The sequence below is a fragment of the Neovison vison genome, chromosome 12, assembly GCF_020171115.1.
Source record: "Neovison vison isolate M4711 chromosome 12, ASM_NN_V1, whole genome shotgun sequence".
NCBI lineage: Eukaryota > Metazoa > Chordata > Mammalia > Carnivora > Mustelidae > Neogale > Neogale vison.
Window position 1 is genome coordinate 80,454,631 of NC_058102.1, and position 1,153,433 is coordinate 81,608,063.

The 1,153,433-nt window shown below is 37.9% G+C and overlaps 5 protein-coding genes and 1 pseudogene across 15 annotated transcripts; 3 read left to right on the forward strand and 3 right to left on the reverse strand.

Annotated features, from left to right (window-relative positions):
- Positions 1-39,210: 39,210 nt before the first annotated feature.
- On the reverse strand, positions 39,211-68,055 carry PUS7L (pseudouridine synthase 7 like). Its single transcript, XM_044227311.1, has 9 exons — positions 68,023-68,055; positions 64,211-65,130; positions 54,319-54,478; positions 53,445-53,637; positions 49,990-50,088; positions 46,892-46,973; positions 45,264-45,541; positions 42,262-42,315; positions 39,211-40,535 (listed from the first exon to the last, which is right to left on the reverse strand). Exons 2-9 carry the CDS (start codon positions 65,112-65,114, stop codon positions 40,209-40,211), a joined length of 2,097 nt encoding a protein of 698 aa, XP_044083246.1. The 5' UTR covers positions 65,115-65,130; positions 68,023-68,055; the 3' UTR covers positions 39,211-40,208.
- A 222-nt stretch (positions 68,056-68,277) lies between these two features.
- IRAK4 (interleukin 1 receptor associated kinase 4) lies at positions 68,278-97,985 on the forward strand. 5 transcript variants are annotated; one of them, XM_044227275.1, is made up of 12 exons: positions 68,278-68,335; positions 76,593-76,762; positions 79,334-79,479; positions 80,302-80,484; positions 81,397-81,557; positions 82,643-82,707; positions 85,590-85,704; positions 86,125-86,234; positions 90,984-91,167; positions 92,898-92,960; positions 96,959-97,117; positions 97,239-97,985. In XM_044227275.1, the coding sequence occupies exons 2-12, from the start codon at positions 76,602-76,604 to the stop codon at positions 97,272-97,274; spliced, it is 1,383 nt and encodes a 460-aa protein (XP_044083210.1). In that variant the 5' UTR covers positions 68,278-68,335; positions 76,593-76,601; the 3' UTR covers positions 97,275-97,985. The 5 variants fall into 5 exon arrangements, with proteins under 5 accessions (XP_044083210.1, XP_044083213.1, XP_044083214.1 ...); XM_044227276.1 differs by lacking the exon at positions 68,278-68,335 and adding an exon at positions 68,584-68,818; XM_044227277.1 differs by lacking the exon at positions 68,278-68,335 and adding an exon at positions 72,923-72,940.
- A 23,200-nt stretch (positions 97,986-121,185) lies between these two features.
- On the reverse strand, positions 121,186-134,424 carry TWF1 (twinfilin actin binding protein 1). Its single transcript, XM_044226759.1, has 9 exons — positions 134,315-134,424; positions 132,406-132,483; positions 129,884-130,062; positions 128,743-128,838; positions 127,189-127,293; positions 125,319-125,444; positions 124,915-125,065; positions 124,635-124,756; positions 121,186-123,371 (listed from the first exon to the last, which is right to left on the reverse strand). Exons 1-9 carry the CDS (start codon positions 134,337-134,339, stop codon positions 123,201-123,203), a joined length of 1,053 nt encoding a protein of 350 aa, XP_044082694.1. The 5' UTR covers positions 134,340-134,424; the 3' UTR covers positions 121,186-123,200.
- Positions 134,425-134,568: 144 nt separating this feature from the next.
- TMEM117 (transmembrane protein 117) lies at positions 134,569-656,862 on the forward strand. 7 transcript variants are annotated; one of them, XM_044226655.1, is made up of 11 exons: positions 134,569-134,740; positions 155,635-155,701; positions 163,955-164,010; positions 164,636-164,718; positions 176,567-176,871; positions 254,526-254,658; positions 411,691-411,790; positions 472,087-472,184; positions 576,417-576,576; positions 643,339-643,468; positions 655,129-656,862. In XM_044226655.1, exons 5-11 carry the CDS (start codon positions 176,595-176,597, stop codon positions 655,773-655,775), a joined length of 1,545 nt encoding a protein of 514 aa, XP_044082590.1. In that variant the 5' UTR covers positions 134,569-134,740; positions 155,635-155,701; positions 163,955-164,010; positions 164,636-164,718; positions 176,567-176,594; the 3' UTR covers positions 655,776-656,862. The 7 variants fall into 7 exon arrangements, with proteins under 7 accessions (XP_044082590.1, XP_044082588.1, XP_044082589.1 ...); XM_044226653.1 differs by lacking the exon at positions 134,569-134,740 and adding an exon at positions 154,686-154,769; XM_044226654.1 differs by lacking the exon at positions 134,569-134,740 and adding an exon at positions 154,686-154,769 and having other exon boundaries at positions 164,652-164,718.
- Positions 628,731-628,808, forward strand: LOC122892710 (annotated as a pseudogene).
- Positions 656,863-790,001: 133,139 nt separating the features above from the next.
- NELL2 (neural EGFL like 2) lies at positions 790,002-1,116,761 on the reverse strand. The gene is made up of 21 exons (XM_044227205.1): positions 1,116,614-1,116,761; positions 1,116,130-1,116,215; positions 1,115,560-1,115,688; positions 1,063,867-1,064,017; positions 1,033,035-1,033,208; positions 1,032,849-1,032,945; positions 1,030,437-1,030,509; positions 1,030,183-1,030,265; positions 1,029,132-1,029,260; positions 1,027,597-1,027,699; positions 982,377-982,468; positions 978,442-978,544; positions 968,794-968,922; positions 945,101-945,226; positions 897,264-897,386; positions 894,154-894,249; positions 813,614-813,754; positions 805,578-805,771; positions 804,368-804,544; positions 802,640-802,864; positions 790,002-790,714 (listed from the first exon to the last, which is right to left on the reverse strand). The coding sequence occupies exons 2-21, from the start codon at positions 1,116,191-1,116,193 to the stop codon at positions 790,664-790,666; spliced, it is 2,460 nt and encodes an 819-aa protein (XP_044083140.1). The 5' UTR covers positions 1,116,194-1,116,215; positions 1,116,614-1,116,761; the 3' UTR covers positions 790,002-790,663.
- Between the last annotated feature and the right edge of the window lie 36,672 nt (positions 1,116,762-1,153,433).

The following is a 1,153,433-nucleotide window of genomic DNA, read 5'->3' on the forward strand; positions in this document are numbered from 1 at the left end:
AAATAAAAATTAGTTCACTGTTTAAACAAAATAAATTTTATTTTTATGATATTCTTCTCCCCAACAACTTCAATGTTAACAATCATTGGTGTGATTTTCTTTTTATTTCAGACTTCAGGTAGATCTTTTAACTGAGACCCAAGGATCTCTTCTGCCTTTACTTTTGTTCTTTGAGCTGTGAATACTGTCATACTTATGGAAAATGGTCATGTTCTTTAACCACAGAAGTTTAGACTAATGGTTCAAGATAATAAACTAATAAATTAATGGTTTACCAAAAATAGTGATTTTTTTCTCCCATATGTAAAAAATACACCTCTTCAGGTCTTGAAAATACATAATAGGGGTGTGGGGTGACTCAGTGGGTTAAAGCCTCTGCCTCTGGTCCCGGGTTCCTGGGATTGAGCCCCACATCAGGCGCTCTGCTCGGCGGGGAGCCTGCTTCCCCCTCTCTCTCTGCCTGCCTCTCTGCCTACTTGTGATCTCTGTCTGTCAAACAAATAAATAAATAATAAAATCTTAAAAAAAAAAAAAGAAAATACATAATAAATTTGCAGATGTTTCAGGGAGAGAATAAAGCTAACCCAAGGGACGAAAATGTAGAACATCTGTGAGATATGGACATGATGAACTTGATGACACAATTTTTTTAAAGAAATGGGATTAAGAACAAAGAAAATGAGTCATGATACCAACTACAGTAAACACGTATAATTCAAGAAATTCCAGGATATTATAATAGTGGAAACATAGCCAGATAAAAAGAATGTTAGGCTGTAGTAAAGTTATTGTCCTCTTATAAGGTACAGATTTAAAAATCCATCTTAAGGCCAAAGAGAAAAGAAGAAGCACAAACTGAAATTATATTATACATTGTTAAAATCTAGCATATTTGAGATATAACCTTTCCTTTGTGATGATGACATAGAAAATTGGCAATAAAATATGGCAAAGTAGATCAGATGTAGAAATTTCTAAAGATATTTTAATAGTAGTTATTTCACAATGATGACATTATATGTAACTTGTGTCTCTTTATTTTCCCAAGTTTTTTTCTAAAGTTCCTATATAATTTCTCATAATATACATAACTTCTAAAGTATAAGAGTAAAGTTGTCTGGGGGCAAAAGTTTGATAGTATAGGACTTTTTTTTTTTTTAAATAAATCAGTGTCTTCACTAAATTTATTTTGATATCCAAATTTTTTTAAAGATTTTTATTTATTTATTTGACAGAGAGAGATGACAAGTAGGCAGAGAGGCAGACAGAGAGAGAGGAAGGGAAGCAGGCTCCCCGCAGAGCAGAGAGCCCAATGCGGAACTTGATCCCAGGATCCCAGGATCCCAGGATCATGACCTGAGCCAAAGGCAGAGGCTTAACCCACTGAGCCACCCAGGCGCCCCTGATATCCAAATTTGAGAGCTAATATAACATTTTTCTGTGACTATATAAGCTGGCCAATTTAAACATTGATTTATTCTGTTTATTCAGTAAATGTTTACTGAGCATTTACTATTATTCTATGTGCTGGGATGCAAAGGTGAACAAATCAGTAGAGATTATATAATGGTGGCAAGAAAGAGATTCTGAACAAATGAGCAGGTCAAGTGTAGACAAGTGCTATGGAGAAATGTAAAGAGAATGACTTAATATGAAAAATATTTCACAGTAAAGAATAAAGACACAGTGAACAAATGTATGCATATAAACTGTCCTGCTATGTGAAGCAGATGAAGCAAATGGGGAAAGTATGCAAGAGACAATAATGTTTGAAATTGGATAACAAAATGGAAAAAAATACTTTACCTCAGATAATACACACAAATAGTCTCTAACAGAGTCCGGATATATTAATAATCTGAAATAGTATACAGATAAGTTGTGGGGAAAAATCTTCTTTCATATACTTTTTCAATAGCAACACATCTGTACAGAAGGATACCTGTACCACGGCAGAGTTTATAATAGTGAAAAATGAGAAATAACTTAAACCTCTACAGAAAGGGGGATGGATAAAATGTGGTACACATTTAAGATGAATGCTGCAATAAAAATATATATGTCTTTAACTGCATCAATACATTTTATCCCAAAAACATTTTGAGTAAAAAGTAGCCAAACTGAAAAATGACCAGAATAGCTTGTTAACATATTGTGGCTTACACACACACACACACACCTCAAACAAACAAACAAATGCCACACACTTTCTATAGATATATTATCTAGACAGAGATAAAAGTTTCTTGCAAGTACTAGAAGAATGACAAACTAAACATGGTAGTGACCTTTAGGGAATGTAAGGTGGGCCAGAATTGGCAAGAGAGGTCAAATGGGATTTTAACTTTATCTGTAGCACCTTACATTCCAATTTAAACAGTCTATATATCCACACGTGTGGTAGGCTGGAAATGTCCCCCAAAGATATCAGAACCCATTAACGCCACCTTATAAGACAAAGACTTTACAGATATGATTAAATTAAGGATTTTGAGATGAGAAGATCATCCTGGATTATCTGGAGGAGTCTCAAAAGTAATCACAAGTTTGTCTACAACAGAGGTTGAGGGAGATAGGACACAGACACACAGAGAAAGCAAAGTGAAGATGGGGCAGAGAGATTTGGAGATGCTGCCTGTGAAGACTGGGGTGATGAGCCACAGGCCAAGGAATGCCAGTATGCACCAGAAACCAGAAGTCAAGAAGCAGAGCCATCCTAAGACTGTCCCTGCAAGTGTCATGGCCCAATGAAACTGATTTCTGACCTAGATCCTCTAGAACAATGAAGGGATAAATTCTTGTTGTTTTAAGTCACCCAGTTTGTAGCAATTTGTTATAGCAGCCACAGGAAACTAATATTATCTGCTGCCTATATAGCCTTTTTCAAGAGTACACACAGGGAGAACATTGTTAACAACTATTAGCTCTAGATCATGGGTTGTGGGCAATTATTAATTTATTTATTTTCTGAATAGTTCAAATTTAAAAGAAAGGAAAAGGACAACAATAAATATCAGGACAAGGAAAATGAAAAGGAGAGACATCCTCAGAAATTAAGAATTGGAGCAATTACACAGTTCTACTTTTAGAACTAAAATTTCTCGATTAGGGTATTAACTATAGTATCTTTGTTTAAAGATTATATACTTCTCTAAAACAGACTCTCGCTAATGCAAATGGCCACTCCCTTTAATTTGGTTCATACACAGTTTCAAAGCCTTTGGTATCTCTAGAAGAAAATCTAGTTCTCTGGAATACTCTTGGATCTCTTGGTTATTTCCAACACCTTGGAATTAGCATTCCACCATTAACTCAGCTTGGCCTAGGGACTACCATATCACAGCAAGTCCTTAGTCTCTTACACAGAATCTAAGGCTTGGGTTAGGTGAATAATCACAAAGAAATGATCAGCAACTATCCACATTTAGTCCATATTAGTAGTCCTAAAACTGGCTCATGCTTATCTGTGAGGATACACCACCTACACCGGTGGCTCTCTAGTTTTAGTTTTATTCTTGCAAAACAGTTCAGCCTCTTGACTTTGCATTTTGATACCACAACCACTTCTCTGCCTTTTAAAGAACAAGCAAACCAAATTTATAGCGTTTTAGATGTTTCATTTAAGGATTTTGGAATACCAACTGTTCTATTGATCCGAAATTCTTTATTCAAGTATCCAAACACCTTAAATTATGAAGGGCATTTTCCACAGGAAGACAAATAATTACATTACCTTTAGTCTGGACATTTGATCAAGGAGTTTCCTGTTTCATTTGGACAGGAATTTCTATTTAGATTACCAGTCAGATAGATGACCTATCACCTTTTTAATCAAACTAACAATTCTTCAATCACGGTTACAATGAAATCAAAAGAAATACAGGAACATACATTTTATAGGTGGAAAAATGCAGGTCACAACTCAGTAGTGTGAACTGCTCTCAGTAAAAAGGTTCTCATTGTTCAACAAAATAACAAAGTAAATTTTAAACCGCACTAAAATTCATTTCAAATGTAACTTTCAGACCTACAGCAGTATGGTGCCTTTCTATAATTTAATTCACAACTTATATTAGATATAAAGATCCTTAAATACTCTTCTATGTTTATTAATTGATAACCCCTTACCTTTCTTTGGCCTCACTGTTTCTTTTTTTCCCCTGAGGTACTACATCTAGAAAATTTTATGCTCAGTACCAGATTACATAAATTATGTCTCTCTAGCAGTCCTAGTTAGAGTAAAAGTACTCTTGTAGTCCCTGCATTGCTAGACCAAGACAATAACTGTGAAAAAGTTCTTCCCTTCTTGAAGATTATCCCTAGACCCACACTGTGGGTCTGAGCTGTGAATTTGGTACAGGAGTGGCCTGCAGGTAGATAGGGTGTTAGAATGAATCTAGCTTGGGTGATTTTCTAAAGGTTTCAACACTCTAGTGTCAAGAGATAAGCCAAGAGTCTGTTTCCCTATCTCTTAGCCCTTAACTAATTCTTCATGCCAAGGATCCTGTGTCCTTGTTTTCACTGAAAGGTTGTTTAGAAATCCAGAGATGAAGTGTTTTCTTTTCTAGATGAAATGCTTTAAATTGTTATTTAAATAAATATTGTTATCATCTAAGTAAAACAGTCATTCAGGTAATTCTTAGCTTTTTAAAAGAATTTAATTTTCAAAGACAAAAGCTCCTTCTTTTTTGTTGAAAAGCTGAACAATTTTCTACTGTGTTTCCTTTTAAGTGGAGGCCTCTCAATAATGTCCAACCCTCAGTAATAAAACTCTGGGGTGGACCCATCAGCTCTGGGTACATCATTATTTTTCAGGATGATTGGTGATTAACAAATGCATTATATCATCAACTTGCATTTAGTAAGTGCCCAAATGAACATAATGTTATGTTGCATGCTGTATGAGGCAAGTTAAACAGACACAATCCCTACCCTCTAGAAGGAAATTATTCATATTTATCAGATAGCAGCATGAAGTAATCCATTGAGCATTGAATGAGAGCACTTTTTATTCATGAGAGTATCACTAACTGATAGATATCCTTTAGGTAACCACTAGAAAAGCAAGAGCAAAAACCAGAGGAATTTTTACTCTAGTCTTTTGCCTATGTATTCAGATAATGACTCTAAATCTCTGCTTCATGTCACTAAGGCACAATATAGCCACCATAAAATAAATTCTAGGGAAATTTCCATTTCATCCAGTTAGTTACTAAGCTGGTTATTGCAGAGATTCCCAAAGAGTAGCAAACTTATATTACTTAAAAATAATTTTAGGTGGTACATGAAAGAACATTTTAATAGTAATGTATTTATAAATGTATATTAGAAGTGATTTATGGGGCGCCTAGGTGGCTCAGTGGGTTAATCCTCTGCCTTCAGCTCAGGTCATGATCTCAGGGTCCTGGGATCGAGCCCCACGTCAGGCTCTCTGCTCGGCGGGGGGCCTGCTTCCTCCTCTCTGCCTGTGTCTCTGCCTACTTGTGATCCCTGTCTGTCAAATAAATAAATAAAATCTTTAAAAAAAAAAAGAAGTGATTTATATATCACTCTAAATTTTCATTAAAATTTTTGATATAAAATTTCCTTTTAGATATATTTAGTTAATTTTTTTAAGATTTTTTTAAAAGATTTTATTTATTTATTTGACAGAGACAGATCACAAGTAGGCAGAGAGGCAGGCAGAGAGAGAAGGAGGAGGAAGCAGGCTCCCTGCTGAGCAGAGAGCCCGATGCGGGACTTGATCCCAGGACCCTGAGATTATGACCTGAGCTGAAAGCAGCGGCTTAACCCACTGAGCCACCCAGGCGCCCTAGGATTTTTTTTTTTTTAAATGTTCAGTTAGCCACTGTATAGTACATCTTTGGTTTTTGGTGCAGTGTTCAATGATTCATTAATAGGTGTTACATGCAATTTTATATTTTTAAAAATGTATTAAATAACATGCAGATATGGGAACAGTCATTAAGTTAGAAAGGAAGAAAATGAACTTTGGGAAACACTAAGAGTATGAGCTTAACATGGAAATATAAAGATATATTTATATTTTAATAAATATAAAACACCAAAATAGTCTGGTAGGTTTTTCACATAAAATTCTTAAGTTGTGACATCCTGGGTATTTTTTGTAGAATCATGACCATTAAACTACCATGTAAGAGACTATAAACACACCAACAAAACCTATCAAAACTATTCATCAAATTTTTTTTTAAGTTCTAACCCTTTTTTTTTTTAAGATTTCATTCATTTATTAGACAGAGAGAAAGATAGCAAGAGCAGGAACACAAGCAGGTGGTTGTTGGAGAGGGAGAACAGGCTTCCCGGGAGGTATTGAGCCCGATGTGGGACTCAATCCCAGGACCCTGGGATCATGACCTGAGCTGAAGGCAGATGTTTAACAACTGAGCCACCCAGGAACCCCTATTCATCAATTAACTCATACTTACATACCAATAAAACAGAAGCTATTCCAGTTACAGTAAATAAAATATAATAAAATACTCAGGAATAAATTTGGTTAAAGAAGTGGAATACTTGTGTACTAAAAACAAAAACTAGAAAACATCATTGAGACAAATTAAAGACCTAAAGCATAAAAAGATAGCTTTTGTTCATGGATTGGAAGACTTAATATTGTCAAGATCCTATACTGGGTGTTGTTAAAGATGAAGAGAATTTGAACCCCCTATATTGCAGATAGAACTCTAAAAAGGTGCAACCACTTTAGAAAATAGTTTGGCAGTTTCTCAAAAAGTTAAATATAGAGTTACCATATAACCCAGCAATTCCACTCCTAGGTATATACCCAAGAAAACTGAAAGTATATGTCCACACAAACACTTGTAGATGAATATTACAGCAGCATTATTCACAACAACCGAAAAGAGGAGAATGCCCAAATGTCCATCAACTAAGGAATGGGTAAACAAAAATATGGTATATCCATACAAATAGTATCCATCCATAAAAAGAAATAAAGTTCTAAAACATGACCCAACATGGAAACATGAAATCTTAAAAACATTATGCTAAATCAAAGAAGCCAGGCCGACAAGTCAATATATCAAATACTCAGGAAAAGGAAAATCCATAGAGACAGAAAGTAGGTTAGTTATTGCCAGGGGCTGGAGTGAGGGAGAAATTGGGAATGAGGGCTAATGGATACAGGTTTCTTTGGGGGAAAATTCTGGAATTTGACAGTGGCAATGATTGTGTAACTTCATGAATATACTTAAACCCCCTGAATTGTATACTTTAAAAAGATAAAGTTTATCTCAATTTTAAAAAGTATATATTACTGAGGCACCTGGGTGGCTCAGTGGGTTATAGCCTCTGCCTTTGGCTCAGGTCATGGTCCCAGAGTTCTGGGATTGAGCCCCACATCGGGCTCTCTGCTCGGTGGGGAGCCTGCTTCCTCCCCTCTCTCTCTCTGCCTGCCTCTCTGCCTACTTGTGATCTCTGTCTGTCAAATAAATAAATAAATAAATAAAAAGTATATACTACTATATACTTTTGAAAAAAGATTTATTTATGGGGCACGTGGGTGGCTCGGTGGATTAAGCCTTTGCCTCCGGCTCAGGTCATGATCTCGGGGTCCTGGGATCAGGCCCCACATCGGGCTCTCTGCTCAGCAGGGAGACTGCTTTCCCCTCTCTCTCTCTGCCTGCCTCTCTGCCTACTTGTGATCTCTCTCTCTCTCTGTCAAATAAATAAATAAAATCTTTTAAAAGAAAGATTTATTTTATAATCTTAAAGATTTATTTTATAAACAAAATCTTTTTAAAAAATATTTATTTATTTATTTGACAGAGAAAGAGAGAGAGCATGAAAACCATGAGCAGCAGGAAGGTCAGAGGAAAAGGGAGAGAAAGAGAGAGAAAATCTCAAGCAGACTCACCACTGAGCAGGGAGTCTGATGTGGGGTTCGATATCACAGCCCTGACATCATGATCTAAGCTGAAATCAAGAGTCAGTTGCTTAACCAACTGAACTACCCAGGCACCCCAGTACTATATACTTTTTGAAAAGTGCCTGGAGTATACATAAAGGAGATTTATTTACATCCCAGAACATGTGCTGGAGGGACAGGGATCTTTAGAAGACACCATTTCTCTCCCCACCTCCATGGCCTAGATAGTCCAACACCTGCAGGAAAGAGCACAAGCTCCCTCCCACTACCATGCTAACAGTGGGTGCCACCTCCTCTTCTAAATTCTCCTACAAATCCAACCCACCCAACAGGAGTCCCTCCAAGCAGCTCCTGCTTTGTCTCAACCAATAAGCAGCCACTGAAAGAGACTGACTCCACTCCAAAGTGACTCCTGTTCTGGGTAGAGGGGAAGATAACCACACACAAAAGTACACTCTCAGTCCCAGCAGTGGAACCTTATATTTGGTAGGGAAGAGAGAGTCTCCTGCCAATCAGTGTGATGGTAACCCTGGCCGGCTTCTGGCCTGACTACTGGCCCTGCCCACTAACAAAAGCCTCTCAGGGGACAAAAGAGAGAGAGAACCCTGCGGGGTGGTAGCTCTGCAGTCCCAGAAAATGGGCTGAAGGTAGCACCTAGTTTGACTGCTGATACTGCCCAACTCCAAGCCCAAGGCAGCCCCAGACAGGCCTCTGAACAGCACAGGACCAAACCCAACCTACAACAGGCAAAGTGGACCACTGCAGCTAACTAGACAGAAGGCAAATGAGGCTCAGCCACAACAGTGCATACAATACACATAGGAGACCCCACCGAAGTGCCTGGTTCTGGTGAACAAAGGACACTGTGCTACAGGGCACACAGGGCCTCTTCTTCATAAGGCCACTACTTTCAAGGGGAGTCAATGTAGCCAATTTTCCTAACACAGAACACAAAGAGTCAGACAAAATGAGGAGACAAAGGCATATGTTCCAAATGAAAGAACAAGATAAAGGTACAGCAAAAGAGCTAAACAACATAAAGATAAGCAATATGCACCAAAAAGAATTCAAAGTCATGGTCATTAAGATACCCACTGGACTTGAGAAAAGAGTGGAGGATCTCAGTGAGAGTTTCAACAAAGAGAAACCATAAAAAAAGAATCAATCAGAGATGAAAAACTCAATACCTGAAATTAATGTGAGTGTGGCCATAACCATATATATGATAGATAAAGGTTAATATGATAGATAAAAATTAATATCCTTAATATGTGGAGAATTCTTATATATCAGTAAGTAAAAGTTGAACATATCATGGGGAGTAGATAATTTACCCAAAAAAGATACCTACATATGGAATACTTTATAAGTTCTCTCACTGGTAATTAAAGAATGCAATTTAAAAAGTGAAAAAAAATTTAAATTGTTTTGCCTGTAATACTGACAATGTTCTAAATAACTAGCATCTGTCACTGGCAAGTGGCACCGTGGGCAGTAATGCATAATGGTTAAGATACTAGGTTGGGAACCAGATTGCCTGGATCCAAAACCCACCTCGTATCACCTTTACGATCTTTGGCATGTTGATCTCTCTAAATCTTAGTTTCTACATCTATAAAACAGGACTAATACAACCCCATAAGGTTATTGTGAGGTGCGGATTAAATAGTGTCAAATGACTGAAGCAGCTCCTTGTGCATAGTGAGTGTCTACTAAATGTTATAATTTATATTTCCTGACCCTGCCCAGTGACATTATGTGCCACTGTATTGATCTACTAAATCATAATAAATACTTGGGCTTATTTTCCACTGCCTTGTATACACCAGTATAATACACACTTAATTGCATAATACACATCAATACACATTAATATAATACATGTTATTTGCTGAAGTCCTATATTAACATAAAAAATAAGATAAATTCAAAAAAAAACAAGATAAATTCTCTGGTCATTATTCTTCTTTTGAAAATTTTCCTATTTTTGCACGATTTTTTCCCTAAATGCACTTTAAAATCCCTTTTTTATCTTCAAATTCCAAAGCACAATTATCTGAAAATAAGGCTTAGAATTGTACTTGACTATAGATGAGTATGGACAGAAATGTCATCCTGATAATACTGAGTCTTCCTATATATAAATACCCTATTTCTTCTTATTTATTTTACCTTTTTATCCTCCCACATAAATATATTTAAGCACAATAGTAGAACTTTGTAATTTTATTCATAGAGGCCAGAAGAGAGAAAATTCTATGTGTGTGTGTGTGTGTGTGTGTGCACACACATGTATGTTTGTGTGTATATATGTATATATTCACATGTATTCACACATATACACAAACATAATGAATTTATAAAATAAATTCTATAGGAAATTCTAAAAACACATATTTCAATAATATGGGAATACACATATCACTTCTAAAAATGACTCCATTAAATGGGGGGAAGATTTACTTAAAATATAATTATGAGTGTATTCAGCTAAAAATTAATCTCAACACTTTATAATTAAACTATGTATACTATTAACCTATCCAGTGTCAATAAATTACTTGTTTATGAGCTTATGAGGAGCTTATGAGAAGTTCACAGAAGTTATATTTGGCTTATAGTCATTAGACTTCATGGCATTTGGATTTCTACTTGAGATATTTTGTTCATATTGACAAATCAATATGTATAGGGTAAAAAAAATAATGTATAGGTGAATGGACACCATTTAACATGTTTCTTTACAAGATGAATGTTCTTCACTAATCATTTCCCTTCCAGAAAGAGAACTTCTGATCTCTTGTTAGAAAACAAAAGGGCAGCTTCTAACTTCTAGCACATGGACTGAAACAAGCTCCATAGAAATAGTCTGAAGCCAGGGCCATACTGGCCCAACTTCTAATCCATAAGCTAGGGCTAATGCTTAGCCCTAGAAAGTCCATGAAGTCAAATTGGGGGAACGGGTGAAGTACGATACAATCAATGGCAAAACCTTAAAAAGTACATCTGAAACAATATGGTAGGCCAACTAGAGGCTAACGAAGCTGTGGGTCCTTTCATATGGACAGGCCACCTCTGAAACCCCAAAACGGGCCATATCAACATGATTACACTGTCATCTGTTTCACGGTTGTAAAGATATTTTGTACTCTGATTCTTAAAGAAACAGTCCTCCCATATTAGAGAAACCTCAGGCCCCACAAAAACCTCAGTCCACTCCCGATCTTCACTCTTCTAAATATACTTTTTATGGCTTCCTTTTGCGGGAGGGGAAGCTATTGTTTCCACGAAACGTAAAGAAAACGCATTCTCCTGTCTTTGTCAGCTCATTGCTCTTGGAAATCTGCATCCTGTCATCCTGGTAAGCCGAAGGAAAGATGAAGAAAAGGATGAATAAATTTCAACTCATTTAAACTTCTTTTTTTTTAAAAGATTTTATTTATTTATTTGAGAGAGAGAGATCACAAGTAGGCAGAGAGGCAGGCAGAGAGAGAGGGGGAACAGGCTCCCCACTGAACAGAGAGCCTGATGTGGGGCTCGATCCCAGGACCCTGAGATCATGACCTGAGCCAAAGGCAGAGGCTTAACCCACTGAGCCACCTAGGTGCCCCTCATTTAAACTTCTAATTGAAAAGAGAAAATAATAGTTTGGGAAGAAGGCTAATTTTATTGCACAGAATGCTAATGACCAATAGATAGTACTTGTGCACTACAAACACATGTCGACATTATAAACTCTTGGCTATGGAGGAAGAGACCAAGAAAGCCTCCCTTGTACTAAACACAGCTGTTTCCAGAAGCAAAGAAAGGAAAGGAGTGGGAAATAGATGCCTCAGACTGTCCCTAACGTTTTATTTTGGTTACATTTTCAAAGCAGGACTGATGAGAAAAATGCTAAGATTGATGAGGAAGCACGACTATTTATTAAATGACATATGCTTGAAATTCACCTTAGATAATTCAATATTTTCAAGTATAATAGCACTAAAAAAGCCTTACGCATCCCTTCATAAAGTATAAACTGAGCAGTGTTTCTGGATGGGGGAAGACAGCATAGCATATTTCTCATATCTTGCAAATGCAGGTGCAGAAAGGGGAGAGAACTGTAGAAAACAAGTGATACAAATAAAGAAGTGAGAAATCACCAAACTTGAAACATTCTTGAATTGATTCTCTTTAAACTTACATAGAAGATAAGTTTCTGAACATTTCTTCCTCATTTTAAATTTATTTATGCACAACGTGCACATATGAAAGAAATCCAGTATCTAACACTGTTACATCCAGTAAGTATTGTGAAGATTTATTCTGCCACATGTTTATGCATTTCTATTCTCTTTGTTGCTAGCACAACTAGCCCCAACTATCTGTTATATGATGTTCATCAGGATTTCTAGTTCATCTAGTTTGTTTCAATCAAGTGTCATGTCCTCTCCTTTATTTTAGCCACACTCAAAGCAATAATGTAAAAGTAGCAAAGTTCCCCTTTACTAAGGAGCTTTATTTTAATTTCAGATAATTTTGAGCAATTCATTTTCTTTACTTTTGATGTGGTTTGGTTAATAGACAATTAGAAGTTACTTATACTCTTACTATTTACTTATTGTTTCTTGCCTTATTCCAAGTATATTTCAATTGTAAAGCTGAAGAGATGCATTGTAGGTTATAATATGTAAACACATTGTGATTTTTTAAAAAATATTTATTTATGCGACAGAGAGATAGAGGCATGAGTAGGCAGAGTGGCAGGCAGAGAGAGAGGGAGAAGCAGACACCCCACCCAGCAGGTAGCCCGATGTGGGACTCGATCCCAGGACCCTGGGATCATGACCTGAGCTAAAGGCTGCCACTTAACTGACTGAGACACCCACGTGCCCCACATTGTGATTTTTATATTAAAAATTTATAATGACTGGTATTCTCCAATGACTAATCAAAGCAATTAAATATTTCAATCTTCGTTTTCAGAGCTTCCTGAACTTAAAATTCCTCACTTATGGTAGTAGAGAATCCTTACTGCTCTTCAACAGTTCTCTCCTTCTTCCATAATTAAGGACCTTCTGACATTGTAGTCAGACTCATGGATGTGCAGAAAATGAACTACATTTCCTAGTCTCCCTTGTAGCTTGAGGTGGCATATGACTGAATTCTAGCTAATAACATGTAAACAAAACTTTTCTTTAAGAATAGTTGCTCCCCGGGGTGCCTTGGTGGCTCAGTGAGTTAAAGTCTCTGCCTTCGGATCGGGTCATGATCCTGGGGCCCTGGGATGGAGTTCCGCATCAGGCTTTCTGCTCAGCGGGGAGCCTGCTTCCCTCTCTCTCTGTCTCTGCCTGCCTGCCTCTCTGCCTACTTGTGATTTGTCTGTCACATAAATAAATAAAATCTTAAAAAAAAAAAAAAAGAATAGTTGCTCCCCCTACCCCAAAATGGCTGGCTCTCACCATTTAGTCCTTTCTAGGTCCATTTTTCCCTTTCTGACTTTTAGAATGAGGCTGGAGCAGCCAATCTGGATGACAACTAGACCCTGGAAATAGAAATCTGTATGTTACAGAACAAGATAGCAGGAATATAGTTTCTGAGAGCTTTGTGGAACAGATCTCCCCTGCAGCACTGCACTGTCCATTTTGGAATTTTACTTGAGATGTAAATAAATTGTTCTCTTATTGGAACCATTGTTATTTTGGATTTCTGTTACCAGTAACTGAATATTACCATGTCTAAAGCATGATATTGCACCAGCTAATTTCCCTGGACTTTTGTGTTAAATACTAAGATTCTTCTCTAACACATATGTCCTATTTAAAAAAAAAGTATTGAAAAACATTTTTGTACACCATTTACAAGCTTTATAATGGCAATGAATTGCTATTTATGTCTGATAAAATAATGCATACCTGAATTTACTACAGCTAGCTACAGAAAAAGCGGAAAACATTCTTGTTGGAAAAATTCCTTGGACTTCTTCTGGGAATATAAACTCTTCACATGACATTCTAATCAAGCATAAGTTTTTAAAATCTCTTTGCTATCAATTGGCCAATAGTTTATCCCCATCATAACTTTTGAGAAAAGGAACCAGACAGGAGCCTGGTGTGAAAGTTCAGATACCTTGAGAAAATAAAAAATAATAGGGCAGTTTTTCATAGATGGATCCAAACTCTGGAAATGTTAGGCTTCCTTGGGCTAATTTATGACCATGATAGAATTTTATCAATATGAATAAATGAAATAATGAGGTCCAAAATACATCATGAAAAATAAATAGTATGATAGTTGAGCCATTCATTCATTTATTCAGTGACCATTGATTGGGGCGCCTGAGTGGCTCAGTGGGTTGAGGCCTCTGCCTTCGGCTCGGGTCATGATCCCAGGATCCTGGGATCGAGCCCCGAATTGTGCTCTCTGCTCAGCGGGGAGTCTGCTTCCTCCTCTCTCTCTGCCTGCCTCTCAGCCTACTTGTAATCTCTGCCTGTCAAATAAGTAAATAAAATCTTTAAAAAAAAAAAAAGACCATTGATTAAATTTCTTCTTTGTATTATTTCCCATGTTGATTTCTTCAAACACATAAATAAGATAACTCTCTGCTAGAACATTACATTCTTAAATGTAAAGAGAAGCACTTGTTTCATCATTATAGTGGAAATTATTATAACTTACACTTTTTAATTGATAGCTAGAAATAAATCAGCTTTACAAAGAGCTGTTAAGCCTAAGGTAATAGTAGAGTGAGACTATTTAAACCATTATGATTCATTTATCAAATGAAAATTTTAATAGTTGCACTATCATTTCATAATTGTAGATAATTTAATGTATTAACTCATTTAGCAAGTACGTTGACATGTGGGCACATACGTCTGATTGACTACTCAGTGTTATATTTTATTGAATTACAAATGTTGTGCAATTGAGTTAGACAATATTGCTTCCCTCACACATAATGTGCAAGTTGTAGAATGACTGACCAGGATATCTCACCAGAACTTAGTTGAAACAAGAAAGGATGGCATCTGCAGGGGCAGAATGACGAATTCAACTAGAAGAGAGTAAATGTTAAGGCTGTGACTAAAGAAGACCTAAGTAGGCAAAGATCCAAGTTAAGAAAATTAACAAAGGCAGAATGGAGTTGGTAAGCACCTTGGACCCTGATTAAAAGTCAGGTAGATCAGGCATCTAGGAAAACTTGAAACTATGCTAGAAAATTGAGACCAAAGATAAAATTCTGAGCAACACAAACCGGAAACTCCAGCCAAAGAATTTAGCAGTAAGGGCTCAGGTTCCGACAAGAAGTCTTAGAGCAATAGGTGTAAGTAATCAACAGTAAAAATGGGGTTTAGTATTGAGTGAACCTAGAGCTCCCTAGATGTTCAGTCCAGGGCTAGAATTTTTCTCATAGCAAGAGTTTGGTGTGAAAATTCTGGGAGCGCCTGGGTGGCTCAGTGGGTTAAGCTGTTGCCTTCGGCTCAGGTCATGATCTCAGGGTCCTGGGATCGAGTCCCGCATCGGGCTCTCTGCTCAGCAGGGAGCCTGCTTCCCTCTCTCTCCCTGCCTGCCTCTCCATCTACTTGTGATTTCTCTCTGTCAAATAAATAAATAAAAAATCTTTAAAAAATTTTTTTTTGAAACACTTAGCTGAATGAAAATTTGAGAGAATAAAGAATAATATGAAACTTCTTTATATAGGGATCCAAACTCCAGATATGTTAGACTTCCTTCACATTTATGAGCATGATAGAGTTTTATCGATACAAGACCATAAATGTTGTCAAACTGAAATCCCTTAAAATCAGGAGGTGGGACAATCTAGTGGAGACCTTAATGTGACATTTTTACTTTGGTAGAATTAAGTATTATTGACTAGTCTTGCATCTTCCCAAGGAAAATGCATAATTTTCATTATTATTGGAAACCTGAAATAAGACATTTGGTTTTAAATGTGAAAATATGGAAGCTTGCCCTTTAGACCCTGGGTCTGATAGCCAAATCCTAAGAGGGAAAACCCAAAAGGCTGAGTCACCTTGAATCAAAACAGCCACTGTGGATGCTGCTATGAGAATAGCAATTAGAATACAGAGCTTCCGACATCAACATAGAGAGTGAGAGAAGCACAGGTCTTTTATGGACACCAAAACACACACTGATGCAAAAATCTGTTTATTTATCTTGATACAGGATTGTAGTCTACCTGAGTTTTCATAGAAATTTCTATCTTACCCAAATGTTACCTTCTGAAATTCCATAATCTTTAAAACAAAATAGAATCCTAGTTTTTTATTTAGATTGATAAAAAGAGGCAGAGGTAGGGTTGGCTTTCAATCCACATATAGTTAAATAAATGAACGTTCATTAGTGATATATGTGTGATTACCAACAGATGAATTTCAACTCGTTCTGCCATCGTGAGCATGGAAGAATAGTAAAGTTTGAACAAACAATAGATAAAGAGAAAATACTATGTGAAAATCAAAGAACAAGATTTCCAAAAGAAAAAAAGAAAAAGAAATCTAAAGTAAAGGGATAAAATTACAAATGGGCTTTCAGACAAGCTGTAAGTACTCCAGGCAATGAAGGATGATTGAAGACTTGAATTAAAAACAGATTCAACCAACAAGAAACATATTTTGTAAGGAAGGACAGATGTAATGGCTTGAGGGGAAGAAAGAAAGTAAGCAACGGAGCAGGGAACATGAAAGAGTGACTGAGCTATGCAGTCACAGAAAGGTGATCAAGAGAAGATGAGGTTAGAAAGTACAAAATGAACAGAGACTGACTTCACAAGTCAAGCAGGAAATTTCAAATTAATTTCAGGGTTCACTTAGACATTGTGAAATGGTAGCTGATCCGTAATTAACCCTATCCTCTTCTTAAAATTCTTGAGATGGGAAGAAGGAAAGTTTGCAAGGAAATGAACAGGGAGAAATTCAAAAGAAATTAACAGCTGTCTACACGTAAGAAAGCCCCAGTAGGAAAAGATTTCAAGCAGGGGACAACTCATCAATCACCCAGCTTAGTATCATCCCTAGGCAAAGTACTGCACTGTGGAAGAATGACCTTAGCTCCACCTCTTACAACAGCTTCTCATGCTAGCTCTTGGCTTCTTTGAGCAAAAGGATCTTTATCTATAAAGTGAAATTAATGACATATATTAAATAGAATATTAGCAGGACTAAATCTAATAAATTGTGGTAAGTTGCTATGTTAATGATATTCGTCATTATTGAAAAAAATAGGAGCAGACATTTATTTTAGGGTGTTTTTAATCAGGAGACGAAGTTACTTAGAGCAGTGGTCTTATGCCCCCAAAGAGAATTGTGAGGGAGCAGGAAGTCACCCAAGGCAATCCAGCTAGGGAGCCCATGATTCCAAGATACTTGGCTATCCTGCCTTACTTAGTCCCTGATTTCAGGGAATTTGTGATCTGGTTTAGGGGACTACATGTGGAATGCTGAATAATAAGGCAACAAAAAGACATTATCATAAAGGAACCCACGACGCCATATTAGATGAGTTTTAGAGACAGGGAGGTTTGTGCTGGAATGTTCTTAGAACACCTCCTAGAAGAGAAAAGACTTGAATAATGCTTATGAGGATAATTTGAACTGGATAATAAGAATGAGGAATAAGAATAGAAGAGAAAAGCAAAATAATGAGGGTTAAAAACTTAAAGCGCAAATATCCAGAGTACTGTGCCCATTTATATTAAAGAATTAACTAAAAAATTTAATAGAAATTTTAAATGCTGCTTACATTTCATTGAAATGAAAGAAATTGGCTACAAATGATAATGTAGTTCTGACTACATTATTTGACTCTGACATATATAACTCTGACAACAATTCATTATTTATTATTTGAGGGATGGCTAAAATAAATAACTATTTGATACACCTACCAGAGACCAAAAATCAATGAAAGAAAATAGAAGCCAAAATAAACACAAAGATAATTTTGCTAAAGGAAGTATTTTTTATTTAGACAAAAATAATATATCAGGAAATAACCTAGTTAAAAATTATTACTCCCTGACTTTTATGCTTATTTCATATTTAAGGTTTAATAAAATTATATTGCTTCAAAAATATAATTGTTTTCATTGACCTTGAAAGAAGTTAGGAAAAGAAAAATGTTATCTTAAGAATTTTTAATGCTATTTGAAAAACTGTTAGACCTTATCACAACCCGGTCTTACAAAGTATAAAAATTGCATTGTATCCTCTCTACTTATTTTGTGGGAACTTTGAAAACACTGAATTGAAACTCAAAGTAGAAACACAAATATAAATATGCAAGAGAAGAGGAATCTGTGTTTAAATTAAAATTAAGCTGACAAAGGGTGCTTTCAGGGAACACAGATCTAGAACAAATTCTCGCTCTCTTCATCTCTCTGCATTCCTCTTCTTTGGTCTTTTGTCTCCTGCCAGAAGTGCCAAATGTGAATGCTAAGTCTGTTGTGCTAGAAGTGTGAGAATATTGTTCAGGTGGTCCTTGGGCAACTTTTGAGTAAGACCCTACCACATTATCACCAAAACATTTCTTCCATTAAAGCATTTCTTATGAAAATGCAAATAGTATCTGGCAGGAATAATGCATTCCACTACTAAAACCATGATTAACATTTCATTATCAGCTTAGCTAACTATTTACCTAGTAGGATTTATCTCGAGGATTTGAGGGAATGGGAAGTTAGGGAAGATTTTGGCACGGCTTACGTATTATTTAGGATTCTTTAGTAACAAGCAATAGAAACCAAACCTTGCTGGCATAAGTCAAAAGAAAACAAAAAGACACCAGCAGCTTACGAGCCCTAAAGGAGAGCTGAGAACAAGGTTGGAAAAAGTGGAACCAGACAATCCCAAAAGGTCTTCTGACCCCTTGCGTCCACAACTGCTCAGATAATAAACAACAGTCATCACTTCACTCAAGTGTCAATTCCCACAAGAGCAATCGATTTGCCATATTTAAGTAGCTTACCTTACTCTTGACAACACTGGGGAAGATCAGAGGAAGCATTTGGAGGGAAGAATTTCTGTGGTTTCTGTAGGAGAAAACCAAGCACTTGGGTTTCCACCATGTCAGTACTGCACACAACAAAAAAGCTAATTTGAAAAGAACAAATCAGAGAGCCATTAGCAAAGGGAATAGAATCTGGGCAGCCAAAAAAAAAAATCAAACATCAAATGGCTACAATACAGTCTTTATGAACAGTTCCCAAGTGAAGCAGCTGTGGACACCAAAAGGCAGTGTCCCAGAAAGAAATTAGAGCTTTAAATGCACATTGATTCAACACATAAAACATAAGTTATTAAAACAACTCGTCAGTTACTGTTTGAGCAATAGCAAAAATGACTGAATATAGAACATTTTAACCAGACACCAAAACCCAATAAAAATGTTATGTCAAATAAAAATAACAGCATTAACAAGAAATTTAATGGCTAGACTGAAAAATACAGTCGGGTAAGAGCACAGGTCCTGGAGTGACCCTGAATAAGCCTCTTAGTCTCAAATGATTCATGGAACTGTGTGTGCCACAAACACTGTTTTCATCCCACAGACAAGCCAAAATTCTTGACAGTGGCAGATGTAACATTTATAAGTTACTGCATAAACTTGAGGTACACATAGGGTCACTCCTCTTTTATTTTTCTAATTAATGGCTTAAACCTCATACTGTCTTTTTAGTATGAAGTTCAGGATCTCCCTTTGGGCTCCTCCTTTCTCCTTTCCAAAATCCCTCTCTAGCCAGTGGAAAAGAGGTTCATTCCGTCTTCTACATGAAGCAGAGAGAAAACTGGTTCTGCCTTTGCTTCTTTCCGTGACACAGCATTCCTGTTGAAAGCTGGTTCGAGAGAATGTCAGACTGAACATGTCCACTGGTGACATGCACCCCTGTTCAGGCAGCCTCAGGTCGTGAAGAGAGGATGAGCTCACTCATCCAGGGATAAACCCCACAGAGATTGCCCCACACTTGGTTCCCAAGATTACGCAGGGTTGTTTCCATTCTTTACCACATTAAAGGCTAAAGACCCAGAACTACTCTCCTTTTTCCCTCGAGATCTGGAAGTGTTTTGCTTTTAAATCCTACAAACTCAAAAGTTCAGATCCCATCTTTTTCCCCCATACAAGGAGTCTTCTCAAAAACTCTCCTTCAGGAATGAAATCTTCAGTGTCTCCTAGGCATGACCAACCCCCACCCACCCCTACTTTTGGAGGAGTCTACTTTCAGTGTCTCTCCAATATGATTCACTGGGCTACAGGAAATTCCCCAACTAGTTGTTAGATAATCACTTTTGACTTCCCTATTCTTTGAAATCAAGTCTAAGCACAATTTGCTTTTTCCAACTGTAATGCCAAGGAATCCTCTTCTGGAAGGACAACATGTTAACTCATTTGTGTGAATTCTCTATTTGCTTCTCAGTGCATACAGAAGAAAGTCCATGACTTGTAAGGTCCCTACATGATCGGGCTCACAGTGTTCTGAAGCTTATCTCATACTAGGCAATCCACTGCCCCAGTGACACTAGCCTTCGCATTCTTCCTTGAATATGCCACACTCATGTCCTGCTCTTGCCTTGGACTTGGCACTCCCTTTGAAGGCTTTCCTATGACTCTTCTTTTTTTTTTTTTTTTTGGAAGAGTTTTCAGCCCAGTTTTTTATTTTTTATTCTTAATTAACATATAACGTATTATTTGTTTCAGGGGTACAGGTCTGTGATTCACCAGTCTTACACAATTCACAGTGCTCACCATAGCACATACCCTCTCCATTGTCCATCATCCAGCCACCCCATTCCTCCCATCCCCTCCACTCCAGCAACCCTCAGCAATTGCTCTACTGGGTATTTATGCCAAAGACACAAATGTAGTGATCTGAAGGGGCACATGCATCCCAATGTTTATAGCAGCAATGTCCATAATAGCCAAACTATGGAAAGAGCCTAGATGTCCATGAGTAGACAAATGGATAAAGAAGATGTGCTATATACATACAATGGAATATTATGTAGCCATCAAAAAAGAAATCCTGCCATTTGCAATGATGTGGATGGAACTAGAGGTTATTATGCAAAGTGATATAAATTAATCAGAGAAAGACAATTATCATATGATCTCACTGATATATGGAATTTGAGAAACAACACAGATGGTCATGAGGGAAGAGAGGAAAAAATGAAATGGGATGAAACTAGGGATAGAGACAAACCATAAGAGACTCTTAATCCTGTGACTCTTCAAATGGCTGGTCTAACTTCACTTCTTGGTTTCAGTGTTACCGCCTCAGAGTCCTCCCCTCAATTCCTTTGCTATAGTCTAATTCCATCAGTCAATTTATTTCTTCTGTAATATCTACCACTCTTATGATTTATCTTTTGTTTATTTTTGTCACCTCCTACCAGAAGTGTCCTTCTTCTTGTTCATTGCTATTTGCAGTTCCTAGAAGTTCCTGAAACTAGTAGGTAATCAATAAATATTTCTCAAATAAAATGAACTAAACATACAAAGCATAGCTTTTTTTTTTTTAAGATTTTATTATCTATTTGACAGAGATCACAAGTAGGCAGAGAGGCAGGAAGAAAGAGGGAGAAGCAGGCTCCCTGCTGAGGGGACCCCGATGCAGGGCTCAATCCTGGGCCTCCTGGGACCATGACCTGAGCTGAAGGCAGAGGCTTTAACCCATTGAGACATCCAGGCGCCCCCAAAGTAAAGCTTTTTAAAAAATATCTGTCTCTTTATCTGTAAAGATGGAGAGAACACCTGTGCTGTGAGGATCAAATAAAAAAAAGAGCTTATGAAAGCTCTCTGATATGGTACTATTACAAATGTATAATTATAGCTGTACATAATATATTAGAAATAGGGAACTGATAAATCTTTAAGCAGTCACCCACCAGGCTGTGAGCTCCTCCAGGGCAGAAACTATATCTATTCCTCTTAACACCATGTATTCCATGCTAAGCTCAGTGTTGTCTGCCACGTAAATGAGTTTTTGTTGAATGAATGAATGAAGCAATAAATGAGCACAGCAACTCTTGGCCTCCAGCAAGACTTCCATCCAAAAAGAATAAATTTAGTTGTAGCCCTTAGCAAAGAATTGCATCAATATTATTGTGTTCTAGTCTTCATTTATTCATTCTTAAGAATTACTGAGTGCCTACTATGTGCCAGACACTGTGCCAGATGCTGAAGATACAATGATGAAAACAAGCAAATCAACCAACTAACAAATAATGTCCTTGCCCTCAGGGATCTCAAAGTATGATGAGAGAGATACTAGTCAAATAATCAGAGAAATAAATGTATATAGTTACAACTAAGATAAACACAAGGGAAAGCATTTGAATTACTTACAAAATTATTATGCATAACAATTTAAACCAGTTGTAATAAAGTTTCTCAGACAGAACATAGATTTTGGTTATTAAGGAAAATAATTTTTGAAGAGAGAGCTGGATCCGGGAATACGTTAAATAAATTTATATTTTTGGCTCAGGTATATTAAATTAAATTAACTAAAGAATGATTCACATGTTCAATTATTTGTTTTCAGGGGAAATTTCCTCTAACTCACTTTATCTTTCATGTTTCACCGATTTCTGTTCACCTCACTAGCCCTGCCTCTCACAGCCACCGATCTGTTTTCTGTATCTGTGAGTCTGATTTTTTTCCTTTTTGATTCCACATATAAAAGAGATCATATAGTTTGTCTTTCTCATGTCACTTAATTTCACTCAGCATAATGCTCTCAAGGTCCATCTATGTTGTTAAAAATGGCAAGAGTTCATTATTTTTTTTTATTGCTGAATAATATTCCATTGTATGCACATACCACAGTGTCTTCATTCATCTATTGGTGGACACTTAGATTATTTCTATTTCTTGGTTATTGTAAATAATGTTGCAAAAAAACATGAGAACGCATATATCTTTTCAAATTAGTATCCTCATTTTCCTCAGAAAAATACCCAGAAATTGGGTTCATGATCATATGATCATTGGTAGTTCTATTTTTTGAGGAAACTCCATACTGTTTTCCATAGTAGCTGCACAAACGTGTATTCCCAAAAGAGTGCACAAGGGTTCCCTTTTCTCCATATCTTAGGGAACATTTGTTATTTCTTGTCTTTTTCATCATAATCATTCTAACAGATGAAAAGTGGTATTTCATTGTGGTTTTGATTTGCATTTCCCTGAATAAACAATGTTGAGCATCTTTTTATGTACCTCTTGGCAATCTGTAGGTCTTCTTTAGAAAAGGTGTCTATTCAACCCTTCTGCTCATTTCTAAAGTCAGACTTTTCTTTTTTTGCTATTGAGTTCTCTATATATTTTAGGTATTAGCCTCTTATCAGATACATTGGTTGCAAATATTTACTCCCATTTAGTGGTCGCCTTTTCATTTTGTTGATGGTTTCTATTGCTGTGCAGAAACTTTTGAGTATGATGTAGCTCCACTTATTTATTTTTGCCTTTGGTGTCAGATTGAAAATATCACCACAAAGATCTTTGTCAAGGAGCATACCACCTATTTTTTTTTTTTTTGGTTTTATGGTTTTAGGTTTTTAAGCCACTTTGAGTGAACTTTTGTATATAGTGCAAGATAGGGATTGAGTTTCATTCTTTTGCATGTGGCACTCAAGCATTCCCAACATCACTTACTGAAGAGACTTCCCTTTCCTCATTGTATATTCTTAGATCCTTTGTCATAGATTAATTGACTATCTATGCATGGGTTTATTTCTGGGTTCTCTATTCCAACAAAAATATCTATTTATTTCTGTTTCATCAATCTGTGTCTGTTTTTATGCCAATACCACGCTGTCTTAATTAATATAGCTTTGTAATATACTTTAAAATCAGGGCATATGATGTTTCCAACTTTGGTCTGTCTCAAGATCACTTTGGCTGTTCGGGTTTTTTGTGGTTCCATTCAAATTTTAGGATAATTTGTTCAATTTCTTTGAAAAATTACATTAGAATTTTGATAGTGATCGCATTGGATCTGCAGAGGGCTTTGGGTAGTATGGACATAGCAGTGTTGATTCTTCCAATCCATGAGCATGATACATCTTTCCATTTATCTGTAGCTTCTTCCATTTCTTTCACTAACATTTTGTGGCTTCAATATACAGGCCTTTCCTATCCTTAGTTAAATTTATTCCTAGGTATTTCATTCTTTTTTTTTTTTTTAATGAATTTATTTATTTATTTATTTGAGAGAGAGGGACAGAGAGAGAGGGAGAATGGGAGGGGAAGGACCAGAGGGAGAGGGTGAAGCATACTCCTCGCTGAGCAGGGAGCCAGATTCGGGGCTCAATCTCAGGACTCCTGGGACCATGACCTGAGCCAAAGGCAGATGCCTTACTGAGCCACCCAGGCACCCCAGTATTTCACTTTTTGATGCAACTATAAATGAGTTGTTCATTTCTCTTTGTGATAGTCTATTAGCATACAGAAACACAACAGGTTTTTGCATATTAATGTATCCTGCAATTTTACAGAATTTACTTATTAGTTATATAGTTTTTTTATGGCATCTTTAGGTTTTCTGTGTATAATATTATGTCATCTGCAAATAGTGAAAGTTTTACCTCTTCTTCAACAATTTGGATGGCTTTTATTTCTTTTTGTTGTCTGCTATGGCTAGGACTTCCAGTACTATGTTGAATAAAAGTGGTGAAAGTAGACATTCTTGTCTTCTTCCCAATCTTGGAGAAGTTTTCAGCTTTTCACTATTGAGTATGGTTAGCTGTGGTTTGTAATATATGACCTTTATTATTTTGAGGCACATTACCTCAATACCCACTTTGTTGAGAATGGTATATGTGTTATATACCATTAATCAATGTGGTGTATCACATTAACTGACTTGCAGATGTTGAACTATCCTCTATATTCAACCATTAAATATATGTGTTTTAGGCGAGCCTGTTGCATCCAGCATAAAGGCACAAATGGGATATTACTTTTGAAAAAAAAAACTTTTCTGGAATTATGTCAATATAATTATTATATGACATATATTTAGTCTCATTTCTATCACAGATTTGTTTTTTAACTGACAGCTAGTTTCAAAAGCCGAGATGGAGCTAGACACGGAAGAGATTTACTAAGTGCAATGCCTGTGAAAGAGAAAGGTGAGAGGGAGCGAAAGAGGTCAGGAAAAAACTTCAGACTGTGAGACAAGTCTGAAACTTAAGAAAGAGGGGAAAGTAAGGATAGTTGGGTAGGAAGAGCCTCAGACTACAGTGCTACTCTGAAAACACTGTGGCTAGTCCTAAGTGGGAGCTTTAGGCAAAACTGCCCATTAAGAGAGTAACTCACTGGGCAGAAATGGCCAGGCTCTAATACTCATGCCATGCTAAGTCACTGGCTGGAGTTGCAGAACAGAACATGTCCTTAGTTCCCCTGCTGGAGCACATCTTAAAGGTGTTACAGCTTGAGGCCAAAGGTTAACTGCATACCTCAAGGCAGGGTCACTCTTGAGTGAGTAGCAGAGTGAAAGAGCTCCATGGCCGCCACACAGATTCTATGTTTTATTCAAGTATAATCTACACACAGTGAAATGTATAGATCTTAAGTATACACAGTCTAACAAGTTTTAACAAATTTAGAAATCCATTTACCCCATCCCAAATAAGATACAGAATATTTCCTTCACATAGAAAAGTTCCCTCAAGCCCTTGGATCCAACCCCCCTTACTTCTGACCCTTGCTACCCGCTTCCCCTCAATACACACCAACCAAGGTAAGCACTGTCCTGATGTTTATTACTGTAGTTTATTTTGCTTGCTTTGAACTTCATATAAATGGAATCATAGCACAGTCTCTTGTTTTGTTTCTGGCTTCTCTCATGCAATACAATGTTTCTGATATGTACACATGCTGTTGCATGGATCTTAAAATTTTTATTCCATTGTATGAATATACCACCATTTCTTCACCCGGTTTTCCTTTATAGGCATTTGGGTTGTTTCTAATTATTGGCTATTATAAATGAAGTTACTGTAAATGTTTTCGTATATAACATTTTGTAATTTTTTTTGTTGACATAGGTTTTCATCAATTTTTGATATATACTTAGAAGTGGGATTGCTGAGTCCTACAGTAGAGTATGTTTGGATTTATGAGAAACTGCTAGTTTTCCAAAGTATTTGTACAATTTCTCACACAAACAGCTGGCTTTCTTTTGATTGGCATTTAATCTAAATACCAACTTAGGGTGAACTTATATCTAAACGATATTGTCTTTCAGGCAATGAAGATCATGTCTCCCTCCATCTTCTTAGGTTTTATTTATTTTTCTTTCAGAAATGTTTCATTGTTAATGGCATAGAAGACATATAAGTCTTTATTAAATATGTTTGTAAATATTTCATGTTTTTATGCTACTTTAAATAGTATTAAGAATTTCCAATGTTAAATTATTCATTGCTGCTGCATAGAAACAAATTTGATTTTTATACCTTGACATGTAGTCTGTGAACTGGATAAAACCTCTTTAAGTTCTAGCTGTTTGTTTTGGTCTATTGGTAGTTCACTTTGTATTTTCTATGTACACTATCAGACTGTCTTCCAAAGATAAAAAATATTTTTTCCCTGTCCAAACTTGATGTATTTAATTTCTTTTCTTTGATTTATTCCTGGACCTGGTGAGGACCTCTAATACATGAAGGAAATGGTGAGTGCAGATATCATTTCCTTTTTTCTGATTCTAGGAGCAACTGTTTAATATTTCACCATTTTCTCTTCAGTATGAACCACACTTTCTTGCTTCATTGAATGTCTTACTTTTAAAAATTCTATTCCCAACATTGAGTATAAACCAGTGTTGTTTATTTCCCAAACTGTGTAAGTTCTTTCATTTTTTTGGCTGTTGGTGGGGGGAGGGTAGGGAGGCTGTTTATTCAGATTCTTCCTAGGCTTTGAATTGATCTGAAGCTGGCCCACAGCTTCAGTTAGGTTGAGTTTAACCATCCTCCAATATGGAAGCTCATATGGCTCTCTGCTAAGCTCGGAAGAACTCATTCATCCTAGTACTCAGCCTGTCAAGCCTTCTAGGCATCCAAGACTCTTTTGCAATTCCACAGAAAAGTATAATTTTTATTTTGTCTCAGATTTCTTGTTACCACAAATATGTAGATCTTTTGTTATCTTTTTGCATCTTAACCATTAAGATTGTATTTTATTATTTTCTTTGAATGCAGCCATGTGTGTATGTAGGTGCTTAAATCTTCAATATTTGGAAGAGTTCAATCTTATTCTTCTCTTTTTCTTCTTACTGTCCCTTATTGTATACTGCTCACCATTTTTTTAAATTTTTTTTTAATTTTTTTTTTAGTGCTTGTTTCAATTTCCTCTTCATTTCTCTGATGGCTCTGCTTTTGTCTTCTGCATCCTTCTTGAAATCTGCTAGCTCAGATTTCTCGTCCTCTTTTCATCTATTATTTACTATGTTTTCTTTCTCCTTCCATTTCTATTTGTAAACTTCCTTTGTAGAAATTATTGCTTTTCCAAATCCCTATCAAATTACCATCTATTTCTTTCAATGAAATGGAACAAATAATCCTAAAATTTATATGGAACCAGAAAAGACCTCGAATAGCCAGAGGAATATTGAAAAAGAAAGCCAAAGTTGGTGGCATCACAATTCCAGATTTCAAGCTCTAATATAAAGCTGTAATTATCAAGACAGTATGGTACTGGCACAAAAACAGACACATAGATCAATGAAACAGAATAGAGAGCCCAGAAATGAATCCTCAACTCTATGGTCAACTAATCTTCAACAAAGTGGGAAAGAATGTCCAATGGAAAAAAGACAGTCTCTTCAACAAACAGTGTTGGTAAAATTGGACAGCCACACACAGAAGAATGAAAGTGGACCATTTCCTTACAACACACACAAAAAAAGACTCCAAATGGATCAAAGAACTCAATGTGAGAAAGGAATCCATCAAAATCCTTGAGGAGAACACAGGCAGCAACCTCTTTCAACCTCAGCCTCAGCAACTTCTTCTTAGAAATATCACCAAAGGCAAGGGAAGCAAAGGCAAAATGAACTATGGAGACTTCATCAAGATCAAAAGCTTTTGCACAGCAAAGGAAACAGTCAACAAAACCAAAAGACAACTGACAGAATGGGAGAAGATATGTGCAAACGATATATCAGATAAAGGGCTAGTATCCAAAATCTATAAAGAACTTATCAAACTCAACACCCAAAAAACAAATGATCCAATCAAGAAATGGGCAGAGGCCATGAACAGACATTCTTGCAAAGAAGGCATCCAGATGGCCAAAAGACACATGAAAAAGTGCTCCATATCTCTCAGCATCTGGAAAATACAAATCAAACCACAGTGAGATATCACCTCATACAAGTCAGAATGGCTAAAATTAACAAGTCGGGAAAGATAGATGTTGGAGAGGATGCGGAGGAAGGGGAACCCTCCTACACAGTTGGTAGGAATGCAAGCTCGTGCAACAACTCTGTAATACAGTATGGAGGTTCCTCAAAAAGTTGAAAATAGAGCTACCCTGCAACCCAACAATTGCACTACTAGGTATTTAGTCTAAGGATACAAATGTAGTGATCCAAAGGGGCACATGCACCCAACAGTTTATAGCAGCAATGTCCACAATAGCCAAACTATGGAAAGAACCTGGTTGCCCATCAATAGATGAATGGATAAAGATGTGATATATATATATATATATATATATATATATATATATATGTATATATATACACACACACACACAATGGAATACTATGCAGCCATCAAAAGAAACAAAATCTTGCCATTTGCAATGATGTGGATGGAACATGGAGAGGGTATTATACTGAGCAAAATAAGTCAATCAGAGAAAGACAATTACATGATCTCTCTGATATGAGGAATTTGAGAGACAGGTCTGGGGGTTGCAGAGATAGAGAAGGAAAAAATGAAACAAGATGGGATTGGGAAGGAGACAAACCCTAAGAGGCTCTTAATCTCACAAAACAAACTGAGGGTTGCTTGGTGGTGGGGGTGTAAGGATAGGGTGGCTGGGTCATGGACATTGGGGAGATTATGTGCTTTGGTGAGTGCTGTGAAATGTGTAAGCCCGATGATTCACAGACCTGTACCCCTGGGCACATAATACATTATATGTTAATTAAGAAAAAAAAATTATTGCTTTTCCAAAGAAAACTGTTAATCACTTTTTTTTGTTGTTGTTTTTATTTTTTTCTTTCCTTTTCTTTTTTTTTTTAATGTAGACTCCATGTCCAGCTTGGAGTCCAATGCAGGGCTTGAATTCATGACCCTGAGATCAAGAGTTGGACAGTTAAAAAACTGAGCCACCCAGGTGCCCCATAACTTTTATCTTCTTTATGGTCACCTTTTGGTGATCTGTTGATAAATTCTGCACCTCTCTTCCACACGTTTATCTTATAGTATCCTTGTATTGAGGTTGTGCCTAATTTCCTTTATTACTCACTATTGCAGGAGTTGAATTTTCTTGGACCAGTTAATTGGTGGAGATGCGAGCTTAGGACCGAGAAACCATGATATCTTTCGTGATTTATAACTCGAAGATTCTCCCTTCTACTTTCTGTAAATACAACACATCATTGTTTGCAATGCTTTGTTTAGCCCCAGAACAAGTTCAGAAGGGTTTTTCCACCACTTTGCTTACTCAATTTCTCAGACCCTTCCAAACAAGAGATATAAACTTTTTCTTCAGGGCAGGCCCTTTATCTTCAGAAAAAGATTTTTTTTTTAATGTGTGTGCTTTTGAGATTTGCTATTATTGGACCCATTTGCTATTTTTTTTTCCACTTCTTGCCATGCAACTTTTGTCCAGGTATCAGCTGCCCTTGGTAGCTCTTATACATACTTTGTTTGTTTATTATATTGTTTGCAGATTTTTTTAAAAAAATGTTAACTTCCCTATTGCTTTTATATGATTTCCAGGACAAGGAGGAAAAAGTCCACTTGTACAATCTATTCATATTATAAGTGACCCAAAGGTATTTTAGCCAATACCTAAGTTTAGCTCCTATTTTATAAAGACTTATTGTTTTGTCTACTCTTTTGGATGACATTAAACCCAATTGTAAAAGCAGTAACCAATGACTTAAAATGTTAAGCTCTTTAATTTGTCTAATTAAATACATGTAGAATATTTCCCAATAGCTCCTATAAAGAGAAGTCTTGTTCAACTGCAATTACTAGAGCAATTCAGCTAATGATAAAAATACTTTGATTTCTCATCTGGAAAGTGTACTTGATAAAACAAGCATTCTAACACTCCAGAAACAGAGAAAATTGCAGGATAGCCCCTACCCATTCTTAGAGCATAAGGACATGAAGAATACCTAGTACAGTTGGATGACCTGGGAGGTGGTTATAAGTATAAAGATATATTTCACTGTGAAATTAGAATACACATTGAAGTTGAAGGGTGGCTCCTAGTGAGTTCTCTTTTGCAAACACTAGGCAACCATCAGGACAAAGGTCACAGAAGTATTTTATGAAACCAATGACTTATGACTTTTTGTGGCTATGGAACTGATCAAGTCAGTTGTCAAATGCAGAATGAGAGCACAGGGGCATGAACCAGAAGGAGAGAAAAATAAAGGTAAAGGATAAGGAAATAAATAAGAGTGTTCATATTTAAGATATTAATGTTTTTTAATATTTTTTTATTTTTCTAATGCATACTTAAAATGCAGGATGATTAAAGATAATGAGGAATATTCTCTTCGTCCTCTTCCCTAACTCCACCTGGTTCTATATAATGTAGTGTTCCCCAAACTTTTCCCCTCATATCTAGGAAATATCTGTATCACACCAAAGAGACTGAAGAGAATTTAGGAGTATGAATTACTGAAAAAAATTACCTTTCTTTTTATAAATATGATCAGAAAATTAAATTAATACAACCACTAGAGAAAATACTATTAAGTTAATATGAAGTTTCAAAATGAAGTATTTTCAAAATTTTAATGAGAAATTTGAGCTTGTTTCTCTGACCATAGTGTTTCAGTAATGGATTCTGTGTGTGAAATGGCTCTACACACTTCCTAGTCAAAACTTATGATTAAAAAAGTAGTGCTTGTGACGGTGTCTAAAAAATAGCAAGTTTTAATTTTTTTTTTTTACAATCACTCAAAGTTTACAACACGACATTATGTCTGTAAAAGTTAGCAGCTCTTTTTTTTAAAAAAAATCAATATTAAATCTTTTTCATGATAATTCTTGTATTTTTGTCAAATTTTTCTTGTCAGGTATATCAAACTAATCATGAAGGCCTAATTTGTAGGACACATACTACAGCAATCACTCTGCACTTAGTTTGGATGTTACAGCTGTTTTTATTATTTTAGTGACTATTATAGATACTATACCACAAAATTCTAATTTATACAAGACTAAAGTTAATCAATATATTTACCCTTTTTTACAGATAACACAACAACCTTAGACCATTAACTAATTTTAGTTCCCTCCCAGGCTCTGTGTTTTACTATTCTCTTGTAACCCAGAAGGTATTAGAGACATTATCAATTTATAAAGTCAGGATACGTTTATATTTAAACCACATATTCACCACTTTTCTTGTTCATCACTCATTCCTCCATTTTAGGCTTTTGATTTTGGATCCTTTACCCTCTCTCGGAAGTGTTTTTTGTTCTTCTTCCTTTTTTTTAATTTCCTTTTTTTTTTTTTTTTTTTTTGGTTTGGAATTCCTTCCAACCCACCGAGCCACTCAGGTGCCCAATGGAATTCCTTCTAGTGAGTCAGTACTCAGTTGTAAACTTTCTCAGTTGTTTCAACATATTCCATCATTGCTCTGGACAATCAGCTGTCACTCTATTCACTTCTTGAGAATAATCTTTCCCTGGCTGCTTTTAAGAGTTTTCTTTTTATTATTGATGCTCTGCATATTCACTCTGATGTATCTCAATGTGGCTTTCTCTTTACTTACACTGCTTGGGATTCATCGGACTTCTTAAATCCATATTTTAGTGTCTTACTGGTTTCACAAAATTCTCAGCCATTACCTATTCAAATGTTGCCTCTACCTTATTCCTTCTCCTTTCCTTCAGATGCCAGTGAAATGTATTTTAAAGTTTCTGTCTTCCATATCTCTGTATTTTTTCTTTAAATCTCATTTTTGCTCCATTCTGAGTTCTTTTGAACTACTTTGGTTCACCAGTTTGCTTTTCAATTTTGTGTAATGTTATTAGACTACAATGGATTTTAAGTTTTGATTATTAAAATTTTCACTTCTAGAAAGTCTGTTGGTTCTTTTACAAATATGCTTAATTGTTTTAGCTTCTAGTTCCTCACACACTTCCAAGCTCGTCTCTTACTTCTTTAAAAAGAATAAATATGAGACCCATGCCTAAAATTCTGAAGTCCTGCATGTCTTTTGTTTCTGTGGGCTCCCATTCATGATGCCTTACTTTCTTCTGTGATTTGATGTTCACTGTCTTTGAACATTTACTCAAAACCTGGGATAAAGTGACTTCAAAAGAACACTTGTTTTGGCTTCTATGACATGACCAGAGTCACTCATTTTATTTCAAACCAAGTTCATGGCTTAAGGGTTTCTGGATTCTGTATGAAAAAAGATCTGGTTTCCAGCTCTGGCTCCATGTTTTACCTTTCTCAAGTTTCTTACTTGTACTCAATCTCCATGTCCTCATCCGTAAAACAAAAATAACAATACTTATTCTATAGGTATGTACTAACAAGTTGCAGAGTGCTTAGCAAATAGTGCTCTATTATTGACAGCTATTATCATGATGTCATTTAAAGTTAGTCTTCCCCCAATTTGCCTTAATGTCATAAAGAATTAGAAATGTAGGGGCGCCTGTGTGGCTCAGTCATTAAGCGTCTGCCTTCGGCTCAGGTCATGATCCCAATGTCTGGGACTGAGCCCCTCATTGGGCTCCCTGCTCGACGAGAACCCTGCTTTTCCCCCTCCCACTTCCCCTGCTTGTGTTCCCTCTCTTGCTGTGTCTGTCTGTGTCAAATAAATAAATAAAATCTTAAAAAAAAAAAAGAATTAGAAATGTACAGGTCAATTCAGAGATAGGCAGGAATTAAATATCGACTAGTTACGCAGATAACTGAGACATTAGGAATCAACAGAGCAAAGTAGTTATCATCATGGGCTTTAAAATGAAGGGCTAGGTTAAACTCTCTTTGCAACTTGGAGTTAAGCTACTTAACCTCTTTAAGCCCTAGAAAATTCATTTGTAAAATAAGAATTGTTATACTGCTTGAGAGCTTGTTCTGAACAATGAAATTCTAAAATGAATTTAGTATTTAAATAAAAAGTAGACATTTTTAGGTAGTAATGACCAAAATGAAACTATTTAAATTATTTTGGCAATTCTGTAAAAGTAGAAAAGCAATCTAATGAGACCCAAGTCTCCTAAACTTTCTGTGAGGGTAAGTAACTATTTTAGAACTTTCCTGAGATTTTTTTTTTTTAATCTTTACAATACATATACTTAACAAATAAATGTACTAAGATATGTTTGTGGTATTCATTCAGCATTTTTAACCTATTACATGTTATATACCTATGGGTCCCTGAGATAGAAAGATTAATGCTTTGAATAGTTAGTTAGAGATGAACCAGATAATTAGTCAAATAAGTATAATGCAATGTGATTACTGGGATAGTACAGACTTAGACAAGTATTATAAGAACACAGATTTCACAGACAAGATATTTAACGTAAGCAGAAAAGACATTCTGCCAACAGGAATGGGAGGTTGAGATGTATAACATAGGAAAACTTCCTGTATTTGGGAAAGAGCAAACAGAGCTAAAACAAAAGGTATGCTTTATGGAGTAAATAGAAGATGACACTTGAAAGATAATCTGAAGTCATACTGTGCAGATATATATCTGCTATGTTTAGGGATATAGACTTATATTCCATAGATCCTGGGAAGCCACCGAAAGGCTAATTGGCCAAAACACAATGACAGTATCAGATTTCTACTTTTATAAGGTTAAATGACATTAGTACACAGGATGGACTCATCAGAATGAAGAATAGAGGCAGTTGGTTAGAAAATTATGACAATAATCAAAACTAGAGAGAATATGTACATAAAAAAACACAATCATCAAATACTTCACTATGAAATTAAAATTTTCTCTCTCAATGCCTTGGGAGAATGCTCTTTGAATTCGGATTTGGAATAACTGCTTCTCAAATTTTCTAAAATCACTTCTAAATAGGAAAAGTGCTTTGCTATTATTTATATACCATAAAAAATTTATTAGATTTACCTTAAGATTAATTTATTGAAAAAAAATGAACCTAAATTACTTTCTTTTTGAAAATCAGATGCAAAAAAATCTATTGTACTATAACCTAAAACACTTAAAAAGGTTTTTTTTGTGTGTGTGTTTTTTTTTTAAATAGAAATAGTCTTCATCTTCTCTTTTTAGAAAAGAACACTAGTCCTTTATGACTAGGGGTGGGGGTGGAAACAATAGTCAGCTAAGATTAAAACCCTATTGTAGTGAAAAGTTCAGAATCCTGACCTAACTAATCTAAGAGAATGCCAGTAGGGCTCATCAGGAAAGGGTGACTTGGAATAAAAGCATAAAGAATTGAATCCCTAACCCTCTCCACTCCCCACCCCCATCCTGCTGCTTGAACACCCTCAGTTAAGGAGTGACCAGTTCTTTGATCTCTTCTTCCCTTTAAAAACAACTAAATAGCTCTTGTTTTGACTCCATAATTAAATTTCTTCCTTGTAACTGGGATTTCATTTCTATATTGGTAACTGAGTTGGGCATTCATTTAAAAAAATTGATAATGAAAGAGACAATTTAATATATCTTATATTTTATAATATTTTCCAAAATACCTCAATGTAAAAATTGTCACGGATGTCCCGGCTTCTTACCAGGAGTACAAGTTCTCTTTAGTAAGACAGGGTCTATGTACACAGGCAGAGTAAATTAGCTCCCGTCTCACAGCAGCTGAGAAAATGAATTGCCTAAGAAGATTAGAGTCATTTTCTTTACTTAAAGATATTCCTGACAACCCACACTGAAATTACACAAGATTAACTCCATTAACACCATTTCCCATTCTTTAAAGTAGTTGCTTTCCAGAAAGCAGCATTTAGACTGAATAGTTCAAAGCGTATTTTAAGAGCAGATCTCAAAACGCTTAGAAATGCTAATATAAGTATCACTGAAGGTTTCAGGATGAGCTGCTGAGAGGTCACGTAACATATTACTGGTCCTACAGCGAGCCATACGCGAAATGGAAAGAACTTGCTTGCTCTTCTCCTTGCCATTTAGCCTGCATATCTCTTTTGCAGATAACAAACATTTCAAATCAAATGTTATCTGAAAGAATATAACTTGGCTAAAGCCCTCAAAAGCAGAGATATTATTTGATTTATTTTGTCTTACCCCCTGGTACCTTATAGAGTGCCTTTAGTTTAGGGGTACTCAAATATTTGTTGATTATTATGTCAGACATTTGGCATTGCCTGGTGGCCTATCAAAAATAGCATGGAGGACAAGGGGCGTTAGAGAGGAGTAGGGAATTTGGGTAAATTGGAAGGGGAGGTGAACCATGAGAGACTATGGACTCTGAAAAACAGTCTGAGGGGTTTGAAGTGGTGGGGGATTGGGGGGGTGGGGTACCAGGTGGTGGGTATTATAGAGGGCACAGCTTGCATGGAGCACTGGGTGTGGTGAAAAAATAATGAATACTGTTTTTCTGAAAATAAATAAATTGGGGGAAAAAAAAATGGTCACCCATACATGAACCCAAAAAAAAAAAAAAAATAGGTAAAGCATGGGCGCCTGGGTGGCTCAGTGGGTTAAAGCCTCTGCCTTTAGCTTGTTCATGATCCCATGGTCCTGGGATTGAGCCCCGCATCGGGCTCTCTGCTCTGTGGGGAGCCTGCTTCCTCCTCTCTCTGCCTGCTTGTGATCTCTGTCTGTCAAATAAACAAATAAAATCTTTTAAAAAAATAGGTAAAGCAGAAGGGCTCATGAAAAACAGACTAAGACAATATCATAAGACCTCAAGTTATCCATAAGACATGACCCTTCCGAAACTGGAAGCAAAACCCATAGCACAGGCACTAAAACTTTAAACTATTTGTATGAACTGCCATTAGTGCCATTAAACACAGAAGACATAAATTTCCTTCTGACAATATGCTGGCATGAGTCACCAGAAGATGCATTCTGAAAATAATGCCATCCTAATCCACTAATTCCCTCTTTGAGCCTTAAGTATTCTTCAGGGCATTATTATTTTTTTTTTTAATTTACTTATTCTTCAAGATTTTTACTTATTTATCTGGGAGAGAGACAGGGAGAGTGAGAGAGAGCATGAGCTGGGGAGGAAGGGGAGAGGAAGAGGCAGACTCCCCGATGAGCAGGGAGCCCTATGCAGGACTTGATTCCATGACTCTGGGATCATGACCCAAGCCGGAGGCAGACACTTAACCAACTGAGCGAGCCCGGAGCCCCTTCTTCAAGGTTTTTAATTGCAAAATTAATACACAAATATATTCTTACTTAAAAATCCAAACACTTCAGAGGTAAATTAAGAAAAAAACCCAAGAAGTCCCATTTCCCTTACTTCCATATCTTCCTCCAACCTCTTTTTCTTTTTTTTTTTTTTTAAGATTTTATTTATTTATTTGAAAGAGGGAGAGAGAGCATGAGAAGGGAGAAGCAGACTCCCCAAGAAGCTGGGAGCCTGATGTGGGACTCGATCCCAGAACTCCAGGATCATGACCTGAGCTGAAGGCAGTGGCTTAACCAACTGAGCCACCCAGGCATCCCCAACCTCTTTTTCTATCCTTACTTTAATGCAAGGAAACTTCACTGTTAACCTAGGGCTTCATTTTTTTTTTCGGTCTCCTAAAGGTAGTTCCCAGGTGGAAAATATTGAAAACACTGACCTAAATAATTCTTAAAGATCTTAATTTGAATGAATTGCTCAATTCCCAGATTTAGAAAGTTATTTCCATTTACAAAAATAAATAAATCTAAAAGTGTGCTGAATTATAATTATGCTAAGACAGAGTCAGATCAGATCTCAAGAGGAAGTCATTAACCATTCCAATGTAAAACTTTCATCATATAGCACAACAGCTGATATTGAGAATTTAGGTGCTGGACACTATTGTTAGTGTTTTATGGGGTTTTCTAAAAAAAGGAGCAACTCTCTCACTGTTCTTTTTCAATATTAATATTGTACCAGGTACCACCTAAAACAACCTCCTATGACCGGCAATAACTTTGTATATCAATATGATACAAGTCCCAAAGTATTCTGGAAAATATTCCAAATGATCTGGGAATTTCCTGATGGATCTCCTCTACTTTCATTTTGGTCTCAGAATCTCAAATGGAACCTTGTTTCTCTCAAGACATGCTCCAATATGCCTATTAATCAGTGGCAAGTAATACTGAGTGAGTGAAAATGAAAGTCATTAACAAAAACTTGTTTTCAGAAAGCAAATGTTAGGTAGATGAAAACAGTACTGATCTACAAAACATAATCAAGTTTAGCCACATACTATCTTGTTTGACCTTGGATACGTCAGTAAACCACTCAGATATTTTTCCATCTCCAAAATCAGGGAAAATATTACCTACCTAAAGCTTGGGTACATGGATTAAAATGAGAGAAGTGACAAAGTGCCGGTACCACAAACAATAAATGTTGAATTGAAACTTGCGTATGACTTTCAGTTTTGCCTAAGTCAAAAACATCAGTGTTTTTAGCTTAACAAAAAGACCTCAATTTGTTTTACCTTAGTAATCCCGAGGCACTAATGCTTAGTTTCGAAAGCAACCTTGAAAATTAAAACTAGGGGTGCTTGAGTGGCTCAGTGGGATAAACCCTCTGCCTTCGGCTCGGGTCATGATCCCAGGGTCCTGGGATCGAGCCCCGCATCGGGCTCTCTGCTCGGCAGGGAGCCTGCTTCCTCCTCCTCTCTCTCTGCCTACTTCTCTGTCTACTTGTGATCTCTGTCAAATAAAAATAAAAATTAAAAAAAATTAAAACTAATCCAAAGATTATCCTTCTGAAGGCCTGAAATGCCCAGAAAAACTGCAAAAAGCTAGATGACTGGTCATCATATGGTCCAAAGTATATTCAAGGTCTAATGCTGAATAGAAATTAACATGTCAAATACTATAGGCATATAAAATAATTTTCCACATCAACAGTATCTGAATACATTTTATGGTGACTTGAAATAAGTTTAGTGAGTCTGTCCTTATGTATGGCCCAGTATTAAATAGATAAGATATCTAAAATTATAGTGCCATCTACAGGCAAAGAAAATAATATCAATGATAACACATTTTAATGCTTTCATATTTTCTAATTGCTACTCAATATTTAAGAGACATCTAGAATTGAATAATTTACGTAATTCACTTTTTGATTACATTTGAAGAATATAATTTAGTATATGAAATGGCACATTTTTTTCTAAATTTCTTTACTATGCAATAAAGCATTTTATTTTCAATAAATATTAAGATGATAAAGGTAATTCTAAAAATCCAATGGTCCTACAAAGTCCAATTTTTGTGTTCTGAGATTTATTATTAAAATATATAATGACAAAAAAGAAACTTATTTTCATATTTTTTTCTCTTCCTTTCCAAACTTGCATCTGTGGATACTTATTCAACAATAACTAAATAGCAGGTACTTTTCTAAGCTGCTTAACATCCGTGAACTTGGTAAATCCTCCCAATAATCCTACGAGATAGGTACATTGCCAGTCTCATTTCACAGATTTTGAAACCAAAGCACACAATGCTTAAGTAACTTGTCTCAAGGCCACATGCCATGTGGCAGAGCCAAGGTTCAAACTTGGGGAGTTTTTCCACAGTAACTATGCTTTTAATCACTATGCCAAAGCGCCTCTCTTTGTAAAAGCTGCTGTCAGCGTGCATACTGCATTTGTAATATCTATGTTTATTTTTGAGCGGCAACACTTTCTCACATACCTAAATTTTTATCATCATTTTTAATAAGTACATATTTTGCTATCAAGTCAATACATCTCATTTTACTTACTCTAGTTGTCTAATGCTGGACTTTCAAACTATTTATAATTTCTTTCATTTTATATAAAAATGTTGCAATGAGCAATTTTGTATTGCATATGACTCTTCCTTCTTTTGAATTTTATTTCCTTATGCTACTATGCCCAAAACAGTTTCACTGACTTGAGTATATAAAAGTGCAACATTACTGACACGTAATACTCTATACTGCTTTTTTAATTTCATCATCATGTTATACCACCAGCATTGAAAGAATGATTGGCTCTTCCTGATCAATATATACCATCCCTCCCACACTTAACTGATATAAAGTGGTTAAGGATGATTTATGATGTGGGACAAATAATTCAGTCTTCAAATGGGCAAAATGTTTTCTCCCTCTAGCAACATAGAAGGTGGAGACAATCCTCTTACTTGTTGCTTAGGAGGTTGTTGTTATCTTGATTCTTTAAGTAAGCCTCAAAAAGAATCAATAACATACCCAAAGTCACTAGCAAGTGTCAGAGCTGGAGTCTGAGCCCAGGTGTGTCTGACTCTAAAATCTATGTTTTAGGTAATAGGTAAAAATATCACAGAAAGTCAAGAGGGTCAACGTATACTGAGATAAAGAAATTGTATGAAAAATTTTATTTCAATCTTCACTGAAGATAAGTTATCTCATAAAGGGGTAAGCTACCCTGGGGTAGCTATCATAAACACAGGGATTATATTTCCCTAATGTGTTATTCTGATCAATAATTTCAAAAACAGAGAAGAATGACGATTATAATCAACAAAATGCTTCATTTCTCTTTCTCTCCAACCATATTACAATCTAGTTTCATCTACATTCTAAGCAAGGAGCTAGGGGATATAAACATTACTTCAAACATGTTTTTTTTTCTTCCATGTTATCTTGCCATATTATTTGTTTTGAATAGTCAAGAAAGATTATAAATTTTATAGCACAGAATAAACATCACTGATATATTAGATAATAGAAAGAACATAGGTTTTAGGGTCTTAAATCCAGATCCTGCTGCTTACTAGATATAAGTCCTCTAGAACATCAGCACCAATCTCCCACTTCAGCAGGATGTTTTATAATCACAGGAGATAAAAATTATAAGGCTCCTAGCACATGGAAGGTGCACAGGAAATTTTAGCTTCCTTCCTTTTAAAGAGTGACATATATATGGTTATGTCAAGGGTAGTGGTTCTAAAAGTCATGCTTCATTATCTCCCTCAGACAGACTGTTGCATAACATGAAGCGTCAAGATCGAAAGAGATCAAAAGAGATAAAGTTGCTTCATCAATGTGCGAACCTTCAGTTTTGACATCAGTATCATGTTCTTCCATTAGTTGGTATGAGACATTACGGGGATGTTTCAGTATCTGTCTATAGCATCCTGGAACATTGAGTTTCAGAGTCGGTACTTTAAACCTACATGTCTGTAGTCCATCTCTGCTAAGTACTTCCTGGTACCACTGCCCAACTTTGTTCTTCGGGTACTGAATATTGTATCCAAGCACTGGAAGAACCACCTGTACAGAAGAAGGACAAAATTACATGAAACAGCCTTCAGAAAAATATATGATCATTGTATCACTAAGATTCGGTATGTAAGAAAATCACTGGGGCGCCTGGGTGGCTCAATTGGTTAAGTGTCTGTCTTCGGTGTAGGTCATGATCTCAGGATCCTGGAGTCCCATGTCAGGTTCCCTGCCCAGTAGGGAGCCTGCTTCTCCCTCTCCCTCTGCCACTCCCCCTGCTTGTGCTCCCTCTCTCTCCCTCTCTTTCAAATAAATAAATAAAACCTTAGAAAGAAAGAAAGAGATAAAGAAAGAAAGGAAGGAAGGAAGGAAGGAAGGGAGGGGGAGGGAGGGAAGGAGGGAAAGAATGAGAGAGAAAGAAACAGAGTAAGGGAGTCAGTCACTGATATATGATCATTATGTCTCAGGATATAAACAATACAATCAGCCTGAAACATGCTATTAAATTCTACACTACTTTGATTATTTTAAACGCTGCCAGGCAAAGAAAAGAGCTAACTAAAATCAAGAAGGACTCACAACAACCAAGGTAACCAGCTCAAGTCAGATATTATTAGACAAATTATTGTTAATGTAGAAGAGAGGAAACAAGAGGTTTGGGTACATTTAATTAGCCTACAAAGATTTAATCTCAATGTAGTCATATAATCCTAAAAGCATATTGTTTCTATAACAAAAAACCCCTACTACTCAGTGACATAAATGGTATTTTGGTTGATAACTGTACGCTCTTCTTTCTTATTTAGAAACATGAGAGTGAACCAGTAGCACCAAATAGTGTTTTGCTCAGATCCTTATGAAAAGACACTACAGATTATAGGGCTTTCCTCCTTTGCTGATGATTTTAAACAATACCAAAAGGTAGTCAGAAAAGGGAACAAGGTAAAAAATTCAAATACAAACAACATGAGTGGATTTCAAACTCATTGTGCTAATTGAGAGAAGCCAGACATAAAAGACCACAAACTATATGATTCCGTTTATTTGACATTCTTTCAAGGGCAAAATGATGGGGGCAGAAAATGAATGAACCGCTCAGGAGTGGGGGCTGGAGCTGGGGGTGGGGGTTAACTAAAAAGGGGCACAGGGAAATTTTAGGGAGAGATGAAAATGTTCTTTATCTCAATTTCTCTGGTAGTCACAAGACTGTATGTTTATCAAAACTCTTAGAACAATAAACTGATAAGAGTGATTTTTCTTATATATAAATTCTACCTGAATTATAAAGTAGTTAAAAGAAAAAGGTGGTCTGAAAAACAATCTGAGGGGTTTGAAGTGGCGGGGGGGGGGAGGTTGGGGTACCAGGTGGTGGGTATTATAGAGGGCACGGCTTGCATGGAGCACTGGGTGTGGTGAAAAAATAATGAATAATGTTTTTCTGAAAATAAATAAATTGAAGAAAAAAAAAGAAAAAGAAAAAGGTGGGAGCAAAGAACCGATCAACATTTTGTCTTTTGGATACAGTATCTACATATAGATCTAAGTGATACCAATTTTTTTTTTAAAGATTTTATTTATTTATTTGACAGAGAGAGATCACAAGCAGGCAGAGAGGCAGGCAGAGAGAGAGAAGGAAGCAGGGTCCCTGCTGAGCAGAGAGCCCGATGCGGGGCTCGATCTCAGGACTCTGAGATCATGACCTGAGCCGAAGGCAGAGGCTTGATCCCACAGCGCCACCCAGGCGCCCTAAGCGATACCGATTTTTAAACAAATTTACCTGATGTATTGCATACGTGTCAGCTGATTCCTCTTCCTCAGTTACTAGATGAACCTATATTTTAAAAAGATGACAAAAATATGGATGATTCATTGCCTCAATTTTCCCTGTTATGTATAATTTGACTCCTATGCTGAATAAACATATACCCAAACAAGATTATTTTCATAATTTGTTTCTAGACTACATAAAAATTAGAATGATACTTGCTGTTTTGGCCACTGAGAACTGAAGCTGGAGCACAAAGAGAATGGTGGTAGCGTGACACCCCAAGGCGACATGTCCACCTCATCAGCAGCAGCCTTTCCTAACTTACAAAACTGTTGAGCTCAATCAAAAATCTGCCCCTGGGAAACTGCCCCCCATCTCTGTCGCCAGCAAGTGCCATAATGCTCTCTGAGAAGTGGTGATTCTCAAAATCTGAAAATACTGAAAAACACGGTCAAGTACAGAAGACCATATTTTGTGGTTAGAGAGCTCCCTCCAGGTTGATATCAACTGATTTTTTTAATTAGCAAACATGCTTTGGGTATATGGCTATTCTCCAACTAGGAATTCATCTAACTTTTTAACTGTCTGACACATTTCTCTATCTTGTTCACAGAGAAGTTAAAAGAAAATCTACCAAGTTACCTTAAGTAAAGGTGTAACTGTTAGTCTAGTAAACCTATCAAGAATCAGATTAGTTTCCTACAATTTTTAACTGTAGATGCACAACATTACATGCCTTATACATCATTTATTAGAAACTGTACTGTCTTTTCATTGTCATGTTTTAACATGTTGGGCCTGTAAGTCCTGCCTTTTCTATTCGCAGTGCTTAGTAATAAAGTATAAATGACTGGTCCTAAACTACATAAAGACTTTTTTTTTCTAATAGAAGGAAACTTAGTAAGATATGAAGGAGAAAAAGTTCTCTTTTCTCCTACAGCTCCAAAAGAAAACACATACAGTTCTGATCACAAAACTGTCCTTGCAAATGTTACTTTGAACAAAGAAGTCTTATAAGACATGTATTTCAGAGCTTATTACCATGTCTTGGCAGAGACTTCTGAAAATCTGAATTAGGAATGGCTAACTTACTAAATAATGTATAGCCCAGGTAATATTTAAATGAACATGATTTCTGGAATGTGTGAAAAAAACATGATTTTTCACAATTTATCCAAAGGGAATCACTGACATCTCTTCCATTCACGAGGTAAAATAAGACCTCTAATTCTGCTAGATTTCTTTTTAAAGTTTCAGATTTTATTATGGTTAAATGACCATTCTTAGTGATTTATACTCCCCAACATCACTTTCTTATCTAAATACTCATAAGCCACCCACTAAATGAAACAGTGAAGCAAACATTGGTCACTCTGGCTTGCTTAGTCATTACTCTCTTTTCTGATAGGAGCACCCTCATTTTCAGGGAGCTTCCCTCCTGGTTCTCCAACATGATTTGGGTGATATGGTTCCAGGGAGGATCCTTTGGAACATAAGCTTAGCCAATCACATACTCCAGTCCACAGGAAGTGGTCTTTCCTAACCAGAGAGACTTAATTCCATGGCCTTTATTCCATTGGGAAGAAAAGTCCTCTTGTCTACAAGTTGTAAGAAATAAGCTTAGAGTTGCTCATAACCATCTTGTCAGCGAAAGAACAAGCCAGACCAAGAATGGCTCTAACAGAGGAAAACATAGTTGGTAGATGAAGAAAATAGAGACAGATTATTTAGGAGTCTGGATATAGCTGTGTCAGAATTAGTCAGAGTCTCCATTTTGAGAGCCAATGAATTCCTGTCCACTTTCCTTTAAGTTGGTTGGAGGAAGATCTCCATTACTTAAAACCAAAACAAAAACCAACCAATCAAACAAATAAACAAAAACCTTAATTCATACATCCAGACTTCTACCATTAATTCAGATAAAGCTCCCTTTACATGGAGTTCAGAGTCTATGTTTCTTCATTTTTGAAAAATTGGGCCATGTTCTCTCTCTAGATGCTAACACCTTTTCTGTACTCCATGATTTCTCTGGTAGAGATCAACTCGGGCTAGGTCTTTTAATTCTGTTACCTGTGTCATGTAATCTGGGTCTTGATTTTCATTTCTATAAAACAGGAGTTAAAAAAGAGGGTCTCTAAGATCCTCTGCTCATCTAAAATTCAGTGATGATGTTACATATGAAAGCACTACTCAAATACCTCCACGTTTATAACATCTTTGTAAGACTAACTTGAGATAATGTTCTTTTTGCATTATATTACAAAATAAGCTTCTTTACTTGATTTATGGAATTCAGTTTTATTATTTAAATTGCTTAAACCCACAAAGATAAAAGTACTAGTTGGATAGAGAGGAAATGAAAGAATCAACTTATGTAATATAAACTGTTAAAAGGAAAAAAGCAAGCTTTGAAATTGCAATTATATAAAATCACATTTATATAAAAGAAATACACATATTATACACCCCATATACCATTATTATAAAAAATTGTATTCTTTTTCGTATTTTAAGTTCTGAGCTTTATCTAAGCCCTCTTTTTCTTTCCTCAGTGTTAGCTAATAGAATAAAAATCTACTCTCCTATGTATTTATGGGAAAGCATAGAAAAGGTCTAGAAGGACACATGCCAAAAAACAGAGGTTAATTTCTTGGACACAGGAAAGAGAAAGACAGAGTGATGAGAAGATGACAGCTTCATATGTAAGTTTTTGATTTTTCACTTTTAATGATACTATTTTGTGCATTACTTCTGTAATTCTTTAAAATATATTCTTTAAAGGAAAGTTTACTATCTTTGTACTTTTCACTTAATGCCACTATTTTTATTTTTCCATTTACAAACATGTGTTAAGACTTAGCCCTGGGCATAGAAGCAGATGATAAGCAAATACAAATAAAAATATAAAATGCATGCTTAGTTTTAAATTGTTTCTCAAATCAAGGCTTCTGAAAATTAATGTTCCCAGTGTGGTAACTACTCTTTGACAACTTTGATTAAATGACACTTACTTTACTATTTGGGAAATGTTCATCAATATCTTCATCCAAACAGACCAAATCACCCTCTACTACTCTTGATCCATAGGTTGCAAGTCTGTAAGATACTGCCTCATTCCAAATTTTGCTGCTATATGCGTGAACATAGAATATGCGCATTGAGTGAGGAAAAGAAAACCATGCCTGGATACAACCCTCCTCCGTCATGCCAAAGCGATGCAATGACTCCAACAGTGCTCTCTCACGAACTTTGAACTCAGGCATCAAGGAAAGTGTGCCTTTAGCATCCTCTGCAATAAAGAGAGAATCAGTGAGTCAGCCACTTTCATTTATAGGCCAGTTATAAAGACTTTTATTATACCTGCTAAATGAGAGGTAATGAACTATGCTCTTCTAAACTTTAATATGAAGATGACGTTTAGCACCAACTATAAACCTGGCTATACCTGAAGAGTTTGTTTGTCTAATAAAGGTCATTAATCATATAGTCCATTCTCCATTCACTTTCCCTGCCTTAAAAAAAAATAGCAGAAAGCACATTAGTAATACCTACTTCAAAATGGAGACAAATTAACTTGTAATTATTCAGATTTCTTAAAAAACAAAACAAAGCCACTAAATAAACCTCTGAGCCTACATATTTTTAAAGAGCTATTATGAACATTTATACAGAATCTTTTGAATAAGAAAGGGTTGGATCCATCAAGGATGCTAACAGGCCTTGCTAATGGGATGCTTTTTAAAATTAAACTAACGAACTCTACTGAAAAGATGCTTATTCAGGTAGGAATCCTCATTTTAATAAATGTACCAGGTGTTTCTTATGCTCACTCAAGTTTAGGAATCACTGTCATAAAGAAATTATATTCTCAGAATTCTAAATAGATAGAAACACGTAAGTCATTTTAAGAGTCAAACCCATGTGGATTGACTGTAGAACCCAAACTCATAACCATTTTCTTTGGTGCTTCCCAGGAAGCATTCTGCATTTACACCGTGATATTGAGCTAAAATGTCCAAAATGACTGGGCTGAATGGGCAACTAAACCAAAAACAGTGCACAAAGTATTGGATATAACAAATAAACTTTTGAGTAGTTTGTTTTTAAGTCTCCTCTAGTTGGAGTGTATACTTTCACTGGTACCAGTGTAGAATTTGAAATTCTTAACTCCTCTGAAGATTTTTTTTTAAAGATTTTATTTATTTATTTGACAGACAGAGATCACAAGTAGACAGAGAGACAGTCAGAGAGAGAGGAGGAAGCAGGCTCCTCGCCAAGCAGAGAGTCCGATGCGGGGCTCGATCCCAGGACCCAGGACCATGACCTGAGCCAAAGGCAGAGGCTTTAACCCACTGAGCCACCCAGGCACTCCTCCTCTGAGGATTTAGACCAAGAAAAACTAAGAAACTATTTCTCCCCTCACTCCTACCCCCAAACAAGAGTTAAAAAAGACAAAAGTCCTGGATATCTGACCAAAAATGAGTCTTTGACATGTAATAAAATTACTTAATATATAATATATTACAAGCTATTTCTTATCACATTTATGTAGCAAAGCAATAAATGCCCTCCTGCTGACATAACATTTGTATTGTGTATTTGCATGACTATGTATAGGGTAAAAGAAATTTTTAAATACCAGTTTGAAGAAAATATTTCTTTGCTCTATTTACAGGATCATCCAGATCTTCTGGTGTAAGAAATAATTTTATAGCCTCCACCTTTAAAAATCAAGCAAGCAAACATACGTTAAACAAAAATGACAAATTACTTACTTTTTAAAAAAGATACAAATTCTTGGATACCATAAAAGAATAGGCACTTTAACAAATAATATTTGAAACTGTAATTTTATCTTCAAGTTTTCAAAAATTAAACAGTACTATATTTGGAAATATATCTGCACAAAGCAACTTCATACATAGGTTTAAAATATTATGGACTGGGGGCGCCTGGGTGGCTCAGTGGGTTAAGCCACTGCTTTCGGCTCGGGTCATGATCTCAGGGTCCTGGGATTGAGCCCCGCGTCGGGCTCTCTGCTCGGCAGGGAGCCTGCTTCCCTTCCTTTCTCTCTGCCTGCCTCTCTGTCTACTTGTGATCTCTCTCTGTCAAATAAATAAATTTTTAAAAATCTTTAAAAAATAAAAAAAATAATAAAAAAATATTATGGACTGGAAAAAGTATCCATCATTTCCATAGTTCTACTTCTGTCATTCTTTACCTCTATTATCAAGCTTAGAAGGCAAGTATGAAGTAATCATATAAAACTCAGACTTGACCAACATATATAACAAAAATTGGGAAGGAAGAAAGCATAGGGAAATGGTGAACCACTAATTTCATTTCTGTTCTCAAGTCTTGGAATTGTCTGATCTTACAAATAATTGCCAAAATCTTTTTTTTAATTGCCAATTGGGGTGCCTGGGTGGCTCAGTCAGGTAAGCATCTTTCTTTTCTTTTCTTCCTTTTTTCTTTTCTTTTTCTTTTCTCTTTCTTTCTTGTCAGAGAAAGCTAGCGAGCACAGGCAGACAGAGTGGCAGGCAGAGGCGGGGGAAGAAGCAGGCTCCCTGTCGAGCAAGGAGCCCAATGCAGTCCTCCATCCCAGGCCGCTGGGATCATGACCTGAGCCGAAGGTAGCCACTTAACCTACTGAGCCACCCAGGTGTCCCAAGCATCTGTCTTTAGCTCAGGTCATGAACTCAGGGTCCTAGGATCGAGCCCTGCATCAGACTCTCTGCTCAGCCGGGAGTCTGCTTCTCTCTCTGTGCTCTCCTTCTTCTTTTACCCTCTCTCTCTCAAATAAATAAATAAAATCTTTAAGAAAAGAAAAAGAGGGGCACCTGGGTGGCTCAGTGCGTTAGAGCCTCTACCTTTGGCTCAGGTCATGATCTTAGGGTCCTTGGATTGAGCCCCACATCTGGCTGTCTGTTCCATGGGGAGCCTGTTTCCTCCTCTCTCTCTCTGCCTACCTCTCTGCCTACTTGTGATCTCTGTCAAATAAATAAATAAAATCTTTTTTAAAAATTTGCACAAGAAAGAAAAAGAGCCATGGTTGTTGAAATTTTTATGTGGCACCTGAGTGGCTCAGTCAGTTAAATGTCTGCCTTCGGCTTACATCATGATATTCAGGTTCTGGGATCAAGCCCCACATTGGGTTCTCTGCTCAGCAGGGAGTCTGCTTTTCTCTCTCTCTATCTCTCTCTGCCCCTCTGCCCTGCTCATGCTCTCTCTCTCTCAAATAAAAAAAAAAAATTGCCAACTTTTATATTTTCTTTTAAAAACTAAATAGATAAAAAGATGCTCCTTTTTTAATGTCTCTATGAGGTCCTGTATCGTTATTATTATTATTATTATTATTATAGGTCTCCAGCACTGTGATTTCTAAGTATATGTTTTAGAATAGGAAAGGATCTTTTTTTTTAGAATAGGAAAGGATCTTAAGACAGATTATTCAACTTAAAATTATACTCAATCTTACAGTAGTCATTCATTCATTCAAATATATATTCAGAAGCTAATTCATTCAAATAAATATTACTAAGCATCTGCTATGTGCTAGGCACTGTGCACTGTACTAGGGATAGAGTGTTGAGCAAGAGAGATACGATGTTTGTTTACTGGAAAAGATCAAATAAACAATAACAGTAAAATATACTAAAACCTAAGATGGGAAGTCCAAGAGGCTTTGAGGTCACAAGATAAGAATTCAATCTTTCTTGGGAGTGGGATGAAAGTTTAAATTGAGATGCAGAGAATGTACAAGTTGGGGCAGGGATGCTTCAAAGGAAAGAAAATATGGCTGTCTAGCTGTGGGGCCAGCCTCTAAGTTGGCCCCCAATGATCTCCACTGGCTGCCACTCATGCATACCACAGTCCTCCACCACCCTTATCAGGGTGGGTCTGTGTGCCCATTAAGTGGGATAGAGCCGGAATAAAGATGTCACTTTCCAGATTACATTATAAAAGACATTGAGATTTATGTTATGGTCTTATGGTCTCTCTCACTCTTCTGTACTCCTGGGGGAAGTCATTCCCTGAGTAGCCCTATGCTGAGAAACTAAAGCTTCCTGCCTACAACCATGGGAGTGTGCTTGAAAGCAGGTTCTCTATGCCCATTCAAGTCTCCAAAGACTGCAGCCTGGTTGATAGTGTGACTGCACACCATGTGAGACCCTGATGCACCAACACCCAGCAAGGCTGCTCCCAGATGCCTCACCCTCAGGAACACTGAGACAGTAAATGTCTATCAATGTAGCAATTGCAACTCCAACGCAGTTTTGGAGTAGTGCGTTAGACAGAAACGCTCTAGCAAACTTTACAAAAATGAGAAGCATGGAATATGAAGTTTAAAAGACAGAAGAGCTTTTGTTTAAATGTTATGAGAAACAGGAATTTTATACAATTTGATGTCTTATTTTTAGAACTGTAGGGTGTTAAGTTTTCTCTAAATCCTCTAGTAAGTTTTTTTTTAAGAATTTGGTGAGTGCTGGCCAATTCTCCGTTAAGTCTCAAACAAGTAATAAACACAGGGACACTGCATACAGTTTGCTTTATTATAACGTAATACTAAAAATATAGTAGCTGCTCAAAAGTGTTCAATAATGTAGTATATGGTATATGTATGTGTGTGTGTGTGTATACGCATTTATATGGTGGGTTAAGAAAGCAAAGGGCTGGCTTATGTAGTAAGTACAACCGACAAAACAAATCAGATAATAGTTTTATTTAAATCCATACCATTTTACTCTTCAGCAAAGCCAGTCCAATCTGGTCGGTGTGAACTTTCCTTCCCATCCCAAATCTTTGTGGCCCGTAGTAATTTACAAATCCTTTATTCTACAAATACAAGAAAACCAATTAATTAGAAGAATATTGTGGGTAGAATATTGTGGGGAGCCTGGGTGACTCAGTCAGTTAACTGTCTGCCTTTGGCTCAGGTCATAATCCTGGGGCCCTGGGATCAAGTCCCAGAGCCTTCTCCCTGCTCCGTGGGGAGTCTGCTTCTCCCTCTCCCCCTACTTGTGCTCTCTTGCATGCTTACTATCTCAAATAAATAAATAAACAAAATCTTAAAAAAAAAAAAAAAACTATATTGTTATGGATTGCATACCCGTGTTCCCCCCAAAATTCATATGTTGAAATCTTAACCTCCAGTGAGATGATATTTAGAGGTGAGGACACTGGGACACATGACCTTTTTAATTAGGTCATGAGGATAGTGCTCTCATGAATGGAATTAGTTTCCTTATAACAAAAGAACATGGAGCTAGCTCCCTCTCTTTCCATCACATGAGAATACAAAAAGAAGATAAGGCTGGCGCCCTGATCTCAGGCTTCCAGCCTCCAGCACTCTAAGAAATAAATTTCTGTTATTTAAAAGTCACCAAGTCTATGGTTCTTTGTCATAGACCCAAAGTGATACAACAAATAAGTATAATTACTGTGTCAGAATATGTAACCAAGTCTTTCTCTTTGTATTTATTTTAATAAAAGAATATTATAATCACTGATACACACGTAAGAGCCAAATGGTCTGAGAAAAGGTATAAAGTTAAAGAATAGAAAGGAGAAAACCAAACAACTAAAAGATAGAAAATAAGACCAACAAAAAAGCTTTAAGAGTATGTCAGCTTTCCATTCACATTACTGAAGGGATTGTGGGATGCAGGTCTTCCAGTGCTAAACAAAGTTCCAAAACAAACTGTTTACCTAGGACTGGATCTGATTATTGCCCTGAAGCTCTTTCTGATTTTGAGATGCTTCTGCTATCTGGTGATGCTGGGAGTAAGAAATAAATTTACTTCGAACCCAGCAAGTCTTGATTCCTTTATACATAACAATTCATTTTTTAGTTATCTCAGTTTCTTTTCTTTTTTTTTTTTTAAAGACTTTACCCATTCATTTGACAGAGATCACAAATAGGCAGAGAGGCAGGCAGAGAGAGAGGAGGAAGCAGGCTCCCCACTGAGCAGAGATCCCGATGTGGGGATCCCAGGACCCTGGGATCATGACCTGAGCGGAAGGCAGAGGTTTAACCCACTAAGCCACCCAGGTGCCCCTAGTTATCTCAGTTTCTGAAGGCCTGGGCCAAGACAATGACATGGCCTCATTTCCCCAGGAACAGAAAATTAAAATTACTCTGCAACCTTAAAGACACTGGTCAGGGGATAAACATGCTCTCACAAAGAAAACGCTGGGTCCAGATGGTTTCTTGAAAGATAAGAGTTTTTCATGCTCACTTTATAAGTATTTCTCATAACAATTTTTATTTCAAATTTAGAAAAATAGTATCAAATAATACTCTAGAATAACCAAAAGAGCTTTAAGTACCTCTTCAAATTACTTAGGACTGGATATAACAAAAGTTACTAGAAGTCAAAGTTATAACCCTCTAAAATAAAACTTCAAAGACTTCTTATTTTCAGAATTAAAGGAAAGTTGGTTAAAGTTAAAATCATTCTTAATGGAGATTTTATAATAGGCAGTTGTATATTCATAAATTCCAAATTAAAGATAGGCAATAAATGCTATCAGAGTCCAAAGAAACTCTCTCCTTTGTTTAAGGAGTATCATTTAATAACAATTTTTTGAGGGAGGAAAAAGTTTAGGTAGGTCTAGGAAAAAGGAAAAAACCCATCACATAAAGAATATATAATCACAAATAAATGTGAATTTAGAAAATCTTTAGTTGGAAGTCATTTTCCTGACCATAGGCATAATAGTGATTTAAAAACCAATTTTGCTTGTTTGTTTTCCTTTGGAGAGGAATAAAATTGTGTAAAAAGGTCTTTGTGGTCAAGATCTTAGATCAGTGTTTCTCAAGTGTTAGCTGTAGAGTAAAACACCTAAGGAGTTTTTTAAAAATACTAATAACCAAGGCTGCATTCCCAAATGTTCCTATTTAATTGGTTCGAGGGTAGGGACTGACTGGCCTAGAAGCACTCCAGGTTGAGGATTACTAGTCTAGATTAGGGGTTGTCAGACTACTAACGGCCCACAAATCAAATGTGGCCAACACTTATTTTTGTAAATAAAGTTTTACTGGGACACAACCATGCTCATTCATTTATGTATCATCTATGGCTGCTTCCACACAAGGGCAGTAGAGTGGTTGCAACAGAGGCCATATGCCTACAAAGCCAAAATTATTTATTATCTGGTTCTTTAGAGAGAAAGCTTGCTAACCCATAGTCTAGATGATCAGCCGGAAGGCTATGGCATATTGAGATGCCTGGAAAATGTCACTTATATATTTTAAATAGTTATTATTGTAAGACATAATAAAATGTGTATGATTTACCATTTGTATGCATTGAAAAAAATTCACAATTAGATTGAAAAGAAAAAAAAAAGATTGTGCATAATTCTGTTAAGTAACATAACTATTTACCAAAGAGTTCTGGAAAAAAATCACTGAACAAAATTTCCTCCCAAATTAATCCCTTTGCCTAAAATACTATTCTAGGGGCACCTGGGTGGCTCAGTGGGTTAAAGCCTCTGCCTTCAACTCAGGTCATGATCCCAGGGTCCTGGGATCAAGCCCCAAATCAGGCTCTCTGCTCAGCAGGGAGCCTGCTTCCTCCTCTCTCTCTTTGCTTGCTTCTCTGCCTACTTGTAATCTCTGTCAAATGAATAAATAAAAAATCTAAAATATATAAATAAATAAATAAAATAAAATACTATTCCATATGGCACATGCTAAAAACAAACACAAACAACAACAAAAAACACCTTATGCAGATAGATTCCCCCCATAACTCTATTTTTAAATTACATTAAAGTTTTGTTTTTTAATACAAAAAATGTACTAAGAAGAAAATTAAAAATAAGCCAAAGTGCCCTAATTATCATTTTTTTTAAATAATGACATGCATATAAAAAGAAAAGATACAAAAGAAAAAGAAGTTTCCCTTTTGGCCTCAACATAAAGAGAAGGCCTACAAAGATTTTCCTGTTACACTATTTTAAAATTGAGTTTTCTTGGGGCGCCGGGGTGGCTCAGTGGGTTAAGCCACTGCCTTCCGCTCAGGTCATGATCTCAGGGTCCTGGGATCGAGTCCCGCATTGGGCTCTCTGCTCAGCAGGGAGCCTGCTTCCTTCTCTCTCTCTGCCTGCCTCTCTGTCTACTTGTGATCTCTCTCTGTCAAATAAATGAATAAAATCTTTAAAAAAAAAAAATTGAGTCTTCTTACCTTAACATTTTCTATTGCCTCCAAAATTCTTTCTCTCAGGTTTGCAGAGTCATTTATTTGGCTTCTTAAATTTCTGATGATAATATCAAAGTGATTTCCTTTGAGCTGACCAAGTCTAAGGGAATCATCTACAGATCGAATATTAAACACATTCATCCTTTTCTTTTCAATTTCTTTTTCAATATTTTTCAACCTATAAATGATAAATCATATAGACTTGTTAAATATTACACTTAAAAATTAATATAAGGTTGGGCGCCTGGGTGGCTCAGTGGGTTAAGCTGCTGCCTTCGGATCAGGTCATAATCTCAGGGTCCTGGGATCGAGTCTCGCATCGGGCTCTCTGCTCAGCAGGGAGCCTGCTTCCTTCTCTCTCTCTCTCTGCCTGCCTCTCTGCCTACTTGTGATCCCTCTCTCTGTCAAATAAATAAAATCTTTTTTAAAAAATTAATATAAGGTTTAAATAACAGTTTCCAGACAACCACTTATATCAGAACACTAAAATTTTTTTTGAAATTCAAAAGGTAATGCTATTTCAACAAATGTGCACTAAAAAAAAATTACTCTAGGATTATAGTCACAAAGTTATTTTATGAACTGAACAATTCAATCATTTATAATATGCCACTTCTCAAAGTTTCTGTATTAAAACTACCTATATTTTCAGTATAAATTTAAGACATAACATTATTTAGAAGATAATCATATTAAGGCAGAATGTGCTGCTCAATAAGCCCTTAATCAATTAATTACTATTGACAGGAGGTTAACATGCTCCTAGTTAATATGCTCCTAGTGAGTTTTTAACCTCACATTTATTTATTTGATGCAATGAGAAAGTAAAGTTCTAGCTTATAAAGTAATGTCAGATTACCTTTCTGGAGTCACTTTTCTAACAACCATTGCTTGATAGGTGATGGCTTTCTTGTCTTTTAGGCCTGCATAACTAAAATCTGAAGGAATCACACCAAGTTTGATAGCTAAAAACCCAAGTGCTTCAAACATTTCCAGATTTTCTTTCCGTAGGGTAAAGGCTGAAACAAACAAAAATTCCAGATTATACACACACACACACACACACACAGCTACATCAACTACCTTCTTAGTAGACTAATAGAGCTAATAGATTAATAATGAATCAAATTATTAATGTAACCATTTTTTAACAAGATATAAAATCAGTGTTTTAGATTTCAGCAGTCATTTGAAAAATGCTAATTGGCTCAGAAAATACTGATTGAAAAAACATCTGAATTCCTTAATTTGGCATTTTTATCTGAACTCAGTCTCCCTTTTCAGTCTCTGCATGTATATGCTGTATGACACAGAGAATGTCTCAGAATCTGTGGGTGGATTTAGAGCCTTCCACAGCTTTGTACTTTGGCACATTTGAATCCCTCTGTTTAAAATGTGTTCCTTCCATTTTACTGGCCGTACTTGTGTTTATTCTTCATGATCCAAGAGCAGCAGCAGTTCTCCCTTACGTTCTTCCCAGGTTCCCAAGTCTGAATGCTCCTCAAGCAGGGATCACGTTTGTTGTCTCAACTGTTATACCCACAGCCTAACACACAGCAAATAATTGCTGAACGGATAAATAAACTCCACGAGGTTGATTACACAAACTTGCATGTCTCCACAAGTTGTCATTATCAAGACCACGACACATGCCACCATGCATTGTAATTTCTCTCTTTATGTTTGCCCACCCCATAAACTGGGAGTTTCAGGAGTTTCAGAGATAAAAACAGCATTTGCTTTGTGGTAGGTGTTTAAAAACAGCGTGGGAGTTAGATTGTGAAGGTAGGGAGAAGGAACAAGCCCAGTACCAACTACCACCAAAGAAATTCCTCAATATGCTGGCCTATATACCTGCCAGCATTGATAGTAACAAAATACCTCAAGTCACCGTTCACCGTATTTACTTATAAGATACATCAAACTACTGCCCTCTTCCCTCAAACCATGAAAACAAATGCAGGTTTTTTTTCTGTAACTGTCAACAGCACCTACAAGGGTTTCCCGGAATAGTGAATACTCTAGGAAAGATGAACATTAAACATAAATGTGATTCAGGACGTAGAAGGATGTGAAATGTATGTATATATCTATCCATCCATTTATGAATAAATAAAATAGCTAAACATATCACATTTTAGAATATCATAAGTTGCTTAAAAGAATGGGGAAGATCTATATAATTATATCTTCATATGAATAATCTCTAAAAACACAAAAATAGTAGGTTAAAAATATACATAGTGCATATAATTTGTGGGAAAAGTTAAAAATCTACAATGCGATGTATATTTTCAATGTTTTAATTTCTACAAGAAAAATATTTTTAACTTAAGTGTTTAAAAATTGTTAAAGTATAAACAAACAGCTATAACTTCTGAAGAATATTCAAGCACTATCCATTACTTTCTAGATTTATTTTTACCACCAGGGCCACTATTTTTTGTACTTTCATAAGATTTCTCCAAGTTTTCTATTACAGCCATGATAAGTTAAATGTACATGATCTCTGTTATTCTTTTTTTTTTTTTTTAGATAAACATATAATGTATTTTTATCCCCAGGGGTACGGGTCTGTGAATCGCCAGGTTTACACAATTCACAGCACTCACCATAGCACATACCTCCCCAATGTCCATAATAAAACCCCTCCCCCCAGCAACCCTCAGTTTGTTTTGTGAGATAAAGAGTCACTTATGGTTTGTCTCCCTCCCAATCCCATCTTGTTTCATTTATTCTTCTCCTACCCCCTTAATCTGTTATTCTTAAAGAACTGATAAAAGAGGTACAAGAAAGGAGACAATCATATAAGCTAATTCTGTGTGCAAAATCACAATTTGTTCTTTCCACTTTTGGGTATCCTAACCAAATAAATTCAAATATAAACATCTGATTCCAGGACAGCTGTTTTTATGACTTACTTCAAATAAAATTTTAAAAAAATTTATTCATTTGAGAGAGATACAGAGACAGAGACAGAAAGAGCACAAGCAGGGGGAGAGGCAGAGGGAGAGAGAGAAGCAGACTCCCTGCTGAGCAGGGAACCCAACATGGGGCTCAATACCCAGGACCTGGAGATCATGACCCAAGCCAAAGTCAGATGCTTAACCATCTGAGCCACCCAGGTGCCCCAATAAAATGAAATTAAAAGCCCATTCGTAAAATGTAGAGAAATTATAACCTTGAGATATTTCATCTTTTTGTTTTAAGATTTAATTACAAACTTGAAATAAAATGATTTCAGAAGATGTGCTGGCTAAAGATATAATGGTCAATAAAATAAAAATGATCCCTGCCTTGGAAGCATTTAGTCTTAGGAGGCTGCAAACAATTTGAGGAAGTGTTGCTGTTCTAGGGGTTTGAAGAACGAAAAGAAATATGGCAAACAATCAAAGCATTAAGATCAAAATATCAAATATTTCAGTATTGGTAGGATTTGTGGGACCCTATTATTTTATGGGGCCTATAATATCCTCCCTTTCCCAAATACATACCTGTGTAAAGGTGAGTTTTATTCTTTTGATTCAATCAAAACAAAAAATTCCAAAAGACTGAATGCAAGAACAGATATTAGAATTGAGCTGACTTTTATTAAGGCAGATATTAGAAAGATTTGCAGAATTGTAAAATAATACCTCTTGTCACTAATTTTTGAGTTGAAAAATATGTTTATTTTTCATGTTACTAGTAATAGGTTTCTTTAAACCAGTTCATTATTTTTAGATTTTCTGGGGTTTTTAATTGAAGTATAACTAACACACAATATTACTTTAGTTTCACATGTACAACATGGTGGTTCGACAATTTCTCTGGTTTAAAAGGTTAGAAATCAATAGGTCATAACCACACAAACAAAAGTTTTTTGGGGTATACAATAACTTATAAGAGCTATACTCTTCAGGTGTCCGAGAACCAAATGTTTGAGAGTCAATTAAGAATAATGTGGAAAAATATAGTAGTCCCTCAAATATATCAAATCTGTGGAACTAGACAGAAGTCACTAAAATATCTTAAGAGTAAAAGAAATGCAAAATCTGGTGAAGTGCTGCAGCAGGCTGGCTAGGTGTTACAAACTTTTCAAAGTAGAGCAGGAAACTGTTCTACATAGAAGAATGCCAAGAGACCAATCCATAAAAGTTTTAAAGTTTATGTGTTTGGTAAGTGGAATCTGAAACGTCAAATCTGCCCCTGCCAATCTGGGCATGTCACTTACTAGTTGTTAAGCAAGCTCAGCCATGCAGGAAGGAACCTCCAGATTGTCTGAAATTATATAATTTGTTGCTGGTTAGCCTCAGTGCATAAGGATTTTTTAAAATTTGGGATTATCTAGAATTTAGAATATTTAGGAGAATCAAATCCATGATTTTGGTATTTGTGTTAATAAATCTGTGTCTTATATATGTGGAATGTTTAAGAGAATGAGACTTACCTAATTCCAATTATAAATGCATATAAATTTATATAATTATAAATTATAAATGTAAATCAAATTATAAATTGATTTAAATTTGTCTTCTTACATTGAAATCTCACTAAGTTAGTAAATAACATGGGAATACACAGGAAAACTTAAAGGCCACCAAATTTATACTTTTAATTTATAAGATTTATAACATTTTCTGATTACTTGGAAAAAGCAAAGTGCTTAAAAAAAAGAAAATGAACTATACTAAATTTTAAAATTCAATTTCCACTTCTAGCCATATTGGAATAATCAGTACTAGATACGACCTCCCATTATAAACAGATAGAAAGCTAGACAAAACATATGGAACACCTGTTTGTAGCCACTGGAGAACAGGCAGCACAGAACTATGATTCAAAAAGAACAGGAAAACAGGAAGTGAGCCTAAAATACTGTGCGCTTTTGTTTGTTTTGCCTAGATAGTTTCTAGACCATAGCACAGGGAGGAAGAATCCAGGTAGAACACAGCATTTATGCTGAATTAAAAGGGTTACAGGTTAAAGCTCAGGAAGGCTGAGTGATCAGGAATCCATAGGCAGAGTTCTAGATAAGATGAAGCTCTGTAGGCAGAAGTCCAGAAATCTGCATAGGTGATCCCTTGAGGTATCTGCTTATTAGTGATCTGCACATGCCAAAGATCAACTGCTATATACCATTTATCTAATATTGCATAATAAGTCACCCCAAACCTTAGTGGCTTATAATGTTCACTTATCCCTCATAGTGCCTGTGGGACAGGAATTCAAGAGCACCTTAGTTTGGTGGCTTGAGCTCAGGCTCTCCCACGAAGTTGCAGTTAGATGTTGCTGGGGCTATAGTTATTAAAAAGCCTGACAGGAGCTGGAGAATCTATTTCCAAAGGGACTCACTCTCCAGCTGACAAACTGGTGCTGGCTGCTGACCAGAGGCCTCAGTTCTCCAATGGACTGCCTGGATATCCTCACAGTATATTAGCCAACTTACCCCACAGTGAGCAAGCCAAGAAACAGGCAAAAAGTAGAATGCTTTTTATGATCTAGCCTTAGATGTTACACACCGTCACTTCTGCCATATTCTACTGGCCACAAAAGGCATTTGTGTGATTACCAGAAGAGCACTGAAAATCTGCTTGGGGTTGACAACAACGATCCATCTTCTGGCACTAATACTATTAGTCCCACTACACACACCCCAAATTCAAAATATACTCTCTTTCTGTCAAATAAATGTACTTAATACCATTAAACTGTACATTTAATAGTGGTTAAAATGGCAAATTCTGTTATGTATATTTTATAACAATAAAAATAAGATTTTTTAAGTGTTCTACTTTTTAGATAGGTGTATTTGTTAAGAATTTTTTAAAAATGTGTTATTTTGTTCTTACAAAAGGTTGGCCTGTGCAAAATATGGGCAAGGCATACTTTACCTTGGTCTTTTTCTTTGTTCTTAGACTTGTAGATACCCCAATATCTCCATACAATTCTCTGGTGAACCATCAATTCCTCCCCTTAATAAATCCACCAAATTATTCATAGTTTTTATAAAACTAATTTAAACTAATGCATAAAAAGTTTCCACAATTTTTTAGTTCAATAATTCAAATTAATACAGTGAGAATTTCAAGCAGTATAAAATCTATAACTGCTTAAATCCCTTATCAGCAACTCTCTTTTCCACATTGAAAGCTACTTTTGCTTTTCCTTCAAAATAGATTTATCTGTTACCATTTACTGCATGCCTCATGTGTCAAGTGCTGTACTAGCAGCTTTCTCATGAATAAGGCAAATCACACACCAGATAAATTTCCAGGACAGAAGACATCCACATTTGAACAATTATATATATTAAAATTTTTCATTAATTATTTCATTTAATAGTTAGAATATCATTGTGAATTTACCATTACCCCATTTTAAAAGTACAACCAAATGTTACAAATTATTAAGTTCCTTGCCCATGGTATTATTTTTTTTCATTTTTCCATTTGTGGAAATTAGTCTTAAAGAAATTAAAAAGTTCATAGACCTTTTTTATGAACTGAAGTCATAATATAAAATAAAACCCACAGAGATTCAAGGTCCAATGTCTTCATTTATACCAGAGTCCCTACATTATTATATAATCCTGTTTCTGTGCCTCAAACAATCTGTGTGAATTTGTGTTGCTGCTTTTATCTTAAAAGCATTGCTATATAAGGCCAGTATTTCTGATGAACACAGATGCAGAGATCCTGAACAATATCCTAGCAAGCCAAATCCAAAAAAAAATTTGGAAAAAAAAAGTCATTCATCAATCAAGTGGGATTTATTCCTGGGTTGCAAGGATGGTTAAAAATTTGCAAACCAATCAATGTGATACATAACATCAATAAGAAAAACCATGTGATCATTTCAATAGACACAGAAAAAGCATTTGACATAGTACAACATCCATTCATGATAAAAACCCTCAAAAAAGTACGTGTAGAAAGAACACACTTCAACACAAAAAAGGCCATATATGAAAAACCCCCAGCTAACTTTTTCCCCCATTTTATTTTATTTTATTCCAGTGTTCCAAAATTCACTGTTTATGCACCACACCCAGTGCTCCAGGCAATACGTACCCTCCATAATACCCACCACCAGGCTCACCCATTTTTTATGAGAAAGAACTGAGAGCCTTTTCTCTAAGGTCAGGCATGAGACAAGGATGTCCACTCTCACCACTTTTATTCAACATAGTACTAGAAGTCCCAGCCACAGCAATCAAAGACGGAAAGAAATAAAAGGCATCCAAATTAAGGAAGAAGTAAAACCTTCACTATTTGCAGATGGCATGATACTATATAGAAAACCTGAAAGACTTTATCAAAAACCTGCTAGAACTCATAAATGGATTCACTGAAGTCACGGGATACAAAATCAATGCACAGAAATCTGTAGCATTCCTACGCACTAATAATGAAGCAGTAGAAAGAGAAATTAAGAAAACAATCTCACTGACAATTGCACTAAATAATAAAATCTTTAAAAGAAAAAAAAAGATACCTGTGAATAAACCTAACCGAAGAGGTGAAAGACCTATATTCTGAAATGCTTTCTTTATGAAAGAAATTGAAGATGACACAAAGAGATGGAAAGACTTCCTGTGTTCATGGACTATAAGAACAAACATTGTTAATATGTGTATACTACAAAGCAATCTGCACATTTAATGAAATCCCTATCAAAATATCAATAGCATTTTTCACAGAACTAATCCTAAAATTTGTATGGAACCACAAATGACCCTGAATAGCCAATGCAGTCTTGAAAAACAAAACAAAACAAAACTGGAGGCATCACAATTCCAGACTTCAAGTTATATTACAAAGCTGTAGCAATCAAACCAGTAGGGTACTGACACAAAAACAGACACACAGATCAATGGAATGGAAAAGAAAATCCAGAAATGAACCCACAATTATATGGTCAACTAATCTTCAACAAAGCAGGAAAGCATATCTAATGGGAAAAAGACAATCTCTTCAACAAGTGGTGTTGGGAAAACTGGACAGCTACAAGAAAAAGAATGAAACTGGACCACTTTGTTACACCATACACAAAAATAAATTCAAAATGGATGAAAGACCTAAATGTTAGACGTGGAAGCATAAAAATCCAGGAAAGAGCATAGGCAATAATTCTCTGACACCAACTGTAGCAACTTTTTTTGTAGATAGGTCCCCTCAGGTAAGGGAAACAAAAGCAAAAACACACTACAGGCACTATGCCATAATAAAAATCTTCTACACAGCAAAGGAAATAATCAAAAACCTAAAAGGTAACCTATAGAATTGGAGCAGATATTTGCAAATGATATATCTGATAAAGGTTTAGTATCCACAATATATAAACTCAACTTCCAGAAAAAGTTGTTGCTACAACTCAACATCCAGAAAACAAATAATCCAATTTAACAATGTGCAGAAGACACCAACAGACATTTCTCCAAAGAAGACAAACAGATGCCTGCCTGGGTTGCTCAGTCTGTTAAGCATCCCAACTCTTGATCTCTGCTCAGGTGCTGGTCTCAGGGTCATGAGTTGAAGCCCTGCATTAGGCTCCAGCCTGGGTGTGGAAATTATTTAAAAAAAAAAAAAAATGGATTATGGACATTGGGGAAGGTATGTGCTATGGTGGGTGCTGTGAAGTGTGTAAACCTGGCAATTCACAGACCTGGACCCCTAGGGCTAATAACACATTATATTTACTAAAAAATAAAAAAGTTTTTTTTTTAAAAAGGGAAGGAGAAAGAAGAAGACAACATACAGCTGGCCAACAGACACATGAAAAGATGAAAGATGTTCACCATCACTTATCATCAGGGAAATGCAAATCAAAACTACAATGATAGGGACGCCTGGGTGGCTCAGTTGGTTAAGCAGCTGCCTTCGGCTCAGGTCATGATCCCAGCGTCCTGGGATCGAGTCCCACATTGGGCTCCTTGCTCAGCAGGGAGCCTGCTTCTCCCTCTGCCTCTGCCTGCCATTCTGTCTGCCTGTGCTCTCTCCCCCTCTCTCTCTGATAAATAAATAAAATTAAAAAAAAAAAAACTACAATGATATATCACCTCACACCTGTCAGAATAGTTGAAGTCAACAATACAAGAAACAACAGGTGTTGGCAAGCATATGGAGAAAAAGGAACACTCTTGCACTATTAGAACAGCCACTGTGGAAAACAGTATGGAGTTTCCTCAGAGTTAAGAATAAAACTTCCCTAAGGGAGACAAACCATAAGTGACTCTTAATCTCACAAAACAAACTGGGTTTTGTTTGGGTTGCTGGGGGGAGGGGGGTTGGGAGAAGGGAGGTGGGGTTATGAACATTGGGGAGGGTATGTGCTTTGGTGAGTGCTGTGAAGTGTGTAAACCTGGAGATTCACAGACCTGTACCCCTGGGGATAAAAATATATGTTTATAAAAAATAAAAAAATTAAAAAAAAAAAAGAATAAAACTTCCCTATAATCCAGCAATCTCACTACTGGGTATTTACCCAAAGATTACAAAAATACTAATTCAAAGGGATACATGCACCTCTACATTTATAGCTGCATTATTTACAATAGCCAAGATATGGAAGCAACCCAAGTGTCCACTGATGGATTGATGAATGGACAAACAGGTTGCATATACATAAAATGGAATATTACTCAGCAGGAAAGAAAGAATGAAATCTTGCCATTTGCAATGACATGGATGGTGCTAGAGTAATGCTAAGTGAAATAAGCCAGTCAGAGAAAGACACATACCATATGATTTCACTCATATGTGGAATTTAAGAAACAAATGAGCAAAGCGGGGGAAAACAGAGAGACAAATGAAGAAACACTCTTAACTATAGAGAACAAACTGCTGGTTACCAGAGGGAAGGTAGGTGATGGGGGATGGGTGAAATATGTGATGGGAATTAAGGAGTACACTCGTCATGATAAGCATTGGGTGATTAAAATAAAAACTTAAAAAAATAAATAATGTGTTTAACCAGGAAAAAAAAATTAAAAAGCTTTGCTCTATCTATAAAACAAGACCATCTGAAACACTTCCTATTCTTCATGTAGGATACAGACCAATTAAACCTGCTCAGCCAAACTTGTAGAGTAAGATTTCATCAGTTCCTTCCAGGCCTAAGGACTGAATATATCTGCTAAACAGTGATTTTTCAAAATCACCCGGACTGAGCAGAAAAAGTGTCACCTGGGCATTTCTGAAAGCCCTGCCCCAAACCTTATAAACCAGAAACTCTGAGAATACAGCTCAGAAATCTGTTTAACAAGCCCGTTTTGTGATTTTTGATGCATGTTAAAGCTTGAGAACCTCCTCTCTAAAAGAGTGACAAAGAAGGAGCTCCTTGAAAAGAGGTTCTCTGCCTTGCATGGTGAAGTTCATTTGTTTAGATAACAAGGTGTTCTCTTCACTTTCCCAAGCACAGCAGACATGCTCTACTTATCTGAGTATTTAATTTTAACTAAAATAACTTCTAAAAAATGAAATCAAGATTTATCTCCAATAAAACTTATTAAACACAAAATAACTCTTTCAACCTTGTACATTTGTGACTATGCTAATTATAAGCATCTCTGTTAACCATACTTTGATCAATAAGGTTAATTCTTGAAATTAGTGTAATTCGAAAGGCTTTATCTTCCACTAAAAACCACACCCAAATATTTTTTCTGACACCCCTCTAGTTAAGTCTATTTAATTCATTTGAAATTATTAATCTTTCACACTATTTTAACTAACTTTATCAAAGAAAATGGTAATGATTTATTACATTACCTGTATATATAACTTTTTGATCCCGGCATTCAAAAAGAGACCTTTTCCTGTGCTTGTGTGTTTTTTCCCGAAATCTTACTGTAATCACTACATTTGGATTACCAGTATTATAACTAAGTTCGGGGAAAGATTTGGTTTCTACAAGGTTTCCAAACTTTTTGTTGATAAAATGATGCACTGCTTTTCTGTGGTCTTTGTTTGTATCAGGTTTAAAGGTAAATTTGGAATTTTCTTTCTTTGCATCCAAATATTTAAAGAAGTCCGATGCTTCTTCTTCAGATACCAAGTGACAGAGTTCCTTAAACTCAAGATTTGGTTTTACAACAATCTCACTGTTTCTACCAACAGTGATTAAAAAGGGGAATTTCTGCCTAACAGCACTATGCAAAATAGCCCTCTGGTTTTTGTCAAGGATTCTGCCCAGTGAGAATTCAGGAGATGATCCAATTAGCTCAGTTTTAGAATTCCACTTCTCTTTTATATCGCAGGCAAAGTGATTCAGTAATTCATTAGTTTTTTCATCTAACAAGTTGCCTAAAACGTCAACTTTTTCTTCTTCACTGTTGGAAGTTCCATCACTGATAGTATCTTCCTTTACTGAAGGAGACTGATCATTGTGGTCATCATCAGAGCACCCAGTGAAAGTACTGAATTCTTGGTTCCTTCCCTCTTTAAAGGATAAATTTTGAAAATCAAGTTTTGTCTTTTTGGCAAAATTATTTGGCTCAGGTTGTACTTTACTAATCAACTCATTGGTGGCCTTATTAACTAACTGTCCCTGTTCATCAATCTCTATAACAACAAAGTCACTTGGTGAGCTTTTTATAGTGCCATGAAATCCAACATGATCAGTAATGAAACGCAAGGAACTAAACCTGATCCTAAAATCTGTATCCTCTTCCATTCTTAAATAACAATGCCTACAAAAGAAACAAAGAGGCAGTCAGTTACCAGAAAGAAAAGTTATGGATAACAATAAAGAAATATACTTGTAGGATTTTTCTTTCTCCCTATCAATCATGAGTCCCCTTAAAAGGCATTAGCAATTTATTTCTATATGTCATGTGTATTTTCATTCTTCTATACCAAGATGAATTAACAGGTAAACTTTTCTGTTATAAATGATGATTTGCAACTTCATTCTTCACCCACTCCAAGTTTCCATCTATATCCGGGATTGAAATGGATCAGTTTCAAGTTTACTTTAAAAATAACCACTTGTAGGCCCACAAAGAGACCAGAATATAGGACTTAAAGTTATTTGTCTAAATCCCATCCCTGAAAATTTCCAGCTAATTCCAGAGAATTTGTGGCTAGATTTTTATATGTTAGGGGTTAGAGATGAGAGAAAGGACTAGAAGACAGGAAGAAATAGTCCAAATTGATAGATCAATGAAGTTCTAAAAACCAGCCTGCAATTTGCTTATGCTTCAAAACACACTTAAATTAATCCTGAGCCTTAAACTTTCTTGAAAACCTAGTTCCAGACTTTTACAGATACAAACTTTTGATGTTGACCCACAGGAAAATTCCAACTGTGCTACTGGCATCAGAGAGAAGAACACTTCACAAATTTTAAGCAGTAGGTAAGAGAATAATCCTCTGAAAAAGCCTTTATTAACTCTTCACACAGCCCACAGTTACCATACCAGATAGTGCTATATCAAAGATAAAATACCCAGGGACCACATACTATTCACATACTAACGACCTCTCTAGGTAACTCATCATCTTCTGGACCTTCATCCCATTTCTAAAATGTATTCTACTAATCTGAACCAATTTAGTAAAGTGCCCCATGCATCGTGTCACATGGAAATCACAGCAAAGTCTCTATATCCTAATTTCCTAGACTACATAAGCATATATTTATTTTCCTCTGTTCCTTAATTTCCTGCACAGCCTCCTCAGTTTCTTGCCGTTACTGAAACCTAGCTATTTCCCCATGCTGCTGCTTCTCTAGTCCTCTCAAGTGAAGGCTATTCTTCCTTTCACACCTACTTAACTTAGGACCTGGAGGAAGTAAATATTTTTTGTTTGCCACTTCTGCAAACTATTTCTCACTCCTCTACCTCCCCCAAATCCCAACGCCTTTGAAGTTCATGCGATCAGGCTTTGTCATCTGCTATCATCTTCACTTTGGTCTCCAGAGGACTCCTCTTCATTCACAGATGAATTTAACAACTCCCTCAATGTCTTCCCATCCAGCATGACTTCCATGTCCATCCATATGCATCATCTGTTTAACACCACAGTCCCTCTGTTCCTTGATCTCCACTTCCAAGTCACTTTTACTTCATCTTGGTCATACCCTTGACTTTCTCAACACCAAAAATTACATCAACTTTAAGCGTCTGGCTCTCTGATTACTCTTGCTGTCCTTCCATCATTTAGCACTCCCATCTTAGAAATTCTTACATATTGTGAAGGTCTCAAATCTGCCTCTACTTAACTAGTCCACTATTGTCTATTCTCCACATGGCAAGAACGATAATTTGAAAGGTAAGTTAAATCATATCACAACCCTCTTTAAGACCTCTAATCATATTGATAATGAAATCTAAATTACTTACTCTGGCTTCCAGAGAATGCTAAGATTCTGGACTCTATCTGTTCTCCAAATTTATCTTGTACCCTTTCTCCATTACTCACTATACTCCAACTACAATGGCCTTCTTCAATTCCTTGTGTTAACTGTTCCCGCTGATTAAATTAGTAATTCCTCAGTCACAACTCAGAAAGGTTGTCCCTGACTGATATAAAGCAACCAACGGATCACTTTCACCTATGATAACCAGAGAAAGCATAATACAAGGGACCATTTAAGTCCTCTAAACAATTCAAGACATAGAAATAAGGTAGAGACATATCCTAAGTACATACAAACCAAATAGGCAATGCGTTAGGGAAAACTAAACAGCCCAGATACATGAACAATAGGAGGAAAAGTTTTGTAGTACAGTTCTGGAAAATACAGCTAGGATTAGAACCAAACTGCCAGACAGTGAATGCCCAACCAAGAACTTGGAATGTGTCAAGTGGTCAACATATAGCTACTGGAGGTGTTTGAGTAGAAAAACGACACAGTCCAAAAAGACGTTACAGTAAGATGAATGACAGCACTGAGCAGATCAATATGATGAAGTCCAAGAGTTGGAAAGCAGTCATCGAGAGCAGTTTTAGGGCTGTCCTAGTAAAGAATAATGATGTACTCTTTCCCCAGTAGAAGGAAGAGGATATAAAGACCTTCTAAGCTACTGGGTTAGCTAGAACACCTTCGGAAGAACGTAATGTTCAGGGAATTACAACTGAGCATCTTAGTAATACAAAAAGTGGAACTGAGCTGGAGGGAGGCTAGAAGCCCACGTGGAGTTTAACACAAATAGGCAGTATTCCTAGACAGCAGACTTCTTGACGAGGGTGCGGGGCGGAGACGAGTGGCTGACCCAAGGTTGGGGAATTGTTGGTTGGGGGCAGATTCTGCGGAGATGTTAGAAAGGCAGCAGGTAGCGCTTTCCCCCTTCTGCTCTTCCTTCAAATGCCAACGCTCCACTGCAGTCACGCCTATTTGCTTTCCGCCACCAATTCGCAGAACTAGTCTCTGGCGGGGTTGCCTTCTGGCGCATCAAAAGTACCCCGGGCACAGCCAGTGTCTCCACCTGCTTCTCCCTCCACAGCCCCCGCCTGCCCCAACGCTGATACTAGCTCATGTCGACTCCCTCTTTCGGGCAAAAAGTCGGGGGTCCCAAGGCTAATCTTGTCATTGCCCCACACAAAGCCCCTATGCAAAGCAAGAAGCTCTAGGAGTCTACCTCGCGTCCAAGTTAAGGAATTCCTGGGCACAACGCTGCGCGCATGTCCGGAAGTCCTAAATTACTTCGTCTCCGACAGCGGCGTATTTAAAGGGACAGGCTCCCACTTAAAGAAGAGCCTTACGCGAGACCTGGAATTTCTCCCGCTGCAGAGCCGCCTGGCGGCACGCAGAGGAGGTACGGGGCGGGGACTGGGGCGGGGACTAATATTTTGGGCCCACCCCTTCCCGGTGCTACTGCTAGCCGGGGTTCTTCCGCAGCCGGCTGAGCGGGGGCGGTGCCCCGGACGCCCTGGCGCCCCGCTACTGGGCAGGTAAGGAATTCCCGCCATGCGCGTCTTCTTTACAGGTCTTCCGCGGCCCGCGCTCCGGTCTCCATCCCTGTGCCCCAGGGTTGTTGAAGGACGGTTTCGGAAGAAAAACTGCCTTCTGTCTTCAAAATGAGAAAAGTTAGAGAGGAAGTAGGGGGTGTGGGCACTGTTTGCTCCAGGGTGGGTTGGGTGGGTTCCCGAGGATCAGTTCATCTGACCTGAGGAGGAAGCCGGGGTTTGGAGAGGCGGCTCCGAGTCCTTCTGGGGCTCAGTCCCACCTCGCGTCAAGGTTTTTCGCAACTCCGAGGCGGTGTGTGGCGGGAACCGGTTTACGAAATGAACTTCTTTCCCGGAGAACCAGGAAGTTAAGGCCATCTCTGGGCCCAGATGCTCGTCGCGTGGAAGGCGTTCTGGGCCTCCGCGAGGTTCCGCCGAGCTTGTCACTCTGGCTTCCACGTTCCCGGAAATCAGAAAGTGGAGAAGGGGGTAAGGATCGATACGTACATTGTCAGATGGGGAAAGCATTACCCGACTGCCTGGAGCAGGAGAGACAACACAGGGATAAAAAGAGACCCTGGGAAAGGGAGAGATCATTTGGGAACCAGAGCTCTGTTACAGCCCGAAAAAAACCTGTCTGCCCCAGGAGCCCTAAGAGGAGAGAATATTCAAGTCTGCCTTTTTCCTGTCTGGGGGTAATCCTGGAAAAGATCTGTCAGAAAGTTCCTATGTCTTTTACGCTCTCATGCTGAACGTGCATTTGAAGTTTGCTTTCTACCTCTACCTCTCCAGGGCCAGCTCCTGATCTTGCGGGCCTGACCTGCTCCATCCACAGCCTTCTCCGTCCAAGTACATGTCCAGAATCGTTCAGGCCAGAAACCTTGGCGCAGCCTCCTCACCCTTCATTTCTGCACATGGGATTCTATTTGCTCTTCTCGGGAAACTGCCCAGCATCCTGGGACTGCCCCTTCCCTGCGACCACTCTGGTCCAAGCCGCCAGCGCCTCCCGCCTGGATCGCTGGTGTCCTCTGCTATTGGTCTCTTCCTGTTTCTCTGCTTAGTCTAGTATCCTTTACTCCTAGCAGCAGCCCCGGTGTCTTTTTTAAGACCTGAGTATAGAACATCTCTCTCCTATTCTCGAAGCCTCTGCCGTCTTCTCACTCAGCGGATACACAAAATCAATACAAAAGCTATAAAGCTTTAGGAGACCTGGTGCCTTACCGGTCTCATCTAATCTGCCACTTTCCTGCTCTTTCCTCCCCAGACTTACTGTCTCCCTGCTGTTCTCAGTGAACCCACTTAAAGACTTTTATGTTGTTAGTATTCCTTTTACCTAAAACTTCTCCCACAGATATCCCAGTGTCTGACTTTCCCAATTTTTTTTTAAAGACTTTATTTATTTATTTGACAAACAGAGATCACAAGTAGGCAGAGAGGCAGGCAGAGAGAAAGGAAGGGAAGCAGAGAGCCTGATGTGGGACTCCCCGCTGAGCAGAGAGCCTGATGTGGGACTCCGTCCCAGGACCCTGAGATCATGACCTAAGCGGAAGGTAGCAGCTTAACCCACTGAGCCACCCAGGTGCCCAACTTTCCCAATTCTTGAGACCCTTAATCACAGGGCACTTTCACACTGAGGCTTTCTTTGACTACCGTGTTTTAAAGTGAAACTCCTCTGTTTATTTTTGTCCACTCCATTGGGCACCATCTAGCCTAGTATAGAGTTTATTGGCTTATTGCCCGTCTTCATCTATTAGAATATAAGTTCTTTCATTTTTTTCCTTGTTTTCCTAATGCTTTGTCTCCAAGAACTTGAATCAATATCCAGCACAAAGTGGACACTCAGTAAATACTTTATTTATTTCAATATTCAATATTTCAGAATATTGAAAAACAATGTTTTTATGTTTTTAATACATCCAAATATTATATATATAAAAGATTTTATTTATTTATTTATTCATTCATTCATTTGACAGACAGAGATTACAAGTAGACAGAGAGAGAGAGGGAGGGGGAAGCAGGCTCACTGCTGAGCAGAGAGCCTGATGTGGGGCTCAAACCCAGGACCCTGAGATCATGACCTGAGCCAAAGGCAGAGGCTTTAACCCACTGAGCCACCCAGGTGCCCCTATATATATTTTTAATATATCCAAAGCAAGGTCACCTGGATGGCCCAGTCATTAAGCGTATGCCTTCGGCTTAGGTCCTGATCCCAGGGTCCCAGGGTTGAGCCCCATTGGGCTCCCTGCTCCACTGGAAGCCGTCTTCTCCCTCTCCCACTCCCTCTGCTTGTGTTCCCTCTCACACTGTCTCTCTCTGTCAAATAAAATCTTTAAAAAAAATTTAAAAAAATATATATGTATATACATATATATATATATTCCAAAGCATTTTAAATTACTTAGAGTGAATTAAATCCATGCTTGAGAATTATGTATTATTTTTAATATACAGCATACCAACACATATCCTAGTTTGCAAAGGGCAGCCCTATGTAATTTAATAGGTCCAAAAGTGTCACCAGCTTTTGCCCATAATGCTGGTACTAAGTTGTCCAGAAATAAAGACTAATGGTTATCTAGCATATTTCACTTAAGAAAGCATGAGAGTGTGTAGTGTATTTTAGGGAGGTTATAAATATATTAAAAATGCTGTGCTTAATAAAATAAGACTGCTGCTACCTGAAAAGCTTAACTATATTCTCAGACCTCTTATTTCTGCTCTGTCAGTAGCCCCTCACCGCTATTCTAAAAACTGAGCTTTAATACAAATCTGCACATTTCTTTTCTTTTAAAAAAAAGTTATATAAGAGTAACTCTGGGGCGCCTGGGGCTCAGTGGGTTAAGCCGCTGCCTTCGGCTCAGGTCATGATCTCGGGGTCCTGGGATCGAGTCCCGCATCGGGCTCTCTGCTCAGCAGGGAGCCTGCTTCCCTCTCTCTCTCTGCCTGCCTCTCTGCCTACTTGTGATCCCTCTCTCTGTCAAATAAATAAATAAAATCTTTAAAAAAAATAAAAAAAAAAACAAGATCCAAGGAAATTCAGTTATTAAGTCTGGTCATAATTGGTTTGTGGAAGAGCTTCATTAGAACCCAGGCCCATGCAACTTCTTCCTCCCCTCTATACTCTCTTCCTCTGATCAGAGTGCTAATGAATCAGTCTTAAAACTCCATTAATTCATTTGACAAAAATCTTTTATTTCCCATTTGGGGCACAGTACTTTGTCTTTTTGAGAACATCCATATGAGTAAGAAGTATTGATTTCCACAAGGAAACATTTGTTTTAGTATATTTCTCAATTATCATCTTATCTTTGTTCTTGTCTGAGTTGTCTTATTTGAAAATATGAATGGTCACCATGAGAATTAATGGCATGAGAAAAGTCATGAAGATATTTATTTATTTATTAGTAAGCAATATATCTTTTTCTACTTATATTAATCCTAAGCACACAAATTTTTAAAATTTTAGTTAATTTTATTTTATTTTCAGTGTCCCGAAGTTCATTGTTTATGCACCACACCCAGTGCTCCATGCAATACGTGCCCTCCATAATACCCACTACCAGGCTCACCCCTCCACTGTCCCCCTCCAAAACCCTCAGTTCGTTTCTCAGAGTCCACAGTCTCTCATGGTTTGTCTCCCCCTCTAATTCCTCCCAACTCACTTCTCTTCTCCATCTCCCAGTGTCTTGAATGCTTTGAAAGAAGTGATACATTTCATTTTTTCTCTACAATAACTTATTTTTTTTATTGAAAATGCAGAAAGCAAATGAAAACAAAACTCTCCTAAAAATCACCATCAAGAGATAATTACAGTTAATGTTTTAGTGCATATTCTTCCAGATGTGTGTGTGGTGACATATGAATGTGTGTTTAAAGTAAAATTTTAAATTCTGAGATTTAGAACTTACAGACATATATAGAGAGAGGAGTTGTCAGAGGCGTTCCTTTTTTTTTTTTTTTTTTGGTAGCCCTATGCTGTCCCCTTTACTAGAAATCTGTGTATAGGGGGGCACCTGGGTGGCTCAGTGGGTTAAAGCCTCTGCCTTCGGCTCAGGTCATGATCCCAGGGTCCTGGGATCGAGCCCCGAGTCGGACTCTCTGCTCAGCGGGGAGCCTGCTTTCCTTCCTCTCTCTCTGCCTGCCTCTCTGCCTACTTGTGATCTCTGTCTGTCAAATAAATAAATAAACAAAATCTTTAAAAAAAAAAAATCTGTGTATAGGAAAGGTACTGAATTTATTCCTGGTCCTAAGACAGACTTTTTTTTTAATTTATTTTTTATTTTCAGCATAACAGTATTCATTATTTTTGCAGCACACCCAGTGCTCCATGCAATCCATGCGCTCTATAATACCCACCACCTGGTACCCTGACCTCCCACCCCCCGCCCCTTCAAAACCCTCAGATTGTTTTTCAGAGTCCATAGTCTCTCATGGTTCACCTCCCCTTCCAAATTCCCCGAACTCTCTTCTCCTCTCTAACTTCCCATGTCCTCCATGCTATTTGTTATGCTCCACAAATAAGTGAAACCATATGATAATTGACTCTCTCTGCTTGACTTATTTCACTCAGCATAATCTCTTCCAGTCCCGTCCATGTTGCTACAAAAGGTGGGTATTTGTCCTTTCTGATGGAGGCTTAATACTCCATAGTGTATATGGACCACATCTACCTTATCCATTCGTCCGTTGAAGGGCATCTTGGTTCTTTCCACAGTTTGGCGACCGTGGCCATTGCTGCTATAAACATTGGGGTACAGATGGCCCTTCTTTTCACTAAGACAGACTTTTTATTCTCAATTTCCTATAATTTAGTTCTAGCCTTTAGGAATACCAAGCAGTCCTCCTTCTACTAGTTTTGTCAATCACATTGTACTTCCTAAAATGGAGAGAAATCTGATTAAATAAAGAAAAATAATGTGAGGGGCGCCTGGGTGGCTCAGTGGGTTAATCCACTGCCTTCGGCTCAGGTCATGATCCCAGGGTCCTGGGATCGAGTCCCGCATCGGGCTCTCTGCTCAGCAGGGAGCCTGCTTCCTTCTCTCTCTGCCTGCCTCTCTGTCTACTTGTGATTTCTCTGTCAAATAAATAAATAAAATCTTTTAAAAAAAAATTCCATTTCCAACTCTATGGATTTTCTTCATATGTGTCAATCAAATCAGTATGATGCAGCAGAGTAAATGCAAAAACAGATATGAGAATCCAGCTGTCTTCTATTAAGCTGAATATTAAAGAGATTAGCAAAACTATAAAATAATGTCACTCTTCTTTTTATTTTGGAGAATGTAGTTATTTTTATCAAAATACATTATGTATGCTAACATGTAGTATATTCCTTAGTTTTAATCAGTTAGTGAATAAGTAATTTTTAAATTTTTCATTGTCAGTTTCTAATAAGGTAATTATTTGTAGATATAACCAACATAAACAAAAGCTCTTTGGATTCTACAGAAATTTTTAATAGTGTAAAGGTCATCGAGACCAAATTTGAGAACAGATGCCTTCCCCCTCCTTCCTTTCAAAGCCATATTTCTTAGAAAATGCACTTTTACCATTCACTCACTGAGCCATTAAAACTTTTCTTAAGTCACCCACTTCCAAATCTTTTTTTTTTTTTAAAGATTTTATTTATTTATTTGACAGAGAGAAATCACAAGTAGACGGAGAGGCAGGCAGAGAGAGAGAGAGAGAGGGAAGCAGGCTCCCTGCCGAGCAGAGAGCCCGATGCGGGACTCGATCCCAGGACCCTGAGATCATGACCTGAGCCGAAGGCAGCGGCTTAACCCACTGAGCCACCCAGGCGCCCCACCCACTTCCAAATCTAACACACTCGTCAGTGTTTATTGGACCTCTCTGGGTCTTATATACCAACCTATCCCCCTTTCTAGAAATCTCTGCTATGCTATTGTCCTAGTTTTCTTCTTACCTCCATGGTTCATCAGTACTTTTTTTTTTTTTAAGATTTATTTATTTATTGGGGCACCTGGGTGGCTCAGTGGGTTAAACCTTTGCCTTCAGCTCAGATCATGATCTCAGGGTCCTGGGATCGAGCCCCACATTGGGCTCTCTGCTCAGCAGGGAGCCTGCTTCCACCTCTCTCTGCCTGTCTCTCTGCCTACTTGTGATCTCTCTGTCTCTCCCTGTTAAATAAATAAATAAATATATATATATAAATATATATATTTCTTTTTTTTTTTTTTAAAAAGATTTATTTATTTATTTATTTATTTGACAGAGATCAGACTCCTTACCTGGGCGTAATCAATGTTCTTAGTGCTATTCCTACTGCCTGGAATCTCCTTTTAGGTTGATTCTCATTCCCTTTCACTTATCCTTCCAGTCTCTCTCCCCACCCAGATCTGTCTTGATATGTTTCCTTCAGACTGCCTTGGCTCCATGCTTACTGGGCCTCCACTGCACACACCACTTGGAACATTTATCAGTCACTGTAATTATTCATATCCTCTGCTGGACTGAGAAGCTTGAAAATAAAGATTTTTTTCTCTTTTCTGTAGCTCCCATCACTTAGTACAGAGCCTGACATACATTGAACATATGAATAAATGAAAGGAAATGTCTTGTTTTTATATAGAAAAGAGAGTGACCTGAACAGTGCATTGAGTTATTAAAGTAGGGACCTATGGAATGAATTTTGGAGTCGGATATGAGTTCAAGTCCAACTCTCATTTACTGTCTTTGTGAAGTAAAGATACTAAAATTGCCTAAATGTAAGGACTAAGTGAAATATATGAATCACCTAGCATGGTACTCGACAACAAATTCATTCATTCTTAACTCTTACCAGCAATATGTACAAGTCGCTAATCAGTAGTTATCTATTAACAAATGAAATGGAGTCATGGAGCTTACAGTCTAAAGGGGGAAGCAGATAATAAACAAGCAAATAAATACATGATTATAATTACATTGTGCAGTGGTGAAAGATAATTGGGTTGAAGGCAGATAGACCTACTTAGATGTGGTGGTCAAAGAAGACCAAAGAGAAGAGAATACAAATATGGAAGCCTACGATACAGGGTGACATTTTAGTTTTTTACTCTTTTATAGCTTCTGAATTTTGTACCACATAAATATATCCTTTACTCCAAAGATTAATTATGTTACATTTTAAAGATAAAAGTACAGAGGGAATAAGGAGAATAATTGACAGAAGAATAGCTGAATCCCTGTCTTGATTAATTAGGTGAAAGGTTGCCACTTGCTGAGAATGAGAAGCATGGAGGTCAAATAAAACCACATGGAGAGAGGTAAAGGCATGAAATAGTCACTAAGGACAATGAGCAAAGGCAACAGGATTCACAGCAGTGTAGAAGGCTACATGGAAAGAGGGTCTCCATAAATTTGTGTTCATACCTTTCTGCTCAGCTATCTAGTTCTCTATACCTATATTCAGCAGTGCCTGTGTACAAGTAGAATTGTGAAATGTATCCCTGGCTTTCACTCTCCAGGGTGGAGTGGCAAAAGAAAGAGGGGACTGAGGAAATAAAGGTTTTCTATGGAGTGTAGTTAAGGTGGTAAACCACAGGGTTTGGCTTAATAGGGAATGAATTATTATCAGACAGTTCTGTTGGACTCAAAGTGGTAGGGAAAGTTAGTTATTTACCATATCTTTTAGTTATTTCATTGTTTTACTTCTACCCAAGAGTATTGGCAAATGTTTAAATAGTGATTGAGAAAAATATCTTTAATTGAAAAATAAATATTTTATGAATAGAACTGATTCCTGAATATCTTCTGAATTTTCAGGAATTTTCTGAAAAAGTGAATTTTTCACTTCTTTGTGTAAATTGCACTTCAGAAATATCAGAAAAATCGTTCTTCAATTTGTCATGGATAATTATAGGTGGAGAAAAAAAGTAAGACCAGATGACAATTAGACAAATAAACCACAATTTTAATTTCTTCTTAAAATATCAATTAGTTGGAGTGCCTGGATGGCTCAGTGGGTTAAAGCCTCTGCCTTCAGCTTGGGTTATGGTCTCAGGGTCCTGGGATCGAGCCCCACATCGGGCTCCCTGCTCGGTGGGGAGCCTGCTCCCCTCCTCTTCTGCTGCCTGCCTCTCTGCCTACTTGTGATCTCTGTCAAATAAATTAAAAAATATATATATCAATTAGTGTTCCTTTATTATGGTGTAATCAGTTGCCGACATTTCACATATTGTAGCAAAATGTGATTTATAAGCTTACAGATGTCATCCCTAAAACTACCATAAAATTTTAATGAGAATTTTCTGTACTTTAGGAATAGAAGATGAACAAACCCATAACATCTTCAACATATGTGCGCTGCCTCAATCTTGGACTAATTAGGAAGCTGTCAGATTTTATTGATCCTCAAGAAGGATGGAAGAAGTTAGCGGTAGCTATTAAAAAACCATCTGGTGATGATAGATACAATCAGTTTCACATAAGGTAATGTATAAAATTCTCTTACTTTTTAAATTCTTACATCACAATCTAGAATGATTAATAGATATAAATATCATCTAATGTTGCAATTCAGAAAATAAAACTCTCGGGAAAATAATGCTAATAAATAACCTCTTTTTTTCCATTTTTGCAATTTTTGGTTCTTTCTCCATTATGTCAGCTAGGCTAGTGTTGTGATCTTGAAAATAAGTTTTTGGGTTAGAATCAAGATTCCCACTTTTACTCTAGTTTTCTGTTTAGCAAGCTGAGAAATTTCCCTCAGCCTCACACTTGTCACATCCAGATTGAACATAAGGGTATTATAAGAATCTCTAGTAAAAATCTAAGTGTGTAAATTTCTACTTCCCTTGACAGTGTACTTCAAATTGACATTTTAAAGTTGCTTGTAAATATACACATCTGTGAACGGAAGCCTCAGTTCTTAGTGAGGATTTTACAACACTGTCTTCAGACGATCTCATTCTTCATCTCTGTTTACCTCTGCTTGATTTACTATAAAATGTGTGTACAGATTTTATTTTTGTCAGTGATTTCAACCCAAATTTCAGCCCCAGATCTGTGTTTGGATGTAAGAAGAAAAGACATTAATTTGTGATTTTCAGCATTAACCTGATAAAGATCCCAAAGCCTTAACTCCCATCTTAGTCCTTCCAGGAAACATTTCCTCATATGAAGGATAAACATCTTAAATTACTTGAAAGAAATTTAGGTTTCGGAATGCCTGGGTGGCTCAGTCCATTAAGCATCTGCCTTTGACTCGGGTCACAATCCCAGGGTTCTGGGATCAAGTCCCATATTCAGCTTCTTGCTCAATGGGGAGCCTGCTTTTCCCTAAGCCTCCTCTCCCCCTGCTACCTTCCCCTGTGTTCTCTCTCCCTCTCTCTGTCTGACAAATAAATAAATAAAATCTTAAAAAGAGGCAGATTAAGTTGAAAGCAACTTTCAAAGATAATTTATTGATATTACTATTAAAAACTTTTAGTATATGGGCTGCCGAAGCGAGCACTACTATTAAAAACTTTTAGAGAATGGTTGAGCCAATGGTGGTGAGGAAAAAGCTCTTCTCTACAGAATAATGGTGGCAAATAATTATTGAAAGATTTATAAAAAGTTACCAATTTACAATCACCCATGCAAGACTCATCAGTGTCGCTAATACCACAAGATAAAAAGTTGTTGATGAACAAGATATGCACAGAACTACGAAGTATTTCAAAGTATTATACTTTCGAAGTATTTCGAAGTATTATCCACAGGATTTCGAAGTATTATCCACAAGTTACTTATGAATTATGAAGGGTAAAGGTACTTTTATAAAGAAAAAAAATCTGAAGTACACCTCCTTAACCAAGTAATCAAAGTTTGGGTCACCGATAATGGCACAGACTGCATTATGTGGGTCTGGTACAGTACAGTGGGATGAACACGTCACCTAGGTAGTGTTTTTTAAGATTTTTTATTTATATATTTGACAGAGAGAGAGATAGAGGGATCACAAGCAGGCAGAGAGGCAGACAGAGAGGGTCGGGGAAGCAGGTTCCCCGCTGAGCAGAGAGACCAATTCGGGGCTCGATCCCAGGATCCTGGGATCATGACCCTAACCAAAGGCAGAGGCTTAACCTACTGAGCCACCCAGGCGCCCCACTTATCAAACATTTTTAACCTGAATTTAATCATGAGAAAGTAGCCAGACAAGTCTAGATTATGAGACATTCTACAGGGTGTTTAGCTTATACTATAACATTTATGCATGCACACATACACACGGGGAGAGGGAGAAGGCAAGAATACAAGCGTGGCAAAGCGTTATCTACTGGCCAGTTGGTGTATCTAGGTAAAAGGGAAACAGTTTTTCATGATATTATTCTTACAACTTTTCTGTAAGTTTGAAATTTTGCAATATAAAAAATTTGGAGGCAAAGCAGAAAAAAATTGTTTTTAAATGTTACTTTTCAAATGAATTTTTGAAGAAGTAAGAATGAAAAACTAATCTGTTTTTCCTTTAATGTAATTGAAATATAGTAAGGATCAAAGGACTAATTCTCCAAGTTTATGCATAGTATTCTGTTTCATTAAGGAGAATGATTTATTTAAAAATCCTATGGCTAGCAGAGTCATAAAACAGGTAGGGAAGTAATTCAGTTTAGTAGGTTGAAAGCACACCCTTATGTCAAGTGAGACAGCTGAATTTGGATCTCAGTTTAAATAATGTGTTTTGGCTGTATGGCTATGGGCTGGTTACTTGACCTCTCTACACCTGGCTTTCTCATTAATAAATGAGTGTTGTATCCATAGTATCTTTGAGAATTAAATGAGTTCATGTGGGTGCATCCCGAACAGTGTGTGTTAACTTACAGGATCATCACCTTCAGCATCTTTTTCCCTTCTGCTTATCTTCCTGGTTCTCTGTAATTCTTGCTAGTTTTCCTGCTGCCCCTTTCCTTTAATGCTGTAGGAGGTACTGTGGGCGAGGTGGGAGCATGGGGGAATAATTCCTATTTTCAGTGAAGTCTATTTCATACTAATTTTTGGTTTTTGTCACTTGCTTTTAAGGAGATTTGAAGCATTACTTCAAACTGGAAAAAGCCCCACTTGTGAATTACTGTTTGACTGGGGCACCACAAATTGCACAGTTGGTGATCTTGTGGATCTTTTGATTCAAAATGAGTTTTTTGCGGCAGCGAGTCTTTTGCTACCAGGTAAACGGAGTGTGAGTAGGGCATCAACAACTAGGGTGGAAAGGCAAGTGGCATAAATAGGAACATGTCTCCTTACTCTTACTTTTTTCTCCTGGTAGATGAGCCTTACATTTGAGACTGCTTTTCATTCTTTCCACGCTCCCCTAACTCATAGAAGCACCTTAGACATAAGGCACTGCGGACTTGCCACTAAGGAGATAGAGGCTTCATGATTGGGTCTGAGCCCACCATTCAAGTCAGGGAGTTTTGTGCCAGTAGGAAGTTTAGAAGGATGGAAATTAGTTTTTTGGGTTTTTGTGATTTGTGGGGGTATTTTGTTTTGGGGGTTTGTTTGTTTGTTTGTTTTAGCTTTCTTTTTTTCACCCTCAACTTCTACTCCAATGGGATCTGTGACCATGATTTTCCTACATTGTATTCTGTTGGGTCACTGTCTAGATGCCTTCCTCATAACCTTATTTTTTCCCTTTGATGCCATTTACACCAGTAGTTCTCACTATTTTGTGTGTAGATTCCTGCTCTATTCCAGACCTCATTATCAGAATTCTTGACTTGGGTTAAGGCCAATGTTTTTAAACAAACACTTCAGTGCTTCTGATATAGATGGCTCGTAGATTTTTTTGAAAATACCACCTTACCTTCTCTATTCATCTTTATCCAAAACGTACAAGTTCTTACTAGGTAGCTTCTTGTGTGTGCTGTGAGAAAAGGAGGTTTAATCTGTGGAAATGGGAATGACATCAAATGAACTGAGTTCCTAGTTTAACTTTTTCATAAACACTTTTTCTTATGAAAGGACAATTTGTATCTTACTTCGTTTGGCAGATGCTGTTCCCAAAACAGTTAATATACTACCTTCTAAGGAAGCTGTAACGGTTCAGCAGAAACAGTTGCCTCTCTGTGGCAAAGACAGGACATTTGTGTTACCTGTGCAGAATCTTGAACAAAATTTTATGCCACCTGACTCCTCAAGTCCAGAAAATCCAAGTTTAGAAGGTAGTGATACACGTAAGTAACATTTGCAGTGCTTTCTGCTAGTGGGTTTGTCAGTAAAACCAAAGTTGCTTTGAAATCAATCTCTCCTTTTTTGTGTGCACACTGGCCATAGCTTTTTTTTTTTAAGATGTTATTTATTTATCTGAGAGAGAGCACACAAGCCATGGGAGGGGCAGAGAGAGAGGAAGAAACAGGCTCCCTGCTAAGCAAGGAGCCGACATGGGGCTCGATCCCAGGACTGTGGGATCATGGCCTGAGCTGAAGGTAGACACTTAAACGACTGAGCCACCCAGTGCCCTGACCATAGCTCTTCTGGGGGTTTTCTTTTTTTCTCTCCTGACTTACTAAGCACCATCATCATTGTATTAGTCAGTGTGTTATCAGTGAATACAGGCAATAGGACATACAAACAACTGCAGAAGTATGACAAATTGTGTAAATATTTACATAACTTGAAAAGGTCATTTTAGGGGACCTGGATGGCTCAGTCAGTTAAGCGTCTGCCTTCGGCTCAGGTCATGAGCCCAGAGTCCTGGGATGGAGTCCTGAATCAGTCTCCCTGCTCAGCGGGGAGTCTGCTTCTCTCTCTGCCTGCCACTCCCTCTGCTTATGCTTTCTCTCTCTCTGTCAAATAAATAGATAAAATATTAAAAGCAAGCAAGCAAGCAAGCAAGCAAGAAAGGGTCATTTTATAAAGAAAATAAGTGACTAGAGTTTTGGGTGGAGGAGCACCAGGCAGAATTTTCAAGATGAAGCTTAAATTTTTATTTTTAAAAGATAGCTGTACTCTCTCTTACCATGCCTAATCCAAAGTTGTAAATATTTGCATATATATGAAATAATCACGTTGAAAAAATATCAAGGTTCTTAAAACCAATATCTTTTTTATCAAAGTAGTTTTTCCTTATTTTATTGACATTATAGGTTTTCACAGTTTTTCATTTTATGAATTGAAGAATGTCACAAATAACTTTGATGAGAGACCCATTTCTCTTGGTGGCAACAAGATGGGAGAGGGAGGATTTGGAGTTGTATATAAAGGCTTCGTGAACAACAAAACTGTAGCAGTGAAGAAACTTGCAGCGGTAAGTTATATGCTTAGGAGTAAAAAGAATTAAAGGAAAAGTTGCTTCCTTGTGTGCTATATTGTAAGTTTTAAATTAGTCTTTGGGAAATATATTATTTCAGTGCGTGTTTTCTTTAAACATCATTCTAAGTTGGTAGTTCTTAACACTTAAAAACTTGTTGAAAGCTATGGATCCTGTTCCTACAGAAATGTAGTTATGGGCATACACATATGAGTATACATATAATTCCAGAAGATTCACAAAATGAAGTTAAGAAGCCCTGTTCTACATAGTGCTTCATGCATAATCTAGATGAAAATGAGAAGATACTAAGAAAATTTTGTAAAAACAACTTTCTTATGTTACTTTTCTCATTTAAAAATAAGCTTAAAAAATATAATGAAAAAGATTTTAAAAATTCTTGTCTAAGTTCTTCATTCCCATTTCTCCTAGACTGTTCACCATGTACTTGATTTGTTATATTATAACTCTGTTATTATATTCTAGAAATATCCATTTAATATACATTTATATGATGAAGATAGTCACCTGTTGTCATATACGTTACAAATATTTTGTAGATTTTATTTGTCTTTTTCCCTTCAAATTTGCTTATGTATTTTGTTAAAACAAATGTTTTCTTCAGAATGCTTCTCATATTATTTCATTTTGTTTCTACAGTAACTCAGTGAGGTTTTTATGGTTATATGGTTTATAAGGGGACTTTGAACAAATCATTCATATTTCTAGTTCTCAGTTATTCTGTAAAATGGGGAGAATAGGGCGCCTGGTGGCTCAGTGGGTTAAGCCGCTGCCTTCAGCTCAGGTCATGATCTCGGGGTCCTGGGATCGAGTCCCGCATCGGGCTCTCTGCTCAGCAGGGAGCCTGCTTCCTCCTCTCGCTCTCTCTGCCTGCCTCTCTGCCTACTTGTGATCTCTCTCTGTCAAATAAATAAATAAAAAATCTTTAAAAAAAAAAATGGGGAGAATAATGCCTTACATTTTAAAGAAAGCAAGATCAGCCAGGTCATCTTTTGCTCCTCCTTTTAGCTTTAAGAGCTTTGAGGTTATTGTATTGTATTATATATTCTTTTATTTTTCAGATGGTTGACATTAGTACTGAAGAACTGAGACAGCAGTTTGATCAAGAAATAAAAGTTATGGCAAAGTAAGTTAATTTGACAATGTAGTAGAATGGAAAACAGCAGCTCAAGGAGTAGGAGACCTGGTCTCTCACCCAGAGTGTGCCATGAACTAGTGATATTTCCAGATATGTAGAATTAAACTAAAGGGTTTAGATGAGAGGAATTGAAGGAATTTTGATTCTACAAGTCTGTGACTACATATATTCACATGCCTGAAGCTTAAATCGCACTTGTTACTTTACATCAGAGCAAAGTTACAAAAGATTTCAACTATCTTGCATTATCATCTTTGTGGCTCCCAAAGCAAGATCATGAGAAATTCATGAGAATTCCCAAAATTCACGAGAAATAAGTTATAGAGGTACAAAACAAAAAACAAACAAAAAACCAGAATTATTGGCCCTTAGATATGTTAACAACCCTAAACCAGGAAAAATTTGTATGCCAATATCCTTAGAAGACATTGGCTGTCATCAGGAAGAGTGAGAGAAACAAACCAGGTTTCTATTCTGATAACTGTAGTGCAGTGTATTTTATGTGTCTGGTCTCATTTAATTTCATAACAGTTATTATAACCTCCCCTACCTTTTTTTTTTTTTTCATGAGATTTAGAAAAATTATGTAACTTGCCCAAGGCCACATAGCCAGTAAAAAATCAGTTCTGGTTTTCATATCCAGACCTGTATCCTATCCCTACAGAAATGTAGTTATAGACATATACATATGATGCCAGAGCCTGAGCTTTTTTCTTTTTTGTTTTCTTAAATTTATTTTTTTTTTTTTACTCCTGAAATGTAATTGACATACAATGTTAATATTAGTTTCAGGTATAACATGCCAACTCAGCAGTTCCATGCATTACTCAGTGTTCACCACAATATGTGTAGTCCCCATCTGTCACCTTACAACATTATTGATATGAATCCTGATGAAATTTACCAATTGTACACTCAATTACACTCACTGCTATAAATTATGAATTGTGATTGCTTAACCTCAAGATAGAAATAATAGACTGGAATTAATTCAGTCATAGTAAAAATAATGCACACTGATTAAAAAAAGAAAAGCCTCTTTCTTTTGGGATTTTTTCCCCTGTCACTCTGCAATCCTAAAAGTAATTTGTTCAAAGTAGAGAAATAATAAAAAGCGTTTCTTAAATATATCACTCAGAGTGAGCCATGGCTAATATTTTGAGGTACTTGCTTCATGATGTGTGTGTAGCTTTTTTCCCATGTCATTAAAAATAATTTTAAAACATTTTGTTAGTCTATTAGTTTTAATTTACGTATATATTTTATTAAACCAGTACCCTCCTAGTTTTGTTTCTAATTTTCAACATTACAAATTAAAGTTCCTTTAAATCTCCTTGAATATAAATCTTTAAATGCAACTCTGCTTATTTTATCAGGTAGAATGCTAGAAGAATCACTGGTTCAGAACGCATGAACTTCTTAAAAACTTTCCAAGTACATGTCCAAATGGCCTTATAAATAAATTATGGTAATTTACATGCCTATCAGCAATGTATTACAATTTAAATTTCACTGTTACTTTACCACAATTGAATATTCTTACTGTTTCTTAATAAGTACCAATTTCTGGATCTTACCAGGAGAATGACCCCAGCCAAGTTTCTTAACTATTAGTTTTCTCATCTATAAAATGGGATAATAATAGTGTTTACTTCATTAAGTTATTATGAGGATTAAATAAAACAGAGCAGGTAAATCACTTACCACAGTGCCTTCTATATAGTACGAACTCAGGAAATGTTACCTACTCATTTTTAAAATGTGCCATTTAAAAAAAATAAATAAAATGTGCCAGTTTGATGGAAAATAGAGTACTTGTTTGTTTTAATTTGCACTTCTTAAAATATTTATGAGGATAGACTGATTTCAAATTAAAGTCTCATTTGAAATCATGAAATCCCAGAATTTTAGATGATTTTATATCAACAAAGTGAGTAAGCACTTGGATGGAATTCATATCATGTTCTAAGTATATTTCTAGGCTCTCATCTATTTGCTCATTCAATTCTCACAGCATCCATGTTACATCATAGGGGTTATTATCCACATTTGGTGAAGTTGCTGAGGCTCGGTGAGATGTTAACTTGTTAAGTGTTAATTTGGCCTATAAGTCAAATATCCGGTGGGGCAGCGGTGGCAGAGCTGAACTTTTAACTTAGGTCTTTGCCCAGTTTTCTTTCTACTCTACCACAGATACCTAAGGTTTTGTTATAGTTCAGCTCTCTTTAGTTTTATTCCTTTCAAGTAGATAAAACTCAAATTAGGTTATAAATAATAGGATATCATTGAAGATCAACAATGTACAAATTAGATGTAGTTAGAGATCAGATGTCTATAAATCAGTGCTTTGGATATGTTAGAAAATTCTTGAAAGGGTTGTCATAGCAGTTTCAACAGACTTCTTGAAATCTTTCCTGTAAAACTATCATTGAAAATTGTACTACACAAAGGTAATTATCAAGCCAATCCTTAACCAAACTATCACAAGTTTCAAAGCTCTAAATTATTGAGCTTTTACTATAAAAGAGAAACAGTAGGTTCCTGGCTGACTCAGTTGCTCTCAGAAGAGCATTTGATTCTTGACCTCAGGGTTCAAGCCTCATGCTGGGAGTAGGGATTACTTAAATAAATAAAATAGAAAAAGGATTTTCTTCTAATGTTGATCAGTATTGACAAAGAACTACAGAAAATTGTAAATGGTTACAATAAACAAATAAATGTTATAAACATATGTATCATAATATATATAGCATATCATTATTTTCTTGTGTTTTTTTTTCTGTTAAAGCTCTAAATTGAATAACCTCCAACCAACAGCTGAATATATGTATGTGTCATAATAATTTTGAGTGGCAAATTATTTGTCGTAGGTGTCAACATGAGAACTTAGTAGAACTGCTTGGTTTCTCAAGTGATGGAGATGACCTCTGCTTAGTCTATGTTTATATGCCCAATGGCTCATTGCTAGACAGGCTGTCTTGCTTGGTAAGATATTTGTTCATCAGATTGTTTGGCTTTCTGTTTATGTATTGGAATACTTATATTCACCTTGTGACAAAATTATTTAAACCACATTAATCTTAATATTTTTCCTGCTCTTTGAAAATTATATGGTTGATAGATAAACAGCTGGGATTGCTATTCTGTAAGGTGATAATCTTAAATACAGAATTACCAGTCAAGACAAATCTTTGGAGGTGCTCCTATATATTTTTATTGTCAAATAAGAAATGCTGACTCTGACTTGATCTTACTTAAAGATTATTTTTGGGCAATTTTTAAAAATTACAATCCCCAATTCTTGGTGATATAATATCGTTTTCAGTAGTTGCTTGGGAAAATGTTCTGTTATATATTTTCTATAGATTTTTTATCCTTTTTTGTAATGGTTGGTTACTTCATAAGGATGATACCCCACCACTCCCTTGGCATATGAGATGCAAGATTGCTCAAGATGCAGCTAATGGCATCAGTTTTTTACATGAAAACCATCATATTCATAGAGACATTAAAAGGTAAATGCTGCTCTAAAAAATGTTTTTGGAAAACCATCTTCGTAGAATAACTTGCTCTCACTCTTTCTATTCAGATTTCATATGCATGTCTTAACTTACAGTACTCCTTGAAAGCTCTTCTCATTAAAACATCTATAATCTCCTTTATTCGAAACCCATGTAGCTATATTTAGTACTCATCCTACATGATCTTTTTTTGAAGAGCATGGCATTTTGTTTCTCTTGACTACTTTTGCCTTGTCAAAATTATTTTCTGGATCACCACTGTTTTCTGAATCACTGTCATCCTTCATGGTGCATTTCAATTTTCTTTCTTCTTGCATAAATAGTCAATATTAATTAAGCACCTACTATGTGCTAGGCACTGTAGATAATATAGTTAGCAAAAGTAGCACTTGTAGTGTTTGACAGCAATCAAATGATCACTAATAATAGAAAATTAATAAGGAGTATATAGTGTTTAATGTACAGTATTAGTATAAACAAGAGTTTTCTGAGGAAGTACTATTTTAGCAGAGATCCAATGAGTAGGAATGAGTAGGAAATAAGTGGGCACAATTTGAGGGTAACTACAGAAGGTAGGGAGAAAAGCATTCTAGACAGAAGGGACTGCATTTTTAAGACCAGTATTGAGAGGGAACATGAAAGCATAGATAAATTTTTGGAAGTGAAATGAATACAGTATAACTGAAATGCAGAAATTAAAGGAATGATTGACATAAAATAAAATTATAGAAGTCAGCCTGAAACTAAACCTGTAGTATCTAATAGACTAATGTAAGGACTTTAGTTTTATTATAAATGTAATCAGATGCCACTGAAAAATTATAAGGAGAGATGTGGCATCGTGTTTAAGTTTGGAGAAGATCCCTTTGACTTGAGTGTAGAGAACAGTTTGTAGGAAGGGCTAGTTAGGAAGCTATTACAGAAGTTGTGGTAATAGCTTCTTGTGGTAATCACTTCTTTTGATAATGAACTACCAGTTCATTATCAAAAACAGTTTTGATAATGATTAAAGCAGTTTTGATAAAGATTATCAAAAGCAGTTCATTATCAAAAGAAGTGAACAGATTTGAGAGATTAAGATGGCAGGACTGGGTGCTGGGTGTCTCAGTCGGTTAAGCATCTACCTTCGGCTCAAGTCATGATCCCTGGGTCCTGGGATAAAGCCCCAAGCAGGGAGCCTGCTTCTTCCTCTCCTTCTGCCCCTCCCCCCACTCATGTCCTCTCTCACTTGCTCAGCTCACTCTCTTTAGTTCTCACTCTCTTTCAAATAAATTTTTAAAATCTTGAAAAAAAATAAGATGGGAGGATGTGCTGATATCTTCGCCGCAGAAGGATCAGAAAGAGAGACATGTCAGGAATGACTCCTGGATTTCTAGCTTCCTGAATTGCATTCTGGGATGATTGTAGCATGATTCACTTACATAGAAAGCACTGGAAGAGGACTAGGTTGACGGTTGAGAAAGTGAAATCTATTTTGTACATGTTGTGTTTAAGATTCTTTTAAGATATGGAAGTGGAGGGGCACCTGGGTGGCTCAGTGGGTTAGCCTCTGCCTTCAGCTCGCGTCGTGATCTCGGGGTCCTGGGATTGAGCCCCACATCGGGCTCTCTACTCAACGGTGGGCCTGCTTTCCCCTCTCTCTGCCTGCCTCCCTGCCTACTTGTGATCTCTCTCTCTCTGTCAAATAAATAAATAAAATTTATAGAAGTAGAAATGTTAGTGTCATATACAGATATGGAGCTGAAAAAGTCTGAGCTAAAGATATAAATTTGTGAATTACATACAGTTGATAACTGAAGACCTATTATATGATTGTAGTCTCTTAAGGAGAGATAGAGATTAGGAAAAGTCCCAACATTTAGTCCTAAGGAACTTTAAGACTTAATGGCCAAATAGAAGAGAATGATTTCAAAAAAGGAATCTAAGAAAGTAGGCACAGAAAGGTCAGATGAAAACCTGGTATCTGTGAATATGAGGAAAGATAATATTTCCCAAAACAGACTAGTCAAAAATGTCAGTTGCTTTTTAGAGGTCAGGGTGAGGACTGAAAAATCACCATTTGGTTAGTGCTCTGAAGAGCATTAGTATCTTTACAGAGCACTACTTCCGCACAGAAACTGGGCAGAATTCAGGATGCATTTGAGGAGAGAGTGGGAGCTAGAGAACCGAAATGTGAGTGTAGACAAGCCTTTTATGGTATTTAGATAGTGAAGGGTGATTGCTGGAAATACTGTGTCATTCAGGAAACTTTTTAAGATGGCAGAGACTAAAGCGTGTTTTTATGCCTATGGGAAAAGGGAGACGATAAAATAGAAGAGAGAAGTGAAATAATTTATGGAGTGAGGTTCTTGAGAACATAGGAAGGAGTCCAAGTAAAGGGATCAGCCATAGATGAGAGGACAGTACAGTCTCTCATCCCTTACATATTGGCAGATTTCCTCCTGTTCTCACCTCCTGTCTCTTCTGTTCCCACAAAGTGTTCTTGCTGACCTGCTGTCTATGTGTGGGTGACATCAAATCTGTATCATCAGCCTCCAATCCTATATTCTTAGTATCTCCAGACCAAAAACACCTTGCCTCTGTGTCCCACAGAAGCCTCTAAGTTAACATATCAGAAATCAAATTCATTTTCTCTTCCAAACCGAAGTCTTCTTCCCATGTTCCCTTCCTGGTCAAATGAAGTCACTATTCCTCCTGTCTCCCAAGCTAAGGACTTTCTCATTCCCTGCATCATACTCATTACAAAGTTCATTGAATGTGCCTCAAAATTCTCAGTTCCTTTTTTTCTTCCAGTGTTCTTTCTTTATCCAGACTCTCACTATCTCTCATTTGCTTTAATACAAGCTTACCTAGTCTGTTCCACTTCTCAACTATTCACTACTATACCACCAGATTATGTTTTTAAAAATCAAGTCTAGGGGCACCTGGGCAGCTCAGTGGGTTAAGCGTCTGCCTTCAGCTCAGGCCATGATCCCAGGGTTGTAGGATTGACCCCCAAGCTGAGCTTCTCACTCAGTGGGCAGTCTTCCTTCTCTCTCTTCCTCTGCTCCTTCCCTGCTTGTGCATGCTCTCTCTCTCACACTCTCTCAAATAAATAAATAAAAATCTTAAAAAAAAAAAAAAATCAAGGGGCACCTGGGTGGCTCAGTGGGTTAAAGCCTCTGCCTTCGGCTCAGGTCATGATCCCAGGGTCCTGGGATCAAGCCCCACATCGGGCTCTCTGCTCATCGGGGAGCCTGATTTCCTCTCTCTCTCTCTCTGCCTATCTCTCTGCCTACTTGTGATCTCTGTCTGTCAAATGAATAAATAAAAATCTTTAAAAAAAATCAATTCTAATAGCACGAATTCCTTACTATGAAAACTTCTGCTGGCATCCTGCTCTCAGAGGATCAAGTTCATATTCTCTCCATGTTTTGTTGGCACCAGTTTCTTTCTTTCTTTCTTTCTTTTTTTTAAGATTTTATTTCTTTATTTGACACAGAGAGAGATCACAAGCAGGCAGAGAGAGAGGGGGAAGCAGGTTCTCCACTAAGCAGAGAGCCCGATGCAGGGCTCAATCCCAGGACCCTGAGATCATGACCTGAGTCAAACGCAGAGGCTTAACCCATTGAGCCACCCAGGCACCCCTCATTGGCACCAGTTTCTTGAAATTGATCATATGTGTTTATGTTTTCATCACTCTGCACATGTTGCTCTATTTGCCTGAAATGGCTTTTTTCCCCTCATTTAACCCTCACCTTGTAACAATTCTTCAAGACTAAGCACACTGTTCACCTTCTCCTTAGAATTTTCTCCAGTTCTTACAGGCATGTGGTTGTTCCCTCAGCGTTTTGTACCTAATATCACCATTATGGAGTATTTATTGGATTTTTAAAAAATTATTTATGTACCTTTTTCATAGACAAGATTTGAAAATCCTACCTCCATGCAAGACTGAGCTTAAATACTATTATACATAGTGATTCCTTGATAAAAATTTTATTGAATGCAACTATGCATGTATGAGAGAATGCTTGTAGTGAATAAATGAAGACCTTTTAACCATGTTCTTTCCTCTTTGGAAGATTTCAAATAGAACCAAAAAAAAAAAGAATAACACCTGAAACTAATGTGTTAACTGTACTGGAATTAAAATTAAAAATTAGGGGCGCCTGGGTGGCTCAGTGGTTTAAGCCGCTGCCTTCGGCTCAGGTCATGATCTCAGGGTCCTGGGATCGAGTCCCGCATCGGGCTCTCTGCTCGGCAGGGAGCCTGCTTCCTCCTCTCTCTCTCTGCCTGCCTCTCTGCCTACTTGTAATCTCTCTCTGTCAAATAAATAAATAAAATCTTTAAAATAAAATAAAATTAAATTAAATTAAAAATTAAAAAGAAGAATAAAGAAATTAATAATTGAGACACTTTGGTTGGAAAGTTATTTTTAAGTGAGTTGAGAAATATTAGGAAAGGAATAAGAATGGTGCTTTAGGAGACCGAGGGAAATTTTCCCTGTGATAAATTACTTTGAAATAATGAAAATATGTCTCACTGATGGGGACAGTTTTATTTCATTTTTATTCTCCTAAAATTTTTCCTCAAGAAACAAAAAGGGAAATAAAAAGATCTTTTCTTTCTTTAATCTGAAACCTAGATTTATTTGTATGAATTTCAGGTTTTTATGATATGTATTATAAAATGGAATAGTCTGTAACTATGTACATATGTTCTGTAGGTATATAAATATGAACTGTTTGACTTGCTTTTCAGTGCAAATATCTTACTAGATAAAGACTTCACAGCCAAAATATCTGACTTTGGGCTTGCACGGGCTTCTGAGAAGTTTTCCCAGACAGTCATGACTAGCAGAATTGTGGGAACAACAGCTTATATGGCACCTGAGGCTCTCCGAGGAGAAATAACACCCAAATCTGACATCTATAGCTTTGGTGTGGTGAGTTTCACATATGTATTTAGTAAAAATAATCATTTTGGCTATAACTGTGAAATTGAAATAGAATATTTTGGAATACCTGTCTTGCTTAGCAGTCTTATATAAATGCATGTGTTGTTTACTTTAACCCTTAGTTAAATGATAAAGTTATAAAAGCTTCTCCAAATCTGTGGAACTTTTTTTTTATAAGATTTTATTTATTTATTTGACAGACAGAGATCACAGGTAGGCAGAGAGGCAGGCAGAGAGGGAGGGGGAAGCGGGCTTCCTGCGGAGCAGAGAGCCTGATGTGGGACTTGATCCCAGGACCCTGAAATCATGACCTGAGCCGAAGGCAGAGGCTTAACCCACTGAGCCACTCAGGCGCCCCTCTGTGGAACTTTTTAAAATGGATTTCTGAAGTAACTACAAGAAATGACTTTTTTACTACACTATCCTCATGAAATAGTATGAAGCTTATGTAAAATTAGCGCATAAAACAGATGCCTGGGTGGCTCATTTGGTTAAGCATCTGCCTTTGGCTCACATAATATGGGGGTCCTGGGATCGAGTCCCGTATCAGGCTCCCTGCTCACTGGGGAGCCTGTTTCTCTGTTTGCCATTCCCCCTGCTTGTGCACATGCTCTCTTTCTCTCTGACAAATAAATAAAAATCTTTAAAAAAAATAAGTGCATAAAACAAACCATGTCATACAGCACACCTTTAATGTCATGTTTTTTTTAATGAAATATTTTTTTAAAGATTTATTTATTTATTTGACAGACAGAGATCACAAGTAGGCAGAGCGGCAGGCAAAGAGAGAGGAGGAAGCATGCTCTCCACTGAGCAGAGGGCCTGTTTCAGGGCTCGATCCCAGGACCCTGGAATCATGACCCAAGCCGAAGGCAGAGTCTTTAACCCACTGAGCATCCAGGCATCCCTAAATGAATATTTTTTTAAAGACATTCACTTTGACATTTTCTGATATACTGGTCTGTTCCAAATAACTTTTAAGATGGAGTGAGTGTGAGTGGTTGGAGAAATCAAGTTCTACTTCATCTTATTTTTGCGTATATGTTTCCTATATGGAAATTTAACTTCACAGCACTGTGAAGGTAAGGCACAGAATTGTAGGATATGCCTAAAATTTAGAAAATAATATATTCTAAAACCCAGAGAAAATTATTTTTATGAAGAGTCCCCTGCAAGACAGGAGAAAGAATGTCCAGAACACATATTAAATGGAGCTGATTATTTAATAAGTTGCTAATAGAAAAGTACTGCTTGTGGGGATTGGTGGAACCCAAGGTTTCTGTGAAGGAGTGGTTGTGAGAAAAGACCAACTCATGTCCTTTCTGCTTTTTCTTTTCTTTTTTTTATATTTTATTTATTTGAGAGAGAGAGAATGAATGGGGGGAGAGAGCAAAGGGAGAGAGAGAGGCTCTCAAGCAGACTCCCCACTGAGCAAGGAGCCCAGTGCGGGCCTCCATCCCAGGACACCGAGATCATGATCAGAACTGAAACCAAGAGTTGAACACTTAATGGACTGAGCCACCCAGGTGTCCGGTCCTTCCTGCTTTAATGCCTAAAAGGCATAATGCATTGTATGGAAATGATTAATCAGATTTCATAATAAAGATCCATATTCTTCAATTTAAAGTTAATTTAAAACAAAAACCAAAAAAAGATCCATATTCTTTTCAAATGCTGTCTTGAGTGTTATAGTAATGGACTTTTTTTTGTCTTCATAGGTTTTATTAGAAATAATAACTGGACTTCCAGCTGTAGATGAACACCGTGAACCTCAGTTATTGGTAACTGAAAGATTTATTATTTTTTCCAGCCCTTTTCTCTTTGCATTTATAATCTAAATTTGTATGGGTAAATTTGGCATCTAGCAATATCTTTTTCTATTGGCAATCTTTTCATTGACAATTATAAAGTGGCATATGGAAAGAGCATCACATATTTCTTTCTTTTTTTTTTTTTGAAACAAGAGCTTTTTTTTTTTTTTTAAGATTTTATTCATTTATTTGACAGAGAGAGATCACAAGTAGGCAGAGAGGTAGGCAGAGAGAGAGAGAGAGAGAGGAAAGCAGGCTCTCCGCTCAGCAGAGAGCCCGATGCGGGACTCGATCCCAGGACCCTGGGATCATGACCTGAGCCGAAGGCAGCGGCTTAACCCACTGAGCCACCCAGGCGCCCCGAGCATCACATATTTCTAATCTCAGCTCTGCCACGAAGTATTTGTGAAGCTTGGAAAAGTCACATATATTCTATGTTCTGGGTAAAATCGGAATAGAACTATATGACTTTTTTAGGTCTTCTACAGTATATTTTTATTTTGTTTACTTTCAGGGTGATTACTAGCAGCTTTTTCAGCTCAGATAGGGAAAACAAAATGGCTTCCATTCAGATTTGTATCAGAATGGAATTGCTAGTAGAATTTTCTATTCATTTCCCTAATGGGATTTTATTTATAAAGTTATGATAGAAAAAAATTTCCTGTGTATTTTATTAGGCACTCATTGGCAATTATATAAATAGACGAACTGAATGCTAAAACCATAAGGAAATTGCCTTACCTTTTTTTTTCCTATATAGTAAATTTTAAGAACCTGGAGGGTCTTTTTATAAAAATAAAAAATTTCAGAAACCTTTTATAATGTAAAGATTTCAGAAATATTTACTATCATGAAGGGGCACCTGGGTGGCTCAGTAGGTTAAGGCCTCTGCCTTCGGCTCAGGTCATGATCCCAGCATCCTGGGATCGAGCCCCGCATTGGGCTCTCTGATCAGCAGAGAGCCTGCTTCCTCCTCTCTCTCTCTGCTGCCTCTCTGCCTACTTGTGATCTCTGTCTATCAAATAAATAAATAAAATCTTTTTAAAAAAACATTTACTATCATGATAAGTTTTTCTTAAAACTAGTATAATAACTATGTTGACTTTATTCTAATTTATGTATTCTAATGAGGCAAACCAGTGAGACAAATTCAGATACTATATGTATAACAGATTATTCCCCTAGAATGGGGATTAGAAAGTCAAAGGGTATGATATTTTTGCTTAAGGGATGGGTGCCATTTTTTACTTTAAGAAAAGCAATAAGTACGATATCTATATATTATAATATTGTTACTGGTGTCCCTTTCTAATAAATACATTATAAAACCTTCCATTGGGGCACCTGGGTGGCTCACTCAGTTAAGTGTCTGCCTTTGGCTCAGGTCATGATTGCAGATTTCTGGGATCAAGCCACACATTGGGCTCTCTTATCAGAGGGGCTCCCGCTTCTCCCACTCTCTCTGCCTACTGCTCCCCCTGCTCATGCTCTTTCTGTCTCGCTCTCTGAAAGAAGGAAATAAATGATCTTAAAACAAAACACAACAAAAAACCTTCCGTGGTTCCCTGGATATGCATTAATGCAGTATTACTTGTTATATAACATTTCACATCAAAGTATATTTATAGAACATAATATTATTGTGAAAGTTATTATGTGCATAATATCTGGATTTTTTTTAAGATTTTTATTTATTTATTTGATAGAGAGAGATCACAGTAGGCAGAGAGGCAGGCAGGAGAGAGGGGGAAGCAGGCTCCCCACTGAGCAGAGAGCCCAATGTGGGGCTCAATCCCAGGACCCTGAGATCATGACCTGAACTGAAGGCAGAGGCTTAAACCACTGAGCCACCCGGGCACCCCAATATCTGGATTTTTTATAGTAGTACACAGTGATACTTTGTCCTCATCAAGAAATAAAATTATCTGTCCCATTGGGTGTTGGGCATCAAGACAGAAGCATGGGTTGTAGATAGAATTTTGGAGCCATTAGTGTCAGGCATAGATAAAGCTTTGGATGTAGATTGGATTATACAGAGAAAGTGTGTGCATTAAAAATACAGGAGGACATTGGGGTGCCTGGGTGGCTCAGTGGGTTAAGCCGCTGCCTTTGGCTCAGGTCATGATCCCAGGGTCCTGGGATAGAGCCCCGCATTGGGCTCTCTGCTCAGCAGGGAGCCTGCTTTCTCCCCTCTCTCTGCCTGCCTCTCTGCCTGCTTGTCATCTCTCTCTGTCAAATAAATAAATAAAAAATCTTTAAAAAAAAAATACAGGAGGACAGAGGGAAAGAAAAAGAACTCTGTTTTTTTCTACCTTGTAATATTTTATATTTTTAAGCAAATCCACCTGTCTAAAGGTCTAAATCCTTTTTCCTGAGACTTACCCCACTTTTAAAATGTTATAAAAGCTTCAAACCTGTGATTTGAGTAAGTATGAAATCCAGAAAAACACAGAATCCATCTCAGTCATAAGTTTTACACATGACCACATAATAGTGAAAAATCATAAAACCTCAGGGATGACTATACTCTTTCACTTATTCTTAACGTGTGAAAGCAGTAGGTCTATAAACTAATAAGATGTTATCACAAGTATAACCAAAAGGGAATGGTCCTTCAAAGAAGCTTTCTATCACTAGATTCTGCCATCACTCAAATGCTTTCAAAATACATTTGGAAGAGTTTCTGGAGAGTTTATAATTGACCTCATATCAATAGTCTTTTTCATGATATTAGTTTCCGAGGGTTGCTGTAAAAAAATTAACACAAACTGAGACTTAAAGGGACTGACATGTATTCTTTCATAGTTCTGGAAGTAAGAAGTCTTAAATCAAGGTGTTGTCAAGGTCCATCCATATTCCCTCTACAGGGTCTGGGGGAGACTCTTGCCTCTTCCAGCCTCTAGTGGCTGTTGGATTCCTTGACTTGAGGCCACCTCACTCCAATTTCTGCCTCTCTGGTCATGTTATCTTCTCTGTGTCTGTTTTCTTCTCATTCTGTCTCTTAGACAGATGCTAGTCATTGAATTTAGGGCCCATGTGGGTAATTTCAGATGACTTTATCTCAAAATGTTTAACTTAATTATATCTGCAATGACCTTTTCTCCAAGTAAAGTCATATTCATAGATTCTGGGATTAGGACTTAGACATATTGATTTCGGGGCCACTGCTCAACCAACTACATCATCCTTATCCTCATCTTCATCCCACCACATAGTCCTTGCCTCTCTCCCTATATATTACTTTTTTATCATGGCCCTGTCCACTTTTTCCTTCTGTCTTTTTCACTTCGATTCAATAATTTGAGTACCTATAGAGAAGTTTGCCTCAGCAGGGAGGAGGAGTCTGGGTCCAGAAATTGGAATTGCTCTATCAGGAGTACATCAGGAAGCAAATCCCCCTAAAAATAAAAAATAAAAAATTTAAAAAGGGAAGCAAATCACCCTGAGCCCCTAGTAAATGTTGCTATTGGGAATATGAGAGCCCTTAACTCAGCAACATAAATACAAAAATTAGAAGGCAGATGGCTGATAGTATCTAAAAGGTGTGTGTGTATGTATCTATGTATGAATATATGTATAAATAAATAAGTAAATAGGGTTTCTCCTGTATATCTTTAACTCTTAGTAAGGTTATAAAAATAGATAGTAAAATGACTACATGTTATTAAGAAGTAGAATAAAGAATTCCATTTACATTCTGATTTCTTTGACTTTTATTTGAAACTCCTGATGAAGTTTTAACATTTGTTTTGGGATGCCTGGGTGGCTCAGCCAGTTAAGTCAGGTCAGGTCATGATCCCAGGGTCCTGGAATCGAATCCTGTGTCAGGCTCCTCACTCAGCGGGGAGCCTGCTTCTCCTTCTGCCTCGGCCTGCTGTTCCCTCTGCTTGTTCTCTGTCTCTCTCTGTCTCTCTCTCTTTGTGACAAATAAATAAAATAAAATCTTTTCAAACAATTTTGTTTTAAAGCTAGATATTAAAGAAGAAATTGAAGATGAAGAAAAGACAATTGAAGACTATGTTGATACAAAGATGAATGACACTGATCCCGCCTCCATTGAAGCTATGTACTACGTTGCTAGTCAATGCTTGCATGAAAAGAAAAACAAGAGACCAGACATTAAGAAGGTACTATTTTTTATATTTATTTAAAAAGTGAAGGAGGTAGGGTTCATCTTTTTTTTCTAAGTTTACATTGCAAACCAATTATTTAATACAGTTTTTTTTTTTCTGTCTTTCTTTATGAAAGGTTCAACAGTTGCTGCAAGACGTGACAGCTTCTTAAAATTTTACTGGAATAGACACTTGGATTTTTTTGGGTTTTTTTGTATACACCTGTCTAAACCATTTTTTAAACTAAAATTTTGTTTTTGTAAACATTTTTTTTTACCTTTAACCAGGCAGCATGGAGCAGTTTAGTGGCTACTAAAGCTTGTATAGGACCCCCAACAAATATACAAGCAAAAGTAGAGCCATGATATCAACCCTAAGCCCTAGCTTTTTAGTGTCACCCTCAGTTCTTGATTAATCCCTCAGACCTCTCCTTGGAACCTCACCAAACATGGTTTGGAAACTACAGAATTAGCAACAAGGACGACTGGACCATAGGGTGAAAAGACCCTAGGCCAAAGCCCAGTTCTGCTGCTAATTTGCTGGAGCACTTTGGGCAATCCCTTCATGGCTTTGAGCCTTGGTTGTTTTTTTTTTCCTCACTGGTATCATTAGGCTAAGATCTGTTGTGCTTCCCTGACAGGTAGTCATGAAAATCAAATAAGGCAGCATATGTGCATGCACTTTGTAACATGTAAAGTGATATAAAATTTAAAGTTTATATACAATCCAATTATAGTCATTTGTTTATAGGATCATGTTCGGAGTGTGCTGTTTTAAGTAATCATTCACCACTAACCAAACATGCCCTAATGTTACTTCCATGATGGTATGGTCAACATTAGATTATGTTACCTGGCAAAAATGAAGGAATTTTGAAGATGTTGTTAAGGTGCCTAATCTTCTGACTTTAAGTATCAACATAGAGACTCTGCTGGGTAGGGCTGACCTAATAAGGTGAGTTCTTATAGGAAGCCTGAGAGATTATCCCATGGGCCTTGAAGAAGTAAGCTACCATTTGTAAGAAGGCCACAATGGCTAAGCCCTCAGGATGGCCTTCTAGGCTGAGAGCTACCTTCCAGCAGTTAGCCAGCAAAAAAAAAAAAAAAAAAACTAAGACTTGGGTTGTATAACCACAAGAAACTGAATTCTTCTAGAAAAAATAACTGTTTTTCTTCCCATATTTCTGACCCACTGGCTTGCTTGCTGGCCAACTAAAAATTTTAAATTTTTCTCAATATGTTCTATGATAATCAAGCAGGTAAGAGGAACAATTAAATGTTTTGCCTTACTTCTCTGATATATAATTAAGAGAAATATAAGGCACATTTTAAAGTATTATTGCCATATCCACTTTTTGGTCCTGTAGCTGTATAAAATGGCCATACATCTCAGGGATCTGTAGTCCTTTTTATTCACTTTTAAAACACAGCATACCTCAGAGATATGGACAGTTCAATTCCAGACCACCGCAATAAATTGAGTATCACAATGAAGTGAGCCACATAAATTTTTTGGTTTGCCAATGCATATAAAACTTATGTTTACACTACACTGTAGTCTATTAACTATGCCATAGCATATGTTTAAAAAAGTAATGTGCATACCTTAATTTAAAAATACTTTGCTACTAGAAAATGCTATCATCTGAGCTCACAGGGAGCTTTTTGCTGGTGAAGGGTCTCGCCTCCACATTGATGGCTGCTGACTGATCAGGGCAGTGGTTGCTGAAGGCTTGGGTGGCTGTGGCAACTTCTTAAATGAAGTTTGTCCCATCAAGTGACTTCCTTTCACAATTTCCATGTAGCATGCAATGCTGCTTGATAGCATTTAGCTACAGTAGAACTTTTTTCAAAATTTGAGTCAGTCTTTTCATACCCTGCCACTCCTTTATCAACTAAGATGATGCAGTATTCTAAATGTTATGTTATTATTTCAACAATCTTCATAGCGTCTTCACCAGGAGTAGATTCCTTCTCAAGAAACTACTTTCTCTGCTCATCCCTATGAAGCAACTCTCATTTGGTAAAGTTTTATCATGAGATTGCAGAAATTTAGTCACGACTTAAGACTCTACTTCTAATTCTAGTTTTCTTGCTCTTTTTACCACATCTGTAGTTTTAAACCCACTGAAGTTTTAAGCCCCCCAAAATCATCTATGAGTGTTGGAATCAACTTTCTTCATATCAGCAATAAGACTTTTTCCCTTTCTTATCATTCATGTGTTCACTAGAGTAGAACTTTAAATTTCCTTCAAGAAATTATTCTTGGGGTGCCTGAGTGGCTCAGTGGGTTAAGCCTCTACCTTTGGCTCGCGTCATGATCTCAGGGTCCTGGTATTGAGCCCCACATCGGGCTCTCTGCTCAGGGGGAGGCTGCTTCCCCTTCTCTCTCTGCCTGCCTCTTTGCCTACTTGTGATCTCTCACTCTGTCAAATAAAAATATAAAATCTTAAAAAAAATTATTCTTTGCATTCACAACTTAGCTAACTGTTTGGTGCAAGAGTCCTAGCTTTTGGTCTGTATCAGCTTTTGACATGTCTTCCTCACTATACTTAATCATTTCTGTCCTTTGATTTAAAATGAAAGATGTGGGCACCTGGATGGCTCAGTGGGTTAAGCCGCTGCCTTCGGCTCAGGTCATGATCTCAGGGTCCTGGGATCGAGCCCCACATCGGGCTTTCTGCTTGGCGGGGAGCCTGCTTCCTCCTCTCTCTCTGCCTGCCTCTCTGCCTGCTTGTGATCTCTCTCTGTCAAATAAATAAATAAAATCTTTAAAAAAAATAAAATAAAATAAAATGAAAGATGTGACACTTCCTTTCACCTGAACACTTAGAGGCCATTTTAGGGTTATTAATTTGCCTAATTTCAGTATCGTTGTGTCTCAGGGATTAGGGAGGCCCAAGGAGAAGAAGAGAGATAGGCAAACAGTAGGTCAGTAGAACAGTGAGAGCATACACAACATTTACCAATAAGTTCAACATCTTGTATGGGCACTGTACTTGGCGCTGGTGCCCCAAAACAATGACAATTGTAACAGCAAAGGTCACTGACCACAGATCACCATAACAAATATACTAATAACAATTTGAAATATTGCAAGAATTACCAAAATGTGGCACAGAGACACAAAGTGAAGAAATTATTTTGGAAAAATGGTGCTTATAGTCTTGTTCAACCCAGGGTTACCACAAATCTTCAGTTTATAAAAGCTGCAGGATCTGCAAAGTGAAATAAAATTATTTATGCCTATAAGTATGTATTTTATTTTTTTCCACTTTACTGTGGTATAATTGACAAAATTATATATAAGTCAGTTGTTCAATGTGATGTTTTGATATATATGTATATATACATTGTGAAATGATTGCCACAAGCTAATTAACACAGTCATCACTTCATGTAGTTACCTTTTTTGACTTTTTTGGTGTGGTGAGCACATTTAAGATCTATTTTCTTAACAAATTTCAGTATACGATACAGTATTATTAACTATAGTCATTAACCTACACATGAGATCCCCAGAAGTTATCATTTCATAACTAAAAGTTTTTATTCTTTGACCAACCTCTGCCCCTACTTCTTTAACGACTGTACTATGCCACTGTAAGAATGGACACGGATAGAAATGGCTTTTCAATCATTCAAATTCTAATGTCTAGAAATGATCAATATGGAGACAATAATAATGAATCTCCAAAATTAATGCTAAGATTTCATTTCTTTAATGAAATTAGGAAAAAATTATCTCATGAAATAATCTGACCTAAAACAATAATTAACAAATAAAATTTTTAAAAAACAAAATTAATTCAACAGATATTCATTGATTGTTTTCAATTGTTCAGACTCATAAAAGCAATGAACATATAATAACGAATAATACAAAGTCCTTATGTTTTAGGAGTTTGTTCTCAGGAGAAAGTCTCTGTTAGATGGAGATGAGACACTGAGATGATAATTTACAAGTAAATAAAACAAGATCAGGTAGTGAAAAGTATAAAGGAAACATTAAAACTATATATTGTAATAGATTTCCTTGGCTAAGAGGCTTTAACAACACCCAAGCTCAAACAAACAAAACCTACCAGTGTATAGTCTCAGAAATGATAAGCCTGTATTGTAACTCAGAAAAGAGGAAATAAAAAATCTAAACTGAATCAAGTTTTGTGTGTTTGTGTTATCAGAGGCCCTTAGGTTAGCAATGATCCAAGAATAAGACTTTGTCACAAAATCTCTACTATTATCCTGGGGCAAGGAGTATTGTCTTTCAGATTATGTCAGGTGTTTTCCTTTACTAGGCTGTTTACGCATCAGGGTAATTGGTTGAAGATAGTTATTGAGGTTATCTAACTATATGTCTGCTTGCATTAACTCCATACTTCTCTAACAGTTTTTCCTTTTAATTTCCTTTTGATTTCTTGCCTGGATTTGCCTTTCGGAAGATAATGCACAATGACAAAGACTATTACAATCTACATACAGTTTCTGTTGCAGAATGTCTTTTATGATTAGTAAAATCACATTCTAGTTTATACCTAAGTCTTTTGAAAGTTTAGGTAGCGTGAATTAAATCATTATTGATCCATGAGAGACTATGGACTCTGAAAAACAATCTGAGGGGTTTGAAGTGGCCGGGGGGGTGGGGTGGGAGGTTGGGGTACCAGGTGGTGGGTATTATAGAGGGCACGGCTTGCATGGAGCACTGGGTGTGGTGAAAAAATAATGAATAATGTTTTTCTGAAAATAAATAAATTGAAAGAAAAAATGAAAAAAAAAATCATTATTGATCATCTCAGGCTGACCTGCAATTCTAAAATTTAAACCTAAGACTTTCTCCTACTATAGCCATTCTCATTAGCAGATGGTGTCTAAACATCCTTTTAGAATTATAAAGTAGCAACAATCCAGCAATTATACTACTAGGTACCCAAAGAGTACAAAAATACTAATTCAAAGGAATACATGCTCCCCAATGTTTATAGCAGCATCACCTATAATAGACAAATTATGGCAACAGCCCAAAGTCCATCAACTGATGAACGGATAAAGAAGATGTGATATATACACAATGGAATATTACTCAGCCATCATAAAGAATGAGATCTTGCCATTTGCAACAATGTGGATAGAACCAGAGTCTATTCACTAAGCAAAATAAGTCAGAAAAACAAATACCATATGGATTTCACTCATATGTGGAATTTAAGAAACAAAGAGGAAAAGAAGAGAAAGAAGCAAACTAAGAAACAGAATCTTAAATGTAGAGTCTGTTAGGGAAGTGGATGGGGGGATGGCTTAAATAGGTGGTGGGGATTAAGGAGTGTACTTGTTTTGATGAGAACCAAGTGTTATATAAGTATGTCATGCTTGTACACCCAAAACTAATATTACACTATGCTAACTAACTGGAATTTAATTTAAAAATTTTTTTAAATGTAACTAACATTATGGTGTAATTATTTTGCAATATACAAGTATATTAAATCACTACATTGTATACCTTAAAATTACACAATATTTTTTTTAATATTTTTTATTTATTTATTTGACAGAGAGAGATCACAAATAGGCAGAGAGGCAGGCAGAGAGAGAGAGGAGGAAGCAGGCTCCCTGCCGAGCAGGGAGCCCGATGCGGGACTCGATCCCAGGACCCTGAGATCAAGACCTGAGCCGAAGGCAGTGGCTTAACCCACTGAGCCACCCAGGCGCCCCTAAAATTACACAATATTAAATGTCAATTATTTCTCAATAAAGCTGGAAAGGAAAGAATTTAAAAGTTAAGCAAAGACTGGATATGTAGTTCCTCCTCCCCTTTGTAAAATGTATAAATAATGACAGAACTTTTGTTATAAAGTGAGGTATATCCCCATCACATATTTTAGAAGAAGATTAACACTCTTCTTTATAGTGACCACACAGTTTGACTATTACTAGTGAGTGGCCTTAAAAATATGTTGAAATGGGGTTCCCGGGTGGCTCAGTGGGTTAAGGCCTCTGCCTTTGGCTCAGATCATGATCCCAGGGTCCTGGGATTGAGCCCCGCATCGGACTCTCCGCTCAGCGGGGCGCCTGCTTTCTCCTCTCTCTCTGCCTGCCTCTCTGCCAACTTGTGATCTCTGTCTCTCAAATAAATATAATCTTTTTTAAAAATTATTTAAAAAAATATGTTGAAATATTGACCAATAGCTTACTTGTGATCTCTGTCTGTTAAATAAAAAAAAAAAAAAAAAGTTAGTATTACTTCCATTAATGCCATTCTTTGGTCAAATACTTTTAAATGAATTCATAAGTTAGTAGAGGAAACATGAAATAGCTTACTCTGTTAACCATACTAGGAAATCCTGCCATACTAAGACTTTATTTATTTATTTATTGCCAATAAAGGTCAATGATAACATCTGCTGTTAAACATTCAGGGCTAGAAAATGACAAAGGAGTTCCAAAACTGTGCCTCTCCATAAAAACAATGAAAAAGATGGCAAAAATTGTCAGAGTTGACTTTTTTTCAGAACTAGAAAACAGCAACCCAAGGAGAATTTACTCAAGAGAAAGGGCTGAAGATGTGGTCCATATACACTATGGAGTATTATGCCTCCATCAGAAAGGACGAATATCCAACTTTTGTAGCAACATGGACGGGACTGGAAGAGATTATGCTGAGTGAAATCAGTCAAGCAGAGAGAGTCAATTATCATATGGTTTCACTCATTTGTGGAGCATAACCAATAGCATGGAGGACAAGGGGCGTTAGAGAGTAGTAGGGAATTTGGGTAAATTGGAAGGGGAGGTGAACCATGAGAGACTATGGACTCTGAAAAACAGTCTGAGGGGTTTGAAGTGGCGGGGGGGTGGGAGGTTGGGGTACCAGGTGGTGGGTATTATAGAGGGCACAGCTTGCATGGAGCACTGGGTGTGGTGAAAAAATAATGAATACTGTTTTTCTGAAAATAAATAAATTGGGAAAAAAAAAAAAAACTAAAAAAAAAAAAAAAAAAAAAAAAAAAAGAGAAAGGGCTGAATCTCAATAGGAATGACAAGTTTTGTGGCATTTTAACTTGTCCTATTATAATCCCTTATGTCCCAGCCCAGTGGCAGCCTTGAAAAAAAAAGCAACCCCGCTTTCTGGTACCAGAGGGAGCAGAACAGAGCTGGAGCTCTTTCAAGGCCTCATTCTGAAAGAATTGTAATTGTTTGACCTCTCTTGTGGTTCCTCGGTTAGATGACACCCTAAGTCTTATCTTTATTTCACCTGACTAAAGCTCACCTAGTGCTAAAAGACTCTCTGTGGAATTGTTTGTCAAAAATGTTTACTGGCAAATGTTTTAATGACAGCTGCCTGAGGTGATGAATAACAGGATGTTTCAGTAGGCTAACTAAAAAGCTTAAAAGGAAAAGCTGATGAATAAGATGTTCATTATGGTTTTAAAAATCTCTATTATATTCCTGGGAACCTAGAAAACCATGTGCATTGCAAGGTCATGCACATGCTGAAAACAAAAAGACCTGAGAAACCCCTAAATTCCCACTTCTGGCTGACCTTTTGGCTTTGTGCAAGCAAGAAGTGAGGATTAAGACAGGGTCTAAACTGCCTGGTTTAGTGTGGAAGGTGCATCTTCACATGGATTCAGAGCCCTGGCCAATACTCTTCTATTGAGAGATTTATTGACTCCAGATGTTTAGGGAAATCTCTGTCTATTAGTAGTGATGACTAAACTGAGTAGAGACATCAGTGACCACACATGCAAAAAATAGAGACTTTACAGAATTCATTTATTAAAGTCATTAATCAACAAAAACAATTAGCAACAATAAGTCTTGGGGAGGGGACAGAGTGATTTCCAGAGTTGCAACATTATATTATTTAAAATGAATGGTTTTCAACAAAAACATACCAGACATGCAGAGAAAAAGCAAATTTTGGCCTATACCCAGGAGAAAAAAAGTAGAAACTACCTGAGGAAGCCCAGATGTTGGAAGTACTAGAGAAAGATTTCTATCAGCTATTTTAAATATGTTCAAAGAACTAAAGGAAATCATGTCTAAAGAACCAAAGAAAAGTATAAGAATGTCTTACCAAATAGAGAATATCAATAAAAAATTTAAAGTATAAGAAGGGACCAAATAAAAATCCCAATGTTGAAAAGTACAATAACTAAAATGAAAATTCACTAGAAGGACTTATCAGCATAGTTGAGCAGCACCCCCTCCCCCAAAAATCAATAAACATGAAGATAAATCAATTAAGGAACAGAAAGAAAAGAGAATGAAGAGACATGAGCAGATCTTTAGAGACCTATGGGACATTGTAAAGTTTACCAAGATACATGTAATGGGAGTCCTAAAAGGAGAGGTGAGAAAATGCTAGAAAGAATATTGGAAGAAAAAATGGAAAAAAATTTTCCAAATTTGATGAAAAATATTAATCCAGACATCCAAGAAATTAACAACTACAAGTAGGATAAACTCAGAGATTCACACCTTGACACATCATAAGAGCAGGGAATCTTAAAATCATATTAAAAAAATAGAAGTGACTCAGCAGACACAAAGGATCCTCAATAAGATTACTAGATACATATTTACTATGGGTTAGGAAACCAGCTAATAAAACTTGTTAGAAAAGAATATAAAATAAAATTAAGGACTTTTTGTTCATGGATTTGATGTTAACAGTTTTGGCTACTTGGGTTTTTTAAAAAATTGTTATTGTTTTTAATTTTAGTTTTTCTTTTACCTGTGGATCCTCTTTACCCATTTTTTTCCATCACCTGTCCCATTTCTGGAAACCACGATCTGTTCTCTGTATCTCTGAACTTGCTGAGATATTTTTGTTTATTTTTTTAGAATCCACATGAAAGATTATATAGTATTTTACTTACTTTCTTCTTTTTTTTTTTTAAGATTTTATTTATTTATTTGACCCAGAGAAACAGAGTGAGATTATAAGCAGGGGGAGCAGCAGGGAAAGGGAGAAGCAGACTTTCCACTGATCAGGGAGTCCAATTCAGAACTCTATCCCAGGACCGTGAGGTCATGACCTGAGCCATAAGCAATGGCTTAACTGACTGAGCCACCCAGTCACCTGTATTTGACTTTCTTTATCCGACTTATTTCACTTAGCATAATGCCCTCAAGTTCCACCTATGTTGTTGCAAATAGCAGGATTTCATTATTTTTTATGGCTGTCTATATTCCACTGTCTATATATATCACAACTTATTTATCTATTCATCCCTTGATGATCAGTTGTTTCCATATTTTGACTATTGTAAATAATGCCACAGTGATCATGGAGATGCATTTTTGGTTTTTTGTTGTTGTTCTTTTTTTTTTTTAAGTTGGTATTTTTGTTTTCTTCAGATAAATACCCAGAAATGGAATTGCTGGATTATATTGTAGTTCTATTTTTAATTTTTTGAGGTATCTCTATACTGTTTTCCCTAGTTCCACCAATTTACTTTGTCACCAACAGTGCATGAGGGTTCCTTTTTCTCCACCAACACTTATTCTATCTTGTTTTTTTGATTCTTGCCATTCTTACTAGTTGAGGTGACATTTCATTGTGGTTTTCATTTGCATTTCTCTGATGATTAATGATGCTCAGCATTTTTCATGTACCTGTTGGCAATCTGTATGTCCTTTTTGGCCAAATTTTTATTTGTATCTTCTACCCATTGTTAAAAATTTTAGTTCCAGTGTAGTTAATATACAGTGTTAGATTTCTCAGGTGTACAATATAGTGGTCCAAAACTTCCATATATGACTCAGTGCTCATCAAGATAAGCATCCTCCTGGGAGCCTGGGTGGCTCAGTTGTTTAAGCAACTGCCTTCAGCTTATCATCATGATCCTGGAGTCCAGGGATGGAGTCCCTCATCAGGCTCCCTGCTTGGTAGGGAGTCTGCTTCTCCCTCTGACCCTCCCCCATCTCATGCGTGCTCTCTCTCTCTCTCATTCTCTCTCTAATAAATAATTAAAATCCTTAAAAAAAAAAAGATAAGTGTCCTCTTAATCCCTGTCACCTTGTGCACCCACCCCCTCCACCCCTCTGGTAACCATATGTTTGTTCTCTTTAGTTAAGAATCTATTTTTTGGTTTGTCCCTTTTTCCCCCTTTGTTCACTGTTTTGTTTTTTAAATTTCACATATGAATGAAATCGTATAGTATTTGTTTTTCTCTAACTGGTTTATTTGGCTTAGCATTCTACTTTCTAGATCCATGTTGTAGGAGGCAAGATTTCATTTTTTATGGCTGAATAATATTCCAGGGGGTGTATGCATGTGCCTGTGTCTATGTGAAGTTATCTTTATCCACTCATGTCTATTCATATCTTCTGCCCATTTTTTGTTTTTGTTGTTTTGTTTTTGTTTTTGTTTTTGTTATTAATTATTTATGAGTTCTTTATACATTTTGGATATTAACCCCCTATCAGAAATGATTTTCAACTACTTTCTCCCAATTAAGAAGTTGTTTTTTCATTTTGTTGATGATTTCCTTTGCTGTACAAAAGCTTTTTCATATGATGTAGTTCTAATAGTTTGTTTTTGCTTTTGTTGCCTTTTTTTTTAATGTCAGATTCAAAATATCATCACCAATACCTATGTCAAGGAACTTAATACCTATGTTTTCTTCTAGGAATTCTATAGTTTAAGGTCTTAATTTCAAGTCTTTGTTTTGAGTTAATTTTTGTATGTGGTGTAAAGTAGTTGAGTTCAGTTTTATTCTTTTGCATGTGACTGTCCAGTTTCCTCAACAACACTTATTGAAGAGACTATCTTTTTCCCATTGTACATTCTGCTCTTATGTCATAAATTAATTGACCATATGTCATGGGTTTATTTCTGAGCATCTATTCTGTTGTAGTGATCTGTATGTCTGCTTTTGTGCCAATATCATACTATTTTGATTACTGTAACTCTGTAAAGTAGTTTGAAATCTGGGAGCATGATTCCTCCAGCTTTGTTCTATTCTCAAGATTGCTTTGGCAATGTGGGTTTCTGTCTTTCCATACAAGTTTTAAGATTATTTGTTCTATTTCCTTCAAAAAATGTCATCATTATTTTGGGGCACCTGGGTGGCTCAGTGGGTTAAAGCCTCTGCCTTCAGCTCAGTTTATGATCTCAGGGTCCTGGGATTGAGCCCTGCATCGGACTCTCTGCTCAGGAGGGAGCCTCCTTCCTCTTTCCCTCTCTGCCTGCCTCTCTGCCTACTTGTGATCTCTCTCTCTCTGTCAAATAAATAAATAAAATATTTTTAAAAAAATTTTTAAATGTCATTATTTTAATAGTAATTTCATTAAATCTGCAGATTGCTTTGGACATTTTGGTTATTATAACAATATTGATTCTTCCAGTCCATGAGCACGATATATCTTTCCATTTTTGTGTCTTCAATTTCTTTCACTATCATCTTGTAGTTTTCAATATATAGGTTTTCCCATCCTTCGTTAAATTTATTCCTGGTCATTTTATTCTTTTTGATACAGTTGTAAATGGTATTGTTTTCTTTACTGTCTTTCTGAGAGTTCATATCAGTGTATAGAAACACAAGAGATTTTTGTGTATTGATTTTGTATTTTCCTGCAACTTACTTATTTCAGTTATTGGTTCTCAGTTTTTTTGCTGGAGTCTTTGGGGTTTTGGGTATATGTAATAGGTCGTCTGCAAATAGTGACAGTTTTACGTCTTTATTTACAGTTTGGATGCCTTTTATTTCTTTTTCCTATCTAATTGCTCTAGCTAGGACTTCCAATATTGTGTTGAATAGAAGTGGTGAGAGTGGCCATCTTTCTCATTGCCCTGATCTTAGAAGAAAGGCTTTCAACTTTTCACTGTGGAGTTGATGCTAGCTGTGGGTCTTTATACCCACTTTGTTGAGAGTTTTTATATGTTGGGAGTTTCCATCATTAACAGATGTTGAATGTTGTCAAATGCTTTTTCCTGCATCTATCAAGATGATTTTTATTCTTACTTTTTATAGTATAGTGTATCACATTCTCTGATTTGCAGATGTTGAACCATCTCTGCATGCCTGGAATAAATCCTACTTGATCAGTGTATGATCATTTTGATGCATTATTGAATTCAGTTTGTTAGTATTTATTGATGATTTTTATATCTTGTTCATCAGGGTTATTGACCTGAAATGTACTTTTTCTGTGGCATCCTTGTCTGGTTTTGGTATCAGGGTAATGCTAACATGAGTTTGGAAGAGTTCCCTCCTATTTTTAGGAAGAGTATGAGAGGGATTGGTATTAATTTTTTTTTCAATGTATGGTAGAATTCATTAGTGAAACCATCTGTTCCTGGAGTTTTGTTTCATAGAAGGCTTTTGATTACTGGTTCAATCTCCTTACTAATAACTTACTCTTCAAATTTTCTATTTCATCATGATTGGTCTTGGTAGGTTATATGCTTCCAGAAATGTAGCCATTTCTTCTAAATTGTCCAATTTGTATGTGTATATTATTCATAGTAGTCTCACGATTCTCTGTATTTCTGTGGAATCAGTTGTAACATCTCCTCTCTTATATCTGGTATTATTTATTTGAGTTATCTCTCCTTTTTCTCCTTATGTGTCTGGCTAAAGTGTTGCCAATTTTATTTATCTTTTGAGAGAACAAGATTTGAGTTTCACTGGTCTTCTTTAAATCTTTATTTCATTTATTTCTGCTCTTATCTTTGTTATTTCCTTTCTTCTACTAACTTTGAGTGTCCATGGTTCTTCTCTTTCTGGTTCCTTAAGGTGTAAATTTCAGTTGTTTATTAGACTTTTCTTATTTCTTGAGATAGACATTTATACTATGAACTTCTCTCCTAGAACTGTTTTTGCTGCATCTCACAAATTTTTGTGTTATATTTCCATTTTCTTTTGTCTCAAGATATTTTTTATCTTTTTATTTCTTCTTTGACCCATTCATTTTTCAGTGGCATGTTGCTTAATTTCTACACATTTGTGAATTTTTCAGTTTTCTTCATGTCATTAATTTCTAGTTTCATACTGTTGTGGTTTGAAAAGATACTTTATATGATTTCTGTCCTCTTAAATTTATTAAGACTTATTTTATGGCCTAACATATAATCTATCTTAGAAAGGTTCTACATGCACTTGAGAAGAATGTGTACTATGATGCTTTTGGATAGAATGTTTTATATATATATATACATATATATAATCTGTTAAATTAATCTAGTATAATGTGTCATGTAAGGCTGATGTATTCTTACTGATTTTCTGTCTGGATGATCTATCCATTGATGTAAATGGGGTATTAAAATTCCTTACTATTTTTGTGTTGCTGTCTATTTCTCCCTTTAGGTCTTTAGGTGCTTCTATGTTGGATGCATAAATATTTACAAATGCCTCCTGTTGGGTTGTTGCTTTTATCATAGATAACATCCATCTTTATCTCTTATTACAGTTTTTGCTTTAAAGTGTATTTTATCTGATATAAGTAGATCTACCCCAGCTTTCTTTTGGCTTCCACTGACATGCAGTAAGTTTTGCCATCCCTTCACTTTCACTCTGTATACATCCTTAATCTAAAGTGATTTCTTGTAGGCAGTATATAGATGGGTCTTGTTTTTTTGTTTTTGTTCTGTTTTTATCCACTCAGCCACTCTGTGACTTATGATTGGAGAATTTAGTTCATTTACACTTAAATTAATTACTGATAAGTGTGTACTTATTGACGCTTTGCTAATTGCTCATTGTCTTCTTTTGTAGTTCCTCTCTATTCCTCTCTTCTTCCTTTGCTCTTTTGTTTTTCTTTTGTGGTTTGATGACTTTCTTTAGTGGTATACTTATTTTCCTTTCTCTTTATCTTTTGTGTATTTACTATAGGTTTTTGCTTTGTGGTTACAATGAGGCTTCCATATAACAACTTGAAACAGTCTATTTTAAATTGAAAAAAGCTTAAGTTGGATCTTATTCTAAAGCTCTGCATTTTGTAGTCTCCCTATCCTCCAATGTTTTCTGGTTCTATTTTTTGTTGTTGTTGTTGTGGTTTTCTGTTTTTGTTTTCAACATCTGTTGGTGTTCCATTTTATGTCTTTTTATCTTGTGTGCCTCAATTATTGCAATCATAGTTATTTTTTACTGCTTTTATCTTTTAAACTTCATACTAGGTTTATAAGTGGTAATTAATCCACTACCTTTATTATATATAAAACTTTCCAGTGAGATTTATTTTTTCATGTTTTCTTATTACTAATTAGTGCCCTTTCCTTTTTTTTTTTTTTTAAGAGTTTATTTATTTATTTGACAGAAAGAGACAGCGAGAGAGGGAACACAAGCAGGGGGAGTGGGAGAGGGAGAAGCAGGCTTCCTGCAGAGCAGGGAACCCAATGCAGGGCTCCATCCCAGGACCCTGAAATCATGACCTGAGCTGAAGGCAGATGCTTAATGAATGAGCCACCCAGGTGCCCCTAAGTAGTGCACTTTCTTTTCAGCTTAAAGTTTCTTTAACATTTCTTATAATTCCAATTTAGTGGTAATGAACTCCTTTAACTTTTGCTCATCTGAAAAACTCTCTCTCTGCTTCAGTTCTGAATGATAACTTTTCCAGGTAGAATATTCTTGGTTGGAAGTTTGTGGGGTTTTTTTTCTTCCAGCATTTTGAATATATTGTGCCACTCTCTTTTAGCCTGCAAAATCTCTGCTGGAAAACCTGCCTATACTCTTGTAGGTGTTCCCTTGTATGTAACAAGTTTTCTCTTGTTGGCTTTAAGATTCATTCTCTATCTTTAAATTTTGATATTTTAATTATAATGTGTCTTGGTATGGGTCTCTTTGGGTTCATCTTATTTAGAATTTTCTGGGCTTCTGGATCTGGATGTTTATTTCCTTTCCCAGGTTAGGGAAGTTTTCAGCCATTACTTCTTCAAACAAGATTTCTTCCCCTTTCTCTCTTCTCTTTCTAGGACCTCTGTAATGCAAATTATGGACTGTTTGATGTTGTCCTATAAGCCCCTTAAGTTATCTTCACTTTTTTTTAAAGATTTTGTTCATTTATTTGACAGAGAGAGATCACAGGTAGGCAGAGAAGCAGGCAGAGAGAGAGAGGAGGAAGCAGGCTCCCTGTGGAGCAGAGAGCCCGATGTGGGGCTCGATCCCAGGATCCTGGGATCATGACCTGAGCTGAAGGCAGAGGCTTTAACCCACTGAGCCACCCAGGCACCCCTTATCTTCACCTTTTTTAAAAAATTTTTCTTTTAGCTGCTCTGATTGCGTGAGTTCCACTGCCTTCTTTTTGAGTTGACCCATCTTTTCTTCTGCTTCATCTATTCTAGTATTTAATCCTTCTAGTGTATTTTTCAGTTTAATAATTGTATCATTCAGCTCTATGATTTCTGTTTTGTACTTTCTTATATTTTCCACCTCTTTGTTGAAATTGTCACTGTGTTCATCCACTCCACTCCCCAGTCTGGCAAGCATTGTTATGACTATTACTTTGAACTCTTTATGAGGCAAATTACTTATCTCTATTTCTTTAAGTTTTCTTTTTCTCTAGATTTTATTTTTCTTTTATTTTGAACATATTCACCTGTTTCTTCATTTTGCTTAACCCTCTGTTGATTTCCTTTTTTTTTTTTTAATTTGATTTACCTATTTGACAGAGAGAGATCACAAGTAGGCAGAGAGGCAGGCAGAGAGAGAGATGGGGAAGAAGCAGGCTCCCTGCTGAGCAGAGAGCCGTATGCGGGACTTGATCCCCAGACCATGAGATCGGGACCTGAGCCAAAGGCAGAGTGTTAACCCACTGAACCACCCAGGCACCCCATCTCTGTTGATTTCTAACAGTAGATGAAACAACCATCTGTCCCAGTCAAGGAGTGGACTTGTGTAACTTTGTCTAAGCCTAACTTTGTCATTCAACCCTGACCCAACTCTTTGTCATCTCTCAAAACTTTGTGCTAATTCAATCAATCAGCCTATAATATTTTTAAAAGCTCCTAGTAATTGATGATATGCCAACACTTGTCAGTTTCCCTAAGAGGAACATCTCAGCATGTAGATTCAGGCTATTTGGAGGCCAGGCCCTCGGGCTGCAGCTTTTAAAAGTATGCAAATATATATTGTGTTATGGGACTATAGGTGTAAATTCACTGCTTAGGCAATCCGGTAGTATCCCCTGGGCAGCAGTCACAAATACTGGGGCTCCAAATGAGGGAATAATTTCTTTTCTGGGAGATAGTAGTGAGCTGGAGCAAGACAATAGGAAAACACCAAGATTGTGTTCACAGCCAGTGTTCATTGAGAGCAGCTTTGTAGTTCACTATGTGTGTGATAAACCTGACTCCTGACCCTTAAAGTTCTGGATAAACAGAGGCCTCCTTCACAGAAAGACTGGGGAGTGTGCCTCAGTCTGCTTTCTGTGCAAATGTCCTGGGAATGGCAACCTGCTAAGAACTATCTCTCCAGTTGCCACAGTTCCTTGGGACCCAGGACACAAGACCCCATGCTCAGTCAGAGCTGGGCAATTAAGAGGCATCCCCTGGGTGCCAACTACAAAAACGAGGGTGCCAAACATGAAAACCAGATTTAAGATGGCAGCATAGGACCCTCCCACAGACACGCTGAATCTGTAGCTAAATATGGAAAAATTTCCTCTTTAAAAAACCTAAAGGCTGCGTGAATGATGACTGCACATCAGGCAAATATGAAGAAAGCCATGTCAAAATAGGTGGGAGTGGTGGGAACACATCTCACTAAACACCCAACCCCAGCACAGAGATCCACAACCAGGAGAAAGCTCAAAACCCAGAGTTTCTCCACAAAGAGCAAAGGGTTTGAATCCCTATCATGTACCTAACCTTTTAGGGCTTGCATCTTAGAGATGAGCCCCCGAAACATCTAGCTTTGGGAAAAAAAGTCTTATCCCTAGACGTAAAAAAGTCTTATCCCCAGACTCATAGATTGTAGCAATTAGCAAGATAGCTTTTATAGTCCTGTGCATCTGGACTCACCTAACCCAGAACTCAGCTCAAAGGCAGCCAGTTTTACCTACCCAGACTTAAAGTGAAGGTGGCTCACCTGCTTATAATAAAGCTCTGGCCTGAAGGGCAAATATCTAATTTAATACATCTTGGAGCCAGCTGGAACATTCTTCAGGGACAGAAACTGGTGGGCACCATCTTTATGCTCTCCCTTTTCTGTGCTTTAGAGCAACAGTATCCCCAGAAGGGGGCTTTAACATGTGTGTGGTGCCCTGATCTTTGTGGCCGCTGCCCAGGATACACCTGTGGACTGCCTGGCTCTGGAGGCAGGGGAGCTTGTGTTCCTGGTCCTATGGTATTATAATAATTGGTGTCATCCAGAAAAGAGCTCAAATCCTGTCTGGTGCCCTAATCTTTGTGGCTGTTACCAGGGGACACTTAAAGAGTAACTCAAAGCCGTAGAAAGAAATACAAAATTTCCAGTAAATGCAATTACATAGGTAAATATAAAAGACATCATAAATGTATATTTTGTTTGTGACTCTTTTTCTCCTCTCTTATTTAAAAGATAAGTATAGGGGTGCCTTGGTGGCTCAGTGGGTTAAGCCTCTGCCTTTGCCATAATCTCTGGGTCCTGGGATAGAGCCCCGCTTTGGGCTCTCTGCTCAGTGGGGAGTCTGCTTCCCCCTCTCTCTCTGTCTGCTTCTCTGCCTACTTGTGATCTCTGTCTGTCAAATAAATAAATAAAATCTTTAAAAAAATAAGTACATAAATCAATAATTATAAATCTGTGTTGGTGGTATCCCGTGTGTTAGGATGTAATTTGTATGACAATAATGGCACAAAGAGGGCGCCTGGGTGGCTCAGTGGGTTAAGCCGCTGCCTTCGGCTCAGGTCATGATCTCAGGATCCTGGGATCGAGTCCCGCATCGGGCTCACTGCTCAGCAGGGAGCCTGCTTTCTCCTCTCTCTCTCTGCCTGCTTGTGATCTCTCTCTGTCAAATAAATCAATAAAAATCTTTAAAAAAAAATAATGACACAAAGAAGGGGGCAGGGTACAGACCTATACAGAAACTATTGAAATTAAGTTGATATTACTTAAACTAGATTTTTATGAGACGTTAATTGTAGTTCCCAGGGTACCAGTAAGAAAATAACTAAAAATATGGAAAAGAAATGATAAGGAGATTAAAATAGTACATGAAAATATATCTATTGGCAGTAATAGGGGAAATGACTATCAAAAATAAGATGACTTGTAGAAAAATAAATAACAAAATAACAGATGTAATTCCTACCTTCTTAGTAATTACATTAAATGTAAATGGATTAAACATTCCAACTAAATGGAAGCATTGGAAAATGAATAAAAATACATGATCCAACTGTATTCTATCTAAAAAAGACTCACTTTATATGTAAAGATGTGAATAGGTTGAAAGTAAGTGGACTTAAAAGATGTACCATAAAAACAGTAACGAAAAAAGCATTGGAGTTACTCTACTAATACCAGACAATATAGATTTTGAGGCTAAAGTTCTTACTGTAGACAAAGAACCTCTTTTTGTAATGCTAAAAGAGTCAACCTATCAAGAAAATATAACAATTATAAACAGATATGCACCTAACAACAGAATCTTAAAATACATGAAGCAAAACAGACACAATTGAGAAAGAAAATAAATAATTCAATAGTAATTGTTGAAGACTTTAATGCCAAACTTAATGGATAGAACGACTAGGTGAAAGATGAAAAGGAAATAGAATACTTGAATAGCACTATAAATCAAATAGACTTCACAGGATCTATAGAACACTCCACCCAACAAAAGCAAGATATACATTCTTCTAAGCTGCACATGAATAATTCTCTAGGATAAACCATATGTTATTTCATAAAAGAAGGGTATTATTTTCCTGTGGCTGGTATAACAAAGTACACAATCTTGAAGACTTAAAACAATAGAAATTAATTGCCTCAAAATTTTAGTGGTTAGAAGTCCAAAATAAGTATTGCTGAGCAAAATCAAGATGTGGAAATGGCTGCAACCCCTCCAAAATTTCTAGAGGAAAATCCGTTTCTTGCTCCAGCATTGATGGGTTGCCAACATTTTTAGCTGGTGGCATTATCACTTCAATCTCTGCCTCCATCTTAACATTAGCTTCTGTTCTTAATTTTGTAGTCAAAGTTTTTCTGCCTCTCCTTATAAGGATACATGTTATTGTATTTAGGGCCCTCATAGATAATCCAGGATAATTTTCTGATCTCAAAATCCCTACTTTAGTCACAGTTGCAAAGACCCACTTACCAAATAAAATAACATTTACCAGTTCCAGTAAATAGGACAAGTCTCAATAAATTTCAAGGGACTGAAATTATATAAAGCTTATACTCCAGCCACAGAAGAATTAAATTAGAAATTAATAACAAGGAAATTTGGTAAATTCACAAATATGTATACATTAAACAACACATTCCTAAATATCTGATAAGTCAAGAAGAAATCACAAGACAAATTATAAAATGTTTTGAGATGAATGAAAATCACACAACAGGGGCACCTGGCTGGCTTAGTTGGTTGGGCATCTAACTCTCAATTTCAGCTTAGATCATGATATCAGGATTGTGAGATCAAGCTCTGTGTTGGGCTCCACACGGGGCATGGAACCTACTTAGGATTCTCTCGCTCCCTTTATCTCTGCCCACCCCCCACAGCGTACTTTCTCTCTCTGTGTGTCTAAAAACACACACAAAATAAAACTTATGGAATGCAGCAAAAGCAGTGCCATGTGTAAGTAGAAAAATCCATATAAAAACGATTACATACCAAAACCAAGTAGAATTTATCCTGGGAAGGCAAGGTTGGTTCAACATCTAAAAATCAGTAACTACTACACCATTTAAATAGAATAAGACAAAAACCACATGACTGATCTTATCAATAGATGCAGAAAAAGCATTTCACAACATTCAGTATTCTTTCATGATAAATTCACTCACAAATAAAGAATAGATGGTAACATCCTCAATCTGATAAAGCACATCTATTAAAAAAAAAAAACAGAAACAGAATCATACTTAATGGTGAAAAACTGGAAGCTTTTCCTCTAAGATCAGGAACACAACAAGGATATCCACACTTGCCCTTTCTGTTCAATGTGGTACTGGAGGTTTTAGCTGGACTATCACACAAAACAAAAGAAGAAGTCGGGGAAGGGAGAGGAGGAGGATTGAAGGGGAAGAGAAAAGAAAGGAGGGAGGGAAAAGAGGGGAAAGAAGGGAAAGGAAGAGAAGGAAAGAAAGGAATCCAGTCTGAAAAGAAAGTAAAACTACCTATTTGCTGATGACATGTCTCATTGATGGAAAACTCTAAGGAATCCACATGTGCAGAGGAGAAAAAAAAAACCTATTAGAGCTAATAAACAAATTTAGCACAGTTGCAGTATACAATATCAACACATGAAGATGAGTTGTATTTCTATACATTAGCAATGAGCAATCTGAAGACAATTTCACTTATGATAACATAAAAAATAAAATACTTAGGAGTAAATTAATCAAAGAAGTATAAGATTGTACACTAAACTCTACAAATCATTGTTGAAGGAAATTAAAGACAAATGGAAAGACTATCTATGTTTATGGATTGTAAGCATTAATGTTAAGATTGCGATATTTTCTAAATGATTTACAGATTCATTACAATCCTTAGCAAGATCTCAGCTTGTTTCTTTGCAGCAAAGGACAAGTTGATCCTAAAATTCACTTGGAAATGTAAAAAAAAAGAGAAAGCCAAAATAATCTTTAAAAAAGAAGATCAAAAAAGATTAAAAAAGAGGACTGATACTTCCTGAATTCAAAACTTACTATAATACTACAGTAATCAAGACATTTAGCCAGTAATCAAGACAATGTGTTACTGGCATAAAGACAAATAATTGAGAAATTAACTCTTACATATATGGTCAATTGATTTGCAAAGACCATTCAAAGGAAGAAAAAACCGTCATTTTAACAGATAGTGCTGGGACACCTGAACACCTACAAGCAAAAGAGTGAAGCTGGACCCCTACCTCACATCATATACCAAAATTAACTCAAAAATGAATGGAATAGGGGCACCTGGGCGGCTCAGTGGGTTAAAGCCTCTGCCTTCGGCTCAGGTCATAATACCAGGGTCCTGGGATTGAGCCCCACATTGGGCTCTCTGCTCAGTGGGGAGCCTGCTTCCTCCTCTCTCTCTCTCTGCCTGCCTCTCTGCCTACTTGTGATCTCTGTCTGTCAAATAAATAAATAAAATCTTAAAAAAAAAAGATACAAGAAGGTCTAGAAGTTTTATGAAGGAAGTGAAAAGACAATCCATAGAATGGTGTATTTGGGGGGAAAAAAAAGAATGTTGTATTTGAAAGTTATGTATGTAGTAAGAATCTGTTTACCCAGAACATAGAAAGCACTCCTACAACTCAATTTTAAAAAAGTAACTCAATTGAAAAAGGAGTAAATGTGCTGCATAGAAGTTTCTTCAATATGTGCAAATGGTCAATAAGCACACAAAAAGATGTTCACTACATGTACAGGCCTATTTATAGCTCCTTCCAGAAATGGCAATTACCCCCAGAGAAATAGCAACCTCCAGATACTGGGTACATCTTTTTGGATTTCTATCTTTCCTAGATCTTGATCTATATCTCTTGCCTACTTTGTGAGTACTCCGACGCCTTCAAGCCAAATTTTCCCCCTAGTTTATGTTAAGGGATAATTCAGATCAAATCTCCTTCTGAGGAAAACTAGGGGAAAAATTCTGCTTAAAGGCATCAGAGTACTCACAAGGTAGTCAAAACATTATTTATTATCTTTTTATTGAGGAAATTGATACCCCCAAATGTTAAGTAACATCTTCCTAATGTTCATTGTATTAAATTGCAATTGTCAATTCTTCCTTACATGCATGCCCTTTGCAATTTGGCTTTGCAATTTTTCTCATCAGGAGGTAGTTTATTTCCCAAACTCTTAGATCTAGGATGGACTTGTAACTTGCTTTACTCAGGATGTAGCTCCTAGCCTGTGCCTTGAGAGTCCTTGATATTACCCTCTCTCACAACACTGCCACTGCCATGACCCCAGATATATGAGAACATGAGAGGTCAACCAACTGTGGACTTGTGGAAAATGATTGCTGTTGATTTAAACCACTGAATATTGGGGATAGTTTATGGTATGGCAGAATACATAACCAATTCAGTCCTTTAGCCAGTAAGTGGCATCACACACACATGCACACAAAGATGTGACCCATGTTGTTTAATCCATATAGCTTGGTATTGGAAACTAAGAAATAATTTAACCTGCATTCATAGCTTGCCTCTTCCCATTAAGCGTCCAGGAACCACAGCCTGACTGAATCCTAGCAAATGCTGATGGTGGTAGAGCAGCACAGGCAGTTGAAGAGAGGCTGGTCTTGGCCTTTCTAGAGCAGTCTGCTGAATAGAGACCACCAGTGGGGTGGGGGCAAGTTTCTTACTTGCTGCTCTGCAATGAGTTGCTACTAGTCTCTTGTGGCAGAAACCAGGGTGCAGAGGACGAGAGGCTCTCTTAGCGTCGGTGATGCTTGCTTTGGCCAGAATGCAGTGCTGAAAAAACCAGAGCCTTTGGGCTACCCCCACCACTGCTAGGATGCGCTCCTTTCCCCACTGTCCCAGGAAAGGTAGAATCTCTCCTTTTATTTATTCCACAAATAAAGTATCCACTGTCTTAGACACTGTTCTCAGCTATGTATGCTGAGGGTGCTACAGTGAATAAAACCAAGTCCCTTCCCCCTTTGAGCTTGTATTTCAGTGGAGGAGACAAACTATGCATGGATCAGGAACTCCTGAGTGCTTTGAGGAAAAGTAAGACAGGATTAAGGTGAGGACAGGGCGTACAATCTGATTTGGATGGCAGGGAAGACTTCTCTAAGGAGATGACACTTGAGTAGAGACCTGAGTGAAGTAGGAACCACATGCAGATCCCGGATTAGTGATCCAGTGAGGGGACAGTACATTCAGTGCACCTGAGGCTGCAGCGTTCCCGGCCTGTCAGAGGTACAGCAGACAGGTGATGAACTGGAGCCAGCGGACCGAGGTGGAGAGAGCAGTGAACCACGTCATGCAGAATGGGCAACCAACAGTGAAGAACTAGATTTTATTCTGTATGAGATGTTACCTCTATTGATTACTGTATACCAGCACATAGTACTAAGGAAGTTTGTTGACTGAATGGGGAAAAATAAATTGGTATCATAAGGCAAGCTGTACCCAGTCATGGCAACACATGACTCATTTATGAAATAAATGACAAAATAGGGTCCATTATTTTATCAAAATCCCTGTATATAAAGCCCCAGAGCCTGTACTTTTTATTAAAAAGAACCTCTCTGTGCGCCTGGGTGGCTCAGTGGGTAAAGCCTCTGCCTTCCTCTTAGGTCATGATCTCAGGGTCCTGGAATCAAGCCGGGCATCCGGCTCTGCTCAGCGGGGAGCCTGCTTCCCCCCAACCCGCCTGCCTCTCTGCCTACTTGTGATCTCTGTGTCAAATAAATAAAATCTTAAAAAAAATTAAAAAAAAAATAAAAAAGAAACTCATAATCTATGGCCACGTATGCAAAGGATATATACCAAACTACAATATGTGTCTCAGGCACATTATAGTTCTGAATAAAAGTAATTTAAAGAACTTCTAACTCTAGTTAAGTTTCTAAAATAAGCACTTTCAAGGACTACTCCCCATCTTTTGTAATTTAGGCTTAGCAAAAGATCAGTCTGGTAGTGAATCCTACATGAGAGTGCATTCAGTATCTGTCGGATGAGTGGCAAATATCTGAAGAGTACAGCCTCAAGTATGTTGGTAATCCTATTGTACAGGGGGGGCTTTTATCGCAGTAACAGTAGAACTCATGGCATTTTCATTATTGCTGCAGCAGTAGGGAAGTTCTAATCTAAATGAAGCACAACTTGCCTAGGTTGCAAAATGTTTAAAATCCTTGATTTAGATAGGGGAATTAGCAAATGCATACAACAATGAGATTTCTAGCCCATTACCAGATATTGCATTATGCAGAATTATCCAAACATTCAAAAAACCTTATGCTAGAAAACAACTTAAAACACAATTTAAAGAGAAAAAAATTTATTGCAATATAAAATGCACTTATAAAATGTCCACAGAAGGCATGTAATTCTTCACTGCTATATAAATTTACCTGGAATACTTTGATCACCTTCTATTGTTATGATGATGTCACCTAAAACATATTGTAAACAATGAGTTATACTCTATAACAAATGCATCACTGATTTTCAGCAATCTTGGTTTAATAATAATTAGTTTTAAGACTATATAATCACATCTATATTCTGGAATGTCCATTTACTTTCATGTAGTGTAGTAGAATTTAGACTATAATTGCACATGAATGGTACAGAAAAACATTCGCCACCAAATTATTTTATACCTTCATGACAGGTTTTACATTCTTTCAGATTGAAAATACAGGCTTCAGCTATTGTCTGCAACACAGCTCTAGGATTCTCATTGCAGTAATTTGTGTGTATGTGTGTCTATGTGGGCAACCATGGAACGGCTTAAAGTGTATCTTTAGTAAACGAGTGCAACATTACTGCCAATTACTTTGCATGTTTAAATATTATAGTCTGATTATTTGTAAACAAACAAAACCCCACACAAATACTCTTAACTCTAGAAAAAAAAATCCTGTCAACCCATTATTCTAATATGCTTTACTTGAACACACATTGAATTTTTGAAAGGTGCATATAGTACCTTAGATAATAAGGTATAAAAATGTGTTTCATATTTTATACTATGAAATGTGCATTTCTAATGTTTTATGCAGCATAAAGTTTTTAGATCAAGAAATTCTAAATCCTGGATCCCCACAGTTCATTTAGAAAACTCTCAAAGTTATGGCTCTTGCAGCAGGTTTATCAGATTTAACATGACAAAGTGTTCTATCTTCTTCCCTATTTCAAGTATCCAAAAAAAAAAAAAAAAAAAAAAAGGCTCACAATTTATGTAGGTTGTAACTGAAAATGCAAAGCTTTAAACAGTTAAATGTGTTTTGAAATAAAGATATAAATTGAAAAAAAGTTTCTTAAGTATTTAATTTATATTAGGCTTGTAAGTATTAGGACTTTCAGACAATTTTATTAAATCTGAGTATTTCCTCAAAAATAATAAAGAACACAATTTGCCTATTAATATTCAGTTCTGGGATTCTGCAGAAAAATCAATCTTGATGTTTAAGGCTTTTCAACATTGTTGACCTTAGTTTTGTTTTCTTTTTAATGATGTTAATTTAATATTCAATCTGAACGTACGTATTTAGCCTCAAACTACTTATAATGAAATGACTTACTTCTGAAAAGAAAACTTCAAAGCACTAGAAAGAGAATTTACTAAAGCTGTTTAAATGTCTTTCAGTGTCATCAGAAATCCTGCAGTATAGAAAGTATCTGGTACCTTTAAGGATTCAGAATGAAGTGATCTTCTGAAATTCTAAAGCCAGTTAAAAAAAACAAAAAAGTCAAATAGAAAAGACTGCTGCAATAAAGCACTGATTCTAAAAGTTGCAGACATGATCCCATCACCTGAGAGCTAAGAACTTCTTCTCAGAGTCAGCAACTTCTCATCTTTACCTAGGCACATTAAGTTCTCAGCTGAGAAAATAATCTAACCTGGTCCTTAACATATTCATTAAGTTGTATGAATATTTTAAGGTCTTTCTCCCTTCAAGAAAAAAACTTGATGTCTCACTAAATAGTAGGAAGGAGTGTATCTTACTTTGAGTCGTTAGACTTTCTGGAATTGGCCCAACTGTATAAAATTTTAAGAAATGTGTAAAGTATGGAATCATTATTACTCTGTGAAAACATTGTGACAAAATTAAACATCACTATGTCGAACCCTTTTCTAGCATTAACTCAAAAATAGAAATCATGAGTCTTCTATAACCTTAATTTTAAAAACACACAGAAGTGAAAAGTGCTATTTTTCAAAAAGTACAATTTTTTCCCTACTATGTATCAACATGGAATGATTTCAGTTCTCCCGTACTAAAAGCTGAACTTTTAAAAAACTAGTGTTGTAATGCTTAATATAATGATTTTAATCAGCAGTGGCTTCACTTTCAGCGGGACCCCTAATAAGTCTTCGAATTCCTCTTTTTCCTGCGGGACCTTTCGGTTTAGCAAAACTCTGCTTATGTGCATGCTGCTTTGGGTGCACTTCTTCATAAAGGAAGTCAGCTGTCAACTCATCCCCATTGTCTATTTCGATCTGTAAGAGATGGAATCAGTCAGGTGTGATCCTATATGAAAAAGACAACATTCAAAACTGAATACAAGCAAGGAGCCAGTTTTCAGGTGTGAAAGCTCACAAATAAATACATAATACCCATTCTAGCAAGAGAAGAGTGTATCAAGGACCATATGTAAATAGTTTCACTTTCACCTTTGGGGGGGTGCACTAGCTGAATACATAATCAGCAATAATAATTTGCTAATTGGTTCCCTCTTTCTTCTCCTATTTAACTAATGTATAAGAAGCAACCACTATATTCTCAGGTTGTTCTGCTTTGGTACAGTATACATATTCAAGAAACCTTACTCATCGGCCCCTTTGTTACTTAAGTCACTTGAAATCACTCGAAACAGGGCCAAATTTGGCCTGAATTTAGAGTGTGTTTTACATTTTTAAAGGGATATAAACATAAAATAATAAAATAAACAAGAATATGTAACAAAGACCATATGTGGCATGGTGAAGCCTAGAATAATTTCTATCAGGTCTTCTAGTAGAAAAAGTCAGCCAATCCTTGCTAACCTTAAACTTAAAAAGCTTGAAGGGTTCAGTACCTAATATATTGGTCGTTTTAGGGACCTGTGTTTTAATGAGCTGAAGGCTCAAGAATAAACTGTATCTTTCCCCATGCCTCATTTGCATTTAAGAAAATAAATTTAATAAAATCGGTAGCATAGCTCCCCAAATTCAAATGTTTAAGCCCATTCCCTCCTTTCTCAACAACTAGATTCTCAACCATCCATGATTCAGTTATAAATGGAGACTGCAGTTCCTTATTCATAGCAACTGTTGAGACAATCACAAGTATGTAGCACTAGCAGCACTGTCCAACAGAACTTGCTGCAATATGGAAATGTTCTCTAAATTCTGCACTGTCCAATACAGACAGTAGCCACTAGCCACAAGTAGCTAATGAACACCTAAAATGTGGCTACTGTGATTAAGAAACTGAATTTTAAATTTTACTTAATTTTAATTTAAATTTAAGTAGCCATAGTTGCTTATGGCTACATATTAGAGAGTACAGACCTATAAGGACACTGGAGAAATAACAGATCACCCTCATGCACTTAGAGAAGACCCTAACGATTTATGATGAGAACAAGGAAAAAAATACATTCATTAATAAATCATAATACATCACAAACTACATGGAAAAGACAATAAAGATCAAATTTTAAAAACACACAGAAAATTTAAAAATTTAAAAATAGGTAATTTAAAAATAGGGAATTTTACCTTTCTAATGACATCCATTTGTAGTTGTCTTTCTACAATTTCTAGCAGAGGGCTCTTGCAGCTAGAATACAGCATCCGTTCTCTTATACTGCATGTGTATCCAGGCATCGAATAAATAAAAACTGTAAGTTAAAAGAGTAAATACAATTAGCAATAAATCAATTAAAGCAAATACTAAGCCTCACAGAACTGTAAGTCCTCTGAGCAAGAAGTGATAATACAGTGCTAAAAAATCAGTAAGCCAACTGAAAAAAACATGGTAAGACAATATATTATATACCTATGGACTCCAAATAGTCGCCTTCATGGGAATGTTTATACAGGAAGAAATGGTAACGTGCTGAATCCTTGGGAATCCTCTTTGGCAAATCTTTTAGTTCTGTATTTGTTGTGTTGGCCAAAATTATAATCTCATTTTTTATATCTATTTCCTGTCAATAAGAAATACATTCATTAAAACAGATACACAGCAATTTCAAATTTATAATTAAAAAAAAACCTAGGAGACAAAGGGAAACTTACATAGGATTGACTTTTCATAATGAACACATTGTCGCTTAGTTTTAAGAAAATTAATTTAAAAAATCAGGACACAATTTTAAATCCATTAAAAATAAACCCTGTATAAGCCATGAGTCACCAGCAACAGCAGCCATTTCATAATAATCACCACGTATCTCTTACCAATTGCACATAGTTGAGCTGTCTGTTACTTAATTGTTCCAAAGCCTGAAAAGCTTCTCGAGAAATAGGAAATGCTACTCCTTGTAGTGTCTGATGCTTAGTGTCCACACCCACGTCAGTCTGTACCTAAGTATGACAGATTTAAATTTAATGAAGTTTTAGCATTTAGCAGTGTCATACAGCAAAGATAAGAAAACCCAGTCTCTATCAAGTGCCATTCCATTCTATCCATTTTAATGTAAGTAAAATTAACACTTAAAATACTATGAACCTAAAAAGCCAAGTAATTTTTCACGTTTGTTCCTATCTGCTAGCATTCTGTTAACATGCAAAGTGCATGACACATCTTTATGAAATGTTGGGAGTGAACACTTGAGTGAGTATGCAGTGTTAGTGGGGCTTTGAGGGGAGGTTGTTTCTATGTTTGGTTTGGCACATTTGCAATGAAATATGTAAGTTCCTGCAAGTGTCCTTAGATTACACCTTTAATTACAAAATTTTACTTGATAAAATTTATGAACAGTGTAGTATCTATACAATATGTACCAAACTTTACTTTGTTCTGTTAGACAAAATGCAACACAAACACCATGCATTGAATCGAAAGGAGTACGAACAGTATACAAAGACACAACACAGCTCAACAAATTATACTACTGCAGAAGTTCCAGACTTTGAGCTTTCATTACTAGAAGAGTACTTCAAGAAAGCTTTCAATGCACATGTTTTAAGACTTGTATACTCAAATGATAGCTAGTATAGGGTCTCATTTGCAGTGTTGCAACAGAAAGTCAAATAGAAATTTTACTTTAAAAAAAAAAAATGAATGGAGATTTAACAGCATAAATGATACTGGATAATGAAAACATCATAAAACATATGCAAATGCATACCCCAATACGATCCTCTGGGTTCTGATTGCAAGGAATAAAACAAACTATCAAACTTAAAAAAAAAATCACATAAAAATCTTTACTCAAATAACTTGAGTTAAAATAATATAAAGATAGATCCTTGCTATCAGGTTAATATTAAATAATATTCAATCACTTTCCAGACTGATTCCTACTAGTTGGTTACTCAGACTAGGGAATAGTGGTTTCTGCTACTTGTTCTTTCCTAGAAAATCTCAGTAAAAATATAGTAGTTATTCTAACTTGTAACTAGAAGAGCTGCAGTAAACACATTAGAAATATGATAAACTATAATATGGATGAAATTTATTGACTCTAATGTAACTGAGCTAAACAAGTACTCAAAAAACCATATCCCATATATACATACGTATCCATGTAGTGTCCATTGAAGTTCATTTATAGAGCTTCTGGAAATACTAAGTATCTCATAGGATTTACATTTTACTCTCTTTAGTCACCAAACAAAATAAGATGATAAAACAATAGAATATAACAGAACAAACCTGCTTCAGCAACTTCATTAGATAGAATTTTTTGCCCTAAATGGGTAACACACATTTTCCCCATTTATTTAGTATTTGAAGTACAAAGTTAAAAAAAGTTGTACTTCAACAGGAAGATTAACTATTCTGATAACACACAAATATAGGAGAAAGATACTTGTGAAATTCATACAAATTTTAATATTTACTTTTAACTTTTTTCCTGAAAATACACTGAGCACATAGTCTTGTCTCTAAACTATACAGAAAAAATGCAAGCTACCAGACTTACTTCTCTAGTTACCTTAACTTTTTTCCTGAAAATACACTTAGCACACAGTCTTGTCTCTAAACTATACAGAATAAATGCAAGCTACCAGACTTACTTCTCTAGTTACCTCTACATCTATTAATTAAAAGTATCTTTTCAAACACTTAAAATCTTGCAAGAATATCAAAACTGTAATTTACCTCATTAATTTTAATCTGCCGTAATTCTTCCTCAGCTGCAGTCAAGGGGGCAGGAGAAGACTGTGACACCAAGTACTTTTTATAACCATTTAATGATACATCTTCCTGTAAACAGAAATGGATTGTTACTAGTTATTCCCTAGAATGGATTGTTACTAGTTATCGTTACTAGTTATTCCCTAGAAAATCTCCATGAAGTCACTCTAGGAAAAACAAAATTATTAATTTAACAGAAAAAAAATTTTCTTGAAGATTTTATTTATTTTTTTGACACAGAGAGAGACAGTGAGAGAGGGAACACAAGCAGGGAGAATGGGAGAGGAAGCAGGCTTCCCACTTGAGCAGGGAGCCAGCTGTGGGGCTTGATCCCAATACCCAGGGATTATGACCCCAGCTGAAGGCAGATGCTTAATGACTGAGCCACCCAGGCACCCCAGAAAATATTTTGATTAAAAAATAGTATCAAGAATTTTACTATTTCTTATTTTTCAAAAATTCTCTATTGTATAGGCTTCAAAAAATCTTAAGGGGGAGTATTTACTCATTTCCTAAAGTTTTCTAACTATTAAATGGGTATGAGTGTGTTGGTGATGATGCCAGTCACATGATGAACTTGGTCATGTTCAAGTCTACAGGACAATTATAATTAACATTCTGGGGAAATCTGCCTCGTAAGTATTCAATAATCAACACATTCAGATTCTGAATTCTTTATTATAATAATTTATATAATTTCTCTATAGTTACTCATAGAAAATGATGGTAGCTCTTTTTTTTTTAAAGGTTTTTTTTTTTTTTTTCAAAGATTTTATTTATTTGACAGACATAGATCACAAGTAGGCAGAGAGGCAGGCAGAAAGAGAGGAGGAAGCAGGCTCCCTGCGGAGCAGAGAGCCCGATGTGGGGCTTGATCCCAGGACCCTGGGATCATGCCCTGAGCCGAAGGCAGAGGCTTTAACCCACTGAGCCACCCAGGCGCCCCTGATTGTAGCTCTTATTTAAAAGAATAAAATATTCTAAAAAAGTCTACTTTTTCATTGAAATTTTGGGATTTGAAAGCAGCAAAGGGAGAGAGAGAAGCAGAGTCCACACTGAACAGGGAGCTGAGGTGGGGCTTGATCCCAGGACCCTGGGATCATGACCTGAACCACCCAGATACCCCACCATATAAATTTGCAACAAATTCTTAATCATAATTTAACTAATAAATGTCAAAAATATCTAAAAATTACCATCTCTTTCAAGGAGTCTCTCACTGTTCTGAGCCTATTTCCCTATCCTTAAAATGAAAAGGTTGAACTAAATGGTTAAACTAGATGGTCTCTAAGGTAATAGTGTAGTTCCTAAAGACTAACAAAAGATATTCCAACCTATTTTAAAAGGATAGTACATGTTTTAGTCAACTTGCTTATCATATGAAAGACATATGATATTCTTTTTATGTTTAAAGATTCATTAGTCTGATTTCCTATCAATTACCCATTCCTAGGAATTCTTATATTCATTTAATTGCAACATGTAGAGTCCACATATATAAAAATATAAGTTTTGTACCTTTACTGTTCCAAATACTTCATCTTTAATGTGGCCACCTCCAAACTCCTTTTTCAGAGTTGCTCTTGTTGCTGCATACAACATTTTCTGACGAACCTAGTAAGTTGTGAAAGTTTACTTAGCAGTTTATAGATGAAAACTATTTCTACAAGAGAAAGTACTTTCTAAAGGTATTAAAATATTCAAGCACAATAAACAAACTGTGGTAAAGCTGAAGCCCATGGGCCATAATACGCTGAAGTATATGTGTATAAATAGCCATCATAAAACTTCATCTATTAAGGTAGATTTCAATTTATAATAGGTTGTATTTTACAAAAAGTGGGAAAATAAATTTTTAAAAATTACTCACTTCTCAAAGTATACAATGAGTTCAAGAATTAAAAAAAAAACCTACTTAAAATACTACTTTATAATATGAGGAACAAAACATCACTTGAAGTAACCTGGATACTAACACTTTACATTCTTAAACAGCTTAAGTAGTAAAATCTGATCTTGCAAATCTAGATCAGATGTTACTAATTAAGCTGTTTAAGAATCAAATGTTCATGGCACATGTATGGCATATACCATTCTATGAGGAACACAAAGATGAAAACTACTACTAAATAAACTATTATTAAAGAACTACTACTAAATAAACTATTATTAAAGAATCTAATAGCAACTGTTGAAAACTATTAAAGGTAACTAACTGCCAACCAATAGAAGTATTTTTATAATACTGAATCGTGAAATCCAGTAGTCTGAATCAGTCTGCTAAACTTTCTTAAAAGAAGTATTTGCGTGTATGCCTATCATTTGAATGGTAGCTATTAAGAATATTTACTATAATATTCAATTAGGTCTCAGAAGTATTCAAAGTATTAATGTCAGAGCACAGTCATTTATATATAATTGCTAAAGATATTTAAATTTAAAATCAGTAATAATTCTATTCATTTGAAGGGCAAGAATTCTGAATCTAAGTACATTACTCCTGATTCCACATTACCAATAGAAGGCTTTTCTTCATGATCATTCCCTTCTATGGGAAATAACTATTGCTTCATAACTTTCTCTTGGCCTAGGAATATTTCAGGAAAAAAAAAAAATTCTAGCATTTAATATTAAACAAGTTACAAAAAAAATTACTTACATGAGAATGATCTGGAGACCAGGCAATGAATATCCATTCATATCCCTGGGCATTCTGAGAATCTAACCTGAATAATATATAGCACGGCTGTTTGTCCTCCAGTAGGGGTAAAACAAAGGAATCATAATCCTTATCCCAGGAATCTGAGGGCTGACTACATGATCCAATCACAAGTTTTTCTATGAAGAACAATTTTTAAAAGATACATGAAATGTTTTAAATGCCAAATGGTAATGAAGAAAAGAATAAACTAATAATACAGTTATCTCCTATTACTATTATTCACATCAAGGAATTAAAGTAGGGGGCACCTGGATGGCTCAGACAGTTAAGCGGCTGCCTGGAGTGTGACAACGGCTGCCAGGTTGTGATCCCAGGTTCCTGGGCATTGCACCAGCCTCCCTGCTCAGTGAGAAGTCAGCTTCTCCTTCTGCCCCTCTCTCCACCCCCACCCCCACCCCCGACTTGTGATCTCTTGCTCTTTCAAATAAATAAATAAAATCTTAAAGGAAAAAAAAAACAGGAAAATTTTATGACTAGCATGGTTAAAATGTTAAAAAACACAAGAAACAAATGATAAAATTTTATTCATATTTAAAAATAGTTGAGTTGGACAGTTGAAGAATAGGTGATTATAGTCTATCTTCCAAAATGTTTATGCTATAAGTTATCAACAAAATATGTATTATGTGTTATTGTTCAAAGGTAGAATTCCTGAAAAACTGAACTGTGCAATAAGAAATATTAAAACCATGTTTAGTGCTTACTTGGCCATGAAGCTACAAATAAAACATTTTGTCCAGAAGCATAAATTGGTGCAGCCATTTGGCAGAATCAAGTAAAACTGTGAATGTTCTCTGCATAGAAAATCTTTTGCACGTACGTTCACTGCATTATGTGAGAACAGTAGAAGCTGCAAGTAGCCAAAGTGTTCATCACTAAGAGAATGATGACAGAATATGTGATGAATTATATCTTATTATATTATATATTATGAATTCAAACTTAAAAATAGTGAATTGTTGGGGCGCCTTGGTGGCTCAGTAGATTAAGCTGCTGCCTTCGGCTCAGGTCATGATCTCAGGGTCCTGGGATCGAGTCCTGCATCGGGCTCTCTGCTCAGCGGGGAGCCTGCTTCCTCCTCTCTCTCTGCCTGCCTCTCTGCCTACTTGTGATTTCTCTCTGTCAAATAAATAAATAAAATCTTTTAAAAAAAATAGTGAACTGTCAAAACTAATTACAAAAATAATGTTTACAGAAAAAAAGACACAGAATAAGACATCAGTTTACATGAACTTAAAAACTCAAAACAGCACTATCTAGGGATACATATAATAAGTGCAGAAATATGAAAATTCCTAATATAGTTGCCTCAGGAAGAGGAGGTCAGGAAGTGAAACGGTTTAAATGGGACGCCCTTATATCACAAAAATATTAAGTCTAAAAAAAGCTGAAGCAAATATGCTAAAACATTAGCAGTTATTAAGAGGAGATGGAAGTATTTGTTGTTTTATTTATTCTTTATAATTTCCTTATTTAAAAATTTTCCTCAAAACAAAAAGATCAGAAAATGATTTAGGAAAGAATATGATTTTCCTTCTGTAGTGATCCTAGTTAGACAAACCTTTCCATTTTAGTCACTTATCTAGTCAGTTAGGAAGTGATGGCTTTTAAAATTTAGTTCAATATTCCTAAAATAAGCTGCTTTACAGTATATGTTTACTCCTATTAAGTGTGGTAATATGTATTTACAACAACTGCATCTTTTTCAAACTACTCTGGTATTTTTAACATATAAGTAGAAAATGAAAAGCAAATTAAGTTTACTTCCAGTTTGTAAAAGAACAAGTTATTCTTCCAAAGCAAAATTATTTCCAGGTATTTAAGAAATTAGACCAGTGGAATATAATAAGATACTCATTTGTGAGAATATTAATTGTCCAAATTCAAATATAGCCAAATTAGAAGATTCTCCCACCCAATTTCCCTGGTACCGATTGATTTTGAAAGGATCAATTTATGGTTTGTTACATTCCTAGAACTTTGTCCCAAAAACAAGAAAGGGGGAATCATTTCTTCACCACAAACTGCAATCAAGTGGAAAAGACAGAAGTTTGAAATCCTTTGCTTCTACTTCAAAACTAACTTTACTGAGTTACAATTCTAAAGTAATGTTTTTGGGCAGATGGGGAGAGAATCACCTGTTTACTGATTTCCATTCCAGAGACGGAAGCATTAACATTAGAAATGGATTGTGGTTCAGAAACTGTGACAAAAAGTAAAAGAGGAAGATGTCACACCAAAAAAGCATCTTTCTGTTTCCCTGTCAAGTACAGAATTCAGAGGGTAGGCAGTGGCCGATGGGACATGACCAAATGTACAGGATCCACCATATCTAAAGGCAAACTCTGAACTTGCTTCACATTAATTAATAGTTCCAATCACTGACAATGTCTTAGGCATTTAAAAATATAACATTCAATAATCTAAGGACAAACAGTATTTAAAAATGTGTAACTAACCATTTTCAATAGATATTTTTAGAAGTCTGTATTTTCCATTTCTTGCTCTGGCAAAGATCTCTTTAACATCTTCACTTGCTGTGGAAAAAGATAAAGACAAGTAAACCCATGTTTTATACTTAGGATTAATACTTTCCAATGCTACTTAAATAAGGAGAAATGAATTGCAATATAAAAAAAATCTTGAGGGCATAGCATCCCATTACTATCAGTAATTTAAACTGTAAAACTTGAAGATGTTAACAGTGGACACTGTACATAGTTAAGAAACAAATTAAAATAGCTTAAAAGTATATTAATACATTAATTCTGTTTTAGCTAGATAATTCCAAAGCAGAAATAACACTGGGAATTAAAGTATTAAAGTTAGGGGTGTCTGGGTGGCTCAGTGGGTTAAAGCCTCTGCCTTCGGCTCAGGTCATGATCTCAGGGTCCTGGGATTGAGTCCCGCATCTGGCTCCCTGCTCGGCAGAGAACCTGCTTCCCCTTCCCTCTCTGCCTGCCTCTCTACTTATGATCTGTCAAATAAATAAATAAAATCTTAAAAAAAAAAAAAAGGGAAATATTAAAGTTATTCAAATCCAATAATGAACAAATTACAATTTTAAAAAACTCCACTATTGCTTGGTTGAAAATTGTTGAAAACCTTTCATTCTCTTCTAGTCCAATTTCAAAATTATAATAAAGAAATTCATTTTTATATTTTCACATTAAAAACAACAGTAAGTATCAGATATCTTATCCCGATTAAAGAAAAAGTCAATAAAATACATTCAAGCTTATACTTCTGGTAATACTTTTCTAACTCATATTTCTCAAAAAGCTACAGTTCACTAAGCAAATACATATTTAATAACCCTCCTGTGCCTATTAAAGCTTCAATTTCATTCTGATTTCCCTCTTGGGTTGTACACTGAGAGCAAGAACCACTATTTAAGTAGTGATCGTTGTAAGACTCAAACATGAAAATCAGTAACAACATATTTAAATGTCAAACTAACTCGGACAAACAAAACAGTGTTTTTAGGTTTGAGAGTAGTTTGTGTTTGTGTGTGCAGGGAGAGCGGTGGGGAGGTCAAAGACTCATAGGAACATGAGTAAATGTTCTTCTGGGGAAAAGATTCGTTGTCTATTAACAGGAAGAGCGTGGGCTTATATTAGCACTCGTTAAGTAATCGCGAGTAACCCCGGGATATATTATTTGATTCTGATGAGGTGAGCGCTTCCAGACTGCCCATTTTCAAACCAGGAAATAATGGAGGTCAGATATAACTGCACATTGAACTGCCTTCACGGGATGACTGAGCCACAAAGACCAGACTTTTCAGTTCCCTGGGGAAGTAAGAGAAAGATCAAAACACCCCGTACTCAGAATTTCTCAGAACACAAATTCCTGTTTCCACTTTGGAAGAAAATGCGGAAGAGTCTGGGAAGCACCTTCACTGGAAATGAAAAAGATTCCAAGATCGTTCGCTTTTTAATCAAAATCTTTAACAACCTCCTTCACAGAGTGAAAGGCAAATTCGCCCGTCTCTCTGCAGCAAGAGCCCAGCCGGCTCCACGGTTCCAGGTCTCCCCTGCCGGATAAAAAGAGGGAAAGTTGGGCTACCATCAGGGGCGGTGGAAGGCACGCCCCCTTCACCCAGGCCTCCTCGGAAACCAATTTCCTTCGCTTCTGCGAAATTTCGGGTCAGTCTGTAACGTGGCGGCGGCCGGGCCGGGCTGGGAGGGACGCAGGCCGGGAGCGCCCGGGACCAGAAAGCTCGGAGAGGCGCAGAGGCCCGCCCGCCCGCGAGATCGGCTCCCTTCCCCCGGGCCCGACTCCAGCCCTGCTAGTCCCGCAGCCCGCCCGGCTCACCCCGGGCCTCCCGGGAGCCCCTTCCCCGCGCGCCGCTCCGGAGGCCGTTACCTTGGATGCCGGTCTGATGGGACATGGCGGCGGCCGCGGGCTCCCGGCTCCGGCGCTAAATGCTGAGAGCGGCCCCGGCCGGGGCCTCCAGGAAGTGGCAGCTCCTCCGCCGGCCGAGGCGCGTCATCAGCCTGCGACCCGCGGCCGCCCCGCCCAGCTAGGCCGACCGCGTCCTCGCGCGGCCCTGTCGCCCCCGCTTCCCCCTCCCCCGCGTGCTCCACGGAGGATTGCGAATGCATGCCCCCCCAGAGCTCTTCTCCAGCTGTCTCAGGGGGTCCCTGCCCTGGCACTTGCCGTCGCTTCTCCGGTCCCCACCACCGTGAGACCCCGCAGAGCCCCCAGGATGGCCCTGCTCTTTGCTGCCTGCCCCGGGGCGACCCTGCCGACTTCGCCGTTTGCTGGTTCAGCGAAAAGATGCTCAAAAATGTAAATGACCATTTTACTGAACATGTATTTTCAATTTTAAAAAGATGTGCACAGTATCTTTCTTGGTTCACTCTTCCGGTAATCTAGACAATATAAAGGGTCACTCCTTTCCCCGTTTTTTAAAATGAAGATTAATGTATAGGTGGTCGCCCATCAAAATATCCCACACTTTTAAATTAATCTCAGACTTAACTTTTATTTTTTCAGTTGAGTCCATTAAGAAACCAAGTTTTCCTTTCTCTTCATTCCAAAAAGAGACGGACCTTAAAAGTGAGAAGGTTAGCTGATTTGAATACTCCTTTGGGGTCAATTTTATCCCTGAAAACTATGTTTGCCGCTGTACTTTAGAGTGGCCGTTTGTTCTTGAATTAAGTATTTATTCAGGATTCACTGGGATAAATTTGTAAGATAACAGCAGATATTATTAAAAATTCTTCCCCATTTCTGCTCTTAAGAACGTGTATTTTCCTCCTCTAAGGTAATTTTACACTTTTGTACTACTTTTCTACCACCCCTAGATTATAGTTCCCTAGGTAGAAAACTGGGTCTTTTGTTTTTAGGGACTTGAACTCACGAATATACAAAATTACAATCTGCTTATCAACAAATACTTTCTTCAACCAATAATAGAAATACAAGTTAACAAAGTCACTCTTCAGATACAATGTATTTTTTGCTAGCCATTAACTATCAGGCTTGCAATTGTTTTTCTCTGCCAGGATCACAGAAAAGAAGATTGCTATGTTCTGTTCCTTGTTATCGAAACTTTGTTTCTCAAACAGATCATCATATTATGGAACAAGTAGAATTTAGTCTGAGTTTTGTAACTTATTTGGATTTAAGAAATCTAGATAGAGTTTCGTTTTAACCAAATTCTTACTGACACAACAGTTCTTTCTGATTTTCCAGTTTTGATTGCTTTGTTGAGCAGAGAGAAAATTGCAGAGTTCATCTTCAATTTTTTGACTGATTCACATCTTGGTGACTGGGGAAAGTTGCTTAAGAATCTGGCATTGCTCAAAAGTACTGATAAGAAAAAAAATAATGGTCCCATGTGTATGCTTAGAAAAGACCGTGATATGACTGGTGCTAAAGAATAGGAAAGTACAGTTAAGTTGGATAGGACCACCCTGGAATGCACCAGAAAGTGCTTATTTTTTGGCAGTACAGTAGTTTGACTACTGCAAGGGCCTTGGTGCATTGTTTTTCAAAACAGCAGAGTTCCTCTGTACAAAACAGGGAATCTGAGAAGGGAAAATATTTGCTAAGCTATAAAAAGCATGGCCAAAATGATAATTTTTCCTGCTCATCAGTGCTTCTACATATATTAAATAATTTGCTCTATTTAGCTATTTCTATGTATATGCAAAGAAAATGGATTTTTAATGCTTTCATAGGATGTTTTATGAAAATATTTCTTGCCCATATTGACTATACACTTAAATTTCACTAATTTATTATGTATGATGTTTATTTCAGATTAGGTTAAAGTTTGGCATTGTATTAACTTTGGAGAAATAGTATATTCAATCTATACGGTGCCAGTGCTGCATATATTTCACCTAAGTAGGCAAACAGATTGTGGTAGAAATCCTGTTCCTTTGGTTAATCTATCTTGCTTACATCTTTAATTTGATTGCATTCATGACTTCTTGCCTTAACTTTTTAAAAAATTGTAATCAAATATATATAACAAAACGTATCATCTTAACTATTTTTAAGTGTGCAGTTCAGTAGTGTTCAATACATTCACCTTGTGCAATCAGTCTCTAGAACTCTTTTCATTTTACAGAATTGAACCTCTGGGTGCATTAAACAACCCCCTCTTTCAATACAGCCCCCTGGTCCTGGCAAGCACCATTCCACTTTCTGTCTTTATGATTTTGACTACTCTTAGTACTACATGTAAATAGAATCATACAGCATTTGTGTGTGTGTGTGACTGGCTTATTTCACTTAGCATAATGTCCTCAAGATCTATCCATGTTGTAGCATGTACAATTTCCTTCCTTTTTAAGTTTGGATAATAGTTCATTGTATGTATATACATACCATATTTTGTTTATCTATTTATCTGTCAGTGGGCATCTGCGTTGCTTCTACTTTTTGGCTATAATAAATAATACTTCCATGAACATGGGTGTGCAAACATGTATTTGAGTCCCTGCTTTCACTTCTTTGTGACATATTCCCCAGAAGTGGAATTGCTAGATTATGTGGTAATTCTGTTTTAGCATTTTTGACAAAACTCTGATTAATTTCCCTAAGAGTTACACCACTTTACATTCCCACCAATAGTGTACAGGGTTCCAATTTCTCTACATCCTTGCCAACAATTGTCATTTTCTGTTTTCACTTCATTTTCATTTATTTCCTTTATTTTCATTTTCATTTATTTGTTGGGCATTTGTATATCTTTTTGGAGAAATGTCTAGTCAAGTTCTTTGTCCATTTTAAAATTACGCTGTCTGTTGTTGAGTTGTAGGAGTACTTTATATATTCTAGATTCTAACCCCTTATTAGATATATGATCTGCAAACATTTTTTCCCATTTTGTGGGTTTCTTCTTCTTTTTTTTTTTTTTTTGTAAATTTTATTTATTTATTCATGAGAGACAGAGGGGGGCGGGCAGAGGAGAAGCAGGCTCCATGTGGAGCAGGGAGCCCAATGATGTGGGACTTGATCCCAGGACCCTGGGATCACGACCTGAGCAGAAAGTAGATGCTTAATGGACGGAGCCACCCCAGGTACCCCCCATTCTGTAGGTTTCTTTTTCATTTTGTTGATTGTGTCCTTTGATGCACAGAAGTTTTTGTTTTTGTTTTTTTTAAAGATTTTATTTATTTATTTGACAGAGATCACAAGTAGGCAGAGGCAGGCCGAGAGAGAGGGGAAGCAGGCTCCCCGCTGAGCAGAGAGCCCAATGCGGGGCTCGATTCCAGGACCCTGAGATCATGACCTGAGCTGAAGGCAGAGGCTTAACCCACTGAGCCACCCAGGTGCCCCTGATGCACAGAAGTTTTAAATTTTGATGTAGTCCAATAAATCTTTTTAAAAATTTTTGTTGCTTTGTTCTCCCTTTAACTTTGGAATATCTTTGCTAATCTTCTGAATATCTTCTAACTTTTCTTCCCTAAGCTTTTACTGCTTTATAAATGTCATCTATACTTTCTATTTACACTTTCTCACCTCTCACTCCTTAAATTCATGTTTTCCAAAGTGTGCTGAGGTGCCCCAGCCACAGTGACAATGCCTGGGGGATACTGTAAATTTTTTTAGGGAAACACGATACTGCTTGCCATCTTTCTGACAACACAAAATGTTAGCGTGAGATAGTTCAGTTTTAACGTTAGATAGCTCTACATTCCTTTACATAGTGTCATATCTTTGAAAAGCTGGATTTCCAGTAGTTGCTGTGATAAAAGTCAACAAGGGGTTGAAAATCAATGAGGAACAGGAAATGACAGCAGCTGGTGTCAATCTAATTCCAAATTTTAGGAAGTTGTGTAATGTGTGTTATATACATGCATCCCATTAGCAATTGTGATTATTTAAAACTAAAATCAGGGATGCCTGGGTGGCTCAGTTAGTTCAGTGTCTGGCTTTAGCTCAGGTGATGATCCTGAGGTCCTGGGATGGAACCCACCGTTGGGTTCTCTGCTCAGTGGGGAGCCTGCACCTCACTTAAAATCTTTAAGAAAAAAAGACTAAAATCAAATATTTTTTCTTTTAATTTTTATGTATTACTTTTCCAAATAGCTACTAAGTTGCTAGTATGTAAATACCGAATGAGTTTTTTGGAATTAACTACTTAATAAACTGTTCAGTATTTCTTTTGACCTAGGAACACTCAAAAAAAAAAAAAATTAGTGAGATACAAAAGGACCCATAAACTAGGAAAGTTTGGGACCTTCTGCCTTACCACCTTTGCATGTGGCTTTACTCATATCACTATTGAAACTATTTTTCTTAAGATTATTTATTTATTTATTTGACAGACAGAGATCACAAGTAGGTAGAGGCAGGCAGAGAGAGAGGAGAAAGCAGGCTCCCTGCTGAGCAGAGAGCCCAACGAGGGACTCGATCCCAGGACTCTGGGATTATGACCTGAGCGGAAGGCAGAGGCTTTAACCCACTGAGCTGCCCAGGTGCCCTGAAACTATTTTCTTGAATGTGACCAGTGTCATCCTTCTTAATAGCAAAATCAATTTACATTTATTCTCAGATGTTTTATTAGCTTCCTGTGGTTGCTGTAACAAATTAGCACAAAATGGGTAGCTTCAAGTAACAGAAATTTATTCCTTCACCGACCTGGAACCCAGAATCCAAAACCAAGTATTGGCATAGCTGCCAACCATTCAAAGGCTTTAAAGAAGTCTCTTTCCTTATCTCTTCCAGCTTCTGGTAGCTGTTGGAACTCCTTGACTTGTGACTGTATTGTTCCAATCTCTGCCTCTTATGCACTCACCAAATCTCAGTTATTGTCCAAGCTGATTCCTTAAAATCAGTCTCTCTCTCTCTCCACACGTACTTTCCATTGGCTCTATTTCTCTGGAGAATCCTGACTAACGCCCTTTAACTCCGTCCTGTCTTCTTCACCTCACTTTGTTAATGTATGTAAAAAATGAAGTCCTCACATCTTTAGCAAACTAGCCCTCTTCTAGACATCAGTGTCTCTCCTATATGATAACGCCACTTAAAAGCAGGCCCTTCTAATCTGTCACAAAACTGCCTCCAGACCTGGGAGGACTTGCTTATATTAACCACATTTCTGGTGTCAGATGTAAAAGTAACATAAATAATGATTAAAATCCTTGATTTTAGAACCATGAGGTTCAACTCTTGTATATTCAATCTATACTCAGTAAATCACTCTTCTCAATTACTTAACAGAACTCAATGAAGTATTAAATCGAGTAGGCAACTAATGTTCCTTAAAATAAATTATTTCATCTACCCAGTTCCCTCACTTTTGCCTGTTTCAAATCTTCCTATTCAGCTCTCTTTTCTTTCTCTCTTTCTTCCTTCTTTCCTTCCTTCTTTGCTCTCTGTCTCACTCTTTCTTTCCTAAATCTTACAGATTCAACTGGTTTTGCTTCTGAAAGCAAAACCCTCCTTTAGGTTTCCTTCTTTGGTCTTGTTGCTCTACTCTTCTTACCTTACCTTGTATTCTTTACTCTTTTGGCCCCACATTGACAAATCCATACTCAATTGTCAAGTTCATTTCTTGAAATCCTTTTCTCACTGTCAAGTCCCCTGCATGCTGACTCTCAAAGCCTCCCCACTGCCTACAGAAATTTGGTCCAAGTGATGTGGAGAACAAAGGCAAAAGAAAAAAAAGTGAAATTTCCTTAAAATTAACAGCCCATTGACAAGTACTTGAGACAAGCAGAGTGACCTTCCTCAAGGAGCTTTAGCCTCCTCTATGTTAATACTTTGCTAGAGGCAAAAGGCAACCTTAGCTTGACATTAGCCAGAGCTCCATGATCCTGTAAAAAATCCCTTTGGAAACTTCCTGTATCTCCATCACTCTAAAATATATGTTAGCAATTATATTGCAAGCAAATGGCCCATCGATAGACATCTGAAGGGTCTCATGACTAAGGTTTGTTTTTTTGTTTTTGGCAGAGAGAGAGAGAGATCACAAGTAGGCAGAGCAACAGGCAGAGAGAGAGAGGGAATCAGGCTCCCTGCTGAGCAGAGAGCCCAATGGTGGGGCTTAATCCCAGGATCCAGAGATCATGACCTGAGCTGAAGGCAGAGACTTAACCAACTGAGCCACCCAGGTGCCTGCTCATGACTAAGGTTTTACTAGAAAGTAGCAAATGACCTTTTCCTAACAATAGCTAGCTTCTCCACGTCCTGGAAACCTTAGAGACTTACTACCTCCCAACTTGAAAGTATATACTATTACTACCTCAGTGCACCTCTTTCTGCCTACAGGCCTTATCCCTGTGCTTTAATAAAACCACCCCATTTGCACTGGAGATGTCTTAAGAAGTCTTCCTTGACTATGTTTGTTTCTAAACCCCAACGTTTCACATCATAAACTCCTCAGCTTGGCACCCAAGACTCTCTGAAATGTCTTTCCCAGTTGTGCCCAGTGCTTCAATCGAGCTTATGCAATCACTCCTAAAAATGACACTAATACTGTCTTTATCATACTGTTTTCCTAATTTGGAAGACAAATCTTATTCTCCTAGCTATATCCCCAGGTCTTTTTCCGTGGTCTCTGCTTTTCAATCTTGAAGCCATCCTTTGGAACCATACTAACTTCCATGAAGCCTTTCCTCAATCTCAATTATATATGAAATCTTGTTTCTTCAAATGCCATTAGTATTTTGTGTGTCTATTTTAGCACCCCCTTACTCTTTCTTGTGGTCACAGATGTACATAAACTTACCCCAGTCATCATATCAGACTATGTAGTCCTTGATATCAGGGGCTTTTTCTTTCTTCTTTTTGCATCTCATATGCATGTAGTACTCCTTCATTCATTTGTTCATTCATTCAAAACATTAAGTGTTCTGGAATTGGGGGTATAATCATGATCATGGTGCTCTGAAAACATATCTGGAATTTAAAAAGGCTTGATGATTTTGTTTTTCACGTGGGAATTGATGTTGTGAAGTCGCTCATCCTCTGTGAAACTGGGAAATGAGAGTATTGAATGGTTTTCCAAGAGTGCTTTTTTAAGTTACCAAATTGTATGATTCTTTGGTCATTAAAATGATGATATATTCACTCAGTAAAGCTACTGTTTGGGAATGCTGCTGATTTGTTTATGCAATTAAACTGAATTTCCTTTGAAGAATCTTCTTTAAAAAAACTTTATTTTTATGGTAATTATGTTCTTAGAAGTGACTGCTCAAACACTTATTAAAATTGCATCCTCTAACCCTTGCCTCTTTCCTTAAAAATTAACTGATTTAACAGTGACACCTTACTTTTGGCCCTACCAACTGAAGTATTTTTATTTCCTATTATTTATATGTTTGCCCACTTTTCCTCATCTGTTATGTCTCTGGTCAAAATTAAACATTTGTCAGAGCTGTCATAATAATATAACTTGTATGATGGTTTACAGTTTTCAGTGAATTATATGTAGATTTATTTGAGCACCAACACAATCTCATCTAAAAGGCTGAATGAAATATTAATCAGGTTTTTTATTTTTTAATTCTCAGAGATTTGGAAATTGAGGCATAGAGAGGGGAAGTCAACAAGTTTCAGGGCTACGACAAGTGTTTGTAAGAGACAGAAACCATTTAAGACGATGTATGCACATAACAGGATTTATTATAAGGGTACAGAAAAACTCGGGCACCTTGGAGGCTCAGTTGGTTAAGCAACTGCCTTCAGCTCAGGTCATGATCCAAGAGTCTTGGGATCAAGTCCCATGTCAGGCTCTCAGCTCCATGGGGAGTCTGCTTCTCCCTCTGACTGTCTCCCCTCTCATGCTATCTCTCGCACTCTCTCTCAAACAAATAAAGAAAATCATTAAAAAAGAAAAGAAAGGAAAAGAAAAAGAAACTCACAGATCCCAGGGGCCTGACGTCATTTTTGCTTCCCTCTTTCTCTCTTCCTTTCCGAATGGGATCTTCCTACCTGTACAGTCAAATGGCAGAACGCAGCCACTGTACACGTCCCAAAGTGACAGTCACAGTTGTAGCCATGTGTGGAGATTCAGTAATTGTGTATAAGTCTGAGTTCCAAATTCCTAGGAGAGCATGTGATGTACCCCGCTGGCTCACATGTCAAATCATCTTTTTTTTTTTTTTTTAAGATTTTATTTATTTATTTGACAGACAGAGACCACAAGTAGGCAGAGAGGCAGGCAGAGAGAGAGAGAGAGGTGGAAGCAGGCTCCCTGCTGAGCAGAGAGCCCGACTCGGGGCTCAATCCCAAGACCCTGGGATCATGGCCTGAGCCAAAGGCAGAGGTTTTAACCCACTGAGCCACCCAGGTGCCCCTCAAATCATCTTTGATGGAAATGGCTGGTTCACCCAATATACACACTGCCCCAACAATGAAAGACAATAGCCACTGGAGGGAGATGGATCTTGCGTGTGGGAAACAGGCTTAGATTTCCTACTTTTTAGAGTTTGGTGGAACTGGTTCTTAGAACCTAAGTTGTAAGTCACTAACTCTAACATACAGAGAGGCAGTTAAATAACATAAATGAATGAAGCTGACAGGTGGGGATGGTGTCATCCAGCTCCGTCTAAAGAGAGCTGCTACTACTCAACTCTAGCTTACAGATGCTCCTTGGGAATTTGGGCTCAGGATAAACCTTCCGATTTTCAGATAAACTCAGAATTGGGATTTTATGAAAATCTCTTTATAAATTGATGGAAGTGAACCATTTCATTATACTTTGTGAGATAATTATATAATAAAGAGCTGTATTATTTGCTTTAGGCTTTCCTACAGAAGAAACCCTATTATAGGAGAAAAAGCCGCATAGAAGCTATATGACCATGAACTAAACTTTTTAACCTTTTTGGGCCTTAATTTTGTCTAATGTCAATACCAATGTCTCATGGTTATCATGGAAATCAAGTGAGATATGATTTTTTAAAATCTTTTTAACATGTGTTAGGTGCTCGATATATGTTAGGCTTTAAAACTGTTAGTTAGAATTAAATCCAAAATAATAAAGTGTGTTCAAAATTATATGTCATTAAAAACAGAGCAAATAGACTGAATTTCCAAACATCAATAGCAACGATCTAAGGTTGGTTTCTTATATAGGTTCATAAAATCACAATGTCACTGTTAATGGCTATATCTTATTTAACATTTTCTTAGAGTTATAAAGCATCAAATAAGAAAAATAATTCTTGGTCATTCAAAAATAAATATCAAACATTAAGCAATTTTTATATGAATGTAATTGTAATCTCCAGCAATCTGTAATAAACACCTGGCAAGATTGCTAAAATCTTTAACACAATAGGATGTATCACAGAAGATTCTTTCATTCCAATCAGGCTCTGTGGTGTTTGAATGAGTCACCGAAGAAAGAGAACCAAGAGTTTGGGTTAAAGATCAGTTCAAGCAAATAATATCTCTTTATTACTCTCTCCTGAGTGAAATCTGGGCTGAAGTCATCTTAATAAGTGATGTGCATTTTCTAATGAAGGATACAGGGAACACTGGGTTCAAAAGAGTTGTTGATAATGATAAAGATGCATATTGGAATAGAAGTACAGGAAGGCACAAAGCAATCAGCTTTTTAATGTACTATTTATAATGGGATTTTTCACCCTGGTTTGAAGAAGTGCCTTAGCAACAGAATCTTGAACCTCATTGTCATGATCTCTAAGGTCTTCGTTGTGGGTAGGATGGTTTAAATGGCTACTGGGGATATTTGCAAACCACTTTGAAAATAGACTATTCTCTCTCTTTCCTTGTTTCTCTGTCTTTTCTAGTGATGTTAATTAACACCTAAAAATCTCCTCTAACATTTAAATAGCAGGTACAGAACAGCCTCCCTAGTACTAAGTCTACAATGGGGGGCAACTTCCTATGTCTTTTAAGTATTTTTTATAGTCACAGTAGAGACACTCTAGCATTTCTACGTTATGGGAATTTAGGACTAGAATCTGCAACCTGATTGGAAAGCAGTGTGAAGGGGACTATGAAGCTAAGCTTACAGAGCAGGGGGGTTTGTGCTTGTGTGTGTGTGTGTGTGTGTGTGTGTGTGTGTGTGTGTGTGTGTGAAATAAATCTGAGAAAACCATTCACATCAAATAATTTGGAGAATGGTGCAGCTGGAGCTAAACAAGTTTATGGAAGAGTTAAAATCCCTTCATCCTCATCCTAAACTAGCTTTTGGAGATGACTGGAAACTGTAGTCATAGGGTTGAAATAAAAAATAGATTAACCTTTTACTAGGTTAGTACAAGTACTAACAAAGTCATAACAAAGGCTTTAGATTACAGGTTCAATGTATGTGTTCTGTTTTTTAGGGGTAGGCTAGATTAGTGTGGTGACCTTTATTTAGGGACTTGCCAATAAAGGAGTTCACTCTTACATTTTACATGTCAGTGATGGGAACAGTAGTACAATGAATCCCAGAAAAGGGATTGTTCAAAAGTCACTGAAATAATCATATTGGATCATATGTATTTATAATGCTTTAGTAAAGCTTTTAGTGAGATGGACAGGCACCACACAATATTCTTATTTCTTAACAAGAAAACAGATTTTATTTGCTGTGACAAAGTGCCCGGATAAAAATGGATAAAAATTTACATTTCTACCTGCCTTTCATCCAGATATGGCCATGTGATTAAGTTCTAGCCAATGAGATGGAAAAGCTGTTGAGTGAGTCTTCTGAAAGGTTTCTTAAACCAAGCTAGAGAGCAGCTGAGGACTCTCCTATTTCCTGTTAGAATGAAGATCGGATGGCTGGAGTTCCAGCTGCTGTCTTGGACCTCACACAGCCTTGATGGTAAAATCCACAGGACAGTGGAAAAGAGAGATGAAGGGAATGTTGGTCCCCATTCACTGTGGCTCTCTTCTACATGGCTCTCTTCTACCATGTCTGGTAGAAGAAAAATAACTTCCATCCTATTTAAGCTACTATTATTTCTAGTGTCTGCTACTAACAGCCAAATTTATTTCATAAGAGAGACATTTCACTCTGCAAAACTGTTGTATATAAATACATCTTATTACACAGCTCTTTAGTTCATAGAGAGAGCTTGGATAGCAGGTTTGTAAAATGAGAGATGTTGCATTCTTCAGATTGATTTGATTCTTGAATTTTAGAAAGTAATTACAGAGAATTTGGACACAGGCTTAAAGGTGAAATGCAGTTGGTTGATATTGTACATTCCCTGTGTGTAACAAGATAGATAGTGGCAAGGACACATTTTAATACCAGTAACGTGCACCCTGGATTTATTACAGTAAGTAGAAAGTGAAAATATACCAATGAGAGAAATGGCAAATTCTTACTTTTGTGCTACTCAATTGTTAGGTTGGCAAAGGTGTCACGGGTTACTCCAACCCTTCCATGTACTTCTCATTTCTACCTCCCAGTCTGTCACTCACCCTTGCACTTGGCACTTCTGATCAACCTTACTTAGTAAACCATTTGACTTTGATCCTATCACGACATTGGGGTCTCTCATTAAGAAAAAATTGAGGCTGTCACTGCAGATCCCAGAATCAATTCCTTTTGGCTTCACTATAGAATTCCTGTGCTTGGAGTCCCAACTCACAGACTCAGGGGGTTCATCCCAGTTGACCTCATAGTAATACCCTTATCAGCCTTCCGATGATGGTGGGGTTGTGTCATTCAGGTTTTCTGACCCGGTTTTCCTCTTTTACATTCAATTCACATCCTGATCCCCCCCTCTCTCTTTTTTTTCCTTTTCTCTGGAATAACATCACCACTTATATCTTCCCACTCTGGTGTGTGTTGTGACCAGCGCATGTGGGTCTCATCATCCCATTTCTCTTGTCAGGGTTCATTTCCCTTCTGATCAAAGAAGCTCATTCCAAGGCCTCTTACTCATTGGGTATTGTTTCTTCCTTTCACAGAAAGATAGCACAGACCCAGTTAAATCACAGCTCACTTTCTCTGGCTATAGACTTGGTAAACTCCCATCCACTTTAACTTTGATTCTGTTTGTTCTTAAAGTTTGTTTTTCCTCCCCCCCTCTTTCCCTTCCTCCTTTTCTTCCTAACTTCCTTCCTTCCTTCCCTCCTTCCCTTCCTTCCTCCCACCACCATGGTCAGTGGCCTGATATTTTCCTTCTAACTATGGCTCATTAACAGTAAGGTGGAGCAGAGGGGAGAGATCCCCAGGGGTTCTCTGGTCTATTCTTTCTATTGTAGCACATCTCAGATGTTTATCATGGAGCTGGAGTATATGTTGGAAAGGATACAGATCTTTCTGTTCTACAGCTCAAGTCTAGAGTCAAAATACATTTGAGGTATTTAATGATGTTAATGAGAAAAATAACAGCTCAAAGTGAGGCAAATTACCCTTTTAAGAATTCAAAGTCTGCGTGCATATGTGTATGGGAGGCTGTAATTCCCAAAGGGAAAAGCTCCAGGTTTTACTCTCCCTCTCTGGACTGCCTCCCTGTATGATGCTGAATGTAAGACGGTAGAAGGGGAAAGAAAAGATGGTAGCTGTGGGGTCATCTTGGAGCAGCTCCATTAACCCAGAACTGTTGTTGGTGCTTCCTTATGTCCACTGGGTTGTCTCTTTCTGTTCTCCTTAGAGCCATCCTTCTAACATTAGAGTCATTCTGTGATTTTTCTCTGGCGTCTCCAGACGGTGTCTCGCTCCATCCTGCTGGTGCTGGGCCCACCGCTCTGGGGAGCACCTTTTCTGCCTCCTACCGCAGCTCATTTGTCCAGGCTCTCACTCCTTCAGAACACTTGCCAGGTGACTGGAAGCCAATCTGGTAAACTAATTCACAGCAAGGTGTTCATTCATGGACTTGTCAAATATTTATCAAGTCTCTCAGCTCCTGGGCTTGGTGTGGATGACGGACCAAGGCCTCTGGGCTGCGTTATCACCTTGGGCTTTGGGGACAAAACAGTTCTGGGTTTGAAGATGTCACTTGCTGAATATCATCCTGGACACATTTCATCCTTCTGGAAATCTGTTTCCTCATCTGTGAAATGGGGACAATAATAATGCAGGAGTTTGGGGGTTTTAATGATAATTATATACAGTGGCTAGCTCCTAGAAGGTGTTAAATTAATAGTTACTATTATATTGTTGGTCACCCTTCCCATAGATCATTTATGGTGACCTTTAATGCCTCAACTTTGTAAATTGCTGCACCTTAACAATGAATCATTTTAAGTCTTATGACTGAGGCTGTGAGACGTTTGGGGAGTCAGGGAAGTCCTTGTCATTTCAGACGCTAGAATACACATATGGGCTGCCTGAGGAAGCGAAGCGGAGTGAATTGCTGAACACATGGGAGAGATGTTCTGAGGATACGCAGAGGTACGTTTTCAAATCAGGCAGTCTGGCTATAAAATACCAGGAAACAGCACTGGCAGATGATGAAGTGAAAAGTAGGTCACTTGTTTGGAGTCAAGGTGTCAGGTAACATACAAGGTGAAGAGCCCTGAGCCATAAACAGTAACAGGCTGTGAAAATTGCCGCAGGAGCCATAAAGCAAAGGGCTGCCCTCCCCACACATGCCGGCTGCTAGTGCCGCTGGCTGGACAGCTGCCTGTCTGCCCCGCGCTTACACACAGGCGGAACCACGCCGTCAGCCTTCTGCGGCCGCATCTTGAACATAGAGGACAATGATAAATCAAGAGATACGTAACCGGTTATGTCCAAGGGCAGGGGGGCCCCGCAAGAGAAAGTGGGAGTACAGCTGTCCATGGATTTTGAACATGTGCTGTGCTTTTCAAATGTTTATGGCTTCAGATTTTAATGTGTCAAATTTCAGCAGGCCAACAAGAAACATCTGCTTGTTTGCAGAGCCTTTTGCATGGAAGAGACATTCCACTATTATAGGATGTTTGGGTGTCATAAGAATGTTTTTAAATACTGGGGCGCCTGGGAGGCTCAGTGGGTTAAAGCCTCTGCCTTCGGCTCAGGTCATGATCCCAGGGTCCTGGGATTGAGCCCCGTGTCGGGCTCTCTGCTGAGCAGGGAGCCTGCTTCCCCCTCTCTCTCTGCCTACTTGTGATCTCTGTCTGTCAAATAAATAAATAAAATCATATTAAAAAAAAAAGAATCTTTTAAAATACAGATTTTGTGTGCAAGTCATAAAGGTCGTGAGCGGAAAGGCTGGGTTCCCACCTCAGCATATCTGCATTTGAGCAGATACCTGGGCTAGTCAGCTTGTGGGGGGTGGGAGAGGTAGACAGACACTGCTGGCTTGGGAGGGACAGTGGCCAGTGATGTTGGCTCTGCTCCATCACCCTCCATGTCACCCCCTCCTCTCCGCTCCACACTTCCTTCCCCTTTATTAATACTCGCCTCCTGCCCACTACCCTTTCCAGCCCCAAACTCTGGAGAGATGGTTGAGATAAAAGAGCAGCTGAGCGAGCACGGCTTTTGGTAAACCTGGAAACAAGGTTCAAAGAAAGAAAAATAGCCAGCCATCAGATGCCAGTGTTTCACTTCAGTTATCTGATCGAAGAATCCGCCAGGTTTCTTAGGCCTCTGAAATTAACTGCGCCATGATTATTACCTTTAAAAAAAAAATGACTTCCCCATATTTATTTAAGGAAATAAATATTCCTTAAAGTGCTATGTTAATATTGCCAAGGTTACTGTAAATAAACTACCTGAGTCCCAAACTATGATGTGATGCTAGTGTTATTTCCTCTGATATCTGATATAGATTTGTTTTATGCAAAATGGTATAATTAAAATTTCATATGACCTAAAGTCCATGACAAGTTTAGACTAAATTGAAGTTATTTGGAAAGCAGCAGCTATGAAAGAACACAGAAATATCCTAGCTGCCCTCACTCTTTCAACCGTTGAGGAGCATACTGGATTTTGCAGCCTTTGAGCAGATAAAGGGCTTTTCAAAAGCCCACATTTAAATAAATATAAATACTGGTTCTAATGTGCTCCTATTTAATAAGAATAAATGATGGGTTTGAAGAAAAATTCTTACGGTTTTCAACTGTAAGAAAAAACAATTTGGGTAGAAAATGTGCCTTTTCATCTACTCTTAGAAAAGCAATCTTCCTGGAATCTCCATCAAAGGCATTGACTTCATCTGAAAAGATAACAAGCTGGTTAGGGAATATATTCCTGTTAATAAGTCTTAAATTTATAAGACGTAATGACTGAATACAAAAATTCCCCTTGGGAAAAGAATGAGGATGTTAGGAGATACTCCCCTTGTATGATTGCAAAGAATGTGTACATTAATTTATTTCCATTTGGTGTCTTGACTTGACAAAAGAAAGTTTTGAATTTATGGCTTTAGTGACTGGAATACTGGAAAGATGTTTATAAATTAAAAAAAGATTTTTATGAATTTAAAGAGCAAATAAGAAACGCTTCTACTACTTCTGAAAGCAGTGGAAACCATATATTTTGGTCAACTGACAATGAACTACATCATTCTTTTGACTTTTTTTTTTTAAAGCACCTTTATTTTTCAGACTATAAATTATGTTAACATGTGAGCACAATTACCATAGAGTATTTCCAAAGGGGCAGTCTTCTTTCAAGGGACACAATTGTTCACATGGGTTGATTCCATCAGCGGCAATGCAGAATAAATAAAAATATACTTTTTCCCCTAAGCTCAGGCTCAGACTGTGAATTATTATTTTATTCTCCACTAGCATAACATTTATTTATATCAGCTATATTAATGCAAGCATAAGAACTTTATTCTTTGGAGAGCTTAATTTTATGAACTAAATTTAGAGCCACTTAGTTTATCTCATGAGTGGATGGTGCTATTTTGAAAAACAGGGATGCAAAGAGACTTGATGTCCAGTTTTGGCTTATCTTACTTGAAAATGTGTGCTTAGTGATAAGAACAGGTGGATGCTTGCTCTTGCTTAGTAGCCTGAAAATATAAGGACAAAGGTTTCTTTTTTCAGGGATGCCTCTCTGATGAGTGTGTAGGATCTAAAGTGTACATTCACAGTGTTACTGGAGAAAAAAAAAGGACATGGTGATTTTTTTTCCTACAAACACTCTAAAACTTGAAGATAAAGCTCTATAAATAGATTCTCGTGCCTATCCATGTATGTATGATTGGTTTTAAGTGTTTGAGTGAAGTAAATTTCCTTTGGGGGATAGAAAGTAAAAGTAAGTGCTGACATATTCTTTCATTTTGTTAACTGGAAAATAAACTGAACTTTTTATATAAATTTTTTAAAGATTTTATTTATTTATGGGACACAGAGAGAGAGAGAGAGCACAAGCAGAGGGAGAGGGAGAAGCAGGCTTCCTGCTGAGCAGGGAGCCCCATGTAGGTTTGATTCCAGGACCCTGGGGTCACCGCCTGAGCCAAAGGCAGATGCTTAACTGACTGAGCCACCTAGGCACCCCTAAAATGAACTTTTAAAAAAAGATTTAATTCATTTATTTGAGAGCGAGTGAGAGTTCACAAATAGGGTAAAAGCAGAGGGAAAAGCAGGCTCCCCGATGAGTCCCAATGTGGGGCTCTGGGATCTCGACCTGAGCAGAAGGCAGATACTCAGCCAACTGAGCCATCTAGGTGTCCAATAAAAAGAACTTTGAAACAAATGTTTGTGTGTTTTTTTTTAAAAGATTTTATTTATTTATTTATTTGACAGAGAGAGATCACAAGTAGGCAGAGAGGCAGGCAGAGGGAGAGAAAGGAGGAAGCAGGCTCCCTGCTGAGCAGAAGGCCCGATTCGGGACTCGATTCCAGGACCCTGAGATCATGACCTGAGCTGAAGGCAGCGGCTTAACCCACTGAGCCACCCAGGCACCCCAAATGTTTGTGTTCTTAATTTACAAGTGATCTGTACTTCTACCCTTTCACCCACCTGCTGTGGCCTTCTCATACTTTTTTTTTTTTTAAAGATTTTTTATTTATTTGCCTGACAGAGAGAGCTCACAAGCAGGCAGAGAGGCAGGCAGAGAGAGAGAGAAGGAAGCAGGCTCCCGGCTGAGCAGAGAGCCCGATGCGGGGCTCGATCCCAGGACCCTGCGATCACGACCCGAGCCGAAGGCAGCAGCTCAACCCACTGAGCCACCCAGGCGCCCCTCATACTTTTTAATTTTTAGCTGGTTACCTAAATCTTAACATTTTAATACCACTCTTATGGTCTCAGTTCAGATTTTGACATCTTTTTTAATGGAGTGAGAACTAGAGAATAGAAAAGGCTTGTGTGTTTATAATATTCTACAGGAGCCGCATACCTTCATAGCATCTCTCCACCTATTACTTCCATCACTTTCTTTTTCCTTCCTTGTCATTTGTGCTCTCAACTGGAAATAGCTCTCAACATCACATCATTCTAGCAAAGCTGACGGGGTTTCCATAATTCTCTGTGATGTGCTGCATAAATTAAGAACACAGGGTTAACATGAACCCGAAGACCTGGAATTGTAGGGAGATAAACATGAGGTCACAGTGTACTGATTAAGTCATTAACTACATGGGGGGAGAAGGGGTTATTGAACCCTCGCTTGATTTTTCACCTAATAATTCACTTTCTGTGGAATAGTATAGACACAGTCTGTGCCAAGCTTTCACTTGCTTTCTTGTTCCTTAGTCTTGCTAAAGGAAAAAAATAAATGTAGGGGACCTCTGCCTGTCTCTGAGTCTATGTATTGCAGGTTTTTCTGATTTTCAATTCTAAAGGTTGATTGGTGGTAGGCTCCACTGTAAGATGAACTTCCCTATCTTGTTTCTCAGAATAGTATTGCATTTCCCCTTATGATATTTCAGAAGGGGTGTCTGACCCAACGGCATTGATTTTCTCAATTATCATAGTCATGACTGGCTGGTTAGGTTGAAATATGCATCATTACAGAGCGTATATTCATTATAGCACTTAACTCTGTAGGCTGATGCTGAATTCTGGAAAGAGTTGTAAAGCCATCCTCATCATTTTGTGGTCCTTTTCTCTATAGAAAAGATCTAAGCTTAGATTTCCCAGATAAAGACAGCTGAATAAATACGGTAAAATAAAATTAGAAGAAGAAGGGGAAAAAGAAAAAGAAAAAGAAAAAGAAAACCTATGATTATCCACTGTGTAATTTTCAGATGTTCTAGCTCTGTAGTTCTCACCAGCATGTAATTAAAGGTGTATTTTCCAAGTGGAATCAAGGCAGTGCTGTAGAAAAATATGAAGCAAACCTTCTTTATTCTGCAGACATGCGATTTCATACATCTCGCCCACTGTATTGTCCCCATCATCATAAGGGAGCAGTAGGAAGAGCCCTGCTTACTCCAGAATATAAGACAATTTTGTCTGGAACACAGAGACAAATAAATGAGTTAAATCTTTACCAAACTTGTCTCTCTATAAAAAGTACAAAGACACAAAATGAATAAAATTTGCATTCATTACCACTTGATATAAATTATTTAGAACCATAAAATTTTAGAGATTAAATAGAATTATTTTTATGTGTGTCCAATACTGTTATTTTTCACATGAAGAAATCTTGTACCTTAGTAAAACGACACAGAGGTACAGGCAGTGAAACTTAGGTGCCCAAAGAGAAGCCATGAAATCTTGAATATCAGTTTTATACCCACAGATGCTGGAGCTCCTGAAGTTTATAAAAATGCATTGGGGCCCTGAAGGTTTAGAGATTAGTGAACTCATCAAAGATGATACAGATGGCCAGTGGCAGAGCTGACTAAAACCAACCTTTCCTGATTCTCGTTTTCATTCTTTTTTTAATACTTCAAATGAGATTATTTTCAAGGCTCCCAAATTATTAAATAATTGTGTCTCTTTGGGGAAGTAGAGGGATTTGGACCCCTTCTAGAAAGATATATTTTTACGGTATTTTATTGTATTCTGCACATTTCTAGAGTGTCCGCCATGAGGGCCTAGAACACCCCACTGGGTGAGCTAGCTGTGGGTGTGGCCATGTGGATGTGGGCCTATGACCTTGATTATCTTTTCTCGTAGGAACAACTCTAAAGAAGTCAAAGGTGATGGACCTCAGTACATTTTTATAAACTTCAGGAGATCTGGCCCCTTCTGTGTATGAAACTGATACTCAGGATTTCAGACTTCTCTGTCAGCACTCAACATTCAGTCCTTGTGCTTACGTGTATTTACTAAGGCATAAATGTGAGTTGGCTTCTATGAAATACCAGCTTCAGGAAAATACTTAGCTCTTGTGTGAGCCCAGATAACCACCCAACTCCTGTATCAAAATAAGATTTTTCCTTCCTTCCTTCCTTCCTTCCTTCCTTCCTCCCTTCCCACCCACCCATCCCTCCCTCCCTCCCTCCCTCCCTTCCAGTTTTACTGTTAAGTAATCTCTGTACCCAATGTGGGGCTCAAAGTCACAACCCTGAGATCAAGAATCACCTGGTCTACTGACTGAGCCAGCCGGGTGCCTCAAGACTTTTCTTTTCTTACTGTTAAATCTTGCCAAATAATGCTCAGGAAATAATAAAATCTTCTGTTTTGCAGATTCAAATAAATTCATGATCAGTGCTTTTTTGGTAATGATGTGCTGTAACATGGGTCAGTTATGTGACAAAATTAATGTTAATAATTTTATAAGTGCCGTCAAATTCTCTACCCCTGAGCTATACCCCCAATAATTTTATAAGTGGCTATAGCTTAGTATTTATGACATTCTTATTGGTCCAAGAAGCACTTTATCTTTTTCCATTATGTTTCACAAATATTTTAGGAAAAACATATTTGCTATCATTATAGTTTGGAATTAAGGAAATCTTTTTTTTAAAGATTTTATTTATTTATTTGGCACATAGAGAAAGAAAGAGCGCACTCATGCAAGCAGGGAGGGCGGCAGAGGGAGAAGGAGAAGCAGACTCCCCTCTGAGCAAGGAGCCTGACGAGGGGATCAATCCCAGGACCCTGGAGTCCTTCACCTGAGCTGAAGGCAGACGTTTGACTGACTGAGCCACCAAGGCGCCCCCGAAGAAATTGTCTTTAAATTCTCTGGATGTAGCTCACTTAAAGGTGATATACCTATTTTGGAACAAGGCATATACACAAAGAAACCTATGGATGTACAGAGCAGAACACAAATTAATATGAAGTAAGTCACAAGTGAAATGCCATTAAAACAAGCACTATTTGTGATGGTAAAAGTTCTTTTCATAGTGGTCGTGTTATATCACCTGTTACACTTGTAAGTTTGTCCGTCTCTAGAGACCACTAGTCTCTAAGTAAAACTAGTGGTTCCATATTCTGTGTTCTCATAGGGTGCTTATGCGTTGGTGTCTATACTGAAGTATGACGACAGTATGTACCTGTCTTGTCTTTTTCTCTACAGGATGAGCAGGGATGATATTCTCCTAGCTGTTCCCATGGTAGACGGCAAATGATTGTTGAAAGGATGAATTAAATATTGCTTGGAGTAAGTGCCAATTCATTGAAATTTGAAAATATATATTTTTTTCTCTATAGAGAATTCTGCTTAATAGCAGTAATTCTAACAATATCAGAACTATTGTATAAACTGAATCCACATAATATGTTTACAAGATCCTGAGTAAAAGTTATGGACCCAGAAGGTGTGATGATATTTTTCTATTAAAATTGTGGTGAAGTGTAGGAATTTTATTGTAAAAATGTGAGGCCTTGAAGTGCCTGAGTGGCTTAGTCAGTTAAGTGTCAGCCTTTGGCTCAGACTTGGATCTCAGAGTCCTGGGATCCAGCCCCACATCCTGCTCCTTGCTCAGCAGGAAGCCTGCTTCTCCCTCTCCCTCTGCCTGCTGCTCTCCCTGCTTTCTCTCTCTGTCAAATAAATAAATAAAATATGTTTTAAAAAACGTGAGGTCTGGGGTGCCTGGGTGATTTAGTGGGTTAAAGCCTCTGCCTTCAGCTCAGGTCATGATCCCAGCACCCTGGGATCGAGCCCCACATCAAGCTCTCTGCTCAGAAGGGGGCCTGCTTCCCTTCCTCACTCTCTGCCTGCCTCTCTGCCTACTTGTGATCTCTGTCTGTCAAATAAATAAAATCTTAAAAAAAAAAATGGGAGGCCTTTCACTAAACCTCTACTTTCACTAGAATGAAACTTAAAGTTCTATGAAGAAGGAAACAGATGTGCCTGGATATATCAGGTGTGATCTTTTCACTATTTCATTAAATCCTCATTGTGGCCCAGAAGCTATGTACCATCAGCCAAACATTTCAGACAAGGTTATCTGCCTCGGAGCACATAGCAAGGCAGGATTCATACCTGGCCATGTCTAACTCCAAAATGTCTACCTTCTTTCCAGGACACTACACATCTACTCAAGGTGAAAGAGAAGATGATCAAGAAAAGGATAACCCACATTCTTTTAGGTAAGGCTGAAAATCATATTGCACACAATTATGTGGGTTAAAAATTTTTTTTTGCATGCTGATAGTGAATTAATTGGAGTACCTTCCAAATCAGTCTAGGGGCTAGTTTCAGTTGTTTTCCAATTACTGCAGATAAGAAACATTTTGCACCAGCTTTGCATTTTTAAGTGACAAATTACTTACATTCCGATATACATTCTCAGAGCACTAAAACACTAATAAATAGATGTGAATGTCTAACATTGATTTTTCAAAAATAGTGATCAACCCATTAGCTAAGGTTTGCGGATATAAGGGAAACTGAAGCAGTATGAGGAAGTTCGTTATTACAGGGAGGGGCGCGCTGCTCAAATTCCTCTCCTCAGGTAAGCCCATGGAATTCACATTTAGAATCCTGCCCTCCACAGACCTAGGGAAGCATTCTGGTCAAACAAGCCTGTGCGGCTCCCTCCCAAAAAAGGGTGATTTCACTGAGGTGAGGAGCTTGCTGGAGCTCATTCTGGGGACTCTGGTGTCCAGTGGAGATGTGGTTGGGGAAGAAACTAGCCTTGTAGAGAGAATGCAACAGGATGGGGGTCTGTGCCTGAGAGGCATCTTGGCAGGGGGGAGTGCTGCTCCAGGCTGCACCCGTTCTCTGCATGTGCCCTGAGACACGGGCAACCCTGTCTCCAAGAAATGGGCTCTGGAACCGCAGGATAAATCCAGCCAACAAAGTGGGGCCTGCCTCACGCAGTTTCCCCAAACTATGTGCCATACTGAGGAGGACTTTGGAATTAATAAGAAAACCACAGTCCCACGAAAGAGTCACTTATGCCAGGCTGAGCTACCGCACTGGGTCTTAATATTAACCCAATTGCAGTTTTCAGCCTCCTTCAGAAATGTGGTCTTGGGTGGTCAGTCAGGAATTTTCTGGTCAGCACCAATGGGGTAATCTGTCACATGCTCCCTCTCAATACCCTCCCCCAAAGGAAGAGGAGGTTTTCCACCAAGGAAGACCTCCCTGTCCTGCCCAGTAAGAAAAGATGACTATGCCTGGAACTATCCTTTTCTTTTGTTAAGAATTTCCTTGCTAAAAAAAGAGAGAGAGAGAAAGAAAGAATTTCCTTGCTTCACCCTCCTTCTTGTAAAACCTTCCATTTTGTCTAACTCCTCAGAACTCCCTTCCACTTGCTAGGTGGGGTGCTACCAGATTTTAACAGTATCTGTGACAAGAGAGGCTGGTGTGGAGACTGGGATGCAGGGAGGACATGAGGGAAGCTGAAACGATGAAGCCCCCTGGTAGTGCCCCCTGGTCGCTCAAATGCTTTCAGAGGCCATGGCCCAGTGGATAACCTAGAGATCTGCAAAGGGCCTAGTTGGAGCAGCCATTTTGCCATTCAAGAATGTAGGCCCAGCAAGGCCAGGTCTTCGAATTTTCATGAGAAGTTACACATTAAAATTGTTTTAAATCTGAAATGTACTGGTTTTAAAATATTTACAGCTAAATTAAAATTTTTCAGTCTTGAGAGAGTCAAAGAAAGTAATCCACAGGCCAAACTGCCCCCATCCTTCCTCCTCCCATTTGCAGGCTTTGGTGTAGGACAGCTATTTGGGACTCTGGAGGGAAAGGGCTACCCCATTCCCTCTCAGAGATACCAATTTCATTGGCCTGGGATGGGCCCCAAGCATTAGATTACCTTCCTGTGAAGTCTAGCTTGAACCCTACTGGGTGAGTGAGATGAAGTGATTAGATACGAGGTACCCCTGGGCCATAGGTTTCCCTGGCTGCCTCTTCTACATTCTCCTTACACAAGGTTAACTGTAGAGTCATAACAGCAAAAATTTCCTCTACCTGCATTTCTCCAACTTAAATGTGTGTAAGAACCACTCAGGAGCTTATTAATAACCTGGAGGTTACTAAACCCCAACTGAGGGAGATTCTGATTCAGTAAATGGATTCTGAAATTTGCTCTTAACACCCACCTTAGTTTACTGTAACACAGATGGTCTGGAGACCACACTTTGGAAACACTGACTCATCATGGATGCTGTGACTGGCACATCTGTTATTTCAGCTCTAGCTTCTTGCCTAAATTCTAGATCTGTGGTTATAACTACCTACTATAGGGAAAGCTCTACCATCTTTACCTGGATATCCCAAACTTATCATTGTCTGAATCTAAAGTGTTGTTGTCCTTCAAAGCCTGCACACAGACTTCTATTTTTTATTTAACTGGAACACATCATTGTCCATTTAATTGCCCAAGCCAGAAATCTGCGTTTGCAGCTATGGTGGGTGGGGACTAGCTTGGAGAATGTAGCAGGTACTAGCACGCCTTACCAAATAGCTGCCTTCCTAGCCAAGTCTTCCCAGGTCTGTCTAGTTATTTCACCTTAGCTTTCTAAGTGGAATCCGGTTCTTCTGGGACAAACCAGTAATAACAGCAGCCTTATTTACTGAGGTTGACTGTATGTCAGGCACTCTTCTAAGCATTTCATATGCTTTAATTCAATTTTTCGTGCTGCCCTTGAATTCCCTGTTGTTTTTTGGAGGTCAGTAGCCCCTAACGCTAGATCTCTCTCCTCTATTTCAATTTGCCATGGGGCCTCTGCTTCAGAATCGATAATGCCATCTTCCAGCAACGAAACCACCCATCCCACTGCAGACCCCAGCGTCCAAGACCCCTGCTATTGTTTTCTGCTCATGATTCCAGGGATAGTGATGGTTGCCAGATTTGGAATCACATACAACATGTCTCCTAAGCTATGGTAGATAAGATTGTTGCCTACTCTCACACAATAGGGTGCTTCTGTCAGAAGGGCACTTGGCACTAGTCCAATTTCCTTGCTTTATAGACTTGGAAACTGAGGCCTAGAACCATGAAGTCATTGGTTAAAGGTAAGGGAAGACTGAGAGTTAGAACTGGGGATCAAACCTGAGTGTTTTGTGTTCAAGTCTAATGCTGGAATGCAAGCCCCATACTAGTGGAGTGACATGATCCTGGCATTTTGGTCAGTGTATTTCCTGTATGTGCCTGCACCTACAATAGTGCCAAGGGTGCAGTAACTGTGAATAGCTGTACACAGATGCATCAGTCTGGGGCTGGTTGGCAACGCAATGACCAGAATACCCTTTGGCATAAAGAACTGTGGTCATATTATAGGACGATAATGTTGAATGCAATACATATACTATTTAGAACCTCTACCAGAAACACAGTGGAGGCAATAGATGAAAGGTTGTGACAGCGAGACCTAACTTCATTATTCTGCCCAAATGTACCATGAAAGAAGCTCACCTTGGCCACTCCTTCTAAAAATTTGACCCCCCCTTTTTTTTTGATGCAGTAATTCTACTTACTTTTCTTAAACCTCTCACCATCTCAAATTCTATCATTATGCATTTTGTGTTTACCATCTGTATACTCACTAGAATGATCTATGTGGGAGCAGGGGCTTTGTGTCTTTCATCACAATAAGGCCAGTACTTGGAAGTGTCTGACCCAGAAGAGCTTCCTGAAAATGATGGTTTTTGGGGCGCCTGGGTGGCTTAGTGGGTTAAAGCCTCTGCCTTCGGCTCAGGTCATGATCCCAGGGTCCTGGGGTCGAGCCCCGCATGGGGCTCTCTGCTCAGCAGGGAGCCTGCTTCCTCCTTTCTCTCCACCTGCCTTTCTGCCTACTTGTGATCTCTGTCTGTCAAATAAATAAATAAAATCTTTAAAAAAAAAAAAAGAAAATGATGGTTTTGCCTTTTGGAATGGAAGCTTTAATAACAGGCAACACCCTTGGATTCAGAGCCTGATGAACTCCCACAAAAGAAAACAAGATAAGCACCCAGGGCAAGGCTGGAGTCTGGATGTGAGAGGTTTGGATAATACGATTTGAGGGGATATTTACCAAAAATATTCTTTATCGTTAAGTAAATGACTTCTCCACTGTATTTTGACCCCATATCGAAGGAATAACCCACTGCCATAAGTAAAATTATAACATTTAGACAGGGGATACTTTCTTATTAATGAATATAAAGGGAGTAGATTGAACCGTATCCCCCCAAAAAATTCATGTCCACCCAGAACTTCAGAATTTGGTTTCATCTGGAAATAGGGTCTTTGTAGATACAACTAGGTAAGGATCTTGGGATGAAATAATCCTGGATATGGGGTGCATCCTAACTCCGATGACCGGTGTCTTTGTAAGAGAAGGGAGATGGAAGTTTGGACACACAGAGACATGGAAGAGAAGATGATGTGAAGGTGGAGAAACAGATTGGAGTGAGGCATCCTTTTTTTTTTTTAAAGATTTTATTTATTTATTCGACTGACAGAGATCACACAAGTAAGCAGAGAGGCAGGGAGAGAGAAAGAAGGAAGCAGGCTCCCCGCTGAGCAGAGAGCCCAACTCAGGGCTCCATCCCAGGACCCTGGCTTCATGACCTGAGCCAAAGGCAGAGGCTTTAACCCACTGAGCCACCCAGGTGCCCTGGAATGAGGCATCTTTAAGCTGAGAACACCAGAAGCCACCAGAAGCTGGAAGAGGTAAGGAAGTCTTCTCTCCCAGAGCCCTTGGAGCATAGCCCTGCTGGCCCAGGGATTTCACACTTCTGACCCCCCAGAATTGTGAGAAAATACATTTCTGTTGCTGTAAGCTACTATTTGTGGCAATTTGCTATGGTAGCCTAAGAAATGAATACAGGAAGTATAGGAGTATAGGAGATGTTTGCTTCGGATAAGAGGATGGTGCGTTAGTCTCCAATATAAAGAAGTTAAGGATTATAACCCCTAACACCTATGAGTGCTAACTTGGAGCATATGATGCTGTCTGTGAAACTCTGTTTTCTGAATGACATCCTAAAACGCAGAGGAGTGGGCCAGGCAGGCCTCCAATCTGAGCAGCTACAGTGGAGGAGGGGACCCAGACACTGAAAGAGAGCATTCCAAGCCCCCCTATTTCTTCCTAAGAACCAGGGAAGTGGAAGGTGGGAGGACTTGCTCCTTCTAACCCATGAGGGAGGCCGGGGAACAGTCCTTCCAGTCTGTGGATGGGGGGGGGGGGCGGTGACTGTTTCTCATTTCATGGCTACATGAAAATATGACCGTTCTCTTCAAATACAACAGGAAATCATTTTCATTTCTTATAATTTAAAATTCCTGGTGCCAAGTATTTCTCTGACCTTTCCTTTCCTTCTGCTTTAACCCGTCTCACTACCTCCCCCCCCCACCCTTTACTGCTAAAAAGGCTGGAATTGAGAAGTCCCTTCTCAACAACTTGGCTTTCCCTACTTCCCCAAATGACATATTTGACTGTCCCCTACCATGCGCTCCTGCGAAGGAACCTTAGCTTTTCTGCCCTTCCCCGCCTCAGCCTCTTCTCTTCAGCCCTTCTCCCTGCTTTCTCTGCTACCCTCTTCCCTGTCTTTTTCTCCTGCTTCAGCATTTCATTGTTGCAAACCTTCCAGGTAAGGAGCACTGTTCTGGGATGTCACATTTGCCTGGACTTTCTCCTTTCTCCATTTGCTGCTTGTCTAAATTCTCCTTATCCTTCAGTGTTTGCCTCAAGCTTTTTCTTCCAACTGGTCTTCTCCAGTGACTCCTTAGGACAGCTTTATTTCTCCTTTACACATTTCTATAGCTCTTATGGTCAGTAAAATGCATTTGGCCCCAATCATATGTCCCTTATATTACTATTTATGGTGATTAGAAGCCCTTTTTGTCTGCTCATTTAGATCATGAGCTTCCTGAGGAAGCAGACACACTGTATTTGTCTTTGAAACCTCAGCACCTTGCAGTGCTTTGATGGTCTAGTTACTTTGGATATGTTTATTGATTGGGCAGCGTATTTGGTACTTTTAAACGAAATCAGGAGCTCCGGGAAGCCAATATATGTTTGTGTTCCCTCGAATCAAGCCTCCTCCCTTTCGGCTGGGTGTATCAAACCAGTCTAAGTGAGTCTGTTGGAAACAGCTTGAAGAAGGAAAAAGACCATTTGTTTAGGAGAAACCAAACAGGCAGAAAGGAAAGGTCAGTTCGAAACTGCCCAAAGGCAAATTTGCCATTTAAAACCAGCAGTCACTTTTTTTTTTTTTTTTAAAGACTTTTATTTGACAGACAGAGATCAGAAGCAGGCAGAGAGGCAGGCAGTGAGAGAGGAGGAAGCAGGCTCCCTGCTGAGCAGAGAGCCTGATGCGGGGCTCCATCCCAGGACCCTGAGATCATGACCTGAGCTGAAGGCAGAGGCTTTAACCCACTGAGCCAGCCAGGCACCCCCAGCAGTCACATTCTTGTGAATGAAATCATCACTAGTTTCAAACCATCACTCCTCCCTGGGAGTGAGGCACTGGTCAGTTTTTAGGGTCTCTGTGTAAGAATGGGTTGTGGGACAGAGGAGAAAACAAGAAGGAACTGAAGGAAGCGGGCAGTGAAACAGTTGCCCCTCTCTATCCTCCCGAGGAAGGGCTCTTTGAAGGGCTTATATTTATGCAGACTCCTCACGACTGTGTGTGAATCAGGGGTGATCTTGGCCACCAAGCAGGTGATGGCTCGACTTTTGCCATGACTGCTAGCTCACCCTCTCTTTGCCTGACTTCTTTGCTTTAGAAACCGGACAGAAAAAGCTCTCAGTCCAGCCACTTACAGTATAAAGGGAAGGCTAGGGAACTTGGTCCTTTGGTGAAAGAAACTGTAGGACATGTAGAATATTAGCAAGGCAGAGATGAAATGAAGGCAATGATAGTAAAAATAACATTTATGGAGAACTTAACGTGGACAGACCAAATGTTAAAAGGGTAACACACATGATTTAATTTCTCTAACAACCTGTGAGGTGCACTACTAATGTACAGAGAGTTTCAGTAATTTGCTTACTATTGCACTGACGCAAGGTATGTGCCTGAAACCAGGATTCCGGGGCTCAGGCTCTAACATTCCAAGCAGTAGACATGCAATGAGCATATTTTCCCAAGAAAAATTCAGGACATGTGGACTAAAATATATTAGTGGAACTGGACATTTGCAATTAGGATTATTGAGGAAAATGCTGGCAGTCAAGTCACTGGTTTTCAAATACCAGAAGATAATTATGTTCAAATTTCTATTCTTGCATCCTTGACAATAAGGAAATTATGCTGTTTATATTTGGAGTGTGCAATTAGCATCATCCCGATTGACCTATTGGAAGTTAAAAATAACTTTGCTTAGAGTCCACCAAATCACTGATGAAAGTGTTTCCTAATAGACTCAGTAGAGATTAATGATGCATCTGGCTATTGCTTCCTTTTGCCATTTAGAGAAGGATACAGTTTGGTCATAATCATCATTTTCCCCAATTTTTGAAATGTGTATTGAGCTTATATTTTTCTTTGTCAAAAACACAAAGGGTAACTGTATTACTAACCTACTGGGATAAGTGAGACGACCACATACCATCTCAGGTGGTTACTTCTGATTTCTGCACATTGGTGTCAGATTTTATAAAGGAATTCTGCATAAAGAAGACCCATGTTTAAGCCTGTCTGCAGGGCTGACAGGCAGGGTTGAGTGGGAGAGCTGAGGTTTTGCCATCTCAATTTCTTCCTGAGGCTTCTATCTATACCATTTCTAACACTGTGGGCTAACACTAGAAAAATGGCTAATTTCTGTGAGTAAGCAATCCCTATCTGTGTACCAGACCAATAGATTTTGGCTCTGAGAAGTTTTCTTAGAACATTAATGGGATGAAAGAATAATTTTTATTGACCGCCTATTATGTTCTTGAAACTGTATAGGCATCTTATACACATTAGGACATTTAAATCTCCCAACAGGTCTGTGTGGTTGTGACTGGGATGGAAAAAGATGGAGAATGAGGAGCACAATAGCCTAATCTTGAGTGGATCTGTCCTTGAACAGACCAAATGACGTGTGTTGGGCCTCATGTCTACATCCAGTTCTAACATTTCACCACTTCAGGGGTGAAGAAAGGGAGATCTAGGGATTCTTACTGAAATGTTATAGGAGCTGTAGCTAGGGTTGTGATGGAACACAATTCACACAAATAATCCCTGTTCTGGGTCTCCTAACTGTGAAACCCACATCCCTTTCCTGGTACATGGGGAGGGACTATAAGATAGAGCTAAACATGGATTAGCAAGTCTTACTGCAGACCTTCTGATCCTTACTCCACCACTCTAGCTGGTCACGAGCTCTTGCATGAACTGGTCAGTCTTCATATGTCTCTTTCCTCGAAGGTAAACGTGGGAGTGATACTAGTAACGGTTATCTCCCTGGTCTGTTGCAGAGATTCAACGTTTGGATACATAGAGTGGGACTGATAGAAGACAAGCCCTCAAAAAGGTAAGCTTTATCATTACATGCTATGGTGACAAAGATTAAGTGTAGAGGCTGTTCCCCTGCCTGGTCTGTAAATAGGGCTGGACTGGAGATCCTGGTTGCCTCGCAAAGCAAAGGGCATAAGCCTCTTGGTCAGCGGTAAAAAGGGAGCATGGATGTTGAAGAAAAGCTTGGGCATTTCAATATTCTGCCCTGAAGTGGTCCTGGAGGGTTATAGTCTTTAAATCTTGAGATCGCTCAACTAAGAGCAAAGAATAAGCATTGGTTGAGCTTATTCTAGAATTTATTGTTAAAGAAAGTGAGATCATACGTTAAGAAGACAGGGCTCCAAAGAGAGAATAAACACCATGTAACTGAGGGCAGGCATTTCAGGTCTGATTAACTTAAGTTCATTCTAGGAGACACCACACAAGCCAACTGATTGTGGGGGGAGCTCTCTTTCTCTCAACTAGACAGAAGAGAAGCTGCTGATTGACTTGTGCCCCTCCATCTTCTGAAATACATTATGTTTTACAGGCTTTCAGTGATGAAAAAGTGCCTTCTGTTTTGTTTTCTATTTTTTGGGGGTGGTGGTGGGTGGTGGTTAACAATCCATACACATCAGTATTATGCTTCATAATTTGTGAAGCTTTAATGTTTTCCAGTTTCAACTGATTGAAGACTCCTTGCTTTAAATGAAGATACAAGGAAAATAAAGCACATGGAGCCCAGGTGAGACAGTTACACAGTTCAATAATCCTTTGGAAAATACTCCTGATGATAATTATAAAAACACAGTAGACGCTTATAGTCTGTGGAATTAGTCTATTATTTCTTGAGCATTACTATAATTCACTACGCTAGGTATTGAGGGTGCAGTGGTGAGTAAGCTTTGTCTCTGCCTTCAAAGAGTTCATAGCTTAGTGGGAGAGAAAAAGACACTGCAAAAAAGTACAGCCAATGTAAGAAATGTCATTGTAAAATGTGCAAAGGGCTTGCAAAGGAAACAGCTCTGTCTGGGAAAGCTTGTGAAAGGTTCACTAAGGAGAATCTCACGACACTAAGAGTTCCATAAGATGATCACAAACTATGACTGTCCTGTGGTTACCTGTGGTCATTCTTAGAAGATAGAACAGATGTCGAAGCTAGTGAGAAGCCAGGCTGTGGTCTCCCATTTATGCTTGTGGAGATTAGCTACACTGCAGGACTTGGGAGTGGCCCTCTCTGCCCCACCTCAAAATCTGCTGACATCTCAGCTCTTCCTCTGGCTACTCAGGGCATTCCTGAATCATGCTGCCATCCAGGAGAGAGGCTGTTTTTCTCCTCATAAGTTTGCTACTGTAGGCATATAGGGATGGTTCCATTTTCCATCTGACAATACCAACTAGGGCTCACTTCCAGTAGCACAGAGATCAGTATACTGGACAGCAGCTTTTAATATATTATAAGCAGCTGGTAAACTGAGGCAGCAGTTGTTATTAGGGGTGGAAGGAAACAAAGGACACACACACACACACATGCGACAGAAAAAAAGGTTACATCAGGAGGACAGGAATTGGTCAAATATGGTGAAAGGTCTTCCTCTGCCATGCTGCAGATAAATCATTTCAGCACTACAGAATGCTAGGCTCCTGAGAGTTTCAAGCTTGGAAAATGCTAAAGATTTGCACATATGTGTGCTTCCAGTGTAAGTGTGCATAAAGGTGTGTATGTATGAGTGTGTGCATGTGCTTATATATATGTCTGTAGATATCTATACATGTGTGTACATATATTTGTCTATTTCTAAGTGTGTATGAATGTGTGCGTGCTTCTAGATGTGCGTGCTAATGTGCGCATATTTGCATAGGGGTGTGTGTGTGTGTGTGTGTGTGTGTCAGGCCGGGCAGGCTGGAAAGTAAGTGTAAGACTTTTCTCTCCTCGCGGGCGGTCTCTTCCCACCCCACCTCCACACCACCAACTGATAAAAGCAGGAAGGATGCTCTATGACCCGAGACCGCATTAGAAAGTTTGCAGTTCTTTTGAGGCTATTCCACTTGGGAACCTCATTGGTTCCCTGCAGGATGGTGGATTTTATAAGAAGTCTGCGGATTCCCCCAGGACGAAGGGACTGCTGCTGACACGCTAGGCGGTAGCCCGACTGTCCCCCACCCCGCCTGCCCCGCCCCCACCTCCGCCGCTCCCCAAGTGGTCCCCCCGCCTGCAGCCGCCGGCTCTGCAGAGGCGGGCCCGGCCGGGGCGGGCTCGGCTCGGCGCGCGCGGCCCGCGGGCTGGAGTGGGCCCGCGGCGCAGGCGGGAGGGGAGGGAGCGGGGAGGGCGGGGGCGGCGGGAGGCCATGCCTCCAGCTGCGGAGGCTGCCGAACAGCTGGAGCCATCGCGGTCACCTGCGCGGCGCCGTCGCCCTTGCGCTCCGGCTGCCGGGTCCGCGGCCGGCGCACTTTGCGGAGGGCGCCCGGCGTAGGCGGCGGCGAGTGTGGGCCGAGCCGGTATTTATAGCTCGGTGACAGCAGCGGCGGCAGCGACGCCGCCGGCCCGTCTCGCCGCGCTTCCCCAGCGAGGCCGCCGGCGCGGCGGAGGGCTGTGCTCGCCCGGGTCTCCGGTGTTGCGGACACCCCGTGCCCGCGCGGCCCCATCTGGTGAGTACGCGGGCCCGGGCGCTGGGCGCGCCTCCCCCGCCGCTCGGTCCCGCCGCAGCGGAGCCCTGCTCGCCCGGCTGGCTGCCTCCTCGACCCCGCGCGCGGGTGCGGAAGCGGCCGCGGCCCCCCGGCCCCCGATTTCCCCCCGCGCCTCTCCTCGGCTCCCGCGGGTGGCATGCGGCGAGGCAGGGTAAAGTGTCGCGGAGGGGGACGGACGCACCGACCCTTCTGCGCGGGGGCAGTCGAGACTGCTGGCTGGAAGGGGAAGGCTCGCGGTGAGGAACCCTCAAACTCCGGGGCTCCGAGGGGGTAAGGGACGTCGCCAGGACAGACCTTGAACTTTCCTCGCTTCACTGATTCCCGGGATGGGGACACCGTAAGAAGCCCCACGTATGGTTGGTTAACTAAATTAACAGGTTGCCGTTCAGGGGTGTTCGCCTTAAAAACAAAAAACCTAAAGAGAAAACTTGAGTGTTTACTAACTTTATCGTGACTAAATGAAGCTATCTGTCGATTCCTATTTTTGAAAATGCCATAGGCCCGCAAGTGTGTTAGACCCATGTGGTAACACTTGGGCTGCCATTATTCATTCTACCCTCTGTGGAACAATGAACTCTGTGTGTGTGTGTGTGTGTGTGTGTGAGAGAGAGAGAGAGAGAGAGAGAGAGAGATGGTAGTAAACATCACATGCTTATTTAGTATTTATGTGCCTAATGAACCAAAAGAAAGAGTATGTTGAATACATGTATTTACCCCTAGTTATAAATGATATATTGTTTGAAATCCATTGAAGGACTTCTAGGGAAGAAAAAAGTTCTTCCAATTTATTGAATATAAAGAGTAGTAGAATCTCTGTAAAAAACTATTTTTGTTGTAGTGATTTTTTTTTTTTTTTTTTGCCATGACATACTTTCTAACACCCTTTGCCCCCTCAATTTGAGTAGTTTAGAAGTATTATGGATTTTGAAACTTTGGCTCAGGTATTTATCCCCACCCCCATTCCACCTCCATCTGATTATCCTTGTGCTCAGAAAGCAATACTTGTCTGTTTTATTTAATTTGTTCCTTTAAACTGCCAACCACTTAAGAGATAATTTCAAATACGAATGAATCTTATTTTATTCATTCATTGTTACTTTCTTTGGTGTGTGTTTAGTTCTTTGTCATAAACAGGTATCACTGAAAAGGAGGTCTAAACATCTGTAAAGAATTCATTGGTGAATATTTTTCAACTTTATAACATGAAAGGGCTTATAAATACTTTGCCATTTTAATGAAAAGTTAACTAATGTCTTTGTTGGGAGAGTACCCCACCTTGCTTCAGCTTCTCTATTTTAAAAAATTGCATGGTTTAGTATTTTGTTATCCCAAAGACTGCAGGTTAAGAACGAAGGAAGAAAATCACTTAAAGGTTGAAACAATGTGAAGAGAAAGTCTGGGAAGTGATTTATGGATGAGATCTACTAATTTAGCTAGGGTACCACAAATACCATCCTGGTATCTATGCAAAACCACTTATGGTAGTTTCATTGATTGACTTAAAAGGTTGCTTTTTATTTAAAAGGCTGTGTGTCTCTTGCATTGGACTAAAAGCAAGAAGTTCCAACTCTAATTTCTGTTATTATTGTTATTTGTATTTTTAAAAACTGTATTAAGCATTCACATTATGTAAAATGTTATATGTTACCTCCTTATACCTGCCTTTTCACCTAACATTTCAAGAAAATATAGCAAGACTTATCCTTATCTCAGGGCTGGTCCAGGCAAATATATATTTTGTTTCTCCATCTTTCTGCCTTTTCTCCTTTTGCAGACTTCAGTATCCCATTCCCAGAGTCTGTTCTTACTGGAATGGAATCATCGGTGTTTTTTGTTGTTGTTTTTCCTTACCCAGAGTTGGTCTGTTATCGAACCATTTTATTTTTTACATTTATTCATTCATCAGCAAGTATTTGTTGCATGCCTACCAGGTGCAAGTCATCACTTAGTATGGAACTGCTTCCTCATGCACCTACTTCCTTCCCGTTGGAACTGCATTCTGTATTTTATACTTCTCAGTGTAGGGAACATAGTAGTTATTAAAAGTATTGACTTTGGGGTCATACAGAGATACTTACACTGTTTTTGCCAGTTGGCAGCTATATGACCTTTGGCAGATTATAACCTTTCTGAGTCTCTGTTTCTTCACTGTAAATCCAAAGGGTTGGTGTAAGGACTAATTGAGGTACTGAATGAAAAGTGCTTGCCTAATCCATACGAAGCACGAAAAAATGTTAATTTTTATTGTGTTGTCCATGTCTGCCTCAGTGGTGTTCATCTCAGGAAATGGCAGGTCCATTCTGGCTTTTGTGAGGCCATGTCCACATCCAATCCATCACATAACTCTGGTCAGCTCTTCCTCTTATTTATTTATTTTAAATTTTTTATTTATTTATTTGTCAGAGAGAGAGAGACAGATTGCACAAGCAGGGGGACTGAGCAGGGAGCCCAATGTGGGGCTTGATCCCAGGACCCTAGGATCATGAGTGAGCTGAGGGCAGATGCGTAGCCACCTGAGCCCCCCAGGCAGCCCTCAGCTTTTCCATTTAAATCCATCTAGAAGTTCATACATTTCCAGCCATTACACAGAGTGGCCCCTCTGACCTGTAAGCCACATGTGCCACTCTCTTGGTTCCCATGTCGCACCCGTGAAAGCCTTCATGCACACGATGGCCTTAGGGCCGGATCCTGACAGGCCACATCACAATGGTATGCTCCCTTGTAGACCTGAGCTCCCTTCCTTCTCCCCTGCCTCTGTCCCTGTCCAGTCACAGTAGTTTCTTTGCTGTTCTTTAAATGCACTAACCTTGCACTCAACCCAGGTCTTTGCAATTTTTTGTTCTCTGTGTCTTTCCCTCCCTACTTCCAGGTCTTTGTTCAAGAGTGAGGCCTTTGCTCAAGAGTGAGGCCTCTTCAAACTTCCCTCCCTCCTGACATTCCCTATTAACTTTCTTCATCAACTTATAATTTTCTAAAATACTATGTATCTTTTTTTTTTCCTGTTTAATGTCTCTTTCCCTCAAAGAGAAAGTAAGATGCAAACAAGGGTGTTGTCTCTTGGTGACCCTCATGTATAGGCCAGTGCCTGGCAGAAATAAGCAATCGGTAAATATTGAACAAATGAATGATGAATGTTATCATGGATTTAACAAATCTGGACTATATCACTTTCTAAATATGAATTGGGCAGGTAGCTTAAGCTTTCTGAGCCTTATTTTCAATATTTGTAATGTAAGGACAGCATTCATCCTTTACCTTGTACAGTTGTAGTAAAAATCCCTTAACTCTGAGAATAACTTATAAAATCACCAGTCAATGTAATGTATAGTTGATATTACTTTCATGCTCATTTTTAATGGGAATGACAATGACTCACTCGTATTTTAAATGGCCTTCACAATAGGAAGTACCTGGAAGTGACCAGGCACTTTATAATGACATCTCCAGTCTTCACTACAATGCTCCGAGGGAAGTACTTTTATTGGAATTTTACTAGTGAAGAAATGCAATCTCAGAGAGCTTATGGCTTTGCCCAGGATCACAGAGCTGGTAAGTCGCAGTCAGGTAGAACTGGACCATATTCTTCTCCCGACTCTAGGCTGCCTTCTGAAAAACAGATGTTCCTGATTCCTTTGAATCATTCTAATATCATCCTCATGGTGTGATTTTGCTCACTAAAAACACCAAGAGGTAAAATGTGATATAAATATAGGCAGCTATCTTTATTTATCTTTTAAGGAATTAGTGTGGAACAGTTTAAAGCTGTGTCTGCCCTTTTGACCTTCAATTTTAAAAACAGTTGTCTGGAGTGTCTAGGTGACTCAGTAGGTTAAGTGTCTGCCTTGGGCTTAGGTCATGATCTCTGGGTCTTGGGATCAAGCCTCATATCAGGCTTCCTGCTGAGTAGGGAGTCTGCTTCCCTCTCTCTCTCTCTCCCTTTGCCCCTCGCCACTGCTCATTCTCTCTCTCAAATAAAATCTTTAAAAAAAAAATTAAAAGTGATTATCCTAGGGATTAAATGAAATGATTGTAAAAAGTGTTCTGTGAACTGCAAAGAACTTTACATATGGTCTATAATACTATACTAAAATTAGATAGTTGAAGAAATAGCCTTTAACTTTGTCTTGTGCTAATGCAGCCAAAAACTGCCCAAAGTACAGCTGTTTGTGTCACAAAGTGCTTCCCACAAAAAGTAAATTACAGGAAGAATTATAAAAATTCTTTTTCAAAAAATTGGATTCAAGTTGCTTGAAATAAAGTCTACACACTTGGCATAGTCATCTTCAAAAAGCCCTTTAAATAGGAACTAAGAGGGGTTAGAGGTGAATTTTCAGACATAACTACTAAGGAGCTTAGAAAACTTTGGAGACTGATTGATTGATTGATTTTATCTTAAGATAGTGCTCCACGGTGGAAGGGATCTTTCATGGTATCTGGCTAGGTCTTTGTAGATGTTGAGACCTACGTTAGCAGAACTGTGCATTCAGCATGCCCTGCTTGGCTAGTGGTAGTGTCTTTTGCATAGCACATTCATTCCTCAAGGACTTTCCATATGAATCCATACATTTTTAAAAAAATGTCGGTGATATATTTCATCTTGATCATCTTGGCATTATGTGAGAACTGTAGCCTGAGCCAGGGTCCCTGCTGAGAAAAATGAAATTCACCCTTCTGAAAGGTTTCAATATTTTCCTTTCCTTGTAAAGGCCCAAGTGAGTAATGGAGGCACGGTACTCTGTTTCAGTCAAATTATTACAGCACTCATTAGGGCATTTGTTGCCCAAGTCTAGGACCTGATTATCTTTTACTTAAAATGTTGACGGTGTCTATAAATTTAATTTCCCTGTGTTCATTATGCCTCATACCAATTTTTCATTTTCTAGGCTGACAGAAATTTTTCCCAAACTCGGCTCCAGGTGGTTGTATCACTTTTCAGTTCTGAAACTTTTCACTCTCTGGTCTCTATTCAGTAAAACACAGAACAACAGGGGTGCCTGGGTGGCTCAGTGGGTTAAGCCTCTGCCTTCGGCTCAGGTCATGATCCCAAGGTCTGCATCGGGCTCTCTGCTCAGCAGGGAGCCTGCTTCCCTTCCTCTCTCTCTGCCTGCCTCTGTGCCTGCTTGTGATCTCTGTCTGACAAATAAATAAATAAAATCTTAAAAAAAATACAGAATAACACTTTTGAATACTCTTCCTTGAATTGGCTCCAAATTATGTTTGCCTCTCACAAGATACCTCAGAGGCTGTGTGTGCCAGCCCCCCAGGACTACAGATGTCACTGTCTATCAGAAAGTCTCTCCTCTGTCTTTGCTCAGTGTCCTCCCATCCTTAGTAGCCTGATCTTTTCCCCCTTGTTCCTCTATTCTGAGCCTTTTTTAAACCAGCTGGGATGCAAGACTTATAGTAAAATGTGTGGGATTCCAACTCTCTACTATAAATATTAGTCCGTCTAGAGTTAGAAACCGTGACTGATGGCCTGTGGATTATCAGCGCGTGTGTAAAGTTCCAGCCCGTATCTTCTTCTTCCATCACTGCTATAATGGGGAGAAGCAGAGGCTTCCAAGATCTTGGTAGCAACATCTACCTAATGATGTCATTACTTAGAAGAGGAAAGTGGATGGGTGGATTAATCCAGCTCTCAAAGCATCAGTGCTCTCTGTAGGCATAGTTGGAAAATCGCAGAATGAGCCTCCGTGATGCATTGCATAAGAACAATCAGATCAACTCAACGACTTGTGCCGATGCTCAGAGAAGAAGAACAAAACTCAAGCTATCCTGTCGTCTGTCACATAACCAGTTTTTTTCTGGGCATGTTTGCAAAGTCCACTGGAATAGTATTAGTAGACTCGTTCATCCTCAAGCACAGTCAGTCTTTTCTATCAGGCATCTCTATTCTGACCGGGCATCTTTCTGACCGACATGTAACGGGCAAGATTTTGGAATTTGTCTTTACATGGGAAGGTGTGGTGTAGAGCGTTAAAGCTACGTGACTTGGATTTGAATCTGGCTCTGGCGCAGACTCATTTTGTTATTGGGTACAAATTACTACACCCTAGGTCTCAGTTTCAAAAGTTGTAAAATAAGAGTATTTTTTTTTCTTCATTGGGCTGCTATGAAATTTAATACAGTTTGTAAAGCTCATAAACATAGTGTCTGATATGTGGTCAGTACTCCATAGTTGTTAGCCCCAGTGATAATGGTGATAATGCAGAATGTGTGCTACAATGAGATGTCGTCAGGTGGAGCACATTGCGGCTGCTGGCTGAGTTAGCATGGCAGTTTTAGGGTCCCAGTGCTTTTCTCTTTTCCTAGGTTAGTGGAAGCTAATGGCAGGTTGCTCTGCCTTCTCATCTCGCCTGAACAGAGAGGAGGCTTTTCTTTCTAAGTGTACCATTCACAGCATCCATTGGATGTTCATTGATTGCCCCCTTTGAGGCTGGCCCTGTGCTGTGACCTGGAAGTGAAGCTCTTCCAAGAGCACCTTATGACTTAGGGAAGGAAACACACACATAAACCCATAATTTTCCTATCATATACTAAGTGCTAAGATAAATCACATTTACTTAAAATAAAAACTCAGCTATGGTTGCAGAATTGAATTAAAAAAAATTAAAAGCGTTTGCAGACTATCTTGTCCACTGTAGCACAGTCCATTTGAACAATCTCCACCCTGGATTATAAAACAAGATTCACCGAATGATCATATTGCTTCATGTGAATGCCAGAGGCGGAAACAGTGTTGGGATACCTGGTTCCTAAGGCTGAGATAACTAGGCAGACTTAGGGTCACTTTGTGGATGAAATCAGAAAGTGGGGATAAGTAGAAGTTTTATTCAAGTTATAATGTGGGTTTTGAAATTTGGGACCCCCCCCACCCCCACCGGAAGATATCACTTCAGTTTTGGCAATATGAAGCAAGAATAAATATCAGGATGTGTGGCATAAAATTGAAAGGCCAGTAATTCAGCTAGGATCCAAGTCACTGAATCTGTTAGTAGAAATAAAGAACAGGCTACAAACCTGATGGGAAAGTGTTTATTGGAAGAAACATTTCTAGCTTTGTGGTATATTAGAGAGATCAAGGGCTAGGAATGAATTTGGATTCAAATGCTGGTTCTTCCGCTTACTGCATATGTGAATTAAATAAGCAGCAACTTTGTTTGCCTACATGTAATTTGTGATGGTAGCATTCATAACATTCCTGTGGGAAATCAGGTCTGTACAAGGGCAGGATTGTTGCTCAACACTGTAGTTGTCTCTCTTGAAAAATATAAATACTGAAGAGGAGCAGCTGTCTCCAAAATTTTTTGAATGTTCTAATTCAGTTTGGGCATGTGGACATTATGTAGCCCACAAAACAAGATTCTAACATTAAAAATAACAACAATAAAATAAGTGTATGCTAACCTTCCACAAAGCATTGATTAAAAAAAATAATCAGGCTCTTACAAATTCAGTGTTCTAAATCCTGCTGCCTTGCTTGTGTGTGGGCGGGGGGAAGGGAGGTGGTGTGGCAATGGGGCAAGAATTCCCCACTGGTAAGAGAAGCAACATAGAAACCTGTTTACTACTACTACTACTACTACTACTACTACTGCTCCTTCTTTTTCGGGAGAAAGAATGCGTGTGAGGAGGGAGGCATGGGGAGAGGAAGAGGGAGAGAGAGAATCTTAAGCAGACTCTGGACTGACTGAGCATCACCATAGGGGTGGGGGAGGTGAGGGAGGTGGCGGGGGGGCTCCATTTTCACTCTGAGATCTTGACCAGAGACAAAATCAAGAGTCAGTCACTTAACTACCCAGGCACCCTGAAACCTGTTAACTTCTTAAGTAATACTCCTATCCTGTCTCATGGGCATCGAGGAATTCCTTGCTTCAAGACTCATTGGCCTTGAGATGATTTCTATGTATTCTCTTGTGGTAGTGGTCTTTAGATATTTCTAAAAATGTTTCATGAAACCGAATTGACAACCCATTCTGGCATCCTTGCCTAATGAATATCATGAGAATGCGTGACGCTCGTTTTTGTTCTTTACCACTTTGCTGTCTTTGGTGTGAGAACCAACCACTGCTCCATTGGGTGATGAACCTCACATTAGGAAGAAAAATCTTCCTATAGTCACCATTCCTAAGCTAGCTGAGTTACAGCCCCTGGGAACAGGTATTTCAGAGTATTCATGAAGATCACAACGGACCTGAAATTACTTAAAGGTAAATGAATCCAAGGCACAGTGATTCTTTGTTTTGCTGAGTTACACTGACAATCCTTTTGTGTATTTACATTGCTTTTCTAAAACAGTGAAGACAAGTCTTCATTAACTTAGATTGTGGGTTTAATTGATACTCATCTCCCTAGATTATTGGACAGGGACTGGAGGGCCTTGGAGCCCATTCTCGGGTCTTCCATTGACTTAGAGTTACTTCAGGCTTGTGGCTGGATCTTTGTGCCTTTAGCCATGTGTAAAATGAGAATATTTATCAATGGGAAATTTATTAGTATCCCAAAGTGCTTGGGATTTGTGAAGGGCTGTTTCACTTACATATTTTTTTCCTGGGTTATAGAAGTATACAGAGTATACTGTTAATGTAGAGTTAATATAGTCATCCCTGGAGAGGAATATGTCTGCAGAAAGCAGTCAAAGGATGACATCCCTAGGGCTGGGCCCTGGGTCTGCCTTCTAAGGCAGGGAAAATTCCTGGAGTTGACTGGACTGCTGGACTTCAAGAGGCTCAGATCAGAGCTCTCCTGCTGGCTGACTTTGGGCAAGTTACATAATCTGTGTGAGCCTCAGTTCCCTCCTTGTAAAATGAAATGATGGGAATGATAATGGTAGTATTTCAGAGGGTTGTTATGGTAAAAATGAGATAATGATTGATGTAGGCATCCAACACAGAGCCTGGATGTCCCATGCTGTAGGCTCTGTAAGCATCCTTTTTTTTTTTTTCTTTTCCTTTTAGTTTTAAACAAATTGAGAAAGAAGAAAAAAGAATTGGCAGACATCAGTGCAATTACCACTTTATTGTTATTTTTTAAATCTCAGCTTTTATTTAGCTTTGTGGCTGCAAACAAAGAGGTATAGCTTAGTCTGAATACCAAAACTAAAACTCACTTTAGTTCACTAAAACTGAATGTCAGAATTGGGTAGACTTAGTAACTTAGCTTAGTCTGAGAATATATCCACCAGATTATTAAGGGATCCAAACTCTGAGGAGAAGGATATGGGCAGAGGAGAATGCTTATTTTTTGTTAATAGGTGCTCAATTTACTCCTACATTGCTTTCATTTTTGAGTGCCTTTATGTTAAGATTATAACCTAACAATAGTTATTTAAAAGAGGAAATACATTGTTGTTGTTTTTTTTCTCTGCATTTCCTCCGGAGGTGACCTCTACAGGTCATCTCAGTCATCACCCCAATTTTGGACAGTGTTTTGTCTTCTCATTTCCCTTCTGGCCTTGTTCATTTGTTCCCCTCCTACCCCACATCCCCATGTGGTCAGAGATATGATTGGATGGCGGCAAAGGGACAATATTTACTTTCCTCAATCTCACACTTGTCTTGGTGCCATAAGTAGGTGCAGGTAGCATCTTTTTAAATATATCTTTCTTGAGCTGTTATAAATCTGAATAGATAGGGGGTGCCTGGGTGGCTCAGTGGGTTAAGCCTCTGTGTTCGGCTCAGGTTATGGTCTCAGGGTCCTGGGATTGAGCCCCACATGGGACTCTCTGCTCAGAGGGGAGCCTGTTACCTTCTCTGTCTCTGCCTGCCTCTCTGCCTACTTGTGTTCTCTCTCTCTCTGTCAAATAAATAAATAAAATATTTTTTTAAAAAAAATCTGAACAGATGATAGGTGGAGAAAGACTATTTGTTTTTCTGCTCTAACCCTATGTATCTTTTCTTCTACAGGTCAACAACGGAATTGAAGTTTTGAAGGATGGGTAAAGACTTTCGTTATTACTTCCAGCATCCCTGGTCTCGCATGATTGTGGCTTACTTAGTGATCTTCTTTAACTTCTTAATATTTGCGGAGGACCCGGTTTCTCATAGCCAAACAGAAGCCAATGTTATTGTTGTTGGAAACTGTTTTTCGTTTGTAACAAATAAATACCCTAGAGGAGTTGGCTGGAGAATTCTGAAGGTGCTTCTATGGCTACTGGCCATTCTCATAGGACTAATAGCTGGCAAATTTCTGTTCCATCAACGTTTGTTTGGTAAGTACCCATGAAATGTAATGTTGATAATTATTGAACTCTGTTCTTCAACATGGAGCTCTGTTATATCTAAAGGCCAATTTAGGATGCATTTTAGTTTGCCCTCCAACCTTAATTTGCGTTGCCCTGTTGGAGCTAGGTTCTTCCGCTAGTCTCTGTTCAATGGTGTACTTTTCTATGGCCCAAGGAAAATTAGCATGACGTAAAATTAGTACTAAACCTGTTTTCAAAAAATGGATTTAGAGCTAAAATCAATGTGTGTGTAATCTTATTTAGAGAAGACATGAAAATAGTTCTTTTCCCTATATTATAAAGAGTTTGCCTTCATGTCACACCATGTTTTCATTAAAGTAACTTAACCATGGCTTGTATATTTACATTTGTTGTTTATTCTGGGAATTAGAATGGTAACTCTAACTTTTTACCCTCTGGGGGTTTTTTTGAACTTTGGTTTTAGGATGTTTATTTTGAGCCTATTCAACCACAGAACGTTTAGTGCAGAATCCCTTGGTAGCATGCAATAGACAAAGATGCTATTAGTTTAAGCTAAGAAAGGTAATTTACTAGAAGGGATATTTCACAGAGACCAAGGATAGAATTTATTTTGATAATTGGGATAAATGGAACCTGGGGCTTGAATTCTTATTTTTTAATTTTTTTACAAGTATTTATTTATTTATTTATTTATTTGACAGAGAGATCACAAGTAGGCAGAGAGAGAGGGGGAAGCAGGCTCCCTGCTCAGGGAGCCTGATTTGGGGATGGGTGGGGGCTGTGGTGGCTTGATCCCAGGACCCTGGGATCATGACCTGAGCCGAAGGCAGAGGCTTTAACCCACTGAGCCACCCAGGCGCCCCTGGGGCTTGAAATCTACCAGGATCTTCTTTTTCCCAGTTTCTCTAACTTACCTATTTTATTCTCTGTTCACATTGAATATCAGTTTACATCTGTTCAGAGAGACTGGCTTGACTCTCTTGGTCCCAAAGTTTAGACTCTCGGAAAAGAGGCTGATGTTGACCCAGATTGAGTGTGTTTTCTGCCTTTCGCCTAATTAATTTTGGCCAGAAGATGGGTGATACTTATCCAACAAATATGCATTGATCACTTATTACATGCCAGAAATATTCTAGAGAGTGAATGAAAAACCAGGGTCTAGGGAAGCCTGGGTGGCTCAGTCAGTGAAGTGTCTGCCCTCAGCTCAGGCTATGATCCAAGGGTCCTGGGATGGCAGCAGGACCAGGGTCCTTGCTCGGCTGGAAGCCTGCTTCTCCCTCTGTCTGTCTCTCCCCTTGCTTGTGCTCTCTTTCTCTCTCTTACAAATAAATAAAATCTTTAAAAAAGTTCTTTAAAAAAAAAAAAAAGCAGAGTCAGGGCATGGATTGCATGGAGCACTGGGTGTGGTACAAAAAAATGAATACTGTTATGCTGAAAATAAATTTAAAAAATTAAAAAAAAAAAAAAAGCAGAGTCTATGCCCTCATAACAACTTACATCCCCCAGGATGGAGAAAGACACTAAACAAATTAACGTACAGTATGCAAAGAGGTGGTAAGTGCTGGGGGAGGGGAATGGCGGGAAAGAAAGTTTTAAATGCTGCTGGGTCAATTAGAGAACTTAGTAATAAAACATTATAAGACTATAAGATCACAGGTGAAACAGTGTGTGTATTTTTAATCTAGAAGCTTGGTTAGAGACAGATGGCAATGGTTTAAGGAAAAAACAAATTAAAAACATAGATATACATACATAGTATTACTTATATGTTCTTTTAAATCTCTAGTCAAACTATGGTCATCTGTTTCTAGGACATAAATTTATAAAATGTACATATTTTATATATATTATGTATATACATAATTTCAAGAAGTTTGGTGAGGAACCGAAAGGAGGTGGGAAGTAGCTAAAAATGGAAGAAGGACCAAGGAAAGATTTTGTTGTTGGTGGTGGTGGTGGTGCTCGTGTTGAGGAGTGAGGTTAATTGATCTGCTTGTCGTTTTGGGGGAAAGACATTGAAATGAAGATAAAGATATAGAAGAAGAGCTCTCTGAATGTTTCTCTGCTTTATTTATTTATTTTTTTAAAGATTTTATTTATTTGAGAGAGTGAGTGAGCGCACATGAGGGATGGGGAGGGGCAGAGGGATAGGGAGAAGCAGGCTCCCCACTGAGGAGGGAGCCCATTTTAGGACCCTGAGATTAGGACCTGAGCCAAAGGCAGATGCTTAACTGACTGAGCCACCCACGTGCCCCTTCTCTGCTTTATTTATGACTTAGGACCCAGAAATAATGGCCTTAGCGAAGACAGTTGCTCAGACCCCAGTTGCTCAGAAATTGTCATGAGAGGGATGAAGGTTTGTATTCTAATACGTACCTTGGGGGGGAGGAGGAGTAGACAGGCAGGTGGTGATCTGATCATCTGTATCTCATTATGAAGAAGAGCTAAAGATAAAGGTGTTGGATGATGCAAGGGGTTTAAGAAAGTGGCTAATGTTTGGAAGAGCCACCCTAGGGAGTGTAGATGCTAGCTGACTAGGGACAAAAAGAAGGGTTACTGATGATCACCGAGGGCTGTTGGGGTTGGCCACTATAAATTGGAATGACATCAGTCTGAACTGCTAAGCAGTTTTCTTTATGAGAGCTCAGTCACCTGGAACAGAATTCCAGAGTGATTCATCTGGGTGGGGACGGCTCAGGCTTGCAAAATTGGAAACAAAGGATAGAAAATAAATGGAGGGTTCTAATAAAAAAAAGGTGTTGTTTTGATTAAAAGGGGTCTGGCTGGGCATGGAAAAGAGGTAAGGAGGATTGATGGTCTGGGAGGAGCAGGCAAGGACTGGAAGACTGGGTGATACTGTACAGGTGAAATGGAAGTAAGAAAAGGGCAGGATTTATGGATGTGGTGCGATGCCATGTTGTACTGAAGGACAGCCATTCTTCAGTGGTGATTTCTAACTATGGTGTGGCCTTTATGAGTGCCAAGTAAAGTGCAGAGACAGGTCATGAGAGAGAGGGTATCTTGGAGCTGGGTGTTAGTGAGGCCATCCACCAAACACTGAACAAGCATGGTGTTGTGCATGACATTGATAACAATGGGTGAGGTTAAGGTGAGGGTGAGCGGGGGAGGTTAGTTTCAAAAACTGGTTCAGGAGTGCTGGCAGACAAAACACTAGACGTCTGTTATGTCCAGCAGTGATGGCTGGATGTGTTTGTGATCCATTCGGTAGATTTGCTCAGAGGAGAAAGGTAAGGCAAACTTGGACAAAATAGCCAGTTTAGAGAAAAGTTATCGACTTATATTGAGATTGGTCGAGAATCGTATGGTCAAGGTCATGGTATTAATAATAAGGGCAGATCATTTGATTCTGTAATTTCTATATTTTGTTAAGTTATTCTATTATAAAATCTAATATTTTATACTAAAATCACATTTCATTATTGGCTTATTTTTTAAATTCTCCTGTTGGTATAAATAATTCAGCCCTGAAAAAAAATCACTCTGGATTTCAAGTGTGTGTTGACTACTAATTATTTTGAGATAGTGCAAAAGTGTGTCTTTTTTTTTTTTTCCCTGCTTACCATAGGAAAGATTCTGTAATATAGTTAGCTTTATCACTTCTCTTTGGCAATTTCTTTTTTTCTTACTAAAAAATCTCTGAAATTATATGGGGTATTAGAGAAGGAATGATAACCTTTTGCAAATCTTGGTGGTAGGTGGAAAAATAACTGGATTCCTGATCGAATTTTCTAGTGAAGTGCAAACTTGTCTTCTATCTCTCTTCATCTCCCTTCATGACCATTATGTCTTCCTTCATTCACAAAATGGTGATCATTTTCTCCTAATAGTTCTGCCCTTCTCCAATTAATTCTGGGTTTTGCTGCTGGAATAATTTTTCTACATGGCTAAATGGCTCCTATTGCCTACAAAATAAAATCTAAACTCCTTTGATGGATAGCCAAAGCTCTTGATGGTTTACTCCTGCCTTACTTCAAAACTGGTCTCTTGACATTCCACAGTTTTTGAATTATTTGCAGGTCCTCACACCTGCTGCGTTCTCTCACGCCTCTGTGTCTTTGTGTATGTATGCCGTTTCTTGCATCATGCTCAAGCCCCTTCTTGTTAACTTGGTTGATTTCTCTTTTTCTTCTACATCCAAGTTTAAGCATTATCACCTCTTTGACACTTTTCCTGACTCCCTCCTGTCAAATGTTGTCTTCTCTCCAGCTCCCACTGTGTCTATTTGAAACAAAGAATGTACAGCAGGGTACTCGGGAACTGACAGCCTTGCAGCGTTATGGAAAAGAATCCAAAATTTAATGCCAGCACAAACATTGTTTCATTGGCTTGGGGTGTGATAAATGTTTCCATCCTTGTTCCCAAATAACTAGCATTAATACATAATTTTTTTTAAGAGGCCATATTTAAGCCTTTAACAGTTTGCAGGTGCATGCTTGTGGTGGGTGGTGGTGATGGTGTACTGGTGTGTATGTGGGGAGGGGTGAGATTGCTAATTGCAAGCACAGAAATTGCAAGCATGGAAATTGGAGTGGTTTACAAAATAATCAGAATCATTTTGTGAGATCAGCTAAACAGCCTCTTTTTTGTTAATCCTCTTATGAAATGCCAAATAAAAGTATTGAATAGAATGCCCCTCTTTCTTTCATTGCCCCTTTCATTTCATTAACTCGTGAGTCTTCCCTCACTTATTTTATTATAGAAAATCTCTTCCTGGTATACTCCAGAAGTACAGTGTCTGGAAGAACAATATCTTATGGCCCAATTAGAGCATGCATGAGGAGCATAAATCTGTGAGCACATAATTTAATCTAGTTTGTTGGTTAATTTTATTTTTATGAGGCATAAATATTACAATTTTGTGGCTATTGAGTTAACTGCATGAAATCTCCTCATGACTTATAATTTGTAATGTTAATTATCCCAAACAAAAATGGTGACTCTTGCAAATCAGAAATTGTATGTTAGCAGGAACACAAATAATTAAATGCATTTTAGATTACCCCCTCTCACCTTTGCTGTATGATTGCAATAATGTGAGAGGTTGGTTTTTCTACCTTAGCACTAAACTTTTATGGTTTCAGGCTGATCAAAAATCCCACATTTCCCAAATGTGGAAAATAATTTAGGAACACATGGGAAATCCCAATCGATACATTTCAGAAAAATTTCTGTGGGTTTAACACTGAATCTTGTTGAGGTCAGTACTGTATTTGGATTTATGAAAGTTGAATTCCATTGGAATAATCTCCCAGAGATTATTTGATGTAGATGATTCCATTTGATGTAGATGATTTCCATTGTTTAAAAAAATAAGTATAATGCATCCTAGTCTTTTGGAAAATTACATGTTATACATTGGAGAAACCCATAAATAGAGAAATCCAAAGATTTCTGATAAGAGTTATATAAAGAAATAAGCTTACTCAAGAAATCCTTTTTATTTGAAATGATTTATAAAGACATATATGCTTAATACAATAGGAATAGAAAAGAAAGACCACAGAAAAGAGAGAGAATTAAATATGTTTTGATTTCATGAGGTGTTACCTGCTTGGTGTCAAGCTTTCTTGGAGCCTTGGCAAAAGGGGAACTGTGATCTGTTACATAGCTTTGGATAACAGAAATGGTGGAAATTGCGTGTTTCACAAAGGAATCTTTGTTTGCACTAAATTTTGGAATTTCCTTGCTCTAAATTCTGGTAAAGGATTTCCTTTTTCTTTAGTTCGTAGGAGAGTCACTGACTAGTATAGTGGCAAAGACAGAAATAGATTTCACATTCTTGAATCTTAAAGCAAACTTTCATAAAAGTTTAGAGTGTAACTTTCAAGCATAAAAGCAATTCTGTGATTTATTTTTTATTTTCTATTTATTTATTCCCTGAAAGTAATTCTGTGAAGTGCAGAGTGATCAGAGTGTTAAGTATTGCCTTCCGGTTGGATAACTTTATCCGAGCATGGATCTTAGACCATCGAGATTGTGACAAATATATTTCTCAAACAAACCTCTCCTGCTATTTGTCTTCCCTATTTTCTTCTTATTTGCTAATTTGTGCAGAGAGCCTCTGTTAGTTTCTTAACATGGATGGAGGGCGGGGGGCAGGCTGACTCAGGATGAGCTGAGAGGTATAGGATATGAAAATGATTCAGCACCTGTTAGCATTGCACAGTTCCTTTTTAAAAACAGACATATTTGTGTATATAGTTATTTGTAAAATTGTTTCACTAATGTCTGGGTTCCTGGCTATACCAGAAGCCTCAGGAGGGCAGGGCTAATGTTGTGTTGCTTCTCGTTTAATCCTTGGCTCCTGAAACAATGCTGGAACACAGTAATATTTGATAAATTTGAATGAAAAATTAAATTAATCCTCTTTTGTCTTTTACATGTTGCCTTCTTACTGTAAGCTATTGAAGGGTATTCATTTGCTCATTCATAAAATATGAGACATGGTCTCTGCTCTCAAGGAGTTTAAAATCTGGTTAAAGAGACAGGATACATATGCATGAAAAATTAATTACTCTGATAATACAAGGAAGTGCCTATCAAGTATCTAATGAATAGTGCAGACTGTGAGAGCTATGGGAATTCAAGAAAGAGATCATGGTGGGCTGGGAAGGCAAAAGGCAGCTTTGCTGCCAATGTGGGATCTAAGCTGAGTCTGAAGCATGAGTGGGTTGAAAATAGATAGGATGCAAAGAATGCATTACAAATTTCAGGTCACGGGGTAGATGGTGTGAGTCGAAGAGATGAAAACAACTTAGCTTTTTTTGGAGTCAGGGAAAACAGAGGAAGTCATGCTCATTTTGAAGGGAGTGAAAAGTTTGCATTAGGAAGGAGCCGGAGAGGTAGTAGAATGGTGGGTTAAGGCTAAATTCTTCCTTGGGTCTTGAAGTACCAGTCTCATCCTTGGCAATTTATCTATTCCAGTGTGGTCTTTGAGTCAAGGAAAGCATTTGAACGAGATGGGAGATGATGACAATATTCTCATGAATCAGAATGAAGCAGAATCTAGTGGGAATTGGAGAGGGGCAGGTTAGGGCCCTAGAGTAGAAAGGAAAGGAGGAAGGTATTTTTGGAGCCCCTTGCAGCCATTCAGGCTACTCTGGCCTAGGGTTGAGGCATTGGGCAGCAGGATGGGCTCATGCAGAACCTTGTGAAGCTTCAACGATTGATGGGATGGACATGGTGAGAGTAGGGTGACGTACAGGTAATGAGATTGGGTGAGTGACTTAAGGGAGTGATTATTTTATTAAAAAAAAAGAGAGAGAGAAGGGATTTATTAGAAGAATATACTTAGAGGAGATAATGCATTTAAGAAATGGTGGGATCAGGTAATGAGAACATGGGCAATGGACCATTTACCTTCAGGAGTGCTCAGAACAGCACAGGACGTTTGCTGAACTGAATCCAGGCACACACCGTTTTTTATCCAGGCCCAGAGACCAGATGTGCTTCAGAATTCAGTGCTGTGCCTGTGTCTGGTAGCTGGCCCTATGGGGTTGAGGAATCACTCCCTTATCAAACACATTGTCAGAACCGTCCTTGGATATATACGTATTCAAATGAAGTGGTGTAAATAAATAAAGACTATAAACAGCCTCAAATCAGTATAGGTTAGGTTTTTTTTTTTTTTTAAAGATTTTATTTATTTATTTGACAGACAGATCACATAGGCAGAGAGGCAGGCAGAGAGAGAGGAGGAAGCAGGCTCCCGGCTGAGCAGAGAGCCCGATGTGGGGCTCGATCCCAGGACCTGGGATCATGACCTGAGCCGAAGGCAGAGGCTTTAACCCACTGAGCCACTCAGGTGCCCCCAGTATAGGTTAGGTTTTGCTGCTAAGTGAATTGAGGTTTGGTCACGTCTTGCCAAGGGATCAGTTACAAAGATCAGAATCTTTGGATTTCAGCATTTCAGAAACTGGATAATGGACCTATACTTGCGTATAAGCCACATTTCATATACATGTTTGGTACCCCCAAAATGGCCAGCTGCAGAGAAATCATAATGTTTTTAGAAACCTGTTATTAAAAAAAAAAAAGAAAAGAAAAAGAATGGTTCGACTAATAACTAGACACCTATAAAAGAAGAATGCATGTTGAAGGGGGATTTTCCTTGTGTTGATATCATGAGAAATATTAATGAATTTGCTATTTTTTTGTGTTCCTAGGTCTGTTTTAGTGTAAATAGGAAGTTCTGAATAAAACATTCTCAGTACATCCAGAAATTTGAAAAGACAAAATCTATGATTTTTTTATCTTTATTTTAGCAAAAAGTCCATTTTCCATAAAATACCAAGTAACTCCACAATGTTCTGCTATTTAATGAATTGAATAAAGCTAAATGCTTGTTTTCTGTTGTCTTAGTTTTAAGCCTAATCTGAAATTCTTTTCTTTGTGTTTGAGCTATGCATATGACTTTATCATTTCAAAATAGAAAAGATTCAGACGTCCCAGAAAGTGTGGGCAAGATAGTCATGGTGATACCCAGTATCAAAACATGAAGAAACAGATTTAATCATACATTTATGAAGGAAAAGCACTATTTTAATGTAACGGTATGAATGCCATTACATCGTATACCATTAATGGTATGATACAACGTCCTTTGTGTTAATTTGGGATCTGAATATCTGAATAGTATAAATGGATCCTCAAATTTATCCTGATAGTTGATAGTACATTAAGAACATCGGTACTTATTACTGCTCAGGGTGATTTCAACAGCTGATTATTTTTATTGTACTTTCACATAAGGACTTCCTTTTGGAGGAATTACTTGAACAAATGCCGTATATGTAGTTAAATGCTACTTAGAGAGAATATCTGTAATTTTAAGGTTTTTAAAAAAGATTATATTTATTTATTTATTTGACAAACAAAGATCACAAGTAGGCAGAGAGACAGGCAGAGAGAGAGGGGGAAGCTGGCTCCCTGCCAAGCAGAAAGCCCAATGCAGGTCTCCATCCCAGGACCTGAGATCATGACCCAAGCCAAAGGCAGGGGCTTTAACCCACTGAGCCACCCAGGTGCCCCTAATTTTAAGTTTTGTCTTCTCAAAATACCGTATTTGATACTCATGATGGTCATTATTCAAATATTTATTACCATCTTCATTCTCAACCAGTGTATACCATGTGCCAGAACCTTCCTTTTTCTTCCACTTGAGTTGTCAACACATAATTCCTTTTTGAAAAGAAAAATAATTTTAGTCAGAAATAACTGCAGAATTCAAGGGAGAAAAAAATGTTATTCCAACGCTTGAGAAAAATAATGAGAGAGAGCAAAAAGCAAAAGCTTTTGATATGAGAGGTTCAGAAAGGTAAGCTGGGAAATGATTGTTATTTAGCATTAAAATAATCCCCAGGGAACATCCTCTTCCCAGGTAGATTTGAGGTCTAAGAGTTGGTGAACTCTGTAGCCCTTTACCAAAAAACTGCTGCTGCTTTGCCACTCTCTCTTCCAGAACAGGAAAGGAAGGCGGGGCTGGACGTCCCAGGCTTGCGGCCATTTCCTCCCACACCTTATTAGGTGTCTTCATTAGTGTGTGGCGCAGCCAGTTGCGCCATCATTAGCACTAAAAGGCAACCAGCCACGGCTTTCCAGCTTTCAGTGCGATAGGATCGTCTGGCGGCTCTGGTTCCCGTAGGACAGAGGATGCAAACACTGTAAACGGATACCTCAAGGACTTCCCTGAACTAACTCAGGTTGGAGCATTGTAATTAAGCTGTTATTAACCAGGTAGCTTTCTGGATACCTTTTACTGAGCTTGATATAAATGAATCATCAGAGGCTCAGGAACCTTGCCTCACCAGCCCAGGTCATTGCCTCCATTTCCTCTTCTCATTTTCCACCTATGGGAGGTAAAAGTAGAAATTTCTCATGGAAGCGACTGTCCAATGGGATGGCAGCAGGCAGAGTCCCCGCTCGTGGTGCTGAGAGAAACCACTTCACTGATGAATGGAATAGAAGTAGACTGTTGACAGCAGGCTAAACAGTATGTGGTCAATAGGGAAGCTAAGAGTGCTTGAGCCCTTGATTCCTTTCAAACCATGGTGATAGAAGTGGCTTATTTTTCAAATAAAGGGTCAACAGGCCTAGGTGGGAGAGGATTGTGATGAGAGGACACTGACAAACGCTTTCTCTGATTCAACTTCCTCCTTCCTTCCTTCCTTCCTTCCTTCCCTTCCTTCCCTTCCTTCCCTCCCTTCCTTCCTTCCCTCCCTTCCTTCCTTCCTTCCTTCCTTCCTTCCTTCCTTCCTTTTTAAGATTTCATTCATTTGGCAAGAGGAAGTGGGGTGGGGTGACAGAACAAGCACAAGCTGGGGGAGCGGCAGGCAGGGGAGAAGCAGGGTTCCCACCGAGCAGGGAGCCTGATGTGGGGCATGACTTCAGCTGAAGGCAGATGCTCAACTGACTGAGCCACCCAGGCACTGCTCCCTGGTTTGATTTCATTTGTCTTTGATTAATTCCCTAAAACTAGATTATTTCTTGAAGATAGTTTCACTGGGTTAAAGTATTGCTTACACCACTTAGGAGGTATGATGAACTAACAAAGATATTAATAATTGCCTTCCTTGGGAGATCTAGATCCAAAGGGTACATGTTGGGAGGTGGGAGAACGTAGGAGAAGGTTCTGATGTAGTAACTGTGTTGCTGTGTTGCTGTGCTGGATTCCGGATAGAAGCAAGGGAAGAAAGGCCGTTAGAAGACCCAGGGGTCCATGGGGAGAGGGGCGGGGGAGAATAAAAACATATAGCCTCTCCAAAGACAAACCATCTGTTTCCAGTAGTGGCCTTCAAGTTGTGTATTGCATTTTGAGTATCGGTGTTGGTCAAAGCAATTCTGCTGTTTTGATTTATTTCTCTCATGACTGTGGCTCTGACTTATTGTTGACGGTTAGACAGAAATGTGCAGGGTTGATTTGCCTGGCTCCAAGGTCATAGCAATAGCCAGCAGGACAATTGGAACATAAACTGAAGCCTCCTGATTCCCAGACAGGCGCCTTTTCAGGCATCCCAGATGGCAAGCTGGCAGCAGGGGAGCCTGGTCTGCCTCGGGACTGGGTTGTGCTAAGCCACTCCCTACAGCTTCGTTCCACTTTGTGATCGGGGATTTTTATCTGGCACCATCTCCTGCCTGCCCAGCGCTCTCTTTTGGGTAAAGAGTGTCATTTTGTTGACCCTGCAAGCAGTTGTCTAGTTCCAGGACAAAGCCTGTCATTGCCACTGACCCAGAAGATGTCAGCCCAGCGCTGTCTGCCCTTGCAGCCACTGGCTAACTCACATTCTGTGTTGGGCTTTACTTCTTCCCTCTGATTCAAGAGGAATGTGATTACACATCAACACTTCCCCAGACTCGTTAAGATCCTTTGCATACCCTTGAGGACATGCCCACTGAAATGGATAGAGCAGCTGAGAGTAGACAAGAGAATACACACAGAAACCTGAGGGAGCAGGTCCCAGGAGCCCAGGGAAGTTCATCTTTGCATGGTAAAGTTTTAAACTTTGTATTTCTGCTGCCTCAACATTCCTGCAAGCAGGCTGTGAGCACCCCACCTAGGTGACCAGGTGGCCCAGTGTGAGAAGGCTGGCACAAGCTGCCCTTCTTGCCCTCCTCCCCTCTGACCTAGAGACATTCAGACACACCAGTGACATCCTCTCACACCTTTGGCTTATGTACTTCTGACCCCCAATAAAGACACCTGCTTCCTCTTCTTACTCTCTTGGCTCCCCACCTGCTTGGTTGAGTCTGCTCCCTTGGCCCTCCATGGCTCCTTCCCCCCACAGCGTGGCCCCCTACTGGCCTGCCGTGACTCTCTCTTATTAGTGAGGATAAGAAATGCCATTTTCCTGCCCCTCTCCTGTGTACACTCTGTGGCCACGCCTGACTGACCATCTCATGAAAGTGTTAGGTCCCCCAATAATGGGTCCGTGATTAAAGGAGCAAGACTCATACAAAGCGAAGGTCAAGCAAAGCTTTATTTCACGTCAAGCATCAAGAATCAGACCGAATGTTTGGGGCCACGCCTTTTACAGAGAGGCTGAAACCTCTCTGCTTCTTTTAGCTTTTAAGGGCAAAGGCCATGTGGTTGGGCCTGGCCACACACAGGTGGCCAATGAGATTGTAACACACAGAGAAAGCTGCACAGTCATGCTAGGTCACACATAAGTGACCAATTGAATTATAATATACCTTAGTAGACATTTGAACCAGCCTATCATTTTGGTCAGAATTGGCACCCAAAAGGTGCCCAAAGGGCGGGGGCCCATACTCCTTGGTAGCTAGGGAGACAGTATGCGCCCCCCCTCCCCACTGATTGGATGTCTCCACCTGGCCTGACCCACCCTTTATTTGGGCTTTGTTACCTGGGACTGGTTTCTGGGACTTGTTTTTAAGCAAGTACCTTGGGGGAGGGGGGGGCAGGGACAGTTTAAGGGTTCAACAACAAAGTTATTGTTTAACCGGATGGAAGTGCTCTGGCTAAGTAGGTCCTTATAAAAGCATACAGAGCAGTGTTTCTTGCTGTTTCGTGACCTATCCCCTCTCTCTTTTATGTTCTTCCCAATGTATTCCTGTTTGAGCTGTGCCATCACTGACAAATACATTGAGTACCCATCATTTGCAAGAGACCGTGTAAGGCGCCATAAACTCTCGTCTTTCAGGAGCTTGTGGTGAGCTAAGATTAGACACACATATGAAAATACAGCTGTAATAGCACTGTGATGTCAGCATATGATAACTGCCACGTAAGCAGGATGGACAGTCTATTCTGCAGGAGGCAAGAAGTCATTCCCAACAGAAATGGCCAAATGAAACCTCATGGGAGTTTGTGAGAACTCTAGAACCTCACAGTGAGTGGGTTTGGTGGCAGCATCCTTGTTATATTTTCAGCCAGTCTCCCGAGTACCATGGAACTCACCATATCCTAAGAAGTCTGGCTCTGATCACGGTTTCTGCAATAATTCTTGGTTCTGATCCTTAGCTGTGCCTTGCAGCTCCAGGAGAATTCCATTGGCAGGGGAAGGGCATTCCAAGCTGGAGAAATGTCAAGCACACAGTTGCAGGGAAGGGAAGGATGGCTGGTTTCGCGGTAGAGTGGGAGTGGGGCAGGTTTCCTGCGTCGGGAGATTTGGGTCTTCTGGAGGCTGGAAACGGAAGCTTCAAGGCAAATCATGGAGGGTCATGAATTTCAGGTGCAGGAGCTTAACATTCATTCTGAAGACAAGAGGAGGCCATGGACCATGTCCCTCTTTTTACATTTTAGATTTATGAAAGTAGTACAAGCTTGTTGTGAACAAAACAAAGTAACAACAACAACAAACCAAACCACCCCCAGATTATATGAATGAAGTCCGAGAACTTAAAAGTTTTGGATCACAGGAGTGACAAGATCAAAATGTTATTTTTAGGATGATGGATACAGGATGACCGGCTTTGAGATGGGGAGGGCCTCTATCACTTGGGTGCACCTGACCTCAAGGGATCGAGGCCCGATTTAGAAGTGGCAATGAGGACGGAGTGGAGGGGAAGGAAGGAAGCAGGGTGGTGAAGGGAGACCTGATAGTGCCAGCGAACTCTTTTCTTTTTAAAATGAACATCTTCATTTTAAGAACTCTGTTCCCTAAGTCCATTTCCATCATTTACTAAACAATAAGGCATATCAATCTATCTCTAAAATTAGAAACTTGAATTATTAGTAGATCATTTAACCTTCTTTTCCAAGTTTGCCAGAAGTAATGAATGTATTATGCTGGTTATTTATAACGCTAAGAAACTTGAAGAAAAAGCAGATTTATGTTCACAATTGTATACCTCAAGTTGCAAAGATATCGATGCCACTGAATTTCCTTTCTGAAGCTTAGTATTTGCCTGAACTTGTTCACTGTTTGGGACCACGCTCACTGACTTGTCTCAATTCATTTCCCAAGTAGAGGAGCCTCAGCACTATAGGACTTGATTTTGGTCACTTAGTAAATGAAGGCTCCGTGGCTCCAGCATTGAAGAAAACAGAATCCCTGCCCTGACTGAGCTTACACTCTAGTGGGAATAGATGGATAATAAGGAAATACGTGATTATATATTATGGCAGTGGGCAGTAAATGCTATGACAATGAATGAATGAATGAATGAATGAAACAGGAGGATTCTGGGGAGGCATCTGGGAAGTTGTGGGAATTTCCTCTGATAAGGTGACATTTGAGCAAAGACCTGAAGATGACGAAGGAGCAGATAGAGCAGATTTCTGGGGGAAAAGGAGAGAGAAACAAGTATAAAATCCCCAAGACAAGAGTATATTTAGTGATTGATGAACAGCAAAGAGGCCAATGGCTGGAGCAGAGCGAACAGAAAAGAGAGTAGAGTGGAGATGGATGAGATAGCAGAATTATAGGCATTTTGTTGTAAAAAGCCCTTTAAGTAAAGGGAATTAGTGAGAAACAAATTCTTCTGTGTAACTTTAAGAATGTAGTTTCTAGTACAGACATACCCCATTTCCAATTTAGTGAAACCCTTGAGCCCTACTTCCTAGTTTACTCTGAGGTAAAGCACAGTGGATGATTTTCCTTCTGGCAGCTCCTTCGCTCTTCAGAACTCCCATTATGGCTCCTTTATGGGGTGCTCACTCCACCTGCCTGCCTCCAGTGGGATCTGGAAGTGAAGAAAGCTGCTTTTTATGGTGGGTGAGTTATTTGATCATTTTAAAGAGCCTCTACCCTGTGCCTGTCCCCCATCCCTGCCAGCAGAGCTAACTCTGGGATGGTATTTTTAGCAATGGGGGCGGGGAGCTGGCCCGTAGGCAGCAGTTGAGGGGGCAGTCCCAATTGTTTGTTTCTCAAGTTCTGACTCTCAGATTACCCCCATAGGGTAAGAAAAGCATCTTTCTCTAGGGATGAGTAAATGATCTGTCCATTGGAAGTGCGGGTGGGGGGTAGGCGGTAGAGAGGGAGCTTGTGGACCTTCCTGGGTTTTTTTCTTCATTACTCCTGCCATGAGTCTGTTAATTTAGCCATGTGAAAAATGACCCTCTCCATTTATTTCTAGATTGTTCTCTGGCTTCTATTTAGAGCCTAAACAGATTACTGGATTCTATCCCCTCCACTGAATTTTGTGAACACAAGCGCTTACCAATCCAAGCGTTTAAATCAGGACAGAGAATGTACTTAACAGCTGAATTCTTGATGATAGATCCAATTGAATATGAAAGAAGAATATTTTTACTCTTCCTCAGAAAACTCAGCAGGGGGTGGAAGTAGAGCTTTAGATACAATACTCAAACAAGTCTAGATATTTCACCCTTAGATATACAAGAAAGGTTAATAAAATGGATGTTAGGCATTCATTTAAGAGGTATTTCAGGAACACCTGTTCTGTGGGAGGCCCACTTCTAGGCTTTGGGCGGGGATACAATAGTGAATTGTAAGAATGACAGCAATAACAAAGCACTAAAGGTTTTGCTCTCATAGGTTGTACATTCTGGTGGGGAAAATGCAGACAGTGTGGTCATTCACTCAATCCATCAAATGTTTGTCTCACACATCTCTGGAACATAGTGGGATGGTACTTCCCGGTCTTGTGATTAGTTCTGGCTAGTTGGGTGTGAGCAGCGGTGATGTGTGGCACTTTTGAGCTGAAGTATTTAATTTGCACTCGTAAGATCCTCTGGCTTCTTGTTCTCTTTTTCCTCAGTCATCAGCAGTGCTCTCCCTAGTTGCGGCTGTGGTTGCCCGAGTTCCAGTGTGAAGGTGACATGGAGTAGTTTCCTTACCCCACCCTTAGTGAACATGTCATTTGAGAAAGAGAGTAGACCTTTGTTGTTTAAAGCCATTGAGATTTTGGAGTTGTCTGTCATTGTGGCATAACCTACCCTACTGAGAAAGAAATAAAAAAGCAAAAATAAGACATGATTTCAGATAATGGTATCTTCTGTTAAGAAACTGAGACAGGGACCTGTGACAGTCAATAGGACTGTGACAGAAAATGCCAGAGATGGGGTGGGGTCAGTGTGGAGGCTTCTCTAAATTGGGTAATCAGATTGGCTCCCTTTGAGGAGCTTATCGAGACTAACACCTGAATGATGAGAAGGAACTAGTCAGGCGAAAATCTGGAAGATGTGTCCTATAAATTGAAGGAATAGGAAATTAAAAATCCATGAGTGGTGAAAACATTTGGCACACTGAGAAACATCAGGGGTGATTTTGGAACTTCTAACCAGAGAGGATGAAGAAGGAGTTACTGATGGAAGACTTGGTAGGTTGTGGTAAAGAAATTTTATTTTAAGAATAAAAATACCCTGGCATTTTGAGCAGAGAAATTATATATGATTTAGGTTTTTATCGTGACTATTTGGGTTGCTCTGGGGGGAAAAAAGAAAAGAAAAGAAAAGAAAAGAAAAGAGAAAAGAGTGAAAGCAGGAATACTGGCTCCTGACTGGTAATTGGGAGATGGCTGTGTTAGTCTTTGGGAGAGGATGTGGTGATTTGATTCAAGATGGCATCACTGGAGATGGGGAGAAGTTGGGGGAATCAGGATGCATTGTGAAGATTGATCCCATGGGATTGGATGGTGATTTGGATATGGGTGATAAACAGAGATTTAAGGACGTGTGTGTGTGTGTGTGCATGCACAACTAGGTGGATTATGTTGCTATTTATAAAGCACAGAGATTGGGGGAAGAAAAGATTTGGGGATAAAAAATAATCAGGTTTTTATTTTGTTCACATGGAGGTTGAAATGCCTGTCTATATGCCCATGCTTATTCAGTACAAGATAGGTATATATGGGGTTCCAGTTCTAGTAATATGAAGTAACTTGTATCAAACTATTCTTTCTGTAGACAAAACTTATAACCTTTTAGTTCCCTCCCCACAAATGAGACAATTGGCTGAAGGCAATTGTCTCCTAAAGAAAAAAGAAACAGTTTGGGGGTAGGTGGGGGAGATGGGCAGGAATTCAGCCCTGATAAAAGGGAGACATTCTAGTGACAGCTTTAACCCTGAGACCAGTCTTCAGCCCATGATGCTCGGGAGCAGCCGTAACTCCAGGAGAAAGTCAGTGCTCTTGATCTGTGGACTCAGAATATGGAGTTCAGGGCTGGAAAAGCTGTTGGAAGGTATTTAGGGAAATCCTGGAGATGACAGGGTCACCACAGAGTGCAGAGATCCAAATTTTATGTGTAAATTTAGGTCCTTGACTGGCTTTCAGTGGCACCCTCTTGGGGGGAATTCAAGAAGCCCAGAAGAAGCACTAAGTGGAAGTTTTAAAGAGCTGAACAAAAATATTAGTGGCTTTCTATTGAAATCCCAGACTGGCTGCCCTTTAGAAATAAAGATTATATCCTAGGGCTATGGAATTTGCCTCAGGCCTGAGGATAAAACCAACATAGAGACATTCTAACCAAGGGTAAATTCAAGCCTACACAAGTTCAGAGCGATTAGCAAATAATTTTAGTGCGTGGTAAAACAACAACAAAATAACACTTTCCAGGGGAAAGTAACAAAGTACAGTCTCTATAATGTATCATTCATGATGGCCAGTATAAAAACTATACATGCAAAAAGCCCACAGCAACAACAAAAGCAACCCCCCCCAAAAAAAACACCCCAGGAAAATTGACACATAATCCAGAAAAAAGTAGTTACACCTAGGTGATCCAGAAGTCAACTAGCAAACAAGGAATATATGTATATTTATTATTATTATTATTATTATTATTTATTAACATATAATGTATTATTAACGTCAGGGGTACAGGCTTGTGAGTCATCAGTCTTACACAATTCACAGCACTCACCATAGCACATACCCTCCCCAGTGTCCATTACCCAGCCACCCTGTCCCTCTGTCCCCACCCCCCAGCAACCCTCAGTTTGTTTCCTGAGATTAAGAGTTGCTTATGGTTTGTCTCCCACAAACAAGGAATATTTGTTTATCATTTATTCATTTATTTAGAAACATTTATTTATTTTAGAGAGCAAGAGGCTGAATGTGCAAACGGGAGTTAGAATGAGGGAGAGGGAGAGAATCCTCAAGCAGACTCCCCACTGAGCATGGAGTCCAATATGGGGCTCTATCCCAGGACCCTGAGATCATGACCTGAGCCAAAATTAATAGTCGAAGCTTAACCAGCTGAGCCACCCAGGTGCCCTAACGGACAAAGACTATAAAGCAATGTTTGAATATTGCTCAGGGACAAAAAAGGTAATACAAAGCAAGCCAAAAGTAGTTTCATAGTTGAACTACTGAAAAATCAAAATAAGGAGATGATCTTGAAAGTAGCTAGAGAATAAAGTCACATTTCATACAGGAGGAATGATGATATGCATGTTGGTCAACAACTTATCACAAACAATGGAGGTCAGAAAGTATCTTTAAAGTAGGGAAATAAAAATTTCAATCCAAAATTCTATACCCAGAAAACATGTTTTCAAAATGAAGGCAAACTGAAGCCATTTTTCAGATAAATAAGCAAGACACTTATCTCCAATAGATCTGTACCAAAGGAAATCCTAAAAAAAAGTTTCTTCAGCTAGAAAGCAGGGAAACCACAGAGATAGTCAAATCTATAAGAATGAATGAAGAGTACTAGGTCATAAATATGGGGATACATTAAAAGACTACTTTTTCTGTCTTTTAATTTCTTTAAAAAAACCTGAATACCTAAAGGAAAATTTGTATTGTTATATTGTGGGGCTTTATATCATAATGATATATATGACAACAAAAACACAAAGGATGGAGATAAGTGGAATTTTACTGCTGCAAGATCTGTGTTATACTAAATGACACAATATTAACCTTAAACTGTGATTAGTTAAGGAGACATGTTGCAATCTTTCAGACAATCACTGAAAAATAAAACAAAGAAGACAGATGAGAAATCCAAATGGAAAGTAAGTTAGAATACTAAAAACATTCCATTATGCCAAAAGAAGGCAGGAAAATAGGATCAGAGTAATAGTATGGAGATAGGACAAAGGTAAAGCGAAGAGCAGAGTGGTGGATCTAAACCCAAACATCCCTATAATTAAATTATGTGCAAGAAATCTAAACATTTCAGTTAGAAATATGAGATTATCAAACTGAATTAAAAATAGCTTCATCCAACATATACAGTTTATGAGCAATATACTTTAAAGACATAGAACAATTGAAATTAACCAGATGGAAAATGAATGTATCTTATAAGCAGTTAGTGTAACAAAACTGGTGTGAATACATTAATCTCAGACAAAATAACCAAGGTGGACATTTCAAAATAATGAAAGGGGCCAATTCATCTGGAAGATGTTAACAACTGTAAATACATACTTGCCTAACTATAGGGGTTCAGAGCAGCTGAAGCTAAAACTGACAGAATTAAAGAGAAGAAAAAATAAAGCCACAATCACAGTTTTATAATTCATCATTCATCTCTTAATAATTAATAGAACTAAATTAGAAAGAAAAATTAATAAAGATATAGATGATTGTGTAATTATCAACCACCTTGATTTGATAGTAACAGGATATTAAACCAAAAAACATTAGAATATACATTCTCTTGAAGTGGAACAGAGCATTCACTAAGACAGACCAAGCTTTATCCTCTAAGCAAAAGGGAGAATCAAGAATTCATTTATAGTTGGACCATATCTGGAATATAAAAAAAAAACTAAGTGAATTTGAAAGATAAAATCATACAGAGTGTGCTCTCTGACCATAAGGAATAAATTAGAAATAAAAAATAAATACACAACACACACCCACCCCCCCCACACGAAATCTTCAATATTTGGAAATTTAAAAACACACTTTTAAATATCTAGGGGTCAAAGAAGAATTAACCAGAAAAATTAGAAAATATTTCTGCTGAATGATGATGAAGACATGTCAAAATATATGGGATGTAGCAAAAGCGGTGCTTCTTATATTTTAAAAGCTTATATTAGAAAAGAAGAAAGGTTTTATTTATTTTTTTAAAGATTTTTTTTAATTTATTTGACAGACAGAGATCACAAGTAGGCAGAGAGGCAGGCAGAGAGAGAGGGAGAAGCAGGCTCCCCGCTAAGCAGAGAACCTGATGCGCGGCTCAGTCCCAGGACCCTGGGGTCATGACCTGAGCCGAAGGCAGAGGCTTTAACCCACTGAGCCACTCAGGCACCCTAGAAGAAAGGTTTAAATCATTGCTTTAAGTTCCCATCTTCAAGGGTTAGAAAAAGTAAAGCAAATAGAACCAAAAGTAAGTAGAAAGAAGGAAATAATAAAAAGCCGGGGGGAAAAAGAAAAAATATAGAGAAAATTACCAATTCCAAAGACTAATTTTTTTAGAAGATCAGTAAGACTACAAATTGCTACTAAGATTGATCAAGAAGCAGAGAGAAAACACAAATCAAGAATGTTAAGAATTTGGGGCGCCTGGGTGGCTCAGTGGGTTAAGCCGCTGCCTTCGGCTCAGGTCATGATCTCGGGGTCCTGGGATCGAGTCCCGCATCGGGCTCTCTGCTCACCAGGGAGCCTGCTTCCTCCTCTCTCTCTCTCTCTGCCTGCCTCTCTGCCTACTTGTGATCTCTCTCTCTGTCAAATAAATAAATAAATAAAATCTTTAAAAAAAAAAAAAAAGAATGTTAAGAATTCAAGTGGGAATATTGCTATAGATCATAAGTAGGTAAAAGGTCTAGGGAATGTCAATTTATTTATGCCAGTAAATCCCTCAAACCCCAAAAAGAAATAAACGTATTTCCTGATAGACCAGGTGTTGAATGAAATTGACACAAGAAGAAATCATCTGAATAGCTATCTATAGAAATAGAAATTGAATCTATTATCAAAAATTCTCTCTACAGTAAAATTTCCTGGCTTAATAAAATTCCATTTCTTTTGCTGTTGAGGACTTACAGGTGTTCTCTTCAAAAAGAGGGAAGCAAGGATTTATTTATTTATTTATTTAACATTTATATAAGTAGTAGTATTTATTCTATGCCTGGCAGTGGTCCAGCTGCTTTACAGATAACTTATTTGTCCGACCTGTGTGGTATTTAGGACACGGAGAGATGAAGGAAAATTTCAGGAATGACCATTTCCTACAGTATATGCAATACATTCATCAGAACTGAATATTTCTGGCTGTTTTCTGCCCACTGGTAACACATATTTGTGGTCAGCCTGGAACATGCTTTCAAATGTGTTCTCCGATGGCACAAACAATCAGTGTTTTATTCTCATTTTCTTTTTGCATGCAGAATAGAAAAGCGATTGTTAAAAATCAGAAATAGGAGGCCCAGCTGGACTTTCTCTTCGGTGTTCTTGCCTCATCATTTTCTGCCTTTCTACCTCTTTCTGTCAGTTCCCTTTCAAGTCTACATGTTAAGTCTTATCTGCTCTTCAAATTTTATTTCTAAGTGTTATCTCCTGTTACCATGCTTTTGTATAAACTCTCATCATCTCGTCTATCAGAAGGGTTTAGTAAACATTTTTTGAATGGATGCCTTGAATATATTATGAATCAAGGCAGGTGTCTATTTTGTTATTTGAAATGAAGAAGCTACTTCCTTGTTCAGTTTCATCCTCACTGGTAGCATGGTTTTGTGGCTGCAAATGCATCCTGAGTAAAATGTCGGTTGGCTGTCTGCACAATGGCAGCTAGCTAACGTTTAATACAATGATGTTAGCTATTACAGAGCAATTTTGGTACACTTGAGACTAGATTGACTTGTTATTGATTTGATTTGGTCATTGATGTATGCCAACAATAAGTTAATGTTTCATTAAAGATTAACTGGAGATACTTTTCCCAGGCATTAATGAGGGATCTTTCCCCCCCTGCGTTCAGAGTATAGTACTAGGCCCTATTGGGTCTGCGACAATTTATCCAGGTATTACTCTGATAGAAAAAAAACCCGAGGGCGCCTGGGTGGCTCAGTTGGTTAGGCAACTGCCTTCGGCTCAGGTCATGATCCCGCATCGGGCTCCCAGCTCCCATGGGGAGTCTGCTTCTCCCTCTGACCTTCTCCCCTCTCATGCTCTCTCTCACTGTCTCTCTCAAATAAATAAATGGAATTAAAAAAAAAAAAAGAAAAGAAAAAAACCCCAAGCCTATCAGTTGAGAGCTTTTTGGGTCCTATCTTAATTCCTTGATTCCTTAGTTAACATACCGGTTACTTATGTAGTATGTGATTGTACTTAATCTTAAATGAGAATTGCCCAAAGTTACCAGTGTGAATGAGTGTGGCAGTCCCTGCTATTTTGGAGAATGAGTTGTGACTAAGGCATTTCAAAGCTCCCTATCTTCAGAACCACCAGCTACCTACCTCAGCCATAGGCTCATCATTTTCCATTTTTGGCTTATGTCCTGTGGTAATCAAGGATTGGCTTGGAAGCATATTGGCATAGACCCTTGTTATAACCACAAATACTATTCTAAAAATAAATGAAAAAAGTGTCTCTGCCTCTGACAGTAGAAAACCTATGACTAAGACATTGTGTCTGGCCAGTGTGGAACTCAGTGACACAGCAGGTACTAAGAAGTAGAGAAATTATTTTTCGAACATACTTTCTTTTAGGCATCTAATTTGCTAACTTTAGCTGAGAATTCCAAATACTCTTCATCACAGAGTTTTTGTGTGTGTGTTTTAATATTACCAAAGAATTAGCTTACTCAAGAATGGAAAATCATAAATCATTGTATGACATACTTTATTGGAAGAGGTTGAGCATAATTCGTTGACAATACCCCAGTTTAAAGGTAATTTTGAACCTTCCCATATTCCAGTTATGACATTTAAGATAGTAATGTGCTTCCCCACTATGCTATCAAGTAGTATGTCTTGCTCCATGATGCAAAGAAATTGTGTCATGAAATAAAATTTAGTCAGTCTTTGATTTCTCAGTATCCTTTTTTTTTAAATTATTTCTCAGTATCCTTAATAGCACTATGCATTTCTATAATAACCACAGATTGTAGCCTACTTTTCTTCTCTTGATTCATTTTTGGCAAAGAGAAGAAAATAAATGTTGATACAAGCAAGAGGTTTTACTACATTAGAAAATACCTTGAAATAGAACGTTATAAATCCAGAGTCTAAATGTAAGGGCCATAGTCAATGGGGATGTAGAAAAACCAGTATCAAAAATGTCACGGGAAAGAAAATTTGAGGAAGTGGGTACTCCTTAGAGATGAAAGTCTTAAGAAAGGAAGATGTTGCAAATAGTGAAAGAGTCATTAAATGTGGTGATAGTTAACAAGAGAGACAACAGTCTGTAGTCAATACTGGCTTCTATTTTATCCTTTTTATGGAAAGATAATCCTTTGTAGATTTGAATTCTCAAAATGTTATCCCACAGTTTAAAACTGAAAGAAAATCTTATTTTTCTTTTTAATTAGACTAGTACAGCACACTTAACAAGTGCTATGCAGCACAGGGATTACTTAAAAAGCTAATTGAGAATCTACTTAAAACCGTTTAACATTTGAGAGTGTGTTTACATTTTACAAATAGATCTGAAATTCTGTTAATTCTAATGTATGATATAAAGGCATCAAGCTCATCCAACATGTTTGCATGTTTACAGCTCTAATGAAGCTCTTCATAATCATTTTTGATATTGAAATATAATAGAATACTGAATCTGCTGTTGTTTATGTTTGCCATGGATATTAGGCAAGATCTGAGGCTTATGATGAGGCAGCATAACATTTGTTAATTTTATGTCATCATAAAAGAAAAAAATCTTGCTCCCTTTTCAAAACATTAAAATTCTTTTTAAAAAAAGATTTTATTTATTTATTTGACAGAGAGAGAGAGAGAGAGATCACAAGTAGGTAGAGAGGTAGGCAAAGAGAGAGAGGGGGAAGCAGGCTCCCCCGCTGAGCAGAGAGCCCGATGCGGGACTTGATCCCAGGACTCTGAGATCATGACTTGAGCTGAAGGCAGCGGCTTAACCCACTGAGCCACCCAGGTGCCCCCCCCCCTTTTTTTTTTCCAATTTATTTATTTTCAGAAAAACATTATTCATTATTTTTTCACCACACCCAGTGCTCCATGCAAGCCGTGCCCTCTATAATACCCACCACCTGGTACCCCAACCTCCCACCCCCCCACCACTTCAAACCCCTAATTTTATGACTTTTTTTTCCCAATTTATTTATTTTCAGAAAAACAGTATTCATTATTTTTTCACCACACCCAGTGCTCCATGCAAGCTTTGCCCTCTATAATACCCACCACCTGGTACCCCAACCTCCCACCCCTCCGCCACTTCAAACCCCTCAGACTGTTTTTCAGAGTCCATAGTCTCTCATGGTTCATTTCCCCTTCCAATTTACCCAAATTCCCTACTCCTCTCTAACGCCCCTTGTCCTCCATGCTATTGGTTATGCTCCACAAATGAGTGAAACCATATGATAATTGACTCTCTCTGCTTGACTGATTTCACTCAGCATAATCTCTTCCAGTCCCGTCCATGTTGCTACAAAAGTTGGATATTCGTCCTTTCTGATGGAGGCATAATACTCCATAGTGTATATGGACCACATCTTCCTTATCCATTCATCCGTTGAAGGGCATCTTGGTTCTTTCCATAGTTTGGCGACTGTGGCCATTGCTGCTATAAACATTGGGGTACAGATGGCCCTTCTTTTCACGACATCTGTATCTTTGGTGCCCCCCTTTTTAAAACTTTAAAGGCTTTTTCTTTCTTTACTGTTTTCACATATTTTTAAGTATATCTTTTTTTTCCAGTTAGTTTTTACTTCTTTCCTTTTATTATCATTTCCTCAGTTTCATTCTGAAGGCTTATTTCTTACCTTTTATAAGTTGATACTTAAGTTTTTGCTATTTCATTTTTGTATCTTGCATTCTTTTTGTCCTTCCTTAAAGTCATCTGCTTAGAGATGTTTTTACTCTCATTTCTTTGTATGCATCCAACCATCTTTTACTCATTTATCATTTATAGCCAGTGAGTTATAACTGGTTTTACTATAGCTTGCTTTTAATCTGAGCTGGAGAACCCATCTGTCTTTTCACTCACTATCCTCTGGTCTTCTCTTTGGACTCCCTTCTTTCTTGTCTTTATTTGACTCTTGTTTTCTTGTCCTAGTTCTCCCCACTTTGGTAATTGTTAGTATTTTTCTTTTTGGACTAGTAAAACGAAACTTTCTCATTTCATGACATTGTAGGAGGGAATGAAAATGGAGAGGACAGGAGAACATTCTGCTTTTTTCATCACAAAAATGGGAAGGAATTATGGAACTTTGTCTCTTTTTTCATGGGGGAGAGGTCAAAAAGATTTAAAAACCATGTTGAATCCTGAAAGATGGTCTCATCTAGTCTGTTTTCCTCAATCTTTACTCGTTCTTTTTTGTTTTTAATCTATACAGGTTCTTGGATAGTTGATTCTGCATTCATAGTATTCTTTTAAATTTGACTCGTTCATTAGTTTAAGTCTTTTGTTAGCACTTGGCCCTCAGTAAATGCTCTGTTCACATCAGTCGAGTTGATTTGAGTTGCTGTTTAATGTACTAGGTTCTTCACCATCTAAATATCTAAGTAACCGTCTACGGAATCATCCAAATAACACTCAACCTCTTGTTTCTGGAAGGGTAATGGTGATATCAAATTGGAAGCCCATGGGATAGAATGAAGCCAGGTTGACCCTCTTGGGCTCCAGGTAGGAATTACATTTTCTCACTAGTAAATAACATTTGATACCTGATAAGTTTTTTCTAGTTTCTCAAGTAATAGGAGAGCCCCAAGGGAACTGAATTGATTAATACCAACTGTTATTAATTCTTTTCAGTAAATAACAAGTTAGTTTCAACCATTTAGTAGATGTGAGTTGCCCCATATTATTTTACAAATGATGTGTTTTTAAAAAATGAAATACAAATAGTTTCTTCCCAGCATTAAGGAAATTAAGGGGGGGAAATGATTTTCATTTTTTTTTCCCTAAAACCCAGGACAAGGGATTGAAAAGAGGGGTGGGGGATGTGTATATGTGCATGCCTCTGTGTGTGTGCCTGTCTGGTGTGTGGGTGTGTGTATGTGTTAATATGAGTATGTAAAAGGCATCAGAGTCTGGCAGGGTAAGAGGATCAGTGAAAAGGGGGTGCCTGAGCTATACTGGGAACTGGCTGTATTTCCCAGCTCCAGAAACTACATGTCTTTTACTATTCTGGGTGCTCAGAACTCTGGACCAAATTTACAAGTTCTTCTGAGAATTTGGAGATCCACGTCTGAGCTTTTGAGATATGTTACTGGTTTATGCCTTCAGTAGCTCAGCAATTCATCTTGGCTTATATGTTTATTTCTATTCTAAAAGTCCTGCAGGATCATGTCCAATAAATTTTCTTTCATAAATTAATTTCTCAATCTCTTGATTATTTTCTTTGCCCTTTTCCCTGTCTGTGACTTTGGCTGGATTGATCATCAAGCTGCTTAAAATTCAAAGAATCTAATTTGGGACAGGGCCTAGAACAAAAACACATTGAGCTTGCTTTATTTATTGTTGAAGTGAAGAATGACAAATTATCACCCTGTTACTGGGTTTGGCTAACAATACGCAAGGGAAAAAAAAAATAATCTGAGGACCTTTTGCCTGGCCTTTATGTTCTGCTTTTTTCTCTTCTGCGTTATCTATTACTTACTATTTATTTTTTTCCAGAAAGATCTGGGTCCACAAGCCCGATCCACTGTATAACTGGAAAACCCTGGATTTAGTTAGTCCCATATGGAATAATTTGAACAGCTGAAGCTTTTAGTCTGCTCAAACTTGAATACCTTGTGAGAGTAGTTTTGATTGAGTAAAATTGATTGAGTAAAATACTCATTATGTCAGATTTCCTCTCCTTCTCCAAGATGTCACGGGAAGGGGGGATAGTCAAAGAGTTTGCCTTTTATGGTCTGCATGGTATCCAGTGGCTCATCCTGTCTCCGTGGCTTTGTCCTTTTCATTCTGATTGTTTGTCTTGTTGGCATTTACGGTGAAGATTAGCAGCTAATATCACTCATGACTTGGTTTCCTTTATTTTAGGAGGCAAGGTGGCGTTCCCTGGCTCATCCGGCCTCGGTTCTCTTACAGAGTCATTGGTTGTTGTCTCCTACCTGCGGTGTCCCATCTTCTCTCCCATGGCTGACTTCTGCCAGCACTGAGCACTCAACTTGGTTTCCTTTGGCATTGTTCTGTCATCTCTAGGATCATTCAGGAATTTAGCTGATTTTCAGGATGTGCTTTTTAAGGACTACAAAATGGAAAACCAGAGGATGGAGGAGGCATACTTGTTTCTTACCACCTCTGCCTGAAAGTAGCATATATTCTTCTTTTCTGTGGGTGAGAATATTGGAAACTTAAGATCTGAATCTGAATCTTTTATATTGATTCTGCTCAGTAACCTTAGGCAGTTTATGGGACTTTTTTTTTTTTTTTTTTTTAGTTTATGGGACTTTTACAATATACTGGACATGATAATATCTCAGATGCTAGTTAGGAAGATTAAGTTATATAATTTCAATTGTTTTTTGAGCGACTGGCCTGCCCTCTTCATCTCTTAAAGCTCCTCCTACTTTTCCTGTGTCCCCTGTTCTCCTGCCCACTTAGACACCTAGAACAATTTTCATTAAGGTACTGCTTTTTAAAAACAATATGCTTAGTGTAGTGCCTAGTATATGCATATACAATTAATACCTATACTTCTTTTGTTTGCTGAATAAACATTGGACAAACAAAAATAAAAATGAAGAAAATTATAATTAATCTTACTAGAGAGAAATAACTTATTAGCATTTTGGCATATTCTTTTTTTCATTATTCTCATCTTTGAAATTATTTTCCAGGGCACCTGGGTGGCTCAGTGGGTTACAGCCTCTGCCTTTGGCTCAGGTCATGGTCCTGGTGTTGTGGGATTGAGCCCTGCGTCGGGCTCTTTGCTCAGCGGGGAGTCTGCTTCCTCCTCTCTCTCTCTCTGCCTGCCTCTCTGCCTACTTGTGATCTCTGTCAAATAAATAAATAAAATCTTTAAAAAAAATTATTTTCCAAAGTATTTAACAAAATATTATCCCAGTTAGATATTTTCTTTCTTTCTCATTTAGCAATAGTTTATAAGCATCTTTCCTTGACATTAAGTATATATTTTCATAATTTTAATACTTAAAAATGCTCAATTCTAGCATAGGCTTAGTATTCTACTGTGTCAAAAATAATTTGATCATTTTCTTGAATTTTTGGATGATTCTTATTTTCCTCTTTATAATATGTTTCAAATAATATCCACATACATAAAAAATCTATTTGCTCCATTATTTTTTTAGAAAAAATGGCTAGAATTGGGATTTCTGAGTCAAAGGATATGCAAATTTTTGACTTGCTATTTATTGCCAATTTGTTTATGAACTTTGATTTTCAAATTGAAGAAATACTAATTTCTTTAAAAGCAGCCATAATCTTTAACCCATTAATTGGGAGAATCTATCCTACAGAAAAGAAAGTGGTTTTATATAAACATATATGTAAATATTTATAGGGCTTTACATGGGGTTCCAAACCCAATTCCAATGTGTGGGGCGGAAGATTTCCTCCCACCAGCAAGCAATTCTTTGGACACCAGCTGGGTGTCCTACCACTCAACTCCATTCTGATAGTGTCTAGCCCAATGTGGTGTTAGATTCCACAGGTTAAGGGTTCAGTCCTAGGAGGCTGTGCTCTGCCCCCATCCACTTGGGATGTCAGTGGCAAACCCAAGTCATTACCTGTGATTCTAACCAACGGGCAATAAATCAGAAGTTCCCATGATCCCCACCTTGGGTTCAATTAATTTGCTAGAACAGCTCACAGAACTCACAGAAACATTTTACTTAGTAGATTACTAGTTTATTATAAGAGGATGCGACTCAGGGATAACCAGAAAGAAGAGATTTGTAGCAAGGCATGGGGAAAGGGTGTTGCCCAATGCGGAAGCTCTTTAAACCCAGTCCTTCTGGATTCTTATGGAAGCTTCATTACACAGACATAATTGATTAAATCATTGGCCTTGGGTGATTGAACTCCACCCCAAGGTGGGGGAGTGAGGCCAGTGAAGTGGGACTGAAAGTTCCTGTCCTTGAGTCCCTTGGTTGGCTTCTCTGCAACCAGATCCCGTTTTTTGTTTTTTTTTTTTAAGGTGGGATCCAAACATTACTTTATTAACATAACAAAAACCTTTATTGATCTCAACACTTCAACATTTCAAGGATTGTAGGAGCTCTGTGCCAGAAACAGGAACAAAGACCAAGTATATATGTCTTATTATAAATTACAGTATCATAGACTTGTAGCATCAGATAGCTGAGATCAATGTGAATGATCAAAAATAATTAAAATTTTGGATATATGTGGATCATGCATTCTATTTAATATTTGTCACCATTAGAAATATGTCTTTTGACTGTGGTGATATTTATGAGGCTATGTTGAAAGTACAAATTGCAGAATAATGTGCAGGGTATGATTCTTTTCCTGTAAAATGAAAAAGCAAAAAATACACACATACATATATGATCACGCTTTGTTTTGTATTGTAAAGGCCTATTCAGCCAGAGCTGCCCACCCTGGTTGAACTGCCATTTTGTTGTAAAACTTAAATTGACACACCCCCTCCCAACTTATTTAAAAGCAAGTCTGGGAAACCAGTCCCAGGTAACAAAGTCCAAATACAAGGGTGGGTCAGGCCAGGTGGAGGTACTCAATCATTGGGGGCGCACACTGTCTCCTAACTACCAAGGAGTATGGGCGCCGCCCTTTGGGCACCTTTTGGGCGCCAATTCTGAAGTAGGTGATAGGCTGGTTCGAATGTCTACTAGGTTAAATTGTAATTCAGTTGGTCGCCTAGCATCACTGTGGAGTTTCCTGTGTGTGTTATAATCTCATTGGCCACCTGTGTGTGGCGGGGCCCAACCACATCACATGGCCTTTGCTCTATAAAAGTTAGTCTGGAAAGCAGGGAGGGGTTATCCTCTCTGTAGGGGTGGCCCCGACTGGTCAGTTTGACAGTAGGTTTGATTCCTGATGCTTGGCGTGAAATAAAGCTTTGCTTGACTTTCGCTTTGTATCAGTCTTGCTCCTTTAATCATGGACCCATTATCGGGGTACCCAATTTTTGGGGGACCCAACAGTATGTATTTTTTTGTTTGAATATTGAACGAGTTGTGAAAGGATATATTATGTTTTTGAAACTGTATCGTAGACACTAAATGTGAATAGACTTTTCTATTGTTTTACATGCTATAACGGAGAAGTTTTTTTTTTTTAAAGTTAATAATAAAACTAGAGGGAAAAACCCCATTGCCCTTAAAAATCGCTCTAACTTTACTGCAAACTGTTTTCCTAAACTAAAAGGCTTCCTGTAGTCTCCAGAGGAATTTCAGGGCTTTGAAGACAGTGTGCCCTGAAGTCAAGACGACTTTTATAGTTAACGTAATTGGTATATTATTTTACACAAGGTAACAGCTAAGCTATTGGGATTTCTTCAGTTATTCAGAGGTAATCACTCTCAGAAAGGCTGCTGAAAATACAGTCAACTCACATCCTGGCCTGCTTCATGTCAAACAACTGATTTTTTTAGAAGAAGGAATAGAGGTTGAAATAGTAAAAGTGTATCAATTTAGGAAATTGCTTTCAGAAGTATTCTATTATTTTCAGTAGATAAAAGGAAGGAGCAACTAAAAATATAGAATCAAATAGGGTGGAAATAATAGGATATAGCTAAATATGTGCTCTTGGTAACTCACTAAATTTATGGAGATTTTGATTGAAATTTGCTTTCTTAAGGCAGTGAGTATTAAAAGGGGGGGAAAAAAAACCTCTGTATGTCTTAGACATTTGAAAACCTGGTAGCACAAGGCAAAAATCATTTAAAAATGAGAAATTTTAGTAATTTAAGAAACTAAAGTAACTACTTTATATAGGAAAGTAAAATTTGTTATTGCTCATGGTAAGATCTTGATGGTTGAAAGGCACTTGCTGCAGTGAACACTGGGTGTTATATAAGACTGATGAATCACTAAATTCTACTCCTGAAACTAATAATTCAATATATATATATATGAACTAAATTGAATTTATTTTTTCTTTTTTTGAACTAAATTGAATTTAAATAAAAAATTATAAAATAAACAGTATTTGACATCATGTAGAAAAAAGAATAAATTAATAAGGCATTGTACTTTTCTAAAACTTTACAGACAATTTTTAAAACATTTTATTTAATGTCAATGATATTGAATGTTGAAATATAAATGAAAAATGTCCATGATGGTTATTGGAGATCACCCTATTTTTCAGTATATAATTCTCTTGCTTCCCACTGGTGAGGTCAGTGGGAGTCCCATATCACTCCAAAGCAGACTTTTCCAAGCTGTCCTAGTGAGGGTCCCAAAGTGTAAATAAATATGGTTTTGTTACTGTGCGCGGTGAGCATTATCAGTGTGTATTAGCTGAGAAAAGGTGCAGAGAGGTGCAGCTCCTGCAACATTCTCCTTTTGGGTCTGCTGTGGGCTGTGGCTTCTCTGCGGAGTTTGGATTCTAAGTCATCATCTTGTACCCACTTGCTGTGAGGGCCCTGACTCCTATCTGTAGCTTTCATCAGTGTGTATTTTATCAGTATGAACAGTTGAAAACATTCATGTATTCAAGTTATATAACTCAGCAAACTGTTAATTTGTTTCTGCTGCCTTTGGCGTAATCTATCCCCAGGCCTTTCTGTGTTATCTTGAATAATTGAGAGCTTGCACACAGAGCCACATTACTACAGAAGTGGCTGCTAAGCTTCCAAGAGGCTCCCTTCCCTTGAGCAAGATGGAAAGTGATTCCAGCTGGGTAGGAAAAAAAAATACATGAAGGCTGTAATAGACCCTTAGGAAGGCAATCTGTTTCCACCAAGACAGAAGAATGATTCATATGTAAGAAATATAAATGAAAGTTTTCTTTGAGTCAGTAAGGGTGTCTGTAATATTTTTATATTTTTCTAGTAGAATTCCCCTCCCTTATTTCTTTATCTTTTATTAGGAGATTTTCTGAGTCTTAGTCTTCTCATTTATAAAATGAAATAATACCTGCTTTCAATTTTGCAATTTTTTGAGGATAGGATAGTTAAGGGGTTGTGAAGTTTCCTATAAATCATAAATGTATATGACATTCTAAGACATTATTTTCTTTCTTCATTTTTTTTACCTTTTTATTAATTTTTATAACTTGAACTACATACTATTATGGAAACAGAACAATATCTAACCAACCATGTTACATGGTTAGAGGACTTATTTTGAGTTCTTACTAACTTGAATTTTTATCCCTTTCATTTTTCCTATGCAGGGGAAAAAAAAAAATCAGCCTCTCAGTTACTCATATCAGTTTCAATTGTCTTGCAGAATTAAGTAGGTGAGGCTTTGCTGAAGTGTGGGAAACACTAGGAATGACTGCTGAATGCCAGCTCCTTCTGGGTGTGTGATTCCTAAAGAAAAATTCCAAAAGTAATGTTGCCCCAGTTTCAGTCAGTGGTGCCACGTAGTGGAACTGGGTGCAGGGGTCCCTGAAACCTGGCCCGCAGACCTGGGGACAATGCTTTTCTCCAGCCGTTTTCCAACCAGCCAGAGTGGTGTGACCTCTGGCCGCCACAGTTTCTCAAAGGGATTGCATTTCACATCTCTCATAAACACATCTTGTAAAAGAAACAAGGTTGTCTTTTAAACTTTTGCTCCTGCTTGACAAGAAAAATAAAACCCAGCCTCCTTTCAGGGCCTTCTGGTTTAGTGAGAGAGCAAGCCTTTTATTTTTGTGAAGAATGCTTTTGTATCAATTTCTCGTTTTTCATGTAGAAATTCAATATATTTTGAAGAAGGTCAGGATTGATAAATAGGCCATTTATGCTTTTGCTCTCTGTGGTTCTGAAAGTTCTAACTTGCAGAATTGGTTAAATAGATAATTCTAAAACCCATAATGATGAGATGCTGATTAAATTCACTTTTTAAATGCTTTTTGAGAAAATCATACAGGTGACATGTACCATCCTTTTTTTATATGTGATAGTTGCAACCTTGGGTCTATTTATACTTTCCTATATATTTTATGCTTGCCTCTGTCAGTTACAGGTATTATTAAATAAGGCTGGATTTATTTTGTATCAATAGGTAACTCTTCAGTTCAAAGATTATTGAGATGAAGAGAATTTAAACCAATTTTTTTCATCTGACTCATAGCAAAAACAATTTGTGCATTCTTTTTTTTTTTGGTGAAAATGTCATTTCAACAAATTTACTTCCTTGCTTCTTAAAAGCAGTGTCACTAGCATACAATCACAATGCTGGAGAACACTGAATAAGCATGAGCTTTTAAAAAGAAAAAAAAAATCACAGGGCAGACAACAATTTGTGCATTCTTTTGTGTCATTGGTAAGCATAATAAAAAAATCTACTCACTTTTTTTTTTTAAAGATTTTATTTATTTATTTGACAGAGAGAGATCACAAGTAGGCAGAGAGGCAGGCAGAGAGAGAGAGGAGGAAGCAGGCTCCCTGCAGAGCAGAGAGCCCAATGCGGGACTCGATCCCAGGACCCTGAGATCATGACCTGAGCCGAAGGCAGTGGCTTAACCCACTGAGCCACCCAGGCGCCCCTCTACTCACATTTTTGCTTGTATATGTTATGTGAACTAAGAAATATAGGCAGAATGTTTAGTTTTTGTTTTGTTTTAATCAGAAATTAAGTTTGGTGCTAGGTGAAATAGGCTAGATTTCTCTAGACATGCATTGGCCAATACAATAGCCATTAGCTGTATGTGGCTCTTAAGCACTTGAAATGAAGCGAGTGTGACTGAGATGTGCTGGATGTCTAAAATGCACACCAAAATGAATACAAAGAAAAAAATGTAAAATAGTTTACTAATTTAATATTTTGCTAATAATATTTATAGTGACTACATCTGGAGATATTTTGGAGATATTGATTAAGTAAGATATATTATTAAAATCCATTTCAGTTTTTCTTTAACTTTTTTTTTTTTTTAAGATTTTATTTATTTATTTGATAGAGAGAGAGATCACAAGCAGGCAGAGAGACGGGGGTATGAGGGTGGGAACCAGACTCCCAGCTGAGCAGAGAGCCCGATGTGAGGCTCCATCCCAGGACCCTGGGATCATGACCTGAGCTGAGGGCAGAGGCTTAACCCACTGAGCCACCCAGGCGTCTTTAACTTTTTAATGTGACTGCTGGAACATTTGAAATTATAGATGAGACTCTCTAATTATGTTTCTATTGATCAGGTTACCTTACCCCTGATTTTGAGAGCAGTTTACAGATGTTTGCACCTTACAGAAGCATTCATTTTCATTGTCTCACAAATTTTATTAGAATTACTTCAAGAGCTTGCTCATTTCTTAGAGGTTTCATATGTACAGAGGTGATCTTAAATTCACTTTGGCTCAGTGAACACAAACGCATAGTTTAGCCATGTATAGAGGGGAAGCTTTTCTTCCTAGGGATAGAGCACCGTCTTGTGGAATGTGCTGAATATAGCACTTTATTCAAATTCAGTGATCTGTGGGAGATTTTAAGAATCTGAGAACAGGCAAACTATTTGTTTCACAATAAAGACGTTCACTTCTCCGCTCTCATAAGCAGAGCTCGTATCAATTCTGGAACGTATTTTTCTTAGTTAGGCGATGCTGAGGTTGAAACAGTATAAGAAGACCATTTTGATTCGGTGTGCTTTTTAAAAATACAAAGGTCTCATTCAAGTTTTTGGACAGTTTTTCTTTCTCCTTGAATGTTTCACTAAGGTTTTTTGTATTTCATTAGAAAAAGAAGAAGAGTTCTATATTTTTGCCCCTTTCCTATGTAAAATTTGAGTGTGTTTAAATTATTGAGTCCATACAAATAAGCTTCATTGGATAAATGAGGAAAAAATATAGATCAACAGTCATATTACATTTTCTCAAGAACTGATTTTATTTATTCTGGAGTCATGCATTTTAAAAAGGGAAACATTTTTGACAGAGCTTGGTTCATGTATTTCTTGTTTGTGTGTGTGTGTGTGTGTGTTTCTTCTTGAGGTGTTATAGGTACATACAAAGGTTAGATACACAATTCAGTATCTCCTTACCACCATACTTCATTTCTAAGCCTGACAAAAATAACTCCCAAATTACTGAGATCTCAATACTGATGACAGAACAGACTTCTCGTGATCTGGAATTTTAGTAATCAATTCCAGCAAAAGATTTAAGCCAACATCCAGCCAATCAGCTAAACAAAATTCTCCAAAGCAATTACTGCCTTTTTCAGGCTGGTTTAAGAAAGAGTAGTTACGGGGGCGCCTGCGTGGCTCAGTGGGTTAAGCCGCTGCCTTCGGCTCAGGTCATGATCTTGGGGTCCTGGGATCGAGTCCCGCATCGGGCTCTCTACTCAACAGGGAGCCTGCTTCCTCCTCCTTCTCTCTCTACCTGCCTCTCTGCCTACTTGTGATCTCTCTCTGTCAAATAAATAAATAAAATCTTTAAAAAAAAAAAGAATACTTCCATTCTCACTTATTAAAAAAAAAAAAAGAGTAGTTACGGGGCACTTGGGTGGCTCAGTGGTTAAGCGTCTGCCTTCAGTTCAGGTCATGATCCTAGGGTCCTGGATTGGAGCTTCACAACAGGTTCTGTGCTCAGCAGGGAGCCTGCTTCTCCCTCCCCACTCCCACTGCTTGTGCTCCTTCTCTGGCTCTGTGTGTGTGTGTGTGAAATAAATAAATAATCTTAAAAAAAGAAAAAGAGTAGTTATGAGAATGGTTATAAGGGAATGGATCAGTTGAATTTCCATTTCACATGGAGACTCTGGCAACCCATTTCTAAAATTCTGAATTTCCATTTCACATGGAGACTCTGGCAACCCATTTCTAAAATTCTGTGGCTTTATCTGTATTACCTTCCTTGGAATCCAGCAATAATATGGAAGATAATTCTGATTATGAAAATGTAATACAGAGTCCAGGACAAAACAAATAAAACTAAGGAGTTAGCCATCCACATCTGTCCTAAGAAAGGAAACATGGTAAGATTAGCCTCTTCCATTAGAAAAAGGAGCTCAAATATACCCATACTGGCAGCAAAGAGCGAAAATAATTGTTTAATTCTTATGAAAACATTATTAGTCTATTGCTCATTAGTTAAAAGGCTTTTATGAATTTCTGTGGGGAGTTTCAGATAGCTATTTAATATTACATTGTATTACTGCTAATTATTTATTAGATAAACAGATTCTGAATAGTCTTAAAAAATCCATTCAAACCCACTTTCCCAAAAAGTCATTTTGAAAAATTTTCAATATTTGTTTCAAGGATAACTATTGCTCAGTTCTCTCTAGCATTTCCAGAAATCGATGCTAGTTTCACTGCCTCTAGTAAAGGCTTCTGTTGATGAGATGATGAGTGATCTTGACCCTGTGTCCTCCCTGAGAGACAGCCATTTCTTTTGGTAGGGAAGTATCTATTCCAGTGGAATCTTCCAAACAACCACCTCAGCCATCTCCCATATTCTTGTCCACTCCTACTGTTTCACTTTTCCTATCCCATCCCATTTCTGAAGGCAAAGCAGTGAGCCAGAAAACACGTCATGGATTAGCCGCAAACATAGTCACTTGAGAGCAGGGTGGCCCCATGGCCTCTTTTGGTGGGAACAATTCAGCTTTGTGTGTATTGGTCCTACTCAAGCCTGGCTCTAAAAGCACTTTGTCCGAGATCAAGGTGCCCCACACCCGGTAGGCTTGTTGTCAACACATGAGCTTCAAGAAGGACAGGATGCAACTTCCCTCCCTACTGTTCCTTTGCTCTTAATAGAGATTAGGGGGCCTCACCTGTTTTCCATGAGGGGTTGAATGGCTGCATCTGAGGTCCATCTCTCCCAAAGCAGCAATCAGCACTAATCCTTGAGACAAAGCTAGACTCCATTACTTAAGAGGAGATTTCTAGGAGAAAATGTTATTTCATGTCTTGTAAATAGCCATTACCTCAGGGAGGGTAATGATTAGTACAGGCTAAGCATAAAGAATATGCTTTTCTTCCTGCTGTATTTCCTGCAGTTCACACAAAACTGATTAAAACAAATTATTATGGGTTGTGATAATGGCATCCTGAAAGATTAAACAGCCAGAGGGCAGACTTTGGTGGCAAATATAGGGGCTTTTATAGGAAATTAATCAAATACGATCTTTAAGAAGGTACACCCAGAGTCTTTGGGTTTGATCTGTTTCGTGGCCATGCCTTTCACCCAGTGCACATGTGGGATTCCAGAACAGAGGCCCCTTCTGTAGGAGAGACAAGCCCTCTGACTCCAGCAACTCTGATGTGCTGCTTGTCACCACCACGCCTGGAGGGCAGGAAGGGGCAACAGAAGTTAAACTTACTAGGGGTCAGAGTGAAGGTGGGGGTTTCTCCAATACCCAGGAAAAGACCAATGTACTCACAGAGGACAGTGATGAGAAGACAGACTCCACGGACTAGATATGGAAGCAAAGAGGGTGTGGAATTGCAGATTAGATAGTCCTCCTGGAGATGAGACCATTCGTTTGCAGCCAAGGTCATTTCAGGTGTTGTGGGCTCCTTCTCTCTGCTCTGCACTGCAGACTCTGGTCCCTAAGATGGTTCTGTGTGTCTTTGGATGGCTGGGATGCCAGAGGTAGCCTCTATTTGGAGCCTATGGAAGAAGAGTAAAGCAGAAGAGATCCTATAGTATAATATGACAGCCTGGATCTAGCAGAAGTGCTAAGCTCAAACACTGGTTCTGCCACTTAATAGATGTGTAGCTTTGAACAATTTGCTTCCTTTCTTGGCATCACCAGTTTCACGTCTGCCAAAGAGACATGATTCCTATCTCAGAGTTTAGTTTTGAGGATTCAGTAAAATATAAAACTCTTCATACCTGGTGTGTTGTAAATGCTCAGTGAGTGCTAAGTTCCTATTATATATGAGATTCTATATGGTATGAGGAGTACTTTCTCATACCTTACTGATCATCCATTAGCCATACAGCTATTTTATAATTACATGGAATTCGTTACTAGGAGTCTGCACCATCAGTGCAAATGAATGGCTGCTATGGGAAGGCCATTCTAAGCTCATGTCCCATTGATAATGAATGGAGAGAAGGGCAGTGCTGTTTGTTGAGCTCTTACCATGTCCTTTTTTATACATCACCTTGGGTTATTACTATAAGAAGCTAATAAGATAGGTATTATTATCTTTTATTTAATTACGAAGAAACTGAAGGTTAAAGAATTTAAAGTTGCCCAACCTCATGTAATAATTAATTGTGGAACTGGAATATTTTGTTTAAAAGCAGGGTTTATGTTTTCTCTCATTTCATTTTTTTAATTAAAAAATTGGGGGGTTATCCTATAATAACAACCTTGCTGAAATTGTGAAAATAGCAATATATAGATCCATTTACATTTTAATCTTAGAACAACAGGTAAATCTTTCACCTCCCAAGCAACCACTTGACTATGGCTGCTTTGGGTAGGGGGCATGACCTTGGATGAGGCAACTTTCTTCAGAAAAAGGCCACTCTTGAGAGGGCTGAAAGCTGTCAGCTGGTAACCTTCGCAGCAGCTTGGGACGTAAGTCCACCTGCCTTGAAGGGGAGGATCTGGGATGTGTAGCCCAGCATCTGTGACACCTTCTGTGATATGTAATTCAGAAAAAGGAGGAAAGTAATGTTTAATGTAGGAATATAAACTGAGTTTCAGTGTTCTATTTTCAAAGCTGTTAAAAAATAAACTGAAGCTTAATTTTTGGTGTTACCCTTTCAAATACTAGCAGTTCTCTTTGCAACTTCTACACAAAGATGACTGTTTCCACACTTTGGTCTGTATTCTAAGAGCACTACTGACAACCTGTCAATAAATCTCACCCTATGTAATGGAAAGTACCTTTTCTCTCCTAGTGCAAGTGAAGATCTGTTTGTAGGTACTGCCATTGTAGGTGGGTTTACGATAAAAGTAGAGTCTTGTTTTGCTTTTTCATCAGATTTTAGGCCTAGAGATAAGGAATTTATCTAGGGGTTATTTTCTTATGAGTACTATTAAAGAAGGTGTTGATTGAGTTCAGTTCAACTAGGTATCATGTTATATATATATTCTAAAGGTATTTAAAAATATTTTTAAAAGATTTTACTTATTTATTTTACACACACACACACACACAGAGAGAGATCACAAGTAGGCAGAGAGGCAGGCAGAGAGAGAGAGAGAGGGGGGAAAGGAAACAGGCTCCCTGCTGAGCAGAGAGCCCAATACGGGACTTGAACCCAGGACCCTGGGATCATGACCTGAGCCGAAGGCAGAGGCTTTAACCCACTGACCCACCCAGGCACCCGGTATTTTAAAATTTTTTGACTTTTTTTTAATCTAAAGAGGAAATCTGGGTGGGGAGGCAGTGCTTTATCTTTGTTAATCTTTTATTAATTATCTAATGATTTCCCCAGAGAGTTGATCATGGACATTGCCTCTTCTTTTCAAAGACCATCTTCTTTCACACCTTCTACCCTTGTACTTTACTGAGAGAAATGAGGTAATCATATTTGGTGTCTCTCCATTCTGTCTTTCATACTTCAAGACTTGTCTGTTTTTCCTATGATCTTTCTTCTTTCCTGACCATGTGTTGAGTATTTGCTGAGTGCATACCATGTGTTAGGTAGTCTTTTCTGTGCTGGGAACAGGCTAGTGAGTGAAGCACAAATGTCCCTGCCCTCATTGAGTTTACAGAATAACTTGCATTTATATTCTTTATCTAATTTCTATTCTTAAGTCTATCTCCCAGTGTTTTCTTTCAAAAATACCTCTTGAATCTTTAAGATTTCCACCTGATTTTCCAAAATATACTCATAGCCACTTCTTCTAGTATAATTTTCTTATAACCAGACTACCCATACTCTCTTACTGTTTTCCATCATTGTTTAAGAGTAGGCTACATTTAGTGTCTCATCTTCCTTAGTTCTCCTTTATTCTTTAACCTTTTGTAACCTAATGTCTTACCTTAAAAGTTTGTAAAAGTTTCCCTTTGGAAAATACACGCACATAATTATCTCTTTTGGCTTCAACTGCTACCATCCTATGTCTCTCTTGGACATTGCAGTAGCCTTTTTGCTAATTGCTCTCTTTAGCAATAATTAACTTAATCTTTAAATCCATCTCATAAACTATTAGTAAAATATCTCTTATGTTGGGAGGTCCCCAAGACCAACCCCAGTTTTGATGATTCACCAGGAAGTCTCCCAAGACTCAGCATACATTAGTAGTCAGTGGATGGATTATGTTGAAAGTATATAAAGCAAAATCAATAAAGGGAAAATGTACAGGAGCAGGGAGCCAGATGCAGGGCTTGATCCAAGTACCCTAGGATCATGACCTGAGCCAAAGGCAGATGCTTAACGACTGAGCCACCCAGGCGCCCCTGCAGGTTGTAGTTCTGATACCTTACTCTTACCTTGAACACATTTTTTATCTTGAACACATCTTATTCCCACTAAATATTTCTCTTTTTTGCTTCATATTTTAATCAACCTAACTCTTTCACCATTAGTTAAATACGATAGATTTTCTCACCTCTATAATTTACTTTATGCTCATGTCTCTTTATGAAAAATAATACAGTTTATCTATCTTTTTGCATCCAAATGTTATCTGTTCTTTGAAACTCCCTTTCCATGAATTCTTCCCTATTTTTTCATTTTGGAACTAATTTCTCTTTTGTGGCTCCACATATTTCACTTCCCTGTTGCTACCTGAAAATCTAACCCCAAACTTTGTGGCTTAAAATACCAATTTTACTTTACTCGTGATTTTGTGGGTCATGAATTCAGGAAAGGCTCAGCCACATTGTTCACTGGATATGCTGTCATCTCGAGTAGCTGAGACTGGAGGGTCGGTTTCTGAGATGACTTCTTCTCTCACAAGTTTGGCACCTCAGTGCTTCTTGGCCTTTTTTCATCTCCACATGGTACCTTGTCCTTCAGGGCTTTGGTTTCTCACAGCATGACAGCCTCTAATACGAAGGCTGAGGACTCCAAGAGAACAAGATGGAGGCTGCCAGTCCTCTTAGAGGTTAGGTCTGGAACTGGCGTACTGTTACTTTCATTGTAGTCTGTTGGCCATCGTATTCACAGGCCATCCCAAATGCAAGGAAGTGAGGGAAAAGGTTTTATTCCTTGTCAAGAGAATGACAGGGGCACACAAGGAGAAAAGGAATTAATGGCAGCCATCTTGGAGATAGCTATCACAATAGGGTACTTTACTCAAATTTCTATTTTCATAGTGTTCCTTCATATTATATGTATTTATGTAGATGCCTAATATCCCTTATTAGATTATAGGTTCTTTATGGGAGGGAATAATGACTGGTTCATCTTTGTATCCCCAGTTTCTAATTGACTCTCTTATATATCACTGATTTTCAATGTCTGCTTCTGGAATAGAATTTACATGGCAATATTTGTAGAAAATATATGCCAAGATGAAAAAATTACTCAGTGCAACAAATCATTATTGACTACCTACTAACTTCAATAGAATGAGTAATTGTAAGGATTGAACATTTCTTATATTTGAATAGTTTCATAGTTTACAGAGAAATTAAAGTCATTCAGCATTTACTGGGCAAAGTTCCTTGATGCATACTGTGGGGGATACAAAAATTAATAACACCATTTTTAACACACATTTTAAAATTTGGTTCTCATAGCAGCCGTCCAAGATGCTGGAGAGAATTTTCCAGCTTCGTATTACAGATGAGGAATAATTGAGGGAGCTTTTGGCAGATCTGGACCTATAATTTACTCTCTATTTCCAAGGCAGAATACTGTTCTGGTCCAATGTTGAGGTCCAATGCTTAGTTTATGACCAGTGCCCTTCGTAATATGGTCATGAACTTACATTACACTAAACTTCCATTTATACCTCTTACTACTCTTCAAGTATTAGATATACTTGTCTTATGAACAGACCCCATTCTCATAATTTCGCTGATACTTCCCCTTATTTATTTATACTTATTAATATTTAATGTTAAAATATTAATATTGATTGAGGTGCTGCTTTGTAGCTGATACTCTACTAGGCACTAGAGTTACAGAGGCGAGTGGAGAATATTTCATACCCTCAGGCGCTCTCAGCCTAGCAGAAGAGACAGTGTCTTCTAAGTGGGGTCTTAACACATCTGTCCCTCTTTTTTCCCCATTTCTTGCTGAAATGAGGAAATCCTACTCATTTTCAGAGGTTGGCAAAAATGTCCCCTCCTCTACAAATGCATTTTTATTCCTTCTGGTCACTTACCATTTTTATACGGTAGTTTTCATATTGTTCATAGTTAGTAATTATATAGTTGTCCTCAACTTCTTTGGTCTCCTATGCTGCTGATATTTAGGAAAAAACAAAACTTAAGTTCAGTCTAGTTTCAAAACCTCCATGTTTTGAAATGCTGATTAAATTATAACAGACACTTTTAGGTTGCTTGAAACAAACTTCTTTTTTTTTTTTTTTGCCCCAGTCCATCCCTCTCACATAGCCTTTCGGAATTCTGTCTCAGTCTGTTGCCTCCGCTCAAGCTTGACAGCCATGATCACACCCTATGACTGACTCCTACTGCAGTTGATTAGCCTCAGAATGTGTGCATGATCCATGGGACGTCAGCTCGTTAGCTGAACCACAGCTGATCAGCTTGTCAGATTCTTGAATGAGTTTCTATTAAGACAGGAAAGTTTCAGTTTGTGGTGGTTTTTTTGTTTAGTCCTGTAAATTGTTTTTGAATCAGGCAACCATATTGGTTTGTGTACAAGGAGACGAAACTACTCAGGAGAAAAATTGAAAATGAGATTCATTTCGTAGACTCTGAGAGGGTGGCTTTGGTCTGAGTTGCTTCCCACTTGAACATCCTGTAAGACTGAACTTCACGTTCATTCATGAGATTGCCTTTCAGGTTATTAAATAAATCCTCCCTCCCTTGACTATTCTTTTGTAACTTAAAGTGCTTTGATCAAAACATTGCCAGGTTCAGTCTTCTCTCAGTTAACATCTTCCTCAGTCTCTTACTGCATTTTTTGGGAAAAGATTTATTTATTTATTTATTTATTTATTTGACAGAGAGAGAGAGAGAGAGAGAGATCACAAGTAGGCAAAGAGGCAGGTAGAGGGGGAGGGGGAAGCAGGCTCCCTGCTGAGCAGAGAGCCCAATGTGGGGCTCAATTCCAGGACCCTGGGATCATGACCTGAGCCTTAGGCAAAGGCTTAACCCACTGAACTACCCAGACATCCTTCTCACCGCATTTTTAAACTACTGCCCAGAACTGTATTGTGGAAATGTTTGCTTTCCTTAGCTTTTAAGACACAAATTATTCTATCTCCCCTCTAACTCGACAGCTCTTTTTGTGCTTGCCTTTCTTTTTAACCTAATAAATACGGGCATTTCCTGAGGTTTTGCTCTTAATCTGTTTCCTTTGTCCACACTTTCTTGTCCTTTTCTATTCTCAGTGTATCAGCTGTCATCTTTTTGAAGGCAACCTATCAAATAAACTTCACACACACACACACCCATACTTCATAATGAAGCTTTGATTTTTCTCCTAAACTGTTTGCCTAATCAGTATCTGAAGCTTAACAAGTCAAAACAGAATCTTTATCTTTCCCTCCAGAGGAGTTAATATAGCTACTAGATAATATTTGAAGTACTTCCTCACTCTTCACCTAATGAATCTGAGTCCTCATGACTTTTTAATTTCCTTTTAATGGTGTTATTTTTCTCTTAGTACTATAGCTGTAATTTTTAAAATACCCTTCTGGGTATTTTAACGTCAAGCTGGACTTTCAGGATATATTGATTAATAATAGGTTGTACCTGAGCAATAATGGATAATAATAGACCCTACTTAAACCCCACATTTCTAGACCTGTCCTAGATCTGGCTGTGGGACGGGAAGCTCTTCTCATCTCAACTGTAATCCACTTTAGCTACCTAGGAGAGAGGAAAATAGTGACACCAGAGTCCTAGGAGTGAGCTGATCTTGTTGGCCTAATGTAGTGTCCCCTTAAACAGTTTTCTGTGGGCGAGAGCTCCATGAGATGTTGGTGTCGGATGACTTACTTCACAATGTCCAGCACAGTGGTTAGTTGTACTCTAAGAGACTGCTCCTCTCACATGATACTTTTCTTGAAATTCAACTCCTGAACTGATTTGGTAGCATTTGCAATAGAACCAGTGAGTCTGATGAGATCTGCAGAAAGTAGGATTGGCTTTAAGGTGAAAGTGGCCTTAAAAGTAGTTGGAAAATAACCTTTCTGACTGATTTCAGAACACCTGGATTCTTACTCGAGCCAAAGAAGAGAGCAGTCAGCTTCCGCTTGGCATGGGCTACTATTATTAGCCAGTGGGTGTTTGTCTAATATATGTGATATGCAGATAACCAAGCATTGTTGTAAGATCAAAAAGTTTTGAGAATGAGCCCCTGCCCTCTCCCAAGAGTGTTTTAGACTGTTGAGAATTCATACACACTCTAATTCAACCATGTAGAGCAGCTGATGATTTTATGGTTTTGTTTAGACTCATATTGCTTGAGGTCTGGTCCTGAATATATTTAATTAAGCAATCTAAAATACTTCCGTTGGCTTAAACTGAAGACATCCAATAGCAATGAGCCTTGTAAGAAAGGAAGTAAAAGTTGGGTTTTCTGGAGCACAGTTTACTGAATATCTTTGCTGATGGTTTCTCAACTTGGACCATCGTGGAAATTTATGATCATAATTTGTGAAAAATTCTGAATTGTCTTCTGGGCTGTCAGAGAGATAAACTTATTTTCAGTAGATGTTTGGGATTTTATTGTGTGCCATGCAAAATGCTGGTAGTCCACATATGCATTTTATAGTAGCAATGCTAAGCAGCCTTAATTCTTGATCATTCTGAATAAACAGTAATTTACCACATCGTGAATTCAGCATGTAGGAATTATGTGGAAAAATACTGTTTTGTATTTTCTTAATAACTGAATTCAATTAACAGAAGATATAGATCCTTGAAATTCATTTTAGATATGTTTGCCCCACATTTAATTGTTTTTGAAGTGAGAATATACAAAAAAAACCTCTCAGGAACTATAAAAAGAACTACTATTTATTTACCACTTGTTCAGTGCCCAGCACAGTGCAACATACTTTGCATATATTCCGTTTTATTGTGCTCTCTCTCTCTCTCTCTCTTTTTTTTTTAAGATTTTATTTATTTATTTGACAAAGATCACAAGTAGGCAGAGAGGCAGGCAGAGAGAGAGAGAGGAGGAAGTAGGCTCCCCTTTGAGCAGAGAGCCCGACGCAGGGCTCTATCCCAGGACCCTAAGATCATGACCTGAGCTGAAGGCAGAGGCTTTAACCCACTGAACCACCCAGGCGTCCCTTAATTGAATTAGCAGAATCCTTAGAGGAGTGTTTCAGAAAGTAAATGAGTTTCAGAGGCAGTCACAGCTGTATTTGCCATCACGTAGGTATGTCACCTTGTACAAACTGCTTTTATCTCTGAAGAGGTTTGTCATAAGGATTCATATATATTCATTTTGTCCTCATAGGTAAATTAATATAAAGGTGGTCAACATTGGTAAGCATTTAGTAAGCGTTTATACTAATTCTTTCTTGTTGAACTGATTGGGTATGAGTTGAACATGAGTTTGTATTTTGCAATTTGGAGCATACCTACAGTTTTCTCAGTCTGTTCTCCAAGTGTCTGATTCTTTTAATTGCAAAAAAAATCTTCCGTTGGGACTAGACAGCTGGAGATTACTGCATCATATTACATTTGAATAGGGTAATTAAATACAGTGTTTTTGGGTTTTGGTGTATTTGTTTGTTTACTTGCTAGCTTTTTCCTTAAGAAAAGGAAATCAGCTTAGAAACCTGCTGGGGCAATGTTCTGGGGAGAGGAGCAGGCACCAGGCAGAGGTAAAGAGATGGTAGCATTAAGCACATCTCTTTTGAGAAATCATCACTGTTGATTAATTAAGACTTTAAAAGAGTAATCAGTTATTATACTTGAAGGTACCCTCATGCTTTAAAATTATTTTACATCCTAATTCTTTTTTTAAGGTTATTATTTTTTTTTAAGATTTTTTATTTATTACCTGACAGACAGAGATCACAAGTAGGCAGAGAGGCAGGCAGAGAGAGAGGAAGAAGCAGGCTCCCCGCTGAGCAGAGAGCCCGATACGAGCCTCGATCCCAGGACCCTGAGATCATGACCTGAGCCGAAAGCAGCGGCTTTAACCCACTGAGCCACCCGGCGCCCCTTTTAAGGTTATTTTAAAAGCAACAAACACATGCTTAGTCTAGAACATTTAGAAAGCATAGGACCAAATAAAAAACATAGCGCTAGAGATGGAGATAGAGATAGTGGTAGAGAGAAAGATTCGAAAAGGAAAATTCTGCCATTCCACCACTCTTGACTAATCAGAACACAATTTTGCTTCTGCATTTTTCCCATTTTGTTAAGTATTATAAGATAACATAATTTGTTACATGGTTTCCCATCATACAGATACCCTAAAATTTATTGAATCCATTCTGGAAGCTGGAGCTAGACATGCCCTTGAGTAGAAGAGGTTGAAGATGGATGGGATGGGCTGTGGGACCAAGACCAGCTACAGATTTTGGGAGGGAAATCCATTCAGTAAGGTAGTCTGGGGTATACATAGAGCAAATGTAATAGTTTTTATCAGGACAGAGACCCAGGCACAGAAGGAAGTGAGCAAGGGACCCAGTTAACCATATCTAGAGGATCAGCTGAAGCTTGGTTTCAGGAACAAGGCAGAAGCCTGGTTATTAAGACGTTGCCAAAGAGTCAGTTATCAGAGTCGGACTAATAACAAGGTTGACTCGCTGTCTGGGTGCTCCATATTGAGCTAAAGTTCCCCTCTCATGAAAATGCTATTGGTCCAGGGCCTGTGATAAGACTGGATATCCAGGAGAGATTAAGTGGCTTCCACTGTGGAGAAAGAAGGTGTAGAGGTATGAAGGAATTGAAATCAGACAGATCACAGTAGTGTCACCCAAAGGTGACTATCAATTTTTAAGAAGTTGGAGGGATATATAGTGACGCAGAGGAGCCAGTCCTAGATTTAGTGCTATCTAACACTTCCATTAAATCGATAAATTAGAGAACAAACCTTAATTACTCAAGTAACATTAAATAAAAATAGTAGCTTGCACATTGGGAAATAAAGTTTTAACATTATTGTGAAAAACTTGGTAAATGATTAAAACTCGGTGGTAGCTTAGAAAAGAGAAATGCACAAAAGTACTTTTAAAAAGAAAAACAAATGCTACAAATAAATTATTTCTACTAAATTGCAGACCAAAGTATTGAAAAATCTTTATTTTCTGGTTGACCTTTTCTGGAAATCTCATGAGATATTGATGGCATTTTAAAACTGTGACATTAGTTATGTTATTCTTGCCAGTTTTCAAGTCTCCTGAAATTTGCTTGATTTTGTGGACTCCAGTTACATTTAGAACAAGAATAAAATATTTATCAGACCTCTCTTGGTGCTACTTGGCAGATCCTTTTCAGGTTAAGTATTGTATTTTTTTGGCTGCAAGTCAAGGAAAATGGATACCATGAAATTATGAAAAAAGAAAATTTGGTTTCTCCAGTGCTGGATGGGAAAAGGTCACTAAGCATTACTAATTACTGCTTTTGCTGGTGTTTTAATAAGACATTTTCCAAGAAATTGAGTTTCGAGGACATGAGGTCAGTTGAGTACAAGGGAGAATTATTGACTGTGGAATAGAGAAAAATACAAATTAGCTAAAAAGACATTGGAGTGAGTCATCCCACTTTTCTGAAATGGGACTATCAATGAGGCAGAAAATTTTATTATAATGATTTTCATGTGTTACATTAATAATCCATATTCATCATGTGTTACATTAATAACCTATATTCAATCTCATTTAAAATTGTTATCTTATTTGAAAACTATAATCCATTGAAGTTGGCTAGTTCGTCTTTAGATAAAGACAAGATGAAGAGGTTGTGATAAGGGAACATTTACAGCCTGAGATGTGGGCTTTTGAGGACCCTGGACATTAGAGAAAGATGTAAAAATGTCAATATAACTGTACTTTAAAAAAAGGTTTCTGCCAGTGGCTCTTTTTCTTGGAGCTAACTCTGTACAAGGAATGCTCTTTATCTGGCAGGTCACCTCAGCCTGGGCCATTTATCTGCCTAGCCATGGTTATCTAGTTATCTGACCTCCTGGAACAGGAATCCTGTCCTTTCTCATCTTCCTACACCAAGAGTGCTTAATGCTGCCTCAATGACTCCTTTATGTGCTCAAATGCCATCATTCTGATGTCTTAACTTTTTCTTCCACAAAATGAAAGAAAGTTCCATTCTTAACTTTAGTCACTATCATATTTAACGATTGTGCATTCAGAGTATTGTGTTCTATCTAAATGAAAATGTGGTCATTTTGCCAGGTAGTATAATTTAAGAAAAGAAGCACTTTTTTTTTGCTAAGATCAGTTTGCCTTAGAAACTTGGCATCTTCAGAGACTAAAAAGAATTTTTTAAATCTTTTCAAAGTCATAAGATAAACCAGATTCTTTAAGTAGTTCATCTAAAGAAATTTTATTTCTTAACAAATTTTTACTTGTAAAATCCTTCCTGATATTAGTAACTTAAATTTTTTTTAAAAAAAGATTTTATTTATTTATTTGACAGAGAAACAAATCACAAGTAGGCAGAGAGGCAGGCAGAGAGGGCAGGGGAAGCAGGCTCCCTGATGAGCAGAGAGCCTGATGTGGGACTCGATCCCAGGACCCTGGGATCATGACCTGAGCTGAAGACAGAGGCTTTAACCCACTGAGCCACCCAGGTGCCCCTAGTGACTTAAATTTTATCTTCATCTTTCAAATGGGAATTTCTTAGTACTTGCCACCATGTCGAATGTGAGCAGTTTCTTAAAAGATTTGGAAACTGTTCCTTTCTTATGTGAGTAGAATGAGCATTGAAATTAGGGAAAAATTCATGACTTAGTAAGGTATTAATTCTTCCTAATCCAAACAACAGAGCTGACTGGGTTTGAATCATAAGATTTTGTTGACATAGATCTGATTTGGGTTGCTGAGTCTCTAGAACCTGAAGAAAAATTTCTACCCAGTCCCCAAGGAAGTGTTTGCATTTCAGTTTGATCTGCATATGTTCAACTATGCCCAACTTCAGTCCTGAAGATTGCATGAAGGCATTAGATGGCCTCTAGCAAAAATGTTAAAGTCTATTTCGATATCACCAATTCTAGAGTCCTCACCATCCCTTTCATAGGTGAATCTTTCTCCTGAGATCTCTGCCAGCTCTTTTGTATCTACCGATCTTTTTTATCACCCCAGATGAGTGTCTTGGCTTCCATCTCAACAACCCTCTACCTATCTGAAAGAGGAAGAAAAAACAATTCTACAACTAATATTCTCTGTACCCAACAAAAATAACTTCTTTATATCATCATACTGAGCAGACTAGTCCCTTACTGTTACAGTGTCTTCATTCCAAAATAAAATTTGCTCCAACATTTGCATATTAAAAGGCCTTTTTTGAGTGTGTGTTTTTTGTTCTTGAGATTTCTTGTCTCGTAAGTTTTGCCAAGAAAACTTTGAGATGGCAGCTCTGGTTGAAAGGCATTAGGTGATTTTCTTAGTGCTCAAGCTAGGATACCTGAAGATTCCTTGTTCATTCTTTTATCCGCAGTATTCAGCCATTTGAGTTGTTGAGGCACATGGTGGAGGGCTGGTGCGTAGTCTTGTTGGGGAAAGGAGAGCAGAAGGTAATTTCCTTTATCTTCCAGGGAAACCCCATGGATCAAGACTTTCTTCCACTATATTTTCCATTCCATTCCATTAACTGCTAATTTGTGCATGCTTTATAAACCACTTATAATTTTAAAATCTGTCTTATTTGTGTGTGTAAAGAATAATGTCAGAAAACTCCATGTCTGGGCTCTTCGATTTGTACCATACATGTATTAGAAATAACCTGAGGTGTTCAGATTAGAGAAGAATGACGACTGATTTACTCACGTAATTTAGGAACATTATTGAGGCCTGGGGAAAGAAATTCTTTTTCCATGAACTCCTGATTTGGCTCTGGCAAACCCTTATAGTTTATAGAAAGTAAGTAAACTTAGTGCTGAAGCCTGTTTACATTATTTTTCATGACCTCCATCTTATCTTATGACCTTGTGCTCCCAAATTCCCCAAATTTTTGTTTTGCTTTTGCTTAGAACAATGAGTCAACGTTTAGTTTTTGGAATTGTCAAATACCTAATATCATTATTCTTTACTCTATTTTTTTATGTTTTGGTTATGATGAGTATGTTCATTTTTACCAAATATTTTTACCAGCATGCTAAACACGATGCTCTATTTTGCTATTAATAGTTTTCCACCTGTGCATTATTTTCTCTATGACATAGTTTTTACTTCTATTTTATTTTGTATTTTATTTCTATTACTTTTATTCATAATTAAGTAATACATGTTAGATGAATTGAATTGTTTAAAAAAAGACGGTAGAATGGAAACTCCATGAGGGCAGGGATTTTTGTCTCCTCTTAGCACTTACAAGAGTACTGGGTATATGGTAGGCACTCAATAAATATCTGTTCAAGGAATGAGGAAAATAAACTGATTTTTTTCCTCCACCTTGGTTAATAATTATCCTTAAAGTACTAGTGCTTGTATTGTGCTTTTCCTTGTGATTTTCAATTAATGAACAGCCTGTACTCTATTGTAAGTCCTCCAAGAAAATTAGTCTCATTATTTTATGTATATGTTTATTTTAACCAAAATAAACTTCACAATTTGAGTATTTTTCTATCATATTTTTCTGCCATGTTTTTAGATGACTTTAAAATTGAAGGCTCTTCTCCAAAGACTTGTCATCATTGACATTATTCACAGAAAATGTCCTAGGCTTTGAAACATTCCAAAGGAAAAAACCCCAAAAAATGTTTTGAGCAACTAGGAATGTTTCGAAAATTGAAAGCTCCAACTCAGTGGTTCTTAACCTCATTGAGGCCAACAGTCCTTCTGAGAATTTGGTAGCTATCAAACATCTGACCCTGCCAAATGCACATACCTACATATAACCCATCGCATTCACTTTAAGAGATTTATAGGCCCCTGAAAGCTTGTTCATGAGCTCTCTGTGGTTCTCCGGCTCCGGTTAGGAAACCTGACTTTAAAGGCATACCCTCTACCCTTTAAATCCTTGAGTTCAGGGTCCAGATCTGGTTTATCCTCTGCCACAAGAAAGTGCTTTATATTTAATAAATATCGATCAAGTGGAATGATGTGTAGTAGTAAAAAAGTCATATTGTTTAATGGTTTTATTTTAAACTTTTTACTGTCCACATATTCACATAGGTTGATAAAATTTGTGTTAGGTATCTATCCTGACACATTGTGTTATAAAGAACCTAACTGTGCCCAAACAGAAGGGAGCAAACAGAGTATTTTGATGGGAGGTTGGGGCTATCTTAATGACATTTGCAGGGGAGCTGGACACAGGAGAAAGGAGCTGCAGCAAGTAGAGGTAAATCTGATCCTGTGCAGCTGTCATTCTGTTTAAACCCAATATGTTGTTCTCTGGGTTTGAGTCATTCCAAGCATTGCCACTGGGTGACATGTTGCCTTTATAGCTCTCACTCTATTCTTTCTAGAAAATCAGTACAAATTGGATTTATCCAAGGCACAGAATCACACCATACATTTTAATAAAAGAATAAAGGAAAATGTTGGCATCTCCTTTTAATTAAGCACTTCTTTCACTTCCATCATGACAAAAGAAAAATAATTATTTACTTAGAGAAATACAGTTGAAAGCAGCAGTATTACTAGTGAATGAATATTAAATGTATCTTGTCAAGTAGGACAAAAGGTATCATGGGCTTTTCTGTTTATATTAATGCATTTCAGGAGACTTAATTCTCCCATATGTTTTTGAGATATTAGATATAAATAATCCAGGATGTAAAAAGCAGAAGTGCTTTTTCCTTTCCCTATTTTCTTTGATGTATTCTAGTGTAGACAAAGGATCACAGGAAAGGCTCTGGCCAAATGTAGTCAGTTAAGTGCAAGCCCTGATCTACAGCCTGATGTGTAATCAGTGTGTGAGGGGCCAGGGGACATTGAGGGTGGTTGGGGAAAGGATGGGTTTGAAGCGCTTGCTGCTAGGGACATTTATCCATGGAGAACAAATTGTGTTAGTAAACTTGCTCTTCTGCTTTGGTTTTGCTTCTCTCCGTCATACTTCCTCCCCCTCTTAGACCTGCAGGTCTCCAAAGAATCTTAGGGCCAATGACCAATCCTCATTTTCCCTCTGGATTATGAGCTCATTTTTTTCCTTCCTTATCTGTGCTCTAAGTCTAAAGTGGTGATTCCTTCATTTCACAAATATTTGTAGAACTCCTACTGTGTGCCAAGTCCTGTGCTAGAAATTCAGTGGAGAACAACACAGACACAGTTCCTGTCATTGGAGAAAGAAGGAGAGAAGGGGAAAATCCAGGAGTGTTTACTTATATGGAGGAGGAGGTGAGGGAAAGGAAAGATACTTCTTTGGGATGGGAGGAGATAACCACATTTCACTGTTGCTACTGCAGACATTGTGCCTTTCTTTCCCTCAGCTCTATGCTTACTAAGCTCTCCTGTTTGATCCAGAGGAGCCTGCTACGGCCATTATGGTAAATAATGGTGGGAAGAGGGTGAAGATGGGTAAGAAAGAAGGGGAGGATAAATACATGGCCACTGCTAACTCATTTCCTCTCCCCGGCTGTATTTTGGGCAACCTGATAATGCTTGTCTCTATGGCCATCAGAAGAGGAGAAGCTTAGAGGGAGAAAAATGCAAGGGAGAGAGGGAGGGATTTCCTGTTCCAGCCCTTTGCTCTTCACTGCTAAATGTTTTCAGTGCCTTCATGCCTTCCTCTTGGTTTTCTTAAAAAAAAAAAAATACTGCTTAATTATTAAGCTAAGACAAGAATGTTATGTAGAGTTTAGAAGATGTGGTAAGGTTCAAAAAAGAAAAAATTCTCTTGTAAGTCTGCCATCTTGAGTCTACTGCTGTTATTATTTTGATGTTTTCATATAAATATATATTTAAAAAATATGAACTTATACTCTCTCTTCAATATTTATTATGATTCTCCACCCTCCAGTACATTAAGTATCTTTTATAAATACATCTTATGGCTGCATGATTTTATCACTTTATTGTGTCATGATATTTGGTTGAATATTTAGGATGTTCACAGTATGCTGCCTTTATCTTGCTGTCTACTTCACTCTGATATGAACATCTTAGTCTGTAAATCTTTCTACACTGTCAGAAAGACAAATACAGTCAACTGTCATTGAGTTCCTATTGCCAGAATATGCAGCTGCTGGGTCTAGATGGTGCTCGAGATCTTTCTAGCTCCTGGGGCTAAAAAAATAGACAGTTATCTCTTGGCAACTTTTCTACTGCGTTACTAGACTCATCTATTCCCTAGCATCGAAGCAGCTAACTCATAAGCCAGGTAGATTTACTGAAGAGCTCTGGCTCTTTCTGATTTCTTGTTGGCCTGACATAGATCTAAGCTTCTCTGCTGTTACAATCTCAGTGTCAGAGGCTGCCCCGCATTGGTGCTCCTCCCTCGGTCCATCCTTCTCTCCTGTGACAGAACCACGTCAAGGTCTGTTTCTTAGAACACCCTTCAAATTCTATGAAATCCTTTAGTTAAGAACTATTGTGCCCAATTGTGGATATGATGGGTTGCATGCAGAGATCAAATCTGAATTATTGATATGGTGATAAAATAATAGTATTTCACCTTGAGCACATAACATGTCAGTCACTTGAGTAAGTGATTTATAGAAATCACAACATAATCCTAACAACAATCCTATGATATGGTAATGTTATTACCCTCATTTGATAGGTAGAAACCCAGGCAAGGAAGGGCTACATAGCTGCCTGTAGGTCACCCCAGTGGGCAGTGGTTAAACCAGGATACAACTTTATTGCCTGTCTCCTGAGCCCTCACCCTGATCATCATGCATAGCATAAACATATGGCCATAGTCATTAGCTTAATTTCTTTTTATGTTCCTGGGCTAATATAAAACCAGGGAGGTTTTGTAATTCTCACCTGAATTTTCAAACCAGTTGTTAAATTTATTTCTAATGTTAGGTTTCTTTTGATTGTTATTAGGCAAAAAGAAAGATAAAGGTTTATAAACTTATAGAATGTTGAAGCTGGAGTAATCTCAGCGATGCCCTTCTGCTATCATTTAGTTGTGTAGACTTAGGTTGTAATTTAGACCTTGCCTGCCTGGTTGAGGTTGATTTAGATTTCTGTTCTGATCTCTATTCCAGTTGCCTGGCCTGTGGCAATGAGTCATCCACGCGGGTTTGTGAGATTGATATCTCCGTGTTCTTCTCTGGTGAATAGGGGGGATCCTTCAGTTTCTATTCCTGCCCCTCCAGATTACTCTTATCATCAAGGACAGAGCCTGTGATAGAACATAACTGTCAGACATACTCACATTATTTGACAAAAATATTGTCTATATGCTGCCGTAGGACTCTCAGCACAGTGCCCTGATTATGGCTGTTAAGAGGGACATCGTTCTGCCTGAACGTTGCTTTCTTTCTTTCTTTTCTTTAAAAAAAAAAATTAGTGACAGTGCCCTTTTTTTGTATGCCTGCTCCGTCTGGTCTAGTCTAATTAAAGCTCATGGTGATTTTTGTGTCATCAGCCATCATATTTTTTTGTTCCACTTGTAGAACATCTCTTGCAAAGATGTTGAATACTTTTTTTTTTACTCCTTTTTTAACTTGTCACCAAATTGTTAACAGAGGTTAACAGCAAAGGTTTTCAGTGTCGCATCGGAAAATCACTGCCTAAACAAAAGGTTATTTCACCCTGTTAATCCTTTTGGACAGCTTTGTATAGCTTAGTAGTTCATTAATTAATTGGAAGCTACTTCTGATTTTATTTTTCAAGATAAATGCTTCCTGGGCTCTAAACCCTTTCCTTGGGATTTTTTCCTTTCCTTTCCTTTTCCTTTTTTTAAAAGATCTTTGTTTGTTTGTTTATTTATTTATATAGAGCATGGGCAGGGGGAGGTGCAAAGGAAGAGGGAGTGGGAATCTGAAACAGACTGCACACTGAGCATGGAGCGTGACGTGGGGCTCGATCCCACCCCCCGAGACCATGATCTGAGATGAGACCAAAATTCTAACATTCAACCTACTGAGCCATCCATGTGCTCCCCACCCTCCACCTTTCTTTTTTTTAAAGATTTTTTTTTTTTTAAGTTTATTTGAAAGACAAAAATCACAAGTAGGCAGAGAGGCAGGTGGAAGTGTTGGGGTGGGGGGCAGAGCAGGCTCCTCACTAAGCAGAGAGCCCAATTCGGGGCTCGATTCCAGGACCCTGAGATCATGACCTGAGCCGAAGGCAGAGGCTTAACCTGCTGAGCCACCCAGGCGCCCTTCTTTCTTTTTTAAAAACTAATTTGAAGTTTGCCTGATACAAGTGGGTCTTGTTGCCTTTGACTCAATGCCTGCCTTCAAACACTGGGAGTCATCCTATCTTCTAAACTGAGTTCCCTCACTGTCTGCAGTACCTAACACTCAAAACTACTTTAACTTTTTCACCATGTTTCTGAAAGCACTTCCTCAGTCACAGTTGACCACCCACACACCACATCCTTGTTTCTTCTTTATTCTGTTTAGCTTTTATACTATTTAATATTGTTATACTGTCCTTTGCTTGATATTTTCTTATTTGATTTCCATGATAAACATTATTTACTGTATCTCTCTGCTCTCTCTCTCTCTCTCTTTTTTCTTTTTCTTTTCTTTTCTTTTTTTTTTGGGGGTCTTATTTTACTAGTTCTTTAACTTCCAGTTTCCTACAATTATTAAGTAAGCTGCATGATGGCTGCTTCTATCATTTAAAAATCTCAGTGTGTGTCTCTAGCCCTCTTCATTCCCTTCTTCTCTTGCTTTATGCTTCTTTTGTTGACTTTACTAATTCTCAAGATTTCACAGATTAGCTCTGGACTGACGCAGGTGAGTTTATATCTCCAGGTCCATTATATCACTCATAATATTCCATGTCTTCTAGGACCTCTCCATTCCGATATTTCCCTGGAACTCCAGATTCAATCGCAGAGTCCTTCCTCCAAAGCATCCCTCACCCCAACAGTCTCTGCCTCTTCCTATTTTATGTTGCTGCCATTACTATTGTCCGATTTCCTGAGCATGAAACTGAAGCTGTTCTCGGCCTGTCCCTCCCTTATACTCAACAGGCTATCAGTTACTAAATTTTACAGATTTTACCCTTTAACTGTCTTTGTACCCCTTCTCCCCTTGTTTTCCACCATGCCAGTTTAAAGCTAGACCATTTCAACCATTGGGCTATTTGAGCAGCATTTAAAGGTTCATTCTTTACAATGTAGGTAACTTCGTGTCAGTTTATTTTCTTTTTTTAAAGATTTATTTAATTATTTGTTTGAGAAAGAGAGAGAGAGAGAGCGAGCACGAGCATGAGTGGGAGGAGGGGCGGAGGGAGAGAATCTTCAAGCAGACTCCCTCGTAGAGTGTGGAGCCCCACATGGGACTGGATCCCACGTCCATGAGTTCATGACCAAGGGTTGGATACTGAACCCACCCAGCTACCCAAGCACTCCTGTGTAAGTTTATTTTCTTTTTTTTTTTAATAAAAAAATTTTTTTTTTTTAAAGATTTTATTTATCAGAGAGAGAGAGGGGGAGAGAGCAAGCACAGGCAGACAGAATGGCAGGCAGAGGCAGAGGGAGAATCAGGTTCCCTGCTGAGCAAGGAGCCCGATGTGGGACTCGATCCCAGGATGCTGGGATCATGACCTGAGCCGAAGGCAGCTGCCCAACCAACTGAGCCACCCAGGCGTCCTGTAAGTTTATTTTCTAAAGCGTAATTCAGAGAGTGCCTCTTCGTTGCTGTTACCAGGTCCCCCAGATGCTTACTTTCATGCTCACCATGACCTACCTTTCTCAACTCTACTGTAGATAGTTCTAAATCTTTGTTTCTCCAGATTTCCACCACTAGAGCACCTCTTGTCAGCAGGGCAGAAAAAAAGTGCGATAGGGTCTTTTTATTGGATCTAACCAGTGAGCCTAGAAGAGCCTAGATCTAACTAGAAGCCTCGGCTTCTTTCAACACACTTGCCTAGTCTCTCCTTTTCTTTGGTCTCATGCAATGGATGCTCTTGGTAAGAAGGAACATAAAGTTAGAGATTGGAGCAGTAACTTAATTGTCTGTAAAGGTTGATTATGAATTCCAGTTATTTCTAATTCTTTGTTGGAACTAAAGGACATATTACAAAATAGGACATGCCTGAAGCCTTCCTAATAGTGATGGAGATTAGTGCTGGGAAATTAACATGCAGGCAACTCTAGTCCTCATTTGTGCTTTTGGTTTAACTATACTTAACGACGGAAATGTGTGATTTTGTAAGGCAGAGGCATTACAACAGAGAGATACATGGGGTGAATTTATGTTAGCATGACATTTTCTTATTATTGTTTTCTACTTCATCTAGAAATCACCTTTGCATTGAGGTTTCCATGTTCAGGCCATGATAGTTTGTTAACCCGACCTTTGCCTCATTTTCTTGCATCTTTTTGTCGTAAGTTCTAACAATCTAGGTAGTTTGCATGAGTATAAAAGTTGGGACACATGAAAGTGTCTGGATGGTTGTATTTTGTCTTTTTGTGGAACGTCCGGTTATTCTTGTCACTGATGTTTTTAAGTCTTGGGAGGACCAATAAGAAGCACCCCTCTTCTCTGCACAAGTTCTACATAAATAAAGAAATGAGATAGAAGTGAAGTTTATGGAGACCAAAATACTGTCTCTATTCTGAAAGAATATGTACTGGAGAATGTGGCTTGTATCTACAGGCAAAGGAACACCTTTGTACTAAAAGCCACGATTAAATGGGCTTCCTTAGCCTCAAGCAATACTGCTCTGACAGGCCTCCCCCTGAGGAGCAGAGCAGAATTTAGGATGCCCTCCAGGGGAGACTTGATCTCTAGAGAAAAAGTGCTAAACCACACACACCAATTTTCTTCAAAATGATCAGTCACATAAGTCTCTTCTCCCCTGCAAGTGGAGAAAGATTATGGATAACATAACTGATGGAGCATTCCCTGTTTTCTGAAAGGAAACAACCTGGACTAGGGAATAAACATTCCCCCCAACAGTGTTAATCCTCTTGTGATTATTTGATGATTAGAAAAATGGTATGATCAGTTATAATGGATTCATCCCAACATATTTAATATAAGGAGCAGTTGACATTTCAGTTAATGCTTTGTATTTAACAGCTGTCTAAAAAAATTTTTTTCTCATGTATTTGTTGTGCAAGCTGGTCACACATAGGCAATTTTATAAATATGACACTGATCCCCAATGTGCCCCTGCAGTAGGTATCACTGTTTTATCTGTTAATGATAAACCATAGTAGCATCCAGACTGTTACAATAATATTCACCACCAACACATCGTAAGTTATGACTTCCCCCAGGCACTGGCAGATAACTATTTCTAAAACGGTACAAGAGCACAATTCAAATTAGATTATATCTGGAATGATTTTCCTGCTGATCTCTCTGAAGTTCCTGGTTTGCATACTTGATTAAATAAAAACTTACAATTTTTCTGTCATGATGACAAGCTAGTATACTCTAAAAGTCATCAGTTTCATTTTGCATTGTAGTTACACGACAATGGATAACAACTGAGGATAGACAGTTCTTTGAATTAAAAGTATTGAGGAATATACCAATATTCTAATGACAGATTTTACATGCTTTCTTCACAAAAAAGTAAATATCAGTAATATTCAACAGTAAGTCACAGAGAAATATAGTTCTGATGTTTAGCTTGGGAAAGCAATTTATACTATATAAATATTAGATACTAGATTATAGCAATCAAGGGACACCTGGATGGCTCTGGTGGTTAAGCCTCCAGCTCTTGATTTCTGCTCGGGTCGTGATCTCAGGGTTGTGAGATGGAGCCTTACATCAGGATCTGAGCTGGGCTAGAAGCCTGCTTAAGATCGTCTCTCTCCTTCTGCCCCTGCTGCATACCTCTCTCACTCTCTCTCTCCCCCTTCCTTTCAAATAAATAAATAAATAAATAAATAAATGCCATTGAAAACTATGTTATGTTAATCTTTAAGGAAACACTTATAATATAGCCTAGGACACCATAACACTATATAATTGTATTTCATTTATTTTATTTATTTTTTAAAAATATTTTATTTATTTATATGACAGAGGGAGAGCAGGCACATACAAGCAGGGGAGGAACAGAGGGAGAGGTAGAAGCAGGCTCCTGCTGAGCAGGGAGCCCGACTCAGGGCTTTACCTCAGGACCCCAGGATCACAACCTGAGCTGGAAGGCAGATGCTTAACTGACTGAGCCACCCACGTACCATATAAGTGTCTTTTAAATAGACACGTAAGTGTCCTTTTATATAATAGACATAAAAGTGTCTTTTAAATAAGAACTAAATAAAATAGAGGATTTGGTTAAGAGTAGCAATTCAAGCATTCTAATGGGTTTTGTATTTTTATCTCTTTTCTGTAAATACAGTTTGTTGGCCATCCAGAGTATGTCGTGGTTCCTTATTTGTTTTGCTTGTTTATTCTTTCTATATCTGAGCTAAGTTATATGTTTTAGTAGATTAAAACACAGAAGCAATATTGCCTGCCTGCTTACAGATGAAAGAACTCTAACATCTAAATTACGATGTACTATTATTCATTTAGTTTGCGTAGACACCAATCCTCTAAAATAACTCGTGTATTCATTGTTTTATGAGTAATATAGGCATCAAAACTCTGACCAAAATGATATAAAATATGGTGAAAATATGATGCATATGTGAATTATAGTAGAGATCAAAGGAAAATATCATTAGTGACATTTACTACACAAAGTTTGCCCTTTGAAATTTTTCAGTTATTTCAAAGGCTTTCATGCTGTGAAAGGTAATTTTCACAAAGGCTCTTTTGCTCTGTCATCATAATGTCAAATATCTTATTAAGGTAAAGTAAGTATTTATACTATGAATATTTTACTATTGTGTCACTGATCTTTTCTCTAAATATCATATATCATGTTAGATTTTGTTATTTCCATGGCTCATTCATTCTATTGGCTTTTAGAATAATTACAGAGCCTAGAGTTATTTATTGCTATTTAACAAACTATCCCAAAATTCAGAGGCTTAAAATAAGCATAAGTGTTTGTGATCTCACATAGTTTTTCTGGGTAAGGAATTTGGAAGCAACTGAAGCAGTTCTGCCTTGGGATCTCTCATGAGGTTAATATCAATATACTGGTAAGACTACAGTCAAGTATAGACTTGACCAGAAGGTTCTCTTCCCAGATGGCTCCCTCAAATGGGATGGCAAGCTGGTGCTAGCTGTTCACTGGAGCCCTCAATTCCTCACCATGGAGAGTCTTCCATAGGGCAACTTCATTGCCCCCAAGTCATGACAGCTGATTCCCCCTAGAATGAGCAATTCAAGAGAGAGAGAACAAAGTGGAAACTGCAATGCCTTTCAAAACCAGGCCTTGGCAGTCACTCTTTGTCACTTCACCCATATTTTATTGGTCATGTAGACCAGTTGTAATTCACTGTGGGGGTTTACCACATGTGGGATGACTAGCAAGAGGTGAGACTCAGTGGGGGCCATCTTGGAGATTGGTTACCATACTTTATAAAGGCTTAAGCTGCTAAATAATAATGAACTCTATGAAATCATTCATACTTCAGCTTTGTACTTATTTTCACCTAAAAGTGGGAAAAAAAATCTTTTTTGCTCCTCTGAATTGTGTATTTTATTCCTAAATATCCAAAGGGTATGTTCCTATGTCTTGTAGGTCTTAAGGCCTGGATCCATGGGCTGAGCTTCACTGTAATATGTATCATTGTGTGCTTTGAATACAATACTGCTTTGCCTATTTTATTTTATACCCAGTCAGAATACTTTAAGAAAGTAAATTATTGAAAATATTGGAAACTTTTTCCTTCAATTCATCAGACCTGTCTAAATCCCAGCTTTAGGTGCAAACCAGCCACCTGCCACATATGCATAACACAGTGCATGTTAAACATGTATCCCCAGTACTTTCAGCAGTCATGTAAATAATACGTGTGGAAAAGATAATGAAGTTAGAAAATTGTCAACCTTATAGACTCATTAAATGTATGTTTATAAAAACATATTATGTCTATAACTTGGTTTCATATATGTTGGATTTATTCAATGCCAGCATGTTAAGGAACCTTTGCTACTTCATTGGAGTAATTCGGTTCAAAACTGGCAGTGTGAAGTTCTTACCAAAACTCAGTAGAAGCACCCAAGGAGCTTTAGTCTTTAAACACTTACTGGCATATCCCTCTCATTTATGGATAATTGTTTTTTTCCAACATTTTACATAAAGTGCTATATAACTTGATTCAACACGCTTTTTCCCACTTTCAGCTTTTCCCACTTTCTAAACTCTTCTTGTATAGAAATTCAGAACTGCAGTGCTTAATTTGTTTTGAGAAATATTTTCATCAACAATGAAATTCAGGGTGAGAAAGAATGAATCACTTCTGAATTTCAGGTTCAAGTAAACATAATTCTAGTACTTGTTAGTGTCTTCCTTTTTCTTCATTAGTCAAATATTTCTCTGCTTTATAAAACAGTTTTTTTTACTTTGTTTATAGTCTATATTTTATTTTTACCTTCAATTCAATTTATCTTTTTGCTCTTACCATCTTTCTTTTGCATTCTGTGAGTTTATTCTCTTGTTCTTCTTCTTAAGTCTGGTATTTCCTGATATTCAGACTTTCTTTTGTAGTGGCATTGGAATTAAGGAGCAGTTTTTTTTTTTAGATGAGAGATGCTGATTGAATTTGGTTCATTTGTTTGTTCCTTTGATCTTTCTATCCCTCTTGTACACTTCCATTTAGTGTGTAAGTCATGCGTTCAATGGCCACTCCCTTAGTGCCTACCCTTGTGATTTTACTATGCATATTTAAAATTCTAGCATGTCTCCAGCTAACCAGTGTCTTAATTACTTCCCAAATTCCTTAGAACATTTTAACTAGATCAACCTCCTCTTACTTATATGAAATTGTTGTTCAGTATTCTAGTTTTTTTTTTAACCCACAAAGTAGACATTCACATTTTTATTATTTTATACAAATGATATTTGTTTAGATTTGATAATGTTGATCAATTTCTTTTCTCACCATTCTTTTTTGTCTCAGGTATATCTATAGAGGTCATTTCTGGAGTCAGGTTTATTTTCCTTGAAGTGCAACCTGTAGAAGGTTTTTAAATCTTTGTGATGGGGGGGTGGGAGGTCTGGGTACCAGGTGGTGGGTATTATAGAGGGCACGGATTGCATGGAGCACTGGGTGTGGCGAAAAAATAATGAATACTGTTTTTCTGAAAATAAAAAAAACTTTGTGACAGTTGTCTTTTAAGTGGAATATTTAGTCTATTTTCACTTATTAATTACCAATATATTTGTGTTTAAATCTAGCATTTTGTTATGTGCTAGCTTTTGGTTTGCCTTATCTTTCCTAAGTTATTTTTTTCCTCCTCTTTGCTTTTCTTTGGATAAATTATTATTTATTTAAATTATATAATTTAACATATTTATATAATAATTATATAATTATAATAATTACATAATAATTAATATATATTATATAAAGATAAATTATTAATTTTTTATATATATATTTTTTCATTCTATTACTTTGTCAGTTATACATATTTTTATTCTTTTAGTGATTATCCTGGAAAGTAAAACACATAACTGACTTACTGTAGTTTATCTTTTATTAATATTGCCAACAATCTACAAGAACTTTACAGCTTTTAACTCTGACTTTTGTTATCTTTTGATCTATTTTTGTCATAAGTTTAAATTCCATGTGTTTTAAATCCCTAAAGATAGTATTATTTTATCTTAATTTTAAGTAACTCTTGGGAGGTATAATTGACATACTATATATATTTAACTATATATATAGTTTTATATATGACTATATAGTTTTATAACTTTGACATATGTATCCATCTGTTGCCACAATCAAGATAAAAGTTTCTGCATGAGCTTGGGTAATCCCTTTCTCCCATCCCTTCACACATTTAGGCAATTACTGTTCTGTTTAGTTTGCATTTTCTAGAAATTTACATAACTGGAATCACATAGTATGTACATATGTAACTTCTATTAAATCTGTGGTTATTAATTTCTGTTGTTATTTTTCAGGTCTAGATATTCCAGTTGATTTTCAAAAATAGTGTTTGGTTTTTTGGTAAAATTCATAATCTCATCTATTTTCTGGGCCATATTAATTATAGTTATTTTGACTTCTGTGTCTTAGAACTGCAGTATGTACATCATCAATGAGTCTGTTTATATTTTTCCCCCTCTTGGTTTTTAGTAACTTCTCTTGTCTTGTTTCCTTCTATGCCTTTTTTTTAAAATTAAATATCAGAAATAATATGTGAAGACCTTTAGAGGTTCTTGATGATCTTCCCTAGGGAAAGTTTAATTTTCTCCTGGTAAGCAGATAGAAATGGGCTTCAGGCTTTCTTTGGGTTGGTCTGTTTCTGGTTTGTCCTTACTTCTAGGGTATAGTCCTTCATGTGTCATAACTGATACCCCAGACTTTGCTCACAGTTCTTCTACTACTTCCTGATTTCCATTTTTTGTTTCCTTAGCATCATGAGACTGCTAAAATCTATACTTATTTTTATTCTCTTATCAGCTGTTCTTTGCTTGGTTTGAACTCTAACCTACATAGTTTAGGTGTCAGCAAATGCTCTGTGGGGAATTATGTTAGATGTTTGGGCTCATTTTTTGGGTTTCCCTTTTTCTGATATTTTGATATTTGATTCTTCATGTCTTGTTTATATTGGAAACCCTGAATTTGAATTTCTGTCTGTCTGACCCACTCGGACTGCCTCAAACTCTAAGTCACGGTTTTCCATGTGGTCCCTGTGTCCCACAATGAAAATCAGCAAATCTTCCTAGGGAAAAAGCAGTTCATTTAGTGCATTTTTCTTCCTTCAAGGATCTTGACCCTTTAAATCTTGGCTGCCTTGTTTGCTCTTTGATGCCTTCAAACAGTTGCCTTCATTATATTGGATATTTGCACTAGGAACATAATTCTAGGTTGATTGTACTTTTAAGCCCTGTTTTATGGCATGCTTTGTTACTGTGGGGAAGTAGTCTATCAGTATGAATGTTTCTTTGAAGTAATCTGACTTCACTGCCTGATTTTAATATCTTTTCTTTATTTTTTAACACAAGTGAGGCCTACAGTTACCCCAGCTTGCTTCCTGGAGAGAGTTTCCCGACTTCCAGGCAGGAAGGAAGACATCAGACAGAAGCTGGCATTTCTGTGGGTTGAGGAGACAGAGTTGGGTGTGTGGAGAGGCTGAGGCAGAACTCAGAGCAGGTGCTAGAGAGGAGAGCAGAGCATAGAGAAGTAATTCCAGAGACCAGCAGATACGCCTTCAGTCTTCAAGTGAGGTATGATCAGCACATGCATATAAGTGAACCACGATAGTGAGGGAAAGAACTATGCAAAAAGGAGAATGGGGAAAAGGCACTAATGTTCACACAGGCCCTGAGATAGTCTGTGTGCTTACCAAGCAGAGAAGCAAAACCTTGCCCTTTCTGGTACCTCAGATAGAATACTCAGAAGCAGGGTAGTGGGGCTACATTAGCCCTACACTAGGCTTCTCTGATGCTACCTAACTGGGCACTATTTTATATGATTCCATTTTCTCTATTTCCTTAGTATATCAACTAGCATTTAAAAAATATATTTAGTCTTTGTCCTAGAGTTTATAGTATATATTTACGATTAATTCAATCCACTTTCAAATAACACTATACTACTTTATAGGTAGGGTACTTTATAATAACAAAGTAATCCTAATTGTTTCTCCTGTCCTTCTGTCATTGCTGTCATTCATGTCATATATACATATATACATACAGAAGCATATATATATACTTCTTGAGATATAGACATACTTGAATACACTGTTGCTATTATTATTTTGAACAGACTTATCTGTTAGATCAATTAAAAGCAAGAGAACAAAAAGCTTTTATTTTAACTTCACTTCTCTGTCTTTGATACTCATCCTTTCTTGTGTAGTTCTGAGTTTCTGATCTATAGTTTTTCCTCTTCTCCAAAGAGCTTCTTTTAACATGTCTTTTTTCCTTTAAAAAAAAAAAAGATTTATTTATTTACGTTAGAGAGAGAGAGCACACAAGCAGGGGGAGGGGGCAGAAGGAGCGGGGAGAGAGAATCTCAAATAGACTCCCTGCTGAGGGCAGAACCTGATGCGGGGCTGGATCTTATGACCCTGACATCATGGCCTGTGCTGAAATCAAAAGCTGGATGCTTACCTGACTGAGCTACTACCCAGGCACCCCTTCTTTTAACATTTCTTGCAAGTCTGGACTACTGACAACAAATTCCACTAGTTCTTATTTGTTTGAGAAAGTCTTTATTTCTTCTTTACTTTTAATGGATAATTTCACAAAGTATAGAATTCTACATTAGTGAATTTTTTCTCTCAACATTTAAAATCTTTCCCTCCACTGTCTTTTTGCTTCCATGTTTTTGAGAGGTTAGATGTAGTTCTTATCACTCACTGTTCCTCAAAATGGAAGGTTTTCCCTCTGGTTCTTCAAGGTTTTTTTTCTTTGTCTTTGATTTTCTGTAGCTTTGTTTTATTCTGCATTTATCCTTCTTGGTGTTTCTTGAGCTTCTCAGATCTGTTATTTGACATTGAACATTAATTTAGGGAAATTCTCTGTCACTATTTTTCAAATATTTCTCCTGTTCCTTTTTCTTTTTCTTCTTCTAGTCTTCTCGTTATACATATGTTATATCTTTTCTAGTTGTCCCATAGTCTTTGTGTATTCTCTTCTACCTTGTTTGGTCTTTTTTCTCTTTAGTTTTCACTTTTAGAGATTTCTGTTGAGATGTCTTTAAGTTCAGGGATTCTTTCTTCATCACGTTTAGCCTACTAGTAAGCCCATCAAAAGCATTCTTAATTTCCATTACAGTGTTTGTCTTCCGCATTTCTTTTTGCTTCTTTCTTAGGAAATCCATCTCTCTGCTTACATTTCCTACCTGTTCTTGCATGCTATCTACTTTATCCATTAGAGCCCTTGGCTTATTAATCATTGTTTTAAATTCCTGGTGTGATAATTCTAACATCGTTGCTATATCAGTTTCCAGTGCTTGCTTTGCCTCTTCAAATTGTGTTTTTGGTTTTCCTTTTAATATTCTTTGTATTTTTTGACAACCAAAGGTGATGTACCAGGTAAGGGGAATGCTTTAGCAATGTGGTGGTGAGGAAGTATGGGGGTGGAGAAGAAGTGTTCGATAGTCCTATGATTAGGTCTCAGTCTTTAGTGAAACTATACTTCTGGATTATGAACTTCAGAAGTACTTCTTAAAACCTCTTTGCCACTTTAATTGGGAGAGGATGGCTAGAGTAGGCTGACCTTTTCATCCAGGTCAGAAACCTTGAGAGAGAACCTCAGCAGGTTTCTCCAGTGTTTACTATAGGATCTTGGTTGAGCTTCTAGAGGTAAAAATTACAAAAACATAAGGCCTCTATGACTGTGTCTTCCTGGAAGTTTTTAGCTTCTACACTGAGCCTCTAGCAATTTGTTTATTACAGTTCAAGTTTTTCTACCGCAGCACTGATTCCCAAGGCAGTTTTCACTTGCGAGTTTCTGCTCTGGTAAGCTCCCTCTATTTGCCTGTCTGTCTCTCCAGTCTTGAGGGGCAGTAGTCTGCCCTGTATCCTCATCTCTCTTATTGGTCCTAGGAGAGTTGTTCATTTTAAAATCTCTTCAGCTTGGTACTTGTTGTTAGGATGAAGTGGTGATTTCCACATGTCTTACATATGGAAGTGGAAACCTGTTATGAATTTTTAATATCTTTCTTTAGTAAGTTTAAAAATGGAATGGGAAGAGAAAATAACAAGTTTGCAAGTACAAGACACCAGTCTGAAAGAGTCAGAGGACTTATGGGAAACTATGAATGAAAACCAAGTTTTCAGGAGCTAGTGTCCAAGTCCCGTGGACAGTTACCTGTGATTGATTACAATTGCTTCAAACCATAGATCAGCCAATAGGAGATTAGTCTTGCCAATGCAGTGTTTCCTTTTTACATGGATTAATAGAATGCCTGAAATTAAATGAAAACTTATTTTAGAAATCTATTATTGATTTTCAAAACTGATATCAATATAATGATGACAAAAATTTATTAATAGTAGTGATTATGTTAATATTTTTAAGAATAGGGAGCTACATTTTCTATCCCATTGCTCATTTTGAAGTACAAATTGTGATAACAACTACATCCCCTAAGATTGCAGAACGTATTTTATAAATTTTTTCTTTTTTGATGGGTTTGGATCTTAAAAATGCTATTTAGGGTGATTTCACCTGTACAAGTCTGGAAGATATAAAACAAATTGACTTCATTACAATTACAGAATTTTATAATATTCAATATGTATATATATTATTGGCTATTTTTTCCTTAATAGGAAAAGTCATAGATAATAATAAATGAATACTTTACTTTCTTTTTGGGATCATACTTTTTCATCTTGAGCAATAATTAGCAATTTAGGTCAGTTAATTCTAAGAATGTTCTAAAGGAAAAAGCCATGTTATTACAGTAAGATATTTCAACTCTCTCAATAAAATGGAAAGTTTATTACTTTTATTTTCCATGGAGAATTATTTATGTCAACATGTGTTTATTTAGTAGATATATATTTTACTAAAAGTTTGTAATACATACACTTCTGAAGTTGACGTTACACACTCTAGGGCTGAAAACACTATCATTTATGCTGGGTATCTAACCATAGTCTTATTTTTTATTTTTTTAGAACCTCTTTTGAATTACATATTATAATACATACTTGCAGTATTATATGGGATTATATTTTAATTTTTAATATTTGGTTCTTTCAAATTCAGTGATAACAAACATTTTATATGTAAGTTCCTACTCTTAATGTGAAGAAAAAGCATCTATTCAACGTTTTTTAAATTCTCTTTGTACACTGAATAACAAGACTTGATCTGAATATTAGTAGAATGGCAACCTTAGGGTACAAAAGTTTTATGATCTTGTACTTTATATAATCCTACATTTGTCTAACTAGAACATCCTTTCTCCCTGTTGATATTCTGGTGTGTTTTGTTAGGTAATTTTCTTTCTTGATGTTCCATCCATGGATTGTCTTATTTTAGTTATTTTTATTCTGTTGCCATTTTTCAATTAGCAAATTGTAAAAAAAAAATTCCTATCATGTCATGTTCCTATAAACTAGAAATTAACACAAATCACCCGTGAATACTTCATATACTTATTTTAGTCTGATTGGAAGTGAAGTTCAGTTAATATTGAAATGCTCTAATCCAGTTTCCTTTTATCCTTTATTGTCTTGTTCTAGACATAAGAAATAGGATTTACATCATTGTCAAGTGTTCTCATAAAAAGAGTTAAATATTAACTTGGCCTTTAAGGAATCTTATCGGCGTGTTACTTTATTTATTTATTTATTCTCATTAGAGATTATAGAGGAAACATAAGGAGCAACATTTCCTCTTTTTCTTTCAGTAGGTAAGGATTTCCCTTTTTAATTTAAAGTATTTTGAGGGAGCAGACTACAGTAATCTTTCACTGACTAAACACAACCTACAACCCTAGAGTTGGACAGGATCTTAAAAGTCATGTAATCCAACCCTTTAAACTACACCTGGCTAGTGGCCATTCTTTCTTGTCTGCACTGGAGGGAACTTATTACTTCTTGAAAGAGTACTTCCTATAAATTCTTTCTGGCTATGACTCTAATGAAAATTACTATTTAGACGAGATCATCTCTGACCTGCTTGTTAAGGCCTGTAGGAAATGGAGGAGTTAGTCAACAGCTGGAGAAGGTAGAGTATCCCAGGCAGAGGTTCAGCATGAGCATGAGAAGCTGAAATCTGTTCGGTGTTGATGGAACTAGAGTGGAGAGTAGGTGATGGTGAGAAAGGAAAGGAAAACTTGGGTCAAATCAAGCAAGGCCCTCTATACCACACTGAAGAGCTTGAATTACAATGGGGGAACGATGACCATTGATTTTAAGTGAAGGAACAATGTGACCACAGTTGCATTTCAGTTAGACTATTAGCTGTATGGAGGTTGGATAGGGAATGGAAAAGGTTGGAGTGAGGAAGACCAGTTATGTTGTTGTAATATTCCCAAAAGGATGTAATGAGAACCCAAATTATGAGAGAAGGGTATGGTTATAAGATCATAAAATAATGTGACTACTGATCAAAATGGCAGGTGTGCAGGAAAAAAGATCAAGAATGGAATTTATCTTAAGTAACGCTGAAAATCACAAGATGGTAAACTCAGAAATAGGATGGGATTTAGGGATAGAAAGGGTCATATTGGAGGTAGGGTTGGAGATTTGGAATACATTTTTGTATACTAAGTTTGAATTGGCACTAGAACTTTCCAGGGGAGAGTGAGCAGGTGACTCCATCTGAAGCTTCAGAGGAACAGTTTATGCTGGAGATATCGGATATTAAACCCACAACAGTGGATGAGATCATGTAGTGATACAAGAAAGGTGAAAACTGAGGATGGACCATGGGAAACATCATCATTTATGGGACAAGTAGAGGAAGAGATGCCCTAAAAGGTGACTGAGAATAATCAGGAAAGTAGAAAAAGAACAAGGAATATTTGGTATTCAAGAAGCCAAGGAAGTTAGTGTCAAAACGGAAAAGCATGAACAAGTGCTCTGTCAGATGCAAACAAGATATCCTGTAAGTTAACGGGCAATATGTTTCTACTGGATTTGGCAATGTGGGAAACAATTTAACACTTTAACACTTGCCAGAACAATTTCAGTAGAATCTTTGCATTGCAAGTGAGATCTCCGGGAGTGGGCACGATGTGTATTACTTTTTCTCAAAATCTGGAATACAAGGGAGGAAAAATGGATGACAGTTCAAGAACATGGGGTCAAGAAAGCACTGCTTTTAGGATGGGCTTAAGAGGCTTCAGAGGCAGAGGGAAGAGAACCAGGAGAGAGAGAGAGAGAGAGAGAGAGAGAGAGAGATTCAAAATACAAAGGAGAGAAAGGAAGGCTGATGGACCCAGGCCCCCAAAGTGGGGAGGGTATGGTTTTAAGAAGACAGAGGTAGGTCCTTTTGTGAGATGAGCATCGCGTCCTCTGAGAAACAAGGGAAGGAAGTGAGGATAGATAAGCAGATGCTTGTGAGTGACCAGGAAGTTGAAGGAAATTATGTTTGGTGGCAGCAATATTTCCTTGGAGTTGGGCCAAGGTCATATTCTGAGAGTAAAAGAGGCTTAGTAGGAGCGATGAGATAAAATCTGAAATGGGTGCTGGGAAGAACAGGGAAGAGATCGGCAAGCACACGGGAAACTATTAACGTGCCGAACCGCAGTAGCTGCTGAAATTGGCATCGTGGTTATGGAGTGGTTTAGTCATCTACTCTTGCAACTTTTTTTCACAGTTTACTGAAATCAGAGAGAGCAAACTATAGTGTTGAATCAAAGTTGGGGTTTTTCAGGGCAAGCACAAGACAAATATGGGGTGCCCAGGAAATGAGGGTGTGGAGGAAACAGAGTTAGATAGGGAAAGAGAACTTTCATGCTAAATAGAAAGAAGTAGAGCTCAGGAGGTGGCTAATACATGGCGAGAAAATGTGGAGGAGGTGAAGGTCAAAGAACTGGTGGTTTCCATGTGGCACAGAGGGTGGGTATGATTGCCGGATCTGCAGAGATATAGGATTTTGGCCATATGGTGGAATGTTTTTAGGGTTTTTTTTTTTGTTCATTTGTACACTGTTGCTGTATATGGTATTGTGTCCCTTCATTATTTAGCAATTGGACAAATATTTATCTAAGACATGCTATCTGCCAGTGCCATGGTGATACCAGTAGGGAAGAAGACAAATATGGTCCTCACTATGTTGCAGTTATGGATGAATGTGGCACACGCAAGTAGACAATGAATTATACAAAGTCCTGGGTGTTAGGTGTTCTGAGGTTGAGCTGTGTGAGCTGTGTAAGCTTGCCAACAAGCTGTATTTTCCCCCATATTTTACTTGCAGAATTTTCCTTTTGGAAAATGTGTGCCCTTTCTTGTGGGCAGGTCTTAATTTTCCTTCTAGAATCTGTCCATCAGAATTTAATTTAATGCAGGTATTTTACGATATAGTCTGCTGAGTACTAAGGATATAAAGAAAGACTGGGAAATAAAGATTCCATTTGGACTCTTCCTTTTTTGCCTTCTGGGCCTTTGATCCATTGGTCATCTTATATCTGATAAGGTAATCTTAGCTTCAGTAATAAAAATCTCTAGAATATATAATGAGTGCATCTTAATTGAATTTCTCACTCATATAAAGCCGAAACATAGCAGGTATCTTTGTTCTAAGCAGTGACTCAAGGACCAGGGATCTTCCTTCTATGGTTCTGCCATTTTCAACAATATTTGCTGTACTTGATTTACATTTGTGCATCAATGTAGTGCTAGGTAATTAACTTAACCTGACTCTAACAATTAGCATATGACATAGACTTTGCTAATCAGTGCTTGTCCTAACTGTACCGATGGTGATTGGTTCAGAACCCAAACAAGCTCAATGAGGGTAAATCATATAACTTTCCTTAGAACTAGTGGGGCAGAAGCATTATGTTTTCCTCCCTGGACAAAGATGAAGACATATTACTCAGGATTGCTAAAGTCATCTTGGGACTACAGAAGGTATGTCTGAACATGTTGGAGGAGCTGGCTATGATGATACCCCACCTTGAAGAAATCAAGCTGGGAAATGGAGATAAATCCAACCTTGGTTATATTGAGTGCTGGATCAAACCTTGCTTGAAGTCATTTTGTTTCTTTAGTTAAAGTAAATCTACATTATCTTCTGAACATATATGTTTAGGAGGAGTTTTTTTTTAAGGAGCAAATATGTTCATTAGAAAATATGAGAAGGCAATAAATAAAGACTCCTTATAATTTAAGCTGGTTTTTAGTTTTTTTCTTTTCTCTTCTCTTCCTTTCCCCTTTCCCTCCTCCCCCCTCCTTTCCTCCCTCCCTTCCTTCCATCCATTCGTCTGTTTATTCTTTCCTTCCTCCCTTCCTTCCCTCTCTGTTATTTGCAACAAAGAACCTTCGTAATGGCATGCCGAATGCCTGCTATTCCAACTTTAACACTTTTGACCTCAACAAATTAAAAATTTTAATGAGTTGTAGATTACATATTTGTCTTACATTTGTATCCATTACATGCATGCAAATATGCATTGTACATATGGCTGGCCACATCATATATAGGAGATTTTGGAGCAGGAGCTTTAATGGATAGTGGTATTAATTTCAGTTTAAAGTCCTCTTGAGGAAAGTGCCACCTTCATTTGTCCTTTTATATTTCCTGGTCAGGGTCTTATGTGGTAATGCCACAGTTTTTCCTCTATATTATATAAATCTTGCTCTGATTCCTCTTACCAAGGTGAGCAGAGAGTATAATACCAGTAATTTATCACCTTACCTTTTTTTTTAATCAGTAAAGTTTCAAAGAGTCCTAAGGCTATAGGTGTCCTGGAAACAAATCCGTCAGTCTGTATTTACCTGTTAATCTGCTTCTTCTAATGCTGCCTGGGTGATGGTCTTTGGCCCACTCTTTGGCACTATGGTACTGTTTAAAATGGTGCTGGTGTGCAACCTTGGGAATTTCTCAAATAAAATCTGACACCGGTCCCAACGCATGGAGGGCAAAGAGAGACCGAAGAAGGAGTCAGGCACCTTCCAGTTGGGAGGTGGCAGTTTTAATAGCAAGAGTACGCACACAAGGCATGCCTTCAGTGGTCACAAGGCAAGTAAATCTCTATACTTGCCCACCACAGTCTTAAAAATTCATATAGAGGCCTCGACTGAGTTCAGTCGCTTATACCATATACACAGTTTTCTTTTCTTTTTTTTTTTTTTTTAAGATTTATATTTATTTATTTGACAGAGAGAGATACTGTGAGAGAGGGAAAATAGTGGGAGAGGGAGAAGCTGGCTTCCCACTGAGCAGGAACCCGATGTGAGGCTTGATCCCAGGACCCCAGGATCATGACCTGAGCCAAAGGCAGACACTTAATGACTGAGTCACCCAGGTGCCCCCCGCCCCGCCGCCAGTCTGGAGAGTTTCAACAACTCATTGCTCTCTCAAGATTGTGCCATTAAAAACAGCTCCCACCATGGGAATGGTGGGGAGAACATGCATTCCAACGACAGGGGAAAGGGTCAGGAGCCTCTGAATGCTTAGGTTGTCTTGAGGGTCACTTGGGGATCATGTTCTCTCGATGACCTCCTCCAACAGCTGGCTGTGTCCTGCCCAGGTTGTTGTGTTCCTAATGGAAGTTGGTGATCACCCCACTGGTCTTATGCCCTTAGGGTTAGGGTTAGGGCTAGGATTAGGGTTAGGGTTAGCTAGCGCTCAGTGTCCTTACCGGACTTGGAATGCCATGAGCCTTGATGCTGGCTTTCACCAGCATCCATGAAATTAAATCCAAATGAGGTTCTGCCACCTTGGAGGCCTAAAATCTGGTATTCTCTCTGAATCTAGAAGTCCTTGCTCTAATGAACCCCTTTCTTTAACAAATTCCTAGGAGTAGGTCTACCCCTATCTCTTGTGTGAAAGCACAGACACTTCTACTTCTTTTCCTCTGGGATTGTGTATTTATTTATTTTAGGCCTCCTCATGAGAACCACACCTGAGGAAAAGGTACCCAGAACATAGGACAAAAGTCTGGTTGTGAGGTAGAAAGGAAATATTCCTTTTTATTTTGCCAGTGAGAACTCATGGCAAAAATCCCCCAAGAAACCAAACAGTTTCCCCAGAATTCTCCCTAATCCACTTGCCTTTTATTTTTTTTTTAAATTTTCCACTACATATGTGTGATCATTATATATTTTTTAACATGTTTTTAGATCATTAATCTTATTAGAATTTTATAACATGTTACTGGCCTTAAAGCCCCTGTATTTCTAGGAAAGATTCCGAGATTTTCGGGCCCATCACTTGACTTGAAACAGCATTTGTAACAGCCAGTCCCTGTGTCTTTTGACACCTCTGCAGGCTTGTGTACTGTCTTACTGCTTCTGCCCGTTCTAAGATTCATTTTCCAATTACCTTGACCTTATCAAATGTGATCATCCCTACAATCCAAGATAAATTTTACTAACATAACTATACACTTATATTCACAAACATATCTATGATTAAAATAAAAGTCACTTATGACCTTGTCAGGAATGTATGCACCTTCTCAGCAATGCCCTTTTTCTCTTGTTGACCTATACGGACTGTCTGCCCTTATTTACTGAAACTCCTCTAAGGGAAAGTGTGATAAAAATTCTGAATTCTGTGGGGCACCTTGGTGGCTCAGTGGGTTAAGCTTCTGCCTTCGGCTCAGGTCATGATCTCAGGGTGCTGGGATCGAGTCCCGCATCGGGCTCTCTGCTCAGCAGGGAGCTTGCTTCCTCCTCTCTCTCTGCCTGCCTCTCTGCCTACTTGTGATTTCTCTCTGTCAAATAAATAAATAAAATCTTTAAAAAAATTCTGAATTCTGTGACCTAGGGAATAGGTGGCATATAATTTATAACCCAAACCAGAATACTAAGAAAGGAAGGGGACATTATTAATAATTATGTCAGGACAACAGTCATAAGCCACTGTTGTCCCAGGCACACCAAATGGACAGTCATACTACAGGGTAAAAACAGCCCATTTTTGTGTGACATCTTTAGGTAACGCCGAGGTTCCTGATTTGATTAGCTGGCAAGAGAAGTCACTTGGGCCAGCAGCCAACTGATGGCAATCTCTGTCTACGTGTTTCAAGCAATAGGATGGACACTCAGTGAGTTAACCTTGAAGGAAGTTATGGAGAATTTTCATAATGTGATTTGACTGAACACTGGAGCCACACCAGTTCTGTCCTTCATATATGGCAGCACTTTTATTATGCATTGCAAGTGAATTTCAGGCCATGTTAACCTGCCATTTTGTTCTAATGACTCTAATGACTGAAATTAGTGCCAGACAATGAGCTTAGCAATGACAGCATAAATGGTACTGTCACAGTTCCCTTTTTACTAACTTTGTGTTATTTCAGCCAGTGCACAGTTAATCTACTATGTTTTATTTGCAAAGCACTCCTCAATCGCCAGCACTATGATTTGACTTTTAAAGTACATCCATTAGTAATTTTTTGACATATGCATATGTTGAGAAGGAAATTCACATTTAAATTTCCAAGGAACTCTAATTGCTGATCTTTGCTGTTCTTCAGTCTAAACTGCTGAATTAAATAAATCTTAGTGTGAAGCTGAAAGGACGTGCAGCTAAGGGAACCTTGAATAAAGACAGCCCCCGAGTCTAAAATAAGATCACCTTTTCATCAATCACCCAAACAACGATGGACTTCAAACACCTTCCTGCCTTGCTCTCAGCTGTATCTCTAGAGTACCTAGGACCATGGCTCACATATCATCAGAACACATCCAGTATTTTGCTTAACAATGAATAATATTCTTTACAGTATGAGATTTATGGCATGAGATTTTTTACTCTCAGGTATCCTGTGCTTAATATTTGTTGATCACATTCTTGACAATGTACAGTGTGGAGACTTGCAGATCTCTGGTTTTCCATAACTGTTAATTCAGTTAATCAGCAAGTTCTGTAAAGTTGTAATTTGCTCTGCTCGTATTGTTTGCTTCAACAGGAGAGCTTTCCACATTCTTCTTCGAGTTAAAATTAACACTCCCCGACTTTCAGATTTGCCCTTTGCTTCTCTTGCACAGGCCAAGAAACCAGATGATGTAACCAAATCTCCTTTTTTTTCCCATTCTATTTAAAATTCTGGCTAGGGTAATGTTTCTGGTTTCCAAATGAAACCTTAAGTGCTATTTTTTTTTTTAAGATTTTATTTATTATTTGACAGACAGAGAGCACAGTAGGCAGAGAGACAGGCAGAGAGAGGAAGGGAAGCAGGCTCTCTGCTGAGCAGAGAGCCTGATGTAGGGCTCGATCCCAGGACCCTGGGATCATGACCTGAGCTGAAGGCAGAGGCTTTAATCCACTGAGCCACCCAGACGCCCCCTAAAGTGCTATTTTAATAAAAGTGAGGTACAAGAAAAACGTAGTAATTAAATCTTAAAAGATTTCTCTCTATCCTCAGTAACCTACATGAGAGCTACTGTCTATCCCTAGAGAGACAATTTCCAGATGGAAATATGTATGTCTTTTTCATAAATTTGACATATCATGAATAAAAAGGGAATATTTTCTCTAGTGAGAAATTCTATTATAGGATTTCAGGCTTACTTTATTTTAACTGTAGTTTATATGTGTGTATCATCTCCCTTATCATTACTTAGACAACTTTCTCAGGAATGGAAATAAGCCTACTAGACAAAGTTGATCTTAGGAGAAGCCAGGGTGACCTATGTTCATTTGTTTCTTACTCCCACCATTTGTCATCTTTCTCACCTTTCAGGATAGTAATGCTCTCATTTCTCTTCTCTACTGTAAATCAAGAAATGTTTCTGCATTAATTCTGATATTAGTAATGTTTATTTTAGTATTCCTCTATACACATTTTCCCTCCTTGAAATATTTGCATTTTAACGTTCTTTCTTTTCTTAGCATTTATCTATGTAAATGGAATTGTAGGCATCAGGGTGGAAATAACCTTTTGCTGGGAGCCACACCAAGCTCTGTAATGTGTACATGCTGCCCCCTCCCCAACCCTTCAACCCCCACACTTGTGCACAGACCTGTATGCAGGTGTGGGTGTTTTAGCTGAGGGTGAGGCTGTGTTTGGATCTTATGACAGACAGTGTATTTTTCCTTCTAAGTTTCCATGTACCTTCAACAATTGGGTCTGCCTTGGTTTTGTTTTCTGGTCCCTACTGGGAGCGGGCTTATGGAGACAAAAGGGAATTATGTGGAACTTACGCAATGTCTTTACCATTTGCCCGAAGTAGTTTCAGGATGCCAGAAACCAAAGACACATTAGTGAAACAGGAAGCAGCAGGGGGCCGTGCCCTAATTCCTCTTGTTCTTAGTGCAGTATCATGAATGATCTCTGGACTATCCTAGATTCTCATGTTAGTATTATTTGCTCCAGGATGATATGGAGGCTGTCTTGGATTTCATTCATGATCATTTATTGACAAAGGACCAGAAAGGACATTAATAGAGTGGTTTGACCCACAAGGTAATTCTGTGGCAAAGAGCTCAGAGATAAAGATAAAAGAGAGAGTCCGTCTTATCTTTGATAAGAGAGTCTTATCAAAGATAAGAGAGAGTCTGTAAAAGAAAGCAAAGCTGTGTAAATCGTGAGTCATGATGGACACTGATTTCTAATAACATCTTATATTGCAGGTCAGTTGCTCCGCTTAAAAATGTTTCGAGAGGATCATGGCTCATGGATGACAATGTTCTTCAGCACAATTCTGTTTCTCTTCATATTTTCTCACATATACAACACGATTCTTCTAATGGATGGGAACATGGGGTAGGTTATCTTTCCCCTTTCTACTGTGGTGAGTGTTATGTTTGAAACTCGTAAAAATTCAAAGAGAATTTTTTAGTTTGTAGTAGCCTTACTCTTCACAAATATTCTACTGTAAATAAAGAACGATCTGTGCATTTTTCTTCCCTGAGACATTGAGAGTCTTTTCTCTAAGGAGCCTTAGAGTGTTCTGTGTGATACTTATCTTGTGTTCCTTCTACTTGAGGACTTCTCTGTGGGGTCCTTTGAGACAGGTGATAATTTCAGTACAGTCCCAGAGAGTATGAGAATCAGAAAATCTTACTGACTTGTCTTACAGTTAATAAAGCTGGCCTAAGGTGAAGGTCTCTAGATTTGCAATCCCATTGCTCTGCAATGCCTGGTTAAATGAAAGTGTTTGATACTGGTGGCATTTTTTTCTTTTTAAACTCTCTTGACAGTTCCAACAGAGAGACCTTTGTTATAAATGGGTCGTTTTAAAAGTGGGCCACCCTGTATTAAATCCAGGGTTGTGATCTATACTTATCAAATAACTAATCAAATCACCATGGCATGAAGAGGTGCTAACAAGGAGATTGTGGATTTTTTCTTTTCTTTCTTTCTTTCTTTTTTTTTGTTTGTTTGTTTAGTAACTTTCTCCAATTCTTGGTTTGCTCTTGATAAGTTTTAAGAACAGACTACAAGGAGAATGGCTTAGCTTATAGCACTAAGAATTAGATTTCTGGCAAGGATAAACCACTGTAGATATTGCTGTGTACTGATACAGTTTCTAAGGAATGTTTCCATCTATTATCCCCAATAGATTGGAAAGCTAGGTAATACCATTTTCTTCTAAATGTAGGCGAGGCAAGATTGTCAGTCAGTTCTGGAGTGCAATTGTTTCGATGTTGTGTATAGATTTTAGCCAGCACTGTTCACTGCTGAGAGGGATAGCTCAATTAACATTTTATTGTTTTTCCCCACCATTAAAGAAAATAAATAGTAAAGGGATAAATTCAGGCATGTGATATTTAGATCAAATGTTCAGGCTTTAAGAAGTTACTGACATGCTTTATTTGTGATTATTTCTTACGTTTCAAATAATGCCATTTACTGGGTCTCTTTTTAAATGGTGGAGTCACAGACCCTAACCCAGGCCAGTCAGGAGAAGCCTCAGCCTTAGTGCAGTGCCTGTAGTAATGGAATGGGTAACGGTCCTCTTGGAATTACCCAACACGACTGGAAGTCTGTCAGAGAGGCGTTGTGCACTCAGCACTGGGGCCAGAAGGGCAAGGGACCCATAAAAAACTTGCATTTTTTAAGCACTTGCTTAAAATATTACTTAAAAATAGTATATGAAATATTGCTTCTGCTTGGAAGTTGACTTCCTCTCTCCTTCTTTTTTTATTCTTTATATTTGTTGTTGTATGGAGTTACTGAGGTCTTTTCTATTTATTCTGAGAAAGAAGCAGATTTAAAAGTAATAAATTAAGTGCAATAATAGGTAATCCCTGGCACACTATAAAGCACTAAATAGCTAATAATCAAACCAGTCTTACAGAGGATCTTAAGCACTCAGTACCAGTACTCAGTTAAACCTCACAGTGAGCCCGAGCAATAGGTATTTTTATTACCTTCATTTTACAGATCAGGAAACTGAGGACCAGAGATGGTCTGTCACTTGTGTAGCGTGACATTATAATTCGGTCTCTACTTTAGACATTAAACAAGGAGTTGAGCGATTAAGTAGTGAATTCTGGTAATACCTCCTGCTCTCAGGCTGGCATAGAGTTGATTGCTGATTGATTCCGATACTCAGTCACTGTGAGTGTATTAGTCTTTCTTTGTATTTTTAATCTTTCAAGCTGTGTTTGAAAATGGAAAGAAGTAGGAGGTATATGCAGGAAATCAGAGAATTTATGTGTGTCTGTCTTAACTAAAATTGAAAGTGATTCTTTTTTATTTTCAGACTAAGCACAGTATTCCATGTTCTTACTAACTCTTGAATTCTTCACCAATATGCCTCAGCCTTGTTCAGAAGAATCTTTTCCTGAGAGGACTTTTTAATGGGGTCACTTTTAAATTTTTAATCCAAAGCAAGGGACAAGTGGTTTAGTTCTACTAATAAAAAAATTACATTATCATTTATAAAAGATATATTACCAGCTCTAATGACACGCGCCATTAACTAGTGAGTACTTTAAGTAGGGATGTAAATTGGAGGAAAATCAGGTGTTAGGGAAAATGAATACAGCTGTGCTTTTGGGGTTCTTAGGAAACACCCTGTTACCTGAAGCATTTCCTCTCCTTTGTATGGCAGGGAGTGAGTGATGGAGCCAGAGGCTGTGGATAGAATAGGCATGTGGATATTATGATTGACTAGTGTTGTGACTGTGGATTGCTGGTGGTGGAGGTGGAGGAGAATCCTGCAATCCTGCATTCTTTTTTTTTTTTTTTAAAGATTTTATTTATTTATTTGACAGAGACACAGTGAAAGAGGAAACACGAACAGAGGGAATAGGAGAGGGAGAAGAAGGCTTCAGGCTAAGCAGGGAGCCCAACTTGGGGCTTGATCCCAGGACCCTGGGATCGTGACCTGAGCTGAAGACAGATGCTTAAACGACTGAGCCACCCAGGCACCCCAGAATCCTGGGTTCTTTACAACGAATTTGACGGGCATCGACGATTCTAATGTGTCCTGGTTTGTGGCTCTTTTAGGATTTCAAAGAGGATTCCCTAGTATGATTTGCCCCCCCCCCAATTTTAGGATTGGTTGTAAATTTAGGTTCAGCTAGAGTGCTTTGATCCCTCCTTATAGAGAACAAAGCCGCTAGATTTGTCTGACTGAACCTCAAGAATTTTAGCAAGAACTGACTTGATAAGAGTCAAGTTGGCTGCTCCTGGTGTTCTCATTGGAGTGACAAACATGCAGCCATTTTCTTCCACAGTGATGGGATTCTTGGTTAAAAATGATTCTGGGGCGCCTGGCTGACTCAGGGGGTTAAGCCTCTGCCTTCGGCGCAGGTCATGATCTCAGGGTCCTGGGATCGAGTCCCACATCGGGCTCTCTGCTCAGCAGGGAGCCTGCTTCCCCCTCCCCATCCCTCTCTGCCAGCCTCTCTGCCTGCTTGTGATGTCTGTCTCTCTGTCAAATAAATAAAATCTTTAAAAAAAAAATTCTAAATGACTCCCTCCACCCCCAGGTTTTTTTGTTTTTGTTTTTGTTTTTTAAATTTCCTTCCTATTCAGCTAGGTATCTTTTTATTTTTTTTTTAAGATTTTATTTATTTATTTGACAGACAGAGATTACATAGGCAGAGAGGCAGGCGGAGAGAGAGGAAGAAGCAGGCTCCTCACCGAGCAGAGAGCAGAGAGCAGAGAGCAGAGAGCCCGATGTCGGGCTCAATCCCAGGGATCATGACCCGAGCTGAAGGCAGAGGCTTTAACCCACTGAGTCACCCAGGTGCTCCTCAGCAAGGTATCTTAAAACCAAATTTTTTTTTTAAGATTTTTTATTTATTTATTTGACAGATCACAAGTAGGCAAAGAGGCAGGCATAGAGAGGAAGAAGCAGGCTCCCTGCCAAAGCAGAGAGCCCGATGCAGGACTCAATCCCAGGACCCCGGGATCATGACCTGAGCCGAAAGCAGAGGCTTTAATCCACTGAGCCACCAAGGCGCCCCTTTTAAGGCCAATCTATTCTTAAATATGTTTGGCAGAAATAAAGAGAGGTATGCTTCAGAGTCCATGGTGTGGTCTTTACTGACCCGACACTGAACAAGTCATATAGGGCTGGGAAGAGTTTCTACCGCAAGTATCATCTTTCTGAAGAACTTCTTGGTCATGGAATTTTCACAGCTTTCATAGTATAAAGCCCTAATTTAGGAAAGGTTTTTCTGGCCTTCTCAAATATCTCAATTCCCCAAAGAATAACATGTGTAATATATAAAGAATGAAATGGTAGGAAAGCAAAGCGTATAGGCTCTGGTTATGTTTGCAAAACGATTCTGAAAAGAGCCACTTGATGGCAGCAGAGGGCATGTTTTCAGGCAGATCGCCTCAGCCCTGTCGCTGAGAGACTCTTGCTCCTTTTGAAGAGACTCCTGTTCCTTTTGAATTTCTGAAACTTGGGTTGAAATGCATGCCTTCCTAATTGTTAATGGACTTTTTGAAGAATTCTACCTAGTGAGCTCTATAATAAGCACTTATGATGTGCTTGGCCTCTTTTTATGTTCTTAAACAAGTTTAAATAAGAGTATATAGGGGCGCCTGAGTGGCTCAGTGGGTTAAGCCGCCGCCTTCGGCTCAGGTCATGATCTCAGGGTCCTGGGATCGAGTCCCGCATCGGGCTCTCTGCTCGGCAGGGAGCCTGCTTCCTCCTCCTTCTCTCTCTACCTGCCTCTCTGCCTACTTGTGATCTCTGTCAGTCAAATAAATAAATAATATCTTAAAAAAAAAGTATATATAAACACATATATGCACACATACATATCTGTATGCTTATGGACTTATTCTGGTATTACAAGGATAAATATTGTATTTAGCATGGAGGAAATTAGACACTTGACAGACATAAAATTTCCTCGTGAACTGGAATAAGTACATGCTATTTAGGAGAGAATATGAAGAATCTGAGGTTTTCTAAGGTTAATGAAAAAGAACGTTTTATTTTTCCTAATACACAGCTTTTCCCAGAGAAGTGTTACAAATATTAATTAATACATCAATATGTGTTAGGTATTGCAGAGGCAGAAATTGAGAAATGAGACAAAGTGATTCAGGCAATTTTGAAAATAAGTATTAGTATTCATATTAAGAACCTGGAAAAAAGATGAAGGTACAAATTAGGTGATGGGGTAATGAAAATAGAATGGATTGTCTCTCTCTTCTGTTTTGTTTCTGATCAGTTTTAGTAAGTAAGAACTTCTATGGAGCACACATTAAATTTCTGGGTGTGGTGAGTCTGTTATAAGTGAGTATGCTGTAAGAGTGTGCTATAAGTGGCTTAGGGAAGGTGACAGGAAGGAATATTTAAAATAGACCCTTTCTAGGGATGCATGGGTGGCACAGTCAGTTAAGCGTTTGCCTTTGGCTCAGGTCATGATCCCAGGGTCCTGGAATCAAGTCCCACAATCATGCTTCTTGCTCAGCGGGGAGCCTGCTTCTCCCTCTGCCTGCTGATCCCCTGCTTGTGCTCTTTCTCTCCGACAAAGAAAAAAAACTAAAAAATAAAATAAAATACAACACAACATGACACTTTCCATAGGGCGCTTGGGTGACTCAGTATCTTAAGCGTCTGCCTTCAGCTTAGGTCATGATCCCCAGGTCCTGGGATCAAACACTCCCTTGGACTCCCTGCTCAGTGGGGAGTCTGCTTCTCTCTCTCTCCCTATCCCTCTCCCCTTCCCCCTGCTGTGCTTTCTTCCTCTCTCTCTGAAATGAATAAAATCTTAAAAAAAGAAAATGGATACAATCCATTTCCTACAATCTAAAATGCCTGGCTTTTATGTACAGAGGGGGCAGCAAAACCAAGCAAAGATGAATGGGAAAAATAAACAAGCAAGAGACTGGCATAGACTTGTCCATAGGCTGGATGAAATTGTTCAGGCTCTATTGCTTCCTCAGGTGTGTGTGCACAGCTGCCCTACACCTTACCCCCTGTACTCTTATCCTCATTTTTACTGTTACTCTGGGCCATCCGTGCATCCACGTGTTGTCTCAGAAAAGACTCTGATTTATAGTTTCAGTTTCTGTTGCCAGAGGTAGAGGTTCCAGCCCATTATTTTCCCCAAAGCTGAGTTACACTTTGATGGAAAATTTCAGGGTGAAATTTCACTCCAGGCAGTACTTTTTTCTTTCCTAAGTTCACTATTTTTAAAACCTGCAATAATGCTTTCAGATTCCTTACTCAAACTTTTTTTTTTTTCTCTCTCTCTTTTTAGTCAGTACTAATCTAGAAGTAGCAGCCCTGGTGCATGTTTTTTTTTTTTTTTTTTTTTTTTCTTTTCTGTTAAAAAGCCATGATTTTCACTTGCTACTGCTCTTGAAGTACAAACTTGGTTGACCTGCTCCTGTTGTTTACACTGGTAGTTTCATGCTGAGGAAGGAATGTTTTGCGTGTGTGTTTCTTTGATTTTAAAGATGCTAAATTTATGGGGCACCTGGGTGGCTCAGTGGGTTAAAGCCTCTGCCTTCGGCTCAGGTCGTGATCCTAGGGTTGTGGGATCGAGCCCCGAGTCGGGCTCTCTGCTTGGCAGGGAGCCTGCTTCCTCCTTCTCTCTCTCTGCCTGCCTCTCAGCCCACTTGTGATCTCTGTCAAATAAATAAATAAAACCTTTAAAAAAAAAAAAGATGCTAAATTTATTTTGGGAAATAGCAAGAAAAAAATCCAAATAGTCTTTAGTCATGTTCAGCTATATAGTTTCTGTGTGGCGTAAAGTAACAAAATTATTGATGTCCAAAATTATCCACTGTAGTGGATATAAACTGTAGTAAGTGAAACAAGAACCACATTATTTTTCCAAGGGATGAGCATATAGGGATGGGTAAAGGAAGGAGGCCCTGGGCAGGATTCAGAAGCTGGGGTGGGGAGAAAGCTTGGCTGTAAGTATTCAGGAAGCCATCAAGTACTTGAGTCGATAGCTGAAAAGCTTGATTGGCTGCTAATACAAGGCTGAATGCAAATTCTGCTGGAATGGTGCTTTAAATAATTTGTTGGCTTCGTTCTTAATTAGGCTAAACATTGACTTGCTTGTACGATTAATTCACAATAATAGCACAATTAATTACTAAGGCTGGGAGTAAGGGACCGAGCTGGTTGCTGAGAATGGGCTAGTGAGAAGAAAAGCTGGAAATGAATGGCTGGGTTTGGTCAAGGGGGATTACCTGTGGGGTGCTGGAGGGAGGGAGGTTTGGTGAGAGAGAGGGAGGGAGGATAGGGTAAGGAGGGTAGGAGGGGGAGGGTCAGGGCAAAGGAGATGGACACTTATTCAGCCAGAAGCCATATAGCCATAGGGCCTCGTTGCTGCTTTTTTTTTTTTTTTTTTAAAGATTTTATTTATTTATTTGACAGAGAGAAATCACAAGTAGACTGAGAGGCAGGCAGAGAGAGAGAGAGAGGAGGAAGCAGGCTCCCTGCTGAGCAGAGAGCCTGATGCGGGGCTTGATCCCAGGACCCTGAGATCATGACCTGAGCCGAAGGCAGCGGCTTAACCCACTGAGCCACCCAGGCGCCCTCGTTGCTGCTTTTAAAATTTTTATTTGTTTTTTAAAATTATTTTAATTCAATTAATTAACATATAATGAGTAATTAGTTTCAGAGGTACATGTCTGTGATTCATCAGTCTTCTGTAACACCCAGTGTTCATTACATCACATGCCCTCCTTAATGCCCATCACCCAGTTACCCCACCCCTTACTCTCCTCCCCTCCAGCAACCCTCAGTTTGTTTCCTGAGAGTCTCTTATGGTTTGTTTCCATCTCTGGTTTCATCTTGTTTTAGTTTGTTGCTTTTGATACTATTGGTTTTACATTACTTGGTTTTGATACTATAAAGGTCAAACAGCACAGTCCACTCAAGTTATCACAAGTTTACTGTTAGTGTAGTCTGAATGGATGACGTTTTAAAACATTAATGAAAAACACGATCGATGTTGCATCCTTGTTACTGTGTGGGAATGCATTATTATCTGTCCAGAATCAACATTGTTTTGACACACTTGAGAGGAGTGTGTTCTGTGATCATTGTTTTTAGTTATTTCAACTCCCTCATTAAATAGCTTATCAACTTGTTACGGTGGGGACAAAATTCCAAACCGGGAATCAGAATATCTGGATTTTAGCTCCATCTCAGCCACTTACTGGCAAAAATAAGTTGGAACATTTAGACTGTTTTCTCATTTTTTTTTTTAAAGATTTCATTTATTTGACACAGAGAGATCACAAGCAAGCAGAGAGGCAGGCAGAGAGAGAGAGAGAGAGAGAGAGAGAGGGAAGCAGATTCCCTGCCAAGCAGAGAGCCTGATGCAGGGCTCGATCCCAGGACCCTGAGGTCATGACCTGAACCAAAGGCAGAGGCTTTAACCCACTGAGCCACCCAGGCGCCCCTGTTTTCTCATTTTTAAGATGAGTTGTTACAGGGTTGTTCCTAGGTTTACTATTCTCAACCTCATCTTCATTATTATTAATCTTGGGGAAATGCATGCTTCTAAGGTGAAGAAACAAACTAACTTTAATCTCGTTTGCCATCGGCTTTGTTTTATATGGAAGACAATGTGGCGTAGTAGCAATAGCATGCACTTTCGTCCTGACAGTCTTGCTGTGTGACCCTAGGTAAGCTTCACTTTCTGAGACTCTTTCTCACTGATGTAAAATGGGGATATTAGTACTATCTTAGGGTTGCTGAGGCAATCAAAGAAGACAAAGAATGCATGGCAGTTGGCAAGGTGCCCACCGTATTGTGAGCTCCCAGTGTTAGTTGCTTTTATAATAATAGAATATGTTTTAGTTTCTCAAGGACTTGAGCTCTCAATAAATATTAATTGTTGTAATAATAACAGTAAGTACTTTGGTCAATATCATGAAATGAAATAATTTATGTCAATGATGTTATTAGATTACTATCATACAACTAGGATAATGATTATCATATTTTATGCAAAATGCCTGAGTAAATGCTTAGCACCAGTAGGTCTTCAGTAAATGTTAATTTCTTAAACCATAATACATAATACATAGTCTTAAATATACTTGAATCATGGAGTCAAATTAGTATATGGAATACACAGCACCCGGTTCAAATGCTATGAATGCATCTTTATGAATATACATCAACTGTGGCTTATTTTTCATCAATGAAAAGCAAATACAGAGAGCTAATATATTTCATCAGGATTCAGAAAAGGAAATCAGACATAATATTAAGTTACCAAATGATTATTTGCTAAGTTTGATTTTTTTGAGAAGCGGCAACATTCGGTGGAATTATGGATAATATTATGGGACTTCATTACATGGCGGTCACGCCTGTGGGCCTGGGTGTGAGTATCTGTTATTTAGAGACTATATAATAATGAACATCTTTAATTTCCATCTCAATTTCGTTTTCCTAGTGGTGAATGTGTAGGAAATAATTACTTTCCAGGCATGAAAAGTTGAAATATATGATAGCCTGAAGCTTAAGGTTTATCACAAGTTATATAGTTTAATTTAATAAATTAATAAGAGAGACCCAGTGTGAGCTGAGAACGTGACGTTTCTGTGACCAGTCATCTTCTTTGTAACCTATTAACCCCATTGTTATTCTTGAGGGACTGATGGAAACCATTGAACAGAACTCTGTGCACGAGGCCTTCCATCATCCCGAAGGTTTCCTGTCACGGTAACGTCCCTTGCAGTGCCTGGTGTACCTACGTCGCTCCTGCTGCTCTGGAAGGCGTGTCCAGCACTTCCTTGAGTCTTGCCTCAGGGCAGGAGGATGATGCCTTTCTTGAGGGTAGATATAAGTGACTTGCTTGTGTTTTCGGCATGGAGAAAATCACATTGGAACGGGTTAACTTTCTTTCTTTTTTTTTTAAAGATTTATTTATTTATTTATTTGAAAGAGTGTGAGAGCTAGAGAGGTCACAGCGGGAGAGGAAGAAGCAGGCTCCCTGCTGAGTCAGTAGCCCCACATCGGGCTCCATCTGGGCCTTGAGGATCATGACCTAAGCTGAAAGCATACGCTTAACTAACTGAGCCACCCTAGCGCCCTGGAACTAGTTATTTTTCTGTTTCAGTTTCCTTTAGGCTGTTGCCAGTGTACACTCTACTTTTATTTTTTTCCCTAGAGTAGCAATGCACATGAAATACTTGAAAATGTTAGTTACAAAAGACATAGAAGAGCATAATATTTAAGTAACATATTAAATGAACACCCTTACCTAATTGAAAAAAAACTTACAATAAAGATTGATAAAATATACAAAAAATAGAACTGCCCTATGACCCAGCAATTGCACTACTGGGTATTTACCCTAAAGATACAAACGTAGTGATCCAAAGGGGCACGTGCACCCGAATGTTTATAGCAGCAATGTCCACAATAGCCAAACTATGGAAAGAACCTAGATGTCCATCAACAGATGAATGGATCAAGAAGATGTGGTATATATACACAATGGGATACTATGCAGCCATCAAAAGAAACGAAATCTTGCCATTTGCGACAACGTGGATGGAACTAGAGCGTATCATGCTTAGCGAAATAAGTCAAGCGGAGAAAGACAACTATCATATGATCTCCCTGATATGAGGAAGTGGTGATGCAACATGGGGGCTTAAGTGGGTAGGAGAAGAATCCATGAAACAAGATGGGATAGGGAGGGAGACAAACCATAAGTGACTCTTAATCTCACGAAACAAACTGTGGGTTGCTGGGGGGAGGGGGGTTGGGAGAAGGGGGGTAGGGTTATGGACATTGGGGAGGGTATGTGCTTTGGGGTAGATTGGAAGGGGAGGTGAACCATGAGAGACTATGGACTCTGAAAAACAATCTGAGAGGTTTGAAATGGCGGGGGGTTGGGAGGTTGGGGTACCAGGTGGTGGGCATTATAGAGGGCACGGCTTGCATGGAGCACTGGGTGTGGTGAAAAAATAATGAATACTGTTTTTCTGAAAATAAATAAATTGGAAAAAAAAATACAAAAAATATGAAGACAGAAAAGGGTATTGGGTTTCGACTCATATTTTGTAGACTACATAGTTTAATTCTTTTTTCCTAAAATGCATATTTTAAAAGATTTAGTGGGATGGTTCTCAGGTTTTTTACACAAAGTGTAAGATGTTCAGCATCCTGTGTAATAGCAGAAAATATTTATCACATATAAAATACTTCTATTCTTTTAGGAAAAAAAGTCAATAGACCTCTTTGCTTCAAGGTCATCCATATACTACCTAAATATGCACTTTATTTTTAATTTATTATAAAATATTATTATTGGCAAGGATAAAATACACCAGTGATATATGTAATGAATAATGTTATTATTCAATATATTGTTATACATATATATATAATGTCTGCTGTTAGATACTTAAGTATATTTCTTAATTAAGCCATTTTACTTTTATTAGAGAATTTGATGTGTAAACTTAAAGCTAAGCATCTAAAATAAATCACTGAGGAGAAAGCTATAAATAACTACACAGAGATAAGTTTTAACAGTATGCATATATTGAACATTACAGTGACATCTTAATTGAATATGTGGATATATGTAAAACTGATAAGCAATCAGGATTTCATAGGTCTTAAGTGAGCAACAGATGTGATGTCTCTGTTGGGATGTTAAGTTAATACAAGGTTCAGCAAAAGGTAGAGAGCTAAACTACAGAGAGTCAGCTTCTTAGACAATTTAACCCCTCTGGAAAGGATGGCTTTGATTATCGCTTCACTACATCATTGAGGGAGGGTTCGTTTCAGGTCAGTTTATGAAAATTCAATGACCTAAATAAATTAGTAAAGAAGCTTGACTTGTGCACCCATTTGGGGGAATTGCTTCTAGAGAATTTACTTTACAGGCTTTGGGAGGGTTTTTAATTAAAATTCACAATAGCCCTTTCTCCTTTTCTTTCTTAGGAACAAGGTCTCAGAGCCAGAACCATTGACACTGCTGATCTGTTTGAGATTGACTTTCTTGATTAAAAAAAAAAAGAAAGAAAGAAAAATTCCCAAGTACTTACTTTGGGCACTGATTAGCAGTTACAGTTTAAAAACTCATCTCCTTGAGCTCAAACAAGCTACTCAAACAAGTAACCAGAGCTGGTTCAGGAAGCTGGTCACAGGCAGACATTTGTCATAGCCAGACAATCATGATGATGGGTTACGAAGATGAGGGCAGAATCTAGGGCAAGGAGATCCAAGACAAGGTTGACAACCTGGCGTTGCCTGTCATGGATAGAGACTAAACTCATAGATTACTTAAGAATCAGCAAAAAGAGCTAAAGTCAGGAGTTTTGGAGAATATAATGAACACGGATCTTCTTCCCAGCCTCCTAAATCTTGTGTACAAGGCAAGGGAGTTTATGGACTCTATTTTAAGAGTTACTAGAGTTGGTATCTCAAAATTAGAACATGAAATGGGAGGCTTCAATGATAAGATCTTAAAACTAAGATACACTAGTCAGGATAGGTAAGCGTATGTCTTAGTAACAAACAAATCCAAAAATTTCAATAACTTAAAGCAGAAAAATTTATTTTTCAGTCACACTACATTTCGCTGTGAGTCAGCTAGAAGGCTTCACTTCAGCCTCCTCATTCTGAGACCATAACTGAAATAGTGGCTACATTATAATATTGCTAGTTACTCCCTGGGTCTCAGGGGAGTAATTCAGCATTCTGCCTAGAAGTGATCAACTTCTCTTCACAACTTTGATGAGAATGAATTATTTGGCCACAACCTAGCAAGAAGGAGCTGGGAACTGCGGTCATCGCAGGTACCTAGAATAACACTACTGACTACCACATGCGACCGCTCCCACCTCAACTAGGAAGTGTGTTTCTTCTTTAGAATGGGATATATAAGATGATATTTACAAAATCACTGTAACTGATGTGACTGAAAAGGAATGCATGAATTTCACATGAAAATCTAAGACTTATTCAGGTATATACAATGATGATATCAGATGGCCCATCAGGTCATTAAATGGGCAATAATGGATCAGAGGAGAAATCTGTTAGATAGCAGGAAGGAATGGTTTCAAGGTATCATTGGGTTGATTGGTAGCTAGCAGGCACTGGTTCAGTTTCTTGTGTACCTCGAGTACACATTCTGATTTGGTGGATACATCCATTCTTAAGCATCCATTGGTGCTTCTCATGTCATGTCTGTTCTCAACACTGTTCTCAGGAATGTCAACCCTGATTATTAGAAATAAATGAGTTAGTGAGTTGAGGAGAAAAGATTCAGGTCAGTGGGGCCTTATGAAGATACGGGTAAATTTATAATAAGTCAGAGGAATTATGAAATGTTTTGGCTTCTCCTGTCTACAAAATTAAGATCAGTCAAGAGCATATTTGGAATTTGATCAATTAGAGTAGAGGATCCAACTGAGGCTGAACTTATGCACTCCTCCTAGTTGCCCTGGCAACAGGCCCCCTTTCCATGTTAATCATATAATAGTATTAGTGAAGAAATAATTGGAGGTAGAGAAATGTGTTCAAGTCAATTTGTACTTCTGGGAGAGTTAGGGAGGAGTTTGCTGAAGGCAAAGGATGAGGTCATGAGAGGGGAAGAATTTGAATTAAAAAAGAAAAAAAATAATTAAATTGAGCCTCAGCCTGAAAGCTTCTGGGCATAGCACTGCACAGAGCAATGTTTCTTCCCTGACTTCGGTTGAAGGCAGAGTAGATAGTAAATCACATGGTTGCATATCTATGTTATCTCTTCCATTGTAGCCCAGGAAACGCACTGCATTGGGAAACTGTGACTGTGTAATTGGCTTGGATTGGAGCCATCTGCTATGCGGATTGCTCTGCCTGCTCTTACAGCTAGCCAGGACGGTCTCATTTGCCCTGAAGGGTCAAGAGGGAGTCAAAATAGCCTTGCCCATATTTTTCCTGGGAGTTTAGCTTATTTGTTTTTAATGTTGTCCTTAGGTATATTTTATCCTTGCCAAATACATCTTTCAAATTCTGCTCAACAGTCGGAGCCTTTTCTGCTTTTATTAACTACATGTGAAATTTGCACCACTGCTTGGAGAATGGAGAGATTGGGAAGGGTTAGCAATGGGCACTTCCTCGCTCAGGGCCGCTTTGTCCTCCTCTGAACCCTTTCCACTAGCAAAAGAAGAGGATACAAGTTGCTCTCTCGATTCCACTCCCTGTAGCTTCCAAAACAAATCGCCCCAAAGCCAGAGTAGAAATAAAGAGGAAAACCACAAAGTAGCACCTAAAATAGGATGATTTTGTAATTCATTATCGAGACCAGGACCCTTCTGAGAATGAAAAGGAGTGCTATTAATGATAGGAGACAAGGCATAAACTGTTATGTCCTGAGCTATTTGAAACATATGGTTGCCCCACCTGAAATAAGTAGGAGAAAGTAGAGAGACTGTGAAGGAAAGAGGATCATCTGGGCATCTGGAAGAAAGACTTGGCCTTGATGCACACGGGTGATTCCTGGACAGTTGTAACTAACTTGTAGCCAAGTGCCATGTCTCATAGGACCATGAGATTGTTTTAAGATAAAGGATCTCTTTGTCCTTTTTTCAGGAATAACTTGTATCAGGTTAGACTAGTAAGAATGAGTTCCTAGGCAAAAAACAAAGTTTTCCATACTCAGGAAAGGGTTTCATGATTGATCAGAGAGCAGTTAAGGACTGACTGACCAAAGAAATTCCATTTTCTGCTATTGTTTAAGAAAATTAAAGTAAGTTCCATTTGCTTAAGGCCAACCTATCAAGCTCCATTGTTTTCAGCTCAGATCCCAATTGGAGTAAAGAGGAATCCCTGTCGTAGGAGAAAATGACTATAACTGTGTGTAGTGGGAAGACTCTGAGATGGTCCCGATGGTCCCTGCATCTGGGTTTCAGGCTCTTGTGCTCCTTTCTCCTTGAGTGTAGGTTGAGCCAAGTAGTTAGCTTTTAATGAATAAAATATAGTAAAGTGATGGGCTATTATTTCTTTTCTTCCTTTTTTTTTTTTTTTGAGAGAGAGAGAGCAAGTGCATGTGCAAGTGGCGGGGGGTCAGAGGGAGAGGGAGAGGATCCTCAGCAGACTCCATGCTCAGTGCTGAGCCCAATGCTCAGATTTATCTGAGATCATGACCTGAACTGAAATCAAGAGGCAGATGTTCAAACTGACTGAGCCACCCAGGGGCCTCAGTGGAGGTGAATTATTTTTTTTCTTTTTCTTTCTTTCTTTCTTTTTTTTTTTTTTTTAAGATTTTTATTTATTTATTTGACAGAGAGATAGAGATCACAAGTAGGCAGAGAGGCAGGCAGAGGGAGAGGGAGAAGCAGGCTCCCTTGCTGGTCAGAAGCCCACTATGTGGCTCTATCCCAGGACCCTGGGATCATGACTCAAGCCAAAGGCAACTGCCTAACTGACTGAGCTACCCAGGAGCCCCTATTATTTCTGAGATTAAACTTTTGTCTTGCTTCCCTTTTCTTCTGTCTCTGTCTCTCTCTCTCTCTCTGTGTACTTCTCTCTCTCAGAGTCCTTACTCTGGGGGAAGCAAATTTACCACACCAAGAGTAGTCTTTTTTTTTTTTTTTTTAAAGATTTTATTTATTTATTTGACAGAGAGGGAGAGATCACAAGTAGGCAGAGAGGCAGGCACAAAGAGAGAGAGGAGGAAGCAGGCTCCCTACTGAGCAGAGAGCCCGATGCGGGGCTCGATCCCAGGACTCCGGGATCATGACCTGAGCCGAAACCAGAGGCCCAACCCACTGAGCCACCCAGGTGCCCCACACCAAGAGTAGTCTTATGGAGAGATCCATGTGGCAAGAAACTATCTCCACACAATAGCCTACAAGGGCTTGAGGTCTTCCAGCAGTCATGTGAATGAGTTTGCTAGCAAGTCCTTCCCAAATCAAGCCTTAGGGAGACTGTAGCCTCTCCCCATATGGTGATTATAGCCTGTGACCTGACCTCTGAGCCAGGGTACACTGACCCTCAGAAACTGTGAGATAATAAATGTTTGCTATTATAAATTGCTACATTTTGGGATAATTTATTCCTTAGCAGTAAATAATTAATGTACTGTATTTAAATAATGGGTTCTATGTGATGAAAAGCTCAGAAAGAAAAATCCACACATACAGACACACCCAGAATGGCCACAAAACAAATTCCTTTTCTATGCTTTGTAGGAGTTTTTCTTTTTCTTTTTCTTTTTCTTTTTCTTTTTTTTAAAGATTTTATTTATTTATTTGACAGACAGAGATCACAAGTAGGCAGAGAGGCAGGCAGAGAGAGAGGAGAAAGCAGGCTCCCCATAGAGCAGAGAGCCCGGGGGCTCGATCCCCGGACCCTGGGATCATGACGCGAGCCGAAAGCAGAGGCTTTAATCCATTGAGCCACCCAGGCGCCCCCGTAGGAGTTTTTCTTTTGCTCTTCTCCATTCTTTGCATGAATTTTATTTTCTGCTCCATTTTTTTTTTTTTTAATCTTCCATGTTGATGTCCATGTTGATGGTGAGGAAACTTTAAAGCTGTCCTAGAAAATATTAGCAAGTAATCAGCAGAGAGCCCAGGCTTAGAGACCATATATTGTATTATACAATGGATATTTGAAGAAAGCATTCCTGGCCTTTCTTATGAAAACCAGGGAATTTTCCTGTGGGTTTTCATAAAGAAGACCCTCTAAAATATAGAGAACAACATCCTTAAAGACATTGCTAACAAATCCTAGCAGTGTATATAACATGAATTTTAATGAGCTGTTCCAAGTCTGTCAATGTTGTTTTTATTTCTAGTCTTAATGACTAATCTAACTGTAGGTAGGACACCCAAGTAAAACTTAGTAATTTTTGAGGAGAATGTCTTGTATATACGCCCTTTTTAACAACAGCAAGTATGACACCAAAGGCATTTGTCAAAATTCTTCTGCAGATCATTTGTTGTCTTTTAAGGATGGTTTAAATTTCTGCCTTGTGACCAGAGAAAACATAGTTGGTCAGTAGTGTCTTAATTTTTTTTAGGTATAGAATTCTATGAATTTTTTTCCTTAAATCAATTTTTTTTTATTTGTTACAGGAAAGGTAAATATTTTGCTTGGTGAACCTGCTGAAGGAAGATTATGTTCAAACAACTTCTCATACTCTTTTTTTTTTTTTTCCCCCAATTTATTTATTTTCAGAAAAACAGTATTCATTATTTTTTCACCACACCCAGTGCTCCATGCAAGCTGTGCCCTCTATAATACCCACCACCTGGTACCCCAACCTCCCACCCCCCCGCCACTTCAAACCCCTCAGACTGTTTTTCAGAGTCCATAGTCTCTCATGGTTCACCTCCCCTTCCAATTTACCCAAATTCCCTACTACTCTCTAACGCCCCTTGTCCTCCATGCTATTGGTTATGCTCCACAAATGAGTAAAACCATATGATAATTGACTCTCTCTGCTTGACTGATTTCACTCAGCATAATCTCTTCCAGTTCTCATACTCTTTTGACTATAGGGGTAGCTAAAACGCTGTTTGATTTTTCAGTTTCTTTCTTTAGCACAGTACAGATCATAGAGTCATCAGATTATAGGTGCCATATACCACTTCAATTTAGGAATAATGGTGTAATGCTCTTTTAGTTAGGCATGAGAAAGTATTTGTATTTAAAACTATTTCCAGACTTGGCAGTTTTTACTGTCGCTTGCACATGGGCAAATAATTCTTACTAAAATCACTTAACACTTCCTCATGAGCCGTGTATGATACACTGATTTATGTGTATATACTTTTGGTAGGAAATGAGCTGGAATTTTATTTCGGGAAGTAAGAATTATCTAGAAAGTGGAAATGTAAAAAGATAGGATAAAATCCTCTCAACTTGTAATGGCACAATATCTCTAATCAAAGAAAGCATAACAGAGCCATAGGAATATTCTTTTACTTTGCAGAATGAAGCAAAAATTCCCTTTAATGTTTCAAAAGAGGGTAGAAGCAACATATTCTTTGTGACAGATGTCTGTTAGTGTGCAGTGCAGATTTGTTATTCTCTCTTTAAAAATTAATCTTGGGGGCGCCTGGGTGGCTCGGTGGGTTAAGCCGCTGCCTTCAGCTCAGGTCATGGTCTCAGGGTCCTGGGATCGAGTCCCGCATCGGGCTCTCTGCTCAGCAGGGAGCCTGCTTCCCTCTCTCTCTCTGTGCCTGCCTCTCCATCTACTTGTGATTTCTCTCTGTCAAATAAATAAATAAAATCTTAAAAAAAAAAGATTATTTAAAAATTAATCTTGGACCACACCTCCGTCCTCACATCAAATCCTTGGAGCCGTCTGGCACTCACCTCGTACTTCTTTCATTCTGTCATCTAGCAACGTGGCAATTCTCTCTCTCTCTCTCACTAAGAGGCTTTCGCACCCGTTTCCGTCTTACTCTTTGCCACAAGTCTTGACATGAGTCCATGTGGGTCGCAAATCCGCTTGGTCCCCTCTGATCTTCTTGTCAGACGACAAAGGGAGACCTGTCAGTCTTCGTGTGACTTGACCTCTCCCTCCAGCACTTGGCACTCGGCACTTACCACCATTCCTCCCTTCCTGAAATGCTCCTCCGTTCTTGGTTTCGAATTCCATACATGTCCCACCTCTCTTGATTCTCTTGTCCCACGGTCCTGCTCTTCAGTGTTCTTCTGGCTGTCGTCACTTAGGTTTCTTTTCTTTTCTTTTTTTTTTTTTAAAGATTTTATTTATTTATTTGACAGAGATCACAAGTAGGCAGAGAGAGGCAGGCAGAGAGAGAGAGAGAGGAGGAAGCAGGCTCCCCGCTGAGCAGAGAGCCCGATATGGGACTCGATCCCAGGACCCTGAGATCATGACCTGAGCCGAAGGCAGCGGCTTAACCCACCGAGCCACCCAGGCGCCCTCGTCACTTAGGTTTCTAATCAGATTTTCTTAGTCTATGCAGCCTCCTGGTGGGAGACCCACCTTCTTGGCTTAAATGGCGATTTTTGCATGGGCAGTTCTAAAATGTGTCTATTTATCCTCAATTTTTCTTCTGTGTTTCATGTCATACTAACGTATGTAAGTACCTGTGAATATCTCTCTGAGTGTTCAACAACTCAAGCAACGTAACTCTGCAGCTGAACTCCTTTCACTCCGCACGGCCCAGCCCCGCTAGCCTCCTCTGTTCCATGCCAGGGAATGGCGCGGTTACCAACCAGCCGCTAAGGCCAGACACTTTGATATTGTTCGTTCTTTCCTTCCTTCCCTTATCTCCTACACACAGCAGATCACAAAGTCTCTGATTCTACCTGCGAAGGATTTCTCAAATCCATCTACTTAGGCCCGGCCTCACAGCTCCTCGCCTGTTGTTTCTTCCTTGGATTTCTGCGGCAGCTGCCCCTTCGCCTTCATTCTCCACACTGCGGTGATTCCTCTAAAATGCAGATAGTCCTGCTTACCAGTTGGCGGTGGATTGTCAGTGTCTTCCTAATAAAGCCCAAGTTCTTCCCATGGTTTATAAGGCTCTACATAATGTGGCTCCACTTACCTTGTTATTCGGCTCTTTTGTTCCTTTGCCAAAAAACTAAGCTCCATCCAAAGTGAACTTCTTTCATGGATTTGCTTTCTCACCCGTGGGTCTTCAAATAAATCCCTCTACCCCTCTGCCACTCCCTCTTCCCATTGGTTATCCATAGCTCTTCTGATCTCTGCTTAGCTGCCACTTCCTCTGGGGAAACTTCCCTCATAGTTCAAGGTCAGGAAAAATGCTCTTTGTATATATTCCTGTAATATCAGGCACCGTCCACATTGTTACATAACCATATTGCATTGTAATTGCCTTTTTACATACATATATATATATATACATTTTTTTTTAAGATTTCATTTATTTATTTGAGAGAGAGTGAGTGTGAGAGAGCACAAGTGATGGAGAGGGAGAAGCAGGCTGTGGGCGGAGCAGGGAGCCTAATGTGGGGCTGGATTCCAGGACCCTGGGATCATGACTGGAGCCAGAGTCAGACACTTAACTGACTGAGCCACCCAGGCGACTCTAAGGGAGACATTTTAAGTGATACTGCAGGGAACCGACCGAATTAACATAATCTTAGTCGCCTAAATGGCAACCAGAGATGAATAACTACATGCAGGAAAATCTGGCGATATTTCAGTACTGTGGTACCACGGCAGGCCGTTACCCCTCAAAAAGGAACACTACTGCCCACACCACACATTAGTTAGCTGTGTATTTTGAATGACTTTTCCTGGAGTGATGTTATCTACAGAGCTGCCGTGTTTACTGCCCATGTTTTATTAATTTGTTCTTTAGCTTGGGTCAGCCTTTCAAAACTTTTCAGCTCGCTCATCATACTTGTCAGCATTTCTCTGCTATGGGGAGTTTACAAAGAGGATGAAAATATAAAGCGACTTTATAGCCGGAAGTTGTTACTCCGAGTGAGAGTGGTAGATGCGTGCTCTTTGGACAACATGGAGGTATTTTTTTATTTCCCACCAGTGCCTTAACATCTACAGTCTGAAGGTGCCAGGTATCGACTTGGCTGGGCAGAATAAGTTTTCCATGTTGGTTCCTGTGTTGCTTTAGCTCCCTGGATGGGTGAGCATTACGTTGGCCTACCCAAGGTTCAAACCCCAAGTGCATCAGATAGCCACGGCTGGCTCTCCTCACTCCAGCGCTGCAGAGGAACCTCTAACTGGCTGGAAGCTGATGCAACCCTTTCAGTCATGATGCGCTGTTGTTGTTGTTAATTTACTTTTCTCCACAGACGTGCCACTTAGCACATTAAAAAGTGGTAACTACTTCGCAGTGTATTTACGACTCTAGTGAAACGAGACTGGCTGCCCCTTCGCAGGGGCGCAGAAGTTAGAAGTGTCCTGAGCTTCCTGCTGAAGGGCTTGGCCTTCGGAGACACTCAGGTGACCCTGGGTCCTTGGTTTGAGATTAGTTTCCAAGATGGTATTGTTCATACTGAGATACGTCTTTGGGTGCCTACTTTTTTTAAAGGAACCCACAGGTGAACTCCTTTCCGTATTCCTAAATCAAGTTTATGACTCATTTTTATACACCCAATTTTAGTTAATTCCTTCTATTTTATGTAGTGAAGTTTGCTTGTGTAATGAGACATCTGAGAGGCTACTGAGACCGTTTTACACATTTTTTTGGGTCAGTTTAGGTACATTAAAAAATTTCTTATGGATATCACCAGAACTGTACATGACTTAGTCTTTCCATAGGACCATCCTAGTTGTCAGGCAGAAGAAAGACAGGCTGGATTCAATTGAATGAAGTATCTTTTACGGTATCCTTTGATCATTTGACTTTAAGCCACAGTTGGAAGAGAAGAGGTTCCTTCTGTTGTCATGCTCTGGAGAGATTTGTCTATGTTGTTCTGTTTTTTTTTTTTTAAGATTTTATTTATTTGACAGAAAGAGATCACAAGTAGGCAGAGAGGCAGGCAGAGAAGAGAGGAGGAAGCAGGCTCCCTGCTGAGCGGAGAGCCCGATGTGGGACTCGATCCCAGGACCCTGAGATCATGACCTGAGCCGAAGGCAGCGGCTTAACCCACTGAGCCACCCAGGCGCCCCTCTACCTGGTTTTTAACAGAGCTGTGATATCTCACTGTCTTTTGATCTCAGTGTCTAGAGAAGCCCTGATCGTGCATCATTATTTGAGCTCCAGTATTACACAGACTTTAAGTAAAGTTCAGAACTTTAAAATCTGATTTTATTTAGAAGACTTTGCACTTTATAGGAGAATATTGACATTGCTGTTTATTTAAAATGAAAGAATATGTAGCTGGGAATTATTCTTTGGAAAGTAAGTTTTGTGGGGGGCTTGCTCTACTTCTGAGTTCTTGATTCTTTATCATATTTTCAAATGAGTGCTCAGTGATTAAATGCACATTAGTCTGACCTATATCTGATAGTGGAAGAATGCTCCTTTCTGTTGACTTTGAAGAACACAATTTCTGTTCTTGTTTCTCATTGTCTTCATAATCTACGAACCAAAATGAGTGAAGTTTACGATCTATCCTTTTATTTTACTTTACCTTGCTCTAGATGTACATTTTTGTTGTATTTTCTTCCAGTGATTATGTATTTAATATTATTCCCTCAACTTTGCTACAACATGGAAATCGATCTTTTTATTAAAAACCATAAAGTAGATAATTACATATTTTTCTCTTCATATCCTGCCCCCAGCCTTATAGAATTATAATCGTCAAAAATTGTATATGTTTAAGGTGTACAATGTGGTGATTTGATAAATGTAAACACTGTGAAATGATTACCACAATCAAGCTAATTAAAGTATCTATGATCTCACATAGCTACCTTTTGTACGCATGTGTGCCCCCTTGTGTCTGGTAAGATCTACTCGCAGCAAATTTTAAGGATACAATACTACTTACTGTTAACTATAATCACATTGCTGTAGGTTAGATCTCTGGACCACATTCCTCTTGCATAACTGAAACTTTGTACTGTTTAATCAACATTTCACCATTTATCCCTCCCCTAGCCCCTGGTTCTACTTTCTGCTTCTATGAGTTCAACTTTTTAAATTCCTCATGTAATTGAGATCATGTGGTATTTGTCTTACTGTGCCCGACTTATTTCACTTATCATTATTTCCTCAAAATTAATCCATGTTGTTACATATGACAAGATTTTCTTCTTTTTAAAGTCTGAATGATATTCTGTTCTGAACATATCTCTATCTCTTTATCTACTCGCCATATTTTCTTTATCCATTTAAACTTTGATAGACATTTAGTTTGTTTCCATATATCTTGGCTACTGTGAGTAATGCTGCCATGAATATGAGAGCATAGATATCTCTTTGAGATGATGATTTCTTTCCTTTTGGGTATATACCTGGACACAGGATTACTGGATCATATGGTACTTCTATTTTTAATCTTTTGAGGAACTTGCATACTGTTTTCCATGATCATTGTACCAATTTACATTCCTACTAATAGTGTACAAGCATTCCCTTTTCTCCACATCATGGCCTGTACTTGTTATCTCTTGTCTTTTTGATGACAGCTATTCTAACAGGTGTGGAGTGATATCACATTGTGGTTTTGAGTTACATTTCCCTGATGATTAGTGATGTTGAACATTTTTTTAATACTTGTTGACCATTTGTATGTCTTCTTTTGAGATTTTTATCTTTAGTAATATTGACGTGTCTGTTAATATGTAATGCTAATGAATAATTTAACTTTTTGAGGGTTAGTCTTATGAAAATGTCGGTGGCTGTCTAAAGCTCAGGAGGGTCAAGGGTGTATTAAGAACCAGGATAACGCATAGAACCCATCAAAATCAAAATGTTAAAAAAAAATCAAAATGTTGTTTAGATTTCACCCTCAACTACTGGACAGCAAATGAATTTGTTGCTGCCTCACAAACTCCCTGCCTTGAGCTACTTCTTGTCTGCTTTGTAACTCATCTTTCCTGTGACCTAGTTCTTAGACTGGTTTTTGTCTTTAAGTTGTCACTATAAAATCTCTAACTGGGCTATGTCCATTATTCCTTTTATTAATCTCAAATCCTATCTTTATTTTTTACTGTATTGAAGGGTATGGTCAGGAAGATAAATTATATTTGCTAGGGGAAAAGTAAAATTAGTTCTCTGTTTCCTTGACTGTACGTATTTGTAGTTGTTTTGGGATCAGACAAACTCTGCTTTAGGGTCCTGTCTCTGCCACTTTTTTAACTCTCTCGTCTGAGGCTATAAGAATTACAGATAATACCTATCAAGACCTTACTATTTTCCTACTACTGTTATATATGTTATGATATATATACATCATTTTACTTATTTCTCATGAAAATCTTAGGAAGAGAGACCACTGACAGTGGTTAAGGATTTTGCCAACTGTCCGCTGGCTGATAGATGAGGCAGTCGGAATTCAGATGCAGGCTTGATGACTCCACAGAACCTACACTTTTAGCTACATTGAGTTTTTTCCACGTGTAAAGTGAAAATGGTAATACCTACTTTATAGAATGAGTTTGGTGTGTAATTAATATAGTGTGTGGAAAATGTATATATATATATTTTTAAATCAGCCTTTGGGGTACATGGGTGGCTCCCTCGGTTAAGTGTCCGACTCTTGATTTCGGCTCAGATCTGATCTCAGGGTCACAAGTTCAAGCCTGGTATTGGGCTCCACTCTCAGTGTGGAGCCTCCTTTAAAAATAAAAATCAACCTTTATACACCAGATGTTAGCAGACTCTCAGGGTACATTGCGTTCTCTGTTAAACAAGGAAGATTTTTGCCAGAAACCCAGTGCCTCTGGGATAGCGATTCATTTTTTTATACTGAAGAAAAGCAGAGAGTGTTATGGTTTTAGGATACCATGAAGAAGCACATGTTAAAAAGGCCAAGAGCCAGAAGACCCTTAGCAGCCTCTAATGGTGTGGCACTGGGCTCAGGATCACCCCTGGCCTATCCGCCGGTCAGTGAAGCAGCTCCAAGAGCGCCTGGGTGGCTCAATTGATTAAGCATCTGACTTTGGCTCAGGTCATGATCCCAGGGTCCTGGGATGGAGACCCACATCAGGCTCCCTGCTTAGCGGGGAGCCTGTTTCTCCCTCCTGGTCTGCCCTTCCGCCAGCTCATGCTCTCTGTCTCTCCCTCTCTCTCAAATAAATAAATAAAATCTAAAAAAAAAAAAAAAAAAAAAAAAAAAGCAGCAGCAGCTCTATACACTAGAGTGGTGGATTGAAAATAACAAGAGTAGAGTTAGGGATAACTCTAAATCATACTCTTAGATTTTACCAGAAAAATATAGGTTGTGTTCTTAATAGAAGTTTGTTTTGTAAGGGCTTTTAAAGTTTTAGGTGACTGAAGGCTAAATGGGAATCTCTAATGTGTCATGAGTGCTAAAAGAGCTAATGCCATTATAAAAAGTGTTTTCCAAAATAAGGAAGAAAACGGTACTGCTTTGTAGTATCAGACCAGGTCTAAGATACTTCGATCACTTCCCAGTCCACATGCTAAAAGCTTCATTGGCTGTCTGCATGCATTTGGCGGCCAGACGTCACTGATAAAGGGTTTTCTGACTCTTTTATGGGAGGAACTGTTAAATCTGGGTTTTAGCCTAGGGAATGTTATCACTATTTTCAAATACTTGAAGAGCTGTCATGTACAATTGGGAGTAGCCCTAATCTGTGTAGTGCCGGAGGACAGAAAAGAGAAAAGATGAATGGATCACAGTTATAGAGAATCAGTCTGGGCTTAACGTAAGAGCTGTTTAACTACTGAAGCCGTCTGAAATTAAAGTAACTCTTTTGTCAGTATAGCTGCGAGTCCGTTTCCTGCCATTAACGTGTTCAAGGACCTACCAGAAAAAAACACTTGTTAGGGAAAATATAGGAGACACTCCTGCTTTGGGTGACTGCTTAAACCTGATGACTTCTAATGTCTCTTCCAAGCCCCAAATTCTTTAATATTACAAAAAAAAAAAAAAAAAAAAAAGACATAAATGTGATAAAGCAAAATACTACCCCCTAAAATGAAATCTAAAGAGAAAAGCGGGTTCTACTACAGAAATTACCTTTACAAGAGATACTAAATTTTTTATTGTATAAGAAAATTAAATATGCTTTTCATCTCTCAATAGGAAGGTGAATTTATTATTTTAGGAGAAGGCAACAAATGTGAGGAAGACTGGACGTTGGGTCAGCCCAAGTGGTTTCCCTTAGGAAGAGAGTAGTGGAAGTCAGATTATCAGAAGGGTGAGTGTGAGTGTGAATGAAGGCACCTAGGCACACGGTTGAATGTTCAGTCACATCAGGTTCTAATGTTTCCATCTGCATGAAAGGGAGGTGTCAGCTGGGCAAACTCCTCTTACGCATTGACTTAACAGGTCCTGTCTTTACCAGGTACAGAAAAAGATGGGTCTGACCAAGAACACATACTCTTGTTTTCTAGCCTTTTGCCCTCTAATTAAACACATCGAAACACATCTTGGATCAAGTTATAGTTAAATCCAGTAGTCTTGTAGATAATTATTTTAAGACACTTTTATTTTTGTTTAGACCCTATATGTATATTTTATTGCCCAGATTTCTCATGAAGTCCCTTATAACCCATACTTCAAAAATTGCCTCTTTGGGGACGCCTGGGTGGCTCAGTTGGTTGAGCGGCTGCCTTCCGCCCGGGTCGTGGTCCCAGCGTCCTGGGGTCGAGTCCCACGTGGGGCTCCTTGCTCGGCGGGGAGCCTGCTTCTCCCTCTGCCTCTGCCTGCCATTCTGTCTGCCTGTGCTCGCTCTCTCTCCCTCTCTCTCTGACAAATAAGTGAAATCTTTAAAAAAAAAAAAATTGCCTCTTTGGATCATGTTTCTCTGTAAATTAAGGTATCCAGGAAAATCAGTGATAGTCTTTTTAAATGGAAAGTGAACCTGTTAGAACTTCATTTTTTCTATGTTACCAGAATTATTTTATCTACTTAACCTATATACGCTTCAAAAGTTTTTGAGATGGTATCTTAATATTTTCCCTTTGCTCACTCTGGGGATAGGTCTCCATTTCCTTTTAAAAATCGTTTGCCTTTTTCTTCAAGAAAAATTACAACCCAGTTGCTCAGTCACAGTCTGTCTAGGGAGTAACCTGAGAATAAAATATTCTTTGTTAATATTAATTAATATTAATTAATTAGTAAAATTAATTTTATTTAATTAAATATTTAAAAATTTGATTTAAATCTAAATTTTTTATTTGATTAAATATTTATTAATATTTACTTATTAAATATTTATTTAATTAAAATTTTATTTAATTAAATATTTAAAATTTAATTTGAATTTTAAAAATTTAATTAAAGTTTAATTTAATTAATTAATTAATTAATAAAACGTCTTTGTTAATATTGTCAGAAAAGGGAGAGTATTTTTGAATTAGACACCGATAATATATTGCTAAGGAGCTCAGTCATCAAGGACTTGAGCTACATGAATTTCCTGAAAAAAGTCCTTGACTCCCATTTCCCCTGGTGAAGGATTTCCTTAATCTGTCTCTTTGCAAACAGATTAACAAATTATATTAATGTTTTAGTACAAGGTTGAAGATAACCACGCAGTTTAAAGAGCTACATAGTACATCACCCCAAAATTTAGTGGCTTAAAGCCAACCTACTTAATGGCTCAAAAACACTGTAGAACATCCCTTTTATTTGCTCCTGGATCTGTGGGTCAGCAGTTGAGGCTGGGTTGGCTGAGTATTCTTTAGCCCGTCTTATGGGGCCATAGTCTGACATGCCTGATGATGGTCTAACTCACGTGTTTGTCTGTTGGTTCCTGCTGTCAGATGGACCACAAGGGCCCAGCAGGCTTGTACAGGTTTGTTGACATGGTGGCAGGGTTCCAAAAGTCACAAGCGGGAGTTCCCAGCAGCAGGAAGGCAAGCCCAACACACAAGCAGTTTTTAAACTGCTGCGTGTGTCACATTTGTTTATAACGCATCTGCAAACACGTCACAAGGTGATGAGAAGCATGACCTGACCAGCCCTAGATGCAGGCACCTCTGGTAAATGAAGAATCATTACTATGGCCAGCTCTCATATCTGTGTCTGTGTTTAATTCTTTGATACATTTAATTTTGTTTTTGGTCAACGTAATATGAGCATAGACTCTAAATAAAAGGCAAAGAGTGGTGTGGACAGAAAGGAATTACATGCACTGAGAGCTCTGGATGTGAAGAACTTCACAAATGTCATCTGATTTAACTTTGTGAACTTGGAGTGAAAAGACTGAGATGCAGGGAGAGTAAACAACCTGTCCAAGGCCACAGTTAGTAGGTCACACTCTAAGCTAATAAGGATCTCAAAAGCATACAAGAAAAAAAAAGAAAGAAAGAAAGAATGGGGTAGATAATATCAGTAATGGTACATATGAATGAAGGATCGGCACTGTATTTATTTTTATGTGGTGGTTCACAATGCATAAATAAGATTCTTGCAATGGATTTTTTTTTTTTTTTAAGGCTGCAAGTCACTCCATTACCCATAGGACCTCCCACAAGCTTGTGAAATCAGAATGCTCATAACCAGAGGGTATTGAAAACATACCACTATTTTCCTGCTTCTGATTTATCTGAAAGGTGTACCTTGACTACTGTATTACATTGACATAGTGTTTTAATCAGGTGCTGAGCACCTGACCTTTTCCACCGTAGTTAATCTCTTTTTATCAGCATCTACTAACATTTCTTTGGGACTTAAAGAAAATCATGACCTTCGGAAAGATTTGGTATTCTGGGGTGGAAGAGATTAGAACATAAATTTCCCTTATTGATAGACCCTTTTAGAAACTAATAAAGAGCAAAAGAGGCACCTGAACAGTTTGGATGTAATGCCATGGGTATGAGTGAAGTATTTGTTACTCAGATTTTGTGTCTGAAAGAGGGAAGGGGAAAGCATTCTGGTCACAATCTATCACTATTTCTTCGTTATTCTTATTTCTCTTCAATCATGCAAGATGAAGTGTTCCTTTTAAAATCAGCCCACACACTGTCAGGTCTTCTTTTATTTGGAAAGTGGAACCTTTCTGTAAAATCATGGAGGAGAAATACTTTTAAGGAAATATCAACAAAGTAGGAGCTGAAATAAATTCCTACCTGACAACTTTATGTGAAGCTTCTCCCTTTGAGATTATTTTTTTTCATACTTACCCAACATGAATAAAGATTGCAAATTAATAAACTGGGAATCATTTGATAGAAAACAACAGGAGGAAAATGTCCATAAATTCCTACAAATCTCGGCACGCAAGGAATTCACACAGTAACTTGAAATTCTCAAGAGTGTCTTACAGATTGATTAGAGAATTTTTTTTTTTTTAAAGATTTTATTTATTTGACAGAGAGAAATCACAAGTAGATAGAGAGGCAGGCAGAGAGAGAGAGAGGGAAGCAGGCTCCCTGCCTAGCAGAGAGCCCGATGCGGGACTCGATCCCAGGACGCTGAGATCATGACCTGAGCTGAAGGCAGTGGCTTAACCCACTGAGCCACCCAGGCGCCCCTGATTAGAGAATTTTTAAAGCAAGTCGTCTTCTGTGCTCACCAAGTATGAGCTGAAAAGTTATTTTAAAGTCATTTTACTGCAAGGAAAACAGCAGGATTCTGCTAGAACCCCAAAGCGGGTTAAATTGCAATGAAACATTGAAAATTATGAGGTCAGAGCTTTATACTTACATAAAAATAATTTTTGGGTGAAGAAAAGATGGTATGATTTTTCTAAAATATGACATATTCCAACGAAACACCAAAAGGCAAATTGGCCAAGTTATTTGTCCTGACCTATTTTGATAATTGCCCCAAATTTAAGAAATGATAATGAAGACTGTAACCCTTTAGATCATGATAGTTAATCATGATGGTTTGTTATTTTAAAAGTGCTCATGGGTGTGCCATGGTGGCAGTCCGTTAAGTGTCAGACTCTTGGTTTTGGCTCAGGTCATGACCTGTGGGTTCTGTCGGGCTCTGCGCTCAATGGGGAGTCTGCTTAAGAGTCTTACTCTCTCTCCTGCTGCCCCTCATTCCCTCAGATAAATAAATCTCTAAAAAAATTAAAAAGTGCTAGTGAAATGTAATTGTGGTGTAATTATTTTTTACTGATTTTATTTTCAAATATTGTTTTGTATATAGAGTATTGTTTTGAAAGGAAAGCTGTAGCAACAGCAGTCAGTCTATAATTAACTCCACATATATTAAAAAAAAAATCAAGATGTTAGTAAACAAATGATAGAAACTGAAAGCGAAGGTAATTACAAGAAGGTAACTTTGAAACGAACAAGATGAACTGAGTCTGAAATCCCAAGAAGCTTCCTTGGGGCCACGCTGATTGCTGACGTAGGAGGCCCATGCTGGAAGATACACCCCATCAGTGAGAGATCCGGAGAAGACATCTCAAACTCAAAGTTCTGTACTTTGTCCGTTTGGTAGCATTTTGCCAACAAAACATCATAATTCCATTACCCGGAATTCCAAGTTGCTGTCCCACTTCTTGTTTTAAGTTGTTATTTTGGGGTCACAAATTTTATTGGAAAAGAATAGAAGCCTTTGAATAAATACTTATTTTAACGGGATCTGAGATGTAATACATCAAGAAAAATGACATTTGATTAAAATGGAGAAAATGACTATAAAATTCTTTTTCACTTTATATATGTAATATGTATTACATATTAATTATATGCAGTAATTGTTTAAGTGTTATTTTGTTTAATGTTCATTGCTAATGTTAAAATGTTAGATGCTTAAAGCAACATTGGTTCATTATAGAAAATTTTAAAATACAAAAACAAAGAATAAATAAAAATAATCTACAATAGATCTAATCATGATTAACTTTTTGGGATAAATACACTCAAGATTATTTTCTTTTTCTTTTGCCTTCTCTTTTTGAATGACGGCATAGCAGGATGTGGAACTAGCAGTAACACTCATGTTCCTTTGGCACTTTGAAGATGTTATTCTTTTTTTTTTTTTTTAAAGATTTATTTGACATAGAGAGAGAGATCACAGGTAGGCAGAGAGGCAGGCACAGAGAGAGGGGGGAAGCAGGCTCCCCGCTGAGCAGAGAGCCCGACATGGGGCTCGATCCCAGGACCCTGAGATCACGACCTGAGCCGAAGGCAGAGGCTTAACCCACTGAGCCATCCAGGCGCCCCTGAAGATGTTATTCTGATGTTCTGTTGCATCTATTGCTACTGATGTCTTCCTAATTTCATAATTTTTATTCTTTTCTAGACAATGATGCTTTCCCCTTCATCACTGCTTTTAAGATCTCTGTGTTTTGAAGTTCCACATTTCACTACGATATGCCTAACTGGGGATTTCTTTTCATTTGTCTTGCTTAGGATTTGGGGGGATTCCCAAATTTTAAAATTAACATCTTTTGTGAATTTTGGGAAATTCTCAACTATTATTTCTTTAGACACTGACTTTTCCTTAGTTCCATACTGTCATTTCAGTACAATATAAATTTTACCAATTCATCTCATTCTCTTTTGCTCTCAACTTCTCATTCTACATCGTTTTGTTTCTCTGTGCTGTATTATGTATTATCCACAGGTGTTTCCCAGGTCACTCATTCTCTATCAAAACTCTGAACTGAACTCCTGCCATTTAACCTATCTGTTGAATTATAACTTCAGCTGGTATTCATCATTTCCTTAAGTTTTGTTTTATTTCATTTTATTGTCAAGTCAGCCTTTTTCATCCTTCTATGCTATTTGTGGGCTTAATTATGTTCTTCCTAAATTCATGTGTTTAAGTCCTAACCCCCAGTACCTCAGAAAGTGACTGTATGTGAGAACCGGGCTTTTAAAGAGGTAATTAAGGTAAAATGAGGTCATATGGGAAAATAAGGTAAAATGAGGTCATAAGGTAAAATTAAGGTAAAATGAGGTCAATCCAGTATGACTGGTGTCTTTACAAGAAAAGGAGATTAGGACACCAACTGCGACCACAGGGAGTTGACTGTGAAAACAAAAGATGGCCACCTGTCCTCAAGGAGAGAGTCTTAAAAAAAACCAAACCTTGGACTTTGAGCCTCCAGAATTGCTAAAAAAGAAATGTGGTTTAAGCCACCCATTTTGGGGTATTTGTTATGGCAGTCCTAGAAAATGAATATACATGCTAGGATATTTTGTTTTTTTATGGTTTCTGTTCATTTTAAAATCTCTTATTATTTTGAACATATTTTGATCTAATTCTAGTTCTTTGTTTTCATTGTCTTGTGTGGCCTGTACATTTGTGAACTGATCTCTCAGTGAGGCTTTTAGTTAGTGTCTCTCTCTTCCTCCTTAAAGTGTTCCTATTTTTATTTGTAGGATTCTGAATAGAAAAGATTTAAAAAGGGGATTTTTAATAACCATGACTATATTTGAGTACTTTTTTTCCTAGGAGACCCAGTGGCTAAATTTTCTCTTTTTTTAAATAAAAAAATCTTTATTGTGGTTAAGAACATTTGACATGAAATCTAATCTCGTAGATTTCTTAAGTGTACAATACATTATTGTTGGCTACAGATACTATGTTGCATGTCAGATTTCTAGAGCTCATTCTTCTTGCTTAACTGAAAGTTGATGCTCATTGATTAGCCACTCCCCATAGTCCATGGCAACCACTGTTCCAATCTTTGATGCTATGAATGTAACGATTTTAAATACCTCATATAAGTGGAATCCTCAGTATTTGTCTTTCTGTGCCTGACTTATTATATTTACTATAATCTTTAATGTTCATCTTTATTGTTACATATTGCAGAATTTCCTTCTTTTAAAAGGCTGAATAGTGTTTTATTGCATGTATATACCATACTTCTTTATCTCTTCATTGATTGATGAGCATTTAGGATGCTTCACATTGTGGTGATTGTGAATAGTGCTACAATGCACGTCAAGGGCTAATATCTTTTCAAGATGCTGATTTCGACTCTTTTGGATAAATATCCAGAAGTGGGATTGCTGGATCATATGGTAGTTTTATTTTTAATATTTTTGAAGAACCTCTGTACTTTCCACAGTGGCTGCACCATTTTGCATTCCCACCAAGAATGAGCAAGGGTTCTGGTTTCTCCACATCTTTGTCTGCACCTGGTTTTATTTTATTTATTGATTTATTTTGCCATCCTGATGCCTGAGAGATGATATCTCATTTTGCTTTTGATTTTCATTTCCTTGATAACTAGTGAGGTTGAAAATTTCTTTATATATCTGCTGGCCATTATATGTCTTTCTGGGGGGAAATATCTGGTCACATCTTTTTTTTTTTTCCCCCAATTTATTTATTTTCAGAAAAACAGTATTCATTATTTTTTCACCACACCCAGTGCTCCATGCAAGCCGTGCCCTCTATAATACCCACCACCTGGTACCCCAACCTCCCACCCCCCCGCCACTTCAAACCCCTCAGACTGTTTTTCAGAGTCTATAGTCTCTCATAGTTCACCTCCCCTTCCAATTTACCCAAATTCCCTACTCCTCTCTAACGCCCCTTGTCCTCCATGCTATTTGTTATGGTCACATCTTTTGCACCTTTTAAAAAACTGAGTTAGTAGTTGCTTTACTATTGAGTTGTATTAAATTTTTTTTTAAAGATTTTATTCATTTATTTGACAGACAGAGATCACAAGTAGGCAGAGATGCAGGCAGAGAGAGGAGGAAGCAGGTTCCCCGCTGAGCAGAGAGCCCGATGTGGGGCTCGATCCCAGGACCCTGGGATCATGACCTGAGCCGAAGGCAGAGGCTTTAACCCACTGAGCCACCCAGGCGAGTTGCAAGAGTTCCTCATATTCTTTTGGAGATTAACTCTTTATCAGATATATGGTTTGCAAATATTTTCTCCCACTCCACAGTCTGCCTTTTCATTCTGCTGATTGCTTCCTGTGCTGTGCAGAAGCTTTTTAGTTTGATGTAGTCCCATTTGTTTATTTTTGTATTTGTTGCCTGTACTTCTACTGTCATGTTCATGAAATCATTGCCAAGACTAATATAATGGTTTTTTCCTCTGTTTTCATCCAGGAGTTTTACAGTTTCAGGTATAATGTTTGAGTTTAATTCATCTGAGTTGATTTTTGTTTGTGGTGTAAGATAAGGGTCCAGTTTCATTCTTTTGCATGTAGATATCACCAGCACCATTTGTTGAAAACACTATCCATTCCACATTATGTAATCATAGCGCAGTTGTCAAAGGTCATTTGACTATATATGCATGGATTTATTTTGGGACTCTCTATTCTGTTATTGGTCTATGTGTCTATCTTTACACCAGTACCATACTGTTTTATTTATTATTTTTTTTTATTAAAAGATTTTATTTGTTTATTTAAGAGAGAGAGCATGAGCAAGGACTATTTTAATTACTATAGCTTTGTAATGGAAGTTTGATGCCTCTAGCTTTACTTTTTTCCCTTAAGATGGATTTGGCTATTTTTGTCTTTTGTGGTTTCTTATGAATTTTAGAATTTTTTTCTATTTTTCTAAAAAAATGCCATTAGCATTTTAATAGGGGTTGCATTAAATCTGTAAGTTATTTTGGGTAGTGTGAACATTTTAATAGTACTAGTCTTCCAGTTCATGAACAGGGATATCTTTCTGTTTGTTTGTATCTTGTTTAATTCCTTTCATCAGTATTTTGTGGCTTTCAGTATATAAGTCTTTCACTACCTTAGTTAATTTTATTTATATGTATCTTATTCTTCTTGATGCTATCATAAATGATATTGTTTTCCTAATTTCCTTTTCAGATAGTCAATTTTAGTATATAATAATGCAACTGATTCCTATATGTTGATTTTATATCCTGCTGCTTTACTGAATTTATTTATTCTGACAGTATTTTTAATGAAGTCTTTAGGGTTTTCTACATACAAATTATGTTACGTGCAAATAGGAACAATTTTACTTCTTTTACAATTTAGATGCCTTTTATTATTTTTTTCTTACATAATTGCTCCATATAGGACTTCCAGTACTAGGCGAAATAGAAGTGGTGAGAGTGGGCATTTTTGCCTTTTTCTTAATGTTAAAGGGAAAGCTTTTGAGTAAGATGTTATTTGTGGGCTTTCCTTTTTTCTTTTAAACGTTGTATTATTTGTTTGACAGAGAGAGAGAGAGCACACAAGCAGGCAGAGCAGCAGGCAGAGCAGGGAGCCTGACGTGGGGCTTGATCCCAGGATCCTAGGGTCATGACACGAGCCAAAGGCAGCCGCTTAACCAACTGAGCCACGCGGGCACCCCGTGTCAGTTTTTCATATATGACCATTGTTATGTTTAGGTAATCCCTTCTATTCCTAGTTTGTTCAGAGTTTTTATCATGAAAGCATATTTAGTTTTGTCAAATACTCCTTATTTTGCACCTCTTGAGATAATTGTGTGATTTTTTTTCATCCCTTATTTTGTTAATGTGGTATATCACATTCTTGGTTGGCAGGTTTTTTTTTTTTTTGTTTCCTGTAGTACTTTGAATATAAATATATTAACCCATTACCTTCTGTTCTGCAGGGTTTCTGTTGAAAAATTTACTGATAGTGTTATAGTGGTTCCATTGTATGTAATAAGTCACTTTCCTCTTGCTGCTTCCAAAGTTCTCTCTTTGTATTTGACTTTTGACAATTTGATCATAAATGTCTTAGTTTGAATTTATTTGGGTTTATCTTTTTTGGGGTTCCATTGAGCTTCCTGGATCTATATGTCTCTTTCCTTCTCTAGACTTGAGATGTTTTCAGTCATTATTAATTTGAATAAACTTTCCAGTCCTTTCTCTTTCTTCACTTTCTGGGACTCCATAATGTGTAAAACATCGACTTGTTGATATCCTATATGTCCCTTAAACTTATTTCATTCTTTTTTGGTTTCTTTTTCTCCTTTGAATTATTTCTAATGACATATATTTGAGTTTGCTAATTCTTCTTTTTCTTCTATTTTGTTGTTGAATTTTTCTGGTGAATTCTGTGGTTCAGAGTTGTGTTCTCAGCTCCATGATTTCTGCTCAGTATTTTAAAAAATTCTCTCTTTGTTGAGATTGTCACTTTGTTAATTTTTTTTTTATCTTGACCACAGTGATTATAACAATTATTTTGAATTCTCTGTTAGGTAAATCATATAACTCCTTTTTCTTTAAGGTTGGTTTCTGGAGATGTTTCTTGTTCCTTTGTAATATCTTTGCCTGATTCCTCATTTTTCTTGATGTCTTTGTTGGTGTCTGTAGTAGACAAAGTATGTACCCCTCCCTGTCTTCACAGAGCAGCCTTGTACAGAAATGATCTCCACCAGTCAGCCTGGCCAGAGATTCAGGGCCTCTACCCTTGACCTATCAGAACTGTGAAAACTGATAAGACAGAAGCTAATTCTTTAGGCATCCCTGGAGAAGTTGGGGTACTAGACACATGGGTCAACTCTTTCTTTGTCCAAGAGTGATCAAAGAGCTGGGATTTTTCATCCACTAATTGTGTTGAGCAAAGGTAGGATTTATGGTGTCTATCAGCCCAAACTGTCACCTTCATTTTCCTCAAGGCTACTAGACTGTCAGACCTAGTCAGAGCTTCAAGGTTGGTAAGGCAGATGATAATTCTTTGTATGGTCCTAGAGAAGTTGGGTCATTAGGCATACAGAGCAACTATTTTCCTTCTCAGGGGGAAACTTAGCTGGGATTTTTCATCCACCTATTCTATGCTAAGCAGCAGGGAGGAACTATGGTGTCTACCAGCCCAAGTCAACATCTCTGTTTTCCCCTGGGTGGCTAATTTATGCTGGACCAGTCAGAGCTCCAATTCAAGACAGAAACCGTTTCTTTGGGGAACCCTTGCTGGACTCATGAACCAATCCCTTTCCTCCCTGAGTGAAACTTGAGGTTAGAGAGTCTCTGATCATATGGATGGGGACTCTGGCAAGAGGGTGTTTCAATTCTCCCTACTGTCTTCAGTGAATCTGGTTTCTCATTCTCCCGGCACCCTGAAACCTTTCAGTTCATTTCTGGATTTCTCACAAAGGGAATTTTTTCTGTGAATTGTTGCTGAATTGGTATGTTTGTTGGGGGAAGGAGGGTTCAGGGCTTCCTTCTCTGCCTTTTACTGGTGTTACTCTCCTATTTTCTAGTTGGTTTGTGTCTTGGGAGTCTTGTGTGCCCTAGATGGGTTTTTAAAAAACAATCCAATGGATAAAATTGAATCTCATTTTTTGGAATCTCATTTTAATTTGTTTTTTTTGTTGTTGTTGTTTAAAGATTTTATTTATTTATTTGACAGAGAGAGGGATCACAAGTAGGCAGAGAGGCAGGCAGAGAGAGAGGAGGAAGCAGGCTCCCTGCTGAGCAGAGAGCCCGATGCGGGACTCGATCCCAAAACCCTGAGATCATGACCTGAGCCGAAGGCAGAGGCTTTAACCCACTGAGCCACCCAGGCGCCCTAATTTGTATTATTATATGTACCAATGAATTAGAACTTTTATATGCATATCAACAATCTGCATTTCTTCTGTTGTAAAGTTAGGGCGAGGGTTTAAAGTAATCTCCTGGAAGCAAAAAATGAGTGCATTTTTCAGCCTACCTTCTGTTCTGATGATTCAGTGTTATCTATTTCTGAGCTCTGTTATATCTGCAAGTTATAAGTCTTTCTTGGCCTCCTCCAGAAAGTTGAAAATTAATATTCATTTCTATATTTGTCAGGAAAATACATGAGGGTTTGAAGGTGGAACGGAATCTTGTTTTCAACTCTGTTTAATACCTACAGTTAATCATAGAAAAGCACTAATTTTAGTTTGTCAGGATATTGTTACCATATACTAATTTTGTAACAAGTAAAATAATATACTCCTTTTTTGTTGAAACTTTTTTGGAATCTTAGATTAAGCCTTAGGAAAGAAACTAGTGCTATGGAAATCACAGACACTTGAACACATTGTGGTAGAAAAGTTTTGGTTAAATATCTTCTTATAAAAGGATAAAATAAGATACTTTGTGACAGAGGTCTTTCCAGAAGGAGCATGAGATTCACCTGTAGATTTAAAAAAATATATGAGATGCTTGGCACCATCTGCAAAAAAGAGATTTACATATGTATATTTGTGTTACTTAATCCATATTTTAGAACTCCTCACAAGATATAGAAGATTGTGATTTATAAAATTTTGCTTATATAAAATGCATATATATTATATATATAATATATTTGTAACACACAATTTTCAAATTTTAATGACTAAAATTTGGCAGTGTCATAATTTGTTTTACACTAACATTATAGTGTTTTGTTTGTTGTGGTTTTTCTTTAGGAAACCAGTTTTTAAATTGCTTCAAATTCGAATGGAGTCATTTAGACTTGAGGAAACATGATAGATTATATACTGCACTAGAGGTTCTAGAAAAGATTGCACCAAATATTTAACAATGGCTACCCATGGGAATTGCATGAGGGATAGGTTAATTGGAGGTTGCTCTAATTGATAACTGGTATTTTTCAAAGCTATTTCAAGTATGTATTTTAGTGTTTGCAAAATATAACACATGAATGAAAAACCACTGGTTTGTAATTACAAGCAACTTTTTTTTTTTCCCCTAAATGGAATTTCTCAGCTGGAGATGGGAAATAGATATCACCTTAGGACCCAACTCCAGTTGATAGGTAGTGACTGTGTGGGTTCAGTGTTTTAAATAGGATTCAAAGACCCTCTCTATGCTCAGTGGGGAATATCACTTTTCAAACAATGATGTTTACAGTAGTCAAGGTGAACAGGAGGGGTAGCACCCGTGTTGGGTGTTTATTGACCCTTCTCAAGGTGCTAATAAGATAGCGCATGCTACACCCACTTTGTTATTATCTGGTCATCATATAATGTTTAAAAAATAGATTTGTACATAGGAACAACCTTATTCATTTTAGCTATCTTTTCATGTTTCTGGGACAGGTTTTTAGAACTTGTTACTCTTGGGGATATATTTCTATTTTTCATTGTTTTCTAGTCACTGCTCTTGCACAGAACTTACTAGAATGGGAACTATGCCAACCAGCAGTTTTACACTTATGCCTTCCTGATAACTCACTTGTATTTGACATTTAGTTTTGGTTTCACAGATGTGAGACCTAGAATCTCCTGACTGCTACATTGTCTTTAACTGCAGTGTCAGTCTGCATTCTACAGTTTAATCTGCCCAGGGCTGATTTCTCCTTCTTTCAACAACCATTTGATATCTGTGAAAGTAGCTCGGATGTAGAAGATTCCAATCCCACAGGTGACCTCTTTTAATTTGGAAATATTTATTTTTCTGGACAATTTTCCTCTCTATCAAGGGATTCTGTACTTAGCTTCTTAAGCCTTCTAAAATGGCAAAGCCCTTTTTAGTGAATTCCAGCTCCACAGAACCTGTCCTTCTATTCCCCCAATTATTATTCATATTTATTATTGTTTGAGTTTAAGCCTAAGATTTCAAATAAAAATATAGAATATTTCACCCTAATTTAGAAACCAGATTTTAAAATCTCTCTTATCTTCAGGATCAGCGGCCTTTTCTGAATCCTAAAGAAGGAGATTTTAAAATTTCTGTGTTATTTCGACATACCTTAAATGCAATGCATTTGAATCGGACATGTTGTCCGATACATGTTGTATTACATACTTGCTCTCAGATAGCATTTTAGGCTGTATCTCCAAAAGGGGAAGCCTGCCCTTTGGTAAGATTTAAACTGGTACATAAATCAGAGACTGGGGATGTGGATGCTGATCTGCCTTGGGAAATATTAATTACAAGAAAATTGATTTAAAAAATTCTTAAAGGTAGTTCTTGGAGTAGAAGGTTATTATAGCAGTGGGCCATCATCCCTCAGCCTAGACCGCTAGTATTCCTGGCAGCTCTTAGCCTGCTGCCTGCTTTAAGCCCACATGAGAAATGTGGATGAACATAGGTATCGAGGGTCAAGTGAATCTGACATCTTTTTTCTTGCAGTTTCAGAAATTAGACTTTAAACCATTTTATTATCTGAAAATGACTTCAAGGTAACTCCACATTTCCTTTTAAAATGCTATCATGAGATATTTCATTATCCTCTGGAGCTTTAGAAGATGAATTTTAGCCCTACTTGCTTTTAATCTAAAAGGCAAGAACATTTAGAAAATGATCCTGTATTTAAATGTTTTTATACCTCACACTCTAAAAGTTTTTGTATAGTTTATGATATCACAGTCCATTCCTCTGAAGTGTACACACTAATAGGATTTGCATGCATCTTTAATTCATTAAAATTTAGTATTTAATGTGGTGGATCTTTGATCCAAGGATCTCAAAACATCTTGCCTGTCTCTATTAGCTCATTATTTTTTCAGTATATCCCTGTGAGGTAGTTGTTAAGTATTATTCCATATTTTACAAATGAGGTACAAATGAAACTGAGAGAGGCTTAAGGGACTTGCTTCAAGTCCCAGAGCAAGTTAATAGCAGAAAAGCAATAAAGGCATAGTCCCCTGGCTCCAGAGATTTTCAGCCTTTCCTCAGAATATATCCCTAATTCCACTCTAAAATGCTACATTGTCCATGAAAATTAGCATATTATTACATGCCCAGTGCCTTCAGAAATTAAAATGGACCTAAGAGGAATTTAATGAAATATCTCTTTCTCTCTATTACACTTCGATTAGGTTTCTGGGGAAATATGTGTGATCGAAGTGTCCTTACTGCTCATAAGTAGGTGTTTCTTTTTGTCCAGTCATATAAGGAATGTTGAAAGAGGGGATCAGAATTGTGGTTGTAAGTGTGGTTGAGATTAGCGGTGATTTCCTTACTGATAGAGAATTTTGTAAGCTCAGAGATTTTTCCATTAATTAGCAGGTTGTTCATCCTTCAGTCACTGAATAATAAAGTCATGAGATGTTAGTGTTATGAGGGACCTTAGGGTTTTCTGCAAGCTTCCACAAAATGTAGGACTTTGCTGAAAAGTATGCTTGGCGAGTCATCACATTATGCTTGAGTGCTTTGGGAGATGGAAGGGTATCTAAAAGAATCTTTATTCCCTTGGTGGATGATTATAATAACAAATCCACGAGTATTTATTGAGCCTTATATTTATACTTGGTGTACATTTCAAAAAATATAAGATAAGGAAAGAAATCTAAGATAATGTCCCTGACTTTGAAAACCTTGGCCAAGTTAATTTCTATACCTCAGTTTCCTCATCTTATAAAGAGGAATTGACTTGTTTTGAGGATTCCATGAGTCAGGTGTAAAGCATTTAGGAGAGAGCCCACTATGTAGTAAGTGCTCAGTGAATGTCCGTTCTTATTACCTACAGACAAGATGAGAGAGAGAGAGAGAGAGAAAGAGAAAGGGAGAGGGGGAGAGTGCTCATCATTCTGCCGCCTCATTTTGTTCTTCACCACATGGCCTTCAATCAGCCCATCTTCATTTCTCATCTGAAATACTGCTGCAGCCTCCAACAGGGTCTCCCTGTTTCTAGTCTCAGCCTTTGCAATCCATTTCTCCATGTTGAGGCAAAAGAGAACTTGAAGTCTGAGCATGTTAATCACGATCTTAAAATTTATTGCTCTTTACATACTCCAGTAGGAGCCAATTTATGAGACTGACAACACCCTTGGTGATCCAGCCCCTGACTGCTTTTTCAGGCTTATTTATAGTATGGCCGTCTTTTGACTTATATTCCACATTCTGAAACTAGACAAATGTGCCAGCTCCCCACGGTCTCTCAGGCCTGCCGATCGTCCCGTCTGACCTGAGCGCCATCCTACTTTCCATTATCCGACCCTGTTTCACTTCCTTTCCTCAGCCTTTCTGCTACTCATCTGTCATGGTTCAGTTTATACACCTCCTCCAAGAAGTCACTTTGATCCCTAAAGTGCTCTCAGTAACTTTTATTCCTACCTTCCTATTTACCACATAAAATTATAATAATACTTTTGACTCTTTCCACCTCAAAATGAAAAGCCTTGAGATCAGGGACTACATCATATTGGTCTTTCCCTAGAGTCTAATTCTTAACACATGATAAGTAATAAATGTGTGTTGAATGAACAGCAACAGACAACAATGCAGAATAACTTTCAATAATTGGCTTCAGACAAACAGTATAATTAAAGTTACAGAAAGGAGAGGTCATCCCTGACTGTGTAGGCAGAGAGAGAATCAGAAATGGTGGCATTTGAGCTAGATAGTCTTTTTCTTAATCTTCCTGAAATAAAGGTATTCAGGTAAAACTCTAGGGCATCAATCAGTCCAACTGTAGCTTTTGTGCCAGAATGTAATCCCAACTCAGCCACTTTCTTGCTGTAAGATATTCTACATCTGTAGAATGGATATTATAATAATACCTATCTCTGTACTATATACCTCAGCTAATTGAACTAAACTTCAACTCTTTCAAGGGGTAGATTAAGCATATATAAGCTGTTTTCATCAACCCAGTGACTGGGAGCACATATATTTTGGGCATAAACACTAGAACCTTGTGTTTAGGGGTCAGGATTGAGTGGAAAGCCATTGAGAAGATGGAAGGATGAATGGTCTGAGGAGAATACAGAAAGGAAATGAAAAATTAATCACTATATTATCAGTCTTAGGGAGCAGATACAGAAATCTGCAAATGAAATTCTTTTTAAAATGCCTGTAGTTAGGGGTGCCTGGGTGGCACAGCTGATTAAGCGTCCGATTCTTGGTTTCAGCTCAGGTTGTGATCTCAGGATGGTGAGATCAAGTCCTGTGACAGTCTCTGTGCTCAGTGCGGAGCCTGCTTGGGATTCTTTCTCCCTCTCCCTCTGCCTCTCCTGCTTGCATGTGTGAGCTCTCTCTCTGTCTCAGGTAAAGAAATATTTAAAAAATAAATAAAATGTGTGTAGTTAAGACATTTTTTCTTTTAAAACTCTAGTTTTATCATGAGAATGTTGCTTTTACTGTGACAATGTTTTATGACAATGAAGATGTTGATGTGGAATATATACTTAATTCCGGTATACTTGGGACCAACCTGGGTCTACTGGGTGGCCTGTGAATATCTTCTGGGAATTATCCATGGTTCTGTTACCTGTGATAAATGCTATACATATTTTAATGCATTTTCTCACAATGATTTTAGTCTATTGTATGCTCTCTAAAGTTGAGATTGTACTCTATATACAATTTTTAACCATTTTCACTTAAATTTTTATAAACATTATTTCAAGTGGTTTAAAAAATGCCAGTTTAGTGGACATCTATGGGATTTTCTGCCCAGGATCATCCTTTCCACTGTCCTGTCCTCCATGGTTCTACATGGTTCCTACAGGAGCAGTCATGTCCTTACTTAACCATATCTCATGTGTTGCCCCAGAAGAGAGCAGTTGGCCAAACTTAGCTAACTGAACTCCTTCCCCAGAAAAATTTTGAATTGGGGATCTCTCTGATAGCTGAAGCTGGGAGCTTTCATTGGCTGGCCCTATTTGTAGGTCTTAGTGAGAACAAAGAAATTGAAAGTGCTGAGAGCAGATATGAGAGTCAGGAAAAAACAAAAACAAAAACCAAAACAGAAACCAACCCTGTCGGTGTCTGTAATTTCATTTGTTCTTGAAACCCAGCTTTATCTCTAGCTCCTTGTGACTTGTGTTTCACCTTTCTTTGGATGCCTTGAACTAGTAAATTCTCTTTCTGTTGAAGCTCATTTGAGTTGGGTTTCTGTTGTTTTTTGCAAAATCATCTGTCTAGTTTATTAATCTTGGGATATTACAGATGAGAGAACTGGGTCCCAGAGAGATTAAATAAGCCAGAAAATGGTAGAACTGTGATGGAGCCCAGAAATATTTGACTCCAAAGCCTGCCCACTCACCATTAGAATTCACACTCCCGGAACACAAATTTTCTGGGACTTCTCTTTTCATGTGCTTCTCTCCAACAAAAATAGCAAGAGCAGGAGAAATGAGGCAGAGCCACCTGGTTCTTTTAGTTTTAATTTAGTTTAGCTTTTGTCTTTCTTTAGTATACTGACAGAGAACTGAATATGAAACAGTAAAGAGATCTTCTTCCTGCCTTTGAATTTCTGGGTTTCTGCTTAAAGATTCCCACTTCCTATACTCCGTGCATACCCTGCCCATAAAACCCAGGCTAATTCTCCTTTGATTGGGACTAGTTATCCACTCCTTTGTTAAAGATGCCTGTATTCTTACTTTTTTCTTTGTGTTTCTCCATTGCTCTCATTGTCCTCAAGTTTTTCAGAGAATGCTTACACGGAAACTGCTGTCTCATTACGATCATCATCACTGCCATCATCACGGACAATATTGACCAAGTGACTGTGATGGACCTGGCATGGGTTAGTCATTTGATACTTATCTCATTTAATTTTTACTAGAAGGTTTTGTAGGTGCTTCTACTACTACTTGTTGTATTGATGTCACTATTGTCCCATTTTCCCTATGAAGAGACTGAGCCTTAGAGAGATTACTTTTTTTAAGGTCACATACCTGGTAATGGTGCAGCCCAGATTGGCATCCAGTTCTCTTCCTATGGCCTGTGCTCATATCCACTCTAATGGTACTCCTTGCAATGGATTCTGGGATAACCATGGGGCAAGAGAGGAAGACGAGACGGCTGTACTCTTATTAGTGCTGGGGCTGACTGCTGGGCCAGAAGGTTCAGCATGCAGGTCTGTGTTTAAAGGGTTGTGAAATCCAGTAGGTAAGACACAATCTCTGGCAAAAATCCAGCTCAGCTGGGGCAACATACAGGTCATTTTGCAGGTAGGATGGTCAAGCGTATGACTTAAATTCCTGCTTGGGAATTACAGAGACAAGGTCACCCAGACCTTGGCAGAGGGAAAAGCGAGGACGGCGAAGATTGTCCTGGTTCTAGCCAAGAGTATAGCGTCAGGACAGATCTTCAGGGTCAGCCAAGGAAATAAAGAGATACATTAAAAAGATTTATTATTAGGAATTGGCTCATGTGATTATGAGGATGAGAAGTTCCATGATCTACTGTCTGTGAGCTAAAGAACTAGGAAAGCCAGTGGCACAAATTTCATCCCAGTCCAAAGGCCTGAGAACAAGGAGAACCCAAAGTATAAGTCCCAGTCTAAGGGCAGGAGGGGACCGCTCTCCTGTTCCAGTCAGTTTGGAGACCAATCCCTTTCCTCTGCCTTTTTGTTCAGGCCCTCAACCATTTGAGTGATGTCCACTCTCACTGGGGAGGACTGTCTGCTTTACTCAATCCACCAGTCCGAATGCTAATCTTGTTTAGAAACAACCTCACACACATATCCAGAAATGGTGTTGAATGTGAGCATCCTATGATCCATTTAAGCTGACACATAAAATTAACCATCACATAGGCCAAGCCCCAGGTATTACAAGTCAAATTTCAGAGTGTACCAGCTAATGAGTAAGACCAAAAATTTGGAGATTAATTTCTTCTTAACCTCCTGCTTGCTGAATGACTTTTAGCCAATTCTTTTACCTCACTAAGCCTGCATTCCCTTATCTACAATACAAGGACAGCATCTATCTTATTAGAGCTGAAATGAACGAATAATTTATATCCAATGGCATATTATTTTGAAACATTAAGATAAAAATTCTTTGGCTTGAAGAAGGAAGGAGAGTAAGAAGGGAAATATATCAGTCAGGTTCTCTATAGAAGCAGAATCGGTATGGTGTAGAATATTAGTATCAATATCAATATCTCTATGTATCAATCAAGAAATTGGCTCATGTGATGGTGGGGATGGCAAGTTTGAAATCTGTAGAGCAGGCTGGTGGACCGGAAGCTCTGTGGGCAAGGGACTGATTTGTTGTCATGAAATAGAATTTATTCTTCCTGAGGTAAACCACAGTTTTGCTTTACTTTAAAGGTCTTGGCAGTGATTACACGGGGCCCCCACATATTACTGAGACTAATTTACTTAAAGTCAACCGGTTGTAGATGATAATGACATCTTCAAAATCCCTTCAGGGCAATACCTAGGTAAGTCTTGGAATAACTAAGCACTGTGGCACAGCCAGGTGGCCATGTATGGCTAACCATCGCTGGAGGTAAGCGGCGAGACACCTGCTGATGACAGCCTCTGCTCACATCTTGATTTCAAACTAGAACTGTGGGACAGTCCATTTCTATTGTCAAAGCCACCCGGCTTGTGGTTCTTTGTTGTGCCGGCCCCAGGAAATGAATCCAGTCTGTTGTTGATAATTTCAGGTGTGTTTTATTCCACTCGAATGACAGGAAAGGAAAGCAGGGGTTTTCCCCTGTTTTGTTCCCAGGCATCTAAAGTAGTTCTCAGCACTTGATAGGCACTCAGTATTTGCTTAGAGCATCAGTGAATGAATAATTGCGCATCAGTGGCATCCTTGTTACCTGTATCAGGTATATATTATGGTCTTCTTGTCAAAGATGAGGAAACTGATACCTAAGATTGGGTTGCTCAGAATCATTGCAGAATTTGAACCCAGATTTTCTGAATTCTGCCTCCGATTAAGGTCACTGTCTGATCTGTAACAGTGGCTCTCAAACATTAGTAATTAGTGGGTGCCAGAATCACCTGGAAGACATGATTTCACTTGTGGAATTTAAGAAACAAAACAGATGTACATGGGGGAGAAAGAGAGAGAGAGGCAAACCATAACCACAGAGAACAAACTGGGGGTTGCTGGAAGGGAGGTGGGTGGTGGAGGGAATGGGTTAAATGGGTGATGACCATTAAGGAGTATACTTGTGATGTGCACTCAGTATTGTATGTAAGTGATGAATCATACAATTCTACTACTGAAACTAATATTATACTATGTTAACTAACTGGAATTTAAATAAAAACTTAAAAAAAGAAAAAAAAAAGCAATCACCCACTCTTCAAAAAAAAAAAAGAGAGAGAGAGAGAGAGAGAAAGGAATGACCTGGAAGACTTGTGAAGACCCAGATATTGTGATCGAAAAAGTTTGGGGTATAGCCCGAGAATGCCTAATGAATTTTCAGGTGATGACTTTGCTGCTGTTTCTGGAATAACACTTTGAAAACCAGTGTGCTCTGTATACTACAGCTACCTTCCTAACCTTAGATTACTTGGTAAGTCTAAATAGCTCTCTGCATGATCAAACACTCTGTGACACCACCCAATTCCTTGTGGATCTTTCAAAACCTCATGGTTAATAATCCAGTATAGCAAGGAAAATGGATACTTGTATTTCCATTTCTTGCTTACTACTATTTTTTCCCCCTTTAATGTTGTGCTTTTATGTTCGTCCTCTTCTTTTCTTCTTTTCTTTGTTCTTCCTCCTCTGAACTTTCTTTATAAACTCCATTTGTTTTATTGCGGTTCCCCCCTCCAATGTTCTGTGATATTCTGTGAAAAATATGTGAAAATAACAATTTAATTAAGCTTAAGGTAAATTACCTTGTATCCAGCCTGAGAACAGCACAAAGCCTGCCATAATTCCTATTATTAACTTCACTTTGGAGGCTTTGATTGTTGAGGGGCATCTGAGAAACCTTAGAAACTCAGTCCAGAAAAAACGAAAAATCAAAAAAAACATTGGGTGACTGCAGTAATAGTGTATAAATCAGAGATATGAAATTTCGGACACAGATGATGAATTTACCATGGAAAGAATTTTTTTTCCCCCCTGGATGTTATTACGAGTATTACTGACCATGAGATATATCCAGGATAATGCATCAACTAGCACAGGGAAAGCTGTACTTCAAAAAAATGTAGAAAATTCAAATCAGAAAAAGCTGTCTTAAATCACTCATTATTGTATCCATACTGATGTTCTTAATGAAGAAAGAGAAAAAAACAAAGAAAGACTTGAGTGATTCCTTGAAAAACATACTTTTGCATCATGAATAAGTGTACAGTGATTAAATTTTGATTTTTAATGCATACATTCATCTCACAATACAGAGAAGTTTTTGCTCAGAGGAATTTTTTGGCTTGTGTTGAAATGACAATTATCACCGCTAGAGGGCACTGTGGACAAACATTTGCACCAGAGATCTCTTTATTGGAGCTCTAATGTTCCTGAATTTAGTTGTACAGGAAGTCCCCTATTACACCTATATACTGATCCAAAATCTTGTTTTCAAAATACTTACTTGAAATTCAAAATGCATTTTTCTCAGAGAAATAGAATAAGTAGCAGTGTGTTCCTAAGTTTACCTCCATTATTTGCTATATTGAAGTAAACGACAAAAGCAAAAAACCCCAATAAAAATTGAGCAACTCATTTAGATATAATGGGATTTAGAAATCTGAATGTAGAGGCTATTTTGGGGGGACTGGGGGGACAGCTTTAATTCACAGAAGCCTACTAGCTTGAAAATACTGCCAAGTTGCAATCTCCACTTCTTCAAAAACAATAGTGAAAGGAAAACACTCCGTGATGAACGCAGTCATAAGCATCAGCCCTTTCCTCCCCGCTCCCTTGTGTTGTGGATGGGGTGGAGTAGACAGGGTTCTGCCTCCCGCTAAAGCCTGCCTGGCTGCTTTGCTTTCTGATGACCACTCCCTCTGGCCAGTTCTGCTTTCCTGCGTCCTAGCTGCTCAACAGCATTCCTTGCTTCTTTTCCTTTATCCTAAAAGGCAGCCAGATGCCCATCCAGCTGTGTCCTGTGAAAGCATTTTCTCCTGGTTCCAAGCTAGCAAGGGTGATTTCTTTTCTCATCAATCTCCCCAGATCTAGTTTTGGGAATTCACTAAACTCCCTTCCCAGTTGGGAACAGGACCACCCCCGTGGCTGCTGCTTCCCCTCTGTTGCCCTGCCCTATGAATGGTTGGCCTTTTCTCCTTTGCTTCTCAACTTCCTTCCTCCAAACTTAATGGCTGTTTTTGGAATATCCAATTTTTTTTTTCTTCCTCTGGGGCTTTCAACTACATTAGTTTACATTTCAATCAATGGGCATTTTGAACTAAACAGGAAACAAAACATGATTTAACGGTGAATTTCTCATCCTAATGACTCCCCACCCTGTTCCTTTTCTCTTTAGCTAAGGTTGAAATGAGTTTTCTTTCCTCTCTGCAGAGCTAATGGGGAGGCAGGTGGAGGTGAATGGTGACCAAAATGTCGGAAGGTGTGTGCATGAGAGAGGACTGTCGACCAGAGGGGCTCTTTCTTTCTGGGTGATTAAAAGTAGTGGGTGAGCACCCTGAAACCACAGACCACCCTCATAATTTAGATTGTATCCATATCACCTCGGGGAGCTTGTCAAAAATGCAGATTCCTACACGTGTGAAGTGAGACCCAGGAAAGAGCATTTTTTAAATTAATTAATTAATTTTTAAGATTTTGTTAATTTGTTTGTCAGAGGGGGAGAGAGAGTGAGAGCATGAGCAGGGGAAGGGCCAGAGGGAGAAGCAGATTCCCTGCCGAGCAAGGAACCAGACGCAGGACTTGATCTCAGGACCTGGGATCATGACCTCAGCTAAAGGCAGTCACCTAACCAACTGAGCCACCCAGGTGTCCCCAGGGAAGAGCATTTTCAATGAGCATCCAGTATAGAGGTATAGCATCACCAAATTATACACCTGAAATTAATGTAACATTGTGTGTCAACTAGACTCAAATTTCAAACACACAAATAAACATCCTTGATGGTTCTGATGAGGACACACATTGGGAAATTACCCAACAGGTCCTCCATCCTCAGGACTCCTTCTGGGTGAATATGTTCAGATCTTAGAATGTATCTTTTGTTTATGGGTTTTTGTTTTAAGGCAGCAAATGTGTCATTATCACCAAGGAGGCAGGACAAGGTATTTAGTTGGTTTGTTTGGTGAGGTTATAAAAAAATAATGTTAGTAAAGATGGACTTTGATTTGATCTGCCTGTTGAGAAGTATATATGTAGTATTTCCACTGACACTTTTCACAAAAGAGGAAAGCATTATTCATGAAACCTTCTGTGTGTGTGTTTTTTAGGTAATAAATAATTGAAAGTAAAAGTTGGCATCAATATGCCATGTCAAGCTTTTCTTTTTCTTTCTTTCTTTCTTTTTTTTTTTTTAAGGGTAATGAGGAGACAGATGGCATTTTTTTTGATAGACGCCAAAAAAAAAAAAAAAAAACAACCCACAAAAAAAACCTCCCAAATATCACAGTTGTGGAAGCAAATCTTATATAATTTCCAAAAACAGAGCTTGGATCCTTTTGCCCTTCCTCTCTAGCTTCGGACAGTCACTCACAAGGGCAGTAGATGTGTATGTTCTGATTGTCATTGGATTGGTTAAGTAGAGGGATTTCTGGTTAAAACCAGAGATTTCTAAGTATGCAGAAAATAAACGTGTGAAAAATGAAGACCAACTGTGCCCAGCTGATTAGTAGTGGCTACATTTCAAATACGCAGGGGTTCAAATGGGTAATAGGGACTACACTAACCCACCCTGTTACACACTTCAGAATATTTCATCATTTCAGGGCTTCGAAACTTTCATGACAGCAAGAGGAACATTGTTACGTCAACAGAATGACGACATTAATTTTGGAAAGATAAAGCAAGTTCTTCAATATGTGTTTTGGCTAGACAAATGATGGCAAGAAAAATCTCCCTGAGGCATCATTTTTAAGTCGATTATTGAAAGGACAGAGCTTTGATTTTTTTCAATGTTCTTTTTAACATCTGACAAGTCGAAGTGCTTCTATCTGCATAAGTCACATACTAATTAGTAATTAACCACCGTTATTTAATTAGACTATCTGGTTGGTGGATCATGCATTAATCACTCCCAATTTGGTGTACTCCGGCTGCTCGTGGTGACTGGGCCACGCTGCTGGGGTTCGTTTCCTGCTGTGTGATGCAGCTGTGCCCAGACAAAACCTTTTTCTGCTTTTGTCTTCAGTTTAGACCAGAACCATTAAAACGTGTGGAATTTGACTCACCCTAGTCAACTAGACTTCCAAAATGGTTTCAGAAGGCAAAAATGAGTCTTTGCCAACGGAATAAAAGAACTCTTTTGTTCAAGAGATTCATTATATTTTCTTCTTTCCTGAGCTTTGGATTTTCTCTTAGATCATTTGAAAATGATACGCATGCCTTAAAGGAAAAGTCAAAGTTGTATCTTAGGCCTACTGAATTTGCAGAAACTATGAGGATCTATGCAATAAAAGCTCAAACTCTCAACACTTTTTTAAAGCTTTTGATGAACATTGTCTATTAGATGAAATATATTTGAAAGCATTTTAGCCAGAAATAACCACAGGTAATTTAGAGATAGTTGTTTTAATAAAAAAATTAACGTGTCTTAGATTATGAAACTAAACCTTTTTGGCTTTTATTTTACCAGCTGTTACTTAAATGGGGAATTCTGCTATTAAGAATTCGTCAAACTGCAAAATGCATCTTGAACAACTCAGTATCTTTTTAAAAATTTAATTGCAGTGTAATTGACATGTGATATCCTATTAGTTTCAGGTGTGCATTATAATGATTTGAAATTTTTGTATAATATGAAATGATCATCACAATAAGTTTAGTTACCATCTGCTGCCATAGAATGTTAGAACAATATTATTGACTATAGTCCCTACAATGTACAAGAAATCCTTGTGACTTATTTGTTTCATAACTGGAAGTTTATATTCCCACTCTGGTAATCAACAGTTTGTTTCTTATCCAGGAAGTGCTCTTGATAATTAAGTCTCCACTCTTAAAGTTGCCTTTAACTGTAAGTAGACTTCATCTAAGTCAGTGGTTCTTAGCTCTGGACAGAGCTCAGGGAAGATGATTTATATAACCCAGATTGCCTATGGAGTTTGTTGCTTGTTTAATTGTGTTTCTGTATGAAAGACTATTGTTTGTGGTAGGGCTTTTATGATAAAGGGCGGCCATATTTTGAACACAGAATTTGAGGCAAGCTCACTTGGCGTGACCAGATTCAACTTTACCCTGGAATGTGAAATAGGCAAAAGCCTGAGGCAGAGATCATCTTAGGTAAATCTGGAGGGCAATCATGCTTTCCTGAATAACTGGACAAAAACAGTCCCCTTTGTGGGAAGTCCATTCTATTGCCCAAGTATCCTCACCGGCAGCTGTTCTGAAAGGGAGACAGTCTAGAAACTGAGGCTTCTGAGAGGGGATTGGCTCACTTAAATTTGCACAGTAAGTAAATGCTGGAATTAGGGCCAGAACTCAGATCTTTTGCTACCTGGTCCCAGGTTCTCTGTACCATACATCTCTCCTCCTCCTCCTCATCTTCCTTGTCATCCTTTTTTTTTTTTTTCTTCCCCCCTTCTGGATAAAGGTGTTTAGACAAAGGAGTTGAACTTTAATGTGGCCATTATTTCAAATTTTATATAATGTTTTATTTCATAAACTTACTTTTTGATTAATTTTCATTTCTTTAAAATGGCAGGCTAATCATTCAGCCCAAATTGGATTATAAGCTTCTCATAGTTTAAATGTAGTTTATACCTAGATTATGCATACATGTGTGGAAAGTCTTTCCTTTACCTTCATAACTATCGAAAGACGGAATTATCTCTCTGGAACGTTTGGAAGTGTTTTAATAAAGGGTCTATGAACGTGAATCATGAATTCCCCAAAACTGCTTTGACCTTTCTCATACAATGTATAATAATCCCTAACTTCAGAAGACAAAAAAAGCTGCTTTGAACAGAATGAGGGTTCTGATTGTTGACACATTGTGATAGAATCTGATTGGTGATAATTCTTCCCTTACCACTCGGTAGCAGTAATGGCATTTCCTTAGAAATTTCTAGTTGTTAAGTAAGCATATTAAAAAGAAATTAGGAATTACGAATAGACTGGAATTAAAGAATTCTAGACCTTTGGTCAAATCCATTGATCAGCTCTATGATATCTCTGATAAGAGAAACAGCTTAACTCTTTCAATGAAAATAGTAAGGTTCTGTGTTAGCAGTATCCAGATATCATGATCAGTGAGTCCCCATTCACTCAGTTTTTCACGTCGGTTATATCACAGCAACCCCAATCTGACAAGAATCAGCATTCTCAAAGAACATGCAGTGTTACTCTTCATACTGTCCACCTTCTATATGTTCTTCTCTTGGTCAAAAACCAGTGTGATGGATTTGCCAAGTGGTAGGACAGTATACTAGAACTCAGGAACTCATTTTGGACGGAAGACTGTGCGTGTCCAGTCTGTCATTGGCTGCCGCCGAGCACTGTAACTTTGGGACATCATTTTGCCCGTCATTAAGATCGGTGGAACTGGCCTAACATTGCCATTATGCTTTTCAACCATAAAGTTTTGTGTAAATATTTAAGTAAACATGCTGAAAAGTCTGCACTCACACCAAGGCTCTGAATGTTTATTTAAATCGAGGACTAGGGAGTTTTCACTTAAACTCCAGCCATTTTACAGACATCCTTGGTGTTCTCAATAATCAGGGTATTTTATGGATAAGTTAAGGATTTTCACAGTTTGCCAAAATTAGGTAGCAACTAGAACTCAACCCACAATCTCTGCTCCATTTGGGAGGATGCTGAAAACAGAATGGAGGCTACAATAGATAGAAGTGACAAAATCCAAAATTGTTCTTCACTTTACCCATCAGTTTGTTAAACAAAGAATGCATGCTCTGATTTCTCTTGCCAGCTGAGTTTGGAAATAGAAGCCATAAACTTGCAAAATCCAGCCATTTATTACTTTCTTCTCTGCTACTCATAGTCAGAAATCAGGGCAGAACCTATCAGCTTGTTTGTTAAAAGTGTGAACAGGAGGGACGCCTGGGTGGCTCAGTTGGTTAAGCAGCTGCCTTCGGCTCAGGTCATGATCCCAGCGTCCTGGGATTGAGTCCCGCATCAGGCTCCTTGCTCTGCAGGGAGCCTGCTTCTCCCTCTGCCTCTGCCTGCCATTCTGTCTGCCTATGCTTGCTCTCTCGCCCTCTCTCTGATAAATAAATAAAATATTTAAAAAAAAAAAAAGTGTCAACAGGAGAGAAACTCATGTATTTATTATTCTGTCATCTGATGTTGTCTTTAGATTGGAGATTAGTATATTGTGATGTAAATGGACCAAACAGCTGTGTATTAGCTTCCAGTGGCTCCTCTGATGTTCACTTCTTCATAGCAGGCTGGGTAGTTAGCTGACACCAAACTGAAATTCTTACACATTCAGTTTCTCTATATATAGTTCAAATAAACCTACGTTTAGCCATTTAGTGCCTGCCCACTTTACATAGCCATGAAACTGCTAACCACATATAAGACAGACTCCGGGTATGGAAGACCCCAAGCTCTCCTGCCCTTGGAGCCCTCTGGGCCCGAGACTACCCCTTTGCTGCTGAGCAACATCACCAAAACACATGAGCCACCTTTCCAGTTTCTCCTTCTGCCTCCGGAGGTATCTCCCTGTTCCCCTTCTGAGTGGTGTTGTGGGCCGCTGGCTTTGGAAGTCTGTTGTTTGGGAGGAACGTCCCCTCTTATGTAATTCTTAGTGCCATCCAGTGAAGCTTGTTTTGTGTTATTGCCTCTTGTAGCCCTGCCTTGTCCTTGATCAACCCCCAGTCATCAGGCTTACCACATATGCCCGATAAATACATGCGAGTGCATGTTTTTAAAATAATGAACCCCGTAGGTTTGCTTTAGACTGGACATGGAGAAAATAAATCTATAAATGGTGTATTAGTAATTGTTGTTCCTTCATGATGTGAAATAGTAATTTGGTTGCCTTTTGTTTTTTTTTTAATGTGAGCAATAAAGGCAGCATGATACGGTGAAATAGCAAAGGAGTTAAAATCAGAGACCTTGAGTTTGGGCCTTGGCTGTTTATTGCCATGTGACCTTGGCAGGTCACTTAGCCACCCTGAAGTTCAGTTTCAGAGCTACAAAATAATGATAATACTACTTACAGTTCTTTTTACTGACCTCACTACAATGTAGAGGTGACAGGATGTAAAACAATTTGATGAATTTTTTTTTAACACTTTATTTATTTATTTTAGAGAGAGAGAGTGATAGAGTACAGTGGGGAGAGGCAGTGAGAGAAGGAGAGAGAAACTCAAGTCGACTCTACACTGAGCATGGATCCCAACACGGGGCTCGATCTCATAACCAGGAGATCACCACCCAAGCTGAAACGAAGAGTTGGCTGCTTAACCAACCATGCCACCCAGCTGCCCCAAATAAGTTGCTGAGTTCTAAAGCACAGTGTAACGGAGAGGGTAGACTGTCTTCAAGCTCTGGTCTTACTACTTAGGTAAGCTGAGGAACCTCTCTGAACCTCGTTTCAGCATCAAAAGAGGGTAAAAGTACGACTCATTTCATAGGGTTGCTCTGAGGCTCAAAATAATTCTCCTTCAAATGTTTCTAGTGCACATAGACATACATATTATATATGTGCTTCAGTGAAAAAATGAAGTACAAGAATCAGAGAAGTCCTTCATGAGGAATGTGAGCATATTACAGAGGCAAGATGTTTAGAAGTGGGTGATATACATTTTAAAAAATCCATTAGAACTCTGGGCAATATTTCTGCATTTATGTGAAAAACAACTCCGAAATGTGAATAGTGTGAAATGTTAGAAGGGAATAGTGAAGCGTAAAAATACTCTCAAATGATCGAAGTAATTCTCCTATGTTCCATTCTCATGGTTCATATCTATATATTTTTTGCATCTATTATACTCAAACCACAAAGATATTACTCAAGTATGGAGATGGGTTAAAAAAAACGAGACTTCTTGTTTTAATTTAATTTCCAGACAATGAATTACATCAATGAGGTCTGGCATCTAATAAAAAACTACAAATAGAGGAAGCAGATTAATTATCAGACTACAGTTCAGTGGCTCCAGCGTGAGGCTGAATGCTTTTTCTCATGTTGGACTGACGAACCCAGTCCTCTTAATGGAAAAAAAGCAATGACTGTGCTTGAACAACAATAAGGTGACTTAGTCTTCCTAAAACCGTTCACAGGAGGACAGGAAGCCCTTTTCAGAAGACTAGCATGGTAATGTGGGATCTGAATACACAATGAACTGTTGACTTTGGCTCTTTGTGAGCCAGTACATAATATTGCTAAGTACAGCTATAAGGAGATGTATGCAATTGGTCTGGTGCACTTAATTAAGAGGGTTATAGCAAAGACTGCAGCTGAAATGAACAAGCCAATTGGTGCATCTACTTAGACTCTGTGCTGAGCAACAGAAATGTCTTTGATAGAAAATTCAGTCGAATAAAAATAAGGTGACCTGGACCATGTAGGGGATAAAAATATTATTGCTGGCTAGGCAGATGTGAAAGACAGCACTCTTCAACCTTACGGTGTTTATTCTGGTGATGAATGGTGTAGAGAGCACGGATTGGCCCCATGTACTGATGAGAAGAAATTATTAGGGAACAAGAACAAGGAGATTATTTAATGTCTCCTTCTATGACGGAGATAGCTATGCTATAAATCTTTTGGGGGAAAAAAGAAGGATCCAGCTGAATACATGAAAAGAAGGAAGGAAAAGAGGGAGGGAGGGAGGGGACAAAGGAAGGAGGGAGGAAACAACAGATGAGAACAAGTTAAGGGATTGTGATGTTTGAGAGACAAATGTATTGCCTTTGTCCATTCCTAAATATAGAAAGGATCGCTTAGCTTAGGGACTAGATTTCCAATTACAACCAAAAGGCAATCGAGTGGATCCACACTTACATAATAGGGCTCACCACACAGTACTTAAATGAGTAAATGACCTCAGGCAAATACCTTGACTTTACTAGGCTTTAGTTGCTTCTTGTATAAAATGGAGATCATAACATCTGAATGGTTGTTTTAAGGAATAGATGTGGCAGTCAGTGCCTGTAAGGGGTTAACATACAGTAAAGACTCAGTTTTTACCCTCCTGCTCTTCCTCCTCCTCCTCATCAAATAATAAAGCCGAAGGCAAGTTGGACAGGTCCAGTCCAGGAGTGCTGGGCTGCAGTAAGCCAGGGGTATGCAACTCTGTGAATTCATGCAGTACTGAGTTTCATTTAAGGAGCTACCTAAAATCTAGATTTGCTTAGCTTTCCATACATATTCATACTCATCAGCCTTCTCCTTCTGCTAGTACAGAAATAGACGGGGGTTAGACTTTAACGTGGATAGTTAGGAAAATAAACTATACGAGTAAATGAAATGGAGAAACGAGTAAATGTTAAGATTGAATTCATCCCATTTAAAGGTAGAAAACAAGAATGCAGAGAGAAATCCCTCTTTTTCCTTTGCTCCATTGATTGCTGTTGAAATGACTTTTCATGAGTTTAGGAACACGTAGTAATAAAATGCTGGGACAATTTGTGAATTCAGATGTTGTATTTTAGGAAGGAAATGTTGCTGGCAGCCTTTTGGAACATCTCATTTTTTATTCCACTCAACTGGTATTAAAGAGTCTTCTTTCCTTGAGAAAACGAGTATTTCTAGAGAGGATTTCTGAAGTTTCAATATGATCACAGATGGTATTTCAAATCTTCCATCAATTGCATATGTGATAGAAGTCCAAATTTAGACTCATTACACAGCTACAATTCTTGGCAAAGAATTTATGAAATTTAGGTCCAGTCAAAGGAATATCCATCCCCTCCTGAAACCATGTGTATATCCCTTTGGAGGAAATTTCAGATGGTCCAGGTCACTTTTCCTTCCCTTTCGAGGATGACCCTGAGAGTGCTTACTTTAGATATCCACACAAATCAGTGTGGGGCCAATAAGCTTTTCCTATGCATTAACATGCATAATAAAACATACTGACTAATTTAAGGTGACCCTACTGTTGTGTGAATTATCACTACATGGTCTTATGATTATTCTCTTCCACTCAAATGAGACTAGCTTTCTCCTTGGCTTTCTCTTCACTATGGCTGTTTTCTCGATGTCTGCAGTGATATTATTTTGTTTGAATCATGTCCGTATATCCAAAACAATGGCATAGGCTGTTCCGATTTTATACCCCTGCTGCTTTGATACCCTGCTGCTATATTCCACCTCCCCCAACCCCGCCTCCTGCTGTCTCTTGAATTCCTTGTAAATTTAGACCATGATTAAAACCTGGGCACCCGCTTCATGACTGAGCACATGCTGTCCCATATGCCTCTGTTGCTTTTCCTGAGGTCCCCCACATGTCTCTGCTGATGTGTCACCTTCTCAGAGAGAAGTCCCCTGATGTGTTTACATCCAAAAACACTCCACCTGCTACTATTATTTCTTATTTAAATACTGTGGATTTTTTTCATAGCACTTATCAAAATTTATACTTATTTATTATATATTTTACTTCTGTTCTTATCTATTTTATTTCTCCTGTGTACTCAGGAGGGGAGACACCATGTTTACCTGGAACGTCTTTGTATCTCTAGATCCTTGATTGGCAAATGCATATTCAATTATGGTCTTGGCCTTTTGTTTGAGATAATTTAAAACTTACAAGGAAGTTGCAAAAATTGTACAAAAAACTGTCGACTATCTAGATTTACTATTAACACATTTGCCGTATTTCTACCATTATTTTCTTTTTGTATAGACACATTATTATGTAGTTACCCTTAAATACATTAGTTGTATTTTCTAGAAATGTCTCCCTCAAGGACATTTTTTTTTATAGATGCAAGACAGTTATAAAGATCAAAACATTTAACATTGATCTGATACTCACGGTTAATCTACAGTCCACATTAAAATTTTGACGACAGCTCCATTACTGTCTGTCATAGCCATGGTTTTACCATTCCAAGACGCAGTGAAGGATCACACATTGCATTTAGTCGTCACATTGCTGTAGTCTTCCTTTAACATCAAACCATTCCTTAGCCTTCTATGACCTTGACATTTTTTTTTTAAGATTTTATTTATTTATTTATTTGACAGAGAGAAATCACAAGTAGATGGAGAGGCAGGCAGAGAGAGAGAGAGAGGGAAGCAGGCTCCCTGCTGAGCAGAGAGCCCGACGCAGGACTCGATCCCAGGACCCTGAGATCATGACCTGAGCCCAAGGCAGCGGCTTAACCCACTGAGCCACCCAGCGCCCGACCTTGACATTTTTAAAAGAGAATAGGTCAGTAATAAAATAGAGGATCCCTCAGTTTGGGTTTATCTGATGTTTCCTCATGAGTGGGTTCAGAGAGGACATTTTTGTCAGGAATACTACCTGAGAGATGTTTCCTTCTCACTGCTTCACTTGGAGAGGCAGACACAAATGTCGAGTCGTCACATTTTAGTTTAGTTTTGTCTTTCTTTTGAGAACATTTAAATTCTACTTTCCTAGCAAATTTCAATGATATGTATGTTTTCAGTAATGGTCTCTATGTGTTTTTACATTGGATCCTCAGACTTTATTCGTCTAGCTGAAAGCTTGTACCAGCCCCCAGCCCCTAGCAACCACTGTTCTCTTTTCTGTTCCTGTGAGTTTGACGTATTTTTGTTTGTTTGTTTGTTTTTTAAGATTCTATATATGTAATGGAACCACATGGTATCTGTTTTTCTCCATCTGGTCTATCACACTTCAGTCAAATTTCTTAACAGTGACTGAATGGATAGTAGAGAGTTACATTCTAGGACTTTAGACCTATTGCTTGATCATCAGTCTGCCGTACAGGTGGTAATTATGAAACCGTTTGCATACACAGGTGACTTACACAGGAATTCAGATCTTCAGAGGGCTTCTGTTAAGTTTAGATGTTATACATGCTTAGCTTTTCTATATATAAATTCGGATCATAAACTTGTTATTTATTAGCAATAAGCAGTTTGACAAGATAAAGATTGTTGTTTTGTTAAGGTATTATAATATTTGTATCATTCCAGTATCTGCAGCACAAGCATGAGGTGAATGAATAAGTGAATGAATGAATGAATGAATGAATCAATCAATCAGTATTCAAATTTAGTGTGACTCTTTAATACAGCAGTATTGAAAGCTGATCCTTTGATTACGTGCATGATATGTTCTTGACAGGACCATAATACATCACAGTGGTAAAACCATCTCCCTTAGCTACTGATGAAATAACTGAGGTCCAGGATTGTGAGTGGTTTGCCAAACCTCACAGACATGGTATAGTTGAGATCCACATTTGTTTTTATTTTTATTTTATTTATTTATTTTTAAAGATTTTATTTATTTATTTGAGAGAGAGATAATGAGAGAGACCGTGAACGAGGAGAAGGTCAGAGGGAGAAGCAGACTCCCCCATGGAGCTGGGAGCCCGATGCGGGACTCGATCCCAGGACTCCAGGATCATGACCTGAGCTGAAGGCAGTCGTCCAACCAACTGAGCCACCTAGGTGCCCCAACATTTGTTTTTAATAATGGTCTTAGATTTGGGGGTTATTCTCCTAAGGTTTTCAACAGAAAGAATTTTGTAAATGTAGAGCATATTTTGACATTTACTTCTGGGTTTCCTGTTTCTCCTTCAAGGATGACTGAGTAGAAGTTAATAAAAATGCTTTAATGGAATTCTCCTTGATTGGTGACGGGTCATGGACTAGACAGGACTCTGCCAAATGGATGTTACTCATCTCACCTCCAGCTTAAAGATGTTGGTGATTTTCTCAGGAAGGAATCAAAGGCCATTAGTGGAGTTTGATGTTTTCTTCAGTTCATTTGGAGACAGGGTGTATTCTGTTTTTTTGATTTTTTTTTTTAAGATTTTATTTATTTATTTGACAGGCAGAGATCACAAGTAGGCAGGGAGGCAGGCAGAGAGAGAGGGAGAAGACGGCTCCCTGCCCAGCAGAGAGCCCGATGTGGGGTGTGATCCCAGGACTCTGAGATCGTGACCCGAGCCAAAAGCAGAGGCTCTAACCCGCTGAGCCACTCAGGCGCCCCTGTTTTTTCTGATTCTTGTCCACTTTGTCAGCAGCAAAGATAAGGTGTCACCATTATAATATCCATTCATTTCCTGATGCTGTTAATTTCTTAGTGTACTGTGTGCATTTCTGAGAACCTCAACAAAAGAAAGATGAAAAAGATGTGGAAATAGAGAATTCTTTCTTTCTTTAGAAATAGGTTATGCTTCAGAGAGACAGATATTATATCTGAAAAATCCTCCTGCCATAGACATCTAGAAATGCTGGATAAAATACAATAGACCTCCTCCACCTTAGTAGCTGAGACCATAAGAAAATAAGGGAAATTCACAGAAGCCAAACAATGAGGAGGAAATATTGAAAATAAAGTAGTAAGGAGTGCTGCCCTTGGTTTTAGTGGCCTCACAGGTAAATCAGTAACATTTAGCCTTGCAGGTTTTAGCATTGGTATTTAATACAATTAAGTCCATGGTTATTGCTCCTCCAGTCATGTTAGAATTATGCAAATGCAGAATTTGCAATTCTCGGTAGCTCTGTTTAGACTGTGGTCTTGGATTTAATGGTATTGCTAAGAGGATGGGCTCACGTTATATTTTAGTGGTTGAAAACCTACTAGAGCTCATCCACTCAATGAACCAAACTCAAATGAAATTAAAAAAATAAAATTTCAAAACAAGTGGTTATTTTAAACATTTTGGAAGCCCAAACTCTCTAGGAAGATAATGATATATCCTAAAGATTTTATTTATTTATTTGACAGACAGAGATCACAAGTAGGCAGAGAGAGAGAAGGGGAAGCAGGCTCCCTGTTGAGCAGAGAGCTGATGCAGGGCTCGATCCCAGGACCCTGAGATCATGACCTGAGCCGAAGGCAGAGGCTTTAACCCACTGCACCACCCAGGCACCCCGATATGTCCTTTTTAATAGTGAGGATGCACACCCAACAACTCTCCGGGTGCTTGGAAAAGTCTGCGTTTTCTCAGTTTTCTCACCTATAAAAACAAAGGAGTTGAGTAGATGAATGCTTGTGTATTTTCTGATTATAACTTCATTCATTTATAAAAATTTAGTATTTATTGAATGTTTACTTTATGCCCAGTGCATGGGCATCTGTAGATTAATAAGATACTGTTCCTATACTCAAGAAACATATAATCTAGTGAGGGAAACAAGCAAATAATTCAGGCAGTGTTATATTTAACTAAAAATATACATAGAATGGACTGATTAAAGAACCTTGGAGCAGGAAGAGCAGTTCGGAGACTACTAACTTGAGTCTAGACTTTGCCCTGAGTACTGATTCTTCCCATTTGTTGCTGTTCCCTTCATTTAGCATGCTACATTAAAATAGACTCCTTCCAGGGCGCCTGCGTGGCTCAGCAGGTTAAAGGCTCTGCCTTCAGCTCAGGTCATGATCCCAGGGTCCTGATATCAAGCCCTGTGTCAGGCTCCCTGCTTGGTGGGGAGCCAGCTTCCTCCTCTCTCTCTGCCTGCCTCTCTGTCTACTTGTGATCTCTATTAAATAAATAAATAAAATATTTAAAAAAAATAAAATAGACTCCTTCCTTAAAGTCCATATTCTTTATTGTTATACTCAGTCTGGCTTGGATTTTAGATCAGTTTTTACTTGCTGACATGCTATGGTGTTAAGGCTTTGCCATTAGCTAAATAGGCTATGCTTGATGACAAATTCTGAGGGGGACACCTGGATGAGAGTAGGACCATGCAGTCCCTCTGTGTCATTGTCATTTGATAACAGAGTAAAGCAACTGGAATCACACTAGAAGGGGAAGGAGGGCAGCTATGGGATCTACTTCTTTGTGTGTTTTACCAAATGAAAGATATGGCAGGTGCTTTATGACACCATGGGCGAACGTGCCCCAGTCCCTCACACTGTTTTCTAGCTCTTTGCTTTCTGTAGTTTAGCTCTGTGCTGTTCTACCCAGGTTTTGGGTTGCTAATAATGCAGTAGAAAGTTTCTAGATCCTAGGGAATCATTACAGTTCCCAGAGATGATCATCTCACCACAGCAAAAATACCCTCACCCAAATTGTTATGTATGCTACCCTTTTTAAATCATCTCTCCCTCTCTCTTTCTATAGATATATATACACACACACATATAATAAATAATTTCTATTTATATGTAGAAATATATATTATATATAAATATATAAAATATATATTACAGATATAAATTTATATATTATAAATATAAAATTTACATATTATATTATGTAAATAATATATTGTATATTTGTGTATATGTGTATATATGTGTATATTTTATATGTATATAAAATTATATACATATAAATTTATATCTATAACTATATATTATATATTATATATCTTATACATATATAAAATGAAATTTGTCATGGAGAAAGGAGTATATACAATATTTGTAAGTTTTCATTATGATTCTTTTCATTATAATGAAAGGATCAATGCTCTATCCACCACTCAACTTAAGCAAAAGGACATTAGCAATATCTTGAGGCCCTCCCTGGGCATCTCTCTGATCTCCTCCTTCAGCCTCCCTCCAGCTGAAACCCCTGTAATGAATTTTGTGTTTATAACCCCTGTTTTTCTTTATATTTTATCACATATCCATGCATCTTAATGAGTATATTATTTAGTTTTGCATTTCTGGAAATTAATATAAATCGAACCATACTCACATAATGTACATTTCCAAGACTTGCTTTTTCTCATTCAACTTTATTTTTCTGAAATGTATCAGTGTTGTTTATGACTAAGGTTTCCTCACTTTCACTGTTGTGTTCTATTGAAGGAAAATACCACAAATAATTTATCCTTTCTGTTCTTAGTGGAGATTTTGGTTATTTGCAGTTTTTTGCCATCTCAAACATCATTGCTGAGACTATTCTTGTATATGTCTCTTTGTCTACATATGTGCAGAAAACAAATATAATTGGGAGTCCAATTGTTGGTTTATAGGTTATATGCATATTCACTTTGTTAGTTGATGTCACATTATTCTCCTATATACTGCAGATCAGTTCTTACTTATTCATTTTCTTTCCAAGAATTGTAAATTGTTGCCAGTCTGGTAGGTGTCGTAATATGGTATCTCATTATAGTTTTGATTTTAATTCCCTTGAGGATAGATCAGGTTGAATATCTTTTCATATGCTTATTGATCTTTCATATTCCTCTTCTGTGGAAGTCATATTCATGTCTTTTTTTCCCTCCTTGAGTTCTTTTTATTTTCTTATTAAATTTTTATGAGTTCTTCAAATGCTTTGGATATTAATCTTTTTTCCTAAGTATATGTGTCATGAATGATTTTTCTAAATTTGTGTCTTCTTAGACCTTTCCTTATAAAACGTTTGAAACCTATACAGTAGAGAGAATTGCACCTTGATCCTCAGGTCCCGGGGTGTGGCTGCAACTCTATCACTTTCCTGAACTTGTGGTTCCTCTTGTTTCTGCTGCAGCTCTACCCGCTGGACCACGACACCAAACCCTGAGCAAATCTCAGTCTCATAGAATTTCACTGCAGCCTGTTTTTCACTTTGTTGGTTTTTTTTTTTTTTTAATGAATACAAATTCTTAATTTTAACATAATTGAATTTTATCAACCTTTTCCCTCCATGGATTGTGTGTTTATGTTTCTTGTGTAAGAAATCCTTCTGTAGGGACGCCTGAGTGGCTCAGTTGGTTCAGTGTCTGCCTTAGGCTCAGGTCATGATCCCAGGGTCCTGGGATTGAGTCCTGAGTCTGGCATTGGGCTCCTGGCTCAGCAGGGAGGCCGCTTCTCCCTCTGCCTGCCTCTCCCCCAGCTTGTGCTCTCTCTTTCCACCAAATAAATAAATAAAATCGTAAAACAAAAGAAATCCTTCTGTAAACTGAGATCGTGAAGATACTATCGTTTTTCTTCTAAATCTCTTAAAGCTTGGTTTTTTCACATTGAAATTCTTATTCCATTTGAAATTAGTTTTCTTGCATGATGTGATATATAGATCCAATTTTGTGTTTTGTTTTGTTTTTCAGTAAGGATAACCTTTGTCTAGGGACTAGTAATACTCGGCCTTATCTTTAGGGGACCAGTCTTTAATACCATCTTTGGTGTTTATCAATTTCCCAAATTAGTGAGAATTTGTTTCTGGACTCTGTTCTATCCCTGTGCTAGCCATATTATCTGAATTACTATAACTTTATAATGAATTCGTATTAATAAAATTGGAGCTCTCAACTTTGCTCTTCTTCAGGAGTCTTGACAATTTTTGGACCTTTGTTCTTTCCTGTAAATTTTAGAATTAGAATTAGATGACCAAGTTCTATCAAAAACATCTGATATCCATGCACTACAACCCATGTATGAATAAACTTGTGGTTAAGTTATGTCTTTCAAATTTTGAGGTTGTAGTACATGTGTGTGTTCTACTTTTCCAGTCATTTTGTTTTTTCCGGTCTTTAATCTGGTCTTTAATCAAGTTTCTTCTTCTCAGTGAGGTGTTTCCTTTCCACCTACTTAAAATTATAACCCAACCTTCCCTGGAAACACTTATTTTCATCCCATAGTATTTAACCCATATTACATATTGTTTCTCCTTGATATAATGTAAATGACAGCGTATTTTTATCTGTTTGGTTACTTCCTGGAATAGTGCCTGGCACATAGTAGGTACTTAGTAAATTAATTTTTATAATTGTTTTCATAAAGATCTTCTACATCTTTTGATTTATTCCCTGGCTCAGTGATGTGCTGGTAATGTTTAACAATAGGTCTCTGGGGAAGAAAGGTAGGGGAATAATTCATAGAGTTTGCTCATATCCATGATGTAAATTCTTCTGTTACGGCCAATTCTAAGCTACAGTGTGAATGCAGAGTTGGAAGGGATGTGGAGTGAAACACCATTGTATGGTATTTCCACCAAACAAACAACAATGGATGTAAATAAACTCAAGAACATAATTAATTATAAAATGTAATAACATAGTTAGATATTTTATTGTTAGTTCATATAATTTAATTTTTAATAATGGTTGTATTTAACACTTGGCTTGCATAATTCTTGAAAATTTAACAATGAGCTCTTGTAAACTGTACAAGCCAGCTCTAACATACCATTGTCTAAGGTTCTTTATATTTTGTGTGATCGTTCTCAACATCTTTTCTTGCTTTTTAAAATTAAGTTTTCTGACAATTTCTTGCTAGTTATAGGAATGCAATTAAATTTCATGTTATGTTCTTATATCTGGCAAACTGGCTAAAATCTGTTCACAGTTTGAATAATTTATATGTACACTCCTCCAGGTTTCTTTGTAGACCAATCCTATCGTCTGTAAATAATGACAATTTTATTTTCTCATTTCCAGTCCTTATATATCTTATATCTTATTGCTATGTTATTGCATTGATGTGAACCTCCAGTATAATGTTGAATTTTAGTGGTAATGGAAGGCAGTCTTGTCTTACTTCTGATTTTCAATGAATGTTTTTAGATTTTTTTAATATATTCTTTGTTGGACAAAAGTTTTATTCATAGAAAGAAGTTGTTTCTTCTTTCATATCATAAATTTTATGATATGATTATTCTGTATCTATTGAAATGATCATAATATGATATAACAAAAATGTTCAACTTATCAGGAAATATTTTGACACATACCTAATAACATGGTATCAAAATACAGAAAACAATGATTAACAGAAGTAAGATGAGAAATGGAAAAACAAGTATACAGAAAAAATAAATGTATGTGAACAAAATAATTAGCTATTTGATCTACTGGAAGAACACAGAGTGCTCTATTTAATAATGTAAGAATAATAGTATTTGGGGTGCGGGCAGGCTGGGAACGGCAAAGGGAGAGAAAATCTTAAGCAGGCTCCATGCCCAGCATGGAGCCCGAGTCTGGGTTCAGTCTCGATGTGATCATGACTTGAGTTGAAATCAAGAGTTGAAAGCGTAGCCAACTGAACCATCCAAGGATGGATACATAGCATCCTTAAGCCCCCACGGAACATTTACAAAAATTGGCCATTTAATAGGTCGGCTATAAAGCAAGTCTTAGAAAATTTCACAGAGTCTATATTATGCAACAATGTTCTCTGACCATAATTACTACCCCTGAGTAATGTCTTCATATTTACATTTCATTTCACTGAATCTCCTTTCAGATATGTATAATTTGCCCTTCATCCTAGCCATTTTTTTCACATTTAATAATTATACTTTTCAGTTCCTAAAATTTTATTAGTTTTTTTGGGGGAAGGGAAATCTGCCAGGATTTAATCATTTATTTTTAATAATCTCTTAAAACCTTTAAAAATTTTTTCTTCAATATTTATTATTTATATTTATTATATTTATTATTTATTATTAAGCATGGTTATTTAAATCAGATTATATCCTCAATACAATGTTGGCAGTCTTAATTTCGTTGTTCTTTCTGTATTTTGACTGCTTATTTCTTCATGTCCTTGTAATATATACACTTGAACTTAGAGTTCATGGATCTCTATTTGCACAATTCTTTGACATTTGCATTTAAAGTTCTTTACTGTAGAGAGAAATGACTTTGCTTTATCTCTCACTGTAGCCACTAGCAAGCTTGAATTACTTGATATTAGTATCTTAGCTTGGGTTTTCTTGACCCCACAAACATTGTGAATTCAGTCCCCAAATCTTTCACTTCCATCTATATTCAAGATCTTCTGCAAGGTGTATTTTATTTTCCAGTTCATTATTTTGTAGAGGGCACCGCGTTTTCAAAATTCTTGCTTTGTTCAGGAGTCTATAGTTTTACAAGCTAATTTTCATAGTCCGTAAGCTTTGTCTCTTACGTGATTATAGACTGTAAAACTCAACATGCTAGATCTCAGAGAAAAATCCCAAATTGATCAAGGTATACCATTCATTTATTATATTACTGGATATGGTTGGCTGATGTTTTGTGTAGGATTTTTGCATTTATGACTGCAGGTGACACTGACCTCTAGTATTTCTTTTTTTTGCACCAGTTTCTTGTCAGAATTTAGTATTAAGGTTATGCTGACCTAAGATAAGTTGAGAAAAGTTATTTCTTTATATTTTCTCTCGAAACTGTTTATATAAAGTTGGCTTTATTTATTTTTTTTCTTTGAATATTTGGTGGTATTTTTCAATAAAACTATATGGGCTTAAACTTTTGTTGGGAAATTTTTTTAAATTACAAATTTAATTTCTTTAGTAGTTGTAAGACTATTGATTTTTTTTCCCCCTGGTGTCAGTTTTGTTGTATTATTCTCAAAATATATTAATTTTATTATAATTTCAAATTCATTATCATAAATGTTATAATACTCTCCCATAATTTTAATATGTGCAGATTTTAGAATAATGTCCCTTTTTATTCCTAGCATTATTACTTTTGCTCTCCCTCTTTTATTCTTGATTGTTTTTTTGAAGGGATTATCAATTTTTTTTAAGATTTTATTTATTTTATTTGACAGACAGAGATCACAAGCAGGCAGAGAGGCAGGCTGAGAGAGAGGAAGGGAAGCAGGCTCCCCGCTGAGCAGAGAGCCCAATATGGGGCTCGATCCCAGGACCCTGGGATCATGACCTGAGCTGAAGGCAGAGGCTTTAATCCACTGAGCCACCCAGGCACCCCATCAATTCTTTTTTAATAATTTTAATAATATGTTTTATTTAATGCAATGTATTCAAAATATTCTTTTCAACAATCAAGAAAAACTTAACTAATGAGATTTTAAATTATTTTTTTCATATTAAGTCTTCAAAATTAGCAGATCCATCTCTTTATTTCTCTTTTTAATTAATGTATAATGTATTATTTACCCCAGGGGTACAGGTCTGTGATTCATCAGTCTTACACAATTCATAACACTCACCATAACACACAGTGTCTAAAGACCTTTCAGCTTTGTTGGTACTCTTAATTTTTCTTTGTTTTCTGTTTTTTTAATTTCTACTCTCATATTCATTACTTTTCTCTTACCACTTTCTTCGCATTTATTTCACTGTTTTGTAACTTTGAGGTAAATATTTAACTCATTAATTTTCAACTTTTTTCTTTTCTATTATATTAAAGATGATACATATTATACATTTCTATAACAGCTGTAGCTGAATCTGACAAATTTTGTCACTTAAAAATTTTTTTTTTTTTTTAGTTATTATGGATCAACACTTTTTCTATTGTAGAAAATAGAGGGCAAAAAGAGAGGCCATAACTAAATGAACTGTAAATATTTCAGAGCATGTCCCAACTCTTAGCAAGGTAGTGTGCTCATGGGCTGAGAAAATTTTTAGCCAATTGGCCAACAGTGTGAAGTGTATTTGTCTTACTAGCTGTCAATGGCTGTGAAAATATTAACATTTAGAGCATAGGAAATGTAAATCACACAGAATTCATAGTATTTCTTTCATGAAAAAGAAAACTTTCAGAAACAGATAGCATTATAACAAATCAGTACTTAGTAAGAATGGTGTTTAATGCTCTAATGATATTTGTCATTTATATTCTGTACAGCTCTCAGCACATTTTGGATGTTTGCATGGCTGGTATTAGAAAATGTGAATTAGACAATGGGCAAGTGAATCCTAGTTTTTTAATTAGGTTTTTAATTTTAATTCCAGTATAGTTAACATATACAATATTGTATTAGTTTCAGGTGTATAACATAGTGATTCTACAATTCTTTTTTTTTTTTCAACAAGAATATTTTTTACTTGAAGCATATTTCAGAACACATGGTTCTAAAAGATATATTTTAAAAATTCCATCCAAGAAAAATAGAATACACATTTTCCTCAAGCCAACACAGAGGAATTCCCCTCATTAAATCACATAAAAAGAGACATAACATGGGGTGCCTGGGTGGCTCAGTGGGTTAAAGCCTTTGCCTTCAGCTCAGGTCATGATCCCAGGGTCCTGGGATCGAGCCCCACATCGGGCTCTCTGCTCAGCAGGGAGCCTGCTTCCCTTTCTCTCTGTGTGCCTGCCTCTGCCTACTTGTGATCTCTGTCTGTCAAATAAAATAAATAAAATCTTAAAAAAAAAGAGACATAACAAATATTGCAAATTTGAGAAGACTGAAATCATACCTAGTATATTTTTCAACCACAATGGTACAAAACTAAAGATCAACAATAAAATAAAGCTGAAAAATCTACAAGGTAAATATTAAATATTCAATATGTAAATATTAAACAACACTCTTACACAAGCAATGAACCAAAGAAGAAACCAAACAACAAATCAAAGTAAGTCTCAATATTCCAAAATCTTTGAGATGCAACAAAAGCAGATGTTAGAGTGAAATTTATGCTATAAATGTTTCTATTAAGAAAAAAAGTTCAAATAAACAACATTACACCACAAGAAATTAGAAAAAGAAGAAATCCAGGTGAAATTTAGTAGAGTTAGAAAATAACAAAGAAAAATCAGAAATAAGTAGAATAGACAGAATAAACAATAGCACAACATTGAAAGCAATGGCCAGTTCTTCCAAATAAATAAACAAAATTGGCAATACTTTAACTATATTGACTAAGGAAAAAAAAAGACTCAAAAACCAAAATGAGAAATGGAAGAGAAAACAATACAATAGATAACCACAGAAGTACACAGTATGTTAACAGATTACTATAAACAATTATATTCTAGCAAATCAGATAATTAGGGGGAAAAACACAGATAATTCCTAAAACTCATAAATTACCAAGATTGAATCATGAATCTTGAATCTAAAAAACAGGAAATCTTCTTAGACCAGCAAGAGGAACAAAAGTTGAATTAGGAATCACAAGTCACCCAGCACAGAAAAGCCTAATTCATTGAATTCTACCAAATGTTTTTAAAAATAATTAGTGACAGTCTTTATCAAAATCTTACAAATAATGCAATAGAGGGAACACATGCAAAATTGTTCTGAGACCAGTATTACCCTGACACCAAAACAGGACAAAAACAATGCATAACAGAAAGTCTAGTTTGTCCAATATAAATATTGTTACTCCAGCTTTCTTTTGACATCCGTTTGTGTGATAAATATTTCTCTACCCCCTCACTTTCAACCTGCAGGTGTCTTCAGGTCTAAAGTGAGCCTCTTGTAGGCAACATATATATGGGTCTTGTTTTTTTAATCCATTCTGACACCTATTTCCTTATTTATGTCCTTATATGTGGTAAGTTACATGTGAGTACAGTAGACAAGTTTATGTGTATTCATGCCTAAGATAATGATAATTTTTCATGAATTGGATATAAATATTTTGATGAGTATTTTTCTTTTTTAAATGATTCATCAAAACATTGTGTTCAAAAATTATATGGCCTACAAAGTATTATTTAGACAATGGAAAACATAAAACTGAAACAAAATTTATTTTAAGGAATTCAAACCACTAAAAAAACATAATATTGGTGCACCTGGGTAGCTCAGCCGGTTAATCCTCTGCGTTCAGCTCAGGTCATGATCTCAGGGTCCTGAGATCGAGTCCTGCATCAGGCTCTCTGCTCGGCAGGGAGCCTGCTTCCCCGCTCTCTCTGCCTATTTGTGATCTCTCTCTCTGTCAAATAAATAAATAAAATCGTTAAAATAAAAATAAAAAATAAACATAATATCAAATGTTTGATCATTAGTGCCCTTCAAATAAAAGGCTGAGTTAATGGCTTTTCAACTGTGGAAGGAAAGGCCAGAGGAATTAACTTCAGATTTTGCCTCCTTGCAAACAACTTTTCCAGGGTGAATAATGACTGATGCTCAGTGAGTAATAGAGTTTTATTTGATTTGACAAATTTTATAGAAAAGTTAACAATATAGTAAATACTTGATCAACCGGGGGATGGAGGGACTGATAAGGTTAAAAAAAAAAATCGATCAGTGATTCTCAGTTCTATCGCAGAATGAGAGGGAGTGAGAGGAGTGGGATTGGAGGGGAGGGTCGTGGGGTCACGGGAAACCTCAGAATCCAGCAAAGGGACAAAGCTTCTGGGTGCTGGGGATTCCAGACCACAGTCTTTGTCCGCTACGGGGAACTTGCCCAATGGCAGAGCTTCCAGAGCAGGTGGTAACTTTAAGTGTCGTTAGCAACTTGTAGGCACTGAGAGATCTCTCCGAGCATTTTGTATCTGTTTGTGTCTCTCTGAATTTGATTCTGTCTTTTTCAAGTCTTCTAAAAATCAAACATTGATGAAACCAGTATATTTTGAGGAACTGTGCTCGTTAGGTACGTGATCACAAGGAACTTTCAGGGTGGTAAGAACCATTCAGACATCTATTGCTGATACAGTTCCAAAGAGTGATTTTTTAAAAAAAGAATTTGTTTATTTGACAGAGATCACAAGTAGGCAGAGAAGCAGGCAGAGAGAGAAAGGGAAGCAGGCTTCCTGATGAGCAGAGAGCCCGATGTGGGGCTCAATCCCAGGACCCTGGGATCGTGACCTGAGCTGAAGGCAGAGGCTTTAACCCACTGAGCCACCCAGGTGCTCCTAAAGAGTGATTTTTAAAGCCATTTTTATCTGTCACCATTTGTTTCACAAAGGATGGCTCATATTCCCTTGAGTTAAGAATTTACATTGGTAAAGACTGAAGATTTAATCTTACTGACAGCCCTGAGAACATTCCAGGGCAATATCACCCTGTCCCAGGAAGTTTAGGACTGAGAGCGATGGCACGTATTAAGGATATTCAAATTGCAACTTCTTCCAAATGAAAATTTATTATTTCATTATTCCTGAGGCTTCATTTATTACGGTCCTTGGGATCTGAGATAATTGAAGACAACAATAATAATCCTTTTATGTGTTATATACTATGGAGTCCTTCGTTTTGAAGGATTCCCAAGTGTGTCTCAGACTGCATGTAAAGTTCAGGGAGGGGCACTCAGGAAGGGTGAAGGAAATGTACATGGACAGACACAGAGATGCCCTTGATGTCCTGAGGGGAACTTGCAGTCTCAAAATAAATCTTGTGGAACGTCAGAGAGATCGCAGACTCTCTCCCCAGCTCACTGTAGCCACCGTAATTTGGTGCTGAAGGGAAGATAATGATAATAATGATGATGAGGACAATAATAATAGATAATATCGGGACGCCTGGGTGGCTCAGTTGGTTGGACGACTGCCTTCGGCTCAGGGCGTGATCCTGGAGTCCCGGGATCGAGTCCCGCATCGGGCTCCCAGCTCCATGGGGAGTCTGCTTCGCTCTCTGACCTTCTCCTCGCTCATGCTCTCTCTCACTGTCTCTCTCTCTCAAATAAATAAATAAAATCTTTATAAAAAAAAAATAATAGATAATATCGACATCTGTCCTAATGAGCAACAGTAGCAAAGTCTACGCTATGTATATAGGCAAGAAATGTAAGACTTCCTTTCATTTCTCAAGAATAAATGAATAGTGAAATATGTTTAAAGCCTGGAGGTATATCATTAAAAATTTTTGTAAAACTAGGATCTGGTAGAACTAACGCTGTAAGAGTAAAATTGTACATTGTACATTCTTTCACTAAATATTTCCCCGCCCATCAAGTGGTACATCAGGTCATCGTTTAGAGGCTCTGTTTAGATTTGCTGTGATCAAGTTGTTTGATCATGGAGATCATAGCATCTTGACAGAGGAGTGAAGGTGCATAAAATGGTAACCTGAGTGGGGGTGATGGTGAGATAGGGGTGGAGACAGTGTGGAGGCAACAGTCCCCAAATGACTGTGTTCCACATGCATCCTACTTATTAGTCAAAGTTACTGGAGAAGCCAATGAACCTGACCATATAGTAGCAACTTTAAAAGGAATTGTATGTACTTAACCATCATTATACATTTAGTCTACATATATTTATTTGTTTATTATTATTATTTTTTAAAGATGTATTTATTTATTTATTTGACAGAAAGAGATCACAAGTAGACAGAGAGGCAGGCAGAGAGAGAGAGAGAGAGAGAGAGAGAGAGAGAGAGAAGCAGGCTCCCTGCTGAGCAAAGAGCCTGATGCGGGACTCGATCCCAGGACCCTGAGATCATGACCTGAGCTGAAGGCAGCGGCTTAACCCACTGAGCCACCCAGGCGCCCTATTATTATTATTATTAGTGAGAGAGGGAGGAAGGGGCAGATGGAGAGACTGAGAGAGAGAGAATTTTAGAGCAGGCTCCATGCCCAATGAGGAGCTGGATAGAGGGGGCAATCTCACAACCTTGAGATCATGACCTGAGCCAAAACCAAGAGTTGGATCCCCAAAGCAACAGAGCTACCCTGGCACCCCCTGTCAATGTGTTTTTAAAAATCTACACTCAGTCGGCAAGTCAACATGATGCATTGATTAAGGGTGCCATCTCTGCTGTCTAAAACTGAAAGATCTGGATTCAGATAGCGGCTGTACTCCTAACAGATGTGCATTGTGGTCAGTTACTTCACTTACCTGAGTTTCCGTTTTCTATCAAATACTAAGGTGATAATGATAGTATCTAGCGTTCATAGCTACCAGGTGGGTTAATTATGTGTGGCACATAATAAAACTCAATAAATATTAACAATGCTGCTAAAGGTCTGGGAAGATACTAATGATTAGTTTTCTTTGGAATATTGTAGGTGTTTTTTTTCAACAGTTCTGTGGGACTGGTTCACCCCTTCCCGCCCTTTTTAGTAAAATAGGGACTATGTCTGATGTCATTTCTGGCATCTTTTAGGTGAAAAATAAATTCATTTGATTACTTCCAGTCCTCCCTGAAGTAGCCTCAGTCCAGGGCTGGGCAATAACCAACCTCCCAGTGTGCTGAAGGCCCCTTTCCTCCTGATCAGGCTGCTTCAGGCAGGCCTTAGGAAAGAGCCATGGATGGCCTCCTGTTTCTCCTCCTGTTTCCTAATTTTCTAGGCTGGCTCTGGCTCCTTCACTGAAGCAGGGAGGTAGGAGCAGGAAATTCGTAACTGCCATGATCAGCTCCATTGGGTCTCTTCTGGCCATTGTGGATGCTTCTGTGAGTTCTCTGGAGTCCCTCATGTAGCATTACCGGGAACATCTCCCCTGTAGCTCCCTTGATGTGGGCTAATGAAATCTCTTCTAACTGGTTACTGGTTACTGTTTCACCATCATTCCCCCACATGCTTCTGGTGTCCCCACTCTGTCCCAAGTTTGCTCTTGGCCAGACACTAAGACCGTTTCTGCTCGTCTTCTCAAACGTGGCTTGTGTCTTACCCAGGGGAAGAAGTCACATACCCATCAGCTCCACACATTGTGCTACTGTGGCCTGTCCCCAGGGCAGGGACCTCTCTTGGCAAGGCTGTCAGATCAGGTAGCCTGACAGAGTCACTTCCTCTTTAAATCTCTCAGATGTAGGCCACACCTCAGCCCTAGTGAACCGCCTTAGTTCTAGGAGACAACATGAGCCTCTCTGATGCCGCTGTCCCTGTTCCAGGAACATCACTCTCTGACCCAGGGGAATAGCAAGAGTTTAATCCTCAGCCTCGTCTCTCAGTCTCTTCCGCCCCCCCCGCCCCCCTCCCATGGATGCGGGTGTCCAGGTCAGGATTGCAACAGAGGATCTTTAGAAGGGTTCTGGAACAGTCTCTGATGCCACGTGGGTATTTTTTTTTAATTTTTTTTTTTATAATTCAGTTCTGACACTAATTGTCCAAATTAGCACAGGCCCCGCAGGCTAAGGGTCTCAGTCCCCCTGACCATCCTCATTTCAGATGCCAGCTGTAAGCCCTGGCTTCTAGTGCTGCTGGCACTCTGTCCCACCTGCCTACAAAGTCAGGAGTTTTCACAGTCTTTCAGGTTTGAAAATTCAGGAGAATGACAGAAAACTCAGGAAAGCACTACACTTGCAAAGCCAATTTTCTCAGGAAACAAACGCTCAGACAGATTGATAGTTAGGCCAGAGTGTGGACGAGTCCTGAGACCAGAGCGTCCATGCCCTCCCCAAGGCAGGCCGCTTACGCAGTGCATCAGTACGTTCCCCAGCCCGGGAAGGGCTCCAAGCCTCACTGCGGAGAGTTACTATCCAAAGTTCTCGTTCTTGTTTTTCCTTAGGCATGCTGGAGCAGCTCGTTGGCCACATTACTGAAAGTCATCTCTAGTCCCCTACCCCTCCCTGGAGGTTGTGGATTGTGGGGCTGAAAATTCTAACCCTCTAATCACACGGTTGGTTTCTCTGGCAACCAGCCTTTCCATCATGTCCAGGATTGCTGGACTGCCCAGCCCCCCTCCTGTCCCCAGGATTAATTTTGCTAGTATAAACTCTGATATGGCCCAAAGGGACATTTATGAAAAACAAGGACTTGGGAAATCCAAGGGTTTTTGAAGCTCTGTATCAGGAAGCTGGGACAAAAATCAAAGAAATATATTTTGGGGGCTCCTGGGTGACTCAGTCAGTAAGTGTCTGTCTTTGGCTCAGGTCATGGTCCCAGGGTCCTGGGATCAAGCCCCGCATTAGGCTCCCTGCTCAGCAGGAAGCTTGCTTCTCCCTCTCCCACTCCCCTTGCTTGTGTTCCCTCTCTTGCTTTGTCTCCCTCTGTCAAATAAATAGAGAAATCTTTAAAAAAAAAATACTTTTTAAAAAATATACCACCACCTTGGATCTTAGGAGTGGTTGGTACCTGTTGTCTCAGGACCCCAGCCAAAAATGAGACAGAAGGACTCTCAATTCACATCCAGTTACATGAAATGTTATTTATTTCAAAATCAGTGCTATTTTATTTGTTTGTTTATTAAAGATTTTATTTATTTATTGGAGAGAGATTGAGAGAGTACAAACAGTGGCAGGCAGAGGGAGAAGCAGGCTCTCCACTGAGCAAGGAGCCTGATGCAAGACTCGATCCAGGCCCCTGTGATATGACCTGAGCTGAAGGCAGATGCTTAATCGACTAAGCCACCCAGGCACACTCAATGTTAGTTTAGATAGGACAAGTAAGGCCTTTAAAATTGGGTGGGATAACTTTATTAGTTTTATTATTATTATTTTTAAAAAATTTTATTTATTTATTTGACAGACAGCGATCACAAGCAGGCAGAGAGAGAGGAGGAAGCAGGCTCCCCACCGAGGGGAGAGCCTGACTCGGGGCTTGATCCCAGGATTCTGGGATCATGACCTGAGCCGAAGGCAGAGGCTTTAATCCACACCCAGGCACCCCTAGTCTTATTATTTTTAAAAACTTTCTTTATTTATTTGACAGAGAGAATACAAGCAGGCAGAGCAGCAAAAGGAGAGAGAAGGAGGCTCCCCACTGAGCAGGGAGCCTGATGTGAGGCTCGATCCCAGGACTCCGGGATCACGACCTGAGCCGAAGGCAGTTGCGTAACCAACTGAGCCACCCGGGTGCCCCGGGTGGGATAACTTCAAATGTTCTTGCAATTTTTTTCACCAAGTTAGGTTATTAGAAGTGAAAGGCATTGATGCAGATCAAAGGACTTGTTGAAAAATTGCATCCCTGATAACTAGTGACATATTTTTAATATTTGCCATAAACATCATGAAGGTCTTGCTTTTGGTGAGCTGATTTGAATGGATGTCCCCTGAATACCAAAGCCTTGAGAGTAATGACATATATTGAGAAAGAGATTTTCCTACTTTGAAAGCTTTGTATTTAGAAAGAATGTGTGCCTATAAATCTTAATTGAGGATTGAAAAGGAATAATTTATCTGGTAATTTGTAAATTTTCAAAGATATCTGAGGGAATTAAAATGCTTTGAATTTGAAGAACATCTTGAGGTTATATTGAAACTTCTGGGAAGTCTGTTCTTTTCCATAATCTGAAAATCGATTTTCTTGCAAATCTCCCTGAATATATGAACAATCGGTTCTGAAGTTCAACTGAACTGTGTCAAAGGGTTGGTTATGATAATTGCAAAAGCTGCATGGAGAGGTTATCTTAAAAACCATATGGAATATTTCAAAAACGATGTCTAAAAATAAAATTTGAAAACTTTGAAATTCTTTACAAAGTATGTTTTAAATATCAGAAGTAACGTGTTGTCACTTGGAGCATAACGTTTCCTTAGCTTTTAGGGTTATGAGTTAGGTTGTGCAATGATTGATACTTTCTTTATAAACAGCAATTTAGGTTGTTGAAATAGACTTTCCCTAATCCCCCCAAAATGTCCGTGCCCCGAAATACCAGCATAGTATGCAGTCTAGCCACAGCCGTAAGCTAACTATAAGATCTTTATCAGGGAGCTCCTTTTTTAGAATAGGTGGACAATTAGATGGTTTAAATTCAAACTGTTAACATAGGAAAGAACTTAGAACAAGGAAAGTATAAATCTGCTGTAGGAACTCTATTGAAAAAAGTTGTTAGGGAGATTTTTATCCTGTAAAAGTTAAGTAGAGACAGGAAAATTTGCATTAGACAAAATTTGCAATAAATAAAAAATTAGTAATCTCTACTGATTTTTTAGATTAATAACATTTTTCATGAAAATAAATACACACTTTGGTGAAGAGTAAATATTTACTGTTGGGAACAGCAATCCGCTCTCAGTGATGCTGTTATCCTTAATGCTTATCTTCTACCACATGCCTAAAATCATTTTGATTATAACAAAAATCATATAAGTTAATTGTAGAAAATTTAAAAAAATATATGGCTAGTCAAAAATCAACCTTAGGGGGAAAAATTGTGAATAAAGCATGGACTCTGGAACAGAAGGCTTGAGTTCAATTTCTGGCATGTCCACCTACTAGCTGTGTGACATCAGGTGGGTTTGCTTCCCTCTCTATGCCTTTATTTTCCTCATTTTGTAAAGTGGTAATAATAATGCCTTTATTATAGGATTAGTATGAAGATTAAATTAGTCAATACTTTAAAAGTGCTTGGAACAGTGTCTGAAACATATTGTGTGCTGTATAAATGTATTTTATTTTATTTTTTTAAAAGATCTATTTATTTATTGAGGGGGGATGTACAAAGGGAGGGGCAGAGGGGAAAGGGAGAGAAAAATGTCTCAAGTCAATTCCTCGCTTAGCAAGGAGCCTGATACAGAGCTTGATCTCATGACCCTGAGATCAGACCTGAGCTGAAATCAAGAGTTGATGCTTTACTAACTGAGTTACCCAGGTGCCCCATTATTCTTATTTTTAAAATGTATTTTAAATAAGATATAAACATACCCTTAAAAAAAAAAGATATTATTTATTTATTTGAGAGAGTACGAGCAGGGCAGAGGGGCAGAGGGAGAAGGAAAGGGAGGAGCAGACTTCCCACTGAGCAGGGAGCCTGATGCGGTACTCAGTTCCAGGACCCTGGGATCATGACCTGAGCTGAAGGTAGACACTTAACTGACTGAGCCACCCAGGTGCCCTAAACACATCCTCTTTAAGCAGAAGTTTTGTTCTATTGTACATTTTGTTCCTGTTTTTTTCATGTATGTTATAATCATTTTTTTAAATGTCTGTAATATGCAATTTTTTTTCAAAAGCTCTGGACAATTTATTGTTTTTTTAAATTTGTTGTTTTTAATCCAAAATTATATGTTATTACACTTTTAGCTTGTTTTTAGCTTTTATTTTTTAAAAGAAAGTCATAATATGATTCACATATATATAAATCCACAGAAGTCATAAGTTTAGGATAAATTGTGAGAAGTGGAATTATAAGATCTATGCATGTATACATGTTTGTAAGCATTTATTTTTATAAGATAAGAAATTTCTTTTTCTAGCATCCTACTAATTTTCTTCCTAGGATCAGTGAATGAGGATATTGCCACCTTTTTTCAAATCTCTGTTCTCGAACTACTTATTTATACTATATTGGGAAAGGTGGTCCTAATCTCATCTGTCAAGTTAACATTTTAGCTTATATTTTAATCTCTTTTCTAGAGATTGTTTTGAGGTCTTCATTACACTTCCCTCTACAGAGCTGGAAAGAATTCTGTAATGTTAGTAATAATTACAAAGGTTAGGATACAGCTTTGAGAAAGTGTGCAGCAACTTTAGCAGGTAGCAGAAACTTGAACTTGACTGTCTCTTTCATATTTTAACGTAAATGATACTTCAAAAAAAAACTGGAAAAGTGGGTGACACAGTAGGAAAAACGAATAATAAGTTGTCTTTCAACCTGATAACAACAACTGAAACTATGTGTCAGGCACTGTGCTAAGTGATATATTGTATTTACCTTTTAATGCACGTGTGTATGTATATGTGTGCATCTCACATATATATTTTATATAATTTCCAAGACTTCATAATAACTTATGGGACAAGCTATAATATTATCCCAATTTTACAGAGAAACTGAGGCACAGAAAAGCTTGATAACGTGCTCATATTTCCATAACCCAAGGTGGTAGAGCCTCAGTTTAAACCCAGGCAGTCTGGCTTCGGACCCTGTGCTCCACACTTTGCCTTTTCAGATGCCTTAATCCAGGAAATCAGAGAAGGAAACTGCCTATTTTGGGTGAGAGGAGAATTTCCTTCAGAAAGTGGAGCTTTCAAACGGACCCTGGGTCACTGTTTCAAGGATTGAGAAATAGCCAGCACATTTAGGTCAGGCTTAATGAGTTGAGTGTGAAGTAAAGAAGGCTTGGGTTCCTCTTAAGGCTGGCAGGAGCTGTTCTGCAGAGCAGACGTGAGCAGGCGCCTACGTGCACAGCGAGGAAATGGATGAAAAAGCTCCGATCAAAGCCAGTCTCACGCCTATGGGCTATCGCTGACTCTGGAGGAAAGCCAGACAGCTTGACCCTAGTTGTGCCTAGGACTTTTTGAAGGAAATTACTTTAAATAACGGCTATCTTCAATTTATGTAGCTTAAAGCATTGTAGGTTGCTACTCTTTAATCTAAGGTGGTGGCTGTGTTTCATGACTCCCTGCCCGCATCAGAAGAGCAAGTTGTGCATCTAAATTACTGAGTTGGCTGGGGTGTCTGGGTGGTTCAGTCTGTTAAGTGTCTGTCTTTGGCTCAGGTCATGATCCCAGGGTCCTGAGATCGAGTCCTGCATCAGGCTCCCTGCTCAGAAGGGAGTCTGCTTCTCTCTCTACTCACCACCACCTCCCCTACTCACCCTGATCATTCTCATTCTCTCTTGCAAAAATAAAAAAATAATTTTTTAATTAAAAAAGTAAATTACCAAGTTGGTTATGAGTGTTTTCTGAGTGAATCATTTGTTCAGCAAAAATACCCCGTTCTCAAGGAACTCTAGTGGGAGGCAAATAATACACAAACATACAAGATAGACTAGGAATAAATGCTGTGAGGGGATAATGACAATATGATTGAGTAACTGTTTTCTGAATCTCCCCCAAACTGCAAGTATACACCGCTTATGTCCCCGAAAGAGAATAAAAGATTTCCCCCCCTAAGTTAGCATGTCCAGGTATATAATGTCACAAATGTTCTGAGAGGAGATTTGCCATAAAAAGTTAAAGCTATGACTAAGTATTTTTGATAAAAATATAGACAGTATGTGGCCAGCTAATAGATTAAAAAAACTAAGGAGTTGTCCCAAAAAATCAACATAAGTTATATGGTAGCATACTTTTCCTGCAATATAAATTATTGAGGACAGCTTAAAGAACACAGTTCAAAGTGCGTAGAGATCTAGATTCTGGCCTTAATTCTGACACTGATGAACTGTGTGGTTGTGGGGGGAACCGTATACTTCTTTGTTCCTTGACTTACCTATCTAGAAACAGAAATACAAAGTATATGTCAGGATAAAATCAGATAACAAAACTTGACTACAACTGATTTGTTTTGCATTAAGTGGTGTCTCTAGTTTAAGCAGCAGTGCCTGAATCTGGTCTATCTCATGCCCAAACAGGCTTCGATTCACAAAAATCAGAATTTCACCAGTTTTTCCAATTTTATTTAACTGAGGTTATTCCATGTAAAAATCAATCATTGCTGAAACATTTCTTTTATTCCAGTTGGGTTGATAAGAAGCCATTTGAGAGCAGCTGTGTTTCATTATTTATTTTTACTCAATATTTAATTTGGGCAAAACCAACACTACAGAGATGTGGGAAATAGAGATGCTCTTTTCTGAAACAATCATCATACTTGTTATTGACATCAGATAGTGGGCAATTTAACTTGCTCAAAATAATATATTCGCCAAGAAGCTCAGCACACTCTATTCAAAAATGAAAGCTCACTTATACAACAAGAGATAGTCAAATCATTATGACAAAATCTGAAACCTGTATTTTCTCGCTGAACATGATCTTCTGTAATCACAATAGAAAGCTATTTCACCAGGTGCTACCCAGGAAGGCGCTGGTAGGTGATATTACCTGGATCAGTTTTTCTTTGCCGTGAATGCCAATGAAATCATTTTCTCGGGTTTCTGTATTTTTCTGCAGTATCTATTTAAGGATGAACTGAACACTGCTTCTTACTTTCTGGATACTTCTTCTTCAACATTGTCTAAAGCAGGTAACAAATTCATATATGGAAGAAGTAAAAGTTGTCATGGTGATTCAAAAAAAAAACCACACATAGATACATTCATTCTGAATAGTGTTTCTTCTTTGGCAGGCAAGTGGTTTCTGTAATGTATATATAATTATTGCAGTGGACCGAGGGGTGGATTTGAAGCAAGTGTAACCTGAGCTCTGTAGGCTTATATGGCTTCTGCTGTTAAATCCTGTCTACAGCTCTTTTGTTCACTGTATTGTCAACATATTTTGTACGTTCTCCTCTGTAAACTTTCAGATCAGAGAAACCAACTCTATGAATCAAAGAAGGAAAGGATACATCTTAGTTACTCAAAGCAGCTACAATTTAGAACGGAATTAGAATGACAGGGACATTTACAAGAAAATGGATGTATGGCAACCACCTCCTTGTCCCTTGATCAAAATCTCTTTAAAAGAAAATGTATGGGGATGCCTGGGTGGCTCAGTGGGTTAAGCTGCTGCCTTCGGCTCAGGTCATGATCTCAGGGTCCTGGGATCGAGTCCCGCATCGGGCTCTCTGCTCAGCAGGGAGCCTGCTTCCCTCTCTCTCTCTCTGCCCGCCTCTCTGCCTACTTGCGATCTCTCTCTGTCAAATAAATAAATAAAATCTTTTTTTAAAAAAAGAAAGAAAATGTATGACTAAATAGCTGTGAAAGAATTCCATTGGTGTATTTATTTATCTAGCAAATTCCCCATTGTTATAAGGAGAGAAGCTCAGTTTCTGAGAGGATTCTGCAACTATTGTGTTGGCAAGTGATTTGCTGTGGTTTAAGAACATGTGGTAACCTCACTCTTTCTTTATGGGGAGGTCCCTACTTTAAAAAAAAAAAGGTGTAAATGGGTTATGGCATCCATTTTGTAAGTAATTTACAAAAGTTTGCACTATTTTACCTCTTGTCACATTGAAGAAATAAGGCATAATTTTCATTCTGTCAGCAAATCACTGGATGACAGGCAAGTGCCTACATAGTGTATACGGCAACATTCTCTAATGGACTGCGGGTCCCACGTGAGAACTTGCAGTGTGCTCATTAAAATTACAGCAACAGAAAAAGCAGAATAAATTGCCACCAAGTATTTGACTATGACATTTATATGTATTTCTTCTTGACATGCCTATGGGCATGTCACTGTAAATTGTCCATGAGGATTGTAGTGACAGCTTTATGGACTAAAATTAGAGACCTAGCCTCTCACTTGGCTAAATGGTGACAGCCTAAATAAGAAGAACATAGTGAAAATAGCTTATGTGTAGCTGCATAATTCTGTTATGACACATTTTAGGCCTAGACTACCCCAAGTACCTTGGGAACTTGAAACAAAAAATGAGGAAGTGAGTGTCATCAAAAGATTTCCAAATATGATAAATGTGAAGGCTTCTAGCCCTGGGACAATCACACATGAAACAACAGCATCTCCCTGTTACCAATAATGTGAGGATCAGTGAAAGCTCCTAGCCCAGACACTAGGGTACATGAGAGGCTTCGTGGATACTGAATTTCTCCTTCTCTTCTACAATTGCCCCTCTTTTTCCTTTGCAAACCCTGGAAGGAAACTCACATGACGTGCAAAGGGGTGACGTCAACAATAAGCACTACAAACGTTCAGAAGGAAAGTTTGCAGCAACTGAAGAACTCAGGGATAGTTGGAACTTGACCCAGTTTATGAAGAAACTTGGAACTTAGATGAAGTTGGGGAAAGGCAGAGTATTCGAGGCAGGCAGGCCTGCAGGAGCAAAGGTGGGCTGCAGGAGTTCAGTTTCTGAGCTCCGATGGAGGAACAGCTGAGGTTGGAGGCTTATTATAGAGAGCTTCACTGTGATGTGCCCAGGACACTGAGGACTTCATTTCTCAGGCACTAGGGAGGTTTGTTGAGTAATTTTGCTTTCTAGGATAATGGCAACATTGACAGAGAAAAGTTTGTCAGGAGGATCAGTTTTCAGAGATAAGACAATGATTTATTTTTAGACATAATGGAGATTTCAAGAGAAAAGGGAGATACAGAAGCATAGGAGAAAGGTTGGGGCTATACATGTCAGAGCCCTAGAGTTGTAAGTTTTCAGAGAGCGAGCTAGCGAAAGAGTCATGCACACACAGACACACACACACACAGACAGACGGACAGACAGAAGGGAAGGAGAATGATGTTGAAGCAGAGAAAGTGCAAATTTTTAACTAACTTTGACATATGCTTACATTTAGCAGGTTGGAAGAGGCAAAAACTGTAAAAGATAGAGGAAAAGGAATGGGCACTGAGGAAAAAGGAGAGAATAGCAGAGAAGGTTTTCACATGTGCTGGGGGAGGAGGGACTCATTCATCTATGAGGTTCCATCACTGTGTGGTGGATTTAACTCACTTTATTTTCATAACCAACTCAATGAAATGCTATCACCACTTTCTGGCATGGAGAGGGAGGTGTTGGTTATTAAATGGGTTGTGTAGCTTTTAACTGGCACAGTTGGATTTGAACCAAGGATTATCTGGCTTCAGGCTCTGCCTTATGATGATATCCCCAGGAGTTCAAAGAGTAAGGTTTACAATGGCTCCAAGAAGACCCACACAGAAAGAAAATTAGACAAAACCATTGGCTTTGGTAATGAAGAGATCTTTGTTGAAGTTCAAGAAAGTCATTTCAGTTGAGTTGAAATAATTCATTGCAGGGAATTAAGCAGAAGTTTGTAGTTACAAACCAGAGGCAGAGGATATATTCTCTGGAGAAATTGGGCAATGTAAAAGAGAAATATGATGGTGGACCTTTGGTGTCTAGGGTCAGAGAAGGTTTTGGGAATGGTATGGAGAGCATTTTAGAATTTTTCTGAAAAAGTGTTAAGAGAAAGCTACTGGAAGTTAACTAGGCTATGTTTTATATTGAAGCAAAAACATTTACTTTGCAAGATAAATGAGGGAGAAGGAGGAAAGCCTGTCTCAGCACTTTCCAGTGGGAGGATTTCCAAGATATAGTGGCTGAGGTCAAGGAGAGAGACTGAGGAAGAGATGTGTTTAATGCAGATTCTTCTATATTTTTTTTTTTAGATTTTATTTATTTATTTGACAGAGAGAGATCACAGTAGGCAGAGAGGCAGGCAGAGAGAGAGGGGAAGGGAAGCAGGCCCCCTGCTGAGCAGAGAGCCCGATGTGGGACTCGATCCCAGGACCCTGAGATCATGACCCGAGCCGAAGGCAGCGGCCTAACCCACTGAGCCACCCAGGCACCCTAATGCAGATTCTTCTGAGTGAAAACCTATGCTTTGTATGACATGACACCTGTTACCCTCACACATTTCAGCAAAACTACAGAATCAAAGATTACTTGGTATGTTTAGTTTTCTTGCAATATTTATATCAATTTTGGTGAAGTACTGAAACAGTCATCTCCTAAGGAGAAGAGCCCATATTCAGGAGCATTTAATTTGTTGTGCTTGTTTTATATTGCTTTAAGAGAAGACTACTTGAGTTAATAAATTTATGGGGTAGAGGAGGGAAGCAGCAGGGAGTTAGATAGAGACTGAAGGTACGGTGCAAGATTAGATAGACTCAAAAAATAAGGTTTTTGGTCATGAATAAGAGGTTGTCCTCTTTTTCTCAGAGGACAGGGAAGAAGAGAGAAGCTTGGGAATCATGGAGAACTATTTTAAAGTGAAGTGGTGATTGTGCCTAGGAGAATATGGGGAGAGACACTCAAGACGAGAAGTTATGCCAAGATGATCCCCATAATCTCTTCTGTGTCAGTGGGGAGAGTGTCATTTACTTGGATGAGGAAGTCAGGTTGAATGTATGCCTTGGGGAAGGAGAATGTTTTGGCCCATCCAACTGAACAGATGATTAAAATGATTGCCAAGCAGCAGAGAAAGATAGTTTTGAAGGCCATTGCATTACTTTTACACACTTTTCTATTAGTGTTGCCATTTGGAGTAGAAGTGAATAAAGTCTAGGGATATATTTAGGTAGGAAGGACTACATGCTCCGCCTCAAATTATATCAGGAGTGTCATTGCCAACTTTGTATAAAAGAAGTGGTTAGGTATATGTTAATTTTCTTTAAAAAGAAAGACCCACTGGGACACCTTGGGGCAGTTGGTTGAGTGTCCGACTCTTGGTTTCAACTCTGGTCATGATCTCATGGTCCTGAGGTGGAGGCTTCTGTTGGGCTTTGTGCTCAGCATGGAACCTGCTTGAGATTTTCTCTCCCTCTTTCTCTACCCTTCCCGCTCATGCTCACTCTGTCTTTGTCTCTCTCTTCCTGAAATAAATAATCTTAAAAAAAAAAAAAAAAAGAAAGGGATATTAACTAAATTTATATGTCTTAGGACATCTAGTTAAAGCATCTGTAGAGGTGTCCATATCATCTTATGACACCTCCATGTTTGTACCCCACAGATTCTACCCACTGTGGAATTATCCAAATGCGAGTATTATCTATTAATGAGTTCAGTATTTTGCTTGGGATGGGCTGTCTTAGATGTGTTTTGTGGCATTTCTCTACCTTTTGTCCTTTGTAAGTTGAACTTCCAAGTTTTAAGTTCTCCCATGGTGGTAATAGGCATGGAAGCCATGGCTTTAACCAGTTGGTCCTCATCTGCCCTAAACCACAGCTGGACTGAATAGAGGAAGCCCTGACACAGGACAGCTAAGCTGTACTGAGTGACGTAGGACCCAAGGCCTGTCAAGAAAAGATGAACTAAACCAATGGGATTCTCCCTCTGGGGAATCTTATTTGATAAATGAGAAGACAAAAAACTGCAAGTTAGTTACTCAGATGGAAAGGATGTCTTGAAGTCTACTTGTGGCCATAATGGCAGCATAATCATGATTCCAGGTCCAGATTCTAAAAGGGCCTGAAGATGTAATCCTAAAAACAGAATCTTAACAGTTTGTTCTTAAAGCACATTGACCCTGGCTGGTGCCGAAGGAGCCTCATGGGGTCTTCTCCCTGGAACAGTCATGCCAGTTTGCTGGAACTGAGATAGCGCCATCCTTCTTCCTGCAGAAGGTGCTCAGAAAACTCATAAAGAGACAGGAAGACTGAAAACACAGTTTTCAAGAATCTTTTGTCCTCTTCTTTACTGAAACACAAATAAGTGTCTATTAGTATTTCATCAATACAGAATTCCTTGCATTATGAAGCAAGAAGAAACTTTTAGGACTATGAAAGAATGCTGCAGAGCCATTAAATCCCTCATTGACAGTTGTATTTTCTCCATAACCTTGAATATTTTATTAGCAATGCCAGTTTGCTTTTCAAAATGCAATCCTATTGCTTAAAGTAACCTCCAATATGTTTGCCAGTTGAAAAAGTTTCTGTGTGGTTAAGTAGGACACAGATTTGTCAATCCTGGTTTTGTTTCTTTACTCTGCATTGTTCTTACTCCATTTCATCCTTGGAAGATGTAATAAAGCCAATTAAAATTATATGCGATTTTTTGACGTTATAAAAGATGCATGACTCCGAGGGAGAAAAGTGGCCAAAGGTGGTTGCTACGGACAACCAACGAAGAGGCTATAAATTAATGGGCTTGCTCCTTTTAAATATGTCATTAATCAGATGGAAGGAGGTAAACTCAAACTATTTCTCAGAAGAAAATCTCTTCTCATTGTAGGGAGATTCTAAATGTATTTGTATGCCAAGGTGAATTTATGGGCCTCTTCAGGGGATCTCCTTGAAGGGATTCCTGAGAAACAATTCTAGAAAGAGACCTATGTCTTCCTGGCTCCAAAAAGAAAACCACAGAGCATGATATGGTTCTCTAAAACGAGAGATCACAAACTTCTGGAGTTGAGCCAAAATTAAGTAGGTCATAGAGGAGAAAGTTTCTCCTGAAAGCCATCAGAACAGTGTGAATCTATTCTGATATTATTTCTGTTTTATTTTCAAAATGTTTAAAGAGTGTCTGCTTAAATACAGATGTTTAAGTTAAATCTTAGTTATTGGCATAATAGATATGTTTTTAACTGGAAAAAGGTTTGGGAGCTCATGCTAATTTAATATTTCAGCAAGGTTTAAGGCTTGCAATTTAGACCAAAAACCAATCCATGATTCTGCCACTTACTGGTGATAAAGTTACTTGGATTGCAGGCATATTTTGTTAAGTGGCTCTTGGAAGAAGAAATGTGCATGTTCTGTCAGTCTGCTAGTGAGGATTTCTCTACCGTGTTTTGTAGTATCATTTGTATAATGACTCAGGTGATAAGTCCCTTTATGATCGCTTTTTTTTTTTAAACAGAGTTTTTCTCCTGAATAATATAATTACCAATGTGATATGATAAGCTACTATTTCTCTTACTGGTTTTAAGCAGTAAGAAGCTTATGCTTAATTTACCACTCGATTATAATAGCTCTTTTGTTTTCTTTTTGTAAGATGACCTGCAAAAGTAAAGATGAAATTAATATTATCAGAGTAAACTATGAACTCTATGAAGAGGTTTCGGCTATATCAACACTCTCCTCAGTGTCAAGGACAGTTCCTAGAACGTATTTAGAGTTCCATACATATTTCTTGAAAAATTGGATAAATAGAGCACTGAGAAATGTATATGTGATTATAGGACTATGTTTTTATTTTGGAAAAAGTAAAACCCCACCCAGTCCCAAATTTTATTTGGTAAAAATCTATGTAAAGTGGTCAGAGTAAAGGGTTTTATAAAAAGTGCTGCATGCAAGTACCTTGGTAGGCAAGAAGGGGAGGAGGTCATATGTTGAGCAACAGAAATGAGATAATGAAGGTGTCTCACTCCTGTGCAGATCAACAAATGCACTTGAAACCCATCCAGATGGAGCAGGGGTTTACATTAATGTCACGCTTAGAATGTGGTTCCTCTTTCCATGTTAATGATGTTATGAACATCGCATGCAAATGATGTAAATAGTGGATAAGCTTGGAGATCCAAGGAGAATCTTGGGGGAGGGTCAGGTGAGGAGTCTGGCAGGGGTTCAGGGGATAACTACATGAAATCATGGGGACTGGCCTTAGCTTTCTTTCTTTTCGTTTTGTCATTTTTTAAAATCAAATTTAATTACCAACATATAGGACATACTTAGTTTCAGATGTAGTGTTCAATAATTTATCCATTGTGTTGGTCTTAGCTTTAGCGGTATGAGTGTCCCCAGGCATTTTCTGGACCTGTTTGTAGAGTTGCTGAATTTCCTGCTGACTTGGTGAGCCAGAGAAAACAAGCTAAATGTTTTGAGTTACCTGTGTCACCTGTTCTCTTTTGAAGCCACTGCTAATTGGAGGAAACCCCAGGCCTTGAAGAAAAAGGGCCTTTTTTACTTGGTAGGGACTTTCATAAATTGACATAGGTGTCTACTATGGTGGCAGCCAGTTGTCACTGTTAATTATTTTTCTGGATTCTTACCAAGGAGTCTGAGCCCACCCAAAGAGCTTAGGATAAAGTAGAAAGAGGAATAACCATTAAAGTGTTTATTCTTCATGACTTTTAATTATATTTATTTATGTAATGGTTTACTGTGTGTGTGGCTTGTTTAAAAAGTGCCTCAAGGGACGCCTGGGTGGCTCAGTTGGTTAAGCAGCTGCCTTCGGCTCAGGTCATGATCCCAGCATCCTGGGATCGAGTCCCACATTGGGCTCCTTGCTCGGCAGGGAGCCTGCTTCTCCCTCTGCCTCTGCCTGCCATTCTGTCTGCCTGTGCTCGCTCTCTCTCTCTCTCTCTCTGATAAATAAATAAAATATTAAAAAAAAAGTGCCTCAAATCCCTTTTGAAAATTGTCATGGCATAATCATTTTTTTAAAATGTTAATCTTTTTACAGTTCAGAAAAGTATAAAGCCTCAAGTGTTATGTCAGTTTTTTGGGTGAAGCCTATAGTTTGCAGGAAATATAGGGATTCATACTAATTTTAAGATTTTAAAAATTTGAGAGGGAGAGCACACGTGCATGAGCATGAGTCGGGGGAGGGGTAGAGGCAGAGGGAGAAGGGAAGAGAGAATCTCCAGCAGACTCCCCACTGAGCTCAGAGCTGACCCTAGGTCCATCCCATGACCCTGAGATCTGGACCTGAGCTGAAACCAAGTGTTGGACTGTTAGGAAACCTGGACTGGATCCTGACAGAAGAACCAAGTGGCACTCAGAATACGTTGGAGGTTGAGAGGTTTATTTAACACCAGCATGCTCAGAGGAGAGAGGTCTCCCAAGGTCTGAGTCCTGAGCACAAGCAGGGAGGGTAATTTCTATTTCTGCATACTTCGTACTTTTGGCACACACAGGAAATGGGGTAGGAAAGAACCCAGAAGGGCTTTGAGACAGGGACTGGCATTTGCTGGTTTGGCTGGCCATCTTAGAGTACAGTTTTTCCCTTATCACTCCCCCGTTTGATGCCCCTTTAAACACCTTGTTTAGAGAGCATCACCATCATCTACTATGGGCCAATAGCGCTGCTAATCAGGCTAATATCTAGATGGTGGCTTGCCTGGTGACAGTGTTTTCTATGAATTTAGCAATCCGTGTTAAGGTCCCTAAGATTGTCCAATAATCAATAACAATAAAAAGTTTCTGGGAGAAAGTCCAATCAGAAGGGACAGAAGCATAAAGTCTGACTCCTGAGATGAGAGATATCGTGCCGATGATAGCCAAGGACCATGGTGAACAGATAGATGCCTATCAGTCAGTGGGGTCTCACTGAAGGTGAGCTGGAGTGGGTCCATAGGGTATGGTTGGGGTTTCCACTGGTGTGATTTCTCATCCGACTGGTGAGCTTTCTTTACTCTAAAGTGGTGGACCCATGGGGTGACACCTGAGACCTTGAGGGCAGCAGGGGTGGTTAGAACAATTGTGTGGGGTCCTGTCCACTGTGGTTTGAGGGCATCCTTTCTAAAGCTTCCTAGGAGATGAGCCTTAGAGTTTTTCCCAGGGCTTGGAGGTGTTGGAACACTTCTAAGTTTTCAGTCTGTTCAAGGTCTCCTCCAAGACTGCTTATTTTGGGGGTGGCCTGCCATAGAGCCTTTGCGGTGAATTATAGCTACGACAGTCTTTTAAATCCAGTAGACTAGAATAAACAAGATCAATGACCTCCAACAGTTACGCTCGATAGAAGTATGATGTTCAGGTCCAGCATCAGGGTAGTTGGGTTTTAAGTTTGACAGGTTTTAGGTATTATTTTAAGCACTGCGTGGTATTTAATAAGGCTGCTCCCATCATCTCCTGGGAGCCTCTGGTCTCTTGTCTAGCTTAGGTTAACATTATTCAAAGACAATCAGAACTAGAATTTAACATCCACACAGGTGTGTTATTGAAACATAATTTTTCCACTATAATGACCCTCATTTGCAGAAATAGCCAAATAAGACAGATTTGTTTGAAAAACAAGTCCAGTTTTAACAAATGGCATAATTATTTACATAAGCTCAGCAAAACTGATCATACAGATCTTTTAGAATCTGCTTTGTTAGAACTTTCATAAGGGATCTTTATGTCAAACTTTATCAGCCTCTCCAGACCAGAAGCCAAGCCAGGTACTTGCCATCAGACATGCCTGCAATACTATAGATTTGTGTGGCTTTCTCTTCATGAGGCCCCCAATATGCCCTAAGGCTCCTGCACCTACAGGAAGTGACATTCTTTACTCACCTGGTGAGGCTGCTGGGAACTCTGTAAGCAAGGTATCAGGCCGGCATTTCCAAGGGGCTTTATGGCTCCACGTTTCATAAAGTCAGCCTTAATTCCTTAGAGCTGTCTGGTCATATCTGAGTCTACGAATGTCTCTCAAATAAGACATTCCAGTCAAAGCCTTGGTAAAATAACCAATGATTTCAATGGTGTCCCATTACAAGGAGAATAGATTCTTATTGTACTTATGCAAATAAGTATGATTGCCAGGGAAGAAAGAATACTTACTGAGAGCTTTTGAAAGTCAGAGGGTTCAGGTAGAGAGAAAAGTTAAATGTTTCATTTGTCCAGAAATGAATACTTAAAGTTTTGCTTAGTTAGTCCTGGAAATTTTTACTCGTTTCAGTTTTGATCTTAAAGATACTGATACCAGTTTTTGTCCTAAAAGTCTTTTACATGAACTTCCTTGAAGATGAAACTCATTTTGTAAGAAAATAAGAACAATTGTAAATGACAAAAACTCAGAAGATACTCCCACTGATCCAGTAAGAGAGTTCACCACAATAGGATTGATAAGGAAACTTAGTTACTCTTTGACTCACAACACTCCCATAGTCAGAACATTGAGTGATGATCTTGTATTAGTACGTTAAAACTTCAGGAACTGCACACAGTTAAAGCACACACCCAAATGAAACCCAGGGGTTATCATTTGTTTAACAGTACTTCCAGAGTGATTTAGCATACCAGATAAAAGGCCTAATAAGTTAAGAAGACAGCCACTTACAATTTAAATCTTGGGAAGTTTGTTAAAGAAAGTTTTAGAAAGTTTTAAAGCACATGCCTAAATAGGGATGTTGAAGACCCGATAAAGGCAAATCACAGAAACTGGTTTTTCTGGGCAGGCAGAGAGGAAACAACTATTTGCATTTTCTTATCAAGGGCAGACCAACAGTTGAAGAACACTTTTGTCTTTTTGAACAAAGAGAAAGCACACCTTCAATCTTAAACCAATGTACTTTAAAATCCATTCATTTCAATTTTGGTCTGTCCGGAGCACATCTAAATTCCATTCCAAAGTTTTCCCTCCATAAACCTTCTACAACTTTCCTTTGCATTCAGATTTTGTCCCAAGCCAGTTCTTTTATCTTTCTTAAATGTCTCCTACTTTTCCACATACAGAGTTGTTTCCCTTGTTTTCATCAGTCTTAGTTACAGTTAGCAGAATTCTGCACTCTTAGAAACAGTCTTCAGTGAGGACTAAGTAGTAACCAATTGTGAGCTGTTACACCAGAATTCTTTAGATGGCAAATATATGAAACGGTTAAGCATGCTCTCTCCCCTACCCCACCTAGGCTCTACCTGTGAGATCTCTTAAGAGGTCTCTGGGAAGTGACCAGTTTCCTCTTCCACCCTGACCTGTGGACATGACTGTGTCCTGGGGTCCCAGGCCTTACTGGAGTTGACATCGGGACCAGGTCCTCACCTACCAAATTTCCTTTGAGTCTGGTGGAAACAGCGGAGTGGGGCTGGTCTGAGGCGACTGGGCAGGAGACTGCCAAAAATGAGGGCACACCTTCTCCGTTATGATCCCTAGTTCCATCACCACCCAGCTCTTGCCCCAAACTGGTGGCAACAATGGGTCAGTGTGGTTGGGTTTCCCGGTCAGGGAACCAGGTGTTATGGAACCTGGACTGGATCCTGATGGAAGAACCAAGTGGCACTCGGAGACCTTGGAGGATAGGAGGTTTATTGAACACCGGCAGGCTCAGAGGAGAATGGTCTCCTAAGGTCTGAGCCCCAAGCACAAGCCGGGACGGTAATTTATACCCTTCTACTTCCGCATACTTGGTACTTCCCGCGCACACCTGTGCACAGGGAAATGGGGTAGGGAAGAAGAACCCGGAAGGGCTTTGAGACAGGGACTGGAATTCCCTTGCTGGTTAGGTCAGCTGTCTTTTTTTTTTTAAGATTTTATTTATTTATTTGACAGAGAGAGATCACAAGTAGGCAGAGAGGCAGGCAGAGAGAGAGGAAGGGAAGCAGGCTCCCTGCTGAGCAGAGAGCCCGACGCGGGACTCCATCCCAGGACCCTGAGATCATGACCTGAGCCGAAGGCAGCGGTTTAACACACTGAGCCACCCAGGCGCCCCTAGGTCAGCTGTCTTAAAGTAGAGTTTTCCCCTTACTAGCATACTTAACCAACTGAGCCTCCTACGTGCCCCCAAGGGATCTCATACTAATTTTAAAAGTTACAGGTAAGTAAAGGAGTGTTGGGGTGGGGGAATTTTTGTAGTTTGATATGGGTTAGAAGAAAGATCTCACCAAAAGGTAACGTTTCAGGGAGGAAACTTATAAGCTGAGGAAAGAGTAAAGAGAAAAAGCTTGAGACAGGAATGTGTCCGGTGTGTTGGTCAAGACCAAAGCACGGCCCAGGTCAGGGAAAGATGGTAGGAGATGAGGTCGGGGAGTTCACAAGAGGCAGGTTGCATCAGGCTTTTTTGGTCCACGGAAGACAGACAGCCCTTACCCTGAGTAAGGTTGGTGTCATTGGGAATGTTTTGAAGTGAAGGAGGGACACGATGAAACTTAAGTTGTAAAAAGGATTATTCCGGCTTCTGTCATTATTTCAGTTAGGAACACAGGGGCGGCAAGCAACAGAATCACTAACAGTAGTTTGCAGGAATCAGAATTGTTTTTTCTTATGTCTGCTTATGATAGAGGTGGTTTCTGGGGTCAGTGTTACCATGATACCATCACAGACCTAAGCTGTTTCTCTTTCTTTCCCACCATCCTTCCCTTGTTGGCTTTTCTTCCTTGTGTTTTTTACCTCTTGGTTATAGGGTGGCTGGCTGCTGTAGCTCCAGGGATCACATCTTTGTTCAAGGCAGAAAGAAAGACAGAAAGGCAACAAACACTTCACCGTATCTACTTGGAAAGATTTACCTCCATGTAACAGGCCATTTGTGCTTGTAAGAAAAAAGGAGTTAAAATGTTTGCTTTCTTAGCTCTCACTTAAGGGGCAGGAAGAGGAGTTGGGGGAGGTGCTGGCCTAGTAAACCTAAATGTCTGGGAGTTATGATTTCCTCCATCTGTGCAGCTTTTTCAATATACTAGGCTTTCAGGTACATTTTCTCATTTGGGTCCTCTAATGAGCCTTTGGAAGACAGCAAGGAAAGGATAGCTCCATATTTGAGATAAGAAGCCCAGAGAAGTAACCTCCTCACAGGCACTTTCATCACAGGACAGAGACTACAGCAGCTGCCACCTTCATTTCTTATTTCCTGGCACCTAACTTGAGACTCATATGAAAAGTCTGGATTCTCTCCCCAGCAGATACATTATTACCATTTGCATCGGCCTCCTTTAGCAATAGAGAGGCTACTGGAAGGCCTCTGCTTTCTCAAGGGCTTGGAGACTGTGATTACATTGTTCCTTTTATTTTTCTGGTTCTCTTGAGTTCTGAGCTGCTGGAGGCAATGCAGGAAGCCAGAGTAGAGAAAAGCATTTTTTCTTCTGGGGAGGGAAAGAGGCAGAGTCATCCTACTGGCCTTGGATCTAGTGGGGAGAGTTGCTGAAAATCCATGGTAGAATGTTGCAGAAACATTTAAAATGTGTCAAGAAAGTATATTTTCCTTAGTTTTGCGGATTGCATAATTATTTTATCAAGATCAGAGTTGCCCTTTGCTTTGGTCTAAACCTGTGGTTCTCTACCTACGATTTGCTTAAAGCTGGGTTTCCAAGTAGCTCTGAGAAGCAGAACAGCTGCGCTCCGTGCCAGACAGGCATTTTTTTCCCCTACTCTCTCCGAGTGGATGCAGCTGGGAGACACTTGTGTTGCTTTTTCAGATCCATTTCATGTCCAGGTGCACATTCACCATTCCCTTTCACAAGACTGATGTTGTTTTATCCTGGAGACCTTGGAACCCAAATAATTAATGACCCAAGGCTCCAACTGGGCTATGAAAGAACACAGAGAGGCCCTAAGTTGAGGCAAAAAAGGAATAAGAATGTAAAACATGATGAGGAATGGGAACTTTAAGTTACTTAGGCTGGGAACATAAACTACATTTAATCTTTTCAACAATGTGTATGAGACGTTATTACTGTTTTATTACTAGTCCTGCATGTCAGATCCATAAAGGGAAATTTGGAGATAATTAAATTACTTAACATTATAACCACTAAGCAGCAAAATCCAGGATTTTGATCCAAGCATATTCTAGTTACCCAGGTACTGAAAGCTTTCTGTGGTGTCCTGCATGCTCTAGTAAAACTAGGGAAAAATCAGGAAAGGTGATGATATGCTAGGTGGTCTCAGGGACTGAATTCAAAAATGTATCAGATGTGTCATATACATGGGATCTGTTCTGGGCTAGGGCAAGGTCAGGTGGTTGGTTCTCAAATTTCTGTGTGCTTAAAAAAAATCATTTAAGGATTTTCTTTTAAAATTTAGGTTCCTGGGGGTGCCTGGGTGGCTCAGTGGGTTGAGCCTCTGCCTTCAGCTCAGGTCATGATCTCAGGGTCCTGGGATCTAGCCCCACATTGGGCTCTCTGTTCAGCTGGGGGCCTGCTTCTCCCCTCTCTCTCTGCCTGCCTCTCTGCCTACTTGTGATCTCTCTCTGTCAAATAAATAAATAAATAAATAAATAATCTTAAAAACAAAAATTTAGGTTCCTGGCCTCCAGCCCAGAGGTTCTGAATACATAGGGTTGAGGCAGATTCTGGGGATCTGCATTTTAGTAAGCATCTCAATGACTTTGATGCAGGTTTCTGCAAGTGACATTTAGGGAAATATTGCTCAAAATTGAAATTCAAGAGTCAGTACTGCACCAGGCGTTCAGGAAGCTTCTGGCTTCACATGCAGGGGTTGGTGGAAAATGGATTGATGCACCATTCATGACTGATGATGAACAGATTTTCTCTAATGGAGACTTTTGCCATTTATTTCAATTTGGCATTTAGAACTTAGAGATAACATAGAATGCGAGCAGCCCCCTTTCTAGGTAAGAATACAGAAATTAAAAAAAAACAAACAAAAAAACAAAGTGGGAGATGTACAGCATGCTTTATTTACTTTTCCCCCTTACTTTGATTCTGTAATTTTTTATTTCCCTCACACAGCCAGACACACTAGAAGAGATTCTCAGAGGAGGCTAAAAATATTGCTTTTGTCACTACAGACTTCCCATCCCCATTGCTTGCTTGCTTGCTGAATTCTTAGTAGAGAGGATGTCTTTTGTCTTTTGCCTCTTGTCTCTTTCTGACAAGAATTAGGTTCTTGTACTACTTTTGTAATCGGGTCTTGCCTCTCTGGCCAAACCCACCAAATCTACAGTGAGGCCAAATGTTCCGGTCTCCTGATTATCATGCAGTTGGGCTCAGGCTGAGCAGGAGTTTTGTTTTAAACAGGGAGCTCAACCTGCCGATGAAGAGAGCAAAACAAAGGACCCAAGGCTATAGTCCGGAATATAAGTTTGTTCCTTTGTTCAGCAACTGTTTGAATGGCTCTTGTTTGTAAGATGCAGGCCAGGTGCTGAGCTGATAAATAATTTGTGATTAAAAGAATTGATTTAGAAAATCACATTGCTTTGGTTTTCTGTTGAAAACCTTTAAAACAAATTTTTTTTAAAAGATTTTATTTATTTATCTGACAGAGAGCAAGAGAGCGAATGAAACAGTGGGAGAGGGAGCTGCAGGCCTCCCGCTGAGGAGGGAGCCTGATGCCAGACTTGATCCTACCACCCCAGCATCCAGGGTTCACGACCTGAGCCAAAAGCAGCTGCTTAAGGACTGAGCTACCCAGGCACCTTTCTGTTGAAAACCTTTAAAATTTTCTATGTTATAAGCTTACTTAAATATAGGAATAAATAAATCTTTTTGAGCATCTACTATGCCTAGTGCCTGGAAAACGATAATTTTCAGGCTCGGTAAAGAAAGTAACAGAGTGGGAGCATGGACTTCAGTCAGGCTGACCGAGGGCCACATCTTGCTTCTGTTTCCTTTCAGCGAGGTAAATCAATTCAGGCAAGCGACTTTCCTCCTCTGAGCCTCATTTTTAGAAAAACCTATAAAGTATAATTTAAATGATCTTTTTAAAGCTTGAATAACTAAAGAATTTCAAGCATTTGGCACACATTTTATATTTATTACATTTCAATTAATATTATTATTGAGGTTTATTTTCTTAAGATTGTATTTATTTGAGAGCAAGGGAGAGGACAAGCCAAGGGGAAAGGTAGAGAGAGAAGCAGACTCCCCACCAAGCAGGGAGCCCAATGCGGGGCTCAATCTCAGGACTCTGGGATCCTGACCTGAGCCCAAGGCAGATGCTTAACCGACTGGGCCACCCAGGTGCCCCAATATTATTATTGAGGCTTCTCGGTTGGCCTGAAGGGCCTGTAGTACAGTGGGGGACACAGATACATCCCTATTTAAAAGCACACTGGAAGGGGGAGCATGGTGAGCCTCAGGTGAGTCAGAACAGCAGAAGTGCCTTGGGCAGCTAAGCCAGGAGAGGTGTTGGGAAGGAACCCCTCAGAAGAGCCAGGGCTGAAGGTAAGGTATAGACATGAGATGAGGTCACCCTCTGACTGTTTTTGCAAACTGATCTGCAGGGTTCCGTGCTCTCTTTTGAGCTTAGCAAGTCAAGAAATGTTGAAAATGTAAGTGGCAGAAGAAAAAGGACAATGATTTCTGTAAGGGAAAAGTTAAAGGATATTTGATTATTTAATCTAGGAACACTGTTCGTAATGTTTCTAGTCCTTGAGCCATTTCAGAAAGACAAAAAAAAAAAAAAAGATATATAGATACAGACACACACGGAAAGTAATGAAACTGAGAGTTTGTGTTTTTTATTTTTATTTTTATCTTATTTTTTAAAAGATACTATTCACACATTTATCAGAGAAAGAGAGAGCACAAGCAGGGGGGAGCAGCAGGCAGAGGGAGAAACAGGCTCCCCACTGAGCAGGTAGTCCAATGCAAGACTCGATCCCAGGACCCTAGGATCATGACATAAGCCGAAGGCAACTGCTTAACTGACTGAACCACTGAGGTGCCCTGGATTTTGTGTGTGTGTGTGTGTGTGTGTGTTTTAAAAGATTTTATTTATTTATTTGACAGAGAGAGATCACAAGTAGGCAGAGAGGCAGGCAGAGAGAGAGGAGGAAGCAGGCTCCCTGCTGAGCAGAGAGCCCGATGTGGGGCTCGATCCCAGGACCCTGAGATCATGACCTGAGCTGAAGGCAGAGGCTTAACCCACTGAGCCACCCAGGCGCCCTGGATTTTGTGTTTTTAATTTTTATTGTCTTTACATGTCTAACAGAGGGGTTACAGGAAATAAGTGTTGATTATACACGAATGAATGAGTTATATGTGAATGAATGTCATTTTCCTGTTTTCTAACTGGTTTTGCAAAGTCACAAACAAAAGCAATTCTTGTAAAAAACAAAAAAAAAAAAAACAAAAAAAAACCAACTTCCCTGAGTGGGAGGACTGGTAACTTTTGAAGTTTTGCTAGTTGTGTTATTCTCATGGTGATTATAAAATCTATCATTCAGAATAGGGCACTTTTGAGAATAAAAAGGGATTTTTTTTTTTTTTTAGATTTTATTTATTTGAGATATATAGAGAGAAAGAGCATAAGAAGGGGTAGGGTTAGAGAGAGAAGCAGACTCCCTGCTGAGCAGGGAGTTTGATGCGGTCTTGATCCTGGGACTCCAGGATCATGACCTGAGCCAAAGGCAGTTGCTTAACCAATTGAGCCACCCAGGCACCCTGGGATTCTTTATTAATAAACTGAAACAACAGATGTTTACCTGGGTTGTTCTGAGTAAATAGGGACAAAATGGGGCGGTCTGATTATAGTTTTTATTTATCAAATACATATCACTAGTTATTTCTTAGTTAATATTGAAAATAAATTCAAAGCTTACAAAGTCTCAATCATGCAAACACTACAAGAAAAGAGTTTAAGAGAAAGAAATGAAAATTAACATTTATTGAATGCTTATTTGCTAGACTTAATCTCTCAATCAGATATAAAGCTCAGAGAGATATGTAAATTCATCAGTTTCATTGCTGGTAAGTAATAGATATAAATGAGGCTTTAATTTCAGATCCGTCTGACCTGGGACTTCATTAGGACATATATTGACAGTTGTGGTCCAAAGCAGAAAGATATTTCATAACCGTGTTTAAGTAAAAATTGTTATTCTTAGAAAAATTCATAGTGCCTCAGAAACAGCAGGAGAATTTCAGAGGAAGAGGCAAGATTAGACCTTTCCAAGGTAGGACTCTCTCTTCCCGGAATCCTTAAGAATATGGGAACATTTTTTACTTTGAGGTAATTTAGGAAATAAAAATTGGAAAGGGATAAGAACTGTTATTTATGTACACTAATGCATTATTTTCCCTAGTCTCTCTTCTTCACTCCAAAGCCCCATTCAGTTTTCTCGGAAATTGAGTGTTTTCAACCTACTTTTGCCTTGTGCTTTTCTATGATGTTACATGATGACTTCTTAAGCTGGTTCAGTGGTAACCTATCTGTAAGAGGCTAGACCTGCGTTACTTTGTGATTGCCATCTTGAACCTGAGCTATGCTCTCCCCTTAGGTTTGGCCAAGACCAGGTACGTGTAAAGGACAATGGGGATATTGCATGGGGAATAGAGGAGCTGGTGACCTTGAATGTAGGAGCATAGTGCTGGCTGGAGTCAGACCTCTGTTTTCAAATATGATTCAGGTGTGCAGTAGCTGTGTGGCCTCAGCTACTTCACTTCTCTGTGCAGGTCTGGCTTCCTGGACCTGTGACCTGTTTAGTTATACCAGGACCCTGCCCTTGGTTTAATGCTCTTGTGGTACCTATCTTGACATTTGTAATATTTTTGGAACAAGGAGCCCCACATTTTCATTTCATACTAGGTCAAGCAAATTATGTAGCAGGACTTGTTCTAAGCCTTTTTCATTTGGCAAACAGGGATAGTAATATTTTCTTCATCTTTGGGCACACAGGATTCTCCTAGGAAAGCATATGCCAATGGGAAGGTCGAGTTAGACGGTGAGCTTAATCTAGATTGGCTCATTCGTTAGAAAGGAAGGTTGAACTTGGCTGATTCATGGTGCCCACCTCTCACAGTGTTGTTGACTTAGCTACCTGTAGACCTGTGCCATGGGTGGGAAGAGGGAAAATCAAAGTGCTCTTTTTAATGAGAATATCTAGGAGACATTAGAAGGATAAGGCAGCCTTGTATGGAACCATGGTCATGCAGTGTGGCTTGAAGATAGGGGAGAGGGTTCCTCTACTTCAGCAAAGCTGAGATTTGCTACCACAGTGTTGGTGCTGATATCAACACCATAGCCTGGAAGACCCACATTGGTCAAGTGCGGGTGGCAGTGCCAAGAGTGGTGGTCAGTGAGGTTCCTTTTTAAGTTGTGAGGGAGCCAGAGAATCGAGCAGCAGATTGAACCACTCCCACTCCCACCACAGAAACGAACTCACATCATTGTGGGAGGAAAACAAGGCCAATGATGAATGCCAGGTGGTTTCTCAGGTACCGTATTAAAAACTCACGTGAGAAATTTCCTGCCTTCTCGGAGAGAGTTGGAATGGAGTTTGTAAGGGGAATGATAACAGAGAAAGGTGGGTTGTTGATAAAATTAGGTAAGACCTGTCTCACAAATTGAGATAGTGTAGTTTGTCACATCAAGGTTACCTCAACATATTAGCTTCTTTTACTCTTACTAATTAGGAGAAGAAATGGATTTCAGTAATATATAAAGCAACATAACATTCAAGTAAATCATCATACCAAAGGGAAGGAAAAAACAGAACTTAATAAAAATGTTACTAATTCATCCCTTCTTTATAAAAAATAACGGATTCTTACTGCGATGTTGACAGTTTTTTATTCCTTGCTCACACCTCTCAACTCATGAAATTGAAGGCTTGTTAGTATGCAAATGAAGTATCCTGTTCATGATCCTACATTTATACTGTAGATTTGAATATGGATAGCAAATCAGCACATATCTTCAATTACCCAGAGCTCTTGCATATTTGAGTACTTGGTGTCCACAAGAACATGTTAATTTCTCATTATTCATGGATGGAAGTAGTTGTCCCTTCAGTGGTTGAACTTTGGTGTCATAAAGCCCTTTGAGAGCAGGGAAGAATTAAGAACTGATGGAAGGTTTACTGTAGCAAGTTGCAAGATAACCCAATGGGAGAGACAAAGACAATGGAAACAAAATCAAACCCACCACCCATATCAGGGAGCTGTGGAGGTAAGGATAGGACTTAAACCATTGATTTGACAGTTTTGGCAATGTATTAAAAAAAAAAAAAGAAAAGAGAAACTAAGAAGCAGATTTCGTAGTCTTTATGCCTGCCACGGAGAAGAATTATGCCATTTAACAAGTACTTTGCCCAGGTGTTTTTGCTCCTACCAGCTGGCAACTACAGAATGTAGTACTGTCTTATCCTCACCAGGAGACATTACAACAAGTTCCTGGGGAGTTAACAAATAGAAAATATCCAGGCCTGCTCAGCAGGAACGAAGCTTTAATATTCTTAACCTGCTGAAGGCAGTGGAAAGTGTTCATTAGAACAGTTGCTCAAATGAGTCACATTTATATTGCTTTTCTACCCTGTATTTCTTTCCTGGATCCTACACGGAGGCTGACATTTCCACAGGTGCAACTTGCTGCAAACAGGTCAAGAACTCTGCTCTGAAGTTTAGCAGAATTTAGAGAGCTCTGTTTTCCTTGAACGTTTGAGCCGTCTTAGTTTATAGTCTATGTGAGAATATTTACCACAAAGATCTGTGGGTTTTTTGCTTACTTTTGAACAATCTGAGCTACATTTATTTCTTAGGAAACATAAACAATGGCTTGAACTCTACATTTTCTGGTCCTTTACGTGACCAAACGGATAGAATGGCAGACCTCAGCCCTGAGTGTGGTTAATTCCCTGCATCTTTATGTTGATCTGAAAAGAATGACTCCTGGAAGATTTCATTTTGAAATACCATCTGCTAAATTGCTAACTTATGTTTTAAGCTTTTCCTTTTAAATGAAGGGTTACTTTCTAAGAACAACTTAGAAGCATTAAGATAATTTCTCTCACAGTTGTCACCTTGAGAAAGAGGCAGGATATTCCTGCTTCGTGATTTTGGCAGAGTCCTTTAAACTAAACAAATGATTTCAACAGCATAATTTTATTATTCCATTTGCTGCCAGTTCCAGGTTCCCCGTACCTACCTTCTATTTTGTTATTCATAGAAAATCTTTTCTTTTCAAAGACATAGCTTTAGAAATTCTGATACTGAAATATGTTGTTGCACTTATATTACACAAACTCAAAGAGAAACTTGAGGGAGAAAACACTATTTCCTTGACGTTTCGTATAAGCAAGTGACTCAAAAGAAATGTAAAACCGGGAGACAATTCAGAAAGGAAAATTACAGGAATTAAATAATCGTAACTTCTGTGTTGACAAAAACTCAGGAAAAGATAATGTAATGATCCAAAATGTTTAATTTTAATCATTGGAGCTCCATTTATTTAAAAGACATTTTTGTATTATTGGCACTTTATTTTTCAATGAATGTTTTCCAGGAGCAGAGCATGTGCCATTTATCCATACATATTTAAGATCTCACAGAATTATCTGATTTCTTGTAGTAGTTACTAAAATCATATGAAATAATTTAAATTGGATGAGCTAGCTGAGAATAGATGTCATGCAACACACATGAAATAGCCCTTTAACATTCTAGGGAAGGCAGCTCTCCTTGGCCGGCTATTCCATTTCAGCACCACTTTGGACACACAGCTGTTTCCCCATGTGGATCATTCAGCAGATGAGGGATCGTGGACAACTCAGGGGCCGATGCACAATTGCAGGAACCAAGGGAAGGCACTCTGGACTCAACTTGCAATATATTTGCTTTTACTTGTTTAAATTCCAGTGTTTAAAGATACAGCAAGATATTTTGGATAAGGCAGACCCGATGAACTCCACATAAGCTTTTTTTTTTTTTTTTTAAGATTTTATTTATTTGACAGAGAGAGATCACAAGTAGGCAGAGAGGCAAGCAGAGAGAGAGAGAGAGAGAGGAGGAAGCAGGCTCCCTGCCGAACAGAGAGCCCGATGCGGGACTCGATCCCAGAACCCTGAGATCATGACCTGAGCTGAAGGCAGAGGCTTAACCCACTGAGCCACCCAGGTGCCCTCCACATAAGCTTTTATGAGAGCAAGGGGAAACAGGACAAAAGTCTTCATCCTCAGAGAGGTTCTTTTTAAAAGGAATTCAAATTAAATGGAATAAGCGAGTTTTTCTCTAAGTAGATTGAGGTTTGGTGATTCTATCCAAAACACCATCTTAGAACCCTGAAAACCATATGAGAAAGTTCTTTTTTTAATATTATGCATAAAAACTGTACTTTTTTAGAAAGAGACTTTTCTAAAAGAATATATTCTAAGCCGAGTTCAGTAAACTATGGCTCATGGGCCAAATCCTGTTTATTTGGTATGGTCCATGAGTTACCAATGATTGTTTTTTTAACATTTTTTGTTAAGGTTAACCTTTGTTGAATACTTATCCAGACCAGGTGCTACATGTCTTAACTCATTTCATCTTCACTATACTCTAATGAGGTTGGCATTGTTACACTCCCTATTTATCATCCAGGAAACTGAAACAGAGAGATCCAGGGTCACCCAACTAATAAGTGGCAGAGCCAGGATATGGGCAGTTTGACTCCATAATCCATGCTTTCAGCCAGCATCCTCTATTGCTTCTGAAACATGAACTCCCCAATGAACCATTTATGTCCTTCTCCTACTTGCTTTATCCTTATTCCCTAGCAGCTCTCTCCAAATGTCTTTGGCTTCAAACAAATGAAACTCTTTTCCAGTCTTCTAACCTTTGCAGGCTGTGGATTGTCCGTAAGGTTTGTCCGTCTGACCAGACAGCTTTTCTCCCACCTCTGCCTTTCTAAATCCGGTCCACCCGTCAAGAACCAGTCTTTACCAGTAATAACCAACTAGAAGATAAGATGCTACTTATAATAACACCCAAACTTATAGCTACCAGTTAAACAAAGAAGACTTTACAGAATCATAGGCGAAAAGTTGAGCAAATGGACAAATACATTTGAATACATTTTTAAAGGGAAAACACAAAAGAAAAATATTTTGTGACTTGTGAAGATTATATGAAATGTAGATTTCAGTCTGCATAAATCATTGTTGAAACACAGCCTGCTCCTACATTTATGTATCGTTTGTTACGTACGGCTGCGTTTAGGCTGCAGTAGCAAGGTAGCATTGTTGAAACAGAGATCATCCAGCCTGCAAGGCTTCAAGTATTTACTACCTGCCCCTTTGCAGGAAATGTTTGAGAATTTCTGTTCCAAATTGCTTCATTTCTGATTTTGATCTATGATTGCACAATGAAAAAGTGAAGTTTTTGTAGTTAAACTAGATTTTTAAAACTTTTTTTTTAAAAGATTTTATTTATTTGACACAGAGAGAAAGATCGCAAGTAGGCAGAGCAGCAGGCAGAGAGAGAGAGGAGGAAGCAGGCTCCCTGCTGAGCAGAGAGCCCGATGCCAGGCTCGATCCCAGGACCCTGAGATCATGACCTGAGCTGAAGGCAGAGGCTTAACCCACTGAGCCACCCAGGTGCCCTAAACTAGATTTTATATCATAGTTATTTGTGTACTAACATTATGAACATATAATCGTAACAGGTATGGTGTTATTTTGCCTTGGCATTTGCATGGCATGCAGAAGGTTCCCAATAAATATTTTCTGAAGAAATAGATGAATAAATGGACACTGAAAGCTGAAAAAATATCAGTGTTAAAAGAATAAGCCATTTTAGTCATGTACATTTTCTTCTGATTTAGTTGAAACTAGTTTTGAAGACTTGTTTAATTTAGTAATATTTGTCATGTCCCTGAAGTAATTCATTGCCATAAATTTGAAAACAATACATTTGTGGAATCACAAATTTGTGTCTGACTTAACTCAGCTAAATGTAATCCTAATTAGATGTGTGGTGTTCTAGTATTTCATGTTCCCAGTTCATTTTTTATGGCTCCTTTTTGCCATGCAGTATTAAAAATATATGCAAATCTCTATGATTATTCACACTAAGAAGCAGAAGCTTCTGTGATCGGTAATCATCCATTTACACATAAAGAAATTGATTTGTAGAGAATCAATAATTAGATGGCTTTGGAATATAAATCTGAGATTTCTGCTGTAGAATGGCTTTCTTCTGATTGACTCTTCTTTAAGTTCTGAGTCTAAGACTTCTGTGATTATTGATTATAATTGTTTTTAAATTTAATGACTGCCTTGGGACTTCTTTTGAGACTGGAATAAGTCCAAAATGCAAAACTTCTGACTGAGTTAGTAAACAAATAAATCTCTAATCTCATCAAGCAGGTTCTTTCCTGGAAGCTGTGTAAATTAGAAACACAGTGTCTCACAATTCCATTAATAAAATCACATCAACATAATTTAATAAGTCACATATACAACATTAAGGTTTCAGAGCCAAGGCCAACATTACTGTGAAAGGGAGTCAGTCATAGAGGTCTTAATGTGAGAAACTTAGAAACTGAGTAAATAGGGGTAGCAGAAAAAATTTTCTAGATAAAGAATATTAAAATATCATTTAACTTCTTTTTATGAAATTTTAAACTGTGTATTTGAGATATAAGATCATCTGAGCAAAAATGACCATAACTACTTGTGCATATGTAAAATAGAACAGTTTTCTTAGATTAGACATTAGTTCCATATTAATCTTTATTTATACCATTTGATATAAAATCATAATTGTAATCATGCTGTTTACAAGCATGGGTTCTATGATAATGTAGAAAACTTGAGTAAGAGTTAGAAAAGGATTTAACAATTAAAATTTTTTAGGGGTGTCTTAGTCCAAATTCAACATTGTTTCACTAGGAATATGTAAAACTTAATTTGACACTACTGATCACTTTAATGACTGCCTTGTGTATGAAGAAAGTATTTTTTTTAAAGATTTTATTTATTTAATTGACAGACAGAGAGGGAACACAAGCCAGAGGGAGTGGAGCAGGTGCTTCCTGCTGAGCAGACTCTTGGGGTGCCTGGGAGGCTCAGTAGTTAAAGGTCTGCCTTCCGCTCAGGTCATGATCCAAAGGTCCTGAGCTCCAGCCCCACAATGGGCTCCCTGCTCAGTGGGAAGCCTGCTTCTCCCTCTCCTACTCGCCCTGCTTGTATTCTCTCTCTCTCTCTCTGTCACTGTCTCTCCCTCTCTGTCAAGTAAATAAATAAAATCTTTAAAAAAAAAAAAAGGCAGATGCTTAACAACTGAGCTACCCAGACACCTCTGAAGGAAGTATTTTCTGTAAGTCCTATAGTTAGTGTTTCCGATAGGTTATCCTGTTCCAAGTCAAATCTGTCTATAAAGATATGGCCATAGAACAGATACTATACAATATTTTTCCTTTTTTTCCCAATTTATTTATTTTCAGAAAAACAGTATTCATTATTTTTTCACCACACCCAGTGCTCCATGCAAGCTGTGCCCTCTATAATACCCACCACCTGGTACCCCAACCTCCCACCCCCCCGCCACTTCAAACCCCTCAGATTGTTTTTCAGAGTCCATAGTCTCTCATGGTTCACCTCCCCTTCCAATTTACCCAAAAGCACATACCCTCCCTAATGTCCATAACCCTACCCCCCTTCTCCCAACCCCCCTTCCCCCAGCAACCCACAGTTTGTTTCGTGAGATTAAGAGTCACTTATGGTTTGTCTCCCTCCCTATCCCATCTTGTTTCATGGATGGAACTAGAGCATATCATGCTTAGTGAAATAAGTCAAGCGGAGAAAGACAACTATCATATGATCTCCCTGATATGAGGAAGTGGTGATGCAACATGGGGGCTTAAGTGGGTAGGAGAAGAATACAATATTTTTCTTATAAACCAAGTAGTAAATATCCTGTTACCTTTTCTTCCAGTGGCTTTTCACATTACATATAATCAATAGAATATAATTAGGGAAAATGTGCTACATAAAAAGGGTACTTCTAAAAAGGATGTAAAGGAGAAAAACTGGAAATAATTAAATCATGAAGTAATAACTATGTAACACGATTTTACATGCAACTCTTTAAAGACATTTAAATATAGCAATTTACAATTACACAATCATGCAGGTAACATGCATGTGTGTTATAAAGCACAACAATATATTATATATTACTACCCAAATCAAGAATGAGAACACTATTAATAGTATCATCTTGGACCCCTTCAATGATAGCAATTATTTTTAATTGTTTTCATTATCTCTATGCCTTAATTTGAAAAGTTTTATGTATCATAAACCCTTCCCCCATATTGCTTAATATTGCTTATCTTTGAAATTCTCTTATTTGTTTTATTCATCTCTGCTACTCTCTCTGGCTGTACTTCATTTATTTTTCCCTGTGATAAAATATCCCATTGTGTGCACATACCACAGATTATTTATCTATTATCCTATCATTATACATTTGAGCAATTTCCAGTTTTCCTCCCTATTTTTTACTGTGCTGCTATGAATATTAGTGTAAACATCTCTGATGCACATTTACAAATATTTTTTAGGGCATATAATGAAGAGTAGATTTCTAAGATCATAGTTTATATGAATGTTTGACTTTACCATATAATGATATATGCTTTTTAAAAATGTTTAGACTAATTTGCTCTGTACTAGCAACATTCCATTTGATCCATATCCTCACTAGCATTTCATATTGTCAGAGTGCTTAATTTGTGCCAGTCTTCCGGGGCAAATTGATTTCACTGTAGTCTTAATTTTCATTTCCCTGATTACTAATGGGGGTGAACATCTTTTTTCAATTGAACTATAGTTGACATCTGTGTTACATTAGTTTCAGATGTACAACATATATGCATAACTCTATACATTATGCTGCACTCACCACAAGGGTAACTACCGTTCATCATATGACACTATTGACTTACCATCAACTATATACTCTATGTTTTCATCTCTATAACTTATTCATTCCATAAGTGGAAATCTGTGGTTCCCACTACTCTTTACCCATTTTGCCCATTCTCCACCCCCTGCCCTCTGGCAATCCCTAGTTCATTGTCTGTATTCATGGACCTGTTTCTGCTATTTTTATTTGTTCATTTCATTTTTAGATGCCACATATTAGTGAAATTATATGATACTGCCTCTCTCGCACTTATTTCACTTAGCATAATACCTTCTAGGTCCATCCATGTTGTCTCAAATGCCAAGCTCTCATTCTTTTTTATGCCTGAGTAATATTCCATTACATATTATAGACATTATATATATAGCATGTTGTCTTTGTCCATTCATCTATCCATAGACACTTAGGTTGCTTTCATAACTTAGCTATTGTAAATAATGCAGTAAACACAGTTGCATATTTCTTTTTTGATTAGTAGATTATTAAAAAAAGTTTTTATTTAAATTCCAGTTAGTTAATACATAATACATGGTGTAATATTAGTTTCAGGTGTACAATATAGTGATTCAACACTTCCATACATTACCCAGTTCTTATCACAAGTGCCCTCCTTAATCTCTATTGCCTATTTAACCCATTCCCCCACCCACCTCCCTGCGGGGAACCATCAATTTGTTCTCTATAGTTAAGAGTCTGTTTCTTGGTTTGCATCTCTTTCTTTTCTTCCCCTTTGTTCATTTGTTTTGTTTCTTAAATTCCATATATGAGTGAAATCATATGGTATTTGTCCTTCTCTGGCTTATTTCACTTAGTGTAGTACTCTCTAGTTCCACTCATGTTGTTGCAAATGGCAAGATTTCATTCTTTGTTATGGCTGAGTAATACTCTGTTTTATATAAATATAAATATAAAAATATATATATTTATTTGGAGAAAGGGGAACTCTCTTGCACTGTTGGTGGGAATACAAACTAAATTAGTAGTTTTGTTCTCCAGTAGTGGATTTACTGGGCCATATAGTACTTTTATTTTTAACTTTTTGAGGAACCTCCATACTATTTTCCACAGTGGTTGCACCAACTTTACATTCCCAGCAACAGTTCTTTTTCTTTACATATTGACTGAAACTTGTTATTTTTTTGCTTTATAAAACTATTTGTCCTATAAAATGATTTATATATTTATATATTATTTATATATAAGCTATATATAAATATAATATATACTATACATCGTATTTATATATCACATATAAATATATAATTAAATATATAAAAACTATTTCTATATAAACTATATATATATGTATATATGATAGCTAGAAATATGTTTCAGTTTTTTAGACCTAGAACTAAGAGAGGTCTTTTATCCTAAAGACTTTCAGTTCTAATATATCTACTATTGGGATAAGGTGAGTGCCAAACTTGTCCCTGACACTCTCATTTCATATTAATTAATTATCATTTATATTGTACTTTGACAGGTCTTTCAATATCTATAGAATTTAAAAGTTTGGTATAACTAGTTAAACCATTCCTACCACATCTGCATGTTTTATTTTTTTAAGCCCTTGTCAGTAGTATATAATTATGCTGTTGTCAGTGGTAACATAATATCAATATAAAAGCTACTTAAACATCATTATTCTAATTATTGTAATTATTTAAAATACAACTTTTAAATCCAATTGAGCCCTAAAGTGATATTTCAGCTATAAGAAGAGACTGTATTATTTGAAGCATGAGCTTTCCCTGTTAGGTGTCTTTCATTCTTTCTTTCATCCATGCAGAAAATGTCACTATCTGGGTATAATTAGTCACTTCACCTTTTCTACCTGGTGAGACAGCCTGAATTCCCAAGACCTGTCCTTTTCAGGGCTCCTCACTGGTTTCAGGCCCCCATGCTAGGCCTAATTTACTCATCAACTTCATATGTTTACAGGGGCAGAACAGTGACTGTGTTGGATTCCGTGCTGAATATGTTCTTGGACGCTTGCTTCCTGTGTAAGAGAGGCTCTGTGCTGTTGGTATCATCAGACATTTAAACCAACACTCCCTAGACAGGGCGAAAGTCCTTCTTTTTTTTTTTTTTTTTTTATAAACTTTTTTTTTTTTTTTATTAAGATTTTTTATTTATTTATTTGAGAGAGAGAGAGACAGTGAGAGAGAGCATGAGCGAGGAGAAGGTCAGAGAGGGAAGCAGACTCCCCATGGAGCTGGGAGCCCGATGCGGGACTCGATCCCGGGACTCCAGGATCACGCCCTGAGCCGAAGGCAGTCGTCCAACCAACTGAGCCACCCAGGCGTCCCCGCGAAAGTCCTTCTTAAGTTCAGTAAGGAAACTTCATATGGGAGAACTTCTCTGAGACCGTCGGTTTTCTGTACCATCTAGTCTTAGCAGATTTTCTGAAATTTATCTTCAGCTAGGATGCTCTGAGGATATAATTATACCAGTCTGACATACAGTAAATGGTCATTAAATGTTACCAATGAAGAAAATAACTTTGATTCTTTTTGTTACAGACCTTTACAAATTTGGCATATATCATGTTTTGCTATTAATTCATAAGGCTTTCTAACTAAACTTCTATTTTAAATGTAAGGAAAGATCTCGTTTTATAGTTTTTTGGGTGGCTACTGTTGTACTTGTTTTATTGCCCATAATTAGCTGAAAACTAATTTGATAGGGACCCTGTCTCATTTATCTACGTAGTACCTCAGAAAGTGCTTAACATGTAATAAGTGCTCAATAAATATTGTTTTGGTTGAATTAGTAAGTAACCTAGGGCATGTTTATTTGAAATTATAGATTAAAGAAATATAGTTGGCCAGTAAAACACAATATGTATTCATTTGGACTTATAAATAAAACCCATGAAGCCATTATCATTTCAAGGTGGTTAGTGGTTCTGGGGACTCTGTTATAACCACTTTATCTGGTTCACTATCCCCAGGTTATCTTGGAGAGCTTGTTGATCTACAAGATCTACATTCAAAAGTAGATCACCTTCAGCTCTCCCTACAGGGTTCAGAAGGCCATTCTCAACCATGCAGAAAATAGGTTGAAAAAAAAAATTTAGGCGAAAGCGAAATGGTATTTTCTTACCTGTGAATGATAGTTGCTAAATCTTAGCCTTTGTATATTACCTCATTAAATCTGTACAACTTTGAGATTATACATTTCCCTTCTTCCTGAAAGAGATAAGTGACCTTTATTTCCCCGCCTAGCTATTCCTGAATATAAACATTATAAAATGTGCAAAAAGGAGAAAGAGAAGAAATAAAGTGAGCTCCTTCTAAAATAGTAAATGTGGGGCACATGTGGCTCAGTGGGTTAAGTGTCTGCCTTCAGCTCAGGTCACGATCTTGGGATTCTGGGATGGAGCCCCGCATCAGGCTGTCTGCTCATCAGGGGATCTGCTTCCTCCCTCCACCTCTGTCTGCCTCTCTGTCTACTTGTGATCTCTTTCTCCCTGTCAAATAAATAAGTAAAATCTTTAAAAAAAATAGTAAATGCTTCTAGAGGCAGAGTTTTCAGATAGAGAAAAAAAGAGGGAGAAATATGAAAATTTCCCAAAGCCATTATAGCATGCCCTTATTCTTAGCCTTTTTCTTGATCCAATCTTTGTCAGGACTAATTTTACTAAAAGTGGCTTTATTCTAGTCTTTTCTTTGGATCCTAAAATGATCTCTCAACTTATTCTGTAGTATGGAGTTTTAAGTTGCATAATTTTTTTGCCTTTACCAAGGTTTTCTGCTGTAAGTCATGTAAGAACAATTTATTCCCAGCTATCAGTTTTAACAGAGCATGACCTGGAAAACTAACAATGGAAAATGGAGCTATTTTCTGCCATAGATTTTATTTCAGTAGGATATTGAATGTTTAAAATACTTTGGCTCAGGAGTCCTAGCTATTGCTTCCAGCTTTTGATTCCTGCCTACATCCTCTTTCGGTCCTGTTTTCTATTCCAGAGCTAGGTTTGGGTTCCAGACTGGCTTCAGACTCAGATTCCATTCAGATCCAGACCTAGCTGATTCCCTCTGCTTCTGGCTCAAATCCCAAACAAAAATCTGTCTGGATTGATCAGAGATTCAGACGGTTAAGGGCCACTTACAAGCAGTGGTCCTGTATCTTTGAGATTTTTGTGAATTCTCACAATATTAAACAAAACAGTGAAGCCCAATTTTAAAAGATATGCATTTTTTTCATTATAATGCATGAACGTAGTATATGTGGCCAAACAATGCTTATGGGTTATTATTACAACAATCAGGGTAAACTCCCAAGTCTTGTTTCCCAAGGCTAACAAACTTTTATTTCATTTTTATTAAATTAATATTTATTATTATTATGGCTTTATAAATAATACTGATTGCTGACACAGACGTATTCCCCTAATTCTTTTTACCTTTTACTGTGCCACACAGAACATTTAAGTTCTACATTATGTCTAATTATATTACTAATTTTACCCAAAAAAGCTCAGTGAGAATTTCAGTCAACATATCGTAGTTCTCTATATAATACTCTAATGTTAACTATTTCAAGGTTTTTTTTTTCAAAGATTTTTACTTATTTATTTATTTGACAGACAGAGATCACAAGTAGGCAGAGAGGCAGGCAGAGAGAGAGAGGAAGGGAAGCAGGCTCCCTGCTGAACAGAAAGCCCGATGCGGGGCTCGATCCCAGGACCCTGGGATCATGACCCGAGCCGAAGGCAGAGGCTTTAACCCACTGAGCCACCCAGGTGCCCCTATTTCAAGGTTTTTTGAGCAAGAAATGTGTTGGGACTTTTCTCGTGTATACCTTAGAGCAATATGCTGAACAAAAGTACTCAATAACCACCTTAGTTGATACGACAGAAGTTGAAATGTTTTTCTTTTCCACTTGTATTATTATTGTTATTATTTTAAGATTTTATTAGAGAGAGAGAGAGCATGAGAGGGGAGAAGGTCAGAGGGAGAAGCAGACTCCCCATGGAGCTGGGAGCCTGATGTGGGACTTGATCCTGGGACTCTGGGATCATGACCTAAGCCAAAGGCAGTCGCTTAACCAACTGAGCCACCCAGGCGCCCCCACTTATATTATTTTTAAACTTGCAAGTGTGTAACATTAAAAGATAAGCACCCAAGTGTGTATCATTTAAAAATATTTCTCTCTGCTTCTATAATCTACACATATACTTACCAAAGGAACAAATGATGCATGCTTTATTTGCTTAAAAAGTGCATTTAAGGAGATCTACACTTACATGATAAAACAGTAGTTCTCAAGTGTTTTGCTATCTGGAACACTTTACACTCTTAGCAATTATCAAGGACCCCAAAGATTTACATTGGAAAATTCAGGAAAACCTCAATGAGCACAAGTGCACCATTCTACCAGCTGATGCAGTGATGACATCATCATACATCACTCAGTCTCTGAAAAAAACTCCTCTGTACACTTGAGTTAATCAGAGGGAAAAGTCAAACAGCAGGTGATTTTTGTTATAAAAATAATTTTGTTGTTGCAGAACTAAAAAGTTCTCCATCCCTCCAGGGCATCCAGACATCACTTTAGGAACTGATGTATAAAACATGAAGTTGTAATAAAATGAAATATGTGTAGAGTTGCTCGAAGTTCACAATATGGTTTCACATATGTTTTCTATTCGACGGCCCCAATAATGCTGTGAGTTTATGATTATGTCGTTTTATAGGTAGGAAAAAACTATACTCAGGGAAATTAAGTGATTGGCTCAAGGGAACTCCACTAGTAAAATTAAACTCAAACCTTCTGATGACAAAGCCCATGATTTTTATATTATAACCTATTCCTCCATACCTGCCCAACCTGAAAGTTCTCCATGAAACCAGGTTAGTCAAGCAAAATCTAGTTTCCTCTCAGCCTCCAGGGTACATGATTGGTTTGAATGACAACTGAGATCTCCATTTACCCTTTGCATGGTGCTGTGGAATCCAATCCAGTTCTGAAAGTTGAATGTGGTACCAGGGGAATCTGCAGTCTTGGAGGTCACTCTTAGTTGGATCCTTGGTCATTGTGATCTACCTATCATGAACTCTCTAATTCTGCCTTGGAATGGGGCTTTATTCTTTGGCAAAGCATGGTGGACCCAGATGGTTTGCAGCTGGAGTGGACCACTCAGGGTGCTGGATACCTGGACAGACTTGCCAAGCCTTTCCTAGGGCAAATCGTTACCCCCAGCACTAGACTAAAATGGCCAATAGCCAGGAGCAAAAATATCAAATATCGTTTGCCTGGGAGCTGGCCCTAGTGTATTTATCTCTTTGGAGGACTGTACTTTCTGTACTGTCTTTAAGCTTTAACCTTTGGGCAAATCAAAACGATAGCCTGTATATCCTGTAAATCAAAAAGGACAGGGTCAAAGACCATTCTTTATCTCTGTTCCTGCTCAGAGCTTTGATTCTTCAAGTATTAAACATGAAGAAAATGTGGATTACAGGTGTAAGGGACACAAGTATGTGGTGTGTTAAGAAACTATAAATAACAATGGTAAATTTTCTTTGAAATGAATGGAAAGGGAAGATGAATTTATAAAGATGAATAAAAAGCTCTTTGACTATCTTCTTTGCTCTGCAGTAAACTGATCTAAGTTAAATGCTTTATTGAGATAAAAAATGGTAATATTTGGAAATGGTATCTTTCATTGTTTTACTTCTCTGATAAAAGCAAAACAAAGCCAACAAAAGAATAGCCATCACAACAGAGCTCTCGTCTGACTGAAGAGAAAGTCTTCATTCCTTCATTTGGTGTTTAAGGTGCTTTTTCATTCTGTGTCCAGATCAAGACTACCATTTCCATGGGATTTGGAAAACCGTCGCTCCCACCACCTTATGCCAAGTTGGGCCCCACGGATTTCCAGCTCTGCACTTCTGCTCATATGGTCCTTTTCTTTGCATAGCAATTTCTCCTTTAGCTTTCCTTGAGTGGGGGTTGGTAAAACTTTTCAGTAATGACAGTGAATGTTTTAGGTTCGGTGGTCCAGAAGGTTTTAAAAATCTTTAAAAAAAGAAAAAAAAACACAAATAAATGGTATCTATTCAGACATTCATATATTTGTAATTGACTTCAGTATTTTTTAAGGACCAGAAAAACACTGACCCTATTTTACTTCCATTCTCTTGCTGTTTTGGTTCTATACTAATTCTTTTTTTAAAAAAAGATTTTATTTATTTTATTTTATTTATTTGACAGACAGAGATCACAAGTAGGCAGAGAGGCAGACAGAGAGGAGGAAGCAGGCTCCCCACAGAGCAGAGAGCCTGATGTGGGGCTCGATCCCAGGACCCTGGGATCATGACCTGAGCCAAAGGCAGAGGCTTTAACCCACTGAGCCACCCAGGCGCCCCTCTATACTAATTCTTGATGTTGTGTTTATGTGTTGGCTCTTTGCTAAGTGCAGGCATCAGCCCACGCCGAGATGTAGAGCATTACATCTCCATGTTAAGATATATTAAAGATCAGGATAAATGCTTTAATGTGTATCCTCAGAAAAGGTTTTATGAGTTATTTGTTGACAGAATGGTTATGATGAGATCTTTTGCTTAGCTTGCCAACACAGAACTCATTTCTTAGGAGAACAGAGTACTGTAGGTTGGCCTCCTGATAGAAAGCCTGCTGAGTTTTACCATTTAATAAAATAGAGTACACAGTGTAATTTGTACAATGTCAGACTTCAAAGAACAATTTATAACAATAATGTTTCTATTTACAGACTGCCACTAAGGAAGGGACAATAAAATGTCAGGTTTGACAATGTCCACTGATTGATATTAAGATCAGAAGGGGAAACATTTGTTTCCAGCATTGCAGTCAGTAGGCACAATAGAGGGCAGAATACAATCAACTTTGCATTCTCTTCAAGATTCAAGGCTTTGGGAAGGACAGCAGTCTAGATGTTAAATTTACTCGAGAGAAACTGGAGTAGAAAAACAGAAACACCCCAAAATTCCACATTGCCTGTTGTTTTTCTCCCCCCCCTTCTTTCTGTTCGCCTGGAAAAAATTCTGATAAGTGCAGTTGAGTCATCAGATTTTATTCGTGCTGTGTTGTAACAACCTATTTGGCTATGTTAGCTCTTCTTGCAAATACTACACCCGCATTTTCTGGTGACATAGATGGGGTCTGAGAAGATTAATTATAAGCCATGAGATTTGTAGAACTGACGAGGGAGCACAGAACAGTCCCCGGTGACGCAGGGAGAGACTCAGCTCAGATGCCTCCTCTTGGAATATGAATTAGTATGATTCACAGGTACAGAGAGTGGTTATGCTGATCACAGTGAAGAATCTGATATGCGCCAGCTGTTTATCTTTATAATAAAATAACACAGAGCTAAGTATAGAAATACGTCGTCCTTGTGCCCGTGTGTGGGATTAAATGCTGCACTTTGTGTAGGCATTTATTACATTCTAGATTCTTCACATGTTGATAAAGTCATAGGGTTTCCGAAAGTATATTTCTCACTCTCCCCTGTCAAGATGTTGCGTTCTCAAAGCAAACTGGTGAGCTGCTGATCTCTGTACCGTGGACTATGGACCAGGTACCAAGCAGGGCGTGAGACCTAGAACTGGGGGTTTTCCTGGAACTTGTGATGTGGGATGAGAGCAACGTGCCTAGGAGGTGGAGGGTGATGTGCGTTAATGCTTCCTTATGTCGATACTATTCCTTTATGGTTATCTGGGGGACACGCAGGGAAATTGAACTAGCATCTCCTCTCGCCCCACCCATGGGAGTGTGATGGCACTGATGGAGCAGGAGGGGGATTTGGGGCAGGAAAGTTCCTTTGAAGCAGTGGCATTTTAATGGCAATCTGAAGGACAATAAAAAATGAGACCGAGATGGGGGTGAGCAGGGAGAGCAAGTGCTACAGGGAGAGGGAGACTGTCTGAAATTTCCAGATGAGTGTAACTAAATTCTGGATCTGCAGGAACACTGGTAGGGCTTGCAGCTGGATGAGGCTAAACTGTTTTTTTTTTTTTTTTTTTTTTTTTTTAAGAGAAAGAATAACGCAACACAATTTCTCACATTATTCAAGTTAAATTACATATCCCCAGCTCCCTGCAGCATAAAGCCAACGACTCTTTCCTTTCTCACTTTGGCATTTCTAATTATTATCACTTTCGTTCTATCCCGTTTTTAAAATTAATACCATAATTGTATAGCGTTTTTAAGTTTACAGAATGTTTACATATGTTTACAAACATTCTCTCATTCAGAAGAATCACAAAATCCAGGATACTTCTCATAGGGGATAGAGTTTGTCAGCATAAATCTCAAAGTTTTGTCTTAGGCTAATTCTAATGTTTGCAATAAAATCAGGCATTAACAAAAATCATTTTTGATTTCCAAACCAACCATAGGAAGTTCCTTCCCCCCCCCCCCCGGGAAGGTATAAATCAGCCTTGTCACTGGGAATTACCTTTTATCTCTGAGTATGGTCTTTTCAGAAATGCCATTTCTTTGGCGATTGATTTTACCTGTTGGCTATTTGTCTATCTTCTTTGGAGAAAAATACATTCAAGTTCTTTATCTATTTCCCCTGAGTTTTATTGAGATATAATAGATATGTAACATTGTGTAAATTAAGGCATACAACATATTGTTTTGATACACTTATATTAAAAAATGATTACCACTATAACATTAGAGTTGGCCCATTTTTAAAATCAGGTTATTGTTTTGCTATTGAACTGTAGGAGTTCCTTTTATATCTTGAATGGTAACTCCTTCTGAGCAATGCAGTTTCCCATTTTGTCAGTTGCCTTTTCAGCTTATTGACTGCTCACTTTGCAGAAACTTTTTAGTTTGACGTAGTTTCCATTTTCTATTTTTGTTTTCGTTGCTGGTGCTTTTAAATGTCATATTCAAGAAATCATTGCCAAAACCAATGTTATGAAGATTTTTTCCCCCCTGTGTTTCTTCTAAGAACTTTACAGTTTCAGGTCTTACATTTAAGAGTTAGTCCATTCTGAGTTGATGTTTATGTATAGTGTTTTGTTCTTTTTTAAGACTTTATTTAGTTAGTTGACAGAGAGATAGAGAGCACAAGTAGGGAAGCAGAAGGGAGAAGGGGAAGCGGGCTCCCGGCTGGGCAGGGAGCCTGATGCAGGGCTCCATTCCAGGACTCTGGGATCAAGACCTGAGCTGAAGGCAGAGGCTTAACCCACTGAGCCACCCAGGTGCCCCAATGTTTATGCATAGTGTTAAGATAAGGGTCCAATTTTTTTCTCTCTTTTTTTCTCTCTCCCTTCCTTTCTTTCCCCCTTCCTTCCCTTTTCCTTTTCTTCCTCTCTCTCTCTCTCTCTCTTTCCTTCTCTCTTTCCCTCTCTCTCTTTTTCATGCAGTTATCCAGTTTTCCTAACACCATTTGTTGAAGAGACTACTACCCTTTGCCTATTATGTATTCTTGGCACCCTTGTTGAAAATCAGTTGACTATATATGTGGATTTATTTCTGGGTTCTCTATTCTGTTCCATTTGTCTGTGTATCTATCTGCTTTATGCCAGTGCCATACTATGAATCTACAGTGAGATATCACCTCACACCAGTTAGGATGGCCATTATCAAAAAACAAAAAAATCTTAAGTGTTGATCAGTATGTGAAAAAATTGGGACCCTTGTGCACTATTGATGGAAATGTAAAATGGTGCAGCTGCTGTGGAAAACAGTATGGAAGTTTCTCAAAAAATTAAAAATGAATTACCATATGATCCAGCAATACACTTCTGGATATATAACTTAAAAAATTGAAATCAGGGGCGCCTGCATGGCTCAGTTGGTTAAGCAGCTGCCTTCGGCTCAGGCCATGGTTCCAGGGTCCTGGGATCGAGCCCCACATCGGGCTTCCTGCTCAGCGGAGAGCCTGCTTCTCTCTCTCCCTCTGCCTGCTGCTCTGCTTACTTGTGCTCTCTATCTCTCTGTCAAATAAATAAATAAAATCTTAAAAAAAAAATTGGAATCAGGGGTGCCTGGGTGGCCCAGTTGGTTAAGCATCTGTCTTCAGCTCAGGTCATGATCTCAGGATCCTGGGATCAAGACCTACATTGGGCTCTCCACTCAGCTGAGAGCCTACCTCCTCCTCTCTCTCTCCTTACTTGTGATTGCTGTCGCTCTGTCAAATAAATAAATAAAATCTTTTTAAAAAATCGAAATCAGGATCACCAGGAGATTACTTGTACTCTCATGGTCATTGCAGAATTAGCCACAACAGCCAAGATGTGGAAGTAAAGTAAATGTTCGTTGATGGATGAAATGGATAAAGAAAACAGGGTGTATACATACAACGGCATATTATTCAGCCTTAAAAAATAGGAAATCCTATCGTAAGCACAACATGGATGGACCTTGAGGGCATTATGCTAAGTGAAATAAGCTAACCGAGGAAGGATAAATACTGCATGATTCCAATAATCAAACCCAAGAAGCAGAAAATAAAATGATGACTGCCAGAGGCTGGGGGAGGGGAAAATGGGAGTTGGTATTCAATAGGTACAAAGTTTCAGTTATGCAGGAAGAAAAGGTGTTAGAGATCTGCAGTAGAACATGTGCTTCCAGTTAATGATAGTGTACTGCCCACTGAAAGATTCGTTAATGTGCTCTATAATAATATGCTATATAAAATGCTATATAACAAAGAAGAAATGTCACTTATTACTTTATCTTGAGACAGAGCCATCTGAGGGACAGAAAGGTGGATCATGTGTGAGAAAATTGATTCTTCTTGAAAGAAGGCATAGAGACCGGATGACCACTTAAGTTTCCTCCAGCTACGGGTTTCTGTGACATAAAACTCTGTTTGAAGAACTATTAACTGGTTTGCATTACCAGGGTGCATGATTTAGGAATGCTGTTTTAGTATAGGGATGATTTAGTAATGTTAATTTACTAACAGAGTAGATTAAAGTACGAATGGTGGTCTTTAAAAAGCTTATGGCTAAAAAAATCAAGGAGAAAGAAAAGCAAAGCATAGAAGGCTCTACTTTCGCTGTGTCACTTATGATATATTGCAGTCCTTGTTTGATACATGACTGTAATAAAGCATTGCCATTCAATTAGAGTAAGTTAACTTTAAAATTAATATTGTGCCTATGCTTGATTCCATTTAAAGAGCTGGAGAAAGGAAAGAGGATTTGGAACCATTCACTATGCATTAGCTTCAATGACAGAATATAAATCATAGTAAGTCATGGGCCTCTGTCCAGTTCTGATCTCTGCGAGGTGTAGGTCAATGTCAAACTTTCAAAGTGTGTGCCTCAGTTAGAATGGCATGCATTTTATAATTAGATGGAAGTTAGTAGAATGGATTGGAGGTTGTAATCTGGACCTTTGGAAATGTTTTGACAGTTTACTCAGGAGCCTGCATTTCTTAATAGTAATGGTTCCTAAATTTTTATTTTGGCTGGCTTGCTAAATATATAGAAAACCCTAGGAGGAGTGATGAAGGAAATGCATCAGTGAAAAATATTAAAAAATTGTCTTCAACATTTCTAGCACAAGGAACAAGTCCAGATGGTTGAAAAAAGAGCATAAATCAATTGATAGGAACATCATTTTAATTTTTTCTTTCATGTTCGCTATTTAAGTCTTCCCATTCCTGGTATGAAGATACATCAAGAATTCTGTTACTGGGGCTCCTGGGTGGCTCAGTGGGTTGAGCGACTGCCTTTGGCTCAGGTCATGATCTCAGCGTCCTGGGATCGAGCCCCACATCGGGCTCTCTGCACAGCGAGAAGCCTGCTTCCTCCTCTCTCTCTCTCTCTCTCTCTGCCTGCCTCTCTGCCTACTTGTGCTCTCTCCCTCTCTGTCAAATAAATAAATAAAATCTTTAAAAAAAAAAGAATTTTGTTACTACTAAGAAAACCTATTTGGGGGGCATCCATGTCAATCTTGCTCAAAATTCACTCATTATCAATTAATGAACAGAACAAATGAGGGTAATAACATACACCTGTGTGTAGGTGAATGGGTGTGGGGGGATACTCAACTAAAGAGAGAAGGAAGAAAAAGAATTAAAATTTCAAAAGTTTCTATTGCGTGCCCAGGACTGTTAGACACCTAACTTATATGCAACTAATAAATGTTGTTTGTCTGAAGGTATGTGACATTGTTTCATAGCTACATACCATGCCGTTTTAAAAAATTATTTTTAAAAAATTTTCAAAATATTTTATTTATTTGTTTGACAGAAAGAGATCATAAGTAGGCAGAGAGAGATGGTGAAGTAGGCTCCCTGGCAATCAAAGAGCTGGATGTGGGGCTCGATCCCAGTTGTGATCTGAACCTAAGGCAGAGGCTTAACCCACTGAGCCACCCAGCCACCCCACCACTGCAGTTTAAGATCAACCTTGTGATCTTACAGACCAGTTAATTAGTTACTGAATTGCCATGCTGATTAATTTTTTTTTTTTTTGGTAGAGGCTGGGGTCAAGGCAAAAAACACATTGTTCTGGTATTAAGGGATTCACTACACTACTACAGTTTATTCTTTCTGCTTCTGTAATGTGATAAGCAGTATAAAGAAAAGAGCGTTTGTCTGTGTTATATACAAATATGTCCCCCCATGCAACAAATTTTGCACAAAGATACACCAGCATTTTAATGAGAATCTGATCTTGAGGCATTAACATTTTTATATGTCTTATTTAGTTTAATATTTCTACATTTTTTGACTTTTTGTGTGTGAAATCTTCAAAACAGACATTTCCTTTGCAGTAACATTGAGAAAAATAAGTAAATTCATTCAGTGTCAAGGATTGGGAAGTCATCTTGCATGAAGTTCATGTTGAAGATGGTTTTGAATGAGGGGATAGGTGATTTGTAGATAGAGATGCGTTGGGACTATGTAGAGGTATGTTGGATAGTGAGGGAGAAATATAAATTATTTCTTGTAAGCACCATGGAATGGAGGTTGCACAGTGAGTATGTCATTACAAGAGTGGAAAGGAGAAATGAAAGTGGGCTTTTAGATTCAAAAGAAGACTGAAGAGAAAAAGTCATGGAGATGAAGAAAGAGAGAAGAAAAGGCTCAATTCACAGTTGTCATTTACTTTCAGTTTAGGGATTAATTTCCATGAGTCAGAGAAGGCTTCTACATCCTCACCAGTGGCTAAATTGGAATTATATCAACTAGAAATAAAATAATCTGGAGTAGGTAAAAATGATTGTTGCTGGTGATTGGGGACAGTTCAAATGTACATCCATAATGAATTTTGAAATAAGGAATAGAAGACATCCCTCCTGATATTCCATGTTTAATATATTAGAGCAGAGATGGGTAAAGCCAGCTTTAGTATAAAATGGCCCCTGGGCCAGCAGGCTCTATAATAACCTGATTGAATATTCATGCATTTGAAAATAGAATATGCATTGGTCAGCTTTGCGAACATAGAAAAAGAAGAGTTGAGTTCATTCAGCCAACAGATATATATTGAATATCTACCAGGTACCAAACATGGGTCACAGTAATGAACAAGATAGACAATATCTGTGATCCCCTCAGAGAATTTAGTGTCCCAGAGGTAAATGTTGGCATGATTGGCTGCACATTGCCTAGGAGAGAGAATATGAGTGAAACCATTTTTCATTGCCCAGAGCATCTCTCCTTTGAAGATAGAGGCAGCAGCTATTTTTGTTATTATTTAAGAATTGTGTCAACTAGCTAATGTCTCTTTCTCAGTCCATGCTAACCATACAAGTTTCTGATCATAATTTGGATTCTCAGCTGTGTCTGCCTATTAGGAAAGAAAAATACACTAGTCAAGTGAGTATGAGGACTTTGGTCCTTGTGATGTTTATGTTTCTCTTTTTAGATATGGCCACTAGCTTTCCATGTTTTAAATCAGTCTACTATGAGTCCATCCCCGGAGGGATGGATTCCTTCCCAGAATGCTGTCCAAATCAGGTTTTCCAGTCTCGAAGGCTAGACACCAGATCCTATACTGCCATCACTCTCTGAGTCCCTTGAGAAGCAGCCATCTCAGCCTCTTGGTGACAACAGAATCTCTGGTTATTCTTGTTCTGTCTTAAACTTTTTGGAGGGAATGGATCTTATTCAATTCCTTCAAAGAATATTGAGCTTGGATCTGAGAGATGCCGCTTTTAAGGCAGTGGTGGAACAGACAAGCTGTTCTTTTTTTGGTTCCTCATGGTCATTCGCTATGTCATTCCTTGATCTCATCCTATCCCAGACACCTTCTGCCTCAGGCAGGGCTGGCAAAGGGCCAGCCCATCATCTACTGGGATAGCTTTCTACAGTTGAGGGGAGGAAGCAGTCTCATGATGTGTTAATTTGCTTTTGACATCTGGTTCTAGTCCATCTGTTCAGAAGTCTGCTCTTAATAGTTGGGTTACTGGCAAGGCTATTCTCAGGACTAAAAACAATAACACAAAGTCACTTTTCTAAAGAGACCTTAAGAAGAGCAGTAGCTACTGATTCTCTAACAGAATCAGTCTTCTTTTGGTATCAACATTTCTCTTTTCTTATTTTTAATAATGCTTCAGCACTAAATACTTAAATAGGTTTCTGACTGATGATTAATAATCTATTTTTACCATTGCCCTATGCAGGTCCCAGTGAAATTTTGCTTTTCATGCCCCAAATGGAATTACAGTTCACAGTGGATTTGGTTGAAGAGATTAGTATTTTTTTTTATTTAGAGTATAAATGGCAAAGTCATAGAGTGAACATTTTCCTTAGGATGCTGTAAGTACTTGGGCATGTAGTTGCTTAATTACTTTGCCATCACTTAGGTTTGCAAAAAACAAACAGACAAACAATGACAAAACAGAATGCCTAAAACTTGAAATCAGTGTTTTCAAATTAACAGAACAACCCTGTTTCCAGATAAAATGTGGTGAACCTGATAAAATTAGAGATAGTGTAACTAAAGTCTGGATGGACAGGGGAGTTGGGGAGAGTCCTAGCTTAGAACTTCATAAAATGCAGTTTTGAAATCTTGAGGTTCAGATTCCAATGTCAAATGTTATTGCTGAAGAGGAGAATGAGGAAGAAACAATGACTGTTTTGCCATATTTATATGGAAGAACAGTTTGTGCAAATGAAAAACATCCACCAAGACAAACTGGATATTAGTAAAAAGTCTAAAATGGGCCTAGAAGGCCCAGGAAATTGGGAGCCTCGTGGCAGTGGGGGCATTAAGAACAATGACCTGATACCGTGTTGATGGGAACACTACTACAGATTGCAGAACATCAAAATCAGCCTGAAAAAAGGTTTTATGAGGTGTTTAAAATTGTGTTAATATTTGAGTGATTCTTCTTTGGTGAAGGAATTAGGCATATCCGAACTCTGGAGATGGTGACAAAGTTTAATTCAATTAATTTATTGCCTACAGTGAGCCAAACACAGGGCCAGGAACTTTTTATAATATGTTGTACTGAAAATAGAGCTGAAGCTAAAAACGAAAACTATGGGTTATTTCATGCCCCATAAACATGCCCAATAGAAATCACTAGCATTCCATTACCCACTGATATGCGAGACAATGATATATAGTGACCGATATTGTTAGAATTGGGATTTATTTTTCCTATTGGTAATGCCTATTATTTTCTTTTCCGTGGATTATACTCATAGAGAGTTTGGACTATATATACATATCTTTGCATGCAGAGACCAACAAATTCCATTTAAATATTCTAATTGTCTCCTAAATACTACACTTAATAATGTTTAGAGACTTCATATCATGGGAATATTTAATGCCAGATTCACTCTCTTTTTAGCTAAGGCTCACTCATTGCCAAGTGCCCATGTGTTTTCACCCATAAAAGTGTAATGCTTGATGGTACTTTGCTCTTATTCTGCTTATTCTGTTCGAAGTATAACATCCTCCAATGCAAAACTCCTCTGCCTCTTCAATTTCCTTCAAATTTATCTCATTCTTCACCATCACCATAAAACTTCTAGACGGAGGAGTTTTTATCTGTGGATATTTACTTCTCAACGCACTGCAGTTTGTCTTCTGCTCCCAGTGCTTTGGAAGGGCACCTCCGAGAGCATCATCCATCGTGAGTGACCAAGCACTGATTCTGGGGCTTCCTTGCAGTCCTCTGTTGCTGCTTGTGCACTCTTGAGGGGTGGGTGTCATTTGCTGCAGGGGCCACTTTTGCCATTCACCCTTCTAGCTTCTTCCTTTCCACCTCTTTCACAGGCTCTGCTTCCTCTGTTCTTTAATGGCCCCTGAATGTGGACCCAAATCTTCCATTTTCATAGCTTTTGCCTCAGTTTGGAACTCATCACCTCTTACCTGGTCCATTCAAAGGAACTCTCAATATTTTCACATATTCTTTTTTTTTTTTAAGATTTTATTTATTTATTTGACAAAGATCACAAGCATGCAGAGAGGCAGGCAGAGAGAGAGGAAGGGAAGCAGATTCCCTGCTGAGCAGAGATCCTGATGCGGGGCTCGATCCCAGGACCCTGGGAGAGGCTTAACCCACTGAGCCACCCAGGCACCCGATATTTTCACGTATTCTTGAGTGTAAACCTCTCCCACACTCTCCAGATCACACTATATACTATGGCCAGAGTAGTCACCCATGAAAACAAGCCTGATCCTGCTCTTGATTGCTTAAAACATCCCTTGCCCAATAAATACAATTTAAAAATTCTTGTTGTGACACATGAGCACCTTCAGAGTCTGGCTTCCATTTTTTGTTCCTGCCTCATGTCCCTCCTGTGTCCTCTCTGCGCCAAGCGGGCCAGCTGCCTCTTAACAGGTGCTGCTGTCCACCTTCATGTTTTTTTCCTCTTGTCTAGAGGTTTCCAACAGGTTTAATCTCGTTATGTCCTCCCCCATCATGCTACAACAGGGGTAACTGCAACGTCTGTATTAAGGGGAGACTGAAGTTCAAAGCAAATAAGGCCGGTGTCACTGCTGAACCTCCCGCAAGCACAAGATGATCTATACACGTGCATCGTGGTTCTTGTTATTAGATCACTCTGAGGTGGGCTCGGGGGATTTGCAGAGATGCTCAGGAAACCGGTAAAGATAATTAAAAGTTTAGAAAATTAGAACCATGAAAAAACAGGTAAAGGAAGGATTATTCATCCAGGAGAAGAAAAAGCCTGAGGGGAGATATAAGCAAGAAAAATGATTTCTTAGAGGATAGACTCAGACCATCCTCCATTAATATTGAGAAGAAAACACAGCAAAGCATGTAGGATTTATATTTGCCATAAGGAACATTTCCCAGATAAGGGATTGGCTATCTAGAATAGTTTATTCATGAAACTCTCAAAATTTATCTATAGATCTAAAAAGATGTATTTTCTTCTGTCTAGCCAATTTAGGTATGGAGCGGCCTGAATGCAGAGAAGTGAATTGGGTGATTTCTTGCCGTCCTGTTTTTCTCAGTGTGTCAGGCTATCTTTCAGTGGCTCTTTTTGCCTCTATTCATCTCTCTGAATGTCTCTCTCTGGCTTTTCATCTCTTGGTCTCACTATTCCTGTTTCTCTCTCTGTTTTTCTTTCTCCTTGTTCTCTCCTCTTTCTCCCACCAGCCTCCCATGCTTCTGCCCCATCCTCCTGGCCCCAATATGCCGTGTAAATGAAAGCTTTGCTTTCAGTCCGAATTACTGCAATTCCACCTTTCTTTTCTCTAGTTCATTGGCTCTTTTGGTTGGCATTGCAACTATCTGGGATTAGAGGCAGGTGTCTAATTCTATAAGGAGTTGAGGACAGAAAGGTTCAGTGATCACTTTCTTTCTTTTTTTTTTTTTTAAGATTTTATTTATTTATTTGTCAGAGAGAGTGAGCACAGGCAGAGTGGCAGGCAGAGGCAGAGGGAGAAGCAGGCTCCCTGCTGAGCAAGAAGCACGATGTGGGACTCGATCCCAGGACGCTGGGATCATGACCTGAGCCGAAGGCAGCCGCTTAACCAACTGAGCCACCCAGGTGTCCCAGTGATCACTTCCTTTAATATTATTATTTTCTGGGATCATCTTTCCCCTGCAGTACAATTTCCTCAGCACATGCCATATACCGTTGCTTTTGAGGAGAATTTTTCCTATGACTTGTGGACAACACGTTTTCCCGGAGAAATGTGAAGTTCCTTCATTACTGGATATGAGCATGCAAGCAAAAGGATGTTCACCAGTTGCACGGCTCTGAGGAGCGAGGAGCCCCGCAGAGTGCCCTGCCCACCTTTGAGGGATACCTTTACAGTTTCCATTTCTGACCATTGAGTTTAGTCGATTATAGTTTGTTTGTATAGTATCTTTCTATTTACCTGTGCACATCCCCCCCTTTCTCCTGTTGCTGGTGGCAGCCATGTTTGTCTTTCATTACCATTGCTTCAAATTCTCCTCTATGATGTTACTTTCTTCTTTTCATTTCTTTTTAATTTTCAGCCTTTTGGGCAGGTTTCATTTTTATTTTTGTGGTGACTGGGTATTTATGGATGCAGCCTACTCTAGCATCCTATCACTTGGCAGGCAGTGGGATCCCACCTGCTGCTAGAATCAACACAGACATGAGGTGACGGATGTTAGAGTTTGTATTATTTGTAAGAAAGTAATTTGGTTGAACCGATGCAACCATATTTTTTCTCTTCCTGAGCAGGTATAGTATATCATCCTTAACTTTTTTTTTTGTTTAAAGTTTGTATTTATTTATTGGAGAGAGAGAAAGCATGCATGAGCAGAGGGAGAGAGAGAAGCAGACTCCATGCTGAGCAGGGAGCCCCATATGAGGCTCCATCCGAGCCCTGAGGTCATGACCTGAGCCAAAGGTAGATGCTCAACTGACTGAACCCTCCAGGTGCCCTCATCCTTAACTTTTTATCTGGTGGTTACTAGATTTCCGCTGAAGCATTTTAAAAGATAACAGGTAATTTAATTTTGTTTCTTTTTTTTTTTCACTAACTTGCATGTCATAGTTGAAGAGAACAATCTAGTGTCCATTATCATGAGTTCATTATGACCCACCAAACGCCAGCACCTCAACTTTGCTCTATAAATTCTACTAAGAAGTGTAAAATTGGCATTTCTCTTGGGGGGCACAGGAGAGGGAATCAAGGTAAGAGAAAGGACCAGTGGTCACTATAAGGGGGATATGGAGTTGTCAACTTATAAATGATTACCCTTGCCTACCACTCCAGCAGGGGCTATACTAAATGGAAGCTGCCTTGGAAAGCTTATTTGGAACTGAGTATAAGTAATCTTTCTGTAAAGTAGACTCATTACTTAGTATATTGCCTATGACAGCAAAATAAAGTCACTTAAGGGGTGCCTGGGTGACTCAGTCGGTTGAGCAATCTACTCTTGATTTCAGCTCAGGTCATGATCTCAGGGTTGTGAGACTGAGCTCCATATCAGGCTCCCTGCTCAGTGCAGAGTCTGCTTGAGATTCTCTCCCTCTGCTCCACCCCCACTCTTGTGCACTCTCTCTCTCAAAATAGATAAAAAATTAATTATTTAATTAAATCTTTTTTTTTTTTTTTTAGATTTTTTAAATTTATTCATTTGACAGATAGAGATCATAAGTAGGCAGAGAGGCAGACAGAGAGAGGGGAGGAAGTAGGCTCCCGGCCGAGCAGAGAGCCGGACGTGGGGCTCGATCCTAGGACCCTGGGATCATGACCTGAGCTGAAGGCAGAGGCTTTAACCCACTGAACCACCCAGGCGCCCCAAGTCATTTAAATCATAGCTTTGAGTTCCCTCCTCTCATTTTCTTCCCTTATTATTATTTTCTTTAGTTATTTGAGCACAGTCAATACAGTCACACTTATATTGTTTAAAAGTCTTTAATTAAGAGGCACGTAGGGTTTTTTTTTGGTTGTTGTTCTGTCACAAATATTTACTAAGCCCATGCCATTTGTGAGGCTCTAACTAATTACCTGCTCTATTAATTCATTTCAGCCTCACTAAGTATTTTTCATGTGGGCTAAAAGCTGAGTTCTAATTGTCATGTACAGTGAGCATGTATTGCCTTGGCTTTTGAGACTGCTTAGTCTCTTCCATAGAAATGTAGTCTTTCCTCCGGCAGAGTTTATAGAGCACTCGTTATTCTGAAATCTTTTTTCTTTTTTTGTGCTATTTTACTACTAACATTGAATTCATAATCTAAGGGATCTTTCTTCAGATGGCAAATGGGATGAATGATTGCTTGGCTGTCCGTCGGTGAAGTTAATGATGGTATAATACAACAGCAACAATGGCTGCACCAGACATTTACTGAGTATTGTTTAGGGGTCAGGCAAGAAAAGTTGAATAAACTTTCCCCAAACTGTAGGGCAAGGATTTGAACCTGGGTTTGCATGACATGGTGTTCAGAATGTTAAGAGCTACAAAAAATTTAATAAGATAAATTCAAGAAATAGATTAGAAATGTTTATAATTCAGAAAATAACAGAAATTCAAAAACTCTTGGGACATCTGCCAATTTATAGTCTCTTTAAGAAAAATTAATATTAAAATTAAAGTTAACCTTTATAAAAACTGTCTTTTCTACTTTGCAGACAGATGGCTATCTATGAAACATTTTTTCCCCATGTTTTAGAGAAGTCGTATGCAATCATTGTAGGATGGGGTTTCCAAAAGTTGTTTATGCCTGACGCTGGACCAATTTAATAACATCGCAAAAGAACCATTAAGGCTTCTGACCTGGCTTTTAGGGATCAAATAGTCCCTTTTGATTTTTTTTTTATGGTTTATGAATGTCATTACTATATTGTACTATTTTTTATTAACATATAATGTAGTATTTGTTTCAAGGGTACAGGTCTGTGAGTCATCAGTCTTACACAATTCTCAACACTCACCATAGCACATACTGTCCCCAATGTCCATCGCCAGGCCACCCTATCCCTCCCAAACCCCCTCCCTTCCAGCAACCCTCAGTTTGTTTCCTGAGATTAAGAGTCTCTTCTGGTTTGTCTCCTTCTCTGGTTTCATCTTGTTTCATTTTTTTCCTCCCTTCCCCTAGGATCATCTGTCCTGTTTCTCAATTCCTCATATTTATGAGGAATTCATGAGGTCATATGATAAATGTCTTTCTCTGATTGACTTACTTTGCTCTGCATAATACCCTCTAGCTCCTCTAGCTCCATCCACATCATTGCAAATGGCAAGATTTCATTTCTTTTGATGGCTGCATAGTATTCCATTGTATATATACATATACCACTTCTTCTTTATCCATTCATCTATTGATGGACATTTAGGCTCTTCCCATAGTTTGGCTATTGTGGACATTGCAGCTATAAACATTAAGGTGCACATGCCCCTTCGGATCACTACATTTTATCTTTAGGGTAAATAACCAGTAGTGTGATTGCTGGGTCATAGGGTAGCTCTATTTTCAACTTTTGGAGGAAACCCCATACTATTTTCCAGGTTGGCTGCACCAGCTTGCATTCCCACCAACAAACAATATAGGAGGTTTCCCCTTTCTCTGCATCCTCGCCAACACCTGATGTTTTCTGACTGGTTGATTTTAGCCATTCTGACTGGTATGAGGTGGTATCTCACTGTAGTTTTGATTTGTATTTCCCTAATGCCAAGTGATGTTGAGTAATTTTTCATGTGTCTGTTGGCCATCTGGATGTCTTCTTTGCAGAAATGTCTGTTTATGTCTTCTGCCCATTTCTAGATTGGGTCATTTGTTCTTTGGGTGTTGAGTTTGTTAAGTTCTGTATAGATTTTGGATCCTAGCCCTTTATCTGATATGTCATTTGCAAATATCTTCTCCCATTCTGTCAGTTGTCTTTCACTTTTGTTGACTGTTTCCTTTGCTGTGCAAAAGCTTTTGATCTTGATGCAGTTTAAATAGTTCGTTTTTGCCCTTGCTTCCCTTGCCTTTGGTGATGTTACTAGGAAGAAGTTGCTACAGCTGAAGTCAAAGGGGTTGCTACCTATGTTCTCCTCGAGGATTTTGATGGATTCCTGTGTCACGTTGAGGCCTTTCATCCATTTTGAGTCTAACTTTCTGTGTGGTATAAGGAAATGGTCCAGTTTCATTCTTCTCTGGGTGACTGTCCAATTTTCCCAACACCATTTGTTGAAGAGACTGTCTTTTTTTCCATTGGACATTCTTTCTTGCTTTGTCAAAGATTAGTTGACCCTAGAGTTGCAGGTCCATTTCTTGGCTCTCTATTCTGTTCCATTGATCTATGTGTCTCTTTTTGTGCCAATACTATACTATCTTTGATGCTTACAGCTTTGTAATAGAGTTGAAGTCTGGAATTGTGATACCTCTAGCTTTGGTTTTCTTTTTCAACATTTCTCTGGCTATACAGGGTCTTTTCTGATTCCATATAAATTTTTTAGGATTATTTGTTCTTTGAAAAAAGTTGATGGTATTTTGATAGGGATTGCATTTAGTGTGTAGATTGCTCTAGGTAGCATATACATTTTCATAGTATTTGTTCTTCCAATACATGAGCATGGAACATTTTTCCATTTCTTTATGTCTTCCTCCATTTCCTTCATGAGTACTCTATCGTTTTCTGAGTACAGATTCTTTGCCTCTTTGGTTAGATTTGTTCATTGGATTTATGGCTTTGGTTGGTTGTTTTTCATTCTGATGCTTTTATTTATTTGAAGTAAAATAAATAAAATCTTCTTAACAGTTTAGAATAGACTGACCCTTCTTTCACAGATATGTTGAACTATGATCAGTGTACCCTTTGAATAGATTTGAAAAGGGACAGTTACTTATTCCATAAATACTTGTGCCAAAGGAAATGAGTATTTAGTCAAACCATTGTAAAGAAAAATGCCAGCTCTCACTTCTGTGTTTCCTTCTTATACCTATGCATAATGGCAGTCAGGAATGAGGTCATTGCTGGTACTGCAAGTAAGTGGCCAGGGAAATTATACTGCATTGTAGCAAAATATAAACTACAGTTCAGTGGCTCACCTCTGCATTTAGGTCTGTATTTTAGCATAGTAATGGGTGAATGGTCAGACTCAGGGGTACTGAACCCAGACCTCAAGGGAACTTTCTCTGTACAGCCTGGAGTAGTTAGTTGCACATATGCCTAAATCAGGCCTAGCAATCTGCTTGACCAAAGAAACCATTCCCACATCCACTTCCGGTTTGCAAAGTAGCCTCTGGAAAGTAATTTTTTCTCTCTGCTTTGTTTTCCTCATCTGGTCAGCGAGGTTAATTGTATGGAGCACTAACCTCCATCTCAGCAGGTCTCTGAGATTAATAAAGTGATACTCACTGAGCTTCATGGATGTTGAAAAGTCACTGCCTGAGTTTTATAGAAGTATAAGGGATAGAGGTGAGGAACACTTTATTCTTCTGTATACTTAGGTAATCAACACTACTGTTTTTTATAAAAAGGCTGCTACTCCCAGATTTCCTACATATGGACTCTATACTCTAGACATGCTAGTTTATTTATTATATAAAAGAATCTGAACCTAGCCATGGATAAAACATGTATATAGTCTTCAATTCACTGTAGAATTTTCTTTTAAAAACTTTATTCTGAATGAAATTTCAGAACAAGCCCATAAATCACATATTTTCTTGCCTTAAAGAGCTTATATACATAAACTGTTGCAGGGTTGGCAAATATCTAGCGTATGTGTTACCCGCGCCTCGTTCTGCACACAGAGCAAACATTGCCGATTCATTAAAATCCTCTTCTCTCTTGAGTACAGACAGAACCTCAGACTTCTCCACAACCCAGCGTCTCAGGCAGCTATCACCAATCAGTTGGTAGGCATGAATTCAATGAATTAAATCCTCTGTCATTCCTGAGCAACTCCGCCTTTCTGATTTACAGATAAAGAATCCAAAGTCCTGATATTATATATATGTTTTTTAACTGAAGTCATGCAGCTTGTTCTTTTGGGTGTCATATGAACTAAAACCCAGATGGACATGTTCCCACTCCAGTTTCATTCTGTGACACCTGGCTGTTTTTTTTTGAGTCTATAATTTTTGAGTCTGGCTGCGTTCATCATATTCTATATATTCTTCATATTTCTCATTGAATTTCATTCAATTGATTTTCATTGAATCTTGTGCATTTCATCATTGATTAAGTAATATTTATTGAGCAACTACTATGCCTGAGTTAGTATCCCCTCTGCCAAGCAACTTAGAGTTACATAGAAAAAGCAAATCATGTATGGAAATAGCCATGCGCTCTAGTATTTGCCTTTATTCAACCACTGAATGTTGTGGCTGAGGTCAGGCGTGATCTAAATGTCAAGTGTAACAGATATATTGCAGTTCTTAATTTTTTACTCCACTTAACCATTTCCTACTATCAGTCATTTCCTCTTTCTTGAATTTCTTATTATATTCCATTTTCTTGTTGTCTTTCATTATAATACTCTCCTGATTTCCCCCCCACCCCATCTCTGGAGCTGTTCTCTTTTTAAACGGGGTGTTTTTATTTTTCCTTCTTCCAATTCCTTTGTGTTCCGCATTCTTCATATTCTGACCTCAGCTTTTTTTTTTCCTCTTTGTGAATTTTACCCGCTTTCATAACTGCAAACTGCAAACTTCACCTCGAACCTAAGCATTCTCGCATCTTCATCCCACCCCTGGTATCGACCAATATATTCCCCTCCTTGCTGGATGTGTCTCTAGTGTCCGTCCCACAGGCACATAGATCTCAACTTTTCCTAAACCCGAATTTATTTTCTTCAAATCTGCTCCTCTTCACGTTTTCCCTAGTTTGGTGAATGGCGTCACCACCCACACAGTTGCTGCAGCAGAAATACAGGAGTTTCTCTGGACTCCCCCATCCTTTTTCCTCCTGCCCTCATCTTAGGAGGAGAAAATTCTGTCAGTCCTCCTCTTTTAGTAACTTTGACTGTGTCTTCACCTCCTCATCTCTATGGCTGGTTCCTTCGTCAAGGCCTTGTCTTTCACCTGACTCCTCACGTAGCGTCCTAACTGGTCTAATTTCATCTCCTGTGGCCCTATCAATCAAGTCTCCATGCTGCTGTCAGCTTCGTTTTAATAAAACACAAACTGCACATCTGACACACAAGCCTGGGATCGCTGAAAGCTCCCCTTGACACTCAGGATTACACGTGAACCCTTTCCCCATCCAGGAACTTCCTGCCTCCATCTCCGGCTTTGTCCCCATCACTCTGATCCTGTCCATCAATTAACCCCTCAGTGTTGGGCTTCATTTTCAGAGGATTTTGAGCTCCCAAATGCATCACGGTCTCTCGCCTCGTTGTTCTTGCGTATATTGTTTCTTCTACCCCAAATTCCCACAACTCCTCTTATCTTTGCTAAAATAACTCATCCATTACATTTTCAATTCTGATGCCATTTCCACAATGAAGCCTTCCTTGCTCCACGGTATACTTTTAAGAATAAGTTGTCACATTTTCTGCGTGGCATTGTACTTGTCTTCTTTTATCATCACCTCTCTGTCTCCATGCCTTTCACTACTCATAGCACACATTGATTGAATCAATTGTGCCCTGATTGGCTCTGTCCCCAGGGTCTACCCATTCTGCCCTAGAGCCTCTGGACACACTGTTATAGTTCCTCCACTGGACTTGTCAGTGCTTTGGCAAGTGGTGAATAAAACGCAGTACTTTGATCCTGAATTCATCAGGGATTTTGAGATGAAACTAGGATGTATCTTTCTTTGGCTTAGTGAGGGAGAGAGAAACAAGAGAATTATAGAAGGACCTCATACTTATTTTAGAGAATCATTTTAATAACATCTATGCTGGGCATGTAAGTTGTCTGTGTTTTCATCTCTGTAGTCAGCCATTACTGTTCACTTTACCATGATGTATGTCAGAATGATAGTATTTTACTCTTCAAGTCAAAATCTGTTAATCAGCAACACTCCTTACTGTATCTATGTGTTCTAGATTTATTGGAATGTGCCAATTATCAGTTCTCTTATCTGTACATCATTTTAAAATGTATTTTTATAAACCATGGTCTATCCAGTTATCCGTCATCCCTGTAATCTTCTGCTACATTTTATCCTTACACACGTAATTGCTTTATTTAGAAAATATGTATTAAAATATATAAGGAGGAAATTGTAGCACTTGTTCCTGAGTGATGGAATGGTCAGATGACCTTGCTCCTCCAATTTTTAATGCTTCTCATATTTTATTTTATTTTAAAATTTTATTTTATTTAAATTCAATTATTTAACATATAATGTATTATCAGAGGTAGAGTTCAGCGATTCATCAGTCACACATAACACCCAGTGCTCATTATATCACGTGCCCGTAAATGTCCATCACCCAGTTACCCCATCCCTCCATCCCCCTCCCCTCCAGCAACCCTGAGTTTGTTTCCTATAGTTAAGAATTTCTTATGGTTTGTCTCCCTAATTCTGTTGTATTTTATTTTTCCTTCCCTTCCCCTGTAACCCTCTGTTTTCTTTCTTAACTTCCACATAGGAGTGAAATCATATGATAATTGTCTTTCTCTGATTGACTCATTTCACTTAATGCTTTTCATATTCTAATGGTGAACAGTTTTTTTTTTTTTAACTTTTACCATTTAAAATTTTTTAAAAGGGGAAGAAAGCAATAAAATAAAAGGAACGCATGTTTATAGAAAACAATAGAATTTCATATTCAGGCCAGGCCTTTTCTCATTGACTAATGACCAGATTTCTGTTTAAGAGAATGCCATTAATTTATTTAACAAACAAAATTTATGAAGTGCCCCAGTTCAACTAGAAGGGAAAGTACTGTGGTTGATGAGACAGAAAAACCCAACTCAGCTTTAGAAGGGAGGGGACGTGGAAAAGGGGAGGAAGTGATATTAGAGCATTCTTTCAAAAGACGAGCAAGCACCGATTGCTGAAGAAGCTAGAGGAAGGTATCCAGGCACTGGAAACTGGATCGCACAGAACCACACACACATCGAGAAGCTCGGGGTGCTCGGGTTGCCTGACCATTGCTTACATGTGTGACATGGAGAAGGGGAGAAAGATTGCATGCCGTGTTGTTTGTTGATCCATAGATTTTCAGAGGAATTGGTAAAAGGAAGTAAAACATTGTTTTTCTTAGTTAGCTCTTCAAATCTGTGTAATAGCTGATTTCACTGCAATTAGTACAAGTGACAGTTTTTCCTTAGTCTTTATTTCCCAGGTATCAGGATTGTTTCGTTTCTCTGAACTTGTCACAGTTTATTTGTATGACACTCAGTGGACAAATCTTGGTACATCTTTGTGTTGTCATAAGTAGTTTTATCTCCATCTGTGATTTTAAAAACACAGTCCTTGCATTTGATTCTTCCTGTCTCGGGCACCATTTGGGAATTATGATGCCACCATTAACAAAGAGACTTTCCTAAATAACCTGAAGTCATAGCGGCTCATCGTCGCTCGTAATCCATGTTCCACAGTGGGATACTTGGGGGACGCTGGCTCCGGAGTGCACATGCGCAGTTCAGGGAGGGTAACGTGGGCTTATTATGCTCCACTTTGAATGCGGTGTGTGACAGCCACATCACCTTATGATTACAGCTCATTTCAACCAGAAGGTCTCTAAATAAATTCTGGTTTTGTTAATCAACAAAGGTATAATTATGTCCTCATCCGCTGTAGGCTTTTAAATCAATGATTCTGAAGCAGATTGTTCTTTGATATTTCCATCACTTTTCAATGAGCTTGCCTAGAGAATGTGGGTAGTTAAAAGTTGAGCACCCTGGGCTGACTTCTAATGCCTCCTGACAGCAGGATGTTTATGGTTTTTCTGGATGAGATTGACTGTTGATCTGGTGAGAACCCCATCTAATGAGTAGATGAGGACCCTCTTTTAGAAGTCAGGAGGCTGTGAATATTTCTTTTTCATGAGCCCCAGCTTTGCCCAGTCCTCATCTATTCAAATGTACTTAATTGTGTCATTTTGGTGTGTATAATTCTCAGAGTGCTTATGATTCTTAGAGCACATTCTGCTTCCCATAGCACATTCTGCTTTTTAGAGGTCCTTTGTAGTGACTTCTGAGACCCTCTGTGGCTCACTGTGGCAACTCTTGCCCCTAATTGCCTTCCAGACACCAGGGGTGGTGTGTGTCAGCTTTAGCTGCCACAGTGGTTCCTAAATTTGGCCGTGTGCTAGCATCACCAGGGGGGTTAAAAGAATACTGATGCCTGTGCCCCACACCAGCTTAAGTAAGTCAGAATCTGTTGGGAAGGGGACCAGGCAATGGTGTGTCTTAAAAGACCCCCCCCCCCAACACCCCAGTGAGTCTACTAAGGAACCAAGACTGAGGTGAGCAGAGTGTGGATCAGGACTGAGGTTGGGCAGGGCGTGCTCACCTTTCGGCAATGGGGAATGGGGCTGAGGTGTCTGGGAAGCTGTCTTGAGGAAGGAGGGACCGGAAATTCTAATAGACTCCCTCAAGGAAGTAGCCATCTAGACAGAGGGGTAGAGTCTGTCTACCCCTGGAGGGCTTGAAGAGAGGAAACTCAGAGCAGGGGGTAGAACATGGGGCCTAGAATGGCTGCCATGTCATTCCCTTATGCCCTGGAGCAGGCAGAGCCACACTGTAAACAGATTAGGATGGGGAAAAAAAGGGACAACTCAGCTAAATAGACAACAAAAACTCCAAATTAGTAGACGTTTAGTTCTCCTGCTCACTGTCTTCTGTTCTCATATTGAATACTGCTGATTTGGACATGGATTGTTGGACAAACCAAGGCCACTGAAAACCTCATTAGAGCAATGTTAAGTAAAAGGCTCCGTCTCCCTGGTTTTCCTCGCGCTGCACATTCATACCTTGACTGTAACAACCAGGTATTTTTCAGTAGGCTCAGACACCGTGGTGTATCCAGAGGCCTCCCTTAGGCCTGCTCTTCTGTCCATTTTCAGCACTGCTGGTACTCCCTTGCTCCAGCTTCAGGACCTGGATGAAAAGCTAACTATGCCTGTAACCCGAGGGTCTGCTTTTCAGCTCAGGAGCTGCTACCAGCTTCCCTTGTGCCTGCCTCTGGACATTGCCTGATTCTGTACCCTGGTGCCCACATTTCTATTCAGTTACCTCCCTGGATTTGGTGATTGGATTTTTTTTTCAATTGGCTGAGCTGCTCTAAATAAGCCTCAGATATCTGCGGAGGCTCAGAGTTGGGATCCCAGTTCACACTCTGATTGCTCAGGTCCCCCTCCTGGCTTCTGGTTGCTGGAACATGTACAGGCAACCATTGTTGAGAAGTCCAGGGTTGTGTTCCCATCCCCATCTCCTGCCCTGTAACACACCTATTCACAAGTAATGAGTCACTTCAATTAAAGATCCTATTAAGGTGTCTAAAAGTACATTTTTGAATTTGAGTGAACCTAAACTTTGTATTGAATATATGCATTTCTGTCTATAGACTGAGCATTAATATGCACAATACTCAGTTTGGTTTGATAGCAACTTCCAGTTCTTCCTCACACATCTGGTTAAGAAGGTTGTGTTCCTCCAGAATGTAGATTTTCTCTCCCTTTCTCTTCAGATTCAGCAAGTGTTCACTCCGCACCTACAGCATCAAGTGCTACCTTAAATCCTTCTACCTGTGTTTATGTAATTTCTTGAAGCTATCAGGATTCCAGAGATGGTTTCTGATCTTCAAAGTTCTGGCTGCTGATGGTTTCATCTGTTGTCAAACATTGTGCAGTGTTTCCCACAAGCTGATTACGGCTTAGGACAGGCAGTGTGCTAGCTCCAGGCTTTGCAAGGGATGGTCTCTACAAGGGAGAGTCTATTTTTAATGAAAACAAAAAAAATAGGTCATTTGATAAAAATATCCAGTCAAACCATGATCTCTTCATTCAGGAGGAGTTAAAAGTGAATACTTTTGGGCTTCAAAGGAGTGCTTCTTTGGTTGGATGTGGATTTACCTATTAACATTTGGCTGTAAAAATAATGGCAGGAAGTTGATGTTTGACAGCAAAAATAATTCTAGTGTAAGTAAGAACTTCAGAAAAGAGCCAGAGAAAAAGAGAGCTTACAGAGCCTTGTGTTGAATCAACAAAACAAATCTCATTACAGATGAAGGTACCAGGTATGGATTCATGGAAATGGAATTAAAACTTCGGAAGTGCTATAAAATCCCACAGTTTGAATTATAGAATATTAAGGTACAGCTAAATCAGTATTGACTTCTGAATTAGACTATTGATGAGAAGCATCATCTGTATTTGATGAGGAACTATTTTGCATGTTGTGATGTATATGTGAGTGTGTGTGTGTGTGTTTGTGTGTGTGTGTGTGTGTGTAGGAAAGTGGAGCAATGTTACAGGAATTCTGTGTTAAATTCTAAAATTAGAACTGTAGGGATTTTTAAATGTTGTATTAGATTCTGATGAGAGCTGCATGTTTTGAGGTAAAAGCAAGTCTATCTTTAAATGTCAGTCAGGAGTTCGGCTTCTGTGATGGTTTGTTTTACTTGTCAATCTGCCTGGCTGTAGGTTCTAGCTGTTTAATCAAACACCAATCTACAGGTTACTGTGAAGGTCTTTTGAGATGTGGTTAACATCTAAAATCAGTTGACTTTAAGTAAAGGAGCTTGCTGTTGATCTTATGGGTGGACCCCATCTGATCAGTTGAAAAGACTGCAGAGCAAAAACAGGTTTACTGGAGAAAGAAAAAAAATATATATATTCTTCCTGAAGACTGCAACATCAGCTCCTGTCCAAGAAATTCCAGCATGCCAGCCTACCCAGCAGCCTGCAGATCTGCCAGGCCCCACTGTTGCATAAACCCATTTCTTGAAAGAAATCTCTTTATTTACGTGTATGTGTGTGCATCTGTCTGTCTACCTGTCTGTCTACCTATCCATCATCTCCTACTGGTTCTGTTTCTCTGGGGAACCCTCACTGACAACAGCTTCCTAAATGGAAAGTGTTTTGAAGATGTCACATGGATAATATCCAAGAAGATGCTGGGATAGATTGGGGTCTGTTGTTGTGATGCTCCCACTTCCGTGATGTTTTACAAAACCGACCTTGTTGAGGCTGTGCAGAGCCTCCCTGACACAGCCGCTGCCTGCCCCTCCCCGGGCCTCTCTTGTTGTCTCTGCCCTTGCTGCTCCCTTTCACATGCATGATACCTTCAGCCCTCTTTGCCTTTGTGCATCGGTTGCCTCCTACTTCAAACAGGTTTTCTCTCCTCTGTCCCTTGTCTGTGAAACCTGCCGTTGTCCCTGCCCCCCCTGTTCACACCAGAAGACCCAGGGGGCTCTCATCTCTGCCTGTCCTCTCTTTTAGAGCATTGGCCACATCGGGCTCCGTTGATTGGTTTGTGTGTCTTTTTTCATTTGCTAAATGGTCGTCACCACGTCTTATTCATCTTTGTATTCCCAGCACCGAGCACCGTTCCTGGCATAGAGGAGGTGTTCAATCAATATTGTTGAAAGGCTGAATAAATAGCTCACACTCGCCTTCAAGTTAGGGTGCTGATGACTGGGAGGTTTCTTAAGAGGCTGTTCTTTTAAGGGCTTGGTATATTCCTTGGACTTGAGGCTCTTAAAGAGAAACCCCCAAACCCCCAAATAGACCCAAGGCTATGCTCTCAGTATTTGGTGGTGGGGGTGGAGTTGGTGGTGTGGGGGATGACATATATGCTGAGCAGATTTAAGCCTATCCTGCAGAAACCTCTGGCATCATATGTTGGTGGCATGAATGCTTCACACACTCAGAATTCAGTTTTGGGCCGATTGATTTTAACCTTTCTTTTTTTTTTTTTTTTTTTCCAATTTATTTATTTTCAGAAAAACAGTATTCATTATTTTTTCACCACACCCAGTGCTCCATGCAAGCCGTGTCCTCTATAATACCCACCACCTGGTACCCCAACCTCCCACCCCCCCGCCACTTCAAACCCCTCAGACTGTTTTTTTTTTTTCTTCAATTTTTTTTTCCCAATTTATTTATTTTCAGAAAAACAGTATTCATTATTTTTTCACCACACCCAGTGCTCCATGCAAGCTGTGCCCTCTATAATACCCACCACCTGGTACCCCAACCTCCCACCCCCCCGCCACTTCAAACCCCTAATGAATGGCTGTTCCTAGTCTCCCTTTGGAGGTTTTATACACCCAGTTGGTCTTAAACTTGGTGCCTTTCCTAGTACCCTGTGGGGTCACTGGGATCCATTTTAAGTACCAGCCATAGAGAAAGCTCCACCACAGGGTACGTCTACTGTACCTGTGTCTTGCTGCCACACAGTGTGGCTGTTGAAGTTTGTACCTATAGAGTAAACCCAGCAGGGTGCCCTCCCTGGCCCAGACCATGCATAGGCCAGGAGCGTGTCCCTTTCTCCAGAATGGCTGGCTTCAGAAGAGCTCCCACCACTCAGACTGAAACCAGCTCTCCTACCCGTGCTGCTGAGTGCACAGGCCCATGTTGGCTGCTTGGCCACCCGCTTTCCTTACAGTTTTGTTTGGAGGTCTCATCATTCTTCCTTACCACTGGGTCTGACCTCAGGTCCTGCTGACAAGCCTCTACACTCCCTTGCCCTGGGGACCAGCTGTGCATGTCAGGCGGCTTGGAGAGCTTTGCTAGAGTCACAGAAGTTTTTTTACACTCCCCACTTCTCTTGCCCAGCTATGTTCTTGTCTTAACCCAGGGAGCCACTGGGGGATTACCTGAGTGATTCTTCGAGCATCCGAGGGAACAACTGCTGTGAGGTGACTTTCTGCTTCACGCCTTGAAATAAATGAAGCAGATAGAAATTTTTATGGGACTTCCAAATGGCACTTGATTTAGTCTCTACCCTGTCAAGCATTTTGTATGTAAAAATGGTAGTCCTTGCACTGGGTAAGGCAGTATCATCACTTTCCCATTAAGAGATACCAAGAAGCATGAGTAGGTAAGAAGCAGAAAGATGTTTAAAGATGTTAAAGATTCAATAGCTCATGGAAGCAACTCAAGCCATCTAAATTCCAAATGCGAATTGTCCATAGGCTTTAAAGCAGGGCTAAATTACATTGTAGGCCCTCTGTGCCCTTCACTACATCATTAATTTTCAGCTTCCTCTTTTATTATTCCTTTACACTGCCCTTGTTCGAGCCAGGCTCTCTCACTAATTGCACTGCTCTAACACACGCGGCTTGATCACACTTCGGGCGTCTTCTACTGTTCCTCTGCTCCCTTTTGCGGCACCCTCTAATCCACGTTATGGATGCTGAGCTGATTTTTTGCTATCCCAGTGTTTCTCCTAGAAGAGGACAGTAATAAAGGGCGCATAGGTGGCTCAGTTGGTGAAGTGTCTGACTCTTGATTTTGGCTCAAGTCACGGTGTCAGGGCTGTGAGGTCAAGCCCCACATCAGGCTTTTCACTGGGCATAGAGTCTGCTTAAGATTCTCCCTTTTCTTCTCCCTCCCTAAATTAATTAATTAATTAATTAACTAAGTTATAGTTTAAAAAAATGACAGTATTAGCTACCATTTTTTGTTTGTTTGTTTGTTTATTTTTAAAGATTTTATTTATTTTTCAGAGAGAGAGAGGGAGCGAGAGCGAGCACAGGCAGACAGAGAGGCAGGCAGAGGCAGAGGGAGAAGCAGGCTCCCTGCCAAGCAAGGAGCCCGATGTGGGACTTGATCCCAGGACGCTGGGATCATGACCTGAGCCCAAGGCAGATGCTTAACCAACTGAGCCACCCAGGCATCCCTGTTTGTTTGTTTTGAGAGAGAGAAATAGAGCATGGAGGGGAAGGGGCAAAGGGAGAGGAGAAGCAGGTTCCCCATTGAGCCGGGAGTCCTAGCCCTGAGGAGGAAGCCTAATGTGGGGTTTAGTCGCAGGACTCTGGGATCATGACCTGCGCCAAAGGCAGATGCTTAACCAAGTGAGCCACTGAAGCCACCAGTTTCTTATGTCTCTTCTATAATAATTATTATTTTTGTCATTTAAAAAATACAGAAATAACATACCTACACAAAAGTACATAGGACACATACGTACAGCTTAATTTTCGCATAGTGAGTTGTTATAAGGTATTTTTACATGAACACCCGTGTTCTCACCATTCACGTTAAGCACCAGTGCTGTTGCCATCATCCCAGATGACCTGTAGCTGTCTTTCCTGATGATAAACCCCTCTATCCTGCTCCCTCCTGTGCACCCACTCTCTCACTTTGATACCCTTCACTCTTGCTTGTGATACCTCCCCAATGACTACCGTTTAGCTTTGCTGTTTCTGAGCTTCATATACTTGTAATCATACAGTATGCTCTCCTTTTTGTCTGGCTTCGTTTAACCGTGGTTTCTGAGATCCATCCAGCTTTGTATCAGAGTGGTTTGTTTTCATTGTTGAATAGGCTCTATGGTATGATAAAGCCATGATATATTTATCTTTTCTTCTGTTGATAGATATTCAGGCTATTTCCAGTTTGAGGCTCTTATAAATAACAATGCTATAAACATCTCCGCACATCTCTCTTGGTGCCCGTGTATACATCAGGGCCTGGAATTTTCCAGTGGGATATTTCTAATTATAAATTCAATTTCGTGGATAGGTACAGATTGATTTTTTAATGCTTTTTGTTCCTATATACCTTTTGGTAATTCATAAGTGTTTTTCTAGAAATTTGCTTTTATCTAAATTTATAAAATACACTCTCACTCTCTTTAATCTCTGCAGGTTCTGTAATGATGCCCTTTTATCATTTCTGATGTTGGTTGTTGATGCCTTCTTTCTTGGAATTTTTTTTTTTTTTTTTAGGATTTTATTTATGTTTTTGACAGAGATCACAAGTAGGCCGAGAGGCAGGTAGAGAGAGAAGAGGAAGTAGGATCACCACTGAGCAGAGAGCCTGATGTGGGGCTTGATCCCAGGACCCTGAGACCATGATCTGAAGGCAGAGGCTTTAACCCAGTGAGCCACACAGGCACTCCCTTTCTTGGAATTTTGATCATTCTTGTCAGAGAGTAGTCAATTTTAGGTCTTTTCACAGGACCAACTTTGTTTATCCTCTCTATATTGTATATTTCTGTTTTCTTACTGTTTGTTTAATTAAATTCTATTTTTCTTTTTTTCTCCTCTCTAATTTGAGGAAGACTTTAAATTCATTACTTTATTTAGCAGTTCTTCTTCTCTAATATGTTAAAATTAAACATTTAAGCATTGTTTTAGTTGTATCTCACAATATTTTCATTACTATCCAGTTCAAAATATTTTCTGTTTCCCACTGAGATTTCTGTTTTCACTCACATGTGATTTAGACACGTGTCTCTTGGTTTCCAAAGATCTGGGGGTTGTCAAGTTGTGTTTTTATTATTGATTTCTAATGTAGTTATATTATGGTCAAAGCCTATCCTATGTAAGACTCAGTCATTTAAAAGCTTTTGAGACTTGCTTTGTGGCATTGTTTATGGTCAATATTTCTAAATGTTCCTGTTGTATTAAAATAATGTACATTCTGTAGTTGTGTTAGTCTTTTATGTATATCCATTAGATAGAATTAGCTAATTCTCTCATTCAAATCCTTTATGTCCTTACTGATTTTTTTTTTGTCTGCTGATGTCATTGGTTATTGAGAGAAATATGTCTCTATCTCCTATTACCTATGTGAATTTGCCTACTTTTTCTTACCCCTTGTCAAATTATTATAAGTTTCTCTATTCTATGGGCACATCATATCTTCCCAATGAGATGAACCTTTTGTTATTAGTAAGGTTCCCTTTTAATCCATAATAGTATGTTTTGCCTTTAAAATTTGATATAATCAGTTATACTAGTTATACATTTTACATAAATAATAGCTATTTATTTCTTTTTGTTATTGTTTGCATGCTATCTTTTTCAACTTAATTTTTTTTTACTATCTTACTTTCAACCTTTAAGTAGCCTTAATTTTAGATTTCTTTTTTATGACAGTATATATTTAAATTTTGACTTTGGCGGTTTGAAAAATATCTTTATTCTATCCTCACACTTATCCTCTACTTTCAGCATTGTCTGTTTCCTCTGGGTGCCTCATTTTTGTTTAGTTTTGAGCTTTTTTTTTTTTTTCTTGCTAGAGATTTTTCTCAAATATATGATAATGTCCAATCTCTGCTCATTTTTAAGAGGGGACAAGAAGAAGATGATTAGAAAGTCTCTGTGCACAGATAAGCTTAAGACAGGAAATTCTTGAGGAAGGGGGTTGTCGTTGGTGAGCATTTAGCTAATTCACTGGGAGACCTCAATTGTTAATAAGGTTTTGGGGGAGGGCAAGGCTGATCTTTGAGTTTTCAACCCAGACAAACAGCATTGTGGGTAATGGGACTCACAGATATATAATTTATAATGTTATATGCAATGTACAAAATACAAATATAATTATATTATATACAAACTTATATTTTTAAAGGTCCTATTTTTAACTAAAGTGTATAACTCTTTGCCTGAATTTCTCCAGATAGCATATGTCTATCTTCACTAGGTGGGGTGAAAGTCATTTCCTGGTTTTATTGGCTGAGAGATGGTACCTGGTAATCTAACTCCTCTTCATACAGGATTTCCAGCTTCTGTTTTCAGTTCTGTCCTTCCCCTCTCTCCCCTTCTGAAACACTGAGCCTTCTGTTCTGAGTATTGTTGAGGTTCAGATGCAGAATTTAGCTCCCTCCTTAATGCACATCCCAGAAGGATTTAATCATGTAGAAAAAGTTAAAACTATATTCATTGCCATTCCTTAATTGTCTTTCCAAAATTTTATTAAATTTCCTTTTCTGTCATCTCTTTTTCTACTCTGCAGATTTGATTCTTTTATTCCTAGACAGTACCTTCTGGAGAGGGGAAAGCTATCTTCTCACAGGTAACCCTGCCTCTGGACTGCTGTGATGTGGGGCACCAAAAGAGGCCCCTGGGAAATAAGGTCTTAAGTTAGATGTCCCTGCTTCAACAGGGACTGTTGAAGCAGGGACATCTGGTTCAAGGACAATGGGCAGGTGTTGAAATGGAGGGAATCATTATAAATAAAGCACAACATATTTTATTCCTCGCCCCATCTGAATCCAAAGGTATGAGGCTATTGTACATGAACAAATGAAAGTTAAAAGAGGCATTTCTCCATCATCTCTGTGGGTAATTGAGGTTGTAAGGAATCAGCTGCACTGTGGATATTGGCGTCTGGCGGCACAGGCATAGTGTAGTAATGTGCGTGTATTGGTGATTGACCTCAAAACTGGTGAAAGTGACATAGGTCGCCGTAATAGAACCTGCAGTAATATCTTCCTTGCCATTGGCACAGACATCAGTATCTTTGGGCCTTGGCACACTGTGACAACATGCGTTGCAGTAGCAGACACTTGGGTAGGCATCAGTAGAAGAGAGGATATCTTTGGAACCATCTTCAGCAGTATTAATTTTAAAATAGCACCATGATAGCTGAAAGTACTAGTTTCAGAAGCACAGATTCAACTTTCTGCAAACTCACTGAATTATTTGGGAGGAATTTGATGGGCCTAAAATGTTCACAAGGTGGGTGGAAATTTGGCTTTATTTCCACCCCCCCCCACAGGCTTTATTTCCACCCTCCCCCCCCCCCAACGAAGCTATCTAGACGTCAGCCTTGTGGTTGTGGCTGAGGGTTACCCATAGGAAGAGGTGTGAGTGCTGGGTCACAGCTCCCGCCAGTATCCTTACAACTTCGAACCTCTCTCCCCCTAGGCTGTGTGGGCAAGGCTTGAGGTGCCTGACTTGAGTCTTGACAGAATGCGCAGCAAGGGGGCCCCAGGCAGCCGGGTGGGGAGCCTCCCTATCCATGGGAGACCACCACGAGGCCATGCCTCATCCCATCCCTCTAGTTCCAGTTGAGTGCATAACTTGTAAAGCACACACTGCAAAGCAGAGCATGAAATTCTTTATTGTGAAATCAAATGAAGCTATATAATTAACAAAATTGCAGAGCAAATTTATGGAGCAATAAGAATCATGTCATTTCTAATTTGAAGGGCATTTGATAATACTTAGGCATTGTTAGGATAAAGAAGTGCCCCATGGGCTCAGCTCTTCCACAGAGGGTCTAAGTGTGGAGCTGGCTGTGGGTGAAAGGTGTGTGCCCTTTAGCATCTGAGAACACTGGACACCTGGAAAATTTGTGAATCCTAACTCTGCTACCCCACGTCATTCATACCATTGGCAAACCCACTTCCAGGGCTCCCCCTAACAAGCTCCTGTGAAACTCTCTCCAGCTCTTTATTTTACACCAAGTCACATTGGCTTCATTGGATCTTTTTGTTACCTTCTGGTGACACCTTGTAGCAGCCCTATAAGAATCTTTGATATGTCAGAAATGTAGCCTCCACTCTCTCTACGCTACACTTTATCCATCTTTATTTTGTCTTTTGTCAACACTTTCTATTTCAAAATCAGGTTCCTTTTAGGCCAGCAAGCTAAGAGATGTCACCTTTTTATGTAGCTTTTTATCTATGAACCACACAGCTTCTCCCCCATTTATTGTCACTTGTTTGACACTCTCCAAGTGTGCCCCACATCTCATGAAATGGAGACACATTTTTATCTAGAGCCTGTGTGCCCATTTCTTACCTGGTGCTTTTCGGAAATCCAGCACAGTTATGAATTTTGTACGTGTGAATCGTACACTGAGATTTAACTGAAGTCTCCCTGTTGTCTTAGGCAGTGGTGTAGAGAGTGGGTGCAATGCATTTATCCTTGTTCTTCTTAGGAGTCTTTTGAAAATGAGTATCAGTTTATCAGTTATTGGTGACTCTTTTCTTCTAGCCAGTTTAATGGCTTCCCTTTCTCAAAGGTTTTATAAGATTCTTGTATTGTTTAAATTGAACTAAAGATTCAAAAGTACATTTTTAGGCTGGCAAATGATTTTTTTTCCCCTTGACAAATGATTACAACTCTTTTCATTGCAATGAGTGAAAACTCAATCCAGTGAGCTTAGGAAAAATGATGGGAGGCAGTAATTACTAGAAATTAATAGGAGGTATCTCATGGAATCTCATGGTTTGTAGAAAATGGTGGAATTAGACCCCCCCACCTATGGTCTGTTATCTTTCTTTTTTCCTCCTTTGAGTGAATCAGTGTACCTCTATCTTCTGTCTGTCTCAATCCCTGCTTCTCTCTTTCTGCAAACTTGAGTTTCCCAGTGCACAGGACAGAATGTGGACACATTCCTCCCCCCCACATCCCCTCTGCAGCCAACCTTGTAGATAAAGATTTCCTTCTTTTTATCTTTGGATCTTGGTTCTTAATTATCAGAAAAGGAAAAAAATAAATAGGCCAGTGTCAGAGTTGGATATTATTGTATACATGTGTCCATAGGCTTACTCCTGGAACCCTGACTGAGAAAGGGTGGTTGTAGGAGAGAAGAAATTATTAGACAAGAAATACTGGATGATAATGTAGAAAGTGACCACTTAGCTCTGAGGTGCTATTCCTTTCCCTCGGAAAATTATGAGCTTATATATATCAGGCCCATGGTCTAGCATATAGTGAGATATCAGTAATTTTTTGTTTAGTGAGTAAATGAAAAGAAATAAGGTAGATGCTTATCTAATATAAATTCACATGCTGCAAGAAGGGTTCTTGGTTGGGAAAATAGCCCCCACCCCTTTTCTATACCTAGAGCCTTAAAATGTCTTCAACAAGAATGGGAAATAGATGATTGGGAAATAGTGTTATGTAGCCAGCTATGGGGAAGAGAATGAGAAGTGGTTGAATTCACAACCAAAAAAGGAGGAGGAGAACGAGAAGGAGAAGGAGAGGAGGAGAGGGAGGGGAAAGAGAAGAGAAAGGAAAATAATTATTATACTATCACAAAGCAATTATGCTTTGAATTTGAAAATTTCGTAGGGAGTAGAAAGACAGTCTCATTTTTCATGTTTATTTTATTACACACAGTGGAAAAATTATAGTTTATGCCAAAAGTTAATTATTGTATTTATGTCCCAGTGTTTTCGTTCCATTATTTCTTATCTATTTTGACCTTTTAACAGCCCTGAACACTTACCTTCATTGAAAAACATCCATTAAAATTGAACTTGCTTTTGGTTCTTCTTTGAGCAGCCTCAGAATCTTAGCAGAATTTATAAGTTATTTTATGCCTCCTTAATTAGTTTGGAAGGAAGCATCATTATGTAGGATAAATTAATTAATGCCATTCTGGCTCAGCTTATAATTCACTTTACAATTCAGATATATTTTATCTGAATAGTTATAAACACATTGAATGTTATTTAATATTAAAATGTGATCAAGTTAGATATGAAATTAATTTTAAGTAATATGAGGCTCTCTGGATTCCCATGAGGATTTTTTGCTGTTCTTTTAGCAAAAAGTTCAGGATTTTACATTTTTATTCTTCCTGATGTTTTTCCAGTGACATTAGTAAAGGTGCATTAAGTGTCTTGGCTATGTTTAATTCATTAAAAGTAGAAGATAAGCCCATTTTGGGCATCCAATTTGATTGCATATTCCTGGAGCATTTGTGAAGGTGAGGGAAAAAAAGTGAATTAAGATAAAAAAAAAAAAACTTGGGGTATAACCACAAAAATTCTGTAACTTTAAAATTAGTTTTGAGACTTTATTATTTTATAGTCTAGTAAACTTCTAAGTTTTGACTTCAAAGAACAAACAACAAATGTAGCTTGGCAGTATCCATTTGAAGGGCAGTGAGACAAATTTGTTTTCTTTTTTCACATGAATAAAATAAGTGTATTTTCCTATATCGCTCTGTATTGTTTGGGCCAGCTTGGTACAAAAAGCTACATATCAATATCTAGTCTCACTTAAAAGGATTCTTTTATTTATTTACTTACTATAGTTTGCCATCTTTCTGTTAATTTTTTATTGAGGTATAATTGATATATAACATATTAGTGTCAGGTGTGCAACATAATGATTTGATATTTGTATATACTGCAAAATGATGACCACAATAAACTTAGTTAATATTTATCACCATATATAGTTATAATTTTTTTTTCTTGTGATGAGAATTTTTAAGGTCTACACTCTTGGGGTGTCTAGGTGGCTCAGTGGGTTGAGCATCTGCCTTTGGCTCAGGTCATGATCCCTGGCTCCTGTGTTGGGGTTGAGGTTCCTGCTCAGTGGAGAGTCTGCTTCTTCCTCTCCCCCTTTAGCTCCTCTATCCCCCCTCCCCCTGCCCCTTGTGCTCTCTTGCTCTCTCAAATAAATAAGTAAAAAAAAAAAGATCTGTACTCTTAGTAATTTTCAAATATCCAATTCAGTATTATTAAGTATAGTTACCATACTGTATCTTACAACTCCATAGCTTATTTATTTTTTATATATTTTTTAAAATTTGAATTCTGGTATAATTAACAGAGTGTTATATTAGTTTCAGGTGTACAATATAGTGATTCAGGAATTCTATACATTACTCAGGGCTCATCATGATAAGTATATTCTTTAATCCCCATCATGTATTTCACCCAGCTCCCTCCGTCTTCCTCCCCTCTGGTAACTATCAGTCTGTTCTCTATATTTAAGAGTCTTTTATCTGGTTCGTCTCTTCTTTCTTTGTTCATTTGTTTTGTTTTTTAAATTCCACATATAAGTGAAATTATATGGTGTTTGTCTTTCTCTGACTGATTTATTTTTTTAAATTTATTATACTTTCTGTATCCATCAGTGTTTTCACAAATGGCAAGATTACATGCTTTGTTGTGGCTTAGTAATATTCCACATCTTCTTTGTCCATTCATCTATGAATGGACACTTGGGCTTCTTCCTCAATTTGGCCATTGTAGATACTGTTACATTAAACATAGGTTGTGCATGTATTTTTTTGAACTAATGTTTTCATATTCTTTGAATAAATGTCCAGTAGTGGAATTACTGGATGATGTGGTAATTCCATTTTTAATTTAAAAGGATTCTTTTAAATAATAAGATTCTGTAGATAGCATGCAGAGATTTTATAGTGTTTTGCTTTTTTTCACTATTAGTCAACTAAATTACATTCAAATTAATTTACAATGTGTAATTGCAGAAAGCAAGGATGTATTCTTCATTTTGATTTGATTATATTCTTGCCTCTAACTTTTTATTCTAGAAGAGGTAATAAAAATGATACAATGATATTCTATTCTTTATTAGAACATCATAATTACATAGCCTACTCATCTTTGATATTTCTTTTTGGTTTATGTTATATTACAGATTCTTTCTTTTTAATCTTTTATCCTTTTGTCCTCTTCTTAGTTTGGCACTGGTGTCAGATGATCTAAATAATTATAAATGAACCAATTGACCACTTAATTCATTTAAGTATTTACTACAACCCTAAGTTGTATTATAAGCTGGGAAAAAATTTACCTGCTTGGCCAAATGAAACATGTTCTTTTTTTTTTAATATTTTATTTATTTATTTGACAGACAGAGATGACAAGTAGGCAGAGAAGCAGGCGGCGGGGGGGTGGGGGGGAAGCAGGCTCCTTGTTGAACAGAGAGCTCAATGTGGGACTTAGTCCCAGGCCCCTGGGATCATGATCTGAGCCAAAGGCAGAGGCTTAACCTACTGAGCCACCCAGGCGCCCCATGAAACATGATCTTTATCCTTGATGAGCTAAGTCTTGTGGGAGAGAGGGGCAATGGGAGAAAATCATTAAAATTCTTGAGGAATGTGATTTGATACTGAAATATATTGAAAGTGTTATGGTAAATACCAGGGAAGGGGTGGCTTTCAGGGGTAATGGCAGGAGATTTCTCAGTGGCAAGGTTGAGTTAGTGATCTCAGTCCAGAACCAAGAGGATGGCATTCCAAACAAAGAACACTGAACACAAAGATAATAAGGTTTAAAAAAAAAAAAAGAGATACTAAGGCACATTACAGAGTAGTGGGGTGTTTGGTGAGATTGATTTCATGGTGAGGTAGGGGATCTAATAAAATGAGGTTGTGACATGAAGAGAAACTTGTCTGAAGGAAAGCATGGCTTGGCAGAGTGGATAGTCTTTTTGCCCATGCTCTACTCATGACTGTTTTATTTCACAAAGTGGGAGCCAGTAGGCTAGAGGTCTGCCATGTTTTATATGCCTATTATGAAATTGTGCTAGAAAATTTACGTTCTTATCTCAAAAATGTAAGAATCTTAATCCTCAGGAGAACTGTGTGCAAAATTGATGTTTTCATCCCCACTCTACAGATAAGGGAATGAGTTGGTCATTTCTCCTGGGTCATAAAGTGGGAGGGGTAGTTTGCAAACCCAGGACTTTCTGGTTCTAGGACTCCTTCTTTTGGTATAATGTTTTCCTTGCCCAGGGGTCACTACACTGGCAATACACAGTCTGAAATAAGAGGAAGACAGTCACAGAGAAATAGGAGGCCATTGCTTTAATTTAGATTACAGAGGTTTTTGAAGAGGATTAAGATGTTGGTAGTAGTGATGACAGGAAAAACAACATAGATTTGAGAGCCTTTCAGAAGTAATCTTAGTGATTAATCAAGTGTTAGGAGTAAAGGAGGGGAATTGCTGATATCCTGAGATTTCTATATTGAGTACAGATGAGTTTCACTGAATGGGCTGAAGCAAAGCAAGGGATGAAAGGATTGGTTGATGTATGGAGAATTTATTCACAGGCAGGGTGAGTTTGTTCAGTGAAAATGCCATCTGCAGTCTTCTTACGCATGTCTTTCTTATAAAAATGAGAAGGTATATATGGCTGAAGTTGGGAAGTTTGAAATAGTATTTTATCTGTAAGTGTTGTTAGGTTCAGGTGTGATTTTAATTATTCCAGGCTAGTTCTACTCATCATCTGCAGGATTTTGACATTCCAATGCATCTTGCTTTATAAGTTCATACCCCAGGTCTTTCCTGGAAGGTTCATACACATGTATTGAGTTCTGTCAAAGCCTTTCAATAAGGAGGAACTAAGAAGTTTGAGAAAAAATACTATTTGTGGTTATTTAGATAATAGTTCACTAAATGACTCTATTAAAGGCTGTTGATCATTTCATCACAAACAGAAAAAGATTGGGAAAATATTAATATAATAAATCTAGGTTTAATTCCTGGTGCTCTGTAGTGACAAATTTTTTTCCTCAATGTCGTTAAGAGTACTTAAAATTTTTGCTTTAGTTTCATTGTGTTTAATGCAGGACTGTACTCCTGTAAGTCAACTCCTTATCCATGATTTACTTGTGTATGAAGCCCCCAATCTTGTTTATGTTGCCCAAACGTGGCTGGGAGAGACAGCTGTGACATTATGAATCCAGCTGGCCACAGATGGATCTTTAGTGAAGCATGACTCCATATTGGTTTGGTGATCTATGTTTACTGCCTCCTGTTAAACTTTCAGAGACTCAACTCCTAAATCACCTGGCATTGACTACATTCACGTACACATAAGTAATAGATTGAAGTGAACTGGAACTTTTGTTGCTAGTGATCAAGACTGTCACCTATAAGATCAATTTACTAGATTATAATTTTATGGACTGTTTAGCCCACGTTAGAATCCGATTAGTTTATGCCCATTTAGCACATGGTTTTCACCAGGTACAATAGTCTTGATAGCTTTTCAGGCTGTTTTGATAATGATGAACATTTCCAAGACCCTGTATGCTGAAGTCTCCACACATCTGTTATGGATTTGACAGTTAAACTCGAGATCTCAAGAAAAAATAAAAACTAAAGTCACAGCCTGTAAAGAAATTCATTTAGAATTTTTAAAGAAGGTATCAAAGATTGGTATTTACCAGGAAGGCTGGTAGTACTGCAAGATTTTCTAGATCTATTCATAGTGGAAATAACTAGCTACAATAGAAAATAAACAAAAGATGTATGAATAGTTGAAATAATTAGCTAAAACTCCAAACAAAACTAAAACATTAATGGTGCCTCTAACAAATAATATTTAATTCTAAATCACTCCCCAAAACATTGGGTATGATGCTGCACAACAACTGGCTAACATTGCTGATATAAATGTATGCCCCCTCTGTCCTTTATAGCCAGAACAGACATTATCGTTAGTGTTAATGGGTAGGCAAATCAATGAACTAGCACTTGCAAATTTTTGTGACAGGTTGCATATTTGTAATTCTGTATGTTTGTCTAAAGCAGGGAAAGTTGGAATACCTACTACCTTTTATATATCACTCTTCACTTTTATATTCATAAAGTTATTTCATAAATTGTCTATGCTATCTCATCTTCATTGTTACCATAGCATTCAGTACTCACCACATGTCCGCAGTTCAAATCTTAGTTTACTATGGTTTCTGTGATTTAATATACATAGATCTATCCATACCATATAGAAAACAATATGAATAACTTGGTTTGCTTTGTTAATTCATACAGTAAGCCAATGTTTATTGATCACATACTATATGCAGAAAGTGCTCTAAGTGCTAGGGAAATCAACAGTGAAAAGAATGGCCAAAATAGCTCCCTGTCCTCCTGGAGCTTATTATCTAGTTTTAGACACTGTTTTTCTCTTGATTTTTAGTAGTATGGCCCTGTTTCTTGACATCATAGTAATATTTCATTGAATGATGTTTGGTATATATAAGAATGTGTAGAGGATCTAGATGGTATTTTATTCTTCTGGAAAATGTTCATTCTTTCCTCTGTTAGGCAGGATGAACAGAAGCTGATCACCTTAATGCAGTCATGGGATGGAGTGGGTAAGGACTGATTCAGTTTCAGTACGGACCCATCCATCTCTGGTTTTCTCTCGCTTCCCACCCTTCTGTGTGTTCTCTTGGACCATTCCTTCTGGCAGGCTCTGAAATTATCAGTAGTCCTCTCAACATGGTGAAATTGCCAAACCTCTGCTATGCTTCTCCGCGACTCTCTGTTTAGTCTCTTGGCCCCCCACACCCCCCAAACATAATTCGTAATTTGGCAAATGTCTTGAAAGTAACCCCAGCTGTGTATCATGCTTCATTCATGAGGATCTCAGCTCCTTCAGTGCCTAATGTCTGTCTCTCCAGTTCTCTGAGACGGCCCCTGCCCCAGCAAAGCCCAGATTCTCATCCGCTTGCCTTGCATGCAGATTGCATGCAACTGAAGTCCCCAGAGAAAATAGAACTAACTTTTCCACAATTCCCTCCAGTCTGGTATCTTGAATTTTTTCTAGTTCTCATGGCTTAATCAGCTCTCAGGTTGTTTTAAGCAGATTTTGAGGGGCAATTTCTATATTATATTTATATGTTTTAGTTGTTCTTGGCTGGATCATTAATCTCTTGCAAACTTATCCATTTTATCCCTGTTTTTAGGTACTGAAATTAGAGAATGAGGTCTTCTTTTAGACATATCTATGTTACCACAAGGATGGTATCCTGCAATTTCCATCCTAGCTCAAGGTATTCCAGAACTAATTGGCAAAGTAGGCAGGTGGGGATGTGTCATTGAACACATCCTTCAAAATGTCACTGAAAGAGCTGGACAGTTACTAGAGCTAATACTCTGAAGTACGCTGAGTTCACTGCCCAAGAACTGTTCACCAGTAGTGATACTGAAGGGAGTAAGACCAAGCTGTCCAAGTTAACTTAGGGGCTTTCACATGGAGGCTGCTTAGATTGGTGAACTTGGTGGGAGTCCAGTATGTGAGGGTAGCTCTTATGAGCTGCAGCTTCTGCATGCTACTCTTGATTCTGTTATGAATTATCCTGAAAGGAAATAATTCTCCATCTTCATAGACTACTAAAATACTAGGAAGTAGATATTCCTTGTGTTTTTGTTTTTTTTTTTTTATATCTCACTAACCCTTGTAGGAAGAAGATATAGAGAGCATAGTAGTTAAGTGTCTGAATTTGGGAGTCAATCAAATTTAGATTCAACCCTTGTCCATTTACTAGATGCTTGACCTTGAGAAAATTGCAAAAACTCTCCAATGCCTAAATGCCTTATCTGTGAAGCAGGAATAATGATACATCTCATTGCACTGACATGAAAGCTCTTGGAGACATTATACTTAAAAGTGCTTATAATGATCTCTGGAATGTTGTAAACCAGCAGTTTATGGTAGCTATAATTATTTTCGTTATTATGGAAACCTATGGACTAGAGACTCAGAATTTTGAGGTGAGAGCTTGGGATTTTTATAAAGATCTTCTAAGGTAGGTGAAAGAAGCTTGTGGGAAAAAATTTTTTTCTAAGAGTTCATAAGTTTATTTTTGTTAGTAAGTTAAACTACTTAAATATTTGTTTATTTTATGGATAACAAACCTATAAGAAAGAACTCCAGAAAAAAACCAACTGAATTGGGATGATTTACCTCTCAGTGACTTCAAAAAAGTATTTCTTCATAGTTTCACTAAATAATAAACATATCATTTTCAACTGTATTTTGTATTAAATTTTATACCAAATTTGTACTAATTTTGTATTGATCTAAGAAGAATCATGGTTAACTAATAGTCTAAATTGTACAGGTGTTATCACGTTTAAGAAAAGGAACAAAATTCAACGTAAAAAAATTTGAGTGAAAAAAACTTGGAGAGAGAGAAAGAGAGAAAGAAATTTGATTCCCAATTACCATTAATTAGTTATGTGGTATTGATTGGGCAACTTAAGTGATCTCCCTGTGTCCCAGTTTTCCTGGAAAAATTGTACAATGAGAAAATAATACTAGGATTTTCTTGAATATCAAATGAGGGAAAGGAAATGAACATTACATGTAATAAGCATAGTCTTGTTCTTGTATTTAATGATCAATTGTGCCTTTGAATCTCTCTTTGGGTCATGAAGACCATGAAGCAGAAGAATTTGTGACATAAAAAGAGATGATATTAAATCTGGTTATTGGTATTTAATAATTTAAACCACATGTTTTTGAATGAAATTTTACATTTCTTTATTGTGTGGAAATTTTCTCAAATGAACATTTTTTTGACCATCGTTCAGGTATGATATTATATCCAAAGCCTAGTCCCAGTACCTCTTCAATGGTTCTGAGTCAACAGAACTGGAGGAAAAACAAGCTTTTCTCTTCCCTTTCAAGTTACTCTGATACAGGAATTGTTTCCACTCTCTGCATACCTGAGTGAGCATGAAATGATGCCGTTACTGAGTATTTCTGTTTGATTTTTCAAAAACTGTTGTCAGTCTTACAGCTTGAAAATGAAATGCACTTGGTAATTGGTATAGCCATAGTCAGTCTTCAGATCTAATTGGAACTGACCCAGACACCTTCAGAAGTCTTCCTAGCCTTTCAGATCTGTAAGCATATGTGATGAGACAAAGGCAGGAGAGCATGTTGAAAGGGGGGGAAGTCCCTTTGCGTGTTGCTGAACCAGAAGTCTTTGATACGGCTCTCTCAGTCTGGACAATGTCTTGTGTGTTTGTTTCCACAGAGCATATATCATTACAGACTACATGGGCATCCGAAATGAAAGTTTCATGAAATTAGCTGCAGTAGGGACCTGGATGGGGGACTTTGTCACAGCCTGGATGGTAAGAAATTTTAACTTCACCCATTTCAAACATTTGATGGAGGAAAATGTTCATAATGTTGGATAGACACTGCTTTTGATGGGTTTAGAGTAAAAGAGTTACTTCTCTCTTGAGTGGAACAAATTCACGAGTACAGATAAATTTAGAGATTATTTGCAATATCTGTTTACCTTAGGGGAAAAAATTCATGCAATTATCATATTAATGATGGCTGTCCACCAGGAAATATTTGTTTATGACATAAATACCTGTGTATCTATCTGTATACATATGAGCATACCAACATACACACATTAATGACATTAACAGAAACTTCCTTGTGATGTTCTAAATAATTTTGTCAAGATTGTTGTTTTTGACCTGTGCAAGTTTCAGGTAAGGAATATTGTCTGGCCTGTCTCAGAAGACCACATGAAAGATTTTTAACAGCTGTTTTTTTTTTTTTTTAAATTTCTTTTTCACAACACATCTTTTACAATTTTATTCATATTGTTTTATTTTCATTTAATTCTTTTATTTGAGTACTGGTGACACCCCGTTAACATTAGTTTCAGGTATACAACATAATGAATCAACATCTCTGTACGTTATGCTATGCTCACCACAAGCGTAGTTAGGGCTTTTCAAATAGTTTTCTACATTTATTTTCCTCATTGAACCTACAAAATTAACTTCGCATTGCTAGTATTTATTATTTTAAGCCTACAACAAATAGACAAACCATATTTCATGCTGAGTTCATCTGCCAAGAGAATAACTTCCTGTTTCATTTTTAGTTTTCATTTAACATTTTTTGGGGGGTACCGGGGTGGCTCTGTGGGTTAAGCATCTGCCTTCAGCTCAGGTCATGATTCCAGTGTCCTGGGATGGAGCACTGCATCGGGCTCCCTGCTCAATGGGGAGTCTGCTTCTCCCCTGCCTGCCATTCCCCCTGCTTGTGCTTTCTCTCTCTCCCTCTCTCTCCGTGTCAAATAAATAAAATCTTCAAAGCATTTTTTTTTAATTCAGATATAGTTAACACAGTGTTATATTAGTTTCAGGTGTACAATGTAGTGATTCCACAATTTTATACATTTCTCAGTGCTCATCAAGATAAATGTACTCTTAATCTCCTTTGTCTGTTTCACCCACGCCCCCACCTACCTCTCCTCCAGCAACCACCAATTCGTTCTCTGTATTTAAGGGTCAGCTTTCTTGTTTGTCTGTTTGTTTGCTTTTGTTTTTATTTCAAGTTTTTATTTAAATTCTAGTTAGTTAACATACAGTATAATTTAGTTTCAGGAGTGGGGCGCCTGGGTGGCTCAGTGGGTTAAAGCCTCTGCCTTTGGCTCAGGTCATGATCTCAGGGTCCTGGGATTGAGCCCTGCCTCAGGCTCTCTGCTCAGCAGGGAGCCTGCTTCTCCCTCTCTCTCTGCCTGCCTCTCTGCCTACTTGTGATCAGACTGTCAAATAAATAAATAGAATCTTTAAAAAATATATATTAGTTTCAGGAGTAGAATTTAGTGGTTCATCACTTACATCTCACACCCAGTGCTTATCACAAGTGCCCTCCTTAATGTCCATCACCCATTTAGTGCCCCCCCCATCACCTCCATCAATCCTCAGTTTGTTCTCTGTATTAAAGGTCTGGGTTTTTATTTGTCTCTTTTTGTTTCTTAAATTACACATGTGAATGAAATCTTATGATTTGTCTTTCTCTATCTGACTTACTTTGCTTAGCATTATATCCTCTAGGTCCATTGATTTTTTGCAAATGACAAGATTTCATTCTTTTTATGGCTGAGTAATATTCCATGGTATATACATGCCACGTCTTCTTCACCCCCCAAAAACCAAAACACTAATTCAAAAAGATGTATGCACTTCTATGTTTATTGCAGTGTTATTTACAATAACCAAGATATGGGAGCAACCCAAGTGTCCATTAGCAGATGCATACCTCTGTTTTAACCATTGGATTAATGAAGTACACTATGTAGCTTGAAAGTTCTAGGTCCTATGAGTTTATAAGAGAATCTCAGAGTACAAAGAGCATAACTCTCATAAAAATGGAACATGTTAACCTTTGTTGACACCTCTCATAGGTGTAGTTAATCATAATTGGCGTTACTCATCTTCACTTGAAAATGAGAGGACCTACCAAAGGTGAGGGTGCCCTATCGAAACAAGACTTGCAGGGACATGCCCCTACAAATAGTGTCCCAAGGAACGATTGTCGCAACTGTTACTGCCCTTTCTGTGGATAGCTTTGTGTCTTACCTGTGGATACTTTTGTGTCTTACCTAGACAAATGTTTTCAGGAGACAGGCAACTGTTATATCTTTACTGCTACTACTGTGATCATCCTCTATGAATATTAAGGAACTACCAAGGGGTTTTTATAGCTCATTTTTGAGCCTCCTCCCATACCTGTTCAATTTTAGAATGCTAACAGAACAAAGTACCAAATGGATCCCTTTCCATTAACTTTAAAATCTAGTTTTAAAAACTGATTTATTTTATTTGTAATCAACTAGATAATAAACCAAACATCAGGGAACATGGCTGACTCAGTAGGTAGTGCATGCGACTTTTGATCTCAGGGTTGTGAGTTTAAGCCTTATGTTGGACACAGAGCTTATTTTAAAAAATGCAGAAAATCCTTTAGAAAAAAAAAAGCCCTATATTAAGAGCAGACTGCCTCATGTCACAAATTTCTGTTTCCATTGGGAAAAACTATTTAGAAGGAAAACTATGTCCCTTCTAAAACTATTTCCCTTTTAGAAGAGAAAGTAGAAGGAAAACTTTAAACATATAATTTCCATGAAATATGAGGTGATACCTTTTGAAAAATTTCTGCACTAACTGTGGATTGTGATATTCTTTTTTACTGCATTTTATGGTAAATCTGCTTAATAAAATGGGAAAGAGAATTCAGAAATTTGGATTCTCTGACCTTGTTATATCTGGCTTGATCTTCCACAAATAATAATGCAATCCTCTGAGCCCCAGTTTGCACATTTCTTTAAGGAGGCTAATAGTTGTTATCCATGTTATAGGTTTTCTATGAAGATGAAGTATGTGGTCCCGTGATGCTGGCAGTGCGAGGGAGATATAAGTGCTTTATTGCAGCTCTTCATGTTTTTCCCAGCTTATCCCGGGCCTTTGGTCCAGTTTCTAGACCAAGGTCTGGAGTTTTCTCCAGTCACCCGTGTTAGAACACACTAAGCATGGAGCACTGGGTGTGGTGAAAAAATAATGAATAATGTTTTTCTGAAAATAAATAAATTGGAAGAAAAAAAAATAAAATAAAAATTAAAAAAAAAAAAAGAACACACTAAGACAATATGATCCATTACTTCCTGACTTGCATGCAACTCTGCGCCTGATCAAAGTCAGGGTAGAAGCACCAGACTAGCAAGCCCTAGGACCTTACGCTACAGTTTTCAGGCTTAAGTCCACCATTTGACACAGAAATTATGTTCTTTCCCGTGATGACATCATTATTTGTTTGTGGCCCAATTCTATCTAAACCCTCTCCAGAGTTTCCCTCAAGACAGTGTTTCTAATACCATATGTGGCTCTGCCCCTATTTACTAGTTTTATTTTTTTAATTGGGATTTTTTTTTTCTTTTGAATTATAAGGTGGGGTCCAATTTCTAGGACAGCCTTGAGAGGCAAATGCCTGGGGCACCTTCGACCAAAGATCTTTACCTTTTCTAACTGGATTTCTACTTTGGACTCATCTGCCCTATTCTTGTGGCTTAGCAGAATACAAATAATTCCACAGTTCAGCTGTGGCTTTTCTCTCCCTCTGAGGTCTGGCTGACCTTCATAGTTTTCCCTAAATCTACTACTGTAATGCCTTCTATTTTTGCTAGCTAACCTGGTAACTTTTTACCTTTTTCAATGCTGTAGATTACTGTGATCAATACTTCCAGTACCACCAAGGTAGGACAGGATTGAGAATCAAGAAAACTGTGTTTTAGGTTTAACCCAGCAGTGTGATCTTAAGTCACTTCACCTTCTGGGGCCTCCCATGTTTTTCTTTCTGTAAACGGAGAGAGAATCAATCCAAAGTCCTTTTCTGCTTATGTTATATGAAATATTGACCTTTCCCTGTTAGACACAGAGATAGAAATGGCAAAAGAAACACAGTGCCCTTCTGATTTGAAAGTACAGTCACACAGGGAGGCTTCCCAGAGCACATCATTTCTATTCCCATTTTTATTCACCGACTAGGTGGTAAGTTTCCATATAAATATTTATATGTCTACATATGTGTGCATTGATAACATTTTAAAAAATAATAGTTTTCCTCATGAGAGGAGTCTGAGGAGCTTTGACCTTCATTTGTCTATAGAATTCTCATCATGAAGTGAATATCAATGATGAAGGTGACTGTCATGGAAAAGTAAGTGACTATTTACATTTCCAATAAAAGTGTGCCTTTTAATGTATTTCTGAAATGGAGAATTTTTCTTTTATGGAAATAGTTCAGAACTTCCCCATGGTTTTAAAAGGCATACTGGGACTGGTACATTCCCCAGGCATAGCTGATCTCAACTAGTCTCACCCTGGTCTTTGTCCCTCACACTACAGAGCATCAGACTCTACTAGGTTCAATTTCCTGGGCCATCCTGACTTCTTAGCTCTTTGGGATGCTTCATGCAGAGGACCAAAAAAAAAAAAAAAAAAAACCATTATCAGGGTTAAAGTTACTTTTTTTAGTCAAATAGATTTTTTTAAAAAAACTTAGAAAAAAGTAATACTTAAAGTGATGGGTGGTATCCTTCAGCACTGAGCTGTCCATTCATGTCGACAGGAACAGAGAAGAGCTCTCTCATGAAATTTGCCCACACTCTGTCATTGAACAAGGAACAGAGGTGTTGGCCCGTCTCATAGCACATTTCTCTCGTTTTACCATCCCTCCTTCAGAAGGGATCACAGGCTCTACTCAGTCTAAGATGACAGGTGAGGCTGAGGACATCAAGATGGCGTTTGCTTCTCCCTCTCATTTACTACCGGAAGGAAAAATCACTTCCTGTCTCTCTATACCTTTTCCCCAGCCCCTGCTTCGTCCTGCTCTAGTGGCTTTTCTGTTACAGCTATAAAAGGTAATCTGGCTTATGATAGTGATAGGGATATCAGAGTCCGGGTTTGAGGTTCATGGTTGTGGGTGGGGGAGGAAGGGTACACATGAGGTGAAGTTGAGTTGTGACCTAAAGATGATGATAATATGGTAAAAACTGAAGTCATAAAGCATTTTTTCATCATAAAACCAAATATGATATATATCAAATCCTAATACTCATGGGACCTTAGTTAGCCTCAACATATTTTTGAAAGGATTATCTGTGGGCTTCTGTGCATGTGTGTGCTGCTACTAGCTAAGCTTCCACAATAAAGAGATGTCATTCATACAAAAAAAAATTTCATTGTTTGCCATTTGGATTTACTTTTCTTTCACATTTTTATAGTGACCATTTTTTAAAAACTGTGTATGATTTTAAGAGACTTTACTTTTTCTTTTTGAAATTCAGAGTTCCATTAGAGCTAGACAAATGTAGTCAATATGTTCATGTGGAAATGCCTTTAGATTGATAAAATATAGCCCTGGTAGTTGGATTATAACAAGAAATAAAATTTTAATATTTGCTTAATTTTCTCTATTGAATCTCTCAAGAATATAATTTTTAGAGAAAGAAAGCATTTTTTTTAAGATTTTATTTATTTACTTGACAGAGATCACAAGTAGGCAGAGAGGTAAGCAGAGAGAGAGGAAGAAGCAGGCTCCCCACGGAGCAGAGAGCCCGATGTGGGGCTCGACCCCAGGACCCTGGGACCATGACCTGAACCAAAGGCAGAGGCTTTAACCCACTGAGCCACTTAGGTGCCCCAAGAAAGAAAGCATTTTTAAAAATATATTTCACCCTTCTATTTTAATTGTGCCTGTTTCCTGTGTAAATACTCTATGATCCCTCTAAATATTTGATTTTGATTTTTGCCTTCCTATTTTTCACACATTTTCTATGTCTTCAGAGATTGTGTAATTCATATTTATATTGCTATTACCTTTGTTCCAAAAGACTGTTAAGAGGTAAAGCTGAAAACTCTTCCTGATTGGAAACTTCCTGAGGGGAGTTCCAGCACCTCTTGTGGCACTCACCACAGTACCTGGTGTGAAATAGATGCCTTAGAAATCTTCACTGAAGAATAAAGAGGTCCTAAGAGTACATATGCATTAAGTTCCATTTCTTTATTCTTATTTCCTTCTTGCTCCCTTTTGTGACCCAGTGTCATGAAATGGACATTCTAGAATGCTGAAAAGGTGGAGGGAGAAATAGATAGTTCAGAGTCTTCCCATGCCCCTGCCCCTCTAAGCTTGCTAAGCCTATTTCCATAGCCAGGAGGACATATGCTTGTAAACACCCTTGGATGGAAGTAATAGATTGTTGGTGTCATTATCCCCAAATTGTGATGTATTCTTTGGGTCTAAAGGGTGTTCGTAGATAACGTGAAGAAGGAGTTCCAGAGATCTTGCCAGAGGGTTCCTTTAGTGGTCATAACTGCTGTCAGTGGTATAGTTTTGCTCCTGGCTCTGGGGATGGAAGGAAGCTAGGTTGAGATATATCCCTTCAGCCACTTAAGCAGAGAGCCATTACCACGTAAGACAGAAATTGATTAGACTTCAGTGGACAGAGGCAGAAAAATTAAAGAATAGTGTATGCTTGAGAATAATTCTACTCCTGAATTAGTATTTATTTATAAATCTGGAATATAATAGAGGGAGAGAATGTTTCTGCAGCTCTGAGAGTAAAATATTCCTTCTGACTTAAGGTAGAAAATAGGAAATAAAATTTTTAATTATATATACATACTAACTTAAAATCTGGCAAGAGTTTGTGTTGGTGTCCTGTGCTCATTGCTTATTTTTTATTACTATTTCATGCTCACTATGAAGGGTTGTGATTATCTCTGTTATTTTCATATCACCAAATTAATAATAGTTTATTTAGTTTAATATTGTCTATTATACACCTTCCCTCATTTTGTGGACTGCTGTGCAGATGTGAACATTGTCAGTGAACAATAGTTTATAGTATAACTGACATCATATCTAGCTTATTTTTCTGTCTGGAATTGAGCTTGGCAATTCATATTATGATCAATGCCAGTTTTCTAATTATTTCTCTTCCACTTATATCAAAATGGTGGAGTAAAAAGCATAATTGAATTGATTTAGTATCTGAAATAAGGTAGCAATAAAAGCTCTGCTGAATTTAAATAATGGAAAAGGATTTACACCGTGATAGCCAGACTAGAAGGATCAGAGTTAGCAAACTCATTGAGCAAGTGTATATGACAAACAGAAGGACACAAATAAGATATTTAACCACTGGAGCTGGACTCAAGCACCTGACATTACTCTGAGTTTTTATCATTTGCTCTCTTTCTCTGCCTGTCTGTTGGAGCTAGTTCATGACCTCAGTTATCTCTATGATTGGTTAACCACATATTTGATAAGTCTGTAGTTTTCATTTCATTATTTTGTATAGTGCAAGCAGAAACTGGATCAATAATTTAATGAGGTCATAATTTATTCTATCTAGAAAGATTCTGTGTTGAATGAGAATCCCAATAAAAGAGCATGCATCACAGATTTGGGGGCACAAGATTTGTTGAGGAAGAGTGCTTCAGAGAACCCTGTAGGGAGATGAGAGAAGCAGGAGAGAGGTGAGTAAGGAGGCAAGGGAAGGTGTGGTCAATATGGTTGCAGAGAAAATCTCCCTTTGGCCTAGTACACTGGGTGGGTGTTATGATCTTGGGGAATGGAGTGTACCAGTAGTGCAGAGTATCTGGGAAGGGCATCAACACAGACAAACCCAAAGGACAGTAGATTTAATAGTACTTGTAACTGTCAAAAATCATTGCCAGTTCACTTGGCCATTTGATCGAAACAGAGAGCATAAGAGGAGAATTTTTTTTACATTTCCTTTTTATCCATTAGAAAATTTAGAACCAAATATGGTCATTTTACTTTTGCACGTATAAATATTTTAATGTCTTTATAAATATTTTAGCATTGTGTTTCATGTTCCTTCAAAATAATAAGTTCTCACTAAAAAATTAATAAGACAGGAGAGTCTAACCTATTTTCAGAGAGCATCACAAATGGTGATCAAGAATCTTTTAATTTTCAGGACCCTTGGATTTTTAAAGTATTAACAATCTGGCAGGAAATAAAGAATTTCTGAGTGAAATAGGTTGTAGCACAGAGATGTTTAAGAATAGAAGCACAAATTCGGGCTCTCCTCCAACTCTTCTAAATTCAATGTCTATAGGAAATTCCATAATATGTTATAGGTATATTATATGTAATTTATATTCATTTATTAAAAATTTATGGACTATTTTATTCTAAGCATGAAAGGCGTCTATGGAAGTGTACTGCATTGAGCTGCAGTGAGATAGGAAGACACAATGGCCATCACTCACAGAGACGTTCCCATAGAGGCAGCACACGTTCCCTGTTCATCTTTCCCATTCCCAATGCAGTTTCAGCATCTTTCTGTTCCATTATGCTTTATTTCTATTACTTGGTTTATAGTTCCTCGAGGCAGGTGAGGAAAAAAGGGTTGTCCACACGTTCTTTATGATTTTCCTAACGTAATACTCAACACCTTTAAAGCACCATTGATCATTTTCCTGAAGTTTAAATAAAAGCCAGGAAATATTGGTATTTATTTTTCCTTTGGAAGTCATTGTACAATGAAATGAATATTGTTTGCTAATATCAGCATCGATTAGAATCTCAGAAAAGAAGCTATGTACTTTCTGTTTTTTGGTAAAAGTGATTTTATAAGTAGTTGGATTAGTTCCCTTATAATTTTTTAAAAACTTTTATGTAGTGCCCCTTCTTGTGGGCTATTGCTATTTCTGTGTGTTCATGGGCATGTGTGTAAGTTTTCAGTTAGTTTCCAAAGTCTTCAATGCTTTCAACTACTATAGTATCCTGCCAAGCTGAATAATCTTCTTAGGAATATTTAATCACAGATCTTAATAAGATGTGGAATATAGACAGAGAGTTTGTTTTATACTTTTTCCCCAGTGTGTCAATAAAATTTGTTGAATTTTGTCATTAGTTTGGGCAAGGGGAGTGTGTCTCTTTTTAGGTGCTAAGTGATAGTACATCACATCCCGGCCAAAATGTTACTTTAAAAATTTTAGAAAACTCAGCTATTTATTCCTATTTGCTTTTGACCAATATAGGTAATTGAAAGCATCTTATTTCTGGGACTAGAAGAAAACAAAAGAATAGCTTTGGATTATGCTATCATTAAGAGAGATACTGTAGGAACACCTGGGTGGCTCAGTTGGTTAAGGGTCTGCATTAGGCTTGGGTCATGATCTCACGGTCCTTGGGATCAAGCCCTACATCTGCTCAGTGGGGAGTCTGCTTCTCCCTTTCGTTTTCCCTCTGTGCGTGCGCTCTCTCTCTCTCTCTCTCTCTCTCAAATAAATAAATAAATAAATAAATAAAAAGAGAGAGACTGCAGTTCTTGGCTATTTAAGCACAAAGTTTTGTTTATATGAAATTGCTATCCTTTAGCAATTGTTTGCCCCAAGGATTTTTAGAGCAGTAAAGATTTTTATATTCACAGTGTATGTTGCATTTGTAGTTAAATGTTCTATAAACATCAAAAAGAAATTTATAGCAATGAAGCGCCTGGTACTTACATTTCATAGCTTTAAGGAAATTATTACATCATGTTTCAAGAAATTGAAGTATTTAAGTGAGCGGGGCAATATTTTGATAATGAATGGTTAAGTAAAATCATGTTTGGCATATATTCTTCTCTGTGCTTACATATCTGAAGGCTGATTTGGGAAAACAAATAAACAAACAAACAAACAAACTCCCTTTTTGCCCTGGCTGGCAAAATATGTTAGGTTTATCCCAGACCTGGGTCTGGCTCCCTCCAGTATCCTTCCCTAGTCTCTCTAGTTGCTCACTGAACGTCTTTAGTAGCTTGGTGAACATGGTGTATTGCACAAGGTAAGTAGTCAATCAAGCATACGATGGTAATGGCACTGAAAAGCTAGGCAGAATATCAAATAGATGCCTTGGACGTTTCCAAACATACCAAATACAACCGATGACTATGTCCACATCAGTAGTTTCTTTTAATACTCTAGACCAGAGCTCACTGAAAGAAAGTTAGGACACTGCATGTGCCAACTTAAAAATTCCAAATTGTTCTTGACTTCTAAGCAGAGGATATATGAGAAATAATGCCTAAATGAGTCAGGCGCTTGAGATGAAATAGGGAACCTGGAGAGAAGCCATCTGTTTTCACTGAAAAGAATAGCACCTCTCATAAAGGTTTTATACATCATAAAAGATACCGTGAAACTGTAGCTATTGAAGAAAAATGAAACCTAATAATTTTCAAGTTCTGACTACTTTTTTCTTTGACTTGTGTTATAATTATCCTAATTTCTATTTGGCATTTTCAGTTTCAACTAGAGATGATAGAATCAATAGAGGATTTTTGGCAAATCTAAGTGTAGATTTTAAAAAATGCTTTTTATTTTGCTTCAGCAAAAAATTAGCAAAATGAACCAATTTTCTGCCTAAGTAGGTGCTAGATATCGAAACTCATTCATTCATTCATTGAATGAATATTTGTTTATATAGTGACCTTACAGTTTATTATAAGAGTTTATTATTCAATTCTTCTGAGTATTAAAAAAGGATTAAATATAATTAAAATTGTAAAATTGTTGAAATTTATTTACTAATCAACAGATTGATTTTACTATATTGATATAGATAAAAAATATCTTTTTCAAGACCATTTAAAATTCATTTTTTTCTAAAATATGAAAATAACATATATCCATGTATATTAAAACAAATTTTTTTACAAATTATTTTGATTTTATCAACACTTAAAAAGCGAGCATACTAATTATTCTTGGTACCTGTTAATGTACTGTAGGTTTTTAGCCTTATAAGGTAATGTCATTGGTATCTGTCTGAAAATGTTGACACTTCTAATTGACTATGTCTGGAGATCATAATATTTTTGATAAAATATTTTCTTTAGTCTCAAAGGACCTCTGAAGCTCATAGCATATTCTATTAAAATGGGAGATTGTACAAATTCATTTTAGTACGATTTTAGTCCAGATACTTCCTCAGATACCATCTTTTTGCTTCCATTCAAATGACTTTTTTTTCCACAAACTTATTTTCTACATAATACAACTCATCAAGTAAGTTGTCTCTATCATTTTTTAATATTTTACCCAATTTTGACACAACAAAGTTACAGACCTTTAGTGGTCCAGGATCCTTCTGAGGGTCTCACTCACATACCCATGAAATCTATTCACTTAATAAATAACAGAGCACGCTCCTACAGAATAACAACAGATACATGAGAGATAAACATTATGACACATTAAATAAGGTAAAAGCGGTTATAGTATCATTGCATTTAAAGTAACCCTCCTCTTCCTGAGGGAAACTCCTTCAGGCCTTGCCTCAACCAGCCCCTCACAAGACTCACCAGGCTGGCAGGGGCTTGTGCCGAGCCGTATAGAGTTGCTGTCCTACATCCTTTGGTCTACTCATGTTTTCCCAAATTGCTTTCAGCAGCCTAAGTCATCTTTGTGAGGTTTTAATGAGTGACAGTAGCTTTCTGTGTTCAAGTGTCATAAATAATAAATACCGGAGTTGCAAATTCAAATGCCCTGAGGGCCAAACCCACCTAGTAAAAGTGTGAAACATCTGGCTTGAGATAAAAGGTGTATATCGGGTGCAGGGGGGAGCTGTGTTGAATCAGAGAACCTATTCCCTATGAAGAGGTATCCAGATTCATTTGATTAAAAAAAAAAAAGAAGAAAGAAAAATACCAGGAACGTGAAATAGGTTGTACCTTCAGCACTAACTCTGCTCACCAGTCCTGTGTTTTCATGCTTCATAAACAGGGAGCATTCAGCTGGACATGGACACTGGTCAGGAATGTGGAAAGGTCAGTGTGAGGACGGTACCTGGGGCACTTGCTGTTCTGGAATATCTCCATCACACCTCCTAAACCTGTGTGTCCTCTGCAGGGTTGGTCCTCCCTGTTTGTTACAACCTCTGACACGCCGGGGAGCCTGAGCTCTAATCACAGCTGTTAGGACAACCAGAGCCCTTGTTCTGCTTCGGCCGCATTCCACCCAAACAGTTAAAGCGCAAGGGGGCAAAAACAAAACAAAACAAAAAACACACACAAAAACCCCTCCAAAACCAAAAACAAACCAAAAACACCTCACCCTGTTTTCATGACACTTTCTGGAGTGTTAACGACGTGCTCGTGATTGCAGGCAGGTTGGCCACAGCCAGCATGGGTGCAGAGAGCCCTAACACTCATGCTGTATTTGTTGACTGACTGACTGGCTGTGCTTTTTCATAGGGAAATGATGTGCGGATGGAGACTTAATGACTATGTGTGTGGAAATCTTTTGTTTTTTTTTTAAAGATTTTTTTTGTTTATGTATTTGACAGAGATCACAAGTAGGCAGAGAGCAGGCGCAGAGAGAGAGGGGGAAGCAGGCTCCCCACAGAGCAGAGAGCCTGATGAGGGGCTCAATCCCAGGACCCTGAGATCATGACCTGAGCCGAAGGCAGAGGCTTAACCCACTGAGCCACCCAGGCGCCCCTGTGTGTGGAAATCTTAAACGAATATAAGTATCATTAAAGCGCCAGTGTGTATTGAGCTCTTAGTTTCTTTATAGGCACAATGAACCAAACTTATTACTTAGTGGGTTGCCCCCACTTGCTTTCCTGAATTTCATAAGACATTTCCACCCCAAATTTGTTTTTTTTAAATTATTTAATTATTTATTATTTATTAACATAATGTATAATTAGCCCCAGGGGTACAGGTCTGTGACTCGCCAGGTTTACACACTTCACAGCACTCACAATAGCACATACCCTTCCCTGATGTCCATAACCCCACCCCCCTCTCCCGACCCCCCTCCCCCTGGCAACCCTCAGTTGGTTTTGTGACATTAAGAGTCTCTTATGGTTTGGCTCCCTCCTGATCCCATCTTGTTTCATTTTTTCCTTCCCTACTCCCCAACCCCCCCCACATTGCCCCTCAAATTCCTCATATCAGGGAGATCATATGACAATTGTCTTTCTCTGATTGATTTATTTCGCTAAGCATAATACCCTCTAGTTCCATCCATGTCTTTGCAAATGGCAAGATTTCTTTTCTTTTGATGGTTGCATAGTATTCCACTGTATATGTATACCACATCTTCTTTATCCATTCTTCTTTTGATGGACATCTAGGTTCCCAAATTCGTTTTTGCATTGGAATGACCTGGGGAGGTTCAAATACAACTGTGCCAGACTCCCATCTGGCTTGTTTGGAGCCTGGGTGTTGGAATTTTTGGAAGGTTTACAGAGCTTCTAATACACGGGCAAGTTTGGGACCATTTCTCTCAGGTGGTTTTAGAAAGTTAAGCTTGGGAATATTTTGATGTATGTTATGGGGTCAGAAGCATCCAGTATCAAAGCTGAAGGCAAATCGGGGAAGGAATCTTTTGGCTCTGGGAGACTGCACACAAAAAGAAGCAGGAATGAAGGCAAAGAAGGATGAAAGGGGGCCTGGCTTCCGCAGGACTTGCACACCGCTCCAGGGCCATGCAAGTGTTCAGTAAAGATTCCCTTGGCCCCAGTGCCAAGTCCAGAACTGTAGTTAGGTTCCTTACAGAGCATCTTTGACTGTGGGTTTCTTCTAATACTTAACAACAGATTCTGCTGAAAGAATGCCAGCCTTGCTGTAAAGCTGACCTGTTTATGTCTGGGCCTGGGCTCTAATTATGCAATTAAATGCCTCTCCCATTATCAGGACAAGTAAGTCTTCCCCTCCTTCTAGCTCATAATACAGAGAACAGCTTATCATTTTGCCTATTTGAATATAGTGTCATTTCCATAAACTTCCTTCCAGCCAACCATCCCTCCCACCAGCAAACGTCCCTCTCCCCCAGTTCTCCATGTCTTTTAATTGGATTCTTTACCTCTCATTGAATGTTAGTAAGTATTGCCATTTGCCCAGGGGGTGGCTTACTTTTCATAATTACTACTTAGACAATACGGCTGTGAACTGCTGTGAGATAAAAGATAGAGCATGTGAAATTATGACTATTAATATTGTTAGTGTTACTTAATTTAAAAAATTACAGTGTTGCATAAATGGGAACATCTTAAAATACAGTTTGAAATTTGCATTTTCTGAATGAAGAATTTTTACTAATTTTAACATCTTTTTATTTTCATTATGCTGTCATTCCCACATGAATATGAACTAACACCAAGATTTTATATTCACTATTTTTCATAGCAAACTCTTTAGGTGAGGTGTTTTTTTTTTTTTTAATGAGGCTTTTTTTTTTTTTAAATGAGGTCAGTTTTAAGTAGGTCACTCTAAATTATAAATATCCCTGATGTTAATGTTATGTCATTTGCCAGAATTTTCACTGCTTATATGTTCAGTGATGAAAAATTATGTTAAGTAAGAAGAATTCACAATGAAAAGTTGTATTATTATTATTTTTTCTTTTTTAGAGATTTTCTTTATTTATTTGTCAGAAAGAGGGAGAGCGAGAAAGTGAGCACAGGCAGGCAGAGGGAGAAGCAGGCTCCCTGCCGAGCAAGGAGCCCAATGTGGGACTCGATCCCAGGACGCTGGGATCATGACCTGAGCCGAAGGCAGCTGCTCAACCAACTGAGCCACCAGGCGTCCCGAAAAGTTGTATTATTTAAGGAAAACTTACATGTCAACTATGCTTCCCAAAAGATGACTAGACCTTCTTGAGTGTATAAATAATAGCACCTATTTACTAAAATATGTCTAAAAAGTAGTGTTGAAAAATGCTAAATCTTAAAATCTTGACACAAAGTAGGTAAATTTGAGTTTTTAAATGCTGTTCAACTTTGTATCAAAATTTTTCCCTTCTGATGGGCACTGAGTTCCAAATATTATTAAAGTTTCTCTACCACTATTCGAGGCAAAAATAAGACCTGAATTTCAGTAGTTTTCTCACCAGATGCTTTTAGTCCTATTTACTTTAGTAAATTCCAAGAGACAGATGTGGGTGAAAGACTTATTTTTTATTCTCTAAAATAGATTGTATGCAGGAAAACATGAAGTGGATAGAGTTTGGGCTAAAGACAGCATTCAGGATGCTGACTTGGGAACAGATGAGTGAAGATGACATTTTCCTAGTCAATGACAATTATCAGGAGTCTCTCATCTGCTTTTCCTGCTACGTTTTCACAAGTTCATTGAATTGTCTATGAAAGTAAAGCTTGGAGTCAATTAAGGTACGACAACAAAGGAATTCAATAGCAAACCCGGGTAATCATAAGATAAGGTAAATGTAAATTTTAATTTGGAAGTTTGAGAAAACAGCTGCACAAGAACAACAACTTTTGATGCGAAGTGGATCTTGACAGAAGCTCAGATCCCTGATATTTCAGTCCTGTTCATTTGTCAACATAAAGGCGAGATAGAGTCTTATGGGATTAGGCATACTCCATGGCTAAAAATATAGTCTGACATTTCTTGAATGCTCTTGACAAGACTCCACATAAAATTATATTAGTATTCTTTCCAACCAAGGGAAGATTTTTAAGGGAGGCTGCGTTCTTTTATTCAAATTCAAATTTAATCCTTGGTTGCCATGACATCCTAAAAAAATTAATCATATATTGTTGCATTTTAAATGTTGGGTATAGGGTGTTTTAGTAGAGATGGAAAACAATAAACCTTAGAAATGTTCTTGTAAAAATTAAATTGCATTTTGGAACTTTTTAAAAAAGTAACAAGACCTACAAAAAGCCAATTACAGAGATCCCACACAATAGGAAAAGTGATCATTGACCATGCTGTCAATAGCTGTCAGTGTCTGCCCTGCTCTTTGGCACCCTCGCTGTGGTGCAGCTGGCTGACAGATTGTAGCTAATGTGCAAGTGGAGAAGAAAGGTGGTGTGGAGGACCAAGGGTCGCATAATACAAGATGCCAGCAGCCTGACAGACTGGAGTATTGCACGTGTGTGACGTGTGTGACGGCTGGTGCCGGTCAGAGGGAGGGATCTGCAGAGAAATCCTGTGGTCACTGGGATGACTGGGATGGGGGTGAGGGGTAAATGGAAAACACTGAATGGAGTGAGAATTGGATGGAATTGTGTAGGTCCTGGGATGACACTTGAGCATGAGAATGGCAAGTGAAAATCATTGTTCATCACCAAATGCTGTAGCTAGAGTAATGGAAGGCTGGTACCTGTAGAGCTCCAGAAAGATAAGTGCTTCTTTTCCAATGCAGTGCCTGTGACTGCCTTAACATCCCCCTGCCTTCCCTTTTCCTTCCCTTCGAGAAACATCCTTTGCCAGCTTCTTGGACTTGAGCGCTTGCTCTGTTTACTTGCAGGAAAAACAGACTGCAGTGTCCAATCATATTATTTACTCTTTAAAACCTTCTCTTAAAAAACAAAACAAAACAAAACAAAACCAAAAACAACTGCAGATGGTTTTGTTCTCCAAAACAAACGCAAAGGTGCAAATGGTTAATCAGGCTGAAACAGAGAGCTGCGCTTTTGAAAGCTTACCACATGCCAGCCCTACTTTTGAGGTTAGCATTTTTTTTTTCCTGAAGTGTGGGTCCATAATTTTTAATGAAGGCTTTGCCCACTCATGCTTGAAATTCATGGGTGTAATGTGCAGCCAGATAATAACAAGATTTGGTGTCAAACTGTGAAGCATATAATTTCTGCATGCCTGTGAATTAGCACTCGATACCCTAAAATATATTTCCTGTTCTCTCTGAACATAGCGGTCAGAATAAAAACGCTGACAAAATTGTTATTAATTGCTTTGTAGCGTCGTTGGAATCATCAACATAATGAACTTCATTGGGATGGTTCTTGAGGTACTGAAAGTAACTTGAAAAAGGAATCGAAGTTGTCAGGTGCCTGGTGAGAAACAAAGTGCTGATGTGGAAATGACAGAGCGGGCACAGAAACAAATGGAAGCAATTTAGGGTAATGCTTCTCTCCACCCAGGCTCCTAGTTGCAAATCAGAGAGCAGATGAAAGCACCAAAGCCCTGGCCAAAGGAAGGCAGGAAGAAGTGGCAGATTGTAAATTAGCAGGACCCTTCCACTAACCTGGAAACAACATGGCGTTTCCGGAAGAGTGTTCCAAGGATAAAAATAAGTACGGAGAATGTGTAGATGTCCAAGCTACCCCCTGGAGGATGGCTCACGCATTCGTAAGCAGCGTTAACTCTTTTGAATCTCCAGATCAATTAAGTGGCAATTTACTGAGCATCTGAATTACTTTGCTTGTGTATTCAGTAAATTACATATGTGTTTAGAAATACATATATGCATAAATATATACTTATTTATATAATTCATATATAGAAAAGTATATATAAAAATCCAGGTTTTTCCACTTTTCCCTCTCCTTTTAAAAATTTTATTTTAAAAGACTTTATTTGAGAAAGAAAGAGAGCATGAGCTTAGGGGAGGAACAGAAGGAGAGGGAGAAGCAGGCTCTCTGCTGAGCAGAGTGTCCCAATGATGGGGAGGAGGAGCTCCATCCCAGGCCCTAAGACCATGACCTGAGCTGAAGGCAGACGCTTAATTGACTGAACCCAGATGCCCCTCAAAAATTTTGTTTAAAAAACAAATATAAAAGGAAATGATTGGTTACTGTTCAAAATAATCCATCTATGAAGCTTATTTAAGAAAGAATGCTATCGGTTTTATTTAAAAGTTTGAATTGTACATGACTTTCTAGGAAAACAACTATTGAATAATGTTGAATTTCATTATACTGTTGTGAAAATTGAGTAATATTGGTAATTTAAAGAAATTATTGTGGCTGACATATTAACATTAATATATAAAATTTATTGACCTCATGTGCCAGAACCTTTTCTAAATGTTTTTAATCTGTTCATTTATTTAGACCCAGTGCAGTTAGATGTATTTTCTATTATTCCCATTTTATAGTTGGAGAAACAGAGGCATTGTGTGCAAAGGATTACCTAGATACTAAGATACTGTAATGAAGAGTTTTCATGAGCCTTGGGTAATGGGATTATTATGGATATGGGGTAACACTTCATTATTTGACACCAAAAATAGATTTTTCCCTACTTAATATTTAATATAAATGTACCTTACTTAGTCCCTGCAAGTTGGTGACTGTAACTGTGTGTTGATAAAAACATTTCTGAAGTTTGTTGCATGTGTCCCTAACTGAATAAACAAAAATGTGAGTTAATCTTTTACTTATTGTGAAAATTACCATGAAAATGCTACTGAATTTGCCTAGAGCTGGGTTCAAATTTCAGTTCTGTTACTTAAGAATTATATGACCTGAACCTTAGTTTCTGTATTAGTAAGTGAGTTTCTACTTACCTCTTTGTAAATTACTTAGCATGAAATGTGGATTATGGTAGGCTATCATAAATGCTAACCATCATTATTATTTTTATTGCTCCCATTTCCTTAAAAAGAAAGTGAAGCTAATGGGATAATGTCTCCTTTATAGTGGCTTTGTGAATTAAATCAATAGAGTTGTGTAGGCTGATAATCTAAATGTGTATGTGTGTGTGTGACACATCTTACACAATGCTTAGTAGTTAACATTCAATAAGCACATAGATTAAATGAGTTAATGCAGTCAGAGCACTTAGAAAAATGCCTGGCACACAGGAAGCTTTTGTTATATGATACAACTATTATGATTACTAGGTATCATTTAGTTTCCATTCTTTACTTTGTTGTGCTGTTTCAGTTATTCCCTATTCTTGCTGATTTATGCCTATGGTAGATGTATTCATTTATTAATTTGTATTGACTGCCCCCTTGTGCCAGGTGATGTGTTAGATCCTGATCACCAAGATCCATAATTCAGGAAGGTGAGGGAAGTGGTGAAATCTGCTACAAGTGTTGGTTTGAGGCGTCTGTGTAACACCGGGGTAGAGGAACACAGTCCCCAGTTGGATGTGGAAATTCAGTTGGGCTCCATACAATGATTTGGGAATCATCAGAATTTATCTATTATTTGAGACTACTAAAGAGAGCTTAAAAAATAAGGGTATGCTGTATTGGTGTTCTAGAAAACATAGACATTCTAGAGAACTACATGTAAAAATAACTAAAAAAAGGGGTGCCTCAGTGGCTCAGTGGGTTAAAGCCTCTGCCTTCAGAGTCCTGGGATCTAGCCCCACATCTGGCTCTCTGCTCAGCAGGGAGCCTGCTTCTCCTTCTCTCTCTCTGCCTGCCTCTCTGCCTACTTGTGATCTCTGTCTGTCAAATAAATAAATAAAATCTTAAATAAAAAAAAAACCTAAAAAATGAAATTGACAATGAGCAGTCAAAGTCATAAGAAGGGAACCGCGGCAACTTTGGGTGCTGCATGTGGACAGGGCATTTGTGGTCCACCCCAACCTTCAAATGCCCATTTACTTCTATTGAGTTGATATAGTGTTTCTTCTATAGACCTTCATACAAACTTTGGGGTGCATGCTGCTGCCTGGTCCTACTTTCCCCACTTCTAGGATTCCTCTGAATGAAGCAATCTGAATTCTTTCCAGGAGTGGCAGTTGGCATCCTGCCCTCAGGTTGCATTTTTTCTCCTTTCCCTGAACTGAATGGTGTTGGACAAAAGAACTCATCTCTGATCTTTTCCATTACAACTCCTCCCTCCTCTGTCATTCTACCTGTCTCTTAGCTCTTCAGGATCTGACCAAATGCACACCCATGAACTGGCTGCTTGGGCTGCCTTATTCCAGAAGCTTAGGTTGCCAAAACTTTACTGCTTTCACAGATACAGTTGCCACTGTATCTTCTCCTTTTCTTCTTTCTTCTTTCCAAATGTATTTGTTTATGACAGCATGAAGTTCCTGTGATTGAATATCTGAATGAGGTTATGATAGTTCCCAAACGGAATGAAGACCCATCATGCCGCGGCCCTTGCACTCGTTCCCCTGACAATATTTCTGATATTACCTTGTCTCCATTCTATAAAGATAGACTAATGTGCATTGAGTTGTGTGGTCTTCTGCCTGGGTGTTACATACTTCCCTTTCTCAAAATTAATTACCGACTCAAAGATAGGGATCCAAATAGCTTCTTCCAAGTGATTTTGGACCCTAGGAAAATTTTCACTGTAAAATCTACACTGATCAGTGTATTTTGACTGGTCAGCAGCATTGGGTAAATGCCTGTGGGTAAATCCTACAATAATAGTTCGTGGAGCAAAGACCCTTCCTAGCCAAGCTCAGCCCTCTTTCTTTGGTTCACTTGAATGTCTGTTGAATAAGGCATTTGCTACTTGAAGAAATGCGCTGGAAAACTTTAGCAATGGCATGCTGCAAAGCTCACATATTTATTCTTTAGAAGAAAGAGAACAATTTAGCAGATTCATAATGTTAGCATTTTAACAGAAATCGAGATACCAGCCACATTTAAAAAATAAGATTAAAATTCTTCAGCAGTGAGAGTTCATTTTTAAATAGCTCACAAAATCTTTTCATATACTCTTAATAACTTCTGCCTGCAAGACAATTTCATGACATAACATTTAGAGACATAGAGGACTTAAAAATTCTCTAAAATCTTTTTTTTTTTTAAGATGATCTCTACATTTATCTAGCAGTAGTGCAGAGTTTCTGTCTTTAGTTAAGACTGCATTTCTGAAATGATCTGTTATTGAAGTTACAAAAAGATAATAGAATCAGCCAGTAAATAAATTCTTATCTTTGCATGCTTTGCCTTTGAAGCAATAGGTAAATGTGTGACACTTGGAAAGTACTAAAAAGATTCTTGATACTCATCAGTTTTATTTGTGAGAATTTGTAGCTTTGAACATGAAATGAGAAAAACTGGCCTTATTTTACTTAAGCCAGAATGATAATTGGAAAAACTATTTCATGGACTCCTCCCAGAATGGAATAGGAAATGGTTAGCATCATCCAGTTGTACTAATTTCAAGCATTGTTGGTTGTCATTGATTAGCCCATATTCGGAAGATTTCTAGGTAGCATCCTGATTACTTTCTATGTTTGAAGACAAAGATATCTAATCTTCTAGTGGCATTTTGAATTACTGAATCCAGTCATCATAATACACCAAGTCAACGGGATTTTTTCTTTAATAGTCTCTTGTCATTTGGCATCAAGCCCTAAATTGGAACAACTTCTTGTTTTCCCCCTTCTCAGACAGAGGGATCCCAAGTTATTGAACTGGCTCCCAGGGATACTGAGGGCATGGGGCAGGAGCTGGAGAGGGATTGGGCATCATGTCTTCTCTATCCCCAGAGTTCCTTGAATGAGTGGAATGCACACAGTGGAATGAGAGAGATCAGAGAGATAGGACTAAAGGGCCAAAATATAAACCAGAGCCATGGAACCAGACCACTCTGAGAGACTAGACAAAAATCCTGTCAAAAGCCACAGGATGGAAATACAGAGCAAGAGTTTTGAAATGGAGAGAATAACCTAGGAACATGCCTTAATCTCTAAAGCATAATGGGGGGGATTTCTGAATTAGAGGGCTGCCAATCTTAGCTTTGTTGGGGTGGACAGTTGAAGCAGAAGATATGAACACAGTCACCCTGTCAATATTCTGAGAATTGCTTAAACCATGGTTGGATGGCATATTTTAACCATATTCATAGTTAGTAGCACTAACACCTGTAGTTGAAAGAAAGGAAATAAATCGAGGGTCACCTGGGTGGCTCAGTGGGTTAAGCCTCTACCTTCAGTTCAGATTACGATCTCAGGGTCCTGGGATTGAGCCCTGCATTGGGCTCTCTGCTCAGCAGGGAACCTGCTTCCTCCTCCCTCTCCCTACCTGTGGTTTCTCTCTCTCTGTGTCAAATGAATAAATAAAATCTTTTTTTAAAAAGCACTAATCTATAAAAATAAATGTCTTTAGGAAGAATAAACATTCGGGGGAAGTAATTTTTGTGGAAGAGATGAAGTTTCACATTGTGCTCAGACTAGTTAGGCCAAAATCAACCTGAATTTCTTGACAATGAACAGTCTTTGGGGGAGAGCCAGCCTGAGCATTAAAAATGTTTGTAGTTTAGCAAGTTCAGTTTTTATCGGGTGAATTACAGAAGACTGCTCTGTTTCTAAATGGATGAATCAAAATTTCTAAAATAAACATGTTTTACTTCTTAAGTGGTCATGCTGCTATAAGCCTTGCAGTTAAAAGATTATATTTATTAGCCCTCTAGTCAAACTCTTATGTTAACACAAATTTAACCATTCTGCAAAATCTTTCCCATTGGATGAATAAGAGAAATTTCAGCACAGAATTCTCTAAATGCTCTGTCTTTGAAATTAGCCTCCCTCCCTGAATTTACAAGGCTTCTTATCAAATATGAAAATAGCTTAAAATATAACCAGAGCCTGTCAAGATTTAAAGCCTGTAATTTTTTGTTCCAAGCTAGTATTGTAGGTAGCCCACTGCAGCTCCAACTAAATGTTTGTTGAATGCATGCTTTTTTAAAATAAAGATTGTCATATCTCTCGTAAGCTTTTTGCATCTTTTTTCTACTTCAGTTTCTCAGAAGTTTGGGATCCATACAATAGAGTAGCTCCTGCAGTACTTTTTTTTTCCTGCATGTATTTTTGTCTAAAATTACATGCAGTCGAGTGTATTTTATTGTGCTAGGTATTCATTTGTGCATATCATAGTGAATATCTCCATAGGTGGTTCTCTGGTCAAATTCTTGAGCATAACGATACTGAGTGCATTGCAGTCCTTTCGGATGTATAGAACTTGTCTGACAAATTCAGGTTTTGCTTAGGCACACCCCTCTTGGCCCAATGGTATTTGAGATTGGAAGTGTAGACAAAATATAAACTGAGGAATTGAATTATCGGGGCTCTGATTTTCAGCTCTGCCACTTCTGATCTGTGGGGCACTGAGTAAGTTAAACAGCCTCGTTGAGTCTTACTTTCTTCCCCAGAAGAGTAATGAAAATGACATATCCATGTACATGTTTCAGATCTTGCCTTACATAATACAGGCCTGGTCTGTGTAATACAGATGTATAGCTCAGAGCCTTGCACAGTCAGAACTAAATAAAGTTATTTACTCTTGAAAGTTCCAAACAGTTCTTTTATTTCCCAAATTCTTATATTAAGTTAGCCCAGGTTAAAAAAAGAAGAAAAAGAAAAATCTTAGACCCTGCAGAGTTGACGAGCTGCCTTGGGGAAATTACTCCTTTGGTTGTTTTCTTCCCAAAACATTTTATTTGTATAAGAGACATATGGGTGTTATTGAACTAATGGAAAAGAAAAAAGAAAAATTCACTCCTTGTGCCCACCACCCTGAGAAAACCATTGTTAGCATCTTATTTATTTTTTTAAAAGAATTTCATGCATTTGTACATTATTATAATTACATTTCAACATTATATTCTAAATTCCATCAGTTAGCATAATAACATGAGCATTTACTCATTGTTGTTAAAATCCTTTCAATGGCTGCATTATTACTCTGTGTGATCGTAAAGTAGTTCAATTAACCATTCTTTCATTATTAAGCACTTAGGCTCTTCCTACTGTTGTATTATTCTAAATAAGAATGTCTATAAGAAATGAAATTTTTTTACTTTTTTCAAGTTATTTTCTTGGTAAAAAATTCCTCCAATTAGACCTTTGGAACCAAAAACTATGTATTTTATTTTTTTTATTTTGATGTTATATATGCAAGATAAAATTTATCATTTTAACCATTAAAAAATATTTTATTTATTTATTTGACAGAGAGAGACACAGCAAGAGAGGAAATACAAGCAGAGGGAGTGGGAGAGGGAGAAGCAGGCTTACTGCTGAGCAGGGAGCCTGATGTGGGGCTTGATCCCAGGGACCTGGGATCATGCCTGAGCTGAAGACAGATGCTTAATTACTGAGCCACCTAGGCGCCCCCATTTTAACCCTTGTTAAGTGTACAGTTCAGTGACATTAATCATTTGTAGTCTTGTAGAACTACCACTAATCTCCACAACTTCTTCATCTTTCCAAAATGAAACTCTATATCCATTAATAATAGCTTCCCATTGTCTCCTCCACCCAGCGCCTGGCAAGTGCCATTCTAATTTCTGTTTCTAGCAATTTTTAAAAAATATTTTATTTATTTATTTGAGAGGTAGAGAGAGACAATGAAAGAGAGAGAGAGCATGAGAGTAGAGAGGTCAGTAGGAAGCAGACTTCCTGCTGAGCAGGGAGCCCGATGTGGGACTCGATCCCAGGACCCTGGGATCATTACCTGACTGAGCCGAAGGCAGTTGCTTAACCAACTGAGCCACCCAGGTGCTCCTGTCTCTATCAATTTGACTACTCTAAATATTTCATATAAGAGGAATCATACTTTTTTTTTTATTACTAGCTTTTTTTCACTTAGCACGATGTCCTCATGGTTAATTCCTGTGGTAGCATGTGCCAGAATTCTCCTCCTTTTCAAGGCCAAATAATATTCCATGGTGTGTATGTAGCACATGTTGTGGAGATATTTCATCCATCAATGGATATTTGGATTGTTTCCACTTTTTGGCTATTATGAATATGCATCTATGAGTATTGACATACAAATCTTTCTTCCAGTTTTTGCTTTTAGTTCTTTTCCCAGAAGTAGACTTACTAGATCATATGGCAATTCTCTTTTGTTTTTTTGAGTCACAGCTGTACTGTTTTCTACAGTGGCCATGCTATTTTACTTCCCACTAGGAATTCACAAAGGTTCCATTCTCACCAGCAGTTTTTATTTTCACTTGTTGTTGTTAGTGAATGTCATCCTATTGCATGTGAAAAGATATTTCTTGTGGTTTTTACTTTCTTTTCCCTAATGATTAGTGATGTTGAATGTCTTTTCCTGTGCTTATTGGCCATCTGTAGATCTTATTTGGAGAAATGTCTGTTTAAGTCCTTTGACCATTTTTAATCAGATCGTTTGTTTTTTGTTGTTGAGTTGTAGGAGTTCTTTATATATTAAGGATATCAAATATATGAGTTGAAAATATTTGCTCCCATTCATGGGTTGCCTTTTCTCTGTTGACAGTGTCCTTTGATACACAAAATCTTCATTTTGATGAAGTCTAGTTTATCTGTTTTTTTATTTTTGTTACTTGTGCTTTAGATGTCATATCCAAGAAATCACTGCCAAAGCCAATGTCACAAAGATTTTCCACATGTTTTCCACTAAAAGTTTTATAATTTTAGTTCTTCTGTGTTTAGTCTTTGATCCATCATGAGTTCACTTTTTTTCTTAATGAGTGAGCTTTTATATATCTTATAAGCTAAAGGATCCAACTTCATTCTTTCATATAAAGTTTTACCAATACTATTTGTTGAAAACACTCATTTCTGTGTTGCGTGGTCTTGGCACCCCTGCTGAATGAAAATCATTTGACCATATAGGTGAAGGTTTATTTCTAAATTATTTACTCTATTCTGTCAGTCTCTGTTTCTTTATGGCAGTACCACACTGTTTTAATTATTGCAGCTTTGTACTAATTTTTGAAATCAGGGAGTGTGAGACCTCCAGCTTTATTTTTCTTCTTAAGGTAAACATTTTTTTTTTTAAGCCTGAATTTTCTATGTAGATATATGCACATTCATTTTAGGCCAGCTAAGTCTAAAGAACCAAGTAAGGTTTTTTCCTAATTTCTGAAGGGAGAACAAGAGAATTTTATATCTGGATGGATCAATGCTCTCTTTTCCCTGTGACTTAATTTAAGTTTTAAACTTTTTCTTTTGAAATAATTTTGGACAGATAAAATAGTTGCAAAAATAATACAGAGGGTTTTTTTTTTCTACCCTCCAGACTCCTTCTCCTAATGTTAATGTCTTATATAACCGTAATTCAATTAAGTGAACCAGAAAGTTGACGCTGGCATAATACTATTAGCTAAATATAGACCTTATTCAAATTGCATCAGTTTTTCTGCCAATGTCTTTTTCTGTCTCAAGATCTGATCTGAAATCCCACATTTTCTCTTCATAATTGGTAAAAATCTTGGGAGGAAATAACTTTGAGACCACACAAATATACTATTTTTCCTCAAGCTATTGCCCACTAATTTTAGCATTCATTAGTGGTTATTGTCTAAAACAGTAGTTACCATGGTTTTGCCCATTGATGACTTTTGCATTTCTCTCATTCCTTCTACGTTTATTGATAAACTTCTTTTAAAAGGAAGTCCTATCCTTCCTTCCTCATTTATTTATTTAGACATATTTTTAATCCTTTTAATACAGTTAATTAAATCAATTCCTATTTTATTTCTCCTGGGTTAAGCTTTTTAACAATAGTATTTAATATTATAATGAAAATGTTTTGTTTGTTTAGTGGGCCAACATGTCACCTCAGGAGACTGTTGCTGACTACCCTAAATTAGAATCCCCCAATTCCTCTCTATTTTACAAACTGAGAACTATGATAGAGTTTATCATAGGGATGATAACTTAGAGGGGATAGTCACAGACAGCATTCTGAGACAGTAGCATTTTTGCTGAGACCAGGAGTAAGGAGCCAGGCAAAGAAAAAGTGGAGGGAAGATTGTTTCTGTAGAGGGAATAGTATACTCAAAGTCCTGAGACAGCTAAGAGGCTGATATTCAGGAAACTCAAGGGAGGCCAGTGGTGCATAGAGGGCAAGGCAGAGATGCTAGGGAGATGAGGCACCTTCTAAGGTACTTGGACAGTAAGATGTTAACATATCTTTTGAGAGAACATAATTTAACCCAAAACACTGTCTCTCTATATATATTGTTTTACTTTTGCACACCAACCTGTATGGACTGTCTCTCTCTATATATTGTTTTACTTTTGCACACCAACCTGTATGGTAGGCTTTTGGGTAATTTTCAAAATCTTTCTTATTGTTAAAAATGTCCCCTTTTAAAGCAGCTTGTTCTTCTTTTATCAATGTAATACCTTCATGTATTTTGTTTAGGATATAAATTAGAGTTGTTTTCATAATGGATTTTTATAGTTGAGACCATTTGCCATATGTTCAGTTTGAACTGCTTTGTTTCGAGTTAGAATGTGTGTTTTTTCATATATTTGTGAAATGTGTATAATTTCATGATTTTTACTTGACATTTATTCTTTGATCGACCAGGACACTAGAATTTTTCCTGTTATTATTGATAATTTATCTATTTATTTATTTAATATTTTTCTGTTTTTATTTGAATTTCAGTTATTTAAGATACAATGTAATATTAGTTTCAGGTGTACAATATAGTGTTCCGCATTACCATATAATACCAGATGCTCATCACAAATGCCCTCCTTAATCCCTATTAGCTATTTCACCTATCCCAACACCCACCTTCGCTCTGGTAACCATCAGTTTGTTCTCTATAGTTAAGAGTCTGTTTTGGTTTGCATCTCTCGCTCTCTTTTTTTCCCCTTCTTTGATCATTTGTTCTGTTTCTTAAATTCCACACAGAAGTGAATTCATATAGTATTTGTATTTCTCTGACTGACTTATGTTTCTTAGGATAATACTGTCTAGTTCCATTCATGTCATTGCAAATGGCAAGATTTCATTCTTTTCTGAGTAATATTCCATGGTGTCTGTGTGTATATATATCCTCTTTACCCACTCATCAGTTGATGGACACTTGGGCTGTTGCCATAATTTACCTATTATAGACAACACTAGTATAAACATCACGGTGCAAGAGTGGTTCAATATTTGCACATCAATTGGCTTTTATTTTTAGTGGTAAAAGAAATGTTTAATGTTCAAGAAAATTCAGAAAGGTTCAGAGAGCAAACAATTTTCTATACATCTATGACTCGCTTCTAACATTTGATTTATTTACTTTCAGACTTTTTCCCCTGCAAATATTTTGACCATATTAATTGGATCTCTGTATACAATTCACAGAATCTCATTTTTCTTGACATTATGATCTCAGCATGTTATTGAACACAGTTTGTAAATATTTTTAGACTGCCAAATATATCAGCATGTGGATATACTTTAATAAAGGAGTCAGAGAATGATGACCCACAGGCTAAATCCAGCCTACTTTTTGTTTTTATAAATAAAGTTTTATTGGAACACAGCCACACATTTGTTTGCCTATTGTGTGTGGCTGCTTTTATGCTACACTGGCAGAGTTGAGAAGTTGTGACAGAGACTGTATAGACCAAAAACCTTAAAGTATTTATTATCCAATTCTTTCCAGAACAAGTCTGTCAAACTCTGCTCTAATACACTTCACTGTTCCTTAAGTTTGAGCTTTAGGTAGTTGACTTTGCTTTAATATATAATATGGCAATACAATTTTGTTTATTGTAGTTTTTCTTTATCTTGAGCTTTCTTAGACCAAAGTTTGGATGCCCTTAGGGTAGTCATTCATTCATTCATGTATTCATTCATTTCTTCCTTCATTCAAGAAAAATATTGAACTAGGGCTGTGTTAGTTTCTGGGAATCACTTATGAACAAGATACATGTGGCTCTTCCCTTCATGGAGTTTACAATTAGGTAAGGACAATAAATATATTAAAATATATAAAAACAAATAGATTAAAATATATGCTAAGCATTTTGATAAACATTTGATAAACATTTTGATAAGCATTATATTTAATGAGATTATCACATTAAGTAAAGAATGAATGAAGAATGAAAATCAGACAGTGGTTTGAGGAGTGGCATTGGCAGCAGGAACCATAGAGTCTCCTGGAGAAGAAACAGAATTTTTTTTTTAAAGATCTTATTTATTTATTTGTGTGTGTGAGAGAGAGAGAGAGCACAAGCATGCAGAGTGGCAGGCAAAGGAGAGAAGCAGGCTCCCTGCTGAACAAGGAGCCCAATGTGGGACTTAATCCCAGGACCCTGGGATTATGACCTGAGCCAAAGGCAGTGGCTTAACCAGCTTAACCGACTGAGCCACCCAGGCATCCCGAAGGAACAGAATGTTTGAAGATTTAATGAGGAAAAGACTCAGAGAAGTATAAGGACCATAAGGTCATACAGTTCTGGCTAAAAGAGCTGTAAGGGGGAGATAGAGCTAGAGAAGTTGAAGGGTTTTAAAGATTTTTTTTAAAAAACCATGGTAACTATTTTGAATTCTAAGGGTATACGAAACTACTAAAGCAGATTTGCTCATTACTTGGACTGGAAAATGGGGAATGTTTTGGTGAAGGTAAAGAGTTGATGCAGAAATACCCATTAAGAGTTCAGGCCAGAGAAGATGGAGCTCATACCAAGCTTGATTGTGGTGGTTCTGGTGGAGACAGAAAGAAGGGAAGATTATCTGAGATATTTTGGAGGTTAGATTGGCAAGATTTTCTGCTAATTAGTAGGTGGGCTTGTGAAGCTGGGTAGACTTCATTGTCATTCACTGAGATGGGGAGCATTGGAGAAGGAGTTTGTTGGGAGTGGGGATACTGAGCTTGAGATGACTGAAATGTGCAAAAAAATAAATGTCAAATGAGAGGTGAGATGGACCAGCCCAGGCCTGATGACCCATAGCTCAGGAAAGAGTGCAGTGTTGATAAATATTCTGACATCTGTGGCTGACAGATGATCAGAGACATTGTGGGTGTCAGTGAGTTCACCTGAACATGGGTTGTAATGTGACGTGAAAATGATGGCCTGGGATAAAGGTCCAAGGAATGCCACCACGTTTGTCAGACAGAGGAACTAGAGCAATAAACGGTAGATTAATAAAGATTGACAACACCAGTGGGAGCAAATCAGAAGAATAACATTCATCAAATGGCAGGGAATTGTAAAAAGGAAGGAGTGGCCAACAGTGACAAATGCTGCTGAGAATCATGCAAGCAAAATAGTAGAAACGTGATTATTGGTTTGATTGACATGAATGGTCTTTAGTACATGTACAAAATGAGTTCAGTAGCATTACAATACAGAAATGATTTGGAGGTGGTTGGGTTAAATCAGAGGTTGAAGATAAAGAATAGCGAGTGTAGATTATTTAAGAGGTTTGTGAAATATAGGTAAGGTAGAAGCTCAAGGGAGAGATATGGCTAAGGAGAGGTTTTTGTTTGTTTTGTTTTGTTTTGTTTTTGTCTGTCTGTTTGATTTTTAAGAAAAAAAAAAGCTTAATCTTTTATCTGTTTCAAATTGTCTTCCCAAACATTATTACTAATATTTGCTTCTACCATTGGTATATGAAAGTGCTTGCCTCATTCAGGGCTAACTAAAATAGAACATTACCATTTGTAGTAGAATTTAAGTTCTTCTGGAGCAGGGCTTTTTAAAAATCTCTTTTGTTTTTTTCATACCCAGTGAACAGTGCTCAGCAAATAGCAGGTGCTCAGCATATCTGTGGAATGGACAAACAAGTGAAGAAATTACACTTCTTTGTTAAATTGTGATGTGTAAATGGTATCTCATTATTCCTGAAGTGTGGAAGACTTTATTAACTAGTAATCTCAAAACAAAAAAACAAACAAAAAACAACACATATACACTAGTAATCTCATGCATGGGGATCCCTGTTAAGCCAAGAACTCCTCAGTCGAAAGAGCTATGATTTGTTAATCCATGGGTCTCCGTCACCTTGTATACTTTAGCATTTCGTAGACTCCCACACGTCTTCATATGGAATGTTGATGCCTTACATATGGGGGAAAGAAGAGAACTCAAGTAACTTAAGCTAGAGTCCTAGAAACACTGGGCAGAGAGCTTGTTTCCAGCTCTTTAAATTTGGATCTACTAAACCAAAAGGAATTGTTTTTTATTTTGAAAGTCATCCTGAACATGTCTGGGTAGCTCAGTCAGTTAAGAGTCTGACTCTTGGTTTCTGCTCAGGTCATCATCTCAGGGTGGTGAGATCCAGCTCTATGTGGGACTCCAAACTCAGTGCAGGGTCTTCTTAAGAGTCTCTCCCTCTCCCCCTGCCCCTTCACCTTCGCTCTCGCTCTCTCTCTCTTTCTAAAATAAATAAATAAGTCTTTAATAAATAAATATATAATAGTGCATGAAGATTAGAATCTGGTGGTCTTCACTTTACTGTGGCCATTCCATTGTCTGCATTATGAGGTTACCCCAGTATTGGAATTCCAGCTGGTAGTATAGAGAATGCTGTATAATGGTCTCAAGATAATTAATATACTGCTCTCAGAATTTTATAGAAAAACACAGGAAGAGAATGACAAAGTTAGGAATATAGAAAAATAACAACTCAGGACTGGTATATTGTGATAGAAAACTAGCTCAGAAAAAAAAGGGACAAAGCTTTGTGCAACTTGTAAAACACTTAATGTAGTTCTGTTACTCACGTTGACAAACTGCTATCCTAGCTGCAGATTATCTCAGATTAACAAACACTAGGCTACAAACTATGAAAGAGATACAAGTCACATTTTCAGCATAAAGCTCCAGACCATTGCTTACAAGTTTCTTGTAGGGACGTTCTATTTATAGTGCAATGCAGACCAGTTTAGGAGAGAAACGCTGCTTTAGAACAGAGAGAGGCACACCTATTGGGGGCTAAATGGTCAAATACTGAAATCTGCAAACTTGGCTAGATGAAAAATTAGGCCAGGCAAAATATTATTGAATATTGATCTTCTTTTTCTTCTTTACACAAAAGATATACTGATATAGCTTATTTTAGGCTCAATGCAAAATGAAAAATCTCTTTGCAGTCTTTATCACCTGACTTTTAAGAGCAATCTACTCTTTCTACACACATAATCACAAACCTGGACTCTAATTGAGATAGTGTTTATTTATTTATAGTATATTTGTGTTCTGTCTCTGCTGTGGCTTTGCTTCTTCAGGAAGCGTGAAGCAGAGTGTTGCAGATTTAATTATGGTGGTGAGGTGGGTATGATCAGGCAACAATCCCTCACATTTCATCTTTTTCTTAGATCTCTGTCTCACCTGATTCACCATGCCTTAGGAAAGTGATTAATAATTCAGTCTTCACAGCTTATAGCATGGGGATTGATTAGGGTATGAATTGATTAAAATTTATAACTACAAATCATCCATTTAATTACTTTCTCAGTTTTGAAAAATAATGGAATGATTATCTTATTAATTTCAATGATCACTGAATTGTTCTCTCTACTAGCTTTGCCCTAGAATGGGCTTGGACAGCTGCAGTGATGGAAACCTTATTACCTCCTGAGAAAGTCCATTCCCGCTCTTGAAAAGTCTATTTGAAAGTTTTTCCTGATAGTGACCCAAAATCACTTCTCTTGAGCTTACATTTTTGGTTTGTTGTTCCAGACATTGCACCCATATAAGCTATTATGTATTTGTGAAGATACATAACATAATTCATGTAAATATTTTCTTCTTGGGGTATGCCTCTATAGCTTAAGTCATTTCTCAATTGATTTCTTCAATCTCCCAGTCATTATTTTATTGCTATTTCTCTTAAAATGTAGATTCCAAAGGAGAATTCATTACTCTGACTATGGCCTGATCAACACAGAAAAGAGCTATGTTATGATTTCTTATGTTTTAGATACATTATTAATTTAGCCCAAAATTATATGTGTTTTTCATAATCACATCAATTTATTGATCCAAGTGGAATGTACTGAGAACTATCCTTTTTCAAATAAGCTAAGCCATACCTCTCCCATTCTGTATCTAATTTATTTATTGGCTATGATGATAGAAATTAACCTTATTTGATTTTTTTATTTAACCTTATTTAATCTTAACCTTATTTCATCTTAACTTCTAAGATCCAGCCTATTCCTGCATTCTTTTAATATTTACTTTCTTTACATTCTTTTAATATATATTTTGATCTTTTTGTCTCATCTAGTCTACTTATCTCTGCCAGTTTCCTGCTACCTGCAGGTTTGAAGCTCAGAACTCTATATCGCCCAATTCATTGACTGATATATTAAACCTCAGCATTCCCACTAGGTGGGCATCATTTCATTAATCACACTCTTTGGATAAGGTCACTCAACCAATTTCAAATCTGTAAATATGTTGCAGGTAAGAGCAGGGAGCAGGGGTTGAAAAGTCAGAAACAGTAGACACACAGTTCCCGAACCTACCCCATAAAAGATTTAATATTGTCATTACCCTTGCTAAATTATGCAATTTTGGTTTTCTTACCTTTAAAAGGATTTAACATCTGCCTCTCAGAGTCTGGAAAGCATTTTAGATGGAACGGAATGCGAAGTTGCTCAGCATAATGCCTGGCACATAATCAATATGCAGTTAATACTGGCTATCGTCCCCTTGGTGTTATTTAGGTAAACACTAGAGGAAATAACAGCCTCAAGATTTTTGGGCGGTACAGCCATCTGATGTGGACTGTTCTGGTTGACAGGTAGCTTCTTTCCATGTTGTGAAGCAGAGACCCAGGCTCTATTTATCTGGGAGCTCAGCCAAGACTTAAAAATCTCAGTGTCTTTTTTTTTTTTTTAAAGATTTTATTTATTTATTTGTCAGAGAGAGAGGGAGAGAGAGCGAGCACAGGCAGACAGAGAGGCAGTGTCTTTTTTATTTATGTGGAAGAACATGAAAGAAGGGTAGAGAAGGCTTATCTACTTCATAACCACCATCTCTTAGAAGTGAAGTGACATCAACTCACATTCCATTGAGCCTCACCAAGCTGCAAGGAGGGCTCAGGAAGTGTGGTCCTGGCTGGGTAGCTACTTCCCAGAGTAAGCTCAGTACTTGGGAAATGAGAACACACGCACTGTTCACCACCTCTGCCACAGTTGTCATTGTCATTGTCATCAATATTCCCTCATTAAACCACATGTGGTTCATGTCCTTCCGTCTTGTCAGCAACAATAACAAAGAACTGTCTGACATTTCACCATGTCCTCTCTACATACTAAAAGGTTTTGAAGCATCATAAAATTATAATAAAATTATTATGTAATAATGTATACAATAATACTATAATAAAATTATAATAAAAACCCAGAAAAGAGCCTGATAGATAATTCAGGCATATACTCCCTGATAGGCTTGGGGTTTTCTTGAACTTCAGCAACTGGATGAAGGTCTCTCATAGCCTGGGTGTAGTGACAGGCAAAAGGATGACGATTTGGCCAGTGGCACCTCCATCTTATGCACAGAGAGAAGTTCATTTGCTGTATAGTTGAACAAAAACCCCAAGTCCTTTTTAATCCAGATTGTTCATTTAAAGTAACTTCCTAGGGGTGCCTGGGTTGCTCAGTGATCTGAGCATCCAGCTCTTGGTTTTGGCTTAGGTCACTATCTCAGGGGTCATGGGATGGAGCCCCTCATTGAGCTCCATGCTCAGCCAGAGAGATTCTCTCTCTCCTTCTCTCTCTGCCCTTCTCCCTGCTCGCTCTGTCGCGCTCTCTCATATAAGTCAATATTTTAAAAAAATAAAATAAACTAAACTTCTAGATCTATTAGTTGCCTTTCCTATCTTAGTATATACCTTTAATTCTTTTCCACATTTTAGGATATTAAAATTCTTCCACAGGCATCATCATAACCATTTGTAACTATCAACTCTTTTCTTATGTTTTTTCATATATATATATATATATATATATTCATTCATGTAGGTTATAGAACACTCAGAAACGTGCAAAAAAAAAAAAAGCAAATCACTTCCAATAACCCTTAGCTAGAGATAATAGTTTATATTTTAGTGCATTTCTAATATCTTTCCCATTAATTGTTATTGTTAATGACTATATTACATTATTTGGGGAGTATATACATATACTTTTGTTCATTCAGGCATTCCTATTATTGGATACATGTCCATATGATTGTTGCATGTGCCCCAGTACACTTTGGTGCAATCTTAGTGAACTGATCTTTCAATCTTGCCTACTTATTCACTTTGCATAATTGTTCATTGAGGGTACTTATATTAGGTGATGTGAAACTGAGCATGATTCATTGTAAAGCACTGAAATATAACTAAAGGCTTGTGCTTAAGATGTTTTTGCCTGGTGCCTGGTGCCCCAAACATTGTCTCTATAATTGTTTTGATGTAAACATGAGTTGAATGGCCCTCCCTGGGGAGTGCTATGCTGAAAACTTTACTAAGGGTTAAAAATAAGATCAAAGGCAGGCCAGATAAGGAATAAAGTTACAAAGAATTAACATATAACCGAGTCGTGTGCTCAGAGAAGGGAGAAGGAAGGTGGTGCGGGGCTGGCCCATCTGTTTGGATTTGGTATTGGCACATCGGGAGTGAGCCTCCTTTGACAGAATACCCTCCTTCTCAGTGGGTTCGGTTCACTGCCTAACTATTTCCTTCACACTCAGCAAAATCCTTCTAAGCCCAAGACCTAAAGCATGCATCCTTGTGATGGGTGGAATTCTACAAGTGCCCGCCTGCCAGATGTCCTGGTTATTCAGTCAAACACTAATGGAGATTCTGCTTGAAAGAACTTTCCCAGTGAAATGAAAGTTAGCAGTCATCTGACCTTAAAAAAAGGAAGTTGCATGGAGGACAAGGGGTGTTAGAGAGGAGTAGGGAATTTGGGTAAATTGGAAGGGGAGGTGAACCATGAGAGACTATGGACTCTGAAAAACAGTCTGAGGGGTTTGAAGTGGCGGGGGGGTGGGAGGTTGGGGTACCAGGTGGTGGGTATTATAGAGGGCACGGCTTGCATGGAGCACTGGGTGTGGTGAAAAAATAATGAATACTGTTTTTCTGAAAAAAAAAAAAAAAAAAAAAAAAAGATAGTTGATGTTTGGTTATATGGGTGGCTCCAGTGTAATCACATGAATCTCTAAAAGTGACATAAAAAGGGCAGGAGAGTCGTTCAGGAAGATGTAGTAGGAGAGACAATGCAGAAGGAGAGCTCAGAGAAATTTAAAGCCTGAGAAGGGAGACCCTTCCTTCGGGACGCTTTCCTTGATTTGGTTCATCATGGTGTGGATGACCCTGCCCTGGGTCGCCATAACGGTACCTCTAGCATTGAATTCATACGCTATTCATCATTGATTTATTTGTTTGTGTTTCTCTTCGAAAGGCTTAAATAAGACTTTTGATAACAGTTCCCATCTTGTCTAACTTTGCATCTTCGGTGACTGTTAAAGTGCCCGGCACGCATCATCATGCAAAACAAGATTGCTGACCCGATGATTGAAGGAGCAGTGGTTCCCAGGCAGAGGCCATTAGCTGGACCAAAATGTTTAATCACAAAAATTGGATAACTGTTTCCTTTTTGCCAATTTTTAAAAAAATATTTTATTTATTTATTTGACACACAGAGAGAAATCACAAGTAGGCAGAGAGGCAGGCAGAGAGAGAGAGGAGAAGCAGGTTCCCCACTGAGCAGAGACCCTGATGCGGGGCTTGATCCCAGGATCCTGAGACCATAACCTGAGCCGAAGGCAGAGGCTTAACCCTCTGAGCTACCCAGGGGCCCGTCCTTTTTGACAATTTATAGAGAAGGTACAGTGATTAAAGTCTTCCAATTTTAAGTTGGATCCTAATAAACTATTTTTCAGACTCTGACCACTGGCTTTTGCTTGCCCTCTGGGAAGAGCTAATTCAAAAGACCACAAGAGAAAATAATTATCAACAATTCAAAAACTTAGGAAAGAAAAGGCAATCAATATTGCTCTAAAAGAAGTATTTTTCTCATTAGTTGTGAATTCATATATATAACTTAGTCCTGTATTACTAGTTGGTAAAATTATTTCTAGTTAACATGACACAAATATTGCACTGGATATTATTTTAGATTTCATCATGACTTCTTTGCACTCTATTTCCTGAATCAGAGTAAAGGATTTGTGTTCTGTGAAATCATGGATTTGGGGTTATTTGATTAATGGTTTGCCCACTTTTGTCTAACATGATGCACAGCAGAAAAGAATCTGGCTAATGTTTGAGATAAAGAGGTTCATTAGATCTCATATTTGTTCCCAGACCTACCTAATACATGTGTATGAGCTCCTGCTTTCTTACAGTGTTATTATTAGTGAATTTTCTCACATACCACCTACCACTTGCTCTAAGACAAAGCAGCACTTTTATAACAGTTCACAGGAATGTTCTGCTCTAGTCTGAGACAAGAAGTGATACATATCCAACAGAACTCCTAAGGGCATTTCAGCAGGCAGAATGCAGAAAGATCAGCAGATGATTTGACTAGAATCTCTGCCAAAACCTCCACTTTTATGAAAAGGCCCTTTGGGAGTCATGATAATGAGGTGTGGTTAGAATTTTGACATCTGCTTTTGTGGATATCTTGGGAAGCCATATCCCTTCCCATACCAATCCTGACAGCTGAGTCAAGGAACCCCTGTCGACTTGCCTTCCCACTGAACCTTATGCCTCAGTGAAAGTAATCAGAGCTTTTTATCCTTCAGAGATGTAGGGTTGGCAAGCCAAGAAAGGTTAGTTGAGAGAAAATGGTATCCTTCCCTCTCCAACTTGTTTAATTGATAGCCAACTTTGTGAATTCTCTCTGAGTTGTGAGATGCACATGGAAACACAGAGAGCGGGAGGCAAGCACGTGTGAATTGCTTACCGCCAAACATCCCCATATGTTGTGTCATTTTCCTGTGGAATGAGATAGGTAAAAATGAGAATGATTTACTATCATAATAGCTGAACTGAAGAAGTCACCCTATTTTTAAGCACACCTAACTTACTCCTCAGGAGGGATTTGAACACTGAGAGAACCTGGGAGGGCATATAAAATAATCTTATACTAAGCAAGCAGTGATTTTATATTTAGACACCCTCCTTATTTAATTCTCAAGGCAGTCACATTTTCTAGTACATATTAGTTTCTTGCACAGATGGACTCCCACTAGGGACACTTCTTAGGACTATTTAATGTATATGCACTTTTTTTTTTAATTGTATCCAGACTTTCATATTTGCATATTTAGTTCCCCTGTATCAGTCTATTGCAGATAGACAGAGGTAAGTAGGGAAAAAACAAGATTGTCACGATCTTTAATATTTTCTTCCATACCTGTGATCTATGTTTGTCACAGCAGAATTCTTAGTTTCCTATTTTTTTAAAAAAAAGTAATTTTTTTAATTTATTTATGGTATATTCTATAAGACTAATTTTGAGTGTGTAGTTTTTATATGATGTCCTTTATAACGAATGATGTTTGCTTAATATTCATTTGTTTATTCAATCATTTATAAAATATTTGAAAATCTCTGGAGGGCAACAGCAATATATTTTTAGTGCTTGGCATTTAGGAGTGTTTTTTTTGAATGATACTATACAGCAAAGACAGTGTCTGAAAGGTGGAATTCAGATTGAATACAGTGGGAGCTGTAACGTGGAGGAACTTGTGGTCTAACAGGGGAGTGGATATGCTGTGCTTGTGCTGGGTCCTGAGTTGTAAAAAGAACAGAATCAAGCAGAGAAGTGGGCAGCTTCTCAATCAAAGTAGTGTGTACTAATATTTGAGGATCAATCATCTTCTGCCTTTAGATAACCCCATTTGACCTGGTATTTGTTTTCGGAGCCGACTGCTTCATGTAAGGGGTATGATATACAAGTATTGAGCAGAGATACCCTGTGTAAGATCCTAACTGACTCATACGGGGCTCTAACCAATGATTTACTTAGCATCGATCTGTCTATCCACAAGGTGTAGGGAAGAATCAATATAGCCAACTTTCTATTTCAAGAGGCAACTGATGAAATTAAATCCTTTTTTTAGGTGGATCTGAGAATGGCTTAAGAGATGAAGTGAAAGAATCCAACCTGGTATCTGGGGGGAGAAGATGTACATAAAACCTCCTCCAGGACATATTCAGAAGGGGGCTGTATAGAATCCAGTAAAATAGTTCAGGAAACCTTATGAGAAAGGAAGGCATCTAGCCAGGCTTTCAGGTTTCCATTAAGTCACCTGGCCGATGTGAGCTACTTGTATCTCCCTATCGGATTTTACTTACTCCTGATTTGGGTTTATAGGCCTGCAGCTCTGCTTCCTATTTTAATGACTCTGATCATCTTCCATTTGAACATCAAGTAAATGACTTTGGCTTTGCTTTTCTGTTTACCCTTTGCTGCTAATCCTGATTGATTTTTCCTTATTGTTTTTCGTACCATTTCAGTCTTACTACATCTTATTGATTAACGGATTCAAAGGCCCCTTAACTCGGTAAAGAGAATAGGAGAGTATTGGCAGATGACAGGGGTTTCTAGAACAACTCAGCCCTACTGTGCCATTCCTGGGGGCCAGAGGGCTAAAGAACTCCTCATCAGGCTTGGCCAATTACTTCTTGACTCTTGTCTTCAAGGCCAATGGTTAAATAGAGGGGACCAGTAGACGTTAGGGACGAGCCTCCCTCCTCCCGGTGCTCTGTTTTGTCCGTAGCGTCTCCCACCTGCTGTCCATTTTGCTCAAATGTCACCTTCTCAGTGAAGCCTGTTGTTACCATCTCAGGTGCAATTGCAACCGTCCCTGTGTTTTGCTACTCCCTCCCCCTGGCTGTCCCATCTGTCTTGCCATGTTCAATTTTTTGTCTTTTTTCCATCTCATTTATTATCTTATAACATACTGTGTAACTTATGTATTACATTTACTATTCTTCCATGAGCATGTAGATACCGTAATTTTTACTTGTTTTCATTGATGTAGCCCAAGAATCTAGAATCGTGCTTTAGCACATCGATCATTCTTAATAGATGTTTATTGACTACATGAGTGAATGACTCTCACGTCCACTTCATTGCCATAATTAGGAAAGGACTTACATTATTCTTAATATTTATTTCAAATATCTATTTTCTGGGAATCTTCAATCAAGTGTATTGCAGAAAATGATATTTCTCTGTACAGTATCAAAGGATTAGTTATCACTGTGAAAAAAATGAAGACTTGTGAGAATGGCTTTGATGGGCTAGAGATGCTAAGAGAATGTTAGATTTGCTTGTGTGTAATCTAGTCTGGGAAATAAAAGTGTTTATCTCAGCCTCATGTTATCATCAACATGAATTTTATTAACTTGTTTGTAATGTACAAAAGGATGTGATGGCACGGAATAACTGAAAAGAAAAAGAAAAGAACATCATCTTGCTGTTCTTGCACGCCAACAAAATTCTCAGTAACTTGTAATGCTTATGGATCTTCTGTGCAAAGAGGGGAGGGAAAAAGATTCAGGAACCTTAAACAGGCAAAGAGAAGCAATGATATACTGCTCTTCAACACTTAAGGAAAGAACTTAGAAGTGCTGTCAAAATTAACTTGTCTGCATCATTATAAGGGAATATAAAAGTGATTTTAGAAAAATTAGATTTGTTTTATAAATAAAAATTCCAAGTTTAAATTATTTCTTCTGAATTCTTGGAAACTATGTGCTAGCTGAGTTGGCTCCAAATGTGTGAAATTCTGGAGTTGCCTGTTTTTAAGAGAATAGCAACCAGGCATGATTATTTGACAGGAGGTTCACAGGCCTATTCCAAAAGCTGATTAAATCCCTCAATTAGATGAGAGATGACAAACAGGACCAGCTGTAGACTGAGGACTGGTCCACATCAGCTGTGCATGCAGCGTGACCTGTAGAAGTGTCCATCTAGGGAAAGTAATAGTAACAAAAGTGGCCAGTCAAAATAAAACATTTAATAAAATAGACTCTTTGCTTCTATGATGACCTAACACACTAAAAATATAGCATTGAAAACTCTAAGATTTTGGAAAAAGCAACTTTGGATTTGGAGAGTGGTTAATTTTACATGGAATGTTCTTGTTGATTTTCGTATACTATTAAGCCACATGAATATCAAACAAAAATAATGGCTCTTCAAATGATGATTCTCAATGAAGGGTATGCGGTAAATCACTTATAGGACGTCAGAAAAAATACCAGCTCCTGGGCTCTCCTTCAGGCAAGTGGGATCCCATACCCTGTGTGAGGCTCAGCAGCTGTCAGAGGCATATAACTCAGGTGGTTCTGAGGCCTGTTGCTAGCGTCTAATTACTAAAGAAAGGAATATATGGCACAGGAAACAGATGACAACTAATTGTTTCAATTAAACACCCCTGAGATGTATAGCTTTTTTTTTTTTTTAATTTATTTGACAGAGAGAGAGAGAGACATCACAAGTAGGCAGAAAGGCAGGCAGAGGGGGAGGGGGAAGCAGGCTCCCCACAGAGCAGAGAGCCTGATGTGGGGCTGGATCCCAGGACCCTGAGATCAGGACCCGAGCCGAAGGCAGAGGCCTAACCCACTGAGCCACCCAGGCGCCCCCGTATAGCTCTTTAGTTACCATTCTAAAATCTCAAAAGCTTTAAAAAACAACAACAACAACAAATCAAAAAACCAAACAGCAGAAGATTTTATAACTCCTTTGTGGCAGAACCTGCCCTGCCCTTATTCAGTTTTTGTCAAAACCCTATCTGAACTGACACGAGGTTCTTTGTGCTCTTTGTTTTACCTGACAAGTGTGACAAGTGATGTATTTGTCACAGAAGCACGAATATGTTTTATTATGGAGGTGTTACCTGACAACCTGTAATGTACTATTATGCTCCACATCTAGGATCTGTAGAATTCTAAATCCCCCATTTGGCTCCAGTAGATGTTGGATGAGAGATAGTAGAGATAGAGATAGTAGACCTGTAGTAATGGCTTCAGTTGACATTTTGGTCCTGTTCTGCATCAAACTGATTTGAGTACATTCTACTGCCCTGTTTCTAGATTCCTTGAGGGCAGAATCTTGATATGCTCCTTTTATACAATAATAATCTTACATATTGGATCATCTAAAATAATATCTCCCCAGGGCTGTTACAAGATGCACCAGAACCAATAGGATGTATGGATATATATAGATAGTTAAGAGAATTATTAATGGGAATTGGCCTGCACTATTATGGAAGCTGAGAAAGCCAGCAAGCCTGGAAAGCTGGTGGTATAATTCAGTCCACCTCTGAAAGCCTAAGAACTAGAGAGGTGTCACATTCAAATCCAAAAGCCTGAGAATGGAGTGGAAATGGTTAATGTCCAAATACCTGCAAACCAGAAGCACCAATGTCCAAGGACAAAAAATTCCAGATGAAGCAAAAAAAAGCAAAGCTGCCCTTCTTCTGCCTTTTAATTCTATTTGGGGCCTCCAGCATGGATGATACCCAGTAGTTCATGGGCAATATTCTTAATTCGGTCTACCAATTCTAATGATACTCTCTTCTGAAAATACCCTATAGACTTACTCATAAATAATGCCCTTAGCCCAGCCAAGTTGACACATAAAATGAACCATCAGAAAGCCCATAACAGTGTTGTGAGGAACATAGGATTTATCATCCCAAATAGAAGGTGAACAGTCTGAGGCAAGTCAATGAACAGAACCTAGTGGAAGGCCAGAGTTAGTTCTCAGTATTTAGTAAATGGAACATGGCTTTCAACTAAGTTAAACTAATAACTTAATTTTTTTTCCTATAAGTGAAGGAATATATCAGTGTGTCGTGGTTAAAAAAGCTTTAAAAAGGAAAATATTGGGGCACGTGGGTGGCTCAGTCGTTAAGCGTCTGCCTTTGGCTCAGGTCATTAACATATTAACACATTAACATCGAGCCCCACATTGGGTTTCCTGCTTGGCGGGAAGCCTGCTTCTCCCTCTCCCACTCCTCCTGCTGTGTTCCCTCTCTTGCTATGTCTCTCTCTGTCAAATAAATAAATACAATCTTTTAAAAAAAAAAGGAAAATATTTAATCAATATAGTTTATATATATAAACTATATAAACAACTTTGAAACCCATGACCAAACATGAAAGAGTCAAGGAATGCACATTTTATTTATGGTTTTATAATTAGAGTCGGCTTTAAGCATAAAGATAAATGTATAAGGTAAGATTTTTACTGAATTTTGATTCTAAAGCATTGCTTCCTAATTTTCCAGATTTAACACAGCAATCACCCTCATTTTTTATAAACATTGCTCGAATAGCAAATACTCAGTCTTAGAGGAGTAGACCAGTAGAGGGAGCACATTTGGGAGAGAAGACCACAGGATGATCGAATGTTAACTTCATTTCCTCTCCAGCTATGGGGCCTTCAGCAACAGAGCCAGGGGACCTCACAGAGCACCCAAGAAGTTTCCCTACCCCCAAAGCTTGGCCTCCTGCTTACTGCTCTGACTGCGTAGTCTATCAGATCATATGAGATGCCCAGTGTTTCCAGTATTTTTATAAGAGAATTGTCATTTTCCCAAGCGCAAGTGTACTTGAGGGAAAGGATTAAGAACACAATGATCTGGGAGGGGCACTTGGGTGGTGCAGCTGGTTAAGCATCGGACTCTTGGTTTGGGCTCAGGTCATGATTTCAGGGTCTTGAGATCAAGCCCCATGTCACGCTCTGGGCTCAGTACTTGTTCTGCTTAAGTTTCTTTTTCCCTCTACCCCTGCCCTTCCACCCTCCCCCCCACCAACTCTCTCTCTCTCAGATAAATAAATACATCTTTAAAAATAAAAAATAAAAAAGAATACAGTGACCTAGTTTGGCCATAGTGCTGCATTGCTCTGTATAAGACATGAAACTTATCTGTGTCTGCTTTCTTCACCATTTGTTAAATGAAGATTGTCAATCTTGTCCAACACAGAATTACTACGGGTATGTAGGAACTGATGTTTTTAAGAGTGCTTTGATAATTATTGTATATTCCATGTAGTGAAGTATGGGTTGAATGCATTGAGTGAATGAAATATGTCTTCACAAAAAAATTCTGAAAATAGATTATGAATTACAAGTTGGAGTAAAACATCATACATATTAATGAAGTAGACACACGGTGCACTGGCCAAGAGTGCGGACTTTGGAATCAGGCAAGTCTGCATTTTGTCTGCATCCTGGCTCTACCATCCTGGCTCTTCCTCAGACCAGTGATCAAAGCTCCTCCAAACTATGTGCTCCTGTTCTATAAAACCAGTAACATGATAATGCCTAGATTTTGGAAAAAAACACATTAATTGGTTGTCAGTAAAAACATGTTAAGCTCCCAAAGATAGGAAGTGAAAAGTTGATTATCCTTTCTCTGCTTCTGGTTAATTAAAAGTGGAAACGAGGTATGTGTGGGAAGGGGAGGCATTTCTCAAGGGCAACCAGATTCTGTATGTGCAGATTTAAAAACAAACGAGAGAATCTAGGGGGTTTACTAGGCTGTGCACATTTGAAAATTATCAAATATCTTTATTCTTTCTAGTATTTCTAGACATTAATCATGCCTTCCTAGGGACAATGATGAAAACTTGAATTCATTGTTAACGCATTGTGTTCTCTACAATGCTAGAGTGGGCTGATAGAAATAACTGGGAATGTTGTAAACTAGGAAAAGTCAACAGCAACCAGTATACCACCTCCCAGTCCAAAATACCTTGGCTATATTATAAAAAAAAAAAAAAAATCCAACAGATAATAAAAAACAGCAATCTTCTAAAAACCATGATCTTTTTAGGGAAGTAAAGAATATCTTGATATCAAAAACTGAATGTGACTCAAACCCATAGTAAGGAGTGGGGCTTGACAGGATTCAGGGCATCTGCCGGTGTTTAGTCCCCTAAAACTCTTGTTTTATTTTTGTGTGAGAGAAAGGAGACAAAATTGAGGGCCCAGATAAGATGTGTGGTCAGATCATAAATAGTAAACATAAAGCCAGGAACCCTGAAAAGCTACATTCTCCATGAGAAGGCTTAATGGGAAAAAATTGCCCAAATAGGGAAGCACTTTAGAAACTTGGTTATCTCGTCATGAGGCTTTGGAGAGAAGGGGAAATGAAGTCTCCCCGCTGAGAATTTTAGCCATAAGGTGTACTTCAAGTGGGTGGAAGGCCCCCAACTCTCACTACCTGCAGGTTTTTTAAAAGCCTACATTAAGAATTTATTTTAAAGTGATCCCAAGTTAGACGTTTCCTTATGCCCTTCACAGAACCAATCATAAATTCTCTCTGGAGGAGCACATTAACAAATCAGTCCTTAAAACATCTCCACAAATCAAATGCCAATAAACATAATTGCATAACAAAAGAAAAATTACAAGACACACAAGAAACAAGTATCATGAGTAACAGCAGTAAATATAACTGGCAGAATTAGACTACTACAAAGATTTCCGTTTTTAGAATTATCCAGGTAGAAGATAAAATATTTTCAAATAATGTATTCAAATAAAGAAAGAGGGGAATTAAAAATGTAAGTGAGGAATGAAAGAATGGGTTATTTGAAAATGATCCTCTAAGGAACTTTCAGAAATAAAACTATATAATGATTAAAAGGAAGAATTTAGTTGTTGGGGTGAAAAGCATAGTAGAGAATTTAGTAAACTCTAAAATACACCTGAAATACATATTCCGAGACTGATAGACAGGGAAATAGAAAGTAACTAAAAGATGTAAGAGACATGAAGTGAGTGGTTACACTGTTCCTCTCATCAAAGTTCCAGAAGGTGAAAATAGGATGGGAGAGAAGCAGTATTTGAAAGGGGGGGGGGAGGCTTAGAATTTTCCTTCACTGTTGAAATGCACAAATCTTCACCTTCCAAAATCACAATAAATTCAGAATAGGAAAAAAAAATCATACCTAGACAAATGCGGTGAAACTACATATTATCAAAGGAAAAATAAATTCAAAGGTAACAAGAGAACAAAACAAGAGATGAGATTTCATTTCTAATTAGTAACAGTGGAGGTCAGGAGAATAATATCTTCCATTCTCTAAAAGAAAGTCATCTTGTAAATGTACACCCCATGAAACCTCTTTTGCAATGATAAGAGCCAAGTCTCAATTTTCTGAAAAGTAAAACAAATTTTATTGTGAACAGACCCTCGCGGAAGAAAACTTTTCACAGCAACATTATTTAAAAAAAAAAAAAAAAAAGGCAATCTGAGATTCAAGGAGGGATTTGTGAACAAAAAATGTTTCATATGTTCTTAAATACAAGCAAAAATTAACTAAATTAAACAGTAACCATCATGATTTCTTTGTTAAACATAAGTAAGTGTTAATAAAATCCAGATAGATCTAAAATCTGGAAAAATGTATATAAGTTGGGAAGGGTTGATGAAAATTCAGTCACTGATTTCTTTGAATTGTATGGGAGTAGAGTGATGGTATTAAATCAGTAGATTTTACTAATTTATGTGTGCAGAGGAAAATTCCTAAGGCAGTTTCCTAGGGAATCAAATGAAGATTTTAGCATCCAAAACAATAGAGAAGAGAGGAATGAAATAGCAAATAAAAAGTCAATCAATATGAAAGGAGGCAAAATTGAAAGAAAAAAAAAGATTCAGCAACAGAAGATATAAAATGAAGAGGTAGAAATAAATTATTTTGGCAAGCACAATTATTGTAACCTTCCTGTCAGAGGACAAAGATGGAGAGATTAGCTTAAAGTAATTCCATCTCTATGCTTTGCATTAGTTTTCTATTGCTATGTAACAAATTACCACAAACGGAGCTTAAAACAAGACCCACTGAAGTCAGAAATCCGTGTGGGCTGCACTGGGTTTTCTGCTTCAGATCTCGTAAGTGAAATCAAAGTACTGGCTCTTATGTGGACTGTTTGGGGAAGAACACACTTCCAGGCTCATTCAGCTTGTTGGCAGAATTCAACATTCAAAAATGTTCCTTTTGTTTATAGGGCAGAGGTCCCTATTTCCTTGCCCCAGCCACTCTCAGATCCCTTCAAATAAGGGGTGGGGGGTAAACCTAGAAGAGAAGGCCACCCCTTGCAATGAATCTCACTCATGTTTCAAATCTGTCTGATTTCTTCTGTTACTTTTAAACAGCTCACACGACTAAATTTGGTCCATAATATTCTTTTTGTGGGTGCCCGGGTGGCTTAGTCAGTTAAGCATCTGCCTTTGGCTCAGGTTATGATCCCAGGGGCCTGGGATCTTGTTCCTGGGATCCAGTCTACTTCTCCCTCTGCCTCTCTCTCTCTCTTTCTCTGTCTCTCATGAATAAATAAATAAAATCTTTTTAAAAATAGAGTTATTTTTTCCATAAAACATAATCATGGGAGTATAGCTCACGATAGTCATGGGTTCCGCCAGATCTAAAAGGGAAGCCATTACACAAGGCCAGGGATGATTGGGGATCATTCTTTGAATTCTGCTTATCACATGCTGTTTTCAGGAGTCACGTCCAAAACAGAAAGAGAAATTTTAAAAGTAAAAGAATGAGAAACATAGACTAGGGCAACAGTATCCAAACAAAATTGATCTAGTTACATTGCTGTGAAGCAAAATGGATTTTGGCATGGGGGGAATAAAACATTTTTAGAGTTAAAGAGAGTTACTAAATTACGATGAAAAAACTCAGTTCACCAGGAAGGTGTATAACAATTTTAAACTTCATGTATCCTGTAATAAACCTTCAAATTTATAAAGGATAAATGGACAGAACTTGATATTTGGTAAATCCACCACCATAGTGTTTAGGTTAAAAATGAAGAAGTCCTGAAAATGAATAGGTAAGCATTCAGCATTAAGAACTTAGGAGAAAAAAAAAATCCAGGAAAATCCATCAGAGTAAAGAAGGAAGAAAATGAAGATAGCAGAAATTGTTATAGAGAGGATTAAAATATTTAAAAAATTTGGAAAGCCTAATAAAATTGACAAAAGTTTATAAGATTAACCAAGATTAAAAGATAAAAGTTATAAATAAATCATAAGAAAGATGAAAAAGAAATTATCAATGAAAATGCAATGGAGATCGAAGATATAACTATATGCTTCACTCTAGATAAAGCTCAGAAAAATGAGCAAAAAGCATACTGTATTATTATCTTTAACTATAAATACACAAATGAGTGATATATATATCACTAATCAAAATTTTATTGTGCTTATGGGTATATCCAGATTTAACCAGAAAGAAAAATAAGGGAATGGGAATTCTAAATACAAGATTTAGAGTTGTGGTTACCTCTCGTAGGGATAGATGGGGTAATCTGCAGGCAATTAACAGAGGGCTTAAAAGCCTTTGCTTTATTCTCATTTTTTTCCAAGTTAGGTAGTGGGAACATGCTCTAACATTTACTTTTCTTCTTTATTCCTTACATATACATTATGTGCCCTTTGATATATATAACATCTTAAAGAATTTTAATGAATATGTAGCTATATCTGATATATTAACAAACAATAGAAAAGTTTAATTAAAATGCCCTCGGTTTAATTTTTAAAGCACATGCATGATCTAAAATCAATATTTTACTTGTATTTGAAATGAAAATACGAAGTTTTATTTTTAGGCACTCAGTGCATAATAAGTAGGATTTCTTATTGGAAAGATACACATTCAGGTTATTGCTTTCAAATTTCTAAGCTTGTTATTATGTCACCCAAATACTCAGTGCATAACATTGTAATTATGTGTCTTCAGGCAACAGTAGAACATAGAGTAATGCTTGCTTGAACTTAAAAGCCATGTTACTTGGTGGTTGCCTTACTTTATGATCTTTCAGATTCTGAAAGCGTAACACAGTTCTTATGTCAGGTGGACGATTATCATCCTTTTCTTTGACTTACTAACAGTAGGAATGGCAACCCAGTTGAACTTCTTTTCATTCCACTGGCCTATCTAGCTTTGTCTTTGTTACCTTCTAGAGTCGTCTGAAACATTTTTCAGAAATGGTGAGCCCATTTATATAAGCAGTATGGTGGGCTTCATAGTGATGCTGAGTCTGGGAGACCGAGCTGCCTCTTTTGACTATCATTAAGACAAGCATGTAGTAGGCATTTCACTCAGAAAACTGAAATGCTAGAATCCTTAAAGCGGAGATTGAGTTTCCTTTTGAAACACATTAAGAGCAATGTGTTCCAAGGGCTCCTTGGTGGATAATGGTCCTTTTAATCACATTTCTAAAAACATCCTTTATTTATCTCCCTATTGGTTCTCCCTCCATTCATATATCCTGTCACAAAGCCTTCAAATTATGGTACTTTTTTTTTTATAATTAATTTCTCTAGTACCAATCACTTACTTATCTTAACAAGATAGAGAAGGTATGCATGCCGAAAACTACTCATTCTTTCAAGCCACAAGCCAAAAATAAATGCTCAGCAGTGTAATACTGGGCTACCGTCATTTGGTAATTTGGCCACCCATAAGAATAGCATGTCAGAAGGGGGTATAAATATTTTTCTGCTGGCTTTTTGCTCAGCAAAATCAGTAATCTCATTCTTTCTATTTATTCTAAATTATAATTCAATGTGGTGGAAAACAAATTGTGCTGGGGGATGTCGTAGTTATTTTGCATTTGTTAACACACTATTTGAAACTCTGCAGACCTTGCCTGGGAAAGTACTTTTTGATTGTGTATATTTCTGTATTCAGGTGATTCAGGTGTCTTTTTCTAAATGCTTCTATATTCTGAGACATGCCCAATTTCCTTACTTAATAATAAAACAGCCCAGGACTCATTGTAAATCAGTAGGGATCCAGCAATAAGGTGCAATACATCACAAAGGCAGTGCAGGCTATCATTGGAGATAATAAGCAGGTGCATTAATATTCATGCTTTATGAAACCCTGGTTGTGCTTCTAAAAAGCTGTAGAATATATTCCAGGTTTAATGTTCACTAGTAGATGTTTGCCAGTGATTTTCAGATACTTCTTGTAGCAATCTATTCAAGACATACCTAGGTAATTTAGAAAACTTCCTCCATGGTTTCCATTTACTTAATTGTATACTCAGCTAATGTTCCTCACTGAGTATGCATAATCCTTTCTGGTTGGACCTTGGGTCTTTCTTTGTCTCAGTGGGAGGTGCTGTTGTGTGAGATTGATTGTATATGCATGCCTGTGTATGTGGTATAATGTGTGTGTTGGGGGTTGGGAGTCAGCGAAAGGGAACACGCTACATGCATTGCCCTCTACAGCATAATACCTCCCTAGTGGGGAAGAAATCCAATTTAGATTTGTTTTTACATAGACTGACCTAAGACAGGAGATAAGAAAATAATGCTATGCTCCAGGGATGCAAAGTTACCAACGCGTAAGGGTTCACAGGCTGGGCACTGCGCAACTCCTAAGGCTGCCATATACACCATCCTCCTCTATATGGAAGTGTACTACTTTCCAGTCTTTATGTGATTCATACGGGTCCTTATTTGATTCATCTATAAATACATTTACAATAAAGCAGATATACATGTGGATAATGGAAGTATGCATCTTAGGTTTAATATTTCTCTTGTTTGAAATTATATTTGGTTTCTTTATTCTTCCAGGAGTTGACAAAGACCATCTCTGCCTCTTTTTAGAATCTTAACTACACATGCCTGTGTCTTCCTACCTTTCCAGGCAATGAAGGGATGGGCTTGGGAGGAGCAGGAATACTCTACCATTCGTGTACTCCTCGTCCACCTCCTCATCCTATCACCACTACCACCACCATACCTGTTAGCATCATCATCACCACTAACTGCTAGAGATGCTTTAAATGCAGAATGAGGGAAGAGCTACTTGGAGTGTGCTGTTTATCTGAGCCTTTCCCCCTGGTTTGTTCTCTATTCTGTGCTCCTCCTGATTCCTGTTTGTTCACTCATTCATCCATTTATCGTTTGATTCATCCTTTCATTCAGTAAATGTTGACTGAGAGCTTTCAGTATATCAGGTATAATGCTAAATCACAGGGGCAGAGTGTGAACAAAATGGACAGGATGCCTGCCATCTTGGAGCTTATACTCTGGAAGTGAGTGAATTAGCGGGCTTAATTCAGCTAGATCTTTTGCATTTTATAGAATCTCACTTTATGTTCAGGGCATAGTTGCTAAACTTGGGATCTTTTACTTTTTCCCTTTCTATATGAAGAATTTATACAATATCAGCTTCTGTCTTATGTAATATCAGTCTTTCCTTTGGGAAAGACAATCTAAAACAAGGTTAATTACAAACTGATTTTGATGCATGGATCTAGAGTTTCAAGAATACAAATCTCTCAATTCCTCCATTCCGGCAGGCCTTTTTGCATTGCTGTTTGGCAATAGAACATATTTGCATTAGAAGATGCCAAGATTCTATAAGAAAAAGGTAGGATCCCAAAAAAGATGAGTTTAAAAAAAAAAAAAATCCGCAAGAAGCTTCGCTTATGACCATATGTCGGGTTTGATACTGTGTGACCATTCCGAAACAGTAGGATGGCTCTTCCATCCCAAATTTGTTTAGATGTTGAGAATGAAGATGTCCCATTTGCACCAAGAAGATATGAAAAGATTTATTCCTCACATAGGTAAGGTTCTGGGGAGAACATGGTAGCTCTCAAAGAGATTCAGAAATCCCTAAGTCAGGTAAAGAGATTGACTTGGGTTTTTATTGTGGATGTTGGGTGGGGTCAGGCTGAGGGTTCCTGTGTAGGGTTTGAACTTTCTGCTGGTACAAAGGAAGGAGCTCCAGGATTTTCTTATCAGCTTTCTCAGGTGTGGGGCAGAAGGGGAAGAAGGGGCGGTGAGACTTAAAAGCTGTTAGCAGTTGAAAATTTCAACAACAACAAAAAAATGGAGCTTCATAAATAGAGAACAAACTAGTGCTTGCCAGAGGGGAGTGAGGTGGGGGATAGGCAAAATAAGTAAAAAGATGAATAAGTACAGACTTTTAGTTATAAAAAGGTCATGGGAATGAAAAGTACAGCATAGGGAATATAGTCAATATTGTACTAACTTTGTTATAACTTTACACACGGTAATGACACTTTTTGTGGGAAGCATTTTGTATTGGCACGCTTGTCAAATCATGATGTTGGAACTAATATGATATGTCAACCGTACTTCATTTAAGAAGAAAAAAATTTAAAAAGAAAAAAGAAAGAAAAAATCCTATAGCCAAAAAGAATGGAGTCATACTTCCTATAATTAGGATAATGTTGGAAGGCGTTTGGAAAATAGAGCTGCAGTATGGATAAGGACTTTTTATTAATTTGCTTTGGAGCGAAGAAGCGAAGTGAACAATGGGGAGAAGTGGAGGAGCCCTGCTCACCGTCTTCCCCTCCCCCCCAGCTCAAGTGCTGACGTGGTTTTGCGTCGTTGGCTTGTGACCCAAGGCTCATGACCCTCCGCCGGGGCTCATGACCCTCCGCCGGGGCTCATGCTCTTCATAGCCATAAACAGTCTCTCTCTCCGCCTGGGTATGTAAAGAGGCGCGCATTTCCATGTTGGCTTTGGCTGTTGGTAAATGAATGTATTCTGAACCATAATTTTGGGAAGGAGCAAAACTCTTCAAACATAAAGCCTGCTTTTACAAATTAAAAGAACTTTGTAATTTTTTACCTTGTCCCTCATGAAACCCCCTAGGGAGTGTCAAAGCACAAACCCAAATATGGGTTTGGTTGGTATTGAAAACTTGGTGTTAATTGCCTATTTGTACTTGGTAAGTGCCCAGTACTGGCTAATAATTCTATCTAAATAATTTTTCTGTCATGTACCTGTGTATGTCTCAATGATATTCAAATAACAGTGGCCTCAGCAAATTCAGGAAAAGAATACTGCGGCAAGGGGCAGTATGTCACTAATAGTCTCAATTAACTTTCTTCTCTTCCTTTTTTTAAAAAATTAATTTATTTATTTGAAAGAGAAAGCGAGAGAGAGAGAGAGAGAGAGCGCACAAGCAGGGGGAGCCGCAGAGGGAGAAACAGGCTCGCCGCTGAACAGGGCTTCATCTGTGGACCCTGGGATCATGACCTCAGCCGAAGACAGATGCTTAACCTACTGAGTCACCCAGGTGCCCCTCAATTAACATTCTTAAACGGACAAGGAACTAAAAAACAAAGATATCTTCGTCATGATAACAGTTATACAAGGACCTTCATCCAAGTGTTTAAAAAGTAATTATAGAAATGCATGAAAATCATCTGTTGCTGATGGCACATTTTGCTGTAATTTTCATGAGACAGAAGACATCATCAAATTGGAAAACCATTATGCCTATTATATTTAGGAGACAAAAATTCTACCTACTAAATACCCTTAGAGAATACTTAGCATTCCACTGGCTAAATACTTTTCACATCTCACATATACTAAATATAGGTAGCCAGATAACCTAATTAAATTTTATATTATGACATATGTTGAATATAAAGCAAAACTTTCCTTCAAATCCTCTCAGAAAATCTGAAACTGCCTTATGTTCAAATTCCTGCAAATTTTATATTATGTTTAATTATTTTATTTTTAACGAAGTTGTATTTGGGACAGTCTAAAACAAGGTTAATTACAAAAGGTTAATGATTTTGAATGTTATTTAGGTCATTTGATAGGTAATAACTTAAAAAAGAGACAATATCACAGATGTAATTATTTTTGATGATATGGCCTCAAAATTGCCAAATATATGTGTCACATAAATAAGCCATTTAGTAATCATTTCATATTAGCAATATAGACTTTTCATTTTAGAGTAGGAAGATTTTGGCAACCAACCAAAAGAACATGGAGTATAAGAGTCAGAGATACTAACTTTATCTTAAATAAGAGTAAATCATATCTTTAACTCTGAAGCATGATTTGTGATTACAGACTACCAAATGTAGTGACTGTCAACTAAGTTTCAAGACAATGTGAAGAGAAGATATGGTGTCTACTGATCTCGGGCAAAATTGGCAAAGGACAGTTCTCCAACGCAGGTGGCACTCCCTCAGAGGCCTGGAGCAATAAGGGTGGGGAGTGATGATTGAGGGCCCTGTCCTGCCCCCAACATGAACCTCTTGCAAAATGCTAGTCCAGAAAAACTCACATCATTCACTTGGTAATCAATTCCAAAGAAAATAGCACGAGAATTTTTTCTCTAAGAATAATAGAGGAAGAAAATAACAAGAAAGTCCAGTAACAGGTGAAGAACACTTCACCAGAGAAAAGGTACTGTGAACCAGAGGAAAATTATGATAAAAAACAAAACAAAACACAACAGTGAATCAAAAAAATTGGTGAAGTCATTGTCTTCAAAAGCAGTAATACAAGAATTCAGAGAAGATGCTGTGAGACAATAGAAGATGAAATGAGATGGTAGGCTCAAGAAAGAAATGCAGAAGAAAGAAAATTAGAGAGATACATGTCAAATTGGACTTTCTGCAAACATTAATTGACACTCTGAAAATCACAGTAGGGGACATGAGTGAGTGAGGGAAATTAAAAGTTAGAAAGGGGGAGCCTGGGTGACCTAGTTGATTAAGTGTCTGCCTTTGGCTCAGGTCATGATCCCAGGGTCCTGGACTTGAGTCCCACATCGGGTTCCCTGCTTCTTCTTCCTCTCATCCCTGCTCATGCTCTTCTCTTTATATCTCCCTCTCTCAAATAAATAAATATTTTTTTAAAGTTGGAAAAGGAAGACAGAGAAAACCAGTATCTGCAGAATTATTCTTCTAAAGAATAGAACTAAAATAATGGAAAAGAAAAATAATAGTTAAAGATTTTTTTAAAGATTTTATTTATTTATTTGACAGACAGATCACAAGTAGGCAGAGAGGTACACAGAGAGAGAGGAGGAAGCAGGCGCCCTGCTGAGCAGAGAGCCTGCCGTGGGGCTCAATCCCAGGACGCTGGGATCATGACCTGAACTGAAGGCAGTTGCTTAACCCACTGAGCCACCCAGGCACCCACAGTTAAAGATTCTTAAAAGACTTAACAGAGTAAGAAAGACTTGAATCTTTAGACTGAATGGGGTAATTGTGCCTGGAAAAGTGACAGACAACAATCAATAAACAGCAAAATTACTGCACTTAAGATAGAAAAAGGTTAACTGGACATCTAAGCAATGAAAAACAATTCATGTATAAAGATGAAAAAAAAATCCAGTTTTCAGGTTTTTTTTTTTTTTTCAGATTTCTCCATGGCATCACCATGGTATTAAGAAAGAGAGTCATGCCTTTAATTCTAAGGTTAAAAATAAAGTGATTCATTAATTTTATACTCAGGCTAATTATTAGTTAAGTATAAGAAATTAAACAATTGTTTGTAATCTACATTATTCCCATGACCCTTCCTGAAGAATATGTTGTAGAACAAAGTGTAAGCATTGGAAGCAGTGGAAAAACTCCAGCAGAAGTACTGGAAAAGATCATTGAGTCTATTTAATTGTTGGACCAGGTTAAAAGAAATGTCTAGTTTCTGATTATAAACCCGAACATAGGAGAAGTCCCAGACCCCAACAATGCAGAAATGATGTATAGTGTAAGAAAGTACAGTATTCTGATATTCTCATTTTTATAGATGAGGGAAGAAGATACCATTTAAAGATGATGAGTAAAATAGGATATGAGGTACTCAAAGAGTCAAAAAGTTAATGGTAAAATAACGTAAGTATAATAAGGTGACTGAGGGTAAGAAGGCAGAGGGAGAAGTAGAAGCTCATCTGTGAATAAAAATCTAAATAAATAATGCATATGTTAGGTGAAGTTTAATTATAAAGGTAATTAGAACAATATAGAAACATTTATATTTTAGTGGAATGCACATAGTAAATGTATGGTGAGAGAAGAAAAAACAAAAAATGATTTATCTATTTTAAATTAAAATTTATTTTTTATTAACTCTAGTCTAGAAAGGTTTCTTTGATCTTTGAGACTTATTTTCAATTTTATGAACAATTTCAGGGTTGTCTTAAAATTTAAGAAAACTTCTGTCAAGTTTCTTGCATATGTGACCTGAAGGATTTAGAAGAATTTTCCAGAGACTAGCTCTGGCTCTATAGTTGAAACCATAGCTATATCTGTACTGCTGTATGATGATGTTCAAGATATATTGTTAAATAGAAAGAAGTTGCTGGGGTGCCTGGGTGTCTCAGTCGTTAAGCACCTGCTCGGGTCATGATCCCGGGGTCCTGGGATCGAGCCCCACATCAGGGTCCCTGCTCAGTGGGAATCCTGCTTCTCCATCTTCTGCTCCCCCTGCTTGTGTTCCCTCTCTCAGTGTCAAGTAAATAAATAAAATCTTGAAAAAAAAAATCCTGCTTCTCCCTCTCCCGCTCCCCCTGCTTGTGTCCCCCTCTCAAGTAAATAAATAAAACTAAAAAAAAAAAAAAAGAAAAGTTGCAAAATACCATGCAAAATTATATGTATGTGTTTGCGCATCAGTATCCTTACTGTGTGTGCTTGTGTATTAAGAGAGTTGCACTTATTTCTCTTAAATGATTCTCTGCTCCACAACAACAATCTCAAGCGTGGCACCATGCAGCCACAGTCATCTTCACTGTGTTATGACCTTTTCTCTCTTATTAGGTCAATATCTCTCATTAACATCACATGCTTAACATAAAGCTATATCAAATGAGACTATAGATACAGTATGTAGTGCCCGTATGTGAGTAGTCTATAATTAGGCCAAGAATATAAAATGGGCAACACTGGAGAATGATACAGATGGCAGTCAGCACTCAGTTACGTCCCACGCATCCTCTAGGAAACCTTCTCAGATTATTGCAACCTTTGGCAATAGGTTTGATTTTTCACAACCATTTCAGGCTGTGACATATTTTAACTTCATGCTGTATCTTTATCATTTTCTAAGAGTTCAGTACATGATAATCTGGTCTTTATGGATGAGATGAGACTGATCATCAAGCCCTTTGACTGTAAATCCAATTATGTAACACAGTCCTGTGAAGCAAAGTGATTAGGTAGAAGTTCTAGATAACAGCAAAACACAATAATTTTTAGAACACCTGCTCATATCTGTTGTGTGTCCATACATGATGAATAATGATGAATACGAAATGGAGGTACAGAGAGGTTAATTACTTTGTCCCAAATGGAAAAATAGTAAGAGACAAAACTCAAAGTCATCCAGGCAGGCTGGCTTCAGAGCTGGTGCCCGGGAGAGTCCGTTAAGTGTGTGACCCTGGATGGGTTATTTCATCTCGCTGATTTCTCTTTCTCCATTGGTGGATGGTGGAAAATAATGACTCACTTTATAAAATCGCTATGACAATTGTTAAGAAAAGTACCTCTGGGAGCTTTGTAGTCCATGAAGTTCTCTGGCAAATGTATGCTGTTACTGTTGTCATTGCTGCCTTCGGGCTTCCATTTTTCCCCCACGTCACATCAGCTCAACTCATGAGGGAGCAAAGTTTCCACTTAGATTCTTGTAGAGATAAATTGCTTTTGCAGTCACTTACTGACTTTTAAATCTCAACATTCTTGTTCTTACTCAGATTGCACAATACCTATGCCCTAGAATAGCTCATATTTTACTGAAAAAACCACCCGACAAGATGTAATGTAATCAGGCTATAATGAAGTTCTGGATTTTGTGCAAAGACTCCCTAGGCAGGAAGGGGAAAGGCAAGGACTGTGGCACTCAGAGAGTTAAACAAATTTCTCCCAGTTTAGAAAGAAAGACCTGGGATTTTGAATTCTAGTTATCCTCCTGTGGGAAAAGCATCAACAGGTTTCGTATTGTATTTATGCTACACAGCAACCTTTGTGCATGGTCTTTAGTCCTGCCTTTCCTGCATCTTTTCCCACAAAGACTGTCCTTGACCAACACCAGAAATGAATTTGATTTCTCTAATGCAGAAGGTAATTGGATTTTTCTTTATTGAATGCATCCCTTTAATGACTGTCTCTGCTCCTGCCAATTTAGCTGCAAGTGACCTGACATTGATCTGATGATATGACTTAAAATAAAGAGTTGGAACTGGAGGCAAAAAAGACCAGCTGTCTGGAATCAGGAAAAAAGAAAGAAAGGAAAAGTGTGCTGCTTTTTTTGTTTGTTTTTGCCTCATCTTGCCATTTTCCTGAGAAAATCCTTTATCCTTGAATGTCATTTTTACAAAACATGCTACTGTAATAATTGGTCATACAGCAGCAGATTGCCTTCTTCTAGAGAATATAATAAGTATTTCCCAGAAAGTGCCCTGGAGAAAACATTGAAAATTGAATAAAATCCACCCAGTAATCATTCTGTTCCTTGGAAATATTTATTACCATGTAGACTGTTTCTGGAACAGGGTAAATATTGCTGAACAGAATTAATTAAATCTTTTAGGAAGCTGGTGAAACATGAAATATTTATTTAAGTATTTATTTACTTAACCTTGAGGTTTTGTAAAAATGAAGCTTGACACAAGAGTTGCTATTGAAGAAAGCTACAAAGGAGTAGTGGATGAAATTGTTGTTTGGAAGAATAACAATTCCTTTCTCAAGGGAAGTTATGATTTAAAACACTTTTTATACCCAAGAATATATGGAATTTAAATTTTTCTACTTTTGCCTTGTTTCACTTTTTAGTGACAGTGTAACTCACTTGATTCATGCTTAATTTTTATTATATCATCTTCCCTTTGTTTATTCTGACAATATCATGAATTTTCTTTGATGAATAATACAATGCATGAGCGTTAGAGTGAGAAAATAAACACTTGTAAATTTAAATTGTGAAGAAGAAAATAAATGAGAAAATCATAAATTTCTTCCTAAAAAGGAGTGAAAGCAATGTTTTTCCCTTTTGAATTTTTAATGTTAGTTGTACACATAATTATCAATATAATTAACAATTTTAAGAAATTGAGTTTGTACTAAAACCATTTGTGACATTTGTTGAATTTGAAGTTTCAAAGCCACATCACACAAAATTATTATAAGCCCTATGTTAGAGCTGGTATAAATCTGCAGTGTTACTTGGTGAAGAGCAGTGAACTTCCTTTGGTTCTCATCAACCAAGAAAAACATGGGAGCTCCAGTCTAAGATATTATGTTGAGAAAGAATATAAAGAAGAATTAAGAATGAGTGTTTCCTGGAGACTGGGCTCCTTAACCTCTGCTCAGACTGCATTTTAAATGAGCATGTTGAAGCCCTGGCATATTTCCAGAGGCCATTTCTGAGCTGCTGTGTAGCACAACAAAATGGGCTTGCTTGAGAATTGATGTGCCTTCCACAGAAAGTCCAGTAGGATTGAAGGGGTCATTGATCCAGAAAGACTCCCCACTGAATAAAAATCTTTCATCATAAATGATTAAATTTCACCCATTGCAAGTCAGACCATTGGAAGTTATACTTAAGTGCAATATTAACACCTTAAGAGCAAGAGAGAGGTATATTTTAATGGAAGTGAAAATTCTTCCTTACTCAATTCTCTAAGGAAGGAGAATTCTTCCTTACTCAATTTATACTCATTCTGTATAAATTTTCTTAATTTTGAATTGGCTTTGGTTGTTTAAATGTGAACATTATTAAATGCAAATCCAATTAGTAACATTATTTTCTTCTCTTGAAGAAAAGAAAAAAGTGTAGGTGTGTGATTGTGTGTACCCATATCCAAACACATTTTCTTTTATGAGAAGAAAGGAGATTCATTCTGCATCCCATCAGGCTTTTAAAAATGATTTTATAATAGGTTACCTATTTATGATACTTTGGACATTTTTTTGAAATCATTAGTATGGGATGTGGCCAATGAGCAATTTATTTTGTTTATGGATTTTCAAAAATAAGCATTTATATAAAATCATTTTGCCATTTATTCTTTAAGCAAATATTATAAAAGAAACTTAGACATTGAAAGGGATATAGAGACAAATCTTCACCTTCAAGGATTTTAAAGCCTAGTAGAGAGAACAAATGTACCTAATAAATAAAATAAAAAGTTGAAAGCAGTGAGCCACATAGAAGGAGGGATCCAGAGCTATGGTTGGAGGGGACAGTGAAGACATCACAGTGTGTGATGGTGATGTGATTTTGTCTAGACCTTCTGAGGGTCTAGATGGGCAGAATATGTGCATCTGAGAAAGAGAGGTAGAATATTTTTGGAAGAAATAGAACTGCAAATGGTGTGGAGGTGGGGGAATGCTAAGCTATTAAAACAAATAGTTTATAAAACTGGGTCAATTCCCATACCTCACACCATAGAAAGAAAAAATGGAGAGAAGGGAAGACAATATTTTGACTAGCGATTTAGGTAAAAATCTAGACTGAGAAAGAAATATTTGGATTTCGGAGTTTCGAATTTAGACAATAAATACCAATAACTATGGTATTTTATTATTTATGTTTTGTCTCTATGAAGAGGTCAATAGTATCTTAAAGATGCCTTCTTATATAAGGTAATCTTGATTGATGTTTTTAAAAAAATCTTAGTAGTTGACATGTTGAATCATCTTAAATATGCTCATTCATTATGTAAAGTCAAATGAAAAAACTAAAATTAAAACTAATTAAAAACTAAAATTTTTAATTGAAAGAAGTCTATTCTTAATTTTATCTCTGCATATAGTCTAGCATTAAAATACAAACATTTTATTCTCAATAAAGTGCAAATTATATGAATATTTAAACCTACATGTAGGATTTCTGAAAGTGCTAAATAAGTTTGTTTTGTTGCTTCAGGTCACTGATATGATGCTTCAGGACAAACCTTATCCTGATTGGGGAAAATCTGCAAGAGCTTTCTGGAAGAAAGGAAATGTTAGGATCATTTTATTCTGGTAAGAAATTGTTTCATTTATTGATTTTTGCCTTGCATGATTCACAAAAGACTTGAGTTGGATGTAGTTTTTTTTTTTTTTAATATACACAGAATTCTGTGTAGAGAGGCATTTCCAGTGGATACTGTGTTCCATTAAGATGATTAAAACCATCATGCTGATGATTATATGAATTACTTTCTGCTTACACATTGTTGCATATACACATTTACAAGAGATACATTTGCTAATATAGTAATACATATTTTACCAGAGGTAAGTAGGTTTTTGATTCAGCAAAAACAAGCTGTAATTTTCGTCAATGAAATCTGCTATAAAAATGTCTCCAGTAAATTCTAAATTTCCAGTATATTTGACAGGATATAATTTTGCTTTGAAGGAGTTACACAGAGAGGAAACCTCTTTACAAATCACATCTGGCTCATTGGCATTTCTTCTTTATGTAATTTCTTTTAGCTCTCCAGCCCAATCATTGCAATTAAAAAATAATCCATGTCTTATAGAACTTTATTTTTCATTGAGTCACCACTATTTATGTGTATTTGAACAAGTTTAGACAGAAAAGATACCAATAAGGAGTCAGCAAGAAGAGCACTTTGCATGGTTGGGTGATACTGCCCAACTACAGAGTCAACCAGATATATGAAAAGGTGTGTACTAACGCCCAGAGGGACTGGGGTTGATGATAACTTGTGCCGGCTACATTCCATCCTGTTTCCCTGCCTTTTGAAATGATAGAAAAAATATTTTGTTTGTTCTTGGATTTAATTCTGGGCGTTGACTTCTTTTTTCCGGTACAAGCTACAAAAGTCAGGGGGCAGAATATACACTCTAAGCTATCTTTGTGCTTTAACACTGTAATTAAATTTTGGTAGAGTTATACGGCATTTTGAACTCAATTCTTAGAAGGTAAACAAAAGTAGATTTCAAGTAGTGTTGTAAAAATGGGTATGATTTTGTGGATGTTTATTTATACCTTGTCTCTATGAGTCAAGTGTGGCCTATTTTTATGGTGCATTTAACCTTCATATTCTTTTTTCCCTGCGTGTCATCTCCCCATGAAGCTTGTCTGAATAATATACAATATAATAATTATAGAAAATATTTATTGAGGATATGTTTTGCTGCAGGCACTATGCTAAGTATTTAACATTCTATTTATTTACTCATTTAATCCTGACAACCCTGTAAGGTAGGCACTGTTATCGGGAGCATAGGTCTCTATCTCCAGAGACCCAGTGTTTAATCATTACACGAGACTACCTCTAGAACAAAGGATACATCAGTGTGCAAATTTCCACATGATTAACCTTAATCCTGTTTTAGGTTATGGTGCTATATTAAGAATATGAGATTCTGGGCAGTGATTCCACCCTATAGAATTCTCTATAGAGGTTGTAGGAATCATAATTCTAAAAAAGGTAGATGTTAATATTAAAAGCACTTATGAACTATCTTGAAACAATATTAACTTACTATGGTTACATAAATTTTATTTTGAATAATGCATCTTCAAAGGCAGTCTGCTGATTATTGTTTAGTATGGAAAGTTACTCAGGTCACATTTGTACTATTTGTGAAAGTGAGCCATGTCTATAGTAATCTGAAGGCCCTCTGATTTTTGTCATTAGCTACTCTTAATTGCAATTGCTGATTCAGTGGAGAGGAATCCATACCGGATTTTTCCTTAAGCATCTTAGTGTGTGTTCCTTGAACATTATTACTCAGGTCTACCATCCCTTTTATATAAATGGGCTTATTTTTGACCTACGTGATAACATCATTCCAAATGATGACCTAAAAAATATTTTAAGTATTATAAGAATAATTTAATTAGCCACTGGCAAATAGATAATATGCATGAATGTAGAACAATTCAATTAAAAAAATTCACACTTATTCTTATAGTCATTTTTTTGGTAAGTTATCGATTATTAATAATATGGGAGATGGTTTTTCATTGTTATATTTCAAAAGTAGTATTTCAAATCACGGAGAACATAAAATAACTGGAGGAAAATTTAAATGCTACTCTAAAAATATTTTTCCTATTTTATCCATTTCTATACAGTTAGATTAACTTGTCAACAGTTCTCAGGGTTTTAAAAAAGGAAAATCTGATGCAAAAAGTTGAATATGGAAATTATGTGGGAAGCAACACAATTTTCTGTTTTGTTCATACTTTTTGGTTAAAAGAGATTTAGCAAGTATAAAGGGCATTTATTTTCTTAGCTCTAAGAGATAACATACAGAAATCATTGGCAAGGTTTCAGATGAAACAAAAGATAGTATTTACACACTATGTGTTACTCAGTCAAAAAAGTGCTGTTTTCTTTTGGTGTTGCCCCAGTTAAGGGAAGAGAGATTAGTGTGAAAAACGTATGCTGGAGAAGAAATTTTGCAAAGAAAAGCTTTCTTAAGTTGCAGTGTGATTCTGTGTAGCAGTTTCAACAGTACAACATGCAATTTTGTTCTAGTAAACTTACCTTTTACCAATGTGTAGCTGCTTTAACTCACATGTGTCTGTCAGGAACAATTTCCCTTGCAACTGTGTGGCTGAGTTCTTCCTTGATTCCTCTGACAGATGTCTCTATATTGAAGAAAATGGTTCTTACTTCTATCTCTAATTGTGCCAAGATAAAGCTGCTATAACACATGGGCTTTTTATGCTGGGGGTGAGACTAAATTGTCTTTGTATATGAAAATACTAAATGGGGGCACCTGGGTGGCTCAGTCGGTTAAGGGGTTAAGCCTTTGGCTCAGGTCATGATTCTAGGGTCCAGCGGTCAGGTTCCTTGCTCAGTGGACAGCCTCCTTCTCCCTCTCTTCCCTGCTCCTGCTCTCTCTCACTGTCTCTCAAATAAGTAAATAAAATCTTTAAAAAACGAAATGAAAATACTAAATGGAAGAGGGAAGAATATTTATAGAACTTCCCTTCTGAAATCACTCTCCCAGCCCTTTTGGTAATTAAGAAGAATAAAGACCTAAGAATTTAAACTCTAGGTTAATTCCATATGCTGTTTCTGTTTCTAGAGGGGCCATGAAAAACATTTCCACTCTCTTGTATCTGGAGCCAATATATACATAAACAAAGATATAAAGAAGTGAGAAATATGCACCTGAAACTCACATAACATTGTGTATGAACTAACTATACTCAATAAAAAAATTAAAATGTATTAAAATCAAGTAATATGTTTATATTAGCTTCTATTTCCCCATTTTATTTATTCCTTTGTGGCACAGTTTGTATGCTTTTTATGGGAAGCATCTTGGGATAATATTTCCCAGCAACTTAACTTTAAAAAGAAAATAGGGGAGACACTACTCTGTGATTAGTAGACCAATAGGTAAAAGGAGGGATTGGGAAATCTGGTGTTCATTTGGGCTTTACAAATACTCCAGTTCTTTTTGTTTGTTTGTTTGTTTTTTTAAGATTTTATTTATTTATTTGACAGAGAGAGATCACAAGTAGTCAGAGAGGCAGGTAGAGAGAGAGGAGGAAGCAGGCTCCCTGCCGAGCAGAGAGCACGATTCAGGGCTCGAACCCAGAACCCTGGGATCATGACCTGAGCCAAAGGCAGAGGCTTTAACCCATTGAGCCACCCAGGCACTCCCACAAATACTCCAGTTCTTTGCCTTCCAGACACAGGAGAGGATTGCACTTTTCTGCCGCCGCCCCCCCACCCCGTCCCAACCACATCACTTGCTTTGACCAATTAAAGTGTGAGTGAAAGTGGCATATGTCACAGCTAGGTAGAAACTTTCTTCTTTTTCTTCTTTCTTGTTTTCTTCTTCTTCTTTTTTTAATTTTTAATTTTTTATAAACATATATTTTTATCCCCAGGGGTACAGGTCTGTGAATTGCCAGGTTTACATACTTCACAGCACTCACCAAAGCACATACCCTCCCCAATGTCCATAACCCCACCCCCCTTCTCCCAACCCCCCTCCCCTCAGCAACCCTCAGTTTGTTTTGTGAGATTAAGAGTCACTTATGGTTTGTCTTCCTCCCAAGCCCATCTTGTCTTCTTCTTAAGTAGGCTCTAGGCTTAGCATGGAGCCCAATGGAGGGCTTGAACCCATGACCATGAATTCAAGAGTCAGGTCTTAACTAACTGAGCCACCCAAGCACACTTAGGTAGCATTTAATTGCCAAAGAGAAGCACTAAAGGGAGCTCTTTTGTCAGTAGCAAAAATGGAAGTCTACATCTAGTTGGAGCCCTCATCATTTAGGGAACCAAGCATAAACCAAGAATTCTTAACAACACTGTGGTCATATAGTGTGAGAAATAATCTTTTGCAAATATTAAGCCCCTGAGATGTGGGGATTGTTTGAAACTGCAGCCTGCTGCATACAGAAATTGATCCTAGGAGCAGAGTGTTGCCATAACAGAAGGCTGGAATTTTTATCTTAAGGGCTGGACAGCAAATGGCAAACAAAACAAAACAGAACCACTGATGATAGAAGCTGGAAAAATGATAACCCATTTGTTATAGTGGCAAACATTTGTTAACACTGTGGTCTGCAATTACTTCGATGCTCTAGGAGAACCTGATAATGATTTTTAAAATCATTTAATGGTTTAAAAAATCATTTTTAAATGATTAATGATTTTTAAAGATTTTATTTATTTTATCAGAGAGATGGAGAGAGACCACAAGTAGACAAAGAGTCAGGCAGAGGGACAGGGAGAAGCAGGCTCTCCGCCAAGCAGGGAGCCCAAGGCGGGGCTCGATCCCAGGACCCCGGGATCATGACCCAAGCCAAAGGCAGCTGCTCAACCGACTGAGCCACCCAGGCACCCCTATATTTTAAAAGCTACTTTACCTAGTGCTATAATGGTTTGGGTGGACGTCTCTTCATCATGACTATTGTAATCCTTAACTGGGAAACAATTGTAGCCACTGCTGTGTGTCCTGTTTTGAAGATCACAGTCATTAGTAAAGTCTAACAAAATTGTTTAGCTTTCACCAGACAAGGGCTAATCAAGAAATGATTATTATCTTAATATACATGGTCTGGGAGAGTCACATGATAATCGTCAAATGACAATCAAATATAGTAAAGTAATAAAAAGACCTAAGAATCAGGGGAAAGGTCAGTCAGAAAGGATTTAGCAGTAGCTCTCTAGTATCTGAGCACAGGGATGCCTGGTATGACGACTCCAAGTTTCCTTTCTTTGTTCTTCAAAAGGAATGTGTTTTGTTATTCTGTGTGATCCTTTTCAGCTTTGCCATGTTATTTTCTATCATAAGATTAAAATATTGAAGAGAGAGTAATTCTGTTTGCTTTGCTCCAGAGGGCAGAATAGGGACTGCTCTAGTTTGAATGTTTGTGCCCTTCCAAAATTCATATTTTGAAACCTTAATGCCCAAATGATGGTACTAGAAGGTGAGGTCTTTGGAAGGTGCTTGAATCATGGAGGTAGATTCTTCATGAATGGGATTAGTGCCTTTATAATAAAGGTTCCAGAGAGATTCCTAGCGCCCCCCCCCATCATGTAAAGACAGAGGAAGTGTTGGCTGTGAACCAAGAAGAGGACCTCACCAAATGAAACCGTGCTGGTGCCTTGACTTTAAACTTCCCAGCCTCCAGAACTGTGAGAGATACATGTCTGTTCTTTATAAGGCATCTAGTCTATGGTATCTGTTGCAGCAGCCCAAGCAGACTAGGATATAGGCTAATGAACGTAAGTCACGTGGATGTAGATTTAGATTCATGTCTGAAAGAATTCATGTCTGGAAGAATGGGAGCCTCTCAATGCTAAGTGAACTTGCCTGATGAAATGCTGGATTTCCTGTCAGTAGAAGTATTTCAGCAAAAACTACCCTATCCATCAGGGATACAGTAGTAGGATTTTCACATTCAATGAGAAAAAAAAGCAAATCACTTCTCAATTTTCATCCAACTTAAATATCCTATGACTCTATATGCTTAACTAGAAAAGTATTACTCTTTTTTGGCTTTATAATGAGAGGGTACTAATTTTAATTTACTATGCTCTGTATAATTCCATCATAATTATGAGGAAAAATTTTACATCAGACAATAATTCATGAAAGGTTCTGGGGCAACTATAGTATGCAAAACTTTTTGCCTCACTTCCCAAATAACAAATTAGCCTGTGTCTTTTCTCTGGATGAATTTTGTCTTGTAGTCTTCAGCTTTCCTTCCATTTCAACATGTCTTGTGAAACGGTTGTCTATCTTTAATTAAAAACTGCCTCTGTAACTGAGAAAAAGCAGGACATTTCTAGCCTAAATCAGGTAACTGTACCTATTGAACCAGTCATCTTAATTTTAAACACCACACAAAGTTAACAGTCTCCATTTAAGTCTGGCTTCTAAGCAGAGAGATACAAGTTTTCTGCTTCTGGATAAAAAGGTGATTGATGTTGCATTACTGTCTTGTCACATTACTGTCATATTATTTGGAGGTTTTTCATTTAAAAAGTAAATTCTCTGTTTATGCCTGAAAGTTTTAGCTCTTAGGCATCTATTTATATCTGGACATTACACAGTCCCATGCCCCTCCAGACTTAATTGTGCTGAATTAAGAGCAAGTCTGTTTTTATTAACTTATTTAAATCAATACTTATTAAGTGCTGAATGCAATGTGCAATAGCGGTTAGAAGCACAAACTCTAGAGCCAGCTGCCTAACTTTCAATCCCGGCTTTCCTACTTCCTATTGTGTATAAGTCATTATTTTGTTTTAACTGGTGTTATGAGTGCTGTTACTCAGCACCGGGTGCTCTCCGTGGTGCTGAGAACACAATTCTGAAAGAAAATAAGGACTCTTGACAGCATAATTTTCTGTCTGATGAGAAATACAGGGTGTGAGGGGGCAGGCAATGCCAGCTGTGGGTGTGGGTGCTGTGATGTGGGGCTTAGAGAGCTCCAGGGATGATTTTGTAAAGGAACTAGAGCCTAAGTGTAATCCTAGGATCAGCAGGCCTCAGATGGGAGGAAATATGGTGATTGGATATGGGAGTGAGGCAAAAGGAAAATTCAAGTGTAGCTTTGAGTATTTAGGCTTGAGCAACTGAACAGATGGTGATACTGTTCACTGAGATAGGACCTTGTGGTAGGGGTGTAAGTCTTGGTGGGGGCGCAAGGCCGAGATTTGCATATTGAGCTTGATACACTAATTGGGATATCTTATAGAATATAGTCAGTGGTATTGTAATAGCATTGTATGGTAACAGATGGTAGCTACACTTGTGGTGGGCATAGAATAATGTTATGCATTTGCCGAATCACTATGTTGTATACCTGAAACCAATGTAACATTGTGTGTAAACTCTACTTCAACTAGAGGAGAGAGAGAGAGATACTTAGTAAAGAGTTCTTTGTATGGATCTGAACATGAAGACTGAGGGATTGAGATCCAAGACAGAAATATTACTAAAATTTGTGTTTCAATTTATATTTTCACTCTCACCTAGATATTGTTATCTACATGTATCTGGTTATTGAAAGAATGTGAGTGGATATTGAGTAAGAATAAAAGATATGTGATATAACCCGTAGAGCTCTTTTATCTGGGAACAGGCAGAAGAAGGATCTATAAAGAAGACAGAGAAAGAGAGGACAGGAAGAATGAAAAATAGGGAAAGTATGTATTAGAAAGGCCAGGATAAGATCAAAATGCAGAGCACTATAGGATTTTGCTGGTGACCTCCGCAAAAATAGTTTTCTGGAATGTTTCCAGATCTGTACTGGCTTGAGCTGTGATTAGAAGAGGAAGAAGTAGTACAGGGGTTATTGTCAGGAGGCAAGAGAGAAGATTGGAGGGATGTCTGTATATTTAGAAATGAATATATTCCTTATGAAAAAAATTAAATATTTGCTGGTTTGCTGTTTATTGGTTTGTCTTGTTCAGAGCATATTCCTTTTTAAAAGAGCTCATTTCAAATTATTGCCTGCACAGATATTGAACTAGAGCCTCTTAAATTAAATTAATTCTGTGGTAAAAATTTACCATGTATGTAATTTTCATTCTTTAGTTGAATAAATAGTTTATAAGGTTTTAAATTAAAATTCCTCTAAAATTTTAAAAGAACTGTATTAAAGTAAAAATGATGATTAAATTCTCTACATATTTTTGCCTATATCACAGTTCTTGACTTTGTATTTAAATTCAATTTAGTTAAAACACAATGTATTATTGGTTTCAGAGGTAAAATTTAGTGATTCATCAGTTTCACGTAATACCCAGTGCTCATTACATCAAGTACCTTCCTTAAGTCCCATCACCCAATTACCCCCATCCCCCCACCCTCCACCCCTCCAGTAACCCTCAGTTTGTTCCCTAAAGTTAAAGAGTCTCTCATGGTTTGCCTCCCTCTCTGTTTATATCTTATTTTATTTTTCCTTCCCTTCCCCTATGTTCATCTGTTTTGTTTCTTAAATTCACATATGAGTGAAATCATATTGCATTTGTCTTTCTCTGACTGACTTATTTCACTTAGCATAATACCCTCTAGTTCCATCCATGTCATTGCACATGGCAAGATTTCATTTTCTTTATGGCTGAGTAATATTCCATTGTATACAAGTATCACATCTTCTTTATCTATTCATCTGTTGATGAACATCTGGGCTCTTTCACTCATTTGAATATTGTAGACATTGCTGTTATCAACATTGGTGTGCATGTGCCTCTTCAGATTACTACACTTATATCTTTGGAGTATATAATTAATAGTGCAATTGCTGGTTCATAGGGTAGCATTATTTTTAACTTTTTGAGGAACCTCCATGCTGTTTTCCAGAGTGGCTATACCATCTTGCATTCCCATCAGCAGCGTAAGAGGGTTCCCCTTTTTCTGCATCCTCACCAACATCTGTTGTTTCCTGACTTGTTAATTTTAGCCATTTTGATCAGTGTGAGGTGGTATCTCATTGTGGTTTTGATTTGTATTTCCCTGATTCTGAGTGATGTTGAGCATTTTTTCATGGGTCTGTTGGTCATTTGCATGTCTTCTTTGGAGGGATATCTGTTCATATCTTCTGCCCATTTCTTGACTGGGTTTTTTTTTTGTGTGTGTGTGTGTGTGTGTGATTTTGGAAGCTGAATTTGATAAGTTCTTTGTAGATATCACAGTTCTTGAGAGCAGGAATAACATCTTACTTATTGTTTTCCTAGGACTTAACACAGTATCTGACACACAACAAGCATTAAGTACATTCTTGTTGAATTAATTACTTTGGTGAGGACCTTCAAAACTGGCATACTCCACCATATTTCTGAAAAATTCTTCAGATAAAAGACTTCATTAAAACAATGAAACAGTAATTAAGTATTTTAACTTTATGATCAACTGATGCTTTACAAGAAAATATATAATGCTTATGAGTTATTTTTTTCTGAAAATTTTTAGGAAATATTAATTTGAGTACTTCAAAAATCATTTTGGTTTCAAATCACATGCGTTCTCTATAACTAGAAAGTCCATTAAAACACTGTGAGCTGTGTAACTGCAGTGACACAATATCAGCCCCAACTGACCATGAAGGTTTTTATCTTAGGATCTTCTCCTTATTTCTTAAAGGTAAGTGACGTTTAAGGAAAAAGAATTAAATAAGTTGGTCTTAAATTGCTTAATAGGACCTCTCTATGATAGAGCTTTATTCCAATTGCTAAGACCTGAAATAGTAACATTGAGCCCAAGAGTAATCCTTGGATTTATGAATTTTTGAAAGAAAATTGCCCTTCAATAAAGGCTTAGAAAGACTGTATAGTTTTTCTTTGTAACAAGAATTGGTTGGATAGTTATTCCTCTTTAGTCTTAAATCTGCTGGTTGAATGGAGTACTCCCGTGAGCCATACAGCCTAAGTCATACTTATTAAGTTTCTAAAGTGTAGGTCATGATTCCAAAAAACTCCCTTGAGTTTGCACATAATAGTATAAATGCACAAAATTAAACTGGAAACAATAAATTCTAGAGGAAAGTAGGCAGCATTTAACCAAGTATAGTGACTTCGACTCATTTGTGAGAATCTCTGCCTGTCTTCATTTTTTCTCATAAAGCATGGGCCCCCCCTCCATCTCTAGTAGACTAAAAATGCAAGTCTTTCATAGTAACAAAACTCCAGATATCCTACAACTTGATCTGTTAGAAAGCCCAGACATTGGGCCCCTGAGTGGCTCAGTTGGTTAAGTTATCTGCCTGTGGGTCAGGTCATGATCTCAAGGTCCTGTGACTGAGTCCTGTGTTGGGCTCCCTGCTTGGTGGGGAGTCTGCTTCTCTCTCTGCCTCTGTCCCTCCCCGCTGCTTGTGATCTCTCTCACTTTCTCAAATAAATATAAAATCTTAAAAAGAAAAAGAAAAAGAAAAAAGCCCAGACATTTTCATTCTTGCAGTTTTCTCACATCTTCCAGGATCCATTGGTGGTGTACTTTGAAGTATTTGCCTTCATTCTGCAAATATTTATAAAGTGGCCACAATGCATATGTCTCACAATAAAATGCTGCTACGATCATGTATTTTGATGGCATAGAAATCCTCCTTTTAAAAAAGTGTTTTTGTGTGTGTGCTTTGATCAAAACCTGCCTAGTAGAATTAAGATTTTTTACTCAGGTCATAATTATATCAGAATAGCTATCATTCTTTACTTAAATCACTCTAGTTAAAATTGGCTATCACCTTTTTGCATAATGACTGAGGAGCAACAAAGTCTCAGTGTCACCAAGGTGTAGCTGTTTGTTTAGAACCCATGATTCACTGCGGTTCATATCTGCTTCCGAGATTGGCGACCCACAAACTTAAATTTGTGGTACACTCGTCACTGTTGGAAGCTCACATCTGATTGGTTTTTGAACCAGAATTGCCGATAAATAATACTCTCATGTTCTCTGCAGGACAACTCTGTCACCATAATCAAGTGGAAGTGAGTCATTGTTTATTTTGTGAGCCACTGACCAAAATGAAGGGAGATGAAGACTCCAGGAGAGGGCTCATCCAAGACAAGTTGAGGACTGTGACAGTTCTTATGAATGTGTGGTTTCTTTCAGGGACCAGACCACTACTGCTGTTGGTAGCCCCATCTACTATAAACTCCACCAGCAGTGCTGGTTCCATAATGCCAGCTCTTACTTTCAGAATAACCTGTTCTTACCTTCTCCCCCCAAACCCCGCCACCCCTGGCCAAAGACCCTTGTACTTTCTCTCTTTTTAGAAGAAGGGATGGATTGAAGATTGAAATGTTTTGATGTTTGTTTTTAGTAACCAAAAGAAGCTATAAAACTCAACATCTAAAAAACAAATAATCCAATTAAAAAATGGGCAGACATGAATAGACATTTTTCTAAAGAAGACATCAAGATGGCCAACAGACACATAAAAAGATGCTCAACATCACTCTCATCAGGGAAATACAAATCAAAATTACATAGCAAAGTGAATCCAATAATACATTTTAAAAAATCATTCACCACAATCAAGTGGGATTTATTCCTGGGATGCAAGGGTGGTTCAATATTTGTAAAGCCATCCATGTGATATATCACATCAACAAAAAAAGGATAAAAAACAATCATCTCAATCGATGCAGAAAAAACATTTGGCAAAGTACAACATCCAGTCAGGATAAAAACACTCAAAATAGGTTTAGAGGGAACATGCATCAACATAATAAAGGCTATATATATATATATATATATATATATATTCCCACAGCTAACATCATACACAATGGTAAAAAACTGAGAACTTTTCCCCTAAGGTTAGGAACAAAACAAAGGTGTCCTCTCTCACCACTTTCTTTCAACATAGTACTGGAACAAAATTTTCAGTTGAAACTAATATATGGACAGTGTTCATTTAGAGTCAGAATGGCTCTTGTATTTCTTAAGCCACATGTCAGAAAATGGAACAGAGTCCTCAAGAGGTAAAATAGGAATTTATAGGTAGGAGACGTGTGTTACATAAAATATGTATTATTGACTGAATGTTGTCTGCCCAAAATTCATATGTTAAAACCTAATCCCCATTGTAATGCTGTTTGGAGGGGGTGCCTTTGAGAGGGGTTAGATCATGAGAGTGGAGCTCCCATATTGATGCTCTTACAAAAGAAGCACCGAAGAGCTCCTTCACCCCTTCCACCCTATAAGGACACAGTGAGAAGACAGCTGGCAGTGAACCAGAAAGCAGGCTCTCACCAGATGCTGAATCTTCTGGTGCCTTGATCTTGGATTTCCCCGACTCCAGAACTGAGAGAAATAAAAGTCTGTTGTTTATAAGGTACCCAGTCTGTGGCATTTTATTATAGCAGCCCAAACAGCCTAAGACAGCACTTTCAGCAAAAATAATACTTTAAATATTCTACTGATTTGATCTACAAATCTAATATTTTATTTTGAAATGTTTCCAACTTACAAAGATGTTGTAAGACTAGTACAAAGAATTCCCATAGACCTTTTATCTATGTTCCCCAACTGACAAGTTTTTAAGACATTTGCTTTAGTCATTCTCTCTCTCTCTCATTTACTATACAGTTAGATAAGTATAGTGTATCAATATTAATTTCCTGATTCTGATAATTGGTCTGTAGTCATGTGAGATAATGCCCTTCTTTTAGGAAAGCATAAAGATTTCATTGTATCTCCTGAACTCTTTTTTTTTAGGAAAGAGTAAATACTTTGTCGTGTTTTCTAAAAAAGGGCATTTTGTCACATAAACAGTCCAATTGTCACAGTCAGGAGATTAATATTGCTATAATACTTTTTTAAAAAAGATTTTATTTATTTATTTGACAGAGAGATCACAAGCAGGCAGAGAGGCAGTCGGAGAGGGAGGAGGAAGCAGGCTCCCTCCTGAGCAAAGAGCCCGACACGGGACTCGATCCCAGGACCCTGAGATCATGACCTGAGCCGAAGGCAGAGGCTTAACCCACTGAGCCACCCAGGCATCCATTATAATACTTTAATTCATAGCCTTATTCAAAGCTTGTCCGTTGTCTCAAAATGTTCTTAATGGGACAAATAACAAAAAAGACAAAAAATAAAAATAATTTTGTTTTGTTTTGTTTTTATCTGATTCAGTACTCAGAAGCATGTGTGTTTGGTTGTGAGGCTTCTTTAATCTAGAACAGAAAACTTATCTTTCATGAAGGCCTTTTCAAGATATGTAGTCTTTTGCAGGTACTAAAATAAACTCTTTTCATTCAATGATGATTTATTAAAACTCTTCCAAGATTTCATGAGCCTTAGACAACACATCATATAGGATGAATATTTTCCTATAATACAGGCATTTAGGAACTGAAGATATTCTTAGCATAACACATTTTCAATTTGGCTCAGTGAACTTTTGAAAAGTAAATGTTGCGCTCTCCCAATCTTCTTTAAACCTGTCCTTCTACTTGTTTTATGTAGTTCAGAATCAGAAATACTCTAAACCAGCATTCAGTAAGCTCCAAAAATAGACTCCACTGGGCTAGAATTGCAGAGGATGGAGTAAACCTGCATCATGGTCCCAGCTCCCAAGAACCATGCAAATGAGTTGGGCAAGTTAAACTCACATAAATACAATGAATGGCAGATATCATGAAATGAAATGGTTCGTGAACAAAGATTAAATTGTCTCCTACTGACCATGAGTTCCATGTGGAAATGGGACATTTCCAGAGAGGATTCGGGTAGTCATGGAAGCATTCATGGAGGAAGTTGAATTTCTTTAGGCCCTTGAAGGAAGGAGAGGTCAAAAAGAAGCACAGAGAAGCAGAACCAGGACCCTCAGGAGGCAGCAGGTCCAGCAAGAAGCAACAAGAGTACTCTTACAGGAAGACTCCAACAGCTTGTGTTTTCGGGTCCAGTGGGTACCTGGCAACAAGAAAACCCTTTCCTAGATATTAAGCATCTTACCACAGGGCTGAGTTTCAGAGCAGAAATTGCCCATATTCTTAGAGGCACTGGGGTTCTGAGCAGGTAGGTTACATATAAGGAGTTACCTGCTTTTGAGGTAACTGCCAAAAGCCTGCTGATCATAACCAGGCTCAGACTCAGAACTAAACAAGCAATAGTGTCCGCTGAATGGGATTCAGCTAGAACTGAGGCAAAGATACATTAAGTCCCCTTATCTCCAATGAGAAACAAAAATTGACAGGAAGGAGTTCTTCTTTCCACCTGTGCCCCGATAAAGTCTGCATTTTCGTGGTCTTCTTACCACACTTTCTTTGATGACTTGTAGGAAGAGATAATGTTTTGTTTTGCTCAGTATTCCCAGGTATTAGTAGCTATTTAGTAAGTATTTAATATTTGTTCAATTGCTGGTGCCAGAGTAAATGAGTACAATCTTTGAACAAAAAGAAATTGAGAATACATAAATATCATAAGCACACAGATATTCTATATACAGGTCTGTAATCTTCTACTATCTCCTCACTTCAGGCATCTGAACAATTTTGGGGACTTCTTACCTTTTTCTATTTGTTGCTCTGCCTGATTCTTTGTGGTTCAGGCCACCTTATTTCTGGTTATAATGGAGTCCTTTGTGAATACGGTGCAATGCTACAGTTATCTTTCCGGGATAGGTCTGAGTTGCTGACACACTATGGTGATCAATCCAGGATTGATTCCACTCTCCAAGTACCAATTACTCTACCCAAAGTATTAGATACGAACAATATGGGAGCCTAAACCTACATGTAAGGATTAGCACTAGCTTCGAGTCCTTTCTCTGTGATACTCAGCCATATTATTTTTCAGTCATTGCCTCACTACTGAAATAACCCTATGATTCTATTCCATAATGACTACTGTTTATTGAGTACTCTCTGTGTGCTGAGGACTGGACCCTTCACAGTCATTGTTTTATTTAATCCATACCTCCAAGGTAATCATTATTATCTGCATTTTAGAGATGAAAGCCTGTGGCTGAAAGCAATTGCATAGCTGGTGAACAACAAAGCTGGAATTTGGGGGGTGGGGGGCAAGCTGATTTCAGAGTCTGCACCATACTGCACAGAGTGACCTCATTTATTCCAAGATTTTAAGACACGTAATACATTTAACAATGATTAGTTTTATTTCTCACATATATATTTGCTGTAATCCGTTTTCCTCCTTGAAAATGGATTTGGGTTGACTAAAGAAAGACATAAAGTGCAAAAATCCTTTGACTATAACTACTTATGTTCTAATATCCTTATATTATTGGCAAAGAATTTGAAACAAAGTCAGCTCAGTGACCTACCCAAGGTCACAAAATTAATTAATGTCTCTATGGCAATGAATACTCAGGGCTCTTGGCTCCTGGTTTAATATTCTTTCTACTGTATACATTGCCTCTCTATATTCTTTTTAAAAAATCAATATAATTCAAACTAAAAGAATTTGCTGATGATTGGATATGTTGAGATAACAGCTCTTGTAAGCCAATAGCAATGATCAGAACATTCTGTGTAGTTTAAATTGATGTAATTGTATATCATTTTCTCTCAATTACAGGAATTAGGCAAGAAAAAGATGTACAGTATATAGTTTAATATGCCAATAAAGCATGATGTATTAACAGAACCTTCACTTAAGTTCTCCTATGAAAAGCCAGTTGCTATTTTTCTTGTTTTATCTTCAGAAATTTCAAGGACTTGATTTCTTTAAAACATATTTGCAAGCTGAGAATAAAGATTACAGTTGATGTCCTAAAAGCTGGCACTAACAACCACAACAAAACCCCAGTGTTTTACCTGGGGACACTAGAACTGAAAAAAAAATATTAAATATTACAGTTAGTCAAAGGACTCTACTCCTGGGAAAACAGTGAGTTCAACATTCTTGCAGAAAATATCTGTCAGAGAGAGAATATTCCAGCATGGATTGTAAGAATAGATTAGGTGATACCTAAAGTCTTTGCATTCTAAAATTCTGTGATTCTGGATAGACTATTTTCTTGTCTAAGGTTATCTATTTGTTTGGACAAGGCATGAATTGCTCAGAATAATGAATAAAGCAACTCAAATTAACATCCTAAGGAAACGTAAGTTTGAGCATGCTGATTTTATGGATATCCAGACATTAGGAGCTGTGCTTTGGCAGGATATTTAATGACATGAGAGATGGAAGAAAAAAATACATTGATCTAAGTAACTTTGGGAAACAGTGTTTTGACTGGGAGTTGAAAGACTGAAAACAAAGGCAACGAGACATAAACAATTGTATTGTAGTTGGTAAAATTATTTCTCAGGAGGCGATAGGTTAGCAGTTCTGAGTCTACTTTATATAAATATACTGGGTTGATCAATGAATAAATGAATGGGGGGGGAGTGGAAGCCAGGTTTCTCACTGTGGGAAGGAAGGATACAGATAACCAGGGAGGTGGGGTTAGCACCAGTGAACAATGTGGTAGTAGATTAGAGTCAGAAATATCAACATAGGAGGGAGGAGTCAAGATGGCGGAGAAGTAGCAGGCTGAGACTACTTCAGCTAGCAGGAGATCAGCTAGATAACTTATCTAAAGATTGCAAACACCTGCAAACCCATCGGCAGATCGAAGAGAAGAAGAACAGCAATTCTAGAAACAGAAAAACAACCACTTTCTGAAAGGTAGGACTGGCGGAGAAGTGAATCCAAAGCGACGGGAAGATAGACCCCGGGGGGAGGGGCCGGCTCCCGGCAAGCGGCGGAGCAACGGAGCACAAAATCGGGACTTTTAAAAGTCTGTTCCGCTGAGGGACATCGCTCCAGAGGCTAAACCGGGGTGAAGACCTCTTGGGGTCAGTGTGGCCTCAGGTCCCGCAGGGTCACAGAAGGATCGTCGGTGTCTGAGTGTCGCAGAGCTTGCGGGTATTGGAACGGGAAAGCCGGCTGCAGAGACAGAGCCGACAGTAAGCTCGCAGCTCGGTGTTGCCTTGAACCGGTCGCAGGCTCGGTGAGCTCGGAGCGCGGCCGGAGGTCAGGCAGACAGGAGTAACTGGGCACTGTTCTCTGAGGGTGCACTGAGGAGTGGGGCCCCAGGCTCTCGGCTCCTCCGGGCCGGAGACCAGGAGGCCGCCATTTGTATCCCCGTCCTCCGGAACTCTACAAAAAGCGCTCAGGGAACAAAAGATCCTGAAAGCAAACCCAAGCGGATTACTCAGCTCGGCCCCTGGTAAGGGCGGTGCAATTCCGCCTGGGGCAAAGACACTTGAGAATCAATACAACAGGCCCCTCCCCCAGAAGATCAACAAGAAATCCAGCCAAGACCAAGTTCACCTACCAAGGAGTACAGTTTCAATACCAAGGAGAGCAGCAGAACTCCAGAGGAGGAGAAAGCAAAGCACGGAACTCATGGCTTTCTCCCTGTGATTTTTTTAGTCTTGCAGTTAATTTAATTTTGTTCTTTTTCATTTTTTTTTCCCTTCTTCTGCTGAATTTTTTTTAACTTTTACCCTTTTCTTTTTTAACGTTTTTTAACTAATTTATCTAATATATATATTTTTTCTTTTTTATATTTTTCTTTATTTGTTTTCTTTTTTTAATTCTTTGCTTTTTTTTTTCTTTTTTTTCTTTCTTTCTTTTTGAACCTCTTTTTATCCCCTTTCTCCCCCCTCACGATTTGGGATCTCTTCTGATTTGGTTAAAGCATATTTTCCTGGGGTTGTTGCCACCCTTTTAGTATTTTACTTGCTCCTTCATATACTCTTATCTGGACAAAATGACAAGGCGGAAAAATTCACCACAAAAAAAAGAACAAGAGGCAGTACCGAAGGCTAGGGACCTAATCAATACGGACATTGGTAATATGTCAGATCTAAAGTTCAGAATGATAATTCTCAAGGTTCTAGCTGGTATCGAAAAGGGCATGGAAGATATTAGAGAAACCCTCTCGGGAGATATAAAAGCCCTCTCTGGAGAAATAAAAGAACTAAAATCTAACCAAGTTGAAGTCAAAAAAGCTATTAATGAGGTACAATAAAAAATGGAGGCTCTCACTGCTAGGATAAATGAGGCAGAAGAAAGAATTAGCGATATAGAAGACCAAATGACAGAGAATAAAGAAGCTGAGCAAAAGAGGGACAAACAGCTACTGGACCACGAGGGGAGAATTCGAGAGATAAGTGACACCATAAGACAAAACAAGATTAGAATAATTGGGTTTCCAGAAAAAGAAGAAAGAGAGAGGGGAGCAGAAGGTATAATAGAGAGAATTATTGGGGAGAATTTCCCCAATATGGCAAAGGGAATGAGCATCAAAATTCAGGAGGTTCAGAGAATACCCCTCAAAATCAATAAGAATAGGCCCACACCCCGTCACCTAATAGTAAAATTTACAAGTCTTAGTGACAAAGAGAAAATCCTGAAAGCAGCCGGGAAAAGAAGTCTGTAACATACACTGGTAAAAATATTAGATTGGCAGCTGACTTATCCACAGAGACCTGGCAGGCCAGAAAGAGCTGGCATGATATTTTCAGAGCCCTAAACAAGAAAAACATGCAGCCAAGAATACTATATCTAGCTAGGTTATCATTGAAAATAGAAGGAGAGATTAAAAGCTTCCAGGACAAACAAAAACTGAAAGAATTTGCAAACACCAAACCAGCTCTACAGAAAATATTGAAAGGGGTCCTCTAAGCAAAGAGAGAGCCTACAAGTGGTAGATCAGTAAGGAACAGAGACAATAAAGAGTAACAGCCACCTTACAGGCAATACAATGGCACTAAATTCATATCTCTCAAGAGTTACCCTGAATGTTAATGGGCTAAATGCCCCAATCGAAAGACACAGGGTATCAGAATGGATAAAAAACAAAACCCATCTATATGTTGCCTCCAAGAAAGTCATTTTAAGACCGAAGACACCTCCAGATTTAAAGTGAGGGGGTGGAAAAGAATTTACCATGCTAATGGACATCAGAAGAAAGCAGGAGTGGCAATCCTTATATCAGATCAATTAGATTTTAAGCCAAAGAGTATAATAAGAGATGAGGAAGGACACTGTATCATACTCAAAGGGTCTGTCCAACAAGAAGATCTCACAATTTTAAATATCTATGCCCCCAACGTGGGAGCAGCCAACTATATAAACCAATTAATAACAAAATCAAAGAAACACATCAACAATAATACAATAATAGTAAGGGACTTTAACACTCCCCTCACTGAAATGGACAGATCATCCAAGCAAAAGATCAGCAAGGAAATAAAGGCCTTAAATGACACACTGGACCAGATGGACATCACAGATATATTTAGAACATTTCATCCCAAAGCAGCAGAATACACATTCTTCTCTAGTGCACATGGAACATTCTCCAGAATAGATCACATCCTCGGTCCTAAATCAGGACTCAACCGGTATCAAAAGATTGGGATCATTCCCTGCATATTTTCAGACCACAGTGCTCTGAAGCTAGAACTCAACCACAAGAGGAAGTTTGGAAAGAACCCAAATACATGGAGACTAAACAGCATCCTTTTAAAGAATAAATGGGTCAACCGGGAAATTAAAGAAGAATTGAAAAAAATCAAGGAAACAAATGATAATGAAAATACAACAGTTCAAAATCTGTGGGACACAACAAAAGCAGTCCTGAGAGGAAAATATATAGCGGTACAAGACTTTCTCAAGAAACAAGAAAGGTCTCAGGTACACAACCTAACTCTACACCTAAAGGAGCTGGAGAAAGAACAAGAAAGAAACCCTAAGCCCAGCAGGAGAAGAGAAATCATAAAGATCAGAGCAGAAATCAATGAAATAGAAACCAAAAAAACAATAGAGCAAATCAACAAAACTAGGAGCTAGTTCTTTGAAAGAATTAATAAAATTGATAAACCCCTGGCCAGACTTATCAAAAAGAAAAGAGAAAGAGGAGACATCACAACTAACACCAAAGAAATACAAACTATTATAAGAACATACTATGAGCAACTCTACACCAACAAATTTGACAGTCTGAAGAAATGGATGCATTCCTAGAAACATATAAACTACCACACCTGAACCAGGAAAAATAGAAAGCCTGAACAGACCCATAACCAGTAAGGAGATTGAAACAGTCATTAAAAATCTCCAAACAAACAAAAGCCCAGGGCCAGACGGCTTCCTGGGGGAATTCTACCAAACATTTAAAGAACTAATTCCTATTCTCCTGAAACTGTTCCAAAAAATAGAAATGGAAGGAAAACTTCCAAACTCATTTTATGAGGCCAGCATCACCTTGATCCCAAAACCAGACAAGGATCCCATCAAAAAAGAGAGCTATAGACCAATATCCTTGATGAACACAGATGCGAAAGTTCTCACCAAAATACTAGCCAATAGGATTCAACAGTACATTAAAAGGATTATTCATCACGACCAAGTGGGATTTATTCCAGGGCTGCAAGGTTGGTTCAACATCCGCAAATCAGTCAATGTGATACAACACATCAATAAAAGAAAGAACAAGAACCATATGATGCTCTCAATAGATGCTGAAAAAGCATTTGACAAAGTACAGCATCCCTTCCTGATCAAAACTCTTCAAAGTGTAGGGATAGAGGGCGCATACCTCAATATCATCAAAGCCATCTATGAAAAACCCACCGCAAATATCATTGTCAATGGAGAAAAACTGAAAGCTTTTCCGCTAAGGTCAGGAACACGGCAGGGATGTCCATTATCACCACTGCTATTCAACATAGTACTAGAAGACCTAGCCTCAGCAATCAGACAACAAAAGGAAATTAAAGGCATCCAAATCGGCAAAGAAGTCAAACTATCACTCTTCGCAGATGTTGTGATACTATATGTGGAAAACCCAAAAGACCCCACTCCAAAACTGCTAGAACTTGTACAGAAATCAGTAAAGTGTCAGGATATAAAATCAATGCACGGAAATCAGTTGCATTTCTCTACACCAACAACAAGACAGAAGAAAGAGAAATTAAGGAGTCAATCCCATTTACAATTGTACCCCAAACCATAAGATACCTAGGAATAAACCTAACCAAAGAGGCTAAGAATCTATACTTAGAAAACTATAAAGTACTCATGAAAGAAATTGAGAAAGACACAAAGAAATGGAAAAATGTTCCATGCTCCTGGATGCAATTCCTATCAAAGTACCATCTATCTTTTTCAAAGAAATGGAACAAATAATTCTAAAATTTTATGGAACCAGAAAAGACCTCGAATAGCCAAAGGGATATTGAAAAACAAAGCCAAAGTTGGTGGCATCACAATTCTGGACTTCAAGCTCTATTACAAAGCTGTCATCATCAAGACAGCATGGTACTGGCACAAAAACAGACACATAGATCAATGGAATGGAATGGAGAGCCCAGAAATAGACCCTCAACTCTATGGTCAACTAATCTTTGACAAAGCAGGAAAGAATGTCCAATGGAAAAAAGACAGCCTCTTCAATAAATGGTGTTGGGAAAATTGGACAGCCACATGCAGAAAAATGAAATTGGACCATTTCCTTACACCACACACAAAAATAGACTCAAAATGGATGAAGGACCTCGATGTGAGAAAGGAATCCATCAAAATCCTTGAGGAGAACACAGGCAGCAACCTCTTCGACCTCAGCCACAGCAACATCTTCCTAGGAACATCGCCAAAGGCAAGGGAAGCAAGGGCAAAAATGAACTATTGGGGTTTCATCAAGATCAAAAGCTTTTGCACAGCAAAGGAAACATTTAACAAAACCAAAAGACAACTGACAGAATGGGAGAAGATATTTGCAAATGACATATCAGATAAAGGGCTAGTGTCCAAAATCTATAAAGAACTTAGCAAACTCAACACCCAAAGAACAAATAATGCAATCAAGAAATGGGCAGAGGACATGAACAGACATTTCTGCAAAGAAGACATCCAGATGGCCAACAGACACATGAAAAAGTGCTCCATATCACTCGGCATCAGGGAAATACAAATCAAAACCACAATGAGATATCACCTCACACCAGTAAGAATGGCTAAAATCAACAAGTCAGGAAATGACAGATGCTGGCGAGGATGCGGAGAAAGGGGAACCCTCCTACACTGTTGGTGGGAATGCAAGCTGGTGCAACCACTCTGGAAAACAGCTTGGAGGTTTCTCAAAATGTTGAAAATAGAACTGCTCTATGACCCAGCAATTGCACTACTGGGTATTTACCCTAAAGATACAAACGTAGTGATCCGAAGGGGCACGTGCACCCGAATGTTTATAGCAGCAATGTCCACAATAGCCAAACTATGGAAAGAACCTAGATGTCCATCAACAGATGAATGGATAAAGAAGATGTGGTATATATACACACAATGGAATACTATGCAGCCATCAAAAGAAATGAAATCTTGCCATTTGCGACAACATGGATGGAACTAGAGTGTATCATGCTTAGCGAAATAAGTCAAGCAGAGAAAGACAACTACCATATGATCTCCCTGATATGAGGAAGTGGTGATGCAACATGGGGGTTTAAGTGGGTAGGAGAATAAATGAAACAAGATGGGACTGGGAGGGAGACAGAACTTAAGTGACTCTTAATCTCACAAAACAAACTGTGGGTTTCTGGGGGGAGGGGGGTTGAAAGAAGGGGGGTGGGGTTATGGACATTGGGGAGGGTATGTGCTTTGGTGAGTGCTTTGAAGTGTGTAAACCTGGCGATTCACAGACCTGTACCCTTGGGCATAAAAATATATGTTTATAAAAAATAGAAAATTTAAAAAAAAAGAAATATCAACATAAACTCATGTTTAGCTTAAGATGGAGACAAAAGGGTCTTAACATAATTTTAGGTATTGCATATATGTAGGTTGGAATACATACACATATTTCCTAGTTTTGTGTGTGGGGAGGCTTAGACAGAATGACAGTGTGGTAGTGGGGGCCCAAATCTTGGTTTCTAATGTTGTTCTTCAATAAAAGGAACCAGGGTACTTGGGACAGATAACTGATTCTAGGTCTGGGGCAAAGAATAGAGAAAATGATCCTGGGATATGTTGTTATACCAGAAAGTAAAGAAGTGTTCAAAATCCAAATGATGGCAGCATGTCACTCAATAGTCAACTTGAAAGAGCTCCCGGTGGTCAAACTTTGAATAATTTGGTCAGCAACAAAATAAATGAAATAGTACTAGATTATAACTCATAGTATCAAATAAAGATTCATGAGTCCACCCTGAGAGAAGGAAATGACTGAATAGAGAAGAAGAAAGAAAGCTCCTGTAGAAGAATTCTAAATAATTTATATAGATACTCCCCTCTTCAAGATAGTGAAACTCAACTTATTAACTTCTCATTTCTTGAGGAAGAATGTGGACTAAATTTTGTGACTTGCTCTCAAAGAATAGGAAGTAATACAATAGTATGGAAAGGAGGTTAAAAAAAAAAAAGGAACATTATATTGAAGAAATCTGGCAAATGTCCTTCCAGCTGTGTGTTCAAACTTACCGTCATCAGTGATAAGTCATGTTGCTAGCATGTAGATTAAGACCCCATACATCTATAAAATGCTATTATTTTATGAACATTTTATATCTACTTGGGCTCAATTTATGAAATACTGTATTCTCAATACATTGGGAAGAGAGAAGAAAAAGCCATCTATTCAAATCCTTTTCTAATAGCTTGACGGGCTTTCTCCCAAATTTTTTAGTAAACTCCAGTTACTTAGTGGAGCATATTTTGTTGTTGCTTACACCCAGATAGACCTCAAAGTTGCAGCAACACATCCTTTCTATGGCCAGTGCTCTAGCCTTATAATAAGATTCTAACTATGGATTTTCCTGTTTTATTTCCTGACACATTTTTATGTCAATGTAGCGGTATCTCAAATATTTTTACATATAGTTACATAATATATATTTTATATATGTATTATATACATTGAAACACAGAGATATAATATATAGCAGACATGCAAACGACTTAGAACATACTGTGTTCTATCACTGATCATGTCTTCCTTACTTTTAGCTACCAGGATTTGGAAGTGTGGAAGATCATCAGCAAATTTTAAATGAGGTCTGTGAGGTTTGGGGTATAAAAGGTCACTTTTGGAGGACTTAATCTTTTGAAGGTGTCTATTTTGGGTTCATACTGGGCTTTTTAGATTTCTCTCTGCCACCTGTTCTCTTGACTCTCTTGATAATGATGGAAGAGAGGAAACTGTTTTTGCTGATTTCCACGTGCAGTGGCTGGTTCAGCCTTATCTGTGGACAGTGATGGCTGAGGTGCAGTTGATCCTCTCTGACCTCTTAAGTCCTATTATGATTATGAATTTCATTTGTGCACCTCCCCCTTTCCCTGCTTGAGCCTCAACAGGCCCTTTTTGATGATTCCAGGCCTGTGCTGTTCTCTGCAGGAGGTATCAGGAGCTGGTTTAATCTCTTGCATCTAGCTGCAATCCTCCACAAATGCCCTAAAGCCTTGACATCATTCTTTTGTAGAAAGACCTGCCACCTCCCCCGTGTTCCAGCCAGAGAAGCCCTGATATGCTTCAGGGACTTCATGTTTATCTGGTCATTTTTACACGTTACCACTGTCCCCTTAAATTGATTGTCTGCTTCCTCTTGCCAGTTGGCCATGTCCTTTCAGAATATGAGGACTTCCTGAGAAGTGATCCCATCACTCTACCTGTCAGCACAACTACCCCAAATCTTACTTTGGACTATTTATAAATCTTGGTGTTCACTTGTCTTTTTTGGTAAATGTTTTTTCCCCCATCCCCTAGCCCTTATAGCTTCCCTTCTTACTTAAGGAGAACCTCATTATGATTCCATGTGTATCTGCTTTTGCCTTGGCTTTTCTTATACACACATGCACACACACACGTACAACACCCATGCATGTGCACACACACATGCACACTCAGTAGCACATAAGCCCCCCCACTATACTTACACATGCATGTGCATGCGAGCTTATTGAATGGATCACAATCCTTGGTTCATGATACTTTGAATATTGATCCATGTGAGACCATCTTTTATCTATACATCTCTGTCAGTCTTAGACTTTATAGATTTCAGTCATTGTTAATCTGCCTGAGAATCCACAGAGTACAAATACTTAACACTGTAATTCTTTTGTTCCATCTACCTCAAATCTACATATTCATTGATAGTCCTTCTCTACCCCCTTTATCCACACTAAGACCAGTACAAAGGGGAGCCACGAATGAATCATGATTTCTTAAAACTATATATTGTTTATCGAAGTCTTAATCTGAAAAGGAATTAGCTTTGGCAAAATCTTAAGTGTCTGAAAGCACGGGAAGTAGGATTTGGAATTTACTGGGAGGTTCATTTTTGCCAATGAAACTCTAGGCAAATAATCATGATCCCCCAATTCTTTTTTCTGTGAAGCCAGTCTTGCCTCTAAATATTCTTTTTGTAACCAAACCATGCCAGAGACAATGCAACTTGCTATGACAAATCAATGAGTGCAGCTGTCATTGTAGGGTAAATGGAGAATTTCTAAAAAGCTCTATAACTTTGTTCTCCCCAGGACCACTTCATTTGTGTCTTTCTTGGTCCTCTTCTTATCACATCTCCCAAAGCTGTCTTCTGGAAGCTTGAAGCAGAGCAGCCACCTATACAACCGACCTTACAATTTCTTCTACGTTCCTAATGATGGAATGCTGAGCTCAGTGCTCCAAGATAGGCATGATTTATTCTTATTTGTAGATTTGGTAAGGTAGAAGCACTACATGCTGTCTTTTGTTCATATAGGATTTTCATGTGTCTTTTTGTGGAGTGGTAAATGTAGGGTAGGGAAGGGAACAACGACTATATGTCAAGGGAAATACTGGGTATGTTTAATCCAATTGAGAAAGAACACGCCACTTTAGGTTTCCCCTCACACTTCAAAAATACGGCTGGCTGGGATTTTCTTGTAATATACCATGAAGTAACTTAGTACTTAATGAAATGAAATTTGAGTATCACGGAGAGGAAATAAACAACAGGCCAAAAACCTGCCACGAAACTACATTAAAATGTACTTGGCGTACGTTTGAATTACCCCAGTTGCATTGCAAAAATAGTGCATTGATAGAGTTGCTGGAATTAAAAGAACAGAATGTTGCCAAGGTTGAAACTATCAAAGACAATTTAGTGTGTGCTTTTTTTGGTCCCCTGTGAATAAATGAGCTGATTTTTCCCCTTTTGGCATAAGATGCTAAGATGATACAGATATAGATATAGATATATCATATCATTTTCAATTAGATCCTAATTTTGCATCTATATCATATGCACACTTATTTGTTTCCATTAAGGCAATTTTAATATATATACCTTTTTTGCTGACTTTACCTTGGTATAATTTTTCTATGCAAAATATTATAGTGTTAACTCAGGTCTCTGAGGTTAATGAATTGGACACTGAGCATCATCTCTTTTCTTTCTTTCTTTTTTTTTAAGCTTTTATTTATTTATTTGACAGACAGAGATCACAAGTAGGCAGAGAGGCAGGCAGAGAGAGAAAGCAGGTCCCTGCTGGGCAGAGAGCCTGATGCGGGGCTCCATCCCAGGACCCTGGGATTATGATCTGAGCTGAAGGCAGAGGCTTTAACCCACTGAGCCACCCAGGCACCCCCCTGAGCATCATTTCTTGTTGTGAGTCTGCCCTTGCTATAGAAGACTCCAGTTACGCTTTCCTTGATTATTTGCATTTTAGGGATGTTCTTTAATAAAATTGTACCCACCGTGAGTTAAAGTTACTAGACTGGTTTAGGGGAAAAAAGGAAAGATAGTAACATCTCTGAGATTCAGTACTAAAACTGGTGCTTTAAATATATTGTCACACCTAACTTTTATAAAACCCAATGAGCTATTATATACAGGAAGAAACAGGGTCTTACCTAACTACTATTATAAAAGCAGTTTTAAACACTCATACACGTCTGTTTTACCTCATCATACTGCTTAAAGATTCTACATTTACCTAACACTCTAAATGTTTAGTGAAAGAAAAAGAAAAAAAAAAAACCAAACCCCAATGTGGCCTCCTGTAGGAAGCACCCACCAACAGTGCATAAAGGTTTTTATCCTTTGGAGTAACTACCCCAATTACCTAAAGTTATATATATATATATATATATATATATAACTCTCTCTCTATTTATATATGTATAAAATTAATACACATATTGATAGAGCAATATTTATAATGTACATTATTTATAATATATGATAAATGTATAAATATAATACAAATTTCATATATGTGTTAAGAACAGAATATGATCTCCCAGACTTCATATATTGAATTCCTGACCCCCTAGTACCTCAAAATGTGAATATACTTGGAATTAGGGTCATTAATGAGGTAATTAAATTAAATTTAGGTCATTAGTGTGGAGCATAATCCCCAATATGATTAATGTCCTAATTAGAAGAAGAAATGAAGACACAGACACATACAGAGGAAAAGTCATGTGATGACCCAGGGAAAAGACAAAGGAGAGAGGCCTCAGAAGAAATTATCTCTGCCAGTACCTTGGTCTGGGACTTCTAGCCTCCAGATTTAAGAGAAATTTTTTTTTGTTTTTTAAACCATGCACTCAATGGTACTTTTTTATGGCAGCTCTAGCAAACAAATATACTCATATAATATAACAAAAGTCAGTGCAACTAATCTCAATTCCCAAATAATTAATTTTTTTAATAATAAAGAGTTATTTTTGACATTATTCTTAGTAATATATTTTTGGGTATGTCTCCATGTGTCCTCAGACAAGGAAACCAAAAGCAAAAATAGACAAATGAGACTATATCAAACTAAAAAGCTTTTACACAGTGAAAAACCATCAACAAAATGAAAAGGTACTTACTGAGTGGAAGAAGATTCTTGCAAATAATATATCCAATAAGGAATTGATATTTAAAATATATGAAGAAAACATACAATTCAATAAAAGAAAACCAATTAAGAAATAGGCATAGGACCTAAATAGACATTTTTCCAATTTTAGTATATGTGCTGCCGAAGTGAGCACTAAACAGACATTTTTCCAAAAAAAAAAAAAAATACTGATCACCAATAGACACATGAAAAGATAGTCAACATCACTAGTTATCAGGGAAAGGCAAAGCAGTCACAATGAGATGTCACCTCATACCCATCAGAATGGCTGTTATCAAAAAGATGAAAAATAAGAAGGTTATTGGGAGAAGAAGGAACACTTTTGTACTGGTAGTGGGCATGTAAATTGGTGGAGCCATTATGGAAAATAGTATGGGGATTCCTAAAAAAATTAAAAATAGAAATACCATATGGTCCAGCAATTCCACTTCTGGGAATTTATCAAAGAAAACAAAAACAATAATTTGAAAAGATATGTGTACCCTTATTTTCACTGAAGCATTATGTACAATAGCCAAGATATGGAAACAAACGAAGTATCTACTAATAGATGAATGGATTAAAAAAAATGTGGCTTAGTGATGGATATTAAGGAGGGCATATATTGCATGGAACACTGAGTGTGGTGCATAAACAATGAATTTTGGAACACTGAAAAAAAAATCCAAAAAATGGGGGGGTTGGTGAGTGTAATGGAATATTACTCAGCCATAAAAAATGAAATCTTGTCATTTGCAACAACATGGGTGGATGTGAGGTCATTATATTAAATGAAGTAAGTCAGACGGAGAAAGACAAGTGTCATGTTATTTCACTTATATGTAGAATCTAAAAAACCACAAATGAACAAACAAAATAGAAACAGATTCATACATACAGAGAAGTCTGGTGGTTGCTAGAGTGATCAGGAGTAGAAGGAAGGGCAAAATAGATAAAGAGGATTAAGAAGTACATACTTCTATTTATAGAATAAATAAGTCATGGGTATGTAATGCACAGCATAAGGAATATAGTCAGTAATTGTGTAATAGCTTTGTATGGTGACAGATGGTAACTAGACCTAATTATGATGATAATTTTACAATGTATGGAAGTATCAAATCACTATGCTGTATACCTGAAACTAGTATCATATGTCAATTATAATTCAATAAAGAAGAAAAATAATAATAGTTAAGTAATACAGTGTGGTACCATGGATTTTACAAAGGCAATTTCTAGGACCTGGATACCTTTTGTTCTTTACATGTTAGAACAAATCTCCCACATATTCAATATTTGCATTACCAGAGTCACAGCCATAGTTGATTTGTAGAAACATGACCCTGGGGCACTTTATTATTTGCAGCCATGAAAGAAAAGATTCAATCATGTTTAGTCTGTTGCACTTACATGAAAACAAGAACTGTATTATTAGATTTTAGAAATATTTGCAAAGTTGGAAGAAAATGGGCTTTCAAGTTAGCTAGAAATTCTGTTTACTCAAACAGCTTTTACTGTCTAATCATATGTTAAGATGGAGCAGACTTGCCTGAAAACAAACCTCATACTTTTATATTTGGACAATACTAATTTACATACTCTGCACTTCCAGTGTGCTTTATGATCTATAAAGGATCTCTTCGAGCACTGTCTCCTCTTCTGTGAAGACTTCCTGGGCTCTGCCAGTAGATTCAACACCATTTGATCTCATGTCACTCAGGTCTCCTGTTATAGCTTGACCTGCACTATAATGTAGTTTGTTTACTTATAACTTGATCTTCTCAAAGGCAGCAACTAAACCTATTCCATTCCCAGGACCCAGTAGCTCCTGGAACACAGCAAGTGTCCAGTCAATATTTGTGTACAATCTTATGCTGTGCCTTCCCAGAATACTATTTTTAGAGCTGAAGAACTGAGATCTAGAAGAGTTAATTGACAAGTAGGGCTAGGTAGAGATACAAAACCTGGAAGTTCTTGTGAGGGAGGAGGTGATATGGCCGTGTCAGTTAGAGGAAGTTAGAGGCTAGAGTATCTTAAGTGTTGACATTTTGTTTTCATGCAGATGGAAAGCCATGAATAGTTTTAAGCAGATACATGATATGATTTCATTTACATTTTTAAAGATTTTTGCTCTGTCTGCTGACGGAAGCATGGAGACTAATTAGGAGGACATTGGAATCTCCCATGAGAAAGAGGTTCGTGGCATGGACTTTGATGAATACAGATGAGATGAAAAGATACAGAATTCTCTATCTGCCTGCCTCTCTGCCTACTTCTGCCTACTTGTGATTTCTCGCTGTGTCAAATAAATAAATAAAAGATCTTAAAAAAAAAAAAGAAAAGATGTAGGTTGATTCTACATATATTTTCAGAGGAAAACTCATAGAATTTGTTGATGTCTTGGACATGATGAGGTTATTGTCTAAGGTGACAAATAGTTATTTATTACCTGTTATGTGTTGGTCACTACTTTAGAAACTGAACATATATGAGAAAAAACAGGTAAGGTGCCTCCTGTCAGGACCTTCAGTTACATTCTGATGGGGTTTTACAGATGAAAACAAACAAAAAGCCCATGATGATTTTTACCATAAAGAAGATAAAGCACAGTGGTAACCCAAAGGGGACATTTTAAATTGTGTTTCCAGGGAAATGCCTATGGGTACTTAATTAGAGAGCTGAATGACAAGGAACTGGCCATAAGAAGTTGTAGGAGAAAGGGTTACATGCAGGGAAAGTGGTTAATGCTAAAGCCCTGAGGTGGGAACAAGCTTGACATGTTCCAAGAAGACAAACAAAACCTGTGTAGCTTGTAGGAATTGAACAAATTGGAAGGTCACTTGAGATTAAGTAGATCCTAGAGGCAGAGCATGCAAGCTGTTGTGTGGAACCACCAGAAGGACTGTAGTGGGAAGCCATTATGAAATTATAGTCTGTTTTTAAAAGTATTGGCTCTAGTGAGTATGTAAATGGATTACAGAAAGACAATTTGAAAAACAGTGATCTGGGAAAGACATGATGTTGGCTTGGGCCAAAATGGTATTCTTAGAGATGGAGATGTGCACATAGATTCAGATTATGTCTTGAAGGGAAAACAGAAGAGTAAGAGATAGAGATGATCAAAGATAACTTATAACTTGGGGACTTGATCACCTAGAATTGGAATATTGGCAGAGGAGTAAGTATGGAGATGAGAATCAAGGGTTCTCTTTGGACAGGTGTCTGTTAAACACCAAAATTATTATGTTAAATAGGCTGGTTATCAGAGAAAGAAAGAGGGGGGAAAGGTATGACTTCCAAAGGTTCTAGTTTGAACAATGAAATATTAAATGCTAAGTTGAGATGCCTATTAAGCATAATATTAAAGATACTAGTGAAACATCCTCAGTTAATTAAGATTGTTTACTGTTAGACAAATCAATACCAAACCAAACCAAAACCCAATTATATATATGAGAAAGTAAACTCATATGGCCATGACTTCCCATTGGTTGAGAGATGATCACAGTTCCTAGTACATGGCTGCTAGTGAGGGTCATGTGCTCACTGAGCCCAGATGGATGTACAAACTAGAGGAAAAAACACAGAGCATAGGTCATGCACAATGCACAGAGATTCTGAGGTAACTCACTTCTGAACCTCCATTTTCCACCTTTATATAAACCATCTCTTGACTGCCTCTAATCCCTTAGAGCTTTTCCCTCAAATTTCTATCTTTGCTTTGTAAATCTGGTGAAGACAATAGATAAGCCACATTTCCACTGATTCCACTGTTTAAGATACCCTTTGGGAACCATAATTAAAGCCCTTAACACTTAACAAGTGTTAGCTTTAACTACATCGGAAGAAATTTTCTTGTAGATTACATGTGTAGACTTTAGGGAAAAAGGTTATTCTTTATTCCAAAACTTTTAATATAGAACTACATTCAACACATAAATCAACGGAAATATTTACTTATTAAAATAACATAAGCCAAGTTAACTTTACGCTTAAAAAAATCCTTTGTTCTTGGGGAAGGTATGTGCTATGGTGAGTGCTGTGAAGTGTGTAAACCTGGCGATTCACAGACCTGTACTCCTGGGGATAATAATACATTATATGTTAATAAAAATTTTTTAAAAAATTTAAAAAAAAGAAAAAATCCTTTGTTCAATTTTGTAAGCTATTTAACTCTGTAGCCACAGTCCTGATATATTTGCTAATAGTTGCATTCCTATACATTATCTAAAAATATTCTATTATCTTTATTAGAGATTCAGATTCAGTTTCACAACCCCTGTTATGACCTGAGTTGGGTATTTTTATATTATCTCACTTAACCAGCACATGGGCTCTGTGAAGTAGTATTGTTACCCAGCTTTGTGCGTGAGGAAACCAGCTGGGAGTGGTTCACGACTTGCTCAGTATCATGTAGCTCATGAGTGGAGGAGCTGACACCAATTCCCTTCTCTTTTTTTTTTTTTTTAAAGATTTTATTTATTTATTTGATAGAGAGTGAGAGAGAGAATGACAGGGGAGAAGGTCAGAGGGAGAAGCAGACTCCTCATGGAGCTGGGAGCCTGATACGGGACTCGATCCTGGGATTCCAGGATCATGACCTGAGCCAAAGGCAGTCACTTAACCAACTGAGCCACCCAGGCACCCACCCATTCCCTTCTCTTAAATCATGGTCAAGTTAGTTTGCTTTAAAAGTTAATTTTGCCACCTTGCCCTACTACAGTATTTACTTTTGCAGCTTGCTGTTTATGCCATTGACTGAATCACATGTTATGACTTTACAGAAATGGTTCCTTTTATTCACTAAAAATTTCATATCTCCAGAACATAAAGTGTAAAGCAAATGATGGCTCCGAATTCTCATCTCCATTGTGGCTTTGACCTGAGCTTCCAATTTATGGAAGTTTCATGAACAGCAGCGTCCCTGTTATGCTCATGTATTCTCAGTGCCCAGAACAGCATATACTCAATAAATACATACCAGATGGATGATAAACCTGTATTCTTTACTGGATATTTCATCCTGACTGTCCCAGAAACTCCCAAAAGCAACTCATTATTCTCCCCGCAATTCTGCTCTTTCCTCCAAGTCCCGAAAATTCTTCCTTTTCATAAATGTGGAATCTGTCTGTTACTTGCTCTCCTCTCTGCTTTCTCCCAGTTCAGATTGTCATCCTCTCTCTCCTGAAATACCACAACAGCTGCTAACTTACCTTCCAACCTGCATTCTTGACCCATCTTATCCCATTCTTCACTCAAAAGCCAGAATAAAATGCCTACCTCTTTTAAAAAACCTTTCGATGTTTCCCCCTTGAGATGGTTCTTATGGTAACTTCCAAAAAATTTAATAAGATTTCAAAGTCAATATTAAGAAACTTCTGCTTGGCTCGTTAGCTTCATACCTCATGACTTCCCACCCGTAACTCCCTTGACACTCTTTGCTCTAGCCTTAAAGAATGTCTTTGATTCCTGCATGGCCTGACACTATCGCTTGCCTGTGGATATTCAAATTTTACTGCTCTGCCTGGAGCACTTAAATTTTTTTTTTTTTTAAGGGGCTCCTGGGTGGCTCAGTCGGTTAAGTATTCCACTCTTTTTTTTTTAAAGATTTTATTTATTTATTAGAGAGAGAGAGGGGGAGAGAGCAAGCACAGGCAGACAGAATGGCAGGCAGAGGCAGAGGGAGAAGCAGGCTCCCCGCTGAGCAAGGAGCCCGATGCGGGACTCGATCCCAGGACGCTGGGATCATGACCTGAGCCGAAGGCAGCTGCTTAACCAACTGAGCCACCCAGGCATCCCAAGTATTCCACTCTTGATTTCAGCTCAGGTCATGAGATCTAACCTCAAGCCCTGCTCCCCGTTTCCTGCCCCCAATCTGTGAGCTCAGCATGGAGTCTGCTTAAGATTCTTTCTCTCTTGGAAGAAGTCAAGATGGCGGAAAAGTAGCAGGCTGAGGCTACATCAGGTAGCAGGAGGTCAGCTAGATAGCTTATCTAAACATTGCAAACACCAACAAATCCAACGGGAGATCGAAGAGAGGAAGAACAGGAATTCTAGAAACAGAAAATCGGCCACTTTCTGAAAGGTAGGACTGGCAGAGAAGTGAATCCAAAGCGACGGGAAGATAGACCGCGGGGGGAGGGCCCGGCTCCTGGCAAGTGGCGGAGCAACTGAACACAGAATGGGGACTTTTAAAAGTCTGTTCTGCTGAGGGGCATCGCTCCAGAGGCAAAACCAGGGTGAAACCCACACGGGGTCAGCGTGGCCCCAGATCTCACAGGGTCACGAAAGGATCGGGGGTGTCTTAGTGTCACAGAGCTTGCAGGTATTAGAACAGGGAAGCCTGCTACAGAGACAGAGCCGAGGAGTAAGCTCTCAGGTCGGGGTTACCTTGAACCAGTCGCAGCCTGGGTGAGCTCTGAGCGTGGCAGGAGGCCAGGGAGACGGGAGATATTGGGCACTATTCTCTGAGGGCACACTGAGGAGTGGGGCCCCGAGCTCTCAGCTCCTCTGGGCCAGAGATTGAGAGGCCGCCATTTTCATTCCCATCGACCAGAACTCTATGGAAAGTGTTCAGGGAACAAAAGTTCCCGAAAGCAAACCCGAGCAGATTACTCAACCCAGCCCCTGGTAAGGGCGGTGCAATTCCGCCTGGGACAAAGACACTTGAGAATTACTACAACAGGCCCCTCCCCCAGAAGATCGACAAGAAATCCAGCCAGGACCAAGTTCATCTAACAAGGAGTGCAGGTTCAATACCAAGGAGAGCAGCGGAATGCCAGAGGAGGAGAAAGCAAACACTGAACTCATGGCTTTCTCCTCATGATTTATTAGTCTTGCAGTTAATTTAATTTGTTGTTTTTTTCAATGTTTTTCTTCTAATTTTTTTTAACTTTTACCCTTTTCTTTTTTAATGTTTTTAAACTAGTTTATCTAATATATATTTTTTGTTCTTTTTTATATTTTTTCTTTATTCGTTTTCTTTTTTAAATTGTTTCTCTTTTTTTTTTCTGAAACTCTTTTTATCCCCTTTCTACCCCCCACAATTTGGGGTCTCTTATGATTTGGTTAAAGCATATTTTCCTGGGGTCTTTGCCACCCTTTTAGTATTTTACTTGCTCCTTCATATACTCTTGCCTGGACAAAATGACAAAGTGGAAAAATTCACCATGAAAAAAAGAACAAGAGGCAGTACCAAAGGCTAGGAACCTAATCAATACAGACATTGGTAATATGTCAGATCTACAGTTCAGAATGACGATTCTCAAAATTCTAGCCGGGCTCGAAAAAGGCATGGAAGATATTAGAGAAACCCTCTCAGGAGATATAAAAGCCCTTTCTGGAGAAATAAAAGAACTAAAATCTAACCAAGTTGAAATCAAAAAAGCTATTAATGAGGTACAATAAAAAATGGAGGCTCTCACTGCTAGGATAAATGAGGCAGAAGAAAGAATTAGTGATATAGAAGACCAAATGACAGAGAATAAAGAAGCTGAGCAAAAGAGGGACAAACAGCTACTGGACAACAAGGGGAGAATTCAAGAGATAAGTGACACCATGAGACGAAACCACATTAGAATAATTGCGATTCCAGAAGAAGAAGAAAGAGAGAGGGGAGCAGAAGGTATATTGGAAAGAATTTCCTTAATATGGCAAAGGGAACGAGCATCAAAATCCAGGAGGCACAGAGAATCCCCCTCAAAATCACCAAGAATAGGTCCACACCCCGTCACCTAATAGTAAAATTTACAAGTCTTAGTGACAAAGAGAAAATCCTGAAAGCAGCCCTGGAAAACAAGTCTGTAAGATATAATGGTAAAAATATTAAATTGGGGGGGGTGGGAGGTTGGGGTACCAGGTGGTGGGTATTATAGAGGGCACAGCTTGCATGGAGCACTGGGTGTGGTGAAAAAATAATGAATACTGTTTTTCTGAAAATAAATAAATTGGAAATAAAATTAAATTGGCAGCAGACTTATCCACAGAGACCTGGCAGGCCAGAAAGAACTGGCATGATATATTCAGAGCCCTAAACGAGAAAAACATGCAGCCAAGAATACTATATCCAGCTAGGCTATCATTGAAATTAGAAGGAGAGATTAAAAGCTTCCAGGACAAACAAAAACTGAACGAATTTGCAAACACCAGACCAGCTCTATAGGAAATATTGAAAGGGGTCCTCTAAGCAAAGAGAGAGCCTGAAAGTAGTAGATCAGAAAGGACCAGAGACAATATACAGTAACAGTCACCTTACAGGCAATACAATGGCACTAAATTCATATCTCTCAATAGTTACCCTGAATGTAAATGGGCTAAATGCCCCAATCAAAAGACACAGGGTATCAGAAAGGATAAAAAAACAAAACCCATCTATATGTTGCCTACAAGAAACTCATTTTAGACCCTAAGACACCTCCAGATTTAAAGTGAGGGGGTGGAAAACAGTTTACCATGCTAATAAACATCAGAAGAAAGCAGGGGTGGCAATCCTTATATCAGATCAATTAGATTTTAAGCCAAAGACTATAATAAGAGATGAGGAAGGACACTATATCATACTAGAAGGATTTGTCGAACAAGAAGATCTAACAATTTTAAATATCTATGCCACTAATGTGGGAGCAGCCAACTATATAAACCAATTAATAACAGAATCAAAGAAAACATCAACAATAATACAATAATAGTAGGGGACTTTAACACTCCCCTCACTAAAATGGACAGATCATCCAGGCAAAAGATCAACAAGGAAATAAAGGCCTTAAATGACACACTGCACTAGATGGACATCACAGATATATTCATAACATTCCATCCCAAAGCAACAAAATACACATTCTTCTCTGCGCATGGAACATTCTCCAGAATAGATCACATCCTGGGTCCTAAATCAGGTCTCAACGGTATCGAAAGATTGGGATCATTCCCTGCATATTTTCAGACCACAATGCTCTGAAGCTAGAACTCAATCTCAAGAGGATTTTGGAAAGAACCCAAATACATGGAGACTAAACAGCATCCTTCTACAGAATGAATGGGTCAACCAGGAAATTAAAGAAGAATTGAAAAAATTCATGGAAGCAAATGATAATGAAAACATAACAGATCAAAATCTGTGGGATACAGCAAAGGCAGTCCTGAGAGGAAAATATATAGTGGTACAAGCCTCTCTCAAGAAATAAGAAAGGTCTCAAGGACACAGCCTAACCCTACACCTAAAGGAGCTGGAGAAAGAACAAGAAAGAAACCCTAAACCCAGCAGGAGAAGAGAAATCATAAAGATCAGAGCAGAAACCAATGAAATAGAAACCAAAAAAACAATAGAACAAATCAACGAATCTAGGAGCTGATTCTTTGAACGAATTAATAAGATCGATAAACCCATGGCCAGGCTTATCAAAAAGAAAAGAGAAAGGTCCCAAATAAATAAAATCATAATGAAAGAGGAGAGATCACAACTAACGCCAAAGAAATACAAACAATTATAAGAACATACTATGAGCAACTCTACGCCAACAAATTTGACAATCTGGAAGAAATGGATGCATTCCTAGAGACATATAAACACAACTGAATCAGGAAGAAATAGAAAACATGAACAAACCCATAACCAGTAAGGAGATTGAAACGGTTATCAAAAATCTCCAAACAAACAAAAGTCCAGGGCCAGACGGCTTCCCGGGGGACTTCTACCAAACATTTAAAGAACTAATTCCTATTCTCCTGAAACTGTTCCAAAAAACAGAAATGGAAGGAAAACTTCCAAACTCATTTTATGAGGCCAGCATCACCTTGATCTCAAAACCAGACAAGGCTCCCCTTAAAAAAAGAGAACTGCAGACCAATATCCTTGATGAACACAGATGTGAAAATTCTCACCAAAATACTAGCCAATAGGATTCAACAGTACATTAAAAGGATTATTCATCACGACCAAGTGGGATTTATTCCAGGGCTGCAAGTTTGGTTCAACATCCACAAATCAGTCAATATGATACAACACATCAATAAAAGAAAGAACAAGAACCATATGATGCTCTCAATAGATGCTGAAAAAGCATTTGACAAAGTACAGCATCCCTTCCTGATCAAAACTCTTCAAAGTGTAGGGATAGAGGGCGCATACCTCAATATCATCAAAGCCATCTATGAAAAACCCACCGCAAATATCATTGTCAATGGAGAAAAACTGAAAGCTTTTCCACTAAGGTCAGGAACACGGCAGGGATGTCCATTATCACCACTGCTATTCAACACAGTACTAGAAGACCTAGCCTCAGCAATCAGACAACAAAAGGAAATTAAAGGCATCCAAATCGGCAAAGAAGTCAAATTATCACTCTTAGCAGATGATGTGATACTATATGTGGAAAACCCAAAAGACTCCACTCCAAAACTGCTAGAACTTGTACAGGAATTCAGTAAAGTGTCAGGATATAAAATCAATGCACAGAAATCAGTTGCATTTCTCTACACCAATAACAAGAAAGAAGAAAGAGAAATTAAGGAGTCAATCCCATTTACAATTGCACCCAAAACCATAAGATACCTAGGAATAAACCTAACCAAAGAGGCTAAGAATCTATACTTAGAAAACTATAAAGTACTCATGAAAGAAATTGAGGAAGACACAAAGAAATGGAAAAATGTTCCATGCTCCTGGATTGGAAGAACAAATATTGTGGAAATGTCTATGCTACCTAAAGCAATCTATACATATAATGCAATTCCTATCAAAATACCATCCATTTTTTTCAAAGAAATGGAACAAATATCCCTAAGATTTATATAGAACCAGAAAAGACCTCGAATAGCCAAAGGAATATTGAAAAAGAAAGCCAAAGTTGGTGGCATCACAATTCTGGGCTTCAAGCTCTATTACAAAGCTGTCATCATCAAGACAGCATGGTATTGGCACAAAAACAGACACATAGATCAATGGAACGGAATAGAGAGCCCAGAAATAGACCCTCAACTCTATGGTCAACTAATCTTTGACAAAGCAGGAAAGAATGTCCAATGGAAAAAAGACAGCCTCTTCAATAAATGGTGTTGGGAAAATTGGACAGCCACATGCAGAAAAATGAAATTGGACCATTTCCTTACACCACACACGAAAATATAATCAAAATGGTTAAAGAACCTCAATGTGAGAAAGGAATCCATCAAAATCCTTGAGGAGAACACAGGCAGCAACCTCTTCGACCTCAGCCACAGCAACATATTCCGAGGAACATCGCCAAAGGCAAGGGAAGCAAGGGCAAAAATGAACTATTGGGATTTCCTCAAGATCAAAAGCTTTTGCACAGCAAAGGAAACAGTTAACAAAACCAAAAGACAACTGACAGAATGGGAGAAGATATTTGCAAATGACATATCAGATAAAGGGCTAGTGTCCAAAATCTATAAGGAACTTAGCTAACTCAACACCCAAAGAACAAATAATCCAGTCAGGAAATGGGCAGAGGACATGAACAGACATTTCTGCAAAGAAGACATCCAGATGGCCAACAGACACATGAAAAAGTGCTTCACATCACTCGGCATCAGGGAAATACAAATCAAAACCACAATGAGATATCACCTCACACCAGTAAGAAAGGCTAAAATTAACAAGTCAGGAAATGACAGATGCTGGCAAGGATGTGGAGAAAGGGGAACCCTCCTACACTGTTGGTGGGAATGCAAGCTGGTGCAACCACTCTGGAAAACAGCTTGGAGGTTCCTCAAAATGTTGAAAATAGAACTACCCTATGACCCAGCAATTGCACTACTGGGTATTTACCCTAAAGATACAAACATAGTGTTCCGAAGGGGCACGTGCACCCGAATGTTTATAGCAGCAATGTCCACAATAGCCAAACTATGGAAAGAACCTAGATGTCCATCAACAGATGAATGGATCAAGAAGATGTGGTATATATACACAATGGAATACTATGCAGCCATCAAAAGAAATGAAATCTTGCCATTTGCGACGATGTGGATGGAACAAGAGGGTATCCTGCTTAGTGAAATAAGTCAATCAGAGAAAGACAACTATCATATGATCTCCCTGATATGAGAAAGTGGAGATGCAACATGGGGGGGGGCGTGGGGGTAGGAGAAGAATGAATGAAACAAGATGGGATTGGGAGAGAGACAAACCATAAGCGACTCTTAATCTCACAAAACAAACTGAGGGTTGCTGGGGGGAGGGGTTTTGGGAGAGGGTGGTGGGTTTATGGATATTGGCAAAGGTATGTGCTATGGTGAGTGCTGAGAAGTGTGTAAACCTGGTGATTCACAGATCTGTACCCCTGGGGAGAAAAATACATTATATGTTTATAAAAAATTTAAAAAGAAAAATTAAAAAAAGAAAAAAGATTCTTTCTCTCTCTGTCTCTCCCCCATATACTCTAATATAATAAATAAATAAATAAAACCTTAAAATATTTTTTTTAGATTGTGAAATAAAACAGAAGAGAAAAAGACTTAAACATCATATATTATATAATGAGTAATTATAAGATGAAAATCTGTGTATCTTCCATTAAGTCAAGAAAGAAAATCTCACCAACATCCCAGAGGCCTTCCAATGTCTGCTTTACATTCTACCTTTCCCATCTTTACACCATGGCCAAGCTTACCACTATTCAGACTTTGTGGTGATTATTTCCTTGCTTTTCTGAATAGTCTTATCAATTTTACATGAATTACTAAACAATGTGTTTTAGTTCTTCCTCTTTTAAAAATTTAGATAATTATACTCTGTATTTCCTTCTTTCTCTCCCAGATGTGTTTGCAAGGTTTACATATGCCGTAATGAGTATCTCTAATCATATCAGTGTATCAACTTCCCCAATGAAAGTGGCATTTTGACTGTAATTTTACTGAAACTATAGATCAATTTGTCAATGATTTACATTTTAACAATTTGAATTTGCCAATTTTTGAATATGGGTATGTTACCCTTTATTTAGCTCTTCCTTAATGTTTCTCAATGAATTTTATAATTTTCCTAATAGGTGTGCTCTTTGATATATTACTAGGCACTTGGCATTTGGGGATACTATTGCAAATTATAATCTTTTTTATCATTTCATTTTGTAACTTTTGCTAGTACATAAAAATAAAACAAGACTTTATATGTTGATCTTGTATCAGCAAGCTTAGCTTAGTCATTCTCCTACTAATATTTCTGATTTACATGCAGTCTGAGTTTAATTACTAATCATATTTCCTGTCAGTAATTGCAGTTTTATTTTTACTTTTTTCAGTTCTTATGCATTTTATGTTCTTTTTTTTTTTTTTCCCTCACTGTGATGGCTGAAACCATCAATCAACACTTAAGTAGAAGTAAGGAGAGTTAAGTTGTTTCTGATTTCATAATATCTTTTTTAAGCGTGATATTTGCAGTGGGTTTATTTGTAGTTTGTCTTTATAAGCTTAATAACTTTCTTTCCATCCTTAGTTTGCTTAGAGAGTTTTATTATGTATGGGTGTTGAATTTTATAAAATGATTCTCTTCCTCTGTGGAGATAATTATACAATCATATATTTCAACTAATTCAGTGATAAATTAATTGGTCTTTTTCTTTTTTTTTTCAATCCTCAGGTGTACAGAATTAGATTAATTATAATTCTTGATTCAGGAGACTATCTCTAGTTCATGCATGCTCACATTATGTATTACTCAGTTATTTTAGTTAGCTATTTTTAATACCATATTAACTATGTGTCTCACTATCATGAAAAGCAATAGCTTTATCACTAATAATAACTGACATTTACTCACATGGCCAGCTTCCATTTCATTCCTGCCTACCCTAGCAAAAGTAATTCTGTGTCTTACATTTTCTTTTTAAAACATCTATTATATTTTTCTTTTTTATTTGTATTTGTGAAAAGGATAGCATGGTGGCATTTACCTTTTCACATAATATTATATTGCTGAAATTTACCCATGTTACTGCATGAACTTATAATTCATTTGTTTTGACTACTACCTAGATTTTCATTGTGTGAATATAACACAATTTATCTGTTTATTCTCACTTTAGAACATTTGGGATGCTTCCAAGTTTTTGTCATTATTAACAAGTCTTTATGAACATTCTTATGTGTTGATTAATTCACTTAATATTAAAATAACCTGCATAATCTGGCATCAACAACTTAGAAATGCCTTTACTTTTCCTGTGGTACTGGATTCAATTGCTAATATTTCTTTAGATTTTTCTGAAGGTATCTAAAGGCATCTAGGTTAATATGCAATATTAGTCTGCATTTTTCTTTTCTTACACTTCCCTTTCTGTATATATTCAGGTTATGATGGCAACATAGACTAAATTAGGAATTGCATACTCTTTTTCTGTTTTCAGGAAGCATTTGTATAAAACTGGAATTACTTATTTACTGAGTTTGGCAGAACTCAATGAAGACATTTGAATTTAGAGATTTTTCTGTGAGAATATTTTCTTTTAATAAATGATTCATTTTCTTTAGTTGTAATAGGATGATTTATAGTCACATTTTAATTTTTTTCATTTTATTTCATTTTATTTCCTTTCAGTGTTCCAGAATTCATTGTTTATGCACCACACCCAGTGCTCCATGCAATACCCACCATCAGACTCACCCAACCTCCCACCCCTTCCCCTCCAAAACCCTCAGTTTGTTTCTCAGAGTCCACAGTCTGTCATGGTTCATCTCCCCATCTGATTTCCCCCAACTCATTTCTCCTATCCAACTCCCAGTGTCCTCTCTATTATTCCTTATGCTCCATAAGTAAGAGAAACCATATGATAATTGGCTCTCTCTGCTTGACTTATTTCACTCAGCATAATCTCCTCCAGTCCCATCCAAGTTAATACAAAAGTTGGGCATTCATCCTTTCTGATGGAGGCATGATACTCCATTGTATATATGAACCATATCTTCTTTATCCATTCGTCTGATGAAGAGCATCTTGGTTCTTTCCACAGTTTGGCAATTGTGGCCATTGCTTCTATGAACACTGGAGTACATATGGCCCTTCTTTTCGCTACATCAGTATCTTTGGGGTAAATACCTAGTAGTGCAGTTGCAAGGTTATAGGGAAGCTCTATTTTTAATTTCTTAAGGAATCTCCACAGTTTTCCAAAGTGGCTGCACCAACTTGCATTCCCACCAACAGTCTAAGAGGGTTTCCCTTTCTCCCCATCCTCTCCAACACTTGTTGTTCATTGTCTTGTTAATTTTGGCTATTCTAACTGGTGTAAGGTGGTATCTCAGTGTGGTTTTGATTTGAATCTCCCTGATGGCTAGTGATGATTAACATTTTTTTCATGTGCCTGTTAGCTATTTGTATGTCTTCCTTGGAGAAGTGTCTGTTCATATCTTCTGCCCATTTTTTGACGTGAGTATCTGTTTTGTATGTGTTGAGTTTGAGGAGTTCTTTATAGATCTTGGATATCAGCCCTTTGTTTGTACTGTCATTTGTGAATATCTTCTCCCATTCCATGGGTTACCTCTTTTGGGTTTTCTGTATAAACTATCATGTCGTCTGTGAAGAGAGAGAGTTTGACTTCTTCATTGCCAATTTGAATACCTTTTATTTCTTTTTGTTGTCTGATTGCTATTGCTAGGACTCTAGTACTATGCTGAACCCCATTTTAATTTTTATCTTAAGTTGTTTTGGTAAATTATAGCTTTCTTAGCATTTATCCAGTTTTTTCTGTGTTTTTAAAAAAATTTGTTTTAAGATTTTATTTAGTTGTGTGTGAGAGAGAGAGAGAGAGAATGAGCTAGAGAGAGTATGAGCAAGGGGAGGGGCAGAAGGAGAGGCAGACTCTCTGCTGAGCAGAGAGCCCAACTCAGGACTCTATCCTGGGACTTTGGGATCATGACTCAAGCTGAAGGCAGATGCTTAACTGACTGAGGCACCCAGGTGCCCTGTGTTTTCAGATTTATTGGTGTAAATTTATTCTCAGTCTTCTCTTGGTATCTTTAAAATCTTGAGGGTTTGGGCGCCTGGGTGGCTCAGTGGGTTAAAGCCTCTGCCTTCAGCTCAGGTCATGGTCTCAGGATCCTGGGATCAAGCCCCTCATCAGGCTCTCTGCTCAGCAGGAGCCTGCTTCCCTTCCTCTCTTTCTGCCTGCCTCTCTACCTACTTGTGATCTCTGTCAAATAAATAAATAAAATCTTTAAAAAAAAAATCTTGAGGGTTTATAGCCCTGGTTCATTTTTCATTCCTGAGATTAGTGCTTTTTTCTTTATCTTTCTTTATAGTTTTTCAATTTTATTTAGTCTTTTTGAACTGTGTTGGCCCTCTCAATTGTAATTTCTTTCATTGAATTCTGTTTGTATTTTTTCATTGTTTTCTGTATCTTGCTTAAATATGTATTTGATATTTTGCAAATATATATTCTTTAGATCAAGTTTATTCATTGTTCAGTTCTTCCATACTTTTGCTGATATTTTTGTCTCCTTATTTCAATTACTAAGAGCCAATATGCAGTTACATTTAAAAAATGATTATAGAGTCTATTTTCTTGTATTGTGCTAATAATTCATTTTAATATTTTGAGGAAATTTTAATGGTGCATATAATTTTTACATGATTATATATGTATGTTATATATAGGTTTACACCATATATATGTGGTATTATATAGCGGTTTTCTATTTCTGGAAATGCTTTTTGCCTTTACAATTTGCTTTGTCTCATAATAGTATAGAAACAACTGGTCTCTTTTATTGTCATAGATACATTTTTTTCCCATTTGTTTCCTTTCAAGAATTTAGTATCTTTATGTTTTAGATGCCTCTTTTAAGTGCACATAAATTTTTAAGAACACATCTAAACTTTTCTTTTTGAGTAGAGCATTCGATTCATGAACATTTAATGTAAATGCTGATAAATTTATATCAGCTAATAAATGCTGATATAAATAATTTACATTAACCATCTAAATTTGTGCTTTAATTTTTACCCTTACTGCCTTTTTTGGTTGGATCAGTATTTTTTCACCATTTAACTTATTTTCCCCTGTAATTATGGAAGTTATAAACTCAGCTTTAACAGAGTGTTACTATAAGAATTTTAAGAAATACATCCTTATTAACATCTAATATTCGTATCTTTACTCTTCCCCATTTGCTTTATTTTCTTTATTCTTCTCATCATCAATTAGTGATTTTATGTTAAATTCTTCATATTTCCAGTTATTTAGTTCTCTTTTTTTAATTAAGGTTTTCTTTTATGTTAATTCCATTATAGTTAACACAGTGTTATATCAGTTTTAGGTGTACAGCATAGTGATTCAACAGTTCTATACATTACCCAGTGCTCAGTAGGATAAGTGCACTCTTTAATCCCCATTACCTGTTTAACCCATTCCGCAAACCCAATTCCCCTCTGGTAGCCATCAGTTTGTTCTCTATAGTTAAGAGTCTCTTGGTTTGTCTCTGTCACTGTTTTTTTTTTTTTTTCCCCTTCCTGTGCTCATTTGTTTTGTTTCTTAAATTCCACATATGATGTGGTATTTATATTTCTCTGACTGATTTCACTTAGCTCTCTTTAATCTGTTCATACCATTTTTACTTTCAGTCATTATTTTTATTTATAGAATGTCTATTTGATTTTCTTTCCCAAATGTGCCTTGTCATTTAAATAATTTTTTGCTCCCTCTTGTAATTTTAAAACTTGAGATTTATTTTTTTACTTTTATTTCTTAGAACATAATAACATAGTTGTTTAATGCCCTATGTCTGATAATTCTAATATTTTAATATTTTGAGAGACTGTGTTGTTTCTGCTGATTCTCACTCTTAATATCTTATTTCCTTGCATATCCTGGGCATCGCTAGCTCTATAATAGGCAGTTTGTATATGAAAATACATTATAGAAATAATTTGAGACTTAAGGTGATGCTTTTATTCTTCAGAGTGGTTTTGTTTTTTTCTTCTGCTGTGTGCTTCCAATCTTTCTTAGTACACTTCAAGCCTTCACGTATCATAAACTACCCAGAATGAAGTAATAAATCTGGGATAAGAGTTCATGCAAAGGCTATTTTATTGAAAGTTTACCCTGTCATAAGGGTGTGGCCTTTCATGTGCCCAACTTAATGCCAGGGCTGATTTAGCAGGGCCCCCCCCACTTTTGGGGGACTGGGCTTTCATCTTGAATCACCAACTGCTCAAGCTTTTCAATTCAGAATTCACTGGCAGACTTCTTCTAAGCAATACCATCTTCACCTAATTCTGAAACCTGAAAGTACATCTGCCTAGAACAGTCACTCTTCATCTGCTTAATTTTTCTTACTCCTTAGGACTCGGTTTAGACATTTTTCTAGTAAAGCCTTCCTAGGACTTCAGATATTGTCTAACTGGCTTTCTTTGCTCTCATAGACTCTTCTTCCTCTATTACAGCACACATTCTACATTGTAATTTATACTTGCTTATCTGCACCCATTGGTTGACAAGCTCCTTGAAGACAGGAACTATAATGATTTTTTATCATTTAATCATTATCCACTACAATTCATGGCATACAGTAGACATTAAATAAGTATCTAATGAATAAATGAATGAACATTCTATAACCTCAGGAAACAGACGAAACAATACAAGTTGAAAATAAGTTCATGCATTTTAAATATACTCATACAGAAATATTATTTCTGTATATAATGAAACTCTACCAAACAAAACAGAAATGTCTGCAGATGTTTATAGAGCGCTGATGTATGCAGAATGCTATACTGTAAATAGGGCACTGAAACTTATCTACGGGCTGGTGAGACAAAAACCAGCCTTGAATGTAATTCTTTATATATGGTCATGGGTTTTACTTCACCAGTATGCTTAAACTTTCACACTGCTTTAAAAATAAAAGTGAAGAAATTACAGATAAGAAGCAATGTGCATGTTTTGTTGCATAGCAGTTTTAAGAGAGGTTCAAAGAAGTGGAGGACGAGCAAGAGGGTTAAGGGAGTATATCTTCACAGAATGTAAGTGCTTAAGGAAAGGGAGTTTTAAATAGATTATTGTGTCTCAAATTGCCAATATAGTTGTACATAATAATAACACTCAATAAGCATTTATAGAAGAGAGACAGAAAGGAAGGAGAGAAGGAGGAAGCAAGCAAGCAATGGGTTTCCTTTTTCTTAGATCTAGGCTTTTAATATATATATAACTATAAAAGCTCAACCTGATTACAACTCTGTTCTCAGTAGTCAGTCTTATAATAGCTAAAGACAGAAGTATGATTTCCTACTTATCTCTGAAATTCGATCCTGGATCCTACTGACATATTCAACGGGTTTCAATTTGATTAGACTATCTTTTAAGACAGGTGCACTCAACTGATCATCGTACAGCACCTGCAATCTTATTTCTGAATCATTCTTTTATCCTAGATATTGTGTTTCTTTTAATTCTGTCTGAAGCTAGATTATTTTGATAGTCCAAATTGAGCTGAATATCAGAAACATCTACATTAATATAGGCCTCCCATTTTTTAACACTAGTGTAGGATTTTAAATTTGCCTCTGTTAAATGTATTTTCTTATTTATTTCTAGTTTTAGACTATTTTTTCCACCTTGCTGTGATCTTCTTGAGTCATAATTTTTGTCATTCAAATTTTATATTTCTCAACCTTTTATTAGCCACAAATTTTATAGGCAAATTTTCTTAATGTGTTTTTCTTTAAATAGTCAATAAAATGAACAGAGTAAGATTGAACACAGACCTGGCAACCTGCCACTGTTTCTCTCCCCCATACCTCCAGGCAGGCATCATGGCTCTTGCTATTTGTTACTTTTGGGGAATGGTAATTCAACAAGCGACAACTCTACCTCTAACATAAGAAATTCCCAGCAGATTTTATCAGATACACTGAAATTAAGATGCTCCCTGAAACAGCATTACTCTCACTTATCAAAATTAAACTCCTCATCAGAACAGGAATTGTTAATTTGTATGACTTCTTCTTCTTGAACCCATTTTGGCTCTTAGTGATTTCCATACTTACTCTAATAGTCCTAATCTGTTCAGTAATCCATTATAGAAGTTTTCCAATTGGTGGCATTAAATTTATCAGCATATTGTCTTCAAAGGTGTAAAATGTGACTTTGGAAATTGAAACATTTGATACTCTTCACACTTTTAGTTTTTTTTTTCCCTCCATAAGATTATCATAGCAAGTCAACAACATCAGTAGAGCTTATCTTCCAGATCTTTAATAACTTAGGATTTATCTATACACAGACACACACACACACACGTGCATGCACAAGTGTACGTGTACACACTTGGAACTGAAGACAAATATAAAAGAGATAGTTGCTCTTTTACACTTTGGCTCTGCAGGTGTCTGAGATAGAACTTCACATGCCTTTGTCAAAATTTTAGTTTTAAAGATTGCTATCAATTCACAAAAGACATAAACCAAGTAGACACTGATAATTTCTGCTTTCCATCTGATAAAACAACATTCTTTCATTTTATTTAAATAGTATATTGAAATTATTTTGAATGGGAAATGCATTCATGTGAAGGAAATTCAAGTTAAGGGAAAATATCTATTGTGGGCAAAAATGAATCCTCCTCTATATTAGGATCATGTTTAACTAAGAATAGCAGAGCTTGAAAAGTATGCAGGTGTGGGTGGTCACAGGCTATATCATGGCTGTATGATTTGCAGAATCCCACCTTCCTTAGATAATTTGCTGCACTGCTGTTTTTGGCATTCTAACTCATAGGCCAAGATAGATGTTGGAAATCCAGTTTGAATCTTCACATTCCAGCCTATGGGAAGGAGGAAAGGGGTAATTAAGAATATCCGTCTCTCTTCTTTTGAATACGCTTCCCAGAAGTTGCACATATGACTTACCTTTAATGGCCCAAATCTAGCTGTATGGCTACTCTTGCTTTGGCTGCCAAGTGTTTGTATCTCTATGGAAGAAGGCAGGGTGGGGGGGGACAGATTATAACAAATGATGGCTTTTGCTAGCCTCTCCTACCGTCATCTCCCACTCAGTTCCCCTCCCCGGAAACTAGTGCTATGTTTTGTATCATTTCAGACATGATATGTGTGTATACATTTATGTATTCATGTGTATATTTTATTGCTTTTTATTTATTTAAATGTTATGGAACCGTACTATAGACACTATTCTGCACAATTCTTTTTTTTTTTCATTTTATTTCTTTTCAGTGTTCCAAAATGTATTGTTTATGCACCACACCCAGTGCTCCATGCAATATGTGCCCTCCATAATACCCCCACCAGGCTCACCCATGCCCCCATCCCCCCCAAAAACCCTCAGTTTGTTGCACAATTCTTTTTTTTTTTTAATAATGTATTTTGGAGATCTTTCCTCATTGCACAGGTGAACTATAATTTATGTAGCCACTCTCTTATTGATACACATTTACTTGTTTTCAACTGTTTACAGTGAACATTTTTTTACATGTATTATTTCACATCTGTATGAAGCTGAGTCTATGTTGTAATTATTGGGTTAAAGGGAATGTGTATTTTTAATGTTGATGGGTGTTAATAAATTGCTTTTCTTTTAAGTTGTACCAAATTGTACTATCACTGGTAATGCATGGGATTATTTCATAAGTTCTTTTATCAGACATATTTACCAATAGAATATATTATCAACATTTTCTGTCCTTGCTTTTGATAGATTAAAAAAGTGGTGATCATTTGTAGTCTTGGTTTGTATTTTTCTCATTCTGGGTAAGATTGATAATTTTTTAAATTTGGCAATGATGGACTTTTTTCTCTTTTTGGCATGCAAAGTATTTTATTTTTATGTAGTTGAACTTACCGATCTTTGTATTTGTGGCTTCCAGGATTTGTATTATAATTAGAAATTCTCTTCTTCTCTGAGATTATGGTGGGGAGGGACCCAAACCGGTTTGTTTAGTGTTTTTGTCTTCTTCTGGTAGTTTTAAGACTTCATTTCTTTGTGTTTAAGCCTTTGATTTATCTAAAATTTCTTTTGCTTTAGAGTGTAAGGTAAATCGCCCACTTTTTTTTCTTTAAGTTGGAAATCTACTAGTCTTATCATCACTTGTTAAATGTGCCATCATTTCTTCCACAAACTTGAAATGCCATAATCATCAAATACTAATCTCTAGACTTTTTAGTTTTCTTTAGTGATGCATAGTTTTCATCCTCTACCAGTACTAAATTGTTTTAGTTAGTGAAATTTTGTAATACATTTTAGTATTTGGAATAATTGTCCCCACTCTTTCTTACTTTCATTTTCAGAAGTTTTTGGCTATCTATTTGAATTGTATTTATTTTGGAGAGAGGAGACTAAATTGTCCTGTGCTCATTTCTCTGTGTTTGCACTATTTATTTATTTATTTATTTTCAAGTTTTTGTTTAAATTCTGATTAGTTAACACATGCAGTAAAATTGGTTTCAGGTACAGAATTTAGTGAATCATCACTTAAAACCATCAGTGCTCTTCACAAATGCCCTCCTATTAGAGTGAATTTATGTTACTTAAAAAATTCTGCTGACATTTTTGTTAAGCTCAAATTCTCTTCTTTTTTTCCCCCGATTTGCATTCTACTGTTTATTTTTTTATGTTATTTTTTTAAATTCTCTTGCCAGCAGTTCTATCTCTTCCTTGATGTCTTGCTTCACAAATAGTATAGAAATCGCCTGCCTTTTATATTTCTTTAACATTTTTCTCAAGTCTCATCTAATCATGTTTTTCTGATTGATTCTAGATAATTTCAGAAATTAAAAGTGTTTAATATTCTCGTGACCATCTTTGGTTCTGAATCCATCTTGTATCTTTTTGTCCATTATCTTTTCAATGATGGTGTTATTGGGTTTAGTTCAGATTAGAACTAACATCTTCACAAAAGTATATAGAATATACAGAAATGGGCTTCTAGGTATATCTTCTATGACCTAAGGTCAGGCTCAATTGATCGTAAAGCTATGCCTGAGAAACCCTTGAGAACACTCAATGAGTTATTATAATCTAAGAGTTTACATCTTTCTCAGGTTTAAGAAGAGTAGATTAAATATAATTATGAATGAATCCAAGCCATTTATTCTTTAAATTTAATTATTTAAGGAAAACAGTTTTGGGGGAAACTAAGAAAGTACTGCTGAGAACTCTGGATGGTGTAGTAAGAGGATTAATGATGGTTCATTAAATAGAATTATTTAAGTCTATCAAATGGACATTAGAATAATTAATTAAGTTAATAATTAATTAAGTGGACATTAGAATAATTGATAGAGAATAAAAGGTAGGATCAGGAAAATAGGACTCCCAGTAATCTCAAATTAGCTTTCATTCTTAAATGGGTAGTGACCAATACAATGTACATAGAATTCATCTAACTCTGTATGTGCAGAGTCTAAACAAGTATTAATGCATCCTTTTGTAGAGACTGCCTTTACTCATTCTATATTAGGCTGGAACATTAAGAATTTCGAGAGGTGTCTGGGTGGCTCAGTCGGCTAAGTGTCTGCCTTTAGCTCAGGTCATGATCTCAGGGTCCTGGGATCAAGCCCCGCATCGGACTCCCTGCTCAGTGGAGAGCTGCTTCTACTTCTCCCTCCCGCTCCGTCCTTCTCCCATCTCCTCTCTGTTTCTCTTTCTCAAATAAATAAGAAAATCTTAAAAAAAAAAAAAAGAGTCATAATTTGATCACAGTCAATAGAGTAACAAAGAAGTAAAGAAATGGAGAATAATAAGGTCAGTTTCCCAAGCTGAATCACATTAAGTTATCTATCTATCTATCTATGTAATAGTCTCATTATTTAGTTATATTTTATCTTAACGACCTATGTATGAACGTAGAAGTTTTACTTTGGTTTTAGGGTAATGTATACTTCACCATTTTAAGACTGTTTGTGAAGAATCTTAAGAAATATTTAGCTTCCCCCCCACCTTGAGTAGAACTAAATAATAAGATATTCCGAGTTTTAGCCTTCTGTAAAAGAATGCGAGAAATTTATGTTTTCTTTTGATAAATACATTTATCGTATGAAGAAGAGCTGGAAGCTGCCAGAATAAGATATTAATATATCCATAATGTTTATTCTCTTAAAAAAAAACAGCTGGCTGTCACATTGAAAAAATCTATTTTTGCTGCTTTTTTCCAGCTTCTGTAACTTATTTTGCTGCACAATGTGTTTTAAAAAGCCAATTCAGATAAGACGTTTAGTGTCATCATTTAGACATGCCATTTTCTCCTGCTACAAGAAATTTAAGTGACAGCAATATAGTTTGAACAATTTCTGAAAACGCACTTTTTCTTTTAATCTATACACAAACTCAATTAGTGTTCAGGTCAGTAAGTGGGAAGGCATTTATAGAATCAATCATTTTGGGTTAAGGAGTAGACACCCTGCAAGCTTACTAATGGAATGGAAATAATGCCCTGGAACCTCTCCAAACAGTAACAGTCTCAATGGAGCAATTAAATATGTATGAAGAATGTTTGCTGAGAAGTTCAAACACATCAACCTGGGGTTTATATTTTTGGTTTAATTTATTCAGCACCTTCCAGTGAGCTGATGCTTGTTGGTCTAAAAACATTTCTGGACCTTGGGTCCACTGCACTCTACACAGAGCATTTACTGACAATTACTCAGACACAAGGGTTGCTTTTAACCATCTCAAGAAGTACAGGGGAAAGGGGGAGAATGGGAGTTTGGGATTAGCATTGAGGTAGCCAACACTGCCTCATTAGTAAATTCGGCACTACTAAGAGTATGTCAGACAGTCTTCAGCCCATTTAATGGAAAGTATCAGCATTAGCAAAGTCCCCTGTCTCCTCACAGCAGTGGTATTTAGATCCTCAAATTACAATTCACTTAACTTATTGCTATCATCTGTATCTTTAGATCATTACTTTTTCCTCACAAAGAGAAGTCTATGTGGTAGTGACTAGCTACACTTTTTAGGCCATTAGCGAAAAATGGAGCTATTATAATATTACTGATTAAATCAACTATAAAAGAGTGCTTTGGTAAAAAGAGACAGTTTTTTGCGGGGGGGGAGGGATGGGGTGGAAGGGTGGGTGATTTCTTTCGTAAGTGTAAAATAAATGAACACACGTTGGATGCCAAATTTTACAAAAAGTATTTTTGGGGAAAAAGAAAAGCACAACAGAATGAGGAAGTAAGATTTTCTTCTATGCTCTAATCTCCTATTAATGACAGAAAACATAAGACATCTAATAGAGGTGGTTTTCTGTCTGTTTTTCTGGGGGTCTGCGTTTAAGCATTTGTGGGACACTTCTCATTATCTCTCAGAGAACACACTCAGTATTATCGTAGGCTGAAGTCTGCGGGAGATGGAATTCTCAAACAACTAGAATCTATATAATGTGCAAAATACCCGAAGAGGGTCAAGATTTTGAGAGGGCTCTCAGTGACATGATTGCACTGGTAGATGTCCCAACACTTCCCCCATTACATCTAATCTCATCCTAGGAAGCAGTGGCGTTATGGGGCTGAGAGCCGGTACTCCGGAGTGAATGACAATTCTGATGGATGCACTACAAAACCCAGGCATTCATCTTTGAAATAGATTTACAACATTATTAAAGGAAAAGGCTGAAGCATCACCATAATTTAACTGGATATAAAATGAAAACAGGCCTTCTCAAATGGAAACCTGAAATCCCAGGGAGGCATTTAAAAGGTGGTTACTGACAGATCTGTCATGGCCAATTTATGAGCTGTGAAAGCTCCGTGCTTTCAACGCTTCCTTCAGGACACCGGCATTTAAGGCTCATGAGGCCATCGGTTGGATGCTCTCCTTATCCTGAGGAAATCCTGAGGGTGGTTGTAAGATGATAGATTTGGCTCCCCAGAGACCTGGCATTTAATCGTCTGTGATAGCAACATGAGGCAGGTGTGGTTTGACCAGTGTCCCGGATCACCGAGGAAACATTTTACAGCTCACTCCTCCAGAGGGAAGGTAGAGTTTTAAAAACTATATATTACTTTGTAACGTTGGTCACAGAATAATTGGAAATAATGAGTAATCTCATTAGCTGACACCGGACGTACCAGCAGTCCTAATGGATCTTCTAGGTGGCCGCAGGAAATGGTACTCGGGTCAAGCGCAAATTTCTGAGGCTACAAACAAGTAGATAAAGCAAAGCGCCCAGCAGGATTAGGGTCCTGCAATGCCGGTTGGGTTAGATCACTCTCAGAGACATTTACTCTCAGCAGTAATACCCTAACTTCACCCTCATAGCCCCTGCTTCTAGCCTCTTCAATTACAGGAAAAAAAGAAAAAAGTAATAACCCACAGGCTTCTCGGCATAGTGCTCGGAGCTTTAGAGCATCTGGCCCACCCCCCATTTCCTGTTTTCCCTCCCTCAGCATATGTAAACTCCATTTGACCCTCCTTAGTCTTCTCCTAAGTCCACAAACTCAGTTCACATTCCTCTAGGATGACTTAAGCCATGTTCCACCCTCGCGGAGAAGGCCTTCGTCCCTTCGCCACCTATTAAACTTCAACCATATCCAAAGATTCAGCTTAAATGCCATTTTTTATGAAGTTCTTCCCCATCCCTATTATATATTCAGGATTCCGTCTCTTTGTTTTCACATTGCATGGTTTATTCTTTTTTTTTATTTTTTTTATTTTTTTTTCAATTTATTTATTTTCAGAAAAACATTATTTATTATTTTTTCACCACACCCAGTGCTCCATGCAAGCCATGCCCTCTATAATACCCACCACCTGGTACCCCACCCTCCCACCCCCCCCGCCACTTCAAACCCCTCAGATTGTTTTTCAGAGTCCATAGTCTCTCATGGCTCATCTCCCCTTCCAATTTACCCAAATTCCCTACTCCTCTCTAACGCCCCTTGTCCTCCATGCTATTTGTTATGCTCCACAAATAAGTGAAACCATATGATAATTGACTCTCTCTGCTTGACTTATTTCACTCAGCATAATCTCTTCCAGTCCCATCCATGTTGCTACAAAAGTTGGGTATTCACCCTTTCTGATGGAGGCATAATACTCCATAGTGTATATGGACCACATCTTCCTTATCCATTCATCCATTGAAGGGCATCTTGGTTCTTTCCATAGTTTGGCGACTGTGGCCATTGCTGCTATAAACATTGGGGTACAGATGGCCCTTCTTTTCACGACATCTGTGTCTTTGGGGTAAATACCCAGGAGTGCAATTGCAGGGTCGAAGGGAAGCTCTATTTTTTATTTCTTGAGGAATCTCCACACTCTTCTCCGAAGAGGCTGCACCAACTTGCATTCCCACCAACAGTGTAAGAGGGTTCCCCTTTCTCCACATCCTCTCCAACACATGTTGTTTCCTGTTTTGTTAATTTTGGTCATTCTAACTGGTGTAAGGTGATATCTCAATGTGGTTTTAATTTGAATCTCCCTGAGGGCTAATGATGATGAGCATTTTTTCATGTGTCTGATAGCCATTTGTATGTCGTGATTGGAGAAGTGTCTGTTCATATCTTCTGCCCATTTTTTGATGTGTTTGTCTGTTTCGTGTGGGTTGAGTTTGAGGAGTTCATTATAGATCCTGGATATCAACCTTTTGTCTGTACTGTCATTTGCAAATATCTTCTCCCATTCCGTGGGTTGCCTCTTTGTTTTTTTGACTGTTTCCTTTGCTGTGCAGAAGCTTTTCATTCCTCATAGATATATACAGAACATTCCACCCTAAAACAACAGAATACTCATTCTTCTCAAGTGCACACGGAACCTTCTCCAGAATAGACCACATACTGGGTCACAAATCAGGACTCAACCGATACCAAAAGACTGAGATTATTCCCTGCATGGTTTATTCTTACGTGATAGAATTATTTCCTCCTATTGGAGTTTGAGGTTTGCATGGACTTGATTTACACCCAGGGTGGAATCCGTTTTCCAGCTAAATGACCTGGAGCACCCTGTTTAACCCTCCGAGCCTCAGGATTTTTTTTTTTTCCTCCGCAGGGTTGTGGGAAGCACCTAACAGTGTCTGATACAGAGGGGGTAATTAAAATGCATTCAAGAAACATCAGGCCCACCGTCAAAAAAAAAAAAAAAAAAAAGTCATTGTTCCTCAACAAAATGAGAACAATAAAGAATAAGAAGTAAGATTTTGTTGTTGTTTATAGTAATTACTCAGCAAAAAGAAAAAGGGGGAGGAGGAGGAGAGGGAGAAAGAGGGGAAAAAAGCAGTTCTCTCTAATTAACCCTCTAAAAACATTACTGATGTTTGAAATACAAATGTCTAAGAACCAGTGCATTTTTTGACTAATGTTTTAAAATGAAATGTGTCTAACACTACTTTCTTACTTTTTATAAAACTCCCTGTCAAAACACAGGAAAGGAATAAACAAGTGAGAATATTTTTGGTTGTTTTTATTGAGATATAATTGACGTAACATTATGTAAATTTGAGGTAGACAATGCATTGGCTGGATATATTTGTATATTGCAATATGGTTACTTTTTCAAATGGTTAATCTGTTATTAATGAAAAGGATATGTATCTTGGGGCGCTTGGGTGGCTCAGTGGGTTAAAGTCTCTGCCTTTGGCTCCGGTCATGATCCCAGGATCCTGGGATAGAGCCCCGCATTGGGCTCTCTGCTCATCGGGGAGCCTGCTTCCTCCTCTCTCTCTCTGCCTACTTGTGATCTCTGTCAAATAAATAAATAAAAATCTTTAAAACAAACAAACAAAAAAGGATATGTGTCTTTTGGGGGAGGATTTATTTGACCTGATTTTTTTTTTTAATTATGCAGTTAAAATTAAAACATTCTGGTATTGGCCTGAGAATCAAAAGGCAGAAGAAAGTATCAAGCAGATAGTGCTGAATTTTTAAAATTTATTTTATTTTATTTCTTTTCAGTATAACAGAATTCATTGTTTATGTACCACACCCAGTGCTCCATGCAATACGCACCCTCCATAATACCCACCATGAGGCTCATTTGTCTGTTGAAGGGCATCTTGGTTCCTTCCACAGTCTGGAGACTGTGCCCATTGTTTCTAAGAACACTGGGGTACAGATGGCCCTTCTTTTCACTACATCAGTGTCTTTGGGGTAAATACCCAGTAGTGCACTATTTGGAGAGGATGTTCAGGATAATCAACTTAAAATGTGGGCTCCTATGATTTATGCAAAGTTCACCCTGCCCTAAGGACATATCTCAAGGTGTGAAGTGGCCGTCCACAGAACACACTGAAGCCAGCACCGTGAGCATTTCAAGAGGTGGGGAAAAAGCTGGAAATGGGGGACGAGCCAGATGCTCTGTTAAACACTGTGCTAAAGAGGTCTGCAGGTTTTTTTCCCTATGAATAATGAGGCAGGGGTTGGTGATGGTGGGGTGGGGATAGATTTACATGAGCCTCCCCAAATTGAAAGCTCTAAGGGCAGAGTTGCTGATTTTCAGATGTTAGTTGTAAAGAGCTGCTATTCCCACAGGCAAACCTAAGTGGTCTGCTCCAGGAGATTAAAGACCCGGAATGCTTGATTGGCTTGATGGAATCCGCAGGCAAATTGGCATTCCTTAGGTGCTTGTATGCTTACTTCATGCCCTTCTCATGGCATCTCTCTGAGGCTGATGTTGTTATTTACACGGTGCACTTAGAAATTTGGGGCATAGAGAGATTAGGTAATTTGTTTAAGGCCACCCACTAGTCAGTAGAAGATGCACAGATACCAGGTGTGACCTCAGAACATGCACAAAAGCCACCATGCTCTTATACACACACCTCCAATACACACAAACACATAGAAAAAAATCAAAGAAACATCACAAAAGCATGAAGAAAGATCTTCTTGTCAATAGAGGAGCTTGGAAAAATATGTTTTTTGAAAAAAGTCATATTTGACTCTCATTTCTTCCCATTTTCCCCATTTGATTGAAAAAAAAAGGCAAGCTAAGGAACTCAAAGCAATAAGACGCACTATGAAACACTATGAAACAAAGAAAAAGAAATGTAGATGAAAGTGGCATATGAATAGGGTCATCTGGGTGTCTCAGTCGGTTGCCTTTGAGTAGTTGACTCTTGGTTTCAGGTCAGGTCATGATCTCGGGGTCCTGGGATGGAGCCTTCACCATTGTCCATCAGGTTCCACACTCAGCCCAGAGTCTGAGATATTATCTCTCCTTCTCTCTCTGCCCCTGCCCGCTCTCACGTGCTCTTTCTTTCTCTCTCTCAAATAAATGAATTAATCTTTAAAATAAAATGATATTTGACTGAATAATTAAGTACAGTCAGAACTGTAACAGATTTCTAATCATAAAAGGGAAAAGAATCACAAATGGAAAGATTGATGTATTGACTACATAATATATATATGCATATTCTTTTTTTTAAAAGATTTTATGTATTCTTTATTTGACACAGAGAGAGAAAGAGAGGACAACTAGGCAGAGCAGCAGGCAGAGGAAGAGGGGAGAAACAGGCTCTCCACTGTTGTGGGGCTCCATCCCAAGTCCTTGGGATCAAGACCTGAGCCAAGGGCAACTGCTTAACTGACTGAGTCACCCAGGCACCCCATACACATATATTCTTGATAGAAAAATTACAAAAATTTATTGAACGGCACGTTAGGAAAATATTTATCAATCAGTATGAAAAGGAGAAGATTAATATTCTCAGTAAGGAATTAGCTAGAAAAACACAGAAAATAGACAAGATTATAAACGTGCATATAAATGACTACTAGACTAATAAATTAACAAGTTCATTACTGATCATAAAGAGTCAAATGAAAACTACAAAATACTATTTTCACCTGTCAAATTGGCCTGGATTTTAAACCCTTCTGTTGGGTAATGAGAATAGATATTCTCATATGTTGCTATGACTATGACTGTAATTCGAGTCAATATTCAAAGAAATAAATTTCATCTATAGAAATTACTCATAAAGTAGTCATATGCTTTTTTTTTGTAATTTTTCTGCTTCTAGGAATATGGCTTATGAAAGTACTAGATGTTGTGTAAGATCTAGAATGCCCTAAGATATTAGAAACAACTCTGTGTCAGATAATAAATCCAAATAGGTTAAATAAATTTGTGTTGTGGAATATTACAGGGCTATTTGAGATAGTGTTTTTGAAGGATATTAAAGTTTTCTAATAACTCATCATAATTTAACTAGTTAAGTGAAAAAGCAAAATACAAACTTGGACATGGCAGAAGCATAGTTTCATAACATACACAAGCCACACACTTGAACATAAATATGCAAACATGCCTAGCTATGGAGAAAATACTGCAATGAAATACAACCAAAGAATAGAAAATGCTGGTAGGAAAATCGTCAAATTACCATAGGAGTAATTTTATTTTCTACATACTTTCCTTAATTTTCTATGAACATTTAAAAAGTAATTTTGAAACGGGGGCACCAAGATGGCTCAGTCCGTTAAGTATTGCCTTCAGCTCAGGTCATGATACCCCAGTCCTGGGATCCAGCCCCACATCAGGCTCCCTGCTCAGTGGGAGCTCTCTCTCTACTCCTGCTGGTGCTCTCTCTCTCACTCACTCTCTCTCAAATAAGTAAAATCTTTAAAAAAAATTTTGAAATGGAAAAGAAGTTTTGAAAAACAGCCCTCTCCTATTTCAGAGTAAGGCTACATCACTATACACTGATGAAAACCATGGATTGTTGGTGTGTGAAGTGAGCGGTTAGTCACCTGATTTAGAGCCAATCCAGACAAGCCTTTAGATCCCTAAGGGCATTTTATGGGATTATTATATCAGTAATTTTTTAAAAAGATTTTATTTATTTATTTGACAGAGAAAGATCGCAAGTAGGCAGAGAGGCAGGCAGAGAGAAAGAGAGGGAAGCAGGCTCCCTGCTGAGCGGAGACCCCCCCCCCCCATGTGGGGCTCCATCCCAGGACCCTGAGATCATGACCTGAGCTGAAGGCAAAGGCTTAACCCACTGAGCCACCCAGGCATCCTTGGAATTATTTATATCAGTAATTTTTAATTCCAGTTATATTACCAGAAACACTAGTTAGGGACATCATTTGCGGTCAGCAGTTTTGGAAAAACTTTTTATTTTTAAATATACACACATTCACACATACTATATGTACACATACATATACATACATAAACACTTACAAAGATGTATATATGATTTGTATTTACCTAAACTTATATATGAATTTTATATGTGAAGGTATGTACATGTATAACAATGACAAACATATTTTAAAAGGAATAGAACAATCTTCCTGAATGTTTTATTACATTTCTGCCTTTTTAAAAATTGTAACCATATGTAGCCCATAGTACTTAAAGCTCTGTTGGTCAGATACATGAAATTTCATTATTATACTTAAACTGGTTGGTATTGAATGTGGACCTAAAATGTCATGTTTTAACCTTTTAGATATGAAAAAGTGAAGAAATATTCAATCGCATATTTCAATAAAGCTAAATTTCATTTTCAGCCTCAACTCATTATGATTTGATCAGAATCACAGATGAAATTACTCTTATAAATAATACATGGGTATTTCATCTGGATTTTGATGTAGATTTATATAATGTGGAATTTTACTGCCTTATATTACTATGCATTCTTGGATTTTATACCAAAAGTTATGGCCAGTAATAATATAATGCATTAGAATTTAGCATGATGTCATGAATCCCCAAAAGAATTTACAGATAAAACTAAAAGTATAAAATAACATGAGCTTTTATTTTACTTGATTCCTGCTTCTGAAAATGCCATTTTTGTGATAATAAAAGAAATGTTTCTATTAAAAAAAATGCCTTTGAAGAATTTTCATTATCTTAAAAAATTCACAATTGTTTCTACATGCTACTGATTGTACCAGTCCCAGTACGTGATGATAATTTGTTGGTGTTCAGCCTTTCTCAAAAGGGTTTACAGCTTGGACATTATTTAGATAAATAGCCCATTCTACTCCTAGTCCCTACCCTTCTCCAGGCCTATAAATGGTTCCCTGCTGCCCCGAGCAAAGGACCTCTATCCAAAACCTTTCCTCGCATAAAGGAGAAAGGATTCATGAGCTACGTATTATACACCAGATGCTTCTGCATATGCTACTTCACTGGATCCTCAAATAGCCCATAGAGTAGGCCACATCACGGGCAAAGAAAAGAGACGCAAATAGAGGATATTACACACCAGTGAGAATTTTTGTCTTTCCCAAATCGGCGACTCCAACCCAGAGACCACGTGACCCATGTTTCTACTGGGTGAAAAAAAAAAACGTATCACTCCGGAGAAACTTTTCTATTTCCCCAGAACAGAGAGATAATGGGAAATAAGGAGAAAATCCATAAGAAAATATGGTGTTTCTATTTTAAATAGAGTATGTACTGTGCACATATATTCTGGGATTAAGCCAAAATTATTTCTGCCACGATTGTTCCGATCTCATTGCTGTTCAGTAATAACTGTTAGTTTTCATAGTCTTTTTTAGAACAGTTTCAACCCTGTTTTTTTATAATAAGCAGATTCAGAAAACCTGGAGATTATTTAGATTTGCTACTTCTATGGAAAGATAAAACATAATTGGAAATGGAGTAATGTTGCTCAAAGGGAACAAAGATTCAGTTATGAAGAAGGAATAAATGCTGGGGGGAGGGGTTGTCTAAGGCACAGCATGATGACCAGGGTTAATGATCTTGTTTCGTATACCTGAAATTTTCCAAGAGAACAGATCTTTTTAGAAATTTTTTAAAGTTTTTAATTTAAAGTTTTAATTTAGTTTTTAATTTAAAGTTTTAAAATTTAATTTAAAGTGTTAATATACAGTGTTCTATTAGTTTCAGGTGCACATTATAGTGATTCAGCCCTTCCATACAGCTCCCAGTGCTAATTGCAAGTCCCCTCCTTAATCCCCATCTCCTGTTTTCACCCAACTCCGCACACACTTCCCCTCTGGTAAGCATTGTTTGTCCTCTACACGTAAGAGTCTGTTTCTTGTCTCTCTCACTCTCTCCCACTCTTTTCCCCTTTCCTCTTTTCTTTCTCCCTTAAATTCCACATATGAGTGAAATCATATGGTATCTGTCTTCCTCTGACTTATTTCTCTTAGCATTTATACTCTCTAGCTCCATCCATGCCATTGCAAATGGCAAGATTTCATTCTTTTTATAGCTGAATAATATTCATATTCATACACATACATATATATGTATGTATATTTGTATGTGTGTGTATATATATATATATATATACCACATCTTCTTTCTCCATTCATCAGTTGATGGACACTTGATCTGCTTCCATTTCTTGGGTATTGTGAATAGTGCTGGTATAAACATAGCAGAGCGTGTATCCCTTTGAATTTGTGTTTTTGTATTCATTAGGTAAATACTCAGTAATGCAATTGCTGGATTGTAAGGTAGTTCTATTTTTAACTTTTTAAGGAAATTCCATACTGTTTTGCACATCGGCTACATCATTCTCGTTCCCACAACAGTGCATGAATAATCCCTTTTTCTCCACATCTTCACCAACACCTATAGTTTTCTGAGTTTTTGATTTTAGCCATTTTGACAGGTGTGAAGTGTTACCTCATTGTGGTTTTGATTTGCATTTCCCTGATGCTGAGTGATCTCTTCATGTGTCTCTGAGCCATCTGGATGTCTTTGGAGGAATGTCTGTTCATGTCTTCTGCCCATTTTTTTTAAAATTTTATTTATTTACTTGACAGAGACAGAGAGATCACAAGTAGGCAGAGAGGCAGGCAAAGAGAGGAGGAAGCAGGCTCCCTGCCTCACAGAGAGCCTGATGCGGGGCTCGATCCCAGGACCCTGAGATCATGACCTGAGCAGAAGGCAGAGGCTTTAACCCACTGAGCCACCCAGGTGCCCCCTGCCCATTTTTTAATTAGATTTTTTTTTTGGTGTTGATTTTGCTCAGTTCTTTATATATTTGGGATACTAACCCTTTATCAGTTATATCATTTGTAAATATCTTCTCCCATTTCGTAGGTTGTCTTTTCGTTTTGTTGACTGTTTCCTTTGTCGTGCAGCAACTTTTTATTTTGATGTAGTCCCAATAGCTTATTTTTGCTTTTGTTTCCCTTGCCTTAGGAGACCTATCTAGAAAATAGTCACTATGGCTCATGTCACAGAAGTTGCTGCTGGTGTTCTAGAGAGTAGATCTTATATGTTCTCAACAAATACACATAAAAAGATAACTGTGTGAAGTAATGGATATGTTAATTAGTTTGATTGTGGTAATCATTTCACAATGTGTATGTATATCAAGACATCACATTGTACACCCCAAATATAAGTAATTTGTCAACTATACCTCAGTAAAATTGAAAAAAAATTTTAAAAAATTAATAAATTATACTATATATAAAGAATAATTTGGAATAATACTTTTTCATGACAGAAACTTAATTGCCTTTTTTCTAGGAATTGTCTTTTCTCATCTTAGCTTCAAATTCAACTCCATAGGTGCAAAACATCAAGGAGGCATTTATGAACAAGATACATCTGTGGCATAATATTTGATGCTAGACAATACAAACCCTTACAAAGCATAAGAGAATCCCCCTACTCATTTCATTAGGTTTTAAGTGTATGTGTTCATATTCTTGCTTTCACTTAGTTCTCATTACCTTTGGCAATAACTCTCTATAATATGTGAACACACATGGCCTCCATGAATAATGGCTGTCCTATTTCTTTCAATAGTTTGAAAGACTTGAAGCTCATATGGCTGATTATGAAGTTTAATTCACTTATGAAAAAAAAATTTTCTTTCTTCCGTGATGACATATGGTGTGTATTCTAGGGAAATATTTTTAACATTAAAACATCACCAGGGAAAAAAAAGATTAGAGTGTTTTGACATTTCTTTTATTTAAACCCTTACAGGAGAAAAAAAAATCAACCTTGTTAGATGAAAGAATCTATATTTATTCAAACTCTTTTGAAGAAACATTAAAGATGGGTTCAAAACATTTGTAATTACATTTTACCTTGGAAAGCTTTTCATAATTCAGCAGTCAAGGTTTTTTTTTAAGGCTTCTCAATGGAGAAGATAGATTCCTTGGGAATCACGTCTAAAACTAAAGAGTATCAGCAAATGTGTAATAGTGGCTGTACCCCAAGCTCCTGGAATACTGATATGAATATTCAACAATTAGCCCACTCATCCAAATCTTTCTTCAGTATGCATTTTCCAGTGAGGGAGCCACCAGCTTCCTCTGGCTACTGAGCAGGTATACTATGACTAGTCTGAACTGAGATGTTCAGTAAATGTAAAATACACAGCAGATTTCAAGGATTTAGTAAGAGAAAAAAGAACATAAAATATCATAAGTTCATATCGATCATATGTTATAATGATAATATTTTAGATATACTGGGCTGAATATATTATTTAAATGAAATTATTTTCACTTCTTAAAAATGTGACTACTAGAGAGTTAAATTTTACATATGTGGCTCAAACGTATGATTTATGTTCTATTTCCATCTTTGTGTATAAAACATTTAAAAAATGTGCTTCACTTTTCATAGTGGCGCCCATTGTTTCCTATAATGTTTCCAAGTCATTGTTTTTTACAAAGTTACCTGTCAGGTGGAGCTGCTTTCTTAATAGACTGAGCTGGCTCTCAGTGGTGAGGTGCCCAGCCTGGTCTTAAGTGCTCTAGCTACATATTACAGCAACTGCAGTATGAATCCCTACAGTGTGCTAGGTGAGTTAGGTCAATTATCTCATGTACCCTTGACAACATGCCGTGATGTAGTTCTTGAACGCAGTAACTACATCACATAGCTGTAGTCGTAGTTGTGTAGTTACAGGTTTAAGATTATGAAACTGAATCTCAGATGGCTGGAGTGACTATATGGCTGAGTCAGGATTCTAAAGAGTTTGTCCATGTTTTTTTTTCACTGTGCAACTTCCTTTCTTCCATCTCAAGGCCTTCTAAGAAATCCGTCAAGATACTGACTTCTAGGAAGGAGTGATATCAAAGTATACTGATCTTTAGGGGTGATACGATTCCCAAATTAGAATGATGAATCATGATGAGGATGATTGTGGATAACAGTCAAACGTAAGATTTCTTCAAGCTCAGGTGCTCTACAATCACTTTACCATTAAAAAGGTATCTTAAGGACCCATACATCATGGCATTTACTGTGCACGCTTATCGTTACGATGATCACATAACAACACTGGCAATATTTAAAAAATAGCATTGACCTCTTGGAACTAAAATTATTTCTTTGAATTAGAGAAAACCCATTTGAAACTAAATATATATACTAAAAACTCATTATTAAATTGTTTATATCCTGAACCATATTTAGTACCAGTAATATTTGATGAGTTGAACAATGAAATCCATTACTCTATGAAATAGTGTTTTTTAGGAATGAAGTTTCTTCTCTTGAAAAACTATCATGCGAATGATTAAGGAAGTACGTGATATTTGAGGACATTTAAAACATTGTGTTGAAACCTACACTGACTAGGTTATGCTGATTTGTTCCAGTGGCCAACATTGGCTATGGGCATCTTTCCCTATTACTCCCAAGCTAAGATGGGAACTAGTGGTTGCCATAGTTCCTTCTATGACACATAGCTGTTCTGTCCAGAAGCCACCAAAATAATCCCACAAATATCCGTGAGTTAGAGAAAGGTCACAAACTTGTCCTTGAGAAGTTGTGCAAGATTGTGCCTTATAGGTTCATTTCTGATCTTCTGACTTGTCTCCTGGTTTTTCTTGGTCCTGCCTCTGTCATCCGGTGCACATGTGTAAGGACTCCTTTAATGTTAGTTGAGAAACCAGGTGATTTCAAAAGAAGTTGTATCTAAAGGTTACTGTAATTCATACTTACCAAAAAACAAATTCCGGGTAATAAAGAACTTTCCACTTTTTAGGCATTTTCTGATATCCTCTATCTTTAAGCCACTGGCCATATCATCTATTATTATCGCCTATAGTAAATACAAAAACAAAAAATGTGGATAGTATGTGTTACTTAGTATTGGAGGAAAATACTATTCAGAGTGAAATTATTTTAAACCTGCCTGCTTTGATGATTATGATTTGCCATGACAACATGTACTTCGGGCTATGTAAGTTCAGAAGAAAAAAGACAAATATCTCTTCATGGGTAGAGATTAGTTTGGTTTGATTTTGTTATTTTAAAGCATCTTCTATCCCTCCTGACCCCCCACTAGTCTTGCAGTGAGAATCCATATGTAAATCATGGATCCTGGCAGCGGGAGGAGAGGCAGATGGGCTTAAATCTTGAGGTTAAGCATCTTAATCAGACTCCACAAGTAAAAAGAGGGAGAAAAAAATTTTAACAAGCTGCTTTAAAAATGTTCTAGTTTGTAATTAGAAATTGCATATTAGACTTTCTATAGCATATTTGTTCTTCTACTAGTATTTTCATTAATTGAATAAATGGGATTCATAATTTGTCTTAGAATTTTCATGTATTTTTTTAACAATAAGTATATAGAAGTGACAGGAATGTACAGGTCAATCTAAAAATATCAATTAAAAAAGCAAAACTACTAATGATCATTTATGGAGCACCTCTCATGTTATAGGCACTTTGCATGATAGAAGGGAAAGATATCATCTCTGTCTCACAGACAAAGATGCTAAGGCTCAAAGAAGGTTAATTACTTGCTTATTATTATAGAATTAGTAAATGGCAGAGTTGCCTGAATGGCATAGGTGTGCCTAACTCAAAAATTAATCTTCCATGCTGTTTGATTCAAAATAGCAAGCTGTAATGTGGAAGAAAGTGCAAAAAACCTGACATTTTTATGTATATATTAGCACCCAAACTCTGATTTTTGGCACAATAGCCTTTTGGTATCAGTTAGGATTTGTTTGTTTGGTACTGCATTTACTAAAAAGTTTATGTTTTTTTTAAAAAAATCTTGATGTCACAGGTGCTTAAGAGTAGTACTGTTATGGGGAGAAGTCGTATTTTAAGAAAAAGGCTTAAGGAAGCAGCCAGACTTAATACTAGAAAGACAGATGGAAGGTACTGCGGTGTTCAGTAAGTCCTGTCGTTGATATTGTGACATTCAGCTGCTAGAGAAAACCATTGTTTTTTCAGTTGAGTGGTGAATTGAGAAGTAGGAGTTTCTGAGAAACCTTGACGTGTGCTAGCATTTTGAATGGAGTTTGGAACAAAGCATTAGAACAAAACTCAATTAAAAGCAAGTCAGAAAGCTTCTGCAGATGAAGTTCTGGAGTAGCTCTTTCTTTGCTTTGCACCCTGTAAAATTCATCTGAGTTTAATTCTCTATTGATTTTGGTACAAATGACAAGATAATGGCCTTTGTTCAGATTTGGAAAATTACCCTTTTAATGAAATGGAATGTAAACAGCCGATGTTTTTGCTATTAAAAGAAAATCTATGTGGGCTTTATGTAAAAGAAAAACCTGTAAGGATTACCATAGGTGTGAGCCAAATTCTCCAGTGTTTTTCTTGAACATTTTTATGCAAAAAATAAGCACTGTTAAAAGGAGAAAAGAGTGTTATACTGATTATATTCAACATTCTAAAATTTAAATAGTACTACAGTTTTTTAGTATAAACACACACTATGCAATATGTGTGTATGTATGTATGTGTATTACAGTTTCTAGAAATTTATGAATGTGTATATATATTCATTTGTTTCAGGAAACTATAATATAGAAACAAAAAAGAAACTTGCTTTCCTTTGGCAGGGAGTAGAAAGCTGGAATGGGGAGTTATAATGTGACCAGGAATCTTTTGTTCATTCAGTGTAGAATCAGAAGAACAGAGAAATCTGTTCCTTCCTGTTGATTCCACCAATGCACATATTTGAGGGAAATAAAGGAGGTGTCTTGTTTGAGGTACAAAAGAAATTGTTCAATGTGAATACCTTCATAGGAGGCCACCAGAGTAAAATTTTCACATGGTTTGTGTTCCATATTGTATAATTTTATGGCAGTTAAATTAATATGATATACCACTATTTTCATGGCATGAGATCCATTTTTATATTGCTGTCTTACTAAATGAAGCAATTACCTTTAAGAATGGAAGCTAGGTAGAAAAAATCTCTTGACCAAAATTGTGTTAATCCCTGCTCTATTTTTTATGTAATGATTCCTTATTGAAATTGTGCTTTTTTTTTTAAAAGATTATTTATTTATTTGACAGAGAGAGATAACAAACAGATGGAGAGAGAGGCAGTCAGAGAGAGAGAGAGAGGGAAGCAGGCTCCCTGCCGAGCAGAGAGCCCGATGCGGGACTCGATCCCAGGACCCTGAGATCATGACCTGAGCTGAAGGCAGCGGCTTAACCCACTGAGCTACCCAGGCACCCGAAATTGTGCTTTTTATAAGGCTTTGTCATAGAGAGGGAGTAGCATTTACAACTTCACACTTTAAATAAGCTGATGTTTGAAATAGATAACACATTCATTTGGGAAAGTTAATGATATGGTAAAATAAATAGAGAGTTGCTTTTACCTATAACCTAAAGCTTTTTTTTTTAAAAAAGATTGTTTTTAAGTTTCTATTTAAATCCCAGTTAGTTAACCTACAGTATAATATTAGTTTCAGGTATACGATACAGTGACTAAACACTTCCATACAACACCCCATGCTCATCACAAGTGCCCTCCTTAATCCCCAACACCTATTTCACCCCTCCCCCCACCCACCTCCCCTCTAATAACCATTATTTTGTTCTCTTCAGTTAAGAGTCTGATTCTTAGCTCGGTCCCCATTAAGCATCTGCTTTCAGCTCAGGTCATGGTCCCAGAGTCCTGAGACTAGCCCAACATCGGGCTCCCTGCTCAGTGGAGAGCCTGCTTTTCCCCTCCCTCTCCCTCTGCTGGTCCCCGTGCTTGTGCTTGCTCCCTCTCTCTGTGTCAAATAAATAAATAAATCTTCTTTTAAAAAGTCTGTTTCTTGGTTTGCCTCCCTTTCTCTTTTCTCCCCTTTGTTTTGTTTCTAAAATTTCACTCCCAAATGAGTGAAATCATATGGTATTTGTCTTTTTCTGACTGACTTCACTTAGTATAATACTCTGTAGCTCCATCTGAGCCATTGTAAATGGCAAGATTTCATTCTTTTTTATGGCTGAGCAATACTCATTATATATATTATATACCTCTTTTTTATTCATCAGGCGAAGGACAACTGGGCTGTTTCCCTAATTTGGCTATTGTAAACAATGCTACTATAAACCTTGGGTGCATACCCCATCTAAGTAGTATTTTTTGTATTTCTTGGGTAAACGCCTAGTAGTGCAATTGCTGGATCATAGAGTAGTTCTATTTTCAACTTTTTGAGGACTCTCCATATGGTCTCCCACAGTGACTTCACCAGTTTGCATTCCCACCAACAGTGCAAGAGGGTTCCCTTTTCTCCACATCCTCAGCAACACCTGTGGTTTATTGTTTCATTGATTTTAGCCCTTCTGACCAGTGTGAGGTGATATCTCATTGCAGTTTTGATTTGCATTTCTCTAATAATGAGTGATGTTCAGCATCTTTTCATGTGTCTGGTGGCCATCTATATGTCTTCTTTGGGAAAATATCTATTCATGTCCTCTGCCCATTTTTTAATTGCCCATTCCTTTTAAAAACCTAATGTTTCCTGTATATTGTTTAATCCAATTCCTTATGCCACTTAGAAAAACATGGATTCTGTTCTGCATTTATGATTTTAACCATTTCTTGCATGATGTAGCACCTTTAAACCATCTTCATAAGAGGGTTGTCCTTAGAGATAATTAGCCATCTAATTGACCTGCCATCAGTGATGCTATACTTCCCTTGGAAATATTTGTCATTATCTCTCTCATATGGAAAAACATTACTGTACATGAAAAGTGTAAATAGAAAATGCACATATTCCTACACCCGCTAAAACAAAATAGAATAATCAAGCCATATTCTTTTAGTCCCTAATTTATTTCAGTGAAGGTGCATTTATATCCTGGGGGATCACATTAACATTTTCAAAGTAATGGAATTGTTTAATGTTTTACAACAATTCAACTCAATGATTAGAATCCCTGTTCTAGGCTGTAAAATGTTGGCTACTCAATTTCATGGCTTTCCAATGAATTTAAAGAATCCTCAGTACACCTGCAAATATGTTCAGATTACCTACATAACAATGTGTGTGTGTGTGTGTGTGTGTGTGTGTGGTAAAACCCTCAGTTTAACAGGTGAATAGGAAGTAACCTATTTTTTTCTGAATACACTTTTTTCGTGTGTTTATTTGTTCATGATTTTAATCTCTGTTGTCTACCTAAAAAAACTCCCACTAATTGGAAATTCCAAATCCTTTCTCAGTGTGCTCTTTTACCTTCTTGATTTTTAAAAAATATTTTATTTACTTATTAGAGAGAAAGAGAGAGAGAGAGCGAGAGAGAGAACAGACATGCACACTAGCAGGGGGATGGGAAAAGGGAGAGGGAGGGAGAGACTCTCAAGCGGACTCCCTGCTGAGTATGGAACCCAACATGGGGCTTGATCTCATGACCCTAAGATCATGACCTGAGTTGAAATCAAGAGTTGGGCTTTTGATCAACTGAGCCACACAGGCACCCCACATTCTTGATTTTATAATTATTAATCAAGTTCACCTTATGGCATTTATTTTCCTCATCAAGGCCAAATATGAACATTGTGCTGTTATTTTCAGAATGATCTATCAGCCGTGCTCTCTCTCTGAGTATGTGTTCATCTTAACTCTATGGATCGAAAGACACTGGAGACAGTGTTCCTGAAAGGAGGGTACATGTTGGGGGAGGTCTTTTAGAAAGCTACTGAGAGATCCCTTAACAAGAATGACATGGCTGGGAAATGTAAAAGGAGGCATAAGGAGAGCGGAGATGTCCCACCTAATTGCTGCAAGGGAAGAACATGACAGCATGGGCAATCCTTGTTATTTAAATAGCACGTGCATTTATGTGTAGCAGAAGGACCCAACTACTCAGAGAACCAAAGAAATTGTATAAAACAGATGTTTTGCTAGATACCACAAAACCAACAAAGAGGAGAAAAATACAAAGATGTGGTTTGACTACATAAAAATGTTGAATTTCATCATGTATATGGATGCTTGCTAAGAGAACCAAAATAAATAATAATAATAACTAGTATACACTGAAGCTAGTCACATTTTAAGCATTCTATAAACATTGCCACATTTAATCCTCACAACAACCTTTCTGAGTTCCAGTTAGATAATGTAAGTTGTCCCCAAAGTGACAGACTGGAATTAGAAACCGGGCAGTATGACTCCAGAATGTGTGCTATGGGGATAGTAGATGATAAACAAATGAAAAACAAAGAAGCAAAAGAAAAATATCAGCTGTTTAAAGATTGCTTGTTGAGAAATAAAATAGAAGGATAGGAAAAAGGGCATAGGTGACTATTTTTGACTAGGAGTTCAGAGAACCCTTCCCTGAGGTTTAAGCTGAGCACTGTATGACAAGAAGTCTGCAAGGCACCGATGAGAACAGCAAATGCAAAGGCCGTACAGCAGGAATGGGCTTAGAGTGAACCAGGAACAAAGGAAAGGCCAGATCAAAAATGATTGGAGGGGGGACTCTCAGTTTTTTTTTACATTGATCTATATGTCTGTCCTTAATGCTATCAGTCCTTTGCATATGCATATGAAATTTAGGATCAGCTTGTCAATTCTGCCAACCACAGCTGGAGTTTTGATGGGGATTGCATTGAATATGTATATTAATTTGAGGAGTATTTTTATTTTGACAATACTGTCTTTCAGTCTATGAGCATGAAATGCCTTATGTTCATTTAGGTCTTCTTTAATTTTTTCCAGCAATGTTTTGTAGTTTTCAGAGCACAAGTCTTGGACTTGTAAACTTTATTCATATTTTATTCTTTTTGATGCTATAATAAGTGACATTTTTCTTAATTTCATTTTCAAATTGTTTATTGCTAGTGTATAGAAAAACAATTGAGTTTTGTATGGTGATCTTATATCCTGCAACCTTGCTGAATCATTAGTTCTAATAATTGTCTAATAATTGTCTAAGTGTTTGTATGCGTATGTTTGTGTTCCTTCAAATTTCTATGTAAAAGATCATATCATTTATAAATAAAGGGTTTTATTTCTTCCTTTCCAGTTTGGATTCCTTTTTTTCATTTCTCCTGCCTAATTACCTAGTTAGAATCTAGTACAGTGTTGAATATGTTTTAAGAGAGGTCATTCTTGTCTTTTTTTCTGCTATTAGTAAGAAAGTTTTCAGTTTTCATCATTAAGTATGATTATAGATGTGGGGTTTTTCATAGATAGCTTTTATCAGTTAAGGAAGTTTCCTTCTGTTGTTTGAGTGTTTTCTTCGTGAAATGATGTTGAGTTTTGGAGTTTGTTTTGCCAAATGATTTTTCTTTATTAAGACGATAATGTGATTTCTTGGGGTCCAGTTTTCTGTTAACATGGTACGTTATATGGACATTTTCACATGTTAAACAAATTTTACATTCTTGGGATAAGTTCTATTTGATCATTGTATATTGTCTTTTCTATGTTGCTGGATTCTGTTAGCTAATATTTCTCTCAGGCTTTTTTCATGTATATTCTTAAGAAATGTGGTCTTGTAATTTTCTGTGGTCTTGATATTTTTGTTTGATTTTGATATCAGAGTAAGCCAGCTTCATGGAATGAGTTGTGATGTATTCCCTTTCCTTATATATTTGAAGTAGAGTATAAAAGATTGATACTAATTTTTTCCTTTCAGTATTGGGAAGACTGTACTAGTAAAGTCATTTGGACATGAGCTTTTCTTTGTGGAGAATTTTTAATTACTAATTCCATCTCTTTACTTGTTATAGGTCTATTTAGATTTTTTTTAAAGATTTTATTTATTTATTTATTTGACAGAGACCACAAGTAGGTAGAGAGACAGGCAGAGAGAGAGGAGGAAGCAGGCTCCCTGCTGTGCAGAGCGCCCGATGTGGGGCTTGATCCTAGGACCCTGAGACCATGACCTGAGCCAAAGGCAGAGGCTTTACCCCACTGAGCCACCCAGGTGCCCCTATTTAGATTTTTTTTTAAAGATTTTATTTATTTATTTGACAGAGAAAGAGATCACAAGTAGGCAAAGAGGATGGCAGAGAGAGGGGGAAGCAGGCTCCCTGCTGTGCAGAGAGCCTGATGTGGGGCTCGATCCCAGGACACTGAGATCATGACCCCAGCCAAAGGCAGAGGCTTAACCCACTGAGCCACCCAGGTACCCCTCTGTTTACCTTTTCTATAGCCTCTTGATTTAGTTTCACAGGTTGTGTTTTTCTAGGAAGATGTCCATTTCATCTCGGTTATCTGTTTCCTTGGTATTTTAGTTCTTTAGAGCATTCCCTTATAATCTTTTGTGTTTCAGAAAGGTCAGTACTAATGTCTCCTTTTTCATTATTAATTTTAGTAATTTGAGTCTTCATTTTTTTCAATCTTGGTCAATCTAGTTAAAGATTTATAAATTTTATTGGTCCTTTCAAAAACATCAGTTTTTTATTTTGTTAGTTTTCTATATTGTTTTTCTACTCTCAGTTTATTTCTGTTCTGATCTTTATTATTTCTGTTGAGCAAACTGGCATCTGTTGCTTATCACCAGCAACTTATCACCACAACTGCCTATTACCAGTAGAAGTTCGTCTACTGTCTACTGCTTCTTGGTATCAAAGTTGCTAAGGAAAATACATTGTAATGAAGTAGAGTACTCACATTCAGGAGACAGAGTGAGATCAGCTTCAGTAGTGGGCATAGGTCTTCTCTTCCCCTCTACCCCCAGTCGGTTCCTCCCAGCAGCTTTTGGCCTCCATGCACCCATCCTGTGTTCTAGAAAGAAAGACTCTGTCCCCTCCCTTCAGGGAACAGATATAATAATGGGGCTGGACAAAAAAAAAAAATAGTGGAGTTGGACAGATGTCATATTACACACATGCTTAAGAAGAAGCTTAAGAAAGGGTCTGAAACAGGTAAGATATTCCCATACAGGAGCTGTAGTCCCACAAATACTCCTAGAAAGGAAGTGTTCCAGGCCCAAGGCCCATTTTTATGCAGTTGTGTGGGGGGTCTGTGGGATTCAAAAGACTGCATGCACAGGAAAGTCACTCCCAACAATTTCCTTTGTTATGGGCTTTGGTTCTAGCTTGCTTTTCTTCTTCTTACTTCTTAAGATGTAAGGTTAAGTTACTTATTTGAGATCTTCTTTTTCAATGTAACCATTTACAGCTCTTTCTCTCCAAACAGAGCATCCCATACGTTTTGATTTATTGTGTTTTTGTTTCATTCACTTAAAAATATTTTCTAATTTCCTTGCAATTTATTCTTTGACACTGGTGTTTAGGAGTATATTGTTTAATTTCCACATATTTGTGATTTTCCCAAATTTCCTTTTCCATTGTAGTCAGACAACACACTTATTTCAAATCTTAAATTTACTGAGGCTTGGGGACACCTGGGTGGCTCAGTCAGTTAAGTGTATGTCTTTGGCTCAGGTCATGATCCAAGGCTCCTGGGATGGAGTCCCATGTCCGGATGAATCCCGTGTTGGGCTCCTTGCTTATCAGGGAGCCTGATTCTCCCTCTACCTGCTGTTTCCCCTGCTTGGTGCTCTCTCTTTCTCTCTCCCTCTCCCTCTCTCTCTCTCTCTCTGATAAATCAATTGATCAGTTAGTCAATCTTTAAATTTATTGAGGCTTGGCTTATGGCTTAACATATGTCTGTTCTGCAGAATGTTTTATGTGTACTTGAAAATATTGCATATTCTGCTTTTGTTAGGTGGAGTATTCTAAACATGTCTGTTAAGTCCATTTAATTTGTAGTATTGTTTAAGTCTTCTATTTGCTGATACTTAGTCTATTGTTCAATTCACTGTTGAAAGTGGGGTATTGACATTTCCAAGTATTGTTGTTGAATTATCTATTTCTCCTTTAAATTCTATCAGTTTGTTGTATTTTGTGACTCTGTTAGGTTTTGTCTTGTTTTGTTTTATAAAGATTTTATTTATTTATTTGACAGGCAGAGATCACAAGTAGACAGAGAGGCAGGCAGAGAGAGAGGAAGCAGGCTCCCTGCAGAGCAGAGAGCCCAATGCTGGTCTAAAATCCCAGGACCCTGAGATCATGACCCAAGCCGAAGGCAGAGGCTCAACCCACTGAGCCACAGAGGTGCCCCTGTTGTTACATTTATATGCGTTTATAGTTGTATACATTCTTGATGTTTTGGCCCTTTTATCATTATACAATCTATTTCTCTTAAGATCTATTTGTCTGATATTAATATAGTCACTCCAACTCTCTTTGGGTTACATTTTGCCTGATGTATCTTTTTTTATACTTTTACTTTCAAACTATTCATGTCTTAGAATCTAAAGTGTTTCTCTTGTAGGTACTATATATATTTTAAAATCCATTCTGTCATCCTCTGCCTTTGATTTTTAGTATTTAATCTGTTTATGTTTAATGTAATCAGAAATATGGTAGGAATTATGTCTGCTATATTGCTAATTGTTTTCTACATGTAGTACGTGTTTTTGTACCTGTATTTTTCCATTATTACCTTCTTTTACATTATATATATATATTTACATTATATATATATATATATATATATATATATATATTCTAGTGTACCGTTTAAATTCTCTTACTTACTAAATTCTTTTAAAAACTCATTTTAATAGTCATTTCCCTGGCAATTACAACCGACATTCTAACCTAAAGCAATCTAGCTTGGATTAATACCAACTTAATTATCTTTCATGTAGAAGAATTTTTAATTTTAATGAAGTGAAACTTATTAATTCTTTTTTTCATAGATTGTGCCTTTGGTCTTTCACCTAAAACCTCATTGCCATAAATAAAATCTTATAAAAAAAAAAAAAAGAGGGGGGCACCTGGGTGACTCAGTGGGTTAAGCCTCTGCTTTTGGCTCAAGTCATGATCTCAGGGTCCTGGCATGAAACCCCGCATTGGGCTCTCTGCCTATTTCTTTCTTTTTTTTTTTTTTTTTTTTTTTTTTAGTATTTAGGCTTATAGTACCTTTTGAATTAATTTTTTGTTTTCACAAAAATGTCCTCACAGCCTATGTTTTCAGCATAAGGCCACTGTCTAGATTTTTTGTTGTCATTGTATGTGAATGTCCATTTATTCTGACATCATCTTAAAAAGACTGTATTTTCTCCATTGGATTGTCTTTGGTCCTTTGTTGAAGATCATCTGACTATATTTATGTGGGTCTATTTCTGGGCTATTTTGTCCCATTAATCTATTAGTCTAAGTCATTCACTAATACCACACTATCTTGATTACTATAACTTTATAGAAGACTTGAATTTAGGTAGTGTCAGTTATCTAATTTTATTCCTCTTTATCTTGTTGGCTGTTCTGAATCTTTTCACATTCTATAATAAACTCTTGAATCAGTTTGTTGATACACACAAAGTATCTTGCTGGAATTTTGATTAGGATTTTGTTGAACCTATTAATCCCACCTTAACAATATTGATTCTTTCTATTCATGAACATGGAATATTTTTCCATTTATTAGATTTTTTTTTCTTTCATCTCTGTAGTTTTCCTCATATAGCTTTTGTACATACTGTATACATTTTGATAGAATTAAGCTTCAATAGGAGTGTTTACTTTTCACTCACTATTATCCATTTAAATGTTTGTGGTGTCTGGGCTGCCTGTGTGGTGCAGTTAGTTGAGCCTCTGACTCTTGGTTTCAGCTCAGGTTGTGATCTCAGGGTAGTGATCTCAGGGTCCTGGGATTGAACCCTGTGCATTCTCTCCCTCTCTCTCTCTCTCAAATAAATAAATAAATCTTTAAAAAAATAAATGTTTGTGGTATTTTATCATTAAGAAAGATTATGTAGATATTTTATCTATCTGTGTTTGGTACTTTTATTTGATATTTAATATATACAATTTCTATATTTAGTATATTTAATAACAGGTTGTTAGAGGAAGGTGTTAAGTTGCATTCAAGTACTTTTTTGCTCTACATGAAGATATTCTTTATCCTTTGGCCTATTCATCAATGAAGATCCAGGGAAGAAATCAGGCCACATTTTTTTTTTCTTAATTATGCAAAATTTCATATATATGGAAGAATGCATTAGATATATATAGCTATATATTATAGCTGTTATATATACAGTGCAATAACCAGGTCAGGATAAAGACATACATAGGGGCGCCTGGGTGGCTCAGTGGGTTAAAGCCTCTGCCTTCGGCTCGGGTCATGATTCCAGAGTCCTGGGATCAAGCCCCACATTGGGCTCTCTGCTCAGTAGGGAGCCTGCTTCCTCCTCTCTCTCTCTCTGCCTGCCTCTCTGCCTATTTGTGATCTGTATTTGTCAAATAAATAAATAAAATATTAAAAAAAGATAAAGACATACATAAGATAGGGACCCCAAAAAAATCCCAAGTCATAGTTCTTTGTTTCCTTAAGGTAACCAGAATTTATGCTTTATCTTAATAATTTACTTGGATTTCTTTATAGCCTTACCAACCACACATGCATTCCTAAATAATATATTATGGATTACCAATTTTTGAATTTTACATAAACGTACAACTTTTTTATATCTTGCTTTTTTTAGTCAACAATACATTTGTGAATTTCTTCCATGTTGTTAGTTTACCTGTAAGTTATTCATTTCCATTACTGTAAATATTTCTTTGGAATAGTACAAGGCAATTTATATATCCATTGTATTAGTATTATTTCCAGCGTTTTTGTTGTTAACATGATCAGTAATGCTGGAAATGTTCTAGTGTGCATTATTAGAGCTTCTCCAGAGCATATATCCAAAAGTGGCTTGTTGTGTAGGTGTGCCATCAATTTTGTTATGTAATACTAAACAGTTTTCCAAACTGGTTGTAACAGTTTAAACACCTAACTTTCAGTGGGTGATAATGTTCCTCATCAATACTTGGTATTTTCAGACACTTTTGTCAAATTAATAGGTGTGTGGAGATATTTATTTGGTGGCTTAAATTTTAATTTAAGAACTCTAATGGTATGAGCATCATTTTATATTGAAATTGGCCATAGATTTTTTGTTTTGTTTTGTTTTATTTTTATTTATTTTTTTTTTTTTTACTATCTTTACCAGATTCATTAATTACATTCGGAAATGTTATCTTATGTCATACAATAATAATTTTAGGGAGGTTTGATATCTAAGACAAGTTTTCTTATGTCTCTAATTGTATGGCTTTTAAAGGAGGGGGGCTTGTAGGTTTGTTTTGTGATTTTTTAAATTATAGTATAAGTAATACATGAACATGACAAAAACAAAAACTCAAGTAACAATGAAACATGTAAAATGGAAAACAAATTATTACTATTCCTAGTCTCACTTTCCAGAATGACCCCTTCAAACTCTTCCTGCATTTAGTTCTGTTTTTTGTAATCCTAAATAATTTCAATACTCTAATTTCTTTATTTATAAGTTTAAACAGTAACTCTTAACTACAAACTATCAAAGATGGGAAATTTACTCTCTTAAACTACCTCTGTTGCCTCTCCCAGACTGCTCTTTGCAGCCTTAACTTTTGTTTCTTCTAATTCTTACTTTAAATAATAACCCTATATTTCTTTTACCTCTTCTCCCTCACCGTCCAAACAATCAGCTATATTATTTTTACATTTTTGAGGTTATTACTAAGTATACATTCTATTCTTGGAATTGTAATTGCCTTCCACATTTCATCTGTTGATATAGCACAATATTTGTAAACTCATGAATGGTTTTTAAATCATATGTTATATTTTTTTAAATTGAATTCAATAAGGAATCAAATAAAAATAAGGATTTACAATGCAGTTAAGGTGATAACATTAAGTTTGGTCGAGTGGAAAAGCATGTAACCAGTGCCAAGGTCAGATAGATTTTTTTTTGTTTTCATATTCAATCAGTGTCCAGAGTCAAGGATAGCAAGAGAAGAGAATGAAGTGAAACCTACTAACCTATTTTCACTGAATTTCCCTTCCTCCTTTTAAACATGCCATCTCCTTGCTTGGAGCATCTCTAGAATGTCAGGGTAATGAAGGCCTCTCTACTGAACATTAGTGTGCTCTGAACACACAAATGAACCGAACACAGTACAGTACACAGTTCTGAACACAGAACAGTACACAGATGTACTGAACACATTGTGTGTGCCTGCTCCTGCTCCCTTCGCTCTGTGTCACATAGGCGAAATCTAGTATCTTTTTCATGAAATTCATCCAAATCTCTATCTCATTGACGCCTGCGTGGCTCAGTTGGTTAAACATCTGCCTTATGCTTGGGTCATGATCCCAGTGTTCTGGGATCAAATCCTGCATCGGGCTCCTTGCTCAGCAGGAAGTCTGCTTCTCCCTCAGTCTCCCTCTGCTGTGCTCCTGTTCTCTCTCTCTCTGACAAATAAATAGATAAAACCTTTAAAAAAAACCCCTTTATCTCATATTCTCATTGCGATTATAGACTTATTTCCTTTTATAGCTCCTCAGTAAAACATTAATAGTATTTGGAGTGGTTAACAAAAATATTCATCATCTTAAAGTAAAAGATTTTTATCTTTCAATATTCAGAAAACTGCCTAAAAACTTAATTTGGCTGGGATTTAATATTTACTTAAAGCCCTTTCATGCATCCCTACAAACGAGGCTTTTACTAGAAAAATTAAAAATCGTATGTTTGGTGAAAAAATAATGAATACTGTTTTTCTGAATGTCCAATGGAAAAAAGACAGCCTCTTCAATAAATGAAAATAAATAAATTGGAAAAAAAATAATAAATAGAAAAAAAAATTGTATGTTTTCCCTAACAAGTATGCACACTTAAGAATTTGAGATTTGGCATAAGCATGAATAGGGGTCTAAACATGGCTTATTTTGAAAAGCAGAAATGGAGTAAGGCTATTGTAAAAGATAGATTCAGATGCCTTTTAGGAGCAAGAGTAATACAGTTAAATACCAAGAAGTAGGAATTTTTAAAAAAAAACTAATTTTCTTCCGTTTTCTTTTCACATTATTTTCTTCTCTCTATATATTACTAAGCTTCAATTCCAGGGCAGGCTTCCCCAGGTCCCCCTCTTACACACATTTCACTTCCTCTTAGTAATATCCCTGCTGGGGTCTAGTAGGGGAATTATATAGAAAGAAAGAGTCTCTTCCAACCAATACCAACATTATAGCCTCTCCTATCCCATAATGAGCAATTTGAACCACTATCACAAAGGTGAGAAACATCAACGTTTTGTTATTTCTTTTGAGGGTTCCCATCCAATATTACTATAATAAAACTTACCAGACTCACACCTTGTTAATCAAGCATGCACTTAAGTTCATGTGGCATCACCGATGTCAGAGGAATTGTGCACCAAAAAAGGGTTTAAAAATCTTACAATGAAAATGAGGAAAAAGAGAATGCAGTCTTTGACCTTCTAAAATCCCTAAACTGGAAAGAAAGGCAAATGTGACTCAGAGACCCTATTCTCAGTTAAGGAAGCAGGGGATGTTAGTGAGCTGGGTGACTAGGAATGAGGCAACAACTGGGTTAATTTCCAACTTTGAACGGAGTTTGACTCATCTAAATTTTATATTAAAAACCAAAACTCTCCGCTGGAATACTACCTAACAGAGACTGGCAACACCCAGATCTTTTAAATGTTCTCAAAATTAATTTTAATATGATAATTTTTGAAAACAACTTCACTCAGGTGATGGGTGATATTCTCTAAGTCCCCATTGTCACCAGCTCAGATATTTCTGTGCCAGCACCAGCTCACACCCAGTGTCAGAGTGAGTGGTCTTTTTATCGTTTAGTGCTACCAAACAAAACAGAGAAAAGGATAACCAATGATAAATCAGTTTGTGTGTTTTTTACACATCACCTCTAATTAAAAAAAAAAAAAAGACATTAGCCTTATAATTTGAAAGAAAATGTCCCCAACTACTTATGAGTGATAAAATCTGTAGTAACTTTAATCGTTGAATGCTTGTTGAATACTTTGGAGAAAGAAAACTAAAGGATGACTGAATTATTGTCTTTGAAATGCAATAACCTCGGGCACCGTGGGAGGCTCAGTCAGTTAAGCATTTGCTTTCAGCTCAGGTCATGATCCCAGGGTCATGACCTGGGATTTGGCCCCCAGTGGGGTCCCTGCTGAGCAGGGAGGCTACTTCTCCCTTTGTCCCTTCCTCTTGCTCATGATCTCTCTCTCAAATAAATAAGTAAAACCTTTAAAATAAATAAACATAACATTATTTCAAATGTTCAGTGTTATTTCACATACATTACTTTATTCAATCCTCACAACATCATAGATAGGTAAGTCATAATAACAGTTTTCCAAACAAGCTAAGAGCTTACAATTGGCGTCAGAGAGAGTTGAACTTACATCTAAGTCCTGTATTTAATAGCTTTGTGATCTTGGACAGGTAAATAATCTTTCAAAGTCTATATTCCTTATGCAAAATGAAGCAATTAATGTTATTTATCTCATAGGATTGGTTTGAGAATTGAGTGTATGAACGTAATAATGTAATTATAACCCCCTGATATATTTTATCATCATCACCTATTTCTTTTTCATTGTCTCGTAGTCATTATCATTATTTCAGAGATCAAGAAATTGAGCCTGAGAGGGTAACTGTCCTTTCCAAGTACACATGAGTAAGTAGTATGAGCCACAACTAGAGACCAGTTCCTTTCTTTCTTTTGACAGGGTCTTCTTTTTAAATATATGAAGAGTTTTTTCAATGAATAGATCTTGACTCATAATCTTCTAGGGCTATGGTAGTTAAATTTAACTAAGAGAAATTACATCTGGGTATTAGGTGGCATTTAAATATGCTTGGATGCACTTTCAAAGTGTCATTCTTTCTTGTTGAATTTTAAGAAAAGACATCGGCGCAGCCTTCCCTGTATAATTATTTATGCACGTGGAGACAAGTAGCTGGAGCAAATTTTCTTTTAAGGCTAATTTTGGTATTCTAATTCAGTGAGCATTTTCCGGTGAATAGACATTCCACAGAAGCCTAGGTTTATTTTCCAGTTTGGATGGATAATGATTTTAGTTGATCTTAATTATCTTAGATATCAAGAGCTAAACATTTCTTTTTTTATAGCTGGCTTGGAAATCTTTCCAATAAGCAATTATTTTAAGGTCCCAAGAATTCTTAGTTTCTAGACCTATATTATTTTTCTGTTGCTGCATAACAAATTACCACAAACTTAGTATCTACCCCCCCCATTTATTGCCTTAAAGTTCTGTAAGTCAGACATCTGCCAAGATATGGCTAGATTCACTGCTCAGGCTTAAATCAAGTTGCCAGCTGGCTGCATTCTCAACTGGAGCATAGGGCCATTTCCCAAACTCCTTCTGTTGTTGACAGAATTTAGTTCCTTATAGCTACGGGACTGAGGTTCCCATTTTCTTGCTGTGTCTGTCGGGATTGCTCTCAGCTACTAGAGATGCCTCATATTCTTGTCCCCTAACCCCCTCCATGTCAGCAATAGAAAACCTCCCTCTCACATTTCATATCTCTTCAATTGTCTCTACTTCTCCCAACCAAAGAAAACTCTGCTTTTTTTTTTTTAATAATTTTTTTATTTTTTATAAACATATATTTTTATCCCCAGGGGTACAGGTATGTGAATCGCCAGGTTTACACACTTCACAGCACTCACCAAAGCACATACCCTCCCCAATGTCCATAACCCCATCCCCTTCTCTCAACCCTCCTCCCCCCAGCAACCCTCAGTTTGTTTTGTGAGATTAAGAGTCACTTATGGTTTGTCTCCCTCCCAGTCCCATCTTGATCTCCCTGATATGAGGAAGTGGTGAAGCAAGATGGGAAAACTCTGCTTTTAAAGTGTTTCCATTTAGGTTAGGTCCACCCAGATAATATCCCTTTTGAGTAACCCAAGGTCAACTTAGTAATCTTAATTAAATCCTCAAAATTTTTTCTTGAAATATAAGAGAACATAATCACAAGAAGATATCTTAACATAGTCATAGGTTCTGCCCATTCCCTTGGGGAGAAGATTATACAGAGCAAGGATCATTGGCCACCATCTTAGAATTTTGCCTACCATAAGAGCCTGAGGATGTGGGACAAATAAATATAGGCTTCTGAAGCTATCTGAATATCTGTCTCATCAACTGTTGTTCTCAAACCAACTCTCTCCCCAACTTTCTCTTCCCATAATCGTCCTCCAAGTTCAGCATAAATTTCATTAACTTTACTTTGAAATATATTTTGTATGTTTTCTCTGCATGCTTATAATGCTTATAATTTAGTTATAGCTACATTATCCATGCATTACTGCAATAATCTACTTTCTACTCTTTCTTGATCTGAGCTCTCCAGGACTGAAACCATCCTGCAAAACTATGTCTCTGAAGGATATACTAATTTAAGGACAATCAATAGGGTTTCTTTTCTATAGCATCAAATCAAACCTTTACTGGAAACTTTTAAGGCCATTAACAATATGGTCTCACCTATAAACCACCAGCCTTATTTGTGCTTCCTACCCAACCCATCCCATATTCCCTATTTTTTGCCCTATCTAGACTGGTTTCTGCATTGCCTCACAATACAACATTATGATTCCTAACAGTTTTTTCCTCTACCTGAGATGATCCTTTGTCTTAAACCTTTTTTTCTCTTCCCTCAAGGCAAGAAGTAATTCTAGTGCCACCTTAAGACTTTTCTTTATTCCTGATTATAGTTTGATATATGATATATGATAGTCTTCTCTCCTTAATTAGACTAGAGCTTATTTCCCTAATTGTGTTATAAAGTACTCAAGAGTAGATATATTCGTATCTTAGAATTTTGTGCTGATATGTACTTGTCCCTCAAAATATACATCCTGATTACTTTTTCTTAATAAAGAAATGATTAAGTCAAAGTCAAAATCTATTACTGAGAAATCTATGTCTACAAAACAAATGGATTTAAAGTGGCTGCTCTCTGTTCATAAAACATACCAGAAAATTGGAGCATTAAATATCTTTGCTTGAGATATTTAGGTAAACTCCAGTGACACTGCCAATTACTTGGCTAGTTGCCACCAAGTGGTTTTAAACTGAATTATATAAATAATGCCTCAATTTTCTCTTCCTTTGCTAGTAGAGATCCTAGGAGCAGAACACACATTAGGTCCATATCTCAGTTTACAGAAAAATATCTGAAATTATATTTACATCCAATTTTGCAATTTTAAGAAGACTCTTGTTTTGAAGAAAGGAATGCCTTTAACAATAGTCCATCTTTAATCTTTATCTCCGAAAACCTCCATGTGGTATTTGGAATTTTTGGCCATCAATTCATTATTGAAATTTTCTTTCTCTTTGGCTTCTATAATATTGTTTTCTTCTGGATCTCTTTATATATCACTTCATATATCTCTGGCCTTACCAGTCTCGATCCTTCTCTAGAGACACCATAAAAATAGGTGATTTTCAAGATTCTGTTCTTGACATTCCTATTATCTTTTTCATTTTTATGTTTTTACCTGAAAAATCATATTCATCTCTGTGATTTTAACAGTTACTTATATTTTAACATTCACTTGTAATTCAGGACATGACTTTTCTTTGGCTCAGATTCCTATCCCCAACTATAGATATCCTGTAGACTCTTCAACTCAATGGTGTGTTTGAAACAGAATTCATAATATTTCATTTCTGCTTTCTTTCATATTTCTCACTTCAGTTAATGGCATCACAGTCCTCTTAGTCACACAGTTTAGAAACTGCAAACATCTGCCACTTTTCCCCCATGCTTCACTACCCACGCACCGCCATTTCCACATTGTTTCAAATTGGTCTTTTGCCTACAATATTCTTTCCACTGTAGAAACCTATTCATCTTTTGGTTCTAATTTCATTAACCCTCGCAGCTTCTCTGCACACCTGAACAAATGATTCCATATTCCTGCAGACTTCCATAGCATCATGGTTCGTAACTTTGGCTATAATTGTCTCATATATATAAGCATCCTTCAACTTGCAACAAATTCCTTAAAGGCAGATTGCTCCTCTGTCCCTTCAACTTAGCTCTGTGCCTTTGGCACAGTAAATGCTCAACACTTGTTTCTTGAATTCTCTGTGTCCCTGCATGCATTACAATATAACTTTCTTATTCAAAAAACAATAACCTTTTCTCAATCTTATACATTACCTGAAGTAGCATTTTCTGTCAAGGGACTTTCTAAATTCTTGATGAAACTACACTCTCTCTATAGCTTCAAAATTCTTCAGCGGGTTGACCAGACAATGTTGATGATCTGCTTTGTAATGCTGGTAATTAACTACTAATTAAATTAAATTTACAAGTCAGTCCTTTGTTCACTAGTGCTGGCATGTTCTTCCCGTTTTTGAGAGAGGCAGTGTTTTGGTTTTTTTCCAGTTTGTCCTGAATTATTCTTATAAATGAAAGATTCTTCACAAGTTTCGAAGAGAAACTAACGATATATCTGCAGTAATAAAGCTTTAGATAATTTTCAAAATCCCTTCCTTTAGAATTCAAGACTGAAGTACGTCTCTTATCAGTCTTAATACTAATATTTTGATCTTCCATTGTGACATGACATCACTTCCTTTAAATATTTTTGTACTTTAGGGAGTTTTTCTGTTCCTATTTTCTATTTTCATCTTCTTTCACAAGGAAAGCATTTTATGTTCATAATATCTGCTTTTCTAGTCATTATATCACATGCTTATGATAATTGGAAATATTTTTTTCTTCCAAGGGTACTTGTAGAGAGTTCTGGAAGCATTCCTCCCAATGGACAGTCTCCTGATGATATATCCTTTTTCAGAGATATTTGAGATGATGCTCAAAATATATTCAGGCCTTGGTTTTGACTTATGTAAACATCTTAGCTTCAACAAAGTCAAAAAATTTTACTCAAACCTTTATATTGACCTCATATCTAAATACATCCTATTTTTAAAACCAAAGAAAGCATACTTTCATCCTACTCATCCCTACTTGACAAGACCCTAGTCTGTCTTATTTTTTTAAAGCAAATCTAACAACAGGAGAAGATACAAGTTGGCATGTGAAGTTTAACATTTCTGCTTTGTATTTGTAAAAGTCAAAATATGCTTGGAGTATCATAGCTATCATTTTATTTTTCATTAGCCAATAATGAGTGTCATTCTTCCTGGTATTAGCTGTAGTTGATGTGTCTATATCTGTAGTCTTACCTTTATTATCATTTTCATTACTGAACTGGTAGTAATATTTTATGCCCAGGGCAACAATTACTAAAGTATGTCTCATATGTTGTCCTCTATTAAACTGATGAATGATTTCATATGTATAAGATAATTCACTAGTAAGAAAAATTGCACTGGTGATTTGCTAAGAAACACAGAAGATTAACATGCCCATTTGGTTTATCCATCCTAATTTTTGTTTGTTTGTTTGTTGGGTTTTTTTGGTATTGCATTGGCTTCTTTCTTTAGAAGCTCCATAAACACTGGAAGAAATGCTATCAATTGCAGTAACATTTGAGCTTGGTAAAGGGTGAGGAACAAGGATTATCTTCTCCAGGTTAAATAAATTCACTTATTTATTCAATTGTATTATAAGGGTCAATAATATGCCAGTCCTTGGTAATAAGTAGTAAATAATACATCCCATATCCTCTACTTTATAGTCTGCTTAATATTATTTTCCTAAAACATATGTTCTACTCAACACCTTAAAGTGCCTTAAAGTATGAGGCACAAATGTCTTCTCCTGAACAAGACTACCTATGCTTTATATCAATAACATACTTTCAAGTACCTCTGGGTAAACTGACTTCACTCAGACATAAGTAGAAGAATTCAAGCTACTAAAAAAAATATGTCCACCTCTTATAACTAGATCACTGATCCCCAGGATCCTGCATAAACTGCAGTGGTTTGACATTGCAGAAATCCAAGGGGCATTGTTTATATTATTTAGGCTGTCAGGACACTGCTCACATAAATTAAAATCTGCATGGCCAAATTCTCCAACCCAGATCCATCTTTTTCAGGCTACTTCTTTCTTGGCCTTTCAGGAACAAGAGTGGCTAGATTATTGCTCATCTCTATCTGTTGGCACTTTCTGAGCTCCTGTTGTGGTCAGAATCAGGGCACTTCTTTTCATAGAATAACAGAGAGATATGAAGATAAATAATACATAAATGTTTGGCTTAATGGGCAATGTTAGAGTCTAATAATTTCCTTTGCAGACTCCAGATCCCAACAAAAAACAAGTTGAGTTAATAACTGCATCTCCTTTTTCAGGGATTCTATATTAACAAATATGTTCAGTTTGGCCAAGAATGGACAGTGACACTTACTTAAAAAAAAAAAGCCATATGGAGACTCTGTCCTCTTTTACTAGGTCACTTAGCATACTTTACATTTGTATTCCTTGGTGCTTCCTGATCTCAAGAATAGGAGACCAGAAGGACACTAAACCATTCATTTCCTTATCAACTTCCTAAAGAGAAAACTTCACTTCATTGCTTGGCTGCAGTTCTGAGTAAACTTACACATTTCAGGATGGGAACTGGCCTGAGGATCCAAGTGGTGATGGTCTCATATCACTGCAGGGGTGGGGTGCCTGGGTGGCACAGTAGGTTAAGTGCCTGATTCTTGGCTCAGTCTTGGCTCAGTCATGCAATCTCAGAAGGGTGATATGGAACCCCACGTTGGGCTCTATGCTCAGAGTGGAGTCTGCTTCAGGTTCTCTTCTTTCTCCCTCTGTCCCTCCTACTCATGCATTCTCTCTCTCTCTCTTTCCCTCTGTCTAAAATAAATAAATCTGTTAAAAAAAAAAAAGAGGAATTGCACTGGCAACATTGATAATTAAAACAAGCAAAATGAAAGGCATTGGCATTCTCTCGTGGCCATCTGTGACTTCTTTGTGCTGGTACTTAGTGTTCAGAGGGGAACTGGATGTTTGAATTGGCTCTCAGTTTTGCATGAAAAGTGAAGAAAAGCATTTTTCTACTAATACCTGCTTGTATTTTTTCTCTCTAAACAATGTGGTTAGAAGTATAATATTAAATCATTTTAAATTCCATTTCTATGCCGCATTTCATTTCATATATTTAACACCTTGAAATATAATACCTTAATTGTGACATTACATTTACTATCTTGAGCCAAGCATTCTTTTTTTGTAGTGGTAACCTTAAACCTTTAATTTTTAATAGGATTCCCAGATTTTTGTTTTGCTATGAGAAATAATGAAACTTTATCTGACTTGTTTTAGTTAAGTTTCAACATTTTGTAAAAAGAAATAGAAGTGATTTTTATTTCCTTTTAGATGTTACAATAATTGTGCAGTATGATCAGAAATTCATGTAATATTCATGACCAGAATAAAAGATTATGGACATTTTAGGGCATGAATATAACAAATATATTAAAACACAGAAATCATAATTATGTTTAATCACATGTAATGCTATCTTTAGTAGTATAAAACATGGTCAAATCTTGGCAAGTTTATTTGGCTCAACGTATATTAGGAGATTTTCTATATTCCTGCTGCCTAGTTTTATTAAGATAAAATTGTGTGATAGTAACTCTAAGTGTATTAGACCTTAGAAGCATATGTAAGTCCTTCTGTGTTTTCACTTAATGCCAGCTTTCAGGCTATTTGACTATGCAATAAGTGTATCTTAAAATGGTTATGAATAGAAGAAGGAAAATAATATTAACTAATTTAGTTACTTAAAATCAAAGTTCAGTAATTTTAAAAACCCAGAAATTATGGTGAAGAAGTCGTTAGGACTATGAGTTAAACCATGTTTGGGGGATTATCTGTATTTACTTACACATTCTACTCTGTCTCTTATCACCAAATATAATGGATATTTGAGTAGGATGTAAAAAGAGTATGTTTTCAGATAAGATCAAGATGATATTATATTTTTTTAGAATATCTGTAGATTTTTAGCTAAAGAAAGAAAGTGCTTTGCTATAGGCTGAGTCCTTCTCGGGCTCAGTAGTTGGTCATCACAGTTGTCACCGGCAGTCTGTGTGACATGAGCAAATCCCTTAACCTCTGTGGAAACATTTTTTTTGGTGCACTTTACCAATGACTCAGTGTACACACAAAATTTGTACTTCCTTGCCAATAATTCGGTGGTTCCCAGGAGCCCACTCAGAGGCTGGGAACCATTGGATTACAAAAGCTCTGTTAACCCTTATTGGTTTCAAATTCTAACTCTTCTTTTGTTGCTGCTGTAAGAGTTGTTTATTTGTTTATTTGTTTGTTTTATTAATTTATTTTTAAAGAGAGAGTGTAAGAGAGAGGATGAGTGGGAGAGGCAGAGGGAGAAAGAGACAGAATCTCAAGCAGGCACCTCCCTGAGCAGGGAGTCCAATGCCAGGCTTGATATCATGACCTTGAGATGATGATCTAATCTGAAATCAAGAGCCAGATGCTCAACCAACTCCATCACCCAGCTCCCCCTACTTTTTAAAAGACTCTTATCAATCTAAAAAGAATCAACAATTGAGGAAAAGCAAACAAACTAGAAATCTGAAAACATGAAATTGAGACTAACCACTCAAGCTGATAATTATGTATGAGTTCTTTTCATTTGACTGGTAGCCAGAAACCAGAGACAGTGAAATTGATGAGCCAGTGTGTCCTACTGGTGTTGGCTGTAGTGTGAAAGGAAATAATCCAGATAATTGTTTAATTGGATGCTACTTAAAAGAGAAGCTGGAACTCCCCAAGAATCGTGGTCCAGAGTAAATATCTTTTCAAATCATGTTGGTTAAATAAAAACCCAAGGATGTTGCACTGATGGCCAGCATTTATGAGGTTCCATACTGAAAATATTTCTTTTAACTATTCCTTGCCAGTTCTTGTCAGTCTCTGTCAGTTTTACTTTTCAATGTTAAGTATTTTTGGATGATAATTTTCCAATATTTTACTTATAGTGGAAAAAGAAAATAAATCAAATCCTTAGCTACACAGTTACCGAAGGATAATATTCAAGAGCTTCCTATGAGAGGCTATTCATACAAAGGTGACACAGATCATCATAAGTCAGCCTGGATGAGAATCATTTTATATCATTTATATTTTACATTTTGTTACCTATAAAGTCTGTAACCCAGGTGAACTTTCTGTGACTCAGTTTCTGCACTTGTAAATTGGGGGTGGTGATAATAGGGTTGTAGTAAGGATTATACAAGTTAATTTGTGTAAAGTGCTTATACCAATGCCTGGCAATTATAAGTGGCACATAATGCTAATAATGTTTGATACCATTACTGTTTCTTTTGTAGCAGTTTCACATTTAAAAAAAAAGTGTTTTTGTATATTCTAACTGAGTCATGACTATTTTTTAAACTGGTGTTCTGACTGAATTGTCACGGAATGGTAAAGTCTACAAGTCTTCTTTACCAGAAGTGACTGAGAAAAACAAACCATGTGCAATACCTTTCCTTCTATAGCTCTATCTAGAGAGGGGGTTAAATATCATTTTGGGGGTAGAACCACCAATTAATGTATTTCAGTCATTCTTTTTCCTTTCTTTTTTTTTTCCAATTTATTTATTTTCAGAAAAACAGTATTCATTATTTTTTCACCACACCCAGTGCTCCATGCAAGCCGTGCCCTCTATAATACCCACCACCTGGTACCCCAACCTCCCACCCCCCCGCCACTTCAAACCCCTCAGACTGTTTTTCAGAGTCCATAGTCTCTCATGGTTCACCTCCCCTTCCAATTTACCCAAATTCCCTGCTCCTCCCTAACGCAACTTGTCCTCCATGCTATTTGTTATGCTCCACAAATAAGTGAAACCATATGATAATTGACTCTCTCTGCTTGACTTATTTCACTCAGCATAATCTCTTCCAGTCCCATCCATGTTGCTACAAAAGTTGGGTATTCACCCTTTCTGATGGAGGCATAATACTCCATAGTGTATATGGACCACATCTTCCTTATCCATTCATCCGTTGAAGGGCATCTTGATTCTTTCCATAGTTTGGCGACTGTGGCCATTGCTGCTATAAACATTGGGGTACAGATGGCCCTTCTTTTCACGACATCTGTGTCTTTGGGGTAAATACCCAGGAGTGCAATGGCAGGGTCGAAGGGAAGCTCTATATTTAATTTCTTGAGGAATCTCCACACTGTTCTCCATAGAGGCTGCACTAACTTGCATTCCCACCAACAGTGTAAGAGGGTTCCCCTTTCTCCACATCCTCTCCAACACATGTTGTTTCCCGTTTTGTTAATTTTGGTCATTCTAACTGGTGTAAGGTGATATCTCAATGTGGTTTTAATTTGAATCTCCCTGAGGGCTAATGATGATGAGCATTTTTTCATGTGTCTGATAGCCATTTGTATGTCGTGATTGGAGAAGGGTCTGTTCATATCTTCTGCCCATTTTTTGATGTGTTTGTCTGTTTCGTGTGGGTTGAGTTTGAGGAGTTCATTATAGATCCTGGATATCAACCTTTTGTCTGTACTGTCATTTGCAAATATCTTCTCCCATTCCGTGGGTTGCCTCTTTGTTTTTTTTGACTGTTTCCTTTGCTGTGCAGAAGCTTTTGATTTTGATGAAGTCCCAGAAGTTTATTTTCGCTTTTGTTTCCTTTGGAGATGTATCTTGAAAGAAGTTGCTGTGGCTGATATCAAAGAGATTACTGCCTATGTTCTCCTCTAGGAGTCTGATGGATTCCTGTCTCACATTGAGGTCTTTTATCCATTTTGAGTTGATCTTTGTGTACGGTGTAAGAGAATGGTCGAGTTTCATTCTTCTACATATAGCTGTCCAGTTTTCCCAGCACCATTTATTGAAGAGACTGTCTTTTTTCCACTGTATATTTTTTCCTGTTTTGTCAAAGATTAATTGACCATAGAGTTGAGGGTCCATATCAGGGCTCTCTACTCTGTTCCACTGGTCTATGTGTCTGTTTTTATGCCAGTACCATGCTGTCTTGGTGATCACAGCTTTGTAATAAAGCTTGAAATCAGGTAAGGTGATGCCGCCAGCTTTATTTTTGTTTTTCAACATTTCCTTAGCGATTCAGGGTCTCTTCTGATTCCATACAAATTTTAGGATTATTTGCTCCAGCTCTTTGAAGAATACCGGTGGAATTTTGATCGGAATGGCATTAAAAGTATAGATTGCTCTAGGCAGTATAGACATTTTAACAATGTTTATTCTTCCGATCCAAGAGCATGGAATGGTCTTCCATCTTTTTGTGTCTTCTTCAATTTCTTTCATGAGTGTTCTATAGTTCCTCAAGTACGGATCCTTTACCTCTTTAGTTAGGTTTATTCCAAGGTATCTTATGGTTCTTGGTGCTATAGTAAATGGAATCAATTCTCTAATTTCCCTTTCTGTATTTTCATTGTTAGTGTATAAGAAAGCCACTGATTTCTGCACATTGACTTTGTATCCTGCCACGTTGCTGAATTGCTGTATGAGTTCTAGTAGTTTGGGGGTGGAGTCTTTTGGATTTTCCATATAAAGAATCATGTCATCTGCGAAGAGAGAGAGTTTGGCTTCTTCATTACCAATTTGGATACCTTTTATTTCTCTCTGTTGTCTGATTGCTGTTGCTAGGACTTCTAATACTATGTTGAACAAGAGTGGTGAAAGTGGGCATCCTTGTCTTGTTCCTGATCTCAATGGGAAGGCTACAAGCTTTTTCCCATTGAGGATGATATTTGCTGTGGGTCTTTCATAGATAGATTTGATGAGGTTCAGGAATGTTCCCTCTATCCCTATACTTTGAAGCGTTTTCATCAGGAACGGATGTTGGATTTTGTCAAATGCTTTTTCTGCATCAATTGAGAGGACCATGTGGTTCTTCTCTCTTCTCATATTAATTTGTTGTATCACATTGATTGATTTGCGAATGTTGAACCATCCTTGTAGCCCAGGGATGAATCCCACCTGATCATGGTGGATAATCTTTTTAATGTGCTGTTGGATCCTGTTGGCTAGGATCTTGTTGAGAATCTTAGCATCCATATTCATCAGTGATATTGGTCTGAAATTCTCCTTTTTGTAGGGTCCTTTCCTGGTTTGGGGATCAGGGTAATGCTGGCTTCATAGAAAGAGTCTGGAAGTTTTCCTTCTGCTTCAATTTTTTGAAACAGCTTCAGGAGAATAGGTGTTATTTCTTCTTTGAAGGTTTGGTAGAATTCCCCAGGGAATCCGTCAGGTCCTGGGCTCTTGTTTTTTGGGAGGTTTTTGATCACTGATTCAATCTCGTTATTAGATATCGGTCTATTCAGGTTGTCGATTTCTTCCTGGTTCAATTTTGGTAGTTTATATTTTTCCAGGAATGCATCCATTTCATCTAGGTTGCTAAGCTTATTGGCATATAACTGTTCGTAATAACTTCTGATGATTGTTTCTACTTCCTTGGCGTTAGTTGTGATCTCTCCCTTTTCATTCATAATTTTATGAATTTGGGATTTCTCTCTTTTCTTTCAGATTAGTGTAGCCAGTGGCTTATCGATCTTATTGATTCTTTCAAAAAACCAGCTTCTAGTTTCATTGATACGTTCTACTGTATCTCTGGTTTCTCCCTCATTGATCTCAGCTCTAATCTTGATGATTTCCCTTCTTATGTGTGGAGTTGTTTTGATTTGTTGTTGATCCTCCAGTTCTTTAAGGTGTAGAGACAGCTGGTGTGTTCTGGATTTTTCAATTTTTTTGAGCAAGGCTTGGATGGCTATATATTTTCCCCTTAGGACCGCCTTTGCTGTATCCCATAGGTTTTGGACCGAAGTGTCTTCATTCTCATTGATTTCCATGAATTGTTTCAGTTCTTCTTTGATCTCCTGGTTGATCCAAGCATTCTTAAGCAAGGTGGTCTTTAGCTTCCAGGTGTTTGAGTTCCTTCAGAACTTTTCCTTGTGATTGAGCTCCAGTTTCAAAGCATTGTGATCTGAGAATATGCAGGGAATAATCTCAGTCTTTTGGTATCGGTTGAGTCCTGATTTGTGACCCAGTATGTGGTCTATTCTGGAGAAGGTTCCGTGTGCACTTGAGAAGAACGAGTATTCTGCTGTTTTAGGGTGGAATGTTCTGTATATATCTATGAGGTCCATCTGGTCCAATGTGTCATTCAATGCTCTTGTTTCTTTATTGATTTTCTGCTTCGATGATCTGTCTAATTCTGAAAGAGGCGTGTTAAGATCTCCTACGATTAGTGTATTCATATCAATATGACTCTTTATCTTGATTAACAGTTTTCTTAAGTAATTGGCTGCTCCCATATTGGGAGCATAGATATTTACAATTGTTAGATCATCTTGGTGGATAGTCCCTTTAAGGATTATGTAGTGTCCTTCTGTATCTCTGACTACAGTCTTTAGTTTGAAGTCTAATTTATCTGATATGAGAATCGCTACCCCAGCCTTCTTTTGAGTCCATTGGCATGAAAGATGCTTCTCCACCCCTTCACTTTCAGTCTGCGTGTATCTTTAGGTTCAAAATGGGTCTCTTGTAGACAGCATATGGATGGGTCCTGTCGTTTTATCCAATCTGCAACCCTGTGCCGTTTTATGGGTGCATTTAGGCCATTCACATTGAGAGTGATTATTGATAGATACGTTTTTATTGACATCGAGTTACCTTTGAAGTCTTTCTTTCTGTAGACTGTCTCTATATTTCTGTTCAATGCTATTCTTGGGATTTTTCCTCTTTTATAGAACCCCCCTTAATATTTCCTGCAGTATCGGCTTGGTGGTTGCATAGTCTTTTAAGCCTTGCCGGTCTTGGAAACTCTTTATCTCTCCATCCATTTTGAATGTCAGTCTTGCTGGATAAAGTATTCTTGGCTGCATGTTCTTCTCATTTAGTGCCCTGAATATATCTTGCCAGCCTCTTCTGGCTTGCCAGGTCTCTGTGGACAGGTCTGACGTTATTCTGATGGGCTTCCCTCTGTAAGTAAGGAGCCTCTTTGCCCTGGCGGCTTTCAAGAGATTATACCTACAATTATAATTTCTCAATTTGACTATCAGGTGTCGTGATGTTTTTTTGGAGTGTATAATCTTGGGTGGAGACCGTTCAGCCTCTAGTACATGAACGCTGGTTTCATTCGCGAGATTCGGAAAATTTTCATGAAGGATTTGTTCCACGATATCTTCTAGATTTCTTTCTTTCTCCTCCCCTTCAGGAATTCCAATAATTCTGACGTTGGAATGCTTCATGGCATCATTTATTTCCCTGATTCTGCTTTCGTGGGATCTAAGCTGTTTGTTCCAGGCTTCCTCCTGATCCTTTCTCTCTATCTGTTTGTCTTCCAGATCACTAATTCTATCTTCTGTCTCAGTTACCCTAGCTTTGAGAGAGTTTAGATTAGATTGGAACTCATTGAGAGCATTGTGGACCTCCTCCCTGGTAGCTTTAAGCTCCGCCCTAACATTGTGAACATCCTGTCTGGTCGCTTTCAGTTCGGCCCTAATCAATTCTGTTTGGTCATCCATGACTTTCTCCAACCTAGCTATTGCCTGGATAATTGTTAGCCTGAATTCTCTTTCCGACATATTGTCTATGTTGATAGCCGTTAGCTCTGTTGCAGAAGGTCCATCCTCTGTATTTTTCTTCTGTTGGGCATTCCTCCTCCTAGTCATTTTGGTGGGAGAAGACTGAACAGATGTAGCTGGATGTATCAACTCTGGTGCAGTCAAGGTGCACCCTGGAACACTTCCTGATCTCCGTCTCAGAGAGAAGCCTCAGTCTGGGTGCAGAAGCTGAATAAATTCCCCCTTGGATGCTGACAGAGCAGGTTCCAAGTTGCAGACCCTGGGGGCGCAGGATATTTTGCTCGTCCCCAAAGCCAAGGCAGTGGCGGCTGTCGGGGAGCTCCTGACCGCCAGAGAGGTTCCAAGCAGCGATCGCACACTGAGATTTTGCCGCCGGCCTGGGCTGGGAGTGGCCGGCTTGCGCGCATCTCTTTTCAGAGGCGGCTGTGGGTCGGGCGCGCGTCTGGGGCACTGAGAACGGGGCGCTGGTCCGTAAGCCGCAGGCTGGGCTTTTGCGCACCTCTGTCCGGGGAAGAGTTTCGCGCGCGCGCGGCTTAGACTTTGAAACAATGGCGCAGGTCAAGAAGCGCCCCCGGGCCTTAGAAACCCAGGAGAGCTGGAGGGACGTGCGCGGGCATCTCAAGCTTTGTGGTAGGGCTAGCGCGCATTCTGCAGACCGGCGCAGCTCCCATCCCCTCACAGGAGCCGGAACCCACGCGCTCTGGGGCGCGCTGGCGGCTTAGGGACCAGGAGCTGGTTTCTCCGCCGCACTCTCTCTGCCTCCGCGCCGGGGAGGCCGTCTGGGACCGGGGACTTAAGCCCCTGTCCCTAGCCGCCCTGATTCCCACAATTTCCCTCCGCGATCCTTTGCTCTTTTGGAGTGCTTTCAACCAGTCTCCACGTTAATGCTGGTCCCCAGAGGCAGGGCACTCTCGCTCGGATCGGGGTATTACTTTCCCACCGGTCGCCTCTGGTGGCTCCCTCCCCCTTTTGTTTATCTTCTGATATCAGTCCGCAGTTCCCATTCCGCTTTACCTGCTCACTGGCGTCTTCTGCCCCTGTAGAGATCCAGACGTGTATAATTCTGATCTCAGGCTGATTTCATGGGTGATCGGAGTTCTTTGGCAGGTAATCAGCTCACTTTGGGGTACCAGCTGAAAAGACGCCTCTTCCTAGTACCCCGCCATCTTGTCCCCCCCCTTTCTCTTTTTCATTTGCTTGAGACTTTATTTTAAGGGCTCTTTCTCTGAGCTGTATGCCTTCATATTTAATGATTGCTATTTTAATTCTTTTCATAGTAGTAAATATTAAATATCAGGCAGAATACTTCCTTTAATTTCCATTTGGAGTAATAAAATATTATCAGTAACTTTTTCCTTGATATCTGTAGCAATACTCTGTCAAAGCAGAAGTACTTCATAAAGGCAGGAAAACATCTATGAAAAGTGCTTAGAGGATTATATATTGGATAATTGAAAATATATCAAATAAAACAAATATCTAAGAGATGAACTTGGGAAGCTTTCACACAACGGGCATGATAAATTCCAAGTACCAAAAAGTTTTAATGATTAATTTTAATGATTGTATTCACAATGAGATTATTAGCATGAATAAGAATAACTCTTTTGTAAATCTTTAAAGAGATGAGGTTTCCGATAGCTTAGCATTTATTCCAAACTTCCAGATTTTGACACCTAAAAATGTACCTTTGAATATTTAATTTTACATTACCAGTTTATATATTTAGACTAATGGAATAACTAATTAAGACTAATTAGAGTATGATCTCCTGTGTAATCAACTGTCCTCACAAAATGAGATCCAGGGATATCTCAGGAAAAGTACAGGGGTGATATTAAAAAATATTAAACTGTAGATTTCTGGAGAAGGTGGTGGAGTAGGAGGATCCTAAGCTCACTTCATCTTATGGATATAACTAGATAACACCCACAACAGTGTAAGTAACCCAGAAAATGACCTGAAGACTGGCAGAACAGACTCCACAACTAAATATAGAGAAGAAGCCACGTCAAAGAGGATAGAAAGGGTGGAGATGTGGTCTGGGGCCAAAGGGACCTGCATAATTATCCCTAAGGGGGAGTGACACATGGGACATGGTGAAGGGAGAGGAGCAGATGCCCACACCAAGCACCCAAGCACCAGGGATCCAATTGGGGAAGACAAATTTCTTTAACATTTGTCTTTGAAAATCAGAGGGGCCTAACAATCAGTAGGACTTAAGATCTGGAATATTAAAAATCAGTGGGCTAGGCTCTGGGAGGACAAGGAGGGCAGAGTCCCCACCTGTAAAGAGACAGCACAATAAACAGTCCTGCTGAGATATAGCAGAGCCTGGGGTACACAGGCAGGGGATTTATTTACTAATCTCAGAGCGCATTCTGGAAGGACAGGGATCTTTGGGAGACTCCTCTAGGAAAAAAAGAACTGTTGGGCACCATTTCCTTCCATGGTCCCCCAGCTTAGATATATGGACACTTTCAGGAACCAGCACAAAGCAACACTCTCCACCTAGCTTTCTAATAGTGCCTACCACCCACACTCACATCTGTGGATCTGACCCCTCTAACCCAGTTGGCCTAGCAGGAGTTTACCCTGATGGCTGTAGGTCCCCTTGCTCAGTAGATGAGGATGGACTTTGGTGGCACCACATGTCATGCCTCCTCCAACATGCCCTTGGTCACAGCCCGTTCAAACTGATGCCACAAGATTGGCAGTAGACAAACAGCCCCCCAAAAGCCAATACCACTCCAAAGTCTCCTACCACAAGGAGAGGAGAAGATAACCACATATATTAGTCTAACTATAAGCCCTTCTACCAGTGAAAGTTTCTCAAAGGACAGCACAGGTAAAGCACCCTGTAGTTCAGTGCTACTGCATTTCTGGCAAATGCCTGATCTGACTTAACTCCAGCCAAAGGCTGGCCCACTAAAAACACAGAGACCCAACCCTGCCCACAATAGACAAAGAGAGCCATTGCAGATGAATGGATTGAAGGCAGATGTGGCTCAGCTAAAACAGTAGGGCCCATGCAGCATGCACAGAGGATACCCCTGAAGTGCTAGGTTCTGGTGAACAAGGGACACTGCACAGCAGGGCAAGACCTCTTCCTCATAAGGCCACTAAACTCAAGTGCAGGAGATGTAGATGACTGCTAACACACAGAAGCAGACAGAGTGTTAGACAATATGAGGAGACAGAGGAATATGTCTCAAATGAAAGGACAGGACAGAATCACAAAGGACAGGAAGACCTCTTCCTCATAAGGCCACTAAACTCAAGTGCAGGAGATGTAGCTGACTGCTAACACACAGAAGCAGACAGAGTGTTAGACAATATGAGGAGACAGAGGAATATGTCTCAAATGAAAGGACAGGACAGAATCACAGCAAAAGAGCTAGACAAAATGGAGATAAATAGTCATAAAGTAATGGTCATAAAGATATTTGCTGGATTTGAGAAAAGAATGGAAGACCTCATTGAGATCTTCAACAAAGAGATAAAAAACATAAAAAAAAATTTTTTTAAAAGAGATAGAAAATATCAAAAAGAACCAGTCGCAGATGAAAGACTCAGTAACTGAAATTAAAAATACATTACATAGAATAAATAGTAAGCTAGAGCAAAAGAATGGATCAGTGACCTTGAGGACAGAGTAATAAAAAGAAATCAAGTTGAACAAGAAAGACAAAAAATAATAACAAATGAAAATAGACTTAGGGAACTCAACAACACTATCAGGTGTAATAACATTTGCATTATAAGAAACTAGAAGAAAAAGAGAGAGTAGGAAGCAGAAAATTTATTTGAAGAGGTAATAGCCGAAAAGTTCACAAATCTAGGGAAGGAAACAGATATCTAAATCCAGGAGACACAGAGAGCCACCAAAAGAATCAGCCCAAGAAGACCCAATACCAATAGTCATTAAGATGACAAAAGGTAGTGAGCAATAGAGAATTTTAAAAGCAGCAGGAGGAAAAAATAAAAAATAAAAAATAAATAAAAAAAAAAAATAAAACACCAGTCACATACAAAGGAAACCCCATAAAGTTTTCAGCTGATTTTTCAGCAAAAACTTTGTAGGACAGATGGGAATGGCATAATACATTCAAAGTGTTGAGAGGGAAAAACCTGCAACCAAGAATCATCTATCCAACAATGCCATCATTCAGAATAGAAGGAAAGATAAAGAATTACCCAAACAAAAGTTAAAGGAATTAATGAGCACCAAATCTGACTTACAAGAAATATTAAATATTTGTCAGTCAAATAAATAAATAAAATCTTAAAAAAAAACAGAAAAGTAGGAAACACTAAAGCATTTGAATTAAGTATATCTATAAAAATCAGTCAAGAGAATCACAAAATAAAAGGATGTAAAATAGTACACCATATACCTAAACATGGAGGGGAGAAGAGTAAAGAATGAGTTCAAATTTAAGTGACCCTCAATTTAATATAGGCTTCTAGATGCATAAGATTTTATATATAAACCTAATGGTAGCCACAAATTAAAAAACAACAATATGATAGATATGCAAAAAATGAAGAGAAAGGCATCTAAGTATATCACCAAAGAAAGCCAGCAAACTGTGAGAGAAGAGAAGAAGAGAAGAAAGGAACAGAGAAGTACAAAAACAGGTAATGAAATGCAACAAGTACATACTCATCAATAGTTACTTTGAATGTGAATGACCTAAGTGTTCTAAACAAAAGACATTGGTAATGGAATGGATAAAAAAGCAAGAACTATCCATAAGCTGCCTACAAGGCAATGCGGATTGAAAATGAGAGAAGGAAAATAATTTATCATGCAAATGAAAGTCAAACTTCACTATTTGCAGATGACAGGATACTGTATAAGGAAAACTCTAATAACTTCACCAAAACATTACCAGAACTGATACATGAGTTCAGTAAGCTCGCAGGATACAAAATAAATATATAGAAATCTGTTGCATTTTTGCACTAATAATGAAGAGGCAACAGGGAAATTAAGAAAATCTCATTTACAAATGTACCAAAAATTAAAATACTTTGGAATAAACTTAACCAAGGAAGTGAAAGACCTATACTCTGAAAACTATAAAACACTGAAAAAAGAAATTGAAGAGAACCCAAAAATTAGAAAGATATTCCAGGCTCATGGATTGGAAGAACAAATATCGTTAAAATGACCATACTACCCAAAGCAATGTACAGACAGATTTAATGCAATTCTTATCAAAATGCTAAGAGCATCTTTCACAGAATAAGAACAAAGAGTCCCAAAATTTATATGGAGCTACAGAAGACCCCAAATAGCCAAAACAATCTTGTAAAAGAACAAAATGGGAGGTGTCACAATCCCAGATCTCAAGATACACTACAACATTATTGTAATCAAAATAGTATGGTACTGGCACCAAAAAAATGACACATAAATCAGTGGAACACAATAGAGAGCCCAGAAATAAACCCAAGATTATATGGTCAATTAATCTTGGGCAAAGGAGGCAAGTATATGCAATGGAAAAAAGAGAAGTCTCTTCAACAATTGGTGTTGGGAAAACGGGAGAGCTACATGGAAAAGAATGAAACTGGACTACTTTCTTATACCATATACAAAAATAAACTCAAAACAGATTAAAGACCTAAATGTGAGACCTTAAGTCATAAAAATTCTAGAAGAGAGCACAGGCAGTAACTTCTCTGACATTGACTATAGGAACATTTTTCTGGATATGTCTCCTGAGGCAAGGAAAACAAAAGCAAAATATACTGTTGGGACTACATAAAAATAAAAAGCTTTTCCACAGCAAAGGAAATAATCAACAGAACTAAAAGACAACCTATTGAGTGGGAAAAGATATTCACAAATGACATATCTGATAAAGGATTAGTATCCAGAATATATAAAGAACTGATAAAATTCAACACTGAAACCCCCCAAATAATCTAATTATAAATGGGCAGAAGAAATGAAAAGACATTTCTCCAAAGAAGACATACAGATGGCTAACGTACATGAAGAGAGGCTAGACATCACTCATCTCAGGGAAGTGCAAATCAAAATGACAATAAGCTGTCACCTCATGTCAGAATAGCTAAAATAAGAAATTCAAGAAACAACAAATGTTGATGAGGATATGGAGAAAAAGGAACCCTAGCTCACTGTTGGTGGAAATGAAAGCTGGTACAGTGCATGTGGAAAACAGTATGGACAGTCCTCAAAAAAATTAAAAATAGAATTTCCATATGATCCAGGATTACTTGTTATTTACCCTAAGAATACAGAAACACTAATTCCAAAAGATTTGTGCACGTCTGTGTTTATTGCAGCATTATTTACAATAGCCAAATCGCAGAAGCAACCCAAATGTCCACTGATTTATGAATGGATAAAGAAGAGGTGGTTTATACCTATACAATGAAACATTACTTAATCATTATAAAAACAAAACAAAACAAAACCCTTGCCATTAGAAACCACATTTATGGATATAGACAGTATAATGCTAAGTGAAATGTCAGTGAGAGAAAGATACATACCATAAGATTTCACTTGTGGAATTTTAAAAACAAAACAAATAAAATAAAGAGACAAACCAAAAAAGAGACTCTAAACTATAGAGAACAAACTGATGGTTATCAGAGAGGAGATCAGTGGGGGAATGGGTGAAATAGGTGAAGGGGATTAAGAAGACAGTTATCATGATGAGCACTGCATAAAGTATAGAATTGTTGAATCGCTATAATGTACCCCTGAAACTAACATAACCCTGTATAGTAACTATAGTGGAATTAAAAAAAAAAAAAAAGAGGCAGATCCAACTGGAATGTCTTTCTGGGCACTTATTCCTTTCACAATGTCTGATCCTTGGATGAAATTCTGGTGATAGAGAAGCCATCTCATCCTGATAAGGGTGAAAGTCTTATTAAGAAGAGAGGAGAAGGATGATAAAAGGAGCATTGTTCTGACTGATAACCATTGGGCCAATATATGCTATTCGGAGATATCTTAGTTCATGAAATATATAAACTTTTTACTTACTTAGGAGAAAGACAAAAAACAAAAAACAAAAACAAAAACAAATTGACTTAACCTGGAGAGAAATTTGTTTAAAATCCCTTTATTCTTATGTTTTACCATATAGTATTTGCTATTTCTTTCTATTGAATTATAATAGTTATTTAGGATTCCTCCCATGCTTAATTAACCCATTTGGATTTCTGGAAATGATCAAAGGTATTCTAAATGGTAGCTGAGATGATCTGTAATTTATATTTTGGAGATCATGTGTGAAATTCTTTTGACAGTTTGCAATTTAATAAAATTAGTAAATTGTATTAGAAATTTTTATTTTTCAAAAAAATTTTGAATATATCTTTACTACTTATGGGGGGGGAATCTAAGAGGGGGTCCATTATTTTCATTCTATCAAAGTATAACTTGTTACAAAATAAGTTGTGAAAAGGAAACTCAGTATTTAGGTTTAGAAATCTGCTTTGTTCAACTTAAAAGAGGTGGTCTAGGGTGGTCCATATTACTCTCTTTTTGTATCAATTATTATCAGACATCAGAGGGCAAAACAGTTAATTTCCAAAATGGGTTTGTGTTCTTCTAAGGTGTTATTTCACCTCCATATATTTTTTTTTCCATTTTTCTTTTCTTCTCTCTTTTTTTAACTTCCTTTTTTCCCCTTTCCTTTTCTTCTTCTTTTTTTTTCTTCCTTTCTTTCTTTCCTTCCTTCCTTCTTTCTTTCTTTTCTTTCTTTCAATAAAGATTATTTTTGAAATAATTACTCTTTTTTATTTTCTCTTTTACAATTCAAACATGATCAGGTATGTTCAGGGTGGCATAGCCATGGACTTCTCATTATAGTTCCAAACAATATCCAGATACCAATATAGCTCTGCAAGCAGAAGCTAAACTACATTATAGGCAATTCTCTGGCAGATTAAATTTTTGCATTTTCATTTACTTTGCACATTACACATTTCAGATTTACTTTGAATGTCAATATTAAAGACTAATTTGAGGAGCTCCTGGATGGCTTAGTTAAGCATCTGCCTTCGGCTTAGGTCATGATCCCAGGGTCCTGAGATGCAGTCCCACGGTGGGCTCTCTGCTCAGCAGTGAACCTGTTTCTCCTTCTGCCTTCTGCTTCCCCTGCTTGTGCTCTCTCTGTCAAATACATAAATAAAATCTTTTAAAAAATAAAGAATAAAGCCTAATTTAAGGACCTGATTTTTATAAAAATCTTAATTGTTACAACTCCCAAAAACATTCGTTGAATTCCATATGATATAATTATATAAGATTGTATGGGGGTTAGAAAGATAAGAGATAAGGTTGGGCCCCTAGTATCTTATAAGAAGGAATGGGTAATCAAACATGGTATGACCTGGACAGGTCACTAGGTCATCTATGACCCAAGACTTATGAGGAGAAATGGCTACACTGTTGGCATGTAAGAGTGTTCCATGGAACTCCTCAGCCTGTGAGGATTATGATGGGATTGGTCTAATTAACCCTTTCTTTTATAGGACAAAATAGAATTCTAAGACTCAACTCAGTCACTCACCATCTGCCTTATGCTCTCCCATAGGCATGTCTGCTACCTTCAGTAAATGAGGCACATGTAATGAGAGGTACACACCATTGTTCTCTTGGGGACACATATTGCACTGGCCAAGGCCATTTGTAATATTGTTGTGGATAATTATGTGTTCTATAATCATTATCTTAATGTTCTTAAGGGAAAATCTTGGGGTGGATGTTATCATACCTTTTTTTCATTGCTTTTGGAAGAAAGCACTTCATTTACTTTGTTTGCCTTCATTGTGGCGAACATGCCTTGGCAAAGGGTAGGCACTGGATTCAGCACAGATCGCATGCCATCTTCCCTGTCTACGTCATTAGGTCTAATGTTCTTTAATGAACGTCTTGTTCCTTGCAGGACCGTTCTCTTTACTCTGACTTCTGTGGTGGTACTTGTCATTACAACGGACTGGATCAGCTGGGATAAGCTGAATCGAGGTTTTTTGCCCAGTGATGAAGTTTCCAGAGCGTTCCTGGCCTCTTTTATCTTGGTCTTTGACCTCCTTATTGTAATGCAGGTAAGTGTTTTCGTGTTTCCCTTCTCTCCCTAAAGCCGCTCTATGCTTTGTTACCAATAAAACTAACGCTGTATGTACGTACAGTGAAAACTCCACAAAGCTAAAGAAGTGCCTAGTTTACAGTTGCTATTGATGGGGTCTTCTCTGGTCATGCTTTCATCAGTTTTACTGGGAGGATATGCCAGCTGGGGTTTTATGAAAGGAGCACCGAAAATCCATTGTATGAACACTGCAAGGTGGGCCCTGAGAAACCGTACAGCATGGTGATGTTTTCTGCCAAGGCTTCAAAACAAGGCAGAACAACAACAAAAAACCCTGTCATTTAGTGAATGAAAAGCTACCGAGATGAGGATGATATAAAGCCAGCAAAACAGGGATAAGCAATCGCCAGAGCAACTCCGGGTTTTATAGCAGTTGAAATGGAATGATGTAAAAATGCTTTTTCTGGTTATGGAAATTATCACTTTCTTTCAGTACTCACTAGAGATCATTCCATTTTCATGTAAACAATATTTCTGCCCTGCTCAGCACCAGACTGTTTGTACGATAGCATTCCTCTAACCACTGCTACTTGGGTGATCTGCCATGGATGCGTTGAGGTCTTAGGACCTCCCAATGGAGGAATGTTCCTTTGTATGAGGCTGAAAGAAACATTAACTTGTTTCTTGGCACTTTATCTCGTTCATTAAATGTCCATTCACTGGCTAGACTTCTTATTGGTTTTAGGAAGCAATTTGGGGTTTTCCCCTCTGAGGCATTGTAAGTTACCAGGACAAAGGCCACAGTCGCTGAAGGGAAGGTAAACACCGTTGTGTTCCAGATTTATGTGAGATTTCACAAGATGACAGATTGGTTTTCTCATTTCTAGAGGCAAAGGAGTGATATTCTTAGTATCTTAAAAGAGAATAACAGTTTGGTTTTGGTTTTGGTTTGTTTTTTTTTGCTATATAATATAGCCCAGGCATTACGTTCAAGATGGTTCCTAGAGTATATTGTTATTTTAGTGGATAACAATTTAAAATATGTTATCAATTTAAAACATTATATGAAATTGAATGTTTGTCTCACCTAAAAATTGATTTTTTAAAAATTTTCTGTGGCTAGTTTAGCATAGTGGACAAATTAAGAAAGCATGGTAGTTTCCATATCTGTCTTTTACTTGCTATATGATGTCCTCTGGATACTCATAAAATCAAATTTAAAACACTAATGCAATAATGTATGATGCATTACTTGTTTAGAGGCTGTTCTTATCTTCTTTCATCTAATACTCCTAAATGATACACTTCCTGGCGTGAAGTATCTGCTTGGGTCAAATGGCCTAGTCAAAGGTATTAGTAGCCAAGTAGACCATCGTCTTTTAGATTTCTTTTTTTAATTTGTATATGTGAGAGTATACATTTCCTGACTTTGTAGTACTATCTGTCACCTTCTACCCTCTTTTACATCGTTTTAATTATTGTTCCAATAAGGTCACTAAAATCAGAGACTCGAGAGGGAAAATGTAACATTGCAATTTACAGGCGTTATGGACTCACTCGAAAAGTACTTAGTAAAGAGGGCTAGAAGAAAGGAAGGATAGTCAGGATTTATGCAGGCAGAGTCAGCAGGACTGGGAAGGGGAAGGCGTTCTAGATGAAAGAAGGGACATGAACATGTGGAGTCAGTCAAGTGCTCATTTGTTCAGAGAGTAGCTCGGGCACCGAGTGACTGAAAACAGAGTTCATGCTGAGGAATGTATCAGTTTGGACCATTTTGGCTGCAAGTAACAAATAACCCTGCCAAGCTAGCTCTATCAAAGGGAGAACGTACCACTGCAATGTAAGGATGTCCCACAGAATTAAACAGGAGGGACGCAGTTCCTTTTTAGGGACACATGAAAGCAGAGACCAAAGCGTACCAGGGAACCTAGACCTAGCTTTTGTTCTCCGTCTTTCCCCACCCCCCCACTTGTTTTTTTTTAAACTTCCGTTTCGTTTTCTTCTCTTATTCTAAAGCAGCATTTTGAGCTTCCCAGTTCACATGGAAGAAAGTGGCTACAGCCAGCACCTCAGAGGGAGACCACTCTCTAGTTGTCAGGCTTAATTTCACATTCCTGGGGAAAGGACTGCAAGGACTGGATCACCCCCACCAGCGCAATGACTGGGCGTGAGTCCCCAGAAGAGCAGAGAGACACTGGGCCTTAAAAGCCAAATTAGTTGATGTCTAATATGAGGAAGAGTCCAAAAGGAGGCCCAGGAGGTAGGGCCCTTAACTCTTTTCCTCTGTCCTTCAGTACTGAGTCAGCTGGCCAGGCCAGTAGATTTCTCTTTTGCTATGTCTCTTGTAGCATAATCCTTCCTTCTCGTTTCTCTACTTCTATTCAGTTCTGACTCTCCCCTCTACAATTGTAAAATAATCTCCTGTGGATACTTCTGCTTCCAGAGGTCCCCTTGTCCCATACACTCTATGAGGCTCAGCCTCATAAACTTCCAATCTCAAATGCCATTCTGTCCATGCCTCTTCTCAGCCACAGTGACTCCACATTGTCTGAGGATAAAGTACAGACCCCAAGAGTGTGCACTCAGTGCCTCCCTGATCTGGCTCTGGTTGTGCTTCTCTCACCTGTCTCCTAGGTTCTAGCTCTACCACAGACCAAAGGGCTTGTTGTTTGGCCCCTGACCACAGCACACTTACTCCAGATGTCTTTTTCTCTCCAAATGTGTTTCCTTCTGCTCTGTTCACCTAGACCCTGCCACTCAGCACCGTGCCAGTTCCCTCTCATGAAAACCTTGTAGTCACTTCCTCCATGGAATTCCTGCAGCACCTTTTACCTGGACTACAAATCACTACGTCACTTTTTTCCTGCTCTGTGGAGCAGGAACTGTAGCTTATAACTATATATCCCTGGAGTCTCCCTACCACAGAGTCTCACATGGGCAGCAGTATGCCCAGAGTAATAACTGTTTGCTGAGGATAAAGAAGTGACATTTGAGCACTGAGTCTCATGCAAACTCTGTCCCCCTTTGGGAGCATCATGTTGAAATTTTGGGAACTAGTGCATGAGCATTTAAGAAAGAGAATGAATTTTAGGAAGCAGAGCCTTGGAAGATGTATATGTTCAAGATATTTTAAAATATCTAATACAAATATCCTAACAAGTCCAAAACCAACTAAACTGTGATCTGCTTTACTCCAAATTCACATATTTCAGACAAAAGAAAAACAGAAAAGTAGAAAAATTAGTGGAAATGGAGGGAATAATTTTATTAAAAGATTTTTTTCTCATTAGACTTACTTAAGTGATTTAAAAGCAATAGACTTTTGTAAAACTAGAAAAATTCTACTTACACTATCAAAAGATATTTAGTTTGGGGTTAAAAAAGAAAAGAAACCTTTAGAAAATGGCACTACTTCTGTAAAGATTTTACCCTAACATAGTAGGTCCATTCTGAAAACTTGTAGAGAAAGTATAGTTATTTTTATGACTATTAAGTAGGATTTTTCTATATTTGTCATAAAAATCATTTGTTGTGTCACATTTTTCTGTAGTCTTAGTAAAACCACTAGAACTAAAGCATAAATAGATGCTAGTAAAATATAATATGTGACTCTCATAAATCACACATTTCTACAGAACATGAGAATTGTAAAAATTCTTCTCTCTGAGGAAATCTTATCTCAAATTCTGTTTAATATTTATAATTTTGCCTTTGATTTTTTATTCCTTTAGTTCATTGCATAAGTACCTAATTTGCAGTTATGTCCCATCCATTGATCTCTCGTTAGATTGAAGAAAAGATATACCTAAATTATGTAATAGTTAAAAATGTAATGTACTGTAATCAAAGGAAAGAAAAAGGTGTCCTAGGAGTCCACCTACTCAAAAGAGAGAGAGAGAGAGAGAGGAAGAGGTCAGTGTAGACAGAATAGTAGGACAAAACTTCAAAGAAGAGATGACAGTAGAAGGATAGGCAGCTAAAGTTTGAAAAGACAAAACAAAAAGACAATTTTCTCCAGCAAAGAGTAGTATTATAATCATCACAGTAAGAATTCAGTTTTGATCCATTATGTTCAGAAAACATTGGTGAATTCTATTTTTTATTTTTTGAGGAACCTCTGTACTCTTTTCCAGAGCGGCTGCACCAGTTTGCATTCCCACCAACAGTGCATGAGGGTTCCTTTTTTTCCACATCCTCACCAACACTTGTTATTCCTTGTCTTTTTTGTTCTATCCATTCTAATAGGTGTAAGGTGATATGTTACTGTGGCTTTGATTCACATTTCCCTGATGATTATTGAAATTAAAAATAGAAATATCATATCCGATAATTCCACTCTAGGTATTTACCCAGAGAGAATGAAAACACTAATTTGAAATGGTATACATACTTCTATGTTTATTGCAGCATTATTTACAATATCCAAGATATGGAAGAACCCCAATGTCTACCTATAGATGAATGGATAAAGAACGTGTGTTGTATATTACGGACTATTACTCAGCCATGAAAACAAAATGAGAGCTTGCCATTGCAACATCATGAATAGACTTAAGTGAAATAAGTCAGACAGAGAAAGACAAATATCCTATGATTTCATTTTATATATGGAATCTAAGAAACAAAACTAAGGGAAAAAACCCAAAAAGTAGAATTAGACCTGCAAACACAGAGAACAAGCTGCTGGTTGTCAGAAAGGAGGAGATGGAGATGGGCAAAATGGATAAGCAGAGTGGACGATACAGCCTTCCAGTTATAGAATAAGTAAGTAACAGGAATAAAAAGAACAGCATAGGTAAATATATTCAATATTGTAATAACATTGTATGGTGACAGATGGTAGCTATACTTGTGATGAGAATAGTGTAAGGTAGAGAGTTGTTGAATCACTATGTTGTGTACCTGAAAGTAATGTAACATTGTGTGTCAACTGTACTCAAGTTAAAAAAAATAGCCAAACTCATAGAAACAAAGAGTAGAATGGTGGTTGCCAGGTGTTGAGGAAAATACGGAGAGGTTGATAAAAAGGTACAAACTTTCAGGTATGAGTACGTTCAGAGGATGTAACGTACAACATGGTGACTGTAATTCAAAATACTATCTTGTATCCTTGCAGTTTACTAAGAGAATACATATTAAGCATTCTCATGAAAAAAGTAACTACATGAGGTAATGGAAAAGTTGATTAACTTGATGGTGAGACTCATTTCAGAATGTATATATATAAAATCATCATATTGTACAGTTTAAGTATATTCTAATTTTATCAATTTCACCTCAATAAAATTGGAAAAATACTGTTAAAGAATGACATAAAAAAGTAAACAAAACATTTACAAATTCATTCCTACTGTACATCACATCAGGTGCTGGAGACACAGGACAGAGGGAAAGGAAAAAAAGATTAATGATACAGTCCATAAGAGTTTGTTATCACAAAGGAATTCATAATCTAATAGAATAAATATGAGTAGAAAAGGAAAGAAAACTGTTTTTAGGAAAACTGTCTTTAGAAGTTTTAGGAAAACTGTCTTTAAAAAACTGTCTTTTGGGAAAACTGTCTTTAGAAGAACTTTTTATTGAGGTAAAAAGCAAATATTCCTACCTTTGCCACTTTTAAAATTTATCTCCCCTACCATCCTAAGATTTAGTTGCTGTTATGAAGGCTTTAAAATAAAGGAACTTCGTCTTCATAACATAAAGAACATTCTGTGCATTTTAACTATATAGGAAGAAAGAGAATAAGAGAAGGAAGAGAAGGACTAGTTGGGAGGTTTGGGGAAGGGGAGCTAGGGAGGAGGAGAGGTGTGGAGCCAGAAAGATGGGTATAGTGGGGATAACTTGAGGACCCAGTAAAATTCTCCAGTGTGGATGGATGGGTAGAGAGAGGTGAGATTAATCAATGGTAATGATCATGGAGACTGATCAAGGGTTATATCTTTTGTTAAGTTTCCATGCAGTCTTTGTCTCTCCTAAATATTTTACATAATTAAACCCTAGGGGATTAGTGCAGGGAATATTAAAAGCTGTTGAGTTTTACAACTGGATCAGTGTAGTCTAGCATTAAGGTAGCATCTGCTGAACAGAGTGCCCAGGAGGCAGAGGAAGCTGTGAGAAGCTAAGTTTCTGGGAATTTATAGGTAAGTACAGAAAGGTGTTGCCTTGAGCCTCTTCTCTTTAACATCCTCTCCTCTAGAAAGTTTCTCCTCATCACCTACTGTTATGTGTGCCTTTTAGATTTATGTATATAAATAGGTACATAATATAAAACATACATATATAGTATCAGCTTCATGTGCTTCAAGGAGATGAAAGAAGTTTTCTAGAAGAGAGACTTTTAAAGAGAAGAAGGAAGATTCAAGGATTGTATTTTGGTGAATCCTCACACTGTTTTTTGTTTGTTTGTTTTTGTTTTTTTTTAAATTAATTTATTTATTTTCAGAAAAACAGTATTCATTATTTTTTCACCACACCCAGTGCTCCATGCAAGCTGTGCCCTCTATAATACCCACCACCTGGTCCCCCAACCTCCCACCCCCCCCACCACTTCAAACCCCTCAGATTGTTTTTCAGAATCCATAATCTCTCATGGTTCACCTCCCCTTCCAATTTCCCCCAACTCCCTTCTCCTCTCTAACTCCCCATGTCCTCCATGCTATTTGTTATGCTCCAAAATAAGTGAATCCTCACACTGTTGATAAATCTTTTCAATACTTCTCTTTCTTGTAATTTACCTTCCTACCTCCTAGTACCTTCATATTTATTTACTTACATATTTCCTGTAAAATGTGAGCTGCTCAAGGAGAAAAACCTGTTTTTTCAATTTTTTCACTCCCACAGCTAGCCCTTGTTCAATGCATTACAGTTTTACCATATTTTTTGAATGAAAGAATAAATAAATGAATGATTGCAGCATTATTTCAGAAAAACCAAATAACATGAGATTTTTCAAGAAGCAAAATATTTACCAACAGCAGGAGAATGAGCCATCAATAATACTAGATTAGGTCATTTTCACTGAATTATGATTTTACTATAATTAAATAACCAAATAAAAATCTGAATGAATTGTTCAGTTAAGTGTTAAAAAGGACTCTTTGGTCTAGTTGAAAAGCACTTAGAGAAAAGTGATATTTCCTGAAAAGTAATTCCTAATGCACTGAAAAAATAATTATGAAAATTGCATCCTAGAAACATTTCACCTTGTAACATCCAAAATGTGTTTGTTTTTTGTTTCATGCATGGTTCTCAGAAGTAGGTCAACTAGTTTAATAGAAGACATGATGACTTTTGGCCGATTTTATTTTAAAACTCCAATCACCTGACTTTAGTTGGGCACTGCTTTTGAGGTCATAGCTATTGAAAGTGGAATCAGTCACTTTGGAACATAGGGCAGAGCAACAAGCATGAACCTATTTTAATTAAATAGCAATGGTATTTTGACAAGTTGGCATATATTTTCTGGATAAGCTGTTCTGACTGATTTTATTTATAGGCTACTTAGAAGGAAAGGGCTGTTTAAATGTCTGGCCACCAGTTTTAACATGGTCTTCAGTTTTGAGAATACTTTATCTAACTTTTTCCAAAGTATTTTAAACACTTTTTCACAATTATTTTCCATCTCCATTTTTCTTACTCAAGGGTTACACTCCTCCTTGAAAACACAGTAATGGCAATTTCTGTTGTCAGTCCCACATGATACCATGGGATAATTGGCTTAGATACTAAGCTATACCTGGATTAACCATAAATGCCTACTGTCTTCATGATATGTGCCTAAGAGGCTGAATCTTTGTTTTATTTACTGTCAACATTTTGTACTAATGACATCACCTGACCTAGTGGGAAGACAGATAATCCAAGGGGAATCTCAATATATTATTATTTTTTAAAGATTTTATTTATTTATTTGACAGGGACAGTGAGTGAGAAAGGGAACACAAGCAGTTGGAGAGGGACAAAGTTTCCCGTAGGCTTCCTGCTGATCAGGGAGCCCAGTGTGGGGCTCGATCCCAGGACACTGGGATCATGACCTGAACCAAAGGCAGATGCTTAAGGACTGAGCCACCCAGGCTTCCCCAATATATTGTTTATTGGTAGTCCCCATGACTAACCTCCAAGGAATGGAAAGACTTCTTATGGTAAGTCATGTCCACATAGTGTGGGGGAGTCCAGCTAAGTGGGCAGTCTACAGGAGGTACCAGAGAACAGCTCTTAGCAGGCGACCTATGGTATCAAGAGAATTTGGCAGAAGGTGAAAGATAAACTGGAAGCACGGGGGTTACCAGGCAGACAAATTTTAGAATCCAGTCATGGGTACTGGAGGGACAAACATACTCTCTTGAAGATGAAGCTAATAGTCTTGTTAACATATGATATAGATCACAGTTTTGAAATAGACAGCAAGTTCTATGAAGGATTATTGTGAGTACGAGAGATCACTCAAGTCTTTAAGGATAATTTGGGAAGAATGTAGCTTGAAGGAATTATAAGATTTGGTTAAGCAAGTGGAAAATAGAGACATTCAAGTTTCATCCCAGTAAATGCTTCAGTCCCTGAGGTATTTTTTTAAAGAGAGATAGAACATGATTAAAAAACTGGCAAAAGATAAATTCTATACTGTTGCACATGAGCAGTAATTTTTTCAAAGCCACGTGGAAGTAGCAAGATATAACTCCTTCAAATTCATATTTTTCTAATGGATGCATCATTGTCCTCAGGTGCTATGGAATTATCAGTACTTGATCATCACCCTGAAAGAACATTCCAGCCCTAACCCTTACGCCCATCTTTGCATGTGTATCATGGTTGGCTCTGGAAGTCATATGTAGCAGTTACCACTTGTCATTGTACCACTTGTGTCTGATTAAAAAGTACAATGTTGAAGACATACATTCCACCATCTTACCAGGCTTCCAGCACCTCTGGAGCAGTTTTCAAAGTCAGAGTGTGGTTATACCTCAGATCAGAGTTGTATAGGTGATTATATATATATATATATATATATATATATATATGCACTAATATATGTTATATATATTAGCATACTATACATACTATACTATGTATAGTATGTATAGTATAGTATATATGCTAAGTATAACCGACAGACATTCATGTCAAATATCCTGTTCCCAGATGAGATGGGCTAACACTCTGTAGCTTTTTTTTTTTTTTAAGATTTATTTACTTATTTGAGAGAGAGAGAGAGAGAAACAGGGGGAGAGGGAGACAGAAACTCTAAACAGCAGTGGGACTGTGGTTAAGTCACTTTATCTCTAGGTATCCATACGGTCATCTATAGCATGACAATGTTTCATATCCCACATTACAGGGTGTTTATGACAGGCAAATTAAAAATGCAGTTGAAAGATGATATTTTCATATACCTAAATTACATTATTTAGATAGAATGAAACAGATTAATTTAGTTGGAAAAAGTCTCAGGGTTATGCTTTGAATTACAACGAATCGTTCAGGATTGTTTTGATTTTAGCTAAGGAAAAATTTAATAATGTGATAATGGAGTCTGCATAACAATGTGCTGCAGCAATGATCTGCAAAGACAGATACACATTACCGGAGTGATTCCCACCCTTACCTGATGAGAACAATCACCAGTATTCTTACAAAGATGTGAATTCTCTGGCTACAGGAACACTGTCAGAAGTTTCTGGTTTAGTAAGTGTGCAGTGGTGCCTGGGAATTACTAGGCATAACAGATGATTCTTGGGACCATGCATTAGAGTCAACTGTATGCTGGTTAAAAATGCAGATTCTTGGATCTTCCTTTTAGATCTAGACATATTAGAATCATTAGGAAATTTGAGTTGTGAGTATTCATCTTTATTTAGCCCAAATGCAATTTCTCTGAAACTCTCTATTCTAAGGTAATACCCTGGTAACAGGTGAATGTTATTACCTTGATTCAGATGGCTATAGATAAGAGAACACCAACAAAATTACAAATTGCCAGATGGTACTGGGAATTTATTATAGTTGATGATGTTTGGGGAATTGTTCAGAATTATGCATTGTCCTATAAAATGACATCATTCCTGTGGTGAGTATGGTGAAAGCTAAACAATTAAAACCAAACACATACCTGCTGCCTTTTTCTCTAATTTTTGATGAAAATATATTTTATAAATATCTCTTTGCAGAAAAATGTCTTTATGTCTGAGATGCTCATCATTGATTCAATCTTTGTTAGATTTCAGTAGCTGAGTACTGAACATTTATTTGCAAGTTGAATAAGATCTAAAATACAAGAATATCATGAAACCAAAGAGGTCTCTGTTTTAGAATGATGATTTTATACATAAAAATAATGTGTCTGGGAAAAACTTAAAATCAGTTATTTATAATCTTTGTCATTTTGTCACATTCCTTCTGAAGGTGATGCCAAGAAATTAACCTTTTTTAAAAAAATTTTATTTATTTACTTGAGGGAGAGAGAGCACAAGAAAGGGGAGCAGCAGGCAGAGGGAGAGGCAAACTCCCCTATGAGCAGCGAGCTTGACTTGGGACTGGATCCCAGCACCCTGAGATCATGAGCTGAGCCGAAGGCAGATGCTTAACCGGCTGAGCCACCCAGGTGCCCCGTCCTCTTTTTGTTGTTGTTAAGGAATAGAATAGAATAGTAGATTAGTAGATCTGTATACAAAATGAAAAACTCAGAGACCTAGGAGAGTATGCCTGTCCATGAAGTAGGACAGTAGGAGCCAGGGGTCAGGAGGATTGTTAGTTGGGGAGAAAAAAAGAAAAAGACAGAGAGGTGACAGCAGCCACCACTAACAGAACCTGAAAGAAAGAGAGAGAGTGTGTGTTTTATTTTGTTTTGTTGAAATTTTTTCTCTATCATATGCAATGTTATATTCTACATGCAACTTCCTAACAAAATTTCAATTAAAAGATTCTCCAATCCTTTTGGCATTACTTTCCTTTAGTCCTAGCCTCCTCGTTTGATTCAAGATGGTTTTCTGGACAAGGCCATTCTAGACATCTGCCCTATTCTCCCTTATCTTTTCATCTGCTGTCATGGCTTCTAGTCTTCCTTGTAGGCTGGTGTTTCTCAAGTCCAAATGCTTCTTCTGAATTTTTCACCTGGATATCTAATTGCCAAGTGGCTATTTCCGCCTAGACATTCCATGGCTTCTCTGGTTCCTCGTTTTTAAAACCAATCTATCATGACTGTAATCCTCTCAATCACTCAAGCCAAAAACCTGGGTCATATCCCAGATTTCTCTCTCTCATCTGTCTTGCAGTCCATTGCCAGGCTTATACATTCTTCTAACTAAGTATCTCTTAAACCTGTTCCTCCTTTAGAACCTAATACATTCAACTTAATTCAGGCTACCATCAGCTTTTACTTATATGAGTATAATACCTTTTCTCTTCTTCAGTCTTACATCATTTGTCCAGAGTAATCTTTTTAACATGAAAATTTAATCCTCAAAATTCTTCAGATAGAAATTCCTTTGCATGCCTTACTAGCCCTGCTGTTATCTAGCCTGTGGCTATCTGCTGGCTTTCTCCTGGCCATCATCCTCCATTCTTTCCCCTACTTCCCCTTACATCTCAAATTAAAATTAAAATTCTGAAATACCTGTTGGTTACTCAAGTCATAATGACTTTCTTCATGGTGTAGGCCTTTGCACTGGCAATAAATGGGTTTCTCATCAATGTGCGTGCTTGGCTCTCCTCAGCCATGATTCAACCTCCAGCTTAAATGCTCCCCTTTCTGTGAAGCCTCACGGCCTCTCTCAGACAAACTTTAGTGCTTCTTTTCCTACATGTTCATAACGTTATGACATGTTATAAATGTCCATTATGGTTTTTCCCCCACTACTTTGCATTTGTTTATTCAAAGTATATAACCATCTTACTGAAAAGTTGTAAGACTTGGAATAGTTCAGGTCAAATACAGAGAATATTCAACAGATTTTGGCTAAACTTAGACCAGCACCTGGACCCGTATGTGACAGGTTATTGGGACCCCATAATTGTATTTCACATGAAGGATTTTATAAGAGTCCCAAACAGGAACAATTTTATTTTTTTACACTGAGGGATCCATGTACTTATATGAGCTACTTATTAAAAATTTCCTATGTGAGAATCATATTTATATTGATCACATACTGGCAAGTTTGCTTTTAGAGGCCTTATTTAAGGTCCTGTTGACATTAGACAACTTATGAATTAAATTTGGGATAGGCTGTCTAAATGTTTGTCATCGAATTCAGTTTTCTTTGTATTTTGCAAAGCACAAGCATCATAAACCCAGAGCAGAGTCTTTGTTCTGAGTCGTCCTTTTGTTTCCCTGAGCCTCATTTTTGCTGAAGTAAATTCCCCTCGTTGAAACTGGTGTCCTCCATGATTCCTGTTAGTGTGCCTCTTCCAGACTGTTGCCACAGAGACTCAAAGGGTGGTCAAATTTGGGGCTAGGATTGCTCCTCCTTGTACTGTGAAATGGGTAAGAAAATTCTGATTGCAGAGTCATGAGGAAGAGATTCTGAGCATGGCAGACCCTGTTGTATTTTTCTTAATACCTGGAAGAAGGAAAAAAGTAAGACTATTACGACAGAGCTTTGACTTGCCTTGTCACCACCTACTAAGAGAGATGAGGACTCTCCCCCAGAGATATTTCCTTGTTAAAGGAGGGACAGAGGACCATAATCACTGACTTCACATTAGGAATTAAAAATTCTATTATTATGGGTAAGACTGAATGGATAAGATTTTAAAAGCCAGTAATCTTAAATTCAGTCATATAGAGTTTGTGATGCTTTATCAATTTATAAAAATAACAACCATCTATTTCTAACTGCAAACTACTCAATAATAACACTAGCGTGTAGCAGGTCTTGATAGAGAATCACTCAAAGGTTTGAGCTGAGTAGCAGATGTGCCTTTAAGTATATATTTACTCTATTTTTAGAATAAAATAATAAAAAGTTATAGTTTCTTTTGATGAAGAGAGGAAGAATATTTGTAGGGCTTACCAGTATAAATGAAAGAACATAAAACGGGGATTATCTCAAAATGAGATTTTCCACCTGGAAAAATCTCTAGCCATATGACCTGGGGAGATAATGAACTAAAACAAGGACATAATGTGATTAGAATAAAATGAGTGATTTATATCAGACAAGACTTGTCATAGAGAAGACACAGAAGTTATCATTCTTTAGCATGGTCTAGACGTTAGTTCTGTCTGAGTTTGCATAGTTAGACTTTCTGAAATGTTTTCTATTTGACCTCTAGGGTTCTCAATTCAATGTGTATTTTGTGAGATTGACCCAGTGAGTCAAATATTTAAATGAATAATGGAACTTTAAAAAAAAATTATTGATTCCCAGAGTTATGGTGTGTTAGGCACCCTCACTATTTCTGTTCAAATTCATGGGAGGCTGCATCTCGCTGAGAAAACAGCTTTCTTTTTTTTTTTTTTTAATAAAGATTTTATTTATTTATTTGACAGACAGAGATCACAAGTAGGCAGAGAGGTAGGCCGAGAGAGAGGAGGAAACAGTCTCCTTGCTGAGCAGAGAGCCCGATGCGGGTCTTGATCCCAGGACCCTGGGATCATGACCCGAGCTGAAGGCAGAGGCTTTAACCCACTGTGCCACCCAGGGGCCCCAGAAAACAGCTTTCTGATCCCTCATCTCTCAGAATAAATCTGATATGTTTTTGAGTGTCTTAGAAAATTATTCCCAAATCTGAATAGACTGTAACTTGCTTATAAGGTCAGAAAGAGTAGATCATCACCACCAAACTTGAAGGGCAAGGGCCAGTGTAAATACTTTTCTTTTGAAATATGTTTTCAAGCTATGATCTATGAAAGGAACTTGCAAATGTAACTGGGGTACAACTATAGTCCCATGATGCACAGTAACCTATAGGGACATATTAGTTAGAGTCAACCTGCCAGAAAATTGTAACAATATAAACATCCCCAGCAATGACTAAAAACACCTGCTGTGGTCAGGAGAATAATGCCCCCCCCCTCCAAAATACCCACATCCAAATCCCTGGAACCTGTAAATATAGGAAAGTGACATAGCAAAGGGAAATTAAGGTTGTTAGTTAGTTGACCCTAAAATATACAGATTATCCTGGGTTATCCAGGAGGACCTGACGTAATTATAAGAGTTTTTAAGAGAGGAAGGGAAGGGCAGAGGCAGACAAGAGGTGGCAGCATGACTAGGCTGGCTTTGAAGGCAGACCAAGAGAACTATAAGTCTACAAGTGTAGGTGACATCCAGAATCACAAAATGGAAAGAGAAACAGATTCTGTCTTTGAGCTCCAGAAGGAATGCCAGCCACCCTGACACCACCTTGATTGTAGTTCAGTGAGACTCACTTTGAACACCTGACCTCTACAACTAAGTTAACAAATTATATGATCTAAGGCTATATAACAAATTATATAATCTAAGGCTCTAAGTTGGTGGTAATTTGTTACAGCAGTACCAGGAAACAAATACATCCAAGTTTCTCCACATCTTTGTTTACATGGGATATTATTGAGCTTTACATCTTCTCTAGCCCAACAGTCAAAAATATGTTATTGGTTGGGGTGTCTGAGTGGCTCCGTCAGTTGAGTGTCTGCCTTTGGCTCGGTCATGATTTCAGGGTCCTGGGATGGAGCCCCACAGGCTCAGTACTCAGCAGGGAGTCTGCTTGTCCTTCTGCTCCTCCCCCACTGATAAATAAATAAAATCTTCAAAGATATATCCAATTGGTCTTTAATTTTTCATGATTTGTTAAGTTGAGTTTATTTCCTTCTGCTAGATCCTTGATGAATATTAAAATTTTATTATGAACATCCACCTTATGGACTGAACCTATTTCATTATTGAAGTTCTAGGTTTTTTGTTTTTGTTTTTTCCTTATCACTTTGACCATTAAGTATCATTTTTGCTCTTGGTGTTTAACACATTAAGAAAAGAACTTACAAAGTTTTTACCAGGAGTTTATGGTGACTTCTTATAGAAATAAAACAGCTTTTCAACATTGCTAGAGATTATCACAAGCTTTCTTTTAGCTTTAAACTATTTAAACTTTAAACTATTAATGTGTAAGGGGCTATTTAGCCAGAGCGATTCCATCTTGGCTGAACAGCCATTTTGTAGTTTATGCAGTAAAACTTAAACTGACTCTGCACCACCCTCCCAGGGGACTTACTTAAAAGCAAGTCTGGGAAACCAGTCCCAGGTACCAGAGCCCAAATACTAGGGCAGGTCAGGCCAGGTGGAGACATCCAATCAGTGGAGCGCGCATACTGTCTTCCTAGCTACCAAAGAATGTGGGCCCTGCCTTTTGGGCGCTTTGGGGTACCAATTCTGACCAAGGTGATTTTCAAATAGCTACTATGCGGTGAATTGTAATTCAATTGGCCACCCATGTGTGACCTAGCATGACTGTGCAGCTTTCTCTGTGTGTTACAATATCATTGGCCACCTGTGTATGGCCAGGCTCAACCACATGGCCTTTGCCCTTTACAAGTTAGTCTGTAAGGCTGGGAGCAGTCGCCCTCTCTGTAAGAGTCAGCCCTGAATGGTCGATTTGATTCTTTTTTTTTTTTTTAATTTTAAATTTTTTATTTTTTATAAACATATTCTATATTTCTATCCCCAGGTCGGTTTGATTCTTGATGCTTGGAGCAAAATAAAGCTTTGCTTGACCTTCGCTTTGTATCAGTCTTGCTCCTTTGATCACAGACCTAACAAATGGAATAAACTATGAGAATAGGCTTCTTACCTTGACCCATTCTGAGATTGCTAGAGTATATCGCACTTTGTGATAGTTCATTGTTGTTTAATAAACTGCTGAATTCAGTTTTGCATGTGTATTTATGAAAGAGATGCATGTATCCTTTTTCTCCTGCTCATTTGCATCATGGTTATGTTAGTCCTAGAAATGAATGGAAAGCCTCCGTCTTTGCTGTGCTCTGTAATCATTTCAATGTATAGGAGCTATTTGTGGAACACTGCATACTCCATGCCTTGTTACACATTCTCTTTCCCTACCCCATTTTATACTATGTCAGTAAATTCAAAGGTATTTAGAAAGAAAAGGAAAATAAATATATTACCTCAAACTGCTATTTTGAGGTTGCAACTCCCCTCATCTCTTAAAATCAGTTTTTTTTTTGTTTGCTTTTTTTTTTTTTCATCTGGAAACCATTTCTCTAATTGTATATGGAAAGGGAGGAAGATACAAGAAAGGCTGTCCTTGGAGAGTTGGCACCAGAGATTCTGACTGCCTTCAATTTCATTAGATTTCCTTTTCTATAATGTTTTATTGTTATTACTATTACCATCATTATGATTATGCCTTATATGAAACCCGTTTACACCATACCAAATTATAAATATATTGCTTATTCACCTTTTATGATATCAGCTTGGACTGTGTTAACACAAATGTCCAAGATAAAAGAATTAATACCCCCATGTCACTCTGTATTGAACAGAGCATTTAAGCAGAATTATGTTGAGCTTAGATTATCACATTAAAAATGCACTGGCTTTCTAAATTACAAAAGCATTACAAGTTTTCCCAAAACAAATTGGAAAGTGAAGAATAGAAGGAAGAAGAAAGATTATTTACAGTGTGATAATCCAGATAAATTCATCAGTACATATGAACTTTATGCACATAATTGCATATGTATTTTTGCAAAACCAGAATTATCCTCTATATCATGACTGTTTTGTTTCCTGCTTTTTCACTTCTCAATATAGTATTAAATAAAGTTTTTCATGTCATGAAATACTCTTTCACAAGGTTATTTTAGTGAATGTGTTATAATTTAATCTGTGATGTGATTATGGTATAACATTACCTGTCCATAGAACATTATGAAATATTTGTTCCATTTTATTACTATTTATGGTACTGCAATGACCATGATACAATGATTATTTTCTTGAGATGAATTCCCAGAAGTTGAACTGATAACTTAAAAGCGTTGTGCATTATAATGACTTCTCATATACTTAGCCAAATTTCCCTCTAGAGGTTGTTTTATATATCATTCCACAGTAAGTATAGGAAAATGACCATTCCCCTCACCAGCAAAGAATCTTGGATTTGCCTTAATAGTTTCCAATTTGATTAGCTAAAAAACTATTTCATTTTGATATGCATTTCTTTAAATACACATAACCATAATCACTAGCTCAACAACTTTTTCAAAATTTGCATTTCTTTTTGGCTTTTAGCAAGATAATACAGAGTGGTACATTATGCAAGCATCTCGGGGGCGGGGAGGTTCTGCATAGCATAGTAGCATAGCAAACTATAAACAAGTCATCGTGCAGTGAGTCAATGACTATCTACACTAAATGGGACACACAGAAACCATTAGTATCCTTTCTCATATCAGGTTTTCGTCACCAAATTAGTGCAGGTCAGATTAGGTTTTGCTGCTGTATGAATACTAGAAAAGTCTTATTTTCAGAGCTCTCCTACTTTAAAATTGAGGACAAGCGATGGTGGACAAGTGGTGAGGTTGGTAATTGTTTTTCTTAAGTCTGTTGGCTGTTTATACTTACTCCTTTTGTGAATTGGTTTTTCATATCCTTCACTCAATTTTTTATTAGGATGTTTAATATTTTCCTCATTGGCTTGCAGTAGTTCTTTGCACATTGAAGATACCCTCTCTCTTTTCCTGTTACAGATGTTATAAACATTTGTTCTGAGTTTTATTTGTTACTAAGATTGTTTATAACAGCTGTTGTCAAACTTGAGTCTTCCAAAGAGTAACCGTGTGTGTGTGTGTGTGTGTGTGTGTGTGTGTGTATGGAGTAGCTGTGCATGTGTGCATGCTTGGATATCATGAAACCTGCCTGTTTCATGCAAAGTCCTGAACACTGTCCTTGGAACATTTGATATAAAAGGTCATGGTAGCTATCACCGGTCATCATACCGATGGCAGCTAACTCTTGTGAGCAGAATATAACATATAGACTTGTCTAGTCACTATATTATACACATGATGTTATATACTTTATTGTGTATTGAAACTAATATAACATTGTGCATCAACTGTACGTCAAAAACACAAATACACGTTCTAATATATATAGTGGTAATGGTTGCATCACTTTGGAGTAAATTAAAAACCATGAAGTTTACAATTTGAGTGTATGAATTCTATCTCAATAAAGCTGCTAACAGAAAACAAAAAGGTCTAGGTAGAATTCTGAAATCTGAATTTTCTTAGAAAGCCCAAATGTGATTCTAATTCAGGTCATCCGAGATTCACATTTTGGCTTATGGTGGGTTTTTACTTAACATGTAGTTGTTTTTGATTTATCTGGTAAAACCTCTCTGTCTTGTCCTTTGTGATTTCTGTCTTTTATGTTAAGCTGGGGATACTGTTTCGAAAGAGGCATTGAAAAACTGGAGAGCATGTACGAAGGCCAACAAACAGAATGTCTAGAGACCCAGAAAGAATGACAAAGGAATGATGGAGGAAAGGGGCATGTTTAGCATAAAGCCTAGACTTTGAGGAGGAATGTGCTAGCTCTCGTCCTCCGTCAAGTGGAAAGACAATGCAACTATTCTCCTTTGCACCAGAAAGCTGAACTGGGAACACTGTAATGAAATTCAGAGCATCACATGCATCTTCCACGTGAAGTTTCCTTTATAAAACATATCTGATCATGACACTTCTCAGTTTGGAATCCTTTGTGGCTTTTGTTGCCTTTAGGTGAACGCTCCATGTCCTGTGAGGTCGCTCACAATCCAAGCCTCATTTGGCAGCCCCCCTCCCTCCACAGTTCTCACCCGATGTGCTACCCAAGTGAATAGCTTCTTACCTCTCAAAAATGCAACAAGTTCACGCATTTTTCCTCCTCCTCATATTTGAGTTTCACAATCTATGTGATCTGCTGAAGTCCCCTATCCTATAGGCTGAACCATATGTTGAACTCTGGTCAGGGTGGAGTCCTTGCAAGTCTGTTTCTGTCATGATCTTCTCTCTCAAATGTCACCAGTGGGACCTTATCCAGAAAATAAGTCACTGAAAAGCCCGATGATGTATTTATATGCATTTACATATAGTAATACCTAGTTAATATTTATTAGTCATAGGCAAGGTCCTAGGGCCACAAAGATGAGTAAAATATACATCTTCTCTTCTAAGAGCTTCAACATCTCAGAAAAGACGAATTAATGAAAATTAAATGGGAAAGTTTAGTGAATATTTAAAAATTGGAGAGGGAATCAGAACTACATAATTCACATTTCAGTGGTTATGGAAATTCGGGTGAATTTATAATGCATTCAGACATAAAACTATATTTAAGAGGATAAATAAAAGGAAAAGAATTTAACTTGCCGGAGTTACATAGAGGAGTAGCAGCATTGTTTTCTGAACCAAATGCATAATTTTTGCCAAGATGATTAAGTGGAAAATGTTTATGCTTCCGTTGAAAATTTGATTGGTGTTATACAGCATGTTAACTGAAAGACATGCTCATTTTTACTTGGTTAGGAATCCTGAAAATGTTCAATAAAGTGGCTGTATGTTTTTGCATAACAAAAGGGAACACACGTTCCTGAATGTCTCGGGATAATGAGCCTGTTACGTATTTTAGCATCTGCTATATTTATATTTTGCTGCGGTCATTAACGGATACTTTTCCCTTCCACTGTCTAGAAAGAAGACATTTTTTTTTCCTTTTTGTTACACTCCCATTTGAAGGAGAAGTTGTGTTTTTTTCCAGTAGCACATGACTCAAGTGTATTGCATTTGGAGTCATTCCTTTCAGACCCCAGTGTGCCATGCAGCTGGAGTTCTGGGTCAGGAAGAACCCCACAGCTGCCAAGGTCAGAAGCCCCCAGTATTTTAATCCCATCCTCCACCACTCCCAGGGCAGGCTGGCGAGCTGTCACGAAATGCCCATTAAGGAAAATGCATTCCTCAACATCACACACACAGCAAGTGAAATGGCCAGACCTAGGCCCGAACTTGTGTGACAGGTTACAAATGTATTTTTCTCTGTGGAGCAGTGAGTCAGCTAAGTAATTTCTAAATAGTACACTTGTCATCCAAATGCAGTTTGACGTTATCTCTAGGTGATCAGAACTCTGCGCTTTTTCTCGTGGTGATTAATAACACTTTTTTTTCTCACTGTGGAACATCAAGAGTGTTGATACTAATTGTATTAGCTAAGGCTGATTTCCTTTGCAAGATCTAAAACTGCACAATCCATGAGGCTGAGCTCCTTGAAGGCACGAGCCATCATATTTATCTTAGTATCACCACCGTTTGGCCAGCATGTTGCAGCAAGAATTTCCATAAATGTGCACTGAGTTGAATTAACTTCATTTACCATGGATGGATTTCAGCACTAATAACATTCTCAGTTCTATTTAGGGTTTGAAACTTTAAGAAGCAGTGCATTTCATTCCGCCCGTAAGTAAACAACTCCATGAAAGATATATTAGCTCTTCTAGTCCATTCATTCCGCTACTTTTGGAAAACTGTTGTCACTGACTAGACACTGCAACAAATTCTAGCCAGGCAGAGCAAAAGCTGTAATTTATAACTAAACGATGTCTTTGGCTGGGATGTGGGCCAATTTTTCCCAATGTTCACCTTAAATATTTCCAACAAATTTCTTTCTAAAGAAGTCTAGAATCTTCCTGTAGCAGAAAGGTCTTCTCATTTCCGGGGAAGTCAGAGACCCTTAAAACTCCCACTGAAATGAGGTAAAGGGAAGGTCAGAAATAGTTGTCAAAAGATAGAGTATACAAATAAAAATGTCTTCTGCTCTATCAATGACATCTCATGTCAGTGATTCTTGATATTAGGTGGGTTGCTTAAGGAATTTAGAGAACTGATATAATGTCAGAAATAAGAAAACATCCCTTGATATCTCAAGACAAAATTGTATGTCTAGAATCTTAGCCTCCACAGATCTACCACAGGGGCCACTGAAGGAGGAGGCAGAAGCCATAAAAAGGGGAGTGAATGGAACCGGACTGTCCATCTCAATGAGAACACCTTTCATTTCATTGCAGGGTCCTATAAAATATTTCCCAGAATTCCGCTGTTGAAAATCTTTTGAATGCTACACTTCTGGAACAGTGGCACAAATATAATATTAAATTACATAGGAAGAAGTGTAAGGGTTCTGAAGAATTGATCTGCAAACATACAGAATAGCGGCTTAGTAGCAATAGGCAGGAAACATCTTATTTGTCCATATGACTGTCAGAAACACCCCCCAAAAAACAAACAAAAACCCAAAACTAGTGAGAACTTGGGTGTATTAAAAGAAACAGAATTTAAGATATTGGAGATGATCATTCATTTCTAGTCTAATCTGATCAGTTCTACTTACCTAAAACGTTTCAGAAAGATGCACATGATTTTCAGGTGAAATTGTCCAGTATAGTGAGGAGTGATAAAAAATTTGGAAAAAAAGTTCTCAAAGGACTTAAGATAATTACCCTAGAATACTAAAACATTGGTATAAGACAGAGATTTTGTTCTAAGGGACAAGGCCCTGAACTTTATTAGGAGATGAAAATGAAGTTTTCAGACTTTAGATAATGAGAAAAAGAGGAGAGAAACTCATGATAGGTCTGAGTCATATTTATTTATATATATTACGTATGATATATATATATTACTGTGATGAAATGTAGATAACATAAAATTTACCATTTTAACCATTTTTAGGTATAGCTAAAATGACCAACATGGAGGGTGGGCGGTTAGGAGCACTGACCCTCTGTGCAGGCAACAATCTGCAGATAACTTTGACTCCCCCAGACTACTAGCAGGAACCTTGAGCGATCACTTTGCTGCAGTTCACAAGTTACTGGAGGCACAGACTGCTCACACAAAGATGATCAGTGTCACAAGGCATTTTAAGTGTATACTTGAAACATCCGTTCACCCCAAAGGCAATAATACGTAGCTACAAATTTTATCTTCATTTTTTAAATTCAGTTAATTAACACATAATGTGTTATTAGTTTCAGAGGTAGAGTTCGGTGATTCATCAATCTTAATATAACACCCAGAGCTCATTACATCACGTGCCCTCTTTAATGCCCATCGCCCAGCTACCCCATCCCCCAGCGCCCTCCCTCCAGCAACCCTCAGTTTGTTTCCTATGATCGAGAATCTCACAGCTTGTTGCCCTCTCTGATATGTGTAGTATATGCTATGGTTAATTTATGCAGTTATGATTTAATACTGCCTCTTTACACTTGTTCTCATTGCTCTCAACTGTGAATGGTGCCGTGTACAGTCTGTGTCTGTGTGTGTAAGTTTTGATAAATTTTAAGTTTTTATAATAGATTTATGTATATTTTATGGTAGTAAGTGATAAAACAGACTAGTATCTACATATATTTTATGGATTATGACATACCTAACTTTTTCTTAATGTTCTTGATATTTCTAGGATATATAATTTATCTGTGCGTTCTTTCAAATTGTCGCACATCTCAAAAATTTTTCCAATATATTTATTTTTTAACATCTGCATACAACTGGCCCTGCACAGCTCAAGCCTGTCAGCTGTGTCCAGGGCTATGGCATTAAGGCCATTCAGATTGTTTTGCAATTGACAAAGACTCTGTCTTTGACCAGACCTTAGTCAGGCTTCTCTGAGTGCTCCTCTTGACTCGGCCTCCCTCTTGGGCCTTGTCCTCTAGGCTCCTTAGCTCAGTTGTGGCAAAAACCCTACTAAGTCGGTTTAGAGAGCCTGCCCCACATCCTTGATATCTGATCACTTTGACCTGCCTTCCACAAGAGTCCTGTTAAGTCGATGTAGTATGAATTGATCTTTGATGTGTCCTCTTAATAAGATCCCACCCACCCACCAACCCAATCCCTCACCCCCACCACTCTGCTTGTTAACGATAAATCCCCAGTTTTCTTCCCTTATTCAGATTTGAGCTCACTCTCTTTCCTTTGTTGCTATGGTGTTGACACCCGTTGCCATCGTCCTGAATAAAGTCTTCTTACCATTTTAACAAGAAGGCAGTTGGGGGAAATTGGAGGAGGAGATGAACCATGAGAGACTGTGGACTCTGAGAACAAACTGAGGGTTTTGGAGGGGAGGGGGTGGAAGGTTGGGTGAGCCTGGTGGTGGGTATTAAGGAGGGCACGTATTGCATGGAGCACTGGGTGTGGTGCATAAACAATGAATTCTGGAACACTGAAAAGAAATTTTAAAAATAAATAAAAATTTAGTAAATAAATAAATATACCCTAAAAAAAACCCAAATGCTATTCTGATTTTAACAAGAGTTTTTTTTTTTCTTAATATAATTATCACCACCATCCATCTCCAGAATTTTTCATCTTGAAGAACAAAACACCTCTGTACTCAGTAAACAAAAGCTCCCTATTCCCCCCCTCTCCCCAGGCCCCTGACAACAACCATTTTACATCTGTTTCTGGGAATTTGACCACCCCATCTACCTTGCTTAAGTAGAATCATGTGGTACGATCCTTTCTGTGGCTGACTTATATACCACCTAGCACAGTATCTTCAGGTTTCATCCATGTTGTAGCATGACAGAAATTCCTTCCTTTTTTTTTTTTTTTTAAAGATTTTATTTATTTATTTGAGAGAGAGAGACAGTGAGAGAGAGCATGAGCGAGGAGAAGGTCAGAGAGCGAAGCAGACTCCCCATGGAGCTGGGAGCCCGATGTGGGACTCGATCCCGGGACTCCAGGATCACGCCCTGAGCCGAAGGCAGTCGTCCAACCAACTGAGCCACCCAGGCGTCCCAAATTCCTTCCTTTTTAAGACTGAATAATATTCCAACCATGTGGATATACCCATTTTGTTCATCTACTCATCTGTCAATGGTCACTTGGGTTGCTTGCTCCTTGCTGCTATTGTAAATAACACTGCTATGAACATGGAGCTACCAGTACATGTCTGAGTGTGTGCTTTCAGTCCTTTTGTGTATATACTCAAAAGGAGAATTGCCAGATCATATGGTAACTCTGCTTTTAACTTTTTGAGAAACTATCATACAATTTTTCTTAGTGACGGCACCATTTTACAATACCAATCATGTACAAGGATTGCAATTTCCTACATTCTCCCCAACACTTGTTATTTTCTGAGTTTTTTAGATCACATCCATCCTAATGGATATGAAGTGGTACCTCATTATTGTTTTGCTCTTATTTTCTCAATGATGAGTCATACTTGTTTTGTTTTTGTTTTTGAAGTATGAACTTTTTATATTAGTTGAAAGAAAGCCTTTATTTCTGACTGAGTTATTTGGAGCTCTGCCTCCTAATAACTGCAGGAGCCTTATAACCTCCTAAATTCCCATGCTGTAAGGTAGCTTTTCCGATAGAAGTACAATATGAACCACATATATAATTTTAAGTTTTATAGTAGCCACATTTAAAAGAAAAAGAAATATGTAAAATTAGTTTTAGCATTTTATTTAATATAATATATCAAAATACTATCATTTTAACTTATAATCAATAACAAAATTTTAAGGGGGAATTATATTCTTGTTTCATACTAACTTGTTACTGTGCATTTTCTGCTTATAGCACATCTCAATTCTGACTATCCACATTTCAAGGGTTCAATAGTTACAACCATGTTAGATGGGTCTAAGATCTTGATTGTAATTAATCACTCAACAATGCTATGAGAAATCTTATGGCAAAAACAGCCAATCATTATTACATAATTTACCGAAATCCTGGTAGCTTGCGAGTGGATGAGGACATTTTGCTGCCATGCCACCATCCACCTACTGGCCACATGTATACAGACACCACACATGGAAGGACACCTCCTTACGGGTAGCAGCATCAAGAGGGTCCCACCATTTTGTTACATTTTACTATAAGGTGATAGTATTGTTTTATACTATTTTACATTTTTTACAAACTTACAGTATTTCAGCTAAACTAGAAGTGATAAAACATTGTTTGGATAGTCTGTGAGCGTCACCACAAATGCTTTGATTCTCCACCAACCAATATATATGAATAAAGTTTGGAATCACGTCATTCATGAATTGGTCAGTTTCTATTTGGGTGACCACTTGAATAGTTGATAATGGCCTTTAAATTAGCTGTATTATTTCTCCTCTATCAGGATGCTTTAAAAAATTTTTTTTCTTCTTTTTTTCCCCCATCAGATGGGGAATTACATAAGTAGTACCATTTAAATACTTTGATCATCTAACTGTCTTTTTAATCTCCTCAGAAGCCAAGGCGCTGTAATATAAACAAAGCCTGATGGGTGCAAATCAGAAATTGTCGCATGAGATGTTAGATCGTCTGAGATCCTTGTCTGCTTTAATAACAGTGACGTTTCCTAAGCCAACAGTCATCTTCAGCTCCAGCCTATCGCTAATAACCATAAGTTCAAGCTCATTTCAGTGTTTCTTAGAGTTTCCTATTTATTCCTCTCCGTAGAGCTTGCATGCCGAAGAAGTAAAGACCTTTCAAGAAATTAAGAAGGAAACCCTTGTCAGGTTAAGCTTAAACGTTGACAGCTTGAATAACAAGGTAATGGTTCATGAATTAGTGATGCGGTGAGCTTCATTGAAATTTAATGGACAGTATTGATCTTTCTAAGCTTACCATAGAATTTAACCATTTTTAATTGCTCAGAGTGTCAGATACCCCCTTTTTGCACTGGATTTCCCCTTCCAACTATGAAGTAGCTACCAGGGGACTAAATCCTTGCCTGGTGTCCCTCTAGTTAGTCCCTCAGGGCACCAAGCTTCCTGGCAGTGCTCAGTGACACTTGCTAACCCGCTGACTGATGGGAAAAGTTGAATTCTTATCACCGTGAGCACATGGATTCTACCTATGATGCCACAAATAAATTTAGCTAATTAAAATAATAAATATTTATTCAATAATTATGTGAGTAGATGCCAAATACCAACTCTGAGCTAGAGGCATCACATTTATTAATTAATTTATCACATAAATCAGGCGCGTTTAAATGGAATAGCCATTTTTCCTTTATATGTGTGTAAACAGAGGCCCAGAGAAGACTTGTCTTGACAGTGTCACGTAACAGCTCTGGCACACTGGATACGTTATGTAACAGGGCCTCAGTTTTCCCTATTTGTGCGATGGGAGCAATAACACTGCTGTTATTGTACAGTGTTGCTGTACAAAATAAATTACATAATGTTTTATTTTTTTTTATTATTTTTTTTAAAAGATTTTATTTATTTATTTGACAGAGAGAGATTACAAGCAGGCAGAGAGGCAGGCAGAGAGAGAGGAGGAAGCAGGCTCCCTGCAGAGCAGAGAGCCCGATGCAGGACTCGATCCCAGGACCCTGAGATCATGACCTGAGCCGAAGGCAGCGGCTTAACCCACTGAGCCACCCAGGCGCCCACATAATGTTTTATTTTAATCTTACTTTATTCTTTTCACTTTGCAGGAATAGAATGAGTTTGTGCAAAGCATTTCACTTTTGATTAGAAGGTGAAAAAATCTTCGCTTAGATTAATGAAGCCAGTCTTCACTGAGTTAGACCAGATTGCCCTGTATCAGACAAAAAACTGGGCCAAATGAAACAAAACAAAACTAAACTAAAAAACCTAAATAGGCTTATTTAAGGTTAACTTTCAGTATTTTACAATATGACCACTGATAAAAGTGTTCCATAGATCATGCTGTAATCTAAATTAAAAGTTATAACATTATTAATGTAGAAGTTTTCAAGCACTCACATAATCCTATGACATTCTTTTAGGCAGAACCAACTTTCAGCTAGGGGCTTATAAAAATGAATTAAATGAACTTCACACATACATAAAAATATTGAATTATATCTGCTATGGAAGTACTAATATTCAGTTTAGAAGATTTTAATTTCTAGTCAACCGGGCGCGCGTGTATGTGTGTGTGTATGTGTGTGTGTGTACCATTTTAACATGTACCAGAAGATTTAAAATATTTAAAATATCTGTAAGTTTGAAATATCTTTAACTTTAAAATAATTTTATATAAAAACTACACTTGTTCAGTTGCAACTGATACGAAGAGATTTAAATTTTCTTTTTTTTTAAAATTAATTATTTGAGAGAGAGAGCAGAGAGAGCAGAAAGAACACGGGCAGGGGTAAGGGCAGGTAGAGGGAGAAGCAGGCTCCCCGCTGAGCAGCAAGCCCTACCCAGGACTTGATTCCAGGACCCTGGGATCAGGACCTGAGCCAAAGGCAGACACTTAACCGACTGAGCCACCCAGGCATCCTGAGATTTAAAATGGCTTTGTCCATAGACAGTTTCTTATCACATTACATATTTTTATTACAACTGATAAGAGTGAAAGACTATTTAGAGAGTGTTTCTTAATATTCCAAACTGATAAACCACAACTGTGTTGTCCAACCTGCCCAGACCACTGGCACATCTCTCACTTCTCTGACACTGTGGTGTTCTTCCCAGAAGTGTCTTGAATCAGCCACTTCATGTGTCTTGCTTCAGATTGAGAGAGCAGATTGTATGGTATAAATGTAATTCATTCCATAAGTACTTCTTGAATACCAACAATATACCAGGCTCTAGGCATGAAATATGGTAGAGAAAAATGGCATTACCCTTTTGGAACCTAGATCTGGTGGCAGAAGCAGATATTAATCAATGAATCATAGAAAAATAAACAGGTACAAGATGTGGTGATTTGTCTTATGGAGAAGTACAGGGACATATGAGAACATTGAAAGGGGGACCTGGCATAGTGCAGGGAGCTTGGTTAGATATCCTTTCTCTGACCAATCAACCAGAGGGGGATGGAGGGAAAGAACTCGGGCTTTGAATACATATAAGCTTTAGTTTCAAATCTGCCTTCTGAGGTAAGATGCCTGTCCTGAGGTAAGCTGTTGTAGCTCTCTGAACTCTAAGTTCCCTGACTTATAAAAGAACTTTATTGTATTTAATTCAATAGACTTCTGAAAGACTATAAAATAGATTTGTTAGTGACTGGCACATAGTGTGTATTTAGCAAATAATATTGTCCTTTCTCTATATTGCTCCTTTGATGACAAACTTTGACTTAATGCTAATAACATTGCATTTTTCTTCTTAAGTATTGTTCCAAATTCTACCCAGGTCAAAGAAAAGTAATTATAATATAGAATTGTATCTGCTATACAAATACTGGTATTCAATTTAGGGCATTTTATTTCTAGTCAAGTGTTTGACCAGTAATGTAATTAAGGGAATGGATTCATTGACTTTGGGAAAATAGCATGTGTTATGCTTAGCATTTGCTTGGCTGAGTAAAGCCATGTGATTTAATGGAAAACGTACAAAACTAAGAGTTGAGAGTACATGATTGTAATTGTGCTTAAAAAGTTGTGGTGCACCTCTGGGCCTCATAAGAATCCTAAATCGCTTTTAGCTCAGTCATTTGGGGAAGCTGGAAAATGAGGTTAGTGTCCATTACACATGGTTGACTTTTATTCTTTCTGGTATTCATAGCTTAAGGGCCACCTCCTTTGAGAAAACTGCCCGACTCCCTGAAAGTTGGGTTATGTGTCAATCCCCTGGGCACCATTAAAAAAGAACCCTGCAACTTCGTCAAATGTCTGTGCATAGGATTCGCTGTACTGTGATCTCCATGAGGAGTGACACAGTGCCCACCTCACTCCTCAGCCCTTGACCTGGTGCCTGACACTTAATAATACTATTTAGGGAATATGTGGTTCATCATCTAAGACAGAAAAAGACCAGTTACGTTCTCACCACTGTTCTGAAAAAGCATGTAGACTGAACTTCCACTGGGAGGACATTTTAATTAAGGAAGGAGAGCAGTACTAAAACACAAACCAAAAAACCCAAAACATATCAGAAGGGCATCATAAAATGATGTATTATCTATAAACTCTTCAGGACACCAGAGATGGTCATGGGAGATTTTGAGGTTTTGAAGGCTAGAAGGGAGTTCATTATGTGAGAAGGGAACAGACACAACAATGGGGAACATTATGAGTTAGATATGGAACAGAGTGTGGATTGGGACTTGGAAAGAGTAAGGGAGTCCATGTGGTTTGCCATGGGAACTCACACTGGGTAGTCCTGGTAGGACTAAAGTCAGACTGTGGAGGTCCTTGAAAAGCAAGAGGAGTGTAGACTTGATGAGGTTGAAAATGTGAAGAAATTGGTGGTGTTGAACATGAAAACCACATGCTCAGAATACAGTTCCTAGAAATTTAGGAGAGATTGTAGCAAATGAACAGAGTATGAAAGAGGTAAGTCTCTGAATAAAATCATTTTATATTTAATGTTTTAAATTTCTTTTTTCTTTATTTTTAAAATTTTTTTAATTTAAAATTTTTCTCACCATAGCACATATTCTCCCCAATGTCCGTCACCAGCCATTCCATCCCTTCCACCTCCCTCCCCTCCAGCAAACCCTCAGTTTGTTTTCTGAGATTAAGAGTCTCTATGGTTTGTCTCCCTCTCTGGTTTCATCTTGTTTCATTTTCCCCTTCTTTCCTCTATGATCCTCTGTCTCGTTTCTCAAATTCAGTGAGATCATGTGATAATTGTCTTTCTCTGATTGACTTATTTCACTCAGCATAATGCCCTCTAGTTCTATCTATGTCGTTGCAAATGGCAAGATTTTGGTTTTTGATGGCTGCATTATATGTGTGTGTGTGTGTGTGTGTGTGCGTGTGTCTAGGTTCTTCCCATAGTTTGGCTATTGTGGACATTGCTGCTATAAACATTCGGGTGCACATGCCCCTTCAGATCACTACATTTGTATCTTTAGGGTAAATACCCAGTAGTGTGATTGCTGGGTCATAGGGTAGTTCTATTTTCAACTTTTTGAGGAACCTCCATACTGGATTCAATTTCTTTTTTTTTTTTAAGATTTTATTTATTATTTATTTGACAGACAGAGATCAAAAGTAGGCATAAAGGCAGGCAGAGAGAGAAGAAGGGAAGCAGGCTCCCTGCTGAGCAGAGAGCCAAATTGGGGCTCCATCCCAGAATCCTGGGATCATGACCTGAGCCTAAGACAGAGGCTTTAACCCACTGAGCCACCCACACACTCCCTGTTTTCCATTTCTAACCCATGCTCATTTCTTCTATCTCATTGCTCACCAGAACAGTTCAACCAGGTAGGTTAGTATTCACAGAGGTAGAAGAAGGTACTCCAAGAATTTAAGTGGTGTGTTCAGTGTCGTCTAGTTCATTAATGGCAGAGCCAGAATTAAAGGGTTCAGTTCCTGAATTTCAAATCTCTATTGTTAAAGTTAAAACTAAAATTTATCAAGTGGTAACAATAGTTCAGGTTTTTTTTTAGTATATTGTTTAAGAACAATATACCATAATCCTGTTGAAAAGGTATAGATTTTTGTGGATGAGGGTGTTTTGCTTTTGGGTTAAAAATATATGTGTTTTTGTAAACATACACACTAGCATTAATGAAGAGCATTAGTCAGATTTTTCTGGATAAATTGAAGTTCATAATACCCATGTGTCATAATACTCTAACAGTAATATGTGTTCATTCAGCTTTTGTGTCAAAAACCAGAAGCAACGCTTGCCATTCAAACTGCATACTATATACTATAAAAGGAAAATATTTGAAGAGATAGAACAAGAAATTGAGATTTATTAGAGAGGCTGGTTTTTCTACAAAAGAGACATGATATGTATTCTGTAAATAGAGCAAACTTAGACTATGGCAGTTAATGTGTTTCACTTGATTTTTTGAGTGCTGTTGGTTGATTCATACTCTTTGGCCATAGAATAATATATGTGATCATTTATTGCTAAATGATTCTGGAGGATGCTGTGTAGCATTGAGTTCAAGAAGACAGATTCTAAGGTCAGATTTGCTGGAGTAAAATCTTGGTCCTTCCATTAACTAATTTGTTATCTTATGCATGTTTCTTAACCTCTGTAAGTCTTACTGTCTTTGTCTAGAAAATGTGGATAATAATAACTAAGTGAAATTTATCTATGATTCTTTTAAAGTAGGGAAGGTTAAAGAAGTGATTTGATGGCAAAGAATAAAATCTTTGCATGCTAGCAAAACCACCATTTTGGATATATCTTATACAAAGATACAGACATACATTTCCTTTTTGCCATGAAATACTAATTTATATTCTAGAACATGTCTAATCCATTAAGGTTCTAACTCTTCACTATAGAAGTTTTAGCATTAGGTTTACAGGAAAATGGAATGCAAGCATTTATGACATTTTACTGATTTTTAGTGGCCTCTGGTGATTAATGGAGCTTTATTGGAAACCAGAAACAAATAATTCCTGGATTCCTGGTTTTATATTTTAAAGCAATTCATTAGGCATTGAGAAAATGCCTGAAATTGCATTTTAAAAGCTTTTATTTTTAAACCAAAGATTTTTTCCAAATAAACTCTATATCTAAGACATGTTATCAGAGTAAGTACTTTTTAATGTTTAAATCTTGAATTTTCTTCTTTGCCCTTCCTCTCTAGTGCTATAATCTGCATCTGTTACAAAGTTATTGTTCAGAACAATGTGAGTAAACCACCAATAGGACACATTGTGGGCTGATAAGGGTGCACGGAAGAAGCTAAACTGACCTTTTAAAATATTATTTGAACCTCAGTGACTTCAGTAACTTCTATTCCTTTCTGCTGTGCATAGTATTTCTTTGCAGTTGGGAAAACTTACAGGAAAAACCTGGTGGCGTCTAGCTGGGTAAGAACGTGGCCGAGCAGCTGTAAGGGTATAAAGAGATCCAAGGAGAGGAGGGGGTGATCCTGCGTCCTGTGAGTCATGTCCTACATCCTTCAGAGACATCCCCTGCTGTAGACTGAACTCCTGATGACATTCTTTCTAAACAGAGGATCAATCATACAAATGTCTGAGAAGAAAACTAAAGAATGTGTCTTCTGCTGAGCAGAGGACAGCCAGCCTTGCAAGAGATCCTTAGGGGTCAGTTTACAGTTTTTGTAATCCGTTCTGACAGACACACTTCAGCTGCAGATAATCTCCTCGCCCGTGGATGCACTGAATGCATCGGTTCTATTTCCCTTTGGTCCTAAATGATTGTTAAATTACTTGTTAGTCTAGCTTGTAATTAATAGTGTTTTAGACTTGAAGAAATACGGCATTTTTCTTACCAAGAGGGACGGAGGTTGGATTGACTCCATGGCAATTCTCTCAATCTCTGTCCATATAGATAGATAGATAGATAATACATAGAGATATAATAGTATATATTATATTATGTATATTATATTCAATATTATATATTCAATATTACTGGTATTTTAAATTTCCTTAAATTAATCATGTATATGAATATGGCTCCATGTGTATACATACCCCAATCACCATGACTTTTTTTGAACCTGACACTTCTACATTTAAATGCATATGCAAAATTAGTCATAAACATCTGAGCCAGATATTTATATATAGAGTATACTATATATATTATAGTATTTATACAATATACTCTATACCATACATTATACACACACCACACACACACACAAATATTAGAGGATACTATATATGTGTGTGCCTGTGTGTGTGTGTATATACACAGACATATATTATACACATATGCATTCAAAGTATTTTGGCATTAATTGAATTAAGGAATCCAGAATACTTTGGGCAAAGGTGTATAAATCAAATATTGATAAAAGTAAGTGTAGTCTTAACAGTTTTTCTTTTCTCTGCAAACAAGAGAACAGAGAAAGCAGCAGTGAATGATTCTGAACCATTGACTTATGGTATGGAATGATGACTGAATATTTAAAGTAGAAGGAGAAGCACTATTTCTGATTTTCAAGAATATTGTAGGCTTTATATAAGACCTGAAGTTTGCAAAACTTGTCTCTAAAATATTTTTATGAGAAGTATTTTTTTCTAAGTTCATTAAAAAAGAATTTTTTTTGAAAGCAGATCTTGACCTTCTAGACAATTGATGAATTATTGGAGAAGTTTAACACAATGTCCTTATTTAAATTAAGATAAAGATATTTGGGATAAGTATGAGTATAATTTGGTGATTCAGAGCTGATTGAAGATTTTACCAAAAAAAAAAAAATGCTCTCAAAAAGTCAATGTCAGTCTATAAAGTGATTTCTAAAGCTTTTATTTTCAGTCCTGTCCTATTTAACTTTTTCATTTTTAACAATTACATAAATTGTATTGTGATCAAACTTAAACATACAGCAAAGGTGGAAGGTATAGACAATACACTGAATAACAAAAACTCTAGGCTATGTCTAAGAAGATGCAGTGTGACAGAAATAAAGTGTGGGTCCTAGTCTCTAAACACACACACATACACACACAGATGGTGAGAATCAGCCTAAAACTAACATGTACAAAATATTTTTTAAAATAGTAGGTGAATGGTGGTTGTCCATTGATTATAAATTTACTATTAGAGCAGGAAGCCAAGGAAACTGAAGAAGAAGAAAAAAAAACACATAAAATTAGAACTGAAAAGATTAAGCAACCATGGCTATGGAGGAAATTAAGGGAAAATTTCAAAAGCATTTTGAAAACATTATGAAATATATTTGTGTACACAAACACATTTCAAAAGCTAACAATTGTTGATGCTAAAATATTAGAATTCTCAATACATTCTCTTTCAACTTAGAAACAAGATAAGGGTGTTCTATCCAAGTTGACTACAGATCTAGAAACCATTCTAGCTAGTTTAAGGGGAAGGGCCATAGGGGAGAATTGATTATGAGATTGTTGAAAGTTTCTGGAGCAGGGTATGGGCTTAGCTTCCTAAATAGCTGCCCTCCCCACCCCTCCACCCCACCCCGTGTGATCATGAAACCAGGGAACCTGGCAGCCACTGCCCCAACTACTAGCTCCCACGACCACACCATCTCAGCTCTGACCTAGAGTAGCAGAATGAATGCCCTTCCTCCTGCTTCTCTTTAAAACTGGGAATTTAGCAGCTCTGGCTGGCTGAGAAAACCCACAACTTCTATGATGATGCTCCCAGTTTGTAGAATCAACAGATCAGAGGCCACAGCCTCTTGCCTCACTTCCTCCCTCCAAATAACACAAGGAGGTACCTGCTTTGTGTGAGCTAGATTACAGGAGCAGTCAAACTTGAAGGAAACCTGGAAGACATTGTCTTGATTTTCCAGCTCTAGCAAGCCAGAGGCCATTCTAAAAGGAAAATGAAATGGCTGTGATTGAAGTTATCTAAGACATCTGCCATCTTATTACCCCAGTGCTCTGGAAGAAGCAGCCAATGGAATTAAACAAATCTAAAGTAGGAAGCAATATTACCATATTTGCAGCCAATATGGTCATATACTTAAGAAAGCAAGAGAATCAGCACAAACACTATTATAAAAAACTAGGTTTCAGAAAGATACCTGGTTTAAAAATTAATATATATATATATAAAACCAGTAACTAATTAGAAAATACAATGAAAGAAGTCATTCTGTTTACAAAAACAATGATAAAACAGATGTACCAATGACATAAATGAAGAAAAATATGTAGGTTTTATGTAAAAAAGCCCTTGAAATTTCCTACTAGAGTATATAAGAAAAAAACAGAAAGACACACTTTGCTTTAAGTAGGAAGATTCAGTATTACCAATATTTTAATTTCCCTAAATTAATGTATATGAATATCTATGTATCATATATTCTATGTATATATATACATAGAATGTATCTATGTATCGAATATATATCAAAATCAACATGACTTTGTTTGAACCTGACAATTCTGCACTTAAATCCATACACAAAATTACTTATGAGTATCTGAGCCAGATAGTAAAATATATCATGAAGCCACAACTAAAATAGTTTCTGCATTAAGAAGAAATAGAAGTTCACTGGTTTAGGGTCGAGATCCAAAATGCATCTAAAATACATATAGAAATAATTTAATGTGGGTGCCTGGGCAGCTCAGTGGGTCAAACATCTGCCTTCAGCTCGGGTCAGGATCCCAGGTTCCTGGGATTGAGTCTGGGGGTGGAGGGGGCGCTGCTCAGTGGGGAGTCTGCTTCTCTTTCTGCCCCTCCCCCCTGCTTGTGTGGAGACTCTCTCTCTCTCTCTCAAAAATAAATATATAAAGTCTTTTTTAAAAAAGAAATAATATGATGTAAAATGAGGGTGGTATTTCATATCAGTGGAGAAAAGACATTATTCAATAACTATTGAGAGAACTGACTATGTATTTGGGAAAAAAAATGAAGGTGAATCACAACCTAATTGCTTACACCAGAATCAGTTCTAGATGAAGCAAATATAAGAAGGTTAAAAATGAGTAAAGAATATGAAGAGACCATTGATAAATATAAATGAGTAATAGACTTATCAAAGGAGGTTCAACCTTATGTATAATTTAAGAAAAACCAAAGTAAAAATGTTATCATTTTTTTTTTTTATCTATCAAGTCTAAATGCTGTAAGACTGTCTATAAACACTGTGAGGTGGCTGTGCTCTCTACTTTTCTGGAAAGGTTAGCCAGCATCACCACAGCTCAGTTTTCAGTAACATCTGGGAGCCCACCTGCTCCCTTTGTAACCAGTTTCTAGCTATAGACATCCTTTCCTGTTAAAAATGTACGAGACTTGAGAAAGAAACTTCTCAGCCTTTCATCCCTAACCATCTCATTACTTAACGCTACACATAAAGACTTTGTTTTCAGAAAACAAAGCTGGGTGAGTGCTGGCAATGGAGGACAGGAAAGAATTGGTTGTGGCATTAGAGGCATCTGTCTGCCTAGAGGCATGTTTGAATTTCTGACCGCATGGACATTTTCATATTTTAAAAGAAGTATAGTGGAACAGAGTTGGTGTTAGTCATGCTCTGCCTTGAGGTGGTGAACTGGTCCTGGGATTGGGTTCAGATGTAGGTACTGTCCCCTGAGAGAGCTCTGTGAACCGGCTAGAACACGTTAGGAGAAATAGCTGTGGCATGAAGGGTATTTGCAATCACATCAGAACTAGCACCTGAATGGGGTATATCAGTGGATAAAGAGGATCAAAATTATAGCCGTATCCACAGTAAGAATCTGGAAAAGGTATTAAAACATTGGCTATGAGCTCAAGGGATATGACTGAATCAAGGAGGACATTAAAGAAAATCATTTGGGAAAAAAAAAAAAAAAAAGGAAATCATTTACGATTGAGGAAAGAAGGGAATGCTAAGGAGCAGGTCTCCAGGGAGGCTGCCATGGGCAAGGAGTGAATTCTTTCTTCGAGAAAGCTGTTCCAAACTCATCCTGTTGTTAGGTTGCATAAGGGAAATGAAGATAGAGATTAAGCTCAGGGCTTCGCAGAGGCTATCGTAATCCTTACTTGTACTCACTGTTCTGAAGAGTCCGCAGATATTTGAAAAGACAAGAAAAAGAATAGTTCTATATAATTTTTTTAAAAATTTTAAATAGGTTGTAAAGTCAGCCACCTACTTTCTTTAGAACTATCCTGGGGTACCAACCAAAGCTAATCATTTGTCACTTCTAAAGGCCACAGGACCACTTTTTATTACCTTTTCGATTTGGCTTTGCTCTCTGCTTTTTTCTAAAGGTTAGCCAGATTTACCACATCTCAGCTTCCAGGAAAACCTAGGGAATCAGTCCCCTCTTTTCGGCCAGCTTGATGGATTCCAGGCAACTGTTTCTAGATTGCAAGAATAGAAGTGACCTTGGGATGAAGGTGGTAAAGCAGCTTTGATCTGACCTTTCCTTTCTGCAGACCACCAAGTCCTGAAAGTGAATGTTTAATACCCCTGGGAAGATTTCTGGCCTCCATTCCAAACAATTACTGAACTAATCTAAATTACACAAACACAGACCATTTATCAAGGTCAGCCTGCAACGATTTGCATATCTAGGCAAAGTGTTCCCAGTACAGAGGATGAACTGAGGATAAATAAAGCAGAAATGAGGTGCTGATTAGTCAAAAAAAAAAAAAGACTCATTAACTATCTAACAATGGGAGAGTTTGCAGGTCAGTTAACTGAAGAGTTATTGTTTTAGTAATACAAGATAAAAAGGCATTTTTCTTCTTTTGTAATGACTCACCTAAGAACAGGTCCCTTTGTAAGTGACATCTGACAAAGGATTTTAGCATTTCTGTTGACAAATAAGGTTAGAAGTGGAGGGAAAGAGGCCTAGCCAGCCTAGTGGAAGGGATGATGGAGAGAATACTTCCAACCCCGAGACCAGATCCAACCCGCCCTTTTAGGCCTTATTTCCTAACAGTAAGCATATTTGCAATAAGCAAATACCCTAAAACTTAGGGGCCCCCAAAAGACTGCCCTCCCATTCCACATACTCAACTGAAAGATTTCTATCAAAAGTGAGTATCAAATAAGCCTGTCCCCCAAAGGGAAATAATGTATGATTCCACTCACATGAGGTGCCTGGAGTAATCAAATTCATAGAGACAAAAAGTAGAATCGTGGTTGCCAGGGGCTGGGGGGAGGAGAGTGGGGAGATGTTGTTTTATTGGGGACAGAGTTTTAGATCCAGCGGATGAACGACGTTCTGGAGATGGATGGTGATGCGGTTGTACAACAATATGTATTGTTAACTTACTGCACTTTACTGTAAATTGTTACTTACTGCAACTGAACTATATACTTAAAACCGGTTAAGATAGTAAATTTTGCTCCACAACTTAAAATGAGCAAAAAAATTAAGATCAATAACATATTTATAAAGAACTAACTATTACAGTGATCATCTGAAAAAATCCACAGTTTGGGGGGCACCAGGTGGCTCAGTTGGTTAAGGGATTGCCTTTGGCCCAGGTCATGATCCTCGGGTCCTGGAATCAAGCCCCAAATCAGGCTCCCCCAGCTCTTCAGGGACTCTGCTTCTACCTCGCCCTCTGTCTGCCACTCCACCTGCTTGTGCTCTCTCTGTCTGTCAAATAAATAAATAAAACCTTTGAAAAAAAAAATAGCATATAGTAGGGGCTTCTGGGTTGCTCAGTTGGTAAAGTGTCTGTCTTCAGCTCAGGTCATGATCCCAGGGTCCTGGGATTGAGCCCCATGTCAGGCTCCCTGCTCAGCTGATAGTCTGCTTCTCCCTCTCCCTCTGACCCTCCTCTGCTCATTCTCTCTCTCTTTCTCAAATAAATAAATAAAATCTTTTTTAAAATCCCCAATTTTGTATCTGCCATGTGACAGTCTCCTCTAGAATATTATTTTTAGTCAAAGAAGCTTGACATTAGGTTTATCATCCTTGACTATGTTTGCCAAAGTCAACCAGGAAGTCAGGGCCGTATCCACAGGTCATGAGTTCAGAGGACTGGATGGGGTCAGGCAAGGGAGGGCAGCCTGAAGGGGTAAAGGTGTTTGCCTTGGTCCATGCTGAACAGAAGAGTGATGAGGGGGGTAAATATTAAAGTAGATCTTATAATAGTAGGTCTTATAAAGTGGTCTAATAATAGAAGTAAGTAGGAAGAAGCAGGCTTGCATTAAAAAAAAAACACACTACAACATTGCGGAACTATGGATAACTTATTAATGCTACCTGAGAACTATAAATTATGATGAAAACCAAATGTCTACTGCTTTGCATATTTTTAATAAGAGAAGCACAGCACAATTTTCACATCCTCAAAGGAAAGCCAACCAGGAGTATGTTCTTTACTGAGTAAAGAGCAAGAGAGTTCCCACCAGCTTCATAGGCAAGCAACCAATGCTGTCACACAGGCTTCCACACTCAGAAGGGCCCTGCACTTGGTTTCAGGCTGTGCTGGGTTCTCTTGAAATCTCTAATGCTTTTTGAACAATGTCTCACTTTGTGCCGAGTCCCGCAAATTATGTAGCCAGACCTACCGACATTAGTCAGAACATCAAACTACTGCCTAGGTTAAAATATGAGGGCAAAATAAGGAGGTGGATTTGATAGCCTAATGTGGGCAGATAAGGTATATTTTAAAAAGGACCTGGGGTTGATACTGACCACCCAGAGGGTAGGAACCTGGTGGAATCAAAGGAGGAACCTAGATAGGGCAATGTGTGGTATTATAAGAATATGGGACTCAAAGTGTGACTGTGGGTAAACTGCTAGGGAGGGAGTTCTGTGGTCAGCCGGTGTCACTACACCATCTTGAAATTGCATATGCACATTATTTCTACCTTTCTACTCATGCCATCATTGCTGCATGGAGGAGATCCTGCTTAAAAAAAAGCCAAGGTTCTGTCTCCTATTCCCAAGCAAGTTGGCTTAGGATTGCAGGGTCTCCCATACCTCCCACCTGGATGTCTTTTTGCTTAGGGGTAAACCCAGAGAGAAGTGCATTAGACCAGTCATGAGGCATTAGACCAGAGAGTTCAGATAACTGGACATTGGAAAGGGGAATGGGATTTCTGAGCTGCAGACAGGACTTAGGGGCAGAAGGGAGAGAGTAGGGCTCCCTGGGTGGGATGGCATGATACAAAGGAAGATCAATCTGCTGTGTAAGAAGGACTATTGTCTCAGCAGAATTGTCTGAGCTAAGGTGTCTGGAGGGAATCTCAGGGGAATTCTGTTAGTTCTGAATTTTGGTTCACTTCTCCGGGGCCCAATGAATATTCCTGTTGGTCTCTTTTAGGGGAAAGAGCAGCACCCTGATGGCAGGGTGAGCTGAATTCAGTGCCTGGAATTGTCGTGTAGTAGATAGGACACCTTATGTAGGTTACTTTACCTTTCTGAGCTGAGTTTACATTTCCTCATGTTATAAGACAGATAAAACATTCATTCATATTGTTACTGCGAAGATTAAATATGCTAAGTATAGAGCACAAAATAGATCCTAACTGACTCATATCCATTATTAATAACATCAGTTTTATGATTATTATTCAGATAACGAGAACTAAAGACCTATCAAACAAAGGAGCACAGATGTCTATAGGAATTAAGGTGAACAGAAAGATAATTGCTATTCGTTTATACAATCAACATATCATTATTTATTTATTTTCAGGTTGTTATTTTCTGTGGACAGATGTAATTAATTATGCATTTTAAGACTGAAAATATATCTAAATAGTAGCCTTACTACTGTTAGGATCTCTTTTATATGGCAATGCAAATAAGATGACAATTAGGACAATGTAACTTCTTCTCCTCCACTAAGATTATTCATTTCTTTTCTAGAGAAACAGTATTTTATAGCTAAAGGGGACCATACAGATCATCTACTAATGTTTTTTCTTTACCAAGTGAAGAAATTGAGATCTGTGAAACTGTCTTTTCAAGTATTGGACCATTTTTCCCTAAAATTTTATCAGTTCAATGAAAATAGAATTATTTTATTTTTTCATTTGTTATCTTTAAATAAGTTAACTGAAATCATTTCGATGTAAGTCTTAGCAAGGAAACAAGACTTCTCTTATTTGTTCCTACTGCTCTCCTCTTATTATGCTCCTGAAATATTATTTTGGACAAATGCTTGGTAGCACATTTCATTTATCCATGGCATGCTGCTTTAGTAATGGTGTGTATCACTTGCAATATTCTACAAATGCGGATCTAAATGAATTTACCTGCACAGCATTTCATTCCTGCATAGTAATGCCTATTCTGTGTCTGTCATTCATAAAACAGGTAAGCAGGGTTGTCTGTCATCGTCCTTCAAAACAGAGTGTAGTCATTCAGAATCTCTGCTCCAAAGTACACAGACAACATGGAGTACACAAAGTGCACACGGGTCTGTCTCCTTTTCTCCTCTATCTCTCTCTGTCTGTCTCTCTTCATTGTCCCTCTGTCTGTCTCTCTTCTTTGTCCATCTCTCTCCCTGTCTTTCCCTTTGTCCATCTCTCTCTCTTTCTCTCTGTCCATCTCTCCCTTTGTCTATCTCGCGCTCTTGCTCTCTTCTTCCTCATAATAGGAAAAGTACTTAGTCTCTCTGTCTCCTAGACTCTTGCACACACTGCGCTCACTCGGTGGTTGGAGGCAGCAGGACACGCTCAGTTCCTTGTTTCACAGATGGCGTCACTTTAGCATACGTTGCTGGGTTGTTCCTCGTATCAGATGCAGCCTGACCAATTCCCTTCAGAACACAACTTGAATCAACAGAGTGATTTCAGAGTCGAGTGCTTACTCTGTAGTTGACAATCTCTATGGATTTTAACTGATGAGCTTTCCAGTGCAGGCGAAAAGATGCCATAGGCCAAGTATAAGCAAATTCTTCAGCTCACTGAAGAGGCATGATGGTGGTCCCTTTGCAAATGGTTGTATGAAGTAAGCAGATCATTGAAAAGAATGCCCCTCTGAGGTATGCCATGCGAGAAGAGATCATCTTTCAGTGCCACTGAATCAATGCTTTTTTTCTGATAAGGACAGTGATTTGCTATTTGTTTAGATAATTCATTATAATTTATTTATAAATCTTCTCCATCTTGATTTTATCCAGCTGATTTTGTAGACACATATGCACACACATGCACACACAAATTATTAAAAAAAGGGACTTTTCTTTCATTGTGTAATCTTGCAATTAAATCATTACTACCTATTTCATGATCTTTATTCCATGGCAAATAGTCTTCTAAATTAAAAGTTTGAAATTTTTCCCACAGGTAACAGATTCTGGAAGGATTTCAAAAGCCATGCATTTTAAACCTCTACTTAGGCTACAAAGATGTAGAAATAAATTTGAGCTCCAGAAAATTCACAGCCTGTGATAGAACCATAAAAATCTCAGGTGTGTTCCCAAGAATACTCTTCAGTTACTTAAGGACACTAAAGTTTTAAATATTTATAAACAAAAAAAAGTTTTGTTTCTGTGAATTATTCCTACCTTTCAATATAACCTCATAGTTTTGATGGTATTTGTGTGTTCTGTTATTAAGGAAGATCTCTCACATTATAAATCCCAAATTTTCCATATATGAACACAACAGAGTTGTGGAGACACAATCACTGAGATAATTGGCTAATTATCTTATATTTAGCTCTGTTCCCCAAAGAATTTAAGGTGGTAGCAATCTTAATTAAGATACTTAGTTCCCTCTTAGGGAACTTGCATTTTGCTTAATAATAAAGGTGATTTTTTTCTCTTTTTTTTTCTCTATTTTTAAAAATTTCTATTCTATTTCTCTGTTTTTAAAAATTTTAATTCCATTGTGGTTAACATAGAGTGTTATATTCGTTTTGGGTGTTCAATATAGTGAATCAGCAGTTCCATATATGACTAAGTGCTTAGTGAGGTAAGTGTCCTTTTAATTTCACCCATTCACCACCTACTTTCCCTCTGGTCACCATCTGTTTGTTCTCTGCAGTTGAGATTCTGTTTTTCTGTTTCTCTCTTTTGTTTTCCTTTTTTTTTTTCCTTTCTTTTCATTGATTTGATTTTTTAAATTCCACATATGCATGAAATCATACGGTATTTGTCTTTCTCTGACAGGCTTATTTGGTTTAGTGTCATATTCTCTAGATTGACTCATGTTATTGAAAATGGCAAGATCTCATTCTTTTTTATGACCAAATAATATTTCATTGTGTATATAGAAACACACACACACACACACACACACACACCACCTCTTCTTTATTTATCTATTAGTAGACATTTGGTCTGCTTCCACACTTTGGCTATTGTAAATAATGCTGCAATAAAGATAGGGGTACATATGTCCCTTCAATTTACTGTTTTCATATTCTTTGGGTAGATACTCGGTAGTATGATTCCTAGATCATAAAGCGATTCCACTTTTTAACTTTTTGAGGAAGCCCTATACTGTTTCCCACAGTGGCTACACTGGCTTACATTTCCACCATCAGTGCATGAGGGTTCCCATTTTTTCACATCCTCACCAACACTTGTTGTTTCTTAAGTTTTTGATTTTAGCCATTCTGACAGATGTGAGTTTATAAAGCATTGTGGCTTTGATTTACGTTTCCCTGGTGATGACTGATGTTGAGCATCTTTTCATGTGTCTGTTGGCCACCTGGATGTCTTCTTTGGAGAAATGTCTGTTCGTGTCTTCTGCCCATTTTTTGATTCGATTATTTGTTCTTTGGGTGTGGAGTTTAATAAGTTCTTTATAGATTTTGGATAGTAGCCCTTTATCAGATATGTCATTTGCAGAAATCTTCTCCCATTCAGTAGGTGTCTCTTTGTTTTGTTGATTGTTTCCTTTTATTTTGATACAGTCCCAATAATTTATTTTTGCTTTTGTTTCCCTTGTCTCAGAAGATGTATCTAGAGAGAAGTTGCTAGGGCCAATGTCTGGGAAATTACTTCCTGTGCTCTTTTCTAGAATTTTTATGGTTTCAGGTCTCACATTTAGGTCTTGAATCCATTTTGAGTTTATTTTTGTGTATGGTGTAAGAAAGTGGTCCAGTTTCATTCTTTTGCATGTAGCTGTCAAACAGAGGTGATTTTCTTATAAGAGTTAGCAATCATGGGATCAAAGTGAGAAGACAATGTTTTTATTTTTACTTTTTTTTTAAAGATTTATTTATTTATTTGACAGACAGAGATCTGTCAGAGAGAGGCAGAGAGGCAGGCAGAGAGAGAGGAAGGGAAGCAGGCTCCCCCCTGAGCAGAGAGCCCGATGCGGGGCTCCATCCCAGGACCCTGGGATCATGACCTGAGCCGAAGGCAGAGGCTTTGACCCACTGAGCCACCCAGGCGCCCCGAGAACACAATGTTTTTAAAAAATCAGAGAAATAGCCAAAGACCTTTAACATCCTCTACCATCAGAATTTTTCCTGTAAATTTTTCTTTACTCAGCCTTATAGCAATGGTTTCAGATTGGGCTACCATTAGAATTTCCTGAGCTTTTAAAAAACTCTGAGTCTCACTATAGAGCAGTTGAAGTAATCCTGACTCATGGAACTCCATGAGTCAGGAGTGAGCACCATGGCTTAGAGTTTGTTTATGCTTTAGTAAGAGTGTCATACACAAATAATGACCATACAGTCATGGAAAGTACTTGACCTATCTTCCAGTTGGACTCCTACCTGGGCATTGTGATTAAAAAAAAGAAGAGGAAACTTTGGGAGTAGACTGTGTTTCACTTCAAGAGGCTATAGAAACTGTTTTTTTACTGAGATTATTTTAACAGCAACACTATTTAACACAAGGAACACCACTGAGGCTAACTTTAAAACAGAACAGATCAGATGAGTTCTTAGTGCCTCGGAGGTGATGGCATTAATTACTATAGTTTCAGTATTGTACACCTGAAACTAATATCATACTGCATGTTAACTATAGTGGAATTAGAATAAAATATAATAAAATAAAAATATTACTGTAGTTTTAGAAACTTAAAAAACTTTGTTTTTGTTTGTCTTTGGATTAGGAATAGGGGCATTTGTAACTTTGGGCTGATGGCCAGAGGATCAATTCAGGATCAAGAAAACCCCAAGGCACAGATGGGAGATTGAGGGTAAAGACTTGGGGCCAAAAGAATGGAGCTTTTCTCCCACCAGCATTTTTTTTTTCCTATAAAATAGACTTTTTTCTTAGCCTTCAGAAGTATTGCTTTTGTTAGAAAGCTGATTCCTTTTTACCCTCGCCTGTATCTCCAGCTTTAGAGTTCTGGTTCAGTGAAATAATTAAAGCAATGTTCTTTGTTGGAAGTCTTTTCCAATCACAGTGAGTACTGAAATGACATTATTATTATTATTGCTACTGCTGTTGTTGTTGTTATTTTATTATTAATTAAGCATGGATTTTTAACAGAGATCCGCTGGTTTAGGAGTTTGAACAAACTGCATTTTTGCTCCTCTTAAAATATTACAGACTGGGGGCGCCTGGGTGGCTCAGTGGGTTGAGCCGCTGCCATCGGCTCAGGTCATGATCTCAGAGTCCTGGGATCGAGTCCCGCATCGGGCTCTCTGCTCAGCAGGGAGCCTGCTTCCCCCTCTCTCTCTCTGCCTGCCTCTCTGTCTACTTGTGATTTCTCTCTGTCAAATAAATAAATAAAATCTTAAAAAAAAATATTACAGACTGATATCAATGATACATCTTATCATTTTCAAAGCCTTACATCATAATTTATGATGGAATGTACAGTGTAGCTTCAAACTTTTACAAACCTATGTTTAATTTTTTTCTGTGAAAGTTAATAGATATAGATCAATTTAACACATTTTGGGGGGTTTCTGTTACACAAATTATTTTCTGTTATTTAAACTAATAAGGAAATTTCTTCATTACAACCACATTATTAAAAGAAATACTTGTTTTTTCTTTCTACTTGTTCAGTAAAAGATGAATGAGGTAATTATTTTAACATCTACAAGAACTTGAATCAAGTTGGGTGTTTAGCAAAATTCGTAATGGAGGAAATTGGGCCTCCCTAGTGCATGTTGGTTTAAACAGCGCAAGCTGCTCCTTTCTGAGCGCTGGTGCCGTCCCTCCATTATGAATCACAGCGTGGCCATTGACATTCCTGTCAGATCAACTTCAGAGTGCTGCTTGCTGGTCTGTGTCACTCCATGTGAGAACACAGTCTGGAATCTGCATGTTTGGTTCCTGGAGAAATGCTGAACATTCTTCTGGAAGTAGCATCCTCCTGTCCCCGAGGGCTTAATCTGTCAATTTTTCCTAGTTTAGAAAAATGCAGCTGCCTCATGGAATAGATTCACTCACTTTCTCACTCACTCACCCGTTCTTCCAACAGTTTCTGTATTCTCTCACTGTGTTCTCAACACGGTATCAGGTGCTAAGAACATAATAGATGAACAGACATAGTATCTGCCTTAAAGTTATTACAATCTAGTGGAGGAGAAAAACAAAGTCAAGCTTGCCATGTGCAGAGTACACCTCATTCAGCCAGGAAGACAAAGATGGCATCCCAAGAAGGTCACAAAGATCTCTTCAACTGTCTATGGAAGGATGAAATACAGGATGGGTAGAGAAAGCCAGTCAGTGGGTTCTGTTTTTCCCTGACCATATCTAAAACATATGCCCCTATCATTGATATTTTTGTTAAAATTCTCAAAACTATTTTCTGTCTCCTATAAAAACAGTTTATTGCTGGGACTAGCCTATCTTCCTTAGGAAAGACATGCCTGGCACTGGTTTTTTATGCATTCAAGCCCTGTAAGTAAAATCTGATTCTGATACAAAAATCGGATTTGAGTTGCACAGAAAAAAATTAATTCTCTATAGCTTTTTAATTTCTTTATAGCTTTTTAATAAAATTTTTAAGTTTACATCAAACTCTTGCACTTGTCAAAATCCAAGTGAGTTATAGCAATTAGAATGAAGTTTAGAGCATTTTTGACAACTTATCCCAAGTGATGTCTGAAAACTGAACTGCTTTTAAGATGACAATCCTGTTCTCTACACAGCATTGGCATTGGTAGATATATCGCCGTGGCATAAAGAAGCTGAAATTGCATTTCCTAGCAATTGCCCTCAGTAAAGCCTTTTCTGCATTGGGGTCAGATAGGAAACTGGTGAACAGATTTATCTTCCTTTCATTTTTATTCACTTTTCTTGCCTTTTTCCCTCTTGTTTCTTCTTCAAGGAAGACATACATGCATGGTAACTACAAGTTGTAAAAAATTTTTTTTTCACTGAAAATAAAGTGCTTTTAATTTAGGAGACAGTATTTAGTAGTATTAAGCTGTAAAGATAATTAGTCATAGGAAGAAATTTTTATGTTTTCTCAATTCTTTTGAAAACTCCATGCAGAACCATAATCATTGGGAAAAGAATGCAATAGAATTAATCTGGCCAGCATACTTATATAATTTTATTAGTATTAAAAATAATAAAATCAGCAGACCCAAAGTAAATGGATATATGGTGCTGTTTTATTATTATTTCCAAAGGCTGAGGTAACTAAAATTTCATGCATGATGTTGTAAAAATTAAATGGGGCACAATAATTTGAAAAATGAGTTTTTTCTTATACGAGTTGGCTTTTTCAGCTCCGTGTACTTGTTTAGAAATCACTCTATCTCCTGGTTGATATTACTTTAGAATGATCAAATTTCTATTTGAATTTAATAATGACACAGTGTTTTGAATTTTTCAGAATGAAAGTCTGAGACATAAAGAGCTTTAGTTCTGTTTGATTTGACTTTTCCTTTTCATTGGCTTTTGAAAGTTTTGTAGACTCTGTTCTGGTTAGTCCACTCGAGGTATATGGCATTACCCATAATCACCCAATCTGTATTGAACCTGGAGTCAGACATAATCAAACATGTATGGAGAGCCCTGGAAGATTGGTCTGTCAAGATTCCATTTGCATGATGGAAAGAGGAATATTTTAGGAAATTATCCATCCTACAGGAATAGAATGTTGACATAGAGAAGCTTCATAGAAGTAGCCTATATATAAAACACCAGAAGACCAAGGTATCTAGAACAGAAAGAATGAGGATGGGTCATCCTTGTACCAGACCCAGAGGGGAAGCAGAGCTAGAAACCTCTTCAGCAGCAGTTAGCTGGAGGCAAAACCAGCAGTTGTGACAGAGGAAGAAAAGGTTAATGAGAATTCTCGGTGGCTTCCAGTATGTTCCGAGCAGGCTCATGGACATTGTCCTCTGTAGTCAATATCTTTTGTGAGTCAGAAAAGAAAAAAATAAATAAAGGAAAAGGCAGATACTACTTGGTAAAGAGAGAATTGAGTTTATGTGCATTTGTGATACCCACTTGTTACTTCCCAATGTATGTGTGGGGTGTATGCGTGGCGTGACAAGGCAATTTTTTAAGACTAAGAGGTCCTGAAATGCCTCAAGTTTTACTCTTCTTCTAGAGGGTATCTGAGGGAAGATAAATTTATGTGCTAGGATAAGACAAGAATGAAAAATTATAAGATTAAATATAAAACAGCTAAACAAGAAGAGTGGCATTTATCAAACCACACCTAAACTATACATAAATGCAAAATTATAAAGAGCATAACGTAGTTAAATTAAGTTCCTTGCATTCATTTAACATTTATGTTATTATCTTTTGAATGAATCCATGGTGTCAATAGCATCTTAGGAAGAAATAACAGAATTTTTAAAAAGAGGGCGGGACACCTGGGTGGCTCAGTTAAGTGTCTGACTCTTGATTTCAGTTTCGGTCGTGACTTCAGGGTTGTGGTATCAAGCCCCGAATCTGGCTCCATTGGGAGTCTGTTCCTCCTCCCCCTGCGCACTCGCTGTCTCTCTTTCTCTCTGTCAAATAAATAAACAAAATCCTAAAGAAGAAAAAGGAAAAAGAGTAAGAGGAATCACAGTAGTGCCTCACGGAGTATTCTACTGAGTTACTCTAAACTGTTTTGTTCTATTTATGTTATTTGGAGTATTTTTTCCAGTGTATTTCCAGCTCTGACTTCCTTTCTAAGCTACAGATCTGCTTCCAGTTGTCTTCTGGACATCGACTCTTCAGGATCCTATAGAAACCTCATCCTTAACAGTCAGAACTTATTTCATTGCCTTACCATTCTCCTTAAAATTGCTCTCCCTCCTATATTTTGTTGTTGTGGCTGTGGTTGTATTTCATGATGTCATTATCCATTCAGCTCTCCAGTGAGGAAAATAGAATTCGCCTTTTGCTTCTCCCACACTTTGGTTCTCATATCCAATATACTGATTGGATTATGTCTTGCCTAGACTTTTGCAATAGCTTCTTAACACAAGACCCTCCCCACTCTAGCCAAAAATCTACCTACATTATTATTATAGCTATCTTCCTGAAGATAGATCTGTTCATGCTGTTCATTAACCCCCAAATCTCTGTTGGGTCCATTGCATGTGGCAGAAAGTCCAGTCTGTTAAGCATTGAACATAAAGCTCTCACACATTGGCCTCTCAGTCTCATCCCTTTCACTCAGATGCAGCCACAGTAAACTCCCCTTTCCCTGCCCATTTGGATCTATTCCTATGTTCTTTAATGGTTTCTTCAGTTGGCAAAATCTCAGCCAGCCAGGCTTAGTCATCTTTTCTTTTTCTTTTTTTTTTTTTTTATTAACATGTATTTGTTTCAGGGGTACAGGTCTGTGAATCATCAATCTTACTCAATTCACAGCACTCACCATAGACATACCTCCCCAATGTCCATCACCCAGCTACCCTATCCCTCCCACTTACCCCAGCAGCCCTCAGTTTGTTTCCGAGATTGAGAGTCTCTTACGGTCATCTTTTCAACAGAGAACAAAATCACTCTCTCTGGGAAGCCTTCTTGAATGTTCTCAGCCACGATTACTCTTTTCCTGATTTCTGTCCCTTGACACTTTACTCCCTACCTGCAACATAGCACGTACTATATTTATGATAATTTATCTCTCTTGCTGTCCATGTCTCCATTATACTGTGAGATGCTCTAGGACACAGAAGTGTTATAATCTTTGTGTCCCCAGAACCTTGCAGGGCATTGACACAGTGGCTACAGAGTAAGTGTGACTGACTTGACTGAATGAAAAAGCATAGTGGAATGACTGAGGACACATAGTGTCAGAAAGCAAAAGGACATGAGGACAGAGTGTGGCTAAATGTAAAATAGAACATTCTAAGTGTCAGAGCTTTTTTAGGAAGTAGCAAAATAACTTCTCTAGAAATGCTCACAGAGTAGTTGACCGCTTGTCAGAAGCTGGACAAAGGGTTCATGTATAAGGTAATTCAGTCAGAAATGAGTATGCTTATAGGTATAAAACCCTTAGGTCACCTTAGGATTTCTAGTAATCAGTAATATCTACCTTTTAACACTGGATTTTTAAGTTTATTTCCCATAAATAATTGGGAATGTATTCAGATGGAACTAAACAGAGAAAGGAGGAGTGATATATCAAATAGATATAAATGACTACCATAATTTTTAGAATATTGCACATTAAACCGCAAATACCCTGTTTCTAAGATTGAGAACCCCTGGGGATTTGCATAGCAGTACTCTCCAGTATAGGGAGCAAATTCCTCCCGCTCTGGGAATCCTGACTTCTAGTTTGGCATTAAGGGACATTGCCCAGCCTGTACTTGGAGTTAGTCCAACACTGTCTGCGTCTGCTAAAATGTAACTCTAATATCCTCTGGGTTTTATAATAACATAAGTAATAATAATGCATTGTTTTTATATAGCACCCACCTCTAAGAAGCAGAAAGTGTTGCATGGACATTATCTTATTAAATCTCACAGCACACTGGGGTCATTGAGAGAACACAGGTGATATTATATCCTTTTTGAACCCAGAGCTGAAATGGAATTACTTCAACCAAAAGTAAATAAAAGTAAGATTGAATAAAAGCAAGATTTATAAGAAGCTATACGGTTAGAGTTTAAAGGAAGAAATTGACTATGTTGGAATTAAAGAGAGATATAAAGCTCCCCCCCCAAAAAAGAACTTGCTCAGAAATGGAAAAGTGACTGGAGTGTGCATATAAATATTTGTATGTACAAAAATAATATATGAATACTTCAGAAATTTGAAAAGCAAGAGATTTTTAACCATCTGTAATTTTACACCATAACAGAACAAATTTGGTGTATTATCTCCATGTCTTTTGCTAGCTTTTATTTTGTTTTGTTTACGGTGTGTCTGCTCTTCCACTTGAATTATAGTGCATATTCAATTCTGTATTATGTATTTTTTGCTTAACAATGTATCATAAAGTTTGCATAATTATAATTCTGAGGAGTTATATAATTTTCTGTGGAATGATATACCATAATTTGCTTCCTTCTTCTATCACAGGGTTGTTTCCACTTTTTCACCTTAATAAATAACAATACAGTGAAATCTATCTTTATGCCTAGGATTTTTCATTTTGTAAATTATTTCCTTAGCACAGAAGATTTTCGGATGTAGAATTATCAGATTAATATGGATGTGTAAGTACATTAAAACATGACTGTATAAACATGCTCCCAAATTAACATGTAAATGAGAAAAAGAAATAACAAGAAAATAACTTTCTCTAAAGACCAACTGTATTTAGAGGTTGCTAGAGCAGCTCTTAAAGAGCAAAAAAGCAAACAATATTTTTGTCTATGAAACAATTGGCTTGCTCTTATTTTCCATCACATTTTCATTTAATTCAATTACTTTGACAGTGTGAAGCCAGATAAAAAAGAAAAAGTTGAATCTAAGAGAAAACACAAATTCGTATCAGATGTGGAAAAGCAGATTTGCTTAAACAGCATATAATTTCTCTGCCCTCTTAATTTTAATGTACATGGTTGAATGTTCTTATAATTAAGAAAGTGTATGTGTGTGTGTATAACAATACTTGAAGTCCTGTTCAAGAAGGTAATGAAGTTTTCTTATTATTTATAGAGGCATTGGGAAAAATGGTATGTGCATAACTATTTTCTGTGGTGAATTGTTATATGGTTATCTGATTTATGCCATAGTCATTTACCAAAGTAATTACCTCAAGAGTCAAGGATAAAAAATATTGGCTTTGGTTAAAGTAAACATTAAAAAATATTGATGTGTGATGTAAATACTGACCAAGGAAACTACCTGGCTAATGTTACTCCAAATGGCATTCAATCTAAATGATGACTAGAGTTTGAAGTCAATACTAGCTTAAATATGAAAAGGCATGCAGCCTTAACCATGGACTTAGGAATCTTGAGGATTTAATCACTTTTCTCAATAATATTCTTGCTGATCTTAGGTCAAATGCCCATTTATATCTGTTTTATAGTGGAAAGCCATGTTGCAAATTGCCTCAGGGTAAAGTGGGACACACACAAAAAAATGTTTTTGCTAGCTCCCAGAAAATTTGCAAACCATTCCCACTTTTATTGTTGAGCAGTGGTATTCAGATGATATGTATTGAGCATTGTGGCAGTTCTCTAGGTTGCATTTTCTATATTACTACATATTCAGTAAGCAGGGCCTATCTTGGGGAAATAGGACTGAAGTCAAAATGTTGTAAGAAAAGTCGATCTGTGAAAGATGATCTTTAGATAACCTAAACCTAGATAAACCAAAGTTACTGGGAAAAGTTCATTTGTTCTGTGTTTAAAACCAACAACTCCACAAATTATAGCAAAGACAAGCAGTGGATATGGTTATCTCCTATTCCTACAGCAGGGTGATGACCTGTTACATACTCTCAACAGCCTGTGGTCACTGTAAAACTCACAGTTTGAATGAGGGACTACTTTTCCAGTAGGTCCATGGGAACCTGCCGTATGCCTGTGTTACTGTCCTTCCACATTACCCTTTAGGTACTGTTTAACTGTTTACCTCTTCTGTTAAAGGGTAAGTTTCTTGGAAGCAGGAAGTATTTAGTATTCAAGGCCTTAATCCCTTCTCGGCCTTTTGGCTAAGATCAAGTGTAGTATTCAAGGCCTTATACAATTTCTGGCAGATTGTAAGCACTTAGTAAATATTGGTGAATAATCAAACAATTGAGTTTTTTGGTTTTTTGTTTTTGTTTTTTTCTTCCTACTATGTATTCAGCATTGTGTCAAAGACTGGGTATACCTTTAAGGAGCATATAATCATGATGTAAATGTGAAAAGTTGATGAGCACCACGCAGCAGTTTGTCACTGAGCTATAACAGAAGAGTCTTTGGTGCTAGCACTGAGGAAAAAAGCCAGAAAGAGATACATATACCAAAACTGTGACACCGTGTTGTTTAAGTGATTGACGGGTGGGCATGATCATACAAGTTAATCCAGAAGTACCCAGGTCTGCTTCCACCATTATTTGATGCTTGTCCAATTTAATTACTCAGCTATAAGCTCCAAGAAGTCCGGGTGTACTTGAGTATTTTTCACCATTGTATTCCTAGGGCCTAGAAGAATACATGAAGGAGATAATTGAGTACTTGCTTCACTCAGTAGTCTCTGGTGTGTGATTGGATCATTCCTACCCACAGTTGTCAGCTCAGGTGTTAATTAACCTCTACCAAGATACCTCCTCAAGTGCCCCCTCTGTTATTCTTTCTCAGTCCCTAATTTACTTCTTTTGCAACAATTATTACCACTCATTCAACTTATTAATTTTTTTTCAACTTATTAATTTTTTTATCTTTGTTCCCACTAGATGAAAGCTATGTTAAGGATGGGAACTCTCTGTTGATCTAGTTTGGCCCCTGTGGCATCCATAGCATGTATCACAGCACCTAGTCCTTTCACTGAAGAGGTTCTATCCTTATAGAGATCTTTGCTAATCTATCTAAAGTAGCTTCTGCCAACCAGTCATCCTGGTTTATTTTTTTTACTACTAATCATTTTTCTGACATTAGTCTGATTATATTTTTATCCTACATTCAAGCTGTGAACCCCCCAAAGGCAGAGCCTGGAATCTGATCTACCGGGTTCACTGAGATATCGCCAATGCTTAGAAGAGGGACTGACACCAACAAATGTTGAGTCTACAGATTTTTAGCAAATAAAAGACAATAGCATAAAAAGGAAAGACAAGATAAGTTTTCTTTGAAAAAGGCAAAGAAATTAGCTATTAGCCAGGAAGCCAAAACAGGTATTAGTTTAGAAATGTTGGTGAGGGGCGCCTGGGTGGCTCAGTGGGTTAAAGCCTCTGCCTTCTTCTCAGGTCATGATCCCAGGGTCCTGGGATCGAGCTCCGCATCGGGCTCTCTGCTCAGCAGGGAGCCTGCTTCCTCCTCTCTCTCTCTCTGTCTGCCTCTCTGCCTGCTTGAGATCTCTGTCTGTCAAATAAATAAATAAATAAATAATCTAAAAAAAAAAAGAAATGTTGGTGATAGAAGCAACATCTAGTTTCAGTGGAAAATTCTAACTGGAGATCAGGGTAGTTGAGGGTATGAAGAAGAAACAAAGTAACAATTGTGGGCAAACATCTCTATGTAGTTCAGTAGTTTCTTTTGGGGATTCATGGCAGAGACACAAGAAACTGTGGTTAAACCAAGACAGTAAAAGTCATTTTGAACAAGGACAATGTAAATTCCTACTCACCTTCATGAGTGCAGCAGAAAGAACACTGGGTGTATATGGGGCTGGACAGAGCCTACAAGTGGCTCCAGTCTTTCACTTATTAGTTGTATTATAGTGGGCAAGTCAGGCACCTTCTCTGCACCCCAGTTTCCACAATTGCAAAATGGAGAAAATAAAAAGTCCCTCATAAATTTTTTAAAAATAAAATAAGGAAATGTATGTAAACCACTATGCTTGGTACAGAGATTATTTCATTTAGCTCACTGAATGGTGGCTGTTGTCATAACTGTTCATCAGTTATAGCGCCTGGGGAGAGATGTGGCAAGCAGAATATTTAGTAATATTAATAAATGGAAATTTATTTCCTTTTACTGAAATAACTTCAGAGGACATCTCTTTATTTTGGATTATCACATGAGTAACCTACTGACCATGCTATATACTTGTCAATGAGGGCATGCTGAATGATAAACCATTGATTTGAAAGAGAAAAATTCTTAAACATTGTTAATTATAATATTCTTTCACATCGTATGTCATCAAGGCTTGGGAAGTACAAATGAAGAAATCTTTCACTGATTCTGAATTAAGTGGCATTACTTGCAGGTGCTTTTCATGAAAATAGCTTAACATTGTTCATATGTACTCTTCCCAAGAAAGAGATGTAAAGAAGTACCCATTTCTGGCCAAGACAATCAGGTATCTGAATTAAAAGGCAAATGATATGTGGTTAGTAGAAATTTTTAGTCTGTATATCACTGTTAAAGAGTGCATTTACTATTTTAAAAGAGAAATGCAGTATTAAAAGTATAGATATCTGAGTTAGAACTGGGATGGAATTTAGTCAGCAAATCACTTCTTTATAAAACAATTTGGAAACTTTATTCAGAAAATTAATTTCTGAACATAGTCTATCACCTGAATGGTTTCATAATGATGTTTATTTGCCAACTTCTTCTCTAGTGAGAGGTAATGAATCAAGTGTACTTGGGTTTATATAAGAAAAATAACATATTAATTAATTTATGTATATATGTTGCACATATCCATAAAGGAAAGCCTTTGGCAACTGGCAAATGTAATAATTTCACATTTACCTATGACTCACCAAGTATAATCCAATGCTTGAAGGCAAAATCTTATGTTTTTATGTTTAGTTTCTATGATTGCTTTCAGATAGCTTTTCTGTGCATTAAAAGTCAATTTTCAGAACCATAGGCTTACCAATTTTATGAATAAAAATTTTATGAGATATTACCCTGAGGTAGCATATAATCATTTTCTGATAATTTTTAACACCTTCCCAAAGTCCACTGTTACTTTGTTTCCATATATGCTTGAGGATATTTCTTGGAACATTTCTAAATATGACACATTTCATTAGAAATCTGACATATTACACAGAGATATGAAGCTCCAACCTCATAAGGTTACAATGTACTTGCTAATATTGATTACACTGGCATTCTATTTAAGATCAAATATGAAAAAGGGCTTTGAATAAAATTACTAATAATGTTATATTTATGGAAATTGTGTCATCTTCTACTGATCATAATTGTGAACAAGAAGAATTAGTCCATGAAGTAAGGGGTTCCCAGTAACACAATAACTTGAAACAGTTCATTGACACACAGAACAAGGAAAACTTGTTATAAAAGAGTTTGTGAGATTGCTATGCAAAAATACATATATTATCCTTATAGTTCTCATTCCTGTGTTTCAGCTCTGCCTCATCACCTACATAGTATAAAAGTTTATCATTTAATGATATGTGCAGCCACAATATGTGAGGAGCACAAATCTTACCTTCATACAAGTTCCAAAGGAACATAAAAGTTGTCTTTTTAGGAAGTTGCAAAGTTTGATAACCATCACTAGTGGGCACTAAATCATCCCCCAATCCATCCTGTTTTCCCATGCAGTGATATAGGAGTCCGACATCAGAGTGCCTAAGCACTGAAAAATAGCTGTGAATAATAGCCTCAGGTGAGAAAACTGAAGTGCAGAGAGGTTGGGGAGATAGTATTCATTACTAGAAATATTCTAAGTTTAGAGCCAAATCTATGCATTGGCAATAAAAATTCTAAGATGGTCATAAACCATCTAGAGTTAAATGCGCACCTCAGCCTGCACACTTCGCAGGCTTTGTCAATGACTTGCAGGGTAAACATAGACCCACCACCATGCCTTTACTTTGCCATGGAAGTTAGGTAGCAAAATAATTCTTGGAAAATATTATTTCAAGATAAGCAGCAACATACCATTAAAAGGAAACTTTTCATTACAAATATAAGTTAGCATGAAACAGGAACACATATTAGCATGACAGTTGGCTTTTAGGTAGGAAGACAGTTGTGACATTAGAGCCTGATGGGGAAAAAAGGCATGGAAAAGTTTGATATGCTGTACAAAAATGTTTTGGGGGTCAGACTGACCTAGGTACCAATCATTGTGGTGTCAACCGTGCAGTACTGGGCAAGCTACTTGACTGCTTTCTGATCCTCAATTTACTTCCACGTAAAGTGAGAAAAAGCCCACCTACCATATATATTTGTAGGTGGTTCAGAGTGGATCAGATACTTGACATAATGTAAGCTCATGACCAATGTTGGTTTGTGTAGTCTGAACAGAATATGAAAATTTAGTTGATCTCAGCAGGTGTTTTCTTTCTCCTAAATTAAGAGTTCTCAATTAGGGGGATGTAATGAAAGACAATTCACAAGTTACTGATTAAATTATATCTGTCTCTCTCTCTACCATTAATCCATTGGGTAACATGGGTGGAGTCTTGCAACCTCTCTGCCTCTCATTGCCTATAACTGTAAAAGGGAAAGGTTAGCGTATTTCTTTATTACTGCCATTTGATATATTTTGAGAATAGATGCTTTGCATATAGTGGGCATTGAATAACTGCTGAATTAGCTGAATAATAATGTGATGCCATTCTATGGGGGACTTGAATGGGCTAGTGAGAACTTCTGCAAGAAATGTAGACTTACCATTCTCTCTGTGAGTGCTATGTGAAATCTACAGGCCAAGTCCACTGTCACCACCCCTGCGTTCTCTGGATGGATTATGTCAATAAAAAGGCAGGCAAGTACTAACATGCATATAAGTCTTCTTTACCCTAGTATATAAACTTGTTCTCCAAAAGGACCCCAAGGGGGAAAATACCTCCCCCATAGATAGTTAACAAGGAAAGCAAGGTATTTTAGGTTTTTCTTGGGCATTGACCTTTGGACTAACAATAGTTTCCAAAAACTTGTTCAATTCACAGAGGGTATAATTCTCCAATAACATTCTTTCCATCCCTCTACCCTGCCCCTACATACCTTGTTTTCCCAGTCTTTGCCCTCTTACTTGAAGGTTGATCATTTGTCTCTAAAACTCAGAGGATGAATATTCTTGACCTAAAACTCATTGAAGAAAGGCCTGAAAAGTCTAACAGTTCAAATCCATTGCTCTAAAGGTTTTTCTTTCTGTTCCTTTTATCACTGGGTGGTCCAGGGGGTCAGAGGCAGAGACTCTGTGATTGCTCCAAAATCCAAAATCTTTATTGAAAGGTAAAATGGGAGAAAACCACACTGGGTATAGAGCAGCAAGGATTCAACTTCTTGTCTCTCAAACCCTGCTGCATTCTAGACACAATGAACTTGGCCCAGTGTCGCTTTGTTTTGTTCTGTTCTTCAGGAAAATATCTATTTCAACTTTGTAAACAGCGATGGTCATAATATTTACCAACTGGCGCAGCAGAAGTACTGACCAGTCAGAGTAGACATCGGCTTACAGACAACCAGAATACCCATATTGGTGGACACCAGATTTTAACATCATCTTTAAACATAAAAAGGGTATCTTAGGTCTCAGATTCCCTTATTCTACCAAAATTCAATTTATGTTACACTAAAAAAAAATTTATTTGAGATTAGTGTAATCATAGTTTCTTAGCAGTTACTGATTATTTTTTTTCCTGTTCTCACTAATAACTCCTCATAAGAGTTCTGTAGTGTTGCCTCTACTTCTCACCCCCTATTTGCTTTTGAACAGACTCCAGTCAGGCTTTTGTCCACAATATCATCTTCCTCTGGAGCTCAGAGGTCCTGTCATGATCAACAACCTTGTAGTTACTTTTCAGTCTTCCCACTTGATATTTTAGGTTCATTCAACAGAATTAATTACTACTTTGTTCTTGAAACGCTTTCCACCTGGCTTCTAGGATTCTAGGAGGCCACTTTCTCTTGTTTTTCTTTTCTTTTTTTTTTTTTAAAGATTTTATTTATTTATTTGACAGAGAGAGATCACAAGTAGGCAGAGAGGCAGGCAGAGAGAGAGGAAGGGAAGCAGGCTCCCTGCTGAGCAGAGAGCCCGATGCGGGACTCGATCCCAGGACCCTGGGATCATGACCTGAGCCGAAGGCAGAGGCTTTAACCCACTTAGCCACCCAGGTGCCCCTCTCTTGTTTTTCTTGTCATGTATGCCATTCCTTTTCAGTTTTCTTTACTGGCCTCTCCTCTTCCAACTTCTGAATGGTGGAGTGCCTCAATGATAAGTCCCTGGCAAGTATCTTCTCCTGGCTTCGTGTATACTCTCTTTCTAGGTGATTTTATTCAGTTCTGTGGTTTTAGGTCAGTGCACTGCTGAGTCCCACATCTATATCTCCAGTTTTTGCCTCTCCCATAAGCTCCCAACTACCTACACAATACCCCCATGAATAAATATGAATATATTTATATGAAATAAACATGAATAAATCTCTGGATTTCTTACCCACTTCCCTATCTTCTACAGGTGTATCGGTTCCTCAATCTTTCCTCACCCAGTGAATGCTACTGGTTGTTCTCACAACTGGTAAATTGGTGTTTAGTTGGTAATACCTTTAAAATACCTGTTGATCTGAATACTGGATCACACTCGTTTACCCACCATCAACTCACCGCCAAACTATTGCTCTGGTCTCCTAACTGGTATTTATTCATCCAATCGCCAGCCCACCACATTCCACATCACTCAAATGCCTAACAACCACCCTAAGCTTGCTGTTTCTTGAGCACACCCATCTCATTTCCCCCTTAGGGTCTTTGCATTCGCTGCTGGTTCTAGCTGATCAGCTTCTCCTTCAGAACTTTGCAGGACTTCTTTCTTTTTTTTTTTTAAGATTTTCTTTATTTATTTGTCAGAGAGAGGGGGAGAGAGAGCGAGCACAGGCAGACAGAGAGGCAGGCAGAGGCAGAGGCAGAGGGAGAAGCAGGCTCCCTGCCGAGCGAGGAGCCCGATGTGGGACTCTATCCCAGGACGCTGGGATCATGACCTGAGCCGAAGGCAGCTGCTCAACCAACTGAGCCACCCAGGCGTCCCACTTCTTTCATACCAATCAGCACTCCATACAAATGTCACCCTCAACAGAGAACGAACTGAGTCGCTTGATGGAGGGAGGCTAGTGGGGAATGGGCTAAATGGGTGATGCGTATTAAAGAGGGCACTTGTTGTGGTGAGTATTGGGTATTGTATATAAGTGATGAGTCACTGAATTCTACTTCTGAAGCCAATATTGGATTATATGTTAACTGAAAAAATTAAAACAAAAACAAAAAGCAAAAAACAAAATTCTTCCTTGAAGAAGTTTCCTTTTGACTAAACTAGTTAACACCCACCCCGAACTCACCGTTCTTCATCCCCCAACCCTGCTGGATTTCCTTCACAGTACTGATTAACTATTTGACATCACATTGTAATGCAACTTGCTGATTGACAGGTCTCCCAACTAGAATGTATGCTCTGTTAGACATTCCTGACAAAAAAAGAATAATAATCATAGAAATGAACCCATTGCAAGAAATCCTAGAAGTAATTTACCTTAACCACCCACCTGATATTTAGATCAACTTCACACTCTCTATTTGTAAAGTGAACATTTTTATATTGAGTTACATTTACCCACTGATCTCCACTATTACTGTTTTTTTGCACAGAGAAAAATGACCTCAATAATAAATAAAAATTTTACCAAGGATAGTAATATCTATTCCTTTGACAGCATGCAATTAATTTTTCTCTATAGCCCATAGAAAGAATTAGTCATTCAGACAACTGCATGTGACCATTGCTGGCAGCTTGCACAGAGTCAGAACAGATATTGGAGCAGTGACATTTTGTACCAAATGTGCAAATACAATAAAGCACAGAGTAAGCAAAGGGCTATGTGCTATTGAACTGCAGCCAGTATCTGAAAAATAACATGAAAGTGTGTTGTCTAAGAACTTCCTTCCACTAGATTTCCCTCTTCCCTTACAAGGAAAAAAGGAGCTATTAGGAGCTCTCCTTTAAGTAAAAAATACGCCAATCTATTTTGTGGTTAATATTCATTGTTCTTAAGAAGTGCAAAGCAAGTCACGTTGTTTGGTAACTGATGGAAGATTTCATCCAAAAGGACTTATTACCGAGTTATAACAATGTGCTTCTTTAGACCATGCGCTAACTTTGGTTATCAGCAAGTTGTCTAGGCAAGGGGTTTGGTTCTTTCCATCCCCCCACAGAGGAGTCTCTAAGAAGTCAAGTACTCTCTCTTGTGTACTGGTGAACTCTATTGCCCTAGTGAGGGATATTGATTTCCCATTATTCCTAGATGCCACATGATGCATTTCTAGTAGCTGTGAACAGTTACAAGACTGATTTTTATTTTGTCCTTCATCACATCAGTCTGCCAAAGCCAGACCTCTGTTAATGAGGCCCCATGCACTTCATCAGACACCCTTCCATCTTGGTGCTTAAAGGCTTTCAAAGGGTATAGACTTAATAAAACTTGTTTTGGAAAACTAACTGCTGTTTTGCCAGAACCTCATAGTGGAGTCCTTTAAAAGTAACAAAAACTATACTTACTTCTCAAATCTACTCTGGGATTGACTTATTTGCCTTTTCTACCTGCATTAAATCACCATTTCTATCTCACTGAAGTGTGTTGGCTTTAAAATTAGCCTGGAAAATTCTTATTGGCCTTTGGAAGTAAGGAAGATAGATCGTTGATGAAGAAAATACATTAAATAACATTACAAAATAGGCCCTTAGGATAAATTAGATTGTTTGGGCAACACTTTGAGAGTTAATTGGTATCTTTGAATATAAGAAAACACATGAAAGAGTCAAGTTCTTTAAACATTTTAAGTAAGGGTCTACAGTCTGACTTGGGATTTGTTCTAGCGATGAATGAGATCTACCATCTCCATCTACTGCTTGTTGACAAAAGTTTACTTCAACCAGAAAGCCAAGATTTTTCCTTAAAGATTTTAAATTTTTAAAATTTTTTAAATAGCATATAAATTTTTAAAATAGCCTCCTGAAAGAAAACTTCAAAATGTTATAGAATTCATTTGCCCTTGAGGGGAAAAATAGTTAACTATTAAGAGAAAATGAAGGAAAAACATATAAGAAAAAGGAATTTGTCAAAGGGCATCTGAGTAACCTTCTGGTATTTCACTTTTGTTCATCACCCACCATGGGAAATGACCCTCTACCCTGCTTTGTTTAATCACATGTTGGTTTATATTCAGTTTTTTGGTTCTTGGACTAGATTGGATGTGTCTCATGAGTTTCTTTAATTTACTAAATATAAATACGATAACTTAAAAGAGTATCTTGGATCATCGCAACAAGCGTTTTTGGTAACTCCCCAAACATTAACTCATCTCATAATATTTACATTTGACAACTTTCTTTCTGTAATTATCCACTGTCTCCTGTCTTCTGGGATCTTTGGCAAATGGTTTAATCTTTGGGTTACCCTCCATATGACTGAACTATACCTAGTTTATAGGGAAAGAAAAACAACCAATTTTTTGTTCATAATAATGAGTCTCAGATTGATGTGTAATATTACTCACAAAAACAGGTACTTTTTTGTTGCCTCTGTTTACCTAAATCCATTCTGTGTTACCATTTACATGAAGCCAAAAAGGGGACTCTTGTGCATGTTTAATTTTCAGAGAGTTACATTCATCAGTTCAACAAATTTTTGAGTTCTCACTAGATGCTAAGCACTATTTCAGGTCTGGGGAATAGACCAGTGAACAAAGAGGGGAAAACTTCTGTAAGCTCCCTAGAGCTTATGTTCCAATGGGAGAGGCAGGCATGGAAAAACAAATAAACAAAATTTACTATATGTCAGTGTTTTCAAGGATTTACTCAGCCACTCAACCAAGTAATACCACAGCAATTTTGCCAATTAGAAGAATGATAGAATTGAAAGAAATCAGACACCTGAGATTCTTAATAAGAAACCATAATATCACCCAGAGAGGAGTACAATTCTTCAGGCCACCATAGCTCACTGTTACCTAAAATCCTATTGCTGGGACACTTGTTAACATAGAAAAGCTAAGGATATTTACCAGCTGGGGAAATTTTTGGTCAACTGATATTCTGATATTCATGGGACTAAATCTGTTTTTGAAATAGGAGAAACAGAGATTAACAAACAGAAAACAGAGCATATCTGTAGTTTGCTTTTGAAAGCATTTTAAGCTAAATCTAAAGAGTCTAAAGAGGAGATATATAACTTATTCCATTGAAAACTGTTGCTACTTTTTATTAACATTTAAAAATCTATAGTCAGTTCTATTCTAAATGGTTATCAATACTCTTCAGTAAAATCTAACCTAATCTATCTCTTAATTTCCTAAAAAATCAGGTGACCAATATTTGCCCCCCTGCAAAATATAACTTTTGTCCTGATACTGTGGCTTTAGTTTTGTGGGGTAGAGCAATCAGTGTTATTACATTTTTATCCTCTAGCGCTTTTCTGTATAGAAATGAGGTCTCTTCATTTGATTTGGAAAATTGAATGCTAGTTGGGGAATTCAAAACATTGTTGGTTTCAAGCTTGAGTTCCTCCGCATAGTACCAACTTCTTTTTCTTGGCCCCAAGGTATGCGTCTCAATGAGAAAACATGAGGGAATGGTGAATCCAGCATATCCCGAGACCATTTTGCCTATATACTGAATGCTGCCTCAAAATTCTGTCCAAATGTGGTCTATGAATGATAGGGCTGCATTTGGACAGAATCAGATTTGGACGCCTTGGTCCAAATTACATGTCCAAATGCGATTTTTATTGCTATAGGCAGAGTAAGCCATAGTATATAAGAAATAAGCTTAGATATATACCATGGCACTGCTCATTTATACTGATATGGGAAATATGCCCATCTGAATGTAAATTAACTATTTCTTATATGAAGCAATATACAAAGTTGGAAGTCTGTTCATCACCATGAACTGAGGAGAACTGGAGTAGCATGCTATACTATGATACTATGACCTGATATGCTGAAATAATTCTCACCTCACTGAACCATAAACGTGACAGACCTCTATAGTGATTGTTAGATTTAATAACAGAAAGAAGGCCACTTTGAATTACTAAATACTGATAACATTTCTTGAAGAACAAAATAAATGCACATTTCATAATAGGCACAATATTAACTTCTATCTACTGTGTTCTTAGTAGCTAAACACATCTTGCCTTGTCATTCTCTTAACATTTTGATTTTGTGTTCAAAATACATATTTTACATTTATGCAGCAGGAAAGAAAGCAATGATTCTCATGGCATTTGTATCCAAGCTTTTCACCGGGACCTGGAACCAGCTTTACATGTGATTCTGAAAACAGACCCATCTGCTTCCTCTGCTTCACTTGCAGGATAAACTTGACCTTGGGATCATGTGGGGAAAACAGCCATGGTTGTTGGCCATTTCCCCGTCTCTTTCCTCTGTCTCCAGCCCCTGCTCACTGCTGTCCAAGCATTATCTCATCTTCCCAAGGAGACTGTGAAGTTACTATATTTAACCCCAATTTTTAGATGAAGAGGATGATACCTAGGGAGATTCAGAACTCCATCCCCTTCCCCTTTTACCTCCTTTAACTAAATACCTGGGGTGTCATCAGCCTCAGATACCCTGTCCATGAAGACAAGCTCGTACTTCCTGAAAATGGAAGCATTTATTATTAGCATTCCAGTCTAAGCCAAGTGTGGTCAGAGTTTACACTAACCCAATAATGAGTCTGGAGAAGTATGCAGAGTAGGAACTGAAGTACTAACACTGGAGTAACAGAGAGAGGAGGAGGGGGACAGGGAGTCCAAGACTAAGGAAAAGCAAAATATGGTGATTATAAAAAAATAATGTAGAACAGATAACTCTAAGAGAATGTAGTGTCTTTTTTTTTTTTATCCTCTTTCCAAAAACTTTTCTTACTAGACACCAGCTACTTCTATCACACATTCCCCCAAATTCCCTATACTGATGACCTCTTTAATAGGGGAAAAAAAAGAAGAAAAAAAAGTAACACCATTATCCAGATAAGGAGCAAGACTTTCTCTTCTCATTTGCCTGCACTCTATTTCCTTAATTCATCTTTTTTTCTCCAACTATAGGTGGGAAATCATTGAGGAACTATTTTTTCGTGAATCAAGTTTTTATCTCATTCTACGAGAAATCTCTAGAGATCACTTTCAAACTAAAACCAATTTCATACCCAGTAGAAAAATTTCATTTCATGGAATAAAAAGCTAAATGAGAATAGTCCAAGAACATATTTCCAAAAAGAAGGTACACTAAGTATACTTGCCCAATTACTACCAAGAAGTATTCTCTTTTGTAAACCAAGAAATAAAAAAGAGAATTGCTCTGTTGGTAATGCTTTGTGTTATCTAGGGCAAGTGAAAGACACTCTGGTTATCAGTCCTTTTATGTGTCAAGCATAATTTTTCATGGGAGATGTCAGTTATATTTTAACAAAAGACCAAATTCAATTCCAATTCTCTCTTTTTTTTAAAATTTTATTTATTTATTTGACAGAGAGAGATCACAAGTAGGCAAAGAGGCAGGCAGAGAGAGAGAAGGGGGCAAGCTGGCTCCCCGCTGAGCAGAGAGCCCAATATGGGACTCGAACCCAGGACCCTGAGATCACAACCTGAGCCGAAGGCAGAGGCTTAACCCACTGAGCCACTCAGGCGCCCCCAATTCCAATTCTCTTACCAAGAGTATTTCAAGTAACATAAGAAGAGCAAGGTATTGATGAAAAATAAAGGAAAATGCATTTTTATTTTTTTTTTTATTTTTAAAGATTTTATTATTTATTTGATAGAGATTACAAGTAGTCAGAGAGGCAGGCAGAGAGAAAGGAGGAAGCAGGCTCCCTGCTGAGCAGAGAGCCCAATGTGAGGCTCGATCCCAGGACCCTGAGATCATGACCTGAGCCGAAGGCAGAGGCTTTAACCCACTGAGACACCCAGGCGCCCCAAGGAAAATGAATTTTTAAAAAATGCAATAATTTACGAGTATTACTGCCAATTAATTTCTTACTAATATTTTAAATCAAAATGTTCTAAATTATCCAGCTTATGTTTCGAGTTTTCTGAATTTTCCAAATTACATGTCTAATTTACTGCTGAGGTCTGAAAAGCAAGGAGAGGTGAGACCAACTAGTTATCTGCAATAGAAAAAGATGATGTGGTATCATTTCATTTTTCTTTTTGTGTCTTTAAGAATTTCTTATTAGCAGTTTGGAGTGATCCATAGATCATGAAATTAACAGACATTGAAAAGTTACCTGGTTACCATCACTTTCATAGGTTCCTTTACTCTGAAACCTATTCCCCCTTGGTCAGAATTCTCAGCAGATAGGGTAGTGGTGAGGTGCCAAGGTGGCTCAATGGATTATGTCTCTGACTCTTGATTTCCACTCTGGTCATGATCTCAGGTTCATGAGATCAAGACCGTGTTGGGCTTCTTGCTGGGCAAGGGGCCTGCTTGAGATTCTCTTCCTCTCCCTCTGCCTCCCCCCCCCGTCCCCCCACCTGCTTTCTCTCTCTCTCAAAAAATGAAAAAAAAAAAAAGTAAATAAATAATTAATAAACAAGGGGAGTGGAATGGACATGGACACTCCTATGATGTTCAGGCACTTTATCATTGGCACATCTGTATCAGCTGAATATACAGAAGTCTTGGAGAAACTTACTTTTTAAATTGAAATAATGTATTGAAATCTGAAATTCGTATTTCATCACTTGTTCAATAATATTTTTAAAAGAAGTTCACTAAATATAGGACTGATAATTTAGTGATTATTTAGTTATTAAAAGCAGAAATATGTGTATTAATGCCTGTAGATCCACCACAAATGTTTTTTCATATTTAGTCTTTTTTTTTTTTCTTTACATGCTAGCTGTGAACTTTGGTGCTGTACCCAAAAGCAAAGAGCAGATGAGACACCTAAAAATATCCTCATTTGCAACTGTTTCCCTTCCTTATGAGAAGGAGGGTCATCCCTCCTGATCTTGCCTTATAACAAGAAAATAACTAAGATAATTTGGGAATTAATTCATTGTTCATCTCTCATGCTAGCATGTCAGGCCCTCCATTTTGGTTCAAATTGATGCTAAATTACAAGAGAACAGAACAGGAGTCTTTGGCATTTTTCCACTCCATGTAGTTACTAGCAGAGATGATTAATAAAAGTCCCGTGGATATGACTTGAGAAACTTAAGTGAATTCGATCCTCTTTACTTCGTCTTCTTACACAAAACACAGTATTATGGGGTTCATATTTTTTAAAGGTAGTGAAACAAACTATAACAGAATTACCACATATTATAAAATATGGATCACTTCCTTCTTACAAAAATTTAAGATCAGTTTTCCAGAATAAAAGAGATAAACACGTATAGATGCAAATCAATTCTATATTGGTTTCTTACTACAACATTAAAGAGAAAATCTGAGGATGTAAGTTATGACTTAATTTTGATTTTGAATGCACACAACTACCTAATGTACATAAAATAACCATCACAGAATGAAACAGATACATCTTACAGCTTGCTGCATTTAAATGATTTTAAAATAAGTGCTTATAAAAAGTCAATTTTGGTATTTTGCTGCTTAGGAATAAAACAAATCACAAATATGTTTTTATGTTGATTTTCTTTGACAGGACTGGGAATTCCCACATTTTATGGGAGATGTTGATGTAAATCTTCCTGGATTACACACTCCCCACATGCAGTTCAAGATTCCTTTCTTCCAAAAGATCTTCAAGGAGGAATATCGTATTCACATAACAGGTATGCTGTAACTTTTTTTTTTTTAAGATTTTATTTATTTGACAGACAGAGATCACAAGAAGGCAGAGAGGCAGGCAGAGAGAGAGAGAGAGAGAGGGAAGCAGGCTCCCCGCTGAGCAGAGAGCCCGATGTGGGGCTTGATTCCAGGACCCTGAGATGGGTCAGAATTGAGATCGTGACCTAAGCCGAAGGCGCCCCTATGCTGTAACTTTAAACACCATTTGACTGTCTCCTACTTAGGGTAATACTAGCTGTTATTTAAAAAACAAACAAACAACAACAACAACAACAAAAAACATTTTAGAGGCATGCATACATGTAGTTTTATTTCTCACTTAATAGTGCAAGGTGGTCCTGGATTAGTTGGGGTTTCCAAACTATCATTCTGGGACTTAGGCTACTAGGGGCTTTTCAATATCCAGCAGGCAAATGGGAATGTCGAGAATGGAGAAGAGGATGAAGAAGGCCCATCTTTTTTTTAATCGCCTTGACATAAGGAAAAGACATGTGCCCTCCAGTCGCTTTTCATTGGCAGTAATTCATCAGATAGCTCCGCTTAGAGTCAAGGAGGAAATATGGTCCCCAGCTGGACAGCCACTTCGGTTGACATCTACTGTACTTGCATTTGCTGTTCTCGCAGGAGGCCATGGTTTCAGCATGGATAGTTAGCTACTCTGCCATGCTCCAGACATTTGTCCACCTTGGTTTTCTTCATTAGATTGCTTGCTTTTCCGCAACATACAGCTTAGTATGTTTTTTCACCATTAACACCCTTTACACTGTGTTCCTCAATTCCTGCTGAGATTGGAAGAGTGGTACCTAGAGTACCAATGGTACCTAGTGGTACCTAGAGTACCAGTGGTACCTAGAGTACCAATGGTACTCTAGTGGTACCTAGAGTACCAGTGGTACCTAGAGTACCACTCTAGTGGTACCCTAGAGTACCAATCAGACCCTATGCCTTTAGGGGTTAGGGCACTTCTCATTTGATTAAAGCCTCCTTCTGTGGCAGAGCTCATGTTTCTCTCGGTTATGTCTCTTGCAGATCCTCAGACTGATGAGGATCTTTCATTTGCAGAGATGCCCTTTTTTTGAAATGGCTCTGATATGATTTATCATAATATTCCTTCATGACATCTCAGTCATTCTCATCTGAAAAAGGTCTTCCTAAAGTTATGTTTTATACCTTTTTTTCCCCTAACCAGAAGCAGACAGCCAAACGATCACATAAAGGATGGTGTTAGTTCCCAAGCTGTTCAAATGCACGAAGTGAATATGTGCGTGTGTGTTTGTGTGTGTGTGTGTGTGTGTTTTAAGGACAATGGCTTAGGATCCCACACCTGCTATAATAAAAACTGCTGAAGAAATCTGTGCTTACCCTACCGTCTGTGCTGCTGAGTAAAAATAGCCCAAGCACAGAAAACGTGAACATCTGAGTCCTGCAAAAAACCTTTGCTTCCCAACTTGAAGGCTGGTTTTCGCTTTGAGCATGAAGCGACCTTCCTAAATTGGAGAATGAGCTCATGAATAGGGAAGATGCAGCAGGTTTCTTTTCCTATTTAAAATGAATGAGACCCATCTATTAAATTCACTGGGTAAATCAATCAATTTGAGTTCAGGTCACATAGTGTGGTTTCAGAGTCCCCACTTAATCTCTGAAGCATGCTACCCTCTCGGACTTCTCAAACAGCTCTCACACACATGGCATCATCGTATCCCTTGGGGTGGGCTTTTGCCTGGACCATCTGTTCCTGCTATCAGCTCTTGTCCCAGGCCATCATGGCACTAATATTGTCTCTGAATGAATATCGGGACCCTCGTCAAAAATATACTGCTGCAGTGCACAGTATCAGGTTAAAGGGGGGCTGAATATTCAGAGGAACGCATTGGTAAGAAAAAAAAAACCCAAGCTATTAAAAATATTTAATTTGGGGCTATTTGGCAGGGCTTAGTCATATATGCTATCATTTATGGATAGGGACAGAGTCCTGCTAGGAGATGGAAAGCCAGAGCTGGGGCCAAGGAAAGAGGTCCCAAAGCAGAGTATGTTGGGAAGCATCTGGGTGACCACAGAGGAAGCCAGAGTCAGGGGTAGGAAGAGATCCTGTGGATCCCCAGACAGCTCAGGTTCTGTGGTGCCCAGAGTTTACCCAATTTGGAATGCTCTAAGAATATAAAAGCAAATTGTGATTAAAAATTATTTTAAGTGCCTTGGAAGAAGGACATGCTTACAGGAGTCCTTAAAGCTTCAGGGTAATTAGCTTTGAGATAAAGCCTCCTATGCAGTTGAGCTAAAACCTTTATTCTTACAAGTATTGTTTTCTAGAAACTTAAAAGTAAGAAGACTGGCTAAGTTCTTGTAATGGAGACTGCACATTAATAAAGTGTGTGAGAAGGTGGAAATATATTGTAGTTAAGGTTTTGATGCAGTGTTTGCCAAATGATGCTGATAATTATATCATTCAAGATATGTATCTATAGATTACACATGTTTGGGCCCGATTCCTAATAGCTCCAACTCAAGAAGTCTGGGCAGAGGCCAGGGAATGGGACTTTGGAAGAGCGCTCCCAGGTGATGGTTATTGGAAACTGCTCCTTGGTGCTGGAGAGCCACGGGGGAAGCCAATAGAGTACAGCGGGGCTATGGGGTGAAGAGTTCCACCATAAACAATTTAAACCCCATTTTGTGGTAGGATGATCGTGTGCCTCTCCAGATCCCTGTTAAAAAATTCTAGGAAAATGGTGGCAGGTTTGGAGGCTGAAGAAAGTCTGGACTGTTCCCCTCTCATTTTGTTCTGTTACTCTCTTTAGTCTGTTAATCCCTGAATATGTGGCTGGGAATATACCCTCAAGTAGCAGCTAGTCTCCTGTGAATGGCCTCTTTATCTGACTTTGTAAGATAGTTGTTTCTGAGGAAACCTAGATAAAATTTCCAAAAACATGGTACATGTTGCACTGTAATATGCTCAGTTGTCAGTAGCCTACAAATTTCCAAGTCACCTACAAACTCTGAACAAGCTAACTTGATCAGCTCCTCCAAGTTCTGCGGCTTTTTGTAGGGAAACTCAATGCTTTTCTTGATGAGTAAATATAGTATTATCACCGGGTTATTAAGCATGAAACTCTTTATATTCATCAGTGGTTCTCAAATTTTAGTGTGTAGGAGAATCACCTGGAGAGTTTGTTAAAAAGATCCATTAGCCTCATCTCCAGAGCTGGATGCCTGAGATAGGAGGTGCAGCCTGGAGGCTGGGATCCGGCCTTCTCTTAAGTTGCCAGTTGATGCCTCTGCATGCCTCCAGAGGACCTCTCTTTGAGAAACACTGCTGATGAGAAATACTTTCTACAGTCAAAATTCCTCTCATCCCAGCTTTTATGTTCATATGCAACTCAAAAATCAGAAGCCACAGGACAGAATGAAAATTCAAATAGAAATGAGGTGTTAGTGAGAAAGGAACAGGATAGAGTCCTGCTAGGAGATGGAAAGCCAGAGCTGGGGCCAAGGAAAGAGGTCCCAAAGCAGAGTATGTTGGGAAGCATCTGGGTGACCACAGAGGAAGCCAGAGTCAGGGGTAGGAAGAGATCCTGTGGATCCCCAGACAGCTCCAACTGTCTCTTTCTCTGCCTGCGTTTGTTCTGTACTAGAAGAGTCTGTGCAAAGACTGGTAGGGCTTCCCCAATTCAAAATGGCTCCACCATGGCCTCAACTATCATTCCTCTGTGTTCTGGAAATAATAGTTCTGTGCATGCTGAGAAAATGGAAAATGGTGCCTGTACTTTAGCTCCAACACTGACTGTTGGTATGGCCCTTGTCAAGCTTCTTAACCTCTTAGAGGCTCAGTTCTCTCATCTGTTAAATGGGAACAGTAAGGTACTTGACCATGGGGTTGTGAAATTTAATATGTACAAGGCACTTAAAACACTGCCATTTGGTAAGCACTAGGTAAACTCTCACTACTTTTACCTGAAGCCTTTGCTCTCAGAGTCCTTCCAGAGTTTGTTTTCCTATTTAATTCAAAAATATTAGGTAGCCTAAGAGGGGGCTCTTTATTATTTATCCACTATTCTGAATTCTCTACTGTTATCTACTGAGTCAAGAAGAAGGCTAAGAAAGGAAAAAAAAATCTCTCTTCCAATGAAGAGCTCTGTATGTAGAGGGTTATCTGACACTGAGTTCCCATTGACATTTTAAAAATATTTAGGATTTGCGTATTTTCTAATCCTGATTCCATGCTAGTTTTATTTATGCATTTCAGAAATGACTTGAATTGTTGCATCTGTTTAGCTCATCTGGATCCCCCTTGACAGATGGTTTGCTGCAGTGTGTATGAGCTTTCATTTTATAAGCTGGGCTGCAGCTTATAAAAATAAATCATCTCTATCCAAGGGTGTGTTAAAATATTTTTTTCTGGGAATTTTGACTTCAGTAACAAAGGGGATAAATTGTTAATGATTAGGTCACATCAGTGCTTTTAGCCCAAGCTCTTTGTTCTTCTCTTAAACATAAATGCTAAATGTAACCATGTAATTATCTCCTCTGGCCTCTTCCCTTTCACCTATGAGGTGAGTGCAAGGATGGATTCAAAATGTGATGTACTAAGTCTCTGGAGGCGAGAGAGGAATGGCCTCTCAATTCACTCTCGGAAGCTCCTCTGAGTCCTATTAATGCCAATCCCGGTGGAAGCTCTGCCATCTGTCATCCCAGCCAGACAAAGGAAGTGTCCCATTGGTGGCCATCATCTGAGTAAATTAGGAGGGGGTTGGGGGAAAGGCCAGAAGGAAGGCCTGTGCATCTGTGAGGAGAGAACTCACACTGTTGGCACGATGATGCCCACGGGAACCCTTTCGGCAAAAATGGAAAATGTAGAAGTAAACAAACCTCCATTGCGTCTGTGTTCTATTTCAGTTTCCTGAGTGGTGTGAGGGCACAGGTGCTTTACAATGGCAAGAGTGTGGAAAATAATGAATAAAACCCTCCGTTTTATTTCCATAGGTGTATGATTTCTGGCAAATGAGTTCCCAGAGATTGTTTTTTAAAGAGCTCTCCTGTGCCAGTCGGATCGTGGGAAGTGCTGGGGAGGGCAGACCAGTGGTTCATCCAGAATATTCTGTCCGACAAAATTAACAAGGGGCTTATTAAACAGAGAAGCATGATGAATCCTGCTCACTGTGACAATCTCCAAAGATCATGAATTTATCCAAAGTACACAAAGACCTCTTGCTTTTCTCTCAGTTGTGAATTTTTCTAAACCTTTCCTGAAGCAGTTTCTATTTTCAACACATTTATACAGCTCTAAGAGTTAACTATGTTTATTTCTACATGAAGCAGCAATTCCCCATATTTGTTTTGTCCAGAACTCGTCTTCTTCAAGGCCATGGATGCTTTGCCTGAAGGCTGTCAGCACTTTCTGTCCCTGAGCTGGTCTGTCATGTACAAACTGAGGTGTCCTGTCTTCATTTGTGCATATAAGAGTATTTTTGTTATAAAACTCACACTCTTCAGGAATAGTCTTTACAGTTAGAAGAGAGACTTGAAATATATATAATGAATTACAATCTTTAAGATATGAACATTTTCTTTCCCCAATTTTCCAGATTATATCTGATTTTAGCAGTATCCTAAAATTCACCAGGTCATTGTGACACATATATTTGATTTGGAAGACTATAACTTCTTGTTATTTGTCTGGACACATTATCTCAGCGTTTGCCTATTGGTTAATGGACATTTTCTGCATTAATACGTGTCTAAGCTAGGATCTGGGGAATACAGAAATAAACAAGATACAATTCCTAATCTCAAGAAAGTCACAGTCTAATAGTCACCTAATTCAGTATAATCCCATGGCTTTCCCCTCTCCTTGTATCATCACAAGTTTCTACCCCTACTCATCATGTTGGATTATGTCCCACTTAGGAAATAACAATGACAAGAGAGGCACTTAGAGGAGGTATATTCATTTGCTTTTAAGTCTTAAGATGAAGCTTTACTAACTCAAATAGCTCCTATTAATTCATAAATTTTTTAGTAAGTATCTTCAATTTACTAAATGTTCTCCTTATGACCCAAGCACTAATGTGGCTTCCAGATATCCCTAAATTACCTAGGGGTAACTTGGTGAACCCTGTTTTCACTGCTCATGTCTGGAATGAAAAGACATTGAATATGGCCAAGAAGCCTGTTAGAGCAAACTGTTATTTCTGTAATTATCTAAAACTTATCTATTTCAAGGCTGTGTTTGCTTGCGGTCCCATAATGGATATTAAAAGGCTTTGTGGAGTATGACTATTTCATGTATCTGCAACAGAGGCCAGAGTCTGGCCAAGTGGTGGCACTAATTCAGTAGGAAGGTGCCCACAGCACAATTCAATCTCAATGCTAACTGGCAACCCTACTGGGTTAAATAAAATTATAACTGCAAATCTGAATAATGAGAGGCTTCTTATATGATGGAACTATCAGTACTTTATACTCTTTTATCCTTAGTTGAAAAAATTATATTTTCCCCCAAATTATTGTCATTTCCTATGCTAAGTGATGGTGATATTTAAAGAAGAATCCTTTTAAAACCAACTAGCCCAGGATCTATAATCTCCCACAATGTAAAAACATAAAATTACCATTATAATATCATTTTTAACAATCAATAGGATTCATTAAAGGCACAAAATACAAGAGAGAGGTAATCCCACCAACACCATGCAGTGATTTCTCATTAAAGGAGACAGTGAGCTATTTCAACAAGGAGATTAATAGAAATAATGTATGGATTCTTACCCTCCCTTCTTGCTGATTTACATTATGCTATGTAGTTGAAACAACAGGAGGAAATGCAAAATCTCTCCTGTGATTAATGCTGAAATACTAAACCTCTTGTTATGGTTGATTGTACATTCACAACAACACACTTGGGAAATGGCAAGAGAGCATTTCTGTTCTTTTCCTTTTTGTGTCTGATATCCGTTCCATGTGGGTTGTTTCAGGGACTCAAAATTATTTTTTATGGAAAACAGTGTTTCTCAGAATATACAATTTTTAAAGGAAAGCTTTCTCTGCATGAAAATTGTGTATTCCATCTTTTTTGCCCTAATGGTGAGATTTCCTGGCTCACCATAAAACGTTAAGTTTTAGGTGATGTTTATCTCACTGGATTCACCAAAGAGATTTTTAGGGCTGGGGAGAAACCTGAAAGATCGATAGCTCAAACCCCTCACTTGATAAACGAGAACAGTGACACTGAGTTGTCTCCCATGATTTCGCTTTCCAGTTTGCCACATCTCATAGGGCAAAAGTAATTTTTTAAAGAGGAGAAAGCAATACAAAATTAACAGAATACTGTGTGGGAAAATAGAAGGAAGGATATTAGCTAAAGATGAACATCATTCCTCTGTGCAAATGCATAAACGGGCCAGCAGTTTATGTCATGTGGGCTAGAAACAATCAAAAAGTAAGAAGAGCCATTTCTTCCTCATTTTACTAGCTTCAAGTTTCAGCTGACTAGCTTTGACAGGGGGGTGGGAGGGGTATAGACAGTGCCTCATCCACAGAAGAAAAGAAATAGGATGTCAGTAGGGAACCTGCCTCACTCTGTCCTCTCCCCTCTGCACTTTCCACCCCGACCTGGCCTTGTCTGTGGAGGTGACACTATTGAAGACACTATTACCTGTACTTTAGCTTCAAAATCTATGTATATAATAAATGACCTATTCTCAGGACCATTCTCCTGCAAGTTGTAGACAAATTACCAATTGCTAAGAATTTTCTTTTCTTTTCTTTTTTTTTTAAGATTTTATCTATTTATTTGACAGAGAGATCACAAGTAGGCAGAGAGGCAGGCAGAGAGAGAGGGGGAAGCAGGCTTCCCGCCAAGCAGAGAGCGGGGCTCAATCCCAGGACCCTGAGGCCACGAACCGAGCTGAAAGAGAGGCTCAGCCCACTGAGCCACCCAAGCGCCCCTGCTAAGAATTTTCAATGTGTTAAATGTGCTGATTCACAAAGCATGTTTACATGTAACTACATGCTGTGTCCTCTTAGATAACTGGTTCAGTTATATCTACCCAGCGATGTCAGTGCTCAGTGATTCCTGCTATTTTATCCAAAGTGAAACATTTGATCACTTTTAGGATATATCTTTATTATACATATGGTGACTAACACAACAATTAAAAAAAAAACAAAAAACCCTTACATGTTCTTCTCTCCCTATCACCAAAATCCTATATTAACTGAAGACACAGAAGAAATAAATTATAGAAATAATACTTTTTTGGGCAAACTTAATATATTTTAGAGAACTTATTCAAATGTAACTTCTCATTTTATCCTCACAATCATCCTTTGAGGTAGTTATGTTGATATTATTCTCTATTTCACTGCATAAAAAATTGAATTCACATAGCTAATAGGGGTATAAGGATTTGGGGGAAGAGGACAGAATCATAGAACGAGAAGTCATCTGGTTCAGTTTCCTCAATTTGAAAATAAAACTACTGAGGTCTGGAGAGGTTGAGCAGGTAACTCAAGGTTGTATTATTTAACTTGAGTGTCAGGATGAGATTCATCTGCTGATTTCTAGTCTGCAGTTTTTTGTGACTCTGATTCTCCCTCTCCCAGATCGGTAAAGATTTGTCAGAGAAGGGAGAAGATACCCAATAACTGACTTCCAGCAACACTTTTTAAATTTGCTCTTCTTCCATCTCATCTAAATATCCAGACTCCAGGACATGTGAGAATAACATAAAGTGACTCTTTAGTGTTAACATGTAGTGGTCAAAAAAAAATAAAATAAAATAAAAAAATAAAAAACAAAAAAAAACATGTAGTGGTCAAACTCACTCAGCACCATTCAACTTGTGGGAGGAAAATAATATATAAATTTGAGGAAGAGGTCCACCTATCCTCAGGGTTTCTTTTTAATTTATTCAGTGTACATTCACTGCAGTTTTTATACTCTGATTTTCTTTTTTTCCTTGTCTGTTAACATTCTCTAAGCATCTGTTTCCACCAGAACAGCACCTTACTCCAAGCTCACTGAGCATTCCTTTCTTCTCCCTGATTCTGTGATGCTGCTTATCATGGTTTCTGATACCGGGTTACCCTAGATACAGGGACCACTTTATGAGGGACTGTCCTATTCATGAGTTAATAAAAGTGACCTAGAGAGTATAGGTTTCTCCAAGGGACCTTTGTGAGTCAGGAAGGCAATGGTCGGTCATACAGACTCAAGGACAGTCTGGCTTCACAGCACATGCAGTTTATAGCAAGATGAAAAGTATGAATCTCCTGCAACAGGGAAGCACCTGAAGCCCCTCTCTCAGGTTGCTTTCCATCATGGGAGCTACCAACTCTTACCTCCTTAATACTGGATGGGAATCTCAGAACTTTTTCAATTCACTTGTCTCTCGTTCCTCTCCTGCTTTCTCTTCCTACAATATTCTCCCTTATTTTCTCTCTCTCCTTTCACCCCTTTCATATCACCTCATCTTTTCCCATATGCTGTTTTATCTACAGCATAATAAAAATGCAAACTGAAAGAAATGCACCATTTTCCAGACTGTTCTCTATCCTTTTCTTTCAGTGACCAAATGAATTGCTACTCCCTCCAAAATCCTTTCTGCAGATACTTCGACGGCCCTCAGTTTTTATTCTGTTTCCCCAACATCTTTGGTGTTTATAGTTTATATCACTCACCTGGCACCTCTCCACTGTGGCCTCTTTTTATTATTTATCTGTTGATGCCGCTGTTCTGTTTCCCCAACAAGACTATGAGTTCTTCCCTGGAAGGCAGAAAGGTTTATGCTCAGCAACTACTAAGGCATCCCACAACAGAGACTAATATGAGCACAATAAATGTTCGATAATGATGCTCTCCTTTATGTTTGACTGAATTTCTCTGGCTTGAGCATTCTTTACTTCTTTTATGGTTGATGAAGGTAAGAATCTGTTTTAGTTTTGGATATGACTCCAGGAGAGCAGGAGTGGTTAGAACTTAACAGTGCCAGATGTTATAGTTTATCATATATGGAAACAACATTCCCAGTGTTTCAACTTACCTTCTAGAGATATATGTGAAATAAATCATGCCAGCAAGAGTTTCCACTACAAAGATTGTAATAATTGTAGGGTTGACAATTTCAGGACAAGCAGAGTTATAATTTCCAGTCAGTGAGTTTACATAAATTCTCCTGATGGAGAAGAATGGTACCTTCCCAAGCAAATGCATTATCATGGCTTAGGCAAGGCTTTGATGTTAATAATAGTAACAATTACTGAGTTTCTTTTATGTACCAGGCACTCTGTTTAGCATCTAATAATCTTATGAAATACTAACACTAATAGCTTTAATAAGTATAGTATTTTCTGCATGTAAATAAACTGAGGTTTAGGAAATTTAAACAATTAACCCAAGATCACAAAGCTAGTAAATTTTGGAGCCAGGATTAAAACTCTTCAGTTTTGTATATAGTAGCAATGTAAATGTGTAAAAATGATGATAAAACACTTTCCTAAACTCTTCCACAAAGTTATATTTTTGTATAGCTATACATTGTTAGAATACATTTTGCAAAATTCATTTTTACCATTCTTGGTTTAGTATGTTTGACCAAAATTCTCTCTCTCTCGTTTGAATACAAAATAAAATAATTTTGACATTATATATATACATACATATATGTATAGTAATATACATATAGTAATATTTATTACTAAGCTTTTAGAACCTGTTATATGTATCACCTTATTTGCTATAGCAAACCTCTGAGGTGAGTACTACTATGTTATGATACACTTGATACTATAACGTTTGCAATAAATTGTGTTTATAATAAAAATTATGATGGAATCTAGTATCCCTTGAAAGTTTCCCCATAGTCTTTTCATTTGCAGATGTAAATTTATTTTAAAATTCATCATCATTAGATAATATGTCTCTAAACAATGTCTTATTTGTATGAAAATTTTAAATACTACAAAGAAATTATAGTAGTTTAACAACCTCTCCCAATCCTGTCTTCTAAAGCAGTTTGTCAGCTTTGGTTGTATTTATATGTCTGATAAATGGATTCTGTTCAATGAGAATTTAATGCAATTATTTTAAAGTCTTAAATGTTCAAGAATTATTGATCTGAATCACATCAACTAATGGTTTAATCAACAGGTCACCTACAAACAGCAATGTGAATTCAATTGATATATTTGCAGTGTTTGCACTGTAAAATGATTTATTTTTTGCCTACACATAATTATAAAACTGTAAGAGATGTTCAATCATATGTTAGACTTTTCTATGAATGTCATTAGAACTTTGTTTTTAAACATTAACTGAAATGTTCTAGAGAATAACCTATATGGAATCAAATTTGAGTACAGCTGTGGTGCCCATCAAACAAGGAGGCTTAATCTAGTTAGTGTATGTAGCATAAATTATTGACTCTGGGACCCACAGTCACATTTTCATGTGTCTAGAATACAATCAGGAAATATCTCTTGCCAATTCACTTAATGGCAGCATAGCCATCTTGAAAAATTGCTAACAGGCCTAAAACGTTAACAATTTATACTTGTACGCCATTGTCTCCATTTTATTGGAGAAAGCCCTATTGCAATTTTATAGGTCTTTGACTAATATGAAGTATTTCTTTTTTTTTTTTTAATGCAGGTAAATGGTTTAACTATGGAATTATCTTTCTTGTCTTGATTTTGGATCTTAATATGTGGAAGAACCAGATATTTTATAAGCCTCATGAATATGGACAGTACATTGGCCCAGGGCAGAAGATATATACAGTGAAAGACTCAGAAAGTTTAAAGGATTTGAACAGAACCAAACTTTCGTGGGAATGGAGGTCCAATCACACTAACCCTCAGACTAATAAAACATATGTTGAGGGAGATATGTTCTTACACAGCAGGTTCATAGGGGCTAGCCTTGATGTCAAGTGTCTAGCTTTTGTTCCAAGTTTGATAGCTTTTGTGTGGTTTGGATTCTTCATTTGGTTCTTTGGACGGTTTCTGAAAAATGAGCAAGGCATGGAGAATCAAGACAAAACTTACACTCGCATGAAAAGAAAATCACCATCAGAACATAGCAAGGACATGGGATTCACTCGAGAAAACACACAGGCCTCAGTGGAAGATCCACTGAATGACCCTCCCTTGGTCTGCATCAGGTCCGACTTCAACGAGATTGTCTACAAGTCTTCCCAGCTCACGTCAGAAAACTTAAGTTCGCACTTGAATGAATCTACCAGTGCAACAGAAGCTGATCCAGATCCAACGACTTCGAAAAGTACACCTACGAACTAGATTCACTTACTTGGAAATAGCACAAAAAGCAAACTTGAGTGTAACTTTAAAAAAGTTAGTCTTTCCTTTTGTAAATGTAAAGTTTACGTAGTGTTAGGTGAAGAAACACAAACAATGCCACAACGGTGCTCAACATGCTTTTTCTAGGACTCATTGTTTTCTATTTGTATTATAATACACGTGCCTACTTATATCTAACAGTCCTCTAGAGATTGCTTTTCACAATTGCACAAGCTATTTACTGACTTTACAGCATAGTAGAAGATTAGCTGATTACCTGTGTATCTGATGTTCAACCATAGTGGTGCCTTGAGACATTAAACTGTTTTTAACTGTACCAGAACTGAAGTGTGGAACAGTCCTCGAACCTACTTCACATGGGGTTTTTTGTATACAACTATTTTGATCTACACTTGATGTCTTAGCAGGAAACAGATATAGCCAAGATATGGCTTAGGAAGTATCTCTTGTTTCCTATTCAGCAGTGGAGTTTGTGACTTTGACAGTGGGATTGTATAGAGGCCTGGTGATTACCTTTGAATTTGTTTTGGCTATCTGCCAAATACAAATACTGATTCAAAATTCAGTACTAGGAGAACGATAATCCAGCATGGGTCACTACTTGTGAAATGTGGCTTTCTCCAACCAGTAATTGCAATTAGATGATAATACCTAATTATGTTTTCCTAATTAAAGATAAATTGCTACTTGATTAAAAATCCTGCCCTTCACCTATGAGAACAAAGGTTAAGAGGCACAGTTGGGTGAACTCTCAAATTTATTGGCATTTACACAAAGCACTAGAAAACCAAGGAACTGAAGTTTTAATCATGTGAGGGTTGTACAGCCTACTATCTACAATATTTGTACATCTTTCTGTAAATATGGCTCTGGACAAGGAAAATTGAAAAACATATGCCAACCCTGAATAAGGGAACTCCTCTAAAAATCATGCAGCAGAACCTTGTGAGGTAGAAAAAGATGTGCATGAAACAATCTATTCAGTAGCTTGTTTTGTGTGTGCATTTTTTGTTTTTTTTAAGAATTAAACATCATACATTAATAAATACAAATTATATATCAGTAATTATGTGATGTAGTTTTTTGTTTATAATAAAGGGATTCACTTGTATCTTAGTTTAACAGTGGCTCACTTAATTTTTTTTTTAACTTGATGCCAGATGAGTTAAAAAATGGAATACACCCAGTGTGCTTTTAATTTTGTTCCATAAATTGTGATTACATGTTCATGAGTGGTTAAGGGGAGAACATTTTAAGGCAAAATTATTTTTCTGTCATATACTGACGTAGCTGTATTTTGTCTCTATGATTTTTAAAATACCTGTTTTGATCTGCTTTTAAGCTTGCAGCATGCTGAATTTAGCATGCATAACAGAAATATGCATTTATCTGTCACTTGAGAGCCAGCTTTAATAAACATCTTCCTACAACTGTTTACTAAGCAATTGGAACCATGCCACTGCTGTTTCTTTTACCTTTAATAGCCATGCCTGGTGCTGCTTAGAATCATAAATATCTCTGACACTAAAGATGCAGAGCTCAAGCTCAGCATGGTAACCTTTGACCACACTGTCCCAAGAAACTTACCATGTTATTGCTTATATATGGTAACATTGGGCATTACCAAATTTGCATAGTATAAAACATTCAACTATTTTTTAAAATTTTATTTATTTGACAGAGAGAAAGAGAGCAAGATCACAAGTAGGCAGAGAGGCAGGAAGATGGGCAGGGAAAAGTGGGCTCCCTGCTGAGCAAGGATTCCTCATGTGGGACTCAGTCCCAGGACCCTGAGACCATGACCTGAGCCAAAGGCAGAGGCTTAACCCACTGATCCACCCAGGTGCCCCAAAACATTCAACTTTTGACTCTAGGACAAGTAAATAATACCACCTAGGACTCTCTCTCTCTATGTATTTTATTCTTAAAGTCTTGTGGAATGTAGAAGGAAGTTGATTTAGAAAGCAGGTGCCCATAATCAGTATGCAGTCCTTATAAAAATATTAAAAATTTTTAGGTGGGTATTAAGGAAAAAGTGGTTCAATGATATAATCTAATTAGTAGAAAATGGGGGAAAAAACCCTAGAGCTAATTATGCTTTTGTGTTTCTAGGGATTGACTAGAAAATCTGGCTATCAGCTAATATGAAAATATATCATTAAAGTTTCCCTAAGTTTTAGTAAAAAATAGAATAATTTGCAGTAAAGGCATTTTTTTCCAGCAATGGAATTTTAATGGCATTTAATTGCATTTAAACAAGATCCAAATCTTTGATGGCTTCCAATAGTTATGTATACCAATCTTGACATATTTATCTACCCATGGGCCTCCTTCCTTCTTTTGCTACCTCTTTTGGATAACACATCACATCAGCACTTATACCAGCTATGGACAAGCAAATAAAATGAAATGGAAGTCAAAACCACATGTACTTATATTTAGTCTTGAATCCTGAGTCATATACCAACAGACTATGATGCTACAGAGCTTTTTGAATACTAGACCTTTTGGACTATCAAGGGCATTACTGAAAAAAAGTGTAGTAACCCAGGAAATGAAGAGTTAACAAAAGGATTAAAAAATCACTAATCACAGATTCTAAAGAAAGCATAACAAATGTGATGCCTTAATTGCACTGATGCTTAAGGACTATAAACAATTACATTTCTACTGTTCAATAATTACAGTATTTTCTTTCAAGCAGTATAGAATTTGCACTAATTTGACATAGTTTTAGTATCCTACATTATAGAGTACTTCATTAGTAGTTTAAATGGAAAATTAAATAAACACTATGAATTTATGCCTGATAATATATGCCTAGACATAAATCTCATCACCACATGCCTGTTTACATTATATAACCATACTTAGTTATTTCATACTCTCCCCATGCTGGCCACTTACATGCCTGCTTATCTTTTAGCACAGCTAAGATCACCAGTGAATCCTATTAGAAATGTTAAGAATTATTTCTTTTGCCCAAAGAGTCAGCCAGGCACAAAATCTCCTTTTATAGCATCAGATTTCACAACAAATAATTCCCACAAGCACTACTCGTTGACAGGACAACGTCAAAGAAGTTGTGCAACACAGACGCTCAGAGTTGAGGATGAGGAGTCAATACCACTGTCCCATCTCACAACTGGATCCCCTAAGCAATTTTGGTACATTATTTGGTACATTACTTGCCTACCCTGTGGACATAACCCAATATGAAACTTGGGAAAGGTAATGCTAATAAATTACCCTTAGCTGTCTGTCCCTGTCACCTAAGACCTCAGCACCCCATCATTGCATATCACTGTTTTCACTCTGAACTGATCCCTATTTTAAATTAAAACTCTTGGCTTTGCAGCCACAATCTGGGTATTGTGCTTTTATTGGTTTCTTCCCGCTCAGACTGTGATGGCTCACTACTCTATCCAGCCTGACTTCTTCCAGCTTCGCCCCTCATAATTCAACTCTAACCTATATTAGCTATCCCTGCCATTAAATGGGGAGAGCAGGTCAATCAGTTTTGCAACAGGCAAACTAGCACTTTTTTCATTTATCCAAATTTTTATTTTTAAACATATTTATGTGCATAGGGTTATATGCACATATTTATGTGCATGGGAACTGATATAGATAAGAGAATCAAGGCCATAAACATTTGGCTTACTACCACTGAGACTGGACTAGAACTGAATTATAATCAGAACTAGACAAGTTTAGATGTGGTATTTATTGCTCACAAGTCACTCTTGTTGAAGCTAAGTGGAAAAAGAGGTACATATTTATAATGGAAAGAGGTTAGGCAGATGGTAGAACATATAATGCAAGCCGCTGCCATGAAGTCTTGGAAATGGAAAATGGCAGTTTGAGTGTGAATGGGGTTTAAAACCATGGGCAGGGGAAGGAGGCCTATGGAACTTTAGCATAAAGTTATCGTGAGTCCAAAACTCCTACCTAATGGGAGTCCTAACGGGACTCAAGAACAGATGTTCAACATATCTGAGGGGGTTACACAAAAAGGTTGGCTGGTTGATTGGTTTCTTAAACATTCTAGCACTCACATTGCTCTGTGTCTGCCCCAAGGAGAATGGTGAGACCTAGGAGAAGGGACATGGGGCCCATGAAGCAAAGAACAGAGGTAGGTATGGGTAGGGTGGGCAACATGAGAAGACAAGACAAAAACCAACATGTAACATTCATAATGACTGGAACATCCTTGAGGGAAGAACAAAGGTGGGGGCAAAGTCTGTAAACATATTATCAGCATATAAAAGCTGACATCTTATAAACAAAAATGTCTTCTAGATGCTATGATAGACATTCTGAAAAATTTCAGTGAGAAACAAAATTAGTGTTATTCCTAATTTAATGTGTAATATACCACAGGTATTATTTTTTAATAGTTTTTTTATTATGTTAGTCACCATACAGTACATCATTAGTTTTTGATGTAGTGTTCCATGATTCATTGTTTGTGTATAACACCCAGTGTTCCATGTAATACATACCCTCCTTAATATTCATCACCGGGCTAACCCAATCCAGCACCCTCAACCCCTCTAAAACTCAGTTTGATTCCTGGAATCCATAGTCTCTCATGGTTTCTCTCCCTTCTGATTTCCCCCATTCCATTTTCCCCTTCCTTCTCCTTATGTTCAACAAATAAGTGAAACCATATCATAATCATCTTTCTCTGACTTATTTCAAATAGGATAATCTCCTCCAGTTCCATCCATGTTGATGCAAATGGTGGGTATTCAACCTTTCTGATGGCTGAGGAATATTCCATTGTATATATGGACCACATCATCTTTATCCATTCATCTGTTGAAGAACACCTCAGTTCTTTCCACAGGTTGGATATTGTGGACATTGCTACTATGAACATTGGGTGCATATGGCCATTCTTTTTAATACATCTCTATCTTTGGGGTGAATACCGGTAGTGCAATTGCTGAGTCATAGAATAGATCTATTTTTAACATCTTGAGGAACCTTCACAACATTTTCCAAAGTGGCTGTACCAACTTGCATTACCACCAACAGTATAAGAGGATTCCCCTTTCTCCACAACCTCTACAATGTTTGTTGTTTCTTGTCAATTTTTGCCATTTTAACTGGTGTAAGGTGGTATCTCAATGTGGGTTTGATTTGAATTTCCCTGATGGCTAATAATGTTGAACATTTTTCATGTGTCTGTTAGCCATTTGTATGTCTTCTTTGGAGAAAAGTCTGTTCATGTCTTCTGCCCATTTTTTGACGTGATTATCAGTTTTTTGGGTGTTGAGTTTGAGGAGTTCTTTATGGATCTTGGATATCAGCCCTAGTGTCATTTGTGAATAGCTTCTCTCATTCTGTAGGTTGCCTCTTGGTTTTGTTGACTGTTTCCTTTGCTGTGCAGAAGCTTTTGATCTTGATGAAGTCCCAAAAGTCCATTTCACTTTTGTTTCCTTTGCCTTTGGAGACCTGTCTTGAAAGAAGTTGCTGTGGCCAATGTTGAAGAGGTTACTGCCCATGCTCTCCTCTAGGATTTGGATGGATTCCTGTCTCACATTGAGGTCTTTCATCCATTTTGAGTTTATTCTGTCTATGATGTAAGATAATGGTCAAGTTTCATTCTTCTATACCTAGCTGTCCAATTTTCCCAACACCATTTACCAAAGAGACTGTCTTTTTTCCACTGGATATTTTTTCCTGCTTTGTTGAAGATTTTTGACCAGAGAATTGAGGGTCCATACTGGGCTCTCTACTCTGTTCTATTGGTCTATGTGTCTGTTTTTGTACCAGTACCATGATGTCTTGGTGATCACAGCTTTGTAATAAATATTGAAATCAGGCAACGTGACGCCCCCAGCTTTGTTTTTCTCTTTCAACATTTCCTTAGCGATTTGGGGTCTTCTCTGGTTCCATATGAATTTTAGGATTGTTTTTTCCAGCATTGCGATGGTACTGAAAGTGTAGATTTCTCTAGGCAGTATAGATATGTTAACAATGTTTATTCTTCTGATCCATGAGCATGGAATGCTTTTCCATTTTTTGTGTCTTCTTCAGTTTCTTTCATGAGTGTTCTGTAGTTTCTCAAGTACAGATCCTTTGCCTCTTTGGTTAGGTTTATTCCCAGCTATCTTATGGTTCTTGGCGCTATAGTAAATGGAATCAGTTTTCTAATTTCCCCTTCTATAGTTTCATTGTCAGTATATAAGAAAGCAACTGATTTCTGTGCACTGATTTTGTATCCTGCCACATTAGTGAATTGCTGTATGAGTTCTAGTAATTTAGGGGTGGAGTCTTTTGGGTTTTCTATATAAAGTATCATCTGCAAAGAGAGAGAGTTTGACGACGACTTTGCCAATTCGAATACCTTTTATTTCTTTTTGTTTTCTGATTGCTATTGCTAGGATTTCTAGTACTATGTTGAACAATAGTGGTGAGAGTGGGCATCCCTGTTGTGTTCCTGATCTTAAAAGGTTCTCAGCTTTTCCCCATTGAGAACGATATTTGCTGTGGGCTTTTCATAGATGGATTTTATGAAACTGAGGAATGTTCCCTCTACCCCTACACTCTAAAGAGTTTTAATCTAGAAAGCATGCTTTATTTTGTCAATTGTTCTGCAACAATTGAGAGAACCTTGTGGTTCTTGTCTCTTCTCTTATTTATGTGTTCTATCACATTGATTCATTTGTGAATGTTGAAACTTGCAGCCCAGGGATAAATCCCACCTGGTCGTGTTGAATAATTCTTTTAATATACTGTTGGATCCTATTAGTTAGGATCTTGTTGAGAATTTTGGCATCCATATTCATCAGGGATATTGGTCTGAAATTCCCCTTTTTGATGGGGCCTTTGCCTGATTTTGGGATTAAGATAATGCTGGCCTCATCAAATGAATTTGGAAGTTTTCCTTCTATTTTTTGAAACAGCTTCGGCAGAACAGGTATTATTTTTTCTCTGAATGGTTGGTAGAATTTCCCAGAGAAATTTCCCAGAGAAAGGTTCTGGACTCTTATTTTTTGGGAGGTTTTTGATCATTGCTTTAATCTCCTTACTGGTTATTGGTCTATTCAGGTTGTCAATTTATTCCTGTGTCAGTCTTGTAGTTTATAGGTTTCCAGGAAGGCATCCATTTCTTCCAGGTTGCTTAATTTACTGGCACATAGTTGTGGATAATAATTCCTAATTATTGTTTCTATTTCCTTGGTGTTAGTCGTGATTTCTCCCCTTTCATTCATAATTTTATTAATTTGGGTCCTTTCTCTTTTCTTTTGGATAAATCTGGCCAGTGGTTTATTGATCTTAGTAATTCTTTCAAGAACAAGCTTCTAGAGATGCCTGTGTGGCTCAGTAGGTTAAGCTGCTGCCTTCAGCTCAGGTCATGATCCCTGGGTCCTGGGATCGAGTTCCACATCAGGATCCTTGCTCATCAGGGAGCCTGCTTCTCTCTCTGCTTCTGCCTGCCACTCTGCCTGCTTGTGCTCTCTCTGTCCCTCTCTCTCTCTGATAAATAAATAAATAAAAATCTTCAAAAAAAAAAAAGCAAGCTTCCAGTTTCATTGATCTGCTCTACTGTATTTCTGGTTTCAAATTCATTGGTCTTTTCTGTAATCTTAATTATCTCTCTTCTTCTGCATGGCTTTGGCTTCATTTGTGGCTTTTTCTCCAGTTCTTTAAGGTGTAAAGTTAGTTGATGAATTCAGGATTTTTCCATTTTTTTGAGTGAGGCCTGGATGGCTATGTATGCCTTTGCCATATCCCATAGGTTTTGGGACCAATGTGTTTTTGTTCTCACTGGTTTTCATGAATTGTTTAAGTTGTTCTTTGATTTCTTAGTTGACCCAAACATTCTTAAGCAGGATGGTCTTTAGCTTCCAAGTGTTTTAATTTCTTCCATGTTTTTTCTTGTGATTGAGTTCCAGTTTCAAAGCATTATGGTCTAAGAATATACAGGGAATAATCTTAATCTTTTGGTATCGGTTGAGACCTGATTTGTGACCCAGTATATGGTCTATTCTGGAGAAAGTTCCATGTGTGTTTGAGAAGAATGACTATTCTGTTGTTTTAGTGGAATGATGCAGTGTGTCATTCAAAGGTCTTGTTTCTTTGTTGATTTTCTGCTTAGATGATCTGTCTATTGTTGAGAGTGGAGTGTTTAGGTCTCCTACTATCAGCATGTTATTAACAATACTTCTCTTTATTTTGGTTAACAATTGACTTATGTAGCTGGCTGCTCCCATGCTGGGGGCATAGTTATTTATAATTGTTAGATCCTCTCGTTGGATAGACCCTTTAACTATGATATAATGCCCTTCTGTATCTCTAACTACAGTCTTTGGCTTAAAATCTAATATGTCTGATATGAGAATTGCTACCCCAACTCTCTTTTGAGGTCTGCTGGCATGAAAAATTGTTCTCCATCCTTTTACTTTCAGACTGGATGTATCCTTAGGTTCAAAATGAGTCTCTTGCAGACAGAATATGGATGGGTCATGTCTTTTTATCCAATCTGTAACCCTGTGCCATTTAGGTCATTCATGTTTAGAGTGATTAGTGAAAGATATGATTTTATTGCCATAATGTTGCCTGTGAAGTCTTTGTTTCTATAAATGTTCTCTGTAAATTTCTGTTCTATATCACTCTTGGGTTCTTTCACCTTTTATAGGACCCCTCCCCCTCAATATTTCTTGCAGGGCCTGCTTGGTGGTCACATACTCTTTCAGTTTCTAATGGTCTTGGAAGCTTCTTGTCCCTCCATCCATTCTGACTGATAGCCTGCTGGATAAAGTATCCTTAGCTGCATGTTCTTCTCATTTAGTACCCTGAATAGGACTTGTCAATCCTTTCTGGCTTGCCAGGTCTCTGTGGACTGGTCTGATGTTATTCTGAGTTTCCTCCCTCTGTATGTAAGAAATCTCTTCCCCCTTGCACTTTCAAGATTGTTTCCTTGGAGCTAAGATTTTCAAATTGTGTCATCGCATCAGTCTGTTCTCATTGATCTTGGGAGGGGTCCTCTCTGCCTCTTGGACATGAATGCTCGCTTCTTTCCCTAGATTAGGGAAATTCTCAGCTACTATTTGTTCAAATATATCTTCTAGACTTCTCTCTCTCCACAGCCTCATGGATCCCAAGAATTCTGGTTTGCAACCTTTCATTGAGTCACTAATCTCTCTCAGTTTGATTCCTTGGGTTTTAATTTGGTTTTCCCATGCCACCTCAATTTCCTTCTTCTCTATCATCTTATCTTCTATATCACTAATTCGTTCTTCTGCGTCGTTTACGCTAGCAGTCAGAGCATCCAATTTAGACTGTATTTCATTCATAGCATTTACAATTTCAGCCTGATTAGATCTCATTTCTGCCCTTAGAGATTCTATATTGTCATTAATATCGCCTAGATATCACCTTGATAATTGCTACTCTGAAGTCCATTTCTGACATCTTGGTTATATCCATATCCATTACTTCTGTGGCAGAGGCCACAGCTGCTGAATCTTTCCTTTGTTGGGCGTTCCTCCTCTTAATCATTCTGTTGAGGGATGGTTAGGTGAAGGTAAAGAATCCAAATTATTGACGGCAACCCAAGCATGATGCACTTGTTTTATAGGGGCCTTAGAGTTGTTGGCCTCTTGTTCTTCCAGCCTGTCCTCTAGGGGATGGGCCTGCCATGTTGTTACTCAGGCAACCCTATTTGGGTATTTTGCCCTGCCCCATGAGTGGGGGGGGGGCGGGGAATGGGCTCAATGAAAACCGGTTTGGGGGGCTTTTGTTTTCTGGTGGCTTTCCCAGGCAGCTTTCCACTTCTCTTCCTAGAGTCAGAGCAGAAGTGACCATTTGCAAACCTCTGCCTCAGAACAGAGAGATCACTGTTTGTTCTTCACTGAGCTCCCCAGGCCACAATGTCTCCATTTCTGTCTGTGCTACTGAAACTGCAGCATCCTGGGTTGTATGTCTCACGGCAGGACTCCCAGCCCTCGCTTCCAGGTCTGGGCACATCTTTGTCCTTTGTGCTTCTAAAACTGCAAGCTGCCAGTTTGCACATGTGCCCCCGAGCTCCAGGTTTCAGCCTTGAGGGGCTGCCCTAAAGTACTTTCCCCACTGCTATTAGTCTGCGAGTCTGTGCCCAGTCCCCAATGTGGGAGGCTTTTATGGTCTGGCACAGGATCCTGGAGGCTCCCTACCCCTTCTGTTATCTTCTGACATCTGCCTGCAGAATCATGGTTCCCTGCTTCATACCCCAAGGCCACCGCTAGAGATATTCTGTTTGTAGAGATCCAAATATAACTCCTTATATCTCAGGCTGATTTTGTGGGTGTTCAGGATGGTCTGGTAGATATCCAGCTCAATTTAGGGGACCAGCTCAATCCCAGGACCCTGGGATCATGACCTGAGCTAAAGGCAGACGATTAATGGCTGAGCCACCCAGGTGCCCCTAAATTATCACATTTAATTCTCACATTAACCACTGAAGGTAAATATGGTTAATTTTACTTAACAGATGAGAAAAACTAAGATGCAGATAGGTTTATTAATTTGTCCATGGTCAAAAGGCTGGCAAATAGACTTAAGATTTGAACTTAGATTTATTTAATTCCAAAGCCCCATTAATTCCCATTATAATCTTCATTAAGATCCATTCAAACTATAGTATCCCTTTCAAACAGGATCTTTTGGTGAGGATGATCTGAAGAACATTGTAAAACTGTTCAGATGCTTGATTTCTAGTAACTCTTATCTCTCAAGAATCTGAGCCAAATAATTTCTAACAGGTGTCTGGATGGAATTTACAAGTTATATCTTATGACTGAAACAGATAAGGTTGAATTAAATGACAGAGCATTCAGTTCATTGCCAAGTGCTCTGATTTAAACTACATTTATAAACCCACAACACAGATTTTTCCTGACACAATTTCCAGCATTGGAATTGGTTTATTTCATGACTTCACTTTTCCTGGGGGAGGGGAAAGAACTGATCTATTTTGAACACACCCCAGGTAAATGTCAAGGTGGGGGATAGTTAAGAATATTCAAACAAGGGGATATAAATATATGTTTATAAAAAATAAAAAAAATTAATAAAAAAAAGAATATTCAAACAAGGAAAAAAATGATTCATTAATGGATAGATTGATTTTTAAAGCATAATTTGAATAGGGGCTCTAGAAATGACTATATTTTGAAAAAACCATCTAAATTTTATTATTTTTAAAAACCATCATCAAGGTGAGCAAACTGTATTGTGATAGGATAAGCACTGATTCTGTAAACATGTCCCTTGAACACTATAAACCTTAGTTTCTTATCCTCCAAACAGGAGGATACGTCACAGAGTTTTGAAGAGGGTGAACTAAAACTCTATGTGGAAGAATTCTGAAAACTGCAGTCATTTGTGCATATCTGAGGTAATATCACAGGTGTGGGCACCCATCCCCTCAGTGTCCACCTTTCAAAGGAACCTACTTGGTTTGCCTTCAGCATCAGCTCTGGGCTGATGCTACCATTGAACACGGTTAGGCTGTTTGCTCCCAATTTTCTCTCTTCTGAGCTCTACAAACTACAATGTTAACACATTTCACTTTTAACAGGAGTTCAGATTCCTTAGTTTAAAGCAAGTGGCTAAGTTGTCTCAAATCAATGGTGGTAATCCCTTGGAGATGCTGGGCCAAACTTATTCCTCAAGGTTTTCTCTGCTCTAGCGTTCTTAAATTATTTCTTTCCTTTTATGATTGCTTTGGCAGCTTCTCTTATCGGGACTCTCTCATTGTGCCAGTAATCCACCACCTTTCAAAAATCCTGAAGTGTCTTCAGCATTTCAAAGAAAGCTAACAGGCACACCTGAGCCCTGCACTTCTAGATCTTCCCAGCTGTATTTGGATGCAGTCAAGAAAGCCACTTTTAAATCAGGGTGTCACTCCAGTCTTGACTTTTAGGAAGAACCTACCTTCCTATACCATGGAATCCAGGCAACACTTCAGCCATATCATGGTCATTTCAACAATGACATATTAAAATAGTATTATGGTTTTCCATTCAGAGTATAGACTAATTTGTTTTGAATACCTTATTTTATCTGGATAGTCCAGGTGACTTCAACCTAACCACCCAGGAAAATGTCTGCACTTAAAAATAGTCACTCTTGACTGAACCAAAATGAGACAAAGAGCAATAACCAATTCAGGAAAGATAACTCTAACAATCACTATTCATATTTGATAATGATTAAATTACTATAAAATTGCCTTTGAACAAATTAAAATGTTCTTGAATTTGAAGAGCAATATTTAGAGTTTTTAATATGCCAGAAAACTGGGAGGTTCTGTCAATTGCATATCCAGTGGTCTCTTTCCGGTGGAGACAGACTGTATCCACTTTTTGTCTCATCAGTCTACTCTCCTGTCATTATTACTGCCATGAAGAGATCTCCTCATCTCTTCCCAGGATAACTGCAGTGTGGTCTTAACTGATCTTCCTGACTTTCACCTGTATCCAATGCAATCCATTTTCTATATTTTTATCAGAACAGTCTCTCTAGGGTCTAAATCTGAACGTGTAACTTTCAGTTACCACTTACTGCACACCAGTGTTTTATTTTTTTGTTTAAAGATTTTATTTATTTACTTGAGAGAGAGAGGGAGAGCATGAGTAGGGTAAGGGGTGGAGGGAGAAGCAGACTCCCAACTGAGCAGGGAGCCTGATGGACATGGGGTTTGATCCTGGGACCCTGGGACGATAACCTGAACCAAAGGCAGATGTTTAATCAAATGAGCCACCCAGGCGTCCCTCACCAGTATTTGTAATAATATTGTCTACTACTTCAAATTCCCAGTAGCTTTACAATAAAATTTCCTTACTTGCTCATGTTGCAGTTAAATTGGGCATCCCTTGGGTGGCTTTCCATACAGTAACTTGAGGTTTCAGACATATTCCATTTAAGTGGGTCCTTGACTCTGGGATCTTTGTCTTCTGTATATCCAGCTGGCTGATGAGGAAGGAGAGAAGGCGAGGAAGATCCTATAGAAAGTTTTAGGAACATATATGGAAGTGACATATATCACTTTTTGCATTTTCCTGGGCAAAATTCTGTTTCAGGGTCTAATTGCAAATGATGGCAGAAAATGTCATTCAGCTCTGTGCACATAAAGGACAGGGAACAATTTGGGGAATTTCTAGTCAGGGAAGTATTTACAAAATATATGCCTAATCAGGTCTCACACCTGGAAGTTCCAGCTCAGTGGTTTGAGGGTGGAACTAAAGCTGAGCTGAGTTTTGATTCTTCTTGGCGATTTCCTAACAAACATCAATCCTGATAAAATGCTGAATCCTGTCTCATACTTAAGACCCTCTGACTTCTTTTCTGCTTTTTTTTTTTCCCCATGTCCAATGGGTCTAATCATCAAGCCATGTTTAACTACTCACTGCTCTTCTAATGAGCTACTACACCATTTCACTCTGCTTTTGCTCATATCTTCTGTTCTGAATCCCCCTTTTCTGCCATGATCCCCAGGATAAACCCAAGTAGCACCTCTTTAAATAAGTCTTTCTTCACGTTCCACAGTAGAACTCACTGCTCCTCTACTGTGTGCCTATATGACCTACATTTTATCTATTCTAGTATCTTTAACATTCTATTCCTCTATATATTTACATGTCTGTATCTTTTATTAGACAACAATGTCCTTGATTCTGCCTATAAGGACAACTTGAGGTGGCGAGAGGAATTATACATTAATTGCATCATACTTTCTAACTCAATAAAATTTAAATGAATATGTATCTAAAGAGTGAGGCAATGTATTTAGAATTGTCTCATTTATGTAGCATGACATGCTCAAATTCTCTGATCTCTGCCATGATGAACATTGTAGCGGAATGCCCCGTGACAAATCGGTTAAGTTAGGTAGGAGACAGGATCATTACTTACATTCTGTATGGGGAATGAGGGAAATATTAATCGGGGTTCTCCACAGGGTCAGAACCAATAGGATGTGTAGATACAGATCTAGGAGATGCAAATATATAGAGATATAGATGAAGGTTTATTATGAGGAACTGTCTCATGAGATAATGGAGGCAAAGAAGTTCCACATCTGTCCTCTGCAAACTATAAACTCGGGAAATTCAGTCTGAGTCTGAAGGCCTAGAAACCAAGGGAGCCAATGATATAAATGCCAATCCAAGGACTGAAGAAAATGACATTTCCCAGCTCAACAGTGAGGCAGGGGAAAAAGGACCAAATTCCACCTTCCTTTGCCTTTTGTCCTTTTCAGGCCTTCAGTGGATTGGATGATACACAATCATATTGGGAGGGCAGTCTATTTTACTGAGCTCACTAATACCCATGCAAATCTCTTGCAGAAACAAGCTCCCCAAGACACACACAGATACACTGTTTAATCTGGATACCCATAGCCCACTCAAGTTGAAATATAAAACTAACCATTGCCAAGGGGTAAGGATAGCAAATTTTTTAAAAATCTCATTAAAAAGAAAGGCCACAATCGAGCCAGAAAAAATGTATCCAAATTCTTCCTCAAGTATGAGAGTCTCAAGACAGTTACTAAGAGCCAAACCAGCACAAAGCATGAGAGATAATTTTAAGAAGAGGAGCAAATCAGAGTGGCAGCTAGAAGTCCACAGTCTCATTCCTGAGAAGGGATGTTATATCCTTGCCCAACTGTTCAGCTACTTCTACTACATATTTGCATTGACTGGGTAGACAGTTACATAATCACTGATTGTGTATCCTGAGATACCAGACTTTCAGGGAAAAAAAAATACTACTTCATTCTACATAATTTTGTGAGGTTGCAGCTCTACGAGGGATGACTCCAAGTGCTCAGTGAATCCACAGGCAAGACTGAACAGAGTAAAGAGAGATGATGCAACTGCTTTGAAAGATTTTACATGTTTTCTGAAAGCCAAAATTGGAAAATAAACACAAGTCGGGAACTCTAAAATTCAAATATTGTGATTATAGCTGTACTTCTGTAACTTGTATCTCTGCATTCCTTAGAAGCCTATTTACACGTTGAAAACATCAATTATTCCTCCCATTTGAACTACATAGTTCTTGTAATCAATTGCTTTGAGTCAATGTTTAGAATTATTCATGAAAGAGTTATATTTTAATGGCATTTGATGAGAACCAGCAGCAGCATCCATTAATTTGATTAGTTTTGTATGGGCTGAAAGAGAAAGCTGGCACATAGCCCTAAGTGAATCAATAGTGTGGGATCTAAGTGTGAGTATCCAAGCCAGCTTCACCAGCCTGGAATCCAGCTCAGAATGGTGACTGAGGGGGAGGGCAAAAATGAGGGAAGACATGTCTCCTGTCCTCTCTACCTCCTTGCCTTTTTGTCATCAGTCACATCTTACCTCAAGGCAGTCTAGTAAGCTATTTTCCCACTCCATCCCACCCTCAGCCCTACTCTCTGCTGATCCTTTCTGAAGAGAAGAACAGAGACATCTTTTTTTTTTTTTGAAACCTAAGTTTTTAAATATGCATCACAGCCCAAGCTCCAAAACAGAGTAATAAATCTGGACATTGAGGAAACCAGGAACCAGGGCCAAAGATTTAATTTCTCTGTATGGTTCATCCACTTGAAAAGGTCAAGAGATAGCTGTCCAAGAAGGAAGAAAATGCTCTTTATCCAAGCGATCCAGTGGGAGGAGTGGGGTGGGGGAGATAGCAGACACTGCTGAGCTGTCAAGGTACTATCATGGTTCCAGAGGAACCTGATGAATTTGAAGCAAAAAACATTCCTAGAGGAGGCCCAAAGGAGGAGCACAGTGACAGCCGAGCTGAGGAATTGAGGAATTTGTATTTTGTGGGCCACTGGGCCTCCATTTAAGTGGTGCGGGATTCAGGGCAGGATCCCAGTAGAGCTGGACTGCAGACAAGAGACCAAGGTGTATTGTAGCCCCGCCCACCAGACACACCATATGGGGCAAAGTAACAGGTAAATACCCACCAAACTCCACAAACAGGAACAAATCTTACTACTAAGGATGGGGCTCTAGAGACTTTGCTGGATTTTGGTAGAGGTCACTGGTGACTAAACAAAGCTGAACCTACAGATATAATAATGTTCTTATGTTCCCCCCAGGCCCCCCAAAAAGAAAAGAATTGAAATAATGACAGAAAACAATGCCTTGCTAAGGCAGGAAAGATAGCATTTGCTTTTACAACAGGGTACTTTCAAAAAACAAAACAAAACAAAAGCAAGCACAGAAATCATTTCAGTACTTCCCATAACATAATTAAATGGTTATTTGTGTGAACATATGTTTAAAGTATATTTCTTTCTCCAGTTCTATAGGCTCACTCCTGTCTCTCTGCTCCTCCTCTCAGATGGGAAAGGTGGCCAGGCGTCTGACTGTTGACCACAATGAGGACTCTGTATTTTCTTCCGAAGATAATGAGAAACTTCTGAAGAATTTTAAGTAGGAAATGGTAGCATTAGGTATAGTGTATTTCTAAAAAAAAAAAAAAAAAAATCACTGACCAAAAAAAATAGATGTCAAGACCACATCAATACAGTAAGATAATTAAATCAATTTAGCTTTGACTTTGGTGTCTTTAGGTCCCCTCTCCACAAGTGGACAAAATTACTCACCACTTGCTTGAATGAGGATGACACACAAAACAGGCCCTGTTTCAACTGGGGTTTTAGTTTTGTGTGCTCACTGGAGGTAATAGGGAAATGGTGGCAAATGTGGGTGGGGCCATCCAATACAAGGACCTCAGTAAAGACTTCTATAACTCAGATCTTTGTGTGGACTGAAAGATTATCTGCAAATCTGCAAAAAGATTTCAACTCATATAACGAAGTGAAATAGGTACTGTTCTTTAAAAGTTAACCTAAGCCTAGATATAAGGAAATAGGTATGTCTGAGTTTACATATACAGTTAACATATAAAAAGTAGAAAGGTATTCCTGTGTTTCAGTTCCAGATCTGGGCCACTGCCTTAACACAAAACAAAACAAAAACTTACTTCCGTAAATACTTATTAAAAACAAACAAACAAACAAACAAAAAAACAAATCACAACAATACCAACAATACCAACAAGTACCAATACTTCATGACTTGTGGTGAATGTGAGTGTGAAGATGTGCTTCCCAGACCACCTGCGAAGGACCTGCTGCCCAGCCGCAGGGGACATAGTCAGAGGTCACCTCCAGCTCTCAGCACCTCAGAGTCAACCTCAGCTACAAAAAGCTAAACTGCCCAGGGACACACCTTTCTTGGAGCAACACAAACACATTATGTTCTATCTTAATCAGGAAAGAGTATCGAAAACAATTTATATTCACATGGATCAAACAAAAATATTTGTTTATGGTGTTTTCCAGGAGTATCTTTATATCAAAACATAGTCCAAAGAAATCCAGATCATCTGGGCATCCTACAGAATGTCACACTTATTCATTTTATCAATGAAACTGTGTTTATAGGGGCCAAGGAGCAAGAAATGGCTAGCATACAGAAGATCTTGGTAAGAAATATGTGTCCCATAGGGTAGGATATACACAACCTACCACAGAAAAGGGAAACATGATGATGAACGGGCTACATTCCACATATAGGTATGCAGCTCCTGGCCATATAGCAGGCAATTAAAAGGATCCAAGCCTACAACAGTAGAGGACTCTGTAGCAGGTCCAACATGAGGGACAAGCAATTCTGCCACATGTGGACCATAAGATCTAAAGACCCTATAGTATTATTGGAGGTATCAGTGGTGAGAAGAGATACTGAGTGGAGTTTGTGACATGCCCCACTGAGAGAATCTTAACCCAAGCCCCTGTGTTTCTGGAGCAAGACTACACCCTCTGCAGCAATTATATTGCTTTTTTTAAAAAATTAAATTGATTTATTTATTTTCAGAAAAACAGTATTCATTATTTTTTCACCACACCCAGTGCTCCATGCAATCTGTGCCCTCTAAACACCCACCACCTGGTACCCCAACCTCCTAGCCCCTTCCCCTTCAAAACCCTCAGATTGTTTTTCAGAGTCCATAGTCTCTCATGGTTCACTTCCCCTTCCAATTTCCCCCAACTCCCTTCTCCTCTCTAACACCCCTTGTCCTCCATGATATTTGTTATGCTCCACAAATAAGTGAAACCATATGATAATTGCCTCTCTCTGCTTGACTTATTTCACTGAGCATCTCTTCCAGTCCCATCCATGTTGCTACAAAAGTTGGGTATTCATCCTTTCTGATGGAGGCATAATACTCTTTTTGAAAAACAGCCCCTGACACGGTACTAGTCCCTGGCAGAGATGGGTCACCTCACTGTGCTGTGCCACATGACCATGTAACTCAATTGCTCCTTTTGGGCTGGGTGCTGTCAATCCCAGTCATAAGGACGGGCAGGTCGAGGAATAGTTCATTGTTAGATTAAAGTGGTACATTTGGTATCAAGCATAAGTAGGACCAGAGAGCACACATAAGCTACATGATTGGGTAGGCCAGATCTCCCCATGACATCTACTATGGACTGAATGGATAAAACTCCTAGGTTGAAGCCTAACCTCCGTTATGATGGTACTTGGAGGTGGGGATTTGGGGAGATGATTAAAATGAGGTTTATATGGGATTTGGGGAATGGAGCCCCTATGAGGGAATATGCGCCTTTATGAGATAAAAAATCCAGAGCACCATTTCTCTGCCATCTGAAGATCTTAAGAGAAGATGGCTGTCTATGAACCAGAAACTAACCCTCACCACATACCAGATATGCTGGCACCTTGTTCTTAGACCTCCTGGCCTCCAGAAATGTGAGAAATAAATATTTGTTGCTGAAGCTAACCAGTCTACGTTTGCTTGTTATAGCAGCCTATACTAATATAGTATCCATCTCTACTATAATAGTATACGTCCTCTTACTCATACCTTTGAACATATAGCAGATACCAAATGAATGAGTAATAGAGAAGGGAAAACAACAACAAAATAAGCTTGGTTTATGGATGGCTTGGCTTGGTATATGAGTATCAGCTGAAAGTGGACAGCAACTCTACTATGGCTCATTCAGGGATGGCCTTAAAAACATCAGAAAGAGAAATTCTTCCTAATGGTCAGTGCTTTGGTTGGTTTACCTGGTTATATACCTTGTGTGGAAAGAAAAGTCACGCAAGGTTGGAATATATATGGACTTACAGATTGCGGCAAGTGGCCTGGTAGGCTAGACAGAGGTTGTAAGGCATATGAATGTACTTGAGGGGCATGAACACAAAGTGTGAAGGTCTTTGTGTCATATGTCCATGCTCATTACACAAGAGGAATTAACTAGGTAGACAAAATGACTCAGCAGTTGATGTCAGTCTCTACCACTGGACGCTCTAGGCAAAGCAACAACAACAAAAATACGACATATTCTGCCTTTGCTTTCTATGTTCTTGTGTTTCTGTTTTCAGGGAATTGCTGAGGCTGATGAGTCATCATGGCCAAAAAATTAAGTAGGAATACAAGAACAGGCAGGCTGAATTGGCAGCCTCTACCTGAAGAAACCAGAGCTACCCACTGAAAACACATCATGCTGTAAAGGATGTTTTGTCTGTCATAATCCAGAGAGCTTTTTCAGCAAAATCAGTTAACTTATACTCGTTAAGACAGCAAAAACAATCTGTCAACCTGACCCTCTCCGCCATCTTTCTGTGAGCCTTGGGGCTGTCCAAAAGCTATGGGAGACCTGCCTGCCTGACAGCTGATTAGTAGACTACTTCAGTGAGCTGTGTCATGAATAGGAATTTTTTTTTTAAAGATTTTATTTATTTATTTGACAGAGAGAGATCACAAGCAGGCAGAGAGGCAGGCAGAGAGAGAGGAGGAAGCAGGCTCCCTGCTGAGCAGAGAGCCCGATACGGGCCTCGATCCCAGGACCCTGAGATCATGACCTGAGCTGAAGGCAACGGCTTAACCCACTGAGCCACCCAGGTGCCCATGAATAGGAATTTTTAAATAAGCGAGTAAGCTCTTTCCCCATTGTGTCTAGGTGCTATAAGACATCCTAAGGATATTGGGATACTTTTAAAAAGATCACATTAATTAAGAAATACTGGATCAGATGTCTTCTTGCATCTAAAAACATGTTTATTGCAGCATCTTGAGACCAAAAAGCCAAATATACAAGATTAGCAGAGGAACAAAGAAAACAGATCCACAAACACGTCCTGTTTTCACTGCACTATTAATATTACCCTTGTTAAACAGATACAGAAAGAATCTGATCATCCATGACAGGTGGGAATTCATTTATCCTAGAATCATAAGGGCTGATGTGGCAGTGGGTGGATATTCCTTACTTGGTGATTAGGCAAGCCCTCCTCATAGGTACCTCTTTCAGTGTGGTCATTTGAAGAAATGACAAGCAATACTTCCACGGGAACCAAATATGATACTGAATTTTCTCAAAAGGTAGATGAGGGAGAACCCACTAGGGCATACTTTCTGAGGTTTTCTTTTCCAAGTAGTATATTATGGGGCTTTTATTTTGTTTTGCAAAACAAACTTCCACACCAAAACAGTCACTACACTAAAACCAAACACTGGCATAGACACTTTATCATTCCAAGATTCCAAGAATCTATTAAAGACAAGGCTTGTGTGAGTGCATGTCCCCTCCCCTCCAGGAGGGAAACATTTTAGTACATACGCTAAGAAGATGACTGGAGTTTCTGAATATACAATGTTTCATGGGCAAGATAGTAACAGATTAAATGTAAAGATATTCTTGAATATGCTGCCATGAAACATGTCTGATTAATAGGATTATTGGCCCCTCAATGGCAAAAAAGAAACAAACAAACAAACACGATGTAGATAAAGTTCTTTATCTTAAATAGCACGTTCAATAAATATATACCAAATGGATGAAAAGATAAATGGATGAATAATAAATGGATGGATGGATGGATAAATACAATGTAAGTGGTGTGTCAGCTTTACCTAATATATGTTTATTATCCCTTTTATCTTCCCAACTAATTTCGTAAAACTTGCTTGCTCCTATTATCTAGAATCCAGTAACACCTCCCTGAGGTATTCTCTCTTCAACTATTACCCCTAAAGACTGCTCCATGTGCACTGAGAGAAATGGCAAACCTGCCTACTCCATTATCCTTATTTTCCTTCATTGCCATATTTCTTCACTGGTTGCTGTTGGAATTGGTTCCTCTTAGCCACATGGGTTATTGCACACTGTTGAGATGACCCTTAAGAATGTACAGTTCTTAAAAAAAAAAAAAAAAGAATGTACAGTTCTTGGGGCATCTGGGTGGCTCAGTGGGTCAAGCCTCTGCCTTCAGCTCAGGTCATGATCTCAGGGTCCTGGGATCGAGGCCTATGTCGTCGGGCTCTCTGCTCAGCGGGGGGCCTGCATTTTCCCCACCCCCCTGCCTGCCTTTCTGCCTACTTGTGATCTCTGTCAAACAAATAAATAAAATCTTAAAAAAAAAAAAAAAGAATGTATAGTCCTTAAAAGAAGAAGCTTCAAGAGAAATATCCCATCCTTAAATTCCCAAGATAAAAATCTTTTGGCCATTGTCTATAGAAAGCATATAATGCAGTGGGCAAGGTGCTGGGTCCTCAGAATCCTCTAGCCTTGGCATCACAATGGACTGCAAACAGCCCTGCCTGCAAAGCATTTTTTACCTCAGTGTTGAGTCTAGACTCTCTATTTATTGTATTGTTGACACCTCCTTGAGGCCCTTGTTCTTTCCTACCAAATGATTAGCGAAAATCAGGAATTCATCATAGATTTTCCGATAATACCGAATCTCAAAAAAGGTGATAGAGGATGCCCCACTCCCAGGAGTCTTCTTATCCCCATACTTACTATCCTCTACATTTCAAGATGCATTGAGAAGAACTTCCCTTGTCAGGCTACCAAATGTAGTCCCTCTTCCTCAAGGGAAATCAGCCTTACCTTCATACAACTAAGAACTATTCCACCAACTTACCTAAACACAGAAGGCCTGCTGCAAGGTAAACTGATGCATCTACCCAAAATAGAAAATGCAGAAGCTAGCTCCTTACTACAATAATTTTGAATTCACTCTCACCCAATACTGCACTGGCAATGATAATAGTTAACATGTACTCAAGTACTTTACTGTGTGCCAGGCCCTTTGTTAAGCCCTTCACTTGCATCAGGTCATTTGAACTCCACATAATCTCTATGATAAACACAGTTACTATTTCCACATAACAAATTAAGAAACTGAGATCAAGAGCAGTTCAGGAACTTGGACAACTTTGCAGAACCAGTAAGGGAGACTCAAATGAGAGGCAACTAATTTATAGATACATAAATTACACATATATATGGATACATAAATATATATAGACACAAAAATACATCTAATTGATAGATACATGAATGATACATGTATATGCTATATACCTATACTTCATATAAGTGGTAGGGTGGGAAGAAAGCAGGAGGCATGGAAGGGAGAGATCAGAGAGAGGATTCTAGTGCAGTCAGCTCATTCTGTCTTTGTGCCTATGCCATTGTGGTCTTTTGTCATGGCTCTACAAACCGTAATTATTTTTCATGCTTTCCTCCCTCCCCATAAAGAATTTCATAAAATTTTATGGGAGGAAGTCTTGGTCTCACTGAATCAAATTTGATTACAAAAATCTTGTATGCTTCTATTTTTTTTGTAGAATTCTGTGAGACTTAACACACTTAAAATTCATACATGTTGGAATGTGATGTGTCTTTGGCCAGTCTTTGCTCCGATGTGATCTTACCTTTTTATTCCTTTGAAAACCCAATTTTCTCAAATGCAGATCCCAAGAAAAAAGGCTAGCAAAAAACTGCTTTTAGCTTGTGCTATATGCTTCTCTTGGTAGAGGATTTTGCCTAATACCAAAGAAAAGCAAAAAAAAAAAAAAAAAAAAAAAGGAAATTTGAAAAGAGACTGTTTTTAATGATCAAAAATTATGGACAGCTATAGGTTTTATAGAATGTCAGGATTTACATAAGCAAATTATTCTTCTTTCCTCAAAACCCTTCCTGTTCTCATATTCCAGATCTTGGTATCACAATATATGAAATTTACTTTAAAATACTTCAGTGTGGACAGTGTGATGCAAATGTATGTTTGCTTAAAGTACCTTCCAGGGCAGTAACTTGTCCTGATATAAACTGTCATCTATTGGGTGGTCATCTATAAGTTAATTTTAGATCAGAAAGGCCACAACTCCAAAGTATCTTTTATAGTGTTCTAGCTATGCTGATCTCTGATTTGATGTTACTGTATTATATAATGAATGCCAGAAATGAACTTTCATTGGTGAAAATAATAATATTTAAGTTATGAGGATATTGTAATGACTTTTCCCATTTTTGCAGAAACCCAGAATAAAAGCCTAGCAAATCCCGTGTCCCATACTCTTAGAGAGGGCGCTGGAGACTTAATCCCTAGAGGACCCTCAGGGTCCAGCCACTGGATCAGAGGATTCTGACGGTTACTAGAAAGGTGAACACATCCTGCCTCTAAAACAGTGTTTAACTTGCCTAAGATAGGCATTTCATACAAGTTGCAGTAAGTCACCTAGGAGAGAAGAGAGAGATGGGCTATCATTAAGATTACAAGAGAAGTTGTATGTGCCATTTTATGCCTGCTTAGAAAATGTCTAAGTGTCTAAGTGTGTGGCAGAATTTAAGATCTGCTTTCATTATAACATTTTACCCTTACTGCATAATTAACAGCTAACCTTCATCGTCTCAATATTTAGAGAATACATTTATCTGTAAAGGTACCTAAAGGGGGTACTTCATCAAATTGGGATGGAATTAAACTAAGTATCAGTTACAAAAAGGGATCTGGAAATCCAAACAGATTTGGAGATTAAAAAAAAGAAGAAGGAAAAAAAAAAGGAAAACACATGGGTCAAAAAGGAAGTCTCAAGAGATAATTTAAGAATATTTTGAACTACGTGAAAATGAAAGTTAAACTCATTAAAAAATTTTTCTTTAGAAATTTTTAAAAGATTTTATTTATTTATTTGATAGAGATCACAAGTATGCAGAGAGGTAGACAGAGAGAGAGAGGGGAAACAGGCTCCCTGCTGAGCAGAGAGCCCAACTCAGGGCTCCATCCCAGGACGCTGGGATCATGTCCTGAGCTGAAGGCAGAGGCTTTAACCCACTGAGCCACCCAGGTGCCCCTAGTTAAAAATTTTAGTAATGCAGCATAAGCAGTGCTTGAGGGAAATTTGTGGCATTAAATGCATATATATGAGAAGAAGGATCATCTAAAATCAATCATCTAAACTTTCTTAAGAAACTACAGAAGGAAGATCAATTTAGACATAAAGCAAAGAGAAAAAATAACAAAAATAAAACAGACATTAATGATAATGCAAATGGGAAATTAATAGGCAAGCCAATAAAAACCAAATGCTGGTTCTTTGAAAAGAACAATAAAATTGATAAACTTCCAGTTAGACTAGCCAAGAAAAAATTAGAAAAGACATAAATCACCACTGTTGGATATGAAACAGGAATCATCACTACTACTATCGTGGATATCAAAAGGATAATAAAGGAACATTATGAGCAATATTATACCCATAAATTTGATAACATAGATAAGGTCGACTAAGTCTTTAAAGAAACAAACTGCCTAAGTCACACAAGGGTAAATAAATAATTTTAATGGGCTCATATCTGTTAAAGAAACTGAGTCAATAATTAAAAACCTTCCAAAACAGAAAGCACCAGGCCCAGATGGTTTTAATAGTGAATTCTACCAAAAATCAAGAAAGAAATTTTATCAATTCTCTACAATATTCATCCAGAAAATAGAAGCCAAGAAACTTTCATATTTTTTTTCCCACGAGGCCAGCATTACTGCCAAAATGCCAAAACCCATTTTAAGGCATTAAAAATAGGAAAACTACAAATTACAGACCAGTATTTTTCATGAACAGAGATGCAAACAATATTAGCAAGTCAACTCCAATAATGTACACAAAGAATTATACACTATGAACAAGTGGGATTTGTCCCAGGTATGCAATGCTGATTCAACATTAGAAAATGAAACAATGTAATCTGCCACACTAATAGGCTAAAGGAAAACATCATGTGATCATATCAGTTGATGCAAAAAAAACACTTGACAAAATCCAATGTTCATTCATGGTTAAAACTCTCAGCAAATGAGTATTAGAGAGGACTTTCCTCAACCTGACAGAATATTTACAAGAAAATCTACACAGGTAAAATCATACTTAATCTTAAGAAACAAGAGGCTTTTGCCCTAAGATTAAGAACAAGATGAGCATGTCCCCTCTCCCTACTTCTATTCAACATCATAGTGGAAGCTCTTGCTAGTGAAGTAAGATAAGAAATGGAAATTAAATCTATACAATCTGAGAAATTAAATTGTTTTGTTTGCAGATAACATAATTATCCCCAAAGACTTGATTAAAAAAAACAAAACAACAACAAAAAAAGTGCTTCTAGAACAAATAACCATTTTTAACAAGGTTGAAGGATAATCAGTCAATATGTAAAAGTCAGTTGTTTTTCTATATAACAGTAATAAACACTTGGAATTTAAAATAAAAATCACACTATCATTTACAATAGCTCCTGGAAAATGAAATACTAAGGTATATGGAAAATATTAAAATTTTACATCTTAAAAAAATATGTCAAGGATCTACATATAGAAAACTACAAATCTCTGATAAAAGAGCCAAAGAAGATCTAAGTAAATGAAGCAATATCCCATAGATATTGCTAAGATGTCAGTTCTTCCCAACTTGATACACAGATCCAAATTAATTTTAATCAAAATCCCAGCAATCTATTTTATGAATATTAACAAAATGATTCTAAAGTTTGTGTGGAGAGACAAAAGAACTAAAATAGCATCATAATACTGAATAGGAAGAAAAAATTTGGAAGACTTCAAGTTACTGAACTGCAAGATTTACTACAAAGCTTTTTTTGGCTAATCATGATGTCATAGTAGTTGGGGAAAGACAGACACATGGATCAATGTAACAGAGTAGAGACCCCAGAAATAATCCCCCCAAAAAGCCAACTGATCTTTGAGAAAGGAACTAAGGGAATTCAGTTCAATAGTCTTTTCAACAAATAGTGCTGGAAAATTTTGACATTCATATGCAAAAAAAATGAATCTAGACCCAACCCATACACTATTCATAGAAGACAACTCAAAATGGATCGTAGACCTACATGTAAAGCTTCTTGAAGAAAACAGGAAAAAATCTAGGTGACCTTGGGTTTGGCAATATTTTTTAAACACTAATGCTAAAAATATAATCCATGAAAGAAAAAAATAGTGAGAGTTTGTTAAAATTAAAAACTTCTGCACTGTGAAATACATTGTTAAGAGTGAAAAGCCATAGACAGAAAAAAAAATATCTGCAAAACACAAATCTATCAAAAGACTCGTATCAAAATATACAAAGAACTCTTAAAATTCAAAAATAACAAACAACTGACTTAAAAAATGGACAAAACATCTCAGCAGACACCTGATATACACCTACATAACTGTATACATCTAGAAGATAAACACATGGCAAACAACTTATGAAAAGGTGCTTAGCATTGTTTTTCATTAGGGAATTAAAAATTAAAACAACTGTGAGATAACACTTACATATCCATTATAATGGTTAAAACTCAAAAGTATAATACCAAATGCTGAGGATGAGGAGCAACAGAAACTCTCATTCATTACTGGTGGGAATGCACAATAGTACAGCCACTTGGGAAGACAGTTTGGCAGTTTCTTATAGAACTAAACATAGTCTTACCATATGTTCCAGATATCACATTGCTAGCTATTTATCCAACTGATTTGAAAACGTAGATCCACACAAAAACCTATACACAGATATTTATAGCACTTTTATTTGTAATTCCAACAACTGGAAGCAACTAAGATATCCTCAATAGGTGAATGTACGAACAATCTGTGGTGTATTCATGGAGTATGCATTATAAAAATCTATGATAAAAATAAATGAGCTACCATGCCACCAAAAACATATGGATGAATTTTAAGTGCATACTGATAAGTGAAAGAAGCTGGTCTGAAAAGGCCACATACTGTATGATTCAAACTGTTTTTAATACTTGACATTTTGGGAAAAAGTAAAATTATAGAGATGGTAAAAGATCAGTGATTGCCAAGGATTCAAATAAGAGTGGAGAAATGAACAGGCAAAGCACAGGAGATTTTTAGGGCAGTGGAACTATTCTGTATGATACTGTAATGATGGATATATGACACTATGTACTCGTCAAAACCCACAGAATTTTACAGCACAAAGAGTGAATCTTTATGTATGTAAATTTAAAAATATATTATTTAGGCATTTGGGAGATCCCAAGAAAGAATATAGACTGTGACATGAGAATATAATTATATTAAAATATATGAAACAACCTCACTGAAGGGGGTGATGGGGAAATGTGCTACCGTAAATAACTTTGGTAATAGAATTGCATATAAGCATTGTATCCCACAAGGCTAGGGTTTCAACAAATTTGATACAGCTATACATATATATAGGAATAAAACAATCAAGTAAATAGATGGCAGATGGTATAAGCTAGGTTACTCTCTACTGGGGTGGGAATTTACAAATAAGCAAAGGAAAGAGGCTAGAATGATCCATATACTAATAGGTTAGAATTGGAGAGAGCCATATGCACTCAGTTTAATTTAATATAGTTACTGAAGGTAACATACAGAAATATTTATATATATAAATATTTATATAATAATATAATAGTAATATGTATTATATTATATATAATATAATAGTATATATAATATAATTTATATAATAAATATATATATTATATATTTATGTATATATAGAAAATCCACATATTTCTGTATCTATATAGAAAAAATATATTTGTGGGTAAGTATACATACATACATATCTTGGCTCTGTCAACTAAGGACCTAACTAAATGATGCCCCAGTAACAGTGAGCATGCTTAGTACCTAAGTCATGATTTTTAATACCATTCTCTTATAAAAGGAACTGGGTCTCCTTAGTAAAATGGCTGGTTCTAGGACTGCAGGCAGAAAATATACAAGATTAGCCTGGAGCATCTGGTAGTATCAGAAAATAACGAAGTGCTCAAAAAAAAACCAAACAACAGTAAAGACACACACACACACATACACATTGATGAGGTATGTCAAAATGACACACAGCCAACTGAAAAACCTCCCAAATGGCTAAAGCTGGAACAATGCAAGCAAAATAATAATAATATAATAATAGTAATAATAAAGAAGTATTGAATTATAGCCCAAAGCATTAAATATATGAATCCATGCTGATAGAAATAAATAACTGAATGACTTGGTAAAAGGGGGGAGAAGGAAAAACAAAACTACCATGAAAAGGAACTTACAATAATTTATGTAGACACTCCACTTTAAGGAAAGGAGGAGCATAACTCCTCACTCCTTCAATGTGGGCTGTATATAGAAACTTCCTTCTAAAGAGTATAGCATGGAAAGGAAGAAAAAAAAAAAGGTAACTTAACAGTGGTGAAAGTTGACAAAACTTATCCAGCCTGGTGATCAAGATCAACATAAGCAGTCATAAAGCTTGTGAGAGGATAAGCCCTTGATATGATGTGATGAAAATGATGCTTCATCTCTCTGGTCTTCTTTTCCAGACCTATAACGGCACTTTAACCATGAGAAAAACATCAGACAAATTCCAATAGAGGGGAACTCTATCCAATCAGTCTTCCTCAAAATTACCAAGGTCATCAAAAATAAGGTGAAGTCTGAGGAAATGCCACAGTCAAGATGAGCCTAAGAAGACATGACAATTAAATGTAATGTGGTTTCCTGAATCAGAAAAGGGACATTAGATAAAAACGAAGGAAATCTGAATCAGTATGGATGTTAGTTGATAACATAATGATACTGGTTCATTAATTATAACAAATATACAATACTAATGCAATATGTTAATAGAAAAAACTTTGTACAGGAAGGTATATGGCAACTCTGTGTTTTTTGCTCAATTTTTCTGTAAATCTAAAACTGCTCTACAAAATAAAGTCTATTGGGGTGCCTGGGTGGCTCAGTGGATTAAAGCCTCTGCCTTCAGCTCAGGTCATGTTCCCAGGGTCCTGGAATCAAGCCTCTCTGCTCAGCAGGGAGCCTGCTTCCTCCCCCCCAGCCCCCTGCCTCTCTGCCTACTTGTCTGTCAAATAAATAAATGAAATACTAAAAAACAAAAACAAAATAAAGTCTATTAAGAAAAAAATGTGAGTGGCTCAGTTGTTAAACATCTGCCTTCAGCTCAGGTCATGATACCAGAGTCCTGGGATCAAGCCCCGATTCAAGCTCCCTGCTCAGCGGGCAGCCTGTTTCTCTCTCTCCCACTTCTTCTGCGGGTGTTCCCTCTCTCGCTGTCTCTCTCTGTCAAATAAATAAATAAAATAAAATTTTTAAAAATCAAAAAAAAAAAGGGATATATACACACGTATACATACACGCAATGGAATATTATTCAGCCTTAAAAAAGACGGAAATGCTGCTACTTGCAAGAACATGGATGAAACTTGAGGGCATTATGCTAAATGAGGTAAATCAGACAGAGAAAGACAAATACTTTATGATCTCACTTAGATGTGGAATCTCAAGAAGCCAAACTCATTGAAACAAAGGACCTAATGGTGGTTCTTAGGTATGGTACATAAGGGATAGGGAAAATGGATGAGGGTGGTCAAAGGGTACAAACCCACTAGGTATAAGACAAAGTCCTGGGGATGTAATACACAGCACGATGACAGTAGTTAACATACTGTACCATGTATTTGAAAGTTGCTAAGAGAGTAGATTTTAGAAGTTCATAACCACTAAAGAGAAATTGTAACTACACAAGCTGATGGATGTATTAGCTAATCTTATTGTGTTAATCATTTCACAATATATACATATATAAAATCACCACATTGCACAACTTAAATTTACACAGTGTTATATGTCAATCATATCTCAATAAAACTGAAAAAAATTTTAACTAAAAAGATTTTAAATAAATAGAAATTAAAGCTTCCAGCAGCCTAAAAGTAATAGAATAATGTTTCCACAGATATAGTTCACTTAGACCTAACATTTCTCCTGCTAGTCATTTAGCTCATATAAAAATAAATACTTATTTGATAAAATGCATTGCTCACATTATTATAATTTGTAATTATACATCATCTTTTATGTAAGAGCTCAAAGGATTTTACAATTAAAAAGTACCTGCAGGACACATGGGTGGCTCAGTCCATGAAGTGGTTGATTCTTGATTTTGGCTCATAATCTGAGGGTCGTAAGACCCTGAGTGGAGCTCCACACTCAGCATGGAATCTGCTTAGGATTCTTTCTCCCTCTCTCTCTAAAATAAATAAATGAATTTTTTTAAAAAGCCTACTTGTAATCTCTAAGTGTATAGTTTAATGATATATGCCATTGTAAGTAAATTAATAATAAAAGAAAAGTAAAAAGTAAACACACTCAGCTCACTCTGTGTGCAACACAAATTAGGGCTCACTCTGATGACAGTCATCATGATGAACATTGAAACTTTCAGAAATGGTAAATGGCCCTGACCACTTCCATTTCCTGAGACTTCTGGATATTAAGAAATAAAGACAGACCAAAATAGAGCTACTCAAAATTATGTGGTCCAAAAAATTTGTCTTCTAGTTCTTAAACAAAATGCTGCAAATAGAAAAATACACATATTCAGTACATATGGTCAATATAAATGTCCTGTTTATCAGATAGTGGTGGACTTTCTAGTAATTTGTAGTGAACCACCATATAACTATAAAGCTATATGATGAATACCTTCTCCCACACTTCTTGGTTTTATTCTCTGACCATATATAATAACAATCGCCCCTAACACTCACTGAACGCTTACTATGTTCCACCTATTAAAACCTTCCCAATAGCTGTGAGCTAGATATAGATATTACTATAATCTCATTTCACAGGTAAGGAAATTAAGGCATGGAGAGATGACAGTGTCCTCCAGGTGTCACAGCTGGCAAGGGTGGACCTGGGATCTGAACCTGGTGGTCTGTGTGTATAACCTCACAGTCCACAGACCTCTGCCTCTATGCAGGTGGGTAAAATCATCTGGGAAGAATGAGGATGGGACTAAAATTAAGGCTTTTTTTGGGCATGGCAGATCCTCATCCCTCCTACCAGCACAGTTTCTGGAGAGTAGGCCCATCTAGTGGGACCACCTAAAGGAGTGGAGGCACTCCTCTGTCCCAGCACCCTGCATCTGTCTCCAGAGAAAATGCTATTTGGATTTGCTCTCAGTGGCCACATGAAAAATTCACATCTGTGACCTAGTGTGGAAGCTGGTGTGAACTATTTCTTTCTACCTAGCAACTCCAGGAGACCTATGAATTCGGTTCAAGACCTCTTGCAGCACAGAGAAGAGGACACACAGCCCTCTGGTGAGATGCACTCAGTGAGGATGATCTGATGCGAGTTATGCAAATACCACTCCTCTAGGGTGACTGTGCCAGGGAGCCAAACTTCAAATTCCCTTCCCGGCAAGAGACTTGGCCATTGCCTGTTCCTGAGACTCTTGGCTCAGGTTACTGTCAGTCTGCCCTTGCCTTCAACTAGCCCATTGACAAATGCTGCTTCCCAATTACCACACTGTTTATTAAGAAGCTTCATTAAACTCTTAAGACAGAACTAAGAGAATTGGGCCTTTTACAGGAAGGAAAAAGTATTCCAATAGCTTTTATTTAGGGAGAACAATATGATTTTCTCTCTCTTTTTTTAAAAAAAGATTTTATTTATTTATTTGAGAGGGTGAGAGGGTGACAGAGTGGTGAGTGGGGGTGGGGTGGAGGGTAGAGGGTAAGGAGTAGCAGACTCTCCTGCTGAACAGGGAGCCCAATGTGTGGCTCAACCCCAGGACCCTGAGATCATGACCTGAGTTGAAGGCAGAGGCTTAACCGACTGAGCCATCCAGGCACCCAAATAACATGATTTTCTATATTAAAAAATAAGCAAATACAAGAAAATCCCAGCAGTTTCACTCACATAGTAAAACCACCTACTATCTCCATTGCTAACATGACTTTTAGTTTCATTTTAGCTGTGAAAGACATATTGCTGCTTCTGAGTTATATGATGGTAGACAATCTACTTAACTGTTGGTACTTTGGTTTCCTCATCTACAGAAATGGATTAATAATACATACCTCATAGAATTATTGTGAAGATTAGTAAGTTTATACAAGCAATTACTGTGGCCACCTTGATTATTACCCATGTGGAACTGAAGTCAAGCAATTTACTCAGGACAGATTATTCAAATGAATTTCTAACTATATGTATATTGTTCAGGCCAGTTCATTTTGTCCCTCCTTTTCATCTATGCCCTTTGTACTGATGATCCCTAATTCTACTTTTCCAAAATGTCTCTCCTGAACTGTAGATTTGAATATGTAACTATCTACTAAATATATACATGTGGACCCCAAAAGCATTTTATATTTAGTGTATTTACACCTGGGTGGCTTAGTTGGTTGAGCAGCTGCCTTCGGCTCAGGTCATGATCCCGGCGTCCTGGGATCGAGTCCCACATCGGGCTCCTTGCTCGGCGGGGAACCTGCTCCTCCCTCTGACTCTGCCTGCCATTCTGTCTGCCTGTGCTTGCTCTCTCCTCCTCTTTCTCTCTGATAAATAAATTAAAAAAAAATCTTTAAAATTTTCCCAAAGACCTTCCTATTATATTAATAATTTAATTTAAAAATGTTTTTTTATAAAGTGTGGAGTGTGTTTTAAGTTTTAAAGTTTTAAACAGTTGTACAAGCTAATTCTAATCTACTTCCTTAGGGGGGTTTAGTTAGTATTTGAAGTACCTCCTAAGAAATCAAGCTCCAAGGATGGTTACTAAACATCTGAATTTCCATTACCGAAATCTAAGACCCTAGAGTATGTAATTAGCCCAAGGGATACTGCAACCTTTAAAAATTTTTTTAATCACTAAAGAAATGAATGTGTAAGAAAGATGACCCATTAGAAATGTTCTATACTCTCCACTATCCTTCCACAAACATGAAACAAGAATCCAACAAGAGCCTGAGGCTAGCCTGCCAATGTTTCTGCATTCCCCCAGTCCACAAACCACTTTGTAACCTAACCAGTCTAGATGGTTGGTTGATGCTTCTCTCAGAAAGTCCCAGAATCTTTCCCCTGAGCCTTTTCTACAAGGTGCTAGTTGGGTGACTGGTATAAAGTATGGTACTGTTTTTGTGCCTTCTTGCTAATTGTGTTTGGGCTTTGGGCCTGAGTAGAATTTGGCCTAAAACTCGCTTTCAGGATAACATGCCATCTGGTAGCAATGTTGTGGGGAAGAGAAAGCACAGACCACTCCCACCTCAGCTCCATCAGAGGCTACCATGTTTACCAAATACTCTGGCATCTTCTGATTTGTCAAATTGGCTTTAGAGGAGCACCTGGGTGGCTCAGTGGGTTAAGCCTCTGCCTTCAGCTTAGGTCATGATCTCATAGTCCTGGGATTGAGCCCCACATCGGGCTCTCTGCTCAGTAGGGAGCCTGCTTACCCCTCTCTCTCTGCCTGCCTCTCTGCCTACTTGTGATCTCTCTATCAAATAAATAAATAAAATCTTTTTTAAAAAAGGAAGTGATATATATCACTTCTTTAAAAAAAATTTGGCTTTAGAGCAATTTGCATCAATTTTCTATTTGATGGCTGGCCCTACAGTTCACCTGCTCAAGTCATAAATGTAGGAGTGATTCTAGATTACTTGCTTTCCTTGAGCTCACTTATCTAGTGAGTCCGCATACTTACAGTCTATCCAGCACATATCTTCAACTACATCCAGACCCTCATTCTTATTCTTGGAACTCTAGAAGCACTTTTCAACTTCCCTTCCCCCTTATCTTGTCATACCTTCCAACACATCCACATTATAGTCACACTAGTGTATTCACACATGTAACCTTATTCTACTGCCTAAAAGCTTTCAAAGGTTTAGATTATCAACATGGTGAATAAAGTTTAAATACTTTGCTGAAATCCATCATTTTGTCTTCTACCTTCGACAGTATCTATTCTGGTCAGAGCTCACTGTTACTTTCTAGACTTGGAGAACCTCATGTCATTCATTTCTGTATCATCAACACTCAGAAAACGGAGAATGTTCAGTGCACATTTGCTAGAAGAAGGAGAATCACAGTAGTTGCTTGAACAACTATTTAAAATGAAACTGAATATAACAGCTGACACTTCTTTTTTTTTTCCAATTTATTTATTTTCAGAAAAACAGTATTCATTTTTTTTTCACCACACCCAGTGCTCCATGCAAGCCGTGCCCTCCATAATACCCACCACATGGTACCCCAACCTCCCACCCCCCCGCCACTTCAAACCCCTCAGATTGTTTTTCAGAGTCCATAGTCTCTCATGGTTCATCTCCCCTTCCAATTTACCCAAAAGCACATATCCTCCCCAATGTCACTTCTTGAGTAATTACCAGAGACTATTCATGAGCTCTTCACATAAATTAATTCATTCAGTTCTCACAAGAACAATATAAGGTAGTATTATAATTATGCAATTTTTACAAAAGTGAACACTGAAGCACAGAGAGGTTAAATAACTAGCCCCAAACCACACAGCTTATAATCCACAGAACCAGGACTCAAACTGAAGCAGTCAGGCCCCAGAGGTATTATATCTAACCATTACACTCTGCAGTCTGTGAGATGGATGAAACTGTTGGTTAACAGAATTTTGAATCAGATACTTTACAATTCTGCACCTCATGTTCATCTGTAAAAGGAAGATAATTGTGCCTGGCTCATAGCACCACTGTGAGGACCAGATGAGATAATCCTATGCATCTCACTTATACTTGAGTGACTTAGGATGTGGCAATATGCTCTTCCCTCTGGAATGTTCCTCCATTTACCTGCAAGTTTTTGCTCAGATGCCACTTTCTTAGAAAGTCCAAACCCAAGAATCCTATTTTATTTTTAAAATTTTAATTTTTAAATTTTTTTAAAAGATTTTGGTTTTTTGACAGAGATCACAAATAGGCAGAGAGGCAGACGGGGTGGGGCATGGGGGGCTGGCTCCCCGCTGAGCAGAGAGCCTGACACAGGACTTGATCCCAGGACCCTGAGATCATGACCTGAGCTGAAGGCAGAGGTTTAACCCACTGAGCCAACCAGGCACACACACCCCCCGCCCCGAGTATCCTATTTTAAATGACTGCTCTCACTTTCTACAATCTTGATTCTTATCCTTCTCTATTTTGTTCCTCTTTCCATACCACCTAGCATCTTCTAGCATACTATATAGTTTACTTAATTACTGTGTGTTATTCGTTGTCTGTCTTTCCTAGCTGGACTATAAATCCCCTAAGGGCAGGGATTTTTATCTGGTTTATTCAGAGATTTAGCCAAACTGCCTAGAACAGTGACTAGCTTGGAGAGGCACTCAATCAATATTTGTTGAATAAATGAAATTTCTTTTCCTTCCCCTCTTTTCATATATGTTAGCCCCATTTCATCCCCCCAAACTCACTTACCCTTCGTTTACTCAAGGAAACCTTCTCTGGCAAGCTCATTACACCCCTAATCCAAAACTATGGTCCCTTTGTACGTTTTCTCCCTAGCACTAAGTACAAATTTATCAATGTTTATGTTTGTGAGTACTTGATTAATGTGTGTTTTCCCAGAAGATGATAATGTATGTGAAGATGGGAACTTCTTTGCTTACTATTTTATCCCCAGGCCAAGCACAGTGGCTGGTACGTGATAGACCTTAAATGTGAACTGACAGTGAATGACTCAATACAGAAGTAAATACCCGCTTTATTTCAGTCTGCAGGAAATGGGTAAGTGCCATATGAACTCCTCATATGGATATGTTATTGTCATATGACACTTGAATATACTTTGCAAGTTTGCCTGCTTATAATGGTTAATTTTATGTGTCAACTCAACTGGGCCATTGGGTGTCCAGATATTTGGTCAAATACCGTTCTGGGTATTTCTGGGAGAGTATCTTTGGATGAGATTAACATTTAAATTGGTAAGCTGAGTAAAACAGATTGCCCATCCTAATTTTGGGGGGCTCATTCAGTTCATTGAAGGACAAAATTGAATATACCTGGTTCTTAGGCCTTTGGACCCAGATGATACCCACACTGTCAGTTCTACTAGGTCTCTATGTTTTCGATTGCAGATCCTGGGACTTGTCAGCCTCCATAATACTGTGCCAATTTCTTATACTAAATATCTTTTTAGTTCTGTTTCTCTGAGGAACCCTGACTAATACAACTATTTTATCTGGCTTCATACTCACAATCTTGGAGTACAAGTAGTACAGATGGTTTTATATGAAATCACGCATCTTCAATATGGCCAAACCAGAAATAGAAACCAAGTCTTCTGACTCTACAAAGTCCTTTTAGTTTCAGGGTAACATACTACCTGCTAGCAAGACTCTTGAATGGCTATTATAAAGGCCTTGTCTTTTTCAAATGTGCTTCTGTTGCAATATTTCTCTATAATCAGATCCTAGAGACCTCCTGAATGATATCTTTCAATTAAAAGTGTGTGTATATGTATATAATTTGAATTTTGTGGACATAAAAATGCAAAATAGTATTTCAGTAGTCACTGCAGGAATGAGTGAGGAAAAAATAGTCATGTATGTGTAACTGTATAGGTCAAATTTAACCCTGAAAATGTGAAATGTATAGCAGATTTTGAAAGCAAATTTGTTAAACTCTCAATCAACAGTCAGATCACAAAAATGTCACCTCCTATATGAAGCCTTATGTAATGGTTAATTTTATGTGTCAACTTCACTGGGCTATGAGATGCCCAGATAACTGGCGAAACACTATTCATGGGAATGTCTGTGAGCATTTCTAGAAGAGATTAGCATTTGGATGGTAGACTTGGGAGAGAAGATCACCTTCAACAATGTGGGTGGATATTGCCAGTCCAATAAAGATCTGACTAGAACAAAAAGGCGAAGAAAGAGTGAATTTTCTCTGTCTGAGCTTGGATATCGATCTCCTCCTACCCTGAGTCATTGGCACTTGGGCCTGTAGAGTTGGCAAGACTTACACCATCAGCATTCCTGAGCTTCCCACTTCCAGACAGCACGTCACCTAGACTTCTTGGCCTCCATAATTACACGAGCCAATTCCTATAATAAATAAACAAACAAAAAATAAATTCTGTTTGCTCTGTTTCTCTGGAGAACCTTGACTTATATACTTAATCAATGTGCTCCCCAGAAAAAGCCACTTCTTTTGCTCTTATGGAAAAATACAATTCTCTTCTATGAATTATCATATACTATTGCAATGACTTCTTTACCTGACCTTCTTTCCCCTAGACTGAGGGTTTGGTTTGGTTTTGTCTTGTTTTTATTTGCTTGTTCATTTTTGTGGGGTTTTGTTTGTTTGTTTTGTTTTGTTTTATTTTGGTTTTTTTTTTTTTTTGAAAGCAGGGATAATCTCAAGCCCTGAACATAGTGCCCACCAAATTCTAGTTGTTCTTTAGTCTCATGTACATCCACCAAATGCCCTGTTGCCCCTCTTCCCAACAAAGCACTTTGCCTTCCTTTTCAAGGAACATTCAGAGAAAATTTTAGAAAGAAGATATTTATCAGCCTCAACATTTTCTGACCTCCAACTGACACCACCTTAACCAAAAATAACTAGACATTTGTCACTTTTTCTTGTTTCCTTGATGACATTGAGGTGAAAGGGGCACAGTTCCTTAGACCTTGCTCCGGATAGCTGACAGGAGGAAAATGCCTACCAATCCACAACCACCCAAGTTTATGCTAAAAACTTCCTCTAGTGCCGTTCAGGAAGAGAAGATTTCTGATGAATTTCTGCTGCCCAATTCATGCACAGAGAAATAAAGAACAGCAGCCAGTGTAATTAGCAAGCAGATCTTCCAGCAACAGGATTTACACCTGGACATAAACATGTTCATTGAGGTTAGGATGAAGATTTGCTAAGGCAAATGCTTTTTGAAAAACTGTAAAGCTAATGATCTTGCACTGACAGCATAACCTTGAGCTTACTGCCAAATAGAATGCCAAGTGTAAACACTTAATGGAAAAAAACAGGCGATGATAATGGTCTTTCTTGTGACCCCCAGATGAGTGACTCTTTGAGTGCTTTAGAGGTCAGTAGAAATACTTCTCTATTTGCTGCTAATTTTTCATGCAGTTTTATGTATTTTATGATCTGACTTGATACGGATGAGAAGCACTTCATCAATCAGTGCAAGATGCAATAATTGCTTCTCTTCCTCCAATTTCTTATCCCTAGAAGTGGAAATAATCATCCCTTAGCTGCAGTAGGGGCCAGCTATTATTTTAAAATATTGATGAGGGACATAGGTAAAATCATTAGGGCTCATTCTATGGATTAGGGACATTTATAGAATTTATCATGTATCAGAGTAGGGAACTGAAGCCCTGTGAATGTAGATGAACACACACTACCCATCATCTGAAGTTCCAGTAACCAAACTTCTCTGTTAACTGGAAGAATTGCACTGCGAAAGAAACACAGGCTATAGAAAGGACTTGAGAATGAATTCTGTTCTCCAACCTCAAACAGACTAACCACTCTGAACTCCCATTTGCCTTATCTCAAAAAAAGGTGGATAATAATTTAGGGATTTTAGAATTGTTATGAGGATAAAATGAGTATACATGAAACTGATTTGTACAGTGTCTGGAACAAAGAGGTCAATAAATTTTATGGAGCAAATGGGAAACAAGAAGCATCTATCCATGTTTTAAATTAAACAATATCCATATTATAAGTTTTTCTTCCTTTCCTCTTTGCTTTCCCAACATCCAATTCCTTCCCCACATTGGGGGAACTCCCCATTTGCATACATGTGATGAAATGACCACTTTAATTATTACAGAAACCAAAATGGGGAAATAAACTCTCTATTTACATCCAGAAAATGAGTAACAGACATATCACTATATATTTCAGTTATTTTTTATATTTTTTGTTATTCCCTGCATATTTCCCAATATCATAAGCTTCATAAGGGAAAGCATTTTTATTTTTTTTCACTAGTATATCCCCAGAACCCTACTTAAGATGCAAAAAGATGATTAATAAATGCATGTTAAATGAATTTGACATTTCTATTCAAAATATTGAATCATGAACAAATAATGCAAAAATTAAGAAAGACTTAAAATTCACTCTAACTGGTAGACAACACCAATCTAGATGTTCAGTAGAGGCACTCAGCAGAGATAATGTCAGCGGAGCCACTGAGCACTAGCAGAGGAGGCATCATGACAGACTCTTCTTGACTTCCAGCCTCCAGAGCCCTGTTTGTTCCTGCCTGCTTTCCAAGACTACCTTTGCAGATTCCCCTTAATCTTGTGAGCTTCTCAATAGTTTTCTATAAACTCATTTATTGATTAAAATAGGTCTGCTTTCTGTTGTTTGCAACCATGTGACTAATACTTAACTTGTTTCTTTGGTGCCTAGAGAACAGGAGTTGCTAAGATCAGTTAGTGGCAACATTAAGACAGATTCAAGCCCAAATTGATGGTGTCACATATGAATTAGCCAATTGTGTGCTTAATCATCAACTAAATGACTGGGATGACAATTAGCTGCATTAGATCCATGCTCCTCTAACTCTAATAACCACAAATTCAACTATCACATAGACATCACTGTTGAATACCTGTGAACAATGTCTAGAATCAGAGAGAATTCTTCACTTTAAAAAGGTAACACTAGATAAGACTTTTATTTAGACCATAAAAAGCACTAAGGAAAAAATTATTTAAACTTCTATTTTTTAAAATATAATTTTAAGAAATGAAAAACCAAGCAACAATGGGAGAAAATTTCTAAAAAATTACTTCTATCAAGAATATATAAACATGTATCAAAATAAATGCATATAAATATAAAGAATATGTGAAAGACTCTTACAACTCAAAGATAAAGAAACAAGCAAATCATTTTTTTAAATGAGCAAAAGACTGTAATAGAACTTTACCAAAGAAAATATAAGAATAGCAGTAAGTACATGAAAAGATATTCATTATTAGTCATCAGGGAAATGCAAAATAAACTCCCATAGGTTTCTGATGAGAGCATAAATCATACAACCACTTTCAAAAACATGGTTTCAATTTTTACAAAGATAAACAATACTTACTATAAAACCTACCTCTTCTACTCTTAGGCATTTACACAAAATCAATAAAAGCATATGTCTGCAAAATAATACACTTAAATATTCACTGCAGCTATATTCAAAGTAGCCCAAACTGGAAACAGCCAAATGGTCTGTCAACAGGAGAATGGATAAACAAATTTTAGTATATTTGATGGAATACTACTCAGCAATAAAAAAGAAACTACTGATACATGAAACATGGATGAATTTCAAACATTTTGCTGAGTGAAATATATCAAACTCAAGAATTTGTACTACAGAGGGGGAGGAGCAAGATGGCAGAGGAGTAGGAGACCTAAATATCATCAGATCCCAGAAGCTCAGCTGAGGGTTATCAAACCATTCTGAACACCTACAAACTCAACAAGAAATCAAAGAGAAGATCAGCAGCACTTCTAGGAACAGAAAAACCACCACTTTCTGGGAGGTAGGACCTGCGGAGAAGTGAATCTGAGGCTATATATGGGAAGAGAGACCATGGGGGGAGGGGCTGGCTCCTGGCAAGTGGTGGAGAAGTGGAGCACAAAAATCAGAACTTTTAGAAGTCTGCTCCACTGTGGGACATCACTTCATAGGCTAAGTGGGTGGAGGTTAAGGGGTGGAGCCCTCAGGGGGACAGTGTGGTCTCAGGACCTGTGGGATCACAAAAAGACCTGGCAGAGCTCCCAGGTATTAGAGCAGGCAAGCCGGCTACAGAAATGGAGCCAAGGAGTGGGCTCTCAGCTCGGAGTTACCTTAAACTGTGATTCAAGGCACATTCAGTCTACTGCTCTTCGAGCAGGAACCACAAAAGTGGCAGATCTGGGGAGACCCCCCTCCTTCCTCCTCTGGGAGGAGTGCCATGGGAGCACACTGCAGGAATCTGCTGGGTTTGGAGAATCCAAATGGGCCTATATGGCAGAGACAGAAACACTCAGTCACAGGCCGGGTGAGCATGGAGTGCAGCCAGAGACCAGGGAGACAGGAGGAATTGACTGCTTTTCTCTGAAGGCACATTGAGGAGTGGGGCCCTGAGGTCTTTGTTCCTTTGGGGCAGAGACTGGTAGGCCACCATTTTCATTCTCATCCTCCAAAGCTGTACAGAAAGCATTCAGGGAACAAAAGCTACTGCGAGCAGATTGCTTAGCCTGGCTCTGGCAATGGCAGAGCAATTCCACCTCAGGCAAAGACATTTGAGACATTTGAGAATCACTGCAACAGGCCCCTCCCGCAGAAGAATAACAAGAACATCCAGTCAAGACCAAGTTCACCAATCAATGAGAACTGTGGAATTCCAGAGCTAGGGGAAAGCAACACATGGAATTCATGTCTTTTTCCCCATGATTCTTTAGTCTTTCAAAGTTAAATTTTTTATATTTTATTTTTTCTTATTCTATTTTAAAAATTCTTCCTCTTTCTTATTTTAATGTTTCTTAACTATTTTATCTTATCAGTACCTTTAAAAAATCTTTTGAAATTTTCATTATTATAGTCATATTCTATCCCTTCACTATATTTAACCTTATTTTTTGTGTACATATAGATTTTTTCTTTCTTCAAAATTCTGCAATACAGTTTCTTCTAATAGATTAAAATATACCCTAAATCTAGTGTACGACTTTGTTCTAATCTCCAGCCAGATCACATTCTTTCCTCTTCTTTTTTTTTTCAACCAATTTTTTATCTTATCAATTCCTTTTTTAGAATATTTTTAAATTTTCATTTTTACAGTCGTATTCCATCCCTTCATTGTATTTACCCTTATTTTTGTATATATATGTTTTTCTTTCTTTAAAATTTTGGGAGGTAGTTTCTTCTAACAGACCAAAATACACCCAAAATCAAGTGTGTGGCTCTGTTCTATTCACCAGTCTAATATATATGTATGCATGTGTATGTGTGTGTGGAGGGGGTGTATATATATAATATATTTTTTTATTTTTTAATTTTCTTCCCCCTTTCTTCTCCCCCTGGTTTCAGGTCTCTTCTGATCTGGTTAGTGTATATTTCTGGGGTTTGTTGCTACCCTTTTAGTCTTTTGTTCTCTCATTCATCTACTCTTATCTGGATAAAATGACAAGGTAGAAAAACTCACCACAAAAGAAAGAACAAGAGGCAGCACCAATGGCTAGGGACCTAATCAATACAGATATTGGTAATATATCAGAAGTAGAGTTCAGAATGATGATTATCAAGGTGCTAGGTGGGCTCAAAAAAAGCATGGAAGATACTAGAGAATCCCTTTCTGGAGAAATAAAAGAACAAAAATCTAACCAAGTTGAAATTTAAAAAACTATTAATGAGGTGCAATAAAAATGGAGACTCTTACTGCTAGGATAAATGAGGAGAAGAGAGAACTAGTGATATAGAAGACTGAATGATGGAGAATAAAGAAGCTGAGCAAAAGAGAGACAAACAACTACTGGACACTGAGGGGATAATTTGAGAGATAAGTGATACCATTAGATGAAACAAAATTAGAATAATTGGGATCCCAGAAGAAGAAAGAGTGAGGGGGCAGAAGGTGTATTGGAGCAAATTATAGCAGAGCATTTCCCTAATCTGGTAAAGGGAACAAGCATCAAAATCCAGGAGGCACAGAGAACTTCCCCTCAAAATCAATAAAAATAGGTCCACACCTCATCACCTAATAGTAAAACTTACAAGTCTCAGTGACAAAAAGAAAATCCTGAAAGCAGCTTAGGACAAGAGGTTTGTAACATATGATAGTAGAGATATTACACTGGCAGCAAACCTACCCACAGCGACATGGCAGGCCAGTAAGGACTAGCATGATATATTCAGAGCACTAAATGAGAAAAATATGCCATCAAGAATACTATATCCAGCTAGGCTGTCATTGAAAATAGAAGGAGAGATAAAAATCTTCTCGGACAAACAAAAACTAAAAGAATTTGCAAACACCAAACCAGCCCTACAGGAAATATTGCAAGGGGTCCTCTAAGCAAAGAGAGAACCTAAAAGTAAAAGTAAAAGAGCCTAAAAGTAAAGTGGGGGGTGGAAAACAATTTACCATGCTAATGGACATCAAAAGAAAGCTGGGGTGGCAATCCTATTATCAGATAAATTAGATTTTAATCCAAAGACTATAATAAGAGATGAGGAAGGATACTACATCATACTTAAAGGGTCTATCCAACAAGAAGAACTAACAAATTTAAATATCTATGCTCCTAACATGGGAGCAGCCAATTATATAAACCCATTAATAACAAAATCAAAGAAACACATCAACAATAATAATAATTAAAGTAGGGGACTTTAACACCCCCGCTTACTGAAATAAACAGATCATCTAAGCAAAAGATCAACAAGGAAATAAAGGCAGGTGATGTGATACTTTATGTGGAAAATCCAAAAGACTCCATTCCAAAACTTCTAGAACTCATGGGATTTCAGTAGTGTCAGGATATAAAATCAATGCACAGAAATCAGTTGCATTTCTATACACCAACAGCAAGACAGAAGAAAAAGAAATTAAGGAGTTGATCCCATTTACAATTGCACCCAAAATCATAAGATACCTAGGAATAAACCTAAAGGTTTATTTATTTTGCCTCTTTTATTCCAAAGAGGCAAAGAATCTATACTCAGAAAACTATAAAGTACTCATAAAAGAAATGGAGGAAGACACAAAGAAATGGAAAAATGTTCCATGCTCCTGGATTGGAAGAACAAATATTGTGAAAATGTCTATGCTACCTAAAGCAATCTATACATTTAATGCAACCCTTATCAAAATACCATCAATTTTTTTCAAAGAAAGGGAACAAATAATCCTAAAATTTATATGGAACCACTAAAGACCCCAAATAGCCAGAGGAATGTTGAAAAAGAAAACCAAAGTGGGCAACATCACAATTCTAGACTTCAAGCTCTATTATAAATTTGTAATCAAGATAGTATGGTACTGGCACAAAAACAGACACATAGATCAATGGAACAGAATAAAGAGCCCAGAAATGGACCTGCAACTCTAGGGTCAACTAATCTTCAACAGAGCAGGAAAAAATGTCCAATGGAAAAAAGACACTTTCTTCAACAAATGGTGTTGGGAAAACAGGACAGCCACATGCAGAATGAAAGTGGACCATTTCCTTACACCACACACAAAGTTAGACTCAAAATGGATGAAAGGTCTCAATGTGAGACAGGAATCCATCAAAATCCTTGAGGAGAACACAGGCAGAAACCTCTCTGACTTCAGCTGCAGCAATTTCTTCCTAGAAACATATCAAAGATAAGGGAAACAAGGGCAAAAATGAACTATTGGGACTTCAACAAGATCAAAAGCTTTTGCACAGCAAAGGAAACAGTCAACAAAACCAAAAGACACTAACAGAATGGGAGAAGATATTTGCAAATGATGTATTAGAAAAAGGGGTTAGTATCCAAAATCTATAAAGAACTTATGAAACTCAACACCCAAAGATCAAATAATCTAATCAAGAAATGGGCAGAAGACTTGAACAGACATTTCTGCAAAGAGGACATCCAAATGGCCAACAGACACATGAAAAAGTGCTCAACATCAAACGGCATCAGGGCTATACAAATCAAAACCACAGTGAGGGGCACCTGGGTGGCTCAGTGGGGTTAAGCCTATGCCTTTGGCTCAGGTCATGATCTCAGAATCCTAGGATCAAGGCCCGCATCTGGCTATCTGCTCAGCGGGAAGCCTGTTTTCCCCCCTCTCTATTTGCCTAGTTGTGATCTCTCTCTGTCAAATAAATAATAAATAAATAATTTTTTAAAATCTTAAAAAAAAACAAACAAACACCACAGTGAGATACCACTTCACACTAGTCAGAATGGCTAAAATTAACAAGTTAGGAAATGATGGGTGTTGGCAAGGATGCAGAGAAAAGGGAACCCTTCTAAACCATTGGTGGGAATGCAAGCTTGCGCAGCCACTCTGGAAAACAGTATGAAGTTCCTCAAAAAGTTGAAAATAGAGCTACCCTACAACCCAGCAATCATACTACTGGTTATTTACCCTAAAGATACAAATGTGATCTGAAGGGGCACATGCACCCAAATGTTTATAGCAGCAATGTCCACAATAGCCAAACTATGGAAAGAACCTAGATGTCCATCAACGGATGAATGGATAAAGAAGAAGTGGTATATATCTACAATGGAATACTATGCAGCCAACAAAAAAAAAATTAAATCTTACCATTTGCAATGATTTGGATGGAACTAGAGGGTATTATGTTAAGTGAAATAAGTCAATCAGAGAAAGATAATTACCATATGATCTCTCTGATATGAGGAATTTGAGGGGGGGTCGTGGGTGGTAGGGAGGGAAAAAAAATGAAACAAGATGGGATCAGGAGGGAGACAAGAGACTCTTAATCTCAGGAAACAAAGTGAGGGTTGCTGGGGCATGGAAGGAAGTGATAGGCTGGCTGGGTGATGGACACTGGGGATGGTATGTGCTATGGTGAGTGCTGTGAATTGTGTAGGACTGATGATTCACAAACCTGTACCCTTGAAGCAAATAATACATTATATATTAATTAAAAATAAATTAATTCTTTAAAAAAGAATTTGTACTACAAGATTTATTCTAGCCTAGAATTGGCAAAATAATCTCTAGGGATGGAAGCCAGATTAGTCATTGTCTGATGCAGAAATTGGTGGGGCAAGTGGGACTGACTGCAAAAGGCACAGCAGAAATCTCTATGATGATGGAAATCTCTATGATGATGTCTGTCTCTTGATTGGATTAGTGGTGAGATAGGTTATACATTTGTCAAACTCAAACTCCAAGTTTATAGTGCATGTATTTTATGAAATGTAAATTATACCTCAAAAGGATGATAAAACATATGATTGATAATTTGAGTACACAAAGCATGAGGCATCTGATAGAAAGTTAAACAGAAATAAAGGAAGGAAAAATTATTTTCACCTGGAGAAGTTAGACAAATCCTCATGGAAGAAATAGGGTTTGTAGTGGAGGCTCGGGGTCTAGATGGCATTTCAATAAAGATAGAGGGAGGAGGACAGACAGAGTGGGTAAATCTGGTGGCAAAGAATCAGATATGGCTGGAGTGCATGTTGCATTCATTCATTAATACATTAATTCATTCATTAATAATTCATTAATTAATGCAATTCATTCATTAATTGCATTTTTTGAATTATTTTATTGATGGCCTGCTATAACCAGACACTACCTTCATAGACAAAGTCTCTACTTTTATCAAGCTTACATTCTCATATGGAGAGACATATGAAAAAGAAATACACTTAGAATATATCAGTCCTGCAAGATAAAGCTTGGTAAAGTGGAAAGGGAGTCCAGGGATGAGGGATGGGATAGATAAGATAATCAGCAAAGGTCTCTCTGAAAGGGTGACCTTTGAGCAGAATCATGAATAAAGTGCACTGTAGAAATCTGGAGAAATCATACTGCAGACAGAAGGAACTGTTAATGTAAAGTTAATGCAAAGGCCTTAACAACGGAGCCTATTTGTTCGTTCACAACCCTCTCTGAAGCTTTCCTGGTATAATCTGAAACCAGCTTTCTGATGTGGAGCAGAGGGAGGGATCTAAGGAAGAGATAGACCATTCCAGGTTGGTAGCTTATTTAAAAATAAGCAAAGGCAACTTACATACGAGGTTTGTCTTAGGTTTGTCTTTTTGTTGCAAAAAGGCAAGTGGAACTCCCCTTTACCTGCCTACCACATCCTAAAAGTTTTTTTTTTAAAGATTTTATTTATTTATTTGACAGACAGAGATCACAGGTAGGCAGAGAGGCAAGCAGAGAGAGAGGAGGAAGCAGGCTCCCTGCTGAGCAGAGAGCCCGATGCGGGGCTCGATCCCAGGACCCTGGGATCATGACCTGAGGCAAAGGCAAAGGCTTTAACCCACTGAGCCACCCAGGTGCCCCCGCATCCTAAAAGTTTATAAAGAGCCCTTAACTGGGTTTAGTCCCATATACTGTGCAGGTGTTTTCAATACCACGACATTACCTCAAGCTATGCCCTCAAAGCAGAATCTGGGAGCAGGAAAAGAAAACAAGAACCCACATTCCAAGGGCAGGGGAAGGACTGAGGAGACTGGGTGCAGTTCACGGGTCAATCAGCTGTCACATCTCTTCAGTGACCTCTCCCAATACCAGTATATTTAAGAGCCTTCCAGGAGCAAGGAAAGATGAGATTTAGTGGTTCCAGGGCAGCAACAAGGGGGAGCATGTCAAGAAATCTGGAAAATAATAGCAATGGTAGGGGAGGAGCAGAATTCATAGGGCTTCTCATTACTGCATAATACAAACCAGCAGGATCTCATTAAACTTTGATTTTTGATTCAATAGTTCTGGAGATAGGGCCTGAGATTTTGCATTTCTTACAAGCTCACAGATAATACAATGCTTGCTGGTTCACAGATCATTTTTTTTTAAAAGATTTTATTTATTTATTTGACAGAGAGAGAGAGAGATCACAAGTAGGCAGGGTGGTGGTGGTGGGGAAGCAGGCTTCCTGCTGAGCAGAGAATCCGATGTGGAGCTCTATCCCAAGACCCTGAGACCATGACCAGAGGCTTAACCCACTGAGCCACTCAGGCACCCCCACAGCTCACTTTTTAAGTAGAAAGAGGGCAGGACATCAGAGGATACTTTAAGTAGTAGCATCATCTGCCACTGTCTCTAGGGTAGCAAAGGCAGAGCTGAGGAAAACAGAAAGTTATTTAAGTACATTCAAGAGATCATAATGATTTGGACTAGAATGGCTATGGAGGAGGTTACCAGAATGGTTGAATTTTTTTATATATCTTAGAAATGAAGCCAAAAGGACTTTTGCTGACAAACTAAATTTGTTGTGTGGCTGTAAGAAAGTGGTCAAGGAAGACTCCAAGGATTTGGTCCTAGCACAAGAAGTATTATATGAATCTATAGTTCATCAGGAAAAAGGGCTAAAGTTGAGATAAAAATTCAGAGGCAGCAAAAATAGAGATGACACCTCATGCCACAAGAAGAGGTGAGATAATGGAGTGTAGAGGCATGGCCTGCCCTGAGCAGGATGTACACTGAAGTTTAGAAGTCAGGAGATAAGGTAGAACATATATATACCAGTGACATATGAGCATCAAGAGTGGCATCCCAGAAGCCATATCATGATAGTTTTTCAAGTAAAAAGTGTTCAGTTTGTAGACTCTACCAAGTGGTTGAGTAAGATGGAGACTGAGAATGATCCCTGGATTTAGCAAAGTCATGGCCACAAGTTATGTTGACAAGTGTTTTTTTGTTTGTTTGTTTTGTTTTGTTTTCCTGGAATGACTATGAAAGCATGATTAAACTGAGTTTTAAAATGGATGAGAAAGGAGGGAATGGAAATAGTGAGTTTCCTAAAGAAATTCCACTCTTTAGTGGAGCTCTGGTATAAGGGAGAATAGAAAATAAAATACGGCTGGAATGGAAAGGAGGGTCCCAGGAAGAACTTTTTATGATGGGAATTATTATTACATGCTATGTGTTTATAGACATAACTTAAGAGAGAGAAAGGTAATAGATAATTGCTGAGTTAGGTCCTTGAAGAGGTGAGAGAGTGGATCATTCAGAACACAAGTGGAGAGTGGCCTCAGAGTCAGTAACAGCTGGGAGGGCCAAGGATATGGCTTTAGATCTAGTTGAAGTAGGTAGATAGGGTGTGAGTTTATGGATATTCTCATTGGTTCAGTGTTTTCAATAAAAGAAAAAGCAAGGTTATCAGCTAAGAGAGAAGAAAAAGTGCTAGAGGTCTGAGAGAGAGGATAAGTGGTGACATAATCATCTCGGAGGATGGGAGAAAGCTGTTACTGGGGAAATGTTACCAGATTGGCAGGCAACACATAGGTCAGTTTTGTATTTCAAGGGAGAAAAGTCAACGTGATCTTTTATTTTTTCCAGCCAGGCACATAAACTTTTCAATTGTAGACTGAGAATAAGCAGAGAGCTGGAGTGAAACAGGTTCCTGCCAGACATATATGATGCAGAGAGAGAAAGACACAGGAGACAAGAGTATATGAAAAGAAAAATTAAAGTGATGGGATATGGAATCTAATCATGTAAGAAGGAGAGAGAAAACATAAAAAACTGAGAGATCATGTAAAAGTGATCATTTGAATTGCACATCTCCGTGAATACAGTCACAGAGGTTTTGAAATTTAGATAACAGAGAAAGCTGAGTGAGGAGACTATAATCAGAAAGAAGGGTTGAAACTCATATTATGAAGGTTGTGCAGCTATCACATTAACGTGTCCCAGGATTTTCTATGAGAGAGTGTGTGGCTTAAGTTCTGATGAAAATGCAACCATTGCACAAGAGGAGGTTAAGGAACTGAAAGGCCAAGTTATTGGAGGGATCATTTATATGAACCCCGACACTTAGGACTAGCTCTAGAAAACTCTTCTGTTTGGTTGAGAATTTCCCAGTCTTAGCAGTGAAAGTCTTGTCCAGTGTTGTACAGATGTAAAGAAGAAGAAGAACTGGTTTAGAAACAGCAGCAAAGACCAAGAAAGGACACTTAATCTTTCCCTAGTCTGAGAACACTTCACAGGAAGTGGTAACTTGAGGGGAAACCTCAATCAGAGCATGAAGGTCAAGTGAATATTCAGAGATGAGGATGACCATGGAAGGTGTTGGTAATTTGATGAGGATTTACCATGAGCATGAAGCAGAATAATTTAACAAGTTGGGGCTAGAAATGTGGATAAAGACAATCAAGGAGAACCAAAAATTAAGGAGTTATGTTTTAAAGCAGTGTAAGGGAATATGAAATAAAATTCAAAATCAATCACTTAAAAAAGGTTTAAAAAATTAAAGAGTCAATTGTTATAGAGGATTTTGGAAAAGAATTAAAGAGGTGCCATTTAAAAATGACCATAGACACAGGAGATTATCCCACAGCAGACTTCATTCTTAACTTAAAGAAAAAGGTATTATTTCTTAAACTATTGCCATCTTTAGGGGAAAAAGATGAAAAGCTCTTTAATTTCCCTTACTATTAAATCTGATAACTTGAGTCCAAAAAATTTAAACTAATATTATATCTATAGACATAGAGGAATTAAGCAATTAATTTTCTTTCCTTCTAAGAGGGTCATGTGTTTGGGAGGTAGTAATACAAAATGTGTTTATCTTCAAACATGTTTATCATGAAAGGGGTAGGTAAGTAAATAATTCAACACAAAGTGCACATGTGCATTCCAGGTTTACATGTTAATACATACTCGAAGGACACTTGCCTAACTTTTTCATTTTGGTTTATCTTTCTTTCTATTTCTCAAAATAAATTCAAGGTTTTCTTATGTTCAGGCATTCAAGACCATACATTTTCTGAATATAAGTTAATACCTGTAAATTTCATGTGATGTGTCCTTCTAATTCTTGCTTTCTAATTGGTATATCCACAAACGACTTTTATTTTCTCCAAGAATTATTTAGGAGAATGTGTCTTAATACCCAGAGAGGTAAGTCGTTTTTCAGCTCTCTTTTTTTTATTCTGAGTAGGAAAAAAAAAAAAAGGCAACCTAAAAATACAGTAGTCTTTCAAAATGTTTAAGGCTTTGTGTATTATTGTGTGTATCTATGTTTGTGCCCTATGCTAGCACATGGCTGATTTTGTAAATATTCTCATCTATATAACACAACATGAATATGTTCTTTCAAAGGCATAATCTCTGCTGATTGAATTATTCTAAATTACAGTTCCTACTTACTTTTGGTTTATGATATGTTTAGTTTTCAAAGAGCTATATTAAAATCTCCCATTATAGCTATATTTTTATATTTTCTATGAACCTCTAATAAGTTTTTTTTTTAATTTGGTTGCCATACAGTTGTTGCATATGATATACTGTTTTATCTTTGTAAACTCTGTATTTATTTAAAATATCTTTCCTGTTTAGGGCTTTTAGCCTTAAAATCTTCCTTAGCTAATATTGATATTACGTGTTAACTCTCCTTATATTATTTTATTTTTCATATTTTATTACTTTGTCTTTAGAGTATTTCCTATAAGCAGGATATACCTAGGTATATTTTTTAACCCAGGTGACTATTCCTGTTTTCAAATGAAATAGATGAGCCTAGTCCCATCCATGTTAACAAGAGCAGCATGCTCTCCTTTCAAGGGCAGCTATCTGGAGTGAGGCAGAATCTAGAGTATTAGTGTCCTAATATTTCTGTAAGAAATTACCACAAACTTGATGACTTAAAAAAAACAAACAGGGACGCCTGGGTGGCTCAGTGGGTTAGGCCACTGCCTTCGGCTCAGGTCATGATCTCAGGGTCCTAGGATTGAGTCCCACATCGGGCTCTCTGCTCGGCGGGGAGCCTGCTTCCCTCTTTCTCTCTCTCTGCCTGCCTCTCTGTCTACTTGTGATCTCTCTCTGTCAAATAAATAAATAAAATATTAAAAAACAAACAAACACATGTTTATTATCTTAGAGTTCTGTTGGTTAAAAGTCTGACACAGGCTTCAATGTCCAAAATCAAGGTGTCAGTGGTGTTGTATTCCTTTCTGGAGGCTCTACAGAAGAATCTGATTCCTTACTTACATTCCAGTTTCTGCAGGACTCTGACCTTCCTTGGCTCATGACCCCTTACTTCTTCAAAGCCAGCAATGTTGCATATTTCTAGCCACTTGTCTGTGTAAGGGCCTGCTTAGCCAGAGCGAGCCATTTTGTTGTTTATGCAGTAAACTTAGATTAACCCTGCTCCCCCCCCCCGAGGAACTTACTTAGAAACAAGTCTGGGAAACCAGTAAAATATGACTGACCAGCCCCATAACAGAGTCCATATACCAGGATGTGTCAGGTCAGGGGGAGGTAACAGAGCCCAGAATAAAAGGATGAGTCAAGCCAGGTGGAGATATCCAATCAGGAAAGCACCTCCCTAACCAACCAAGAATGTGGGCCCTGCCTTTTGGATGCCAGTTCTGACCAGAGTGATAGGCTAGTTCAAATAGCTACTATAGGGTGAATTGTAATTCAGTTGGCCACCTATGTGTGGCCAGGCTCAACCACATGGCCTTTACTCTATAAAAGTTAGTCTGTGAGGCTGGGAGGGGTTGCCTCTTTGCAAGACACAGCCCTAGCCAGTCGGTTTGATTCTCAATGCTTGGCATGAAATAAAGCTTTGCTTGACCTTCGCTTTGTATCAGTCTCGCTCCTTTGACCATGGACCCAACATTGGGGGCTCTTCTGCGATCAAATGACGAGAACTGAGCCAGCATCAGAATTTCTGGGGAAAGCCTCTGGAGGTAAGACATCAAGGCCCGTTCTTTGAGTTCCTGTCTGTTTGTCTGGTTGCAGAGCTCCAGGGTAAAGCCCACCGGAGAGAAGCTAGATGCAGCACTGCTCTCCAGGGCTGGAGTGGATGCAGGGACGCCTCATCCCTCCAGGGGGAGGGGATCGCCAGGGGGTATGGGCCCTTCCAGGTGGTCAGGGGACCTGCCAGGGGGTGCGAATCCCCCCAGGCAGTCAGGGGACCGAGAAAATCCCCACCAGCCGGTGTTTGCAGGGAACGGAGAAAATCCCCACCAGCCACTGGGTCTGTGATTGTCTTTGTCTTATCTTTTGTTGTCTGTTGTGTTTAAAGAAATGGGGCAAGCAGAGAGTAAGGGGACTCTGACTTTTATCTCTCTGTTCCTCCTAATAGATGTGGGGCTTCTCCCTTACTCATTTCTTGTGTTAATGACTATAACTGGAGGCAACTGTGGTTAGTCTAACTCAAAGCAGAGACTTTAAGGAACATTCCCAAGCAGCTGCCAAAACTACCTTTGTTCAGGGAAAGTCCTTGCCCTCTCTGGCCTGATGTGGACTGCCTAGCCCCTCCCCCTTGCTGGCAGGAAAGCATGGCATCTGCTCCTCTCTTGGAGCTGATGAGCTCTAAAACTGGGAACCCTTTCTCTGCCTTCTAGCAGCACTTTGTTCTTCTGTCTCCCCCTTCTGTTTCTGCACCAGCTTGGGTGTGACCTGCATAACTGGCCTCTAGACCATCCTCGGTGCTTCCTGCACCATGGCTCCTTCTCTCCTCACTGTCGGGAAACAAAAAGAGCACCTCCTGGACCTTACACCTCCCACTCCGGATCTTCCCACCCATGTCTCAGGTAAACATTTGAAGTGGAGTGGTCCAGGTGGAACGTAAATCAGTATTTGATCTAAGTTAAGTTTGTTGGTTTAATTAAGATAAACATGTTTTTGAAATTACAGCAGTAAATATGAAACTTCAATCAAAGTTTACTTAAGGTCAAATAAGCTTGTGTTATTTGTGTTAAAATCTATTAGCAAAGAGATGACTGAACTGGTGGTTAATTGTCTGTCTCAAAGTTTTAATGGGTAATTGTTAAAGTAGCTTTCAAAGTCTTTGGTAACCTAAAACTTTAAAGTTTTGGTTGGGGATGTCTGGGTGGCTCAGTTGGTTAAGCAGCTGCCTTCGGCTCAGGTCATGACCCCAGCATCCTGGGATCGAGTCCCACATTGGGCTCCTTGCTCAGCAGGGAGCCTGCTTCTCCCTCTGCCACTGCCTGCCTCTCTGTCTGCCTGTGCTTGCTCTGTCTCCCTCTCTCTCTGACAAATAAATAAATAAAATCTTTAAAAAAAATGTTTTGGTTGGATGACAAATGGAATGAAATTATGGACATCTAGGTCTTAACCAAATAAATAAAATGCTAATTCATTAATTACTGGATGTAGGTTTGTGCTTTTGACTTGTTACTGCAAAGAAACTAAGAATATTTAAATCTTTTGGTAAACATGTTTTATGCTTAACTGATCAATAAATTTGCCATCTAAAGAATTCTGTTGTAACAGCTCACAATTGGTTTATATTTAGTCTTCACCAGAGATTAAGGTGTTTCTAAGACTAAAAAATTCTTCTAAGTATAACTAATACTGATGGAAATAAGGGAAACAACTCTGTATGTAGGAAGTAGGAGATATGTAAGAAAGAGATAAGGAATGGGAATACATTTTGTAAAAAGTAAGAGAAGGTAATTTTGTCCTAAATGAAATAGTTGTTTGGAAGAAAATGACTTGGGACAAAACCTGAATGTAAAGGAAAATTATAGAAGGTTTGTGAAGGAAAATCTTCAGGAGAAAAATAAAATTTTAGATATGGTAAGGATGAACTAAGAAAAAAAGAGAGAGAGAGAGAGAGAGAAAGACCAGATGCCTGATCCTGTTTGAATAAGAAAAGAAAGAAAAACAGCCCCCAAGATGATTTAGCACTCTCCTGACATACCTCTACATAGATTATAGTTCCAAGTGAAAGGGCCATTTGGCCTTGAGAGATTGGGAAAGCGCCCTGGCCTTGAGAGACTGCAAAAACACTCTGTTACCATCCCCCACTGCCTGTAACCATAGAAACTCACTCTTAACCCTGTCGGGTACTCAGTCTTTGGGAATGATCCCACTGAGTCCACTAGCATTAATAAAGCTGTGTTCTCCCATCTCTCTGTGTGCCATTTGGGTTTCCTTGGTCACCTCAGATTTTCCACAACATTTGGTTCCCTGACCGGGAATCCCAACTGGGCTGGCCCATTGTGCCACCAGTGTGAGACAGGAGACAGGCCGTGGAGGGCAAATGGAGCACCTGCCCTAGGGTTTAGGCACGCCTCGCTGATTTCAGAGGACCCAAGTCTGGGCCCTCCTGGACAGCCTCAGCTCACCTCCACCCTGCTGAACCAAAAATAGGAGTCCAGGCACAATTGACTGGATCCGCCTGTGGACCAGGAAAGCCCTAGGGCCACTGTCTGAGCCAAACCCATTCGTAAAGAATGGAAGGGGAGACTGATCACCTCCCATTAGCCAAGGATTCCCCGGGGGGTGGGGTGTCTAACCTGTTTGAACCTGAAGAGTGCCTGTGTGAATCTGTCTGTATGGCTCCACCACTTCAGCTACAGAGTCTGAGTGGGTTGCACCCTGAGTCTCGCAGGGCATCATAGGGCATAACGGCCATCTACTCCATGAAGTAGTCTGATGGACTTATATGGACAGACCTTAGCTAAGATGCTCCTAAGTTCCTTCGAGGGACATGAGCAGGACAGCATCTGTAAGATCCCCCTCCCTTCTGCCTGAGACATCATTCACAATGGGAGGGAAACCCAGTAAACTCACTATCTTAAGACTGCATGCTTAAGAATTTAAAAAAAGGAAAGACACTGGTATAGAAACGCTGGTTTTCTCTCTGTTTAAAAGGGCAAAGTTTTCTTGGGTTAATTGATCTGTTAGGTTTTCTCTTTGCCTGCCCAGAAAACCCAGTTTCTATGTTTTGTTTTATCAGGTGTTTAACATCCCTAATTATGTTTAGGCATGTGTTTTAAAACTTTCTAAGCTTTTAGCAATTGTTGACAAGATTTAAATTGTAAATGAGATCTCTTTGACTCAAAAGGCTTTTCCTTGGTATACTAAGTTACTCAGTAAGTACTGCTAGACCAATAATATACTTTGGATTACATTTGGGTAAGTGCTGTAACTACTCTAAGGGTTCTATACATTTCCTAAAGTTTTAATGTTTTGATAGGGTCATCACCTGGTAATTTAACCATATCTACTCTGAGTTCTTGTCAGTAATTGTTTTAATTCTCTTTAAAATGAATTCCACCTCAAAGAAAATTCATATGGGAAACTTTCAGGACAAATACATCTTTGATATGTTGAAATCCTGGAACTGAAATGGGTAAAAATTTCCAGAAGTAGAAACTGCATTCGGACTAAGCCAAAATTAGTAACATGGGACTAGATAAACTAAAAGATTGTAATATATCTCTTAATGTTTTGTCTTATTTTAAACACTACTAGTTCTGTAATGTTTACTCTTCCAGACTAGAAGAGTAACTTAAGAAACTTTTTCTTAAGTTCCGTAACTTACAGAGATGTAAAAGTTTTCATTTGTAAAAAAAAATCAAGGCATTCAACTTTTCTATCTAAACTCTCTGAAACTCAAAAGTTCTCAGCAAATATTCTTTCTTCCATGGCAATCAGTCATTTGCATAAGCTCAATAAAAATCTGTTCTCCTTGTAACAGAACATCATTGGAAACACTTGTTATTTTACCAAGGCTTTGACTGGAATGTCATATTTGAAAAAAACTCAGATACGACCAGACAGCTTAAAGGAACTAAGGTTGTCTTTATAAAACCTGGAGCCCTAAAGCCCTTTGGGACTGTTGGCCTGATACCTTGCTTACAGGGTTCCCAGCAGCCTCACCAGGTGAGTAAAGGATGTCACTTCCTGGCAGGTGCAGGGACCTCAGGATACTTTGGGTACCTCAGGAATAGGAATTCACCCAAATTGACAGGTATTGCAGGCATGTCTGATGGCAAGTATGTGCCTTGGCTTCTGGCCTGGGGAGGCTACTAAAAGTTCAACCTAGAGATTCCTTATAAGAAGTTCCAGCAAAGCAGATTCTAAAAGATCTATATGATCACTCACTCTTCTTGCTGAGCTTATGTAAATAATAGGCCAAGTTTGTTAAAACTGGACTTGTTTTTCAAATGAATTAGTCCTGATTTGGCTATCTCTGGAAATGAGGGTTATTTTAGAGAGAAAAAATATGCTTTAGTAACACACCTTTATGGATGTTAAATTCTAGATTTGGTTGTCTTTAAATGTCTGTTTACCTAAACTAGACAACTTGAGATAAACCTCAGAGAAGTTGTACGATAGCTCGTTTAGACAATCCTGCCTTGCCAGTCAGTCAGCCCCAGATATAAGGAGGGATCTTCAGAAAATTGAAGGATTTTAAGGGAAAAACCTGACTGAGTTAACGGGAATAGCAGAAATAGCCTGTGAGGACTATGAGTCATACTTGCGAGGGACAAGAGCTCTCTTACAGACTCTGCAGGAAAAAGTTATCAGGTGTCAGCAAAAAACAAAAAAAAAGAGCACAGCTTTTTCAGAACCACGCCACTTATTTTGGCTTTGACCTCCATGAGGGAGTGCATTCACTGTCTAAGTCCAGGAAACAGGTGATCACCCGATACCCCCGCCCTACCATGCCCCAACAAGTGAGAGAGTTTCTTGGGACAGTGGGCCACTACAGGCTGTGGGCTCTAACTAGAAACTACATTGTGCCTACAGAGCCCAGAGCTCCGGACAAGTAGAGAAAATGAACTGGACTCTTTTTAAGATTTTATTTATTTATTTGACAGAGAGAGATCACAAGTGGGAAGCAAGCTCCCCGCTGAGCAGAGAGCCAGATGTGGGGCTCGATCCCAGGACCCCGAGATCATGACCTGAGCTGAAGGCAGAGGCCTCAACCCACTGAGCCACCCAGGCGCCCCTGAACTGGACTCTTAAAAAGACCTTGACAGAGCTAATTCTGGAGACTGGCAGTGGATGGGTGGATCTCCTTCCTTTCGCCCTCCTCAGGGCATGATGTACACCCTACTTAAACAAGGTGACCCCATTTGAAATAATGTTTGGGAAACACCCCACCCACTCTGCCCTCGGCTACAAGAAGTTGCCCTAGCAAAAATGACTGATCAGTCTGTACTCCAGTCACTGCAGGCATTACAGTTTGTCTAACCCTTGCAGGGATCCGAACTGCCCACAGTGAGATGGAGACAGAGGTGGAACCACGTCCTTACCAACCCAGGGACTTGGTTTGGATGTGCTGCCGCCAAGTGGAAAACTTGGAGCCTCACTGGAAGGGACCGTCTACTGTCATCCTGACCACCCCCACGGCAGTAAAAGTAGAAGGCATCAAGGCCTGGATTCACGTGGGTCACGTCAAACGAGCCGAGGACAAGGACGCCCCCCAGAGATGGAAGCCGTTGCCGATGGACCCCGCCGATTGTGGACTAAAGCTAAGACTCAAAAGACTATGAGTTCATTGTTGCTCCTGTTGTTACCTGTTTGTGTAAGAGCTTCTGAGTCACCTCATAAGACAGAAAAGTATAGGTGAAAAATTAGATGAATGGAATTGGGAGAAGTGGAAAAGGTTATACAAAGCGGTGAATGGCCAACTCATCAGCTGACTGTGCAATTTAATGTGACCTTATGCCAACTGGCACCCATTAACCCCTGTTTAGATGTCTTACAGTTTTACATGTGCCCTAACACTGGGCTTCCCCAATGCAGTGGGGGGAAGGGCCTGGGGGCCCACCAGAGTACTATTGTGCACAATAGGGATACTATAAAAATCTGTTCAACTGGTCTCCATGGACGACTTCCAAATTATCAGCAATTGCAGGCCCCCTGGTTTTATGATTACTAATGTTACTTTTTGGCCCTTGCATTATAAACACCGTAATGTCATTTGTACAAAAGAAAATTAGAGTGATAAAAATGTTATCATACTTGCTCAATATAACCCCTTACAACAGAAGAACATAGAACTGGTTGAAAAGTCAAGGATTTGACTAATCTCCAAAGAAAAGGGGGGAATGTAAGGGCCTACTTAGCCAGAGCGAGTCATTTTGTTGTTTATGCAGTAAACTTAGATTGACCCTGCTCCTCCACGCCCCCCCCCCGAGGAACTTACTTAGAAACAAGTCTGGGAAACCAGTAAAATATGACTGACCAGCCCCTGATAACAGAGCCCATATACCAGGATGTGTCAAGACAGGGGAAGGTAACAGAGCCCAGAATACAAGGATGAGTCAAACCAGGTGGAGACATCTAATCAGGAAAGCACCTCCCTAACCACCCAAGAATGTAGGTCCTGCCTTTTGGGCACCAATTCTGACCAGAGTGATAGGCTAGTTCAAATAACTACTATAGGGTGAATTGTAATTCAGTTGGCCACCTGTGTGTGGCCAGGCTCAACCACATGGCCTTTACTCTATAAAAGTTAGTCTGTGAGGCTGGGAGGGGTTGCCTCTTTGCAAGACAACAAAGGGAATGGATTTGATTCTCGATGCTTGGCATGAAATAAAGCTTTGCTTGACCTTCGCTTTGTATCAGTCTCGCTCTTTTGACCATGGACCCAACAATGTGTATTTAAACTTCCCACTGATTGTACCTGGGAAAGTTTTGTAGAAAGGAATTCATATGCTTAGATTGGGCCCACCCAGGTAACCTAGAATAATTTTCACATCTCAAGGTTTATAACTTAATCCCATTTGCAAATTCCTTTTTGCCATGAGACATTGCACATTCATAGAATCCAGAGATTAGGACAAAGACATCTTTGAGGATCCATTGTTTTCCCCACCACATACTCCCCACCCCCATCAACTTCCTCGGGCTTGTCCTGATTGCAGTGTATCCCTTCTTTTTAATAATCATTATTTAGCATTCTCCTAATGTTAATTTAGATTTAACTATGCAAAATGCAGAACTATTTACTTATAATAAGTGGCTCTCCTTTTACACTTCTCCTACCTTGAAATTCCTATTCTGATTCATTTATTATGTCTATTCTTGAATGTTAGAGTATTAATGTGGCACAGTCTTTGAATTTACTATCAAATATCTTTCTTCCTAACCACGGGAGAATATTATGCCCAGATAAGGGATTCCTAGGCTGGAGTCTTTTCCTCTCAACAGTCTGCAGGTTTTATTCTAGTATGTCTAATTTTATTGCTGCTACTGAGAAGTCTGATACAAAACTGTTTATTCTGGGGCACCTGAGTGGCTCAGTGGGTTAAAGCCTCTGCCTTCAGCTCGGGTCATGATCTCAGGGTCCTGGGATGGAGCCCCACATAGGGCTCTCTGCTCAGCAAGGAGCCTGCTTCCCACCCCCCTAAACCCCCCCCACCCTCCAGCCTGCCTCTCTGCCTACTTGTGATCTCTGTCTGTCAAATAAATAAATGAAATCTTTACAAAAAAAAAACACCTGTTTATCCTTTGTAAGCAATTTTCATTCAGATTGGAAACTTGGGAATTTTTCTCTTATTCTTAAGAGTTCAGAAATTTCACAAACATATGTGTAGGAATTTGTGATCTTTTATTTTCAGTCATTCCTTTCTGGATCTCAATAAGCCTCTCTAGTCTGCAAATTCAAAAAATTCTTGAACTCAGGTAAATTTTCTTCTACTTTTCATTTCTTATAGTCTCTTGTCTATATATTCCTTTTAGCTCTTCTGGAATTGCCACTGTGTGTAAGTTAGGTCTATTAGCTCTATTTTCAAGTTTTTCATGCATTCCTGATTTAATGCATTTTTATTTTTATTCTTTATTTTGAAATATTTCTTCTGCTTAATCTTTTGACCTTCCATTTTGGGTTTCAGTAGTGAAAATTCTTTTCTTTAATTCATTTGGTAAATATTTTAAGTTGAAAGTCAGTCCTTTGAGGAACTCAATTGAATGTCCTTAAGGATTGTAGTTTTCCTTAGAGGTGTTTTCATATTGTGCTGTGCACCCATAGGTTTATTTACCATGGGACTCAGGGGCTCAGTACTTCTGGTACTCCTTGAGCAGCAGCTTCCCTCCCGGTGTGCTGTTGAGTGTATAGCAGTTTCATTGCTATGGGCTAATATGGAAAGTTGTCAGCACTCTGTTGGGGCCAGGAAAAACACTCTGCTCCAATGTCTGTGAAGGTGTTAAGTTTACTAGTCTTGAGCTTCAGGGTAGAAAGAGCTCAGCCCACAAAGGAACTCCCAGGGAGTGCTTCTAAAAACAAGGATCTCATCATGACAAGAATAATCAAGCTGAATGGTACCACTGCTATTTTATTTTTGAGTCTATGAATCTCTATGGGACAATCTCAATCCAGAATCCCAATTTTCTCTCTCTAAAATGGAAACAAGTTTCCTGTGAGAAGGAAAATTATGTATTTGGAATGCAAAAATAAAGTTAAATGCCATGTAAAAAAACATATGTAAGATACCTGGGAATAAACCTAACCAAAGAGGTAAAGGATCTGTACTCAAGGAACTACAGAACACTCATGAAAGAAATTGAAGAAGACACAAAAAGATGGAAGACCATTCCATGCTCTTTGATCGGAAGAATAAACATTGTTAAAATGTCTATACTGACTAGAGCAATCTATACTTTTAATGCTATTCCGATCAAAATTCCACCAGTATTCTTCAAAGAGCTGGAGCAAATAATCCTAAAATTTGTATGGAATCAGAAGAGACCCTGAATCGCTAAGGAAATGTTGAAAAACAAAAATAAAACTGGGGGCATCACGTTACCTGATTTCAAGCTTTACTACAAAGCTGTGATCACCAAGATAGCATGGTACTAGCATAAAAACAGACACATAGACCAGTGGAACAGAGTAGAGAGCCCAGATATGGACCCTCAACTCTATGGTCAAATAATCTTCGACAAAGCAGGAAAAAATATACAGTGGAAAAAAGACAGTCTCTTCAATAAATGGAAAACTGGAAAGCTATATGTAGAAGAATGAAACTCGACCATTCTCTTACACCGTACACAAAGATAAACTCAAAATGGATAAAAGACCTCAATGTGAGACAGGAATCCATCAGACTCCTAGAGGAGAATATAGGCAGTAATCTCTTTGATATCAGCCACAGCAACTTCTTTCAAGATATGTCTCCAAAGGCAAAGGAAACAAAAGCAAAGATGAACTTTTGGGACTTCATCAAAATCAAAAGCTTCTGCACAGCAAAGGAAACAGTCAAGAAAACAAAGAGGCAACCCACAGAATGGGAGAAGATATTCGTAAATGACAGTACAGACAAAAGGTTGATATCCAGGATCTATAATGAACTCCTCAAACTCAACACACACAAAACAGACAATCATATCAAAAAATGGGCGGAAGATATGGACAGACACTTCTCCAATCAAGACATACAAATGGCTATCAGACACATGAAAAAATGTTCATCATCACTAGCCATCAGGGAGATTAAAATTAAAACTACATTGAGATATCACCTTATACCAGTTAGAATAGCCAAAATTAGCAAGACAGGAAACATGTGTTGGAGAGGATGTGGAGAAAGGGGAACCCTCTTACACTGTTGGTGGGAATGCAAGTTGGTGCAGCCTCTTTGGAGAACAGTGTGGAGATTCCTCAAGAAATTAAAAATACAACTTCCCTATGACCCTGCCATTGCACTCCTGGGTATTTACCCCAAAGATACAGATGTAGTGAAAAGAAGGGCCATCTGTACCCCAATGTTTATAGTAGCAATAACCACGGTCGCCAAACTGTGGAAAGAACCAAGATGCCCTTCAACGGACTAATGGATAAGGAAGATGTGGTCCATATACACTATGGAGTATTATGCCTCCATCAGAAAGGACGAATACCCAACTTTTGTAGCAACATGGACGGGACTGGAAGAGATTATGCTGAGTGAAATAAGTCAAGCAGAGAGAGTCAATTATCATATGGTTTCACTTATTTGTGGAGCATAACAAAAAGCATGGAGGACATGGGGAGTTAAAGAGAAGGGGTTGGGGTAAATTGGAAGGGGAGGTGAATCATGAGAGACTATGGACTCTGAAAAACAATCTGAGGGGTTTGAAGTGGCGGGGGGGTGGGAGGTTGGGGTACCAGGTGGTGGGTATTATGGAGGGCACGGATTGCATGGAGCACTGGGTGTGGTGAAAAAATAATGATACTGTTATGCTGAAAATAAATAAATGAAAAAAAACCATATGTAATTGATAGATTAATATATTTCCATATCTTCCTCTTCTTCATAAGATTAAAACTTAAGAAACATTTAATAATCTTCAGTTTGAGCCAGGTAAAGCTATGAACTTTCATATATATTCATTTATTCTATTTTCATAAAAAGACTCATGAGCAGGTATCATTTTTTAGGGATAAAAATGTTGCTCAGAGAGATTAATAAGCCTTAACAAATTCCTACAAAGTTGTAGAATCAGAATTCACACTCATATCTTTTTTTTTTTTTTTAAAGATTTTATTTTATTTATTTGACAGAGAGAGATCACAAGTAGATGGAGAGAGAGGCAGTCAGAGAGAGAGAGAGAGAAGCAGGCTCCCTGCCGAGCAGAGAGCCCGATGTGGGACTCGATCCCAGGACCCTGAGATCATGACCCGAGCCGAAGGCAGCAGCTTAACCCACTGAGCCACCCAGGTGCCCATCACACTCATATCTTTTGATTCCAGGTCCAATGTGGTTTCCGCTATTCCATAGATTTTCCATTATAATGCAACACTATGTCCTCAGGCTTTATGGAATGTCGACTCAAGAGCTGTCCATTCTAACAGCATTTATAGGGAGGCCTGGGTGGCTCAGTCAGTTAAGTGTCTGCCTTTGGCTGGGGTCATGATCCTGGGTACAGAGTCCTGCATCAGGCTCCTTGCTCAGCAAGAAGTCTGCTACTCTCTCTGCCTGTTCTGCTTGCCACTCCCCCTGCTTGTGCTTTCTCTCTCTCTCTCTCTCCCTCAAATAAAGAAATAAAAATCTAAAAAAAAAAAAAAGAAAGAAAGAAAGAAAGAAAAGAAAAAAATTCTAACAGCATTTATGTATCTTTTGCAAGTCATATCCTCTCTTATTTAATGATTCGTGCTTTAAGTTCATTCTTGAATTTAGTTTATGGAAAAAGCTTCTCTATTGACAAATTTAAATGTTTTCTTCTGTCAGAAAGTCAATGCTTCATAACTCTCACATCTCTTTTCTTTACAGGAATTTTAATTCACCCAAATTAAGAACTAATCATGGTAATCAAATTATCTTGAGTACCTAGTAACACTGGATCCCTTTATGTCTGAAATTTAAAGGGCTGTCTTCTGTTTGTAACTTTTTTCCTTGAAAGCATCATTTTGAATGATAAATAATTTAGAATACATAAATGCAGCAAGTCCACAATGAATAAAAATGAGTTTCAACTTTGTGCATTTTTTTACAGATATTTTAAGGTATTCTAAGCCCAAAGAGTAGAGAACAGTTGGGTTAGCCAAATAACCTATTGGGGCAATTTGGGACATGGATAAGGAATAAGACAAAGAGATAGCTAAACTGCTTTTCTTAAGAAATTAAAGAAAATTTGGACTTTGAGGAAAGATAGCAGAGTAGGAAGATCCTAAGTTCATCTCCTTTCACAGATACAACTAGATAATGCTCACGTCAGTGTAAGTAAACCACAAAATGACCCAAAGGCTTATAGACTGACTCTCCATAGCTATATGTAGAGAAGAGGCCACATCAAAGAGTGTAGGAAGGACAGAGACAGGGTCAGGAACTAAAGGGACTTGTGGGACTGTCTGGGGAGGAAGGAATGCTACAGGCACAGAGAAGGGAGAGAAATAGATGCTCACATCAGAAACCTTAAGGAACCTGCATGGGGAAGATGAATCCCCATAACATAAGGCTTTTAAAAAACAAGAGATTAATTTTATGACTTCTTACAATCAGCAGGGTTTAACAATTAGAACTTTAAAAATCACCAGGCTGGGCTCTGGGAGATCCAGAATGATAGGAAATGGAGTCCCCAACCTTAAAAGGAAAGCTTCCAAATTCGTTCTACAAGGCCAGTGTTACCCTGGTACCAAAACCAAATATATTACTACGAAAAAAAAAAAGAGAACTAGGTGCAGTATCTCTCATGAACATAAATACAAAAACCCTCAACAAAATATTAGCAAACTGAATCCAAGGAGAAGAATCCATGAAACAAGACGGGATAGGGAGGGAGACAAACCATAAGTGACTCTTAATCTCACGAAACAAACTGTGGGTTGCTGGGGGGAGGGGGGTTGGGAGAAGGGGGGTAGGGTTATGGACATTGGGGAGGATATGTGCTTTTGGGTAAATTGGAAGGGGAGGTGAACCATGAGAGACTATGGACTCTGAAAAACAATCTGAGGGGTTTGAAGTGGCGGGGGGGTGGGAGGTTGGGGTACCAGGTGGTGGGTATTATAGAGGGCACAGCTTGCATGGAGCACTGGGTGTGGTGAAAAAATAATGAATACTGTTTTTCTGAAAATAAATAAATTGGGAAAAAAAAAGTTAAAAAAAATCATTCACCATTGTCAAGTGGGATTTATATTCCAGAAATGGAAGTGTGGTTCAATATCTGTAATTCAATCAACATGATATATCACATCAATAAGAGAAAGGATAAAAATCATGATTGTTTCTATAGATGTAGAAAAAGCATTTGACAAAGTAAAACATTCATTCATGATAAAAATCCTCAACAAAGTAGGTTTAGAGTTAACATACTGCAACAAAATAAAGGCCATATATGAAAAACCCACAGCTAACATCATAGTCGATGGTGAAAAACAGAGCTTTTCTGCTAAGATAAAAAGACAAGGATGTCAATTCTCAATACTTATATTCAACATAGTACTACAAGTCTTAGCTGCAGCAATCAGACAAGAAAAAAAAATACGCATTCAAATTGGTAAGAAAAAAATTCAACTTTCATTATTTGCAGATGACATGGTACTACATACAGAAAACCCTAAAAACTCCACCAAAAAAAAATCTACTGGCACTGATAAGTGAATCTGGTAAGGCTGCAGGATACAGGGGCACCTGGGTGGCTCAGTGGGTTAAGCCTCTATGGACTCAGGGTCCTGGGATCGAGCCCCACATCAGGCTCTCTGTTCAGCAGGAAGGCTGCTTCCCCCTCTCTGCCTGCCTCTCTGCCTACTTGTGATCTCTCTCCCCGTCAAATAAATAAACGAAAATCTTAAATTAAAAAAAAAGGCTGCAGGATACAAAATCAATATACAGAAATATATTGCATTTTATACACTAATAATGTACAGAAATAGAAATTAAGAAAACAATCCCATTTATTATTACACCAAAAGTAATAAAATACCTAGAAATAAACTTAATCAAGGAGGTGAAAGACCTATACTCTGAAAACTAGATAGCACTGATAAAAGAAACTAAAGATGACACAAAGGAAAGGAAAGACATTCCATGCTCATAGATTGGATGAACAAATATTGTTAACATGTCCATCCTGCCCAAGCAATCTATAGATTTAATGCAATCCTTATGAAAATACTAACAGCATTTTTCATAGAACTAGAACAAATGATCCTAGAATTTGTAAGGAACCACAAAAAAACCTGAATAGCCATAACAATCTTAAAAAAGAAGAACAAAACTGGAAGTATCACAATCCCAGAGATGAAAATATACTACAAAGCTGCAGTAACCAAAATAGTGGTATGGGAGCAAAAATGGACATATAGATCAAGAGAACAGAAGGAAATACCCCAGAAATAAATCTGAGTTTAATGGTCAATTAATCTTTGACAAAGGAGCCAAGAATATGCAATGAGAAAAAAAGAGTCTCTTCAACAAATGGTATTGAAAAAACTGGACAGCTACATGCAAAAGAATGAGATGGGACCACCTTCTCACACTATATGTAAATATTAACACAAAATGGATTAAAGAACTCAATGTGAGACCTGAAACCATAAAAATCTTAGAAGACAGCATAGGCAGTAATTCCTCTAACATCAGCCATAGCAACAGTTTTTAGGTGTGTCTCCTGAGGCAAGGGAAACAAAAGCAAAAATTAACTATTGGGACTACATCAAAATAAAAAGGTGCACAGGAAAGGAAACAATCAACAGTACTAAAAGACAACCTCCTGACTTTAAGAAGATGTTTGCAAAGGACTAATCTAATAAATAGTTAGTATCCAAAACATAAAAAGAACTTATACAACTCAACACCAAAAAGCAAAAAAAATAAAAATAAAAAAAATTAAAAAATGAGCAGAAAACATGAACAGACATTTCTCCAAAGAAGACATGCACATGGTTAACAGACACATGAAAAGATGCTCAACATTGCTCCTCATCTGGGAAATGCAAATCAAAACCACAATGAAATAACACCTCATACCTGTTAGAATGACTAAATTCAAAAACTCAAGAAACAAGAAGGGTTGGTGAGAATGTGGAGAAAAAGGAACCTTCATGCATTATTGGTGGGAATTCAAACTGTTGCAGCCACTACAGAAGGTGGTATAGAGGTTCCTCAAAAAATTAGAAATAGAACTACCTATGATCCAGGAATCTTAATACTGGGTATTTTGTCAAAGAATGTGAAAACCCTAATTTGAAAAGATATATGCACCCTTATGTTTATTGCAGCATTATTTACCATAGCCAAATTGAAAGTAGCCCAAATGTCCTTCAATAGAAGAATGAATAAAGAAGAGGTTATATACATACCATGGTGTGTGTGTGTGTGTGTGTATACACACACACACACACACACACACACACACACACACACACAATGAAATATTATACAGCCATAAAAAAGAATGCAATCTTGCCATTTGCAACAATATGGATGGAGCTGACAATATAATGCTATGTGAAATAAGTCAGTCAGAGAATGATAAACAGCACATGACTTCGCTCATATGTAGAATTTAAGAAACAAAACAATTAATAAAGGAAAAAAAGAGATAAACCAAAAAACAGAGTCCTAACTATAGAGAACAAACTGATGGTTACCAGAGGGGAAGTGGATGGAGGGATACATGAAATAGGTGAAGGGAATTAAGAGTACACTGGTCATGATGAGTAGTGAGTAATGTACAGAATTTTTGAATCATTATATTGTACACCCAAAACTAACACTGTATGTTAACTATACTGGAATTAAAATTTAACAAAAAAGTAAGGAAAATCTGGAAGGACTGGAAGTAATTCAAAGAAAAAGGACAAGGAAGAGACTGAATATGAGGGAAATCAGTATGGCAAACCCTGGGAATGTAGACCTTAGGTAGAACAGATGGCCAGCAAAAATCCATTAGGGAACCTCACACACACGTCCAGTCTAATAACCCTTGATACAAAGCTTAGGAACTGACACAGGGTGTGCACTCTCCAGTTGACCTCTTTTAACTTTTCCTCAGCTGCTGTCCCTAGACTTATATACCCTTGGCCTTTTTACTACTGGAATCATATCAAGACAGCTATAGCCCAGCTACCATCCACAGCATCCACCAAGAATATGGCAACTCATGCTTCACTGCCTCTGCTCCCTCTCTTGCCTTCTCTTTTATCCCTACAAACACAGGCTGTTCTTTTACCTTTTACCTCAAGTTTACCTTGAGGCTTTTCCAAACACAAAGCAAGTAACCATTAACATATACCTCCAACTTCAGATGATGGCTTGTTCAGCTCCCCCAAGAACTCTCTTACAGTATTTTGTTGGTCCTCAAGACCCACAATTCTATAGTTCTGATGATTTCCATCTAGAGAATAAAATCCCTCTCTGTATATAGCCCCAACTTTAACTGAAAACTTGGCTAAGGCCCTTTTCTTTCTTCAAGTAGAGGACAGGAATGGTCCATAGTGAAGGAAGGAGAGAATCCAATCATTCCCTCTGTTATTTTACAACTAATTCTTCAATTCTTGTTTCAAATCGGCTGGAATGTTTCATAAGGATTCATGGTCACAGAATGGTTCTTCTCCCTTTAAGTATATTCAGCATGGATGTCTCAGCACTTCTCATTAGACTTTGGGGGAAACAATCACCCACTGTCTTCACAAGCCCCATTTATCAAACTGTTTCCTTGAGAACAGACTCTGAGACTCTGAGACTTGCCTATAGGACGGTATCATAGTGTACTACAGATCTACACCTGTGAGGGTTGAGTGAAGCTAGACTGGACACAGGAAGATGTTAAACTGTGAAAAAGCTGCAACAAAACTCTCACCCAATCCTAAAGGGAGCACTGGGGAGGGCACTTTAGGGTTGCCCCAGACTGGACGAAGGCTTTGAACACTGCAGGAAAGTGACACAGTTTTGGGGAAGGATGGGCAGTAGTGATGTAAGAATAAGTTACTAATCAATTCAATACAGTCATGATCTTTTTGCCCATTTATCTTTGACTCACCTTTTTCAATGACAATTTGCCATGTCATTCCACATATTTTTTTACTGCAGAAAACAAAAAATTTATTTGCTCAAGTGAATGCCACACTGACTTCCTTAAACCTTAGAGTTACAAATGGAAAAGAAGTGGTCAAAGGTGACATCAAAGTCAGAAGAGACCATTAGTCAATGGCCATGTTTTCCAAATCATTAGGGATATCATTCAATCTAACAGACACAACCAAAGGGTACACTTCCCTTGACCATCACAGAAACTTTGAATTTATTACCTCTGCTTTTTCTAATTAGACCTCTGGAGACCTGAAAAAATAACACAATCAATTGGAACTTGGAGTGGAAACTAGTTCTCAAAGGGCAGTATTGCATTTTCTGTCAAGGGCTACTCATTATTCCTAATTTAAAAATCTACACCCCATTTGCAATGTCTGCATTGGCATAGACTACACCAAAGAAATGAGCTTCACTGAAACTTAACTATTTTCCCCCACAGTACATCTAATACATATTCACTTTAAAAGGTAATCTTACTCAAATGATTTCCAGTACTGGTACTTTATATTTAAATTGCAAGAATGCTTTCAAATCTATTATGTGATTTTGGGCAAAACACTTTCCTTCTCATTGTCTTACTTTTTTGTATTATAAGAGGCAGGGAGAGGCAGGAAAATTAATAACTATTCTATGAAAATCAGATTTGTTCTAAAGATGAAATGAGTTAAAACAAGCAATCAAACATTAAATTATTCAAATGTACAGTGATTTTCTCAAAGACAGCATTGTATGATATAGAAATTTTCAAACTGATTATGCATTGGGATTATTTATAGTATTTATTATTATTATTATTATGTGTTAGTCACCATACTGTACATCATTAGTTTTTTATGTAGTGGTCTATGACTCATTGTTTGTGTATAATACCCAGTGCTCCAAGCAATACATGCCTTCCTTAATACCCATCATCAGGCCCACCAAAGCCCCCCACCCCTCTCCCCTCTAAAACCCTCAGTTTGTTTCCGGAGTCCATAGTCTCTCAAGTCTCTCATGGTTTTTCTCCTCCTCTGATTTATCACCCTTCATTTTTCCCTTGCTTCTCCTAATGTCCTCCATGCTATTCCAAAAATAAGTGAAACCATATGATAACTGACTTTCTCTGCTTGACTTATTTTGCTTAGCATAATCTCCTCCAGTTCCATCCATGTTGATGCAAAAGTTGGGTATACATCCTATAGTATTTATTTAAAATGAAATTACTGGGCAATATTACAAAAGATTCTGATTCAGTAGTTCTGGGATAGGGCCCCAGAAATCAGCATTTATAACAAGTACCAAGAAAACTGAGATGGAAGTGGTTCAGAGTCACATACGCAAAAATACTTAGAGTAGCATAATTATGATGACCATGTTCCCTTCCTCATTCTGCTGGTGACTAGCATATGGCCATGGCCAATGCCACTCAATGGTCTTCAGCCTCGGTCTTATCACATGTTCATCTGTGATTAAAAGGATATTATTTTAAAACAATGTATTAAGAAACAAAAAAATATTCTTTATAAGAGGCAAATTACTCTGTAAATAATCATTTGTAGAACTTTATAACCTCACTCCTAGAGAAAGGAAGTTTAGTGGGAATGAGCAGAGATGTGGTTAAAATGATACAGCTCTGCAAAGTTTAAGCAAAAGACAGACACAAAGGAAATATGCATGGTACTCTTCTTGGAAAGGTGAAAATGAATAGTGACGCAAAGAACTCAAGTCTGGTTCTTCTGAAATCCACTGACTCTCAGTGGTGTTCATTTTAATGACATTTTGGATCATACTATTACTATTTCTGGATAGGAGTTACAATTTTTAATAAGGATGCATCTTAACCATAAGTGACATAAAAAAAGAGTTTTTCCTCCAAGGCAATTTTCTAGTAGAACGTTCTTGATTTTAGGAAGTAGCAATAGCTCTATATCCACCAGAATATACACATGAATTAATTATGCTCAAGTGCGCAAAGTGGCTCCCAGCTTTGATTAAATCAACTCTACAGTATTCCTTTCTCTAACAATCAGCAAAATCAAGGTGGTTACAATTCGGGCTACCTTAACAGGTACTTAAAATGAAAAAGAGACATACTAACCTTGTGGAAAGTGTTAAGATTTCTCTTTCTTCACTCATCACCATCACCTGGCTGCAGGTGATGAACAGCTTTTCTTTACTTAGGCAGTCTTAATATTTATTGAGCACATTCTTCTATAGAAATCTCTATGGAATTCAACTTGGCTGGAAAGCATGGTTATATATACATTCGTGTCACACTCAGGAAGAACTTAAAGCACCACTAGATCTAACCTTGAGAAGTTCTGCAAGACTGCCAATTGCTGCTTGTAAACTGTACAGCTTGAAATAGGAAAAACATGTATTTTCCTGTCAGGAAGATGCAAAGCTTCAGTGAAACTTCCTGGGCTTATCCATCTCACTGCTGTTAAAAATAAGCTATTGATTTTCCTCACACCATACAATCTGTTGAAGAAAACTAGCAGAGGTACATGCCCAGTAAGAAGTAGGCTAAGGTTATTATGCTAGAAAAATGAGATGTTGGAAAAGTTTTGACAACATGTAGAACTAATTAGTAAGCACTGCTCAGAATGCAAAGCAAGCTACCAGTATATGAAACCTTTAAAGGTTTGTATCTCAAATCTCTTCTTAAGTTATTCTGTCATTAAGCCCAAACCTGGACTAGCATGCTAACTATTAATAGTGCCTCCTCTGCAAATAAATGACATCCTTGAAGACATATTCTCCCAGAAAACCACTGAAGACAGTTGGATCACTTCAGGGGCACTAACGTATTACTCATTAGAAGAAAACAGTATCATGAGACAGAAGAAAAATAAAGTAAATATAAAGTGACTTTTGGGCCTAAAAATATCACATTAAAAATTGGATCATTATCTTTCTCTTCACCCAAATCAGGAAATTCTCTATATATCAAAAATCCAGAGGTACCTTGAAAAGTTATTTTACTGTGAGTTTGGAGACAGTGGGGGCACAAGGCAGCTCTTCTCTGTAGCCCATGATGAATTTGTTCTGTAAGACAATGAAGGGTGGATTGCCCATTTGTATTTCCTGCTGTAGAGTAGTAGGGACACAGCAGCTTCACTAGCAAATCAAAACAGTGAACATCTGGAGTGGAAACACCTCAGGGGTGTCTGATGACACTGCTTATCTCTGCCCTCTGTGGTAGTAATCATTATGTCAGTGAAGAAGAGGACAGAGTAGCCAAGAAATATTTCTCAAAGGCTCTTGGAATGATATGGATGACTCTTGGAATTAAGGTGATCTGTTAGGAATGGAGAACTGATTCTACTGTTGGAATTTTAATTTTCAGTTCCAGGCTGGTGTACCAGGCATCACATTCCTAGTGTGTAACTTCAGTCTTCACTGGTACTTAGATCCTCAGTCTTAGTACTATGTGGCTGCTAAATGAATAGGCTCTGATATTCTATCTCCTATGATGACTACTCTAATAATAGTAATATAATTCTTTAAAGTGTTCAAAGCCAACTCCTCCAAGTGACTCAAGAGTGAGAATAAAGTTTGGGTTCTAGGGAGAGTTCAGGGAACCTAGAGGGAAAGAGTCATGGACTTCCACTTTAATCCTTGGTTCTAAATCAGACTGAGAAATTCAGTGCTTTCAAGCAAGTGTCTCCAGTTCTCAGTATATGTGATAATTTTACTTAGTTTTCCCCCACTATCCCAGAGTACCCTCAGGAACCCAAGAGAAGGAAGAGAAAAATTCAATGATATACAAATCAGCATTGATGGAACCCTTTCTTCCATCATTGCATCAGGCCTGGCCCCTGCAAAACCTTAAAACGTTCATTCTTGAAGAACCAGCAGAAGGAAACTGCAACCAACTTCAGAGCAGTCTCAAAAGGAGCCTCACTAGGCTCTTATCCTTATTTTATAGAAGTGATATAATTGTATATGCAAAAATAACCTTTCCTTAATGTTCATACATTACAACGAGTATCCAACAAAACATTTTTAAATTATCACATTAAAAAAAATAAAAAATACACATTTTCACTAATTGGAAGGGGGTAGTGAAAATTGTTACATACTTTTTTTGTTCAAGGAAGAGGGGTACAGTATCCAAGCTTACAATTTTCTCCATATTCTCTTAGTATTTACCATCTTACAGATAAGAATATTAAAGATAAAAGCTACTTCACAACCAATAATGCTAAAACCAGGCTTCTATCCCCAGAATTATCTTCCTCATTTTGAGGGGGAGGGCCATTTTGGAATTATAATCTGACTCCCACTCAAACTCTTTACCCTCAATGAATATGACTATTGCTCTCCTCTGAAATTGCTATTGTTTTCATTTTTTGAACTAAACATCAGAATATCAATTGACCTTTCAGTTCTATGAATCTATAAATACATTCTTATTTTATAGCAAGGATTTCATCTTAGTCCAATCTATGTCTAGTGCTGACATTCTGATATGTCTTGAGTACTTTGGTATGGCCCTGACCCAAGTCTATTTTCACAGGGTCTGAGAAGCCTCCTGGGAAAGTGTTCATCTACAGGGAAGAAGGTAGCAGGTATGACACTTACAACAAAAGCTTTATCACTGAAAGAGAATGAGGATTTTGAGTACAACATAGTGGCTGTCACGAAAATCCATCTCCAGCCTGGATGCATGTCCAGAAAGAGCGAAAATGATCTAAAAACCCAAAGGGCAGTTTCACATAAGAGCACCAGAAATGGTGTATAAGCAGCACTTCTTGGGGACCCCTCCAACAAATTAGAACATGAAGGGAAGAGAAGAGTTCTACCTCCTGCCCATTTCCCTGCTACGGGCTTAAATGCTTTGGCAATGATGCCTGTGGGAGCAGTGGCAGAGCTTACTAGTACATTATGGTGCACAAAGGGATCTTTGGAACCTAATGCAGAAATAGTAGAATCCCAATGGGGCACAATTATTCACAAGAATACTTAAGACAGCCCTTTGAGTTTCCTAGAAATACTTGGTTGTGAATATTGCAGGACCTGGGGAACTTTAATCTATAAGTGGGTACAAGAACCAATGAAATTTATTTAAAGATTTTATTTATTTAGTTAGTTAGTTAGTTAATTTGAGAGAGAGAGAGAGATTGCACATGTGCCTCTGGGAACAGGGTAGCCTGGGCAGAGGGGTCCGAGAGGCAGATTGGGAGGGAGAGGGACAAACAGTCTGCACGCTGAGTGCCTGAGTACAGAGCCTGGCTCAGGGCTTGATCATGACCTGAGCTGAAAATTCCAGAGTAATTTGCCTAACAGACTGAGCCACCAGGAGGCCCAAAATTTACTTATAACTTTTCTATTTGTTTTTATCATCATAAATAATATATTATAACTTTATAAATAATAACTTCCTTCCAAGCTCGAGATGCCTTGAAAATGCAGACTAGATTTTACCCTGCTTCGGCTTCTGTCATTTGAGTATATAGGACTATGAAGGATGGAATGGGGATGAGAGAGGACCTTCAAGTAGGCAGCACATTCCTGTGCCACTACTGGTCTGCAAACTCAGCAGCTTCCTGGGTGAAATCTGAAACTGGACCTGAACACAGAAGGCAAGGAGACCACAGAAAATAGCAAGCCATTCCAGATTAGTAGCTTGCAGGTTCCATGAGCAACAGACTTCCCGTGGGTGGCCACAAGAGGAGTAGATCTCCACACCTGCCTGCCAAAATCTTAAAGTGTATACAGAGATGGTAACTGGGTTCTGTTATGTATTCAGTCCAGATGGTCTGAAAAACATCTTGTTTTCTCAAGGTTGTGTCCTTAAAAATGATTACGACTGTGAGAATGGTGGGCAGACTGTACGTTTCAAAGATGGAAAGATGAAAAGTCTCTGATTGCCTGTGTCCAAATCACAAGTCAACAGTTCATGTCTCCTAGATGACCTCCTCCAACAAGATAAAGTCCTACCTAAGGTTATTTAATAACAATGTAGTTGTAATTGATGCAATTATATGCAGCTGCCTATATCCACTACTTGTCAATGCAATTCTAGAGTTCTATCACATCTGCCAGTTCCTATGCCTAGTTTTTCTACTAGGGTTTTAGCCAATTGTAGAAATGAGAGTAAAATGTAAATATGACTGTAAAGCAATAGATAGAAGCCTAATTCAAAATATTCCATCTTCTGCTAATCTATACCAAGTAAATCAGTCAACACATTTATTTTTTATTGCTTCTCTAAGGGAAAATGATACAATCTTAGAATGTCTCTGGTATTTTTTAAATATGTTATGTATATATTTGTATAATATAGACATATATATAGTGTACATACATGAAAAATTATATATTTAGCTTGTATGTACATATTTAAATATAGTTTATTTATATATTCATGCACATATATTTTAATAAGTGTTTTAAATCATATGCTCCATTTTCTACATCAACTCTTCAATAGCTAACTATATATGACACCTCAGAAATCTTTCCCTGCAATATTTATTGTCAGGTTTTTTGGGTTTTGTTGTTGTTGTTGTTGTTGTTGTTGTTTTTACTGAGTGAGCCACTTTTGTCCCAGGTTAATGAGAACCTATTGTCCTAATGATTATTTTTTAAATTCATAGATCTATCAAGTTAGGAAATGTTATCATTTTCAGAAAGGTTAGACGAAAAGATATAGAAATCATGTGATTATTAAAGGAAATGGCTGTGGGTATTTCAAAAATAAAATAATGCTTAGTTCTGGGCATTTACACAAGTACAAATGTAAAATTCTATTGGGCAAAGTGACCTTAGTTCACCGTAGGTACATTAACCAAAATCACAAGTCAAAGTTTCATCTAGATTGTGTGACCCTTTCGTCCAAGTTCATGGGAAAAGCATTAGATAAGGACCCAGGTCTTAAAGGAGACATAAAAAGTAGTTTTGACCTAGTGCCAAAAATAAACATTTGCAGGCAAAATTAGACAGTGAGAGGACCATTTAAAATATTTTGAGTTTTTTGGATTGGGTTTCAGAGGGTTCTGTGTTTGGAGAGCAGTACTGGTGAGCATTTAAGTTTATCTAACATAGAGATTCTGGTGTTCTCTTAGTCTCTGAAGATAGAGAAAAGAGCATGGAATGGAGGGGGAAAGAGTATTTTCAGGCAGACCAGATTCTCCCGTATGTTCATGTGGCATAATCATGACATATTCAATAACTATTTTGCTCTATAAGTTTTTGGCACATAAAATTGATTAATATTGGCAAATGCATTGTAATAATAGCAAGTCCATGACTTAGCAATACTGAACTGGAGTCTGATTATTTGCTTTTCTGAGACCTAGTTTCCCATCTGTAAAACGAAAAAATAGTGACCTCCCAATATCTTTGAATTATGAGGATAAATGAGAAAATGTTTATTCAAGTTCTGTAAGAAGGTAAAATATTCTTGGTGAAAATTATTTAGCAAACATTTAATTAGTGTGTCCCCACAGAAAAATAAAGGTCCAGGACCCATTGCAAAGTAGCAGTTAGGAAGGAAATGAGGAGAGGGAAGTAGATGGAAAGAGAGGAAAAAAGAAGGAAGGAAGCAAGAAAGGGAGGAAAGGAAAAAGAGTAAATCAGCTCATCTAGTAGGGCGGTTTATGAACATGTTTTGAATCTGTTTTCTCTCAAAAACAAAAACAGATGAAGCGGAATTTAGTCAACTTGGTTCTTATAAATAGGCATATTGCTATCCACTAATAAAGGCCCAATTTGAAAGCTGAAGCTAAATAAAACATAAGAAAATTCTATTAATTCATCGTAAGTTTAGAATTTTTAAAACAAGCAGAGGAAAAGATAGTTTATAGTTTTATTTTAGTCTCTGTGAATAGATCATACTAAGAAAATTAATAATAAATACAAATAAGGTTCAGGTGGGAAAGAAGTTTAAACCTCTTGAGAATAAACTTTTCAAGATGCCCTCAGGCCCATTAGCAATATCATTTACATATAAATAATTGATGCCTAATTATGAATCATTTTTATCTGTTCAAAGGTAGGTCCCAAAGGGCTGCTGGTAAGCAGTGCTTTGTTTGACTAGTTCCAATTATTGTATTAATCAAAATTTAATTGGACAACCAAGCTCAGTTTCAATTACTTACTTAATTAATTAACTAACATAAAAGAAAACCGACAGTAAAAACAGTACAATTTTACAATTAAGACTACTAATATCAGATTAGCTCTGTCAAGGAATGTAAAGTATTACGGTGTTAATGCAGTTGTTTTCATGTTTATTATTTACTTTCTATTGATTTCACTTACTTACATAACTTACTTTTATATTTTGGCCCTTCAATTCTCAAATCTTTCACATTTTGTGTGAAATTCTCCAACTTCCTGTTCTCTGTCAAATCACAAGATTGACCTGTTTGTCTTTAGTTTCCACATCCAAGCTCAAGGTGAGTATATTCAACCAGCTTATTCATGAATATTTAAACTTCAAGATGCACTGCTCTGGTCTAGTGATTTACAATGGACAGACAGAGACATTGTGACTTCCTGATGATAGCCCTGGTATTCAGATAGAAGAACTCACATGAGGAATGTGATTTGTTTCCACAGCATTTTCCTAGCCTATTTAACTTTCCAATTCTCCTTCATACTTAGAAAATGTGCTTGGCCCACAATGTCGCTTTATTTGAGAGCATTAGGGATTCCTGGAAAGGATCTAGAGAGTATGTAAGGCAAGTAGATTTGAAAATGTTCAGTTCTTTCTTGGCTTTTAATTAAAGCTTTTGATCTTTTAAAATGGTGGGAATAGTGTTGTGTTGTATCTGTGGCCTCGTTATCAACAGCTGCTAATTCATCTGAGCAGAAGTCTCACTGTGATATTTTGCTTTGGTCATAGAGGGAAGAGTGGTGAAGTAGGAGAAAGGGATTCTTATCCAGGTACTAGGTGCTCAACACTGGGAAGAGAAGTGGTGGAGTGGAAACTGGGACTCAGAGTGACCTTCCATTGCAGTTTCTGGACCACCACTATCCCAACCAGTACAGCAGAAAACTCTGCTACCATAATGTCAACTCATTCTTGCCCCCTTCTCATATTCACTGCCCCCAGCATATGGTCACTTCTTGTTGCCATGAAGCTCTAATTTGAGGACCCATTCCAAATGTGTTTGTGCAGTAGAACAAATAAAAAAAACTCTCAAGTGAGTGTTAGAAAGTTTGGGAAAGTTTTTAGAGGAAAAGTACATCATGCAGTTGCTGGGAGTGCACACCACACTAGGAGAACAGGCTTTCTTTTTCAACTTTTGCTGCCCCCTCCCAGCATCCTTTATCACACGTGATACAGCTCAGGGTTCTGATAAATGTTTGATGAAGTAATGCATAAATAATCTTAAAGTCACCACAGAAAGAAGCCTTGTCCCTTGGGTCAGATTTGCCAGGCCACACTGTTCTATTTCTCTCTTTTGTCTGTTCACAAATCTTGTTGTCAAGGGGAGTCTTTGTGGAAACTGCTTGAGTTAACACATTGTTAGCTCTTACATTTTATCGCAACCAAGATGAAAACAGATTCACAGGGAATTAAGACTGACTTGCATGAAAGTTTAAATGTATTCTGTATCAGACTGAAACTGAGAAGGCATTTGGCTGAACTCTGGAGGTATAGAATCTGATATTTCATTAACATTTCCTGGTAGCTTTCAAAATGTTACCCAGCACTAAGGCAACAACCCAGGATTCCTGCTATGGTTAATTTAAAATCTGCCAAAGCCAATGGTCACTCTTTTAAATTTAGAAGAAAAGCATTAAGTCAGTTCAACATTGTGATTTTCAAGACTTTAGCATCCAGTAATGATGAAGCAGGTAATTTGGACCAGCACTGAGGACTGTCACTGCAGGCAACTAGGAAATATGAACACAAGATAAAGCTTGAAGACTCGGAGAGATGACAAGCAATGAAGAATATAAGGCCAAGACTGGAGAGAGAAAGAGACTCCTCCCTTAATGGTTGGTTTTGCCCTGAGGACATTTGCTGATCCTGGTGAGGCAGCTAGAGACTAAACAGAATTTTCATAACCTTAAAGAGGTAGGGAGCTACAGATGGAGTTTGGTAAACCAACTGTGTGTTGGGTCAGGACCCCAAAAGGCTATACCTGAGGAGAAAGGATGACGTAGAAGTGTATCAGTCTCTCTCTGACTATAGTCTGATTTCAAATTATCCAGATCCCCCAGAAAATCTCAATATAAAATTGGATTAAAATGATCCCTGAATGCTGATGTTCCCAGGTACATGTAGAAGCAAATAAAAATTGTCCTGGAGGAATATATTATTGTTATATGCTTCAAATTATTTCTAAAAGAGTTTTTTTAAACTAAAGTCATACCAAGTCAGTGAAATAACAAAACCCACAAGGGAATAAGACATGACAAACTAACAGAAAAGAATAGACAACAGGAACATCTACAGGCTCAGATGGTATATAGTAATTACCGAATACCTTGGATTTTTTAAAAAAGTAATTTAATATTAATTTCATTTCAACAGTCATTGAGTATACTCAAACACTACTATAGAGAAATTGAAGAACATAAATACCAAGAGGACACAGTTCCTATTTTCGGAGAATTTACAGTGATTATACAAAATATATATGCATTTTTTTTTCATCATTTATTTAGTAAGTACCTTTGTGGAGGGACTATTAGTCCCTAAGGAATAAAAAAAAGGAAGAGAAAAAGAAAAAGGCCGTTTCTATTCCCATTAAGCTTCCATGCAAGTGTGGGAGAGAGACATTTGTCAAGGAGTGTCAATAATAAGTGTAAAACCAGCCTGTACTTCTCTAAAAAGAGAGACAAATACTGCTAAAGGTAAATATTAGAAATAGGGAGAACTGATTGAGGTGAGAGAGGAGGAAGCTCTCCTGAGAAAGTGATGAATGGGCTGTGGAAAAGGGCAGAATTTCACTGGTTTTATTTCTAAAACGACAACTTAAGTACATGTCTCCTTAACTTAAAACCTTTAGCAATTCTGCATCCACTATAAGGTCTGTGTAACAGGCTTCTTGAATGGACTGAATCAGACGGTACAACCAATTCTCAGTTCAGATACAGAAACCAATCCAGTCCAGTCTGAATTAGAACTTTAGCTTAGCATCCAATTCAAAGCAAGGGTGTCCTGCAACAGGGGAACATTGTCATGTTCTTCTATTTTCCTGATTTCTCCTTATTCTGTTGCTTTATTTTAAAGACTTGGACTAGTGAGAAGGGACAAAGAAGAAAAATGGAGAACAGTCATTTAATCAGATATGGGGATATATAATTTTCTTAACCACCAATAAGCATCTAAACGCTGGCTCTCTTGTGAAGCACATTTTTGTGGACTCTTTGGAGGTATCCCCACATTGTACCATTCGTGCAGTGGGAGAAATATTCTCTGATGAGCCTGCTGTGAACCATACCACACTCCTACCAACAGCTGTTGCCCCAGTAACAACCCACTGTGCCTTTTATTTTTTTAATTAACATATAATGTATTATTTGCTTCGGGAGTACAGGTCTGTGCATCACCAGTCTTAAACAATTTACAGCACTCACCATAGGACATACCCTCTGTGTCTTATCCCTGTGGCAACCTGACCCTTGGTGGTCATCTGTGAGGCACACTTGGCCACAATGATGCTGAGAGTGGACACTGTCTTGATGGTCCCTTCACTTCCACTCTTGGTGCTTGCATAAGAAGCTCTGCCCAGCTTCTTACCTTAAGGATTCTCTGGTCAGGAAATATATACAGCTTCTAGGACTGTGTATGCTTCTCAAGGATTCTCTCCACAATGGCAGTTCCACTGGAAGGGTTAACAAGTTTCTGTGGCTGAATGAGCATCAATATAGGGATGAAATGCTGGCCTCTTTGCTTTGCATATTCTCAGCCTCTCTGATGGTCTCTCATTCAGTCACTCTCTGTCTCTCTGGGGAAGGAAGGAAGAAATGAAAAGTAGAGATCCTCTAAGTCTGAGATTCACCACCTCTATCAATTATCTCTTCAACAAAGTGAGTTCTTATACAAGCCAGAAAGAGGGCTGGAGAAAAGAGAAGGCCTACTTTGGACTCATTTAATAAGATCTAAGATCTAATGAGGTGTCTGTCACTCCTATTAAAAGTAATTGCCCTTAATTTGGGGGCATTAGACAAATTTAGAGAGAACAAGAATTGCATTCAATATCCAGTCATATCAGATTTTCTAGTCATGACTCAAGACACTCATACTACTACTCCTGAAGACCTCTCCCAACACTCCCCACACTTCCACATGCTACGTATTCTCGACAACTTGAAATATCTCAAATATGACTTGTTTTTCCACGCTTCCCCTAGACTATTGCCACCTCTGCTTGAAGTCTGTATTGTTTCTTTCTATGTATCTATCATGGTAATATTAAATTGAAGAATAGTTATTGAATTCAGTCAAAACTTATTGACTATCTCCTAAGACATGAGAATTTCTGCCCTTTTGGAGTTTCAAATTTCATTCCCAATAGTCTAGGAGCTCCATGAGGGCAGAAGGTGTATCTTATTTACTGCACGTTTCTAGATATAAACTAAACACTCTTTAAGTACTGAATGGTAAGTGAATGAGCTAGTGAAGCAGATGTTGTAAAAGGAAGGATATATATGTAAAGCAAGGATGGTGGGAACAGAAAAGAGAAAGGGATTCCTACTAAAAGCATTAGGGAAGACTTTTAGAGAAATTGATTATTTCTTCTAGGTTTTGAAGGAAGGTGCTATGGGTGGAATTATGTTCCCTAAAAAAAATTATGTTGAACTTCTAACCTCCAGCACCTCAAAATGTGTTCTTATTTAGCTATGGGGTCATCACAGATGTAATTAGTTAAGATGAGGCCATACTGGAGTATGAACACCAAATCACTATTACTGATGTCCTTTTGAAAAGACAGAATTTGGACGCAGGCAGGCTTACAGGGAAAACACCATGTAAAGATGAAGGCAGAAATCAGGGCAAAGCCGCAGAGGCTAAGAAACACCAAAGAGAGCTGGTAGACCACCAGAGGCTAGGAAAAGAGACATGGAACAGATTCTTCCTTAGACCCCTCAGAAGAAATTAACCCTGAGGACACTTGATTTTAGTCATGTAGTCTCTAAAACTGTGAGACAACAAATTTCTGTCATTAAGACACCTGGTTTATGATATTTTTTTACAGCACCCCTAGCAAACTAATACAGAGGGGAAAGACTTAATCAGGTAAATACAGAGATACATAATACACCTTGAACAAAACCTAGAGTGGAAAGATAGCTGAGTGTGTCATGGAGCAGTTGATAGTCCTCAGGAGTGGAATGGATGTTGCATGGGACAGGGGGGCAAATACATGGCAGAAGTGAAGATTCTATCAGAAGTCTGGAGCCCAGCTCGTGGAAGATTTTGACTATCATGCTGAAAAGCTTAGGATTTTTTTTTTTTTTAAGATAATAGGGACATTTTACACATTTTGAATTGGAGAGACTCTTAGTCATGACTCATTCATTCATTTAATCAACAAGTACTGAATGACTAAAACATTTTTCTAGGCATTAAGGATACAGTAGGAGAGAGACAATAAATGTATAAAATGAATAAGTACATGTCAGATTAAGATAACCGTTGTGGAGGGAAAAGACAGGGTAATAAGTGGGGGAAAGTATAGATATAGCAAGTAATGTTATCAATTGAAGAAAAATAAAACAGGATGAGGAGACAGTTCCATAGAGAAGAAGGGGACATAGAGAAGGACATTATTTGAGGGGTGGTCAGGGGAGGTGTCTGATAAGTGGCATCTGAGATCAGCAGGAAGTAGGGAGCAAGCTAGGTGGCATTCAGAATATTAGCAGTCCTAGCCCCAGGAATAGGGGTGGGAGTAGTTGGTATTTTTTTAATGGTGTTTGAGAGAACAAGGGAGCCACTACAGCTGTTATGCAACAAGCAGAGTGGAGAGCTGGAAGTCAGAGAGTTTGGGAGGAAATGAGAGATAACAGGAAGTAATGATGAGCAATAATAAGCGTTTGCAAAATACTTGGTTCTTTTCTCCTGGGATTGCACCTGAAAAGGTATGGCCATCCCAAACTGACCACTGTGAATACAGCAAAGACCCAGATGTACAGTGCCTGCCCTGGAGTGGTCAAGGAGTTGTGCCCCCACTCTACCTGCTACTGCACAGCCATAAGCATACCCAAAGAAAGGGAGGGTCTTAACGTGGTTTTAATTTGAATCTCCCTGAGGGCTAATGATGATGAACATTTTTCATGTGTCTGATAGCCATTTGTATGTCTTGATTGGAGAAGTGTCTGTTCATATCTTCTGCCCATTTTTTGATGTGTTTGCCTGTTTCGTGTGTGTTGAGTTTGAGGAGTTCATTATAGATCCTGGATATCAACCTTTTGTCTGTACTGTCATTTGCAAATATCTTCTCCCATTCCATGGGTTGCCTCTTTGTTTTTTTGACTGTTTCCTTTGCTGTGCAGAAGCTTTTGATTTTGATGAAGTCCCAGAAGTTTATTTTCGCTTTTGTTTCCTTTGCCTTTGGAGACATATCTTGAAAGAAATTGCTGTGGCTGATATCAAAGAGATTACTGCCTATGTTCTCCTCCAGGATTCTGATGGATTCCTGTCTCACGTTGAGGTCTTTTATCCATTTTGAGTTTATCTTTGTGTACGGTGTAAGAGAATAGTCGAGTTTCATTCTTCTACATATAGCTGTCCAGTTTTCCCAGCACCATTTATTGAAGAGACTGTCTTTTTTCCACTGTATATTTTTTCCTGTTTTGTCAAAAATTAATTGACCATAGAGTTGAGGGTCCATATCTGGGCTCTCTACTCTGTTCCACTGGTCTATGTGTCTGTTTTTATGCCAGTACCATGCTGTCTTGGTGATCACAGCTTTGAGATTAAGATATCACCTTACACCAGTTAGAATGGCCAAAATTAACAAAACAGGAAACAACATGTGTTGGAGAGGATGTGGAGAAAGGGGAACCCTCTTACACTGTTGGTGGGAATGCAAGTTGGTGCAGCCTCTTTGGAGAACAGTGTGGAGATTCCTCAAGAAATTAAAAATAGAGCTTCCCTATGACCCTGCAATTGCACTCCTGGGTATTTACCCCAAAGATACAGATGTCGTGAAAAGAAGGGCCATCTGTACCCCAATGTTTATAGCAGCAATGGCCACAGTCGCCAAACTATGGAAAGAACCAAGATGCCCTTCAACGGATGAATGGATAAGGAAGATGTGGTCCATATACACTATGGAGTATTATGCCTCCATCAGAAAGGATGAATACCCAACTTTTGTAGCAACATGGACGGGACTGGAAGAGATTATGCTGAGTGAAATAAGTCAAGCAGAGAGAGTCAATTATCATATGGTTTCACTTATTTGTGGAGCATAACAAATAGCATGGAGGACAAGGGGCATTAGAGAGGAGTAGGGAATTTGGGTGAACTGGAAGGGGAGGTGAACCATGAGAGACTATGGACTCTGAAAAACAATCTGAGGGGTTTGAAGTGGCGGGGGGGTGGGAGGTTGAGGTACCAGGTGGTGGGTATTATAGAGGGCACGGCTTGCATGGAGCACTGGGTGTGGTGAAAAAATAATGAATAATGTTTTTCTGAAAATAAATGAATTGAAAAAAAAAAAAAAGAAAGGGAGGGTCTAATGACACATCCAGCTCTTCCAGGGAACAAAAGCAATTTCAACATTGTTGGGTATGTGGATAGTGCTTCTCAATGTAAATGCTGGGTTTTTCACCTCGGAAAAATGATGAATTATTGAAAAGCATTCAGCTTGATTCTTTTTTTCCTGCAATACATATTTTCTTAAAGCATTTAAAGCATAGAACCCAGGAAACTTTGCCAAATTTTATGTATAGAAAATGTTCTTAACATCTTAAAAGTCAAGTCAACAATAGAGATGACTGAATATTTACATAATTAGAAAGCTTGGTCAGAATTTAAATAAATCATTATAGGCCCTGTCCCTGAGGAAAGCCCTAAAGCCCCACCTAGGTCCAAATTATTGCAAAGGGAAGAATGGCACCAAATAACATACCAAACTGCGGCTGTCAGAATTACTCGGACCTCAGTCAATAACCTAGCCAATTTTAAATTACAGAAAAGCTGTACTTTGTAGGTATCCATGCCTATCACTCAATTAACATTTACAAACAAAAATGAATTCTCACAGCTCTTTGGTGAGGCTTGAAATATTTTACTTTTTTCTATTTGAAGAAAAAGAAATTTGCAAGAGTCACTTCAAAGTTTTTTTTTTTTTTAATGATTGCATAAAAATCCAGGATAAAGCAGAAAATTGAACTTGGTCCTGTGCTCTGGTTGAGAGGACAATACTCATTTCCAACTTCCTGGAGGTTTACATTCTAGCCATTGTGTGAAGACTGACAAACCTTATCTAAATTGCCATTTTTCAAAAGCCTGCTGCAAATGTGGGAGGGGAAAATTGTTGCCCTCTCAACTCTCACCCTTACATAAATAGAACACAGTCTCATTAGGATTTCATTTTAGATTCATTGGAAAGGACTCGAGTCTCACCTCTGAAGTTTTTATCTAACCAGACATAAAATATACCTATGGGGAATTAGAAAACATTTTTGGGAAAAAAAAAATGGAAAAAAACAAAGAAACCCAACAACTGTAAATACTGCTTGGGTCTAAAGTCAGCTTCTCTTTTTCTTTTCGTTATTCTCTTAAATAGGAAAAGCAAATAATTCTAAACTCTTCATGACCATCTCTCTCTTCTACCTGGAAGCAGAATTTATCAGTTTGAATTAGAAAGATGGTACAATTGGGAAGGATCTTACAGTTTATCTTGTTTAACCCCTTCACTTTAAGGAGCACTGCCCAAGGGACTAAATCACTTGCTCTAGGAAAAAAAGCATGGCCCTGAAATTAAATACAATTTGAGATCCAGATTTGAAGCCTTTGGTTCAAAATGAAAAATTTAAGCTCTTAGGGACTGAACCAAACTTCAGAACCCCAGTTCTGGCTTGCTACAGTATCACAATCTGCATAAAGCAAGATAATAATGCCTCCAAAAGATCAGGTTGAAAATGTGCTTGGAATGGAAGTACTTAATAAATGTTAGCTATTATTATTATTAAGAAATAGTTTTCAGCTGCCTGTGAACATGAGCCCACTCTTACATGCCTCCATATTTATGATATAAATATCCTCCAAAGCTTAGAGCCTTGACAAGAACAACTGCTTAACTATAAAGCCACTCAGAGATTTAAAAACACTGAGAATATAAGGTAACTATCCAACTCCATCATCCTTTACTGACACTAAAATAAAAACACCTGACATCTCAGACAGCCTTTGCTGGCCTATCTGAAGGATACATGCAATTGTGGTTAGATTATGTAGCCAAGAGCTTTGCCAGGGAATTAGGCAACTCACCACGTGCATGCCCAGGAAACCTGGATGGAACTGTTCCTCAGCTTTCATCGAGGCTGTGGTCTGAGCTAGATGTAAGGTAAAACCTGATGTATACAAACACGGCAAATATTGCACCCTATTCTTCAATTCTTGCTGAATTATGTCCAATGTAGGATCCCTGGCTGCAGAAGGAGGAAGAAGGAAGAAAAGGGAGCCTCTTCCTCATTCTGGACATCCTTCCTCCTTTCCATTCTTTAGATTTTGGGTGGTTTTCCCCTTTCACAGCATACATCAAGACATTTATTAAGTGGGGCACCTGGGTGGCTCAGTGGGTTGAGCCTCTGCCTTCAGCTCGGGTCATGATCCCAGCTCGGATCCTGGGATCAAGCCCCACGTTGGGCTCTCTGCTCAGCAGGGAGCCTGCTTGCCCCTCTCTCTTTGCCTGCCTCTCTGCCTACTTGTGATCTGTCTGTCAAATAAATAAATAAAATCTTTAAAAAATAAAAAAGACATTTATTAAGTATTCATGGACTAAGAGTCTGTCTCTGTGCAAGACTATGAATTCAATAAGAACAGAAACCACGTTTGCTTTTTCTCCACGTCTAGCATGATACCTGAGAGAGAGCAGACCTCCAGGAAATGTTGAATAAATGAATGCATACATGCCTTCTCTCTGCTGAGAATAAATGGAGTAGGTTCCGATCCTCTCTTAGCAGACAAGGAATGGAAGTGAATTGGAGAAAAGTGAACTAATACTTATCAGGTATCCCTATTGTTTTGTGCATTTTTACATGCTACTTGAGGAAAGTAGTACTTCATAAAAGGCAGGCAAGAAAATAAAGACCAGCTGCTTGTCTGACTAACAGCCACGTGCATTTCACTTCAAGTACATTAAATTTGTTTCCTGCTTACTTTTCCTACTGTTCATCTGGGAGTGCTCAAATTTGGAGTCATTTTAGTTAAGTACTAATTAACCAATTAGCAACTGTCAACTCCCCCCACCCCCCGCTGCCTTTTTGAAGCTCTCCAAGACTCACAGCTTCTTTTCTGTTAAGTTTCTGTCTAGGAACTGGCTTATGTACAGAGAAATCCTATCTTTGTAAATGAAATACATGTGGAAAATTCTTCCTGTTTTCTCCTACTTCCTAAAATCACAGACCCTTGACCATGTCCCAAGGTCCTTGTCCCTCTTGAAGGTGATAGTATTTGCTCACCTCAAAATCCTACCTACCTCATCAAGAGGAAAAAATAAAGGTCTGGCTAGACTGTTTAAGGAAATAAGAGTTGGAGAGGAAGAGACACAATTTATAGTTTCTCTTCTGTTTATATTTTATGATACATTTATTGTGCTGATAATCATAAACTTAACTCAAAGATGACTGAGCTGAAATAAAAGTGGCTGCAGCCACTGATGGGAGCACAGAGCAGAGTACCTGTTTGAAGTATCCCATTTCTTGGCTCACACCAGACAGATCAGCGTTCTAGAGACTCTGCCACCTATTAGTTCTATAACACTGAACAAGTTATATAACTTCATTTGTAAAATAAGGATAATAACTGTGGCAATTAAATTAGATAATGCATATAAATTGCTTTTCACAGTGCCTGGTACATAGCTAAATTCCAAAGAAAAAGCTCTTATAAGTATTCATTCAACAAACACTGAGCATTGCTTACAGCAGGCATAATATTCAATGCTGGGGACACACTTTTTCTTCTTTAGATTTTAAGGCCATTTAGGCATAGAGTTATTTTGAGAATGAAGTACTCTCATCATTGAGATTATTTCCCATATGTGTATTTACCATATAAAGCCCCCATCCCCACTTTGGACAGGACTCACAGGACTCACAGACAAATTGGAGTTTTAACTAGATTAAGCAGTCAATCTAGGAGTATAGAAAGTCTGATGGATTCATCAGGATAAAGTGAAATTAGGCCAGAGCAATCCCTAAATAAAATGGGAAACTGTTGATTATTCACAATAGTTTCTTTGGCTATCTAACATACGAACACCATTCTGATTATGGAGACTCCCTCATGGTCTAAAAGTTCAGGGTCTTCCACTGGGCAAACAGAAGGAGTCAGATACTCTCTCTCCTCACCCTCCAGCAACTGGCATGTGACTTGGACTACAACAGTCAGATGCTCTTACCTTGGCCTTCAAATCTTGAAAGAACTGGGGAAAAAAGACAAGGACAATTGGCATTACATTTCCAGAAGCAGGGTTGTGAGTCTGATGAAGGCTGTCTGGAGTGTCCATAATGATGGCAGCTGTACAGAAGCTCTAGCTGGACTGACCTGTGACTGCTCCAGGCTGTGTTTTTTGCCATCAGGGCTTCTTGATTCTGGCCTGTTTTCAAAGGCAGGTTCTTGTTCTTTTCAAGGATTCTGTAAGATTCCGATCAATTTGTGCTTAAGGTGGCTAAAGCGGATTCCTGTTACTTATAACCCCAAATCCCAACTGAAACACTCTCATTCTTTCCTTTGACTGAGTACACGAAACAGATAACTCGTGGCACCTCTGCTCTAATCTGAAGCTGAGGAACACTGCCTTTCCCATCAGCAGTGTGCACTTAACTGGTCGCAGGAGATGCTTCTGAAGAATGCTGGGAGAAAGAAAAGATAGACTAGGGATACTGGATATTTCCTAAGACCTACCTTGATGTCTTTCAGACCATGAGTTCAGAGCAGTAATTTTATGTTCATGTCAGCTCTGATGACTTTGGCCCACAAACATGACTCTCCTCAAAAACACACACACTCCCACACCAGGAAAGGTCTCCAGGAAATATTCTATTTAGTTATTAATACATTTTGATCTTAAAGTATAATAAATAAAGATGAAAACTTAAATTATATAAATTGATAGCAAGTGACAACCATTGGTAGACGCCATATTTTAATTTTTACAGCCTTAATCTTTATTCTACTCTATATAATGGAGGAACACCAGACTATGAATTTTAATCCCTCAAAGGCATAGGTCAGTCCTTTTTGTTTTTTTTAACTTTTTTTTTCTTAAAGATTTTATTCATTTACTTGACAGAGAGAGATCACAAGTAGGCAGAGAGGCAGGCAGAGAGCGAGAGGAGGAAGCAGGCTCCCCGCTAAGCAGAGAGCCTGATGCAGGGCTTGATCCCAGGACCCTGGGATCATGACCTGAGCTGAAGGCAGAGGCTTTAACCCACCGAGCCACCCAGGCGCCCCTGGGTCAGTCCCTTTTAGGAGTGATAGGGTGAGAGAGCTGAAGGGCTCTATGCAGCCTACTCAGCCTGCTCTTTGTGAACCATTATATCCTCAAGAGATTTCCATAAGTGCCTGTGAGAGAGAACATAGCTTAAACCTTATCAGCTATCCCATCCATTCTCAAAGAGGTAGTATGTTGTGAGGGAAACAGAGTTGAGTATTTATAATATAATCTAAGTTCAGTTACTGCCCCAACTTCCATCAGATAAAGAGGTTTGCTCATCCATATCTAAAGGTCACCTGTAGCTTCAGTTTTATCAGTGATCATTCAATACTTGAGCAGTTGAAATTAAGAACAGGGCTCAGAAAAGGAGTTAGGAAACAGAGAGGGGAAGAAAAATGAGGACATTGGTGAAGAGAAAAAGAGTGTCAGTGTGCTGCCTAGCAGAGCAGAGGCAGGCAGGAAGTGTTTGGAGAATGGAACTAAGCCTAAATAGAAAAGCTGGGAAACGGCATTTTCAATTTTAGTTCTCACCTACTTCCTGTCCTCAGTGGGAAGGTTCCCTGGGCCATGTTGCTTGAGTAGAAGTGTGGCTGAAGCTGGAACTGTACCATTTCAATCCTCCCTTATCCCAACGAGGTTCCAAATAAGCTCGTGGGCTTCTCTGAGCCCAACTTGACCACATGAGATAAACTGGAAAGGAAGGACAGGCAGACTGACATGGTGTGCATCCAGGCTCTCCCACTGAAAAGATGAATGAACCTTAGCAAGTTATATATGTTCCCTAAAGCTTTAGTTTCCTCATCTGTAATAAAAGGATAATTATACACCCTTGTTAAGCTGTGAAGAGTAACAATATTTTCTTTACACTGCCTGGTGTTGCAAAGAGAGCAATCAGCAGCCAACATTATTATAATCACTGCTATTTCTATCCTTAACTATTGTCACATCTGTCTTGAGGAACCATGAGAGGCCTTGTGATAGCAACTTTTAGAACTTATTTGCGGATACGGACCTACATCACATGGAGAAGTTACATGAAAAGGACTTCTTAGTATTCTGAGTATTCTTAGTATTACGGTGTGAAGACATTTTTGGAAGGGTTGACTAGTCTTCAAATTGTATGCAGGAAGTGCATCCTGAAAGAATGCTCCAGCTCACCTCTAAAGACAAGTGTGTACCACTGTGTGGTGTTACATAGGTTACTTTCCTAACACAGACCCAGGAGAAATGAAGAGATTCTTTTAAAGTGTTTTGTGGGAGGATTAAATGAGATAGCATCTGAGAGTCACTTAGAAGGGTTCTGGAGGCAAGGCTACATGAATGCAGTCTCCTTCCACTCCTGAGCAAATCTAAGCTGTTTAATTCTTCAGCTCCACGCAGATGCTGGAACCTACTGGCAAGTAGATATAAGTGAAGCCTTGAATTCTGCTGGGTTCTGAGGAAGAAACTGCAGGGGGCTTCCTCTCCTGTGCCTGGGCAAGTAATCAGTTAACAGCATTGAGCCCAAGGGTCAGAACTCCAACTGGTAAACATAGGCAAGATCTATGCATAGATCTGTAGGGCAAGGCCAGGGCCAATCTTGTATTACTAGAAAAGTACAAATGGAACTTCCAAATGAACAAGGAGCAAAAGATGGAATGAATAGCAAATTAAATAAAACAGCAATAATTTTTAAAAGAAATAAAGCATATGGCTTTTATGGTATTGAGGTATGTTCCTGCTATCCCTACACTGCAGAGACTACGTGGATGAATTAGAGGGTATGATGCCAAGCGAATTAAGTCAATCAGAGAAAGACAATTATCATACGGTTTCATTCATATGTGGAAGTTAAGAAACAAGACAGAGGATCATAGGGGGAGGGAGGGAAGAATGAAATCAGACAAAATTAGGGAGACAAACCATAAGAGATACTTAACAATAGGAAACAAACAGAGGGTTGCTGAAGGGGACGGGGATTGGGGGATTGGCATTAAGGAGGGCAAATGATGTGATGAGCACTGTGTGTTATAATAACTCTACATTTGATAGATAGAGTATAATAGAGTATAATAGATAGATAGAGTATATTAACTCTACATTTAAAACAAAAAAAAAGAATAAAGCAAACTGTGAGATAAAATAACCAATAAACTTAAAAGGAAGGTATAAAATTGGTACATTATTTATTATGCTATGTAAGTGAAGGATTTAAAGAAACAGATTGTATCGAAAGCAAAACAAAAAATATTTTTATATTATTTATGGGTAATCTGCGCAAAATAAAGTACTAATAAAATTATTTTATAAGAAAGGAGACAGATAAGCAAAGAAACACCAGGCAAATGAAAACCAAAAGAAAGCAGAAAGAACAATATTAAAATCACTCAAATGGGATTTAAGGTGAAAGGCACTAAAAAGATGAAAGAAGAACATTATCATGGAGTTCCAGCAGGAAAGGATTAAGAGAATGGAGTAAATGCAATATCTGGATAGATGACAGGAATTTTCCAAAACCGATGAAAGATTGATACCTTATTCACTTATTACCTATATCTATAGCACTTATTCAAGAATTTTAGGAATCCCATAAGTAGTAAACCATATCACACCAAAACTACTTAAAAACAAAGACAAGACAGAAGCATTTAGCCAGACAGAACCCTATTTTGGCTGTCTTAATACAGCAGAAAAGTGACAGTTGGCAGAAGACAATGGAATGGTATCCTTCACAAAAGAAAATAACCAAAAAATGGGAGGTGAGAGAGAATGAAGATTAAAAGTTCTAAGGTTATAATATTGCTAGGGGGGAAGTGGGGAAAAGTTATCATTGTTATTATGCTATAATGAGTTTCCTCACTGGAGATAAAAGGAAAAAACAAGTGCCTGCTGCTTACTAGGAATATATATTAGACCTAAGATTGAAAACACAAGGTAGGAAAAAGATCTGCAACACAAACCCTTCCAACAACAGTGAGGGGATGCCCATCAGACAATGTGAAATTGTAAGGAAAAGGGCATTATTAAAGATGAGGAGGGGACGCCTGGGTGGCTCAGTGGGTTGAGCTGCTGCCTTTGCCTCAGGTCATGGTCTCGGGGTCCTGGGATGGAGCCCCGCATAGGGCTCTCTGCTCAGCAGGGAGCCTGTTTTCCCCTCTCTTTCTGCCTCCTGCTTTGCCTACCTGTGATCTCTCCCTCTCTGTCAAATAAATAAACAAAAATCTTTATATTAAAAAAAAATAAAATAAAAGATGAGGAGAGACATTCCGTAAGGACAGGTATTAATCTACCAGTAATATATAATAATTCTAAGTGTATATGAATCTGTAATAATGTTAGGACACACCACTGCCATTCCTGGTAGAGAACTTGGCTGGACTCCACTAAATAGGAACTTTGGATGGAACCAGGGTCAAGATTAGGGTATGGAAACTTACTGCTAGAGGTCTCTGGTCCTCTATGCCCCTAACATGAGTTATTTTGATATCTGGGCAGTGGCTAAAGTTTACTATTATTGTGTTGATAGTCTTCAAACTGTAGATAGAAACCTAGAGTGGAGGCTAAGAAACCCTGGGTGCTGACCTATACTAGGTAGCAAAATTTTAAAATGTAACCAAATCCTCTGATTTCTGGTGAAAAATATGGCTCAAGGTTAAGGAGATTTACACAAAGATATCGTCCTTGTCTTACTTACTTACCAACTTACCAACTTACATTCTAGGGATGACCAACCTATAAAAGTAACAAAAATACAAGGTTATGATAAATGTTATAAGAAAACAGAAGTGGGCACCTGGGTGACTCAGTGGGTTAAGCATCTACATTTGTCTCAGGTCATGATCCCAGGGCCCTAGGATAGAGCCCCACATGGGCTCCCTGCTCAGCAGGAAGTGTATTTCTCCCCTTCTCTTTGCCCCTCCCCACCTCTCATGTTCTCTAATAAATAAATAAAATCTTAAAAGGAAAAAAAAAAAAGAGGGGTGCCTGGGTGGCTCAGCTGGTTATGCAACTGCTTTTGGCTCAGGTCATGATCCTGGAGTCCCAGGATCAAGTCCCACATTGGGCTACATACTCAACAGGGAGTCTGCTTCTCCCTCAGACCCTCCCCCTTCTCCTTCTCTCTCTCGCTCTCTCAATAAGTAAATAAAATCTTTAATAATAATAAAAAAGAATGGGGAAGCAAAAGTATATAGAGCTTAGGATGCTAAGTATCATAAAGAGTTACAAACAAAGGCAAAGCTAAAGTATGAAAAAATAAATTCAAAGCCTCTAATTCCAATGCCAGGTGAAAGAAACCCAGGATTTTATTACACATCCAATGTTGGAACCGCCAGGAGGTTAAAATGCAGTAACATCAAATCTCCATGGGTCCTATTAGTCAGGGCATCACACACCCTTGATCCTTGCATTTAAGTACAGTTTGGAGATCTATGCTTTAAGTAATGGCTTAACAAAAGAAATACACAGAAGATCAAAATGTAAAAAGTGGGAAAGTCTCTGTGAGTCCCTCACTTCATGCAGCTTTCCATGGGAACAGTCTTGCTTGGTGGAGGAGTCAGTTTCTACATTCTCTGCTGAGCCTTCAGGACGTGTGCATCTCTTTAGAAGGGATGAAGACACAGGTCTCCCACTGCCTTCAGAGCACTGCCATGGTGAGTCATCCCAAAAAAAAGCCCCCAAAAGAATACAGCTGAGATAGCATCTTACAAGCCCCTCCATGTAAAAACTGCAGAGCAGAAATCTAAAGAAAGTACAGGAGAGCCCAGAAAATAACTGATAGAATAATTATTCTATTTAATCACCATGGTACCTGATGTAAACTAGGCTCAATGACCCCAATAGCTCCCTTTTTCCATCTATCTGAATATCAATCAAGCCAACAGCTCTCAGTTTAAGACATAGCATTATTTCCTGCAGAAATGGTAAGCCAACCAGAAGTAGTAATTGTTTGTACAAGTTATGTCCAGTATTAGATCAAAACAAAACTAAGTTCTTTGTAGTATAACTTCTTAATTCTGGATACTATTTTTTGCTTGCCCAGGGAGGACAGAGATTTGGGTGAAGAATCAGAAAAGACTGTCAATGTTTATTGCATATCCATGTGTCTATGGAGGGAAGAATGGATTAAAAAATTGGCTTAGTTACCCAAGCAAGATAGTTTCAAAGCCATGGGATCTGGTGTATCTGTGCCCTGACAAATTGAGGACATACTCTATGCCAGGCACTGACAATCTACTGGGGATAGAACTATGAACAAAACAAAGTTCCTAACCTCAGAAACTTAACTTCTAGTTGAAAACACACAATAATTATAAACTGTAATATATAGTATGTTGGGAGAGGACCAATACCATAAAGAAGGAATAAAGCGGCGTATGAGATTGGGAGTGTCAGCGAAGGGAATTGCTATTTTCTATGTAGGTGGTCAGAAAAGGCCCTAGTCCCAAAGTGATATCAGAGCAGAAACATGAGGAAATGAGAGAACAAGGTGGCATGCTCCCTGGAGGACCCGCAGGGGACCAGAAATCCACAGAGGGCCCAGTAAGTGAAAATGAAGTGAAACATGCTCAGCATGTCAGTGACCAGCTGGGAGGCCCCTCTGGCTTCAGAGGCTAGCCAGGGCAGCAGTGAAGGGGCCAAACAGTAAGGGTCGGTAAGAGATAATGTCAGAAAAGGAGTGGGAGATGGAAGATCACAAAAAGTCTTATCATCCATGGTAGGAACTTCAGCTCCTCTCTTGAACAAATCCTTTGGAGGACTGTGAATGCAGCAGTGCCTTACATTTTAAAATGATCATCCAAATTGCCCTATGGAAGTTAGACAAAAGTGGGACAAAAGTTGAAGTTGGGAGACCAGAAATGTTTAAGGGTATTGCAACAATCCCAGCAAGAGGTGATGGTAGCTTAATACCACATTAATGACAATGCACTGTGGGTACTCAACAGAAATGGGATGAGCCTCCATTCATACTTTAGTGCAGTTGTCAAGACTGATATCCAACCACTTGCGTGCACATGCGTACACACACACACACACACACACACACACACACATACACACACACATGTCCCCCCAAAGGGGCATGAAAGGATTATTATTCATACAACATGGCTTTTTGGAAAGAACAAGACACACCTCCTAAGATGGCCCCAAAATGGCCTGAGAGAGCAGTAAAAGAGGCACTTGGGGTTCTGTGGTACTTAGTAAGTGGGGCTAGATGTAAAGTTTCCACACTGTTTGAACCTACCACTGGTGTCCAAGATAGGAGCACTTGGGACTTTCTCATCAGCTTTCCCGGATATGGGGCAGAAAGGGTGAGGGAATAGTGAGGCTTAAAAACTGCAAACAATCAAACACCCAAAATGGAGTCAGATTCTTCATTATGTAATGGTAGAAATGTTAAGAAATGATCAGATTCTGGAATTATCTTTAGGACTAAGGTGTTAATATTTACACCTGGAATGAAACTTGGGGTGTCAGCATTAGACAGAAGTTAGGGATGATTCCCACTCTCACTGTATTTTGGCAAACACAAATTTTAAAAAACTAAAAAATCAATAATAAAGTTGTATTATTTGTTCATGTGGTTTTCCCTTCTATCGCTATATTGAAGGTTTTATTTAAATATAAAGACCATGTCCTTTATTTCTCTTTAATCTTCTTTCACCTCCCCAATCACTTTTTCTGGAAATCAGGACAATGTTCTGCAAGCAGGAATATTAAAAAATATGTATTTGTTGAAAAGATTTACAATGATATATTATTAGAGTATTATGTTGACTTAAAACTACATGCTACCTTGCTTAGCACTCAAGTCAAACACTGACTTTAAATGATATTCTCTTAAATATTCCAAATTAAAAACTGGAATTTCATATCATTATTTATCACAGATACACTTAAATATCCAGAGTACAGTAAAGAATCTTTTACTTACAACTTTTATTTCAAAAGTGACCTTTTATTATTTTATAGCTAATTAAGGAGGCAGCTGTGTTATAATAAAAATGTCCTAAAATAGGAACCTAGAATTCTTGGTTTTATTCCCATTTTTGCCATAAAGCAGGGAAATGTGTGGTCCTGGATATATCAGTTCTCTTTTCTGAACCTCAACAGTAAAATGAGGAAACAGGATTCAATAATTCCCAGGGTTATTCTTCCAGTGACACTATGTAAGTGCTGACAGCAAATGAAAAGTTTCAAGAACACCTGAACAATTGCATGGATTCACACAATTAATTGGAACAAAACCCTTCACCTTTGTCTTGTCATGTACAAGTGAAAAGGTTTTATGGTTGGAGAAATGCAGAGGAAACATGTAGTTCCCAAGTTAGAATATTTTATGAGAACTATTTTTAAATGTTTTTTAGTGATCACGTATGTCTCATAGAAAATAAGAAAAATACTGAACAGTATAGAGAATATTTAATGAAAATTAACAGAATGGATTGGGTTCTACGTTCCTGATCTCTTGAGATTTAGAAAGAATAAACTCAATAAACCTATGTTATTAGAATTTAACTTTCAAATGTTTCACAAACCTATAGTCAAGTGTTTTACAGGTTATTCTTTTTTTTTTTAAGATTTTATTTATTTATTTGACAGAGATACAAGTAGGCAAAGAGGCAGGCAGAGAGAGAGAGGGGGAAGCAGGCTCCCTGCTGAGCAGAGAGCCCGTTGCAGGGCTCGATCCCAGGACCCTAGGATCATGACCTGAGCTGAAGACAGAGGCTTTAACCCACTGAACCATCCAGGAGCCCACAGGTTATTCTTTTAAAACAAATGCAAACTACCCAAAATCATACTGGCCCTAGATTATTAATCTCAAATATAGAAGTATTATTCAATATAAAACTGTCAAAAGTTATGACTGTAGGTTAGATATCCTCTATCAAAAGAAAAGAATATTTTACATGTAATTTTAAAAAATAAGTTAAAGTTTGGAAAATTATGGCTAAAAATCATATGAAGCTATAATTCAACCTTGTCCTTTTGACAACTAAGGATGAGCTTACAGAACTGATATAAGCTGATTTAGAAAACAAAGTTCTGGGGCGCCTGGGTGGCTCAGTGGGTTAAAGCCTCTGCCTTCAGCTCAGGTCATGATCCTAGGGTCCTGGGATCAAGCCCCGCATTGGGCTCTCTGCTCAGCAGGGAGCCTGCTTCCTCCTCTCTCTCTGCTTACTTGTGTCTGTCAAAAAAATACATAAAAATTTAAAAAAAAAAAAAAAGTTCTGTCTCAGAGACCGTACCACTCACTTCCGTGGAAATTGCTCTCTTAAATGTCTCCAGTGGTCATGTGCTGTATCCAGTTCTCTGTTCTATGAAAAGAATCTCAACCTTCATTTTGCTCAATGCCTGACAAATCTGTAATTACTTTTGTAATTCAGTTTCTAATTCAAGTCCTATTATGTCTTGCATTTTAGTTGTTCTTCATGGACCTATCTGTGGTAATATCGAAAGGCCGTGGCTGCTCATCTTTGTATGCCTAGAATCTTGCACAGTTCTTAGCATGTGAGAGGATTTCAGCAAATGTTTGCTGTACTAATCAATGGATTCCATCTAAAATCAGTGATTGGAAACTGAACCAGTAAAATAAAATCTAGTCATTTGCTAAGTATTTAAATTTAGTGATTAGAAACACTAAGTGGGGTTATAGAAGAGCTACTTCAATATTTACTAAATTGGAAGGTATTTTTGCCTAAGAGAAAAGACTGGGAAATTTTCAGCAAATCTGAGCACAGAAATGGCATGTCTCATGGAATTAGGAAAGAATCAGTGCAGGCTGGAAGACATGTTAGAGACAGGTGAGTATCAGTCCTATATTATGGCTAGAAGGGAGTTTCTGGAGTTTTATACAATATTCTTAGAAAAAGAGAGATCCCATGCTATTTGTATTTTATTCTTCTTCAATTTTATCTACCTTAGAATCACTGGCAATTCTTAAAAATTCCAACTTCAACTGTGCTTAAGGTTAATAAATTAAGATTTTTTTTTCTATTATTGGATCACAGTTTAAAGAGTAAATAGCAACAATGGCAATGGAAGTGAGGGAACCCTAGGGGATAGATACAGGTCATGGAGTTAGACAAAATATTGCTTGGAGATCCATGTCCCAGAGCTGCCCTCTGTTCAAACCTTGGGAATTCCATGGTTTATTATAAGGATCACCAAGTGGGGCTGACACAAATGAAATAAAATTTCCCCATAGCAGAGCTTATCTCAGTTTGTGTAATAACCTACCTCTTCTTACAGCTCTTATACCTTCATGGCCACCACCAATCACCAGCACTACCAACATTTCTGGGGCCAACCTTGACCTTAAGCAAGAGGGATGTCCATACTAGCCCAGAACTCTGAGGTTCAATTTTAAGTCACATAATGAAAATCTGACTCTAAATGTGACTGTTAATTTTGATAGCTTAGATTTTGTTCAATGCTGTGTTCTAAGACATAGATTCTACTTCAGCACCCAGTTAATTGTTAAGGGACCTGGAAATCAAAGTATTGCAATGCTAGGTTTGGCTTTCTGATGGAAGGTAGCAGTGTTTCTAGGACATAACTCAAGGGAATGACAGTAGATAAATTCACTCAGAGAAACATCTAAGGCAGAAACATCACAGAGAGGCCTTCCCAGTTGGCAAAGGATAGAAGTAAGAATCATGGTATTCAGAGATTTAGGTTGGCAAGCAAAATTCCTAACTATTTGGGTTCTACGCTTGTTTCTAAACCTTGGACACTTTTTTGGTTTGTTTGTTTGTTTTTGCCTGAATATACCATTCTAGCCCTGAGGCAAGACAAGACTCTGGAAGCTTTACCTTCATAAGAAGCAATAAATAACTACTTTAGACCTGTATTAGGCTAATTCATTATTCAAGAGATCTTTATTGCTTATTTATTGAATTCCTTATATAAGTGATTGCTAGACACTGTGGTAGGCATTGTGATAGCAGCATTAAGAAAAAAAGAAAAAACAAGCAAAACTGTCTGCCCTTTTGAAGTTTATATTCTGATGGCTTTCTTTCTCCATCTACTGCATGCATGATACCAGCCCTCCCAGAAAGAGTCTGTGGTTGCAGCCTAAGGCTAGTCTCCACCTACAGGAGTAGGGGTTAAAGGGCTTACTGTGACCCCTGGTCCTTTGATGTGTGTGTGTTGTGTTGGGGGAAGGGTGGAGTTGAGTAGCTGTGGGCAATTATATTTGCCGTCCAAATATCAATCAAGGAAACTCAATAGAATCTTGATGCCTTTAATGAATCTTCTCATGAACACATTCCTATACGATGAGAAAATAGGTTCCTAAGAAGTACAAATGATGCTGGTCTAGAACTGCCTACTGTAAAATGCTATTGTTGATGTCATATTTTTTATTAGTCAAAGCTTAAAGAAACAAACATTTTGGGTTTTTTTTTAAGCAGAAACTGACATGATGCAGAGAATTAGATGCTTGCAGAATACCTGGAAGTTGTAAGTAGTAGTTTCCTTTTGGACCTTCAGGAACAGTCCTAGAACAATAGATCATCACTGGAACTATGCCAGGAAGAAGGGGCACCACTACTGCCTCTGAAACTGCCACTGTTCCACACAGAAAACTGGATGATGGACATTGAAATATTATGTGAGAAAACCCGTGAACACAATCACGCTTGAGAGAAGAAACAAACAAAGGACGGGGGTTGGGTTGGGGGGTGCATGGAGGGTACGGGGGGGTTGGGCAGAGAAAGATGGCTTACACTTTGCTTTTGCTTTCTAAATTTTCTGCACGTGCATCTAAATAGTGAAATTATTTTGGTGACAGAACCTTAGCTGCAAGAGAATCTAAGAAGACAAAATGGAGGCTGAGTGATCCAATTCATAATATCTAACATACTGCTTAACCTCCAAGGTAAATCTATGAAAGCACACTCCTGTGTCTTCACCATACCTAATGAATAAGTTTCTGGGCACAAAAACTGACATTATTAACCAACACTTATCCTGAGTGAGTCTCATGCTTAGGAACATTTGGGAAACAATTAGAATGATCAGAATGAGATCTTGGATATGCAGTCATGTTATGCATATTCAGAAATTATTTTTAATAAGGAATTTTTTAAAAGAATATTAAGCCATGCTTATATATAATTTAATTGGAAGAACATGACTATACTCTGAATCAGAAAGTGAAATGCTTATCACCTTAGGTGATTGTTCACTTTACAATGCCAAAAGGAAAAAAGAAATTGCTGCTCAGTGTTTTGTTCTCTCTACTTCCTCATGTAATTGGGACAAATATTGACAGTTTGGTGGCTGCATTTTATTACAGGAGTTTGCCTAGTGCTTTCAGGGGATATTTCAAAGTAATATCCCATGCAAACCTCCAAATTTATTCTTTTCTAGTTTGTAAGCAAGGAAGAAGAGTTTAGCATCATCCCAAAGAAAGAGAAATTTCTCATTTAGGAGAGCAAAAATGCATTTTCTTTCTTCATCTAAGCAACAACTTCCGTTAAACAAATGATTGCATGTGGCTTCTGATGATTTATTGATTTAAATGTATTAAATTGCCCAATTCAAAAATAAGCGGGTATTTATAATTCGAAGTGAAACATCAAATCAGCCTTGCATATAACCCTGCTCACAGTGCCTTCCTTAAACAATGTTGGCTGGATTAATGAAAGATGAATTCCCTGTGCTGATTTACTTTGCTAAAATAATGACTCTGTAGCCATTTCCTAAAGCGACTTAAGTATTTCCCAGAAATAGTCATGGTTTCTGAGGTTTCTTTAAATGTGAACTTCAATCATATAATTAAGAGATTGTTTCAGTCATAGTAACACTGGCTGGTCTAACAAACAACTCACAAATCTTGGTGGCTTACCACAATAAAGGGTGATTTCTCATTCATGTCATGATCCAGTTGAGGATTCAGTGGTGAGCATTCCACATTAGTGATTAGGAATCCAGCCTCCTTGCATCTAATGACTCTACCATTTTTAAATACAGAAAATATTCTCTGTAAAGTATCAGACATTAAATATTTTAGGCTTTGCCAGTCAAAAGGAAAAATCAAAGATATTATCTAGATAATTATATAACAAGAGAGAAAACAAATTTCAACAAATGTTATTTTGGTGAAATTCAAAATACAGTAACTAAGTACATACGTACAATTCTTAGTAATACAAGTCTACTAATAAAAAAAATTATTTTGTTGGGGGTTATACTTTTGCGTAATGGAGGTTTAAAATCAGTTTCCCTATTATCAAAATGTTGCAAATGTTTATCAATTAATGCTGAACTGTAATGAGATTTGTTTTCATATTTCATCTTCTCACATGGATAAGTTTTGCCCATGCAGATATCAATCCATGAATGTTTTATTTTAATTGACCATTTTCTACTTTTAGAAGGCATTTTCAGGATACTATCACATTTTTCTCTTGCCTTTAACCTGTCATTACATAGAAGACTAATCACGTGTGATGAAGATCAGACGGAAGCTCCTCAATTGAATGATTATATGGATTTTGAAATACGGAAATTTCTTTTGCATTTTCCTGGAGATACCAAAAAACATTGTTGGAATAGTAGTTTGAGCTGGTAAAACACATCACTGCAAACTTCTGTGGGATTGGAGATTTTGGCATTTTGTCTGTTTCAAATTTTTATTTAAATTCTAGTTAGTTAACATATTGGTTTCAGGAGTAGAATTTAGTGACTCATCACTTACATATAACAGTGCTCAACACAAGTGACCTCCTTAACATCCACCACCCATTTAGCCCATGACCTGCTCCCCTCCCCTCCATCAACCCTCAGCTTGTTTTCTATAATTAAGAGTCTCCTAAGATTTGCTTTCTTCTTTTTCCCCCTTCCCCTGTATTTATCTGTTTTGTTTCTTAAATTCCATATATAAGTGAAATCATATGATATTTGTCTTTGTTTGACTGTCTTATTTCACTCAGCATAATACACTCTAGCTCTATCCATATCACTGCAAATGGGAAGATTTCATTCATTTTGATGGCTGAGTAATAGTCCATTTCTTTATCCATTCATTAGTTGATAGACATTTGGGTTCTTCCCATAATTTGGCTATTGCTGATAATGCTGCTATAAATATTGGGGTATATGTGCCCCTTTGGATCAGTGTATTTGTATCCTCTGGATAAATACCTAGTAGTGCATTTGCTAGATCTCAGAGTAGTTCTCACTTTTTGAGAAACTCCATACCACTTCCCAGAGTGGCTACACCAGTCTGCATTCCCATCAACAGTGAAAGAGGGTTCCCGTCTCTCTGCATCCTCAGCAACACCTGTTCTTTCTCGTGCTGTTGTTCATTTTAGTCATTCTGACAATTGTTAGGTGGGTATCTCATTGTGGTTTTCATTTATATTTCCCTGATGATGAGTGATATTGAGCATCTTTTCATGTTTGTTGGCCATCTGGCTGGCTTTTTGGGAAAAATGTCTACTCATGTCTTCTGCCATTCCCTAATTTGATTATTTGTTTTCTGGGTATTGGTTTTGGTAAGTTCTTTATGGATTTTGGATACTAACCCTTTATTAGATATGTCATTTACAAATATCTTCTCCTATTTCATAGGCTATCTTTCAGTTTTATTGATATTTCTTTTGCTGTGCAGAAGCTTTTTATCTTGATTAAGTCCCAATAGTTCATTTTTGCTTTTGTTTCCCTTGCCTCAGAAGACGCATCTAGTAAGAAGCTGCTATAGCTTATGTCAAAGAGGTTGCTGCCTGTGTTCTCCTCTAGGATTTTGTTGGTTTTCTGTCTCACTTTAGGTATTTCATCCATTTTGATTGATTTTTGTGTATGTGTAACAAAGTGGCGCAGTTTCATTATTCTCCAGTTTTCCCAACACCATTTGTTGCAGGGACAGTCTTTTTCCCGTTAGATATTCTTTCCTGCTTTGTCAAAGATTAGTTGACTATACAGTTGTGGGTTCATTTATGGATTTTCTGTCTCATTGATCTGTGTGTTGTTTAATGCCAGTACCATACTGTCTTGATGACTATAATTTGTAATAATGCAGTCTAAAATGGAAATTTTGATTTTTGTTTTAAATTTATAGCACAGAAAGTACATAAAACAGCTTGATATCACTTGTGACTCAAACAACATTAGTTGTTATAGAAATGACTTTATGCAGTGTTTTCCACATATAAAGGCCACTTTGCCTTGAAATTTATGTTGAATTCATTAAACATTATCAATACTATAGAAAAGTTGACTTCTGGGATGCCTGGGTGACTCGGTTGGTTAAGTTTCTGTCTTCAGCTCAGGTGGATCTCAGGGTGCACCTGCATCAGACTCCTTGCTCAGCAGAGAGTCTGCTTCTCCCTCTCCCTCCACCCTCTCCTTGTGTTCTTTCCCAAATAAATAAATAAATAATTTCTTAAAAAAAAAAAAGGAAGCTGACTTCCAAAGTTATTCAGTATTTCATAACAGTGGCTGAGTACAGTTTTCCTTGTTCAGAAAATTTTCCACCTTTGACTCTATTGTTTTGACAATACTAAACTAAACACTGCTAAACCATCAAACTGCTACAGAAGGGCAGGTCAGGATATCCAGCTTCTGTTGTTTATAAAAATTCATGAAGCTGATGATGGATAGATCCATGAGATCAAATGAAGTACATTGTTGGCAATTCTGTTCTAATAACACATGATAGATTCAAATATTTTCTGCAAAATCCCTGCTCATGAATGACATAATGGACAACCACGGGCTTTAAATACCTCATTTTTTTCACTACTTTTGTGAATTTGTCCAACTTAGCCTCTCTCCATTCCATACATACTTTTACCATATCAGTTGTAATACATCTTAGCAGATACCACTTCAGATTGTGCTAATGTTTTCCAGTGTCTTCGGAAATGTGTTCACCTGTGGTTTGTCCACTCAGATGATTCAGTAACTTTAAACTTGGCAACAAATAAACAACTGAGTAGCAAAGGTAACATTTACTCTTCTAGAACCAAAATAAACCACTTAAAATTATATGCCTTATTTTTTTAGTCAACTATCAATGTTGTTCCCAATATCCTCAATGATATGAGCAACTATTCTCATGAGAAGCATAATAGTTTCGAATTCATTTTCTCTGGACACATTTCTTCAGCTTCTAAAACACAATTTAGTTAACTACATCAGTAAATAGCTCTCTTTGTGTGGCTAGCAAATAAGCCAACAGGGAAATTTACTTAGGTTTTTAGCCTCATTGTTTTTGTTTTACTTTTGTGAAGAAAGTGTATGTAATAAGATACTTTGTTTTTTATTTTATTTTTCTGGACATCGCTTTCCTGTCACTTGGAAATATTTTAATGTGTCTAGGAACACTGATGCATATTGCATTTTTTTCTTTTTGCTGCTCTAACAAAACAGCATAAACTTAGTAACTTAACACATCATGAATTGATTATCTTACATTCTTGGAGGTTAGAAATCTAAAGGGAGTCTTACTGAGATAAAATCAAGGTGTTGATGGGGCTGTGTTTCTTCTGGAAGATGGAGTGGACAGTCTGTTTCCCTGTCTTTCCTAGTCTCTGCAGGATTCCTGAATTCCTTGGCTCATGGTCCCCAGCCCCCAATCTCATGACTCCAATTTCTGCTTTCATCGTCCCACCACTTCTAACTTTGACTGTCCTGCTTCCTTTTTTGTAAGAGCCACTGTGGTTACATTAGGACCACTAGGTTAATAATTGTCCTAATGTCTTCCTGGAATGGTAAGATTCTGAACCAAATAGTTAGAACTATAGGTCGCCGTTATGGGGGATTTTTAATGAAATAGTTTAAAATATTCCTTATATTCCTAATATGAAGGGTGATTTTATGTCATGGTTTTATAAATTGTTTTATAAAATGGAAAGTATTCTTAATGGTGTTTCAATATTTGTCCTGATACAAAGTAAGTTATTACTTTGCACTAGCTGGCTTGGCCACTGAAAGAATACTGTATTGCCAGGGAAACAATCTTATTTCTTTAGATAACAAAGTTATGTTTTACCAAGTTCTTTGCTTCTGTTCATTGATTTCTAATTGAGGTTATGGCTCAGGCTGGGAATTGAGAAGTTATTTGTAGTAGGATAGGTAAACCAGCATATTATATAAAATGCACTGGGTTTAAAAACCGCTTTGTTTAAAAAAAACATTTTAAATCCCTCTTTACAAACACTACAGTAAAAAATACGTCTTTCTGGGTTGTAAACAAGTGGTAGCAGTAGTAGAGTATTGTATAGTGAATGTTAAATAAAAGCCCAAATGTTAAATAAAAGCACATTCTTCCCAAATGTGCAGAAAATAGAATTTGGTTAATTTGTGGACTCATCTTTATTTTTGTGCTTAATACTTTTAAAGATAAGATTCCTGGAATAGATTAGTATATTCTGTTAAAGACTTACAGTGATCCATTTTGCTTACACTGTTGTATCACAAAGGACTCATCCAGGGACTATGACCTGCCAGTGTGAGTATATATTTACAGAAACAAAAGAAACAAAACATCCATTGGGATATAAGGTAGCAGTCACAAACTGAAGACTGCAGGTCACTGAGGTGCGTACCCTGATTCCAAAAGTTGGTTATAGTGGGGGGCACCTAGGTGGCTCAGAAGGTTAAAGCTTCTCCCTTAGGCTCAGGTCATGATCTCAGGGTCCTGGGATCAAGCCCCACATCCAGCTCTCTGCTCAGTGGGAGCCTGTGTTGGTTACAGTGGGTCTTACTGCTTTTGTGAAATGATTTATTCAGACTGCTGCACTCTTCATTTGATGTAATGAAATGCCATTAACCTACTTATTTGTAAATAAAGTTCTGTATCTAGATTAAATTTTTTTTTAATCTCTCTCCCTCTCAAGATCCTTAATTTCATTGCATCTATAAAATCCTTTTTGACATGTAAAGTAACATCCACAGGTTCGAGAAATGAGGATGTGCAAATCTTTGGGGGAGGAGGAGGTATTCTTTTGCCTACCACAGCTAGGTTATTGTATAAAAACACAGTGCTTTGCCAGCTAATTTGATAACAGAATAATCCTCACTCCATTTTGCCTTAAAAGTATACCATTTGAAGTTCATTTTTCTCTTCATTTCTTGTTTTGACTTGATGAGTATGCACTAAAAGTAAAAAAATGAAATGTCACAGTACAATGATATGCACAGCACTCAAAGTGCTGTCCAGGTTTATCTCCATCACTGCAGTGTACACTGCACTGAGTCAACAGGGTGCAGCAATGAGAGTGCCACACATACGGTCTCTGTTGCAACTAGTCAAGTCTGCCACTGAAATGCAAAAGCAGACATAGATGATATGGAAGTGAACATGAACATGGATGTGTTCCAATAAAATTTTATGATATTTCAATTCAAATTTTATATAACTTTGAATGCTGTGAAATATTCTTATCCTGTTTTGTTTTGTTTTTAAATAATAAGATGCCATTTCAGTCCATGGCTTGTACAAAAGTAGGCAGTGAGCCAGATTTGGCCTGTGGGCTGTGGTTTTCTAACTTTCTTCTAGGTTCTCAGAATCCTCTATTGCAGGAGCTTATGTGAGGTGTGTCTGGTATTATACTACTTTATTTCTGCCCAAATTCCATTAGCCAGAACTCAATTACCTGGCCATATCTAAACAGGTTGGGAAAGGTACTCCTTCTGGGAGTCCAAGACAGGGGAACACTGATATTGGTGAATATTAGCATTTCTACGACAGCCTGCTGTTTTCAGTAACCATGTTATCCTCTTTTTCCACATATAGATTACACTCACTTCTAAAGTTCATTTCAAAGTCCAGAGTCTCACATAATGCATGTTCTTTCCAATATAGCAGATATAGTTCCTCAGAGCCCTGTGACCTATAAACTGGCATCCACCATAATAAATAGTTCCATATGGAAAAAGTTAAAAAGCAAATATAATAGTTATTGTCAGGGGTAATGCAGCTAGGTAAACATTATGAACGCTCCCAACCTTGAGAACAGGAGAAGAACCAAGACTTCTTCCCTGAGTCTGCTCTTAGTAAGGAACTCTTGCACATTATTCTCTCCGGCCCTTTGACTCTACCCTTTGCAAGGTTCTTATGCTCCTAGGCATAGCTGAAGTGTGTTGTGCCTTCCTTGGGGATGCAGAGCTGACAGCCCACTGTCTTTCTAGAGACTTTTTTGATGCTTTCTAATTACAAACTCCTTGGAGTACCCTCGTGGTTTTATGTGCTATGCAATTTCCTCATGAACAATGCTTAAAATTTATTTGCTTGCAACATGTACCATGTGCCTACAACCACATCCAAAGATGCTTTCCAGACATTGGTCTCAAATCAGCTTGATTTTACCAATTCCTCTACTTGTTTTTTCTTAATAGTGGCTAAAAAGGGCTATTCATGTGATGTTTGCTGAAAGTCTTAGTCACTTTGTTCAACAAAAGTTTTGGTTACTCAAGAACTTTCCCAATCACATCCCTTACTGTTTGGGACCTAGAGGCTGCAGACATTTCCAACTCTTTAATGGCCACATTTTTAGTTTTAGTTTTTTTTTTTTCTTTGTTTCTTCTATTCTCTCTCACTTTTACTTGCAAAGTGAAGTGAGAAAGAACTAAGAACTAAGTGAGAGAAGTGAGAGAGAACTAAGAACTAAGAACTAAGCCTAGGAAAGAGTTGGCCACTTTTACTTGCAAAGTGGCCAACTCTTTCCTAGGCTTAGTTCTTTCTTGTAATACCTGCCCAGTGCAGACAACACTAGTGAGGAGGATACACTAACTTACTAACACTGTACTATTAACATTATTTTCTAACCTGTTTCAATAGCAGTATCTAGCAATAAGCACATGGTCTACCTACCAAATTATTGCTGGCAACAGATTGTGGTAAACATCTTTTTCATTACATAACACTTTCCTAATTTTCAGTCTGCTGACCACCTTCCTACTGCTAAACCATTGTGTTTAATTTCCACTGGAAAATGTAGGTATTAGTCAGCCTAAGTGCTGCAGCAAACAACTTAAAATCTCAGTAGCTTAAAATAATTAAGTTTTATTTTTCTTTCATGCCATAATCTGATTTGGTATTCACTGGGCAGTCATTCAGACTCTAGTGTTTGGGAGGAGATCTGAGTGAACAATTTAAGATTCCAACCTAAAGATTCTGAGAAAACATAAGGAATGACACAGGAATTTATGTATAAGAGAGGCATTTAAAAAATTTAGGAAAAAGTAAACCAAATTATTAGATCCCGATGAGGAACAAGAGTGGCTGGATGCCAAGTTGCAGAGAACGGGCCAAAGCTTTTAACTATCTCCTCAGATTCTCCTGTAACTAGTATTAAGAAAGTCCAATCAGCTGATCTGTTTATATTGGCCTCAGTAGTAGAATTCAAAAGGAAACTAGAGTGATGTAGCCCTCACCCTCCCAAGAGCATCGTAGCAGGAATTGACCAGGACCTAGGGAGGGAGAGTACCAACTCTAAATGTAGGAGCGGTCACTCCTTTCTTGTACTGATCATTATGCTCAGTGTAACCTTGGAAGTTGGTTTAAAAGTTAGGAACAAACTTTTGTTTTCTTTTGGAACTCACAAACTTACTTATATAAGGTTTACTGTGTATTTAGTTCTACGGTGAACTTTCTTGGTTTAATTCATTTCCCCCAAGTCACTAGTCTCAGTGACTACACACATACAAACATCCATCCATCCAGACAACACTGTGTATTACCATCAGCAAGAACTCACTGGTGTGGTGACCTTCCCCTCTCCGGGGCTGGCGCACAGCAGAGGGACATTCACGTGAACGAAACCGCTCTCCCAGCTCAGCAGAGCGCCCCTCGCCTCTTGCCAGGCCCCTGGGCTCCGTGTGGAGGGGGCTATGGGGGGGGGGGGCTCTGGCCCGACCTCGCCCTCCTGCCCTCTGCTTCAGGGCTTCTGTGGCCAGGGGTTCTCAGTCCTGGGGCCACTCTCACTCACCTCTATGCGGTGGCCGTGAGTGGGCCTCCCTGTGGCGGGGAGGGTCCTTGGCCGTGGGGGGGTGTGGCACCCGGCCCTCCAAGGTGCCCCGGAGCGTTCCAGGTCGTCCCTCATGCGCCCGAGGCCCAGCAGCAGCTGTTTCCGGTTCCCGGTGGCCCTCGGGTCACGGTGCAGGTGGAGGAGGAACGGGAGGAGCTGGTAAGGCAGGCACGGCCATCCCCTCCACCCGCCGGGCCTCTTGTTACCACGCACACCTGCACACCGGGGTGGGAGATTTCGTAGTGGGCGGAGGCGGGGACACGGCTCTGAGCCGCCTGAGGCTGACCGTCGTGCGGCGGCAAACTGTGTGTGTGCCCCGGCTCTAGCTTTCCGGAAACGCCAGATCTTCCGACCAATACGCGTGCGCGCTCCGCAGGGTTTTGACTAGCACCAGGAGGTGCAGGCGCATGGGCCCACTGGCCTTCGTCCCGCCAAAGCTCGGGATGCCCTATGTTTGCCCAGGCGGCACCCCCTCCCCACCCCCTCCACCAAAGCACTGGGCTCTGTTCTGCTTTGCCACCTTATGGGGGATGATTGATGGAGGTGACGCACCCTTGGTGAGAAAGTCTTTGCTGGTCTTTGAAGATGGGGTTTCCTCGGGGTTACCAGTCCACTCAGCAGTGGCCACCCATGCAAGTATGGTTGGGTGAGGGCAGAGCCCCTCTCCTTCGCAGGAGGGGTCCAGAGGCCCTGGCAGTGGGGCTGAGAGCTACTCTTAAAAATAGGAATAACAAGAACAACAACAACAAAGTGCTGTGTTAGGGATATATACCTTTTTTTTTTTTTTTTTTTTTTTTTTTTTTTTTTTTTTTAGAAAGGGAGCTTCACTAAAATTCAGTCAGTTAAGTGACGGGACAGGGATGTGAACTCGGGTCCAACACATTCTTGGTTTTTAAACAACTTTCAGATCGTTCAGAATATTTAGGAGAATTTTCGATAGCTGGTCTTGATACCCCTCTAATAACCATAAGACACAGATATCTTTGAGGACATAGACTAAAAAACAAATGCCTGCAAAGCCTGGCTTTTCTGTGAATTGGAGTAAAGGCTTGAGGTCCAATATTGTCCCACCAGGATGGAGAATGGACCACTTTAGAGGACAGTGGAGACAAGTGGCTGTAAATTGATGATATTTTCTTAGAGTTTGATATAAGGACATAAATGGTTGATTTGCTACAAAGGAAGCAAATTATGATGCTATTTCTATTTTAGGTTTTATGAAATCTAAATCTATTCCTTTCTTACAGTTTTGGTGGTAGGAATCAGGCTGTTTTGCAATCTTGCTCAAAATTTTCTGAACTAATGCCTTATATTTCTCTGCAGAGCTTTGGCTAAAGAAACACTCAGGAGACCTCCCTCTGAACCAGATATAATGTATCCAAAGCAGCTAGGACAAGACTGGACTTCCCAGATCCCTGGTGAGCCAGACTTTGCAGCTGCCTCCAGGCTCTGCAGGAAAATTTATGTGTTTGAATAATAATGTATGCAAGGGGCTCTGGAAGAGAAATGTAGGGAATATGACATTTATCCGTTAATGAGTAAGGATTGACTCATTTTTGGAATCTGAATAAATGAATATCTCCTGGGAAGAAAATTCAACAGGTTAATTGGTAGCAAACTAGTGGTTTTAGGTTGCTATTACTGGCTTTTTGTAAAACAACAACAAAAAAATTACTGGTGAAGTCTGACCAGCCTCTTTGGAGAATAATAATATTACAAAAATATGTAATTCTTATTGCATACTTACATTATGTTAAACACTGTATTAAGTACTCATGAATAACCATGAACTCCTTACAAAAGCCCTACAAGGTAGGCAACATTGTTAATTCCATTATATAGGAGAGCATACTTAGCCTTCCGGTCCTGTAGAAGATATCTGAGCCAGCCTCTCTGGGTTCTGAAGTGGCAAATCTGTGCAGCCCCAGGGATTAGGGATATACTCACGTTCCTCTACATCTCATATAAAAGAAAATCCTAGCCTAGATGCTGGGTTTGGTTGGCTCTGTCCTTTATGCCTGCTGAACCCTGAGATTCCATTTCTGGAGCCTTACGGTCTTAATATGTACAGCATTAAGACATTTACAGATCTTTAGAAAAGCAGAGGCTCTTCTGCAGATATGGCCCCTCAGCTTTAATTGGTTTAGGGGGCCAATGGAAGAGGAGGGCAAATTTCACTGGATTGGGCAGGAAGGCTACGTGTAGATTCAGAATTTGCAAATGTAGGTCTCCCTCAGTCTGGATTTCCTAAAATGCTTTTCGGATTTTGATCATTAATTTCCTCTATGTTTACATATAAGAAATAGAACAAAAAGTCTATTTAGGGCAACAAAATTCTTGAATACCCAATGGGCTTTGTACGTTGCTGTTGGAGGTTCCCCATGGAACCTCCTATAGCAGAGGTTGACAAACTATGGCCTGTGGGCCAAATATGACCTGCCACTGACTTCTGCCAATGTAATTTTATTGAAACAGAGCTATATTCATTCATTTTATATTTTATATGCAAAATTCAGTATTTATATATTAGGTGTACAATAGCAGAGTTGAGTAGTTAAAACAGAGGATGTATGCCTAAAATACTTTCTGGCCCATAGGCGGGGCTTTGGACTCAAACCCACTTTTCACCAACTCTCTGGACCCCATGTGAACTTCTTTTTTTCCCTCCTTTAGTCTAAGACCTGAGTTAGAAGCCAGCTATAGGCACAATCAGCCCCAAGATGGAGAGACAAGAACCTCCCCACTTCACCTCTTTCCACAGGCACAGCAAGTCCTCAGATAAACACAGAACAATTCCTAAAAGAAATCCAGAAAAGAGCTGAGCAAGTCCTGCACCTGCATCACTCACACTGAAAAAGATAGGAAAGGCTGAAATACACTCACCATAAACCTCACCCATGCCAGTGCCATTAGTTAAGAGGAAGTCCCAACTCCCACTTCCTCCCTGAGGAGCAAAAGGATTGGTCTGCACATCAAGCACCCCAACTTTTAAGACTCCCACCTGAGGGATACATACTCCAAACACTTAGCTCTGAAAATGAATGGGGCTTATATGCATTAAAACAGAAAACTTCTCAAGAGGACTCACTGAGGCTATCTACCCAAAGCTCAGAACAGAGTGAGCAGGCGGATTGCCCTTCTCCCAGTCTTTCATGGAAAGAGGCCTATTTGCATATGTTAGAAGCTACTGTTTCAGGATCTTTCTTCTAAATTAACATGCATCTAGTGACTGTCATCCTTCCTTGAGACCAGAAAAAACAGTGGACATCACCTCTGCCCTGTCCCTTGAGCCCACCCCAAATTGTCAATATATTCCTGGAAGAAACTCACACACATCTGGCACCCCCACATTTGTGGCTGCCACCCAAGGGACAGATGCCTAGATCATCTGACTCTGAGAGCCAATGGGGATTACGTTCCTGTATCCCCACAGGACTGTAGCAAACAAAGAAACACTTTTGTTGTTGTTGTTTAGTTTTGTTTTTAATATTTTACTTGTTTATTTGACTGAGAGAGAGATCACAGGTAGGCAGAGAGGCAAGCCTAGAGAGGGGGGAAGCAGGCTCCCTGCCGAGCAGAGAGCCCTATGTGGACCTCCATCTGAGGACCCTCAGATCATGGCCCGAGCCAAAGGCAGAGGCTTAACCCACAGAACCACCCAGATACCGCAAAGAAACAAGTCTTAACCAGCTATGCTCCCAGGATTCAGCAGAGAAGGAGCAGACAGAGATGCCCATCTCCCATTCTTTCTCTGAAAGAGGACTATTTGCATACTTCAGAAGCTTCTCCCTTAGAGTCAGGCTTCTAATTTAGCATTCACTAAGGGGATGACTGTGATCCTCCCAGAGATGAGAAAAGTCCATGGAACCTTCTATATCTCTCCCCTGCCCTTTTCCTCTGGCCCACTCCAAGGGTAAGTATCTCTTTGGAAGGAGCCTGGACACTTATCTGGTACCCCTGCTTTTGTGGCTACCATTTAGGTAACAGGCTTTTGGATCACCTAGCTCTTATAGCCAAAATATCTTGGATTTACGTGTCTCACAGACTGTAACAAAGAAAGACACAGTTAACAGGTCCAAGACCACCCAACCTCTCAAAAAGGAAAACATCAGGAAATAGATGGCTTCTCAGGTGATTTCTACCAAACATTAAAAAAAAAAAAATCAATCCTTTTCAAACTCTTCCAAAATATAGTAAGGATGACTTCTCAACTCATTTTATGAGGCCAGCACTATCCTGATACAACATCTGGAAAAGACAGTACAGAAAGGAAAATTACAAGCTAATATCCCCGATGAACATAGATACAAAAATCTTCAACACAGTATTAGCAATCCAGATTCAAAAGTACCTTACAAGGACCACACACCATGATCGAGTTGGCTTTTTTTTTTTTTCAGGGAAGCAAAGGATGGTTCGACATACAAAAACCAATCAGTGTGATACCCCACATTAATAAAATGAAGAGTAAAAACCATATGATTGGGCACCTGGGTGGCTCAGTTGGTTGAGCAACTGTCTTCAGCTCATGTCATGATTCCGGAGTTCTGGGATGGAGTCCTGCATCAGGCTCCCAGCTCTACGGGGAGTCTGCTTCTCCCTCTGACCTTCCCCCCTCTCATGCTCTCTCTCACTGTCCCTCTCTCAAATAAATAAATAAAAATCTTAAAAAAAAAAAAAGGACACATAAAACCTATGATCATGTTAAATGGCGCAGAGAAAACATTTGACAAAATTCAATGTTCATTCATAATAAAAACTTCCAACAAACTGGATATGGAAGGAATGTATCTCAATATAATAAGGACCATATAGGACAAGCCCACAGCTAACATCATATTTCATGATGAAAAGCTGAACACTTTTCCTCTGGATCAGGACCCAAAGAAGGATGTCCACTCTTGCCACTTTTATTCAACATAGTATTGGATGGCCTATCTAGAGCAGTTAGGCAAGAAAAAAAAAAAATATATATATATATATAAACTGGAAAGGAAAAAGTAAAATTGTTTCTGTCTCTTATCTATAAACTCCAAAGATTCCACCAAAAAACTGTTAGAACTAATAAGTGAATTCAGTAAAATTTCAGGATAAAAAATCAATACGCAAAAATCAATTATGTTTCTATACCCTAACAATGAACTATCAGAAAGAGTAATTAAGAAAATAGTATTATAATCACATCAAAAAGAGTAAAATACCTAGGAATAAATTTAACCGAGGAGATGAAACACCTATACATTGAAAACTCTAAGACTTTAGTGAAAGAAATCAAAGATGAACGTAAATGAAAAGATATTCCATGCTCATGGATTAGAAAAATTAACATTGTTAAAATGTCCACACTACCCAAAGCAGTATATAGAATCAATGCAATTCCTATCAAAATTCCACTGGCATTTTTTATGGAAATTGAAGAAACAATCCTAAAACTATAGGAACCACAAAACCCCACACATAGCCAAAACAGTCTAGAGAAAGAACTGGAAGCATCACACTCCTTTTTTCAAGCTATATTACAAAGCTGTAGAAATGAAAACAGTATGGTATAGACATAAAAACAGAGAGTAGAAAAGTGGTTGGCAGGGCTGTGGAAGGGGGAAAATAGGGAAAGGTTGGTCAAAGGGTACAAACTTTCATAAGATAAATAAGGTCTGAAGATCTAATATGTTAACATGGTGACTATAGTTGATGATACTGTAATGTGTAATTGAAATTTCCTAAGAGAATAGGACTTAAAAGTTCTCACCAAATATATACATATATATCTATATATTTATATATGAAATATATTAATATATTAAATTTATATTACACTAATATGATGATGAATGTGTAATTAACCAGATGGCAGGACTCTTTTCAAACATATGTCTAATCATCCTGATGTATACTTCAAATATAGTATAATTTTGTTTGTTAGTTATACTTCAATAGAGCTGGAAAAAATCTACAGCATAAAAATATTAATAGGGATTCTATTCTACACTAGTGACTGCACTGTGTAGAATTTTAAAAAATGAGTAAGACATGAATCCTGCCTTCAGATATGTTCTGTAGCATGAAGAAATTAATGCAAGTGAGAGGTAATCAGGAGTAGGAGGAGGATGAAAACATCTTACTGGAAATGGATCAAGAGAATAAGGATTTAACATCAGATCTAAATTTTTCCAGACAGCCCGGCTAGCTCAGTCAGTAGAGCATGAGACTCTTAAATTTTTCCAGACAAATGATGTTTGTTAAGAAGAAAAGTAAAAGCTCTTCTACCTTATGGAAATAAAGCATATGAAAGGAAGAATTGACGGGCGCCTTAGTGGATCAGTTGGTTAGGTGTCTGCCTTCCGCTCAGGTCATGATCTAGGGGATCCTGGGATCCTGGGATCCTAGGAGCTCCCGGCTTCCAGTCTGCTTCTGCCTCTGCTTTCCACCACTGCTCCTGCTCTTTCCCTCTCTATCTCAAATAAATAAATAATCTTTAAAAAAGGAAAAAAAGGAAGAATTGGAAAAAGGAGAAGTTACCGGCTAAGAGGCTTCCACAGTATTCATTGCTTCCATTGCTCAGTCCTATCCCTATGATCCTGCCACTGCTCTTTAACAGCAAAGAGTCTAAGGCTTGGGGCAGATCGCTTTTATGGTCTTTTCCCCTCAGGGTGACGTCAGTGATGTTATCAAACAGAAAGAGTTAATCGCATGGAGAGTAACTTTTTTTTAAAAAAGTAATTTTTAAGGGGCACCTGGGTGGCTTTAACTCAGCAGTTAAAGCCGCTGCCTTCGGCTCAGGTCATGACTCCCAGAGTTCTGGGATCGAGCCCCATATTGGGTTCTTTGCTCCGCAGGGAGCCTGCTTCCCTCTGTGTCTCTGCCTACTTGTGATCTCTGTCTGTCAAATAAATAAATAAAATCTTTTTTAAAAAAGTAATTTTTAAAAAACACTTCATGTATTTTTTAAAACAGTTCATGTTTGCTAAAAAAAAAAAAAAAAAAAAGCAATTTTCCATAAAGGAAAAAAAAAAGAAAAGTAAGGTAAAAAAAAGAAAGTAAAAACGAAACTCATAGTTGGTTAACATATGTCACAAACAGAACAAAAACGAATGTTCAGAAAACATGGGTTAAATGTGCCAGTTGCAAAAACTCTTGTCATTATTGTTAATCATCACTTAATGAGGTTTGCTACTGTGTCCTGCTCTATGTCAAGTGAGAATTTAACCAACGTGATACAATTCTGTTTCTGTTGGCTAGGCTTTGCAGTCAAAATGATTCAAATTACGAAAATAAAATCAAGTTGTTTTATTCATAGCAAGGCACAGTTCTCTTCCTTTGGCATATCATTTAGAATGATGAGATGATGCACGAAGTCCTACACTGAGAAATGTATTTACTATGGACGAAAAGCCCAAATTACTAGAAAAATTCAATTTGCAGTGGGAAATACATGCTACTGGATTCTTTATAGAATAGTAATATGCCACCAAATAGAATCCGATTTTACACAGCATTGACTATGCTGTTAGAAAGATGATTCTGTAAACACATTTGGGAGAATGCAATTTGAATATAAATGTTCTCTTAGTTAGCATTTTGAAGTTTTTATGAATTTCAAATATATCAAAAGAGATCACTTGGTGAATTTGGAGAAAATTCTTATTCTTTGTAAGATAGAAAAGTCCAGTGAAGGAGCCCCAGTTTATGTTCTCAATTTCTTAACCAAGTGTGTCTTTGGCTAAAGAAATTTCTCCTGGAGCGGAAGCCTTGAACAGACACTTCTCTGAAGAAGATTTACAAATGGGGCGCCTGGGGGGCTCGGTATGTTAATCCTCTGCCTTTGGCTCAAGTCACGGTCTCAGGGCCCTGGGATGGAGCCCTGCATCAGGCTCTCTGCTCAGCCGGGAGTCTGCTTACCCCTCTCTCTCTGTCTGCCTCTCTGCCTAACTGTGACCTCTGTCTGTCAAATAAATAAATAAAATCTTAAAAAAAAAAAAAAAGCCAACAGACATATGAAAAAAATGCTCCACATCACTAAGGAAATAAAAGTCAAAACCACAATGAGATACCACTTTACACCAGTTAGAACAGCAAAAACTAATGAGACAGGAAACAACAAATGTTGACGAGGATGTGGAAAAAGGGGAAACCTCTTACATTGTTGGTGAGAATGCAACCTGGTACAGCCACTCTGTAAAACAGTGTGGGGATTCCTGAAGATGTTAAAAATAGAGCTACCCAACAATGCAGCAATTGCACTACTAGACATTTAACCCCAAAGATACAGATGTAGTGAAAAGAAGGGGCATATGCACCCCAATGTTCATAGCAGCAATGTCCACAATAGTCCAACTATGGAAGGAGCTGAGATGCCCTTAAACAGATGAATGGATAAAGATGTGATTCATATATACAATGGAATATTACTCAGCCATCAGAACGGATGAATACCTGGGGCACCTGGGTGGCTCAGTGGGTTAAGCCTCTGCCTTCGGCTTGGGTCATGATCCCAGAGTCCTGGAATCAAGCCCCACGTCGGGCTCTCTGCTCAGCGGGGAGCCTGCTTCCCTTCCTCTCTCTCTGCCTGCCTCTCTGCCTACTTGTGATCTCTGTCTGTCAAACAAATGAGTAAAATCTTAAAAAAAAAAAAGAAAGAAAGAAAGGATGAATACCCACCATTTGCATCAACATGGATGGAACTGGAGGAGATTATGCTAAGTGAAATAAGTCAAGAAGAAAAAGACAAATTTGGTTTCAGTATGTGGAACATAAGGAATAGTGTGGAGAACAACAGGGAAGGGAGAGAAAACTAAATGGGAAGAAGTCAGAGAGGGAGACAAACCATGAGAGACTCTGGACCCTGGGAAACAAACTGAGGGTTACAAAAAGGAGGGAAGTGGGAGGAGGTGATGGATATTAAGGAGGGCATGTGTGGTGATGAGCACTGGGTATTGAACACTACATCAAAAGCAATGATATACTATTGTTATGAACACCACAACAAAAACAAATGATGTACTATTTGTTGGCTAACTGAACATAAAAATAATTTAAAAAAGAAATTTCTCCTGGAATGTGGTGTTTGACTTAAATTGGAGAAATTTGATAGTAGAAGTAGAGGGTTCTAGAAGGATATTTGAAGAGGAGCTTGTCAGTATGGCCCAGTGAGTAGAAATAGGACCAACATAATGTAAATTAATTTGAAATTTAAGGAAAATAGATTTCAGCTGATGTTCAGAAGAAAAATAGAATATTTAAAAAATTGAATGCATGGTTTCTGGAGGTGGTGATTATCCCATTGCTGGATGTGTACAAGGAGCTAATTGCAATATAATAATCCAATGAAATATAAGAGGTTATAAAAATAACCATCTATGATAACATACTGAAATTCTTTACAATAAAAATTAAAATAAACTAAAAATAACATTGAGGAAGGCATTGAAAAATATGTCAAAGGATTTCTAACAATTAAACATGGCTATCTAATTCTAATTTACAAGAAAAATATCAAAGCACAAGAGTTATATGAAGAAGATCATAAGGAGAAAATGACTGTACTACCTACATTTAACCTTATAGTTATTTAAGGAAATTCAAATTAAAATAGTAATGTATTATTTTACACCTATAAAAGTAGTGAAGAACTAAAATTAAATTGGTAAGGTAGGATAGATTCATTTTAAAATAATCCTATATGGCCAGTGGAATTGTTCATTGGTACGGACTTTAGACAAACAATAAAATAAGCAAACCACATCATTAGAATTGTTCATAACTTGCTTCATTAAATATACTCCTGATAATACAGCCTACGGATAACTTACATGGTATGAATTATAGTAGCATCTATAATTATAAAAAAGTTAGAAGGAAATAAACTACATTTCTAACATATCAATGAAATATTTACAGGTCATTAACGTTTTATGAACATTTAATAATATGAAATTGTTTACAATAAAATGCCACACCAAAGGCAGAAAATGATACTGTGACTTAGCAATGTAAAATATGTAAGCATGTGAGCAGAGAGCAAACAAAAATAAAAACAACAGCAAAGGTGATGAGATCATCTTGGTTTTTTTTTTTTCTTACTATTTGTGTTTAGAGGAGTTGTATTGTATTTAAATAAATTATTAGAAAAAGAAACCTTTTAGGCTACATATAATTGTTTATTTTTTACTATATATGCTGCCAAAGCAAGCACACTACATATAATTGTCTAAAGCCTAGCTTCCACAAATCTTATGACTTCCATATGTATCTGTCAAAAATTAAATGGCTTACACACACGCAAAACCGATAATCACATCAAAAAATGGGCAGAAGACGTGAATACACACTTCTCCAAAGAAGACATACAAATGGCTAAATAGACACATGAAAAAATGTTCATCATCATTAGCAATCAGGGAGATTCAAATCAAAACCACATTAAGATACCACCTTACATCAGTTAGAATGGCCAAAATTAACAAAACAGTAAACAACATGTGTTCAAGAGGATATGGAGAAAGGGGAACCCTCTTAAACTGTTGGTGGGAATGCAAGTTGGTGCAGCCACTTTGGAAAACAGTGTGGAGATTCCTCAAAAAATTAAAAATAGAGCTACCCTATGACCCTGCAATTGCACTACTGAGTATTTACCCCAAAAATACAGATGTAGTGAAAAGAAGGGCCATCTGTACCCTAGTGTTCATAGCAAGAAAGGCCACAGTTGCCAAACTGTGGAAAGAGCCAAGATGCCCTTCAATGGATGAGTGGATAAAGAAGATATGGTCCATATATACAATGGAGATTTATGCCTCCATCAGAAAGGATGAATGCCTAACTTTTGTATCAACATGGATGGGACTGGAAGAGATTATGCTGAGTGAAATAAGTCAAGCAGAGAAAGTCAATTATCCTATGGTTTCACTTACTTGTGGAGCATAAGGAATAACGTGGAGGACATTGGGAAATGGAGAGGAGAAGTGAGTTTGGGAAATCAGAGGGGGAGACCAACCATGAGAGACTGTGGACTCTGAGAAACAAACTGAGGGTTTTGGAGGGGTAGGGGGTGGGAGGTTGAGTGAGCCTGGTGGTGGGTATTATGGAGGGCACGTATTGCATGGAGCACTGGGTGAGGTACATAAACAATGAATTTTGGAACACTGAAAAGAAATAAATTAAATGAAAAAAAATTAAATGGTTTAGTTTGAGGAATAGAAATGTAAATTCTATTTAAGTTAATCAATCTGTAAATTCATTTATCTGAATGCCAGCAATAGACAACATTATTTAAAATATCTGGAGTATATAAAATATAATGATAAACAAATATTACCAACACAGTTATGTACCCTGTATATTTGGCACTTCTTTTCTACCTCTCAGAGACAACCACTATCCTAGTTTGATGTTTATCATTCCCATTCACTTTAAAAATACTTTGTGCATAGATATATTCTTACACAATATACAGTTTTGAATATTTTAAAATTTTATATAAATACTGTGTGTTATGTGTGCATTTTCTGCATTTTGATATTTTCTACACATTGTTTCTGAGATTCATCCATGTCGTTATATGTAGTTCTTATTCATTTTCATGTTCTAAAGTATTCCAAAATATAAACATTGTGTATTTTATCAGTCATTCTACTGATTGACATTAGAATGGTTCCTAGAATTTTGTTATTGCAGATAATACTACTACAAATATCTGTTACACGTCTTTTTATACATGTGTGTGAAAAATTCCATTGAGTGGTACCATTCCAAGAGAACTTTCTTTAATGTTAGAACTATTATTGTGCTGTCCAGTTATAGTAGACTATACAATAGTCATAGAGTGACTATTGAGCACTTGAAATGTGTTCAGGCAACTGAGGAAGTGAAATTTAATTTAATTTAATTTAATTTAATTAATTTACATTTAAATAGCCACAAACAACTAGTGGCTACTGTATTGGACAGTGCAGCTCTAGATCACATACTTCAGAGTACATGCTGGATCATAAGGGGTATATATCCTCAACTTCAGGTATTGCAAAAAGGTTTGGAGATGTGTATAATGTATGCTGCCACTGCTAGTGTGCAGGAGCTCCTGTTGTTTTATATTCATATCAACGGTTGTAGTGATCTTACCTTTTTACTTTTTGAAAGAGAGAGCAAGAGAGACCACATGCACATGTGTGACCAAAGGGGAGGAGCCCAGGGAGAGGGAGAGAGAGAGAATCTTAAGCAGACACCATACCCAGTGTGGTGCCCCATACAGGGTCAACCTCATGACCCTGAGATCATGACCTGAACTGAAATCAAGAGTCAGTGACAACTAATTGAGCCACCCAGCTGCCCCATGTGCTATCCTTAATTTTGGGGAGGGGTTATTTTTAAATTTTTAAAAAATTTTTAATAAACATATAATGTATTTTTAGCCCCAGGAGTATAGGTCTGTGAATCGCCAGGTTTACACACTTCACAGCACTCACCATAGCACACACCCTTGCCAATGTCCATAACCTCACCACCCTCCCCTTATACAGGAGCAACCCTACCCCCAGCAACCCTAAGTTTTCTGCGAGATTAAGAGTCTCTTATGCTTTGTGTCCCTCCTGATCCCATCTTGTTTTATATATTCTTTTCCTACCCTCCAAACCCCCCACGTTGCATCTCCACTTCCTCATATCAGGGAGATCATATGATAGTTGTCTTTCTCTAATTGATTTATTTAGCTAAGCATAATACCCTCTAGTTCCATCCATGTCATCGCAAATGGCAAGATTTCATTTCTTTTGATGGCTACATGATGTTCCATTGTATATATATACCACATCTTCTTTATCCATTCATCTGTTGATGGACATCTAGATTCTTTCCATAGCCATTCTATTCATTCATTCATTTTTTTTAGCCATTCTGACTGGTGTGAGGTGGTATCTCATTGTGGTTTTCATTTGTATTTCCCTGATGCCGAGAGATATGGAGTGCTTTTTCATGTCTCTGTTGGCCATCTGGATGTCTTCTTTCAGAAATGTTTGTTCATGTCCTCTGCCCATTTCTTGATTGGATTATTTGTTCTTTGGGTGTTGCGTTTGTTAAGCTCTTTATAGATTTTTGGATACTAGCCCTTTATTTGATATGTCATTTGCAAATATTTTCTCCCATTCTGTCAGGTGTCTTTTGGTTTTGTTAACTGTTTCCTTTGCTGTGCAAAAGCTTTTGATCTTTTTTTTTTTTTTTAAAGATTTTATTTATTTATTTGACAGAGAGAGATTACAAGTAGACAGAGAGGCAGGCAGAGAGAGAGAGAGAGAGAGGGAAGCAGGCTCCCTGCTGAGCAGAGAGCCCGATGCGGGACTCGATCCCAGGACCCTGAGATCATGACCTGAGCCGAAGGCAGCGGCTTAACCCACTGAGCCACCCCGGCGCCCAGCAAAAGCTTTTGATCTTGATGAAATTCCAATACTTCATTGTTGCCCTTGCTTCCCTTGCCTTTGGCGATGTTCCTAGGAAGAATTTGCTGCCGCTGAGGTCGAAGAGGTTGCTGCCTGTGTTCTCCTCAAGGATTTGGATGGATTCATTTTTCACATTGAGGTCCTTCATCCATTTTGAGTCTATTTTCATGCATGGTGTAAGGAAATGGTTCAGTTTCATTTTTCTACATGTAGCTATTCAATTTTCCCAATACCATTTGTTGAAGAGGCATTTTTTCCATTGGACATTCTTTCCTGCTTTGTCAAAGATTAGTTGGCCATAGAGTTGAGGGTCTATTTCTGGGCTCTCTATTCTGTTCCATTGATCTATGTGTCTGTTTTTGTGCCAGTACCTCACTGTTATGATGATGACCGCTTTGTAATAGAGCTTGAAGTCCGGAATTGTGATGCCACCAACTTTGGCTTTCTTTTTCAGTATTCCTTTGGCTATTTGAGGTCTTTTCTGGTTCCATATAAATTTTAGGATTATTTGTTCCATTTCTTTGAAAAAAAAAATGGATGGTATTTTGATAGAGATTGCATTAAACGTGTAGATTGCTTTATGTAGCATAGACATTTTCACAATATTTGTTCTTCCAATCCAGGAGCATGGAACATTTTTTCATTTCTTTGTGTCTTCCTCAGTTTCTTTCATGAGTACTTTATAGTTTTCTGAGTATAGATTCTTTGCCTTTTTGTTTAGGTTAATTCCTAGGTATCTTATGATTTTGTATATAATTGTAAATGGGATTGACTCCTTAATTTCTCTTTCCTCTGTCTTGTTGTTGGTGAAAGAAATGCAACTGATTTCTGTGCATTGATTTTATATCCTGACACTTTGCTGAATTCCTGTATAAGTTCTAGCAGTTTTATAGTGGAGTCTTTCAGGTTTTCCACATATAGTATCATATCATCTGCAAAGAGTGAGAGTTTGACTTCTTCTTTGCTGATTTGGATGCCTTTAATTTCTTTTTGTTGTCTGATTGCTGAGGCTAGGACTTCTATTACTATGTTGAATAGCAGTGGTGATAATGGACATCCCTGCCATGTTCCTGACCTTAGCGGAAAAGCTTTCAGTTTTTCTCCATTGAGAATGATATTTGCAGTGGGTTTTCCATAGATGGCTTTGATAATATTGAGGTATGTGCCCTCTATTCTTACACTTTGAAGAGTTTTGATCAGGAAGAGATGCAGTACTTTGTCAGATGCTTTTTCAGCATCTATTGAGAGTATCATACGGTTCTTGTTCTTTCTTTTATTAAAGTGTTGTATCACATTGATTGATTTGCAGATGTTGAACCAACCTTGCAGCCTGAAATAAATCCCACTTGGTCGCAGTGAATCATCCTTTTAATGTACTGTTGGATTCTACTGGCTAGTACTTTGGTGAGAATTTTTGCTTCTGTGTTCATCAAGGAAATTGGTCTGCAGTTCTCTTTTTTGATGGGATCCTTGTCTGGTTTGGGGTTCAAAGTGATGCTGGCCTCATAAAATGAGTTTGGAAGTTTTCCTGCTGTTTTTATTTTTTGAAACAGTTTCAGGAGAATAGGAATTAGTTTTTCTTTAAATGTTTGGTAGAATTCCCCTGGGAAGCTGTCTGGCTCTGGGCTTTTGTTTGGAGGTTTTTGATAACTGTTTCAATCTCCTTACTGGTTATGGATCTGTTCAGGTTTTATATTTCTTCCGGGTTCAGTTGTGGTAGTTTATATGTCTCTAGGAATGCATCCATTTCTTCCAGATTGTCAAATTGTTGGTGTAGAGTTGCTCATAGTATGTTCTTATAATTGTTTGTATTTCTTTGGTGTTGGTTGTGATCTCTCCTCTTTCATTCATGATTTTATTTATTTGGGTTCTTTCTCTTTTCATTTTGATAAGTCTGGCCAGGGGTTTATCAATCTCATTAATTCTTTCAAAGAACCAGTTCCTAGTTTTGTTGATTTGTTCTATTGTTTTTTTGGTTTCTATTTCATTGATTTCTGCTCTGATCTTTATTATTTCTCCTCTCCTGCTGGGTTTGTTTTCTTTGTTGTTCTTTCTCCAGCTCCTTTAGGAGAACCTCTTGTAGGGTTAGGTTGTGTATTTGAGACCTTTATTGTTTCTTGAGAAAGGTTTGTATCACTATATATTTTCCTCTCAGGACTGCCTTTGGTGTGTGCCACAGATTTTGAACAGTTGTGTTTTCATTATCATTTGTTTCCATGAATTTTTTCAATTCTTCTTTAATTTCCTGGTTGACCCATTCATTCTCTAGAAGAATGCTGTTTAGTCTCCATGGATTTGGGTTCTTTCCAAATTTCCTCCTGTGATTGAGTTCTACCTTCAGAGCATTGTGGTCGGAAAATATGCAAGGAATGATCCCAGTCTTTTGATACTGGTTGAGACCTGATTTATGACCCAGGATGTGATCTATTCTGGAGAATGTTCCATGTGCACTAGAGAAGAATGTGTATTCTGTTGCTTTGGGATGGAATGTTCTGAATATATCTGTGATGTCCATCTCATCCAGTGTATCATTTAAGGCCTTTATTTCCCTGTTGATCTTTTGCTTGGATGATCTGTCCATTTCAGTGAGGGGAGTGTTAAAGTCCCCTACTATTACTGTGTTATTGTCACTGTGTTTCTTTGATTTTGTTATTAATGGGTTTATATAGTTGGCTGCTCCAACATTAGGGGCATAGATATTTAAAATTGTTAGATCTTCTTGTTGGATAGACCCTTTGAGTATGACATGGTGTCCTTCCTCATCTCTTATTATACTCTTTGGCTTAAAATCTAATTGATCTTATATAAGAATTGCCACCCCAGCTTTCTTCTGATGTCCATTAGCATGGTAAATTGTTTTCCACCCCCTCACTTTAAATCTGGAGGTGTCTTCGGGTCTAAAATGAGTTTCTTGTAGGCAGAATATTGATGGGTTTTGTTTTTTATCCATTCTGATACCCTGTGTCTTCTGATTGGGGGCATTTAGCTCATTTACATTCAGGGTAACTATTGAGAGATATGAATTTAATGTCATTGTATTGCTTGTAAGGTGACTATTACTGTATATTGTCTCTATTCCTTTCTGATCTACTACTTTTAGGATCTATCTTTGCTTAGAGGACCACTTTCAATATTTCCTGTAGAGCTGGTTTGGTGTTTGCAAATTCTTTCAGTTTTGGTTTGTCCTGAAAGCTTTTTATCTCTCTTTCTATTTTCAATGATAGCCTAGCTGGATATCGTATTCTTGGCTGCATGTTTTTCTTGTTTAGTGCTTTGAATATATCATGCCAGTTCTTTCTGGCCTGCCAGGTCTCTGTGGATAAGTCCACTGCTGATCTAATATTTTTACCATTGTAGGTTACAGACTTCTTTTCCTGGGCTGCTTTTAGGATTTTCTCTTTGTCACTAAGACTTGTAAATTTTACTATTGGGTGATAGGGTGTGGACCTATTCTTATTGATTTTGAGGGGGTGTTCTCTGCACCTCCTGGATTTTGATGCTTGTTCCCTTTGCCATATTAGGGAAATTCTCTACAATAATCCTCTCCAATAGACCTTCTGCTCCCCTCTCTCTTTCTTCTTCTTCTGGAATCCCAATTATCCTAATGTTGTTTCATCTTATGTTGTCACTTATCTCTCAAATTCTCCCCTCATGGTACAGTATTTGTTTGTCTCTCTTTTGCTCAGCTTCTTTATTCTCTGTCATTTGGCCTTCTATAACACTAATTCTTTCTTCTGCCTCATTTATCCTCCATTTTGGATTGTACCTCATTAATAGCTTTTTTGAGTTCAACTTGGTTAGAGTTTAGTTCTTTATTTCTCCAGAAAGGGCTTTTATCTCTCTGGAGAGGGTTTCTCTAATATCTTCCATGCCTTTTTTGAGCCCGGCTAGAACCTTGAGAATAGGCATTCTGGACTCTAGATCTGACATATTACCAATGTCCGTATTGATTAGGTCCATAGCCTTTGGCACTGCCTCTTGATTTTTTTTTTTTTTTGTGGTGAGTTTTTCTGCCTTGTCATTTTGTCGAGATAAGAATAAATGAAGGAGCAAATAAAATACTAAAAGGGTGGCAAAGACCCCAGGAAAATGTGCTTTAACCAAATCAGAAGAGACCCCAAATCATGGGGGGCGGTTTGGGGGGGAGAAGGGGGATAAAAGGAAGTTCAGAAAAAAAAATTAGAAAAAGAAAACAAATAAAGAAAAAATATAAAAAAGAAAAAAATATATATATTAGAGTGGTGACTAGAACAGGGTCACCCACTTAATTTGGGGAGTATTTTGGTCTCTTAGAAGAAACTACCTCCCAAAATGTTAAAGAATGAAAAACATATATAAGGGTAAACACAATAAAGAAATGGAATATGCCTACAAAGATAAAAAAAATTTTTTTAATGTCTAAAAAAGTAGTTGATAAAGTAAGTTAGTTGGGAGAATAAAGAAAAAGAAAGTGGAGAGAATTTGCTCAGACTGGAGACTAGAACAAGCCCGGAGCTAGATTTAGGGTATATTTTGATCTATTAGAAGAAGTTGTACTCCAAATTTTTTAGAAGAAAAAACCCTATGTGTATACAAAAAATAAAGTTAGATACATTGAAGGATAAAATATGGCTATAATAATGAAGGTGTAAAAAAGATTTTTTTTTTAATGAAAGGTATTGTTAAGATAAACTAGTTAAAAAATGTTAAAAGAGGAAAAGGTAAAAGTTAAAAAAAATTAGAAGAAAAAAAATGAAAAAAAAATATTGATTAACTTCAAGACTAAAGAATCGTGGGGGGAAAGCCATGAATTCCATGCTTTGCTTTCTCCTCCTCTGGAATTCCACTGTTCTCCTTGGTAAGTGAACTTGGTCTTGGCTGGATTTCTTGTTGATCTTCTGGGGGAGGGACCTGTTGTAGTGATTCTCAAGTGTCTTTGCCCCAGGTGGAATTGTACCGCTCTTACCAGGGGCCAGGCTAAATAATACACTCGGGTTCACTTTTGGGAGCTTTTGTTCCCTGAATGCTTTCTGTAGAGTTCCGGAGGATAGGAATGAAAATGGCGGCCTCCCAATCTCTGGCCCAGAGGAGCCGAGAGCTCGGGGTCCCACTCCTCAGGATGCCCTCAGAGAAAAGCGCTCAATCATTCCTGTCTCCCTGGCCTCTGGCCAAGCTTGAAGAAAAGTGCTCAATCACTCACATCTCCCTGGCCTGCGGCTGCGCTCCAAGCTCACCCAGCCTATGACCAAGTGTCTCTGTCTCTGGCACACAGCTCTGCCTGGAGTCTCTGAACCCCACAGATTCCTGAGCTCCCCCAGGGGGTATCTCCCTGGTTCTTGTGGGGACCTCACTCAGAGTAGTAGCCTATGCCACGGATTAGGGTTCAAGGTAACCCCGAGTTGAGAGCTCACTCCTCCGCTCCGTCTCTGTAGCCGGCTTCCCCACCCTAATACCTGTGAGCTCTGGGACACTCAGACACCCTCTATCCTCCTGTGACCCCACGAGACCTGGGGCCACACTGACCCCGCGTGGGCTTCACCCCGGTTTAGCCTTTGGAGTGATGCCCCTCCGTGGAGCAGACTTTCAAAAGTCCTGATTTTGTGCTCCATTGTTCCGCCACTTGCCCGGAGCCAGCCTCTCCCGCCGTGATCTATCTTCCCATCGCTTTGGATTCACTTCTCTGCCAGTCCTACTTTTCAGAAAGTGGTTGATTTTCTGTTTCTAGAATTGCTGTTCTTCTCTTCGATCTCCTATTGGATTTGTAGGTGTTCACAATGGTTTGATAAGCTATCTAGCTGATCTCCTGCTACCTGATGTCATCTCAGTTTGCTACTTCTCCGCCATCTTGACTCCTCCCGCTATCCTTACTTTTTCACTTTATCAAATTTTTATTGAATTTTGTTATTTGGTTTTAATATAAACTTATCTAATTACTAGGGAACCCAAGGAGATTTTCATATTTATTAGTAATTTGGGGTTTCCTTTCTTGTGAAATACCTATATGTGTCTTCTGTTCATTTTCCTTGGATACTTTGTATTTTTCTTCTTTTTAGGTGTGTGTGTGTGTGTGTGTGTGTGTGTGTGCTCTTGTTACCAGTCCTTTGTGATTATATATAATGCCAATATTTTTTCCAGTATATGGCCTATCTTTTCATTGATTTCAAGTAACAGAATTTAACTATAAATTTATGATAGATGTTTTTTGAGTCTATTTTAAAATATTCTGAGGTCAAAGGCATTAGCCTAAAATTTCATTTGTGTTGTTTTTTATATTAGGTCTTTAATCACCATGGAGTTAATTTGTATGCAATAAGGATATGTTTTTGTTCTTCTGTAGCCAATTTCCACAGGCTTACATCTGTAGTTGTAACTTCTGTCATACATTAAGTATCCATATGAGTTTGGGTGTTTTCTGAGGTCTTGATGCTATTATATACATCCTTCACCTATCTTATTTATTTTTATAGTAATACTCTTAATTTCTAGAGATTTATACTCTCTTGACGTATTGTAGAACTAGTCTCTCCTACCCTTAAAATATTCTTGGCCATTTGAGGCACTTGGGTGTCTTAGTCTGTTGAACGTCAAACTGTTGATTTCAGCTCAGGTCATGATCTCGGGATCCTGGGATTGAGCCCCACATCAGTTTTTGTGCTCAGCAGGGAGTCTGCTTGAGATTTTCTCTCTCCCTTTTTTCCCTGTCCCTCCCCTCCCCAACTTGTGCATATGCTCCCTCTCTCAGAAATAAATAAATAAATAAATAAATAAATAAATATTACATTTCAAAACCATTTTCTTGGCCACTCATTTTTCTGTGACAGCTTAGGGTCAACTAAAAAGAGCTGGTTTGTTTGTGGGGTTTTTTTTTTAATATATTTTTTTCTCATTAGAACTGCTGGGGAGAATTGGCCATTTAAAGATATTTAAGTTTCCTATCCATTTTTTCATTTAGTTGGATCTTCTTTAATTTTAAATTCCATTGGTTCTCACTTCTCACCCTTGTTGTTACCATCCTAGTCCAAGTCATTACCATCTTGTCTGAAATTCTGCACTATGAACACACCTCCTGCTTCCACACTTAGCACATCTCACCCTTCCTGCAACTCCCCTATCTATTCTTCACACAGGAGCAAAGGTGATCCTTTTAACTGTCAGCCCAATTATTTCACAGCTATGCTCAAAATTCTCTAATAACTCCCATCTCCTTAAGAATAAAATACAAATCTCTAACCTTGGCCCAGGTGGATCTATGTGATCTAGTCACCAGTCACTCTGACCTCATCTTCTGAATCAGCTCGGTTGCTCCTCTCGAGACACATATAAGCATGCACCATCTTAGATGAGTCCACACAGTTCTCCCTGTCTGTAATTCTCTCCCTTCAGGGACACAGATGGCTCACCCCCTTACTCCATTCAAGTATTTGCTCCAATGTCACTTCACACAGAGAGGACTTCTGCACACCATATCTTAACTATTACCCCTATCCACTTCACGACCCCAACCCAGCTTAATTTTTCTTCATAGCACTTATCCCCACCTGACATAGCATCTATGTATTTGTTAATGCTCTCCCCTCACCATTAGAATGTGAATTCCATAAGAAGGCAATATGTCCGTGAATGCTTGTGTTCTGTACATACTTTATCCACTGTGGTGCTGCTCTGTGTGCTCCTGCTCTTTAGTGCTCTGACTCTTCACACAATGCCTAGAATAGTGTCTGATATATGGTGGGCCATCCACAATTATTTGTTCAGTGTGGTTTTTATATCTTCTCCATAAGGCCATGCATCTCTTTTGGTAGACTTATTCCTGGATTCTTTATATATTTTTTGGAAAATTATATTTTCTGGTTTTTTTTCCTAAAAAGGAAAAAATATATACATTTCCTTTCCTAAAAAGGAAAAAAAAAATCTCTCTTTGTAAAAGAGAAAAAAAATTATTCAAAATAAACTGGGTATCATTTCAACTTCTGCATATAGTCACACTTAATCCAAAGTAGGGTTTGTTTTTTTTTTTTTTTTTTTTGGTTTGTTTGTTTGTTTTTAAAGCACCTAGCACTAGAGATAATTGGGAGAGCATGTTCTAAATAGTATTTTGGTGGTGACGATAACATATTTATGCCATTTTTCATTCAAAATAAAGAATTTCAGAATCTTCTGTGTGACCAATCCCTACAAAAGATTTGATTTAATCACAAAACAAAGACCAAAGATTTGAAGGAAGTAGTCCCAGCCTCCTGGCAAATACAAGATATACATAGGAAATTGCAACTCAGATGATTTTACTCAAAACTCCTCCAATGGCTCTATTCTTTGTCACTTTATTTCTTCACAGATCCAGAATCGCTGTAGCTTAAGGCACTCTGCCTTTCTACCTGCAGGTCTATTAAGTAAGGGCAATTACTCTGCAAAGAGGTGACAATTCCTTTATGGAAGATATTGAACTCTAGGGCAGAAAACAGTGCATAAATAATGAAAGGTCAGTATGAACACAATGAGCCAACTTCAGAGCAACAAAGGGACTGCCGAGGGTGAGTATCCAGGCACCTCCGTGAATAAAGTGTACATAGAGCATGAGCATTCACTTATTGCCTTCAGGTATCCTTTTGGCAAGAATCTCTCTGAAATCAATTTACTATTGGACCACTAACACTCTACATTTTAAAATATAAAGACAAAACATCTTGTTCTAAAAAAAAAAGTTGGTCTCATCAATGCTTAAGCGCTAGGTCAACAGTACTACAGCCCCACACAGGTCTGCGGGATCCGCTAACCTGCAGAGGAACTCCAAACTAGTCAGCAACATGGAGCTTTGATAGATGTGGTAACGCTTAGTGAACCGCAGCTGATATTCTTCTATTCAGTACATGTAACCTCAGCTTTGTGCAACTGAATAACTTCTGCTACTCTGATAGAGTATTGATTGCTGTTTTAGGGAGCTTTGATATACCATTCATTTTTTTAAAGGCAATTATAAGGTATTTCAACTTTGGCTATAGATAACCAAGTGAGTGGGAGGATGAAAGAGTTCCATGATATTGCAGTATAATCGAACAAACCCATGGCTCTCTTTACCAGCATATAAGGCAAAGGGAAAAAGCAAAATGGCAGTCTTTTGAAAAAGGAGATAGATAATAAGGATTGCCATACATTACTTCCCAAAGGATTGCATTTAAATATTCTTGTGCTTTTCTTCTCAGAAAAGGAAAAATAAGGGAAATGTAAAAACAAAAATTGTCACCAAGAGCTTCTCTTAAAAGAGCCAAGTACCCCCAAAGTAAATTCATGCTTCTTCTAAATTCATGGAAAGTTCTCACTTTCTTATAATATCGGCATAATTCAACGATGGCATTTTGCCAATTATTTCCAGAGTAAGAAGTAGGGCATCAACCACCTCTTTTTCAAGGAACAAAGTTCTTAAGAAGCAATTGATTACTGCTTGTTGAGGTAAATAGTAATTCTCCTGGGATCTACATTTTATGGTATAAACCTTGAAGGGAAAAAATTCAATCTGAACACATTCATTGCTTTAATAGTCCTTGGAAGAACATAATCTTATTTTTTCCTTCTTTTCAGTGTTATAAGAGTTTTCTTTCATTTAGCAGTCTATAGAAACCAGGGGTCTTCAAACCACCCAACTCCTCAGAGCCCTACAAAGGTTTATAAAAAATTGGGAATATACAATTCCAGCCTTGCTTCTTCTTCCAAAAGTCATAAAATATCTAAATGATGCATATATATGAGTATATGGATGGAGATGTTCTGTGTATATACATTACACACATACCTGCATGCACACACTTTCCTTACTCTCCTCATTAATGCAAATAAAATACATTTTTCCAGGAAGATTTAGTATGAAATCCAAAATACATATAAAGAAAAAAAATCACATGGAAATAACTTCAAATTAATATCTTCTTGGAGACTAAATTACTATTTACCATATTCAATAATAGAAAAAAAAAACCCTTGTGCTCTGTTGAAATTTTAGAGATAAAAAGGCTGCAGAAAAAATAATTTATGATAAATCCAGGGAATATGAAGAGATACTTGAATTCACACATTCAATAAATATGACACATGCCAAAGCATTAAGACATTTATAAATTATCCTTTAGCTCAGCGAGTGTAAGATTGTTTCCATAGCAATGGTGCAGGGATAGTGAAAAGCCACTTTAACATTTCTATAGTTTGGTCATATACTGTCCATTTCCATTTTCCTCTTTAAATTAAAAGTCTCTAGGCAGCTAAAATTTAATCTGATAATTTTTGTATTTGCTTTTTGCCCTAATGCAAAACATTTAGATAGGGCAATAATGGAGTACATGTCCTTTATTGGGGCTTCAATCTTTTACTTTTTTTTCCTCTTGAGATTCTAGTATATCAACAAATTTAACAGGTAATGTCATAATCCCTCCTAACATAGGGATTCTTTATTTTTTATATCAAAATGTAAAGGACCAATTCTTGAAGACATTCCTAACCCTCATATACTCCCTTCCTTGTGGGTATCAGTCAGAGTCCTGTCAGGAAACAGATGGCACACACAAGCTGGCTAATTAAAGAGAGTTTAACAAAGGGACCATTTATAGAGATGTGATAGGAAATAGGGAAATCAACAAGAAATGGGGCAGGGCAGGTACCTCCTGAGGAGAAAACAGCCATAGTTGTGACTGTCCCTAAACTGGAAGAAGCAAATAGAAGAAATTTTCAGAAGCTGGAGAAATCAGACGGGGCCATGGATCGGGAGATGGAGCGTTTAGTGAGGTGACACCACTAATCACGGCAGTGCTCTGGCAGAATGGGAGCCAGCAGTAAAACAAAAACAAAACAAAACAAAACAAAAACAAAAAAAACCTCCAAAATTTAACTCTTCCTGATATCTTGCAAGCAGCCCCCACTGGTAAAACCAAGCCAGAATCCAAAGGACAAGGGAACCCATTAATATGGTCCATATAGATCAGCTCCCAGGATACAGACAGGGTAGAAAATGTGATTGAGAGGGTCACAAGGTATCCATCACACTTCCCACTTAGACCTATAATTTAGTGAAAATCACATTTCCATTTGGAAATAGCATGGTAGGAGTTTTTCATCAGCAGAACTAGGAAACAGTTTGTATGTTGAGGCATCTGTGGGGAAAGGAACACATTAAACAAGACACTTGGACACGTTATAAGGTAAGAGAAATATTTATTTAATTTTGCACAAGAACGAGCTTATACTGAACAAATCCAACCAAATAATATTAAGTGCAGTAAAACAAGGAAATAGGGATGACTTTTCCTGTTAGAAAATATTAAGTAACCATGCCTGTGCATTATTTTATCATTACAATAACTTGTTTCAGATTTCTTTTCAGAGTGTATACTGTACATAACAGGTTATAGCTTCTTTGCTTTGCTTCTGAAAATATAATTCATTCACTGCCTTGCATTTTATTTTCAGCAGTGAGGAACCTAACTGATTCGTGAAGATTCTGATCTAGAGAAAAATTTTCTGCACCAGTGAAACTAGATGCTTTCAAAGCTCTGATGGGCTCAAGCTTTATATCCAGGGGTCATGATGTCATGGTGTGTATTCTACACCCATTCTTCTACCACGGTGATGTCAGACACGGTAGAAGCAGAATTCTGGTCTCGTTTTGCCCCAAGAATTTTCCTTTAGTGATTTTCTCAAGCTTCACAAATTTCATAATTGAATGTTCACTCAGCTATTAACAAAGCTGCACTTAGCTGCCCACAAATCATCCACTTTAAGTTTTAACTTTTTTTTTTTTTTGGTCTTTTTAATGAAAGAACATTCTTTAAACAGAAATCTCCTGTGAGACAGTTAACTTCACAGTTCCTGAAGGCACTGTGGGTCCACTGAGCAACAGATGTGGCCATTCTAGAGAAGAAAGAAAGGGAAAGAAAAGGATGGTATAAGCTGTTCAGCCATTAGTGAATACTCACACTTACTGATTGGTGCACGTAAATCTGACCAGGCCTTGTTATTTAGGCACCCATGCAAGTTCAACAGCCCAGTTAATTCTCATGTCTCGACTTCTGCAGGACCAATTATGTCCAGTTATTTGTGGCAAATCATAGACTAGCTTTATTTACCACACGGCAACTTCTTAGATCACACTTGTTCTCTCAATTATTCATCCACAAAATATGTATTGAGTTTATTGAGACCTAGGTATATTGATGAATAAGCAAACATGGTCACTACCCTCAGAGGGCAGGGGTTAGTTTGGGGTGGGAGGCAGAAAGCTAATAAACACCAGGCGAACATGTCAAAAATTGTGAAAGCTGCTAGAAAAGAAATAAACTAGGTGGCGTCAGGACTGGCTGGGGCACCTGGGTGGCTCAGTCAGTTAAGCATCTGTCTTCCTCTCAGGTCATGATCCCAGGATCCTGGGATTGAGTCCCATAATGGGCTCCCTGCTCAGTGGGGAGTCTGCTTCTCCCTTGGTCCCTCCCCCTGCTCCTGCTCTCCCTCTCTCTGTCATAAAAATAAATAAATAATAATAAAAACTGGCTATTTAGATTGGTGGTCAGGGTAGACTTTTCTGTAGATGTGATATTTAAACCAACACCACAAGGCAATGTGAGAGGGTCAGCCAAAATCGAGGTGAACAGAATGAGTAAAGGCTTTGAAGTGAAAATAGTTTCATTTATTTAAGAAGCTGAAAAAAGGTCTGGGTGAGAATTTTGAGTTGGTGAAGAAGACAGTGTAGAGATAAAGTAGCGTATTATACTTTATGACAAAATTAAAAGTGTCTGTTCTATAACACAAAAAGATTTTGATACTTTAATCTTCTTTGAAGTATACCAATGAGGAGAAAACTAGTCCAATTCCAAGAAGAATATAATCAATTGAAGCCAATACTCTTCTGTTCTTAATTTTTATGAAGCAGAGTTCTTATTATGATGGCAAGAGAAAATCTCAACATCTCCTGGATCTCTTGTGGCATATTAAAGCTTTGTCATCATGCTCAAAGACAGGTTTTCTAACCATGACCATTACATCATTTTTCCCAGTCCAGGGACACGCTGATATAAGGGATGTACCAGTTCCTGAGAGTATCAGTTCCTCAAGGAGAAAGTGAGGGAATTTCTGGAGCTTTCTACCAGTAAGTATGTGAAGCCAGCATTAGATTCCTATAGGTGGAAAAATCATTACTATGGTTCCCATGAGTATGTTTTAGAAAGGGACTGTGTATTTTCCCAAATCTTCCAGGTATGTTTTTCTTATTCCATATCTATGTTTTCTGTAACAATAAGATAGATGCTGTATAAATCACATAGCATTGGAAACTCCTCAATTAGGGAAACACAGTTCATACAAGAACAAAAATATCCTACTGGAGATCGTTTTAGTAATGGCATGGTTGCTTACATAAAACTAACCTTCCCACAGATAACTATAAAGGGTCTGGACAAAATAGAAAAAAAATAACTATTTGAGAGCAATAGATAGTGACCAAAAGCAGTCAGATGCTGGAAAGGTTTCAATTTGTAAAAGGGAAATGTGTTGTGTGAGATTTATTTTTACTCGGCATTTCCCCTTAGGGCACTCTGTAGTCAGTGCAGCTTTGGCTAACTATAACTCAGGCAGAAAGACACAATCTGATAGGACTCAGACATCAGAGGACAACTTTTAGAGCTGCCAGGGTGGTTATAAATTCAGAGGGAAATATCTAGAAAGGAGGGAGTGAATCAGCATATAAAGTCCCCTCAAATCCTTGGCTGGTCTTTGAATTAGAGAAGACTAAAGAGATAATGAGTTATAGCTTGAAGGTTGAAAGATTAGGGCAGAGATTTCAAATGCTGCTTACTGTGGGTAGCAGTGTTTAAAATCTGTGTCCTTCCAAGTTAGGAAGGATTGATTAAAAAAAAAAAAATTTTTTTTTTTCAGGCTTTTCAGTGAAAGCTTAAAAAGGTCATGATTAGGAGTAAAATAATGTCTCAAGATTAAGAGACTCACCCTAGAAACAGGGGTAAATCTGGAACAGACCCACTTAACCAGAGTAAAGGGAAGCTTTCTTAAGTGCAAGATGATAGGCCAGTAATTTGCAACCTGCTAGAACAAACATAGTCTTCAGAAGAAGCTAACAGTACATAGGATCTATGTCATAAAGCATCCATAGTATCTGATAAACCATAAAAAAGTACTAGATATCACAAAAAAAGCAAGAAAATGTGACTTCTAGTCAAAAGAAAAAGTAGTGAATAGAAATGACTCAAAGATAATCCAGATGGAATAATTAGCAGACAAGAACTGGAAAGTATCCATTTTAAATATGTTTGAAGTTTAAAAAAAAAAAAGAAAAATGGTAGATCTCAGGAAATAAATAAAACTATAAATAGAATTAAGTGGAAATTTTGGAATGAAAATTTGTAGTATTTGAAATGAAAAATTCATTGGATTGGTTTAACAGCAGATTAGACATGGCAGAAGGAACAGTCAGCAAACTTATAACAAAAAATAGAAATTATCAAATCCAAAACAACAAGAAAAAAGACTGATATAAAAATTGAGCTTCAGTGACCTTCAGGATAGTATTAAGACATATAACATATGAGTAATCATAGTCCCAGAAGAATAGGTGGGAGAAGATTCCAGAGAAAATATTTGAAGAAACCATGGTCAAAATTTTCTCAAATTTCTTGGGTAACAAAACAAAACCAACACCCCCCCCCAGCTTACATACTTAAAAATAAGCCCAGCAAATACCTAAGGATAAAGTCATACAAAATATCACATCTAAGTGTATCACAGCCAAACTTCTAAAAATAAAAAATAGAGAATTGTAAAAGGAAACGGGGGGGGGGAATACACATTTTCTACTTAGGAACAAAAATACAAATGATAGCTGAATCCTCATCAGAAATGATGGAGGCATTAAAACAATAGAGAATCATCCTTAAAGTCCTGGGAACAAATCTGTGAATCCAGAATGCTATATTTAATAAAGGTATCCACACGGCAGGGATGTCCATTATCACCACTGCTATTCAACATAGTACTAGAAGTCCTAGCCTCAGCAATCAGACAACAAAAGGAAATGAAAGGCATCCAAATCGGCAAAGAAGAAGTCAAATTATCACTCTTCGCAGATGATATGATACTCTATGTGGAAAACCCAAAAGACTCCACTCCAAAACTGCTAGAACTTATACAGGAATTCAGTAAAGTGTCAGGATATAAGATCAATGCACAGAAATCAGTTGCATTTCTCTACACCAACAACAAGACAGAAGAAAGAGAAATTAAGGAGTCAATCCCATTTACAATTGCACCCCAAACCATAAGATACCTAGGAATAAACCTAACCAAAGAGGCTAAGAATCTATACTCAGAAAACTATAAAGTACTCATGAAAGAAATTGAGGAAGACACAAAGAAATGGAAAAATGTTCCATGCTCCTGGATTGGAAGAATAAATATTGTGAAAATGTCTATGCTACCTAAAGCAATCTACACATTTAATGCAATTCCTATCAAAGTACCATCCATCTTTTTCAAAGAAATGGAGCAAATAATTTTAAAATTTATATGGAACCAGAAAAGACCTCGAATAACCAAAGGGATATTGAAAAACAAAGCCAAAGTTGGTGGCATCACAATTCCAGACTTCAAGCTTTATTACAAGGCTGTCATCATCAAGACAGCATGGTATTGGCACAAAAACAGACACATAGACCAATGGAACAGAATAGAGAGCCCAGAAATAGACCCTCAACTCTATGGTCAACTAATCTTCGACAAAGCAGGAAAGAATGTCCAATGGAAAAAAGACAGCCTCTTCAATAAATGGTGTTGGGAAAATTGGACAGCCACGTGCAGAAAAATGAAATTGGACTATTTCCTTACACCACACACAAAAATAGATTCAAAATGGATTAAGGACCTCAATGTGAGAAAGGAATCCATCAAAATCCTTGAGGAGAACACAGGCAGCAACCTCTTCGACCTCAGCCACAGCAACATCTTCCTAGGAACATCGCCAAAGGCAAGGGAAGCAAGCGCAAAAATGAACTTTTGGGATTTCATCAAAATCAAAAGCTTTTGCACAGCAAAGGAAACAGTTAACAAAACCAAAAGACAACTGACAGAATGGGAGAAGATATTTGCAAACGACATATCAGATAAAGGACTAGTGTCCAAAATCTATAAAGAACTTAACAAACTCAACACCCAAAGAACAAATAATCCAATCAAGAAATGGGCAGAGGACATGAACAGACGTTTCTGCAAAGAAGACATCCAGATGGCCAACAGACACATGGAAAAGTGCTCCATATCACTCGGCATCAGGGAAATATAAATCAAAACCACAATGAGATATCACCTCACACCAGTCAGAATGGCTAAAATCAACAAGTCAGGAAATGACAGATGCTGGCGAGGATGCGGAGAAAGGGGAACCCTCCTACACTGTTGGTGGGAATGCAAGCTGGTGCAACCACTCTGGAAAACAGCATGGAGGTTCCTCAAAATGTTGAAAATAGAACTGCCCTATGACCCAGCAATTGCACTACTGGGAATTTACCCTAAAGATACAACCGTAGGGATTCAAAGGGGCACGTGCACCCGAATGTTTATAGCAGCAATGTCCACAATAGCCAAACTATGGAAAGAACCTAGATGTCCATCAACAGATGAATGGATAAAGAAGATGTGGTATATATACACAATGGAATACTATGCAGCCATCAAAAGAAACGAAATCTTGCCATTTGCGACAACATGGATGGAACTAGAGTGTATCATGCTTAGCGAAATAAGTCAAGCGGAGAAAGACAACTATCATATGATCTCCCTGATATGAGGGAGTGGTGATGCAATATGGGGGCTTAAGTGGGTAGGAGAAGAATCCATGAAACAAGATGGGATAGGGAGGGAGACAAACCATAAGTGACTCTTAATCTCACGAAACAAACTGTGGGTTGCTGGGGGGAGGGGGGTTGGGAGAAGGGGGGTAGGGTTATGGACATTGGGGAGGGTATGTGATTTTGGGTAAATTGGAAGGGGAGATGAACCATGAGAGACTATGGACTCTGAAAAACAATCTGAGGGGTTTGAAGTGGCGGGGGGGTGGGAGGTTGGGGTACCAGGTGGTGGGTATTATAGAGGGCACAGCTTGCATGGAGCACTGGGTGTGGTGAAAAAATAATGAATACTGTTTTTCTGAAAATAAATAAATTGAAAAAAAAATAAAGGTAATTTCAGATAAATGGAAGTTGAGATATCTGTTAACCAATGGATCCATAATATGAAAAGTGCTAAGGAAGTTAAAGCTGAAGGGAAGTGACACCAGATGGAGTCTCAATATGCGAAAAGAAATGAACATTAGAAATGGTGACTATATGGATAAATTTGAAATATAGCATTTCTTCTTCCTTTAACTTCCTTAAGAGATATTTGGCTCATTAAAGCAAAAAATAATAACAAGGAATTTTAGGGTGTATGGCTTACATAGTTATAAAATATATGATTATTATAGCTCAAAAGCTAAGGGGGATGGAATTCTATTATGAAGTTCTTATTATTTATGTGAAGTAGTTTAATATTAAATCTTATTATACTATAATAAATTAATGCTATATATTGTAATCTCTAGGTCAGCAACTAGAATAATAACATAAAAGGTTATAGTTAAAAATCCAGAAGAAAATTAAATTTAAATAATACAGAAAGTTAATAAACAAAAAGGAGGAAGAAATGGAAGAATAGGAATATGAAAAATAGGACAAAAACAAAACAAATGGCAAAATGGTAGCCCTCTATCTACCAATGCCAAAAAATTACATTAAATATAAACAGACTAAAAACTTCAATTAAAAGACAGATTGTCATACTGGATAACAAAATAAGAATGAAGTATATACATTATCTATAAAATGTGCAGTTTAAATATAAAACCATAGATGGTTTGAAAGTAGATGGATCAAAACAAAATGAGTATCTGGAAAAACTTGACTTCAAGTCTAGAAGCCTTGCTAGACAAAAGGAGAGCATTACATAATGATAAAGTGGTTAATTTACCAGGAGACATGAAAGAATATGTCCTGGTGATTCCATTTATATGTAATTTTAAAAAGGCAAAATAAATCTACTACAATGAAATCAAATTGAAGTTTACTATGGTAAGTCGGTATTGCCTGGAAGGGGGAACAAAAAGATACTCATCTGGGTGTTGGAAATAGTCTATATTTTGATTTATAAGACCCATCAAATTTTATATATATACATTTATATAAATGTATATATATATGAAATAACTATTCATTTCACTATAGTTGATATTACCTTGATAAAAACTAAAATAAAAGGAGTTCCACTGAAACTTAGTCTGATTACTAGGAATAGTAACAATCTACTATTATAATGAATTATAAAAAGTAGTTATTTTTACATAGTACAAAGTAAGTTTCCTTAACATCCTGTTATTACTGGCTATATTTATTCTATATTTTAAAATTTAAAAAAAAGTCATTGTCACTATTTTTGTGCTAAACTCAAATCAAGATTAGAAGACAGTTGGCTTTTAATTTTCAGTTAATATATTTATATGTAATACAAGTATAATATATATTAAAGTTATTTATGTTATTAATGTTATTTATGTAAATTTAGCTTTTATTCATTTATCAATCATTTATTATATAATTAATATATTAATCTGCTTACAAATTATATAGATTATAAGTAGATGTATATATAATTAATATATGTTTACACATACCACTACCATCAGTATTTTAGTATGTCTTTATAGAATTTTTTTTATACTGTTTTATTGTCAACTTTTTTCCAATTAAAGTATATATGTAATTACATATTGTATTTTTTAAATATTTTATTTATTTATTTGACAGAGATCACAAGTAGGCAGAGAGGCAAGCAGAGAGAGAGAGGAGGAAGCAGGCTTCCTGCTGAGCAGAGAGCTCGATGTGGGGCTTGATCCCAGGACCCTGAGATCATGACCCGACCTGAAGGTAGAGGCTTTAACCCAATAAGCCACCCAGGTGCCCCTACATATTGTATTTTTAGCTTAGGTTTTATTTTAAGCCATTTTTTTCAATGGCTGAATAATATATAATTATATATGTTACATAATTATAGTATAATATGATATATTGCATCATAAAGAGTTACTAGAACTTTTTGAACTGTTTTTCTATTTTTGGGTACCTTGGTTTCTTCCTTGATTTTTTTTTTTAAAGATTTTATTTAATTATTTGACAGACAGAGATCACAAGTAGGCAGAGAGGCAGGCAGAGAGAGAAGGGGAAGCAGGTTCCCCGCTGAGCAGAGAGCCCAATGCGGGGCTCGATTCCAGGACTTTGGGATCATGACCCGAGCCGAAGGCAGAGGCTTTAACCCACTGAGCCACCCAGGCACCCATCTTCCTTGATTTTATATGACAAATAATATTGAGGTGAATATTGTCATGCATATAGCACCTTCCCCTTCCATATTTTAGAGTATTTCTTTAGGTTATATTCTCAGACCTGGGATTAACAGGACAAAAGATGTTTGAGCTGGTATGGGGAGTAGGCAAAGAGGTGTATTGTGGCATGCTGACATGTGTTTTTCAAGGTCACTAGCGATTCATAAAAGTTACAGTTCCAGTACATCTCTGTCAGCATCGGAAAATTATTGTGATTTTTTTTTAATTAAAGTATGTGAAAATAATAATTCATTATGTTAGTTTACCTTAGAGTTTTAATTATTGAAAGGCTGAATAATTTAGAATTGTTTATTCTTTGCTGATTTCTTTTTGGGAGAAACCATGATTTTCTTGTTAACTTTTATAAGTTTTTAATTTAACAAAGAAATCATATCCTCTGGAAGAATATTTTTCCAGTCTCTAATTGTGACTTCTTGTTTTACAAATTTTATCTATAGAAACTCTAAATTTTCTGAGGTATTCTTTATCACTTTTAAGTTAGAAAAGACATCTCCCTTCCAGAATGTTAATTAACATTTGATTATATCTTCTTTTTATTCTTAGTATCTAACATTTCTTCCATGTAGAATTTATTTTGATGTATGACAGCATATAAAATTACTTCCTTCAAACTGCTGTCCAGCCATCCCAATATATATAGAATAATCCTTTCTTCCTTTATTGTAAGAAAATCTCTCCCGATCATACATGAAAGTCTTCGTTTTAATGTCTTCATTGGTAGGGCATTTGTTTCCATACATAGATCTAGTTATCTATTTTAATATTAGTACAGAAGTTGGCTTTCAAAACTTTAAGTCTGCTGCTTCTGGTAAATGAAGGTAAAGTTCAGGAAGTTAGGAGCTTCATCATTAAAACTCTAATTTTCTTTATACCTCAATTATTTCAGTATTACATCTAGAGTCTCCCCAGGAATTAGAAGTAGCCCCCTGGTTTCCAATTTCCAAATGGTCTGTTTGGTAATTACTTATTAAAGGAAATTACCCTCTAATCCCGCCTCCCTTCATAGTCATTTCTCAACTGGGCACATCCCTAGTTATTGTTTAGAGCTCAAAGAACAACTGCCTAAAAGCACTCTGACCCGTCAAAGGATTCACGGTTTCTCTTAAATTTAGTAATTCATTTTTGACTCAAGAGTTTAACCTCTTGGGCCCCTGGGTGGCTCAGTGGGTTAAAGCCTCTGCCTTTGGCTCAGGTCATGATCTCAGGATCCTGGGATCAAGCCCTGCATCGGGCTCTCTGCTCAACAGGGAGCCTGCTTCCCCCCGCCCCTCTGCCTGCTGCTCTGCTTACTTGTGATCTCTCTCTCTCTTTCTCTCTCTGTCAAATAAATAAATAAAATCTTTAAAAAAAAAAAAAGAGTTTAACCTCTTAATGGAGGAATTTTTTTTTTTAACCTAAGCAAATTAAATCTGAAGGCATCCTTAAAAAGACATCTTTAAACACCACACCCCCCCCACTAATTCCTAATTCCTCAGATCTTATCTTCAAGTCACTTGCTCAGGAGATAACTGGTGCCCATGTTGTATGGTCTTTAAGCATAGTGCTCCTTTCCTTCAGAGCATCCATCACAGTCTAGAATGTTGTCTTTATCTATTTATGACTTGATTAATATCTACTTACTCTATTATCAATAATAAGAATAGTCATTATTGAGCGTTTACTCTGAATGTGCATGAAATGTGTAAGAAACTTTTTTATGGATCTTCTCACTTTATTCTTATAGCAATCCTTTTATGTAGGTTCTAAAATTATTCCTAGGTAGGTACTATTTTTATTCTTTTTTATTTTTATTTTTTTAAGGGGAGCAAACTGAGCCACAGAGAGATTTGTGACCATCCCTTGAGGTCACATTGCTAGGATGGCCAACCAGGCTTTGTTTGAATCCAGGTGGCCTGATTTTAGATACTGCATTCTTCACTTCTAGACCAATGCTGTCCAGCAGAACATTCTGTGATAAGAGAAATGTTGTGGGGTGTGTGTGTGTGTGTGTTTAAGATTTTATCTATTTATTTGATAGAGAAAGAGAGAACAGAAAGAGAGGGAGAGGGGAGAAGCAAACTCCCCACCAAGCAGGGAGCCCAATATGGTGCTCCATCCCAGGACCCTGAGATTATGACCTGAGCCCAAGGCAGAAGCTTAACCTACTAAGCCACCCAGGCACTGCAAAAGAAATGTTCTTTTTATGTTTTTATGTTCTGTCTAATATGATAACCACATGTAGCTACTGAGCAATTAAAATGTGGCCAGGGTGACTGAGAAATTGAAGTTTTAATTTTATTTAATTTTAATTAATTTAAATAGCCATATATGGCTACTAACTACCATACTGGACAGCATAGCTCAAGACAATAAGGTATTAGGTAATAATTTCCAGGAATAGTTCTATCTGTTTTGCTTATCATTATACTCTTGGTACCAGCATAATACCCAGCACAATGTATTTATTGACTAGAATGAATAATTCATAGGAGAGTAGGACAGGTAAAAAGTAAAAATGGTGATCTGAAAGTGCCAAATTGTGGAAAATGCTCGCCTGTTGCATCCATTTATTTTTAAAATAACACAAAATAAAATGTGTATTGGGTTAAATTTGGTAGAATAGCACATGTTTTTATAACTCATATTTAATAAGAAGGGAAAAGGGAAATAGGATCAAACAGTAACTTCTGAGAATCAGCATTTATCTGACAAAAAATGAATTTAATTCTAAAATACACTTTCTGGAATATATTCATTCCTATCATGAGGCAAAAAAAACCTATTTGTTTATAAGGCTGGAAATGACAAACGTATTTATGCTCTTCATCCCAGAAAACTCTCATGTTTTTCTATTACTGAAGGGATTTTTTTATTGGAAATATCTGTGTGAGCCATATTTGTGTGTTCTTCATCCTATCACCTACTTTCTATTTTTGCTGTCGCTTCTCAGAACAATAATCTTAGTTGGATTAAGAGTGTATATGGGGCGCCTGGCTGACTCAGTTGGTGGATCATGTGACTCTTGATCTCGGGGTTGTGAGTTCGAGCTGAATTACAGGTCTAGAGCTTACTTATAAAATTTTTTTTTTTTTTAAAGAGTGTGAAGGGACTTAACTTTATTTGGTAATTAATTGTCAGAAAATATTTTCCTGTTGGTCATTAATGCTGAAGTTTCTGGATATGTACTGCTAGGTGTACTCATATCAAATGTGTATTAAAGCAATACTGCATAGAGATAAGTCACTTTTAGTAGTAGTAGTAGCAGTAGTAGTAACTTTCAAATTTGCTAATGCACTTTCAGGAAACGCATGAAATGTTCACTCAAAAAGCTTCGCTTGATTGACAAAAATTACATTGAAAGAGACAGAATTTTGGTTTGAAATAGATAATAGCGTCTCAAAGCTTAAAGCATTTTATATTTCTTTGTCCTGTTATATCAAGCCACTCTAGTAAGAATCTATGCTAAGTGAATCTGAATTAAATTGTTCTAAAAAAAATTAATGGAATTGTGTACTTTTAAAAAAAGCAGTAGTTCAGAGATATCTGGCTGTGCTATGTTGGAAAAAAATCTGAATCTTTGCTTTCCCATGTTGTTGTTAATAAACCTTCAGATTATTTAGTTAGTTTTAGTGTTGATTCAAAAATTATGACTATGAAATACAGTGACCACTGAATCAACATTGGTAGGAACAATAATCAAATAGAATGCTTTCAACTTTGCCAGTATCATGAACTCTATATACTGCCTACATTAATCTGTATTTTTGTTCTCATTGAAGTAAAAGGTACATGCTCTATTTTCCTATGAGAATAAGAAGAAAAATCTTTATAATGATTTTTCTCCAACTGTAGGAATAAAATAAACAACAGATCTTAAATTTTTCAACCCAATGTAACTGGCCACAACAAACCAAGAAATATGCCCATTTTTTCCATATTGATTTTCACTTTGGAAAATGTAATATATTTACAGACCTCATAAAAGGACCAGATAAAAATCAATAAAATAATATTGTCTTCCATCATGAAAAAAGAAACATGAAGTTTGTATTGTAGATTTTTTTAAAAAGATGTGTACAGTTAGATACTCTAGGACAATTTAAGTAAGTTCTTTCTGTTCTGGTGACATAAATAACTGATGATTCTGGTTTCTGACCATGCACTTCCTTCTCTCTGAATCTGCTTTGAGGATGCACAGGGCAGTTAGCCTTGGCACTCATAAAGCTGAGTGGCCCTCCTCCCACCTCTGTTTCAACAATAAATATGAAAAAAATATGCTTTGCATTGGCCAGGATAAACACATTAATACCGATGAGCCCTGGGTACAGCTGGCCAAGGTCTCCCTACTTGGATTTAATAGGCTTTACCTTGCACTGGCAGAGAGTACACTCGGTGCCATGTTTGATCCAAGAGGACCCAGTGAAGCGAACCACATTCATCTCATCCAGGCAAGTTTTGGTGATGTCGTTACGAATGGTGTCAGCCTGGCAAGGGTCAGTGACACAGCGCCGGCAGCACTCATTCTCTGGGAGGACACTGAATTCACATTCCACCTCTGGGCAAGGCAGAGGCCAACAGTCAACTTCCCCTTGCTGTAAGAAAAGCAGATGCACCGGGGCAGGGAGAGAGGAATGGAGGGTATGGAGGGAGGAGGCGGGGGGAGCACAGTGTTTACTGAATACTCAGTTTATTTGATGGATAATTTATACTCACACCTTCAAAACCATGAATCTTGCAGGGAATCTACAAAAGGCCTATCAAAGTGTTGAGGTCCATACTTCAGTTGGATTTTAAGAGTGTTCAAAGATTAAACAAGAATAACAATAAATAAAATCAGAACCCTCTCCCTTAAAACAATCAAATTTGCATTCTCCTATCTTTTCCCTGACAGAAGAATCATTTACTATGGAAGAAGGTTTTATTTAGATTTTTGCATATTAGGTGCTTTTTTTCATTCTTTTGATCCCCCCCCACCTTCTCATTTATTACCTTCTGTATAAAGAAACTTCTGTCCATTTACAAGAAAATCAACTGAAATATGAAGGGAATTTGACAGGTTATCTTTGTTCATTTATATGTTTCTCAGATTAGGGATTTTGGAGAAAAATACAAGTAGGAACTGATTTCAGGCTTCTTTATTCCACATGGGAAAATTGTGTGAATTGGATCTTTTTAAAATTTAGCTCCCACCTGTTTCCTATTTTCTTCATAATTCTGAATCTCATGGTCTTGGAGATGAAAGCAGCCTTCAGGCACAGAAACTGACCTTGTTCTTTCAATTGATTTTTGGGTTTAAAGTATAAAAAGGAAGCAACAAAAAAGCATTGCCTTAAAAATATCCTCACACAAATAGAAAGGAAACTAGCCATGACTTTAGAAGTAGCATCTGTGAAACTTTCTTCTATAAAGACACATAGACCAATTTTCCTTTTCATTTACACTACTCAAAAGAAACAGGAAGTTTGGTCAAATGAAAAAAGATTGGTGTTTTCCTGATCAAGTCTTTATTTTCTTTTTTCCAGTAGAAATTTTGTAAATACATTCAACTCTAATATTGAATGTATTGAATATTCACACATTCAACTCTAATACTCTAATAGGTATTTGTTGCAAATCCATGTCATGTGTAAAACAGGTGCCCATTAGAATAGTGTTAATGTTAAAATATTTAGAAGGAAAAAAAAGTATGTTTTTTTTTTTTTCTTTTTTTAAGTCTGAGCATGACTGATAGAAATGGATTAACAGAAGTTCTACTTGGACAAAAAAATTACAATTTTCATGAATGCTGCTGTTCTGCTTATAATGGTCTGTGAGTAAACCTAAGCTGAATGGGACTGGGGATGCCAGGAGAGTCTTTTCTTCTTGACTCTGGAAAGACGTACATGACATACCATCCGCCATTTACTCCAGGATGTGCCTTCACGGGTCCTGACTGCATGCCTGCCATCTTGTCATCCTAACTGGGTTCACTTTTTGTAACTGCCAGCACTATGGCGAGGTAGGTGCTGAGAACTGGCAGATGTGGGAGGGCAAGACTGTCCCCTCCTTAGATTCTGGGCCGGAACTGCCCCTGTACTTCCTGTAGCTAAACTTACCAAGCAGCGGCACTGTTGGCAGTTCTGAACCCAGGTGTCACCACTATTATATAAGGTTTCTCCATTTTGATGGAGGCACTGACTGCTAAGCCTTGGGTCACATTCAGGGCAGCAAAAAAGATCAACCGTGGGATTCTCACAGTCACACACCATCCGACGACACATTACGAACCCATTCTGTATAAGAAAAGAAGAAAGCAGTTACCAAAAGCCTCCGTTTCTCAATATAATAGATTTAAAGTTAGTTACATTTTGTAGCTAACACACAGAAATTACCCAAGCTAGAAAACTTCCAATTTCCTTTCCAAACACTGCTTGACCAGTAAATTTTCAGAAATGACCCACATGAAATAACCACTATGCAGTCCTTATGTGTATATGAATGTGGATAGTGCATATGTAAATATACATGTACTTATTAGTGTAGTAATTAGATTACTACCTAAATTTTGTTTTGTGTGAGGGCAGGTGTGTTTGTATTTAGTAGTTAGTCAACAAGCTTTACCTATTGTTAAATTCATGGAATAAATTAGACCTTAAGTTTGTGTACAAACTGTTATCAATTTCTTTCATAATAATTGAGTCTTTTATACAGAGTGTTATTTATCTAACTATAATTTAAGTCACTCTTATCGACTGGGTAAATAAAGTGGAACATCCCTTTAAAACTGAAACCCAGTCTAAATAGATTATTTTCACTCACAGTCCAAAGTATGTCCATTCTAGCTTCATTTATACATTCATTCAAATATGATACTGCTCGTCTGGACCACTAGCATAGTTAGTGATAAAGTTTTATCAACATGTGCAGATAAACACATTGTGGCATTTCCATAGGATGGATACTATTCAGCAATAAAAGGAAATATTTTATATTATAAAATAATATAAATGAATGTTGAAAACAATGCTGGGAGAAAGAAGTCAGACAAAAAAAGTTATGTACTATATGTACTACCTACTACAGAAGGCTCTAGAAAATACAAATCTAACCTACAGTGAACCAAATCAGTGTATCCTTCAGGCTGATGGTATGGGACTAAGAAAGGACAGAGACAACATTATGAGCAGATGAAAATGTCCTTTTGTGCTAACTGTGATAGTGGTTAAGTAGATGCATTCACTTGTCTAAGCTCATCAAGCTGTACATTTTAAACATATGCAAATTACATCCCAATAAAAATGATTAAAGTGTTTTATTTATACCGACCTGACATGAACACACAGAGCACCGGTCATTCTCCAACACCCAAATCTGACCATTGTGTTTAATTTTTCCATCATGGATGCAGTCCCCTGTGCAGTTCTTTCCATGAGGACATCGGCAATCATAGCCACCATCCAAGTTAAAGCAAATGGTATCATTGGCACAGCTGTGCCTCCCAGTCCCACACTCATCGATATCTACAGCCAAGAAAAGGCAGCAGGCAATGTGCTTAGAATATGCTCGGTTTCAAACAACTGCAATCAGGCACGTCGTCTCTAACACAAAGCATTCAACTGTAAATTAATTCTCATCTTACTGGCATGCATTTCCTATTAAATGCTGACTAAAGCAATGTTAATGATCTAGGGATTTCACAGGAAAACATTATCATGCTTGACTTCAAACACCACATAACCTTGGTTAGATTCTCAAGTTTTATATCTCTGTAAATACCATCAGGCTTTATGGAACACTTATATTTTTTGAAAGTAAGAATAGAACTCAATTTATCAAACAAAAAGCAGTGGCAGTTGACACTCTAAAAGTGCCTGTGAGTTTGTATTCAGAAAACCATTCTCAGTGCTTACCCCAAATCCTTTCTCGGTGGTAGATGAAGTGGCATGGGGCCTCCAAGGCATTTTACTCAGCTTGGAGCACCCACCTGTCACCCCCACATAAGCCCAGGTGTTTGGCCCAGGTAAGGGCATTCTTTATATACAGTCAGGCATTTCATACTGTCCTCACAGGCTGCCCCCCACCCACAGAGGGTAACTGTCCACCAGTTAGTTAGTTAGACCACCATCTGTCTCACAAATCAGTTCCCAATTATTAACTTTTCCATTTCAGATGATTGTTTTGGCTCCTGCCTCACTCAACTGGCAATGACCCATTCCTCACCTGACCTCAACTATGCCAATGGCAATCACAGCCTAAAGCATTTTCATACAGATGAAAAGCAAACATATCTTGACCCACAGATCAGGTCCCTTAGAAGAAATGTGATTCACTTTATTTATCCCCATAATTTAAAGATCATAAGCCAAAATACATTTCAGGGATATTGTATGAGTGGCAGTGAGCAGTTATTTCTTACTTCATCTGTTTCCTCTGAGTAAAGGTCAAGAAAGAAAGAATTAAATCACAGCAGAAATGGGTTAGAGAGAAGATGGAATGGATAGCTTTTAACCAGGGGAACTGTGTACTGCTTTTCTCAGAAAATTTTAAAAGATAGACTTCAGTGGATACCTGTCTTAAATGGTTTGGTTTCAACATTATTGAAGATGTGGCCTACGCAATGTTATATTTTAGCCATATTTAAATTTCTAAATATTAAGTTCTATCATATATGCATTCCTCAAAATAAGCCACATGATATATTTTTCTCTATTTGCCTTGAGTTTGATCAATTCCACCTCAACAAAACCAATGAATTGAGACAATGGCTGAAAAGATTCTTGTTAAACTACAGTGAATACATTATTATAGCCTGATTTGTCAAGGATAATATAGTTTATAATTATAGAGTATGATCAAAAGCAGAACTGTTAGCCAGCATGACGATATAATTCACATTTTTTAAAAGTAAATTGATGTGTGTGCGTGTGTGTGTGTGTGTGCGTGTGTATATAAAACCATTATATATAAATAGGTTTTTTTTTTTTTCTGGATCCAAGAAATTTGGCTGATGCTATTTAGAGAAAGAACAAGAAGTGAAATTCTATATAACTTTATAAAATAGCTTTATATTTGGTCTATTCAGAATAATAAGGTATATTTGATGACTTGATCTTCATTTCCTATTAAATATTCTTACAATTAGGAACTATAATACACAGGAAAAACATTAACCATAGTTATTTGGTCTCTTGGACCACAAACTGTACAAATATTTCTTACTATATAACCCTTTCCATGTCCACTGTATGAATACTATTCCATTAATGCAATGACTGGATTTTTACAATCATTTCATTTTGCTTGACATTTAAAACAAAAGCTCTGCTGTCAGGTAATGCATTTTTTTCTTAAAGGCAGAGATAATCCTTGGATCTGCTCCAGAAGACAAAGAAGAGGTGTCCAGCCACAAAAAGAACATGTGCTCTGAAATAAACACATTTACGATAAAGAATTAGAGTAATAAATTACTTACAACATCGGTTGATATGTACTTGTCATACCTGGAGAAATGCATAGGCGGAAAATCATTATGAACCAGTGATTATCTTTTGCTGTACAATGGGAGTTGGATTAATTTGAATTCATCTATTGATCTCCCCCTGATCCCCTGGCTTGTTATCTACACTGGTTTCCCAATGCAAAGACTACTCTCAATTGAATGGTAGTACAGAGTTTTGGAATTCATTGTTATATAGAGTTTTATTATAAGGTAAAATTCCTAAATTAAATGTACACAAGAGGTGTATATTGTGCTTTGAAAAACCTACTATGATATATAAAAATTTCAACTTTAAAAATACTGATAACTCCTTTAGTGAGTTATTGAAGAAATAATGTTGTTAAATCCAAGTCTCATTTCAGATCTAACTTGATCTAACAGCAGCATTTGATACAGTTCATTTTCCCTCCCTAATATATTTTCTTGCTTCCTATCGCACTGGTAGCTCTTTCTGGATCTTCCTCTTGCCCACATATACATTCTAGTGGCAATTAAACTATGAATAAGATATGGCCAAGTAAGAGAAGGAAAGGGTGGTCTAGGTAGAGGTACAGGTGTACTTGAAAACCCAAAGTTTAGAGTCAGCAAGATGTGTTAGAGGGAATGAGTTAAATGTGTAGGAGGAAGAGAGTAGTTAGACAGTGAGCTGAAGAAGTACTCAGGGCCCAAGTAAAAGTTGTGTTAAGAACTCTGAACTTCAGGGGCACCTGACTGGCACAGTCAGTTAAACGTTTGACTCTTGGTTTCAGGTCAGGTCAGGATCTCATGGGTCATGAGATTGGGCCTCACACTGGGCTCCACACTCAGTGTGGAGTCTGCTTGAGTTTCTCTCTATCTCACCCTCTGCTCCTCCCCTGCATTTTCTCTCTCTCACATAAATAAATCTTAAAAAAAAAAAAAAAAAGAGAGAAATCTGAACTTCATCATAAAGACAATAAAATGTCATTTTAGGGAACTGCAAAAAAAAATCAGATTTTTTTAAAGAAAGATTCCTTTTACTTCATTTTGGAAAAAGGATTTCAGTGGATTTGAATTTATAGCCATGAGATCAATTAATAGGTTGTTTCAGTGGTCTAGGCAAGCAAAGGTCATATAATAAAAGCAAATACTTATTACTGGTTGGTGTGTGCCAAATTCTAAGTGCTTTCACATAATCATTCATTTAATCCTCACAACAACTGAAGGATACAGTTATTCTCCCAATTTTATAGATCAGGAAGTTGAAGCATAGAAATGTTTCATAACTCTCCCTAGGTCTAGTAAGGTATAGAGCCCAAGTGAGAATCCACATAATCAGGCTTCAAGTCTGTGCTCTTAAGCACAGTGCTGAACTGACCATTAGCAGTGAAGAGATGAAGAGAAAGAAACAAATAGGAGAGAATCTTCCAAAAATAGAAAAAATCATTAAATAAATAAAGCAACTTAATGATCTGTTAGCTTTGAAGATTAGGGAGAGGAGGTGGTCCTGAATGATGCTTAGATTTCTGGCTTGGAAATATTTGGCTGATCCTATTTAAAGAAAGAAGAATAAGACTTCGCTGTGGAGTGAAAGTGGGTGGCAGGATGAAGAAAGGCACAAATTAGTTTAGGACATGTTGAATTACACTTTCTTCTGGGTTTCCAAGTAGAGCTGTCCAGCAAATAGTTGAATATATGGGTCTGGAGTTCATGAAATAGAACTGGGCCCAAATATGGATTTGGTGAAATATATTTTCATCATTTCTTTTCTCAAAAATGGTCCTTTGGAGTCAAGTTCAAACTTCTTAGAAAGGCATTTAAAGCTACTTCTTTTGCTTATCTCTCTTATCCTTTCTCAACTTGCCAATAATCACAGCATACTTGAAGTCCTCATACAAATGCTAGACACTCAAGGCTTTCTTGTGCCCAAGCAGGAAATCATTTCTTCTTCTGTTTCCTAACAGCTCTACATTTATATTTTTCTCAAGTATTTATTATTTTCAGCCTTATAGCTTTCTCTTCTATTAAGAAAGTCACTGTATCTTGTATGACAGTTGTGGTACATATTCCATCTCTCCACAGGCTGAGAGCAGAGACCACACCTCTTTTATGTTTCTGTGCAGCAGATGTCTGGCAAATTCCTGAAAGTTCCTGTGCATAGATTCAGTAACTGCTTGTTGAGGTAAGGTGGATTCATTTCATTTTTGTCCTTCTTCTTGATTTAGGTCAAGAATTTACGATATTTGGCTTGAGCATCATACTAGATGCTATTCAATAAACACTGTTTCTTTTTTGGTCTTATGAATTCAAAAGCCTCAGCACGCATAGAAATAATCCAGAAATTAAAGCAACGGAGGGGTGAGAGTGGGCATGTAAATAAAATATTCTTATGTAAAAATATACTGGGCTTTATTCTCAGAAAGAGACATTTCCAGGCATAGTAGAAATGATGACATGGAAAAGGAAAATGGTAGTCAGGCACATTATCTGGGAATTAAATATCTATACCTCTGAGATAAATGGATGACTAAAACAGCATATAATTTGTATGAATGCAGCTTATCAACATGTATGTTGTAGGTTATTCAACTGCAGCCTGAAAAGTGGTGAAATGGTACACAGTTATTTATTCATGTCTTCAAATATATTTATGCATGTCTTCAGAGTAATTGTGAACCTACTGCTGTGACTTTGTCCACTTTGAAATGCCTTTTTTTTAGCAACAGAAATATGGCACCTGCTCAGATATAATCATACTCTTAATACTATATCCTTCTAAATAGTAATATTATAATTCTTCAAATCACTGGAATTTTAGCAAATGGATAGTTGTTTAGAAGAAGCATTTTAGCCTTTTTTTATAACATTTTTTAAAGGCATCTTTCAGAGCACATTATCTTCTGAAAAAGTTGTAGGTTCTCTGATAATCATTAAAAATTCTATTGGAAGATAATAGTAGAATTATCTTTCCAGAGTTGTATTAAAAAAAAAAAAGATCTCCAGCTATTTCCATGTTTAAAGATTTTCCTTGAAGTCTGTTTTGTATAAACATCTCATACAATCCTTTACTTCCCCATCTTCATCTTTATCATGTGTTATTTTAATGCCTAGTTTAGTTTTCCTTGTTACTTTCTGAACACTTGTGAGTGTACTGATTATGCTTTGTTATTCTGTCCTGATCACTATTTTATATATTTAGTTCTAACATAGAACTGTATCTACTATATATCCTATTATATGTCTACTTCCAACATAGGTTGTATTCCTAATGTACTTTTGATTAAATATTATGTGTATCCTTGTATCTCTGTCAATTTTTATCCATCTCAATCTTTTTCACTGGACAAATGAGCACATTAACTACTATGTGACAAGCACTGTCCTAGGCATTGGTGCTTGACAAGCACAAAAAATCTCTTAGACGACATATAGAAGATTCTGTGGAAGATAATAAACAAGTAAGCAAAAAATATACAATCATTTCAGGAGAACTTATAATTTCTATGAAGAAAAATGAAGCAAGGTAAATGAAGAGTGTTGGAGAAGTATGTTATTTTAAGTTGGAACACCAAAAGAAGCCACTTTGGAGGAAATCTGAATCATATGAAAGAAAAATGCAAATATCTGGGGAAAGACATTCCAACAACAAAAAGAAGAGTGCATGAGAAGGGAACCAGTTTGGTATATTTGTGAAATGGCAAGAAAGCCAAATACTCATGCCATGTAGACTCTTATAAGCCATTGTTGGGTTTTGGATTTTACTCTGAAGAGAGATCGAAAGGCTCCAGGCATTGGAACAGAACTGGAGCATGCTCTTACTTCTGACGTTTAGAAATCCTCCTTAGTGTTAGAGAAAAAAGACTCTAAGGGAGTCAAGGGAGGAAGTAGGGAGACCAGTTTGGAGAAAGTGACACTAGTCCAGACAAAAGATAATGATGGCTTAGACCAATGTGGTAACAACACACATGTGAGAAGTGGTAAGACTGGGAATATATTTTGAAAATCAAAATCATGAGACTTGTTAATATACTGGTTATGAAATACAAGGGAAAGAAACAGTGACTCCAAAATGTTGGTCTGGGCAACTATGTTTTGGGGCCTGTAGGAAACCAGGCCTGCCAAGAACCACATGAGTAATTTTGGAAGCAGAGTCCTACTCCCCTCAACTTGACTGCAACCTTGTGAGAAGCTGTGGACCCAGAGGCCTCCAGGTAAGCTATCCACAGTTTCCAAACCCATAGAAACTGTCAGAGAACTTTTGTTTTTCACTGCGAAGTTTTGGGGGTAATTTGTTATGCATCAATAGGTAACTAATACAGCCCTCTTGAGATCTGCAGTTATAAATTTCAAAGATAGTGAGTGCCACTGCAAATGTAAAGTGAGATAGTCAGAAGAGGTATGTGTTTTTTCTCTTCCCATTCCAATGCATGGAAAGGGTGTACTAGGGTACCGAGCAAAACTAAACACAGGTTCCCCCTGGGGAAGTAGAACAGATGAGGAAGGGGAGGGATAAAATTAAGATGCATTTTTAGCTTTAATCTATATATGTGTGTGTGACCTGAATTATTTATAATCAGCTTATATTTATTCTTTGTGTGTATAACTTAAAGTAAAAGATAATCTTAACAAAAAGGTAGCACTTAAAAAAAAAAAGTAGACTTCATGAAAAAAGTAGTTTACCAGGGAAGTGCAAAATCACAGTCTGATCTGTCTCTTGATTTGCAATCCATGGTTCCAGGCGGCCTAGGATTCTGCAGGCTTGCATTCTCTACTGAGATGTTCAGGAGGGCCAGGCAAAGCCCTCAGACCACAATGAAGCAGTTATTTGCAAAAGCCAGGTTTTAGCTCCTGGCAAGGCAACAGCATTCCCATTCCTATGCAGAAAATTCTGATGATCCCTCTACTTAAGGCCCAGAGCTCTGCAGCTGCAAAGTGCAAAGCACACTGGAAACATCTATCACCCTAGTCTGCTTCACTGTTTTTCTGTGTGAAAACCCTTTGAGGTCCAAGAAGAAAAGACACCTTATCATTTAGGTGTCAAGTACTGTTAAGTTGGATTCTCCAAGGCTTTCACTGCTGTGTCATTTTAGTCACATTATTCTCTCAGGTTGTTAATCTATAAAGGTGTAAATACACATGGAGAAAATTATAACTTCTTGAGGATTCCTGTGCCAAACATCTGAGGGCAAATCCTTTCAGTGTAGGTGGTTTCCCTAGCAATTATTCATGAGTCTTTGTATAGCCTGCTTGCTTTCTAAAAAGTCATGCCCTTTAATAGGGGATCTAGAGGGGCAGAGCTGTTTGTCAATTCACTGAAAATAATTCAAAATTAATGGTAAGTAATTATATATGAACTGATGAAATTTTCTACTCCCATGAGATTGAAATCTCCTCTGAAGCAGGGATCATGTCTTCTGTATCCAACATTCACTAAACAGTTCTTACTTTGCCAGCCAAGTGATAGGTTAGGAATGGTCCAGAGTAGCATGTACTGTGAATATCATCCTTGGCCACATCATTATCACATTTTCTCTCCCTCTATTTTTCTTCTATTGTGCTTGCCTCATCTATTTTTTTCTAGCTCTTTTGGGATCAGCTTTTCTGCCTGCTGCCATTTAAAAATCTGATACTATGGGTTTATTCATTCTAAAAACATCCTTTAAGAGTTGCAGATATCTGGAAAAAACCAGTTTAGTGTCACAAATCCTAATAGCTAAAAGTCAATTATCATAATTAGTAAGCAAAGTTTCAGTTGTAACATGTTCCCAAACATCATTTGTACAAACACACAGCAAAAATCACCAGTAACTTAAACATTACATCAATGTCTACTATTTACACCTTACTGCATATATTTCAAGCTCAAAAGATGTCCTTAAGCTCTAGTTCTCTTCCTTGTACTGACCTTCACAAGATTCTCCACTTGGTGAAAACATCCCATTGTCATGGTAGCCGTCTCTGCACTCACAGTGGTACCATCCAGGCAGGTTAATGCAGTTGGCACGGCTGTCACATTGAACAAAGCCATCAGAGCACTCATCTATGTCTGTTTGGCAAAGAAAACAAAAACAGGATGTTACACAATTGTTGCCTTCCTCTGTTCCAAACTCAAATATTCTGCTAGAGAGCTACTAGATGTTTTAGTGCCAACAAATCCTTAAAACTGAGGAAACAGAAAGTCAAGAAAGTCTACTTGGTTGTTGAAAGCTATATAGAAAGAAGGTAGTGGTAATAGTAACAGGAGAAATAGTTAGATGGCTTCTCTGCAAAAGTCATCAAAAACGGATAAAATGAAAAGAACTGGTCTATGAGGGTCATTAGTGCTGCTCACCACGTATTTCTAGCTCTTCTTCTGGACACAAGCTAGGATTGCCATATGAATGCATGAAGCCAATTAGGAAGTGGCATGTGTCACATTAAGATGCAGCCTGTGATTCACATGTACCCTTCCCCATTGCCATGACCGACAGTCCCCAGGGGCTCTAAAGATCAGTCTGAGTCCCTGAGTGAGGGTGATATGGGGCACAGTCCTCCCCTAGTTGATGGACATGGAATATGAGCAAGAAATCAGGCGTTTTGCTTTAAGCCACTGAGATTTTAGGGTCTTTTATTACTATAAACCTAACCTACGCACCTGACTAAAATTTCATTCATCTCCAGTAGCAATAGCAACATGCTTAATACTTTCAAGAATATATACCACTGATGTCAATTTTTAATAGGTTTCACATATACTATCTCATTCAACCCTCAAAAAAAAAAAACAAAAACCAAAACAACAACAACAACAACAACAAAACCTTGCCAGGTAGATTGCTTATTGAACAGATGGAAGAAGAATGAGGCAAAAGAAAATTATGGGTTTAACCAAGGTCACCTAAGAGTTCACTGTTGCCTGACTTTCAGGTGTGTGTTCCTTCATAGAAGCCAACACAGGCTGAAATCGGGAAAATTGTCTAAACAAAGAGAGCTACGTATCTTCAGTCTCACATATTTCCTCCAATGGTTTATTATTACTCCCGAATACTGTGAGCCTTTTATTCTACTTTTTGGGTCAGATTTTTGCATGCTGCCATTTAAAAATCTTATCTGATACTATGGGCTTATTCATTAAGTCTGTTAATGATGAGAACATCCAAAATCAATCCAGGTCTCTTCCTTTGCTCACAGAGGAAAAAGTAATTCCTGGAGTTGCCTTACAGAATGCCCCTTCTGCTCGGTGCTCTGACTGACTCAGACCCTGCTAAATGCTGAGATGATAGCAAATCATGGCTGCCGAAATATCCATATGAACCCTACTTCCATCCTGACAGCTGTATGCCACGACTGAACATTCTACTCACCAATGTAGGCTAGCCCTTTCTTATATATTTGCCACACCTGCCTTGCAGTGCCTGCTGCAGTGACCAGGCATGGCAGTGTCCCGCGTGTTGAACGGAAAGCCTGCATTTTAGAGTCCTCTCTCAGCTGAAGACAGTCCACTTCAGCTCCACAGAATCTACTTCCTTCCTACTTCCATCCCACTTAACTCCAAATTCTCGGAAGTATATATTCCTTTCATTTTCTTTTTAAAATTTTGCCTTTTCTCTATTCGATTTTGAAAGAGACACATTTTTGAATAAATACACTGTTGGTTTTTTTTAAAAAAAGAGAAATAAGCCATCCCTCATTTATTTCTTGACAAGCCCAGAATCCCCTCAATAAAACAAGGTGCAAACCATTCTCTTAGATTAGGCAATAAGTATACATATATACACACACATATATATACACACTATATATATGTGTATACATACATACATATATATATATATTTTTTAAAGATTTTATTTATTTATTTGACAGACAGAGATCACAAGTAGGCAGAGAGGCAGGCAGAGACAGAGGAGGAAGCAGGCTCCCTGCTGAGCAGAGAGCCCGATGTGGGGCTCGATCCCAGGACCTTGGGATCATGACCTGAGCCAAAAGCAGAGGCTTTAACCCACTGAGCCACCCAGGTGCCCCTATATTTTATATCATTGCAAAATTTTAACATCATTTCTAAACTAAGAAATCTTTTGCCTCTGTAGTTCCTCTTCTGAAGAGTTAGTTCCTACTGTCAGTAATTCCTACTGTCAAAATAATTGTTAGTGGTCAAATCAGCTAACCACTGACTTCTTGACAAATAGCTGATGTGGATTGCTTCCATTTACTGAGGCCTCCTAGGCTTTATGAAACAGCCTATTTGTATTTCAGGAGCCTCCCTAACTGATGAATCTCCGATTATAAATGGGGCTAAAATGCTATGCTCATTTCAGCTAATACAGTCTTTTCTTCTAACCCAAATGATGCAGAAAATTGATTATGTCATTTCTTAACTACATGGACAAAAGAAAACAGGTTGGGATTTCAGCTTTAGAAGTGAGTTTCTTGGAAGAAAGGCCATGAGGGGGAAGTTGTATAGTATCTTGTTTTAGAAGAATCTGGTCATTAGTATTGGTGATTTGCAAGTAACTATTAATGGAACAGAGCCTTCTCCACTGAAACAACTTTCGCATGTATATTTAGCCTTTAATTTAGTCCTTTTTTATTGCCTGAACACAGTTGCGGGCTTAGCTTGGATCTCATAACATAGATATGTATTTCAATTTTTAATTCTCACTTACTTTCTCTCCTCCCTCTTTGCAATCGCTAGACCCACTCCTTACTGCCTTGGGCCCACTTCTCTCTCCTACATTGCAGCACCCTTTCCTATGTTACAAATATGCTCACTGAAGCTTAATGAGAATGTATTATATTACTTCGTGTTCTAAAGACTGGGAATACAAATGTATGTTGGACAAATGTATTTTCATTTCCTGTTTGTGTTATTATTTATTACTACTAAGTAGTATTTTTATGATGAATATGCAAATATATGCACTACTCATTAATTTGCATTCAATTTTTATTGAATGCCTGTTATGTGCCAAGTACTAAGTGCTGGGGAAACAAGGATGCACAAACCAGAAATAACTTCTGCCTCACTGAGATTAATATACATCTAAACTGTCTTTTAAGAGAATTAAACTTATAAAAATCTGAACTTATAAAAATCTGAATTTACAATCACATAGGACAGTGTTTCCCAACATGTCATATATCTGCCACCAGTGTCATGTTATTTAGGTGATAATACAGGATTTTTTTTTAAAAGGCTTTATTTATTTATGTGACAGAGAGAGAGAAGTCACAAGTAGGCAGAGAGTCAGTAGAGAGAGAGGGGAAAGCAGGCTTTCTGCTCATGCGGGGCTCGATCCCAGGAACCTGAGATCATGACCTGAGCTGAAGGCAGAGAGGCTTAACCCACTGACCCACCCAGGTGCCCGATAATACACGATTTTAATGGCTAGGTATTTATATTTCTGAATTATTTCCATTTATAGCAAGTGATATGAATAGTACAGTAGTGAAATTTTATTTAGATTTAAAAAGTGACAGATATTACAGAAACAATATTAAGTAAATGATGGTATAAACATTATATAACAAAAAACAGTGAAGTTGGTATATAAGTGACTAAAATTTTGAAAACAACAAAATACAGTATGGAGCAATTATTCACATTTCAGAAGGATGTGGTGAGTAATTCCTCATGTAGTGAAATACCTTAGTTCATTTAAAATAGGACTCAATTTATAAAATATTTAGGATGTCTTTGTCATGCTTCAAGTTATATACTTGCTATTATTTGGGATAGTGAAGAAAAACTAGCCAGGTAATATAATATATAGTACTTCATTTTACACTTTCATGTTTCTGCTAATATTGATTTGTGTATGCAAACTCTTCTGCTTTGGTGAAAATCAGCAAAAAATGAGTGTGTTTGAATCACCAAAGTATGCACTTCCTACCAGAAGGCATATTTGTTTGGCTCATGGTTTTAATTAAAACCAAAGCTAAAACAAACAGCTTCATATGTAAGCTACTTGATGGTATATATGTTCTCAGTTATTCAGTAAATATTTAGTAAGTGAAGGATGGAAATCTGATCCACAAATTAAGAAGTAAGCATATTTTATCTATACACAAATTTGAATCTAATACTATGTTTAACATATAAGTGACACACATATTGTGTGCATTTTAAATATACATATATTATGCTTTATATAGAAAACAGTAAAGACAAAATTTCAAAGAATTCGTTTCTTGGATATTTTCTTTTGGTCAGTTAAAACCCAACCTTCACATTATCTAATTGAGTTAGATTCACAGGAAACAGCAGACCGAGGAGAGAAAAATGTTATTTCATTCCAAGTGAAAACTAACATGTTTGAACAAATTACTTTCTGAACTGAATAAAAGTTTTCAAAAAGAATAGTACAGCATGGATAAGCTCATATGATTTAGTCTTGATTATAAGGACCTTAATTTTGTACTCTGTAGGTACATTATATAGAAAACTAAAAATACATTTTATGAAAACCTGTGATTTCATTACATATTCTGTCTTAGAAAGGAACCAGTTCCCAATTCCCTAAGGATAATTAAAACTCCCGCAGTAGCAACATTTAGAACAGTCAGCTAGTGATGATATTAAAATGCTGTCCCAGAGCACAGAGAATCCAAACTCCAAATAATATTTAGCCATCCAACAGCAGTCATGAACAGTAGTCATACTCCAGGGATCAAAATCGACTTAGATAATAAAAGTGGAAGGCACTGTTGAGGATAGATTTTCTAGACAGCACATATGTTTTTGAGGCAATCATTAAAAACAAACCAACAAGCAGAAAAACAAGAAAGAAAAAGACATGAATAAAAAAAAGCTCACACATGTCAGTGTCTTGTTTTCTTTGTCTCCCTGAGGTATGACAACACAAGAATGGATGCCTTCTAGAATGTCACATGGGCCACTGTTTTTAACTGAAAATGGCTGTTGCCATCAGCATTTAAAGGGTCACTTCAAACAATGACAAATTATTTCCTTGTAAAATTAAATATAGTTACAGGGTGAGACACTTGAGTGATAAGCAACATTGTTATCATACATGATAAAAGTTATTTCTATCATAACAACATAACTAAGAATAAAAATGTGCAAATATCTAGAATCATCCATGCCTAAGACAGAATCTGCTCATTAGTTTAACCTGCTCTCTTTTAAACTAAGAGGAAACTTATTATTCTATACAGAAGAAAAGAAAATCCAGCTCTTCTTTAAAGTGAGCACATTATTTTTAATGACAAAGTCTAATAATAAGAGTTCTGTCTTTCATCCTCTTTATCATTAATAAAAACCTGACATCATTTGTCATAAAAAATAGTACTTGGACTATTTATATCACTATCCTGTGCACTGGTAGTTAAATTATATCGATAAACAACAGGCAATTAAACATCCTGAAAACAATTAATCAACTCTTGATTACTCACATGTGGATTATTTGTTTTCTAGATTATCTGCAGCATTTTTTTTAATCACAAGGTCATTTCCCTCTGTCTCTCTTTTTTTTTTTTTAAGATTTTATTTATTTATTTGACAGAGAGAAATCACAAGTAGGCAGAGAGGCAGGCAGAGAGAGAGAGGGAAGCAGGCTCCCTGCCAAACAGAGAGCCCGATGCGGGACTCAATCCCAGGACCCTGAGATCATGACCTGAGCCAAAGGCAGCGGCTTAAGCCACTGAGCCACCCAGGCACCCCAACCATGTGAAATATTCTTATCCTTATTTCATAAAGAAGCCATGAGAACAAATACATTGCCCAAGCTCACACAACAGACCCAAACACTCTTAATGGCCAAGTCCAGTGTTCTTTCTCACATTAGGCTGCCTCTGAAGACAGGCTTCAGACATTAGGCTGTCTCTTGCAGGAACAGCTTCTGCTTTGAGATATCGCAGTGTATATCTTAATATGAGTGAATTCTAGCTCTTTGGCTTATTACCTATGTAACTTTGAATATTTTGCCAAATCTCTCTGAATTTTCTGGTTTTGAATGAGAAATAATTCTCTGTTAATAGTTTGCTGTTTCCTACCATTTAGTATGCAAGGCCTCATGGGAATGGTACCTGGCTTATACAGGCTATTAATATGTATAAATTCCACCTCCACCTCTGAAAGAACCCTTTATAGTTTATAAATCATGCTCATTTATGTCCTTTGATTACCTGGAAAGGAACAAAGAAAATACAATTTTACAAGTAGGGTTTAGATCAGAGAATGTCTTGTCTTCTGTGGACAACCAGGAGCCACTGAAGAGTCTTTAACAGTAGAGTGATGTGGTTGATCTAAGGCATACTTTGGGAGGAACAGGGTAGCCCCTCTATGTTGCACAGATGGGACTGGGCAAAACTAGGGGCAGTCTCACGTCCTTACGAGGATGTTTATTATGATCTAGGAAAAAAGTCAATAAAGATTTGAGGGTAAAAACAGTGGAGTTAGGAATAAGGAAGCATAGCATATTTTTTTTCTCAAATGCTTATCTTCAGTCAGTGTACAAAGCCCTCTCATGTTCTGTGTTGATGTAAGACCGGCCAAGTTCACATTTTGTATGCCCAGAGACATACCATACAGAGAAAGAAGATCACGACAACCTGATTTTTCTTGTAGTTCCTGGGGTCTTCACATTTCTTTTTTTCCGTCACAGTCTTTGCCTATGCTGTCCCTACTGCCTGGAATGCTCCTCTTTCTCATTGCCTTATCCTATTTCTTACCTGTCTCTGTCTCATATTAGACTAATTTCCTTCTGTAAAGCCTTCCTTGACTCCTTCCTTAGATCTCCTAGTGCTCATTGTTTTTTGTACTTTCTCCTATGTATTCCTTGCATTTTGCCTTAATAGCAACTATCATAAGGGCTTTTTAGGGGTGGGGTGTGGTATGTAAACTCGTGAACATTCTGACTTAATTAGAATAGCTTCAATTCTGGAGAAAGTCCTCTCTTCCTCCCCTTGTTTTTCAAAAATTATTTTGATTCTTCGAGCTTTTCATCTATCACTTTGTGAATTTCTCACCAAAAAACCCCAAACAAAACAAAACAAAAAACGGAGAGGAGAAAGTTTGCATTGATTCTATGGATTGATCTGACATCTTTACATTGAATCTTTTAATCCAGAGGCATGATATATTTCCTCTTTCTCTAATAATTTTTAAAGATTTTATAGTCCGTAGTTTTCTGAAAGGATTATCTTAGGCACATTTTGCCAGGATTTATTCCTAAATATTTATTTTTACCTTCCTTTTTAAAAAACCAATTTTATTTTTTTCTAATTTTATGGAGATATAATGGGAAAATAGAATCATAAGATATTTAAAGTGTACAACATGATGATTATACAAACAAAGGCAAAAGGAAAAACACCCCCATAAGAAAAGAAAATTCAGTACTTTTTTTGTCTTTCCTTGGAAAATAGAATATGCTTCTGAAGCGGTATAGTCAGAGCAAAGGAAGCCACAGCCTAGAATATATATGTAATAGTGGGGTGCAACAGATGATCCAGGTAGTAATCTTCCTGAAGAATTCCAAAGAGATGTGAAATTCCACATAAAACTAATGTGAGACATGGAGTTGAAAGTAGTTGGTTTAATTAAAAGACTACTGATGAATAATCAGCACACCCACCCCCTCCCACCTGGAGCAGACTGCTGAAAAAAAGCAATTACCCTTAAAGCCACAATGGATGGCTCTTCTTTAAAGAAAATGTTTAAAATATCTGGAAGAAACTGGGCAGCCAATAGAGGAGTTACAATCCCTTGGAATAAAGTCCCTTCATTTCAGTGTTTAGAGATCTCAAATTATAAAAACCAACACAAAACAAAACTGGTTCTCTTTTAAGTCACCTACTGTAAGTCTGCCAGTCAGCAAACTTAAACTTCATAATCAAAGCTCAAAATTAGTTTTTGTATTTACTCACTCTTAAACACTAATGTGTTTAATCAAGGGACAACAAAAATTTCAGAAAAGTATATAACATACTTGGTTACAAGGATAAGCAAGATATACCATCAGAAAAACTGACTGTGAAGGAAATAGAAGTAATTATAGGACAGAACTTAAAACATTTCTTATTAATATCTTCAAATATTACTTCTTATTAATATCTTCAAAGATTTGAGAGAATATTTCACCCATAAGAAAAAGACACAATACTATAAAAAAAAAGAATATTCAAAGAATGAGGAAGAGTTCTTAGAAATTAAAAATATGACAGCTAAGAAATTTTTAAATGTAATACAAGTCTTAGAAGATCAAGTAGAGGTAGCATAACATATAGAAAACAGATGAAAAATATGATTGAAATAAAAGCAAAGAGCACCAATCTAAAAGGCCCAGCTTCTGATTAAAGACAAAATTCATACCAAGAAAACAGAAAAGTCAATGGGAGAAAAATATCTTTAAAAACAATAAGAACTCTTCACTACAGAGTCCTCAGATTAAAAAGCCCCAAACCAAGGTCTTCAAATAATGAAAAATGACCTGACAGCCAATACATAGTCATGGCTTACTACATAGCAGCCCCTGCAATTTGCAATATACCTATATACATTCATTTAGTGCTGACAGCTGTTTCATGAAGTAGGGTGATCATGCTCCCCATTTTAAAGAGGAATAAATTTAGGCAAGTAATTTTTAAGAGAATTTAAGTAATTTACCCCAAGACTATAGAACAGAAATGGAATTTGAACCAGACCCCCTATATAAAGAGATCAAACCCTTACTCCATATACAAAACTGCCTCACAAATGAACAAAAGAAAGACTCACATCTAAATGCACACTGACTGTAATTTCACAATAAGTATAAAATACAAATCTTTTTTAAAAAATTTATTTATTTATTTTCAGAAAAACAGTATTCATTATTTTTTCACCACACCCAGTGCTCCATGCAATCCCTGCTCTCTATAATACCTACCACCTGGTACCCCAACCTCCCACCCCCCCGCCACTTCAAACCCCTCAGATTGTTTTTCAGAGTCCATAGTCTCTCACGATTCACCTCCCCTTCCAATTTACCCCAACTCCCTTCTCCTCTCTAACACCCCTTGTCCTCCATGATATTTGTTATGCTCCACAAATAAGTGAAACCATATGATAATTGACTCTCTCTGCTTGACTTATTTCACTCAGCATAATCTCTTCCAGTCCCGTCCATGTTGCTACAAAAGTTGGGTATTTGTCCTTTCTGATGGAGGCATAATACTCCATAGTGTATATGAACCACATCTTCCTTATCCATTCATCCGTTGAAGGGCATCTTGGTTCTTTCCATAGTTTGGCGACTGTGGCCATTGCTGCTATAAACATTGGGGTACAGATGGCCCTTCTTTTCACGACATCTGTATCTTTGGGGTAAATACCCAGTAGTGCAATTGCAGGGTCATAGGGAAGTTCTATTTTTAATTTCCTGAGGAATCTCCACACTGTTCTCCAAAGAGGCTGCACCAACTTGCATTGCCACCAACAGTGTAAGAGGGTTCTCCTTTCTTCACATCCTCTCCAACACATGTTGTTTCCTGTTTTGTTAATTTTGGCCATTCCAGCTGGTGTAAGGTGATATCTCAATGTGGTTTTAATTTGAATCTCCCTGATGGCTAGTGATGATGAACATTTTTTCATGTGTCTGATAGCCATTTGTATGTCTTGATTGGAGAAGTGTCTGTTCATATCTTCTGCCCATTTTTTGATGTGTTTGCCTGTTTCGTGTGTATTGAGTTTGAGGAGTTCATTATAGATCCTGGATATCAACCTTTTCTCTGTACTGTCATTTGCAAATATCTTCTCCCATTCCGTGGGTTGCCTCTTTGTTTTCTTGACTGTTTCCTTTGATGTGCAGAAGCTTTTGATTTTGATGAAGTCCCAAAAGTTTATTTTCGCTTTTGTTTCCTTTACTTTTGGAGACATATCTTGAAAGAAGTTGCTGTGGCTGATATCGAAGAGATTACTGCCTATGTTCTCCTCTAGGAGTCTGATGGATTCCTGTCTCATGTTGAGGTCTTTTATCCATTTTGAGTTGATCTTTGTGTACGGTATAAGAGAATGGTTGAGTTTCATTCTTCTACATATAGCTGTCCAGTTTTCCCAGCACCATTTATTGAAGAGACTGTCTTTTTTCCACTGTATATTTTTTCCTGTTTTGTTGAAGATTAATTGACCATAGAGTTGAGGGTCCATATCTGGGTTCTCTACTCTGTTCCACTGGTCTATGTGTCTGTTTTTATGCCAGTACCATGCTGTCTTGGTGATCACAGCTTTGTAATAAAGCTTGAAATCAGGTAACGTGATGTCCCCAGCTTTATTTTTGTTTTTCAACATTTCCTTAGCGATTCGGGGTCTCTTCTGATTCCATACAAATTTTAGGATTATTTGCTCCAGCTCTTTGAAGAATACCGGTGGAATTTTGATCAGAATGGCATTAAAAGTATAGATTGCTCTAGGCAGTATAGACATTTTAACAATGTTTGTTCTTCTGATCCAAGAGCATGGAATGGTCTTCCATCTTTTTGTGTCTTCTTCAATTTCTTTCATGAGTGTTCTGTAATTCCTTGAGTACAGATCCTTTACCTCTTTGGTTAGGTTTATTCCCAGGTATCTTATGGTTCTTGGTGCTATAGTAAATGGAATCGATTCTCTAATTTCCCTTTCTGTGTTTTCATTGTTAGTGTATAAGAAAGCCACTGATTTCTGCACATTGACTTTGTATCCTGCCACGTTGCTGAATTGCTGTATGAGTTCTAGTAGTTTGGGGGTGGAGTCTTTTGGGTTTTCCATATAAAGAATCATGTCATCTGCGAAGAGAGAGAGTTTGACTTCTTCATTGCCAATTTGGATACCTTTTATTTCTCTTTGTTGTCTGATTGCTGTTGCTAGGACTTCTAATACTCTGTTGAACAAGAGTGGTGAAAGTGGGCATCCTTGCCTTGTTCCTGATCTCAATGGGAAGGCTGCAAGCTTTTTCCCATTGAGGATGATATTTGCTGTGGGTCTTTCATAGATAGATTTCATGAGGTTCAGGAATGTTCCCTCTATCCCTATACTTTGAAGCGTTTTAATCAGGAACGGATGCTGGATTTTGTCAAATGCTTTTTCTGCATCAATTGAGAGGACCATGTGGTTCTTCTCTCTTCTCATATTAATTTGTTGTATCACATTGATTGATTTGCAAATGTTGAACCATCCTTGTAGCCCAGGGATGAATTCCATCTGATCATGGTGGATAATCTTTTTAATGTGCTGTTGGATCCTGTTGGCTAGGATCTTGTTGAGAATCTTAGCATCCATATTCATCAGTGATATTGGTCTAAAATTCTCCTTTTTGGCAGGGTCTTTGTCTGGTTTGGGGATCAGGGTAATGCTGACTTCATAGAAAGAGTCTGGAAGTTTTTCTTCTGCTTCAATTTTTTGAAACAGCTTCAGTTGAATAGGTGTTATTTCTTCTTTGAAAGTTTGGTAGAATTTCCCAGGGAATCCATCAGGTCCTGGGCTCTTGTTTTTTGGGAGGTTTTTGATCACTGCTTCAATCTTGTTATTAGATATCGGTCTGTTCAGGTTGTTGATTTCTTCCTGGTTCAATTTTAGTAGTTTATAGTTTTCCAGGAATGCATCCATTTCATCTAGGTTGCTAAGCTTATTGGCATATAACTGTTGATAATAACTTCTGATGATTGTTTCTACTTCCTTGGTGTTAGTTGTGATCTCTCCCTTTTCATTCATAATTTTATGAATTTGGACTTTCTCTCTTCTTTTGGATTAGTGTGGCCAATGGTTTATCAATCTTATTGATTCTTTCAAAAATAAAATACAAATCTTAATATCTTCCAGAAGGATGTAATAGATTACATATAAAGGGAGGAGAAGTAGTCTAGCATCATTTTACTCACGTGTAGCACTGCATGCTCACACAGAGAAATAATTATTTTGACCAAGGTCAATTATTTTGGCCCAGAAATGTTTTAAGTTCTGTTTTAAGTATTGACTAGAAGTAGTCTATACTTAGCATAACTATCAAATACTTATGAAAGCAGAATAAAGATACTTTAAGACATATAATTCCTTAGAAAAACTTATGTTCGTACAGTATTTTTTTAAAAAAATGTTCTATAAAAGTTTAAATCAAGGCAGAGAAAGACCTACCAGTAGTTTATCCCTCTTTCCTTGAAATACTTTCCTCATTCTGCAAGGACATACCACTTTTAGTTCTCTTTTAACCTCACTGGCCTCTATATCTTGGGCTTTTTTTGTAGTTCTTATCTCCTCAATTTCCAAAAGTGTGAGTTCCCCAGGGATCTATTCTCTGATCTTTTCTTTTCTCTCTACCAGCTTCATAGTGGTTTTATCTAGTAGGAAGGCTTTAAATTCCAAAAACCATCAATACACTGAAAACTACCTGTAGTGGGTTGAATAATGGTCCCCCAAAATTCATGTCCACTTGGAACTCAGAATGTGACCTTACTTGGAAATAGAGTCTTTGTAGATATAATTAGGTAAGGATCCTGACATAAAATCATCTTGGATTTAGGGTGGGCCCTGTGTCTAATGACTGGTGTCCTTTTCAGAGGAGAAGACACAGAGAAACACACACACACAAAATCAACATGAAGATGGGTGCAGAAACTGCAGTTATATAGTCACAAGCTAAAAAATCTTGGGGCTACCAGAAGCTGGAAAAGGCAAGAAAGATTCTTAGTCTTCAGAAGGACCATGGCCCTGATGACTCTCTGATTTTGGACTTAGATCCTCCAGAACTATAAGGTAACAAATTCCTGTTATTTTAAGCCCCCCAGTTGGTGGTACTTTTGTACAACAACTGTAGGAAAATAATACATTACCTCATTCATACTTCCTCTCAGATCACTCTCTTCTCTTCCAAACCTATCTGTTTTCTCACCCAGTTATACGATTCCTCACTCAATGTTTCCACTTGGATACCAAACTGCTCCTTCTGAAGTCTTCCCCACTTCATCAAATGGCAACACCATCCCATTACTTAGAAAAAAACTTTAGATTTATTTTTAATTTCTCTCTTTCTCTCACTCCTCTTACCAAATCTATCCAGAAATCCTACTGGCAATGTCTTCAAAATATATCCAGAATCTAATCACCACTTGTAACCACGTTCATGCTTACCACTCCAGTCCATGCCACCATCTCTCATTTGAATTAATATAACAGCCTAATGAATATCCCTGATTCTATTTTCCCCTCCTACCATCCATTGTGAATTCATAGCATCCAGACAGTTCTTTCAAAATATATGTCAGATTATACCATACTTCTGCTCTGATGCTATCTACCATTCAGAAAGTTTAGAAGGGAAGTATATTAGGAAAAATCTGTAAGGGTATATGCTGTTACCAACCATTTTTTTATTTCTAAGGCTGGGGACTACATTTCCCAGAAGCCCTTTCTCTACATGGCTCTGTGTTTAACAAGGAGAGGGACTCCTGAGATTTGCCAGAGAGAAGTGAGGAAGAAGCCATTATTTGGGGGTAGTCATGGCAATCAGTGTCAGTGGTTCCTATGAGCTCTGGCTTCTTCACCAATTTTAGTGTGTCATTCTGAAGTAATAAGTGAGTGTTTCAAATCCTCGGGCTGCAGCCCTGCAGATCTTCACTCCCCAAACCCTTCTCACACCTGTGTAAATCTTAATTCCTAGAAAAAACTCCCTATTTCCATAATACTTTTAGTTGCTCCATCTTCCTGACTGAATGCAGACTGATACAAAAGTCTATATGCCAGAAGATATGATGGAGAGTTTATTTTAAATAATGAATTTATGATAAAGTATGAAAGAAAAATGGCCATCAATTAGAAACTTCAGGAAAAAAACAAAACAAAATTCTTTAAAGACAAGAATTAGTACACATATGCTAGTAAGTAGTATTTGCATGGTCACAATAATTTAAACACTAAGAATGCGAGAACATGGGATACTTCATTGTGGTTACTGCATAGAATTTATCAGTCTTGAGAATATAAAAAAGACAAGAGGTGGAAGAAAGCAAAAGATAGAAGCTGAGAAATGGAGGTAAAGAGTAGAAGTGATATCTTTATTTTCCATAATGGAAAATTAAGAAATGCTACCCAGAGCAGATAAAACAAAAAATGAAGGTGAAAATTTATATTGCTGAAGGCAGGAAAGGTAACTTGCATGAGAATGAGGGATAGATTGAAGAGTGGTGGTATAGAGAGGCAAATCTTCATCTTTTATAGCAAGAAGGTTGTTGATAACCTCTAAAATTGACTAATTGAAGCATGGTACGAACATACTAGAAGAATTAAAAGTGGTCCCTCCTAGCATCTTGCGTCAACTGAACTTTCACAAGAGAATTATACTTGTCCGAAGTCATCCAGTGTAGGCCATAAATTAACTGCTCTCTTGTATATCTGATATGCTACTAGTCACATATCATCTTTGGGAAGTAGAAGAAAATATCTTTGAGTCATTTTCTGGTTCTGCACTTCAGAGAAAGAACTTCTTTTCAGAAAGTCTTCTCGAAAGTAAGTCAGCAAGCTTCTGCTTTTCATTCTAATTTCTATGTTTGAGATTTTTAACCACATGTCTTTTTCTTTCATATACATAAAAAATATACATTCAGAATATTCAGAAGCTTCATTTTAGAAATGTTGAGTATAACAGGATAGCAATTCCGCTAGTAGTGATGTTTAGATGGAGAGAGAAATGAGACAGGAGCTCTGGAAAAAGGTACCAAGGCTGGAGATATGAGGGGAGCATAATCAGAACTGATTGCACAAGATGCTACAAAAATCAGAACTGGCTGGATGATACTAGTAAAGTTGAGGTTAGGGAGAGACAAGAATGAACCAAGGGCAATCTTTGGGGGGAAATGAGGGAGCTAGAAAAGAAAGAGGGACTACAGGAAGAATTGCTAGCAGTGAGGTGGGAAGATCACAAGTCTAATAGAAACCAAAGGAAAGAGTGTCGGAGGAGAAGAACGGGCTGTCAACAATGCTAAAGAGCACTGCCAATGGCTTCTTGATGTACTTTTAAGAATAAATATTTCTGGTTTACCATAGCATTGAAAATCCTCTGATGTATGAGCAACAAGTTGAACAAAGCATTTAATGAAAACTGAAAACTCCTTTCTTAAAGCGTAAACATCTTTGCAGCTTCTATCCCTTTTAACAAGGTAGCTAATGTGTACAATGTGAGACTTGAAATACTCTAACGTACTCATTCATTAAACAAGAAAGTATCAAATGTCTATCATATAAAACACAGATAGTAGATATTATGGGGATAAACTCAAGAGCTCATAGTCTAATAAAAAAGATATAGAATTAGCATAAAAACTCAGATACAAGATAGATATCATGAGGCCTGAAGGAATAATACAGATGAAGAAATATGTGAATATCTGAAGAAATAATACAGATGAAGAAATATGTGAATTCACATATGTGAAATATGTGAATTCAGGAAAGAGACATTACTTTACTCTGAAACTCTGATCAATGAAGAGTAAGCCACTGGAGTAAAACATGGCTGAGCAGAAATTTCCAGCTTTATTCCTGCAAATAGTAGCAAATTACTTAAAACATTTATTCATTTATTATATTGCACTCAAGTACCTACTTTTAAAATAGGAATGTTCTTTTCATATATTAGATGATATTACAGTTGGGCTCCCAAGATAATACGAATGTGAAGAATCTACTAGTTCTAGGATAATAAGTAGACTTCTCTTAATCAGGGTGAAAAACAGGGAAGTCTTAATTCCTATGCTTTCCTGAGCCACTTTCTTATAGCAAGGATTAGATTGCCTACTTGATCTCCCTCAAGATTATTTCCAGAAGGAGAAGAAAGAAGCAGATTTTTCTCAAACTATCCAGTAGGAATAAGAGGGCTAGAGAGTCTTTGTGTAATAATTTACTGCACGTGTTCTAATTGTTAATACAGTGCTAAAAAAGGCTTTCTGCATTTTGATAAGCTCACTTACAGGCTATTTAGGAAAATGAAAATGGCATGCCAGGAATAGTAAGATGACAGTCAAATTAGGTATTCTGTATTTATTTGCAAACTAACAAACATATCACAAGAAATACTGCTTTGAGCCAAATGAGGTCACTGATGCCAATAATCAAAGAAATGGAATACTAGTTTCCATATATCTGAATAAGATGTCAGCTCTGAGTGGGGACTAACCATGAAATGTACCAAAGGATGGCTTCTGTTGGCTTTGAGCAAGCATCAGGTCTCTGACAGACTATCTACTTGCAGACCATTTTATTATAACCACTGCTTCCATCTCTGCTGAACCTCCCACGACCTTGACACAGGTTTCCCAACTGGTGACAGAACATCACATCTCTCTCACATGGACAGTTGAAAGGAAAAACAAAAACAAAAAGGAAGTGATAGAGCAAACCAGTAACTCCTTCCAACTACAATGAAATGAAACAGATTATGGGTTTCTTTTTTTTTTTTTTAAAGATTTTTATTTATTTTATTTGACAGATAGAGATCACAAGTAGGCAGAGAGGCAGGCAGAGAGAGAGGGAGGAGGAGGCAGGCTCCCTGCTGAGCAGAGAGCCCGATGCGGGGCTCGATCCCAGGACCCTGGGATCACAACCTGAGCCGAAGGCAGAGCCACCCAGGCGCCCCCAGATTATGGGTTCCTTAAATATGGGCTTAATCTCTTATGGTGCTCTACAACCTCAGCCACGTAGACTGACAGCAACTGTTCGGTTCTGTCAATATGAGGTCACTTAATCACACTTATTCCTGACTAATTCTATTTTTTGTTCACTCTAAGAACATATTTCTCCATGATCATTCTGATCAGTTACACAATCCCATGTTATCATGAAGGCAACACCAAATGCTAGATCAAAGGGTTTCTGGTCCTGAGTGCCTGATCTCATGGGCTCAGACTAACTCTGTACTTGGGTACTGTATATTAAAAATAAAAAAATTCCTTTAGTTCATATTTTTATGATTATCTTTTATGAGGGAGTAGGAAAGGAAAAGTAGTTGACAGTTGTTTGGCTACTAAGTGCCAAGGATTTTATTTATCCTTTGTATCCAGTTTCCATCACATCATTACTTACACACACATACAGGCACAGATTCTAAAAATTTATCTAGAGCTAAGAGAACTGATATGTATGAACCCCAAAGAAATATAATCTCTATATGAACACAGCTGCCATGAGCTACTTGTAGTTTTCCATGGCACACATGTTGCCCAGGAATTCATCCCCCTGCTGCTCAGAGGCAGGCTCCAGTGTTGTAAAGAGTCGGGGTAAGAAGTTTGTACATCTGGTAGCTTCAGTGCATTCGTCAGCAACACGAAGCATTTGGAAGTCTGGCTTTGTCTGTACTATTTTGGTATTGTGCTGCCAGAGCAAAGAAAATGATCTAAATGTCCAGTGATGAGGGAGTGATTCAATAAATTATGGCACATGTATAAAAGGGATGCTATACAGCTTATTAAACGTTTTTGAAAATCAAGAATCACATGAGAAAACACTTATGATAAATGTCATGTAAAAAAGACAGGATCAAAGTGAAGAATAAATTATTACAGTATGTAAACATGGATTTCATTCATGAGTATGATAGCAATTATCTCCAGTTGGTAATATGACAAGTCATTTTTATTTTGTGTATTTCTTCATTTTATAAATCTTCTAAAATTAAACTACATTGTTTCTATAATTTATATATATTTACACAATAGATATGGAGTTTATAGATAAAGCAGAATGGATTAGAGGAGTAGCTCACATGCATCCTTCATGTTATTTAATGTCTCAGGAAGATGACTAAGGCCATCCAGTCTCATCTTCCACGGACTCTGAGACTTGTACTGACCTTTTTCCCTTCCTTGCACAGGAACCAGACTCTCCTGCCTCGATTCTTTTGCCTACAAGGCTCCTTCTTTCTGGAATATGTATCCCCCTACTGTAACTCATCAAAACTGTATCTGCAAGGTTCTTCTCAAGTCTTACTTAACCAGGATGCCATTGCAAATGGTCTGGGATCTAGTCCTCCTGCTGCACTTACTGTTGAAACTTTCAGTTATTTGACTGTCTGTTAGTCTCCCTCCTCCCTCCAGCTTTGTTGAAATATAATTGGCATATAACATTGTGTGCATTTAAGATAACCACTTCTTGATTTGATACACTTATATACTGGAAAATGATTGCCACCATAGCATTAGCTCCGTCACCTCATAGAACTACCACTTCTTTTTTGTGGTGACAGCATTTCAGATGTACACACTTAGCAATTTTCAAATATATAATATAGTTAATGGCATAATATTGTTAATGAGAGTCACAATGGTGCACATAGATCCCCAGAACTTATTCATCTTATAGCTGGAAGTGTGTGCCTTTTGACCAATATCTTCCTATTTACCCCACCCTCAGCCGCTGGTAACCACCATTCTACTCTCCGCTTCTATGAGTTAATCTTTTTGAGATTGCACATCTAAGTGAGATCAAGCACTATTTGTCTTCCTCTGATTTATTTCACTGAACACCATATCTGCAAGGTCCATCCATGTTGTTGCAAATGGCAGGATTTCCTTCTTTCTCACAGCTAAACAACATTCCACTCTATGTATATACCACATTTTCTTTATCGATTCATCCATTGAGGGACACTTAGGTTGTTTCCAAATGTGTGCCTTCGGAGGGCCTGAATATTACATTACTCATTTTTGAATCTCTTTGTAAGCTGTCTGGTGTACAGTAGGCCTCAGGAAATACCTGTTGGCCTCTGACGAATTCACCCTCAATAGACAGGACTGAATTATGAGTGGGAAACATCTGAATTCAGATATGAATGTTTCAAAACAATGGAAAGAGCATTAATGAAATAAACTTACATAAGCCATCGTTTTTCTTCAAAGGGAATGTTTCTGTAGTGGGGTTAGGAACATAATGTAAGTGTTGGTCTTTTAAGGTTAGGACCACACTGACCAGCACAAAACAAGAAGGATCTCTGGATTTAGAGAATATCGGAGGGAAGACCTAAAAGATTAAGCTATACATTTTTTTTAGCTATTTAAGGAATATGGCATATACTGATAGCTGTCATTTTATTAACCAGTTAACTAATATTATTAACCAATTTTATTAACCAATTAACCAATATATTCTTTCAGAGTTACACTAACAATAACTGCTTCACAACTTAAATTTGGGATTTTAAAGCTAAACTGTAAATATTAAATCTGTCCCATTTTTTAAATGAATCTATTTCAAATATAATTCATAAAAGTAACCATATCATACAACTATAAAGTTAGGCACTCTATGCTTCTAATGTCCTATAGCAAATGATCAAAAAACAGAAAACCTTTGTTAAATCACCTTTATTTATCCCCTAATGGCATGTTCTCCCTAAACTATGGAGACAGCATCTGTAATTCTTTAGACTCTAATATCTGCCTACAGAACAAAAGAAATTCCTCAATGAGGACAGTAAAATTTATTAGATAGGCAGGGAAAATTAACTGATGAATTCTAGCTCATTTGCTATAAATTTCTCTACCCACATATTTAATTTCTTGTTATGCTGAAAAAAATCATAGAATCTACTAATAAGATAAATTCCTAGAAAGAACAAAATACTTAAAAGATATTATTTGTGTCGGAGATTGCTAACAGTTCACAGAATCCTATTTCCTCTTCTTGCTTGGCACACAGCTAGAATACCTGAGTTTCAGCCAATGACATATGAGCAGCCAATGCTTTAGGAACCAGGATTGCTGGCCTCACCTACTTTCTTCCCCTTCTGCTGGCTGGATGCAGTTAACAAGGTCCCAGGGTGTGGGGAAAGGGGGTAGGGGAGGCAAAAAAGAGAAGGCGTTTGATTCCCTAAACTTCCTGCCAATCAGAAATACTTACTTTGACAGTTATCTGAAAATAAACCTCTAGTGTGATTAAACCATAAAGCATTTTGGCTCAATTTCTTATTGCTGTTAATATTTCCCTAAACCAATACTCCATATAAACTACCTGAAATCTAGATCTTTCAAGTTCACAGGCATAGAAAATCTACGTATCATTTGCCCTGTTTTCTTATTCCTTCTCCCCTGAATATGGATGTTATTTTTTCTAGAAGCATATGTAACATACATAAGGCATTTATGTCCACAGTTATATTAATTTATTTATTCATTCATTATATCATTCATTCATTATATCTCAGTTTGACTGAGAACCTGTTATTAAGTAGACACTGGAGATATATGAATGAAGAGAATATAGGACCTGACTTTGAGACGCTCATAATGTAGCAAGAAAGAAAGACCTGTGTAGCAGGAGTATAACTAATATATTAGTATAGGTGCTTCCTGGTTCCTTTCTTTTCTTTTCATTTTCTCTATGAATGGCCTTCTCTTCTCCCATGGGTCTCTTTCTCTCCTCCCCCCAGTAGATATCCCCAGCTCACAAAGAGAAAACTGAGCCACCCACTTTGTAAATAGCAGCATAATCTGAAAAATTCAAAAAGGAAATCCCAGATTGATTGGGTGTTTAAAAAAAACACGAAAGGGTTTGATGATAATGCTAGTTTTGGGGAAAGATCTAGAAGACTATCTGAAGGTAATATGGGTAGGACCTGATGCCCAACTTGAGATGAAGAAGCCCACAATGACTGTGTTAAAATCACCAGATAAAAAAGAAGCAAATGAAAGCGAAAGCTTTGATTACTCTTGTAAGACAAAACACCTTCATGGAACACTGTCTCTTAGAATCCTTTCAAAGAAAATGAAATTATCCTGAACACACAAATTGGAGGGGCTCAGGAAAACATGGGTCACACATGTAAGCATCTCTACCTATACTTTGAGGAGACTGACCCCAGAAAATGACTGCTCTGTTGGCTAATAATCAGGAGTTCACAGTGCAGAGCCTTGGGATATTACTTTTTTTTTTTTTTAAGATTTTATTTATTTATTCAACAGAGAGAGAGAGCACATGAGCGCACAAGCAGGGGGAGTGGCAGGCAGAGGGAGAGGGAGAAGCAGCCTTCCTGCAGAGTAGAGGAAGGCCCATATGGGACTGGAGCCCAGGATTCCAGGATCACGACCTAAGCTGAAGGCAGTGGCTTAACCAACTGAGCCACCCAGGTGCCCTGGGATATTATTTTTAATTCAATGTATATGGTGACGTCTGAAATGCAAAGTTATTCAATTTTTAAAAAATTACCTTTTATCACTTAACTAGGTTAACTAAGTATTTTGCTCACTACATGCAGTTTGATAACATTTTCAGATACAGAAAATATAAAATTTTCCAAAAGATTAATTTTATCCAAAGGGTAGATTGGTAATTTGTTTTGCTTTCCCAGATGTCTCTTCATTCTTCAACATTGTAAAGTAGATGAATAATATCCATTATGGCCTGTCCTTTAATGTTTTTAAAAAGATTGATTTATTTATTTTAGAGAGGTGGGGGAGGGGTTGGAGGTGGCGGGAGAGAGAAAGAGAGTGAGAGAGAATCTACAGAAGACTCTACACTAAGTGCAAAGCCTGAAGCGGGACTCAAACCCATGACCCCAAGATCATGACCTGAGCCCAGATCAAGAGCTGGACATTTAAGCAACTGTGCCATTTTAAAAAATGTCCTTTTTAGGGGCGCCTGGGTGGCTCAGTGGGTGAAGCTGCTGCCTTCAGCTCAGGTCATGATCTCGGGGTCCTGGGATCAAGTCCCGCATCGGGCTCCCTGCTTGGCGGGGAGCCTGCTTCCTCCTCTCTCTCACTCTCTCTGCCTGCCTCTCTACCTACTTGTGATCTCTGTCTGTCAAATAAATGAATAAAATCTTAAAAAAAAAAAAGATGTCCTTTTTAAAGATGGTCCTGAAGTTAAAGTTCTATAGTTACCTTCTAGAAGGATTTCTCAAAAGCCTGTACACATTTTCCTTAAAATAATTATTTTCTCTGACTGACCCACACTTTCTCTCTACTCTGATTATGTTTCTAGAATTTCACAGAAATCTTCAATTACAGGATCCTTTACAAATGAAGCTAACTGGGGCACCTGGGTGGCTTAGTCATTAAGTGTCTGTCTTTGGCTCAGGTCTATGATCCCAGGGTCCTGGGATTGAGCCCCACATCAGGCTCCCTGCTTGGCAGGAAGCCTGCTTCTCCCTCTCCTACTCCCCCTGCTTGTGTTTCTGCTCTCGCCGTCTCTCTTTGTCGAATAAATAAATAAAATCTTCAAAGAAAAAAAATGAAGATAATTATTCTGAAATTTTACATGTAATTATTGCCTTTTCCTAATTTAAAAAAGAAGACCCCTACCAATAGTTATTATTATTACTACCTCTCTTCATAGTACATAAAATTCTCCACAAGGAAGGCATTTACAAAGTGATTTTTGGTACATGATGTTACATGAAAACATGAAAAAAAGAACAAAATGAACCAATTACTTGTGTTTACATTTTGAAGAAACCATTCCTCAATCCCTGCATTAATGATTGTGTTCTTTTTCTCAATGTCTTAAGTTATTGCTGTGACTTTCAGATTTTATTTTGTCATAGGCCAAGGATCCCAATGTACCACAAAACATGACCTTTTATCACTTCACTAGGTTAACCAAGTATTTTGCTTTGTTTGCGATCTCATTACAGAGGTTTTATTTGGTCTTCTATTATCTACTTTATGCATCTCTCTATTTCCATGGGGCCATGGAGGGTTGGTTAAAGGTGAACATTTCTTATAAATGAATCTCTTCACCTCTATCTCCCAGGTTGATTCATGACCTAATATAAACTTTGGCCCTAAGAAGCAGATTAAATACATATATTTAAGATTTTATTTATTTCTTTGAGGGGAGAGGGGCAACAGAAGAGGGAGAGGGTCCCAAGCAGATTCCACACCCAGCAGGGAGTTACATGGAGCTCAATCCCATGACTTTGAGACCATGGTGGAGCTAAAACCAAAAGTCCGACATTTAACTGACTGTACCACCCAGAAGCCCCAGAAAGCAGATTTCTAAGAGAATACTCTGCTAGTTTTAGATAATTGTTTGTCTTCATATCCACAGTCAGGTAACCCTATTAAATACAGTCAAGAATTTCTACCACAGTGAATATAAAAAATGGTCTTTCTTCTCAAAAGAAAATTTTCTGTAAAAAATGAAGGAACCATTAATGTAAGTATAATGCAAAGGATAAAAAAAATCCAAATATATAGTGAGTTACACACTGCGATGCTTAAAATAACTAGCCTATTTTAGAAAGTAAATCATAAAAGAAGACCATGGAGGGCAAAGAATTAGACATGGTAATAAAATAGGTTAAGGGTTCAAAAGTAATGAGAAAGCTGATTTCCAAACACACACTACACCACATACTCACATACTATTCTCCCCCCCCCCCCGCCACACACACACACTCAGCTATTTTCTCCTAGAACCTAAAGCCTGAGCATTGCAGCTAATTTATATATGCTAGCTCCACTCAAATGTGATTATTTTGGGAGTGATGAATATGTTCCCTATTCTGATTCTGGTGATGATATCACAGGTGTATAATATATACATAAACTTATCAAATTTTATACTTTAAACATGTGCAGTTTATTATATATCAATTCTAACTGAATAAGCCTATTAAATATGTAATAAAAAGTAATATGTACTTTCAGCTTAATGCACATATGCAACAGACAGAAAGTGATTTTTAATCACTTAGTGGCACATAACTGTCAACAACTAAACAACTTTCGAGTATTTAAGTTAACAAACCGTCACTGGAAAAGGAGCCAAAATTAGCAATAGAAATTGGGAAACTGGTTATAGAAACTGGGTGTAATAGAGGTGGGGGAGTTAGTAAAAAGGGAAACTGTGAGCTTGAGAACTGAAGTATAGAAGCCACAAGAATGGGGGGGGGTTACTTAACAGAAACACAGTATTTTAACCTCCCATTAAGAAACAGAAATTTTGCAAGGCTATCAGTTCAGAACACAGGCTGAGGAGCCTCCTTTTAGGAATGGGGAAATTGCGTCACAGGGGAAGGAGCATTACAGTCCAGAATACTGATTACACTGGGCAGGTCAGTCTCCATGGGGGGTATTGGACAGCAAAGGCAGAACTGGTTGGGGTTCATGGGAAGGGCTGGTGGGCAGCAGGCTACTCAACCTTTCTGGAAATCAATAAGCCTGTTTGTGGAAAGTAGACTCTTGAAAGGGCTACCTGGTCAGGCCCAGTTTGAGATGGACTCTTTTTTCCCTCTGAGTACGATCCCACTTACTTACTACTGGTTCATCATAAGTCTCCCAACATAACCGACTTGCTCTGCAGCTATTTCGGTGTGCGCCTTACTAAAACCAACCCTCTTTTTGAGGTCATAAGACAACAGCAGAGAGCATTTCTTATGAATCTTTGATCCCTCATATTACAGACCAAAAAATCGGGTGAAAGAATAAAATTAATGTTAGCAGACTTTCCTTAAAGCTCATTAGTGCCGTTTCACAGCTGACACCATCACTGACTTCAAAGACTCTCTGCTAGGAAAAGAATCGCTGTCTAATTCACCTAAGCAGAGTGGACATCAGAATCCCAGAATTTAATCACAACAACCTTTTAACCTGTGATAAATCTCAGGCTCATTTTATGAAAAGTTGCAGAGGCCAGTCTGACAGGAAGCCAAGAAATTCGAGTGCAATCCTCCAATTCAGAGAGCTCCCTGGGCTTGCCTACTGTGTGATTCAACTTGACTGAGTTTCTGAACAGCCCATCTTAGCAGGAGACAAATCCAACAGCAAATCTGCCTTGGGGTGGATAACATAATATTTATCTTACATTGCCCACTTCCCGTATTTTATCAGTGGGGGACTGATTAAAGAGAGGATGTCTAGGTACCAGACACTGGGGTTCTCCTGAGGTTAAGCTGCTAAGGCTCACAGGCTTTAGGCACAAACATACTCATGGTGCATGCTGCCTTCAGGTCCACTCTGTCAAGCACAGCAGTTAGAAAGCACCAGTCTCCATTATTGATAAGTTACCAAAATAAGCTCTTTGGGCTTCTTTGGTCTCCATAACACACAGAAGGGGAAGGGCACAGTCTCTCTAATTTGATGATTCTAATCCAGTGTAGCTGACAAGATCCAAAAGAAAATAAGGTCTCTGCAATTTCCTTCAGTATGCTTCTGTCCAATTCAATCAAACAAATGCTATTATAGTCTAATAAGTTCCATACCCCATGTTGGACACTGGATTCAGCAGCAAATGAGCTGGTCTCTCTTCCAGAAAAGGAGGTGCTTGTCCAGAGCAGCTGGTCTAAAAGCTTAACCAGGACAGAAGGATGAGCAGAGCTTGCCCTTCGGGGTGGTGGGAGAGTGCAAGACCAAGACATATAAGAAACATGTAGGGACAAAATAAACCCCAAACCTGGAAGGCAGAATTGCCCGGTCATCAGTTCAAAAGGACGAGGAATAGGGGGGAGAAGCCAGATATATAATTGAAACTGAACAAGCAGAGAAAGTGGGAATCATCCTAGAGAAATTCTTCTACCTAAAGGAACAGACATTGACACTTTTATAGCAAGCTAGTGCTTCCCCAGGGATATGAGGGATTTGTTAAAAGCACTAACCCAGGTGAGATCCAGCTCTTAAGAAGCTAGTTTAGGCAGTACAAACATTTTAACAACTCACTAGAGATAAAATTTCAAGGCCTATGATAGCGGTATGTGCTCTGCCAGAAAGGCTAGGCAAAGCAAGTGACTTCTAAACTAATTAGAAAGACAAATTGGTAAAGGAATTCCAAACACAGGGCACAGCTGATGTACAGGCACAAGAGGATGACAAGGATTAAAGACTAAGGGACTCAGTGTGGCAGATGCATATTTATGTGAGGGGAAACAGCAAAAGACAAGGTTGCAGATACAAGTTGAGCCAGATGGTCATGGGAGTTTTTTCCTGGAGCTGAAATTTTTGATATTATCCTGAAAGCAATGTGGAGACACACAAGCTTTTGAGTAAAGACTTTTCACTCATGAATGGTCTCTCGAAGCTCTCTCAGCATGGTGATGGCTGCCAGAAGCAGATAACGAGCTCCCACAGACCCTTGCTCATTCTCCGAAATGCCTGGGTTCCAGCTTTGAACCTGAGTTCTTAGCCTCTGCTCTGGGCAGTTTATGGCTTGGCTATCACTTTTCTTTGCCTAGCTCCTTTTGGATTACAGACTTTACTCAACTCTGAGCTGGCACTCCTCCAAGGGGTCACTACTCCCACGAACTGCCAAAAAAATATGGAGAAACAAAACCAGAAATCACCACTATTCTTTGTCCAGTCCTAGTCTCCAGAGTGCTGTAAATCAAGGGTAAAGACAGGACAGGAACATGGCCAGATCTGTTTGGAGGTAGATAAGAAGAGAAGGATGGTAAGAAGAAAGCTTAATTAGAGGACAGAAGACCACTATGGACCACAAATAGAGAGGATGTTGGCGGCAGAGAGGATTGGTGTCGAGATAATAAAGAAGTAGAATCTCTAAGACTTGGCGCCCAGTTCCTTTTGAGGGATAAGAGGGAGAGAATAATGGAAGATCATTTTGATGCTGAACTTTAAGTACTCTATGACACATGCAGGCAAGGATGTACAGCTGGCCAATGAAAGCACATGTCTAGGGTTTAAGAGATGTCAGAAACAAAGCGCAGATTTGGTATTATTTGATATATACTCTTGTAAATGAAGCCATGAAAATGGATTAGAGGATAGGATTGTTATGGAGATATTCAAGATAGAAAATAAGACTGAAGAAGAGAAATCAAAGGAAGAAGAAAACAAAGATAAAGGATGCTCAGCAGTAAGAAGAGGACAGGATTTCAAGAAAGAGAAAATTGCCAATGGTGTGAAACTGGTCAAATTGAATGAAAATGGAAGAGAGGCCAAAGGCAATAGCACTTTCAGGTGGGAGCAAGGGGGATGAAAACTGAAATGCACTGAAAAGTGAATGAAAGGTCCATAAAATAAAGACAGGGAGTATATATTTCATGTCAAAGAAGTTGGCATGGAAAGCAGAGGGGTATGCTGGTATTTTTTAAGGAAAGGAGGAGCAAAGATTCAAAGAATGGTTTAAGATAGTACAACTTGAGCGTATTTACAGACTGAAGAAATGGGATGAGTCAAAAAGGAAAAACCGATGATGCAAATTCAGATCACTGAACATGAATCCCATTTTTCTATTTTTAGGTACATGAAAAATGATCCATAAAATAATTTTTTAATTCTTCTCTGATGTTCAAGAAAGAACAAGACCGAAGGTAAAATATGTAATGCTATAAATAACAGAGAAGTTATAGGTGGACATTTTTTCTTCTCCCATCTCTGGCATCAGTAAAATCCCAAGTTCTGAACTGAAAGCAGAGAGCCCTTTTCTAAAGGAAATCTATTATTTAAATATGCATGAATGTACTAATACGAATTCCAGTAGTCATCATTCATTCATTATTTTGGGGGAAAGGGAGACTCTGCATAACTGAAGAGTGAGTCTAATTAAGTAGGCATTATCTTTACCATTGAAAGGATATATTCCCAAGTAATTACAAGATAAGAAAACCCATTAGTTATTAAAACTATGCAAAACACAACTCAATCTTTCATTACTGGTTTAGAAGTAACTTCCAGTGCCCCGGGGTCATCATTATAAATATTAATTCTCATTGAATATATAGAACTGTCTGTTCTATTGATATTTCTAGTAGAAGTGGCCTTGTCTATTTTTAGACTTGCTAAATACATTGACAGATAGGTTGGAAGGAATAAAAGTTTAATGTCACAGATAGCACAAAATGTAGAGAGTTGTCAGTTTGCTTCTGGTCCCAAAAATGTTACGATTATTTCTTGTGGAAAACTTCCCACTGTGGTTATCAGCAATCTTATTTTAATAAATGTGCTGCAGGTCAAGAATATAGCATAAAAAGATTATATCCCTAGGACAACTATTTCGGGAAAAAAGTAATATATGGGATGACAACACATTTCGATGGCTTAATGAACTACTTCCTGATAGTACATGATGGACCATTTCCGTTTTCACGTTCATTCAACTGCATCATTACAGTAATAAAAGGATATGATATTTGACTTACTAATTCCAACAAAAATTGTCCCTTAAGTTTTTATTATGTTAAAAAATAGTCAAATCAGAAGGCAAATGCTATCAATACAGAGGATTTCTTCTGTAGGTTCACCTCAGAACCTACAGAAGAAAGTACCAGACTGGGATAGATATATATATATCTATCTATAGATAGATATATATCTATATATCTATATATATAGATATATAGATATATATCTATCTATAGATAGATATATATATATCTATCCCAGTCTGGTACTTTCATATATATATATATATATATATATATATATATATATTTGGTGAGGGGCAGCAAAACAAACTACAATCAGGAAATTCTTTATTGAGGGAAGAGACACAGGAGAGATATTGAGTATGCCTTATAATTGCCATTATCAAAGGGAAAGTTAAGTGATATCAATATTTTAACAGTATTTAGGGCTGACTGTTTCAGCTTTCAGTATTTATATAGTATCCTCAAAGAGGTGCAGCATTTCATTAGGAAACATGTGTGTAAAAACACATTGTTGGTTGGGTGTCTACAGTATGCCAGGCACTGGGTGAAGTCCAGAGAGCCTAAAGAAGCAGCCTCTATCCTATTAGATTCACACCCTAATAAAGTAAACATACACACACATATGACGTACATATAAACATCTATATAAAATACATATAAACATATATATGAAAAGCATATATGCATTACATATACAAATATATATTTTATATATGTCACATATCTGTGAAGACTATCAGAAGAACAGACAGACTGTTAGTAATCTAGCCTTTGTTCTAGATATAAGTGGTACATGTAAGCTGTATTACTTTGGTTTTCCCCAAAACCACACTGAGATATGTTTTCAGGGTATGTTTTCATTTTTTCTTTCAGCAGCTACTACACGACATCTGCAAGTATCGTTCCTGTGCATTTACCATGGAAAGCAGGCATTATCAGCATCATCTCTGATACCCATCCATACTCATTCTGAAGCTCCATTGGAGAGCTAAATGCTAAAAACAGTTTACCATCCCTTACAACAGTGGTTTGTGAAGTGTGGACCACCTAAATCAGAATCCTCTGAGGATGGCTTATAAAAATGTGAGTTTTTAAATCTCTGTCCTAGATCTATAAACTCAGAATCCCAGGTGACAATCTTTAATCCATACTTTTCACTTAGTCCACAGGTGATGTGTGTATGCTTCAAAGTCAGAATGCCACTGCCTCAAGGAGCCAAGAATGTTCCCCCCCACTGTATTCCAGATCTGTGAAAGGACTCTCCCTCATTTGATTTGGCCTCCAAGAGACTTAGTATCAAAGCTAATGCTGAAGTCTTAAAACTACCATATTTTATCAAATCCAACTAATTCATTAATTGTATTTTGCACATTACTATCTCATGTTTCACTAAGAAAAAAACACTGCCAGTTAAAGAATGATACCCATCAATTGTAAGATGTCTCCTGATTTTGGAAATGTTAAAATACTTGGAAATATGTGCACCTAAGAACTGATGAAAGACTTTATCCCTGAATTTCAACTCTTGGGTGAAAAGGTTGTCAAAAATAAGGTTTGAGAGATGAATGAAAGTGTGTTAGGAAGCTCTGTGTTGGGGGAAGTTACTTTTAGACATCAGGAAGAGTACAAAGACACAGGGACATGAAACTCATCAGCCTGGTCTAGAGAGGATTATAAAATCAAATAGCTTGAATTCCAGTATTTGCCTTGATACTTACTAACTGAATGATATTGGGACAACCTAACTTTAAACCTTCTGGATTTTGGTTTTCTTATTCATAAAATAGAATGTTAATCAGCTATATAGTCTGTAAGCCTTAAGTATAGAATACACATGAAATAGTGAATATACTATACAATACACAATACACACAACATATTTTGTATATACTATACAATACACACAACATATTTTCAATCACAGTTTATTAGTATTATTGTTATTGTTAGAGGGAACAGTTTAGTTGGGGAGGGAATGGGAAGTGGAAGAGATGAAGTTGGAGTTGTAACTGGGGATTCGATTTTGATGGTTGCATATTCCTAACAAGTTTAGAATCCATCTCCTAGGTGATAGGGAGTCCCTGGACACAGGTAGTGACTGGTTTGATTTGCATTTGAGAACAATTACTCTGGTCAACACCAGAGTTTGCACAATGGATTCTAATGGAGGGAACAGAGAGGTTCTGGCAATAGTTCAGGTGAGAGATGTGAGAGCAATGGCAGTTGGGATGGAGGTGGAGAAAACTTCCTGGAGAGGTTCAAAAGCTACTGATGAGGTAAAATTACATGTTTGGTGACTAATTTGATGTAGTAATTAGTGAAGATACTTCCCAGATATTTTAGTTTACAGAAATACTTTTAGACAATAGGTGCATATTTCAGAGATTTCAACCAACTTTTGTCCTTAAGAAAGTTAACACTTCAAATGAAAAACCTTAGAAGTCAACACATAATTAGCACTCGCAGATACCACTGAATAAAGAAAAGATAATGTCAGGGAGAAGAAATGGCATGAACAGGAGGTTAATATTATCAGGAACAGACGAAGTTAATTAGGCAAAGAAAATAAGACATGAATCACAGAGTTCATATGTCCTTCCCGGCATCTAACCTAGCAGAGATTTCATGCACGCACAAAAAAGTTTCACGAATAACAACAGGGACTACAATAACTTGACATATAGCTACAGCAAGGGGGTTATCCTATAGCTAGAATCAGAAAATCTGAATTTAAATCTCAGCAATAACTATTTAATATCATATATTCCAAGGTAATTAAGCTAACTTCGCTGATCCAGTTTCATCTGTAAAAACAGGGACCATTATACCTATTTCATAGAATTTTTGTAAAAGTATTTTGAAAATTATGAAGTGTTATATTTACTACACTATATATATTTTGTCTGATATAAAGTTTTCCACCTTCAGTGAGACATGAAAACTCTATTATGTTTTCATAAGTCATAATAAAAAGTAATTAAATTATTTTTAGTTTAAAAAAATTAATTCATCCCTCATTTATGCATGCTACTTTTTAGGAACTATAATCTTTCCACTTAGTTTTTAGATACATCAGCTATTAAGATGTAATGCTAAGGAAATTCTCTTGTGAAACAGTATGAGCAAATAGAAAGGAGATGCAAGTACTTAATGTATTTTAGGGCAGGCAAATTCTGGCTTCTTTTTTTTTTTTTAAATCAGGATCTTAAAAAAAAATTGTTCTTGAAATAGAAATCAGAGTTGAATGACCTCTGCACTAGTCAACTCAAAATTTTTCTAAGTAATGCAACAGTAATGAGAAAGTGAAGAAGAGAGGAAAGAATATTAAAAGAAAGACCAAAATAAGGGTATAAGGGAATGATGATTTCAGCATGTACTTGAACACAGCCTAGAAATATGAAGGGGGGGGAAAAAAAGCATGTGAACATTTTCATTATTCTGTGACACTATTCATATTGCAATAATCCTTGGGTTTTACTTTTCTTATTTTCTATATAATTACCTCAGGTACAGAAATCTTTTGTGCATCTAAGTGGGCCCTACCTGAGCTACATATAGCTGCCCATATATTCTGATCCAGATGCATCTTGATTGCGTAAAAAGAGAAAAATGTGTCTTTTAAGGAAAAAAAAAGGTATTTGGTGGTGGTTCTATGCTCAGTTTTATGCTAAATGTTGGGACTATAACCGTGAATTGTGTAGATGCGGTCTTCATGGAGTTTATGGGTTTAGTGGAGAGAATGATGATCAAATAGGTACTTAGACTACAATTCTGGATAATATTTGCTAGTGTAGGAATCTTAGGGTATGCATAAACATTAAAAAATAGTATCCAGTTTGAAAAAGTCTTGTAGTGTAGAGGAAGACCTATCTAAATTGAAACTAAAGTACATAGGACTTAGACAGGAGAAGACAGATGGCAAAAGAAAGAAATGTATCTATGCCAGGAGGCTAGAGGAAGCCCGGCTTCTGTGAAGATCATAGAGCTGCTGCGTGTGCTCATGCGCACATGTGTGTATGTGTGCGCATGTGCATGCGCACGTGTATGTCTTTGGGATGGAAAGAGAAACAGGAAGATCCAAGGCTGAGGAAGTAAGCAGGGGTGAGCTCATAAAGGTGCTTAAAGGCCACACTGAGGAGCTTGGTCTTTACTAAAATATTACTCAGCAACCATTCAAGAATTTTAGGCCAAGATCCAGCATCACCAATAAAAGAGCAATTTGACTGCATTGTGGGAAAGAGATCGGAGGTGCTGCAAGAGTACGGACAGGCACAGACAACAGTTAGCCACCGATATTTTATGAGAGGGTCTAACACAGTGACGTGGTCACAGGAATGCGGAGAGGGGAAAAGAGTCAAGCAATATATGACCCCAAAGTGGAATCCTGTTAGGCCCCCTCGGGTGGCTCAAGGCGGACTAGATATAGAATGAATAAGAATATGGAGAATGAGAGAAAAGCACAAAGGCCACAGAAATGAGAAGGGTGCTAAAATTTTCCCATAATGTACACAGCATGATACTCTGTGTCTTCTATCAGTTATCTCATTTCATTTTATTTTCACAGTTATAAGGTACATACCACTTCCTGTTACCAGTTGAGGACTTTCCCACAGTCTACAGCCATTTGATAAGGGAAGCTGGGAATGCTGGCAAAATGTATTTGCATTTGAGAATTTTTAAATCTGAAAGGAGCATCCAGGTAAACACAAATAATACATATGAATAAGTCTGTGAAGTCACACGAACCCAAAAATAATTCATTTAAGATGTGAATGCTAAATAATTACAGAAAGGAAAGGGAAAAATATATTGTGTATGGTTAACCTAAATGGCAAGACCAGAGTCATATAAAAACCTTCTGTAGGAAAGGAAGGTTGAAAAAAAATGGGATTTGATTTGATATATGATTATAAAAGAAATGGTCTGGCGGCAGGAAATATAGCTCAGTATGCATAAGGGATGAGGCACAAGCTTCAGTAAAAATGAAAAGCTCAAACCTAAAATATTATTGCAATCTCCTGAAAAAGAGTACTGAATCACATAATGAGGAACCAACCTTGAATAATTTGTTTCCAAATTATGGCTTACTTTATTACAAAAACTACGGATTGGTTTCTATGTAATTGTATTATTCCCATATTTGTGATTCTTTCATTCTACTCAGACTGAATTTTGATTTGAGATTTGATATCATGGCAATGAAACACAATACTGAGAGTGTAGAAGCATAAAAGCCTTTGGATTTGATCCGTCCAGAATAAGGTATTATATTCTATATTTCCACAATTCATCATATCATCACAATAATATTTAAAAGAGAACCACCTAGAAAGGAAATGTGAACTGACACTTAAGGGCTAGGATTTGAGGGATGTGTACATAATAACAACATTACCAGAAATTAATGAAATTGCTTCTGATATATGAATCCTGATAGGATTTGCTTTACAAGGTTCGACTGCCACATGCTCATTTGTGATTCTGAACTACAGCGTGTGTGGTGTGTATACATAAAAGCACACTGTAATATAGCCAGCCTGTTAATTAAAAGCAGTATCTGCAATATGCCTGCCATGATGAACTACTTTCTTTAGCTGAACTAATCACTGCCACATATAATGAAAATAATCTTGATTTGAATTTATAAATGGCTCTATTTTAAACCTCTTTAAAGATTTCTGAAGGTATGTTTAGATTTCAGTTTTATAAAACATGAACACTGTGGCCAAAGGTTTTTATGCCTTGGGACCCAGAAACAATAAGAAGCAACTGAAAATACTCTTTAAGATATTAAAAGCATTCTGAATACTAACTAAATTTTGACTTGTAAAAATTTCTATTAAAAGGTATCCTTTCTATTCAGAGAAGACTTTGATTATCACTCTATTCGGGACCACTATCTGATTCAAAAACATGTTTCTCCTTAAGAAGAACAAGGACTAAGAAATTAGTTACAGTTTCCTACCAGGGATTTAAAGACTGATTTCAAGGCACTTCAACAGGTTGAGTTAACACAGCAGATAAGTTCTTCTCTATAAATTTCCTACTGACATGTTTCATGATAAAACAGGCTTCACCCGAAAAGCAAGTAACATTGTTTTTTTTTAATCTGAGCAAAAGCATGATTACATTTTTTAAAAAGTACCCTGTCTATGGAAAACCAATTTAGTTTCATTAATGAAAAGGAAACACAATGTGATTGAGAATGTAATACGGAATTATAGTCCATTAATTCTTCAAGTATGTAATTTTCCAGGCTCCTGATCCCCCATTGATTTCTGTACACCCCCACAGGTCCCACTAAATGTGAGCAAAAGGAAATTTAATCGTGTTGTTATATCATGTGTGGCAATGGTGGGGCTCCACAGTTAGGGAGAGACACTGTGAAACGTATTTTTCCAGTGACTGCTTCACCATGTAGCCCTGTTAACATTTCTTTGTTGTCAAAAATTGATCAATCACAGACCCACAGACACCTGGGATGGTGACAGTCTCCTATTATGTGGCCAATACCATCAAAGGAGATGACACTTGTAACAATCGAAGCTGATAATTCAGAACACTTAATTAGGCATGATGAATTGGATATATGCTCTAATCCTTTTTTCTTTTTAACTTGGACACAATGTATTTTCCTATCAGTATCATTGCCATGGAGTATGTTAATGGCCCTTAAAATTTAAACCTAAAGATTATATACTAAATGATAGAACACAATTCTAATTTAGAGGGCAGGCTCAAAGAGTTACATCCTGACTTTCTCTCTTTTATAAGGAATATCTCTTTAAAATTATAATGCACTACCCATATCCCTGCCAACTTATCCTTGGAACTTAAATTGCTTCATTTTCCTGTATTTCAGACTTGGAGCAAATTTGTTACCTGTAGCTCATGAACAGCGTGTCAATTAGTAAATGCCAGTACATGTGGTCTGAAGAATGGAACAGAAATGCATTTTGTCCCAACCAAATTTAGCAAAATGTTGTATGGTACTGCTTTCTTGCCTTGTAAAGACAGCTAATATTTCAAAGTAGCTGTGAAAGCTACACTGACAACACTATTGGGGTTCTTCCATAAGGAATCAAGGTCAGAACAATCCTATTGTGCTTTATTAATAGGCTCGAAGCACAGCACATACTTTATATATTAGGAGGAAAAAGCCAGGAGGAATCTTAGAAAGTGTTCTGAAAACAGCTGTGTGAACAAAAGCCATTTTAGCAGCAAGAGGAAAATCTACCAAGGAGGTCAGCCTTCAAATAGCCCTTAAAACCATTTCCCTTCGTTACATGGTGGAGTAGTAAATGGGGCAATCTTTAAAGAGTCTTAGCTATTCATTCTACCTTCTTTATATATTTTTATGAATAGAGGTGCCTCTTTGGCTGTGTATATAGGTCTGTCACCCAGAATACACAAAGCGGTCATAAGCCAGCAATTAACCTGCACTGATATGCTGATGTACTGTCTTCGATCTTAGATCAGCAATGACTGAGTTGAAAGGGTAAATGGTGAAATTTGAGAATGCTTATTAAGAACCCAGTCCATGTCATAATTTTTTCACAGATTGATGTCTATCTCCTTCGTCCCAAAGTAATGTAAGGGAAAGGATTTTATCTTGTTCATCAGAATATTGCCAGTCTTCAGAAGAGTTCCCGCCACATGCTAGGCATTCAGTAATACGTTATCAGATGAGTGAATGAATTTTATGATGGGAATCACATTTGGTAAGTATCTTTATTGCAATACTAAAATGAGTTTTGAAAGTACTTCAGCATAATTCATGCAATATGAAGAGTTCATACCCCCAGCATTCCATAGAAATCTTGAAGCCCCAAGACTATAAGAAAAATAAACCACACAAAATGTTGATGCCATTTCTTTTGACTCGGGTCTAAAACAATTTCTAAGTTTTCAACTTTATTTTAACAGGAACTTATGGGTCAATATGAGCCACAAAAATTTCATCATCAGGGTATATAGATTAAAGCCACCCACACCTGCAATAAACAAAAAAAGAAAATAAGGAAGACAATGAAACCATAACAAAAGCGATATAGGCTTTTAATATTACTGGTAAAACAGCACACAGCTCAAAAAAGGCATAACTCTGACTAGGTCAGGAGGGTCACTTGGGATTTTCTTCTTCTCTTCAAAGACACTACTATTCCAGAGCTCATCACTACATGTTTTATTATACCTAATACTTATAAGATCATATGATTCATATGTTTGATATTTTTGATAGTAATAGTTTCTATTTGGATTTTAAGAAATAAGATAAACACAAAACTCAGCCAATTAAGAAATATACTAGGAACTTCTTTTAACAAACATATAAAGTTTTACTGTTCACCCATTTTAAATACTTTGGTGTTGTTTGGTTGTAGGTCTGTTTGTATACATGCAAATGAAAGAGCCAAAGTAATATATAGGTGATGGGAGATTTACTATTTATTTATTTATTTAAATTAATTTTTTTGAAAGATTTTTTTATTTGAGAGAGAGAGAGAGAGAGAGAGATTAAGAGCAGGGAGAGGTCAGAGGGAGATAGACTTTCCACTGAGCAGGGAGTCAAATGTGGGGCTCGATCCCAGGACCCTGAGACCATGAGCTCAGCCCAAGGCAGCCACTTAACCAACTGAGCCACCCAGGTGCCCCAGATTTACAGTTTAGATGGTAGAATGAAAGACAGCATAGATTCTAGCAACAAGAGCAAAAATCACCACCAGCAAACAAACGAGCAAAGGGACGCAATGCAACGGCTTTACTTAAGAAACCTGAGTTTCTGCAGCCAACTCCAGCCATGTGACATGGCCAAATCCCTTATCCCAGCCCATCTCCAAGAAGCCATGTGGGAAAATAGGCCAGATTCTGAGAGTCTCAATAATACTCCCAGATCTGGCAAGAAGCAACCTGAGTGGCTATTCTCTTCTGACCAGTGGCTGGTGGAGGCAGTAGCAGGGGAAGGGCCGGTGAAAGGAGAAGTGCATGACAGGGCTGATTCTGGAAGAACGTGCCAGAGTGACACATATAACTGGGCTGACCTGAACCTCCGCAGAAATGGGGCTGTTCTCTGACTCCGTAGATTGAGCTCCTACATCACATGTTTGCGGAAACCCTAGGAGTGAGGGCAAAACTCAGATACTACAAAACATCCGCTCCGCTGAGCTCTCCCCTCACCCCATCAGGTCTTGCTTAAGCCAGAGAAAATTATGGATAGGACACAAAATGCCTGATCCTCAAACCATACTGTGGAGGGCAGGACAAACAGTTCACAGAAGAGACAGAAGTTGAATAGAAAATTTGGACAAAACTGTACACGTATGAGTAAGAGAGAAAGGAATCCATATAGGAGACCTAAGGAATATAATTTAAAAAAAAAATAGCAGAAAAAGACAGAAAATACTCATCTTAGAAATAAGTGTAACCCTCAAACAGAAGAACATTTCCCATGAGCACTTAAGAGAAATATACTATCTGGGGCACCTTGACGGTGCAGTTGGTTAAGCATCTGACTCTTGGTTTCGGCTCAGGTTGTGATCTCAGGGTCGTGAGACTGAGGGCCGAGGTGGGTGCCATGCTCAGGGCAGAGTCTGCTTGAGACTCTCTCTCCCTCCGACCCTCCCTCCCATGTGCTCTCGAGATCTCTCTCTCTAAAATAAGTAAATAAATATTTAAAAAATTAGGAATGTATTAATTAAATAATAGAATATTTTAAAAATGATAGAAATGGTAGAAAAACAAACAGAAAAAAATATTGCAGGCCTAACGGAAATTGAAGACAAAGGCAACACCTCGACCGAAGCAACGCATAAAGTTAGAAACAGCAAAGGACAGAATATACATGGCTTAAAATAAAGTTTCTAACTTGAAAGACTTAAGATAATCACGGAATATATTGTTGAAAGGGAAAAAAAGATTTAAATAATTGAGATGAAGCTAATAGATGTGGAGGACTAGCAAACATAATTCAGCTAAGGGTAAATGGGGTCTCTAAGATAGAGGCCTTAATAAAAGTAAGAGAAAACATGTTTAAAAATATTTTATATAATTTCTCACAATGAGAGAGACTTTTATTGTACGCAGGAAAACCCCACCTTTTCTAGGACACTGGATACAGAGTGCTCCACACGGAGACCCTCTGCATTCACAGCTCTGCTTGGCTGGCCGTTTTGGAGCCTTCGCATTTTGGTTCAAGTGTCATCCACGAAGAGAGCTCTTCCTGAACCAAGCAATCCAAGAGCTTCACCAGTTTTATTTTATAGTAACCAGAGTTCTGTCTGTCTGCTTCATTAGACTTCTAGCATTTGAAAAATCTGTGCAAATTCTGGTTATAAAAAAGAATTTATATTTCATGAACTCTGAAAACGTACGAAAATAAAAATCTGGAAACAGGGGTAATATGTTAATCTTCAACAGGACTTTATAGATATTGTCTTCAATTGAAAAATGCAGTTTATATACCTGCAACAAGGACTTAATGTCTTTTATAATCTTTCTCTTCTTTTAACTTTAGAGGAAATTTTTAAAACACAGTGTATCTTGTTGTGGTAAAAGCCATTAAACACCCTGTATTTCACATTACATGGAGTTTGGACAGATCAAGCAAAAAAACCATTCAATCTTATTCTATGACAATATAACTTTTTATTAGATTTATTTTTATTTTTTATATTTTTATATTTATATAAAAATATAAATAAATAAATTTATATATTTTATATTTATATTTATTTTTATTAGATTTATTACTACTAAAAATTTAATTGTCAGCATTTGTAAATGAGCACGAAGCAGAAATACAGTTTGAATCAAGAGATGTCAGTGCTTCAGAGATTTTGTTGTTATGTTTCTCCTGCCAAGAATATTCTTGCCCCAGTTATCTGCGTGACTGGATCCCTTATCCCATTTAGGTATTTGTGATGATTCACAGACTCAGGGAAGCTTTCCTTAGACATCTGAAATTGCAGCCTCCAAATTCACCTACACATGACACACTCCCCCTTTTCTGCTTTAAGATAAATATCATATAAGATCCAAACTATATCGTAGTAAAAATTATAAGGTACATGCAATTTGCTATAGATGTCTCACCTAGCATACAGTATGTTTTACTCACATATCTTGTTTATGGTCTGCCCCTCCTCCCTACAACATAAAGTTCCATGTGGGTAGGAATGTTCATCTATTTTGTTGTCTACTGTAACCTCAGCGTCAACTACAGTGCCTTATACATAGTGGTCACTAAAGCAACTATTTGTTAAGTAAACAAATGACTCAAGAAAATAAATAGAAATTAGCCAGCACAATTGAGTACCATATTATTATACTATTCTTAAAAACTTTTTAACTTGCTTAAAACTTAGGAGCGTTATGTAAATAAAGATACTCTAATAACTGAAGTTCAGGGATTCACTTTCAGTTAGGTCTTTGCAGGGGGATAATTCTACAAGCTCTGGGGGAGCTTTGGTTCCTAGAATCATGGAAACAGCTGTACTTCTTGACTTGCTACATCTTTGCTACAAATACTGATGTCGGCCTACTTCTGGCATCAGAGAGGTAGGAAGTACAAGAGTGATTTATAAGGAAATGTCGGAGGATAAGGTCTCCCTCTGTGGTCTTGTCTTAGGGTCATAGAATTGGTTCCAGTATGTGAACTCACATCTTAGAGCTCCCTCGTGCTTCCTTACTGCAGTGGGACTGGAGGGAAAGGGAAATATGAACGTCCTTTGACAGAGCTCCATAGTCTTCCAGACAAGTTCCTGATAATGTATGGAGAGCATGTAGCATAGTGTCCGCCATACAGTGAGAGCTCAAAACGTGTTTGTTTCCTCCACAGTCTTCGCAGCTCCCATCATCTCTCCCTGAGCAGCTACTTAACACTTCATCCCATTCTCACTTTCACTCCCTTCTGATCTCTTCTCTACACCCACGTCCAAACGATATCTGCGTAAGTCAAAAGCTGACCATACTGAAAACACTCATTAGTCTTTGGTTTGGAGGATGAAGATAAAATATGAATGACCTGTGAGCCCTCACAGTTTGGCCTCTAGCTGTCGCCAAAGCCTCATCTCTTGCCACGTTCTCCCCACACTGTGTGTGCCAGGCACACTGACCTCCTTGCCATTCCTCAAATGTGCCTCAGGATCCCCATCCCAGGCTCTTGGCACATGCCATGGCCTCTGCACAGGATGATCTTTCCCCCCACTCCACTTACTCAACTCTTAGCCTTTCCCTAATTAGATCTCAGTTCAACTCAGTTGCCTAAGTGAAGCATTTTTTTACATTCCTGAGTAGGTCCAATCATTCCCACCCTCTTCCGCCCCCACCCCAATCAGACACAGTGCCGGTGGCAGGTTGTATAGCTGGGCAGAGCAGGAACCCAGTTTCCTCCACAGAACTAAGCAGAGTCGTGCCTGCAAATTATCAGTGGGATGGCTGGGTATGTCTCTGTCCTCTCTCAACCAGGAGCTCCTTGAGGGCAGGGGGTGAGTCTTTTTGATCAGTAACTCACAGTGAATGTCCTAATAGCAAGCACTGAACTCACCATCCTTGTCACTCTCCCCAGCACCACCATCTCATCGCCGGATAGAACCTTTTCTTTCAGCTTCCCCCTGGAGCCTGCCTTTTCTTAAACTAGTTTCAACTGAACTAGCATATCTGATCTGTGATCATGGCATTTATATAATCAAAATCATAATCACAATTCCACTCCCCCTAACTCTTAACTATGACCTGATCAAATCTAATATGCATTTTTGAATTCTTACTAAAGCTGACCAATTGGCAGTAATTTCTATTCTTTGAATCTTTGGAACTCCCATGCACTGTGGTAATTTTTGTATTTTTAATTTTCTCTCCTGGATTTTAAATCCCTTAGAAACAAGGGCTGGGGGGCGCCTGGGTGGCTCAGTGGGTTGAGCCGCTGCCTTCGGCTCAGGTCATGATCTCAGGGTCCTGGGATCGAGTCCCGCATCGGGCTCTCTGCTCGGCAGGGAGCCTGCTTCCTCCTCTCTCTCTCTCTGCCTGCCTCTCTGCCTACTTGTGATTTCTCTCTATCAAATAAATAAATAAAATCTTTAAAAAAAAAAAAAAAGAAACAAGGGCTGGGCTGAACTTAATCTTTGAATGTCTGCAGTACGAAATGTCATCCCTTCAATATAGATGTTCAAATTAAAGTATCATTTTCTTCTCTCTGATTCTACTTTGTACTATTCTCTAAATCTCTACTTCACCAGAATTTTTTTTTTTAACTAACTTTCTTCAAGGAGCCATATCTTTCCTTTTATTAACATTATAAACATACTAGTATCTTTAAAATACAGCACAGCTAAAGGTAAATATATAAATATACAACATACATTTAAATACATAGAAACAAAAGAAAGCCATCTTTCTAACAAAGTATTTCAGGTGTATATAAAAGAAAACAATATAAAATGTCAACTTTTAAAATAAAGAAATTGATCAAGATAGAGAAAGGCCTAAGGATATGAAAAGATAGTTTGGAGAAACAAGAAAATGCCTTAAGGGAATGAGAATACCACAGTGATGTCATAAGAAGTCTGTTTCAGGGCGCCTGGGTAACTTGGTCGATTAAGATCTGCCTTCAGCTCAGGTCATGATCCCAGAGTCCTGGGATCAAATCCCATGTCCAGCTCCCTGCTCAACGGGGACCCTTCTTCTCCCCCTCTTCTCCACTTGTGCTTTCTGTTACTATCTCTGTTTCTCTTTCAAATAAATAAGTAAAATATTAAAAAGAAAAAAGTCTATTCCACTTTCTTTCTTCTAGATGTTGGTTTGATTTTATCCAAAATTTGGAGATATGTGTCTATTTAATTAAGGTCTTCTATACCTTGCATGCTTCCCAAAGGGATTATAACTAATTTAAGAGGAAGGCAGCAAAATCTCTAGGAGATAGTAAGGTATTCCAGTGTCTAGCCACAAGAGCCTCCTGGCAACAAAGTCTCAAAGGGAAACAAAGAGAACTTTCAAATTTTAAAATCCAGCAAAATGGTGCATTCAAGTTTTCCTAAAGAAGGACCTTCCCTGGCACCTTGGTGGCTCAGTGGATTAAGCCTCTGCCTTTGGCTCAGGTTATGATCTTAGGGTCCTGGGATTGAGCCCTGGCATCGGGCTCTCTGCTCTGCAGGGAACCTACTTCTCCTCCCACCCCCGACTCCCACGTCTCTCTGTCTACTTGTGATCTCTGTCTGTCAAATAAATAAATAAAATATTAAAAAAAAAAAAAAAAGGACTTTCCCCTGGTATGAATTTGAAGAGTGAATTTATAAGAGAAATGTTTTAAATGTGGTGATCAAAGTTTTATTATTGATTTGCAAAGAAAGAGAAAGTTTCAAATAGCTACATTCTCTGTCTTTCCTAAGTTCAACCTTAACTTAGTAAAGACCTTTCTCAGAGGCACTGTTTTTTTTTTTTTTTTTTTTTAATACCTTATTCACTCTAAGGATAGAGTTCAGAGAACCCAGAGGAATGACTTTTGATATTTCATTATGATTAACAATTCTCTAAAAATATCAAAAGTTTTTTTTGTTTTTTTTTTTAAAGATTTTACTTATTTATTTGACAGAGAGAGAGAGATCACAAACCGGCAGAGAATCAGGCGAGGTTGGGGGGGAAAGCAGGCTCCCCACTGAGCAGAGAGCCCTATGCGGGGCTCGATCCCTGGACCCTGAGATCATGACCTGAGCCGAAGACAAAGGCTTAACCCATTGAGCAACCCATGTGCCCCAAAATCAAAGGCTTTAAGTCAGCTTTTGGCAAGTTGCTAAATCAAAATCCCTTCCCATTTTAAATTGGTTTAGTTCTTGAGATGTTATTACTTGGTTTTGTGATGAAGGAGAGAATGTGTTGCTTTAGATTGCAGCACGTGAGTTGACAAGTTTCAGTAAAACGTCACAAGTTTGTATTACCTCCCAGAATTCACTTACTCTCGCAGCTGTACCATGAAACTACTTACAAGCACCGTCAGGTGTTTTGTTTTGTTTTGTTTTCAAAATTAATTCTGAATCTGCTCAACAGCATGTCAAGTATTACCTGGGCCCGCAGCTTGCTTGTTGAAAGGCATAAAAGTCACCGTTTTGTTCTGAGACAAGGGTACACTTAGCGCCCTGACCTCATAGCTGTTCATTAAGAAACTGTAAATAGCTGAAGTAAACGGGCTGTGAGGGAAATCATATTCAAGTAGGTCCTATGGGATGTTTACTGGAAAACTTATATTCCAGCTATTTAGATGCCTTACTACATAATACAGAATTATTTTAATACTACAACCCTTTACTTAAAGTATGAATTTAGTTTTAATATGTTTCAGTTTAACACAGTGGCACTGTTCTTTCTCACAGTTTTAGGTCTGCAGGTCATTTGTGTTTTAAAGCACATTTGGAATCAGAAGATAATGCTTTAATTCCTGTCCTGCCTCTTTCTGGTTGTGTGACTAGAAAAAAAAAAAATGTTTTTGTTAACATCTTTAAACCTAAAGTACCTCACCTCTAAAATGGGGAATATCCATTATTCAGATAGGGCTTTCTGAGAGGGTCAAACACATAATCATTCCACAGTCTTATGAAACTGTTAAAACCACATTCAAATAGTTACAGAAAAATCATTATTTTTACAGGATATGTAAACTATCCAGAGATTTTTTTTTTTTAAACCAAGAAATAAGTTCTTAGGATGGGAAAGACTGGTTTTGAAAATGTGCTACGATGATATGTGGCCTTTGCGGCCACTTCAAATTAAACTTTTATTAGAGACTCCTACTCTTACATAAACTTCTTAACTGCATAATGACATGTGATTATGGGTTCATCAAAATAGAGAATAGCTATGTGGCAGATTCATGTTGATTTAAGAGAAAAAGAAAGGTGTGCCTGTTAAAATTGAGTTGGGGGTAAGGCAGTCAACTCCCCTCAGTATCTTGCTTCATAGGCATTGAAAGAGTACTCTAATGGGACAGAGGCAGGACAGATGCCATTCCATGGACCTCAGATGCTCACTATCCCCCATCTCCCTCTCCTCACATAACAAGGACTTGGCCCTCAGAAAAAAGTGTCCTGGGGTATCTTCTGAAGTTCCATAGAGCCTGGTCCATCTCAAGAACACAAAGCAGTGTTAACCTCATGGATTGCCTGCCAATACTCACAAACTATTCCATGCTCAACTTTTAATATCTATGGTTTAACAAATAGATGCTATATATAATTAAATCCATAAATGATTTTAAAACTTATGTCAAATTACTGATACTCTAGCAATCCCAATACGTGAATTTATTCCTCTGGTATGTATTATTCCTCAGAACCAAGTGAAGCACTAATTCATTTTTTTTTTAAAGATTTTTAAATTTTTATTTATTTATTTCAGAGAGTGAGAGCGAGAGAGAGAGCAAGCACAAACATGAGTGGGGGGAAAGGCAGAGGAAGAAGCAGACTCCCTACTCAGCAGAGAGACTGATGTAGGGTTCCATCCCAGGACACTGGGATTGTGACCCAAGTTGAAAGCAGGTACTTAACCAACTGAGCCACTCATGCGCCCCAACACAAATTCACTTTTAGACCCAAAGTAATTAACTTCCTTAGATCAATTATATTGTTCTAAATCACATCCATATATATATATAAAGAAATTATATTTCTTCCATATATTTATATATGGAAGAAATATAATATATGGAAATATATATATGGAAGAAATATATATATATATATATGGAAGAAATATAATTTCTTTTTTTTAAAGATTTTATTTATTTGACAGAGAGAGAGAGATCACAAGTAGGCAGAGAGGCAGGCAGAGAGAGAGGAGGAAACAGGCTCCCCGCTAGGCCGAGAGCCCCGATGCGGGGCTCCATCCCAGGACACTGGGATCATGACCTGAGCAGAAGGCAGCCACTTAACCGACTGAGCCACCCAGGTGCCCCCAAGAAATATAATTTATTTTCAGGCATATTCATACAGTAATATAGGAAATAACAATTAGAAGGCCTGGAACTTCTGGAAATTTCTTGAAATTGTCTTTAAATTCCAAAAGTCACTAGAAGGAACTCTCATGATGTTTTACTGTTTGTGAGCTATATTTCATTCCATCTTATACAACATATGACTATTTCTGTGACCTTAAAAGTGAAAAGAGCTGAAGTTTAAAACCATTACAGTGTTTTTCTAAGTCACTATTGAAAAGAATATGATTTCAAAAAAATGATCAGTATAGTAAAACATGTACATGTTTACTTCATTTTGAGACAAATTCTTATAGTTTCAAGTTTTTTATTTAAATTCCAGATCATTAACATACAGTGTCCTATTAATATTAGGAGTAGAATCTAGTGATACAAATTCTTTCAGAGATTTAAATATTTGCATAGGACAATTTATATTCCAGTTTCCAAAAGATTTAGTCAGTTATATATATATGAGTCCATTTTGATTTCAGGTGATTTCCAGATGCATAAAATTTCAGGTCTCTCAGTGAATAAATAAAAGTTTCTATTAGCTCTGGAGTAAAGCCTGTACTTGAAGCCTTCAGTTTTTACTTACCAATGTATCACTAATGGACAACTACTCCTTTGTGTATGTAGGTTTTAATTATGGAAAAAGTAGTTAGAACTTATCTTACAGAAATTTAGCTTAAAAGTAAAAAAGCAATTCTGCTTTACCACCTACATTGCCCACTTGATAAATTGAAGGCAGAATAAACTAATGACAAGTTATAACTTGAGCCATAACTTAGAAGTTATATGTGCATTGAAGATCTCATTGTAAAACACCCTTGTAAATATCTGGAACAACTTTTTATAGCCCTTAAACCACCGACAATCAATGCACAAATTGAAAGAGATACCATAATGAAAAGGGTATCTTTTGATGAAAAGAGTCTTCTCTATAATGCAAAGAGTCTTCTCTATAAAGTCACTCGATCAGAATTTAAAAGAATTCAATTCTACAATCCATTTTTTAAGTTCTTGCTAAATAAACACAATGCTATAGCAGCCAGGTTTGAGAAAGGGTGTGGAGGAAGAATTACAAAACAATGATATGCTTCCAGGTTTTTCAGATCTTTCAAGGCTAATTCCTCCTTTCTGTTTGGGTATCAAAGTAGTTAAAGACTGTTAGTACGGGGTGCATGGGGATTGTGAAGGGGCAGTTGGATAGAAAGAACTATGGGAAGCTGGGTGTGAAAGTAGTCATCCTGGAAGGTAGGAAAGGAAGAGTCTAAGGAATGGCAGCTCTGCATTCCCTCTTGACATGTGTGTTCATGATCTGAGTGACCAGTCAGCGTGCCTCTGTGTTTCCTCTTTAGCCACAGTCGGCTCAGTGGTGGCGCAGAGAACCAAGGGCTCTATTTGACAAGGCTGGGGTTTTGCCGGGTAATACCATATAGGAAAAAGATAAAAAGACTAGGAGAGTTAATGAGTATTCATAAATTAGATTGACGGACCATGGAATCAAGCTGAGCTTTAGAATAGTGTTTAGATAAAAGGATTAATGTTCTTAATAAAGTCTAACAATTAATGGAGTAAAGATGCTATAGTAGCTGAGACAGAAGGGCAAGGAGGTGTCAGCCTGAGAGTAAGACGCTATAAAGCGAGATTTTGGGGGTGATGTGGTATAGGTGAGGACAAGGTCAAAGTGATGATCATGGCGGTAAAGAGATAAGAAGAGATAAGAAGATCATAGAATTGAAAGGCTGGGGTACCGGTTGGGTCACCAGCACGTTGAAAGAGGCGAGGAGGGCCCAGTAGAAGAATGTAGTCAGTCAGATGTGGAAGTCCACAACGAATGGCAGAAAGCGGACAAGAAGAAAGGCTGGGGGTCGCACAGTCTGACAGCATAAAATTCAAAGATTAAACCCAATTTCTTGAAAACAAAACAAAACCAATTCTCTAGCCACTAATGCTTATATTTTGCCACATTTGTCTATATTATTTTTCTTATAGTAGGTCATACTACATACAGTTTATTTCTATGTATGTTTATCTAAATCCCCCACTAAAATGTAAACCTCCTGAGAGCAGCGACCTTGTCATCTGGGTCACTACTTTCCCCTGGGAGCTTAGAAAAGCAACTGGCATATTTTAGGCATTGTTGAATGAATAAATGAATGAAACTCTTTATTAGGCCTCTGTCATGAACCATGTTAATTATTTACAAAAAGACAAAGATTTATGGTATCTTATTACCTTTCTTTATGAAGCGTTCACTGTTCAATGGAGTCTAATTCTTTTTTTTTTTTTTAAGATTTTATTTATTTGTCAGAGAGAGAGGGAGAGAGAGCGAGCACAGGAAGACAGAATGGCAGGCAGAGGCAAAGGGAGAAGCAGGCTCCCTGCCGAGCAAGGAGCCCGATGTGGGACTCGATCCCAGGTCGCTGGGATCATGACCTGAGCCGAAGGCAGCTGCTTAACCAACTGAGCCACCCAGGCGTCCCTCAATGGAGTCTATTCTTTTTTTTTTTATTTTTTTTTTTTAAAGATTTTTATTTATTTATTTGATAGACAGAGAGAGATCACAAGTAGGCAGAGAGAGAGGGGGAAGCAGGCTCCCTGCTGAGCAGAAAGCCCGATGCGGGGCTCGATCCCAGGACCCTGAGATCATGACCTGAGCTGAAGGCAGAGGCTTAAACCACTGAGCCACCCAGGCACCCCTGGAGTCTAATTCTTAAAAAGACAAAAATACTTGGAAATATGTGACATGCACCCAAAGTTTGATACAAAATGTTAAAAGGATTCAAAGATCCAAGAGAAGGTAGTTCTCCTAACTGGGCTCAAACGTCACTTCTTTAATGATGCCTTCCCCACTCACCCTCCAGAGGAGGCCAGGTACCCTGCTGTATCTTTCATGGCACCTTCAGCTCCTATCACAAAGACAGTTACATAATTATATAACTGACTTTTAAATGTATGTTTCCCCTACAGCCTCATGAGGATGGGAAGCCATTCCTTTTTTCTAAATGTAACTGCAGTGCCTAGTCACACAGATAACTAGTCAGTGACCTTCCTGGAGGACAGATGGCTTAATGATAGAGCAACATGTAAGAACTGTCATCTAAATGACAGAGATTTCCTTTAGATGTGTTGATAAAACCACCATGAAATTTGGGATCCCATGTTACACGATACTTTCTCGGCCAACAAATCTATCGTGGTTTAAAAACCAACTCATTCAGGGTCCTAGGAAAAGAGGTGGTGTAAAGCAGCATTCCTGTTTTATCTACCAGGGCCTCATTTATATAGTTATTTTGTTTGTTTGGAAAAGGTTAGAGGAAGAGATTACTTAGTTCATGTTTTACTGTTTCCACTTCTGGCCAAAAGCATCTCATTCTTAGAATTCACTTGTTCATGATTCTTTTTCTAATGATCTCAGTGTGTAATTGTTTTCTGGTTTATTTTTCCTTTGCTTACTGAAAGGCCAAGTAGCTATAAATCCTCTAAACAATGGCGGTTACCTCAGCTACCAGGCAGTGAGGCGAAGGCAGATGACGTAGTGGGTGATATTAACAAGGTGGCCAAAATCCATTAGCTCTCCAGTAAAGTTTTCAGTACAATGTAGACAAGGGATACATCTGCTACAGGAGTTAGTCCTCTCAGTGCTATTGCTTGTGTAACAGGATGATTTCTGTGATCATCACATTCTACTTTCTAATGACCATTATTATGCTTTTTGACACAGCTTGATGGGCTTTTGTGGCTTTGTTCAGACATTCTTGAAATCAGCCACAATTTTGTTTGCTTATGTTATATTCCTTTTAGTAAAATGTACTTGCAAAGCTGAAAATATTCCTTTCATTCTCACAGTCAGTTGGTGGGAATATAATTTGGGCCCGTCCATTGTGGAGGGCTTGGCAGTGCCTACCAAATTCAGAAATGGTCATACAATTTGACTTTGCAATTTTACTTCTAAAAAATGGTCCTCCAGAAATGCTTTCATATTCCTACAAAAATGTACACATGAGGATGTTCCCTGAAACCATGTGAAAGAGCAAAATATTAAAGATAATCTAGATACCTATTACTATGAAAAGAGTAAAATAAATTATGATACATTTCCCCTTGCATAGGAGATACTGTGCAGTTCTCCAGAAGGAGACAGAACTCACTGTATTGGCTGGAAGACCTCCAACTTGGAGTAAGTAGAAATAGCAAGTCACAGGATCATATGTACAGTATCATTCCATTTGCATAGCTTGTGAGGGTTTATGTTCGTGCATACATTCATATATGGAAAGAGATCTATACACTTGTATTTGTTAATAGTTATTGCCTCTAATGTAGGGTTTCAAACCTTGAGTCCAATCAGTCTTTGTTTTCAGGCTTCTCCTATGCACGGTAGCATGATTAGCAGTATTCTTGGCCTTCAGCCACTAGGTTCCAGTAGCACCTCACCTTCCCAGTCACAACTACCAAAAATGTTGCCAGACACTGCCATATGTTTCATGAGGTGGCGGGGGGGGGTTACCTCTGATTCAAAACCACTGCTCTAGTGAGTGAGGTAGAAGCAATGGAGTTTTATGGGAGACTAGATATAGTTATACACATCTCATATATACAAGATTTTTAAAAAAGTGTATTTCTTCTAACGCTGTTAATATTTAAGAATGAATCATCATTCTCATAGGCTCTGCACAGAGTACTATTGTTGATGTACCCATCTAATAAATTTATCCCACACTTTGCTAACTTAAAATAATTATGTAGAATTCACCAAACTACTACTATGATAAGAAGCTCTATACTTTAACTTGTCCTGCATGTGTCTTAGAGCAATTTCCTTTACTATAAAATAGTAATAAAAATTATTTTACAGAGTTTCTATGTCAAGTACAACAATAGTTGTATGGCTGTGGCTGATTTTTTTCCCTCCATTTTGTGCTACAACATATTAACATCTAAATTATTAGGATAGAAGGATTCTTTTTTGGAAAGGGTTGGAACAGCAACCCCAAAGGAGAGCAAGGATATTTCCTGATTTCTATATTCCCAGCAGAGTGCCTTGCACAAAGTACCTGGGACAGTGTCCTACATAAGTAGGTACTCAGCACATGTGTGTGAAATAACTAAAAGCATAACCACTTCACATGCAATACACATTAACAACTATCCTTAATCTAAAACACAAGTCGTTGAATGATATACCGACTTAAATGTAAAGATACTTACATAGTTATCACAATTAAAATGACATGAGATTAAAATACATAAGATTTCATATTACTTATAAATAATAGCGGCGTAAATATAAAAGGCTTAATAGTCACTTAAATCCATTATATGCCTACTACATAACAAAATTATCACATATGTTATCTAAGTTGTCATAGTCTGATGAAGGGAATGATTTGAGGTGACACCTCTTTTCATGAGTGGTGATGCTGGGTGGGTATGATTTGTGAACTTCAAAGGTCACAAAATCTAACCCTAGGTTTCCAGTAAGGATCAGATTTTATTTTTAAATAATTCTAATGTAGCAGAAGAGCTTAAGTTGATTTAATAACTAGATTTTTAAAAATCCATCAAGTAACTGGAAGGAATCTCAGGGTAAGAAGTCCTGCCTGAGTCTAGTTTTCCTTGGCTGTTATGTACCATATAATGAGTTCCTTGATGGTCCCCAGTCTGCTGCTAAATTAGTAAAATATTCCGGATTTAAAATGATAAACAAGTTTTATTATTGTTATAGCATAACAACCATAAATTTTATGATATGTTTACGAGAGCTAGAAGAGTTAGTTTCAATTTTGAATCCATGTGCTTGATGGCTTGACCTAGATGGAGTGGAAGGTAACAGAGCTGGGCACTTCTGGTGCTGACTGATAAGCACCATGGCTGAGTTAGTCTCACGAAACCTTGTCCCTCCTCTCTGAGGTGAACTGGGGCCTCAGGAAAATGCTGCCAACCCAAACTCCATTGCTGAGGCTGTGGGTATCTGTGGTGTCTGGGCCCACAGCCTTCTGTGACCTGCGCAGCCGTGGGGTTTAAGAGCACCCAGCCCACAAATGAGAGAACCCGGCACCAACTCAGGTCCAGGTCCTTTTGCCCACAGTCTTCCATGACCTGTGGATCTGCTGGGTGCGAGCAACCAGGTATGGGCGTGGACCCCAGACAGCAGTCATGGCAACAGCAGCCACTGGGGTTCAGGCTCCCCAGACCAATATTGCTGGCGGTTTTAGTGGCCTGGGGGTGCAGAGACAAGGGGGGGTGCCTCAGGCAACCACTGAGATGGTGGCTGGGGGGTGCACACCACCTGTGGGAGGCTGTGGTGTTCAGTGGAGTTTGTAGAGGGGAGTCTGTGTGTTCTGGACCACCCAGAGAGGAGTAGACTGAGGCTTCTCTCTGAGACAGAGGTCTGGGTGCAGTCTGCTTTCCTCTAAACCTCCGAAAAGCCAAAAAAAGCCACCAAAGAAAAAAAACCTACAGAGAACAAAAGTCTGAAAATCGGGTTTCCACAGAGTCAAGACCCTTGATAGGGGGCAGGGCCACTCAGACCAAGCAGGACTGACTGGAAAACAATGTGACAGGCCCCTCCCCCAGAGACAAGACAAAAGAACGGGAGGACAGCCACCACAGGGTCTCTGTGGGGTGGGGGGACAATATATTAAACTCCCAGTATTGCCCCAAAACCTGTATATTTCAGAGATACAACTTCTCTTTTGTTTTTTTTTTTAATTCATTCTCACGATTCTATTCTTTTAATTTTTTTTAACTTACTTACTATTACAACTAGAGGTTTAATACAACATATTCCATAATAACTTTTAGCTTGAACTTTTTTCATACATATACCTGTGTTTCTTTTTCTTTTTCTTTTTTTTTTTTAATACATATAGATATAAGCTTCAAGGTAATCCTTTTTCTCTATTCAATACTACTCCTATCTATAAACCAGTTTTAATTTCCCTGTATCTGTGGAAAGTGAGTCCTTTAACAAAGATAACAAGATTCACTCAGGAAGAACTGAAATAACTTTCCTCACCCACATCGAGGGTTTATAACCATCTTCCCATCTTATTCTTCTGTTAGTGTTTCTGTGCATTTATTTTTGTACTAAATAAATCTTATTCATGGGGTTCATTTTGGCTGGGTTTTTCTTTCATTTTTTTCTTGTCTTCCCCTTTTTTCCTTCTTTTTGTTTTTGTTTTTGTTTACATACCTTATAAATCTTACTTTTGGGTCTCATTTTGGCTGGGTTTTCTTTTTTTTCCCCTCTTTTTTTTTTTCTTTTTGGTGGTGACTTCTGATTGCTCTGAAGCTTTCTGGAGTGCACCTTGCCTAGATCATGATTGATATATTCAGCTATACATCCCCTCAACCACCTCTCACCAAAATGACTAGGAGGAAGAACACCCAACAGAGGAAAAATTCAGAGACTGTGCCCAACAGAGGAACAATTCAGAGACTGTGGCCTCTGCCACAGAACTATTAGATATGAACATAAACAGTACATCAGAAAAAGAATTCAGGGTAATAATTATCCAGGCAAAGGCCAGGTTGGATAAGACCATTAGTGGCAACATAGAAAATCTAAGGGTGGAAGTGAGGGCTGTTCTGGCAGTACTAAAAAATGGTATCAGTGAGATCCAATCGAATCCAAATACTCTAAAAGCTAGGGTAACTGAGGCAGAAGACAGAATTAGTGATCTAGGAGACAAATTGATAGAAAAGAAGGATCAGGAGGAGGCCTGGAACAAACAGCTTAGAAGCCATGAAAACAGAATTAGGGACATAAATGACACCATGAAACATGTCAGAATTATTGGGATCCCTGAGGGGGTGAAGAGAGAAGACTAGAACATATAGTTGAACAAATTCTGGATGAAAATTTCTCTATTTGGAGAATGGAAGAAATGTTTGTGTCCCAGAGGCAGAAAGGATATCACCCAAGATCAACAAATCCAGAAAGACCTCCAGACACTTAATTGTGAAATTCATGAATCATAATTTTAGACAAGAGGTCCTAAAGGCAGCTAGGGGGAAGAGACTCCTTATGTACAGAAGGTCCATCAGAATAACTTCAGAACTGTCCACAGAAACCTGGCAAGCCAGAAAGGGCGGTCAAGACATATTCAGGGCATTAAATGAGAAGAACATGTAGCCAAGAATAATTTATCCAGCAAGGCTGACATTCAAAATGGATGAAGAGATAAAGAGCTTCCAAGACTGGCAAGATTTAAAAGAGTATGTAACCATCAAGCCAGCACTACAAAAAATATTAAGGGGTTTCTATAAAAGAAGAAAGAACCCAAGAGTGACACAGAACAGAAATTTACAGAGACAATCTATAGAAACAAGGACTTCTCAGGTAACATGATGTCAATAAAAACGTATCTTTCAATACTCACTCTCAACAGCCTAAATGCTCCCATAAAACGGCACAGGTTTGCAGACTGGATAAAACGAAAGGACCTGTCCATATGCTGTCTACAAAAGACACATCTGAAACCTAAAGATACATTCAGACTGAAAGTGAAGGGATGGAGAACCATCTTTCATGACAATGGGCCTCAAAAGAAAGATAGGGTAGCAATTCTCATATTAGAGAAATTAGATTTTAAGCTAAAGACTATAATCAGATATACAGAAGGATACTACATCATTCTTAAAAGGTCTATTCACCAAGAAGATCTAACAACTGTAAATATTTATGCCCCCAATATGGAAGCAGCCAACCACATAAGCCAAGTATTAATCAAAATAAAGTGATATGAACACATTAATTGTAGGGGATCTTAACATGCCACTCTCAGCAATAGACAGATCATCTAAGCAGAAAACCAATACAGAAACAAGAGCTTTGAATGACAACTGGACCAGATGGAAATCAACAACAAATTAGCCAACCCCATGCACAAGAAGGGAAATAATTATGATTAGAGCAGAGATCAATGAATTAGGAGCTACAGATACAGTAGAACACATCAATGAAACTAGAAGCTGGTTCTTTGAAAGAATTAGTAAGACTGATAAACCACTGGCCAAACTAATCAAAAGAAAAGAGAGAGAGGACCCAAATTAATACAATTATAAATGGAAGAGGAGAGATCATGACTAGCACCAAGGAAATAGAAACAATAATCAGGAATTACTGTCAACAGGTAAATGCCAATAAGTTAAGCAACGTAGAAGAATGGATGCATTCCTGGAAACCTATAAACTTCCAACACAGAAACAGGAAGAAAGTGACAACCTGAATAGACCAATATCTAGTAACGAGATTGAAGCAGTGATCAAAAAACTCCCAAAAAACAAGAGCCCAGGACCTGAAGGATTCCCTGGAGAATTCTACCAAACATTCAAAGAAGAAATAATACCTATTCTCCTGAAGCTGTTTCAAAAAATAGAAATAGAAGGAAAAATTCCAAACTCCTTCTATGAAGCCAGCATCACCCTGATCTCCAAACCAGGCAAAGACTCCATCAAAAAGGAGAATTTCAAACCAATATCCCTGAGGAATATGGATGTGAAGATTCTCAACAAGATCCTAGCTAATAGGATCCCACAGTACATTAAAAAGATTATACACCATGACCAGGTGGGATTTATTCCTGGGATGCAAGAGTGGTTCAACATTCACAAATCAATCCATGTGACAGAACAAATCAGTAAGAGAAGAGAGAACCACACAGTACTCTCAATTGATGCAGAAAAAAACATTTGACAAAACAGAGCATCTGTTCCTGATTAAAACTCTTCAAAGAATAAGGATAGAGGGAACATTCCTCAACCTCCTAAAATCCATCTATGAAAAACCCACAGTGAATATCATTCTCAATAGGGAAAAGCTGAGAGCCTTCCCATTGAGATCAGGAACACGACAAAGATGCCCACTCTTCACCACTGTTGTTCAACATAGTACTAGAAGTCCTAGCAACAGCAATCAGACAGAGGGGAAAAAAAAAAAAAAAAGAAAGAAAGAAAGAAAGAAAAGGTATTCAAATTGGCAAAGAAGAAGTCAAACTCTCTCTCTTTGCAGATGACAGGATACTTTATAGGGAAAACCCAAAAGACTCCACCCCCAAATTACTAGAACTCATGCAGCAATTTAGTAATGTGGCAGGATACAAAATCAATACACAGAAATCAGTTGCTTTCTTATACACTGACAATTAAACTATAGAAAGGGAAATTAGAGAATCGATTCCATTTACTATAGCACCAAGAACCATAAGATACCTTGGAATAAACCTAACCAAAGAGGTAAAGGATCTGCCGAACACTCATAAAAGAAAATGAAAAAGACACAAAAAGATGGAAAAAGACACAAAAAGATGTAAAAGCATTCTATGCTCATGGATCGGAAAAATAAACATTGTTAAAATGTCTATACTGCCCAGAGGAATCTACACTTTCTTTCTTTCTTTTTTTTTTTTAAAGATTTTTTAATTTATTTATCAGAGAGAGAGAGGGGAGAGAGTGAGCACAGGCAGACAGAATGGCAGGCAGAGGCAGAGGGAGAAGCAGGCTCCCTGCCAAGCAAGGAGCCCGATGTGGGACTCGATCCCAGTATGCTGGGATCATGACCTGAGCCGAAGGCAGCTGCTTAACCAACTGAGCCACCCAGGCGGCCCAGGAATCTACACTTTCAATGCCATTCCAATCAAAATACCACCAGCATTTTTCAAAGTGCTGGAACAAACAATCCTAAAATTTGTATGGAACCAGAAAAGACCCCGAATTGTGAAGGAAAGGTTGAAAAAGAAGCATCACATTGCCCGATTTCAAGGTTTATTACAAAGCTGTGATCACCAAGACAGCATGGTGCTGGCACAAAAACAGACACATAGACCAATGGAACAGAGTAGAGAGTCCAGAGTCAATTCTGTGGTCAAATAATCTTCGACAAACCAGGAAAAAAATATGCAGTGGAAATAAGACAGTCTCTTCAATAAGTGGTGCTGGGAAAACTGGACAGCTACATATTCTCATACACCATATACAAAGATAAACTCAAAATGGATGAAAGACCTCAATGTGAGACAGAAATCCATCCAAATCCTAGAGAAGAACACAGGCAGTAATGCTTCAACATTGGCCACAGCAACTTCTTTCAACAGACATCTCCAAAGGCAGAGGAAACAAAAGCAAAAAGGATCTTTTGGGACTTCATCAAGATAAAAACCTTCTGCACAGCAAAGAAAACAGTCAACAAAACAAAAGGGCAACCCACAGGATGGGAGAAGATATTCACAAATGACACTCAGACAAAGGGCTGATATCCAAGATCCATATAGAACTCCTCAAACTCAACACCCAAAGGACAGATAATCAAGTCAAAAAATGGCCAGAAGACATGAACAGATACTTCTCCAATGAAGACATACAAATGGCTAACAGACACATGAAAAAATGTTCATCCTCACTAGCCATCAAGGAAATTCAAATCAAAACCACACTGAGATACCACCTTACACCATTTAGAATGGCCAAAATTAACAAGACAGTAAGCAAGTGTTGGAGAGGATGTGGAGAAAGGGGAATCCTCTTACACTGTTGGTGGGAACGCAAGTTGGTGCAGCCACTTTGGAAATCAGTGTGGAGATTCCATAAGAAATTAAAAATAGAAGTACCCTATGACCCTGTAATTGTACTACTGAGTATTTACCCCAATGATACAGATGTAGTGAAAAGAAGGGCCATATGTACCCCAATGTTCATAGCTGCAATGTCCACAATCACCAAACTGTGGAAAGAGCCAAAATGCCCTTCAACAGACAAATGGATAAAGAAGATGTAGACCATATATACAATGGAATATTACTGAGCCATCAGGAAGGATGAATACCCAGCTTTTGTAGCAACATGGACAAGACTGGAAGAGATTATGCTGAGTGAAATAACTCAAGCATAGAGAGTCAATTATCACATGGTCTCACTTACTTGTGGAACATAAGGAGTAACATGGAGGACATTAGGAGAAGGAAAGGAAAAGTGAATTGGGGGAAATCAGAAAAGGACATGAACCATGAGAGACTGTGGACTTTGAGAAACAAACTGAGGGTTTTGGAAGGGAGGTGGGTGGGGGGATGAGTGAGCCTTGTGGTAGGTATTATGGAGGACATGTATCACATGGAGCACCGGGTGTGGTGCATAACCAATGAATCTTGGAACACTGGAAAAAATTAAATAAAATTTAAAAAAAGAAAAAGAAAGAAAAAGAGATTAGACTTTTGGTTCCTGGGGGTGTGTGGGAGGAGAGGAAATTGAGGAAGGTCGTCAAAAGGTATAAATTTTGGAGGAGAGACGGTGGAGGATGGGTGAGCCTGGTGGTGGGTATTATGGAGGGCACGTATTGCATGGAGCACTGGGTGTGGTGCATAAACAATGAATTTTGGAACACCAAAAATATAATTTGGGGAAAAAAAAAGCTTCAAATTTCTAGTTATAAGATATATTAGTAGTAGAGATATAATATACTGTATGATTTTATCTAACTTCCCTATATGTATATAGGAAAACTGTTAAGAGAGTATCCTAAGAGATTTCATCAGAAGGCAAAATGTTTATTTTCCCCTTTATCTTTTTCTTTATATTATTATCTATATGGGAAGATGCATGTTAGCTGAACATACTATGGTAATCATTTCAAAATGTGTGTAAATCAAACCATCAGGTGGTATACCGTAAACTTAGACAGTGATATTAGCTAATTATTTCTCAATAAAATTGGGAGAAAAAAGAAAATGGAGTCACTCACTCTAATCCCCCATATCCTGTAAGTGCTAAACTAGGAGAATGAACTCCAGCATCCTCATTCCAAACCTCACACTGTTGACCATGTTGGTCTGCCTACATTTTAAAAACTCTTTAGGGCTATACATATATATATATATATTTTTTTTTTTTTTTTCATTTTATTTTATTTCTTCTCAGTGTTCCAGCATTCATTGTTTATGCACCACACCCAGTACTCTATGCGAGGGCTACACTTATATTACAGTATATGCTTATTCCATTCAGTTCAGTGAGAAAAGAACTGCTAGACACCATGATATGCCTTTTATGGCATTTAAATTTAAGGACAAGGATAAAAAGTTTGCCCCAGGCGATCGACTAAAAGTACATCCTTTAAGGTTACTCTTACATACTCTTCTTGATTTTGATTATCATAACAAAAGCACACCAAAATTCCTTCACCAGAATGCCTGTTTAAGTTCTCCTCACAGAAAATTCGCACAGACCCATTCTTATGTTAGAAATCACCAGGGCGCCTGGGTGGCTCAGTGGGTTGAGCCGCTGCCTTCGGCTCAGGTCATGATCTCAGGGTCCTAGGATCGAGTCCCGCATCGGGCTCTCTGCTCTGCGGGGAGCCTGCTTCCTCCTCTCTCTCTCTGCCTGCCTCTCTGCCTACTTGTGGTCTCTCTCTGTCAAATAAATAAATAAAATCTTAAAAAAAAAAAAAAGAAAGAAATCACCAGACTGCTCCCATCTACTGCATACCATACCTGTCCTACTGAATCTCAATCATTCAAATAATCGGTGTCAGTTTCAATCTCACTATACCCATTCCATCTGAGAAAATTTCCCTGCCTCCTCTTCCTCACACTTCCCTCCTTTAGACATATTAATGCCCATACACTTCATAACCATTAATTTTAAGTATACTCATCCTAGTCCAATCTGTAAGGCAGTACCAATTTATTCTTTTTTGTGTATGTGTCCATAGTCAAATTTCACAGAATCAGATAAGAACCCCCATTATTTAGTCATTACTTGGACTTATAGTTGCTTCCCCTAGCAACGAAGAATAACTGCTTCCTTCCAGCAGCTGCCTCCTTGATGTAGCCAATGGCACCCATTCAGAAGGAGGACACGTTGTATTTTGTTCCTGTGAATGACCCAACACAAGTATACATTTCCATAATGCACCCCAGGTTCATCACTTAAGAGATAAAGGCCATATATTTAATAACCTGCTTAAGATATCAAATGATTTTCCTTTCAGCAGAATTTTTTTAAAGTATCCTACTTGAAATTCATAATGGTTATCTCCTTTATCCAAATTGTTTTTTTAGCCATTCCATGAGTTACTGGAATGATTTCCATGAACCACTGAACTAAGCTCCAAAAGAGTGTAAAATAACATTCTTGTGTTTTCAGATTAATAACAATGCAAGGTAATTTGAGAGAAGTAGAATAAAGCCGGCACAAACATGGTAGTTTAGTGGAAAGCAGGAATACTTCTGGTTGGATAAAACAAGGAGACTTTCTCAGAAGAGTGATATCTGGATGGTAAAATGGAGATGGGGTTACAAGTACACATCTGGGCTTTGATGTAACTGTCTAATTTGAGAGCCAACCATATGCCTACTATGTGACCTTGAACACGTTATTTAACCTCATTAAGCACTGGTTTTTTATTGGAAATAATTGTAACTGCAGCAGAGTGTAGTTTTTATGATTAAAATGAGTTAATAAATGTAAAGCAATTAACATCACGTTTAGCATATGGTAAGTTTTCAGTAACAACCAGCCAATGTTTCAGGAAATTTTAAAAGGCAATTCTAAACAATAAGTGAAGTCATTTTTACATAATGGAAGAGTAACATGTGTTATAACAGAGGGAAAAGTCTTGGTTTAGGAAAATATCTTGATGACCTTTTTGGGTATGAGAGCAGATACTTCCTCTCCCTCCTCCCAGAGCGTGAGGGGGAGGAAGGCAAAGTGGGAGAGGGATGTGTGGGAGGAGAGAGAAAGAGAGAGGAATTTCAAGGTTTCAAACTGAGAGCTACAAAGAGAGCATAAGAGTCTCCAGAAAAGAAAAGTCTAGAGAGAATGGAAGTATGCCAGGTCTTTAATGTGGTAGATGTCTTTCCTGGTAAGAATCAACTCTGCAGGAGTCAATCTGTGGGGCCAGAAGAAGATAAAATTTTGAGGAACCCTTCAGGAAAAAGATTATGTTAAAAAATTATATATATATATAAAACATATATATAATGTATAACTATTGCAAATTTTATGAACTATATGGCCATGTAGGGACATTGCTAGGTCTCACTTCAATGTTTTTGAAGAAGCATGCTCAGGTGGGCAGAGCAAAAGCTTGTTTCATTAGTTTAATGGAAAATTTGCCTCTAACTCTGTAGCAAGAAAGAGCCAAAACACTAAAAAAAAAAAAAATTAAAAAAAAGGAACTTCTCTTCCACTTTAGTTTTTTCCTCTTCTTTGTCCTTCTTTAGCCCTCCTCCATTATCCTCACAACTTGGGTTAAACTTCTGCTACGCAATATTTGTACTGGTGTTGCTTTGAAGGGAAAGGAAGGAAGTGAAAGAAGACGGCAGTCTGTCATGCCTAGTGATTCCAACATGGAGGAAGGAAAGCATTCAGGATGCAGGTAATATAAGCAGTTTGTAGTATAAAACGTTCAAGTGGAAATAAACAGCAGACCCTTGAGATGTGGGAGCTAGGCTGTGTAGGTGTCTGGCAAGGCTGACTCTTTTTGTAGATTTGGGGGTGGCTGAGTTCCACTTAGGAGAAAATATTGAGAAAGAAAAGAGATGAGGGGTGCCTGGGTGGCTCAGTCAGTTAAGCATATGCCTTCAGCTCAGGTCATGATCCCAGGGTTCTGGGATCCAGCCCCATGTGACGCTCCCTGCTCAGAGGGGAGCCTGCGTTTCCCTCTCCTCTCCCTCTGCCTGATGCTCTCCCTGCTTGTGCTCTTTCTCCATGCGCCAAATAAATGAATAAAATCTTTAAAAAAAAAAAAGAGAAAGAAAAGAGAGGATCGAGTGTGTAATTTAATCTGCAACTCAGGAGATGAGAAGAAGAAAAAACACAAACAAAGGCACTTAGGCAGAAAAGTAACCTCACCTTTATAGGAGCAATTACACCTCACCTTTATAGGAGCCCCTATGATGGGGATAACGTGCAGTGTTTTACAGATGGGCTTTGGATTTACGCTGCCCTGTGTTTAACTCCAACCTCTACAATGTGATATCTCTGTCACATGGGCAATTCACTTCTCTATCTTTTCCTTCAAAAATGAGTTAAAACACCTAGTACATGAGGTTCTTGCAATACTATAGTCTGGAGAAAATGTCATGTCAAAGAAATCAAAGATAAAGGGTATTGCTGGAAAGAATTTTAATAATATCAAAGTTCAACAAATTTGAATACTTTGAGAATAATGATTAAGAAGTTATATGTCATTTGCAAGAGGGCCATTCCAGTAAGAGGGGTAAGGTCCAGAGCGAATATGTACACTGTCTCTGTCTCAGAAAGGTGGGGGCCCCGCCCTCAGGGTGCTGCAGAAGGAGGGGGGTGCTTGTACTGACCATTGAAGGTGTAGGGGCCACCAACTCCCCCAGTTCTGCTGGGGTGAAGGTAGACATTTTTAGTCCCAGCCTCGGGGACCCCATTAGTTTTCCTATTAACAGTTACTTGAATAAAAAAATATCCTTTCCAGAAAAAAAAAAAAAAGTGAATGAGTACAGGTATAGTACAAGTGTACAACAAATATCTCCCTTTTATAGGCATATCTTGGAGATAATGCAAGCTTGGTTCCAGACTACTGCAATAAAGTGAGTATCATAACAATGCAAGTCAAATGAACTTTTTGGTTTCTCAGTGTGTACAAAAGTTTGTTTATACTATACTGTAGTCTATTAAGTGTGCAATAGCATTATGTCTAAAAAACAATGTGCGTAACTTAATTAAAACTTTTTTATTGCTAAAAAAAGGCTAACCATCTGAACTTTCAGCAAATCATAAGCTTTTTGCTGGTGAAGGGGCTTTTCTTGATGTTGATGGCTGCTAACTGATCAGGATAGCAGTTGCTGAAGACTGGGGTGGTTGTAGCAATTTCTTAAAACAAGGTAACAATGAAATTTGTCACACTGATTGACTCTTTCACAAATGATTTCTCTGTAGCATGTGATGTGGTTTCATGGCATTTTATCCACAGAAGAACTTGTTTTAGAAACTGTAGTTAACTTCTCAAAACTACCACTACTTATCAACTAAATTTAAGTAATATTATACATCCTTTGTTGACATATCAACAGTTTTCACAGCATCTTCACCTTCAGGAGAAGATTCCATCTCAAGAAACCACTTTCTTTGCTCCTCTGTAAGAAGCAACTCTTCATCTGCTCAAGTTTTATCATAAGAGTGCAGGAATTCAGTCATATCTTCAGGCTCCACTTCTAATCTTAATTCTCTCGTTATTTCCACCACAACTGCAGTTCCTTCCTCCACTGAAGTCTTGTACCCCTCAAAGTCATCCGCAAGGGCTAGGATCTACTTCTCCCAAACTCATAAATGTTGATATTTTGACCTCTTCCCACGAATTACAAATGTTCTTAATGGCATCTAGAATGATTCATCCTTTTTTTTAAAAATGATTTTTATTATTTTTTAATTTTATTTTTTCAGTGTTCCAAGATTCATTGGTTATGCACCACACCCAGTGCTCCATGCAATACATGCCCTCCATAATATCCACCACCAGGCTCACCCATCCCCCCACCCACCTCCCTTCCAAAACCCTCAGTTTGTTTCTCAAAGTCCACAGTCTCTCATGATTCGTCTTCCCCTCCGATTTCCCCCAATTCACTTTTCCTTTCCTTCTCCTAATGTCCTCCGTGTTATTCCTTATGTTCCACAAGTAAGTGAAACCATATGATAACTGACTCTTTGTGCTTGAGTTATTTCACTCAGCATAATCTCTTCCAGTCCCATCCATGTTGATACAAAAGCTGGGTAATTCATCCTTTCTGATGGAGACATAATACTCAATAGTGTATATGGACTACATCTTCCCTATCCATTCGTCTGTTGAAGGGCATCTTGGTTCTTTCCACAATTTGGCGATCGTGGCCATTGCTGCTATGAACATTGGGGTACATATGGCCCTTCTTTTCACTACATCTGTATCTTTGGGGTAAATACTCAGTAGTGCAATTACAAGGTCATAGGGTAGTTCCATTTTTAATTTCTTAAGGAATCTCCACACTGATTTCCAAAGTGGCTACACCAACTTGCGTTCCCACCAACAGTGTAAGAGGATTCCCCTTTCTCCACATCCTCTCCAACACTCGTTTCTTGTTTTGGTAATTTTGGCCATTCTAACTGGTGTAAAGTGGTATCTCAATGTGATTTTGATTTGAATTTCCCTGATGGCTAATGATGATGAACATTTTTTCATGTGTCTGTTAGCCATTTGTATGTCTTCATTGGAGAAGTGTCTGTTCATGTCTTCTGGCCATTTTTTGACTTGATTATCTGTCAACTATCTGTCAAACTCAGTGGTGTTGAGTTTGAGGAGTTCTATATGGATCTTGGATATCAGCCCTTTGTCTGAGTGTCATTTGTGAATATCTTCTCCCATCCTGTGGGTTGCCCCTTTGTTTTATTGACTGTTCCTTTTCCTGTGCAGAAGCCTTTTATCTTGATGAAGTCCCAAAAGATCATTTTTGCTTTTGTTTCTTTGACCTTGGAGACATGTTTTGAAAGAAGGTGCTGTGGCCAATGTCGAAGCATTTACTGCCTGTGTTCTCCTCTAGGATTTAGATGGATTTCTGTCTCACATTGAGGTCTTTCATCCATTTAGAGTTTACCTTTGTATATGGTGTAAGAAGATGGTGGAGTTTCATTCTTCTATACATAGCTGTCCAATTTTCCCAGCACCATTTATTGAAGAGACTGTCTTATTTCCTCTGCATATTTTTTCCTGCTTTGTCGAAGATTATTTGACCACAGAATTGACTCTGACTCTCTACTCTGTTCCATTGGTCTATGTGTCTGTTTTGTGCCAGTACCATGCTATCTTGGTGATCACAGCTTTGTAATAAAGCCTGAAATCAGGCAACGTGATGCCCCTAGCCTTGTTTTTCTTTTTCAACCTTTCCTTCGCAATTCGGGGTCTTTTCTGGCTCCGTACAAATTTTAGGATTGTTTGTTCCAGCACTTTGAAAAATGCTGGTGGTATTTTGATCAGGATGGCATTGAAAATATAGATTCCTCTGGGCAGTATAGACATTTTAACAATGTTTATTTTTCCGATCCATGAGAATAAAATGCTTTTCCATCTCTTTGTGTCTTCTTCAGTTTCTTCATGAGTGTTCTGTAGTTCCTTGAGTAAAGATCATTTACCTCTTTGGTTAGGTTTTTTCCCAGGGTATCTTATGGTTCTTGGTGCTATAGTAAATGGAATCGATTCTCTAATTTCCCTTTCTATAGTTTAATTGTCAGCGTATAAGAAAGCAACTGATTTCTGTGCTTCAAGCAATTGATTTTGTATCCTGCCACAGTACTGAATTGCTGCATGGGTTCTAGTAATTTGGGGGTGGAGTCTTTTGGGTTTTCCCTATAAAGTATCCTGTCATCTGCAAAGAGAGAGAGTTTGACTTCTTCTTTGCCAATTTGAATACCTTTTCTTTCATTTTGTTGTCTGATTGCTGTTGCTAGGACTTCTAGTACTATGTTGAACAACAGTGGTAAAGAGTGGGCATCCTTGTCATGTTCCTGATCTCAATGGGAAGGCTCTCAACTTTTCCCTATTGAGAATGATATTCACTGTGGGTTTTTCATAGATGTATTTTAGGAAGTTGAGGAATGTTCCCTCTACCCCTATACTTTGAAGAGGTTTAATCAGGAACAGATGCTATATTTTGTCTAATGCTTTTTCTAAATCAGTTGAGAGGACCACATGGTTCTCCTCTCTTTTCTTATTGATTTGTTCTATCTATCACTTGGATTGATTTGAACCACCCTTGAATCCTTCGCAGAAGGCTTTAAATCTACTGGCCCAGATACATTGGAGGAATCACTATCTATGGCAGGTAGGGCCTCAAAAAATGTGTTTCTTAAATAATAAAGACCTGAAAGTCAAAATTACTCCTTGATCCATGGGCTCTAGGGTGGGTGTTTGTATCAGCAGTCACGAAAACCACATTAATCTCACTACACATCTCCGTCGGAGCTCTAGCATGACCCCATGCATTGTCAATGAGCAGTCATACTTGGAGGGGAACTTTTATTTCGGAGCAGCATGTCTTTACAGTGGGCTTAAAATATTCAGTAAACCATGCTATAAACAGATATGCTGTCATCCAGGCTTTGTTGTTCCATTTACAGGGTTGATTTAGCATACTTCTTATGGGCTCTGAGATTTCTGGAATGGTCATTGAGCACTGGTTTCACCTTAAAGTGATCAGCTGCATCAGCCACTAAGAAGAGTCTGTCTAATCTTTGAAGATTTGAAGCCAGGCATTGACTCCTCTCTAGCTATGAAAATCTTAGATGGCATCTTCTTCCAAAGAAAGGCTGTTTCTTCAAGGTTAAAAATCTGTTTAGTGTAGTCCTCTTCATGAATTATCTCAACTAGCTCTTCTGGATCACTTGTTCCATCACCTTGCACTTTTATGTTCATGTCATGATCTATCCAGACCACCAAAACATGCTCCAAAACTTTCACTTATTTTTTTTTAATCATTCATGTGTTAACTAGAGTAGTACTTCTAATTTCCTTTAAGAATTTTTCCTTTGCATTCACAACTTGACTCTTTGGCATAAGGGGCTTAGTTTTAAACCCATCTTGGTTTTTGACATGACTTTTCACTAAACAATTATTTTTAGCTTTTGATTTCAAGTGAGACAGGTGTTGGGTGCCTGGATGGCTCAGGTGGTTAAGCATCTGTCTTCGGCTCAGGTCCTGATCTAAGGTCCTAGGATCAAGCCCTGCATCAGGCTCCCTGCTGAGAGGGGACTCTGCTTCTCCCTCTCCTTCTCCTCTTTGCCCCCTCTCCTTTTCTCTCTCTCTCTCTCAAATAAATAAATAAAATCTTCAAAAAAAGTGAAAGTGACCCTTCCATTTGAATAGCTATAAGGTCACTGTAGAGTTATGAATTAGTCTAATTTCAATATTGTTATATCTCAGGGAATAGGGAAGCCCATGGAAAGGGAGAGAGATTGGGGAATGGGTAGGTCATTGGAGCATTCAGAACACACACATTTATCATTGAGGCTCACTGTTTTATATGGGTGTGGTTCATGGTGGTCCAAAACAATTAAAATAGTAACATCAAAGATCATTGATCACGATTACCTAACAAATATAGTAATTATGATAATATTTGAAATATCATGAGAATCACCAAAATGGGACATAGAACCACAAAGGGATCAAACACTGTTGGAACAATGGTGTGGATAAACTGCTTGATACTGAGTAGACACAAAACTCCCACTTATAAAAAACACAGTGTCTGTGAAATGCAATAAAGGAAAGCACAGTAAAATGAGGTATGCTCATATTTACCTTTTAAGAATGTCAACTTGAAGATAAATATCTAATCTCAGATAATATAAATATTTATTAATAATTCCAACAAAATCTAACAATTCCTCCATTTTGCTCCTAATAAAATTAGCTGATTGATTCTAATCTTATTGATTTTAGACACCTACTAAATCTTGCCTTTCATGCAGTGTAGGGTGCAAAATTATCTCTGTAACAGATTCAGCACACTTTGGTTTATAATTAAGTTTTATGATTTATGGAAAGAACCTCCTTCCCATCATTCACTGAATAATGGCTATGCATCCTATAATATGAAACTCACTCCTGATTCTTGCTTCTTCAGGACGGTTTATAGGCAACTGTGTTTTAATTAATTTCTTTTGGTTATAAATGGTCAAAACCAAGAAGATTACAATAATATATAATAAATTGTCTTGTTTACAGAGTCCATTCTATTGATTGATTTTCCAGCAAAAAAAAAAAAAAAGTTATGGTTAACTGATTTTATTTTCCTTGAATTAAACATCATTAAAGAGAATGATATGAAGTCATAAAAATATACTCAGCTTTATATAAAAAAGGACAAAGCTAAGGTTAATTTTAGACTGGAGTTGGGCCTTTTAAAATCTGAAGAAAAAAAACACACTCACGTGAGTGATTCATGTTTTGAAGGCTGCTCAAAGCAAATGAAAGCACACCTCATCTAAAGAAGGACAAGAAAAAGTTCCACCTCTTAAAAGACTAAGAATATCAGAGAATTCCTTTAACTTGTTTTGTTAAGGCTTTCTATTAAACAAGAGGTCCAAGTTCATTCTTATTCAGCCTTATAATTATCCTCAGACATGAATATTGAGAAAATCAGCAAGGAAAACCCTAACACTTGAGAGTGTACTTTTCACACATTTAATCAGCTGTTTGCCTGCTTCCCAGGTCCCACCAGTAGGAGATTATCATGAAGCCTTCCCCTGTAAATTACAGCTGCTGGGATTACAGCTCCAGCATTCATTCTTTTGAAGAGCAGTTTCTTCTGGGGTTACCATACCAGACAAGATTAGTAGTTAGCAATCACTTAAAAGGTATTACTGTTATTTTTGAACCCACCTGTTCTTTCCTTGTTATGTAGATAAAATGCTCCTCTGGGCATCAGACAAGAGATATAAACTCGCAAGAGAAAAGAACTGTTTTATTTTCTGCATCTTCATATACATGTCACATCATGCTGTCTGTGCACGGAGCTTAATAAATGTTTAATTTAGATAATTTGGCACCTTTATTCCATAAAGTTTGCTGCCATTGCAAAGGCATTTAATCATCTTTACGATGCAGTGGAGGCCAAATATCAGAGCAGATAGAGTACAGATTAATTCATCAGCCCCAGGCATGATTTCTTTTCCCCACTTCATTGGCTATACAGCAGAGCAAATCATTTAATCTCTGTGAACCTCAGTTTCCTCAGCAGGTAATAATAACTACTTTAGAGGGTTATTGTAGGGATTAGGATTAAGGTCGTAATAATAGCTAACATTTACTGAATTCCTGCTGTTGACTCATGTAATCTTCTCAACAATGAAATAAAATAGGTATTCTTATTATTATACCATTTTAAGACAAAGAGACTGAGACACATAAAAATTAAGTAATTTGTTCGAGTTCATAAAGTGGTAGAGCCTGGAATTATACCCAGAGAGTCATCTTCCCAGCCCACTCTCAAATTCTTAACCATCAACCTACACTGCTTCTTTATTATTGAAGGAAATGCCTACAGACATACAGTTTAAAATAGCTACTATTATGAAAAATCAAAACAGGAGTCCTAGATTACCTGCATGAACCAGGCCATCTAGATCCAGTGGAAGAGTCCTACGGGTCCTCAGTATTCCTGACATTTGGTCATCCAGATTCTACTTGAACACACAGGCCGGTGCACCCCATTTTCACATGGTTCTTGTGATCAGCATGTTTCTTATTTGAGGGTCCTGGTAAATTTACTAGTTTTGCACACTAGAGCTACATGTAATAGTCTAATTCAAAATCCACACCCTAGTTGAGCCCTTACTGTATTTAAGGGTAGTTTCATGCTGCCTTTTAGTTTTCTTATTTATTTCAGTTCTTGGTTGAACACCTCAGGTTTGTTCAACCATACTTTTATATCCACTAGAGCTTTCACCTTCCAGCTAACTTTTCCTTGAGCACACTCCCATTTGCAGTAACCTCTTGAAATCTGTTGGCCAAAGTGAACATAATATTCCACTGTGGAATGAGTATACAGAATTCAGGGAGAATATTATTACTTACATTGCTTGTGTACTCTGCAGGAGCAAAGGCTAAGTAAGCATTTTCTTTTAGAGCTGGTACATTATACTTGGGGTTCATACTTAACTTGGAATCAGTAGTCAAGAAAAGAATGACACTATTAAAGTTTTCTATCTTCTGTAATTGTTTTTTTAACCCAAAGGCAAGAATGCACTTATATTTTATTAATATTCATTGCCTGCCCACTAGATGTAAAATGTGATGCTAAGTCCTATGAGAAACACAAAATTGTAGGCTTCCCTTCTACTTTTAAGGAACCCACCCTCCAGTGGGAGGGAGTGGGGAAACAGGAGAGGTGGGGAAGGCAACTAAAGAAAAGAAGAAAAACAAGATTATGGCCAAGGACACAATGAACATAGGCCCAAGATGGAAGTGATCAGAATTAAGAATCTAAAAATAAAATACTGGTAGAAACAGTGTGGCCTTACTGGAGCTGAGAGCAGGACAACTACAGGAGGTAATGTCACATGACCGCTACAGGTCATAGTGTTAACTCAATCCCATTGTTCCTGAAATCTGAATCACTTTGAATCTTTGCTCTGTCTTTTGTCCTATTAACTACCCTTCCCAATTCATGCCTTTTGTAAATCAGATTCATCTTCTTTGACTTGACTTGACTCTACACCCAGATTTTTTATTTAACTCTATCTTTGTACACCACATTTCCCTTTAAGTCTAAAAAAAATTACTAGAAAATACTGTATTCTCTCAAAAACCAGTGAGGTTTTTAATTTTTTAAAGGATTTATTTATTTATTTATGAGCAAGTGAGAGAGAGAGAGAGTGCAGGCAAGCAGGAGGGGCATAGTGGGGGGAGAGAGAGAGAGAGAATACCAAGCAGACTCCTTGCTGAGCATGTGATCTCATGGCCCTGACATCATAGCCTGAGCCAAAACCAAGAGTCAGATGCTCAACCAAATGCACCATTCAGGCACCCCCAAAAACAGCTAACAATCAGCAGATAAAACTGACTTGTGTGTGTGTGTGTATGTAATATATAAATTTATATATACTTACAAATGTATAAATAAAGCTGATTGCTATGGGTTTATTGTACCTATATCTCAGTGGCTTCTTCCAGAAAGCTTATATGAAGAATGAAATGAAAACCATTGATGAAGACCCTTTAGGAAAAAGTACAGACTTTTCTCAGGAACATCAGAAATTTAGCAAAGAAAAAGAAGCAGTCACACCCCTAGCTCCATTCCTAGTGAATTCCACAAATTCGGTCCTATTACCATTGTTTCTTCCCACATTCCACCCCATTTTCCTTCTGCCACCATGTGTCTCCCCTCACTATCTGTAGATTTATGAGTGACAAGAATTCCCCTCTCCTGAGGGCATCAACAAAATACTTATTCTTTCCAATCCCAGCAATATTGAGAATTGCATAACCTGAAAACCTACCTGCAAAACACAGGGCATAAAAACACATCATAGGAAATTCATAACTTAGCTCACTTACAAAATGGAAATTCCTATCCAGCCCATGAGGAAGCTGAACACCAGATCTGGACTTTATGGTTCACATAGTAACAGCAGAGAAGACGAGGTCCAACACACAGTCTAAGACTTCAGCACCAAACAGGATCCTTGAAGGGGTCCTCCATCAGTTTAAATGTAGGGTAGAAACACACACACAAACAAAACCACCACTAGCACTAGAGATTAGGAGGAGATACTCTCTTTTTGCTGATATTTGGGTGGGGAGGAAAAAAATGTTTCTCTTACAGAGTTCTGAGATTCAAATTTATGTCACTAGTGTGGCATACCATCTGGCAAAGAAATTAACCCAAACGTCAACTGTAATATTCCTGTCATACCTGCAGAAGTAAGAGTAAAGTTCCTCTGTAGGGAAAAGACCTCAGGTTTCCCAGGTAAATCTTCAGTGAAGGTAAGGGCAGACATCAAAAGCATAAAACACACGAGGAAACACTGCAACAGCGGCAATACTTAACAAGTTTAATAAAAGGCAGATTTAGACTCCCTTACACTGCAGATAATAGAGCAAAATGATAAATATGACAATGTAATGTGAGCATATTTAAAATTGTTAAGGACATAAAGGAAGGAATCAAAATCACAAGAATAAGAGCAAAGAGGAAAGGCACCAAAAATTTGAAAAAGAGTAGACCTAAAAGCAAAAAAGATAGTTATTAAACTAAACTTTTATAAAAATCAATGGATCAGCTAAAGAAAGGATTAGACAAAGCTGAGCAGATAACTGATAGACTGAGGGATAGATATGAAGAAATCGCAAAGGGCACAGCACTGAGAGATAGAGAGATGGAAAATACCAAACATAGAGATATAAGAGCCAACATATATCCAAGAGGAAAACCAGGAGGAACGAATAAAGAGGACGAGAAAGAAGCAGCAATGTTTGAGGAGATAAAAACTGTGTGTTTCCCACAATGGATGAAAAAGAGTCCTCTAATTCACTAGTCTAAAGGATCCCCAGGCAAGATAAATAAAAATAAATTCATCCCCAGGCATGAAAAGTTGAAACCATAAACTCCCAGAAAAAGGGGTTCTTAAAAGCAATTAAGTAAAAAAGGATTTTCAAATGAATTACAATCAAACTGGCAGTGGACTTCTACACAGAAACCTCAGAGGCCTGAAAAGTGATGGGATACTGCCTTCACAGTGGTTCTAGAGAGAGAACAATCTAGAAATTGAAACTTAACTAACCTAAATGTAATAGGGTATATGTAATATGTAAAATGGCATAAAGCCCATTTCAGACCAATGCTGAGAGTTTGCCACTAACAGACCCACCCAGAGAGTACTAATGTAGGTCCCTCAGGAAGAAAGAAACAAAACATAGAAAGAAGAAACAGAATGCAAGAAGCAAAAATAATTTGAGTATATATTAAATGTTGCATCCTCGAGATATTCTGAATTAAACAAGACTAAACATGAGATAGCTGTACATGACTTATTACGTTTTTATGTCTCTTCAGGATATGAAATCTGTCCTGCTATCACTTGTAATAAATAAAAGTTCATCAGCTTATCTATGTAAAAAAAATTTGGAATTTATGAAAGAGAAAATTACAGAACATTTCCAACCAAAGGATGGGGGTGCCCAAAGAGAAAGATCGTCCCTAAGATGTGCATTCTTATTGGCAAGCACAGAGTTACAAATTAAGATCTGCTATCGGAATGTAGCAGCCTCTAATAAAACTGGTTTTCTTATTTGAATTACGCTATCTAATGAGGATGAAATGACAGTATGGGTTCTAAGATGTATTGTTAAGCAAGAAAAAAAAGCAATGTTTGGGAAAATGGTACAAAGAAAATTTACTCTTTGTTATATGCTCTTTGTCCTTTTATATTTTATACTATGTGCATATACTACTTGTTGAAAATAATGAAGTATTTGGTTAATTAATTTTAGAATAATATAAAATAAAAATATAAAAGTGACTTTATTTGGTTTATTTTAAGTAATAAAAAATAAGGGGGGAATGGATTTTAGGAATTCAGGGGTATAACACAATATAATATATTCATAGGTGACCCACTGAAAAAATTGTCAATGTTTTTAAAGCAAAAGTGAAGATCTTTTCCAAATTCCCAAATAATTCCACTAGGCTTTTTTTCTTGGAGACCTGCCCTCTAACAGCTTGAAAGCTATTTTTTTCTCCTTATATTAACTCCATGATGTGTCCTCATTTCCAATGTTAATTAGGTAGGCCCTACAATAAAAGAGTCTGAAATATTTCCCCATCAGAATTGTTATCTATTATACATGACTGATACATGGAAAGAGTAAGATTTTTTCCAATTAACCTGAAGGACTTGGGAAAATGACTTTGAGATTTAACACAAGAACTTTTAACTACTTTTTGAACAGTACAAAGACTTAGATTTCCATAAAACATTAATTTTTAAGATTTGCATTAGAATTAAAATAAAGCAATTTTAAGTAAATGTAAAGAATGCAAATGGCTAAATGAAAGACTTTCATGCATTAAAGTATAGTAAGGCTATACTTAAAGTTAGTTTATAAATAAATCAAGAAAACTAGAATCCTTTCTTATGCTAAACTTTCATTTTGTAATAACTCAGGGTATCTCCAGCTAACTCAAAGGAGTCAAAGCTTCAAACAGTTCTGTACCCAACATTTTACTTAAAATGTATAATACATCCATATCGGGTATCATTTATTGAGTACTTATAATGTTCCAGAATGATGCTATATGCCTTGCTTACATTATTTCATTTAATTTCTAGAACAGAACAATGAGGTAGATATTATTATCATCCTTCACTTCATACATACGAAAATTAAGGCACAGAAAAACAAAATAACAAAGAAAAGGTCACACAGGTAGTCATCAGCAGAGCTAGGACTTAGGCTGATGGATGTCCTTCTGGTTTCAATTTAAAAAAATTTTTTTTTTTTAAAGTTAACATATAACGTACTATTTGTTTCAGGGGTACAGATCTGTGATTCATCAGACACAGATTCCACAGCACTCACCATAGCATATACCCTCCCCAATGTCCATCACCTGCCACCCTATCCTCCCCTCAAGCAACCCTCAGTTTGTTTCCAGAGATTAAGTCTTTTATGGTTTGTCTCCCTCTCTGATTTTTTCTTCTTTAATTATTCCTGCCCTTCCCCTACGATCCAATTTTTAATGTTCTTGACCACTATGTTAAATGCTTCAAGGAAGACCAGGGTTTGGCATAATATTAATTAAAGGGCTATTTTAAAAAAGGTTAAGGATCACTTACATAAAGAGAAGCTGTATCTTAAGTATCCAAGTTAACTCATACGCAACGTATGGTCAAAAAGCCTTCTGTGAGAGTTCTTTGGTTTCTTCTTTTAAAATTTTTATAACAAGAAAAAGTCACATGGAGACCTAAATCCCCAATTTATCTGAAGTTCATTAAGACACATTCATTCATCAAATGTAACTCAATCACTTTTAGCATTAAATACCAAGTTTAAAGATCAGAAGCAATTCACGAAGGACGACTGGAGATTCTACCTTAGGCAAATTAATGGATCCCTCCATGAGTATGGATCCTACATTACAAAAACCACCAAATGATCATCTGTGCCTTGTCTCTTCCCTGAGAAATTCAAATCTGGAAAAGTGACTTCAATAGATACTGAAGGATCAGAAGCTGAACTGCCTTTATCCTGAGTTTTCTTTATTACAATAAAGTGTACTGAACAATTTTTATATACAAAATTGGTATTTGTTCAGCCTGAACAAAATAAATTCAAAATAATACTAAAAAAAAATCACACTTACTGGTAAAGAAAGGTATCTAAAGTTTTATTTTTTCCATTACTAACTATATTATAGTCTCAAAAATCTTACTAAAATTCTCTTCTCCCTCAAAAAGACAGATATTTTGGTAATGGAATTTTGCTCTGAGTCATTTTGGTAAAAAAAAAAAAAAAAAAAGAAAGGTATGCTATGCCAGAAATGCTTGAATTTTCTCTTGTTTCTGAGTTTTGTTCTTTTTATGTAAAATGCTATGAAACGATGAAAACTTCTGAAAAATATGCCTTTAGAGGAAAGCTACATGATCATGAGATTAAGTAGTCTTCCTTTAATGGTGAAAAATGTGCTAATTTAACCATATCAGGAAATATAATAGCATTTGACATTCATAATAAATGCTAACTGTACATACTACTAACAAAATAACTTTGTTACTATAAATGAAATAAAGGATTTTTACTACCTACACTCGAATAGTAATAATGGAGACTTTTTAGAATCAATCAACCTCGATCAATCTGTAGTTACCTTTGAAGTAAAGCAACATTCATATATACCTCATACTTAATTTTACCTTTTTGAAACTACAGATATTATTAAAAAGCTACACAAACACTTAGGAATGCAACTTGAATTTATATTCATTTAACTACTCACTAAAAATAATTAAAATCTCATCTCATGTTTTGATCTGTGGCTAAGAAACCCATTATTTTATACACAGAAAAAAAAAAAAGCCATTTATCACCAAACTGTCTGAGCGCCTCTGCTTTGACATGACAGCCTATCTTTTTCAGCACTGCCATTTGATACCAACTTTTCCCCAGTTATAAACATTTTAATTTGATTTAAGTCGGCAGTTACTTATAGGGGACTGTCATATCTTTTCGAGTTGTGCTGTAAATCACGACTGAAAGATTTACTTTTAGTATACTGAGACAGCTTTGCATACTAATGAGGTCATCAGACTCATGTTTGCTGAGGGTTAGCGATTGGGTAAGAAATACATATGGCAATGAGAAAGCTGCAAAACCTCAGCACAGAGATTTCGAATATATTTTATCGAGTTATCCAGGAAATAATCGCCCTGCTAAATCCAAGTTAAACACCTGATGGAATATTAGGTAGTTTAATTAAGAATGAAGTTATGCTGTACTTGTGGGTGATTTTACACAGTGGCTTAAAAAAGAAGACCATGAAAAATTAATTTTGCTCAGTAAGAAAATACACATAGCAGACTCTTTGTGAGGTTGGTAAGGTGATTCAACCACTCCAGCAAGATACGCATGATGCAGAAACAGACTCAATAAATTAGGGACAGGAGCTTCAGGGGAGCCCTTCTCAATAAAGTAACAGGCTTGGTAAATGTCTTGAACATTAAGATTGTCTTTCAGTGGGGCACCTGGGTGGTTCAGTGGGTTAAAGCCTCTGCCTTCGGCTCAGGCCATGATCTCAGGGTCCTGGGATTGAGCCCCACATCGGGCTCTCTGCTCGGCGGGGAGCCTGCTTCCTTCTCTATCCCTGCCTACTGTGATCTCTGTCTGTCAAATAAATAAATAAAATCTTAAAAAAAAAAAAAAAGATTGTCTTTCTAGAAACTGGTAAATCCTATTACTTCATGCTCAGTGATTCCATTGTAAGGGCTCAATAGAGGGCCACTGGGGCCAGGAATTAGTCTCCTTTCTCAGCTATCAGGCAGCATCTAGCTCTAGCAGTCCAAGATTTAGGCCATTCCTAAACTTACAAAATCTTAACAGTCCTGATGCTTTTTCCCTACCTAGGGAGAGAAAAACTGCCACAGTCTTCACTGATAAAGACAATAAGATTATTTGGCAGTTGAAGGGGAGGACATGACAAAAAGCACAGGCCTCGTGAGAGATGATAGTAGGACAAATTCCTGAACAGACAGCACGGCATAGGAAGGAAGGAAAAAAAGGAAGAAAGGAAGGAAGGAGGGAGGGAAGAAAGGAAAGAAGGAAGGAAGGAAACAAGGGAGAGAGGGAGGGAAAGAGGGAGGAAAGGAAGAAAAAGAGAAACACTGGACTAGAAATCAGAAGACCTGAGTTCTAAATTGTAGATCACTATCTATAATGAAACACCTTATCAAAAGTTACTTTACCCTTCTGTACCTTAATTACTTTATCTGCTATATGAGAGTTTAGGACCAGATGACTCTGAAAGCCTCTTTAAACTAATGTTCAATAAAGTCCACCAAATATGATGCAATCATATCATCTTTTTACCTCCTCATTTAACTGACCACTCATTTCTTTATTTATTTACCAATGTCTTAAAGATTCAAAAGTGAACAAGATACATGTTTCATCCTCAGGAGACTCAATGCCTCGGGCTATAAATGAAGTGAGGAGACTGAGGGGTAAGAGGGCGAATGCTGGGCAGAGAAGCAGGGGACAAATATTGAAGGGCCATATAGATCTGTCAAGAAGTGTGAGGTCAGTGGGGGATGCTAAAGGTTTTTTCAGTACGGAATGACATGGTCAGATTTGTGCTCAGATATTCTGTGGAGAACTGACTGGAGAGAGCTACACCTGAGCTCCCTGAGTTACTGTAGTCCAGCCAGAAAGGAAAGAAATGGACCCTAGTAAGCAGAACCAAAAGGATTTGGTGGGAGGTGAAAGGAAATAAGAGGGAGGTGACTCATTCTTTACTGGCCAACAAAACTTGGTGGATAAGGCCACTCACTGAAATAAAGACTAAGAACCGGGGTTTGGTAACAGAAGAGAAAGAAGAGATACGCCAAAAGTCATGGAGATGATGTGTTCAGTATGGGATCTTGAGATTTAAGGTCCTCAAAGAAACATACTGGAAGACATGGGATATTTGCATCTGGATCACTTTCCACAGAATAAAGGAGCAGGTAGTTTACTTTATGAATCATGGAAGATTCTCTCTCCAGTGCTTTTACCTATTTAGAAATTATAGAATCTGTATGCCATCTTTAAAAGCTCTGAATTCTTTTTATAGGAAAGTGTACGTATACATGTATATTTATGGAATTCATGGACTCCCAAAGTCCATCCAGAAACCTGTAGAGGTTCAACAATTCCAAGTTAAGGATCCCCACCAGTTAAGGAAAGAAGGCAGAAGCTGAAAAGGAAGTAACCCAGTTCCCCCATCTAAGTAGATAAGACAATAGAGAAAATGGTTTGAATTTTTCAAATAGTACCAGCAATGGCAGATAGAAGATACGGCAAAAGACTGGCATAATGGTCACAAACCAGTTTCATCTTCCTGCACATTCAGTTCAGCTAGATTTTCTAAACCACTCGAGTCTATGGGGTGAGCTCTTACCAACTGTATGTGAGAGGAAGGGACATGCACGTCATTTCTGGTCTGAGGCAGTGACAGTGGGGGTGCATTCTCCATGTTTTCTCTGTGGTCCTCTTCTCTGTGGCAATAGAGGCTGTGTGTTGTGCACGACTTAACTTATCAAATGGCAATAGCGGGGGGCCTGGCTTAAGCAGGCCCAATCCCAATGCCCCCCCACTCTCCCCACCATCACATTTGACATATCAAACTGAGATGTGAGAGAGCAAATGCTTTTTGTATTAATCACTGAGATTTTAGGACTTGATATAGAAGTTGATGTTAGTTGGTTGTTTTTTTTTTTTTTTTTTTTTGGAGATTTTATTTATTTATTTGACAGACAGAGATCACAAGTAGTCAGAGAGGCAGGCAGAGAGAGAGGAAGGGAAGCAGGCTCCGCGCTGAGCAGAGAGCCTGATGTGGGGCTCGATCCCAGGACCCTGGGATCATGACCTGAGCCGAAGGCAGAGGCTTTAACCTACTGAGCCACTCAGGTGCCCCAGTTGGTTTTATTAATGAAGTAAATACCAATAATAACAATACTCCTCCTATGTAAGGTCCATAGGTTAATAAAAATAATTTTACACTATTTGCTTTAGTTTTCTTTATAGCCCTTATTATTACCTGATACTATTTTAGGTATTTATTTATTTTCCTATTTATAGACCCTCTAACTCAACTAGACCATAATTTCCATGCAGATTAAGAACTCAGTGTTGTTCACTGCTATACCCTGTTTCTAAATCAGCACTCAGCATAGAAAAGGTCCTAAATAAATGCTTGTTGAATAATGAGAGAACAGATTATTTCATGTGGTTCTCCTCTAAAGATATTTTTTAAAGGGCACAACTTCTATTTATAACTACATCAAAAGTGGTGGTGCTAGAAGGTGAGGGGTTAGGATCTGGCCTGGAGGAATGATTGGGACAGATGCTTTGAGGCAAGTACTGTCATTACAACTTCTCAGGAAGGAGTTAGGAATACCTTGCTTCTCAAATAGTGCAATGTGGTCTTGGGCCAGGAGATTCTAGAAGGCAGAGACAAATTCTGACCCCATGTCTTACAGCACCAACTTAACTCAATGGCAGTAAGTTAAATGTTTTCATATATTATGGAATAGAAACGAATGAATTTTGGGGAAAAACACGAGTTTTTGGAGAAAAACTACCGTTGTGGTAGGCCTTTTCAGGATGGGCCTAGGTCAGTTAAGACATTTTCTCTCCTCTCTCATTAGAATAACAAGAAACTTTGAAAAACATTGATATAGATTAAAAAACAAGAACAAAAACAAAAACCTGGGTTTGGGAGCAGAAAGACCTTTGTATTCAGCTGTTTAATCTATGGCCTTAGAAAACAAAATTAATCATTTTAAACCCAAATATTTTTGTTTAAAAATGGAGGTGATACCTATCTTGGAAGAGACTTACAAAAAGGTGATGTATAGATAGTACAAGACACTAAGAAGTTATATAACTTGCCCAAGGCCACATAACATGTAAAGTATAGGGCTAGATTTTGAATCCACATCTGTTCTGTCCTTCTCAAAGCCTTTGGCTGATACAGATAGCTACTTACAGTAAGCCTGGGATTGTCTTCATATAGACTGAAAGTTCAAAGATAATTAGAAAAAGTTAAATATTCTGTTGGGTTATTTTTAACTCCTAAGTTTTAAATTTTACATTACTCAAATCAATCTCACCCCATTCTAGATTTTCACAATCTCATACATTATTTTTTTTTTCCTAATGGAAGAATGATATGCAGAATTAGGCATGGCCATTATTCATCTCAGATTTTCTGGGAAAGAAATTTACTTCAAAATTACACACCATTGAAATGTCCTGAAAAAAGCCAGTACTTCTGTATCCAGACTCTATACCAGAAGCAGCACCAAATACTGTATTCAGGAAACATGGTCACCACACGTGTAGATATACAGGAGGACTGCCAGCTACCTTGGTGTGTTCGGGTGTACTGGTGGAGACCATGGGATAGAAACATTGCAGAAGCACAACATCAGAAGTGCCTGACTGTGACCTAGGAAATCCTATGATAGTTAATTACCAGAAATCTGTATTTTTAACAAGTTAAGCCTCATGGGTGAGTCACATGCACAATGAGTTTGGAACTCCTGATTTAGGAAATAATCCCCTTAAGAAAGAGTCCTACATATCAAAGATGGCCACCATCCATTTTCTATTAGAGACCTTCATTGTCCAATTGTCCCTGAAGCTTTAGGATTATCACTTAGAGGTATGTATAGAAAGAAACAATTTGGTTTTGAAAACCCCTCTGAGGGTATCCTTCTGTGCACAGTGGACCAGTTCAGGAAAATTTTTACTTCTCAAGTGGTCCAGAACATTTTCTGTCTCATATTCTTTTCCATCAGTGTTTTTATTAAACCAGACTACTCTGCAAGTAGACGGGACACACACATCTATTACACAGAGATTTATAGAAAGTAATGTAAGGTGGCAACAACCCATCCCTGGAGTAGCAGCTTTCTGTTAGGGAGAATAATGGGCTTTCCTGAGGTCATCTACTATCAGAATCCACTTAACCCAAAGCAACCAAAACCACTATTGACATGATTTTAGTTTAAGAGCCAATGTTCTCACGGTGTGTTTTCAATTGACAAAATATCTTACTGTGGTTCACAAGATATATATACAGACTATGCAGTTATACATATTACATAATATATAATACATGTATATATTAGTTTCTAGTATTAGCATCCAACAGAAAGAGTGAATTCAAAATGAACTCGGATGAGGAATAATCAGAAAGTAGAAAACTTTAAATATTTTGTAAATAAACAAAAATGAATGAATATTAAATGAGTCAGGCAAAAACTTATTACATTTCTCAAATGTGGAGGCAGGAAGCAGTAGGTCCTAGAAAGTGATCTGGCCATAAACTTGAAATCTATCCTTTAATATAGTCATACAGATTCCGGGAAAAATAGGCTCCAAATGAGTAAAACGAATTATGAAGTCACAGAATCCTGGCCAACCCCACATATCTTTCTAAAAAGGTCCAATATTCTCCTAGTTACAAGCTGCAAAACCTCCATAGATTGACTTTGGGGAAATGCCCAGTGAATATGCGTGCAACACTGAAACGTACCACCTCCTCCCTCTCAACACTCCCTTATTAATAGTGCCATGCTTTGAGACTCACTTGAAAGTTGAAACATTATTTTCCTCATGGATTACTTTATACATAGGCGTAAAAATTCATTTTCTAGAAGATGGAATGATATTCTTACCCGTTTCACAGCTGGGCCCAGTGAAGCCTTGCGGGCAGGCACACACATTAGCGGCAATACAAGCTCCTCCATTCCTACAGCCGTCTTTGCAAAATGCTAAAAATAATTCAGATACATGATGTTAGCATTTTAGAAGAAAGTAGTCTAAGTTACTCTAAACCCGGCTTTTCTTTATTCCCTTGGGATGTGGACATCAAATTATATATGTTATTATAATTTCAAATTCCTCTAAGACTTTCCATGCAGGTAAGAAACTTCAACCCAATTTGTAAAGCAGTACTCTTTTCAACATTAAAGAAATATTTCACCTGTAAAATAAAACACTAAACTTTCTTTTAGCAAAAATCAGTAACCTCACACAACAGGAAGTACATGAGAATTAGAGTTGCATCTCACTGTAACAGTCTAGCTTGAAATGAAAAATGGAAATTATCCTAGAGTTTTCTTAAGGAGCAAACTACCATCTAAAGACTCGGTAAGGAAATAGAAAATGATTGACTCCTATGAGTCTCTGATCATTCTACACATTGTGCCAGAGTATTAGAGAAATGCTCCATCTTTCACAAAGTTCTAAATCAGTCCCTGTGATGAACCGGCCAATGGCAAAAATTGGCTATAGTGAAAAGAGCCTTGCATTCCTCTGCTGAGGACAGGTCAAGATCCAGAATTAAGGACAAAGGTATCGCAAAGTCTGCTGTATTAGAGTCGGTTTGTGAGTGAGGTGAATTCGTCTATGGGTAGGAAAAGGAACCAAGATCTGAGCCATTGCAAGGGTGCCCTTATGAAGTGTTGCCAATTCAGAGAAGGTGAGAAAAATAAGATGGGTGACCTTGAGCACCCTTAGATGCTTCTGTTTCCACTTTAGCTTGTTCTTTGGTTCTATAAGGCTCCAAAGCCACTCCTTCAGCCTGGCAAGGTCTGTAATGGATGAATTAGATCAGCTTGTTCCAGGCATTGGGGTAAAAGCTTTTTCTCTAGTTTTCTGGCACGCGCTTCCTCTCATTAGTTAGGATGTACTTTCTCAGAGTGGTAAAATGGAGACACCTGGGATTCTGGTGCTGAGTTAAAGGAAGAGGGCACAAAGAGGACATTTGGCTTCTTTGGTTGTGGGTCCCAATCTGTCTTCATCCCAGACAAAAAGAGCACCTAGTCACCAAGGATTTGCAAAGAGATTGAGAATATAAACCTCATAAATAATAAAGGGTCCATCTACTAAACCATGTGTGTGTCTTCCTTGAAATCCCATGCAAGGACACAGCACAGGACTCAATGATTCAGATCCTACATCTACACCACTTATCGTTCAGCTTTCAACACTCCCAGCAGGAATACACACATGAACTAGAAAGTCTTTATTCAGGCAACCTAGAGGCTCAACATCTAGCAGAAATTTTGGATCCATGGAAGTTCTCCTTCCTTCAAAGCTAAGAATTACCTGTCTCCATCTGCTATGATCGCAAGAGTTCCTTATGCTATAACTTTATTCTTCACATTTAATTAGGAGTCAGAGTGAAAGAGAAATAAGAGCGAGAAGTTTGGCTCCCAAATGAAATCTTAACCCCTCTCCTTTGTCAATTTTCAGTGTATCTCGGTGCTTTGAGGTAGTCCTAGGCGTTCAGTTACACTATGAATGGACTTTAAACATCTGGCTTTTCTCAGGATCAATCTAGTTTCTCTGGCAAAATCTTTTGGGATTTAGACCTTAAAGTGAGTAGGCCTGTTCACACTGCTCTAAATTAAAGATCCCCATAGATTTTTCCAAAGCAGAGAAATCCTCTGGCCCATTGCTATCTACCTCCACTGTATTACTGTAGACTTGGTCATAAGACCCTTGCTCATGGGCCATCCCTACTTATTTCTACCTCCTACATATACAGTGTCATAGAAGATTATAATTTTAGTCAACTCCAGGCTAATGGGCACATGTATTTGAGAAGTGGGTAGTTTTTATACAAATCATAAAAAAAAAACCTATATGGCCTAATAAGGAATATGGATTTTAGCCTACAGGAGTTTGTGGAGTTTCTAAAATAGAAACTCTATTCCCCTTGTGAAGTAGTAGGTAAGCTTAAGCCTACCTGATGAAGCAACAGAGGGCACTGGTGAAAGAGTAAATTAGTGGATAGCAGTTTACTACAGCTAGAACATCCACTGATGGAAAGGAACATCTGGGCACCATAGGACTTTTAAAAGAGTTCCTGATTGGTCTTAACAAAGCAGCAAAAATGGGAAACCACAACAAGTAGAGACCCAATATTCTCAGTTAAGTAGTACTTAATAGCTCAAAAGAGAGAAGAGAAGAAACACTATCAGACAACCCCCAGCAGAGATATTTCACAGTGGACTTTGGTGGTAGAAAAAATGGGCTGACTGTACTGTCAAACAAACAAACAAATAAACAAGCAAACAAACACAGCTGTCACATTTGGATTCACACACAAGTATTTGAGCCTGGGAGGACACTGGCAACCTGGAAGAAAAGGGAGGATCAAAGGAATGCAGCTACTTCTATAGCTGATGTGATGCTGTTAATTGTATGTACCCGCACAACCGAAGAGCAAGAGTCATGGAAAGAACAGAGTGGGCCAACTGGAAGCAGAAGGACTTGGGGTAAAACAACAAAAAGTTGATGTTTGAGATTTCAAAGGTGGAACAGTTCTATACATAAGTGTCCAGGTGTGGGGCGCCTGGGTGGTTCAGTGGGTTAAAGTCTCTGCCTACAGCTCAGGTCATGGTCCCAGGGTCCTGGGGTCAAGCCCCCACATCGGGCTCTCTGCTCAGCAGGGAACCTGCTTCCCTCTTTTCTCTCTCTCTCTGTCTGCCTCTCTGCTTATTTGTGATATCTGCCAAATAAATAAATAAAATCTTTTAAAACAAAAAGTGTCCAGGTGTGATTATGGGTGTGGTCTGCTGGACAAGAACAGAGATAGAAACCACTGTGGTGGAGGTCAAGGAACGCTACATCAACATCGTTGAACAGTTCGGCCATGTAAACCCTGACATAACCCAGGTGGAAGACTGTGAGATGGGAAGTACTCAGAAGAGGGGAGGGAGGTGAAGATGGACTGTATTATCCTTAATGTCCAGCCACTGGCATTTAGACCTTTTACCTTTGCACGTGGTTCCATTCCCTGTATAGCCTGGTTTGCAAACACAGTTGTGTCCTCCAACAGTATTGAAGCATAAAGCATTTTCGTCACAGTTGTGCTGATTTGTGATACACTCATCATGTTCTGGAATGAGAAATACAATTTTGTTACTCAAAGATAGATTTTCAAAGAGATGGCATTTTAAACTGTCCCTGAATCTCGGTTATTGCATGGTATTTCTTTCAGAGATTTCCACAAAGTATACATTAAAGAAGGGCTCATATTTTGAAGCATCGCATACTCCTCTTGAAATACACACATAGTTTATGTAGCCACAAACCTTGAATGCAAAAGGATTTGGACAGAAGGTCCACCGAGAGGAGGAAGGAATGGAAGATGATGAGAGGCAAGAGTGTGGATCATTCTCAGAAGTGGATGGCTGAGGTGCTGAGCTGCTCTATACAGTCTCTGTGGCTGACATTTGGGGGAGTTGTTCGCATGAAATAAATCTGCTACCTAACTCTTCATCGTGTAGCATGAAAAGGGTGCTAGGAAAGGATGTGAAATTGTATTGCTTCATGAATCCCGGCCTGCAGGAAAATAGAGCTGAAGCTCTGGGAGTTAGTAGGGTGCAGTTGTCAGCCGGACCTACGCTTCCAGACTTAAAGATATACACGCTATACTGGGGGAGTTATCTGACCTCTGCAGGAAGCTCTCTCCTTCTGCAAATCAAGTGTCAAGAGTTCTTTTAAAGAAGACAACTTGCTTTTATGATATGTGCAAATCCAAACTTTAAAACACACAATCGGTATGATACTTCCTTTCACTGTGGGCAACTTGACACTTTAGAAAGCACTGAATCATCTGACTGTCCCAGCACCCTGTGAGAGAGGCAGAACCAATATCATTATAACCATTTTAAAAATGAGTCAATAGTGGCTCAGAGTGCTTAAGTCACCTGCCCAAGTTCACAGGAGCGTTAGGTAACATCAGAATTCTAGCTCCTTGTTTAGCAAAAATGTAAATATGTGGAATAAATACAGTGAATATAGAAAGGAAACAGATCTGACATCAAGATCAAGATGAGTAGGAAATGAAACATAAGGAAGTGTATACAAACTAGTTCAGCAAAATCACTTAGTCTCTTATATAAACACTACTTAGCCCTAAAATTAAAAATATCTTTTAATATACTTAAATTAATTGAGCTATTAATTTGCTAGGATATAAATCATCAAAGCAGAAAGAAATATTTGCTTTCCTTTTTCCAACTCACCATATTCTAGACAATATATGCATTACCCCAGACAATACATTTTAATAATAATATATTTATAACTTGAAAAAAAATTGCTTTGGGCATGTTGAGATTAGACTAAAATCACTTATTTCAATGCTAAAATACAATGCTATATTTTTTTCAAATAAAGATTAACATTTTATGCCCTGTGTTATATATAAGTGCAAAGTTATAATAGTTCGAACTATAGCCCTGTAATAAAATTCTTAGATATTATTCCCAATAGTCTTTCAGAGGAAAGAGAGCTCTCAATCATTAAGGTTTTAGGACTGCACAAATAGGTATCTTATCCTCCAACTCCCTGGCTGAATATTCCCAAATTGCAGGAAATTCTACCTTTATTATCTGGTATCAGAAACTTTCATAGTTGTGTTTTTTGTTTTTTTGTTTTTTTTAATAAATTCATGCCCATTGACAGCTTTGAAAGAACCTGGATTTTACATAGGTCTCCTGACTGGGGCTACCGTTGGACCACTACCAAATTTCAGAGGGCCAGGAATGGGCAGTCTACCTACCTCTGAGTCTGGCTGCCTGAAGCAAAATAAATCTAGACTCTGAAGTTTGCACCTGCTGCCAATTTTCTTCCCAGTGCAATTCAAAGTGCTGCAGTTAATCTATAAATCTCTATATGGACAGCCGTAGGCTCTTTAAAGACAGCTGCTGATTGATTGGATGCTGTTTTCATCCCTGCCTTGGTTGTCTTCTTAATTAGATGGAACTCACTGGGTAGAGGAGGGGCCTAACAGGAGGCAGCTTAGCCCCCAGTATGATGATTCCCACACACTTTAATTAATCACACAACCTGGGATCTGGCTACCCCTGTTGTCATTTACCTTCGAGGTCACTGAAATGAGTAAGCATGCTCCCGAGCAATTCAAGGCTAAAGAAAATTTTCAGGTTTTGAAATACACCCGCACACACCTTCCTGTTCCCTATGCCTGCTCCGGGTACTCTCCAGGCAAACCCTTACCACTTCTAAAGATCACACTGAAAAGTCTTGTTTTATGTGCAAATACCATTCTTGCCCCTCCTGCAGAGTTAGGGGCTGCTGGCTGTTTTCCCTACCACCATATATAAGGCTCTGTTATTGTATTTTATCAGAAATGTCTATTTCTCCTTGACTCTCCATCTTCATGCCCTATGAGGAACCATTAATTTTTGGACAAGAATTTTGTGTTTTTTAAAAAAGATTTTATTTGGGCGCCTGGGTGGCTCAGTGGGTTAAGCCGCTGTCTTTGGCTCAGGTCATGATCTCGGGGTCCTGGGATCGAGTCCCACATCAGGCTCCCTGCCGAGCAGAGAGCCTGCTTCCCTCTCTCTCTTTCTCTCTGCCTGCCTCTCCGTCTACTTGTGATCTCTCTCTGTCAAATAAATAAATAAAATCTTAAAAAAAAAAAAGATTTTATTTATTTATTTGACAGAGAGAGAAGACAGAGATCACAAGTAGGCAGAGAGGCAGGCAGAGATAGAGGGGGAAGCAGGCTCCCTGCTGAGCAGAGAGCCCGATGCGGGGCTCGATCCCAGGACCCTGAGATCATGGAGCCCTTACCCACTAAGCCACCCAGGCGCCCCAAGAATTTTGTATTTTTATTTGTATTTTATTTCAGCATTCAAAGAATGTTTCTTAAGTAAATAATTAAATGAATAAATGACCAAAGGAAGAAAACTACAGGATACTTCCTCTGCTGTTCTAACTCAAACCAATCCTAATTCTTTTAGTTGTAGACAAGATGACAAACAGAAGGCTACTGAAAATGTTTTTCTAAACTAATTTTACTGTGGTGGTATTTTGTTTGGGATATTTCAAAAATTATTTAAGGTAGCAAGACATACCTCGAAAACAGAAAATATTAATTCCTTTACACTCTCAACTTTAAAATTTTTCACACTCCTTGAAAGTTGATTATACTTAGAACCATTGACTAACAGTAAACTGTGACCTGAGGAAGTCTTTAAAAATGCCTATGTCTCAAGGTGCCTGGGGTGGCTCAGTGTGTTAAGTGTCTGCTCAGTAGGTTAAGCTCAGGTCCTGATCTCAAGGTCCTGGGATCGAGCCCCATGTCAGGTTCCCTGCTCACTGGAGAGTCTGTTTCTCTCTCTGCAGCCTACCCTACCCTGCACAGCTTGTGCTCTGTCTCTATCAAATAAATAAATAAAATCTTTTTTAAAAAATGCCTGTGTCTCACAGAAGAATTAACTTTAATTTGATAGCCCTCCACAAAACAGAATATGAATGAGGCAAGGAGCAAATATTCTATTCTATAAGGTCATCTCAATAAATAGATAATTATTGCTGCTCTGTCCAGTTTTGGTCAAATGTCAACTTCTTAGCCTTTCCCTGACTCACATATCCCTAAGGACTCTACCAGCAACCCCCCAGTCAGCCTCTCCTTTTTTAATACTCTCTCTAACATTTGTAACATACAATAAGTTAAATTAAATAAAATATAAGGAGGGAAATATTAAGATAAGGTTAAATCAATATTATGCTGCAGTGTTTGAGAAGAGCATGGCAGGATGTAGTAGTAAACGAATTTCAAGTGTTATTTCATATATATTGAAAAGAAGACATTTCAGATCTGATGTTCACAATATCCAGTTCCTAAGACTCAATGCAATTTTCACATTCTCAGTTAAAATTTTCATTGTTCATGTGACATGACAGTCCAGATAAAAGCTGGGATTGTAACCAAATACGCCTCTCTAAATGTTCTTCATTAAAAAGAATTGCATATGGTTATTTTAATCAAAATTGATCACATGTTGTATCTATACATTTTAAATTTAAATAAAATGGAAAAAATAAATATGCAGGAAGAAAACATCACTCAACAGTATTAAACAAAAGTAATGTAGTTGTCAATCATCACAATACATTATACGTAGAATCAATCATCTTATATTGCTAGCTGGCAAAGATCTGTCTTTTGTGCCATAATTTGCTATGCATCTTTATGTACTCTGTAAAACTGATTTCATACCAGTGACAAGGGTCAATACATTCAAATTCCTCTACAGAAAAAAAAAAGTGATAATATATACACTTGCATTTATCTAAATGCAAATGTCACATAGAACAATAATACTTCAGTTTCACTGATGAACTCCTAACCTGAGTAGCTTAATGTCTCTAAAATCATTTTAAGACTCTATACCTAACAGGTCATTGGTCATAGTTACATACAGTTGGACTTAAATTGAGCTTGAAATTTGGTATTCATATTGAGCTGTTTCCAGAATAAATGTTCTATCTAAAGACAAAACGGCCACATTAAAATTCACATAGCTTTTCTTACTATGACTTCAACACAGACATATAACACACATAGCAAATGTTCTATTCAAGAATTTCACTGATACAAAATGCAAATACTACAGAAAATAGGAGTGAAAAGTAATTTAAATATATCTATACTTCAGTTCAATTACATACAATTCTCTTCAAGGTCTACTGTGTATTCAAATTTTGGGGGGATTAAAAATGTGATTATAAAAATTGTGATTATAAATGGTAGCTCCCTCAAAGAGCTTACAGTTTTAGTTGGGGAGATAAGACAAAAACACAAATGCCTTTAAAACGTGGCTTTTTAATGAGAAATAATGAAGTAAAGAAGAAATCTCTGTTTACAGAGATAAGTAGAGATCAAAAAAGGGGGAAATAATTTCTGTTAGGACAGATAGGAATTCAAGAATGACTTCATGGAGAATGGAGCATTTGATGTGGATACTGTGAAATCTGTTGGGAAGGTGCAGGTTCCAAAATGAAACAGCATTCATGTCCTTTTGCTTCCTTTTTTTCTTTTTGGAATCTTGACTGAGCCTCTTACACACATGTGAATGATCCTGAATGATTTAATAACCATAGCTGTAATTCAGTGTTTACTACTTACTGCATGCATACTATCTCATTTAATTCTCATATTAATTGGGGAATCTTATCATAATTTGCAAAAAAAAAAATTAAACTAGGCTTGTAGAGAGGTCAAGTAGCTTGCCTGAGATCACACAGCTAGTAAGAAGTAGAGCTGTGAATCACATCTGACTCCAAAACCTAGCTTATTGATTGCCAGGCAGTCGGGCTGCCTGACATATTTAATGTTTGTTTTTCCCTCAATCTATTTTTTTTAAATCCCAGTGTTTTTCTTTGTAATTGCCCAAAGGTTTTGGGTTTTAATGCTTACAGTCATTTAATGTCTTCTTGTCATATGTGGAGTCCTCCATTGCTTCACAATTAGGAAGTTCTCTCTCTCTTTTGTATTATCTAGTGTTTTTTTTGTTTTTTGTTTTTTTTTAGATTTTTTAAAATGTATTTGACACAGAGAGAGAGCACAAGCAAGGGGAGCAGCATAAGGCGTAGGAGAAGCAGAATCCCCACTGAGCAGGGTGAGCAGGGAGCTGGACGTGGAACTCAAACTCAAAACCCTGGGATCAAGGCCTGAGCTGAAGGCAGATGCTTAACCAACTGAGCCACCCCAGGCGCCCCTATTATCTAATATTCTTAGGACTTTAGGTGCACTATTAAAATTATAGAACTCTTTAGGGCAAAGCACTGAGGTACTTTCTGTTCATACTAAAATCTATATTTTCACAAGACTGAGAGTTTTTAAAAGAAAAAGAAGATACCAATACAGTCAAATACAAAAGTTTGTAAAACAAAGTGACCAGCTCAGAGAACTTAGACCCAAGCACCCATTCCCCCAACTGAAAAATCTCTGGAAGATCAACATTAATGCAGTTTGGCAAACAGACACCCCCAGTATCCAAGGGTCTTCTCTTCTGACACCTGGCCAGGTCCTGATAAGAAAGCCCACGTTTCTGGTAAATTCTGCTCCACACAACCACCCCCCCGCCAGCAGTATACTAGATTCTCTGCCACCTTTCTACTCTAGATTCTGCTCTTCAGGTAATGGATTATAATATACCTTCACTATCCTCGGATAATCTTTCTTTTCCTCTGAGGGATTTCTTTTCAGTCCCAAGAATTATATTGTCTATGCTGCATCTTCTACTCTCCTGCCCAAATCCAGAAATGTTGGGAAAACAGCAGCTATCATTAACATACAGGTGTAAGTGCCACAAAGAAATCTTCTTCACTTTCCCCGACCCAAGTGTTTACTATAATATAAATTCACAACGAGTAAATTCTCTCTTTGAATGTGGCAGGATATGGCTGTAAATGTAGTGACAACCTACCTCAGGTCTTAACTATTATCTGCTTATTAGAAACCAGAAACAAGTTCCCTCAGGCTTAAGCCTGAATAAATCTTGGAGCAAGAAAGCCCGCAAAAGTATAAATTATTCTTGAGGAGCTGTTAAATAAAACTATCAAACTATTTGTTTAGAAGGATGATTTATCTCAAAAATGTAGAGCTGTTTAGTCATTTTCCTCTTATATTTCGGTAGATTGGATTGCTGGCCGTAAGAGATCAATAAGGTTGTGGAAACTCACCCCTGAGTTTCATTCATACCTATTCCCACCAAAGTAAGTATATAGTTACCCATACCAGCCGGTGAAGGCCATCAGAACAAGACAGGCCATGGGTCTGCAATACTGAGACCTCATTTTATTCTGAAAAGAATGGCAATGGGCACCTAGGTGGCTCAGTCACTTAAGCATCTGCCTCTGGCTCAGGTCATGATCCCAGGGTTCTAGGATCCAGCCCCGCATGGGGCTCCCTGCTCAGTGGGAAGACTGCTTCTCCCTCTCCCTCTGCTGCCTTTCTGCTCCTGCTTTCTATCTCTCAAATATATAAATAAATACTTTTAAAAAAAATGGCAACACTGTGAGTCCTCAGATGCAACAAGCCATTTCTATCTATCCAACTAAACAACTCTTTGGACTTGTCCAGAGCTCCTTACTTCAGTCACACAATAATTATTCTATGGAGAGTTTTCAAGATGAGCACAAACTGAATTTCAAGAATGTTCTGTATTACAATTCAACAAGTGATAGAGGGCTTGGGGGTCTATCAAAAAGTACTGAAACTCCTTCGTTTCCTCACCCTCCTTCCTTGCCCTCGATGTTTAGTGGTCTGGTTTATGAAGACTTTGTGTCCACTGTCACCAGCAATACATAACCCTGCAATCAAAACATGCATGTCCTGATGACTACTGACTCTTGGGGCATTGTTACAATTCACCGAATGGTTTAAAATGTCCTCCATCAACTGTTCTGTACTAGGACCAAAGCTAAATATAAAGGACAAAGGAGAAAAAAAATGAGAAAATTATGAACTATTTTAATGAGCAATAGCAGAGAGGCAGGGTGATATGTAAGTTTTCTAGACAGGCTTGATTTTTTTTTTTTTTAAGATTTTATTTATTTGAGAGAAATAGAGTGGGAGTGAGTGTTCATGCGCCAGAGGAGGGGCAGAGGAAGGAGGAGAGGGAGAAGCAGACTCCCCACTGTGCATGGTGTCCTACTCCAGGCGGATCCCAGGACCCAGAGATCATGACCTGAGCCAAAGTCTGACGCTTAACCGACCGACAGAGCTACCAGGAGCCCCTACACATACAAGCCTGATTTTTTTATGCCATTTTCTCCTAGTTCTCATTGAACTACTTGAGAAAGTAAGCCAGTCTTTCTAAGTTTAAAATGAAGAGATTAAGACCTGGATTAGAAAACTGTTATAAAGAGTAAACTTCTGTGATGGATGTAAAGACCCTGGCAAATAATGGTCATTTGATAAATATTAGTTACTTTCTCGTCTTATTATGTACTTCAGTGGGAAAGTTTCTTTTGCCTTTATTAGCTAAATAATGTCCTTTCTTCTCTATTTCAATTCTGTGAGAAAATGTAGATGTCTCACACAGCTTTCTCTTTTCATAATCGTTTCTGAAATCAAACGCATTTGGGACATGTCTTTGATTTTTAAAATGTACTACTCTCAATGGTTACATCAAGGGAGAAAAAAATGCCTGCTATCATACTTACCAAAAGCTACTCATTTTGTTTCTTACGATTACCTTATTCACTTTACATTACAGAGGAAAATCTATTTTAAAGGAAACCTAATTTTAACACTATTAAAGGGACTACAAGAAATTATACTTTAACCCTATTCAATGCCCACATTGGCAGCAAACCCACTAAAATGCATTTTTAACAGCCAAGTATTTTGTATTCACTGCTCAAGTTTCCCGTTCACTGACCACACCAATTCAATACTGACTTCTTGTTATTCTTCATTTTGTTTGGCAACTAGGAATTTGTTCAGACTACTTTCCTCTGACATGCTTGGTTTATTTTCTTCTAGTCCTTTCACTGGTATGCTCAGTCTCTCTTCCTCAGCCTTATTTGATCAAGCATCTTAACAACCAAAGCACACTCAAATTTCCCCTCTATCTTTATAGAATTTTGCAAGGTAATCCAAATTCTGATTTTACAGCAAAAAACCTGCTTTGCTTTTTCTGGAGTTTCTTGAAATACTCTTTATCCAAACACATTGTAGGGCAACAAAATTCTTGTAACTGTCAGCAGCTGATTTGTATTCTTTCTTTCAACACATTTATGAAGCTTCTCTACGTGATTTGCGCGTGCTCTGGAGAACGCAAAGAGTTATGAACTGTGATTCGTTACCTCAAGAAACTTTTGATCTATCATGGGATTAGTGATATGAATAGAAGACTATGATATATTCTCTAAAGCGTTTAGTGCTTTAAGAGAGAAAACAATAATAAGGGTAACAATAATGACATTTGCTGATTATTAGGCACTTATTAGATGTTATCAAGTACAGTACTAAGTATTTTATATGCATTATCCCCTTCAGTCTTCACAGAAGTCTTTCCTGGAAGGCACTATTATTATTCCTGTTCTACAAATGGGAATACAGAGCTTTCTTAAAGAAAATATGTATCTTGTCCAACAACATGGAGCTAGGAAGTGACAAGGCCAGGATTTGCCTTCCGTGTTTTAAAAAGCTACAACCGTTATAAATAATGATCTTGTGGGGCTTAAAGAGGGAGAGGTGAGGATTGACTGAGAGGTCTAGGAAAAGTTTTATGTAGGCAGTAGGCCAAACAAGTGAGTCTTGAAAGATGGGAAGGGTTTTAAGAGGAAAAGGGGAAAGATGGGGAAAAGCATTCCATATGGAGAGAACATGGGTGCAACAGGTAAAAGCTTATGGATCACGGCAGATCCTCTAGAGGCCGAGCCGGCACAGGTGATGACCGAAAGGGAACCGGGAGCCATCCGTGTGGAGAGGGTCAGGAATGCGACAAGACTTCATCTCGCAGGCAATACAAAGCCTCTTCAGCTGGACAGTGAAAGGCGCATGGTAAAATGGGCGTTGACTTGGAGGGAAAGGAACAGCCGTGTGTGGAGGACGAGAGACCCAGTCTCCTTAACTAAGTGGGTGTCCTATGGTAGCAAGCCAACATTGTCAGTCCTTTCTTCCTTTTGATTCTTCTTCTTTTGAGTCCGAATTGGATTATCCCTGGGAGTTGAGACAGGTGTCTGCACAACGCTGAGCAGGAAGGGACTGGGTGCAAACAAATAAAACTGAGAGCTCATCCCCTGGCCAGCGCCCAGCTGAGCAATGTACGCGTGCGGCCTATGGAAGTCCTACAGGAAGAGTCATCAGGAAACAGGCGCCAGATCATAAGGTTCTCGATTCTTTGGGGCAGGAATCTTGTCTTATTCATTTTCTTCATCCCTATCCCTATGCTTTTGTGGAATGAAACTGTGTTGAGGAGCGGGCCTGAAGAAGAATGGAGAAAACGGGGTGCCTGGGTGGCTCAGTGGGTTAAGCCACTGCCTTCGGCTCAGGTCATGATCTCAGGGTCCTGGGATCGAGTCCCACATCGGGCTCTCTGCTCAGCAGGGAGCCTGCTTCCCCCTCTCTCTCTCTGCCTGCCTCTCCGTCTACTTGTGATTTCTCTCTGTCAAATAAATAAAATCTTTTAAAAAAAAAAAAAAGAATGGAGAAAACGATGGTGGAAGAGGAGTAGATTTCGACATAGAACGGATGGGTGAACCACAGCAAATCAGTTTTTCAACCAAGAATAAGGCATTGAAAATAACACAAGTCTCAAATCCGGGAGTGAGAGAGTGGTGAGACGAATAGAGAAGAGTGTTTCTTACTTTTAGGAACTTCGTTATTCTTGCTCTTATTTTGGTCTGGTCTGGTTTGGTTTGGGTAAGAAAAAAATAGATGTCAAAATATAAAAGCAAAGTCGTATTAGGAAATTGAATTTACTCTATCAATGCTGACAATCAACTGAATAAATACTCCCCACCCCAAAACTGTCAGATAACCACCTAGATAGCAAACCTTAGATCTCATTCGTCAATGACCCCTGACATCCCCACAATGACAGGCACAAATTGGTCTCCAATAATATTTGTTAAAGACGGAATCAGTAACTATAAAGTGTATCTCAATCAAACATGAAAAACATTGAGAGATTTGCTAACGCACAATATTCAAGATACTCTATAGTGACAGTTTGCACATCTGCTTCCTCTTCTCCTGCCCTCAGCAGGTATGCTGCTCTCTCTTCAAATGCCTGCCCCATCCTCAGTCCTTCACTCGTGGCACATAACCCTAACAATAATTTCACAGAAGACTACCAGGTCATCAGGAAGGAACATTCTCAGATGTCCCACCCACAGATGAATCTGTAGCTCAATCCACCCTGAAGACTTGCTTCTTTCCCCAACCGGGAACCTGGGGGTCACCACAGACTTCTCTTTCTCTCCTGTCACCCACTACCTCCAGGGACCAATTCATCAGGATTCTACTTCCTTGGCTGTTCTCCTTTCCAAACTCCTTGCCCCTCTCCTCATCCCCCTGCTTTTCAGTTGTCCAAATTTGGGCACGAAATATTTCCTTTTCCTTTGGAATATTGCAATAGCTTCATGATGACAATATTGCCTCCTGTTTTGTCCATCTCCAAACCATTATCATCAAATAAAATGTGATCTTCTCTCTCTCTTCCCCGTTCTCTGTTCTCTCTTAATTTTTTCAGAGCTATACCATTGTTCTTACCAGCCTTCAAGGCACAGCCTACTCATCAAGACTTCCATTATGACACACTGCTTCACCAAAGGGCACCATGTAAAACTCCCCCATTGCATCATTTTAAAATATCATTTACTGAGTCACTACTAAAGGCCAAGTATCATACCAGCCAATTGCTGTATATTTCAAGTGTCCCTGCTTTTTGCCCAGAAAGCCCTTCCTCATTTTCTTTGTCTAACTCTCCTACTCATCTCCCACTCTAGCCAAACAATGCCTCTTTCTTTAGAAAACTTTCCTTAAAACTTAGATGAGCCTCAGAGCGCTTATGCTCAATTCCCTCATAGCATTTGAAAGCTAAAATATACGATATTTAAGAGTCTGGACTTTGGCGTCAGGTTGCCTCTGATCAATCCTGGCTCTGCCTTTTACTTGCTGTCACATCTTGGGCAAATCATTTAATTTAATCCAAATCAGTTTCCTCCTCTGTTAAATGGGCCTAAAAATGATTTGTGAGTAAAATCTCCAGCAGGATCTGGGACAGTACTCAGTAATAAAACCAGTATTTCTGTAGTGAAAGTATGACTATTCATTTCACGTTGGATAAACAAAGATGAGAAATAGCATCCCACCAGATTAAATTTTGCTTCCAAATGAATTTTAAAAATAAATATTCAACTTCTAGAGCTGTCTGGTTTTTGGAGTTCAGAACTGTACATAAGGGATTGTCGCACGATGTTCTTCATGGAGTTGCAAGGACTAACTGAGGTGATGCAGGCAAAGCACTTAGAACGATGTTTCATGAGTTATCAGACGAGGCCTTATCACATGGTCGGGGATTACTCATGCTCTCGCCCATCCTCTCTTAGTCAGTATATTCCTTGAGACAGATAATTTTTATTAGAGATCTTTGAATCCCCAGTTCTTGCCATAACACCTGACACATTTTGGGCACTTGCTAAAAGTACCTGAGTGAATAGTGGGCTTCAATCTACCAAATAAATAAATAAATAAATACACCTTTTCAGTTTCTCAGAGTATTTCACATGCAGTATTTTACATTTTACATTGTATCCACCCCAAGTCCGTGTACCATGTCTGGGATTTATCATTTAGAGCAGTACCTATGCAACGCTTAAGACACCATGATACTTAACTTCACCAAAGAAAAAGTTCAAGCTTGTTGCTCCTATGTTCTCGTGTCAGTGCTCCCCCTAAATTTGGGAAGAGGCATGTTCTTCCATTTATTTAGATTTATTGGAAAGAAAGGAAAGGTGTTCATTAAGCTAGTGAAAACTTCTGCTGGAAAAAAAAATCATCCCCACCCAATACCATGTAATCTATTCTTTCACTAAAAGCTCTTAAGGCCTGCTCTGCTTTAATACCCACAAGAAGCTATACCAGAACAAGTGTCTCAAAACAACATACCATATAAAAAGGGAATTTTTAAAATATAAAATTAATGGGGTGCCTGGATGGCTCACTTGGTTAAGCAAAGACTCTTGATTTCACCTCAGGTCATGATCTCAGGATTGTGAGATCGAACCCCATGTTGGGTGCCATGTTGAGTGTGAGGCCTGCTGAAGATTCTCTCTCTCACCCTCTCCCATGCCCCATTCCCCTCTTTTTCTCTCTAAAAATATACAATAAATACATAATAAAATAAAATATAAAATTATCTAGGAAAAACAACCACAGTATTTCAACTTAGACAGCCTTCCCACTGCAGTTTCAAATGATCTTAGAAGATTTCCACAGTTGGATCAGATACTGACAATTCATGTTACAGAAAATAAAATGATTCCTCAATTTTAAAGTGTTGGGACTATGGGACAAAGAAAATCCATCAACCTTTTCACTCTGTGGCTTAACTTTTAAAATAAGCTTCATTACAAAAATCTATCTCTTACAGCATATTATTGGAGTGTCTACCACAGCAAAATACAAGACAGGAGACTGTTTTTTAGTTGGAACAATTATATATATTGTTTTTCCATAACCTTGATAAAACATCAGATATGGATATCTTCTGTGAACTTGTATTTCAAGCTTCTGTGTGTACTGTGTACAGTGCATTTAATTATCTTTGACATTTTAGAGCTAATAACTTTTAATATTTCTAATTGCAATAATGCTTACTGATATTACAAATGTGTCAAGTTCTATGCTTAGAGTTCTGATTGTTATAAGAAAAATAAGGCAGAATCTTCTTCCTGAAGATATTTATAGCTGTTGGTTCCTCATAAAAAATAATACACAGGGCGCGTGGGTGGCTCAGTGGGTTAAAGCCTCTGCCTTAAGCTCAGGTCATGATCTCAGGGTCCTGAGATCAAGCCCCGCATTGGGCTTTCAGCAGGGAGCCTGCTTCCCCCTCTCTCTCTGCCTGCCTCTCTGCCTACTTGGGATCTCTCCGTCAAATAAATAAACAAAATCTTTAAAAAAAATACACATAAATGTATCTCTTTATGTGTATGCATATAGATGTGTGCACATGAATATATCATATAAGAGTATCATATGTGTGTGTACATGTACATGTATGTTTGTACCTCATTTCTCTGCACTGCATATGTACAGATGTTAGGTAGCAAGATGGGGACTCATTTACACCTGTGTTTTGTTTAGTTCTTGAGAGACAGGAACCAATTTAGGAGGATAGCAAAATCTTTTTTCTGTCATTTAGAAAGCCGCCTTTTCTTAGATCCAAAAGGATTTTCTCTTCTGGCAATATGGTTAGAGTGCCTCTTCTCTTTATGTTATATTCTTTTCAAGAATTTGAAATGGCTTTTACTCTAAACCTCATTCTGAATCACTCACTTTTCCTTGATGAGTTTCCTTCAAATGCAGTGATTCTTTTCTCTCTGTTTCTCACCACGGGGGCTCTTGCCCCAGGAATCACTGGAAGTGTTCAGAGGAATTGGAGAAAGACTTTCATCTGCCAATCCGTCATCACTCCCCTTCCCTGAGTAGCATGCACCCCACCTCAACAAGGTGACAACTCTTCCCCTCTCCTTATCCCTATTATTTGTCCTCTGGGAGCCTGATCAGATTGCTGCCTGGCTCTCAGTAGAAATTTGACCTCAAGACTGGAAGATGGATAGCTCAGGGAACAGCAGCACAGGAACAAGTGAGGAAGAATCCAGATCCTACCTGTCCTTAGCCTCCCTTCTCTTTTTTCCTATACATCTTCTGACATCTCGACTTCCTGCCCTTGCTTCCAAACCACAAGCTTTACTGACCCTCCTCTCCAATTTACTCATCCCACTTTCTTTTATTCTTCACAGTAGCAATTAAAAGTTTTTAAAAAATTGTAACTCATAATCTTCTTCCCGACTGCAAGTGTGTATTTTAATTACAATCAGCAATGTCCTGCTCTGGGGAAAACATTGGCTCTTTGTACTCATGGCTCTCATTCTTCCCTCCTCTAATTAGGCCCAGCACCTCCCTCATCTCTGCTGTCTTCCCTCCCGCCCCTTCTCCAGGGGCCTCGATCTGGTACAACTGGCACAGAAACACACTGAAAGGCTCCTGCTTTCCGTGTTATTTAAATAGGTCCCACTTATCTTCTCACAAATGATAAAAACCCATTCACTCCCTCAGAATGTCCCTTTAAGATAAAGTGGGACAAAGGAAGATAGCAAGGGGCAAAATGGAAATATTTGCTGCGACCGAGCAGCTGGCGCCAGTAGCATCCTGGGCCTCCGTGGCAGACTGACCGAGTTAAGGATGACTACTTCTCTGCTGACCAGTTCTGCTTCTCTGTCTTCTCACCTGACTCCGAATTCTCCATCCGCAGCCCATTCTACTCCAAGACATGATAAACTCAATAAAGACCTAATATTGGTGTCTTCCCAAAGCTCATATGTTGAAGTCTAACCCCCAGTATGATGGTATTAGGGGGGTGGAGCCTTTGGGAGATGACTAGTCCTGGAATCTCATTTCGTGAATGGGATGAGTACTCTTACAAAAGAGACCTCAGAGAGCTCCTTCACCCCTTCCACCATGTGAGGACATAAGAGAAGGCAGTCATCTGGGAAACAGGAAGTGGGCTGTCACCAAACAACAATCTTGCCAGCACCTTCATCTTGGACTTGCCTCCAGAACTAGGAGGAAGCAAATGTTTGTTTTTTAAACCACCCACTCTATGGTATTTTGTTACAGCTGCAACAGACTAAGACACACAGTCATATGAGAATTTGGGAAGTGGGACATGACCATTCTTAAAGTCCCAGAGCTAGAAAAAACAGAATGATGGGATCGTGATTAGAAACCTTTGAGACACAGACTTCTCTAGAAGACAAAAATCATTCAGATACATATATATGTATATATTCATTCCTGAATTACTAAATGTTAGGAAAAACTCAATACTGATGTTAATCATATATTTATTTTGGGGACAGAAAGGAGCACAGAGATTGATTTGTCCTCTTTCTTTAAATTCCCATTCCCTTTGCTACCTCATCACTTTCATGGCTCAGCATCTTTGCCTCACCTGGTTTCTTGGCATGCTGTGCTTCCCTCCATCATACCACAGAACACCCTGGATTGCAGCTATTTATTTACCACTCTTTGTTTCTAGGTTATGATCTCCTTGATGACAAGGAAGATGTGTTTTGTTTTTATATTCTAGCTGACATAACAAAGAACAGTTAGAATCAGCCCTGCCATCATTGGCACCAATCAACTCCCTAGCCATCCCTACACATCTAAGTCAAGATAGAATGTGTATTTGAAGTGCAAATACAGCTTTGAAAGGAGATTGCTAGCTCTCTAGTCAGATGTAGTACCACCACCATGCTTTCTGCACATACCCTTGCTATACCCCGAGTGCTTGGCAGTGCTTGACTAGAAATTAATGCTCCTTCCGTGTTCATTGATTGAATGTTTTCAGGCATAAAAAATAAATCAGTTTGGCATGATCTACCAACAGAAGAGAAAACTCCATCTAGAATGTTGTAAGAAGCTCCTGGCCTGAATACTGAATACTTGTAAGAAAAGGCTTTCTTCAGGTCTAACTGGATTTATACTCCTGAACTCTCCTCTCTCTGTTCCCCTTCAATGATTCTAGACAAAAATACCTAGAAAAGTATTCACTATCTTGTGTTTAATCACACCCAGAGACACATTACCATACCTCACAGTCTTTCCTGAATTGGGTTCAAAAACTTAAGTGTGCCGGCACAAATGAAGTTAGCATTTTTTCCTTCCTTGAAATTATTCCTGTCAATTCTCTATTATCTAAGGTAAAATGGAACTCAAAGGTAATATTTAAGAGAAAAAATGGTATCAGAAGAACCTCATTTGTAATCATTAATCTTCCCTAGTATCTCTACAAAGTATAAGTTTAAAATTCCATGACATTTCTAAGTGGCCACACAAATACCAATATATTTGAGAGTACTCTGTTAAATTGCAAATATACCCACATCTGGCCTTTATTTCATACAGCAGGCCGAATTTTTTCAAAACTTAAAATGACCACAATATCCTCTTGCTCTCAACCCTTCCCTGATTCTCATCATATTCTGGACACAACTTACAGTCTTTGCTCTGGCCACAGTGTGTCCCAGGGAAGCCGTTCTCTACCTCTCACCCCCTCCCAGCCAATGTGGGTCCTAAACAGTCTCTGTCCCCTGAACAGTCACCACACTTTGTTGGCCCTCCTCTTGAGATGCCATTAACCCACCACCCACCTACTTTCCTCTTGAGATGCCATTAACCCACCACCCACCTACTTTCATGTTCCACTGGCCTATTTTTTGTAGGTCTCTGCTCAGAGGGCGCCCCCTCAGAGAGGCTCTGCCTCGCACCCCCTTCTTACCTGGACTCCTTCTTCACAACTCTATCTGTTCTACTCCATGGCATTGTTTGCTTATGTATTTAGAGTCTGTGCTCCTCATTAGAATGTAAGTTTCACAAGGGCAGAGGCCCTAATTTGTTCACTGGTGTTAACTGTGGCACCTAAAAGAGAATTCATTCCCAGGAGAAACAAAATTGTAAAAGGCAAAGTGAACCTTAGAGATTGTGCACCCTTCACAAGTATTTTATTGACCACATGAAGAAACTGAGGCTCAAGGTCAGATGAGTTACTCAAGGTCACAGTTAATAAGCAGCAGAACTGGTTCTTAGTTATACTTCTGGCCCAATAGCCTTTGATTGTAAGAAACAAACGTGAAAGAGGGGGACTGCCCATGCTGACTTCCAACTTTTCAGAAATTCACACTTTTTGTTTTCTAGAAAAGTCTCTCTATAAAAGCTGTAATAGTTTTTCATCTCAGTTTATTTCTGTTTTCCTCTCATTCACCAAAGAGAAAGTCCTAGTGTGATTTTGCAAATCCCAGAACGTGGAAGCTAACAGGGTGTGACAGCTGGTGTGTCCCATGCTCCTCACACTCAGTGGTCTGTAACAGGGTAAATGACACAATTACCTACTGTAATTACTGCTGCTGACAATACAGTTTCCCTGGTGAATGCTTTATGAAATTCAGAACTGTTTTTCTTGTCAATCCGATCCAAATCTCTGCCTGCATATTTTGGGCAATATTTTGCTAAATAAATGTATAAAAATTAAAGCCCAAATCTAAGTGGACATTTATTACTTAGCATAATTCAAGTACCATGCGTGCATTCTGCTTTATCTAATTTTTTTGCATGGAAATGTAAATCTTTTTAACAAAGTTTTGCTTTAAATCAGGAATCTGTTCTCACTTGTTATAAAGCACACAAAATACTTCACAGAAAAATAGATACACGAGAAGAGTCAGAACTGAGTAAATAAAGCATTGGCCAAAATCCTGGTATATAGCAGTCTGGTCAACAAACTCGTTACTTATTTCATTTCAACTATAGACACTTGAGAGTACATACAGACACAAACAATTGTAATAGTTGACTGTTCTAAGTTTGGCTGCCAGCCAAAATCCTTCACCAATTACTCGTAGGCTGTCAAAATAAAAAATAAAAATGCAAAGGAACACACGGGTCTGCAGACACAACTTGTTTTATCTTTCTTAAGAAAGCTCAATTACCAAATTCCCATTCTAAGGCTGGGATTAGCAGACTGAATACCTTAAACTTAGTATTAAAAAGTGTCCCACTGGGCGCCTGGGTGGCTCAGTGGGTTAAGCCGCTGCCTTTGGCTCAGGTCATGATCTCAGGGTCCTGGGATTGAGTCCCGCATTGGGCTCTCTGCTCAGCAGGGAGCCTGCTTCTCCCCCTCTCTCTGCCTGCTTGTGATCTTTCTGTCTCTCTCTGTCAAATAAATCAATAAAATCTTTAAAAAAAAAAAAGTGTCCCACTTAGGAGAATGTAGCACAGATTCTTTTTGCCAGCAGTCAAGGAACACACTCCTTCGTCCCCATGGAGAACACCAATATGTTAACAAAAGTACATTAGCAACCAGATGATTTTGATTTTGCAAATAAGTGGTTCCTGATTTAATGATGCAATATATTCCTGGAAACCATACCAGAAGGCCGATTATCATTAAATGGAACTAATCATGTTCTTATTGGCTTCACATGTTCTACCATGGTCTGGCATCATCAGCAGAAACCAAAGAATAAATGGGTGAGGAGGTCAAAAGCAAAGGATGTGTGCCTGATAATCAACATTGAATGTGCTCAGTGTGAAAAGAGGGCTGATATGTAATTCAAGTACACAGTGACTGGGAACAGTGATCTTTATTCCAGAGCGACACAAAAGAATCGGACCCACCTGAACTTTTCAATTTAATATTCTTGTTCTTTGTAACAAATTAGGGCAGCTAAGTGCTATCCAAACCTCAAGATGGAAGCGTTACATGAATATCAAGAATGATGAGTCAAGATAAGGATATAAATCTCTGTATATAGAGTAATGTACTCAGAGGAGAAAATTTTCCATTTTAAAATCTAACAACATGCAATGTTAGTTAATGCTACAATCGGTGTTGGAGAATCCCTTTTGCAAGTGAAAGTCATGGAAAATCAGTAAATCCTATCTGAATTTTTTAGACTCTGCTGTTATCCAGTGGTTGCTAAAGAACTGCAGCATACCCAACCATGAGGGAGACCGCGGTAAACCATTCAGCTACTTCCCACGTGACACAACCAAGGTCAAAATGCGGTCTCATACAAGCTAAGATGGAAATGATTACATCTGTCATTCCCATTTCCAATCCCACTGTACCTATATAACTCTCCTGGTCTGAGAAGTGCCCTCAGTTATTGGTCAGTATTTTGTTTCAGGCTGTTTGCAAACTGCTAATTTCTCTACCTGAGATGTTCCTCTGTGGGCTCTTCCTCCCTTGTGACCCCAGTGAGGCCTTATATGATCACATAATCTATGTAGGTCCCCAATGCTGGTATCAAAAACATAGCTTCCTAGCAAACATTTAGGCTTTGATAACACTCATCCACTTGTTAGTTTTCTACTCCTCTACCTCCTGGACGGTAAAGTCCACCCGGAATTTGTGACTACCTCTGTGCCCAGGCCAGAGCAGGCTTTCAAGATATGAGCTAGATTAATGTCTCCTTCTGACCAAAGGGCTTCCCTCCCACCATGTCTTTTATTTCACTTCATAATTTGAAGTTTTCTAGGTCTGGAGACTAGTAAATATGCAGTTGAGTGCTAAGACGAACAGCTTCTCTGTTCAGTGTGGAATAACTGTATAATATCAGGCTTTTATTTGAATGCAGTTTCATTTCAAATGACATGATATTTTATAAAGCATATCTAAATTTGGATCAAAAAAAGAGTCCAATAATATAATTTCATTCTACTGTATTAATTTTACTTACAGGTGAGAACTATTTCTATAGAAATAGACTAAATTACAACTTTCAAATTGATGTATGAAAGGGTATAATTTCAGTTTCAGCATATTAACAGAGTCCACTGTAAAAGCAAAATAACGGATTAGCGGAGTTTAGTGTTATCTTTTAAAAAAAATCACTTGGAAATCACTTCAGAAGAACCAGAAAAACAAGTTTATTGAAGATATTCTTCCTACTGATGGGATTATCTAGTCATAGACTTAGCTGAAACGAGATTGATGTTTAGAGGATTAAAACATGAGGACCCAGTTACAGAAATCCTGTGTTTAAGAGTAGGACACAGGGTTGTGTTGTCCTGCAGTAATGAATCACGGGCCAGAGCATCACAAAGACGCCAGAGGCAAGTTGGTTTGGAAATGTACAGATGTCACCTTCATAGTCACTTACTAGGTGTTCATGGACCGACTCAGCATTTCAGAGATGGATTGGGCACATACAATGAAATAATACATGGAAACTAGCACTTCTGGGTTAAAAGGTTATTTTCCTCATTCATTCTTATGAATAGTATGGTAATTGAATAAAACTGCAGGCTGAAAATATTTATTAGCAAATCTCTTCCCCCAGCATCAGCAGCAGCCACATAGGCTGGCTTGCATTATCTTCTATTTGCCGACATTGTCACACATTTCAACTACACTGCAATTGTTATTTCCTAACCTAGACCTAGGAGTACATGAAGGTTTTAGAATACCAGTTTCCTTTAGAAATTTCTCTCTTTTTTAAAATTTGGGATCTTTTTTATTTTTATACACATGACAAGGTTTTACACCAAGAATAAGTCCATGAAATAGTACAAATTTACATTCGTGATGAAAGTTAAAAAAATAGAAATTTCTTTTCTAACCTGCCTTTGTCCTTCTGAAAAGTTTCCCATAAATAGTACTGACTCAACAAAAAAAGTATCTTTTAAAAAGACAGGCCTATTGATTACATGTTATAATAAATAGTGAAGCACAGACACATGGTCCTATAGTACTAATAACCACATTAATTATGTTGAGTTTGGTTCATTATCCATACAACACCAATACTTACATGCATATTTTGCATATTTAACTTCTATTACTTTGGGTATATATAATTTATATTGGTGTAATCAAATAGAGTTGGTATGACCAGGAAAATGCCTCATCATTTGGCTGGCATTTATATTCAAGCTTATGTTTAGCTACCTGTTGAACTTTTACAATATTTGAAGTACCATAACATGTAATTTCCTTTGTCCTTTGATTTAATTTTCACAACAACCCTCTGAAATAGGTATTGGTATTGTTATTTCCACTTTCAGATGAGGTAAATGAGGCATTAAAAATTTCATCTAAGGCCATAGACTTTGAATTGGGGGAGCTAATATTCAAAATCAAATCTGTTGAGTTCTTTTTTTTTTTCTTAATTTGTTTTTTTAAAGATTGTATTTATTTGTCAGAGAGAGAGCAAGCACAAGCAGGGGGAATGGCAGGCAGATAGAGAAGCAGGCTCCCCGATGAGCAAAGAGCCTGATAGAGCACTCGATCCCAGGACCACCAGAGCTGAAGGCAGATGCTTAACCAACTGAGCCACCCAGGCATCCCAGATCTGTTGAGTTCTAAGTGTGAGCTTCTAATAAGTTAAGACCTCAAATAAGTTAAGACCTAATCAATCTGATTATCTTCTTCCTTGAAATGTTATCTTATGAAAAGTAAATATGCTACCTCTTAACTGTCCCAGCCATATGACCACACTGTGGATTTGGTTACCACAGGGCACTATTCTAATATTGAAGATTTTACAGTCGGTGTTTCTTGTGGGTTTCATTCTAGAACCATCCTTTAAAGCAAGGATCATGTCCTATTTACGGGTCCCAATTCAGGATGACATTTAACTAACATACATCAAAAAGAAAGTCATAATGAAGAAACTCATTAGGAATAATAAGTAAGGAAAGAGTTATTTTTATAAAAAGGATACTCCCAGAGATTTAGTAGTCTTATGCACGTTTTTTTGAGTATTGTTGAATGGAACCAGGATTAGACATGTCCTGTGTTCCAACGGGCAAAATAAGATTGGCCTAGTCAATTATCCAGAAACATAGTATTTATTCCATGATAACTTCATTTGTATCAGCCCTCTTGTCTAAAATCCCCTCTTCTCACCCAATTTACCCAAATTATATCATTCCTGAAAGACCTAACTCATATTCCATCACTTTAACAAAAATGGTTCTGATCAAGACAATCCCCATTGAATTCCTCATCCTCAAAATTCTTAGGAAATATTATATAGGCTTCTTTTGAGTTCTCTTTTTTAACAAGATTTTATTTAGGGGTGCCTGGGTGGCTCAGTGGGTTAAAGCCTCTGCCTTCGGCTCAGGTCATAATCCCAGGGTCGTGGGATTGAGCCCCGCATCGGGCTCTCTGCTCAACAGGGAGCCTGCTTCCCCTTCTCTCTGCCTGCCTCTCTGCCTACTTGTGATCTCTGTTTGTCAAATAAATAAATAAAATCTTTAAAAAACAAATATTTTACTTATTTATTTATTTACTTACGTACTTATTTGAGACACACACACACAGAGAGAGAGAGAGAGCGTGAGGGCAAGTGCACAAGTGGGGAGGAAGGTCAGAGGGAGAGGGAGAAGCAAACTCCTCGCTGAGGAGGGTGCCTGATGCAGGGCTTGATCCCAGGACCCAGTGATCACGACCTGAGCCAAAAGTAGATGCTTAACAACCGAGCCACCCACGTACCCTTTGATTGCTCTTATTTCCTATAAAAACTTTCAAACAAACTAAACTCTTTGAGAATAGGACCTGTATCTTTTGAAAATGAAAACAGATTATCTATAAAAGCTACTTTAAGTAAGTAAGTTAATAAAGTAGTGAAAGCAAAAGATCCACACACCATGGGAAAACACACTTAAATATCCCATGGATAAAGGAAAAATCCCAATGGAAATTATGAAATGCTTAGAACAAATGATATATAAAATACTACATATTAAAATTTGTAGGATGTAGTTTAAGTAACGATCAGATAGAAATTTATAAATTTAAATGCATTCACTGAAAAAAACATGGCTTTCAAAACAAGCAGACATGGGCACCAGTATTTATTAGTAGTGTGATTTTAGGCAAGCTACTGAATATTCCAATGCTTCACGCTCATCACTTATGCAACAGGGCTCATAATACCAAATGTATTATGTTGTTTTGAAGATTAAATAATAAATGTAAAACATTTAGAACTATGCTTGATACATTGGAGGAATTATTTTTTAATATTATCACTACTTCCACTTAAAAAGCCAAAGAACACGGCTTGCATGGAGCACTGGGTGTGGTGAAAAAATAATGAATACTGTTTTTCTGAAAATAAATAAATTGGAAAAGAAAAAAAAAGCCAAAGAAAACCCCAAAGTGATCAACAGAACCGACATTTTACCAATGGCATTAATACATCTAAGGGGAGAAGAAAGTAGCGACACCAGTTTGCATTCCTGCCAACAGACTTTTAAGTACAGAGAACAAACTGATGGTTACCAGAGGGGAGGTGGGTGGGAGGATGGGGGAAATAGGTGAAGGGGTTTAAGAGTACACTTACGATGAGCACTGAGTAATGTATAGAAGAGCTGAATCACTGCATTGTACACCTGAAACTAATATTACACTGTGTGTTAACTAACTGGAATTTAAATAAAAATGTAAAAAAAAAAGTAAGTGTTAATAAACATGTAAGTAGAAGCCTATGGAAAAAAAATAAAAAGGGGAACTAAAGAATGTCTGCATTAAACCTGGATAAGAGAAACTGAAGGAAGAAGAATTTGCTATCTTCCTCCATTATCTGGAGCAAGAACACACTGATCAAAATACACCAGTATCCCAGTCTCCTTAGAATATCCTTATTAATTCTTGTTGCTCTAACTATAAATCCATTATCCCTGCCATTTTGGTACCAAAGAAGAATGCTGTACCTCAGTCACAGAGAGCAACAGTCTTCTTGACTATACTGGCAGAAGGCACTACCAGTGAAAATTGTGTGTGTAAGACAATCAGAATAGGAAGAATAGGAAAGAGGATAAGAAAATAGAAGAAAAGAAATATGAGTCCACAATGAAGTAGGGGTAAAAATATGCAGATAGACAAAATAAAAGTTACAATGGCTTGGTTATTACGGTCCCAGAGGCAAGGGCGACAGTATAAAGTGCCAGAAAGATATGAGCAAAGGGATTTAAGGTAGGCATTTAGGAGGTCACTGACAATTTCCATGGGAGCGAATTCAGAAGAGGAGAGAAAAAGCCAATTTAGAAGAGTGAGTAAATGGCGAAGTGCTGGCAAAGCCAACTATTAAACCATATTCTTCACATATTTTATGATGAGTTAGCTAGAGTAGGGACCCCTCCATTCTATAGAATGTCAAATCCATAGGCACAATTTTACCAGAGTGATTAGGAGTCAGTCAGGGGAAGAGAGAAGTCATAAAACGTAATACATACCTACTTAAACACTTTTAAGTTAAAAACATATAAATGGATATTTACTCATCAGTCTTGAATGGAGGCCAAGTCTTTTGCTTTGAGTTTCTTGAAGTGTACCTTTTATAAATCACACCAATTCTGTATTCTGAGGGAGTTCAGCTTTAATTTATTTAAAGTGGAGTGAGAAATTAAAGACACCTGCAGAGCAATCTGAAGAAGGATTTCAAGGATTTTTCCAAATGTTTTACAGTTCTCTTACCTCTACCTAATTTGGTAACACATTTTAAGTGGCTTGACTCAAACAATTGCTTCCTATATATTCGACTTACTTTTTTTTGGTGTGAACCAACACTCTTTTCGGAAAATATTAGCTTATTTGGTGGGTTGCTTAAGTTGTGATGGGTTAAAAGTGTTACTGACTGTATAGGGAAAACTGCTAGCTTTCTTTCAGCACTCACACCGTCCCTATAAAATTCTTGGCCCTAAAGGAAAATGCAGTCAGGTCTAATAAGAGGTTGTCTTCTGAAAAGCTCTACCTTAAAATAAATCTATTCATTGGCCACATAGCCTATCTATAACTGACGCTGATCCAATTCCTTCTTATACGACTTATAGAACTACTTTAAATAAGAAAATGTAGGTGAAACACTGAAAACTGTGAAGCACTTATAAAAGTAAGGCTGATTATTATTAAGGAGAAGAAAGATTTATACCACTTGTCATTTAGTTTTAACCCTTCTGTTTACCCAGCAATTGTTTATTGACCACCTATCGTATACCAGACATTGCTAGACACTGCATACACAATCACAAAAACACAGACACGTGTTCTGCACTTGCGAAGCTTACAATGAAGGACTCAAACGGATGGACAGACAAGCCACAGTGAGAGTTATCAAGAGAAGTTTTGGATGTTTTGAGAAAAGCATGGTAGACCAATATTAAACTGAGTGGGTCTAGATAACTCTTTAAGATCTGGAGAATGAGTTACAATCAGCCCAGCAAAAACAGGAGGAAGAATTGGTGCAGGCAGAAGGAACAGGATGGGCAAAGCCCCAAATGTAGGCGAGAACCTGACGAATCGGAGGCCTGAAGGAAAGCTGCGTGTCTCCAGGGAGGCGTGACAGCGAGACCGGCATGAGATGAGGCCGGAACGGCAGGCTAAGCCCGATCATGCGGGACCCTTTGGAACACATTAAGAGATGTTCTATTTTTTACTCTAAGATCAATGGAAAGCCACAGAAAGGTATTAATGATTTTTTAAAAACTCACTGTGCGGTAGGGAGAATGGGTTGGAATAGTGCAAGTATGGAAGCAAAGAGGGCATTAAAGGATGGGGTCCTGGACTATAGTGGGATAGGGGACATGGGACATGGAGACACATGGAGAGAGACAACATATATTTAGAGTTGAAATTGATAAACTTGCTAATAGATTAGATTCTACTAGTTTGGGGTGGGGAAGAAACAGGAGGCATAAGAGAGATCAAGATTCAAGCCTCATGAGGATTAGGCCCTATTTATACCCTAAGGGTAAAAGAGAAGATCCGATGTGATTGTAAATAATGACAATAACAGGTAAGCCAACATCTGCCTATATTTGCCTATTCACGAACCCGTGCGAACTAACCCCTTTGCAGCTTTGTCTCAGCCACTCCATCACATCCCCTTCCTGACACACACAGAGATCATCCTGAGTTGAACTGGGTCATTTGCTATTTCCTGATAAGGCTTCTAGTTCCTTCATTGCCAATTCCCCTTCTTAAAAGCCACTCTCCTTCCTGGCTATCTTGACATCTTACTTATTCTTCACAATCACTATGTCCTGACAATGCTCAATCTAGAAAAGAGTCACGTTTGACTCCTCTCTCCCCCTCCTTCTGTACAGCCCATATATCACAAGTCCTGATGAGTCCCCCTCAAAGTGTCAATCTGTCTACTTTTCTCCATTTCCAAGGCTATCACCCTGGGCAGGGTCATCTTTATCCTCCGCCTGCAAGAGTCTCCTAGCTATTCCTTCCAATTCCACTTTGACCTCAAACCAAACCATTCTCCAAACAGTCCGTACAAGCATGTCTTTAAAACATAAATCAGATCGAGCCTCTCCTTTGCTTAAAACACTCCACAGCTTCTATGATACCTAGATTAAAACCCAAACACTTCCCTTGGTTTAAAACTGCATGATTTGGCCCTACCCTATCCTTCATTCTTCTCTCACGACCCCTTCTTTTTCCCTCACTATGCTACAAGCCTGATGCCTCTTTTCAGTCCCTCCAACACATTAACCCTCCCCTGGCTGACAGCAGTTCGGTATGCCTGGCAGTCATTATCTTTTCTCTAGTAGCTATCTCCCAACAGAAGTTATAAGTTCTTTAGGGTCAAGGACTTATTTGTATAGTTTATTACTCAAAACCCATGCTCAATAAATATGTGCCAATTGTTTCACAAATATGAAAGGGTTAAAAGACAATCTTCATGAACTTGCAAGCTATCATCACCATTACCACCACAGTTCTAATTTACTGGATACTTACTATGAACCAGGAACTATATGAAACACTTTTCACTGAGTCTACAACCACCTCACAAGGTAGAAGCTGTTATCCCAATTGTAATGATCATGATAAAACTAAGGCTGAGAGGGCAAAGATCTCGCCCATTGTTATTCAGCAATTAAATGAGAGAGCTGGGATTTTAACCCTGATCTGTCTGTTTGTACAAACAATTAGTTATTTTACCATCCTGAATGACTAAAAGCTTTAAATGAAGGACTTAATTTTTCTCTAGGTTGGGGAAAAAACCATTTTAACAATCCCAAATGTGTAAAGTCAGTACATGTGTGATCAGTTTCTGCATTCTCTACATTGTTTAGATATCTTATGCTGATAGTGCACTGCTTCAGTTGCTATTTTGGGAACATGGTTGCCTAGCAACAAGCATTATCAGACTGAATGATATACCAGATTGTATTTTGTTATATATAGTTAACATAGTATTCATAGAGAAATATCTGAGGAACGACGCGAACAAATTTAGTGCAGCGTATTATAAAGCAGGAACTGTACAATAAAGCATAAACACAACGGTGGAAGCTTTTCTGTTCAGGAATGCTTTAGTTTCCAAATACTTTCAAGTTATCAAATGTATTTGGAATCCAACATGGCCGGGGGTGACAACAAGGAACCGAGGATGGTAAAACTTTAAAATCGAACCAATTAAGAGTAGGAGGGTTGGCGGGAACTATGTTTACCTTATAAAGGGGGAAAAAACTGCTCCACAGATACCAGATCCTATCCAGAATTCTCACAGCTACCTTCTCTTGGAACCAGATGTAACTGAGAAGGAACATATGGCTAGCTGCACACAAAGCCATCACCACTAGCAAAACAAGCAAAACAAAGCACATATCTGAAAAACAGTGACTTTAATACTACCATCTTCTTACATGAAAAATAAATTAGTGGGGAAAATACGGTGCGTACTATGTATCCAAAGCATGAACCAGGAACAAGGCAAAAGGATCTCAACTCCTTGTCAACTAAATCATATTTCTCTTCCCTCAGTTTATTTATTAAAACATTGTATTCCCAGAAGTAAGTGATGAAGTTAGTTGTAAAATTCAAGCAAATTTACTTCTTGATAAAAAGGGATTTGAACAAAATGCAGGATAATGAGATGATTCACTTTTTTGCAAGACATCTAGTAATCCCAGTGTCTGACATAAAGCTCATCTCCCCTGATGACTTGAGAGGCAACCTAAAACCGTGTTGACTAAAATGCCCCTCTGAGTACTGATGTGTTCTTTAAAAAAATGGGAGAGAAAATAAATTATAATGAAGAGGGAACAGAAAGAAAAGAAGTCATCACAGAGTAAGGTAGCAGAATAGCCAGACTCCGGGATTTGACGTCTGGAAAGATAGTCAGGGTCCGGCGTTTACAAATTCTGAGGCCCTGAACCAGTTTAATTTTTGGAATCAAAATTTTCTCCTCTGTGAAATGGGAGATAATATTGCCTTCCTTGCCTAATTTACAGATTTCTGTGAAGCTAGAAAAGATCGATCCGTGAGGTCACCATTGCATTTTCTCACAGCTTAGTTTATGAGTCCCAAAGGATGGGTATGGGCAGAGAGAATAGCGGGTAGTTTATCATCTAGGCAAGGGTTTCCAGATGATTCTTAACTTGATGATCATGCTGTCCAACCTGAAAAAGACTCTGAAAACGTGTATAATTTATTAGGAATCAATGAGAAGAACATCAGCAGCCAAAATAAATAAAAGTGTTAAAGGATATGGGCACACAATTCACAAAAGAAAACAAAAAGCAATGCATATGCATGATGGAACAATGTTCATATTATAATAAAAGACATTTAAAAAACACCAAGATATATCTATCTCTGTATTTTTGTACATCTGTAAAATTTATAAGTAAAAAAGGAAAAAGTACCAATACAAATCAAAATTCAGACAACTAGCCTTCTCATATACTGCCAGTAGGAATATAAATTGGTATGAACCCTCAGAGGGCAATTTCATATATCTGATATACATATCTTAAGTATTAAAATGTACAGAACTTAAGCCTAATCATTCTCTTTCTAGAAATGCATCCTAAGGAAATTATCAGAGAGGTAAACTCCTATACCACATATTACCTGTGAGACTGACATTCTGAAATTAAAATTGCAACCATAGATGACTGGCTAAATAAATTAGTTTATCTACTTTATAGGATATTATGCCACCATCATAAATTATGTTGTAAAATATTATTGATATATGAGCTTAATAATTGGAAAAGATTAAAAGTATGATAGTATGATTCCAATTTAATTTAAAAAGGTACACATATATTGCATACACAGATAAAAGAAGAAAACTACTTCTAAAGTATTAACCAGCAGTATCTCTAGCAGATGCGATACTGTAAGATTTTAATCTCCTTCCTCTCTCTTTGGGCTTCTCTGTATTTATTTTACTGGAGATGTTTATTACATCTGTATCAGAAAAAAAAATGACTCATATACAAAAGAAAACATGTAGCAATATGAAAGCAGCAAATTTAGGGTTTCATGTAAATATGGTACATTTGAATTCATCAATGTCAAGCTTTTTCAAATATATGTGTTTGTTTTCCCCTGAATTTCAGTAAGGTTTCTATTGATAAATATTATCTGTATTCATTTTGGTGGGCTGGTTCTATTATATACATAAGGACATACAGACTTTGCAAAATTAAAAAAAAAAAGTTTATCTGTACTTTTAAAAAGCCTTAGAAGATGTTTAAAATAGATTAGAAACATGGGTAAGAGTTTCTACTTGAAAGAGTATCAATAAATTCACCAGAGAAAATATAACCTAATCAGGGAAATGTCTGAAAGGAAAAAGCAAACTAGGAAGGAATAATACCAGAAAAAACATTTGGGCTGAAAATGTCTCAAATGTGCATTTACTACTGATACAAAAGAAGATTCAGCTATTGATAGACTAGGAAGGCAGAAGCTAATGTGCAGAGATGAACAACCTCATTCTATTCCTCTCCTGGGATAATCTTGGAATAACACATTCAGGTCATTACGTTGCAGTACAAGGGAAAATACGGACACAAGAGGTTTGGTTTGGTAAAGAGCAATAAACATGAGCAAGGAGCTAGCAGGACCGACAGGGATACGAGTTCACCGTGTGGCATGTGACTGAGTTTAATTTTCGATAATGTATCTGAGAAATTCTAGACAATGGAGCTAAGAAATGACAAAGAGCCATGGCAGCCACCCCCTAGTATTTACAAGGCATACCCTGAACATCTCCTCACTTGGAACCAGGGAAGTGTGGCACCTGGACATAACAAAGGAGGAAAAGCCCCCATTGAATTCGGGCTCAGCTTTCTGGGGAGCTATTTGATCATCAGTCCTAGGAAGGCACTAATAAACCGGAAAGATATCCCATACTAGAGGAGATAAAGTGTACACATACACAAAATTCCATCTTCCCTCATATACTTTGTATTCCTTTATAACTCTTGATGTGACGTGTTTTTGATGCTCTTGGTAGTTAATCAACACATATTTTTTGAACAAATTAATGAACCCAGATATCTTCTGATACTCATTTAAATCTCAGAATTGTTCAGGGAACCTGGTGATGAGCAAAGCAGAACCAGGAGATATTTTCCCTGCCTTCAAGGAATTTACAGGAGCTAAGGAAAAATAGGCAAGAAGAAAAACACATGGAGAGGGTTTTGTGTATTATCTTCTGAAGGAGACACAGCAGGTAAAAGGTGGGGGAACCACAGGGCACACGGAAGAGGCTACTGAGAGTGGACATGCAAGGAATATTTAAGTTAAAACCTAAAAAATAAGGAAGAGCCAAATGTACAAAAGAAAAGGGAGGAAAGCATTTCAAGTAAAAGAGACAGGATATAGGACTGAAGAAGAAAGAGGTTTGGGATTTCTTCCAGGACATAAAAAGAGGGCAATGAGCTAAATATAAGAAGCAAGACACCGAGGAGATGGAGACAAGGTAGGAGAGGTGCTATTAAGAGGGTGCCTTAGACTTGGATAATGGGAGGGAGGCAGAGACAGCGGTCTGGGTTTGAAACTTTGAAAATGTAAACAAAGAACGTGTAGATAAATTGAGTGTAGAAGGAACAGGAATGTCCTCAATACCCATGGCTTTAGCAAAAGTGTGGTGGTTGCAGCCAAATTGGGTTAGATTGGGAGAGAACTGTTTCCCTACACTGAATTCCAATTGTTCTTCGGGTACAGTGATCTCTTCTATAGTTGAATAATACAATAGAATATCAAAGTATCTATTAGGTGTAAGGTATTTTACAGCTGTTGTTGTAGGCACTTCAAAAATGTAGTATTTTTAATCTTGACAATACCTTTATACAATAGGTATAATTTCTCCACTTTACCAGGAGACAAAGAGTCTCAGGGAGGTAGATTAAACTGGTTAGTAAGAGACAGGTTTCTTCATACACCCTTTACCTCCTAACTCCTAGCCCATGTTTCCCCCATATTTCTTTCCCCCTCATTTGCATCCATTCTTATAACTTTATACAAGCAAATGACCAGAGCACATTGTTTATAACTGTTTAGCAATTGTTTTGTCTTTTATTAAGTGATAAATGAATCTATCCCTACCTCCTGTCAGAGGTTATAAAGTCCCCAAAGGTATAGGTTTTACTTCTATTTGTATTATCCATAGCCCTAAGTACAATCTCCAAATAGCAGTTAATAATTTAAAAAACCACTATGCTAGCCACTGCTGTCAACTTCTTACATATGTATTAAACTCATCCAATCCTCACACTGAGAGTGAGGTAAGTATTACTTCTATTCCCAATCTATAGACGAGGAAACATAGGCACTGAGAGATAAGTCACTTGCTGAAGGTCATCCATTTAATAAGGTGCACAGTCAGGATTCAAACACAGGACGTCTTGCAGTGATGTGTGTGAACGATGCTATACTATCTACTGAGTATGAGGAAAAGAAGACAACTTGAGGAAAGAACCAGAGGAAAACTTGAATGGGTGTAGCTTAAAATCACTCTTTAACCATATAGTCAAAATACTACTGGGACATTTCATGATCTCCTCCCTGAGTGGTCCTACCCCTTAAAAGCTTACAAATGTGGGATGTTACTTAAGCTTCTTTCGTTTCAGTCCCTAAATAAGTAAAATGGGGATGGTAGTGGCATACTGATCTGCAAGATGGTTAATATGATTATATGAGAAAATGCGTATAAAGGGTGTAGCATTGTGTCCTGCATACAGTAAACATAAATGTTAGCTCTTGTATTAGCACCTATTATGTACAGGTGCTCAATAGTTAGTCATTTAATGAACGCCTGGCTTTATCAATTCTGCTGGAGAGGACATATCGAAGTGCAATAGCACACACCCACTCTAGAAAGAAGATGAGGCTATTAGAAACCAAAACCATTCAGGAAAGTGCCAAGGAATGGGTAGCAGTGTCCCCTACCCGACTCTACTTGGCACAGTCTCTGATATATAACCGAATAGACATATCCATACTCTGGGGACAATTTTACTTTCCTTAAAATGATGGGGGTAAAAATAGCCAAATGTTATTTCCTCTTCTTATATGAATGGGGTTTCCTCACTTACAATAATTGAGAATTTGAGCAAGTTACTCAACTTCTCCCAGAAGCAGCTTTCTCAGCTATCCAGCTGGGATACCTGTAGCTTTTTTTTTTTTTTTTTTAAAGATTTTATTTATTTATTTATTTGACAGAGAGAAATCACAAGTAGATGGAGAGGCAGGCAGAGAGAGAGAGAGGGAAGCAGGCTCCCTGCTGAGCAGAGAGCCCGATGCGGGACTCGATCCCAGGACCCTGAGATCATGACCTGAGCCGAAGGCAGCGGCTTAACCCACTGAGCCACCCAGGCGCCCCTGGGATACCTGTAGCTTAGGGTTATGTTAATTAGTTATCTAGCACAAGGGAAGAATTCACCAGATGATAGCTATACACTCCAACTCTAAGACCAATGTTGTCCAAACCTAAGACTAACCCTTGAATTCTATGAAGAAACAACTTCTGAAAAGATAAAAATGCACTGATCAGGTGAATGCTTTAGCCAACTGCTTGTGTGTTTTCATTCTAATAGAGATAGGATATCAATTTTAATTAATCAATTAATTAATTAATTATGAAATTCACCAAGTCTTACTCTCTGGAGATGGGGATGAAAAAGATATAAAGGCTGTCTTCAAGTAACATGTAATTTAATGGGAGAAGAGAGATGTGTAAACTACAAAACCACTAAACCAAATAGATTTAATTAAGAGCTATAGAAATGCAGATGAAAAAATCTACTGAAAATGTCACACTGTGAATTGAAAGGTAAATACTAAATCCACTTGAGCTTCATGCTCTTAACTGATAAATAACTCACATTTCCTAATGAGAAGACTCAAAGGTACTTCATACAAGTGAGACCATGTTTACTGAGGCATAGAAGGTGAGTAGCATTTCAATAAGTAAAGAAAAATGTTAAAAAAAAAAAAAAGGCTGTTTATGCCAGTAAAAACCACATCCACAAAGACATTCTCAGAGAACGGTATCATAAAACCTACCAAAAGAAAACAAGAGGAGTCTGAAAATCTAATTGAATAAAATAAAGGTAGCACTGTTAGGAGGTTACTGAGAAACACTATTTTTAATTGGTTGTCCCATTACTGTGTGACACTCAGTGTGGCTGGAAGGTGGGGGGGGGGGCACCTGCTGCTCCTGGATTCAGGCCATACAGCTGCTCAGTGTTCTTCGCTGAGACTAGAAGGGAGCAGGAGAGTCGGCTGCACAGGTCACTATATTCGGATTTAACCCCACTGCGTGGAGGAGCTGGGCAGAAGCAAACAGGAAGGTTATAGGGCTCGATGCTAAGACTTACACACGGTAGGGAATTGAAGTCTTCTTCTAGATCACTTCAGGGCTCATTCTCTATTGAATTCTTGCAAAGTGGAATACAGTTTGAATTGAAGTGCTAAAATCTCCAATGATCAGAAGTCAGTTACCTCCTACTCCCCTTCTTCCTCCAAATCCCCCCAAAAGCTAAGACTTTTAGTTCACCCAGTTTGAGAATGGGGTCAGAGTCAATTATACTGGCATCTATATTATAGTGTGTCGCTTATCAAGTTTTGCATTGTATTATTGTACCTTAGCAAGTTCCACTATAATAGTTTTGCAAAACAGAAGCTGCCTGTGGTTTATAGAAGGGGGTAGTTGGACATGAAGCTGAAAGGCAGACTGCTTTGCTAAGCTATGTAAATGTTGATCTGTGGGCATCGAGAAGTCACTGAAACTTCTAGAGAGGGAAATGATTACACTGAACACGAAGGTAGAGCCATTGATAAAGTTAAGGTCAAAATGAGGCAAAAAATTACACACAGTGAGGCTGTCAGTAGAATACCTAAAATGTCCAGATAAAAAACAATGAAGATTTGAACAGAGAAAGTGACATAATAATTATAATGCCAACTTACATTTTTAGAATGCTTTGAAAGGTTTTTAGCATTCTATTATTTATAGTCTTACTACAGAAAGCCACACCAACCAAGCAGACTAAGGAGTAAGGACAATGTAGATTCTTTCCTTCTCACTTCATCTTTCTTCATCTCTCATTACCTCTCACCACATCTCATCATCATCTCTCATCATTATCTCTACTTTTTAAAAAAGATTTTATTTATTTGAGAAAGAGAGACAGAGAGATAGTGAGAGAGAGCCCGAGCCAGGAAGAGAGGGAGAAGCAGGCTCCTGATGTGGGGCTGGATCCTGGGATCCTGGGATCACAACCTGAGCCAAAGGCAGATGCTAAACCAATTGAGCCACAAAGGTGCCCCCCCCCTTTTTTCTTTTCTTTTCTTTCCTTTTTTTTTTCAAGTAGGCTTCATGCTGGGCATGGAGCCAAACACAGGGGTTGAACCCGTGGGGTTTGAACTCACAACCCAAAGATCAAGACCTGAGATGATACCAAGAGTTGGACACTTAACTGACTGAGCCACCTGGGTGTCCTTCACGATTATCTCTCATCATTATCATCTCTTCTCTCTCTCCTTCTCCTGCCTCCCCACCCCCATCCAGCATCTCAACTGCTTCTCTATTCTGGAAACAACATCCACTGTGTGAATCTAGGTGAGAAGCAGGGCACCTCTCCCACTATGGAAGCCAAAAGAAGGCAAGACATCTTCTCCCCCCGCCCAGCTCCTGCCACTTGGCAAATACATGGCCATGTGACGTACACGAAAACAACTACATGCTCCTGCCCAGGAATTTCGAGCATAGAATGGGTGATGAGATCACTAGCATTCATTTTCAGTGCTCACTGAATGTGAACATGTGTCCTCACATGGCATCCTGCAGTGGCCCCCAGCAGCAGGGGTGACGTGGTATGATCTCCCCTTCCTGAGAAAACTGTTACAGTGCAGAAGATTCCAGAGATGCCTTGGTCTCTGTACATTTTCAGACTGCTCTTTCAGCTCTGTATGTATCTTTTGAGCCCCTTACGTGTTTCTAGGAAATCCCTTGAAGCTGAAGACAGCCAAATTTTTCCTATTACTTGCAACTAAAAGCCGTGACTACACATAAACAAGTCATATTTTTCCCCTGTTTGCTGACAGGACTCGGAGATTCCGAAACGCTGGGAGCTGTCTGTGATCACAAGGGCAGGGGGCAGACAGCTGCACAGGGCTCTTGAACCCATGCACTATTAGTTGTTTATCAATGGGTTCATCAGATTCTGCACAGAAATGTGGAAAGCTTTACTACTAGAGGAGGGTCAGACAATACCACAAATGTAATGTGTGCAAACAGAAGCCAAACAAAATCAAAAGCATAACTAATACCAGCCAAGCTAAGGCCTACAGCCCCAGGCCCAGCTCCTCCAGCAGAAGACTCACAAACAGTAACATGTCTTCTTTCATGGATGAACTCACAGTGAAGCCCCACAAACTGAATCTAAATGTTGTATTCCCTTTGATGATTACATTCTGCGTAATATGCTGCCACCTCCTTACAAGACACTGACTGCTGCCCCTTCTGAGAGATACCACATCTATCAAAGAACACACAAACCCTTCGAAAACAACATTCGGTATTCAACAGCTTTATTTCCATGGACTTTTCCAAGTTTATCAACAAATTATATGCATTTTTGGTCCAACCGATTTGTTCTGCTATCAACTTTGCCATAAACTAAAATTTTTAGGAGTTTTAAATAATTAGCCAAGTATCTGACACTACACTAGAATGGCACAAAAGTTCTTCGTGTGACATTACAATTTAAGTTTATTATAATTTAATTTCACAAGGAAAATCAATACAGATGAGTTCCAAATTTATTGATGTGTCCGATGGTTCTTCTGGGGTTTATATCAACATGACATGGATTTAGTAGGATCATGACTCATAGAAAAGATGAAACTTTGACATTATTTCTTTATTAAAACATCCATGGCTTAAGATGACCATAGTTATGCTCACCTTAATACTATAAATCATAGGTTCCACACTAAAAATACTCTTAATTCATGAGTCAGACAAAGTAAATGGCTGAGGCAGAGTGGCTGTGAGAATTCTGGTATTCAAACACGAGTTTCCTTACTGGAACTGCTGAGTCTAAGTGACTGGGAGGCAAGGGGAACTGGAGAGGCCTTCTTCTACGAGGGCTGCAGTGATACGGATCCAGAATTAATGGAGAACAATCTGGGAATCTGGCTGGAAATCCAGATTTTCACAATGAAATCTTTTGTCTGGTTAAATGTTGAGCCATTAAAATGTTAAGCCATTAAAAGTTCAATGTGCTGTCCCTGAAAGCCAACTGTGGCCCATTAAGTCTCTATTTTGTGACTCAGATATAGCCTTGCTGGCATGGATCATTCCTGAACAAAAAGGTCATTCTCAACAACCCTTCATTCATCCAGAGGGTCTATGGCAGGAGAACCCTCCAATAACCACCTAAGCCTACAAAATATTTTTAAAAGAGTGCTTTCAAAATTATTATCTGTGAATTTCTTCATATTAAAAAGTTCAAAATCTTTTAAAAAGAAGACAGATGAGAAATATACTACATCATCATTTGATTTACTGTGTTTGGGGTAAATGCATCGTCTATTGCTGCATAATTTTTTGTGTTTATATGGATGTTTGTGTTCATTAGGAGCAGACTAGGAAAATGTTTTAAAAATAATGAGCATCCTTAACTTTTACACCAAAACCAAATACGAAAAAAGCAACTCAACCATTAAATACTTTAATGTGAGGAATTAGGAGATGAATATGAACTAGATTCCCACCTTCCCCAACAGACTATCACTTCATCTCCCCCACAAACACCAAACTTACCCTAGAATTAATTTGAATTATTGCTCCTCAACAACTGGGGAAGAGATGGGAACTGAGAATCATTTCAAAACAGTTTGGGACTACCTAACAGAGTTAGCTAGCAATAATAGTGTGTTAGTTTTCTTTGTTACTGTAACAAGGTATTCTAAATCAGCAGCTTGAAACAAAATAAATTCATTACTTTATACTTCTATAGGTCAGAGGTCTGACAGAGGTCTATCGGGCTAAAATCAAGACGTCCACAAGGCTGCTTTCCTTTCTGGTGGTTCTGTTTTCTGCCTTTTCAGCTTCTAGAGCCTGTTCCTCTAGAGGCTGCTCCTGCCCATGGTCCTCTCTCCATCTCCCAAGCCGGTCGTGTTGTAACTCTCTGACCATTATTCCTAGTCACATCTTCCTCTGACAACCGTCATGAAAGTTCTTTTGGAAGGACTCATGTGATTATATTGAGCCCACCCAGATAATACAGGATAATCTCCTCATTTCATGGTCTTTAACCTTAATTAGGTCTGCAAAGTCCCTTTTGCCATGTTAGGCAATGTATTCACAGGCTTCTGGGGATTCAGATGTGGACATCTTGGAGGGCCATTATTCTGCTTACCACAAATAGGAACATAATAACACCACCTACTTATAACTGCTTACTCTGTTCCAGCCGTCACACTCATTACTTGGCATACTGCATCTCATTTAATTCTAAAAACAACGGATAAGGTATGGAATATCATCCCACTCTAAAGATAAAGAAACAGACTAAGAGGTTAGACAAGTTGCTCAAGATCACAGCCAGTAGATAACAGAACAAGGACTCAAATGTAAGAGGCTTGAATGAGCTAGTATCTGGCAGCTAACATGCCACAAAATGTTCATGGAGAAGAGGGGTCTAAGGAGATTATGATTTGATTTGGATCAACTAATGTGAGTGGTCCTGTGGACAGCTTATCCATTTCCCATCTTGTTTTGTTGCTGTTGCATTTCATAACATTTAAGAGACATGTGTATGCACATCTATTGTATAAAAATACCGCAGGTAGCAACTTAATGGTTATGATTTTGTTCTAGAAAAATTCGAAAATCAGCTCTCATCAGGCCACACTGAAAATTTACTCTAATAGAGTTCCAGGAACACCAGAAAACCATTCTGTCATCTTTGAAATGAAATAGCGTATCACCTTGATTCTAGGTCTGCACTGATCATTAGAAGTATCAATTTAATAAACAAGTTTTGGGCAAAAAGGAAAAATAACATAAAAGAAAGAATAAATCACGGAGTCTTCAACATACATCTCAATTAGAATGTGCACAGACTGAGTGAAATGTTTCAGAAACTGTAAAATGTGTCTTTGAATTTTCTACAGGATTTCCTGGCTCTATCTCTTACAATTCCATTCACACTCAACTTGCTATTATACAAGAACCTATACTTTTGTACCTACTCTTCCTCCATCCTGAAATGCTGTCTCTCACTTCTTCCTCTCCTGAAATGTCTGTTCATCCTTAAAAAACCTCAATTTAAATGTCATATGGAGATGCCTGCCTGTATCTAGGCATAAGCCCGATTACTCACTGCCTCTTCTGGGCTCTGCATAGATGTCTGCATCCTTCTTTGTTACAGAATGTACCACAATGTACTATAGGGACTCATTTATACTATCTCCATCTATCAGATTGGACAATAACCCTACCATGGACTCATATCAAAGTTTGGGTATAAAGAAAACCAAAAGGAATGTGTGACATCTCATGAGTTTTTCACAATCACTTACCCACAAGTTTTTATGTGACACATCTTTATTCCTCTCTCTCTCTCCCCTTATTCCTAACCTGGTGCTCTTACCAATATTTAGCTGAAGTGGGTAAGCCAACTATAATATTCAATGTCTGTAGTAGGCAGCCTTTAAGGATAGTCCCTAGTGATCTCCACCTCCAGATATATATGCCTTTGTGTAATCCTCTTCCTTTAGTATGAGCCCACCTAGTGATTTGCTTCTAGCTGATTTGCAATGGCAAAGGTAATAGGATGTCACTTACTGGCTTTGATGAGGCCCACGGCCATGATGGAAAGGCCCACAAGGTAACTGAGAGCAACCTCCAGGCAAGAGCCAGTAAGGAATGGATTAAACCAACAATTACACACGTGAGCTTGGAGAAAATCCTTCCCAGCCTGGTAGACACCTTGATGGCAGCCTTATGAGAGGTCCTGAAGCAGAGAACTATAATAGCAGAGGACCCGTTCCATGCCCAGATCCCTGACCCACAGACATTGTGAGGCACCATATGGCTATTATTTCAAGCTGCCAAAATTTGGGGGTTGTTTGTTATGCAGCAGTAGATAACTAATACAGTGTTATTCCCCTTGATAAAACAACTTTGAGTAAAAGGAATCTTCATAAATGGTATCAGAAGTTTTATGAAGAAAGTACCAAGACTAAAACAGGTGGCAACAGACAATAAAAGTACTGTTCAACCAGTCAGTGTGGCTCTCCCTCCCCGCAGCCGAAGCACACAGGAGGGAGAGTGTTCTCAACTTGAGAGAAGAAACTCCCCCTCTGAGCCCAACCCCATGACTGTATATGACCGTGCCTCCTGGACCAGGAAGAAAGGGAGAGCACCAAGACAAGGCAATGTCATCAGGTGATCACACACCCACTGAGATTAGATCAGCAGCAGAACTAGAACATGAACTCTGTTTCACGGAGCACTGGAACAATGAGGAGGCAGAAGGAGAGCCAAACTTTCACACCGGCTAATATGTCAAAGCCAACAATCAGACAGGGAAATGAAAGGTGTCTGTTGAACTTCAACTCTGACAATACTGTCCTCCACAGGTGTCTGTTGCTAAGACACCGCTATTATTACATTCCTGGCATGTATAATCTTTTTATTCCCCCATGTGAGTTTTTGACTCTGTGCTTTTCATACAGAAAATCTGAAAATAAAACTCAAATAATACATCTATTTGGGACAAAGGTGAATTAGGGTTTCTTGACTAACCGAGGGAAAGCAGGTGAGGCTGGCTAACGAGGCAGCTCCCGGCCTCTCAGCGCTAAGGTGAGCTTGCACAGAGGCAAGCTTGTGGAGCTGCTTCCCCTTGAGTGCTCTGATGATCAAATCATGGCCAGGGTGGGGGCCAGACATGGACCCAATGGCTGCACTGAGGGGCTGCATAAAGGTTCCAGCAAGCCTGGAAACTGCTACATTGGAGCTTCGATGCTTCCCCTACTCACTGACAGATTCAGATAGCACAGACTCCTTTCCAAGCTTTTCATCTTTAAAAAGGCAATTCGGCTCCCGGAGCCTTTGAGCCTGTTCCATTTTGAGCCGACTGCTAATTGTATGCATGCACATATGTGTTTCAGAAAAAAGATAAGCACATTGCCTTGGCCTCCTCACTAACTGCACAGACATGACTCACTTCTGTTCTCTGCAACTTCTCTAAACGTGGCCTGAAGTTTTCCGAACATTAACCCTTCCTGGTAACCACACTCCGCATTCTTCTAGAGATGTTTTCTGGATTACGTTAGCTTCACATTGCCTTTTACTACTACTTCTTTGAGTTCTGGGGCTTCGTATTTTCATTTGCTTTTGTGATCATGTTTATATTTTCAAAAAATTTCTCAATAACAACTACACACCTTAATCATATATGCTGAACCACAGGAAATGAATAAGGTATCTTATAGCATTAGGGGCCATATTTTAATTTTAAAACCTAAAGTTGTCCGATTTTCATATTTTGTGAAATACACAATTTTATCATATTTTACAATGGCGAGGAAAAGAAAATTTTAGAGTGGTTGTTCGTAAAAATGCAGAAATCCTTCCCAATAGCCACGGCGACTAGTAGCCAGATGGTAGGACTGGCTGATTGCTGATTGTGATTCTTTAGAAAAGAAATTCACGTAGAATCAGCCGAGCTCAGAAAATGTGCTGTGCTTGAGAACTGAGCAGACTCACTAATTATTCAGAGGTCATATTCTGTACTCTAGGCAGATCAGTATCCTCACAGGGCCCCTGGATGCATCTAGGCAGCCCCAGAGCACCCCAATCTCATGCTCATTAGCAAGAGCAATAGGAAGTATGAAAAACCCACCTCCAGAAGGAGTTTCCTAACTTCCAGAGAGAGTGGCACTTAGTTATATCAAGGTTTCTCTTTTCTTTTTTAAGCCCCCTTTCACAGTTACATAAGTACAACTGAACAAACAAGAACACTTGAAATGCACCTGCCCCAGCAAAGCTATGTATTTTTCTGAAAAATAATAACTCATTCGAAAAGTAACCAGACAAAAGTGCCCAGCTGAAAAGGTCCCAGGGAAATAAGAACTCTCCTCAGAGGATAGCTTGTCTAATCAAAACTCGAACAATGACAATGATGGTAGCTAACGTTTATTAAAGGTTTCTTCTGTGCAAGGCATTTTACTAAAGATAAAGTGCCAAGGCATTTTACAACCAAAATAACCTTGTTTATTTAGAATTTTTTTGTGTGAATGCTGATATGCATATTTTTCACTTCCTGTTTTTTATCATTGTTCTCTCTGCTCTCTGCTTCTCCGCCCACCCCCATCCTCTCTGCCATTGTCTCCACTATCTTATTCCCTTTACTATTTATATACCACTAATTATCATCATACACACACAGTGAATTATCTGTCTTGTTCTGTACTTATGATTTTGATAAATCCATCCAGAGCTATTTTTAAATAGCTGATAATGAGTTATTGTCCATTCATTCAATAAATTACCAGCTCCAATTTAAATTCTTTTTGGAGGAATACAGAATATAAGAGAATACAGTGCTGCCTTTCCAAAATATCATCTCTTTGAAAACTTTAAGCTATTGACCCTTTCTAGCATTGCTTGATAGGGAACTTTAAAGAAACACGCATGCACACCGCACACAATCTATTTGAGGAAAAGGTTCCCATGGGTTACAACTGACTTAAAATCTGCTCCAGCAGCACAATAGTAAATCTTTCTCTGTAACCTTCTGTGCATGACAATAGTATCCAAGACTCTTTAAAATGCTAGGAAACTGATAGTAAAAAAGACAAATGAAGAAAACTTAATATCATCATAAAATTCATGACTCTTTCTCCATAATCACACAACTAAACAAGCCTGACAAACAGGATGGTAGTTAATGATTTAAAAAAAAAAAAATCAGTATTGACCATGTTAGAGAAAAAGAAGGAACTACAAAACTACAACAATAAGATCATAAAATGTAAGCACTAGGAGTATCCAAAGCTCTAAAATTTAAGTACTTTCAGAAGTAAAATTCTTTGGGGAACACCAGAGGAAGCTCTTTGTTTGACAACAAAAACGAAGTGTCTAGAAAAATTCTTTTTCCTTACACACTTTCTGGACATTCTGTGATAGGGAACATGGACCAAAGCCGCATCAGAAGCTTCCTGAGTAACAGAAGCAGTCGGGGTCAGAAGAAAGCCTATGGAGGAGGCATCAGGATAGCATAATTTGAGGGGCCCCAAGTAATCCCCTCTGTCATGTCTGCTGAGGACTAAAATTTTACCATTGGAGAATCATTCTGCTATGTTCATCTAAGAAAAGGTTTCTGAGAAGAGAAAGGAGGAGGAAGAATGGGGGGCAGTGGATCTTACTGAGAAAGCCAAAGACCAATAAAAGGACACAGGACACCATAAAAAGTGAGAGAAGGCATCACTACACAGGGCCTAAAGGAAACTTGAAGAAGAAAAGGGAAAGTTTGAAAAAAGGAAGTATACCTTTTATAATTTCGATCAGCTAACTCTAAAGCAGGATTTCTCACCCTTGGCACCACTGACATTTGGGTCATATAATTCTTTGTTATGGGGAGCTAGCTTGTAGTGAATGTCCTGAGCAGATGAAGATGAATAACTCAGTTGGAAAGTAACCAGAGAAAAGCTCCCAGATAAAAGGATCCTAGGAAAGTAGGATCCTCAAGAGGACATTTCCTTAAGAGGGCATTTCCTCAAGAGGAGAACTAGCCTCATAATAATAATAATAATACAGGATGTTTAGCAGGATCTCTGGACCTTACCCACCAGATTCCAGTAGCAACTCCCTTCCCCACTGTTGTGGTAACCAAAATGTCTTCAGACAGTGTCAAATGAACTCTGGCAGATAAGAGGGCAAAACTGCCTTCATTGGACAACCCCTGTCCTAAAGGATCAATTTTCTCCCTAAGCTGAGCAAGACCTCTTCCATCCCTTCTCCCAGTTTGCCCTTCTGTTCCCATTTGACACAACAGTGGCAAGATTGCAACCTCATCAACCGAAAGAAGAATCAGAATTCCATTTTTAAATTCTAATAATCAGAACAGAGAGAGCAGGAAGATCTGACACGAATGCCTTTCACTCAGAATATTGTTATCCTTTGATAATTCCACAATTCTTGGATTCTGCCTTTGTTTCCAGAGATGTTTTATTCTTTGTCCATTACACAAGGCCAGTTCCAGGAAGTGACGTCCAGTAAAACTCAAAAAGATTTGCCCAATTCAATTAATGCTTATATGAGTGGACCAAAGAAGCCATTAGTCCATGTCAGTAACCAAGAAACTTTGTCATCATAAAAATTAAGTTATTTTTACAATTAGAGATACTGAAGAGTGGGCTTCTAACATCTTGGCTCATGTGACCCAAACTCTTTTCCTTCTCTTCTCTCTCTTCTCCTTTGTCTTTTTCTCCATTTCCCTCTTTCTTTCCCTCCCTTCTTTCCTCACTCCCTCCCTCTTTCTTTCCTTCTATGAGAATAGGCAAGAATGTGAAAAGGAAGATTATAAAGCATTAATTAGAAAAATAAATAAATAACACCTCACTGAAAGGAAAGTTATATTAATGGGTTTAGAAGAGCTTAAACCGCTACATCATTTGTGCCACTGAGTCATTAGTGTGACTGTATAATAGAGTCAGAGGCCCAGAAAATGGTGATTTATATTTCTTCTACCGACTTCTAATTCAGAATTATTATTATAAGATCTGTAGGGGAAAATTCCTCTTGGAATTGAAGCTAATGAACTGAAACAATCTATAGAAAGGCAGTTTAATTACTGAACATTATAAATTAAATGCTGTATTTCTATATAAAATATGAGTCTATTTCTATATAAAATATGGTCACAAACTAAACCCATGGTGCATAATATGAGAACGAAGAATAAGTAAGCTTATCTTTTGCCCCCTTTTTGCCCCTTTCTGCCTCTCACTAACTGTATGGACATCGGTCAGGCAATTAATTTCTGTGAGCCTCAGTTTTCCCACTTGAGAAAGTTAGGTGATTGGACTAGATTATCTTTAAGAATTCTTCCATCTCCAGGGCGCCTGGGTGGCTCAGTGGGTTAAGCCTCAGGTCATGATCTCAGGGTCCTGGGATCGAGTCCTGCATCGGGCTCTCTGCTCAGCAGGAAGCCTGCTTCCTCCTCTCTCTCTCTGCCTACTTGAGATCTCTCTCTGTCAAATAAACAAATAAAATCTTTAAAAAAAAAAAAAAGAATTCTTCCATCTCCAGCTTTATGATCATGGGGAAAACATAACTCAAACTTTCTGAAACTGAAAGAAAAAAAATAACCTATGCAATTCTACCAGCTAAGAAGGTAATTACAATGCAGCATATGTGATTTCTATGCGAGAGCTACAGGGTTATAAAAGCAAAAAAACTTCTTTTATTGATCAAAACTCTTGACTATAAGGTAACATGTTATCGCTCTTAGATTCTTCTTTAAATTAGAAGGATTCCTTTCCAGGCAGGGCAAGCAAGTTTGAGAGTCTGCTGGGTTCCACGCTGAGAATGTCAGATATGTTACAGCAGAGGGCTCTTCAACAGGAAGGAAGGGCAGGGATCCAGAAGCAAAATAAATTCACAACTCCAAGAGCTCAGCCACAAACATCAGGGAATGGCTCTGCAGTGGTGTCCTGACATTCATTCTGGAAGGCCTCCCACTGGGTATCTGTTTCTAAATTCATGGAAAATAAATCCCAATCTTTATCGGAGAAATAGGGTCCAACTCTTTCTTAACGGGAGCTCTTTGAAGAGGTATGGTCTAGATACCCTCAGCTGTAAGGCAAACCCCCATCAGAGGAGTCATTTCTTTGAACCTTTGGTACAGATGCTAACATTAAAGTGTGCAGGGAGAGACTCAAAGACGGAGAGTTTAAGCACTCATTTCCTCTTATAGGGACCCTGAATACATGCTGACCTTGGATGGTCTAACATAAAAAGTTTTGTCAAAGATTGCCTTTGGACTACAAAATAAGATCCACTCCTATTTCCTAGGAAATCCAACTTTCACATATGGATGTAAATTCTAAAATTTGTAGACCTCCGCACAGTATACTGAAAATGTAAGGGCAAGAAATCCTTTAAGTGGAAGCATAGAAATATTGGTGCTAGCTGGAAATGCTGGTGCATCATTAAGGAAATATATTCCATCACCTGCTAGATCTTGAAATTCTTGGCTCTGTTTCTTTAGGCACAAAAATCATGGTCTGAACAGCTTTTCTTAAAATGATCTTGGCCTTCATTGGCCTTCCTACAAAGGGATACTTCATTTATATCATTAGATACTTTGGAATCTTAATGGAAAATTCTCCCTAAGTAATCAGAAACAAATAGTCATTTGCGGGATTTTATTTGGAAGGAAAATACACTGGGAGAGGTAAAGCCAAAGCAGGAGCTGCTCTGTGAGGGATGATGGCTCAGGTATTTCTTGGATTTACAGCCAACAGATAGGCTTGGAATGGAAATGAAGCACTTGAAAATACCCTGCCCGAAAGAAACACCCCTCATTCACAGTAGGCCCAATTATGTGTCATGTATTCTTACTTATAAGCTCAAACACTTTTTAAGAATGTAAGAAAAACAAAAAGAATCAGTAGGAAGTAAAAAATGCACAAAGTTTTTTAAGGCTTTCATGCCAAGGAATCAGCAGAACTCCTTGAAAACTGCTAGAACTCTTTTTTTTAATGAGCACATCTTGAAATGTCACTCTGGGATGCAGTGGTTTTGTTATGATTTTTGTTGTTGTTGTTAACAAAATTGGCGCTCAGAATTATCAATATTACCAGTAATAGAGCAAACTGTGTATTTTATACTGCATGTATTTATTGAGATTTGTCATTAATGTTCTTTTTTTGTTGTTGTTGGAAAAATATCTCTGCAGACCTCCTTCAAGAAACTCTGCCCCTCAGTGTAATTAAGTTTTGTCTAAAGAAAAAGTGCATAATTGGTCCCATAATGTGAAAACGTTTAGAATAAACTGACAAAAAAAGCAACAACTTATAAATCCACTGGCAACTCTGTATTGAATACACCTTTGGTTATTCTCCACAGATTGGAAGGTCACTCACTTCTCATTATTCTTTATGCCCAACATTTCGTTTTTATATAAATACCATATTTGAATTTAGAGGAAGGACCTGTTCTTTGCTCTCATAAACAAGATATCAAGTAGTACACACTATGCTCGCTGTAATGGAAACTTAGGAGAATGCTCTCTAATATAAAGGCATAAGGTGACACTTTTATTATAGAGTCATATTTTTATTGGAGTGTTATAGAGTCTTTTTCCCTGAAAACCTCTAAGTATTATTTGTACATCTATCTGAAAAAATTATAAAGTTGGAGGTAGAGTAGAAAGTGACAAGAATAATATTTTTAAGTGCTCTCTGGTTTTATGATTCCACATGTTTTTCTAAAATTTATTTATTTTTAAGATTCTTATATTTAAAAAAAAAAAAAGGAAATCCAAAGAAATGTCTTATTTCACACCCACATTTCCTCAAACCCTATAGTCTTCAAGCTACTCATCTAGCACTATTTTCTTTTATATTCCACAGGTAGGAACTCAAAGAATATTAAGTGAATAGGTTGTCTTATCCCAGGACCAACTTTAGACATTACTGACGCTCAAGATATCTGGACTCTGGATGGTACTGAGGAGAATGATAGTTCATAAAACAAACATAACCAAAACTTCTTTGATGTACTCAGCTGCATTTCCCAGAGGCATGAAGGAACTCGATTCTCTTTAATATTCCCACTTCCTAGGACTCCAAGAATCTATTTCTGAAAACATCACATTATTTATGTTATTCTTCCTCTATGCAAAAATCTCCTGCCATATAAAGAAAATATTATTTAAGTGTTGTTTCTTCCATTTGCCTAGAATTCACATAAGTTTTGAGTATAAATACTGTTTGAGTATACAGTTAGCATAATATGAATTTGGTTCTCTAGTTTTTCTCCTAACAGGGAGTCTAAAACTTACCCAGAGCAAGCAGGTATTCCTTTCCTTAGAACAAATTCAGAATTAACTATCAAATCAAGGAGATAGGCTTTTCCTTGTGACTTGTTTATTCTAAGGGAGTACTTATGGCATACTTGCCGAAAAAATTAGAGTTCAAAGGAACTTCTAAAAGTAAATTTAAGGCATAGGAATATTTTATTTCATAAACAGTCACGGTTTACCTGTACATGAATAATCATCAATTCTGATGTATCCAGTTTTGCAGATGCACATGAAAGAACCCGGGGTGTTAACGCACATCGTATTCTCACGGCAGTAATGGCGCCCTTCAGCACACTCATCAATGTCTGTGAAGATAGAGGAGGACAAAGGGGTCAACAGTGGCCGATATTCTAGAGTTTCTCTACAGTTTTCTTTGGTGGAGAGAGGGCAATAGTTTCCAACTGAAAAGCATTTTTTTAAAGTATTCAAAAACTCTCCTTCAATAGGAATGTTTGATGTTCAAATGACAGAAACCATAAATTTTTTTCCCCAACAGCTCTTGATGGAATTTCAAAGATGTCTGTATATTTCAACTTGCAACATTCTAAATATATTTAGAAACTTTCAGTGCATTCATCTATCTGTGTTTGATAAAATGGATCAGGGTGTTACCAATCTGGCTACCTTAGAGTCTTAAAATCTTCAAACTCTGAGTCTATCATATATTGTTTCTTGATTCACTGGCTATTCTGCTATATACTTGAGGAGACCCTAAGAGATAAATAAAATATTCACATATGCCACAACTTGAATAAATTCAGTTAAAGACATGAAACCCATAACGTGTAGTTTATTAGAGATACTACTGTCTGAACCAGGATGTGTCTGAACAGAGACAAAATTATAACGTAGAGGCCTGACATAAATGAGAAACTGTAAAATAGTAATAAGTTGGCATATTGAACTTCCATGGCAATCCATACACACCAAGTTTTGAGTGTAAGCCCATGGTAAGCTGTAACAGGTACTAGAACTAACTGGGAAGAAGAATTTTTACAATAGACTGTCTCCATTATATAGCACCTCTGTGCAGGAACATAAACTATTTTACAAATATTTTGTCATTGTGAAATACTCTTTATAAAGGGCCTTAATGCACTGGCAAGGCATGGTATTTCTCCTCCAGAAGTCTGTGTTCTCAAATCCTTGTGGCGAATCCACAAAGTAGTAATGCTCTCGTTTGTACTATTAAGAGAAATGGATCAATTTTAGGAGACAGTCAGGTGATCCACCACTAAAGAAGTCATGCTCTTCCGATACCTCAACTACGTTCCCAGTCCTGAGAGTATCACGAGAATTAATTGATAGAATCTCAGAAAATTATAGTTTAGAGCTGAAGGAACCTTGACAATCATTTAAGCTAACTACTCATTCTACAGATGAAAAAAAATGAAGGGAAAACGAGACTTGATTTTCTATTCAACTTCTAAATGAAAGGTAACACAGTAAATTACAAACCTCTTAGCATACAAAACTCTTCCGGGGCATGGCCCTGACTTTTTTGGCTTTATAGCCTAAGACCGCACCCCTTCCTCCCTGAGTTCTGGTCACACGGAGCTTCTGATCAGTTCTCAGACGGACCATGCTCTCTCATATCTGCCTGCCTCTGTACACAATGTCCTCTCTATTCCATCTTTCGCTATCACCAGCATTATTGGATCTTGCCCACCACTGGATTATCCTTCAAGAATCTGTTTAAACATCTCTCTGTGAGAACATCCCCAATGAAGTAAAATGCTCTCTATGCAACACTCTCTTGGAACTTGGTGTTTCCACTGCAGATTCACCCACTGTACCTTTATTAACTTTTGCAGGCTTCTTCTCTCCAAGAAGCCTTATATACTCCTGCAGGGTAGAGATGATCTGTTCGTGTCTCTTAACTCTAGCTGCACAGCATATTCATCTGGGATGCTTTTTAACAACATTGGGTCTTGCTCCAACTCCCAAACCCCCATTCCAAATCTGATTTAACTATCTGTAGTGGAACACAGGCAACATTTTTTTTTTTTTTTAACAACTTCTTTTTAAAATCTTCTCCATGATGAGTCTAATGCAGGGATCAGCAAAATAGTTCAATAAAGAACTAGATTGTAAATATTTTAGGCTTTGGGGCTTACAGGATCTCTGTTGCAACTTTAGCTCTGATGTTCTAGCATGAAAGCAACTGTAGGCAAATGTAAATAAATGAGCCTGGCGTTATTTCAATAAAATTTTATTTACAAAAACAGAACTTGAAACAGATTTGGCCTGCAGGCCACAGTGCGATGACCCCTGGCCAAATGCATAAGCAGCGTTAAGAATCCCTAAGTTTGTAATTCATTTTTGTATTCACAATACCTCATAGGGTGTCTAGGATATTACGGGGTCAATAAATGCTGCAGAATGAATGAATAAATGCTTCAAGGCTGGTTTGAGGAAGAGCTAAGAATAGATCTCAGATTATCTGACTCCCAGTGTAATATACTTCTCATGATATCATGCTACTTCGAAATGTTTGCACTGGTCTGCAAGGAAAGTATCACATTCAATTACAGTATAAAAATCAAACTAGAGGCACCCTGGGGGAATATGATGAAAACTCATTTGCTTCCAGGGTCTTAAGATAATAATAGGAATCATATAGGATAATTAATGTGCTCAGCGGGATCAATGGTCTTTAACCCTGATCTTCTGGGAGAGTGCTGCAGAGAAGTGAAAGTTACTGAAAGCCACTGCAGGAGTCCCCTGGGCTTTAAGCTTGTGAACTGGAGGGATGGCCATGAAGAAGTTCACACATGCAATGGTATGAAGAATTTACCTTTGGGGAAGAAAGAGCCAAGAATAATGAACTCAACTCAGTGGAGACCCCTTGGTTATAAGAGGGGAGAGTTACTGAGTACACTGTGTGTGGCCTCTCCTCAAAACAAGACTAGTTCCTAGTGGGAGACCAAGGTCCTGGTAGAATCAAGGATGTAACTTCAGTGCCTTGGGCAGGACTGAGTCCCAAGTGGTGCAAGCACTACAGAAGACACTGTCCCTCTTTCCAAACAGTATGCTAGAGGAAGAAGCCCACCTCTGTAGAGTGGCCACCAAACCTGGCAAACCCAACTCATAAGCACATGAAGCATAAGGAATGAGAACTTTGAGAGTACTAAAGTCCTATGAGAAGAGAGAGGGTGATTTCTGTTAATGGACCCTATTTATAGCCAAAGTTATCAGATAGTTTGGTTTATAAGATAAATAGGGCTATCTTATGAAAGGGTACATGAGCCTAAATACTGTCTCTAATAGTCGTGTGGTGGGGCTACATCTCACACTGTTGGGAGACACTGGCCAGTCCCATTTTCTTTTGTAGATTTTACCCTTGAAGCTAGCAAAAGGTCGGAGAAAACACAATGTAGGGTCATAAAGCAAAACAAGGAAATCTATTTGGTGTGAGGCCTTTAAGAACTTGAATGGTTTGGATCACAAGAAATAACTGGATTCATGACCCAGAGATATGAAGTATCAGAAACAGTATTGGGGGGGAGGAGTAAAAATACAAAAAATATAAGTACAACACTCTATACCTGGTTGTCAGTTGCCTTTTTAAATTTCTCATGCCCCATTTTCAGAAAAGGAAGTCCCCAAAGAGCCTTCTTTAAAACCACAAAGCTACATAAATGTCATTTCTACTTGTACGTGAGGATAATCACAGGCCCCAAATGGCACGACTGAGAAATGATCTGGCAGAAAATCATGTTCAAACTTATTCCAGGGTGTATTTTTGTTTGAAATCCCAATTCAAAAACTTAATGTCAAATTCTCACAACTCAGTTCAATTCTCGGCATGTTTACTGAATCTTCAATGCCCAAGTTCCTTTACTGGGATTTCAGTCGTATTGAAGACCCTGAGCCAAAGAACCACAGTCCTAGGTGGAGAGTACCAGGGATGGCATTTGCTGCCATAGAACTTTCTACCAGGCAGAGAGAATTGCACAAAGTTGGAAAGAGCTGCCGCAGAAGGTAGCTTCTGCCAAGAGGAAGCATTCAAGCACAGCTTGGACATGCTGTAGAGATTCATGCGGAGGGCACACTGCTCAGCCACGTGGCTTTTAACAATCCGTCCAAAATTCAGTACAAACACAGTTAAAGCATAGGTCTGGCCTTCAAAGGACTTACAATCCTTCTAAATACTATCATTACCAGACACACAGGAGCCTTCTATGCGTTAAGCCTGCACTCTAGGGAATAGTTTCTCTAAGAGAGGCTCACAGTTCCTTGAAAACAGAGGACTGCATGGTCAGGTACTGTTTTCAGGACCATTACATTACTATTCTTCTTCCATCTCCCTCCTTAAAACTTTCACCATGTAATGAGGAAATTACAGGCTCTGAAATATCTAGTCATGTTTTTAAAATGCTCACTCATAATTCAACAAGCATATAATGCCAACACAACACGTCTGAGTGCTGCATTAGGCAACAAAGATAAATTCCCGCTGAAGAAGTAACGCTTAGACAATAATGCTAGGAAGTGATACACACTATATAATAAGGGAAACACAGTGCATTAAATTGGGAGCAACCACCTTCTTTGACACAGTGTGTTTTCTGTTCAGAGCTTATCAATGCAGAACAAATTTGGGAATTTATACTTGGTGATATAAATAATTTCATAAGTCTTCCCTCTCCCAACTTTAGGAGCTCATAATGAAATTAAGAAGCCAGGATACAACAGGAATAACAGCATAAGGTCCTATATACCAAGTGCCAGAAAAGAACAGGATGGAAAAGAAAAGAAGAGAAGGAAAGGGAAGAGAAAAGAAGGGAAGGGAAGAGAAGGGAAGGGAAGGAAGGGAAGGGAAGGAAAGAGAAGAGAAGAGAAGAAGGTACTCACTACCAGGACCGATGTTCAGAGGAAAGCTGGTGACTAAGAGCAGGGACAACAAAGGACAGTTTGCTGGTTGGTGTGGCAGGGCACGAGGTAGATTTTAAAGAAATAGATTTAAAGGGACAGACTTGCACAGAGAAGGAGGGGCCTGCCACAAAACAGTTTCCTGTCAAACAGAGATGCTCAAAGATGAGAGAGAGGACTGTAGACATTGGAGTCTAGTGTAGGCAGTGTAGGCAGCAAAGACATGAAACACTGAGGAACAATGAATATTCTATTTGGCTGGAGTTCATGCAGGAAATAAAACAGAAATACAGCTATGGGAGAGGAGACACAACGGGAATGCACTTAAATCTCCAACAAACACTAGAAAGGTATCTTCCTTGCTGTGATATGGAAACAGGAAAGCATTTGGAAGGAGGTGAGGAGGGGAAGTGGCTTAGAAAAATAAATCTCATGAGAGTTGGTAGAATGGAGCAATTGTGGAGCTGATGAGAGAGGTGCAATCCGGTGAGGAGGTGTTCATTAAATTAGGTGAGGAGAAGTTCATTAAATTAAACTAACCTCTAGCCCCAGTTTCTCCACATTACTTATCAGTGTCTGAAAATATCCTATTAAGTTGTTTGTTGGTATGTCTGCTGTCTCTTTCTAGTGGAATATAAGATTCAGGAGGGTAGGGACCTTGTTCCAGGAGAATGGCTGGCTTTCCCTAAAAATCTGCTGGATGAATCCATGAATCCTTCCATGGCGTTTCATTGAGAAGGAGAAAGGGTAAGTATCCTAATTCACACTGGCTTGACCTGGAGCTCCACTTGGCAGAGCGAATCCTTTGTCTTCCTAGTACCTTGCCCAGGCATTCACTTCAACATGAGGTTTTTGTAAAAACAGTGAACATAAACCTCTGTGGTAAAATACAGTCTTGCAGGGGGAAGAACACTGCAGTGGGAATAAAGGCGGCGGGATTCTAGTCTTTGGTCCTATGATAAGCCTGAAAGGCGTTTCATCTCTCTGGACATTAATTTCATCATCTATGAAAACAAAGGTTAGAGGTTTCCACGTCATTACCAGCCCTCATACTTTACAATTCTAACAGAGACCACAATTTGTACGGTTGCAGGGGAGAATCTGATTCTCCAGGATTTTACAGGATACACGGTTGTACTCCAACAAACTTAAAAAGCATAATAAGTAAACTGTGTTTCTTATACTTGAACAATCTGTCTTGCCCCAAGATAATTCAAGCTGATCTATTTTAGAAACAGGAACTTATAAATTTATAAATTCCCTTTTATCCTATCTGAAAGCTGTGGCTGACTTTGTAATTATTCAGAATCATAGATTTCTAGACCTGAAAGGAACTACAAAAATCATCTAACCTAACTGCAGTCGTTTACAATTAAAGACATGGGAGGCACAGAAATGCCAAAGACAAATTAAGAAGGTGGCAGGAATCAGACTGTGAAACTTTCATGAGCCACATTAAAAAATCTGAACTTAATTCTATATGAAATGGGAAAGGTTTTAGGAGAGGGTTCCTTGGATCAGATCTGGGTTTTTGGAAGATCCATTCAGCACAAGTTTATACAGTTAATGAGCGGAAATCAGAATGACAACACTGTTTCCAGACCCCAAATCCTACATTAATGTTGCTTTTGACCTATAGAGTCATCTCCTCGGAGACGATCCTTGGAGACAGTGGGCACTCTGGTATGATGTCCCCCTCTCCTGCGGGCTCCTGCCACACAAACTGGCTATAACCCCCCCCCATCTTATGCTTTGTATGTCACTGATGCCATTTTTAAAAAAATAGTATATTTCTAAGGCTTCGGCATTTTATCTCAATTATAATCCTGTAAAAGGATTATATTAGCATGTTAATGAACACTAACGCTTTATTGCTCAGCCAATAAAATCCTGAAGTCATGCAGTCAACAGCAAGGACTCTATATACTGAAGATGAACACACATCGGTATGGGTTAGAATTGCTAAGTCTTGGCCCACCAGCTGTGAAAAACTGGCTTGGCAAAGTTGGCAAAGAGATCAATGACTTAATTCATAAACCAGGAAAAAGCCTAAGTTCTGAGAAATATAATTCTGGAAAGAGATTTGAGAATAACATTTGGGAAGATAAGAGAATTTTTGAAAATAAAAAAAAATTTGCAAGTATAAGTAGGCTGCTCAGTAAAAATCAGTAAAGAATAAATTAAAATGTCATTTACAAATAGGCTAACATTAAAAGGAATTGCAAGCAATCCTATTTTGAAGTCAGTGGCATTAACAAGTTTGTTTACCAAATATTAATTTTTATGTATTAAAAACTGTATCACGCACTACTGAAAAACATAATTTTTTGATACCTTAAAATAAAAACCATACATTTTCTTCATTTACCTTTTTAAATTCATTCATTGTAAATTGTATAGTACATTCCTCAAGAGTAAAAACTTTAGCATTATATCATTGTTCTTGCTACTTTTAATAGGATACATTATTCCTAGCTTTAGGATTCCTGCATTTAAAACAGATATACATGGAGACATGCAGTAGGAAAATTTGAGACAGGGCTGAGAGTGGATCATGAAATTATACCTGTGGGAAAAGGTGAGATCACCTGGAACACTAAGGGGCTGAGGAAACAAAAACATGAGTAGTTTATCCACATAAGTAATATTTACTGAATTCTAACTATTTTCCAAGGTATTAACGGCAACACCAATGGCATGGCCTTGAAGAAAACAGATGTGGTTTCTGTCTTTGCAGAATAATGGTCCTTCTCAAAGACAAGTAATAATTTTTAAAAATGCTGTGGGAATTTGAGAAGGATAGTGTACCTGGAACAAAATGTGGCACTCCAAATCCTACAGGCAAGGCAAGACTTTCAAGAGGATATGACATCTACGCAGAGGACTAAAGGAGAAGTTGAGTTAGCCAAGTGAGTTGGGAAAAATGAGAGCATTTCAACAAGAGAACTATGCTGGAAAGTGAGAAAATCTCGTATATTCAAAGAATAGCAAAACATTAAATGTGGTTAATGAAGTAAGCAGGAGCTATTTTGTGTGTAGATCTTGTAAGACAAACAGAAGGATTTGACCTTATCTGATGATCAGTGGGGATCTACTGAAGTTTTTTAAATCAATTTTTTAAGATATCATATGTGCAAAGAGTATAAACTTTAAAAGATACAACAGAGTGTAAAATTTTAAAGTAAGTCCAATCACAGCAACTCAACTGTTCCACTCCTAACCTCCTAAACACCTTTGCCAGTTTCCTGTGCAACCTTCCAGAGACACCATCTGCCCATATAGGCACATGTATGTGTGTGTGTTTGCGGGGTATGGTGAAGGGGATGTTTCTCCTCTAAAGGGTACAAGTGAATGAAATGACATTAAGTTGCTAAACAAGATCTTTTTAACTGCAAGGTAGGGGATGGATTTGAGAAGAGCTAATTGGAAGCTACTAGTAAGCTCACTTGTAGTTTGGGTTCTTGTGTCTGAGACAGTATATTATATTCTAGTTGCACATGGAGAAAGTGTGGTGATGTACAAACGCACATACATGTACAAATGTACACACACACACACTAGATATATATATATATAGAGAGAGAGAGAGAGAGAGAAAGATATCAGGAGAGAAGACAAGACTGGAAGTCAAGGTCAAGATCTTGGAGCTTTGGGGCGCCTGGGTGGCTCAGTGGGTTAAGCCACTGCCTTCGGCTCAGATCATGAACTCAGAGTCCTGAGATGGAACCCTGCATCGGGCTCTCTGCTCAGCAGGGAGCCTGCTTCCTCCTCTCTCTCTGCCTGCCTCTCTGCCTGCTTGTGATCTCTCTCAATAAATCTCTCTCAAATTTAAAAAAAAAAAAAAATCTCGGAGCTTCGCACAAAGAAGGTAATTAAAGCCATGGTATCAGACAACATCACCCAGGGAGAGGGTGCAGAAGGTTTGGAGGGAGATGAAGGTTGAGACAGTGGTCTGCAATCACTTTTCAACACTCCTTCTGTATTTGAGGTAATCCTCATCTCCCCAAGATGGAAATCACAACTCAGATTTCTGCATACTTGGCAGTCAGTCTATAGACTTGTAACCTAGGACCATCCATTGTGGCACTTATGCAAAACTTCAATTCAGAAGAGAACTCATGGTGAACCAAGCAAGGTTGTGAAATCTAGCAAATTGGTTGGAGAGGGTGTTCAGTGCTTAGGACAGTAGCAGCAGCACAGGTTCTGGAGTCATCAGTGAAGAGTAGGCAATATTTGTGTGAATTGTAGTGTTGACACCAAGAGGTCGTGGGATCTGTACCCACGTGTGACTTGTGTGGTCCTGGCTGAACATCATTTAAACCTGTCCTCACACATTTATTGTGAGCCACCTAACATTCTTCAATGTATTCCTTTTCTGCTTTAACTGCCAGAGTGGGTTCTGTTGTTTGCAGCTCTGATCCCTGATCGATACAATGCAGTGTCATGAAGACAAGGTAAAGAAGTATTTCAAGGAGGGAGTGATCAATAGAATTAATTGCTGCCTAGAGGTCAAGCAAAATGTGGGCTGAACAAGGTCTGATTTAACATTCTAGAAATTATTAGTGACCTTGGTGAAAGTAGTTTGGAGGGGACCTAGGACAAAAACTCTAGACTGCTGTAGATGGAGGAGAGCCTCTGACATGAAGAAATGGAGACAGTGAAAATCAATCACACCTTTCAGAAATTTGGATATAAAGGGGAAGAAGGTTAATAAAACAAAATCTGGAAGGGATGTGTGTTTAAGGGAGATACGTGAGCATATTTCAATGCTGATGGGAAGGAGCAAATGGAAGTAAGTTGAAAACAGAGTTTGAGGGGATAAGAGATGGAATAAGCTTCCTCTGAAGCCAGGAAGATTCAGTTCTCAGATGGACTCATCACTCCCAAGAGAAAGGGTATCTATTCCACTGAGACTGGAGAGAAGGAAGAAAGGGTAGGCATGAAGAATGTGGGTTTATGTAAGGGGAGCAGAAGGGGGAGGAAGTCAGTTCCTGTTCTCTGCTTTGCTGGTCAAGAAGTTACCTGCTGAGAATAAGAGAATGGGTGGAAGAAAAAATTTGCATGGAATGGTGAAGGTTTACTATAGTCATTGTAGGAAATGAGAGGGAACTAAACTGGGATGCATAATAAGATTACTCAAGCAGAGCAGAGCACCCAGCAGGGTCTGCAGCCATGCTCACACAGGTCTACCACTTGACAATTCTTTTTTTAAAGATTTATTTACTTATTTATTTATTTGACAGACAGAGATCACAAGTAGGCAGAGAGGCAGGCAGAGAGAGAGGAGGAAGCAGGCTCCCTGCTGAGCAGAGAGCCCGATGCAGGGTTCCATCTCAGGACTCTGAGTTCATGACCTGAGCCAAAGGCAGAGGCTTCAACCCACTGAGCCACCCAGATGCCCCTACCACTTGACATTTTTATAACACTTTGGCTCTGGTAGGTGCATCTTCATACATAATATATGTTAATTCTCACAACCCTATGACTTAGGGAGCACTTATAGAGTTACCCTATTTTCACAGCCGAGGAGCCTATATGAAGTTGGGAAGTTTCCAGAATGTTTGCGTTAACTTTGTAGCTTGCAAATCTTTAATAGAATCACGTCACATAACCCATGGTTCCTCCACAATCTGGGACCTATTTCAGCAGTCTGATCTAACACCTCTGGCTATAAACCTCCTGTCGCAGTAAGAAACTCCAAAATACATCTTGCTCTTTCTCTTTCCTTACTCTTCTGCCAATCTAAATTGGATTCACTCTTCAAGGCCCAAATGAAGTCCCAACTCCTCCCCAGTGTGTCCCTAACCTCTTTGGCCATGGGGATTCCATCTGTTTCTACTTCTGCACTTTTTGTCTGGGCTTATTCATGGCAAGTTAGTAGCTATTTTGGCTGAATCCAATTTGCTTGAAATAAAGGAACAGACAGGCTCATTTGAAAGATTGCCTTGTCACGTTGGATTTGAAAATTCATCAAGTTGAACAGCACTTATTCCAAAAAGGCAGATTAGTATTTTTAAATATTAAAAACTAATTTAACAAATATATATTTATTTTGCCAAAAACAAGAGTTTCAGTCATTACAATATCCAAATTGATGCCCATTCAGAGTTATTAATCTGAACATTACATCAGTGCTTTCATGAAAGATATGGAAGCACTCCAACTTTCAATTGCTTGTTTATACAAAAACCACTGACTAAACTGTTAAATTTGACAATTTTAATCAATGTTTAATGATGATTAGGAAGTATGACCTTACGATAACTCCATACCAACAAACATATATGGTCTACAAATTCAGTTCCATTTCTTCACTATCACATTCTTATTTAAGGATATGAACAAATTGTAAAAGCCTGTTTTGAAGCACATTCTTTGTACAAAGGAAAAGTTATTTGGGGGAAAGTTAAAATAGAATAAAAAAGTAAAAATGAAGATATTCTACTGTATTATTAAAATCCCAGGGATCTATTTTTATATCATACCAATGAGTAAGAGATGTAATTTAGAACCATAATGTCCAAACACATGAGATTCTTCTTGCTCTGGAACATTTGCCCAAACAAGCCAAGTCCTTCTCCATAACATATCTCAAATATCCCATTTCTCTGTCAGGTTCATTTAATTTATGCCTAAATGTTTCCTGCAATCCATAGCTAGTGTTACCTCCTAAAAATTTACTCTTATGTCCATTCATGATATTGATAATGAAACTACATTCACTTCTATGTCTATTGCTTTGACTGTGTCATTTCATTTTTCTTCATGGCACCACATCTTCACAAAGGATCCCAAGCAGAATCTCAGGGCCACGGAATCAAAGTTAGATTTGCTTCATTTGTACAATTCTTACACTTTTCTAGCTAGACTCTTCCCTGCCATTAACTATGCTGAAACTTCCGTCTCCTATCTGCAAGCCTTTCTTCAGATATCTTTGAAGCAATGTGATCATCTTATTTTATACTGAAGTTGGTTCTTCTTGGAAGCAAAATGAATACATGAAGAAAGGAAGAAATTGCAAAGGGAATGCTATTAGTAGTTTCATATCAAGCAAGCATTTGTTAATTGACTTCCAAACTTTTAACAAATTAAACTAGAACACATAGCTTGGATTTTTGGGGGAGGCAAGATAAAACCAGTATTTATAATATAATCTCTAAGTTATACCTGACCTTAATGTGAGTTGCAGAAGTTTCATCAATTAAATTTTTGAAAATTGTGAATCATGTGACACCCCACATATCACTTCAAATGGATTCTTTTCCAGGGGAAAATATCTTTTTAATAAAAAGTTGTTCATTTAATGAAAAAATACTAATAAACCACTGCTTCATATGAGATACCTGCAAATGATCTACAATGAATCGCTTAATTCTAAGTAGACATTTTCTTCCTAGTATTAATAAACAAGTACATGCAAATAATTACCGGGTATTTTATCCTACTATTCATCTACAGAAAAATAACATAAATTTTCACTGTTAAAGTTTTATCATATAATTTGCAAAATGAGGATGAATTATGCATATCTATATCTAAGAACTGGTTAGATTGTTATTCAGACCAGAAAGGAATTTGGCATAAAGTCATTTAGTTCTGGAAATAATCCATGGTAACTTAGCTACTGAAGTAGTTAAAGACCTCATTATAATTGGCTTAAGCTATAAGATAATATCATCATATGGACTCTCAGTATTTTTGCCTCAAGTCTTCAATAAGCTTAGAGTGAACATCTTAGTTCCAAAAATAAATTCATGTTGCATGAATTGACTGACACACTGGTAGTAATAAGTACAGGTTTAATCACAAACTTCTACCAAGGACTTATTTTTCTGGAAGGCATTTTTCACATACTTCATCTTATTTAATTTTATTTGACCTCTGCTTTCCCAACCTCATAAAACAAATGCCCGTTTAAGAGATGAAGAAAATGACGGGACGCCTGGGTGGCTCAGTTGGTTAAGCAGCTGCCTTCGGCTCAGGTCATGATCCCAGCGTCCTGGGATCGAGTCCCACATCTGGCTCCTTGCTCAGCAGGGAGCCTGCTTCTCCCTCTGCCTCTGCCTGCCATTCTGTCTGCCTGTGCTTGCTCTCTCCCTCTCTCTCTGATAAATAAATAAAATCTTTAAAAAAAAAAAAAAGAGATGAAGAAAATGAGGCTCAGAGATATTAAGTGATTTGCACAAATTCTCGGTTAATAAATTGCAGAGGTAAGAATTAACCCCCAGTCTTCGTATGCAATGTTCTTTCCATAACATCAGAACTTCCACCACTTGTGAAAACTGGAAAGATGTAGATTTGATCCAGATAAACATTTTACATTCATTTGTCTGCTAAATCTTAAAATCGCTTCTGAGATATATTTTTCAGACATCATTGCAGGTAGCTGCTCCTAGAGATCAGCAGAGTATCCATCAAGGTACTAGACTGAGTCTTTTGCAAAAGATGGGTATATAAAATAAGTATTTGGTTGCATTTTCTTTCAGCATGGACATAATTGAGGAGTAAAGGCGTGACAAAATGATAAATACTTTTTAACATTGGCAGGCAGCAAATGTTTCTTGCGTACTACAAAGAAATGCAAAGGTAAGCAATCCAGGGAGAATATGGGGCCAAACAAAACTCAAGATCATAGGAGAAATGTAATAATGTTACAGGTCATGGATACAAATTTCCATGCCTGCTGATGATTTGAGGGTTCCCTTCAATACTCCCCCTATATATCTGAGTGTATACTTCTGAGTGTTTTTATGGGTTCAGGATAAATAAACACATACTTGCTATCACTGCCTACAAGCCTGCCCGTGGGCATCCTCTGGCCCTTTTCTACGTTCTTGGAGTCTCCGGAAAAGGTAGTACATATCCCCATGTCCCTACTTCTTTAAAAGAGCTCCCATCCCCAAAGCTAAAAAACTCTTGAGACATCACACAGCATCTTCTTCAGACTTGAATAGCATGTTCAGAGCTACTCAAAAATGAAAAAATGAGAAAGGAACTTATTTCAGTGAGGCCAGCACAGAGAAGACAATGAACTAACTCTCAAAGACTGTCTCTGAAGTACTGAAAGTACTTCCAGGTTTATACAAGTCAAATGAGGGACAAAAGTGGGTAGATATGTGCAGGTGGGCAGCAAAGATCAGATCCACCATAGTTTTGGGTCAATCACAGGCAGGGATCTTGCTGGCTCAGTTTGGTCCTTATTGCTTGAGAGGGTAATTTTGGTTCCCATCAGGAGAGGCTTTGCCCTCAGGGTCTTTGGCCTGAGCCAAGAGACAACCTGGGAAGTACCCAGCTAGAAAGTGTGAGGTCAGAATGGAGGCAACAGAAGTCCTCTTTCAAAAGTACTAGTTCTTGACCCTATTTAATACATACATGTATTAACTGATGACTGAGTCATAATTTCTTCTTTACATAGCATGCAAAAGTGATCATGAACTTCAACAGATTTAAGCATGAATATTTTCTAGAGTAGTGCATTCTTTGGTAGAAAAAAAATCAGCTGACCATGAAGGTCACACAACTATGGTGCTTTGTTTCAAAAGGATAGTATATGGGTATCCCTGATTGTTTCTTCAACTGCTTTTGCATGAGAATCTATCGCTAAGAAGTAGTTCAGAAAAGTACACTATTTATTAGGTTGGATTTTAAAAATTTAAGTCCTCCCTTTGTATAAGAGGAGACCCTGGCTTCAAGGAAAAAATACCCTTGTCCTCCAATTTAAATATCTTAATGATGTTCAAGTTTACAAATGAATAGAAATTGTTTTTGAGTCAACAAAAGCTGAAGTATCACAGAGAGTAAATGATGAATGAGCCCAGAAGAACTGCTAATGCAAGTTCAAATTTAGTTGGGTCACTTGATAGTGATTTCCAAAAGTTTTTTATCAAACTTCTCAATCAGAGAAGGAAATCATTTTTATGAAACACACACACACACACACCCAACATAGCAAACATGTTAAATAGATGTTCCTTAATGCCTAAAAACAGTCATATTTCCATAGATGGCCTTCATTATTATGTTGACGTATATTCCCTCTAAACCTACTTTACGGAGGGTTTGATCACAAATGGATGTTGTACCTTGTCAACTGCTTTTTCTGCATCTATTGAAAGCATCATATGTTTCTTATCTTTTCTTTTACTAATGAGGTGTATCACATTGAGTGATTTGCAAATATTGAGCCACAACTGCAACTCAGGAATAGATGCCACTTGTTTGTGGGTGAATTTTTTTTTTTAATGTATTGTTGGATTTGGTTTGTTAGTATTTTGAGAATTTTTACATCTATGTTCATCAGGGATATTGGCCTGTAGTTCTCTTTTTCAGTGGAGTCTATAATCTGTTTTTGGTATTAGGGTAATGCTGGCCTCACAGAATGAATTTGGAAGTTTTCCTTCCTTTTCTATTCTTTGGAATAGTTTGAGAAGAATAGATATTAACTCTTCTTCAAATGTTTGGTAGAATTTACCTGTGAAGACATCTGGCCCTGGACTTTTGTTTATTGGGAGTTTTTTGATTATGATTCAATGTCCTTGCTGGTTATCAGGACAGCATATTAATTCTGAAAGCTGTTTTAGGTGGCAACTTTTTCACTTGGTTGGATGAATAGATGATGCCTTTAAAAGTCCAGTTCATATTTGAAAACATCAGAAATGCTTTTGCTCCTCTTGCTCTCCTTTTTTTTTTTTTTTTTTTTTGGTTAATTTGTTATTGGTATGCTTAATTTTATTTGTTGACCCAAGTAAGCCCCGGGATGACCAGATATTTAGTCTAACATTACTCTGGGTGCCAGGGAGGGTGCCTCTGGATGGGATTAATATTTGAATTGGTGGACTAAGGAAAGCAGGTTGCTTCCCTAAACTGTTCAGGCCTCATGTAATCAAAGGAAGACCAGAATAGAACAAAAAACTGAGTAAAAGGGATATTTTGCCTGCCTGACTGTGAGCTGGGATATTGTTCTTCTCCTGCCCTTGAACTGGAATTTACACTATTGGTACTCCTGGTTCTCAGTTCTTTGGACTTGGACTGAAAGTATACCATGGGCTCTCTGGATATACAACTTGTTGACTGCAGATCTTGGGATCTTCTCAGCCTCCATGAGCCAATTCTTTATAATCAATCAATGTCTCAATCAATCAATCTCTCTCTTTCAATATATGTCCTTTTGGTTGTTTTTCTGGAGAACGCTGATTAACACGGGAATCTTGGGCTTTTTTTTTATTTAAGAAAATCTACCATAACGCACTACAGAGAGTGCATCATTAGCCATAATTTTGAAAGCTACAGTGCCTGCTAGAATTTCCTAATTAATCCCATAGGGCGCAGTCCTCTGGTTATTTATCCCCACTCTGTTAACAGGCCTCCTGTTAACTCCAGTGAGGAACTGTATGCTGGGTTTATAATCAGAGGACTGAGCTCATTCTGCATCTTTCTCTTCTTATCTCTTGGAGCAACTCTGTGGGCTTATCACTCATCTATTCTTAAAGAAATCCTCTCAGATTGCCTATATATTCTGTAGTTAAGACATGCAGATACTGGCTATGCCAGTAATTCACACTAAATGAATTATTCGTGAAGTGGCAATCAGCTGAGAAAGAGAAAAAAGAAGGAAGGAAGGAAGAAAGGGAGGGAGGGAGGGAGGGAGGAAGGAAGGAAGGGTGGGTAGGAGAGAGTGAGAAAGTTTGTTTTCCCATTGTCTTCCTATGTGGGTTATTAACCATGGTTCCAGTTCATTACAGATTCTCTAATACCGATGAGCTGCTTTCTGGATGGAGTACAGATTATTTTTCCTTTACAGAAACATTCAATTTGTAAGGCCAGTTAGCTATTTTAAAAACCGTCTCTAAAGAATAATCTATATGCTATTCTTATTTATAAAAGTAAGACATTAGGTATCTAATAAGTAAATTAGTCTCATAAAAACACTGAATTTATAGATTGATGATAAGAATTTGAACACTGGGTTTACTGGGTAAATGATTTTGGGCAAAACATCTGATTTCCAAGCTCTCTAGTTTTCTTAACCACAAAACAGGGTATTATAAAAATGCGTGCATCATAGGACTGCTGGAAGAAATCAGATGTTGTATCTAGAAAGCATATTAAGTGTCTCTTAAGAATCATGGTTATTAGTAGTAGGCGATATTTTTTAATAAAACCCTATTGACAAATAACTGCAAGAAAAAAGAACATGAAATAGAAATAATAGGGAAATTACTTGTTTTCATTAAGAGTTATGCTCACATTACTTCATACATGGGCTAGAATTTCCCAAAATGCAGAATTAAGAAACAATGGAGGAGAGGAGGTATCCTTAGCCAAAGTATTGCATTACAAAGACAGGAAGGCAATGAGAGGAGATAGTGATCTTTTGATAACAAGTTAAAAAAAAAAAAAAAAGGAAAGGCAAAGAGAGAAAGGAACAAAGAAGGTAGATATCTAAATATAATTTATAATTTATGTTTGCAGGTGTGTCATGCCTGGCACATAGCAGGTACTAAACAAATGTTTATTAAAAAAAAAAAAAGATTCTAATCTTCACATTCAAATAGCATTTAAATTAAGTACCATCTACACGTCAGACATTTAATGTCCAAGTGAGTTGCTTTGCAAATTGTGGGTAGGATTAAAATTTTACGCAAAAATTTAGAGTGTACAGTAAAAGCAAGAGAGATGGGGGAAATTTCTGGAACTTGTGGTCCTTTCAATATATGCATGCCATTTATCAGTACATATACAATAAATAACAAGTGTTTTAAATGAATGAATTCCTTCTCTTGCACTACTCAAAATAATTTTTAAGGACCAAAACATATTAGTTTAAACAACTGAATCCCTTTTTTACCTATAAAAAATCTATATGAAATTAGCCTTTCTTATACAATATAAGCATAATTCAGTAAGTTCAATGCTTGTCCTCAATAATTCTTTAGTGATGAGGTAGCCTAAAGGTGCCCATCTGTTCAGCATATCTAAGCATTTCAAACCACCAATAAATAAATATTTCTCAAACTCTACACTATCTCTATTTTAGAAGTTTAGAAGAATTCAAGGAAAGCAAAATCTATGACAAGACACTAACTGGTGGGATAAATAGAAACATTATATATATATATATATGTTCTTTAATAAACAGTACAGTATATATGAAAGTGTGTTACAACTGGGTAACTGGACATGAACCAGTATAGAACAAGGTGCAAATTCTTTGATCAGATAAAATTTTAAAACAGATTTGAAAAATTAAATCTGTGTGCCCAATTCATCAGAAAGTCTTCAGAAAGAAAAGAAAAAGTAAGTAGTGTAGAAGTATAATAAAATCATGGATAGTCAGACCAAAAAGCAAAAGGTATTTCTACTGGATTATAGAAGTTTGCCACAGCTACCATAATAAAGTACCACAAACTGGTGCCTTAAGCAACAGAGATTTATTGTCTCACTATTCTGTAGGATAATGGTCCAAAATCAAGGTGCTAGAGGGTTGGTTCCTTCTGAGGGCTCTGAAGGACAGTTTGTTCCATGCCCCTTGCCTGGATTCTGGTGTTTTGCTGGAAATCTCTGGTATTCCTCAGCTTGTAGCTATATCACCCCAATCTCTGCATTCGTATTTACCTGACATTACCCGCTTGTGTCTGTGTCTACATTTCCCCACTTTATAAGGACAACTGTTGTACTGGAGCATGGTCCCATGTTTTTCCACCAGTATGATTTCATCTTAACTAATTATACTTGTAACATTTCCATTTCCAAATAAGGTCACGTTCTGAGATACTGTGGATTAGAACTTCAATATGAAGTTTTGAGAGACACAATTCAACGCATAACACAGATGATCTGTCCTGAGGAAAAGAAAGAATTAAGAGAGCTAAAGGTGACTTGCTAAGGATAAATGGATGCATAACCCTGTAGGGCCAGGCAACAGAGACCCTTGGAACCTTCACCTTAGCAAAGAAACTTGATGTGTTGAGCAACAGGTAGACAGTGTGGGCTCTCAAATAGAAAAAACTGGTGTTTTATAAACATTATTCTGGAGAACGGGTCCCAGTGAGTAGGAAAGGATGAGACACTAAAGACAGAATAGCTAAGTAGAACGTGACATGAAGTAAAAACTATCTGGCAGCAGCAGTCAGAATGAAAGAAATTAAATGAATCCAAGAGAAAGTGGTCTATCAATAAAAGATTATTCCTTTAGGGAGTTCAGATTATACCAAACAATTTCCTATATTTTTGTTAATTTGAAGAAATGTCTTACAAACTGATTTCAGAGTTCATTAGCATCAGCTACCAATTTCAGTAATTATATGTGATATGCAACTATATGAATGACTCACACAGAATTATTTTCCTATTCTTGGTGTTGTGCCAAAGGCTTGGCAAGCAATAACGCCAATTATTTTAAGGGGTTTGGGAATCAGGAAGAAGCTTCCTCAACATAATGCACTATTGGATTGAAACAGAATAATCCCTGGCAACGATTATGCACTGAAGAGAAAAAGTAAGCAAATGAGTAACTTCTGAAGACACTCTCTGAAATGGAATGCCAAGGTGGTCCTAACATAATGAACAGTGGAATGTCAAGAAGGAAGATACAGTCAAAACATCCAAAGCTCTTACAATTTTCATTGTAGCCTGTCGGGGTTGCGCCCCTAAAATGGCGCCGGCTACATAGCCCGAGCAGCACGGACAGCCTGAAAAACATCCACCCTGGCCACACGTGACCTCGTGCTCCTCACGTGAACACCTCTGTGATTGGCTGTTATGCCACCACTGTCTACGAGCCCCAGATACCTCCTGTTCATGTGAACACCTTTGTGATTGGCTGTTATGCCCTATATAAGGCAAGGGAACTTCCCCGCAGGGAAAGAAAGATCAACCAGGGAATAAACAAGAGCTTGTGCATGGACCTGTGTGTGTGTTGGTGTTGCGTTATCTCTGCAGGCAGGGAGAGCGTGACAGTAGCCAAGACATGTAGCCAAGAACCATTCTGGAAAACATAATGGCCAACCTATTTTTTGACAACTTTTATAGATTATATGTACTGACAAGAGATCAAATAAAGGGGAAGTACTAAAATTTCACTAAGAATCTATAGAGAATGAGGGACATGGAATGGATGGAGATGAAGATAAAATTTTTAAAAATAAATATGGTAAATATAAAGTCAACAAGAAATATAAAGTGGGCCGATATACTTTCAAATATTTCAGATCCTTTATATCTAAAAGGTGGACGAGACATCCAGTCATAAAATTCAATGTGCTCCCAACTGGCTTTTGTCATCACCCTTGCACCCAACTTGCCATCGCTAATGTCCTCCATGTCATCCATAAAGTTCCATGCAAAGGACATCTTCAGTCTTCCTCTCTCTTGCTCTCTAATAGCATTCCCCTTTCTTCTTGAAATTCCTTCTCTTGATTTCTGTAACATTGCCTTCTTTTCTTTCCTCCCATATTCTAGCCACAGCTTTGCTGTCTCCATCACATCATCCTTTCTATAAAATGCTCAATCCCTGGAGATTTTAAACCTCTCTAGGTAATCTCTTCCAGTTCTTCAACTAACATGTACATGCTCAAGAATCCAAAATTTATGTACAACTTGAACTTCTATGAATTCCACAACCACGTATATTCAGCTGACGACTCAACTGTTACGTCCCATAGGTACCACAACCTGAAATGATGATCTTCCCACCTGGTCTGTTTCCTAAGTAAGCAGCACCGACATGTGCCTATATTGCTCAGGCCAGAAACCTGAGTATCCACCTTGAAACCTCTTTCTTTATCATCTCCTATCACCAATTAATCAGCGGGAATGGTTTTACCTCACGAATGCATCCACATCTCCATCACCACTTTCAGTGTAAGCTACCACTGTCTCCCATCCCCTGGCTTCCCACATCCAGTTTTATCTTCCATTCAGCCTGAAGCTGATTTATTTAGAACGCAAATGTTATCATGACACTCTTCTGCTTAAAACTTCCATTGCCCACCCCCTTGTTCTTAGCATGAAACCCTTACTTGGGCCTTACTGTGCCCTTCAAGGTCCTGCTGCCCTTCATCCATCCATCAGGCACTTCTCCCTTTGCACTCTGCCTTCTACCCATTCTTCCCATTCTTACACAGTGTTTCTCTCCAGCTGGAGGCCTGAAGGCACGCTAAGTCCTCCATTAGGAAATTCCCTTCTTTCCCATCTTTACCTCTATGCCTAGCTGATGTTTACTTAATCTTCAGATTTCCAAAGAAACCTCTATTTTCTTCAAGCACTATCACCTATCCAGATCAGCCCCTCTTAACACATTTCTCTTCAGGGCACTTGCCTCATGCGCAATTAAATACTCTTTGGTGTAATTGCCCGTTTGTTATCTTTCTTGCCTGAGACACAGTATGAGTCATGTATATCTTATTTACTGCTTCACCTCTAGCATAGCCTTAAACAAAGTAGCATTTAATAAATGTTTTCTAAATGAACAAATGAACTCCAACATTTATCAGTGCTATTTTAACCCTTATCAAGTAAACTGTGGTAAAAATCAATAGATACAATGATGGTCATATCATTTAAACAGCCCCACAGATTCAGTTAACAAAATCTGCATGACTTACAAATTATCACTTGCTTATTTTTATATATGACTACAGGTCTAATTTCTTAGAGGGCCAGAACTCTATAAGACCAGCTGACAGACAACATGTATAATTGCATAATTTTTTAAAAATGTTGCTTCTAAGAAGTCAAACATCCTTAGAGTTAACAACAACAACAGAATGAAATGGAAAACCAAATTTGATCAGAATAGTGGGGGAAAAAAATCTTAACATGAATAACAAAAGATATAATATTAGAAGTCCTCATTATGAAAAATTCATGATCTCAATAATATACTAAGCAGTTTTTACATCATTTTCCTTACTTTTGAAGATTTTATCTTTAAATGACAAAGAAGTAACATAAAGAAGAATTTACATTCCATTCTTCAGTATGATCCACTCAGAATGGAAAGTAGCTGCCAATTTGCGCTACACATTTATAGGTGAAAACAGTGATACAGACCTATTTTTAATAGACTGCACTGGTAAGTTATTTAACCTAAATCCCTGGCCTCTTTTCCTTTTTTTTCAAAATTTTATTTATGTAATTGCAGAGAGAGAGAGAGAAAGAGGAGGAGCACAAGCAAGGGGAGTGACAGGCAAAGGGAAAAGCAGGCTCCCCACTAAGCAGGGAGCCCGATACGGGACTGGATCCCAGGACCCAGGGATCATGACCTGAGCCCAGGGAAAACGCTTAACCGACTGAGTCACCCAGGTGCCTGGCCTCATTTCTTGATTTTTTTTTTTTCTGTCTCAATAAATAGCAACACCATCCATGCATTGTTCAAACTCCAAAACTTGACCCCCTCCGTCTTGATATCTCTTCAGTTCTCTTCCACAATAAACTGTCTTCACTCTATTTTCAAAAAATACCAAGAATACCTTTATCATTTCCTTAATCCACATCACTGATATCTTTGCCTAGACTCCTGCAATAGCCTTCCAGCTGGTCTTCCTATGTCTGCTTCTGCTCTCCCCTGTGTACTGAATCCTGTAATCTACAATTTTGTTAATATAAAGCACTGGACCATAGCTATCCTTTTCAATACAAATATTATCACTCTCCTGAAATCCTCATGAGCCTCTCTAATTACCTGGCCCTTACTTAATTCTTTAATTGCATCTTAACTGATTCATCTGCTCCATCACATTATCCTTTCTTTCAGTTTCTAGAACATCCAAGCTAGTTCCCACAGTAGGGTCTTTCTACTTGCTATTCCTTCTCTTTGGAATGCTCTGTTCCAGATCTTTCTGTGGTGTTTCCTGGTCATCAAGTCAACTGTCAACCCTCCCCGCTAATGCCTCATAGATTTTCCCTGATCCCCTGACCATCTCATCTAAATTAATCCCTAGTCAATCTCTATCACATCATCTTGTTTCATTTTCTTCTCTTATATATTACCTGAAACTGCCTTCTTTATTTCTATGGCTACCCTCTCATTCTCTGTTTTCCCCTTAGAATGTGAACTCCTGAGCATGGTCAATTTTTTAAAATAAATACTGACTTTTAAGGCAGAGAAAAATCTATTGAAAGCTAAGAGAAATAAGAGAAAACGGTTTCCCTAGGGCCAATAAATCATTGTGTAGCTAAACAGAGGCTGATAAGTTTATACCTTGGAGGTTTTCCGTCTCCAAGGACCAATGGCACATTCTCGACATTTAAGAAAGGTAAGTCTAGAACCCTCCATATGTCCAAACATGACAGCCAGTGTTCTTACTTGCAAGACCCACTAGCTAACCACATAATTAATGAGAATCATTCAAATCTGTGCCTCTGGGCAATAATAAATCACTACACCTCACGGACTTCCAAGGTCTTCATGTATAGTATTTGTGAATGTCAAGGCCCCCTACAGTATCTGGACTGGTTCCATGAGGGGATAAATTACCTTGAATATTAGTTAATATTCTAAAAAATAATTAGAAATCATTTACTCCACTGGAGTTATTTACTAAATACCACAGAGCATGAATACAACCACCGAGATTACTTACAGCAGCAAACAAAAATAGCGTTGGGTACTTTGTCTTCCTATTAATTGATTGCTTTTGTTAGACAACATTGTCTGGAAAAATCTGACTACAATTCTAACTGCAAGCCGCAGTAACCACGTCAATATGTGAACTATCTGAATATCTAATTATGAAAAAAAGAAGGCAATTTCACAGTGGAAGCATTATTTTAATTCAAGAAACCAGCCATATTAACTTATTAGTCTGACATATAGCAGATAGCTAAAAAACTTTAATTTGAAAGATAATTATTTTTAGCTGATTAATATGCTTCAAATTAAATTCACTGCTTTTAATGGGCCCATCAACTTGACAACCTGGGAAATTAATAAATTTTGCATGCAGTAATCCTAGGAAAATTATACAGCTGTGCTACACATCATTACAAGGATTACCTTCACAGTAGGCATTGTCCTCTCGAAGAGCCCTATAACCATCTCGACAGCTACAAACGGCCCTGTCATTCAGATTTCTGCAGACAGAATTCTCCATGCAGTTATGCCTTTCAGAACAAAAGTCATAACCTACAAGAGAAAAGAAACTTATTAAGGTAAATGAAACTATGACAAAGCACACATCTTTACTGATGAAATACTCTCTTTGATTTAGAAGCTATTTTTCCTTCAATTATTTTTTAAATTGATATTTTCATTCAATGTTAGAGAACCACATGTTATGTGTACTAAAAGTGCTTCTTCATGTTTAACTCAGTTATTTCCTATTTCAAGTTAATTCTATGTCTTCTTTGTTTTTGACCTCATGTTTTCTAGTCCCTGATATTTGAAGTATAGTACTCCAAACATCTGAAACAAAGATTCTTGGAGTCCAAAATGAAGATTTACAATATAAAACATAACCCAGTGAGAAAGTAATCTGAGAACCAGAGGTTGAACATTATTAATACCTATGAATAGTACAGACCAGGCCAGATAAAATGCGGACATTGCCTGATATCCTTAAAAAAAAAATATGTAAATGTGCTAAAAAATGAAAATTACATCACTTTAATTTAATTGTCTCTGGAAATCTGCACAGCAACGGATGTCTACTCAAAAGAAGGAAAAAAATTATGAATAACAAAAAATTCAGATTCCAGAATCTTTATGAGAGGATGAAAAACTGGAACATTTTATGAACAGGGATACCAGTCATGTGTAATTCCTCAGGATCTCTACTGCCTGTATGAATCCCTTGTTCAAAGTTCATCTAAGATGCTGAAATGAAAAGCTTAAACACTGGAATCCATATTGAATGGAAATTGGATGATTATATATCATTCAAATAATTTTCAAATTGCCTGATGCGTAAGTTATCTATCTAGTTTTACATTGTCTAATGAATTACAATTTCAGTCCATGTGTAAAAGAAAAAATGACTAGAGGAATGTATTTCATGTCGCTCAGAATAAACTTATCTGCCTATAGCCAAGGAAAGACTTTCACTTCAGCAAAAGATAAAGATGAAAGTTCTAAATCGGCACATCTTACTTGTAAGCAAATTACCATAGAACACTGTGATTTAGTGGAAGGGTGAACTGAGCAATACCACGGCCAGCATGCACCGTCTTACAGCACTACGGTTGGTGTCCGTTCTAACTGGCTGGTGTCCATAATGACTCTTTTGAATAACACCCCAGAGTTAAAGCATATACCCCATGAATTTGTAACTACCATGTATAGTCAGCAGAGGTATGGACAACTTAGCAAGCCTTAGGAGGGGTGATGCTCTCAAAATTCAACGATGGCATTAAATTGGACAAGAAAAAAGTAAAATGAATTAGTGACATCTATAGTATATGTGCTGCCGAAGCGAGCACGAATTAGTGACATCTATAAAGTAAAACAGAACAGAGGTGTATATGAAGGACAGAACAATATACAGTCAGTAACAGCAGTTAAATCACTCAACGACTCAGTTTTCTTTCTTTCTTTTTTTTTTTTTAATATGTGGGAAGAGCGAGATCAGTTTTTTTTTTTTTTTAAGATTTTTATTTATTTATTTGACAGACAGAGATCACAAGTAGGCAGAGAGGCAGGCAGAGAGAGGAGGAAGCAGGCTCCCCACTAAGCAGAGAGCCTGATGAGGGGCTCGATCCCAGGACCCTGGGATCATGACCTGAGCCAAAGGCAGAGGCTTTAACCCACTGAGCCACCTAGGTGCTCCAGCGACAGAGTTTTCTTTTTCTTTTCTTTTCTTTTCTTTTTTAAAGATTTATTTATTTATTTATTTATTTGAGAGAGAGAGAGAGATCACAAGTAGGCAGAGAGGCAGGCAGAGAGAGAAGGGGAAGCAGGTTCCCTGCTGAGCAGAGAGCCCGATGCGGGACTCGATCCCAGGACCCTGAGATCCTGACCTGAGCCGAAGGCAGAGGTTTAACCCTCTGAGCCACCCAGGCGCCCCACGACTCAGTTTTCTTAACACGATTCTTCACAGTCTACTTTCTCACATGTAAGGCCAAATAAGTAAAAGACTCATTCTTAAGAAGAGGAAAAGTTAAAAATGTTTTCTCCAAAGTCCTTTTCTTCCTTTCTTCTTTAAGTAGCTAAGTTGAGACCATATTTCTTAAAATATATTCCATTGTCTTTTTATCATTTTAGTGAAAAAGTCATCTTCATTTTCTACCCCAATAGCTCAGGACCTCACCAACTTATATGAAAAGTCTCCAAAAAATCATTTCACATTTATTCTAAAACTAAAACAAAGTTACTATAAAAACTGGACCACTCCTTAAGATATACAGAATCAAAAGAATCAAAAGATCGTGTTCTAACACAGCACTAAATCTCTGTATAATTGCGCCTGCCATGTTTCAAACAACTCTCAGAGAGCTATGACTAAGGCCGTACTGTCCTAATGCATTTTTATTTTTCTTTCATAAGTTTTTATTTTTCAAAACCATCTTTCAATGTTTCACTTTGCTGCATTTCCTCTTTTCTCATTTTTGAGACTTCACCCAAACTATGCCATCGATGGCATACATTAAACCTCTGTTTCGGTCCCTTTCAGGTTCTGCCTAAGTAATGCTCAGACCTCTTTTCTCAGCATCGAATATCAGGCACACATTCACCATACAGTATCAATACCCAAGAGAATTTTCCAACTATAAGATAACGATGTGATCCTACTTTTACTGTTTTAGGTTCAGTGAGGGAGCGTTTTACTTTTTTTTTTTTTTAATTTTATTTATTTATCAAAGAGAGAGGGGGGAGAGAGCGAGCACAGGCAGACAGAATGGCAGGCAGAGGCAGAGGGAGAAGCAGGCTCCCTGCCGAGCAAGGAGCCCGTTGTGGGACTCAATCCCAGGATGCTAGGATCATGACCTGAGCCGAAGGCAGCTGCTTAACCAACTGAGCCACCCAGGCGTCCCGAGGGTTTTACTTTTTATCAGATGGTTTTTTTTAATCAACCCAGAGACTTAAAAGCTAAAAATTTTGTCAATCAAATTCTAATTTAGTTTAAACAATGTCAGATAGCTATTTTGATTTATTTTCTCAAAAAATAAGTTGACTGACTCTATTTGTTGTTTTACTGCTTGGATACAAAATGCCAGTGTCCAAAGACTAATGAAAAAATTCCAACTTGATTAAAGTGGGCTGTTTCCAATCAATCGGTAATAACTTCAAAAAGTCAGAGTATGAGTTGGATAGCACTATTACCTTCATACTTGCATTTCTAGTCATAGGTGCTTGGTTTTTGAAGTTGAAAGACCTGCATTTACATTCAATCTCTCTTTACTTACTGGCTGTGTAAATTATTAGTTGCGTAAGTTAATTAACCCTCCTAAACCTTTAGGTTTTCTCATCTGTAAAATCAAGGTAATATCTGCCTCACCAAAATGTAAAGTTCAAATAAGATCATCTATGTAAAAGCAGAATAGCATAGTATTTGTTAATAATTAAAGCAATCAGAGTATTACCAATAAGCCATAAACCAAACATGTTGAGGCCCCTATCACAGAAGAAAAATCAAGTGTTTGTTATAGACAGATGAATCTAATCTAATGCAATCTAATGCAATCCAGCCTTTGTTTCCCACTTTGGACTTTAACTGCAAGGATACCAAGTCTTCCATTCTTTTTATAAGCTTTTCCAATTTACATGAAGTTCTGTGTCTCTTGTTAAGTATAGATCTTTCCATAAAATATTAATATCTGTACAACTGTATCTTGCATATCTGTACAACTAGGTGAATAGAAAATGGTGGCTACAAAAGATTATGAGTAAGAACATTATGCATAAAGATTATACCTAATAATCAGGAGAAGAAGGGGTACCTGAATGGTTCACTCGGTTAAGTTTTTGACTCTTGATTTTGGCTCAGGTCATGATCTCAGGGTCCTGAGAGCAAGGCCTGCATGGGGCTTCACACTCAGCATGGGGTCTTCGCCTTCTTCCTCTGCTTCTCCCCCTACTCATGCTCTCTCTCTCCCTCTCCCTCTCATAAATAAATAAACAAAATCTTAAAAAGAATAATCAGGAGAAAAAAGAGAATAAATAAGTTTGAGGTAAATATTTGTTGGTTTTTGCCCACAAGCATCTATTCCTCATTTTTGTGTGTGGGGGGGACAACCTAGTCATAGTCCAGATGAACCATTCACCCCTACTGTTAGCCCATGTCTTTAGAGGAAGATAGACTCTGCCCCAGAGGATAATCAATGCATCCCATTGTCTTGGACATAAGAATTTTTTCAAGTCTGGGCACATGATCCAGTTCAGGCCAATGAAGATGATTAAAATTCAATATGGGACTTTTGTTTAACTCCTGAGGAGTATTGAACTTTTTTTTCACCTACCTGAGTATCATAATGATGCGAGCATAAGAATATCAGAAGTCTAGCTGAAAATATGCAGAGCCTGAGAATAAAGCCATCTCTGAGGAGGCAAACTGAGATCCACCTAGGCAAAGGGGCAGGATTTGACAACTGCATGAAGCTGCTTATAGGAGCCATATGTTCCATTTGTTGCTTACATCAGTTGGATTGGGTGTTTTATTACCTGCACCTAAAAGAATACTAACTTATTTAGGTATTATTCACAGGATGATGGATAATCCTGACTTTTCCCAAATTATGGTTCATGTGCATGGATGTACATTTTTTAAAAAAGTACTCATAGCAATGGATTTCTTTTAATGTGTATTAAAAATTATGAATCTGGAGCACCTGGGTGGCTCAGTCACTAAGCATCACTCTTTGGCTCAGGTCATAATCCCAGAGTCTTGGGATCGAACCCTGCATTGGGCTCCCTGCTCAGTGGGAAGCGTGCTTCTCCCTCTCCCACTCCCCTTGCTTGTGCTCCTTCTCTTACTGTGTCTCTCTCTGTTAAATGAATAAAATCTTAAAAAAAATAAAATAAAAATAAAAATGATGAATGTAACAAACAATGCCATTATTTTGTGGCTAGCATTATTTGGAATGAAACTAAGTCTTTTTAAAAACGAGCAACTAACAGTGATATAAAAAATTAAATAATGTTATAAGTAATACACAAATAACCAAAATCATGAAGGTATTAATGAATAATGTGGAAAACTATGGATTATCCAGAAGGTGAGAGAAAACAATCATACCCACTGAACATTCTACATATAGGTGTCAATTATAATTATACTTATAATTATAGGACTGGATGAAATCGATGCTAAATTAAAGTGGGGCAGGGGCGCCTGGGTGGCTCAGTCAGTTAAGCGTTTGCCTTCTGCTCAGCGAGGAGTCTGCTTCTCCCTCTCCCTACTGGTCACACTTTCTCTCTCGCTATCTCGCTTTCTCTCTCTCAAATAAATAAATAAAATATTTTAGAAAAATAAATTAATGCAGGGCATCCAAGAATAGGACTTACTGGTATTATAAGCAGAGAAAGAAGTTGCATGGATGAGGACAAGGGAAGGGCTACAGATAAGAAAACTCTATCATATAATTTCTGTATCTTTCTAAGTCAGAGTCCTCACTGTATCACTGAGTCTCTGTCATGTTGTAATTTGTTACAAGCTTCCTTGAAGGGGCTCTCAAACATGAACAAAGCACATTCCTGCTACACTGCTTCTGAGCTACTATGACACAAGATAGACAGCTGCAGACTACCTAGAAAATAGTCTTGGTTGGATTAGATTTGGTGCCTAGAGATTTGGAGCCTTATTTCATTGCACAGCTTCGTTTCCAGCACAGGTTGAACCTCTGGTGGAAAAGTCAACACCTTCTTCTCACGCTCTGCCCTCAGGGAATATTTAATAACTGTTTTTGAAAAACTTACTTTTTCAGATATGAACATATCATCCTTAGCATTACGCAGACAGGCCTGGAAATTGGAGGCCAATTATATTACAAATGCATTTGTCACAACATAGATGTAGGTGTTAACTCAAAATTGAAGCCTCAAGAACTTGACTTTTTTTAGTTTAAACACCAGAATGCCAGGAAACTCATTTGTTTATTCTAGATATTTGAAATCAGAAATAAAGCAGTCTTGATTATAAATGGTGCTAAATGTTTCAAGAACAATTTGTCCAATTTCAGTTCCAGTATTATCTAAGCTGGTAGTTCTCAATCTGGCCTGTGTAAAAACTCTACAGAGAGTTTTTTGTTTGTTCATTTTGTTTGTTAATGGGGCTACCATGGCTCCATCTCCTAGCAATTCTACCAGAATCTCGGGGCGGGGGGTTGTAGGTGACAGTATATGTCATCACTGTATTCTGAGTGTGCTCTGTAAACACATTAATTCTTGAAACTACAAACAACTTAAATATAAGACAATTTTTGTTGCTAGCTTTTTCATTTCTTAACTTACTTTTTTTTTTTTTTAATATATCAAGGCTCTTTTAAAAATAAATGGATGTTATCAAGGCTTCTCTTGATACCTGAAGGGCCCTCTCTCAGCTACTTACTCAAATCTTGTCTTGGCCAACCTTGTGTCGTTTCTATGATATTCACCTTGCTAATCTCTAAGGAGTTCCTGAACACTTCCAGGGGATTAAAGATAGCCACAAATTTTCAACACTTCTATCACATTGGGGTCTATTCCTTCCATTCCTCTCAAATGTAGGCTTGTTCACAACTCTTTTGACCAGAGCAATCTGGGAAAAGTGATGCTGCGTCAGTTCCAGGCCTACTCTTTAAGAGCCACCAACCACCATTTAAGGAGTCTGATCACCAACCTCATGGACAGGTCACAGGGAGAAGTCCTGAGATTCTGTGCAGGGGAGAGAGTTTCAGATGTATTCCACCTTCTTGTCACCCCTACCGAGATGCCTAGCTTATGAGGCCATCTTGAAACTTCTAGCCCAGTCCAACTGAGTGACCCCACTTACCACTGTGTGGAGCAGAAGAATCACCTGTCTAAATTCCTGACACACAATATTGCAACATATAATGAAACTGCTGTTTTAAACCACTGAGCTTGGGGCACCTGGGTGGCTCAGTCATTACGCATCTGACTTCGGCTCAGGTCTTGATCCCAGGGTCCTGGGATTGAGCCCTGCATCGGGCTCCGTGCTCAGCCCTCTCCTACTCCCCCTGCTTGTGTTCCCTTTTAAATAAATAAATAAAATCTTAAAAACATAAATAAATAACCACTGAGCTTTGTGACAGAGTGTCACGCAGCAATAGCTAACAAATCAAAGAGTGGTCCCACCGGCCAGTAGCATCAGCATCACCACGAAGCTTATCAGACATGCAGGGTTTTTGGCTGTACCCCAGAGCTACTGACTTAGGATCTACATTTTAATAAGATCCCTAAGTTATCAGTATGCACATTTAAACTTGAGAAGCACTGGTTTAGCCAAACTTTGGTTGCCAAAGGAACACTAGCTAAGCTGCAGACTGAGTGCAGTTCCCAAATCAAATAAATGGATTGCGCATTCTTGATTCATATCCAATTTCACACATGCTCTATACAAGGCACTGGCTCGGGCACGGTGAACACGAAAACTAAGATGGCCTTTGTATCAGTCTATTTGATATAATCCTTTTTAGCAATATTCCTTAGTTCCTTTCCTTTGAAAGCTCCTTGAAGGGCAGGCCAAGTCTTAAACCACTTTGAAATTCCCAAAGTACCTTTCACAGAACTGGGATTTTAAAATTCTTAATTGAATGGATGGAAGAAAGAGCGAAAAAGAACAAAACAAAACTGCACCATCCTGTTAAAAATGGGAGGGGAGAACTTACTTTTACTTTTCATAGACTAGAATTAAATAGAATGTTCTATCTTTTATGAAGTTTCTTTTTCTTACCCCCCCCCCCCATTTAAGCTCTCCTCTGCACCTCCCTAAAGCCATTATTCAAACAAGTGTTAGTAGCTCATTTAGGGCTTTGTTACATAGAACCAACTACATCAGTTACGAGCATCTGTGACATCTCAGGTGAAACAGGAGGTGTTAAAGATATTGAGATGACTATAAAGATCTAACCCTGCTCCCAAGGTGTCCAGTCCAATAAAGGAGATCGAGTCACAAACAATAATTTCAATAGAATACTGACAAGTCCTGACTTAAGATGATTTGACTTACAATTTTTCACCTTAACAACAAACAAAAGCTCTAGGCATTCCGTAGAAAACTGTACTTCGAATTTGAATCTCTTCTCGGACTAATGATAGGTAGTATAAGCCTCTCTCCTGAGGCTGGGCAGGGGCAGTGAACCACAGCTCCCAGAAGGTAAACAATTGGTACACTTACAACCACTCTGTACCCACACAACCCATTCTGTTGTTCACTCTCATTACAGCATCCCATAAATTGCATGAGATAGTCAACAAATTATTATAAAATAGGTTTGGTGCTAGAGGACTTTGCCCAAGTGTAAACTCATATACAGGCGGACCTCAGAGATATTGCGTGTTTAGTTCTAGGCACCACAATAGAGCAAAAATTGCAATTAAAAAAAGTCAAATAAATTTTTGGTTTCCTAGTGCATATAAAAGTTATGTTGTAGCCTATAGTCTAAAGCTATATTGTAGTCAATTAATTACACAATATAATTATGTTTAAAAAATGTTCACACCTAAATTTAAGAATGCCTTGCTTGGTAAAAAGTACTAGCCATCAGCTGAGCTTTCAGTGAGTTGTAATCACTGATCACAGATCACTGTAACCATTGTAACAATAATGACAAATTTTGAACTACTGTGAGGTTTTCTAAACACAGACATGAAGAGAGCAGATGCTGTTGGAAAATGGAGCCAATGGACTCGCTTGACACAGGGTTGCCGTGAATTTTCAATCTGTAAAAACACAGTATGTCCAAAGCACAATAAAGCAAAGCATAATAAAATAAGGTATGTCTACAAGTGTTCTGAGGACACTGATGGTAGACTAGGCTAAGCCATGATGTTTGATAGGTTAGATGTATTAAATGCATTTTTATTTAAAGTTGTTATTTATTTATTTGACAGACAGAGATCACAGGTAGGCAGAGAGGCAGGCAGAAAGAGAGGAAGGGAAGCAGGTTCCATGCTAAGCAGACAGCCTGATGCAGGGCTCCATCCCAGGACCCTGGGATCATGACCTGAGCCGAAGGCAGAGGCTTTAACCCACTGAGCCACCCAGGCGCCCCTTAAATGCATTTTTGACTTAACGACATTTTCAGCTTATGGGGTTACAGAGACATAACCCATCACAAATCTAGGAAGACATGTACAGAAAGGCACATGTAGTCCTGTGATGGGTAGGGATCTTAAAGAGTTCCACATAATTAATCCTTTGGTTTAATGTTTCAATCTATAATAAAATACAAAGTTTTAGAACCAACAGTGGTGGGAAATTCACTGTCAATTTCTTCAGCAGAGTCATGCTGACTCAGAATGAGCACACAGAGAGAACTTTACAGACCCAGGGCCTGACATACATAGCAAAAATGGATGGTAACATCTTGATTTTAATTCAAAAACTATAATAAACATTCTGTGACTAGCTACCCACATAGGTAAGCATTTAAGAAAATACTGTTATTCTTTGGAAATAACTTGCTTATAAAAATTTTTATTTCGTGTCATTTAAACTAGACTCCAACAATGACTCACGCACATAAGTCTTACTTTACCAAAAAGTCTTACCTTTACACACTTTACAACAGCTATGAGACAAGGTAATCTGATGAGATTCTGGACATTCCAAAGCCGGACAGCCTGAACTTTCAACCAGCTTCATGGTTTGGTCCTATTAGACAACAGAAAGTAAATCTTTCAAACCTCTGAATTAGGGTCCACTAAGAAGTTCCTAGATCCAGTATCTGGGAAGGTTGTTGGTCCACAAGAGAAAAATTTTCTCCTGAGATCCTTTGCATAGGTCATAGGCTCATTCACAAAATGACACTAGATCATAACTGAAAAGTCTTTATAATGGACCAGCAGGGATCGGAGCATAACACATTGCAGCCATACAAATAATTTGCCCAACAATGAGGGAATCCTGAACAATTCTTTTAGTTTTATAATGTATTTGTACATCAAGATGACAACTGTGGCACAAATACAGTTTGAATTAGATCAATGGCTCACTTTGAAAAAAACAATAGATAAAAACAGAGCCTTTTAAAACACTCTCATTTCAAAATTTTCTAGACTATTATGAAGAGATTCTGACAGGTGATTCTGATAAGGAATATTGGGGATCTCTCCCAAAACCCAAAAGGAAATGAAGGCAGGATTGGTTGGCTTCTATACTGTCAACCTCCTATTTCTTAAGAACAAGGATCATTAACTAGAGCAGCATGTAAGTAATAAAATGTTGGAACTTGTAGGCTTCCATTTTAACACCACTCAAAAGCTTAAATTTTTAGGTTTCTTTTCTATTAAGGACTACTTTTATGGAAGAAGTACTCGTTTCAACATTTCCATCTTCCTGGAGTATCTACAGGAAAGAGAATATAATGGTTTGAAGATGATCCTATCAAGAAAGTGGCAGGGGCCGCCTGGGTGGCTCAGTGGGTAAAAGCCTCTGCCTTCAGCTCAGGTCATGCTTCTGGGGTCCTGGGATCAAGCCCCGCACTGGGCTCTATGCTCGGCGGGGAGCCTGCTTCCTCCTCTCTCTCTGCCTGCCTCTCTGCCTACTTGTGATCTCTGTCTGTCAAATAAATAAATAAAATCTTGAAAAAAAAAAAGTGGCAGGACCATACAATCCTGTAATTTTACTTCTGGGTTTTTTCTCAAAAACAAACAAACAAAGAAACAAACCCCAAACACTAACAAAAAGACACAGGCACCCTGATGCTTACTGAAGCATTACTTACAATAGCCAAGATATGGAAGCAAACTAAGTGTCCATTGATAGATGAATGGATAAGGAAGATGTGAGACAGACAAACAGACAATGAAATATTACTTAGCCATAAAAAAGAAATGAAATGTTGCCATTTGTGACAACACGGGTGGATATATAATACTGAGTGAAATGTCAGACCGAAACAGACAAGTACCACACAGTTTCACTTACATGTGCATCTGAAAAACAAAAGAAACAAAAACAGAAATAGACTCACAAATACAGAAAACAAACTGGTGGTTGCCAGAAAGGGGAGGGGATGGGTAAAATAGGTAAAGGAGATTAAGAGGTACAAATTTCCATTTACAAACTAAGTAAATTAAAAGGGTGAAAAATACAGCATAGGGAAGACATCAATAAACTTGTAGTAACATCGTATGGTGTCAGATGATAACTACACTTATCATGGTGAGCATTCCATAATGTCATTATATAATACAATAATATAATTACAATAGTAATTGTCGAATCACTAGGTTGTACACGTGGAACTAGTATAACAGTGTATGTCAACTACACCTAAAGAAAAATGAGTGGTAGGAGGCATGGCTATAGTGTAGTCAAATGCTAATTTTCCTTTGATTTGACAATACTATCCATTCTGGTCATCTTATCTTCAGAAGAGGGGGGTGTTTTCACTATTGAAGTCATACAGCCACAGGACAAACTTTCAAGGCCACAAAAGTGAAAATTAAGGAACAATGAAGGACTAGTGTCCACAGCCCAGGAAATAAAAGCTTAAGAGAGCTGTCAGTTATGTAAAGGTATAAATACAGAAACTATGGGGCCTGAAGGGAAGTGAAACAATGAAAGTTCTTTTTTTTTTTTTAAGATTTTATTTATTTATTTGATAGATAGAGATTACAAGCAGGCAGAGAGGCAGGCAGAAGCAGGCTCCCTGCTGAGCAGAGAGCCTGATGCATGTGGGGCTCAACCCCAGGACCCTGGAATCATGACCTGAGCTGAAGGGAGAGGCTTTAACCCACTTAGCCACCTAGGCGCCCCAAAACAATGAAAGTTCTTAACGTCAAGAACAGAGAGAAAGACAGAACAAGAGAGGGAACACAAGCAATGGGTAGTGGGAGAGGGAGACACAGGCTTCCTGCAGAGCAGGTGTCTGATGCAGGCCTCGATCCCCTAGACCCTGGGATCATGACCTGAGCTGAAGGCAGATGCTTAACAACTGAGCCACACAGGTGCCCCATAACCCATTTAAAAATGAAATCATTTCATAGCTATCTTACAATCAAGTAGGCAACTGTTCCAATAAATTTCTAAGCTATAATTATCAGTGTTATGAGACACACTGGTCAGATGAAAAGAATACACACACACATACACACACACACCACACAACACATACATACACATATCCATTGGGAAATTCCAAATGCCCTCAAGATATTTAAAGTTAGAACTGGTATTTCAAAGTTAGAAACCAGCTGACAAAAGTTTTCCACCTTCCTTTAAGTAATTTTCCTCTGATTCCCTTTTCTTAATTTGGAGTTACTAGACCTCACTCTAGGTCTTTCAATCCTTACATTTATAGTGGGACCTACTTCACTCAAAACAGTGGTGGTATAGGGTGCTGGCAGGGGACAATCCATCCTGAAATACAGGTTCGGGAATTCATGTAAATGTCCCTGTACCTCGCTCCCTTGTCTTTAAGACGGTGACCCGCACTATAGGAGAGCTGACTTAAAGCCTGAAGAAGCAGCTTGAATATTTTATAGTAGGCATGAAGACATCAGACCTCTCATATTCTAGAAACCAAATCTGTCACAGTCTTGCCTCTCTGACGTTTCCTCCTTGCTTATCCCAAAGAACTTCCAACCTACGATGCATGAAGTATAGAGCTGGCTTCTTCCAATTTATTGTGGCAAAATTCTTGGGATTTTCCTTTCCCTAATACTGAATAATCATATAAATGCTCACAATTTATGGGTCTTGCTGGCAGCATCTTCCTTTTCTACATAATCTATGCACACTAAATCATCCCCCAAAACCATTTACAGAGAAAGCATTTAAAGAGAAAAGGATCAAATGTAAAGGGAACTCTAAAGCAGAAACCTTATATGCAGAGTTTTCCTCAGGTAGAATATGGCTTGCAATATCACATTATGGTTAAGAAATATAGTTCATAAAGGGCAAAAACGAAAAGTTTTATGAAACATATTTACTTTTTCACTTAGCAGGTCAAGTAGCAGAGATTAAAAACACTCACCTCTGCTTCTGAAGCATACTTAAGGAGACCGCAGTAAATTTATAAAGAATTTCCCTTCAAATCATTTAAAATATTCTTACCAAAGGGATTAATAATAGTATCAGTCTCATCTCCATCCAACACCTAATTTTTATTAGGTCACTTTTATGATTTTCCACTGAACTGAATGATATTTGTCACATGGGTAGAAAACAGTTAAGTGACAACAGGCTGAGTCTAACTTTACCTAAATTTTCTTCACAGGAGTTAGTAAGTTTGGAAAAATATGACAACTTCATAAAACTTTAATTGGACAAAACAGTATTTTATTTATTGGGGAAATTACAGCCATTAATTTACATATTTAAAAACAGTAATGGGAATTTCTTTTTGAATTATAATTAATATCTTCTAATTTCTCTTTGCCTTAAATGTTTCAAAGGTATTACAAGTGTGACGTTTTAAAGAAATAGTTACTGTTTACATAATAAAGAATTCTGAATGACCCGTGAAGAGTTTCCTTACCTTGCACTCATAGAGAACACATACTCCAGAGGAAGAATAAACTGTATTTCTCTCTCCTTCAAAGTAGGTCCGTCCTTGAAATTGGCATATTGCTGTGGAATAAAAAAAATACATATAAATGTATTTTAAATTTTCCTTTAGGAAAAATTGTTGGGAGGTGTTCAGATTCATTTTGCATGGTCTTAAGCCTTTTCAAAGTGTCTGATTAGCCATAAACCTAAATTCAGTCTAACATAAGGCACATATAGGATCCAGTTATTGTTAGGCCCATTAAGGTCTGGGAGTAAAATAAGGTATAAAAAGGGTGAGGACAATGAGAAGTCACAAATGGACTCTAAAAAAGTTACGCCAATGAGCAGTCTTTCAGATGATTTGCCTACTAGATGGCATTGCATTTAGGGCATATTAAGCAGGTGCCTGGAGCAGCTACCAATCAAAGCAACATAAATATGAAAAAAGTGCATTTTTTAACATACCATTACAGAATTTTAAAAACAAAATTCAAAAGAAGCTATTTTCACTTCAGTACATACATGAAAATGTTAGCGCTATGTAACTTGTAAATACATGTGGATTAGGGTACCCTACTTAGGATGCTGAAAAAAATCTTAATCTGGGCCTGTTTCCATCACCAATTAAAATTTTAAAATAGAACTTCAGGTTTGATAGGAAAACATTTTTAATTAGTGAAAATACATAGAAATCATCAAATAATTTTTGAGACTTTCAAAACAGTTTCAATTCACATAAACATTTTGCCAACAGAAATTGCTTGTTTTGAAGTAAATGGTTCACACTCCCCGTGCTGACTCATCACCTAACCAGAGATAGCTACCCCCAGCCTAAGAAACTTAACCTTCAAAATCCCCCTCTGGTTTAGTGGCCTTTTTGAAGACTCTGAACTAACTTTTAATTTTGCAACTTTGTATTTTGCTTGTTTGTTTGTTTGTTTTGAAAAGGCACTCGATATTGTGGATGCTTTGGAGCTCTTTAGAATCTAGAAAATGAGCAGTGGAAGTGATTATCTGGTAAGAAAACACTCAAGCAGTTTGTTAGCCTTGTTTACTAAACCCAATTTTTAATTTTAACCATACAGACTTTACAAAATGGATGTGTACATTTTCCTCTAATTCCTTTGTGTGAATTTAAAGAAAGTTTTTCCCTCTGCAGAATTCACATATTCCCATAACTTTCAAAAGTACCAAGTTATCTTAGTACTTTGCTTTAATAAATACTATTTTTATCATTACTGAAAGAAGTACCAGGTTCCTTCTAATAATGGTAACAAAAATACGACATAATTTTTATTACTATTAAACGTATACATAGTTGTACAAATATTCATATTTAAAACATAAACCAACTTATATCTTCACTGAATAATTAACCAATTATTTAAAAGCTACACACTTAAATAATGGAAAGCATGCATGTTGTTAAAATGTCATCCTTCAATGATCTCTTTACTCAGCTTTTATTAACAAATTTCACTACAGAACACATATCACTGGTGAACTGATTTTAAATTTTTGGAGCTTGCCAGAAAAGAATACAACATACTTGCATAAATTACATTACTTTAAAGCTGGGTACAGGTTATGTACTTATCAATATTCAAAATGAAACTATGGATGTGTCAGTTGCATACTATTTGTCATATTATGAATTAAAATAGCATGTGCATTTACTTAGAGAACATGATTGATTATAAAATATATCCGTCCAACATGTATTTTTACATAAACCTCGCTTATGAGGTTCAGTAATCCAGTGTTCTCAAAACACCAAGTTCTGACACATTGTGTGTTCAGTGATACTTAATTAGTACCACATTTTATAAGATAATACAAATAAATAAAACTTCTTAACTTCTCCACAGCACTTGCCATTCAAAGGTATCGAAGGCTATTTTATTACATGACTTGATAACTGCAGCCTCTTCAAGTCCAAGGGTATATTGAAAAAAACCTGATATTCCAAGTCTTAGAAGGGAAAGGAAACTGTAATAAACACAAGGGTAAGTTCTCCTTATATGAAGTCTTACGATAATTTAATATTCAGGCAGAGCAGATGGAGCTTCTCTTTTAAACTCCTAATTCAAAAGACTCAAATAGGCAACTTGTGGGACAATAGGGCACCAAATGGAGCTTGGCAGAGGGAGAAAGCACAAAAGCGAATGAGATCACAATTGCTTAATTTCCTTTCAAACAATGAGCACAAACACGGTGAACTTGGCTTAGGGAGAACCCAACGTGAGTGATTTTTGTCTTGTTTCTTTATTGATCAGTTGCTGTGATTTCCATAATCCTGAGGCTTATCCCCAATACCTAGTAAGGCTACCAGGATGTATCTTCCCTAGGCTCTTAAGTGGAAAATGTTAAGAAACTTAGAAAATCGTTTTTCTAATTTTCTATGAAATTAGAACTGGAAATTGGCACCTGGAAGGCTCAGTGGGTTAAGCATCTGCCTTTGGCTCAAGTCATGATCCCAGGGTCATCAGATCGAGTCCCATATTGGGCTCCCTGCTCAGCATAAGGCTCGCTTCTCCCTCTGCCCCTGACCCTGATTGTGCTCGTGCTCTCTCTTAAATAAGTAAATAAAATCTTTTAAAAAATATAAAGAAACTTAGAAAATCTATAATCATCACTAAAAATACTACAAGGAATCCTGAAAATACCATTAGGAGGTCCCTAGAACTTGGGAATAAGTTGAAAGAATAAAAGTCATACTAATTTAACAGGTATGTATTCTGGGCTCCTATTATATGCCAGGTAATGTGCTAGGTAAGTAAAATCTAGAGACGAATGAGACATGATGTATGCCATCCCTATGTAGTGGGGCAGTCAGACTCATCCACAACTGACTACAATAAAAGCCAAAATGAAGTCTTCCATTTGTGAAATTCATTAGTTATATGCAAACACAGGGGACTGAGTGGTGAACTTCTCTGAGGGGACAAAAGGAAACAAACAGGCTAGAAGGAAGGACCCAGGCTCTGGCTCATCAGCACCATAGTGGGAAGTCATCAGCATCAAAGGGCTAAGGAACAAGGACAGGAAATGGTTTTACTGGAGCCCCATATGAGTCTGGGTTATGGGGAAGCAGTGCCTAGAGGGAACCATAATCAGGAGAGACACAGTTACTGCCAGAAACACAGAGCAACACAGAGAAGGAACAGGGAAAAAACGTGGCCAAGTCTCTCTCCTCCTGCCTTCTAATTTCCTGACAGGGCCTCCCATTGGCAAAGCCTATCCAAAGCTGGTTGGCAAGGAGACAGGGGTGATCCAGCAGGCTCCTGGGGCAGAGAAAAGGGCAGAGAAGAAGAGGGAATAGAAGTGGGATAGAGAGGTGCCCAGCACATGGGGGCTATCATAGTAAATCATTTTAAACCATGAAGAGTTTATATGGATAGTTTGCTTAGAAAAGCATGAGAGAGTGGAACAGAGAGCAAATAAATCTGAAGAGGAAATATTGAGACATTTTAAAAATGCAGATACACTTTAAGGAAAAATGAGGTGGCTAATCAAAATAAGGTCCATATGCAAGCAGAAGGCAAGATGAAGGAACCAAGCTCTGAGAAATGAAGTGTCAAAACAGAGGGGGGAAAGCACATAAGGCCCGTGTGCCTATACTTTAACCAAGGCCAGCCCCTGCAAGTATTAGAGACAAAGGCTCAGAGACAAAAACCCTGTGGCTACGACAATACTGCAAAAACAAACAGACAAACAAACAAACAAACCTCTAGAATTCCCTAACTGAAATATATCTGCCTCCTTACTCCTCCCCAGTAGAATATAAAGTAAAAGAAATCATTTCCTCCGCAAAACAACAAAGGAATAATCGTTTTGCTGTATTGATTTCTTCTGTAATTCAATTGCACTCCCCTGCTCATAGAAGCTTCATTCTTTCCTAGCTTTGGGGTGTGTGTGTTCACGCGCATGTGTAAGCGAAAGCATTAAGTTTCTTATGACATAACTCTGGATTTCTATGCCCCAAATTATTTACCAGCTTAGAGAAGAATTATATCAACAAGTCTACATTTTCAAATACCTATGATAAATGCTTACTGAGTATATTACATGCATATTTTTAGGATAAGAATTTTGGAGGAAGATGGATATTAATTCATTCACATAGGCTTCTCACTTTTGAGACTAAGAAGCTATACCCTAATGAATACACAACTACTCTGAAGCTATTAATATTAACCAATTTCAAATGTATATTGACTATGACTGTGGTATACACTGCTGTTTGCATAATCCAAGGGAATACCATTCATATCATGGTTTATGTGAATTATGTCACCCAGAACTGTCCCATGTGCAGCTTCTTCAGCCATAGGTGGGGACATTAATTAGAACTCAGGGAAAGTCAATGGGATTATGTAACAAATGTTACATATGTTTTACCAAGGCTATATTAAACATCGCTAATTACATCATCACTAGCACAATAATGGTGAGAGAATCTGAAAAAGCAATTAATGTGAATTATTTTCACTTCACTTCCTGCCCACTTTAACAATTAACATGAGGGACGCCTCGGTGGCTCAGCTGGTTAAGCCGCTGCCTTCAGCTCGGGTCATGATCCCAGGGTCCTGGGATTGAGTCCGGCATCGGGCTCCTTGCTCGGCGGGGAGACTGTTTCTCTCTCCGCCTCTGCCTGCTTGTGCGTGTGCTCTCTCTCTCTTTGACAAATAAACACATAAGATCTTCAAAAAAAAGTAACAAGAAACAAGAAGACAAGAACTGGTACACAGACTGAGAACTGGGTAAGTGAAAGAAGCCAGTAAAACTCTTGAAGTCCTAAATTACACATTAAAATCTCAACTTACTGGTCATTAAGACAGAGATAGAAAATGCTGGTCCCTCTACGGAGATTTAAAACAACTTCTGCAAACCTTTGTAGACTCATCCAAATCTACATAAAAAATATTTTAGAGTATAAAAAATGAAAGGATATATCATATTTCCCTTCTAAACATTCCCTTGCTTTTCCTTTTCATTGTCAGATGAAATGTAGGCGTCTACTTTAAACCTCCCAGTTGGTATCAGCACCTTTAAAAATGGTCCAAAACAAAATTAAGTTACAGATACCAAAAAGAAAACCACTATAATCCACTTAGGTGAGAAATGGGATTTATTATTTCTTTAAAATCCTCTTTGAAAACACCAGGTATCCATGATCTTTAGACTGTTTAGGCTGTCTATTAAGGGCAGATTTGTAGATAGTAGTGGTTTTTATGTGGTCTTCTTTGAGATCTCAATTTCCTCTGGGAGGTCTTAAACATCCACGTACAGTGACAGTTATTTATATTCTGGGCCAACATGATACTTATTTGTTAGTGATATACCAATCAAAGCTGTTGGATGAGAAAATATCCCATTAACTGTAATTATGCATATTTATATTTTATTATAGCTATTAAAAAAAAAGTACAATAAATGCATTCAAGAGGCAGGCTAAGATTCTGTGGAGTCAAGCAAAAATAAAATCTAAAATTGTTTCGGTATTCTTAAAAGACTCCAATCAGCCATGCTGCACTTTTTCAGCCTACAATGTTTTTTAGTAATCTGGACTCACTTGGAGTCAGTTCTTAACAATAAAGTTATAATAAAAGTCTTGCGCACTAGCTGCTAAAATTAATTTTTCCCTCTTCTATAATGCTTGAATCTCTATTAGAGCACTAAACACATTTTTCCTTTTCTCCTCAAGTTAGTTATGTACTTTTGTCATCTTTCCTATATGAAGATAGGGACAGTGTCTTATTTGTCTTCGGATCCTATTCAGCACCCAGCCCTAGCTGTGCATAATAAACTCTAAAGGTTTGCTGAATTTTTTGGTAAATTCTCCTCCAGTTTACTGTTTGATGAAAAGCCTGAAAAAAAATGAATTGGACCTCTTTGATCTGCACATTTCTCTTTATATTTGGCCTTATCCTTTGATTTTGCCTCTTATAAAGTTTCTCTAAATTGAGTCTCACAGAAATATTTGGCCCCTTTTGTAAAACGGCAGCTTACTTCACTGCAGCAGAGCCCAAGTGCCTGAAATTGGAGCGGGTTTGCTGATCAGCTAACGAAAGAAAAATACCAGCTCTTGCTACAGCAGTAACTTATTAACATGAATAATACAAGGTACCATGTACAACGGAAGTCAGCTTGGACAATTTGATGGCAAAATTTCTCCCTCCTCTACAGAAAGCCAATTTTTATGAGCCAATGCTATTTAAAAGGATCAGAATTTCAGAGTGTTTAAATAATTCACGAATTCATTAATTATACACAACCACTTCCTTTAACCAAATCTCATTAATTGTTTGGGAATTTAGTTGTTTGCAAAGCTAATATTAGAGTTTAGGAAGTGAGATCACAAGAGTAGATATGCAACCCTCCTGTCCCATTTTATATATATCATGTCCTTGGGCTTCTAAAGGACCAAAGAGTACTTCTCCTAGGGGGTCTTAATTTAGGTCAGTAGCCTATTCTTCCAAAAACAGAACGGCCCCGAAACACCATAAATCTAGCAGTAGTAAGGGGTTAGGAAGCAAAGAAGGATAAAAATAACTATCAGAATAGAACAAAAGCAAAAATTCTAACACCCTACCCAAATCAGTCTTTGGGTTACAGGGTTATATAGTGGGGAAACGGGAAATGGATATTTCGAGGATAATAGACAAAGGCCAAATGTGTAGGTGGAAGGAAAGAGTGCGCTTTTTCCCATGATTTAATTTTACCAATTTAAATGGCAAGTAAGCTATATTCTAGAATTCACTTGATTTAGCTACCTTTCAATCACTGGCCTTATTCTTGATCCTGGCTTGCATACCATACAATGGAGTCTTTAAAAAATGTGACCAATTCATTTAATCTTCTGGGGATAAGAAAAATAAATTTAGTGAGTGGAGATAAAGAATTGGAGAAAAATACAGCATTTGTGTCAATACATGCATGCTATTAAAATGACAGTATGAATACACATGAGGCAACAGGTTTTATCATTTTACAAAGAAAACATAATGTAAACTATAATAAGGAAAATTTCACACATTGTCAGTTTCAAAGCCAGGACTAGAATTCATCTGACAGTCCTTCTGTATATCTTTTCTTACCACTAAAAATTCAGTGAACTCAGTCAAAACTTGAACACCTAACCTTTGGTTTAACTTTTGGAAAACTTCTTTCCAAATGATTAGCACCTTTTAGATACAGGTTGTTTTGATATTATAGTGTGGCGATGTTGAACATATAATGCTTTGTGTATTATAAAGCAGGAACCTTCGCATTATAAACCACGCATCTGTGCTCAATTAAGAGATTACAAGTAAAGACCCTGAAACAGTGATGGTGTAGTTTTAAAACATCCTCTTGTAGACACTAGGAGAAGGAAAGGAAAAGTGAATTGGGGGAATCAGAGGGGGAGACAAACCATGAGAGACTGTGGACTCTGAGAAACAAACTGAGGATTTTGGAGGGGATGGAGGTAGGGGGTTAGGTAAGCCTGGTGGTGGGTATTATGGAGGGCACGTACTGCATGGAGCACTGGGTGCAGTGCATAAACAATGAATCTTGGAACACCGAAAAAATAAAATACAATTTAAAAAAATAAAAATAAAATAACCTCTTGTGTACATACAAAACAAAGAGTTAAGTGTTGGGGGAAAGAGGCCTCTTAGGAGGACATATTTAAATGCAGTTTTCTGAGAGATGCACTAATGAATCCTTCCATAATGCAAGGAATATGAGCCAAGGGACTAGAAGAACCTCAAGGTCAAAGGGAGCCAGCTCCGTGTATCAGACATGCAGAAAGGGCAGGGAGGGAGGTGGGAGCAGAGGAAGCAGCAGAGGACAGAAACATTGAAAAGTGTACTTGGGATGGAGAAGGAGAAAAGGAAAGCAGAAAGCAACAAAAAGTTAAACCAGAGAAACAAAATGGGTTCATAAAGTGTTTTGCAGGAAGAGTCGCAACACCCAGTGGACAAGGGGAGGAGTTTTGATAACCTACTGTCCACCAGTTGTTGCAATAGGCAGGTGCCTTCCTGCCTCCCAGGAGGATTCAGCCAAGTATTGGAAACAGATGACCACACACACAAGTAACCACATACAACTGAGAGGTAGTGTGGGAACAGAAAGGAAGAACAATGCCTTACAAGAGTTGAACTGGAAATGCTCCACAGAAGAGAAGCATCTGAAATTGAGTACTAAAATACTTTAATATAATTTAAGTTGGGGTAAGAGTATTCGTGATATATTCAGAGAATAAAATAGAATAATGTTCGTAACAATATGCTTAGTATACCTAGATCCTAATGGGCATCTACTCAGGATACCTATATAAGCTGGAACTGATTTATTATACATTGATTTTATAACCAATTTAAATGCTCCCAACCTGCTAGGCCAACAGTTCTCAATTGTTGATGCATATTAAAATCACTTGAAGAACATTAAAACTCTGTATGCCAGACCAATTAAAAAGAATTTCTAAGTGTCGGACCTGGGTCTCTTTATTTTTTTAAAGCTGCCCAGGTACAGCTAAGCTTGCAAACTATTTTGCTATGCAGAGAAAAAAGAATTAGGAGAAAGAAAAATACAATTAACACTTAAATGGGACAGTCACATAGATATTCAGTAGAAGCCTTTTTCGCCCATGTTATTTGGATAGTTATTTGGTTCATTGTTTGAAAAAAATCAGTTAAAGTGAGAAATCATAGATAACAATAAATATGTACTTAAACATTTTAATTCAAAACACAAATCCATACTCACTCAACAAGGTTTTGAAGTACAATACTTTTCTTTAGTATGGATTTGTTGATTATGCTTTATTGCATACTTGGTTATATAACTAAAACATAGGGTTGCCTACCATTTCTAATTGTTTTTAAGTGGACAAAGGTAGATACTTGCCAAGCAACCAAAAAGGGCTCATTCTAATTTGCTTCCACAACATTTTAAGTTGTTTTAGTGACATCTAATTCAAGAGCATGTTTTTTAGCAGTTTGATTTTATCAGTGTTTTTCAAAGCACTCTACTCAATTTTTAATTTAAAAAAGTATTTCTTTTCACATTCATATTTCATTGCTTTACATCTTATATATGTACTTACAGCAATTCAATAACATTACAATTGCAAGACAAATACAAGTGACATAAACAGATTTGGGAACAACAACTACCTCTTGGTTAGCATGAAAATCATATTGTGGGAACGTTAAGTGTACAGGCTTAGCATCAATTCAGTTGAGAGCTTTTTAAAATTTCTTTAATAGAGCCCGTGGAAATTGTAGATGAGTGCTTCTCAATTCACCTGGAGATCCTATTTAAATGAAAATCCTGATTCAGTAGATATGAGATTCTGCATGTCTGATCAGCCTCCACGTGTTACAGATGCAGCTAGACCAGTGATCAGACTTTGAGCAGCAAAGCTGTAGATCACTGATTATTAATCCTGCTTGCATGTAAGAATCACCTAAGAAGACTATTGAAAATACCAACCGGGAGAACCCAAACCAATTAAATCAGAGTCTCTAGGAGAGGGGCTTCATTCGGCATCAGCGGTTTTTAAGAACATCCAGGTGATTCCAAAGTACAGTGGTGTTGCAAATCACTGTGTAGATTAATCCAACCCGTCAATTTAGTGAGCTTTTTAACATAAATCTCCATCCTGGACAAAATCAGAGAATGACTCATAGGACGTTATTGTAAGAGCCTGGCCAAAACTATTTTATTCTTACACTATAATTAAGGATAACATCATACACCTACAGCTCTATTCCCAGTGGTTTTTCTTAACTTCTGAGTAACTTACTAACGTTTATAATTTCAAAAAAAGCAGTAAAAGTCATGAAACTGGAGGATAAGGGATAGGATTAAGAAGATGGTGGGGATGAAAGAGGCTGAAAGGGAGACAAAATTCAAGTGCACTGTAAGACTGGAAATTGAGCCTAATTAAACACAGCTGTGCTTGTATTTTGAGACAAAATATTTGTTGAAATACAGCACTTTTTTCTATTTTCAGACAATTGCCCCCCATAGGGGGCTAATTAAGTAAAATTTTCTACAGCTATGCTAAATGAAACATTGAGGTTAAAATGTTAACTACATTGAGTCTGGAAATAAGAATTAAATTATCCCCAAACTTAACACTTCTCGTAATAATGTGTCAAAATTTGATTACACTCCTCTCAAAAGCCTCTGGCATTAAGAAGTGAAAGGGCTTCCTATAATATTTCATGACTTCAAAGATGCTATCATGTTTATTGCTGTACTCCTCCTTACCATCATTTATGACGAAGTAAATTATGGAAATGTTCCTTCTCATCCTCTCACTCAGTAAATACCTCTTGAGTAGTTACTATTTGTCAGGCAGTGCTAAGCACTGGCAACACAGCAGTCAACAGGCATTGACCTTGCCCTCACAGAATCTGCAATATAGAGGCGACTCAAGGACAACTAACCAGGCAAATAAAAAATAACTGCAGGTAACACTAAGTAAAGAAAACAAGCAAATCCAAGGTACTTAATAAATAGTAGGTCATTTTGGATGAATCAGAGAATACTTCTGGGAGGAGATGAAATTTTAGTTGAGACCAAAGGCTGAGAGGAGCTAACATGGGAAAGAATGACAGGGAAAAAAAAAAAAAAATTATTCCAGGCAAATATGTAAATTAACTTGGCCTATTTAAGAAACTGAATGAATTCCATCATGGAATTTTCTACTTATCTATTGTTACTGAATTCTAGACATTTGCAGTGTGGTCAGACAGTATATCCTCTATAATTTTAATTCTTTAAAAGTGGTTGAGATGAATGTCATTATCCAGTATATTCAATATTTTAAATGCTGTATGGATGCTTACAGGAATATGTAACCTGTATTTTGGGAGCATAATGGCCTAGATATGTTTATCAGGCTTGGATTGTTACTTATATTCAAGTGCTCTGTATCCCTAATGATAGTTGTGTGTGTTTGTATTCTGTCAATTGCTGCAACTTCATTCTGACTATGGATTCATCTATCCTTCCTTGTAGTTCTGCCAATTCTGTATCATATATGTTAAGGCTATATTATTAGAGATATACAAATTTAAATTACTAAGTCTTCCTTGGATTTGAAATTTTATCATTATGAAGTAACTCTAGTAATACTTTTTGCCTTGAAGTCTACTTTGTCTGTTATTAATCAGGAGAAGCCAGCTTTCTTTTCCAGGGCTTTTACTGTCCTTTCAGTTTTAACCTTTCTATATTCCTATGCTTTAGATGTGCATCTTTTAAATGCATGAAGTGGAATTTCATTTCAGTTTCAAGATTTTCTTTTAAAATTGATTGTTTAGCCCATTTACGTTTAGTGTAAAACTGATATATTTAATTTTTAAATTCCTGTCTTATTTTGTGCTTTCTCTTTCCCTGCCTGCACTTTTTTTTTTCTCCCCTTTTATAACTTATTTAGGATTTAATATTTTTTCATCATTCCATTTTCCCCTACACTCACTCAGTAACACATTTTTGCACATTTAACACATTTTGCTCCTAACCATACTATAATGTTATTAATGTATTTTTATAATTCATTTAAGGGGCACCTGTGTGGCTCAGTGGGTTAAAGCCTCTGCCTTTGACTCAGGTCATGATCCCAGGGTCCTGGGATCGAGCCCTGCATTGGGTTCTCTGCTCAGTGGGGAGCCTGCTTCCCCCTCCCTATCGGCCTGCCTCTCTGCCTACTTGTGATCTCTGTAAAATAAATAAATAAAATCTTTTAAAAATTCTTTTAAAATTCATTTATTTAAAATTAAAATTTTAAATAACTCATTAAGTAAGATACTATGAATACAACACCAAAGGCAAGATTCATGAAAGATATCATTGATAGCAGAACTTAACTAAAATTTAAAAATTCTTCTCTGAAAAGAAAATGTCAAGAGTATTAAAAGACAAGCCACAGACACTGGAAGAGGACACATCTGATAAAGGACTGTTATACAAAATAGAGAAAGAACTCTTAAAACTCAACTATAGGAAAACAATCTGATTTTAAAATGGGCCAAAGAAGATATGCAGATGTCAAATAAACATAAGAGATGTGCCACATCACACGTCATCAGGGAAGTGCAAATTAAAACAATGAGATAGCACTACACACCTGTGAGAATGGCCAAGATCCAGAAAACTGGTAACACCAAATGCTGGAAAGGATGTGAAGCAACCAGAAGTTTCATGCATTGCTGGTGGGAAATCAAAATGGTACAGCCACTTGGGAAGACAGTTCAGCAGTTTCTTACAAAACCAAATATACTCTTATCATAATATCCAGCAAGTACTCTCCTTGGCATTTAGCTAAAGTAGTTAAAAACTTATGTCCATACAAAAACCTCAACACAGCTTTTAGGAGCTTTATTCATAACTGCCAAAACTTGGAAGCAACCAAGGTATCATCCTTCAGTAGGTGAATGGAGAAACAATTGTATATCCAGACAATGGAATACTGTCAGTGCAAAACGAAACGAGCTATTGGAGCCTCGGTGTGGCTCAGTCAGTTAAGTGTCTGACTCTTGGTTTTGGTTCAGGTCATGTTCTCATGGGTCACGGGACTGAGTCCCAAGTTGGGCTCTGTGCTCAGTGGGGAGTCTGCCTGAAGGTTCTCTCCCTCTGTCCCTCCCCTCATGTGTGCATGATATCACTTTCTCTCAAATAAATAAATCAATCTTTAAAAACAATAAAGAAATGAGCTGTTAAGCCATGAAAAGACATAAAGAAACCGTAAATTCATATTTCTAAGTAAAATAAGCCAATCTGAAAAGGCTACAAACTGTATGATTCCAAACATATTACATTCTCGAAAAGGCAAAACTATGGGGACAATAAAAAAGTTCAGTGACTGCCATGGGCTTGGGGGTGATTAATGAATAGGCAGAGCACTGTTTAGGGCAGTGAAAAATACTCCGTATGGTAATGATGAATATATGTCATTAAACATTGCCCAAACCACCAGATTGTACAACACTAACAGTGAACCCTAAGGTAAACCACAGGTTTTGGGTGATTATGATGTGTTAATGTAGGTTTATCTTAGGTAACAAATGTACCATTCAGATTAGTGATGATGATAATGGGGGAATATGTGCATTTGTAGGGGTATGGGGGTATATGGGAAATCTCTGTACCTTCCTCTCATATTGGTTGTGAACTTCAAGCTGCTCTAAAAAAAAGGAGTCTTAAAAAAAAAAAAGTGTGATCAGTCTATTCATTACTTCCTTGAAAGAAATATTGTCTCCTTTTTAGATTTTTCTCTTTGTTCTTGATTTTCCAGTTATTGTATCTAGATAAGGATTTATCTTTACTTATCTTTTGTGTGATTCATTAGGGCATTTGCATCTGCAGATTTGTGTCTTTTATCAGTTCCAGAAAATTCTTAGCCATTTTTCCTCCCTTCTATTCTTGGGACTTACATGAAATGTATATAAACATTCTCCTACATCCTCCCTATCTTCTTTGTTCTCTTCAGTATATTCCATCTTTTTAAATACTTTTGTTCTGGCTTTTAGATAATTTATGATGTATTTTCCAGCTCACTAATTCTATGTGTCTCTGTCTACTCTGCTGTTGAGTCCATCTTTTGAGGCTGTATTTTTTTCCCAGTTTTATTTTCCATTTTTGGAGTTTCTGTTTCTTTCTTTCCTTTTTCAAATTAGCTATCTTATTTTACTGTTCCCTAAAGATAAACCCAGATTTATCTGTTATTTCTTTAAACATACTGTGCATAATTGCACTGTATTAAATGTTTGTTAATTCTTTTTTTTTTTTTTTTTTTTAAACACAGGGAGAGAGGGAACACAAGCAGGGGGAGTGGGAGAGAGAGAAGCAGGCTCCCCGCTGGGCAGGGAGCCCAATGTGGGGCTCGATCCCAGGATCCTGGGATCGTGACCTGAGCCAAAGGCAGATACCTAACCAACTGAGCCAACCAGGCACCCCGAATGTTTGTTAATTCTAATCTGACATTTTTGCAGTCTGTTTTTGTTATCTGTTGTTGCTTCAAGTTCTTATTCCTGGTGTTTTGTTTCCTTCAGTGTCTAGTAGTACTTGAAAAAATATTTCTAAGAATAACTTGAAGTCTAGGATGAAGGTAGATTATTACTTCAGAAGGGAGGTTCATTTTCTTTTACCAAATGTATAATATGACCTTAAAGTAAATCCATAGCTTGAGGGCCCTAACCAACCAGAGTGTGGCTCAGGTGTCATCTCCCAAAGGAACAGCCATTTGGAATGTCAGTTTATTGGGTTTTCTGTATACATGCACCTTCTATATATGCTGGGCTTTTAATCTGTCCCCTTTGCCCCATAAGGCCATAAAAAGGAAAGCTCAAAATTTCTGAGAATGAATAGTTTCTAACAGCAAAAGCAGCTTCACTGAATGTTTGCTTCACTGTGTTCTTTTTTTTTGGTGGGCTTCTCTTCATTTTTGTCTGGTAATCTCTTGCTATTTTTTCAACTTTTAGATGAAAAAATAAATATTATTTATTTATTTATTTTTAAATATTTGTATCTCCCTTTCTTAGTTGTTTCCAGAAATGGCTGATTCAAATAACTTAGTCTTCCTCTACCTGAAATGGGAAATTTCATTCACCACTTTCATCTTTTTAATTGATTGAAAACAGAAGAATATAAACACCCAATTGATGAAATGAAGAAACCTTAAAGTTCAGATTAATCAATACAAAATTTTAAATCAAGCAAATTAAAAATAAGATCTCAATCCAAACACAAAAGCAAACAAACAAACAGAAGCAGACAACTCTATTAAGAATTGCTAAATAAACAAAGAAAATCTTGACTCCTTTAGAATCCACACTGCTGGACATTATAAGACAAAAACAAAGATTCGAGACCTCTAAAGTGCAAGGTATATACTAAGTAGTATTCAATATCAAATATATGCTATGGTCAGCCCTATGTAAACAAAAGAGTGACAATGCTGATATCTTACACAGATATTTTCTTAGTTAAGCCAGTCTTTGCTGGAATGCAGCTCTGACAGATTCAGTAGTAGTCAAAGAGAGACCAGAAGAGAAGTCACACCCAAATGTCTACCCCTAGAAATTAATACAGGCTAATTGTCATCAGATAATGAAAACTTTTAAATGAATTATTCTTTTTTTTTGTAAAGATTTTATTTATTTATTTGACAGAGATCACAAGTAGGCAGAGAGGCAGGCAGAGAGAGTGAGAGGGAAGCAGGCTCTCTGCTGAGCAGAGAGCCCGATGTGGGACTCGATCCCAGGACCCTGAGATCATGACCTGAGCTGAAGGTAGCAGCTTAACCCACTGAGCCACCCAGGTGCCCCTAAATTAATTATTCTTATTGCTAATATTTTGCAAAGCTTATTTGAATATAACAATTTTATATAAAAATTAGTTATATAATCAATAAATGTCTTATTTATAGTTAGTTTCCCACTCCCACAAAGTTGGCTTTTTTTTTTAATTTTATTTATTTAGCTAGTTAGTTAGCATGCAAGGGGGGATAGAGGCAGAGGGAGAGGAAGAGAGACACTACTAAGCAGACTCTGCATTGAGTGTGGAGCTCAATGCCAGGCTCAATTCAGGGACCCAGAGACCATGACCTGAGTCAAAATCAAGAGTCAGATACCCAACTGAGTGATAACCCCAGAAGTCCTCCCAATAAAGTTAAGAGAAAAATGATATATAATTTAATACTGACTTCAAACTTATCTATTTAAGCATAAAATTAATCTTTATTAAAAGTAATAGAAAACTTCCCTAATTTACTTGATCGATTCATACATTTAAATTACTATAATAAATTAGTATCATAATATAATTATTCTATATATCTATCCACCCATTTACCAGGTTTACTGTCATGCTTTATTTTTAATGCTGTAATTTATTAACTAAAATATATAATTATTTTTAAGTTATTCAGACTTTTATCCAAAATTTTTAGAGCTATATTTATTTTATAAAAATATTTAAAAATTCTAAAATACCCATGCTTTACTAAAATTATTTTCTAATTTTTCAGAGTACCGTTGCTTTGTTTAATGGAAAGCATACCCACTCTTTTACTATTTTATATTAATCTACATCTCCCAGGTATTACCTGCTAAACTGTTTTCTTGCTCATGCATAACCGCTGAGAATACAGCAGTATTGGCCATGCTAATAATTGGGACAATCAAATCTTTCCAACAAGTGCACGTTTAGTTCACAATCAATAATTGGTTATAATAACAAAATATTTGTTTGTTCTGTTGATAAAATTTTCTCTTTAATAGAGAGACTCAGTATTTGTTTGACCACTCTTTCCATAAACCTTTCTAGTTTTTCATGGAAGATATCCCGAGACTCCTGCTATTTTTAATTCTACATCACCCATTTTTCTATGATTGTTTTGTGGCACATAGTTCCTATTGCTCTGTAACAATCCTCTATAAGAAATACATGAATCAAACCCTTAGAGCACTGACATCTGGCTGCATAACAATTGTGACCAACCAGCAGCAAGCAGTAAATGTGCAATGCCCACCGAGAGTCTTTCTCCCATTCTTGTGCTGGTTCTTATACATGTGTTTTGCTCTTCATTAATTCCATATTGTCATTAAATTATTAAATGAAGTCTTCCTCTCCAACTCTGCATATCCTCTCTTGGTATTCAACCAAAAGAGAAGTCTTGCTCTCCAGGCCCAAACAATCTAATTAAAACCCAAATACAAATGAGGACCAAAAGGACAAAAGAATGGCTACAAAGAAATGTGTGACCAACTACAAATTAAGATGAAAATATGGACCAATTGCTGAGGGACTCAATGTAACATGTCACAGGAACCAGCTGCTACTTTTGAAGAAAGGCCTCATAGCAAACAAAGTTCCAGTTTATTCAAATATGATTTTCTTTGGGAAGCCTTCCCTGTATCACTCGAATGAGAGTTTTCCTGTACTCTATGGATCCAAGCACTTTCTACCTATCTCTAGCGTGGCATCCAGCACATTATGTTGTAATCACCCCCTCTTGAACTGTAAAATCTTGAGAAACACTTTATTACTGTGTTCATATCTCAAGCATCTAACCAAGTGCCTGGAACTTAAGAGATTGTTCAGTGAATAGAAAAGTGCCATTTCCCACCTCTCTCCCACTCATTGACTACCATAATTCAGAGACACTGGGATTTAAGGTCTGAGCTCATTCTGGCTTAGAGGCCTAAATACTAGCAATTTCCTCTCATTAGAATGTCCTCCCAATACCCCCATCCCACCCATACCACGCATTTTGTATACTCATCCCTCTGATCTTAAATGGTACATTTCTAGAGAAAGCTTCTCAAATTCCAGCATAAGTGCCAAGATTAGCCTCTCACAGCACCTTATATCTTCCTATATTTTCCTTACACAATTTGTAATGATATGAGTGTGTGTGTGTGTGTGTGTGTGTGTGTGTCTTAACTATAAATCAAAGCAAAGCAAATCAAAAAATAAAAACAAAAGCCCATGGATTTTTTTTTTCCCGAAGGTGGTTTCAGAAAAGAAAAATGAATATTCTTATATAAAGAATATCTCAATGGTATGAATTATGAAGTCCTAGAACATGTAAAAACATCCAGATTGAATTTCTTTGGTCAAAACTGCTTGTAGTAGTCCTGAGAATTGGCTCAGTGTTGATAAGCTATGGTTCACGGGACAAATCCATCTACCAGTCCTTTTTTGTACAGCATGAGAGCTAAGGATAGATTTTACATCTTTAAAAGGCTGACTGAAAAATCAAAAGAATAATATTTTATGAAATGTAAAAATTATATGAAATTCAAGTTTCAGTGTCAGTAAACATGGTTTTGTTGAAATATTATATGCTTGTTTATTTACGGATTGTTTATATGCAGAGTTTAGTAGCACAAAAGGGAACTTATTACCTGTAAAATCGTAAAGAGTTATTGTCTGGTCTTTTACAGAAAACAGTTTTCCAACTTCTATCCTACCCAAATTATTATTCAAGGCCACACATAGTAATGCAATTTTCTTTGCTAATGATTGATTGGTTTATGGGCATGTGATCCAATTCTGGCCAATGAGAAATTAAAGAAAACCTGTAAAAAGACTCTGGGAAAAATATCCTTGCCTTTAAGAATGATACACAAATACAGAAAGCTCATGTTTCCTTTATTCCTCTGGATGCAGTTTAACTGGATATAATTCCTCGAATTGGTATAATCATCTTGCTCAACATACAAAGGAGGGAAGGTAGAAAACAAGAAGCAAAAAGTAGATAGGATGAGGCATAACTTTCCTGAGTTGCCCTGTCTATGAACTGCTTCTTGAACGATTTCATAAATTTTCTCTCTTTTATCCCCCTGATTTGCATCTGTAACTTGTAGTCAAAGACATGCACAGCTAAACCCAGAAGTGTATTGCATGGTATTGAACTGTATGGCATGAACTAGTGAAAAAAGAAAACCTGTGGCAACTTTAATTATAAGAAGAGGCATCTATACAGTTAAAAATATAAGATTCAAATGCTAAGGAAAAGAAACTAGAATGACAGATGGCAAGAGGTTTGGAAAAAGGAAAAACAAGAAGAAATATATATATACACACACACTAATAAAAACTAACTACATTTCTTAAGTTTTGGACTTAGTTTCTTCTGTATCAATTACCAGTTGGTATGCTATCCCTCTGCTGTACCAAGGGAAGGTCTAAAATTCACATGCCCCATTTTTCCACATGTGCTTTTGAATTTTAGAGAGAGGCAGGACACACTACATCCAACATGGTGTACTAGAATGGCAGCGTGGGTCATGCAATAACCTATGGATATGAGAAAAAAACTCTGATCCAGGGATATGGTTAATTTATATGATCATATATCAATAATAATGATAGCTAACACTTATATGGTGCTTATTATATACCAGGCAACGTTTCAAAATATGCTACATATATTAACTCTAACTACCAATAAATCCACCTCACTAACCAAAGTCAGATGGTAAATAGCAATGTCAGGATTTGAAGCCAGATAGTCTTGCTCCGTGAGTTTAGACTTTGAATCAATGTGGTATACTGTCCCTTACCTGATTCTCAATTTTCTCATCTGTAAAATGAGGGCTTTTCATCAGAGGAACAATAAATTCTACCAAATGTGAATAGAGTAAATTACCAGCACTTAGCACCAGCAAAAAATTAGAAGTCACATTAGCCTTTTCCAGAAACTGCAAATTGCTAGACACATTGGTCAATATTGTCATCTTACATACCAATGACAACATTTAAACAGACTAACAAGGTAATACATAAATACATTGTCCCTTCATACTTTTTTTTTTTTTTTAAGAGAGAGAGGGAGAGAGTGGAAGCAATTTGGAAGGGGCAGAAAGAGAGGGGGAGAGAGAATCTTAAGTGGGCTTCATGCCTAATGCAGAGCCAGGGGCTCCCTCTCATGACCCTGAGATCATAACCTGAACCAAAATCAAGAGTCGATGTTTAGCCTACTGAGCATTACCCAAGGGCCCCATCCCTTTGTATTTCTTTGTGTGTGTATTGTAGTCAACAACAACAACAATTCAGCCATTTCACAACAGGTATGCTTTCATAAATCACTGGTAAGAGCATTATTTTTCCCTGTACTTTAATCTTTCTAGACAAGGAATCACTCCTTCTTTTGTATTTCCTCATATCCTATGTATTACAGAAATTAAAAAAAAAAATCAAAGATCTTGTCCAATATATTCAACAGACTTTTATCTCTTCTTTAATATTTAAAACACTAAATATTACCCATGCACAGGAATCAAACCTAAACAAATATCTATTGGTATTATTATCATCACATACCTATAATGTGACTTCAAAAGGATCATGTAAAAGACTGAATGTTGAGAAATACTTAGTTTCCATGGACTATAATTTAAAAAAGCATACTTTGCTTACTGAATGGGATTGGAAACATCCAGGCAGCTTTGGCTTATACAAACCAAATTCTTCAAACTTGGACAGTATGAAAGCAATGAAAAGATCTATCCACTTACCAAATTAAAATAGTCAGAATTTAAGATCAGCTTTCCAAATTAAGTATTCAAACAATAAAATCAAATGCCAAAGAGGGAATAGTAAAAGCTAGCAAAGAGAGAGGAAGACACAAAAATAAAGCAATTAAAGTTAATATTACTCCACTTTATAGGACTTGTATCTTGGTAAATTTGCCCACACTCATATATAATTTAGAGACTATGAAAGGCAAAATGGTTCCAACAGAAACAGAGATTTCAGCATTAAATTAGTATCACTCATGGTACATTAATCATGCATGATAAAATCAGTCCTCTCAACAAAAAGATGACTCCAAAAGGAATAACTGTGATATTTTATTAGCATTGACAAGGGTTTAAATCAAAGATTGACAGGTAATAAACCTCTTAAAGTTGCCTGTTACTTTAGTTCAGTCTGTCCCAACAGTTTTAGCTAAAGGCAAACTACAAAAGAAATTTCCTTGGAGGATTCAGTGTAGCCTGAGCTACTATAAAGGTTAGAAGATAAATAATCATTATCAGCTCCTATAAGAAATTATTTATTATACATACTCAATATTTTTTCAATGTTATCTCTATTTTCTTCTGTGATTCTTTATCTTTTCTCTCAAATATACCAAAATACAGGGGAAAAAAAGGAACTTTTTTTCTTTTTTTCTTTTTGAGAGGGAGAACATGAGCAGGGGATGGGGGTCAAGTGGCAAAGGGGGAGGGAGAGGGAGAATCTCAGGCAGGTTCCTCTTGGAGTCAGAACTGGACACAGAGCTTGATATTACAACCCTGAGGGCATGACCTGGGCTGAAATCAAGAGTCAGAAGCTTAACTGACTGAGCCACCCAGGCACCCCTCTTTTTTTTTTTTTTTTAAGTAGACTTTATGCCAAAAGTGGAACTTGAACTTATGACCCTGAGATCAAGAGTTGTATGTTCCACTGACTGAGCCAGCCAGGACCCCTAAGAATATAAATTTCTGTCATCATCCCATTATTATTCCTGATTCTCTTCTTTTTAAAAAAATTTTAATTGATTATTTTTTTATTTTTTAAAGATTTGTATTTTTAAGTCATCTCTACATCCAACGTGGAGCTCAAACTTACGACCCCAAGATCAAGAGTCACATGCTCTGCCGACTGAACCAACCACGCACACCTTTCCCGATTCTCTTCTAATGTATTTTGGACATTTATGTTTCCTTCTGGCTTTTCCAGCCAGGACATATATAGCACACATCAAAAATTACTGTAGCACGGGAGTGCGTCAGGTAACTCCTCTTCTTGTTCACCATGTTATTTCCTTTAACATTTCCATCCCCTATAGAAGAAACTATTTAGTCACCTCCTTAGAAGAGAGTAAGAAAGAACTGATTGCTTTGGGGATCATTATATGTATTTCTAAGATGCCATTATGCTTAGCTAACAAGAGTGAAGCGATGCCCCGAAGGGAGCAGGAGAGGAGCGGGGGAATAGTGAGGACACTCTTAGAACAACTGCAGATGGTTCATGAAAGAAAAGCAGGGGTGACGCCATCACTCAGAATGTAGTTATGCAAAGAAGGCAAACTAATGCCAGAAAGGGGAAATGCCCACAAGATAAGTGCTGTCTTGTCCACTATAGAAAACCCGTCATTTGTGAGCGTACATGGCACTGGAATGATAGGAAATATTCTCATGCAACAAGATTATTACCACCAGAAGTATAAATCATGAATTGTGTGTAAAGCATGGAAACCAGCAGGAAACTAGAAAGGAAGAGAAAATGGGAAATTAGAGGGGATTCTGAGTACATAAACCAAGCTACGTGTAAAGTGCATTCCAAAAAGGTCCTCTCCTGCACAAGGGATTGAAACTAGAATGGTATCCTCTTTCAGAGGGAAAAAAAGCCACCCAAAGGAGATTTTTTTCCCCTTTTCCACCTTTTTTTGAAAATAAGAGAGTTCACAAATGTGTATTGCTTTACAATCAGGTGAAAAGCTTTACAGCTTCTAGAGCAGGTGGTGTTCAGAGTAGCTCACAACTACCGAGCAGAATGGATAAGAAGGGGAAACTTTATTAATATTTCATGTTAGGACACTTTATTTTGAGACTTTTATAAGGAGGTAGGTATTTTCTAATATGCTAATGCTGGAGGATTCGCTGAGAGGAAACAAAAGTTTTAGGAGCTTTATAAAGCTTGAGTGTTTCATGTGGCTATACTGTATAATGCAAGCAAAATCAAGCAATTCCAAAATTCCATTTATTCTATTTAGGCTAAACAGCACTAATAGAAGATAATCAGAAATATGCATTACCAGAAAATTTGCTACATTCAGGTGAGCATTACTCATTGGAAAGGACTTCCTCTCATTCTTTTCTCAGTGCCACTCTCTCGGGTGTCCTGGTAACAGCCAAAAAGCAACATGGCTGACCAAAGCTTGTGGGCAAGTCTACTTTTTTCTATTATGTTTCTGTGTATCCAGCTTGGCTGTTCAACACACATCCAGAGAGACAAGGTTTGATAACAATCACTAAAATATTTTAAATGGAAAAAATGAAGGTAACAGGATATGAACGCAATGAAGTCAGATGACTTGATTGGAATTCCGCTTTTCTAAAAATGATCCAACATCAAAAGAAAATTATAGCAAGAATAATTATAAAAGGAGAGTGGGCAATATTTGCATCCTCCCTAAAATACTACTAAGAGGAGGAGAAATAAAAATCAGGATTTGGCAACAGCTTTCCAAGTTTAGAGAACAGAACAAAGCTCCCAAAAGGACTTCACAGAGCAGATTAAATTACCACAGAATTTCATAAAGAATTCATTGAATGCTTAAGCAGGCTTCTGTGTAGGTCAAAGAGGACCAATCAGAAAATCGAGGTTATTAAGGGATGAGAAATAGGGTAATAGGAAATAAAATATAATTATAGAGTAAGTGAAAGGGGGAAGGAAGGAATAGCAGATGTATTAATATTGTTTTGGTTTTGGATGAATCATTTTTTCTGTCAAGTCTTTCAAAGACCAACTTGGATTTTTTTCCCATTCAATTATATTTTATTCTTATTCTATTTTAGATAGAGAGCCTGATGGCCTCAAGGGAGAGGCTCAGGTGCTGGAAGCATCTGAGCCTCTAAAATAACTATATTTCACATATATTACATCGGAAATCTGAAGCACATTTTATTTTCCTTCTTAAAATATTCATTAAAATGAGCTATTAGCTACACATATTTAATTTCAATTTTGTTTTCCAGAAACAAATTTGTAGAACACAAAATCAGAAACTATTGACAAGAATAAATATCTACATCTATGGTCACGACATCATTTCATATTTTTTCCTATATTTGCTTTTGAGTCTAGAATTTTAAAGCTATATACATTACAAAAACATTATTATTTCAACTCTAAAGAAAGTCTTCCTTAATTTACTGTAATTTAAGGTGAAAATAATTAGTTCATCAAATTTTAAAATATGTATACTTATACTTTTAGTATAAAACAACAAAATTAAATTATTCGAAGCTTCACCTGGTACATTATCTAAGCTTTCAATTTGAAATATTTTGCAAAAAAAAATTACCATCATTTAGCTTTACATGCATTTCTATAAAAACTGACTAGTACATAATTGCCTAAAATTATAAAATTAGTACAGGAGTTACCACAGTTAGAAAGCAGTACAGAAAAAGACTAGGAACTCAGTTTTATCATTATTAACAACTCACACCTAGTTTTTTCCACAATCATAAAGTTACTTCATGTACATTATCTCAGATAATTACCAAGCACAGTATTTAATAATTATCATAACAGCACCATCCCAGAAGGGCTCATTTTGTTCCAGCAGTACAGCTGACATACAGTATCTCACATAAGCTCACAACAAGTAAACACAGAAACAGCCAAAGAAATAAAGAAATTAAGGTGAGCATCAATGCTTGCAAGTGACAGAGACTAGACTCCGGATCTGACTTCAGATGAAGTCAGACCCAAACTTGTTGGCATCACTGACTCCTCCCCCAGACTAAGTCAATGTCCAAATCAGGCACTGCCACAGTGGTGCCCCACTCACTGCCACTGCCCCGCCATTAAGTCCTCACATCCATCCCCTAAATTGTTAAGCAGGCTGAGATGAAACCCCAGGTCCTTACCAAGGCTCACAAGCTTATCGGGTTCCAGTAACCCAGGGTTCCTTGCTCCCGCAACACCTCTCTCAGCCTTATCCGCCACACTGCCCTGGGCCTCTTGCAGTCTGTTGGACACACAGGGCCAGCCACAGCCAAACTACCTGGCTCCTTCACTTAATTCAGGTCTGGGCTCAAATGCCACCTCCTCGGGAGACCACAGCACCTTGCTCCATCATGTTCCATACCTTTTTCTTGACTGTTCTACATGGTACTTTCAACCTCACATCATTATAATTTATTTTGTGTTTATGCCCTCTCTCCCACAGAAAGTAAGCTCTACTCAGGTCATAGAGTTAGTGATTTCAGTCTCTTTTTAACTCCCTACCTTGTCCCCTGCCCTGAGACCTCTGCCTGGAACATGGAGGCACTGAGTTATCTGCTCAGTGAAAGGGAAGGACAGACGAATGGATGAATTCTAACTGGTTTTCTTTCTACTCTTTTTTCCATCTCTGACTTTACCATTAGCAGTGCTGTCAATGTAACTCGAAACATATCAAAACAAAACATGGAGTTGATAAAATATACCATATTTTTAGGGAACAGTCAGTAGATTGGCAAAAGGCCCAATGAACAGTGGCCAAGGGCTTGGCTATGTGACTTGACTATGATTCATTATTTAACCTTTTTTTAACACTGTTTCCTTATACATTATGATAATAATAATGCTTACCTCATAGGACTGTTTCAGGGATTTAATAAGGTAATGCATATAGTAAGTATATATAAAATGGTTGACACAGGGCTGGTACACAGTTAAGCATTCAGTAAATATTAGCTAGTATTACAATGGCTCACTTGGTGCCAGTTTTCAGTTGCTGGTTTAGGGTTTTAAATGTCATGGTGAGGACTTTACATGCAAGATATTCCTAATGAAAATTTTGTTAAATTTATCCCTGATGCATTAGTATTTCTAACGAAGAACTTTTGGCTGAATGCTATTCCCTTCATGGTGGAATTCCTAGGTCATGTTTTTCTCTTCCAAAATGCTATCTACCCACAGTTACAAAAACAAATTCACTCTTTGCCTGGGAAGAGTCATTCCTATCTCATACTGTATGCAATGACAGCCCCCAAAAGTATTTAATATTAAAATGATACCAGGAGACAACTTGATAGCATATTTGTCAAACTTCAAGTTAGGGAAGGCCATTCATAAAAGAACAATGAGATATCATCTTACTCCTGTGGATCTAACAAAATTTTAAATGATGGCACCTAGTGTTAGTGAAGGACTATGGTAATAAGAGAGCTGGCATAACTGGATATGTTTGGTAGTTTGTGGTAAAAGTATTAAAATGATAAATAATTTTTGGCACAGTTATTACCCTTCCAAATGTTTACCAGAAGGATATAATCCTATACTTAAAGGAATTCTACCTCATGTTTATCACCTAAATGAAGTTCTCTTTTCCCAGACTCTACATTTGGTCAAAAGCCAAGTTTTGTATTATGAAAGCTATTCCTTTTCTTTCATTTTCACTGCCACTGGCTCTGGTTTAAGTTCCATTAATTGTTATTTACACTAGTACATATATTTTCTAAGAATAAAATCCACAGTCTTTACCATGAGCCAATAAATGACAAGGAGCTCCAGAGTCACTGCTGTTAGTAGAAATAATATGATTAGAGGTATATTAGAAAGGAGACAAAATGATCACTATTTATGGAGGAGATGAATGACGACCTGGACAAAAGAGAATACCTGACAATCTACTTGAACCAATAACTGAGTTGTAAAATAAGTAGACCAAAATCAATAGCTTTCCTTTATACAAATAATAACCTACTGAAAAGAATAAAGTAAAAAAAAAAAAAAAATCCATCCACTTAGCAATAGAAAACAGATGTAAAAATACTATGAAAAGTACTGTGAACTCTCTATTTCTACATCAGAAATTACTATAGACAACACCATGAGGCAGCTAATTCAATAAAAAGTCAAGTATGTCTTCTCCTCCCCACTTTGCAGACCAACCAGGTTAACTTTATTCATTTATTCCTCCTTAATACCAATCTTTTCTTTTATAAACCCACCTACACCCCACAAATCTCTTCACTACCAAACCCACCCAAGGCCTCTGGAATTTTCTTTTCTAGCTTCCTAAAACCTTCTTCTCTTAGCGTCCATGGTACAAAATTACTTCTAATTTTCCATGTAAATTTCAGACTACTTCCAAGCTCTTCCATATCTTGTAGATTTTATGTTTTAAAAAGGATTTATTTATTTTAGTATATGTGCTGCCGAAGCGAGCACAAAAAAGGATTTATTTATTTGAGAGAGAGAGAGTTTGTGTGTGTGAGTGTGGTGGGGGAGGGGCAAAAGGGGACAGTCTTCAACCAGACTCCCCACTGAGTGCAGAGCCCCACATGGGGCAACTTGGGGCTCCATCTCACCACCCATGAGGTCATAACCTGAGCCGAAACCAAGAGTCAGATCTTAACGACTGAGCCACCCAGGTGCCCTGTACAGATTTTAAATCTTGGAATGCCTTAAAGATTGGTCTTTGTCTCCTCTCCCCTCCCCATACTCTCTCTTATAGTGATGCTAACCATTTCCAGGGCTTCAGTTATCATCTATAAGCAGAAGACTCTGATCTTTGTATCTTCCATTCTTACCATTCTTTTGAACCTCAGATGTATACATTAAAATTAATATCTCCTCTTAAACATCCATGGGCATCAAACTCAATGTGACCAAAACTGAGCTCATAACCTCCTCCTAAGCCTTCCTGCATGCCGGTGCTCTCTCCTTCAGTAAGTACCATTCTGTCTACCACTTGCACAAGTCTGAAATACAAAATGCATCCATAATACATCTCTCTCCCTCATTCCCTGAAATTCAATCACTATAAGCAATCTATTCTACTTCCTACATATTCGAATCCATTCACTTCTTTCCAATTCCACAGCCATTATCCTACTGCAGACTGCAACCCCTGTCCAATTGGACTGGTGTTAATGTTTCCCAACTAATGTCCCCCACATTCCCTCCTGTTCCTTTCAATCTGATTCCCATACTGCTGCAAAGTAATCTAACTAAAATATAATACTTCATCACATTTTACTGCTGTTTAAAGCCCTTCAGATGCTTCCTAATGCTTTGGTGATGAATAGCAAGGTTTTTCAAATCACCTGAGAGGCCCTGCATTGTCTGGCCACTTCTACCCTCTCCACTTTCATCCTCAAATACTCTACTTACATTCTCACACCCATTCACTATGCTCAAGTCACACCGGACAAGTTACCACATACCATACCTCATGTAAAAAAATATTTTCTTTTTGGGGTGCCTCGATGGCTCAGTTGGTTAGACAACTGCCTTCAGCTCAGATCATGGTCCTGGAGTCCCAGGATCCAGTCCTGCATATGGCTCCCTGCTCAGCAGGAAGTCTGCTCCCTCTGACAACTCCCCTACTCATGGTCTGTCTCTCCCTCATTCTCTCTCTCTCAAATAAATAAATAAAATCTTTAAACAGAATTTTCTTTTTAATGATGATACACTATCTTGTGCTCGAGGGTGTATAAAAACAGGTATATTTTCTCATCTTTTACTGAAATGTAAATTGATAAAGGCTTTGAGAACAATTCAGCAATACGTGTCAAAATACTGCAGGTTTTGTATAATGTTTGGCTATAAATTCCTGGGTTTTTTTTTTTTAAGATTCAAATTGATATAATAATTATGGCAGTATTTTTAAGATAGTGACACCTGAAAACAAGAACACCTGAACATTGCTTTGTTAATCTGGTAGAATGAATATATTTTCTTTCATGTATATAGAAAGGCCTCTTTTGATAGAGAGAGAGAGGAGAGAGAGACACACACACAACATTAATACTGCATACATGAAAACTCAACAGTTTTTAGCACAAGCTAAAGAAACTACCCCAATTAAATATCTTTAGTTTCCTGATGTGATGATTGGATTATTTCAGAATTTTTTTTTAATCCTACAGTATTTAGAATCAGAAAACAGTCTCAACTTGCCCTCAGTGAAAGTTTGCAACATTCATGACAAAGTAAATAGTGTAAAAAAGATGATTCTTTCCATTCTCTTCAGAATGAATGCTTTTTCTAAATGGTATTATCTTTGTCAATTGCTGCCACACATCACTCCTAGTTACTCTGCTCTATTAAAGCCCCACTTCAAAATATAGAAAGAAAAATAAAATAAAAAATTTAAAAATATAGAAAGAATAAACTTGTGAGGAAAATAAACAGTGAAGGAAATCACAATTAATTATTGCTTTTGCAGGGGCACCTGGGTGGCTCAGTGGGTTAAAGCCTCTGCCTTCGGCTCAGGTCATGATCCCAGGGTCCTGGGATTGAGCCCTGCATCGGGCTCTCTGCTCAGTGGGGAGCCTGCTTCCTCCTCTCTCTGCCTGCCTCTCTGCCTACTCGTGATCTCTCTCTGTCAAATAAATAAATAAAATCTTTAAAAAAAATTATTGCTTTTGTAGATGAGGATTAGACATAATAACCTAAATTTATAAATCATAAAAATCTAAATTGAATATATATAGAAAAGATGGAATACAATAAAAATTCGTGGAATTTTTGGAATTCCAAATCCTTGGTAAAAGTGCTCCAAAACATGGAACACCTCATTCAATAAGTAATGCAACAAACATTTATTGAGCACCTACAATGGATCAGATGTTGTGCCAAGTGATGGAGATGCAGACTTAAATGACAAATGAACCCTGCCTTGTGTGAAACGCAATAACTGAATTCACTCTATATGACCCTGGGTTAGAATTTCTCTGTAAGCTCCCTCGTTACTTGCCACTCACCTAGGACCATTGTTACTTCCACCTTGAGATTAAAATCCCAAGAGTTCACCATTTATGGTCCCTGCTTTTCTGGGCTAGTATTCTTTAATGGCACCATACCACATTTCTCTTCTATCTGAACCACTGTCCAAGAAGGAAAACTGCATGCCATCTCACATGCCATCGGTTATTGACACCAGTGATGGTCTCAGACATGGCAGCCAACCACTGGTTTCACCAAGCTCTTGATACCACCTTAGAATTTGGGCTGCACAAATGCTAGATCAGTGCCAGAGTGAGAACCAGGCCTTCAAGCTCAGTGAAGCTGACCATATTCCATATCCTGTCATTCTTGACCATAACTCTCCAATTTGAAAGCAGCAACCAGACACATCTCTCTTGCTTTCATCCTCATATCTCTCTGGTTTATTTCACCTTGAATCATCCCCCCAAGGTGTTGAAGATTGTAGAAATGATTGTTTAAGTTCTGTGTTCCCTATATCTAAGCCCCCTTTCAATGTGATCTTACAGGTCCTCCATCATCCGTACTGGTCTCGTAACTTGACGTGGCTGACAGAACAAGGTAGAAGTAGAAATGTCCAACTGAGTTCTTAGCCTGGTCTCAAAAGGCTTTGCAAGCTTGGACTTTCTTAGAAATCTACAACTGGTCTACGGCCATACCACCCTGAACGCGCCCGATCTCGTCTGCTCTCGGAAGCTAAGCAGGGTCGGGCCTGGTTAGTACTTGGATGGGAGAAATCTACACCTGTCATGTGAACAACCCTCGGCTAACCTGCTACGCTGAAAGAAGACATGGCAAGATGCTCCAGGTATGCCAGCCACAAAAGCAAGGCCATTGTAAATGAACCAGCTGAGCAAACCCACCATCTCACGATAGATGCATAAGTAAGCCCAGTCAATATAGACTAAATAGATCAATCCCCCCCAAAATTTTCAAGTGAATCCGGACCAAATTTCTAATCAGTCAAATTACTGTTTCAGGCTACCATGTTTGGGGATGTTCTGCTACAAAGCAAAGCCAACTGCTCCCCAGGGCTTCCAATCCTCCATCTCAAAAACGTTCATATATATCCTCCATAATCTGCCACCTCAAAAAATCCACCTTTACTTCTCTGATCTGACTGAAACTTGGATTTTCAGTGAAGGTAATACATTCTCTGAAATCACCTCATTTAGATTTTTTATATTCCCCCATGACAAGTATGCTTGCCATAGGAAGGAGTGTCACTCTCAAGAACCACTCTTTCATACTCATGTAAAAATCAATTCTCCTTCTGGATATCTGTGACATCCATCTCTTCCACCCAGTACTACCACTCCTCATTGATATCACCTCTCTAGGACAGTCCCCAAGTTTGGAACCTAGAAAGCAATCTATCCCTCCAATCTGTCTTGGGAAACTGGTCTTTTGAATACTTGTTCAATACCTAGAATCTAAGTTTGCTTACCTCCTAATATATAGCGAATTTCATGCCCTCATCACTTAAGTATCCATTTCCACAGCCATTCCGTTGAACTTGTCAATAGCCAAAATTATTCCACCTCTGAAATATTTTGAATCTTAACCCTTAAGACTGATTTCACTAACATACAAAATAATAATACGAATAATTAAAGAAACTTTTTCTGTGGTACCCAAAGAATTATCTCAAAAAAAGTTACCAGAATCAGACACACATATGCCCGGGCTTTTAAAACCATTTAGGGGGTGCCTGGGTAGCTCAGTTGGTTGGGAAACTGCCTTCGACTCAGGTTATGATCCCGGAGTCCCGGGATCAAGTTCCACATTGGGATCCCGGCTCTATGGGGAGTCTGCTTCCCCCTCTAACCTTCTCCTAGCTCATGCTCTCTCTTACTCTCTCTCTCTCTCAAATAAATAAAATCTTAAAAAATAATTAAAAAATAAAAAATAAATAAAAACATTTAGGGACAGGTAATTCTCATGATATGTAAACATCATTTATAAGCATAAATGAGGGGAAATAACCCAGGAATCTTTTTAAAAAAAAAGAATGGTAGAGGATGGTAGAAATTTGTTTTCCAAGATAATAACTCAACTAGAAAGCTACAGTAATTAAATACTGTAGAATAGGTACCACAAGAGATAGATTAATAGAGAATAATAGAAATCTTAGAAATAAGATTTCTAAATACTTAAAAGTATGTAAATGTTTAACATAAGGTAAAGTAGTGAGTTAATCAGTGAACAAAAGGATTATTCAACAAATACGACTGGAATTACTGGCTAACTTGTTGGGTAAAAAAAAAAAAAAGAAACGAAAAGAAAAAAGAAAGTTAACCATAATTATTATCTCATGCACACAAAAATAAGTTTATTTAAACTTAAAATGAGGGATGCCTGGGTGGCGCAGTTGGTTGGACGACTGCCTTCGGCTCAGGGCGTGATCCTGGAGTCCCGGGATCGAGTCCCACATCGGGCTCCCAGCTCCATGGGGAGTCTGCTTCGCTCTCTGACCTTCTCCTCGCTCATGCTCTCTCTCACTGTCTCTCTCTCTCAAATAAATAAATAAAATCTTTTAAAAAATAAATAAATAAATAAACTTAAAATGAAAAAGAAAGAAATAATAAATAATAAATAGAATTTTTAAAAAGGGCCATTCAGAGCTTAGAAGGTGAGTATTTTTATAAATAAATAGGCCTTTTTAGCATGAGTGAAAGATTCAATTACATAAAATTTTAAACCTTTATATTGAAAAACACTCAACAAAAGAAGCAATATTATGAAAATACATTTGCAACATATAATGATGAGTTTTATTATAAAATGAGCTATTACAAATCAAGAAGCAAAAATACAAATAACTGAATTTTAAAGTGGATGATTTACATGAAAAATTAAAAAATACAAATTATCTACAAACACATAAAAAATAATTTCAACAACTCAGATTTTTACTTCTGTTTCTTACCTCTGGGACAGGTAATAAATAGTTTCACATATACAACTGTTTGCTCTGCATTTCTATTTAAGTGTCTAAAACACATCTTAAACAGAACATATCTAAACTGAACTTTTGATTTTATCACTCTCCCACACACAGCTCACATAGCAGCCTTCCCCATCACAGTAAAAAGCAACCTCATCCTTCTACTTCCTCAATCCAAAGCCCTTGGAGTCACCCTCACTCTTCTCTTTACTCATACCCATACCAAGCTATCAGAAAATCCTACCCATACCAAGCTATCAGAAGCTCTACCTTCACAGTATCTCCAGAACCTAACGTCTTAGCACCACTTCGTATTGAAGGTACCATCATTTCTTCTCTGGATAACAGCGAAAATAGACCTGCCTTGCTTAAAATATGTAACTCGTACTTAGCACTTGGGGTAAAACTAAAACTCCTGAATCTGTCTCCTGCTTACCTCTCCAGCTGCATTTCACATCATGTTCTTGACTCTCCGCACATCGACCACACCAACCACCCCAGCTTCCTTTCACAACATCCCATCTCTGGATACAGAGCCCTTGCATATTACATTTGCTCAGTCTGACCATTCTTCTCTTCACTAATGTAATGCTATTGGTTCATCCTTTCTCAACTGCAACATCATTTTCTGAAGACTGCCTTCCCTGATCTCCTTGCTAAGAAGTTCAGTTACTGCAGACACTTTATCAACAACCTACTGCTGCAACACCGCATGCATATTTGATCATTATATGATTAATGTCTATCTCCCAACTTAATTATTGTGTCTTAAAGGACAGACAGCAATCTTATTTTGTTCACCACTGTATCCCCAGTGTCTAGAAGAGATTAATTCACAGAAGGCTCTTACTATTATTTTTCAAATGAGTAAAGATCATAGAAAAGAGACTCACTGGAAAGGTACAAGTTCTATATGCATGGACCGATCACCCCCATACTACTATTTTTAGAATTATTCCAAGCTCTCTAGTGTCTAGGTTCATTGGTGGACATATGGCAGACTGAGCCAGGAGAGTTAACCCAATTCTTACATTCCACTTCACATTCTACTAACTATCTCCCCAAGCTCCAGGTCCTTGAGCACTTAGGAATCATGGTTTGAAGGGACATTAACAGATGAAACCAATCAGTGAACAAGCGCAGTGTCCATCTTGTTCTATACCAGCCCACCCCCTCCATTCTTTTCAACCAACAAACAAAAGTGACATTTCTGAGATTCAGGGCCTGAGAAATTTTGGAGGTAGACTACACACATAGACATAAATGGGAAATTTCATAAGACTGCTTGCTGTGCAATGACCTAATTCGTGATCAGAAAGCTTAATTCTTTTATTGGTTTAAGAACATGACACTTACCCACAAAATAATGTGAAGAGAATGTGTTACCCACAGCATTTTTCCCCCTCTTCCTCCAAACATCATAGAGAATTAGCTTCCCGATGTAACAGTAAGAACTCAGGCAAATAAATAAATAAAGTTTGTGTCACATGTCTTCTTACAAATAATGCTACCGTACATTATGGGGACCTTACATTGGCCAAAAAAGATTGGAATAGGTTGAATTAAAACTGAGATAATATCCGGACAGTCTACACACACTGGGTTTCAGCACTGCAAGGGACATTTGTGCTGGCTCACTACCTCCTCCTGGATCACCATCTCTGAAATAGATTCAGGAATCAAGAGGCAGGATCACAACTCTAAAGACACAGGAAAATGGGAGCATTTTTGCAAAGGAGAAAACGGAATTGAAGCTCATGGAAAATGCATTGTTCTAACGTTTTCTAGTACTGGGTTGCTTTTATTAATCTTCTTACTCTTACAATAAAAAACCAGACATCAGTGTATCTGGGACATGCATAGTTACATGTTGCATGAGAACAGTTTAATTTAACATCAAGACAGCACAATCCATCTCAGCATGGCCACCTGGCATAAACTAGAACTATATATCTTATGAGACAGTAGCAAGCTTCAAAAAACCTGGGAAAGCAGACCCATGTGAATTTTTCCACCAAGTGCATTTAGAAAGAGACCATATCTAATGAAAACCCAAAGAAAACTTCAAAAAACAAAAAAGATCTGGGGACCGAGGAGAAGAATTCTCCATGATCACTGATTTTTATAAGAATTCCATTTAAGATAGTTTTAAGTTTTAATTCAACATGCTTCTCCTGTTCTTTCTTTACCAAAATCAAATAAAAATCCAACCAGAAGGCATTTGCTTTTGAGATTCCTTTCCTGGATGATCAAAATCAACAGTTTTTGTTCCATACATGAGGTACTACAAAGTAATGGAAAGTTGTGCCTCCTGTAACAGACACACATACTTCACTTTAGTGATGAGTACAAGTTTACATTTTTTGTCGCCTTTTTCACTGTGCAGAGAAATAATAATGATAATCCTAAAATTGTATTTCCTAAGAATTTATAGATCCTTTGATCATGCGGTTGATGCTATCTCCTGATCATAAATTGTGTGCTTCTCCATTCAAACCGAACTTCTGTTTCCACTAATATGTTACTCATCACATGAGGCAGCCTCTGAAATCCACCACATGTGGTGCCACCCCTCTTCCGGCTACATCTGCTCGGGCAAGTAAAAGAACATTACTAAGCTTTGGTTTCCTCGTCTTCATAACAAGCAGGAGAAATAATTCGTGTTAAGTTCTCCCACTCAGAATATACTTAGTAAATGCCAGCTTAAATCATAAATCTGAAAGCAGGTATTCGAAGACCTTACTGCACATTCGAGATTCGAGAGAGAAGAAAGCTCTGTAGAGAGATGGGGCAACAAAGACAACTCAGCCACTAGCTACGTCTTCACTACTCACCATGCCTTCCATGTCCTAGCAAGGTTGCCACTGCCCTTGAGCTGGTTAGAAATGCAAACTCTCAGGCTCCACCCCAGAACCACTGAATCATATTTTCATGTTAACAAGATCCCCAGGTGATTCATATTCCCACTAATTTTTGAGAAGCTCTGAGCTCAATGATGTGCTCCTGCATGCAAACCTCACAGCTCGTTAGACTGAAATTCAGGTCTCAGCAAAATTATCAATGTATGTGTCATGGATTATTGGGTCACTTTCCAATGGCTAAAATCATAAATATTATATGTGTGTGCTGTCTATTATGGTAGGTGGACTTCAAATTCTTTTTCCTGAGTTACTAAGCTTGTGTTGTGAGTTACTAAACAAGTATTGTGAGATATCTCTTTACAACTTTAAATAAAATTTATAAGTGAGGGCCATTCTGAAGCCTGCCAGCCCAAAGTTTTTTGTACACTATCAATGAAACTAAAGTATAAAACAAACAATAAACCTAAGATCCAAGCCTCAAGTCTTTTTTTTAATTTTTAATTTTTTAAATTAACATATAATGTATTATTAGCCCCAGGGGTATAGGTCTGTGAATCGCCAGGTTTACACACTTCACAGCACTCACCATAGCACATACCCTCCCCAATGTCCATAACCCAACCACCCTCTCCCTATCCCCCTCCCACTGGCAACCCTCAGTTTGTTTTGCGAGATTAAGAGTGTCTTATGGTTTGTCTCCCTCTGGATCCCATCTTGTTTCATTTATTCCTTTCCTACCCACCAAACTCCCCACGTTGCCTCTCAACTTCCTCGTATCAGGGAGATTATATGATAATTGTCTCTCCCTGATTGACTTATTTCACTAAGCACAATACCCTCTAGTTCCATACACGTCGTCACAAATGGCTAGATTTCATTTCTTTTGCTGCCGAGCCTCAAGTTTTAAAAATCTAGTATGGCTCATGGCTTTGGCCCAAGCTCCAGAGACCGCATAGCCAGTTCTCCAATACAAGGCAACAGTTTCAGTGGCTGGAGGGAAGAGGGTGTGACTAGGACCTGCTGCCATTCAGAAGCAAAATACAGGCAAAGGCTCTCAGGCATATAGTGTGGGTAGAATATTAGAGGCACATGGCCATTGGATTACAGCAGCCATTCCAACGAATAGATATTTTATAGGCCTAACATTCCCAAGTTCCATTCTTAGCCCCACTAACTTCAGAACAATTTTTTAAAGTCATTTCATGTGCATTTTTATAGTTAAATAGTTTTGAATTTGGGGCCAGCTTTTGCTTAAAAAGAAACATGCCTGAACTGTACTCTAGCACAAAACCATTTCTAAACTCTAAAAAGAGAAAATTCCTTTCTGACCCTTTCTCACACTAAACTCTTGTATCATAGTGTTTTCTTCATTTAATTTTTAATCTATGCTAATTTTATACAATCTGTAAATACATCCTGGAGAACACAGACCACATCAAGTATTCCAGGTAGCCACTGGGGAGCCCAGAGCAGCTGAGTGGCTATTTTACACATTTTGCTGGGGGTGGTAGGTGCTGGGCTCTTTTCTGTGATGGGCAGTATGATGTCCATTTCCTTTTTCTATGCAGTTGTTCTTCCGGAGTTACTACTTCCTACATGATGGCCAAAGTCAACTTGCAAGATGCTTTAAATTGCACACATCTTATTTTTCCTATTCTAATTTCAAAATGCCATTTTGTATGATCTCTACTGAGAAGAAAATGAGCTCATTTTTAAAACAATTACCTAACAACACTTCAGATAAGAAGTTGCATTTTTCTGCCTAAGATAAGTGTTTTTCTTCTCTTTTAAATTGAGTCTCATATGAATGATATCTAGATTATCGTTCTTTTGCTTGGGTATAAATCTGAAATCCTTTCACTGAAATCCTTATACTACTAAGGAAGCCTAGCCTCCCGATCACCTAAAGAGCCCCATTTTCAGTCTCCTAGAGTTGTGCCAGGCAGTATGATTTAATTATTATTACAGACAGATTTGCATAAAGCTTTCTTCTGAAGAGTTTTAGGCCATTTAAGCAATGTCATTAGATGGGCAGAGAAATTCTTTTGAGAAAATGTAATGGGGCATGAAAAATAATAAAAATCCACAAAATACATTTATTCAAGAATCTTAATAATGAAGAGAAATTACAATTCCGAGTATAGACCTAGAGGCTGAGTACTCCCTATTATTTTAAAATAAAACAGGATTAAATAGGCACAGCATAATGCCTCAGAATCAGAGGGCAGTCCCCCATGTTATGTCTTCTGGAAAACTACTCTCATTTCAGAATAAATAAATTCAGTATTCTCTTATGCCATCTATGGAATTTACTGAAGATGCAGAACAGCAGTTAACTTCAACAATAATTGCATATGGGCTCCCCAGATGACACTGTGGTAAAAACAAGAAAGTTGATGCTGCCATGGACTATCTCTCATTGAAGGATTTCCCACTGATTGCTAGTACCTTGTCAAGGTTGCTGGATACTGTCAAGGTTGCTGGATACAAAGGAAAGAGCCACCTTGATGACCTTTCAGGTACAAGTGGTGTTTTCAGCACTGCCACCTAGTGCTCCTTCTTAAAGGGGAAATACACCGTTTTTGGAATGATCTGGTAAGAGCTGGCAATATTTAAAAGCGCCATAAACTTTGACTCAGCAATTCCATCATTAGCAATGTACCCTGCAGATAAAGCCATACAACAATGCACCAAGATTGCTTATAAATGACATCCTGGAATATTATTTTTAATAAGAAAACAATAAATCAGAAGTGACTGAAATATCCTTTGATGGAGAAGTAAAATTATACTAAATTATACACTGGAGTGATATGCAGTCCCTTAAAAAGTTAATTGATATGGGAAAATCTCCAAGATAATGTCCAGGAAAATGTGTGATATCATTTACCATATATGCAAAGCCTACACCATGCATATGTGAGTGGGTGCACTGAGAATCATCTGGAAGGATAGTTTGGGAGGGAAGGGAGAAATAGGGGGATTTTTATGTTTTATTTTACATCTTTTCAGATGGATGGAATATTTATTGTATGCATACATTATTTTTAGTTAAAACATTAAAAATGCTGTACTGGTAGAGTCAGACAACTTCTGTGACTCTGGACTGTAGCGTGGAAGACACAGCAACTAAATCATTGTGACACCGTCATCACCCTCTGATTCTGCCCTAACATCCCTGCTCTGCTACCAGCTGACTAATAACAGTAAATTTTTTGTTTTTCTAAAGATCATTACTGTATCATGTGATGTCTTGTATAGTCATTAATCTGAAGGTTATATTGTTAATTATTGTTGCTTATTAATAAATTGCCAGTTCAGTATTTTCCCACTGACTTGACATTTATCAGCTTTTATAATGCTTAAAAGATAACATGACCAATGCTTTTTTGAGGTGTTTCTGAAGAAGTATTAGCACAAAATTAATGATACTGTTTAAGAAGGATTATCTTGATGAAGTCTCTCTTTATTAAAACTTAGCTGATTCCTCTTTAATAAGTTTAATTATCTTGAATAAGTCAATTGAACTATTTTCTTGCACTTTTTCCATATATACATATAGAATTAGAAAAGTATATACATTCTATGATTTATCCACTACTCTTTTAAATACCAAATAAAGTTAATTTGGGGGAGAAAAGACTGAATCCAAACCTAGTGTTGGGGAGCTTCATCAAAAAACTACCAATTGACCCATGAGCTGGACCTAGGCATTCAGAGGCTCTTCACCTCCTCCCCTGTCCTTGGAATGTGGGTTGTTTGCCTTTCCCACATTGGATGGTGGGAGGGCAGGTACGGGAAGACTGGGAGGGCAGACGCAGGATTTGGTTAGTCTTGCCACCCAAGACAAGCCTCAACTCTAAGTTCCCTATTATTAACATTGTTGCCTACCAACCTGGAGTGGCCTGTGTCTTTCTGCCCTCTCCCCTTGTCTCCTGCTCACAGGGGCGAGTCTCAGATTACACCTGGGCAGCTCCGGGGAGAGTGGTATACATGATTTACAGTAACACCACTAGCCCTCAGTTCACTCAGTTGTTTGCTGTGACAAAATATTCGCTAGTAACTACAGACTTTTGGGGAGCTTTTTAAAAATACTGCATCTGATAGTAAAACAAAACATCTTCCTTTTGAGGCTTATTTCTCTTTTTCATTATTGCATACATCCCCTCAATCAGCACTGGCATTCTGGTCATGTATCCCCTTGTGTCTCTGTAATGCCAACTAATTTATAATTGTGTTCATGCATAAGAACCTCAAGCACATACTGCATATTTCCCACGCTTCCGGCATTCCTGAATAGACTGCTAAGTTTATTGGTCATGTTACTCCAAAATGATTTTGTTTTTTAATGTAACCTATATATGTTATTTAAATTGTGTTCTTTATTTTAAGAACAAAGAAACTCCTGGTGAATTATATCTCACTGATCTTTATTTCTTATCCCTATATTTACATATTCAGAAGTCTCTGAATCAGTTTTATGACACTGTCATTCATTAAAAAAAAAATCTTCAGATTACTTAAGTGGCAGCCATTTAATCTCCATCCCCACTTTACTATGCATTTTAAGTGACACAGCTAGAATCATCCATATTTGCACACTAACATGAACATAAAAGAGTTAAACCTCCCAAACGACAATCTCCTAGTCAGAGTATACATAAAAATAATCTGCTTTTCTTTTCTATTATTTAAGATTAATGAAAACAACCCATAAATATATGAAAAGTTGCTCATCTTCATGATTCATCAGAGAAATGCAAATTTAAACTATAATATGAAATCATGCGCCAACATCATTTATCATATGCCTCAAATTAAAAAGATCAAAAATGCCAAATGTGGGTAAGGGTGTGGAACAACTGGTATAACCACTTCAGAAAACAGTTTGGCAAAACAATTTTACAAAAGGTTAAAAAGTTTTGTCATACCGTAAGAGACTCTTAATCTCACAAAACAAACTGAGGGTTGTGGGGGCGGTGGGGGGTTTAGGGAGGGGGGGTGGGGTTATGGACATTGGGGCCAGTATGTGCTATGGTGAGTGCTGTGAAGTGTAAACCTGGTGATTCACAGACCTGTACCCCTGGGGCTAATAATACATTATATGTTAAAAAAATTTTTAAATTAAAAAAAAAACAACAAAAAAAACACCAGTTTTATCATTAAATAAAACAGTTAAATCCCTGAACAAGCAATTCTACTCAGGTATATACTTATCAGGCAGGCATAACACCAAAAAGCATGTAAAGAATGTTTACAGAATGACTAATTATAAAGGCCAAAAGTGGACAGCACCCCACTGTCCTTCAATAATAAACTGGACTGTGGTACATTAACACAAATGAAATATTCATACCACAATAAGTATGAATAACTGATATCTACATGCAAAAATATGGATGGATCTCACAAACAGGATTTTGAAGGAAAGAAGTCAGACATAAAAGAATATATAATGCATGATAAATTGGTTCTTACTGTCAACCTTGGTCAAGACTTATCCAAAGTACTGAGGAAAAGAGTGCCTTGAAGAGAGTAGTATCATATATCAAAACACAATTTGGGAAAAAAAAAATTACCTTCCCTTACATACTAACTGTGTGATCGCAGAAGAATCATCTGACCTCATTTTTCCTCTGTAAAACAGAGATAATAAAGCTTTACCTCCCCCAAAGCAAATGACTGTTCGGAAGATCTCTAAGGTCCTGTGGGGCTTTACATCTGTGACCCAATGAGATAGTTCCACTGCTTTCTACTTTCACGAATAAAAACACAAAGAGTTCTTTAACAAAAACAATAATAATAGCTCACCTGTTCCAAGCCACTTTACATGTATTTACTCATTCAGTCCTCACCCTAACCATATAAAATAGATACAAATATTATAGAAAAAGAAACTGAGACTCTGAGAGTTTTGGTAATTCGACCAAAGCTGCACAGTTAATAAGCGGTAGTCAGAATACAAACCAGAAAATCTAACTCTATTAACCACATACTTAAATACTCAATATGCAAAGACATTATAATAACTTCATTTTTTCTAAGCAGACAGGACTTTTTAAATTAAGTTTAATATAATGTGTTGTCTAATTATCACAGAGCATATTAAAATGTAATCTATATTATATATTGAAACTCTGATCTTGCTCAATCAAAGGAAGGATGATTTTAATTTATTCATATAAATCAAGACTTTTTAAAGCAGTACTAATTAAAAATAACTATTGGTACTAGACAAGCACCAACCAATGTTGGTGGTCACATTCACATTTCCTATATTTGATGCCTCTCCAGAAAAGGAAGGGAAAACTGTCTTCCTTGTTATTGTTTTAAACATAGCCTCTTCTGTAAGACATTATAGTATTAGTTCAGATTGCCTCAGATTCCCTATTTTCATGAATCACCTTCTCTGTGAAACAGAGCTCTCTGTTCAAAACTGAATCTTTAATTTTTTTTTTTTAATTTCAGTGACTTTCAATAACTTTCTGTTTGCTAAAACTTTCATCAATTATTTTCTGACAGTTCTTTTTGTTTTCTTAACCTGGGCTGAGATTTTACATATTTTAATTGGTTGGACCTCATCCTATTTCAGAGTTAAAGTTACCCAAAAATATTTAAACTTTACATTTTCCCAAGTTATTTTGAATTTGTGTCAGTCAGTCTCTTTGTTAGCTAGCTGAGAGCCTGTGACTAGGATGTGGTGACTGTGGCTGAAAATGGAGAAGTGAGAGGGATGGAAGCAAAGCCTGCTTACTTGGCACCACGGCCTAGAGTCAGCCAGGACTCCCAATGGTTTTGCATGGTAAGTTTAGTTACCAGTGGATAAAAGTAGATCACTTAAATTAATTGTACCAGATAGGTGGTTTTTTTAAGAAAGATTTTTATGTATTTATTTACTTACTTACTTGAGAGAGAGAGAGGAAGAGAGGGTAGGAGCAGAAGAAAAAGAAAAAGCAGAGTCCATGTTGAGCACAGGGCCCGAGATCATGACCTGAGCAGAAATCAAAAGTCGATGCTTAACTGACTGAGCCTCCTAGGCATCCCTATGGCATATGGTTTTAAAGAAGGAGGTAGGCTCAAAAAGCACAGTACTTCCAGTTGGAATGTCTCTGAGACTTCCAACTAATGGTGTGTTCATAGACAAGTCATGTACTTGCTCTTACTAGGAAGACAGAAGCAATGCCTGCCTTATAAAATTGTTGTAAAGTTCACATGAAGAGCAGAATTCTGTGCCTTCTAACTGATGGAAGTAATTTGATTTATTATAGCTGTGATTATTATTGCCTTATTTATTTGGTGTTGGCATTCCTACCTTTGGATCTTCTGTCTCTATTTAACTTCACCACAATAGCTCAAGGCTAGGAGCAGGAAGAGGCTTAGGCCCTCCTTCCAACACTTTCTTATGTAGATTTAAATAAAGAAAAGGGACAGGCTTAGTTCTCTGACTTCTTTCCCAGAACAACAACCTTTTTACTATTCACCAGTATTTATATTTGGATAAAGAGCTGGAGCTGAATTTACAGAGGGAAAATATAAAGCAGACTGCAAAATAGGGCTGCTTAGGGTTGCACAAACAACTCTGTTAAAGGGAGCCAGAAAGCATTCAATAAAGAACACCAAAAGACCGCCGGCCACTTGCACTTCTTTTGTTCATTTCAATCTTGGCAGTCAAATTCAGCAGTTACGTTATATGTTTTCCCTTCCAAGGACTTTGGAAACAAGTGATTAATCTCTTTAAATATATATATATATTTTTTCTTTTTAACAAAAATAGATTTTTTAAATTTTTTTTCCATTTATTTATTTTCAGCATAACAGTATCATTATTTTTTCACGACGCCCAGTGCTCCATACAATCCATGCCCTCTATAATACCCACCACCTGGTACCCCGACCTCCCACCGCCCCCCCCCCCCCCCGCCACTTCAAACCCCTCAGATTGTTTTTCAGAGTCCATAGTCTCTCATGATTCACCTCCCCTTCCAATTTACCCCAACCCCCTTCTCTCTAACTCCCCATATATATATTTTGTTAATTTTATGTCCTTAAAAAGGCCTTTGAGCAACAGAGTTGCAAAGACAGGATGAGCTCAAGGTCTAAGAGGAAGGTTTATGGTTCTCTTTTAAAAAGTAAAAAACATAAAGCTTAATTCATGCTCCACTGAAATTAAGTTCTCATAAAGTAGAACAATGATAATACTGGGAATACTAACATAAGAAAATAAGACTGTCATATATTATAGAGAGACACACACACACTCATCTGATGTAACTATTTGCTTCTCTCACTCTGCACATATGAAAATCTGAATAATCTAAGCAAGTCAGTTATTGATTATTAAATTTAGTTTAAATGTTACCTTTTCTTTTATAAAATAAGTTTTTGTAAACTTTTCACAAGCACATTTCCTGAAATATTTTGACTGACTGGTTTTTAAATTGAGCTTGTAGAGATACATTCCCAAATAATCTTTAAGCGTATTTACCGTATGAACTAAATACTTAGTTCCGTTAGGAAAAAAAAAAATTCTGTTGGTGTTTACAGAAAATTTCTTGCTAGCTCTTGTAAAATGTTGAATTCATCAGAATGAGACATACTTCGAATACTCAAAATACAAACAAATATAGGCACAAATCCTTTATATTCCATGGCACTGCTTCACTGACTAGAACCAGAAAAATAAAGTCACTTATCCTTAATACTTTTAACCACAGAAAATGAAAGACTCAAATAAATAATTTTGGCATTTATTCAGTGGTGTCGTGGTCCCCTCACTGATTACTTATTTGCAGCTTTCTCTATGATCTATGAGACAAACACAGTCAATTTTCAATCATTAATATCGAAGTCTGCCAGAAGCACTTTGCATTAATAAATCTCAAAATATTTTACCATTTCATTAAGTCTAACTGCATGTTGTTGGGAAGATTTCAAGCATTGTCTGATTTAGTAGGCAGCTGACTATTGGTAACAGAGACAAATGGTAAAATCAGAATTGAAATTCACTACTTCTAACTAATGCATCTATCATGATGGTCCATTATTTCAATCAGCCTGCCTCTAATAAAACTGACATCACTTAATGCAAATCTACTATATTCAGGGGTAACAGTGCAGAAGTATGTGTGCAAAGAAGGATAAAAGAAGAGCAAAAAGTCTGATTCCAGCTACTGCTGTGTTATGAATATAAAGCCCTAAAAAGGGCCCTTCCTCCTATGTCTATCTACAAAAAAAACTACTGAACATTACCACCAGCTTTCCGATACTAAGATAAGTTCAAGGAAAAACTCTGATGACTCCTCACTGAGGAAATTAGCTAGTGACACATGTAAGAAAAAATGCATTCAGTCCTTCCTGGATCAGCCAAACCTATCTGACTAGGCTAATACACTTTCGTGAAACAGACTGGCTTCAATATAAAGTCTAATAAAATTAAATATAAATGAGCTCCTGAGGGAATTAAATCAATGGGCTACAAAGCGACTTTCTGATTTTTTCCTAAGAACTCGTCACTTTCACCAGCAACAGCACACTGCACACTGCTTAGGCAAAAGTTGGGAATGGCAGGGGTAAACGGAGCACGGCGAACAAAAGCCCCATCAAAAGGAACCATTCATTCTTAGCCCCTCTTTCCCTCACCCTTTCCCTCCCCTCCCCCACCTCTCTGCCTTTGCGCATGCGTCTTTGATGATACTGCATTCACACAGCCCTGCATATTCTACAAACCTTATCACATTTCCGTTTACATAGCTTCCTATTCCTTTGGACAAAAATAGCTAAATTTTAAATGCTTCTTTTAACAAGAATTTAAGGATAGTCTTTTAAAGCGTAAGTGACATAAATGCAAGGATTTCCTACTGAAGGAATGATACAGAACCTACTTTGGGACAGCTACAAACTCAGAGAGCATTTCCCGACACCTGAAGTGAACCCCACGGGACTAAGAAGGTCAAAAAGCTTCCCCACTCAGGAGTTTGAGCCCTTTTTTCATGAATTGACACCATGGCCCTGCCCACACTGGACAATCCTATAATAAACATGCTCTCAAAGCTCACTTACATCGTGGATTTCCTCCGTCTAGGTGGCTGAGTGTGGACCATTCTTAATCTATTCTGCAGGTATGGGTATCAAGTGGTGCAATGAGAGAAATGCCTACTGCTAAGTTCCTTACAGATCTTACCTACTATTGTCACTATACACAACAGATTCCTCTAAGAAAAAAACTTCCTGTTAAATACGAGTATAACATTTATAAATGGAAAAGAACTGATCAACCAAAGTAGAGAAGGTATTCTTCCAATTCACATCATTTCTAAAAACTTTTTAGGGTGCCCAGATCAATAATGAGTAAGTATTTATTAATAGAAGATTTGTTTTTGCCAAAACAAAGTATTCAACATAAAAGTTATGCTTACATTTGCATTCCTTACAGCACTTGCCATCCACATATGCAAGGGCCGACTTAAGGGGGCAGTCAGGAACCGGACAGATGAGAGTTTCGCACTGGATGGTTCCATTCTGAGAAGAAAGCAATATTTAAAAAATTTCCAAGTTGCAGTGTGATAGCCTGAAAGTACTTTTTAATCCTAGATTTCAAACTCTTCACATAAAATGCCATAAGTACTACTATTCTTTGTGTTTATTACACAGTAAAACCCTTACTACAGGGACCTACAGTAATACGAATTGGGTCCTAACACAGTTGGTGATTAGCTCCCATCTTCTGTCCAGTGACGATGCTACACACCCTAGAGTTCTCCCCCTTCTGGAGTTAGATGGATGAGAACATGGATGGAGGGAGGAGCACACACTGACAACGAAATAGCAAGTTAGGGGTAAGCCTCATGTCTGCACAAAATGAGTATCCACAAGCCAGGGGATTTCTCAAATAGCCGCTGCCCGCCTGCAGACCTAGTCTCAGGACCCAGAATCTTCCCATGGATATTTAAGCACCACTACAAGGCAGCACCAAACTGCAAACAGAATGGCAAGGAATTCATTTCCCAATGGTCAACCAGAACTCCCAGGCAGCTAGCTGTTTTTCTAGTCACCTTATTGACCTCACTATACATATCTTGCATTTTACTAAATTTGATTTTTGTCCCCATTTAATAAGGTGGGAAGGTTTTACTGCATTGGTAAATGCTATAATTTTGGTGGAAACATTGTATTTCCCCAAACAGAAGTCATATGATGCATGCACACACACATGACTATTTCATGACTTTAACATTAATACATGAAATTCTGTTTTTTGAACAAACTTGAGAAATTTTTTTAAAAGGCTAATTCACAGAGACCTCTGGTCTCTTTCCAGTAAATGACTTTAAACTGATGAATTCATGTGAAATTTAAAATTTAAAAACCAAACTAGTCTTGACCTTTTCTTGGAAAATGATTCTATTTTTGAAATAGTAATGTGTTAAATATTTCTACTTTATAAGTGTGCAATTAGAGAAATCATATTTATTTAAATTATCTAATTCTTATTCCACCACGTTAGCAAACCTTTAAAGATTGCTAAGGTAAATTCCATTACTTGTCTGTATGGCCCAGTCTGGTGACAATATTTCATACTGCCTATAATTTAGTTTTATTACAATGCAGTAATAAACCCATGAGGGGAAAATCCCTTGAAATGTTAAGGAAAATGGATAGAATCCTTTGGGAATCACCTTCGCTAACCCAATTTAAATTGTTAACTTCATGTGTGCACCAATAAACTTAAGCTTTATAGCATTCCTAAACCATAATCATCTTTATAGGCTAGAAAGTATCTTTAATAATGCAACACGCAGTTCTTTAGATTTGACCGGGTTGGCTGGCACTTTAGTGTTGTGTCTTGGAGGAAATGGGTCTTGAAATTTTCATGATTACATTGTTTTAATAAATTTTTAAAGAGTGGGGGCATCTGAGTTCCCTTCATCTGAACTCTCAGAGGAAGCCATACCAGGCACGTGCAGTTCTTACAGCCGTCTGTCCAGGACTCAAATTCTCGGTAGGTGGTTCCCTTCATGGTGCAGGTCCTCTCACAATAGCATTGATCCAACCTATTCATTCGCTGCTCAGCTCGAGACAGCTGTGGCACAAAGGAAGGGGTTCACAGTGTTCACCATTCCAGCAACACAGAAAGGAAAAATACTTCAGTAGGCATCGGAATTTTTCTGCATATAGCAGTAATGATGGCTGGGCCCATCTATTATGGTCATCGATATGTTAAATATATATATTATATATATATACTTTAAAAGAAAAAAGTTTTTTCCTTCTTCTTTTTTAAGGTAAATTTCATTCCTGCTTTTGGATTTAAAAAAAAAAAAAACCAGCATGATTTACAAGATATAAATGGGGGCTAGGTAAAAATGGCATCACTCACACTGCAGAAAAGGGTTTTCCATTTTTAAAAATGTTTAATTTTATGAACATGCTTATTCAAGTAAAGAAACAAATCTCAGAATTTGTTGTGTCAGAAATGAATCATAGATATACGAGACAACTTGCAGGTTCTTAGTAACTACTATGAAAGGTAACAACAGCCTGGTGAAATTGCAAGGAAACTTGACACATGCGCAGGGCAGTGAATAATCCTACAACAGCAACACAGCGGTAGAAAGCATCTGTGGGACCGTTCCCTTGACGTAATTCTAGGGTCCATATTCTTCACAATGCCCCCTCACCTCCATCCTTACAAAGAAAAACTAAGTAAAAATAAATAATAATAAAAACTAAAATAAACAATAAATTCTACTGCAATAAGCAATGTGAAAATCAGGTAATCTGCCTCATTTCTGATTTACCGAATCATTTGTTACACAGAAGACTAGAGTTTGAATATTTATAAGCCCTCTCCTTGAGCAGAGATTTAGATTCAATCCCAGCAACAGTGTAGAATAAGAAAAGTCTCAAAGGTGAACATTTGTGGTTATATATATATAAAATAAACTATAAAGAACCTCAAGGATTCCTGAGCTCCCTGCACTGTATTTCTAAGTAGCTTTTACCTTGGCTGATGTTTTGGCCAAAATATCCTGCAGCTCCATGATTTTCTGCACGAGTCCATGGAAGTCATTGCAAGTTGGACAGGCTGAAATCAGAAACACTACATTGGTCAAGTTGTGTTTATAAGGAGGTCAATCTAGTTAAGTCCAGGCTGACAACTAATGTACGGGACCTCCGATTTCAAACTGACATTCTGGACAAAATTAAGCAAGAAATGCACTTTTTTATCACACAGCACAAAAACTAATGGACTTACTGCGATTAAGATCTGGGCACTGAGCAATAAATCCTTGGGGCATGACAAGTAATTGCACATCTTGCATTATACCCTGTGTGTGAAAAATTTTTAAAAAGACATATTACTTCCATCTACCCAAATTATGTTCAACAGTCAAGTTCATGAAGGAAAACATTTACAAGATAGACGCACCAAGATCCCCGACAACATCTTTTTGAATACATTACTTCTACTTCAAACCAAAGGGAAAAGAAATACATCAGGCAAAATAGATGATTACCCATGTACTCTCCTATTGATAATATTTTTAAAGCCTTAAGATTAAATGTCAAGATATAATTAAGAGGGAATAGTCATGTTGTTTTGAGAAGTTATTTTTACTTAGCCACTGGAGAAAGGCTTGAAAATGACCTTTAAATACCAACCCGAAAATCACTTCTGGTTTCAGCAACAGTGAAACTGATACCAATTTTAAACTAACTGCAGCCATCAAAAAGAAAGATAGAAAAACGAGTCATAAGTGCAGTATTCATCTGAGCATTTCTCATTTTTCAGTCAGATCTTTCAGAACTAATTTCTCAATTTATAAAGGACAACAGATTCATTAAACAACTGCCACAAGACTTAGTGACAAGTGCTTAGGAGCATGGGAAGTTTAGCACGAAATTTTTAAACATTCCAGCTACAAATGACCCATTTTCTACAGAGGGCCACATCACATGTCTGTATGTAAAATTTACATGTATTCTTAGTCGCTAAGGCTTAATTACCTCCCACCTTCCTGAGCTCTTAAAGCAAAGGCCAATGGTAACTCAAAAATAACCTCATCAGATGCACTCCAGCTGTCCCCTTCATCTACCATCCTTCTCTTCCTTCATCAACTTTACATACATTTTAACTAATATTTCACTTCATTCCTCTGAAAAATGCAAACAGAATGTCTAATGACAGGGTGACAGTACCTGCATATTATTGAAACAATTTTGAATGTATCTACAAAATAACCAAATACTGGCCTATATCTCCTATGTGTTTTATTAATAGCAGAGTATATGAAGAATGTCAATATGAATGATAAATATTTTAGTATACTGTGTGGAATTGCTGGATCTGTTGTTTGCTTGGGGTTTGGATTAAAAAGGCAACTTCTAAACAAACTCCTATCACTTGGAAGCAGCAACATGAAAACAAGGTTACCATGTACAGTTAAACAGTGCATGCACTGTACAACTCCACTGGACACCACTCACAGTCTATAGTAAAAATTATGACCCCTAAAGAAGTACTAGGAATGACGGACGTGTGAGAAGGATTCTAAGGCCACTTCTGGGCTCCATGGGAAAGACTGCCATGGTTAAATAGAGGAGAGAATTGACACCTACAGATTTGCCATCCCATATGTGGCAAAAAAAAAAAAAAGCACTGATTGTTTGGGATCTGTGAGCATGGAGTCAATTCCTCATGGCAAGCTTTGGGCAAGCCACTTAACCCCTTTGAGTCAGCTTATGCACAAGTAAAAGGAAAAAAAAAAAAAAGAGAGCCTACTTCAAGGCCAGGAAGACTAAGATTCCGGAATAGCACATAGAAATCACCCGGTTTCCAGGTAACAAACAGTTTTAATAAGTTTGAAAAACACCTTCCCAGAAACACATACTTAGAACACAACTTCAAAATCACTGGTACCTACTCTACCCAGAAATCCATGAGTTGGACACAGAACCCATTATTCTTGTTAACAGCCATTCGCTGAGCCGCTTCAATGATATAAGCACTGTCTTAGTCCCTGGAGGAAAATGATTATACTACCAGTTTGCAGTCAAGCAATTTTCTGGACTTTATTTCTTCATCCTTAAGATGCAGAAATTTAAATGAGATGTCTTTTGGATCATCTACAATGATGAAATTCTATGGAGTGTGTCTCTAAATAGGCACTACAAAAAAGATACAAATTATGACTGTTTCCTAGTTTTTGACAGATTTGTGCATATATATGTATTCTCCTTTCACTTTCTGAAGTACATATAGACCATGAATAGTGAATATTGAAAAGTCTTCAATCCTCTTATTACTAACAACTTTATAAAAGTATCATCAAAGGTGATGTTTCAGTGGCAGTTTGCTTATAAATTAACATCTTAGGTATTTAATACTTTGAATCCCTAACCTCAACAATGATATGTTAGTTTCCTGACTGCTACTTTGTGATCATCTGTGTAAAGTCAAAGATCAAACTTATTCAGGAAAAAAGAGAAAATACTGTAGGTGAGCTAAATAAAACCCTCATGTTAAAAAAAAATAGACAAAATAGAAAAAATATACAAATCAAGTATTATTTTGTTTCACACCACAAAAAGCAAAACATCATTTTCCAAACTCCATGAGAAAGCATTTATATTTCTATGCTGTCATCAGTCCTTAGCCAAAACATACCTTAAAATATCCATGTGCATTATTTCTCTGTCCCAGCCAAAACGTTGTACCCAGAGGCAAGTCTGTGGAGGGCTTTTCAACCACTCTCTCATATATTCTGTAAAAAGGAAATATCAGATAGGCAGTGTGAGTTAACAGTCATTTCTTAGAATCTTCCCCTTCATAAACTGAGAAGATTTCACTTACTTATTGCAGTCAACATGCAAAATCAAATGGGAGGCACTGATGGCTAAAGAGAGCTTGTGCCACTTGTCATCAGCCAAAATGTACGGAAAGACTTCTGTGTGCGGGTGGTGACTGCCTGAGCGGTAATGCAGTCTGACTTCATTCCGATGGCCGCTGCTCTCCAGTTCCAGGTACCTGCACAGAGAAGAGCCACATGGGACCCAGTGAAAATAAAGTTCCAAAATTATGGACATGACCTCGGGCCCCCAAAAGATAGAGTCTCATGCTTTTCCTATTCCTCTCACTGAGGAAAACTAAACATTATATTGTAAAACAGACATAGGAATGGTCTAAAAATATGGAGTAAAGAAAGAAAATCAGTGAGAAACCTTACAACCTAAGGTGGTGCTTTCCTAGGTTTTCTTTTTGTCTCATATATCCCAGATTTCATTAAGGAAACCAGCAACCTGGGGTACTAGTGAGTGCAGACCAAAAAAAAAAAAAAAAGAAAAAGAAAGAAAGAATAAAAATATGTGATATAGCTATAGATACCTTCTTACAAAAACTTGCTCTCTAGCCAAGGGCCAGGAAGTGGAAGCTTCATGAAAGAAAAACTTTTAGAGAATAACCACTCTATTCCTGACAAACATCACAGGGAAAAAAAACAAAAACAAAAACACCTGGCCCCATCCCCAAACAGACAGTAAAGCTTGTGGGGAGCCTAGATTTCTACCTTTCTAAGGCACCCAATACCTCCACTAGGGTGGTGACAGAAAAGGCCAAGTAGAGAAACAAGACTTTAAACCCAGTCAGCTAGTAACAAGGTCCCTGATGGCACCAGTGGAGAACACATTGGGGCAGAGCCTGGATTTCCACTCCCATCCAGCAGTTACAAAGTGTACTGCCCCTTCTCCACTGAGATGGTGTCAGAGAAGGTGCAGTGGAGAGTCAGGACTTTCACAATCACCCAGCAGTAACGAGACCACCCCAAATGCAGTATCAGTAGAACCATGTGGGGAGTTGGAACTACCACCCGCATCCAGAAATAATACAAGCTCCCCCTCAGTTCTCAATAGAAGGCCAAGTGGAGAACCTCCTCCACCTGAAAGTAACAAGATGATACCTTCACATTTCTTACCAGATTAATGTCACAGAAAATAGCTAAAACCAGGAATTTAAGTAAGGCACAAGTCTCAGAACGTTATAGAAAAATGAAATGAAATGTTTCATTTCATAGCATGGGTTTTTTTTTTTTTTAAAGATTTTATGTATTTATTTGACAGAGAGAAACCACAAGTAGATGGAGAGGCAGGCAGAGAGAGAGAGAAGCAGGCTCCCCACTGAGCAGAGAGCCCAACACGGGACTCGATCCCAGGACCCTGAGATCATGACCTGAGCCGAAGGCAGTGGCTTAACCCACTGAGCCACCCAGGAGCCCCTGAAATGTTTCATTTCAAAAATGGAAAACAAGGTTTCAACTGAAAATCATATGCCATATCAGAACCAAGATCTCAAATTTAATGAAAAGAAAATCAAAAGATACCAACACTGCAATGATAGTTGTTAGAATTACCTGCCAACAATTTGAAGACACATAGACAAAAATAAGAAATTATAAACACATATGGACACTTGAAACAAATGAAAAAACAGAAAGACTCAGCAAACAAACAGAAGAACAAAATAAATAAAGGAGAACCAAATGGAAGTTTTAAAACTGAAAAATACAGTAACTGGATTAACCCAAAGTATGGGCTAAACAATGAAAGGGAGGGGACCAAGAAAAGAATCGGTTAACTGAAGACAGAACAAAAATAATCCAATCTGAATAGAGAGAAAATAGACTGGAAAAAAAAATGAACAGTCTCCAAGACCTGAATGATTATAACAAAGGATCTAACATTCATATAAGCAAAGTCCATAAAAGATGAAAAAGAGGGTGACCTGAAAAAGTACTTGAGAAAATAATGGCTGAAAACTTCCCAAACTTGGGAAGAGATATAAGCTCACAGATTTAAGAATCTAAGCAAACCTCAAACAAGATTGATTAAAATAAATACTCATCATAATTAAGCTTCTGAAAAATAAAAACAAAGAAAAAACTATTGAAAGAAAGAAAAAAAATGATACATTGTGAATAGGGAATAACAAAGTGATAGTGGATTCCTCAACAGAAACAATGGAAACCAGAAGGAAGTATGGCACAGTATTTTTCATGTGATGAAAGAAAAAGCTGTCAGCCCAGAATCTTATACCCACCACAAATATCCTTCAGAAATGAAGAAGAAATCAAGACATACTCAAATGAAGGAAAACTATGATAATTTGAATCAAGTTTTAAACTTAGGTATGTTATGTGTAAAGTACTTAGTGAATACTGCAGAGGACATGTAGAGGAACACCTAGATCTATAGCCTTTTTTCATGAATAATATAGCCAGAAGCCAAAATGATATCACCAAGGGGAAAGATCAGTAGAAAATGGAATTAATTCATGACTGAAGCCCTGGCATCCAACATGATGGTTTGAATAAAACCTCTCCATCTTACTACTCTATATAACTGAGTTAATAATAAAATAAAAGGAAAAAACAGTTATTTAAGAACTTGAGATAATTTATTACCACTGATGATGAGGCCAGCAAGACACAAAGAAAGGGGTACCTGGGTGGCTCAGCTGGTTAAACATCTGCTTCAGCTCAGATCATGATTCCAGGGTCCTGGGATTCAGCCCCGCACTGGGCTCCCTGCTAAGCGGGGAGTCTGCTTGTCTCTCTCCCACTGCCTCTCCCCCCTTCTCATGTACTCTCTCTCTCTCAAATAAATAAAATCTTTAAAAAAAAAAAAAAGACACAAAATCTGAGAAACAACACTAAGCTATGATCCTGGAAGACAGGATTTAGTAGTATCAGGTGCATTTTTTAAATATCAATTTGAGGAAGGTCTTATACAAGGATGAAGAAAGAACAGATATAATAAAGCACAAATGAGTGGGTATTCCACAGCACAAGGGTATCCATAAGAGTCACAGAGTTTGAAAGAAGCTATTGGGTAAAAGGCAGTGCCTACTAAATGCTAGGCTGTCTTATTATCTCATTATCTCAACTGTCTTTTTTTTTTTTTAAGATTTTATTCATTTCACAGACAGAGATCACAAGTAGGCAGAGAGGCAGGCAGAGATAGAGAGGGGGAAAAAGGCTCCCTGCTGAGCAGAGAGTCTGATGTGGGGCTCAATCCCAGGACCCTGGAATCATAACCTGAGCCAAAGGCAGAGGCTTTAACCTACTGAGCCACCCGGGTGCCCATCTCAACTGTTTTAATTGGGACTGAGGCCACATGGGCAGAAATTGGACAAAGACTGGAAAGAAAGGGTTCAAGGAAGTAGAAGACTCAAAGGAAATGAGGCTTCCTTATTTTAACAAGAATGAACACAAGAGCACATGGTTTTAAGGTTGAGGAAGACCCTCTAGGGAATATGGACTTCTCTGATGACTGAAAATGCATACATGCAAATGTGTACAAAATTTGGCTTGCAAACTCTGCAAGGGATTCACAGATCCCAAGAAGTACATTCAGGGACTCTAAGCTAAGTATTCCTCCATTTTAGGAAGACCAGCAGAATATAGCCACTTGAAAAAGTTTGACGATGTGCTATGATATATATTTTTTTCTGATATAAAATAATTAGACAAAAATTCAGAAAATACACAAAAGCACGAAGAAGAAAATTATAAAAATGTTTCAATACATGTCAACTATACTTCAAAAAATATCTCCATACATATTTCTTTGTGCATCTAAACAATTAACTCCTTGGAATAAATAACTACAAATGAAATTGCTGGTTCAAATGTTACACATATTTCAAAGAGATTTGTTATATTCACTCATTTACTCATTCAGTAAATATTTTTTGGAAAGCAAATTAAACCTAAAGCTAGCAAAAGGAAGGAAATATTAAAGATTAGAGCAGAAATAAATGATATGGAAACTAAAAAATAATAGAACCAATCAATGAAACCAGGAGATGTTTCTTTGAAAAATTAATAAAATTGATAAACCTCTAGCCAGAATTACCAAAAGAAAGGAGAATGGACCCAAATAAATAAAATTTAAAATGACGAAGACGAAATAAAAGCTAACACCACAGAAATACAAACAATTATAAGGAAAATTTATGAAAAACTGTATGCCAACAAGTTGGAAAACCCAGAAGAAATAGATGAATTCCTAGAAACACATGAATTACTCTAGGAACATATAAATTACCAAAATTGAAACAGGAAGAAATAGAAAATATGAACAGACTGATAACCAGCAAAGAAATTTAATCAGTAATCAAAAACTCCCAATTAAAAAAAGTCCAGGACCAGATGGCTTCACAGGTAAATTCTACCAAACATTTAAGAAAGCATTAATACCTATTTTTCTCAAACTGCTTCAAAAAAATAGAAAAGGAAGGAAAACTTCTAATTTCATTCTATGAGGACAGCATTACCCTGATACCAAAACCAGATAAAGACACCACTAAAAAAAAAACAAGGAAACAAAGAAACAAAGACAGACCAATATCAAGATGAATATAGATATAAAAATTCTCAGTAAAATAGTAGCAAACTGAATCTAACAATACATTAAAAAAATCATTCACCATGATTAAATGGGACTTATTCCTGAGATGCAAGTGTGGTTCAATATTTGCAAATCAATCAACGTGATATACTACATTAGTAAAAGAAAGGATAAGAACCATATGATCATTTCAATAGATGCAAAGAAGCATTTGACAAAGTACAACACTCATTCAAGATAAAAATCCTCAACAAAGTAGGTTTAGAGAGAACACACCTCAACAAAATTAAGGCCATATCTGAAAAACCCACAAATAATATCATCCTAAATGGGGGAAAAAATGAAAGCTTTTCCTCCAAGAAACAAGACAGGGATGTCCATTGTCACCACTTTTATTCAACATAGTACTGAGAGTCCTAGCCACAGCAATCAGAAAACAAAAAGAAATAAAAGGCATTCAGATTGACAGAAAGAAGTAAAGCTTTCACTATATGCAGATGATATAGTACTCTACATAGAAAACTTGAAAGACTTCACCAAAAAAGCTGCTAGAACTGGTAAACAAACTCAGTAAAGTCACAAGATATGAAGTCAAGATACAGAAATCTGTTGCATATTTATATACCAATAATGAAGCAGAAGAAAGAGAAATTAAGGAATCAATCCCATTTACAATTGTACCAGAAACAATAAGATACATAGGAATAAACTTAACCAAAGAGGTGAAAGACCTATACTCCAGAAACTATGAAATACTGATGAAAGAAACTGAAGATGACACAAAGAAATGGAAAGATATTCCATACTCATGGATTGAAGAATAAATATTGTTAAAATGTCTATACCAGGGGCGCCTGAGTGGCTCAGTGGGTTAAGCCTCTGCCTTCAGCTCGGGTCGTGGTCTCAGGTCCTGGGATCGAGCCCCACATTGGGTTCTCTGCTCAGCGGGGATCCTGCTTCCTCCTCTCTCTGCCTGTCTCTCTGCCTATTTGTGATTTCTGTCTGTCAAATAAATAAATAAAGTAAAATAAAAATTAAAAAAAAATTTCTAAACCACCTAGAAGAATCTGCATATTTAATGCAATCCCTTTCAAAATACCAACAGCATTTTGCACACAGCTAGAAGAATCTTAAAATTTGTATGGGACCACAAAAGACCCTAAATAGCCAAAGTTATCTTATAAAGGAAAACAAAGCTGGAGGCATCACAATTCCAGACTTAGAATTATATTACAAAGCTCTAGTGATCAAAACAGTATGATACTGACACAAAAACAGACACACAGATCAATGGAAAAGAATAGAAAACCCAGAAATGAACCCACCGATTACATGGTCAGTTGGTCTTCAACAGTGCAGGAAAGAATATCCAATGGGAAAATAAATATCTCTTCAAAAAAAGAGTGCTGGGAAAACTGGACAGCAACATGAGAAAAATGAAACTGGACCACTTATTTACACCATAAACAAATATAAATTCAAAATGGATTAAAGACCTAAATGTGATGCCTGAAACCATAAAAATCCTAGAAGAGAACACAGGCAGTAACTTCTTTCACACTGATGGTAGCATTTCTTTTTCGATGTGTCTCCCAACGCAAGGGAAATAAAAGCAAAAATAAACTATCATCACTACAACAAAATGTAAAGCTTTTGCACAGCAAAGGAAACAATCAACAAAACTAAAAGGCAACCTATAAAATGGGAGAAGGTATTTGCCAATGACATATATAATAAAGGGTTAGTACCCAAAATATATGAAGAACATCTAAAACTTAACACCCCAAACCTGAATAATCCAATTAAAAAATGGGCAGAAGATATGAATAGACATTTTTTCAAAGAAGATATAAAAATGGCCAACAGACACATGAGAAGATGTTCACCATCACTTATCACCAGGGAAATGTTAATCAAAACTACAATGAGATACAACCTCAAACCTGTCAGAATGACTAAAACCAACAACACAAAAAACACCAGACATTGGCAAGGATGTGGAGAAAGAGGAACCCTCTTGCACTGTTGGTGAGAATGCAAACTGGGGCAGCCACTCTGGAAAACAGTATGGAGGTTCCTCAAGAAGTTAAAAATAGAGCTACCCTACAACCCAGCAATCACACTACTAGGTATTTACCCAAAGAATACAAAAACACTAATTCAAAGGGATACATACACCCGGATGTTTCTTGCAGCACTATTTACAGTAGCCAAATTACGGAAGCAGCCCAAGTGTTCATGGATAGATGAATGGATAAAGAAGAGGTGGTTTATATACCATGGAATATTACACAGCCATAAAAAAGAATTAGATTTGGCTGTTTAAGACAACATAGAGGGTATTATGTTAAGCCAAATAAATCAGACAAAAAGAAATACCAGATGATTGCACTTATATGTGAAGTTTAAAAAAAAACAAATGAATAAACACACAAAAAACTGAAACAGACCCATAATTACAGAGAACAAGCTGCTGGTTGACAGAGGGAAAGGGGTAGGAGGATAGGAAAAATGGATGAAAGAGTGTGGGAGGTACAGATTCCAGTCAGAGAGTGAATAAGATACAGGAATCAAAGACACAGCACAGGGAACATGGTCAGGAGTACTGTTAATAACACTGTATGGTGCCGGATGGTAGGTACCCTTGTGTTGAGCGGAATCACTATGCAGTACACCTGAAACTTATGTAAGCTGTGTGTCAATTACACCTCAATTTAAAAATAAAATTGACAGGGCACTTGGGTGGCTCAGTGGGTTAAAGCCTCTGCCTTCGGCTCAGGTCATGCCGGCCTCTCTGCCTACTTGTGATCTCTTTCTGTGTCAAATAAATAAATAAAATCTTTAAAATAAATAAATAAATAGATAGATAAAATAAAATAAAATTGACATGTAGGAACATCTGGGTGGCTCAGTAGGTTAAACAACTGTCTTCAGCTCAGGTCATGATCCCAGGGTCCTGGGATCGAGTTCCGCAACAGCTCCTTACTCGGGGGGGGAGCCTGCATCTCCCCCTGCCTCTGCCACTCCCCCTGCTTGTGTTTTCTCCCTTGCTCACTCACTCTCTCAAATAAATAAATAAAATCTTTTAAAAAAATAAATAAAGTAAAATAAATAAAAGACATATAAAGCATGACTATCAACTTCTCTAGAGAGAAAAAGTGGAGTGAATTATCCCCTGAATTTGTGAAGCCATCTGTGATAGATGTTATAGGTCAAATAGAGTTCAAAAAATAAAGAAATTATATTTTCGATATCCAATTCTCACAACACCTTCAATTTGATGTGAAAGGACCAAAAAGTAGACATAGGTTGAGCACAGCTCATAAGGGAATACATGCTCATTGAAGAATCATTAAATTAATAAGTCATTTAGTACATAAGATTCCATGTACTTAATTTTAATTTAAAATGTGGTCAATAAGTCACTTTCTAATATCCGATTTGATTATTCAAATCAAGCCCTTTTGTGAGAAAACTAAAATTAAATTCGCCCCTTCTGGATGAGTTTTAACAGTTTCACCTGCTAAAATGGTTTAAGTCAGCTCTGCATTGAAGGAAAGCACTTGGTGATCTCTTAAATCCCAGTAAATATATAAATATTATCAAGGTTTCAGATTAATGGCAATTGTGTGTGTGTGTGTGTGTGTGTGCATGTGTGTCTATTTAAAAGAATATACCAATGTTCCTCTCAATTTCTAGATACCATGGCTTAACAAGTATATTGAGGTATGCAAGCAACCACACTATTTCAAAGAACAAACAACAAACAATATTTCTGGAAGAAGATGATATCCCAAGTTGGTGACTTTTCATCTTCACCTTCAGCTAAAAAATGATTCATGATGCTTTTAGGGATACATCCATCTGGGGTGAGTAAGTGGCGCTCAGAGACCCTCGATGCCCTATGATTTCATGTAGTATTTTATCTGGTTTCAAATCTTCCTCTTAAGCTAACAATCTGCTTTTCTTAGGTCCTAAAAATCAATAGGAATTCTTAGGCTGAAAGAGGTTAGCCTGTGTTGGAATTTTCGGCAGCTTTATGTGTACCACGTTGTGAAACTATGGGCAGACAATAAAGGAAAGGCACTGATGCATTTAAGACAGCGAGAAGTTCTAGGCAAGCTGTATTTGAAAGAAAGGAATTAGTCACAGGGGAGAGTAAGCTGTCAATGCTGCAGCATCTGTTTTCTGACATGCTTCATGGGTCATCATGTCTCCTCTATCGTGCAGAATACATAAGAGCCAAGGAAGAAGGTAATAGGATTCATGGGTCACCCACTAAGGTGACATTTTGCTCTTAGTGAGCCCATTACCTTGAGTTCCCAATTGAAATAGGTACAGGACACCCCTAACTAGAGGAAACAGAACCAATCTGGCCCCAAATCCTAGCTAATACAGAAATGCCAAGACGGCAGGAATCTTGTTTAAGTGTTAGCATACATTTTTTATGGCAAGGCAGTTAGAAAAATTAAAAGACAAATATTTTCCCAGCTGTGCCGACTGGTTTTGTGTATACTGTAGCAAGTTCAATAGGGCCACGATGATGCTGTTGAAACAAAGAAGTTAGCTATAAGGAAGACAATTTCTGGATCAAAATTTTTAGTCTAGCATAAAAGACCCAACAAAGGAAAAATAGATGGCCATTGTCTCCAAGAGCAAAAGAGAGCACGATTGCTAAGCCTGTCAACAGAGGTCTAGGATTTTGAGAGAAGTAGAAAGGCCATGAACGGGCTCTACAACGAGCAGAAAATTGTCAAGTGGCTGGAAGGAAGGGCTAGTTCAAATGCTGATTCTGCCCCTTACTGTTACCTTGGACATTGGACTTAACTATTCAGGGCCCTCTCCTTATCTGCAAAATAGGGATAAAAATGGAATAGGAATAACCTTCAAGACAGTGATGAGCACTTAGTGAGATTAATCCATGCAAGGTGTTTAGAGGGTGGCATGATAGTGTAAATAAATTAATAAATTAATTTTTAATTAATTAATAAATTAATAAAGTGTTAATGTTTACAAAGCAGAGAAAAGATTCCGAGGAACCTAAGAAATCAGTGAACTACTACAACCCTTGAGATTAGCAGATGCTCTGCACTTCCATCCCACCACTCCACCAATATCTTTTGGCCACCTGAAGGTCAGGCATTTTACCAGCACAGAGGATACTGGGAAAAAGAAACAAAGGCCCTCACAGAGCTTCGTCTTCCATCATTTTCCTGAATAGACACTGCCCGGGATAATAATTTGCTATAAATGTAGGCATCCTCATTCATGTCTACCTTCCTGTATTTCTGCCAAGTCTTTATTTTACATCATTTTATTTATATCACTTTATTTTTCTACTGTTTTCATATTTATTATTTCATGTCATTCTACATTATTGAATCTATTAGAAATGGTGAACTCAAAAATAAGCACAGTTTTTCTTAATGCAACTTAATAAACCTGCAATAAACCTTGGACTCTGACAAGTTAGAGGTTGAAAAGGTTTCTGTCATATGTTTAACTCAGTTACTGGCTGATGAAAAGCAGTCATATTTATTTTTAAATGAAGAAAATATGCATTTTTAATCTGTTAGAAATGTCAAAAAGGAAAATCCCAAAACTAGATGAAATAAAATTTTTGAAAAACCATAATAAATGGAATAGCCATGGACTCTACATATAAGAGCCCATCAGCAAAATCTGCTTCTAGCATATCTTCTATACATTCTGATCTTATTTTTATGAAAGTCTGTGATATTTTAGTCCAATAAATGGAATATGGTCTATAAAGCTAGCACAAGAAAGGTAGAAAAGGCAGGAAAATGGAAGTAAGATGTTATTTTCTCTGAACACATTCAATATAAATGAATAATTTTCATTAAAGAAAAGTATAGTAGTTAAAGATGCGTTACACAGTGAATGCTGATATGCACTTAAAATGAAATACAAAAAAGTTTCACTTACCATATTTGGGAAATATATTTTTATATGATCTATATTACTCAATTTTTATAATACTAGAAAATGAATTTAAAAGTTAACGTGAGTTTCAATTTTCAATGTCATTTTTAATTCATGTCACTAAGAAGCAATACTTTATGATTCAGGTGGGTATGGCCAATGGATGTTAAGGACAGAGAGTAAAGGTCTGATGAGGAATAGCATACTGGAATAAAATTGGAGTATTGCCCCATAAAATACTAATTGAAATCAGAAGGGAAAAATATTGAAGAGCCTGGCAGATCACCAACTTGACCAGGTGATCAAGGTTAACATCATGAGTAGTGAGACAGACTGATAAAGTGTACCACCTCTAGATGTGGTGTACTGAGGAGAGCCAGCACCACTTCTGCAGTATTCGCGGCAGGAATGCATGGCCTGAGTGATGAGGAAGCATGAGACGGACCCAGGAGGAGGCTGATCCTAAAGAATGAAATGCCTGTACCTCTAAAACCATAAGGGATACCAAAGACAGAGAAAGGTTAGAATTGCTCCAGACCAAAGTTGATTATGAGATAAGACAACCCAATGTAACGTGCTCTTGGATTGAACCCCGGGCCAAGAAGGAAAAAGTGACATTGTTTGGATGGCTGGTGAAATATGAATGGGGTGTGAAGACTAGATGATACTGCGGTGTCAATGTTGATTCCTGGACTAGGAGGTTATATGTTGACTATATAGGAGAATGCCCTCATTTTGAGAAAACACTCACCAAACTATTAAAGGTGATAGAAAATATTGTCAGTAAAAGTCATACTGGAATAAAAGATAGAGGGTGATGAAGTAAATGAGTGAAAATATTACCAATTAGGAATCTGGTAAGAGGAGATGTGGGAGTTCTTTGTACTAACAACATATTTTTTCCTGTAGTTTTGAAACAATTTCAAAATAATCTTTACTTAAAAGCAAACATTAACCTGGGAAAACTCTTGTATATGTGATTGACAGTAGGTTGACATCTCTTACATATAAAAAAAATTCTTATGAATAAGCAAAAAAATTTGCAAGATTACCATACAAAAACGGGAAAGGATATTTACAGATCATTTATCAAATCAGAGACACCAACAAGGTAAAATACAAAAACTTTACAAATTCACAAATATTCAAAGAACAGTAAATTTTAGAAATGACAGCCATTTCTCAGATGTCATATAAGCAAAAAGTACTTACATATAATCCTCAATGTCTCAAAATGTGTACATAGTTTAAAGTTGAAGTCATTTGCAAAGTAAGTTTTTCCTCTGTGTTTCACTCAAAAAACAAATCTTACTTCCCTTTTGGTGCTGTTTAGGGCATTTTTACTGGCTAATTAAGTAGGTGTAAGCTGAAGTATTCAGTAATTCGCGTACTCTGGGGCACATCCAGCACCCTCAAGAATAACCAAACATAATTTCACAATACCTAGAAGTTTTAAATAACCAAAGGTTAAAGTTCAGAGGAAAGATGACAGCATGTCAATCATCAAAATGCTCAATTGATAAAATCACTGAACAGAAAAGGCAAAATATGAATGTGTTTTATCCAGCTGTTATGAAATACACTGATACATGGTTTCAACCACAAAAATAAACTCCTCTCCAAGCTCAATGTAATTCAAATGTGCACAACAGCAAGAAAAATAAGATTTCTTAAGTAATAGAAATAACATAAATTCCACTGTCAATATTGACATCAAAATAATAATTAGCATGGGTCTTTTGAAAAGGCACAAGCTTCACCATAACTAAAGGATATAACAAAACAAGTTACAAATAAGCTGAATTGTATTTCCTTTCATTTAATAAGAAACAGCAGAAAGATCACTATAATTTTTTAAATGAGATTTCTGTAAAATAATTCTAGGTTATTGATCAAAGGCCTATAAAGCATTTAGGAAGCTTTCCATTGACTCTGGAAGACAAAAGCGAGAAGATTTTAATGCTAAAGAATTAAAATATATCACAAGAATTCCTCAACCTTCATCTTGGAAAAGATCATCGAAATGTCATTGCTATATCAATGTATGGCAGTTTAAGAAAACAGAATTAAATGAACTTTGATGGCAACTTGAAAATTTTCTTATTATACTCAGAGTTGTATTCAAAGAATCCAACTTTCTCCCAGAGACAAAAGAGAAAGAAATTTAAACACTATGAAAGATGCTACTTTTGATACAAAACAGAATCCATCTTCCTGGTAATACTATAATTTAAAATTCTTTTGAAAATTGGAAAACGTAATAGAAAAATAAAGATCCCACCTGACTAGTAGCATAATCTATAAGGTTCATAGGAATAGATTTAACAAAATGTGTGTGTGCTCTTTACGAAGACAATTATAAAATAGACAAAAGAGGACATGGAAAAAAATAGAGAGATAAGCCATATCCCTGGATAAAAGAACTAACCACAATAAAAATGTTAATATATGTAAATATATAAATGTGATATTATTTCAATACAAACACCAATGGGACTTTTTTCATAGAACTTAACAAATTACCTGTTAAGTTTATATTGAAAAATGAAGAATGAAGTTTTAAACATAGCAAAAAATTCTCTCTTTTTTTTAAGATTTATTTATTATTTGAGAGGCAGAGAGAGTGAGCAAGGGGGGGAAGGGATAGAGAGAGAGGATCTCAAGCACACTCCCTGCTGAGAACTGAGCCCCAACTGGGGCTTAATCTCAGGACCCTGAGATCATGAACTAAGCTGAAAACAAGAGCTGGATGCTCAATTAACTCAGCCACTCAGGCATCTCATAAACATAGCAAAAAAATTCTTTTTTTTTTTTTTTTTTTTTTTGAGAGCACAAGTAGGGGAAGCAGCAGGCAGAGGGAGAAGCAGGCTCCTGGCTGAGCAAGGACCTAGGATCCTGGAATCATGACTTGAGCTGAAGGTAGATACTTAATTGACTGAGCCACCCAGGTGTCCATAGGAAAAAAATTCTTAATGGGAACAGAAACCTGCATGATGAGAAGAGTTTTATAAAACTATAGTAACTGGACCAAGATGGTAATATAATCTGTTCCTGATCTTCCATAAACAAACAAACTAAACCAACAACTATTCAAGGACAAGACACCACTGAGAGAATTCTAGAACACAAGGATGAGGCTGAAGCACCCGCTATACCTTAGAAACCAAGACAGACTGCCTTAGAAGGGTAAGAGAAGCAGCCACACATTGACTGAATTGCCCTTCCCTCAGGCCATGCAGGTCTCCCCTGAGTTTCCAGTCCCTCTGGTAGGAAAAGAACTCAGGAGTACAAACAGCATCACTCCACCATCTGAATCACATTGTGGGAGCCCCATGGAGATTGCAGGGAAATCTACAGGGCTCAACCAGGAATCTCATTATGATGGAGAAGAGGGAGGGACTTGAGGCAACCAGCCCACAGATCGTAGCAGACTGAATTCATATCTGCAGTGCCCAAGTAGTCATCCCAACTAACACCTTCTCTCAGGTGCAGAACCTAGCTGAGGGTTCATGCTGACCAGGAAACTCCATGCAGGGCAGATCTCCCTGATTCAGATCCTCAAATGAGGAGTTTTGCCAGCCACAGAGACCAGTTTGCCCACCCCCAGGCAAGGAACTGAAACACAGCCCCATTCACTTTGGAGAGTGTCTTCCAGCCCCATCTAAACAAGAGGACTGACTCAAACTCCTAGAAGCAGGGCACCCCAGGGGCACTTGAGCCAAGAGGTAGGCAGGCAAAGCCATAATGAGCATGAAGCATTCCCAGTTTATGCTCAGGCAGGGGGATTAATTCACAGCCACGGTTGAGTGTAGCTTCCAACCCTTCCCAATCAGAGTCTGTTTGGGAAAATGAGAGTAGCTTGGAGCGGCCCCTTCTCCACTGCCCCCCAAAAAGCTGAATCACAGCCCCACCTGCTAAGGAGTCTTTCAGTCTCAACTGACCAGAGGGCTGGCAACAGCTCCTGGAAACTGTGAGACCCAGCAGCACTCAAGCTGAGAGGAGGCCAGGCAGAGCCAACAGCTCGTAGAGCAAAGCCAGAGCTGCTGTTCGGTCAGGGAACTTGGAGAGCAGTCTGGCTGCAGTTAAGAGAACAAAGGGCTTTACCAGCTTTAGAGCTGCTTCTTCGTCCACTCAGGTGGGGAAGCTAATTCATAGACCCACTCATCACTGATTACAGCCTTCAGCCTGTCCAACCAGGGAACCTGCACAGCCCTTTCAACAGCCCTATGTACAGTGGGTACTTGAAGAAAGAGCACAGCCCAGGGCTTCCTACAACTGGAGAGCAAAACTGGTGGCCTTACTTGACCAGGGAATTCATTGCACACTCTGGCTTGATTTGGATCCCCAAACAATGAGCTATACAGGCCCTGAGTCCCATCCCGCTGCCCTGCCAGGGTAGAGAAACTAATTTATAAGCCCCATCTACAGCTGAATATAGCACCCAGTCCCAAACATCTATAAAGCCTGACCAGAGAACGCAGGCAACCACAGAGCCCATCCTACAGCCTCACTCTGTTAGGGAACAAAGCCATCAGTCCCATCCAACTGTTGTCTAGCCAGGAGTTTACTCTCCACCCCTCAACCCTGTCCTCGGAGCTCAACCAGCTGCCTTGCCTCAAAACAGGCCTCAAAACAGCTGCCTTGCCTATAATAACAGGCCCAACATACCCAAAGACACTACCAGCAGACACATCCAGAAACCCAAACTGGGCTGACTGGTAAAAAACTGCCTCTGCCAAAGCAAACCTATAAAATCTGGAAAGGGGCTTGATCACTCATCTGCACAGATACCAACAGAGGAAGCAAAGATCACAAAAAATAAATGTGATACTATCAAAAGAAATGAATAAAGCTCCAATAACTGACCCTAAAGAAACTGAAATCTATGAACTGTCAGGCAAAGAATTCAGAACACTTCTTTTAAGGAATTTGGGGGACTATAAGAAAACACAGACAACTAAATGAAATTAGAAGAATAATGTATGAACAAAACAGAAGTTGACAAGGAAATAGCAACCATTAAAAAAAAACAAAACAAAACTGGAATTGAAAAGTACAATAACTGAACTAAAAAATACAACAGAGAGTTCCAAAACAGACTCGACCATGCAAAAGAAAGAAACAGCAACCTGGAAGATAGGGCACTAGAAATTACCCAGTCAGGAGGGGGAAAAAAAAAGAGTAAAGAAAGCCTATGGGAATTATGGGAGACAATGAAAAGAAACAAAATACAGATAATGGGAATTCCAGAAGCAGAAGAAAAAGGGACAAGAACAGAAAGTGCTCTTATTATTTTTTATTTTTTTAAAGATTTTATTTATTTATTTGACAGACAGAGATATAAGTAAGCAGAACAGCAGGCAGAGAGTGGGGGAAGCAGGCTCCCAGCTGAGCAGAGAGCCTGATATGGGGCTCGATCCCAGGACCCTGAGATCATAACCTGAGCTGAAGGCAGAGATTTAACCCACTGAGCCACCCAGGTGCCCCCAGAAAGTGCTTTTAAAACAATAACGGCTGGAAATTTCCCAAACCAGGGGAGAAAAATGGACATCCAGATCCACAAAGCCCAAAAGACTCCAAATAAACTGAACCTGAATGGAACTACGCTGAGACCCATTATAATTAAATTGTCAAAAATCAAAAACAAAACAAAACAAAAAACCTTTTAAGAGGAGCAAGACAAGAGAGAAATTACATGCAAGAGAATCTCCCTCCATAAGATTATCAACAAATTTCTCAACAGAAACTTTTCAAGCCAGAGGAAAATACTGAAAGAAAAGGACTGTCAAACAAGAATTCTATACCTCGCAAAACAGTTCGTCAGAAGTAAGGAATGGATAAAGACTTTCCCAAACAAACAAAAGCCGAGGGAATTCATTCCAATCAGATATGTCTTACAAGAAATGCTAAAAGAAATGTAGTTCTTTGAGTGGAAGTTATTAAAATCATGAAAACATAAAAAAGGTAGTATCGAGCTCACCAGTAATGGTAAATAAGTAGTCATGGTTAGATTCTGCAGTATGATAATAGGGGTGTATAATTCACTTACAACTCTAGTTTAAACGTTTTAAAAAAACGAACATAGTAAAAATGAGCATAACTGCAATAACTGTTACTAGTCACACAGTATTAAAAACATGTAAACCATAATAGCAACAATCTAAAATGGGAGGAGAAGTAAAAGTGTAAAGTTTATGAATTCTATTGAAGCTAATTTGTCAGTTTCAAGTAGGGTATTATAAATTTAAGATACTTTATGTAATCCTCATGGTAACCACAAAGGAAAATCTGGTAGTAATTACACAAAAGAACACAATAAAGAAATTAAAGGATGTTTATGCTAAGTGAAATAAGTCAATCAGAGAAAGACAATTATCATATGACCTCACTGATACGTAAAATTTAAGAAACAAGGGAGAGAATCATAGGGGAAGAGAGGAAAAAAATGAGACATGATGAAACCAGAGAGAGAAAAAAACATAAAAGAGACTCTTAATCATAGGAAACAAACCGAGGGTTGCTGGGGTAGGGGTGAGGGGGTGGAAGAACGGAGTAAATGGGTGATGAACACAGGGGAGGATATGTATTGTAATGAGCACTGGGTATTATATGAGACTGAAGAATTACAGAGCTATACCCCTGAAACAAACAATACATCCTATGTTAATTAAATTTAAATAAAATCTTTAAAAAGAAAAATAAATACTAATTGTTCAAATGCAAAAAAATACAAATAAAAAAATCAAGCATGCTGATACCAAAAGATATCAAAACACAAGAAAAGACAACAGGGTAAGGAACAGAAAACAACCAACAATGGCAACAATAAGTCCTTACTTATCAATAACTGCTTCAAACATAAATTCACCAATTAAAAGATTTTAAAAGGATAAACAGATAAAAAAATCCCAAAATCTGACAACATGTTGCCTATAAAAGACTCACTTTAGCTTTAGGGACACACACAGACTGAGCATGAAGGGATGGAAAAAGACATTCCAAACTAAGAGTGACCAACAAAATCAGGGTAGCTATACTTCTTTCAGATAAACTAGCTTTAAACTGGGGGGAAAAAAAAAAAAAGGAAAAATAGATCAAGAAGATCATTATATAATGATAAAGGTGTTAATACATCAAAAAGATAAAACAATTGTAAATATTTATTCACCCAATATTGGAGTACCTATATGTATAAAACAAAATCTAACAGAGCTAAAAGGAGAAGTAAACAATAGTGCAATAGGTGGGGATTTTAACATCCTACTCTCAACAATGGATAGATCATCCAGACAGAGAATAGTAAGGAAACAGCAGATTTGAACAATATAAACCAAATGGACTTAACAGTTATTTATAGAACATTCTATCCAATAAAAGCTGAATACACATTCTTCTCAAAAAAACACATGAACACATGGAACATTTTCCAAGATAGACAATTTGACAGGCCATGTAACAATCTTAGAAAATTAAAGAAAATTGAAATCATACCAGTATGTTCTCTGACCACAATGGCATAAACTAGAAATAAATAAAAAGAAGAAAACTGGAAAATTCACAAACACATGGAACTTAAACAACCACTCTCCTGAACAACCAATAAAGAAGAAATTAATGGAAAAAGAAAAGAGTTTCTTAAGGCAAAAACACAACAAACCAGAACTTATATATGCAGCAAAAGCAATTCCAAGAGGGAAGTTCATTGCAATAAATGTCTACATTAAGAAACAAGAAAGAGTCGGGCGCCTGGGTGGATCAGTGGGCTAAGAAACAAGAAAGAGGGGTGCCTGGGTGGCTCAGTGGGTTAAGCATCTGCCCTTGGCTCAGGTCATGATCTCAGAGTCCTTTGACTGAGCCCCACAACAGGCTTCCTGCTCAGCAAAAAGTCTGTTTCTTCTTCCCCCTCCTCTTGCACTCCTGCTTGCTCATTCTCTCTCCCCGACTCAAATAAATAAAATCTTTAAAAAAAAAAAAGAAAGAAAGAAAGAAGAAGAAGCAACGAAGATCCCAAATTAAGCATCCTAACTCTGTATCTTAAAAGGAACTAGAAAAAGAAGAATAAGCTGGGCCCAATATTAGCAGAAGAAAGAAAATAATTGATAAGATAAAAATAAATAAATAAAATAGAGAAACACTAGAGAAGATTAACTAAACTAAGAGTTGATTCTATGAAAAGATAAACAAAATTGAAAAAAAAAAAAAAAGACCCAAAAAACCCTAGCTAGACTAACCCAAGAAGAAAGAGAAAGGACTCAAGTCAAAAAATAGGGGCGCCTGGGTGGCTCTGTGGGCTAAAGCCAATCAATGCCTTTGGCCCAGGTCAGGATCCCAGGGTTCTGGGATCAAGCCTCGCATCGCACTCTCTGCTCAGCAGGGAGCTTGCTTCCCCACCCCACCCACCCGCCTGCCTCTCTGCTTACTTGTGATCTCTATCTGTCAAATAAATGAATAAAATCTTTTAAAAAATTATAAATAAAAAAACGACACAAGGTTGCTGGAGGGGATGGGGTGCGAGGGATGGGGTGGCTGGGTGGGTGATGGACATTGGAGAGGGTATGTGCTATAGTGAGTGCTGTGAATTGTGCAGGACTGATGATTCACAGACCTGTACCCCTGAAACAATAACACATTATATGCTGATTTAAAAAAAAAGATATTGGTAAAGAGTAAAGCATCGTAATCCTAAACAAATGTTGGCTTTTATCACCTGTGGAAAAGAGAGAAAACGGAGATGAAACTGTCAAGAGCCAAATCTAAATCAATCTATATTGCAAATTGTTAAAAAGTGGTATTTTCTATCAAAAAATAATAACCACCCACACTTCCACTGTGTTAAAGGTAATACCTATTTCTAAAAATGAACTCCTGAGCACATGTAAACATTTTTAAGTGTGGAAAAAAAAAAAGGAGGTGGGGGGCACGTTACAACATACATTACAGATATTCAAAGAATCAGAAGAGGCTACTGTGAACAACTATACCCCAACAAACTGGACAACCTAGAAGAAATGGAAAAATTCTTAGAAACATAAAACTTACCAAGAAGGAATCAGGGGAAAAAACAGAAAATCTGAATAGACAAATTACTAGTAACAAAACTGAATCAGTAATCAAAAATCTTCCAATAAAGAAAAGCCCAGGACCATACGGCTTCACTGGTGAATTTTACTAAACATTCAAAGAATTAACACCAATTCTTCTCAAACCATTCCAAAAAATCAAAGATGATGGAATACTTTCAAACTCATTTTAGAAGGCAAGCATTTTCCTGACACCAAAACCAGAAAAAGACACTACTAGAAGTGAAACTATCAGCCAATGATGAATATAGATAAAAAATTCTCAATAAAAGACTAACAAACCAATTCAGCAGCACGTTAAAAAGATCATTCATCATGATAAAGTGGGATTTATTGAGGTATGCAAGGATGGTTCAATACATGCATATCAACCAATGTGATACATCACATTAATAGAATGAATAAAATATGATAATCTCAGTAGACAAAGGAAAAAATCATTTGGCAAAATTCCATACCCATTCATGATAAAAACTCTTTAAAATAAATTAGGCATAAAAGGAACATATCTCAACATAATTAAGGTTACAAAGAAAGTGCACGGCTAGTATCAGTCAGCTGAAATTTCCTTCTTTTCCTTAAATTTCCTAACTGGCTTTCTCTTCTCTTTCAGGGAGGAGAAAATAATGCATTTTTTCTTCACTATATCATTAACATAATCCCATCCTATAGATATAGGATTATCAGGTAAGAAAATTTAGTATATCAAAAATACCATAAAGACTTTAATGCAGATGAAGAATACAGATGACATAGAGTTAATGTCCTCATTACATGGAACTCATTTAAACCAAAAACTGTTTATGCAAGCACATTACTGGTACAAAAATAAGCAGACTGACTAATGAAACAGGAGAGTCGGGATTTATTTATTTATTTTTTGGTGTGTGTGTGTGTGTGTGTGTGTGTGTGAGAGAGAGAGAGAGAGAGAGTGAGAGACAACATAAGAGAGGAGAGGATCAGAGGGAGAAGCAGACTACCCCTGCTGAGCAGGGAGCCTGATGCAGGACTTGATCCCAAGACTCCACAATCATGACCTGAGTCGAAGGCAGTTGCCTAACCAACTGAGCCACCCAGGCACCCCTGATTTTTAATATCAGTATAAGATTGCATTTATGATGAAGGAGCTGCGGTTGAAGGGAGGGGAAAGAGTTAAAAGATGTTGAAATAGTTATCTGTTTAAAAAAATGTTTAGAGCTTCATTGTTTTCACCTAAAATAAATTTTAGATGGCTTCAAGCATTAGATGAAAAGGATACCATGAAAAAAATACATATTTAATAAAAAAGACTATCTGAGGGAGGCTGGGTGGCTCAGTGGGTTAAAACCTTTGCCTTTGGCTCAGGTCATGGTCTCAGAGTCCTGGGATTGAGTCCTGCATCGGGTTCTCTGCTCCACGGGGAGCCTGCTTCCTCCTCTCTCTCTGCCTGCCTCTCTGCCTACTTGTGATCTCAAGTCAAATACATAAATAAAAAATCTTAAAAAAAAAAAAAAAGACTATCTGACCTAAAGGCAATGGGGGAAAGCTACTATGCCCTAAATTTTTGACATGTCAGCATCTTCAAAAATGGTAGGAAGGGAAAAAATGAAGTCACAAGTGTTGATCAAAGAAAAAAAAACAAGAACTAAAATAATTCTCAAACTTTCCATTCCTGAGGAAATATTTAGAAAAATCTTTTCATCATTAGAAGTATTCTCTTTTAATGCCAGAAAAAAAATAAATAATAAATAAATAAGTAGCAAACTGATCATTAATAGCTACATGGGCCAATTATTTCTAATGAACAATTAACCTTTACTATCACACAAAAAGAAGTAACATGGCAATGTAGAAAGGGGAAGCACGAAAATATTCAAGCAGGAACACCAGGTTGATTTCCTCAAACATGCGAGGCTTGACCCTCAGAAACAGTTGCCTACACAATAGCCAAGTCACTGGTAGTCACACATCTGGAGTAAAGAGTAGATGCAAAGAGGCTACGAGATGGATATGGCAGAAGGGTCTTGTGTTTGTCTACGATATTTGGGGCCTGATACCTGAACACGGTCAAATAGGATGGAGGACTACAAATACGGCCGGTCCTCTGCATCTCTGTCTGAGGAGGTAAATACCCAAAATGTGTGATGGGAGTGGATATGGGGGGGGGAGGCAGCAGCAGAACTGATTCACTCCTTGGTCCTGCAGCAAGAGTGGCACCAGTACAGGAAGGAAAACGGGGCCTCAGTTCTTCAGTACGAAAGAGAGATCTGTGCTCCATGAAATAACCTCTCTATATTAAAATGTGTACTTGCTTTCATCACTTTATCTATGTATAAATTTGGTACACACAAACTATGAGAAATCCCATTTGCTTGCTGTCTTAACTTTAATTGTTTCTTTGATGAGCAATTCACCATGCCTACTTGGTAATGACATATGCATGCTTAACCACCTCAGAATATACACTGCAGCTTTTCTAATAAAGTGGGGGGGGGGTGTCAAAATACACATTAAGATGCAATTTTATCTGAGATATAAATAATGATAAACATACTTTAAGAGAATAGAATATGAAGTTTTTGTGAATTATGAAGAACTTGGGGTTTGAAATTTTAGCTTATAAGTCCTATTACCTTAACATTATTTATTAAGCAATGTGCAATGAAAAAGTAAAGGGTGTAGTAGCTGTTATATCAGTCTGTTAATTTTATCCATGATAAACAGTCATCTTTTAGTTCAGAACCATTAAGCCAAGCAAATATTGCCAGCAAGTTTAATTTTTACTTAGTAATGTCAAGAAAGAGAAATGACCTACTACATGACAAGCACTCACAAATATGAAGATACATTTTATCAGCCTCATACATAAATACATTCTTACTCATCCAGAATGTATAATAATTAATACTAAGAGAGTAGGAAAAAAAATCTCATTTATTTCACCTCAACTTTATTAATATGGAAGATGATGGCAGGCTACAAGACAGTTTGTATTTATTTGCAAAGCTATTGCCACAAATCCTTCCCATGTATTTGGAAAGCAAATTTATAGAACATGGAGGAAGAGAACAGAGTCATTTTGCAACTTGGGGAGATTTTTTCGTTTATTTTAACTTATAAATATACTTTGCTTTTCAGTGAGTGTTTACTGTTTTCATGTCTCTCTTCTAAATCTCCTGTATAAATAGATAAGTGAATCAGTCTTTTGGAATTATTTCTCTATTTTATTTTTTCCCTTTTGAAATGGAATAGTCAGAAAACCATAATGATGAGAGAATTCTCTGATCTGCCTGAACATCTTCACTCTTTCAGACATAAAGTGTCATATATTATGGTTTGTTGTTTCAGTTAATACTGGTATTAGCCAAATACACACAGAGACAGCTGAAGAGTCTACCAGCTTTTTACACCGTGCTCACAGAAAGTCTGTGATCTAATTTTTAATAATAGCCCCTACTTGAAAAATACTGTTGGAAACACCATTGAAGTCTCAGCTGGGAGGCCAAGTAAGACTACTCACAGCACACCGGGACACTGCTGATGAGGTTCCCCACAGTTTTGTAATCATGTAACTTTGAAGCTGTATTTTAGTACCAAGGTTTGACTTAAGCCCTCTTCCAGTTCTGAGATGTTGTGATGTCTGTCCTTCCTACTTCCATCTTGCCGTTTGTGCACTTCAGATACCCCAGAATCCAGAGTGGGTCTATTAGTCTCAGATGTCCAAACCAACAAAGTTGTGTGATTAGGCTTCCAGCCTGAATGCACTGGCTGAGACGTTGCCATATAGCTCATTACAGGTGTCGCTATTTTCTAAGAACGGGACTTACAGCCGTTTCAAGGCAGTGACTGCCAGTTAGTGAAAGTCTCACACTAGAGCTAATGACATTTCAGAATAGATTAGGCAGCCTGCATCAATATAGCAATTTCAACATTCTTCAGGTCCTTTGCCCTAGCTTGATTAAAACTTTGTGACGTTACTAATGATTCCTGGTGCACTCATGATGATCTTTCTCTTGATCTTTCACGTATTACTTCATCCATCAAATAATTATTTACCATGTAATGCTGTGTGACAACATGGTACATGAAATGGGGTTTATAAGAACAATGCACAATCCTTAACAGCAAGAAAAAAAAAAAAGACAAATCTTAAAATCTAATCAGGATTTGTTATCAACTATGTACAACTGGTGTACAACTATGTACACCTGGGAAAAAGACCAGAAAGCTGCATCCCAGAGTGTAACGGTGGTTATCTCTAGATGCCAGGACTAAGGTAGTGGTGTTCGTAAATGTCCAACAATTGGCTCTCTGTTCTCTAGAGAAATAATTCTAAAATATTTGTTCATTGTATAAGAAAGATGGAACAAAGACTGAAACAAATAATATTTATAAATTAAAATACATCCAGAAGTAAAGTCCCTGCTTTGTAGCATTTGCTGATTTCCAAGCTGTTAAGTACTCACACCGTGGCCTACTTTAAGCTATCATAATAATGACAACTCACAAAGTTTCAACTCCCATAAGCCAGTATGAATAAACACCAGCACACCACTGATTGGCTGAGCCGCAACTTCTTCTCCTTCTTTTTTTCAAAATGTTTTTAATGATAATAGTGGTTGCCCCCAGGGATAGAAAGCAGGTGGCTGGGGACAGGGACAGAGGTGGACTTTTCTTCTCTATAACCTGCTGTGCCTTTTTTATATTTTGAGCCATGTGATGTATTACCAATTCAAAAAAAAAAAAATTAAAACTTAAATTAAAAAGTCCTCAATAAATATTTATTACAATTGTGATCAAAGGCAGCAAATGAAATTTTTAGTATCCAATATACAACTAATACATAGGAGTATACATGCAGCACATAAATAACAATATAAGATGTCATACATCAGAATGCCAGAAAGAGTGGCACAAATTTAAAAACTGCATTGGAGGCAAATGCAGTAAGAAAGTCATGTAAACTAGAAAGGTCAAGAAAAGCTCTCTGGAGATGTAAGCAGAATCCTGAAATATGGGCAGCATTTGGACAAGAAGAGGGAAAGCACGGAAGTGACACACTGATGATGAGCAGACTGGCCGAGTGCCTGCCATTAACGCATCACTTTTTTTTCATCTCTGCCCATGCTGGAGCTGACATTCATGCCCGTTTCTCTTTCTTAGGGACTTGTGCCTACTTAATTTGGCACCCGAACAGTCTGGTAGCCAGGCTCTCCTGGCAATCAGCCGGGATGGCAATACGATTGGCATCAGGGACTGACATAAAGGAGAGAAGGAGTTTCACATCATCTGTGGTAAGAATATTAATGTTTACTTAGTAACTGGTCTATAGCAGGCACCCTGTGGTCTAACCCAAAAGCCTAAGTCACAGGAAGAACTCAAGTTCTTGTTTGTGTTTCCTACCTGGCCTGTAAGAACATGTGCTTGGATGAAGCATCACAAACTCTCCCCATCAACCCCAAATGCAACTAGAAAATGAGCTTCCCCAAGGCATGGAAGAGCTCTTCTGTGAACTAGAAGGACCTTATGGAGAGCTGGACCTGCTCCTAATCCCCACCAGTTAAAGGATCAACTCTCCACTGAGACAGGCGTTCTTCAACATTTAACTAGTACATACAGCTAACCAATCTGTGGAGCACATAAATTCATTCACTTTATCCAGAGACAGATTTTGCAAACCAGCTTATCTTAGTGGATACCTCAGGTACTTACACTGATCAGAATTAAATACTTTTTGGACACTTCGGATTTTTTAATTTATCTGATTATCATTTGTATCCAATGATGGGATAATCTTTGGTTATTAAAAACTGGATTATAGGGGCACCTGGGTGGCTCAGTGGGTTAAAGCCTCCGGCTTAGGTAATAGTCCCAGGGTCCTGGGATCAAGCCCCGCATTGGGCTTTATGCTCAGCAGGGAGCCTGCTTCCCCCTGCCCCCGCCTGCCTTTCTGCCTACTTGTGATCTCTGTTATATAAATAAATAAAATCTTTAAAAAAAAAACAAAACAAACTTGATTATAAATGAGTACTTGTTGGCATGGGAAAATCCTCAAGATATTTTGTTAATTTTAAAACATTGTAAAATATCATGTACAGTAGGATTCAACTTTTTAAACATTATACATCTACCCTCATGTAGACCTTTATAACTGAAAGTATTAGTAGAAACTATTCCCAGGTGGTAAAACTACAGATAATTTTTATTTCCTTCTTAATAATTTTCCTCATTTGCAAAATTTCCTATAAATAACATATACAATGTTTGAAATTTGTAGCATAATTTAAAATTTCCACATTCTATGGAATCCATTCAGCAATATGTCATCTACTTCCTAAGGAATAGCATGGCCCTGCTCTTGAGAACTGCCTCCTTCAGGCAGAAATGAGCGTCTTCTATTCAGCTGTGTCCTTGTTAGGCTCCTCCATTTTCACATAAAATGTCAGTATTTCCTCCAACTCAATTCCTATTGCTGCTCACTCAACATTTAACTCTCACTGAAGTGTCAAAATAGCTACAATTGGAATATTTACTAGGGAAGTCTAACCTGAATTCAGTATTACTCTGAGAAAAGCAATTTATATGGAATATTGCCTTAAGGTCATGGTCTTTTATCAGAGTTTCATATTGGAGGCACTATGGGGATAAGAATATTAGTAGGAAAATTTGGCTGCACAATATCAAGGGTGCCGTATGGTTTCAAAGACCATCACACCTTGACACAAGTTCCTGACATCCCTGTAGCTTTGCTTTTCCCAAAGTGCATTACAGCATGATGTCACCAACTGAGGTGAAGCCCTCTAAACTCGTTTCTCTAAGACACTCACTCTATCCTGTCCAAAAGCATCTCTGGTCTTGGAACCAAGAATAACTGCATTATCTTAATCATCCAACTGGGTTTCTATTTTTCCTTTGCCCTGACTTTCATATTTCACTTTACTCTTATCTTGTTGTCCTACAGATATCTCTATAAACCACCTTATATTTTTGGTGAAAGAAAGCAGAGAATAAATAAATAAGTGTTCAGGAAATGGTGAAATTAAAAATATGAGTCAGGGGGCACCTGGGTGGCTCAGTTGGTTAAGCCGCTGCCTTCGGCTCGGGTCATGATCTCAGGGTCCTGGGATCGAGTCCCGCATGGGCTCTCTGCTCAGCAGGGAGCCTGCTTCCTCCTCTCTCTCTCTCTCTCTCTCTCTGCCTGCCTCTCTACCTACTTGTGATATCTCTCTGTCAAATAAATAAATAAAATCTTTAAAAAAAAAAAATATGAGTCAGAACAAGATGAAGGGAAGAAAGGTAACAATACCAGAACACACACACTCACACACACACACACACACACATACACCCCACAACCAAGATCTGTCAGGGTGCTGGCAGGTTAGGACCTATCACAGTGTACTGGTAAAAACACCACACTCGAGAGTCTGAATAAGTGGATGTGGGTTCAGATTCTGTCACTAACTAGCTAAGTGATGCTGTGAAGCAAGGGGGCAGAAAAGAACCAAGTCGAACAAGCACCCACAGACACTCATCCAGCATGCTGGCTCTGTAGTGCCATGACCTGAGTTTAAACCCTACCTCCACTTGGTTTTGGGAACCTCCAACAACTTAAGCTCTCTGGGCTTGGATTTCTTATCTGTGAAATGGGAACTGGCGTATTGACTTTGTATAATTATGGCACTTTTGTGGCATCTTTTCCTCTAGTGTTCTCAAGCACCTTATATGGACTTAGAGATGATGACCCTGAGGCACAGAAGAGGTAAGTCATTTGCACAAGGTCACGAGACCAGTGAGTGTTAGAACAAGGACAGGAATGCATGCAGCGCCCCTCTGGACCTGCACTCCTAACCACTCGTCAGTGCTGAGGATCGAATCAGCCAATGCACACTGTCTTTAATAACTGCCAGCTTACTAAACAAATAAAAAGCGCCTTACAAATCAAAATGATTTTTTTTATAACACAGAAAGACATACTATATCTCAAATATGCTTTTTAGGTAAGTGTTATCAAACTCATAGATGATATAAAGAAAGAATAAGTAAAACAAGGAATTACAGAATTAATATTGAATGTAACAAGTATAACTAGAAAGCCTAAGAGTTGAGCACAAAAATGTATGTATAAATATATGCCTTATGGTGTTATTTATTAAAGTTAAAAAAGGAAATGAGCTAAATATCCAAAGTAAGGGACTGATTAAATAAAATATGACATATCTACACACACAGACAAAAGGACTAAAGCAAAATATGACAGAATGTCAACATTGGTTTCCTTTTGGTAATACAATTTGTAGTTTTTCTATTTCTTTATACTTGTCCGCTTTCCATATTTTCTACAATGAAAATATATTGCCATATTGATTAAAAAAAAACCAAATATTCTCTTTCATTGAAATAACTCAATATAAATTCTCATGTGTTTTCACACATCTACTTCACAGGAAGAGTAAGAAAAAGATCCACCTGAGAGCAAGTCATTCTTCCTCAGATCTTTCATCAAGAAGCTACCTGATTATGAGCAGGTATTTCAGAGGTCCACATACTTACTGTTTAAGATGCTAAAAATAATTTTCAAACCATCTCAGTAAGCATTAGATTGAAAGTGTATAGATTACAAGAAGTCTGTGCTGGTCAAACATTTGTACAGTTATTCATTATATTCAACTCCAGGGACCAACAAAAACATTGCCCATCTGGGACGCATATAGATGAGGGCAGTGGACCTTGTGAAATGCTGCCAGTTAAGTCTAGAGGAGCAGATGGAGTACCCAGCGCTGGCCACTCAGCTCCAAGACAAGGGGGGTAAGATGGGAGGCTGCAGTAGCCATCGTGGATATAAGGATATGCCATCTGGAAGGAGGCTGGATGAGTTCCATGTGGGGAAAAGTTACCCAGCAGAAAAATCTAATGTCCAAAATACAGGAGAAATTTTTTTTTTTCACAAGCAGAAATAAACAGCACTAGAGGAGCCTGGGTGGCTCAGTCAGTGAAGTGTCCAAAACTTGATTTCAGCTCAGGTCATGATCTTAGGGTCCTGGGATGGAGCTCTGTGTCGGGTTCTGTGCTCAGTGGGGAGTCTGCTTAAGGATTCTCTCCCTCTCCCTGTGTGCCTCCCTTTACTCATGCTCTCTCTCTCTCTTGCAAATAAATACATCTTAAAAAGAAGGAGGAGGAGGGCGCCTGGGTGGCTCAGTGGGTTAAGCCGCTGCCTTCGGCTCAGGTCATGATCTCAGGGTCCTGGGATTGAGTCCCGCATCAGGCTCTCTGCTCAGCAGGGAGCCTGCTTCCTCCTCTCTCTCTGCCTACTTGTGATCTCTCTCTGTCAAATAAATAAATAAAATCTTTAAAAAAAAAAAAGAAGGAGGAGGAGGAGGAGAAAGAATCAGCAATAAATCAGGCTGCTCTATAAAGGAACAATGTTCCTTTATTAAATGTGAATCATGTTGCCTAAAGCCCAGGTGAGATGGGCAAAATCAAAGCACTGTAAGCAAGGAAATCAGGTATCAATTACTTGAAGACAAGGCCTATCCCTGGCACCAGAAACAAACCAAGAAGAAAAGCCCGAGTGAACCTTTGAAGATGGCACCTCTCCCTTTCTTGCTCTGCCTTAAAGGTCTTAATCCAATTACCAAATGAACTCTAGTGTGGCACCCTCCTCTCAATCATAGGCCAGAACTTAGAGGAGGAAAGAAGCCCAAGTGAGGGGCCTAAGAAGTTATGCCAACCCTCTGGTGCTACAGATGGAACAAGACAGGGCCTTAATAGAATAATCCAGGTAGAGTGTGATCAGGTACCATGCTCTCTACATCAGCATGCTCTATTTTGTTCTCCACACATTCATGCTTCTGTTTGCTCTTTAGTATTTAATAAAGGTTCATTTTTATTTATTTCTTTTTAAAGATTTTATTTATTTATTTGACAGACAGAGATCACAGGTAGGCAGAGAGGCAGGCAGAGAGAGAGCGGGAAGCAGGCTCCCTGCTGAGCAGAGAGCCCAATGCAGGGCTGGATCCCAGGACTCTAGGAACATGACCTAAGACGAAGACAGAGGCTTTAACCCACTGAGCCATCCAGGCGCCCCAGTATTTAATAAAGGTTTATAAAGACCTAGGTTGCCTCATCTCTGATAAGATAAACCAAGAAAAGAGGGTTTCTGCCCACACCTGAACAGGATCATTAAAACCTCTTATATATTTTAAACACTTGACATATATAAACTCTTTAATCTTCACCACAAGCTATGAAATAGGCTATCACTATTCCCATTTCACAACTGAGAAAACTGTATTACAGAAAGGCTATGTGACTTGCTCAAGGTCCACAGTTAGTAAGTCATGGAGTGGGTATTCAAAACGTGAAAATGAAGGAACTTGCATTATCAGAACTGTAGTTATTCTTTCACAAATGAATCATTTAGGGGATGCCTCGATGGCCCAGTCAGTTAAGGATCCAACTCTTGGTTTCAGTTCAGGTCATGATCTCAGGGACCTGGGACAGAGCCCCACATCAGACTCCACACTCAGCTTAAAGTCTGCCTGAAGATTCTCACCCTCTGCCCCTCCCCCACTCACTCACAAGCATGCATGAGCATGTGCTCTCTCTCTCAAATAAATACATCTTTAAAAAAAAAAAAAAGGAAGGAATCATTTGGAGATGTTTGCTATTATTCAGTAACAATCTATGTTTACACAGAGTCATGAATGACTCTTCTCCTCCTTCCCGTCCCCTGCCCCTCACCATTACTCCCACAGACTCTCCTAATCATGCTTCTACACATGTGCGAAGCTGGGAGATACTAAATAGTATTTTAATTTAATACACATCCAAGAACATGGTTGTAACTGCTGCTGTCTGAGAGGTGCATCAAAAAAGCAGTTATCTGACAATGGCTAAAACTATAAGACTATTAAATTCTAGACCCAGGGAATTTCCTAAAGAAATTGAATATAGTATTTTTGTGGCTAACTATTCACAAATTAAGAAGAAATATGTTTGTCTTTAACACTGAGGAAGAAATTTCATGAGGAAATTAGTCACTAATAAGTGTGTCTTAGGAATGGTGATTTTTGTGTGCTTTTAGCAACATCCATCTCCGTCTGCATCTCAGCTGATCTCAATTACTGGTGTTTGTGATTTTGCATAATGTAGCAAAATTATTCTAGCTGTTTCCTACCAATCTTGTGTAGAGTATATCTTGCTTTTGTTTACTTCTTCTGAATATGTTCATTTAACTAGGTATAACGAAAACACGAAAACCCCAGCAGCCACACTCACCTGTGATCCAAGTGGTGAATGGAGAGAATAACTCCAGAATTTAAGTGGGTCTGTTTTAGAGTCACCAAAACAGTAAATTCATGTTTATTTCTCAGCTTCTGAAAAAACTGCTCAGCTGTAGCGGTGGAAGCCTTTATACTTCTGGGAGTATCTAAAAAAAAAAGGAAAGATACACTAAATAGACTAAAATTTGCTTTTACAAAGTATCTTTTCCATGCAACATCTTTCAAAAAAACATTATCAAGTAACAACTGATATACTAAGTTTCAGACTCTTTAAACAAGACTTAAATGCTACATAGTTAATAGAACACCAGACAGTCAACCAATTATTAAACTTTTGTTCCAGGAATCTTTTTTTCAAAAATGTCCCCTTTGAGGCAAAGAATCAAAGAAGCCTGTTTGAAGAAGTGTGCTCCCAAGTTTTCTCCTGACATATTTTATCCTGGATACCACAACCATGTCAGTGTCAACCATGAGCAAAAAGATGTACTTCCTAGAATAGGACCTAAAAGACCATGATAGAGCCATTTAGCTTTTCTGACACCTCATGACAGAAAACGGGATTTAAATCTATGTGTCACCTTCCACATTGATGTCTTTAGCCAGAAGGCATGCTATAAATAGATTTTTTAAAAGATCATTGAAATTAGTCACTCTCAGCCTTCTGTGCAGTGGATGAAACATTAAGATCAAATTGTTTTACTATATTGTTGAAAGAAATACATAGAACTTCATTCCAATGTCCCTCTCTCCAGACTCCGAGAAAGCCTAGTCAAGGAAGGTAAGCCCTGGAAGAGCAGAAACTTGGACCCTACACTTCTACCTCATTTAGTCTTGCACTCCACCTCAGGACCCAGAGGGTATGGGGGCAATACAGATAGAAATGGATTTAGTGGGTAGGAAAAAACCTATCATTCAAGCCATCTGCTAACTGAGCAGAAGGCTCTCCTATTCATAGTATATGCAAAGAGTTGATGGGAGCCAGAAAAAGTTTCCGTTGTTATCAAACCATCCTCCTCGTTTCTATGCTTTAGACTAGGTAGAGTAAGTAACTATACTCACTTTAGACTAGGCAGTCTAGGTAACTACTAGGTTAAGCAGTTCTCAATGGAAAAACTACCAGCATTTAGAAAGAACAATCCCTCTTTATGCAAAACTGTCCCATATGTTGCAGAACATTTAACCCCCTTGGTCCGGGTCCAGTAAATGCCGTGACACCTGACTCCAGTCATTATGACAACCCACACATTTCCAAGCATTCCCTCAGCAGCAGTGTAGCAGAAATCTTACTGAGAACCACAACTTCGATGAAACAGATTATAGGATTAATCCAAAGTTTCATACCTTTCTAGCCTCACAAATTTATGGAATAAAGATGTATCCATCTGTGATCTGTGTCCATCACCAGGAGTGGACAGACATGGAAAAGTCCTCAAAATACCCATAAAATAGAGGAAGGGATGCATAATCCCAGTACAGTGAAAGAAGTGCTGTCATACAGGTAGGAACAAAGTGTGAACAGATCACAGAGGGGAAAAATAGCCAACATCATGTGGAGGGAAGGATCTCAGAAGACAGATGGCATTTGATCAGGAGTCGACCAGTAGAAAAGAGAGAGAAAAGCATTCCAGTCACAGGAATAGCGTGTGAAAAAGCAGACAGGTGTAAAAGGGCATGACGAGGCTGAAACAGTGACTAGCAGCCATTGCGGGATGGGCCTGAATAGTAAAGCTGGATAGGCAGGACCTTGCGTGCCAATGTACCTGTGATTTCTGTCACCATCATCAATTTACACCCTTGCTAAAAAAAAAAAGACAAAACACAAACAAACAAACAAAAAACCCCAAATAGTACAAAACAAAAGAAACCCTCTTATTTACCACAGAAAAATGATATTTACCATTGAAAAATGGTCCTGCCCCACTCTCAACACAAGACTTCCCTCTACACCAGTCAGAGCAACACCAAACCCCATCCACAGCCACTGATTCAGGAATGAGCCTAATCCAGGGCACTGAAGTCACACCCAGGAAATCTTTTCAAAGTTTTGGGAAAAAGAAATTTCTTGTTTCAAAAAAGAAACTTCCTCAGCTCCAATCAATATTCACAGCTCCAAAGCATAACAGTAATCTACAATTTCTGCCATAGTCAACACAATAGTTTCTCCCCAAGTTCCATCAGGGATAAGACTGGCTATGGAGGGGATTCCATACAATTCTTCCTAGCTCCAAAATGTTCCACCTACTCAAGGACACATAACAAAATGTAATTCTGTGAGAATAATTCATCTAGTGTCAACTTTTAATCCACTCCAATTTATACACAAGTAAAACATTCACAAACTTCATCACTTCATCTTAATTTGATAGATAAAAGCAAATTAAAATTAAATTATAAATATTTATTGTGCTTCCCCCCTTTTCAGGCAGGTAGAGTTTGAGCGGCATCCTTTGTCTGGCTGAACAGGATAATAGATGGGGATGCAAATGAGAGAAGCAGAGAAAGGACTACACTGAATAGAGAAATGAAGATCAGACACACAGAGAGATCCAAAGATGTGGCCCGGAGAGCTTGAGCTCATCCATGGGGAGAAAAAGAGTTTAGAACTGGGCCACAACTGCCTTACAAGTGAACTTTTAGAAAAGAGATGTTTACGGAGGGTTTATAGCAGTTTTGTCATTTGGTATGCACAGAAAACCATCACTAATCTCCATATTATTTTCCACTGCTTTTGGAGTCAGATTTTTGGGGAGAGCTGAGAGATTGTATTATTTTTGCGAGCTTTCTCTGTTTTGTTTTAGATGAAATGATATATAAAAAGATTGAACTTAAGATGAAAGGAAGAAGGATCTAAAAGAGTAGATTACATTTGAGTATCATTAATAAAAATGTAAGGCACCATGGTTGAAAACACAGTGAAGGAAACTTGATAGGTGAAGAAACATTTTTTAAAAAATGGATCAATCTCAATTTTGGAAAAATTTCTCTGATGGCCATACAAAAAGTTATTTGAAGAAAGTAAAAAGCTGAACATAGGGAAAACTCATGAGAAACTCTCAACTCGGATGATCATAGACTCTTCTGTTAGATTTCACAAATTTGAAACATCACATTTTGACATCCCTAAACTACCTTTCCCAAACCAAATCATCTCTTCAAGCTCTACTCCCAGCCCATTATCCTCCCTATTTTGCCCCCTCAATGAGGGTAGGTGACTTGTAAGAAGGAGGGAAACCTCCAACACAAACATGCCAGCAGAAGTCCCATTCAGTTCATACTACAGTGATAGAAGAAATAATATTGGACTGTCGTTGGTTTCCCCCCCCCCCTCTATCTCAATTAACCAAATTCTTTACACAGAGATTTACAAACAGACTTGCATGAACTTCCCACCTGTGTTATGGGGCGGGACAATATGGAAGGCAATGGAAGGGAGAAAACCTCACCTGACTTACTGTGACCTCAAGATGGTCTCCTCTCCTGGCACCTCCAGCCCAGGGGCCCAAGACACAGCTGAAGATTACTTGATTGTGACAGAGAGAGCACTTCTAGGAAGTATAAATCATGACTGCATCATACTTTCAGCTGTCAACATAACACCATCTCTTACCCACCCTCACCTCACCTTAGTATTATTTAAATCTATTGTTGCTCTTAAAAACATGCTTTTCATAAATTCATTATGCCTGAGTCCAGGAAGGACTTGATGGGGGCCTGAATTCTATGAGGAGCATCGGAATAAACAGGAGTAGAATTCCAGAGATTTTTAGAAAACAGAATCTAAAGAATTTGGTCACTAATAAAAACACATGCAAAGGCAAAAGAAAGAGAAAACTGAAGCTAATCAAATCTAACGTTTCTAGCTTGAGAGACCAGATGAAAGGAAATGCAGTGGGAGCATGATGGTACCCAGATGGGCTATCAGTTTTGGCAATGGTCATTCTGAAGTGCGATGGGACACACAGGTAGGAGTGTTCTCTGTGAAGGCGGCACCATAGAACTTGACCTCATGAGAGAGATCAAGGTTGGCAATATAGATTTAGAAGTCATCAGAATATAGTATCTAAAATCATAGAAATCACAAGAATGAGAGGACAAAAGGATGAACCATGAAAAAACTAAATCTAACACAGAGTAGCAACAATATATATAACCTAATATATATACACATATATAATGCTGCACATCCGCTACTTTACAACATGTATCCTTCAAAAATGTATAATGATCTATTTTTCCCTTTGAACCCACATTTCATTTTGGTTGTCATAAAGCCTTGGAAACTTGACAAGGGACAACCATTACTACTTCCTTTTTCAGTAAATGAAACTAACCAAGGAATAACCCTGTGATTCACCCAAAGGCACCTGGCATGCCAGAAGTTTGATGAGGATGATAATTTCTGGTCCAGTGTTCTCTCCACTAAATCACACTGCTCCTGAACGCGGCATCCTTTATCCAAGCTCAACTGCCACTCACAAACAGAAATGCAAATAAGAGAGCTCCAACATAGAAAATAATCCAGAAAAAAAGTAATTACATAAGACAACATTTTTAGTTCCGTAAGCGACTAGCTTAGTAGTGATTTTAAGAAAGGTCACTTTCCTCATTTGCATTTCTGTTTCTCAATTTGTAAAATTAACATTCCTGCCTTCTATTTTCATCTCAAGGATTATACAGTGTTCAGAGAGACTTCTGAGTTCCCACAATTATTACTATAGACCCAATTCTAGTCTCCACCACAAAATCAAGTCAAAGAAACCCTTCATGTGATAATTAATTTTACTTCATTTTTATCATTTCAGCTTTCAGAATTAATAATTTAATACAGATATATATGAAGCAATTTCTCAACAAGGCCTCCTGTTAGGAACCAAACATAGAGAAATAAAGAGTGGTAGCTGGCAGAACACACTCTGAACCCAGAAGAATGAGGTTTCAATGCCAGCTATGCAGATTATTAGCTATGCTTGGCATGTAGTAAACACCATGTGTTGGCTATTAGGATTAGGATACTTACCATTATTACTTTTTCAAGCAGTGAGACTGTGGAATTTGCTAAAACTACCCACAGCCATGATACCGTTGTGGCGACAAAAGAAAGCTTTTTTTCATTCTAAGTATCCCAAACTCAGCCATAAAATATCAGTTTCCACATTTGGAAACAGGCATAAAAGTTTTTGGCAATCAAATTATTCTTAAGATAAAATCCTGTCTACCACTCTCTATTTCTACAGAACAATGAATGATCATTCATTTATGGACAAAAATCAATGTAAACCGAATTTCTTTTCAATGAAAGTCTGACAGAGATCATTTCAAATTGCCTCTTCAGAGAAAAACAAGCTGATAAGAGTGGCCTTTAAACACTGCTATAAAACCCCATAGAAAAACTGAGCAACAGGATGCCTGGATGGTTCAGGGAGTTAAGCATCTGCCTTCAGCTCAGGGCATGATCTCAGGGTCCTAGGATCCAGTCCCATGTGGGGCTCCTTGCTCAGCAAGGTGTCTGCTTCTCCTTCTGCCCCTCTCCCTGCTCATGCTCTCTCTCTCTCACTCTGACAAATAAATAAATAAAATCTTCAAAAAAAGGAAAGGAAAAAACTAATCAACACACCCATGCCGGATTAGGGCTTCTTAATTGCAGAATCACTTGAGTTTAAAACAAAACTTTGTTTCAACATTTTCCAATTTTATTATGTGCAGAGCCTAAAAAAACTCTTAAAAAAAAAAAAAACAACAACAACCAAAAACTCGTGGCTTTTTCAAGCAGTTATCGATAAGTAATGAAGAGGTTCTGAAGCGATCCCATCAAAATATTCATTTTTAGTCAGGAGGCTACCAGGATGGAGTGATGGGTTCCCAAATGAATGTAGTCACAATTTTTAGGAATTTAAGCATTATGTTATGTAGCCCCATATACACTGTAGTGAAGGAAAGAAAGAGGGAGAGAGAGACTGGTTTATTTCAAAAATAGACTGGAAATTAATGGAAGCATGTATGTGGTAGCAAACACGAGTGCTCACTGAAAAGGAGAGTCGGGCTGGTGCTTCTTTAAGTATTTTTGGTGTGTTAGTAAAGGAGAAGGGATTTGTCCACCAACCAATAACTAAGAAATTGGGAAGAATTATTTTCTTCTTTCACACTTAAACCACATGACTACAACAGCCATCATGAACCAAATGAGTCTCTGCCACCGACAGGTCTCTGCCCCATCTGCACTATATTAAAACCTAAATTGATTTTCCCACACACAACCAGATGAATACAAATACCATGTGCAAATTCAATTATAAAAACAGTCTAATCTCAGGCCTAAGAAGGTTGACTTAGAACGTGCCAAAACTCACCAAATGACTTTTTTTTTTTTTTCAGTCTCTAACTATGAAAGGCTGTTATCTTCCAAATTCAGGTAGAAATATATGAAGTCAGAACTAGTTCCTGTCCATTGCTCTTACTCTCCCTTCAAAATATCCATGCCTTTACAGTGCAAACTTTCAAGGCAAAGTAACAGTTACGATTTTCAAAGCCACTAAAATTTGATTAACACTATATATGTAGTTTGCAAAGTCCTTAAATATGAACAATCTCATTTAAGCCTCAGAGCAACTTTGAATAAATGGGATTATTGCTCTGCAGTAACAGAAATTACAGATGAGGAAAGAGAGGCACAGAGAAGCCCAGACCCTTGCAATCTTCGCCACACGTGGCTCAAAATCAGAGCTCATTTCTATGAATTTACTCTATTAGAAACTTGCTGGTTTGAAACTTCAGGAGCTTCCCCAGTGATATCTGAAACGGGCCCCAGACCCAGAGGGCAAGGAGAGACAAAAGAGGCAGGCCACTCCAGATTGGGAGGGGGCAGGTTTAATAAGCAAGGGAACTTACTTACAAGGCTTGCCTTGGGCAGGCGCAGGACACAGATCTCTCCATCTGCTGGCAAAAAACTCAAATTTATACAGAAGCCTTAACTGGATTCACTCAAGTTATACCAATCGACATGGTCACCACAATACAATGCTCTCACCAATGCTTCCCAGAAAATGACTCCCACTGTGGGAATGGTGGGCAGAGTGAGCATTTCAAGGACTGGGAGGAGGGGGGAAAGCCTCTGACTGCTGAGGTCAATCCGAGGTCATGTCCTCTCTGTGACCTTCTCCAACAGAGCTATCAGAAACAATTAGGATATAAACAAATGATATAAACCCACCAAATTCAATGGCGGAGCCAGAATCCCCACCCAAGCCAATGTGTTTCCTATTATTACAGGGTTGTACCCTACCAAAGCGATGGTGATGGTGATTTCCAGAGTGTTCTGGAAAGTGAATAAACCCTGATTTTAACTTAACTTTTATAAAAATATATTCTGAAGAAAAATACACTTTTCTTGATTTTCAGATCAATTTAAGCTTTACAAATCTACAAAACAGTTCAATTACATAATCTTCCCAGCTATTCTAAACTATTGAGATATAAACTATAAAACCAAAGGCTTTTTTAAAAGACAATTTTCAAGTAATTCTCCTTAAAAAATTATTGGGCAAAACATATGAGTAACCCACAACTTTCTAAAGGGGCAACCCCATATCTGATGACACCACATCCTCACCCTTTAGCTGTCTATTCGTCCCTCATATTACCAGCTGACCCCAGTACATACTCTTGGAAAGTCAACTTCTCCTTCTATATTTTATTCCCATGAAACACCAAAACGACCTCAAAAGTTTCTTTCTAATCAACAGCTAATTATAATTTGATTCAATGCATAATAAGCATATGTATCTTCGTGTATTATTTACAAAATCGTTGGCTTAATTTTGTGAATATCCAACCACATAAAAACATACACACATGAATTTATCAGAAATTAAAACATAAGCACCCACACCATTCCAAGAAACAAAAACAAATAACAGGTTCTACTCCTGGATTTAGTGACTAAATGGTTGACATTAAGCAAATCATTTATGACTCATATGTTGGAATTTTCATGAACGAAATAGCACAAAATTTGGTAAGAATGTAGGAAGGCTACAAACAATAAAATGTCTATAATTTTGAGCTTAAAATTACAGTATTAAAATTTTATACATAACAGATATGAGTTATGTAGATCACTCCATTTTGTTTGTTTCGAGTCCAGGCTAACCAGTAAACTTCTGATAGTAATTTAGCTTCCCAGGTACATTGTTCTTCAGAGACAGCAGTAGTAATTAACCACTATGAGTATTCTCGTTTAGTTCACTGTTATAATCCTCAATGTAGATTAAAATTAAAATTGGCACTTGAGTTTATAATCAGATTAATGCTTTTGGCTAGTGTGAAGCTTCCCTCAGAAACTCACCAGGGAAGTTACCAGCTGTTTTGTTACCAGCAAAATTAAGAGGCTAAATGAGCTAACAGAGATCTCTTTTCATCATCTCTTCTCCTAACTGGAATACTGCTCAAGACTACGACTAAACAGACAGAGATGTTAAGTAAATGAAAGGGATGATGACGAGGACAATGACAATGGCAATGATATTAACCACAACTTCAATATACATTGTATTCCTGGTTGTGTTCCTAATACTGCCTCATTACCTATAGACAGCAGTTTCAACAATATCATTTGAATATATGTAGCAGAATTAAGAATTGGTAATTTACTAGATCTTTATTTAAACCAATCCAAAATGTATTATCAGATTGAACCCAAACTGAATGCATACAATCTGTGAGCTAATATCGAAGCCAATGTCTTCAATGCATAAGTAAAATTAAATTCATGAATTATCATACTTCATGAAACATGCTTTGGCCTTGCACTGAAACCTTCAATAAATGAAACGCATGAATGTCTTTTCAAAAAAGGAAGAAAACTCAATTTTTCACTGGTCTTTTTTCACTGGTCTTACCCTTAGCCATACACCAGAAGGTTCAAATGCATCTTCACATACTGACTCCAGTTACTGCTGTATGAGGTATTGCTTAAATTAACAATGTACTCATCTTAACATTAAACTGTATAAATTCATGAATTAGGTCATTTTCCCCTCTTGTAAATCATCCTCTATATAGTATATATGTTATATCTTAAATGCACACATAATTTCTCTTTGTAAGATTTTCATATCAATTAAAAGAGTGATTCTAAGTGCAAAAGAGAAATGCACAGAAGCTAACTTTTTAAGTGAAAACTGAATCACAAGTTATTCCTTTATTGTTCTTGAGGTCTGATCAAATATTCATTCAGTCCCTGAGAAGGATAAGAGAGAGAAAAAGAAATATCATATATGTATTTATATATTATTTATTTATATATATTCATATATATATTTATACACAGACATATAATGAAAAATCTGGCTATCTTTTTAATCCATATGTGTGCTTGGCTTGGCTCAGCTTTAGTCAAATTATGAGTGTAAAAAGAAAAAGAAAACTAACAGGATCAGGGTGAGATCTCTCCTATGTATCTCGAACATTTGGTTGATACCCATTAATTAGCAAGAGTAAGGAACAGGGATCTATAATATATAGGTTTACACATTTATAAAAAATGTGAAGGTTACATATTGTGCAACCCCAGACTGCACAAGCAGGTTCTAACAGAATCTTTGCTGAATAGCCAAAGAGCTAGCATGCAGTGCTCCATCAATTACGCAGGGCTGAAGTGCTGAAATGCACAATCTCATCTTCCACCTAATAGGCCAATTTGACCTGAGACATCAATTTTGGGAGTTTGTTCTGCTTTTATCCTTCTTTAATTAGAATAATCAAATTATTCTGGAATAACAAGACACCAAAATATCAGTTATCATGATTAATCACTCTATCAAAATCATGCTACATTTCTTTTTTTATGATTATTATTTTCACTGCAACAAAGAAAACAACATTCATTATAAGTTACCAAAGGACACACAGCACAGAATATTCAGTTTCTCAATCTAGTTTCTCTAATCCACATGGTTACCCAGGTAGAAACTACATTCCCTAGTTTCCTTTGTACCTAACGTGGACAGGTGACAAGTTCTGGTCAACAGGATGCAAGTAGAAGTGACATGTGCTAGAATTCAGATTTTAGTATTAGAAAGGAAACTCCTTGCCCTCCACTCTCACTCTTCTGGGTCTGGAGCAGAGATACTGAGGTAGTATGCCAAGTTCTTCAATGAACTCAGGGCAATGTAGGGCCTTGAATAATGTGGCAGAGCTGCTCATCAACTCTGGATGGGACTGTTATGTGAGAGGGAAATAGACATCCTTCTTAAGCACTGCATTTGGTACTTTTTGTTACAGAAGCTTAGCCTACTCCCTAAGTAATACATCTCCCTCAAGTTTCCTATGACTCATCTGGAATGGGATGTCATTCTTTAAAACATGGATCAGCAAAATTTTCTGGATAAGTCCAGACAGGATTATAGTCAATCCCTGCCCTTGTTAGCCCAGGCCCCATATCTGTCTCCTCTCAGTTTCTGAGCCAGTTATAGTGATACCACAAAATCAAAGAAGGGGCTCAGACTTAAGTATTAACAAAAAAGAGCTCTGAGAATTTGGGCAGCCTCTAAACTTAAATCATTTCCCAGCCTACAAAGTTGGACTTTTGCTTCAGTTTCCTGGCCTAGAACTCTTGTCTCTGCCCTGCACACCAATCTCATGTTCTGGAGCTTTGTTGGGATCTTGCCAATTCTCTATGCTATGCCTCAGGAATGGATGAATCTGCTAAAGAGTGTGAGAACGCTAGATTTATTAAATGATGACTGCCTGCCTGGCTCTGAAATGTGGGGGCTACTAGACTTGCCTCATTTATCAGACTGGATACCACCCCAACTTCCAACCCCATCCCATCTTACCACCCTGTTGGACTTTTCCCCACCCCTTTAAGTTTTGCTAAATCCAATTCACTATTTAAATGCTGATACTATCCCTGGATAAAGTAGAGAAGATTCACTTGCTGACTAAATTAATTTCTGGATTTCACCTTACTAGAAGCTATATAATCACCACTGCTGATTCATCCATTCTCAGGAGCCTTAAATCTAATCCCATCACAACCAGTACCTCTCCTATTTCAAGGCTTGGATTTCTCCCTAAGAGTCTATTCCAGAGTTAAGGATTGCCTTCAGCTTTCCATTCACTTTCATTAATTCAACAGATTTAAAACTGAGCACTTGCTATGTGCTGAGCGTTCAGAAATGAAGATCAAAAAATGGGCAGAAGAAATGAACAGACACTTCTCCAATGAAGACATACAAATGGCTAACAGCCACATGAAAAAATGTTCGTCACTAGCTATCAGGGAGATTAAAATCAAAACCACATTGAGATACCACCTTACACCAGTTAGAATGGCCAAAATTAACAAGACAGTAAACAACATGTGTTGGAGAGGATGTGAAGAAAGGGGAACCCTCTTACACTGTTGGTGGGAATGCAAGTTGGTGCAGCCACTTAGGAAAACAGTGTGGAGATTCCTTAAGAAATTAAAAATGGAGCTTCCCTATGACCCTGCAATTGCACTATTGGGTACTTAACCCAAAGATACAGAAGTAGTGAAAAGAAGGGCCATCTGTATCCCAATGTTCATAGAAGCAGTGGCCAGTCGCCAAACCATGGAAAGAACCAAGATGCCCTTCAATGGACGAATGGATAAAGAAGAAATGGTCCATATGTAAGGGCCTGCTTAGCCATAGCGAGCCATTTTGTTGTTTATGCAGTAAACTTAGATTGACCCTGACCCCCCAGAGGAACTTACTTAGAAACAAGTCTGGGAAACCAATAAAGTATGACTGACCAGCCCCTGATAACAGAGCCCATATACCAGGACGTGTCAGGTCAGGGGGAGGTAACAGAGCCCAGAATACAAGGATGAGTCAAGCCAGGTGGAGACATCCAATCAGGAAAGCACCTCCCTAACCACCCAAGAATGTGGGCCCTGCCTTTTGGGTGCCAATTCTGACCAGAGTGATAGGCTAGTTCAAATAGCTACTATAGGGTGAATTGTAATTCAATTGGCCACCCATGTGTGGCCAGGCTCAACCACATGGCCTTTGCTCTATAAAAGTTAGTCTGTGAGGCTGGGAGGGGTCGCCTCTTTGCAAGAGACAGCCTTGGCCGGTCAGTTTGATTCTCGGTGCTTGGTGCAAAATAAAGCTGTGCTTGACCTTTGCTTTGTATCAGTCTCGCTCCTTTGACCATGGACCCAACCCATATACATACACTATGGAGTATTATGCCTCCATCAGAAAGGATGAATACCCAACTTTTGTAGCAACCTGGATAGGACTGGAATAGATTATGCTGAGTGAAATAAGTCAAGCAGAGAGAGTCAATTACCATATGGTTTCACTTATTTGTGAAGCATAAGGAATAACATGGAGGACATGGGGAGATGGAGAGGGGAAGGGAGTTGGGGTAAATTGGAGGGGGAGATGAACCATGAGAAACTGTGGACTCTGAGAAACAAACTGAGGGTTTGGAGGGGAAGGGGGTGGGAGTTGGGTGAGCCCGGTGGTTGGTATTATGGATGGCACATATTGCATGGAGCACTGTGTATGATGCATAAACAATGAATTCTGGAACACTTAAAAGAAACTTAAAAAAAAAAAAAAGAAAAGAAATGAAGATCAAGAATCATCCCAATTATGAACTGTCTACCATAATGTGGCAGAGATGTTAGTTGTCTCCCAACAGCAATAATTTTCTTCTTTTTACTAAAAAGACATACCACATTTACCATAGCACATGGTTACCCAGCTAGAAACTACATTCCCTAGTTTCCTTTGTACCTAACGTCGCCAGGTGACAAGTTCTGGTCAACAGGATGCGAGTAGAAGTGATATGCACTAGAATTCAGATTTAGTATTAGAAAGGAAACTCCTTGCCCTCCACTCTCCTTTCCCTGGGTCTGCAGCAGGGATACTAAGGTAGTAAGCCAAGTTCTTCAATGAGGACAAGGGCAATGTGGGGCCTTGAATAATGTGGTGGAGCTGCCCATCAGCCCTGGAACCAGGTTGTCCCATGAAAGGGAAATAGACCTTCTGTGAGCACTTTGAGACATCCCTCTTTCAGCACTGCATTTGGGGCCTCTTTTTTTACAGGAACTTTGTCTATTCCCTAATAATATATTCCCTAAATAATACATCTCCCCAAGGTTCCTATGACTCATCCAAAATGGGGCATGCATTCTTGGGTGGCTCAGTTGGTTGGGCAGCTGCCTTCGGCTCGGGTCGTGGTCCCAGCGTCCTGGGATCGAGTCCCGCGTTGGGCTCCTTGCTCGGCGGGGAGCCTGCTTCTCTCTCTGCCTCTGCCTGCCTCTCTGTCTGCCTGTGCTCGCTCTCTCTCCCTCTCTCTGACAAATAAATAAAAAAAAAAAAAAACAAGGATCAGCAAAATTTTGTGCATAAGGCCAGACAGCAAATTATTTTAGGCTTTACAAAGCCATGTACATCTCTGTTGCATATTCTTTTAAATTTATTTTTATTTTTTTTACAATCATTTAAAAATGTCAAAAACATTTAAAATGTTAAAAAAATATATATTAGCTCAAGCGGTCATAGAAAAATAGGCCTCAAGTTTGGCCCACAGGGCCATAGTTTACTGACTCCTGGAAGCAACAAATAGAGATATAATTTCCCCCAATAAAGCTCAAGTCTTTTATATCTTTAGTTAGTTATGTTTATGTCTAGAAAGGAAGATCAAAACAAGTGATAGGAGGCTCAGTGAGAGAAGTCTAGATGCTGTGCAAGCAGGAAAGGAAGGAGACAAATGGGGTCTGTTAACTTGCCTTCATCACTGCTGTTGATATATAAATTTGGGGGGCACACCCTATCTTTTCTCATTCTGTGATTTTTTCCAAGTGCAGGGGGGATCAAATCTATGGTTCTCCTTTTGGGCATAGCCCACACAGAAGACAATCAGTAAGTGTGGCCAACTGTCTTGCTCAGTGATGTCTTTGCCACCTACTTCCCTGTCTTTTAATGACAATATACTGTTGTCTGCTCAAGTAACTAAGCAAAGGTTACAGATTTATTTTGCCTCAAATATTCCTTCCCTTTGCCACCTAGTTTAACATTATGATTTAAAAGGTAAAGGACAATTCCAAAGAACTAAACTAGAACGATACAAAAACATTTACAATACTCTGTTATATTGTTATGCATTAAAACTAAAGACTCCTGGGGACACCTGGGTAGCTCAGTTGCTAAGCATCTGCCTTCAGCTCGGGTCATGATCTCAGGGTCCTGGGATCGAGCCCCACATCGGGCTCAGTTGGAAGCCTGCTTCTCTCTCACCCACTCCCCTTGCCTGTGTTCCCTCTCTCACTGTGTCTCTATCAAATAAATAAATAAAAATCTTAAAAAAAAAATAACAAACTAAAGACTCCTCTCTCCTTTCTCCTTGGAATATGAACCAGCAAGTCTGCATGGGTATCCCAGTTTTTTTTTTTTTTTTTAAAGATTTTATTTATTTATTTGACGCAGAGAGAGATCACAAATAGGCAGAGAGAGAGAGAGAGAGAGAGAGAGAGAGGCAAGCATGCTCCCTGCCGAGCAGAGATCCCGATGCGGGGCTGGATTCCAGGACCCTGAGACCATGACCTGAGCCGAAGGCAGAGGCTTAATCCACTGAGCCACCCAGGCGCCCCATGGGTATCCCAGTTTTATGAAAGAAACATAGTCCCTTATAGCATTCTGAGATGAGCATTTTCTTAGAAAAAGGAATGACAGAAGGCCTCAGTTAAGAGCAGAATCAAAAGTTTCCTCCACATGCTGACAGTGTGGGTTGAGTATTTTCTTAGAATGTTATAAATTTCTAGAATGTCAGAGAAAATTATTTCTAATTGAATGGCCAGAAACATCTTCCAGAGCCGAAGGGAAAGCATGAGACTTGACTTGTCTTCTCTCATCTCCACACCTGTTTTGGGTGTGTGTTTAGCTGTGTGTTGACCTAGGAGGACTGTTTAAAACATATACTAAATCAATGTTCTTGTATTTTTTCTTTTGTTGTGTAAGATTAGATTAAAAAAAAAAAAAACCATTCAGGCAAAATACCTACACAGTGGTCTACAGATAATTTCCTGACTCTGTCTTACACTCTTTAAAACAGAGGAGAGGGGCGCCTGGGTGGCTCAGTGGGTTAAGCCTCTGCCTTCAGCTCAGGTCATGATCCCAAGGTCCTGGGATCAAGCCCCGCATTGGGCTCTCTGCTCAGCAGGGAGCCTGCCTCCACTTCTCTCTCTGCCTGCCTCTCTGCCTACTTGTGATCTCTGTCTGTGAAATAAATAAATAAAATCTTAAAAAAAAAAAAAAAAACAGAGGAGAACCAGGCATTAAGATAATCCAGTAATTATATTGCGATCAGGATTTAACATGTCACCTTCCATGACAATTCTTTTCCCTTCCTGACAGCCCACAGCTCTGTTTATTATGTACTTTCATTATTTTTCAGTGTAGCAGTGTGTGTTGCCTTATATCTTTCTCTGTTTCTTGTCTAATTGCTTTCTCTGCCAGTCTTACAACCTCAGAAAGATCAATTTTAATCTCCTTGAGGGCAAGATCTGTACATTACATCTCTCTCCTCTCCCAATAACTACCAGCAATTATAGCCCAAGACAGAGAAGTTCAATAAATATTTGCAGAATTGAGTTGAATGAATTTTCCTTTTCAAATTTTGGAAGGTAAAACAACATACTACCTTGGCTATAAGGATAAGTCACTCTCCTCCCTTCTAACTCTCCACCGAAGCAGGGTTTCCAACTTTGGGCTCACTGCACTACTCTAGGCAATACCTGATCATCTCACACACAAACACAATTTAACCTGCACAAAGGTTTATGGAGAGGTCCTGGGAGGAATGGCCCATACTAATTAACAGGTCCAACTATCTCATTAGTCCAGGCTAGGAAGCAATTGTTAGGGATTAAAATTCTATTGAAACTAGAACACCTGAGTGTAGTTTAAAACAGCTGTTTTCTTTCATTCCAGAATTGCCTACCTGAATGTTATTCCAGGTCATATATCTCTTCCTCTTGGTTCATATTCCACTTCCACAAAACTGTTTTGCTTACTAGCACTAGGAAGATAAAGTGAGTCTTTCCACCTAGTACCACATTTAGATAGATCTGAATTACATGCGGATATGTGAAAGATATATTTCCATTTCTAATTTTGAAAATTAGGCCCAAACACTAACAGTATATTTCCTATTTTAATACCACCATCCAATGATTAAATCATATATGTCCTCATTTACAGACCCTCTCTCCCTTATCTGTGCAATTTCACATTCATTCCCTAGAAATATGCTCCAATTTTGTTCTTCTCCTGATTTTTCAATTTTAGCACTTTTATTCCTCCCTTTCTCTTGTTTCATAAAGTATGTGCAGAAATTCAGAAGGCATAAATAAGTATATAAACACATGTACACACAACACACATACAAACACACGCACATTCACATTACTGTTATGGCCAATCTATGGTTTGTAAATGTGGCTGCTTCCAAAGCATCACTGTTCAACCAGTTTTTAGGACTGTGGCCTACTTTTCCACACAAAAGCAATGTTACACATGACAGGTCCCCAGAAGATTCAACCTACTTCAGTATGTTGTCACTGATTTAAATCCAATAGATTTTGGTTCCATGGATCTAGAAGGTTGAACTCAGAAATGCCTGGCACCTCGACAGGCAAGGGAGAAGTCTGGAAGGCAAGATGCAAGATGGGATAGCTAACAGCTATAGATTAGATACTGACGAAGGGAGCCCACAGTTCGTAAATGATAGTCAAAAACATGAAGGTGAACTCGGGGTGGATTCAACTTGGGAGATCCAGACAGTGGAGACGAAGCAGCATGTGCAAGGAAGGCTCGGAGGTGTGCAGAAGCATGGGACATTTGTGAACCCACCGGTATTGTATATTGCTAGAACATAAGGTGTGTAGGAGGGAGGGAGGTCGAAGATGCAAGGAGTCTAGACAGGTGGTGAGGAACAGATCATGGTTCTGTGATCAGCCTTTTCAGAGACACTGTGTTACTCAGAACTGCGAGGCTAAGATGAAACCAAAGCAGAAGCCCAGTTATACCAACTAGACCAGGAGTGTGGGGCAGAAGGAAAAAAGTATGACTCAGGAGGCACGTGGCAGCACAAGACTTTTCTTGGGAACACCAGGCACCAGTCCTCAGCACAGTGAATTCCAATCCGTTGTACCCTGCACTAGTGGAGTGAGGTCCCAATGTCTTGTCTGTTCTGGTCAGAACTGGCTGAGGAACTGGGAATGGTTGACATGCAAGGCCTTGTTTACCCAAGCTTAACAGTGCAGACACAGCCCACCCTTTCCAGCTTGGCCTCCTCCTGTGAAACCACATTCACACCTCCCTCTTAGGTCCCTAAGAATGTGTCCTCCCTAAAGAGTACCTATAAAGAGAATGGAGATTCTTTTTTTTTTTTTTTAATTTTTTTTTTTTTAATTTTTTTTTTTTAAAGATTTTATTTATTTATTTGTCAGAGAGAGAGGGAGCACAGGCAGACAGAGAGGCAGGCAGAGGCAGAGGCAAGGAGCCCGATGTGGGACTCGATCCCAGAATGCTGGGATCATGACCTGAGCCAAAGGCAGCTGCTTAAACAACTGAGCCACCCAGGCGTCCCGAGAATGGAGATTCTTCTTCTCGGGGCCGTGGTAGGCTACGGCACTGAGGAAATAAGAGAGGGGCGCCTGGATGGCTCTGTCAGTTGAACATCTGACTCTTGATTTTGGCTCAGTTGTGATCTCAGAGTTGTGAGATCGAGCTCCGCACTGGGTGTGGACTCTGCTTAGGACTGTCTCTCCCACTCCCTCCTCCTCTCCCTCTCCCTCCCAAAAGAAAAGAAAAGAAATAAGAGAGGGAGGGTGAAGAAAAAACTCAGGGATTTCAGCACTGATGAAGAAAGCCTAGGACACTCACAAACTGTGGGGAAGAAACAGAGTCAGTCCTGGGGTGAAAAGGACCTCTCACTGGAGAGCCAATGGCATAAAAGACCCGTCCCCACACCAGAAGTCTGCTTGGACAGACTGGCAGTGTCTGCACACGGGCTGGGGTGACAGGTCCGCGATGCGAGAGTTCGGGTGAGTGTGATGGGGAAGCTGGGGCGAAAACTTTTCTTCTCGTGGTGGATTCTTCTAAGTCTAAAAGAGAGAGAGTTTTTTTAAAGAGGTGAAGAGGGAGCTTGTATGCAAGCAGAGGGAGGCATACAGAACATGAAGTGGTGTTTGGATGCTGCTGCCCCATGAGGAGCCCCAGCCACGTCAGCTGCACCCACGTGGTCAGGGACCACAAGCTCCCAAGGGTAGGGACCCGGCCTGCTTCACGTCCTCGTCCACTAGATTCCCAGCCTCCGGGCAGGCGCCTGGCCCAAAGCAAGCCTTCTATAAATACTGGCAGAATGAATAACAAGAAGTAGCATTTCCTGAGTGCTTACTACAAAAAGGGCTTCTCTCAGGGCTTTCTTCCTATTAGCTAAGGAGGCAGTATTCGCCGCTTTCTTTTCCAGCGATGAAGTCACTTGTTCTAGGTCAGGGCTCCTCCATCTCAGCATGATTCATGTTTTGGACCAGATAAGTTTTCGTTGTGGGGCAGAGGGGGGTGGCTCTGCAGAGTATCGTGTGATGCTGAACAGCATTTCTGGCTTCTGGGAGGACTCTATCCCTCCTGGCAACAACTGAAAATTCCCTCAACATGGCCAAATGTCCCCTGGGGGTAAGATGGTCACTGGCTGAGAACCACTGCCTAGGCTCTCTGGCTGGTAAGTGGTAGGCCGTCCAGGGCAGGATTGTGTTCTTCACGTCTGCGTGACAGATGCCTGGTGGACGGGCCTACGGCAGCCAGCGTGTAGTGACTGCTTACTGTAAGCCTGGCATCACGCTGAGTGCTTTCCTCCATCAATCTCATCTCATTATCACCATAGCTGTGCATGTGGACAGCTACCTTTGAAACCAAACCCTACAGAAGAATCATTTCAAAGCATTTTGCTTAACAAGTTGATTCGTAGCTTCCAGATACTTTCTCAAATATTTTTAGAGGACTCAGAACTACATTTTGGCTCTTTGATTGCTAAGGCCCTGACTCTTCTATCCCACTTTTGGTAACAGCAATGCTCCTTTCAAAACTAAAAAATGGATTAAATTGTCCACATTAAGGTAATTCAGATTTCTATGCGGCATTAAGGATTTATATGGTGCCCATTTTATTATAATATCCTAAAATCACCTTAGAGTAGAAGCACAAATCACTGGAGAATAGCTTCCTAAAGATGTGAGCTCCAAGAGTAAAATGGCCTTTGTGAAAGCGACACAGGAGGCTGTTTGATTGTAACACTGCAAATGCACTTCACAGAAGCCTCGGCTCTCTAAGAACAACACAAGCAAACCACAATCCATAGAGCTTATCTCTGTCATTTTTCAAATTTATCTAGAAACTGAAGTCTGAGGAGTTCACTTTCAAATCCTTTTACTTGTCTTTAGTATTCAGAAAATGCAGCATGAAGATGTCCCTCATTAAATGTAATAAAGCCCACTGAGAAATATGGTGCCAGATCTTAGTATCACGATGCCCCTGAAAACACAAAAAAAGATGTCTGGCATTGTGTCAACAGAGGATACATTGAAAGGTCAGTAAGAGCACTTATGCTGTTGACTCTTCAAAAACCAGCAACTACCACTCACATGGAACAAACACGAAAAATGGTTTTTCTAAGTAATGTCACGATGAATTACATAGGTAATAAACAAATTAGGAGAACCGATCCTTCACTGTGGAAGTATGCCTACATTTTTAATAAGCATTTTATAATAAGTGTGTGCACTTTGCAGTCAGTATATGTTGAGTTTCTGTGCATTTCCATCATTTTCTAGTTTCAAAAAGTTACTTAACCTCCTTTAGCCTTGGTTACCTTGGCTCCTACCTGTAAAATGGGAATAAAAATAGTACAAATAGGTCATTGTCAGGATTAATATCTATAAACCACTTAGAAAAGTCCTTGGCCCATGATAAGTACCCAATTAATAAATCTCTTGCACATATATGCATGCACACACACTTTGATATTCAAAGAACTCAAATTGATGTGCACAAATAAATTGGTGTATGTGAATAAACAGGCAAGCTTCAATGCCAGACAACTGGACATGTCTATAGCTCTTCTAGCAGAACTAAAGCAGTTACATTTTTACTACACTGAGTGACAGAAAAGTCACGGGAAGAACAGAACACTTCTCTAATAGATATGGAGATGAACAGTCATTTCAACAAGCACATATTACCAGCTTTTAATAGCCACAACTGTGAGTTCATCAACTAAGTGGAAATACATTGAACTAGGAAATTTGCTTCTGCTGGTCTGGAAGCATGGCTTCAACATCTGAGAAGGAGGAGACCCGCCGACTGCAAGATGGCAATTTTCAGCATGTGATGAGGGGGTTTCATTTTGCGCATCCCCCACAACTCCCCACGCACACTCCAATCTGTGCACACAAGTGAATTTATATTACACCACTTCCTGTTCTCATTATGATCTTTGTGAAATTTTTCTTTTACTCCTCTATGCCATCTGTGAAGGATTATTCTCTACCAGTGTACTAATTATACCTCCACAGAATATTTATGTGCGTCTTCAGTAACTTCGGTAACCCCAAACAAAATTTTAAAGAAAATTAAAGCACTATAATCATTACTAGAAAAGCCAGTCTATGTTTGTATGTTCACGTTACTTACAACAATGGTAGTGAAGAAAACGAAAGTTATACTAGAAGAAAACAGAGGTGATCCAATATATAAATGATATGAAACATAAGTCATAAAAAAAGAATTTGTGTAACAATGACCCAAATCAATGGTTTAAGCATCCATAAGATTTCTGTTTGTAACTATTGATTAAGAACATGAGCATTAGTATATAAAACCAGGAAAATCCTGCACTATCCTTGACTAATATCAATATTTGAGTAATATCAAAACAAAAAGGCTTTCCAAAAATGGCTCTTCAGTTCTATATAGAAATATTAATATGAAATGTACTTGTAATAACCTAAAACAAAGCTCTTTCCGCTGCTAGAATTTTTTTTCCCAAACTTCCAGTGCAACTTACTTAGTGAAGTTTTCCCTTAAAGACTACCATTCCCTCAGTTTGCTATCAAGGCTAAGATCATGGTGAAAAGTTTTCATAATGACTACACTGAAAAAGACCATGATAATTCTGCTCTTCTCACCCATGATAACACCATTTGCCTGCCATCTGGGGACACAGCTTTGTACTGCATTCCTGGCAGCTGGGCTTGACTGCACTGCTTAACCCAGGCCTTTTGAGTTCTTCCCATGAGCAATGGCACACACTGGCAAGATGGACGCCAAAGGTCAGGTTTCCATTCTGAATTTCAGTACTCAACGTTGCCTTATTGTTTCTGCCTTTCGATCTCACCCCTGGCCACTCTCCCATATGTTCATTACACTCCATCCACACCAAATCACACGCATGCCTCTAGGTACACTGTTCCTAGATTCCCTATATCATTGCAAATGCTGTGCCTCTGCTGGGAATGTCCTCCCTTACCTCACTGGGCTGTCCTATTTTTTTTTTTTTTAAGATTTTATTTATTTCCTCACTGGGCTGTTAAACAAGCACCTATATGCCTTCCACACTCCAGTTCAATCAAGCATCCTGCTCCAGGAGGCAGTCCTAAAGACCGTACTGGAGGTGGTGGAGAATGCCAGTCCACTGAGTGCGGTAGAGCCTACCACACTGCAGGGTGTTTAACTGATGTCACATCAGCATCCTTCACTACACTTTGAGCTTCTAGGAAACAGTACTCAGGTCTTATCTACCCCAATGTAGACTACTTTCTGACATAATTTAAAACTCAATATGAATGGATTAGTAATAATCTTCATTTATCAAGTACCATGACCTCACATATTTTACCTCAGTCAACAATCTCATAAGGAAATGACAGATGACAAAAATCAGCTTTTTAGTCACCATAAAAGATAGTTTCCTCAGTGATGGATGGACAAATGAAGAAATGAATGGCCGAATGAACAAACAAAATCTTTCTAACAAACTGAAATATTGGGACTAGTGATCTGTCACCACCCACTGACTTCCTTTTCCATTCCCACTCCTTCCACTCTGGTTCAAGTTCTTGATATGCCACTTCTGGACTGTTGCAAGAATCTCTGAGTCTCCCTGCCTTTCCACATCAGTCTACAAGATTGTGTATTAAACTGTATGAGCATGGATGCATTCCTAAGGGTCTTTAGATCAACTATAAGAATTGGATCCTTTTGTTACTGCTTCTGATAACAACTTTTAAGATTGATATCAATGCTCTCTTGAACAGTTGGAAAACCACTGTCTGGAGAATTGTCATGAAATATCAGTACCTGCCTTATGTTTTTGTTTATAACTGCATTAATCCCAGTAGTACTACTGTAAGTGTCACAAACAAATGCGGAAAGATATATGTAATAACACACATAAATGATGACTTGGGGCCAAGAGATGGTGAAGTGATACCATCCAATACTGTACTCAGAGCAATACTCACAAATATTGTATTCACAGCAAAGTGACAGAAGAACTGAATCATCACATAGTATCTGCATCGGGCTTAAGAGAATCTACATCCTAACAGTCACCGCCATATTTTATTGTAAACTATTTAGTTCTTCAGCAAAACATTATCCACCATACTAAACTAATACTGTTAATTTGTATCTACAACTTTGTTTGTATTCAAATTGTCAATTTGCTTTTATTTAAAAGTAGTATAAATGTTATGAGCACAAGGAATTTAAACGTAGCAATACAATACAAATAACTTGGGTGCATAATGGGAGTTAGAAAGAGGTTTCTTCCTTTAGGAAAAGTTTATATATTACACATCGCTGAAAAATGCTGACTAAATCATTCCAGTTATTTCACACAGTGGCCCTTTTTAAACTAGTTAATGTCTCTCCATAATCAAAAAGTCAAAATCCAAACTGGCCCAGAACAGTTTCAAAATGTGTATCTATTGCTTTGATTTTAAAATGCACTTTCCTTAAATAAGGTTCTTTATTTTTCTTTCTAGATGACATAATACATATGTAATATATATACTCTTAACAAAACTTAAGTAAGCAATGAAACATAGAGGTTCCCTGACCAACAGAAATTTCAACCATTTTCTTTTAGATGTCGAGCTTAAAACAAACTATATTATAAGTCAAAGGACTTGTAGCAAAGGAAATGTAGCAATTCATTTTCTCTCCTTTTTTCCAAGGTAGGAATATGTCAAATACATGGAAAAGAAATATCTTCTAAAATGTTGGAAATGTCTTTCTCAGGAAGTTGTAATGCGCCTGAATTTGAGGAGATAACAAGTAGTTTTGCAAAACACTATGAGCAAGCAGACCCTAAGCTTGATATTTTTAATATTCTGAAGGTAGTACTTTTTTGTTCGTATAATGATCTATTAGGGGAAAACCATAATAATTTTATTAAAATTCAACAGTTTAAAACAAATAGGCCAGTGAACACGTGTGCACTGGGCAATGCCTCAAAAATCTATTAACTGAATGTACAATGGATGGAAGAGAATAGAAATTGGCAGGCTTTATGGTATGACATTTCAAACTGCTGCAATCTCCTTGATTACCAAAAGTAATTGGACTTCTTTAAATGTACCCCATGGTCTGTCTCACATTCCTTACTTCTAAAACTTGTATCTCGTTTCAACTTTCCATAGATCAAATCCTTAAATACTAGATCACTTCAAAAATCTAATTGACTGGGAATATTGCTTACATCTTTCTTTCTAAAAGACGAGTACTGACTTCCTACACCAGTCAGGATGTAGCAATGGCTACATACTTACCCTCTGCTATATAAAACTATAAAATTAGACAAAATATAGAAAGCAACTAATTTTAGTCACTGGACAACAGGTAGACAGGGTCGTGCTCCTTGACAGAACCTTGGCTTTCTACCTAGGTATGTTTTCTAAACTGAAGCCCAGGGAAGTAGATAAAGCTCAAAGACAGATCAGCAGTCTTTGCTGCACAGAGGCAGAAGGGAGAGGTATGGAAGAAGAGTTCCTAGAATCTATATAGGGTTCCCAAAAACCATGTGAACTTCCCAAGCTGTGCAGATACTGGGCGAGACTCAAATAGACTGATGGGGAACAGCTCCTAAGGAGAACAGCCAACAGAGATTCCAGAAGTCACACAGTGTTGGAAGCCATTGAATTATGACCATCCAGAATGGAGAGACCTCTCTGAACAGCAAAAGTATTCAAGTCTAGAAAGGCCATGCCTTGGGAGTGGCACAACTCTAGCTCTAGAGAAATAGCTATCCTGAAAGCAAGCCTTAGCAGATTAATGATAACCCTGCTGTAAAGTGACTGCCTATCAGATAAAAACTCAACATTCTTTAGAGGAAAACAACAAAATTCAGTAGAACACAAAAGGCCTACAAAAGCCAAAACAATCCTGAAAACGAAGGAAGAGAGAAAGGGAAAGAGGAGGTTGGAAGACATGCATTACCTGATGTCAAGACTTACTAAAAGTTGGGGTACCTGGGTGGTTCAGGCAGTTAAGTGTCTGCCTTTGGCTCAGGTCATGATTCCAGGGTCCTGAGATCGAGCCCCATGTTGGGCTCTCTGCTTACTGGGGAGTTACTTCTCCCTGTTACTCTCCCTCTATGCTCTCTCTCAAGGTCAACAGTAATCAAGACACTATCCTATCAGAGTAGCTTAGAGTGTCTAGAAAGAGGCATATTTGTATGTTCAACAGATTTTGGCAAAAGTATCGAAGCAATTCAATGAGGAAAGGATAATGTTTTCAATAAGTCGTGCTGGAAAAATTAGATGTCCATATGGAAAAAAATCATCCCTGAATTCCACCTCTTACCATAAAAAACAAAGTAAATTCAAGATGCATTCGAGAACTCAATGCAATAACTAGAAAAAGTAAAAACTATAAAACTTCTAGAATAAAGCACAGGAGAGTATCTTTGAGAACTTGGAACAGGCAAAGATTGACTAGGGTACAGAAAACATAAACCATAAAATAAAAAAATAGATAAATTGGATTATATCAAAATGAAAAACTTGTGCTCATCAAGACTTCATTAAGAAAATAAATAGTGAAGTCTACTAGGTTGAATAGTGAACGTCTCCCAAAAATTGATGTCCACCAGAACTTCAGAATGTCAACTATCGGGAATTAGTTAAAAATGAGATCACATCAGATTGGGGTGGAGTAGGGTAAGCCATAAATCCAACAACAAATGTCCTTATAAGACCACATGGGGGCGCCTGTGGGGCTCAGTCATTAAGCGTCTGCCTTCAACTCAGGTCATGATCCCAGGGCCCTGGGATGAAGTCCTCCATGGATGGGGCTCCCTGCTCAGGAAGCCTGCTTCTCCCTCTCCCTCTGCCTGCTGCTTCCCCTGTTGTGTTCTCTCTCTCTCTTTCCCTGTCAAATAAATAAATACTATCTTTAAAAAAAAAAAAGGCCACATGGATACATGGAGACCCAGAAACACACACACACACACACAAACACGGAAAAGACCATGTGATAAACATGGACAGAGGTCGAAATTGGAATGATACACGTCTAAGGCCATGAACACCAACGATTACCAAAAACTACCAGAAGCTAAGAAGAAGACAGAAAGGATTCTTCAGAAGAAATTTTGTAGACACTGGGAACAGGGGTTGCTAAACTTGAGAACTGTGAGAATAAATTTCTGTTGTTTTAAGTCCCAGGTGTGCAGTAATTTGTCACAGCAACCCTAGGAAACTGAAACTCTGTCCACCAAAAGGCTTCATTAAGAAAATATGCAAACTACAGGGGTGCCTGAGTGGCTCAGTTGGTTAAGCGTCTGCCTTCAGTTCAGGTCATGACCTCGGGGTTCTAGAATCAAGTCCCACGTCTGGCTCCCTGCTTAGAAGGGAGTTTACTTCTCCCTCAGCCCTTCCCCACTCATGTTCTCTTTCAAATAAATAAATAAATAAATGGTCAAATTACAAATGAGATTAACTACTGATAATATATATAACTGATCAAGAATTTATAATCAGAATATGTAAAGAACTAAAACTCAACAATTAAAAAAGTAAGTAACAGAATTGAACAGCAATTTCACAAAAGAAAATACATGAATGGTCAGTAAGCACATGAAATGGTACTTAAAATTATTCATCAACAGGGAAATGTAAACTAAAGCCAGAGGAGATACATACTATGTACTTATTAGAATGGCTAAAATTAATAAACCCTTAAAACACCAAATGGAACGGAGATGTGGAGCAAGTGGAACTCTCAGACACTGCTGCAATTGATATAAAAGGAATCTAGCTTTTTTAAAACAACAGTCGGTGCCTATTCTATTATTTCAATTCTGCCAAGACATAAACTGCCAGATAATTCCAGCCTGTCCCTTACTGACTATTTTTGGACATACCTCTATTAATCCCCTATATTTTTTATTCAAATATGGAAATAATAAGAGCCCCAAAGTTCCAGTCAAGTTTCCCAAATCTGTGGCAAGGCTCTTTTTCTATACAAACTCAAAAAAGTTAAATTTTTGATCTCTATATAATGGAGAAATTGTGATTAAATAATTCAGGCTCCAGATTTTATTCTAAAGAGTCACCTGTCCTGTTTATTGTTGTATATGTCAAACAAAAGATGTTCCCTATCACAAATGAGTGAATATATACAGGGACAGAGACCATTAACTGGGTATTTAACACTATGATTTCCGACTTATAGCCCACCAAGCACAGGGAAGGTGACAGGAATGACAGACAGTATTTACAGCTGTGCTATTCAATGAAGTACAGAGTATACATTGTGATATGCAGTGTAGAGTATAGTGGCTAGATCAGTACAGTAACCATGTGAGGCTATTTTAATTTAAATGTAACTTAAGTTATTAAATTTAAATACAATTTTTAAAATTCAGTTCCTCATTCACACTAGTCATATTTCAAGTGCTCCAGAGCCACATGTGGCTACGGCCACCATATTGGACATTTCCATTACATCGTTCTATTGAACAGCTGATTCAGAGAGCTGGGGGCAGGAGGCAGTTCTAAGGTAAAAGCTATATTTTAAATTCAGCGGAAACTAGGTATTCTGAAGTAAAGGAAACAACCCAGCGCCAAGGATTAAGATTCGAAATTTTGTGTTTTCATAAACACACACATACACAATAGACTCACACAGCCCTCAGGCAAAAACTAAACGTCAATCTGCTTTAGGACTGGATCTACTCTTGGGTCACTCCAAAGACCTTGTGGTGGTAAAATTCAATTTGCTTCCATTTCCAGGGAAAATCTTTGAATGAAACCAAATATACTTGTTCTTTTTTTTTTTTTTTAAGATTTTATTTATTTATTTGACAGAGATCACAAGTAGGCAGAGAGGCAGACAGAGAGAGAGAGAAGGAAACAGGCTCCCCACTGAGCAGAGAGCCCGATGTGGGGCTCAATCCCAGGACCCTGGGATCATGACTGGAGCCAAAGGCAGAGGCTTTAATCCACTGAGCCACCCAAGCACCCCTATACTTGTTCTTTGACTGCCTTGGTTAGTCTTTATTTATGCCAAATGTTTAATCCTGAAGGCTTTAAAATTCAAGATTTTTAGATTATAATATGACTACAAGCTCCATGTAGTACTTATTATGGACTTAAAAAAACGCTAAGAGAATAAAAATGGACTTGGAACATTTACACCAAAGCACTAAATAACCATATGGACTAATGATTGGAGTGGATCCCTTCAAGTTACTGACTTGGCCATGTACACGGTTTAAGGCCATTTAAGAAATAACGTGTAGACCAGATGTCTGTGAAAGTGCTCTCACAGCATCTGTGGCTCATTATGCTAGTACCTATTTAGAGATTATTGACCCCCCAAGACCACAAAAGTTCCTCTGGAGCCGTGAGAGTTAACGACGCACTTATCTTAGAAAAATTCCAGCACTGCCAAGCAGTCTATGGTGTCAGCATCAACAGGGACATTCGGTTTTTATGAAGATTCTTGATACCACAGACGGGTATGGCTTCTTTAGTGTCACTGTGGTCTAATCATATCAAACCCCACTAAAAGAGTCCTCAGTTTGCGGATCACTAACGATATTGATCAGCACAGCTCCTCTGGAACCATTATCATTTGTTATGTCAATATTGTGCCTGCTGCAATCTATTGCATTTTAAGTTGCTGCAACAGAAGAGTAACCCATGTTCCAGATGAAAAAAAATCTAATGTTTCTTCTATACTCTCCTTTTTCAGACAATATGCTAAAGCATTATGACATTTTATTGTAAGCAACAGATTCTATTCAAGATGACCAATGCAAAATAAATCCTAAAACATATCTCTTCTAGTTTTTCTCAGGCCAGTAGTTTTTAAGTTGCCCAAATGATCTTTCAATTTCCATTTGACCTGTATGTGATGATATGACCTGTATGATACAAACAAATGTTACTGGGGATTCTTCAGCAACACCGCTCCCCGGAATGAAAACCAATCTCTCTACCATGGTGTTCTGACATTTCACAAACAATAATGTTCTGAAGCCGTTCTCAGCCATAGGTCTTCTGAAAGTGACTTTTTAACCTCAAGATATCCTGCAGGAACTTAAGAGAGAGAAGCTGACTATCAGCAGGCAAAATTTTCCCCCGCATTATACAATGCCTAATACTATAACTCAGAATATTATTTAACATTCTGTGCTTCAGATAGCCCCCGGGCTGACAGGCCAGGACAAAAAAAGGACCACAGGACTGGGTTCGGGACTCAGCCATTACCACCATCACTTTACTACCCCGCCCCCGCATGGCAGTGACTCTCCCCATGCCAGGCTTACTGACACAGTAAGGATTCAAACATGGGAATTTTTATTCTTCTAAAGTAAGTGTACCAGATTATTATATTTATATGTATATTTTACTCCTTCTAATCCTATCTTCCAAACTAAGGTACATGTTCCTTAAGTACTATAATCATATATCCTATTACTATTTACTATTTAACTCCACTGAGACTAATACAGTAGATTTAACACAGTGGGCTTATTTCTATTTTCTTATGTGTAACAGGGATAATGTTTTATAAATTATTAATGAGCCTTTATGAAAGCATTCACCTTAGCCAGCTTAAGCATCCTTCTGCCTGGGAGGAAGATTTTGGCTCAGTACAGAACGAATACAAAAAAAAAAAAAAAAAAAAAAAACAAAACCCAAGTAATATTCAACTTCTGTAATTCAAAAATAGATTCTGCAGAAAGACTCTAGCCTCGCAAGCCTGCTACTATCTCCAGAGAGGATTTTATAAATTTCGCAAGTTCTTCCTTGTATATATGAAGAGCCAAGCTTGTTTAATATGGCTCAGAGAGTTCCCTAGTAGTGGACTAAATATACCCCTCCTACCGATGACAGCAAAAGAGTGGAAGGGAGAAGCAAGAAGATTTTTTAAATTAAAAGAATTAAAATTGGGGCGCCTAGGTGGCTCAGTGGGTTAAGCCTCTGCCTTTGGTTCAGGTCATGATGTCAGGGTCCTGGGATTGAGCCTTGCATCAGGCTCTCTGCTCAGCGGGGAGCCTGTTTCCCCTTTTCTCTGCCTGCCTCTTTACCTGCTTGTGATCTCTCTGTCAAATGAATAAATAAAATCTTTAAAAAAAATTAAAATCAAAAAACATTCCTTAAGACTGGAAAGGCTTGTGAAAAAAATAAAAAGGGGAGCAAAAAAGATTTTCCTCTCTTGCGGCTTTGGTCTGAAGAGAGTCACACTGACCAAGTGAGGGCATCAGAGAGAGCAGAGGAGCCCTCCTGTCCACTCCCCTTAGAACCTGGGGAGATGATGGTTTTGGGGCCTGCCAAAACTGTATCAGCTCGAAGCACAGCTACATCAAAGCAAAGTCAGAGGCACAGAGGCCTACGGAGGAGGGATGTCCTGAGATTTACCTGTCCCAAGGTCTGGTTGGGGACCTTGCCAAGTTGCGTATCAGAGAAGTTATGAGGTGGTTTTACAAAGAGCAATACTGAGGGGCCAACCACTCAGGCTAGGGTCAAATGGGAATTAGACACACACCTCCTGGGGCTCTATAGCACCAGGGAGACCAAGATAAGGCAGTCAGCCAGGTGGTACCACGGGACTCTGACCAAGCTAACAAAAAGGCAAAGTAAAAAGTAACAGCAGCCATAGACTTGAACCACAACTGCTGGCAGAACAAACAGCGATAGACAGGCATGGGACATCACCCCAGAGAGCAGCAGAGGGATGAACATAGGACACAGACACACACACACACACACACACACACACACAAACAAATAGAGGAACCAAAGGATTCGCCTCCCAAAGATCTTGAGTCTTTCCTCTAGGTATGATGTCACCAAACCAGACCCCTCTCCTCATGAGCCCATCATCATTGTAGAAAAAGCAGAAGAGGCAGACTTTCTGAGAAACTGGGCTTTTTTTAATCAACACACTGACCATTCCTTCTCACCTGCAAAGAGCTCACGATTTAAGCAGTGATCATTAGACAAAAATCATCTAATACCAATCTATTTAAACAATTCCTTAAGGCGGAGGTCATAAGACCCAACTAGCCCATCCATCTCCAGACATGTAAATTTGAATTTGAATGGCTTTAAGTGAAGTCTAAACTTTCTCCATTTAGTCACTGATCTCACCACTCCTTATACTCTCCCGTGTGGTTTGGTGAACTCATTTATGTTCTGTGCCTGGACCATGGAAGCAATAAATTTGTGACAGGCTGTTTTAAAGTTTTAACATAATTTAGGTCTGTTTCTTTCTGCTGAACTTTATGTGGGGGGAAAAGGAACTCACGAATTAAGAGGTTTTTTTTTTTTTTTAAAGATTTTTTATTTATTTATTTGACAGAGCGAGATCACAAGCAGGCAGAGAGGCAGGCAGAGAGAGAGGAGGAAGCAGGCTCCCTGCTGAGCAGAGAGCCCGATGTGGGCCTCGATCCCAGGACCCTGAGATCATGACCCGAGCCGAAGGCAGCGGCTTAACCCACTGAGCCACCCAGGCGCCCACGAATTAAGAGGTTTTTAAAATTAGATGGCTGTAAGATTTCTTGGATAGGACACAATATACACAAACCATAAAATAAAAAAATGATAAATTTTTTAGCATTGGACTTCATGAAAATTAAATGTCCCTGTTCATCAAAGGACTCTACTAAGAAAATGAATAGATAAGCCACAAACTTGGGAGAATATATTCACAAAACATATATTAACAAATGATTTGTATTCTATTTGTATTCTACAAAGAAATTTTATAAAAACCAACAATAAAAGGATAAACAATACATTTTTTTAAGTGGGCATGACAACTGAACAGACATTTCACAGAAAGAAAATATATAGTGGTCAGTGAGCAGTATATCATTTCAGAAAAATGAAAATTAAATCCAAAATGAAATACCCCTGCACACCCACAGAAAATGACTAACATCAAAAAGACTACAAAAAAACAAATGTTCAGAAAAGTGTGGAGCATTTCTGTATGAGTACAGAATGATCCAAACTGGGGCAACTACTCTGGAGAGCTGTTTGGCAGTTTCTTAGAGAGTTAAATACATCTACCCAGCAATTTCTCTCCTAAGTATTTACCCCAAGAGAAATAAAAGCGTATGTTCAAAAGAGACTCGTACAACAAAATTTGTGGCAGCCTTACTCACAAAGCCAAAAAGTAGAAACAGCCCAAATGTTTATCAACAGTGGTATATTCATAGAATGGAATAATATTCAGCACTAGTGGTATACATACATACAACATAATAATACTCAGCCATAAAAAGGAATGCATTACTGATACACATGACGTTGATAAATCTCAAAAACATTATGCTAAGTGAAACAAGCCAGATACAAAAAAGTATATACTACATGATTCCATTTATATGAAATCCAAATATAGACACTTAATCTATCGCATAAGAAGTGGTGGAGGGTAAGGTGAAAAATGTATCACAAAGGGACACATGGAACTTTCTAGAGAAATGGTAATATTCTATGTCTTATTTGGGGTAGTGGGTTATATGATTGTATGTATACATGATTACTGGGGTGTCTGGGTAGCTCAGTCAGTTAAGCTGGTAGCTCAGCTGGTTAAGCAGCCAACTCCTGATACCGGCTCAGGTCTTGATCTCAGGATCCTCAGATCCAAGCCCACGTCAGGCTGGCACTGGGTATGGAGCCTGCCTAGGATTCTCTCTCTCCTTCTACCCTCCCCCCCACCCTGGTCATGCTCTCTTTCCCTCTAAAAAACAAACAAAAAACTTATCAAACACTCAAGATTTGTACATTCAATTGCATCTTAACTGTGTCACAATGAAAATATTTATAAATAAAAAGCAGATGGACAAAATTCCCTATGGAATTTTGATCATTTTCAGAGACAGAACGACTAACTTAATAGTTCTAAAAAAAAAAGTTATTATTTTTTCATGATTATAAAAATAATGCAGACTGATAAATAATTCCAACTACATAAAAATTAATTAAGTAGAAGAAGTCTCTGTATAAATGGAAAAGTGTAAGAGATGGAGTGACAAAGCTATCTATTCCATGTGCTGCTTGGAAAGTTTTTAATGGTATCAATACAGTCATTTCAAAAATATTTTGATTTGCTCTAAAGCTATATTAATGGTTTTGTTAATAAATCATTATTAAAGGTTACTTGTTATTATTTTGAAGATTACATTTAGAAAGTAAGCCTTCATTTATCAAACAGAATACCAATACAAAATAGTAGTGATTTATTCTGTAAAAAGTTAACATCAGAAGTGTATACTAAAGCAACTGAGTATAGCTCATTAAACAAAGTTAAGTTTATCAAACTTGAGTTTCTCATGGCTGTTGCAAAATTTTCCAACTCGAAATACAAGATAATAGTAATAAAATGAATAAATATTTTGAAATGATAGGGACTTACAACAAAGCCCTGGCAATACCAGTAAACGGAGCCTGTAGGGACTCTAGAAACCTTTGGCAACAATGACAATAATGTAGATGCCAATGAAAAAGAACAGCTAAAGAGATCAGGAAGAATAAAGTATAACTCAAAAGGAAAGTGTAAATCCAGATGAAGGGATTAGATGAAACAAATAGGATTTTGCTTTTGTGGTTATCAGGAGAATGGCGAAGTCTATCTTACAGACAGTATATTTAAAATACCTGTATTGTGTGTACATATTTATAAGACTATGAATGGAATTAGGCTAGAATGTTATCTATATTATACTAATAAAGCAATTTGGCAAGCGCTGCCTTTTTTGTTCAAAGAATCAACAAGAGAACCCCAAACATTTATTGTTTATAATAGAAATACCTGAATTGATCTGGTCAGCACACTACTGTCCAGAAATAGCACAAAGTATCTGATTGGGTTAATCTTCTAACTCATCCACCCATCACCACCCACCACTATAAATCAAGAGGAGTAAAGAATTAAGGGGCACCTGGGTGGCTCAGTCAGTTAAGGGTCCACACCCAAGTCTTGATTTCAGCTCAAGGTCACGAAATCAAGCCCTGCAATGGGCTCTGCATTGTGCATGGACCCTGCTTAGAATTCTTTTTCCCTCTCTGTCTGCCACCCTTCCCTGTGCTATGCTGGCTCAAACTCTCTCTCTTAAAAAAAAAAAAAAAAGAATTCACATTCATAATAAATATTAATGGAACTTCAGGAAGAATTTGGTAAGAGATTTGGTAAGTCACTGCTATGCATTTTCTTCCAGTATAATAGTGAAAAATTAAATGGACTAAAACTTCAGAAAAGTCCAAATTTGAATTCTTTGCTAATGATTGCATATCAATAACAAGATACGTACATTAAAAAAAAAACCCTTGTTAGTGCGTGATAATATTAAACGGAATGATCAAAGTCAAGTGTTATCTTGTTTCAATCTTTTCTAGCATCCTGCTTATGACTTTGCTGTCATTTTCACTTTTACCAGTAATTTTTTTTATTTACAGCTATAGCTATTGATAAAATTAAACTATAGCTCCAAAGATAATAGTGCTTTCAAAATCAAAATGCAAAGAAGCTTACCGAGTCTATCTGGAGGAGGGACTAGTGGCTGATTAACATTTATTATAAGCCCCATTCCTCCTAGAGAGGGATGACGTGCCATGTGCAAAACGGCATATTTCGGCTTCAAATGCTGGCAGCAAGCTGCGCCAGAGAGACCCAGTTCCAGAGCTAGCAGTACCCAGGTCTTTTCACGCATCACAGCCTGACAGCTGAATCTGTTCTGCGGAGTCTTGTGCCATATCTTGTTCTTCCTCAATACTTACAATCCACAAGGACAGATTTCGCCCTTCAAAAACATTTGTTCTTTTGTTTGCAAGTACATTCCAGTCCACTTTAATTAACAACAGGTCTCTCTGTAGTGAGAACTGAAACCTTTCTTTCACACTTCCCATTGTCCTCTCTGATATTTGGAAATATTTCTCTTAAGTCCTCTCCATTTAATTAGCTAAAACATAAATGTATTCACTGTCTAATGGTCATTAATATCAATGGAGCATTTGATTTACTCTCTTTTTTAGAAGTTATTTTTATTATACATGTACATATAATGTATTATTTGCCCTAGGGTTACAGGTCTGTGAATCATCAAGCTTACACACACTCTCTCTCTCTGGCTCTCTCTGTTTTGTTTTCTGTTTTTTGGGGGTTTTTTGAATGGAAAGCCTTTTACCTAAAATACTCTATTTCAATTTAATGATTGGAAATTTCCCTTCGGTAGAGTCATATACCAACATATAAAACTGAAAATAAAGTTTGCAAATTATATTTTCTTTACCTGCCCTTATTAAAAGAGTGTGGAAAGAAAATGAATCCTCCAATATCTTCCAGTAGTACATATTTGTTGCATTGTTATATAATAACTTCAGAAAGTCTAAAATGAGGTAGTTTTGCATTTGTACCTCTAGTCTATGTTGTCTCATGAGAGGAAAGCTTTGTTACACATAAATGGCTACAGTTTAAACATTCCCTCCAGTTTCTTCCTAAGGCTGCTAAGATAGTATTTACTTAAAACCCTGAGCTTTTTTTGTCTGATGCCTGAGTAATTAACATCAGTCCTGAAAAGTTTTAGAAATAAGACTGAGCCTGCAAATTTCCATGGCCTCTCTGGCCTCTTCCCAACTTCACCCCCTGACTTTACTAATTTGCTGACCAAAATAACAAAAAGCAATCATCCATTAAGTAGGTGGGCTCTCCCTACTCGACAGTTTCCTGCCTGGTCAATGATTCACAGAGTGAATACTCATTTTTTTTCCCATTAGTCTCTGAAACATGTTCTAATTTGGAAGTGGGTTATCAAAGAACAATTTAAATTATACTATTTTCACTGTAAATGCAACCAATTATTAAAAATTGGACCCACAGCAGCGAAGGGATGAAAATGTACTATGAGATGCTTTGCAGTAGAGAGGCACTTATGATAAGGAAAATGAAATTTTTGTAACAACTTTTTAAAAATTGACCTCTGCATAGAGTCTCAGTGTCTTCAAGGTGAGCGGCAATAAATACACATCTGCTCTGTGTTCTTTACTTTCCCTTAATAGGGTTGACTTCTTGCAAATTCCCGTACTGCAACTTCCAACTCCAACTCAAGTTCTTATGCCCAATTCATTGAAATTTCAAATAACTCTTCACTTCAACCCATAACATAATAAATAGTCTTACAAAAAGTATAACTTAAAACGCTGTCTTCTCTCTTCAGGATGATTGTTTACTATAGAAATCAGTGATGAACTTCAGGAAGAATTTGGTAAGGGATATGGTAATAGCAACCAAGATTTGGTTTAGAAATATTAAAAGTTTGATTAAAGTGAGTTCCACTTTCTGACCTTTGAGTTTTAAGTTAAAGGAATGTGGTGGTCATTTCTATGCCTTTTTCTTTCAGAACAATAATGAAACATTAAGTATACCAAAACCCCAGACAAGCCCAAGTTTCGAATCCTTGAACTCAGATCTGGATTCAATGATCCCTTCTTTTAGGCACTTTAAAGCACATCTCCCCTTTATTTGGATATAATCTTTCTTCTCCTATCATGAAAGCCCTCTGTTTTCATTTGAAAGGCAAAAACATAAAGCCTAGAGTCACAGTATTTCTGTAAGATGTTTGAATTAAATTATCTATTAAGTATCCTATATAAATTCACTCTGAACATCAGGGGATAGAAAGTATTAACAAAAGCAATAACACTAATACTGAAATTTCAACAGAACTTTTGGAAATCAGCCTCTAATGGAAGAACAAACATATGAATGATAGTATCATGAAATAAGCTGTCTCTCCGGAGTGCTCAGACACTTTAAATGAATCTATATTTATAGTATAATTAGCAATTTGATGAAATATATATAGTAAGGACACACCAAAGCACATCAGTGAACAACATGTCCTCCTCCAAAGTTGACAGGTTCTCAGGAAACACCCAGGATCAGCATTCAGGTACCAAGAGCAGTGCATCTCATTGGTAGCACAGACCAACCATTTTTATATACCTTTTTTATTTTCTTTTTAACAACCTGTTAGTCTCCAGAAAGAGCTCTGCTCAGTTACAAGTATATGTCAACACACACAGCTCATACCTAGGACGTTCAGCCACCAATTACTGCTAGAAATTTAAATAAGTTCTAAAAATATAGGTCACGTTCTGCTCTGAAATAGTTAATCTCTCTGGCACTTTTTCTGGGACATTTAATGGTCCATCAGTACGATGTGTTAGACTGTAAGAACACAGAATTAGACATAGTGCTTGCCTAGGGGATTCTCCACTTAAATAGACAAGCAAAATAGATTAAACACTAAAAACCAGTGCATGGAAGAAATAAAGTAGATCACTACCATTAAGACTGAATTTTTAATACAAGAGATACACAATGCACAGCATAGTAGTAAAGGACAGGCTATCTCTCCGTGTAAACTTTACTGAGAGTAGTAGAACAATCCAAGATTCTTTTTAAAAGATAACTGATTTAAAAGATAACTGATAAGGATTATCAGATAGATGAAAAGGAAGATGTTCTGGACATCAGAAGTTACAATAAAAAGGACAGTTAATTAAAAGGGAAAAGAGAATAATTTAATTTCAGTTGGAACTAAGGTGACTTTAGAAAGCATTTAGTCTCATACCCACTCCTACCCCATTGAAACATTTTCCCTGAAATAGGTCATTTAATCTCAACTTGAATATTATTAGAAGTATGTTTACTGGACGGGTCGTTGGATGGATGGATGGATGGATGGATAGAAAAATGGATGATTTTAATGATCGAAACAGGTGATTTTAATTTTAATATATCTATATGACCAATATATCCAAAATATTATTTCAACATATAATCAACATAAAATATTGCTATTTTATGTTCTTTTCTTATACTGTCTCAAAAACCCTGTATCTATTTTTATACTGACACTGCATCACAGTTTGTACTAGGCACATTTCAAGTACTCAATAGCCACACATGGCTAGTAGCTACTATATTTATAGAACAGCTCAGTTCTAGAAAATGTTTCACAAACTTGGCTGAACATCAGAATCACAGGAAACTTTTTTAAAATATAGATTCCTAGGATTCACCCTCAAATACACGGACTTACTTAGTGTAGGAAGGGCAGGGAGTCTTTTTTAACAAGGCAGTCAATAAACCATTGATCATCAAGCTGACATTTGGAAATCACCATTCTACACAAAATACATCTAAGTCTTCTTCTACATGACTGTCCTTCCAATATGTTAAAAAAGAAAATTACATCCCCATCATCCTTTTTTTTCCTCCAATTTATTTATTTTCAGAAAAACAGTATTCATTATTTTTTCACCACACCCAGTGCTCCATGCAAGCCGTGCCCTCTATAATACCCACCACCTGGTACCCCAACCTCCCACCCCCCCGCCACTTCAAACCCCCCAGATTGTTTTTCAGAGTCCATAGTCTCTCATGGTTCACCTCCCCTTCCAATTTACCCAAAAGCACATACCCTCCCCAATGTCCATAACCCTAACCCCCTTCTCCCAACCCCCCTCCCCCCAGCAACCCACAGTTTGTTTCGTGAGATTAAGAGTCACTTATGGTTCCCCATCATCTTTTATTCTCCAGGCTAAAAATTCCAAATTTTCCAATCTCTTTAACAATTCCTGATCGGACATGGTTTCCAAATCTTTCAACTCCCTGGTTGCTTTCCTCTGTATTCCAGTTTGGTTTATTTGCAGTAGGAGAGAAGTACTATAGCATAGATAATCCAAATTAATCCTTATTTGCCTTTGAAATGTTTCTCAGTACTTTCAAATGAATATGAGCGTCTCCGCTAAATGTTGAATTCACAATACTACAAACTGTAAACTCTCGTTGTCAACAAGCATTCAGGATGTCCAGGTTCTTCTGTGTCACACTCCATCTTGGGATGAAGAAGAACCCTCTCAGAAGAGCACCAAGTTAAGCAGAACTACTATTCTATGTCTCTCAACCCTCTTACCTTTTCCCATGACTAGAGAAGAAAGTAGCAGGTGTTTTGTTATAGAGAAAGAACTCTTTTGCTTTCTTCAAAGTTACATAAATACATAACATAATAATGTCACCAAAAAATCAGATTTTCCATGAATAACTGGACTCAATTCAATGCCACAAATATTCATTTACTGATGCCTGGCTGAGCACATTACATATGTCACCATGACAGGACGCTACATGAAGAATCAAGGCAGAGTCCCAAGCCTTAAAAAGATCACAAACTAGTCGGTCAAATAAGTATATCCATGTGACAAATTTTTGTGGAATTCTTACTGTATGTTAGACACTTGGGTTATACATCAGTGAATAAAACATTTAAAAACCCCTGTCCTAATGGAGCTTATTTTCTAGCAGGAGAGATACATGATAAACATTCAAATGATATATAAGCAAGTAATACAGGATGTTAGATGATAAATGTTATGGAAACTAACTTCAGAATAGGGTGTATCAACTGTACTCGTGGGGTAGAGGATTAGCTGAAATTTTACTCAGTGGTGAGAGTAGTCCTCATTAAAAAATTGATATTTGAGAAAACATTTGAAAGAAAGGGGAAAACATGCAGATAATCTGGGGAGAAGAGAATTCCAGGCAAATAACCAGTGCAAAGGCCCCGAGGCAGAAGAGTAACTCGCCTGAGTGAGGAACAACAAGGAAGCCAGTGGAGTTAAAGCAAAGTGAGCAAGGAAGAGATAAACAAATTAGGCTGGAAAAGTAATGGGGGGGTGGAATTTTTCATGCAGGTCTTTGTGGCATAATTAGAACTTTATCTTTTGAGTGAAATGAAGAACCACTGAATGGGGCAAAAGAATAACATGAGGGACGCCTGGGTGGCGCAGTTGGTTGGACGACTGCCTTCGGCTCAGGGTGTGATCCTGGAGTCCTGGGATCGAGTCCCACATCGGGCTCCCAGCTCCATGGGGAGTCTGCTTCGCTCTCTGACCTTCTCCTCGCTCATGCTCTCTCTCACTGTCTCTCTCTCTCAAATAAATAAATAAAATCTTTAAAAAAAAAAAAAAAAAAAGAATAACATGATATGCTTTGTGTTTTAAAAGAGCACTCTGGTGGGGTGCCTGGGTGGCTCAGTGGGCTAAAGCCTCTGCCTTCGGCCCTGGTCACGATCCCAGGACCCTGGGATCGAGCCCCGCATCGGGCTCTCTGCTCAGTGCAGAGCCTGCTTCTCTCTCTCTCTCTCTCTCTCTGCCTGCCTCTCTGCCTACTTGTGTTCTCTGTCAAATAAATAAATAAAATCTTAAAATAAAATAAAAAAATAAAATAAAAGAGCACTCTGGTAACTATATTGAGAATACATTTTAGGGGAGCAAGAGTATAAGCAGGAAGACCACATAAAGGCCTGCTACAGTAATCCAGCTGAAAAATGGTGGCTTGGACCAGGGAGGTAGCAGCAAGGAAAAGAAAAGTGGTCAGATCTTTTATGTTAAAAAAAAAGTTATACTATAGTGAGGTGGTTGTTTTCATGAAGGATGTTAAGACAGCACAGAGGAAGAAACAATTCCACCAAAGGAAGGATTTATAGTCAAAGTGACAGCTTAGCTGAGTCCTGAATAATATGTAAATGTTCACCAGGAAAAAAAATCAGGAAGAACCAGAGAAGGAACTGGCATGGAGTTGCTGGTGGCCAGAAGAAACATAGGGAATGATCCTTTGCCTGGGGAATTTACAGTCTCAATAGGGAGACAATACAGAAAAGTAACTTAAGACTAGAGTCTCAGGAGCCACGGGGATAAGAATTTGGCATAGGAACTTTGGACTATGGAAATAAACAATATATGCCAGCAAGATATTCGAGAGAAAAAGCCAAAGAAGTAGCTAGAAACATAAAGAAAGTGACCCCATTCACAAAGGATCCACAGGACCACCCCAACTGTTCTGTCAACATTACACCAACCTCTCTACCACCATTCAAAGCTCTGTCAAATCTTATCTTCCACCACCAGTTTTCATCATCAGTTCCTACCAACACATCAAACTGGTATCTTGCCAAGGAAGGCCAAACTTAACCTTAACCAGAGCCAAGTAAAGCAACTGCATCATTTGTTTCTCAGTACTCCTCATGCTTCTCCCCATGACTCAAAACTAAGCTAAACTTCTCACAAGCTTAGAAAGTAATGTGTGTTTGGTGGCTGTGGAGGAGCTCACTCTATGAATGAGCCTACGGATGAGCTCACACTATGAAAAGATTCACTCCAGAAATCTTCTTTGGTTGGTTTTCTCTATGGTCTCCTCATAGTGGGGACCATAGAGAAATTACACTCCTTCCTCTCCACATTTGCCATTTGTTCTTATCCCTCTCTACCCAAAGCTGCATATTCTCTTCCACCCAATAAAGCCATAGATGCTTTAAAGCCAGAAGATGCGGGGCGCCTGGGTGGCTCAGTGGGTTAAGCCACTGCCTTCGGCTCAGGTCATGATCTCAGGGTCCTGGGATCGAGTCCCGCATCGGGCTCTCTGCTCAGCAGGGAGCCTGCCTCCCTCTCTCTCTCTCTGCCTGCCTCTCTGTCTACTTGTGATTTCTCTCTGTCAAATAAATAAAATAAAATCTTTAAAAAAAAAAAAAGCCAGAAGATGCTTCAGAGCCAGTTTTTCTTCTGCTCTAGTTGCTCTTTGCCTGTCCTCTCCGCTCATGTGAAAGTCACCTCACCTCAACCCCCTCACAACCTCCTCACAGTATTTTTACCTGGAAGCCCCTTAAAAAAAAAAAAAAAAAAAAATCCAAGGAGCATGACTTGCTGCTAAGCTAATTTCAAAAGTGAAAAAAAAAATTAACATATATTAAATGGTTGGTAAATGTCAGGCATAGTTTCATTCATATAATCTACACATCAGCTCTAAGAAGTAGTACTGTTTTCATCTGAGAGATCAGTTAAGTAACAAAATCAAGTGCAGACAACTAATGAAAAAGAATTCAAGCCCAACATGTCCAGCCCTGGAGCCCATGGGCCTCACTACTACTGCATATCACTGAGAACCTATTATTACCCCCACCATTTCTTCCCTATGTCCAGGCCGGTAGAGTGAGACCTTTCAGAGCAGTAGTTGACTGTCCTCATTCTAAAACTTCCCTTTGTAGGGAAGGACATGCGGGTGCCTGGGTTCCCCATCCTTTCTCCAGAATGAAGAATGTCAGCAAAGGTGCCATCAAGAGCAATTCGGTGAACACTTGTGCAAGTGCCCAGTGGCTGGTAGCAGGCCAAATGAGGAAGGGAAGAGTCATGCTCCACTTCTTTTCCCACCCGCTCTCTCCCTAGTTCTTCTCAATTACAGCGGCCCATATCTGAGTTTCAACAAATGAGTTTACTTGGTGAAACAGAAGTCATCATAACAAAAATATCCACCAATAAACTGTTTGCTTAATAAAATGACTTTGCACATACAACTACCTCTTCAATGTCAATGCTAACTGAAGCCTAACTAGCAAAAGATAAAAACTTTCATGAAGTTGATAAAAAACCATGTTTAAAAAAGGCTCCAATGACACACAGAGGCATTAACTTATGATGGTCTCACACAGGTACCTAAATTTTAAAAATGAAAAATAAAAACTGTACTATTATGAAAGGTATCTCAAAACATAATGGTCTTGCATTAAAATGGTAAAGAGAGAATCCTCACATGTTTTTATAAAAACAAATGCGTGCATGCACACACACAATCAATACTTGATTTTACTCTACTTGTTCCTATAATTAACCCATAGCTAAATAATTACTTCCACGTTGTCATATATATACTAAGACACATAGTTTTAATAGTTTTTAGCTTCCTTCTTTAAGACAAAGTCCCAAATTTTCTTTTTCACTATGTACAACTAAATTCCAGTTTTCCTTTTACCTCCAGTAATAATTTATGTAAACATTTTCCTTCCTCCATTATACTGTGTGTGCCATCCTTATTCACAGAAGCACTGCAATAAAAAAATTTTAATTGTGGGGTGCCTGGGTGGCTCAGTGGGTTAAGCCTCTGCCTTCGGCTCAGGTCATGATCCCAGGATCCTGGGATGGAGCCCCACATCGGGCTCTCTGCTCAGCAGGGAGCCTGCTTCCCCCCACCCACCCGCTCTCTCTGCCTGCCTCTCTGCCTACTTGTAAACTCTCTGTCTGTCAAATAAATAAAATCTTTTTAAAAAATTTTTAATTGCACTAAAGTAAAATCAATGGGAGACAGATCACACTGTAAGGCCTTAATGTCTAATACCTAAGTTATCAGTTAGCAGATATTGAATTATAGACAGATAATAATAAGAAGAATGGAAAAGAGGCTATATGTCTGCAAGACTGGGGTCTGGAATCAACATGAGGACAAGGAGCCAGTAGGATATGTAATAAAGCCAAAGAAAGGTGGAGGCTCTTGACCTCCGCTGTCATCCGGGTGTGCCTCGGACATGACATTCAAAGTCATCCATTTGTCAGAGCCCGTCAAGATTGTCCCAGCTCCTCCTAAGCCAAACCTAGTTGCCATTCCACAGAGATCCCCGGCACTCTTGGTAAGAGACTTCTAGTTATGCTTGCCCCTGCCCATAATTATGGACTACCACACTCACTGGGTGCCAAACACCATGCTGAGTGTTACCCATTCCACTTTTTTAAAGATTTTATTTATTTACCCGACAGACAGAGATCACAAGTAGGCAGAGAGGCAGGCGCAGAGAGAGAGAGAGAGAGAGAGAGAGAGGAAAGCAGGCTCTCCGCTCAGCAGAGAGCCCGATGCGGGACTCGATCCCAGGACCCTGGGATCATGACCTGAGCCGAAGGCAGCGGCTTAACCCACTGAGCCACCCTGGCGCCCCCATTCCACTTTTTTAAATATTCATGCTAATTTCTCCCCTCCACCTGTGCATTAACCTTTTGGGGGAGGAGGATATATTTTTTGAAAATTAAATACAATCGAAAAGTCCAACACTTGATTTTGCTGCTTGCTCTCAGAATGATCTCATAGCTAAATGATGGAGAGCATTTCTTAAAGACTTGGCACTTAGTATGAAGATTCTGACCTTACACATAAGAGGCAATTTTCAATCACAAATGTCTAACAGTTTTCCTGGATAAAGTTTCCAACAACCCTACAAACACATTCTCATGCATAGCTGAGAGAGGGCCCAAAAGTAAGTTTAATTCAGCTACAAAATAAATGGATCCTAATGTTTAACATATGTATTAGTTTCCTATGGTGGCTGTAACATATCACTTTAATGGCTGAATCAACACAAATTTATTATCTCACAGTTCCGGAGGTCAGAAGTCCAAAATGAATTTCACTAGGCTAAAATCAAGGAGCTTGCAGGGGTAGGGGAAAAATCCATTTTCTTCTTTTTTTTTATAAAGTCTGTGGGCTGCCTACATTTCTTGGCCCATGATCACCTTCCAACTTCAAAGTCAGCAATGACCAATGACCAATTAAGTATTTATCACAATGCATCACATTGGCACTGATGCCTCTACCTCCCTCCTCCATATTTAAGGTATCCTTATGATTCCAATGGACCCACTCAGATAATCCAGGATAATCTCCATATTTTGAAGTCAGCTGATTAGCAACCTTAATTACTTCTGCAACTTTAATCTCCTCCTTACCAAGTGACATAATATATTCACAGGTTCTGAGAATTTAGTTGAGAGACCATTATTCAGCCTACCACAGCCTGTCTTTCATACCCAAAGATTCACATCCAGCCCATATGGAAAAATACATTCATTCTATCCAAAAGTCTCAACTAAGTAGTGTATCAACTCATGGTTTAAAACATGGTCTGGGGGCACCTGAGTGGCTCAGTTGGTTAAGCACCTTCCTTCCACTCAGGTCATCATCCGAGGAACCTGGGATCAAGCCCCACAATGGGCTCTCTGCTCAGCAAGGAGTCTGCTTGTCCCTCTCCATCTGCACTTCACCCCCGCTCATCCTCTTTCTTTCTCTCTTGTATTCTGCTCTCTCTCTCTCTCTCTCTCTCAAATAAATAAATAAAATATTTTAAAAAATAAAATAGGGGCGCCTGGGTGGCTCAGTTATTAAGCGTCTGCCTTCAGCTCAGGTCATGATCCCAGCGTCCTGAGATTGAGCCCCACACTGGGCTCCCTGCTCAGGAGGAAGCCTGTTTTCCTTCTCTCACTCCCCCTTCCTTGTTCCAGCTTTCACTGTCTCTCTCTCTCTCTGTCAAGTGAATAAATAAAATCTTTTTTTTAAATTAAAATAAAGTAAAACAAAATAAAATCTGTAAATCTTATCAGTTCAAAAGTCCCAAATGTCAGCATCTAAATGAGTTACAAAAGAGTTATAATCCATTCTGAGGCCCAATCCCTCTCCATCTGTGAACCTGTGAAACTCAAGAAACAAGATATCTGCTCCCAAAATTTGATAGTACTAATAGACATGGGAAAACAACTATAGACATTCCCACTCAAATAAAGTGAAAAATGAGGTTAAAAAAATTAGACATCAGATCCATGCAACTTTGAGATCCAGCTAGGCAAATTGCATTTGATTTCAAAGTCTGGGAATAATGTTCTGTGGTCCTTGGTTCTACCCTTTAGGATCTCAGCTCTGCCTTCTGGGTTCTCAGTTCTCCCTCTTAGTCAACCTTATTTTTTCATCAAAGGTGGTACATGTTTGCCGCTAAGTAGATTAAGCAGCCTGTTTCTTGCTTGTCGAATTGTTGGGATCCAACTAGCTTCTTTCATTACATCCTCTTACTTCCCTTTTCAGGCCCACCCAGATGTATTTTTGCTGATACAATATTCTCAGGAACCATGCAGGTCTCCCACAGAAGTCATGGCAATTTACTCCATTACACAACAGGCTACTCCAGAGATATTTCCTGGATAAATCGTCTAACTGGCTTCTGCTGAGATATTTGAGGGAATCCATGAGCTACATGTTCAATTTTCAAAGTGCCCTCTATGTAACTTACTTCTGAGGCCCTTCCAAAAGTTCTCCTACCCATAACATTGGCTGTCCCCATAGCAGGCATTTCTGACAGTGACTCTCCTACCTTTAGCATCATTTACGATCTAGGAGACTGAGGTTTTCTCAAATATCAAGTTCTGATTTCATTTTGCTTAATAGTTCTTCCTTTAGTCTGCCTCTCTATGCTTTTTACTGGAAGAAGCAGCAAGAAAAACATAGTCTGCATCTTCAGTGCGGTGCACACAAATCATCTCAGCTAAATACCTAAGTTCATAATTATACGCTTTACTTACACAGAACTGCAGGACACAGCTTAGCCTTCTGCCATTGCATAACGAGGATCCCCCTGTCTCCAGTTTGCAATAACATGTTCTTGATTGGGGTGCCTGGGTGGCTTGGCAGGTTAAGCCTCTGCCTTTAGGTCATGATCTCAGGGTCCTGGGATGGAGCCCTGCAACAGGCTCTCTGCTCAGCGGGGAGCCTGCTTCCCCCTCCCTCTCTCTGCCTGCCTCTCTGCCTACTTGTAATCTCTGTCAAATAAATAAATAAAATCTTTAAAAAAACAAACAAACATGTTCTTGATTTCTGTCTGAGCCCTCACTGGCAGTGTCTTTAATGTCTATATTCTTACCAAAAGTCTGTTCATGACAATGTAGGTATTCTCTAAGGACATTTAGTTTTCTCTACCACACTCTTCATTTTCTTCTGAGTCCTCACTAGTAGAACTGACATCATCCATATCTCTAACAGTCTATTCAAGGCAAACCAGGCATTTTCTGTCGTGCTTTTCAAAATTCCTCCAGTCTATGGCCATTTCCCAATTCCAAAGCCACTTCCATATTTTTAGGTCTTTCTTCCAGCAGGCTCTACCTCCATGTATCAAAATCTGTATTAGTTTCCTATTGCCTTCTAACAAATCACTGCAAACTTAGGGGCTTAAGTCAACACAATTTATTATCTCACAGTTCTAGAAGTCAGAACTGGGTTAAAATCAAGTGTCAGCAATGCTGGATACACTAAAGGAAAATCCATTTTCTTGCCTTTTTCACCTTCACAAGACTGCCCACATTCAATGGCTCATGGTCTACTTTTATCTTCAAATCCAACAACAGCAGGTCTAGTCATTATCTCATTGTATCATTGACACTGACTCTTCTCCTCCCTCTTCCAGATCTAAAGGACCTTTGTGATTACATGGGGCCATAATAGTTTTCTTACCTGAAAGTTCAGTTGACTAGCAACCTCAATTTCTCATACAATTTTAATTTCACCTTGACATGTAACATAATATAGGCTCAGGTTCCTAGGATTGGGACAAAAACATCTTTGAGGGATCATTATTCTGCATACCACAATACATCTTTGCATAATGATAAATTTTCAATTCTCTTCTATTAAAATGGCCCACCGTATAATTTGGTTCCTGCTCTCCACATGTGTGTCATTTCATATCACAACCCTATGTTTCCACTACAGTGAGTTTCTTCCATCTTGTCAAATGCACAATGCTCATTCCCAGCCTGGCATCTCTGCTCATGCTCTTTTCCCTGTCTCTGTGATTCTCCCTTTCTGAATCCCTGTAGCCCCTGTTCTCCAGACTACTCTTGTAAGAGTATCCTATCCTTCAGCTTTCAGCTTCAATGACTCTTCTTCAAAGACAGTGTCCCTGACCCTGTGATTCTCTAGACTATAGATTCCCATTGCACTCTTCATTTATCTTCATAGCATTTATCTGAATGGTGATTAAATTATTATCTGTGTGATTGTTTAATGACTATTTTTAAGACACTCTGAAAGTAAAGTTCTAACTGATTCCTTTGTTATATGCTTAATACCTAGCAGAAGAGGATTGCACAGTATAAGTGCATTTGAACGAATGAACACGTCTCTCTTAATCCTCATAACAACATTAATTTTATACTTGAAAGTACTGAAGTTCAGAGAAATTGAGTAACTTCACCATAGGAAAACAACTAATGAGATTCCACTGGAGCTATCTGGTTTCTAAGCCCATCTCTTTGTCATTGTGTTAGTCTATTCTATAGGGACACCAATGACTTTGTCTCTAAGACCACGGATGTTCACGGACCATCATACTGACAAATAATCACTGCAGCCTACACTAACTCTCCTTAATGTAGTTACCTTTACCTACTAAAGTCAATGCCACCACCAAACACCCAATTTCAGTCCTGTTTTTAAATACTGACATGAATAGACTTGAGGACACTTTTTCCTTTTAAAATCTTTTTTGTTTTCAAAGATTTTATTTATTTGAGAGAGAGAAAGAGACTGTGAGTGGGGCGGGGAAGTGGGGAAGTCAGAAGGAGAGGGAGAGAGAGAGACTTTCAAGCAGACTCCCCCTGAGTACAGATCCTATTTCAAGACTTGATCTCACGACCAATAAGATCATGATTTGAGCTGAAATCATCAGTCGATGCTTAACGAACTGAGCCACCGAGGCACCCATTCCTTTAAAATCTTTAACTCTGGGGGCTCAGTCAGTCAAGCATCTGCCTTTGGCTCAGGTCATCATCCCAGAGTCCTGAATCTAACCCCACACTGGGCTCCCTGCTCAGCAGGGAGTCTGCTTCTCCCCTCCCTCTGCCCCTCACCCTGTTCCTTCTCTCTCTCTCTCTCTCTCTCTCTCACTCTCTTCCCCTCACGCTCTCAAATAAATAAAATCTGTAAAAAGGTAAAATAAAATAAAATCTTTAAATCTTAAAGTTCCTTAAAAATAACTACCAAACTTATTTTCAAATTACCAACTCAGGAAAAAAATTATGCTTCGATTTTTATCTACTTCTCTTGTGAGGATTAATGGTATTATAAAATCTGTGAACACCTTGGAAGAAATTTTATTAAACCAACAGATGAAACTATAAACTTTGGGAACACAGCCAGACAAATTTAAAACCAAAGATCTAAAAATCATGCTAACATTGCTAGAAAGTCCTAGAATTGTGCTGCTTATGTGTTCATTCTAGTTCTCTCATGTACAGAGGAAAGAACATTATTATGAACACTGTCTTAACAAATATCTCCTAGACTTTAAACAAGGTAGGTAGAATTCTATTTATAACTATACAACCCTTAGAACCCTTTACGAGATTTCATAGGTCTTTTTCATTGTCAGCATTCAATCCTCTATTTTTTTTTAAATGTAAATGTATTTTTGTGGCTATGAGTCAGACTGCAGCTAGAAATACTTGGAAGATTTTGAGGTAGATTCCAAACTGTTGCCTGGATACTTTTTCCTTTTGAAAATGATTATAATTGGCACAGATAAAAAGCCACATTTATTAAAGGATGATCTAATTTAGCATTTTCTTACTTCAATTTCCAATGCGGCTACAAATCAAATTTCAACAACAACAAAACAATTTTAGTGATACTATGGTTACTATTAGGATAAAAACCAGGTATGACTTTGAAATATATTTCCATTTGCTTTCATTATACATACATAATAAAATATAACTATTAAGTAATAGATTCATATTGTACAATAATTTACAAAAATTACTTATAGTTTCAAAAAGTATTGAATTATAAACATCTTAAATACCACTAGAGGATAATGAAGTAACCAAAAGGAGAAGAAATATTAAATGAGCAAAAATCACTGGGAAATCATATGCTGAGACTTCTTTACTTTAAAGAAACAAAAGAAGATGGTTATACCACTGCAGAAGAAATTTAATGGTTCAAAATCCCTTTCATCTATACAGAACATATCTGATAGCACAAAGTAACTTATCTGATAGGTGTATATAAAATCCGAGAGCATCTCACAGGTTTTATAGTTTGTTACTATCCCACTATGACATTTTACACACTATACAAAAATATCTACAGCATTCTCAATTCACTATAAATCAAATCCATAAAGTGTTCATAGTATGAAAGCTTTTGTCTCTCTAAAACCATTGGAATCTCAGAGAAGTAGTAGGAGTCAGAACTGACTTCTTAACAACCTTTTCTAAAAGCAGAGAAAAGACATTTCCAAGGTAATGCAAAACTAACGGGCAGAGCCAAAGATCCACCTGTTGTCAATTCCATAATCTAAATCTTAGAATAAGAGAAGTTACTAAAGCACAATCAATAGAACAGTAATATATGCCTACTGAGAACACAGGAGGTAGCAAAGACTTCCTGAGTTACTGGCTACATGAAATAAGGCTCATAATTTGGCAATAAATGAAATTTTACATCTTCAAATCTCAAAAACTGTATTTATTAGGCATTTACTCTGTCAAAGCGTAGGACTTGGTACCAGAAAGGGAATAAAAACAATTCATCTATGTGCACTGATATGTAGTTACAATGGACAATTTATTTGTGGCACAATGCCTACCTTGAAGAACTGATGATTTAAATAAAGATGAATACTTAACATTCCTTTAAAAAACTTAACCAGGAAAAGATATTAGTGCCTAGACTATTGCCTAGAATTGTCTAATTGTCTAGCATGAGACCATAAAATGCACAGTCCTGAGGGTTTGTAGCTATGACAGCTCAGATAATCTTTAGAGGAAACTAAGAAGAACACCAGTATAATTTAAAGGATCTTTGGAAATTTTAAGGGCACTTCAACACCATTTGTTTATCAGGAGCTTCAGCTTCTGTAAAGCTTTCCAGTTACTCAAATTAGCAGACCTGAGATAACTTTGCTTCCAGTTCACAGGGATTGAAAATCAGAGATTTGAAAAAGAAGAAAAAAAAAGAAAATAACAGGGGCTTAACCCTAATGACACTTCCACTCCCCTTTGTGAAGTTGGCTGACACTCGGGTCTTATTTCCTTTATTAAATTTTCCAAATTAAATTTGTTTCTAAAGGATTCAATATCTAAGCTGCACTCCCACCCCTCCCCTCAAAAGACCTCTAAGTAAATAAAATATCATCACAAATATTTGTCACAATAAAAACACTTAGTAGGCTCATAATTAAAAGAGAAAATTACATTTTAATTTTTATAAGAGTACACTTGTTTTAAATAAATGCAACACAAGTTAATTTCCTCCTTTTCCCATTGTAAAGCACTAGTGTTACTGTCCATGGTGACACATACTGGTTATGTCAGGCAACAACACCACTACAGAGACATTCAAGTTTTATTTTATGCCTGTTTCTTGGTGGCAGATTTGCTGAAGTGGTTTTATTTTGCATATCCAACTCTTTAGCAATTATGAGTTGCACTTCTCTTGAAGCCATGGTACCAAAATCACAAAAGAAAAATCTGGGTGGCTAGGGAGAAGATGCTTCAGTCAGTCTATCAGATATTTTAAAACAAACTTCATTTCTCTTTTGCCTTCATCTATACTTCACTGTATGTGAAAAGAATCTTTCTGTATGTATTTAACCACTTTTTAGAAACTCATATTACATTGTTCCACAAACCAAACAATATTCAAAAGCTTCGGTCAATCAAAGGTTTTAAGCATTGGGATTTGCTTCTGACTACATATTCAAATATAAATGAAAATGCAGACCTTATGCATCGCCAACACCCACAGACTCCAAAAACAAAAAGTTCTATAATATTAAGCATTCAATTAATAGTGATTCAAGATATACCTCTGAATTAAAATTTATTTGTAAAATTTCAAAAGAATACTGAAGAGAATATTAGTCTCTTTCTCTTGACATTAATAGAGTAGAATCATGATAGGAATTGTTTCAAATATGGTGTATTTGTGATATACAGTAGATAAAACTATTGTGAGAGATTCATTTTTCCAGAAAGCTACTCCACATAAAGAAATTCCTCCGAACCAGGCACCACTGTACCTGAAACTTTCAGAGAGCCATGTCTTAACTAAGATTAAGCTATCCTATTTTCTACCTTAATCAATTTCACCCAAACGAGGCATTTGTGCTATAATTCATTGTTCCCCAGACTCTAAAATCAACCATCTGCCATCGGAGTTTCTGTACAGTAATTAAGGAACTATCCATTAGAACTGGCAAGAGTACAAAGTAAGGAGGAGAGGGCGGGAGGGGAAAAAACCCAAACCACTTAAAAAAGAGATGGAAGGGAGTGTGTGTGTGTGTGTGACATTAACCCCTCCACATCTCAGCTCCAGATTCTGCCATCCATGAGGCAATACAGAAGTTGGGAGGAGCTGTTGAGGCCAACTCCCTCTGGGATTATCCGAACTGAAACTGCATTGGGGACTCGGCACGCGCTCCATACCTTGAAAGAGAAAGGCTTTCGTCCCATTATGCAGTCCGGGGACCTGGCGCACTCCAGTCGTGGACTCCCCAAGTTCTAACTCAGTTAAGACGTCAATCTGTAGGGAGGGGTCCACACCAAGCCCCCAGACTGGTGGAAGGGTGGGGAAGAAAGAAAAAGCTCCATCAAAATACAAGCCTCTTCCTCCAGGGCATCAAAGACCGGCGTCTTGGAGACAGTATTGGGATCTGACTAGGGAGTCGACTCCCTCCTCCACCGCGCAGAGCCTTACCTGAAATCAGCAGCCAAGCTTTAAATAGCGGAGCACCCAGTCCCATTTCCCTGACCTACTTTAAACCCCTCTCTGTGCAAAGTTCCCCCTCGGCTCTCATACCCTGGACTAGGGGTGTGACCGGCCCTGGTGTCTCCAAGGCAAGCACAGAAAAATCCAAATCCAAACCCACCCTCTACTCCAAGCTTCCCACTCTAGACCTACTTCGGGTGGAGGAAAAAGCAAGGCGTCCCCAACCGGCTCCTGCTGCCCTAAGGCGAGGGCCATCCGTTCCCCGGCCCCAGCTCTGGGCCACTCACCTGCTCCGAGACCGAAGATCAAACAGAATGTTCTCAGTAAGACCCGAGACTCCATGGTGTGCATCTGCTCAGTCCATCGTCTCCCTCTTTAAAAATAAAAATAAAAATCGAAGAGGTTCTCGGAATCAAGCGGGAAAATAGCGTTTGTGCCTCCTGCCGCTGCCTCGCATTTACTGATTAGTAGGATTAATACGATTTGGTTGCCTAAGAAAAAAATGGGAGGACCCCCCAGGCACGTGAAGAACTTAGACCCTCCAATGCGCACATCATTCCCACACGCAGAGCCGAGGCGGCAGCGCGGGCAGAGCCGGGGGTGCCCAGAGGGAGGGGTCGGGCTCGCTCGCGGGCTGCTCCGCGGGGGAATTAGCTCTGGAGCTGAATAAAAGCAGCCGAAGGCACGCACACCCAGAGGAAGGGAGGCGGCCCCAAGAAAGCCGGGGGTGGGGCGGCCCCGCACCCGCCCGTCTTCCCCTGCCGCGCGAACCTGTTGTAAAGGCAGAGACAATGGAGAGAGCGCCGGAGACGCACGGTGAAGAGACGGCTCCCCCGGAGCGGGAGGGGCAGGCCCGGGGAGGCGGGGAGAGGAGGGACAAGGAGGGACCGCCGAGGGCGAGGCCCGGCACTCCGCGTCCCTCTCCAGCCCCGGCTACGAGCTCCGTCCAGCTAGACCCGGGGCTGCTGCAGCCCCGCCCTCCTACCTCCCTCACTCGCTGACCCGGGCAACGCCAACCTCCTTTCAGGATCCAAAGATCTAAATTCAAGGTGCTAAGTTGATGGGCGGTCTTTGCTCTCACCCCCTGATTTCGGGCGCGTGTCCTGAAAGACAGTCGGAGAGAAAGGACCACCCAGTCGCAGAAGGCGAGGCTAGGAGACGCGCTCGCCCGCCCTTTAGGCAAAGGAGGGAAGCGGGCGTACAATCGTGCGCTGGGCTCCGAAGCAGCCCCGGGGACTGGAAAGGGAACTCCTTCGTCGGGGCATGCGGAGGAGGGCCGCCCAAAGCAAGCCAGACTCTCAAGGTGGGGCTGGACAAGTAAAGAGAGACTGGCAGAGGCGGGCGGCGAGCCTGAGAAGCCCTGGCAGCCCTAGGGGAGAGGTTCCCTGCCCGGGGCGGGGCGCTGGAGAGCTTCCCTAGCGCGGAGCGTGCAGGGGAGAACTTATACTGGAACTGCTGGACAGCTCCGGGACCTCGCGCGCCCCCTGCCACACAACACCGAGAACCAGGCTCTGGTTCTCCAGGACACGCACACAGCAGGAGACAAGGGCACCAGAGCCAACGTGCCTGCCACACCAAAAAGAAGTGATAGATGATCGGTAGGTAGATAAATGGGTGGATGGATGGATGGAAGGAAAAGAGAAAGGAGAGAAACAAGCAGAAGACAGAGCTTGGTCAAGATAGAAGAGCTACCCTGTTGTTGACCACACTCAAGCAGGCTCTACCCACCCTTCTCACCATTCTCACTCTGGGACCAAAACAGTGAGGACATCTAAGATCTAATTCTCAACAGGCGAAAATACACTTAAAGTCAGTTGCACATAATATTTTTCAAAACAGCCCTAAAATTTTGAGGTAAATTTTGAATAATGACATTCAATGCCCATACTGAAAAGTAAGGGTTTCCAAAAGTGATTAAAATGTTAATTGCTCCAAAGATCAATTGAGCATCTTAACTTTCCATCCGAACAAGTAGATTCTGAATTCTTTAACAGGATCCTACACAGCTAGTTACCAAAATGGAGTCTGAGTCTCCAGCACAGAAATATGTACTATATTATACTATAATGGGGTGATGGGGACATTTTTAGCTCTACTGTTGCATTTTTTAAGCAAAAAAATCAAAATCAGGAAACTTTTTCAGTTTAATTTTTAATTATAGCTATCAAAATTTCCACTTAATTCTACTTGGGATTTTGCAAATTTTAAGAAAGAAATATCCCAGTACTTCATGAAATGTTGTTGTATGAAATTTCCTAAATTTGCAAAACAAAATAAAATTAATCTAGTTGAACTGAATTAATTCAAAGGAAATTATTCATCAGGAAATTAAAGATCTTTCTATAGCTGTACATCCAAAATATTGGATTGTAATAAGTTACATGAAATAAAAGTTACATAAAATATAAAAGTTACATGAAATAAATTTTAAATAATCTTATTATTTAAAATTAATAAATTTTAAATAATCTTATTATTTAAAATTAATAAATTTTAAATAATTTTATTATTTAAAATTCTACTGGAAGATAAAATAAGAAGGGAAAGTAAATATACATATACATACATATTTACATGTAGAAGCTCTCCTAACCTATAGATACTCAACCAAATCACAGAATCAGTACTCTTCAATCTTTCTGATGCTCACCTATTACATGCTGAAGTCTGGTGGTTAGTAAGCTTGTCTCTAGTTCCCACACACACACAACACACGCACTTATGTTCCCTCCAGAAGGGTGGTATTTTGTCCCCCCAAACTATTGCAGTTTAACCTGCTACTGTAATTATGTGACCTAACTAAAGTTATGGAAACCATTAAAATATGACTACAGAAAGAGAGAGAGAGAAAGCTATTTCTATAAAACTAAAGTATAAAGCTTTGGAAAATTGTAAGAAATCTAAGTTATATTAGCTAGGGCCTGGTTATCAACCTGGGCAAGGTTCTCAACTTTAGAGCTTGGACATTTTTTAGGTTGGATACTTCTTTGTTAAGAATTTCCTGTGCTTTGTAGAATAATTAATAGCATCCTGGTTTCTATAACTAGAAGCCAGTATTTTTAATATTCAATTTTATCTATATGTCTTGTAACTATATCTTTTTGTGTAGGTTCTTAAATTGATGCTCTAGGGAATAAAATATACATACTTAACTTCTCACCATCTATTCTAAAGTCTATATGTTACCATTTCTACATTGGGATATAGAAACTTTACCAACGTAATCGTCCGTTTATCCTCATCCATTTATGTTATGGTTGTCATTTATATTAAATATGCATACACTGAAAGTTCCTTCAGGAAATGTTAAAATGTTTGCTTATACTCATCGTGGTAGAAATCATGATGCCCTTTCCCATCCTCCAAAAATACATGTCCTATTACTACAACTTGTGAATGTTACCTTACACGGCAAAGGGACTTGAAGAAGGGATTAAGATTTCCATTCAGGTGACCTTAAAATAGGGAGATTACCCTGGATTGTTTGGATGTGGCCAATATAACCACAAAGGTCCTTATATGTGCAAGAGGACAGAAAAAGAGAAGTTTAGAGTAGCATAAAATGAGAAGAATTTGTTTTGCTGTTGCTGCCTCTGATGATGGGAATATATAGAAGGGCTATGAGCCAAGGTATGTGGGTGGGCAGCCTTGAGAAGCTAGAAAGTACAAGAAAAAGGATTCTCCCCTACATCTTTAGAAAGGAACAGAACACTGCCAATACCCTAATTTTAGCTCACTGGGATCCATTTTAGACTTGTGAACTACAGAACTATAAAATAATATATTTGTGCTGTTTTAATCCCCTAACTTTGTGATCAGCATTCACAGAAAACTAAAGTAAATACTAACCACATAATGAAAAGTTCAGTCAAAATGGAAGATTCTACTGACCCTGAGAAGATTCTCTTCTACCATATACATATCACAAAGCCAAATGAAATATCTAATATCATTTTTATTCATAAGAAGAAAGAAAATTCTCAGATGCTATGAGACAAAAGGTAGCTGGAGATTGGCAGAGAAAGGAGTAGCAAATCCAATGATTGGGAGAGGGTAGGACATAGGATTTCAGACTTACTAGGGGATCCAAGACAATGGGGTAGGATTTTAACATCCACACAAGAACTGGAAACAATGAATTATGGGCAAAGCCAGAAGAGGTGAAGATATTACTGGTCCCTCTGATAAAAATAGGAAACTTTAAAGGATTATACTGTATGTAAAAAGAAACTTTAACATTTTTGTACATTGGTCTAAGAAGTGACAAAATTGCCTTCCAGCTCCACATGACCACAGATGGAAAATAAAGTCATCTATAATAAATGTCAATTCTTAAGCCTTGCCACTTGCAGATACACAGTCCAAAATTACACTCCCACTGGTGTAGGAATTCTACAGTCAGAAATTAGGATAAACCCCACAGAGTCTCCTAAGAAGTAAATGTAAAACTTCTATTAAGGGACCCTCCACAACCTCTAGCATATAAGAGGAAATTTTCTGATAAGCATAAGATCACAATATAACAATAAGAACAACACTGAAATAAAGTACCATAAGAAACAGCCAGGAGGTACACACACAGAAAAAGAGCATTAGTGTCTCATGAACTCAGAATATTATAAAAATGTGATAGAAAGTACAAAATAAATATCCATTTGATACTTGTTGAACTGAATAATTCAAATTCAATTGAATAATTCAATTTAAATTGAATGATTAATAATTATTTTGTAAAGAAATACAAAAAATGAAAGAACAGAATTGTATGAGAAAAGATCAAGAAATTTCAAAGGAAATAAAACAGAACTTCTGGAAATAAAATATATTTAAAAACCACTGGCTATAAAAAGCAACAGATAAAACAGAACTGAAAATTAGTGAACAACAACAAAAAAAACTTAGAACAAAAAATGAGATCTGAGAATGTTATTGAGAATGGGCAAGAATGATAAGAAGACGGAACACATGAAAGAAACACGAATATTAGAATTAGAAGATCCAACACACAACTACTTAGAGATATGGAATAAGAGCCTAGACAGAATGGAAGCAGACAAAGTTACAGGAAATACTTAAGAAACAAGTAAAAAACTTTCAAAAGTTGAAGGATATGAGACTAATTCTGGGTAAGATAGAACAAGCACACTTCACCCTCCTCTCTCCCTCTGAAAGCTATAGAATCTAGACAGAATGCATGGAGTATTTGAGGACTCTGATAATTAAAGAGGAGCAGGCAAATTGAGAAAGAGCAGAGTTTGAAGTACTACCATACTGGCAGCAAGTACTTCTAAGAATAAACCACCACCAGAGTCAGACTGCCTCTGAGTGGTACACACAGAGGATAAATCTGAATATCCCACAAAGTCTTTGAAACCACACCAAAAAAAAAAAAAAAAAAAAAAAAAAAAGGCTAGTCAAAATTTGAATTTGCAGTCTAAACCCTACTGATTCACTTGTCTGCTTTTTTTAAAAAAAAAGTACTTAACAAGATTCAGAGTCTCATAATTTTATAATATTCAGGATAATAATGAAATTATTTGGCATATGAAAAAAAACAGGGAAACTGCAACTTACATGAGAAAAACACAATCAACAAATACTGATGCCAAGATGATAGACATTGGAATAATTTTTAAAAGACATTAAAGAAACTATTATAAAAATGCTCCCAAAAATAAGGGCAAATACTCTTGAGACAAATGAGAAGTGGCAGCAAATAAATATAAGTAAAGATTTTAGAACTGGAAAGCATAATAACTGAATATTTAAAACTCATTAAAATGGGTTAGTACTAGAGATTACAGAGCAAAGAGTGAGTCTGATAGATCAGTTGAAATTATCTAATCTGAACAACAGAGGGAAAAAATTTTAATTAATATAATAGCAGAAATCTGTGAGACAATACCAAAAGAAATTTACACCTTCAGAATCCCAAGAGAAAAGAGTTCAGTCCAAAAAAAATTTCCAGAAATAATGGCTTAACATCATATCAACAATAGGTAAACTATGGAGAGAACTCAAATGCCCACCAACTGATGAACAGATAAAGAAGATGTGGCATGTCTATATTATGGAATGGAATATCACTCAGCCATCAAAAAGAATGAAATCTTGCCATTTGCAATGATATGGATGGAACTAGAATGTATTATGCTAAGTGAAATAAGTCAATCAGAGAAAGGCAAATACTATATGATTTCACTCATATGTGGAATTTAAGAAAGAAAACAGATAACATATGGGAAGGGGGGAAAGAAAAAAAGGAGAGGGAAACAAGCCTTAAAGGACTCTTACTGATAGAGAACACACTGAGAGTTGATGGAGGGAAATGAGTGGGGAATGGGCTAGATAGGTGAAGGATATTAAAAAAGGCACTTGTGATGAACACTAGGTATTGTACGTAAGTGAGGAATCACTGAATTCTACTCCTGAAACCACTATTGCACTGTACGTTAACTAAAATTTAATTAAAATTTCAAAAAAAAGAAAAGAAAAGAAAAAATGCCTTAAGATTTCTTGAATGTGTCAAAAGACATGAACTTATGGTTTCAAGGAGCTCAGTAAATCCCAAAGAGGATAAATTCAAAGGAACCCATGACCAGCCATATCATAATCAAACTGCTGAAAACAATAAAAAAGAAAACTATCACAAAGAAAAAAATATTGAAAGCAAACAGAGAAAAAGGACACTTTATTTATAGGGAAGCAACAATTTGAATTAATTCAGATTTATCAGAAACCACAAAAGCCAGATGGAGGGGAACAGCATTTTTTTCAAAGATTTTATTTATTTATTTGACAGAGAGAGAGAGAGAGAGATCACAAGTAGGCAGAGCAGCAGGCAGAGAAAGGGGGGAAAGCAGGCTCCCCACTGAGCAGAGAGCCTGACTCAGGGATCGATCCCAGGACCCTGAGATCATGACCTGAGCTGAAGGCAGAGGCTTAACCCAATAAGCCACCCAGGTGCTCCAGGAACAACATTTTTAAAAGTACTCAAAGAATAAAGTCATTCTGGAATTCTGTATCTGATGAAAATACCTTCAGAAATAAATATAAAGGAAAAATATTCTCAGATAAAGAAAATTTAAAAGAACTGGTTATTAGCAGACCTACTTTGAAAGAACTGCTACAGGAAGTTCTTCAAACAGAAGAGAAATGATAACAGAAAGACAACTTACATATCAGGAATGAAGAAATGGCAACAAAAATGGTAAATATCTCGATAAACATAATAGACTGTACTTTTGAGTCCTATAAAATATGTTTGATGCTTGTATTAGCTTTCTATTGTTGGTATAACAAATTATCACAAACTTAGAAGCTTAAATAACACAAATATATGATCTTACAGTTCTGTAGGTCATAAATCAGACACTGGTCTTATCGGGCTAAACTCAAAGTGTCAATAAGATTGTATTCCTTTCTGAAGGCTCTGGGAAAACCCTTTTTCAGCTTCTAGAGAGTGTCTTCATTCCCTAGCTCATTGCCCTCCTTCTATGTTCAAAGCCAGTAACAGTAGTCTAAGTCCTTCTGACAGTGTATCCTCTGTTTCTCTGACTACAGTTTGGAAAGGTCCTCAGTTTTTAAGCACTTACATGATGATACATCTGGATAATCTAGGATAGTCTAGGACCTCAACAAAGGCCCTTAACCTTAATTACTTGTACAAAGTTCTTTTGTCAGGTAAAGGAATAGAGTCACAAGTTTTAGGGATTAGGGTATAGATATCTTTGAAGAGCCATTCTTCTGGTTATCATAGTGATCAAAAGAAATATTTTTAAATTGTCCAAATGAGTTTAAAAGTATGTTTATTAATATATAAAACATATGTTGAAATGTTTATCAACATAAAGAGATGAGGATAAATGAACCAATATGGTGATAAATTTTCTACATTCTAATTGAAGAGGTAGCATGTGAACTCGAAGGAGACAGTGAATAGTTAAGTATGTATAGTTTATTCTCTAGAACACTAACTTAAAAAGCTATACAAAGGGGCGCCTGGGTGGCTCAGTGGGTTAAGCTGCTGCCTTCAGCTCAGGTCATGATCTCAGGGTCCTGGGATCGAGTCCCACATCAGGCTCTCTGCTCAGCAGGGAGCCTGCTTCCCTCTCTCTCTCTCTCTCTCTCTGCCTGCCTCTCCATCTACTTGTGATCTCTCTCTATCAAATAAATAAATAAAATCTTTAAAAAAAAAAAAGCTATACAAAGATCCAGTTAAAGATACAAAAGATAGAATACTAAAAAATATTCAAACAACTTGAAAGAGGAAGGAAAGGGTTATGAGAGAAATAGAAGGAAAAACAGACAAAAGAAATAATAAAATGGTAGACCAAAATCCAAACATACCAATAATGGCATTAAATATAAGTGGTCTAAACACAACAATGAAAAGACCAAAACTGTCAGAATGGACTTGAAAAATATAACCTAACTATATGCTATTAAAAAATTCACTTCAATTATACTGTGGTAAATTTAAGGTAAAAGAACTAAGAAAATGTATACTATGCAAACATCAATCGAAAGAAAGTTGGAATGGTTATATTAATATCAAAAAAAAAAGAGTAAACTCAAGAGCAAAGGAAATTACTATGGAAAAAGAGGTACATTATACAATATTAAAAGGATCAATTGGCAAAGAAGACATAACAATCCTAAGTGTGTCTGCACATAATAGCAAACTAAAATACATGAAGCATTTGCCTTAGAGAAATGGTGACAGAATTGGAGAAAGCAACTGACAAATCCACAATTAGTTAGGAACTTCTTATACTCCTCTCTCGCAGCCAATGGAAATCTCTAGTCCCAGATAATTTCAATTCCAAATTCCACCAAATATTTAAAGAAGAAATAACATCAAGCATAAACAAATCTTCCAGAAAACAGAAGAGGAGGGAATGATTCCCACTTCTTTTTATAAGACTAGCATTACTAATACAAAAACTAGACAAAGACAATGAAAAACAAAAACAAACCAAAAAAAGAAAATTAGAACATAGACACAACATGTATCTTTTGAACATGGACACAAAATACATCTTTTGAACATACATGCAAAATCCTCAAAAAAATATTAGTAAATCAAATCCAACAATATATAAAAACAACAACAAACAATAACAAAGTAGGGTCCTTGCCAGAAATGTATAGTTGATTCAACATTTTAAAAATCAATCAATGTAATCTACCACTTTACAATCTAAAAAAGATAAATTACATGATTATATTAACTGATACAAGAAAAGCATTAGATCAAATTCAACTATTGATAATAAAATAAATAACTCACTGTGAAGTAAAAATAGAAGAGAATTTGTTCAGTTTAATAAAGGACATTTAAAAATATTCTGCCTTAACAACAAAACACCACTGGAGTTTTCAATCAATGAAATGAGCCAAGAAAAAGTAAAAACCATCCAGGTTGGGAACGAAGAGATAATTTTTTTGGAGACTTTATTTATTTGACAGAGTGGGGTTGAGAGAGGGAATACAAACAGGGAAAGAAGAAGGAGCAGGCTCCCGTTGAGCAGGTTGCCTGATGCAGGGCTTGATCCCAGAAGCCCAGGATCATGACCAGAGCCAAAGGCAGATGCTTAACAACTGAGTCACAGAGGCACCCCAAGATAATAATTTTTTCCCTAGACATTTTGGTCATCTACATTTAAAAATCCCCAAAGCATCTTTGAAAAACCCATTAGAACTAGTAAGTGAGTTTAGCAATGTTAAAGAATATGAGGTCAACATACAGAAATAAATTATATGTAATATGTTTGCAAGGAATCACTGAAAATGTAAATAAAAAACAATACCATTTATAACAGCATTAAAAGAAATAATGCATATAGAGAATTCTAACTATAGAGAAGATTTAACACTGGGAATTACAGAACATTGCTGAGTGAAATTAAAGACCTAAACGGATGAAAAGATTCATCATGGTAATCAATAAGAAGATTTAATGTTACGGTATAAATTATACTCAGATAGATCTAAAAATTTAAGACAATCCCACTCAACATCCCAGTAGTCTACTTGGTAGCAATTGAGAAGCTGATTCTAAAATTTATATGGAAAGGCAAAGAAAATAGAAAAGCCAAAAATAATTGAAAAACAGAAAAACTAGAGGATTAATGCCATCTGACTTTAAGAATATACTAAAAGATATATCATAGATCAAGACTATGTTATTAGGATGAGGACACCCTAATAAAAATTAATGGAATAAACAAAAGAGTATAGGAATAGACTCACAAGTATGCTTAACTGATTTTTTATGAAGGCACAGATATTTCAATGAATAATTGATACCTTTTTAAGATTCTACATCATATTAATTTTTTTAATTTAAATTTAAATGAGTTAATATATAGTGTAGTATTGGTTTCAGGAGTAGAATTTAGTGATTCATCACTTATATATAATACCTGGTGTTCATCTCTACAAGTCCCCTCCTTAATGCCCATCACCCATTTAGCACATTTTTCCCAACTTCCTCCCCTCTAGCAACCTTCAGTTTGTTCTCTGTAGTTAAGAGTCTTTTATGGTTTCCCTCCCTCTCTATTTTTTATCTTATTTTATTTCTCCTTCCCTTCCCCTATGTTCATCTGTTTTGTTTCTGGAAGTCCACATACAAGTGAAATTATATATTTGTCTTTCTTTGACTGACATTTCATTTAGTATAATACACTCTAGTTCCATCCACTTCGTTCCACATGTCAAGATTTCATTCTTCTTGATGGTTGAGTAATATTTCCTTGTGTAGACACTTCTTTATCCATTCATGAATCAATGGACATTTGGGCTCTTTCCATAATTTGGCTATTGTTGATAGTACTGCTATAAATATTGGCATGTATGTGCCCTCTTCAAATCAGCACTTTTGTATCCACTGGATAAATGCCTAGTAGTGCAATACCTGGATGGAAGGGTAGCTCTATTCTTTTTTTTTTTTTAAAGATTTATTTATTTATTTATTTATTTATTTATTTATTTATTTATTTGACAGAGAGAAATCACAAGTAGATGGAGAGGCAGGCAGAGAGAGAGAGAGGGAAGCAGGCTCCCTCCTGAGCAGAGAGCCCGATGCGGGACTCGATCCCAGGACCCTGAGATCATGACCTGAGCCGAAGGCAGCGGCTTAACCCACTGAGCCACCCAGGCGCCCCGGGTAGCTCTATTCTTAACTTCTTCAGGAACCTCCATACTTTTTCCAGAGTGGCGATACCAGTTTTCCCTCCCACAAACAAAGCAAAAGATTTCCCCTTTCTCCACATCCTCACCAACATCTGTTGTTCTCTGAGTTATTCATTTTAGCCATTCTGACAGGTGTGAGGTGGTATTTCACTGTGGTTTTGATATGTACTTCCCTGATGATGAATGATGTTGAATATTTCTTCATGTGTCTATTAGTCATTTGTATGTCTTCTTTGGAGAAAAGTTTGTTCATGTCTTCTGCCCGTTTCTTAACTGGATTATTTACTTTGGGGTGTTGATTTGATGAATTCTTTATAGACTCTGGACACTAGCCCTTTATCATATATGTCATTTGCAAATATCTTCTTTCATTCTGCAGGCTACCTTTCAGTATTATTGATTGTTTCCTTTGCTGTGAAGAAGCTTTTTATCTTGATGAAGTCCCAATAGTTCATTTTTGCTTTTGTTTCCTTTGCCTCCAGAGACACATCTAGTAAGAAGTTGCTGTAGCCAAGGTCAGAGGTTGCTGCTTATTTTCTCCTCTAGGATTTTGGTGGGTTCCTGTCTCACATTTAGGTCTTTTATCCATTTTGAATTTATTTTTGTGTATGGTGTAAGAAAGTGGTTCAGTTTCATTCTGCAAGTCACTGTCCAGTTTTCCCAACACTATTTGTTGAAGACTTTATTTTTTTCCACCTGATATTCTTTGCTGCTTTGTCAAACATTAGTTGACCATATATTTGTGGGTCCATTTCTGGGTTCTTTATTCTGTTCCATTAATCTATGCGTCTGTTTTCGTGCCAGTACCTACTGTCTTGATGATTACAGCTTTGTAATAGAGCTTGAAGTCTGGAATAGTGATGCCTCCCACTTTGTTTATCTTTTTAAAAATTGCTTTGGTTATTTGGGGTCTTTGGTGTTCCATATAAATTTTAGAATTGGTTCTTCTAGTTATGTCAAAAATGCTGATGCTATTTTGAACAGGCTTGCATTGAATGTGTGGATTGCTCTGGCATTGACTTTTTAACAATATTCGTTCTTCCAATCCATGAGCATGGAATGTTTTTCCATTTCTTTGTGTCTTCCTCAATTTCTTTCATAAGTATTCTACAGTTTTCAGAAGTACATATCTTTTACCTCTTTTGGTCAGGTTTATCTCTAGGTATCAAATGGTTTTTGTGTGATTGTAAATGGAATCAATTCCTTAAATTCTCTTTCTGTTCCTTCATTATTCATATAGAAATGCAACAGATTCCTGTATGTTGATTTTACATCCAGCAACTTTGTTATAATCATTTATCAGTTCTAGCAATTTTTGGTGGAGTCTCTCAAGATTTCTTCCTAGAGCATCATGTCTTCTGGGAAGAGTGAAAGCTTGACTTCTTCCTTGTTGATTTGGATGCCTATTACTTCTTTTGGTTGTGTGATTACTGAGGCCAGGACTTCCAGTATTATGTTGTTGAACCACAGTGGTGGGAGTGTACATCCCTGTCCTATATCTGAGCTTAGAGGAAAAGATCTCAGTTTTTCCCTATTGGGGATGATTATTAGCTGTGGGTCTTTTGCATATGGCCTTTATGATGCTGAGGTATATCCCTTCTATCTGTACTTTCTTGAGGGCTTTTATCCAGAAAGCATGCTACATTCTGTCAAATACTTTTTCAACTATTGAGAGGATCATATGGTTCTTATGCTTTCTTTTATTAAAATGGTGTATCATGTTGATTGATTGTATACATTGAACCAATCTTGCAGTCCAGGAATAAATCTCACTTGGTTGTGATGAATAATACTTTTAATAGATTTAATATATAAATATATAATATATTTAATATACTTTTAGTATAAATATAAATACTTTTAATATATTTAATATATAATTAATAATACTTTTAATATATTGTTGGATCCAATAAGCTAATATCTTTTTGAGAATTTCTGTATCCATGTTCATTAGGGATATTGGCCTATAATTCTCCTTTTTAGTGAAGTCTTGCCTGGTTTTGGGATCAAGGTAATTCTGGGCTCATAGAATGGGTTCAAAAGTTTCCCTTCCCCTTCTGTTTTTTGGAACAGTTTCAGAAGAATATGCATTAATTCTGCTTTAAATGCTTGGTAGAATTCCCATGGGAAGCCATCTGGACTCTTGAATGTTGGGAGGTTTTTGACTACTGATTTAATTTCTTTGCTGTTCAGATTTCTTATTTCTTCTTTTTTCAGTTTTGGTAGTTTGTATGTTTCTAGGAATTTATCTGTTTCTTCCAGATTGCCTAATTTGTTGGCAGACAATTGCTCATAATATTCTCTCATAATTGTATTTCTGTAGTGTTGGTTGTGATCTCTCCTCTTTCACGTATGATTTTATTTATTTGGGTCCTTTCTCTTTTCTTTTTGATAAGTTTGGCCAAGGGTTTATCAATCTTATTAATTCTTTCAAAGAGCAAGCTCCTAGTTTTGTTGATCTGTTCTACTGGGGTGTTTTGTATTTCTCTATCATTGATTTTTGCTCTAATCTTTATTATTTCCCTCCTTCTGATTTTAGGCTTATTTTCTGTTCTTTTTCCAGTTCCTTTAGGTGTAAGATTAGGTTGTGTATTTGAGACTTTCTTGCTTCTTGAGGAAGGCCTATATTGCTATATACTTACCTCTTATGACCACCTTTGCTGCATCCCAAACGTTTTGAACCACTGGGTTTCACTTTCATTTGATTCCATGTACTTTTTAAATATCTTCTTTAATTTCCAGTTTAACTCATCCATTATTTTTTTTAAGATATTTTATTTATTGATTTGTCAGAGAGAGAAAGGGCACAAGGGGTGGGGGAGCAGCAGACAGAGGGAGAAGCAAGCTCCCTGCTGAGCAAGGGACCATGTGGAACTCAATCCCAGGACCCTGGTATTTGACCTGAGCTGAAAGCTCAGGGTTCCCATTTAACAGACTAAGTCACCCAGAAATCCCAACCCATTCATTCTTTAATAGGATGTTCTTTGCCCTCTCTGTATTTGTGGTCTTTCCAAATTTTTTCTTGTGGTTGACTTCAAGTTTCATGGTATTGTGGTCTGAAAATATGCATGGTGTGATCTCGATCTTTTTGCACTTGCTGAAGCCTGATTTGTGACTCAGTATGCAATCTATTCTGGAGAATGTTTCATGTGCATGCAAAAACAGTATGTATTCTTTTGCTTTAGGATGAAATGCTCTGAATACATCTGTTAAGTACATCTGGTACAGTGTGTCATCAAAGCCCTTGTTTCCTTGTTGATCTGCTTAGAAGATCTGTCCATTGCTGGGAGTGGGGTGTTAAAGTGCCCTACTATTATTGTATTATTATCTATGAGGGTTTTTTTTATTTGTTATTAATTGATTTTTACATGTGGCTGCTCTGAAGCTGGGGGCATAAATATTTACAATTGTTAGATCTTCTTGTTGGTTAAACCCATTTAATTTTAATATTAAGGGCCCTTCTTCATCTCTTTTTATAGCCTTTGGTTTAAACTCTGGTTTATCTGATATAAATGTGGTTACTCCAGCTTTCTTTTGATGTCCATTAGCATGATAGATGGTTCTCCACCCGCTTACTTTCAATCTGGAAAAACCCAATCAGTCTTTGGGTTTAAAATGAGTCTCTTGTAAGCAGTATACCAATGGGTCTTATTTTTTTTTTATCCATTCTGACACTCTATGTCTTTATGAGTCCTTTCACATTCAGAGTAATTATTGATAGAGATGAATTTAGTGCCATTGTATTACCTAAAAAGTTACTGTTCCTAGAGATTGTCTCTGTTCCTTTCTAGTTTTTGTTGCTTCTGCTCTCTCTTTCCCATGCAAAGGGCTCCCTTTAATATTTCCTGCAGTGCTGGTTTAGTATTCACAAACTCCTTTAGTTTTTGCTTGTTTTGGAAACTCTTTATCTCTCCTTCTATTCTGAATGACAGCCTTGCTGGAAAAAGTATTCTTGCATGCATGTTTTTCTCATTTAGCACATTGACTATATCATGCTACTCCTTACTGGCCTATCAAATTTCTATGGACAGGTCTGCTGATAGCCCTCTGTGTCTGCTCTTATAGGTTAAGGACCTTTGTCCCTAGCTGCTTTCAGAATTCTCTCCTTATCTTCGTTATTTTGCAAGTTTCACTATGATATGTTTTGTTTTTTACCTATTTTGTTGATTTTGAGGGTGAATTCTCTGTCCCTTTTGGACTTGAATGTCTGTTTCCTTTCCCAGATTAGGGAAGTCCTCAACTATAATTTGTCTAAGTAAACCTTTTTTCTCTTTTTCCTGCTCTTCTTCTGGGACTCCTATGATATGGATAATATTGCTCTATGTGAAATCATTGATTTCGCTGTCTATATTCATGATCTAATAGTTTTTCTTTCCCTATTCTTTTCACCTAATTTTCCATAATTTTATCTTCTATATCAGCTATTCTCTCCTCTGCTTCTTCCATTCTCCTTGTGATTACACCTAGTTGTTTTTGCATCTCAACTGTACCATTTTTTATTTCTGCCTGACTGGTTTTTAGGTCTTTTAACTCTGCAGCCAGGGTTTCTCTGGTGTCTTCCATTCTTCTTTGAAGCCCAGCTAGTATTCTTATGACTATTGTTCTAAATTCTTGTTCAGATATATTGCTTATATCTGCTTTGAGCAAATCACTGGCTGTGATTTCTTAATCTTTCTTTTGGGAAGAATGCCTCCATCTTGTCATTATGTCTAGGTTTCTGACTTTTGCATATTATGGAGGTTTGTTATTTTTCCTGTTCCTGAGAGTAATACTATATTAAGTGGTCATACTGTCCAGGACCTGGTGTTTCAAGAAGTGCTTCTGGTGTATGCTTGTATGCACTCTGCTGTTGTGTTTTCACTACTCTTTCCCATAGCACGGTCCTCTACAGAGTTCCTCCTTGCTTGCAGTGGGGAGTGTTGGACTTTTAACTAGGTGTGCTTTGATTTAAGATTAGCCTGATTTAAAAAAAAAAAAGGCAAGGCTGATCCAAGAAAAAAGGAAAAGGAACCAAAAAGTAAACAAAAAGACAAAAAGTGGTGCCTGGGTGGCTCAGTCACTGGGTGTCTGCCTTCGGCTTGAGTCATGATCTCAGGGTCCTGGGACTGATCCCCACATTACACTTCCTGCTCAGCAGGGAATCTACTTCTCCCTCTCCCACCCACCCCCCCGCTTGTATTCCCTCTCTGACTGTCTCTCTGTGTCAAATAAATAAAATCTTTTTAAAAATTTTTGAAAAGACAAATAAAAAACTATAAGCCTGATTCCAAAGAAAAGGATAGAAGGAAAAAAGAGTAGCAAAAGAAAGAAGAAGAAGAAGAAGAAGGAGGAGGAGGAGGAGGAGGATCCAAAAAATGAGAAAAGGAAACAAATCGACCATCAAATGAAAAAAAAAAAAAACAACACTATAAGCCTGATACCAAAAAAATAAATAAATAAATAAAATATCTATATCTATATCTATATCTATATCTATATATATATGTTAAAAGTTAAAAAAAATTAAAAAATAAAGAAAAAGAAAAAAAGAAAGCCTGGTCCTATTTGCACCGGAACTGAAGCTGACACTCTGGAGTACTCTGTGATAAGCAGACTTGGTACATGCAGGGGGCCTGTTAGCTCAGTCTGACCTGCCCTTGTAAAAATGCCCCTGCTGGCTGCAGGGGGCGGGGTTTGTTGTAAGTGACTCCAGCCTCCACTGAAGGCACTGTGTTTCTCTTCCAAGTCTGACTGTGCTGATAGGCAGGGGAGTGGAAGATGGCATCATCCTGCCTCTCATCCCTGGGTAGGGGACTTTCCTGCCACGGCTTTTTAGAAGGCCCTCACAGTAAAGCAAACAAGCTCCTTTCCTGTGTCCCAGGCCTGCTCTCAACCTATCTGTGTCTGGACCAACAGTACCCTGATACCACAGATCTCACTGTGCTTTTTATCTCTGGCCGGCAGCTAGATTCAAAACTCCAAATCTTAAAGGGCCTGGTACAGTGAGGATCCATTCCCCTTCCCCAGAGGAGAGCCTCGAGGTGCACCCAGCTCTGTTCTGTCCCAGAAAAGCAGTCCCACAGTGACTGGAGTCTACTGAGACATAAAACGAAAAGCTGCGACTAGGTTATCTGCCCTCCTTGTGTGTCCGTGTCCCCTGTTGTTGAATGGCTGCTCAGTGGAGCCTGGCATGCCTTTTGTCCTTGGAGAGGCAACATACCCTCTTCCAAATGTACTCATTCTCTTCCATTGCATCTCAGGGGATCCCCACACTGGGGCATACTGTGCAAACCCCATGCACTGCTCTCTCTCCTGCTCTTTCCCTCTCTCCCTGACTTTCCTTCACAAAATGTGCTCACTCCCCTTCCCGGCACCACGGCTTTCCTCTCCCAATATTCACATCTCCTAACCTTGCATCTGCCACATTTTCTGCCTCCAGTTGTGCAGCTTGTTTTCATAATCCTCAGATTGATTCCCTAGTTGTTCCAAAATGATTTAATGTTGATCTAGCTCTGTCCGAGGGATGAGGCAAGCTCAGACTCCCCCTACTACCCTGCCGACTTAACTTCTCCCCCATATTAGTTTTAAGTGTACAGTATAGTGATTCTACAATTCTATATATTACTCAGTGTTCAACAGAAGTGTACTCTTAATTCCCATCACCTATTTCACTCATTACCCTACCCACCAAGCCCTCTGGTAACCACCAGTTTGTTCTCTATAGTTAAGAGTCTGTTTTTTGGTTTTTCTCTTTTTTTTTTCCTTTGTTCATTTTTTTCTTAAACTATACGTAAGAGTGATATCATATGGTATTTGTCTTTCTCTGGCTAACTTATTTTACTTAGCATTATAGGCTCTAAATCCATCCGTGTTGTTGCAAATGGCAAGATTTCATTCTTTTTTATGTCCAAGTAATATTCCATTGTATAAATATATATATACGTGTGTGTGTGTGTGTGTGTGTATATATATTCCACATCTTCTTTATCTATTCATCTAGAAAAATGATAAATTTTAAAAGTTTTCTTATTTAAGTAATCTCTATACCCAACAAGGAGCTCAAACTCACAACCCCAAGATCAAGAGTTACATGCTCTTCAGACTGAGCCAGACAGGCACCCTGAAAAATGATCATTTTTAAACAATAATACTTGAACAACTGAACATCCATATGGGAAGAAAGCAAAGATGAGGGAGGGAAAAAAATGAGGGAGGAAGTAAGGGAGGGAGAGAATCCTTATTCATATGTACTTATCTTGCACCATATTTAAGAATTAACCTGAAATGGATCATAAGGTAAGGGTTTTATAGTTTTAGAGGAAAACATAGGTGAAAATCTTTCTGACTTGGGTGACGCAAAAGTTTCTTTTTTTTTTTTTTTTAAGATTTTATTTATTTGACAGACAGAGATCACAAGCAGACAGACAGGCAGGCGGTGGGGGGAGCAGACTCCCTGCTGAGCAGAGAGCCCCATGCAGGGCTCGATCCCAAGACCCTGAGATCATGACTTGAGCCGAAGACAGAGGCCTTAACCCACTGAGCCACCCAGGCACCCCTAGGCAAAAGTTTCTTAAGAAGGGCACCAAAAAAGCACAAAAATTAATAGGAAAAAACCTGATAACTGATACTTCAAAATTAAAAACTAGATTTTTAAAAGACAAGAAAATTTTAAAAAATAAAGGAGAAAATATTTGCAATAAAGGTTGTATTGAGATTATATAAAGAACTCTTATACTTCAGTGAGACAAAAAAAAAAATCCGTTAAAAAGAAAACAAGGAAAATGTTTAAATAGACACTTTGCCAAAAAGAGATACATAGATGGCAAAAAAGTATATGAAAAAAAATGCCCCAACATCAGTGCTCATTAGGAAAAAACAAATTAAAACCACAGTGGCAGCACCACCTGACTGGCTCAGTGGGTTGAGCATCTGACTCTTGGTTTAGGCCCACGTCAAGATCTCTTGGTCATGAGATCAAACCCCACAACAGACTCTGCACCAAATCTGCTTGAGATTGTCTCCCTTTCCCTCTTCCTCTGCCCTCCCCCTGCTCATGCTCTCTTTCTCTTTCTCTCTCCAAATTAAATACATTTTTAAAAAACTCACAGTGAGATACAGACTTATTAGAATGGCTAAAATTAAAAAGGCTGACAGTTCCACATGCCAGTAAGATGCAAAGTGACATGAGTTCTCATTTTTGCTGGAGGGAATCAAAATGGCATAGGTCCTTTGGAAAGCTGTTGAGAAGCTTCTTATAAAGTGAAATATTCGCTCCTAAGTATTTGTTCTGGAAAAATAAAAAGATTGTCTCCAAAGGACCCATTTCTGAATGTTTACAGTAGCTTTGTTTATTTTAAACAAATGTAGAAACAGTCCAAATGTCTACAGATGAAAAATGGGTACATGAATTGTAATAAATTCCTGCAATGGAACACTGCTTAGTAGTGTAGCACACTGAACTACTAATAATGTGACAATATGCTCCTTTCACATGCTGTCACAAAGCCTCAGATGATGATAGAGTTATTCTGGACTCATTTCTTGTTCTTTTCATTTTACATTAACAATCATCAGAGTATCTTGGTTTCTATTCCGGGCTCAAGGCAGAGTAGCTCAGATTTATTTAACCAACCACACACTCAGACATCTTCCTTAGCCCACACCTAACTCGAAAGACCTAACCATTCAAGACCTTATTTGTGAGGTCTTGTTTCAGTAAAACAATATGACCAGAGAAAATAATAAAATGATTCTGAAAGTAGAACTGGACTAAGCGGGGTACAAAGATAAAGGGAGATTGATAACAAACAGCAAAAAGAAAAAGTATAAAAGCAAAATGATTAGAAAAGAGAAGCAGTATCTCAAAAGGGGAATGGTATGAAAAAACAAATGTTAAGTGGGAAAAGAGAATTTATATAGCCAAGGTGCCTTTCCTTCCAAAGCACACTCTAACTCACTTGTGACAGTGGAAGGTAAAAGAGATGCCCACTGGGGACATGAGAGGAGGTTAGCTTTCAGTCAACATTCTTTATATTCTCTATACACTTTGAACTACTCACACCTCAACTGAAACTCTCTAAGAAAAATAAGACAAGTGTTGTTTCAAATAGTTCTAGAGACAGCATGGTGAAAGATATAAGCTTGGAACTTGCTCAGGAGCTCTGGGTCAAGGCTCTGTCCCACTTCTTCCCTGAGCTAACCACAACCTCCCTGCCCCAGTTATGGGGATAGCATAACTAATGCCTATCTAGCCCAGTGCTGGGGAGGGTCAAGTCCACTTCAAAAATTGTTACATTGTAAATAAATCCTAGTTTGTCCTGTTGTCGTATGAAACTATGCCATACCAGGGTTAGCCTGTTTCTGTCATTACCCTTAGTTATTCGGTTACCATATGCAAAATAATGCTAATTAAAATTAGTCCACAGGAATAGCCAAGGAAAGGAAAACAGGAAATGTGAATATGGTTAACTAAATAGCACTGGTAGTTTGTGAGCCTTAGTTATAATATGTGGGTAGTATTCTGAGCCCAGCACTGACTTACTGGCTTATCAAATGCTATCAGTCTCCAAGAGCTATGAGTCATTGGTTTAAAAACGTATCCCACCACACAGCCCTTATTTTTCAATGCCAATGGACAAGCAGAGTGAGTACTGGCTGCCTTTGCGAAGACACTGCAATACTTAATGTTCATCTAAACAGAATGAAGCCTCCATGTGGACCCAGCCAGTCTGCGGCTTCTGGCGTTACTTACAGTTTTCTATTAAAAGACAGGGCTTTGTCGAGCATTAACGGACAAAGTAACCCTCCCCAGAAGGGCTAAAGGCCAGCATATTCTTAATGACACCAGTTTAATTTATATCATATTTCTCCCTTCACCCACAACCAGAAATGGTAAATATAGAAGTCATTAAAAATTCCATTTTCAAAGGAAGATTTTATTTGATTCTGCCACTTGCTATCATCAAAAATCATTCCTTTTTTTTTTTTTCCCCTCAAAGGCCCACCCATGTAGCCCATACCTTAAAGAAAACTTATTAAATTCAGGCCTCAAGACATAATAATTCAAAATCTTTCCTGACTCATCACATAATTCTTGCGAGTTCTTAGCGACTGACATTGGAATCTTCTTTTTGATGAACATGTACTTGCTGGATGGAAGAAAGTCCAGACCAAGTTTCCCAAACACATGGCTTGAGAGCAAAGATAAGTTTATGTAAGTATCTTCAGAGTCTGGCAGGGACCCAGGATCAGCGTGAGCTCAGCCAAAGTATCTATGCACACATAGCATCTTCTGACAGGAAGAAATGCCTCAAGACTTCTGTCACCATGCCAGGGCCAGCCTCTATTTCCAGCTTTACTCTCTCGCCCAAAGGCTGGAGCTGAGAATGCAAACCGAAGACAGAGCTGCTGAGTGAGCAGGAAAATAAATGTGTGAGTAGGTGCTGGGGTGCTGGGGCCATCCTTCTCCCTTCCCCATGCAGGCTGACTCTTAACATTCACAGCGCTAAGGGGGGAGGCTGGGAAGACAGGCCATCACTTCCAACCACAGAAGAAGAAAGCTTGAAAAGTTCTCAGGTTGCGCACTAAGACAGAGACAAGTTGAGTGATTTGTTCAAAATCACACAACTCATTAATTTCAAAGCTAGCTCGTAAGACTCATTGTCTTAAATTTATTCATTTACTCCACAGGTCTTTGTAGAGATCCACGATGGGATGAGTACCACGCTCTGTGCCTCAGATCAGCAAATCTCAGCCAAGATCCAGGTACACTTGGCAAAAGAGCCCTTGTGAACTGCCCCAGACTAATCTAAAAATACAACTGCCGGGGTGCTTGGGGGTTTAGTCAGGAGAGCATGTGACTCTTGATCTCAGGGTTGTGAATTCAAGCTCCACGTTGGGCCTAGAGCCTACTTAAAAAATAAAGAGGCTGCCTGGGTGGCTCAGTCAGTTAAGTGTCTGCCTTGGGCTCAGGTCATGATCCCACAGTCCTGGGATCGAGCCCCGCATTGGGTTCCCTGCTCAGTGAGGGGGCCTGCTTCTCCCTCTCCCTCTGCCGCTTCCACTGCTAGTGCTTTCCTACTTGCTCGGTCTGCCAAATAAATAAATAAAACCTTGAAAAATTAATTAATTAATTAATACAATTTTAAAGAATAGAAATGTAACTACTGTCTTTAGATCTTCCAAGAATGATGCACCATCCCCTGGACTTTCACAAACAGCTACATGAAATGTTACCCAGGCCCAGCCTATACTTCTCTGACAAAATCTTTCTTTCCCCCACTCACTCTCTCCAACACCCTTTGGGTGCTCCTGGAAACAGCCCAGCATGTTCTTGTGTCAGGAACATCACTTATCCATTTTTCTCTGCCTGGAATACACTTCTCCCACACAGCTGCTTTCCTTCTTCCCAACGTCACCCCGTCAGTGAGGCCTTCCCAAAGGAAGGCCAACTGCAACAACCCCCAACATACATCCCCAGCACATCCTATCCCCTTCCTTAATTTATATTTATGATATATTTACTTGTTTATTGTCAATGTTGCCTCACTCCACGATATAAAGCTCCATTTTGACCACTTTATTCACTGCTTTATCCTTAATATCTACAACAGTGCTTGGCACACTGTAGACGTCAAGAAGTATCTGTTGAAGATGAGAATAAGGGTGTAAAAATGCACCTAGTCGGGGCACCTGGGTGGCTCAGTGGGTTAAAGCCTCGGCCTTTGGCTCAGGTCATGATCCCAGGGTCCTGGGATCAAGCCCCACATTGGGCTCTCTGCTCAGCGGGGAGCCTGCTTCTCAACCCCCCCCCGACACACATACTTGTGATCTCTGTCTGTCAAATAAACAAATTTAAAAAAAATGTACCTAGTATGTATCTGGCATAGAGTAAGCATTTGATAAATGGTAGCTACTATTAGAATTTGCTGCAGTCGAAGTATGCAAACTATTGATCAAAGGACATAATCCTCTAGGGCAAGCAAAATCTCCTCATTAACTTCTACAGAACATTCTATCTAGTTGCTGAGATATGACAAAAGCCAGCTTCTTTTCTCACTACTATACATTCAAAATGGGTTCAACAAATGATTTTTTATGGAGACCTAAATTTCTTAGCAAAACCTCCTGTGTAAAATCCGCAGCAGTTTTGTAACATAATTTTTTAGCAATGAAAAGAAATTGACAACTTTTTTTCACTTGTTATTTATCTCAGTACTTCAGGTTGTTATTGATTGTACACAGAATATGACTCAAAATGCCTCCAACTTAGGATAAAGCATAGACATTCTTTTTTCATTTCATTTTTTTCCCATTGCCTTTAGTTTCCTCCCTCTTACACAGCAAATTGTATCACTGTGACTGACAACTGTTTTGCCAACATTTCAGGTATATTTTTCAACTTTTTGCTTTTCTATTCTCTTTATCCACACATCAAATTATTTCCCCCCTGGCCTTTAGCTTGACTATTGTTGCATCCTGTTTCATTCCAAAGATGACATGTTATTTTAATTGACAAAATTTGGGTGTTCAAAATGGTAATTTTATTTTCTGTGCTTCTATTCAATTTAAGACCTCATTTTTCCCCAGCAGAAAAAGGGGAAAATAACTATTGTTATTGAGTGCTTACTACATGTCAGACATCATTGAGAGAATCAAATCACTAATTCTCATATTAGTCCTATGAGGTACCCATATTACAGGAGAGGAAACTGAGACACAGAGAACTTAAATATCTTCACCAGGATCATACAGCTGATAGTAGGACAGCTGGGATTCAAACACAGGTGGTGTGACTCCAGAGCTGAATGTCTCAACCATCCCGCTGTAGTTATTTCTTCCAAAATTTGCCAAAAAACAGAGTGCATGAGTGGCTCAGTCAGTTAAGTATCTGATACTCGATCTCAGCTCAGGTCTTGATTTCAGGTTTGTGAGTTCAAGCCTTCATTGGGCTCCCTGTTGGGCTCCATGCTGGGTGTGATCCCTCCTTTATTTTATTTTTTAATTAATTAATTTTTATTTGACAGACAGAGATCACCAGTAGGCAGAGAGGCAGGCAGAGAGAGAGGAGGAAACAGGCTCCCTGCTGAGCAGAGAGCCTGATGTGGGGCTAGATCCCAGAACCCTGGGATCACAACTCGAGCAGAAGGTAGAGGCTTTAGCCCACTGAGCCACCCAGGCACCCCTCCTCCTTTTTTAATTTTTATTTTTTTATTTTTTAAGATTTCATTTATGTATTTGACAGAGAGAGATCACAAGTAGACAGAGAGGGAGGCAGAGAGAGAGGGGTGAAGCAGACTCCCTGCTGAGCAGAGAGCCTGATGTGAGGCTCCATCCCAGGACCCAGAGATCATGACCTGAGCCGAAGGCAGAGGCTTAACCCACTGAGCCACCCAGGTGCCCCGATTTTTAAAAGATTTTTAAATTTTACTTATTTTGAAGAGAGAGAACGGGGGGAGGGACAGAGGGTGAGGGTAAGGAATAATCTCAAGCAGACTCCATGCTGAGCCCAGAATCTGATGTGGGGCTAGATCTCACAACACTGAGATCCTGACCTGAGCCAAAATCAAGAGTCAGACACTCAAGCAACTAAGTCACCCAGGTGCCCCAGAGCCTACTTTAAAAAATAAAAAAGAAGTTGCTAGAATAGGTGATCCATATACAATATGCATTCTTCCTGTAGGGCATTCTGGTGATGATGGGTCCTCTGCTCTCAGCTCAGCCACTGCCATTGATGGAGCTCAGATTCATCAGGATCATGTCCCTTAAGAGCCAAAGTCTTTTATATAATTATTATTGTTATTTTTTTTATTTTGTTCATTCTTATTAATTGTTGAATTTTGTTAATTCTTAATTTTTAAGTTGTTCTGTTACTATTTCTTTTTGAAATTTATTTCCATAGGGCGCCTGGGTGGCTCAGTGGGTTAAGCCACTGCCTTCGGCTCAGGTCATGATCTCAGGATCCTGGGATCGAGTCCCCATCGGGCTCTCTGCTCAGCAGGCTCCCCGCCTCTCTCTGTCTGCCTCTCCATCTACTTGTGATTTCTCTCTGTCAAATAAATAAATAAATAAAATCTTTAAAAAAAAAAAAAAGAAATTTATTTCCATAAATTAATAAACAAATATTTATTCCATGACAATTGTTTTCTTCCTGTGGTCAGGATGCTGTATAGTAAAAGTTTTCCTTTCCCACTAGACTAAAAGCTCTGTAAGAACAAGGCTTGTATCTATCTTACTCAGGACTGCGTACTCAGAGCCACACATAATGCCAAGCAGTAAGTCTGGGGCTCAATGCATATTTCTTTGAACAAGTTGAAACATAATTTCCTTTCCCTCTTTCTATTCAATTTCTTATGTTGTGGTTCCATAACACTGCCTTGAGAGAACCTCAGAATAATATATTTTATTAAATATACAGATATATTTATTGAATATATTGGCAAAGTATGCTATAATTTAAACTGAAGACTTGCTTTCAAATATGCCTCAGAAATGGAATAAGCCTATTCTAATAGCACGTTCATGAGGCTTCAGTTTCCTTTCTAACCCCAGATAATTGTACTACACAAGGTGAGGCATCTAGTCAACTTGTGAGGTTGATACTCAGCTGAGAGAATATGGGTGTGCTTGGGAATAGGATTTAATTTTTTTTTTGAAGATGTGAGCATTTGAAGAAGGCAATCAGTATGTGAAGGTCAGTCCATGATCGTGCATGAGTAAGCACTTGAGCGGGAAAGGATAACCAGAGTAGAGAGGAACACCTCACCTGACTGACAGACAACACTCCAGACTTCTACTGCCAGTTCTGCCACTCACCAAGTGGACAAGTCAAAGGACTTCCATCACTGCCACCATGCCGTCATCCCATCCTCATCACAGTCATAAAAATATCTAACACAGACAAAGTGCCTACCAGCTTTCAAGGATTATTTCATTCAATCATTACAAGTGCCCTAATAAAGTAAATACCATAATTATTATCACCAAACTATTACAGATCAAGAAACCAAAGCATAGAGAAATTGAGTAACTTACCTAAGGGCAACATTAGGTGAGGGGCACAACTGACCTTGGAACCTTAACAATCTAATTCCAAGACCTAAACTCTTCATCAGTTCTTTCTCTCACATCTCTCTGGGTCTCACTTTTCTCATGAGTTTTCTCTATCAGAGATTAAGTTAAAAACATCAAGTCCTTCACAGCTCCAAAAGTCTATTATTTTAAATAAAATGTAGACAAATTTACCCTTCACATAGTCAGTAATGTATGTAATCACATAATCATGATTTTGCTAATAATAATTTATCATGGAAGGTCAGCCTTTTCTTAAATGACAATTATTAACATTATTTTAACACAGTTAAATCAAGTGTTTCTGAGATCTGATTGGTACTTCTTTACGACTCAGAGCAGGTAGAGGTTGCATACGAGAAATGATTACAGATGAGGCACTTATACTATCATAAACCAAGCTGGACACAGGATCTGAGATCAGCTGTGCTCCTGTCCCAAGCAACTAAGGAAGCCTAACAGCTCGGATTCGCCACACCCATGGCAATGTCTACATAACATCCTAAATGAGAGCAACAGCGATCAAACTTTCAAATGTCTCTTCCTGCAATTAAGACCACATCCATAAACCTAATTCTGACTGCAGAAGTGTTTCTCAAACTGTGGTGACAGACTATTTTTTTCTAGTTTTACTGAGGTAGGAGACTAATTTTTAATCTTTAATCCAGTGTGAATTAGCAGGTTAAAGATTTTAAATTTTATGTTTATAAAGTATACTGAAATAAACTTCTAGAAAAATACATTTTAAAAGATTTACAAATTAACAGACCTAAAATCACATTTCAATAAATCTAATCAGAACAAACATAAAAGGGAAAAGTCATAAGAATCATATACATTGTTTATAGAAAGTATGTATGTAGGAGATTAAAATGGAGAATTGCTGATTATACTCATAACTTTTGTCATTCACAATCATAAGAAACAAAAATTATGAAGGAAATAGCAATTCTCTATATTAAATTGCTTTACTCACACTTTGAATGAACACTGTATATATCAATAGTTCAGCCGATTTTCTGCTTGCTAACTTATCCAGGTTGGATAGAAGACAATGCTACTCTTAGGGGATAATGTACATCTATGTTTTGTTTTATTAACATTTATAATAAAGAAATCAATTTCACAAAGGTAAATTCACAAGAATGGAAGAAAATGAGTCACAGTAAGCTTTCATTTTTTTCAAAAGTAAGGCATGTAATGTATTTTTGAAATCTATCTTTAATCCTTTATCAATAAACAGTTACAACAATTTATCATGTAAAGTCATGGTTAAATTTATATCACCTTTCAAAAATTAAAAGGAACGCTGGATCCATTATTTTTTCATGCCTGCACCTTCTTTTGACACAAAGTAAAATTCCAAATGTTTTCCAAATTTGTAAGGCACTCACAGATGTGCAAGCTGAGATCATCAATTATCCCATTGATATCTTTTGTTGAATTATGTAATACGTCATAACAATCTATAGAAACTATTCCTCTAAGCTTCTAACTCCAATTTTGCCCTTCAATTTTATCTATAAGTGAAATATATTTTGCATTTCCTCCTTGCATGGATTTATTTAGGTCATTGAAAATACCAAAGATATCAGATAAACAAATTTATGCTGTTCGAGTCACAATTTTTAAAATATGGGGATTAAACTACTTTCTTATCTTGTGGAAAGAGTAGGAGTTTCTTTCATGGTTCAACATTTTCAACAGAACTTTTCCCCTCTATAATCACCATAAGTCTACATGCAAAAACAGTTCCTTATAATCAGTTTTCATACAGATCATAAAGATCAGTTTCTATATTCTCTCTATAATAAAGAGAATAATATAGTAGAATATAACACAATCACCTTAGCATAACTCATAATGTTTACTATGGCATTAAGCACTCTGTCTAGTTCAGCTGACTTTTTTCTCATAACAAGACTTACTTGATGAAGGAAGTAGTGTGTTAAATTATGAGCTTCTCAATCTGGGTATTTATTCCAGAATACTTTTCTATTATTGCAGTTGCCGCATTAAAGGATACTTCCATATAAAACTAAAGCTGTAAACCACATTAGCTGACACTGATCACATGCTTAGATATTGTGGTAATAATCAAAGTTCAATAAGTGTTGCTAGACAGTTGCTTCATTTGCTTCATGCAGACCCATTATAAACAGCTTAAAACTAACCTTGATCTATAAAACTCCACAAATCCGGCTCTCACTCAGCTGTCCAATCTCGTCTAATGCCACTCTCCCCCTCACTCTCTGTACTTTGGTCATAAATAAATACCCCATGTTCTCTCCCACATTACACTCTATACTTCTCCTATGATAATGTGTTAACTTTATAGATGTTGAATACCTGTGCTCCCTTCTAGAATGTAACCACCAGAGGGACAGAGACCATGTCTACATTCTTTTATCATAAAATCTCAAATGCCAACAACATTGAAAGTGTTCAATAAATATTCACTGAATAGAAATTTTTACAGAAGTTTACTGAGTATAGTACAGCCACAAAAATGTCTCCTATCTTTAAGAAAAAATATAAAATAACATTTTCAGACTCATTGAGTAGCAAAGTAAAAAACGACCCCTCACATTGGTAGTACAAATGCCTCCTTCCAGGAACTATTTAGCACCTGAGCCTTCTGGAGTCAGAAAAAGAAAAGGAATAAAGGGGAAATTTGGGAGGGGGGGGTGTAAGGATGGGAGAGAGGGCAGAAACAAATGAAGAGGCCAAGTTGGGACACAGTGTAAAAGCAGCTAAATTGCCTGTATTATGACCTTCTCTTTTTCTGGAAGGGCCTTTCATCTCTCACTTTGCACTCCTGTTCTCACCCCATACAAAGCCTGATGAACTTCCATTCGTCTTTCAAGACTCACATGGTTATCACCTCCCTTACACACGTGTGTGCAAGCGCACGCACATGCACAGCTGGATCTCTATTGTAAATATTCTTCAAATTCATAGCACTCAGTATTCACTTCTGTTGCGTACAGATCGTATCATTTTTACAACATTGTTTGTCTATCTTCTGTCTGCTTAAAATATAACTTCCTTGAGGACAGAAATTCCTGTTCACCTTTGATGCTCCAAAACTCTGTTTACTGCCTGACCCAGTGAATATTTCAACATGTTTGCTGACATAATGAATGAATATGGTAGATAACTATTTTCCTGCCCATAGGAAGTCAGAGGATGGAGGTGAGGGATGGAACAGGAGAATAGGGAAGGAGAAAAAAAAAGATTGAGAACTTGGGCCATATGGCAGTGAAATGAACTCAAAGGTGATGTAAATGAGGTCAGATATGTGGGAGAAAGGATAGGTAAGAAAAAAGAGGCACAAAACACTAATAATCAATGAAATCTTACTTTCGGCCTTTTTACCTGAATAACTCTGTTCTTTTGCTTATTCATATATTTTTTTCAATAATAATTTATTGAGAATCTACTTTATGGAAAGAGTTGTGCTAGGTTTCGGGAATATGTAGTTAGAAAACTGAGTTAGTGCACAAGAATAGAGAAGAATAGAAAAGAATGACAAGAGCAAGAATAGAGATTTTATACAATAGAATAAGGACAGAAGAGAAGCACATCAAAACCACCAGAACCTGCATGTTTACCATATGGGTTCTTAGGACCCATCAGTAAAAGAACGGTTTCATAACATACCATCAGGCTTCCCGAGGAGGGTTCCCAGTGCAATACTTTGGGATAACAAAACATCCTATGACTTAAAATTTCTTTTCATATTTCTCAGTGTTTAAACTTAAGGAGTTTTGTCTTTAATCAGTTTTAACAACAACAAAAATATATAAGGCCTTCCTAATTTAAGCCATCTTCTCAAGCTAACCAGACAGGTACATGATTTTTCACATTTTATGGATTATTTTTTATTTCTACTTTTCTGTAGCCAAGAGATAAATTCTGCCCTACCTAAAGTAATAGGGAAAATACCGATTTCTGAAATTGTTAACTTCACTTTGCTGACATTTTGTCTTGAATTTATGACATTGATTAAGAATAGCCTAACAGAATATACTTACTTGACCTGATTTACTAGCATCAATATTTGCATTACTGCCATTCCTGTATAACTTCAAAATTTGAAATCTGAGGTGTTCAGCTGAGTGTGTCATTTTTTAAATTGGAAATCTGATGATAATTAATACATCCTAATTTATAAACCTTATTCATTTAAAATCATTTAGTGCATATAAATAAAATAAATGTTTATCTAAGTTCATCTTTATACAAAAAGTTCAGATTTTAAAAGAATTAAACCTCAATTACCTTTTGGTTTCTAAAATAAATGGTAACATAATATAGAAGTAGAAACAGTATTATCATTTACTGAATTTTCATTGAACTAGTGAAGTATTTGCTATGTTTGCCATGTTTTTATTACTCAAAGAGACTGTGAAGAGGGTTGGTAGAGTAGGATAAGTCCCTTTTTATAAGAAATTCTAGCTGACTATTTTCTATAGTTTAAAGTATGAAATCATATATCACCCCCCCACCTTTATTTTGATACCATTACTAGTACCCTAGGGCATACCTTTCCACCTAGAGAGTCACAGCCTTAAAGAAATCATTCAATCTTTCTTTGGCAGCATTATATCATCAAAACAGAGATGGAGTAAACATCTGGGTTACATTATCATCTAACATAACTACACTGATAAACACTGAATTTAGCAACTAATAAAATACGTACCTCTATAAATAGAAAATATTGTTATATTTGGTTTTATAAGTACTATAGTCTGATTATCTAAACTAGAGAGAATAAAGCATGTAGTATGTTAAGAAGATAGAAAAAGCAAAAGAATCTGGGATTTCCATTTAGATCAAAGTAGTGTAAAGAATAATTACTATTCAGTAAGATAGGGAGAGAGACTATTGGGGCAGGTCTTGGTTTGACTGAATCAGAAAGCAAAAATAATGTCATTTTTTAAAAACTAAAATTTGTGCCACTTTACAAAAATCATCCAACTAAGCAATTCTTGATGCTTGCTAAATATATATGCTAGTGTAAGCTAATATGAAATACATAGCAAAGTTTAAAAAAAGAAGAAAATGTATATTTTAGCTCAAGATATCTAGCTGAGATTAGCTCGAATGGCTTCCTTAAATAAGCTGACAGGAGATTTTCAACATCTTCATCTCTTAGTTAAGTTCTCTGTGTTAATAAATGACAGAAATTAATGTAATTTAAAATTTTAATCAAAATTAACTCATTTCTCAAAGGAATTCTACGGCCAAGGTATACCTTGGTCATATACCACATATGTCACAGGAGTGGTAAAAACTAAAATCAGGTAGATATCCAAGGACATGTGCCCCTAAGGAAGGTGTAGTCTCGTCACAGAGATATATGTGTATACACAGTGAAAATGAGAGAGCAATGCAAAATGTCATCAGTTCTATTGGAGAGAAATTACTCAAAGTACTAGAGAAATACAGTACAAAGACAGTAGACTAAATGAGATATGAGTGGAATTTTCTTGGAGGACAGAGTGTTTGTCCTGGGCTTTAAAATAATTAAGTTAGTTTTTAAAGGGTAAGAAGGGGAATGAGGGATATTTCAGATGGATGGTACATCAGACGCAAATGTTTCCTCCCTGTCTGATGAATGAAAATCTAGTTTAGATGGATGGGTGGACAAGTAAGAAATAAGGATGAACAAATAAGTGAGGCCCATAGCTTTGAAAGCCATAGTGATTCTGGACTTTATTTTGAAGACAATAGGAAAGTGCTGAAGATTTTTAAACACAAGAGTGACTGAATCAGAGAACATAGAAATGTCCTTTGTTCTTTTGTGCAAATAAACATTAAAAATATCATTGACATGCTTTCATAAAAAGGCCCATCTATACAGTGCTGGTGAAATAAAAATGTTAAAAAGATGCTGCAAATCCTCTTAAATTTGACAAGATGACTGTGAGTAATAATCACCTACTGAGGCTGATTGAATATCTGTCAGGGTTGCCAGATTCCAGAACAAAATGCAAAAACTGATCATAACATTCTTGGATACAACAGAAAAACAAGGTTCACACTTACAGAATAAGATGTGGGAAAGATGAGGGTTTTCCAAAGTTAAAAGTTAGCATCTTCAAAATCTAGGCAAATGAATATGTATGGTCGGGAGCACTCAAAACAAATCTATCAAATGTCTAAGGCTCTTTCGGATCACTAGTTTATAAAGACAGCAAATTAAAAGACGAAATGCTAATGTTAGGACAACTATACTTTATCTCACGGTGTTATGCATCTCAAATATATGGAAAACGGGAAAAAAGCTAAATCAGACACTGGAATAAAAATAATGCTATCTGTTCAACAAATTCTATTTTATTCTAAAGATTTAAGAATATATTTCCCAAGGCCCCTTGTTTAGGAAGAGCTCTGGACTGAGTTACGGCTGGTATGTAGAAATGATATTCAACACTCCCAGGTCTGGTTCCTGAAACTTCCATGGTCTCTCTTTCCTTTTTGGCCAGATGCAAAAATATCCAGTAGAATGCTGTGAGGCTCTTGAAGATTTAAAAAACAAAGCACAACAAAAGCGGTATGAATGAAGGAGATTAGATCTCAGAATGACTATGTGGAGAAAGGATCTTCCTCCTACTTCCTGATAACCCTCATTGGATTATGACATGAGTCTGAAATAAAAGGTACTGAGATTTGGGATTGTTTGTTATATTAATTAGCATATCCTTACTACTACAGACCCCCAAAACTTTAGTTATATTTAAAAATCAGAAGAGCAGATCAAGCCCCATGTCCGCCAGGCTCTCTGTTCACTGGGGAGTCTACTACTTCCTCTGCCTGCTGCTCTCCCGGATTGTGCTCTCTCTCTCTGACAAATACATAAATAAACTCTAGAAATCAGAAGAATTATACAATATATGCTCTAAGCCTCCTCAAATCACATGAGAGTGCTTTCCCAGAGCTATAAATACACAAAGATAGTACACTACAAATATAATCAGATTTACAATATACTGAAAAGTAAAATTGGAAAGAAATGACTTAAGGGAAAAGGATAGAACCACTCATCATTATTTTGAAATGAGAGAGCCAGATCTTCTACTGGGGATTTGGTTACCCCATGGTGATTCTCCAGGAGGCATCATCCAATGAAGGTAAGATACCATTCAGGAAGTGACAAAAGAAACATGGACACTAAATGACTGGATCAAATGTTCTCCACCTTTATAAGGTTAAAAAAAAATCTTATTTGTAAGAATTCTGATGTAGATTTTTTTGCTTGTACTTTCATATAAGTTTATTTTTATATTTTTCCTAGGATATTCTTTCTTACTTCCCCAATGCAGTTGCATTTGAGAATCTGTATTTTCTCATTATCTCTTCTTAATGTACCTTTCCTTTTTTTTTTTTTTTAAGATTTTATTTATTTATTTGACAGACAGAGATCACAAGCAGGCAGAGAGGCAGGCAGAGAGAGAGGGGGGGAAGCAGGCCTCCTGCTGAGCAGAGAGCGCAATGATGCAGGGCTTGATCCCAGAACCCTGGGATCATGACCTGAGCCGAAGGCAGAGGCTTTAACCCACTGAGCCACCCAGGTGCTCCTTGTACATTTCCTTTTTTCTGGACAACTTTCTATTTTATATGGTATTTTTTATTCTGTTAAAGTTTTCCTTTCTAATTCTTCTTATTGTTCTAAGCATAAGTTCTCATGACTGTATAAATATTATCTGCAATGATTCTAATTTCCAAATGTTTCTTCTGTGAGAAATGCTTTTCAGTAGTATAGGAAAAAAAAAAAAGAGAGAGAGAGTATTCAATAAGACCAGACTGACCAAGGAAAACGCAGGGATCAGAAAATGGGTAAGAAATCAATCAATATAAATTACTCCTTTATTATCTGCTCATCTGAGCTCTGACAGAATCCTTAACATCTTTTCCCAAAGCACTTTTTAAGATAAACTGAATTATTTTATATCCTTTCTGGGTTCATGTCATCATCATCAGATTATCCCGCACTCTGCAAATGGATCATAAATTATGTGACTTGCTTTCACAGTCCCAGAGGGATACCTTGGGTATGAATTCTCACAAATAGATATCCCTTTGGTGCAACCATCATACATATATTCATTTAACAAAAGTTTAATGAAGGTCTGCTCTGCAACAGATATCAGTGATATGTCAATGGATAAAAAACAAAAATTACGGGGCGCCTGGGTGGCTCAGTGGGTTAAGCCGCTGCCTTCGGCTCAGGTCATGATCTCGGGGTCCTGGGATCGAGTCCCACATCGGGCTGTCTGCTCAGCAGGGAGCGTGCTTCCCTCTCTCTCTCTCTCTGCCTGCCTCTCCATCTACTTGTGATTTCTCTCTGTCAAATAAATAAATAAATAAATCTTTAAAAAACAAAAACAAAAATTACTACTCAGTGGCTTATTTTGTGGGGAAGAGAGGGAAACAAATAACAAATCAAATTAACTACAATTAATTAATTACCCAGTACATAGACAGTAATAAGTGCTACAGAAATAATAAAACAAAAATTTTAAATAGGGTGTTTAGGAAAGGCCTTACACAATGCGCATTGGAGTCTAGACTGAAGGAGGCAAGGAAGTGACTCATGGTATCTTAGGAAACGGAGTCTCTAGCAGAAGAAACAGCAACTGCCTTCAGTTGGGAATGTACTTGGTGTACTTGAGAAACAGAAAGAGGACGGTGTGCCTGGAGCAGCAGCAGTATGACTAGGGCTGGGGGAAGAGCAAGAGGAGATGAGGTCTAAGACCTGACAGGGCACAAAATCATGTGAGCCTCGTGACTCACTGTAAGAACTTTCTTTTCTTTTCTTTAAGATTTTATGTATTTTTTTGAGAGAGAACCCATGCAAGAACGTGAGCGGGGGTGGCGGGGGGGCAGTGTGAGAGAGGCAGACTCCCTGCTGAGCAGAGAGCCCAATGCCTGGCTCCCATTACCCCGAGATCATGACCGAAGGCAGATGCTTAACTGACTGAGCCACCCAAGTGCCCCAAGACTTTCTCTTTTTCTTGTAGTGAAATGGAAAGCCACTGAAGAATTTTGAATAGAGGAATGATATTAAATGACTTATATTTAAAACATTAAATTCTGGCTGCTGCATGTTGGCAATGACAGGAGAAAGCAGTCTGATGATTGCAATAATCGAGGTGAGACATGATGGTTCAAACCAGCATAATAGTGGGTAGAGAAGATGAGCAATGGCAAGATTCTGAATATATACAGTATTCAGAACAGACAGGATTTATTGAAAGATTGGATACAGAGTATGAGAGAAAGAGAGGAATCAAGGAGGACTTTAAGATTTTTTACCTGAACAAGTAGAAGGATAAAACTGGCTCAGCTGGGTGGCCTGGGTGGCTCAGTCGGTTAAGTGTCTGCCTTTGGCTCAGGTCATGATCTCAGGGTCCTGAGAACAAGGCTCCGCACAAGGCTCCCTGCTCAGCAGGGAGTCTGCTTCTCAGCAGGGAGTCTGCTTCTCCCTCTGCCTGCTCTTCCTGAGACTCCCCCTGCTTGTGCTCTCTCCCTCTGCCAAATAAATAAATAAAATGTTTTTTAAATGGCATTTACTGAAATGGAAAAATTAGACAAACTGGTTTGAGAAAGAGAAATGAGGAATCATAAGTCTGGGATACATTAAGAAGACTATTAGACATGCAAATGGAGACACTAAGCTGGCAGTGGGAATTATATGATGGGGATTCAGAGGAAACACACATGGGAAATATAAATCCAGAAGTCATCGGCACGTAGATGACATGTCCAGCCATAAGATAAAATGGTATCACAAAAACTATGAGAAGAGACAGCAAGAGAATACTAAGAGCTCTGGGGCACTCCAACATTAAGAGTTCTAAAAGAAGAGAAAGACATAGCAAAGGACTGGGAACAATAGGCCAGTGAATTCAGAGCAAAACCAACAGAGGGTCAGGGCATGGAGTGTCCAGTGCTGCACACAGGTCAGGTAAAACGAGGACTGATATTTGATCTTTGGAGTTAGCAACATGGAGGTCATTAGTAACCTTGACCGAGCTATTTCAGTTGAATGATGGAGGCAGAAGTCTGTTTGGAATGTTTCAGGAGAAAATGAGAACAGTGAAATTCAACAAAGTGAAGACAGACAACTTTTGGGAACAGTTTTGCTATAAAGAGAAGGAGAGAAATGTAGTGATAGTAGGAGAGGAAGGAGAGTAGGATCAAAGGAAGTTGTCTTTGTTTTCATTTTACAGATGGGAAATACAACAGTATTTTTGTAAGATGGTAGGGAAGAACGATTAGAGAGGAAAAATCTAGTGATTAGAAGAAAAGAGGGAAAATCACTGCAGGGATGTTCTTGAGTACATTTGAGAAATGGAATCTAATATACAAGTAGAAGGTTGGCATGTGCCTGGAATGTGGGTACTTCTTTATCCATACTAACAAGAGAGAAAACAGAGCTAGGCACACAAAGGCAGAAGTGGTTACATGTGGTAGTGCAAACTTTAGGATGTTTTCTTCTGGTTCCTTCTATTTTCTCAGTATAATAGAAAGGGAAGGAGTCATCTGCTTAAAGTTCAATAGGGTAGAGAGTTTAGAGGTTTGGAGAAGACGGGAAGGTATGAAATGAGCTTCTAGAAGTGTGGAAGTATGAATAGCATGGGGAAATAGGATTGCCAGGCAGCCCTGTAAATCAAATCAAATCAAATTTGATGATCAGGAATCTGAAGTGAGACCAATAAGCCTGGGAAGCTATGTCAAATAGTTTAGGAACAGAAGAGGAGTTGTAGTTACCTGTCTTTTGATGGCCAAGGAACAGAGTATTTACAAGGGAATAGTATAGTGATTAATCATGAAATTTCAGCTAGGCTTAAATGACAGGAAAATATGAAGGAAATGAGGAATAGGTGGGAAGTGGGGGTCAAAGAATTGTTGAATAGAGGTATTAGAAAGTAAAGTAAAGATAAGAGTTTATAGCTTGCAAGCAAGATTATGGCCGTTGCTGGTTATGATACCAGTCTTGGTATCATAAGTCTTGAATGTACACAGAAATGAGTCTGACGAAGGATGGAGGACAAGATCACTGAAAGAAAGGGGGTCAAGAAGCCAAGTGGCGAGAGCAGTAGAAGAATCTATAAGAATCACGGCTGGAGCAGTGTTTGAAGAAGCGAAAGTGAGCCAGGAGCTGAGGCACTCAACGAATAAGGTTACATTCAACATGGAGTCTAAAGTAAATAAGTTGATGAACTTTGTGATACTGAAGATATTCATTTTAAGAAATAGGAACCTGCTTTTGCCTTTTACAGAATATTAATGAGCACACAAAAAAGAATGACAGATAATTGAAAGTTAT

Excerpts from the sequence above, each read along its gene's own strand:
- PUS7L (XM_044227311.1), bottom strand. The coding sequence starts at position 65,114 with ATGGAAGAGGATACAGATTTTAGGATCAGGTTTAGTTCCTTGCGTTTC. Across the intron at positions 45,542-46,891 it reads GAAATATTTTCTTCAAACTG|AGGATGCTAAAGGCACACTT; the intron begins GTATTTAAAAAT and ends TCTTTATTGCAG. Across the intron at positions 40,536-42,261 it reads ACACGTATGCAATACATCAG|GTGGTTCTTCCAGTGCTTGG; the intron begins GTAAATTTGTTT and ends TCTTCTGTACAG.
- IRAK4 (XM_044227275.1), top strand. The coding sequence starts at position 76,602 with ATGAACAAACCCATAACATCTTCAACATATGTGCGCTGCCTCAATCTT. Across the intron at positions 86,235-90,983 it reads ATTCATAGAGACATTAAAAG|TGCAAATATCTTACTAGATA; the intron begins GTAAATGCTGCT and ends CTTGCTTTTCAG. Across the intron at positions 92,961-96,958 it reads ACCGTGAACCTCAGTTATTG|CTAGATATTAAAGAAGAAAT; the intron begins GTAACTGAAAGA and ends TTTGTTTTAAAG.
- TWF1 (XM_044226759.1), bottom strand. The coding sequence starts at position 134,339 with ATGTCCCATCAGACCGGCATCCAAG. Across the intron at positions 127,294-128,742 it reads AAGTATTTGGAACAGTAAAG|GAAGATGTATCATTAAATGG; the intron begins GTACAAAACTTA and ends TTCTGTTTACAG. Across the intron at positions 125,445-127,188 it reads GGCAGATTAAAATTAATGAG|GTACAGACTGACGTGGGTGT; the intron begins GTAAATTACAGT and ends TGTCATACTTAG.
- TMEM117 (XM_044226655.1), top strand. The coding sequence starts at position 176,595 with ATGGGTAAAGACTTTCGTTATTACTTCCAGCATCCCTGGTCTCGCATG. Across the intron at positions 254,659-411,690 it reads CTAATGGATGGGAACATGGG|AGCATATATCATTACAGACT; the intron begins GTAGGTTATCTT and ends TTGTTTCCACAG. Across the intron at positions 472,185-576,416 it reads GTTAGGATCATTTTATTCTG|GACCGTTCTCTTTACTCTGA; the intron begins GTAAGAAATTGT and ends TGTTCCTTGCAG.
- NELL2 (XM_044227205.1), bottom strand. The coding sequence starts at position 1,116,193 with ATGCACACCATGGAGTCTCGGGTCTTACTGAGAACATTCTGTTTGATC. Across the intron at positions 1,027,700-1,029,131 it reads GTAAGAACTGCACGTGCCTG|AATGGAACCATCCAGTGCGA; the intron begins GTATGGCTTCCT and ends CTTTCTTCTCAG. Across the intron at positions 804,545-805,577 it reads GCTCTGTGTGTTCATGTCAG|AATGGGTTCGTAATGTGTCG; the intron begins GTCGGTATAAAT and ends TTTCTTATACAG.